The sequence below is a fragment of the Vulpes vulpes genome, chromosome 14 (genome assembly GCF_048418805.1).
Source record: "Vulpes vulpes isolate BD-2025 chromosome 14, VulVul3, whole genome shotgun sequence".
Lineage (NCBI taxonomy): Eukaryota > Metazoa > Chordata > Mammalia > Carnivora > Canidae > Vulpes > Vulpes vulpes.
In genome coordinates this window covers 133610498-134763930 of record NC_132793.1, presented here as the reverse complement: position 1 = coordinate 134763930, position 1153433 = coordinate 133610498, and the positions used below count along the sequence as shown (strand labels likewise).

At 40.5% G+C, this 1153433-nt stretch overlaps 2 protein-coding genes and 1 long non-coding RNA gene across 8 annotated transcripts; all 3 read right to left on the bottom strand.

Moving 5' to 3' along the window:
- Window positions 1–408507: 408507 nt before the first annotated feature.
- On the bottom strand, window positions 408508–1050016 carry PPARGC1A (PPARG coactivator 1 alpha). 5 transcript variants are annotated; one of them, XM_072737984.1, is made up of 15 exons: window positions 1049259–1050016; window positions 865740–865804; window positions 709750–709917; window positions 505278–505457; window positions 452431–452625; window positions 450492–450614; window positions 449430–449634; window positions 445074–445119; window positions 444891–444964; window positions 430008–430923; window positions 429373–429477; window positions 429065–429185; window positions 419544–419665; window positions 419060–419211; window positions 408508–412526 (listed from the first exon to the last, which is right to left on the bottom strand). In XM_072737984.1, exons 3-15 carry the CDS (start codon window positions 709816–709818, stop codon window positions 412423–412425), a joined length of 2412 nt encoding a protein of 803 aa, XP_072594085.1. In that variant the 5' UTR covers window positions 709819–709917; window positions 865740–865804; window positions 1049259–1050016; the 3' UTR covers window positions 408508–412422. The 5 variants fall into 5 exon arrangements, with proteins under 5 accessions (XP_072594085.1, XP_072594086.1, XP_025853104.1 ...); XM_072737985.1 differs by lacking the exon at window positions 865740–865804 and having other exon boundaries at window positions 1049259–1049981; XM_025997319.2 differs by lacking the exon at window positions 709750–709917 and having other exon boundaries at window positions 1049259–1049930.
- On the bottom strand, window positions 1020810–1023931 carry LOC140595524 (uncharacterized). Of its 2 annotated transcripts, none has more exons than XR_011997231.1 (3): window positions 1023705–1023931; window positions 1023282–1023365; window positions 1020810–1023003 (listed from the first exon to the last, which is right to left on the bottom strand). It is a non-coding gene; the product is annotated as an uncharacterized lncRNA (long non-coding RNA). The 2 variants fall into 2 exon arrangements; XR_011997230.1 differs by having other exon boundaries at window positions 1023282–1023362; window positions 1023705–1023908.
- Window positions 1050017–1085451: 35435 nt separating the features above from the next.
- Window positions 1085452–1145022, bottom strand: DHX15 (DEAH-box helicase 15). The gene is made up of 14 exons (XM_072737982.1): window positions 1144740–1145022; window positions 1136882–1137317; window positions 1132594–1132787; window positions 1115219–1115378; window positions 1112714–1112932; window positions 1107582–1107749; window positions 1100425–1100511; window positions 1099241–1099390; window positions 1098734–1098842; window positions 1098037–1098228; window positions 1094999–1095121; window positions 1089929–1090119; window positions 1087259–1087428; window positions 1085452–1086023 (listed from the first exon to the last, which is right to left on the bottom strand). Exons 1-14 carry the CDS (start codon window positions 1144808–1144810, stop codon window positions 1085906–1085908), a joined length of 2388 nt encoding a protein of 795 aa, XP_072594083.1. The 5' UTR covers window positions 1144811–1145022; the 3' UTR covers window positions 1085452–1085905.
- Between the last annotated feature and the right edge of the window lie 8411 nt (window positions 1145023–1153433).

Below are 1153433 nucleotides of genomic sequence, written 5' to 3'. Positions count from 1 at the left end.
TCCACCAAGATAGACAATATTCTGTGCCATAAAATACACCTTAATAAATTTAAAAGAATGGAAATCATGTAAAGTATAGTCTCAGAAAACTAGAAATCAATAACAGCTGTAAGACACCTAAATGCATGGAAATTAAATAACACATATGTCAAAGAACTCTAACAAGAAATTTTAAAATATTTTAAGCTAAAAAGAAATTAACATACAACCTATCAAGTTTTTGTGTGATGCAGCATTAGCAGTGTTTAGAAGGGAATTTATAGCTTTGAATGTGTACATTAGAAAATAAGCAAGATCTAAAATCAGTCATATAAGTTTTTCCACCTTAGGAAACTAAGATCACAATAAAAGAGCAAAAATTAAGAAAGAAGAAGAGTAAATTAAGTCCAAAGGAAGCAGAAGAAAAGAAATAATAAAAATCAGAGTAGAAATCAATGAAATTGAAAATAGGAAATTGATAGAGAAAATCAAGGAAAACAAAAGCTCTCTCTGTGTCTCTCACAAATAAATAAATAAAACCTTCCAGAACAGAATGCTCAAGACCAGATAGGTTCACTGGTAGATTCAACCAGCATTTTCGAAAGAAGTTCTTTCAATTCTCTATAACTTCTTCCAGAAAAACAGAAGCAGAGAGATTACTTCCTAACTCTATGAGACCAGCATTTCCCTTATACCAAAACCTGAGAAAGACGTAACAAGAAAGGGAAGCTATGGACCAATACCTTTCATGAATATCAATTCAAAAATACTCAGAGAATATTATCAAGTAGACTACAATAATAATACATAAAAATATATAAAAATAATTATACCTTACAAGCATATATTCTAGGTATACAAGGCTGATTCAACATTTGAAAATCAATTAATGTAATCCATCACAGATGAGTTTTCAACAGGATCCAGACCCATTCAAAACAAAAATTTTCAGCAAACTGGGAATGGAGGAGCACTTCTTCAACTTGATAAAGAACACTTGCAAAAAACCTACAGTTAACATCATACTTAGTGATGAGAAAGATTCTTTCCCAGTAAAAGCAGGAACTGTACTAGGATCAACTCTTTCTTTCTCTCTCTTCCTATTTGGCAGTGTAGCAGGAGTCCCAGGTAATGCAATAAGACAAAAAAGAGGTATACAGATAGAGAAGGGATATGTAGAACTTTGTTTGCAGATGACATGGTTTTTGATGTAGAAAGGGCTATCATGAGGGAATTTTGAAGATGATAAAACTGTTTTCATGGAAGTGTGGTGCTGGATCTACCTTTGTCAAAGCCCACAAAACTGTATCAACCAAGAATGAATTTGACTCTATGTAATTAAATCAGCCAGGATGCAGAAGGAAGATGAAATGCAGATGGAAACAAGCAAATCCAGGTGTATTACATATGAATCACATCATCACACTTAAGGGGTTGGTGGGGAAGCTATCTAAGGATGCTGGTAATAATGTTTTGAGTGGATACTACAGGGCTAAAGACAAAAATGATTGTACACAGGTATTGTGCTTTTATTTGTAAGTTTCTTTCTCACAAAGATATAGATAAGCCCATATGAAACTATTCTATTTGTAAATTAAAGTTTAACCAATGAGCAGATACAATGTAGATAATGAGAAACCTTTTCTTTAGTTGAAGTAATAAAATAAAATTAAGATGAAAGGGATAGAATGAGCTCTGTGGTACTGTGTTGGAATCAACTGAATCACTAGGGACACACTTTTTTGTAAATATATATGCAAATGAAAATAAGTGATGTTTGCATATATATCTGAGGGAGTATATATGCATATATTTTCTAATTCTATGTATTAAGAGACTAAAAGTGATGACATACCCAGCAGCACTGAGCACACCTACTGCTCACATCTTGGTTTCTAAATACCATTTAATAGTATTTTCTAAATACCATTCTCCATTAAACACACACACACACAAAGCAAACAGGGTCCTTGAAATACTAGTGAATTATAGGGATAAAATAGGAAAAATGCAAGATATGCTTAGTATCTTGCAATATTGAAACATATGCGGGCATGCCAAAGTCCACATGTGGCAACCTGAATGAGCTCTGCATGCCCAAAGTTCGAACAATTTGATAACAAAGTCATTGATAGTACTGAATTAAAATTAAAAGGTTAAAATAATTATCAAAGATTTCATACTGGTATAAATAATTGAGTATAAAATCAATGAGGGAGAGGATCAACTTTTCCTTACAGAATAATTACCATTAGTAAATGTTGAGGAAATGAGAGAAAGAAAATTACTCTATTAAGATACAACAACAGTAATTGCCACAAGCATTATTTTCAATGATTCTGAAAATTAGTAGCAAAAGTAGGATATATGCATTGTCTCCAGTTATTCACCTCAGAATATTTAGAGCTTACAAAGCAAAAATAGTAACTTAAGGATCCTAGCAGATACAACCTTGAATGAGTAAACAATGTTAGCATTGATCCTAAGACATATCAACACAATATAACCTCTGAAATGATGCACTGTGAAGAACACATCATTTCTTGGATATTATTTCCCAAAATACAAGATCCCAATTAAACCACGGGATATTATCAGATAAAACCAAATGGAGGAACATTGTCCAATATAAATGACCATATTCTTCAATGTATCAAGGTTATGGAAAGACTTTGGAACTGTCACAGACTGAAGGGGGCTAAGAATGTGACAACTAAATGTGGAATCCTGGATTGGATCCTTGAATAGAAAAACTATGCTAGTGGGAAAACTGAGAAAATACAAGTAAGTCTTTGGGTTAGCTGAGTATTGTACTGAAGTTAGTGTTAATAACTGTTCAGTGCCTATGTAAGATGTTAGCAGAAGCCTACATACAGCAACTGTCTGTACTATCTTTGCAATCTTTCTGTGCTTCTGGAATTATCTCTAAAAATACCTTTAAAATAATCAGAGGGTCCAATTAGGTAAATTTTAAGAATATCATATACAAATGGTGAAAGAGACTTATGAAAAAACAAAAAAGTAAACTCTCTAAACAGGACAATGCAAATTAAGTTAACAATGCGATGCTCTGTTTCACCTATTGGGTTGGCCAAAACTTACAAGCATATGGGCAAACATACTTTTATACATTTCTGACTGGAGCTTGACCTATTACAGAATTTTAGGGTGAATAATCTTTTTTTTAATATTTTATTTATTTATTTATTCATGAGAGACACACAGAGAGAGGCAGACACACAGGCAGAGGGAGAAGCAGGCTCCCTGCACAGAGCCTGATTCAGGACTCGATCCCAGGACTCTAGAATCATGACCTGAGCCAAAGGCAGACACTCAACTGCTGAGCCACCAGGAGTGAATAATCTTCCATTATCTTTTTTTTTAATTTTTTAAATGTTTCCATTATCTTTTACAACTAGAAAGATACATACTCTTAGGCCCTGCATCTCTTTTTGAGGAATTTATGCTACAGGAATAAAATTATTAGTGTATATACATGAACATGGATTTTCATTGCTATAGTATAGTGGTAAAACAAACAAAGTAAATAGCAATGTAAAAGCCTGGAAGCAACCTGAAAATTTATCAACAGAGAAATGTTACTTGTGGCCAACCCTGTACTATGGAATATTTTGCATTTCTTATGAGTTAGATCCATTCCATAGTATCTGATGTGGGCAAGTATGCTCCAGTGTTTGTGTTTTTTAAATTATATATATATATATATATATATATATATATATATATAATATATAATTTTATGATCCCATGTTCATAATTACAAACAATGGCAACAGATATTCTCATATATAAAAGTGTATAGGTACCTTTGTATGAATTCAGGGAAAGGAGTAGAAGAATACAGCCCATCTCAGGGAAATAAGAAAGACATGATAAGTGGGTGGGGATGTGGTGCTAGTGGTTTTTCTATTGACACATTGTTACATTGTTTTGCAAGTTATAACAAACACATATTACTTTCATAAGAAAAAATAATTAATTTTATAAGAGCAAAATCTCTCCATTCTCTCCCCTTTTCTTTCTTTTCCTCAACCTTCTCTAATCTTTATCCTCTAAGAATGGAGTGTGAACTATGAAAAAAAAAAAAAAAAACTATAAAGGTCCCATAAAGAGCCATGATTGCTCACTTGGGGACATTTTGAGACTTCTATTTTTCAAATGTCTCTTCTTTGGAATATCTATCCTCAATCATGATCTGCTGGCACAGGTTACAGCCACCCCTCAGGAGTTGGGAGCCCTTTTTGTAAGTTTCATTTAATAAAGACCATAGACAGTGATTCACATGAGGTAGGGAGACTCGGTGTGACTGGGTCTTAATAGACCCTTTCCCCTGTAAGATTCCTGAACTGCAAGCATTATTCAAAATATGACACAGCATATTCAAAATACACTGAGAGTGAGAATACTTTGTATTTTGTACTATAAAACCATCATCAACAACAACAATAATAATAATACAAACAACTAATTTTTCTTAGCACATCCTACTGTTTTCCAACTTCTTTTTGCTGATGGAGAAAATGAGATCTGAGGAAATAAAACAACACATCCAAAGTCACAACATGTGGATGGTTAGGATTTGAACATAAGAAGTGCCAGCAGCCCTTGTTCTTTTGTAATATAGCACATTACTTTCCAAAATACCTTTGTTTCTGAAAGTCAAATAGGGTACTCTAGGCTTAAATTTTCTTTCTTAATTTATTATGCTATATAACTTGCTTTCTTTTGATTTTGCCATGAATGAATAGAATTATAAACAGAATATTGAGTGGAGGCATCAAGTTCATTAACAGTGGACACGTATGGATACCTTACCATGTAAAAAAGCACATCACTTGTATTTTGTGCTAACATCAAACTACTCTGAATTTTCCACAAATATACACCAACTAATCATGGCTCATTTCAGGCTTTGTGTTTTTGATGACTTTAGATAAATTATGTGGTGATGGATTTAGTGTCTCTAGGCATCAGGACAGTGTTAGCATTAAACATCACAGTGTAATTTCCTTTAGGTCTCATTCATAAAACTAAATTTTTAAAGTCACAAGAATCAGGAATGAAAGTTAACAAAGTTGGCAAAAAACAAAACAAAACAGAAAGAATAAAAAAAATCTGGCATTTATGTAGTATTTCACCATTTAGAAAGGGCTTTCCTGAACAGTCCCTAAAATATAAATTCTTTGTTAGGATTTTGATTTATTTGATTTGTATCTGATTTATTTCAAGAATCTGGAATAGTGGCTAAAATTAGAGTAATTGCTAAATAAAAATTTGTTGCATGAGTGTTTTGAAATACATGATATTATTGCCATTTTTCAAATGAGAAAAAAGAGAGGCCCTGACAATTGAAATGATTTGCCCATAATTTGAAAGTTAGAGAGCCAGAGTTTGATATTGGTCTTTATTGCTGAATCCATTACATATTTTTCTGCCCCTCCCACTATGACAAACCAAGCAAAAAGCACATTCTTGCCTCAACCAATATTTTAAATCACCTACCACCTGTTACCTGAAAATAGTAACAACAGATAACTATGTTTTCGATATTTGGTAAGGGCAAGACAATATTTTTTTTCTTCTGTTCTTTGAGATGGTTCTGAGAGAGTTGAGATATTAGAAATAGCTTCATATTTGAAATACTTTTATGTTGATGAATAAAATAATATCAAAGGTTTCTTTTTTCATGAAGGTAGAAATTTCTTTTATTATTTCACCGTGTCTGCAGCAAAATGACTCCTTCCATTGAAAACAATAACCACAGTTACTGAGAAATCCCGAAGAATTTTCTCAATAATAGAAACTCTTAAATGAATGTGTAGTGTTAAATATATTTTTTTTTATCAAATACTGTTGAAATCTGGCTATAGAATATATGATTCTCTATTCATTCATTCAACAAGTATTTACTAAGTGCATGTTAAGTGCCGGGCTCTATGCTACAGGCTTCTGCCTGCATGGAACTCACAATCTACCAGAGAAGGCAAACTCTGAACAAAAATTCATATGCATTAGACATTAAAATAGTAGAAATACATGATGTTCTGGCCTCCAAACACAAATTCAGATCTAGAAACAAGGAATGTCTTAGAGAAAGAGCAAGGTTTAAATAGAGGCCTGAAGGTTAAGTGGGGAGGTGCCAGGGAATAGGGTGGCAGAGGAGAAAGTTCCAGGCAAACCAACAGTGTATGTGAAGGTCTAGAGGGGAGAGAGAACTTGGCACCTCAAGGAACCGGGGCTCACTCAGAATGCCTGGTATATAGAGAGACCGCGGGAAACTGAAGATGGGAGGCCAAAGAGAAGAAGCTAGCACACGAAGGCCACATTAGCAATGTTAAGGACTTGGGACTTCACTGAATGTTTCTAACTTGGTTAATGGATGTAATTAAATATGCATATTTGAAAAATATTTCTTGCTGCATTTTTGAAGTCTCTGGTAGGTATGCTATCAACAGACTTAGCTTTGCCCTTTGCATTTTATAGATGGTCAATGTATTTTAGTTGAGTTGAATATTCCATGGATAATTCTATGAACAGCCTCCTTTGTTTTATATTTATGTCCTGCCTACTTCCAAAAGGATTTGGGGCATAGGGTAGATTACGTATTTATGGTAATGTTTCCTCCCAAAGCTCATTGGTTTATAGAACCAGAAGAGATATGGGAAAGTGGGATTTGCGTATCCCTAAATAACTATGGGTCTCTGCTAATTGTGAGTTCTCTGAATCTATGGATGATGCCTAGTAGATGTTCAATTAGTGTTTGGGTAAAAGTGAATAAACAAATTGATGTTTTATTGAAGATGTAAAAGATATGGATAACTTGCATGCCATGACACGTACTGGAGCACTGAGCAAAATGAAGAGTGGTACAGGAAACAGTCTCTTTCTGAAGACCCTGTGCTCATATAGGGAAGATCATATACCCCACAGACATGCAATAAGATTCACATCACCAGGGATCCCTGGGTGGCGCAGCGGTTTGGCGCCTGCCTTTGGCCCAGGGCGTGATCCTGGAGACCCGGGATCGAATCCCACGTTGGGCTCCCGGTGCATGGAGCCTGCTTCTCCCTCTGCCTGTGTCTCTGCCTCTCTCTCTCTCTCTCTCTCTGTGTGACTATCATAAATAAATAAAAATTAAAAAAAAAAAAAAAGATTCACATCACCACACATGCCCCTCAGACTGAAGGCTGAATGTGCTAAACCCTGTATGAGAGGTACAGGGTATGCATTCCCTAATGCAAAACACAATACTTTTATTTTTCCTCAAATCACCCCAATTTGCAAAAGTTCAGATGCTTATTCAAACCAAATTCAAACTCTAAAGCCTTGGGGGGTTTTCCCCATCACTGCTTGTATTATAGTTTTGAAAAATAACTGCAGGATGACTTAATTAATTGTCCCTTCTTTCAGGTTTCCATCTAAAGTAGATGAATACCTGTGCGTCCCACAAATCAATGAACCCTGGAACTTCCTACAGATAGATTAGCACATCTGTAGTTTAAAGCTGGTTTGTATTGGAAGGGAAAAATATATTCCCATGAGGAATGTTTAAGGGATCAATTCATAAGCAAAGAAAACATGCTATTCTCAGCAAGGAAACAATATATTTTGCTTCTGTTGCTGTGATTAATTACACCCCACAACACAGAGAGTGTTTTTAAAGGGCCACAGTCAATCTTTTAAGACCCACAAGCTGACCTGCATCAGAAGCGGAGGAGGAATTGCACACTAATTCTGAGCAGCTTTGTATAACAGGCCTGTTGTGTGAGAAATTATGGATAATAATAAAAATGCACAGCCTTTGTATAACACTTAAAGTAGGCAGTGTTGCCCCACCTCCTGTGACTGATCCACTAATGAATCACACTTAAAACAATCAAACCTCTTTCCTGAGAGTCTCGCCAATTATACTGCAGTGAAAATGAGGATGAACTGGCTTCAGTAAAATTTCAGTGAGGCTCATGCCCTTCCAGATTCCTCCTCCTGGCCAATACACTCACAAATGAATTTCTAAGAGGAAATTCTGAGAGAAGATACTCATTTTAAGTCATATTGCTGTTTTGCTGATTCTGTGTTTAAGATCTTAGTCAATCATTTCCATTCAGTGGAAATGTGAAAAAAAAAAAAAAGAGAAAGAGAGGGGAAAAATGAAGGAAAAAAAAAAAAAAAAGCATAGTCTTTCAAAGTCAGGACCTGTGTGCAATTTATCTCTTTTCCCTTCTTTCCTATCTGAGCCTTCCCATCTCCATCCCACTGATGCTGATTTTTCCACTCTCAGGTAAGGAAGGAGACAAGCTCTCCTCCAAGTGCCACACCCTGTCCTGAAGCAACCTGAGGATCCTTCACACCAACAATACTGTCTTCACATTTTGCAAAACAAAGGATCCCAGCAGCACCCCTCCAGTGAAGTGTTCTGCTTACTGTGACCTCCTCCCTACTCCATGTCATTTTATTTCATTTGTTCTTTATTATTCTGTCCTTGCAGGACAAGGATGTGGACACTTGCTGCTCATTTTCCACCTCTTGTCTCTGAACCACTTTCCCCTACTGTATAAAGCTATGTACTCCTACCTGGGACTGTATAAATAATAGTCAATTTGGTTTCAATTTCAGGCAGATGACCCCTGCCTTTACACAGTGACCCCTGGCAATCATAAGAAATGAAGCATGTGCTCTGCCCACCCATATGTGGAGAAAGGTTGGAGACCGATTCCGTCAGTTTTTTCCCCCATCTTTCAAGCTCTGTTGCCACTGGTATATTCTCCGCAATGACCTGGAATGGGACCTTGAAAAAAAAATGTAGAATCAATTCCAGTTTGTCCACTGCAGACATCTGGATAAAGGGAAATTACTTGAAAACCTATGAGTTTGAAGACCTACAACCCTACTACTATAGAAGCGTTAAAGACTTCATTTCTGATGCTTCAAACCTACCACACTGGGGCAGTATGGGAGGCTGCTGAGAATATGAATTGTTTGCCTGAGGAAATACCCTCTCCGTGGTATGGAATGTTTCAGTATTTTAAATTCCTAGTACCCTAATATCTCAGTACCGGGCATTCAACAGCTTCTCGGTGCTTGTGAAGTTTTGTTCTGTCACTGAGATAATGGAAATGGTCCTTGATTTTTAAGAACTTAGAATCAAAAGGAAAAAAAATGGCAGAGAAGCATACAAATACGTAAAATAGCTCAGATTATCTGTCTAATGTTAACATGAGTCAAACAGAGTTGGACAGGGCTAATATTGAAGAATAACTAGACAGTGGCAAGGTTTCTATGAATAATTTCATTCTCTCTTGGCTCACGGACTTTGCAAGTATGTCTACTAGGTCACTTTGGTCGGCTCATCCTCCAGGAAGTATCTTGGCTCTGTCCAGCTTTTAGGATTTTTTCACCTAGATCAACTTTCTGTTTGTAAATTTTGTTTAAGTGGCGCTTGTCCCCATAGCTGCCTGTACTTATGCCCAGTTGCATATCCCATATTATACTATGGGTGCCTGATTCTATATTGGTTTCAAACCACAGACTGGAAGACCTTGAGAAACTGTCTACCGTCTTTTCTTCTCCTCTTTTTTTCCTCAATAAAGATACTCAATAAAGATAATCTATTTCCATGTTTGTTCCATTAATGAGTATTAGTTGAGAGTGTACGATGAAGCCATGTAATAAGAATATGATAGTAACTACATGAGGCTAGAGTAGGTTAGAAGTGGGAACTGATGGAGAAATCACTAGAAATGCAGATTTCTAGTGAAGAACATTCTAGAGAAGAATGTTGCTATGCCAATCAATGTAGGAGAGGTGTCTTCCCTTATGGGATTGCCGTTTTGCTTTTTTTCCTCATTCGAGACTATAATTCTTTAGTGCAAAGGTGAAAACAGGACATGATGTCATATTGGCTTTCCTGATTATAAAATCTCAGAAAACTGAAAAAAGAAGAAGAAAAAGAATAAGAAGAAGAAGGAGGAGGAGAAAGAGGAGGAGGAGGAGGAAAGCCAAGGAGAATGTGAAGTAATAAACCAGAAGCCACTCTTACCCTGAGAATGCAAGGGAAAAGACCATTTGCCATGTAATTTGTCAGCATTAAAAAAAAAAAAAAAAGAAAAAGTATTGGTCATGCAATTAGTTAGGCTTTTGGGTTAAATATTCACCTTGATTAACAGAAGCACGGACAGGGCATTATATGGTGAAATTATACAACATATTTACCAAATGTAATGGGCTGATTCTATCACCATATTTTGTAGAACATAATAAAATGTGTCCTTGACTAACAGGTATTTTTACCTTAAAGTGCTTTTCTTAGTGTTATGAACTTATTTTCTGACACTGGTTATTACTTATTTCTACAGCCTTTATTATAGGAGCCGTTAAAGAGTAACTTATACTCTTAAAAAGGTTGATTTGTTTTGCTCCGGGAAGGAGTTTGGTGTGAAATGTTGAGACAAGCTTTAGTTAAGGGCAGCTGCCACATAACAGTGGAAATCGTTCATCTCCTTCGCATGCTATCTGACCTGTTATTTGCTCATCTTTCTAACACTGCAAGTCATGGGTTACACAGTTGGCGTTCTCTGTTCCCTATTTGCAGTGCTCTTTACTTAATTATTATTTTTAATGTCATCAATTCAAGAGCTAGCCAATGGTTGGCACGGCCATGCGCATCTACAAATGGGAGAACGAAAGAGGGTCATGACACAATGGCTTTACCCCCAGTGTCAAAGATTGGATAGACCCCTCTTACGCATTAAAGTTGGGATAAGTTATTTAATTGTTTGATAATCATTAAAACACTTACCTTGTAAGCACGTTCATTATCAGTTCTGAGAAATTTTTGAGTTTATAGACGAAGAGGTTTCATCCTCAATGCTTTTATATATTTAAAAATATTTTAGTTATTGAGAGTTCTTGTACTTAATCCAGTCTTTTACTTATTCTTTCATGGGAAAAAAAAGGGCAGGTCTAAATGCAAATTAACATTACTGTTTAAATATCACAGACCATTTTCTCTGAGCCCAGTTACAATAACTAGTAATTATAAAAATTGCTTGCCTTCGGCTTCCGGCTAAGCCAGTGCTAAACTTGTCCTTTTATTAGATCTGTCAGACTGAGTTAATTATCTTTATGATAATAGATGTGCCTTACCTCCAACAAAACAAATACACTTATAATTAGCTTTTTAGTTAGAATTTTAATTTATTTATAAAGACTGTTTGTTTTCCTTCCTTTTTTCCTGCTTTAAAAGAAAGAAGATGGAGAGTGGGGGTTTCCAGTTTATCAGGTTACCAGTCTGCTCACTAGTTTATAAAGGCAGAGGGGGAAAAAAAAAAAAAGGATTCATTTTGTTTAATCACCAAGTCCAGTGTTTAATAGTGCATCACGCCTCTTCTGTGTTATATCCACTCAACTCCAAGGCATTTTATTTTACTCCACATACACAAAAAGAGGCCCTTTTTATCTGCCTTCTCAACAGAGTAGTGTTATAAAAGCTATTACATGGAAATACTAACAAGTATGAATTGAAAAGCTTTCTGTACCATAGCACAGCTGCCTTAAAAGTCAAATCATCTTATACTGTCCCCACATTTTTGTGGCACTTGCTCCTCTTTCATCTATACCCAGCATGTTTCAGAATATTACACAAATGCCTGCAATGAATTCTTGGAGAGTGTCTGTGCTGAAACAGCAGAGCACAAAGGAAAAACATATGCTTTGGTGTCATGTCAAACAAAGAGGGATTTCGTCTTAGTCCTGCCCACTCATTAGCTGTGTCATTTGGGCAAATTACCTAACATCTCTGAGCCTTGATTTCCTTATCATTACACTGAGAATAATGCCTATGTTAGTAGCAGATGTAAAAAGACTCAAAAAGAAGGTGTAGGGGCACCTGGGTGACTCAGTTGGTTAAGTGTCTGCCTTGGCTCAGGTCATGATCCCAGGGGCCTGGGGACCCAGCTCTGCATCTGGCTTCCTGCTCAGTGGGGAGCCTGCTTCTCCCTCTCCCTCTGCCTGCCACACCCCTTGCTTATGCTCTCTCTCTCTCTCTCTCTCTGTCAAATAAATAAATAAAATCTTTTTTTAATTTTTATTTATTTTTATTTATTTTTTATTTTTTTAAATAAATAAAATCTTAAAAGAAAATAAAAAGAAGGTATAAAGAGGACTCAGAAGAGTGCCTTCACAAAGTAAAGACATAGGAAGGGGTGGTTGCTGTTTTCAGTAGTAGAATTATGGAAGAATATAGATGCCTGGAGAATTCAAAATTAATATTACAACCTAATAATCATTTTATGGGTTTTGTTTTACAGAGAAATAGGTTTTCTACTAATTTGTGAAAACAGACGTCTCTGATCATCTAGAAATTAACTCTAATTTGAATTAAATAATGAAAACATGCTGTAGATAAATGATTCTCCAAAGTCGCCATGATGAACTTCTATCTGTTCTGTGCTGGAAATGGGCTGTCACATCTGTCAGCCTTATTTATAACAGAAGACAACCCTTTTATTTTTCTTTCTGCAAACGTACTGATGTACTCATTTTACTTTGAACATTTCCACTGATTTAAAGTTCCCCTCCAATTCCTTTCAACCTGCCAAATCCAGAGATCTTGGTTAGGATAGCAAAAGGCTTAGCCAATGTGGGTCCCCGGAAGTCTATAATGTGAAATCAGATGCGCCCAGAATCATGTTCAGTTTCCATGCAAGTCATCAATAGGGAGCGCTCGTTATGCTGATTTCTGGCTGGAAGAGGGATGTGCCCGGGAGGTGATGAATGGCACCTTGGCCATGTGGCCAAAGGCTTACACAACACTTCAAGAGAAAGTATGGGTGGGATGAGAGAGTGATGGATGGACAGAGGGCAGTAGAGAGGCTCCTAACCTCTTCTCAAGTCAAGCATGCTGGCTTCTGATACCAGATAGATTTGTATCCAGAGCTGCCTTAAGACTTCGGGTGTCAGGAGCCTGGATATATTAATTCAGAGACAGCCAAGGCCCTTTGCTTTCAGAGTTCCATGGCTTTCACACCCAGGTTCACACTCAACAAATACCGATTAAGATGTTACTATATCACAGCTATTTCTAGCCACTGGGTATTATTAGAGAACAAGGAATTCTAACTGCTGCTGGATCGTCATAGAGCCACTTGTTATATCTACATATAGGGGGAGGTAATACAGAAAAGGCTCTCTCAGACCTGTCTCAACCCGATCAACTTGCCAGATTAACCAGCATTTCCAATTCCCCTCTGAAACCTTCTGACTACTGCCCTCATTACCCCGAATGCTTACAACAGCTCTCACCCGATTAAGTATTAGTTTATGAAGAACCAGTTGTTAGGTTTTTGGGAGGAGAAGGGTTATTGTGCTTTTTAGTGTAATTACATCAGTTATCTAAATAGGTAACCTGATAAAATGAGAATATAAAAAGGGAATTGCAGGTTCTATACAACTAATGGAAATTCTTTAAAAACTCAACAAGGAATCACTAACGTGTTTGTCGTTGAAATCAATTCATGTACAACAAATGCTCATATATCTGCACACGTATCTGGTGATGAGGGATGTCCTCCGGGTGTGATGGCTGGGCCTAGGGATTGCTGAGGACTGGAAAGTACAGTGGAGATCATAGAGCATTTGAAATATGGAAGCCTTCTTCAAAGTAATTTTGATGAATATCCTAAAAACTGAAAAGTAATAATTCACATTCTTAGTTTCACAAGAAATTAAAAATGTCTTCATTTATCCCTCATGAATTAATTCATGAATTAAATATTTTGGTGAAAAGAATTTTTTAATAGCTGCTAGTAAGACTAAGTGAAGGAAATGTGGCTGAATGTAAAAAAAAGCCAATCTTGCCTTCCTTTTCTTTCTTCTCTGTAAATCATTTGGGGCTTTTCTTTGCTACTGCTGTGCTCCAGTGAGCCAATCTGATCTCTGAGTCATTATTACCTTTTTTTGCCTGAATGGCAGGGCTACATACAAATAGAACTTGTAGTGTAATTCTACACTTGTATTAACACTTATTCCTCTCCATTTTATTTAAAAGTAATGGTGCAGAGAGGTCCAAAAATAATATTAAACTCTAGTAGCTTGCCTGAAAATTACCATTCATTTCTTTGTATCCTGCATTTCCTTAGCTGTCATCCCCATTGGCTTCAACAGAGGCTCTAGCTCCTGCAGCCAGTCCTAACACCCATGCATTTCAGAGATTTATTCGCTGGAGGTGGGGGATGGTCTGTGCACGTTTAAGCAGGTCCCATCTCCTGGTTTGTACGGTGTCTTTCCCAAAGCTAGGCCTGGCATCTTCTCTTAGGCACCTGCGTATTTTCTGGCCACCATTTCTCCATTTTATATCCTCTCCTAAAGGGCACTGCTCAGATACCTTTACAAATCTGTGGGGCAACTTAGGGAGTTTTCTGGAAAACCTCATTAAACAGGAGCTGTGGTCCAGGCAGTAGTGGGGAGATAAATTCTTCCCCTTTAATTAAAGGTACACATTGATACATGGGTATTCAGTGAGAGTTCTTTGTGACCCAGGCACATTCTGGATTGATACCAACCCCTTTAGATTTAGTTTCAGTTCCTGACTCTCCCTGAGTCTCTGATAGGAGCCTGATAAGATAAACCCAGAGACACATGCAAGTAAAAATGCATGCATCATTCATCAGCCTCCTTTAGAAAACTGTAGCCTTCTAACTGAGCAAAGCTTGTCTGTTTGACTTTCTTTCTGTGGGCTGAGTTGCAAGGGCCCACAAAGGCTAAGAGGGTGGATAAACTATTGAATCAGGCTGGGGGGAGGTGCTCCAGGCAAAGAAAGAAATCACATTCTCTATTTAAAGGGAATATCCTTCACCTTGAGCCAATTGTCACGCTAGGATGTAGGCCAAATATAATCAGGTCTAATTTTTCTGGTAAAGTCCAAATCTAGACTTTTATGTGAACTCTCTTGATTTTTGAATCTTGGCAACTAATTCAAAAATTAAGTATTAGCCAGATATAATGCATCTCAATTTGGTTCCTAAGTATCTGGTATATGATACCTGACTTAGATCATTACTACTTAAATGTTTGTACCCAAACATCCCCTGAATAGAGGAACAGGGGAGTTTTTCTCTGGAAGAGTATACAGTGATAATCATCCCCCCAAATTTTCAAGTAAAATAAAGATGTTATAGCAAGTTTATATCATGACCCTATACACACCTCTATGTAGAAGTCTTAGCTCTCTCTTTTCTCTTAGGAAACTCTCAGTTCCCCTACAACTAGATTTCTACAATTGGTTAGTTTTGCTGCTGCATGAAAAAAACATGTCCGTGCCTAAGATGTCTTAGAACCGTAGGATCAGTTTAGGCTTAAGTTAGATGTTAATACACTCAGTAAGTATTTCTTGAATAACTTCTTTGTACAAGTCACAAAATTTAGTTAGAAAGGCTACTCCCAATGGAATTCGTAGTCTGGTAGAATATTTAAGGAATATTTAATATGTTAAAAAGGAAGGGGATGAAACTTTGTTGTACTACACACAACAGGTATTTTGCCATTTTATTTAATCCTAGGAACCATCTTATAAAATAGATAAGATGAAGCCCTTGTAAAGATAAGCCAAGTTCTAAGCATATTCAACTGGTATCAGGCAAAGCTGTAATTGGAACTCCAAATTGTCAGTGTCCAAAATCTGCTGCTTGATCATAATATATATATATATATATATACATATATATATATATATATACCCAGATATACCATATCTATCTATCTATAATCCGATAGATGATAGATAGATGATAGATAGATAGATAGATAGATAGATAATAGATAGATAGATTCAATTTTATGTCCTTTAGGGATATGTAGAAAGGATCAATTACAGCTTGAATAAAACATAACAAGCCTTTTCTCCCCCCCCCCCCCGCCCCGCCCCTTTCCTTCTTTCCTTCCTTCCTTCCTGTTCTGGATTAGGGATATTTGAGAAGCTACAGTCACTAAATATCTTAAGCTTGATTACCGTGTGTAGTAATGTTTACCCAAAATATATCTTTTGCATTTACTGCAGTAGGCTGTTGTGACTTTATAAGATTTAGATGTCAGAGCATTTTCATCAGACTCCCAATTCCATTCTCTGCAGGACTACTTCAGTGGCCACATTAATTTTGGCAGTTCTCATTTACCAGTTCTTAAAACAAAATTATATATATCTGCTCGACTTACAGAATATCTTTATATCTGGATTTATTTCCACATAGTGATCTTCCAAGTGTGTAGTGGAAATATTATTGAAATTACTAGATTTTCCAAAAGCACTGATAATGCTAGTATCCAGTTAGGTGAGATGTGGTGGGTTCAATTTGCCGGTAGGTTAGATTTAAGGATGTTAATTTGTGTAGCTGTGGCTGTTTTTATTCTCTTGGTGAAAATGACATTTGCCTCTGATGTTTGCTGATTTTCTATATGTCCCTCATGGATAAATAACTCCTGGGAATTAATTACAGGAAGTAAAATGGATGGTGAGAAAAATCATTATTTTTCCTCCTGCTCCAATATCATACCCAAAATCCAAGTACAGTTTATATTTTTAGGCAATCTTTTGTCATAATGAGCCTCATCTTGTTCTTGCTCAAAGATTCCAGGCCACATTCGTGTACCAGAAGATATCATTCACTTGTATCTTTACCTCTCTATGGCATTTAAGTAAGAAAGGATACATAGTGACTTAGGAAGAATCCCTTAAAATCTGGTTTTTGAGATTAAAATCTGGCTTTGGGCTGAAGACTCATCATTCCTCCTTCCCTCCATGTCACAAAAATAGAGGATACACACAAGGATCACTAGCTAAATGTGACAAGATATTAGCTTTGCTAATGGCTAATCAGGTGCCCAATTGTCCTCCTACTGCAGGCCTCCTGATAAAATATGTTAGAGAAAGTAGCTTAGAACTAAAGCCTAATGAAAACTTTTTATTTTCATTTCAAAATAAGGCGTGCAGGGAGAGCTGGGTCAGCAAAACAGACTCCAACAATACAAGGCCAGCCTGCGGAAAGAACTTCAGGCCTCACACATGGTTACTGGAGAGTGAGAGAGAAAGACAGGAGAGATGGCAGGTCTCCTCCAGGGCACTTATCTCAGGGGAACAGAGAACAGAGAAGGAAAGTTCACTCCCCATTAGTGTGAGTAGTTCCAAGAGAGCAAGAGCCTGTGCCAGGCATGAGCAGTGATGTGCACAGTGCCCACACCCACCAGCATGGTCTTGCCAACGTTAGGTTCTCACTAATCAGAGTTAGCTGTCCCCGCTCTGTGGAGGAAGGAGGGCATAAAAATGAGGAAACTCTAAAGAGAAATGAGAAGAGTTATAGGAGTAAATGCATATGCTGCACATACCTTTATGTAGATAGTAGGGTCTTTTCTTGGAAGGCCTCAAAACTCCTTTGTCTTCATCAGGAAAAAAAAATGTAATTAGGAAGAAAAAACATAATGTAAGAGTGGGGCCACTTAATTCCTTGTGGCTTTTAAAGGATTATTTTATTCATAGGTAGTGGGACTGGGGCCAGCAGATTGATATGTGTTCCTAAAGGTTACATTGACTGAAGGTGTCCAAAGTCAAATTCCCACGGGGTCTTACTTTCATGGGTTGGTGAATGATGTCTTTATCCCAATCTGGGGCTCAGTCTCCTGGATTCTTCTCCATCTCTGCTCCAGCCCCTGCCTTCTCAAGGCCATGGAACATAGAACTTGAAGTTGAGGACTCCCTGTTGTCACTGACTGATGAGTAGGGAGGGTTTGGGGGAAGGGAAAGACCCAAATTCTGCCACAGGGAGATGGGTTGTCTAAGGAGAACTTAATCATTTGCTTATTCAACCAACATTTATCAAGTAGAGTGTAATGATCCTCAGGGGTCTGCAGATGCCAGTTTGTGAAACACTGCAGTAAAAGTTAAAGGCTGTCATGTTAGTTGTTCCCTTGATACCAATGTTGTTGAAAACAAACTCAAATGTGAGCCCTTGAAACATTATAATAGGCCCGAGTTATAAGGCGATCAAGAATATGTTCATATTTAGTTTTAATGTTGTCTTCAAACTCAGACAAAAAAGAATTCACAGAGATCATGTGGTCCTGGAAAAATTTATCTTAAGAATCCCAAAGACCATATTCTGCAGTTTTTGAAATGCTAGCATGGAGGGAAAATGAATAGTTTTGAGATTCAAACAGACCAGAATTCTAATCGTGGCTCTGGAATTTACAAGAATTTATTTTAGCCAAATTAGATGACTAGATATCTTTATATTTAATGAGAAAACACTGCCTGTATAATGGTGCTCTTATGAGGACGCCATAGCATGATGTATACAATATATGTCACATAATGTTTTACGCATAGTAAACTCCTAATTAATATGGATTTCTTTTTATGCCATAATACCCATCTCTTCCCATTGTGTACAAAAAAACTATACTAGGGGATACAATGATGAATTAAATATTATCTGCAAGAACATCTCTGAGACAATAGACTTGTAAACACGATTACAAATACTGTGATATGTACCATACTAGAGAAATGTAAAACATAGAGGAAAAAAGGTAGAATATGTAGCAAGTATTTTTTTTTTTTCCTGATGGTCTTAAAAAGAAACTGAGAATTACTTCCCAAAGAAACATATTCCTGGTGAATATTCAGTTAATGACAATAGTGATGAGGATGATGTTGATGATGATGGAAATGAAGTTTATGATGATTATAAAAATGATGAAGATAGTTTACATTTATTGCATATTTGCTATGTTGTAGGAACTCAATTTGCATATATTACTTGATCCTCACAACACTCTAGTGAGGTAGAAATATAATTTCCATATTGTAGAAAATCATGAGGTTACACAGGTAGCACGGGGAAAATCTGCAACTTGACCCAGTTCTGTCCGATTAAAAAACTCAAATCCTTAACCGCTATAATGCATGCTCTTTCCATAAATTAATTAATGCATTGTAATTAGGTTCTGTTTGAACTATAGTTCATTTGAATTTAAATAGGCTTTAGAGGTATATTGAGCACCTTTCCCGACTCTATCCCATTTACCAATTCCCTGGTTTTAGCACTGTAAATGGGATTTGGGCAAACAACACTCCAAAACTCAGTATACGCCCTTTAAGAAATGAGCACTTAACCATCACTGACTCCAGATGTGGAATCTTTGGCACAAACCTAGCGGGCGAGAACATTACCCGCTTTTGTCACAGAAAGTGGTTCAAGGATGGACAGGCGCACAACTCAACCCAAAAGAGTCAAACCCAGTCAGAAACAATCCCAGAGATTTTGTTAGTGTGATCATAAAAGGCGGTAACTGTCTCTCTGCTGGACTTGAACCTGAGAGCCTATAAAATTGGAGCTACGGCAGCTTTCCTACTACCACCGAGACTGACGGTGAAGCCTGTGGTGTGGAGAAAGCAAGAACCAGCAAGGAGATCACATCTCGAGAACTTCATTTTAAACCATCATCTTTAGCCTGAAATTTCAGCGACTTGAACCAATGTGTGTAGTAATATCTGATTGTTGTTTGAATTTGCATTTTCTTGGTGATATATGATGGGGAGCATTTTCGTTTGCTTATTTGCCATCTGCATACCTTCTTTGGTGAAGTATCTTTAAGGCTTTTGGCCCATTTTTTAATGGGGTTGTTTTCTTATTGTGTTTTTCTTTCTTTCTTTCTTTCTTTCTTTCTTTCTTTCTTTCTTTCTTTCTTTCTTTCTTTCTTTCTTTCTTTTCTCTTTCTTTCTTTCTTTCTTCTCTTTCTTTTTCTTTCTTCTGTATTTCTTTCATCCTTTCTTTCTTCTTTTAATGTGTTTGCATGTGTGTGTTGAGGCCACTTGACATGAGATCTACCCTTTTAAGTTTTTAAGGGCTCAGCACCATATTGTTAACTATAATAACAGCAGCGTACAGTGGATATTTGGAATGTATTCATCTTATACTCATTGAACTTTGCTGATTTTTACACTTGATTTAACAATTACTGAATGATGTGTGTTAAACACTTTTACTAGGATGGTGCTTTCTTAGTTCGCTCTCTTAATATTGCAAATTTTTATTTTTACATTATGACACTGCTATAGGATTTCTGTCAGTCTAGAACTATCATATAGTTTTTCTCAGTTGAAACTTTTATTCTTATCAAGAGATACCTTTTATTTCTAGCAATGCCTTCGGGCTTCATGTCTACGTTCCTTTATATCAATATGGCTACACTTTCTATAATTTGGTTAGTAAATGCCTGAACTCTTTAGATAATTTTCCACTGAAACTTCTTGTTTTACTTTGATATAGGTATGTCTTTTATCAGCTGCATATCATTGAATTGTTTCATGTATGTATCGTGTTTTATTCTTTTATTTTATTATTAAAACGTATTTTATTCTTTTAACTATCAAGATTGGGATACATTTTGAGTGATTATTGAGGTTTTCCTAGTATCTTATATTTGAGTATTTGTTTTCAAACACTTTTAGATATTTTATTCTTTCTTGCCTTTTTAGGATGCATAAAATATCTTATTTGTCAGTATGTATTTGGAAGTTATGTTACCTATTTTAACATGTTACCTATGTTAGTGTTTATTCTAAATGCCTTAGGAGATATTTAATCCTGAATAACATGAGGACCTTAGAGAACTTTTGAGCAAATTACCCCATAGTTAAGATACACATCAAGAAACTTAGTTCTGTCTTCTGTCTCCAAATATTATTGATTATTATTGTTGTTCATGACATTAAAGGGTATTTAGATTTACTATTTTCCTTATCATTTTCTTGGCTTATCATTTCTCCTGGCATTTTAGCTATTTATTTGTAATTATTTTCCTTCTTGAAATAGGCTTTTAGAGATTCCTTTAGTGATGGTTTGTTGATAGTAAATTCTCTCATTTTTTTTTGTTTGAAAATGTTACTTTTTAAGCTTAGTTTACAATTTTAAGTTGATAGTTATTTTCTCTCAGCACTTTAAAGTTATGATTGCAATCTTATTGTACTATCATCTAAATACCAATTCTGCTCTTGGAAGTTGATGTAATTTTCATTTCTTTGAGGTACTTTGAGGTACTTTTTTCTGGCTATGTTTAATATCTTATATTCTAAAGACTCACTAGAGGATGAGTGGATATGGATTTTCTTTTCTTTTCTTTTTTTAAAAATTCATCCTGATTTGGCTTCACTATCTTTCCTAATTTGCTTTTTGAAGTTGTCATTTTAAGGAAGTTCTGATCCATGATGACTTCAAATATACAAATCCTCTGTATTATTTTCTTGTGAAAATCTGAGTAGATTTTTGGTAGGTGTTATCATTCTGTTCTCTGTATCTTTTAATATCTCTTCATATCTTAGTGCTTCATTCTGGGTAATTTTATTAGATCCATCTTCTGGCTCACTAATTTTCTCTTTAGCTAAATCAAGACTATAATTTAGCACATCCATTGAAATTTAAATTTGAAGCATAAATTTATTTATGGAACAGTTACTTGGTTCTTGTAAAAATGTGCCTCATCTAAGAAGGGCACTTGATGGGATAAGCACTGCGTATTATACCATATGTTGGCAAGTGGAATTTAAATAAATTTTTTTAAGTTTATAAATAACTTTAATGATATAAAGGCTGAAAGCACATCTATAAATAATTATGAAATTAACAATATTCTTTACTGTAAATTCACACAATCAATTGACTTTCAATAAATAATTTTGTCAAACTCTAAAAAAAGTGCCTCATCATGTCTTATAGTATAATTTGTTATTCTTATGTGTCTGTTTCTTTATTTAAAAAAAATCTATCATATTTCCTGGATCTTTGGGATATTTTATGCTGTCTGAGTAAATAGAAGGTTCCTAAAGAAGTTATTTGCATTTGGTTTTGCTAGGTTTCTGGGAGAATTATCAAATCAGTACCACTATAAACTATTTTCTTAATTTGGGCATTTTTGGCAAATTAGAAAATAAGAATTTAAACTTGGTAATGAGAATTGCTTCTTGGCCTTTTGGCTAAGATCAAGTGTGGCAATGAGGGATGCCTGGGTGGCTTAGTGGTTAAGCATCTGCCTTCAGCTCAGGGCATGATTCTGGGGTCCCGGGATCGAGTCCTGCTTTGGGTTCCCTGCAGGGAGTCTGCTTCTCCCTCTGCCTGTGTCTCTGCCTCTGTCTCTTATAAATAAATAAGTAAACAAATAAATAAATAAAATATTTAAAAATAAATGAATATGCTTGGTTATGAATTTAGACTTGTTTAATGCATACCCATATGCATTGATTTTTTTCCCCTTTGCCACCATAACAATGGTAAACAGACAATATTATCTGTCATTTCCTTCTACAGACTTTTTTTTTTCTTTTTTTTAGTACTCCTTCCTTGAGCACAGAGGCTTTGGTGTGTTGTAGCTTCCTGCAAGGGTTTCTATTCCAGTTCCTATGTTGGGCAGACCCAAGTATGTTTTTTATTTCACCTGTGTGATGATTAAAGGCTGAAGCTCTAGATTAAGATGCTTGCATAAGGCACAAAGAAAGCCACTTAGCATCTATTCCCCATTCTAGATTTTCTTCTGTTTGGGGTCTTAACTTCTGAGGATTTCTCCTATTTTCTCATGATGTTAGCTATGTACTGAGAAGGAATTTTAAAGCAGAATTAAATGAGCATATTTAGATGTTTTGTAGCTGGAACATTTGAGAATAACTGGAATTTCATAATGCTAAATGCCATTTTCAACTTCTTTTTTGGCTGTGACATTTTAATGTAAAGTATAAACAATTAAGCAAACAAGGTAAAACTTATTCTGGTTGTTATGGAATTGGTTGGCCTCAACTTCCATTTGCTCATCACTAACATCCCACATATTTTAGAATAAACTAACAGAGACTGCCAAAGTAGAACAATAGATCAATAGGAACATGTCCCCAACTTCCAAAAATTCACACTACTGAGACATTTGGAAAATAAAGTGTGGGGCTCATTTTAAAGTGTGGGGCTACCCATCTTCATTTGTGAATATCATGGATTTACTTGTTCTGGAACATATTACCATGAATGTGAATAGCTCAACAAGAGATGTTAGCTTCATGGATGTTAGCAAATCTCGTTTGCAAGTTTGAAGGGGAAAGCCAATTCCATTTTGAGGAGGTGTACCTTACAGAATATCTGGGAACTGGAAACCACCACCACCACCAACAGCAACAAAGTGTTTTGCAGGGGACTGAACCACTTTAAAAGGCAAATGAATATCTGCTTTCTGCAATATCAATAGCTTTCCATCGCAATGAAACAACAACATGGATATCAAGATTTACCTGCGTTTTATACCCATCAAATCAATATAGAAAGATGAGGTTAAAAATTCTGCTGCTTCTGTGGAATGAGAATGAACCATGTTTTACAGTAATGCCAATAAGATTAGCAAAAGAGCAAATGCTGAGGGCTTTTATTTAGGAGCTCTATCCTAAATGGGGTGTGCATAAGATATCAAGTATTAAGATGCATTGCAGTTGTAAGAAAATCTGGTTTGTATGAGACACATAAGGGGTCTTTTACCCCTAAAGAGATTGGCATGCCATAAAGTCAAGAGTAATCTGATCTACTTAGCACATATCTTAAGCAGCAAAAATAAGGTGAGTATCATTTAGTATAGTACTGAAACCTCTGGACTCATTTTAAAACTTACGTAATGAACGTCAAGGAGTAATAGATAGATGACTGAAATATAAAAAAATATGGCAGCCCTCAACAGAAGGACAGCTTGGCAACTGCAGGAAAACTGTCCAAGAGAACAAACTTACTTTTTGCTACCTTTTGTCTGTGGGGATCTTCATCTTTTTTTGGCTCCTGGACCTGTATATTGCTTAATGTTTTTTCTCAATTACCAAAATTGCCTGCACATCCCAACATGCACTACCTTCTCCCCCATTCTCACTTCATTTTTCCTTAGTATCTGTTTTTCAGTTTGAGCAAGGACTTGAAGGTTTAACTAAAGCAATAGGTCATCCACAAAGCTTAAATCCAAGTGAATTTTCTCAAGAGAAATTAAATATATAGGGAATCTATTATAAGAATTTTTTAAAAGATTTTATTTATTTATTTGACAGAGAGAGAGCAAGAGTGAACATAAGCAGGGGGAGCAGCAAGCAGAGGAAGAGGGAGAAGCAGGCTCTCTGCTGAGCAAGGATCCAGGTGTGGGGCTCCATCCCAGGACCCTGGGATCACGGACCTGAGGTGAAGGCAGACACTGAACAGACTGAGCCATGAGAATTTAAAATAGCGAAGTATTTTTTGATAAATCACATTAATAGGAAGAATAAACAGGTTATAGAAAAATAGTTAATAAACAATATAAATATTAAATATAATATTTAATGTAATATATGTAAGAATATGTATATTAAACCGATAAAATAGTAAGTGACAATAGATGATTTTATGCTAGAATGGCCTTAGCTAATAACCACCAGCTCTGTTTTTCTTCATCTTCTCCATTTCTGGAATTCAGCTCTAAAAATACTTTGTCACATCAGTTATATTCTAGACATTACCTTGCTTTTAATCCTTGTGGTATTGTCACACATGTCTTCTGTTGAATTGCTTTCACTGTGCCCCTCCTTCCTAGCAGTGGATGACTGTAGTCACAGCTTGTGAGCACCTCTATTTTGACTCAGTGAGACTTTTCCATGCCTCTTCTTTTCAGAATCCTTCCTTGGTATTTACTGCCATGTTTCTCTCCCGGGTGAACTTAGAAGTAAAATAGAACAACAAGCCAACAAATGAAATACCAACTGGAAAACACAGACGTTCACAGAGTATCACCAAATCCTATCAGAATAGCATGGTTTTACACTGTCCCTCTCAGAGTGTTAGTTTCTCTGCGACATTTGTCATTTCCTCAACTGGCATCTTTTACTTGCTGGCCTGTTTGTGGTCTGTGAAATCCTGCTAGAATGGAAGCTCCAAGAGAGCTGGAGCTTTGTCTGGTTTCTTTTCCTTCTGGAATACCTGTGCCAATAACAGGACCCCTCCGAAGGCAGGTGCTCAAAGACTTTTGTTGAGTGAATGAATGGCTAGAGGAAGATGGATGTAGGTCAGGAACTTACTTTAAATAATTCCATGAAATATGGGAGACTTGGCAGTATTACTGAATTGTGCAGCCAGTGGAAGATACCAAACACTCTTTGGGAAGTTTAAACAATTTTATTTTGAAATTAGTGAATGTACATTTTAAAATGTGTTGATATTTGTCACCTTCCTCTGAAATTATGTAAATAATTGAGCAGGAAAGGAAAGGTAGCTGCATTTCCTGTAATGATCTTAGGCTCTGTAGATATGCTTTATAGAAATCATAAACATGATAAATTTCTCTCCTCTTTTAAATCATGTTTGAATAATTGGCACTCAGACCAAGTTCTTAAGTAAAGGGAGAAATAAATGGAAAAAGAACTGAAAGGTACAAAGCAAAAAGTAATTATATACACACATGATACCTCCATAATGTGCATTTTCACCTGTTAATTCTTGCAATGTAAATTTTAGGATGTGTATATGCCATGCTGCCTTAAATATGATAATAATAATAACAGTAATGATAATAATTATAATAAGATTAGCATGCATAAATTACATTTAACATACATCAATTTATGCTAGATTTTGCATACACATTTTGCAAGAAAAGTAATAGATTAGAGGAGGTATAACACCATCACACCTTGTAAACCTAATTGTTAGGGCTCCACTTACTGTGTGCTTTATATTTTAAAAATTCCTAAAACAAACAAACAAAAAAAACATCTGGACCATAATCTTTTGCATATGGTCTTTTTTGTTGCATGTTGTGTTACATATTGTGAACTTCCCCTATTTATTAAAACTGTAAAAACATTTTTCTTCTAAAATTATGGAGGCCATATATCTTTTGGGGTCTATCCTTAGACACCTTCTCTCTGCTCATTCATGATAAATTGATTCTCTTTTCTTTTTTTTTTTTAAGATTTTATTTATTTATTTATTCATGAGAGACAGAGAGAGAGAGAGAGAGAGAGAGAAAGAGAGAGAGGCAGAGACACAGGCAGAGGGAGAAGCAGGCTCCATGCAAGGAGCCTGTCGTGGAACTGGGTCTCCAGGATCAGGCCCTGGGCTGAAAGCAGCGCTAAACTGCTGAACCACCCAGGCTGCCCTTGATTTGCTTAACCCCCACCATCCCCTACTGTTTGAAGAGTCCCCAATGTTTAATTTAGACCTCCCTCCAAATTTCTTGAATCAGAATAGAAGTGGATTTCTGGGAGAAGATAATGCTTAAGTTTAAGAAATATGCAGTAGGGGCACCTGGGTGGCTCAGTGGTTGAGTGTCTGCCTTCAGCTCAGGTCGTGATCCCAGAGCCCTAGGTCCCACGTCAGGCTCTCGGCAGGGAAGCCTGCTTCTAACCTCTGCCTATGTCTCTGCCCTCTCTCTCCATGTGTGTCATGAATCAATAAATAAAAATCTTTAAAAAAAAAAAGAAAGGAAATATGCAGTATTTTAGTTGGAACTGGTATATGGGCCTGAAGCTTTTTTTTTTTCTCAATCGTATCAGAATTATTAGAGAAATATGTGAATAAATTCCTAGTAACCTTAAAATGTTAGAAGTGGCACTGGCACACCAGAATGGTAAGGGTTTCTGGAGATTGACAGAGAAGCCTAGCAGATATGACGGCTCTGTTACACCATCAGGTGTCAGAGGGGACTTAGAAAATAAGTGTTTATCAGGAAGGATGTAAAGATAATGCTAAGAGATCTGAAGGGACAGAATCTGGAAGAAGAATCTGGACACGGGCAAAATTCAACTGGGAATTATTTCAGAAACCCTGTGCATCAGTTTCCCAAGCATCCGATTCCAACATTTTCTTACAGAAAAGAATCTTGAAGTAACTGTATAGGCCTAAAAATGATAAAGGCAGACAGAAATGACAGGAGAACTTCCCTACTCAGAGAAGCAGTGGCCACATGCCCTGCCTGGACTTAACACATCCTGTTTGAGGACACTAAACATTGTTTTCAGAGCTAACAAAAGACTTTAAAAACCCACCAAGTGCCAGAAAGAAGAAAAGACATTCTAAAACCAAAAAGAGAGGAACACAGAATACGTAAAATGCAATGAGGATCCACCAGCGTCACCAACAAAGAGGGCTTGAAATAAGGAAGCAATGTCCCAGTCTTCTGAGGAAAGAATGCTTTGAATCCTGTTTTCTGTACTTTGCCAAACGATATTCAAGTATGAGGACATGATAAAGACAGTTTTACTGTCTTTAGGAAAAGAAACATTTTCATCCTCAAACTTTTTCATAATGCATTATTTGAGAATATATTTCTACAAAACAAAACATAAATCCCGGGGGGGGGGGGGGCGGGGAAGAAAGCTATGGGCTTCAAGGAATATTATGGAATAAGGCATCTGTAAATTTTACGACCACTGAAATAATTATAAACACAGCGGTTGTCAATCTTCAGATAACCATTAGAGAATGATTTGTAAGAATGTGGAGACATAAAGAAATTATTACAAGACGAAAGTAAAAGTCCCAGGTGATTTCAACAACATGGAATAGCACTGGACACAGGAGAGAAAAAAAAGAGCAAGTCAAGAATTTGTATTGGTTTGAGGGAGGAAATGAAAAACTCTCGAACGCTGTAAATGTGTGTGCTAGTTTCATAAGGCTTCCGTGATAGTTACCACAAACTGGATGGTTTAAAACAATAGAAGTTTATTCTCTCACAGTTTCTGCAGGCCAGAAGGCCAAAATCAAGATGTTGACAGGGTTGGTTCCTTTTGGACATTCTGAGGGAGAATCAATTCCATGACTCCTTGATCGCTTTTCGTGGCACCCATTAGTTCTGGGTGTTCTTTGGCTTGCCCAGGGATTGCTTCAGTCTCTACGTTCATCTTTATAAATCCTTCCCTCTGTGTCTCTGTCTCTTGTAAAGATTCCCTTCATTGGAATTTAGAGCTCACCCAATCTAGAATGATGTCATCTTGGTATTCTTACATAAACTACCCCTACAAAGACCCTTTTTCCAAATAAGGTTATATTCATAGGTATGGATATGCCTTGACCCACTACAATGCCTTCACATCTATTAAAAAACAAGAATAGAGATCCCTGGGTGACTCAGCAGTTTAGCACCTGCCTTTGGCCGGGCGTGATCCTTGGGTCTAGGGATCAACTCCCACATCAGGCTCCCTGCATGGAACCTGCTTCTCCCCTTGCTGTGTCTCTGCTTCTTTCTCTTTCTGTGTCTCTCATGAATAAATGAATAAAATGTTTAAAAACAGAACAAACAAAAAACCAAAAATTAACTCTTGTAGTACTTATATCAAACACTACTAGCTTTAGATGTATTAACTGATGTAACTTTCCCAATAACCCTACAAACTCTGTACTATTATTTCCACTTTATTGATAAGGAAACTGAGGCACAGAGAGTTTAAGGAATTTACCCAAGACCACACGGCTGGCAAGTGGTAAAGCAAGGGTTAGAATCTATGTCTAGCTCTAGAATTTATGCTCTTAACCACTATGTTTGTTAAATTTCGATGCTACAAATTAATTACATACAAGAAGAGAAGTGAAATGTGTGATATCCAAACTGCGAGGCGAAACAGAACTGCAACAAAGAGTGCTCCAACAATTCTAGAGAAGGTGGAAAAGTTCGGAGAGATATCTCCAGGAAAAGAGATAGCATGGAGAAGAAATCAAAATAAGATGGTTGCTATCAATTTAAGTAAAATATAGAAATTTTAAGGAAAACAAAAAATAAAGTGAATTCCTACAACACACCAGTCGAGAGACAGCTGAAACAAGTGCTGCATGAATATGGGAGGTAAAGTAATGAAAAGAGATTTATAGTCACATTTCTAAGAAAAATGAATAGTTGCAGAATTCTTCACAGATTGGCCAGAGAATATTTTTAAAGTGCAGATGGGATTGTGTAATTCTCAGCTTCAGAACCCTCCAATGACTTGGTTCTACATTTTGAATGAGGTATCTACTCCTTCTTCAATGGCCTACAAAGTCACAAATCATCTAATTGGTCCATCTGACTTTATATCTTGTCTCTTCCTCTCCCAATTTCCCTTGCTTACCATGTTCTCAGTTCACTGAGATTTTCGTTCCTCAAACTTGGCTGTACAATCTCTCTTCTCTCTTGCTCTGGCACTCCCTTGATGTGGTTCCTATTCATCATTCGGATCTAAGGTCACAGATCACTTCTTCAGAGCTGTCCTCCCCACATTATCTAAAGTGACCTGTTGTTATGCTCTAGCACTTTGCCTTAATTATTTTCTTCCCAATTATTTTAACGGCTTGATATTACTTGTTTGGAAAAGTCATTTACAATTGCTCACAAAGTCATCAACTTTACACCATAATTATCTATTAAATGAGTCCTCCTTCAGTGGTACCACAATAATCCAGGCCTCCAAGAATCCAGGGAGTGCTGTATACGAAGGTATTTGAGGTCAGTGTTAGAAGATGAGCATGGATTAGGCTTTATTTTGGTAAATAGAGGTAATTTGTGAGCAAATACTAAAGAATTTTAAATATATAGAGAATGTGGAGAATAGATGGAGTGTCAGTGATTCTCTTGCAGTCAGTCATACTATTACGCATCAGCACTCTTATTCTGAATATCATCTATTTGGCCCTTTCGGGGCACTCTACATTCTTCTCCCAGTTGCTTGATGCCTGGGTGGCTGACCACGTCAAAGGGCTCTCTTGTTTTCCATGTGGGAGCATGGCAGGGATTGACAATGATTCTGGCTTGGGGGATAGAACACTCTCCTATGTGGTTTCTCTACACTCTGACCTCACCTTCGTAAATAGTTCTTTTATTAAATTCTGCTCACATTAGTTTGAATGTGCCATTTGTTTCTTGCTGAGACACTGACTAATACATATGTATTTCCTTTGAGCATTTCCAATTGCCAAGAGTACATACTTCATTTTCTCCCTTACAATTATTAATTGAGTGCTTACCATGTGCCAAGCACTGTGACAGACCATGGGGACTTTGCAGTGAACAAAATAAATGAAAACCATTGCCCTTGTGAAGCTTACATCCCAGTTGATGATTACAATGAATAAAATAAATGTGCAAAATTATGTGAGATATAGCGATACATATTATGAAGAAAAATAAAGCAGAGGGGGAGGAGAGCAATTTCGGAGGAGGCTGAAATTTTAAATGGGGTGGCCAGGGAAGGTTCCTCAGAATAAGTTCCATTTGAGTGAAGAAATGAAAGAGGTAAGGAAGCCAACCATGAAGATTTCTGGTAATGAACATAACCAGGCAAAGAAAATAGCAAACACAAATGGTCCAGTCACATGTGGGCCTGATATTTTCAAGTATCTATCAGAAGGCCAGGGTGATAGATAGAATGGGATAAGTCAGGGAGAAAGAGAGATTACCTGAGGATGGATCCCACAGGATCCCAAAGGCCACTGTAAAGACTTTGTATTTCACTCAGAGTGAAAAAAAAGGTGGGTGTAAGAAGGTTTGGAGCTATGGTACAAGTTGACTCTCATTTTACACTGGTTGTTGTATTTGTTTTTTTTTTTTCAAAATATATGTATGTGCATGGGTGCATATTTTAGAATAAAGGAGAGACAGCAAAGATATAATAAATATCTTTTATAAATAAAAGATATCTTTTATAAATAAAAATTTATATAAAAGATAAAAATTTATATAAAAGATAAATATATCTTTTATAAATAAAAATTTTATAAATAAAAGTTATTTATAAATTACCTGGCTGGCACAGTCAGTAGAGCATGTGACTCTTGATCTCGGGGTTGTGAATTCAAGCCCCATGTTGGGTGTAGAGATTACTTAAAAAGAGAAAAAGAATCTTTTTAAAAAAATTAAGAACTTAATATCATTCCAGAAGAAGGGTAACAATGACCAAAACTATGTCAGTGGCAATGGAATTGTTGATAATGAGATATGAAATAGACTCAAAACATATTTTGAAACTGGAATCAGCATGATTTTCTAATGGATTCAATCATTCAGCATGTATTTGTTGAAGGCTTACCATGGGCTAAGCATTTTGTTAGGTACCTGGGATAACGGAGTGAGAACAAAGATTCCTACTCTTACAGAACTTAAAATATAACGATGATATGCAGGCAATAAACAGTGAGCCAAACAAATAAATAAAGCATATAGTACATTATCTGTTATTAAGTGCTATTTGAAAAAAAAGGGTCTTGAGTGAAGAAGGACAATAGTGGTGAGTTAAGTTAATAGATAGTCAGGGCATGACTCCTTGAGTATGTGATATTTCAGTAAACAGTTGAGGGAAGAGCGGAAATCAGCAAAGTGGGTAACTTAAGGAAAGACTTCTTTAGGCAGAAAGAACAACTAAAACAAAGCCATAATGTAGACACACCAGGAACCACAAGAAGGCTGTGGAGCTGAAGTGCATCAGTGAGGGACAATGTATTAAGACTGGATGTTAGAGGAGTAACAGGCTGCAGACTTTAGAACGCTCCATAAGCCATTGCAAGGATTTGGGCTCATACTCTGCAGTAAGGATAGTTACAGGGTTTGTGTGGAGGAGTGACAAGATCTACCCTTTATTTTTTATTTTAATAGGATTATTGAAGTTGCAAGATTGAGAATAGGCTCTCAATGTCAAGTTTGAAGCAGGAAGACCTGCTGGGAATTGGGATATATGGAAAAAAAAAAAAACACAAAACAGATAGAATTGCCATTTAACAATATGGAAAACTGTGGAGGAAATTAAGTTATAGGGAGGATTGTGGGAAGATTCGGATCTTGGTATGGGACATATTAAGAGCAAAACACTCTCAGATATTCATTCTTCATTTTTTTTCATGAGGAAGAACTTCTAATTTCTATCATTCTAAAGCAGTAAGTTACTTAACAGACGGATTTAGGAAAAGCAAGTGGACATGCCCAACTTAGCCTACTCTTTTGCTCTTTTATTTTGCGGGGGAAAAAATGCATTCTCCAACTCTCTGCAACGTAAGTTTTAAAGATTCAAGGCCTAGGTGTCTATGTTTAGTAAGCAATTGTGCTTGACTAGATGAGTAAACTTAAATCTTTAGTGAAGTGTTAGTAAGCCTTATTTGCTGTAGGTCTTCTCCAAAGAACTTTATAGGGAATGAAAGTGATCATTTGAATTTCTGTATGATAGTCTTCATGTCAATCTACTGGTCCTTTTGAATACTGGGCATGGGAGAAAATTGGCATTATTTCTGTTCTTCAACCTCAAGGTTTAAAAAAATGAATATAGAGTGAATTTTACACTAAAGATTATTATTAAGAAGCAACCTTCATATCCAAGTCTTCTCAATTTTGAAGGTAAAATTGAATTTGACCTTTAACTAAAGATCAATTCCACTGGGTAACCAATTTGGACTGATTCCACTGGCGATCACCTAAGAGTATCCTGGCATTGTAAATGGCCATTAAAAGCCATCAGTGCTATAATTCTTTTAGAAACAGATAGTTATGTGAGAGTCATATGATGGTTATTGCTTTATGATTTAGATATTATTTAATGAACAGTTGGAAATATCTATCAAGTCTAACTTGACACAAGAGGACAGAGAGGATCTCCATCTCAGCCAAGAATACTTGGGAAAAATGCTGTAATTTCCAAAAGCATACCCTTCAAACTGACAATAATAGCATATTATCCATTTGCTTTACATCTTTCACTTAAAATTATCAAAACAGTTTGCAGTACTTGACTTCAGTTTTATGTGTTAACTAGAGTCATAGCTATAAATCATTAGAACTGCCCATCACCGTCATCACAGGTCATGCTAGGTGAGGAGTTTTAACATTTTTTGGTGCCATTTGGGCAGTATTTTGCAAACCTTCCCAGAATAATAGTTTTAAATATATAGAAGCCCAAGGTAAAAATCATATTGAAATATATTGCAGGGTACCTTTCAAGGGTACCCACTTTCCTTGTTTTGCTTAAATATTGCACCTATTCACAAGTTTGAAGACTTTTTTTTTCAATGAGAATAGCATTATTTTATTAGATTCTTGCCATTGGTTTATCAAGTTTTCACTGCATCTATATTGCTCATAAAGTGTTACAAAAATTACCTTCGTTGTAAACATGTTATGATTTATATAAACATGTGGCTCTTTGTTTAGATTTCTTTTTGGTCTCGGGGTGCCTGGGTGGCTCAGTGGTTGAGCTCTACTTTTGGCTCAGGGTGTGATCCCAGGTTCCAGGTATTGAGTCCCTCATCAGTCTCCCTAAAGGGAGCCTGCTTCTCCCTTTGCCTATGTCTCTGTGTCTCACATGAATAAATAAAATAAAATCTTTAAAAAAAGATTTATTTTTGGTCCTAATGACCCAAACCCTTATAAAGCAACATTATTGAAACTTCGTAATTTACATAAAACATACTTGTATTTTATATCTTCCTTCAAATATATGCAAATCTACACCTGTTTTCTAATGTAACCCAAGTTTCTTGAGCCAATGCTCATGGACCCAGACAATCTTCAAGATGCTAGGAATTCAGCTCTGAATAAGATAGATAAAATAAGACAAAAAAAAAAAAAGCAACAAAGGAAGAAAGGAAGGAACAAACTAAAGAGGGAGAGAGAGAAAGAGGAAGGATAGGAAAAGAAAGGGAGGAAATATGATATTAAATAAGGTGCAACAAAGAAAAAATGACAGGAACACACACACACAATGGAATATTATTCTGCCATTAAGAAGAATTAAATCTTGTCATTTGCATTGTCATTTGCAATACAGATCTCATTTCGGCAACTAGAGGTGACTAGAGGGTATTATGCTAACTGAAATCAGTCAGTCAGAGAAACACAAATACCATATGATTTAACTCATATGCAGAATTTAAGAAACAAAAGAGATCAACCTAAGGGGAAAGGAAGGAAAAATAAAATAAGATAAAAACAGAGATGGAGGCAAATTATAAGAGACTCATAACTAGAGGAAACAAACAGGGTTGCTGGAAGGGAATGGGTGGGGGGTGGAACAATTGACTAATGGGCAAAAGGGAGGGCACTTTATGTAATGAGGACTGTTGAATCACTAAATTCTACTTCTGAAACTAATAATACACTATATCTCAACTAAATTGAATTTAAATAAAGAGGAAAAATAAATAAATAAAACCAAGTAGAAAGAGTATGGAATGTAGACAGCTAATTATTTGAACTTTGGCATTATTATTTGTTGTTTTGCTTATCTTTGGAAAGTTACTAAACTGTCTAGACTCAGTTTTCTCATCCATAAGATGGGTGAGCTCACCTACTTTGCAGAACTGTTGTAAAGACAGAAATAATATAAATAAAATGGGAGTACATAGAAACTCAAATTTTTATTCAGTTGTTCTTATAAATTTTTTTTGGTAGTCAATAATTATTAGACTAAATAAAAAGGTATTGCAAGTTATCATCCAACCTTAGGAAAAAATAGGAATTCTGAGTCAAAAATTTTTGCTTAAATTAAAACAAGAAATAGATATATTTTCCTATTTTAAGCTCAGGACTCCATAGTAAGATGTTTCCACATACACTCCACAGAAAGTTGAATTGAGTCAATCCCATTAATGACATGAACAGTTCAAGAATCACTAGAAAGGGCAGCCTGAGTGGCTCAGCAGTTTAGCTCCGACTTCAGCCCAGGGCATGATCCCAGAGTCCTGGGATCCAGTCCCACATTGGGCTCCTTGCATGGAGCCTGCTTCTCCATCTACCTATGTCTCTGCCTCTCTCTCTCTCTCTCTCTTTTTCTCTGTGTGTCTCTCATGAATAAGTAAATAAAATCTTTAAAAAAAAAAGAATCGCTAGAAGAATTTTTAAAAAATTATTCTAGTGGATGACCTGAAGGATAGTAGTCACCACAGTTGCCAAAACGAGATCAGTATTTTCCAAAGAATTACTTGTCTTGAAGTTAAAGCCGTGGCCTGTAATTAAGAACATACTTTTCAGCAAGGCCTGTACTGACTGCTCAATATAAATTATGTCCACTTTCGGTAGTCTACTATAGCAGTTTGTTCTTGGCTTTATAGCATCTATAAAGCAAGTGGCATCTATAGAGCATATCACAATTTATAATTATATATTTAAGTTTGTGTTTACTTGTCCACTGTCTGTTTTATACACTAGATCTTAAGTGTCTAGAGAATAGAGACTAAGTCTCAACCCTCTAGCACAGTGACTTGTCACATAGTAAGGGCTCAATAAATATCAATTTAATGAATAAATGGATTGGTGAGTTTATTGAGAAATAAAAACATTATTACTCTCTCCAGACATTCTCATCTGACAGATTTGCCTTCAGCAAAGACAACACAATAAATTGTATATTTATTTACTTGTCCATTACATAGAGGTACTGGATAAATCCATGGAATATTGTTGGCAAAACACTTTAAAATTTCCAGCAACAACATATTTTGAATATCAAGTATGACATCTTACTTTTTATAGCTTTTTTATATCCAGGGAAAAGAAGGCATCAGAGCTTTGGAGATGGAATATTGAGGAAGCAGGAAAGCAAAACAAATACACAAACAACAAAAACAGGATATAGCAGAAGAAAGTGAAAATGAGTAAGAAAAAGTCAAACAAATATATAGGTGCAAGTGAGAGGTAAATTGAACCAAACTCTAAAAAAAAAAAAAAAAAAAAAAGGATCAAATTCACATCAGTATATAAGTAGGCTAGGTTATAAAGCTTATGTGACATTTCACATTTTCATAATTTGGCCCAGGTAACATGTTCTACACTATTTTCCATTGCTTAGCTTTTTGGTTAATATTCCCAGTGAATTATTACCTCTCAGTAGTTGTTTTTGCCTTCCATTCTGCCTGGAACACCTCCACCTGCCTATCATTAGATTTCTCCTTGTATTCACCTCTCAACACTCCATCAAGATCCCAATTTCTCTGTTGCAGACTTACCATTATGTCTGTTGAAGAAGCTAAAACTTAGGGGTAAGAAGACAATGTAAGTTTACACAACTGGTGAAGCATTCGGGTTAGAATATAGAAGACTGTTTCCATAGCATCACAAAGTCTGTGACTCATAACATCCTTTGCTCCAGGATAGAGAACAACCTTATCCATCATGAATGCCAGAACATGCATAACCTGGTCAACATAAGGAACAGGAATAGTTAGTAGAGACCCATTAGATTATAGTTACTATCAAACCAGAGGCAAACGTTATAGGGCCGTCTGCTATATTTATGTTTTCCCAAGTATGCTGAATGAAGTAGATGGAAGAAAACCCCATAGCAGTTGGCTGACGCAGAGATAGCCTAAAAGTGCATAATATATGATAATTCTTAATATTAAAGGATACATTTGCAGGTATGTAAGGAAATTGGATGATCAAATTCCTATTCAACTATGAAGTGATTTGCAAAATATTATGAAAGGCATAATCTTAAGTAGGTGATTTCCTTTTTCCCTTTAATACTGAACATAACCTCATTAATTTTAATATGTACCTGGTAAGGGAAAACATATCCATGGGCATCTCAGAGAGAGCTCAACGGTATTTTTAACTTAGGAGTATAATTACACAATATAAAATCAGTATCTATCGGTTATTAAAATGTTTCATTCTGGTTTGATGTTTACACTGTTTGGTTGGCATTTTTCTTCATTTCCTTTATTTAAAGATCTGAACAGGTGAATATAAACTATAGGAACTTGCTGAGGTTCTAACTGCGTAAGACTTAGGGCAATAAGTTAAATTTAATGAGTTGGCAATAAGGATATATTTTTCTTCCCATGTGATTGAGGTAACCTGAAGTAACCATAAATGGCTTAGAAAATAATAAAGCAGAGCATGTTTATAACTTGACATTTAAGAAAAAAAAATCTGTTTCTTTAGAAAACAAGAATAAGAGGATTAAGGGGAATATTACAAGAAACAAAAATAGATTCCTGATAATTTGGTTCTCTAAGACATAAAAGAAAACTTTTCACTATACAAATATTTCTTTCCTCTCTTAAGGTTCTTTGGGTTTGAAAGCACCTTAGATACATACAGAAATATATATTCTCCCTCTCTTTCTATGCATGTATATGCATATACACATATATGTATATATAATATGTATTCTATATTACATGTATGTATATATAAAATGAGGAACACATATATAAATAAAATAAATATTGATATATGTGTTTCTCATTTTATATATATAGAATCCAGTTACTCATTCATTATTGGAATACCTCCTCTGAGGGCAAAAATCTCATCATTTCCTGATATTGCCTATAGACACCATCTACTCATTTATTCCTTCGTTTCTTTTATAAGCATTTATTGGCATCTGTTATTGGGTGCTTCTGATAAAAGCAACAACTCATGATTCCTGTCTTCAATGAAAACAGAGCTACTGTGGGAAGGCAAATGGAAAACTATGAATGCAATAAAATATATTACTTGAGAAAAATGTTACTGAAGTAGAGAGAACACAATTGAGGGCCGACTAGTCAAAATTAAATCTTGCCAAGAAAGCTCACCTTATGGAATAATCTCAAAAAGTGATATTGTAGACCAAAGAGGCAGCGGGGCAAAGGCTTGGAGCCTTGGTACTGCATGGGTCATGATAGAACTGCAAGACCTGCCCCATGATTTGAATTTAAAATAAAATACTTAGAGATAAGTGAAACTAAGTGATAATAAGCAAATATGTTTTCAGGTAAGTGTAAATTTCAAGGAAACAGAGTTTGCACTAGGAATATTTAGTCGAATAAAATTCAAGGCAAAAAGCTTTTTATAATACAAAACACTTATTTGTAGAGATAATGAATTATAGTAATAGAAGCTCACAATAATATAAATATCTGGTAGTAAATGAAGTTATCTCAAAATTTATATAAGAGAAGTTAAAATATATGAATGGGAGTTAGCATACTTATCTATATCTCTAACAAATCTCATTAGCAAAAGTTACTGAGGATATGAAAGCCATGAATTTATAATGTATACTATTTACTACCTGTTATACTACATAACTCATGTTGTGTTTATATGATTAATTATATGTTACTATATATTATTTCATTATATTGTATGATAGAATCATTATATGCTATTTTATTATATATATAATGTCTTATATACACATACCACACATTCCAACCTATAAAAAGAAAATACACCTTGTTAAGCATCAGAGTTTCATGAAAACTGAACATATAGTAGGTCACCAAAAAATAAAAAAATAAAAAAATAAAAACCTCAATAAATTCAAAAAGAAGTTAGTTAATGGGCCATACTATTGGATAATAATACAAAGACACTAGATATTATCAAGAAAAGTTTGTGTTAAAAAACGCTTGGAAAATAAACAAAAATATCATAAATAACTTTGAGGTTAAAGCAGAAATTAAATTTGTCATAGCAGCTAGAGAATACAATGTAAGTGAGAGTACCACATATTATATTAATGGAATGCAGCCAAATATCCACCTAGATGAGAATTTATAAATCTAAATGCACATATTTTATGCAAGAAACACTAGGTGTGAAAGAACTCAACATGCAGCTCAAGTATTCACAACAAAGTAAAACAAACATTAAGGAGTAGAGCAGGATAAAGGAATTAATAAATAAGAAATACAAACAGAAAAGAAGAGTTAGAAAGCCAAAAGGTAGCAGAATGGAAACATAAATATAAAAGATGATTAAAAAAATAAAACAATCAAACCTGGCAATGTCAGTTGAAAGAGAGGAAATGGACGTGGAAGAAATCACAACTATGAAACATTAGGAATAAAAGAGAATTATATTAAAATTACAGACGGTATTTTTTTTAAAAGATTTATTTGTTTATTAGAGAGAGAGAGTGAGCATGAGCAGGGAGGAGTTGCAGAGGGAGAAGGAGACTCTCCGCAGAGCAGGGAGGCAGATGCAGGGCTCGATCTCAGGACCCTGGAATCATGACCTGAGCCGAAGGTGGACACTTAATAGACTGAGCTACCCAGATGCAGTTATTTTTAAAGTAAAATCATTATGAGCCAAAAATTGGAAACATGAAGTGTCATAGAATATGAAAATACATTGATTATCAAGATTAAGTTAAATCACATGAAGACAAATAACTATAAAGCTTAAAAAACAAAAACCAAACATATCTCAAAAAAGTGTGCTACAGAAATATGATTCAGATGAATTTATGGGAAAGGTATGTCAGGATCATTTTTATGTTATTTAGACTGTTTCAGAACATAAAAAATAGTTTTTGAAGTGGACAAAAGATGGATTCCAAAACTTTCAAAACACCATGTGGCTGCTGTGCTTAAGATTATAGATTTGAAGATCCTCAAGAAAACACTACCAACTTGGGCCTAGTGATATGTTAAAAATGGAATATAAGAAGGGAAATGCACTGGACCCCCAAAATTCAAGGGCTTATATTGCATTGCTTATATAGGATTATACTGCTTATATTAATATATACATATATAATCAGTTATTCAAAAAGTGCCTTGAAATTTGCTCAAAACACATATGATAAAATTAAGTGTTCACTTTTCATAAGCATTTTGAATAGAAGACTACTTTTTTTATACAGTAAGGAAAAATCTATATCAAAAATACCTTAATAGTGAAACAACATGAAGAGAAATGGATGCACAAATACTGGCAAAGAAGAAACATCTTTTTTTTTTTTTTTTTTAAGAAGAAACATCTTAATTACAACATGGCCCTTCCTAAAGGGTTCCACTTTCTTAAGTGGAAGGTGCTACAAAACACGCCAACAAAGCATCTCAAGCTATGGATTCAGAGTGCAACTACCTCTAATATACTTCTTCTGACTCCATAGAGAAGAAGAAAAAAAAAAAAAAAAGAACAAAACCAAAACCTCCTACTTCAAAGCAAGTGTCATCTGGCTAAATCATTCTATACTCCTCTTCCTTGCTATCATCCGCAAACATCTGGGCTAATCCTCTTATTCAACTACAGACTTTGGCCCTTGTTCCCATTGCCTTTCCATCTGAAATCCTACTATGATCCAGGGTAACTTCTAGGCCACGTGGAGAATGCACCCAATACTGGCCAACAGCTCAACAGGGCTGCTACTTGGACTTTGTCCTCATCAGGGAAAGCCTTATCTCTGCAATAATTAATTTAGTGCCTTCAATCTGTCTCCCCAACCCCTCCCATACTTCCAGCTCCTAATCTCAACTCTTTTTAGATCTCTTCTTCCACCCAACTGGAACACCCAAGGCTGTGACTGTGACTGGCTGCACATTCAAATCACCCAGGGGGCTTTAAGGAAGTGTGGATGCCATTGTTTCAGAATCTCTGGGCGCTGGTGTTACCAAAGCAGCCTAAGTACTGTGCAGGCAGGTTATAAGAACCACCCCCCTAGGGTACTTATGCGTCTACTTTTCTCTCTTCACTGCCTTTCCTATCCAGTTTAGATTCCAAGTGTCATCACTTGAAATTACTCTTTTGTCAATCGCTTCGACTCCCTTCTTCTGGATCCCTTTTGTTGTTTCTACCTGGTAAAGTTTAACCTTTACTGAAAACTAATGCCCTGAGCTTCTACACAGTGCTAAAGGGAAAATGCACAATCTTACACACTGGTGTCAGTCACTAATCTGTAGTCACCAATATACACCTGCACCTATACAGGCTGCTCTGCAGTTTCACTGCGTCCACAATAAGCTCATTTTTTTCCTTTTCTCTGTGATACTATGTGGAGCCATCTCCATCTTTTTTTTTTTTTTTCACACCTCTAACCCCATCGCCTCACCCATCTTTCATTGACGTCCTTAAATGACCACCTGACAGTAAGAACAGAATCCTTTCCATGGAAACTCCCTGAACTACCACAACCTCATAATATGCTTCTGCACAAGATTGCCTCTTTCCTCCTATTGCAATTAAGGTGTGTCCTATCCAAGGCTCACCTCTCAAGTTCTTTGCTAAATCCCTCTGGTTTCTTCTCAATGGCTTTGCTGTTCTACTTATCCTTAGCTGATTAATCTAATGGAGCAGTTGCTGCTTGGGTTTATCTATGGCTCCTCACTAATTGCCTAAGTGACCATAAGCATTTGACCTAACTTCTTCATACTCAATTTTTAACTGTAAAATGGAGGAATAGAAATATTCCTATTGCATAGAGTGGTGGTGAGAAACTAAAAGTTAATATTTATAAAGACTTTAAAAGAGTAAGCACAATAACAGTGTTTGATAAACTGTCCTCTCATTCTTATATATTTAATTTCTATGATTATATTCACTTCTTCTATTCAGCATCTACAGTCTTCAGAAAACGATATCATCTCCATGTTCTCCTTCACTAACCAATGTATTTTTTTTCTCCCCATTCACAGCCAAACGTATCAGAAAAGTCTGAATTCCGTCCCCACATCTGTTTCTCCTTTTCACTCCACAACCTTCTGAAATCTGGATGCGACTTCCCCCACTCTGCTGAACCTGCTCTTGTCAATGTCAACAATGATGGCCTTGTAGTTAAATCCAATAAATAATTTCCAGGCCTTATCTACCTGAACACTTGGCAGAGTTTGACACTATTGACTGCTTCTTCTTTCTTGAAATGCCCTCTTCTTATGACTTATCTCTTACTGCACTCTCCTGTTTGCCTTATGCCTCTCTGACCATTTCATTTTCGTCTCTTTTGTGAGCTTCTCTTTCTCCTTGGTCTACCCTTTAATTATTGGCAATCTTCAGAATTCTGCCCTAAGCCCTTTTACTTTCTTATTTTAAAATATCTCCCTGGCTAATATTTTCTGCTTCTAGGGCATCAGTTTCCATGTATAACATGATGGATCCCAGTTTATCAATCTCCAGCTCAGATGAGGGAGTATCGGACAGTGTTTAAGAACATGAATTCTGGAGATAGTAGACATGTTCATAGTATATATTCTTACTCTGCCAGTTACTACATATGTGATGGAGAAATCACTTAGCTTGTCTAAGTTTTGGATCAATTCTCTGTAAAATGATGTTAGGAATAATTTGCTTTATATACTAAATAAGAAAACATGTGTACATTGCTTAAAAGAATTGATGATGTCTAAAAAATATTTAACGTTTTTCATCTATTGCTGATTACCTCTACCTTTAGATTTTTATTTACTTATCTATTTATTTGGTACCTTTAGATCTTTCTATTAGCCTGTATTACAACTGGCTATTTGACAAAACCATTAGATTTCCCATGAAGTCCTCGAATGCTAAGTCTGGATATATTTTCCCAAGCTCTCTTTTCTTTGTGCATTTCCTAACTCATTGGGTGGCATAGTTATCAATAAGAACTTTATTCCCAACATTATCCTCTTATTTGGTATCTTTTTAACATCTGTGCATTTCTAGTTATGTTGCCCTTTCCATTTCTCATACTGTTTATTTTTTCTTCTCTCTTTTTCTTTGAACAATCCTCACAGATATTTGTCTATTAGTGTCTTCAAAGAACCAACTTTTATGTGTTTTAAAAACAATTTTATAATTGTTTTGCATTTTTTGATTCTGCTCTTACGTTTATTATGTCCTTTTTTTTCTATGTTAGGGCTTCTATTCTATTTTCTTTAGTTGCACACTTAGCTCATTAATATTCAGCTTTTTTAAATATAAGAACTTAGTAAATTTCCTTCTACATAAAAGTTTTAATATGTAGTATTTTTGTTATAATTAAATTATACCAATTTTAGAATAATACATGAATTTTATGTGTGTGTGTGTGTGTCTGTGGGTGTGTGTGTGTGTAATGTCTTTTTTCAATTAATAGCCTTATATTGACCATAGTTTAGAATTTGTTAAAATCTACCTAATTATCCATATATAATCTTTATAAATCTTTTAGTTGCTTAAAAAGAGTTCATATTCCATTTTTCTCAGATGCAGGACTCCATAGAAGTCTATCTCTAGATTATAATTTTGTCCAAGTGTTTACATTTTTATTTATTACCTTTTCCAGGTTAATGTGGCAAGAATTAAAAGAAGTATGCTAAATTTGTTGCAGGGATGAAGGATTTATTAACTCTTCTTACTAGCTTTATCAACATTATATTTATTCTGAAATAGTTTTATTTGGAGCATACAAATATATAATTATTAGAGTATCTGAATATATTTAGTCTTATCATTCTATGATAACCATTTATATCCCTAAAAATAGTTTTTGATCCTAAGATATATTTTTCCCCTATTAAGATAGTTATGTCAGTTTTCTTTTGGTTAGTATTTGTTTTATATATCTTTTTTATCATTTTACTTTAAGCTTTTCCAAGTCCTTAGCTTTTAGCTATTTCTCTATAAACATATAGCTTCACTTTAAAATACAGTTTGCTAATTTGTTCTTGATAAGTATAATACATATATTTATTTCTATGATTATCATACATTATGCCTATTTCCATTATCTTACTTTTTAATTTTTACTTGCTTCTATTTTACCATTTTTCTTACTATTATAAAATTTGAGTTCATTATTTTTTCCTCATTTTTTTAAATTAAAAATATCCTTGGAATTTTGTCATTCAAATTTAGTTTTAGAGTTCAAAATTACTACCATGGAACATGTTAAATTGATCATTCTTCTGACTTGCATAATATGTGCGTGTTGTGTTTTAGTTTGACTTTCTATCTTGCTTCAATGTATTCCAAAAAACTATTTAAAATTCTTTAGAATTTTCTTTAATTCTGTTTCCTTGTGTTGACTCCTCAGTTTTATTCATCTTCGCATGGATTTTTTTTTTTTATATATAGTGTTCTCTAAGGTAGATTTTACTGGTTATACCATTCTAAGTTAGCAGTTATTTCTCTTGGCATGTTGATGGTATCTTCCAACTACCTTCTGGCTTCTAATGATGTTCTAATTATTCATTTGTTGATCATCTGCTCTTCCTCTTTGGCTGCTTTTTAATTATTTAAATTAAATAATTATTTAAATTATTTTTATTTCATAGTTATACAAGAATTATATTCTACATTTTAAGTTGAAGATATTCTAATGTAAGACACACTAAAATAAGGAATAAAAGAGGAGTCACCACAATGGACAGTGTTCAGAGGAAAACTGATCTGAAATCAGAAGTCTAGGATTTGTGTCCCTGCTTTGTCACTTCTTAGCTGTGTGATGTTGGACAAGTCACAAAACCTCCCTGAGTCCCAGAATCCCCCTCATTCAAGTAAGGATAACAAGATCAACCTCAGAGGGTTGTTAAAAAGACCAGATGAGACAGCATGTAGACACAATGAGCTCAGTGCCTAGTTCAAAGAAGTACCCAAGAGATTATGCCAAGTCAAGAAAAGTACACTAAAGTACACTTCCTTAACCTCTAATTTAGATTGTCAGTCGTGCACCATCTGTGAGCTGCTAGAGTTGTAAAAGTCCAGGAAAGCAGTCTGACAAGGTTATATAAATCAATCATCAAAATAGCTAACATTGTTGGATACTTACTATCTTCTTCAAATTGTTTTTAAGGGATTTTTGTCTTTATTCTTCTGTAATTTTACTGCAATTTGCTTGTTTCAATTTCTTTATGTTTATCCTATTTGAGGATCAGGATGTTTCCTGAATTTGTGGATCTTTATTTTCATCAATCCTGAAAAAATCTATAATCTCTTTAAATATTGCCTCTCTTCTATTCTCCCCATTTGGGACTGATTTATATGCATGCTGAGACTACTTATATTATCCTTTATATCTTTCATACTTTAGATTTTTTGTCCTTTTTTTTGGTCTTTCTGGTTCCTATGGACTATTTTTGGACAAATACTCTAGTTCACTAATTCTCTCTTCAGCTGTAATCATTCTGTTTTATTTAGTCAACTGAAGTTTTTATTTCAACCACTGTATGTTTAGTTTTAGAAGTTATATAGTTAAAAATGTATCTGTCCATTTCTAACAAAGTGTTAATTGAGAACATTTAAGACTGAAGTGTCTATCTAATTATGTTTCAAGTACATGAACTTCTGTATTCGGTGTCTAAAATTTCCATCAACTGCAGGAATTTTTTGATTTAATTTCTTGTTTTTGCCTTTTTGCTGATGCTCAGGCATGGGAAGCATTTCAGCCCCTTCTGAGGCTCTAGGCTCAGCACTACAGACTCAAATCCCCTTTTCCAATTTCTTAAAATACCCCAATGGCATTGCTGCTATTGCTGATTTCTGAGGAGTCCAAAATCACTGATCTTCCAGCAGAGCTAGTTTCCTCTGCCTTTTGAGCTTCAGCTCTGTCTTCAGTCTCAGTTTATAAATGCTCTTGGTTTCTTGCATCTTCCATCCTTCCTTGATTCCTGTGTTTCTTTGTAATAAAGAAAGAAGAAATAGGGAATTTAGGAACTGTCTCTACCTCTTGAAAAACTAGAGATGCCTTAAATATATTCATTGCAGGCTTTAGTTGTTTTGCTGCAGTCATTTTGACTCTTTCTTCCTTAATCCCCAGATCCAATCAACTATATATATATATATATGTATGTATGTATGTATATATATATATATATATATATCTTTTCTTTTTTCTAAAGATTTTATTTATTTATTTATTTATGAGAGATACACAGGGAGAGGCAGAGACACAGGCAGAGAAAGAAGCAGGTGCCATGCAAGGAGCCCGATGTGGGACTCGATCCCAGGAATCCACGATCATGCCCTGAGCCAAAGGCAGATGCTCAACTGCTGAGCTACCCAGGCTTCCCCATATATATATCTTCCAAAAGAAATTAACAAACAAAGGTCAAAAGCCACAAACCTCTAAAATCTACTATTTCTTCCCATACCTAATCCCCATATTCTTGTTAAGATTACCACCATTTCCTGACTGCATTGCTTTAACAGTTTCCTAACTTTCTTCCTAGTCCCAATCCGGTTTATATCCAATCCATTGTCTTCCATGCAATTAGAATTACCTTACTAAACTGCAAGTTTAAACATATATATTTGCTACTTAAAATCATTCAACACCCTCTCTTTCCTTCAGACACAAGTTCTTCATGGTTTTCTCCTGTGGTCCCTGATTAAATGACCATTGTTTACACTCTGATATTATCTGTCTCATTAGCATCCACTCACATTCTACACTACCATCAACTAAACACTTCGCCTTGTTTTCTTGTATTATGCATTCTCTACCCTTTTGACCTCTCACTAAACTATTTCAGCTTCCTGATATCCTCCCTCTTTCCAGACCCCTAACCCCATCTCAGTTTCCCATTATTGACTAGCCACTCCTGAATAGACGTATGCATCCTCCATGGATGAACTTAGTCTTTTAGTATAGTATTACCACTCTTTGTAGTAATTTCTTTTTACTTGTTTGCATTCCCAACTGGACTACATCCCCCATGAAAACAAGTACTATCCACTTTGTTTATTCTTGTGTACCAGATATTTAGTCAAGTGCCTTGCTTTTGGATACTTGATAAATATTTATTGAATGAATGAAGAAAGTAAGGAGAGTTTTACAAACAGTAAGAGAGGAGCTCTGAAAAGGAACAGAAATGAAATTTCCAGCTAAAACCACACAGTCTCTAATTCATACTTTCTTCTTTACCAAATATAAACCTCAATAAAGATTTCTTAAATAAATGCCCTACGTGTAATAAAGGCTCAATATTTTATTCAAGAAATAAAATATTCACTAGTTACAATTACTAATATTCTTGCATTTCTCTAAATAAAGCTTATAGTAAGAATTAAATGATGACAACCCTTGGTTACTTGATCTATTGAAATATTTTTTCCTTACCATTTAAATATAGCATAGTCATCATTATTTTATCTTAGGTCTGTTTTCACACAAATTATCCTAATTGGTATTTGAATCCTACAATTTTCACTTAGCCAGAGTCCAGCTTAGCCACAGTTTCCCACATTCTATACCACCCACTGTCTCTATCCATTTTGTGCTGTCAGAGGCACATCAAGCAGCCTCTGAGTGTAATCACATCAAAATCGATTTTCATGGCTGAGAGAAAAATAATGGAAATTTCTCTAATGTAGTAAATGTATGTGTTCCTTTTGGTTAACCAAAATAGACTATATATCAGACCTGTCAAAATTAAGTTTTCTTGATTCAGTGCTCTTGCACCAACTTGTATACAAATTATAAAGGCATGCTGTGGAGCACCATGACGCAATCTTCCTGCTTCCCTGGTCTGCTTCTGCATATATCTCAAATGAATAATCTCACCAATTTATCAAGCTACAGCCTGACCTACAGTCTAAATCCCTAAGCAACATGCTCAATGTTAGAATACTACCTTAAGCCTATCCTTCTTAGACCAGTTAATTTTCCTATTATGAGATGTTCCCAAACAGTAGCAGTGGTGACATTTGGGAGGGGTAGGAACCAAATTCAAATACCATTGTTTTGGACCTTTTCCTTTTTTCTTTAATTTTCCTTTTCTATAATCATTTGCCCCAAGGAATCACATATTTAGAATTTTATTAGTGTTCAGTTCTCTGAAACCATTCAAAGTGATCAACCATGTTCAAATAATAAGATCTCAAAGAAGTGATCATCCTACATATACATTTTATATCATGTTCTCTCAAAGCAGATGTATCTTGAAAACACTTAGAAAATTTATCTTTTTTACTTTCTTGGTAGGTATAGTCACAGCTGTGTGATGATGTTGGGAGTGAATTTTAATCTGAATGATTCAGGCTAACAGTCTACCTTCTTTTAAGTATAATAGTTTTCTACTAAATTTTGAGTACCAAAAAATTGCTAAAAGATGACTTATAATAATTGGTAATGTTTGCCTTACTAAGTATGGAAAAAAGATTCAATATGTTAAAAATTGACTCATGATATGTTATTGAAAGTTCCTGACTAATCAACCAGATCTTTTATTAGCATCCAGAAGCCATTTATAATCAACAAGTATTAAACCAAAAATGACTTCAAGTTTACTACCTTTAATGTATTTTGCTGAAATTCCAGGTTTTTATTTCTTTTGCTTAAAATAAGTAAGAATGCATGTACACTAAAATGTGCATCTTATAAAAAAATGCCAACATGTGTTCCAAAGGAACTTCGGGCAGTATGAATAGGCTCATAAAAACAGAACAAAATGAAGTAAGATAAAATTAAATTAAGTTAAAAATATTCTCTAATGTCTATCCTTTTAAAATCATGATTTATTTCTTAGTTCTATTTTCTTCATTTAAAATTAATTATTTTGAGGCTTATATGAAAATAAAATCAATTCTTAGAGTTTGGTAGTCATAAACAGTGAAGTTAGTTTGCATGTCTGGTAATGGAAACCTTTTTATTTATTTTATTTTATTTTATTTTTTAAATATTTTATTTATTTTAGAGAAAGAGAGAGTGGGGGAGGGGTAGAGGAAGAAAAAGAGAGAGAGAGAGAGAAAATCTCCAGTAGACTCCCTGCTGAGCATAGAGCCCCACCTGGGACTTGATTCCATGCCCCATGAGATCATGACCTGAGCCAAAACCAGAATCAGAGGCTTCACCAACTGAGCCACCCCGGTGCCCCAATAGAAACCCTTTTAAAAGCCAGAGTGCCATTTTAAACCCTTGGGATTTTTGAACAAGGTATCATGGAGACACATATGGGTAGGCAGTGACAGTGTTATTTATTTAATAATCAATTTTATTCATCTTTAATCATTTGTGCAATTAATAATATTTAGAAAGACTTTTCTAAATAGCCGGCGATATGGCATTATAGAAAAAAACATGAGACTTAGAACTGAGAGTTTTGTGTTTCAACTTATACTTTCTAACTCTGGTGCATCAAGCAACTCTTAATATACAAGCCCTTTTCAGCACTTCTTTTTAAATCTTAAAAAAAAGAAAAACACATTTTTTAAAGATTTTTATTAATTTATTCATGAGAGACACAGTGAGAGAGAGAGAGAGAGAGGCAGAGACATAGGCAGAGGGAGAAGCAGGCTCCCTGCAAGGAGCCTGATGTGGGACTCGATCCTAGATCTCAGGATTGCATCCTGGGCCAAAGGCAGAGGCTCAACCGCTGAACCACCCACGCGTCCTAAAAAACACAGTATTTTTGAGCTTTGAATTCCATATGTTGCTAATAAAGTATTCCTTAAATATTTTTATATCTTCAAAAGTCTTTAATTTGGGGGGCCATTCTTTGAAACCTCTTGGAAGCATTTAAGATTTTAAATGCCTGATGACAGAACTGTTTATATGTATAATAGTTAACTATAGACTGAAATAAAGTCTGAACTGAATTTGGAAACATTCTCCTTCAAAGATTGATGAAATGTTGTAGAAGGCTAACCTAAGCAGCGTGATAAGAAATCCATTCATACTCTTTCACAGACTTCCCCTTCTACACATTCTCCCTTTTGAGTGGCAAGTCCGATGTAATGCACTTTAGCATAACTGATAGGAAAACTGATCCAGTACAAAAATGAGAAGGAAGAACTGACAGAGGAAGGTTTCCTTCTTGAAACAGATTCGAAAAATAAAATTCCTGGCTAGTATTTAAAGTAGAAATTTCTTTACCTGCCCAAACATCATAATGAAAAATGTCCCTTATGATCTGCAAATATTTTTAAAATTAGGGTAACTATATAAATTAATAGTAAAGCATCATTATAGTATAATTTATTTACTTGTAGATCCTTTGGTGGCCGTATGACTATATATTTCAGTCCAAGTGGCCCAATCATACACTAAAACTCTAGTAATGCCTGAATAACTACTGTGTGGGTTCAATACATCAGCATTATAAAATGGATCACATGTGTTTTATGCATTTAATGAAATTGTTAAGTGAACATTTACTCATTCATTTACAAATATTTATTGCACTTATTCCTGCAAGCTCAGTGCTGGGTGCTCTCATTTAAATTATTTACAATGGCAAGAGTTGGGGATATTTCTAGTAAGATCAAATTCCATCAATGATTTATAATATTAACCTGGCCAATTACTTAACCTTCCTGTGTCCTTCTTTATCCATACATAAAATGGGATAGTAAGAGCATGAAAAGTCATGGGAACTCTGTGATACTTAAATGTAATAATGCATCCAAGTGTTTCTCAAGGCAAAGGGTTATACTCAGTAACTGCTGTTCTTTTTGCTGCACTGTATATACACAAAACTGAGGCTATGAAAGAAAAATACCTCATTTGTCATCAAATAGGTAATCAATAGAGGAGTGGGGATATAGACTGTATTTCTCTAAGTTGAAAGTCTCTTATCTTTTAAAAAAATTTAAAAAAAATATTTATTTATTTATTTATTTATTTATTTATTTATTTATTTATTTAAGAGAGAGAGAGAGAAAATGAACAGGAGGAGGGGCAGAGGGGGAAGCAGACTCCTCACTGAGCAGGGAGCCAGACTCAGGACGTTGGGATCATGACCTGAGCTAAAGGCAGACGCTTAACAGACTGAGCCACCCTGGTGCTCCTTAAAAATTATTTTTAGCCACATAATAGCTCTACATCTTTTTTAAAATTTAAGTAGTACTATAAAACTTAAAATGAATGTGAAATACAGTGACCTTTTTCCTTTTCCTCCTCACTCATAATTCCAATAACATGCTAACATTCCTCTTTCTTGATTTATTAACTTCAGACATTATTTATTGCCTTCCTATCATGAAATAGGAAGACAACACCCAAATGTCCCCACCACCTATTTTGCATTCTTTCTGTCTTCCAATAGTTTTACCAAAATTTTTCAGATAAGGCAATTTTCAGTGTTTATATTATAGTTGCTAAGTAATTATTTTTCACTCCTGAGCCAAGTCAAGCACTATATTTCAATTACCTTTCCTGTGCAATATTTTGTTTTTTTCCAGATTTAAATAATTTTCTTGAATTAATTTTTGCTTAACTTTCTATGTCCCTGTCATTAATTTTTCATTAACTTTTCAAAAAATATCAAGCTACTTTCTAATTCTCTTTTCTGTGTGATCAAACATTGTATTACCTGTTTTTTCCTCTGTTCCCCCTGGAGAATATTCCCAAAACCTCCACTCTCCTACTCCCTTCTCAATTTGCATCTCAGAACTGCTGTGCTGCTCTCATCAGGGACTGCCTTTCTTCCCTCTTTATGGTGGATCCATGCTTTCCTTGATTCAGGTTTTTCTTTCTTGGTTACTTCTTATTTTGATGGAACATAGTTTAAGATGCTAGAATAGTTACCCAAAAAGGAGGTGACTGGTGATAAACAGTTTGAAAGTTTACCTGTTCAAAATTGTTGTCTACTCTCAAATTTGATTGATAGTTGGCTACTGATAGAATTCTCCTTTGAAAAAGAAAAATACATTGTTTTCTAGATTTTAAATCATTACTCCTCTGTTGTTCAGTTTCTAGTTTTGAGATGTCAATTGCCGTGCTCTTTTTCCATCCTTGAGAAATGACTTGTTTGTTTTCTTCATAGAAGTATTTGGATATTAATTTATTTTAGTTTCAGAAATTTTATGATAATAGGCCTTAGTGTGCGTGTTTTATTTTCCTTCCTTTTCCCTCCTCATTATTCTGCACACCAGTGGGTCTTTAATTCTGACAAGTTACCTTGCATTATTTCTTTGATGATTTCCTTTTTTTTCAATTTCTCTCTGTTTTTTTTTTTCCTGGCATTTATATTAGTCAGATGATGGACCTACTGATTTATCATTTGTCATTTAAAAAATACCCTTTCTTATCTACTTCTTGAAAATCTTGGCCATTTGATTCTAGTTTCTTAAAGATTTTTGTTGAGGCCAAAAGGTATATTAAAAAAATGCTCAATAACACTGCTAACTAGGGAAATGAAAATCAAAACCACAATGAGATATCAGTTTATACTTGTTAGTATGGTTTTTATTTAAAAAAAGACAAATATTAGTCAAAATAGAATCCCTTGCCCACTGTTTTTGGGAATGCAAAATGGTGCAAAATAGTGCTGTTGATAAGGAAAACAGTATGGAGCTTCCTCAAAATTAGAGAATGTCCAATGATCCAGAAATACCACTTCTAGGTATTTTTCCAAAAGAATGGAAATCAGGATCTCAAAGATATATTAACCTTCTCATGTTCACTACAGCACTATTCACAATATCTGAGATGTAGAAATAACCTAAGTGTCCATTGTGGGTGAATGGATAAAGAAAATATAAGATCGATCTATCATCTATCTATCCATCTATGTATCTATCTATCTATCTATAATGGAAAATTATCCTGCCTTAAAAAAGAAGGAAATCCTATAATATATGACTACATGGATGGACTTTGAAGACATCCTAAGTGAAAAAAAGCAATCACAGAAAAGCAAACACTTCATGATTCCACTTATATGAGGTTTCTAAAATAGTCAAACTCATAGAATTAAAAAAAAATGAATGGTAATTGCCAAGTTGGAGAGAGAGAAATTGGAAGTTGCTAATTAATATGTATAAAATTTCAATTATGAAAGATGAATAAGTTCTAGAGATCTGTTGTATAACATTATGCCTCTAGATAATAATGTTATATTGCACACCTAAAATTCTATTAGGAGGGTAGGATCTTATGTTAAGTATACTCATCAAAGTAATAAAAAAAAAAGATTTCTGCTGAATTTGTAATTGAAACTATCTTTTCAAATCATTTATTGTCCTCTATCCCCTTCCACTTTTTTAAATTCCCCTTTGCTATAACTCTGTTCTCATTTCAGGAATGCAATCTTTTTAAAATCTCTAAGGTTAAAAATTTATGGTAATTTGTGTGCTTTAAGATTTATTCGGATCCCTGTTTTTCTCTGCTATGGCAAGTTCCCTCTCACTGTTATTTGCCTCAATCTCCTTCTTTCGTGCTGAGGTTCTCCATACATGTCTGATCATTCTTGACTACTGACTCATACTTAAAAGTATTTTTTTTTTCATCCTTAAAGCACTAAAAAAAAAAAAAATGATTGGAAGCTCCATGTGTAAGACTTCATTGGGATGATAGCACTCTTTGTCCCAACAACTTAAATGTCTATTTCTGTATATCCTCTGTGCACTTTCTAAGCCCATTACTTGCTTTGTAGCCATCCTCATAGTGCCAGGGAAGAACATTTCAATTTTCAAATCTATCACCTATAACGGTAGAGGGGAAAGGATGAAGAATAAATCTCTTTGCCAAAGTTCTTGAAAGTAACAAGGAGAAGGATGAGGATCTTAGGTCCTACAGGTAGACTTTTAAAAATACCTCTATTTTCAAAACTGTGCTTCTTATATGCCAGATCTTGAGAATCTTGGCTGAATTTCTCCACGTAGCAAGTTATCTCCTGCCAGGAGAGAGAGGGATGCTTACCCAGCTATAGAGCGTGAAGAAAGAGACACAAGAACTAGTTGCTCTTTATCCAAACTGTTCTTTATCCAAACCAAAAGGTCATAAAGAAACCTTTTAAGGTACCTGATGCCTCAAATTCCTGAGCTTTCTAAAGTTCTACAACTTGGACTTACTTGCCTCTCCTTTGATATCTCAATTCTAGATAGTTACCATATTTATTGATTCTAGGATATTTTTTTCTCATTTTAATATTTTTGCATGTGGGGGAACCACATTACAGTCAATCACATTATGGAAGATTGTCTCTTCCAAAGATGGCTGTAATGATATCTTCATCCAACATGCTCTTTTTTTTTTTTTTTAAGATTTTATTTATTTCTTCATGAGAGACACAGAGAGAGAGGCAAAGACACAGGCAGAGGGAGAAGCAGGCTTCATGCAGGGAGCCCGATGCGGGACTCAATCCTGGGACTCCAGGATCACGTCCTGGACCGAAGGCAGCCGCTCAACCACTGAGCCACCTGGGTGTCCCCATGCTCTTTTTTTCATGGTGACCTTGCCATTTTTCCATCAAGGTAATGAATATACCTCTTTTCCCTATATATGTTGAAGTTGGTTGAACCTCTGTGGCTGCCTCATTCAATAATGTGGAGTGTAAGTGAAGCTGTGTGATTTAAAGGTAGGTCCTAAAGAGCAGTATGACTCTGCCCAGCTATCTCTCTTGGGATATCTGCTCTTGTAAACAGTTACTATGCTCTGCGGAAGCCCAGGCTACATGTGAGGCTGCGTACACATGTTTCAGCCAATAGGCCCAGCTGAAGTCCCTGATGACAGCTAACAGTAACCATCATCCAGGTAAGTGAAGAAGACTGAGAGGGTGCCAGCGCCTGCAAGCATGTGGTCACAATTGCATGAGATGCCCGGATCCAACCAGGCCCCGTCAACCCCTACAAGTGTGAGACTTAATAATGATATTATTATTGTTTATTTAGGCTACTAAATTTGGGATGGATTATTACAGAGCAATAGATAAGTGGGCATTTATAATCATAAATTTATAATTATATTTGACAGTGATTTTTCTTTCTCAATGAAACAAACTAATGGTGCATCTTATAATAAATGGCAACTCAGATTAAGAAAATATATTAGTATTCTACTTTCTTTGTTTTATTAACTCCTCTTATGCTTTCTATGTTCCAAAAATATGTTGTCCTGTCAGGATTACTGGTAGCTCCACTGGAGATTTTATACCCTTCCTTTATTTTCATGTCAGTGAGATTATTAGGAGGAGTGGTGGGATATGTTCAATCTACTATGTATAGCTGTACTCATCATACTGTGGCTGAGGTTCTATAGGTGTAGTTTCAGCACTAACCCTAAAGGCAGTGCTGTGCAGTTTTGGTTTGTTTGCTTACTTGCTTTTGCATTATTATCCAGGTCTGACTTCTTTACTTAGTGTTGCAAGGTTAATGCTTTGAAATAATTAGTTTAATGAAGACACTCTGCCCAAATAACAGAAATATAACCAAAATGGACCAAAATTGCTTGTGGAGTGACAATAAAGAAGTCAATATAACTTTTCGATCCTCAGTTTTCATAAGCACAAAGTAGAAATGTTAGTTCTGACAGGAACTTTAGGTGGTAATTTAATGAGATAATACATCTGAATCTTGTACCTAATGCACAGTATATCTCTCATAAATATTGGCTCAATATCAATGCATTTAACATAATTTCCTTCATTATTTTTAATGTAGCAGTTATAGATTAAATTTTAAAAGACAAATTATCCATAGAACTATTAGTCATGTTGAGTTTTTCATACTATTTAAATCTCTTCCCATGAATGTATTGAAGTCTAGGATTGTTTTTTGTCTTCCCAACATCCAATTTCTTTCCTTCCAGTAGCAGAAGTTCTATTCCCTTCATTGGCTACAGTCTTGATAAACTGACCAATCATGTCACTCAGCTTTCCCATTGGCAAAGGGCACATAAATGATCTAAATGAAGCCATAACCAAGTTCCCTTCCAGGAATTTGAATATCAAGCTGAGCAATCCAGGGATTGAAAATGGTCAGATGTCAACCATCCCAACGCTAACACACTGAACAAACTGCCCACTAATTCTTGTTGCTTAGATTTCTGTAACTGCCTTAATGTGTCTTGCGGGTATGTTTCTTCAACTCTTCCTTTGAATCACAGAGCAATTCTGTTTTCTTCTTAATAATTATTTCCTGTTTTGCTCAAATTAATCAGGATTTATCTCTGTTGCATGCACCCAAAGAATATCAGTTGATACACTGATATTCTGAGAAGTCGTTTCTAACAAAAAGAGATGCCATATTTGAAGCTAGATCTGACTTGAAATAAATGAGGGTAGTTTAAGCAGCTTATAATTTCCCATACCACTTCCATTAACCATCTCCTTATTCTCAGAATAGGCTGTTCTTATGTACATTAAAGCCAAGATTATTCACTTGAAATCTTTAAGATTTCAACAAACACAAGGATACATAAAGATGTGCTTGGGAATATTTGCAAGTAAAGTCTAAAATAGAGTAAGATCAAAAAGCTATACCTTGAAAGCAAGAATTATTTCGAATATGTTAAAATAACCAAACTTGCTTTCACAGGACAAATAAACATATTAAGTACACTTATTTAGAATTATGATTGGAGAATTTGCTGTAATAAATCAACTTATAATTTAAAATTCACCCATTACTTGGTGGCTTTCTCTTTTCATAAACATTAAGTTAGTATGGTGGTAAACTGAAGCAAGTCCTTTGTGAGCTGTTGTTTAAGTAAAACGCAGGAGACACATTCATATATGGGCCTCTGAACACTTTGCCAAATTATAATTATCCATAAACAAAGACCAGAAACCCAGAAAAAATCTATTTGTGTTGCCATGCCCTCTTAAAGCTCTTCCTTTGATTATTTCTATTGCTACCCAGAGTCATATTATTACCAGCTGATGGGTGGCACAGATGGCTCAGAGCAGAGAGGTTTGTTTCTGTCATAGTTTACACTATTTCTTCATGCCTTTTCTTATAGAGTTTTGGTGGATTTCAATTTATTTTATTTCTCATGTAATTGTTTCACTGTTTTTGTTGTTCTTTTTACTTAATTAGTCAGGATGTGGTTATGTGTGTAGGGCCCTTGACTGGCTCGCATTGAACTCATGGTAACTGAAGATGGCTCTGTTTATGGCCCTTCTGCTGTTCGTTTGGAAGATGCCCTGAACTGTTTGGCTTTCACCATGGGGCAAGAAGCTGGCCCTGAGTTCTGAGATTCTCAGCCCATATCTAAGCATGTGTGCATATGGTGTCTGGCTTTCTAAGGCTTTTACAGCTTTGGTCTTTATCCTCTCTCTCCCGCTTTCTCCCTTCCTCCCTCCCCTTCTCCCCATCCCCTGCTTACACACATGTGATTCTCTCTCTCTCCCTCTCTCTTCCTCTTTCCATACACAGACACACAGTTTTCACTGTTCATTGCCATTTTGATCATTACTATGTATAAGAGAAATTCAGTAATAAACAGCAAAACTATTACTCCGAACTTTCCTACTTAAGATTACTTTCACACACACACAAAAGATTACTTTCCAATTTCTACATGTGCTATTTCTGTATGTTTTCTTTTCTGCTCTCATTAGCCTTATGAATTCCTTCGCACTACTACAAATCTCCAGCTTGCCTAGGAATTTGACTGCAGAAAATCATAACAGAAGCTTCAGGCCTCTCCTACTTTCATGAATCCATGGAAGGCATTAGGGAGACTTCAATGACTCCATCTTTGCCCTGTTTCCATGATCTCTGATAGAAATTTTCTAATGCCAGCTAGCAATTCAGTCTGATTTCTCTCTCCACAGACTTTCATCTCTTTTACACTTTAAGAATCAATTTTAGGTCCTAGGATTATTTTATTTCACCTTCCTGAAAGTTTCATTTAATATACTCTGCTTTTTAAACTTTATATGTATTCAAAAGTTCATAGGCAATGAATCTGTAGAACATGTGCATATACAGTATTTCCATGTAGTTTCCACCGTATCCTTTATATGTGAGTGTCAGAATTATATTTCAGAGTAAGGACCAAAGGGGCTTTTAGGAGAATGGTATTTCATTAACTTACCTTCTGGCATTTTAACTGTTATCAGCTGTACAGTTTAGTTTTATTACAACAGACATTATTGTGATAACTTTTCCTACTTTATCTTTGCAATTTATTGGAGCAGTTAATTTCTCAAAAAGTAAGAGCATTTTTTCTCATTAGAAATTCCTTCATGGCCTCTTTGATACATGTTCCTTGCTATTTAGAAGAACTGCTGATAAGTGATTTTGACTTGTATCCTCAATAATGTGAGATGTTTAACAGAAACTTGGCAAACCACTAAGGGGCTGAAGCCATTTCTTAAAACCAGCCCCAACTGAATAATTTCTGTCCCATTACTGCCACGAACATTCAAAAAGTTCCCATATAGCAATGGACAGCCAAATATACTTTGAACTTCCTAAGGACAAAGTTTTTACTTTGTTTAATGAATCACTTTTTTTTTCTAAGATTATTGTTTCTCCTTTTAGTTCTATAACTCCAGTATTTGACAGCATTAAGCTTTAAGGATGGAATCTATTAGCTCAAAGTAAGTGGGAGAGATTTCAATTATCCAATAAATATGTGCTCTGTATAACTCCAAACCATGCAACTCAATCATCCAAATTATCCTCTTTGACCAAATGAGCCAGCAAAAGCCAATCTCCCTTTCTCTTTGTCACATTAAAACTATTCCATCTGTACAAGTTTTATCTCTGGCCTCTCTTTTGTACTTATTTCTATATTTTTTATATATTTTCCTCTTTTTTGAACTTTGATTTTCTTGTGTTTACTTGTCCAGTTGTTTCCTCACAGAACTCTATCAAGATAAAGGAGGAAAATTTACATTTGAAAACATGACCCAAATGCAGCAGCCTTCAGGGAGTCTAGTAAGTGGTAAATAGAAGGCAAGGATAGACAGGAATCCAGTGATACGAGTAGGACAGGTACTAAGGAAAGAAAAGGTTGATATTGGCTGTGATGAAAAGATGAGAGACAATTTTAACTGGCCAAACATAAAAGCTGTTTATAGACATTCCTCTTCAGATTTCTGTTATGTTTCTCTTCCACAGGGAACATTTCTCTTATAAATCCACAGAGTGGGTGGTCCACATGCAGAGCTCTGAGATTCCGTCCCTTTCCTTCTGGGTTTATAAACAGTTCTCACTAATGAATCTTTATGTCCAGTTGGGTAAATCAATGTTAATTAACTATATGAGATTAATAATAACTCCAGCATTCCTGGATGTCTACCATAGGCCTACACAACTATTTTCTATACATTATTATCTTCATTCCCTTCTGCAGTCCTTTAAGGTAACTGTTATCTTGAGTTTATAATTGAGGAAACTAAAGTGAGAGAGGTAAAGTAACTTTTTCAAGATTACCCAGGTACCCTGTTACCTACAGGTTTTTGGATTTGGATCTTTTTCACTCTGTTCTATCTAAATGTTTTAAAATAGTTTCTGTACCTCCTCTACTATCTTTGTCATATGTTCACTATCTACCAAAATTGTATCAAAATTGTACTTGATGCTTTCCAATTTTGACAAAAATAATAGTTTAGGTGCTTTATTTAATTCAAGTTATAACTTATCTTTATTTCACTGAAAGCTCATTTTAGGCTGTCACTCAGATTTATAGTACAAACTCATTTATTAATAACATTACTTTTTTCTAATCTAAATATTCTTTCAAGTTTAGTAATTGTGTAATTTTTACATGTATTACAGTGTTATGTCCAAGGAATTGGGTGGTAAACAAGATCCACAGAGGTCTGCTTCAACTAGCTGACATACTAAAATCTGAAAGTAGAGAAGCAACAGAACCTGAAGTAAGTCATCAGCTGAGCACTGGTGAGTTTTGCGGGCTCTTTCAAAAAAGATGAGCTTCAAGAATACTTCTTGAATATTAAGCAGGAAAATGAACCTGGACTTTGGGAAGGTATGAAACAACACCCAAAAACAGAGTTTACATGACACAAAAAAATTCAGATGGACAGGGGAAAGAAAATACAGAAAATCAGAAGGGTTATAAAATAAAATATCCAAGAATCACCCCATTTATGCAAGGCAATGCAAAGGGAGTCCTGCAAATTTAGGAAGAACAAATGATTGATTGGCAGAATGGAGACAAAAGCAGCCTTGATAACATTATTCTGAATTGCTAATGAAAAGGCTATATGACATCCAAAGCCGGAGCATTCCTAAGTGGCTCCTACTCTGATTGTAGGGTATTGGGAGGAAGTATTGGGAGTCTGAGTATTGGGAGGAAGAATAAGGAGTGGTTCAGCTCTAATTCCACATATCAAATCACGAGGCACTTGGATAAATCTTTATGCCTTCAAAAAGTTTGAAGGTCAAAGCTAAAAGACTCTTTAAGGATTAGTATATTATGACTCCATCATTTAGCAGACAAGGAAACTGTTTCATTAAATCAAATGACTTGACTGAAATCACAATGGGTGTGTATTTTTAGATGGAGCACTTTACTATTTAGGCTATTCTCTAAGCTGCTATAACAAAGATCTCTAAAACATACTGACTCAATTAACACTCTAGGGAAGGGAGATCACAAGGTCATCTGTCACCTTCAACAAATGGCTTCCAAAACTTTTCTCATCCTCACCATGTCTAACCAATGGGAAGTACAACATTGAACTTTACCCAAGCCCCATGATTCTGGAAAACAGTGAAAGTTAAGAAATCCCCCTCACATTTCTGTGTTCTGAGAAATGACAGACTGCAAAGAATGACCTTTCCAATATGACTTACATAGGACTTATGAACACCCCTTTGTTTACCTATGAAACAGGTAAAGAAGGGCTAGACATAGAATCTAAAGTCTTATTCTTTGCCTCATAGATAATTAGTTGAATTCCTTATTCCCAGTGATCAATTGGAACAAAGTATTTGCTAATCAAATTTTCAGTTTCTCTCCTCCCCCCCCCCCCCAGATTATGAGTCACCCTCAGTTTGAGCCAACATACATCCTCCTCCTGGGAATACGCTGGCCTCAGACAAAAACATTCTCTACTCTGTTATCAAATCACACAACCCATAGTATTCCACACTATGTTCCTTTTAGCCCTGGGATTTGAAACTGGGTCTGCTACAGAGCTGTATTATCTACATCAAAATTTACCTTATTTATAATATCGGTTTCCTCATTTTAAAATAATGATTAAAGCAGAATCTGCTTCATAGAGTTTGGAGAAATATTAAATGTGAAAATGCAGGCAGAAGGCACTGTACCACATCCATATAATAATCACCACAAATGATAGTTTTCCACATACTAGAACATGGATGGTATTTTGATATCCACTTCACAATGACAGTAACAATATAAGAAGGCTATTATTATTATTATTTTATACAAAGGAGATCTGAGACTCACTAAGATTAAGGAATTTGTCTCAGATCAAAGAGAATAATAGAGTATCTGAGATTCAAAACTTAGTTTCTCTGACTGTAAACTGTAATTCCTATCTCTGTCATCTTCATCTTACATCATGCGATTTCCTAACTTCTAGACTACACTATATCATTAACATTCCATGATTTTAAGAGGGAAAATATTCTTTGTTTTATTGAATCACTTTACTCAAATGAAATATAAAGATGTGCTTCTCCATAATGCATGGGAATATAAGAAATATCTTACTTATTTTCTCAAAATAAGTTGTTGAGCAACAGATGTCTGTGTAGACAGTTCCATTGCAGTTTTTAAATTTGTTATACGTCGTCCACCAGATCAATGTCCATGGCATGAAGCAGTCAAGAAAGATATCCCGAATATGCTGAAAGGAAAGAGGAAAATATGGCAGGACTTTTGGGAAAATGACAATCACATAGGACCACAGAATAGGAGAGTTGGAAATGATGCTAATGCTCTTATGTGCAAAGGAAGAGGCATACTTCTGTTTTGTTCTTGGATTAATGATGACTGCAGACATTCTTTAAAATTTCAATTATGTTATTATCCACTTCAATTACATCTAACTTATAGGAAATAAACAGCATGTTAATATGGTTTTGTGAGAGATTTGGGGGTGCTTTTTCAATGAATTTTAAGAGAAAACTTACAAATTGGTACTCTGGGGGACTTAAAAATCAAATTTAACATAGAAGAGATAAACAAACTCAAAGTATCCTATAGAGCTCTTTCATGGTATCTTTAGGATCATGGTAAGACTGTGACACTACTACAGTAAACATAAATTGAAAAGAGATTATGATTTGAATATTGAAAAATATTTCTAATTAACTATGCATACTTGATCTGCATTAAACTGTGGGAATCATGAAGACAGGAAAAAGTTTGTATTCATGTCTGTCTCCATCCATTTATCCACCCAACTACCCATTCATCCATCTATTTATCCATTAATTCATTCATTTAGCAAACATTTATAGAATCCCTATTATATCTGTGCCATTAGCTAAATAGAATATAGGGGGATGCCTGGGTGGCTCAGCGGTTGAGTGTCTGCCTTTGGCTCAGGGTGTGACCCTGGAGTACTGGGATTGAGTCCAGCATCATGCTTCCTGAATGGAGCCTGTTTCTCCCTCTGCCTATGTCTCTGCCTCTCTCTGTGTGTCTCTCATGAATAACTAAAAATAAAATCTAAATAAATAAATAAATAAATAAATAAATAAGACATAGGAATGATAACATAATTCTTTTCTTCAGAATGCCACAGTCTACCTGTAGATACTCATATACACAACACACAGTGACAGAAACAAACTATAAATGCATTATAAAGAGGTATAGGAAAATTAGGATAAGCACTTAGGGAATAATTAATTATAACTAAAGGATTGGATAAAGTAAATGCTTAGTACATTGCGTTCCATGGTTCTGATAAACAACAAATAATTACTAAATAATTGAGTGAATGAATGAACACTAAAAGCCATTCTCATTCAAGGTGCTTATTTCAGGCTTGACTGAATTATTCATATTTGGTATTTTTTTAAAAAGTCAGACCAGATGATTTCCAGGTCTATGAAGAGAGCCAATTCAGTTCAACAGAATTTGCTTTCATAAGGTCCTTGTTCATAATGCTTCATTGGTTCTCCTGAAAGTTGACTGATGGTCAGACCCTCTCTGCAGGATGAAACAGTCAGGAACCCTGTGCACATAACTGAGGTTATTAAGAATGTATGTGGTTGGAAAGCAAATAACCCCACATCAAGTTTCCAAAGCATATTTTCCCCTGGGAGCCTTTTCATATATTGACCCTCCTACCCAGTAAACCTATACCCTCCCCCGACGCACACACACACACAATACAAACAATTTGAAGCTACTTTTTATGCGAATTTTTGTTCGTTTGTTTTTGTTGTTTTTAATCCCAATGCTAGAGAAGGTACTCCTAGGTGCTACTGTATACTTCCTCTCTTATAGTATTGGTGACACTATTCAGTTTTATGTTTAACTTTCATAGTTATAAACTCTGAAAGCAGAAAGTGAGTCATTCATTATTATATCCCCATTGTCTCATATAGGTCTTGGCACATGTAATAAGACAGTAATTATTCATCAGTGCAGTAATCAAAAAAAAATTATAAATGAGTGTAATGTATTGCTGGACTAATCTTCCTTAAGAGAGCTCTGACCATATTATACCTTCACTACGAAACTCTACTGAATTCCAAATACAGTTTAAACTCCTTTGAAAGACAGTGAAAGTATTGTGTAATTGAGTCCATATTATTGCTTATCCGTACGTCAAAAATTCTAAGAACATGGCACCCCGAGACACTATTCTTGAAGACATTGCACATTGCTATTTCTCTTAGGCCTCATATCTATCTAACTGTTGAAACTTTATCTACCTTCCAAACCCAATGGAACTGCTTCTTCCTTAAGGAGACTTCCTGATCCTTTCCCAAGTTCTAAGAATTGTTTTCTTTTTTCTAACTACCCAAAGCTTTGAACACACTGTCTTACAGTTTACTACAAACCGCCATGAATTATATTTGGATTTTTAGTGCACATTTCATTTCTTTTTAAGACTGTGAGTCCCTGGAGGGGAGGGTTGTATCTTTTTCATCCTTATAATTACCACAGTGAAAGACAAACACATTTTTATCAGTCTACAAAAGGAATACAAACTTCAAATAGATGGAACTTATAATACATTTTGATTCATTGCCCAAGTGGCCATAGATAATTGTATAACGAAATATTTAAAAAAATACTTTACTAATTTTTAAAAGATTTTATTTGTGTATTTGAAAGAGAGAGATCAGGAGCATAGGGGAAAGGGAGGGGGGGAAGCAGACTCCCTGGTGAGAAGAGAGCCCAATGTAGGACTCCATGCCAAGACCCTGGGATCATGACCTGAGCTGAAGACAGACCCTTAAATGACTGAGCCACCCAGGAGCCCTTCTTTAAAGATTTTATTTATTTACTTGAGATGGAGAGAAAGAGAGAGAGCATGAGTGGAGGGGAAGGGTAATGGAAGAGGGAGAAGGACAAGCGGACTCTCTCTGAACATGGAGCCTGAGGCGGGCTCAAGGTGGGGCTCCAGGTGGGGCGGATCCCAGGACTCTGGGATCATGACCTGAGCTGAAGTCAGACACTTAACCGAATGAACCACCCAGGTATCCCTGTAATGAAATATTTTAATCCATCTTAAATATATTTTTTGTCTTGACATGTAGATCTTCCTTAAGTCTATTCTAAAAATATAACTAATACTAATACTAATAACTAATACTAATCAAGTATACTAATACTAATACTACTAATCAAGTCACATAATTCTTGAGAGAATCAAATGAAATGATGCATATAAAGTATTTAGCAAGTGTCTGGCCTATAGTAAGCAGTAATTAAATGTTATTTCTACTTATTACTATCTTTATTACTATTATTATTGTATCATCAACATTAATTATATTATAATGCATTTAGGTCGACATTTCAAAGAGAATTTAAATATGAACACATTAGATTTTCAATATTTCCATTTTGTATTAATTTTTTCAAAGACTCATATGTTGCATGAAGTTATTATCATCAAATCCAGGGCCCCATGTCTTACTAGGGGAACTGTATGATTCTTGACTTCATAATACTTGGGAGATGCATGCTTCACTGAAGTGCCATTGATTTTCAACTAAAGTGAAATGCTTTCATTTAATGCTTTCTTAAGAGAATTACAGCGGAGGTTGAAGAGAGTTTGGCTTTAGAGAAATCCATTATTAATTTTACATGGCAAAATTGGGATTTATATATCGAAATTTAAATTCAAAGATCCTTTACAGATGCTAAATCAAAATGTTGTTCTAAAATTATTTGTCTTTTCTTTCTATGAAATGAAAAGGCTGTTTTGTCCTAGACTTGTAAATTGCCTGCTTCTCTCAAACAAGTCTTAGTGTTTGCTCTGAGAACTACCTTTTTGTTTAGCATATTGGGTATAACCTCAGATTTCTCATCTTTGTAATTTTTTTCTGAAGAATCTTAAAGAGCTTTTATCAGCTTAAAAAATCCTTATCTCTAGCCCTCCCTTCATGGCAAGAGACACATTAAGCTAAGCCAGACATAGAAATAGATTCATAGTCCACCTTGAGTGGGCCCCATTAATTCAGTTTGTCTTAACTAAACACTAGTCTTAACTCCAATGACTTTCACCCTGAAGGTTTCTTTTTTAAAAATATTTTATTTATTTATTTATTCATGAAAGACACGCACACACACACACACAGGCAGAGAGAGAGAGAGAGAGAGAGAGAGAGAGGCAGAGACACAGGCAAGGGAGAAGCAGGCTCCATGCAGGGAACCCAAAGTGGGACTCGATCCCAGGACTCCAGGATCATGCCCTGGGCTGAAGGAGGCACTAAACCCCTGAGCCCCCCAGGGATCCCACCTTGAAGGTTTCTAACATGAATTGGTGCATCCGCAGAAGTATACGGAAGAAGCTTCAGTCCAGTGCAACCCATTTCCACCAGGAAGAAAGAATTTAAAAACATTACAACTTTAAAACAAAACCCAAAACTTACTCTTGTCTGTCCATTGGCTTACATGGTAGTGACTATACCATTAAGCTGGAGTTTTCATTGTTAAGCTCTTTCTAAGTAATAGGATTTTTTTCTTAAAAAATATTTCAGTTGAATGTGATATATTTTGTCCATGTGTGCATGGCTTAAAGGGAGAAGGAATTCTGTACAGACTATTCTCTCCCATCTTGTACCCCAAAATTTTCCCTCGGGCTAAATCAAGCATAGAAAATTTTTGCTTAAATGCATTTTTTAAAGGAAAAGTCATAATCAATTGGGAAAAAAAGGCATCTGATAATGAAAATGGTTTTTTCAAGCATAGCGATAACATTTGCTGCTGTGCATTCTATAAAAAGCCTTTGGATTCCTATAACAGGGACAGTGGTATTGCTCTGCTTCCTGCTGCTGATTATAATTTTAAAGATGGAAAATCTAGATGTTCTATTTTGTCCTATGAAACAATCTCTGACTGTGGTCAGCCTGGTGTCATATTTATCTGGGACCATAATTTTCCTAGGCAACAAGAAAATGTGCATCATTTCTTTCTTCAAATATTACTATGAAACTTCTATTCTTGGTTCTGGGATACAGTAATTAAAAAATTCTGGCTACTTGAAAGTTGGGTTTATAAGTAAACAGTTAAAATATCATGTGTTTAGAATTACATTTGATGTTATACACAGAGCTATGGGGATGTAAAGAAGAGAGATCCACATCCCTCTTGAAAAGGAATTTCAATCTTGTAGAGTCTTCTAAAAGATAGAATTCTTGGCTATGGTTATTCATTGCCTTCCTGCCTAGAATGCAGGATGATCAGACTGGTTGATGCTCTTTGGGGTTAAAAAAAAAAAAAGTTGTCTATAGAGTCAGCACTGCTCCCTTTGTGTGCATCAATAAATTTGAATGTGAAGGCAATTTTAAATGGCAGCAAAAAAATATTTTGAGCTGAAGAGGCATCACCAGGCTTTAGGCTTTAATGATTAAAGATCGGTAGCATGGCACAGACATTATGTGTGTGTTTTTGGGTTCACGCATTTTGGATCCTATACTGTCTAACCCAAGTTAGCCATTACGTAGGCCAGTTACTTAACCTCAAGACTGTTTTCTCATCTATAAAATAGGGATTATATTACCCACCTTAAACCATTGTGAACATTGGAGAAGACTGAATACATGTGAAGCCTTACATCATATCTGGCACATAGTAAATCATTAACATGTGGTAGTTAATGTAATTCTCACATCAGTATATATTCAGGATACTTTATAGTTTACAAAGCATATCCAATTACTACTTTCGTTTATTTAATTTTTACCACAACCTCTCTATATTATTATTCCCACATTATAGATGAGTAAAGTGGAGGTCAAGGATAAATGGGCAGCAAGAGACCACACAGCTAGAAGGCACTAAGGAGGGAACTGAGTCTAGTCTTTGTTGGCTGTATCGGGCCATGCACTTTTCTCCCAGTATGTCAAGGCTGAGCCCATGTGGATCATGACCACAAGAGAAAAGTAGGTTTGCATTAGAGATTATTCTTGTCTTTCCTAGCCATTATGTTTTTCATTAACAAAGACGAAGCCTGACTCATGGCAAACGGTAGGGATGGGCCTTTTTAAAGTAAGTCATAAGTATTAATGCAACAGCTTTCAGTAAATTACTGTTATTTAAAATTCTTTCTGTGTACCTCCAGGATGTGTAATAGCTTGCCTCATTTATGTTTTTTCTTATTCATTCATTCTCAATGGACAAAAATTCTAATTCATTCAGTCTCTCCTGACACATTGTACTTGGCAGGTAATTCGTAATAAGCTTTAATTTTGAAAATGAACATTTGTCATTTGGGACCGTCATTTAGATAGTTTAAAAACACTGAACCCGCTGTGCAAACATCTGGAAAACTTGATGGTAGGGGATTGTTTGCTGCACTCAACATGTCTACCAAGTAGATGACAGAATCAGACATAGAAAGGTCTGTTATCAGAGATCACCAGTAATGGTAATTTGTCTGGGAAGAGGTGTTGGTGGAGGTAAAAAAAGAAAAAAGTCATTTTCCAACAGTTTGGCAAATGCATTTGCTATTTTGGACTAGTTACTAATTGATGCTTTAAACCTGTGATCCAATGTACTATTAAATATGAAATCAGTACACAGATTCTCATACCCATGTAAAGATAGACATATGAAGTAAATTTAAAGATGAGAAAATTAATGCAAAAATGCCATACTTTGAAAGTAAATCCTCTGGGAATTGTCAAATGCCAGTCAGTTAACTTGTCTAAGTCAGCTTTTTTGTGAAGACTCTAAAACCAAGAACAAGGCTTTAAGAACTTTGACCAGTTTCTTTAGTAATATATGCAGATAATCAGAGAAGAAACATGAAGGAAAATTATGATTTTAGTTTTAAAATATGATAATCTATTCTTCTTTAAAAAATAATTGATATCACAGGACCTAAAGCCATCTTGTTCACCATATTCTCTGATAAGCTTCAATTTTAAAAGACTAAAAACTTAAGGGAGATTCTGGACTTTAAATACATAAGTATCAGAGACTAGTTTTTATAGTAACTGAAAGAAGTCAACAATGTCTCTGCAAAGCATTCTGGGACTTATCTTAAAATGGGAGGTTAGATAGGCTGCGGAATCATATGAGAGCATGGCTCATATATCATTGTAAGATAAACTAGGTCTACCTAAATTATGGATGTTTTTACTTGGTGGAGAGGGACATACATTTAAGCAGACATTTTACAAATTATAATACACACCTGCTTCCAAAGTCACAGTTAAAAAACTACGGACAGAGTATCCAACTGCCAAGTAGAACTACAAGTATTCATTGAGAAGCTGGCATTTTGACGTGGTCTTGAAGACAACACAGAAAGTTGCCTAGGGAAAGGTTTTTCTGGGAAAGTGGATAGTATATGCAAACATGGTGGGCAGTAATTTGAAGAATGGGGAAGTTTTCTCTGGATGTGAGTCTAATGGGATTACTAGAGATCTACTAATTCCTTTTGGTAGTGAATAAAACAGATCCCAAATTTTACGGATTTAGTAACTCAAGGGGACTGCCTTATTAGTTATCATTGTACGTGTAGTTGATGGAGTGTGTATAGAGCAGGGATGCTTTTGCCATTTCTCAGAGGCCAACTACCCAATATTGGAACTCTCTAGTCAAAGTAAAATTGAGAAACAAATGTAAGAGATAGTGAGAATAAAAGTGGGAAGGCAAATGGAAGAGTTATATATTTGAAAATAGATATTTTCTGTACCTTTTCCCTCTAAAAATGCTGGAATAGTCACCCCTTCAGAAGAATTAATATATGTTTCAATGGAAGAGGTTTTTGCAAATGTTTAATTCATCACTCCATTTTCTTAAATGAGGAAACCAAGGTCCAGAGGAGTTGAAGAGCTTGTTCCAGACCACAGCTATTTGCGGGTGTAAAGGAGAATAGAACTCAAATGCTTTGACTCCTGCTACAAAATTCTTTCCTTTAAACCAATACAGCTTTTAGACAAATCACCACTGTATGAATTAATCGGTCAACAAATCTTTATTGATTGCACTACAATGGCTCCATATTGTGCTGGATTCTACAAGGAATGAAAAATAAAAAGAATATATAATATGGAGACAATGCATTAAAATACTAGAAAAATATAGTAATCAAGCCATGGAGAATGAGACCCTGTATTAATACTTGGCTATTGCAGAAACTAGTGTTCCCAAACTTTCATTCAGGTAAGGGTGGACACTTGAAGATCATAGCCTTGATTTTTAGGTTTTCTGATGTAGGCTGTGAATGAAAAGTAGATTTAATTTCCCATTATCATTCTAGTTGATTTGCTATATCTTCCTACGTACTCTACTGAGAAGGATTTTGATCCTATTTGATGCCAACAGAAAGACACACTATGATCAATTAGTAATGACTGTCATGACATAGTAATGAAAATTAGGTGACATATTCTCACACATGGTTTAGATATCCTAGAGCATCTCTAAATAATTTTAAGAAAAGCATCAAAGATACAGCCAGTATAGTAATAAACATCTCACATTGTACCTTTCTTCAGAGAGCAAAGGTTTCTCCAAACTAGAACAGTGATACTGAAACAGAAAACTATACTTCTTACCCCAGAGAATGAGTCAATGCCAAAAGATTATGTAAGCATCACTAATGTGCTTACATGGGAAGATATTGCTGCCAATTATATTTCTATCCTGACTATATTACTCAGATCTTAAGATGATGTCACTCTGTGTGTTTGTGTATATCTTATGACATGAGACCAGGAAAGAAAAAGAAAAGATCTAGGCTGATCTGAATAGAGGCTTTGGCATCTATATGCCACTCACCTGAATCACTTTTAAATCAGACTGTCCTTCAATCTTATGATTCAATCTAATAGCTAAATAGCTAAATGCATTTCGTCAATGCCATGGATACTCTCAAAGTCTTATAAAAAATAGTCTGGCCTCATGAAGACTGAATTAAAAGACATTCACTTGTGGTGGCTTTAAACCACATAGGATGACTCATCATATCGGTTACATCTACTTGTGCTGAAGTTTGTCTTGAGTAACTATTGTGTTAAGTGCTCTCCATAAGTAGCATTCATGCAAATCTATTTTTTTTTTCCAGATCATTAAGGCACTTTAACACAAAGGAGTAGAGCTCTACCTGGTAACCACATCCTGAGTTTGTTTCTCTATAGGAAGATTGCTTTGTGCCTGAAAGCTATACAGGATATTTAAGGACTTGCACAAATGATTAAAATTACCCACACTTATTTTTCCTGGCAGACTCAGCCCTGTGCTTTACCTGTCATTCAACCCATCTAAAAGCCAAAGAGAAGGGCTGAGACAGAGTAGAAATCCTGTCACATGACATCACCCTCCCTCCAATCTCCTTTTTAAGATCCCCTGCAATTGTCATTTACATTGAAGCTCTGTACTCTGGCCTGCAGGTAGAGAATTGCTCTTTTGTTGAGAGTTTAATTTCTGTTCCAGGTCAGAAAACAAAGATTTTGCAGACATCAGACTGCTTTCGAAAGCATTTCATTGCCAGGACTTTCTAAACAGAAGAAAGCCAGAAAGCAAGGCACTCCCTGAAATGTTAAATATAAAGGTGCCCTTAAGGAAATGAACAATTTGGTTCTTTTGTAGTCCAGAGTTTAAGAGTTGAACAGCACCCTCACTTATGTCATCTAAAGAGAATTGGGGAGCAAATAGTGGCAATTCAACAAATTCTACAAGCACTAATAGGGCAGGCACTATATAGGTACCAGGGATATGGAATTCAGTTAGAATGTCTCAGGTTTCATGGAGCCCAATGGCTGGTAAGAACTATTGATGTGTTAGTGACTAACTAAAGTACACTCTCAGTACAGTTGGAAGGGATTGAAGGGCAGTTCAGAGCAGAAAGAGACAAAGGGAATAGAAAATCATGTCTCCTCATATTCAAGTCTATTTTGATGATGTGAGGATAGACAGTACACATTCTGTAACAAGTACACAGTTTCCCATCTGTATGATGTTGGGTTGGGAAATGTTTAGGCAATAACTATAAGATGCTTTCTATTTTTTTTAAACTAGAGTCCATTGTCTTAAGACAGCAGGAAATATCTGGGTGCCTGGGTGGCTCAGTCTGTTGAGTATCTAATTCCTGATTTCAGCTTAGGTCATGATGTCAGGGTCATGGGATTAAGCCCTGTATCAGGCTCCACACTCAGCAGGGAATCTGCTTGGGATTTCCCTCTGCCCTTTCCCCCATTCACTCTCTCCTTCTCTAAAAGAAAGAAAGAAGTCCTTGAAAAAAAAAAAAACATGGAAGGTACCAGGATTTAGCTGAAAATGTCACCCATATTTTAATGTAGGGATATATCTTGTTAAATTATACAATCTATCATTCTCTTTGAATTTATTTTGTAGTGATTGTGAAATCTCCTTATTTTCTTTAATCTTGCTTATAATTAATTTACTTTATTGGATTCTAAAACAAAAGAATATTTTTCTTGAGATGTTCAGAAAATATAGAAAAATTCAAAGAAGGAAATTAAAGTAATCCATAATCCTACCAGCCTACTATGCAGACTTGCTGTTAGTATTTTGAAGCATTTTCTTCCATAATATTTTTTATAATCTACTGTATTTTTTATAAAATTGATCATATGGTTCGTTGTATAACCTGATTTTTTTTTAAGATTTTATTTATTTATTTATGAGAGACAGAGAGAGAGAGAGAGAGAGAGAGAGAGGTAGAGACACAGGCAGAGGGAGAAGCAGGCTCCATGCAAGGAGCCCAATGAGGGCCTCGATCCTGAATCCCGGAATCATGACCTGAGCCGAAGGCAGGCGCCCAACCGCTGAGGCACCTGGGCTGCCCGAACCTGATTTTTACTGGTAGATGTATTCATGCTTATAATCTGTTTTACCAATTTCATATGGTTGTTTCATTGTTTTTTTTTCCTTCAAATTTTTTAACCGTATAATTATTTCTCATGAAAGAATAAGAACTGATATGGCATGAGAGGAGCCAATTCTGTGCATTCCAGAAAAAGAGCTACAAACAAACTTTATAACACCCTCAAATAATGGGAATATACTTGAATCCAAGACTGTGTCCTACATTTCATATTCTCTGCAATGCAAACTGCAGACCAGGTAGCCATGGAGGAGCTCATCTAAATTACTTAGAAATTTCAGAAAGGAAATTATAGGATATGAAATGAACTACTTAGCAGTCACTATGCTAAACCTCATTAGGGATTCAAGTGCATATGCTGAAAATATGACAATGATTTTACTTTGAAAATGGAATAAAATATAAGGGTTTTAATAGGGGAAATAATATTATTAATAATAAGATGATATAGTGGCAGTTATTGAATGCTTTCATGTATAAGACATTCTGATTTATGTACATTAACTTATTTACTACTAAAACCTATTATTCTTATCCTCAGATAGTAACTAGAGAAATCAAGACTTAGAAAGAACAAGCACATTGGTAGAAAGGGATGGGGTGCTTGGAATTTTCTCCATTGAGATCTTATTGTCTTTTAGATCTCACATTAAATGTTATAAACCTCTGTTATAGACACCTTTAATTATAAGACCCTGGTTTCTTTTCCTCAAAGTAATTATCACCAATGCTACTATTTTCTCCCTAATTTGTTTATTTCCTATTATGTTGACTGAAATGTAACCTCTATAAAGGCATGGGCATTATATCTTATGCTTATCCTATATCCTCAGCACCTTGAACAATATCTAGTAACTATCTGGTGATCCATAAATATCTTCTTCAGAGAAAGAATACATGGGATAAAGGGCATGGTGTCTGCCCTCAAAGAATAGGCAGCCTACCAATTCTAAGATAGGCACAGGAGTTGAGTTTGGTAAATGGTAAATTTCGAGAGTCCCTGAGAAATTGTAGTTCTATGAAGCAAAGGGGAGCCAGAGTTCATACCCACCTGTGGGTGCTTAGCAAAGGGCCCAGGCAGAGGCCATGATTAAGGGAGACCCTGGACCTATAAATTGCTTGAAAGAGTATCTTTAACTTTGTCCCAGTTATTTAAGCCCAGTCCTGGCGATTCAAGAAATGAAAGAGCGCCCCTTCAAAGAGAGAGCTAGGAAACCCCATAGCCTTGATAAAAACACATCAAATGAGATGCTAACGCCCTACATTGATCACACTCAGAAAGTCTGACTGAAGATGTTTATCCTAATCCTCCAATCCAGACATTTCCTGAGATATGGTCAGGAGGGCTAATTACTCCAATACATAAAAACGGAAATGCTCTCAACCCAAACAGCCAGAGAGATCTCCATTAGCAGCAACAGCAGTAAACCCTGATGCTTCATCCTTGGTGAAAGAATAAAGCAATGTCGGACCAGTGACAGCAACATCTATAAAATCCAAATTGGATTCCTCCCTTGAAAATGAGCCACAGACTTCATCTCTCCCCCGATTGCTGCATATTAACAAACATGTAAAAAAAAAAAAATCCAACCGGGAGAAGAGATTTTCCCTGCTTTATTAGACTTTAAAATCACCCTGGACTCACTCTGGCTCCAGAAGTGAATCCACAACTGCTACAAAGGGAATGGATGGAAAACAAATGACGTATTTAAGTTTCTATATCAATCCATCAATTGAAGGATGAAAATAAGCATAAACGGATGCCTTCAAGCGGGAAAGTGAGACAAGGACTCACATCTCATAGCTTAATAGGTACTAGGATAAGTTACTCCCAGAGCTGGAGCCATGCCCAAGCTCAGGGTCTCTGATAAACCAAAGAGAACCAGACTATTGAGATGCCACATTGGGCTGAATTTCTTTGTGGTATTTAGATCATTCATGTGGGGACTAAAGGAAAGAGGTTAGTCACACATTACTGACCCACCTCTCCAGATCCATCTGCAGAGCAGTTCTTAGACTGTTTTATTGATGGTCTGATAGAGTGCTGATTGATAATAACACACAATATAGAAAACAACATGCCTGGTTGATCATTAGAATGTGAATGCCAAGGAATAAAGAATTGCAATGTACTTAATTCAATTATTTTTTTTTTCTGTTACCAGAAATATATGGCACAGGTTCTAGCCTTGAAAGAGCATACAATATTTTAGTAAAGAAAAATATAAATGGGCAAATCTTAACAATCTCCTTAATCTTCTTAACAAAGAGATCCTTGATATTTCTGAGGAATGCCTCTGGAGTTTTCTCCAAATCAGGAATACCACTGAAGCATATAAAGCTATCCAATTCACTTGAGTACAATGAAATAACTCTGACCTGCAGTGTCTTAAATCCAGAGTTGCACAAAACTTGCATGGCATCTCCATAAAATGAACCATGATGTCATCAGTGTGCCAAAGTTTGGACTACAGGTTCTTATATGTGTCCCTTAATGGCCTACCATTTAAAGAAGAGTTTTTAAAAATCCAGATTCAATTATAAAGGTTGCCATATGCTCACAAAGTATAACAGTTAATATGTACTTAACTACCTTATCCTTGCCCTTCCTGGATAAATGTTTTCATGAAAACAATTTTATTCCAATACAGATCTGATTTGTTTTTAATGAACACTTATTTTCCAGCTTATACTCTTCATCTCAATGCACCTCTTAAGTTTAAGAGGAAACACTCCGGGAACAACATGAATTCAGTTAAAAAAATATTGAGCTCCTACCACCTTCCAGGTATTGTAAAGAATAAAGAGACAAACACTTTCTGATCTTATAGAAATGTTGCTCCATTGGGGAGAGAGCCAGCCTTTAAACAAGTAAATAAAGAAATACACAAAAATTGCACACAGTGATAAATGCTTAACTGAGACACAGAATACATGACATGTTAGAGAAGGACAGGAAGGCTGTTTTTATGAATGGTCAGAGAAGACTTCTCTAAGGAGTTGACATTAAGATCTGAATTACCAGGTGGACTGAGCCATCTTCAAAGGAAGGATAAGAGCATCTAATGCTGAGAAGAGCAAGTGCAAAGACCAAAGGGAGGGACAGCCTTTAGCTTCCTTTACAAAAGAAAAGAAGTCCATTGAGAGAATGGGAAGAATGGTGCAAGAAAAAGTCAAGGATTTAAGCAGGGATTTAGACAGGGATCCTTCAGGGTTTTAATCAGAATAGGGGAACCGGGCTATACTTTAAGTGAGAGGAGAAGCCATTGGAGATTTTTTTCACAGGGAAATTACATGATCTGACTCACAATTTTTAAGAGTCACTCTGGCTTCTATGTTGAGAATTCATGGCATGGGGACAAATGTAGAAGGCAGCACTTGCAAGCGTCCAGGAAAGAGATAATGAAGGCTTGGAGCAGGGTGAAAATGGCAGAAGTGGTGATAAGGAGTCATATGCAGGATATATCCCAGAGGTAGAAAACAGGCATTTCTGGTGACTTCATGTTATTGAAAATAATCTTTGAAATCTTAAATATTAAGTCAAATTTTACATGTGATAAGGGTTCAACTTTTAGAAATCTATCTAAATTGGATTAGTCCGAGAGATGTGTACATGAACAAAAATATTCATCAGTTTCAAGATAAAAATAGATTGGGAAACCAAATGGGGAATTTTTAGATATCCCTCAAGATGAAGGTACTTCAATAAATTGGAAGGTAAAATATGATACAATTATTATCACTGGGGGCTTAGTGGTTGAGCATCTGCATGGGTGATCCTGGGTCCTGGGATCAAATCTGGCGTCAGGCTCCCCATGGGAAGCCTACCTCTCTCTCTCTGCCTGTGTCTCTGCCTCTCTCTCTGTCTTTCATGAATAAATAAATAAAATATTTAAAAACAAAATTGAATATACATGCATGCAGCACGTACACAGAAAAATCTGGAAGGAAATACACAAAACTATTTCTTATTGACACTTTTTATGGGTGCATGTTAAACTTATCATTTAAAAATATCAACAATAAATATATTTCTATTGGGGGAAAATGGGTTTCCAGTACCTTCATTATCAGTGGTTTTGTTTAAACTATTTGTGTAGACTTCTGATTATCTAGATATCAGTTCTTTGTCAATTTAAATTTTCTTAACTTCCATGTGTCTGCTAAGTAGTTAGTAATTTGTCAACTTATACCAGTGCCCTTAAAAGCATGCTTTAGAAAAGAAGTACCAACAAAACAGCATCTGACAAGACTCCTTAATGATATTTAATGGTGAAAAAGTGAGCACTAAATTTTTATTTCTTCAGTATGACACCTTATGTTTTCATCAAGGACTTTTCACAAAATGAGGCCACCAAGATTGTCATCTGTGGACTTTGGGACTTTCGTTCAGCAGCCTATGCTTTAACTTTGCTTTACTGACATTGTCAGATTACACTAAAACCATCCTATCCACGAACATTTATACTGTTTAGTACTTTGCTACTCAACAACATACAGAAATAGAATATTATAAATTCTAATTATTTAGATTGCAAGATTAAATTATTCCTGATACTTCACAAAAGTCCTTGTGGTAATTATCCCCAAACTATAACAAATTATTTTCTGAGATCCTTTAATTTATTCATTGATATAATTTTTCTCCTTTTTTCCTCCATTACTTTACCCCTTCTTTTCTTTCTTGCTTCTTTCTTTCCTTCCTCATTAATTGCTCAATCACTCATTTATTTATTCACTTGATAAAGAGTTATTGAGTCTTACAATGTACCAGACATTGCTAAATGCTGATGATACAAGATGAGTATGACAGAAAAATTTTCCTCAAGGAACCTAGAGCCTATCAAATGCATAAGACAGACACATAAGGCTGTAAAAACAACCATGATGAAGGTGTGATTTTTAATATTGCTAATGTTGATTTTTAAAAGATAAAACGGGAAATCTTAAAAAAAAATAAAGAAGCAGAATTTGCCCTTGTGGGCATGTATCCTAGGTCTTTAGAACTATGGTCAGTATGCTTTGGGTTAAAGAAATTTGTTTCAAAAATTTGAGAAGTTCTCAAATTTGGGATAGGACCTACATAATATCTGGAAAGCTGAATAGAGATCACCCAGGCAGAGATGTAGCATGGACCAGAGGCAAGAGAGAAAGGAGGGCCTCAGATGAATTAGCATTTCCTGCAAAGATAGAATACTAAGAAATATCCTGGCACCTTTAGACATTGCTTACACTGGCAACAGCTGAAGCATAGGGAAGGTTGAAAACTTGGTGGGATACAACTAGAGAGCATATTAGAAATTATTCCTAAGATTAGACAGGGCTCCTCTAGAACATGAAGGAATCTCAGTTTCTTCTCACAGGCCCTACCGCCACACTTAAGGAGTTCCAGGCTACCTAATGTTGCTGCTGCTCTCATAACTCAGAAAGTCTTATCACTGGATAATCAGATGCTCAAGCTGATTAATCAATATTGCAGAGACCATTTGTGCCTGGAGATTTATGGAATAGTGCCTGAGGTTTATTGCTCTCAGGGCCTTAGTCTCAGTCTCAGATTCAGGCAAGGGGACACTGCCCTGGGTCCAACCTTTAAAAACCTCTTCTCTGACTGCCCTTGAGTCAGACTTTTCTCCATGAAGTGAGATATCCATAGGACGTAGGGAGCATCATGACCACACAAGAGCCCATAATACTACCACTCCCAACAAAAAAAATCGCAAGTACCTCAAGTCCTGGGATTTCCTTCCAAGTGGTCCCAAATCCTTGTTTCAGGATGCATGTGTGCTTTCAACAAGAGGTATCCAAGGGGCAGCCGTTTGCAGGAAAGGGGCTGCATAAGATCAGTGCAGATGAAGCATAGGGATATGTCTGGGTTGTCAACATATAACATGTAGGACTCCTCACTGTAAAAGATGGACCCAGGTGTGGAAGAAGAAGGGGCAGATCATTTCTGGACATAAGGTGTATTGCCAGAGGCCAGTGGTAGAAGGGGCTCATTTTTCTGGTATAGAATTCTCAGAAGTTCATGACCCAAAAAATTTGAACTTGGCATTAGAGGTTGCTGCGAAGGTATGTTCATTAAGGAAGGAAGATGGATTCAGCGGTATGCCAGAAGCAGTTTACAAAGTTTCAGAGGAAGTGACTACTACCACCGTTTCCAAGCCCCATGTTCAGTGGTATCATGTTGGGTCATTGAAACTGGCTACAATGGGAATATCTACACCATATAAATGAGCAAATGCTACAGATCAACATCCCTATCACTTCTCCATCCCCTTGAGAGAGCCAGTTGTTAAACATGCATTCTCATACCACTGCACTAAATATACTTTATTTAATGGCTTATGAGTTTAACATAAAACTTTTGAACATTTAGATTTGTGGTATGTAGGTCTCTGTACTCGATGAATGTTCAGGGTAAGATTGCCCAGAGTTAAGGCTGGGTTGTTGCAAGCTGCTTAAACTCAATGGGAAATATTGGTTACCTCTGGGTGAAAATTATGACTTGATATTATATGCTGACCACTAGTCTATGATAAGACTCACCCTCCATTTCTTTATTTCCTGTAACTTAACCATTTGGATTATTGGAAGGTTGTCAGGATATATGATATTGAATGGATTAATAATCAGATATCATTTTTATGAGTTTAGACCCTTCCTCCTTTTGAGACATGAAAGGAAGATGCCCTTTGGAGCTCTCTAAAACTCAGAGATAACTAAGACCCGATTATAAGATTTTAAGCGATATGGCATACCATGATAAGGAACTTATTTTGTATGGGGTGCATTCTGGAAGTCTTAATATGTAAATCCAGGCATATCCAGGCCTGTAGTCTATGATTCATATTTCTATTTTGTGTCCTAGGAACATTTTTTTAACTAATATCTTGAAATTCAAAACTAACTGAACCTAGAATAATCTATCCATAATTGGTTTTACATATTTTGAAATATATTTTTATAAATATCTGGGAAAGTAGTTTAAAAGAATAATTTCTTTCCCTCAGTCACAAGAGATTGATTCAGCAGGTATTGAGTGAGGTCCAGAAACTTGAATTTTTAGCAAATTTCTCAGTAGTTTTGATGAACATGGGCAGTATTTTGAAAATATTAGCTTGATTAAAAGTATCTAACTAATATCAAATTAGTAGAATCAGTTATTTTGGCATCATAGAAATAAACTGACCTGGGGTGCCTGGGTGGCTCAGTCAGTTAAGCATCCAACCTTTGGCTTCAGCTCAGGTCATGATCTCAGTGTGGAATCTGCTTGGGATTATCTCTCTCTCTCTCTTTCTCTCTCTCTCTCTTTGCCCCTCCCATTCATACTATCTCTTTTTCTCTCTCAAATAAATAAATAAATAAATAAATAAATAAATAAATAAGAAATAAACTGACCTAAATGATTTGGACCAACTCACACAGATATCACAGTTTATATAATACATGAAATTAATTGTGTTTCCCTAAATTCACATGTTGAAGGTTGAACTCCCAATGTGACTATATTTGGAGATAAACCCTTTAATGAGATAATAAAGATTAAGGAAGTGTCCTTATAAAAAGAGGAGGAAATACCAGGAGTGTGTGTGTAGAAAGAAAAGGCCATGTAAGGATACAGTGAGAAGGTAGCCTCCTACAAGCCAGCAAGAGAGGTCTCACCAAAACCAACCCTGCTGGAACCTTGACCTTTGGACTTTTTAGTCTCCAGAACTCAGAAAATAAATCTTTGGTGTTTAAGCCACAGTCTGTGGCATTCTATATAGTAGCCTGAGCAGACTACTAAACAAGCTAAAACATTTTTAAAAGAAGTGGCAAGTAACCAATAAAATCAATATGGTGGTCTTTAGTATGATGAAAATATTTTCTCCAGAAACTGGGTTCCATCACTACAAGAAGACCAATGTCTAATTTCATCATGCTCTGTGAAGAGGACTATTCAGATTGGCCAAACCAAGTGTTCTGATTTTGAAGGTTTTTATATGGATACTTCCAAAGATTGACTCACTGACTCCTTTTCCTTTGCTTCTGTGATTGACCACTTTTTCTTTTGGTAGATTCATTCTTTATCTTTTTAAATATAATTTACAGGGTTATAGTTTGGTTTTACCAACCAGAGACCCACTATATTTTTCTAAGATGACCTGGTATGTCTCTATTCAAATACATCCTACATAAGTTGCACAGTTCAATTTGCAGAGAAAGCTCTCATTTCTGTGTGTATATTGGGCAGTCAGGAGTTCAGGGTTGGGGGAGGGGCTACTATGTACCTACCAAAGTAAATTTTCCTCTAAGTTGGGGTCCCATAACAAATCAAAAAAAGGACAAGGGAATGAATGGTATAGAAAACCCTCTTTCTTAGGAAAATTAGTAGCAGATAAAGAGTATTTTCTCAGTAGGTGGAATAGTTGATTAAGAGGGAAACTGGACCTCATGACCACAATGAGTAACTGAATGTTTATACTTATTAAAATAGATGTTCTAGTATCAGTAAGATATGGTTCAACATCCTCTTCTGAATTCAGATTATTTTTCCCTAGTCACTTTTCAATTGTAAGTATCTATTATAAATAAGTTAGTTTTAAATAAGCTATTTCTAAAAGCCTGAGGAAGTATATTTTTCACATTTCTTTTTATTTGCTATGGTAAAAAAGGAAACCTCTGTCTCAGTCACCGTGATTATTAAGTCATTTCTCCACAGGTTTCCAGGGACCCTCTGCTAACTAATTTCCATTTTCAGTTGCTGATGACTATATTCATTCAACTAGAGTGATGGAGTTTCTTTTCATTGGTTTTAAAATAGGGTCTTTTATGGAAGGTTTCTTCATATCATCATTGAAGGAGCAGCATGTCATTTGTTTTTGTTAAAAGTTTCATTCAGGTCGTACATGACTAAAAACACCTGTATAGTGAGTTCTCTCTGAATTCCTTGGTTTTATTATGAGGGGAATGTAGTCTTCAAGAATGTAGAGTGGAGGGAAATAATATTTACTACTAAATTTCTCTATGCGAAATTCTTTGCACAAGATTCATTATATTATTCCCATTTTTCTAGATGAATAAACTGAGAACCAAATAGGTGAAGCATATTAGTTTCAGTATGGAATGGCATGAAGAGAAGAATTATACTAGATTCCTCCATTAGGAAATGGAGATACCGGGTTTTAGTCCCAGATCTATCTGATATAAATCCAGGGTGGTCAGTTTTCCAGAGCTTTCCATTTTGACACTGAAAGTCTTGCATCCTGTCAATCCTGGGAAAACTGGGACAGTTGATCCCCTTATCAAATTCTAGGCTCTTTCTACAATACCATATTGTGGTTCATGCAATGGCTTTCTCAATAGATTTGCTAAATTAAATATTTTAAAAGAAAATATTAGTATGAAGTAGATATTATTTTTTAAAGCTTACCATTTTCCCCCTTTGTGTTTGCTTATATACAGTGGTCTTTCTTACAATTAGTCAGGTATGCTGACTCTCATTGTTCCCGAGGGAGTGTTCAACAGGAAATAACATATTTCTTTGTCTATTTCAGGTTTAGTTCCTCTAAGCAATTGCAAAGTCTTTTAAAAACACAATATTTTTGATGCTATACCTGATTATGTATAAATACAAGTTTATATTCTCAAAAATGATGGGATGATGATAGCTAAAATATGTTGGGCACTTGCTAGATTGCAGACACTCTTCTAAGTATTTTCTGAAGATTGTCTTACAATTTCTGTATGAATTGTGTACTGCTTATTTTATAGACAGGAAAATTAAGGCACAGAGAGACATTCCAAGTTCACACATATACTAAATGGCAGATCCAGTATTCAACCTTGGCAGTCTGGCCCCATACCGTATGCTCTTAAGTACCTGCTCCCTGAAGAATAGAAAATGATAACATTGGTTGTAGACAGAGAGGGTCGATTGCAGAGGAAGGAATAAGGAATTATATGCCAGTATTTCCTTGAGAAGGTGGCCAATAGCTACCCAGTCTTTCAGGGACCATGCCTTAGGGAGAACACATTTAAAAAACAAAGACAAAACAAGGTATATTTAAAAAAAAAATCTGAGAGAAGGGGCATTTGTGCTCCATTCCTAAGCAGATCCAAGATAAGACAAGATCTCAGAGTAAAAATCATCTCATGGTAGGTCTAAGAGTTTATTCCTAAGAAACGGGGGTCAATTAGAATTTAATTCATCTATATATTACAAAATGCCAAAATAAGGGAGGTTTAGACAAATTAGAGAGTTTGTTTGTTTACTCAAGAAGTTGAATTATAGTAGCCCCATGATCATTGTGTCAACTGTCTTTATCACCATCCTTGTCAGGTTTTTTTGTGCTCCAAAATGACTGCATGAAGCATCAGATTCATATTTTTAAAAACAAAGGAGATAAGAAAAGAACATGTCCCCTTTCAAAGTCCCATCCAACAACTTCCACATATATCTTAATTGGCCAAGATTTAGTCACATCGCTACATTTGGTTGCAAGGATGGGAAGTATATTCTATTGTTAGGCATCCTAAACAAAATGTTCTTTAACATTGATAGGAAGAAAATCAGTATTGTGCATGAACTAAAAGTTTCAATCAGTAGTTCCCAAGAAACAGCATGACCCAATAATATTGGGATTCCTGAATGCCAGATGATCCAAAATTAGCTGAAAGATATTCAGACTCAGAAGATCCTAAAGCCAGGAGGGAGGTACAATATAGTAGCAATCTTCATAACAGATGAAAATGAACATGTTGAGAAATGATCTTCTCTTCTCTGTAATACTGTATAAGCCCACCCATCACCAAATACCTCTTAAATCCCTGGGAAATTGATACAATTCTAGGGAAAGGGTACAGGAGCCCCAGCTGGGCTGAAATTCATTTTATTCCATCATAACCAAATGAGGTGGAGAGATTCATTTCAATTTAAGAATAAAGGTAATTTTTTTTCACATCTAGGATTGTAGACCAAGATTCGTAAAAATTACACGTGTAAGTGAAAGGAGGAATGCATCATTACATGTCAGTATCAAGATTGTGCATAGACACAGATGAATATTTATGGAGCCCTTTGATACTGTTTGATTATATTCCAGCCTCTTCAGACCTCATGAGTGTTACCTTAAGCACTTTGGCATGTAAATAAGCATTTTTATTATGAATTAGAATGCATACCTTTGAGTTCAACTGTGTCAACTGAGCAGTTGAATTGCGTTAGTTGGCTGGAGCTGCCATGACAAAGAACCACAGCCTGAGTGCCTTAAACAACAGAAATTCATTTTCTCACAGTTCTGGAGACTTAGAAGTCTGAGATCTAGGTGTTGGCAGAGTTGGTGTCTTGTGAGGCCTTTCTGCTTAATTTGTAGATGGCTATCTCTTCTATGTGTCTTCCCATGATCTTTCCTCTGTGTGCATCTGTGTTCTAATTTCCTCTCCTTATAAGGACACCAATTATATTAGATTAGGGCCACTCTAATGACCTCATTGTAATTTAATTACCTCTTAAAAAAAAACTATCTCCAAATATGGGCACATTCTGAAGTCCCGGGGGTTGGGACTTTGATATATGAATTTAAAGGGGACCCAATTCAGTTCTTAACACCAACTTTGAACCCAAATGATCTGGTGCTTATTGCATTATCAGGTGGCACTTTATGACCATGGAAAGCCCCAGGGTTATCTTCATCAGCAAGGATTATTGACTGAGCACTCTCTCTGTGCCCATTGTTAGGAGTTGTAGGATCATAAGACCCCAGCAATGTGCAGAGCTTCTAATTAACTGTGGTTTCTGGATATTGAAATTCTGCACTAGGCAATCTGTTCTATCTGCTCTCATTGAAATTTATTCTTCTGTAGACATAGGGAAGGACCCAAATACTTAAATTATAAATGAGCCCAGTACTTAAACATAGCAAGTATGTAATAAATATATGTGTATGAGTAACTGTGAGAACAAAATATTGCTGTTAAAATCCCTTGTAATTGAGTCTAGTTTATGATTTTTAGTAGTTGTACAACCCTGGTTGCTCATGTTACATCTTTTCTTTAAAATGAGGATAATCATTATTTATAAAACTTTATTAAATAACATTTCATATGACAAGAGCAATCTTTAAGCTCTATTCATACTATACAGTAGTTATTTTTGGAAACTATATTAATATTAATTATGTATTGTGATTTATAGGAAAAAGCAACATCCTCCATTACTTCCATGCATGTTCATTTCACTCACAAAAGCCTCCCAAATACATCAGAGATATCTGCACAGCTCTGTCTGATATTACTTTCATCTTTCTAGGTGGGATTAAGAAGGACAAGAATGATATTCCTTTAGAGTCTATAGTGCTGGCTAAGTTCTCTCTTTGTCTAATTGATTTAAAGAAAACAGGGTGAAGGCTTTCCTAGCTCTGCTTTCTAAGTAGTATACACACATTTTCAGGCTCCTGAAATATCAGAGGATTACTGGGGTAGCATATAGGGAGGATGCTCTATATATGAAGACATATTAAAAATGTTCCTATATCAGTTAGGTTTAGGTTAAGTTATGCTGCTGGAACAAAATAATCCCAAATCACAGTTGCTAAAAATAGTTTATTTCTTGCTCAAACTATATGTCCTATGTAATCAGGCAAGACATTTCTTCAGTAGTTATTCAGAGATAACCTAAGGGGCTTTCCTTTGATATACATATCCACCAAAAGAGTATGGCGAATTGCATAAATTGCACACTGTATCTTAGAGTCTCTACCAAGAAGAGACATATGTTACTTCTGCTTACATTTCCTGTGTGAAAGCAAATCCCATAGTCATCCCTAACTCCTAACCATGTGCCTGGAAGGGAAATGGAAATTGTTGGTGAACAGTAATAATATGTATTACTTATTAGTTCATTTCGTCCCCTCCACATGAGAAAAGCCTACTGTGTATCGAGAAATGGTTTATGCACTTAGGATATAGGAGTGAATAGATATATCTCTATCTTCATAATGTTGTAATATCCTAATGCTTATAAAGTATGTCATAGATATGCATGTAATGGATAATATCAAGACAAGAAACATGGATGGAGATAGGCATGAGCATTCCTATTATTCTTACAGAACACTCAGTAAAATGTGGCTGGAGAAGATTGGTAAGGTGTAAGGCTAGAAAGGTCATGGGTAGGAAGAACATATATAGGGCCTCGTCAATCATTAAGAAGATTATGATTATGAGTGAGATAGAGAAAATATGATATCATCAAACTCACATTTTAAATGGTCAAGACTTGGGAAGAGAGCAAGACAGAAGCAGAGAGACCAGTTAGAATCTCATTGTTCAGGGTGAGAAAGGACGGGAGCATGGACCAAGACAGTACCATTGGAAGTGGTAAGGAGAGATTAGATTCTTGATATTTGAAGATAGGCCCAATAAGATTTGTTATAGCTTAGCTTTCAAATAAGAATTTTAATTGGATTTTGGAATAAAAAATAAAGACTGACAAAAGACACTGCTGTGCTACGGGAAAACTTAAATGATGTGGACAGGGTTCTCCCTCAGTAGTAGGAGAAATCAAGATAATCTAAAGCTTATTTTCTCCTTTGCTCCTCCACTCTTTTGTACTTCCATATGATTGTTACTTCTATTTTAATCATTACATGACTTAACTTCCTCCACAAGTAAATAGAGAATATCAGAGGCAGCAGTTATCTCTTTCCTTCTCTACTTCCTTCAAAGTCTAGAATTTTGCTTCTCACAGAGTATGTGCTCAATTGAAGATATCAACTGAAGAGACTACCAAAAGTGGAATTAGAGAGAAAAAAAGATATCACATTATTGCTTCTTGGTTCATTATGAAATATAGTAGAATGCTTTGCTTACTCTGTCTTACACTCTTTCCTGTTCATGGTTATATTGCAACTGTTTTATGAACTATTGCTTTTGAACCATAGATCCTTTAAAAATTAGATTAGTTGCTAATATCCACCTTTTTTCTTCAACTCTTGGCTAAACTTTCAAGGGGGTACAAAACAAAAAGCCTAGGAACCATATACAATTCTATCTATCCTAGGAATGCTTCTGGATAGAGAAAACTAAAAACAGACCCATTATGTATTCCCAGTATCCTAGGGCAAACTTTTAGTCTTGAGTGATGTACTTTACCTTCTAAGTTCTATAATAGTACATATACCCAGTAACTAATTTTTTCCACAAATATTTATGATGTACCAACTAGATCCTAGGGTCTAGGATCAGACACAAACAATCCAGATACTGGTCAAGTAATTTACAAGTGTTATTCACGTTACCAAAGTGAATGTAAAAAGTAAACATATAGGAGTCCAAAATGTGGTTCAGGCGATAAAAAAGTGAAAAATTTATAAAGTTCTTAGACCAATTTATGATGGAACATCTATAACAGGAGTTCACAAACTACAGCTTATGGGTCAGTTGTATATTTTTGTAAATAGATTTTTATTGAAACACATTTTTGTCCATTCTTTAAAGTTTTCTCTATGAGTATTTTCCTACCATAATGGCAGAATTGAATAGTTGTGCTAGAAACTATAAAGATTCTCAAGATTAAGTATTACTATGTGGTTCCCTACAAAATGTTTGCTCACCTAAGGTCTATGCAATGGCAGCAACAGCCACAGGAATACTCATAACTTTTAAGTGTGATATGCATGAAAATCTCTTCTTCCTGGTTCTATTGCATAGGGTTGGCAATGGCAACAACATCTGTATCTGATTGGCCCATGAAAGCAAACCTAACATATGAGAGCATTTCTCTATGCTGGCCTATAGGAGAGAATTCACCTTAATGCAGTATTTTTATACAAGGCTAAAAGAGTTTTTCTAAATATGTGTCAATTGGTCTATCCCTCATTTAAAATTGTGAGAAAAACCATACAGAGGCTTTCTCCAGACCCAAATGTTGATTTATTGACTTTGGCAACTCTTGAGCTCATGTTTACTTTGTCATGACAATAAAGTTATTGAAATTGAAGTTGAATCAAATTGATAAATACCAAGAACTACGGCTAAACTGGCCCAAGTACATTTTTTATTTATAGGATTCCACATAGTGTATTATATTGGCATTTAATGAAGGCCAAAAATATTCCCAAACTGAGAGACAACCTAAAACAGCAAATTGACTAGTAGTTGTCTGATGGTTTTACATAGAATGGTTTTACATAGAAAGCAGTATCAATGGTATACCTCGGAGGTGGTGATGCAATGACATAGTGACTATTGTTGGACAAAGAACAATTCCCTCCAAAATAAAATATTTGTAGACCTTCTGTCCAAACACAGGATTTTAAAGAAAATGTCACTGACCATATAATTCCATTATTTTCAGATTTCTAAGGGTTTCTGTAATTGTTCCCACACAAGTTGTGCATCCTTATTTTTCTTTTAATTCACAATAAATCCAGACCCTTTTATTCTCTTTCAATATTCAACCACATTTACTGAATACTCAGCAGCGTAATGGATTTATTATATGAGCGATCTCTGTAAATGTGGGAAGACAGGCCCTATGTCCTTAAAGATACAACCTAAAAGGAAAAATAGTAAGTTATAAAATATTTTGTAAAGCAGGCAATAAAACAATACACAGATAAACTCACAAAAAATGTTTATAAAACATGTGAGAGTGTGAAAATTTTTGACCTATTGGGCTGATTATTAGTTATAGCTGCTTAGAGGACATTTGGTGGAAGTGAGCTTCAAATGGAATTTGGAAGGAAAGAACTTAGGACATTTGCAAGAGACCATAGATCAAAGGTTGATAAGCTATAGTCAAGTCTGGCTTGCTGGCTGTTTTTGTAAAAAAAAAAAAAAAAAAAAAAAAAAAAAAAGTTTTATTGGAACATCGTCATGTCCATTTGCTTATGAATTGTCAATTGCTGCTTTCATGCCACAGTCGCAAAACTGAGTGGTTGCAACAGAGTTAGTATAGTCTACAAAACTTAAAATAATTTATAATATGGCCGTTTAAAATGGCCTTGACATGGTTTGCTGCTGTGCCTCAGAGGAGTAAGAAGCTAGAGGCTGAGACACTGACTAGTGAGAACTCTTATATTTTATCATTTGTAAAATAATTAGGACACAGCTATTTGTATTTACTTAACTGCTTTCAGTTATTTCATCTGCAAGGATGGATATAAATTAAAATGATACCAAAGATGATAATCACATAACTGAACCTTGATTTTCTGATTTGAAAAATAGAAATGATATCACCTGCAAACAGATCTTTGAGAGGATTATATGGAAAAAAACCTTCTCATGAAACCCGGCAGGGTTATCACCCTGGAACTGGCCTCCCCACTGTCACTGAGTTCTGAATCTCAAGCTGTCATTTGGCTGAATCAGGGTTTACTTACAGAAGTATTTTTAACTTTCCCAAATGTTTGAGAACCTTCTTCTGAATAAGGAACTAGATTGTTCTCTCACACCATTCTTCAGGACTTCACTTCTGAACTCTTCACATTAGCCTAAGTGTGAATTGGAGTTTTAATCTGTGAAGGTCTCATTGTAAATGTAAAAGGGAACCTAAGACATTTAGCATTACTTGAAATATGTCCTAAACCAACTTAGGATTTGTTGGAAATAGAAAACTCATATTTTGATCATCTTTTTTTTTTCAGAATTTAAGGAGAGAAAACTTTAAGAGAACTACATTATCCACAAAAATATTCTAAGTACTGCCATGCTATAAAGTCCAGCTGCGAAACTAGTCCTACCTCATGTATAATGCACCAAATACCAAGCTGCAGAATTTAAAGTAATTTTAAGAATTATGGGTGGAGATGAACACATTTCTCTTTAAAGGTTCTACTAAGTTAAAACTCATGCAAATATGCTATAGACATTTACATTCTTACATTGGAATCCTCTAACCCCTAAGATCTGAAATGTGTTGCCTGTTTCCAAGTACTTTCACATTATGGGTTTTATCCCTTAATCTGGTTTGGGAGACAAGGTGAAAGAAGTCCTTTCTGGGATCCTTGGGTGGCGCAGCGGTTTGGCGTCTGCCTTTGGCCCAGGGCGCGATCCTGGAGACCCGGGATCGAATCCCACGTCAGGCTCCCGGTGCATGGAGCCTGCTTCTCCCTCTGCCTGTGTCTCTGCCTCTCTCTCTCTGTCTCTGTCTCTCTCTCTGACTATCATAAATGAATAAAAAAAATTAAAAAAAAAGCAGCACCTAGATAAGTGATGGATTGAATAACTAGGGTAGGAGAATTAAAAAAAAAAAGAAAAGAAAAAAGAAAGAAGTCCTTTCTTCTTCTTCTTCTTCTTCTTCTTCTTCTTCTTCTTCTTCTTCTTCTTCTTCTTCTTCTTCTTTTTCTTCTTCTTTTCTTTCTTCTTCTTTTTTACCTTACAGAAAGGTTGAAGTTTAGCAGGTTAAAGAACTATTTTAGATACACATCAGAATTGCCATTAATGCTCAAGACTTTGGCAATGATTCTGTGGTTCTGGGGAAGGCAAATTTCAGCTTGCATAAAAACTTTTCGGAATGTCTAAGTCTATATCTATATCTTTATATCTATATATCTCTGTCAAGAGAGGGAGATAAAGAGAGTTATAGAAATCACATTCACTCTCTGCCATGCTAATGGTTATGCTCAGTATCCTTTAAAAGGATATTTCATGGATTATGCTTCTCTTTTGCAGTCATAGCAGATGTAGGACTCAATGCTTGTGTTGAGAAGGATGTTACATGTTCCTCAATTCATGGAAACTTCAAGTTTGGAAAACAGAGGACTCTGGTTAATATCTCCAGAGACCCACAGGGAATGTCACGCTCCATAAAATTGTTTATGCATTTATATACAGTGCGTGATCATCATCTCTTGGCAAGAGGACACAAGTTAAGCACCTTCCATATGCAGCAGGGAAAACCCCTTCGGCAAGGAAGTCTACCCGTTGGCATGCACAAATTATACTAGCTTTAGTTTTACTATGTCAAAAGGAACATTCACCATGCTTAATGAGAGGCATTGGATTAGTGCTGAGTGTTTTCAGCAGGGGAAGGAATGCTCAGGTGCTTGGGAAAACAAGTCACCTGGAGGGTACAGTGAAGGTCACTTACTCATATTGAAAAATCAATTACTTTGATGGCAGCAAATAGAATCTCCCGTATGCATATGGGGGTGCATGTACTCATACATGTGTGTTGAATACAAACATATATTTTATGTACTTTTACTGCCACTCATGTTTAATTTATAAAGCTGAGAAAGCAACACTATCTTGCCAGATGACCAGTCAATTATTCAAGTAGTCCTTTCCTCCCTTTCAAAGAGGGCGGCTTGAGAACGTGATTGTGTCCCAGGACCCCCCACTTTGTGTGCCAATTTGATTGTTCTTCCTATTAATTTTTTAGACATTAACTATGGAGTGTTCTGAATTGACAACTAAGACGGGCCAAACAGCAAGCCATTGATTTCATGTTCCAGATATTCTTATTTTATAAACTTAGGCAATACAGGAAATATTCTTGTCTTAGAGAACATTTTTGAAAGTACCTATTAAGGGGAATTTTATGGTCAAATTCCAAAATTGACTTAAAGATATATTTATGTTCAGAAAAATCCATTTCTTTGTCCATTCTTCCATGATGCCTATAATTTCCACCCTGAGCATTATCATCCCTTTAGGTTGTAGCAGTTTTTAGAATGCCTAACAATATGTGTCTTGGATAAAGTGAAGACATTAAGAGTTGTGTCTTTGTGGACACTATTGAGTAAATTGGTATATCTAAATAGTCTGTTCACTAAAGAAATTGCTCAGGGCATGTAAGTTTTGATTGATAGTAGGGAGGATGCATTTATTCAACCACTTATTTATTCAAGCATTCCCTATTTCTTTATCGAACATGATTTATTGATTTTCCACTGTGGAGGTTGAATGTTCATAGGAGAAGCTAATTGCTAATCTTAGGCCTAGTGAAGGCAGCGGCACCATATGAGGCATCCCAGTGCACAAAGCGTAATCAAGTCTAGTCAGGAATAGGATGGTGAGAATCATGAAATGAAAGATTGTTATTAGTCAAAGAGTCAAGGTCGTGTCCCACCTCTGTCTTTCCTGTGGTTTATCTTGACTACTGCTTGTGTCACTTAGCCAAAGTGTCATTAGGAGACTGTCAAATGTCTTGAGACAACTTTCATGGTGGTGAGGCACCAACTGTAGCACTGTTGCCCACCCGGGAATGCACACAGAGCCTCTTGCACAGTCGTTGCCTTCTATGGTCCTCCAATACCCCTTAAGGGTTCTAGGTTATAGACCCTTGAGCCAGAATCTAAACATTAAAGCCAATAAGATGATTCTTTAAAGAAAAAAAACAAAAGATGTCAAGAAAATTAACATACCTTTAAAACAAGTACAGAGGTCCTATAGGTGGCATTCTCCTAAGTAAAAGCCAAGATCCTCACAGTAGCCCACAAGATTCTCATGATCCATATGCTCCACGCTCTCACACTCCTCGTCCTCGTACCTCTGAACTCAGCTCTCTCCACTCACTACCGAATAAGCGCTATGAAAACAGGAGGTGGGGTGTTCCTAGTACTTAGAATAGTATCTGGCAAAGAGGAGGCTCTGAGTACATATTCCTTTAAAGCAAAGCGTGAACAGTTGATATGTCTAGCCTCTCTCTCTGTTTAACTGTTTAATTCTTTCAGCCTCAGATCCCTTGTTTATAAAGATAAGAACCATACTGCCCATCCTCCAGAGAAGCTGAGAGAATAAAAAAGAATAACCCACATAAAGGATCTGGCACAGTGGCCTACATGAAGTCAGTAGTCAATAAATTTTTGTTTTGCTTCCTGTCCTCTTTTATTCTCTATGTGTAATAATAGTAGTTAATATTTACTGTATTGTTACCATATGCCAGGTTCTATGCTGAGCACTGTATAAGCATTGTCTCATTGAATTTCTCAGCCCTGTGAGCTAGGAACTATTACTACTCTCATTTTATAAATAAAGATTAGAAAAGTTAAATTATTTTTTCCAAGATCACACAGTCAGTAAGCAGTCAAATCAGGATGTAAATTAGGTTTACCTGACATCATAATCCCTTACTTTGCCATACATAGTGAATGCAGTAGGAAATACTTAATTGCACTCTTGAGCTTGAATCATGCATGTATAGATGACTAATATATTGTTCATGCTCCAAAAGCTGGAGTATATTGGTGTCCCTTACCAATGGACATCGTGGTCCATTCACATGTTTGCTTGTTTGTTTAATCTCAAGATAGCTTAAATTGCCTGGCTCACTTGATAAATTTGTCTGGACCATCTTCATAAAATTCCATCTCTGACTCTAGAGAGTTCATGTGCAGGTCTTCATAATATATAAAATAGATTTGCCATCTACTGTTGATTACTTACTTGCAAGGAGCTGTAATATAAAACATATTTACATGTATTATTTTGCGTATAGTATATTTTTGAATTCTCAAACCAACCCTATTATATAGACATTATTATCCCCATTTTTACCAACAGGGTCATTGGAGAGGTTAGGTTTGTCTGAAGCCACACAGTCAGTAAGTAGCAAAGCCCTTAAGAAACTGTGGAATCTGAATTTCAGCAACTGATTTTCATAGGAGTTAACATAACTCAAAAACCTAATTCAGTCTGACTCCAGTGCCTGTGCTCTTAACCATTGTATTAAACTATAAAGTACTATATAAATGTGAGGATTTATTATGCCTTTTCTTATACCATTATTCCCCATGGAAATTTCTGCTCTGGAATGCCTTCATAAGAACTTTAAGTTCCATCTACAGGAACCCTCTTTGCAATCAATTATTCAAGGAACTGAGTTGACAATTGCTCTCACAAGTATCCAAAAGCGAAGGCCAAAAATGACTTTGGCATAACAACCCAAATGCTCATCAAGTATCTATCTGACCACTTTGGCTGAATGGAGAGGCCCTTAGCCATGAAGTAATAGGCAGTTCAGATAAAGCATTTATATGGGCTGCCTAAAACTCGAAGTTGGCAATCTTCCCAAAGTGGAGTGCCAAGGTTCTGACCTGTTCCTGGGCAGAGGGGAAGGTTGCAGTCTCTTCTCTCATTGCTGATGTTCTCAGTTGCCAAGGATGCGTGCCTGCCAGCTTCCAAATCAACTTCTGGTTGAGATTTGAGATGGAGACCACTTCTGTGGAGTGAATTAGGCATCTGGAGAAACAGCATTAATTTCGTTAAGCTTCTCAAAAATAAGTTAGGAGCCCTTGAACATCCCATAAACTGTGTATGCGATCACTCAGCTGCACCTTATAGCCAATGCTATCCTTCCCTTAAAACATTTTCCCAACATAGTTGGCAGACTTCTTGCTTCTCCCGAATGATCATTTTCTGTTATAATCTCTGAATGAATGACTCATTGACTTTATTCCCATTGTCTTCTATGTTTACTAGCAATGCCATCCAACATTCTGTGATTGTAGAACAATTTAAAGTCCTTACTGAGTTTGGTGTGACTCTGGAATGTATTCATCGTTATCTGTTTCAGCTTGTAATGCAGGTCATCTTTATGGGATGTGTCCACCTGCGTAGACACCAGTTTTCCCTCCCAAGCCCATAAGTGCTTCTACACTGTGTCTACACTGTGTCTCACAGCCCCACCACAGAGAGTAGTACTTCTTTGGGGTACACCAACAGCAAGATCAAAGATATGATGAAGTGACATAAAGCTGTAAGCCACCAGATTCATGATAGCATCCAAAAGTTTGGCAGGAGGGTATCATTAATATTTGAGAAGATTCCCTGCTTTTTGGCAGGAAGTCTGCCCACAGCTTTCCAATTAGCATGCTTTATGGCTGGAGAGAAGCTGGTTTCTCAATTGTAAGTACCTTGTCTGACTGAAATCTTACTCTGCCAGATAAATTACAAAGGAATTTCTACAACTTTACCCAGACTCCAACTTAACCACAAGATTAATATGAAAACAGGGCCCTCCCTCAAGTCTTCCTCGAGTTCTTTTGAGAATTTTCTTCATTATGTCTTCCAAATGTTCTGCTTCACTAATGGAACATTAAATGGTGTTCTTACCAAGAGGTGAGGAATGGAAGTTTCAACTAAATCTTCTCAGAAGAAAGATCTAGATTGTGACATTGCATTAGGGAATGGGAGCAAATTACTTACCATAGCACATCTTTCTTAATTTCTGCTTGCTATGAGTTGAAATATAATTAATAGAAGTTGAGCTGAACAGGACTAAGCCTTAACTTAAGACACAAAACATTGACACTGTCTCTTCAGTTTTATGATTTGTGCCTTCTGGGGAAAATCCCCAAACATCAATAGTGAACTTTTCTGGGGATATTATGTTGTTTGGAAATATTTTTTTAAAGATTTGTTTGAGTGGGGGAAGGGACAGAGGAAGAGAGAATCTCAAGCAGACTCTGAACTGAGCATAGAGGATGACCCAGGGCTCAATCCTATGACCCTGAGATCATGACCTGAGGCTGAAATCAAGAACTGGATGCTTAGCTGACTGCACCATCCATTTTACCCTGGAAATATTTTAAATCTGTGTCTGAGACTCTGCAAGATCACATCTGGAATGGCTTATGGCTTAATGATGTTCTTGACTTCTTGTTGCATGAAAGGTGTCCCAAACACCTCCCATTAGAAAAAATTTTGTTCAGTTTAATGAGATTTTTCACCACTAAAGTGTTTTTAGTGAAAATCTAGAGCCAAATACTAGTCAATCAACACTGACAATATGTTGGTAGAAAATATTATTTCCCATGTAATATTTATGGTTTAATTAAAAAAATCAGAAGCAAAAGCATTTTTATGCATTAACACCATGTACATACACAAAAATTTCCTGAGGTGCCCACCAAAACAAGTATCTTTCATTCTGTGATTAACAGTTTTAACACATACATATCATGCTTCAAAACTGAGATGTTATATCTAATAGCTCTCTTAATTTTCTAGTTAACCTCGAGTAGAGATAAACTGGTTGTTATATAAAACACATAAAACCTCAAAGTATATAGGGTTCATAACAATTATCATATTGTGTTTCTACCACTGTCTTATTATTAATGATTGTTATAACTTTTTTCACATGAGAAAACAAGCTGCATTATAATAATAGTAAGCAAGCCAATCTCTTTGACAGACGTGATGCCAAAGTAACATTTTTTTTTTCTAGACTGTTTCCATCCTTTCAGTTATAAATCCTTCAGAATCAGGACTAGTTAGACTCTTAGCCCAGCCACAAAACTTAAGGGAGCTCCAAAAAAACTCAGTAATCAAGATAAATAATATCTTACGCTGATTTTAAAAAATAAATATTATATCATAGGTACTATGGAAAACGGTATGCAGGATTCTCAAAAAGTTAAAATAGAACTATCTAGCAATACACTTCTGGGTAAATATCCTAGGGAATTTAAATCAGGATCTCAGAATGGTATCTATGCTCTCGTGTTTACTGCAGCATTATATACAATAGCCAAAATATGGAAACTACCTGTTTGTCAAAAGATGAATGGATAAAGAAAATGTGCATAAATATATGTGTGTATGTGTATGTATTCATACATGTAATATACTCACAGATGTGTGAATAGACATAATGGAGTATTATTCAGCTGTGAGAAAGAAGGAAATCCTGCCATTTGTAACATAGACCTTGAGAACATTATATTAACTGAAATAAATCAGACAAAAACAAATAGTATATGAAGTCTCTTATATTTAGAATCTAAAACAGCCAAACTCATAGAAATAGAGACTAGAATGGTCGTTACCAGGGGTTGGAGGTTGATGGAGCTGAGAAAATATTGGTCAGAGTACACACTTCCAGTTTTAAGATGAATAGCTTCTGGGGATCTAATGTACCTCATGGTGATTCTAATTAATAATATTCTAGGGCATCCTGGGTGGCTCAGCAGTTTAGTGCCACCTTTGACCCAGGGTATGATTCTGGAGTCCCAGGATGGAATCCCATGTCGGGCTCCCTGCATGGAGCCTGCTTCTCCCTCTGCCTCTGTGTGTGTGTGTGTGTGTTTGTGTGTGTGTGTGTGTGTGTGTGTGTGTGATGAATAAATAAATAAAATAAAATCTTAAAAAATAATAATAATATTCTAGTATACACTTGAAAGTTGCTAAGAGAGTAGATCTTAAATGTTCTCACCATAAAAAAGAAGAGATAGTATGTGGGGCACCTGGGTGGTTGGGTCAGTTAAGTCCCTGACTCTGGCTCAGGTCATGATCTCAGGGCTCTAGGATAGTGATCCACATTGGCAAGGCAGAGTGCGGGGCTGGGGGTGGGGCATGCTCAGCAGGGAGTCTGCTTGTTCCTTCTGTTTCTGCCCTTCTCCTTGCTTGTGCTCTTTGTCTGTCTCTCTCTCAAGTAAATAAATAAAATCTTTAAACAAAAAGAAGAAGGAGGAAGAGGAGGAGGAGGAGCAGGAGGAGGAGGAGGAGGAGACCTGATAAAGGTGTTAGTAATGCTATGGTGGTAACTATTGTGCAATAAGTAAATGTATCAAATCAATACATTGTACACCTTAAACTTACATTATCTTATATGTCAATTATCTCTCTATTTTATACGGCTGGAAAATGTATTTCCATAGCAAAGAAGTCAAAATTAATGCAAAAAAATATACTGAACAAAATTTCAAAATTTTAAATCAAGACAGGATCAGAATTACTAATTTTTCCTTGACTCCTGCGTTTCTTCATAGATCAATGTCAAATGTCTACTTCTATTATTTGGTCTTGATGTTGCACTAATTTTTAAGTGTTAATTCTCTTTAATATGTGATTCTCTCTCTTCACTGAAATAGTAAGCTACAGGCAGTCAGGAATTCTTGGTGTGCTTCTCTACTCAGTAGGTTGCTGATCATTGAGAACTACTTACTTCTATTTAAAATTACATTTGGACAAAGAGAAGAACAACCCTCCTCTTAAGATGCTATTTTTGCTGCAAAATATAGAGAACAGAGCAGTAGTTTGATGAGTAGTTCTTCCAATGTGACCTCAGGCAAGTTACTTAACTTCTCTGGTCCTCCATTTCCTTACCTGTGATGTAAGCATTTTAATACTTCCCTTGTTGGGTGACTAAGAGCTAAATGGGATAACCAATGTGAAATACTCAACCTATTGCAGACATTGAAGATTTTTTTTTTCCCTTCCTACTTATCATCCTCTCTATCCCATTTCTGGATAATTTAAGTCCTTGACTCCAAGAGCCCAAACACATAGGTGACCATTCTTGTCTACAGAGTACCTTTGCAATATGTTACACTCAAGTGTTAGCTCTGCCTCCTTACCTTTCCTGACCCTGAGCAACATCCCTTCCCTGGCTGTCTAACTTGGGGTATACACCAGATGGCAGTGTCCCATTGAGGACAGGATCCTCCTGGCCTTTCAGCTCACTGACCAAGTGACCAGTTGCTTGGCCATATCTCTATGCGTGTTACAGGTCAATAGCATTAGCCTTGGGGCCTAGTTGATGTTCAATGTAAAAATAAACACTGGAAAATCTCTGTACACATTCTATTCCCCTTCAACTGCAAAGCGTTTCATTTACAAGGTCAGTTGAAAGAGGTACATATGGGATGTTGGAGTAAACATACACTTCAAATAGGTTGTCAATATTCACATTTCCATGCACTTTAATCAGGACATAATCATCTCTACAGCGTATCTGACACACATTGCTAGGCACCAGGGCTACAAACACAAGTGCTACAGATCTAGCACCTTCAAGTAGTCACTGTTTGGTGGAAGAGATAGTTTAAGGCAAGTTATAATAGAATTATGTGATCCTTGTCATGTTGTTCAACACAGATGACTTCGCAATTTTTAATCAATATACATATCTGTCTCGGAGTTAATGCATTTCATAGATTTTACTAAGTTCACCGGCCTTCAGCTAAGAGTTCTCAGATCTCATGGATGCCTAGGGTTCTGCATTTAAAAGTACGATAAACATTTCTACCGAGCTACAATCCATTATGATTTTGAAAGCTTTTATCATATTCACCTTTCAGTACTAAGAAGTAATATACCTGATAGTTGCTGCTACATCTATTAATTTACCCTACAAACATTTGCCACAGGATGCCAGGCACTATGCTTGGAGAAATATAACCAGGAGTAAACTATACTTCTTGGCCCCAAAGACTGAGTCTAATAAAAGGTTAATTGGTTAGAATTTGAGGTTCTGCTCGGTGAATGTGCTGCAAGTACATGAGTGTGTGTGTGTGTGTGTGTGTGTGTGTTTACGTACACATGCAATTTTTAGTTGCTGCTGCTACTTTGGGCTAGTTTCATGACTGACAGCTGAGTCATTTACCCAAGGGGTGTGTGCATTTGTGTGTGTGTGTGTATGTGTGTGTTACCCTTGGTGTGTGAATGTGCTTGTTGAAGCTGAAGACCACTCTCTCTGTTAAGTACTCCCAGACATATACCCTATCTAGGATTGCCAAACTGGAAAATTAATAACTGGAGTCAATTTCTTCTGGTCACATTTCATTCCTTTTTTGTCCTATTCACTTCCTGAGCCACCCTGCCTCTGACTGGGACCAGTCACCCTCCCATGACCTCTAAGGACTCACAGGAATCTGATTTTCCTACAGACCTGCCAGCTGGAGACTTGGGAATCTGATCTACTCTTGGACCTTTCACAGGCTCAGCAGTGGCATTTCAGAGTAGGCGCCACACAGATCCCTGCCTCACTTGTTCCCCAATATGTGTAAGGACACTGCCCATGGCATTTCAAGGATCTCAGAGACCCACTCTGTGCCTGGGAGGCTTGCTGTCTTCAGAAACTTTGCAGCCAACACCACTGGAAGCTCAGCAAGGAGGCATTGGGATGCTTGGCCAAGTAGAGCCCCCAAGGTGCCTGTCAGAGCTGTGCATGGCTAACAGACCACGGTTCAAGTTCAACGAGATAGTTATCTGAGATTTAAGATGAAAAGGGATTGTTAAACCTTCTCTTCTCCTTTCTCAAAGTGTTGATATAATGCTATCCCCTTGGTAAAAGAGGGAGGAAATGAAATAATCCCTGAATTCTTCAGTTGTCTGTGGTGTATTGGAACTGCCATCTGCTATTTTGACTGTTGGTGATACATTGGGGACCATCGTAGAGAGTATCTGTTTCTTCCTATGATTATCAAGGCCTGAGATGGAGCCTGGGAATCTGAATTTTAAAAGTGCACCATGTTTTTTGTGATGCAGACCAAATGGAAACCACTGCTTAAAGTTTCCTCCTAACACATGGTACTGTGATTGAAGTATTTCCAGAATACAAAAAAGTAAGTGTATGATACAAGGTCAGATAAGTAGACAGAGATAAGGTCAAGATTAGAACTTGGGTTTCCTGACACCTGGTCAACTGCTCACTCTGCGTCCTGCATGGGCCCAGCCTGTGTTTTAAATGATGATTATGATACATATGGAAAAAGGCAGATGGGTGCTTACACAGCTTCCATGGTGTTCTCCAAAAGTACAAAACAAAACAAAACAAAACCATTGTTTAAGGCTGTGGAAGGAGGGGATCCCTGGGTGGCGCAGCGGTTTGGCGCCTGCCTTTGGCCCAGGGCGCGATCCTGGAGACCCGGGATCGAATCCCACATCAGGCTCCCGGTGCATGAAGCCTGCTTCTTCCTCTGCCTGTGTCTCTGCCTCTCTCTCTCTCTCTCTCTCTCTCTCTCTGTGACTAATCATAAATTAAAAAAAAAAAAAAAAAAAAAAAAAAAAGGCTGTGGAAGGAGAACCAGAGGAAAAAGAGGTCATGACCCCTAGCAATGAGATGATAAAATAATTTGCATTTCTAAAAATGGAGGAAGGAGAGCAGTGAGGGTGAGTGGGGGTGGGGGTGGGTTTTCTGAAGACAGCAATGAAGTCTAGAATGACCCATGGCTCTCATCTTGAAACATGTATTTCTGAGTCACTGTGGGGATGACTTAAAGCCAAAAAAGATAATCATGATTACTAGCTAATCAGCATGTGTGCTGTACCAGACGCAGGTCTCTTGCTAGCACAATGCACTGTGGCAAGCAGAAATGGTTCTGTGAAGATAGTGAAACTTACCCTCTGGGGCCCTCACTTGCCTAGGCCCCATCCATGGTCCTGAGAGAGGCCTTCGAAACGTATTCATATAATCACGTTTTATAAAATGTGTAAAGTAGGATATTTTTTTTCTAATTTATACAGAATTAAGCTCTGGAGCCCCCAAATCTGTAACCTCTGGTGAGCTATTGCCAATGATTTTGGCGTTGACGCTGCTACTAACCAGCTGTAACATTTTAGACAGGATTTCTGAGGCTCACTTTTTTCACCTGTAAAATGGACTTATCCCTACCACCCAACTTTATAAAGTAACTCAGGATCGAATTACATCATAGCAGGTGGAGAACTCTAAGAAGTATTAATTGCGGTTTTATTTAAGGACTCTGGAAACTGTAAAATCTATGGAAAGAAATGTTTAGTCTCAAACACAACATAATATTCTCCAGTGGAGTCATTAATATACATGCAAGGACCCACTTAGCTGTGCACTTGGATGGGCCTGGGTCTAGCTCTGGAATAGAACACTTACTGACAGAAAGTTCTTTAATGCTAATTTCCCTAAAAGCAACCAGACTCCCAGTGGCCTCCCACAAAGAGCAAACTTCCTCACCTCTAAAGACTACTTTACCAACCTTTCCTGTGTACCAGAGGAAGTCCATACAGAGGAAAATTGGAAAAGAAATAGTCTGTCCCATTTGCTTTGCACAAATTGCTTATGGCTTAGGATCACTGGCGAAGTCACTGCTCACAAAGCCACTCACAAGTCACCAAAGCCCTTCCCAGACATGCAGTGAGATGAGTGCAGATGTCTCCGCCCCACTCAGCAGAGGGAGCATCATCTGGCCTTCTTCAGTGCAGTGCTTTGAGATACAGCAAGACTTGTCTTCTCCCAGCACAAACCTTAGTGCACAGCTGTTTCCCTCAGCTCAGGTCCCTATAGATCCCTTTCTCCCATCCTTGAGAATGTTTATCCCTGGCAGGAAGGCGTCAGCTGTACAACTGACACATTCTCATTTTCCCATGGCTTCTGCCTCCTGTTGCCCCGGGAAAGCCCAACACCACTAGCTTCCTGTAATGCAGCAGGTACTTCATGCATATCATCTCACTTAATGCGTCCTAGCAGAGCGAGAGGAAGATGTTATGCGACCCATTTTGCAGAAGAGGGGTTAGAATTTCAAGGACAAGAAGTGACTTTCTGGAGGTCAACAATGAACGAGAGAGAAAGCCAATATGAGATCTTTGTCTTTCAGAATTCAAAGCTCATGCACCTTCTCCTCCTCTCTGCCACCTCCTTGAAAGGAAAGAAAGGAAGGAAAGAAGAAAGACCGTATTTTTCTTGCTCTCACATTATAAATTGGATTGCACCAAGTGGAATGAAATGCAGTCAGATTTCATGGCCATTTCTTAGTTTTGTTTTGTTTTTTTTTAATTCCACATAAGGGTAATGGCTGCAGCCTTTTTAATCCCCTGAATGACAGTAGCATATATTGCTGGTTCTGTGCCAATCCCCAGAGCTCAGACACTCTCTAATGCAAACAAGTGTCTCGCCGGCTCTGAAAGGTGCCTTCACTTCTCCTGATGGGGACTGGCTATCAGGGTTCATTCTCAAGAAGTATCGTCTCGGAGGGGAGAGGATGCCCTGAGCTGCAGACTGAACAGCAGTATTGACACTTAAGCCTCTGCACAAAGCTTTATTTGTGTGGCTCCGTGGCCCCTTGTCAGTAATAAATGACTGTGTATGCAGTGCTGTGAGGGGATCCGGAGAGTTGCCGGGCATGCCAGCTGGAATGTTCTGAGTACTTGGGGTTGATGAGGAAGGAGCTCGGAGAGCCGAGTTAGTTTTCTCTGAAGTGGGCCACAGTGAGTGCATTTTGTGGAAGGGGCAGTGCCAGAGCACTTTCCTCCCTTTGAGTTGTGTGTTTTCTGAAATGCTAAGTGAATATTTCACAGTCACCTATACCAAATTGGATTTTTTTTTCTCTCCTTTGTTTTTATTGACCCATCATTCATGTAATAAATATTTATTGAGCAACTACTATAATTCACGCTCTATGATAGGAACATGGGAAACAAAGATGAATAAAGTGTCATCTGTGCACTCTGTAACTTTAACTTGCAGTTCAGATAGGGTGATACGCACGCAAACAAATGTGAGTGGTAGAGTGCTCTGTACAGTGTGCCAAAAGTATATTTGGGGCTTAAGGGAGAATGTGTTCCATAGGATGTAGGGAGGAAAATAAAAGAGGAGTGTTCAGAACAACATGGTAGAAAAGACCTTCCCTGCAAGACAGCATTTTCAGCAAGAAGAACACAGGCTGTTAAATTAGACAAATATGAAATTAAGTCCTAGTTCTGCTAACTTTGAGCTATGCAACCATAACTCTGATTTCACCTTTCTGAGCGTCACTGTAAAGAGAGGATGACACGACTATGCCCACCTCAGAGAGTGGTGAACCTCGTTCGACAGTTCAAAGACAAACTTGTGCCATTGTGTATAATTCAGTGATTTTCCAGGGAGGGAGTCTCTCTGGGTGAGAGGGTGACTTTCCCCAGTCATGCTACTTGAACTTTGGTATGTGAATGTTTCCCTTCACCCACCTAAGATGTGCCAAGAATAGAGAACCTTGACCTTAAAGATTGGAAATGTGAGCTGACAAATGGAAGACCTTAACCCCACCCATGTACAATGCCGATCACTCCTTGAGGGATGATGATTTGGTTTCGTTTACCACGTAGAAGAATGTGTTAGGTGTGGCCTCATGCTGTCCTTCTGGAATAATGAAAGTGGCAGATATTGTCAGGCATTCATATTTGTATATGGAGGCCTGACAGAGGCTAAACAGAGATGACCTTTTCTGAAATCCTTGTCTTTTCATACCAGTCACTTTTCTGTTATGTTGGGGAAGCTGAGGCAGCTTAATAGACATATCAAATACTCAATCAAATGTAGCAAAACTTATTATTACTGTGTGAGTCAGGGTTCTATCTTTCAAGCAACAAACGCTGTCTCTCTTATTAAGAAACAGAGTTTACTGAAACAATATTGGGATTGGGTAGCCCGCAGAGTCGTTGAGCAAGCTGGAGAACCAGGCCTGCCAATCACTCAGGAACTGGTCTGATGAGGAAGGCAAGGAGACGACTGACACTGCCATTGATTGACAAGGGCCACTGTCTCCATGGATCTGCCATTTCTAAGGAACTTGAATTCACGACAGGTGACTCCAGCACCAGTGCCTCTTCTTGCCAGGAACTCAACATGTAGGTATTGCCACTGTGCCACCACCAGAGAGGAAAGGAATTCCCCAATCCTTCCTTTCTCCAGCACCAGGGTTTAAGTCTGTTTTTTTTTTTTTTTTTTATTCATGAGAGAGACACACACACACAGAGGGGGGTGGCGGGCAGAGACACAGGCAGAGGGAGAAGCAGAATCCCTATAGGGAGCCCAATGCAGGACTTGATCCCAGGACCCTGGGATCATGCCCTGAGCCGGAGGCAGATGCTCAACCACTGAGCCACCCAGGTGCCCCACCAGGTTTGAAGTCTTCTGATTGGAAGAGCCATGCACTAGCTTTAGGAACTTTAAGGAACTCCCAGACTTAGAAAGAAAGTGGAAGAATTGCCATAGAACCACAAACCAGACAAATATCCATCGTAAAATAATATTATCACTATCACTATTACTGCCTCCAGTCATTCAACAACCATTGATTAATTCACTAACAAGTGTGAGGCATTATGTGGAAGAATTGCTCGGAATAAAGGCGGGAATGCTTGTCCTCAGCTGTCACTTGGGAATAATAAGATTTACACCCCAACTGTACATCTGATTATAGATCAAATCAAATATCAAATCTGATTCTGTTGAAGGAAGAGTTTTTATGTAGGTGTAAATGTCAGGGTTTCATTTTGCCATTCAGGAAAAAACCCAGAGTTTTAAAAAAGGTGTTAGATCTGGTGAGGGATCTTTTCTTCATTCAAGAAGCGAGAGTGGTGGGTCTCAAACTTCAGCCTGCATCAGAACCACTGGGAGGACTCATTAAAAGAGATGGCTAGACCCCAGCCCCCAAGTTTCTGGGGGAAGAGGAACAGGAACAAACATTTGTAGAAAGTTCAAGATCAGTCTGAAGACCACATTCTGGAAACCTTTAGGTTTTAGAGTTGAGAAACCTTTAGGACTAGAGGCAAGGAAGAAAGAACCAGCCAGAGGGATTCAATGAAGAGGGAGATAGCCACATATAGAAGAGAACTTGTGTGAGGCAAACATCAGGAGCAAGGTTGGAAGAGTAAATTCAGACCAAACATTCAGGGGTGGATTATACTGGGATTGCACATCCTGAGGGTGCATGGAATTTATGCTACCGGCAGGAGAAAATGCTAGAAGCTTTTAGATAGTTTACTCCAAATACCTTGTAACGAAGACAGTGTTGTCCTGAGTATTTGGCTAAGTCCTGGAAATACCATAATGAAATTTGACTTTTTTTCAATGAGATAAGTCATTAGGTTTCTCTCAAGAGAAGAGATAGCCAATCCAAGTGTGGCCCTATGTGGTAACATCTCAAAGGGAAATAAGTGAAGGGCCAGAATAAATGACATTTGAAAGAAAAATCTGTAGGGCGTCTTCATAGAAACCACTGTCATTACTGTCGTGCTGTGTGAGCTTGGGCATGCATGTAACCTCTCTGTTTTTTTCCCCCCCATTGGAGCAAAACAAATGATTTCTAAGGATTTGCCTACCTGTGATGGTATATAATATGTCTATTAACAGAAAGCTCAAAAGGACACACAATTCAGAGGTGATTTCATCATTATGAGACTGGAGAACTGGAGGAATCATGAATCTAGTACCAAAAGAAGAAATAACATCAACATTTTTCATCCCAACTGAAGAATACTATGACCTTGCCTCAAAGTGGATCAACAACAACAGGAAACTAGTACATCAGAATGTCTTTGTTTAAAAAGTTACATTCAATTTTGGAGGTCCAAGAGAGATAATGTATTGGGAGGCAACAGATATGCATATAGATGAATCCTAATTCAATGCAAACCTGTTAGTTTATTTATGTTATTAATACGATACCCTAGAGGATATAAACCAATTAAAAACCCATTTCAATTATTAATTGGGTCCCCTAATTGAAGGGACATAATAAATTAATTAAAATGTCCTCAGCTCTATTCACCAAGGAAAACACCCAAGTCAGGGAATGGATTGGACAAACACATCTGTATTAAACTCTTAAACTGGACCCTATCCAACTCAACATAGATAAAGTGGCCAAATCCACAGGAGGAAGTGTTTGAATGAGAAGATTGGGAGAAGAGAGATACCAGGGTGGATTTCCCATCTGGTTCTGTGGGAACAGACATGTCAATCAACATCCCAGGCCTCAGTTTACATAAATAGAATGTGCAATTGTTGACTCAAATAATTCAAAATGTTCATTCCTTGGCCTGTCCATTATGACTCACAGTGTATATCCTAAAACTTCCGGTGATAATGAATCATCAATGGAGCATTTACTGACCATTTACTAACCCTTATGGGTGCTCACCGTTAAAGGATATGGAGAAGAAAAAGCACAGTCTTGCTCTCAGGGAGTTCGCTGTCAATGCGTGCCAGAAATGGGTGCTTAATCTGTGAGGAAATGTAAACTTTTGTAAATTTCTCCTTTAAATTGTTAAACATACTTCATTTTGCTCCTGGATACATTTTGTGTGCGTTTTTGTTTCTATTGAAAACGGTACTGATCTATATAAATGAAAACGCATTTTATGAATTGAATTGAGTTTCTCTATTGATCTATTTGTGTATTAATAGTCTATCTGGAAAACAGTATTGATATATACAAAAAACTTTGCATTTTATATATTGATATTTTATCAGGAAACCTTGCTACATTTTATTTATTCTAATAATTAGAATATTCTTTGATTCCCATTATCAGCTTAGGGAGGTTTATTTTTATTCTTAGTTTGCTAGGATTTATACATATATAAATTGTTGTGGAATTCTATCACGTGCATATTTAGACTTCCACTGAAATGATTATTTGATTCTTCTCTATCTACTAATGTGGATAATTACATAGTAGGTTTTCTCATTTTGAATTAAGTTTGCATTCTTGTGAACAGATTGGTTACGATGCAGTATCTCTCTTACGTACTGCTGTATTTGGGGTTGCTAATAGGTTGTTTTCTGTTCTTCCATTTGCATTCGTAAGTAAGACTGGCCTCTAATCTTCTTGTCTAATACTGTCTTTCTCTAGAATTGATATCAGGTTTGCACTAGGCTCCTGCAAAGAGTTGGGTGTTTTTTTCCTATTATTTTATTTTCTGCAATACTTTGTAGAAGATTGGAATTATCTGTTCCTTGAATTTTTGATAGAATTCATACAGAACATTCAGACTGTTTTCTTTAGGAGAAGATATTTTAACTACTGACCTCATTCTTTAATAGTTACAGGATGACGCAGGTGTTTAGTTGGTTCTGCAGCAATTTTAGGTCACCTCTGTCCGTTTTTTTAATGGATACTATCATTTGGTTATCTTTTCAGTCTCAACTGCATCCTGAGTTATGTTATCATGATATACCTGTATGTTCATTAACATTTTAAAATAAAATGTTGTCTATGGTTTTAGAACCCCTATAATAGTAGATCTTCGTTTCCTATTTCATTGATTCTTCTGTAATCTGCATTATTTGTTTTATTATTCTTTCTTTGAGCTTAATCTCTTCTTTTTCTAAATTAGGGTACACACTTAGTGTATTAACATTCCAGTTTCCTTCTTTTCTGGTATAAGTATTTAAAACTAATATATTGCCCTCTGATTACCATGGAATTTTACTGCTTTCCACTAAAGTTGGTGCCACTATATTTCCATTATTGTCTTAAGTACTTCTGAATTTCCATTGTAATTTATCTTTTGATTCTGAATTTTTAGGTGCCCTTATTTTGCCTTGTATTAATATAGCTACATAGTCTATGATTATATTCGGGTTTACAATTTTTCCATCAGCTACTTAAAACTGTATTGCATTCTTCTGATCTTTTTGCTGTGTTTATTTTAATAACACATACCAGAAATTTTTCCTAACCTAGTAGGAAAATCTTTAACTTTTACTGATCTATTTGTCCACAAACTTAGATTGTGATAATACACATAATTTGTTTTATGTGTACGCAGTCATTTTGTATTTAAATTTGTTCTGATTTATTTTTAAATTTATTTTCTACCCCATTTTTCCTTTTATTGATTGATTTTTGGTGGAATATTCCCCCAAGATTTATTTTCTTCCCTTTAAGATTATATACTCTACATAGCCTTTATGTTCAGTCCTTGAAATTGTTAACAATACAAATAAATTAAAATGACTGAGAAAGTCTCAACTCAAGTCACTGCTTTCCAATGTATATATTTTTGGCTAAGGTTTTCATATTATCTAGATTCGTATTTTAAAACACATTCATCAAGCAGTATTCTTACTCTTTTTAACAATCAGTGTTTGTTTAATTTATTCATATACTTGCTCTTTTTCCCCATAATCCTCTTGAATATTTAAATTCACTTCTAAAACTATTTTCTTTTTTCTCAATGTACATCCTTTGTTCTTAACCAATAATCTAGCTGCTATGGTTTGTATTTCTAAAAATGTCCTTTTTTCTGGCCACTATTTTTTAAAAGTATTTTTTTAAGGTTTAATTTATTTACTCATGAGGAGACAGAGAGACAGAGAGAGAGAGAGAGAGAGAGAGAGAGGCAGAGGCACAGGCAGAGGGAGAAGCAGGCTCCATGCAGGGAGCCCAATGCGGGACTCGATCCTGGGTCTCCAGGATCACACCCTGAGCTGAAGGCAGACGCTCAACTGCTGAACCACCCAGGTGTCCCTAGCCACTATTTTTTAAAAGTAAAACTGTAAAGAGACCTAAACTAGGTTAACTGTTATTATTTCCTATCCCAGAACTTTAAGATCATCATTTCCCTATGTTTTGACTTTCATGGTAGAGCTTGAGAAATTAGGTAGACATTTGACTTTTTGTTGTTGTTGTTAAATCTGTGTCTCTTCTCTGTATTTTCAAAGATCTTTAGTTTGTCTTTGGTACACTGCAGTTAGAAAAAATATATATACATATATATGTGGATTGCTTTTTAAAAATTTGTGTAAGATTTTTTTCTCTGAAAAGATTATTTTTCTCTGAAACTGAAGCTTGCTGATGTTTGTCAATTCAAGAAAATATTCAGACACTATTTCTTGGATTAGAGATTTTGCCCTTGTTTTCTCCATTTCTTTGAAATTGACATTTTTAAAAATATATATAATTTTATTTTTCTATGCTGTATTATGTTATTTGTTTGGTCCTATTTTCAAGCTCCCTAATAATCCTGGAAAGTTTATACAATCTTATATAGTAAACTAATTTGCCCTATGTGTTACAGATACTATTCCCCAATCATATTTTATTTTGTTTTCATGCATGATAATTTTTGCCATGCAAAAATAAATTTAATGGAATTGAATTTGTCACTAATATCTTTTATTGTGTTAGGATTTTTTCCTCTTAAAATACAATACACACTCCAGATTTATATAATAAATATTCTATTAAAATTTTATTTTAGGGATCCCTGGGTGGCGCAGCGGTTTAGCTCCTGCCTTTGGCCCAGGGTGCGATCCTGGAGACTGAGGATCGAATCCCACGTTGGGCTCCCGGTGCATGGAGCCTGCTTTTCCCTCTGCCTATATCTCTGCCTCTCTCTCTCTCTCTCTGTGTGACTATCATAAATAAATAAAAATTATTAAAAAAATTTATTTTATACTTGTATACTTGAACCACCTAGATTTGAAAGAATGAAAGGATATTATACAAATCCAGATATATATATAATATAATATAAATCATAAATTTAGAATGGTTATATCTTTTTCATTAAGTGAAAATTGTTCTATGTTGATTCTACTTATGTTTACATTTATATAAATGTGTATGTATATACAAATATATATATATATATATATATACAGTTTGTTTTCTAGACGGAAAATATATTTTGCAAGTAAAAATGCCTTTACTGAATTCAGTAGACTATAAACTCCTTCAGGGAAGCTACTTTGTCTTTTTATTATTATACATACAGAACTGACTTTAGTGGCTATCAAAGAGTTACTTTATATTTTTATAGTAATTCATTATATATTTTTAAGGTAATTTTATAAACTAATTACTTTGAATAATGTACATATTAATAAATTACCTTTAAATGTCTGCCTCAAGAAGTTTTGTATAAAAAGTAATACAGATTAAACTAAATTTAAATCATATATAATGCATACCAAAGATTTTGTTAGCATATGCCATCCATGTTTATATATTTTATGTAATTTTACTAATTGTTTATATATTAGTTTATTATGCTCTTTATACATGCTTTTAATAATTATACTAAATTATAATTTTAATAACTTCATTTATTTTGTTTGTTTACCATATTTAATTAAACTAGGTCTCTAACATTGGCCATTTAAATTGTTTCCAATTATTTTTACGATGATAGATTTTATGTCATAGACTTATTTGTGTAGCTAGAAATGTGTTTCTTCTATGGCATGACTAGTGTTGACATTAGGAGATTTAGACTCATAAAAGTATGAGTTGAAAGCTAACTTCACTCCTTACTTACCAGAAAATTATTTGACCTCTCTGAGCCTCATAAGGTCTAGATAACAAGGTTTTCATTGGGATTAAACTTAAGACTATACTGTGAACTTCACCCAGAACACTTCACCCAGTCTCAACTAATGCTAGTTGACCCTTTCCCTAGTCTTCCTGCTTATAATAAATTCATATGAGTAGAATTGTTTAATCAAGTAGTATGAACATCTAATGGCTCTTGCTAAGTATCTAACTGATAGCAACTGTCTGAATCAATGACTCAGCATATGTAGTCTTAGAACAGTCTTAGAACAGTATAGCAAACTTGAGCAGAACTCACACAACATAAATAGCATAAGCTCTGAATAATTTACAGACAGGGAAGTGAGGCACAGAGAGGTGAAATGATTTTCTAAAATAACACAGCTGATAAATGGCAGAGAAGTGGCAGATAGGAAATCAGGCTATCTAACACCAAAGACAGTGTATTTAATGTTATGATGTCGGAAACTTGTATAAACATCTCCCTGACACTAATTACTTCTTTTATTATAGAGAAAAACACATTTTAACTAGGTTTCTTAATTTAAAATTGCACAAGATTTAAAGCTTCTCTTGTTTTCTGTAGTAGTCATTTTCCATTTAGTCATATAGTGTTTCAGGGTTATTCGTCTCACAACTATATATGTCTCCTCAGCTGATTTTAAGCTTCTTTAAGAGTTAGACTAATTTTCCATCCTCCTTTGAATCCTGTATAACATCCCCCATACTGGATAATTAGTAAACACTGCCTGATGTTTAGACAGTCTAAATGCTTCATTTCTCTGTGAAATAGTCTTTTCTAATAAACCAATGGAAGCTAAAAGTCATGAGAAAACAAATCCAAAAAGACAAAAAGTGCATATGTATCTAAAGGTTAGGTGAGGCCTATTATAAAGAACAACCAGATCATGATTCTTTAACATTTTTAGTGAAAAGAAGCCCATTATATTTCTCTGGAGATCTGAGAATAGAGAAAACTATCAATACCAGAATCTTCCTGGTTTGAAATTTGGACAGTCTTGGATATGTGTGGATAGTAACTGCCCAGCTTGACAATGTTCCAGGTAATGCTTTACAACTGAACAACTCAATTCAATCTACCTTTAAAACAAGGTCAAAATTAGCACCACGCTTGACATGGTAAATATTTGTATCATTGTTTCTGATTTGAGAAACTGAAGAATTAACTCCAAACTCAAGTTGCAGCAGGAAGTATGGAAAGAAATTCAAACCAACTGCGATATTTGGATTTGCCACCAACAGGCTGCATAAGCTGAAGCTGCTTTCTTGATATATGGAGCTTCAGCAAAAAGTGGAGGGTAACTCCCTTAACCTCACAGAGATGTTGTAAAGATTAATGTGATAATATATTATCATCTGCCCTATAATAGGCATTTAGCAAATGGTGCTATCGCTATGATTAAAAGATTAGTTATGAGGAAAACCTTCTTTCTATACCTTCCATAGACATCTGAGTTTCCAATTACTATGAATACAAATTGAGATATGCTAAAGCATAAAGTATATATATTGTTTGTTCCTCGGGTCAGTAATTAAATCTTATACCACTGCTACTGTGACTAAAACAATAAAATCATGCTAACACATGCACATGAATTAACAAATAAAACCCTAAGTTAATCAGCTGCAGTTATTTATCATGTTGAATTTCAAAACAGATAAAATTTCCTTGGGATACAGTTAGAACAATTATTGGCAAGCCAAAATTTTCCTCATACATTTCATTTTTACATTTGAGGATAATCTTTTCTCCATTGAATAATCTATTTTTTTGAATGAACTTAATTAGTAAAGCCATCACTTAAAAAATGAATAATTAAGGTCACAAAATTTTCCTCAGATCTGACCAATAGGTGACAAGTAAAAAGAATGGTCTGATATACCTTTATCTGTCCATAAATTTAATACCGTCATTGAGAAAACATTAATATACATCTGATGTTGATCTACTATCAAAATATATATTTTAGAAGCATCATGGTTGATTTCAGTGCCTGCTCTGAGATAGGTTGCATTCATGCCCATGATGTATAATATCATTAAATGCTGAGACATGATTTTATTCCTGAACCCCAATCCACTGAGTCATCTAAACTGGTTTGAAGTACATAGATCTGCATAGTGTTTCTTTCTGCCTAATGTAACTGCTACAAGACTTCCAATGCTATGTCTCTTCTTCCTCTCACTCAAATTCCATTTATATTAAATATCCAGAAGAGGTAAATCTATAGAGATGGAAAGTAGATTAGTGGTTGCCTAAGACTGGGGTGGTATAGGGGTGGGGATCTGGGGTGTGATAGCTAAACAGTAAGAGGTTTCTTTTCGGGGGTGATGAAAATGTTCTAAAATTGATTACTATAGTGACTGTAGAACCCTGGAATATACTAAAACTCATTGGGTTGTACCACTTTAAATGGATGAATTACATGGTAAGTGAATTGTATTTCAATAAAGCTGTGTAAAAAAAATAATTAAAAAAAAAAAAGCTATGAGGAAAGATGAATCCATATGACTTCCAACAAGATTTACTGGCATCTTGGTTCTCCAATTGAGGGATGCAGACTAGAAATCTCTCCATACAATATCAAGGCAAAGAAAAGCTATTTTAATGATGCCAAAATGTTTACCACATTTTTTCTGCTTAACCAGCTCTATTAACATAATTCAAGCATAAGAGACAGTGAAGGAAGGGTTAAGACCAAAACCCATCTGTCAGACCCTGCAAGTTGTCAGATTTGATGTGCAGAAGCCTTGTGTAATGGCCTTAATTATTTTCAAGTGAATGATCAATAGCATTATAGAGATATGACTCTGTTTCCAGGGAAGTGGACACTTTCATCCTGATGTAAGGGTTGAGTCCTATCACACACATATTCAACTAAATGAAATTTCATTATATGTATTTGGATGAGAGAGACAGAGGGAAGGGAGAGGAAAACAGAGAAGAAGAAAAATATTCATTTAATTGATTCAGAAAATTTCCCTGTACAGCCATTCAATGTGTAAACATCCCAGAACCAGCTTGAAGTGGACTCCCAGAACCCACCTTCTGTCAGGACCTTGGTTCCCATGTGCCTCTTAGAACATGAGCTTCTCATCCCATTACATGTGTTTAAAGAACCTCATTTTGGGATCAGCATAGCCTATGTAAAGAAACCAACTACTTCTTTTGTGGTCCAACTGGATAAAGAATGAATGATTTCAATGCTGGACGAAAAACTGACTTTGCTCAACTTTGTTAGAGAAGATCTCCTACCTAGCACCTACCAAAGCGAGTCTCAAGGGTAATTCAGTAACATGAAATTTTCATCTTATTTATTCTCTGACCTTAGAAACCAGCTCTCATGTACCATGGTACCTTCATTTTATTTCCCAGTGTGTTCAATTGATACAACTTTTTTGCAGATAGTAGCCCAATGACAACTCATAAATGAAAAATAGCTGTGAGAAGCCACCAGAGCATCAGATGCAGAACAATATCCATAAAAAAGGAAGCTTGGAGCAAAAGAGAAAGAGTGCAAGAGAGAGAAAATGCAGTGAGTGGAAAGGATAAAAAGGAAACCAACAATAAAAATGGAGATACAAAATGAATTTTGTAGGCCTTTTGATACACTTGACTCATGTAGGAAATAGAATTGTTTAAAATATACACTTGATTTGTGCCTGTGGTTGTATTTTAATGCCTTAACTTGTAGTACTCAAGTTGATCTGAGGTTTGAAATATTAGTCTTTCATTAAGCTAATTGGACTTTCAACATTTAAATAATTATTAAAAGATTCCATAAGGTCTCCCAAGTTGAATCACTATTTGATTTAAGGAACTTGTTCAGTTGTACTTTTTTTTTTGGCTTTTCTTAATGAAGTTATATTGGAAAAAATAGTTCATTTATAAGTAAAAAGAGCTGAAAATATTATGCAGGATTGGACACATAAAGAAAGGAAGAAATCAGAAGATCTTGTAAGTTTTCATTCTGAGAATTTAATTTTACCATGGTGTTGCCCACCTAAAGAATGTCCACCAAAGCATCAGTATTGCTTCCCTATATTGAGCATTTTCTGAATATGAAATGTGTATTTTGAAGACTGCTGCAGCTCCTTGTCCAATAGCTAAATGCTAATTGAGAAGTTAGTAGATATCTAGGAATAGGCTAGCTGGAGGAGTTAAGAATGAGAGGAAAAATAAATGACACCTTTGCTTTACCTAAAGAATTTCCATTTCTGTGTGAAGAAAACCAAATTAAGGTAGAAGAAACAGAAAATAGAAGATTTCTGTCTTATGACTTTCTGATATGAAAGAAACAGGAGATCTAAAGTTAGCCTCTGAGAGTCAGAATCAACTTGATAAAAAGAAAAAAAAAAGGTGGAATTTTAATTGGGCCTTGAAAAATGGGTAGAATGTGAGTAAGCAGAAGATGGAAGCCAGGGGCTTCTTAGACAGTGGGAAATGGTCTCAGTCAGAGGATGGAATGGTTATTGATAATGTCTGGAGAGAGTAGGAAAGGGGCAGCAGAGCACGGCTTACATGGTGGGGCTCAGGTGTGGGGCACTAAAAGACACTGAGCAGTTCTATTTGTGGCAGGATAGCAACCTGCTACGGCTACCCTTTCTTTTCATATCCAAATTTAAAAATGTGATCTTATCTCAGCAGTGAAAAAGCCTGCCTGCCCTCTTCTCTGTTTCTTGAGGATTCCAAAGGTAAAAGTGCTGTTGTTCTCCTGCACCTCTCATATGTGTGATGTTCTCTACCTTCTTCTTCCTTCTGAATCCCCTTGTGCATCTCTGCTTTTGAGAGGCCCATTTATTTATGCATCTCCAGAACTCTCTAGGTACTACCTGGCTCAATGTGTAGATGTAGCCTCAACCCTTTTGTTCCTAGAAGAACCATTAATTCAAGGTGGTATAGAATGTAACACTTTCTAAGTAAAGGTTAGAGGAACAATACAGAAGTACTGGGGCAGGGTATTATAGCAGAATAGGAAATGACCTGAGGTTGCTATATTCATGACTACTAAAATTTTTCAGCCATCTCTACCCCCAGAAATATCTCCCAAATCTCTTTCTGCACAGAATCCAGATGGCCATATTTCCTTGTTTCTGTGTGTGTGTGAGTGACTATGTATATATAATGTTTGCCTATATTTCTGTCTTCTCCTAGGTCCAGAATACACTGCAACTCCCTTCTCCCATCCCCAAAACCAGCAGAGCGCAAAAGCAGAATTCTTGACCTTTAGTGAGGAAGAGTAATTGCACTCTTCTGTCTCTGCTTCCAGCTTGGACTGGTCTTGAAGGCTTACTTTTGCATAACTTAAAAACCCATCAGTAAGTTTTCCTAAACAAAAGAACATCTACTCCAGAGATGACTTCTGCTGTTCTCCTATAATGCAGAAAACAACTGCAGCCATTTCCAGTTTTTAGTGATATTTTTCCCCTGTCTGTTACGCATTATCAAAGATCGATTAAGTAAGCAAATCACTCAGGTTGAGGAAGAAGTAAAATAAACACAATGCTGTAGGATGACAAAGCCCATTTGAAGCAGGCTCCGGGCAGTGCTTGGTTAATACTTGAAGGAGAACAAAGAGATCTTGCCTTCTTTCCGTTTTTTTTTTTTTTTTTGACTTTCTGCCACATTCAACAAAATAAACTCCAGCAAATAAAAAGAAAATCGCTCTATGAAAACAAGGTGATAGCACTCAAAGTGCAGAGTGGGAAAAACTGGCAATGTAGATAGCATAGCTCTATTATTTTCACAAAATATTTTGCCCTTCACTGGTGACCCTTTGCATCTGTTGCATATGGTGCTGAGCCAGGGACATTAGGAGAGTCAATGGGGATAATGTAACAGACTCCAGTTCCCTAATGGGAGAGAAGCCCTCAATTATGCTGGAGTAAGTGTGCATTCTAAAGACTTACGAAACTGTTTAGATTTTCGGTCGCTTTTAGATTTCTCTAAAAATTACCAAATCACAATTTTAATCTGTGTAATTAGTCTGTCTTTAGGAAGGTTTATAGTAGTCTTGCTGAAAAGGGCAGTCTGTGTGAGTAAATGGTTTGATTTGTCCCTTATTGGTCTCTGATACTAGCATTCATCTGTGAGGTTGACCTCACAGAGCTGCATTAAAGAAGTTTTCCCTTAATGCAGATGCAGGATTAGGACCTGGATATAAACCCCAAAGCATAGAAGGTGCCATACTTAGGCAGGGTCAAGGACCCCAATAAATCACATGGTGTCAAGTCCATCTGCCCCTCTCTTTGTCATATAGATAAAATCTAAGTAAGATGAACCTTGCTGGCAGCTTTGATCAATGGAACTGGAGCACAAATATCACAATCTGTTATCAGTAGATAGAAGTGCTTTGGGGTCAAAGCCAATCTCCAAGGGGAGGCCCTGAGATTTACATGCTGATATTAACTTTTATGTCAGTGACCAGTTGATAGCTATGCCCTTTCCTTCTTCCTAGGACCCTGAATTACAAAACCCACCAGAGACAGCTCAGTGGTCAAAGATGAACTTGGCATAGAGAGCTTGGCCACCTGTTACTCTCAAGGCCAAGGAGACAAGATGTAGAAAAAGAACTAAATAAATGTCTCATGAATAAAAAAGTCTTTCCCTATACACAGACCTTACTTTCCTCATTAGCAGTGAGACTTCAGTTAACTTGCTTTGTCCATTGGTTGAAGCATAATATCGACAGCTATTCTTTATTGTCCTGAAAAGTCACTCTCCTTGGTGATGCCTATGTATATCAGCTGCCTGGCTATGGCTGAAAAATTTTTGCTACAGAGAAGGGAGCACCATCTTATTAAACATCTTGGTCTGCCTCTTGGTGCACACTACCCCGTGATGAATGCATGTGTAAATTCAAACTGCATGTCTTTTATGAGTTGCATGCTGTTTCTCCAGCTTTTTTTTTTAATACAGCATCCTCCTGCTTGCAATGAAACAAGCGTATTAGATTTTATATGGTTATAAAATCTCACATAAGACAAACTATACAAAAGGCTCTTTATGGAGCTTGAGACTTCTTCACAATACTTTTTTCCCCCATCACTGCCACACCCCCTACCACCCAATTCTGTTTCCTTCTTTCTTTCTCTGGTTTTCAACCCTCTTACTCAAAGCATTCTGGAGACTTCTACTTTTTCTGTCTGTTTCTTATTTGCTTTTATGAGCTCAATGCCTGGGAATCATTCTTTTTAACTATGAAGGAGCAGACTGATGAAGGTTTGTAATGACAACATCTGTCTGTTCTAAACAGATGTTGGAATAATCCCTGGTTACACATTTAGTATGCTGGTCAGTACAAGCCAACATTCAGCCTGAGAGTAAGGATCCCTTTGGCAATCTTGGGTCTAAGATAGATCCTCAATAATTCAAACCAAAAGCTACTCTTGATGGTAAACCTCATTTTTGTATAAAATCTATAAGAACACAATTGTACTAATCCACTGTCCACTGTAAAACTCAACTTGGTTATGTGTATCATATTATAAATTATGTAACGTATGAAGCTACTGCCTATATTGTGAAATTTGCTTTAAAAATAATGTGTGTAGCTTCTGATTGCCTTGAGGTATGTTTGTGTATGCAGTAAGCCCAGATAAACATTCCACTACACTACACACTATCCTTATTAACAGTAGTCAAATATTCCAAAAAGCTTTTTTGAGTTTAAGCTAATCCATAGTTAACCATGACCTTCAAATGAAAACTTGGCTCTAGCATTATTTTCAAAAGGGAATTCCAACACCAGCCATACTTTGCCAATGCCAGAATGCTTACAACATGATCAACAAGTTATACATATACCCTTTCAGAGAAGTCAAGGCTTATAATTTAGAAGGCAGGCTGGGAATGTACTATTATGGTGAATGTAATTCAAGATGCCTAGGCAATATGAGGCACATGTCATCCTAAACTTCACACTCAGGAAAAACAACCTTTAGAGGCAAGCGATGCTTGAGCAGCAACGTGTAGGAAGAAGAGCACCAGCCATACAAGTATCTGGGGAGGAGGACAAGAGGCAGAAGAAACAGCAAGCATAAAAGACCGAATATAGGAATGTGCATGGAAATAGGAAGGAAGCCAATGTTGCTGGAGCAGAGTCAGCTGGGAGAAGGTGGAAGGAAATGAGGTCAGGAAAGTAGCCAAAGGCGAGATCATGGCCTTAGAGACCATTAAAAGACATTGAATTCTATTCTAAATGTGGGAAGCACAAAAAATTGAGAGCAGAGGAATTAAGAGCTCTTTAAAAAACAGGAGCCCAGAAGAGGAAATCCTTAATATTTCTTAGGATGCCAAAGAAGGTAAAATTGTTTTTTGATATTTAAGTACTTGGCTGAGAAGGAAGAATAGGTGATTCATACTGAAGCACCACTTATGTGCAGGAACAACAATATGCCTGCAAGCAGATGAAAGGAAATGATTTATTGAGAAATAATTTATCTGGTTGGGGTATGGGAGGAAGTGGTATGAGATGAAGTTAGCATCAGATCTTCAAGGTCCCTGCAGAGATCAGGGAATTTGGACTTCAGCCAGTAGGCTAGGGAGCCACTGAAATATTTTAAGCAAGGAAGTGATGCAACATGATCATAGCTTTATTTTGGAATAACAAATCTGTCAGTAGTGTGAAAAATTAATTGAAGTACAGGGGAGTATCTGAGGTCAGGACTACCAGCTGGGTAACTTGAAATAATCCATATGAGTAAGAAGAGATGAACTGGTAAGTGACAGTGAAGAGAAATACACTGGAGTTATTTAGAAGATAGGGCCTCATAGCTATTTGGATATGAGTTGTAAAGCTGAAGATTTTCAAGGACAAGTTCTTGGATTATGGTTTGAGGAATTTCATCACTGGTGACATCATTACTCAACATAGGATGAAGGATCAAGTTTGAGACTAAACATTTTCAGATTTAATAAAAAAAATGCAATATGTAAAATAGGGGAGCTGCTCAACAGATGAAAGCTCTAGAGAAAGTAGAGAATAGAGGAATAAGAGAATGAGTGTAACAGTTTTGGCAAAGGATGAGAGACACCTTATCTATAAAAAAGAAAAAGATGTAATGGTTGACGAGAACTTGGATAAGTTCTGGGTATGGAAGGGAAAAAAGTTAAGAGAGCTCACTTAAGATTACGCTCTCTTCTCTCTCTAATATATATATTATATAATATAATATATATTATATATAAAACGTGATGATTATGTATTATACCATATATACACATACACACATTAATTGGGAAAATAGTTTTGAGGATGCTATATAAGCTGAAGCAGGCTTAAAAGGATGGATAGGCTTTACATAGATCAACAATAATCAAAAATGAGGCTGAAATTTCAAGGTTGGATGACAAAATCATGGCATCATCATTTGAAGAAGCTGAGGAAACAATCTGGACCCCACTTTGCTATTAGGGCAGAGAGTGATGATTGATTTCATTTTGGGCATGTTGAATTTAAGATGATGGTAAGGGACCAAAGGGTATATGTCTACTACAAAATTGAAATTATACCATCAGAGCATAAAAGGATGGGCTGAGCCAAAAAAATAAATTTGAATAAAGCTAGTGGTGAAAGCCATAGAGTTATATGGCTTATCAGTAGCCAAAAACTCAAAAAGGTGAATGAGAAACGCTAGAACATTGGTCTCCATAGTAAGCAAGGAGAAAGAACCAAAGAGGGGGATAATCTCTGTCCACAGACTCCAAGAGTTACATCCCACTAAAGGTTCTTATATTGACCCTGAATTGGTTAACTACTTAAGAAGCAGAAACCTCTCCTCAGCGTTAGGAGTCTTACACCGAAATAATTCCTAAGCAAGAACTGATGAAAACAGGTTGGAATATGTCTGCTCATAGGAAAGTGGTCAGAATATCATTAGAAAGGTCCATGCAGGACAATAAAAATACGAAATAGAAAAATGAGAGATTTTGAATAGGCTGGATGAAAAAGAAAGACATCTTAGATACATCCTGAAGACTGAGGATGTCAACATTGCAAACTGATGAATTTTGAAAGAAAATCAAGACAGGAAAATGACATTCGCCGGGAGAAGATGTATTGTGTAAACATGTATGTCTACTCCCATCACATATAGGGTAAATTAGCAGTGCTAAAGTCAATCTTTTGCTAAGAGATGTCTCTAATCTGAGTTTAAGTTTACAGATGGTGCATTCCAGAAAAAAGATGACTAACCGTCATTCAGTGATGCCACAATTCTGACACCCAGCTTTTCTCCATCAATAGTCCTTACCCCAATGCCACCAAGGCTCTGCTATGGTCTCTGGCATCACAGATCTTGTTCCTTAGAACATGATTTTGCCTAGGATAACTGCCCTTGAGGAGTAGATTGGCTCATTCTTCAATGTGATGATGTGAGGCCAGTGCTGTGGAAATCTCATGTGTCCCATTAATTCTCTGTAATCTTTAAAAGGTTAGAAACATCAGAGCCTTGGAAGTAAGTAAACCCATCTTCTGAGACTCTGAAGAAAGTACACAGATCTTTTGGAAAGACAGTTCAGGTTACAGCTGCTTCTAAAACCTCAATGCCACCAGCCATTTAAAATATCTCTGGCTGAAGCCATACAGAATATAAAACCATGGAGAACAAAATTCTTTGAACTTTAAATACACAAAGAAAATTAGATTTTTGACTTTATTATTTTTAGTCTTTGACTTTACTTTGCAAAGCGTTGTTATATTTATAGTTTTATGTCTCTTCATGAATTTATTAATGAGGTGAGGTTTAGATCCAAACTGAGAACATTTTGGTTTTGATGTTGTACTATCGTGCCCTCCTTGTTTATTTTACTATTGAGGGATTTTTAATTGTCACCTAATCTGATTGATGAATTTATGATATGCTCCATTGAACAACATGACTGGTCCAAAATTGAGATAAGAAATAGGACAGGAAATGAATTTTCAACTCTGATTAACGATTGACTTTGAATTGATTATATAACATAGAATTCTGACCCATTTCATAATTTTATAAGGACAGTCTGAACTGCTCATAGCTGGTCCAAGGATAAAGCCCCAAAGTGTTGTGCTTGTCATTGGAAGAGCAACCCCGTGGGTGTGAGAACAGAGTAATTATGATAAAGACCAAACCTCTCCTTGTACAGCATGTGGCCACATCTTTAGTTGACCAAAGGATGAAGGGTTAAGCTCAGTGGGCAAACAGAACCAGGACATTTTACAGAAGTTCCCATCATGTCTGTCCTCCCTCTCTTGGTTTCCATAAAATAAAATGTGGTAAGAATAATGTCCTCCTCCTGCCAAAGATGCTCACATATTAAAACTTAGAACATGTGGTTATGTAACCTTACCTAGCAAAAGGGGCTTTTCAGGTGATTCAGTTAAGGATCATGAGATGGGAAGATTGCTCTGGATTATTCAGGTGAGGCCAGTATGATCACATGTGTCCTTAGAAGTCCAAGGAGTAAATAAGAAAGCCAGTGTCAGAGTCAGAGAGGAAGATGAGAGCAGAGATTGCCTAGTGCAATTGCTAGCTGGGGGCCATGAGGTAAGGAGTGTTGTATCTTCTGGAAGATGAAGAAGGCAAGAAAACAAATGATCTCTTAGAGCCTCTAGAAGGAATACAATACTGATGACACCCTAATTTTTGCCCCATGATATTCATTTGAGACTTCTGACTTTCAGAATTGTAATATAATCAATTTGTGTTGTTTAAGCTACTGTGTAATAATTTGTTGAAGCAGCAATAGAAAACCAATACAGAAGTTTTTCGCCAACTGTCCATGGCCTCCTTCTACCCTTGATCATTCTTCTTGGGAGGATAAATGACATACTTGATTTATTTAAAATGCAAAAACAGGGGCACCTGGGGGGTTCAGTCATTTAGGCATCCAACTCTTGATTTCTGTTCAGGTCATGATATCAGGGTTGTGAGATCAAGCCCTATGTTGGGCTCTGCAATAGGTACGGAGACTGCTTAAGATTCTCCCTCTGTCTCCCTTCCTCTGTTTCCCTCCTCTCTTTCTCCCTCTCTCTAAAAATAAATAAATAAATAATAAAATAAAATAAAATAAAATAATAAAATAAAATAAAATAAAATAAAATGAAAAAAGATTCTTTTTAACTTAGCTCTTCTATTTTTCCTCTTTCAGAGTGTGCCTTCATCAATAATTAAGATAATATCTTGATATCAACCTATTTCATTCCATTTTTTTTTAAATTTTTAAAAATCTGGGTAGGGAAGTAAATTATGATTTCTTGGGCCCGAGATGGCCCCCAATAAGCACAAAAACATAAGGGGCAAAACATTTCAAACATCATCAGGAAAACTGAGACTGAAAAAGAAGAGAAAAGAGGGGATGTTGGATTTGGTAATGAGATGGTCACCATGATATATTAAAACTTAACATCTTCAATCCAAAATACAGCAACATGGTTAATTAAGAAATGCTGGCAGCACCTACATTTCACTTAGCATAATACCCTCTCATTCCATCCATGTCATTGAAGATGGAAAGATTTCATTCTTTGGATGGCTGAATAATATTCCATTGTATGTATATATCACTGCTTTATTCATTCATTTATTGATAGACATGTGGGCTATTTCCATATTTTGGCTATTGTGGATATTGCTGCTATAAACATTGGAGTGCATGTGCCCCTTTGAATCATTGTATTTGTATCCTTTGGATAAATATCTAGTAGTGCATTTGCTAGGTCATAGGGTAGCTGTATTTTCAACTTTTTGAGGAACCTCCACACTGTTTTCCAGAGTGGCTGCACCAGTTTGCATTCCCACCAACAGGGCAAGAGCGTTCCCCTTTCTCTGCATCCTTGCCAACATCTGTTGTTTCCTGTCAATTTTAGCCATTCTGACTGGCATGAGGTGGTATCTCATTGTGGTTTTGATTTGTATTTCCTTGGTGTTGAGTCATGGGCACTTGAAGTAATGAGCACTGGATGCCATACGCAACAAATGAATCACTAAACTCTACGTTTCAAACTAGTAATACAGTATATATTAATTAAATTGAATTTAAATATTTTTTTTAAAAAAAGATTATCCTTTACTTAAATTTCTAATAAGAAAAAAAATAAAAATAAATTTCTAATAAGAATGACCCATAACAACATCTGAAGACCAGTAATTAGGATAGGTAACACTTATTTTATTACAAATAAATTTTATTGCTTTGTCCTCAGTATTTTTAAGCTACTCATAAACATTTTCATTTATTTATCTTTCTGATTTGGATTTTAAATAAATCCTTCAATACTTTCATTTCAATCACATTTCATTTGAATAAATTTCTCTTTAGGAATTTCAGACTAGAATTGATGCAGTATACTGAAATTTTTTAAACCTCAATGATGACATTTCCATTTTAATATTTTTGTTTATATCCATTCACAATTCATTTTTTGGCAGCTTTGTTATATTATTTTTTTTTCTTTAGAGATATGTTTCTTTCTTTGGGGATTCTTTTAATATTATGATTTTACAGATAATGCACGATCTTTTTTTTTAAGTTTTTATTTAAATTCCCATTAGTTAACATACAGTGTAATATTAGTTTCAGTTGTACAATATAGTAGATTCAATAGATAGATTGAGATATTTCCATTATAGTAGATTCAATAAATAGATTCAATATTTCCATGAAATACCCAGTGCTCATTACAGGTAAACTAATTGATCCCCATCACCTATTTAACTATCCCCCACCCAACTCTCCCTCTGGTAACCATCAGTTTGTTCTCCATAGTTTAAATAGTCTGTTTCTTGGTTTATCTCTCTCTTTTTTCTCCTTTGCTCATTTATTTTCTTTCCTAAATTCTACATATGAGTGAAATCATATGGTGTTTGTCTTTTTCTGACTGACTTATTTAATATGGTCTAGCTCTATCCACGTCACTGAAAATGGCAAGATTTCATTTTTATGGCTGAATAATATTCCACTGTATATACATAGACATCATTATCGATTCATCAGTTGATGGTCACAAGCTGCTTCTATAGTTGTGTTATTGTAGATAAGGCTGCTAGAAACATCAGGATGCATGTATCACTTTGAATTAGTATTTTTGTATTTGTTGAGTAAGTACCTACTAGTGCAATTGCTGGATCACAGGGTGGTTCTATTTTTAGCTTTCTTTTTTAATTGAAGTTTGATTTGCCAACATATAGTATAATACCCAGTGCTCATCCCATCTAGTGCCCCCCTCAGTGTCTGTCATCCAGTCACCCCATCCCACCCCGCCCACCTCTCCTTCCACTACTCTTTATTCATTTCCCAGAGTCAAGAGTCTCTCATGTTTTGTCACCCTCTCTAATTTTTCCCCACTCATTTTCCCTCCTTTCCCCTATAATCCCTTTCACTATTTCTTATATTCCTCATATGAGTGAAACCATATAATGTTTGTCCTTCTCCGATTGACTTACTTTACTCAACATAATACCCTCCAGTTCCATTCATGTTGAAGCATGTGGTGGGTATTTGTCATTTCTAATAGCTGAGGAATATTCCACTGTATACATAGACCACATCTTCTCTATCCATTCATCTGTTGATGGACACTGAGGCTCCTCCCACAGTTTGGCTATTGTGACATTGCTGCTATAAACATTGGGGGAGCAGGTGTCCCGGCATTTCACTGCATCTGTATCTTTGGGGTAAATCCCCAACAGTGAAATTGCTGGGTCGTAGGGCAGATCTATTTTTAACTCTTTGAGGAACCTCCACACAGTTTTCCAGAGTGGCTGCACCAGTTCACATTCCCACCATCAGTACAAGAGGACTCACCTTTCTCCACATCCTCTCCAACATTTTTGTTTCCTGTCTTGTTAATTTTTCGCATTCTCACTGGTGTGAGGCAGGATCTTCATTGTGGTTTTGATTTGTATTTCCCTGATGCCAAGTGATGTGGAGCATTTTCTCATGTGCTTGTTGGCCTTGTCTATGTCTTCCTCTGTGAAATTTCTATTTATACTTTCTGCCAATTTCATGATTGGATTTTTTGTTTCTTGGGTGTTGAGTTTAATAAGTTCTTTATAGATATTGGATACTAGCCCTTTATCTGATACGTCATTTGCAAATATCTTCTCCCATTCTGTACATTGCCTTTTAGTTTTGTTGACTGTTCTTTTGCTGTGCAGAAGCTTATCTTGATGAAGTCCCAATAGTTCATTTTTGCTTTTGTTTCCCTTGCCTTCATAGATGTTATCTTGCAAGAAGTTGCTGTGGCCAAGTTCAAAAAGGGTGTTCCCTGTGTTGTCCTCTAGGATTTTGATGGATTCTTGTCTCACATTTAGATCTTTCATCCATTTTGAGTTTATCTTTGTGTCTGGTATAAGAGAATAGTCTAGTTTCATTCTTCTGCATGTGGATGTCCAATTTTCCCAGCACCATTTATTGAAGAGACTGTCCTTTTTCCAGTGGATGGTCTTTCCTGCTTTGTCGAATATTAGTTGACCATAGAGTTGAGGGCCCATTTATGGATTCTCTATTCTACTCCATTGATCTTCATGTCTGTTTCTGTGCCAGTACCACACTGTCTTGATGATCACAGCTTTGTAGTACAGCTTGAAATCCAGCATTGTGATGCCCCCAGTATTGGTTTTCTTTTTTAATATTCCCCTGGCTATTTGGGGTCTTTTCTGATTCCACACAAATCTTAAGATTATTTGTTCCAGCTCTGTGATGAAAGTCTGTGGTATATTGATAGGGATTGCATTGAGTGTGTAAATTGCCTGGGGTAGCATAGACATTTTCACGATATTTATTCTTCCAATCCACGAGCATGGAATGTTTTTTCCATATCTTTGTGTCTTCCTCAATTTCTTTCAGAAGTGTTCTGTAGTTTTTAGGGTATAGATCCTTTACCTCTTTGGTTAGGTTTATTCCTAGGTATCTTATGCTTTTGGTGCAATTGTAAGTGGGATTGACTCCTTAATTTCTCTTTCTTCAGTCTCATTGTTAGTGCATAGAAATGCCACTGATTTCCAGGCATTGATTTTGTATCCTGCCACACTGCCAAATTGCTGTATGAGTTCTAGCAATCTTGGGGTGGAGGCTTTTGGGTGTTCTAGGTACAGTATCATGTAATCTGTGAAGAGGGAGAATTTGCCTTCTTCTTTGCCAACCTGAATGCCTTTTATTTCTTTTTGTTGTCTGATTGCTGAGGCTAGGACTCTAGTACTATGTTGAATAACAGTGGTGAGAGTGGACATCCTGTCATCTCCTGCTCTTTCAGGGATCATTTCTATATTTTTAACTTTTTGAGGAACCTCTGTACTGTTTTTCTGAAGTGGCTGTACCAGTTTGCATTCCCGTCAATAGTGCAAAGGTCATTGTAATGTACTTATTTTAAAGGCATTTTAAGATTGTTTTCTATTTTTATTATTAGAAGTGATTTTAATTCCTGAAATTTTTCTTTGCTTCAAACAAATGCTTTGTAAAACTTCAAATTTTGATCTCCAAACTTATGTGAGACTCTTATTATTACTCCTGTGTCTCTATTTAGCCTTTCCTTTATAGAATTCCACAGGTTCATATGCTGCTGTTCCTGTAGGCTCAGTCAAAAATGAAGTGTCATATCCCTGTCTCTGAGATCATATCTTACAGTGATGAGAAGTATGACAGATCTGATCACGAAGACAGAGGGCGGCTTGACCAAGGTCTTGGTTTCTGCGCTGTCTGCTTCTGTTCAGACCTGGTTCTTACATAAGTGGTAGTTACAACTAGTAGTACCACTAATTTTTTAGCTTCAATTCTTAAACAGAAGAGCCAAACCCAAGTTGCCAATTTCAAGTGGTGTGACTTGGTATAGTCTCCAACACAAACAGAAGTCCACATTTCTGCCATTTCAGCATTCTCCTATACCCTGAGGCCAGCACGCCTAAAGTTTTAGTCCTTCTTTACTATTATAGACCTCTGTTGCAGGACTCTTGAATTTTTAAGTATGGCTATGTATTTTTCATAATATATAAATATAAGTATTTTTAATGGATAAATATTTGAAAAATGAAAACTTATCTATTTTGACTTTGCTGCAAATATTGTTTCCAAAAAAGAAATACTTAATTTTTGCAGTCAATTTGAATTTTTTGCATTTAATTTAATTTTAATTATTATTTCAGCCATAATTATTATACTTTATGTCCCAAAATTACAAAGTCCTTTTTAATAGGAAAATCACTGTTGTGGTTGAATACTTTGCATTTAAATTTTTCACACTACTACTTTTTATTTTGATTATAAGGTGCAGGTGAGAGATTAAACTATTCGAAAGAATGAAGCAGTTATTCAGCATTGTCAGTTTAACATTTATCACATATTAAGTTAGTACATGTATTTGTCTCTCTCTGATATTTTTAATACATTATAATTTAATAATTAATAATATATTGCTTACCTCTGCAGTTGGAGAATACCTAATTATTGCATCTTTTAGCATCTATTTCAGTATCTGATTAAGAAAATCTTCTTTTATTGTTACTCCTTTTTAAACTTTGTTTTATCAAATTGTAAAAGTTCTCCAGAGGCTCTTTATGCAGTTTTCACAGTAAAAAAAAAAAAAAAAAAAATCTACTAGGATTTCTATTAGTATCAAATATATTCAGATTAATGTATTTTTCATTTTATCAACTTCTTAATGTCCTTCATTAATTTTTTGTTAATATCCTTATAAAGGTACCATTATATCTCTTGTTAACATTTATTTCTAGATACTTAGGTTTTCTATCATTGTTTGACTAGGATATTTTGTCTTCAGTATATTTTCTACCTGACTAAAACTAGTATACATGATAGACATTGTCCTTTCTAATATTCTATAATTATTCATATCATGAATATGCTTATTAATTTAAATAACTGTTAACTTTATTTCCTTTTATTTTGGAGGTATAAAATCATAATGTCAAATAATGATATTTTGCTTAAATATACAGTATTTATAACGAATGTCATGTTTGAGCTGAATTACATTGTAAAGCACTCCTAGCATTATGTTTAACATTGTGGTGTGTGTAGGTAGGATCAGAACAAAATTTACCTCTGTTAATTTTGATATGACTACTTCTACTGATTTGCCTTTAGAGATAATGTTCATTTTAATTTAGGGCACACTATTTATGTATCGCTTAGTATTTCTAAATTTTATTTTAAATAGATTATTAGTTTTAAAAATTAAAAATCAATTTAAAATTTTACTGGCCAATTTTTACGTATGTAATAGCTGATGCTTGAGCATGAAATCTGTAATAATGCAGCCTGTGTTGTGGTGTTAATCTTGCCACTCACAGGCAGCATTATTCTAAGTAAATCAATTCCATTAAAATAAACTTTGGATTTTTCATCCAAAAAACTATAGATAATAATGGTTATATTATCTTCTTGTTTTTAATTTGAAGTATTTCTGATATATATTATTACATTAGTTTCAGGTGTACAACATAGTGATTTGACAATTATATACATTATGAAATGCTCACCATGATAAGTGTAGTTACCATCTGTCACCACAAAAATCTAACATCTTACTATTTTTTTGTTCCAATTTTCATCTCTTTCTCCTTTTTTGAGGAATATTTTTATTATTTCACTTCTCATTGTTCAATTTTCTGAAGATTTTATATTTACAATATATGTGTATATTATATATAATCTATTTATATAGTACATGTATACATACACAAAGACATGCATTTATACATATATATATATATATATATATATATATATATATATGGGCTGATTTATGGAGTAAAGTTGTCATATATTCTAATTCCATGTGTAGAAAACATATTTATTGTTGTTTTAGATGTCCCTTTGTATTTATAAACATTTACAGGCATTTTATTCACTTTTATTTGTTCTTGGGATAATTTTTTTCCTGTTTGACTTTTAGTGTTTCCTTTACTGGATGATGATGGTAGCCACTACTTTTGGTTTTCCTTTGGCAGAAAATACCTTAATTTTATTTAAACACCAATTTCTGAATATTGAATTTAGGTGTGCAGTTTTTTTCCCACTCTCTGATTCTTTTATGATTTTAACTTTGGTTTTCAAAAATTGTACTATGATATGCGTGTGTGTGTGTGTGTGTGTGGTGTTCATTTTTTTGCATTCATCCTGCTTGAGGTTTGTAACTTTTTTTTCCACCTTTGAGTGATATATTTTATAAGATTTTGGACATACACCTTCAAATATTGCCTCTACTTAAACCTCTTCATCCTCTCCTTTTGATAGTTAATTATGGATATGTATATTAGAATTTTTCATTATGACATACATGTCTCTCATTTTCCTCTGTTTTCCATCCATTCATCTTTGTCACACTTCAGTTTGTATATTTTCTTTTGATTTGTCTTCCAGTTTATTGACTCTTTCTTCAGCTATCTTTAATTTTCTCAAAAATCCACTGAGTTCTTAATTTCAATTATTTTAGTTTCAGTTCTGTATTTACTAGTTTGTTCTTAATTACACTTTTATTTTGCCTGACATAATTCTCTACCTTGTCATATATTTTCTTAAAACTAGTAATATATATTTTTAAGCCTGTGTCTAATAATTTCTATTGTGCATCTCCTATGGATTTATTTCCACTTCTCATTTTATTCTCTTCAATTTTCAGTCAATTATTGTCCTTTCATAGAGCAGGTTACATCAGAATCTGCATACAAAAGTTACAGTAAAAATGATATTTTGGATGAGATTACATTCTTCCTTATATATTTACATTTTCGGCTACTTAGCTACTATTTTAAGGGAAAATTACTTTAATTCAATCAGCTAAATTGAGTGGTTAGAAATCTGGTTCCAGTTCTGATAATTGCTCTATTTCTGTTTTGTATTATTGATAGAATTAGGTAGCCATCTCAGCCTTCAGTCATCATTTTGACTTTCAGAATTGGCAATGAGTCAAAGAGAAAAATGGTTTGGATTATGAATTCACCTCTCTAGATCTTCCTTATCAAAATCTTTGTCCTGAAAGTTCTCATTGCCTTGATAAGCTTGCTAGTATTTTCAGAGTCTTTTTAATATATATATATATTTTTCCCATTTTTACTGATTGTTTTCATCAGAAGAGTTGATTCAGAAAACTATCCCCTCATCTGTGGAAGGAGAATGCTTAAAACTTGTGTGAAGTATCACTTTTATAATCAAATTCATACAATTTTGCACAATTTGCAGAAATATTAACACTTGTATATAAATTCACTTGTGTGTGTGTGCGTTTAAATACTCTTCTACAGTAATATCAGTGACTAGAAAGAGGTTCTGCATTCTCATTAGCACGTTAAAATATACCTCCAGGAAACAAAATATCCCATTTCCAGAAGTCAGTAAGTTAATTGAGGGGTTATGTGAGTGCATGTCCTTCAAATCTCCTCCAAGGAGTGGCATACCAGTTTAATAGTTCAGAAGCTGAGTACTATAGAAGTGATCATGGAAGAGCACTTGGGTGATTCTATTCCTTTAAGTGCCTGCCTTTAGCTCAAGTCGTGATCCTGGGGTCCTGGCAGGCTCCCTGCTCAGTGGGGAGTCTGCTTCTCCCTCTCCCTCTGCCTCTCCCCTCTGCTTATACCCTTTCTTGTACATGCTCTCTCTTTGTCAAATAAGCAAAATCTTTAAAAAATAAATGATAATGTACTCAACTAAATTTTTACTTTGTGTCTTTTTTCCCACATCTTTTACTGTACTCATTGACTCGAATTTCTACTTTTTACCTAATTTATTTACTTCCTAGTACTAACCCAGGGATGAGAGATCCTGAGAGATCTACAGAAGCTAAAAGAAACAGAATATAAGTAAAAATTCTATTAAATTAAACTATATTCTATGATAAATTATGTTAAAAAATTGTGGACTCTCTGCAAGATATCAGCTGCATCGTTTGACATCATTTATTAAATTATCTCAGCTCTAGATGTTGGCACATGAGTAACTGTGTCATTTCTTGCATGCTTAGAAGGGTTCTCCAAATACAAAAGAGGAAAGTGGGCAAAATAAGTAATCTAATGTGGTATTTTTCCAAAAAGTAGGACATGTGGTTCCAAGGTATGGAATTAAACAGTAAATCACAGATAGAAAGAGTTATTCCCTTTTAAAAAATTATTTCAATATTATCTCAAGAAAAGAATTGTAGTTTGATTTTTGCTAGTTTTAAGGTATATTTTTGCTTGCTAAGCCCTCCTCTGAACAAAGAAAGTGCAGATTTCCAGCTCTGAGCACTTGGCAGGCTGCAGTATCTAGCTAGAATTTAATGACATTGCCCTTTTCTGTTCATTTTTTATTGCATTTGTTTGTAATATTATATTCTGTTCATTACAAGTGGTACAAGTTTTCCTTCTATGACAGTTTTTTTCTTTTGAAAATGATATGGGAATTAAAAAGCAAATAAATAGAAAATATTAATAGGTTGAATTATATAAAATTATCAGTATTCAGCTATAGTATTTTCGTATTTTGACCTATAGAAATGGCAATATCATGAAGCAAAAACTATGTATTATACTACAGGTAGTATGTAATGAGAGAAAGTGTGTGACAATATTCTAGAGGTGTCTGAAATCTAAGAATATTGATATAATAATGAGTGTTTCAATAGGAGCTCATATGATTAACAGTTGACAAGAAGAACCTCTTCTTTTGGCCTCTTTTTTTGTGTTTGGATCATTTTTTTAAACAAGGAGAGTGATGCTACTTTGATTGTAGCCTTGGAGCCAGCAATGACCCATGTACTGTCATTCTCTAATCTAGTGTATTAATTTACCAGATACTGAAAAAAAAAAAAGCTACCAAGATTGAGATTGTGTGCCATGGGTCATGAGCCCAAACATGATTTCAATATGTAATTGGCCGGTATATCCCAAACTTTGAGATTATTGGGAGAAAGTTACTTTATAATACAAAAGGTAGAATATTCTAGTTAAAACCACAGTGTGAACTGAGTAAAGACCAGAGGAAAAGCAAATTTGTTGGCAAAGTTGATCCTCATCAACTACCAAGCTTCCACAAACAAATCCTTACTTCTATTATAATTCAGCTCTTTAGTCTTATTGCTAAATGAATTATATCAAGGAGTTACAGAAGGAAATTTTTCATAAAGAAAAGGATTGGTATAGAATATAAATGGGTAAAAAAATTAGAGCTGTCAATATATAATCTCTGAAGGTGAGATCTTAGTGCTAAAAAGCAGAAAGTGATGAGATGAAAAGGCAAATTATAAATGCATTCCAAAAATGTGAGAAAATGAAAATAGAAGTGAACTTGAGGGGTAGCTCTTAAAAAGGGAAAGAATTAACTCCTCTAACATTAGGCCATCTTTCCTTGGCCAGAGAAGTTACCTGGACCTCTCACTTATGGCCATGAAAATTGATGCAGTGTTACATATACATTTTAAATGCAAAATGAAGGAAGAAAATAAATAACTGAAGCCACAATTTCCAAACCAAGAGAAAGAGAAAATGGAACATCATAAAACTATACAAGCAAAGAGGAAAATCAATAAAATTCAATGCAGCACATCTTCCCGCTCACTTCTGAGCGCGCAAAGTTCGCTCATCTGGAATGCACCAGGTGTACAGTATGTGCTATAAATCTTTCAAGTCTTCAGAAATATGATCTATCATTAGAAGCATTGAAAAATACCAGTTGGCTTCACTAATTATGATTTCTACTTCCTTCCAAACTTGGATATTGACCAGCATCCTGGGGGCTTTGTATCCATGTTAGCATAAAGCCTTAGAGAGAGGGTAGACACTAAGGACAGTGTTCTTCCCATAAATGTCTAGTTCTCACTCTTGCAATCTTGATTCAGAGAATCAGACAGTGCATCTCTTTCACTCCTCTTGCAGGTAGAAAATTCTCATTTCTACAACGGAATATGAAGTACAGAACCTCACTCCATTTCTGGTGTTGAACATTTGTTGAATATTTTCATGATTTTAAAATTACCTAAAAGAGTAATTCTGAGGACTAACTTTCTATAAAAATCATGCTGGAAAATGGATTTGTTTTTAATTAATATACATTTCTGTACCTTCCACCCAAGTAAATGATACTCTCTGGGAGTTTTTATAAATCTTCATTTTAACAAAAGGATATTCAGATACAGCTAGTCAAAGAACCATATCTGGGCACCATTGTATAGAAGTATTCATCTCTCCTCTTTGTCTTTAAAATGGGCAAGATTCAATACCATCTTCTCTACCTTTGGAAAAACCAAACCAACAAAAAACTGAAACAAATAAAAACCTTTAAAACTTTTCCCCGTTCCTCAAAAAGGTGTGAGAACACCTCACTTTAATTAGTATTACCTCCTCCAAATATTTTTTCAAATATTTTACCCACTTATCCTTAATCTCCTCCTAAATCCTAATGTCTTATGTCTATTAAAGTCCAACATAAATATTATACTATATAAAATAATCCTGTACTGAAGGCTGTTTAGCCTTTCCTGACATCACATTTCTTCTAGTCTGAATATATGTTAAGAAAACTAGAAACATATTTCTACTATTGAGCCTAATAGGCTGACAAAAAAAAAAACTGCTTAAAATTTCTTAGCCATTGAGCGTTACAAAGAAAGGCAAACTGCAATATTCCAAATTTCCCAAGTGTCTCATTATAAGCATTCCCCCATGTTACTTAGAGATATTACAGATAATTCTAATAATGTCTCTGCGTTTGGATTAAGACCACAGCAGAGTCCACAGTTCTGTTTCTTGCTGCCTGTCAGTTGGTCTAGTAAAGGTGCTCTATTGAGATGCTCTGTTGTATGGCCTGGGGGCAGAGTACTGAGTAATCTCTTCCACACTTAAGTTCTTAGTCAAACTTCTTACTTTCATGGATCCTTCTCACTTCATCCTATCTTGTGGGCATATTATGATGGATTCAAAATGCCAAGTTATATTTTTACTGCACTCCACACTATATGAGTTCTTTGGCTAGGTAGAAAGTAGCATGAATGAGTCAGGTGGCCTGTACTCACCCCTGCTGGTAAGCTATATGGCAGGTAGTGTACTTACCTCTCTAATCCTTAATATCCATAACTTTGTATAGATGATGTTAGTCAAGACAAGTTGCTTTAAACTATTCCTCAGATTTTTCTGTATGTTGGTAAATTGAACACCAATAAAAATTAATTAAAAAAAAAAAAAAAAAGATATGTAGAATAATATACCAAATAGTCCTGAAATAGAACATTAACCAACCAATACCAAATTGATTCATAACAAAACCCATTTCTCCTCATTGTAATAGTAACAGAGTAACCATAATCTATTCTGAATGACTGTATAACATCATCTTGTTTTTATTTAGTCTTAAAAATGTGTTTATATATTAAGATACATATTTTTAGTTTTATATACTTTTAAAATTTATATAAATAGTTTCATAATATATATCTTATGTGAAGGTTTTTGTTCATTATTTTTCTTTTCTAAAGATTTTTATTACTTATTTGAGAGAGAGAGAGAGAGCGAACACAAGCAGGAGGGAGGAGCAGGCTCCCCACTGAGCAGGGAGCTCAGTGTGGGCCTAGATCCCAGGACCCTGAGATCATGACCTGAGCCAAAGACAGATGCTTAACTGACTAAGCAACCTTCAGAATGGGAAAAGATATTTGTAAATGATATATCTGATAAAGGGTTGGTATCCAAAATCTATAAAGAACTTATGAAACTCAACATGCAAAAAAACAAATAATTCAGTTAAGAAATGGGCAGAGGCAGCCCAGGTGGCTTAGTGGTTTAGTGCTGCCTTCAGCCCAGGGCAGGATCCTGGAGACTCGGGATCGAGTCCCACATCAGGCTCCCTGCATGGAGCCTGCTTCTCCCTCTGCCTTTCTCTCTCTCTCTCTGTGTGTGTGTGTGTGTCTACCATGAATGAATAAATAAATAAAATCTTAAAAAAAAAAGAAATGGGCAGAAGACATGAATAGACAGTTCTTCAAAAAGACATGCAGATGGTTAACAGATACATGAAAAGATGCTCAATATCACTCAATTCTAGGGGTATAGAAATCAAATCTAAAATGAGATATCACTTCACAGCTGTCAGAATGGCTAAAATTAATAACACAGGAAACAACAGATGTTGGCAAGAATGCAAAGAAAGGAGACCCCTTCTTACACTGTTGGTGGGAATGCAAACTGGTGCAGCCACTCTGGAAAACAGTTTGAGGAGTTTCCTCAAAACATTAAAAATAGAGATACCCTACAACCCAGCAATTGCACTACCAGCTGTTTATAGAGAAATACTAATTCAAAGGACCCATACACCCTGATGCTTATAGCAGCACTATCACCAATAACCAAATTATGGAAAGACCTCAAATGTCCATTGGCTAGTAAATGGATAAAGAAGTTCTCTGGAGAACCATAAAATGAGAGGGTTATTTTTCTTTCTTTCTTTCTTTCTTTCTTTCTTTCTTTCTTTCTTTCTTTCTTTCTTTCTTCTTTCTTTCTTTCTTTCTTTCTCTTTCTTTCTTTCTTCTTTCTTTTTTTTCTTGTGAGAGTTATTTTTTTCTTATTTGTAGAATTATATTAGATTATTTTTCAAAATCTGGGCAGTCATTTTGGTTCTATTTTATCTCTTGAAATATATATTATTTAATACATTTAAATATATTTAACACTGTGTATTTTTTTCTCAACTATACATATATATAGTTTATATATATATATATATATATATATATATTCTCCCATTGATAGATATTTGAATTGGATCCAAGTACTGTTTTAAAAATTCTTATACACACTTCTTGTTACCCATATGCATGAACTTTTCAAAATCATGTATTATAAAGAAATAGTTTGGGACCTTAGGATATGCCATCTTCAACTTTGCCAGGTAATGTCAAATTACTTCCAAAACTGGTTGTATCAATGCATAATGCAACTGGTAATGTATGAAAATCCCTGTTCTAGATCTCACCAATACTTGTTATTCTAGATTTTTTTTTTTTTGTCGGTTTGGGGGGTTAAACTTTTACTTCACCTGTACTACCACTAACAATTAGACAGGGTTAGGTTACATATGAAAATTCACAGAACCCCAAATAGTAATGCTTACAACGTCTACATATTATTGTGGGGAAATAATACAAAATAATTGCAACAGAATTAAAGTAGAGGTATACATCAAAGCCAAAGGCTGCTTTACAACAAGAAGTCCAGGGAGGATAAGCATGAATTACAATTGTCCTCTGTCTCTAAGGGTCATACTGAATGTACTTTTTCTATCAGTCAGGAACCACAAGCATGTGCCTGGCACACTTCAGAAAAAGGAAGCTCAGCATAGGGTTCATCCCAGTCTTACACATTCTTGATAAATAGGCACCGTTCTTGCCACTAAACAGTCTCAATGGCAGAAATTTCTGGGGATCTCAATAAAACCAAGTACAAATCATTAGTGCCTTTGCTATTAATAAACGATGGTGACAAGCAGACATCGACTACCCCAAATTCCTTGGACCTACGATTACAAAGTAATGCGATTAATCAGTATGTTTTGTGACTTGTCTGGGAACCAGCATTGTACTGGTACCTTTTGATTTTAGTAAAACAACTCAGGCAAATTCTACCCTTCATACATCACCATTCTTGTATTTTGCAATTTCCTGATGATGAGCGGAGAAATTCATATATTTTTTGGCCACTTGAAATTTTCTATGGGATTCTTGCTTGTGTTTTGTGATCTTTTTTTTTCCTCTTGAGTTTTTTTTTTCTTTTTTGTGTTAATTTTTAGGAATATTTTATGTATATTAATTCTTTTCTACAACTTACTCTCTTGTCTATGAATTCAAGTTGTCATTTAAAGACCATTTCATTCTATTATTCATAGTTTTATCTTTCCTTTTATATTTTTGTTCTCTGTATTACCTTTCAAGTATTTTACTCCAATTTATTCTCTAATTTTCTTCTCAGTTATGTTGAACTTACCATCTAACTCATGGCATTCATGAACCATTGCTACATAAAAGCAACCCAAAGCTCAGTAGCTTAAACCGATGGCCATTTTTTGTCCTCCACAAGCCTATGAATTATTTAGAAATTGGCTGATATGGATTTAGCTCAGCTCAAAACTGCTGATTCCAGATACGTGTAGATCAACTGGGGATTGGTAAACATAGGCTGAGCCTGATGGGAGGGGGTTCAACTGAGATGATTTTGTTCCATGTAGTGTTCATTCCTCACATATTTTTTTATTAATGATGATGGCAGGAATATAAGAGGACCAATGAAAATACAAAAACCTTGGAAGGACTGATTTCAGAACTAACACTCCTCACTTCCACCTTGGAATATTAGCGATAGTGAGTACTATGACTGATGTCCAAGTTGAGATACAAGAAAATATACTATAGCCCAAGTGAAGAAATTGCCAAACCCCATGACAAATGGGGTTGATGTAAGGAAGACTGAAGAACGCAGCTAGTTATGCAATCTACTGCATTCACACAGAGTTGTGACCGTTAATTTTTTTTTTTTTTTTTTTTTTGGGACCGTTAATTTTATGCATCAAGTTGACTGGGCCAAAGTGCCCAGTTATTTAGTCACACATTATTCTGGACATTTCTGTGAAAGTTTTGTTTTTGTTTTTGTTTTTTGTTTTTTTTTTAATGAGATTAACATTTAAATAGATGGGCTTTGAGTAGAACAGATAGCCCTCCATAATGTGGTTGAATTTCTTCCAATCAGCTAAAGACCTGAATAGAACAAAAGACTGACTTTCACAGAGCAAGCAAGAAGGAATTTCACTAGTAGATGCCATTAGGATTTGAACTACAACCTGAGCTCTTCCCCTGTCTCCAGTCTCCTGGCTCATTCTGCAGATTTTTGACTTGCCAGTCTCCATAATTGTGTGAGTCAATTCTTTCAAATAAATTACCTCTTGGGAGATGAGAGATTTTGAGAGAGAGAGAGAGAGAGAGAGAGAGAGAGAGAAAGAAAGAAAGAAAGGAAGGAAGGAAGGAAGGAAGAAAGAAAGAAAGAAAGAAAGAAAGAAAGAAAGAAAGAAAGAAAGAAAGAAAGAGAAACAGAGATATTTGCACCCTATCATATTGGTTCTATTATCTCTGGAGACCCATAAAATGAGAGGGTTATTTTTCTTTCTTTCTTTCTTTCTTTCTTTCTTTCTTTCTTTCTTTCTTTCTTTTGTGAGAGTTATTTTTTCTTATTTGTAGAATCATATCAGATTATTTTTCAAAATCTGGGTAGTCATTTTGGTTCTATTTTGTCTCTTGAAATATATATTATTTAATACATTTAAATATATTTAACACTGTGTTTTTTTTTTCTCAACAATGTCAAGTCTTTTGATAAGCCCATCTAAGTCATTCTTCATTTTCATTAGTGTTTTTTTTTTAATTTCTAGCAATGTCTTTGGATTTTTTTTTTTTTTTTTAGAATTTCCACCTCTCTCTTCACATTATATCTATTCTTACATGGTTTACAATTTTCCATTATTGTTCCTGGCATTTTAACCAATAATATTTTAAATTTCTAGTCTGATGATTACAAAATCTGTTGGTTTTTAATGTTTAGTTTTTTGTAAATTGCATTTTTATATTTTTTCATGCCTTGTAATGTTTTGTTGAAGGCCAGAAGTGATAGATCACATAAAAGGAACTGAGTAAATAGGCCTTCAGTATGAGACCTATGCTTATTTGTCTAGAAGTTAGCCTATGTGTACAGTTTGCTAAAGTTGTCAGCATCTGTTTTTTTTTTTTCTTAATTCTCCTTGTTTTTAATCTTTTCTGATGTCATTGGGTTTCCTAAAGGCTCCTTCTTAAATAGGATCTGAGGCTTCTAGTTCTTTTAGTTGAAATACACTATTATACAGAAGCCGGGCTGATGTGTTGGTAAGGTGTGTGTGTGGGGGGGAAGCATTCTATAATCTCTGATTGGATCCTTGTCTTTTAGTGAGCCTATGCCCCTTGGCTGACCCTTAAAGTGCTATTCAACATTTTTCTTCTCTCTCAGATAAACAAGAAGGCTACATGAGGCTAGAATGAGGTATTTCCCTTTCTCCAGATCTGCTGTTAGACTCTGGTAAAACTCAAGTTGGGTAGATAATGGCAGAATGGTTTCCTTGGGCAACCCTGTTTTGAAGAGAAGAAAATGAGCTGGGCTTATTTCAAAGTGGTTACTTTCCCTTGCAAAATACAAGAGAAGTTTTCTCTAATCTTCAACTTGAGAACCGAGTATGGCTTCTAGAGGTAAAACTCACAAAAGTGTAGGAGCCCCTGAAAGGCCAGGCCCCTGTCACTTCAACTTGTAGGCCAATCCGCACTCAACCTCTGATAATTCATCATTCACATTTGAACTGCTCTTGTCAGCGTTGACTCTAGCAGCAGTCTTCTGCTTTACGTAAGCAGGAAGTAATGTGGTTTTTGGTATCCACTTCTCGTTCCCATTTGAGGGGCACCAGTTCACCCTGTGACCTCAGTTCTCTAACGGATCTAAGGAGTGTTGTTGATTTTCAGTTTGTTCAGCTTTTGTCATTTGAGAAGGGAGTGAGGACATTCAAGCTCTTTATATGCTAGACCAGAAATCACGTGCCTTATTTCTTTGAGTTTCTTTTTAATTTTTTTCTGTACGTTTATATTCTATTGGAGTTTTATCCATGGAATTCTATAACATCTGGGCTGAGAATGCATTCCTGGAGAGAGGATTTGCATTTGTTTCTGCCAGACCATTCAGAGAACTCTAGCTCCAAATATATTTTACATAAATTCTTGGTTCAGGTTTCTTAGGTACTGTAGACCCTAATTTTCAACTTGTGTGATGGGCAATATGTAGTTTATTTATTTTTTGGTGAGGGATAATATATAGTTTAGAACTTTTGGAGATAACTTCTAAAAATTTATCCTACCTAAAATTCAAAGCTGTGATTGACAAGTTTCTTTGCTTTCTCCCTTCACATGATGTGTGTGTGTGTGTGTTGTGATTCACCCTTTTTCTAAGAAGTATCCTGTCATAAATCCCAGATTTAAGTGTGACTGTGGTGAATCTGTACTTGTGTGAGGCCGAGACTTTTTCTCCTTTTTTCACATGCCTGTTAAAACAAAGGCTGTAGTTTACTAGAAGTCTCCAGGTACTTTTACAAAAACCTCCATTTTATTACACTACATTTCTGATCCCACTTTTTTTCCTGTCCCTTGATGCTTCTCCCATTTTGCTGAGTAATAAAATATACACTTAAACATTAAATAAATTCATTTCCAATTTTCCTGGCCTACCATATTGATAGGATAGAAGTCTAGTTCAGGCTTTTTCTTTTTATATGCTAGAATTTTTTTGACAATATGCTTTGGATAAATGCTTCTGTGACTACAAAAATGTTAAAAGTCATTAAGTAAGAAAATCTCTGAATTTTTCTTCATCTAAATTCAGCATTATGGTTAAAAGAGCAAGCTGTGGAGTCAGACTAAGTAAGTTTGATTTCCAGTTCTGCTAATCATTACTTGAATGTCTTCAGAGTAGTTGCTAAAGCTTTCTGTACTTCAATTTTTTCATCTGTATAATGTAGCACCTACTTCATAGGGTCAATAGGAGGATTAAATGAGTTAAGATATTAAAAACACTTAAAAAGTTGACTACCACATAGCGAGCTTTCAATAAATCTCAACTATGGCTCTATTCTTTTTTTTTTTTTTTTTTTATGATAGGCACACAGTGAGAGAGAGAGGCAGAGACACAGGCAGAGGGAGAAGCAGGCTCCATGCACCGGGAGCCCGACGTGGGATTCAATCCTGGGTCTCCAGGATCGCGCCCTGGGCCAAAGGCAGGCGCCAAACCGCTGCACCACCCAGGAATCCCTGGCTCTATTCTTATAGTTTGTTTTTTCTTATAGTTTATTTGATTAAATAACTATAGTTATTAAAAACTATAGTTATTTGGTTAAATAACTATAGTTATTAAAATTACTGCTGTTTTGGGATCATTGGTAATTTCCTGGTATGTACTGAATCCTTGTGTCCCCACAAAATTCAAATGTTGAAGCCCTAATCCAAAATGTGATGGTATTTGGAGGTTGGGAAGTAATTAAGCTTAGATGAGGTAATAAGGGTGGTCCATCATGATGGTCCTCATGATGGTTCCTTCATGATGGGATTTGTGCCTCTACCAGAGATGGAGACTTAAGAGCTCTATCTCTCTCTTTGTCTCTCTGAGCCCACATTGAGAGAAGACAGCTGTCTATAATGTTGAGCAGGCACTCAACAGACACTTAATCTGCAGATAGCTCAATCATGAATTTCCCAGTACTGAACTGTAAGAAACACTTCTCTGGGGACACCTGGGTGGCTCAGCGGTTAAGCGTCTGCCTTCAGCTCAGGGCGTGATCCTGAAGTCCTGGGATCGAGTCCTACTTCAGGCTTCCTGCATAGAACCTGCTTCTCCCTCTGCCTGTGTCTCTGCCTTTCTCTCTCTGTGTCTCTCATGAATAAATAAATAAAATCTTAAAAAAAGAAACACTTTTCTGTTATTTAAGCCAACTAGTGTACAGTATTTTGTTACAGTAGCCTAAGCAGACTTAAGATATTGGCTATTTAATAATCATTAGTAGATTTCTGTTCTTGCATTAATATGTAAAAAAATTGCTTATCTTTTTGCAATGTACAACTGGCTAAAATCACTGCTTCTAGATGAGGTGAGCTGGCCCCATACAGGACACCTGGAAGTAGGCTCACTTTTGCCACACAAAAAAGTAAATACCCCCTTCAGGTACCCTTCAGGTACAACTATATAGTTCATATATATGCATATATGTGCATTGTTTCTAGATGAGATGACCTGGCCACACACAGGATACCTGGAAGTAAGTATACTTATGCCACACAGAAAAGTGAATGCACTTTTTGTACCCCTTCAGGTACGAAACTACTTTGCTCAAAGTTGGTGTTTTCCTTGCATCTAAGAACAGAATTGCATATTCTTTGTAGAGCTGAGGCTTTCTAGCTGTCCAGAGGCTGAACAGCTATACTGGCATTTCCTAGTTTAATGTCTTTATACCCCCAAGCAATAAAAAGGCAGCTTTCTAGGTACAATCAGTGACATGTAATAGATTGGTCTCTCCCACATCTATCTAGACTTGTGTATCTAATTTTTCCCTAGCATCACGTCTCTGAGGGCCAAAACTATCCATGCCTTCTCACATTCATTCATTCATTCACTTCATGTGTGTTATTTATCAATTTTACAATATGTGTTGTACTAGGGCACTTGTGACACTGTGTTAACACAAAACCCCTCCTCTCAAGAAAGTCACAATCTAATAAGGAAACTCATTCAGAACAAGAACATAAACACAGACTATGGAAGACTATGGTTGCCTATGGGGTGGGGGACAGGGTATAAAGGCTTCACTGAGTGGAAGTGATATTTCACTGAGCTATTGGAGAGAAAAGGAAGTACATTTTCAGCAAAGTGAAAATTATATGCAAATGTACATATGTGTCAATTATTTGGAATACTGTGGCATACTTGGGCTTCAGTGAGCAAACCTATATGACTAGAGCGTAGGATATATTTGGGAGAAGAGGCACAAAAATTGAATCAAAAAGTTATATGAAGAGCAGAAACCTCATATGTTAGATATAAGGGGACAGATTTGAAAGACATTAACAGGTAGAAATGACAGGACTAGGTGAGTGATTATAAATGAAGGATGAGAAAAGCAGGTCAGAGCATCAGAAAGGTTTCCAGTGCGGATGGCATATTTAACTGACAGAGAGAACACAAAAGTGAAAGCATGAGAAAAGCACTAATTTGTTTTTAATTCTTTACAAGGGAAATTTGGGCAAGGATTGCTCATGTAACCGCAAAGGGCCTTGCAGCCTTGAGTTTCAAGACCCTCTGTGGTTCAGGCTTGTTGCCGTCCTGTCTTTCCTTGGAGCAGGCCCCAAGGACTCCACCTATCCCCTGCTGTCCAAAGTTGCCAACATGAACTCTATCCCTTGAGGATCCTCTCCCCTCTAGCTTCCTTGCAGATAGCAAGTCTCCTCAGCTTCCTCCTTCCTTCCATTCCCCAAAGACAAGTACATGGGACATTTTTTTTTTTAAATTACTATTGGTCACCACAGGGAAACAGAGAAAAGCAACAATAACAAACACAAGAGTCTTGTAATTACAAGGCTCAAGAAATCATATTGATTTCTTTATTCTTCTATTACTGAGAATGTAACAAAGAGCCAGTCCTTGCTCCTTCCCCACGTTTTGTTCAACCTTTGTTCCTTAGGATGGAGGTTAGCAATCGCCTCAAGGTAGTCTACTGTCAATCCTTGAAGAAGAGGGCATGCTGACTACTTTTTTGGGGAAGCCCTTTTCTTTAAGGAACTGTCCTGAATTCCTTAACATCCGCACATTAATTCAACAAATGTTTATTGAATACTTGCACTCCTTCAGGCACCATGCTAGGCTGGGGACACAGTAGGGAAAATGACACAGCTCCTGCCCTGGGGGGCTTATCTAGCAGTGGTAGGAGAAACTGAATACATCTGCATTTACTAGGCACTGTCCTTTTCCTGAGTGAACAGTGTATTCAGGTTACTTTCACGGTGGCAGAGATGTTTTTCACTTTGTTTTGTTTTGCTGCATTCCCGTCACCAAGAATAGTGCTTGGCACATAGTGGATGCACAATAAATATGCTTTGGATCTTGAAATGTCCTATGCCAAAACCACAAAGGTCTTCCATCATTTCCTCAAATGAAATAATTTCTTTTGTGATTGAGGTGTTAAAAATAGCCCTATAAGAATAATATTCCTCATATTCATAAAACCATTATGAAAAAAGTAAGTCATTTATTGGAATTGATTTTACTTCCTTCACAACTTCTCTTCTGTTCTGTGATATGTATTAAAAATATCAAGGAGTGAGTTGCATTGTGATTTATCCTGCCTGCTATAGGCCCTAAACATAGGGGATAGAGAGGAAAGGGGAAAGGCAGTCATTATGAGGACTTCAAGACATCACCAGGCTTCTTATACTGAGTTTAGTATGTTTGGGGTCCATACTTGAGGCAGATTGTATTTTCCAAAAGTGACAGATTGTATTTTCCAATAATATCTCCCAACACACATGCTCTTCTTTCAATGTGATTTTGACACTCCTCCCATTAAGAGGCGGGGTCTCAATTCCTTCTCCTTGAATCTAGATGGGGTCATGACTGTGACAAAAAATGATGCTACATTACTTCTGAGGCTGGCAACAAAGGCAACGTAGGTTTTGCCTGGTTCTCTTGGGGGTACTTACCTCTGGAGCCCTGAGAAACCATAGTAGCAGCCTGGCTTCAAATCACCATGCTGTGAGGAAGCTCAAACTAACCAACAAGGAGAGACTAACTGCAAAGGGAGGATAGTGAACCACCTAATGAGAGATGCCCATGTAGCTTCTGGCTTCCTCAGTTCCTTGTTGTTTTAACATCCCCTTTGGTAGCAACCACCTGAGTGACTGGAGCCAGAATTGCCCAGCTGAGCGTTTCCCAAACTCCTAACATCCAGAAACCTTGAAATATAATTGCCATTGTTAAGCTGCTGGATTTTTGTTATCTATTTATCATCTATCTATCTATCTATCTATCTATCTATCATCATCATCATCATCATCTATCTATCATCTATCTATCATCTATCTATTTATTTTTGTGATTTGTTACATAGTAGTAGCCAATTAGAACAAATAGTTAATATTGAGTCCTCATCACTCAATACTGGCTGGCGTGTAGTATTGTTCATAGCTGCAGTATTCATTTCTTACTGAGTTTTTAACAGGACCCAAGCATGTTTTCTTTCTTTCCTTTTTTCTTATTCTTTTTCTTTCTTTCTTAAATCTCTTTCCCTCTCTTTTAAAAAATTACCTTTCCATCACTGTGCTTGGTCTTGGAGGAAGAGTAAATCAGGAAAGCCAGTATGAAAAGGAAGAAGGAATTCAAGTCTCTCCCAGGGGTTTAAATCTTGAGCAGAGTGAAATAATTGCCAAAGAAAGAAAGAAGAGGGGAAGTAGGAGAAAGAGGAGAAGCGGGAGGAAAAGGAAGAGGAGGAGGAGGAGAAGGGGGGGAGGAGGAGGAGAAGGAGAAAGGAAAGGAAGAAGAAGAAGAAAGAGGAAAGAAGAAGAAGAAGAAGAAGAAGAAGAAGAAGAAGAAGAAGAAGAAGAAGAAGAAGAAGAAGAAAGGAAAGAGGAAGAAGGGGAAGGGTAAAGGGAAGAGGAACAAGGGGAAGGAGAAGAAGGGGGAAAATAGAACTGATTCATTCCATCTATGATGATGAGATTATCAGTCCATGTTCTATAGATCCCTGAAGCAGCCTGGTTCTCATTTTATTCTAAACATACATTTTGAACTTTCCTGTAATTCTATACAAATTTCTCCTCTATGCAAGTTGTCCAGCATAGATTTGATATGCATTTTTACATAATCTAAGCCACTTTTTGAGTTTTTGTCTCCATATTGATCAATCTACACAAATTAAGACAACAAACTAATGCTGAACCTCCAGTAGATCTGCAGGTCTGGTCCAGCAGGCCAAAAGATTATTTTGGTCCCAGATACATTTATTTTCTTTTTTTTTTTTAAGGTTTTATTTATTTATTAATTTATTTTTGTGAGAGACAGAGACAGAGAGAGGCAGAGACACAGGCAGAGGGAGAAGCAGGCTCCATGCAGGGAGCCTAATGTGGGACTCGACCCTGGGACTCCAGGATCATGCCCTGAGCTGAAGGCAGACACTTAACCGCTGAGCCACCCAGGTGTCAACCCAGACACATTTCTGGCATTTGATATTCTCTATCCAAATTAATGTTTAGGACTTGTTGAGTCAGAACTTCATTTTCTATTCCTTTATTATTATTATTCCATAGATTTCTAATATTCCTATACTTACAATTGAATATTCTTTATAGAAAATTTAGAAAATAATGGTAAACCAAATGGAGATGAAAAGGAAAAGAAGAAATAGAATCTTCTCATATTACTAGGAATATATTGCAAATCTGAAGTTGCCCAATTTAAATTAGTTCAGTTAATAAATAAATTTATTGGCTTATATAACCAAATTGCAGGCATCACAAGAATCACGCTATTCTCAGGGATGACTAGATCCAGGGATTGAACATGTCAAGATTTTTCTCCCCATTTCCTTTTTTTTTTTTTTAATATTTATTTGTTTTAAAGGGAGGGAGGAAGCACAAGAGGGAAGGGCAGAGGGAGAAGGAGAGAGAATCCAAATAAGACTTGGCACTGAGTGCAGAACCTGACCCTACTCATGACTTGAGATGAAATCAAGGGTCAGATGCTTAACCGACTGTGCCACCCAGGCATCACTTTTCTCCCCATTTTCATCCTTGCCTATCTAAATAGGACAGTCGTACTTTCTTCTACATCACAGCTTGAGGGATGGAAGAGTTTAACCACAGGAAATTCCAGATTAACTCTAGCACCAATGTTTATAGTTGACCTCCCATGAATGAAATATGTTATCTAGCTAATAATGTCTTTATTTGGAAGTTGAAATCTTCAAAGGTCCTGCAAAGTCCTTTCCAAGCATGAGGCAAATCAATCACCCCATATAAACTAATTAGCACAAGGCAGCCTGTTCTGTCCCCTTTCAATCACTCATTGTTGTATGATCAATTACAGTGTTTGACTCTCAGATATTGGCACATAAACTCTAATCCCATTTCTACTTCCATGAAAAAGGTGACTCCATAATAACTCTTAGTATGCCATCAGAAGTCGCAATTCTACCAAGATTCGACTGCCAAATCTACATGATGATTTAGAAGTCTTTGGTATCCTTAACATCTAGGATCCTCAGTTATGGAATAGATTATCATCAATGATCAATTCAAAGGCCTCTCATTATTATTTTTTTTTAGAGGAGAAGAAAAAAATCATATGTATTACACACTGCTTTGTGTCAAATGCATTCTAGTTTCCTTGAATAACTACCTCAGCCCTTTTCCACAACAGTATAAACAGTTGTCCTAAGTATATATACTCTAGGAGCTCACAATTCTTCCATTATTGAGCAGGATCCCAAGTCCTCTATTATAACTTTTGTGGTTTAGGGACTCAAAACATAACATGCGTATTTCCACCAAGATTTGGAACCAATTAAGAGATACACACAAATTGTTAGCTTTATAATTGAATAAAAAACTAGAGGATTTGGCAAAGATTTGCAAATAATTAGGGTTCTGTAGCTCTCTGTCCCATTCTCATCCTCCTGTATCTTCCACTTAGTCTAGAATAAGGTCAGCCTCACTGAGGGTTAGTGCCTACAAAGTAAACAAGCTTAACCAAAACTGAAGCATCACTGTATTGGGGGGCAACATGGAAGAAAGGTGAATAACTCCAGGGTTGCAATTATTGAATGGATTATCTTCCTTGTTAAGAAATTGTGGATTAATGACTACTGCTATTCCATGAGAAAAGGCTGAATATAAAGAGAAGGAATAAGTGGCAGGGCTATTATTGTTATGATTATAACTCCACATAAAAATGTAAAGAGAGTGAGCCAAGTGGCTCCTCCTCCTTGGCATGCCCTGGCTGCCACAAGTACACTGGAGATGAATGAGAGCAGTTGTCTAGATGAGTGAGGTGATCAAGCACAGAGAAATCAGTGTTCTCTCTAGGTCTAATTCAGTAGCCCTGAAGTCTTCCAAGTGCTGCTAATCCTGGAATCTCATCATGCCTTACTCTTCATCCTGTCTCAGGTACTCCAAAGTCCCTCACCTAGAAGCCCATTTCCACCTTTTTCTCTCTGTCCCTAAGACTGAACTCATCTCCATGCCCTTCCAAACCCTATCACATTGTTCGTGAGCAGTGGCAATTCATCATTCAAAAAATATCCTATTTTTTTCTCTTTGTTCTCTTTCCTTTTTTTTTTTCTCTAACTGGAAGATGTCCCCTGAGAACTCTGGGTTCCCCACTTCTCTCAGTCACAGGCTAGATTTCTTCCAATTCTATATATCTTATGATATTTAAGTGGTGTCTGCTCCCTCCTAACTACCCATTACTTCTTTCAAACCATTTTCTTCCATCAAAGACCCTAACTTCTTGGGATGCTTGCTTGGTGCAGTTCATTAAGTCTTCATTTCAGCTCAGATCTGATCTCAGGGTCATAAGATCAAGCCCCACACAAGGCTCCATACTCAGCATAGAGTCTGCTTCAGATTATCTCTCCCCCTGCCCCTCCTGTTCAATCTCTCTCTCTCTCTCTCTCTCTCTCTCTCTCTCTCTGTCTCAAATAAATAAATCTTTACCAAGAAGGATCCCAACTTTCTTTTAATGTTCATATTATCAGACATCATTATCTACTTCTGTTTTTTGGTGTCATCATTTATCATTTCAGTCCTTCCTTCCCATTTATAGATGAACATTCCTTTTCACTATCGCTGTAGTCATCATTTTTAACCCTCAATGTGAACAGAACAGATTTAACCAACATGCTGACCTCTCACATTTTCTAAGTCCTTCACCAAAAATATCTTCTTCTACATCACTTCAGCCTCTCATGTGATTATACTCTGAGATTTACATCAATAGACTGTTCTCTCTCCATTTTCCTTTCCCTCTCTCCCTGCCTTTCTCTCTCTCTTTCTCTCTCTCTCTCTGCCTTAGTCACTTTCTCTCTATAATCAATACCTCCTTTTAGTTATTTTTTCTTGAACTCCCACTCTAGCAATTATTTAATGCCACTGAGCTTTCTAATCCACATCCCAGCTAGGTGAGCTTGGGGAAATTATTCAAGCTCTCTGCTTCCGTTTTCTGTTTGCAAAATTAGGAAAACAATTATGCCTACATATCAGAATTATTGTGAAAAATAAGCAGTTACTATATGTGAAGTACTGGAAAGGTACAAAATAAGCCCTCTATGGTATTAGCTATTATTTTTCATAGTTAGATACACTCTTATATGCTTGAATAATGCTTTATGAATAGCTCTGTCACAACTCTAATCACACTCTTTTTTATTTATATATTTTCCCACTGAGTTGGGAGATCTTTGAGGACAGGTTATTGTACTCCATTCTCTTAAATCAATAGCACAGTGCCAGTGTGTTGGTTGATCAGTTAATTCCCAGGATATATACGACGTCACTATCCTGTGTCTGGACATTATGGTGTCACAGTGTCTTAGTAACGTGGGAAACAAATAAAGGAATACAAACGTAATTCCTAAAACTCTCAGGTCCATGCTACCAAGAGCAAAGAAGAGTGATTCTGAAAAGAAAATGTGGATCTGAAGTTGCTTTTGCTTTATTTAAAATCTCAATATATTACAGTAATTAAACTGCTTCATGACTTCATCGAAATCCTGTAAGGCTTAATTAATGTCTGTAAAGCCTTTTGCAATCCTCAGATGAAAGGCACCAGAAAAGTATAAGGAATCATTATTATTATCATTGATGCCATTTTAAATGACTGCAAACAGTTTGTTTCACTTGGATTTGCTGATTAAATCCTAGCTATGACCATGCAGAAACAAGTCAAAGTCATTTCCACAATGTAGCTCAGTTTGTCTTATTTAGAAGGCTGAAGACAGATATAAATATGTGATGTTTTTTTTCACTGCAACTGTTTTCCAAAGAGACCATACTTAAAACAATGTTAAAGGAAGGGATAAAGGCAAGGCATGAGACTGGGCCATTGACCTCAGCTATATCATCTTGCAAAATGTCTTCCCATGAACTTGGGAGTCAGGCAGACCTGGGTTGGAAACCTAGCTCTATCGCTTACCTTCTTTGTAATTTTCAGTAAATAGCCTAATATCTCTGCCTCTCCCACTAATCTGTAAAATTTGTGGAAGCAAAGGCTATGCCTGTCTAGTACAAGACTCTTACCAAGTGCTGAACATAGAGTCTGACACATAATATGTGTTCACTATGTATTTTTTTAATGTATAAGAAATTGTATGTATAACTATTCATCTTATACAGTTAAAATACAATGTCATAAGCATTTCAAAGATTGATCACCTCCATCTTCTGAAGTGCAATCATTCCATCATCCACAACGAACTTGTTCCCCAAGAGTTCTGTTTAACTGCATTTTCCTGTGTTGTTTCCATGACTAACAATTCTGATTTTGAAGGATACTCAATCAAGAAGTCATATCAAAGGCTTTATGTAAGATGTTCTGTTCGGCTATTGTTGCATAAAAAATCTCAAATTTAGTAGTGTAAAACAACATCCATTTTATTATGGTCACAATTCAGACAGGTTAGAATAGAAATGTCTCATCCCTGCTTCCTGATAACTGGGAGTCAGGGAGTGTGGCTCAGGTGATTTTACCTGACACAGATAAGTGAAGGCCATATGTTAAAAACCTCTGTTTTTATCAGGTGCACACTTCAATTCTTCTCCATATTGTGTCTCCTGGGGCTAGAATGCCCAAGGTGGCATCTTAATTCAAAGCTCTGGCCTCTGGGTTGGTATGTCTGAGACAATTGGGGCAAGCTAGTATCCTTGTCTTCACATGCAGCATCTTCACATAACTAGCCTGGGCTTCCCCAATGAATGGTGTTCTCAGAACTTCTTATGTGACAATTGGTTTCTTCCATGGTGAGCATTCCAAGAGGTATATACAGAAACTACACAGGTTCTCATGACCTACCCTCCGAAGTCCAGAACATCACTTTTACTACATTCTGGTTTTCAAACAAGTTACCAAGGGAATCCCAGATTCACAAGTAAAACAATTAGACTCTATCTCTCAATGGCAGAAGTTGAGAAGAATCTATATTCATCTTTTATCTTCCCCATTAGAAAAAAAAAAAAGATTTCTGCCTTAATTCTTTAGAAATCTGAAAATCATCATGGAGAATTCTACTCTTTTACTCAGACTTCCTTACGATGGGTAGCTGCCGAATCCACTACAAAGGGTTAGAAGAGACAGATTATAAACTTGGATCTGCCACTTATCAATTGTGTAACTTTGAACGTATCTCTTAATCTTTCATCTCCTCATCTATCCCAGAGGGGGAAAAAAAAAACATGTTTCTTCCATTCATTCTGTTATATTGTTGGAAGGGGAGATAATGGAAGCAAAAGGTGATGAAAATTTAGAAAGCCTGCATGGCTGCCAGATATCATTGTCCGTAAAATGCTGGAAACAAGCTATAATCACTAGGATTTCTAAGTCTAAGTGGGAAGAGTTAGGTAGTTCACTGTCCTGAGTTCCTGGGTTGATTAAGATTGAGACTGATAGTGATCCAGGGACCAAAGCATAGCTCATTCAGTTTGGATATCACACTTCAGCAGCATCAGGGTTGGGGCCTTATCTGGGTCTATTTGTCCAAGGTTCTTAGTTCTCCCAGCTGTGCTGTCTCTGTCTCCAATGAGAAGATGGATAAAGTGATAACTTGCTATGTAAGTAACTAGTTAAATCATCCAATTATTTTGCATCTTTTTATCAATTTAAAGTTTCTTTGATTATGAAAATGAACTCTTAATCATGCATTTATTGTGTGACCAGAAGACCTTTAAGGCTCTAATCCTTACTAACAACCAGCTGGGAAAGGAAAAATATATTCGAGCAAAGTCCATATGGCTTTAAAGTGTTGTTGCATTAGCAGGTGGTTCTCAAAAATATGTATTTTCATTTTGTACTTCTGAGTACGTTTACCACTTTTTTAAAAAATTGCATATTCTTGGATTATTTCCAAAAAGATTGAGGTTGCCTTGAACAATGTTTAAACACAACAGCTATTTGTTTTTGTTTTTGTTTTTTAACACAACAGCTATTTGAACCTAGTAAAATAATATAGTATAGAAAAATGGCATCAGTCTAGTTGCCATGAGGGGTGGGATAGAACATTTTGAGCTTTTCTTTTTAAGGCAATGAAGGCAGAGTAGATCAACTGCTGAGATTTTCATAGTACTTTTTTCCCCCAAATATGTGGCCATTGTCAATTCTGAGATTAGATAATTAATTATAAACTAAGTCCAACTTTAAATTCAAACAGTGAGAGTCTCTGGTAAATTTCTGCTGTGACTGAACATGAGAGGCCCGGATTTGACAGAGACATTCCCGGTAGTAAAAATCTCCCTATAATCATTCATGATCTGAAACAAGTGAAAAATACTAAGTTCAAACAAGTCTTCCATGTGTAGACTCTTCTACCTCTCCTTAGCTCAGACTCTTCTTCGTGCATCAAGATTCTTCTCAGACCTTCTTGCCACTGAATCCCACACCCAGGTTCCAGGCTCTATCTTCATCATTCAATGTCTTTTGGAAGCATTTGACTTCGGAGACCAGATGCTTCTTATGAAAACTTCCCTTCCTTTAATTTCTCTAACACACAATAGATTTGCTTCTTACTGCTCTGGTTAGTTCCTCACAATCTCTTTCATGGCATTTCCTTCTATTGTCTAGTCCTGAAACGTTTATGTATTACAACTCTCTTCACTATGCATGCTTCTAGAATGATCTCACTCATACTCTGGGCTTCAATTATCATCAATTTGACATCTATCCAATAAATATTTATTTAGTGTGTTTTGTCTTCCAGAGACTATAACCTCATGTTCCAAATATAAATCTACAGCCTGGTGCTTTATGCTGAGCTCCAGACATGCATATACAGCTGCATACTAAATTTATCCACTTGCAGGTATATTACATAGGAGAATGCCAGAGTGCATTGGTTATGGCCTTTGTGAATGGTGATCCTTGGAGTTGCATATTTCTGGGGTTTTCTTAATACATGACTCCAAGTCAACCTGTCCAAAATTAAATTAATCTTCATTCCCCAAATGACTATTGCTCCTTTTGAGCTTTTTTAGCTCTGTGAATGAGATTCAAAATTGGCAAGGGGCGAAACCACTCTGAGTTGTCAGGATCTTTAACTTGAGAGGAGAGAGAGAGAGAGAGGGAGAGAGAGAGAGAGATAACAGTATCAACCTTAAAGTAGTATAAAGACTAAGTGAAATAGTAAATGTAAAACATTCATTCTGCTATTTGCCATATATGAAGAACTCAATGTTTATTGCTCTCTACCCTCACTGACGTCCATCCAAGCCAAAAACTAGGGCCTCATGTCTGACTTTTTATTTAAAGAGTTTTCAACTTCTTTAGCAAGTTCAAATAAAATTCCATCTTTTTATAAATTTTCAATCCCATAAATTCTATCCTTGTGTTACCACTATTTAGTTGACACCACCATCATATTTCTTTTTCATCCTACCAACCAGTCCCCTTAATCCTGTCTATGCTACACCTTCACCCTATCTTTCATACCGTTCCTTCATTGAGCTTTCAATACACTATTACCTGTGTGGCCTGATCTGTTTGATACTCAAAACAGGCTTTCCGTGGCTTTTAGAGCAAAAGACCAAACTCCTAAACTTGGCATGGAAAGCACTTCATGACATGGCCTTTTTATCCCCTCTCCCCATACGCTGATCCATAAAAACTCAACTATTTTTAGTTCCCTTGTCACTCGCTGCTTCTGATACTCTGCATGCTTCTCCTTCAATCTCTCACTTACTATGCTTATCTTTAAGAATTTAGCTATCACAAGTTATGTCTTCCAGGATACTCTTCCTGGACACTGAAACTGGGTAAGGTACCTCTATCTCTCACACTTACAGATATTCTAAGCTCCTTGAGGCAGAAACTACCTCATCCATCTTTGTTATCTCCAGTGCCAAGCAAAGGGCCTAAAAAACTTATGTTTGTGGAAGCAATGAATGAAAACTGTACTATTCAACTGAAGGCTATGCAGACTATGACCATAACTGTTACATTTGTATAATCGAGGAGAGAATTATTTTGACTGCTTTAGCTTGATGGTAGTGGTGGTAGGGGCAAGGGGCAGCTTCAAGGCCAACCTGTGCTCCTTCCTGGGATCCTAATTGATCTGATGCTGCTTATCGAATGCTGCTACTGTCAGAGAGAAACTAATTTGTGTCAGATTTTAAGTAGCCTTTTTGGATCACAAAATCTTATGGCATTGTTTCTAACCAGAGCTTCAAGAAGTACAAAAATTTTTTTAAGTTTTATATTTCACTTGGATAATATAAATAAATACAATATATTGTAAGAACATATCAACTTATAATTGGTTAATACAAGAATTTTTAGTGCCAGCATTAGTTTTTATATAATGCTATTTTAATTATTGTGTGCTAATGAGAAGGGGAAAAAAGGAAGAAAATGATTTAATACATAAATGTTACTTTAATGCAAAATGTAGGCCAAATTACATTAAAGCTCATCAAGTGGAAAAACAGTTCAAGATATTGTGGAGAGCGAAAATGGAGGGAGTTTATATATGCTCCTTTTTAAAAAGCAGACTGTGCCATGGCATGTCAATGCCACATTCATATTACAGGAATTTAGTTTCAGCAAAACAACTTCATCCATCACAATACATTAATGCTGTTACTTTTAGATATTTTTTTGTTTGCTTTTAATTTATAAACTTATTTTTGCTTTATGTTATAAAAAGGCTTTAAACATATAAATATTTCAGAAATGGTACAATAAGAATAACTTAGTATAATGTTAGAGACCTCAGAGATTATCTTCCTTGATATAATTTTGTACTTTACTCCAAATGGAAAAAGACTGTGTTAATGAAAAAAGGATTAGGGCATAACAGGCCTACTTGGGAATAAAAGCCTCCTTGTCAGAGTAAAGTGATTTATCTCCTAGCCTATCGTGTGCATACATGCACACATATCACCACACCCCCCACCCCCACACATTTAGTCTCTATACTAATATGTATACATAGCACAGGTATGTACCTCCATTCATGAACATACACAACACACACATATATGTGCAATTACACACACATGGCAAACACATATGTATCTGGATGTATCACAGATAACTCCATGCACAAAGGAAACACACACACAAACACTCATCCTTCCATGAATTTATATCTAAATGATATACAGAGAGAATAAATATATCTCTGAGAAAGTAATTTCGGTAGTTTAGCGTAGCACTTTCAAGAATGAAGCCTCTAGAATTACATTACCAAGCCATCAACGCCAGATCTGACCCATCCTAGCCGAATAGCCTTGACACATTTACACAATGTTTAGATCCTCACTTTTCTTGCCATTGAATCGGGAAGGATAGTGAGCACCTAGCTCACAGAATTGTTCAGAGAATTCAGTGCATTATTTCAGGTTAAGAAATTTAATACTATGTTGACACATAAGAAGGAATCGATAAATAGCAGCTTCCTTTAAAAATATGTAGATAGATGATAGATGATAGATAGATAGATAGATAGATAGATAGATAGATAGATAGATAGATGATAGATGAAGAGCTCTGCTCTGGGATCCTGTAAGGGTTATGACACCAAGAAGTTCTCCTTCCTTTGTCAGAGAAAGAAAGAAGCATGAGAGTCACCCCTAACATCTTGCAATCCTTCATTACCCAAATCCAATTTGTCACCATGTAGTTGATTTTTTGTTTCCTCCTGAAACTCAGGCTGATGCATTTCTTTCTACCTCGCATGGTCTTAGTCAAGAGGCCAACTACCTCCTCACATTTATGCTGTTTCCCCCACTGCAACCAGGAAGACCTTTTTCATACAGCAAATATGACCATGTATTTCCTGTATTTTAATGATTTCTCATTGCTTCTGGGTTAAATCTTTGCAAATACCTCTCTAGGTAGTCTCACTGTACCTAGCAGGTCAAGACATTCGTCTCTAACGTGTGATACTCTCCTGTTGAAAACCTCATAGAACAACTATTTTAGTTAACCATTGTCTCCTTGTCACCCAGTAGAAGGTTCTCTAACATGTTGATTGGCTGGATGAGCAAAACACAACACTGACTTGACCTTCCCAAACCATGACACATTACCAGAGGGATGTGAAACATGGTGTGCAACCAAAAAACAATGATGCCTGCTATAGTAGGAGAATACTCTATGGTATTCCAAGTGTCTGGTGAAAGTTGGCAGTGTACAGTGGTACTACCACCATATACCATTGATGACTCTTCGTCAGTGTATGTTGGGAGTGTTACCAATGAAAATGTCAGCAGCAACCAATGAATATACTGGTTTCCAATAAAGGGGAAGCAGATTAGGAGAATAGGTATTTTTGGTTTGCTTACTTACTTGCTTGTTTTTAATCTGTGGTTTCTGAAAAGATTCACCTGTGAACACAAATGAGATTCCTCCTGGATCTTTCTAGTTATATATGGTGGGATCATTATAGCAGAGTGGAGGGTCTGTAAGCTCCAGCAAAAGGTTGCTACATAGCTGTATCTCACTTTTTTATCAAATGAAATAAAAAGGCCTGTATTGGTCTGGTTCTCTGACTTGCATAATAATGGGAAACTATATTTACATATCACAATTTCATTGATTATTGATGTCACAGATGATTACCCACCATAGTTTCACAGATCACTTAGCTTGGGCCACAATAGCAAATGATGATGAAAGAAATGTCCTTGGTTTATCAATTCTAGTTTCTCTCGGTTCCATCAAGACATACTTGCCAGGCCAAGGTAGTCTAAGAAGGCCTAGAAAATGTACTATTAGGTTTGAGATGCTGCTCACAAATTTTTTCACATATGCCCTTTTCTTTTGAAATTACAGGCATTGGGGATTCTTTTCTGAATATATTTAACTAAATAGGATATATATTTAATTTGCCAAATCTTTGTCAACTTACTTATATCTTTGCTCCAAACATTCTCTACTCTTGCACCCCTTCATATTATATACCACTAGAGATATCATCTTAAAATGTACTGTAATATGAATTTTTGTTGACTATGTGTACTTTTTCCCATTGAATTATATTATTTTTTCCAAGATTTAAAAATCTTATTTCTGGTGTATAGTCGATTCAAAGTGATTCCAGTACTCCATTCTTGTATATTAACTTCATTTTCTCTCCAGGTTAACCTCATCCTATAAAGTAGTTAACGATCTGATAACTAACAGTTGAATGCACTGGTAAACTCTGATATTTCAATAATTCCTCTGTGAACTTTCTTGTAAAGTGAACAATCTTCAGATAATAAAAATGATCCTCCCTCGCTATTGCATTATAGATTTTAAGAAACAGGAAACTTTTAAAAAATATTTGGCAAATTGTAGATTTTCTTTAACTGATTTATTGTTTTATAGATTTTAAGAAACAGGAAACTCTTTTTCCAAATAGTTGGCAAATTGTAGAATTTCTGTAACTGATTATGCATACACTTATCATAAGAGTTATTGTGAACATCATATATAGATTACTCATTTGTTCAGAATTAACATATTTTCCTTAACACTAAAATAACAAGGAGGAGATTTATTTTCATTCTCTTGTCACTTCATAATTCTGTTCTATAGGGGGTCAGCATTCATATTGCTATAAAGAAAAAAAAATATGTGTTTTCCATTTACTTAGTTATAGTTTCAGATTTTTTGAGGGGAGGTAATGATTGATGAGTTGATGACTTCCCAAGAATCGCTTTATGTGACCTACTTATGTTTCACATGCTTCAACTGTTCTACAAATAGAGCTAATCCATCTATTACTTCACTCATTCATTTATGTATTCAGCACCTATTTCCTATGCAATTATCATGTGCTAGGTACTGCCTTTTAACAGCTCTATTGATTGGTATGATTGACAAACAATAAACTACATACATTTAAAAAGTATACATTTTTATGAGTTTTGACATGTGCTTATCCCCCTGAAACCAGCATCACAATAAAGATAATGAGCATATCCATCACCCCCAAAGTTTTCTGGTGGGCATGTCATGTCACCGCCCCCCTCACTAGGCACCCCTTGCTCGGCTCTGTCAATAAAAATCAGTTACATTTTCTAGCATTTACATGAATGCAGTTATATAGTATTTAATTTTTATAGTCTCTCTTCTTTCATTCAGCATGATTTTCTTTGAGATTCATCCACAATTTCATGTGTTTCAATAGCTCAGTCTTTTCTATTGTTTAGTCCATTGTATGGATGTACCACAATTGGGTAATCCATTCATCTGTGATGGGTGGTTGGGTTAATTCTGGTTTCTAACTACACAGTAAATAAAGATACTGTGAACATTCAAATATAAGTCTTTGTATGAACCTATGCTTTCCATTCTCTTAGGTAAATAAATGCCTAGCAGTAAGATGATTACATAGTAGATATATATTTAATTTTTAAGAAAATGCAACTTTTTTCGAACATGATTCAAGCATTTTACATTCTCAATAGCAGTATATGAAGTTTTATTTGCTCTGCACTCCCACAGCATTTCTTAAGGTCAGTCTTTTACATTTTAGCCTTTCTAATATATGTGCAGTTGTATCGCACGGTTTTAAAATTTGAATGTACCTAATAACAAATCATTTGGAACATCTTTCCACATGCTTATTTGCCATCCCTATTTCCTTCAGTAGATAATCATTAGAAAAGATATCTAATCTTTTCCCCATTTATTATTGGCCTGTTTGTTCTCTTGCTATTGAGTTTGGAGAGTTGTTATATAGTCTAGATATAGTCTTTACCAGTGTATGTAATTGGCAAAAAAGGTTCTCCTAATCTCTAATTTCTGATATCATTCTCTGAACAGTGTCCTTCAAGGAAGAGTGTCCTTCCAATAGGAACCGTGTCTTTCAAGTGTCCTGTTTGTGGTGTTGTATATAAGAAATCTTTTCCTGTTCAAATACAGATTTTTCTTTTTTGTTTTTTCTTTGAAGTTTTACAGTTTTAAGTTTCACATTTAGGCCCAGGACCCATTTTTAGTTAATTTTTGTACGTGATACAAAGCATAGTTTGAAGTTCACTTGGGGGCACGCGAATATCCATTGTCCAGCAAAATTTTCTGAAAAGACTATACTTTTTCTCTTGAATGGCCTCTGTACCTTTGTCTTAAAAAAATCGGTTGTCCATATGCCCATATATTTCTGACTCTATTTTGTTCCATTGATTTATCTTTATACCAATACTAAACTTTCTTGATTAGCATAGCTTTATAATGAGTCTTGACACCTTCCCTTTCAAAGCTGTTTTGGCTATTTTTTACATTACATTTTATTACATAGACTTTTACATTGAATCATAGAAGTATCTTGTCAATTTGTATAAAATAGCCTGCTGAGATTTTGACTGAGTTTATATTAAATCTATTGTTCAATTTGGGGGAAAATGATATCGTCACAATACTGAGTCTTTAGAAACATGAACATAGCATGGAGAGGTTTCCTCTATTATCCAAAAGCAGAGTGTCCCTTTGAAACCTTTTGTAAGCCAAAATAGCCTCAAGTGAAGACTATCCCTCTTTTTCTAAAAGTTTGCATTAGGCCACTTCACTTTTACAAAAGACTTATATTAGGTTTTCGCTAACTGAAAGAAATTCAAAGAGGATTTTTGTTTTTATGAAAAAAGCCATTACCATACTGATGTAGGTCTTTTGTAAAAGCAAAATTGTCTAACATGAACTTCCAGAAAAGTGGGGGATAATGCATCTCCTTTCATTCAGGGCACCTTTAATTTATCTCAATGTTTTATAATTACCATGTATAGTTATGACACATATTTTCACAAATTTACCCCTACAAATAATATTTTCATACAATTCTAAATGGTATGATTATTGAATTTAAATTTTTGATTATTTGTTGCTATCTCTATACTTATATATATCTAAATATGATTGATTGTTGTTTATTGATTGCATACACTGAACCTTGATAAACTCACTTAGTTCTAGTGACTTTTTGGTAGTTTATATAATATTTCTTACATAGATGCTCATGCCAACTGGCAAAAAGCAGTTTGCTCTTCCTTTCCAGGGGGTATCTTTATATTTCTTCAATCCCTATGTTATGTTGGATCAAACCCACAGTAACATATTGAGAAGAATATGGCACCTTTGTCTTATTCCTAAACTTAGAGGTAAAACATCTAGGTTTTTAATATTAATTGTAATGTTGACTAGAGAATTTTCTTAGATGCTCTTTATCAGATTACAGAGGTTCCCTTCATTGCCAAGAGTTTTTATTTAATCAATAATGGTTGTTGAAGCCCATCAAATGATTTTTTAATGTATTAAGATGATTGTTATTTATTTATTTGCTTTTGATTGTATTTTTTTTAGTGTGTTAAAATGGTAATTTAAATTGATTTTTTTCTTTCTTTTCTTTATGAGAGGGGGAGTGGCAGAGAGAGAGAGAGAGAGAGAGAGAACCTTAAGCAGACCCTCCACTGCAGGTGGAGCAGGAGGTGGGCCTCCATCTCACAACCCTGAGATCATGACTCGAGCCAAAACCAAGAGCCAGATGCTCAAATGACTGAGCCACCCAGGTGCCTCTGGAATCTATTTTCTAAATTTTTAAAATAATTTTTTGCATCAATATTAATTACAGATTTTGGTCTGCAGTTGTTTTCTCCTCCAGTGTCTCTGTCTGGTTTTTGAAACAGGATGATGTTGATATCATAGAATGAGTGAAAAAATATTCCCTCATTTTCAATTTTTTTAAAAGAATTCATATAGAATTACTGTTATTTCTCTTTAGTGGTTAGAATAATTCACTAATAATGCCATGTTGGTCTGAATTTTTTTTTTATAATGACAAATTTATAATTTAAATAGATCATCTACTTAAAGAACTGTTCAAGTTATCTATTTCTCCTCAACTGAGATTGGTAGTTTGTACCTTTAAAATTAGATGTCCATTTAGCCTAAGATTGTGAACTTATTCATATAAAATTGTTCAAATTCTTCATTACCTTTTTAGTATCTGTTGAATTGATTGTGATACCAGCTTTCTTATTCCTGATGTAGTAATTTTGTGTCATTTTTCTTCCTTATTAGTCTGTCTAGATGTTCATCAGTTTTATTGATCTTAATAAATAGTAAACTTTTGGCTTTATAATTTTGCTTTTACATATACCATATTTTTCACACCACAGTTAACTACTTTTTAACAGTTACTTTTGATGAGATATAAGGATAATATCTTATATATTTAACCAACTGGCTACCATTTCTTGGGCTCTTAATTCCTTGTTTTAGATTCATGTTTTCATTTAATCTCCTTTTCTTTTTGCTTGAAGTAATTCCTTTAACTTTTCTTATCATTATGCTCTGATAATATTGAATTATTTCAGCCTTTTATAGGATTGAAAAATTATCTATTCTCTATTTTCAAAAGATACTTTATTGTGTATAAAATTCTAGGTTGACAGCTTTTCTTTCAATGTATTAAAATTTTGTCTCTCTAGTCTTCTCATTTATATTGTTTCTGACAAGATAGCTACTATTATCTTTATTTTTGTTCTTCTATATATACATTTTTTAAATAAACATTTTATTTCTAGAATTACCAAAAAATTGCTGAGATAATTCAGAGTTTCCATATGCTGTGCACTCAGTTTCCTCTGTTATTCACATCTTATATTTGCATGGTACATTTGTTACAATTATTATTTTTTTGAATATTTTTTATTTATTTTTCATGAGACAGAGAGAGGCAGAGACATAAGCAGAGGAGGAAACAGGCTCCCCACGGCACTCCAGAGTGCCGTGGGGAGCCTGATACAGGACCTGATCCCAGAAGCCCCGGATCACAACCTGAGCCAAAGGAAGATGCTCAACCACTGAGCCACCATTTGTTACAATTATTAAACTAATATTGGCATATTAATATTAACTAATGCCAATATCATCTTCAAATTTCCTTAATTTTTACTTAATGTCTTTTTATTGTTTGAGGATCCCACCTATGCTATCATATTATAATTCATTATTATTTCTCCTAAGATTTTTCTTGGCTTTGAAAATTCATATGTGTCTCTAGTTAATTTCTCTTTACCACTGGTTTTAACTATGATGCATTTCTCTTCAATTTTTTTTTTGAAAATAATTTTTACTTGGGGTTTGTTGAGCTTCGTGGATATATTGCTTTATCATTATCTTCAAATTGGGAAAACTTGTGGCCATTATTGCCATAATATTTTTTTATCTCCCCTTCTCTCTTTCAGGGACTCAAATGAGAACATGTTAGGCAAATTGATGTTCATTTTTCATTTTCTTTTTCTCTCAGTCTTCCTTATTAATACTTTTTATTGATATACCTTTACATGTACTATTTTTTTCTTCTCCAAGGTATAATTTTCCATTAATCCCATAAAGTATATTTTTAATCTCACACATTGTAATTTTTATCTCTAGAGTCTGATTTGGGTCTTTTAATTTTTATATGCATTCTACACCTCTACTTAACATGTTCCTTTAGTTTTGTGAACATATGGAGTACATTTATAATAACTTTTAATATCCTTGTCTGCTAATTCTAACATCTGTGTCACATCTGTGTCAGTTTCAATTGATTAATTTTTCTCTTTATTATAAGTCATGTTTTTCTGCCTCTTTGTATGCCTTCTAATTTTTGATTAGGTGCCATAAATGAATTTTATCTTGATTATTCTGGATGTTTCTCTTTTTCTCTTCTGGTATTTCTATAAATATTCTTGTGCTCTGTATTAGTACAAGATTGATTTACTTGGAAACAGTTGAATTTTTCCAGTTTTACATTTGAGTTTTGTTAGGTGGGACTAGAGAAGCATTTGGTCTAGGAACAGTTATTTGCTACAACTGACACAAACTCCTCTGAGTACTCCACCCAATGCTGTATGCATTACAGTTCCTCACCCCCCACCCCCAGCCTGGTTATTAGAAATAGGCACTATTCCCGGCTTCTTATGGGTGCCAGGCACTGTTTCCTCTAATCTTCTCAGATGGGTTCTTTCTCCAGCCGTTATTAGCTTCCTCATGTGTATGTCCTGAATTTTATTCTGCTGAATACCGGGGAAAGGGCCTTCTGCAAATATACAATTTTCTCTAAAACTCTCCTTTTTGAAGTTGCTACATGGACCTTTCAGCTTTTGTTCCCTTGAACCCTCAGGACTGTCTCTTTAACTTGGGTTGTCCACTGAGGCTACCTGGGTTCACCTCCCTGTGCCACGGGCTAGAAACTCTCACCTTGTTTTTCTTCTGTCTCACTGATCACTTCTGGATCCCCTCATCTATTTTATCTTTCAATTGGAGGAAATCAGGGACCTCTTGACTTTTCTTTCCTTATTCACTTCCTTGCTGTTATCATTTGTTCTTATCTATATGCTAATAACTCCCAAATTTATATCCCTAGGTTGGATCTCTCCTGTAAAATATATATTTAAAGTGCTCAATAGATTGCTTAAATAAGTATCTTAAGCCTAATATACTAAGATAACATGTCCAAATCCAAGTTATGATTCCCCTGTTTCTTTCTCAGAAAACTGCTCCTCTTGAAATCTTTCTCATCTCAATTAATGGTCACACCATTCTTCCAGATTCTCAGGCTCAACACCATGGAGAAATCCTTGAATCAACAGTTTCTTCCATACATTCTACTACTTCCACAAACTTGCTGATTTTATCTTCAAAATATATCCAGAAATGGATATATTAACCATTTATATATTTATATAACCATTTATATATATATATATATATATATATATATATATATAACCATTTTTCACCACTTTCTTTAAAATCAATATCATCTCTTACCCAGATAATACCTGCCTCAATTATTAATGTTATCTATGTACAAGGTAAGGCTGCTATTTGTTACTTCATTAAGCAGCAATGTTGAAAATAAATTAATTTTAATGCGGAGGATGTATAAGAATGAAATCCAACAAATAAGTTTAAAAGTCGGGAGCAGCTACAAGAATATCTATCTGAGGATCCAGACTCGACAAACTTTGTTTTCCTAAGAATTTATTCTTCAAATATTTTAAATAACCCTTTTTATTTTGGAATAATATTTGATAATACAAAAATGTTCCAAAGATAGTTTAAATTATACCTTTATACTACTTATCCAGTGTCATTTTCTCCTAATGTTTTCATTTTACATTATCATCATGTATTTGTCAAAACTAAGAAACCAATATTGGTGTATTACTCTTTAAACTTCAAAATGTATTTGGATTTCTCCTGTTTTTACACCATCATTTTTTCTGTTCTAGGACCTAATCCAGAATACCACATTGTATTTAGTTGTCTCCTGGTTTCATCTGGTCTATGACATTTTCTCAGTCTTAGTTTTTCATGACCTTGATAGGTTTGAGGAGTACTAGCCAGATATTTTGTAGAATATTCCTCAAATGTGATTTGTCTGATATATTCCCATGTTTAGAATGGGGTTATGGGGCTTTGGAAGGAATATCACAGAAGTGAAGTGCACTTCTTATCACATCATATCAGGGGGTACAGGACATCATTGTTAATGGTGATTTTGATCATAGGTGGTACTTGTCAGTATCCTCCACTCTAAAGTCTCTATTTTTGTTTTCTACACTCTATTCATTGGAAGTGAGTTAGTAGTCCAATCTACATTTTGTATCATTACTCTGTGAGAAAAATTGGTCCATTTTCACCCATTTATTCATTCATTCATTCATTTACATCAGTGTAGATACATATATATTTATTTTACACTGTGGGTTATACTTCATTGTATTTATTTTATTCAAATTGTTTTAGCTTTGGCCATTGAGAGCTCTTTCAGGTTGTCTCCAGTGTCATTCTGACATAACCTCATGCTTATTTGTTTTTTGTTTTGTTTTGTTTTGTTTTTTTTACTACTTCCTATCCAGTATTCCTATCAAGCATTTTACTCAAAAAATGAAAAAAGTAATAACAACTGAAAAACGTTTAAGTTTTTCCAACACTATGCCCGTTATGAAAGCAGAACATTTGTCATTGGTTTCAATTACTTACTACAGCAAGATGCCTGGGGATAGCTATTTAATTGGGTTAAGATGCTCTGTTAAAGTGTTTCTTTTCAGTCTAGCTCAAGGCTGGCTGATGCTTCTGAATTTCTCAAGGCCAACCTACATAATTTATTTGAATTCCTTATTCTATTATGGACACCAATGGTGTTTGGCACAAACAAGCAAACGTACCTAAACAAGCCCTCCCTTACATCAATGTGCAAATCTATCTTTAGTCCTAAAATTTTTATATTTAGTTGTGCTGTTCTTTAGGAAATATGGTTTCCAAAAAATTTAGTCAACCTAACCTTTTAGTAGGATGTTTCACCGGGTGACGGGCAACTCCAAAGTAAATGAAATGGTAAAACATATATGGTTGATATTTTTACATTTTATCTTTTCTCATGTTCTCATGGTTAATAATAAATGAGTAAGATTAGGTGCCAAACCGTGAGCCATTGCCCTCATACATATGTTTGGATCTTTGTAATATAGATTTTTATATGGATAGGACCTCCTGCCTGTGTGGCTGAGAAAATACAATATAGTATTCAAGTTTAACCTAAGTTAAGAATCAATACTGGCCACAATTATTATCCACCTGTAATTTATTTAATAACTTTAGCAGGTTTCCCATTGAAATTTAGTGGTTTTCCTACAACTAGCTAACTACATTAACATCACAGAATAAATGTTCAGAGTATACCTTTGTCCCATGTAACTTTATTTAGTCAAATGCTTTGGTTAATATTAATATTAACCAATTCCAGATGTCAACAATTAAGTTCAATCCAACAAAACATTTAGTCAGGCACTTTCCTCAGACTGAGAATAAGAAGACTTTACATAAACATGTGTAGTGGATTTTAAGTCTATCTTAAGATAAAATAGTTGTGTTTAGTGACTAAACATATCATTACACAGATGCCTGATCCCCTTTTGCAGCTGTTCTTGCTGTTTTGGTTCTACATAGCCCCTCTGCTTGTCTTTCTTGCGGCTCTCCCTTAGTGTTGCACTATTTGGGGGAAAATCTGCAGATGAGGGGTTCTGACTGATTTTGTAATGTGCCTGCAGAAAGCTAAGCTTGCATTGTAATGAGGTCAGATTTCATTTCTAAGCAAGGTCACGCTCTAGGGTTGGTAGAAGTCCAAGGAAAATCAAAGTGCTGAAAGAAACCTCTCAAAGGTGGTGATTCAGTAGGTGGCACTCTTTCCTCCCTGCAAATCCTCATGTCAAGGCCCAGATGCACTCTGTCTTTCAGAGTAGATTTACAACATGACCTCTCCTGACCATTAGGAAATCTACTATAGAATAGTTATTTGGGGAAGCAGGCGGTGTTTATTTGTGGTTTTCTTCAGAATACAAGGAGGTTTCCTTGAATCTCTATGTCCCATCGAAACACGAGCTCTATGTTTTTGTTTTGTGTTACCTAGAATTTCAACCTGATAAACTGAGCTAACTATGCAGGCACGTATGGTGCTGAAAATCTTTATTCTGCCTGGAACACATTTCCTTATTTCTGTATATGTTTTCTACTTCTGATTATGTATGAAATTCTCACTTAGCTTCCAGAGTGGCACAGATCTCAAAATTAGCCTACCTTGTAGAGGCTTCAAATTTTAATGACTTACCAAAAAATACAAATACTGATTTCTCTGTGCTTTCTTCGTGAGCTTTAGAAACAGCATTCTTAGCTTTTATTAAACTGAATGTCAACCAGGATCCAGGATATAGATTTATTAATGAACTTGATTTCCTTCTAATACCTCCCTTCCCTCAAATGAAAAATAAAACAAAACAAAATGAAGCTCATACTTTTCCATAACAAAAGGATGAGACATATTTATTCCTACTTTAAAAAGAATACACTGAACTACTTCAAGAAACCATTCATGATGTCTCATTTAGAATGAAAATCAGTAATAGAGAAAGTAGAACTCTCCTTGCTCGATTACACAAAAGAATGTGCTAAATAAGTAGAAATAATCTAATATTAGTTGCAAAAATTACAGCTTATTCTATCAGATTATTACGTTTTCTTTTTAAGCATTTTTTTCACTCCATTCTCTGCCTACATTAGCCTTTTGCTTTGCAATGTGACTTTGCTTTTGTTAAAATGCATAAAGAAAGTCAGGTGTGACTGAACTTGAGATTTATAAGACCAAAGGAGTATAAGTAAATTCATTTGAGGTTCCATTAGTTCAACCAGAAAAGGCTGGCCAGGTGTGATGTTTTGACATTTACTCGGTACCCACAGAATATTGTGCAGAGAGGAAAAAAAACTCACACACATTCACAGGCATGCAGGTACACACATACACATACACACATGTGCATGCAGGGTTCCATTAAGTCAGAGCCACTTGATCAGTTCCAGAGAGAAATGAAAGATACAGATTTCCCAAGAGTATGATAAACATATAAACCATCTCTTTCTTGTAGTAATGTTGTTTGAACCCCTTGAATATCTCTTTTGGACCCCCTTGGATCTTCCCACCAATTAAGCTTTGACACACCAACCAGTGCCAACCATAAACTCCAGTTACAAAATTATATGATCTGCAAATCTCCCTAAACTCTTTTGGCTCCTATTCCTAGAACAATACTGTGCTGTACATAGTATTAATTGTTTCTGATGACAGGGATAATTTTAGAGAGGACTTGGCTGGCTTCTCCAGTCTCCTTATTTGCACTTCTTTGTGACAAGTTCTGGAAGAAGCAAGGCATAGATGCTGTGAATTCCCCATAGCTAACTCACAGTTCTGGGGTTATATGCCTTCTTGGGAATCCTGCATTCTTTTTCTTATTTAAACTGGTCAAAAAATGCAAAGCAGACTTTAGCTTGCGTTGTTTGTGCTTGATTCTATATAGCCTTGGTCATCTTTGGATCTTGTTTATAGAGATTTTGAACAAATCTTGACTGCAAATAAGAAATAACTTCAGCTTTTGGGGGCTTGGGAAAATAGAAAAAAATCATATTTATATAGTGAAACACATCATCACGTAAGAGTGTATTGGATTGTAACCTCTCTGCCCCCTTGAGGTTTATATTCTAGCAAATCTTCATCTATGTTCTCTATGCTTTTGTATATTCTTTTCTTTCTCACCAGAATGTTTCCCCCAAACCCCTCCCCAATCCACTTTGCCTACCAGCAAACTTTTGTCTTTTAAAATCCAGTGCAGACATCCTCATTGGAAAAGCTTTAGTTTACTCTGCACCGGTGCAACTGAGTTCATCTCTCCGTTCCCTGTTCTATGACCAGGCTTTGTAATTGAGTCTCCAGGATCATAATATTACCCACTACTAGAGGGTGAGGGTTAGCACTGTTCTTTTATATGGATGGTGCCTTTGAAGTTGTGCAATAAGACAGATTTTGCCTAGAAACTACCACTATGCCGGCTTCCCAGAACTTACTCAGTAGATACTGATTGAGCTGAATTTGTCTAGAGTAAAACCGGGAATTTCAACCATGAATATGCTGAAGTTGAAAAGGACTTAGATGTCATCTAGTTCAAAGGATTCAAATTATAGATGAGTAAATGACACCCAAAGCTGTGAATTGATCGATGATTTTTTTTTGCACAGCTAGGTATTGGCAGATTAACTTGGATTAGAACCCAGTTCTTATGTATCTTTCTACAGCAGCAGCTGCCTCACAAATTGCTGAAATGAAAAAGTACTATTCCGATGGGGAAATGTTGACTTTATAAAATCCTGACCTTGGAAAGCATCCCCATGGAGAGATTCACATTTCCTTCCAGTGTGTTAGATGACTGTAACTCTAATAAATTGAGCAATCTCTTCATCCATTTTTGGTTCTCAGGTTGAATAGTGCTTTGCATTCCTTACCTTGTAAGATCACAGAGTTCTCTACAGGTACTAATTAGGCCTCATGACACTCCCCTGTGGAAATGATCTTATTATTATGACTAAAATGGTACTAAAGATATTTAAGGTGTTTAACCTAAAAGTGAAGAAAAGGCATTAAGTAGTCCAACCCCAGGCTCCCTGGTACTAAAAGCACTCCAACGCCAAGAAGCTTGACAGCGTGGCCTGGAGCAAACTGAGGAAGTGAGAAAGGCTTATCTATTGAGCACACCTTCAGAGAGACCATCTATATTAGTCAGGGTTCTTCAGAGAAACGGATCTCGATAGCTTATTAGTACATCTATATATGTACATATTTGCCTTTACATGCACACACGAGTGTATTATGTCTATATATTCCTATATATGTATATGTACCTATGTATATATGTGTGTGTATATATGTATGCATGGATATCCATATATTTATCTCTACCTATCGAGAGAAATTTTGAGGAATTGGCTCATGTGATTACAGAGGCTGAGTTCCATTTCGGCCATCTGCAAACTGGAGACCCAGGAAAGCCAGTGGTATAATTCAATCCTAGTTCAAAGCCCTGAAAACCAGGCAAGCCAATGATGTAAATCCCAGTCCGAGGGTAGGAGAAGGTGAGATGGAATGTCCCAGCTTAACAGTGAGGCAGGCAAAGAAGAAGCAAATTCCTCCTTCCATTACTTTTTGTTCTATTCAACCCCTGAATAGATTAGATGATACCTACCCACAAGTTGATTTACTCAGTCTACCAATTCAGATACTAATCTTATTCAGAAATACCCCAAAATAATATTTAACCTGGGTACCAAAAAAAAAAAAAATAACCTGGGTACCCTGTGGCAAGTCAAGTTGACATATAAAATCAAGCATCACATCATCCCATTTACCTTGTTTACACCTTCCTCTCTCCCACCTCACTTAGCTCTACCTTCTTTGGCCATTTTTTCAGCTCTCCTTTTACTCTTTTAATCCTGTTTGTAAGTTCCTTTAATAACATGATGTCTAACCCTGATAATTGCCTAAAAGCATAGACTGTTATGCTTCATGTCGATATCCTTTCTCTAGACAATTGTTTTGTTTTGCCTTTAATTCTACCATTAAGGTTAAAATATATATCATGTACCTCTTGTTTATCTAGACTAACTGTAGTCTACTCTAAGCACCTATCTATCCATGCTGCCTGGAAATTTATTTTGAACCACTTAGGGGTTTCTCTATGCCACCCAGCACAATGCAAAAGTTCTGTTCAGGAACAGGTATCTTACACAAGAAAATTCAAAAAGAACCCCCAACTTTGGTTCATATTGTTTTTTTGTTAAAGTGATCATTGATTCATTCCCCTGAATTTCTTGGAATATGAGGGGCATCTTGTTTCTGAGCCTCCCTTGGGCATGGTAGTACTTGGTAAAGTATGGAAACAAGGGTATTGCCCCAGCCTCCTGAAATAGCCCATTCAGTTCTTGGTATATGAGGTCAGTTAGCCTCATTGTGTTACTAAAAGTAACTCTAGAAAGGGCCTCACAGGCCCATGTAAAACCCATGCTTTTTACAATCTTTTGGGAAGTCTCCTCATCAACTTCTGGGCTTGAATTACTTCTGCCTTCCTTCTCAAGCTCTCTCTCCATCTCATCTCCCTCTCGGCATATCCTGAACAAACTCTTCTGAGTGGGTCTTTGGAAACAGAACTCTGTCCTCTCTTTCCTTTGAGAAAGGGAAGAAAATGAGATTATCAGTGAGATTATTTCCACTTATTCATTATTTTCCCTCTTTCCCACCCTCCATTCCTCCCCTCCTCTTTTCCTGACATACTAACTCTATTTCTCTTTCACATACCATAATAAGTATTATCAAACCTACATTTCATGCTGCTCTTATGCAATTCTGTTCTAGTGTCTATGTTTCTATTTTTCTAAACCTGACTTTCATACTATTTGATCAGCTAACTCCTGTGAAGACAACAAAACCAAACTTGGATGTCACTTTATTAGATCATTTTTAATAAATACCTAATATTTGTTGAATTATTCTAAGCTCTAGGGATATTTTGTGAAAAAAAGACAAGATTTCTGTTTTCATTATGCTTATCTCCTTTGTGAAGAATACTGAGCCATTTCTTAGTACAGATATATACATTCTTTATAGCAACGTTTTTCAACCAAGGTGCATTATTGCTATGATTGTGCTGTATGTTAATCTTTGGTTTTTAATGTCTTTATTTCCTATAATTCTGGAAATCTTGGAAGGCCCTACTTGTATCTTTTTGGCTTTGACCCCCTCCCCCTTCCCACATTACTTAGTATATAGTCTGGTATACATTAGGTGATCATAAAATGCTTGTTATTTTTGTGATTTCAAATCTTCCTGAGCATGCACTGTATGAAAGACATTATAATAGTCCTTTTAGCAATTGTAATGTTTGATGAGATGGTCATGAATGTTCTCAAAGAAACTAACCTGAACAAATGGAAAGTGTTGTTTAATAGGTATAAAATTTCAATTTTGCAAGATGAAAAAAATTTGGATATTGTTTGCACAACAATGTGAATATACTTACTACTGCTGAAGCATACATTTAAGATGGTTATGGTGGTAAATTTTATGTTACATGTATTTTCCCACAAAAAAATAACCCTAACCATCTAACAGAGATAAGTTTTACTTATATTGCAATACCAAATAAAAAGTGGTAATTCTCCTAAAAAAATGCACAAATCCAATGGAATTCAGAAGATGGGGAAGTGACCATTGAAAAGCCCAACTCATCTCCTCCAGAGATTTTGCCTATGCCACTCCTGGAAGACAAGTGTTCTGTGTGGAAATCTTTCAAATTTTATCAAATAAGTAACAGAATTGAAAAGAAAAGCAGGTTAATAACAGGAAGAAGAACAGGTTAACATCGGTTGAATTTGAATCAACTCAAATCTGGTAGAACTTCCTTGGTGAGTTTGTCCAGCAGGCAGTGAAAATTGTAAGGCATAGGCTTAAGAAAGAAGTCTGGATGCAAGATAGAACTGAAAATTCACAATAGCGATTGAAAATTCATTCCAGGGCAGCCCAGGTGGCTCAGAGTTTAGCGCCGCCTTCAGCCCAGGGCCTGATCCTGGAGACCCGGGATCAAGTCCCATGTCAGGCTCTCTGCATGGAGCCTGCTTCTCCCTCTCTCTCTCTCTCTCTCTCTCTCTCTCTCTCTGTCTCTCATGAATAAATAATTAAAATCTTAAAAAAAAAAAAAGAAAATTAATTCCAGCAAGTCTGGACCCATGACAGTATATCATGGCTAAGAAGGAGAAAGGGCATGGGAAGGAAAACAGAAAAAGCTAAAGACTGACCTGTGGTATAACTAAGGATACAAGAGGAAAGAGGAATTTATGAAGGAGATGGATATGAAGGGTAAGAAGTGATATAAACATACTAATATGTTTTTTAACCTTCTTATAATTAAACTCTTTGTTGATATCTTAATTTTAAAGGTAAAGTTACGATATGTATTTCTTATTATCTATTAATAAATACTAACATTTATGTGATGCTTTAACACTTTACAAAGTTACTCCTTAGACTATGACTGTAAGGAAAGAATCCATTCTTCCCCCTCGGTAGAAAAATAAGTTTCATGTATCATAGCTTATTTTACTGCCACATGGGGAAACAGCAGAAACCATGTTTTCCAACACCAATTATCATTCTCATTTTAAACATCATTTTTTAACATCTCATTTTTAACAGCAATTCTCAATTTTTCCATACATCTTTTTTTTTCCTAAATAGTATTAATTCCTACAGAAGGGTAAAGTGGGTGATTTTATGATCATGGATGACTTCCAAGATAGCAAATTGAGTTGAAGGGCTGAGATCTTTGCCAGCCTCCAAAGAGTGTGTGTGCTATGACAATGGAAGTAGAGAATCTCAATAACTTTTTGAAGCACTTTGAAAGTGAAACAAACCAGAGTTAGGCTGTTTTCTCCAAGGGCTTTAGGTTTGGATAGACATTTTTCTAACATACAAAAGACCTGAGCACTTATAAGCAAATAATTATATAGTTGATAAGAAGATAAACCATGAGAGACTCTTCACTATGGAAAAGAAACTGAGAGTTGCTGGAGGGGAGGTGGGTGGGGGGATGGGGTAGCTGGGTGATGGGCATTAACGAACAGTGGGTACTATATGCAACAGATAAACTACTAAATTCTACCTCTGAAACTAATGATGCTCTATATGTTGGCTAATTGAATTTAAATTAAAAAAAAATAAAACAAAAAACATGGAAACATCTAAGGGAAATGAATAATAGATGGAAGGTGTCCTTGAGAAGACAGAAGGAGATGGAATCAAGAGGTGGTATGATTAGCTTAAAAAAGCAGAAGACACTTTTCTCTGAGACACAAAAGAGATGATGAAAGTCTACCTAAAAGTAAAGGAAGGTAGAGAATGAATGGTATGATTTTGACAATTATTTTGAGATGGGAGGACAGGAGATAAGTCACCTGCTCCAGATAACTTCACTTTTTTTTCTGAAAATAAAAAAAGACATGAGAGTGAGGGAGAAGATCTACATGGGACTACAATTGAAAGGGATTCTGCTTCAAATGTTGCCTGGCACCAGAAATCAGAGTCTTAAAAGGTCTCAGAATAAATTTAACCCCTTGTGCTGAGCTTTTGCTAAGTATCTTTACTCGCTAAAAAGAAATAGGGAGAACAGTCATGGAGAAATGGCTAATTCCAAAGAAGGCCAAAGAGATTTCAAGAAAATTTAGAATATCTTATTGTGCCTGATAATTGAAAGTGCCCCAAAAATGATGAGGATGTGTAAAAAGTACAAAGGAGCCAGATTGAAGTAATTTCAGAAAAAAATACCTGAGACAATTTGTGCATCAACATAAATAATGATCTAATGTGTTATAATCCATTAATAAAATAACAATATCTGAGCCATACCAATAACCAATGAGTAAATAAGCATTTAGGGGGAAAGTAAAGTGGAATGCTGGCTAAGAAATGTAGAATAAATGAAATAGCAGAGTCACCATATGCAATTACCATAATAATAATGGAATTACACAGAAATCAACAATGGATCCTACAACAAGTCTGTGAAAATTTCATGAGGAATACCATATTTACAAGGTCTTAAAGTATCTCCCCACAAATTATTTATTAATTATAGGGAAAGTGGTAACTGAGTGGAGATACATAACAGTCATCACTTTAACCACGAAATCAAAGTTAAATTTATGTGAAATGGGACAAATCAATTGACATTCTGTGTCTCCCAATGTGATGCACTGCGAAGGATATGTTATTACATCTGTGGAATCCTTGCCTAAAAATGCATACTTTAAATCTAACCATTAGAAAGCATTAGACACACCAAACTGAGGAATATTCTACTGTATAACTAGCCTGTACTCTTCAAAAATGTTAATATGATGAAAGACAAAGAAAGGATAAGAAATGGTTCCAGATTAATGGAGAGTAAAGAGACATGACAAGTAAATTAAATGGATTATCTTGCATTGAATTCTGATTCAGATAAAACTTGTGGTAAAGAACCAATTGGAAAAACTTGAATATTGGCTGTAAATAAGAGTATTTAATAATATTTAATTTCCTGCCTTTTATAACTTTACTATGATTACATAGGAGGATAATGCTTGTGTTCCGAGGAAATATATACTGAAGTTTTCCAGAGTACAGGCTTGATGAGTGCAATTTGTTCTTAAGTGGTTCAGAAAAACAAAAATGGTATGCTTAATAGAGAGAAGAAAATGATCAAGCAAATGTGGAAAATATTAACAATTTGTGAATCAGGAAAAAGAGAATATGAAAGTTCTTACTACTGTTTTTGAAACTTTTCTCAAAGTGTGAAATTATTTCCAAAAAAAATGTAAGAAAATAATGAAATTCACCACCAAACAGATAATTAATGAGCATTTAGTAGGCACAAGACATGGAGGAGATGGTGGAGGGTTGACACTGTCAGGTGCAATTTCTGGTGTCAAGCGGTCCCCAGCTGATAGCAAGAGGCAGACAGAAAACCCGCACTCAGGACACTGTGAAATCAGTGCTACAATAGGGAGAGAAGTGAGTAGGCTTATAAACTATCCCTGAGCCAGGGAGTGAGGTCAAAAAGTAGACTGGTTCATTTTACTTATCTTTTCAAAAAGTTCAAAGGGCTTTCTATTGTCTACCAAAAAAAAAATAATAATAATAACACAAAAAAACTTCAAATATGTTAGTCCAGTGGGTTTCATCTACTTTGCCAAGCCCACTGACCTCGTCCTGGCTGCTGGAGGTTGTTTTTAGAAACATTCTAAGGCCGTGCAATGCCCTGAGATGCAGGGAGACGTCAGACACAGACGTCGGACCATGGATTTGGAGTCCCTGCCACATTAGTTTCCTAGGGCTGCCGTAACACAGCACCACAAGCAACATGGCTTAAACAACAGAAATAGGTTGTCTGGAGTTCTGGAGGCTGGCAGAGTGAGATGATGGTGTCGGTAGGGTTGGTGCCTCCTGAAGGCTGTGAAAGAGAATATCTTCTATGCCTTTCCCTCAGCTTTTGGTAGTTTGCTGGCCATCTCTAGCATTCCAGATGCATCACCCTGATCTCTGCCCTCATCTTCATGGGTGTTCTCCTTACCTGTGTCCAAATGTCCTTTTTATACAGACACAGTCATAGTGGATGAAGACTCACCCTAAGGTCCTCATCTTTACCTGATCATCAGCAAAGATAATTTCCAATATAGTCACATACACAGGTACTGGGGGATGGGATTTTAACACCTTTAGAGAGGATACAATCCAACCCATAACACTACCTCAGTGTGACATTTATAGCTCTCAAAGAATTTCTCCCAAACTGTCTTTCAATCTTATTTCATATTCTTTCCTCTAAAAAAAACCCAGTTTCAGATAAACTCTTATACTGTCCCTGGAATACTTTTCCCCTTGATCTGATCATAGCTTGGCACATTCTTCTTCTTCCATCCGGAATTGGAAAGTTACACACTGAGTTACTACCTAGTATCTGATGTTGCTTAATATCCTTTACGGAATTAATATCTTTATGCTGTTTATGTGTGTTTTTATTTTTAGTCTACCTCTTGCTACTAAAGTGTAAGCTATATGAAAGCAGGGCTCCTGTCAGGGTGGCCACAGCCTCAGTGCCAAGCTCAATGTCTGACATATAGGACATGCTTAGTATATGTACAACTGCAATAAGAACAGGGACCATTTTAATCTCCAGTATAACTTTCTTTCTTATACTGACCAGTTGTGCTTCACTGAACCAAAGTAGGGATTCTAGGTCTTAAGTAAGTATACAAATTAGAGCAACCTAAGTGACAATAACAAAAGATTCATGAGAACAAACAAAATGTCCAACAATAGGGATTGCTTGAAAGCAAACTAAATGAACATCTTTCCATGGCTACTAATAGCAAAGAGAAGAAAAACTCAGCTGGAAGTAAATTAGAAATGTGAAGATAATAAGACATAAGAAAACAACAACAAAGTCTGTAACATGGAAAAATACTTAAAAGCACATAAAAGCTTATGAATCTACCTTGTACTCTATGCCCATATTGCCAAGCTCGGGGGATAAAGAGTGACAGAAAAATACGTAACTTTGGATCAATTTGTTGTTTTCCTTTTGTTTTGTTTTGTTGTTATTGTTGTTTTGTGGTTTTTCAACTCGCCTCTGTACAAATTGCTTTTGTTCTAAGTGCATTCAGCTTCAGTGCTTTTGTGATTTATTTATTTATTTATTTATTTATTTATTTATTTATTTATTTATTGGCTGTTTACTAAGGGCATACAAAAGCCACTCATTAGTATCATTAGATGATACTAATTGCTACTATTACTTTTACTGGTCATGATAATATATGCATACGAAAGATGAGGGGGGCCTCACCAATTTAAACATAAGAAAATAGATGCTCCAAAGTCTTAAGTGCCCGGTCCGAGTTTAGAGAGAGCTAGAATGGGAGTCCAGAGAACTCTTTCTTTCCCTGGTCCTCACTGTCTGTATAGATCTTGTTTACCCGGTCAGAATCTGGAGCCAAACTCTTTGGGGGCAGAGCGCCTAGGGGCCCGTTTCACCTGCCTTTCTCAGACTCACACTGCCAAGCTGTAAGGTTAAGCAGTGTGACTCAGCTGCCTGCTGTACTGCCAGTTGATAGAGTCACATGGCCAATCCCTCACAGGCAAGGAATGTCACCATTCCTGGTTTAGTCACCTGTGTGCAGGCATAGCGAGAGGGCCCCAAAGGTAAAATCGCAGTCACACTGACATAATTACTCAGCTGTTCTGTCCATGCACAGTATAGCAAAAGACAGTGGGACACCAAAAAAACAGACCTGATGTGACACAGAAAAACAGGCACTGGAGGAAAATGCATCTTACGACGACAAGGAAACAGAGAATGCGTCTTGAGTTTGACTTTCAAGCAGAGTGTTCATCAAAGGCCTAGACTGAAGAGTGGTCATATGAATGCTTAGACAGAATTGGAGTGCATTTTAGTAATAGTGCATTTACGTAAAAGGTAGAAAGTGGACTGTCTCTCTGAGTTCATGGATAACAACCTTGAGGAGGAAGGTAAACTACCCTCTAGGGAAAAGAAGAATGCACAAAACCAGATACCTACGTTGAGTATAAGCTGCACATACAACAACACATTTATCATCCCTTCCCTGCCATTCATTTGCATCTTGCCTTTTGCCTTCTTGGTGGTCGTTTGCATAATGGTAAGCTTTGTACCGCTTACACGCTCGAAACAGAAATATATACTTTTTTAATATGCAAGTCTAATGGCTCCATTTGACAAAAGAAATCCCAGTGATCTATATTGTCTCTTAAATTGATCCAACATATTGTGGCGTTCGGGCCGAGTTACTTCCTGCTAATAATTTCTTAACAGAAAATGGAAAGACAATAGCATTAGTAAATCAAACCAAACGTGTGATTAATGCCACTTGAATATCAGGCATTTGTTTCAGCCCCACCAGCCTGACTCTGCTTCAGCTCAGCCAGAGGAAGGGGTCATGTCATTGGCATGCTGAGGCAAGACGCATGATACAAATCACTCTAAATTATCAACCACTGCAAGCAAACTAGTCACTGGAATATAATGTTTTATATCAAAGACAAATTCCAGTGAGGACACACCTTGATTTCTCATTTAAGAAGGTATACCTATACTTTTGTTCCCTACGATACTTGCTTTTCCCCAAATCCAATTATGGTTTGGCTTCCCTTCAGGTTTTTCGAGGCTTAGCTATCATGGCAAGCTGGCAGTAACCTCTTACTTAAAAATTTTACATTTTCTACACCTTTCTCAGAGCTCCAAGCACCTCTCTAGTATCCACCTCTACAGGATTTGGGGGTGCTAGAGCCGGCCTTAATTCTAAACTACAACTTGAAATCGCACTAGATCCAGTCTTTCCTCATCTACACTTGCTATCTCATTTTGAATGACTATTTCATCTCTTTGCAGTCTTCAGTCCCCACTACTTGAGGCAGCGATGCGTCTGAATTCCACAGCGGTGTCTGGGTGCTGCTGTGGTCTATGGAACACTCTTCCATGAGTGACACATCCATACATTAAGCACCTGCACTACTGAGAATGACATGAGAATTGCAGGTGCTGGGCTCAAAGTTCCACAGCAGGGTGCCCTCTAATTCTTTGTGGGGATCCCTATCTCAGAATCTCATTCAGAAAGCCTAGATTTTTTTGGGGGGGCAGGATTAGTTACCTGTGTGGGACAAGATATATCTATGCATTCATTCATTCCCCACTTGTATGTGTGGGTATGAAAACTGTACAGATGTGTTTTAATGGGCAGTATGAGGAATTGATTTATAATCCTTGGTTTGTGATACATTGTTGTTTTTCATGGGTGACCTCAATATTTATTTATTTAATAATTTTAGCTAGATATTAAGAAGATAACTAACATTTATGAACCTATCACCCAATTCCTTCCATCTACTGATTTACCCCATCCCATTTCCTGTGCCCCCACGAGGTGATTACTACAGAAATTTTGTATCTCTTTGCTTTATTTAAATACATTGTTTCAGGACATCTGAGTGGTTGAACCTTTGGCTCAGGTCATGATCCTGGGGTCCTGGGATCCAGTCCCACTTCAGGCTCCCCTCAGGGAGCCCTCTGCCTGTGTCTCTGCCTCTGTCTTTGTGTCTCTCGTGAATAAATAAATAAAATCTTTTTTTAAAAAATGCATAAGTACATTGTTTCAACAAGGTATCTTTTAGCTTTAGTTGATTTTGAACTTTTTAAGAAGGATGTTGTATGATCTTCCAGAAAGTGCTTTTTTATTTTATTTTTTTTTTAATTTGGAGTTATGCTGAGACTTATTTATGTAGTTGCCTCTGTGGTTAATTTTATTTTAATTTGTAGTAGTTACAGTCTCTTAAGTCACTGTGAACACTGAATTAGCCAACTTTGAACTATTGTTCCTATTAGAAATACAGGGTTAGGTTCCTGTGAGCCTCAGGTCACATTTGTGTTAAATGACAGATGTTTTGTATGTGTTTCTGTTAAGCACATTTTATTTAACATATTATTATTCACTAATATTGAGCTCACAGCCAATACCACTGTAGCTCATGCCTGGTTAAAGCCTATCTAACACATGTATTTTCTTTATAAGGCACATAACTTCTTGCACTTAGGAACACTAGCCAGCATTTCAGCACTGTATGTGGCAGTGTTTTTTAATACCAAAATCGTCAACAAAATACAGAAAAGTGAGAAAAGTATAGATAGCATTAAATAGTTGTGGAAAGGATACTTGTTGGTGATGTAACAGCTGAAATGAAAAGACAGAAAATCTATGCATTGGACAACAAATTTTTGCTACTCTGCACATATCCATAAATGACCACAAAAGTGTCCTAAGTACTGCTTTTGGAGCTACAAATAAATTTTAATGAGTAGGAGATTTGCAACCATTTAGTCACTGAATAATGAGGATTGGCTATAGTTAAATTTCATTCACTTTTTTACTGACGTGTAAGATTCCATTGTGTAAATATACCTCATTCTTAAAAATAATCTCCTGTTAATGAATATTTGGTATCTTTCCTTAGGAGATTTTTTTAAATAAATTTTAATTTTTTCTCACTCACAAGTTGATCATACTACTGAAATGATTGCATAGGGAAATGCTATTTCATGTCAATATGCTATCCTATGGTTGCAACGACATGATGCCAACTTCTACCTACTACCAATCTCATCCCTTATTATACATATTTAACACTTGACTTTGTGACAGAAACAGAGGTCATTGTACACAAAGAAATTTTGTTATAAGTCTTGAAGACAAATATGTGTTAGATGCTAAAATTACATGTGTGTGTGTGCATTGTGATGGACCCTGTAAGCACAAAAATAAGAGGATGATCATTGTCTTCCCTGAGTTCGAAATATAGAGATAATATAAACAGGTAAGACAAAAATATAAGTACTACCAAAGAAGTATGGATATGATAAAACCTGGTGGAGGAAGTGTTGACCTCTGTATCAGTCTATCAGAAAAAGCTTCCAGGAGGAGGTACGGAAGTTGTTGATATTTGACACATAACAATACTTGAACCAGGAATTGTTCATGGCATTTTCCAGTGAAAAAAAATTGCAAATTTCCTGGGCCTCATTAACACATGATTTTGAAATAAAGGGTGACCAGGTTTGGCCTTCATACATGGTCATGCATTCCTCTCTGTTCCCAATACATAAGGGCTTTGAATGCTGGGAGCTGGTATTAGTTGCTATGGGTTTTGATGAAATAAAATTTATCTTTCTCTATACTCCCTTAATCTTTGGTTACATGTGTATGGTGTTTATGCTATTCCTGAACTCACTGGCATCAAATATAATTGGCCACCCTTGTCCGAAAACAGTCAGTTTCTCTTATGGTCACCGAGACCTTGTTGGTATAAAGCAATGGTTCTTAACATGTTGTTCTCAAACCAGCAGCACTACCACTGCCTGGATCTTTATTGGAAGTATGAATGTTTTGCCCTCAACCCAGACCCATTTAGTCAGAACCTGCTGGGGTATGGTCCCGCAGTCTGTGATGAAGGAAGTTTTCCAGGTGATTCAATGCATGTTAAAGTTTGACAACCAAAGCTAGAAGGAAATCTTTATTGATTCAACCTGTTCTAAGCACCAGGTTTTGTCGGAGCTGTGAATTGATCAAAGGATGTTTTTCAGCTCTATCTTAATTAAGGAGTTAGGGTAAGAATTAGGAGAGTAAGTGATGAGAAGACTATTAGTTGTAAATCACAAGCAGTAGGGCACAAATACATTACATGGATTGTAATTGAGAAAGCACTTACAGAAATGAAGAAATATGCCATTGTAGCCAAACCCAGATGTCTGTACCTGGAAGCAGCACTTATGCCTGTTTCCTTAGACACACCCAGTGGATTTACAGATCTGTGGTACAAGTGTCTTTGCCCATTCTGTACAAAATATGGCCCATCAGCAATATTGGCATCATCTGGGAACTAAGGAATCTTGGCATTCCATTCCAGACTCATTGAATGGCATCTGCTTTTCAACAAAATCCCCAGGTGACCAATGTGCACATAAAGCTTTGAGAAGCAGCAGTCTAATCTCTTGCACGTAGTACATGGTGTATGTTGCTTTTTTGTTTTTGTTTTTTTTGTTTTGTTTTTGTTTTTGTTTTTTGCTTTTTCGTTTTTGATGGATGAAAGAATGCATACAACTTGCCATAAGTCATTTAGCCTTTAGGCATTAGGCAGAAATACACTTAGTAAGTGTAAGTACTTGTCCAGCACCCACTGTGCACCAACCTGATTTAAAGGTGTTACATATGTTGACTCCTTGAAGCCTCAAAACACCCTATGAAGTAAATATTATTACCATTCACATTTTACACAAGAGGTTAAGTCACTTGTTCAAGGGCATTCAGTTAATAAGGGATAGAATTAGGATGGGAATTTCACCAATTTGACTTCTGATTGTATATTCCCAAGGCTCTCTCCCCTGATTCTTGAAAGAGTGCAGTGATAAATCTGTTGATTAGACTAAGGAGTTGTGTGGGTTCTGCAGAACCTCATAACCAGACTTACAGAAAATGTGGTAGGTTATGAATTCAACTGGAAACTTTTTCTACAGAGTTCATGATTTCCTAAAAAGAACTTTCACTAGAGAAGCTCTTGGGCTTCTCCCAAGTTCCCACATGGTTAAGTCTAGGGTAAAGACCTGGACCTAATATGGAGCAAGAGGCTCTCTTGCTCTCCCTATATACAGGGGTATCTGATCTCTTTCAAAGAAACATAGAGAAAAGGTTCTGCCTCTATTTTGTGAGGCCTGTGGGATTTAGCTCTAGTTAGTACAAAGGGTTAAATTCTGCAATTTTAGGAGACCTGCTTTTGTTATATGTCTGTATATAGCTATATCCTCCATACCCCATCACTGCCAGTTAACACAGATATTTTGGTATATATTTCTTCATTTCAGATAGTCAATGCCTCAATATGTTCTAGAATCAAGCAGGGGTTCTTTTTTCCTCCCCCAAACTGTTAAGGTATACACACCAATGGTAGCAAGAGTACATTTTTAGAATTTTCACAGCAAAACTATTCAGTCACCATAACAAGTCTTAAGTGAAATCTGATTAAACTATTACCTTGTGAGCACTGGGTGTTATTCTGTATGTTGATAAATTGAACACCAATAAAAAAATAAATTTATTATAAAAAAATAAAAATAAATAAACTATTACCTTGTACTGATGAACCCAGATTTCTGTGATACTATACAAGCTCTTTCCTCTGCTTTGTCCATTTGGAAAAGTCCTGCTTCCCCTTTGAGATAAGGTCACCTCTCCAGAAATCCCCTATGTCATAAAGCTTTCCCTAGTCTCTCCATGGACCGATGCCCTTACTGAAACCTTTATTATAATATTCATCCCCCAGGCCAAGAGGCCTAGAGGACAGAAGTCACTTAGTCTTCACTGAATACAGCTAGCATAGCTATGGCTGGGCATAAATTAAGCCATGGGATAGATGTTCATTTAATAGATGAAGAGATGAATAACTTATACTTGCAAGCTGGATATTTGAAGTTAAATGTGGATTAATGCAATCTCTGTATACAGAAAAAAATTATCATAGATATTCATGAAAGAATTGCTGCTCTGAGTTGGTTAAAAGCCCAATACCAAATTGAAATATAATTGTGTAATTTTAGAATACATACAGAAATTATAGTGATTTACAGCCTAGAATTTTGGAACAGCATCAGACTGATAAATTTAAGGCCTTTGGCCCAATAAGCACACTCATAGGAGAGAGAATATATGGTCATAAAAACAACAACTCAATCTGGTCTTACACTGCAGCTTAATGTAGGTCTTTAGGGAGCTTGCTGAAATGTCCAGGTAACACTTGCCCTACAGGAAGTGGCTCTACAGGAAAGTGCACCATTTGATACACTTGGAAAAAGGTTAGCTCCCATGAGAATTTTGAATATTTTCTATGGCTCCTCCTCCCCCTTGAACTCCTTCACCTCGAACTTGCACAATCAATGAAGGGAGGGTTGATTAAGCAAATCCCTGTCTGAATTACCACAAATTTCAAACTGGCAGAGTCTGAATTAATGCGATTTTTACCCTACTGCATCGCATTTCAGGTCTTCCAGATAAAATGCGCTGTGGAGAGTTTGGAGGCAGTCCAGAAGACAACAACTAAAATGATTAAAGGTTTGACTAATATTTCCTCTGAGGAAAGGCTAAAAGAACAGAGTTTATTTAGCCTGGAGAAGGGAAGACTGAATAAGGAATTAATAATACTTTTCAAGTATATGAAGAAGTGTGTGAGCGACAAGAAAAAGATTCCCTGGCTTCTAATGAGTCCAAAAAAGGACAAAAATGACTGGAGACAGAGGGGAGAACTGTATGTTATCCTTAGAAGGCCTTCCTGGCTATACAAGACTCACACACTGGCACCTGTAGGGACTGCTTCAATTGGATATTTTGTGAAAAACTTAAACATTTACCTTCTACCATGGGTTCATGTAAAGTCCTGCCTGGATGCAGACGGGCGAGACGAAATGCCTTCCTAGTGTTCCTTCTATTCTGGTAGTTCCACTTGATAAAAGATCATCTGGTTGAATTGATTAGAAAGTTAAAATTGCGCTCCTGGATCAGTGAATTCATACTGCAAGAGAGAACCCTTCAATTCTGAGTGGCCAGTTTGAATTTCATCCAGTTGGCAGTGACCCAAGTTATACCACACTGCCAGGGCCGCCAGGACAGACTGCACTATCCAAAGTAATAAGCCTTGTTGGCATTGCAATGACAGTGCTCTATCTTGCCTTTGGGGGAAAAAAAATGTTCCAGGGCTGCGTGAACAACCAAACTGCAGCATCTTTTAGATCTACCTCCGGTACTACGGTGGTACTACTTCTACGACAAAGCACTGCAGTGCCAGAGAAAACAAGGCTCTCTAAGCTTTAACCTCCAAGGACTCCAGAGGCTCTGACACAAACATAATAAAATCAGAATCGAGATTCCCAGAACATGAATGCCTAGGGATACGCATGAAGGACTTGCAGTCTCTATCTTGTCATCTGAAAGATAGGACGCTCGCAAACTAGGGACCCCAAAGAGCTACTCTAGTACACAAACAGCGAAAAGTCTTCCTGAGAAATTCAAGACCAGAAATCAAGATGACATTCTTGACTCCTTCCTTTCTCTCCACACCGTCCACCCAAATCCATGTCCAATTACCTCATTCAGCCTTAGGCTTCCTTATTCTATAATATCTCATCCCTCACTGCATTCTCTCTGCCACTCCCTGATCCGTCTTTTTTTCAAGTATCAACTGCACCTTTGAACTAACCTCCTCACCAGTCTGTGTGCCTTGTCCAGCCTTCAAATCACTCTACACACAATAGTCAGAATTTCTAAATTATGGATTTAATCCTATCACTCACTTGCTCGAGGATCCCTGGTTGGTTCTATTGATTTCCAAAATAAAGTTTGGACTCCATTCCAATAAGGCAAGGCATGAAAGAATTTTTACAGTCTCACTGGTGCCCATGTTTTAAGCTTTATTCATGTTTCCTCTCCAAACGTCTTTTTATTTTATGCTGTGACTAAATTTTCCATTTTTTCCATGAATCGTGGTTTTTCACACCTGTATGCCTTGACTCACATTGCTCCATCTGCCTGCCTGAAATGCCGCTTGGTTTCCATACCTCCACTCTACTCCAAAGTCCACCTAGATAATTTGTGTTCATATTTCAGCTAAAAGATCACTTCCAACAAGAAGACTGCCTAATCCCCTCAAGGCTATTCCAGTGCCAACACTACGTACATCTCTGTTCTCCTGACATAAGAGTTATTTTAGTGAAATTTCTGGCTTTTATATGCTTTTTCTGACTTTCTTTCCTCTGGATGAGCATTATTGGGGGGTTTACCATCTAGAGTGCCCTGCGTTCCCCTCACCAACTAGTGAGTTGAGATGACAGCAACTCAGTTAAGATTACTTTCTGGGAAACTAAGACCTTGAATGGAGAGACACTAGGATAGAGAACGGATAGTGCTGGTTATTAGCCGCACTGGCAGCCTGACAAAACCACTGATTGGTCCCTGACTTTTATCATGGAGCAGCTGGGGCTTCTGTCCATTTGGAAGCCTTAGTTACTCATATTTTCCTTCCGTCTGTGAGCAACTCCGTAGCTTTCAAATACGTTTCTTTCTGAATGAAATTAGCTAGAGTCCATTTCTACTGATTACCAAAAAATAAAAACAAAAATAAAAAATTCTAGTAGATGCAACTCTTCTAGGATGTCTCTCTTGTTTGTCTGGCCTACACTGCAGGCTGTCTTCTCTTTAAAGGCAGAGAGCAGGCATTAAACATCTTTTTATATTCATTATCCAGTATAGAGCTTGCCTTTTACTTGGTGCTCACAAATAAGTAAATCAATGATTTATTTTATGGGATTAACATGAGCACAGAGCAGCAATTAATACCAGGCTGGAGGAAGATTACCAGTGTCGCTCTTCTGTCAATGACTGGGGTGAAGATTTGGATGGCACACATATCACATTTGCAACTGGCATTAACCGAGAGGAAATAAAATATATTGAATGACCAGATCATGCCCCCCCCGCAAATATAAGTGGGCTAAAGGATATTATTTTTTAAACAGCTTTATTGAAATACAATTCACAGACCACAAAATTCACCCATTTGACCTATACAATTGACAGGTTTTTTAGCATAATCACAGAATTTTGAAACTATCACCACAATCTAATTTTAGAAAATTTCTATGACTCTAAAACACTCCATACTCATTAGAAATCTCTTCCATTCATCACTTCCCTCTAAGCAATCACTAATTTACTACCTGGCTTTATAAATTTGCCTTTTTCTGGACATTTCAAACAAATGAAATTACATATGGCATCTTTAGCTGACCTTTTCACTTAGCATAATGTTTTCGTCCGTGTTGTGGCATGTATTTTTACTTAATTCTTTCCTATTGCACAATAATATTCCATGTTAATAATATATCGCATTTCATGTGTATCCCTTCATCGGTTGATGGACATTGGGGTTGTTTCCATTTTTGACAGTTATAAATAAAGCTGCTGTGAACATTCAGGTACACAAGTATTTGTGGATGTTTTTCTTTTCCTTTGGTGTATACTCTAAGTGAAATTGGTGATTCATATTGTAACTCTATTTTTAACTTCATGAAAAACTATCAAACTTTTTAAAAGTGTTTGCACCATTATACATTCTCATCAACGATGTATAAGAGTTCCAAATGTTCCATATCCTTGTCAGCACTTGTTATTGTCTATATCTTTGACTGAAGCCATGCATGAATGTGTAAATTGGTAGACTTTTGTGGTTTTTATTTGCATTTCCCTAAAGACTAATGATGTTTATATATTGTCTCAAGGGCTTATTGGCTATTTACATATTATTTTTTTGGAGAAATATCTAGTCAGATCTTTCACATATTTTTAAATTGGTTTGTCCTTTTATTATGGAACTTTGAGAGTACTTCATATACTCTTAATAAAAGTCCCTTATTGGGGGGATCCCTGGGTGGCACAGCAGTTTCGCGCCTGCCTTTGGCCCAGGGCGCGATCCTGGAGACCCGGGATCGAATCCCACGTCAGGCTCCCGGCATGGAGCCTGCTTCTCCCTCTGCCTGTGTCTCTGCCTTTCTCTCTCTCTCTCTGTGTGTGACTATCATAAATAAAAAAAAAATTTAAAAGTCCCTTATTGGAAATATGATTTGCAAGTATTTTTTTACCTATTCTGTAAGATGTTTTCTCACTTTCTCGGTGGTATCATTTGAACACAAACATTTTTAAATTGACCAATTTACCTATGTTTTCTCTTGTCACTTGTGTTTTTGGTGCTTTGTTTAGGGAATTATTGTCTAACCTAAAGTTATAAAGATTTCCTCTTGTTTTCTTCTCTGAGTTTTACAGTCTTAGCTATTACATTTAGGTCTATGATCCATTTTGGGTTATTTTTTATGTGTGGTATGAGGTAGATTTTCAACAACATTCTTTTGCATGTAAATATCTAGTTGCTCTATACTCCTTTCACTGAATTCTATTGGTACCTTTTTCAAGAATCAATTGACCAAATATACGTGGGTTTGTGTCTATCAGTATGTCTATGTTGTACTGTTTTGTTTATTATAGCTTTGTAACATGTTTTGAAATTGGGAAGTTTGAGTCTGTCAACCTTTTTCTTTTCCAAGAATTGTTTTGGTTCTTCTAGGTCCCTCGCATTTCCGCATGAATTTTAAGATCAGCCTATAAACGTAGGTAACCATTAACAGCTGGAATTTACATTAGTTATATTTTATGTTATAAAATGTATTCAGTTTAAATATCTAAAAACATCAGTAATGGGGGTGAAGGTCCTTGTCAATTTGGGGATACCAGGGTTCTGAAAATCAGTCATGTTAATAAAATATCTACTAACACATGTGGCAAAATGATAAAAATAAATCAATTTAATTAAGTTCTTAAGAAAGTGACTTCCTTGACTCCTTTGCTAGCACCAAGTTGCAGAGCCATCTTCCTATTTGCCTATGGTTCGTTATTTTTATCAGCATCAAATATTGATATTTATAGCTATTGATGACAGAGCTGTTGACTCACTCTCCTGATTCTAGCTAACTTGAATAAGAACAGCAACTTGTATTACTACTAGAGTGACAAAATAAGTTTTCTGAGAGGGCAGCAATGATGCTCTATTTCCCTTTAGAGAATTAGCATCCAGCACTAGTGGACCTTAGATTTTCCAGGTTAAACTGATGTGTAAAAAGGTCAGTTTATAACAGATACAAATGCCATTCATTTGGTTATTTCCCCTGTAGGTTATCGCAATGCCTCTAAACTTTATCTTGAAGTCTTTTTCCAGTTCTTCACTGAGCTTTTCTGAAAAATCCCAGAAAATGTCTCACAGGTGGCCATGAGGGCTGTCTTCTGGGCTATTCATTGTCATCATTTTATTTTCTAATTTTAGCTCCAAGAGGAGGTATGTGAAACTTCAGATGCAAGGAAGCAAAAGATGTCTGCACAGATTCCTGGGGATAGTTGTATCCCTGCAATCCCTAACTCTATCTTATTCTCAAAGTTACTATGCTACGTCCCATTAGGGTCTTTTGCTTCTCCAGGCCAGCAATTTTATTAATGGTAAGGACCTTAATACTTGTAGTACTGATGGTGATTTATTGATTTTCACTTCTGTTCATTGCTTATTCACATCTTTTGATTCTTTTTATTTTTTTGTTTTTTTTTTTTTTTTTTTGATTCTTTTTAAAATCAGTTACTGTTCTGTATCTTTTCTCCTAGACTTGTATAGGTTCCTTTCTTTTCAATATTCATCTTATACTGGTTTTGAAGTTGCAAACAACTTTTTCCCAGTTCATTATCTGTCATCAACTTCATCAATGGGTTTCTTCACTACCCAGAAATCCTTAATTTTTAAGTAGTTATAATTACTAATATTTCTCCTTATGCTTTGCTTTTACCATCCTGTTTAAGAAGTTCTTTATTACTCCCAAAGACCACGCTTTCTCCTATTTTTGATCTAAAAGCTTTATAAATTTATCTTTTGTGAATTTACTTTTTGTAATATCTCTCTCTTTAAGAAGTTGTCTTTTATAGCTCTTCTTTTTAAAAACACTATCTGATTTTCATCTTCGTTTTAAATTTTGAAATAGACCCTGCAATTTTGTCAAAATGTTAAGATGATTTTGTTTTAGTATTATATCAAATCAATTGATGAAATTTGGAAACTATTTTCCTCTTTATAAATTAAAGTAGTCATGTAGGAGCATAAAACTAATCTTTCCATTAGTTTTAGATTTTCTTTTAGGTCAATTAATAGAATTTAAGGCTTTCCTTTGCAAAAGTATTTTGCATTTTATCAGATTATTTATTGAATGTTTTATTTATCATTTTTACTGTTATTTGAATACTATGTATTTTGTATATTTTCTAAATAAATATTGTTAGTTAAGAGGGGACCCAATTGATTTTTATAAATTGATCATGTATCAGGTAACAGAACACACAACTCAGGTAAACACTTACCTCATTTTATCTTAGGAGTATGTTGGATTTTCTATACAGATCATTATCTTACCTAAATCCTACATCGTATTTGTACTCTTTTAATCTTTTCATTTCATATTTCCTCTTTTTTTCACATAACATTAGTTAGGAAATCCAGTCCTATGTTAAACAAGAGTGGTTATAAAAGACATCATTATCTTATTCATAAACCTGAAGGAATGTGGCTCAAGTTTTTCCATTAAATAAGAAATTGTAGGTTTTAATTATATGGCTTTTATTAAGTTAGGGAAGTTTAATTCTAGCAGTGATTTTCTGGGTCTATGTCAAAAATAGACATTGAAATTTAGTAAATGAATTTTTTGTATCTATTAAAATAGTTGTATGATTAGTTCTTTATGTGGTAAAAGATAAAATGGATCTATAAAAGCCTTATTTTGTATTCTACTTATCCAATTTAGAAATCAATATTATACTAGCCTCATAAAAACATTGGTATCTCTTTCTCCTCTTTCTCTATCTCTTTTTTTTTTTTTTTTTTTTTTTAGGTTTTCTGAAAAGTCTTAAGATAGGAAGCACCTCCTCCTTGAAAGTATGGGAGAACTCGGCTATGAAGCTATTTGGACCTGAGGCATCTTTGGAGGAGAGCCTGAAATTACCATTTCAATTTCTCTAATGGTTATTGGTCTATTCAGGTTTTTATTCTCTTTGCTCCTATTCTGGCTTTTTATACTTTTGTACAAATTTTTCTCTTCTCCCTACATTTTCAAATGTGTTATTATATAATTGTTATAATAAATTGTTATTATTTTTAAAGTTATTGTGTATATATATTTATTACATACTTTTCATTCTATATTTCATTGGTTTCTATATTCTCTTTTATTTTTTTCCTATGTCACTCTTTCCAGAGGTATCTTTATCAGACAGGTCCTTTAAACTAACACACACACACACACACACACACACACACACACACACACACATATTTTTGGTAATATTTTCTCCACGTTGTTGTTTATTTATTCTTTCATGTATTAAATATTTATTGAGTACCTGTAATGATCTAGGCATTGTTATAGGCACTCTGATATAGTAGTGAATAAGAAAGAATAATAAATCCTTGTTTTCATGGAAGCTAGCTATGTGCCTGTGCCATTCTCTAGACGCAGCTAAGATTATAACACTCTCCTCTTGCTTCATTGGCTTTCTTCTTTTTTTTTTCTGTTTTCCAACTATTTATATTGGATGCATATTAGTTTACTTTTTAGAAATGAACTTACATTGTCATTTAGTGCTAAGTATGGTATGTTTTAATTTTTTATGATTTCTTCTTTATATATATTCTATTTTTAGTCTTTAATTATAACTAACTTATAAATATCTCCTATTATATCATTTTGAACTTATTAATAACTATATCTTCTCCCATACAGGCTCCTTGCTTCCTTAGATAATAAACTTGATTGAACTATTTATTCATCCTTAATGTCATATATGTTTATGTATAAAATCCCCTCTAGGGTTTATCTTATCTGAGTACTTCCTCTAAAAATATTCTTGAAGAGGGTTATGTAGGGTAAACCTTATGAGGGCTGAAAATAGCTTTATTTGTTTATGTATATTAAAATAATCTCTGAGCTTATTAAAAATTTTTAACTTTGATTGTTTTTTTAACACTTTGAAAACATTACCCCATTATTTTTAACTTGTACTGCTGTTGAGAAGGTTAATGTTCAATGATTCGTTTTTTGTTTTTTGTTTTGTCTAGAAAGTTTTAGCATATTACTTTTGCCCTTTTTTAAATTTTTAGCATTCACCATGAATTGTGTACATGCAGGTTTCTCTTATCTAATTATTTGGCACTCTGTAATCCCTTTCCAGTTGAGGTCTTTAATTATTCTCTAACTCTTGTAAATGCTTAGCCCTTACTTCCTAAAATATCTATTCTCCTCCATTTATGACCTTCCTTATCTTAAAAGGAGTCATGTAAAGAAGTTACAACTGCTAATTCTGTGTTCCATATCCTCCAATTCTTTTTTTTTTTTCATTTTTCATCTCTCTATTCCTTCCTGTTGTCTTGCGGTAACATCACAAAACTATATTCTAGATCAGCATTCCTTTTTGGCTAGATATGTTTTGCTGTTTATTGCTGAATATTTTCTTTCAATTCACATTTGTATTCCTTGCATATGGATGACATTGCTTTTAAGCCATATTTATGTTCCTTGCTTAGGGATGACACTGGGGCTTCTCCCACCCTGGTCTGCCATTTATGTCTTCCATCAGGTAAAACTGCTTTCTATCTCCCCAAGGTTGTTCACATTTTTAAAGTTGTTTTTGTTTTTGTATATTTCAATGCCTTCTCTCTCTTGTGTGTGGTTATCACCAGGGTGAGGTTCAGGGGAGGGAAACATATTATACTAATTCATGATAATGTCCAGAACCAAAAAGCAAGATTAATCTTTCATATCAAGGGTAGAAAGCAGGAGAGAGCTGGGAATCCTGGAAGGATATCCCCCTGATGAGGCTGGGTCTCTTCCAAGAATGTCCAACCATCGCGTCTTCCTGGGACCTGCCAGTACATTGACAACATCTGAAGAAGATTGAGGACCTGGGGAGAGTGACATAAAAATCAAGAGACAGGAAAATGAATTCCAACAACAAATAACATTTTGACTGAGAAACCATTATCACCTTCCAGTAATCGATATTCTTATTTTATACCTACAAAGGCAGTGATTGAAAGATAAAAAGAAAATATTCTCTTCTCTCACCTAAGCAGTCACCCTGGAGGGTTGCAGGAGGCACATAGATTGATTCTTAGCAACTGGAAGCCTTCAGAATTTGCTCTCTTCTTTCTTCTACTTGCCCTTATTTTACACACACACACACACACACACACACACACACACACACACACACCAATCCACATTTCTTTACTTCTCCCTGAATTCCACATTACTTGAAAACTGATTACCCACAAACAGGATGTTACTACGGATTTAGCATTTGTTCCCACATTTTCTGCCACCTATTGTGAAGAGTACTTTACCATGTATTCCAATGGAATCTATAGTGAGCATAGATTAATATATATACTTACTATATAACAATAAGGCATTAAATAATAGTATTAACATATAACACTATACAATAATAAATTATCATATTATCTTCTACCATAACAATATTGTCAAAGAACAAAGCTCAAATGAGTAAATTTGAAGATTTAACAGGCTTCATTAGGAGATTCATAATGAAGGGAAGCTGTCTAGCACATAGAGGGAAGCTCCAAAGAGCTATACAAAATGGAAGGTTTATTATATGGGGCAAGGAAGTTATTTGCAAAATAAAAGAAAGGATAGTTTCAGGCACACTATACCTTATGGGGAAAAGAACAGGTCTTATCATGCAGATTACCTCATCTTCCTTTGGATGATGGAGAGGCCCAAGTGACAGATAACCTCACTGGTACTTATCAGAAAATTCCTGACTGACCAGTTAAGACTGCATTTGGGGGGTGGGGATTTAAACTGTAGTTAGGTAGGCATTAATCCCAGGTTTGGTGATTTGGGTCTAAAAGATGCCTTTTTGGGCCTGATTTTATTTTTAATGATATATTATTATTCTTTACTATATAATACAGTAAAATCTAGGGCACCTGCTTTTCTTCTCATGAGTTTTCTAAGAGTCTTTTGGATATCAACATATGAATATTGTTGAAACCTAAGGTGTGGAATTCCTAGTAGTTCTTTGTGTTAAAAATGTTTCTGTTGAAACTTTCCAGTCCTATATATTCAAAGGCCAGTCCAAGTACTTCTGTTCTTTGAGGAGAGTGGAAAGACCTGAGAGAGAGAAAACAAGCAGAGTCAACCACTCCGCTACCAGTTATCAGATACATCGTTTCATGTCTGTGTTGCTGGAACAAGAGAAAAGGCAAAGAATCTAAATTGGAGGTGAGGCTGAGGGGATGGATGTGCTGGATGCAGGCTAGTAGTTTTTTGATTTCTGTACAAGCTAGATATTTTATAAACATTATTTCATTTTATCTTCCTAACAACACAAATAGATATATTTTATTATGAATCCTTTAGATGTGATGAGACAGAGCTAAATGAAAAGTTCAATACTATCCTGTTTACAAAAGTAGTAATGGGGAGAGTAGACTTCCCCCAAAACATGCCTGAACCTTAAGTTTGTCTTCAACCCACTATTCCACAAGGGCAGTGAAGCCCAGGTTCCTGCCCCAAATTACATATGAAGCAGCTCAAGGTTTCCTGTGATACCTCCCACCTATGAGGATCCTTTTCTAGGCCTTCTATTCCCTATATGCTATGACATGCTATGACATGTCCCCCACCACATAGGAATCCAGCACTCAGCTAATCTGAGTTTTCTGCAAGAGGACCATCTCTGACAGACTAATTCTCACTTAGGTATTAGTCATAAAATTCTTTGTTGTTGTTGTTTGTTTTTCAGATTTGTTTGTTTGCCTTACCTACAGAATCATAGATAAAGGATTTCTTTAGTATTTGCTATTATTTAACTCCAAGAAATGAATCTCTAAATGTGAGCTTCAGTCTCCTGAGTCCCAGCACAGGCTATGTAAATATCGAATTTACTACCATCAAAATAAAGTGAAGTCAAGCCAGTTATCAATGCCATATGGTCCATTTGGCACTAGAAGGATTAATATCTGAAACATAACATTAAGCAAGTCAGGTGGTCTTGCAAGAACATTCTCTTGAGACAATCAAGGTAGAAATAAAGAAATCTCAAAAGTTTGGTGTGTGGATGTTTATCTTGCTAGATACTGTCAGTAGTTTCCTGTAGCTGCTTATTGAGCTGGCTAATGTTTAATTTGAGTAACCTTGTGGAAAGACCTGTTTAAGTGGCACTATCAAACAATAGCAGCAAGAAGAGAGATAAGAAGAAAGTATAAAAGGATTATTAAAGAAATGCTGGGGGTAGAATTTATCTCTCCAAACAAATCAGGGTGTTTTGGGCTTAATAGAAAAATCCTATAATAGGTGGACAGATAGGAAACTGTTATTTTCCAGAACTTAGTAGCATGTGAGTGGTTTTATTCTAATTTGGTTGCAGGGGGTTGGGGAGAGGAGACTATGACTTTCAGATCATTATTTTTATAATACATTTTCTGAGATCCTGACATTCCAAATCCTTCTTTTCCCCCTTTTTAAACAAAGGATGAAAATGAAGGGGGAGGGAATGGGAGTTGAGAATGCCTTCCCTAACTTTCTATCTATAACGTACTTATACAGAAAAGAAATCTCTTCGGATCCTTTTTTGCAATCCTAATACACTTCACAGAAACACTTGAATAAGCTTTGGCCTTTTGCATTAGCGTTGTTTTACTAACCAGCCAGAGTATAAAAGAGACATAGGGAATAGAGAAACTAATTACTCACTGGAAGCTTACAGACTGTGTTTGCCTTTCAGTGTCTCTATTACCTGGCCAGGCCAGGCTCAGGCCCTAGACTCTGAGGTTAGACACATAAAATTTCCAACATATGTCCCTTGCATTTCTTTATCACAGAATAGAACTAATTATGTACACGTATTGATTTTTTATTTGTATAGTTGTTGAAGCAAAGGAGTTGAGGTAAAGAATCCAAGATTTTATTTGGCCAATCAGCTTATATTTGTTAAGAACTTGACAAGTAGAAATGGAGTGACTTTCTTCGGGTGCTTACTGAAGAGGTGGGCTGACAAGATATACACAAAACAATCAGAACGGTACAGTAAGATGTTGTAGCTTGACTAGTGTCATGTCTTAATTTGTGTTAATTAAAGCACAGAATTACTGTGCTTTCCCATAGAAATAAAGAGCTAGGACAAAGGTTTAAACACTAGCTGTGCATCACAATTACCTGTGAAGTTCTAAAAATTTAGATGGACTGCTCTACTCTAGGCAAAATGAATCAGAATCTCTCTGGGTATGTGTTATGGACTGAATGTTTGTTTAAAATTCATATATGGAAGCCCTAACTCCCAATGTGATGATACTTGGAGGTGGAGCTTTGGAGATAATTAGGGTTAGATGAGGTCATAAGAGTATGGTCCTCAGGATGGAATTAGTTAGTGTCCTTACGGGGAGACACCAGAGAGCTTGCTTTTATTCTCCATGCTCCCACAGGAAGAGGTCAAGTGGGCACCGCAAGAAGGTAGACTTCTGCAACCCAAGGGGAAAGCTCTCATTAGAACCTGACCATGGGGGTGGGGGTGAATGGGTGACGGGCACTGAGGGGGGCATTTGAGGGGATGAGCACTGGGTGTTATTCTGTATGTTGGCAAATTGAACACCAATAAAAAATAAATTTATTATTAAAAAAAAAAAAAGAAACTGACCATGCTAGCACCGTGATCTTAGACTTCCACCTCCAAAACTGTGAGGAAATAACGTTCTGTTGTTTAAGCCACTCAGTCTATGCCCTTTTGTTATGGCAGCCTGAGCAAGCCAATAAAACAAACCTTGGAATTTGCAATAAACAGAGCTCCTGGTCTTTCTACCTCTATTTAAACTGTTTTTTGCAAGATAGTAATCAAAATTCTTTATTTTTTTCCTCAGTATTGTATTATTCTCCAACCATTCAACTATAGTCACCACTGCATCTGTCAGGGTGTAGATATAACCCAGGACAAAAAATAGACAATCATATTATGGGTTAAATTGTGTCCTACCAAAAAAAAAAAAGATGTTGGGGTCCTAACCTTCAGAACCTCAGACTGTGACCTTATTTGAAAATATAGTCTTTACAGAGCTAATGAAGATATAATGTGGTCATTAGTGTAGTCCTTAAACCAACTTGACTTATATGCTTTTTATAAAATGGGGAGATTTGGACATAGGCATGGGGAGAACACTATGTGAAAACTGGAGTTACATTGCCCCAAGCCGAGGGATGCCAAAGGCCACCAACAAACCTTCAGGAGCTGAGAGAGGCATGGCACAGACATGACACCTGATTTAGACTTCCAGCCTCCAGAATTGTGGACGATAAATGTTTCTGTTCTTTAGTACAGAAGTACCAGTTTATGGTACTTTTTTAATGGCAGCCTGAACAGGTTAATACAAATCATTTGATAGCAAAGTATTTATGATTTCTAAGAGCCAGATCTTGAGGAAAGCTTGCCTTGTTTTGTTTTGTTTTTTTTAATTTCTAAAATGTGTCATTGTATATCAAGATTCAAGTCCTGTAATACTTAGGCCAGTTGTTTTCAAAATTTAATGTGCATCCAAATGGTGTGAAGGGTTTGGTAATACAGATTTCTGGACTCACTCTCACAGTTTCTGAATCAATAGAACTGGGATGAGGCCTGAGAATTTGCATTTCTAATAAGCTATTAGGTGATGCTAATGATGCGAGTTTGGGGACAGAGAAGAAAGTTGGCTAACAAAAGAGCTCTTTTAACAACCAAAAGGAGATGAGAGTTGGAGCAGTTGGCAGAGGAAAGAATTAAGGAATAAACACAGAAGCTATGGCAACAGTTATAGGGCTGGTATTGAAACCGTGTAAAACAAGGCAGCTTGATTAAGGGTTTTTTAAAAGAGGGAAGAAATAAATTTTTAGGAGTGTCACAGATTTAGTAGTTCAGGTATTTTATAAATTTGGCCATGTTTTTCCAAACATACAATTCTGGAATAACTGAATTACTAGAGGCTAGGTTAGAAGGATAAGCAATAAGAAAATTCTATGCAAAGTGAAGAGTGAATCACATGGGGGAAGACCTGCAACTGAAAAATATAGCACACATTCAAGTTGAAAGAAGAGCAGAGTGGCTGGAATTTGGGAAGGGTGGCAGCTCACCTCTGTAAGCTTAGAGGCAGGAAAGCACATCCCAGAGATGAGACTACAGATTTCAATAGTAGACATGCTAGGAGGTATCTGTTAAAGCAGTTAATGCAGTTTGGATGTTTCCTAGGAAGAAACCTCTAACTCTACAAGCTCTTTCACATTTGTATGAAGCACAACGGTAAAACTATTAGAGGATTTTCCTCATGAACTTCATGCTGTTTCCTGAGTCCTATTGGCACCCAAGTCAACAGTGCAGGCATCCCTGTTTTCATAGCAAGCATCTTAGATAAGTTTCTATAGACTCAGGCCTTGGGACAAGGATTTCTGTGCAAGGAATTTATTAAGGAAGTTCTCCTAGGATAAACCATCAGGAAGTAGAAGCCAAAACAGAGGGCTATGCTGATCCTGTTACTGGAAGGACACTGTAGAGAATAAATTGCATTTTAGGGGTGCCTTGATCTGTTTAAGGTCAGGAGAGCTCCCAAGAGTCATCCTCCAAGAAGAAAGCTGCCAATAGCCATTGGAAGCCAAAACTAAGGGAATTAGGAAGGAGTGCAAAGAAATGGTAAAGGGGAGCTAGCTTTGTCTTCACAGGCTGCCACAACAAAATAAATGGGCGACTTAGACAACAGAAACTCATACTCTCTTGGTTTTGGATGTTGAAAGTCCAAGATAAAGTTGCTCCCTAATTCAGTTCCTGTTGAAGTCTCTCTTCAGCTGTGTACAACTGACTTCTTACTATGTCTGCACATGACCTTTCTTCAGTGCACGGGCACATGGGGAGAGATTGAAAGAGAAAAAGAGAGAGAGAGAGAGAAAATTTCTTTCTCCTCTTGTAAGGACACTAATATCATCCATTCTCATGAACTGATCCCATTACTTCCCAAAGACTCTATCTCTAAACACCATTAAATTGGGCATTAGGACTTCAACATATGGATTGGGGGAACACAAGCATTTAGTTCATAACAGGAGCCAAATGGATCTGGTTGAAATATAGACAATAATGTCTCCTATAATCTATCTTCCCCTACGTGCTCCTGGTCTTTCCTAAGAGCTGGCCCCAATCAAGATCTAAATGTTTGCAAATACCTAAGATGTTCTAAGAGACCTGTTTATTTATGCAAATATTCCCATTCGCTCTCTCTTTTTTTTAATAGTTGTGTACATGGAGGAACACCAAAGGTTCACTCAGCCTGAGCTTAAGACCTAATTCAGTGAAAAAGACGTTTCAGATGCCCATCCTTCTGAAGGATAGGTATGGATTTGTTCTACATTTATTTAACTAAAAGCTCACAGTGGTGACTTTTTCAGAACAATGGAAGTCTATTATCAAGAAACAATCTGAGTTCGTAACTTCAGAAACAGAAAACAAACAGCAATGTCGAGATGGCAGTTCTCCAGCTTAAGAAGTAAAGTCCCTTCCCTGAAAGTACTGCAATGAACTGAAAATAACATTAAGCAGCCTTACTTCAAAAAAGGGGGAAGGATATTTTTCTGGAAAATATTTTCTTTCCCTGCATAATAGTTCAATTCTTCCTGGAAGCCTATTCTAAGCTGAGGATGGAAAAAAATCATCCAAGATATCACCCCCATGCACAAGAACCCTTTTCACTGAGCTTGCTGACTTGGTGTACAGGTGTGTGTGTGTGTGTGTGTGTGTGTGTGTGTGTGTGCCTACTTATTTAGTTTTTGTTGTTGTTTGAAAAGCTTCTGCTAGTCATCAGGCTGACTGTAAGTATTAAGTAATAGTCGTAGGACAAATTCATTAGAGTATGGGCTGGATATGAGTCTTGGCTCTACCACTCTTGTGTGCAATACTGTTTCGCTAAAACCCAAACATCTTATCTGTAAAGTAAGGCTAATTATATCTTACCTAAATGAGTTGTGAGAGAAATGCATCAGACTGCGTTGTTAAAGCTTTTAGCACAGTGCTTAGCACATGTTTATGAGCAAAATAAATATTTACTATGATAAAAGTAATGCCCCTAAAAAGAATGTCAGGTAAAACGTTTTAAAAAGTAAACAAAAATAAATAAAAAGACTGTCAGGTTACGTGGTAAAGAAAGAGGGATGAGAAAATACAGACATCTGCTTAAAGCAAAGAGAAATCTATTTCTGCAACCTATTAACTCAATTTATTTCCTATTATTCAACCATCATGTAAGTCAATTTTTAACTGAGAGGAGGATTTGGTTTGATAGTGAAATCCATAGAGTGAGCAAACTTTTGCGCTTGACAAAACCTCAGTATCAAGTCCTCTTCCCTCTGAAATGAGCAGACAAAGGCACCAGAGATACTCTAACCCGCTCGAGGTCAAATAGCCACTCTCCAGAACCAGAATTAAAACACACTTCTTGCACCACCCTCCTACAACCTATCAGACCTCAATTCATATCTGCCAAAGCTGTTGCTTCTTATTACTATTCCTATAAGGATGAATATACGAAGCTGAGTAAGGGCAGGTAATTTCATGTAACATGTAACATGTCACCCAAACAATTGAGAATTGGATTGACACACATCATTTCTACCCAACATTGATGCCTGGACACAATTCCAAGTCTTGGAAATGGAAGAGAAGGGTTTGAAAAAGAAACAAACCTTAGTCATGTTATTAAAGGACACTTGCTTTGGAATGGAATGCTGGAGTGTTTAATTATCAACATGTGCCTTTCCATCCCTGGCCTATTAAATCATCTGGCCTGCTAATAATAGCCTGTTTAGCCATCAGCAGAAGATGGATGAGTTTTAGTTCCCATTTTCAAATCCAAGGGATCTGCCCTGTTTCTGAATTATCTGCAGATGAAGATTAGTCACTGAGGCATCTGTAGGTTGTGCAGAGGACATTGGGAGTCTTGGCCAGCACATTTATCCTCACCAGTGTGCTCCTCCCTCTCCTCCAGGGCTTCCACTGGTGAACAGAGACTGAAAGTGCCAAGGTTAAATGTAGGGAATTAAACCTTACCAATTAAAGGCCCTTTTTAGCATTTGTAAACTGGATTTAATTGCTTCCTGTTTTTAAACCATCTGTGAATAGATCACCTATTTAGCTTTGCAAAGGAAATTGTACATGTAGTATGACTGGTTTCACAAATCCAGCTGGGTTTTTTGTTTGTTTGTTCACTCTTCAATCCATATCTATTATTCTTGCTACCTGTTGATGTGTGACAAACTATCCCAAAACTGGGTAGCTTAAAACGATCTATTTGGATCATAATTTTGTGGATGAGGAATTTGGGAAGTGCTTAGCTGGGTTTCCCATCTCTGCTCCATATGTTGATTGGAGTGGGTTGACACATGCTAGATGTTCCACTTTCAAGGTGGCACACACACATGTTTAACAAGCTGGAGCTGACATTGGCTGAGAGTTTAGCTTAGTCTTTAGGTAAGAGAACTTCACTGTGATCCACAAGGCCCTATCCTTATCCTTAGGCTGTGTGGACTTCTGTCTAGCAGAGCAGCTGAGTTCCCAGAGTGAATGTTCTTTCAGTCCATCGAAAGACACAAGTTGCCTTTGATATAGCTTCAGAAGTCTCAGAAGACCACTTTCACTGTATTCCTTGGTCCGGCAAATCATTTCAAGCATGCTCAGATTCCAGGGGACAGAAAATGGACTCCCTTTCTTAAGAGTAGAACAGCATCTTTAATCTGTTACATCAAGGAAAATCATAATCATAAGATTTTAACTAATCTCTCCATCCTAGAGTTATCTGATCTTTTTCAGAATCTTAAAAAATATTGTTGGGATGCCTGGGTGGCTCAGTGATTGAGCGTCTGCCTTTGGCTCAGGTCATGATGCCAGGGGCCTGGAATCCAGTCCTACATCAGGCTTCCCACAGGGAGCCTGCTTCTCCCTCTGCCTATGTCTCTGCCTCTCTCTGTATTTATTTTATTTATGTTTATTTATAAATAAATAAATAAAATCTTTAAAAATATATTGTTGATTTATTAATAAGATTTTCCTCCATTCTTGATATTTAATAGGCATTTTATGACATTTTGAAAAAATGGCTTCAATCAATCAATCAGCACTCAAATTCCATTAATTTTTCTGATGATTATTCCTTTCCTTTCCCAGCCTGTCCCCATATTGATTATAACACTGCAAATGCCATTCTGGATTATGTGTAACTAGTCAGTAGTAGCAAAAGCTTCAACACAACATTCTCTGTAAGAGAAAGCAAGTCAGATGGGGGAAAAAAATTAATAAACACCTTCCAAGCTGAAGAAGGATCTTAACAATGGCAGAGCTTTTGAGATATTCAGATGGCTTTCATGCCACCCTTTCTTATTTATGCCCCAAGGAGCAAGGGTATAAAAAATCAGTTTTGCAGATCTTATCAGTAGACCCAAAAGTAGAAATTAACTAGTAGTGAAAATCTCATAGATTGAGACCCTTTTCATTTGCATATATTTGCATATGAATACTCAACTAATTGTTGTGAAGTAACAATTAAGAGAACAATAGAAGAAAGAAAGGGGCTTGAGGCTGCAGCAGACACCTGGGAGACTGTATTTAAAAAGCTTTTTTACATATTTGAATTTTTTTTGATAAAGACAAAGGCATTGAATCATGCACACAGAATACTACCAAAGGAATTAAAGAAGGAAAACGTTTGTGACCTACTGATACCATTTTCTGATAGAGACTTCTCTAATTTTTCCTGCTTCGATCTTGAATATCAAAGCCCTGAAATGTTGAGTTTAGAACCCAAGGTTCTAGAGATAATGCTGAAGCAAGTTCTGAATCCTCCTGCCAAGCTCCTAAGTTTGCACTGGCTCCTCTTCAAACTCATACTTTTAAATAATTGTTAAAGAGCAGAGAGCCATTTACTGAGCTTAGGACAAGGTGGCTTTCCTTTTTCTCTTTTGTGATCCTGAACAATTCAGCTCTGGCCCCAAACTGGCATATGCTACTCAGCAAAACAAGTGACCTGCATTTTAACTCTTTCCATTCTTCCTAAAGAGCAATTTAGCAAACATCTGCATTGTCTTGAGCATGTCTTTGATCTCCGAAATAGATCTTTGAAAAATCTTTTACCTGCCTGACATCTATTCCCGCTTCTGACAATAGCACCATAATTTTTCTTTATACAACTTCATTGTGTATTTTTAGTCTTTGTAGCTTCTGATGGGCTTTCTGCCCCCAGCTCTAAGAACAGAGCCAACACCAAGTGAGGTGTAGTTTAGAGACAGGCAGACATGGGTCACCACAATATAAACACAAAGAAGAAGGGAAAAGCAGAGGAAAGAAAGAAGAAAACAAGAGACAAACAGAAAACACTGACGACGTTGGTTTACATCTTGATTCCAAACATGCCCTAAACTATATATTTAGAAATATAAGCCAATTGATCTTTCTCCTCTAGCTCACACACACACACACACCATGCACACCTACATGCACACAGAAATATTTTATTTATTTATAAGCAATCATAATGATGATTATATTTTGCTTAATCTAGCATGATTTGAGTTTCTATCACTTGAAATCAGGGTTTAATAACACAATCCCTTATCAACTCAAAGAAAAATATTTCCTCCTGATGTTTATAGTCCTGTCTTTGAAAGGCATTGTCAAATCAAAACTAGTACATTAAATTCTCTCCACTGGCTTTCATATAATAATAAGTGCAAACCAACCAAAGATAGCTTTTCCAAATTACTTAGGTCTATTATTGGATTATTCAACATGACTAACAAATTATCCAACATGAAATTATTTATCAAAAAAACTCCCCTATCAACACACACATATATATATATATATTAACATGCATATATATATATTTATACACACATATTCATATACTTACATATTATTTTAATTCTTTTAAAAGGCCACAGGTAGGTGCACATCTATTAGTGTCTCCATAGGCATGTGTATTTGTTATCTTTGGTGGAATAACAAACTCCAATATTTCAGTGTTGTATAACACAAAGGCTTATTTCTTGCTCACATTTCATGTAAACTTTAGGCCGGTAGCATTCTGCTCCAGTAATGGCTCCACTCCATCTGTCTTCTCAACTAGACTTGCAGGCAGGCTAAAGGAGCAACCTTTGTCTGGAATGTGCCATTCTCAAAGAGGAAAGCAGAAGCAAGAGACTAACCTGAACCATGCGATCATATTTAAAACTTCTGTTCCAACATGGCATACATCACATTCACTCAGATTACAGCGGACACATTTACCAATGGGACAGGAAAATATATGCCAGGTATACAGTGGCACTGAAAATTACACAACAAAGACAAGGATGTATAAACTTCTTACAATGATGGGACTGAATTATTTTTTAAAAGATTTTATTCATTTTAGAAATTGATAGAGAGGAAGAGAGGGAGCAAGCAGGGGGAGGAACAGAGGGAGAGGGACAAGCAGACCCTGAGCTGGGCACAGAGCCTGACATCGGCCGATCCCATGACCCTGAGATCATTAACTCAGCCAAAATCAAGTCTGTCACTCAAGCCACTGGAGCCACTCAGGTGCCCCTGGGAGTGAATTATTTTGAACAATAATACAATCTGACAAATCTATCGTGTCAGGTTATATTACCAGATCATATTACTTTATTTACCTGGCTGCTAAGCTACAACTATGCCTTGAATCAGGTACCCAGGATTTCACTGGAGTTCTAGAGTCTCTAATGAGATAGTAGGAACACATGCCCTTGAACTATGAGAACTCAGAGTTCTTGCATTCTGTAGGGGGAAGAGTTCCCTTGACATCATGAGCTCTCCCAAGGCCACTGCTTTTTACAACTCTGCTCATTGGGCTATATGAAATGAATTAATCCTCCTCTGTTGGTTTTCGATGTGCTTAGAAAATATTTTAACTCTGTTACCCTAGTCCTCTGGCTCTAGGTTTTACAGATATGAATATGCACCCCTCAAATGTTGGTGCTGTTAAGATGCAGTTTTCAGTGCAACCTAGACTTACTAGGTTTACTAGTTTTACTAGTAGGCTTGTACCAGCATTCAAATAAATACAACTTTCTTGATCTTGGTGCATTTCCAGTTATATTTTAGCAATCCTTTAGAAGAACATTGTTCCAGTAACCCTGGCTATGTAACAAACCAACTCAAAACTCAGTGACTTAAGACAATATTTATTGATTGTTTCTCATCATCTCAACAAGTCAGAAATTTAAGAGCAGCTCAGCTCTGTATGGTTCTGGTTTAGGGTCTTTCATGAAGCTTCAGTCTAATGGTACCTAAGACTAGTGTCATGAAGTCTTCCTTACTCATGTATATGGAATTCCAGCTGGGGAGATTTGGACATCTGGGAAGAGCAGGGGCTCCTTGTGCATGTTTCTGTAACTTTGTATGGTGTCTTATGTGATTTCCAGTATGGCAGCTTCAGAAGCACTACATGGTGGATCAGATCTCCAAAGGCACAAGTTCTGAGAGAGAGACAGAGACAGAGACGGAGACAAAGAAAGAGTATGTTCCAGGTGAAGCCATATTGCCTCTTATACCTAGCCTTAGAAGCCAGACGAGTGTCAATTTTGCCATATTCTCAGAGATGAAGCAGTTACAAAGGTATACCCAGATTTGAGGGGATGCACCAGAGACTCTATCTTTCATTAGAGGATTGCCAGTCTTACTTTGTAAGAAGAGCTTGTAGGAGGAGATTAATATTAGTGTGACCATCTTCAGAAAATCCAATTTGCCAGAGATACTCTGATTACTCTGCACCTTAATCTAGTTCTGATAAGACGCTCTGGATTTGAATAAAAGAATATCATAGCTAACTTTTTCTAATTACCAACTCAAGGAATTTAAAGTAAGACAGACAATTAGATATAAATATACCAAAATTAGAGGAGAAATCTCTACCCTGAGTTCTTTTCGCCGAATCCCAGCAACCAGTATGATTGATTTTATTGGCTCTTATTTCACACGAGGTTATGGCCATGGTGTAGCTAAAAACAATAAAAATGAATCTCAAGTTGTAGTGAACTGAAAACCAACTGTTACCTGGTGTTAGATATTTAAGTTTTTGTTTTTGTTTTTGTTTTTAATCTGTCACCTGATAGTAATACATACTTGAATCACTGGTCAAAAACAGGACATAAACCTCACACTTATACAAAATCTAACTCAAAATGCACCATAGATTTAAATGTAAATCTCAATGTAAATTTAAAACCATGGAACTTTTAGAAGGAAAAAATGGAATGGAATGTCAGAGTACTAAATAATGTAAATGATAATTGGTAGGATTTTCCTTATATTATTAGCTGACATCTGTATGAAATGAACATTTTTAACTTTTTTAAGGACTTTGGATTCAATTTTTTAACAGTTGAATTCAAATTTCTTAATAGTTACAGAATTGTTGCAGTCATTTACCATCTTTGTATTTCATATTGGGTGAGTAAGAGTAGTTCGTGTTTTTCCAGAAAGTGGTCCATTTCATACACATCGTCAAAGTCCTATGGACAAAGTTGTTTGTAATATTTCCATGTCATCTTTGGGGTGCTGGCAGGGCTGTAGTGGTAACCCCTGCTTCTTTTCTAACATTAGCAATTTTTAGATTTTTCCTTTCTCAGGCTTGCTAGTTGTTTGTCAACATTATTGATCTATTTGAGGAATCAGCTCTTGGTTTCATTGATTTCCTTGATTGTGTTCCTGTTTCCAAGTTCATTGATTTCTGGCCTTATGTGTATTATTCTCTTCCTTCTGTTTGCTTTGAGTTTCTTTTTCTTTCTTTTTTTTTCTTTTGATTATTGATTTGAGACATTTTTTAATGTGTAAATTTAGTTCTAAAAATTTCTTTCTTAGCACTGCTTTAGCTATGTCCCAGAAATTTTGATAATTTGTATGTACCTTTTTAAAATTGTTCCTGAAATTGCCTTTTAGATCTATGGATTATTTATAAATATTCTGTTTAGTTTTCAAATGATTGAAAAATTTTCTGTGATTGCTTCCTTATTGACTTCTAGTTTGATTCCATTGTGGTCAGAGCACACACTCATATAATTTCAGTGAGCTTAAATTTCTAAGGTCTATTTTATAGCTTTCTATCTTAGGATATGATTCATGTACACTTAAAAATAATGTGTTTCTGCTGTTGTTGGGTGTCCTAAAAATACTGTTGGCTAATAGGGCTGTTGACTTCCTCTATATCCTTGCCAATTTTCTGTTCAATTTTTCTATAAACTATTGAAAGAGGAGTTTTGAAGTCTCCAAGTGTAACAGTGGATGTATGTTTTCTGTCTCAGTTCTATCGTTTCTTCCTCACACATTTTGAAGCTATGTTATTTAGTGCCTACACATCTAGGATTTCTGTGTCTATTTGTGGCTTTGTCTATTTATCATTATATAATGTCACTCTTTCAGGTAATTGTTTTTCTCTGAAGTCCACTTTATCTGATATTAATATATCCACTCCTGTTTTGCTTTGATTAATGTTTGCATGAAAAAAAAATGTTTGCATGATATATGTTTTCTTTATAGTTAGGTCATATTTTAAAATCCACTTTGCCAATTTCTGTATGTTAACATGTATTTACACCTTTTACAGTTAATGTAATTGTTGATATGTTAGAGTTTAAAGTGCCTTTTAATTTTTATTTTCTGTTTGTTCCCTTAGTTTTTTATATCTCTGTTTTCATTTTCATGTTTCTCTGTGGGTTACTTGATTTTTTTAAGAATTCATTTTTATTAATCTGTAATGTTTTTGAGTATATCTTGTACAGCTTTTTAAGTGGCTATTCTAGGTACTACATTATACATGTAAATGTAAGTGTGAGATGTGTATGTGTGTGAATATATACATGTGGTGTCATTATTTTACAAGTGCAAATGAAGTATTAAATTCTTTCCTCCCTTTAGATTCTTTTGCATCTATTTTCTATTAATAAATATTATAAAAATAAAATGTTTAATATATTCACTTATTTATAATATAATTGCCTTAAATGCCTCAGCATACATTTAGAATCATATCATACAATGTTATTTTTTTTGTTTTAATCATACAAAAATTAGAAAACTCAAAAGTAAATCTTATTGTTTTTTCCTTATTTTTTTTTTTTTAAAAGATTTTTTCCCTTATTTTTCTTATCTTGTTCTTTCCCCTTCCCCAATGTTTCAAGCTTCCTTATTTTACAGTTTTCTTCTTTTCAGAGAACCTCCTTAAGTCGTTCTTTTATAAAAGGTCTGAGAGTGAGAGATTATCTTAATTTTCCTTTGTCTAAGAATATTTTGATTTCCCTTTCATTCTTGAAGGATATTTCTGCAGTGTATAGTTTTCTAGGTTGATAGTGCTTTTCTTTCAATACTTGAAAAATATTCTGCCACTTTATTCTGGTCGCTATCATTTCTAATGATAAATCAGCTATCATTTTAACTATTTATTCTTTACATGTAGGGTGTCCTTTTTCTCTGGCCACTGTTGAGATTTTTTTCTTTGTCTTTAATTTTTGAAAATTTAATTATAATGTGTCTTTGCATTTTCTTTGGGATTATACTGCCTGGGGTTAACTAAGCTTCTTGAATCTGGAGGTTTATGTATTTTGACAAATTTGGGAAATTTTTGTTCATTATTTCTATGTGTAGCTTTTTCAGCCCTGCCATCCTCCTCCTCTTGTTCTTGAACTCCAATGACAAAAATATTAGGTCTTTCATTATAGTTCCACATATCTCTAACACTCTATTAATTTTTTTCAGTTTATTTTCTTTTTGTTATTCAGATAGTCTCCCTTGTGCTCTTTTCCATTCATTGATAATCTCCTCTGTCCCCTCCATTCTATGATTGAGCCTATTCGTTGAGCTCATTATTTCAGTAGTATTTTTTGGTTCTAAAGTGCTATTTGGTTCTTTTTTATATCTTCTATTCCCTTGCTGGAACTTTCTATTTCTTTGCTAAGATTTTCTATTATTTTAATTTATTGCAAACATTTTTGTAATTGCTCATTAAATAAATTTACTGTGTGTTTTAGAACTTTGTCAGATAATTTTAACAACTCTGTCATGTCAGCATTGGCATCTCTTGGTTTTTTTTTTTTTTTTCGTTCAGTTTGAGATCCTCCTGATTCTTGATGTGACAAGTGATTATTAAAACTTAGACATTTTTGTATTACATCAGGTAATTCTTCATATTATTAAACTTCTCTTTTAACTGGCTTTTTGGAACATGACTCTGTTGACTGGAAAGAGGAGTACCATTTCTTTATTGCCACATGGAGACAAAATTCCAGATTTGCCATTCAGACTCAATTCACATTCAATTTGGGCATGATCCTCATTACTTTTAAGCAGAGGTGAGGGTTCTGACTCTCCATGTGGTCTTTGCTGATAGCAGTGGGAGTAGCCTTGTTACCACTAGATGATGATGAAAGATACCGTTCTCCACCAGGCCTCCTCTGTTGCCATCTGAGTGGAATGGGAATGGGATCGTTATAGCCAACTATGAGTAGAAATTGAGACTCCCGTGTGATCCGCACTGTCGCTGTGTATAGGAGGTTTAGTAACTGTCCAGCAGGGATTCTAGCTCCTTACCTAAGCCTCTCCAACATCAGCCCAGTAGGGATGTGAGAGTTCCTTGTGACCTCCTGATGTGGATCCCCAACCAGCTTTTGGTGGCATGGGCGAGCACAGATTTTTGTCTTCTGTGTTGTTTTGCTGGAATAGAACAGGTATTATCCAAAGTTTTCTGTATTGTTAAGCTGTCCCTTTCCTGGTCCTTTGGCTAGAGAGACAAACTTTTGTTGGGGCTATTTTTGTCTGTGTTAGCTGGTGTTTTCAAACTGCTGACCTCATCAAATTGCTCTTAGTTGGAATATATGAGGCAAAAGAGAAAATCCGGGTAACTAACCATTTCTTAGGTCCTAAGTTTCCTTGCCAGTCTGCCTTCTACTGTCTATATTTCAGAGTCGTCTTATGTTTTATATATAATATCTAGTATTCTTAGTTGTACTTATTGTGATGATGTCAGAAGTATGTTTACTGTATCCTTAAGAAGCAGAAGTCTTAGTAGCAACGTTTTCAAAAATAATAGTTTATTTTATAGTTTTTTTTTTTAAATGAAAAATCCATAGTCCTGTTCCTTTAAAAGACTACCTCACAAGTGACAGAATCACAAGAGAATATTTGCTCCTACGGTCAAGCTATCCTAGAGAATGGGTTCAAATAGTCCTTAAAATATTAGCATCCATATGATTTATAGCACTCAAAGGGCCAGAAGACCAATAATATATTACGCTTCCAGGTAATATACAGGGGCAGTATTTGATCAGACGTATCCATCAAAACCATGGGGCAGATGTTAATAACAAGCAAGAAATCATGATCACAAGTGGGCAGACAGACCAGGGAGGAAAGAAGATTTGCCCATATCTTTTACTAGCATGACACCTCACGTCATCCTGACAATAGGCTTGGAGGGTAGATACTATTACTAACTTCCCTTTTTATTTCCAAAAAAGGAAAGAGAGGCATAGGAACTAGTTTTCTGTTTTTTGTTTGTTTGTTTGTTTGTTTGTTTTTAGTTTTCTGGTTTTTACAGCTAATTATTGGAGGATCCGTTCTTCAAAACCTGTATGTCTGACTATAGAATGTAGACTCTTAAATATTAGAGATGAGAGGTGCTCAGATGAAGTAAGTAAAATCTGTGTTCCAGACCAGGGCAAGTAGCAATGATATCTAAGAGTCACAATAATACCTGATCTCGGTTGAAATGATGTGCTAAGATAGTGATTCAAAAAGTAGGTGGGGGTTTTCAGTAGATGAGCTGATAAGCTGAATTCACACAAATGTTCTGTAGTTGCAGGAAGAGAAGCAAACTGGTGGCACCAGAAATAAAGTCAGGGAGAGGAAAGCCTGAGTTTGTAGATTAGGGTCAGGGTAAGGATCTCGGGACCCATTTTCAAGGACTTGACAACAATGTAAGGCATGAACACAGAATTTATAGGGAGAAGGAAGGACTGCCTAGGTGGTTGGAACATTGACTCTTAATAATCACACCGATAATAATGGCTACCAGTTATTGAATGCCTGACATAGATACTGAAATAAGTTTCAATAATTGTCACATGCAACAGAAGGTCAGGCTTGAACTAAGTGTGGGGGGGACACTTATCACAATGGAGCCATAAAGGACATACTTGGGATCCCACATTTACCAGAGGCTTTAGAGTCATTGTTAGGGTGGACAAATTTGTAACGAATCCATGGGTAAGATAATTGGAATTCTTATGTACTTTCTTCTTCAAGTCAGAATTGGTCTACAACACAGGGTGCAATTGAAATAGACCAGTGATCTATGAGGATCAGAAATAAAGAATTTCGACATGAAGACTTTCGCCTTCACTAGGGACACACACATTGTTCCAAATCCAAGGGAGAAAAAATTATGAGAAGATAACATCCCTGCAATCCATTTATCCATCCCTCAACCATTCACTCATCTATTCATTCATTCAACAACTAAGTATTGAATGTCTGATCTGTGCCTGGAGCCATGCTAAGTCCTCCATATATTGAAAAGAAAAAACAAAACAAAACAAAACGGGACTGATTTCTGCTTTTATTGGGCTTAGTGTCTAACAGCAAAGAACACTTAACACAATGGATCGATTGATTAATCACAAAGAACACATGCAACAGTGGACTGGCTGTTTAAATACAGAGCTGTTCCTTGCTATAAAGGTTGTAATAGAAGTGTAGAAGAGATGTATAACCTCACACGGGGAAAAGAAAAGCCTTCCCAGCCTTGATTCTGAGTGAGGTGAGGAAGGTTAAGAGTTACGAAAGTTCCAGTTGGAGCAAATAGCCTATCCAAAAGCCCTGAGCCTGCAAGTTATTCCAGACACTGAAGAAGCCAGAAGGCCAAAGTAACTGGAATCTAGATAGAACAGTGACTCACTCCTGAGACTGTAAAGGCAGGAGAGAATTTCTTAGAGGAGGAACATAAGGTACAGACTGGATGGGCACCCTAGGAAGTGTCTATGAATTGGCTAGCTCAGTTTAGTTACTTTATGGGTGACAGGAACCTCTCTCTAAGGCTCTGCCCCCCTTTCTCTGTCTTTGTATTAAGCACAAAGGGTGAGGATGTGAAAGGTGCTCTTCTTATATGTTGAAAACCTCATCTTCTCCACAGCAGGAGTTTTCAAATGGCCCTGAGTTGGTATTTGGAGAGCAATACTCACTCTGCCCTTGTGAAGAGTTATCTAGGAGCAATGGAAGTTATTTCTGTGTCAGCTCCTTGGATCAGAGGCAGCTGAGCAGCCAGGATGCACATGGCCTGGTCGTCCAGGTCGTCATGTAGCTGATGAAAAGGGGGTTGGAACCCTCCCAGCTACAAGATCTAGTACTGAGGAGCCAAAGAATGTGTTTTAAGTTACTCTGAAATCTGTGGATGTTTTTTCCTCCTTTGAAGCTCATTATGGCACTGAGCTAACCATTAGTAATCCCACTGAAGTGTAATACCAAAGAGCAGTAGAGAGGTGTAATTTCCAGCCAATTCAAGCATCCTGCTCTGCTGAAACCCAACCCATTGTACAACTATAAAATACCACATATCACATATTCCTTCCCCATTTATATTCAGAAGCGTTATCACAGTTTTATTTGTTTATGTAAAGTACGGGTGTTATAATTTTGATAAAGTAACTACCAACCCTTTGTAGGTAGAATAATTAAATGCATAGGTTTATTCCATTCATTTAATACATATATATTTACTCATCCTAACTATCTGTGAGGCCCATGTCTACATACCAGAGATTAGTGGGAAAGGAGATACACAATTTCTTATTTATGTAGTGTTCATAATCTAAAGAGTTTTGAGACAGTAGCCAGGTAACAAAGAAAAAAAGAAGTAAAGAAAGAAAGGGAGGGAGAAAAACAAAAAAGAGAAAAGAAAAAAGAAAAAAAAAGGTAGAAAAGAAGAGAAAGAAGAAAGAAGGACCTTTCAGGCAGTGATAACTGCCATACTTGGGATGTGCCTGGTTAATTACTGTTATGTTATATGCTGCTCACAGATTTAGGGGCTTAAAACAATATCATCATTTATTTACAATTTTTGTGAGCTGAGAATTTTGGAAGGATTCAGCTGGATGTTTGTCTGTGACCTATAGAGTGGCAGCAAGAACAGGAAGATCCACTTCCAAACACAGGTTTTCAATGCACATATCCAGCACCTCAGAAATACCTCTCTCCCCTTCCTCTCTCCTTCTACCCTCCTTTCCTCTTTATGTCTCCATATCTCACTTGATCCTCCAAGGCCTTTCCATGTGGCTTGGGCTCCTTAGATTATTATGCTAAGAGGGGAGTCATGCTAATTACATGGCAACTCACTTCTAAGTGTGAGTGAACACTGCAATTTTCTTCAGACTAGAGCCCAGAGCATCACTTTTGCCATATCCTCTTCCTTGTGAGTAGTCAAAGAGCCCATCTGGACTTAAGGAGATGCTACATGGATCCTACCTCAGAGTGGGAGAATTGCCAACACATGGCCATTTTTAATGTACTACAAGGTCTGACATAATGTTGAGTGATGGAAGATTGCTTTCCTCAGGAGGTGACATTTGAACTGAACCCTGAAAGACAAGAAGAAACTAAAATGCTAACTTCTGAAAGCAGAGAATACTAGGCAGAGGGAATAGCAAGTGCAAAGCCCTGTAGCATAAAGGATTGACATATTTGAGAAAAGAAAGGCTTGTGTGGCTGGAGCTTGAAGATCGTGAGAGATTTCAAGGAGAAGAGATAGCAAAAGTAGAGTCAATAGGGCATGGGCAAGAATTTGGATACTATTCTTAGTGTGAGGGAAGGCTTGGAAGCTTTTGAAATTAGCATGAAGTGATTTACATATTTAAAGGATTACAGAGGTTCAAAAATAGCAGTTGGAAGAACACTTAGGAGACTATCACAGTAATCCAAGTATGAGATGATGAATGACTTAGGCTAGGTTGATTTTTGTGAAGATGGATTTAAGGTGAATATGGATACAGGTATAGGTTTAGGGATAGGTGTAGGTGTAGGTATAGCTGTATATATAGATATAGCTGTAGAGACAAATTTAGGGGTAGACCAATACAGGTATAGATTTAAACACAGTATAAAATTTAGGTATCCATGTGCATTTAGAAATCAATATAGAAATATAGATTTAGATAGAGATAGTTTTGCATATACAAATTGACATAGATTTAAAGATAAGATATAGAGATAAAGATATATAGATATATTTAGATAAAGATAGATATCAATATTGAAGTAGATATGAATTTAGACAGATGAGATCCAAACATGGATATGGATACATTTGAGATGAATATAACAGAATTCGCTAATAGATAAGGGAGTAGAGTGATGGTACAAAAGGAATCTATGATTAGTTGAGCACTGGTTGCAGAGCAATGCTGTTTATTGCGTTAGAATAGACTGGTCTATGGAAATCATTCCACTGAAGAGGTAAAAAGACCCAAGAAAACTGGTGGAATCAGGAGCACCAGAGGGGAAAAATGTCACACCTGTGCAGATATCCACTACTTTTTTCCCTTCCCTTTATCATAAATGCCCTTCCTTGCCTCTATTTCTCATACTAGTATTTCTCACATCTGGAATATTGTAAATGGGAAAGCATCATAGACTTTGGAGCAAGAGAAGCCCTAAATACATGGTATCTAAACCCAATGGCTGCCATATACCGGCTGTGGACTCTGGGCAAATTAGCTCATTTCTTTAAGTTTTAGTTTCATTTACTTTATATGGGAATAACTACCTATTTCACAGGGTTACTCTAAGAAATAAAAGTAAAAAAAATAAGTAATATGCATTTAGTACTGTATCTAGCACCTAGGAGGGTTCAAAATATTAACCTTCTTTTTCTTATATTCTCAAGCCATTCAAAACCCTACTTGTCAAGACTCAACCTCTTTAAGACTTACTTGCTTTATGAAACTATTGCAATCATCTGCACTCCTCAGTGCATTGTTCCAAAATTCTTTCCACTGAGCTAATGCAATTCCCCAGTTAAACTAATTTCCTTGAAGGTAGTGATTCAATCTTACATATATCCTCTTTTTTTCATAACATCCAGCCCAATGCTGAGCACTCCATCAAATACTATAAAAATCCTTATTGATTGCTTATTTTTCCTTCTGGTGAATTAAGTAATTCTCTTCCAATATTGAAGGTCCAGTGAAAAATTGACTCTAAAAAAAGTATTTAACATATAGAGTCCCATGAGTTTTTTTTACTAAACAAAAAGGAGATTTTTAAAAAGATTTAATTTTTTTTTTTATTCTTTGCAGGTAGGTTCCCATATTTACTAGAATGTTACAGATATAAAAATAAGTGTCTCTGTAATGGATGATTTTTTTTCTCATCAAGTTGTTTGAAAGACCGTCAACATCTACAAATTACATTTATGTGTCATAGTCTTAAATAAATTGTATTATAGTAGAACTTTTGTGAATTATAAAAGAATTGCTCGGTACTCTTGATATAAAACTTACATTTGAAAATTTAATCCCCTGATATAGATATTGTATATTGTATTTTAAAATATATTTGTTACAAATAGTTTTTTTTTAATTTCAAAATGTGATTTCTGGATAAACTTTTACTGTAACATAATATCTTGCTCTCCTCTCTGTCTCTGCCTATGACCAAGAAACTGTTCTCGTCTTTACACAGACTATAAAGGCATGCTCACAAAAGCTGAGACTCTTCTTATCACTGCACAAATTATAACTATTCATGATGAGGCTTCATCTCCAATTCTGATGAAATATAAGCAACAATATCTTTGTCAAGTTTCCTTAATGTGAAGAGAATTTCTCTTTTGGTAGTCTTTGAACCATGTGTTGTAAAATTTTTTCACCGTGATTTGAAAATTTTTATTTTCAAGGAATAGCTATCATTTTATTTCATTATTGACCTTTTAGTAACTTACTGATCTTGTCATTCAACAATATTCTACATTGGATATTTTCAATAAATAATCACCTTATTTTAATCATATCATCTCATATAAGGTATTTTCAAGCAACACATGGACTAATATCCTCTTACTCTACTATGCAAATTCCACTATTGGTATAGCCTTTTTCTCAGAGTCACAAATTGAGTATTTATATAACAAATGCTATGCACAACCACAACCACCACCACCACAACAAAAAAATGAATTATGAAATAATAAATATTAAGCAAAGATTCCTTTTCATAGTACAAATATAAAAGCAAATCTTTATGTATAAATTCTTAATAAATGCTAGAGTGTGGGCTATCTCACTATTGAAATTTTGACACAAAAATCTTTGTCTCCCCCACCCCCCCCAAAAAAAACAACTTTGCCCCAAATGGATGGCTCAGTAAGTAAATGAAATAGCCAAAAATGCTTAAAGTCATTTGTTTAATAATTTTTTATCTGTATCTGGTGTGATGTGCATGATCTAGACCTTTCTTTTTCTTTTATCCTTATGTCAGTTTACCCCTTGCCTTGCTTAGGAAGCTCTAGACACACTGTGTCTCTTTGATTACTTGAACACACATAGCTCTCTTAGCTCAGAGATCCAGACCTAGGCATTTCCTCTTCCTTCAATATATTCTAAACAGCTTTTCTGATGGTGGTATCTTTTCATCATTCAGTTTAAATATAACCTCCATAGTCAGACTTTCTCTATTTGAAGTACACATCTCATATAATGTCTTCTTTCAGAGTACCTACCACAATGTGTGATGATAATTTTATTTTTTTATCTTCCTCAATAGAATAAGAACTCCATAATGACAGGGAATGTGTCTGTCTTGATTAACATTCTCCTTCTCATATTTATGAAGTGGCTGATACATAGCAGATGGTCCACATACTTTCTGCATGTATGAGTGAATCATGTACCTACGTTATGGAAATAAAGTGAGTGGTTAGTCTATATGACCCTACCATCAGCTTCCAAGGACATGGCATAGTGCTCCCTCTGTGATGTACTCTCCCTTTACTTTTCTATTACTATGACTAATGTGAGATAAAATCATGCCCTTTGGAGTCAGAACCCAGATCCTGGGTTTAAATCTCATCTCAACAAATTTGTTCATTAACTAACCCAGCAAAGTGCAAGACATGATGCTAGATATTAGTGATTATTAAATATTGGTAGTGTTTAAGTAAAAATTGGGCAACTATCAGATTATAAAAGGACTTATATACTATTATTTCTCAAATTTGTCTGCTCAGTAGAATTCAAAGGTCTTATTAAAAATTATGGATTCACAGCAACCCACTTCTCTCCCAGACCCACTGGTAGACTCCCCAGGTGCAACTCTTAGCAACTTGGGCATTTAACAAGAACACATTTGCTTCTTGTGATAAAGCAAGATTAGAGAACATGAGTGTATTTGATACTAACAATTTTATTCTGAAGATGTGGGGAAAGCAGTGAAGGAGTTTTAGCAGAGAAGCAATCTTTTGGAAGGATTTGCTGGTGGCTGAGTGTAGCAGTCAAGATGGAGAGGAGGCAATGATTTGTATGATATTAGGTGAGAAAATGGAGTTGGACTTTGGCCAACACTTATATTTATGGCCTTAAATTTCTCTTTGGGAAAAATCAGATGTATAGTGGTGCCTTTTACTAAAATGGAATCTAGAGGAAGAGGATAGACTTCAGAGTACAGGGGTTTGCATGCGTGTGTGTGTGTGTGTGTGTGTGTGTGTGTTTGTGATTTTTAAAGCTAGGTGAGCAACTGGTTTATGAAGGAGAAGGAAGAGTTCAGTTGGGGATATTAAATTTGAAGTGTCTGTGAAATATTTAGTATCAGTAGGTAGAAAGATAGAAAAAGAGAGATGAGTAGAGACTCCAATCCCCCTGGAATTCTAATATATAAAAATAGAGAAGAATCCATAAAGGAAATTGTGAAACAATGACCAATGAAGTAAAGGGAATCCAGGGATGAATGATCTTATGGAAACAAATCAGAAAGAATTTCCAAAAGAAAAATGATCACAGTATAAAATGTTGCTAAGGTCAAATAAGATTAGAACTCAAAATACTCATTGCATATGTAAATAAGAAAATCAGTAGTGACATTTGCTGGTGAACTTTCAATAGTTAGTTGACAATAGAAGTCTGATTACAATGATCTGCGATATCTGTGAAATAAAGTTACAAATACCTATGATGTTCACTTTCTCATCTATACCATGTGTAGTTCCTGACACAGAAACTTTAGGAACTGTTCCCTAAAGTGCAGCCTGGATTTGAATACCTGTTAATGCAAGGATCAGAAACTTTCTTAAAGGGCTGATATGAGGATTAAATGAGATAATAGACTTCTAATATCTAAAATAGAGTACATATCCAAAAATATCTTGAATTTTTTTCAACATTATCAATACAAAACCAGGGATTCTATATTAATTCAGTATAATTAGACCAACTTATATAGGTTAAAAGCAAAAGCAAATACTCCATTAATTAATGTAGTAAAGATAGTGACTTATTTTCATAATTATGTATTAATGATAACTACATAAGATAATGCACATAGAAGTTATAAAATTAATCTAAATAAAATAAATTAAAATCCATCAAAAATGGATAATAATTACAGTTACTTTAACATTCTGTGGGTAAAATAATGCACTTTAAAAAACTATATGTATGTTAGACTAATATGATAATCAGTTTACATCCATGAGCCAATTCTCTAATCCAGCATTGCAGTGATGTTTATTATACTGTATTGCCAGGGAGAAAAAGATTGTAGACAAATTTTCACTTGTTATATAATTAATTCATTTTTCTCACAGTTTTGAATGAATTCTATGACTGATGAATGTCATAGGAATATTATATGTCTTCTTTCTTGAACTTTCCAATAACTATGAAGCAGAGAGCTCTTATCCCTCTTTTACAGATGAGAAATTGGAGGTTCATAGAGAATAAGAGTGCTTCCCAGATCACACAACTATTTAGTAGTAATACTTAAACTTAGTCCTTGACTATTTAAGAAAACTAGGATGTCTATGTAACTCTACCCTAAGAAGCAAGGCCTTGAGTTGCCATCATGGTTTAGCCTCCTTAAATAAATATCTGTTGATTATGTAATTTGAGCATAGTACTCTATAAAATTTGTGGATTTTATACAATGGATACAAGACATTGTCTTTTGTTCAATCAAAGATTAATGAAATGATACAGGCTCAAAAAACTCATGGATATTAGGAATTACTGGTAGTACATGCAAACAATGGAATGAAAGTTGTATCTATCTTTAACTTCAAAAGTTTGAAAACAATATTTTACTTCATATTTAGGCCCAGCTTTGCTCTTGAGCATTGTCTTGTGCAGACCTCGTACTTGCATTGTTTATAGGGTTTAAGAAGTTGGGAAAGATTATGAATTACTGTGATATCTGGACCCGAGGCAATCTTTGGATTCAAGAGTGCAAAATATTACCTTCCAATCTGCAATCTGCAATCTGGTATCAAAGTGGTAAGAACTGTATTTCTAATTATAAATGAGTTGTCATTGGGAAAAACATTAAAAATATATGGATGAGCAAAAAATATTTAGAAAAATTCTGATCCTTGCATTAACAGGGTATACAAATTCATGCTGCACTTTAGTGAACAGCTCCTAAAGTTCCTGTGACAGGCCATTGGTTAGGAAGATTTCTGGTTGCCTGATATAGACCATAAAGACCACCATGCCCTACTTCTGGCCTGTTTTACATTTACTTTAAGAGAATGTTTCATACAAGGTGATGGTCAGAGTATCTAGTAGAAGAGAGCTGGAACGTCATTAGATTTTTAGAACCAATCATGGGGACTTTGAAGCCTGTTTCCAAGTGAATGCTTAACAAACAAACAAACCCGATAGTGTATGTAAGAGACATTGATCTGAAACTTACTTTTATTATAATCACATAGCATGCTTATAGAGAATTAGTCATCCCAGACCCGTCTCAAACTTCTTGGTTGGCCTATTTTGCACTAGTAAGAATCTACATGTTATAGATGTTTAAAGTGGTTTAAGGCCATGTTTGTAATGCTGATGCACATGGACCAAAACACAATGAGGAGAGACATTTTTGATTATTGAGAAATAGTCATAGCTTCCTATAATGAACATAATCATCATGCAGGAATGGAAAAGGTTTGGGGTTCAGTTAATTTTTCCTCCATGACCCCATTCTCTTTCCTTTCTTTTTCATCTAGGATCACCTTAAACATTCCCATGAAGAGAAGTTTAGTTCCTAGAAAAATTACCACAACCACTAGTATACATTTCTGATATAAAAACACTTATTACAACAGCTCCATATAAAAAATACCCATTGAGCATAAATGAACAAGCAAGCCTAAAGTTTCACATTCTTGTGTTATAATTATTAATGGATTTTAACAAGAAATGTGTCCACATATGTTATGTTAACTCGTATCTAATTGACATTACATTCACAGCCCGGTTTGGAAAATTGACAGGGTATTAAAGAAATTTTTTTGTACACTCTGGATCTGTAAAAAGTTTTGGCTTAACATAGTAGAAATATAGCCATATAATATTTAGATAATATGCCCCATTTCATCTACTGGGAGCAGCAATCATTAATATGGAAAGAATATTTGTACCCAAACAGAAGTTATTCCATAGCATTTAGAGGAAAAACATAATGGAACATAGTCCATTATTTAATCCATTCTAAAAACATTTGATCGGAGCACCTGTTAATTCTCTGTCTTTAATTTTGCATATGGATAGCACATTCAGTGCCAAGGAACCTCAAAGTTTCATTTTTGTGAGAGGGAATCAATATTAGTGATTGAATGGGACAAGTTCATCTGTCTACCCAATATTGAAATATGACTGGTGTGGTGAAACTGCATCTAGTTGGAGAGAGCAGAGATATTTGATAGCAAAGTAAGTGGAATCTTGCCAAAGACCTTTTTCCCCCATCCTGTTTCTCAATGACATCTGGACCAGAACCAGTGTAAAAACTATCATGTTTCTGGAATGTTCCAAGGTCACCCTTCTGGGAGTTGGTTTTGCTGTCCTCCTAAGACACATGTTTATGCTCATATTCAAATGAGGCTCATCTGTGAAATAAGTTTTTTAATAGGCAGTTGTGCATTTCAAAGCAAAATTATATAATTTAATGGGTTGGGGAAGGAGAGATAATTTTTCACGAGGCGCTGTTCCAGATTCCTCTAGTCCTACAAACTACTTCTTCCTCATTTAGGATGTATTCTTGACAGAGCCTAAGGTTACCCCCCAGGCATAATGCACATTTTTAGGGAAAAGGTTTGCACCCTCCAACGCAGATTTGCATCAAGATTTGTTATTGTTGTTGTGTGTGTGTGTGTGTATGTTTACCTGAAAAAAGAATATTTCCTAAAATCCTGCATTAAAAAGTCCTTGACATAGCAGCAGGCAAAAATGGTGAATGCAGGCATGGGCGCAGTGGATAGCTAAATATATCTCACCTCAGTGGACTCTTTGGTATTTAGGTTTTCAGTGATCTGTTAAATGCTCTGCCCATTTTTAAAGCTGTTTGCAGGCAATTCATGTAAGATGGCATAACAGGCAATGGCTTGGCTTTGTAAAATGTGCATTTAACAAATTCAGTTTTGCTTCAGTTTGATACTTTGACATATTATATTTTTATCTCAAGATTTAGAAAACTTTCTTTAGTTGCCTTCCAATCTTTTCTACAAAAGAGTAACAAATGCCTTCTTTCTTGGTAATCTTTTGAAGAGTGTTCTCAAAACAAGATTATCAGAATTCTTTTTCCTACTATAGAATCCTGAATCAGCAAAATTTGCAGCTTTGCTGAATATTTAAAATAGATTGGTATGAATCTAGTGTGGTGTTGTTGGCATGTGTCTTCTTCTTTTTTTTTTTTAAGTCAGTAGGGTCCTTGGGATATGACCAGTGCATAGAAAAAAAGAATCTACCCTCCTGAAACACTTCAGTGCCTGCTGCTTTTCTATTGCTTTGCCACTGTGCTTCAAGAAGACATAACTAATGATTTTGAATTACAGTAGCCTGGTGACTTGTCAGTGACAGATAGAAATGATGGGCTCCTGAACTAGCCCAGTCTTCACAATTCCTCAGTATTGGTTTCTTCTTAGCCATTCATAATCAAGATTCAACGGTCTTTTAGATACTCTTAAATTCTAGATAACCTCTTTAAGATAGACAGCTGTTGGAAATTGGGAGAGGATATTGCCATTTGGTGGAAACTACAATTTCTTTGATGAATGAAAGAAAGCTTAGCCTCAAGGCATCTGGGGAAAACAATTCAAACACAAAGGAAAACAAGAACCAATCCAGAATCATCTTCCTTTGTTTCATATCTGAAATTCCTTCTTTTGCTGAAGTAGTAATGTTTACCTCTCCGCAGAACTGGCTCAACAAATCCTGATGTCTTTGGGGTCTCGGTGCTTGTGTATGTGTGTGTGTGTGTATGTGTTTGTGCATGTGAGTATATATGCTTGACTTCTCATTTTTCCTCTTCCTCCTGGTCTCTTAACTATAAAGGTCAACACTTTGAGCTGCTTTCACAGTTTTTGTTCTCTGAAGATGGAAAGAACCACTGAAGAAAGTGCCCAATGTTGTAGATATTTACTGTTCTGGCTGCCTAGCATCCATGGGTGCTTTCCAAAAACCCTCATGTTTACTTTCATGGAATAACTCTCCATTGATTGCAGTCTTGATGGGACTCTGAATAATTCATTCCTCCACTACAGGAGCTGGAGAAATCCTTGGAGACACTGTAGGCTCCTCTGACCACATCTTTTCTCTTCAACTAAAAACAGCCAGTGGATAGGTTAGCAAAAGGCTTATGCTCAACCAATCAGATTTTTTTCTCCTGGAACTTCAACTATCCACAAGCAAGATTTAAGATCTGAAAACATGATTGGTGTTCATTTCCTCTAACTGGTGTCCAGATATCCGGGTTCAACAGTTTCTCCTTTCCTGATTTTTCTTGTTCTGTTTAAAACTCTGTGTGTGTGTGTGTGTGTGTGTGTGTGTGTGTGTGTGTGTGGTCTAGTTTTCTGGTGTATATACTGATTTTGCAAGCTACCCAGTATCTTTCTAGAAAATTTACTTCTGCTGAAATGACCCTTATAGATTTTTATTATTTGCAACAAAAAACAAGCAAAGAAACAAATCAAAACAACAACAAAAATCCCTAAAGGATATATCCATCATAAAGTCCTCTGGGATAAGGTAAGATATAAATAAATATAATAATTACGTATCAAAACAAGCTTTGGACATAATACATTTCTTCAAGTGCTAGGTTGTTATAAATTCTGGACATTCCTTGTAGGCTAGCTAGAAAGAAAATTTCAAATACCTTGTAGCTTCACACAGTAAGAGTTTCAAACAAAATGTAGTAATACCTACTATATGTCACATTTTATAAGAAAATCAATATGAGAGATAATGAAGGAAGCACTTATGAGCAGCTTTTTAAAAAAATATTTTATTTATTTTTTCATGAGAGACACAGAGAGATGGCAGAGACATAGGCAGAGGGAGAAGCAGGCTCCTTGCAGGGAACCCAATGTGGGACTCGATCCCCTAACTCTGGGATCACACCCTGGGTGGAAGACAAGACACTCAACCGCTGAGCTACCCAGGCAGCCTATGAGCAGCTTTTAATCTAGCCTAAGAAACAACGTAAACAAATGACTTAAAGATAATACTGTAACCCAGCTGTCTAGTACTCCAGTATGAACCACTATTCCCTATTATGGCAGCTTTGACCTAGTAGATCTCATTGTCTGGATGGATTCTACCCACACAAATGTGTCTGTCAACCAGTATAGATTTTCTTAAAGACATGTTAGAGAGGAATATGGAGGATTGTATATTGCATACCCCCAAAATCAGCCTCACTTATGCATTTTCAACTTATCTCCTTTCATAAGCCTCTCTTTTGACCTTTCCCTAGGCAATGTTCCATTCTTTTCTCTGTCTTACCAGAAAATGTCTTCCTTGACACTTCCCTTCCTCTCATTCATGCCTTTTTTTTCCTGAAAAATTATTTCTCCTCCAGATTTGCTTTCACCCACCCAGCATCCTTCTCAACTAATCAAGGAGCTTGTAGTAACAGGATCCACTAGCAGACAGGATCCTTAGCAGGCAATGATGAAGTCCAAATGAAGGCTTTTGGTAAAGATGACAGTATCTAATCTGAGTCTCAATCTGTACCTAAAATCTACCAATTAACATGGTCTATGAAAGTCTTATTTCCTCTCTTTTTCTAATCCAACTCAGACCTATTTCCTTTAAGGTCTTTTGTTTTTTTGTTGTTGTTTTTTGTTTTTTAATAAATTTATTTTTTATTGGTGTTCAATTTACCAACATACAGAATAACACCCAGTGCTCATCCTGTCAAGTGCCCCCCTCAGAGCCCGTCACCCATTCACCCCCACTCCCCACCCTCCTAACCTTCCACCACCCCTAGTTCGTTTCCCAGAGTTAGGAGTCTTTATGTTCTGTCTCCCTTTCTGATATTTCCTACACATTTCTTCTCCCTTCCCTTATATTCCCTTTCACTATTATTTATATTCCCCAAATGAATGAGACCATGTAATGTTTGTCCTTCTCCGATTGACTTACTTCACTCAGCATAATACCCTCCAGTTCCATCCACGTTGAAGCAAATGGTGGGTCTTTTGTGACAATAAGCTATATGCTTTGTAAAATGTTCCAAATTGTAGATATATTAAAAAAAATAAAATGCCATCTAGGTGGTGGTTTGACAAGATCACCTTCAGTTATGTCAAAATGCCATCTGTTACATGAATTATTACATAGGAGAAACCCAAGTGAAGGTAAGTAAATGACAGGAGGACATCTACGTTGTCATTATCAAAAGTTCCAAAACAGCAATCTTAGCTTCACGAAATTTAGTACTTTCATAGTACTGCTAAATAAACTGATATTCTCATTTGAAAGTGGTGACCTGGCTCACGCCATTCTATAATTGAAACCCCTACTCACAGTCAGCTTTCCCTGTGTGTTGAGTAGAACTGAATATAGATGAATGAAGTCAAGTCCAGAGAGAAGCAAACACGTTAAATACTGAAAATGCTTCATTACAACAAACACACACACACACACATGCATGCACACACACACACACACCCCTTTGTTTTCAGAATACCTGCTAGTCTCGGGGCCTTTTTCCAGAAATTATTTGTAATAAAAGAGCATGTTTATACTCTTTCTGAAACTCATCCTCGGCCCACAAGTGTTAACTTTCTCAAGAACCAATCAAACTTCAACACAAGAAGTACTTAAAATTCAGTTGGAGACCTATTACATTTACAATATTGGGCTATCTCTGAAACAACAGGTCTTCTCTTTCACTCTTAGAAGTTTCTAAATTTCTGAGTGAGTGACGTCAGACCCTATTAAAAATTAAGTATGGGGCAAAAACTTTGTGGTTCCCCTGCCACTGGATTTGGTGGCAAGCAATAAGAGCTTCCGCAGCTAATGGACACATGGGCTTTGGTCACAGTTCATTACATCCCCTTGTTGTAGGGCGTATATATTAGTGATCACCTTTGAGCAATCAATTTCATCCAAAGTGGGCTTAATGGAGTGCTAATATGTATTATTTTTTTGGAAATATACACAACATCTCTCATATCTGCACTGACATAAGAAAGTAAAAAAGTGAGGCATTTAGAAACCTCTAAGATAAAAATTCTGAGAACCAGTTGCTTTATAAGAAATAATGATTATAGTAACTTCTGGCTTCAGTGTAAGGAATAAAAGAAGAAGCTATGATTAAAATTACTCCTACTTAGAGTTCACCAGAAAGCACTCCTAAGTAGTCTAAGTTACTTTTTCAATTACTCTGCCCCAGCCTGTGGGCTCAACCTTTCCCCACAGAGCAGGTCTGTGTAACACATAACACAACTCTGCCTTTTGTAAATTTACATTTGGTAGCTGAATAGAAATTTATTATCCATTCAAAGTTGTGAGTGCAGGATCACGTAGAATTTGTGACAACAGGCTGGATGCTTCCTCCCTGCTGTGTGACCTACCACCCTAGTCACCAGATCCCCATGGGTGATGCCAATACTAACTGAATAAAAACCTAAGACAAAAAGATGGCTCTAGCCCTGTGAGTTGAATTTCAAACATTTTAGAACCTCCCAATTTTTCGAAGGAGGGACAGCCTTCCCTCCTGAATATTTATTGAATTAAAAAAATTTGAAAATATATTTTAAATCCTAAGGGAGCACTCAGGCAAGAATCAACTTAAGATATAACTAAGATATGCCTCACATTCAACTCAAAGTTAGATGAGAAGGCCAGTTGTTCACCTCTTTCCCAATCTCTACTGCTTCTAAATATATAAATTTAAAGCTACTAAATATGTAGCCTTGAATTTGAAGCAGCTCAATGGGCATATTCAGTTCAGCCAATTATTACAGCCTTCTAGTTTAACCAAAGATTAAAATATGATTGAAATTTGGGGATGATCACTCCCAAGTTTACAAGCAGCAAATGGTTTTATTAGAGCTAATGTGGTCACTACAAGTTTCCTTTGCTTCATATTAGCAAACATGCAACACGTACCTGGGGGGCATGAACTCCCTGGGAAAGCATAGATGCAGAACATGCAGAATTACAAACACGTACCCTTAACTGTGTTTAAAAAGACAAAAACAGGGCAGCCCGGGTGGCTCAGTGGTTTAGCGCAGCCTTCAGCCCAGGGCCTGATCCTGAAGACCCAGGATCGAGTTCCACGTCAGGCTCCCTGCATGGAGCCTGCTTCTCCCTCTGCCTGTGTCTCTGCCTCTCTCTCTCTATGTCTCTCATGAATAAATAAATAAAATCTTTAAAAAAGATAAAAAATAAATAAAAAGACAAAAACATGTTTCCTGTTTCTTCCTGAATTAACTCTGAATTGGATAACAAAGCTTCCTATTATTACAGTATGAGAAAGTGCTCTTCTTTCTAACTCTCCCCTGGCAGAGGGATGTGCTGGAAAGAGCAGAATTATATTTACAGGTTAACTTGGTCAAGTCAGCCTGAGGGTTAGATACAAAAGTGGTGGACACATTGAAGATGAAGATGTTGGCCGAAATAGGTCTTTCACTATTTTAGGCATTGAATTAAGCTTACCAAAATGAAGACACTTAGGTATTCCTTATCTAATACATTTAACCCCTCTATTCCCCAGCCTCACCTTTCAGTTTGCTGTGGGGGCTGTGGGATGGATTCTTGCAGGTTTACCAGCCCACAGTTTTCCATACTCAGCTATTGAAGAGTCTGACTGCAAACTAGGCTTGAACGAAGTTGCTGTGGAATGCACCAATTAATTACATTTATTTTACATAATTGGCATTAGGGCTTTTTGAACAAAAATGCAAATTTATGGAAATTGGTTGAAATAGTTATGCAAAATAATATAAAAATGGACCCCTAAATTATTGGGAAAAAAGGTAGTTTTAATTGAACAGCTAAAAGATTTGTACTTCGTTATATGATTGTATCTAGTAAACTCAATTTTTAAAAGTAAGTTCATTTGCTTTTATGTAACCCTTCCATATCTTGCTCGGTGTTGTTGGTATAATTATCACCAATAAAGGACCAATCTTATTTTCTATCTCTTTTTTTGCATCAAGCATTAGCTCTGTAAACAGAAACGGAATATGTTATTTTTTTTAACAGAGCCTTGTGCATTACAAATTAGGAAGCATCAGGCCAAAGAGTTGCAAAGCAACCAATTATTGCTTAAAGAAGACATAATGCAGCACCCTGCTTATTTGCTGTTTTGCAGGTGGAATGACATTGCTATAGACAAGACTTTTCACAAAGGATCATTGCAGGGCAGTTATAAGGTACGTGGCCTTGCAATCAGTAGAATATATCTGGCAGTGGTGGCAGGAAATGTGTAATGCAGATGGATATGCAGTTAGTGATGCAATAAAAGAATATTAAGATGCTTTTGACATAGGAGTGAATACCTGAATAATCATAAAAGGGCACTTAATAAAAAATGTGTCAAGAAATATAGAATATGGATGAGTAAACACTAAATGAAAGGAGTGAGAAATAGAATATTGACAGGATAAGAGACATAGACATTTACAAACAATTAACAAGCTGTTAGTGGTTGATGGACAACTCCCAAAATCCAAAGAGATCAAAGGTTTAATATATCCAGAAATTAGACTGACCTCCAAACTCTAAGGGTGTGGAAGTTCAAGATTCAAATAATTGTGCTAATGAGTTAACTTTCTTATTCAGTATTTTTCCCTTGGAGGAGGTGGGAGAGTTGTGAAGCAGATTGAGGGTGGGCTTGCTTTTCTGGTGCAGTTTTAGTAACACCACTTGGATAATTATTTCTTAAAATATCCTCAGGATTTCAATGGAATACTTTATTCTCTTTAGGTTCCTACTATAAAATGTAATGGGAGGTTGTCGGAAACTATTTAAAGCTTGTCAACCTCTCATCAAGAAATGGTAGGAGTAGGTGAATTGATCTTTATAAATAGAGGGCTACATTCTCAGACCTTCTCTTGTGGAGAAGAAGAAAATTTTCCCTACTTTTCCAGGTTCTTTGGCTGGTAAATTGATATAAAAGACTAAGAAAAACAAATGTAATTGCACACATACAGGAGCCTCATGAAAATATGGGAACCACAGATAATCAGGGAATTAAAGTTTGTATGGCACCCGGTGCTAAGGAAAATGGGGTAGGAATCTGAGATTTCAAAGAGAATAAAGACAATATGCAAGCAGATAGGAGGAGCAGATGATTGGTAAACTAACATTTGTCCTGCCATACAAAGATTGTGGGACACAGAGAGGATTTCAATCGGCAGGCCCTGTTGAGCTTAGGACACCTAGTTCATATTCTCTGTAGTTATCTCTGGACCAGGCCCTCCATCGAAACTCTTGTAGGCAGTTGAGGGAGAGGTACAAGCTCTTCCTGAGTCTTTCGGGCCTTGATTGATTTCAGCTCAAAGCAATCCATATGCCAAAGTGGCACATTTTGGGGAAGCTCATTCTGAAACCCTTCATTCTTCCAGAGTAATAAGTAACTAAAGACAAATCTCACCTAGTAATTTGAAGTGGAGAAATGAAATTTGTTAGACTTACAAACTATTACCTGAAAAGTTCAAATTTTAAAAAATAAAATGGGGCCTGTGATCTTATGATTCCCAACATATGTTCTCTGTGTGATGATACATCATTTCTTCCATCCTTCTTTTTTATTTCTCAGTTTGATGCACTGTATGTGTATTTTGTTCCCACTATGTGCAAAATAGTGAAACAAATCCTGGAGAGAAATATAGAAATACAATTCATGACTTTTGCTTTTCCATGCAGACATAAAACACAAAATACCAGGAAGTATGTGAAAAGGGCTATAATGAATGTAGTAAAAAATGAAGTTTAGAGAGATTTAACTTAATTGTTCCTGGATAAGATATATCATAAATTTGACTTAAAAGTCCATCTATCCTAGTGATTAATGTCGTATATTTCGCTTTAACCAGTATTGTTGTTGAAGGCATTGAAATCATTATATTGCATTCTCTTCCTACTTTCTGGCTATCTTCATTCATTATTTAGCTTTAAGTTAAAACTACTTAGTTGATCCATGCAAGATTTCCAGGAGAACTGTTTTCTGCCAAGATTGTGGGAAGTGCCAACCTAAAAAGAGATGCTAAATATTATTGAATTGTTCAGTTCAAATGGGTGAATGTTATGATATATAAATGAGATCTCAGTAAAGCTGCTAAAAAGCAAAAATACTGGGTTAATGAGTAAGTGTATACTAAATAAAACCACGAAAATGATTAGAATTGGGGCCCACTCATTCAATCACAAATTCATCAAATTGTATTGTTTATCAAACACTTGGCTCTATGTTGAAATTACACCGATGAATGAAAATCAATCCTTAACCCCTTGTCTTCAAAGTTGGAAGAAAGGCAGGTGTGCAAAAACAACACTGCCTATGCACTAAACAGGAATGAGTACAGCAAAAGGAACAGGTTCGAGGATCTGAGATTAGGGGGCTTTTGGAGGGAGGAGAGAGCATCAGAGTGGTCAGCAGCGTGAGTGAATGTTGAGCTGGGTCAGGTGAATACCGAGCTGAGTATTGACAGATAAACATACATTTTTGGATAAAAATATGTACATTTGAATTGGAAACATCTACATCATGCACAAAGATAAGGAGGCATCAAGGATGTAAATATTTCTAGAGTGTGAAGTTCCAGGAGATGATCAGCAGGAGACAATGGTCAAATAATAAAAGCAGAGTTCGAATTTTTTAAACTGTTCACAGCTTCTCTCAAAAGACAGCTTCCTTCAGGTTTTCTTCCACACACTTACACAATGGAACTTTCTAGTGAATATAAGATTCTTTTTTTTTTTAATTTAAATTCAATTTGCCAACATGTTGCATAACACCCAGTGCTCATCCCATCAAGTGTCCCCCTCAGTGCCTGTCATCAAGTCACCCCAACACCCCACCCTCCTTCTGCAACCCTTTGTTTGTTTTCCAGAGTCAGGAGTTTCTCATGGTTTGTTCGTCTCTCAAATTTTTCCCACTCAGTTCCCTTTGTGATCCCTTTCACTATTTCTTATATTCCATGTCGGAGTGAAATCATATGATGATTGTCCTTCTACAATTGACTTATTTAATTCAGCATAATGCCCTCCAGTTCCATCCATGTTGAAGAAAATGGTGGATATTCATCCTTTCTGGTGGCTGAGTAGTATTCCATTATCTACATACATACCACATCTTCTTTATCCACCCATCTGTCCAAGGACATCGAGTCTGCTTCCAGTTTGGCTATTGTGGACGTTGCTGTATGAACATTGGGGTGCAGGTGTCCTGGCATTCCACGACATCAGTATCTTTGGGGTAAATACCCAGTATTGCAATTGCTGGGTCGTAGGGCAGCTCTATTGTTTAACTTCTTGAGGAACCTCCACACTGTTTTCCAGAGTGGCTGCACCAACTCACATTCCCAAAAACAGTGCAAGAGGGTTCCCTCTTCTCCACATCCTCTCCAGCATTTATTGTTTCTGTCTTGTTCATTTTAGCCATTCTCACTGGAGTGAGGTGGTGTCTCATTGTGGTTTGATATGTATTTCCCTGATGGCAAGTGATGCGGAGCATTTTCTCATGTGCTTGTCAGCCATGTGTAGGTCTTCTTTGGAGAAATGTCTGTTCATTTCTTCTGCCCATTTCAGGACTGGATTCCTATAGTATAAGGTTTGTTGGTTTTTGTTTTTCCTATCTTCAAAAAGAAGAAATAGCTTAGATTATAGTTTCTCTTCTTGCCAACTTGAGTTCTGCCTTTATTAATTAATTGATCAATATCATTTTACGCTTTTACTATGCTTAATATGGAGGGCAACCCTGTCATTTTATAATTTTTATTAATATTAACAGAAAGTATCCACAGACAAAGAGATAATTCAGAACACACTAAATTTTGTCAGTACAGAAGAAAAAGTCATAAAAAAGGCCTAGGTATTTTTGCTCAGGAGGAATGGAAATGATACCTCATGCATTTGTACATTTCTTTCCTCATAAAGTTTCAGGGCACTCATTTGACAGTACAATGTAAACTAGGATTCTTTAAGTCCACTTGATACAAGAAGACACTAATCCCCATAGGAAGAGCAGGACACTTACCATAAGCTTCACAGGTCTTTATGGGGTAGCTGGATCTCCAAACATAGTCCACTAATTTTAACACAAGGGTGTTCCACAAAACTAATCATTCTCATGCTCCATCCTTTGGGCCCAAAAATCTCACTGGCAGGAAGCTGGAATGAAGAAAGAGTAGAGAGAAGTATTATAGGAATTTAAGGAAAACTTAAATTATGGTGAGTTATTTGTGGCTTTAAAGAAAAAAGCTTATTTATAAAAGTCTATTTTACAGACGACAGCCCCTTATACTAAAATTCGAAAGCTTCCATACTGTTTTTCATTATGCTGGTATTTTTATAGGTTAAACAGTGTGTGTGGAGGGAAAGTCAACTTTGATACTCTTCATAACTAACCTAATAAAGAACCTCAAAACACCACTACAGAAGCTCACATGGACACACATGTTTGTCTCTCAGGGGAAGTGGCTGCTTTACCAAGAGTGAGCTCTCAAAGCAGAAGTGACCCAGTGCCTTCTTGTCGTTATTTATATTTGAGCTCATATTCAGTGCCCGTCAGAGGGATAAGTGCTCTATACAAATATAGTCTTATATAATTCCCACAATAATACTAATTTGAATTTTACAAAATAGGAATGTGTAGGAATAAATGTTAAATTTGAAATGTCTGTGTGATTCCAGAACTGATGCATTTAATCCCGATATCACCAATATTGAAATGATGGAGGGTTCTTTCCTACCAAAGCATTTAAGGAAAAATGTGAATGGGAGTGTGTGATGACTACACACTCCCACAAACTAATATTATATTTAGAGTTGTTATATGAACAACAAATGGAAATGATAGAAAAATAATTTTAAAATACAAAAGGTATAAAACAGAAACTTCTCTCAGTCCAGTGACTTATTTCCAAGTCTACTTTCATCACATAATTACTATAAATCATTAATTTCAAATCCAATGGAGGCCACTAAATATACAAAATATGTAATTATCAGTGTTAAAAAATTATCTGTTGACTTTCTATTTGAACACTGAAATATTTTTCAGTTACACCACCCTTATTTCTTTGTTCAATGAAGTTCTATCAATGATACTATACTTTTATTTTATCCAAGCCTGTGACACTTTCTCTGAATTCAGCAGCCATAATTATGTTGTCCAGCTTTGCCTGAAGTTTGGTTATAAAGCCTGAAAATTAATAGTGTTCAGCTTTTAACTAGGTAGTCTAAATGGATCTATAAGAAACACAGAACTATACTACTTAAAAAAGTATTCTATAAAGTCTAGATCAAATTATATTTTCTCAATTACTTATGTTTATGCCACTTTCATTAATTTTTGGAACTTGATTTAGTTTTGAGTAAAGTTTGATTCTAAAAACTGAAAACAGAATCATTGTTTCCTGACTCAAAGTAACAATTTGCCCTTCTAAACAACCCCTGTCCTTTTTGGAGGCTCAAAATGCTTTTTATTTCATATTACATTGTTTGCTGTTAAGCAGTTGGAATCCAAAGAAACTCCTAACCAGCTCAAGAAATCATTTTTTAATCCTGGATGATTTTTTCTAGGAGTGTTTTGTCTTCCTCCTCTACTCTGAATTTAAAGTCCACTAGACTTTTTTGCTTAGTGGTCATCATGTAAATTCCCGTCACTGTTTCCGGTGTTGGAGCACCCTCTTCTTGGAAACCATGTGGTAAGTACAGTGTGCTTGCAAACTATGCCAGATAGCGTCAATGCCTAAAGAGTTTACAAGTTACTTTCAATTGTCAGTTTTATTGGTCCTCTTATTGTTTCCTTTCATGTTTTGATGTTTTTAAATGTGTTTTGCTCATTGGTTTGAAAAAATACTTTGATGCATGGATTCTCTATGACCCAGGATAAAGTTTCTTTCTAACAAGTTCTATAAATTTATGACTATCCCAAATCAAACTTTGCATTTTACTTGAAATCCTCATGTGGCATGCATCTGAACTACAAATATGAGCAGCAGTAATGCAGCAGCAATTCAGTAACCACAGCTCTTCAGAGTTGTTCTTAATTCTCCTTCCTTTTCTACCCTTTATCTGTTCAACATCAGAGAAACTTTCCCTGTGTCTTCTGAGTTCAGAATTACTTCCTATTTACCTTTATCTGTGAGCTGAAGGTGGAGATGTCTACCGTTCAGTGTTGGATGGGCCCTGCTTCCCAAAACCAAATGTCCAAGTTTGCTAGCAGGAGCAAATGCCCTTAGAGCAAAGGTGCCTTTATTCCAATGCGAGGCACCATTTCTATCTCTGGGGCTCTATATTTCCACACATTTGTCACTTAGTAGCTCCTCACTGTACTTTTCAGGTATCCAATACATTGAAGAATTTTTTTATTTATTATCTAATAATTTTTATTTTAAGTCAAAGTATTGCTCCAAACAACCTAGATCCCAATTACTGGAAACAGGAGTCCATTTTTTTTTTCTTTATTCTTGAAGTTCACTTATTTTGCCAGTATGTATTGATACTAATGCTGTAGGAACAGGTATACATTTTTTTTTACTGAAAATACAAGATTTTTCCTAAATATCAAAATAGTTTGATTTTCACTGCATTTTTAAAATATATTTTTATGTTCCACATGTCCTACTTCCATCTTCAGAACATATCTTATATGTACTCAATTTCCTTTCTCTGTCTTCCACACTAAGTATATTTTCTATAATCCATTTTAAATGTTATTTTATTCTGTTCCATTTTGTGCAATTTCCTCAAACCTATTTGCAATATTCCTGACAGTATTTTTGGTTGAAGTTATGTCTTATTGTTGTTCTTATGTGTCTTTTCTCTCTGTTCTATGTTAATTGTTCTCTTCCATATCCTTCCTGAGCCCCGCCTGTTGACTTTCATCTCTGGCTTTTGTTTAATACTTTCTTCTTTAAATCCTTATGTCTTTTGTTTCACTGGTACCCTGTTTCATTCTTTGTTTTAATAGATAAACAATGTCTGTTATCCTTTTGGGTTTAAAGCTAACTGGTTGTCTGAAGGCATCTAGTGTTTTCTCGGACAGTTCTGTTAGCCTATGAAAAATCTTTTCTTATTAAATTATGTTTTGTTAGGAAATAAATCCAGAAGACAGATGCAGGGGTGTTGTTTGAAAAAAGTTGGGGAGAGGCTTGGCACTTTCTATATATCCAGTCTTTGCCAGAAGCTACCAATGGGCCCAAGGGACAAGGAGACCAAGATTAGGCACTCAGAGCTGATGTGCTTATATTGGAGAAGGACAAGGAAGAGAGTTTTTCTATCCATCACATAATTATATACTGTTTTCTCCCTTGCCATAATTTGAAGGTTATCTTTTCAATATACTAATGGATCTAGGGCTCGCTGAGAGTTTATAGACCACATTACAGTATGAAAGTCACTTAACAGGGTCTAGTACACACATGAAAGTATTTTGAAAGTACTATATTGTTATTGTTGTTACTATTATAAGCAATCAAACAATTGACAGGAGGTATCTCTTTAATGTAACCTATAAGAGTTTTATTCACTCTAGTTCAGAGAACTAGGAATGACATGTGAATTCATTTTGCGTCATTTTGAACAAAATTCTATCCAACTTACCTTGAGTTCCCTAGCAATATGGAGACTTCAGTGACTCAAAGTTGTCTTTGGATAGAGGGAATAGCCATGCAAAGATTCCAAGGTAAGAGCATTACCAGTGTATGTGGCACACTGCCAGGGACAGTATAAATGGAGCAGAGAGAGGGAGATGGGAAGATGAGGTCAGATGGATTTGGGAGATAGGCTTACATTGGACCTTGTTAAGGTTTTGGCTTTTATTCTGAATGATATGGGGAACCACTGGAGGGATTCTTAGCAGAGGAGTGATAGAATCTGACCTATGTTTCAAAAGGATTTCTCCGTCTTGTATGTTAAAATTAAACTGTAGATGAAGAAAGGTGGAAGTAGGGAGACCAGTTGGAAGACTATTGAAATGATACAGATGAGAGATGATGGCAGCTCATACAGCAGCATTCGCAGTAGGGTGAGTGAGAACTGGCCAGATTCTACATATAATTTGCAGCTGTCACCAAGAGAATTTTTTGATGTGCTGGATGTGGGCTGTGAGAGAAGAACACTTAAAAGCCATAATTCCTAGTTTCTAGGCCTGAATAACTCAAAGGATTCAGTTGTTGTTGAGCTGAAATGGAAAGGGCACTGTGTAGAACTTGTATTTGGGGATAGGAGATTTGAACATGTTAAGTTTGAGAGGCCTCTTAGTTATATGTCACCTGAAATGAAGCTTGGACTCTTAGTGTGAAGAGTTAGATAATGTCATCCCTCTCAAATTTCATGTCTCCCTGGAACCTCTAAATGAGACCTTATGGGGAAATAGTGTCCTTGCAGATATAGCCAAGTTAAAATAAAGTCATACTGTTTTAAGGGGCCTTAAATACAGTATGTCTAGCATCCTTTTAAGAAGACGGAAATCTGGACACACAGAGACACTCAAACATAGAAGAGAAGGTTATGTGAAGACAAAAACAGAGGCTGAAGAATTGCATTTATAAACCAAATAGAAGCCAGTAGAAGCTAGGAGAGGCAAAGAATGATCCACCTCCTAGACCCTTCAGAACAAGTATGGCCCCTTTGACACCTCAAATCCATATTTCTAGCCTCTAGGCCTACGAGAGAATAAGTTTCTATTCTTATAAGCTACACAGTTTGTAGTGCTTTGTAATGACAGCCTAGAAAACTAATACACCTGTGTGTATTAGTGTGACCTGACTGGCTTTCAGTAGTTCAAAGCCATCAACTCCAATATTCTAGATCTGCTAATTCTCACACATGATTATCCAGGGGGCAGAAATCTGCCTCATATAGCTGACTCACATTGGGCTAAAGATCGAAAACCCCAGGTTGGATAGGGCACTGATATTATTTGTTACTCTCTGGCTAGATAGTTCATTCTCCATCTTGCATTTATGCAGATGATATTCTCAACACAAAACTTTCTGAAATTTAATTTCCTCATATCTATGAGAGAAAAGCCCTAAGAAATATATTGCACCCATATAATGGATTTTGAAGTTCTATGCATAAAGTTAAAAAACTTTGATAAAATTTAACAGCCTGCCTAATGTTAAAAACAGTAACTCTAAAAAGAGTTTTGTGGGTTCAAATCAGTAAATTAAAAAAAGTTAATATTTTGTCATGTCTAGATAACCTAAGTGATTATAATTTGAATTATGATATATCCAATCTAATTTTGCTCTTTAGGAAAGGAAAACTGCCTTATTCACCATCCATGCTTACAAGAAATTCCTAAGCTTTCATACCACAAGCAGAAGAATCTTAACCAAAAGGAGTTACTATACCTTGTTTTAAAAATCTGCATCTGAATTTGCTATAGTTGGTAAAAAAAAATAAATAAATAATGCTTGCTTGTCTTTTCCCATGTTTAGTTATATACAGTTGTAGAAAGAATGAAGCTGGGAAACACCCTCAGAAACTGAGAATTTCTTTAAGGGTCAGAAAGACAATAAGCTTTTTTGGAAAAGTAATGGGGGATTCTCACATGGTGAGGATAAGTTGATGGGGTTGAGCTGAAAACTAAGCATCTGGCTTATGAAAATTTTTGCTGTCGCTGCTGGAGCTAGTCAGCATTATATAGTTCCTTGATCACTAGGGACTTTACGATCTGTCTTAAGCTATTTGTGCACTAACAATAACTCTGTTCATTCCATGATTTCTATTTGTAGGGGGGAAAAAAGAGTAAATGAAGTCTGAAAAATGCAAACATAAAGAGATGTTAAAATAAGGAGATTGGGTGTTGAGAAACAAACAAAAAATACCCCCCGCAAAGAGATGCAATAAATCCAAATCATTTTCAGAACAAGAGGGAAAAAATAGTTAACACAAAACTGAACCGAAAGATGCAAATAAATAAGTAAATTTCTCATTCAGGATCTATTTGGAGGCCGTATTTTTGGCAGAGTTATTGCTTATTATTTTCATGTTTCTAGTTTCTTATCTTCTTTTGTCAGTCTACTGAAAGCTTGTTAAAATCTTACTTGCTTTTCCTGTTCTTTTGTTGTTGTTCTTGCCTTAACTTTAATGTTAAATCATGTGGAAGTAAAGTAAAAGGGAGAAAAAAGCCAACACAAATAGTCACTGCAGTGGCCTAATTTTATGGCTACTTTATATATTGATCAGTTTATGTTTTATTCAGACTTGATGGCGGAACATTTGGGCAATAAGAAGGAATCTCTCCCTTAAATAGTAAATTGCAATGCTGACGCAGAACATCTAAGGGTTTCCTGGAGAGGCTTGTTAGAGCCTGAAAAGGGCACTGATGTAGAAAAGAAATAACTGTCCATGGATACTTGTCAGTACAAGAGGTTGCCACACTAACTCTTTTCTCCTTATTTTGGAAGACATGATAATACATTTTATTCCTGCTGTCCAGAGCCTAGCATGGTGCTGTCGGTTAGTAAATCTTCAATAAATAGGCAATAAAGGATATGTGAATACAGTGATGAGGCCAAGTAAGGACACACTCACCCAATTAAAAGTAATACTGATTGACCGAGGTTCTAATGGTCAGAAATGTTAGATTGTCCAGATCCAAATCAAAGACTATTTGAATGCAGAATCTATGCACTTAGCCACTGTCCAAAATGATTCAGAAAGTACTAGCCAGGTAGTCTTCGGCATAACCTTTGTGAATCTCCATTTCTCACACTGTAATAGAATGAGATAATATCTCAAGATGTAGTTTTAAAGGCAATAAGTAATAATATGGGGAGAATGCACACTCCTGTGCCCTTCACATAGTTCACATCATTGGAAATGATGATGATAGCAGCCAAGGTAGAGTTGTATTAACTGTTCTCCTTTTTATTGTCAGCTACTTCTCTAACATTTTCCCTTCTTCCCAATAACCTCCAGAGAATTTCCAAGACACTATCTACCCTTGGCTGCCTCTCACAATGCTGTCATCTGCATCTTGGAGGGTTATATGTCACCTAACATTTGCTCAATCTCCTCTGATAAGTACCACCCGGGTCCCTGAGTTCAATCCCATCAAACTCCATATTGCACTACAAACTATAGGGACCGCAGTGAAGCATGTCTGGCCATTTTAATCACACATACAAAATCCTACTGGAATACTAGTGCCTTGCATGTAGTGTGTCTTCTCTTCATTTCAGACAGAGTCTTGCTTTGCTTTCATCATCTCTCTATACATTATACCTGGAGGTAAAGACAGATTCACATACTCATAACCTCTTAACCCCCACCAATTCAAAATTTGAGCTTAGACTTCAGGCCAAATGAAAAGATCCATTGACCCCCTCTGGTGCTTATGTCAAAAATCCAGAGAGCCTACCCACCTTTCATGAGACTACCAAGACAATATGTCACAATGACTTACTAGTGAGATTAATCATTTATTTTTTCAGAAATATTTTGCAGTGTCCCTTCCTAGAAGATGCTGCGGTGAACATTGCTGTGCATTGGAATTCTAAATGAAATTAGACCCACAGTTTCCAAAGGAATGAGAGGAAATGAATCTTTAAAACTTGAGATTCCCTTCCGCAACACCACTACCCCCTATTCCAAGCCTGTTACATTGGTGCTAAATATAATCTTTTACCAGTGTGGGCTCTGCATATCTGAAAATCATACATGGTGATCCTCTTGAGTCTATTCCTTTCTTTCTTTATTAATGAAAGGGTTTTTATTTGTGCCCTCCGTTATTCCCAGAAGTACAACACGAAACAAGATGGGGAGCCATGATTTATCTTCTATTTGATAAAAACATCTGCAGAATAAAATGAGCCTCTTGATGCCGGAATTGTCATCAATGATGACTTTGACAAAATGAGCAATACATAATTTGCTAGCTCCCTTGCGAAGCTGAAACAGATTGTCAAATAAAACACTGGAGGAGATGCATATGGGCTGAGTAGACCAGCTTTGAATAGGAACGCACGCAGGTGGTGGCTTAGTAGTGGCTCTAAGAAGGAGGACTGCCCTAATTTGGAGGGTCATTTGCATTTGAAAATGCTCATTGCTAAATAGTGAGTATTCCCTATGGAAAATGAGAATGGATACTGCCAAAACTGCAGCTATTTCTGTCCTTTGGTAACTTGAACAAACCAGAGAGCCCAAGGAAGGAAGAGAACAGGTTATACTCAAACAAACTGTCCAGTAATCGTGGGCTTCACAGAATACAAATCAGTAATATATGAAAAGGATGCTCATGAAAATCAATTGCTTTATGGTCAAAGATGGATTTTCCAACAACACAAAGCACAGAAAGTGTACTAATGGTATATTCAGTATGCATTTGGAGAAATGGCAATCAAATGCTTTTATTAGTCTTTGTATCTGAAAAGAATGGCAAAAATCATGTAATTATTTTAAGTCTGAATTTCACAAGTCAATACTAGTTGCCAAGATCAACAATGAGAGCTGTTCTATCCTCAAGATTTGGGTCCTTTACCTGAGGGATCCTACTTCTACTGAAATTCCTGTTATGTTGAGTTCTTTCCTCAAAAGAAAGAAGAGATTGATGTTTTACCAGTACAGTTATGTTATTTACTCAAAATATTATTCTCCCTTAGTGTATATATATTTCTAATAAACTTTTTATTTTAGAAGAAATTTAGATTTACAGAAAAGCTGTAAAGATAGTACAGAGGGTTCCCAAATAGCCCACAACCATTTTCTCCCATTATTGACACCTTACACTAGTATGACACATTTGTCAGAATTAATGAATCAATATAGTTACATTTGATTTATTCCCTGCAGACTTTCCATACAGACTCTCTTAGTTTTTACTGAAATTCATTTAAGTAAAATATTTCTGTTCCAGGGTCCCCATCTAGGATCCCACATTACATTTAATAATCGTCACCTTAAGCTCCTCTTGGCTGTAACAGTTTCTCAGGCTTCCCTTGCTTTTAGTAACCTTGACAGTTTTGAGGAGTCCTGGTCAGGTGTTTTGTAAAAGGTCTTTCAATTTGGGTTTGAATTATGTTTTCCCATGGGTAGACTGGAGTTATGGGTTTTTGAAAGGAAGACCGAAGAAGCAAAATGTCATTCTCATCAAGTCATATGAACAGTGCATGCTATCAACATGACTTATGCTGAGGTTAATTTTCGTTGCCTGGTTAAGACAGTGTTTGTCAGGTTTCTCTATTATAAAATTATATTGTTCTTTTTTCCCCCATGCACTAATCTTTGGAAGCAATTCACTAAGGACAGCCTACACTAAAGGGGTGGGGGTGGGAGTTAACCCTGCTTGACAGGGGATTATCTACATCAATTACTTAGAATTCTTTTATATGAAATATCTTTATATGTGGGACTATAATTCAATACTTACTACCTTTATTAGGGTACTGCAGAGAAACAGAATAAGTGGATGAAAACAAGATAGATTATAGATGTGGACATAGACAGGGTTACAGATATAGATATATATTAAGGAACTGGCTCATGTGATTGTGGAGGCTGGCAAGTCCAAAATCTGCAGGGTAGATTGGGAGGCTGAAGGCAAGGGAAAATTTGTAGCTGGAGTCTAACAGCAATCCATTGGAAAAATTCCTCTTTTCTCTGTAGAGGTCAGGCTTTTCTATTAAAGCCTTCAATTGATTGGATGAGGGACCACTCACATGGATTTGGAAGAGAAATCTTTTAACTCAAGTCTAATGATGAAAATGTTAGTCTCATCTAAAAAATATCTTTAACAGAAACATAAGATTTGATCCAATACCTGGGCACCATGGCTGAGCCAGGTTGACACACAAAATTGACCATCACACTACCTTAATTATTTTGTCACTCAAATTGTTCTAGTTGTGGCCATTGGGAGCTCTTTCACTCGTCTCCATGACCGTTGACAAAGCACACATTATTGTGGGGTGTTTTATCTTTTTTTTGAGAACTTTCTTACTTTCTGGCACTATAAGAAATTCAGACTCATACTATATATTTTCTCCCACAGTCCTAAACCATTATGTGTGTGTGTGTGTGAAAGAGAGAGAACACAAGTACACACCCAACACACTGCATGCTCTGGTGGTGTCTTTTCTTATAAAACACTAATCTTACCATGGCATCACCCTTGTGACCTCATTTAATCTTAATTACTTCCTTAAAGATCTTATATACAAATATAGTCACACTAAGGGGTTAAAGCTTTAACATAGGAATTTTGGAAGGGACACACACATTTAGTCTATAACATCTCATTTTCTTTCTGCCTGAAGAACTTTTTAAAACATTTCTTGCAGGGTACATCTGCTGGAGATTAATCTCCTCAATTTTTATTAGTCTGAGAAAGTATTTCTTGTTTACTTCTGAAGGATAATTTTGCTGAATATAGAATTCTAGATTGGGGGGTCAGGGAGTGAAGTTCTTTTAAATGTTTTCCCTCTACACTCTTGTTGCTTGCATTGTTTCTAATGAAAAGACTGCAGTAATGATTATTCCTTCCCTCTGTAGGTAAGATGTGTTTTTCCCTTTCCTCTGATTTCTCTCAAGATTTCTCATTTCTATTGTTTTCTGCAGTTTTAATATAATATGCCTAAATATAGTATATTTTGGTATTCATCCTGTTTTGTGTTCTTTAATCTTCTTGGAATTGTGCTTTGCTGTATTTCATTAATTTTAAAAAGTTCTCGGCTTTTATTACTGTACTTATTCTGCTCAATTCTCTTTTCTTTTTCTATTCCAAAGTTGTATATATTACATTTTTTGATAGCCCTTGAATGTCTGTTCTGGTTTAAAATTATTATCTCTCACTATGTTTCAACATGGGAAGTTGCCATTGTCCTATCTTCCAGGTCAAAGACTCTTTCTTGGCCATATCAGGTCTACTAATAAATTATCAAAAAGCATTCTTCATTTATGTTACACTGCATTTATTCTATTGTAGGGTTTCCATTTTTTCGACTTACATTACTCATCTGTTCTTTCATGTTTTATACATTGTTTTATTAGAACCCTTAACATGTAAATCATAATCATTTTAGATACCCTGTGTGATAATCCCCAAATCTGTGTTATATGTGAATCTGGTACTTATATCTACTATGCCTACTTTGTCTCTTCAGACAGTTTTTGTTTGATTATTTGTTCTTGCCTTTTGGCATGCCTTGTAATGTTTTTCTTTTTTTCCTTGAAAGTCAGGCAACAAATAAGAATTGAGGAATTTTAATCTGGCTAGGAGTTGGACTGTGTTTGATTTTTGCTAAAGTCATAGATGCTAGAGATTTTAAATTCCTCGAGTGTCCTTGTATTAGGTTTTCTAATAGGGTTGTTCCTTAGGGGGTCTGCATGTAAGGCTTTTCCAGCTCTAGCCTACTGCTATTATCCCAGAGCCCTGTTTTATGTAGTGGTAAAGTCAGGGGAAGGCAGAGTGTTATATAATCTTCTGAATAAATTTCAGTCCTTTATCCCCTTCTGTGGCTGTAATATTCCCCATTCATTTCCTTGAAGCACTGAGTCCTACAGACTATATTTTCTGTAAAGGTGAGACAAGAAGGCTGACGGGGGCTGGAGTGGGAGGCATTCCATTCTGACAGCTGGGATTAGGCTCAGGCACAGTTCTTTATCCAAGGAGTAGTTCTTTGCTATGGAGAAGGCTCTAGGGGTATTTCACAATGATTATTCTTCTCTTCCCTTGGCCAGGGATATGAGTCTTTCCTGCATCTTTACTCCAAGAACTTGGTCAAGTTCTTAGAGGTAAACGCAGAGAATTGCACTCCTTCCTCCAAGATTGTGGCCACCAAGTGTTTCTCAATCTCATGCTAGTCTACACTCAGCCTCAAGCAATTCGTCAAAATTACCACTTAAGTGTTACCGCCAGTTTATGACTCCAGGACTTCTGTTCCAGGTGAGCAGATCTAGGCATTTACCTCTAGAGATTTCAGGGTGGCAATTTTCCCTGAGACTTCAATTCTCTAATTGGTCCAAGAAAAGAATCATTGCTTTCCAGATTTCCAGCTTTTTACTGTTGTAAGGTTAGGGGCAACAACTTTCAATCATTTTACTATCAGAATGGAGACCAGCATTCTATATTTTTAAAACTCTATTTAATTTTGCACATATAATTCATGCTAGTCTTTCAAGTTAGGGTTTCTGAATGACCATGCTATAGAGATTTTCTTTTCCCCTTCTCTTCAATCGTTTCTCTACGTTTCTCTAAGATAATGATTTATCTTAAAATGTTCTGTCTCTGCCAATTTACCATAAGGAATTTTTGCTAATTTCTGTCATGTTCCTCATCTACTCCATGAGTCCTATCAGTTTTCCACAAAAGACTAAAGATTAAAAGATAGCAAATTTCTTATTTTCTTATGATATCAAAGAGTAAATAATCAATCAGAGCTTATTATGACTTGTATGCAACTTCAAGTAGCATTCATTAAGGGCCTATACTGCCTATAATGGTCAAACTAAAATGAAAAGGCAAGAATAGAGTCTTCAAAGCTACAGTGCATAGTTTCTGGCTGTTGCTTTCTTTTATCTTTCTTTCACTACTTTAACTTTTTTTTTTTTTTTTTTTAGTTGTATTTTATGGATTCCGTAATTGAAAATTTAGAGTCTGGGCTAATGAGTGTGTCAAGGCATGGGACAAAGTGCACTTGGTGCTTCCTGACAATAAAGGTTTAATCCTCTTCCTTGAGAGACTTCAGAAAACTCTAGTAATTGAGGAAGCAAGAATATCTAACCCTGGAGTACAACTTTTTATGAACACTGTGTACTTCACGACACACAAGGGATCTTTTAAAAACAGAGCATTGGTGTTCAGTAAGTTTACCCTTTGACAAATGATTGTTTTACTGTATACAATACTCCCTACAAAACTTTTATTACTATTACACAAAAGAGTAATAAAATGAGATACACACACCCCCCATTTATACATTTCTTTCCCCTCTGTAACTAAGCCTAATATTTGCCTGACAGAGGAAAAAAATTCCTAGGGTATCATTTGCAGGGTTAATGAAATGAGCCATGAACCAAACTTAGGAGCAGTTATGGGCTTTACACTGAATGACCCAAGCACTGTCTTTGCTGGGTCACAACCATTGGCCCATATTCTGCTAGCCACAATTGGAGAGCCAGAGATAGTGACCCTTCCAAAAGAATTATCACACAAGTTTAATATGAAGATCTCTCTATAAAGATGAAAGGGTATTTTCCACTTAATTATTGATGTTGTCTTGTGCCATTCTATTGGGAAAATGCTCAATATGAGTGCAGAAATTCACACATGTCCCTCCTCCCCCCGCCAAACCCCAAACTGTGTGCCCAAAGAGAAATTCTTCCAGAGACGACATCATATGGAAATAACAATACACTCCATTAATTACTCTCTCTAAGGAAGAGACATGTGACACATCTTACAGAATCAGCTCAAAAGACAGAAAATCCAGAGCACTCATTATATATTTTCTCCTGACACAGCACATTAAAATCTGAAGAAAAAAGACCATCTTATCATAAAGTCAGCAAAAAAGAAAACAAAACAGTGCTCCTATTTGTGCACCTCTGGCCATTTGGAAGATTATGCATTATGCTACAAATATTGTTTTCCAAAGATCCCACATGGTATAGTGGAGGGAACATGGAATTGCTAATTAAAAACAAATTAAATCTCTGTGACTTCTTAATCCATGTGATCTTCTAAGAGTTATTTAACCTCTCTGTTCCTATACTTAAATTAATACTTATCTTTGAAGATTATAGTAAGAATTTTATGAGATAGTGAAAGTAAAACACATGAAAAAGGGTTAGCACAAAAAATAACTTAGCAAATGTTTATTTCTTCTTGCCTGTCAGTCTCTCAGTAGGCAAATACAACCTAAAATGTATCCAGTACCTTAATTACTTTAGTCATTGGTAGGTTGGAAGATAGTCCCTGGAATATCAATTATTTCATCTGGTCAACAATCCTTTATGCTTCATCTGTGTTAATGAATAAAGAGATAACAGGCTCAAAATGGAGTCACTTGTGCTAAGCCCAGGTCTCCAAATGGAGATTTAATACCTAAATTAATTACAGTTTCAGCCTCTCCTAAGAATGGAATCTTAAACCAGTTAATCTGGAATTACCTGGTCAGCATTAGTGAGGTAATCTACCTGAGAGACCCTGGACATCCCCTAAAGAAGGGTCACTTTGCTATAAACAATCCACTCTTTTCTAATACTTTCCTCATTCCACCCCATTCTCCCAATGAAAGTCTTTCATTTTGTACAGCTTTCCAGAGCCCCTTTATATTTCCCTAATGGGATGCTACTCAATTCATGAATTGTTGAATAGAGCCAATAAGATCTTTAAAATTTACTCAGTTGAATTTTGTTTTTTTAACATCTGCTGTTTCTTTCTTCTAAGGTCTTTCTCATTAGGATGTTAAGTCATAGGTTTTAAATGGAAGCTGTCATGTTAAATAGCAAGTAATATTCTAGATACATTGGATGAGTCAAAGCTAGATCAATCAGAGAACACCACCTCCTTGGCCAAAAGGATTAGACTCAAGGTTAGGAAAGAAATTCAACAGAGGAAAATCAGAATCTTTCTCTAGGATTTTTCAAAAGGTTCCTAGAAAGGGAAAAATCCCTTCCTGTCTAAAGAAACACAAGTCTGGAAGCTAAGTGTAGCCATAATGTTCTCTGCCTGAGGATAAAGTTGGTTGCAATAGAAGGTAATGAGCTGACAAGCAAAAGGAAGTTTCAGGTACCCCTGTTCACTGTTAGGCTTTTGCCAACTAAAGCATTACTTTACTCAGTCCAAGTTTCACCTCCTCTGGGAAGTCTGTCATGATTCTACCAGGCTGGATTTGAAGCTCTACCTTCTGTCTTCTCATAGAGCCCTGTGACTACTTCTATCCTAACACTGACCACTTTATAATAGTTTATCAGTTACTCTCCCTGTCATCACCACTAGTCCCTAACAGTCAAAAGGGACTTGTTTTATATTTTAATACTGCTCCTCTTTGTACCATACATATCCTACTCCCTGGGACAAAGACATATTATTCAATTTTAATGAACACTTTTTTAAGATGTGATTTATTTATTTGACAGAGACAAAAAGAGAGAGAGTGTGCGTGAGCACAAGCACGGTCGGGGGGGCGGGGGTGGCAGGCAGAGGAAGAAGCAGGTTTCCCACTGAGCAGGGAGCCCTACAGGGGGCTTGATCTCAGGACCCTGGGGTCATGACCCCAACCAAAGGCAGCCGCTTACTGGCTGAGCCATCCAGGTGTGCCTTAACGAACATTTCTGATTTTAGTTTAGTTGTTTGTTGCCTAGCAGTCCACAGCTGTGCCATAATATTTGAAATTTCATCTTCATGTGTCTTTGTGGTTGTTTTGATTGCTCCGGTTGAGATTTGATGACTTAAATACATGCATATCTTTATTTTAACATCTTTTTACTATCATTATAGGCAACTGGAAACCTTGCAGCAAAACAATCCTGAAAACAAACAAGCAAAAAACACACCAAAAAAACTACCTTTCTGAAAAAATATTCATCTCATACTAGAAAATCCTGCCCATCTGTGTATAAATGATTTGTTTTTAATTTTGCAAAGAAAGAACCACACTTCCATTGGAACATTTGTCTCATTATTAAAAGCTAACTTGTTCATTTGTATTAAATTTCAAAGTGTTCCAACCTACAAACAAAATATCACATGGTAAATGCCAAAGTTTGGGAAAAGAAAAGCCACAATCTTTTCACTCTTGAGTTCAATAGGTTTTTGCTCTTTATTCATTTATTTAGATTCTCAAATATACAAAGTTCTTAAGTGAATTGGAGTGAACCTAAAGTAAGATAATTTTCACACTCCCTAAACTTCCCTCCAGGAATCAGTAATCAGAAGCCAAAGATTGAGATGCCTTCAGGTGAGAAGCAGTTGGAAAGTAAGTGGTGAAATTTCTTATGAAGGACAGGAAAAGATTGTTTTGGTATATTCTTTTCAAGTTTTTGACTAATTCTCTTCTGTAAAGTCATCAGCAAGTTCTCAGTATTTAACAAAGGTACTTAGCAATTAGGGGTTCTCTCTTAAGTACAATTTCCCAAAAATGCCTTTCAAACAAATCATATCATATTCAGTGCTACTGAGATATGATTTATCAATTCATTTGAATTGCTTCTTCAGCCTCTGAATCAGGAAATAATGGGACCAGTACTGACTTTGGAGCTAGGAAGGCCTGTGTTTGCATTCTGTTTTCCCTAAATCCAAGCTGCAGTCTTTAGCAAATCTCAGTATTCATATACTTCAATTTAATTGTATGAGAACTATAATTTCCAAGGTCTCAAATTTATTGTATGGAAAAATGAAATTTGTATATAAAGTATATAGTACAATGCATGACATATAGAAGGTGCTTAATAGAGGTAGTTGTTATCTAATATTAAGAAATCTTATGTTTGTGCCAGATATTATGCTGGCTACTGGTTAATTAGGAGTGAGGGAAAATTCTCTCTCCTGAGATCCCATCTTCTGTAGGAGACAAAACCAGTAAAGAAGAAAATGGAAGAGTGAGTAAAGTTTGAGTAAATGAATGAATGAATGAATAATTACAGATTTTTATAAATACCATATAACAATACCCAGGATATTGGCAAAGGATGGGAAAATGATGATTTAGATAGAGCCTTTTGAATATGTCACATATAAATGAAATTTTTTGAGTATTGATATCTAGACAGTGGAAGCCATCTGGGAAGAACATTCCAGGCAGCAAGGTGTATGCAAAGGCCCTGGGGCATGAAAAGACTTGACTTTCAGGGTGCTGAAAGGAAACAAGCCTGGATAGAGCTTAGGTAACAGTTGGATTTCAGAGTAAGATTAGAGATGGGCAATAAAAAAATGATACAAAGCAATAAGAAGTAACAGCAAAAGCTTGAAACCGATTCTAAGTGCAATGGGAAAGAGGCCTTGAAAACTTAAGCCAAGAGTTTTGCTCTCAGTGATCAGGTGTGTGTGTTGAATAGATGATGAGGGCAAGAGTTGAACCAGAGGACACCAGCCAAAAGGTTATCAAAGTAACCCATTGGAGAAATGATAGTAATTTGCACTAAGGTGGTAGTCCTGGAAATAAGACTATTTTCCTGACACATTATACAGTTTGGTAGCTTATGATGTTCTGATTAATAACATCAGCCACACCACATCAAAGCACCGACACTCAGCATTGGCTGAAGCATCCTCAGAGTTCCACTTCCTCTGCTCTTTGTACATTGTTTGCACATGTCTATCCTGCTGTCTTAGATCAAAAGCTCCTGTGGATGTTGGAAGCTCCATCTTACCTGTCCTACTTGCCAACTCTCTCCAATACTTCATTCCTACCCTAAGAAAAAACATATAACATTTATGCAACAATAAAAAGAAATGGCCAAGATAAATAAGTTATGAATGTCACAACGCACAATTTGCAAGGGGAACAATTCTCTCTGGTTCTCTTCCCTTTTAGGAAAGTATTGCAAATCTCTTTCTTCTGAAATGTGAGGTGCCCTGACATCCTTCAGAATACTACCTGTACCAATGGTGCAGAAAATGCTGTCTGATTATCTGGTTCAGAAATAGTTTCTTTGAACATCCCATCATAATCAGAGGTGAGTTCTTGGCTCTGGCATTATTGCTGGCCATAATTAGCTCTAGTTAAACTGCCTCTGTGCATCCTGGCAGGCAGATCACCTACATCAATACTGCTACCAGCTTAAGCTTGCTCCAGGGAGACATTGTGTGTGACAGACTTTATCTTCAGGGCAAACTGCCATTGAATGCAGTTGCAGAATCCATCGCTCTGCTCAGTTCAGCCAGAGCCGTGTTTGATCGATGGGCCTTGTGGGTGAGTGTCAGAATAATAAGGATACTAATCATTTGCAATTGCATGGCACCATTCATCCAGAGATCTCGGAGAACTTTTTCTCAGTTAATTAATTCTGACAATGCCTCTGTGAGCTACTTAAGTATTATGATGCCCATTTTACAGATGAGGAGACTGACTAATGGAGAAATGAAGCAGCCTGCTCAAGCTTGCTCAACAGGGATATGAAAATTCAAAGAATACCTCTGAGTCCTCTAATCCTTTCTTTGTCCTGTCAATTAAAGCATCCGCTCATCATTACTTGCTTCTTCTTAGATAATTATGTTTTATTACTATTCACTATTAAGCAGCTGCCACATTTCACCCAAGAGGTGGCCACTTTTCAATCAAAGAGTAATTTTAGCTCAGAGCAACTGTGGTAGCAAATACTAAGAAAAAGTTTAGTTGCCTCCCTTCCATTGTATCAGTCACTCTTTGCCCTTAATGACTTCTTGCTTGAGAAAGAAATCTGGTCAGAAACTTTTGATAGGTTTCACTGCACCTAAAAACGATTGAGGGTAATTTTTAACATAGGAGGGAAACATATGGCCATCGTATTGCTCAATAAGGAAGAAAAAAAGTACCTTGTTTAAAAAAAAAACATATTATTTTTCCTCAATGACAACACTACTGAAATAAACATATGAAATATTCCACATAATGAATCTGAAAGGAGAATGATAAAGTTTGAAAGCTGAAAGAGTATCCAGGTAGAAATTTTTAAACCCTCCCTTTGGTCAGGGTGTGATCCAATTTCTGTTCTTTGCAGGATTAGAGAGTTAATGGAAAGGTGAAGGGCAAAGAAGCCAAGCCTGAGACAGATGTGAAGAAAGGGAAATTTGTTTTCAAGTCCCTGCCATGACCTTTTCTTTGTTTGCTTTCCTGCACAGTAGCATGTGGCTGTGAAGGAATGTGGGGCTTAGGGAGACAAAAATATTTTGCCACTTTTACTTGAGTAACTTTGAACAAATTCTTAATTTTTCCAAACCCCTGTTTCCTCATCTGTAAATAAGGAATATAATCCACCTTGCAAGATTATAGAGAAAAGAAAATGAAAGAGTCTAGGGAATAGTCTAGTTTGGTCTTAGCTGGTAATAGATACTCAAGAAAAGGTAGAAATTGCAACTATGGTTAGTAGTCTGCCTTTCAAATCTAAACCCCCTCAAGACGTCGGAACCCTCACACCTAGCTTAGCGATTCAGTAGGCTCCCTAGCGGCCCAATAAGAATTGGCCCTCCCACATGCTGTCCCGTTCCTCCTTCCTACCCTTTCCTACTTACTCATTCTATAATTCAGTCCTTTAGCATGCCTTTGAATAGGCAACTGATTCCTCTTGGGTTCTCCATCCGTTAAAAGAAAATACTGCACACACGTGCCTATTTTATCCCACATGATTATTCTAAGAAACAAATGGGTGAATAACTGAGTTAGCATTGTAAACACTAGTGTGCTATGAATTTTAAGTTTTTAAACATTACCACTATTATTTCTTAAGGCTTTGCCGAAGGAAGAAGAAACCTCATTTTAATTATTCACAGTAAGACATTAATGATAAAGAGTAAGTGGTTTACCCCTGCTAGGTAAGACTGGTTCATTTTAATAGAGGCCTTTAGTGCCTTAATCCAAAATTGGAAATATTATTGAAAATTCATGACAGAGAAAGAACGTGGAGGGGGATGTATTTCAATGAGGAAACTCCTAAAATCACCCTCCATGCATTTAGCCTTTAAACAAGGCTCATCTATCCTGGCACATTTTTACATTTCTGCAAACCCCATGCACAGCACTCGAAGGTGATCTTGATAGAGAAATTGTAACAGAAAAGAGGTCGATGATCTGGTCAACAAACACTCAGCATTCCATTTTTCTCTCCCCCGTCTCTGCTCCCAATACCTAAAAGGTTTCCCTGTATGACAACCTCAATTTAAACTTTTATTTTTCCCCCATGGCTAAGAAGAATATTCTGCTGCATGTGTTAATTGTCCTGACAAGGATGCCTGTCCTCTTAATTTGCAACAGTGGCTGTGCTAAATGGTGCAAAATATACAAAGATCTATAGTTATGCCCCCCAATAAGAAATGCTATTAAGAAAAGGTCTTCTGCTTTTCATATAAAAATCCCTGCTAACTGTTTCAGTGGTGGAAAAGCAAGCCCAATACAAATACAAAATCCAAGTGCCAAAAAGCTAATAAAATGATAAGCAGATCCTGGCACTGATTTTCGATGCTTGCAATGACGTGCTAAAATATGCCAAGTCATGCTCAAGAAGAACATTAGGCTGTTCCTATAAATGGGACCTAAGGATCAGCTAAAGCAATAGACTCTAATTACTATTATTAATAATAGCAAGAGCATATTAATCTCTCCTATCAGCAACCAGGTATAATATTGACCTTTTCTTTCAAAGACAGCTCTAATGCTATTATTTACTATGCCAGGCATTTTATTCTGCAGTACTCATCACAAAATGATTAACACAATGATATCCCATGCTACACTATCAAAATTCTCTTGAATGCTGTTGGGTAAAAGGGTGGTCATGCCCTTCAGCTGAAGAGCATGAGGGTCAACTCATAAGAAAAACAGGGTAGAAGATGAACACCAGTTGAGCTAAGAAGGTCAGAATAATGACCATCGATGGTGTGAAGATTATCTTACATTTGTCCATCCATACATCCATCCACGCATCCTTCCATCCATTCTTCTATCCCTCTATCTCTCTTAAACATATATTTGTGCCCTACCACTACCACCAGTATACAATGAAGATAGCCCATTGATAGTAGAGGTAGGATTCCCAAGGGAGGTCAGATGTGGTAAAGATAGTTTGGACGCCATATGTTTCATGCATTCTCAAACATTTGTCCTATTGGGGAAATAAAGCTTGTATACGCCAATAAAGTATGAGAGAAAATGACATCCGTCGCTTCAAGGGTAAGGTAGTTAAGAGCCAATGTGGCCTCTTTACTTTTCACTTCCCCTGCTAGAACAATTACGAAGGCCCCTTGCTGCAAGTGGCATACTCACAAGATGGACGAAGACCACATAGTCCACATCGGTTTTGAATGAAGGAGGATGGAGACTCTTTTGTTGTATTAAGTCACTGACATTGTGAGGCTTCATCTATTCTTGCAGCTAGTGCTAATTTTCCTGACTAATGCATAAGATCCCAGCACTGTCAAAGCATGCTCAGTGATTTTGGGGCAAGCCATTCAACCTCTCAAGATCTGTTTCCTCATAGGTAGAACAAGGAATACTCATCTATAGCATTCTATAATTTTTACTTTTATTTTTTTTTTGCATTCTAATTTTTTAATAAGTTTCTTGAGTACATAGAGGGAAAAAGGCACTTAACTGTTGGATTTAGTCTGTAGCTTTCTCTTACTCTAAAGAAAGAATATATTGCCCCATCATTAATATTCTTACAGGTTCTTATCCATCTCTCTCTTATAATATTTACCCCACTGCATTATAATTATTTGTTCATGCATCTCTCTAGTTTTTGCATAGGACTGTGAGCTCCTCTGGGGGCAGGAATTGTCTCTTTGATCACTTTATCATCAGGACCTGGGAGAGTGCTTAGCAATCAATAATTTTTTTGTTGTTGAAATGTAATTATGAATCTTGGAAAGAAAGCTTGCAATAGCTTATCTGTCTCTCTCCTGATACCACTGGGGAAAAATTGCCATATAGGATATATAAGGAGGTTAGAGCATGGAAGCGCATACAAAGGAGGGAAAGAGGATGAGATAGAAAGAATAAAAAAGGAATTGAAAATACTAGGGGAGAGAAGAGGAATAACTTATTGATGTCAAAGGGGACACAGAGAAAGTATGAGGGAGTTAACCGGATAACATAGTAAAAAGTTCAGGTCAGAGCACAAAGGCCACCTCTAGCGGAGCACCTAATCATTTTTGAAGGAGAAAATGAAATGTGACTGAGAATTTCGAGTTCAGAGATGGGATGATCATATATCCAATATCTTTTCCTTTCAACCAGGGACATGCATTGCTGGGACTTAGAGGGAATGAAAATTTGAGATCTGATGGCAGAGCCTCAACTCTCCAGATGTCTAGGGCCAAGAAATACAAGGCAGGGTGAATTGGTCAGGATGCTGGTGACAGTTTCAAACTTGTTTGACAAGTAGAACAAGACAGGATGATACGACTAGATGCCAAGTGGAATATCAGGCCTCTGGTATTGTCTCAACTAATACAATCAGGGAAAGAAAACATTCTACTCCCTCTGTTGTTAAAAATGTCCAACCAAGGGTAGGAACCTCAACAAAGCTATCCCTACTCTTCAGCATATCACCAGGATCCTCAGAAGGCCATTTATTCTATGCTGGTTAGCAACTGGTCTTTCCCTGATTATTTCCTATCACTTGAGCAAGAAGCCTCACTCTTTCAACATGATGTCTTCCCTATTTGATGTACCGTCCCCAGTCTAGGAAAAGTGACAAAGCTAGGACACAGCACTTGATAACAATCGGCCTGACCTTTTATCAAATTTCACTCACACTGGGACTGAGGCAAGCCAAGACAAGCCTCCAGCTGCACAGGCCAATGTCTAGGTTGGGGATTAAATTGCAGGGTGCCAACAAACAAACAAAAACAAAAAACACAGCAAGCTAAAGGATATGAGAAGCAGTGTTGGATAAGTTTTGAACCTAGAAAGGCAGCAGCAGGGGCGCTTGGGTGGCTCAGTTGGTTAGATGTCTGCCTTTGGCTCAAGTTATGATTCCAGGGTCTTAGGATCAAACCTCATGTTGGGCTCTGTGGTCAGCGGGGAGCCTGCTTCTCCCTCTCCCTCTGCCTGCCACTACCCTGCCCGTGCTCCCTCCCTGTCTGTGAAAGAAAGAAAGAAAGAAAGAAAGAAAGAAAGAAAGAAAGACAGCAGCAAAGACAAAACAAAGAAATGAAGTCAAAGATCGGTAGATGGGTGGCACTGGGGTAAATGAGAGAAGAGTAAGGAAGTGCAAGGGAAGAATGCTTCAACACCAGTATTGCCTAGAATAGAAATGTAGACCTCAAATAGTCTGCCTTTATGCCCCAGATCAAGCACCTGATGCCCTTTCTCAGCACTGAAATTCTGAAAACCATGTCCCTGGATAGTTCTGTATCTAGATAAGGAATTTCTACCTTGTATACTTGCTGCCTCAGCTTCCCTGGTTGCTCCTGCTATGTATATTGATTTATAGGCCTAAGCAGGACTTCTGAAGGCTAGAATTCCACTGCTGAATTTCACAAGCCTGGTGATGTAAGCCTTTTGGGCATCAGAGCTTATACACCCACTGCCTGAGTCTCTCTGCTCAGTGTACCCTTATCCCTCTACCTGTATTTTTCATGTCACCTCTGCATTAACTGCCTGGACCTCCTCACCTTTTCCACTTTCTACAGGACACTGTGTTCCTGGAGTTCCAGCATCCCTCCCTTCAGTGCAGATAGGTCAGCATGTCCTAGTCCTAGATAGTGACTCTTTAGTTCCTCAGGTTCTAGCTGAGTGCCAAGTTCCAATTCTATACGGAAATTGCTAATTACATCAATGGGTATGGATTTCACTCAGTCTAAGACGTTACCTGATTTTGCCTGCTTTCTTCATAATTTTCAATAAAGCCTGCAGTTTTTAAAAGATTTATTTATTTATTCGTGAGAGACACAGAGAGAGAAAGGGAGAGACACAAGCAGAAGGAGAAGCAGGCTCTTCTAAGGAGCCCGATGCGTACTCGATCCCGGATTCCGGGATCATGACTTGAGCGGAAGGCAGACGCCCAACTGCTGAACCACCCAGGCATCCCAAGTCTGCATTTTTTTAGCCAATATTGCCAGTGTAATCACTTTGTTTGTTTGTTTGTTTGTTGTTTGTTTGTTTGTTGAAAGAAAGTCTCCAGTCACAAGTTCCATGATTTATCCCTTTGTCTAGTTACACAGAATTGTGCAACATGACTGTCCAATAGGAATGATATTATGGTGACTGGATTATGTCAATCATGATGCATTCTGGAGTAAAAGTCTCAAATTCATGCAATTAAAGGGTCCCCACATACCACCTGAACAAATTGTAGTTTGTCGTGGAAAAGAGAATAACTGCAGTGGACTCTGCTGTATTTTATTTTTATATGAAAACATTGTAAAGTTAATTAAAAATAGTTCTTGCTCTGGCAATACCCAAACAGAGATCAGTTGAACACCTCTACGTATAAATTGGAAGCCAAGATAGATGTTAAGTTCCATGCCCCACATGTCAGGAAAAGCCACTATGTATTTGGAGAAAATCATGAAAACATTGGAAGTAAGGGAAAAATGGAAGGAGGAAGACATCCAAAAGCAAAATTGTCTCACTCCACAACTTTGCTAGGACCCATAAATATATGGCCCCTATTGACTATGGCATAGAAAATTATGTCCTCCAATTTTCATTCTTGCCCTCCTACTTTATAAGGGCACCATTAAATTTTCACTGCACAGTGCTGACCAGCTAAAAACCACAGTTTGCAGCTGGGTGTGACCAGGCTGAGCTTTCTATGATGGAATACGAATGGAAGTCATGTGTTCAACCTCCAGTGAATGGTCTTACAATCAACAGATGAGCTCTTCTATTGCCTTTCTTCTTCCCGCCACTTGCCTGAAATGCGGACATAGTGAGAAGTGATCATGTATGATGCGGTGAAGGCAAAACACAGAACAAGTAACAGAAAGAGGGTAGTTCCCTAAGACCATGGGGCCATTAAATAAGACTATTCTGCTTATACTAACACTGCCACGTGATGGGGATATACACTACTTCCTTGTTTAGGCCACTGTCATTTTTGTCTTTGTTCACCACACTGGGCAGATCGTTATCCTAATGAAAATTAACTCTTCCTCATTTCAAACAGTAGATTTTGCAAGCTTTTGCCAGGTCTCTAATAGTTCCAGCCCAGTCTTACCTCCCTCATTCTCCACAAATAGCTTCATATCTTACTACTCTGCTGACATTTCTGGCAAGTAAGGGGAATTTGCTGAAATTTTTAAATCCTTCAACCCACAAATCCATCAGCATCCATGTCTGTTTTGACTTAAGACCCTCTTGCTATCACAGAGTAAGAGGCACAGAGCATGGATTCTCAAGGAAGTTAATCTTTTCTTTCTCTCATATGATGTTAACATTACCCTCTTTGTTGTTATATTACCTTTGGCATTAATATTCGCTCAAGTTGTTCAACTGTGTGAGTGTGTGTGTGTGTGTGTGTGTGTGCATGCACATGTTTGGAAAGTGGGGGTGGAATTGAGGAGAGAGCAGCTTAAGAAAGTGATTGAAGAGCAACCCCCATCTCAGACTTTGTGATTTTCATCACAAAATATCTAGGAAACACAGAAAGAGATGAGAGTGCATAATAAACCGAGAAACTAAGATTGACAACTAATCTACTGCCAAAATCTTAGAGGAATTTCCTCTAATTATAATATTCATGGAGTGGAAAAGAGAAACACAATTGTCAGGTGACATTAACACATACCTCGTCACTTGCAGGAGATCAAAACTGCCAATGTGAAGGACAATGCAGAGGCGCTTCAATATAGTTCCCTGTCTTGGCTCAAGAAAACAAGAATCTGTGACAACCACCAACCACAGATAGGTTCTATAGCCACAGCTTGACCAAACAGAACATAGAACACAAATTCTTTTTTTTTTTTTAAGATTTTACTCATTTATTCATGAGAGACACAGAGAGAGAGAGAAAGAGAGAGGCAGAGCCACAGGGAGAGGGAGAAGCAGGCTCCTTACAGGGATCCCAATGTGGGACTCGATCCCGAGACTCCAGGATCACACCCTGGGCTAAAGGCAGACACTCAACCGCTGAGCCACTCGGGCATCCCTAGAAGATGAATTCTAAAGTAGCTGTGCATGTGGGATATGTACGTGTGAATATGTGTATACATGTATGTACACAGCAGATCACACGTATCCACACACACACACTCCACCCCAAATTCTCCAATTTAGACCTCTAAATATTTTCAGGAAGGCAATTTCAAGCATTCTATACATCCAAGACACAAGAGTTAAGCTATGGCAAGTTTTCATCTTAGAATACAATGGGGAGAGAGGAGGAAAAAAAAGACATGTAAGTGGAACACTGTTTTGCCTTTATTGTTTCACAGGAGGGAAGAAGTACTCACTCCTTTTGATCATCCACCAGTAAATTTCCCTGCAAGTAATAATAGCAGCTATTTATCGGTTGCTAAATACGACCACTGACTGGAAACCTAGTTGCTCAGATTCTAATCCCAGTTCTACATCTTACAAGCTATGTGACCTTGGGCAAATTATCTAACATGTTACCTCAATTTCTTCTACTATGAAAGGAGAGAATTCCGTGAGTTAGTGTGTTTGACGTATTCAGGGCACTATGTTTTTTATATCAGTTTCAATCCTCCTACGACACAATGAGGTATGTGCTATTATAGTGTCCATTTCACACAAAGGGTCAAGTGGGCCGTAAAAGAGGCAACGTACTTTTCTAATAATTGGTAGACCCCGAATTTGTTTTACCGTATCTGGCTGATGTCCTCATTACTGCAATATTCTCTCTTTCCACAGCACCCTAAGAACAAGGAGACCCTCCTAAGACCAAACATCACCATCAGATGGCTGCTAGACACCAAAATGTGGCATTGAGACATGAATATCAACCAATCTGTTCGCTTAGGATCTGAGCAGGGGACTTTAACAGTAAGCTAGGGCTGAGTGAAAGGGCATGACAAGGTCCTCCATCAACCTCGGGTGGATACCCTGTTGTTTAAAGGTGAGGACACTGAAAAAAGAAAAAGAAACGGTTGCAGTGAAAATACCGTGCACACTAAAAGGAGGAAAGAGCAATCACGGTGCAGAAAAAGAACGGTTTAAAAAGTCACTAAAGGAATCCGAAATTGCAGAAATTGTCTGCTTTGTAATCTTAATAGAAATGAAAACTACAGTCTTTGAATAAAGAGATGAAAAATGAGATTATATGAAAATAAGTCAAGATAAGAAGGGAGTTGGCTGAGAGGCAGGTAGAAATATAAACAGGAATTTGACATGATAAAGAAAGATTATAAGGAGATTAAAAATGCAATAATAGAGGAGAAATCTGCATTAAAAGCAATAAAGAGCAGAATTAACACTATAGAATTAGTGACGATGAGTTTGAACTCTAGAATCTGCAGAAGAAATGCGCAATGAAGAAGAAAACCTCAAAGATGCAGACAATGGTGATGAGGATGAAGACCCGAAAAAAGGTCAAATGTGGGGATACTTGTTTTTTTTTTAGAAGCACAAATGACAACAGAGACAGTTACTAACACTATGTTTGAAAAAACATATAACCTATGTTCCATGAGTTTGCAGATCAGAAATGATTACATAATACATGAGACAATTCTGTTTATAATGCATTTATAGGTCAATGTTACTGCTTATTATGTAAGTATGATATGCACATTCAGGAAAAATCAGAAAATGCAGAGAAGCAAGAAAATATTTTTAAAGTCGCCTGCATCTCTATTACATAAATGCTCCTAACTCCATGCCGTAGCTTATTGTAGACTATATGTGAACATTAATTAGATCATACAACATACAAAACATACATAATGTTTTGCAATACACCTTTATCCCATATCTGTGCTACATATTTTCTCTTCAAAAACAATATATTTTCTCAATAAGTAAAATACATTCACAGCTGAAAATACAAGCACTGCATGAAATTATAAATAAGAAAAAACTTGGGGGTAACTGAGGGGCTCATTCTGATGAGTCGGGCTCTGTGCTCAGTGCGGAGTCGGCTTGTCCCTCTCCCTCTGCTACCCCCTGCTTGCGTGCTCTCTCTCCTAAATAAATAGTCTTTTTAAAAAAATTAAATTAGATTAATTAATTCACCCCAAATTTCATCGGCCCAGAAAGAAACAGTCACCATTTTATACAACACTCTTTACAATATGTCTGTACAAATGGGAACCAATAAATATAGATTGGCTACAGATCTGACTAAAAGTAAACATTTATAAATAGAAATATAAATACATATAGAAACTATTTTATGTAAATGAATCATCAAACCAATGCTATATTGATTTTACTTTTTTTTTTTTTTTTACTTAACAGTGTATTGGATATATTTCCAATATATCAAATGATAGAAATTTATTTTATCCTGTTGATTTCATCCAAATTATCTTATATGGCCATGCCATGATTTATTTGATGCACTGCCTATTGATGAGCACTTAGATTAGGTTTAAACCTGCCTATGGCTTAGTTTTCTCATCTGTATAATGGGAATAATTAATACTAGTCTCAGATAACTTTAGAGATAAGTGAGTTGATACGTGTATAAAACTTTAAAAAGGGGCAGCCCGGGTGGCTCAGTGGTTTAGTGCCTGCCTTCAGCCCAGGGCCTGATCCTGGAGACCTGAGATCCAGTCCCGCATCAGCCTTCCTGCATGGAGCCTGCTTCTCCCTCTGCCTGTGTCTCTGCCCCTCTTTCTCTCTCTGTCTCTCATGAGTAAATAAATAAAATCTTAAAAAAAAAAGACTTTAAAAAGTACAGTATGTGATAAGAATTATATGTTTGATATTTTTAGTCATATTTATATGTTCTTTTTCAGTCACAAATATAGCTATAATGAAGAAAAATCTTTACTTGTACATTTCTATATGTTAATTCGATTTTATTCTAAGCAGGATTGAATCAGGTTTTTTGGGGGGGTGGGGAGTCTAAAATGCAACTTTTAAGAAATAAATTTTAAAATTACACATAAAAATACCTAAGGCCTTAGAAAGGAGTCACACAAATGAGGGATTCTAAAGCTTGCTCTTTGTTGCCATCTTGAAAAAGATAAGCCTCATTCCTTAAGAAAATGTTTTGCCCAATAAAGCAAGGACTATATTTGCTCTATTCACTTATTTTTGACAGAATCTACCACAATGCCAGGCACATATTAGGTCTTCAATAAATATTGCTTGGACGAACTAAGTGGAATTAATGGATCAAAGAGAATGAAAATTTAAAATCTTGGCAAAGTTGGCAAACTCATCTCCTAATATTTGTACCAATCTAAGCCCCTCTCCAAAATGCATAAGAATACTCATTTCTTCATGGCTTTACCAACCATGGGCATTTTTATTCTTGTTTTTGGTTTTATTTTGCCACACCAAAATTTTTAAAAATATTGTGGATTTTTTTGTATCTTTGGGTCTCAGGTCACACTTAGAAAGGTCTTCAGGGCTCCAAGATGATAAACGTAATCGCCCAAGTTTTTCTCTCAACGTTTCACATCTTTTATATAAATATTTGATTCCTCCAGAATGCATTGCATTATAAAACATTATTTACAAATCCAATGTTTTAGATGCTTAGCCAGTTTTTCCTCTGAAAATTTTAATTGATTCTTATTTTCCCAACTGGTACCAAATACCGTCTATATTATACACTAAATTTCAGCATATATTTAAGTTGGCATCTGGATTCTCAATTTTGTTTTAATGATCTATTAAAATTTCAGCTGGGATTGCTTTGGATTCATTAATTAATTTAGAAAAAATTGACATATTTACCAAATTAATCCATGCTACTCAAGAATAACATATGTCACTCTATTTATTGGAATCATCTTTTATGACCCTTGGTAGGGTTTTGGGGTTTCCTCATATAAATTTAGCATATTTTGTTACATTTGTTCCAAGTTCTTTATGATTTTTTTAATTCTTAAAAATGCAATTTTTCTTCATTATGTTTTCTAGTTGACTATTATTTGTTATGTAAATAATCTGTTGAATTTATATTTAATTTTGTAGCCAGTCTCCTTACTTAGCTTTTTAAATAAAATGTCCTAGTTATTTATTTATAGGTTTTCATTTGATTATATTTACTTTTCTCATTAAGCATAATCTTTTTGTTATTTTAGTAATATATCTGCACATTATTAATAAAAATAATAAAGAATAAAATAACAGATTACCTCAAATAATTTTCCTTGCCAGAAATAATCAATATTTGGTGAGGTGTCTTTATGCATACAAGAACTAATATTTTTAATCTATTTAGTCAGACATAGTAGGGGTAGACAGACACAAAACATGGAGATATGCTAATATGTTAGTATTAAATTTAAAAGCAGTTAATTTAATTTTACCTGAGAATATTAAGAAAATTTAGTCAATCTAAAGGAATGAATATATTTTACTTAAAAGATTCTTTATTTGGTTTCTAAATTATGAGATATTGAATCCTTTAAATTCTTCTGGGTTTAAGGAGAGAAATATTAAAAATATTAAGAAGCTGCTGCATGATGTATTCAAATACATGTTCAATGGAGACAACCTTGAATGATTCTTTACTATCAAACATGAAGTAGACTTACACATTTTCTCACAATTTATCACACCCTTAATTACCTTTTCGGTGTACATATTTTGTTTCAAATTTGCTAGCATTTACATTAAGCTCTGCAGTTCTCCCAGTCAGTCTTATTTTTACATTTAAATAGATATAATGGTTTTATGAATACTTGTTCCATTGGGGGCGGTGTCTTTATTATAGTCCCCCTTTCAATTGGCTTTTTTTTTTTTAAAAGACTTTTCTTATTGTTTATTTTTGAGAGAGACAGTGTGAAAGTAGGGAGAGAGGCAGATGAAGAGAATCTCAAGCAGATGCCTTGCTAAACTTGGAGCCCATCAGAGGACTCAATCTCATAACCCATGAGATCATGACCTAAGCTGAAAGCAAGAGTTGGATGCTTAACAAACTAAGCCACCCAGGTGTCCCTTAGTTGGCTTTTTGTAGATTTTTTTTTCCTTATGAATAGTTTATGGGTTCTAGCTTCTGTTTTTTCAAGTTTATATGTTTTTTGTCCTGCATGTCTATCGTCCTGTGTACTTGAGCATATCTTGGCTTGATATGACAATTTAGGTAGTGCTTTATTTTCCTTAGGATTTTGTAGGCTTTACTATAGTTTTCTGAGAAGTCTGGGGTTCCTGTGACATTTTTACCCTAGAAAACAGACTTGGCTTTTCTACATCAACGTCCAAAGAATATATTTCTTTGTGTTTAAAAATATAGATACAGTTACATACATATTTTTCTGTTTCAATTTATGTTTTATTTTTATTTTTTCATTTGTTTGAGAATATACTTAGTGAGTACTTAATATATAAGATTATGACTCAATTTGTGGGGAATTTATAACATTCCATCATCCACTATGGAATACAATCTCTATAGTAGCAATGTAGTCTTGTAAATTTGTTGTTATTTCCTGGATTCAGAATAGTTTCTATTGATACATGAATTGCATTTAATTTATTATTTTACTGCAAGTTGATGTTTAGAATACTTCAAGTTAATGTTATATATGTTTACTTAACTTTCATTTGATATAGTTGTTGCTACTCCCATTATTTATTTTACATAGGTGATCATATCTTCTATCTTCTATAAATATTGATAGCTTTAGATCTTCTCTTTCAATCTCTATGCCTGTTATTTCCTTTTCTTTTTTAAGGTCTTTCACTAGGACCTTTGGTACTGGTACATTTTTTTTTTTAATGTAATAATGGGCTTTGACTCCTTATAGAGAATGCATTTAAATTTCTCTGTTTTGTATGTTCACAAAATGTAGTGAATATTATGATGCCCTGGCCAGATCACCTCCTGAAACTGTCATTTTCTCAGCTGGTGGCATATCAATATCTCTCATCTAACTCCCTCCAACACTTGACTTGGGTGAGGTGACCCTCCTTGCACATGGCCCTTTCCCAGGGACACACTATGTCTAATAACAGGTAGCTTTGGTTTTATAAAATTATGGCCTTCTTGTTTCAGATGAGCTCACCTCTAAATGGCTATGCTGGCTCCCATGCTCCTTATATCATTAGGTAAGGCCTGTTATAATTTCAAAGCAGTTGACTTTCTCTTGCCCAATACTGCTTCCTCTACTCTCCCCAAGTGCCAGTACTGTCCATTGAAGCACTTAATAATTCTACACAAAAATGTCTCAGAGCCGACTTTCCACCAGTAACACTAAGATAAGAAGATTTCTTAAGTTTTAAGTTTAGTAACAATTTTTTAATCATGAGTACATGCTAAAGCTATTAAACATTTTTTTCATCTATTTAGATTTTGATTGATTTTTCTACTATATTAATGTGATATATCATCATATTGATAGACTTTCTGATGTTAAGTCAACCTTGCTTCAAGGGACAAAGCTAACGTAAGAATCATAATATATTTTATAAAACTTATTGGATTTACTTATATATAATATAAAATATAATTTTATATATATTTGATTTTTAAATCTGCATTCATAAGTGAAGTGAGCCTATTACTTCTTTCTCTTATATTGTCCTTAATCAAATTTGGACAAATTTGATTGGCCAAAGCCAAGTTTTGGCTATAGTATTAATCAGGATAGATGAGGCTAACCTGTAAAAAAAAGAAAAAAAAAAACCTTCAAATCTCAGTTTTCCAAGTGCAGCATTTTATTTGTTTCTCATGCAAATTAATACGAAGTGAGAAATATTATAGCTTTCAACATTTCTCTTTTGGAGTCATCTTTCACGTAGTGCCTCAGTGACCATGCGTCTTTGATGTTGCTGCTCTGAACTTGAAATGTGAGGCCTTTTTATTGCCATATTTGAAACTGACAGGTCACTTCTGTTCACAATCTATTGACCAGAACTGGTCATATGATCCCAGCTAACTCTAATGAGGTCTAGAAAGTAGAGAATTCTATGTCTAGGGAAGAGAGGAAAACTAGATGTTAATGAGCACCATTTCATCCTCTGTTTTCTGTAACAACATGTATAAGAATCATGTACTGTGCTTTATTTTTTTTTTATTTTTTTAAATTTATTCAGTCATGAGAGACACAGAAAGAGAGATTGAGGCAGAGACACACGAGGAGGGAGAAGCAAGCTCCATGCAGGGAGCCCGAGGTGGGACTCGATCCTGGGATTCCAGGATCATGCCCTGGGCAGAAGGTGGCACTAAACCACTGAGCACCCAGGGATCCCCTGTATTGTGCTTTAAAAATAAATGCAAGAGGGGCACCTGAGTGGCTCAGTCAGTCAAGCACCTGATTCTTGATTTTGGCTCAGGTCATGATCTCAGGGTTGTGAGATCAAGCTTCATGTCGGGCTCTGCACTCAGCATGTCCTGCTTGAGATTTTCTTTCTTCCTTTCTCTCTCTGCTCCTCCCCACTACATCCTCTCTCTCTCTCTCTCTCTCTCTCTCTCAAATAAATAAGTAAATAAGTAAGTAAGTAAATAAATAAATAAAATCTTACAAACATAAAAACAAAACAAAACAAAAAACCATGTAACCTAGTTCAGGTTACTTGACTTCAGCTTGTCTTAGCTTCTCAGTTGCAGAATGGAAACAATAATAATAGTATATCTCATACAAGGTTGTGGTGAGTTCGAAATGATTTTTTGAGCCTAGGACATATTTAACACTAAAAATTATAAACTGTTGTTTCAAAGAGGGTAAAACTGGAAATACGTGTCAGAGTAGAATTCTTAGTTTTCAGAATGATGTTTACTGTAGAAGGATTCAGACTTTGAATCTAGGTTGAAATCCTAATTGTAATTCTTAGGAGCTTTCTGTCTTCCAGCAGGTCATTTAACTTTTCTGTGTTTCAGTTTTCACATCTATCAAATGGGATAATGATAACTATCTCAGAGAATTAACTGAGCTCTTAAATATTAAATGTTGAACACAGTAGGTGGCCCATAGTAAGAGCTGCAAGAAAGGCTCATTACCACTAACAGCTTGGTGTCTGAGGGTAAAACACAGTTTCTTGACTCTACTGAGTGTTGTGCCTGGGGGTAGGTGGGAGTGGATGCTTGTCTTCTAAAAATTTTAATATGGTTATGTAGTAAACCTTTCAAACCTGAAAAGTTTAGCAAAGTCCCATCACAATGCAAACATTTATGTTTTTTCCTTTTTTTTTAAGTAAAAGGTTGACCTATATAACAAAATCTTTTTAAAAAAATTTAAAATATTTTATTTAAATTCAATTTGCCGACATACAGTATAACACCTAGTGCTCATCTCATTATGTGCCCTCTTTAATGCCTGTCACCCATTTACACCATCCCCTCACCCACCTCCCCTTCTGTAACCCTTTGTTTGTTTCCCAGAGTTAGGAGTCTCCCATGGTTATAACAATTTCTTATTATGAAATTATCTCTTCTTCTTAACTCATAAACTCTTTGCAATTTGAACTTTCCTTATTTTTAAATATTTATTCACTTGCTCATTCCTCATTTCTGCAGAGAATTTTGTTATTCAAAATTCAAAGGCCCAAAGGAAACATGTTGAACATCTATGTTTCTCTATAAAGTTTGCATTAAAAAGTAGATGTTCAGACTCATATCTACTATGTAAGATCGATGTGATTCCTAGAAATCATGTAGCCTGAACTCAGGATAATCTGTTTGACCAGGAAAAAATGCACTTGATATTAAAATTTTGTGTTAGCTTGTATAACTTTTTGTCCTAAGGAAAGTTCTTATTAACGTCATTGGCATAATTTCTAGGTAAAATGTAGGAAAACTTTTCTATTTAATCTTTCCTAATTTTGTACCTGGTACTATTCTGAAGTCTGGGAATAAAACATTGAAGAACAAAAACAAACTCCCTGTCTTCATGGAGATTGCAAGTCAATGAGGAAAAGGCCACCATACAAATAGAGAGATGCATAATGTGCATGAACTGAAAATTTCAACAGAAAAGAAATTAAGGGCTAAAACACACTCACTTTTAAGCTCATAAACTATAAAAGAAATCCATTTAAGAATGAAACATCCTTAGCTCTCAACTTGGACTTTAAAACCAACAATAACACAATTATTCATATAAGCAAAGAAATGAAATCAACCTAAATATCCAAAAAGAGAGAAATGTTCAAATGAATTATGGTGCCCTCACACAATGAAAGATTATGCAGTCCTCTGCTCTGAGGGAACATGAGATTAAGCAGTCACAGCATTCTACCCTCTGGGCATATCAATCGTAGCTTTATGAATTGGATATCATTTCAGCACATTTAAGACTGAAACAAGAAATAGATCTTCTCAGTTAGCCACCTTGAGTCACCTGATCCTATTTAAAAGGCTCTTGAACATTAAATGGCTCTTTGAAACAGTCTTTTTATACCTTAAGTGCAACTTGAATCAGAAACACATATATTTTGTAGCTATTTGAATCACAAAAATGATTGAGTTTTTGTCAGTTTAAGAGAGATTATCAGCTCTGCATATCATATCTTTGAAATGCCAATGGACTCTCTTCTTCAGGATTTTTACTGAAAAGAGCACATACTTTATTGTCAGATACAGCTCGATTTGCATCTCCGCTTTATCCATATGTTGCCTTCGCTAATTCTCTACATTCTCTTTAGTGCATTTTACTTACCTGTAAAATGGGGATGACAATAAATGGTTTGAAGGTATTGAGTGGGTTCAGGTTTATAGAGCATCTAGAACTCTGGCTTTTTTTTTTTTTTTTTAAGGTTTTATTTATTTATTTTAGAGATAGAGAAAGAGAGAGAGAGCAGGATGAAGAACATACGGATAGGGACAAGCAGACTCCACCTTGAGCATGGAGCCTGATGTGGGGTGCAGAGCTCAATGCAAGGCTTAATCCCATGACTCTGAGATCATGACATGAACTGAAATCAAGAGTTGGACACTTACTTAACCAACTGAGACATTTAAAAATGATTCTTTTTTTTTTTCCTTTGTAGCTTCCATGTGCCAGGGACAAAACCTAAAGATGCCTAGCTTTGGTTAGAAGCTCTTCCTCATGAAAGAAAAGAGAAAAATGGAACTCCAAGAGCTTTGCTTTTGCAGTCTCAGAAATAGAAGGAAAATAGAAGGAGAAAGAGACAATGTGGGCTCATGCCAACTGGGTGACCCAGTTTCATAATAAAGTCAGACAAGAAATGAAAGCCCAAATCTGTCATTCAAATAGTGTGGAGTTGATGTCAAGGATTCCAGCCTTTCTCAAAGTAAGATAAGGACGAAGATCCATTGACAGCATATGATGTACATTTAGGTGATACGACAATAATTTTTAATTAACGGTGACTTTTTATGACCAATATACCATTTTTTTACAATAAATTGTTCATAAAATTGAAGCAAGTTGATTTTAGAAAAATAAATAGCAGTACAGGTGGTACTCAATCCTGACCAAAGTAATAAAGGTAGTACACCTGAACGTTTAAAGTTTGGGAACCACTACATCAGTCACAGTCAGGAAGGAGGGCTTGTTGTAGTCCATCTGGGCTGCACACACACCTTAAACTGGGTTGGCTTATAAATAACAGACATTTATTTCTCACACTTTTGGAAGAGTCTGGGAAAGTCTTGGATTTCTTGGGAAATCCAAGATCTTCTGCGACAGCAGATTCAGGGTCTGGTGAAGGCCTGCTTTCATTGACAGTTCGCTTCCCAGTATAATCCCACATGGTGGAAGAGGCAAGGGAACTTTCTTAGTCACTTCTGTGAGGGCACTGAATGGGGGATCTGCCTTCCAATCAAACCATTTCCCAAAGGCCTCCACCTTCTAATACATCACCTGGGGGATTAGATTTCAATTTATGAATTTGGGGGGAGCACAGACATTCAGACTATAGCACAGCTTAAGAGTTAAAGCAGTAGGATATTCTGAAGGCAGCATTATTATAACTGTCAGGCATTTATTGCTCTGAAAGCTACTTAAGTGCCCCTGACCTAGCTCCCAGCACTGTACCATGTACACAGTGTATGCCTGGGGAACGTTAGTTCCTTTCTCAATCTTTTGACACTTGCTCTGTTCCTTGGCATTTTAAATGCTTTGCCATTGGTGATTAGACCCTCTCATCATATCTGTCAAAAGGGCCATGACTGCAGAGGCCAAATTCCCTTTCTCCCCCTGGTCCTGAGTGCCAGGGCCTTAACAATTCAGGGAAATGTCAAGCTTGGTCAGAAACTTTCCTAAATTGCACACTTTTCTAAACTTTCCGTAGGACAGGCAATTCTGTACTTCAATTTTAGACTATTAGCCCACAAAATCTTAAGGAAAATCAGCGATGCCAGGACCTTTCCATTTAAAGAATGGTGAAGTCAAACCAGCCTGAATATCTTCCATTTCGGCTGAGAGCACTGTTAAGTCCTACCTGGCAAAATGATAACCGCCAAGTGAGGCACTGTTAGAAGCTGGATATCCAATTGTGAAAAGCAAATGCAGAGATGTAGTTTCTGCTGGCATCTGGAAAGCAAACATCCCAGATATAATTAGACACATGAGCATACCCAGAAACCAAGAAACCAGCATGACTAATGACAGGGAAGGGACAATTTAAAAATTATATGACCTCTTGTCAAATGCAAAAGGGCCTACGCTAGGGAAATACAACACCCAAAACATGCACTTCATCAAATGAAATCAGATTATATAAGTCTTTATTAACCAGAGGTCAAAGATCTAGACTTCTCGAAAGGAATAAAGTATGTTTTACATGTGTCCTCAGTGTCACTACAATAAAAATTCACTGTTAAAGACTAAATAATAAAAAGAAGGTACTGTCCATTAAACAACTATTACATTCCAAACAATTTATACATATTATGTCATTTGACTTATTCATTCAACAAATATTTATTAAGCATCTAATACATTACTATAAGCCAGAGACTATCAAAGTGAAGAAGACAACATCTTTCTCCTCAGGAATGTTCTATCTCAGTGAAAGAAAGAACAAGTAAAATAATAGATAGGCGATATAAGTTCAGATATAAATAAGTACCATGAAGAAAAATAAAGCAAGTAAGGATTAAAGAGTGGCTAAGAGGACAAGCCATTGTGTGCAGAAGTGATCAGGGAGGGCCATGTGATGAAGGGCATTGGAGCTTATAATTTAAAGAAGATCACAGGGTAAGTTAAATAAAATTACAAGGACCAATGGCAAGAGCAGATGACCAGGTCTTAAGGCTAAGGCAGGAATGAACCTGACCTGTTTAAGGAAGAGCAAAGAAACCTCTGCAATTGGAGCTAATTGAGACGGGGGAGAGAGGCAGGGGGCATAGAGAGAGCTAGAAATCCCAGCAGAAACTGTCCATTATGTAATTTTCCCAATAATCTGATGAGCAAGGTTCTTGATCTTAGATTTTAAAATGTGATTTAGAAAAACAGGGAGGTGGTGCCTGGTGACCCAGTCAGTTAAGCGTTGGACTTTTTTTCAACTCAGGTCATGATCTCTGGGTAGTGAGATCCAGCCCCAAGCTGAGCTCCATGCTCAAAACAGATTCTGCTTGAGATTCTCTCCCTCTCCCTCTGCCTTTCCCACTTGTGTGCTCTCTCTCTCTCCCAAATCATAAATAAACCTTTCAAAAATATTTAAGAAGCTGGGAAGCTGCTCCCAAAGTTACTGTTTTAATACACATAACTCTGAAAAGCCAGTATATATAAAATAAAGAATATAGTATTAGTGTGTCAAATTACATTATATAATATATAACTATTATATATAGTTATATATTATTAACATAATTATGAATAATGCATACTACATTTATGCTAATAATACTAATTATATATTACATACTATTATATAATATGTGTTTTATTATATAATAATAGAATATAAATATATCATATTAATGTATAATACCTTGACTATATAATGCTATATTACATATTACATAATCACATTATCTATGATTATAGATATATAATTATACTATATATAGATTGATAGATTATCAGAACGCAGATTTAAAATTGCACATCCAGCACTCACTTCCATATACCATATTACCTAAATTATATCCCAAGTCAGTTGGAAGTCTTACTGACCATTTATACCAAATCTTGCTTTACAACTTCAAAATTTATATTAATGCAATATGATTCCATTCAGTTCATACTTACAGAAACAAAGCATGTATCTAGAAGTTGTTTTTTTTTCTCTTTTTGTAAGATTTATTTATTTATTTGGGAGAGTTCTCTCTCCAGAGAGTGGGGAAGGGGCTGAGGGAGAGAATCTATTAAGCCAACTCCATGCTGAGTGTGAAGCCCAAAGTGGGGCTCAATCCCCTAACCCCTTGAACCGAAACCAAGAATGTGAGTCTTAACTGAATGAGCCAACGAGGGGCCCCCAGAAGTGCTTCTGAGGGTGGAAAGGGCTTCAGAGAAGTTTTCATCCAAGGAATTTGAGTATTTCGGTGGCATGTAGAGCCACTTCTGAAGTCAAGGCAACCAGGCACTGAGCAGGAACACGCTGACATGGAGATAGGATCGGGGGCGTGGGTTGAAGAGGCTGATTTGAATGAGACTTAAAATAGAAAACATTGCAATCTTGATAAAAATATCAACTTCTTTTCCCTGGAATGAATGAGTTTGTTTAATTGGTTGTTTTGATAACTTCCATATGGAAAAATAAACAAGCAAGAGCATGAAGTTAAACTGCAAAAAGAATTAAAAAAAAAAAAAAACAGAGGGCAGTACCTCTACCAGATATTAAAGCATAGTGTAGACCACCTTTAATTAAAATACTGTGGTAATGATACATGAGTAGACAGTTCACATGGAGCAAAATGTAAGTCCGTAAGCACACCCACGTTGTCAGTGAAAATATAGGATATGATAAAAATACTACCTCAAATCAGTGGGTATTTTAGCTTCCTAGGGCTGCCATAAAAAGGAACCACAAACTGTGACTCAAAACTATATAAATGTGTTGTCTCACAGCTCTGGAGGCTGAAAGTTTGAAATCAAGTGTAAGCAAGGCCATGCTTCCTACAAAGGCTCTGTGAAAGGGCCTCACTCCTAATTTCTGGAAGCCTCAGTTGTTCACTGGCCTTTAGGTGGCCCTTTCTCTTTGTGTCTCTTCATATCCTCTTCTGTGTGTGTGTGTCCAGGTCTGTGTGCAGATCTCTCTTTTAGAAAGACATTAGTCACATTGTATTGAAATGGTCACATTCTGAAGCCCCAGGGTTATGATTTCAACATCTCTTTCTAGGAGGACACAATTCAACTCCTAACAATAGGAATAAAGGATACTGTGGGAATAAAAAAAAAAAAAAGGATAGTATTAAGAAAATGACCAAATCACACCGTACTTCGCATTGTGTACCAGAATAAAACCTAAACAAATCAGAGATTTAAATGTAAAAACTGAGCTCGTAACATCTCTAGTAAGACACATGAGTGAATATCTTTAAAAAGTGAGAGAAATACTTTCTTAACTAGAAGTCAAAATCCAAAGTAATAAAATACCACGGTGATACATTTAAGTATTGGCAAAAATTCCTCTACTAAAATGAAAGTAAAATGAAGGGACAAACTACAAGAGATATTTTCTAATTCTACAAAAAATTAATAACATTTCCAAAAAAATAAGGTCTTAAAATTTTGAGGAGAAAAATACTCCCCCAAAAAGTATGAGAATAAGACAAATATAGAAAGTATAGTACACGTTTAAAAAAAGATCAACTTCACTTATAATAATGGAATTGAATATTAAACTACGCTGAAATAGTATTTCTTCCTTACCAGTCTGGCGAAATCCAAAAGTTTCACGGCATACTTCTCTGGCAATCCTGTGGGAAAGGAGGTACTTCCCCACATTGCTTATGGAAACCTGATGATTCCACCCTATGGAGGAATTTGGCCCTAATTAGGACAGCATACACACATTACATTTGCCCAAGAAAAATCATTCCCAAAGTGTAACTTAAAAATAAAAAATGACTTAGGCACAAAATGACTTAGGCAAACAACTCTGCATTGTGGTATTATTTATAATGGCAGATATCTATCAATAGTGATTGCTTGAGCAAATCATGATATACCCCAAGAAGGAATACCAAAAGCCATTAAAAAAAAAAAAAAAAAGAAGAAGAAGAAGAACGGTAAAGATCTCTGTACGATGATATAAAGTGAGCTCCATGATGTTTGTGCAGTGGAATAAATAAGATCTAGAACATGATACATACTATGATTCTTGCATGTAAAAAATGGGAAGAAATGTGCATTTGCTGTCTTATGCAAAGAGAAAGATAGTAAGGATAATCTCAAAACTAATAAAAAGGTTATCATGGGGAGGTAAAGAACAGGGAGGAGTTAGGCATTTGGGGAAAAGAAATAAAATTTATCCAAATATAGTCTCTATTTCTTATATACTTGGTTTCCATAATCAAAAATGAAATTATATTTAAAAAGCAATTGCTAAGCTTTGCAAACAAATGGAAATAAATGTACCTGTTTATCAACTTGATAACATAATCATAGGGATATGAATTAAAGTGACATTAAAATACTATATTTTGATTAGTCATCCTTAGTAACCAATTTTCAAGTGACCATAAAAACTAAAAAGAAATCTTTTTTTAAAAAAATTATTTATCCATGAGAGACACAGAGAGAGAGGCAGAGACACAGGCAGAAGGAGAAGCAGGCTCCCCATAGGAGAGGACTCGATCCCGGGACCCCAGGGTCACGCACGTCCTGGACCGAAGGCAGCTGCTCAACTACTGAGCCACCCAGGCACCTCTAGAAAGAAATCTTAAAGTATGCTTAGTATTCTAATTTTTTGTAGCAATGTTGATACTATTATTTTCAAATAACTTTATTTATATTATAGAATAGTGCAAATAAGTAATTGATTAATGTTATGAGGAAGCAAGCTTTTTACAGTAGGAGAAAAGAAATATATATATGTATATATAATTTTCCAGGCTATATTTCTAGAGATCCTTACTCTCTGGAAAATCACCAGACCATGTGTCAAAGGTATTTGTGTACATGATTTAGTTTACTAATGAATCATTGAAGTATAAGTAATGTCCACAAAAATAGAAATTAAAATACACCATGGTCTTTATAGCACAAAAAGTAAATCTTAATGTATGTAAACTTTTTAAAAAGATTTTATTTATTCATGAAAGACACACAGAGACAGAGAGAGAGAGAGAGAGAGAGAGAGAGAGAGGCAGAGACACAGGCAGAGGGAGAAGCAGCAAGCTCCCTGCAACGAACCCCACATGGGACTTGATCCCAGGACTCCAGGATCAGGCCCTGGGCCAGAGACAGGTACTAAACCACTGAGCCACCCAAGGATCCCTATATGCAATTTTTTAAAACATCACTTAAGAGGCTGAAAGAGCTTAGGGTAGCATGTAGGATGTGACAAAATAATCATCTAATTATACTACAAATGTACAAAACAAGCTCACAGAAAGGGGAAAAGTTGCTCATCTAAGTAACTTTGGAAATGAATGGAGTCTATAAATAAAAAAGTTAAAAGAAATTATACATAAATGCTATTCTCTAACATTGTTTCCCCTGGGGTGTGGGGTCACAGCTCTGATACTGCTACATATTTATATTGTAATTGAACAATTAAATAAATGGATGGCCGATGGTGGGAGCCAGGTTTCTCACTGTTGGAGTGAAAGGTTGTGGGTAAGCAAATGGAAAAGACTAGAATGATCTATGTTAGATCCAAGACATCAGGATGGATTTATGTTTAGCTTAATATAGATACAGATGGTTACACATGGAAATATTTATAGATATGTGTATAAACACAGGTTAATATACACAAACATACATTTCCTCATTCTGTCAGCTGAGCATACCTAGAAGGAGCAGCATCCCAGTAGCAAGAAGTACATCTAGAATCCAGATCTTGGTTTTTAATGTTTTTCTCCAATAACTGGAACCAGAATTCCTTGGAGAAATTTTTGATTCTAAAATTAGGACAGGAAATATATAAGACAGGACTGGAACATATGGTAGTGATAGAAATTAAATATACACACAAGCCCCAAATGATCGATAATGGGGACATGTGAAAGGGACCCAGGAGTTCACTAAAAGAACTTCCAGCAAACAAATATGGAACAATTTTAGCAACAAAGTACTTTTGAATTATAACTTAAAGTATAAAATAAATAGGACGCCTGGGTGTCTCAGTGGTTGAGCATCTGCCTTTGGCTCAGGGCGTGATCCCGGGGTCCTGGGATCGAGTCCCATATGGGGATCTCTGCAAGGAGCCTACCTCTTCCTCTGCCTATGTCTCTGCCTCTCTCTCTGTGTCTCTCATGAATGAATAAATAAAATATTTTAAGAAAAATTATAAAATAAATATTCATGATTCCAAGTTGTTATAACTAAATGATAAATAAATGAGGGAGAAGAGACAAATCCCCCTTGTATAAGAATTCCAAACAATGTAAGTAGTTATCTATGCTCTGGACTGTGGAGCAAAACTTCCTTCTCCTTAAGTGTGGGCTGCCCAGGGTGGCTGGCTTTGAAAGAGGACAGACAGTATGGAAAGAGACAGGGGAGAGTAAATCTGACAAATGTTATGTTAGCCAGGTGACTGAGGTCAACAATAACAGTTATCACTTATCTGTCACGTTGGTATAATGTAGCCTTGATAGACTGTATTAAAAACGCCTCTTTGAGCCTATGACCTTTGCTCAAAGTTCGTTAGGCCAATCTAATCATGAGAAAAGTATTGGGCAAAATTGAGACACATATTTAAAAGGGTCACAGCCAAAAGAAGCCTAAGGAGACATGACTTCTTCTTCTTCTCTACCACCTCCTTCTTCTTCTTTTTTCTTTTTTTTTAAAGGGAGAGAGAGAGAGAGAGGGAAGGAGGAGGGGCAGAGGGAGAGGGAGAGAGAGAACCTCAAGCAGGCTCCACACTCAGCACAGAGCCTGATGCAGGGCTCCATCTCACAATCCTGAGATCACTACCTGAGCTGAAACAAGAGTCCAATGATCAACCAACCGAGCCACCCAGGCTCCTCAGGTCCCCAGGAGTCATGACTTTTAAATGCAATGTGGTAGGTATCCTGAATAGGATCCTGAAACAGAAAAAGAACATGAGATAAAAACTAAGGCAACAGAGATAAAGTATTGACTTCCATTAATAATAATAATGCATAAACATTCATTCATTATAGCAAATGTACCACATTCTTGTAAGATGTTAATAGTATGCAAACTTTTTGTATTAACATCCCAGGTTTTCTGTAGATGTAAAATTGTTATAACATGAAAATCTTGTTTAAAAAAAGGGCATAGGTACATAGGGGTACATTATTTTAAAACTAGAAGAAGCCTAGGGATATTTCAATATAACCCCCTACCCTCTTGTTTTCCATTAAGGTAAAGTGATGCCCAAAGTGAATAAATAACATGGATGAGATCATATGGCATCAAAACTTGCTTACAGTTGTGACCATTTCATTTTATCTTGAATGTTAATACAAACCCACAGTGACTTGAACCCAAAAACCTCCTTTAGAATTTGTTTGAAATCACTCAGGGCCCAGCAATTCTTTCCAAAAGGTTAACAAAAGTTAGTCAAATTGTAAAAAGACTTGCCCCAAATTGCTGTGCCTACCAAGGTAAAACTTAGCCAACAGAATTAATAGCAATTTCCAAGGAATATCTCCAAAGGGAAGACAAAGACTTAAGACAATGATGCAATGCCTCAGGTGAATTCGTAGGTTTTTATCTGGCCTATAGCCTTAAAGCCTAAAGTTTTCAGGGTCACAGAAATAAGCACATTTTGGAAAACTAATTGCACCAATCAATCTTAGAAGAGGCTAATATCTAATGTAGGAAGTAATTTAATTGACTCCTATGTAATGAGACACATAAGTGTCTCATAAACCAGGATGCCAGTGTTAATATGACCAGCCCACATTTAGTAGTTAGACCAACGTTAGAAACCACGGTACAACCCAAGTGTGCTAAGGCAGCCCAGGACTAGAGCAAAGAAATGTAAGTGGGCCAATTGACTAGTTAATGGATTTAAGCTCATATATCCTGTTGAGACCATTTTGTCACAGGAAACCACTTCATTAGGCAGTATTAGCATCTTTGCCTCCTTGGTTTGTCTCTCCCAAGGTTGGTCAACCAGATACACACTCAAGTTATCTGGGTAACTCTGAAAAAATGCTTATGCTGAAGTCCCACCCCCAGTGTGTCTCTGGGGGTAGGAGTCAAGCCTCACTACCCCAACACTTGTAAATAGCTCCACAGATTCATCCAATATAAACCCACAGTTGAAAATCACTGATCTGCATCCTCTACTCCTCCTGCTAAGTCCCCACGCACTGCTTCTGAACGCCAAATTATTTTGTTCTGAGACTTTTATTTCAAAGAGTTATAAAAGCTAAAATGATAATGTGAACTTTCTATTTTAACAGGCAAGTGCTACCAGTTTAACAACACACGCACTGTATGCTGATGAATTGCAATGTTCAATTCAAATAAAATATATCTTTATTTATATACACTTGAATGTTATCCTATAGAAGAAAAGGAATTTTTATTTCTGTTAGACATTTCTTTCAGTTAGAGAATATCTTCCTCCATCTTCTCCTGGTCTACTCAAAGGGAAAGGTTGTCATATACAAGAAAGGGGGCAGGTAGTGGGCTTGATAATTATTAATGTGTAAAGTGTTACATTATTATTTCATAAAGTGTTATTTCTGATCCATATGAGAATATATAAATATATGTTTGAAAGTTATATTTTTAATTTTATAAATAATTATAAAATGTTCTTAAAATAAAAGTTAAGCTTAACAAAGGAATTCCAAAGTTCCAACTAATTTTAAAGAAGAAGCATAGAAGAGGAATCTAAGATTTTACAGTCAAAACATAAAAAGGCAGTGCTTAGTGATACTAACGTGACAGCATCCTAATATTGTTAGGCCCAAGAGCTAGTCCCGTTAAGTGATTTTGTACCTTTCTCGTTTATCCACTACTTGTATGGTTTAATACTCAAAGGATAACTGAAGCACCCCCTTTCTAAGTACTGGTGTCATTTTGGTCACCAGCCACATTTATACATACATTTACTTTCACCTATCACTTCTTCAAGTCCTTGGCTCGGAATACACGCCCATCTGACTGCCTTTATACATCTGGCTTCATTAGACACATCTGCCATCCCTCAGTACATCTGCCTACTATCTGAGTCAGTTATATGTAACATTTTTTTTTTTCACAAACTGATTTCTATGAAGCCCACATTTTAAAATGTTTTAGAAATAAGATATGGAGTCTGTTTTTGGTTTGACCATGTTGCTTTTGTTTTGCTTTCATTATAATATCTTGGTTTGATTTTCATCCCATGGATAATGGCCTGGAAGGTGTGGTTCCTCCTTTCCCAAAATTCACTGGGAGTGACATTCATTCCAGAGCGGTCACCAGGATTTGGCTCTGAAGCTTCCAGAGGCTAAGCCTTAGCTGTATTTCAGGACTGGAGAAAAGTCAAGAAAGTGTGCCTACAGTATTCTTGCTCCTGGCTTCCTTGGTTTGTGTAACACCATCTTCTTGAAGCTAGGAAAACATGAGAGGGAAATAATTATCTGTAAATTTTAAAGATAAAGGAAAGGGACAAATTTAGGCTTTGACTTGTTCCAGTTGACAACCATAAAGGGACTTTCACAATGCCTAACCTCACCCCAGTCACACCTGGCACCACATACTTTTCTTAGAAATTTCACTTCAGTGCACAGTTTAGAGAAGGAAAGTCAGAACCAGAGAGCTACATATTCATAAGAATTTATGTGCATTTGTAATGTGTGCCTGTATCTGTCTATCTTTTTCTGATTGTTCCCCCCTTCAATCTCCCTCACGCACACCTCCTCCTGCCCCACACCACCCTGTTAGGTTGATTTATTTGAAAGCAAATGCAAGACTTTCTGAAAACCTAGTTAGGGGCGTCTGGGTGGCTCAGTCAAATAATCATGGTCTCTTGATTTCAGCTCAGGTTATGATCTCAGGGTCAGGCTCCATGCCCAGCATGGAGATTCTCTCCTCCCTCTACCATTTCCCCTACCCTGTCTCACCTCCTGCTCACTCAGACTCTCTCTCTATCTCTCTTGCTCTAAAACAAAAACAAGCAAACAAACAAAAAACAATAAAAAAAAAAAAAACCACTAGCTAAATAACTAAAGAAAGTTGAATGATTTGGGGGCTTGAAAACAAAAGAGAAAATTTAAAAAGTAGTTGACTGCTTTGACCAAGTTCTCAGAGGCAGTCTCTAGAAGGATACCCGTGTTAGTTCCCAAAAAATTATCCACAGGGACAGCTAAGAGTAATTCACATTGTATGCTGCCTCCTCACTTCCGTCTCTGAAGTTCTCCATGTAATATCTTATGTTTTAAGGTTTCATAGGAGCTGAGCATGCCTCAAATACTACAGCACGACTGTCAGTCATTTTAGCAACAGTTCAGTCCAACAGAACACTCTCTATATGCCCAGTACATGTCATGGCGCTGGGAGAACAAAAACAAAATTAGTGATTGGCTCTGCCCTCAAGGTATTTATCGTCCAGTAGAGGAAGGCTGCCATAAAAATATGTGAATTGATGTGGTAAGAACTAATGGAAAAGGTAGCATAATGTATTTAGTAACCCCAAAGGAGCTCTTGGATATGTCTAAGATTTCAGGAAAAGAGAGGAAATGACATGCATATGAGAGTTAGGGGAGTAGACAAGGGAAAGCTTTCACAGAGGGGAAAATGAATCAGGTATGAAAGAGAATGGCAACTGTGGTTAACTTCAAGTAGTTAAGCATGTATTCGTATCAAGGGTAAGGCCATGAGGACAAGGATCAAAGCTATAGCAGTGGGTTGAAGATGGTTCAGAGAAGCTTCAGGTGACTAAGGAATTTAGACTCATTCTGCAGATGATAGAGAATCACTTAAGGGACTTACAGCTTAAAATGATTTCACAATTTTCTGACTTGAAGGTCTAAAGGAAAGGATGCCATTCACTGGTCAAGAGAACACGTCACAATGAGGGAATAGACGGAGGAACGAGGATGGTATGGTGAGTTCAGCTCTTAATGTCCTGAGTTGGAAGAGGCTGTAGAGCACTTAACTGAATATTTTCCATAGGCTATCAGGCTATCAGGCACATAGGTCTCAATGTATACACTAAGGTGACAAGGGAGATTTAGCAGTGATAGGCATTTGGACAGTCATAAAACTACAAAAATAGATTATATTGACTAATGGAAGCATGTGGGAGGAAAGAAGGTCATGAGTCAGAAATGGAACCTTGAAGAACACTATCTTTTGAGTAGATCACAGAATCCCAGAAGGGATGGGATCAGGATAGTATTTCCTTTTGAAAAATGCCCACTAGAAATGCTGGTGTCACATTCTCAAAATACACATGTTCTTGTCTTGCTACTAGCCTCTCAGATCTGAGTCAACACCCCTTAGGAGGGTCCCGAATGTGTAGTTTGAAAAAATTTCATATTTTTTTCCTATTTGTACTTCTAGTTTGACACTGAAGTAGAGAGTTTCAACAGGTGTAAGTGGGAATGTCACAGAGAGGGCCTGTAAAGGATCCATGATATTGATGAGATGGGGATCACTGGTGACTTCTAGAATGAATGAAAGGAAATGAGTGAAAGGAAAGGAAAAGAAACTAGATCACTTCCTCTGTGAGATTTCTGTTCATGTCAATTTATTATTAAAAAAGAAAAAGAAACTAGATCACATTCAAATGCTCTATTGGTTATCTATTGTTACATAACAAATTACTACAAATTCAGCAGCTTAAAAACACACATGTATTATCTCATAGTTTCTGTGGGAGTTGGTGAACAGCTGAGTTTTCTGCTCAGGGTCTCACAAGATCACAATCAAGGCATATCAGGTAGACTGCATTCTTATCTGGTGGCTCAAAGGGAAGGAATTCCTTTTCAGGCTCTCTCAGGTTATTCTCAGAATTTTCTTTGAAGTTCTAGGACTTAAGGCCAGCATCCTGATAGCTGGAGCCTGGAGGCTGCCCTCAACTCCTGGAGGTTGGTTGTAGCTTCTTGCCATGAAGGTTTCCCCAACCTGGCCACTTCATCCAACCAGAAGAAGGAGTCTCAAGAATGAGTTTCCTAGCAAAACAAAATCCTATATAATGGAATATAACCATAAAAGTGACATCTGTCATTTTTGTCATATTCTACTGGGTAGAAACAAGTCATATGTCCTGATCACACTCAAAGGGAGAAGGTCCTACAAAGACATGGTCACCAGGAGGTGAGAATCACAGGGCACCTTGAAGATCTGTCTGTCACAAATTCCTTGTGTTAAACGTATTCTCTGCCGAGGTCTTCATTTTTAAAGGTGACTGAGTGACAACATGTAGAGGTTAATATATTGCAGTTCCCCTACAAACAAGGGGCATGACTTGCCACATGGGGACGCAGAACAAACACCAGGTTTAGCTAAGGAAGCAGAAGCGGGAACAAGAGACAGGTTTAAACCAGAGTCTTTACTGGGGTTTCCACAGGAAAGACAAGACAGGACAAGGTAAACTATTTAGGATTGGCTAGTTTAAATAATTTCAGCTAGCTTTGGGCTATAAGGAATAGTGTCTACTTGCCTGGCACCTGGTGTTTGTGTGTTGGGAAAGGTCATAGAAAAGACCTAACCGACGATTGACCCTCCTGTTGGAGACTCCTCACCACCTCCTTTGTCCCTGGAATTTATATTCTGTTTGCCTACCCTACTCCCAGAAATTCCTCTTGATATAGTGATGTGGTATTGAGTCCATCGAGGTGGTATAAATGACTAACTCCAGTTAAGTCCTTAAAATAAAATTTTAAGATTTGGCTAGTGAGTAAGGAGACCTACTCATCTTAGGCCAGCTAGGATAAGCCTTGTGTATAAATTAAACTTGCCTTGCCTTTTACCTGCCACCTACCAATCTGGAGTAGTTTACCTCTTTCTCCAATCTCTCACTGGCTTTCTTTTTTAGGAGCCAATTTCATAATACCCCAGGGAAGCTCCGGAAGAGTTTTTGAACCAACACCTTGGGATGATTCAGGAAAAGGCATATTGCCTTCTGGGGTAGGTGGGCTGATGGAGAACCATGCCTCTAGATTGGTTAGTTTGCATGTCAAAGACAATCTCCAAGGTGGGTACTTGGCTCTCTCTTAAAAACTGGCTAGCCCAAGGAGGGGCAGTTTCTCCTTGGATGAGCATTTTAAGATGTCAAAACATGATAACGGACACAAAATCAAAAATATGATTCAGATAAAATACCTGTATGTTTTCTGTACTATATTTGTTGCCAGGATAGAAGTGGGGGGAAAGGCAAAATAAAGAAGACAAACAAAAAAATCAACAGAAATAAAAGTGTGTGAATATACCCTCAAGAAGCTCATTTATATAAAGGCCATATTATCAGTTATCCAAGCCTAAAAACAGCATCTTGGACTTTGATTCCAGGACTAAATGAGGCTGGAAGGGAAAAGATCAGAAAGACCTGCATTTAGTACAGAAAAGAAAAGCAATTAGTATGATAGTGAAATTTGTGGCAAAATATAATTCATGACTGCAAATGAACAACATCCTCCTTTTCCATAGACATCTTTGGGTTCTCAGTGCCAATACACAAATTGGTCTTTGGCCTACTGTCCTTTTTAAAATAAGAAACATAAAGTCTAATGCACTATCTCAAATCTCCCTAAAGTGAAGATATTCTCTAATCTCTCTCTTTCCTATCTCTGCTTCTCCCAATTTCCTTCTCTCCCAAACACACACACACACACACACACACACACACACACACACTCACACTCACACACACACACTTTCTCTCTCTCTCTCTCTCTCCCATATTAAGATCACAGACTCTGGAATCAAATAAATCTGGTTCAATTATCAACTCAGCCATTATTTTTTTACTTAATTTCATGGAAGTAAGGATACCAATTATACTTATCTCAGATGGTTATTTTGAAATTTCAATAAGATAATATGAGTAATGCAAAAAAACACAATGACTAAGCACAAGGAAGCTACTATGATGGTATCAATGACAATAAGATTTTGACAATGGTGATAATGGCAATGATAATTCCTATGCATAGATTTGCAGAGCAGCTGCCAATAAATTAACTATTTCCGAAAAAAAAAAAAAGGAAGTATCAACATTGGAACATGATGTCCTAACCCTTACCCCAACACTGATGAAAGAAATAGTTCCAGGACACATGATGCTGGTAAAATCAATAACTCACAGTGTGAGGTACTTAGATGTTGCCCAATGAAAGGAGTCAAATAAGGTTCAAAGTGGATTCAACTAAGGTTTGTTAGCTTTTGATTCTTGTTTATGTTTTAAAGGAACATCAATTGATAGATTAGTTGGGAACATTTACTGACCACACACAGAAGGGAGTCTCAAAGGTAGTGAAAGATGATGGTTGGAATGCTCCCTATTTAGGCACATTTGATCTAACTCTCTGGGGGCACCGGGCTGCTCTAAATTCACGCAAATGATGGAGATTACAAATGTGACCATATTATCAATTCCAAAGGAGTGCTAGAAAGGCAAGTCTGATTTGGAGGCGTGAACAAGAGAGATTACTGGTGTGACCACAGGAATGAGAAGAGCCAGGAAGGACTCATGTAGAAAGACTAAATGAGCCATTGAAATGATATTTTTGAAAGCTTTAATGGAGTGAAACAAAGCTTATAGTGCAGTTTTAAGTGAAAAAAAGCAGTATTCAAAATTGCACATACAATAAATAATTCGAAAAATACAAAATCTAGCTTCTCTCTACATTACTCTCTTATCCCCTACCACAAATCCCCCAGACAAGAGGAAAAAGAATCATGGTGTTAATAATGATCAGTGATATTTGGATGGCAAATTACCTAAGGCAATTGGTTTCTCTTTCTTTATCATTTTCTATTTTTCCAAAAATAGAAGTTCACAATGTATATTAATTAACTATACAATTGATAAAAATAATAATAAAATTCTGTTTCCTTGGCTTGTAAACTCATCTACTTCACCTAGCTGACTCCAACTTAATCTCCCTGTTCATTTAGATCTCACTTTATTAAGGAGAAGGCAATACCACTCCCAGCAATGTAGGTTAGAGGCCCTGCCATTATCCTCCGAGCACCCATGTTCACACCTGCCTCTTATCATTTGCACTGTAATTAATTTTCTGTATCTCTACTAGATGGTAAGCTCTGAGAATGGGGACCATGTGTGATCTTATCACTGCTACATTCCAGTGCTTATAATACCTAGTCCATAGTAAGGATAGGAAAAATAAAGAATTGATGCCAAAATGTACCCTAAAAAAGAGAGGATTGTGTCTAAGTGACTCTGGAAATTCAGGAGCATCAAGGGACATGAGGGAGGTGTTAACTTCAGTGGTGAGTAGAACCAGAAGGGCCCCCCTCCAAGCAAAGGAGTGTCTCTGAAGAAGAACCCAGGGGAACCAGGGCAAGGAGTCGGCTGCCTCACAGTGTCCTAGCCAGCTGAGGGCAGAGGCATGTGGAGAGAGGCAGGTTGGACTCATAGTGTGACCTCGGAAGTTCAGTATTAAGTCTTCAGTGGATATAAGAGGGTGAAAGGACACTGTTCATGCATTAGAGGAGAGAATCGGCATGACTGGGAAGACTGAAGGGAGTTTTGTACCTAGGACTAGACAAATTATTAGTGGCAAGACCAGAGGCATCCCCTGTGCTCTAAAAAGGAAGCAGAGGCACCTGTTTGGGGGGAGTCTTGAAACTGCCACGTCATCCTCCATCTATAACCTCTTCAGGAGCCCTGACAGCAGCTCCTGCTGTTCTCACCCCAGGTAAACTGGAAGGGGCGGGGAGATAAAGAGGGGGAGATGAGCTAATAGTCAATAGGGGGGAAAAGCAAATGCAAGCTATCCCTGCAGGCACACAACGAGGAGCCTCTTGCCCCACTGCTGTTTTTGAAGGGATGGTAGCTTTGTTTGTATTCTTTTGAAAAAAAAAATATATTTGCAAGTCAAACTTGTTATCCTGGTTAACCCACTAGCTAAGTAAATAGAGGCCAAAAGCCAACAAAATATCTCTTTAGGACAGAACTCAAAACCAGTTATGTCAGCTTCCTGTTTTAAAAGCTGCTTTGGTTTCTGGACCCACGAGAGAATGCTTGCTTCCTTGAGTTAAAGCTGCTTTAAGAATCAGAGTATCTGTGGTGGGGAATGTTATTATGTAAAAGACTATAGGAAACAGGCTGGTGGCTTGGGTCTTCTGCTGGGCTCTGCTGTCATGACAGTTATTACAAATCCAATGCACCACTTTAGAAAGATTTTAATTATAAAGGAATTGGAGCATTAGCAGGCTATCTCCAGAACACTGAGAGTAGCTTAAACTGGCAAAAGTCTGTGTCCTTCTCAACAAAAGGTCTTGAAGAACAGCCAGAGTAACAGCCAAAACTAAAAAAAAAAAAAAAAAAAAAAAAAAAAAAATTCCTGTGTCTAAGATGCTGTGCAAATCCAGGAGCATCAGATAATCAAAGATCCTGCAATGGACTGCAGTCTTCTGTTTCAAATTGGAAAAGACTATTTGATCTCTCTGAGTCCACTCATTTGTAGCTACTATGAGAATTAATTCTCAGATCATACCGGAGCCTAAAATGTGTTTATGATGTGAGAACACTTTTAAGGCTTTGAATTGATATAGCATAACCTTTGGTGTCTTTATGAGATCCTTCTGGGTGAGATATTATGTGATGGCATTTGGCCCTTACTTTTAATTTTATTTGGATATAGAAAATGCTTCCTTGGGATCCCTGGGTGGCGCAGCGGTTTGGCGCCTGCCTTTGGCCCAGGGCGCGATCCTGGAGACCCGGGATCGAATCCCACGTCGGGCTCCAGGGGCATGGAGCCTGCTTCTCCTCCTTCTGCCTGTGTCTCTGCCTCTCTCTCTCTCTCTGTGACTATCATAAATAAAATAAAATAAAATTCTTTAAAAAAAAGAAAATGCTTCCTTGCTAACTTTTATGGACCTGAAGGAAAGTATTTGCTGATATTTACAATGCGGAATGGTTGTCGGTGTGTGTGTGTGTGTGTGTGTGTGTGTGTGTGTGTGTGTGTGTGTATTATTCAGCATTCTGGATTGAAACCAGTGGAAACTGATTCTGGTTAAATATAATAGAAGGGAATTTACTGGAAAGATAAGAAGGAAGTCACAGAACGGATGGGAGGCTGGAGAGCTAGGCTTACAAAGGAACAGGCATCAAAAGAGCTCCAAAGTATTAGGAAGAAGCATGGCAGTCATTTCAGAGCAGAAAATTTCTAGCCAGCTGGAGATTAAATGATCCCCACCTAATACTTCGGTCAAGATTCAAAGCCTCAGGGAATGGGTAGCAGTAGAGGAGGAGAAGAAATGAAAGGCAGCTGTACCCCATACTCAGAGTATACACAGTGAAGAACTGCCCCAAAAGGAAAACAGGATGCTCTTAGCAAGGAACGATGGAATATGGTCAACCCAAAGATGGCAGTTGGTCATTCCAGATTGATAGGCAGGCATAGGAGATGGATGCAGAAAGGACCTTTTGAGATGAGCTAGCCATCCCCCACGTGTGGGACACAGTCATGTTCCCTAACTTTGGGAAAAAGCACCAGCCAACATATCAAATTAGTGTACCAAATACACGGTCTGGTTTTAAATAGTGCATTTTTTAAAAGTCTGGATTTAAAAATCAGTGCACTTTTCTAATTCTTTAAAACAATTTCAGTTTAAATTGGAAAGAATACAATGGTCATTTTAGAAAAGCTTCAAAATGCATAAAAACAAAAAAAGAATATATTACCATTCACAATTCCATCATTCTAATTACTAACATGATTTTGGTTATTTCTTTGTTTTGTTTCATGCACATTTCCCAAATATGTATATATATTCTTCACTTCTCCTTATCTTTATAACAAGAATGTCCCGTGTCATTAAAAGCATCTTGCAGCATTATTTTAACGGCTGCATATATTTCATGAAGTCACTATACTCTTGGGAAATGTTTATTTTGTTTATCATCATTAAAAATAAATGTCAAAAACAATTTGGTACATAAAGGTTTTTTTTTTTCCATTTTAACTTAAGCATGAATTATTCTTAGTAGAATTATCAGATGAAAGATCTAAAACATTTCAAACTCTGCCAAATGCAAGCCTTATTTGATTTCTAATCTGCTAGGTAGGTATGAGGATAGCAGATCTCATTATCTCCAGATTTATTTTTTTTAAGATTTTATTTATTTATTTTTATTTTTTAGACGGTTGGGGGAAGAGCATGCGTGAGTGGGGGAAGGAGGAGAGGAAGAGAATCTCAAGAAACTCTGCTGAGTGTGGAGCCTGCCCAGGGGCTCAAGCTCCCAACTGAGGTCATGACCTGAGCCAAAACCAAGAGTCAGACAGTTAACTGACCGATCCACCCAGGTACCCTTTGTTATCTTCAGATTTAAATATTATAATTAAAAATACATTTGGGAATTTAATAGTCAAAATGCATCTCTGTTGGTTTCAGTTGTGCTTCCTTGTTTTGTACCCCTCTGAATGTTGGTGAGCTTCGCAGGGTTAATGAAAGACTAAAAAGAGTGCCAGAAGGCACCTGCCATCCAGCTTGTCCGTTTATTAACAGTGGAAGTTGGGGCAAGTCATTTAATGTCTCCAAGCCTCTTTCCTCATTCACAAAATAGAGAAATAACAACTATCACAGTGTTGTAAAGGATGAATGAAATCATTCTATATAAAATTGCTTTGTAAAACGTAAAGCTATCTATAAAGCAAAGAGTTTTCTTAGGTGTCAATATATTTTGGAGGTTTGGATATGAAGTGTCCAGAAAAAAAGCTCATCTAAGTACATACCTACTTTCACACAGCCCGGTATTATAACATAAAGTGCGGGAGTCCCTGCTGTGTTTATGTATGTTGAATCTAATATTGCTGTCAGCAGAAAGTACCCGACTGGAATTATGCCCTTTCCTCACCTGGAAATGCAGTGGCAAATTAACTTTTTTCTTATCGTCTAACAGAATCGCACCTACTTCTCAGGGTTTTACCAATATCAAAATTGGAGAGCAGGGCACCTGGGTGGCTCGGTGGTTGAGCGACTGCCTTCGGCCCAGGGCGTGATCCTGGAGACCTGGGATCGAGTCCCATATGGGCCTGCTTCTCTCCCTCTGCCTGTGTCTCTGCCTCTTTCTCTGTGTTTGTCTCTCATGAAGATATAAATAAAATCTTAAAAAAAATGGAGTGCAATATAGCAAAAGAATAAAGAGAAATCCTAACCTCAACCCATTATATCTCCCTCAGCATGTTATACATCACGGATATTTGCAAGAAGATCCCTTCCCCTGAAGTTTTTTCCTCCACTTACCTCAGGGCTCAGAATGAGTCACACCAACAGTTATAGTGTCATACAATAAACAACAACACACAGGACAGATATCAGACCACGTCATCCCAGTAGTTATCACTAAGGGAAACTTTGTCTCCCAGAACTATGTACCCACTAAGTTAGGAAGCTTATAACTATCAATACACCAGGAATTGCCATATAGAATCAGAAAAATGTCAATGATAGGCTTTTTATATTTTATTTTATTTTATTTTTAGAATCTAGTGTGATTTTCTTCCAATAACACCTAGAGTTCCTGAACTTCAAGACAAAGCTTGTCCTGACTAGAGAGTGACCTAAAAGGGATGGAGAACCTTGGAAGAATCAAAGTGTATTCTTAATTTTGTGTTGTGGTGTGAGTGTGTATAGTTCCCAAAGATTCATTTTCAAAGGATATTAATTACAAACCCACCCACTTCAAGGTGAGGGACAACAGAAAAGCGCAGTGAAGGTTTTCTGTGATGTTGTCTTTTAAAAATAAAGTGTTGGATAAGTTCCCTTGAGGAAATATTGGTGGATTCACCTAAAACATGACTCATTGTCACAAATTCTATTAAACCAGTGTGTTTCTAAGGAAATCACGTGTTCCAAAACAACAGAGCTCCAGGTAATAAAAGGCGAATTCATACAGAAAGCAAGCATTGTTAGAGCTCTATATTCTATGCCAGACTTTTTTCCATGCTATTCTAAGGAACTATGGGTGGCAATATCAGGTGGTTTACAACATGAGTTCCAGAGTCAGACTGCCTTGGTTCAATTCAAAGCATTTCCAGACACAAGCAGTATGTTTTGGGAAAGATGCTAAATATGCAGCACCTTAGTCTTCCCTTCTGCAAGATGAGAAGAGTAATAGATTCTACATCTTAGACTTGTCATGAGTATTGAATAATTTGTGTAAACCAATTACTGCAGCTCCTGGCACATATTAAATGCTGAATTATTATTAGTTGTATTATTATGAGAATGAATCCTTCAAGAATCTGGGTAGAAAAATAAAAGGTCGCCCAATTCAGTAAATTCTAGAAATCATGACTATAGTTTTATCTCTTTGGAGAGTCACAACATAAATTTAACCATTCAAGGCTCTGAAAAGTCCTGCCCACCTTTAACACATGTTTATTAAACCGAATTAACTGCACACTTATTTTGAGCTTTTGCCTCATTATACTTGTAAGCATCTCTCCTCCTCATCCCCTCCAAATCAGCATTTCCTTTATTCATGGAGTAACAATTTAAAACCTTTCAGAAGCAGAAAGTTTAAGACAGGTTTACAAATGTAAATCCCACTTCTTAGGGAGTGTGAGGTGGTTTTGTCGATGACATCTATCACCCCCCCCCTGTGTTTAGGATACCCAGACATTGGGATCCCTGGGTGGCGCAGCGGTTTGGTGCCTGCCTTTGGCCCAGGGTGCGATCCTGGAGACCCGGGATCGAGTCCGACGTTGGGCTCCCTGCATGGAGCCTGCTTCTCCCTCTGCCTGTGTCTCTGCCTGTGTCTCTGCCTCTCTCTCTCTCTCTCTCTCTCTCTGTGACTATCATGAATAAATAAAATCTTAAAAAAAAAAAAAAAAAAGGATACCCAGGCATGTGTCCTCCTCCCATATGGTCTGAAGGAATAGCTTTAGATTCTGGTGAAATCTTCTACAAGCAGGGTTTATAAGAAGCTTTTGTTTTCTCCTAGGACTTCCGCTCCATCTAGTGAACCCCTAAAGCTCGAGGAAAGAAAATCTCCATCAATGGGATTTTGTATGTTCTATGCAAATTACTGTTGTTTAAATTACCAAAATTCCTGAGTGTTTTATGCCTTGTGTTGGTTTGAAGTGCTAGGATGCCCCAGTGCCTCTTTTGATTAAATAAGTGAAGAGGGACATATTTTCTCCTTTTATCCCTGAGGTTCAGCAGCAAACTGGATTTTGCTAGTTTATAGAAAAAAATGCCAAGGCCTTTGGTATAGGTAATCCTGGCATGAAGAAATTTCTCAAGGTTATTCCCAGGATTGTCATGTGGACCTGACCCATGATAGTCATACTTCCTCCTGTCTCAGCTCTACAGATATGAGATTTTTTTCTCTACTCTCCTTTAGGCTCATCTATAAATATGCAATGTGGTGTGAAGATGGGTGGTGTGTTTCACCTGCACATTTTTGTCCTGTGTGTACACTACTGGTTATTTTAGAAGCAGCCAAGGCATTTTCTAGACACAACTATGAAGGCCCAGGAGATCTTGTACTATTTCTCTGCTCAAGTTATTGTTAAAAAAAGAGAGAGAGAGAGAGAGATATTACTAGCACTTTGTGTAATTCATGGTATGTATTGCCTTGTATTCTTTGCAATTTTAAATAAACAAAAATGATTGAAGATGAAATGTATTGGAAAAATCTCTTTACCATATACTGTGGTCTGAAGTAATATTCTAATTGGCCCATCCTGGATTATGTGACTCCCTGGGAGATGGCATGTGTGATGAGCCTGGGAGAACCACAGTAACCGTGGAAATGCAGAAAGAACCATTCCTATAAAAGAAGTAACTGGTAGAAAATCTTGGAGATCCGATTAGGAGGAGAAACATTGTAAAAGACAAAACCTGGAAATGAGGTACAGGCCAGATAATGTAGGACTTACAAACCACATTGGTAAATGTTGAATGTAATCAAAGACCTCAGTAAGCACCTATCATGGCCACAGGTACCCTTGGGCTTGTTTGACTTGGCCTGGTCTCTGTGTCAGACTCACCTTGTACAGTCTTCAGCCATATGACATTATAAATTCCACTAAATCACCACTTCCCACCTTCTTTGAGAGCTATTTCGAATATATTATATCTACCACCAAATGCTTTTTAACGCCCCCCCCCACTCCCCACCATCAGAGGACTCTTAAGTTTCTTAATCCTGCTGGGGTGACTCCGAATTTTCCTTCATAGCCCTTGTGACTATTTATAATTGTATATTGACCTGTGTGATGATTGTTTAGCGTGTCTCTCTACAAATTGGTTTAAAGCCCTCTGAAGTCAGGACCCATATTTCTATTGATCTCTATTTCATTCTCAGGGCTTAGTGCAATGTCTAGCACTACAGGTGTGTGATAAATCTTTGTGTAATGTATACATTAATAAACATAACATATTCTAATCATTTCCTGGGTATCGAATATTCTCTCACGCTCCTGTGTTGCTGTATATATGACGTGCCCCTTCTCAGAGTTTTTGCATGGAAGGTTTTTGCTCCTGTGTTGTGACAACTCACTGTCTTCTCTTCTACACTGTCCCAAACTTCCCATTTCCTCTTAGAAAAATAGATGCTTCCTGGGGCACACAGGTGGCTCAGTGGTTGAGTGTCTGCTTTTGGCTCAGAGCATGATCCCAGGGTCTTGGGATCGAGTCCTGCATCAGGCTCCCCGCAGGGAGCCTGCTTCTCCCTCTGCCTGTGTCTCTGCCTCTCATGAATAAATAAGTAAAATCTTATTTAAAAAAAGAGAGAAAAAGAAAAATAGATTCTTCCTCTATATGACCCTAATCACCCGGTGCACATAATGACAAACCGTTGCACTTCATTCTAAATTATGCATTTATTACCTACTGTCACTATAAAGTGAATTTGCGAAAAGCAAGTAACTCTGCATTAGCAACAACTGGTAAAGTTCTTGCAACACGGCAGTTAATAAATGTTTCTTAAATTAGTAAACAAAGTGAAAAGAACAATGCTTTGTCACTGAAAGGGGCTATAGAGATTCCCTTATTTCATAAATGAGAAAGTAGAGTTACAATATTATTTTGTCTTCGAAATCAACCAGACGATGAAGAGACGATGTCTCTTAAATGATCTTAAGGATCTTAAGATCCTCTTTTCCCTCACGTTATCTGACCAACTCAGTCCAGTTTATCTTCAGCAATCCATATCTATTCCTCTTACTCTGCCCATTTCTCCCTCTCATTACTAATTCCAATCTTCAGATGAAGAAAATGGATCTTAACATGATCTTAAAGATCATTTTATCCTTAATGTCTAGTATTTGACACAGCATATATGTTCAATGAAAAATGTTTAAATGTTATTTAAAACTCATAATGAATTAGTGATAGTGCTAATTCAAAAAGTAGGGTATTAAAATGCCAGATTCATCTTCTATCTCTCAGAGTGTGTCCCTTTATAAAACTCTGACTCTTATAGCTGTTTGCAAAGGTAACGTAAGGCACCTATGCATTTCCAATTGAATAAAATAATCTCCTTTGACTCTGTTTCCTCCTTTTTTTTCTCTCTTCTAACTTTGATCTCCCTCCCTTGAAAGACTGGCATAATCTAAACTCTCCAAAGATTCGGTTCAAATCCAAATCAAATAGTCAAGCATGAGCACAGAGCAGCTACAGCTGTGGTCCTTGGAAAGCAAACCGGGTCAGTGAATATTGATATAGGGCTGGCATACAAGCCCTTCTGTTCCCTTGTCCATTTGTAAAATACCTCCACATCCTTCAAAATTCATCTCCAACACCCTCTACTAAAACTGGTTAAATAAATTATAGTGGTTACTTCACAGCAAGGTATTTTGCAGCCATTAGAAATCTTTCAAAGAATTTTCAATGAATAGGTGAAATAGTAATACTAAGTGATGAATAGGGAAATAAAATCATGTGATCTTAATTTTGAGATAAATGGATAAGAAAAAAGGAGAAGGACCACATCATAATATTAGGAGTGGTTTTTAAGAGTCGTAATTCTCTAGTAAATGTCATCTTCCTATTTTTTACCTATTTTCCAACCTTTTTCCAATGAGTATGTAAAACCGCTATAACCAGCTAAAAGTAATGTTGTGATATTTAAGTCCAATCCATTCCTATGAAAAGATTTGCAATTAGTCATTTATATGTCAGTGTAGTTTTATTTTATTACTTTACCCCCTCAGGAGGCATTTTCTCTGAAGCCCTCTTTCTCATTGAGAAATAAAAGATTTTATTTCCAGTCAAAGGACATTCCAAAATAAGAGGAGAGGTAAGAATTCTATGGAATACATTGGTATGGTGAAAAAATCATTGATTTTGCAATCAGAAAGATTTGGGTTGAGTCTCAGATCTGTCCCTTACCAGAGGGGTGATCTTTGCTAAATTGATTGCATTCTCTGAGATCCATTTTCTTCATCTGAAGATTGGAATTAGTAATGAGAGGAAGAAATGAGCAGAGTAAGAGGAATAGATATGAATTGCTGAAGATAAACTGGACTGAGTTGGTCAGATAACGTGAGGGAAAAGAGGAGCAATGAGCTGGACTCAAGGCAAGACACTACAAAGTTTATTTAGCAGCGTGCTTTGCCTTGAGTATAAACTTTACTGGGCTGAACTAGACTTAAGTGGCAATTATGTAAGCCATATGGCTAAAGTGGTTGGCTTGGAGCAGGGAATCCAAAGCTGGAATACTCAGAGGTGCCAGATTATACAAATAGTGACCTCGATTAGAACTTGGAGGTGTCAATTTTTTCTCTACATTAGTATCACCCAGGGACATTTAAAAACTACCGATGCCTTGGATCCTTCTCAAACCAGTGAAGGTGAGGAAGAAAGATTCAGACATTCATCATTTTTAAGACTTTTTGGGTGATTCTAATATGCAGGCAGACTTCAGAACTAATGAGCTACGCTTATTTTCTCTCCTATTTTCCCATTTGTGTATGGATCCCTTCTGTCTTCACCCTGTGATTTAAAGAATGTTTATAGCAAGACTCTTTTCAAATGGAAGTTAAACATCAGAGCTACTATGTCAATAGAAACTGAGCCTACACCTTGAGCTTGCACCTGAAGGAGCAATATGGAGTGGCAGAGACTAGGATAAATTGGAGAGCATATGCCCTGTCTTAAGGGGCATCTGTCTCTCAGCTCATGCCAATTGTTGCCAGGGGGAATGCCTATCCATTGTTAGAGATCTTCAGCCTCCCAAAAGAGAAAGCAGAACTCAAAATTTTGTATAACCTTGCTTGTTTTTAAATGTTGGTTTAAATTTTTTATATCATTGTAGGGGCCAAACCCCCCATGTCCATGGGCCAATTCTACCTTCTAGCCACTGCTTTGTGACTTGGGGACTAAAACATGACATAAACGTGTTACAAGACCCTTGGATGGGCTGGAGGAAGAGGGTATTTCAATGAAATATATCAGCTATGAAACCGAGTATAGATAGCTTCAGGCTGTTGAGATGGTGGCTCATACCTTTGCACAAGGAAAACAGCACCTGCACTGATGTTGGCAGTTTTATAGTCCGTAAGCCTGCTAGCCTGGTTTGGGCTCATGCCCAGAGAGCCAAGCCAATTCCTGCAGGGTCCATAATGCTAATTCCTAACCTGCTGGAGGTAACATATGTAATGTACATATCACAGCACCTGGACATAGAGGACATGCAATAAATGTTTGCTTTCTCCTCCCCTCCTACTTTGCGGCATTTCCTCCTTTCCCACTCTCCTCTTGCCTTGAAATCTAAAATTTGATATGTCATCTCCTCCAGGTAGCCTTGGTCAATGCAATTGACAACTGCTGCTATCATTGTCTTTAGAGCTTTTTAACATATGATTTAAACAGTTATTGAGTGTTTTCTTCCCCTCTCAGAGATCAGCAAGAAACTCTTAAAGAGTGGTTCTAAGGCAAAATGGTATAAAAGAAGGGCCATTTGGCAATATCTATACAAATGTGAAGCACACATCCTCTTTGTTTTTATTTTTTAAGATTTATTTATTTATTTATTTATTTATTTATTTATTTTTTATTTATTTTTTATTTATTTATTTATGATAGACAGAGAGAGAGAGAGAGAGAGGCAGAGACACAGGAGGAAGGAGAAGCAGGCTCCATGCCAGGAGCCCAACGTGGGACTCGATCCCGGGACTCCAGGATCACGCCCTGGGCCAAAGGTAGGCACCAAACCGCTGAGCCACCCAGGGATCCCCCACACATCCTCTTTGACTTAAGAATTCATCTAGGACTTTCTCCTATATATATTTGCTCGGAGACACATGGATTAGGAACATATTGTGCAGCCTGTGTGTGTGTATGTGTGTGTGTGTGTGTGTGTGTGTGTGTGATTTCAAAAATTAGAAACAACCTAAGTATCAAAAAGGAATATATGTTTACACAACATGACACTCTAAAGCAGCATTTCTCAACCAAGGGTAATTTTGCACCCCAGGGAATATTTGGTAATTTCTGGAAGTATTTGTAGTTTTCATACATGGGAAGATGCTGCTGTCATTGAGTGGGCATAGGCCAGAGATGCTGCTAAGCATCCTACAGTGCACATGACTGCCATCCAAAACGAAGTATTTTTTTTAATTTTTTTTTATTTATTTATGATAGTCACAGAAAGAGAGAGAGAGAGGCAGAGACACAGGCAGAGGGAGAAACAGGCTCCATGCACCGGGAGCCCGACGTGGGATTCGATCCCAGGTCTCCAGGATCGCGCACCCTGGGCCAAAGGCAGGCGCTAAACCGCTGCGCCACCCAGGGATCCCCAAAACGAAGTATTATCTGAGCCCAAATATCCATAGTGCCAAGATCAAGACACCCTAGCTCTGAAGGTACTAAAAAGAGTGAGTGAACTCTGCATATGTTCACAGGGATTGATCTTGCAGATATTTTATTAGAAGTAAGGTACCATCTATTCCCCTATGTGTAACTGAGAAGAATAAACACACACACACACACACACACACACACACACACACAAATAGTATTATATATGTATATATATCCTTTTATATTGAGAGAACATTTCTGGAGAAATATATTTTAAAAATTCCTAACAATTGTAGCTTCTGGAGATAGGTTTAGAGAACTGGAGTAGAGGGATAAACATTGAACTTTATTTTATGCATTTTTGTATTCTTTGATATTTTCAGCTTACTTCAACTAGTTCCATTGCCAGTTGAAATTTAGACTTTGTGGTTGTTGTTCAGTAAAATAGGTAAAGGTAAAATGGGACCATGGCCACTGTTTTGCCTTTTCTAGTCCCTTACTTTTTTTCTAAATGTTATCCTCCAGCCTAGAGGATCCTATCAGGACTCTTATCACAGGGGTCTCCTGGGAAAAGCTCAGCCATCAGTAGCTTTTACTTTAATAAAAACCGAATTAAAATGTAAACTCCGCTAGCAAGGTTTGTGGTTTTAAACCTTGTTTTTCAAATTCTGTTGGGTCGTAAAAGATTGTGTCATGTCTAGTAGGATTTTAAGTATGGAACATATTCTGGAGTCTGGAAGGCATTTTTGGAGTCGCTGGAATGTGCCAACAATGGAAGCATCTCCTGCTTACTCTTGGGTTGAGTCTTTGAGCAATTTCCTCTTGGAACTGTACTACCTTCATGCTCAGAGCATTCATGAGAATTCACAGCAGATTAGCTCATCAATTTATGCTACAAGTGTCAAGGAAACATAACAATTTTTTGGTTTGAATTTTGGGATTCACTTTTGTTTCTAAAAATTTCCAATTAAACCTAAAACTAAGAACTATCCCTAATTTCAAGAATCAATCATGACATTTTCCAGTTAACTGAGGGCCATTCCATACGACAATAAACCCTAAAACTTTTAGGTTTTGTTCTAATTGAAAAATAAATACTCCAGTAAATAAATGAAGCTTCATGGAGTCTTCACTTCCTATCAAACAAGAAAACAATCTAGGGCTTATGTAGCTACACAGGTTGTAAGAAAGAAAATCTCAAAAGATGGATGTGGGGGTTAGGGGCTAGTATCAGATATGGTAAGTAACATTGACATATAAAGGGCTGTATGATTCTATCAGCATTTATGTTGTGTGTATTTAGAATTTTTCAAGGCAGTAAATACTTTTTTAATATGTCACTTCTTTACTATGTAAAATAGTCCATTATAGATTGGCCTCTTGGTTATATCAGCCCTTCCAATCAAGCATCCAATTGTAATCCTGGCTCCCTCCCTTAAATCAGTTTTCACTAGTTGTATATTAAATATACAGCCAATACTATATAGTTATGATCTCCATCTGCAGACTCTGATATTTTCAATGGCCCTGGGAAGATTTCCTTTGGGTACTTTGAACAGAGACAAAATAGGCAATCGGCGATCCTGAAGCAATTATAAAGCTGGGTTGTTCAATTTTGTATGGTGAGAATTCATTTGCCTTACTCCTAACCTAACATCACTGCATTTAAATGCAATAAAAACTATAGGCTCAGACTCAATCCTGGCATCACATCTCAGAACATTGTATCTTATCAAAAACATTTCTCAGGTGAAATAATCTGCATATAGTTACAGAAATGCTTGAGCCATAAATGTGATTGCCATAAAAAATCACATTAAGCAAAAGGTCTACCATTTAGAGAGTCAAAAAGGCCATCTAACATGTTCTCCAAAAAAGAGATTTTCAGTTTCTGTCGGTGAATCCCAAATTAAAACAGTTTTCAGTGAGCCAAATACTATGGGTAACATAAGTATAATTACTTACCTCGTGTGACCACTACAATGGCATCCTAACTGTTCTCCTTTAACGGAGAATAGCAAACCCCTCCAAACTAGCTTCCACGTGTCTGCCAGTGTAATCTTTCTAAATAGCAGTCTCATCTGGTCACTCTCTAGTTTAAAACCATGACTTTTCCTTATGACCCATGGAGTCAAATCTTTGGACACTTTCTCAGAGAACAAATCAAGACTTTTCATCATCTTACCACAGCCAGTTTTTCTAGCTTTCCTTCCTGTAGTTCTTCCACTCTCATCGAATACTTTCTCAATACCTGAATAATCATAGCTCCCTGGATAGTGCTGCTACTTGATGCTCAGGCCCAGGGCAATGGTGAGGAGTGTGAGGCATTTATCTTAGGTGTGAAATTTAAGAGGATGCCAAAAAATAAAAAATAAAAAATCAGTGCTTAAGATATGTAATGTCTTAACACAATATTTTAAAATACCGAAATAAATGCAAAGTTCCATAATAAAATATCAAAATTCTGTAAATATATTCTTATAAATGTTGAAGATATTTATCTGCTTCTAATCATTCCTTTCACTTTACATATCTGTTCTGTATTTGTTAATCTAATTAATCTTACTTATCTTTCAAGAACCTCTCCTCTTCTAGGATGCTCTCTCTGATGTTCATCTTTCCACAAAGAACTGGGCCTGCTTCTTGGTACCTTTATTGATGCTTCTATATTAGCACCTATCACACTATATTTAAATGTGCGTTTATGTATTTATTTCTACACCAGTTTGAATCAGAACACTGTGGATTTCTTTCACATATCTCTTTCAAAGCACAACGCTTATTTTGCCCAATATCTTTTATAAATACTATGATAAGCAGAGTCCCAAGATGGCCCCATGATCTCCACCCTTTAGTGTTATGCCTATGATTAAATTACATTATATGGTAAAGGTAATGGATCTCACCCACTAGAATAGGTTGCATTATGAGGCAAAGGTAGAGACATTTTGCAGGTGTAATTAAGGCCCCAAATCAATTGAATTTAATCAAAAGGAAGATTATCCTAGACAGCCCTGACTTAATCAGTGGAAAATCCTTTAAGGCTTCCTTTAAAGTAAAGACTATTTTACAGGCTTTGGGGAGCAAATCACCATGAGTTCTACAGTTCCAGAAAATGACTTCTGCCGAAAATGGAGTGAGTTTGGAAGAGAAACCCAAACTTCAAATGAGGTCACAGCCCCAGTAACACCTTGATTGCAGTCTGTAGGACCCTGGAACAAAGAACCAACCAGCGTAATCTGTGCTCAGACTCCTGACCCACAGAAGCTGTTGTAAATTACATCATTTGTTATGCAAAAATAGAAAACTAATACAGAGGTTTTTTATAGTAACCCTCCTAAGTGAATTCCTTGTGTACAATTTATCATTTATCTATTATACCACAGCTAAATTAATCTTTCTGAAGAAGAGCTATGAAAGTCTTATTCTCTGCTCAGAGACCTTCAATAGTTTTCCAATTATTTCGATAACTGAATATATACTTTCTCCCTTTAAAAGTAATATAAGGACTTCCAGTTAAATTAGACAAAATAAAAAGTATTTTACCACCATCTTTTAAAAACAACAGAAAACAACAAAGAAAACAAACATCTAGAGTGATAATGACTTCTATAATGAAAATAGAACATACCTATACTGCCAATCCATAAAATGTAAATAATTATTGCCAAATATTGTGAAATATGAGCACATATTGGGGGGAGATTTTGAGAACAGATTAAACACTCCTGAAGAACTTGGTAAATCAGCAGAGATCTCCATAGTTGGATGGCTTGTTCTGTGGGGTGAGTTTATGTACTTCTTGCAAAGTGTGTGATGGCATTGTGAGAGTCTCACTCAGTTATTTATGAAACCACAGCCACAGAGAAGGGGTTGAATGAAGATGAGCACATGCATGCTAATTTTGTAAGAAGCTGGCTGTTCCTGTGGCAAAGTGGATAAAAAAAAAAAACAGAATTGGCAATCGTTAATTTGAATCTGCTGATTTTGGCAGTTAATGAAACAGAAACAATAAGCCCACTAAAATAAAAGTTATGATAAATGAGTTTTTGCTGTGGGATTGGCAGATCTTCTGTCAACCAGAGTAGAAGCATGTTCCTGGGCATAGTATATGTGTCCCTAGACCTAAATCCAAGCAGCTTGCTGGATTAGATGCTGTTTAGCATCTCGCCTGGCCTATCTCCCCATGCTGCTACTCTTTAATAAACTACTTGCTCAGGAAGAATGGTCCAGACTTTTAGAAAAGTAGCCACCTACATGAAGACATAGCCAGAGGGAGAAAGAATCGAAGAAATGTAACAAATGCAGAACATATGTGAAAAAACAAAACAAAAAAATGACACACTTTTAAAAATAAAATCAAAGTAATTTAAAAAATAGATGCTATCCTAAAATAAGACCCCAAAGTATAGATGCATGGGATGAAAAAGAAAAAAATGATAAGATGAAAAGTAAGATAGCAACATTTAGAAAGAAATCAAAAAGAAAATTTAAAACAATGCCAGTTATTCAAATTACATCAGAAGCAATAAACCCAAGAGTAGATATTACCAAAAACACAGTCATGGAAAAACAGATAGGTTTCAGAAAATTCAACAAAATAAAATGGAAAACATAGTTTAAATCCAATCACAGGGAAAATAATGGTTCTGAGAGACAATCAAAAGACTACACATGATTTGTGTTCAGATGAAATAAAAAGTAAAAAAAATGGAACAGGAAAAATATTAAAAGATCTAATAAAAGAAAAGTTCCAAAAAATAAAAGAGGACTGAATCTGAAGCATGAAAGGGAAAAACTGTCCCTTGGGAAAATTTTATACATAAATAACAAAGAGCAAGTAATGAGTACACAATAAAGAGTTACCTAGGCAAAATGTTCAACTTCTACACAAAAGTGGAAAAACTCAGGCTGGCTTCAAATGTTTAGGAAGCTTAAAACTAATTGTGAGATGTGTGAAGAGCAATATCTACATAGTCGTTGGATTAAGAAAATGTGACCCAAAAGTTGTATACACAACTTTCAAGAACTCTGGAAATAGTTCCACTCATGAGATCTCAGCACTCATGAGATCTTCTTGGGGGTTGGGAGGTGAGAAGAAGTTGGTGTGGACTCTTTTATAAACCAACTAATGGTGGAACTTTAAGTGTGGAAATAGAAATGGGTCATAAATACATTAAAATGGATAATTAGGAATAGGAGCAGTGAGAATTAGGGAATGTGATATAAATATTATTAAATTTGGCAAAGTAGAATTATTATATAACTAATGCAAATCCCAAGGTGAAAGGAGAAATTAGGAATTTTAAGTGTGCTTCCCCCCTTTTTAAGTAATTGGGAATTAATTCAATATATAAATCAATTAATGAAAGTTAAAAGTTTTAAGAGTATGAAGCAACCAAAAGAAAAATAGAAATAGAATCAAACCAAATTGAAATTAAGTGTGGAGAAAGGAGACATGGGAGGCAGAAGCCAGAATTTTACTAGCTACTTCATCTTTTTGATAAAAAATAAAAAATGATGTCTAAAGGTGATATATATAGAAAATGATTTTTAAATGCAATATATAAAGTATTAAAGGCAATCTTTAGAAATACTAAAAAGATCCAACACAACCGCTAAAGGACTGGAAGGAAAAACACACAGACATAGCAAATTAGAGAAATGTTGATTTTAGAAGATGGCAAGTAGGGGGGGTTGCCTGGCCAGTTGGTTAAGTGTCTGTTTCTGCTCAGGTCATGATCTTGGGGTCCTGGGACTGAGTCCTGGGCTCCTCACTCAGCAAAAAGCCTGCTTCTCCCTCTCCTTGCTCTTTCTCACTATCTCTCTCTCTCAAATAAATAAAATATATATTTTTTAAAAATTAGAAAATGGCAAGTGAATAATAAAAACAAATGTGGCTAGTATGTTCTTATTTATGTAAAAGTACATGATTACCATGTACTCATTTATGCAAAAATATATCCATCAATATGCATGTATATGCATAGAAAGTATGTAGAGGTATACATAAGTAGCAGTCAATAGTGGTTACATCCTGGGAAGCTGAATGTTATTTTATATTTTAATTTTTTTAAAGATTTTATTTTGAGAGAGAGAGAGGAAGTGAGCATGAGGAGGAGCAGAGGGAGAGAGATAAACAGACTTGAGTCTAAGCTCAGAGCCCAGTTGAGGGCTCGATCCCATGATACCATGATCAAGACATGAACTGAAGTCAAGAGTCAGATACCTAATTGACTGAGCCACCCAGGTGCCCTGGAAGGCTGAAATTTTTAAAAATATATTTTTATTTTGTAGGTTTTCTATCTGGCTATTTCACTATGTGCATGTATTACACTTAGAAAATTAACAAAATATATATTTATTATATGTAATGTTACATGTAGTAAATTATATAAATATATGTTAAACTTTTATATTTATATATAATAACTACATGTATATAAGATATATGTACCTTCAAATGGGAAATGTATAATCATATGTTCAATGTAATCACATTTTCTCTATTAGAGGACAAAAGAAAAAACACATAAATATCAACCCACGATAATTATTACTTCTAGGTTTTTTTCTCAAGTCTTTCCCCATGTGCATGCTTTTCATAGTTTATATTGTATTTGACAGAGTTTTGTTGAAACATAGTAATTTGTATAAATTAAATACCATACCAAACATTTATTGAGATTGTTCCATAATCTCCATAAGCATAATTATAATGTCTGGAAAATGATTCTTGAAGAATTGTGCCATATTTAATAAACCAAGATATGATGAGCTAGAATTTAGGTCGATTTCAATTGCTTATCATTGTAAATAATATTGTGATAAATTTTTGTTTTGTAAAATAAATTGCTCTTATTTAGCATATTTTTATTAAAATAAAAATGCAGATGAGGAACTGTATTTAATGCTTCAGTTACCATCCTTATAGATTTTCTTTATTTCCCACTGTCTAACATAATCTCTCCCTACTCATATTTTAGCATCTTGGTCTATTTCAGCCTACTTACTACTCTCTCTCTTGCCACTATAGATACTTATTACTATCTATCCTAGGTAATTATCCATCTCATATATGAACATGTAAAGTGGGTAATAATCAATGAAAGGAAGCCTAATTAGACTTATTTAGATATGAGGTTACAGATAACAGGCTATACTAGGGGCTTAAGTCTGAGGTCTTTTTGCTTCATGTACCACCAGTGGTCAATGAAGATTTCCAAGTTTCTGAGTTCCCAAGTTCCTTATGTGTTCTTTCCTAAAATTAGACTCCTTGAGAATGGTATTGACATCACGCAGATTTTTTTTTTTATTTCCATCTCCTCTGACATAAACCTTTTCTTCTACTTTAGGAGAGAAAGGCATAGTTCTCACTAATCCTAGGATCTACCTCTGGTGAAATGCCTTGAGGTATATAAACCTCTGTGACACCAAACAAAGGGACACACACCGGGTGCAGATGCTGAAAAACTGAATGACTCTAATTACTAGCGGACAAATCTTTTCTGAAAGTCAGGTGGTTTCCAATTCTTTACTTTCAGCAAAATTGAAGAGGACCTAATCAAGTTGTCAGCTAATAGATTAAAAATAATTTATGATCCTAGATGACTATGTGAATTCTGGCATATATCTCTGAAGAAGATCAAAGAATTGAGTGACATTGCTCCTTCCATTCCCATCCACTTATTTATGTGAATATGACTTCTCAGCTCTCACATCTATAAAACCCAAAAATAGGAGCAGAATTCATACAGTAACTATGTGATTTTAGCAATAAGTAATATCATCCATAAATATATGAGCCAATGAAAGAATGAAAAGACATTTATCTCATTGAGATGAATTTCCAATAAAATATTACTTTTATACTTAATAATTATTTCTCAAATTTGAAATATAATATGTTGTTTTGATCAATGATGTACTTATGGCAATTATAATAAATTAATGTGGAAGGCAATTTTCACATTAACAGTCTTATGGTTACAGGAAACATTTTCAAAGTTAAATCTTAATTTATATACAGCATTTATTGTAAAGATGTATGGTAAGGTTGTTAATAAGGTCCTTTAAGCATAAAATACATGAAATCAGGATAAAAATTTTGGAAGAAGTAGAATAAGAAATACTAGTTTGAAGAGCAAAAAGAATGTTGTTTTATTTAAAGTTGCTCATGCATTTTAAATGAATGGTAGCAGGTATTTATTATTATGATACTTACATTTTCTTAGGAAACTTTAAAGCATTATTTTACAACTTTATTTTAAGATGTTGGTATTTCTGCTATACAGGAAATGACATCTTTTAAAGTATAAAAAAAAATTTAAGCTGCCAACTGAAAAGTGTACCAGCACGTGTATAGTTTCACTGAATTATTTTAAAGATACATAAATAAACCCACTTCAAAGATATTCTGTAAGCTACAATTATTAAACTTTTTTGTTTTGGCATAATTGTTATTACTAAGTGGTATGTACAACAGATAACCCCACATTACACTTGAGCTTCGATGCCTGCGATATATCCCATGACTTCGTCTAAGCCCAAACCTTACCCTAATCTATCAAGGATCTCAAATTATCCCCAACCTCTACCAAAATTGCTGAATTAAATGGCACACATCTAACTAAACTGACTAACAAAGTGTTAAAATGTTTAGTTAATTTTGTCAGTTTTCTCTTTTAGTATGAAGAATATCCAAATGAGTTTCAATGAGCTCAAGAAAGGTGCCAAGCCAATCACCTCTTTGGTTGAAAATAAAATCCTCTGATGGTCTAACCACTTAACTTCTGTCGCTCTTGCTGTTCACATCTACGGCTGTACCAGCCACTATGGTGTCTCCCAGAAACTGTCTTCCTGTCTCCATTTGTTTAACATTTCCCACATTTTGTATGTTTGTTGCACAGTAAGATGTTTCATACGTGATTTTAAAAATTTTTACTTCAAAATTTTCCAAGGATACCTTGGATACATGTATCAGATGGGAATAAAGTTATCTGTGACACAATATACCAGATATGGCTCTACGTCTTTTCCACCTCTCCAAAATACAAGAATTTAAAAAATGTAATTAAAAGCAGGTAATCCAGTATAAAATCATAGTGATTTTTAATGCTGAATTTTTAAAAAGCTAAAAAAACAAAAAACAGTGATGTTACCCATTGCCACCTAATACACATCTAGAATTGGAATTGTTTACTTTTGAAATATAAAACAGATACTAGCACTTCCATACAACTCTGTGCATACAAAACAAACCTAGCAATATTCATGGTATTGGGGATTCAAGATAAATGAAAAACACCTCCTGCCTGAAAGAGTTCATAGTTTGTAGGGGAGGTAAATCTACACATTGTAAATGTATAATCATAAATTGTAAATTAACAAATGGGAAAAAAAAAGAATTTACTCTGTAAATTGTACACAGTAGATATTGTGCCAAGCATGACTCCCTATTTCTGGTTTCTGAACAGTGCCCCAATGGAAATCTTAGTATCTATTGTGACTAAGGTCGAGGGGAAAAAAAGAGTAATCAATTTTATTTAATGAGTATGTGATTATAGCATAAGAGATAATAAATAAAGGTAAAATGCATGGTGTAGCTGCTGGTACAGTAGAAGTGTTGAGTAAATGGCAAACGTTAATAGTTGCTCTTGTAACACAATCATAAGCCATTTGCATGGTGCATGGTAGTCAAAGGGGATTATGAGGAAAGACATTCTAGAAAGATGATACTCACACCAGGAGCTGAATTTTGAATGAAGGGCCACAGGGGTAAGAAGGATTAGAAAATGAAATGCTGTTCTTCTGACTTCCATGAAAACATATGCTCCTGGTGGCCTCCTGCCTCTTTCCATAATACTTTTTCCTCGGGGGATTTTCCTTTTGTACTTACTGTCTGATTCCGAAAATTTCCCAGGACTTATTCTCAACCTTCTCTTTTCATTCTTATCCTCCCTTAGTAAATGATCTCCATTCCCATAACATTGAATGCTGTCTAGATGTCGATGACTCCAAAGCTCATTATCAAGAGTAGCATCCCCTCCACACCCTAGATCTGGATATTCAACTACATACATTTTTCTCTAGTTGGATGACCCCCAGGCACTCCTACACTTGTCTGCTCAAACTTGAACACTTGTTCCCTCCTATATCCTGGATTTCCCCCACTTTCATTATCATAAAATGTTCTCCCATCTATCACTTGCTGATGCCAGAGGAAGTCATCCGTGATTGCTGTTTTTCCCTGTCCAGTATCAGATCCACTTAAGGTCTTATTGGTTCTACTTCCAAAAATACATTTTGAAACTGGCTCATCTCTACTATCAGCACCACCATCACTCTTGACCTAGACCACAGTGAAAGCGTCCCTCTTAGTATCTCTGAGCTTTCTCCTTTCTCTCTAACCTCCCCACATTTCAATCTATCTTCAACACTAAGCCCATGTGCTCTTTCTTAACCCATGTTTCTGATCACTCTCCTGCTGAAAACCTCCAGTGGTTTCCTACACTACTTAGGATGAAGTCAACTCCTTCTTATAACCCTTGACTCTGAATGATATGCCCCCTACCCACTCCTACAGCCTCCCCTGTGCTAGCAATCTTCTGCTCCACAGACATTTCAAGAATTTCCTTCTTTGGGATGTTCATCTTTGCCTGGAAATATCTTCACCTGTGATTTGCAAAGTTGTTTTCTTCTCCATGTTGGTCTATAAACTTTAAACACGATCGTCTCAGAGAGCCCTTCCCTGATTTTCTTAAATAAAAAGGACCCTTACTGATATTTTAAAAATATTATATCTAATTCCCTTCTACCACATCATTCAATGTGCAAAATATGCATTTGTTTACTTTTGTTACCTGTCTCCTTTTTTTAAAGATTTTATTTATTTATTCATGAGAGACACAGAGAGGCAGAGACACAGGCAAAGGGAGGAGAACCAGGCTCCATGCAGGAGCCCGATGTGGGATTGATACTCGATCCCAGAACTCTGGGATCACTCAGCCCACTCAGGTGCCCCTGTTACCTGTCTCTTCTACTGAAATGTGAGACCTACAAGGCCTGAGATTGTCTATTTTATCATCAAAGTATATGTAGAGTTTATCAGATGCTTGGCGCATAGTTGATACTCACAAATGTTTGCAAAGTGAATAAATAAAAAATGAATATCTTATTAAATGAGGGAAGGAAGTACAGTGCATGGCCTTCTAAACATTTAAGAAGTAATTAGACAAGGGGATCCCTGGGTGGCTCAGTGGTTTAGCACCTGCCTTCGGCCCAGGGCTGATCCCGGGGTCCTGGGATCAAGTCCCATGTCAGGCTCCCTGCAGGGAACCTGCTTCTCCCTCTGCCTGTGTCTCTGCCTCTCTCTCTTTGTGTTTCTCATGAATAAATAAATAAGATCTTAAATAAAAAATAAAAAGTTAATCAGACAAAACTGTGTCTTTTTAACTTGCTTATAAATTAGGAATAAGAATGATTGTCTTTGGGATGCCTGGCTGGCTCAGTGGTTGAGCGTCTGCCTTCAACTCAGGTTGTGACCCCAGAGTCCTAGGATAGAGCCTCCCATCTGGCTCCCTGCAGGGAGCCTGCTACTCCCTCTGCCTGTGTGTCTGCCTCTCTCTCTCTGTCTCTCATGAATAAATAAAATCTTAAAAAAATGACTGTCTTTCCTAAACTTATATAGATAAGTCAATATCATAAGAAAGAAATTGATATGGGAGACTGGAAAGCTAAATGCATCAAATAGTTGACTCTTATTATTACTTAATGGTTATCATTTTTATCAGTTTGTCATTGTCCTAAATGATATAATTTTTTTCTTTTCTTTTTTTCTTTTCTCTTCTTTTCTTTCTTTTCTTTTTTTGTTTTTTTCACAGAGAGAGAGAGAGCATGAGCAGGGGTTGGGGAGGGGTGGAAGGAGGAAGAGAAAGAGAATCAACATGGGGCTTGATTTCAGAACCCTGAGATCATGACCTGAGCCTAAATCAAGACTCAGATGCTTAATCAACTGACTTACCCAGGTACCCCCTACATGATATAAATTCTAGTTATTGACAACTAGATGTTACCAAATGTTGATGTCCCTTTTGAATATCATGTGTACAATATCCTACTACAAGTGCATACATAGGAATTTCTATGTTAATAGGAAAATGGAGCCAATATGACTTCATAGATCAAGAAGATTGAAAAAAAAAAAAACTGACATGCCCCTGTTCCTGACTAAGCATGACTTCCAGCTTCATTGCTTAATTTCTGTGGCCTCACTTTCCTCACCTGTGAAATGGGGCCTGCCTCTTAGTAAGAGAACTAATTAATGAAAGCAATCACTAGTTGCTTGAGAATGAAGTTGGAAATGAGGGACAACCTACATGTTAAGGGCTGTTAATTCTAATAATGCACAAAAGTCCCTAGCTTACATTATTCCTTTTGAAAGACTCAGCCAAATGGATTTGGAGAGGTTTTGCAGAAGTTTCTATCAGGTCCCTGTACTGAGCTCACAAGGTCCCTGAGGGTTGGAGAGAAGAAATCAATCGTTCACAATAATAGGTGTCCTGCAAGGGTAATAATATATTTCAACCTTCTTTTTATGTAGCCCTTTGATAATTCACAGAGGATGCTTGGCAAGCAATAGTCAAGATAAAAAGTGTCCTATTTTAGTGATTTTCCTTTTGATCACCGAAGCTCAATATTATTGTGACTGTGAGCCAGTGTTCACAGTGCCCTGTTCAATGGCTGGACCCACACAATTCTCAGGAGCTACCTTGCTTTCAGGTAGCTTCCTTCTTTCTGATGCCCAGTTGTCCTGGGGAAATACTACCTTAAACAAATTGTTCTTCCTAAAGACCCTCATTGTCAGTGACATTGTAGATTTCCAGGGATTTTTTTTTAAATCAAGCAAAAATACAACGTCCATTGGTATTCAAGGATCTCCTCTACCTGATTTGGCTTGTCTTCTGATGCTGCCCTTCAGATCCCCCATCCTGCAGTCAGACTGATATGAAACTATTTTTTTATGCCTCACTCTGCATCACTGTGCATGCTGATATTTCTGGGCATTTCATTTTCAGCTAAATAGAACCCTTTCTCTTATGCCTCCTAGAAAGCCTACATTTACTATTCCCCTTTGCCTGAAATTCTGCTCTGTCATTCATTCATTCAATATATGTTTACTGAGCACCTACCATGTACCAGACCTTGGGGAAAAATAGACAAATTTCTGAAGTTATGAAGCTTACATATTGCTAAAGGAAGATACTCAACAGATAAACAAAGGAATAATATGTCCTGAGGTAATAAAAATTATGAAGAAAATACTATGAGGCACGAAGTGTGGCAGAAAATTTGGGGGAAGGAAGATACCTTATAAATGATGGCCATGGAGGGTCTATGTGCACAGGTAAGAATTGAACAGAAACTTAAATGAAGTGAAGAAAAAAATCCATGTGTATATGGTGGCAGGGAGGTGGAGGGTCTTACGAAGGGAATTTCAGGAAAAGGAAGTAGGAAAATAAGGAAAAGAACTTGGCTCATTTGAACAAAAACTTGGAGATTCAGAAGCTCAGGTACTTTGAGATGAGTGAACAAGGGGGAAGGCAGTAAGGCAGTAAGAAGAGGTAGTGGTGGAGAGTCCCCAATAGATGCTTTTTCCCTAAGGTGGGAAGCCATAAGTGACAGAAGAGAAGCAATAGCACTTTTTTTTTTTAAGATTTAACTTATTTATTTGTTCATGAGAGACAGAGAGAAAGAGAGAGAGAGAGAGAGAGAGAGAGAGAGGGAGAGAGAGAAAGACAGGCAGAGGGAGAAGCAGGCTCCACGCAGGAAGCCTAATGTGGGACTTGATCCCAGGACTCTGGGATCACGCACTGAGCCAACGGCAGGTGCTGACCCGCTGAGCCACCCAGGTGTCCCAATAACTCTTGATTTAGCATTTTAACAGGCTCCCTGATGTTTTCTTCTTCACTCAGTGAAACTACAGTGTTCTGCTACTTGGGTGCTAGATACCCTTCCCTGCGCTACTGTATAGAAAAACGCTTCCACGTAGAGCTCAGACAACTGTAGCACTCACATAATTTGTTTCACCCTCAGTCCCACACTGCCTATTTTCCAATGCTTCTCCCATTTTGACCAGTTTCCTTGTTTTGTTTTGTTTTACAGCAGGAGGACAAGTTTAGTACCAATTAAGAGGAAGTTCTAAAATGATTGCTTTTGAAAATTATTCTGTTTATAATATGGATCTTTATAATTATTTTGCTGTATATCTTAAAATGAACAGGAATTGTTGGAAGGAAAATGGTTAAATTGCTTGGGGAATCTAAAAAGACAAACAAACGAACAAACCTGAGATCTCAATAGAAGTCTGTAAAAATCCTCTCTTTCTATAGTGGGAAGAGGAACATCCAATCACTTATTTGATTTGTACATTTCTAGAGTGTCTATTTCAGGGATCCTCCCTCAGCCTTCCTTATTTAGTGCTGACGCTAAAATAACTTGCAGATGGCACCCCCTCTGGTGGGCATACTGTCTTCTTTTGTTGTGGTCATCATCGTTTTCCTTTTTATTATTGCTGTCTTTTACCTCAATAGAGGATCTCAGAGCAAATTTTGAATGGAAAGGGAGCACAAACTACTAGATGCTAAATCAAGTCACATGTCTAATGCCACCAATTATCTCAATTAATGTTGGCATCAACTTTAGCAGATGCTAAAAATATCACACCACCAGCTCCAATCTTTCTACTCACCCACACACATATTCTATCTTCATTCCACTGTTTTCAGCTTGCTTCTCTCAATGTACACACTACTCTTCCTTCAAGGCTCAAGACATACGCCACTTGCCAATTACTAGTATTTCTTGGGTTGTACATTTATTGGCCATGATATGCATTTCACTCTTAGTCATATACTCTACAATGAACTGAGTCAGGTTATCCCATGAATCAACAGCTATCCATTAGCTCCTTAGGGTGTTATATTTTTGTATCCCTCACAAGTCTAAAAATCAGGAATTCTTGGTAAATATTTAATGAATTGATTAATATTGGCATATGCAATTCCATAGATTCCTTGCTCATTATGAAATTATGGGCACTTCTTTTAAAAAGAAAAAAGGTATTTGGAAAATTAAGGCAAGTGACATGAACCAACAATTCACAGAAGATATGTAAATGCTAATAAACTCACAAAACTATTCAGTTTTCAGCTTGAATAGTAATCAAAAAAATTCAAATCAAATGGCAATGAGATCTACATTTTCAATTTTAAAAATGGACAAAGATATTTTTAAGTAGCAATATTCAATGTTGAAGAAACCATAGTAAGAAAGGAATCTCCTTTAACTACTACAGGGAGTATAAATTAGCACAACCTTTCTGAAAGTCAATTAGCAATATGTATGAAGTGCTTAAAACAATCATACCTTTTTATTCTATTCCTAAAAATTTACCCTATGGGAATAATCAGAGATTTGCCAAAGAAATGTGTGGAAAAGGATGTTCCTCATAGCATTACCCATAATAGCTCATAAAAAAGAAAATATCAACCAATAAGAAAGAGGATAAATAATAGTACATATAATGAAGGTTTTATGTAGCCATTAAAAATGATGTTTCAAAGAATATTTAATGACACGCAATATAACATGTAGTGAAAAGTCAGGCTACAAATCTACATGTAGAAACGTTAACAATTTTGCTAAGAATCTAACCAGATACACAGAGAAAATAAAAAAATGTTTGAAAAAGAATAAAATTAGGTGGACTAAATTTAAAAAACAAACAAATAGGGATGCTTGGGTGACTCAGCAATTGAGAATCTGCCTTCGGCTCAGGGCATGATCCTGGAGTTTCAGGATCGAGTCCCTCATCTGGCTTCTTGCAAGGAGCCTGCTTCTCCCTCTGCCTGTGTCTGTGCCTCTCTCTCTCTCTCTCTCTCTCTCTCTCTCTCCTTCCATCTCTCATGAATAAATAAATAAAATCTTTTAAAAAATCAAACGAACAAATAATGAGATGATCCTGTTAATTCTAAGTATATCATTAATTGCATTAAATAGAAATTGATGAAATATCTTACTCTTTTGGAGTAGGAGTATCTATTTTGGTTCTCTTCTTGCATTCTATTAAGTTGTTATTTACTACTCTTAAAGTGGCGATCCTAGAAATTACAACTTGCATTCTTGACTTGTGTTATTGAGTTAATAACATTTTCTGCCTCTCAGATATTGCAAGCAATAGCACCTTAATTTCACCGTTTGTGCTATTTCTGTATTTTGAACCTACTTCAGTATATACCAATAAATGTTTAGCAACTGGTTTTCTGAGGAAAATGTATGCATATACACATACATGAGTTTCCTATACTTCCTGATTAAAAAATGTAGCACTAAGTCTACAAATAAAAATAAAATATACAATCATCTTTATTGTGAATTCTAAATAGCCAGTTGATTGTCACAGAATGCTTACATTGGATTTTTTTAAAGCTCTTATATTCTTATTCAATCTGGATGAATTTGATGAGTAACTATACCTAGATATAAATGGGCTCATATATTAATGTATGATGAAATGAAGATAATGAAGCTGAAGTTAAATGTCAGCTTGATATATTGACATGAGCAACTTCTTTACTAAATTGGGTAACAGTTAATCTGGATAATTAACATTTCCCGGTTGCTTCCTAGACAGTCAACAAAAACAATAAATTAAGCCCTGATTTGTAATATTTGCCAATTCTCATGGTGTAAATACTCTCATGACAGCAAACTCCAGGTTACAACAAGGCATCATGGGATGTATGTTGGAAAAATATGTACATTTGGGAACATCTGTGTGTCTCAGTCAGTTAAGCATCTGACTCTTGGTTTTAGTTCAGGTCATGATCTCACGGGTCATGGGATCAAGTCCAGCATCCAGTTTCATGATCAGCAGGGAGTCTGCTTGAAGATTCTCTGCCTCTGTCCTTCCCCCCACTTGTGGGCACTGTCTCTGTAGCTTTCTAAAATAAATAAATCTTAAATAAATATGTACATCTGTACACCATTATATATATATTATTTTTATCATATGTATACATTGCACTTAAATAATCTCAGCAGCATGGACAAAATAAAATGTAGTAAAATAATTAAGGAGTGTTGAGTTTTTATTATTTATTACTTTTTTATGTTTTAAACAACCAACTTTTAAAATTACTGAGGATTTAGCAGTAAGTTCTTGCAAGCTAGTGCTAGCTGGCTTCAGCACATCACTGGACTCTCTATGTATTTAAATTCCTCAAGATATTATCATTTTAAACAGTTATGCTTATCCATATTTTTATCCTTTCTGATGATTTTTGTTTCTTTCTGCATTATCATAATTATTATTAGAATCACTTTCCCTCTTCCTCAAGAACTCCTTGTAGTATTTATTGTAATAAAGGTCTGCTGGCAATACATTTTCAAAGTTTTTGTTTGTGTGGTAGGTAGAATAATGGCCCTCACCTGTATTCACACCCTAATCCTCAGAACCTGTGACTATGTTTCCTTTCATAACGAAAAGGACTTTGCAAATGTGACTAAGGTTATGTACATTAAAGTGAGAACATTATCATAGATCATCCAGAGAGTCTAATCTTATCATATGCATCTTTTAGAAGTGGAGAACCTTTCTCAACTTCAGAGAACCAAAGGAATATCAGTATGAGAAAGACTAGGTCTACTGTTGCTAATTTGAAAATGGAGAAAGAAGGCCCATAATCAAGAACTGTAGGTGGCTTCTAGAATCTTGAAAAGGAATGGATTTATCTCTAGAGTCTTTAGAAAAAATTTGACCCTCCAGCAGTTTGATTGTAATCCATTGAGACAGGTGTTGGACCTCCAATCTATATAAACTGTAAGAGAATTATAAATTGATGTTGTTTTTGCCACCAAATGTGTAGTAATTCGTTCAGGGCATAACAGAGTAATAATACAGTTTAGAATGCTTTTACTTCATCTTTATTTTTTTTAAGATTATTTATTTATTTATTCATGAGAGACACACACAGAGAGAGGCAGAGACATAAGCAGAAGGAAAAGCAGGCTCCATACAGGGAGCCAGATGTGGGACTCGATTCCAGGATTCTGGGATCACACCCTGAGCTGAAGGCAAATGCTCAACCATTGAGTCACCCAGACGTCCCACTTCATCTGTATTTTTGAGGCACATTTTTGGTGGCATTTGAATTATGAGTAGGCAATTACTTTCTCTTAGTAGTTTAAAAGTCACTCCATTACCTTCTGGCTTCATAATTTCTATTTAAAATTTAATTACATTTCTTATCTGTGTAGCTCCTCCTTTGAAAATAAAGTGTCTTTTGTTCTTTAGCCTATAAGTTTTCTGATTGTCTTTACCATTTTTTAAAACAATTATACTATCATGTGCATAGACATATTTTTCTTTATAATTATCCTGTTATGGTTTCCCTAAGCTGTGACTTAGTATCTCTTGTTGGTTTTGAAAAATGTCAGTATCTTCTTGAAAAACATTGTGCCCCATTCTCTCTCTCTTTCTCTCTCTTTCTCTGGGACTCAGGATAAAAATATTTGAAACATCTTTTTTGTATTCCACTGGTCTGTTATGCTCTTCCTGTATTTCACTTTTTTTCTCAATGTGCTTCAAACTGGATATTTCCTACTGTTCTATTTTCCCATTCTCTAATCTTATCTTCTACTGTGTTTAATTTTCTATTAAAAATCTATGAATCTCTTAATATCTGCTAACTTCTTATTTAGCACAAATTTTCTATTTGCTTTATTCTCATATATTTAGTTTAATTTCAATATTTTTCATCTTTCTATTTAACTTAATTTTTATTTAACACATTAATCTTAGTTATCTTGAAGTTTTTGCTAGATAACTCTAATAACTGTTTTAACCAAGGTCTTTTTTCTATGTTTTGTGTTTATTCTTCTGTTTTTAGTCATTTGGTTGTTTTATAGAATTTATTTAATTGAATTCTACATATTACATAACAACAATTTTAAAGGTTTTGAGGATGTTATCTTTCATACAACTTATTGTTATTTTGGTTAGTAGCTTGGATATAATCATGTCACCTTAGTCAAACAAGGCCTGTTTATCAGTATTTGCCCTTGTTCTCAGATATAGCTCTTTCAGGCTCTCAAGAAAACTTGGATTGTTTAGCTAGTCTTCCCTGAATTTCATTTTTGTTTCCCAACTGCTATAAAAAACTTTGATTTAGCTTTTCAAACTTAGAAATATCTCCCTGCAAATCCTGATTGCCTTGGTTGTTCTTTACTATCTTCAAATCATTGTTTTTTTTCTGTCTTTTTATTTCAGATTTTGTAATTGGTCTGGCAAGAAATTTAGCTCTATATCAGATATTCCATTAAATTCAGAAGCAGAGTGACTAAAGGACTAAGACTACACTTTATTTCCACATGTATTAGATATTTAATTAAATCTTGGAAAATGGTAGACACTCAATGTGAATTGGTAGAATGACTGATTAAATGAATGAATAGAATGCAATATTTAAGTTCAAAAAATAATTGGGCGTTTCAACCAATTTATACAATACTCATTAGAACTGCATTTGCTGAATTGTGTTTTGGTTTTATGCCAAATATATATACTGATGAGCACTAAAATAAATAGTCCCATGAAAATTATTGTGTGCACATTGTTAGGTGTGTTGTCAAGGAAGCTGTTCATTGTCATAGTGGTATTCACCCTAGAACAGCACTCAGAAAACTCATTTGACCATAATGTCAAGAGTAATTGTTCTTTGCCATATTGGTTGGTTGGTCTGTTTTTATTCTGAATTCACTATGTTGTATAACTCTCAGGTTTTTGTTTTTGTTTTTGTTTTTGTTTCCATTTGGTTAGAGAAAACTTAGAAAAAAGGTTGCATTCTATCAATATTAAGTTTATCTGAGTTAATCTTTTTCCTCAATATATTTTATGGTCCTGACTTTTTTCTCCTCATAACACCTCCTTTGAATATTTTAGTTTACTTTATGTACCTTCAGTTGATACAGCATGCTGTTTTGGAACAAGATAGAGAGGATTAGTAAATTATTTGAATTCTTTCTACAGTGCTTTCTACAATGTATTATTCCCTCAAAACTGTGTTTGGTCACATTTACATTGAGAAAAGGTTTTGGTAAATATAACACTTACATGTATAATAAATACATTATACTTTAAACGGTAGAATTACACATTTCATTTAGTTATTTAATATCTAATAAACTTTGCTGCCTCTTTAATAAATGAGTAAACCAAGGCACAGAGTCAAGCTGAGAGCTTGTGAATAAATAAGAATTCAATCCAAATGCCTTAATTCCATTATAATATAAGTAGAAAATAATAAATAGAAGTGTTTTTGCTTCTAAAAAAACTGCTGTCTTTGTATGTTTATCCCTATTGTCTTTCCCTTTTACTTATAGGAGTCTTGAATTAGACAGTACAAATATTTTCTTAAGTATGATAATACAATTTTCTTTTAGCTTAGTACTTACAAGTCCTTTCTTTGCTTATCACCACACTTTCTGTAAAATGAGCGCCCTTTAATTCGCCTTTCATACATTTCTGTTTAAAGGTACACCTTCAATGGATCAAACTTAATTGCATTGTGGCCCTTAGCTAGCTCAAATTCCTCAATCAATTCACCTCAGACTCATCTTCTTTTAAGACTAAACAACCCCATTTTTCTTAATCTCTTCTCATATGTTCAGTAATCCCTTCCATTCCATTTATCATTTCTGTTGCCCTATGCTCTCTCCAATTTAGCTATAATGTTCTTCAAATAAGGTCCTCTATCAGATGGGCACATGCTTAAAACTTCCTCTTCTATACTCATATTAGGCCAACTAAGAAGCTGCCCTGGTAATTTCAACTTGCACGGTTATTATGAGCCTCAAGTCTGTGGAATGTTAAATGGAGAATTCTAAAGCAGTGGGAACAAATGATATTTCCTTATATTAATATTTTGAGGCAACATAGTATTTTGCCTAGAAAATGAGAAGGTGAGTCTTCAAAGCCAAAGAAAGTAAGTGCTTTGCTTACAATATGAATTTTTTTTTATATCCATGCTAAGAGCTATTTGCAATTTCAGGAGATAATGTTATAATTGTAAATAATTAAATATGGCTCCATTTCCCAAAATACTCAGTGACTCTTTTCAAGAGGTTATCTATCATTATCAAGGCAATGAGTCTGACATGAATTCAGGGTCTTTGAAATAATGGACCAAATTCATCATAAGATGATATTTGCTTAAAAAAAAAACCTAAATAAACAACAACCACAGAAAAAGCAAATGTTATCTAAAGAAGTTAGTCTGAAGCTCTCTGAGGCATCTCTAAAAAGAAAGAAACACTGGTGTAAGAAACATCAATTACAAAAGCCCCTGAGTGATAAACAGCTACTTCCATGCAAGGAGTAATTACTGTCTCCCGGAGCTGACCCAGAGATTCTCTGTAGGGAGTGAATGTAATAGTGTAGTTGGAGCCATATGCCATGGGCATCTCTATGCACTGATGGAGAGGACTCATTTGGGAATGAGTTGGAGGAAGTCATGTGTGTTTATGCAAAACAATCTTGCCATTCTGTTATAAAGAGCTCAAATGCTATATTCAGATTCTTAAGGGAAAGACAGAGAGGCGAGACCAGAAGTTGGACAAAGCTGCTCACTGGTTAGATCTTGAGAGGAAGCACTCAACTGAAACAGGCATAGAGAGTATAGCTGAGCAGTCTAAAAAGCTTGGAATATTTGCTGCCAATGGTGCTGAGCATTTTAAATGTGCTTGGCAGTTCCAACACTTGGAATCCAAGAGAATAACTATCTTTGTATTGTTTAGTGGCAAGTGATATAGTACCAATTTTACTAGTTTAGAGGAAAAATGATAATGTGTTGGCCCTGGTAACTGAAAATTTTGGTCATATTCTGGCTTCAGAAACAGATGGGTCCACAGGAAATCAATGGTATCCTTAGGACTCAATCTTTAGCCATCTCTTAACTATGTTTTTGTCTGGATTGTTTCCACTGTCAGGCAGTCTTCACTCATGAAAGCAAGATAGCTGCCAGCAGCTCCAAGGGTATATTAATATCCTATCCTTTCAGGAACCTCAGTAGAAAAAGTATGTTTCCTCCCCAGTAGTTTGAAAAGAAGTCAAGAATGAGTTTTATTGACTCAGACTGGCATGGTTCAGTTCATACGTCCATCTCTGGACCAGTTACCATAGTCAGAGGCATGTCACTCTCCCATTGGTCAGACATGAGTCACCTCTAATGCCCCACTCAAATTGCCACCATTGGAGCTAAAAGCAAGATTAGCCTCATCTCCTAAAATCTGCATGTGCTAAGAGGAACTGATTGGTGTTTCTCCAAAGAAAAATCATGGTACTGATATGAGAAGAAATGAATGAAAAAAAAATCTGGTGTTTAATTCACTATAGACTTAAAAAGAAAAGAGGTATTCTGGGAAACCCTATAAAAAGCAGACAGTGTAATCCCTTTCCACATCTAAATCTTTAAGCATATTTCTGACTACTACAACTACCCCAGAGATGTTTAAAACGTCATTAAGGACCAAAATCTCAGTCAATGTCTGATTATTTAAAGTTCACTTTTTATTACCCCACAGACATAGGGTCAGTTACTGCAGCAACCCTAGAAATCACTTGTTTTTTTGTTTGCTTCCTTTCTGTTTGTTTGTTGGGGGATGGAGTATACTGTACAGGTGCCTTACAAACATTAGCCCATTTAATCAGTAAAACAGTCCTGAGAAGTAGTAATATTGATAGCTATTTATATAGGAGGAAGTTTGGTCACATAAGATGAAATGAGTTACTTATGATTGCATGGCCGTTGATGTCAAAAGTGGGAAATAAGGTACAAATTTCTTGACCTTTTTTCTACCTAATGCTGACCCCACCACTCTAAGCCAGCAGTACCATTTGAAGCCTAGAAAAAGTCAACTCAAGTTTTATTGTCAAATAGAAAACCTTTTTGCAATCACCATATACAACACTCCAGATCCTTAACTTGCAAGTGGTCGTGGCCTTAACACAACTACTTAAAGAGAACTGGAGAGTTTATTCCAAATTTTGTAGAGTTAGATTTTACCCGATTTGGCAGTCATCTCTGTTATATAGCATGTGTTTCTGAATATGGTCAAAGGTGCTGGATAGTAGTTCAAAACCCATTTCTGCCACTATCTAGATGTATGAATTCAAATAAGGTTTTTAAAGCTGTTTTCGATTTTTCCAAAAATTAAATAGGCATGCTATTTGGACATACTTCTGATAACTATTTTGAAGAATAGATGAATTATACATGAAAACGCCTTAGAACGATAGCTTGCACACAAAATGTTTTTGACATATTTGGTGTTATTGCTACTATCATTGTTGTTGAAAGTCAAGTCCCTCTCACATAATTAATTACCAAGAACCAGACAAATTAAGAATCAGAGCCTATGTGTACTGGTTAATAAAGAGATGAATATACAGCAATTATTTTTAGGTGATTTTGAAAGCATTTAGTGGACCTTGATATATACAAAGTCAAATATATACATGGAATATTGATAATGAGGATCCATTCTCCAATCATCAAGAATGGATTTTCAGCAGGAAAGGAAGTTGAACAACTGTATGAACAGTCAGTCATTCAAATGGTATCAGCTTTGTTACTTTGTCTAGTTACTTAAATTCCCAAAACGTTGGATTCCGCTTTTGCTCATTTGGGGTCACCATATCTATGCCCAGTATTTACAGAGGCTTAAATTACATTATGTGATTGTTCGTGATATGTGATGGGGATACACAACATAACTCTGTAGTTCACTTGAATCCTCATGGGTGCAGGATTCTAACTTTTATAACTCTAAATTACGCTCTTTCCACTAGCACTGTGTTTCATAATCAATACAGTTATTCATATAAGTAAACTAAAGTTGTGAAAGTTTCTAACTTATTCTAAATAATGGGTTTTTTAAGCTCTTAAGTGACTCTGAAATACATCATCATTTATCTCCTGCTGAAGTACATCATTTCTTTCCTATGCAACCCATTTTAAATTTCTCTCTATTTTGGGTGCACCTTTGCCTTGTCTGGGTATTCTCCTGGGTGGAACAAGCCAAGTCCTCTTCCCTAAATCTTAACATAAGCTCTGCAGTGTCTTTTATTAGCACTAGTGCCCTTTACGCTTTAGAGTTGGCCAGGTCATATAATCCAAGTGTCAGGGCCACTTGTATGGAGCCCAAACCTGAAACAGAGCCCTCTTCTGCTCTGGGCCCTACTCAAATATGTCTGCCTTTTGGGTCATCCAGGATATGGATTTCAGCCATGTTCCCAGGTGGGTACAGGTAAAGATACCTATGAGATCATGCTTCTTTCATCACAGGTAGGAGATAAACTCATCTGTTTTTTAGTTTGGAAGTTATATTGAATCGTGTCCCAGATCACTGGAATCCTAAAATGTTCATTGATATATATGTCCCCTGAATGTCTATCATATTCTCCTCTATTTTCTCAAGTGCATGTGTCTTACTGAGGCTTCTAATATACTTGCTCTTCTTGCTCATTCATCCCCACTAACATGATGTCATTATAGAAAGGACAAGTGGTGTGCTATTCTGAGATATGTCAAGACAGTCCAGTTTTCTTCAGTCTATATTTTGACAGAACATAGAGTTTTCACACAGCTCCGGGGCAAGGCTATACATATATACTGTTATCTCTTTATGTGAATATTTTTTATCTATCCTTTTGATAGTGAAGGAGGGTGGGAAGGAAAATAAGAATCATTCACCAGATTAATGGCTGATTACCATGTACCTGAGGCCATCTTACTTTTATTCATTTACTTATTTATTTATTTAAGTAATCTCTACACCCAGTGTGAGGCTTGAACTAATGACTCCGAGATCGAGTCTCATGTTCCTCTGACCAAGCCAGCCAGGTGCCCTTACTTAAGATTTTAATCTTCTCTAGCAAATATACCGCATCTGGTACTATTACTCAATTAATTGGCAGTAGCCTACCATTATGTTTCAGAATTATTCTGAGTTTTATAAGGTATAGACTGGTAAGTTAAATGGAGATATGATAAGATCCACTACTCTGTATTCTCTAGGTCTTTAGATCGCATCAATTTCTGTTTTCCTAATTTCTTTTTTTTTTAGTAGTTTTTTTGGCAAGAGAAAGAGGTTCGGTTTCAGAAGCTTTACTTGGCCATCTTTACTATAATAGCACTTATTCCACAAGCAGAGGAGCCAATATGGAACATTGTAACTGAGTATGTCAATTCCAATTAAACATTCAGGGACTGGGTCATGGCCACTGGGTGGGTCATTGGACCCACTTGACACACAGTGAGGCTGGCCTGGACCAAATGCCATTTATTCCTTGGCTGCTGTATGCTTCAACTTCACCAGGGAAGTTGTGACACCTGGAATCCCAGGTTTCAATGTTAACTTAGATCGCCTACTCTTGAAATATCTGGATATTCCCCTTTTCCTGTTGCAAATGGATGAAGGCCCCTTGGGGAAGTATAGGGGAAGCTTTATACTTGCCACACTTCTGGAATCTTCTCTCCTGAAAATCTGGCCTCTTATTTAGTCACTAGATACTGGAGGTAGAAAATGGCTTCTATCTAGAAGCTGTGTAAGACATCATGACTTTTATTGGGTGGCTACTCTCAATCTCCTGATCATCTGATCCTAATTTCTTTTGTTAATAAAGATCATAGACTATGCTTTTGGCTATTGTTCTATTTACAATATTCATAGCTGTCTATAGGTCAGGCCCTCCTGGCTGTGACGCCAACCCTGCTGTTCATTATGATAATTATACCCCCTTGGCTTCTGAGGATTAAGCACTGCCATCTGGCTTCTTTTATTGGAGACCCTATCACTCTCAATGCTATAAGGAGCCAATTGTGTAACATCTCTAAATATCAGGACTAGTGATACTGGAGGAAAACCATTCTTCTCAGTGATGCCGACACCCTTTTCTCCAGTAACCCCTCTGTCAATGTGTTAAACAGTGTTTCTGGTCTGTACCATGGCACATGATCACCCAGTAGGTTTTTCAAGCTTACTTCTGTTCTAATATGCCCACTTCTTGGAGCTTCTTGAGCTCTTTTTCCAGAGTGCGCCATTAGAGTCACAGTTACTTCTACCTCACTTAATGTGCATCATAACATTCTCCAAGCTTCTACGAGCCCTCCTAGTGGCATGTTGGCACAGCGTCCTCTACCCTTTGTGGTGCATTAAGTCCTGCACTCCCGAAGTCCACTCACATACAATACAGCATTTGCAGTCAGGTCAATCTGATTTCAAACTCAATGTTCTTTGATCCCTTTTCCCTTTCTTAGAACAGTTTTGCATTTTTCTTGTTTATATAGATAATAAACAGTTTATTACCCTTCTTAGAATTGACTCATGTTGCTTTTTTTAACAGTAAGTCCTGATATATATGCCCCTGAATTCTTCCCAATTATCAAAAGCAAAGAATATTCACTTTCCTTGCTGATTTTTATGAATTTCTCTCACACACATGTAGGAAAATATAATTAGGAGAACTTTTATTTTTATAAGATTCAATAGATTTCTCTTGACAAAGTATCTGAAATAGATTAAGTGATCAATCAGCTTGATGGATTAATAAGTGATTAAATCATAATTACCAATGATATATATGTGTGTGTATATGTATAGCTAAACTTGAAATCTATTTTGTTGATTTTGTTCACTAAGTGATACTGAGTATCTGCTGCTGTGCCTGACACATAATCCTTTCTCAACAAATATTTGTCAATGCATGACCATTGAGAAATAATCGCTATACACTTGCATGTGTGTATGTATGTGTATGCACATTTATAGTTCTAATGTCATTTTAATACAATTAAATGTATATTCACTTAAAAATATTCAAACTATATAGATACTTCACTGCAACCTTAATTTACTTAATTTATTTGTTTAACAAAGAGAAACTTCTATGTAATAATGACTGTGCAGGAGACATAACATTTAGTAAAAATAGAATGATTCCTTCAGAGTAACCATTGTTACTATACCAGTGTTTATCCTTCCAGATATTTTATCTATTTTTAAATACATACACACAGACACACACACACACACACACACACACACACACATTCACATGCCACATACACAGTTTCTAACATACATGAAATTGTGCTTTACTTTGATTATGCATGAAGTATTTTGGGTAAAACTAGGGTGTTCCAAACTTCTTCACATCATGGCAAATGTAGAAAATAATATAATATTTATACAGCTCACAAGGATAGACTGGTTATAACCTAATCTATACTGGACATTCTCTTTTTAAAAATAACTTTGGTCACATTATACTGACTCATGAAATAGCCTTTTGATAAGCTATTGAATCTAGTTTGCTAATTTTTTTTTTAATTTTTATTTTATTTATGATAGTCACAGAGAGAGAGAGGCAGAGACACAGGCGGAGGGAGAAGCAGGCTCCATGCACCGCGAGCCTGATGTGGGATTCGATCCCGGGTCTCCAGGATCGCGCCCTGGGCCAAAGGCAGGTGCCAAACCACTGTGCCACCCAGGGATCCCTAGTTTGCTAAATTTTAATTTTAAATTTTTGTCTATGTATTTATAGGTGTGATTAGACAGTAGTTATCTTTTATCTTTTTTTAAAAAAAAATATTTTTCCAGTGTTGATATAAGGATTATCTCAGCTTTATAGAATGAGTTGAGAAGCTCTGTATTGTATCTTAAGAACTGGGATTGTTTTTACATAAGTAAGGGATTTCTTTGCTTATGACATATTGATGATTTTTACCTATAAATCTGGCTTGGTTTATTACCTTTGGTGGGGAGTTAGGATGAGTTCTTGACTCTTTTGAATCTTTTTTCTATAATTTTCAGCCTGTTAAGATTATTTCCCTCCTTTTGAATCAATTTTGTCATTTATATTTTCCAGAAAAATCATTCCTTTCAACTCACCTTTAAAATTATATTTTTTAAACATTTTTTTCTCTGTAGCTTATGTGAAGTTCCTTATTTAAAATGATTTTTTTTTTTTTTTTGCAATTTCTCTCTTTTCTTCTTTCCTCTAAATGAGAGGACTGGCCGAGTGCTATACTTAGTGGGCCAGATTTATGGGCAAGTTGATTTCCCTTATAGTTAGTGGGTTGATCTACCTCCTCCCCACCAACTGCCAGAAGGAGTATCTTTACTCTGCAAAGTACTTTACTGTGTCAATGCCTTTCACACTTTCAATGTCAGGTGGACCTACCTTTCCTTTTCCTTTATTACTATTGTTATCCATTATGAAGGTCTGAAATCATAACACTCTGGTTTATCAGCTCTTCCTGACACCTAGGTCAGAAACCCTCATCAGGGACACCTCTTATTTTTAGGGGAGTCATCTGCTGCAAGGCGCCACCACTGCAGTATATAGTAAGAGGAGCATAACTGGACCAACTCCTCCAGAGCCAAGCCTTCACACTCCCCACTGACTACTCTCTTTACACTTCAATTCTGAGCTGAGCTTTTTCCTGGTCCACAACGGCAAAAAAAAAAAAAAAAAAAAAAAAAAAAAAAAAGCTTTTATTTCCATAGTAAGGATTCTCTTAATTCTAATTTCTTTTATTTTTAAGATTTTACTTATTTATTTATTTGAGAGAGAGATAGAGAGGAGGAAGAGCAGAGTGGGAGGGAGATAAAGGGAGGGGAAGTGGGAAAGAATCTCATACAGACCCCGTGCTGAGCCTGGAACTCCAGGCAGGGCTCCATCTCAGGGCCCTGAGATCATGACCTGAGCCGAACCCAAGAGTCAGAGGCTCACCAACCGAGCCTCCCAGAGGGGCCCCTCTCTGTTCTGATATCTATGTCATTCTGATTCCACAAGCTTTCTGATTGCCAGAAGTTTTCAAAATTTCTATTCTGCTGATGGTACCTCCTCATCTCCTGCAGTCTGTTATGCATGTGTACGAGTATTACAGTGTTCTCCTCAACCTCACAAATTGTAATTAATAGTCATCTTGCCATTCGGATGGGTTGAAAAAAAAAAAGAAACCCTTGGAAGCTAGAGGGCTGATATTTGTATAATATCTGTTTACTAAATGTTCCTATTCACGTGGAAATTATAAGTAACTTTACAGTTATGTTTATACAACTATATAATGTATAAGTTAAGAATTGTAAAGTAATTTTAAATAGTATACACAGCTGTCCTTTCCCTTGCTCTTTGTTGAGTCATTTCCAAAATCTTCAACAGCCGAATGTGGACCGGTTTTACGAGGGTGATTGGAAAGCATTTCCACCACCATGCAAAAAGTTTCCAATATATGTCAGCACAGTCTGATTTTAAAGTATGTGCATCTTTCACCACCCAGATTCCCGTTCATGATAAGTGACATGTGGACTTTTAGTGCTCCCAGCACCAGGGACCGTCTCTCCTACTCAGATCGTGAAGTCCTTGCAGAATCCGGCAGCATTACTCATCTTGATTATGCCACCAGTCTCTTTGATGGGAGGCTCACCCGCTTCCTTTAAGAATAAGGATGCGATTTAAGGTTTAACTTCAAACATTTAAGGCACTTAAGGTGCCAGGTCCAATTTATTTACAGCTTCTGATCGATGTCTACTTTCTGCACGGAGCATGCATTTCAGATCAAGATTAGCTGCCTCAGTACCCTGGCCACCCATATGCACATAGGAAGTGTGCACCCTTCTCTAGGACCACCTGGTGCCAGAGTCATGTTTTGGTGCCAGATCTAAACAAAATCTTGACCTTTTTACTCTTTGTAATTTTAATAATCTAACTGAAGAACTGTTTGGACAGCATATGCAGGAATAGTGTTAAAATTGGAGCCCCTTAGGAAAATTGCGTATTTGCAAACTATAAAATCTAACGTTTATTAAGGTTTTCAAAAATCCGACGCAATCTGATTTGGGGCCAATAAAGTATGTAAACCAAAGCAGTTCATGGTGATAGAAGACTATCCCCCTTTGAACAATGTTGGCTATGGTTTGTTTATGTATCTTGCTTGGTTTATAATGTTTTAATATAATCTTTTTGGAGGAAAAGCATGGTGTTTTGTGAGGGAACAGTGAAAAGACAGGGGCCTATGGGACATGGTTTTAATTCTTAATGTGTCGCTGAGTTGTTTGACCTTTGCCATCTGACCTATCTGGCCATGAAATTCCGCATAATCTTTTAAGTTTCTTCTTATTTCTAAGAATCTGTTTTCTATGCTACTGATTATGTTTTTTATTTTATGATTAGGCTCAGAGAAAGTTACGAAAATTCCCATACAAGTAAATAGACAATCATAATAATGACAAAAACAAAAATTAGAATCCACAACTTCATTTTTTCCCCCTAGCAAGTCTGTAGTTATTCCAGTATTGTCTACAGGTATCTGATTTTATGGGAGTGCCATATTTAAACATTCATTATCAACTCATGCAATCAGACTTAAGTGCACCTAAGTACACCATCTGTCTTTCTCTTTCTTATATATTCCTCTGTAGTCACACACAGATATCTGCTATTCTAGTAGTGTCTGGAGCCTATTATAGCTGCACCAGTTACAGTGCAATCAGCAGAGGAGGCATTCCCTTCCAAATCCTGATTTTCAGAATTTAACAGCACCAACATTTATAATGGCTCTACCCTTAAATGTGATACATTCACACTTTTCTACACAGGTGTGTGTTTTATTTCTCAGAGCTCCAAAGGCAATGTCTATCTTTGGGAGAACAGTTCAAAGCTTGGCCTTCTTTTTAAAAAGCCAAAGCACGACAGAAAATATTTTGCAAATCCAGGAGGCTTCTGGTCAAGCTGCACAGTCATGCAAACCATTTCAAGACTACACAATTCAGGCAGAGAATGGCTGGAACACTGCCGACTCCTCCATCACTATGGTCCCTGGGGTAAGAGCTTGGTCCTTTTGATTGGGTTCCACAGCCATGTTATTTGAGCAGTGTGCCCAGTCTTGGCCCAAAGAGGCATCAGTTTATTCTCTGCAAAGCAAACCGGAACACACCTTTCAACACATCAGTGATGGCTTGATGGCAGTGGGACCCAGTTGTACAGGAGCATCAGTGATAGGTCTTGCATTTTAGCAGCCTAAGCATATAAATGAATAGGACACAGGGCTAGAATTGGAGCCTCATGGAAACCAAGTAAGATCCTGAGGATGTATTTTGGAATAACCAATGACACATAATTGAAATAAAATTCCCCAAAGTATGGTGATTCTTGACATTCAGCTCTTTTACTATATATGCTTTCTTGGGAGAGTAGTAGTTCTAGTAAAACAGACAAATTGTCCTTTGAAATTAGTCAGCCTTCATCTCAGGTCCTACCCCCTGTGTGATTTTAAGCAGGCTGCTTAAACTTCCTTAGCCCTGGTTGCCTCATAGGTGGTGTGGAGATCACAAAACCTATTGTTCTAATTATTGGGAAGATTAACAAAAGCACAGTGTGCCAAGGTTATATGGTTAACTCCGAATAAATGAAAGAGGACAAAGTAATACTATATAGTGTTAGCTATATGCTAGGCTCTATTCAAATAGCTTTCATGTGTTCTATCAGTCCTCATAACAACCAAGAGATAGATACTATTAGTATCTCTGTGACATAGATGGGAGATTTTCTGAGAGATCAAGTAACTTATCTAAGTACATTCAGCTGTTCTCAATGGCATCAATATTTGGGCCCAGAGGGATGCCTGGGTGGCTCAGTGGTTGAGCATCTGCCTTTGGCTCAGGGAGTGATCCCGGAGTCCTGGGATCGAGTCTCACATCGGGCTCCCTGCATGGAGCCTGCTTCTCCATCTTCCTGTGTCTCTGCCTCTCTCTCTCTCTCTCTCTCATGAATAAATAAATAAAATATTTAGAAAAAATTGGGGCCTAGGAAATCTGACTCTCTCTGCTCCCTCCCCCCACCCCAGCCCATGCTGTCATCAACTAACGTTGTATTGCCTCGAAGAAAGCTAAGCAGTTGACCACTCACATTGTCCCGTGCACAAGTATGCTGAAAAATATATCATTTACTATGCCTACTTGTCCACAGTTCTATAGGGGTCACATTGTCTCTCTTCGTCACAGCTGGTTGAACTACTGGATGATCTGACGCAAGAATTGTCCATCCAGAAATAGGCCAGCAAATGATGATTTGGCCAAATGCAAAAAGTGAGACAGTAAGTTTTTTTTTTTTTTCATTAAGTTGTCTGAATGAAGAAGTGGAGAGAGAATTCATCATTGAGCAATGGGAATAAGAGTTGAGACAAGAGGCCAGCTGAGATTAGTGGTGGTAATATCAATTTTATTAGCCCACATTGGAATGCATCATGATATTTTAAGTACCAAAACACTTGTCATTTTTCTTCTATGATATCATTGTTTCACCATTAAAAAAATAATCTGAATCATTTAAAACTTGAGAGGTACACAGAGAGGTTAATGGAACCAAGTAGTGGTCTGAAAGTGTTCTAGTTCTATTCCTCGCTTATTTAAAATTCTTGCCAGGCATTTTGTTGATGTTTTTTATTTTTCTTTCTGAGGTAAACATCTTTCTTCATGTTTATTAATCATTTTCATACACACCAGGATCTGTTTGAGTCCATAGTAAATTCTGGAGACTCTGATAGGGTTGGCTTAGAATGATAACAGGTGCCTTAAAGTAAATAGTAAAAGGCTGAGGTGAAAGGATGGAGAAGGACAGGGGAAAGGTAGAGAATTTCTCTCAGGCCCCACTTTCTAGCTATTTCTCTAAAGTTTAACCTTCTCTTTTCTCCTGCTGCTTGGTTCCCTCTTGTTTCCCTCCTTTATCCTCATAAGACCAAATCCATTTCTTAGGATCTCATCACTGCCATTCCTTCAACACTGTGAACATTGTTATTTATCTTAATGAGAGCCATATTTCTCAACCACACTCCCTGGCCAAAAGGCCAGAATAACCTTAGTTTCCTTTAGGTGGAACAGAATCTGATACAAAGTAGAGGCATCATTGCTCAATGCAGTAGCCTCCAACCATATCTGGCTATCAAGCACTCAAAATGTGGTTAATCGAAAGCAAGATCTACCATAAGTGTAAAGCACATCCTGGATTCAAGAACTTAGTACAAGTAAAATGATAAAAGATACCTTAATGTCTTTACATTGATTACCAGCTGAAAAAATATTTTGGAATATTTGTTTCAATAAAATATAGTATTAATGCTAATTTCACATGTTTTTCTCTACTTTTTAAAATATGGTTGCTAGAAAATTGAAATTGTATATGTGGCTTGCCTTATATTTATCTTGGGTTGCACTCATGTAGAAGCTGATAGCAATCACATTTTTATTTGTATTAAAATACTGGAATTAATACTGGTGTTAATAAAGGTATTTTAAAATTACACAAAAAATAAGCAGCACAATGTTGATATGGTCTTTTTGCATTACAGCAATCTCTAACAGTGAGGAATTATATGCAAATCAAAATTGTGAGAAATGAGTCAGCAGAAACTCTGAAGAAAGGAAAATTTACAGAACTAGTAGAGGATCAAGAACCCAAGCTGCCTAAAGTTCCATAAAAAATAGATGTCAGTATAGAGATGAGCTGCGAAGAGGGGAATGAGTGACAACACTGCCTCCTGGGCAAAGGGTGGACTTCCTCAACTCTAGCACTTGAGGTCCTCACCTTGGATCTGGGGCCATCCTTCAGTTCCTGTTCTTTCCAAGGATATGGATGTGTTACTTCACAGAAACCCTTCTACTTCTAGAGGGAAACTTTTCTTGTTGTTATTAAGCACCTTCAACATACAAAGCACCTTTCTTTTGCTAGGGACAAACCAAGCAGATCTCTGCTTATACTTTGAGGGAAAGAAACCAGTATTAAAGAAATAATCAGTATTAAATAACTATGAAACAATAACCAAGCAAGAAAATTTGATGTAGTGAAAAGCTCTCTAAAGGCTGCAAGACAGGTTGATTCCTCAGAGGGATTCTTCAGAAGATGACTTCTCCTTATTCAGGAAGTAACAGTTGAGCTGAGATGTGGAAAGTGAAAAAGAGCCAGTCTTGCAAAGAGCCTGGGATAAGGGAGAGAAAGGGAGAAACATTTTAGGAAGGAACAGCAGGTGCAATGTCCCTAACACACAAAGATTTTTAGTTTGTTGGAGAAATAATGTAATGGTGATTGGAAGGAAGAAAGGTGGTGTGAGATAAGATGAAAGAGTCAGACAAGGGACTAGATCTAACAGTCATGCAAACAATTTGGATTTTATTTTGAATGCATTGGAAAGCCATTAAAGAGTTTTAAGCAGTGGAATGACATGGCCAGTTAGGAATATCCTATGGTGGTCCAAGCCAGGTGTGATAGAAGCTTGGCTTTGAATAATCCCTGATTATTTTGAATCAACATAATATAGGATTGTGCCATTTAAATGGGGGTTTATTGAATTTACCAAGAAACGTAATATGTTTTGTTTGAATGAAACGAATTCATATGAATATCAGTAATATTCAGGCAGTATTCAAAATTTTCAATTCTATTTTTATTAATTATGTAAGTTATATACAGTTTTGAAACAAATTTTGAAAAAAAAAAGTTAGCACATGCGCATAAAAACCATCCATGCTACCATCACTCAGGCATGGTTAACATCTTCAAGTGCATCCTACCATCCATTTTTAACTTTAGCTATTTGTGTGGACACAGAAACGGGATTATATGTTATACATCTTCAGAAACTTTTTTTACATATACTTAGAACATATTTCTGTATCATTAAATATTCTCCTACAATATCTCCTACAATATTCTCGAATTGCATGGCAATTCAAGTGTATGGATATTTGATAATTGATCTGATACACTATACTTAAGAATTTGATTTGTTTTCAGTCTATTATTATTTTATCTTAGTGATACAATACAATGTGATGATTGCCATCCCTATAAATAAATATTTGTATTCACCCTTAATTAATTCCAAATGATAAATTCCAAATCATATAGTGCTACCACCAGTTTAAACTACTTCCACATTTTCGAGAATTTTGATACAAGTACTATTTTCCCTCCAGACAGATTAGTTTCATACGAATGTATGTAAAAGGATACCAGTTTCCTCCAAAGTTTGGACACAATGGGTATGGTAATTTTAAAATTCCTTATCTGCTTAGTAGGAAATTAATAATATATCACTATTATTTGGTTGAAATTGCATATTATACATTTATATTTCTTTCTATCTAGTAATGCTGAATTCTTTTTCAACATTACTATATTCTCTTAAAAATTGTTTATTCATATCCATTTTGCTATGGGGGTGCTCATTCAGTTTGGTTTTAAAAATGGGACACCTGGGTGGCTCAGTGATTGAGCGTCTGCCTTCTGCCCAGGGCATGATCCTGGAGACCCGGGATTGAGTCCCACATTGGGCTCCCTGCATGGAGGCTGCTTCCCCCTCTTCCTGTGTCTCTGCTTCTCTCTCTCTTTCTCTGTGTCTCTCATGAATAAATAAATAAAATATTTTAAAAAATAAAATATAAATAATAAATAGAAACATTAAAATAAAAAGAATAAAAAAAAATGGCATGCCTGGGTGGCTCAGCAGTTGAGCATCTGCCTTCGGCCCAGGGTGTGATCCTGGAGACCCGGATGAGTCCCACATCAAGCTCCCTGCATGGAGCCTGCTTCTCTCTCTGCCTGTGTCTTTGCCTCTCTGTGTGTCTCTCTTGAATATATAAATAAAATCTTTAAAAAAAAGAATAAAAATATGAAGAAATTGTTGTTGAGATGTTATTTCTGAATCATGAAGTTGAATCAGTAAACAAATCCTATTACTTAATAGCACAATCAGTGCTCAGATATCCCTGAACACGTGGTTAACACCAGACCCTGAGAAGATTTCAAGAAAACCTACCTAACAAGTAAATGTTCAACACAAACCTTCCTTCTATTCAATCATGTTTGCTGAAATGTTCTCAGAAGTTTCTAAATATTCCAAATTACCATTTATGTCGTATTTCACATACTTTTATTTATAGGAGGCTCTACTTAGAACATTATATACTCAACTTGCTGAAGGTTCTGATCTCCCCAAAAAACAGACCAAAGTAAAATGATATGAGTTGGAAAAAATCAAGTACCCAGTGAGAAATAGATACATATTTTCCCCTGTGAAAACCACATAGGCTCAGTTTTAGGTGTGGAAATTTCAAATTGGTTATTTTTCTATCTAAATAAATGATCTCAAGAAACTTTCTAGAAATTTTTCTATGGGTCAGATTTTGAAATCATATCTCGTTTCTCAGCCATTTGGTATTTCTCACTTAAAACACATTGTTTCATCTAAGATATCAATGTTAGCACTTTGGGCTCCAAATAGAGGATGATGACTTCATCTGAGTTCATTCATTACTCCAACGAAGTTTCATAATTGATTTTGGGCAAGAATTAGCAGGGATCAGTTGAAATGTTAGAAAAGCCAAAAGATTTGGATTTATGTCCTGGCTTCTTCAGCTTTTGACTGTGCCCTTGGGTGAGTCTCTTAAACAAAGCCTCAGTTTATTTTTCTATATAAACCGTATTTATTCTATAAGTTATTTTATGGATCAAGAAAAGTGAACAGACTAAAAAAGTCTGAAGTTTTATATAAACACAGGATAGTATTAGAGCTGGAGTCACAAACTCATGCATCTTCAAGGGCTAGGTGGGCCTCTATCTGCATGAGGTATCTACTAGGCCTGTGGGTGGCTCCAGGATCTACTCTCGGATTGCTGCCATTATGGCAACAGAAGCCCAGTACTGTCTGACATTTCAATTTTTCTTTCAAAAGAAAATCTATACATCTTTTTTTGGGGGGGGCGGGGGATTTCCATCTTTAAGTATTGATAGCTAATTAAAATATAGTTCAAAACAATTTTGTTGGCCAAATAAATCATATCCATAGGCCAAACTAGTCACTCTACAAATGGTTTTATTGTCTCCAATTTACATGGTTGCTAACACCACCACCCCCAACCTCCATGTTGGCATCTTTAGTTAAGAGTATTTATTGTACTGATTGTATCAAATATAGTCCAATCTTGTAGTAACCAATTATTTGTAATTATTTCCACGATGAGGGTTTTTCTCTTCAGGTGGCCAATTACTTCCTATCAAATTATCACTGAAAACCATTATTTTAATTTCCATTTGTAGACATCTCAAGACTTTATTTTCCATTTGGTACAAGTAAATGAAAAGGAAATAACAGCCAATGCAATTAGGACTGTGATCTTATCTGTCTGGATTGATTAGAAGTCCTTACTCTCATCATGCACTCTTTATTAATGTTGTTTATTAAAATCTAGTTTCAGATTTAGTGATTTTTTAAGGATTTCATTTATTTTATCTTTTTATTTTATAAGATGGCAGGGGATGCAAGCTAGGGAAAAGGAGAGGGACCTAGTTACCAAAGGGACCCAGTTTTCCTATAAATTGGCTTCACCACACTGATCTCTGTGAAAACCTTTCTCCATTTATCAAAACTCTGTCTCTGGTGAATTTCAGTGAATTACGATGGAGTGTTGCTAATTCATACTAATGACAGGGATACCCAGTGCAGATTATTGAATTCTGAGAATTAGTAAGTGAGCACAAAAAAGGGGGGATGACAATAAATTGAGGCCACTGCATCACAAAAAATGTCCTTTGTTCACTTGTTTTCTTAATTATAAGCTAGCTTTTAATTAATTAGGTTAATGTATCATTGCTACTAGTGCAAATTATGTCCCTAGAGCTTTCCGACATTAAATATTAGTTAAAAATCAGGTGCAAGTTTATTTGGCAGTGAGTTGAAATAAAGCATTGGCAAAAGAGCAAGGCGAGATTTAGATTGGTACTAAATTCACTAAATTTCCACTTAATATAATATTCTTTTTTTTCAACCTTGGCATCAATAGTTGGTATTAAATATGATTCTCAATTATCACCCAAGAAAATAGACCAGTATTCCAGGGAAGGGCTATCCACTGTTTGAACACTTACCTGCTTAAAGTAATGGCAACTAGATGTTCGTAAGAGTTGGCACGGTTGCTGCTCTTCCAGGTGTTCCCACAAATACCTTAGGGCGAAATTAACTCTCTTCCCCCTCTATTTTTTTTTGGAAGACAAAGGAAGAATGATGGAGTAGAATGTACTTAAAAATATAATTAACATTGAGACAAATGTTAAGCATCAGAAAGCTTCATATTTTATTTATTTATTTTTAGGTTTATTTGAGTAATCTCTACAACCAACGTGAGGGTGAGGCTTGAACTCAAAACCCTGAGATCAAGAGCCAGCCAGGTGCCTCAAGGAGCTCCTTATTTTATAGGTAACAAAAATGCACTTCAGAGAGGCAGAGCAAGAATGAGGTCCCATAGAGGAAGATGAGTTTCATGTTCTCTTCAATATACCTCCTGGATGCTGAAAGATGCCTCATACTCCTACTCACATTCTGTTACTTATTCTTTAATTCTTTCAATGAATGGGCTGTAAGACAGTATGAACCAGGGTTGAATTTGTTTCCTGCTAACACTGTGCCTGGCACCACATAGCAGAGTTTATAAGCAAATAACAAGCACTCAGCAAGCATGCATTAAGTGACAGTGCTTATAGTGCTCACCACGTGAAGTCCCAGAATCTCAGGAGACAGAGCTATGGATCTTTCCTCTAGGGAGCTCACAGTCTTGAGAGGGAAAGAAAAAACAAGCAAATCAATACTGTAGGATGTTTCTATGATGGAGTATAAACTCAGATTTGCCCTAAAAGCACAGAGTAGGAGAAACTAACCCAAGATAGTAAGTCTGGAAAGTCCCCTCATGGGAAATGGTGGAGTTCAACTTTGAAGAATCACAGCCAACTGGAGAAGATTAAAAAAATGTTTAGGGAACTTCACCCAGTTCATTGTGTGGTGTGGCTAGAAAAGAATCTATAAGATTCATAAAGGACCTGGTATGCCTTGTGAGCTGTTTACATTTTATTTGGTTGTCTTCAGGGGCAGTACCAAAGATGGACCAAAGAGACAAGACTAGGGACAACAAGCTCAATGAGAAGATGTGCAAAGGTCCATCTGATACCTGACAAGGGCCCCCTGAGATCTGTTATGGCTACCCTAGCATATTTCCTCCCCTAGTGGAACATAGATTTCTGGAAGAGTACCCTTCCTCCCACTGTTAGCCCGCAGTTGGAATGAAATGACTTCATTCTTTCACGTTCTGTCTCCCTTTCTGACGGCACTGAGGTGGGCACTTGACGGGATGAGCACTGGGTGTTATTCTGTATGTTGACAAATTGAACACCAATAAGAATAAATTTATTTTTTAAAAAAAGAAATGACTTCATTCTCAGCTTCAAGGGTGATTCTCAATGAACTTAAGCTCATCAGCAAACCCCACTCACTTGGCCATAGTAATTGGATTGAGACTGGACATGCGACTCAAGGTCTGAAAATGAGACCGGAGATATCTGGGCTGGGGCTTTTGGAAGAAAATCTGGGACACCTGGGTGCCTCAGTAGTTGAGCACCTGCCTTCGGGTCAGGGAATGATCCCGGGGTCTGGGATCGAGGCCCACATCGGGCTCCCCGCAGGAAGCCTGCTTCTCCCTCTGCCTGTGTCTCTGCCTCTCTCTCTCTCTCTCTCTCTCTCTGTATCTCTTATGAATAAATAAATAAAATCCTTAAAAAAAAGGAGGCAAATCTCCTTTGCTCTTCTGGGAGAACTGTTGAGAGTTGTAGTCTCTATTCTGGAACCAGGAAACATGTAGTCTGGACACTACTGGCTGCCATATTATAAACAGAAAAAATCAACTGTTAGATTAAGCTAATACTATATAAAGCAAAAATAGAGAAGTATGCGTAGCCAACCTTACTTTAAGTCTATTATAACTTGAGGTCTTTGAGTTATGTAGAATTATGAATTATTTTTAATAATCTATGTTATTTAAATGTTTTTTTTTTCTAACTTGGACATTCCTGTTCCTAAAAGTATCTTAACTGCTAAAAACTTGGCTGTAGCGCTGACAGTCTGGATAAAGGTAAAAAATTAGATGACCTCTTCCAGTTTCTTCATTCTTATGATTCTCTCTCACTTTTTGTTTATTAAGAAAATATGAAGCCTGCAAACAGCAGGCTGATGACTGAATTAAAATGGCAAAAACATCACGAGAGTCAAATGACTCCTCCACAGCCCCCTGACAGCTTTTCTCCCTTCCTCTCTCCCAGCCTGCCTGTCTTTGGCTGCCAAGAATTTGCTGTTTGCTTCTCACTTCCCTCATCCAATCCACACTGAGAAGATAACGTGCCCAGCTAGCTCCAGAACAGAAAGCTGAATGTTGGCACACATTTCGCCTTGAAAGAAAATAACCTACCCGTTCCGAGTGGCCTCTGCTCTCCAGGGCTGAGACTGCATTGGGTTCAGTGCTGAGTTCTTCAGCCTTCTGGTCCTGGGATTTCAACTAATGGCTTTGGGGTTTTGCACAAGCCACATGCGCCTGGCTTTAATGTTGCCACCGTGGATAAGAGCTTGTCATGTTGTATAATATTACATAGTTACTCTGAAGGAGCTTTCTGGCTAAGTGACAGCATTTGACATGTCTCTAATATTGACAGTAGTGGTGACTTTCAAGTGTTCTATTTACTTCAGGTAGAAAGGGAGCAGAGATTTTTAAATAAAATAAACATGTGCAAAGGAACCTTCTGGTTTAGTGTAGTAAAAATGCCAAGGGAGTCTGAATACTGGCTCTGCTCTTTTCTAGCCATGGACCATTGGGCAAGTTTAGAGACTCAGTTTGCCACTGTAAAATGGAAATAATGGCCCCGCCTGCCTTTAAGCATCATAATTATATTATCCAATGTGTCTAAGTGCCTTGTGTGATGCCTGAATCATCATAGACAATCATGGAAATGTATTAATTGGAATTCCTGCAATGCCCATAGACTTTCCTAAGAAACAGTCACAGTCAAGGCCTTAATTCCGAAACTCCTTAGACAACATTCTTTTCTACCATAAGGCTTAGCTTCCTTGGTCACAGATGGTCACACCACTGGTAGCAAAACCCAATATAGGTGACCCATGAGGTGAGCAAGAAATTATAACTGTCATGGTGCCTAAATATGACCTGCTTCCAAGAGTTTAATGGACTCTTGCTTGAGTTCTAAAAGATTTATGGAGTCAATAACAAAGATTGAAACTGAAAGGATTTACAGACAGAAGCCATGGTATAAGACCAAAAGATGAAGGGTCATGGAGGTTATGAGAAAAGAGACTACAGGCCAAGTGGCAAAATTCAGACAGATTTATAGACAGAAAGAATAAATGGGTCTATGGTGAGAGAAGCAGATAAACCCAGAAAGAAACTAACGTATTCGGAGCAGCTGAATTACATGAACAGCAAAGCATAAGTTTGAGACCAACGAAACTTTCTGCTGAGGACCTTGCAACTTTTGGTAGATCATCTGGAGGTAGGATGGTCAAGGAGGAGGCCATACAATAGAATTGTTAACCATTCAGCTCTGGGATCAGAGTAGGTGGGCTCAAATTCTGGCTCTGTCACTAACTACCTGTGGGATTTAGGCAAGTTATTTAACCTCTCTCTACCTCCATTTCATCTTCTCTAACACGGGGAAACATGGGGCCTACCTTTAGAGCCATTATGAGGATTAACTACATGTGAAGCCTTAATGCATTACTGGCACATAGTCATTTTTCAATAAATAAATATTAGACATTATTAGCTTTCATCAACTATGCCTCAGTAGTCATAAAACTGACATATAAGCAGCTCCTCAGCTCCAGTATAACTCTTGTTTCCCTTATGTCCAAGTGTATCTTATAATTAACATCACTGCCAATCAAAAGAGCCTAATTAAATAAATATGTATTATCAGTTTTATTTGAAGAACAAGATATACAAGGACAAAAAAGGAGATTAAATGTTAAATGCAATAACAGTAATGGTTACCTTTTTTGTGTTCCAACAATTTTTTGCAATTCACTCAGTCATTTATATATTTATTCACTCATTTTTCAAAGATGTATTGAATTTCTACAATGTTGGAAATTCAATTAAAAAAAATGCAGCCCTGTGCTGATAGTTATAAGACCCTGTGGCATTAAGCAAATAGTGATGGAGGATCATGGGTTTTTGTTTTGTTTTGTTTTGTTTTGAGGATCATTTTAAAACTGAAATCTGAAGGTGAAAAATCTGCTCACTTGCTTGCCTCATTTAGATAGGGACTCACAAGTCATCTTTTCAGAGAGTTCTTGTGTAAGCAACTATATTAGTGAGAATAAAGTAGGTAATATGAGTGGTCAACAAACTAACACTTTATCACTGGCTTACCAAAGAAAACACATATTTTTTTCATCACATTATGTGTCCAGAGTGGGTTGGTCAAGTGTCTGTACCCCACACAATCACTGCCGGAGCCAGGTTGATGAAGACTCTGCCATCTTTTATCAGCATTATCTGGAGCATAGAGCCTCCCATGGCCTCAGTGGCAAAGGAAGAATGGCCAATGGAGAATGTACAGCCTCTCTGAAATGTCCTCAGTGGAAATAACCACATCATTTTCACTATTAACCTATTGGTCCAAACAAGTAGGTGGGCCAGGCTAACTGCAAGGGGCTGGAAAGCCTTCTCAGATACCAAGGAACACAGAGAACTAGTAATCTGTACCAGACCACCTCATTCATATTATAGCTCCAACCCTAATCCTCCCTATCCCCTTCCTTGATTTACTTCTTTTTAGTCTTTATCACCATGTCATACTATCTCTCTTCACTTGAATGTTAGCCTTAAGAAGAAAAGCATTCCTGTTTATCTTGTATGGGGATACATCCCTAGCACCCAGAACAATGTTTGTTACAAAGAAAGCACTCAATAAATATGTTACGTAAATGAATAAATGAATGTCATTGGTTGTAAGAAGTAGTGATAATAAGTGGTAATGAGCATTTAAAAAAAAAAAAAAAAAAAACTTGGGATCCCTGGGTGGCGCAGCGGTTTGGCGCCTGCCTTTGGCCCAGGGTGCGATCTTGGAGACCCGGGATCGAATCCCACATCGGGCTCCCGGTGCATGGAGCCTGCTTCTCCCTCTGCCTGTGTCTCTGCCTCTCTCTCTCTCTCTCTGTGTGACTATCATAAATAAATAAAAATTAAAAAAAAATAAAAAATAAATAATCTTTAAAAAAAAATAAAAACTTGAGATAGGAAGGAACTTGTCTTGATCAAAAGAAAATGATAAAGTGAAGACAATAGAACTCCTCTGGTTACTCCCTGTGGTGGGATATGATCAGCCAATGAGTAACTCTCAGAATCTGAGGATCTCAGTAGTTCCAGGTTTTGTATTTTCTTCTAATCATGAGTCCTACCATAGTCTTAGTCTTCCTGAGAGAAATGAAAAGGAAGTGTATTGGGGAAATAATGGAAAGCGAAGATGAAAAATCTGGGTTACAGTTTCAGCTGCCACTCACTAGCCAGGACTTTGATCAAGTCACTTCACCTTTCCATGCTTTAGTTGCTATATATCTTTAATGGGGGATGATACTCTTTCTATCTTCTACCTGAGAGACCATCTACTAAGAAACACCTCTGTAACCCAACTTAATGTTATAAGGTATTCTCAGTACAGCAACTTACTTCTCAGACAAACCTGCCAGGAGAACCTGATTAGCAGTCAGGCCCACCCTCTTAACTTCTTGCTACACACTACATGGATCTGCAAACTGAGAGGCAGAAAGATGGATTTACCAAATAGTGGGGAGTTCACATCGCATATTTAAATCCCAAATCCATTATTTTTTCCTCCACACCACAAAGCATTTCTAAAATGTAAATATATATTAATGTTGTGATCTGGGCTCTGAAGGGAATATGTTCCCTTTTTCAAACTCCATTATCCTGTTGGATATATCAAGACAGAAAACATAGTCTCGGTACATGTTGTAGGGCCCAGGAGTAGCCCCATGTCAACAAAACAAAAGGAGGCTCTACAACTTGTCACAGCAGGGAAACCAATGTAGGAAGAAACTGCAGTAGATCATGCCCCATGTAGATGGTGAAGTGGAGTGAAGAAGATTTTAAAGGGAATGCTTGGTGTGGCCATGTTTACCCTCAACTCTAAGTGGCAAAGCAACAGGGTGCCCTGTAGGAAACCATCGTATTAAGGAGATGGTCCTACCTGGCTCTAAGGGCACATTCTATCTTAAAGAAATGGAATTGCTGGGCTACGGGAACTGAAGCAATTTCTAGGAATGAAGCCTCAAGAGGCCAGTGTAGGCTGTGTGCTGCCCAAGGTGGATCCATCCTGGTCAGCCCCATCTTGCCAATGAATGTCACAATAGATTCTATAATCATACTACAGAGGTTAAGGATCAGTCATATTTGGAGAATGGGGAAACTTTATATCAGCCGAGGGTTAGCTAGACAGGGGAGACAGGAGTCTACTTGATCTTCCCATCACCCCACAGACAGTTAGGTCAGAACCAGGACGTGGCTGTACATGTCACACAGATCTGCCTTCCAGGGAAGGGACTATGGCCCACTCCTCACTCGTCATTTTTATGGCAAGTATGAGAAAGCAGTCCTGGCAAGGAGAATGCACAGGCATCTTGCCACCAGAGGGTCTGAATGGGGGTACCAGCTGTCTATAAGCATCGTCTGCCCCTGGAGTCTCTAGCACCATGAAAGCATGCAGTTCTTCTACTAGAAGGAAGGAGGGCCTGACCCTTAGACGGTAAACTTGAGCACAGTCCCTCCTCCTGCCCACAACTTTGGGGCACTGCCCCACTAGCTCATGTCCAAGCATTCAAGAGTGAGCACCCTGGATCACTTTCTAACAGCTCAGCTCCTCTTACCACACTGTGTCACCGGCCTGGTATCCCCCAGTGTGTTAGAGAAAAATTACCAAGCAAAAAGAATCATGCCTGGCTGAGGCAACCTCATCAATATAGATCATTAATTAAAATAAAACCTGAATCAGAGTTGTCTTTTTATTTTTAATAAACTAAATAATATATAATTTATACTGATTTTTTTTTTTTGTTTCATTCTGTTGCTACTTTAAAAAAAAATGATTCCAAGGCTGCATTCCATAAGGGCATTTCATTAACTGGTTGAATTTAAGTGACTTAATTGATGTAGTTAAGGCATTAACTCTGCTGATAAAAAATAAAATGACTCAGGGCAAACACACTGTCATATTGTTATTATTGAACACGGACTGCAAAGCACTAGCACAGGAGTTGCTGCAGAACACACAGTTAGACACGGTCCGTGTCCCAGGGGCATGCAATCCCAGCAAGGTTGTTATATGGTATTCATTGCAATTTGATGAACTTCATTTATCTAGACAGCCACTTATTTAGGATGAATTGGAACCTACTGAATCATCTTAATTCAGAGGCTTCTACTGCACCATGGGTCTGCAGCAGCTATTAAACTTGAGAAGACTCGGTGGCCATGACACAATGAATGCATTATTCCCACAAAATTATCTGGGTGTGATGAATCATCAGCTTTATGGACAGGTGTTGGGTGCTACCCACTATCATCCTTCTACCACCTTAGGTTTTTAAGTATGATACCAGTGCTACAGTCACTGTTACTCATCTTCCCCAATAAAGAAGTTATCTGTCACAGATGATGCTATTTCCCCAATAGCACAATCATTCAATTCTTGGGGAAAAAAAAAATCACACAGCCTGAAACCCTGATACAAGATGAGGGTTCCCCTAGGCACTGAGTTCTCTGAAGCGATGAGTTAATGAGGAGAGAACAGTTCTCTCTGTAACAGATCTAGCCACTTTATGGCATTCTATTACCAATTGGGGGTAGGAGCTCCCATACCCTATACTGGGAGGATTGATTTGATTTATTTACAAAGCCAAGGGAGGAAACATACAGATAAAGACTTATGTGTAGAGTGACTCCAATCACCAAACACTTGTACATTCTGTTTGTAGACTGAGGGCTTTTCGCAGACATGTGGTATGTAAGGTTTGAAAAAAAAAAAAAAAACTTAGGGTATCACTTTCCAAAATTTTGGCCACTTTCTAAATTCAGTACCGGAGGCCTTCATAACGTCCAGACCAAATTTATGTTATCATTGATGGCAAAGCTGAAATTTGAAAACTAAAAGCTAAATAGTAGGAACTTACCCTAAAATTCACAGCAACTTTTAATCTTCTGAGACTCAAAACACACTAAGGGCATCGTGTCATCCAGAGAACAAATACACATGTCATACATTATCACATACAAAACATGCACAATTTATTATATATAATAAATGCATGATCTATATATCATATATGATTATATATATGAGTAAATCATACAGCTATGTAAGGAATATCCCTTATTTTAAGGAATTGGCTCACATCACTGGCTGAGGGCATTGCTGGCAAGTCTGAAAATGGTAGGGCAGGCTGGCAGGCTAGACACTCGGGCAAGATTTGAAGTAAAATTCTTCTTTGTCTGGGAAACTTGTTTTTGCTCTTCTGTCTTCCATGGACTGGATGAGGCCCACTCACATTTGGCGGTTCCCTCTGGATAGGGGATGTTAATCACATCTGCAGAATGTCTCCACAGCAACATTTAAATGAGTGTATGACTGAATAACTGAGCTCTGTAACCGAGCCAAGGTGACTCGTAAAATGTAACCCAGTCGTGGGCATCAACTCTATTTGTCAATATTTATGCTGTGAACTTCTTCAAACAGTATTTATTAAGTTGGCACATTCAAAACTAATAGGATCTGTTCAATAAAAAAGAATCATCTCACTTTTTTCATATTACTGCTTAAATCAAAAGCTATTTGGATCCGAAACACATCGTACTTTTTTGTGCCAATGTCAATTATTTTTCTCACAGAGTATTTCTTATGTTTTGTAAACCAGGTGTTGGCAAATGATGGCCCTCAGTAAACTCCGACCCCACTGCCTGTTTTTGTGGGGCCCATGAACTGAGGAGGTTTTTACATTTTTTACATGGTTACATCATGAATAATTATATAAGGAATTATATACTAGGGGATCCCTGGGTGGCTCAGCGGTTTAGCGCCTGCCTTTGGCCCAGGGCGCGATCCTGGAGACCCGGGATCGAGTCCCACGTCGGGCTCCCTGCATGGAGCCTGCTTCTCCCTCTGCCTGTGTCTCTGCCTCTCTCTCTCTCTGTGTGACTATCATAAATAAATAAAAAAAAATTAAAAAAAATGAATTATATACTAAAAAATGGTTTAAACGATAAACTTCATGTTATTTGTTATTACAACACACAGACACAACTTATGTAGGAACCTACATAATATCCAGAATATTGCCTCCTGACCCTCAAACTTCACAGTATGTGACATCGACTCTCAAAAGTTTTCCGCCCTTGTTATAAATCAAATACTTTCTCATTGAGGGAGATCCTAATACCCACCCAGTTATGTGGACATGATAGTAACAAGTTTCTTTGGTCCATCTCACAATATCATAATTCCCCAAGAAGCATTAAAATATCTTTGTTTGTGTTTTACTTAAAATCCTGTCTTTAGGGGCAGCCTGGGTGGCTCAGCAGTTTAGCGCTGCCTTCAGCCCAGGGTGTGATCCTGGAGACCCAGGATCGGGCTCCCTGCATGGAGCCTGCTTATCCCTCTGCCTGTGTCTCTGACTCTCTCTCTTTCTGTGTCTCTATGAATAAATAAATAAAATCTTAAAAAAAAAAAAAAACATTAAAAAAATCTTGTCTTTTTAAGTAGACTTACAAAAATATATTTGGAGCTCTGGTGTTTAATGAAAGAAGACTCATTTAAAGCTAGAAAAAGCAAGAAGGCAGCAGACTCCTAAGGCCTGCACAGTCTGGTCTTTGGCCCTCTCCTTCAGTCTCGCCTCTTACTGACTTCTCCACTCCTCACTCCACTCCAGCTACATTGACCTTTTCTCTGTTCCTTGAACACTCCTACTGGATTCCGACCTCCAGCCTTTTTCCTTACTCTTCCCTTGTTGGCCTGGGGCACAATTCTCACAGAGCTTCACGTGGCTGCTTTCTTCACATCCATCAATTCAAATGGGACTCACTCAGGCTGACTATCCCCTGCTCACCCTCCCACCCCACCCACCTATCCATCTCTCCATCTTACTATCCTATTTTAATTTGTATGTAGTGCTGTCTGGAACTATTTGTAAACTCATTAATCATCTTTCAACAGTAAATGGCAGCTCTAAACAAGCAAGGATCTTGCTTATCTTGTGCATGGCTGTATCCCACTCTCTAGAACATTCCATGGCCATAGAAGATATTCAATTAGTATTTATGAAGTAAGAGAGAACTCAGGCCAAACTGGATTATTGTGTTTTGTCCCTAGTGATTAGTCTTCCAATTAAGTCACCATTGGGTTAAGAGTAGCTTGGAAATCATTTAACCTGATCATTCATTCACTCATTTAATTAAAATCACTGAGAACCCAACTCAAGCCAAGTACTAGGTGCTGCAGATAGAACAGTAAAGAGGGAAGATGGGTCCTTGCACTCAGGAAAATCACAAAATGATACACTAGGAACAGAGATGTTCAGGATGCCATACTCCAGTAGTATTATAAAATATACTTTGAGCGGTACCTGGGTGGCTCAGTTGGTGAAGCATCTGCCTTCGGCTCCGGTCATGATCCCAGGGTCCTGAGATCAAGCCCCACATGTGTTCCTTGTTCAACAAGAAGCCCGCTTCTCCCTCTCTCTGCCTCTTTCCAGATTCTGTTGTCTTTCAAATAAGTAAAATCTTAAAACAATAAAATACACTTTTAATAGTTACTGAATATGTTTTTCCTTACCTCAAATACTTTCTCAAACTACTTTGAATCATTATTTTCCTGTGTTAATACATCTGAGCATTCATAGTGGTTCCATGCTTTCATATGACTTTGACGTCGTATCAGTGTTACCTCTAAGGAATTATTATCAAGATTTAAGCAAAAAAATTAAGGACAGAAAAAAATTACCTTGTGTGCAACAAAACACAATATAGAAAGGAATTAGTTCATAGCATTCTAAAATATTGATCTTCTGACTTCACGCCTATCGGTTGCATGTCAGAGATGGAAAATTTCCACCTAAAGATACACATGGTGCTCCTTCAGCGGTTCGAATTTCTGACTTTCAAATACAACAGCTCATTTTTCACCAGAAAGAAAATACTTAACATGCCTACATTTACTTCCTCCTTTTCATGCTTCTTTTAAGAGCTGACTTTGTAGTTTAAGCACGGCCAGGTCCCAATTGTGGTTTTTACTTTCTCATTTTTGTTTTAATTTTTAAAAAATATTTAATTAATTAATTTATTTATTTGAAAGAGAGAGAGAGAGAGAACTCAAGCAGGGGGAGCAGCAGAGAGAGGATAGCAGTAGAGCAGGGAGCCCAATGTTGTGCTTGGTCCCAGGACCCCCGGAACATGACCTGAGCTGAAGGCAGATGCTTAACTGACTTAGTCACCCAAGTGCCCCAGTTGTGATTTTTAAAACCTCAGGTGACCTCCCAAGCCCATGCTCCTTGTCCTAAGAGGAAGGGCCAACAGCAAAACCTGGCAAAGAATCTAGTAACACCTCAGAACAGGAATGAAAAAGAGAAGTAGGGCCACTGGATCTGCATGTTGTGCTTCATGTTTTGGTTTGCTTCTTGGAGAATATTCTATTTTTAACTCGATCAGCACAAGTTTATTAAATCGCAAAACAACAACAACAACAACAACAAATCAGGTCCTACCTGATAAATCTTTCTTTAGGCTCCTGCCAATATCGGGATGGGTGTCTCATGACCTTGTTTCTTGGAATGTAACCTTCAAAATACACACACGGGCACATGTGCAAGTTAAAGGGGGATTTGAAGGCTTTTCTCTAGTTTACTTCTGAGTAAATTGGTTTAAAAAAAATCGCATTCCAATCAGCCTTTAACATAAAATGGAGAAAAGTTTTGTCTTCCTTTTTTATATATGTATATAATATATATATAATACACATATATAAAATAAATTTTTTTCCTCCTGTCAAGAGTGAAAGTGACAGATGGGTATCCAGAACTGCCACAGAACTAAAAAGCAGGAAACCTGCCTGGGCTGTATCTCAAATCATCTTCAACCTTGAAGAAGAGATTTCGCTTCTGTGATCCTCAGTTGCCTTATCTGTAAAAAGAATGCACTTTATTATCCGTCTCTGATCTGCTCACCTCCAGCTCTAGATTCCACCACATTTAGTTTGTAAAACACATGGAGCCTTGTCGTATTAGGGTAAGCATAGCCAATTTAAAGCAAGGAGGATGCAGAATGCTTTGGAATTTCAGGACTGACGCTGGTTTACATATGTCAAAACATACAAAATTGCAGACTTTAAATGTGTTCTATGTTAACTCTACCTTAACGAAGCTCTGATTTCTTTTTAAAGAAAGAGTGACACTTTAGCCCACTATCTAAAAATAATTAACAGCATTTTGGAGGGAGAAATAAAAATGACATGTTTTCACATGGGTATTATTTTAAACAACTGCTCAGACAAGTAAAAAAAAAAACAAAAAAACAAAAAATGTGTCCTTTAGCAGTCACTCTTACTGCCCTGAGTAGCCTTGTCTACACAAATAAAATGCTTTGAGACAAAGCTCCTACTAGTTGAATTTTGTTGACTTGGTTTTTTTTGTACACCCTCTTGAATTCAGCGGACAGATAGTTATGCATCATTTTCAAACTACCCAGTTGTTGGCTCTCTACCTCCCAGTCCCCCCTCCTGATGGGAGCTGGGGTGCAGAGATTCTCCTACAAGCCGGGTGAGCAGAACACGGCAGGTCTATTTACCTGCCAGGAGAGGCCTGGAACAAGCACCCCACTTAGCTGTATTGCCACAAAGCAAAAACAACTCGTTAAAGAGAAAACAATTCAGTCAAACTGAAACAAAACATGATTTTCTCTGAATTCAACTGTATTTCGATAGGCTGCATTCAATGAAACCAATTAACAGAGGGTCACGCGGCTCCGGGAATAATGAGAAGGGAAAACTATGGGATGGAGAGCAGGCCCAAGAAGAAGAGGAAAACAAAAGAGAAGGGGGGAAATTGTAGCTTGCAGTTTCAGGATCAAAAAGCATGCTTTCTTACACTTTATTTTTAAAAATCCCTTCTAGAACTCCCAGGCAAAATCCATGCCAACATGCAACTCCGTGAATACAGAAAGGAAAATAGAGAGATGCCGGAGCTATGTAGATACCGAAGAACAGTCTTTGCGGAACATCAAAGAGATTAAAGCAAATTCTTTTTCTTTACCTTGAATTATTCAGAAAATTGTCTCAACGCTTCGCTTCTCATTGTGCTGTAAACAGAGCGAAAGCCAAGTGAAAAGTTGGTCCAGTGCTTTGTGATTCTCCTATGTGGCTGCACAACTCGGGCAAAAAAAATCTGAATTACACACATTTTTGCAAATGTGTAGACCTTGTCCTGGCGAACTCCGTGAAACAGAAGATATAAGAATGGGGTGGTGTCTGCTAGGAGCACACAAATATTTCTGGACACTTTCCTCTGTCTTCCCTGCGTACCTGGGGAGGTTTCTGCTCTCATTGACACTTAGACGTCATTGCCTCCTAGACACTGAAATGACATTTGAAGCGGCACGTCTGCATCTTATAACCAGGTCACACTTTTTGCTTGGTGTCTCGCAGCCCACATCAACAGCAGGAGCAGCTGAGGACTGGCCTGGGCATTGCCAAAGCAACGGAGAAATGCCTTTAGTTATTATTACCACAGTAAATGAAGAAGCTGCAGACCAGATGGGTGTACATTATCTATCCAACTAAAAAAGTGTCTTGTTAACAGAGATAAATGGTCTGAAATCGCAGAACATTTTCTTGCAATTTTAAAAAATAATAGCAGCAATATTTCAGAGGATAATTCTGCACTTTTTTCAAGGTTTCTGCTAAAAACCACATTTGGTATTGATAGATACATTCTTAAAGTGTTCATTGACACATTCATAAATATGTGAAGTTGAAGGGGGATTTTTCTTTTAATCCCAACTGTAACAATCTCTCTTGGAAGCTTGAAGACGTGATCGCATCCAGTAGGGCCGAACGGATCTCGTTCATTCCTGAATCAGCATCACCAAAACAAAATAGAGGTCGAGGTGATGCGCTGAGAAACGCATCAGTTTCAACAGTCAGACAGATCCTGTCTGTGTGACCTTGAATGTGTCAGGCAATCTCAGACTCCGTATCTCTAATGTGTACATAAAATCTAGCACAGAGGAGGGCCACGAGATTGTTTTTTAAATGTCTTATAAATAGACTGGTACAAGCGAGGTGTCATCTGGATATTCACTTCTCAACGAGTAATATTTGTACGACGTACTAGGCCTTTTCACCTCCTTGGAGAAAAGAGCTTCTCATCTCATGCAACAAGAATGTCTTGTTTTCTCTCCATGTTATGGATGCATAGCTCCACTTTAGGGAGAAAACAAAGCAAGATCTTTGGCAAAAATTTATAATAAATATTATCCCCTTCTATAGTCCTTGGCCTGGTTAAATCTAGGCTACAGTTAAACCTAAAGTCCATTATGAATATGAAAACATCGCCTTCATTTGCATTCAGCCAAATCTGTAGGGGGGAAAAAAAGGTTATTTACTAGAAGAAAAATACAATTAAGTTCGGAGATGTTCTATTTGATTTGGAAATTTGGAAAGCCTCCTTTCCCCCGGAACATAACAATGACTTACTGATTTGTAAGGTGCTATACTTTAGAGGGGGTCAAAATACTTTCCTTGTAATTATGATTACTACCTCGCATTTTTAATCTCAGTGACACCCAGCTAGAACATCAAAACTGCCTTCAGAGGTGCTTTGGGCCTCTATGTTTGTATTACCTCAACTGCCCTTGGAGCCACCCAGGAGCCTTGGATGGGTTTTTATATTTCCATTTAGCATTTGGTTGGTTGGCTTGTTTAATTCCTGTGAGTACTGAAGAGTACAAGTGACTTATCAGCTTGTCAAACGCAGGAGAAACTACCGCACTGCGTGTGGCACCCAGGAATAAAAGAGAAGATGAAAGGTGTCTCCCTTGGAACTTGCAGCCCAGCTTTGTAAAGTCCACTGTGGCAGCATGGTCCGAGGCGGCCCGCGTTTCTTGGATGTTTGTCAGAGCACTAAATGATGATCATGTCAAATCAAATGACTTTTGAAAACAGGAAGGCGGTCGGGGCGAGATTCAAACACTCTCCATTATGGTATATCCAAAGCAAGCCCCACCTTCTCCAGGATTTTCTCTGTTCTTCAGTTGGGCACCAGCAAAGGAAGTTTGTTTGGATTGAGAAAGCAAATCTCAAGAAAAATATGTGTCTCAGCATAGTGTGGGAGCTGGGACTGATGCTCCAACATCAGATTAATCTCTCTTGATCCACAATATGAGAGAGGATTCTGTGACACCGAGTGAACTGATGGTTGTATTTATGGGATGAGATGTGCATTTTAAGTGATTCCATCACACTAGTTTTCTGCCCAGGAAGTCCCATTGCCTGGGACCAGCTTCTTCCCTATTCTATCCTCGTGCCCCTGGCTGGAGCTGCCATGCTTTTACTTAGTCTCACCCTCTTTCCCAATCTAGACCAATCCCTGCAACTTTTCAAGGGATACTTCAAATTTCAGAGCACAGGGAGGGTGATACAGTCTCCCTCTTGTGGCCAAAGCAGAAAACGAGAATCTTCTTTTTCCATCTGCTTCTCAGAAAGTTAACATGCAGTGAAAAGAATAATGATAATAATAATAAAGTGGAAGCAGACAGAGAGCGCTGTGGGACATGGAGGGAAGGTCTACAGCATTCACACCTCTGTGTCTGCTTGTTCCTGAGGTTCAGCTGGATCCCTCTCCTTGCCCTGTTTGGTGGTCCAACTCTTCCATGATCATCTAGGTTGATAAGTGACCTTGCCAATAGCTTGCCAGGGTTCAGTTTCTGATGCTTGTAACCAAACTGATACATTCACCAAAGTATTATGTACTCAGCTCAATGTTCTTCTAAGCGGAGACTGAAAAAGCACCCCAGTACTTGAACAGATGTAGAGGGGCCCTTCCTTTGCAGAACCCTTCACTTTGACAGCCTGATGTAACAAGTAGCTTCAGCTCTCTGGGTTTTAAGTTCCTCATCAATGAAATGGTAGGGATGACTGAGGTCACAGGGACTAAGGGAGATACATGCCCCCATGGCAGTTACTAAGTATGGGTCCTTAGTACTTAGACCCAAGCACCCTCAGGTCCGCTTCAGAAGATTTCTCCACAAAGTACACAAAATGAAATTTGCTTTTCAGTCCTGAACCTCAAAACACCATGAAAGCCTTTCTTACAGTCCAGCATTTAGACCAGGCGAGTACCCGATTCCCATTCCACAGGTAAGGAAATTGAGGTCCAGGGAAATGTAGGGTTTACATAAAGCTGGTCAGCTTGTTTTTAACCCCTCCTCCCCATTCAGGACGTCAGGATGGGAGGTGGAGTGGAGTAGAAAGGATGAAAAGCTGGATGACCTTGAACTGCAGTGAGTTTCTTCCTTTGGAAAGGCAGCAGAGTGGGGCCAGTCACTCCATGCCCTCTGTACGATTGCCTTGCAAACGATCTCCTTCTCTTCCCCATGCCTCCCTCTCCCCTACATCACATCAGTACCAGCTGGCTGTGCCCCACATTAGTGGAAGAATGGGGCCCAGCCAATTATTGCTTCTCTGCACTAAGATGTACCCTGGTGAGCAGCTCTCCCAAAGGGGGTTAACTTATGAGTGGGAAATAACAGAGGAGCTAAGGGAAACTGGCTCAGGGACCCACTTTTGAACCCAAGCAGAGATGCAAATTTGGGGTGTAAGCATGCCATTTAGTCAACCATGCAAATTAGCACATGCTCACTTGCCCGGGGCCTGAAAGGAACCAGGAGGGGGGCCACAAGGAATTCCAATCTGTTGTGTTTCTCCTTCAATTGACTTTTGGTCATGTTTCAGTTGGTATTTGCTTTTGTCGATGCCTATGGCTCAAAGGTGAATATTTGTTTTCTTAACCTGGGCATCAGGAAGCAGATGTGAAGAAAAAGAAATGAGTTAGGATTGAAGGTTAGTCATGGTAAATTTTAGGAATAAACTAGGAAGAAAGTTGTAAAAAATTATATATATATATACATATATATACACATATACACACGCTAACATACATCTGAAAAACCTGTACAAAAATGCAATTCAACCCAGTCAACTCCACATCTAAGAGTCTTTCTTTTTTTTTTTTTTCTTTTAAAGGTTACCATTTACAATCATTGTTTATGGGCACAGGGGTTAGGACGACTGTATTTAGTTGCAATTGTTCAAATATATGCTCTTCATAAAAGCAAGTGTCTCACTCTGACAAGGGTTGTAACCCCCATACATTTCCTATAGCCCTAGCTGAATTGAAACTGTTAGGTCCTATTCACTTACACCTTCTCACTGAAGATTCCATTTCCCAATTATTGGAACAGTGAGTCAAATAAAAGCAAATGTTGCTAAAGAAAACAACATAAAAAGAGGCTTTCAATATTTAAAGAAAGCTGGGGATTGATTGCAGCTAAGCAGTTGGAAATACATCTCCGTCCATGTCTTAACTACAAAGGTGGTGAGGGGTGGGGGGCGGTGAGGCCAAGTGGTAGGAGCTTGGAGTGGGGGCAAGGAGAAGAGAAAATCCATTGAAGTAAAGAAAGAGAATTGGTATCTGGTATTTCCTCTGCAATTTAATGCTGTCAGGCCGGCATCTTGCACACTACCCAGATGGAACACATTGCTATTACGGAAGCAGAGCTCTCTTCTAGGATAGATTAAAGAGCTAATAGGTGAAACCAGCTGCAAGGAGCATCTGTTTTTTTTTTTCATTTCAGAGCAAGAGCCCTTGCAGAACTGGAAAAATACAGGTTCCAGAGTTCTCAGGGGGTTGTAGCCTGTAGCCTAGGAGGAAGTTTCTATAATCTTCCAGTTTTTAAAGAGTTCCAAGCTCAATGAATCTCCATGAATTCTCCCAACACATGACTTGTCATAATGGCTTCACCTTCTAAAACATTTCCAGTATGAAGAGACCTGGAAAAGCCCAGCCCACCTTCACCCAAGATGTTTCCTGTTCATTGCCTTATTCTTTGAGTAGGACCAGGATGGGTATATTTGTAGATCTCTCTCCTGGCTACGTTGAGTGGTTGCTCCATTACTTATTCCCTAAAAGAATAGATGGCCTGTGTTTTCTCAGTCACCATATCCTATATGGTTGGAAATAGGTGTGCCAAACACCTGGGGGTCACACAGCCAACTGGAATCTTTAGGGATTTCTTTTTTTTTTTTTTTTTTAGGGATTTCTTTGAGAGGGGTCCAAGGTCTATAGAATATGAATTACAGGGGTGTTGGGGAAAGAGAAAGCACTCATGATATTTGCTAAGCATCAGTGTTATGTTAAGCAATTTAAATTTGATCTCATGTGATCTTTATAATAATCGTGCAAAGAAAATCTGTTTATTTCCATTTTCATTGGGGAAACATTAGGCTTGTCAAGAATCTCCACATCATTGGCTACAGCCCTGGATAGTGAACTCAGCTGCCTTTGACTCGAAAAGCTCATGAACCACAGACAACACATGTACTTTATTTTCCAGCTTTATCAAGGTATACTTGACAAATAAAATTGTAAGATATTTAAAGTGCACAACTGATGATTTGATGTATGTATACAAGGTATAAGGGATCCCTCCCACTGAATTAACACATCCATCAGCTCACATATTAACCCTTTTTTGTATGTGAGAACATTTACATTCTTAACAATTTCAATTATACAATACAGTGTTAATCAACTATATAGTCATTATGTGATACATTAGATCCTCAGACCCTCTCCATTCTACAACTGGAAGTTTGTACCCTTTTACCAACCTTTCCCTAACCCCCTCAACTCTCGGTCCCAACGCATCCACTTCTAAAATTGCATTGCTGTCTCCCAAAAGCTGGTTTTAAATAGCAAACATTTCTGAGATAAAGTATAGTCCTGTCCACTAATGTGTTGGGGGTTCCTACAATTTAATAACAGTGCTTTTGAGGCTTCTTTTTAGCATAATGCACATGAGAAATAAATCTTATATTCTGACTCTCTGCACTTGTAACTATTATGTATGTATAAATGTATATTTATGACTGAAAAAAATCCCCAAATAATATGTTATTTTATATATCAATGCATCCTTATATGTTCAAGTGTATTTTTAGGTTATGTTGCTGTGAACTCACTAGCATAGTGGTTGTGAATACACATAATAGAGTAAGACCACCTGGGATCATATCTGAATCCAGATATTTGCCAATTGTGTGAACTTGGAAAAATTACTTAACCTATATTACTGGTCATACCTCAGAGGAATAGTGATGATTAATCTTATGTGCCAACTTCATTAGGCTCAGGGAGGCCGACAACTGGTAAGACAGTTTTCTGGGTGTATCTGTGAGTGGGAGGGTGTATCCAACAGATATTACCATGTAAATCTGTATACTGAGTAAAAAGATCACATTCACCATTGTGAGTGTGCATCATCCAAGCTACTGAGGGTTTGAATAGAGCAAAAGGTAGACAAAAGGCAAGTCCACTCTCTCTGATTGAGCAGATATATATTCTTTTCTCTTGCCCTTGGACATTGGCAATCTATGTTCGCAGACCTTTGGACTCACAGCAGGACTTAAGCTATAAGCCCCTCCAGCTCTCAGGCTTTTGGACTTGGACTGAATTATGCCCTGGCTTTCCTGGTTCTCCAGTGTGCAGATGGCAGATCATAGGGCTTTTCATATAGATATCTATATCTATATTCCTATCTATACCTATATCTCTCCCATTGGTTCTGTTTCTCTGGATAACCCTGGTTAACACATTGATGTTATGAAGATTAAGAGAATTAATATTATGTGAAAATCACTGATTCATAAAAAGTACCCAATAAATGCTGACTCTTATTTTATTAAGCTCATAGTGCAATGTGACACAAAAATGGAACACCCTTCCAGTGACGGGCGCACAAAAAGTACTCAACAAACCATTGTCCTTTGTGGTAGTATATGCTTATTATCATACCTACGACGTGTAAGGTGTTTTGTGAGTAAAACAAAAGAAACTGGAGAATATTTAGACAGAAAAAGAAGATCAAATGACTCAAAGACTTTCATGGAGACAGAAATATTCTTTACTAATCAAAACTTTAGTTATTTCCTTTCATACTTTTATATAAGATACTATAGTATAGGCACTTATCTATTCTTATTTTAGGCTATTTATTTTACCAGATTGTCAAGTCTTTAAAGATTGAGATCGTGTCTACTAATCCACCACTGTGTTTTCTTGGCCTAGAGCCATGCCTTTTACATCAAAGTCACTCTAAATTACTCCTTGCTGAATAGATCAACAAATAAATAGACTAGCATTATTAGTTTATTTGTATCTGTGTCAAAGTAATTGTTCAATTTAGTAATAACTACAGTCTTCTGGACTATTGGTGTCAGTGAACAGAGCCCTCTCCTACCAAATATCACTCACTTTCTAATATCATGCTAATATCCATACAAAATGAGAGAGAGACAGAGAAACAGAGAGAGACAGAGACAGAGATGGGGTGTGGGGGAGAGGGAGAGAAAGAGAGAGAAAGAGATTCATACTATATGCTTTTCCAAGCCCTAAAAGAAAAGCCAGATTTGAACAAATTTCACCATTCTCTGTGAAACACATCTTTCAAGGCATGTGGCATCTCTGGGGAACTCTACGTGTTCTTGTGATGAAGGTTGAGAAGTTGAGATCTCTAGTAGCTCAGACTAGGAAGTTGGTTGCCCATGAATTCCAATTCTATCCCCTAGTCCTGAGAAGGAAGGGAAGCTAAATAAGGTGAGATCATCTAAAACTTCATTCATAGGTGTTTTCTTTTGCTTTTCTCTATTGATCTGGGCAAAGGTACAGAAGAAGCTGGCAGTTGGAGAAAAGTACTGAAATCCAAGAGAGAAAAGACCTATGAGTTTATGACACATTGTTTCCTGCTGATGTTTCTAGCTTCTTTTCATGCCCAGTTGGCATTATATCAGAGAGGCATTAACCACTCTCATTTCCATTTCTGTTAATAGAAGAGAATTCCTCTAATTGTGTTAATGCAAGAGAATTACAAAGTTGGAATTCTCCAAAGCATTGAGGAATCATGATTCAGGGTAGAATGGCCTTGATTCACCTCCCCATGTGGGAGATGGTAGGATGAGCAAGGTCTTGAGATGAATAAGTCAATTATGTAGTACTGTTGAATGCCTATTGCTTACCCAATATGGTACAGGGAAAATCACAGAAGAACAAAGCAGACGACTCAATCCTGTTCAAGGAGCTAGGAAGTTTTCTTTGCAATAGAAGAGAATTGACTAAAACATGAAAAATGTAAAACCCTGAGAATAGGACTTCTGATTCCCTGTACCTAGCACTGTTGGTAATTAACCAATGAGTGGGTTAAAGTAGAACAAATGTAACACGTGGACTTGGACAAACCTACATCTCAGATCGGTCATTTTCTAGATAGGTGATTCAGTACAACTGACGTGATCTCAATGAGTACTGGCTTTTGAAACTTAGTGCGTATTATTTTAAAAATAAAAACTGTAAAGTTTAAGTGGATCAGAAAGCCAAAACATCTAGTACAGCACCTAACAAAGAGTAGCTGCTCCATAAATATATATTATTGTATTACAATTGTTGAGATCATGTCTTAACTTATATTCACATGGGTATCTCCCTCTTCTATACATGGAGATATCTGAATAAACCAGAGCACAGTTCTCATATGCATCTTGAAGGAGGCCTATGGATTATCCCCAATTGATATTTGTCCTCAAATATCTGTCCCACTCATGTGCTACTGATCTCAGATTCTACCTTTAGCTGTTCCTTGGGTAATACTGACTCCTGGTATACTGAAGGTAGACTAGTCTATACCTTAGACAAATGAACAGAAGGCCCAGTCTCACCAGAGTGAGGCCAACAGACACTAGGGGGATACTAAAAGATTACAAGCCAATAGGCAGGCAATGAAACGTGCAGGAGAGAAAAGAAACACACTTCCCTGAGAAATTCCGAGTTCAAAGTCCAAGTCACACAGTGTACTAGCTATTTGTACTAAGGCCAATTACTGAATCTTTCTGAACTACAGATTTAAAATTTAGATATTATCCTTTAGGTTGTTAAGAGAATTTACATAGCCTAATATGTAGTGTATATTTAGCACAGTTCCTGGCACAGAATAATAATCCGATATCTGCATTTAATATTTTTTCTTCTAACCTTGATATTAGAATCCTAATTTTGGGTGCAGCCATTTTCCTACATTCTCGTTATGCCTTCCTAAAATATTTCTAAAATTACTTCAATTTGGCACTGCTTCATTGGACACTAATATTTCTCACCCATTTAAATTATAAGACATTTTAGTTTGCGAAGAATTGATCATTTGATCATTTATGTCATTAGACCCCAGAAACTCTCAACTCCTGAAATAGTAGCTTTTCTTCTTCTTTTTTTTTTCTTAGTAGCTTTTCTTCTTGAGCTAAGTGGCACTTCGTCAACAACCATTACCATCTGCAGCAAGGACTTATTCTTCTAAAGCCTCCAGAGGGCAAGATCACTATAATTTGCTCCTAAATTCCATCTGATTGTGATTCCAATTTAGCAAAAATTATGAAATGTCCCTTCAAATTAAGTAAAGCACAGCAGCTCTTGTACTATCTATGGGATGACAGTAGAGCCATTAGGCCTGTTCTACAGATTTCAAAGAAATCTAAACGCATCTGTAATGGTCTAACAATTGGCACTACTGCCTTTGATCAGGGCCACAACTCTATTGATGGACAAGAGGCATTAGCAATCAATAGAAAATGCTTACTTCCAAAAAAACTTCTATCACTCGTGGAAGACAGTGGTTCCTTATCGAGATGTTGACAGTTTCTAGTTGTGAATCAAGATATAATAAAGATAAAAGTAGGCAACTCAACATTTATGAGATATCACATGGAAAAGTAGAGCTATCACATGAGTATAATGTGTTCTATGTTATTAAAAGGAAAAAAAATGAATTTAAGGACCAAAGAGTGACATTTTTAATATTATTCTCCAAGAATGAAAGTTTTCAGAATAGTTTAAAAAAATGGACAGTGCACATGAGCACTACAGAAAGGAGGTATTCCAGACATTTAATCTATGCCAATTTACTAAGCAGTCATTGTTTATTTCACATAATCTGTTTTATAACTCTATATGGAAAATACAATCTCAATTTTTAAAATGAGTGAACTGAAATTCAGAAAGATTGAATCCAAGGGTGTACAGCTAGAGTTGGAGGCATAGGGATGAAAATATAGCTCTGTCCAGCTTTATTTTTTTTTTTCTGTCCAGCTTTAGAATCTACACCTTAGGTTGGCTAGAAGACTAAAAGACAGATACATAAAGTATCAGAAGCATATTAGCTTGAGTGCAAGGGCTGGAGAGGATGGCTTTCCATTCAATTTTGAATTCAGTTCAATTCTTTAAACATTTATTTAGGAACTACCATTACAGACTTTTGTCAACTGCCCTAGGGAAATTCATGAATATGCCTGTGGGTTTTGGAATCAGATTTTCTTTGTATATGAATTTCTGCTTTGCTACTTTCTGGGTGTGTAAACTTAAAGAAATGTGCTTAATTTCTGGGTTTCCTCATCTGTAAAATGGATATAAAAAGAACCACATTGCACAGTTTCCACGAAGTTTGAATAAGATGGCAGGTAGAAGCTAAGTCCATTGCCTGGCATAATGTATACTCCATTGTTATTACTCTTGTTAGAAAACAAAATTCAACAAAGTAAATTTGAAGATCTCTTTGACTTTCTTAAAGGACTCATGAGCTGGGTGGTATCCCTTCTATCAAGCAGAGAGATGCTCTGAGGAATTGTAAAAATTGGAAGACTTTTCTAGGCAAGAGGGTGTAACAAGGAAGTTATTTGCAAAAGACAAGAAAGCATCTTTCAGGTTTGGACCTCTTCTTTATGGTGGGAAAGGAAGGAGCATGGTGTTTATCATGCAGATGACTTTGCTGGCACGTTCAGGAAACTTCAGATTGCCTTTTAAAAGGTCACATTCTTGGGATAGGTTGAAACTCTAAGTCTTGGTTTGCTTTCCTTGTGGGGGAAAAGAGGCAAGTGACTCCAGTTTGGGCTTTTTTTTTTTCTTAATACTTTTAATACACAACTATCTCACAAATTAACATAATCTAAATGACACAGTTGAGCTCTTCAGTGGCAATATCACTTGTTAGAGGAGATAAGACTAAGAGTGGACAACCCTGCTCCTTCAGGATGAGGGAAAGTTTCAGCCTGATCATCACACCTCCTCCAGAGATACGGGAATATTCTGGGAAGCAAGAATATCAGATGTACTCTCCTAAGGTAGTTCTGAGAGCCATTCAGCAAACTGAGGGCAAGGGGTAGGGCTCTTACCTGCCTGTGTTAATAGAATTTTGTGTGTTGTTATTGTTTAATATTGGGGGGCAAAATCTTACTAAAGCATATGATAATTAACATTGACTAGGGAAATCTAATGAAGCAGATATTCCAAACTACTTTGGAGGTATTCATTATGCCAAGAATTGTACCATTCTCTTTCAGAATCTCCTATTCTTTAAAATCCTGGTTTAGCTGCTAGTCTAGGAGCATCAAATGCTTTTTAAAGAATCAGTCCATCCAGGATAGTTTCCTTAATTCTGATCAATGACTTTTTTGGAAAATAAAAATGTCATTAACAGCCATGAAAATGCTAAAAGTCCTAAAACCCATGCTGTCCCATATCATCAGGACACACAATCCAAATAAACTGAATTTGGCTCCCCTGCCCACCTCTTTTTTTTTTTTTTTTTTTTTTTTTTTTTTATCAGAGGCAAGAAACCTCTGGGTCACAGTGGTGGAAACAAGGCAGTGATGAAGCTCCAGAACAGAGAAGTGGCCCTGCCAAGCCTGCCCCTATCCCAGCCCTATTTCATGTTGAAGATGAAACATTTGTTATGTCCCCTTTGACTATTAACTCCCCATACATTTCTGTCATCTCATTTCCTAGGCAGGGTAGCTATGTGGACCACTACCAAGCCATCCTATTTTTCTATGAAGAGATCTCTATCTAGCCCCTCATCTTCCCGGAGGATATGTTTTCATGAGGTACAAGCAGGAAATGGATCCATCAGCTTCAGTAGATTTCATCTATTATAAACATGAGAGAAATCACTCTGAGTTCTAATGCCAAAGACCTTCTGTAGAATGTTTTGACACAACCCTGGAATGCTTGAGCATTCTTATTCCACCCCAGGCTGAGACTGCTCCCATTGGCCAGTACTTTCTTATCCTTTTCCAAGGTTCTTTGACTTTCTTCTCCTTCCTTTTCTCCCTCTGCCTTCTTTTTGCTTTAGGCACCACATGCCTCCAGAAATTGTTAAATATATTTCTTTTTCTGTACCTTCTTATTAGTTTGACTTCCTAGCATTGGCCTGGGCCCTTTTTTATATGCTTCACTCTCACTGGCATCTTCTCCCCATGCAAACTTCAGCTTGGGATGTCTTCCAAAGCTAATTTTCAGTTTTTCAAGACTCTTATAGGAAGTAAGGTAAGCTTGGGAGGCAAGCATTGACATTCAAAGCATCCTGGAATATTCACCCCAACTGGGTCTTATTCCCGAGACGTTTGCCTTTCTCTTCTTGTTAGCAGAAGGCAGAAGTGGAGAAAAAGAAGACACAATATGATTGCTGATATTGGTCTTATGAGACTGATATTTTCATGGGAGCAAACTGTTTATTTACAGTTAGGGCCCTGGAGGTGGTTTCCATTGCTGGTTGCAGTGGCAGCTTCAACAACACCATCAGCAGAGATTCACCTCCATCTTGTCTTTTCCCCACCCCTCCTCCCTCCCACCTTATTTCAGTCCCTAGTTACCAGGAAACAATGGAAAACTAAAATGCTATGTAGACTTTTTTGTCGATAGAAGAGCTTACTTGCTATAGTTAAGCCTGTGTTTGCAGAATTAAAGTCAGCTACTTGCCTCCGTCTCTAAATACACCACTCTGTCAAAGCCCAAGACAAATGAATCTGCTCCACATTCAATCAGCCTTTACATTGACTTTGTACCTGACACCATATAGTCCCAAAGGAAATGCCAGTTCCTGCCTTTCTGGAGCAACTGATAGTTTGAAGGCCGCTACGTCTGATACCAGGGCAAATCCAGTGTGATAGGGGTCAGAATGAATAAATAGTTGGCTGTCACTAGGTACCATGCCTAGTTTCTAGTGTGCCTAGGGAGAAACTGAACCCCTGAATCCACAATCTCATTACCCAACCCCAAAGGTGGTATCAAACCATCAAATTGGCTTTATCCTCTCTGTTTTCCTTCCCTGTTCTAACACATAACCATTTTCAACCAGAACCTATATGTTATAGGTTCAAACATATAACCCTACGTCCATCCTCCTGTATCAATATGAATTGACCTCTTGTATTTAAGACTGAAACCAGAAGTTGCTTATGTAATATCTGAGTCTTTTTGTATTCAGCTGCTGGAATATTGGCAGTAGTTGAATTGGCCTGAAGATAGATCAACTTGGATTCTTATTTAAAAATACCCTGAATTTGATGCTTTGAACTCTGGATCTTCATAGAAAGGAAAGTTATCCATTAGCATTTGACTGCTAATATATATTTTTTAGTAGTTTAAGAGAACACAAGTAGAGATGTTTAAAACAAGTCACAACAAGGATGCCTGGGTGGTTCAGCCAGATGTGGCTGACTCTTGTTTTTGGTAAGGTCATGATCTCAGGATCATGAGATTGAGCCTGTGTCAGGCTCCGCACTGCACATGGAGCCTAAGATTCTCTCTCTCCTTCTGTCCCTCTGTCCATCTCTCCCACACTTGCTCTCTCACTCTAAAAAAAACAAAAACAAAAACAAAAAACAAAAAACTTTTGTAGGTCAGAGTCCTGGGAAGTTTTGCCTCTCAGGTCATATCCTGCCCACTCCTTCCCATCACACAGAGAAGACACAAAGAAGGAAGAAGTTTGCCATAACTTCATGGCAGTAAAATATAATGACTAAACAATTTAAAGACAATCACAGGATCCCAGGCGGCCAGGCCTCTCAGTTTTAAATGACTGTGGACTCATTTAAGCATTTGTTCACAGAGGGCCGAAAGTCTATGATGGATCATGCAAGTCAGAGCTAAGTAATGGTTCACCATGGCCTGGTTAATAGTTAGACAAGCTGTTCAGGTTTGATTAGGGTTTTCTTTTCCATTGCTATAATTGTATGATAATTAACTCAACAGAATTACATCTCATTTGGGGAAAATATGTACATTTTGAAGTTTCAGGAGTAACAGATTCCCCATGCCAAGAGAAAGCCTGAAATTACACTGTGGGTCTACTGTTCAGCCATAAAGATTGGACCGTTAGGTGTGTGTCTTGTGAATTTTTGTCTCTAATGGAGCTTGTGAGTTTCCTTAGCTCCAACTCTTCCAAAGGCCCTATGCACAAAAGTGCTCTACCCAGACAGCTGTTGATAGATTAGAATTGCCAAGTGGCAAACAGCATGAACATCTAATGTAACCTGACTTTGGAGCTCAATCTGAGATAGAGCACATGAGGCTTCCCTAAAAGAAAAAGCAGCCACTAATACAGGCACCACCCCATGATTACGTTTTGCATAATGGAAGGAAATTCTTTTAAAGCAGATGGCAAAGTATCAGAGTGGGTGTCCAAATTAAGTCATTTATAAATTGGTCACACCGACAACCATGGAGATCTTTTCCCTCCTCTGACCACAAATATACTTATCTCTATCACACATCAGAGCTAATAATCATATACTGTCTCATGATTATGCTCATGTCTAGAGTTGCTTATATCTTTAAAGAGAGAGAAGACACAATAGAGCAGAGACTCAGCTGTGTTTCCTCTGGATCTTACTGGTTCAGTGCTAGTCCACGGTTTATGCTCAAGATGTGAATCAAATCATATCTGTAGGCTTCTGTGTCAATGCCATCTTTTCTGAGAAGCCTTGACCACCAGTATTGGGTGTGTATTGGGTGTGTTTCTAGAGCTTCCTGGACTTAAACTTATCAAAACATAGAATTCCTGTATTAAAATTATTTTCTTGCTTATCTTGCTTGTCTGTAGTTTGCTCTCAAGAAGTTTTGAGTGAATAAATGATCAAACACACTTACCTTTCTCTTTTAGCAAACAGTAAGAATGATATAAGGATCTTTGATAAACAGACCAATGTATCTTCTGGCTAAAACTTAGTATTATTCTCCTACCAAGTTCCAGCAATCCTATCATGTCAGGATTTAGAAAGTTAAACACACTCTTCTAGGATGTCAGTAATGACCTGTCAGAATGGGGGGAGAGAAGGACAGGGTGGATTGAAAAGAATCCTAAGATTTCTGAAAGGCCAGCACAACCTCGCTTGATGAGGCAGCTTGTACTGGCAAACAAATTATCGCCCTTACCTGTTGTCTGTGCTAATGATGTCTCTGCTTTCAGGGGCCTTTGGATCCTAGGCTCAGTGATAAGATTGATTGATATAATACAAGCAAAACAGGGATGGTTTTCCTGCTTTTTGTCTACCAGAAGATTCTAGGGACCTAATACCTCTTACTGAAATCCTTGATTTTTGAGGAGATGAATGTTCTGGTATCACTGACAGTATTCCCTGTTCTGCTTGCCTCTGACATGATAAATTTGTACTTCTCCCATTGAATTTTTCCTGTCTCTTACCCATTTTCTATCTCAGCAGGGAAGCCCATCTTTTTCTCTTTGGTCCAAACCTGGATAGAAATCCCTCTCCTTATTTCTTCTCAGAATAACTGAAACACACTGATATTTGGGCCAGATACTCTACGGAAAAATAACCAGATCAGTTGCAGATTATAGAGTTCATTATATAACAAGTGCGTATAATATTAACAAGTGCATTTTTTTTTATTCCATACATCATAGAAAATGCAGAGCATTCACACCCCAAATTCCCTATTCCTCACATAATGACATTCTCAAAAGTGTTTGGCACAGCTGTCACTGTGGTTCTTCCTTCTCAGCCTGGCTGTAAGCCATGTTGCCCGAAGACACCATCTTGCCTCTCCAGCACCCAAACATAGAACTATTTATTTATTATATCCTTCCAAGGATAAATGTCAATACATTAAATGACAACATTTGCTAGTTCAAACCTTATAGATACCCAGGTTCTTCCCACTCAGCTCCGGTTTCCTGGCAGAGGGTCTAGGCTGGTGCATAAACAATTTGCAAGGAGGTATTATACCTGTGATCCCCTTGAGCAACGTGACTCTTCCACTTCTGGATTATCAACAGTTCTTCACCCATCTAGACAATTCTAAATGACTCACTAAAGGAAACACCATTACGTATATGCCTCGAGAAGTAATATTTCACTCACTTAGTTGTACAGTTCTGAGAACATACTTAAAATAAGCATGTGCATTACTTTTTTTTTTTTTTTTTTTTTTTTAGATATCTTGGCTTTAGTGACAAGGCAATGGTGCTTGCAATGTCCTACTTTTCATTTTACAGTTAAAAGATTATAAATGTTAAACATGCAACTGCTTATAATAATCACCATTATATTCTCTACATACTTATTTATGTTTCTATCTCCTTAAAACCATGAGCACCTTGAAATTAGAGATTTTATCTTTTTTTTAGAGAGAGAGAGAAAGAGAGGGAGGGAGGGGCAGAGCAAGAGGAAGAGAAAGAATCTTACTTAGGCAGGCCCCATGCCCAGCGTGGAACCCACACAGGGCTCAATCTCTCAACCCTGAGATCATAGCCTGAGTCAAAATCAAGACTCAGACACTTAACCGACTGAGCCATCCAGGCACCTCCAGAGATTATGCCTTTTAAAAAATGTTTTCATTGTCTTCACCCATCAGTGTCTAACACTCAATTAGTTCTCAGTAAATATTTGATTAATTAGCAAATAAATGTGTGAATGAATTAATTAATTAAGTCTGATACAAAGTAACTTCACTTTCAAAAGTAAGTACTATTTAAATTCAGATTAAGGAAAACATAGGCAAATTCAAGTAAAGCATAGTAATTAAATATCCTAAATGTATATGGGAATATAGTGTTGTCTTGGAAGCACAGGTTTAAGGATGAAAACTTGGATTTAAATCTTGTCCTTATTTGATGGCACAGGTATTATTTTTGGTGAGTTTATTCCCTTGTCTGAAAAACGCAGATAATTACACTTATCTCATTAGGCTGTTAAATAAAATAATGTTGATAAAGACCTTAGCATGAGCCCAGCACAGGGTCAGTATTCATAAAGCGGGAGCTTCTGCTGTTGTCATCAGTGTGTCAGTGTAACAACAGCAGGTAAGACACAACTAAAGAGTCTCTTGGTTAAGAAATGCCTAGAAGTCTAAGTGAACCATTGTCTGAGGCATCTCTCTGTGGATAGCCAATGTCCAGAACATGGACTAAGGTTAACAACAAAATATTTGATTGCTAGGGACATTGACAAGAGCCATATAGGCCTCCTTGAGCAGAACTGAGGGTTTGACTGGACAGTGATGTGGGAACTCAATAACGGGACCAGGGCAGAAGTATTAGCTGGCCACATAAACACTAGGCCCAGGAGAAACAAAAGCCTGTGACTCCATGGCCATGTAGGGAGGCTTCACTATCAGCAAGGAGCACCAAGGCCTCGTGTCTAGGGCAATGCATTCGTCCCAAGCCCCAGAAGACAAAGAGGTTTTCGGAGTAGTAAGCGGTGTCTAAGTTGATGCACAGCCACCTGGGGTGTGACTGCACCTGCAAAAGGGGACAGCTGCCGACCAAACTTGGAGGAGCTGAGGTGAGCAGAAGCCGGTTGATAGAGGCCAAGACTAGCACAAACCATTCAATGCCGAAGGGATAGCCATGGCAATGGGGCGATGGTTTCCAGCTAAAGCCAAATGAAGGAAAATCCTGTGTGGCCAGGCACTATTCATATGACAAACACTCCAGGCATCTATCAAAGTGAAAGCATGTTCAAAGTGAAATCGTGTTTGCATGGCCAACAACAGGACATCAATCAAAATGTACATCCAAGCCCAGAATGCAGTGAGAAATCAGAAATACAAGGTAGCATCAAATGCCTGTAGCAATATGACATAGAAGGCCCAAGAAAGACAATTTGGAGAAAAATACCACAGGAAAACGGAGTTAATGGACATACATCGTTCCTCAGGGTTAAGTTGACCTAAAGAGACATCTGTCCCAAAATGCGTTCTTTCTAGTATTAAACTGTGGGAAGCTCCAAGGAAAAAAAATCATTTCTGTGATCAAATAACTGAGAGATGCTACATGCTATAGCCCCTTTTACAGAGTTATAATATTAGCATACTAATAACATTAAAAGGCCTGTTAGAAAGCAAGCTTATATTTATTTAATCTAACACTCCCCAATCTTCTAGGGCGGCCACTTTCATAGTGCTTAATATTCTGTGAAATAACTAGGAAATTGTGGCCTGGACTAATATGGATTAAAGAAATACATGTTTTTGATCTCCTCATTTGAATAACAGAGATACCAATAATATTACAGCAAAGTGTAAGGATCATATAAAGTAATGAACGTTAAGTACCAAGAAAAGCACCCAACATGCTTTTTCCCCATATATTTGGAAACAATGGAAGTTAACAAGTAGAACTCTTGAGAATAAAGGCAGCTAAGAAAAAAAAAATCAAAAAAAAAAATAAATAAATAAATAAAATAAAAAAGATAAAGGTAGCTAAGAAGAATTATATCACTATTATTAACTAGTGCATCTTTGAAATATTAGAACTAATACTCTTTATATTATTTTAGCTAATATAGTTTTGCATCTTGAATAGTACCCACTGTTCAAGAATGTCTGAAGCACATCTTACTGGAGTCTCACATTATAATACAATATTAGCTATTCCTTGCTCCCTCTTCACATCAATATTTCTAATCGCATGTCAGTTGTGTTTAGAAAATCTCCCTATCAGTGATCACCCAACTCCTATCCCGTTATCTTCTAAAAGCAGCACCATTTTATTTTATTTTTTTAATAATAAATTTATTTTTTATTGGTGTTCAATTTGCCAACAAAGCAGCACCATTTTAAGTGGAAAGTGAAAAACAGCAACAAGAACAACAACAACAACAAAAACCCTTGCTTATATCTTTTCTTTCCTTCAGATCCTCAATGGGCGGGAAGAATCTGATCAAACAGAAAAAATTTTGGAACTGAGTCTTAGAGAAGAATAAAAACCAAGAATACCACCCCACCACACACACACACACACACACACACACACACACACACCTCAGCGACAATAAAGATATTATAGATCTTGCTCAAGGTTAAGTTCTAGAGATCAAAATGTTGACTTTTCAATAGATCCAGCCTTCTCCAAAAACTTGAGACTCTTCCATCTGTCTGCCTATTTTACATCTCCAATTGGATATCAAAACCAAATTTTTTATTGAATTCGCTGCCCCTTGGGGGTTGCCATACTGCTTCCCCCATAATCATTCATAATCATAATCCATCATAATCATAATCATAATCATTTACTATGCAGTACACAGCAACCCAAATCTATCATGGTTCAACCAGAAGTCTCAGCACCATCTTGGACTTTTGTCTTTCTCTTACGTACCACTTCCAATTCCTCAGCAAAGCCCTGCAGAATAAATGTACTTTAGTCCTGTATAAACCACCATCGTCTCTTACCCAGATCACTACCCTATCTTAGCAGACATATCCTCGCTTCCACCTGGTGGTCCTTCTAACATGTTAGTCTTCTAGTGCAAGCCCTCCAGCAGCTTTCCAGCTGACACAGTATAATCTGAAGTCCTTACCATGGCTCTCAAAGGTCTGTACTCTATTACCTCCCATCCCACATTGTCACATCCCTGACTCTCCTCCTGCCCCTTCTCCTCCCCATTCACTTGTCTCTGGCCCTCTTGCTCTACCTGGAGCATTTGAGGATGCTCCTGCTTTGTAGAACTGCTATGAAGATTAAATGTTTACAAGTACAAAGCAGTCTGAGCTACATCTTACTCACATAAGTCCTTTTTTATTATTTTATTTATTTATTCACGAGAGACACAGAGAGAGGGAGAGAGAGAGAGAGGCAGAGATATAGGCAGAGGGAGAAGCAGGCTCCCCGCAGGAAGCCCAATGTAGGACTTGATCCCGGAACTCCAGGATCATGCCCTGAGCCAAAGGCAGACACTCAACAGCTGAGCCACCCAGGCATCCCCTCACATAAGTCTTAATTAACATGGTATCACTATTATTTGGAGCTCCTATGTCTTGTTTTTGCTTTCTCTTTATATTTTTACTGCATAATGTATCATGGGTATTGTTTTATTGAGACAATTCAAGGATGCCCCCACCTCAGGGCATTTCCTCCAAATACTCCCTCTGTCTAAATATTCTTTAGCCCCCAAACCTATATGGTCTTCAGCCTCATTACCTTCAGATCTCTCCTAAAATCATCTTATCTATAAGCCCCTGTTGACCATACTTGTGACATAGCCCCCATCACACCTGATGTGCTGAAAATATCAAGAGGCAAAACAAAGAGCCATATAAGCTCCAATAGTTGTAAAATAATGTTAATTGAGACTGTGAATAAGACAGGGCTCTATGAGCTTTGCATGAATTGATCATTTAAACCTCATAATAATTCTATGAGATAGATAATATTATTAATCCTTTTTTTAAAAGAAATTTAAGAGACATTGACTTAACTAACCTGCACAAGGCCACACAGCTGAACACTACCATGAGGCTGCTATTTGAGCACAAGCATTTAAATTGATAGTCAATGTACGCCTCTTCAGTGCAGCCTGTGTACTGCTCCTTCCATTTTAGTGCCTATGGAGCCTATTTTCACTGATTCCGCAGTGTTTTCCTGAGCACTCACTATGTGGCATGCTGTAGGTATGAGAACAAACATTGGTAAAAGGTTGATTCAGAGAGGTAGTGAGGACTCAGATCCCAAATGGTCTTGCAGGTATTGTTGTAAGACAACCTTGGGTGTTGCTCTAAGTGTTTCAAGAAGCCCTTAGAGTGATACAATCACATTTGCATTTTGAATGGAGCACTTTGGTTGTTGAGTGGAAACTAGTCTATAGAAGGCAAGAGAGGAAGTTTGAGGTCACTGAGCAGGCTGTTGCTGGGTTCTAGTTCACAAGGACCATGATGGATGGTACCTGAGATGAGGCCTATGGTGGGATTGGTGAGAACTGGTCAGGATTCAGGGTACATTTTAGGGAAAGAACTAAGAGGATTTGCTGGTGGATTGGACATATGTCTCCCATGTTTTTAAAAATTGTCCCATTATATTCCACAATATGAATACTCCACTGCTTATTTAGCCATTCTTTACATTTAAAGCAGCCTTCTCTCCATTTTTTAAATTCCAAAGTGTGCTAGAATGTTTGTTCATATTCATGGCTCTTTACACCCATGTGATTGTTTATATAAAGCTATGAGGTGAAGTCGCTGGGTCATAGAGTACATGAAAGTTTAATCTTAGCAGATACTGTCAAATAAGTCTCTAAACCACATGTACTGATCAGCTCGTGCCAATTGACATTTCTTTACTCCACTCTTTAAAATGCAATCTCAATGGGATTTCAATGTGACATTGAAAACAGGCCCCCTCTCTGTTTTGCCAGCCTGTGTATAGGCTTTGTTTGTATTCAAATTCACCTACATGCTCAGGGATGATATTGTACCTGTTGCATCGCTGGTTTCTCCCTGTCTAGTCACTGTGATGCCCAAACCAACTTTCACTTGCTATTTCCTACCGTCCTTTCTGGGCAAAGTCGAGAAATCACAGTGAGAGAGGAGGTGTGGTGACTTCCAAAGGAAATGGTAACTGTGGCATTTGGCTACCCTTGTAAATACCTGAATACACAGAGAGCCCCCCTCGAAAGTCTGCTTATTTCCTTGTCAGGAAAAGTGTCTTTTCACAGCCCTGGGACAAGGTCAGGCAGTGCCTTCAGGGGCTGTTAAGAACAGGTCGCCCTGTAATTAACTGATTTGCTACAATACAGTAGTAAGGCATGTGTTTCCTCTACCCTTGAATATCTCCCAGTACATAGGTGCTCATTGACCTGTAAGTTGAGGGCTTTCAAGGAAAAGAGATAACTGTGCCCAATAATCTTTTGTACCAAGGTTTCATAACCCTCTGCTATCTAGCACACTCACTCACAGATTGCCTATCACAACAGACTGTAGACTTTCTGATAAACAGTGCTCTGGATACTTTCTAAACTTTCTACCATTAACCCTTTCAACCTCACATGCCTGGAAGCCAGGCAGGCAGGGATATATTATTCTAAGTTTACTTAGGTCAACCTGAGGAATGGAAAGGTTAATTGGCTTGGCCAAGGTCATGAAACAAGCCATAAAGAGAGCCAAGAACAGAACTGAGATCTCTAGAAATGTTTCCAGTCTAGTGTGGGAAATGTTAAATGAAGTATGTTGCTCTAACTCTACACTGTTCTTTTCTACAAACTCATCCCCCAGGAGAAATTTTGCCTTCCGAATTCTTCCCAGTTATGTTTTCACATCATGCTGGACACAGAAAATGTCATTAATTATGTGAATCATGAGGGTGAATGGATGGGGATGTCTATGTTGTGGATGTCCAGGTGACCAACTTTAAACTCCAGCTATCCCAAGTCTTGTGAGATTATCTTGAAGAGTGGAGGCATCAGGATTTCTGCCAAGTGTGGTGCCTTGGGACCAAACCAATGAGGAAGCATTCAATATTTCTATAAAGTCAAACTTTATGGAAATATCAACCACCCTCTGATTGGAGAAAGATATGAAAATATGGCAGAACCAGAAGACCTGCAATTTCACGTATGCTAGAGTATCCTCTAGGCCTAGGATTCATAGCTATAGGAGACCAGGAGTTTGGAAGAAGGAATTAGGGACTAGGGTAACCTCCCAGATAAGAGGATGAACTACAGGACCATGAAAATGGTAGTGGGACAGAGGGCAGGCATCTGATCTAAAAGAAATTTTTATAAACTGGTGACTAGTCATGCTATAGGAGAAGAAATCAAAGATGTCTTCAGGATGATTAGCATTTAAAATTCTTGCTAATGCTCCTTTCTCTATACTTGAACATATCATCTCTTACGTCATTATCTCTCTAACATAATTTGGTCACACTGTCTGGGCAAGTTTTAATGGTTTCTTATCTGGCATAGGAAAAAGTCCAGATTCATAACGTCATTACACAAAATCCTTCATAAGACCAGGCCCTAAAACAAGTCACCAGGTTTTTCTTTCTCCACTGCCTATTTCAAAACCAGACCTTCAGGCACAGAAAAGAATGATCTTCTCCTTACCAAACTGAGTTTTTCTATACTTTTAAGATGCTCTTTGCTCTCCTTTACCTTGTTCTTTTCCTGACAAACTCCTACTCAACATCCTACCTCAATGTCGCCTCCTCTATAAAGTGTTTCCCAATCTACCAAGTATAAGAACCTCCTTCCCCCTTTTCCTCCCACAAAACCTTGTATTTCTTGCATATTAACCATTGATCTGCCTAAATTTTGTCTATTCCATTGAACAATGGAATTCCCGCCTCCTTTGTCAATGCTAAGACTTAACTACACCCTGGCATCTAGCACGTACTGCTGGAACAGGATAGGTATGCCACATGTGTTTGTTGGAAGAATTAAATAAATAGATCTTCCATGTTTAAAGATATTTGAGAACCAAGAAAATGATGATTCCTACTGTTCTCCAGTATCTTGCCAGAAAATGCCCTCCAGTGCAGGGGATAGGCTTAACGCATACATGATTTTGAATCTCACTTTTGACTTAAGATTTTAGATGAGTTACTTCATACTTTGGAGCCTCCTTTCCCTCACTTATATATTTAATACAGCAATACCAAACTTACAAGGTTGATGTGACAATCCAGTGTTACCCTAACAGAATGCTCATAAACATCTCTTCCTTCCTGATTTTCTTCATCAAAGCCACTTTGAATACTAATTAAAATATTTCTTTGACAATGCTAGTCTTTAGTCACATCTCATGCATTTCCTTTAGGGCTTATTTACCCACGTGAGGATACCCTATCAAGGTTCACACGTATAGTTGTGTCTTTATGTATATAATCCATGTTTTTTAAATGGCATACCCAAGAAAAGTATTTATTTGCTTAATACTCATATAGACATAACATATGAATGGATTAAAATAAGCACTTATGGTAATAACCTGAGAGATAAGATAGCATGGAGTTTAGGAACTTGGGCTAAGGAGTAAAAGATAAACTTAGATTCAGATTCTGACAATATCTCTTACAAGAAAATCTGACTTAGAATGCTTCAGTTTCCTCAACTGTATCATGGACATAATAAACATATTTAACTTAGACTGAGAGATATTGAATGGAAAGCACTTGGCACAAAGCCTCACACATGGGATACTCAATAGCTGATATTTTTATGGTTCCAATCATTATTATTGTTTCTCTGGCTTTCACCCAAACTTGCTATTACAGACTTCCAGGCCCCTGATAATCTCTTGCATCTATTCTGAACATCCTCCCAGGGCATTCCCGATGTGCCTGAGAACATGGCAGCTGGACCTTCACCAAAAAGGGAGCATAGGGAGGGGAAATAAGGGCTCTTGGTGAAGAAAGGGTGTGACCACCGTAGATCCATGCAGGAAGCTGTATGACTCCTCTTGATTAATCCCACTGGTGTGAGAAATGCAGTCTACCCTTCTACCCTCTGAGTACCACCACACTGCACACAGCCATCCCTGGGCACTGACACCCCCTATCTTCCTTCCACTTGAATCCTGGGTATTTCCAATGTGTAATTGTTCTTGATGTGCCAAAGTAACACGAATTCTGTGCCAAAATGAAGAGGATGTTTTGCCACCATCTGTTGCATTACATTTGTGACATAGGCACAAAAATGATTTTATCTTATGGTCCAATATTTTATAGGGTTTTTACTGTTTGGGAAGTAGAGGTTAAGGTTGTGATTATATCTGAATGACTGAAAGCATTCTTCTATCAGACCTACTCTTTTTTTTTTTTTTTTTTTAGAAACACTCTTATCCTTTTTCCAATAACTGAGTCAGATCACTAGACACAGTCAATTTGTTTGCTTTGCTCTTCCCTTAGAGAGAAAGTCACTCTAGTTGGCATCCTCAAACTTTCCCACCCAAGTTCTATGCACAGTGAACCCAAATCCTGTGTGTCTGGGAAAAGGGCCAAAAATGGCCTGACATGAGAGCTAAACTCTTTGATGTTTCATCTTTTATCTTAGAAGAAAAAAAACATATGAATTTGGCATTCTCTCCACAGTATTATGTTAATATAAAATAATGTCATTCTGCCTCCCGATTTTTTAGTCCATTTCATGGCTTCTGGGTACCCTCTGGAATACCTCACCAATCTCAACAGGACTTATAGCCCATGTTGCGATCCCAGATCAGCCTTGGTATAAATGAATTCTTTCCCAGGAGACTCCTCCTTTGTTAGCACTTTTTAGAAATAGATTTTTTGGCATATTCTTTCCACTCATTTGTCAAACATGCCCTGACATGACTGAATCCCAGCCATAAACACAACTTACGGTTCAACTTGACTCCCCCATCCCCCAACAGATTCAAGCCATGCCTCAGAGACATCATCAAGAACCTCAGTTTTTATCCTACCATCTGCCTGTGCATTTGCCGGTGAAATGTGAGGTTCTATTGGCTGAGTAGTCAAAAGCAGAAGGTTTGCTGTGCATGATTACTGATGGAAGCCACATTTCTTCAAAGCATGGACATGCACAGGGAAACATTTGACAAATGCGTCTTAAAGGTAATGACTTGCATGGCCGTATGGCTTTATATGAAGAAATGTTGGGTTATCCAAAGACATTCAGGGCCTTCCAGAAAATAAAACCCATTCGATTAATTCCCTCCATGTACTTAAGCATATAAAAGTAATGGATCCATATAAATTATTGCATTCCATATTCACACCAATTAAAAATTCCTCAGATGGTTCAGTCAATGGCCCATATGTATTATAGTTCTAGCAACTCTCAACCATATGCAGTGACATAGGCTGTGCCAGAAGTACCAAAATAGTCTTTAGAAATAAATGTCTCTGCATTGTGGCTCATAAAAATACCTGTTAATTATAAATGTAAGTCAACTCAGCCCAGTATTAGTTGAATGACATAAAGCTAATTTCTGAAATGCAGGGAGATCAAGAACTAAACACAGTGCATAAAGACTTAATGGAAAAGTAATAAGGTTAGGTCGTGTTACTATTATCTCAAATCCATGTGGTTTTCCATGAAATAAGTGGAGCTCGCTGCAGTCCTCTGAGACACAGTTGAGAGCCCTCATGTTGGTTTTGCTTAAAAAGGGCAACCCACCTTATACTATATATTGGCAAATCGAATTTAAATTTAAAAAGTTATTTTTTTTTTTTAAAAAAAAGGGCAACCCACCATAAAAAGGAATGAAGTACAGACACATACTACAGCATAGATGAACCTTGAAACATTATGTCACCTGAAGGAAGCCAGTCCCCAAAGGCCACATACTGGATGATTCCATTTGTATGAAATCTCCAACAGAGGCAAAACCATAGAGACAGAAAATGGAGGAGGGGTTGCCAGGAGTCCTGGGAGGGGACGTGGAGAGTGGCTGCTGATGAACAAGAGTAACAAAAAGTATTCCAAAATTAGGTACTGGCAATTGTTGTAAAAAAAATCCACGACTACACTAAAAATCCACTGAATTGTATGCTTTAAAAGAGTGAATTTTATGGTAGGTGAATTATATTTCAGTGACGCTGTTATAAAAGGGGGAAGAAAAAAGGCCAAGGAAAGTGCAGTGTTAAGTGAAGTCTAGGAATGGAGAAGGATGAACCAAAACCAAAAAAGCCCAAAAGGCCTGATCACAACCAAAATCCTTAGAAGAGGTACAGTGGACAACTCCCCTCCCGGACAGGCTTCCACAACAGCATCCAGAATCATTCTCATTCTTGGACTTCACAGTTTTCATTGCCAGGATCCAGAGGGCGACAGTCTTCAAGTTACTAAGATGCTTGCGTTCCTTTCTTTCTTTGTTTCTTTTCACCTCGTCATTAAATTTTCTAGTAATTTTGAGTCAGGTGGAGAGGAGTCCGCTCTGCTTGTGCTGTTCATTATGGAAATTGATTTGACCCTCATTTGCATCTATTTGCACTGCCATCAAGCTGATTTAGAATCCGAGGGTGGTTGCAACCTCCTCCGAAGCTGGCAGATTTGCTCTAAAAACAGAACCCTGGAACTTTCCAACCAGCTCCGAAGAACTTGTTCTCTTGCCCTTTTGATTTCTGCACAACATGGGCAGAGTTTCAGAGAAATACAACTCTTGGTAAAGGAAAGAAAGGAAACCTTTGTTGCCTTCTGCTATAAATAGTCTCCATTCCCTTGCCTTCCTTCCATGCAGCTAGTCAACCCTGCAATCCTGGGTTGCACATCAGAAACAAATACATTGGTCTGTGGAGTGAGCGAGAGGCCCCAGGCAAGCTTGCAGGCTGGCAACTGGCAACAGAGGAGTTAAATCTTAAACAATCCAACATGGCAATTATCCCTGCTGCACTGACCCAAGGGCTCCTCACTAGCCCCGGGAAGGAACAAAGTGCAGCGCTGCAGCCCTGGCCAAGGTGCCACGAGGAGTGATAAGAACCTAGGAGAATGCAGACCTCGACTGGCTCAGCCATTCTGCCCTCTTCCCTTTGGTGTCCCTTTCCCTCTACAGCCCAAGGCTGGTTCCCTGCTTTCTATCCAACTCTTCCTCTTGCCTGCCCTGCGTGGTCCCCACGTGTCCAGCAACAACCACCCTCACTTCCCCTATGCGACCTGTGTTTTCTTTTATTGTCAGAATGGAAATCACTTTATTGCTGTGTATGATGTAAAATACTAAATTCTCACTGTAAAAAAAAAAAAAAAACAGTTTACATAAAAAGGGAAGAGGGCATTGAAGTTAGCTGTACTCTGACCACTCAGAGAAATTCACCCATACTTCAAGTGTATAGTCTTCAAATTCAAAGAATTTTTTTAAATGAAATCTATGAGACATATCCATTTTTCACTTAGAAATCCATCTTGTGCATTTTTCATTGCAATAAATATAGATCTACACTACCATTTTTAGCAGTCTCTATAAATGTATCCATAATTTGCACACTTAGTCTGTTTCTTCTTGATTCATATATATGAATATATATATATTCATAGATAATATACACATTCAAAGTTTTTTCTTATTCCCAAATTTATCCATGAGGCCCTCCTTCTACCCTCAAGCCATCCAAGTTGCCTCAGCACACCTGACATCTGGGCTTCCCAAGGCCCCAAACTGTCTGCTCATCAAAGTTGCCCATCCTAGGCCTTATCCTTTAAGACCCTACGCTACTTGGTGATAGCTGGAAAAATATGAGGAATAAAGTGAGCTGATGGTTTAATTGGTACAGTGGCTTTTATTGCAGGTCAACAGAAAATTGCGGCAAGAATGAACTTTAGAAATAACGCACTCTGGTGTTTCCCCAACTTGTCAGTGGAGTGCAGGGGTGAGAATGGTATAAAAAATTCACAGATCTCTCCTCCAGGGAATTCAACATGATTAATCCAGAATGAGGTCTGGAAAACTGTCATTCAACAAGCTCTTTGTGGGATTATTTTGATCAGTCTAATTTCAGAAACTCTGGTTTCATCTAATATTTTATCATTCATGTGAGGTCATAGAGGGCCAAATAGATAGTTTGTCACATCTCCATGGACAATTAGGGGTAGAGCTGGAAGTGTTGTCTATATTTCCCCATCCCTGAGCTTGTCGTCTCTTTGTCACACAAAATCCTTTTATTCCAAAGAAAAATTTTATTAGAACAAAAGGCTTCTTTCCAGTAGGAGGAAAGACTTGTGCCTTTTAAATATTGACAATTCTGGAACTCAAATTGGGCTAAAGGGATTGACTTGGAGGCAAGAAAGGGGTCTTCAATTGCCACTCAAATCTGTATCATGCAAATGACTATTTACATCCATGTGTGTGGGCACATATGTGTTTGTGAGTATATACATATGGCTACATGTTAGTCTTAGAAAAAATATTGGAAGTCAAACATGATTATAGAACCCATACTATAAGAATAGAGTTTTCAAAGACCTATTTCAAGAAGTATCCCCAGTGAGAAAAAAAAAAAAAAATGCCAGCGCTAATGCAAAAAGACTGGATCTAATCGAAAGCAAAAATTTCCCTTTATTTGAGTCTATCTTCATACATGAAGACCTGCCTCAGCAAGATTTTCAACTTTCTTTGGAAACGTGTAGTACAGAACACACAGAGACAGAAGACTTCTCAAGGCAATATTCAACAGGGAGCTACTTACTTGCTCTAGTGGCCATCTCAGTCATGGTGTCCATGTATAATGAGTATCTGGCAGGATTCTTTAATTCTAGACCTAATAAAGATAATGGAGATGATCATTTAAAGCACCTCAACCTCGTGGAGTAGGAACTGTAATGAATACCTTTCATTTTTCTGAAAGACAATAGTTCTTCCAGAGGGTAAAACTTCAGGTGGTACGCTCTGCTGGCTGCGCTCTATGCAGGTAGCTATAGCCATACCATTTTCCATGGTTCCTCTTATTGGTGGCATTGAGTCCCCTCAAAATTTGTATGTTGAAGTCCAATTCTCCTGCTACCTCAAAATATGACCTTATTTGGAAATAGAGTCATTGCTTATCTAATTAGTTCAGTTAAATGAGGTCACAGTGAAGTAAGGTGGGCCTTTAATGCAGTATCACTGGTGTCTTTATAAAAAGGGGAAATTGGGGCATCTGGGTGGCTCAGTGGTTAAGCATCTGCCTTTGCCTCAGGGTGTGATCTTGGGGTCCTGGGATCAAGTCCTGCATCAGGCTCCCCACAGGAAACCTGCTTCTCCTTCTGCCCGTGTCTCTGCCTCTCTCTGTGTGTCTCTTATGAATAAATAAATAAAATCTTAAAAAAATAGAAAAGGGAAATTTAGACACAGAGACAGATATATACACACAGGAAGACTGTCATATGAAGACTGGAGCTATCCTGTCATAAGCCAATGAACTACCAGAAACTAGAAGAGGCCTAGAACAGATCTACCCTAGAGATTTCACAGGGAGTATGGTCCTGTTGCCATCTTACCCTTGAACTTTTGGCCTTCAGAACTGTAAGACAATACATTTCTGTTGTTTAAACTACTCTGTTTGTGGTGCTTTGTTACAATAGCCCCAAGAAACTAGGATAGTACCCTTCAGAACACACCTTCCACTAAGACATGAGCAATTCAGAAATGGGCTAAGCATTGTGATATTCACTGGTTAGGCCATACAGAAGCTTAATGAATTTGGAGATCTAATGCCAAAGGAGGAAGACCTGAAACACCTGATTCTCTTGAAATAGAAGCGATTCTTCCCCTCAGCCATTTCATGCTCCTTATGCAGCTACACCAACAGGCAGAGAGCAGGGGCACTGTCTGCAGGCATGATTGATCCTGGGTCATCAGAGTGTTCCTATCAAGAGTACAAGGAGGGAGATCCCTGGGTGGCTCTGTGGTTAAGCATCTGCCTGTGGCCCAGGGTGTCATCCTGGAGTCCCGGGATTGAGTCCCACATCAGGCTCCCTGCATGTAGCCTGCTTCTCTCTCTGCCTGTGTCTCTGCCTTTCTCTGTGTGTGTCTCTCATGAGTAAATAAAATTAAAAAAAAAAAAAAAGAGTACAAGGAAGAACAAAGTGTGTCTCCTGGACATCTCTAAATACTTCCTTTCCCAAAAGTACTAATGAACAGAACATTGAATCAACCCCCTCCCCAATCACACACATACACACATATTTTCCCTAAAACATCCCTAGGAAAGCAAAATTATGGAAATGAAGGCTCAGGTCATCACTTATCCAGCCAAGATGCTACCACAAGTTGTGAGGAACCAAAAGTACATAGTAGGAGGTGATAGTAATGATTATCCAGCTAGGCCTCATGACTAGCTGCTAAAGCATGACTCAGCGTTATGATTTTTTTTCACTTTCTCTCTTTCTCTACTACATATTTTATATGATGACCAGTGGCTAATGTTTAAAGTTTCAGAGAGAAGAATAAAAGAATCCACATCACTCCCCACAATAATGCTGTAGTGACTTTATCTCCTGTGTTTGGGCCATAAATTTTGTAATGGACAAAAGACAAGACTAGTTGTCAAGACACCAAACAGATCGACTGTGCTAACTGTAATCCTTTTATGTCTTTAGATCCATTCATGACTCTTTCCTACCCTGCTCTTTGCTTTGGGAAGTTGACTAAGGAGAATTCTCGCCCTGGGGTTCCTGCTGGGGTCATCTTCTATGGTTCTCTAAAATGAAATAGGAATAGTAAAAACTAACTTGATTACCTCTCCCTGGGATGAAAATTTGCCTTTGAGTATAATGCTCTAAGACAATAGAGTCCATTATTAGTTCAACTCAAAGTTTTAGTAGAATACAAGTTGGTAAAAAGACTCTGAGTAGAGAGTAGTCCAGATGTTTTCCACTGATTTTCATTTTTCTAGAAGTATCCTTTATCCCACTGTTTCCACATTCAACTTTTCCTGCCAGAGCTCTTCTTAGTAAAAATGTTGGGGGATTCTGTGCTTTACATCCGTAACTGAGAAAGTTAGAGCTTTGGGCTCTATTTTTTTTCCTACATGTATTGAGGTATAATTTATAAACAATAAAATATATTCTTTTTAGGTGCACAGTTGCACACATTTTGACAAATTGTATAGCCATGTTACCACACAAAAATCAAGTTGTAGAATATTTCTATCACCCCAAAACATTCATTTGTGTCCTTTGTAGAAAATCCCCTTTCGTCACTCTTAGCCCTTGACAGCCTCTGATCTAATGTGTGCTCTTCTAGCTTTGTCTTCTCAGAATGTTACGGAAGGAAGATCACACAATATTGTAGCCTTTGGAGTCTGGCTTCTTTCATTTAGCTTAATCCATTTTTGAGAACTGTCCGTTCTGTTTCAAGTTTTAGTATTTCATTCCTTTTTTATTTCTTAATAAAATACTTACTATAGTATTTTATTGTATCATGCACTATAATTTATATCTAAATTATATCTGCACTTTGGTGGGTATTTGAGCTGTTTCAAGTTGTTGTCAGCTGTGAATAAAGCCACTGTATGCATTTACCTATAGGTTTTGTATAGACATGTATCTTCATTTCTCTTTGGTGGATACCAGAGAATGTGATAATGGGTTGTATGATTAAGTATATGTTTAACTTCATAAGAAATTACCAGAGTGTGTTACAAGAAGCTATATCATTTTGAAATCACACCAACAATATATTAGAGTTCCAGTTTCTCCATATCATCTCTGACATTTGTTATTGACATTTTTAAAATTTTAATAATTGTGTACTGGTTCTAATCTACATTACTGTAATAGTTTATGCTGTTAAACATCTTCTTATGTGTTTGTCATCCTCATATCTTCTCAAGTGAACTGTAGGTTCAACTATTTTGCCTATTTTTTATCAGGTTGTTTGTTTCCCTATTATTGAGTTTTGAGAGTTCTTCACATATTCTGGTTATTACTATCTTTTCAAATTAGTGCCTTTTAAAAACTACATATGTAATTAATTTGCTTACATAACACTGTAACCCCAAAGAGAGGATCACCTCCTATTTCTTTTTTCACCTTCTGAGGATCACTCATTCCTGACAATTATACTTCTCCCTCCATCTTTTAATCTTAAACTTTGATCATGTGTTGCTTTAAAAGTTGTATGAAAACTAACTACTCACTCCTTACCCCATAAAACCTGTATATATACAAATTTTTGCACATCCTTTTCAGAGTCAGTGAGAAACCTACTCCTGAAGTTCCACATGGACCATGAGTCATGGACCCCAAGTTAGAAACTTATGCATACACTGTTAATGTCCACTTGGATCAGTATAATTGCTTTTTTTCTTTATCTTAGGTAAGCAAAAACCATTGGATGCTGCTAGATAAGTCATACAACTGTGCAAATTAATGCACCAAGGATATACTTGCCTCCATTTTTTTAGGGTCTGCACAGCTACACAATATATTTTTTTTCAATAGTCTTTTTAGTTCTATTTTTAATTCCTACAGAAGCCAATTGACAAATATTACTTATCACCTATATCCTCTAACTCTCTACAGAGCATCAGAGCATCCTCCTACCTTCTCTCCAGAAAAATAGAAGAAATAAAGTGTAAATAAGTTCCTCTGCTTAATTTAAACTTACACATGTGCCCATCCGTTCTTCCCTTGAATCTCAGAAAGACACACGACTTTCTTCCAGCCAATGCAAATCTTTCCTTTTCTGCTCTCGATCCTTCTCTATCCTAGACTCCATTTTTGCAAACACCTTCTCCATTTATATTATTCACGTCTCCCTCTTAAATTGCTGTTTATTCTCAAGATTTCATCATGTTTTGTTTTTTTTGTCCATTTTAAAAGAGAAAAAACCTCCCTCAATAGTGTAGAGTCTGCTTCCCACCCCTCCCCATTCTCTACTCCATGCATTTCCCTTGTTTTACAGCCAAGCTGAGAAAAATATGCTACACTCACTGTCTCCAATGGTTCCATTTCTCGTGTCACTACAAACTGTATAGCATCCCCAACAGTCCATTGAAATTTCTTTTAACAAATAATAAGTAACTTTACAAATGGCCTAATTACAAAAAAATGAATTGGTTACTTTCAATTATTAGACCCGTCCTCTGGGAAATATTTGCTATTGTTGACTATTTCCTGAAACGCACTTCTCTCTTGTTTTCTATAGTAATACTCTCTCTAAACTTCTCTGTTAGTGCCCAACCGTTTGTCGTGGGTCTCTGACCTCTTGTCCTAACAAATACCACTGTATTAGTGATCCTCAGGTCTTTCTGTTAAGGCTTTTTATTATTATTATTGTTACTATCACTCTACATAGTTCCTGAATGACGAAACTACATGGTATTTTCAGCTACTACCTACCTAACTATAAATCAATGAACCACAACCCTTAACCTCATGCCAGATTACTTCTAGGAATTCTAAAAAAGAAAAAAAAAAAAAGAGGCAGTCTTTTCATAAACTGCTTGAACTCAACCGGTCCCAAGTGAATGTCACCATTGTTACCCTCTCCAGACTATTCTCCATATTCACTCCCTCTGCCTTATTTCTTATCTCAGTGATTATCCCTACCATTTCCCTTGTTGCCCAAGCAAAAACCTGAAAGTCATACTAAATTATGCTTTCCATTTCTGAGTTGTGACTAGTCAATCATACATTTAACTGTGCAATAAATACATATGAAGTGTATACCATGTGACATACACTCTGCTAGCCCTGTGTCAGGTTGAATTAGACGTTATTTTTGCTTTCAAACTGCATCCATTTTAATATTGCAGAGGCTACATGCTACATTCAATAAGAGCTTAAAGGAATGTCTGTCTAATCAGACTGAGATGGGGGTATCAAGAGAACTTGCCAGAGGCAACTCTTGCATTGAATGACAAAGGATCAATGGTAATTAGCTAAAGAAAGAAGAGAACAATAATCCAAGAAGAAGCAGCCTATTACAAGGCTTGATAATATGGTTCTTGCTTCCTAAGTCATTCCTAACCCTTTTACTTCCTCTCCAAATACACTGCTAGAAACAAATACAGCCAGCCACCGTATTTTTCACCAATGAAATTTAAAAGGTCTCAGCCGCTGTCATTGGCCTCTAGTATTATCTTCACCCAATGTATCTTCGACATGGCTGCTGGAGGGATATTTCTAAAGTGCCACTCTGAGCATATCTTTCTTGAACTTAAAATCAACCAATAACCCCCCATTTTCAAATTGCATCCAAAGACATATGATTTAGCTTCTCACTACCCTACATGTTTAATGAGTTACTCTCATTGGACACTCGACTAACCAGTCAGTTTCCCGACTCTGCCCATGAATATGTATATGTTAGTTCCTCCTTCTAAGATTTGCTTTTTTTCTTCTTGTGTGACAGATACTCACTTACAAGTGAGTGTAGTTCATCAAGACTAATTTAAGTGGCATCTCTTTAGATGCTCAGGTGGACTTCAGCACCACTTTTTCTATGGTCCACAGCAACATATGCATATTTCATTACAGCATATGTCACGTTATATTACCTGTTTACTTGTCTATTTCCCCAATCAGACTTGGAATGTCTTGAGGGGGAAAAATGTATTATTCATCTCCATATCCTCAGTGCTCAACATAGTCCCTGGCATTTCATAGGTGCTGAAAATATTTATTGTGTGAGAATTAATTAATTAACTAATTAATATTAGCCACTTCCGTGGATTAATGACAGAGATTTCTTTTGTGAAATGGAGGATAATTCTCTCCTACAAAGCTTTGACTCTATGGTAGCCACTGTGCCAGGCACTGGTGGTTTAAAGGTGAAAAATACAGTCACCTACTTTCAATGGGGCTTATAGTCTATGAGGGAAGACAAATATGAAAACAGGCAACTATAAGAGAGAAATATTAAGTGATATGATAAGGGGAATAAAGGAAACTATGAGAAATGGGTATCAGAGGAGATCGAACCTACTTCTGGATCATTAGGGTAAATTTCTAGAGCAAATGACAATTATGCTGGGGCCTGGAGAATAGCTAAGAGGACATTACAGGGATTCCAGGTAGTGGGAATTTCATATGAATGTCCTGTGTGGAAGGAAAAGTAGAGCCAAGCCACAGAATTTAAAGCTGTGTCTGGATGAACCATAGTAATTCAGGGAGAGTTTGTGGGAGGTAAGATTGTGAAGGGTTCTGATATCTCCCAGGGTTAAAGAAAGGGACAGAAAAGATCAGGCTATGTTAAGGAAGATCAAACTAGCTGCAGAATGGAGGCTGGCTTGGAGGAAGTCAGAAATGAAGGCAGAGAAATCAGAAAAGAGGCTGTTTCAATCATGTGGGCAGGAGATGGTGGTGGTATTGTGGGAACTACGTCACTGCCACCATCCATTTTTTATGACTATGTCCTGTGACTGGGCGATGAGAAAGCTGCTGTGCATTGAAGGGCCTTTAACATCCTGCCTCTGACATCCTGCCTCCATCACTGAGAAATGAGAAGATCTAAGGCAAGGGAAGCCCCTATACCTGGCTTCATCTGGATGCCTATTTATTTATTTATTTATTTATTTATTTAAGTTTTTATTTAATAAGAGTTAACACACAAGGAAATATTAGTTTCAGGTATACAGTATAGGGATTTGACAGTTTCATACTACACCTAGTGCTCATCACAGCAAGTGCCCCTCTTAATCCCCATCACTTATTTAACCCATCCTCCACCCTCTTCCCATTGATAACCACCAGCTTGTTCTCTCTACTTAAAGGTGTTTCTTGGTTTGTCTCTCTCTCTCTTTTTTTCTACTTTGTTCGTTTCTTTTGTTTCTTAAATTCCACATATGAGTCAAATCATACAGTATTTCTCTTTCTCTGACTGACTTATTTCACTTAGCATAATTTTAGCTCCACCTATGTCATTGCAAATAACAAAATTTCATTCTTTTTTATGGCCAAGTAATATTCCACGGTGTGTGTGTGTGTGTGTGTGTGTGTGTGTGTGTGTGTTTGTGTATCCCACTTCTTTATCGATTTGTCAGTTGATGGACGCTTGGGCTGCTTCCATAATTTGGCTATTGTTGATAATGCTGCCAATTTAAATGTGTGACACAAACCTGAACAAGACAAGGTGTGAAGGGCTGAGGCTCAGAAACGGTGACAGATTGATAATTAGGCCTTGTCCAGCCTTGCCACATAAATAAGAGTAGGTCACAAAATATTGCATGAAACAACAACCATGAAAGTATGTTTCACAGGCAAGAGAAAATTGCTCTCGACAGGCAGCTAAATAGCTACTGAGATGACTGGCAGTAAAATATGAGTCTTTTCAATTGGACAAAAGCTAAATTCAATGAGAAAGCAATATAAAATCAAAAAGGGGCTTCTGTTCATATATTTCCTGGTTATGAAATGGATGAAAAACGAAGCTTCTCTGGCTTTACGTCACAGCCTCGTATGGGTTTCTGAGTGGGTTCAGACTCTTCCAAGTTTCTGTGGTCATTAGTTTTCTTAGAATCTGGCTTCAAGTCCTTCATTTAAGGAAAAGGCACCTTGAACGGGGGTGTAGAATCTCAGCGTGTGAGACTGGATGTTTTCCACCATACTCTTCTCTCAAAATAAACAGCCACTGTCAGGATGAACTCCCCGAGATTTCCCCAGCGAGCCCCATATTTTCACACCTCACAGTAGAGCTTCCACTTGGCTTCATAATTGCAGGAAAAAAATTCAGTGTACACTAAGCACCTTAGTGCTCTAATACAACCCATCTTTTGCCATAAATATCAGACCTGTTTCATGAAAATGAGAGGTTCTCCTCTCCTGTATTAACAACTATAAAAACACATTCTGCTGGCATAGGTTTCTCATAAGCTCCCATTCACTCAATTAAATGTTTAAAATATGCAATGAATTCTTAAGTCATATTTACTCCAAATGAATAGCAAAATATACATCATAGTCCATGTGAAAGGCTTATGGCAAGTTCTGCCTAATTCACCTCTTCAGATATCCCTCCATCTCATTCACCTTCTTTTATCCCAATGGCCATGGCCATAGTTCAAGCCCCTACTATCTCTTGCTCAGAGGCTATAATTGAATCCATCCCAAATGACTCTGCCTATAGTCTTGCCTCATCCAATCCATCCTTCACACTGCAGCTGGAGTGATACTTTGAGAATGCAAAATGAATGAATCATGTCACTCCCCTACTTAACACTCATTAAATGTTTCCCAGTGCCATTAAGATAAAGTCCAAGCCCTTCAAAATGCCCTTTGTAGCCTGGCATCCTGCCTTTCTTTCTTGCCTAATCTCACCCTCTTGTTCTTCCGACTTTATGTTCAAATTAAGAAATGTGTACTTTTCCAGTTCTTGAACCTAATTTTACTCCTACTTACTGAACTCCTTGTGGCCATTTGTTTTTCATTTTTAATATCATTCATCAAAGCTTTTCTACCTTTTGACAAACAACACCAAGGATCCCGTCTATGAGTTCCTATTGAATCTTGCATCTTACTGTTCCTATCACATTTTCTCACACATAATGATTTAAATGCCTATTCTCCTGACATACTGTAAACTGTCAAAGAAGTGATCCTTTTGATCTTGTTCACCATTGTATTCCCAGCATCTAGTGCAACTTGTACATCCATTTGTTGAATGGATGGATGGTTGGATGGATGGTTAGATGAATGGGTGGAAAAGGATGAGCCTGTAGAGAGCTTGGTAAACAAAGTGGATGCAAGCTTACATCTCCTCTATAAAGAAGAGATGATTTTTAAAATATCCTCATATCATTGCTGTAAAGATGAAATGAGATCTTTACAATATGTAAAGCATTGAGAACTGTGCCTGGCATGTTTAGACACTGCTCCAAAAAAAGTCAGCTATTATTGATATTAATAATGGTATGTTCTCAAGGAACATGATAAACAAATAAATTGATTAACAAAGATTATTCACGGGATCCCTGGGTGGCACAGCGGTTTGGCACCTGCCTTTGGTCCAGGGCGCGATCCTGGAGACCCGGGATCGAATCCCACATCCGGCTCCCGATGCATGGAGCCTGCTTCTCCCTCTGCCTATGTCTCTGCCTCTCTCTCTCTCTCCCTCTGTGACTATCATAAATAAATAAAAATTTAAAAAAATTTAAAAAAAAACAAAGATTATTCAGTAGTGAAATCTAGGTAAGTTCTCTCTGACATCTCTGTTGCAATTTTTGTAAAATTAAGGGCTAGCCCTTAATTACAAAAAGCATTTGAGACTTCCTGGTGATGCTCAGCATCTGTGGTCCCAACTCACCCACACCACATTCAGCAAGCAGTAATAGAGTGTAAGGAAGCACTTTCTGCCCTCGCGTTCAAGTTCAACCCTTATTACTAGAGTTATTTTTGTCAAATTCCCAACCTTTTGGACTCTGGATTCTGCTTGTGTTCTGAGATCTATGATGTCTTCTTGCTCCCTTATCTCTTATCTGACCTTCTGGTCTTTGGTTCTCTGCCTTCCTATACTGGTGGTACCTGACTAATTGGGCTCTGCTCCTGACCCTTCCTTGTTCGGCTTATATCCAGGATAGGTCAATGGCTTTAAGGACATGACCCTGGGCAGTGCACTGTGCCAAGCCACACAGGAGAGGAATGCCACAGTAGTTGGTCTGTATTAGCATAATTATCTTCCGAATCTACTTTCAACCAATTCATACTTTTTTTCAAACCAACCTATTTTTTACCTTCTCTTTATTTTTATTACTTCCTTACCAGTTGCCCTTTCAACCTGATGTTGTTCCTTTTTAAGGCTATGATTAGCATTCTTCTATTGTGACATCTCCTTGGAAAATGTTTGGCTTGGTCCCAGATCCCCCTTACCAAAGAGGATACTTCTGCACTGCCCTAACTGGGTATAGGCCAGAGGTAATATACAGAATGTTTAATACCTGGTAAAACAGAGGCAATGAGGAATCAAAATGAATGTTGGCAAGAGGACCAGAGGAGGAGGAGTCTTCATACTATGTCAAGCAGTAATTCTTCTATAGTTGTGTCTAAGGATCTACAGACTGGGGATGTGAGGAAGCAGGTATTTACCAAGCAGTATGAAAGCATTCCAGTGTTTAGCAACCACTAGAGTCTACCTCAAGATTTTATCTGGGATTATGTTTTCTAATACAAGTCTATTTTTTTTTCATGCTCCACAAGGCATTGTTCATTAGACTAATCCCTAACCTTAGGCACTAGGAGACAAAATATCTCGTAAAGACTGTGTATACATGTATATTGGCTTTAGGTGTCCCATGTAAAAATTGCTAGAAGCAAAATCATCCAAAGTTGCTGTTTTTGAGGCAATGACATTGCTCAAGAAACCTCAACGCTGTGACTTTTTAACCCTATAAGCTTTTGAAACTTCATGAATAAGAAATAAGCAAGGAGAGTTGGAAAAGTATCATTTCTAAGTCAACACAGTCATGATGAATACTAAGGATCCTCTTATGAAAAGATTGGGAGATTGTCTAATAAAAAAGTAGACTCTGATGTCAGGACAAAGTCCTTGCTATTTATCATATGTTATAGACCAGTAATTTGTATGTAATCCCCATTCTTCCTTTTCCTAAGATAAAGATTTTTTTGTAGTTACCTTGTTCCTTCACCACTACTCTAGACTGGTTGAAGGGAATAGATAACTAATCTTTCAGCTAATACTCACTAGACTAGAAAGTTCACATCTGGATCTGATAATGAGAGTGGACATTATTCAGAGATATTATACTTTAAGCTATATTCTAAAATAAATGGTATTTGGGGTTACTTCCTGTAGAAGAGGGAGGAGTAGACTCTATTAAAATGTATATATGAAGAATGATATGCATGGACGTTCACTAGTCTAAGGAGTGTCAGAGATTGTTGATTGGTGAATTCAATACTTAATCTCTAATCTCCTTCTATGCCCCACCCACCCCAGAGGCCAGAGAAGCTACATATATGCTTTCCCAGCTTCCCTTGCAACTAGGGTGAGCCATATGACACACTTCTGAACAAAAAGATGTGAAGGTCAGAGATAATGTGAGAAAGCTTTTACTTTACTGATGAAATGAGCAGATACCACTGATAATTTACCTTACCCCAATTTTCCTAACTTTAAAGTAGACATAAGATTTAGTGATGTGGTATCCATCTGATAGCCATGAAAACAAACAAAAAACCCAAGAGATTTAACGAAGTGCAAGCCCTGACACTATTATGCTGTTGAATACATGTCAGCAATAATCAACCCCCTGATTCTTAAGTAAAGACTCATATTAGTTTATACCACTGTGGACTGATTTTGCTGGCATTTGCTGCTGAAAACACCCTTACTAACAGAGTCCTTTGTAATGCAATTAAAGTCTCTAACATCATTACTCAAATGAAAATAATGGTGAATTTTGCACTGCACATTTTTATCTTTTCTTGGGTCAACATCTCTGTTTCCTCATGTCCATGTGGGATATCTGTTCTCTGCTTTGAAACCTCTCAGGGTACAATTTTGTAACAACCCCACCTGGGCAAATAGTACAAGGGCCAGATGGCTATTATGAGACATCAATCTTTCCAGAAGCAAATTTTATAATCACAAATTTAGAACCCCCTCCCAAATGATCAGAAGAGAGCTAAACACAATTGAAGTAGTAATTAGACATGAATCAACAATAAAAAATTCATAGAACTCAAGCTAGTACTTTCAAGCACCATGCCCATGATAGATATTGCTGATGATCACAGTGTATTTTCTTACAGTTAACCACCTAACACCTGAGAATCCTTCATAATGTCAAGTTCTAGGAAACCATTATCGAGTAACTGGAGCTGGCACCTAATGTGAAACCAAACTGTATCTCCCAACAACTGCATGGGTCACATTATACAGTAAGGTTCAGAATTCAGACACAAATCCATGCTTACCAGAAATTGATAATATCTTTGGGTGAGGGAGTTTGGAGGGTACCAACTAAGTGTTTCAATTTTGGTTTGTACCCTCTTTGATTTCCTCAAGTCCTAATCGACTACCTAGTCAAGAAGACACATGGAATGTCATTGACTTATTAGAAGTCCCATTATTATGACCTTGTACCCATCACTATAGCTAGTAAACAATCTACATCCTTTGTATTGCTCATCAATTGATTTTATCCCTGTCCCTTTATCATTGCATCTGAACATTTGAAACATGGTCAAAACTAGTCTTACTGCCATTTATAAAAAGATGCCTCTACTACCATCTTACGAAAAATTACTTATCTGCCCTTTTAGACGAATGGCAGCTGTCAATGAAAGGAATTTGGTTCTAGATATGACTTTTGAAAGACACCTGCCCTATACAGGAGAAGAGATCCTGGCTTGAGTGACTTTTCATTTTCTACTTCAAATCTATCTGGTAAATTAAAGGATAAGTACAAATGAGTAGGAATATTAGGAGTTAATGCTTAACACTTTCTTCCCAGGTACATGGAATGTCCTTTCTTGATCTGGGCTGTGTTGAAAGAGTGCTAAAAAGATACTACAGAAGATACCAAAATAGAAAAAGATGTTATCAGGAAACTCAGGCAATTGCTGTTTGGTGACCTGAAAGGAGAGAATTACATATGAGAAGAGCAAACGAGAAAGTACAAGAAAAAGAAAATACAGGCCATGGGGAACAAAATAAAGCATAAAATTAAGTTTAATAACATTTAACACTTTGGGAATAAATATATATATTGTATATATGTACATATATACATACATACATGGTATGTATATATATATATACACATAGATATATATGAAAAAAATAATCTAAGAAAAATAGGCTTTTGCTAAAAGCAACCCTAGAAGTACAAGAAATGTAGGAAATGTGAAAAATATAGAAACGTTGACATAAAATCAGCTGGTGTCAGTGAGAAAGAATGGGCATGGAAATTCGAGCTCCCTATGACAAAATGGCATGATCTTGAAAAATAACTGTAATTTCTGTCATTGTAGGTGAGGCTATGAGCCCTCCCCCAAGGGAGGGAACAAAACAGCACGAAGCAAAGGTGGTAAACAAATAAAGGAGGGGATTTTGACTTTGTATTTGGTCATTCAATTATTCAAATATTTAGTGCGTTTCTATTAATTCTAGGCACTGTTCCAGGTGATGAGTATACATCAGTTAGCAAAAGCCTCAAAACCACTGCCCTCGTGGAGCCTGCACTTCTAGTGAGGGATAGAAGTGACATACAGAGAAATGCAGAGATAATGCCCTTCTAAGTTGTATGATTATGTAAAATTAAGCCTAAGTATCGGCAACTTTTCAGATTTCAAAGACCTACAGTCTAATGAAATCAATGTCAGAGGTAAATTATATTTTTGCACGTACATATTGCCTTTATTTTATGAGTCAGCATCCCTTCCTCTAAGAAACCGGGGCTTGGTAGAAGCTCAATTTCCTGATCAGGAGATGTAAATTGGACTAGGCAGTCTTGCATGTTGTTCTCCTTGACCTTGGTCTTCAGTTAAGGAGGGTTAAACCTCTAAAAGAAGGGAGTAATAAAGTAAGGTGTAGCACTAGAAAAATCTCAAAGAAATTAGTAAAAGTATTCAAGGGCAAAGCATTCAGAGATAACATCTTCTTGAGATGTGAAAAAAAAAATGATATAATGATGGGTTAAGATTTTACATTATCAGGTAGGGTCTGCTGTCCATCCATTCATCCATCCATCCACCAACCCACTCACATATTGGAGGAAGGATAAGGAGCTATGCAGAGGCACAGGTAAGTATATCCTCACTAGGGAAGAGGTGCCTTGATTTAAGTTGACTTGCAGAATCATTCAAATCCCATGGAGTTTATTCTGTAGGCTTTACCCATAGAGCTGGTTCTTGGAGGGTGGGAGGGAACTGTGACACCAGCCATATTTGTCTTGAGCCTAGTCTTTTTCTCCCCCTCATTCTTTGCGTCACTACATTTTTACATTCCTGTTTAACACATGGGCTTTGGTGTCCAATTTCCCAAAGTTGCTAGATATCCCTGTCAGTGATAGACAAAGTCAAGCCAAAATCCTACAAAGAGAAATTTGCCTGCTGTCAGAGATCTGACGTACTTTTGCATGAATGATGTAGAGAGGATTCCATAAAGCTTTAAAGCAATCCCTGAGAGATTTATGTTGCATACAATCAGTCTCCCATAGACATATATCTTGGAAGTCCACTCCTTGACATTTCCTCCTTAAGACAAAAATTAAATAATGACTCTGTAAAAACATTAAAGTCTCCTTTTACTAGGGAAAAAAAAGGAGCAAAATTAAAGGACACTTTTTAAGCCTAACTCATGTTTAGCCCACCTTGGATTCCTTTGACACACTTCCAGGTCTACCTAAGAGCAGTAGGAGAGATTCCGTGAACTAGAGATTTATAACATATGACAACTCAACCCAGATCCTTATGAAACTAGAAGTGAGTCAGCAACATTATAACTGCTTGAAATTCAGGGCATTTCAGAGTGAGGGGGAGAAATCTTCAAGAATTTCACAGAGAATGTTTTACTCTGAAAAATTGCTGAGAATTCTACAGAGGCAAAGTGGTGCCTGAGTTTTTATTTTCCATGGCTAGGTGGTAAATGAACCAAGGCTTTGGGAGCTGGGGTCAGACAGCTGACGACAAGAAGGGCCGCATCAGCGGGATGTCTAGTTGCTTCTGCACAACCTTTCTTAAAAAGTAGTTAACCTTCAATGGCTCCCATCCCCTTCAAGAAAACAATCTCTAATCCTTGATGCAGGCTATAAGCCCTTAATTAACTGGTTCCTGCCTGACTAGATACACATGTCACCTACTCAGGCTTTCCACTCCTCTCCTCCATTAACAATTGCCAAACTGACATTCTCTCATTTCCTCCATAGATCATGCTTAGGTCTAATTATTATTGAATTGATCCTTGATAGATTCATAATATAAAACAAATAACTATTATATATCTTAATAACGAAAACAGAGTCTCCATGTATTGAATATCCATTCAGTGTCAGACATGAGTCTTATGCTTATATTTTGCTAGTTCCCACCAAAACCCAGCAAACAAGGCCATATATCATTTTAGAGTTCAGGAACCTGCATTTTGAGATAATAGATCATTTGTCAAGGTAACACTGATAATGTGTGGTAGGCATACAGGTTTAGGACAGGTCTTGGTGTCCAAGCACACCATCTTCCTGTGCTTCTTCCCTAATTAACTCTCTTTGCCTCTCAAGACTCAGTACATCACAACCATGGCCAGAAAGGTTTCCTCTGATGCCCTCTGCCCCTATAGGGCAAACAGGTGTTTCTCTTGGCATTTGAAAGCAATTAAAAACTCAATGACTTACTGGTTTGCTTGTCTGTCTCCCCTTCTCAGAATATGAACAACAACCGCACTCTTTCTTCTCAGTCGCATCATTACCTTGCATATGGTAGGGGCTCATAAGGTGTTTCCCACACATGGCCAAATATAAATGAATGAATGAATGAATGGTTGATCCAGCATTGTATGATGATTCAGGCACCAGGTGAAGCCGAGAAGGAGCTCTGTTAGTCCTTCACTAGTCAGCACTTTCTGAAGGTCCCCTTTCTTACTTTAATAGTTTGCTGCCAACACTAACTGGAATAACTAGATGTAGCTAAAAACCCAGGGCTTTGTTTCTTGAGCCCTCACCTTTACCACCACCAGCCCAACTCACCTCCCCAAACGATCCAGAAAAACTAAAAGATTAATTATCGCCCTACAAGGAGGTTTAAAAGTGATCATGCAAGGTAGCTGCTGAGGGACCTGTGTGAAGGGAAGTCATGATAAAGGCTGTTAGGAGGCTTTATTGAATTGTAACCCGGGAGAAATGTGGCTGGATTCATCAGGCTGTGGTTAGGGGACCTATGAGCAAATTTTACTGGCTGACCTTAACTAGCGAATTGATTTTTCTTTTCTCACAGATCCCATAACAAGAGTAGAACAGAGAAAAGACCGGAAGCCAACAGGGATGGAGAGAAGAGTTGGGGCAGAGCTGAAGGGATTCTCCTCTTCCTTCTTTAAGGAGAATGTGTTCTCTGCTGGGCTGACCCCTGGGCCAGGGAGACCACACCAGGGCCCTGCTGAAGATGAACCCCGTGCATCCCCTGCATTCTTCAAGGTTGGGAATTTCCAGACTCCATCATAGAGCAGGTCACAGAATCAGGGTCACAGGGGAGAATCTCGATTTCCTGCTTCACGGTCAAGGGTACTGATTGATGCATATGTTAGCACACACCCTCACACTCTCCTCTCCTTCTCTCTCAATCTCTCTCTGGCATTTGACAAGGAATCCCTATTGCCCATGGCCTTCCCCACACTTGTTTACTAGCTGGTATATCTTTTTAGTCACTCAGACATCTTACTGTCCTACCAAACTGAGATGACTGAGTGTCATAAGTAGCACTATGTACTTGCATCATGGAAGCTCTTCCAAAGTACACCAGTTATTAAAAAATGAAAACTCCTCCCTGGCAGACACTGTTATCACAGATGTTGCACAATCATTTGCAAGTTTAAGAAAGATAGCTGTGAATATTTTTTTTTTAATCTCACCTCTAGGGATTTCTGAACTGACCATACAAGGAGGTCAGTTCATGAGAGCTATTGATTGGTATAATCACACTTAACTCACGGGGACTGTGAGCATCCAGGGAGGGGATGAACCTCCAGCCCTTTTTGAACAGAGAAATAATCAAGGTTTACTGTTATTATTAAGCACTAATACTATTAGCTCCATTTTATAGACAAAGAAACTGAGACTTTTAAGAGTTACATGTGCCCAAAGTCACACAGCTAGTAATTGATGGAGCCATGATTTGGTTCTATTGGGCCTATGTGAAGAATCCATCAAGGCTTCTTTAAAAAAAAAAATGTATGTATTTATTCATGAGAGACACACAGAGAGATCCAGAGACACAGGCAGAGGGAGAAGCAGGCTCCCTGAGGGGAACCTGATGCAGGACTCGATCCCAGGACCCTGGGATCATACCCTGAGCCAAAGGCAGATGCTCAACCACTGAGCCACCCAGGGGCCCCTCCATCAAGGCTTCTTGACAAAATAGAAGTGAATGCAGAATCAGAGTTGCAGAGAGGCTCCTGCGGCTGCCACTGTCTCTCCCTACCTCAGAGAAGAAGGCCAAAAAGTGCTCCTCAATGGGTTAAGGGCAAGGAGGGTCCAACACCGTTTATGTGATGAGAAATCAGCAGCTGTTCCCTGGGACAGTTTCAGCAAAGGCCTCCCTTTGTCTCAGAACAAAGTTGCTCCAGCTGCGTTTACTGGGAAGTGCCGTAACTCCTTGGAACTCAATTGCATTCTGACATCTTATTCATCTTCCGGCTTATTTCCCATCACTGACCCTGATCTTATTAGAAAAACCTTGGAGGATATCAGTAATGGCACCTTTTCTTTTTTTTTGACAAGTTACTCTGGAATGGATTTAATATCTTAAAATTGTCATTGATTGAAACTAGTAATTCGAAATGAGCAGTTTAAAACTAATATCCCTTTTTTTTTCTTAATCTCTTTTCCTCCCTAGCCACTTGATACTTGATCTTTTCAAGGGTGCCTTCCTAAGTGATCAACAGGCTATAAAAATGTCTGTGAGAGACAAAGATAGCCAGAAAATGTCCAGTAGCATGGGACCTTACTAGGGGCATCACTGATTCCCCCAGTGAATCTCCCACCTATAATACTTTTTATTTAGCACATAGTAGGTGCTCAAGAAGTATGGAATACATCAGGAAAAGTCATTTCTAACTAGAGCTTATTATTCAGAAAATTAGAGGATAGAATCTCAACACTCAGTGGTTTTCCGTAGAGCTCTTGTGAACTAGAAACTGCCAACTGTAGGTAGAATGGGTGATTGCTACTCAGCGAGACGCCAGAGGCAAGGGAAGCTTTGTCTACTTCAAAAATTTATCTCTTTCAGCCACCTTTTACTAACTGAAATTCTCATCTTTGATTCTAGATTGAGTACCTAAGGAAGGGCACTGACTTTGGAATTCAGAGCTATTAACCCAGATAAGTTTATTTAATTAGCTAATAAAGACTTGGGCCCTTGAAGGACAAAGATATGGGCTGGGTGAGTCCCAGTTACATGAGATAATCAAAAGTGTTCAAGTAAAAGGGTAGCGTGATCGGTTGCTGTTTGAACACAGAGAGTTGAAAGGAGCATGTGAACCAGAGGGCCACCCACGGCTAGTTCACCAACATAACTAGTCTGGCCCTGGTGCCAAGTGAGTGACATGGGTTTGCTCCAAGAAAGCCATGTTTGCATCGTCCATGAGAGAAATGCAGCATCATATAAAATCATGGGTTTGGAATCTGGAAAACCTGAATTGGAGTTCCAGCTTCATCCCTTTTTAGCTATTGGGCCTGTGACTTACTTGGTGTTTGCTCAGTTTCCTCATCTGTAAAACGGGCATCATGGCCCCTCATATTCCGTGGGGCAATGAGGTATAATCGAGATCATAAAAATGCCTCAATGTCGAGCCTAATGTAGAAGAGGCAGGCAGTAAACGGTAGCTTTATCACTCTCAGTAATTATCAATAATCCTTTTCAAAGAAGTCTTTATCCTTCTTACTAAAGCAAAAAGGGAGAGGGGCAAGGGAGGGAGGTAACTAAAAAGGGAGAGGAAGATGAAAGGACAGGAATATTTATGAAGCAATCACTGAGGCTTCACATCCGAACGCTCTATGAGAAAGAACAAAACATGTAAAATGAATTTTGCCTTCTATGGCTCCCCCTCCACCGTATCCTATCCCTCAGACCCCAATTCTTCAGGTTCCCCCCAAATATGGAAACACTGATAGAAAAGGAGAAACACAAGTGGGAGAAAGAAGGGAATTCTGTGTAAACTGGAACTTAATCACTTGAGTGTCAAACTAGGCCCTTTGTCTCAGAACTCTGAGCAGCTTCATGGGGCAGAGGAGAGACCCATGTTGCAAATAAGAAATGATCCCTTGAGAACACAGGCCCCATGGCGAATGGAAGTTTGGTGTGCGCTGGTCCTGAGACTCCAGAGAAAGTGACTAACAAGGATGGCTGAGCAGGCCCAGCTCTCAGCTCATACAGAGAGTAAGGCAGCAAGAGCTTCTAATCTCGGGATATTCCCAAGGAGGAGAGGTTGCATCCCTCCTGCTTTTTTGTTCCTCACCTCTTCAGAAGTATTCAAATGAGTGGAGACAACTGCTTCACTTGGCATTTGGATCCATCTATTAGCCACTCCGGGCCGCGAGTGCTTAGTCATTTCTTAGCTCATGTCACTGCCACTTTGTTCTCGCATTTGACACTGACTCCAATAACCTTGTAGCATCTGCCCTCCCAATTCCCTGAAAACCCTGAGCAGCCTGCTTCGATGAACGCTCCTCTGAATGTCCTTTTCTCTCCCTCTCTCTCCCTCTCCCTCTCTCTCTCTCTCTCTCTCTCCTTTCTTTTGACAAGGAAAAGAGCTATCAGGTTTCTTGAACATTCTTGAATAGCTAATTCCTGGAGTCCTTGTCCTCACTTCTTCCCCTCTGTACCTCACTGGCATTTGCTCCGAGATCTGCTGCTTTTCAAACAATGACCTGGCACTGAGTTGAGGTTTCCAAATGTTAGCTCCCTGGCACCAGTCCTGTAGGTGCTGAAAGAATTCTTCCCTGATTTGCACACAAACCCTTTCATTTTGAGGCATATCAGGGTCAACCCGGCTTTTTTTTGTCGTGCCTGCAAGGTGGTTTGGAGGCCATGGCCCAGAGAACAGATAGAAAAGTGTTCCTCTTCCTTTGCAGACCATCTCTCAGCCACTCTCACCCGAGCATTTAGAAATGCAGTCCTCCCAGGTTCTTATTCAAACCCCTACGGGCAGAGTCACGCGGTGGACTCTTACCTACACTCCAGCTTGTCAGACTTCCTTCAGGGAAGTCTGCACAGTCTCCAGCAGCTTGTCTGTGCTGTTCTCATGCCCTTGCTCAGGGGAAAGCTTGTCTAAAGCTCCTCTGATAGAAGAAACTTTCCCACCCGGGTGTCACAGTCAATATGATTATTTTAGCAGAATGCCAGGGGGCTATCTGTGATGTCTACTCTGGGGTGAAGGAGTGGTCTCACCTGCCTAATATCCATTGGTTTCCTCATTCTTGGCCTGATTCTTACAAGCAAAATGTAAATGGAGCATGGCAAAGGAAATCAAAGAGAGAAGGGGACACGAGTGAAAGAATCCATTCATTCACCTCTTTGTTAATCCAAAAAGCTTTTCCTGAGTGCTATTCTACGGGTCTGGGAAAGGTATTGGGGATTCAAGGATACACAGGACTTAGTCTTTGTCCTCCAGAACCTCAGGAGTCTAGGAAGAAAGTGAAACCATTTCAATAGCATATGAGCAGAGCCTATTATTTAAGAGAAATACTTAACCAGTGCTGAGTGAAGATTAGGGGTTTAATAAGAGCTTTCTAGAAGGAACAGTGTTTGAGCTGAATCTTAATGCAAATGACAAACATTTTGTGGTTGGCCTACTGTGGGTCAGACAGAATGACAAGTGCTAGATAAACATCAACGAAATAGACTTTGCCCTGACATCATGGAGCTTAAATTCCAGATGAGGATGTAGAGAGGTGTAGCTGGGGGACAGGAGGAGCTTAGAGTCAAGTTGGAAAGGATACACAATAGTTAATAATCATTGAATGTTCCTATGTGCCACATACCTTTCTAAATACATCATATTTAATCTTTAGAACAACCTTATATAGCAGGTATTGTTATTTCCATTTTAAAGGTGATGTAACTGGAATTTAGAGAGCATAAATTAGCCACCTACCATTACAAACTTTACAGGGACTAGATCTGGGATTCCATTTCCAGTATGCTTACTCCAAAGCATCGGTTCTTAATCACAATGGGGAAAAGACTGGTTGGCCTTTCTGAATGAGCAGGTGAGGGAGGATATTCCAAGCAGAGGGGATAGTTTTGGCAAAGCTTCGGAAACATGATAGGATAGGGCGTACTGTATTACAGAAGCCGCAGAGGATGGAGTAAGAGTGGAGCTGTAGTGCAGGGGGTAATGGGCCTGGGAGCATGGTGAAAATCATGTTTGTGGGAGGGGAGAGACCATTCATAGTTGAATTTACACTCAATGCCAAGGGCTTGGTGTTTCGTTAAAGTGAGACTTATTTAGAGTGAATTATTAGTAGGCTGTAAATAAAAATAGAGTAGGATAAAATTGGAGTTTTGACTGGTAAATGGAAGAAATGGTAAAATTGCTTATAACTGAAATAATGAAGATGAAAAATAATCAATTTGAGAGTTTTGAAAGCAGTAGAATAAAGATGATTTGGTGATTTGATTTGACGAAATTAGATGTGGTGAAGAGAGAGAGGGAAGATTTATCGTGACTCCTGGGTTTTTGGACAGGGAAGTTTGAGTTGAAAATGATCTCTAAAAAGGGAGACATAAGTATATTTTTAGGAAGTATGATGATATGTTCAGTTTGAGACATATCATCTTTAAATTTTCAGGGTAGACTTAAAGGACATGTCCATGTCATGTCATGTCATGTAGATCTATGAGTCTTAGCTTGGGACAGGGATTTGGATCGGTGAAGCTGATGTAGAAGTCACCTCCCCTGGTCTTTAGGAACTCAGTGTTATTGGACTCGGTGATACATCTCAAGGAGAACACACATAAAAAAGAGAAAGATGATTAAGAGAAAAACAAGAGAATATCAACATGAAAGAGGTAAGTTGAGGAAAAGAAACTAATGAAGGAGAATATGATGGGATGGCCAGAAGAGAAGGATTAGAACATATTCTTTTATTTACATAGCATGTTAGAATTGGAAGCTATCTGCCCCTTTACTCTGAGATGCAGTCAGTGGGACCAGCAGAAATAAAGGGTATTGACAAATTACGTACAACTGGTCGACTGTAAAGCCAGAATTAAAAACCCAGAGGTTCCAGTCCAACCTATGCCAAGGTTTTTTTTTTTTTTTTTTCTCCTTACTCCATGTAGAATAATGTATGGGAACTAAAAAAATGTTGATTGAACAAGTATCCTTTTGACCTCAGATTTCATCACTCCTGGTTTTCAAAGGCATCTCAATTGTCACTAAGAAGAGCCACGTATGTGCTCATTGTTTGCCAGGTTCTATCATGTCCTATCAACTCCACAATATAGGCTTAATTTTCTCACTTTTTACTGAGGAAACACTGAGGCTAAGAGATGTAAAGAAATAAATTTCTTGGGAGCACATGGATAAGAAAGACACTTATTTCATTTTCAGGTTGTTCTAATTATTTGTCAGCTTCTTGTGGGATCAGAGCTGACTCCATATGCAAACTCCCCAGAAGGGACCATTATAAGGGGGGGAAATCAATAAATAATAAAGGGGGAGCTAGATCAATTTAAGACCATTGTTCTCTGTACTGGGGGACTGAGATGAATTCTACAGTGGAGCCATAGCTTTGGGGAAATTAGCAATATCTTTCTAGAAATGCCAATAACTGAGAACTAACTACAGAGTTATTAGTTGGTGCTCTGCACCTTCAGAGCAAGTCTATCATTGTGAAGAGGCCTCAGCCTCTTCTGTTGGAAATGAGTTAATGTAGTCAAAATATGACATGCTATTTTTATTCCTTACCCAGATCAGCCATACTCTAACAATGCATTTCAAAGTACTGCTGATGGAAGCTCCACCTGAAACCTGTTCTCAAAGATAAGTATCTTCATCCCATTCATCGTTTCAAGAAAAGAAATCTCACCGCACGGCAGCATTTTCATCTGCTTTGGTTTCAACTAGAGATAAATTGTGCCTGCTGCAAACTAATTAATATCAGTCACCTGGAAAGCAGAAATTGGGAGACAACAGGCTTCTCTTTCTTGATAAACAGATTGCTAAGTAAGGGATGCACATGGATTTGACAATTCATTTGGCCATAGAAATAGCAGGAATGAGACTCCTGGGACAGATATTTGGAAGGCATGAGCAAATCTCTTCTAGCTTCATCCATTTGAGCTTGGGGGAAGCTTTTGCACAAAGTTTCAAGCTTCTGTAAGTCCTTATATTCAGCAGAAATTGCTAGGCCCCCCAGAGAAGTTGCTCTAAAACTATAACCAGACCGCTAAAACAATAGCCAACTCCTGGGAAAGCTGGCTTGGACCCTAGTTATCAGCAGCCCCCTTGCCTTGACCCAAGTTCCCTCTTGGGTAAGGAACCAAAAAGGTTGGTCTAGAAGGAAAGTAATCCAAGGAATCCAATATCAGAACCAAGCAGCTAGCAAAGAAGAGTAAAAGATGTTTAGAAGCAAGAAGCAGCAGACAACTTCCCCAGAGAGAGCGTGTGGGGGGAAATGTCCTAAAGCACTGAGCAAAGACAGCTGTTTTGCATGGACTGGGTGGAGCAAACTCATCATGACTACCCTCGAATGAAGAAATCACATCTCTGTCAGAGTAAAACTATTGTGCCACAGGGTGGTTCTCTGAATGAGCCATGAGAGGGAGAAACCACCACATGAGTATTCCTCACACATAATTTGTCAGAGAAGCCTTGAGCCTCATTCTCCCATCTCAAAAATCATAAATTGTCATTTTTAGAGGAGCTTGAGAAGAATGATAGTCCAGAAATGGTTCACAACCACAGCATTTGGGGATTAGTTGAGCTAAATTTGAAAATTCTCATCCATCCATCCATCCATCCATCCACCCAGTCAGCCAATATCCTCACAAACTCAAAGGGCAAAATGAAGGTAAATTAATAAATTAAAATATAGTATTATCATTGCTGTGGAGGGTGTAGATGCAAAAGACACAAAAATGAAGGAGTCAGTTCTACAAATCTGGGGCAGAAAGTGGGGACAGGTCAGGAAAGTTTTTGTAGGGAAGACAACACTTGAACTGAGTCAAGGAAAGATGGCAAGTGTTCCATGGCAGACAGAGTAGGGGAATCTGGAAGGGTCTCAATTCTAGGAGAAATCTGGGGGAAAAATATCTGTACTACTTCTGGCTCTGCCACTGCCCAGTTCTGTGTATCCAGGTCAGCTCAAGCAGTAAAGATCCCATAGGGCCTTCACTGTCCGTCCTCCTTTCTGAGTAGAGGGTTTGTTTCTAGAGATCTTGAACATTTTCTAATTGTATGCTCATGACATTGTATACATCCACTCGATAAATTGCTTGAAGACAGGGTCTCCTATTAATTCGTGTTTGCCACTTTGGTGACTAAAAGAGTCTCTAGGACAGAGTAGGTATTTTTCTGAAGTTTGTCAAGTATTTTATAAGTCTCCACAGTTGATTAGGAGTTTTGGAAGATAAGAACTATATGATTCATCCCTTCTAGGTCTAGCACAATGCTCAAAGTAGATGTTCAATAAATATTTAATGAATGCCTAAATAAGTCAAAAAGCAAGTTCTTAGATATTGAGAATATAAGCGTTACATCTTCTTCTAGGAGCCCACTCAAACTTCAGCGTGATAGTGATCAAAGACACACCCACTTTATGTCCTTTATCTGGTTACCCGGTGTCATTGTCCTTCCTGCCTTCCTCCAGGCAGTGAGGGCTTGAGTATCCAGATTTCTCTCTTTTGCCCTAACACAACTTGAAATGATCGGAGCAACAGTGGGCTAGAACTGGTCATGGCTATAGTGCATTAGCTTATATCATTTCCATTATTTAGTATCATTTTTTTCAGTTTAATTAAAAAGTATATGGATCACCGAAAGTTATTTGAAAGCGTTATTTGTAGGCCATGGAAGAGATATTCTGGGGGAGGGAGACCCGTACACAGATCTCACGACTCCTACCATGGGCGCACTGCATAATCTGTAATAAGATCGATTTTGCCTCCCTTTCTGGCCACACCTGACTGGTCAGTCAATATCCCTGTTCTCCTAATGGACTCAGTTTCTTCTGCTTGAGTTTGTTATTATCCCTGGGTTGCTGGGTCATGTTCTGATATTGTATGGTGCTCGGCAACCTGTGGTGTACAATGGCAGCCTAGCCTAAGCCGGTCTCTACCCTCGAGTGACCTGAAGCCAGGAATTTAGCTTCTGTGACCCCGAGTACCCTTGTTTGTGTCCTTGAAGCCTTTCATCAGGACGTTAGTTCTACAATCCTTTGAATTTTGTCTTTCCAGTGAGAGTGCATGAAGTCACCAGATAGGACATTTCATTCCATCTTACCAGTAGTTTTCCTTAGGGAGGGGGTGGGGTGACCTTGGACGGATGTGAGAACTGCCATGGATCTTGTGTAACTTGTTACTCAACAGTGATTCGTTAAGCTGCTAAGGGGTTCACAGCCCATCTGAGCCTCTCAAATAACCCATTCAATCCCAATCCTTGGCCTGTTCTGTGCAGAGGGTTGGAAAATGCAAAGCTACATAAAGCTCTGGAAGTGAAATGATACCTATATATTTGTTAAGGGATAGGGAGCACATAAAGAAGAGACCTATCGGATGGGGGAATAATAACTTCTGCCCTCCAGATCTACTTCAGAACTCACTCCTTTCTGAATTTAAACATTCATTGATTATGTACAGTTGTCCTAAGCACAGAAAGGCCACTACGTCAAGGAGAAACATGCCCTCCAAGCGGATTCAAGAACCAAATTCTAGACAGATTCCTCCAGAATAAAATACTGCGTTTCTTCTGTCAAGCGCAACCTCTTTTCAACAATTCCTTTCTTACTTGGCTTGTGGAATGAATCACCAAGAAATTATTTTCCGGCCAAAATGGTCGGAAAACCCTGATGCAGACAGTACCCTTTCTGATTGCAGTCTGACTTCCACTTACTGAATATCACATCAAGTAGTGGTTCAGGGGTTTCAAAGGAGAGCTCAGCAAAAGAAGAAGAAGAAAAAAAAAGCCCACAAAAATTTTCAAGGTACCTACTGCAGAGTTATCAGGTCATAGATCTAAATGTCAGCACTGTATGCCTGATTTGCACATTTCAAACCGATTTGGGTTTTTTTTTTTTTTCATTTTTATCTGCACGCATGAAGTACTTTGGAATACTGAAACAATTTAGAATCATATTTAGTTTGCAACAGTTCAATTAACTTAAGTGCTAAAACATGCTCCCCAGCTGGTAACTAGTTTAATCGGTTACTATTACAAGAAATAATTTTTTTAGTGCTGGGGCTCCCCAATGTCCTCTCTAGAGAGGGCAAGGCCATTCTCGGATATGTGGGAATGGGAAGGTTAGGAGCCCGGCAAAAGTCTCCGACTTAGCAAAGAAGAAAAATCAAGGAATCCACTATCCTGTAAAAAGAAAGCAAAACAAAACAAAATAGAACAAAAACCGAGGTATGGGTTTTCATCTTCTGCTCTGATTTTATGACCTCTTGTTTCCTTGGAATAACTTTATAACCACTCAATAAGCAAGATGAGGGTGTGGATCAAGGGTCGAAGATTTTTAAAGATACTGCATAAATGCACTTAACCATGAGCCAAAGTGATAAATAGGCAACCAAGATGAATGTCAGGAACACTGTGAAGAATGATTAGCTGGGACAGTTGGAGCAGCTGCTAAGGCAACTCCAAACACCTGGAAAGAAGGATTTCCTTCTGGCTTACACCAGGGCTGAATTGTTCTAATTGCATTTGCATTAAAAGGCACCACTGGCAAATTGCAAAAAGGATACATACAATAGAAAAACATTATGTAAATTTTCAAAAGGCACAAAATAATATCGCATCTTAATTTTGGATACGTGGAAATGTAGTTAAAAGGAAAAAAATGGTTGAGGAGTAATATATACCAACCAGAGGAGATGGGTCACTACCGAGAAGGGAAGAAGATGGGGATGTGATCTGTTTGAAGAGAGATTTTAAGCACACAGGGTAAAATACTAAGATCTTATAAATCCAGGAAGTGGATTCACAGGGCTCTATTGTATTATCTTATGAACTTATGTATTTGCTCAAAATATTTTCTAAGTTTAAAAACATTTGTTTAAAGAGCCCGTGATAACACCTGTCCTGCAGCCATTGCTGTCATTTCTCAAACATCTTTCTCTCACCATGGAGATCACAAATCCCGGACTAATTGAGGTTCACAGAATTCTAAAGTCCCCGATCAGTTACCTCTCTTTCCTCTACATGATTTTAACTCACCTCACTGAGCTTGATAACTGAACTGGAAATGGAGCCCCGATACTGCAGTATTGGAAACCCAGTCCTCTTTAGCCTGCTATTGATGCGAGGTGCAAGAAGGACAATACCCCAAAAAGACCATCTGCAAAACGGAGCTGTGAGTGTCTAGTGATCGATTTCCATGGGAATCATAAGATCCAGCTGTAGAAAGGACAATATTGTAGAGACAAATCCAGACAAATACACCTGAGAAATTTTAAGGAGGTTCTCTGTCATTCATGAACAGCTGATATGCAAGATAACAATGACTATAACCAAAGGAATGAGGAAGCATCCAGTTAAAGGGTGACTAGTCAATATGCCTATTGTTTGTCACACGTTTGCCATATTGTTCGTCAAGCCTTCATCCAGGAACTTTTACTGTTTGTAAAATCCCAAGGAGTTATAACATACTATTTTTGCTGTGGAATGCCTAAGTGGTAATACTGTGCCAACCTAAGCCTCCAAATCCATTTTAATGTAGGGAGGAAGTCTACTTATTTTTAAGTTGGCTACCAGTCCTTTTAAATTAGATTGTATGCCGTGAGATCACAGCACTTGCTATTTTTGTCCATTAATTAAGTATGAGGATCTCTGACCTTGACCTTCACAGATATTGCTTATATGGTAGTAGATATTCCAGAACACACACACATACACACACTCAACACTAAGGGTCCTGGCAAGTAAAGACACATTTTCTTTTTCTTTTCTTTTTTTTAAATTTTTATTTATTTATGATAGTCACACACAGAGAGAGAGAGAGAGAGAGAGAGAGAGAGAAAGAGAGAGAGAGGCAGAGACACAGGCAGAGGGAGAAGCAGGCTCCATGCACCAGGAGCCCAACGTGGGATTCGATCCCGGGTCTCCAGGATTGCGCCCTGGGCCAAAGGCAGGCGCCAAACCGCTGCGCCACCCAGGGATCCCTATTTTTCTTTTACTATATTGCTGCTAGAATGTAGGGTAGGATCCCCATCTAATTCTTCCTTTTGCTCTAAGAGCTGAACGTGTTTTCTGAACCATTGGAAGAGTTCAATGAGGGGCGCTGGGTGGTTCAGTTGGTTAAACATCCAACTCTTGATTTCAGCTCAGGTCATGATCTCAGGGTTACGAGATCAGGCCCCTCTGCTGGGCTCTGTGCTCAGCAGGGGATGTGCTTGAGATTCTCTTTCTCCATCTCCCTCTACCCCTCCTCTTCATGCACATTCTCTCTCTCTCTCAATAAAGTAAATCTTAAAATAAAAGGAATTGTTCAATGAATGTACAACAATGTATGTAAGTTTGGCTTCAACCATATGGTAGCAATAAAACCACCTCAAGTTTTCAGTTACCTCCAGTGGAAAATGTTTTCTTCTGGGCATTTATATTTTATTTGTCAAGGCGTTATATGTTGCAAGATAGTCAAATAAATATGTTTTGGGGTGAACTGGACTTTGCTTAGATCTTGGCAGTTACCTAACTTCTTTATACCTCCATTTCCTCATGCGTGCAATGGGAATGGTTGTATTTCTCCCCCATCTTTCAAGTGAGAGGACTAATTAAGAAAATTCACATAAAGAGCTAAGCAAAGTGTCAAGGACGTAATAATCCTACAATAAATGTTAGCTGACCCCATCACGGTCATCATCATTGCCTTCAAGTTTTAATCCCACCCTGAATCTACTGGACTTACAGATGGAGAATAGCTTTTCATATTAGTCTTCTCATTGCAACAGGAAGATTAGATTAATCTTATTTAAAATGAAGATGTTATGGGACGCCTGGGTGGCTCAGCAGTTGGGCACCTGCCTTTGGCTCGGGTCGTGATCCTGGGGTCCGGGATTGAGTCCCGCATCAGGTTCCATGAGAGGACCCTGCTTCTCCCTCTGCCTATGTCTCTGTCTCTCTCAGTCTGTGTCTCTCATGAATGAATAGGTAGATCTTGAAAATAAAATAAAATAAAATAAAATGAAGATGTTAGAAGAAACGGGCCAGATGAAGTACCATCATCACACCTGAGATTGGAAGTGCTGCAAAGCAAGGTACATCACTGAAAGCTGATTTTTTAAAATATTTAATTTATTTATTCATGAGAGACACAAGCAGAGGGAGAAGCAGGCTCCCTGTGGGGACCCGGATTCGGGACTCGATCCCAGACCTGAGGGATCATGACCTGAGCCAAAGGTAGATGCTCAACCACTGAGCCACCCAGGTGCCCCTGGAAGCCGATTCTAAGAAAGGCAGGTTGATCCAGTTGCCAAATGAAGTTGACGAGGCTAAGTTTTTAAGAGTGTGAGAACACTGAATAATATTTTTACGTCACCCAATGCCATGAATTGAAATGTTTCCAAAGGTCTCACAGATAAGACTTTTGAGGGGGTTTAAGTTTAACCGTCCAAATGCTGAAAGCCTGAGAAGCTTCCTTGCTTTGGATGGCTTCTTTGGGATGGGTAAAAACGGAACAGTTAGAAGAAAAAAGAGGGTCTTCCTCAATACACTATTGGAATGTGAAAAGCATTGTTTACTGTAATGCACACAGGGGCCTCTTTTCATCATTTCACAAAATTAAAGCTGAGAAGTTCCATCCAAAAACCTGGCCATGGAAATCTCTAAAAGCCAACTCAGTGGCCAAGGCAATAAAGAAAATTCAATCAACTCCTCAGAGCCACATCAGGTCAGTAAAGGCCAACTGCTGTGTAGCCGACACACCACCATGCACACACACGGAACCAGCACTATAAAGTTCATTATCTTCTTCTCAGCTTTCTGCCTCACCTGTACAATTGCTTCTTTTGTCTATAGGATTTCACAGAATGAGTCGGCACGAAAGTCAAATAAGAAACCATGGGGAATCCCTGCCCAAACCTCGTTTAGTACCCGAAGTTCCGATGTGTTTGTTTAACCTTCTATTTATTTCTTGTCTTTTCACGAGCTGACCTTTCTAGTCTTAGTGTTTGCCATGGTGTGCCACGACAGAGGGTGGCTCAATGAGACCCTGCTACCATGTGACAAAGAAACTCTTATGAGCACTGTATGAATTGTTTCATTCATCAGGTGCAGGCACTGGCAACTCCCTTTGTGTGCCACCAAACCTGCCATTAAAAATTGGAAAATATCAGTCTCATCACACAGGTACTTCCCATCTTCAGACACCGAGGCCAAATATTGGGTGGTGAACTCCAATTTTTTGCTTTTCCTCCAATTATTTTTCCTATTGGACGGTCTTGAACCGCAATTCAGATTGCTGACCCTGGGAAAGGCAGCTTTTTGAATGGGGATCAGGATGTTTATCCTATGTAGCCAGATAATTGGAGGAAAATTGGGCCATGCATTGAGCTTGATCATTAAGTTACCTGACATGAAAGTAACGTGGTGACATCACACGCGATGTGACCAGTTTACTAACGTGACCTTCTCTAGGAAGCAGACTAATTAATCATTACTCTGAGGTAGTGTACACATAGTCCTGCCAACAAATGGTGAAGTTCTTACGGGGGTGGTGCCTCTAAGCACCACGAAACATTAGCCTCTTGATGGAAGGGTGTAGCAATCGGGCTGGAAACCAGCTAAATGGTTAACCTGGGAACAAGCATGGCCGCTTTGTCTTTCCAGTCTTTTAAGTGCACTGAGAATCTCTGGTAGGAATAAGCAAGAGGCCTCGTTGGGAGTGAAGTGAGAAAACAACCATATGAACCAAGACAGGACTTGTTTTTCAACAACACTGAAGTCAATCAAAGGAAAGTACCTGTGAATTCCCTTAAACAGGGGCTGGAGGGTATCCTGTGGTAACTATGTTACAGATAGCTACTTTTTTTTTTTTTTTCATCAATTAGTGTTGTTAAAGAGGAACCTGACTATAGAGTTCCTAACAGCAGCAAAAATAAATTCCCTCCAATTAAGTAGTCTAATAAGCTATTTAGGATTTTACCACTTAACATTCTTTCCTTCCCATTTAATTTCGGCTTTCACTTGGATGTCATCTTGTTGAAAATCCATCACAGGAAACTATGTGGGGGAAAAAGATAATGTTGCTAAGTGCCCCTGATGCTCAAAAACGAGCAGAAGCACAATATTTTTTCTAAATCACCCCAGGATTTTTCCTAATAATTCAGCTTCTTCCTACTAGAAATTAATATATGAAAATATATGAAAATGGTCAATATGCAAATTCAAATATCACACCAGCTACTTGCCTTCAGTAAGTGCTATATGCATAAATTTGAGACAATATAATATTCTAAGGTTCTCGGTTATAATAATGCCTTGGTGTGCATATGTGCATGTATAATTATGCTCATTTAATTTAATCATGAAAATATTATAGGATCATTTGGTTTTCTCCTCTAAAAGTTCTCTCACTTTTTTCAATTAATTAATTCTTCTTTGCCCCTTCTGGAAGTCAGCTGATGGTAAGTAATGGTTTTTGAGCTAATGGGAATACGGTCACATTCCTATGGAATCATGGGCAGAAAAGAGGCATATGGGAAGGTGATGGATGGCCTCTGTATCTTTAGCGTACACTCTAGTCATGGAGCTGTAGGCTTTTCGGTAGAACCTGGTCCTAGAAATACTCTCATTTTATGGTCACTTCTTCCTGCAAGTTTTCAGTGTCCCCGAATGCTGAGAATTTGCCCAGGGGCAGTCACCTGACTACAACAGAGGACCTGGAAACCAGCTCATGTGACCCACACATTCCACATGCTTGACTGGAGTGGAGCTTTGGGGACTTTGCAGAATTACTGGAATCACGTGGGATATGCAGGGGGAAATGAGGGGGTGGAGGACATTTAGCTTAACCGTGCACTAGAAGAACAGATAACGCCCTGGTAAGTGGAACGAATCGGACCATTCTGAATGAAGGGGAAGACACATGGCATAAAGGCATTTCCTATTACCCTTCCCCCATCAAGGAAATCTTGTTTTCTTTCCCTCAGAAAAACTATGTTTCTTTTTCCCAACGTGTTAACAGAGACCAATGAAAAGAAATAGGCTGCTTTGTGCCCATCAATAGAATCTATATAGCATCTTTTCCCCCAGGGATTAATTCAGCTTTTGATTAAATCTTTCTGAGATTTAAATCATGATGTTACAAACCTCCAAGGAACTCCTCTATGAGTTGTGACCTTCTTTATTACTCTCTGCTGTTTGATAAAGTACGAAGATTGATTTATAATGGTGTATAATGTGTTTGAAAACAAGGGATGGCAACAAGAATTGCAAAATGTAAGATTCATATAAAGTAAATATTGCAAAAAGTATGCTTTAGTTAAAATATTCTATAATTAATGCTGAGTTACAACTGTGTAGCTAGTAACACTAGTGTCAAATGAGTATAATAATGTTGTTAGGGCTGTAAATTATATCCAATGATTAGCTAAATAATCCTACAATGGGGAGGAAACGGCAATGCTGAAAAGGGATTTTGAATATCACATTGTACAGTTGAGACAGATTTAGTTTAGAGGACTTTTGAATTGAGACAAGCTCTTTTTAAATAAACTATTCATATTCAGTGTTCATTTATTTTTATCAGCCTAATTTTGGTTTCAATAATTATTTTGCCATTAGTATCATCAAGGATGGAAGTGATTTAATGTTTTGAGGACAACACAAAATAAATCCTTTATTTTTAATCAGAATATCCTAGCACCAGACCAGCGGCTACTACTGTTGTTTCTTCAAATTCCCTCTTTACTTTCAAAAGGTTTTTAAGGGCAAAAGGTTAACCCTTTAAAAGAAAGACCTGCACTTTTTTTTTTTCTCATGTCCTTGCTGAGTCCAGCCAGAAGATTAAAAGTGTCGTATACAATTTAAGCATCTATGGGAGACAAGTCAGAATCTGAGGACAATCCACCAGGAGGGCTTGGTACCCGCAGTTATAAGGCGACTGCGATATTTGGGTAAGATCATGTTAATTTTTATTTTCTGTTTTGATAAAAACGACTGGCAAGTCTTAGAGTCGTATAAAATAGAAATAGAACAGTGAGCAGTTAACACAGTGCTTCTTGGGTTATTTAGCCGATTCCAATGTACTATTGATAGCTCTATCACATTTCCAGTAATTACAAACCCTTTTTTCTCTAGGAGATGGGGGGCGAGGGCTGCGATATATTTAGCCCCCTTCCCCCAATGCCATGTGTATAGTGGGTCTTGCAATGCAGGTGGCTGGGAGTGGGGACAACCATGTGAAATCGGAAGAGGGCAGAGCACGTGCAAGTGCATCCTCTGTCATCTCTGTCATCAGGCCACCAGTCACCTGCGAGGCACAGAGAACAGACATCCTGACAGCAAGCTGAGCTATCACCTCGTCCCATATGACTTACATGCGATGGGGGCTGCATCCTGTTACAAGTCCTTGAAACGTGTTCAGCCCATCTGAATTGCTTAGAAAGCAATCCCTAAGCTGAATATTCAGCAGGATTCTCACTGGGGGCAATGGCTTGTACTCAAAAATACAGACTTTCTATACAAAGACGGAGTGAACCCATTTCTCAAAGTCCCACGTCGTTTCTCGTTGTAGAAACCACTTCCACCTTTGCCATGTGAAAGGAGAGAAGGTAAAGCACAGGTCTACGTTACCTTAGAGCTGAGATCCATCCATGAACATGCAGAAGCAGGGAGAGAAGGGGGGAGATCCAGAGAGGAAACAGGATAATGAAAAGCAAGTAATGTGTACTGATCTGAGAAACATGCCAGGAGTCTGGTTATAATAAATAAGAAAAGCAGAAGTAGATTTGAAACATTCGTTTCCCTTTATTAGCTCAGTGAGGCTGATGTGTACTGCACATTTAAAAAAAATCACAGGAATTTTCATACAATGAATAAAACCACAACAATACATGTAGAATTGGCAGGTGGAAAAAAAAAAAAAAAAAAAAAAAAGCCCGGCAAGGGCTGAACTAATCGCTCACTTTCCCTCTTCAGCATAGTTCAACCAACAGTGTTACACTTTCACCTACAAATCTTAAAGTAGCTCCATCAAATCAGCAGTTCACATTATTGAAAATGTCTGTCACATAGGTACAAATTTAGAATCATCACATTATATTACATGGCTATTCTAGGTCATCTATAGATCAGGTCTTTAGACTACAGTGATTGAAGTTCTCGTTACAGCCATCAAAAAAGGACACATAATCATTACCTACTGTAAGCTCACATCTAAAGGCATGAAAAGGTTTCCTTTTTTCAACTGACCCAACCATCATACCCCAATAGTGCAAAGTTCCCTCTCTGCTGCTTTGACTGTTGACAGCCCAACCGCGTTGTTCTCAGAGTCGTTTAGCAAAAATTGATTTTGTTGCACTGGAAGAATTATTCTGCTACATCTCTTTAAAAAAGAAAAAACCCACATTTCTAAAGCACCAGTTCGGTTACCAAAATTGTAGATGTGGTACTTACCACAGCATGAAGGCAATGGCCCGCGGTCATCTAAAAATCCTACAGTTCTATGCTGAAATTTGCCTCCAGTGATGATGGGGTGCATGTGTTCACTTGAAATATTCTCTCCAAAAAAAAAAATTAAAAATAAAAATAGAAGGAACACAGTTTACATTTTGATGGACTACCCACAGGGTCGGCGTAAGATACAAAAAGCTCTATTCAGATGGGTTAGTGATTCTCTCTTTGCACTAATTTTAGATGCAATTTGAAGTCCATAGAGGAAAACTATCTTCATGGTAACAATATTTGTCAGGCCAGAGTGGGGATAAATTAATCCTCAACATGAAATCTGTAGCATTGTCTTTTGATAAGTAAGAAAAGAAACCAAGTATTTTACTCATGTCAACAATCCAGGGCAAAAAGGAGAATGTATTTAAAATTGGATCACAAAAATTTAAAGGCAAAGTAGAGAACGCATCTGGTCCTTGAACACATAATATGATTTACTAAATATTGATTTCTTAAAAATAATTTATTGCTCTTAATAGTCTTTTTATTATTATTATTCTACAACAGAAGATACTCAAAATTCAGAAAGAAAGACTGTAAACTTTAGTTTGGCGTTCACACAGAGTTAAAATATCTGCATTTAACCTACAGAACAACAAGAATTAGGCGGATTAAAGATATGTTACTGCCGTAACGCAGAACCTGTGAACAAGTTCTTTTATTTCATATTTTTTTTTTATTGCTTTCTATCTACTTAGAAATAAGAAGCCAAAAAATCAAGCAAGCATCCGACAGGACAGACAGTGGATTCACTCAGAACACAATATGCTGGTGATAAATGAATGCAGCTATCAAAATTAGCTGCATTGGCCTGGGGGTGAAATCCGTTTTATAAGATTGTGTTGGGCGAGAGAAAGGAAAAAGAACGATTAAGTAGTAGGTATATCACATCTTCCAGAAAAGTCGTGTCGGCCAAACTGTAATCGAATCTCAATTTAGAAACTTGAATACACACTCCAAACTTTACTGACTTCCTTTCCAGGGGCTCCACACTCAGATGAAATCCTGATGCTCAAAATGGAGGTTTTTCTGAAGTTTTTATTGAATTTAGCAGAAGCAATGTCATCAAGAACAACATCATGGTCACGTCAGAGGCCAAGCTAGTGCAAGTAGAAACACCGCTTCTGCAAAAGCTGAATTTCCCAAATGAAACATTTCAACTCCAACCTGACAATTGCCATGCATCCTAGGTAGAAAATTTCCACTGGCTTTATTATTTTCATCATCTCATAATTTATAATAAATAGGCTATCTGCAACTGATAAATATGTCTCTTTAGTAAACAAAGGAATGAATTATCAGTATTTATACAGGATGCATAACTGTAAAAAATACAGATAAATACCATCATCATACTCTGCCAAGGGAAAGAGATACTGGCTTCAAGAATAGTCTTCAGACACACATTGATTATTGTAAAAATCATACTGTAATTATTACCTCAGCATTTTGTATCAAATTAAAATCACAAAAATTAAAACGAAACAGCATTTTAAAAAGATTTCTGACCTCTAGTTTCAAAACTACTGTTGATAGAGAAAATAAAAACATTTCTTAATGGTTACCCATTGAGAGACTTTACATAAAATCATGATATCTCCTAGAAAAATTTTAGATGAGAAAATTTCATTCCCCTAACAAATCCAGTGTATAAAACTTCAAAGAAAAACAAGCAACAAGAAAATGTGGAAAAATATCGCATAAGTGGTTACTACCTTTAGGGGGCTAGGATATTTCTTGACAAGATGCTTAGATCGAAGCTCACCTAAGAAGGGATGGATGTGCATAAAGCATCATTTTGTTGTTGTTGCACTCGACGGACACACACACTGTCTTTTTTTTTTGTTTGTTTTTACAATCAAATATATATAAGCAGTAAGTTCAGCTTCTAGATATGTTAGTGTACAATAATTGTATCACCTCATAATTACATTTGAATATTCTTGATTAAGAAAAATTTAGCAGTTTTGAAAAGAAGGCTGCATTTACAGTGCATAGCTGTAACAAAAAAAGAACATTGTTGTATAGTATGTACACAAAATAAAAATACTCCATTTAACATCTGTAAATACTTCACTACATCAGAGAATGTAGCAGTTACACTATCTGAACACATACCAGAGAGTTCTAGCCAACTCTCAGTAGTAATGTAACACCGTGCCCGCTCCTCAGAAAGAACCACTGAACAAGCTGCACGCTTGACCATTGACAAGGCTTTTGAAATTTGCAGTGGAAGATCAACATTTTGGACATTTACATGGGTGTCAGGATAGAGGATGAACTACAGAAACTTCAAAATGTTAGGAAAGTTTAGCATTCCGGTGCCCGCAGCATCCTCTCCCACCCAGACTCCATGGCCAAAGGGAAAAAGAGGAGGGGGAGAGACAGAGAGACAGGAAGGAAGAGAGAGAGAGAGAGAGAGATGGAGGGAGAGATGGAGAGAGAGAGAGAGAGAGAGAGAGAGAGAGAAAGGGTATTAGTTCTACACAACCTGTGGTTTCTTCGGGATTGTCATATAACCATTATGTTATGAGAGAAAGCTTGCTTCAAGTTGATTTTGCACTTTCTTAAAAAACAGAGTACAGAGGTTGATGCCCAGACATCAGTGGCTGTCATTTTAGGGTGGTTTGTGGTTGGTTGGTTAGTTTTCTTTCCTTTTTTGAATTTATGCATTTTTTTTTCTTTTTGAATAGAATATGAACATTTTGAAGTTCTAGGTTTTAAGTGTGTCTTCACGGAACTGCTGCCATTTGAAGCGGTTTGCCCTGGCACACTCTGGTCAGGTGCCCCCAGTCCCCACCTGTACATACATGCTTTCCCCAAACCAGGCGTGTGCATGCGCACACACATACATGCACACACGCACCCACACGCGCGTGCACACACACACACACACACACACACACACACACACTCTCCATCACCAAGAGACTCCAGGGAAAGAAAGCTGACACCCATGAATACACATGTGCTTACTGGATATCCATCCTGTCTCTTGCCTCTTCAGCAGCTGTGTTCATGTAAACCATTGTTGTTGTTCTTGTTGTATTGTTGTTGTTTTGTTTTGTTTTTATACAGAGAGTGTAAAGTAGGAGAAATTCCTAAGTATGACTTGCAATAGTCAGTTAGGGAAGGACGCGCTGTCCCGTGAGGTATTCACCGTCCCTCTGTCATCTTCAGCCAGGGAACATGTTACCTGCGCAAGCTTCTCTGAGCTTCTTTCAGTAAACTATCGAAATCCAGAGAGTCATACTTGCTCTTGGTGGAAGCAGGGTCAAAGTCATCTGAGTTTGAATCTGCAAGAAACCCACGTCGAGTTAGACACACTCTTGTCATTAACTCAATCGTCCAATTCAAGAGTACGTGGCTCAATAACAACTTATCCGATCGATATACCGTAAAAACTATACCCAACTTTTATTAACATATATATATGTTCATACATTTTATTGGTACATATATTTTGTGTATATTTATATTTGCAGAGAATATATATACCCAATATTCCATTGTCATTTTATTTATATATATATTATTCACATTTAAGTATAATTTATAAATGATACATCTATAAATTTATACATAATTACATAGAGTATGTTAAATAAATATTTTGAAAAATCTATATGTGTTCACAGAGAGAGAGAGAGAAAGGAAGAGAGAGTAGAAGATTAGGTAATATGTGTACAGACGGTAAGGAGTAGTAAGCATTAGGGACCCCTGAGTGGCTCAGAGGTTGGGCGCCTGCCTTCGGCTCAGGTCGTGATCCCGGGATTCGGGATCGAGTCCTGCATCGGCCTCCCTGCGAGGAGCCTGCTTCTCCCCCTGCCTGTGTCTCTGCCTCTCTCTCTCTCTCTCTGTGTGTGTCTCATGAATAAATAAATAAATCTTAAAAAAAAAGGAGTAGTAAGCATTTAAAACACTATTTTTTTTAAAAGATTTCATCTGTGGATTTGACAGAGAGAGCAAGAGAGCACAAGCAGAGGGAACAATAGAGAGAGAGAGAAGCAGGCTCCACCCACGCAGGGAGCCCGATGTGTGGCTGGATCCAAGCCGAAGGCAGATGCTTAACCGACTGAGCCACCCAGGTGCCCCTAAAACGCTAATTTTTGACACATTACAGTCTTTAACAATCCCAGGAGGTAATCAGAACAAACTTTGACATTTCTGATCAACAGCAACATATTCAATCAATATATTTTAAAAATAACCATGTCCTGTCCCCTGCTTGGAGTGTGAAATGATTTACCCAAGGTTCCTCAACAACTCAAGTGGCGAGGTAAGAGGAGACGCTGGACTAATTTTCCTGTCTAATGGGATAGATTTCACTGAACATAAGAGTCAGGTGAGTGGGAGGGAGGCCGAGTCTTCAGAACTTCACCTACTCCCCACCTGGCTGCTCTCCTTTCGGGCAGGAGGAACGAACGGTCCATCCATCTATCCTAGTACCTTGGGAGCACCCCAGCGAGAGTGGCACAGATTCACCCCCAGACTGAAAGGTACAGGGAAACACTTCATGCCCGGAGAAGACTAAGTCAACCTCTAAAACAAGAGGGAAAAGACACGGGTATAAATTAAACCACGGTCTTTCTTGAATTCTTCAACCAGTCCAAGTCAGCTCTTGTGAAAAGCCCCACAGACTTCACATAGCCCCTTAACAAAATCGTCGTGCGGTAGCAATGATGGATGCAACGTGAAATTCTGATTATAAATATTTCTGATTTTTCTCCAGTGACGTTTATAAAAAAATCAAATATTTCTGCTGGTCTTGCAAATGAGGAGAGACATCTTAGAAACATAACAGAAAGCGTCTTGCAAATAAATTCATTCTTTTGAAAGCACTTCCTTGAAGGGAAAACAAAAGTCCTTTCTGGAAGTATGAAGAATCCTACTCTCAGAGGACATTTCTGTGTTTTATCTAGAATGTTACAAAACAGAAATGTCCGAAGTGACAGGAGAGAGGGTAAGACTCTTTATTTTTTATTTATTTTTATTTTATAGGGACTTTTTCTTCTGTTGACTACTGCATCCCCAGCATGTTTTACTTATCTGAGGGTGCAAAATGTTTTTTTTTCCCCTCCTCTCCTTTATTGCAGGGAATGGTGTGCACGCTCACAGTGGAGCCTGAACAGATGTCCATTTTGCTTTTGCACCTGTGAGTGTAAATTCTGGTGGTAAAGGGAACTATTGATGGGTAATATAGTTATACTGAGTTACCTCCACCTTTAAGAATTAGCTATTTTTGGCTTTCCTACCCATATTCAGAGAATCCTCAGAACCAAATGGTGACTAATGAAGGTAGAAAGGCAAAGTCCTATGCTATATTAGGTGCCCTGAATTAATGAGGGAATCAATAAAACTAGTTTTGGATATAATATTACAAACAATTCTGGGAAAGGAAATTTTAGGAAAAAGCAGGGTACCATGCAGCACGCTCACCGACCTCACAAGCTGTTTGCCGCAAAGGCTGTGGTCCCTCAAGCTCTCCAGCACCAGGCTGACTTGTGGCCCTTCCTTCTAACTACCTCAGCCATCTTAGATTTTAGACAAGGAAATTCCTTTACTTTTTTTTTTTCTTTCATTCTTACCATCCCTTGTATTTATTGACTTTATGTTGAGCAATTTTTTCCAGGTAAAGAACACCAATTGCAGTCGGCCTCAGACATTTATAAAACACAGGACAAAAATGGCCAATCTTTCCTCACTAACATCTTATATAATCAATTCTTTTTTTTTTAATGATCCTATTTATTTATTCATGAGAGGCACAGCGAGAGAGAGACAGAGACAGAGACAAGGGCAGAGGGAGAAGCAGGCTCCATGCAGGGAGCCCGACGTGGGACTCAATCCTGGGGCCCGGGATGACACCCAGAGCCAAAGGCAGACACTCAACCTCTGAGCCACCCAGGCGTCCCTAGTGAATTCTTAAATCACACCAGCTCCCACGCTCTCTTCATAGATAGCCTGATAAGCAGTTGGCTTGTATCACTAAAGCCTCACGAGCAGCTGTCACTCCAATCAAAATTCTTTTTTTGTAGAGACGCACATACAAAAAGTCCTGCTCGTTGCTTGAGATTAACCTGAAATCAGAATGCCACTTGCACGACAAATAAAGTTAGAAGAAGAGCCTCCTGATGACTGGAGTCTGCACTAAGGTCAGTGCAGAAACGTCAAGAACGCTCATACTGATCTTTCCTTGAAGGACACTTTGAGAATATTTAAAATGTCTTAACTTTGGGTTACTCTACATCAAATCCAGAATTTTTGTGTTTCCGTATTTTCATTAGCAAAAAAAAAAAAATATTTGGACAAAGTGGCTCTCTAGAGTTTCTTCACTATAAAATATGATAGCTGGTATTTACATCGATGTGATCACTGACACAGGTGGGCTGTGTCACACAATAGGCAAACACAGACTCTTTTCTGTTGAATACATGGTTACATGCAACTCCAGAGACAACAACATCTATGCCACTAAAGGATGTTGCAACACAAGCAAGAGATAATAAAATTTTGACAGGAAAAAGCCAGAAGCCACTCCAATTATTTTTTTAAACAAATTATTATAAATAATAAATAAATAAATAAATAAATAAACATGTTAATGTCATAAAAAATGTTATAAATAATATAAATAGAAACACATTGCAATACAAATGTATTCTTACCACCTAGAAAACTGTTGGCACAAAGCAGGTGCTAAAACTAGAATTTGTTGAATGAATGTATTAATCATGAACACCAGCATTTAAAAAAAAAAAGGATGAAAATATTTATGTTAGGATATTGGGATGATTTACCAATGAATGCCAAGGGTATATATAAAGTTATATATATATTTAAGATGCTTTAATGGAATATAGTTTTTTGGCTTAATAAAGAATTTGTGATGAATGTTATTTATTTCATCTTTCCTGTATGTTTAAGTTCTATACCATACACTAATTCCTGATGAATACATTATTATATTCTTAATACTGACCCATCCTTCTCTTCTGTTCCTATACTCCTAATTTTAATTTCTATCTTTGAGAAAGAACCACCTGTTTATAAGACAGTAAACAGACTCAGAGATTACAGATTCACGGAACCCAGGTTCAAATCCTGGCTTTACCCAGGTAACCTTGATTGTCCCTTTAAACCCTGAGTCTCACTCATAAAACCGGCTCATAGTATTAACTCAGAATTGTTATATTTTGCACTCAGAGTGTTGTAGTAATCACTAGGGTGCCCCAATAGTAGAGGAATAGGATGTATGAGCTAATTTAATTTAGGGAGCAAAACAGAAAAAAAAATTGGTTAAATCTATCTAAAATGACAGGTCACTTCACTCTTGGTAAAATTAATCTATATAACATCATTTTCACTAACTCTCAACAGACACACAGGTGAGTTCCCAGTCCCTTTAAGTATCCAATATGGTCTCGTGTTCACCAAATTCACTGGTCGTGCCCTGAAGCATTTAACTTGAGCTCTTCAGCGGACAAACACAGGACACGTATGACTGTACGTTGTTCGGTTCCAGAGCTGGGCCCCTGACGTTGGTGCTTTCATTGTAAACCAACTTGACATTTCTAACTTCTCATCACTGTCATTTTTTATAATAATCGCAGCTACTATTTCTTGAGCACCTACTTTATGCCAGACACCGTGGCAACCGCTTCACAAACATCTATTGAATCTCTGCAAGGACACGAGGGGATAGTTTACCAAGGAAGAAGGAGGCAGAGGGAGCTTCACTGTTTGCTCAAGGTCAGGAGCTAAGTCAGGTTTCAAAACCAGGTCTGTACCATTCCAAAGCCGGGGCTCTCTCCACCACGCCATGCCTACGCTCGGATCGACTGCCCTTCGTGAAATTGTAGGGCTTCAGGGAATTGGGAAAACCCATGCTACTACAATACACATCAAACATACTTTTCAGAAAATACAGAGCCAGCTTAGCGACGGCAGAGTTTCTATTGCTGCTGGCGAGGCAGAAAGATAACAAGAGGGGAAGCATTCTTCTTAGAAATATTTCAGGGAGGCTCTAGTTCAATTTGGAAATACCATCCAATCCTCCCTCTACCAGTGATGAATCGTGATTTAAAGGCCCCTCTAGGTAGCTTATTTTAAACTCTAGATGTTTTGAAAGACTGGAAACACCCTGGCCTTCATCACTGAGGAAAATAAGTCAAATCAACTTAAGACTTCAATCCGTCTTGACTGTTTTTATCAGCCAACATTTGAACAAATGACTTGCCACCTTTTATATTTTCATCCCTCGGCCTCTATCTCTCTGACAGTCAGCTGCCTCTCCCCTGCTTCATACTATCTATTTAGCTTGTGAAGTGAATTATAGCATATTCCCCTGAACAATGCACACCACCTATATCAATTACTTTAGGAAGACATCACTTTGGTGGAAGGGAGAAAAAAAAAATCCCTATATTTGGTATTCATTTCTTTCTTTATACCGAGCCAAAGAAGTGCAGACAGGTATATAGTAATGCTGATGAATACATTTATATGTTAATTTTATGACGATGATTATTATAAACAGGTTTAAATTATTTACATCATATGCACAAGACATTTGCCATTTCGTTCCTTCATTCCTTCATCAAAGGACTTAAAGGTTTCCAATACATTAAATAGGGAATGGCAGGCAAAGGGACCAAATTAAAATGGGGAAGAAAATTAAGATGTCCATTTTGGCATTATTTATAATGGCCAAAAAATTGGAAGTTGAATAAAGGTTTAGCTATAACGGAATGATTACATATAACAGTATCACCTAACACAATACTGTGCGACCATTTAACTAAGTTGATAAATTATTTTTAATCCTTGAGGATACGGTGGAAAATGAACTTATGTAATATGAAGTGAGAAGAGCTGAATTTAAAAAATGGATAGATCTAAATTATGTGACTCCCAACTATAAAAAATTAGACATCCTGAGACAAAACACTGGACGGTGAGTCACACAGCATATCTCTGGGTGATGGGCCGACAGCTGATCTGACTATTTTTCTTAATACTTTTCGTATTTTCCAAAATTTACCCCTTGAGTCTATATAAATTTTATAACAGGGAAAAGGAATATTTACAAATGCTTCAGTATCCTTATCTATAAAAGGATGATGATAATAATAATAACCACCTCCTAGGATTGTTCTGGTAATTAAATAAGAAAATGCTTGCAGAGCCCCTGGCACAGTGCCTAGCATATGGGAACACTCAAAAAAAAAATAACAGTTTTCTTTCCTCCTTTTGTTTTAAAGAAAGTGTAGTGTGATTTAGCGTATGAAATTATATTTTCTCCTCTCAAGGTGTAATTTGTAGAATGTGTCTTAACATTTTTAAGAGATTGTAAGATAATAAGGAAAAAAGAACCAGAATATTCTGTTGCATATTCTGTTCCGTAAGACAACAATGATAATGCAAAGGTTTATACAGAAGGATTCAGGGCAGGCACAGAAAGCAATAGCACATTGCAAACCTATGCAAAGACACACACACACACACACACACACACACACATGCACACACAACATAAACACATGCAAGCACACACATACACACACAACCAGTGCAGACTCTCAGCATTTGGGAAGACAGTACAAAGAATTTACTTCTGCTCTTTGCTGCCAAAACCTAAGCCCTTTGCTTCTGAAACTGTCTTGCACCTTAAAAAAAAAAAATTAAAAATAAGATAAAATCTGTATTCAAACATTCCCTCTAGCAAAATAAAGTGATGGTCCAGCCCAATATGCCTACGGTTTACATCTGCTTCCATTTTGAGCCCTACATTATGGATTCCTCATTCCATGTACAATAAAATCCATACCTAGGTCTGCATAGTTAGACTTGAAAAATTGCTTGCGTCCACAAAAGTACAGCTCGAAGTCAGTTTCATTCGACCTGCGCAAAGTGTATCCATTTTCAAGAGCAGCAAAAGCATCACAGGTATAACGGTAGGTGATGAAACCATAGCTGTCTCTGCAATGGACAGAGAAGAGAGGTTCAAAGCTGGTGAGGAAGCATTAACATATATGCCTGTAACCCTTCCTACTTTGGGAGACTCCGCTGGTGCCAACGTCTGAACCACTGCATCCATTTATCAGTGTGATTGTCCTGTCAGGCAGCTAAATACTTATTTCTGGGACAGGAAATCTCAACTAGAAAGATTAATAAATAGGGATAAAAGAAAATAAATAAGGTTCTGAACTCAACATGTCATCTGTCAAAGCATTCCCATCCTAGTAATCTTATGGCCATAATTTTTTACATATGTCAGCCTCTAAACAAGAAATAATCTTGAAGATTCTTACCCATCATCCCGCAGATTTACTGTGCACTCCTCAATTTCACCAAAAACTTCAAAACGGTCCCTCAGTTCCGTCCGTGTTGTGTCAGGTCTGATTTTACCAACATAAATCACACGGCGTTCTTCCTGGGGAGGGGGGGCGAGTAAGGAGAGACTTTTGCCAGTTCTGGAGATAGGAAGGGAGCTGCACCTCTAGAAACATTTCTAAATGCATAATCATGCGTACCAAGAACCCACAGAGCATGCCAGTTAAAGCAAACCACCCACTAAAACTGAATGAAAGACTACATGTGACCCCAGTTTTAGTGTCCATTTTTCTATACTCCGAATTCAGTCTTTCTCCTATATCGCCTACCCTGCATCTCACTCTCTTCTGCTTTTGCTCACCAGCTCTGCTCTCCTCTTGCATGAGCTTCTACATCTTAGGGAAGAAATACAGCTAATGCGATCTTTTTCTCACTGGGCAGCTGAACGATGCCTATTAAATACTGTAACACTTGTGACTTGATTCTCAATCTTCAAGATTGGCAAGAAACTGACCCATCTTGCAAAACCGTTTAATTTCTCACTTTACTCAGGATTCTAATAATGAGATGTACAATTTTTGACATTCCCTCAAAACCATGATTTTAAACCCTAGTATAAATAAAAATTACCTGCAGTGTTTACTAAAAATGCAAATTATTGGGGGTTTATCCCGTCTGTACCAAAAAAAAATTGGAACATACAATTCAATGATCTTCATTTTTAATAAGCACACCCTAGTGATTCTGATGCAGGTGGTCCAAAGACAATAGTTTGAAAAATACAGTCTTAAAATGTAGGCTATTTTAAGCCCCGGGTCTCTGAAGAATAAGAGCTATAAAAGAGGCTATAAATTTCACTTTGCCAATGAATCTTATTTTAGGAACAGACCAGAAGGGTGTGGCCTAATTTCACAAATGGAGTCAATAGCATCATAATCTGAAAGTCATCAGCAATTTATAACCTACAAAATATGGAAATAATATCTTATAGCCTCAGGGTGGACTCCTTTTTCACAAAACAGTAAAACACCCTTCTTAGTGTAAGAAGCAATCCTCTATCAGTTGTTCTAAGAAGATAAGGCCGAAGGTGATAATGTCTCTCAAAACTAAGCGAAGGTTTTTCAAGAATGCAAGGAGTTAATATAAAGTCTGTGCTTACTAAGAACAACTCATCTATACGCTTACTAAGAACAAACAAGAATGAAATGAACTCATGGCTGCAGAGGTTTAAGTTAGATGGGAGCAGAGATGAAGAAACACAAGACTAAGGCGTATAGATCCAGCTTGCCTAAGAATCTTCTCTGGATATACCAACAGTTTCCTGCCTTGGATGATGTAAAGAGTAATTTGGGCTTATGGCAAAGAGATGCCCTATGTTATTTCCCAAATATCTTTCCTTTTCATACACCCAATATTTAGCAAAGGGCCTGGCAAAGAGAACTCAGTAAGCACTTGTGAGATATAAATGAGCAATTCACAGATCTATAATATATACTCTCCTAGGTGATCTGATCATCCGGGCCTCATCTTCTTTTACCACATGCAACACTCATTTCTGTTTTCATCAAAGAAATTCCTCCGGGCTTCAGACTCAAACCGCCAACTGTCTGACGTCTCAGGCTGGATGTCCCCTGAGCACGTCAAGCTAGGCCAACATTAGCCAAACCCAGGTCTCCAGTGCCACCCTCTCCCGAGTGGGTCTTTCTCCAGTGTTTTTGTGTCACTGAAGTTAATGCCATCTACCCAGGTATTCAGGGTAAAAACCTTTCTCGATTCTTCCCCCTTCGTCCTCTCTACGCATCCAATCACCCATTAAGCCCTGTTGGTTTTTACCTCCTAAATAACTACCTCTCTGCCCTCTCTTACTACATCTTCCCTAAACCAAGCTGCCAGCCTCTCTTTCCTGGACTAGCAGGACAGCCTCCCCACTCGGATCCTGTGTCTATATTCACCCTCCTTTAATCTATTCCTTCACTTCAAACAGAATAATCTTTGCTAAGGGAACAGAAATCTGATCGTGTCCATTATTATCTAAAACATATCAGTGGCCTCATATAATGTCTAAGGGAAGACTTAAAGCATTAACAGGACCCACCAGATCCTGCATGGTCTGCACCTGTCTACATCGTGGGCTTCACCTCCCACTTCCCGCTCTTCCCTTTATTTCCCAGCCACATCAAGCTTCCATCAGACGCTACCATATACTGTGCTCCTCTCATTCTCCAAGGCCTTCGCACCAGCTGCCCCCTTGCAACTTGTAATATCCTCCCCACACTGCCTCTCCTCTTTTTCACCAACATACACATACCGTCTAAAATTTTATTGAACTCAACAATTGTTTCCTTTCTGAGACTTGAGATGAGGTCAAGCTTCCTCTTGGTTGTGTTTATAGTATTCTCACTATTTCTCGTTTATAGTTCTAAGTCCCATTATAATTAAATAGTTAATAGTTAATTCATTGTTTAATGTCCACCTCCCTCTTCAGTGAAATCTTCATGAAAGCAGAAATGACACGGGTCCCATTGACTATTGTGTTTTAAGGGTACTTGAAGCATACCAGAGACTCAATGAACACTTGTTGAAGAATCAATCAATTGCCAATCAATTAATCATTTTTTAACAATTACCCTTCATTACATTAAAGATGCCTACGTGTAATCCTTGCTCTAAGGCAACAGAGAACGAAAGCCACATTTGATGCTTAATCATAGGGAAAACCCTGTCCAGGTAGCTCAGCTGAGTGAATTGACTAAGATCTCCATGATTGGTTTTCACAGGTTTAAGTGGAAGAAGTACAGAATAACTACATGTTTGCAGAACTCTCACTCTTAAAAATCACTTCTGAAAATCAGAGGTGGGGCCTCCCCTGAAATCCTCAGTAAAACACAATTCCTCTGACAACAGCCATCAGGCCTAAATAATTGACCAGGTGAAGTAGAGCGAACAGAGTCGACTGCCTGACTCCCTTCCATGTAGATTGTATGTCGTCTCAATCGAAGGCTGTAATTGCATTGTTCCAGAGCACCCAGCACATCCTGGAGATCAATAAATACAAATGGATGGCAAGGCTCATCCTGGGGCAGTGTCGTACATTTGAGCAAGGGAGTCATAACACCACATTCCATTCTTTTTACGCAGCCAGCTCTAGCCAAACAGCCAAATGGGAAGGGACCATTATCTAAACTTTCTGGCGCCTGCTTGCATGGGTGTTATGGTTTTTTCGTTTTGTTTTTTTTTTTTTTTTTTAATCAGCCCTTTTAGGAAGGTTACTACTGTATAAAGAAAAAGGAGGGGGAAATACAGAAGAGAGGGAAAGAAATTGAACCATCACAAAGAAATTGCTCAACTACCATTATGGGAATACACACAGCCTACGTATTCAAGGAAATTTGAAGTTAAAGCTAAAATCGACCATATGCACGTCCATATGCAGACATATTGGGACAGTCTCTGAATTGCTTCTTTATACAAAACTGTATGCAACAATGATCCTACAAAGAAGATAAACCAGAGGACCTTTTTGGATACTGATACATTTTGCAGTAAAAAGAAGACACAATTTAGACGGGGAAAACAGAACCCCCAAGGGCTGGTGCACAATCACGTAAACTACCTATTTGTCTATCATCTCCTTTTATGAAACACAGGAATGGAACCATGTCTTCCTTACAAAGATCAGAGATTGAATACATGCTGAAATTCTCATTTTAGAAAATGATTAGAGTGCTTGGTTTTCCTAGTGCTAAAAATGAAACTAAAAGGCATCTGAAGGTCTAAAAGCAAAGACAAAAATCTTTCCAAGATTGGCCAAAATGTCTAGCAAAGAAGCGATTATTTTTAACATGTTGCAGTTTTATTAGACAGATGAATAGATTCCATATCTTTAAAAAACCTTAACATTTGCAGCCAATTTTTCAAGACATTAATTTCTAAACAGGAGATGAAAGGAAAAGAAATCAAAATGCTTAATAACATTTTCAACTTCTTAAAGGCTTGGAGGAACTCTAAACCTTTGGAAAAAGCTCCTTGAAAAATGATTTTCAGACCAGTTTTCACTATTGAGGAGGATGGGACATTCATCAAATATCTTTTAGCTTCAATTTTCACAAACGCTAGTTCGCTGATGGGGTGGATAACAAAATTGAAGATTTATATTGCATTAACAGGTATAGTAAATCATCATTACATCAAAATACAGGGGGATAAATAAAGAAAAAAAACGGACTGAAATTAACTGACTTTGCATTATCAAACTCTTTATCAAAAAGAGAACAGAGCCTTCCAGTGAGCTGGGGAAAACATTTCAATGGTTGTTTCTCATCAACTAATAAGCTAGTCTTGGTAACAGGGATTTGACTAAGAGAAAGGGAATTTAGTATGGAGATTAACATTTATTGAATTCTAATATATGCCAAGCACTGTGCTTGATGCTTCTGTATGGGTGATCTCACCAAAATGCTCTGCAATGCTAGGTAACAATAAGGAACAGCCTGATGTAATTTAGATTTCAGTTCCCAGAACTTTTATTCTATATTTCCAAGTCAGGATAATGTAAAGATTCTTTCTCCTATGCTAAGGAAACTGCATGTCAACTTCAGCCATGAAAGATTTATATTCATTTCCAGATTAGCTACCAACCTGACTTCCTTAGAAATTCCAAATACTGTATGTGAGATGAATGGATAAAATCTAAGCCATTTTAGGCTGAATGGTATAGCTAGGTCCACCCTCTAAAAGATGAAGTGAGAGAGGGGATGGTTGTGAAAAGTCTTATATGGACAGAAACAAATGCCAGAACCTTGACAAAATGTCAAAAAAAAAAAAAAAAGTGTTGTTGTTGTTTTTCTCTTTCTTTCTCTTCGTACCGATTACACTATTGAATTCAGTAGGCATTCAGTAAGTACCTACTACTAGGGAGCACTCTGAGGGGAGAAACAAAACTATTAGCACTCGGTTTTCCAAAGTTACTTGCCTCCAAGTACAACCCAAGAATACTCTTCCTTAGAGTCTAAAGTTGGGTCAGTGAAAATAAATCCAGAATAGTCGACCTAGAGCTGACATGAAAGTAAACACCAACAGGGCAGAAAACACAGAAACTATAGACTGAGAGGATATAGGACAACTTTCAATAAAGCTGCTAATTTCTAAATAGTGAGCTTCAATTCATTATAGACCATATATTCTAAACCATGCGAAATACCTCTTGAAAAAAAGGCTTGGATAGAAAACTATTTCCTCCCAAAATAATAACTATGATAAATTACACATTTTTTTTTTTCATTTGGAAGAAGCTGATGATTATCAGTGATGAAGCACTGTTCCTGGCTCCTGGGCTATATACTGACGAATGGAAGAGAGAAATGAAATGGCACAGTCATTGCCCAGGCACATCTGGTTTGGATTTCAAGCACTGAGCCATATCATAATGTGTAGATTTGCCCTTTAAATTAACATCCCATTATCATGTTTTCTGGCAGGAAATTGTACCGACTGCAAATGGAGTTGGACTTAGAACTCCACAAGAAATTACAGCAGTGACAGTTTAGACATTAAGTACCAAACTCTGGCTTGCAGAGTTCCGATTAACCTGAATTATTGCAAGCCTAGGAAGCCGAGGAAGGCAGAAGGTGAATCAGTTCTTGAGAAAAAGTTTTGGTGAAAAATAGAGAAAAGAAGAAACCAAACAACGGCAATGGTCAATCCCAACGGAAGATTCCGTGTCAGAAACTTATCATTAGTCTTCTCTTAACTCTTGGATTTGCTGTACTCAGGTTGGTCTGGATCAAGATTTCTAGACTCATAAGCAATGAAAAGCTTATGGACCTCCTAAACCATCCCCTTATGGAACTCAAAACGAAAGCAACATGGAACACAGGACAAAGATAGCAAAGACTACTTTAATTTTGTAAAATATCAATTACTAGATGATTTTAACTTTTTTTTTTTCATTTCCTTTTTGAGCCTCTGCTCTGCTAGTCCTCTAATTATATGCCTGATCTGAATTAATAGATAACCAGCACGGTACCCTAGATATTCCAAATGTAATTTGCTCCTTCTTCATTACTTTAAGGGTGTCTCAAAAATATGAAGGGAAATCACCTACTTAACCAGCATGGGCGGAACGTCCTATTTCCTTTTGCTGCTTCCTGAGTGATTTCTCAAGCTAATCCAGTCAAATGAGTCAAAACTCATTGCATGTACCTCTGTACCTAAATCTATAAAAATACACTTTGCAAACGCACTGTGGCCCAAGAAAGTAGATCATCTCGAAGAAGGAAATTGATCAGAAAATCTTCCCATGGGTAAACTCATTAAGTTCACTATGCCTTCAAGATAGACTTCAAAATCTTTATCATGACCTGCAGGACATTTGGGGGATCTGGCTTCCATGGAGCCCTCCAGACTCATTTCCTATTGCTCCTGTGCCCCATTGTTCTGCTCACATGACTAGCAGTCTCCCAATACACCATGCTCCTGTCCAGAGACTTAGTGTGAGCTACAGCTTCTGTCTAGAATAGCAATGTCCAATAAAAATATAATGCAGCATAGAGAGTGTTAAATTATCTAGGAGGCGCATTTTAAAAAGTAAAAAGAAACAAAATTTAATTTTAATAATGTATTTTATTTAGCTCAATATATCCAATATATTATCATTTCAGTTTGTCATTGATATAAAAAGTATTAATGAGGCATTTTACACTTTTGGGCTAAGTCTTCAAAATCCAATCATGTTTATAGTGCATCTTAATTCAGAACTAGCAGCATTTACTATGTGCCTTGTGGCCACCATCTTCCATAGCACAGTTGTAGAAAACCTTTGCCCTTCTTCTCTTTCCTTCTTTTTCTTTCTCCAAAATTCTTTTTTTCTTTTGATTTCAGATCAATCTCACCCTCTCTAGGGATGCCTTCCATCACTCTCAGGTCTAGGTGTCCAACCCATTTGCCACCAGAGTACCTTTGATTAACCTCTGCAATGGCACTTAAAATACCCTATTGCTTGTTTGCATATCTTTATCTGCCAGTAGACGAAGCTCTCTGGATGTGTGGACCAGGTCTTACCTAATGTTACACCCCAAGCACGTAGCAAATGTTTGTCACATAAAGCATCTTGAGTTTTCACTTATGTTAAGCAGAAATAGCATATCATTGTCCAAGAGGGGATTAGTTTTAGAGTAAAGTCCCAAATCTTTATGGTAAGCTCTTATTAACTATAATTCACTGTGTTGGTAAAGTAAATATCTCTATGTCCCAGTTTTGGGGGAGTTTTTTGTTGTTGTTGTTGTTGTTTTAATCTCCTTTTCCAAAATAAAAACAAAAACACGAAAATCTGAAAGCCAAAATTCTGACAAACGCTTCGTTAATTTAAAATGACTTAATGTGAGCCAACTTGATATTTGTACTATATAGGCCATCTCTCAGAGAGAACTGAAAAAGGCCAACTTGCTCCAAGAGTTAACTAAAAAAAACTGGTCAACATTAGTGACACAAAGGGAAGGCAGGAGGTATCTGCTTTCAGTCTGGGGCTAGTGACCTCAAGGTTGCTTTTGGCACAGGCATCAACTATGGAGAGGAGACCAATCACACTATTTGATGTTTTGGAAAGAGCCAACTAATGAAAAGACCCCTCCCTCCCTTTATACACTTTTGTTAAGTATCTGGCACTAAATTATCTTTGGAAAGAGGAAAAGAAGCACGCCACTTAGCTACATTTATCTAGACAGCTTTGCCTATAGTGGTATATTTTGCCCAAACGAGCAAATACATGATGGAACTATTAATCCCTCTCTTCAATGTGATACTTTTGGGGAAGAAACATGAAGGATTTCATTAAATATGAATCCGCAAACACTGAAATAACAATTTTCCTACATGCTTGCTCAACATGATTCTCTTTTGTAAAGATTAACTGTAATGTGCCATATTAAAAGGCTTTGTAAACTATATGGCATTATATAAATGTGAGTTATTATAATTATTGAACAGGCTATTAATTAAATACAGCAAAATTAGAAAAATTGAATTTTTAATTTTCATTAGTCTTCTTAAGTGTTAACTAATGACACTCTGGCAGCTCTTAATATCACAGCTCACTTGAAAGTTGAGAAGAATGGGGGAAAGTATTGTAATTTGCACAAGACTTTTGATGCAGTCTTAGGTAGATTCAACATTAAATGACAGCAAACATCCTAGACCTTGAGTCTAGGTATTCAATTACTTCTCCCTTCTTTTTTTTGAGTGCCTGCGATGGACACGCCTCTCAGTTCACCTCTTCCCTCTGGTTGGTAACTGTGGCCCAGTGCCTGATTGTGACTCCGTTAGTCAGTTCTTTTAGGTGGATTTTTCAAGATTTTGTAGATGGCAGTCAGTTTTCTTAGACGCACTATGTAGATCTAATCTTTACAGTTTAAAAGTCATTTCCCTAAACATTGGTTACCCTCTCTGCAAGATATGTGAAAAGCTGATCCAATTGCAATGCCTCTTAGGAGCTGGCACAGACAGGCAGCTGAAGTGAACAAAAGCCTTGCCCCTTCTGATCGATTACTCAGGGCCCCCTGAAGCACTGAGTTGAGAGAGACCCAAACTCTCCCTGAGGGCTCAGTGGGAAAAGTTCTGTAATTGGTTAGGAATGTCTGCAGAGACAAAACTGACAATCGCAGGGATGGGTTTTTGCCACCCGGGTTCTAAGTTGATGAGCAATAGGAAGGAGGTGGAGTAAGTCAACTGCCTGGGGGCAGGTGCTGAAGATCTACTGACCCGCAGAGAACAAACAGGTTCAACGTAACCTGGATCTTAAACCCAAGAACCAGTAGTGTCTGCACATCAAATAAACACCACACGCTGCAGCAAGTAGTGCCGAAATACCGAATGGGTTCTTGCAAAGTAAGTCATAAGATATGTGGATGTGTCGATGACCCAGTGAGACGCTGGCCCAGCACACATAAGAGATGATGACGTTTTAGCCTCTCTGCCTTTCCTGCCTCCTTTGGCCCTAACTCGAACCCAGTCCCTTCACAGGCCATCCAACGCTATCGCCGCCTAAAAGGCAAAAACTGAAACCAAACACTGATACTGCCTCGTCTCAACACTCTGACAAAAAGGCAGCAGAGAACAGAAAAAGTCATCATCTGACCCGATGGAACCATTATTTGACCAAAAAAATAAATAAAAAATAAAAAAATAAATCCCTGCTCCCTCCATTTTGGAAAAAAAAAAAAAGAGGTGAAAAACAGTAATGAGCTTCCAGGTGACTGAAAAATAGGAAGTCTGAATAAGAGCATACGCTCCTTTAACTTTGTGTTCCCCCCTAAGCTGGGGCCGGGGGGATCGCGGACCCACTGATGTTTTCAGGTCAACAGGCTGAAATTCGAATTAAAGCCTTAGCTTTAGTTTATTTTCTAATCTACAAAGAAGAAAAGAGAAAGAGAGAGAGAGAAAGAAAAGAAACAAGAAAGGAAAGGAAACCCTCCTTTCAACCAGAAGGGAGCTCCCGGCTGCTTACAATTGCCTTCTGCCTCTGCCTCTCCCTTTGCTTGGCCCTCTCAGACTCCCGCTTCTCGTACTCTCTGCGGTACTCTTCCCTCTTCAGCCTCTCGTGCTGATACTCCTCGTAGCTGTCATACCTGAGAAACACAACTTCATCATTAAGTCAATCGCCTCCACAATCAATGGGGAACTGGGGTCGGGGTGGGGGCGGCGAGGTAACAGGTGGCGTCTGGAGCAAGGGTGGGAGAGATGGGTTAACGGGGTGGGGGGAGCTTCTGGGGCAGGGCCCAGAGAGAGGGGATGGGCAAAGGCCCCCCGCCTTACCTGGGCCGACGGCTGTAGGGCGACCTGGAACGTGATCTTGCACACAGGGGAGAATTTCGGTGCGCGCGGTGTCTGCAGTGGCTCGACTCGTAGTGGTAGCAAGATCTGCGAGAGGGAGGGGAGGGCAGAAAGGGCATTTGGCTCTGCCCCGAAAGCCCTGGTTATGGGGCCCACTGAGCGAGCGTCCCCTGCAGCACCGTCTTAGGGAAGCGGCGCCTCCCTCCTAGCTCCTGGTGAGGCCTCCAGGTGACACTAGTGATAGTCAGCTGAGAGGTGGGGGGCCGATGTGTGCTCTCCCAGCCCCTCCTGTCCCTGTGCACGCCCAGCGCCGGTCTGGTCCCCTGTCAGCTTTATCTCGCATGGATCTCAACTATCCTGGCACAGGGCAGCTCTCCAGGTAATGGAAAAAGTTAGCTGAGCAAGTTCCGTACAGATCGCTCTCTGCGATGCGGCCGGCTCGGGGCCCTGTGCTCAAGGCCGGCGGATTTGAGAGGAGAGGGGGAGGCCTGTCTGTGTAAAGACCTGGCGCCCAGCCCCAGAGGCCCTGGGGTGGCCTGGGGGTGGCCTGGCCCGTCTGCGGGTTGTGAGTGCATTTAGGGACCTTACGCTCTGGGCGGGCCGTTCACGAGGTTTACCTTGAAGACGATCTACTGCCTGGGGACCTTGATCTTGACCTGGAATATGGTGATCGGGAACACGACCTGTGTCGAGAAAAGGATCTTGAACGCGAGCGCATCCTTTGGGGTCTTTGAGCAAATAAGGATTTGGGTGGTGACACGGAATCTCTACATGGAGAGTTAAAGGAAGAGCAGGAAGGCGACACATCGAACAATGAATAGGATTGCGTGCCATCCCAAGGGTAGTTCAGTTTATCACTTTCATCTTCGCTGTCATCAAACAGGCCATCCATGGCTAGTCCTGAATTGATAAACATAGGTAGTTTGGAGAATTGTTCATTACTGAAATCACTGTTCCTCAGTTCACTGGTCTTGTCTGCTTCGTCGTCAAAAACAGCTTGACTGGGATGACCGAAGTGCTTGTTCAGCTCGGCTCGGATTTCCTGGTCTTGGAGCTGTTTTCTGGTGCTGCAAGGAGAGACCTGCTTGGCCGCCCCCGAAGTCTCTCTCAGGTAGCACTGGTCTGAATCTGTGGAAGAACAAATCTGCCCCTGCCAACCGGAGGAGGCATCTTTATATTCTAGTTGTCTAGAGTCTTGGAGCTCCTGTGATATATTAATGAGTATTTCCGTTTTGGAATTGATTGACTGACAGTAGTCATGGTCACCAAACAGCCGTAGGCTGGGCCGCTTGGCCTTCCTTTCCTCGTGTCCACTGGTGAGCACTGAGGTCTTGCTAAGTTGTGCGTACAACTCAGACTGCTCGGGCCCTTTCTTGGTGGAGGTATTGCCTTGGGTGCCAGAAGGCTCACTGTACCGGGGCTTCTTCGATGGCGGAGGTACCACAGTCTTGCAAGAGGACTTCAGCTTCGGAGAAGTCCTGAAAGGGTTATCTTGGTTGGCTTTGTGAGGAGGAGTTGTGGGTGGAGTTAGGCCTGAAGGTAAAAGAGGAAACACACGCACACACACGCACACGCACACGAGGGGTGTGGGGAGAGAAACAAGAGACAGAGATCATGTTGTTAAATGCCAGGACATGCCAAAAAATCCTAACTTTTCCAGGATTTCAGACAATGGGGAGAAAGAGGGAACCGGAATTCATGACAAGCCCCGAGAAAGTGTCTCTCTCCCGCTAAGCCTCTGTCACCAAGAAAGATGGATCTCACTAGTGCCGGGCAGCGGTGAAATCCGTGATATTTGGGATTTTTAAACCCCCACGCTCACACATCTTGCTTCCCAGAAAACATTAGCGCCTTGCGACCGGCCTCCACGGCACCAGGCATGAGCAAAGCTCACATTTCCAAGGGCATCGTCTGTCTGCCTTATGGAAAATTAACACAGCGTGGCCCAGGGGAATGGCAGGGAAGCTTTGGTAGCATTCGTCTGCAGAGGCGTCTGCGGAGCATCCAAGTGGCCCAGAAATTGTTCTCCCATCAAGGATACCTACCCATGGAGCCAAACAACTAGGCAACTCAGGAAAAAAAAAAAAAAAAAAAAAAAAAAAAGATGGGCTGACAGCAAATGTGGGGCAGGGTGAGAGGGACACAGACAACTTCAAAGTAAGTTCAGTGAAACAGGACAGAGCAAGGCAGGGGACCAGACAACTCTGCGACTTGACGGCAATGATTCTTTGTTTCCACAGTTCATTAACTTAGTAAACCATGGCTAATGTAGGTATAATACTTTCTTGTAAGCATAACTAATACATTCTGTCTAAAATATGGTTCTGCAACAGAAACCTAAATGAACAGTAACACTAAATATTGCAGCGCCAGCGGACCGTTTTATTTAGAGCACAACATCGGGGCGGGCGATGAGGCTGGAGGATTGGAACGGATCCAAACTTCAGCAACCCACTAATTAAAAAAGTAAAAAAAAAAAAAAATCAAAAATCATAAGATGAGAAAGAGAGATGCGAGAGACCCCATCAGTGGGTGACTTTTTTTTTTTTCTATGAAAGAGCAGATAAATTCCATGAGATGCCATCGTGGAAGCATCTGTGAATTACAGTTGCCTCCACCACCTTTCACCCCCCCCCCCCCCCCACCGAGGACGTTCTCCGCATCCCTTTACACCGAGGGAGGACAGTTGGGAAATGGCTCCAGAGTCCAAGGAACTTTGAAGAAGGGCAGGCTGGAGTTCAGATGACTTTATGCTTACAAGGGAATATTTGAGTTTACAGCACACTTTCTATTTAGGAGGATGGGGGAAGGCTACTCAGCAGAAAAGAACTTCAAGTCTGCTAACAAGCCTGGGGTTAGACTTAAGGCAACTGCACATTTCAAGGAAATGGCAGAGAAACCTCAGCTTGCTGGAGAAAGGGGAAAATACACCTATAGATCTGTGTGTGCGGAAACACACACACACACACACACACACACACACATAACCAAGTAGGTCACAGAAAGCCACATGCAATTTTGATATGAACAGGAAGGGAGTGCCTCTTTCTCCCACTTTAAAGAAATAGAGGAAATTACTGTGAATATTTGCTCGACAATGAAGTATTTACACCACTTTTTGGCAGTTTGTGTTATGCAGAGCTAATGCTCCTTAAACGAGGGCAGAAGAGCCACACAGACGCCAGGTAACTTGACTTCGGACATCCGTCCCAGAACGGTTCAGAAAGGCAGGGGGACGGAAGCACAGGAGAAGGAGCACCCCGGAGCCCCAGGAAAGCTCCCCCCTTGGCAGCCAGGCGGCCTTCGCAGGAAGATAACCGGGAGGTGACACGTTATTGGATGAAACGTCGGTGTCACTGAGGCCCGCTCTCCTTCCGATCCCTCTTCCGTGGACAAGTATGTCTCTTAGTCTAAGAAATTCCCATGTGATCAGTCTCCTCTCTCTCCTCTCTCCCTTACCTCTGCGCGGGCCTCTCACAGCCCTGATGCCCCCGCACGCCCCCTTCAAGGACCCTTACAACAAATCTAAAGGTACTAAGGCTGCCCTCCCCACCCCGCAAAGAAATCACAGATTCTCAGATCTGTCTTCCAGGAGGTTAAGATGCTCGGAGAAATAATGATGAATAATCTGTCTCTGCTGAGCAAACAACAGCCAAATATTCCAAATGACATAGCCCTTGAATGGGGGAAACGACAGTCGACATCCTAAAACCCAACTCCGTGAATCTCCTCATGGTCCCCAAACTAGGGTGGTTTTTACTTTTCTAATAATTTATTGCCAGGATCACCCATTTGGTATTTATTGGACAATGCTATATATTCCTGCTCATCTCTTTTTTTTTTTTTTTTTTTTTTTTTGCTCATCTCTTTTTGAATGTATGTTTTATCTTGTCTCTCCAAATAGATTATACGCTCTGAGCAGAATGTTGCCTGGCCTTATTTTTGCAAAAATTCTCACTCATTCATTGATTTTTATTTTTTCTAGGGGCACCAGGGTGGCTCGGTCGGTTAAGTGTTTGCCTCCGGCTCAGGTCATGACCCCGGGGTCCTGGGATGGAGCCCCGCTTCCAGCCCCCTGCTCAGCGGTGGGTCTGCTTCTCCCTCTCCCTCTGCCCCTCCACTTGCTCCTGTGTGCTCGCTTGCTCTCTCTCTTTCTCACTGTCTCTCTCTCTCTTTGTGCCAAATAAATAAATAAAATCTTTTTTTTTTTAATTTTTCTGGATTCTCCTTTAGTAGTGGGTCTCACATTTCAGTGGCCCAAGAATAACTGGGGAAGCTGGTCAAACGTTTTTAATGAGGCGGTTCATGGACCCCATATAGAGACCTTCTCTCCTGTCATGTCTGTGCAGCCCATCGCCTTGTTCTCAGGTACATGTATTTTGACTGACATTCTAGACGTATAAAAAGAAAACCTAAACTTCAGAAACACCAAATTAGGCCACTATTAAAGAGAGACTATTCCTAAAAATAGCTCAGCTATCTAGGGATTTTAAATATAGAAATTCTTTTTAGTCTTGAACATTTGAAACCCTTGTCCTAGTACCTAAACTCATTATTGCTTAAATAACTGATTCTCAAGTTGCTCTTGGGAGTGGCGACACCTTGATTGTAGTTTTTTTTTAGTTAAAAACCAAACCTTTTACATTCTTCACATCTCGGGCAGCCTGTAGCAATGGAACAGACATTCACTGAACACCTACTATGTGCTGGATAATACACCGGATGCTGGGGCTTCTGGGACTTCATGGTTCCTTTTCATAAATGGGAAAATCTTTAAAACTTGAAGTAAGGTACATGTTTTTGTGTACGTACTTAAAATTTACAGAAACTCTAAGATAACCACACATAGCCTAAGAATGAATATAGCAGGGCTGTAAATTTCTGTTGGCACCCCTTACTAAAAAATAATAATAACAATAATAACAATAATAATTAATAATAATATTTACTTAACAGATTGAGGTTATTTTAGGATTAGTGACTAGGTGGGTAAGGGCAAACAGATAATTCAGATAATTCCATAAACTTTTTATAATAATAATAATAATAATTAATAATATTTACTTAACAGATTGAGGTTATTTTAGGATTAGTGACTAGGTGGGTAAGGGCAAACAGATAATTCAGATAATTCCATAAACTTTTTATAATAATAATAATAATAATAATTAATAATAATATTTACCTAACAGATTGAGGTTATTCTAGGATTAGTGAGTAGGTGGGTAAGGGCAAACAGATAATTCAGATAATTCCCTAAACTTTTTACTGTTTACTGAAACATTCTTAGAGAATACCTCCAAGCAAGACAGAAATCTCAAGGATGGAACCAGCAGTGCGTAATTGAAAATCTATTTCCAGATAGAGTGGAGACCCAACGCAAAACAAAGCGAAGCAAAACAAAAGTGTAAGAAGCACTTGTTCTTTTTTTTTCTTTTTTTTTTTAAACATGGTGTCAAACTTTGAAGAGACACTCATGGGCACAGGGACCCCTTGCTGCAACGGAACGAACTGGATGTCTCCCACGTCCGCCACCCAGAACCCAGTTCCCTGCGGTAGGAGGGCAGTCAATACTCAATTCCTTGATGCCACTACCTTTGCTCATCTTCCCTCTAATGGCCAGACTCTCAATTTCACCCCACAAGCTTAAATCAACAGTGCTAATGCCTCCCATAACCTCCGGATTATTTCCTGTGTGTTGATTTTCTGGGGAATGTGTACATTTTGGTGTTGACAGTACAAGGTATATTCCATGCTCTCTCTTGAACTTAGCAGGTTTTGACAGATTTATGTGAGGACAGATGGCCATTACAGGCTGAAGGCTGACAAGAGGCAGTTCAGAGCATTGTTAACACACTTGCACAAACTCTCAGCAGTGCAGCACTGTGCAGAATGTAATTCAGACTATAGCTTTTTTATTACTGCCTATTTTCTTTTGTCAAAAGAGCCTGCTGTGCAGAGCAACAAATGGCTGCTATTACCCAGAATGTAATGGGTGTCAGACAAATCACGTAACACAAACAATCAAGAGTATGTAGGTCATATTTCAACAGAGCACAACCTTAGCAATATTTATGATTACTGCATTGAAATGTGTTCTATAATAAACAAGTACCTCTGCATCACTCACACTTATGCACTTCTGCACAGCAAATCTGGGAGAAGTGCTACACACTCCACAGTCATCTTTTTAAACAGCCCTTTTATTAAAAAAAAAAAAAAGTCAGAGACAAGTTTTGTTTTGTTTTGGTTTTCATTATGTGCTATAAAACGATTTTCTTTGAGGAGTTCTCTTTTGGGTTTGTTTGTTTAATTGAATGACTCTGATAAACGATGACTCCTCTGCTGCGGATGTGTGTGCATGTGTGTGTGTGCATGTGTGTTCCGCGATCCACCCAATGACTCCAGCAGGGTTTCTTTTCTGTTTTTTTTTTTCTTTCTTTCTTTTTTTTAATAATTTATAACATTTTACAGAATCTCATTATCTGTGACTTGCTTTGGACTTTCTTTGGTAGTGGGATTTTTCTCAGGTCACATGTCAATTGAAATATTTCTTAAGGAGAAACGATGAGAAGACGAGTTTCTAATTTCCTTAAAACCTTACTGAGAAAGGACTGGGCAGAGAGGCATGTGGCTTATCCTACTCTTCTATTCTGTGCCTCAAGAACTTGGAGTGGGTGTCAAGAGATCACAGGAAGGGCTGCTACTCAGTAGGAACTGTACTGCTCTGCTAGCGGGAATATTTCGTATAAAATATGCCCTCTCCGGCCCCCAACCTCCCCAGTACTTTCTGAGCCCCAGAGGAGCCAGCCACTGAAGCATTAATGCTCAAACGGAGGAACCTCCCTTACCCTGCTCAGTCCTGGGGTGACCATCACCCCAAACTGCTCTGACTGCCAGTGCCCCTGCCCTTTACCACTCACTGTGTCCTACATCACGCCTGGTTTCTGGGGAACAGACTGGCCTCACAGAAAAGCTTCAGAGCCTTTCTAGGACATGTGCCTAATTCTCCAACTCTTGCTCATGGAAGATGAAGTTATTAATTGGCTCCTGTGCCCTTTCCCACAGCGCTGGGGCGGGAGCTGGGCTGAGAGTGGGGGAGGGGACCTGTCTTTCCAGGCGGCTATCACCAAACTCCCCTGAAGCTGGTGTAAGTACTTTGTTATTCCTGGCTTAAAAGAAATTTGGATAGTAGCTATTTCCCAAAAAGATAACTCGAGAACAAAGGAATGATCCTTCCAGATGTTGGGTCCAGAAGAATGAGACCAAAAAAGGAAATGAAGGATATAGTTGAAATATGGAAGAAATCCCTGACGGTAAGAGTTGCCAAACATTGGAATGGGCTGTAAAGAGAATTTGTGGGGTCTCCCTCTCTTGGATTCTTTGGGCTCAGGAATGGATTATACGACCTGTCAAAATCACTTTCCAGTTCTCTCATGCTAGGGTTTTCCTTTTAAAACTACCAACTACTGCTCATATTTCGCTTTGGTTTATTTCCCCAAAGATAAGGCACATACAAAAGATGTATATGCCCAAAGGGTACAGCAAATTTGTGTTGTCTGTCAATATTCCGTCCAGCAAAATAAATTCTTAAATGGGAAGTCCAAAAAGGATAATAATATAAAACTACACATAAAAGAAATTACAAATTGATTGGTTAATGAGTGGGTTCTTAAGCACAAGTCCACCAAGGTGCAATGTGAATGATTGCCCATTTAAACCAAGGGAAAAAATAAATAAATAAATAAACCAAGGGAAAACATAAAGTGGGAAAAAAAAATGGCACCTAATCACTCATCTTCTATCATCAAAACCATGAGAGAAATACAATACTAATGGAGGACGACATTGCTAAGACCTAGTGTGTTAGGATGGTGAAACTGCTGACTATTTTATTCTTTCCATTTCCCTAATTAGTTATAAAATAATTATACTCTGTTTTATTACTTTTATAGTAATAACTTTAAAAACAATTTACATGTACACATACATATTCATATATGTGAAATTTGGGGGTCAGCCACTTGGTCCCTAACCAAATTCCTTCATGTCTAGTGGCTAAAACCATCATCTAGTTGAACTGACATTGCTTTGCCGTTTCCATTTCAGAAACAAAAAAAGTCTAGCACTCTGAAAATCTCCATATGCAATAGATTTAAATGCCTTCTGCCAAAAGAGCATTCTCTACTCTCATCTTGCTTTACTAACAGCTATTTTGAAATCAAATTAGTTTTTACACCTGTAAAAAAGAAGTGTTTTTTTTTATCAGCCAAAATGAGCTAGTTTAGGACAATCACAAAGTCAGACCAGCTGGCAATACCTAATAAAGCAAACTTCCTGTCTCATCCCTCCTGTTTTCCAAAGACTCTGCAGATGGGGCAGAGGGAGTATTCTGGAGGTCTCAGAATTTTGTTGACTCTTTACACTTGTACTCAAATGTTTGGAAAATTTCACTAACATTTGTGAGAGTAGGGACGCCTGGGTGGCTCAGCAGTTGAGCGTCTACCTTCAGCTCAGGGCCTGATCCCAAGCACGTGGGATCAAGTCCCACATCAGGAGCCTGCCTCTCCTTCTGCCAATGTCTCTGCTTCTCTTTCTCCATGTCTCTCATGAATAAACAAATAAAATGTTTTGAAAATAAATAAATAAATAAATAAATAAATAAATAAATAAATAAATAAACAAACAAACATTTGTGAGAGTAAAGAAAAAGAAGACACCAGAAAGTCCTGGGCAACAGTTTGATCCATTTCTTTGGCCAGAACCACGTGGATTAAGCCTGTAGACCAAGGATCAACAGATCAACCACATGAATGTTTCCACTCTGTCCACCTCCTTGCCGCACCTATGGCAGACATCATTAATTGATGTGACATTTTCATGAGTACAGACTTGGCCTTGGAATTCTCCTCAACACAATGCTCCTGGTCGCCAATACCAGTCAATGACATTTGGCAAGTGAAATGAAACCTATTTAACATAACAGATGTTTACTATTATCTTTAAAATTAAGGCTTCAGTAAAGAGACATCATCTCTCATGGCATCGATGTGCTTTGAAGCGCGAGTCCACCACAGAGCTAGGGTCAACATACAGCTTTTTCCTCAAAAGTGAAATGGCCAGAGAATGTAAATAAATAAATCAACAAACAAACATGTATAACATGCTTTCTAGGGAGTGTGTAACCTCCAGAATGTATAGTAATGTAGAAGTAGCTGTTGTTAAGAGACCATCAAGGAGTAGATCTTTCTACCTTGATTTGGTGAATCCTATACTCACACCAAAAAACAGTGCATCTTCAGTTTTATAGGGGAATTAGAGGGAATTTTGCCACAAAGAAAATATAGAAGTCCGTATATGAGTGTACCAAAGAGAAAAAAAAAACATTAGGGTCACTGAAAGGAAACAGGTAAGATAATTAAAAGTTGAAAAGATGAACAACAAGGTACAATGACCTCAGCAGATAAAGTTAATGCAGAATTAGTAGTTCAATATCTAATATTTAGTGAATACTTACATACACTGGCACTGGAGGAAGCCTTTTTCATGTTTTACCTCTATCCTCAGAGTGACTCAATGAGATACAGGTACTGTTATTATCTTCGTTTGGTTCATTAGGATCCTGAGTCTTACAGAAGTTAATTAAAATGACCACAGGTCACCTTGTTAGATGGTAGATCCAGAATTGGGTTTGTCCAATGTCAGAGCCATGGTTTTGCACCACCTCACTAAGCTATGCTGTCTGCTTTTAGAAATCACAGCAGACTACTTTTACCTGGAGCTTCACTGTTTATAAAGTTTTTAAATTCTGGCTGACTGCACATGTAATTGCCATTTTTGGATGTCAAAAATGGTTGAGTACTGGCAATTTTATTTTTCAACCTATATTTTAGTCCTTTGAGTCAGACAGTAATTTGATTTGGGGATTATAACTATGACTTTAACATTAAGGAAACTAAAACCCAGAAAAGATTAAGGACAGAGAAAGCATTTTAGCAATTAAAAGATGAAGGAGGAAAAGTACATGCTCCGTCTTGTAGTTCCTTGCTGATTTCACTGCCCATGCCAAGTACAGTGTTACTCAAACACCTTTTTGATTTCCTACTTTCTTGCTTCTGCTCCATCAATATCCTCTCCACTTTCCATCCGTGCAGTTCAAATCCGATACAAATATTTCTCTCCCAAAGGCTCCCCAAGGCGGTTTAGCCCACAGAGAGCACCAATCCCTCCACACTCCTCTCCATGGATCACCTGGGTCCTTCACTAATGATATCACCTTAATTCTGCCTCCAGTTCTTGAACCATCTTTATAATTCTTTTCACTCTTCTGCACAATCATTGCATTTAACTTGAGGCAAAGTTACAGGATTCCCTTTGATAACTTCTTTTCTCCCTTTGGTGATTCCCTGGAGGTGCAATCAGTGTCTGTCACCTCCTTCAATTCCTACCATGCAAGAAATTTTACTAAAGATTGTTCGAGGAGATGGTGATCATAAGCATCGCATACTGCATAGCATTTCAAACATACGTCTATCCCCAAAAAACTCTTCCTCACACCATCCTCCAATCAAGTTCCAAATTTCTCTTCTTCCAAGTTCCTCCTCAGTCCCCTTGTTTTCCTAGAGCTCTACATTCTTTCTACTTTGTAATGCAATTGGGCCCTACCTCAGTTTCTCTAATTTGCACCTTCACACTTAAAACTACCACACTCAATAAACTCAAAAACACCCTCTGGGTCCATCTTTCTTAGGAGGTAACAAAACCTTATAGATAATAAATAATATTTTGCCTTCATGCTACTTGTACAATGTGTGTTGTTTCCCCCAACAAACTATAAACCCACATCTTAAACACAAGAACATCTGTTTAGAAGGCCACTGCAATGCTTCATGCTTTATATGGATCAGCCTCTAGGTCTTCTATTCGATGTATATCTCCTAAGACATCATATTGAAAGCATAGAGCACATATTAAAAACATGTTGGTAAACTGATTTCCACTGTACCCAATAATCTTTCAAAGCACCAAGAGAAAAAGATTTAAACCAGTCAGATAAATTCTGATTCACTGACAGAAATAAATACACTGTGTATATTTTTAAGGATTCTAAATATGTAAAAAAAATGTATCTTCTATAAATCTCTACTTGTCTTTCAATAGTGTAGGCTACTAAACTTTCAAAGTCATCACTAAATTATTTAAAATTAGGTATCTATCAATAAGAAAAATGTTAAAACTTTTACAAGAAGGAAATAGAAGTGCTTTTTGTAACATCATAATCTCACTAATGGAAGGAATGCAATTAAAATGATATATTCATATATATAACATTTCAAAAATGCTAGCATGGGATATCTTTGGAAATGTGCAAAAATGCAAGTATATCCATGTAGGGTTAATAGGGCTATCCATGAAAGAACTTCTCAGGAAAGCAATGAGGCAATATATACCAGAAGACACCAAGATATTATATCTTTGTAGTCATTATTAAAAACTAATAATAATTTATTTTGAGAAAATAAGATAAAATTTATGAATAGAACAATAGCAACAATAACAAAAAAAACCCACAAATAATCTGATTAGAATGGTCAAAGGACCTGAATAGATATTTTTCCAAAGAATACATATAGATGGCCAATAGACACATGAAAAGATGCTCAACATCACTAAATGATCAGGAAAATGGACATTAAAACCATAATTAAATATCACCTTCTACCTATCAGAATGACTAGTATCAAAAATACAAGAAATAACAAGTGTTGATGAGAATGTAGGGGGAAAAAAAAAAGAAACCTGTGACTGCTGGAGGAAATATAAATTGGCACAGCCACTCTAGAAACAATATGGAGATTCTTCAAAACATTAAAAATAGAAGTACCATATAATTCAGTAATTCTACTATTGGGTATTTACTCAACAAAGATGAAAACAGTAATTAGAAAATATATATGCATCTCTATGTTTATTGCAGCATTATTTATAATAACCAAAACAGAAAAGCAATAGATGAATAAATAAGATGTAGTATACATATATTATGGAATATTACTCAGTCATAAAAAAGAATAAAATCTTGCCATTTGTGAAAGCACGAATGGATCTACAGTGTCTTATGCTAAGTGAAATAAGTCAGACAGGGAAACGCAAATCCCATATGATTTCACTTATGTAGGGAATCTAAAAAACAAAACAAAACAAACAAACAAGAAACAGAAACAGACTCATAAATACAGAGAACAAACTGATGTTTGCCAGAGGGGAGGGAGGTGGAGGGATGCGCAAAATAGGTGAAGGGGATGAGGAGGTACAAACTTCCAGTTATAAATATGTCACAGGGATAAAAAGCACAGCATAGGGAATTAATCAATAATAGTGTAATAACTTGTATGGTGACAGGTGGTAACTACACTTATTATGGCAAGCACTGCAATATATATAGAAGTGTTGAATTACGATGTTGTATACCTGAAACTAATATAACATCGTATGTCGACTATACTTCTGTAAAAAATTATGAACAAACATTTCTAAAGCAGTGCTATTTCAAAATGGTTACACTTCAAAACAACCTAAATTTATAATGCGAGTGTGATTAAATAAATTTTGATGTAACTACTAAGATTAATGTCATACAACACACTAAAAACCTGATAATAAAGGGTCTGTGATAATAAAAGAATTGTCTCATTAAAATGTTAACTGAAAAATCAGGATCAAAATTATATATACAAAATGATTATAGTATAAACAAATATAATGTATAAGATTATCCTTAGGAAGAAAATGCTATGGATAACTTTGCACCTTAGAATTGTGAATAGGGGCACCTGGGTGGCTCAGTCAATTAAGTGTCTGTCTCTTGGTTTTTGCTAAGGTCATGATCTCAGGGTTGTGGGTTAGAGGCTCCCCATCGGGCTCTGTGCTCAGCAGGGAATTTGCTTGAGATTCTTTCCCTCTCCCTCTCCATCTGCAAGTCCCCTTGCTCATGCTCTCTCTTTCTCTTTCTTTCTCAAATAAATAAGTAAATTAAAAAAAAAGAATTATGAATATTTTCCCACTAGTTTATATTCTTGACACTTTTATAGTAAGCTTTATTATTTATGAGAATTATAAAAAGCCTTTTGCTTATGATTTTATTTATTTATTTGAGAGAGAGAGAGAGAGAGAGAGAGAGTGAGAGAGCACAAGCAGAGGGAGGGACAGAGGGACGAGCAGACTCCCCATTGAGCAGAGACCCCGAAGTGGGGCTTGATCTGACTTCTGGAGTCTCCCAAGGGGACTTCTCCCAAGACCATGATCTGAGCCAAAGGCATAACCTTAACCAATTGAGCCACCCAGGTGCCTCTAATAAAAACCTTTTAACAGAAGCCTCGGTGTGGCTATACAAAGTGGAAGCTTTCTCAATTCCCTCTGAAACAAAAAAAGTGACTAATACAACATTCTGAATACTCATAGTTAATAGATTCCTTTCAATGGAGTTGTTATCATGAGCCACAGTAGTATTTCCCAAACCAGTTGATGTCTATTATAGTGGTAACTGGAATTATGTAAGATAACAAAATACTATGCCACTGTATGAAGTATAAGAAAAAATGTTTCCATAAGAAGAACCAATAAAGGTATGTCATTGAAAGAAGAAACTGTCCAATCAGTAATAGACAGGTGGTACTGGAAACACTGGGAAAACATGGTAAATTATGATTATTATTTATTTATAGGAAAAGCATAAAAATCTAGAATGATTTTGCGAACCAATAAAGGTATGTCATTGAAAGAAGAAGCTGTCCAATCAGTTATAGACAGGTGGTATTGGAAACACTGGGAAAACATGGTAAATTATGATTATTATTTATTTATAGGAAAAGCATAAAAATCTAGAATGATTTTGTGCTCAGACTACCACACAAAGATCTTTAATTCTTTTCCTCTAAAAAGCAAGAAATGAACAGTGGATACCATCTAAGATACATCATGACTACAGTTTGTGCCAGAAAGATTAATGGATTGCCAGTTAGGATTTTTAAGTTCAAGGCAAAGGTCTCTGTTTATTATACAAAAAAATCTGATCTTTGAATGTTTCTTTATATGACTTAGGCAAAAGCAAAATGACATTGGATACTTTAATCAGTTTTTTTTTATAAACCCACCAGATACTCATTCTTATTGGTCAGATAAGAAGGCCTCTACTGGATATGATATATATATACATAAAAGTTACTTATAACCATATAAGTAATTATAACTTATTTAAGAAATGATGTTATGCATATGCCTATGGGTGAGTATATATGTACACATGTATGCATGCATATAAAGATAGACATTTGCACACATAAATGTGTCCACACACATAAAATATATATATAAACACCATGAAATTAACTACCCTACTGCTTGACCAAATCATGTGATCATGCAATAGACCCTTCATAAGAAGCAAACTCCTTATGACCTTTCATAATTTAGCAAACTCAAAGTGTGAAATTAAACTTAGGGAGAATGACCATGGTGTATGTAGACACTATAGTTCTGGTTGAAAGCACCTTGTTTAAGTTACTGTTCCTTTACCCTTATCAGCAATGGCCAGAGTCAAGGAACTTCTTGTTCAGGCAGCCTAAGATTCACCTTCTGGAGTAGAAAGTTCAAGTATCTAAACCTAAAGCACTCAGGGCAAAGGCACCATTTACAACCAACTTATAAGTCTGCCTAGGAAATCTGTGGATTATTAAGTTACTTGGGGCTTATTCCAAGTTTTTAAAGCTCCTTTCTCTACAGTGCATAAAGTAAGACTGACTAAATGAGTCCAGAAGTCCAAATGGTGAAGAAAATCACTCTTGTTTTAAAACACATAAGCACATTTTGTCTTGGTGAACGGGCACATTTTCAGTTTTCTCCTTTGCTGAAAAGATATAAAAATGGTAACATATATAGGAAAGCATTATACTGTTAAGTATAATGGTGAGTGACACAAGATTCCAATTAAAACATTGATATAATGAATAAAGTGGCATTCAAAATGTTGCTCCTTGCTTTCTAGCGCTGTGATCTTGGGAAAATTATTTAGCACTTCTGAACCTTAACATCCTTATCTTAAAGATGAGAAAATTACCACTGTCTTCATGAGGTCATTGTGAAACTAGTCAAAACCACTCATACGCCTGGCACACTTATTGAGTGGGAGACCAATAAATGTTAATTTCTCATCCTGCTCAAGTTTTGGTGTCTTAATCTGACATAGGGTTATTTAGGGATCTAAAGTAATAACATACATCAGAGGGTCTGGCCCATGTCTGACATACAATACATGTCTTCTCTTAAAAAAAAAAAGGTAGAAATATTTATAGGTAACTTCTTATCCAACGTTGCTTGTATAATTTGTTAATTTCATTAATCACATAGAGAATATGTGCTATTATTTAATACATATTTCACACACACATACACACACACACACACACACACACACAGAGCTCCAAGTGAAATACAGGGCTTACCTGCAGTTCCAGAGAGTTCCACACTTAAGGTTCGTTCAATAGTCTTGTTCTCAAATGGGGAACCCTTGGGGTCACTGGAAGATATGGCACATTTATAAAAACAAACTGAAATGGAGTTGCTGTAGCCAAATGTATTAGAACCCCCTTCCCTTTCTGAAAATGGTTACATTTCTTAATACTTACTTTGGTGACTCTGGGGTCAGAGGAAGAGATAAAGTTGTTGGTTTGGCTAAAGAAAAAAAAAGGAAACTGATTATGAAATATTGAGTTCTGGGTTTTTTTTTAAGAATTTTTTTTTTTTCCTACTACAATCAGGTTGGAAACTGGAAACTGAAAACTCAAGTAAGGAAATCCCTGAATATTGGATCAAAGTCAGACAACAGTCCATTATGCTAAAACAAATTCCAAACAACATTTGCATTGGTAAACTATCATTCAAAAACACATACAAAAACAGAATTTTCCCCAAAATGTAGCATCTCGGTTAAGGATACAAAATTTGCATCATACCATCAGAGAGAAATAATGTGTTCTATTTTAATTTGGAATACAGTACACGGTTTGTTTAGACAAGAAAACAGCAGAATAACTATAAGACAACAGAACGTTATGAATATTCAGTTGATTTTTCTCCTAAAATGTAGAATTTTATATCTAGCCCTGAGAATAGGTTATTTCTATGAGGCCAAAGCTCAAGCAATAACCATTCCATTTACTGGAAATTAATTGAAAGATTATGACAAATTGTGGACATTGACCCAGACAGTGTAAAAGGGATTCAAATCCCCAAATCTTATAGACAACTAAAGTAAGATAACTGCATTTATCAGTTGAGAGACCTATAGACTTGCAAAGAGAGCTCATTTACTTCCTTTTATGCTTCCTAAATCTTACCTCCTACAGGAGGCATTTCCCAATTAGGAAGGGTGGAGTAAGAATCTTCTTCTCACTCCAAAATTTCAATTGCTTCTCCTTGGCAGTCTTGTATTTTGAACAGAAGGAGGGGAAAACATGATGAGAAACGTACTTGGGATATACATCCACATATTATGTATATATATATATATATATATATATATATATATATGCTTAACTATAAAGATATATTTATATGTATGTAGGTTTATGTCAATTTTTCTCATTAACATAACTACTTTCAAAAGGTCAAGAGATAGTCATTTACGTAATGAAAATCATAGACTTGAAACTAAAAAGGTCTTTAGAATAAACTCTTATTTTATGGATGAAAAAACTGAGATCTAAAGATGTGAAATGATATTTCCAGGGCCATAAAACTAGTTACTGGCAGAGTCAGCCCAGAATATGTTTCCTTTTTCCTATTACCAAAAGGAATTGCATTCAGTAGATATTAAAGTAAATTAATCAACCCCAGTAATTAAGGTCCTTTGAAATGTGAAAATATTATTTATGTCCAAATTAGGCTGAAATTACATACTTTACTTGGATAAATAGTATTTACATATTTAATTTGTCGATTTAGATTTAGTTTTTAAACAATTGAATGGTTTATCATCTATCCAATGTGCATCCAGAAATATGAAGTTCACGCTGTCTTCTACAAATTAGGTACATTGATTGATTGGCTTTTATACATACAGATAAATGAACTGGTTTTACATTAATTTTTTTTGTATGTCTGATATAATGAGTCTTTCTAAAAGAACACACTCATGAAAGAAATTTACCAACATTTTTGGCATTCGACTAATAATTAGGATCATGCATAGAGGCTCCATAGCAGATATCACTAAATACGAACTGTGTGCTATGTCACGCAATAAATACACGTTGAAAATCGGTCTCTGGGACTTCAGTTTTCAAGGTGTAGGGTAGGCTATCCGAAATACTCAAAGGAAGATCCCCAACATTCTGATAGTTGGGTATTGGTGATGGCAAGGGCACTGGAAGGAGAGCCATGGGCAGTGGCCATGTTTAGTGGGACCAATGGCAAACAGGAAGCGAAGGCCCTAGGAAGGTCCAGCCCCAAACCACGTACAGTAAGAGAACCTCTTTCCTGAATTTCCCACACTCACGAAAGCTAACACTAGCGGAGGACTGATTTGGTTTACTGGGAGTTTAATCCACACTATTCCAAAGACTAACAGACCAGGGCCTCTAAGATCCTTGAGGGCAGGAATGCATCTTGTTCATGCAGATCATGGTCTTTTTGATGAATGAATACGTTACCAAATGAATGAATAAATGAATACAGGGGACACCAACATGAGCCAAAGGTCAGGCCATTATCCTAAGGAAGTGAAAAGAACTTGACCACACGATATCACAGAGCATACATGCAGTTCAGTGAGAAAACATCACAACAAAAAAGGTAAACCTCGGTAGGTCCTTGGTCATTATCTCTAATCGCTAATATATTTTCTACTTTTAAAGTTTGAACAACGATTTAAAAAAATCCTGAACCTGAGCACTTATTTCTTGTTGGTTATTCACAGCCAGCCATGTTTTTGCTTTATTTTGTTTTGTTTTAGGCCTTTAATAACTATAGGAATTTTGTGGGTTTTTTGTTTGTTTGGTTTGGGGTTTTTTGTGTTTTCGTCAATAGGCTTTGTTCTGGGATTAAATTTTTATGCTTTGCCACAGGCATACAGCTTTTTAAAAAATCCACATATAGCAGGTCTCATCTAAAAAATATATCCTCCATAGGCCAATTTAACTCCTCACTGCCATGGTCTGTAAAAGTTTTCAGTAATATTCGTGGTAAGTGGATTTAAAAAAACAAGCCAAAAAACTCCAAAACTCTAAAAATCCAGAAGGGCCAAATAAAAATTTAAGAATATAAAAATTATAAAGATGTTGAGAACATGTGCTGTTGGTCTGGGTTCACTGACTATAGGGTAATAGCTGGCTTCAGACTTCAAATTCAGCTCCAGAAGATGAACGGATGACTAGGACACACTGGGACAAGGTTGAGAGGATCCCAGTGAATTTTTCAGTCCGCTCACTAGAGTGAGCTCAGCTGGCTTCCCTTCACCTGAGACCCTCCACACCACTGCATCCCACAGCCCTGTTGGTCCTGCTCAGAAAAACTGGTCCAGTGCATGTGTGTAAGGGACCAGTCAGGGAAAGGCGAGCTGCTAAAAGATTTGGCCCGTTTCAATAAATATCTTTCCCTGAACTGACAGAAAAGGATGGCCAAGGGATTTTGAGATATCCACCATGGAAAAGCTAATTGAGAGCCAATTTAAAACTTTAAAAGAACATTCCTGAAGGTTTATGGTGAGGTAGGGATGAGAGAGGGAAATTGAAAACACTGGAAAGAAAATACTTATTAAAAGCAGCAGCAACAGCATACCTGTATGAAATAATCATGGTTCAAAACAGGGATCAGGGACTACCACTCTGCAGCTGGAAGGGGAAGTCGGGGAAACAAAAGGGAAAAAAGAAGTGGGTGTTTGTAATTGCTATTTTAGAATATGCTTGCTTCTGGGGCACCTGGGTGGTGCACTCAGTTAAGCATCCGACTCCGGGTTTCGGTGCAGGTATGATCTCCAGGTTGTGAGATCGAGCCCCCAGGTGGGTTCCACGCTCTGCATAGAGTCTGCTTAAGACTCTCTCCCGCTCCCTCCCCCCACCGCGTTCTCTCTCACACATACGCGCACACACACACACACACACACACGCTCTCTCTCTCAATTAAAAATTAATCTTTAAAAGAAAAAAAAAAGAATACATCTGCTTCCACCACCAGGTTAAAGGTAGGGTTCATGTGGAAGCCGGGATGTTTGAAAGCAACAGCAACTTTCAACAAGCTTCCTTTGGGCCTCTAAGATAGGCCGGTGTTGAGGTTTTGAGGGAAAAGACAAAAAAGAAAGAAAATTATATCTCTGCCAAGACAGGTTTTCCCCAAATCACTCCGATCTGCCTCAAACGCATCAGCCTTCCAGAATGTATGAGGACAATAAAAATCAACCCAGATGCATAGTTTGATCTGGGCAATATATTTTAATAGAAAGCAAATAAAAATAAATTCCAGAAATTTCCAAATCCTTATTTACAAAATAAATCTAGGAGCATAACATGGGGTCTTTAAAAAAAAATGTGCTTAATAATTGGGAGAGGCTGCACAAATGCCATGTACTATTTCTTAAGGTATATACAGCAAATCAACAATGCCTCGTTTTTTTCCATTATTAGAAAAGGGGCGGGGAGCTTTTTAATATTGGCTGGCCCAGCTTGCTCCGAATTTCAATTATCTCAGTAATTCAGGTTTCACATAAACCTTCCCCCACCCGCTCCCCACCCAAGCTCACATTTCAGGTGCCTTTTGGTGATGGTGCATGAGGCTGCGTGTCAGCCGAATAGGACAACCTGTGTCCAAGGAAGGTGTTGCTTCTGTTTGGTTTTGCTTTGCTTTTAAGTCTATAATCAAGGGCTGAATTCCCTCTCGAGAGAGACAGCGGTGGAGCGAAGGCCCGGAGTCGCGGCATCCCAGCCGGGTGCATGCTCGCTCTGCCTCGGGCGCCCTCACCGCCAGCCTGGTTTCGGTCCCCGGCCTACCTTGCAAATGTTGAGACTGCGATTGTGTGTGGGACTTCTTTTTGGAGGTGCATTTGTCTCTGCTACTGTTCCTGTTCTCTGTGGGTTTGGTGTGAGGCGGGTCATCATTTGTGGTCAGATACTTGAGAAGCTCCGAGCAGGGACGTCTTTGTGGCTTTTGCTGTTGACAAATGCTCTTCGCTTTATTGCTCCATGAATTCTCGGTCTTAAAAACAAGGCATAAAGAAAGCTAAAATTAGTGAACTGAACCTTATCAGAATGGATATAGGTTTTCTGAAGAGATGAGATTTTCAATGAAGTGTTCAGTCTAAGTGTACTAGATCTATGAGCTGTGAATAATTGTTTGCAGAACAAGGAAAGAAAATTACATTTAAAATTCCTAAATGACATTTATGCAGCTTTTTATTTCATTTCTCCTACATTTCAATGTTCCTACTCAGCAACATGTAACTAACAAGACCCTATAGCGCCTTTACTGTGAATAAAAAAAAATAAGCTGGTTTAAACCTTAATTTGCCACTGATTGCCGGAGCCCCGTATTCACAATTCTCTTAAGTACCCCTTAACGCTCCGTTTTCACTCACAGTGAATGGCAAGACAAACATTGTTTAATACAGCCCGCTAACCGAATTATGTCATTGCCAGCATTCCATCCAATTAATGGCAGAGATAGATCTTTTGCGGTGATTCCAGAGCAATCTTTCTCAGGTTAGACAGCTGGCAAAACGGCAATCCTGCATCTTAAAGTCACTCGTAGATAATACCAGCCTATCAGCAAATTTCATTGGAACCCACATTGCCGCGTGTATTAATAAAGTGGGCAAGGAGTAACAGACGGCGGAGCTTCCATTCCAATCATCCAAAGACAAAGCACAAATGAACTCTTTCTAGCTTAAAGTAGCTGGAGCGCTGCTTTTGGAAACCCATTTCATATTGTTTCACATTATAAAGGAACTGCAGGATCCCAGCTGAATACGTCGGAATAAACCTATTCTTTGTTTTACTGCTTCAAGCAAAATCCTTTGTTACTTTCCCTCCTATATTAAAAAGTTTACGTTGTACCTTAACAACTGCAGGGTTTGTTCTGATCCTGTGATTATGGTTTGCATGGTTCTGGGTACTGAGACCACTGCATTCATTATAACTTAGCTGAGTGTTGGCTGGTGCCAGTAAGAGCTTCTTAAGCTAGAAACGTATCAGAGAAGGGGAAAAGCAAGAAAAGTTATGCATCGTTTAAGCATTAGAATAAGTTACTGGAATTTTAAACTTAAAGTTCATTCATTAGAAAAATCAATCCTCTCACTCGTTATAGTCACACCTGAACACAATAGTGCTAAAGGAAACGTATTTTTTAAAAGTAAAAAAATTTGGCGTCACACTACCAACTGCGAAGGTATTTCCTTTCCCTACCTTCGAGACTGAGTATTGTCTTTTTTTTTTTTTTTTAAAGTAAGGCAAAGGGATCTTCCTAAAAGGATTTCCAAACACCTATTAGGTGAGGAAAGCTGTCCTGCTAAGTGAGGAGCTGGGGATTAGGGACAGAATATAGTACATTTCCCCTCAATAACCCAAATGAATCAAGGGGGAAAAAAAATAAAATATTCTGTAATGTCTTGAATGATATTTCACAATCCAGTTTAACTTCACTGATTCAAAGGATGTTTAGGCGTAAAGAGGGGCCATCTCTGAAAAAGATTTGTGAATCGATAGAGTCAGGAGATGCGATTCTGGCTCAGGCAAAGCATTTACTGTGTCTTGGCCTCGGTTTCTTCATTTGGCTTGCTGGCCTTCTAGGCCCTCCAGGCTTAAGCAGGCAGTGTGACGCTGAGTCAACAACCCCTCCCAGTCGAGCCAATTATGTGGATGAAAATCATCTGGTATCAATGTAAAGACATCAAAGTACTAGACAGCAATGGCAAGTGGAGAAATGCTGGGGGGTGAGGGGGCAGGAAACAACTTACGAGATTGTTTCTTCTAAGCCACAAATCTCGAAAGGCAGGGAAGTACAAGTAGCGTATCCATGTGTTTACATGGAGTGCTTTTAACATTAAAAAAAAAAAAACAAAACTTAGAGATGGAAAAGAGACCAGCTCTAAACGGCATGCCAAGGAACATTATTAAAGTTTGGAGGATAGCTTTCCATAATTTACATCGTGTGGTCTTACATCAGATTTATGGCAAATGACAAATGGCTACCATAGATGAGAAGGTAAACTGTGTCTTAGAACTAATAAAATTCTGGTCAAGCACTGCATCCAAAAGAAAATTTACTCCTCATTGCCAACAAATTCACTCTTCATTGCCTCCCATAAATTTAGGGAACTTAGGTTGCAAATGTGCTATTATTTTTCAATCTTCATAAGAATTATGGGTGCAAAACCTGAAAATATTGCATATCCCTTGATCTACCTTTTTATTTCTAGAATCGTAGGCATCGGAATAAAACTATAAATGTGTCGATTATTATATAATTTATGATGGTGAGAAATTGGAAAAAGACTAAATGCCCGACCATAAGGAATCTCTTAATGAACTAGGACATCTGCAAACAATAAAATAATAAGTAACATGAACAACTAGACATCTACCTCAAATTCACAAACATAAGGATGTATCTCAAAACAAGAGGAGATTTCAATCTCTTTTTAACATTAGAGACTACTTGATTGTACAGGGGAATTTCTGGGTCTATTCCTTTTGGGTTGTCTGCATGTTCTACGTTTCTACCGTGAACATAAACGATGCCAAGGAAATAAAAACACACGCGCGTACGTAGCAAAAGGCCATGAAAAGAAACTGTAGTGAGTCCACGTGAAGGCTGTTATTACCAACATTTTTAAACACAGAATCACAGAATTTGCAACTCTGAGTGTGCTCGGGAGTTGTTTCTCGGCCCCAGTCTAAATCGAAAGTCCAAACCTGATTGTCACTACATCATGCCCAGGCAGCGGGTAGCCAGAGGCCACTCCGATTCCTGTTAAGCAGTAGGAAGGGCTCTTACTAGAGACGGCTCTTCGGCCTCCTGCGGTGGAGGGGTGCCGTCAGGCACGGAGGAAGGACTGGCCTCATTCTCAGTGGTCACATCTCCATCTGTCAGTGCATCGAATGAGGGCAATCCGTCTTCATCCACGGGGAGACTGTCCAGTGTCTCTGTGAGGACGGCTAGCAAGTTCGCCTCGTTCTCTTCATCTATCTTCTACAAAAACAGAAAAATAGGCGACGTGAGAGAGTTGACATTGGGGGATAGGGAGCGCTATCAATCAGCACACACGGCTCACGTTTATCCCGATGAGTAAACTCTCTGCAAAATTGTGAATGCTCATGCTGGAACCCCAAAGACCACATCTTCTTCAAATTCCACATCCATGTTTGGTCTCAATCACACACCTCACTGGTCCCTCTCAGTGCCAACCTCGGATGTGGAGCTGTCCAAGTTAGCCCTACAACGTTGGGGTGGATCGCGGCTGATTTTGACTGTTGTTCCCAATCACAGGCCCCATGCCTAGGTCTTGTTTCTCTAACTAAGGGAGAAGGTCTAGAGAATCTCAGAACTTGAGAGAATTTTAACCATCGTCTATTTCATCTTCAGATATAGTGTTTCAATCTCCTGTGCAGCTGAAATGTTTAGATAACCCACTGTTTGAACAGCACCAGAAACTGAAACTACAGCGAGAGGAACTATACACTTTCATGGTTTCAATTATAATCTCATCACCGAACACTCCACAGCCATTTATTTCCCTCCCTGACATCTCTCCCAACTTCAGTCATAAATCTAGAACTGCCCACTGGACATTTCTACCTGATAATAGCTCCTTCTTGCTCCGAAACCCAACCATAGGACCTTTCGCAACAAAACTGCTGTTTCCCTTGACTTCCTGACTTTGGGTAACAATTCTTCGCACCCAACCTATACAACTACCTTGAGTCCTCTTTATGTGGTCAGTCATTAATTAGAGTCTTACTTTGCAATGTCACTTAAATGCATTCATTTCTTGTGGTCAGGGTACCATTCGCGTGCGACATTACTTTGAACGGGGGGCTCCTGTGAATATACTCTCACTTGTTTCCTTCCCCAACTCCCACAATCACTCCCATCCACACACCCTTGGAAAGTTAATCCTCAGGTATTCATTCCATAAACACATCTGCCTACCTACTACACCAGGGCCATGCTTGGCGTCAGAGATGGAAAGAGGAAGACAAACCTCTGCCCTCCAAAAACCCTTCCAGTGGAAGGGAAGACCCTGTGAATAATTTATTTTAAAAACATTTATTTCAGGACTCTGCAAATCTTTCGAGATCTCCCAAATTGGAGCTTATACACCATTGTTTATAGGGAAATGGGTTAGAGTCCATGTACCTGGGCAGCCAGTGCCGATGCTAGGCACACAGTATGCTCATTGATGACTTGCCGAATAATTCATCGATCTGCATTTACTGCCTAGAATATACATTGTGTAGATCACTTTCTCTTCCTTCTGTTAGCACTTCACATTGTTTGTCCAATTTGACCTGCTTCATAAATCTTTTTTTTTTTAAGTTCCGCATGCTATGACATTAACAATATCGGCTAAATTATCCCACACAGATTCTATTACAAAATGCACCTAAGCTGCTGACATCTAATGAAGCCAGCAGTGCCCACACGTCCTTTCTCTCTAGCACTGAACTCCAGTTAATTGACCTGACAAAATTACAAGAATCACAGAATAAGACAGCTAATCAGAAAATCAAATTGTATTACTAGAGAAATTAGGCAGGCCTTTATCACGTATACATTCTATTTTCACATAAAAATTGTTTTCCCTCATTACTGATGAGTCCCCATCCAGGAGTAAAACTACAGACTTCTTTCTCTTCTGAATTCGAGAGGCCAAAAAGAGCCATTTGTACTCATGGTCGACTTTACTAGCATTTCTTAACATTTCCATAATGTGTCTGCCTAATGCCCCTGGACTTTGCATTGGGAGTCAAGTGGTTTTGGGCACACAGGACGGAATGACAACTGAGTTTTAAGACTCCACTGTAGGAGGTAAATCCCAATCAAAGGGGTGAAATATTAACTTCAAAATCGCACCGCTTCTTCCATAAATTGATCAATTCTTTAAAAAATCAAATTACTTGATTTAATAATAACAAAACATTATTGAGCATAGTACCCAGCTTCAATTCTTCTGGATCTGTCCAGGTCATCTGAATAATAAAGATACTGAAATGTTTTCACTTATTTTCTGCCCAGGATCATTATATAGTGTCCGAAGATTCTAATCTTTCCCCTTTTTATTCTGATTCCACCCACATATGAAAAACCAAATTCGGGTTATTAATCCATCCTAAATAGAAATCATATTTAAATTAAATGCATAGTATTTTAAATAATCTAAAATCATGAGATTTACATTAATATAAATATATCCATATTATCTAATAAAAACAATCTTTGAAGATATCTCAAGTACACACGCACACACATACTCATGCACAGTTTCAGTAAATTGGACTTTTTTTCCAGGTATCCCAATTTTCTTATTTCACTGAAGTTCAAAAATAGCTCAAGAAAAACAGTTAAGAATGTTTACCAATAAATGAGTAATTTTGTTTACCCCGATTTAAATTTTGTATTTGGCTTTCCAGCAACACTACAAGCCTCTATTTGCTTTCAATCACATAATACAATAGCGCCTTAGTTCTATCCCTAGTGTAAACAAACTACAATAATTCCAATCAAGTCAGAATGACAAAGAACACTTAAATTAACTAGTTTTCTCCAATTTCTTTAATAAGCCCGGGTGAATGTACATCAAAAACAATGGCAGAAATATTGGAGCCTGATAATGTCATAATTAATTTACAAGATCTGATTAAGCCACAGCTATTTAAATTCTCTCTACTGGAACCACAATGGGAGGGAGGGTTGTGGGGGGGGGAAGACTGGCAGTATGTGTATGTGGGTGTGGGTGGGTGTGTGGTCGTGTGCGGGGGAGGTGGGGAGGTGTGGGGGGTGGAGGGCTGTGGAGGTGTGTGTGGGTGTTTCAGTGTGTGGGGGATTGGGGGGTTGTGGAGGTGTGTGTGGGTGTTTCAGTGGGGGGGGGTTGGGGGGCTGTGGAGGTGTGTGTGGGTGTTTCGGTGTGTGTCGGGGGAGGGCAGCCTGGTATTCAACCAGAAGAGCCCAGTAGGGCTGTAATCCTTACTTACACCCCATGTTCATCAGAAACATGGGTAACTCAGAGAGGTGCTCGGAAACCATTTTATTTTAGTAAAAGTTGTTCTTGAATGTTGGAAGGAAAGAACGCTATTATTTCAAATTCTCTGTGTTTTGTCTAACCGTAGAAGACTGGGGAAAAAGTTAAGATATTTCCTTATGACATTGTTGGTCTGAAGCTCAATAGATATTCCTGTATGTAAAGTTGAGTGGACACTGCTCCTCACTATGCAATTTCAATTAGTCTAGCATGAGTTTCAACAATCAAACACTCCAGAGAAGGCAATGGATGTGACAAAAAGGACTCTGGTAAACAATTAATGTCACTTCCCATTATTGCTTCGGTCCCAATTTACAGAGCAAATAAATCAAAGTCACTGCAGATGAAGCACTATGGCCTACGAACACATGTCTGTTCACAGGTGACGGGGCGTTGAAATACATCAGCCAGTAAAACGACTTTGCAAAATAACCTTTCAAAGACTCTGCTCTGATACTGCCTTTTAATTGTTTGAAATTACCGTTTTTACAAAAATATACTTATCACCTCTCTAATACGTTAAGAAGAGAAAAGCAGAGAGGTGAAAGAGAGAGAGAGCAGACCTCCAATTAGGTAGTGGTCTACAGTACACGGCTGAGCTCAGTGCTGTGGGCGGCAGCAGAGAGGTAAGGAAAGGTAGGGACAGGCCAATAGGCATTTCCACAGTCACGTTTCTGTGACTCTCAAGCAGCTTTTACCATGGTGGGTGTCAACCTTGGGCTCTCCTGACGCAATGCAAGTCTGTTGCTCTTCTTCCCCTGTAAATAAAGCTCTGGGTGACCTCTAACACTTGTTCTCTGAGGACGCTCCAGGAGTTAAGAAGCCACATCAACAGATACTCAAGTTGTAAAGAGTTTCCACTAACAGACAGTGCATGTATACTAACAACCCAAAATCCAGAAGCGCAATAATTCCGAGGCAGCACCGTGCCATTTACAAACGACAGTTCAGAACACTCGATAAAACCAGAAGGTTCATTACTGCCCATTGGGACTGCTGGGTCCCTATCTGACCTGCAGGAAGTGTGATATGATTCAAAGGGCACAGTTAAAGGAAGGCAGATTCTGCTCCTGCAGGTGCTCAGAGTCACCTCCAGATTGAAATGTGGGGTCCAGTATCTGATATCTGGGCTTTCTTCCCTTGTGAGCACTTGGCAAAAGGATCTTCCAACTGATTATGCGTGATGGGGCAGACAGTGCATTCAGCTCACCCAAGTGCATAGAGAAAGAATAAATCTACTAAATTAAGGAGGAAATGAGGAACTCCGAGATGCTACCCGACACCTGAAGGGAGAACTGCAAAGCGAAACCTGCATGTGGTATCCCAAAGATTTTTAAATGCAGGCTATTATGGAAGGACCATGCCCTGCTTATGATAGTAATTTTTTCCACATCTTGTAGAATTGCAATTACACTCTGCGTCCCCAGATTCTCACACTCGCTTGATCTCTGTTTGATAAAAATAGTTTAATAGCCATTTAATCACAGCTTCATTATCTTAGCTCTCTTAATGCGAATTAGGCCAGGAGAATTCCTGCTTCCTCATTATTCAAATCATCAATAAGAAGGAAACAGTGGGGTCTTCTTATCATTCATTAATCAGTTTCAGTATCTTAGGTACTGTTTACTCAGAGATCAATCTATGTGAGAGGTCACTTAACCTCTCTGAGCCTCTATTTTTTTTCTGTACAAAATTTCAGGTTATTATCTCCCTATTTCCTAGGACAGAATTTTTCTGCACTCACGGTTAATAGGGAGGAAAAAAAAAAAAAAGAATGGATGAAAGCCTGAGAATCCTTCAAGAAGGTGCTCAATAAACACTTCCAGGGTATATGCTCATCATCTTGATTTCCCATAGTTGAATTTCCTTCTTTGAACACTATCTACCGCCGACTTTTAGCACTGGGCCAGCTTCCTCCCAAATACCCAGCATGCCTTGGGCTTCCTCCTTGCCCCATCCTGCTGATTTGGAAGCAGCTAATGAAGACAAAATTAACTCCTACTTTAAGTGAGGCCTAATTAGGAAGGGAAATCTGCTAGAGTAACATCTGGTAATGCATTCTGAAGCCAAATATAAATGACATTTTTGGATTATCCACTATTTTGGATTATTTCTCCCACTAGACCCCAACCAGGAGTTGAAATAAATAAATGAGAAAGTAACTTTTATGATAGATGCAGGGGTTCAAATAAGAAATACAATTGACCGAAGGAGTCCCTTTCCTGAACTTTTATACATAAAGTTCTGTATCTCTGTCTCACGCACAAAAAGGAAAAAACTTTTACATGTACACATTTTGGCTCTAATGTATAAAGTCTGATCAAATTTGCAAGAAGCTGAACTAAAATTTTAAAAAATAATTTCTTTTCTGAAATGAAAGAAAAATAACAATTCAGACTAGACTACAGAAATAGAGTTTGAGGTTTTTAGCTTTTTTCTTTAAAGCATTTTAATCAGGACAGGTGCCACCTCACCAATTGTTTATTGTACACGTCTGCTCTGAAGGGTCTAAGCCTTAGCTGGAAAGGTTGATAGTTTGTATACTCACTCTCAGACAACTCTTTTTCTTTTTTTTTCCCCCTCTCTTTTTCCCCTCTTTCTTTCCTCAAATGCTTTACAATCCAATGTGCTTTCTCCTGCTTCGCCTATACCCAGGTATGGACCAACAGCATGTCTGTGCATCCTCTCACAACCCAACAGAAAATGGGTGGAATCCCTACATGGCGTTTCTGAAATTTATTAACTCCTCCTCCTATTCAAGAGGAGAAGGCTCTAAAATAACCCACTAACTTTTGGTTTATGGGATGGCTCTGAAAAAGGGATGGACATTTCAAGCCAGGAAAAAAAAAAATGACCTAAGAAATTTCAAGTGTGTATGTGCAGCAGAAAAATAACCAAGACAATAAAGACTTTACATTATATCGCACATGTCTTATGAAAAATACTTCTGTATCTATTCACTTCTTACAAATGCCCTGAGAATTAGCTTATTCCCCTATTTAATTCCCAGGAGAGGGAAGATAAGCACATTATGTGACCTTGGATTTGCTCTGTTGGATGCCAAAATTGCTGGAATTTAGGGTTGTACTGACAGAGAAGGTAGTAGAAAGAACACAAATTTTCATTTCACTGTTTGGGTAACTCTCCATGGATATAGAGGCTACTTAAAAATAACATGTACATAAGTGTGTCTATACATCCCACGCCCCCAACACACAAAAGTTTGCATTTTAAGTATACATATTTAAGACAGAATCTAGGGGCCCGTGGGTGGCTCAGTGGGTTAGGCGTCTGCCTTTGGCTGGGGTTGTGATCTCGGGGTCCTGGGATCGAATCCCGCATCAGGTTCCTTCCTCAGTGGGGAGTCTATTTCTCCCTCTCCTTCTGCTGCTCTCTCTGCTCATTCTCTATCACTCTCTCTCTCTCTCAAATAAATAAGTAAATAAAATATTTTTAAAATACTAAAAAAATAAAATGGAATCTATGTATATGTGCATTTCAATCTCTTAGATATATTCTCATATATTCCACTGCGATTGGCTATACGTGTGTATAATCAGACATATATTCTTCCCCCCAGTTATCCAACACTAGCTAAGGAAAATAATGATCAAAATCTGAAGACAATTCCGAAAACAATAAAATAAAACAAGAACCAAGTGGAAATAAATACAAGCAAAACTGAAGAACTCCCTCCATAGATATATTTACATCTGTGAGAGTCCATTTAATCTATGCTAATATTTATGCTCCTACTTAAGCAGACATAAAATATGTGTTCATATCTATATTAGGCTCCATTCTAACTTGCTCACTTATATCATACATTCATGAGTTAATAAGCATGCAGTGAACATGTGGAATTCATTATTCTGAAGAGGTTACATGAGCCAAAAGTGTAAATATAGACATTCAAGAGAAAGGCTTAAGAAAATCTTGGCTGATGCTTCAAAACGAGCTATTTCGGGGTGGGGGGCGGGCAGCAGGGAGATGTTTCATGTCTTCTTCTCAGAACATGAAGAGGAAGCAACCAAGTTGTGCCACGGGACAGGAGGCATAATGGATCTATAAAGATCCAGCCTGGCACTCTGTTCTCAAGTTTGGACTAAGAGAGAAGCTGGGTCTTGTGTAAATGACAACAGACTGAAAGTCAACAAAATTGACCCGAGTTCCATCTGCACCATGAGCTAGTTATGTAACCTCAAGTCAAATGACAACTCTGGCCATAGCGCACGTGCCCCAATGACTATCTTGTAGGTACCTAACTGGCTCCTGGACTTTCACCCTTGCCACTCACTCCCCATCCCAATCGTCTATTCTCAACACAGAAGACCAAGCAGTCCTGATAAAACTGAAGTCATACCTTGCCCCTCTTGTGACCAGGCCCTCCATGGCTTCTCATGCCCCTCAAAGTCAAAATCCTCAGAGTGACCTATTAACCTAGGATCACCACATAATTTATCATCCAAGCCAGAACACTTCTGAGAATGTAAATACTCAACCACGTGGGTATTAATGCAGACTGTCATGGTCTGAGATGTATGGTTGGTTGCCCTATATCAGACCTACATCATCTGCTCCTGTCAGTGCCCCCATTTATCTGTCTGAATCCTCTCCAACCACTCTGACCTCATCACTACTCTACAAAAGTGCCGAGCATTCTCTGCCCCAAGGCCTTTGCACCTGCTGTTTCCCCTTCCTAGAAGGCTCTTCTGCCACATGGCCACATGGCTTGCCCCTTCATCCCTTCATCTTCTCAGAAGTCACCTTCTCAGTGAGCTCTTCCCAACTCCTCCTAACATTCTATCTGTTATTCGATTTTATTTTTTTCCTTTTGGTACTAATTTCTATAACTCAATATATATTTTACTGACTTATCTCATTCATGGTCTATCTAAAATAGAAGCACCGTGGGGCCTATCTGATCACTATTAAGGCATCTGGCATAGAGTAGATGTTTATTAAAAATGAATAAGAATAAGATCTGAAATGTTGAACGAAGCCTAAAAAATATAATGCGACTTTTCATTCTCCAGTTGTTATCTTTGTTGTTTGCTCCTCAAGTCCCACCTTTTCCCACCCCCATCCAATTAATAGTGTTTATCTTAGGCTATAATTTAAAATTATCTTGCATTCATTCTCATAGATCAGCTGATAGGCCAGGCAAACAGCCAATATATTCTTAGCGGGAGAGACGGCAATTTGAACAGAACTACAGAGGGGCTGAGTCTGAAATAAGCCCCCAAAGCGCTGATTCTGTATGAGTCAACATAATGTACATCTTTTGTAAAGGAAGAGGTTGGGATGGGTCCTATACATGCAGGGATTAATTCACCCCAACTCTGGTATTTGAGAGGATACTGCAATGAATCATCAAGCAATTAATTTGCAAAAATTTCCAAAGAGCCGAGATGATTTGTGAAGAGAAAATCATGCCAGATCAACTTACTATCTGTCCATGCAGAAGCATCAGGCTCGCTAATCAAGAGAAAACAATTGAAGTAATCTATCTGGACTAGAGTGAGCCTCTTTATTCCATACTGCATAGCACACTCATCTATAAACTGAGAGTATATAGTCTTAGCCAGAGGCCTTTTCACACCGCGTGCCGTGGAACCATGGCCATCTTACGAGTGCTGTAAGGACTGATGATAAACATTGTAGTATATGATATATTTTATACACTTATATAATTGAGCTCATGTGCCAACATAACTAATTTGTTTTTAGAAAGCAACATGCACACTCAAATGCGTTATTTCTCTCATCATAAATGCAGTGGAGACCAGCACTATGTTAACTCGCTACGTTGAATCATTTTATGTTGGTCTCAGGATTTTTTAAAAAAATATATCTTGAGAAGTGAGGGTGAGCAGCTTAAAACCTGGAGCCATTTACAAACACTCCTGTCTACGAAGCAGGATTTTTTTCAATCCTCTGAGATCAAAACAGACTACAAAATAATCAGTTGCGGAGATTGGTATAAGACACCGATCATCATCTTAAGTCTCAACTTCACTTTTTTTTTCCTGTTCATTTAAGTAGTTTCATAAATATTACAACAGATAAATATTATTTAAATAAAAAGTAATAGTAAGTAGCAGCTGAATTTCACTGAGTGCTTCCTATGTGGCTGGTATTATTTTCCCTACACATACTATTTCATTTAAACCACCCATTGATCCTATGATTAGCCCAAAATTCATGTAGCTTATCAGAGGCAGAGTTGGATACCAAACCAGATATATCTGACAAAACCTAGTTCTCACTCCTTTCTCTATATGTTAGAATTTTATGGATGAATCAATGGAACAAAAATAAGAGTGGGCATGTGCTAGTCAAATCTGTAATCATAGTAGAGGACACAAAATGAGTTAATTATCAACAGATAAGAACCAAGGTGGGGAACTGCAGTTATATCCCATGAAGCAGAACTGGCCTTCCGTGTGGAAAGAGGATAGTGCTTTGGCATTGCTTCTCAGTATGTGTTGGCAGCCCCGTGTCACCATGGAGCCTCTCTGTAGTCCTACTGGGTGTGATCTTCCCTTCTTTCCATTTCCCTTCACTTCTTTATATCCTTTCTCCACCTCAAAGCCTATCTTCGAGCTTTTAAACCTTTATAAGAACAAGCTGGATCCCTGGATAGAAAGAGAGATTTCTAGGTCTCATCGCAGACCACTAAGTCATACTAAGTCTCTAGATCGGGGTTTCTCGATTTTGATACTCTTGGCATCTGGGGCCAGATGATTCTTTGTTGTTAGGGGCTGTCCTGTGCATTTCAGGATGTTTCCTAGCATCCCTGGCCTGTGCCTATTAGATGCCAGTAGCACCTCCCCAATTATCCCCTAAGAAAAAAACATCTCCAGACATTGCCAAATATTTGCTGGGAGGCAAAATTGCCTCTAGTTGAGAGTGATTGTCCTGGAGGAACAGTCCACAATTCTGTAGCTTTGATAAGCACCCCAAGTGATTCTGAATCATGCAAGTTTGGGTAATTTGCTGTTTTGTGGCTGTTGAGTAATGTATAAATCAATTTATGATTGGAATTTATGATTCTGAGTATGTTAGATTTATCCCTTCTAACACATGCAGTTCTAGCAGTTCTTAATAGTTATTAATAACATATTTTTATTTATTCTATGTGAATGCTTATTTCCAATATCTTACATTATGTGCCTTGATGTTTTATCGTCTATGCTTCCTTGTTGATTACAACTTACTGGTTATTTACTCCCTGAATTTCTTTTTGATTAGTCCGATGGCATTTCACTCTTTTTATTGCCAATCATTCTCCTCTTTTTTCAACATTTTCTCACCATCATCGTTATCATAAAGTTCATTTTGGTTTTTTAGTCTATTTGATTACATGGACTAACATGCTAAATGATTCTTGAGGATTTTCGTCTATATACTTTCACAGAGTTCTTAAACATTTCTGGACGTCTTCAGAATTTTTTAAAGCTCAAGATATACATAAAAGCCTTACACAAGTTTGATGTTATTATGAAAGAGGCAGTGAAGCAAAATATAGACTCTGAAGTTAGATTGCTTACGTTTGGGTCCTGAGTTCATCACCTACAAGGGGCATAGCCTTCAGCAAGTTACTTCACCTCTCTATGTCTCAGATTTCACATCTGAGAAGGGCGTTATATTAATAAGATGTACCTGGAAGGGCTATTTTGAGCAAATCCATGTAAAACGGGGCCTATTATATAGTGAGGACTTATCCTTGCTACTATTAATACTATCATTATTATAGTCCTTATGCACTAGATTGAGTTCAAAATAAGTGAGACCAAAAAATGGATCTGTTGGGAAAATATTCTAGTGGCGGTGGGGGGTACATTTAAAGCACACTTTGAGGTTGGCATAGGATACGAACAAATGAATGGAAATGGGAAGACCATTTTATACTATTAACCCTACACAATATAGAGATTTTAAGTGTGGCATCAAAATTACTAAGTATAATGAAGGCTCAGAAATCCTTACAATCTGTATAAAGGTCACTGCCTACCTGCTACGTGTTAAGACTGTATGTTGGAATTAACAGATGTGATGTGCAATAATCACTGGCTGCTTGCATGTTTGCTGTATGGGGTGATCACCTGAAATCCATACCAAGCCAAACCATGATATTTACATTTGACACTCCCTCCATTCACATACACACATGCAGGCCTATATCATATTTATATGCATATGTACAAATACATACACTTTTTAAAGATTTTATTTATTTATTCATGAGGGACATAGAGAGAGATGCAGAGAGAGAAAGAGTGAGAGAGAGAGAGAGAGAGAGAGAGAGAGGCAGAGGGAGAAGCAAGCTCAATGCTCAGAGCCCAACATGGAATTCGATTCCAGGACTCCAGGATCGCACCCTGGGCCAAAGGCAGGTGCTAAACCGCTGAGCCACCCAGGAATCCCCCATATATTTTTATTATTTATGCATATTTATTGAGTGCCTCCTATATACTATAATCTATTTTCTACAAATTTACATTTTACTTTGGTAAAGAGAGGATGGCAGATAATAAACAAATGAGCCCTTTCTAAAAATAAATAGATAGGATATATATATACACACACATTTACACTACATATATATATGCACACACACATTTATACACACACATACATTACATAGAATGTATATACGTAGAGAGAGAATATAGTTTATATATAATTTTAATAATATCAGCTGTATATATTATATACATAATTATACATTATTTAATATATAAAGAGAGAAAAAAAAGAGACAGAGGAATATATTTGGAGTGAGAAAAAGTCTCTTTTCTAGAGAGGAAAAATAGAATATGTGCGTGTGTATGTATATGTACACATACTTGATAGTGAAATATATACATCCAATAATGTATATGTATGTGTTTACATATACAGAGAGACAGAGACAGACCAACACACGGCACTTGAAGTAGCAAGCCCTAACAGCTGAGAAAGAAATGCTCTAGGCAGAGAAAGGAATAGGCGCAAAGGTTCCGAGGTGAGAACCTGCAATGAGTAAGACATTAATATTTTTGTAGTTCACATATTGGTATAAGTGGGAGGGAGGTGGTATTGACAATATTTAACAAACATTACACACGAGCACCGATCACTCAGAACAGCGACACCAGGATGTCAGAAAGAAGGCCTGTACTGCACATGACACAAAGTTTGGTTGTGGCAAATTAGCAGATTGTATTAACCCTGGGTATAAGCATGTCTTTTAGGCTGACTCTGTAAGACATTTTGTAATAATCTCTCCTTAGAACCAATAAATTCTCTATAAGATAGTATATTTTCTGCCCAAAAGAAGTGCTTAGAAGGCACTATTACACAGGCCAATGCTGTTTGTTCATAGACTTAGCACCACAAGATGTGTGCAGACCATGCAGCTGCAGATCCCTGGCACCTGGATGTACATGGTATATTAAGGTTGGGGACGCCAAGATTCAGGCGACATCAAATGATCTGATTACAGCAATATTCTGGCAATAGCATTAAAATGAGAGAAAATTGTCTCAAGGTGGTTAGAAGCTATTCGGAGGCAAGGCTGTCCTCTCTGTGGGAGCATCTAGGGTGAAGGAAATCAGTGTGCTTCCACGGTGATCCTTGGTGCTGTTCAGGGGCCCTTCCCCCAAGAAAACAGGAGCCATGTAGGGCCTGGGACTGGGGCTTAGACTCCTTGAGCAACTTTCATTTCCCACCAAAATGTTCTGAACGGAGTAGTGGGTGTCAGTAAATACTTATCAAATGAATACAATCGGAGCAGTCGCCACAACTTTGTGTCTAAGTATTCCACGTGGGTTTCAGTTTCCAAAGCATCTGAGTAAGGCTGCCATCTCCTAGGATTTAGAGTCTGAGCTTTTCTTAATGCCAGATGAGCGTACCCCTCGTGAGGAATCTTTAAATACTTTATACTGAATCAGTTCTAGCTGCAGAATCACTCATGATTATCAGTGATTTATATGCATATGTGGTGAGTACGCACAGTAGGAGAGCATGTGACACCCAGTTAGACAAAGTGGTTAATGACACCTGAGGGGACATTTTTTTTTGAGGGGACATTTTTTAAAGCGCCCTTGATAACTGGATTAAAGAAGCATCTATGCCTGTCACAACGTGGGAAATGACAAAAGAAGTACAAAACCAAACTGGATAAAAATTCAAGAGTTATAGGACAATAAAAGGAGAAAAAAGTCATTTAACAACAGGCTCACATAATGATAGGATGTAGTAACTGAAATACGGAAGAGTGAGAGCCGAAAAGAGTCAACTCATCCAACTGTATGATTTTGGAGATGAGAAGACAGATAAATAAAGTGTTAAACAGACTTCCTCAAGGTCAATTCATAACTGATCTAAATCTACATTTGTTTGGGGCCTCTGGGCTCCCTAGTCTTTCTGCAATGCCATGTTGCTTCCTCGGGAGAATAAAAGCAAATAAGAGCAAAGAATCTTTCTCATGCATTTGCCATTTTTCTTCTTTGGGGCTCAATATTGTTTACAAATATTGCAGATGGGAAGTTCCCAGTTCAGATCTCTATAGAAATCCTGGGCTCCAACAAAATTCCATGTCTGTGCTTCTCAACGGATCATAAGCTCCTTGAAAATAGGAATCATGATTTGCATGTCAAACTGTTGTCAAAAAATATTAAATATTTGTTGAGTACCTACTGTGTCCCAGGCATTCTTGACACTGGGGATCTAGCAACGAACAAAATAATTTAAAATTGCTGCCCTCACAGAGCTTATTCTAGCAGGGAAGACAGATGATTGATGAAATAAATTACCATAAACAAAATAAAACAACTAGGAGGAAGAAATGAGTAGATAAAACAATAAGAAGTCCACTTTTATTTAAGGAAAGCCAAATATTCTTAAAAATCAGATTTATTCTTTTAAAAAAAAGGTCAGATTTACTGAGGAAAGCAGAATGTAGGTTTTTTTTTTTTCTTAGAAAAGGACTGGAATAACTTAGAAATGCTTAAATCTGTTGATACTATAGTTCTTAGTGTGAAAACTTGATGGTAAGAAAAGTTTCCTGTTGACCACCTTTTACACAAAGTGAAAGATGCCTATAACGTTGTAAGTCTCAGTTTGGGCTACATATTAACATCACATGAACATTAAAAATATATATATTTATGCTTGCCCTCCACTCCCACCCCCAGCCCAGAGCAATTAAATCAGTCTGTTTGGAGGATGAGATTAGTATTTTTAGAAGCTCCCCTGGTGGGACTCTAATGGGAACCAAGCCTGAGAATTACTCCTATAAAAGACCTGAGTGGTACAGCCTCTGAGGGAAGGTGGAACTATTTGCCATGATCTATCATATGGGCTGGAGCTGAGAAGATTCTCCCATCGGTGCAGAACAGCTGTCCCACACCGAGATGTCTGAAACCCTGAAACCTTTACGTCTTTAATAAAGTGGTAAAATGTGCATGCTCCGTCTTCATCCAGCACATACCAAGCCTGTGCCCTTAATTATGCAGACTTTCCTTCCTGGGTCCCTGCCTCAATTGCTCACTTGGAGCTGGGAGCTTTGACCTTTGATTAGTGCCTGCCAATACTTTCCTCCAGTGCTTCTTCAGTACCCACAAGAGCAAATAGATCTCTTTGGCATATGTCAGGGACACGTACCAACCAAGAGCCTCATTGTTATGACCATAGGCTGGCCAGGCTATGAAAGCTTGAGTTTAAAGTAGAAAGACATGCAGGAGACCCCACACCAAGAGAGTCTATATCCATGAAAATGATGACATAGACGTGTGTCATTAAAGTGAAATAGACCCATTAAGTACTATTAAATCAATCAAGAAAGTTAGCAAGGAGCACTTGTTCAGCCCTTGACCTATGCGTGGATACTGGAAACATCTGGAAGAATGAACTCCAAAGTATTACAAGGAGGGAGACTTCAGATGACTTTGACTTTCTAAGCTTTTTAAAAGGAAGCATTTTTGTAGTTACAAAAATACAAATATAAAAATATAAAACGTTTGTGGTGTGTGATAAAAGGGACCAGAGAAAAAGCTTGAGCCTGATGAGATAACGAATGAAGGTCAGTCCAGGTCCGCTCACCTTTGGGGCCCTGGCTTCTAACCAGCTTTTTGCGAGCCTTAATTTCCTCACCTGTAAATGGGCAGGAGTGAAATCTGCCAAGGCTATCTATGCCCTAAGGTAATTGGAAGTAAATGTAGCATAATACCTCTGTGCTTTGAGGAAGCATTATATAAAAATGTTATGTGAAAGATACAGGCATTTCAGATAAAGTCAATCAAACAACATTTACCGAGTTTGTCCTACACGTCTATCTTTGCATCCCTCACTTAAGTGTATTTCTCCCTCACTACACCCTACCATACCAAGCAGACCAGAACATCGTGCATAAGAACAATGACCATTTGCTGGAGACTCTGTAGCTAAGCCATGGAAAGGAAGGAGGAACCTACTGCCATGGTGCTCTCTTCCGGAGTCCTGGTTGCCGTGGGTGACCTGCATGGTTGTCAACACACTTTCCAGGTCTGCTTGCCGGGATGAAGTCAGCCAGTGGAAATCTGTTCAAAGGTGAAAGATCTGATGCTATCAGCTAAGGGTGGCCCCTGAAGTAGATGCTTTCACCTCCAGGCATAAGATGAAATCATCAGGCTTCAGCAATTGACAGAGAAATAGTTCTGTGCCATACAGCATCAATTGCTACATATCTATCTGGCCCCGAGAGCATCCGGCAGCTCGATATTTCTGAAACGTGAATCCTAGGCCTCTCGTTTTGCTGCCATTCCTATTGGTACCATGTCCACTTGCGAATATTTCCAAAGCAGAAACCAAAATCTCTCAAGCTTTGGCCTTTGAAGAATGAGGCTCATGTTCCAATTCTGACTCATGCAAGCCTATGTCTTTGAAAGGCATCTGGGCCTTGTGACCCCAGGACCATCAACTGTCCTGCAGAGACAGGTGCCCCACCACAGCGTGGGAAGGAGCGGATGAGATACTGGTAGCACAGCACAACATGGTACCTGTTATACCACTGGCATAACAGGTACCATGAAAATCTACGTAAGTACTTCCTGCTATTTCTCTAATGATGTCCCTTTTCAAAAATCATTTTCAAAATGTTATCCTGTCAATTAAAGAGCAAAACGGAAGAGGAAATCTGAAGAAACACTATGTAATGAGAATTTAATCAACTACCTACGATAAGCCATTTACCATCTTTACTTGTCATTAAATATCCTTTCTTCTTCTATAATGAATTGGGTTTAGTGACTTATAAAACCCTACAGATATTGCCTCCAATTTGGACTAACAGAACAAGAACAAAAACATCATTAAAACAAAAATAAGTCCACTGAGTCATAGGAAATATGAACGGGGGATATAGATATAAAAAAAAAAAGTTTATCCAATTGAAGATGATAAGGGAGAGGAATAACTCGTTTTACTTAAAAATATGATGAGATGAAATAGAGTCCTCGGTAAATGCAGCAGGTATTTTACTTAAATTCTTTATAACATCTTTAAAGAAAAGGAAAGAAGGCCTCAATGCATATTTAAGCTGCGTGAAGTCCATTTGGCTTTTTTCCACTCATTTCTTCTTTTATTCATTTGTAGATTTAGAAAGCAGTTTTTGGATATCAGGTGTTTCAGGCACACAGTGGTTCTAATCAACACAGTTTTCTGTCCTCATGATGTTTACAGCATCCTAGTTGCCCTACAGTCACTGGTATATAACACAACATAAGTACTTAAATGCTGAATGAAGGAAAAATAGACTAAAAAATAAAAATAAAGAGAAAAAAGAAAAATGAACATCAGAGAAAAGGGAATTAGAAAAGAGTGGAATAATCCATAATTTTATCATCACTTTTAGTTGGAGATGAAATACTCTTTTCATATTATATTCTTTATTTGGGCTATGGGCTTCAGAAAATAATTACGATCTTTGAAATGTGAATTAAAGTTTTAATCACCACACACAACTCGTCAACTGCTCTTTATTCTTAAACATTGCCAAGATCTTTGGGAGCTACAGCTATAATAAAACATCAGAGGAGAAGTAAGATTTTTCTTTCAGTTTCTGTGACAGTGATCAGAGTATTATTACCATGAAGGCCAAATAAAATCAAACCACAATCTACCAAGCAGCTAAAAAGGAAACTCTTGTTTTGGCAGAAACTGTCAATTTCTGTAAAGAACGAGCATGACAGCAGGATACCGTTCTCTTTCTGATAGATAATACAGTGGCTGTGTGCTTTTTAATGATTACATTTTTAATCTTGGAAGAAAATAAGGTTGTTCTAAATTCTGACTTCTTTCAGGATAAAGGGCAGGTGAAGAAAAATATCTAGGTTGACAAAGGAATAGTAGTCTTTGAGTTCTTCCTGTGTGCCAGGGATGTTTTTAAGCACTTTGCATGTGCTACCTCCTCTTATCTGCATGACAATCCTTTGAAATATCTACAATATCTCCATTTTGCAGAGAGAGAGAGAGAGAGAGAGAGACTGAGGACTAATGAGGTTAAGAATCGCACCAGAGGTCCCATACCAAACAGAGTGGAAATCTGAAGGCAGGTTTCCCCTTTCTTCATTATCCGTAACTTTTCCAGAGTACTTTTCCAGGGGCAGGATTCAAAACTCTTCTACTTCACAGGTGTACATTTAAACTTACGCGTTAATTTTTATTTTCAAGATCTCTTTGGGGAAAAAACACAGTTCGCTGAATATGTTTCTAGAAAAAGAAAGTCACATGTTTCACTGCTTCTAATGAGTTGCTGCAGTTCAGAAGTTTCTATTACATTCTGACAATTAAGTTGCTAATAAACTGAGGAACCACTAATTGACTTATCCATCTGACAAATCCAAGAACCAGCTAGCACCCTAGAACACAATTTCCATCACTGGGCCAGAAATCATTCATGTTTTGCAGTCCACGTAGGGAGTAGATTTGATTTGGGGAAAACTGCTCATTGTTCCCGTACATGACATGAAGTTCGGACTGGGAACACACACCCACACGTGGGCTCACACACATAACAGCAAACTCTACTGGTGCCGACTGCATTAGTAGGACCGAGGATAAGATGTGGATAGACTGGGGCCAACGCGATGGCTGTAGACCCAATATAAAACATTTATGGTAATTGAAACCACAGAATCTTAGGAAATGCAGTCAATTTCATACAGTATCAAAAGGTCACTCTATTCAATTTATACTTGAGGCTGAGCACAATATTGAAAAAAACACGTGGAACTGAATGATCTTATCAGTTGTCCAGGATTCAACATCTACTGCCTATACAAAGTAATTGACTGATTACCAAATAAATGCATTACCTGTGTTGAGCCTTGTATTGGCTCACCAAATTCTTGTGAGGAACTTAACATGGTGAAAACATTACTAAATACGTCAGTGTTACCATATTAACTCTGTTCAAGCTTCAGTAAGAGTGAAATTTTTGGTGCCACGTTTCCCTAGTAATACTAAAGGTTCTTGGAAATTTTGCTACCTGCCCAAATTCTTGGTGTATGATGCATCCTAGAGAAACTACTTACAAATAAGAACCTTAAGTATACTATATCTATGGTGCTTCTCAAACAATAGCATGCATACGCACCACCAGAAGGTTATAGAAAAATGTAGATTCTGATTTATGGAGGAGTCTCGGGTACAGCCTGAGATTCTCAATCTCTTAAAAACCTCCCAGATGATGCTCATGTAGCTGGCCCAAGTGCTACAATTTGAGTAGCATGACTCTAGTTTTCTTCAACTCAGCACATTTTCTCTACTACTGCCCCTCGTGTACAGAAAAAAAAAAAAAAATCTGTTTAAATTACAACTAATCCTCACTGGAAAGACATGCCATAATGTTTTGAATTAAGAGTTAGATTCTGGGACATCTGGGTGGCTTGGCAGTTGAGCATCTGCCTTTGGCTCAGGGCATGATCCCAGAGTCCCAGGATCGAGTCCCACATTGGGCTTCCTGCATGGAGCCTGCTTCTCCATCTGCCTGTGTCTCTGCCTCTCTCTCTCTCTCTCTCTGTGTCTTATGAATAAATAAATAAAATCTTAAAAAAAAAAAGACTTAGATTGTGATATCATTTCACTCCTTCTAGCTCAGGTTGCAAACTGAAGGTCTTCAGGCCAGAACTAATCCAAACATATGTTTTGTTTGAATAGCGTGGTGCTTGCTTCTGAAGATTAAACACTATTATACTAGTTAATAATATTCACCAAACTGGAGATATCATCTAAAATTTCTCTTTTCTTAAGAATCCAGAAGATCTGGAAATTTGAGGAAAAGATGATCACTTTACACCAAGGATGCCCTCCCTGGCTCTCCACCAGCTCCCCTCATCTTACAGCGCTGACTTTGACGTTCTGTGGCCATCCTCCTAAGTGTGGATTAAGTGCCCATTTGGGGGACCTCGGTGGCTCAGTCAGTTGGGCCCCCAACTTTTGATTTCGGCTCAGGTCATGACCTTAGGGTCGTGAGATCAAGCCCCTCACTGGGCTCCGTGCTGAGCATGGAGCCTCCTTGACATTCTCTCCTTCACCCTCTGCTCTCCCCATTCACTCTCTCTCTAAAAAGAAGAGAGAGAGAGAGAGAGAGAGAGAAAGAAAGAGAGAAAAGAAGAAGAAGAAGAAGAAGAAGAAGAAGAAGAAGAAGAAGAAGAAGAAGAAGAAGAAGAAGAAGAAGAAGAAGAAGATCCTATTGGACTTTTCCTGTCCCATTAAAAACTAACTCTTTTAAATTGTTTTAGCATCTCATATCACAGATTGTGCTTATCACATAAAGCCCAGTCTTCATCGTTTTATAAGCACATTTCTATCAGCCTTTATCTGAATCAGTGAAGTAGATATGTATGAGATCTGTGACGCAGATATGCAAGCGTGCCAGTGTGCCATCGTATTCCAATTGCCACAACTTTCAACTAGATTGTCACTGTCCTCAGGGGATTTGCAAAGTGCTGTGGTGTTTTGCAGGTTAACAGGATGATCTCCATGAAGTAATTAATAAGTAAAAGTCATTTTTGATTGTATTATGGAGCTATGATTAACTTCTTGTCAGTTTTCCTTTTTGAATAAGGGATTCATAAAGAATTTTTTTTTCCTCTAAGCATTTTGCACTTAGGATATTTTAGGATATTGGTTTTCTACATTAGAAGAAAATTTTGGTTATAGAAAGCAAAGATGTATTATGAAAACTTTTAACTACTGCCAAATACAGAAAGAGAGGATCATGTTTAGTAGAAGACACTCCCTGAAACATTGCTTAGAGTGGACAAAATGGGAGACAGGTAAGAGATGGCTGGTGCAGAAGATTCTGCACCAAAGCAATAGCTACATTAGAGTAGGATACTTTACGTGCTCCATTACAATGGGCCATGGAATCATGAAATGTACTAAACAAGTGAAAAGAAAAAAATTCCTAAGTTATATCTGCTATGTTGCCTCAGGAAAACTGAGATATATTTTGAGGAAGGAAATGGTACTAGATGAATCTCAAGTTTGGGAGTCACCCATGTTTCCATTTCTGAACCTGATGAATGCTTAGTCACTATGAATTTCCGGTGGTGGTGACAAGGAGGGGTTTCTGTAGAAAATTCTCCTGTTGTACCTGAAATAATCTCTGCTCCTTATTTATTTTTTTTAAGATCTTATTTATTTATTCATGAGAGACAGAGAGAGACAGAGACACAGTCAGAGGGAGAAGCAGGCTCCATGCAGGGAGCTCGATGGGGGACTCGATCCCAGGTCTCGAGGATCATGCCCCGGGCTGAAGGCGGCACAAAACCGCTGAGCCACCCAGGCTGCCCTTTGCTCCTTATTTAAAGTCTCACCAAGAATATTAAGATAATAACAACTGCCTTACATCTATCCAGAAGGATATTCCAAAACCTGATAAAAATTATGAGAACATTTGGAAAATTACTTGATAAATGAGTAATTTCATATTTTGGAGCCCCTTCCATGTCTGAGTCGTCATGCAGAAAAGCACTGTGATATCTAGTGAAGTCATGCAGTGAAGTGGCTGAGGGTGCAGATCTAGAGTCACACCGTGTAGGCCAGAATCCTGGTTCTGCCATTTACTAGGGTCGAGGACCCATGGCAAGCTACTGAATGGTGGGACTCAGTTTCCATCCATAAGGAAGTCAAATTCTATGCAGAAAATACCTAAAGTATTTGCCCCACGTTTGTTGTAAAGATTATTGAATTAGAACAGGTAAAGTGCTAAGAACACTGCCTTTTCACATTGAGGCTTTCAATAGATGCCATGGTTAAGTGTCATGCTTGTTAGCCTCAGTGAGTTTATAATCTAGTCAAGGAAGTGGGATAGGACAATGAAAAGAGCACTAACCCCCCAAGGCTTGTATATATGAAAAGTGTCAGATAAGCCATTCAGATACTGAGGGTTACTTCTGAAAAGGGAGAATCATTTTTAGTGGGTTTTTTTTTTTTCAGTTTTAGTTTCAAATAATATTGCCAGGAATCTAGGCAAGGGATTTCTTATCAAGGCATAGAGTATTTAGCATAGGTTACCATAGCATACATTACTCTGGCCAAGGAAATCCCTTTGACTACCATTGCAAGACTGACCTCTCCTAATATTTTGATGTGTCAACACATCTGGGTTTTCCCTCTGAGCTGGATAATGAAGACACATCATGGGCACATCTAGGCCTTACATAAAAATCATCTATGGACCTTTCCCATCATCAGAAGCACAAGCATATTTCTGAAGGCCTCCCAACTTATGTGGTCTGACAGAGAGGCCATACAGTCAAATAATTCCACAGGCTTAGCAAAGAAACATAGCTTGAGAGAAGAATAAAACCTCAAACCAAGATGCTCTTGTCCTACAAAGATAAGTTATATTTTTATTTTATTTATTTTTAACAATCTATTTACTTTTTATTCACATTTTGTTTACGATTTAGGAATGATCTAAAATAAAATGGAAAGCCACAATTGGGGGGGAAAGTATGATTTTGTTGATATCAAATATAATAGAAGTTTATTAACTCCATATAGAAAACTTCACATATTGGCATTGACCAACGACATAAAAATGATAATAAACATTTTTGCTATCATTTATATTTTTAGTTCATTATCTGAATGTCAATAATAAAGATGCATTTTAATACCAATTAGATGCATTGAATGAAAATGTTTGGAAATCTTTTTTTTAAAAAAAAGGGTGGAGGGAATCCCTGGGTGGCTCAGAGGTTTAGTGCCTTCCTTCGGCCCAGGGCATGATCCTGGAGTCCCGGGATCAAGTCCCATGTCGGGCCTGTGTCTCTGCCTCTCTCTGTGTGTCTTTCATGAATAAATAAATAAAATCTTTTAAAAAAATGTTTGGTTCAAAGGCAGGGCTCACCTTAAAAATAATGTTTAACTGTGTGTATTTCCTAGGGACAGATGTACCACTTAATTTTGCATTCAGAGCATCTAATACAGCACATACTAAATAAGTCCCCGATGAATGAGTGAATGGATATGAAGAAAAACAGGGAAGGAAGAAAAGTAAGTCCTCATTTCAAAATAAAATAAGTTCAACTATTTTACCAGATTCTGGTGTTCTCCTTCCCTATGCCACTCTTCACTTATCATTGTCTTAGTTGAACCTACAATTTGGCACTCAAGGCAAAGAACACCTAATATGAATTATCCTTTAAAATGCTCATTTTCACTTTCAAATAGATGCTGATTCAAAACATAGTAGGTATTCAAAAAGCACTTGCCCAAAATATAAGAATGGCTGAGTTCACTGGAAGCTCCTTTAGGACAAGTAAGTACTTACTTATGCTTGATGGTTCTCCAAATACTTTCATTATGCCTTGGCATAATCTACTCCCAAAATTATTTCAGATTTATTTAATTCCTTATTCATTCAACATATACTTATTAAGAGTTTGCTAAATATCAGACACTGAGCTAGTAAGAGGATGGTATTAGGGAAGCCACAGCCCAGACCCTCAAACAGCTTCCCATCCAGAGAGAAAGGGAGAATAGATTAGAAAAAGGTAAATTGAAAAGTCAGGGGCAAAAGTATCATTTGCTACAGGGCCCTCAGTATAAGCACCGAGATTCCTCAGGGCACCAGAGAGAGACAGTCTGAGAAAAATGACAGAGAAGGGAACATGCAGATGATAATAAGGAACCAGGCAATCAAAAAGGTGGAATAAAGAGACGTGCTGTATATATGCAAAACAATATAACTTACACATAGAAAAACCCGAAATGTCACCAGACCTGGCATATTACAGCAGCCGTTCAACAGTCATCGAATAAGTAGTGATTACCCAAGCGTCATGTCATGGAAAGGAACCACCTGATATGTAACTGGCACCAGGTTCTCCCACCCTGAACCAAAATTAAGTATGGGGGATCCCTGGGTGGCACAGCGGTTTGGCGCCTGCCTTTGGCCCAGGGCGTGATCCTGGAGACCCGGGATCGAATCCCACATCGGGCTCCCGGTGCATGGAGCCTGTTTCTCCCTCCGCCTGTGTCTCTGCCTCTCTCTCTCTCTCTGTGACTATCATAAATAAATAAATATTAAAAAAAATAAAAAAATAATAAAAAAAAAACAAATATTTAAAAAAAAAAAAAAAAAAACAAAATTAAGTATGGTAGCCGCAAACCTGTTGCCATAGTTATAATAAAAAAAGGACAATAGCAATTTATATCTCCTAACCCCTCCTCCCCTCTGCCCAAATGGCTCATACAATGCCTAATAGAGCTGACTGGCTTTCTAGAATGGGCCATTACGACTGTAAAGAAAATCACACAGTAGTTGTTGGAAATGCCACATGCTGAACTTTTGCAACCAGCGTTCTGAGCGAGGATTCTCTGTGTTGATATTTTCTGTATCCCGGCTTCTGCGTACCCGGGACTCATTAGTCATCGCAAACATCATTGACTAAATGTGGTCCACTTGAACATACAAAATGCCTTTGCGTGTTGGCTCTCATCAGCCACATGAGAGAGAGAGGCCCAGGCCGTGCTCAAAGCTGCAGGGCACTCTGAGAAGTCACACTGTGGTTGCTTGTCTTCCCTCCAAAGGTTACATTTCATGACAGAGATTAAAGGTCTTGCCCGTTCTAGGATCGCTTTTGAAAATTATGCACTAATGATAGCCACTCAAGCAAGGAGTTACTCATTTCCCTTTGGACTCTGTCTAGAGCTTCCCAATTTGGTCATTTCTTCAACAAATGTGTCTTAGGTGCATACCATGTGCTAGGAACCGTGCTAAGTGAAGGGCACTGTAATGAATAAAGAGAAGCAGGGCCCCTTCCTCATGGAATGTACATTGTTTTAAAGGTACCCATTGGATACACACTAAGAAGTCAGTAAGCAGAAGCCCCACTCGCCCCACATCAAGGGCAGGTACGGAGCCCAGGGGCAGGCTGTTGGACATTCCCTCTCCAGAATTTGAATCTTGCCCAGAATTCTCCTACATTTTTTTTTGTTGTTTTGGGGTTTTTTTGATTGTTTGTTTCCCCCAAGGACACATTCAGTTTTACAGAGCTACCCAGGAAGTTTGGGTATTGAATGCTCCTACAAGTTGCCATTTATTGACTACCATTTAAGTACAAGTGTTGGACAGTGCACTTCCCTTACATTATTTCTACATATATTATTTGAAACTTTTTTTAAATGAAAAGACTAATGTTTCTTGGCAGAGACACATAAGCGATTTCTCAGGGATAGCAAATATATGCGATTTACAGAATGTAATGTAACACATCCTTCCATGTTCCTGGAGCCAGCACACCAATGGGCTCACAGAAGATGCTGATCACTGGTGCTCCATACACGTTTCTGGAAGCGTTCAATCACCATAAAAGGCATTGAGTGCATAGAGCCAAATGCCAATGTGATGCACAGACTATAAGGGGGTGAGCTCACCTTTGGCACATAATGTCAGAGGTAAGGTTTCATAAAATATATTTAGCGTGTGGATGTACACATTTCCATTTTAAAGGCACTAATAATAAAAATACCAGCATTATTTTCCATTCATGGAATTCTAGAGGATGCCACTGGGCAGTAGACTTCTCACTGTTCATCTGGGAACAAGAACCCCATTTGCTTCCTCAGTGTCAAGCACATTATGCTGACAAGATCCTCCAACCACTCTGAAGACCCTAGAGCTTTCACATGTTGTTTCCTAAGTGTCACAGAACCAAAATTTCCTTTACAAAATTATCCCTTCCCCATTAGATGCAAATTAAGAGCCAGAAAGCAAAAACCCTACTTTCTGCTCACCACCCCGGGGGCTGATATATAAGCAGGGAGAAACCTACAGAAATCTGCATTGTGATTGGAATCCTCTTGCAGTTCAGTTCCCAGTTCAATACCCTCACCTTATCTACACTGATATCCTTCTGCTCCTCTGTTTGAGGAAAACAGAGTTGATTCTTTTTTTTTTTTTTTTAATTCTGTTGTTTATAATCAAAGCACTGGAAATTATACTAATATAATTAGCTACTATAGCTAAATTTAGAATGGCTTCCATGTAATTGACTGATTCTTAGAAAAGTAAAGGCTTTATTAATATTACACCTACTTTCTTTATAGATATACTTAGGGATAAAGACAAGTATCATCACCTACAGCTGTTTATAGACTTTTTATTCATTTTGCCCAAGAAAACCTTTTAATGTATACCTACTACGTTCTGGCCCTGTGCAAATCACTTTCAATGCATTATCTCATTTAATTCTAGCAACAGCCCATCAGCTCCAGGAAAGCAGGATTTTTTTACTCCCTTTTTTTTTACTACTGAACCCCCAGCATCTAGCAGATTTTTCACCTGTAATAAGTGATCAGTGAATGTTTGCTAAATTAATGAATAACCCTATGAGGCAGGCAGTATTATATGAAAGAAGAAACTGAGACTCAGAGAAGTTGAGTTAATACATCCATGGTCCCACTGCAAGTAAGTGGTGAAAATAAGATTTAAAACCCAGGTCTTGGGATGCCTGGGTGGCTCAGTGGTTGAGTCTCTACCTTTGGCTCAGGGCATGATCCTAGGGTCCTGGGATCGAGTCCCACATCGGGCTCCTTGCAGGGAGCCTGCTTCTCCCTCTGCCTATGTCTCTGCCTCTCTCTGTATCTCTCATGAATAAGAAATAAAATCTTTAAAAATAAAATAAAACCTGGGCCTCTCTGACTCCAGGGCTCTACCTTCTAAACATCTTGCTATGCTTTTAGGTATTTGGGATAACAGAGGGGAAAAAAGAGGGGGTTGTGATGGCTAGTTGCTGGAGCAAGCCCCTCTGATTCTGGTCTCTTCATTGTGAAGTGGAAATATGGCCCTCTTTGGCTTTTGTAAGTTTGTGATAGTCTCTTTGTACATATGGAGAATGCCATGGAGTGATAATGCATTAACACTAAAAGAGGCCATGGAGAGTCAGCTCTCATCTTGGCCACTGTTACCTTATGGCCTGGTAAGCCTTGCAATCATGAGATGAGTTCCATACCTCAAAACACCTGCCTTCTAGTCCTTTGAGAAGGGCAGGGAGAATTTCTGATAGTTCATGGGCTAACTCTGTGAGTTGAATTGTAAATACAAGTTAAGGTATATAAATATGTAATTACATAAATATAAACTGTATAAATGTAAAGTATAAATTTATACTTCTATTTTATAAGATACATCATAAACATAAATTAAGGTAGCGTATAAGTATAGATTTATATGATACAAATAATCATAGTTATAAATTAAAGGTATAATTGTAATACCTTTTAATACCAGCCCACTCCAGGTATTCATGAATTATCCACTCTACTGGATTGCCTGGACTTCCCAGGGAATAAAGTTATGTTAGGAAACTGCTCAAGTGTCATTTCAAAAACCATTCTTCCTTGGGCTGCCTCTTAATTAGGGAGAATAATACTGCTTAAAATGCCAGTCCCAAAGTCAGACCAAGACAAGACTCAACGCAGAGATGATGCCAACACAATTAACACAGAGCCACTGACGGGCCGTCTCAGATGCGATCTTTGGCTTGTCCAGTTAGCTCTAGTCTGCCTACATGCCGAAAGTGTAAGGGAGAGGTATCCTTAGGATCTTTCAGCAAAAGAAAGAGAAAAGATGTGTTCCAAAGAAGTAGAAAGAAACTTAAAACATTACAAAGAGGGACATTAACAAAAACTAAAACATTTCAAATATTTAAAACATTTAAAATAAAATACCAAGAGGAGCCAAAGATTTCACTATATCTTGGTCAACAGGGAATAGTCAAATAGCACAGAAAATTCCAGAAGAATGGAAGCCTTATATATTAGACAATTAAGAATTCTCCAATGATATCAGAAGGACCATTAAACTCAAGATGGAGGGGGATGAGATGGAAGGAGAGCATCTCCCCATAATCCTTCAAAAAACTGGAAGAAAAAATATATATGACTTAAAGGAGAAAAAAGAGTGGGGAGTAACAGAGAAATTTTTTAAAAATCAAGGAATTCTAAATAAAGAGTAAAAAGACAGATGTAGGACAAGTTAAGATGCAGAACACAAAGAGTGGGGCTTGGAGGGCACTGAGTACCACTGGCTTGCTCTCTACCTGGCATCATTCACCTGCAGACCCTTCTGCGCCTCCATAGAATGACCAGGCTCCCGGGAAAAACAATAACACCAGGTGATACCAGTTGCATTCTTGGATATTTATCTTCATCCAACAGCAGCAGAGCTGTTACCATAATACCCCGATCAATAATTTGCTACCAAACCAGAACACTATGACCTTTAAATACAACATATTTCAAATGAAGGGCAAGCACACATAACAGTCCTTTCTCAGTGTGCTGCAGTGGGGGTGGTTGAGAGCACTCTCCTGTTTAGACAGCAATAAAACACTGTTTTGTAAACGTAACCAGAAATGCAAAATGGGCACCACTTTATCTTAAACATCAATGCACAAAAACCTGTATTATTCGAAACAAAGAATGAACAAGCTGAAATGGAATCACTGGCCTCCCCAAAGATTTTGATACAGTCACCAGACCCAGCCTGGCCCCTACTCAAAAGATCTTGTTACCCAGGTACTTTTTGCAGGCCCCTGAAAATATTTCCAGGATGGTTTAGAAGATCACAAGTTACATGCCATTCATTCATTTATTAGGCAGGACTGAGGACCTTTTTGTGTCCAGAATCTTGAGCTGAGAACCGAAGAATGGCTAGGAAGGCACAGGACCCAAAGGAAAGAAAAACCATCATCCCCACTTATAAATCAACTGAGGTAATAATATGTAATCTTATGGCATGTATTTATTGAGCTTCTATTATGTGCAAGGCATCACATATAAGAAGAAGATGAGGGGTGCCTGGGTGGCTCAGGTGGACAAGTGCATGCCTTTGGCTCAGGTCATGATCCCAGGGTCCTGGGATGGAGCCCCCATGTCAGGCTCCCTTGCTAAACGGGGAGTCTGCTGCTCCCTCTTCCTCTCCCCTTGCTCTTGCTGTCTCTTTCTCTCAAATCAATAAACAAAATATTTAAGAGAAAAAAAGAGAAAAAGATGAATAAGGCCCAGTTTCACTCCTTAAACCAGGAGCAACAGAAAGCCAAGAGACAAAAAAAAAAAAAAAAAAAAAAATACACAGCCACAATTGCAAAATGATTTGGTGCCCGCTAAAGGAAGCAGAATGATCAGAGCTAAGTGCAATTTGTAAGAAATAGTTTATTTGGGGGGAATATGCCTATTTTCTATTGCATTTTAAAAGAGTTCTATTCCCCACTAAACTTGTCTTTCGAGAGACTTATCTTACAGGCATACTCTACCAAACCGACTTTATGAAGACACGCCCCAGAGTTCAATGAGGGACTTTAAAGCCAAGTTTAGGATGTATTATCAGTACTTGTGACTTGCCTTCCTCCTCAACCAAATGCCAACAAAAATCATGGTCAGTCAACAAGTTTCAAGAATGTACACGCTGGAGACAAAGAATGCCACAAAGAGTTCCTGGCCTTACAATTTTAATATATGCTTTCAAGTGCAGTTCTCTGCAAATGAAAACATCCCCAGATCCCTGGGCAGTAGGGCATGAACTCTGATCTGTTGACCAGTCTGTGGCAGGACGGCTTCATGCTAATCTCTCCACTAAATAACATGAAATCTGTTCTAACAAGATCAGGTCTGGGCTCTGCTAGCTGTTTAGGTAGAGGTGGAATTAATCAGGGAACACTTCCTGAATTTGAGAGGTTCCTGTGATTTTAAAATTCAGCAGGATTGAAAACAAGAGGACAGAAATAATTCCAGGCATTTGGAAAATTTGAAAAAGGCTGGGAGTAGGAGGGGATGAGAAGCTTAGCGCCTGACGATAGAGGTATTAAGTAAGAGGCAGTGTAAGGGAGTGGTTAAAATTTTAAGTTTTGGAGTTAGGCAATCTCAGTCCTTCTGGTTCCTTTTTGCAACTTGGCCCTGGGCAAGTTACTTATCTGAGCCTTACTTTCTGAACTGTAAAATGAGGTAACACCTCCAACCCATCATGGTGATTATGAAAATTACATGAGATCATTTATTTTTAATTTATTAAATTAAATGTTATAAAACTAAGAGTTTTTCACATTAAAACACTGTTTAAAAAAAAAATGTTTAATCCCGGTGTCTGGCACATGAAGATACCCAAAGTTACTATTACTATTGGCAAGTAGGAGTCTGGCAAATTATCAAGCTCAAAGCAAAAGTGCAAAATCTGTAATATGTCAGACAAAGGGGAACCCTGCTACCCCCCCCCCACTGTGTCTGCCAAACAAACATTTCCTTCAAGATGGCTCTCCTCAAAGGCTTCCATGACTGCTCTCCAGCTGAATTATTATATTTCGTTCACAAACTCCCAACGACGGCTACACCATGTGCTTTATCATCTATACACATTGCGTTCTAGATCTTTCCTCTTAGCTCCTTCCCTGAATCAGATCCTGCCCCGATTCTCTTATTTTCCTTAACTGACCCCAAATCCTCCAAATCACCCAGGCTTGAAACCACAGTCATTTTCACTTCCCTTTCTCTCACCGCGACATTGAACCTATCACTATGTGATAAAGATCTGTATCGATTCTTGCTTCACAACATCGCCCACATCCAGCCCTTCCTCTCGTCGTCACCATCACCCCCTAATTCAGCCTTATTACCTCAAGCTCGAAAACCACAACAGCCTGCCCACTGGGCCCCTGCCCGCAATCTCTGTCCAAGATAACCCTTCTTCCGTGATAACTATAATCTGTCTTCCCCCTGCTTGTCCTGAGGAAAGGCTGATGTTCCTTGTGCAACTTGCTTAACATACCCAGGCCAAGAGTTTCCCTATTGCTAGAGATATTAATTTAGTACAATTCTAAGATTCTATTTAACATATGTCACTTTTTCTTCTGCCCAGTTGGATCAGTCCTTACTTCTCGAACATCCTTAGGGTTCTTCTCACCAATGGGTTTGTTCATGACATTGTCTCGGCCCTATCCGGGTATGTCAACCCCCTAACCTAAGTCCTGGCCCACAGTAGGTGACGAGTAAGTATTAAGTAGGTAATGAGATGAAAGCTGATATCTGGCAGCTCCTGGGTGGCTCAGATGGTTAAGTGTCTGCCTTTGGCTCAGGTCATGATCTCTGGGTCCTGGGATGGAGACTCGCATCAGGGTCCTGTCTCAAATGAATAAATAAAATCTTTGGGGAAAAAAAAAAAAAGCTAATATCTGAATTTTCCCTTGGCCTTGAACAATGTAGGGTTAGGGGCAGGGATGACCCTCATGCAGTCAAAACTCTGCATATAAGCTTTGCCACCCTCCACAACTTAACTACTAATTATTTACTGTTGACCAGAAGTCTTACCGATAACATAAATGGTCAACTAACACATGTTTTGTATGTTATATGTATTTTGCCCTGTACTCTTACAATAAAATAAAGAAAATGTTATTAAGAAAATCATAAGGAAGAGTAAATACGTTTATGGTAACATATATATATATATATATATATATATATATATATATTTATGGTTCTATAAATACCATAAATGTGTTTATGGTTCTCTCTCTCTATATATATATATAGAAAAAAATCCACGTGTAAGTGGACCCGTGCAGTTCAAACCCGTGTTGTCCAAGGGTCAGCTGTATTCCTCTTTCCTCTTGGCCAATAAAGATATCTCTCCATCTTAAAGATCTATTTTTCTACCACTCTGTCTTCCCACTTGTCCCATTGCTCTTTTTATTTATTTTTATTTATTTTTTATTGTCCCATGGGTCTTACAGATCTCTACCCACCTCTAAAACTCTTAGCATAGTTTGCTAACATCATCATCCCAATGAGCACATCTCCTTATGGGACAGTTAGTTTTTAATGGAAACTGAAGACAGGAGCTAAATCGCCAATTCTTCTATTCCACGAGGTGCCTAGAATAGGGACTTGTTGAGTGATATTTCATCTACTGTCTGATTTTATCACACGGGTGGGGTTTGTCTCTTCGTAAAGTTGTGTGTCCCCAAAGGAAGATAATCCCTAAGCTCCTTTTATAAGCACTTGAGCCCTACTTTCTGAACCCCCTCCCAATAGTTTTTGGGTTTTGTTTGTTGGTTGGTTGTTTGTAAGTCGGCTCCGTGCCCAGCGTGGAGCCCAATGCAGGCCTCGAACTCACAACAGTGAGATCAAGACCGGAGCGGAGATCAGGAGGCAGGCCCTTAACCGACCGAGCCGCCCGGGCACCCCTATCAGTACCACAGTTTTTGGCAAAGCCTGGCACAGAGCAGAAGCTGAAGAATAGTGATCGGTGTCATAATCAAAAGAGGTGTCGTGCCGAATGTGCTCTCTTCAGGGTGACCGAGGCGGGAGAGGCAGTAGGGGAGGCTGCGATCGTGTCAGCAGCAGTTAAACGATAAAAGGAAATGATGGAGGAAGATGGTGAACATTCACGAGGACAAGGAGAGGGTCTTCAGCAACAGACCAAACGTGGAGAACAAAGGACGGAGAGGCAGAGGCAGTGACCCTGCGTGGTCTGGGGTGGGGGGAAGCCCCAGCAGACTGGTTTCAGATCCTGGGAGCACACAAGCAAGAAGTCAGGCAGCCTGGGGTGCTGAGTGACAGTCAGCCAGGGCTAAAGAGTGACAGCCGGTCTTAAAGGGAGTAAAGAGCAGGGGCAAGCTTGCAAGGCCGAAGCACCTCCCTGGCAGGGCCTGCGCCCGGGATGCGATTCCAACCTGCTGACACTTCTGCAAGGGAGGCGGCGGCGACCAGGATATTTGAGTTCTGGTTAAATACTAACTTCTAAATTCCAAATCCGTAGGAAGACAGAAACCACACATGACGGGAGGCAGTGATGGGGACGCACCTCACAGCGGTCAGTAGGATGCTGGCGAGCGTCTGGTACCCGGGGCAGGACCCCTCTGCCAGACAAGGGCCTGCCAGGAGCTCTACGAGGGCCCACACTTCCCTGACCGCCCCTCTGTGGCCAGGGGTATCTTCCTTCGGCAAGTGGGTGACAAGGGCCTTTGAGGGAGGACTCAGGCCCTGCTTTATTTATTTATTTGTTTATTTATTTATTTATCTATTTATCTATTTATTTATTTATTTTTTATAAAGATTTTATTTTTTTATTCATGACAGACATGGTGGGGTGGGGGGGCAGAGACACAGGCAGAGGGAGAAGCAGGCTCCATGCAGGGAGCCCGATGTGGGACTCGACCCCGGGTCTCCAGGATCAGGCCCTGGGCTGAAGGCAGTCGCTAAACTGCTGAGCCACCCGGGCATCCCAGGCCCTGCTTTAAACCCCTTTCTACACCCCCTACTCCCAAGTCCCTGGCATAACCTTGCATATAACATGAGCTCAATACACATCTGGCAAAGGATGGCTTGACAGGTAGCATCTGCGGCCAAAATCTACCCCGTACTGAACTGACAAGTTGAGCCTTCTGAACTTCAGTGAAAGGGTCGACCTTGGAACAATCTCAAACTTTGAGGATGAGCAGCACTGTTTTTGGTAAACCAGGTAGAAGATAAGATTTTAAGCGTCTGGGGCATCTGGGTGGCTCAGCAGTTGTGCATCTTCCTTGGGCTCAGGTGGTGACCCCGGGGTCCCCAGATCAAGTCCCGCATCGGGCTCCCCGCAGGGAGCTTGCTTCTCCCCCTGCCTGGGTCTCTGCCTCTCTCTGTCTGTCTCTCGCGAATAAATAAATAAGATCTTTTACAAACCAGATTTTAAGTGTCCACATACGTGGTCATACCGTTTTAACTGGGATAGCTCGCAGCCAGGCGACCACGCGCAAAACACAGGCAGGCACGCACACGCACACACGAAGGAAGCGTGCACGATAAAGAGCTGGGAAAGGCGTTTGCATGCACTGCACAGAGACAGAGAAGAATGGATAAGAGCAATAGTTTCACAAAGGGCTGTTAATATGTAAGAAAGAAAGATACCAGGAATAGCCAGCCTAGTGTCTTAAAACTGCATTTTCTTTGCTTCCTGCTTTTAAATTACACACTGCAAAGTCACTGAGGGGAAAGCTTTAAGAAAAACTTTCATTTGCTATGGTACAGCTCGCCAGTCTTTCTTTGCCTAAAAAAAATAAATAAACCCCCTGGAAACGTTTCTTTCTTCTCATAGACACTAATAACGATAGCTTGAACTGTAAAGATTTGGTTTTACCGAAGGTAATGGAGTAATGTTTATTTCCATTAGACTAGGCCTATAAAATCCTCTTTTTATAACCACGAGCCTACAATTTCAAAACAGCAAAGCTTGACATTTTGGTCTCTGACAGGCAACACTTAATATTGGGATGTTTTAAAAATCTATATGAAAAAAGCTCTTAATACAAGATAGGCCAAACATTTTCCCCGCAAATGGTTTGTTTTAGCTATCTCTCTTCCTCCCGGACGGACGGGGAACATCAGACAGCTTATTGGCTTAGCTTGTTAGGCCAGGTTAAAGGGTTGCAATGCGGAAAGACTCTTAGAGAAGCTTACCCTTCGGCTAAAAATAGTAGGCACTAGAGAATTATCTTAAATACGACCAAACTTGTTCTGTACTGTGAATGCAGATAACTGTAATATGTTTCCATTTTTGGTCATTTCGGGGCTTTTTTTAAAGTCTGGCTTGCTGTAGCTGACTATTTAATTCACTTCGGATTCTCTATGTCACATTTGCTCTCAGAGATAGTGCCCGGGGTGCCTGACTGAGGAATTCTTATTTAGCTCTGCTGCTTTTGTTAAAATCTAATGAGCTGTTGATCGGCTAAGCACGACGTGGACAGGCCTTGCCAGAAATATTAGGAAGAGCCTACTACGTGCATCCTTTTTCCTGACCATTCTGTTTTCCTCCTGAGGGGTGAGAAATGCAGTTGATGACATCTTATAAGTCGATGGGAATGTTTCGCCTCTGACGGGATCAAATCTCATGGCTAAATACTCTACCAACGCTTACCACTTTTCCTCTCTGTTTTTTATTTTTGTATTTATTTATGTATTAGATTTTTATTTATTTATTCATGAGAGACACACAGAGAGAGAGAGAGAGGCAGCGACATAGGCAGAGGGAGAAGCAGGCTCCATGCAGGGAGCCCGATGCAGGACTCGATCCCAAGACCTGGAATCACACCCTGAGCCGAAGGCAGATGCTCAACCGCTGAGCCACCCGGGGCCCCTTCCTCTCTGTCTTAGCAGGCATTTTTACTCTGTTTGCATCTTCATGGCATTCCATTGCTTAGCTTGACCACAAAATTCACCCCGTTATCTTGTAATTAGTTAAATCTGTCTTTTTCACCGGGCAACCAACTCCTGTATCTGAAGTACTGTGCACAGAGGACACACATCTAGGTATTTTGAGTGCCTGGATGAGAACCTGGCACATAGTTGATAAATGGATCAATTTAGGAATGAATAAAATCAGTCCCTGGTTTAGAGCATCCTGTATAGCAGCCTACTGAATTATAACACGAGAGTCAACTCGAAGCCCCGGACTGATCAAACCTTCCCCTTCTAACAAAGACAAGTCACCAAGGTCTTTGCTAAAATAGCAAAAATGGCCATGAATTCAATTGCTCTACGAAAACTACTAGGAAATTCAGGTTAACGGGATCCTCTTTGCTATTTTTGTACCCTGGTTTCGATGATCCCAGCCTATAAAGGAAAGCAAGGACAAAAACATTCACAACCTCTGAAAAGCCCAAATGCCTTGGGAAATTAGCCACCCTTTGCCATCCCACCATTTCTCTCCAGCCTTTGTGTTGGATTCTTCCGAGAAATCAGGTAACTGCCAGACAACTATGGCACGAGGAACTTGTGTAATCATGCAATCATTTTTCCGCGAGGGGTAAATTCCTTCCACTGTGATTTTTGACAAGGAAACCACAACACCACCAAAATATTTGCAAAAACTTGATGCCTGGATCTGCTGAGAGAGTTAAAACAGGCCAGGGAATATGAGCACAGTGTTGGGGGCAGTGTGTACAAGGAACCGGCTGTTATCCGGGAGTTCATGATATCGCGTGGCAACAGGTTCCCCACACAGCTGGTTCCTTGTGCAGAGGCAGTTCCCCTGATGCTCTGGAACCCTGGAAAAGTCCCAGTTCTTTAGCTCCTCATTGCATGTGAGAAATACTCCCCCTCTTACAGGGGACAGGAGTGAGTACTCAACACCCATTGCAAACGTGCAACTGTGTCTTCACGTGCCAACGCACACTGGCTTCACACAGCCACATGTCTCCCAACTGCCATTAAAACCACCCAGATATCTTAATCTGAGCAGCAAGGGAATTAGAAGGTAAGTTCACAGCCTCTCTGGCAGGCACACAACATACTGCTGTCGCTGTTGGCTCTGTTTACAAACCATCTCTTGGAGAACGTGCGCTCAGATCTTGGATACGTCTTATTTTTAGCATGATTGGTCTGAATGGCTGGGAAGGTCATTTCATTCTCTCTCTCTATCTCTATCTCTCTGTCTCTCTCTGTCTCTCCCTCTGAATTTGGTATTCGGTCCAACCACTGCAAATCCAACCATTAACAGGCATCGGAGATCGAATTCCTTGCACGCGTGGCTTCGTCCTGGGCACTGGCAAGGTAATGGGGCAGCACTTAGGACACATCCTTCCCCTCATGCAGTTTATAATATGGCTTGAGGGGCACTGCCGGAAAGCCTACATCCAAACAGCTACTGCCACAATTCAAAGGCCTTCACAAAAGGAAAAGATGCTCTAAGGAGCGTGTGACGATTAAAGCCCACTGGGTGCCCAAGAAGGGCCACAAGTACCTTCCCAAGTGTAGGGACTTAACAGGCTATCCTTTGCCTGGTAAAGGCTCCAACTGAACACAGACCCGCACAAAACAGCCTTCAGAATAGCACATTGTTATAGGGCAGCGTATGAAAACTGTGTCTGTGGAAAACCTCCTCTGGACGCTCACTCCTTAAGACTTCTTTTCACTCAAAGAAGAACAGATTTCATTTCTGGTGACCCCCCCCAACTACACACTTTTTCTCTCCCTGCCGCTGCACTTAATTTGCATTGATGCTCTCCTTTCCACTGCTTGGCTCCACGGAGGGCACTGAGATGGCAGGGCCGCCAGCCTTGCACACAGCCTGGAATCAGCTTTTATGCTACTGGATGAAAGGTCGGGTAGAAAGACCCACCACCGGCACAATTAATCTGGTCACTCAGGGACCATCCGCTAGTTCAAGAATAGCTTGCAGGTGAGTGATGGACAGGGTCATCGCTGCCTGACTGTATCAGGGGCTATTATGACAGCCATAAAGAGAAAGGGAAAAATTGAACAAGGGAAGAATTACTCCTGAAAGGGACATGAAGGGAGACACAAATGCCTTCATACAAAGGATAAGCGTGAGAGAGTACCAGGGGAGCTGGGCTGCTTACAGTAGTCAGGGTAGACAGCATTCTTTGAAATTGCCAAAGTTTGAATATTAATGAGGGGTCACGGCCTAACCAAAGCTCCGAGTCCACATGGAGAAATCCAAGCTGTCCATTCTGTCCCCTCAGGTGAAAGGTGGCGTAGCTGGGCCAGAGAGTTTGGATAAAGAAGTCACAGTCATCGCCTTCCTTGGGTTTCTAGACAGATACTAAATTTAGGGAACTCAGACCTGTACATGAGCTGGTTTCCTTTATCTAAAATCAAACGGCGCATTTTAAGGATTATTTTATAAGCCCTAAGGTTGGTGGTTTCTTCCTCAGGATCTCCAGACAACATGAGAAAGAAGGGGGAGTTACCTATAGCACCGATATTGCAACTGAGTGTGCTCCAAATGAATAGGGGCCCGTGAATTACGCATTGTCGGGGTGGTGGTTTATTGGAGGACTGGATAAGAGAGCAACAAAGGGGGACGGCCCGGGTGATTCCGTTCTAAAGTAATGTGGGGACTTACTGATTTACGAATAACTCCGCTGAGCTGTATTTGTCTTGACTAATGGCCCTGTAGCCAAAGAGCTTCACTATTGACAAGAGAAAAGAAATCAGCAGCCTCTTTATCAGAGGAAATTTTAACAGTTGTATTTTTTAAGGGAGCAACTAATCTGACAGATCGTACAATGAAGTTCAACATTTCATGGGGTATTGTCTTGCTTGGTGCCGTTGTGGAAAAGTCTTACGGAACGTCATCAAGACTCCAAGAAAATCTCCCAGGTCTCAAAATATGCATGCGTGTTTGTATACGTGTCTCGTTTATCTCTCCTCATCAGCCATTAATCCATGTAGGCACTTGTGCAGAGGAATCGAGGGGTTGACTTGCTCAAAAAAAAAATTTTTTTTTATTAAAAGCACTGAATGGAAAGATTTCAGAATCGTTCTCATATTTCCCCCGTCTTAAAAATTTTGAGAGTTGATTTCTGTAGCATCGTGTCACACTGCAAAATGACTACAGGGAGCTGTTTAGAAACACAGCCCTGAGAAATACAGGGTCATGTGCCCACTAACTGAATAGTCCCAGACAGTCCTATTTTGAGTGTTTGCCTACTTTTGATAATTTTTGGTCTCCTGTCTTTTGGTCAGGGCCTGCTTCCTGCTATGATCTCCTTGCCTCCACCAGCTCATTAGCTTGCTAAATCATTTCTTCTAATCTTCCGTGGGCTCGGAGGACAGATAACTAGATTGGCTTAAATTGTAAGTAAAACAAAAGGAAGCCAGTGCTAAGTGAGGGCTGGAGAAGCTTATCTGGGAATAAAATGCATTAAGGATGAGGGTACGATTTTTCTGCCTCTGGTTTGGCTTCTCCAAGACATTTTTACAAATGGTGTGTTTCTCAGCTATGTTTCAGACAATTAATAATGCTAAGTTAATAATGGTCAAAGAAATGAGGTCTCCTCATATGAATTATAAAAATAACCGCCGTGATTAAGTAAAAATGCATCCTATCTGTGGAACATACATCTTCTCTTTCAGCTAGGAAGCATGTAGCTGGAAATAAAAATGAACCGGCAACCAAGGGGAAAAAGCGGGATCAGTGTTTTGTTTTTCTGGATCACAAAAGCAGCATGGAGGTCACACGGTGCTGTTAGAGGGTATCATCACGCCTTTTGCTGACTCAGAGAAGAGACACATTTGCCATTCAAAGACAAATTAAATGGGGCATGGATCATGCTACGTGGATGACCAGACTCAGTTATCTGCCAAGACCAGGCAACATTCGGTTACCTCCCGGTGCATCTAACCACAGACAATTCTTTGGTTCCGTGCAGAAAGAAAGTCTTTGTCAAAACTTTCAGTTGGAACAAATATTGCAAAGCAGCCAGACTAGATTTGTCCCAGAGAAGCTGACACAAATTCCTTTAGGACCGGGGCAGCCACCACGGCCCTACTGGTGGGATTGCCGGGTGACGGGATTAAAGGAGCTGGAAAGTGGCGCTGTGACCTAACGTAACTCTCAAATCTGCTGCACGCAGAGCCCTGGAATTGGGGACCAGCGGGAGAGAGAGATGTCACTTAGCCCAGGCAGCATCATTGCATTCTAATGCTCAGGCATTCGCCCAGACTCTTCTCCGGTACAAACAGGAGGCGGGCCTGCCCATCGGGCAGCACGGCCCGAAAGCAAAACCCAGGCTGGTAGATGCAGCTCAGAGAAGAGCAGGGTGTCCCCACTAAGCATGTGCTGGCAAGACACAAGAGGATCCTGACATGAGAACATTTCTGGACAGAATCGGAGTTGGCCGGGATCCCTGGACACCCAGGAGAACTATGTCTGGAAAAGAGAAGCTCCAACTTCACATCTGAACAAATGAAATGGCATCCAGGGAAGCTAATGTCCTTAGGCCAAGAGCCCGTGGAAAAACCAAGGGCATTCTTATAATAGAGGCACCTTTTTTTTTTTCCCTACATAAGCACCATTCATAAGCAGAAATCAGCTTCTCGGAAAGGACTGGGGAGAAGAGATTTAAGCCGGGGTATTACAGGAAATACCGAGTACAGCTCAGTAGAGGTGTAATGCTTGGTACCCCCACAGAGAAGAAAAGGAGAGGTCTGCAATCTCCCTGTGCTTGCCTTATTCAAGGGGACAAGTAGTCCCTCTAGACGACTAGCCCGTGAGACCATGAGAAGAGCGCTCCAAGCGAGAGAAAAGCCACAAATCGGGAGGTCGCATCAAGGCAAAGGCATGTCAGCCCTTCCGGCTGGACAGAAATATCATTTTCAGAGAGAAAAGTCAACAGGCCTAAAATGGTACAGAATGGTTTTCATCCAAAGGAGCCCCACACACTCTGCCAAGGGCACAACTTTCTGGTCACGTCAGCCTTGCACACGGGTTAAAGAACTTTCTGCTGACAGCTCAGCTCTCTTCCCTTAGGTTGGCTTCTTCTTGTCCTCCCTCAGCAATTCCAATGGGCAAACTGCTGTTTTCCTTAATGTGCTACGTGTGGAACACCATCAATCTCAGCTCTTCCAATTTCAAATATTCTATTCCACTGCCCTGAGCCTATTGGACTCTATGCCGGGGCTCTCGGTTTGGAATAGAAGTCCCCAGTGACTAGGAGAAATGCACTCCAGAAAAATCCCACCTCAAGGCAAAGGCCTTCCTGAAGATGATAAGTGTACCAATTCGGAGAAGGGGAGAATTGATCTATTAGCGATGACCAGGATAACAAGCAGGTGGAGAAAGTCAATGCTTCGCTTCTTCTATCAGACAGCTTATCTCACTTGATTTTAATGACCTGTCTTTCCCACTAACCATGAGCTTCATGATGCCATGGACTGTGTCTACTCTCAACCACTGCCTCCCCAGAAATCGGCAAGGACGTGAGCACGCTAGCAGTCGACAAGCATTAGTTGTTGATGGATGAGTAAATAAGTAATAGAGGAACTTTTAAGATCCGGAAGCATGAAGTCATGCGAAACTAGGCAAAAGTTGGAAACCAGAGGAGAAAATGTGACCACCTACATCACAAGTGATATGGGATGAAAAGGCTGGTGGGAGAAGTCATGCTTGCTAATAGCTGCCTTCTCATGCACTGCCCTGAGGTGTTGAGTTAGCAACCTCATGGGATAAACCACGGTGCTTGCAGACCCAGCCCGCAACACTTTGTCTTCAGGCCCTTTGAGGATGGGCATTTGAGATGGGGAGGATCGAACACATCTAAGAATTTCTCAAAAGTGAAAAAGTACTGGGCATCGGCTCCCTCTCTTGCCTCTGGCACAGAAATATCAGCCGCTGTGGCAAGTGATCTCTGCAGTAGCTCCCTAGCTCCGGGTGAACACGCTCCCTCTGTCCTCCCTTCCCCTTTCATTTGGGTGCAATTTGGGTTCGCGAATTTCCTTTCTCCCCCCTCTCTAAATCCTCTCTAGCAGGAGAGTTCACCCAAAATGCCGAGCTTTCACCAGTGATCTGGTAATGAATTAAGAGTTAACTGAGGTGCAGAGACAACAAGAAAGCTTGCCAGAGTAGAGCTAGAGAATTTCATGACAATTAGCGCTGATTTGCGCTCCAAGAATAGAAAAAAAAATTGTTTTAAAGGAGAACAGAAAAAGCCACTCACACATCCACAACCCAAAAAAGCTTTCTAGCACTTGCCGAAAATGATACCATTGGATGACAGAAGAAACACACCAGATTAGCCAATTAGCATTCACCCAAGGAAAACAAGCGCTTGGGAGGGAGGGAAGAAAAGGGACCCATCAACGCTAATATCAACTTTACAATGGCCCTGACTGTCGATCTACCCGAAGGAAGTGCTACCTCCCCACTTTTTTGTGACCCTCTCGACAACTGTGGGGGAAAAAAATGTTAGTTCAACATTATCGCAGGCCTGAATATGACTCTATTTATGTGACAAGTTGACAACATACAATTTCATGCTTGTTGAACTGATCGGTGTTATATATTCGCTGTGAATATTATGAAGCCTCACCATTATAAATATGAAACAGTATACACTTATTCAAAATAACTCCAGCAGTGGGAATTTATAGCTTGGTTGTTTGTGTTCTTATGAAGTCCAAATACCACCTTAAGAAGCTGCAGCGCACAGACACAGATGTGCGGTGTGACCAAAATGGATTGGCGATGACCTATGTGAGAACGGGCTATTACATTCTGGTCTGCATGGCAGCTGACACTGGTTTGTATTTAGATATGTGGCTGCTGAGAACACCGTGTCCTTAAAGCTCTGTTCAAACATGGGCCAAGGCATTTGTCTGCCGGACTAATTATTTTACCACCCTTGTATGGCAAGTATCACTTTGTTTTCCTTTAAAAAAGAAAAAAAAAAAAAAAGGAAGTGTGTCGCACACACGCAGGTGCACATTTCCACTACGCTGCCTAAAGTTACAGCAAGTACTTTAAACCTTGGTCATGTCAGGTAAATGTTGGCAAGAGTTCCGGATTGCCTGCAAAACAGAATTGTACCACTTTCCTGATCAGGTGCCTGGGAACGGGACAAGGCCACAGACCATCAGATCAGAAGCTGTCCCAGCAACTGTTTGGGGGCAGGTTTTTTGGTTTTTGTTTTTTTTCCCCTCCTCTTCCCGCTCCCCTCCCTTTCTTTCCCTTAGCGAGCTTCAACCAATTTGCAAGTGTTCGCTTCCACAAGGACAAATTTGGAAGAGTGAAGAACAACACAATTTATCCAAATGTGGAAGGAAATGAAGGAACCAGGCGCCTTGCTAAAGCTAGATATCAAAAATTTGCATAAGTAGTTTTCCAACAACAGAGGTGCTATTCGGAACAAAATAAATTGCTTGCATTGTATGCAAGGACACAAACCTTGACCAGGTTTGTGGTTGCTTCCCTGCTCATGTTTCTTGAGTAGGCCCAGATATTCCCGCTAAGAAGCTCACGTTAGTTGTCCTCTCTAGGTAGACCTGAAAAGGTAATTGTTGATTTATTCTTTTTTTTTTTTGTAATTTGATTATTTATTTTTAGGTTGACCTAAAAAGGCTACAGTTTCCATAGGAGTCTCCAACACTCTCACTTGGCTAAGAAAAACAAGCCCCTGACATTTGAAATATCAATCAAGTTCCTCCAGGATTGTAGAGCAATTCTTTTGTGTCCTTGTTTGTTTGTTGGCTTCGTGTTGGGTAATACTTCTCGCTCTCGTTTTGAGATCTAGCAAAGGACTCAGTGACTGGAATCCTGGGTCTCTTTGGAAGCATTTTAATTACAGTGTTGTGGAATGTCCCCATTCTAACAAAGTTTGCTGTCCAAATCCTGCATCTCTACTTTTCCTGTTGGACTAAAGCGAAGGTGTTGTCGGTCTGTCTAGTAAATCCAACCCACAAGATAACATAATCACATACATTCATTTCTCAGGGACCTTGGCGGTTCTTATCTCCTTGCTTTTATGATCTCTTATGAGCAGCCAGGAATAGCAATTTGCAGCCTGTTTGTAAAGCCATCTTAGTCCGAACCTAGCCTTCTCCCCTTTTATCACACGGCGATAGTCTGCAGCTAAATCTCATCCGCCAACATCGAAATTTGCTCTGAGCTCCATTTTAGAATAATGTAAGTGTTCTCCGCGTGCATGGAACATATCAAACACGTACGGGAGGGCAATTATCATTTCAATGAACTATTTATTAATAGAAGATGGTTTGTGTGCTTTGCTTAGATTTATTGATGTGCTGCCCACTGTACATCGTAGCCTGAAGCTACTTCGCTCGCAGCCATCAGCCTCTCAGATGAGCAGGTCTGCGGTTCACACGGTCCCAGTGCCTCCGTGTGCTTTGCTCAACTTGATTTTACCATTATATCACCTAGAACGTTAAACACGATGCTCGAGTTCTGTGTTAAATCACAATTGTTTCCTATTAAGTGTTCCGAGCTACCCATTTTTATTAACAGTTACTTTATTAAATCCTTAATAACATAGATAGAATAGTTAGTTAATTTGTGTGTTGAGCCATGGATGTTAATTTGTAAACATAATAACATACTGCAATCATTTGCATAATAGCATTTTAATCTTTTTAGTAAAAGCTGTAATTCCCTACAAAGTACACTGCAGCAGAAACTAAGTGACTATTGGTAATAATACAAAAGGCCTTAAAATTCTGATCCTATTATAGTGTTGGAACATACCCAAACTGCTTCCATAATCTCTGAAATGTTACTGTTCTCTGATTTAGGTGTCTGTGTCAAGAATAAAAATGAAGTATAACTGGTAACAGCACACTATTTCCTAAATGTAATTTAGTATTCACTAAGCACCAGCACTTTGCAAATTGCTCTGAGGCTTTCCTTCAAAGTTCAGAGCTCCAGCTCTGCATATCGTGTGAAGAACACCGAGGAACTCACTCTAAACTTAGTTGTGCTGAAGACAGGGCTCTGATGATAAATCATGCTGATTTGGCACAAGGAAGGGCCTCAGCTACCAAAGATTTGGCTACTGAGTCTCCTCCCTCCTCCAGGCCCTATCAGCCTGCACGCAGCAGCTCCTCGAACCCACTGTCTCTGAGCGTAAGTTTGGAAGAGAATGAAAAAGGGGAGTGGGGGGTGGGGCGTGGATATTGAAGAAGCTACTTCTGGTGGGGGAGAAAAAAAAAAAAAACTTGATCGGAGGCTTGGTCCCTAGAGCCAATTAACACCAATCACAAGACTGGCCAAAAAAAAAAAAAAAAAAGAAAGAAAGAAAGAAAGAAAGAAAAAAAAAAGGAAAAAATAGTTGCTTAAAAGTCAAGCCAAGTCATTTTACGCAAGATCTGGTAATTCATTAACCCATCCGGCCGCAAACCTTGAATGAATAACTTGCAGTAGTAATGGAGATGGGCAGATCTACAAGGTGATAGTGTTTAGAGGCTCCAACTATGCAAATTATTCTATCACTTGGGAACAGAAAAGGCACAAAAGTATCTCTGATCATTGTTTTGGGACAAATGGCGTAATGGATAAGAAGTCATTTATCTTCATAAAAGGTTGCCCTTGCCAAGAACGAGAGGGTGTATTTATTTCATCGTGTATCTCTCTTCCCCTTTCCCCAGCTCTCGTTCTAGCCACTCGTAATGCGGCCTCTTTGGCAGGCTCCGTAACATACAGCATCCTGCTTGGCTTTCAGAACTATATGTCAGAGCACACAATCTCGAAAGTAACCTCATAGGTTTAAAAAAGAAGGGAAAAAAAAATGGTCCTTACGAAGTTGTTTTACATCACAGGCATTTCATTTTCTGAGACCCACAATAAAAGTTTTCATTGATAGAAGGATAGGCCCATAATTAGAGGGACAAATTAAACTTGTTAAAAATGTGAAGTCTGGGGTAGGGAAGAGTAGAACAATTTGGCTCTCTGTTTAACAAGGCGGTCTCTAAAGTTCATCTTTTTATCTGCTTTGCGTGTTGATCTCATTCGGAGGTGAGCCATCTGCTGGGCTGTGTCTCCACGACACTGCATATAGACAGGGGGACATGGACAAACAGACGCGACATATGTGTAAGGTCACTATACAAGCACACGCCGTTGCTATACAAATAGACAGTTTGTCCAATCCAGCATCCTGAATGTTGATCACTTTAGCCTCCACGAGTATCTTTCAAGTAAATCTAAGAGGCCATGAGCCACTTTTTCCTGATTCCTCTCTAGGTGTTTCCTCCTTGTGAAGGTGGGTCTCCACTTGTCTGGCCCCAAAGAAATCTAGACAGAGTCACTTGTAGTGAAATGACCCTCTGGTGAATCCAGAAGGTGGGAAAAACACACACAAAAAAAACAAAAAACAACAACAACAACAAAACAAGGTACATTCACGAAATGGCTCAGCTACAAATGGAAGCACCTAGAGTATCTGGCATGAAATAATTGGTCTCTTCTCAAAACAAACAAGCAAACAAAAAAAAACACATATAAAAAAACAGCCCCCCCCACACACACACAACAGTACATTCTACAATCATTGTGCCTAATTAAACATATAGATTCTCACTTTCCAAACTGCAAATGGCTAAGAGTCGGACCGACTTCCAAGAAAAACGGCAGCCACCCTCATCTCTCCTAACCACACCTTGCATTACCAGAGGCAAACGGCAGGCGAGCGACGCGTGGGTAGAAGGTGGTCATGTAACCGGCACCTGCGACCTGCGATTTATTCGCGGGGGGCGGGTGCCTGTAGACAGAGCCCTGTGGGCCCGGACTCCTGAGCCCTATTTTTCCAGTGGTCAGCATAATGGCAGGGAGGAAACAGGGTGATAAACCAGATGTTCCCGAGATAAGGCAGATGTTATCAAGGCAAGAAGTCTAAAATAGTCTTTAACTGAGGTGTGTAGATGACCACACACACACACACACACACACACACACCCCACTATGTCGTCCCCCCTGCAAGATAAGCCCACAGTAGACGCTGAAAATAAAGCAGCACACAGGCTGGGTCAGATTGTTGCTTTCTGATTTGTGACTCTCCAAGATGAACATCTAACTGATTTATACCCAGAATTTGGAATTTTGTGGTAGACTACAAATGCAAAGATAAGTACAACATAAATTTTTAAAATACTCCATAAGTCTCCATGAGTTTCAACATTTTTCAATGTTCTTATGTTACAGCCAATTATCTCCCCACTTAAATGGCTATTATTTTCTTCCTTGAAGTCGATGTTCTCCGTTAAGTGTCATCGCCAAGTGTGGCGAAAATCTGGTTGGGGACTGTAAATTTCATTCAAATGACAAACATTTATTGATTGCAAATTGGAAATCCCAGGAACCTCGGAGAAGTGATTATTGCCAACTAATTTGGTGTCTCCGAATAACAAAGGAGAATTTATTCTCTCCATGATGAAAATTAAGGTGAGGTGGTTTTGACACGGGTTTTTCCTCTCTGTTGTTTTGTTAAGAATTCCAAGAGGTTTGCCATTCATAGAAAAGTCTCTGACCACAGGCACAGTCAGGAGCAGGAATTCATTACCATGGAAGGCTGCAGAATTTCCTCCAAGGAGACAAGTGAAAAAAAGCAGACACCACGTAAATTTGGGGATTGGGTTAAATATGTTCTGCCCCTGAGGCAGCAGAGAGACGGAGAGCCCCTTTGTAAGACGACTCACAAGTCTTAAGAAAGAACTTCAGCTCCTAAAGGTGAGCAGAAACGTAACCGGGAAGAGACCTACGAAGTTCTGATTCTCTTTGGAATATTTCCGAGTTAGCATTCTTTGCCACCTCCCTCTCTAACCTAACTCATATTCATCAGGGCTGATGGAAATTTCCTTCGAGATGCTCCAAGCCTTTGTTCCCTGGACACCATCCCCTCTGCTGTCACCTTGTCCCTTCCCCGCACCTGCATTGCACGGGATTCGGAATGCAGCAGGGCCTGCCGTCCAATCCCTCCCGCTTTCCGCTTGCCCACGGCTCTCCCGCTAGGGGAATTAGCACGCTCTCAAATACGGTCCCCGGTATATTGCTCTCTAGCACTAAAAATCTTCACTGGCACCCTAATTCCTACTGTGTAAACTCGAAACACTCCCAGTTGGGTTCCCGGGGGTCTGCTGTAATTTGCACCCACCCTAAATCCACACCTGCCTCTCCTACCCCTGTTGTTCCCATCGGTACATATTTCACTTTGGGCAAATCAAGCTCCTCACCGTCATGCTCTCCCTGTGGAAACATTTCATTCTTTTTTTTTTTTTTTTTTTTTTTTTTTTTTTTTTAGAATTTTATTTTTTATTTTATTTATGATAGTCACAGAGAGAGAGAGAGGCAGAGACACAGGCAGAGGGAGGAGAAGCAGGCTCCATGCACCGGGAGCCTGACGTGGGATTCGATCCCGGGTCTCCAGGATCGCGCCCTGGGCCAAAGGCAGGCGCCAAACCGCTGCGCCACCCAGGGATCCCCTTTGATGATGTTTTTATTGCTGCTTCCCTCCTTAGCTAGGACACACACGCACACACTCACACACACACACACACCCCTACACCTGTATATGTGCATACATGCAGTCTGGCAATTGCTAATATATATATAATATATAACCCGCTGTATATAAATATACATGTACACATACACATAAATGGACAGTGTTAAATTATTTTTAATTGCTAATACAGAAATATATATATATATACAGAAACACACACACACATGTACACAAGTACAGGCAGTCTTTTGTTGTTTGCTCACTGTTTCACATTTCTTCATTTGACCTCCCAAACTAGATTCTTTAGGAAACAGATCCTCTGTGCTCTGTATGTAATTATATATCACCTACTGAGGTTCCCATCATCAATAAAGATGTCTTGGTCAATTCATTCATTCTGCTGCAAATATTTTTGGGGTACTTACTTTCTGTCGTCTTCTAACACAACATCTAGAAACACTTCCGTGACCCAGACAAGCAAGTTCCCCGCTCCCAAAATACTCAGAGTCATTTGAATAGGCAAGTTAAAAAAACAAAACAAAACAAAACAAACAAAAAAAAACACTTTGAAATGTACATAATATATGCCCATTTTAGAAAAAAAAAAAAAAAAGGAGAAACAAAAGAAAGTCCAAAGAAGAAATATAAAATCTCTTGCATTCCCGTCAGAATAACCAAATATTCTTGGAAGCTTCCAACTACCATTGCACCCTTGGCATGACAGGACATCTTTCAGTAGATAACGGGAAAGCACCCCCCACTTTTGGTCCCACAAAAGATCACGGACTCAGACCTGACCGAGCATCCCGGTGATCACCCCACATGAAGGCTGGCTGCGGCTGTGGGCCCTTGTCCCCCGTTATTAGCAAAGGCAGACTTCAGAACATGCTATGAGTAATGACCTAGAGACAACCACCTTCTCACTCGCCATGCTCTGAAGAACCCCAAGTAGTGGGACTTAGAGGTAACACACAAAAGAATGGAAGATGCTCATGCAGTTGTATCAAGGAGGCACTGAAAGCAGATGTTTAGATGAAACAGGGACAAGGTGGCCCATGGTGACCAGAAGGGCCAACGTGCTATTTAAACTAATCCCGGGCCACCCATCCTTAGGTACTGCCATGCTCTAAAAGCACTCCTTTATTCTCCTTCTGCAAACAATGCACAAAGGCAAGAGAGGGAAGGAAGTTATGTTGCAATATTCTGAAACATAAATCTTGCTACCGGTCCAGAGACAGCATCCTGTTTTCCTGACACACGGATCAGATTCACTGGAGACTGCACCTAGAAAAGCCTGTGTCCTGTTTTTCTAAGTGGCTTCTGAATAGAACCTGGTCACCTGCATTTACACATCCAACACAGGTTGTTGTGCAAGCACTGATTCTTGTTTGTGTGTCGTTTCTCAACCAACATGGACAACGGCGTATTGGCATCCCTTGCTCCCCGCTGAGGAATTCACTCTCCCAGTGTGGGACATTCAATCACATTCATCTTTTCTTTTAAAGTCCAACAAAAATAGGGGCGCCTGGCTGGCTCAGTCTGTCAAGCGGCTGGCTCTTCGTGTGGCCTCAGGTCGTGATCTCCGGGTGGTGAGATCGAAACCCCATCTCGGGCTCTGAGCTCAGTGGGGAGTCTGCTTGAGTTTCTCTCCCTCTGCCCCTCCCCCTGCATATGTGCTCTCTTTCTAAAATAAAAATAAATAAATAAATAAACCTTAAAAAAAAAAAACTAAAACATGAGGTCAAAAAAAAAACAAAATTAAACTTAGATCAAATGCACAAAAGAGGCCAAAGGAAGAGATTTCTATTTACTCCCAAGGTGCTAACATTTGGCTATACTATCTGTCAACTATCTGCATCCTATCTGGATTTCTAAATACCCCCCTTACAATCTGCTTTGATTAGAATTCAGAAATCCGGGACTCCTGGGTGGCTTAGTGGGTTAAGCATATGCCTTCAGCTCAGGTCATGATTCCAGAGTCCTGGGATCGAGTCCCTGCATCGGGCTCCCTGCCCAGTGGGGAGTCTGCTAGTCCCTCTCCCTCTGCCCCCCAACTCATGCTCGCTCTCGCTCTCTCTCTCATTCTGCCTCAAACACATAAATAAAATCTAAAAAAAAAAAAAAAAGACTCAGAATCCCGGGGGCCGGTCTCCAGGGTTGTCATCGAGGTGCTACCTTAAGTCAGGCAGCGTGTTCAGCGACTCGGTGCCTTATTTTATTCTGGGAATCGGAGGTAGGTAATGCTTGTTATTGGCAGATCAGAGGTGGCGGAAACCGTGACTGTTTGGCTTGCCCGAGTACAAGGCCTTCCCAAATGTGATGAGGCAGGGCTTTGAGAACTGGAGGAAAGTGAGCCTGGGTAAAGTCCACGGGGAGAGGCTTAAAGGCACAGGCGCGGGGAGGCCTTCCGGGAGAGGCTGCTTTGGAGGAAGCCGCCCAGGGCCGCGGCCACTGGCCACTCGAGGGTTACTGTGCTGCCTGGGGACCTGCCTCCCAGGGAGACACAATTTTCGAATTCCACCTATGCTCCACCCCCCGCCCCCCAACGTTATAGAAAAGCTGCCTGAGCTTAACGCTAGAGGGCAAAGAGTAGAGGCATCTGGGCCGTATGCAAATGCTCGGGAGGCTGCGGCTGTGTCTCGGTGTTGCCACATATGGCCCTTACCCTTTGCACAGACAAAGAAGAAGGAGTTTTGTGACATCAGGGAAAACTGTTACAGGTTATCTAAACGGTCACTTTCGCTGTCACTAACAAAATTCCTGACAGCTCAATCCCAGGGCATCTCCATGATGTTATGTGGCTTTTGATTCTTCATATCCTGGATCTTAACTCTGTCTTCTCTCTGAAAGCTGCCCAGTTCCTCTCCGGTGTTTTTATAAAAAGGAATTTCAGTGGCTATTTTTTTAGGGGTTCTCCACCCCAGCGGTATTGTCATTTTAGGGCCAAAGAGCTCCTCGTCGTGGGAACCTGTCCTGTTTGCTGGAGGAGAGTTAGCGACCGCTCTGGTCTCTACCCATGAGATGCCAGGAGCAGCCTCTTGCCTTCAGTCCAAAAAAATCAAACCTATCTCCAGACACTGCTAAAGGTCCCCGGGTCGGGGGGAGTCCAAACGGCTTTGACTTGAGAGTCACCGGTTTAAAATGAGCTAATGAGAAACTAAATTCAATGAACTTTGTGTTTTAGAGCATTGGAAACAATTCTATCAGTGGTCGAGAGTCATACAAGGAAACAAAGGGGGTGTCTTCGTATGGGATAAGGCATCTACAGGTAACGCTACCTGGTGAACCAGGTCTCCCCAAGGTGTACATGACAAGGTACCTCATGAAGATGCCACAACACGAAATATGGGGACACAAGGTCATGGAGAAGGGACTTTTTGAAAGTAGCCCACCAGGGAGGCACTGACTCCCGTGACATGCGCTCCACCTCCCCCGCGGCCCCCACCTCTCAGTAATTCCCTAACCACCGTCTGCGAAATGCGTGGCAGTCACCCAACAGGGAATAGCCGATTTTTAGATAAGAGGTCTATAGAGATGGACATTTTTTAAAGTACTGTTTATTTAATGCAGCATGACTTAAAACGGGCCTGTCGCCTGACAAGTGTACTGAATGAGGAATGTTCAATTTACCAGTTCTAACTAGCCAAGTCCTCACATGAACTTTCTAAGACCCGGCCGAGAAGCCTGGGAAGCGTAACCAACCCCAGACCTTCAGGGCTCCTTCTCCCCAGCCCTGACCCCACCGCCTTGAGCACCCTTCGAAGACTCTGTTCAGACGTACTAGAAAATCTTAGCTGTGGCCAGAACCTACAGCCACCTCGGCTCCCCCCAGCGATCCCTGCTTCCATGTCAACCAACACTGAAAGGAACGAGTCTGTTCTATTTTTAAATATATTCAGCAAAACAGCAGCTTGGTATGTCTTTGTAGGGGATGGTTGTCACCCAACCTCGCTGTTACTCTATTTTTATCAGCGACGTGGACTGGGAAGTCAGATCAATTTGGGGTTCAAATCCCTGGTCTTTATCTGTCAGCTGTGTGATTTGGGGAAAATCACTGAACCTCTCTGAGACTCGGTGTCTGCCTATGGAAAGTGGGAATGATACTTAGGGTACCTAAAAAATAGGATGTTTGGAGGGATGGGTGAGGTGACACATACAGAGCACAGGGGATCTTAAAATGTTGGCCCCTGTCGTTATTGTTCATTATCACTGTTATTCATTAATATTACTATAGTCACTATTCACTCATTAGTCAACAGGCATTTATTCAATACACCTTCTGTGTGCTGGGTGCTGAAAAACCCCGGTAAATATTGTAAAATTGGTTTTCTTAATGACTCAATAAACATTTATTCAGTGCCTTTTATGTGCTGGGTGCTGGAAAAACTCAATAAATATTGTAAAATTGGCTTTCTTAATGACTCCAGATTTCAACCAAATACATTGAAGTTTAAGAAATGTCTCTGCTGGTGGTTTGAAAGATACATTTAGGGTGCTTCGCATGGAGCCTGACACATATTAGGGCGAGGATATCAGATGATGATGGTGGTGCGGGTGGTTGTGATATTGAAAAGTAGTTGATTTAACAATCCTTATTCAGCTCATTTGCCAGAGCATTCGATGTTTGTCCCTACAAGAAACCGCTTATTTTCAAGTAAATGAGCGCTGATCTTGTGAGAAAGAACTTCTTTTTTCAAAGTAACACTTTAATAGGAGTAGATTAACATTCCTTATTATAGGGTAGGCTTATAATAAGAGTCTGGAGCCTGGGAGGTAACTTTCCCTATTGAAAGGTAAGCGAATTTTTACTAATTTCTAAGTAAATATTAGAATAGCTGGGTTTCAAAGTTTCTATGACGTAGATAAATCAGAGGTCTGGTCACAAAATAACAGTAATAATAACTGCTCACTTACTTGGTGAGGCAAATAAAGGTAGACGTCTAATCTCTTGGATTAAAAAACATTGCATTCTTTTACATTTCACATTAATTTACATTAGGCCCTTTTCTGTGGGAAATAGACAGGAATAAACAGGTTTAGACTTTTGTTCTCCTTTGTCACAAATTCTTTCACAACCCCTTACTATTTCAACACAGTTTAATGCACTCTGTTGGGGGCCTGAGCCCCTGAATCCTCAAAAAAAAAAAATAACAACGAAATGCATTTATTTTTGCAAACACTGTTTCTCCACAGAATCAGAAGTGCCTACCTGTGAGAAAAAGTCTTTGCATGACAACAAAGTTAAGAACCCATTACGCTTTCAGGCCGACGATCATATCGTGGCCCAAGCCAAGTTCAATGAGAAATTAATTTTCACCAAGGGATGCCCTTACCTCAAATATGTTTGAAGGCTCATTGTTGTACTGATTGGATATTATTTCTGATTGGTCACTGCACCACTTGAGTCCACCCAGAAAGCTGTCTGTATCCAAGTCGTTCACGTCTAGTTCAGAAAGGTCAAGTTCAGGAAGATCTGGGCAAAGAGGCTGGTCTTCACCAACCAGAGCAGCACACTGCAGGAGGCAGGGGGGAAAAAAAAAGCTTTCATTAACTGCAGGAATTTATTAAACTGCAATAGCATGTGATAGGAATTAAGCCTGGTTAATTCAACCACACCACCAAAGCTGGTTTCCAGGGTTTTAGTCACCAGAAGAAGGAAAAAAAAAAAAAATCCTAAATTCCTTTACTTACTTTGCTCTTAAAAGATACTGTGCCTGACCCATTCCATCCAAAATTCTGCCTCCGAATTCTTGGTAAGTGCCGTATTTCCATGAAGCCCTCTCTCATGCCTCCAGCTAGAAACCAACTGAATTTGTACCCTTTTGACAGTTAGTGCTTAATGAGTTTCAAGTTGTTTTCCGGTTAACCGTATGCAGAATCTTATGCTACCCTTAGAGTATAATCTCTTTGACAGAAGGATACAAATTTGATTTTTACCTCGGACTTGCCACCACCACAAAATAAATAATTGCTCAATGAAAAATAAAAGCATGAGAACTCTACTAGGAAAACTCCACCCACTTACGCTCCTCGTAACCAGTAGAATCCTGTAATTCCTTCAGCAAGGGATGACGCAAGCCCGTCATCTGGTCTATGGTTTTCTTTTATTGTCATTTTAATCTTTTGCTCTTAACTTGACTTTTCATGAGCTTCGGCACTTCATCTTCCACAGGGCAAAAGCAAGTTCCTTGGGACGTCTGGGTGGCTCAGCAGTTAAGCGTCTTCCTTCAGCTCAGGTCATGATCCTGGAGTCCTGGGATCGAGTCCCACCTCGGGCTCCCTGCATAGAGCCTGCTTCTCCCTCTGCATGTGTCTCTGCCTCTCTCTCTCTCTCTCTCTGTGTGTGTGTCTCATGAATAAATAAATATTTTTTTAAAAAAAAGCAAGTTCCTTAAGATAAGGACAAAAGTCAGAGTTCTTCTGTATGATCTTCACATCTTTCATTATGTTTAATTTGCAACTGTGTGGGTGTGTGTGTGTGTCTGTGTGTGAGTGTAAGATTGGGATTGCCTGACATCTACAAAGGAAAAACCACTATAGCGTCCCACAATTGTATTTTTTCCCATCACTTATGTATCCCTAACTATTCTCTAAGTGAACTCAAAATAACTACTTTTATTTGGAGTTTTTACATGATTTCCATATTTTGAGAGGTTTAAAAAAGCTCATGCTAGGGCCGGGCTGCCTGTCAGCAAGGGTCTTTCAGATTGGAATAGTCTTTCACTTCCTTGCAGGGAGTAGGTGGTCTTTCGGTCGTGCCACACTGTGGCTTCTTGGAAAAAGTGAACCACCTTAGCAAAGAGGTGGGCTTCTAGCCTCAGCTTGGCACTCGGGGTGATTTCCTCCCTGCATACTGTGAAGAACCCTGTAGAAGTTTCCTACTGCAGGGGGTCTGGTGAGGCCGGGGCCATCAGGATTTTATCCACCTGCAAGCCACGGTGTCTGCCTCAGCAGGCACACAGTCTGAAGTGGTAGCCTCGCAGCCCTACCTTCCAAGGTCAGCAGAGATGCTGTGCAGTTGTTCACATCCAGGCAGCAGTTGAGCACGAAGCTGAAGATCCCGCGTGACATTTAGATCTTGAATAAAATAAGTTTTATGCAGATTTTTTTTTTCTCGAGCACCCCTGTCATCCCTGGCAGGCGACATTCCACGGGTCATATGCAGCAGCATGATCATAAGCCCCACGCTGAGGAGTAGGTACCGGGTAATGGAGTCAGCAGTTGGTAAGGGGAGAGGCTGGGAGCAGCCTGCAGATGACTGTGCTTCCTCCCTAAGACCACCGGGCCCCGGTGGGATCCCAGCCCGCGGGCACACAGGTGATGCAAAAAGAAAGGGCAATCCTCTCCACCTAAACTCTTTCCTTATCGTTTTACTGGTCATTACATTTTTATTATCGGAGTAGCCCAAAGTTGCAGATCCGTATACTTGACTAGGTTTATAAGTAAGCAGAGGCCAGGCTGGGGGGGAAGGTTTTGTTCGGGTACAAGGTTTGCGTTTTGGTTACGGGTGTAACACCTCCCAGCCTCCATACGTGCCCACGCTGCTTATCCTCCGGGTACAAACACACGGTGTTAACTCTTCCATGACATGATCGATTCAGAGACCGGGGGAGAACTTTCCCAACGGTGCAAAACCCACTAGGATCTCGTTGCGGGATAGTCCTCAAACGGAAAAGCACAGACAACAAAAACAGCAACAAAGAAATAAAATGAAGGTAGAAAACACGGGAGCTCGACATCTGGCCTAAGTTCCCGTCGTGGAGGACCTAAGTTAGTGCCCTCCGGATTGGTGAGCAGCTTCTTGCTCTCTCCCCCCTCGCCCGCCTCCTCGAGGCCCGGCTTGTTCAAGACCCCTCCAGTAACTTCTAAGGACCGTTAAAAAAAGACCAGATCAACTTCTGGCATTTTACTTACTGGGCTGTTACTTCATAACGTTTCTTTTCCCTCTCTTTCTCTCTCATTTTTGCTTCCTAGGTTATGGTTGAGAATGTGCTTGTGTTTTTGCCAATGTTGACACGCTAATAAAATCAGGGTTTCTGAATGTGGCATTATCCTGATAATCTAAAACACATTAGTGGTAGCAGGTGTTCCTGTTATTAATTTATATTTGGCCTTTGGATGATGCCAGACTTAACAGTCCGAGCCCTGTAACTGTCCTCATCTGACATGCTGATATTTACTGCTTCCCTATACATCTGTAACAGGTGTGCTTTATCGCAATTACAGAGACACATTCCACTGCCTCTTTGCAACTATGACAGCTATTTCACAACCGTAGCCTTAATTTTATAATAAGATTTAGGAGGATAAAGCAGTCACTAAACACAAAAGGCTAATTATTGTACGTTTTTTCACCCCAACAGACTTTTCTCTTAGTTAAGGAGCAGACAATAAATTAGCTTAACTGCACTGATGATAATGAATCATCATAATTAAGTATAATTCTCCATTAACCTTTTGGAGGTTTTGGTGCCATTGATGGTAAATTTTAAAGAGAGAGAGAAGAAAGAGTGGACTTGGCCACATTAATTATATTAATGGAAAAAAAAAAGAATTCTTACTTCTTAGGAAAAAAAAAAAATCGTGAGGACAGGGAAAAGGGAATAGGGCGGGGGGCAGTAAAGAATGACAGTCTCGGTGGAGTGCGTGGCATGTGGATTGTCCCTATCAATCTTGGGAACCTCATTGTACATCACCTTCATTAAACTGTGAAACACCGGGGACTCCGAGTAGCTGTAGTGATACGGGCCTTTATTAACCACTGCGCTGTCCTGTCATTATGTGCAAAAGGGCATAATACGTTTTAGGATGACAGCAAACATTAATGATTCAAAAAATGAAAGCTGCCCGAGCTACCTGCTGCTCGTAATCTGTCAGGCTGGCCGAGGTGGTTCCCAGCGCCGCCGCGGAGGCAGGGCTCCCAGCAGCTTGCTGCCTCCGGTGCAACACAGAGGCGAGCGGCCAGGCTCAGGCGGCCCACGGCTCAGGCCCCGGCCGGACGCCCGGCCCGGAGCTCACCTCCTGGGCCACCGTTCTAAGTGCTCCTGACGCTTCCTTGAAAATGACCGCAGGAATCCCGGAGAGTGAAACGAATCCTCCACATTTCCATATCGACCCCCGACAGCATCAGGAATAACACATGATGGAAAAATGAAAGTATAGCAGCTGAGCCCCGCGCTGCCGGCCACAGGGCGCCCCGGCCACTGCAGGACAGGCGGGACTTGGAAGCCACCTGCAACCCCGACTCACAACAGCGGCAGGACCTACGGGACATCTGGACCTCCTCCACCTGCCCAAGAAATCACAGCAAGGGAAGGGCAGCTGGGATCCGCAGGGGCCGTGGGCCGAGGCAGGAGAGGGCCAGCCGAGCCCACATGGGCAAGCCCGGTGCAGGGTTAGGGCCCCAGGGCACGCCTGGCCGCAGAGGAGCCGCGATCGCAGCCCGGCCGGCCCGACCGTTTGCACTTCAGAAGTGTGTGGCTGCACCACATGGACATCTTATTTAATCTAATCACGTGTGGCACTCGATCCTCCCCCTCACCCGCCGTGCCCCAGCCCCCCGGGGGCAGCACTCCAGCCCTCTGCCACACTCCTGGCAGCAGCTCCGAGCCCCCGTGCAATGCAGTCGGGCTCCGTCTCGTCGCGGTGCACACAAAGTTTAGCTTCTTTCCCCAAGTTGCCCAAACTTTCCGAGAACGTGCCACTGTGCTGAATGCAAACGCGCCGCGGTCCTGCGTCCCCCTGTTAGTCACCGTAGGCTCCAGAGACGAGGAGGCAACGGCTGGCTTTTCTCCCCCTGTGTGAATCGTGGCCAGCGCAGACTGTGGAACTGATGTATGGCCTCTATTTTTACACAAGCAGCCAGCAGCCCCACACACAGCCCTGCACACACTCCTCTCTCCGGCTCCAGGCGGCTCTCCGGTCCGGGCAGATTTAACCATTGGCTTCCCTGCCACCGACGCTAGTGCAAAACCCTGCACCCACCGTGAGGCACGGATGGCTTGCTTTATTTGCTGACCAAATCTTTCAGCCACATCTAGGTGTTTTAAAGGAAGCAGCCTCGTTGCTCTGTGTGCCGTGGGGAAAGCAATCTAAAATAGCCTAGCAGGATTATTTAGGATTTTGTGAGTTCTCTGTCTGATGAACAGAGAAGAGAGGGGAAGAGGGAAGGGGAAAAAAAAAAATCCGGACTAGAGTCAAAACTGACTATATTTGAGCACATCCATTTTAATATTTTTATCTTCATCTTATTATAAATAGAAATGGCATTTTTCCAACCGGGCCACTAAACACCACTGGAAAGACTTCAGCTTCTGATTCATATCAATATCTTAGAGCATAAATATTGCATATGAGTAGAAACAGAGCCAAAGGCACATGGAAAGAGTTTCCAACTGCAACAGATATGGGTGACAGCAGCTCAGCTTTGATTTGCTCAAGGGATCTCAGAGCCACCTTAAAATAGCAAACTTATTGGAGTTAAGATAAGATTGAGATTCCCTTCCAAAAGCTCCTGCCCGGGCTACTTTTCTTCCTCCTCTCGTCGTCGTCTAAGCCCTTCCCCCCCACCCCCCCTTACAGGAATCATTGCATCGGGAGGGAGGGAAGCTTCGGTCCTGGCTGCAATGCCCAGCCCAGCCCCGGCTCACCTCGATGTCACTCCATACAGAGTCCTGGTTGCACATGTCCCACGCCATCCAGCTCCTGAATGACGCCAGTCAAGCTTTTCAACTCCAATCCACAGTGACACAGAGCACACACTCATGCAGGCAACCAGCCCCTTACTGAGAGTGAACTGAAGGCACCTGTCTTACTACAGTTCCCAGTCACATGACAAAGCTATTAAAAAGTAGGCTGGGCTGTCACTCACCCAGCCTCCCTTCTCCTGTGCAGCTTGCTGCTCAAACTCGTGACGTCACTCAAAGGCAGCCCTCTGCCTCAGTGAAGTAACGCTTAAAAAAAAAAAAAAAAAAACGGAAAGAAGAAAGAAAGAAAGGAAACACTTGGACTTTTGGAGGCTTCAAGCATCATGCTGTGATTAAAGCCAGCTTTGAATGCCACAGACTCTAAACGGAGCCCTGGCCATATAATAACTAAAATCCCCTGCAATCTTTTTTTAATTTATTTTCCTTCCAAAACAAGCAAGTGGCAAAGCTCCCTGTTTCATGACAGAGTAACTACACTCTGAGCTAAAATGTGTGCTCCCTAAGGATTCAAATTCTAAGACCTCCAGTGGACTCCAGCTCGGTTTGGGACTAAAGCAAGAGCTTATCACATGATGCATTTTTATGAGACATTTTCTAATTGGGGGAAGTGTTTGAAAGCAAAGAATGGGGCAAGCATTTTTTTTTTTCCTTTCCTTTTCTTTTTTTTTGCTGTTGAATCAACAAAACAGTCTGTATTTGTTAAGGTATAAACAAACTCCTCCACCCAGGAATCGGCTGTCCCCGTGGCAATAGGGAATACCAGCTCCCGAAGTGTTACTGCAATTTGCTTTGCTCCTTATAAGGAAAACAAGGAACAAAATACCACCCTTTCAGGTCCTTTCTAATTATTTCCATTTCTCTCATAGGCTCCCAGAAAACAAGTGTTAGTAAATACAGTTGCTGCTGCTGTGCCCAGATCAGCTGAGTTTCCCGGCTGCCTTTTTTCATACATGTAGCGTTTCCACTCCAGCTGCCTTAGGGTGCCTTTTTGAATAAACACTGGATTCCAACCCTAGTGTCTGGGTTGTGCAGTTTGCATTTGAGACTAAGAATGGCCGTGGAGTAAGGGAAAAATACTGACACGCTATTAGCAGAAATATTCATTTCTTGAGCTTTTTAATTTTTTTTTCTCATTTCTCAGCTTCTACCCTGAGACAATGAAGGCTAATGCAGGTGCACTGTTTTATGATGACATACATAACTGAATACATAACAAACTCAAGGTACCAGATATTGCCAAAAAAAAAAAAAAAAAAAAAAAAACCACTTCCCATAACACTACAGTGGTCTGATTTAACCCTTCCAAGTTCCAGGGAGAGGTAAGCCTGGTATAGATACATTTGTGAATATATGTGTTTTTAACAAAATTTTAAACCCCATGTACTTTTAAAATCAGCTCCATTCTTTTACTTGATAATAACTTCTCTGAAAAAAAAATCCCCCAGGTATCTAAAAATAATTTTAAAGCCCTATTCATTTAATCTCCTGTTCTACTAAGGTTAATTTAATGTGTTCTCTCTTGTCCATCTTTTTCTAAAGAAAAAAGAAGTGGTGATTTGCTCTAACACATTGTAGATGTAAAGTTGCTCAAATATTAAAGTGAAAGGAAGAAAAATCAAACAAACAAAAATCAGATTATTTCTTCTCTCAGACCACACGTGCTATAAGGTATTTTTTCAACTCTGATAGCTGCAACAAGTTGCTGGTGAATTCCTGAATAATGTGATGAATTGACAGTTTGTCATTACTGGGCATGAAAAGATGGCCCAAAGCTTTGACATTTTAAGTTAGCTGAATACATTTCACTGGCACATTTTTCCCTCTTACAAATAGCGGAAAATTACTGTAGTTTTAATTTTCTAAATCAAGAAAGAACAGGAAAATACAACCTCGGGAAGGCTTTTATACATGCAATTAGTGGCATTACTCTGCACTCCCCACAAAGAAACACTAATTTTCTTCCCAATTATATTCCGATTTAATGTAAAACTACAGTAAATTATTAAAATTCAGGGCAAAGGTCATTGGCTCAACCCTCAACACAGTCAACTGTGAAATAATATTGGTCACTTGACCAAGAAGAGTTGATGTTTATTCATTATTATCAGGTGATCCCTGCAGTGATTTTTCTCTGATACTTTTAATGGTGTTCATCGAACACTAGGCACCCATTACATACATACTTATAATATATATTTGTATATTGATAAAATGCATATATTTTCATACATATAATATTTACAAAATATACATTTTTTAACTCATGTTCACACATTTTGGAGAAGCTCTTTACACGGGGACATTTTGTATTATAGTTTTTGATATTGTAACCTGCTCACATTGTGATTTTGGAGTTTCCTTATTCACCTTTTTGCCACCTAATTCCACTCTTTCTTCATCAAATCAGCACATTTAAGAAACCACAGGTGGTTTTATATACATTTTTTTCCCTTCACCATCACAAAGAGGGTTAGTTAGGAGTCAAGACATTGAAATGATTTATAAACTACAGCATATTGCATTTTCCCCCTCAAATTTCTATTCCTGTACAATTCAAAGTTTAAATAGGTTCTTGGGACGAATTAGAGTAGCTTCCACCATTTTTTTCCCTAAGTCTCAAAATTATAACTCTAACGAGAGGGATATTTTTGAGGTCTTATAATTTGGTTAATTAGCTCTTCAGATTAAAAATTCTCCCCTGTCCAGTTTTTTCTTTTTTTTTTTTCTTTTCTCAGGAGAACATAAATTGTTAGTTGCTCACCAACCTTGCTCTTTTCTGGCTTCCCAGGAGGTTTCTATATTTAATTCTCTCTCTGCCTTGATTGTTTTTTCTCGCCCTCTCTCCCTGCAGCCCTCCTCGTACCTCACCCGTCAACTCTGCCTCTAAGATTTCCAAATGTTTGGTTTCAATCAACAAGGACCTATTGAAATCTTACTGTGTCCACAGCAATGTATTGCAAGGACTGCCAAGAAGGCATACGACATGGACACAAGGGAGCTGACAATTTTAGGGGGATGACAGCCCTGAAAAACAAAGAATAATTTGATATGAAGAAACAATGCTACTTTGCTCAATATCCAGATTCCTCCTCTCCTTAAAACACACCGTTTTTAAGTACAAGGTCCTCTCACTGACCATTACAATTCACACCCAAATCAACCCCACTTTGTCCCAACAATAGAAGGAGGTATTTATTAACATCTGTTGAGTGCCCATCATGTTCCATATCTTCCCAGAGCCTAGAGTCCACCCCAATGGAATTCCTCCCTTCGCTAGTTCTGTTAACGTTTTCCAAGACTCCAATACTAGTGAAGGCAAGGGATCTAGCCTTAATTGATAACAAGAGAGAAAACACACCTCCAAGAGGGTAATTCCATCCTACAGTAAAGATATTTGATAACGTACGCAACATTTCCCCACCAGCATCCCAAACTATGGGCTTTTCCCACCCTCTCTATTTTCACTTAAAAATAAATAAACACAATCAAACTCAAATACCCAAGAAGACAGCAGCAAAGACGATTTCTTTTGATACCATTGCATACAGGTGAGAACGCAGAAGTAAAGAGCTACTGATATAAATATATTTGCCCATTTGTTTTTATAAACTTAAATAGACATACAAGGACAAATTTAAGGCTGAAATTTATAAAGAAAGAAAAATGGAGAAGAAAACATCTAGAGTAGAGTTTACATGAGCTTGACATGATCAGCATTTTATATAGCCTATTTCAATCAATCTTGGACCTCAAAATGATTCAGTAAATATTATCTGTGTACTCATTTTATAACTGAGAAAACATTTTTTTTTTTTAAATAAGCAAGGGTTTAGGTTGTAGCTGAAGACGGCATATAGATCTCTGAAAACCTTTTAGGAAGAATTAAGTTTCATACATAAGAATAATGTTCATTCCCAAATCAAAAAGCCCAGAAAAGACCCCTGATGAGCTTTATATCCAAGAAAATGTCTACATAGCTGGAAACCAACATTCCTGGGAATGCTGCCTGCCTAGAGCACTCTTCCAGAAAGGAAAGGGATCTGCCCAGAATTGCTAATATTTTTAAAGTTAATCATTGCTAACAGGCGTTCAATTGCTTGCTTTTAATTCCTCGAGGGGCTAATTGATTCTGATACCCCACGTTTCTGAGCACATGCTCTGAGCCTCTGGGACACGTCTGAAGCAAAGGCCTTGCAGGGCACAAAAGTTGGTGGCAGGGCAGGGGATATCAAAGACCTCTAGCCTATAAACGCTCTCAAATCAACTTTTATTTTGCACAAAACTGCCATGATGACATCCACATGAACAAAGTACCTTTGGGGAATTACATAGAAAAAATTTAGTGGACAGCTTTAATGCCTCCTTCGTTCATTTATTTATTTTATTTTTTAAATAAGCTGAAGGTGATAGACAACCTCAGCAACATATCTTTTATCCCCAATAAAACCTGCACAACAGCTCTATGCAAACGAGTCAGGCTATATTTTAACACAGACCTCAAAATCTGCTTTTGCCATTTTTCATATTACAACAAAAATAATGTGAAAATTAACGTGAGCCACAGTCAGTTCATTGGACTAATCTAAACATAAAGTAAGAAAGTATGCTTCTTAGGGCCACAGATAAGAGAGAATAAAAGGATGGTGAAAATCTGCTCTTGTCTGATATTTTATTCCGCAGAATTTGTGCCTCTACAGACATTTACATTTACCTTAATTATTTCAGATTAATTCATCTGTAATGCAGTGAGTTACTGATTATATAAACAAGAAATACTCCATAGGATTATTCAGCAAATTTTTTTTCACTAAAACTGAAAACAAGGCACATCATATTTTATTAAATTTGGTACTATTTAAAAATATAAAGTGCTACTGAACCCCACTAACATAATAGTTCACTCAGGAATATTATTTTATCCCCTAAGGAACATGGTGAGGGCTGGGAAAAACTGAGGTGCAAAAATTATTAAGCTGAAAAAAAAAATGTGTTAGTCAAACAGTTCCCTCTCATACTTTTTTCTAGAGTTTGGGTTCTAATGAGCTTAACTTTTCTTGATTTTAGGGAACTGAATTGTATTTTTCAACTAGTCTCAAGATGGAAGAAATAAATAAGTGAACTTTCCAAGTGAACTTTCTTTCTCTCTTTTCTTTCTTTCTCTCTTTCTTTCTTTCTTTCTTTCTTTCTTTCTTTCTTTCTTTTTCTTTTTTCAATTCCATCAGAAGCCTTGGAAAGGTGCGGTGATTTTGCTTTTGTTTCTGTTGTAGATTTTTTCCAGTGCTTTGATATTTGAATTTAATTCTAGCAGAGCTAATACATATCCTAAAAATGTGAGGATGTAGAAAGGAAATAAATTCTCATCTTAGAAAGCAATTAGCTTAAGGCCTAAACTAAATTTTATAATGACTTACATAAAATCTTCCTTTATATTTGCTTGCCCCACTGCACACAGGATTTTTGGGAAAACTTTCTTAACCAAGAAGAATATTTCTAAGATTGACCTCCACATTCAGCAGCTCAATCAAAAGTAGATGTCAAATACTACCGGTAGGATTATAGATGGGTACAAATTTTTCTAGAGGACAAGAGGGCAATATGTATCAAAAATGTTAAAAATGGGCATCCCATAAACCCAGAAATTCTACTTCTAGCAATTCATCTTAAGGACGCAGCAGGGGGGATGTGCATAAAGATTTTGGGTGTGAAGAGAGCCAATGCTGCATTATTTATATCACTGAAAACTTGAAAGCAGGATAAATGTCCAACAGTAATCGTCCAGTTAAATAAATTATAAAGCACTAGGTATATATGTATCCATTCATATATTTCTATATATTCATTATATATATGTATATTCAATTCTAACATTAGAAACTGTTGCAAAATACATTTAGTGGCAAATGAGAAAATGTTCAAAATACATTAAGGTTTAAAATTGTGTTTGAAAAAATATAATCACAACAATTTACATATCAATATATATACTCAGAAAGAAAAGAGGAAGGAGGACCAGGGGAACAAAGTGCTCAACAGTGTCTGAGGATATTGTAAGTTCTTTTTAATTTTCTTTGTGTGTGTGTATGTCTTTCTGTAATTTTTGAATTTTTTCTGATAAACATGTATAACTTCCACATTCAAAATCAAAAGGAAACAATTTATTTCTCAAAGAAAGAGAGATTCAGGCTTATAGGGAGGTCTTCTTAACATACAGGGATCGTAGCAAATCGAAATAGCCCCTGACATCCAATATAAGTCTCAAATATTCATCACATGTTTAAAAGGAAGCCATTTGTGCCTATCACACCAAATGTAACAGACACTCCACTCAGGAGGCAAGCTTCGTGAGCAACTGGGAGAAGTCACTCCTCAGCACTGGGAAAAAGCCTCTGAGCCCTGAACTATAGGGCGAGGAAAGCTCTCAACTCTGATTAGCTGGCCTCACCGGGGGCCCCCAATCTCTGACCCTCAGATGCCTCTAGCATCTTCATGTTGTTTCTCAATCTGAAATTTCATCAATTAAGTTAAACAAACTTTCAGCTAAAAAATGTCATCCTCCTCAGTAGGGTCAAGGGATTCCAGCTATGTATACAAATGCATCTACCTGTTAGACATATTTTTTCTTCCTTCTTGGCATCTAAAGGAAGTCAGAAGCACAGACCAAGAAAAAGAATAGTAAATGTGTTCAGAGTGGTGTGGCTATGCTAGCAAGCAGATTACTCAGGAAGCGAGTCTGGCACTTGGGGAACTGGAAAGGGCAGTCCTGGAAAGTGAGGGAAGAGTCCTTGTAGATGCGACCTCCTCTGGAGAACCTAAGTAGACAAGGTGAGAAAAATCCTTCCTAGTTGCAAACCTGTGACTTGCAAGTGAACTTCTGGCATGCTATCTGTTCCTAAATGTGCAGCTACTCTGTGTGCATGCTGTCACGTGGCAGCCCTGTTCTTGGGCAGGAAGCTCATTCTAGACCCTCCTCAAACCCTGGGGGAGGTTGACCTATCATCTTTTCACAGGAAGGCTCCCTAGCTCCACAGGAACAAAGTTCTACCATTGGCCCCTTGGAGTTAGCATTCTCATAGTTTCATGGTGGTCCTTTCCTGCAAAGCATTCTTCCTACATGTGGATGATCATTATTTTGACTATTAAGAATTTTCATGAGAAAAGGGGTAATGAGGCTGGAACCAAGGCTAAGTTCATGAGATTTATAGTCATGGGTATAAAAGGCACAGCAAAAGGAATATAGAGGAATATAGTCAATGGTACTGTAATAGTCTCGTGTGGTGACAGATGGGAGCTACGCATGTGATGAGCATAGCATAACATTTAAACTTGTCGAATCACTATGTTGTATACCTGAAACTTATGTAATGTTGTGTGTCAACTGTATGCAAATAAAAAAACAAAATTAAAAAAAAAAGTCATTACATGTGGCTCAACTCTATCTGAGAAGGACTGGGACTTTGTGGATCTTGATTTAGCCCAAAATGGAAGGAAAATGATGGTGGGGAGAACATGGGTCCTCACGTAGCTATATCACTAGCCCACAGTTAAGCTTTGGGCAGTTCACTTCATGGCTCTGAGCCTCAGTTTCCTTATCTGTCAAAAAAGATGGCCAGACTCAACTACATCTTAGATCCCCACCACGTCTCAAATGTGGTGATATACCTGCCTTGACACAGACAGGAAATTTAGAAGAACCTCTCTGCACAAAGCAAACCCAAGTGTTGCTTTGCACAAAGACACTGGAATCAGGAAGCATTTGCAAGAAAAGTAACTGGTGCTCAACTGTGTTGAAAGAGCATAGCTTCATCACCTCCTTGCAATATGGATATTTAACTTCCTAACCATTCCAGGAACGGCATACAGGAGAACTTACGAAATACTACTTTCACACACACTGACTACGAGAAAACTGGCTTCTGCAGACCTGAGTTTGTTACAGACCCCAGCCGTTGCCCCAGATAAACAGCAAGTTTTCATCTTGTTTATCATGAATGCTATTAAGCAGCACAAGTCATGTGTGAGACCAAGTCCCTACTTGCACAATAAAAATGAAAACCATATACTTGGTGTGACAGTAACTATTTACTTAAACTGCATATAGATGCAATTTAACATGCTATACCATGTGATTTGGTTTTACAAAGGGTAAGAAAAGGTGTTACCAGGAAAAAGAAGATTTAGAAGAGGAGGGATCCTCCTGAACTTAAGGTTATGTCGGTAGGAATAAGGTCCCCAGCATCTAGGGAAATAGAGCTTAAAGTAACCCTTCTGCCTCCTGGTACCAGGACACTCCCCTTGCTTAAAGGAAAAACTCATTCTATTTGGTCAAAGGAGACCTTACCCCTTTTTAATTTGAAGGAAATCACATGATATATCTCTGCAGGGTGTGGAGAGAGAAAAGGTCATGTGCCAAAAATATATTATCATGACATTATTAGCAAATGTACTAAAGCAAGTCCATATCGCAGGATAGATGATGTCTCATTCGGAGTCAACAGAGTCTCCTGGCCAGCTGTTTTCTTTGCACATACAACCCAACGTAGCAGGAGATGGAAGATCTGTGCTTCAGAGTCATCTAATGCTACCCAGCTGGAGATTTTTCCTTTAGGGCTGAGTTAGTAGCCACAGGTATGCTAAATTACCTAATAGGACATCTGGAGAGATAGCCCTGGTGACAATGGAGTAAGCAAAGTAAGACTAGGTAAATGATAAACCTTGGTAAGAACAAAGCCTTGATAAACCACCAGCTATTTTCATACAATGTTGGGCGTCCAAACAGGATTCCCTGACATGACACACTTCGCTTCACATTTTCCTGCCCCCAGAAGAAAGAAACGACGAGAAACCTGACCTAAGAAAGCTTGATTTGTGTGCCTGGGAAATAATCTCCAAAAGGCAGTTTGCAAGAGTTTCCCTTTTAAACAGTTCGAACGCTTTATTATGCTTGAAGGAGACCAGGTTGTACTTTGCCCCAAGTAGTTCATCAGAATGGAGTCTTTCCCTACCTCTATTCAAAGGAAAAGTCTCTGACAGCCCCTAAGGTGTTAATTTTCCACCATCCATCTTAGTGGAGCCACTTCCACGTAGGGCACCTAAAAATAGGCCACGCCTAACCTTCGGCACAGCCGTTCGAAGCTACTTAGTGGGAACTCCAACTCGGCACTCTCCCGTGGGTATTTTCAGACTGTGCTCTTTGTCTTCTCTATTATATTAGCCTATGTTGACTATGGCGTAAAAACACAGGACAAGAGTGGCTTGCTGGGATGTACCTTGCATCACAATCACTAAGGTGGCTGCTCTGCTGCTGTGTAAAAAGATTTATTATTTAGGTTCACCTACACTTTTTATCTGTTTCTTTATTTATTCCAATTTATTATTTGTTATTGTGTTTTAGATTGAATCAAATGAAACTATGGATAGTGATTTTCTGGAAAAAAAGCAGTTGGAATAATAATGTTCAATACACTTAGTAATTCCACTTACACTGGTAAGGTTGTTGGGGCTCTCATACTTCAAAACTATAGCCAAGTACATCATTGAGAATGAATGAACTTCTGTGATAGGTCAAAATACAGATAAATCCCAGAAACATAATGTGAAGCAAAAGGAGGCGGACATGCCAAAAAAAAAAAAAAAGTATACCTTATTCTATTCTTTATATATAAATAAGTACAGAAACAGCTATACCTAATTTATGCATCTGGAAGTCTGAAAAGGGGTTCCCTTTGGTAATGGTTGGGCGCTGGGGCCATGGGCCATGGGAAGGGGCTCCAGAAAGCTAGTTATGGTCTATTTCTTGCTGTCCAGTGCTGGTTCCATGGGTATGTTCTGTTAGTGAACATCTGTAGAGCTGAACACCTGTATTATATGCACTTTTTCAGTATTTGTATCACACTTCAATAAAAACTCTAAAATACAGAGAAAAGAAAGAAAAAAGAGTCTTCCTATAATACTACAAAGTTCCAATGATTGCTAGATTTCTGTTTAAAAAAAAAATTCTGAATGTTCAATGGATCTGCTCAAAAGAACCATTAACCTACATAGACAAACCACAATGCAGTAGGAATCAAGCGACCTGATGTCTAAGTGTATTTGCCTGCCCTTGGACAAAGCCCCTTCAGCTTTCTAGATATACTTTCTTTCAAAAGATGGGCTAGGATTATGTATTCTCTGAATGTATTTCTTAAATAAATTAAGTGAAGGAAACCTCCAACTTCAAAACTAGTATTTTGCCTGTGGTTCAGAATTCATCATTGAAAGGTGTCACTGACTTGGTTTGAAAATACGGTCCCATTCTCTGCGAACATGACCTTGGGGAGTCAGTCAGTGAAGATCTGCCACTTAGCAGCTAGCTGTGGGATCCCAGGTGAGGACTATCTGACCTCACATTCTCAGCAATGGAAATGGCAATATAAACACCTATTTTTCATGGTTGGTATTAGGGTTAAATGAGTTGTATATGAACCCAGTGCTTGACATACAATAAATACTCAATAAAGACACCTTATATTCACATATGAATACTTGAAACTCAATTTAACATCAAGCAACACTACAGGAGCTTCATAAGTTTGCTCTTTGCCTGGCTTCCTCAACCAAAAAAAAATAAATAAATAAAATCCTAGAAACAAAACAATGCAGAGCACTTTCTTCTGAAGTCTTACTTTAAGTTGACTTTCTATGAGAGCACACACAGAATCATCACCTAAGCTGTAGGAACGCCAAGTGTCTGTTGGTTTCTCTGTTTACCTGAAGAAAAGTAAAACCAGTCTCATACTGGCCCTGACCTGGCTCTACCTCCAAAGAGACCAGAAACAGCAAGTGCAGAAAACAATTTTAGTTTCCATTATGCTGGCCACAAAAGTTATTTGAGCCAGAAGTCTGTGAAGAGTCTCTCTGTTAAGGAACAAGACATCCATATGTCGCATAGAAACTGACAGGATCCCAGGAGTTTGCATATGTGAGAAGAACCACAAAGTATGAAATTGTGTTTTAAAGTAATAATATCTATGAGAGAAGAACAGAAAACAAAGCCGCAGGAGCAAAATAATTCAGTATCAAGTCAATTTTGCCACCACTGGCCTATCAACTACATCGTGCTAAAACCTATACTCTTCCCAAAAACTAGGAATCAATCATATAATCACTTTTTAAATTGATAAAACGACATAAAGGATATGTTACATTTTGTCTCAGATATTTAAGGATTCTTTTTCTTGCAAGTCATTTTTCTGTGTAATGAAATGCTGAAAAGTTGGCATTTAAATTAAAGACTGCACATCCAATAGAGTGGCCACCACCCACATATGGCTGCTGAGCACTTGAAATATATCTAGTGAAAATTAAGATGTGCTATAAATGTAAACTATGCATAGTATCTCCAAAGCGTTAGCATGAAAAATCAAATGGGAAACATCTTATTAATAATTTATGTTGACTATATGTTAGTATGATATTTTGGATGAACTGGGAAAAATGAAAGATATCATTAAAATTAAATTTACTTTTTCTTAATGTGGCTACTAGAAAATTCAAAATTACACACATAATGTGCAGAATCGCCCTATTTGACAGTCCTGTCTCAAGTTTTGCACTCTTTTCCTCCAGTAAGTGATACTGTATGTGCAAATAAAATTAATGAAATACAGCATCAGGGCATCCAGGGTGGCTCAGCGGTTTAGCGCTGCCTTCAGCCCAGGGTGTGATCCTGGAGACCGGGGATCGAGTCCCACGTCGGGCTCCTTGCATGGAGCCTGCTTCTCCCTCTGCCTGTGTCTCTGCCTCTCTCTCAATCTCTCTCTCTGTGTCTCTATGATTAAATAAATACAATCTTTAAAAAAATACAGCATCAGGGACTCTCAGAATGAATATGGGGGATGAGAGCAGGGCCACAGCAGTGCACACCTCTAGGGGGCACCATTCACCCCACAGGCTGGGAGGAGTGCTCACTGGAGCTCTGCAGTCTTCCGCTTGCACAGCTCCGCATTCTACGCTGTATAATCCATCCTCCCTACATAATCAGGAATCCCTTCTAGAACATCCCTGAGGCAACCCCATACATCTTTTCAACACTTCCCACAGTTTTCCAAAACATATACATAATAATGAGATGCAAATTTATAAAGTGAGGTCTACCTAGTACTCGGACTGGGAGGGTAGAAAACATTACTGATCATATTATAAAATTCTAATAGGATGCAGAAGTCCAGAGCAACGCAAAGTATGCAAAGTCTGAGATATATACGGGGATGCAGTGTTCTCAAGAAGACAGTTTTCTTCCTGGAGACTAGAGGCATTTTTCAGAGGATAACATCCACTTTAATTACAAAATGCACCCGCCTCTCTCTTCCAAGGGAGAAAAGCCTGTTGTTGCATCTGTAATGTAGCTTTAGTTTTTGATGCCAAAAATGATTCAGTAAACACAGTTATGTTATGGTATACTATTTCTTATTCAGTACTCAAATTAATCTCAAGGCAGTGCTGGCATTAATTCAATTTGACGCCTGTACTTAGGATTTCACATAGGTGCCTTCATCCAATTCTTCTTCGCAACTAATAAAATCTTAATTCATGGTAATATATTTATTTCTAGTTCAGTTCATGTTAAGGAGTGCAGTACTTTACAGAAAACTAATTAATATCAATCATATATTATAACACTTTTAATGGTTCAGAGGAAAATCCTACACTGGGGGAAAGATTAGATGAACCAAGGGGTCTTAACCCATCCTATTTACTCTATTTTTAGGATTTGAGAAAAGATACCAAGCATCGTTTCAAATATTAATTTAATTGAAGGCGTGCATCATGGGAAAGCTGGGAATTATGAACCCCGGTTCTGATCCCTAATAGGACATTGATTTGATGTGGCCCAAGAATGTAATTTACACTCTCAGAGACTCCGTTTTCCACCTATTTTGTGTAACAGCCATATAATTTGCAAGTTGGTAGAGATATTCAAATTGAGATGCATGGCACTATTAAAATAATGAACAACTTCACTAATAGCAAGCCTTCTGCAATTGTTGGTAACAATTCTATTTTTATGTAATGTTTGAGTAATGTTGATAGCATCATATTTTCTGGGATTGGACATATTGTCAGCGGGACAGCTCAAGCGTGAGTCCTCACTGTGACATAAACGGTGCCCCCTGGAGTTGTGCGGTACAGTGGCCCTCACATTTCCTTAGGGAACAACATTTAAAAGGCCTAGTCTCCTCCCCCCTCCCCACCCTAGCATGAAGAGCTGGACCAGCGATGATACAACTTTTTGCAAAAAAAAATTTTTTTTAAATAATAATAATGCAATAGGTCCCTTGAAATGCATGGTCATAATATCCAGTTCTTTCAAGTTAGGCATTAAGCATTTTATTCACTCTACAACAATTTCTCCATATTGACATGCTACCAGCAAGAAAGAAAGAAAGAAAGAAAGAAAGAAAGAAAGAAAGAACACATACTATTCTGGTTTTTTTTTTTTTTTTTTTTTTTTGCTTCTTTAGCAATCTACACATAAAACCTCCAAATCTGATTGATGCATATATATTTTTTTTAAATTCCTGATCATTAACAATTAAACAGAAGATGAAACAGCAGCAGCGTATTGGCCTCTAGGTGCAGAGGAAATGCCTCTTGATACTCACTTTCAAAACTGAATCCATAGTTGATAACCCCGAGATGCATGTCATTCATTCTCCTGCAGTGTGAATACTTGCCTCGCAAGCTGAGGGAACACTCACGACGGGGGCCTTGCACGAGCTACTTTTTAATTCACAAGGGCACGTGACGTAGGAGGGCACCTCGGAGTCACTGCTCAATGAACTCCACAATAGGGCACAAATCTGAAACCCAATCTTAGCCAGATATGGACGTAAGAGCAAATATATACAGTATCATGTGCTTTCCAACAGCCCTCAGTCTCGAGGGAGCTCTCTGACATCAGCAGTTGAGACAGGTGGTTCCCTTTCCAACTGTGGAAAATAAAACCGTACTGCAGAGGCACTAAGTAAATATAGCTGTACTGTAATTTTTCCTTGGTGCACTCTCCCTGTGATTCCTGTCCTGTGATGAGACTTCATCCGATGAACCCATTCAGGACATTCCTCTGCACTAATAATGGGCTGCACATTTGCAAACTGGCTGCCACTGGCACCGAAGACTCTGTTTGCCGCCCCAGTTGGTACAACTAGGGCTTTTCCTCCTCTCCATTTATTCAGAATGGATTGTCAAGTGGCTGCCCAACCCTCTGCTGGGATATGTCACCCTTTGTCCCCTGTGACTGATACAACCCCACGAAATGACAGACCCGAGTCAGATCATCTTAAAATCACATGCACGGAGCAGGTCAGCACCGACCAGATCCAGTCGGAGTCTGAGAACTAAAAATCAGCTGAGATGCACTAAGCCCTTTGTGGCCACAACTATTTGCTTTTGCATTTAAGAATTACTAGCAGAAGGGCACCCTGTAACGTGTGTATAAAATTACTTAATTCAACTTCTATTTCCCTTTCCGAACGTGGATACTTTTACACTCTGACAGCCGCTGGCTCTGAAAGCATTCTCCTTTTTGTTGTATCTCCTTAGAAACACAAATCTTGTTCCCTGGCAGCGCGGCTCTCGGCTCTCCAGGCCCCACCACATGCCCAAACTAGTTCTCCCTCACAGCTTTAATTCACAGTAAGTGGCATGAAAGGAGGTCAACCCTTCTCAAAAAAAACCCTCGGAGTCCTTTTCGACTTCAGAATCTATTTTGAAAAGCCACACTCCCTGCCACGTAAAGAGCGGCTTCCCATTTGGAAATCCTGGCTTCTCTCTGCGGACCACTTAGGGACCGGTCCGCCACGGGCCCAGGCGGGGGTCGATCGCACTTTCAAGCCCGGGATCGCAATTCTGGGAGTGAGCCCAGGACCGTCTGTGAGTCGAGCAGGTCGGGGACTGCCGCCCCATGCTCGCCCCCAAATGACCCTCGCGCTTGAAAACTACTTAGGGCGCGCGAACATGCTATAGCTTTCCTTTCCCGAGGTGTTCGTTGAATGCTTAACTCAATAATGCCATCCTAATCCCCCAAGTTTCCATGGTAACCTGCCACTGTAATAAACAAGCCTGAAGCATGAGAAATGAGGCAAGGTGCTCCCGTTTTCCCCATCCTCCTGCAATTTCCAAGCAACGGGGTCATCCCTAACCTTCTAGCCATCATCATAGCTCAGAGCTACCTGGGCTGCTGGGAAAATAATAGCCACCAAGATGCGACATCCCACACCTGGTGAACATCCACCACGTGCCAACCACCGTGCTGCGTGGTGATGCAGAAGATCGCAGCTGCTTCTTACCCGACCAGTAGGAGCAAGTACTCCCATTAGGCTGAGTCTAGGGATCAGCTCGCTGAAGCCTCGAGAGATTAAGGAACTTTTCCAAAGACAAAAAGCTGGTCTGTGGGAGACATGGGACCTGCAGGTACTCCTGTCTGACTTCCAGAACTTTTGTTTGCCCCCGAGGACCACGTGGCTTTGACATCCAGGAGCCTCCCCACAAATCAGAATGGGGCCACAGCTTCCCGTCCTGATGGAAAGCCAAAACGCCGCACACCGCTAGCCCAAACTACCAGGGAAACTAAGAAAAGGCACGACTCACACAGGAACCCAGCCGATACGTGGCACCCTGCTCTGGCCCGAAGAAGCCAAACTACGAGTGTCTTTGAATGTGATCTAGAGGAGCCTTTAAAAGAACGCACCTCTCTTTGTAGACCAGCCTCTAAGGTTAACTTGGGGGGAGTCTGATTCCAATCATTGAGAGAGCGCTCCCAGGGGAGAAGAGGCCCTTATGTAATGCCTCCTCTCTCCCTACAGGAAATCGAGATTCCTTTTAAAGATGGCAATGGCAAATAAAGGCCAGGTTAAAACATATCTCAAGACCACGTGGCAAGCCACATCACAAAGATGCTTTCCACGCTACAGACGTGTTTCTCTGCAAGTCTATACGATGAAGTACATATATTTGTGTTTATCTCACTCTACACCAGAACTCAGCAAACAGATCTTAACCTTGACTCCACACCAATAATTGAATCAACTTCCAGTATGTATTTTACAGCCTTTGCTTGGAAGTGTGGTCAAATATGAAAAGATCGCATAAGTGAGAGCCATTCAAACCTCACTATGGTACAAGTTTTTGGAACATGAGGCTAAAATACCTGGTTTTTCAACCTCCTCTGATCTTGGAAATATAAATAAACTCCATTGAATGTATTGCCAAAAAAAATGTAGGCTTTGAGAACTTTTGGATCTGGTCTTAAGACAATTATAAATTATAGCTAAGGTCCAAATGAAGGGCCAGATGCTCCAGCTTCCAAACTAAATGGCCCAGCATACAAAGACAGAGTAAGCTGCCCCCTCTGACATCCTCATACTTTCTGGAACCTAGAAGAACAAAGGCAAACAGGGATGGCTTATGACCATTTGGGGAGGTAGTCATGCAATTATTAATTCTGACATCCCGTAGCCATCAACACCACCACACCTAAAACGATTAAAACCACACTGATTATTACTGAGTGGGAATGGAAGCTTCATGTCTTTGTTTTTTTGTTGTTATTGTTTTTTGTTTGGTTTTGGGGTATTCTTTGGAAGTTGGATGCCTTCGATCCAGAGGTAATAATATTAAAAAAAAAAAAAATAAACTCAGTTTCCAAAAGAGCAGTAAGCCAAATTCACATTCAGGATCCAGAATGCAAATTATGCTCCTAGGAGCAAACACTTTGAAGCAGATTCAGAATTCAGATGGACACAGAATAAATACTTTGGGTGCGGAGGCTGTGCACTCTGCAAAGACTACCAGGAATAAGGATATACTCTGAGGGACACCTTACCTCAGTGAATATACTCTCCCTCAATACCACCAGTGGAGCTACTTAATTTCTCTCAGTCTTTGCTTTTCCACTTATAGAAAAGGGATAATACCCACCTCACTGGCTTATCAGGGGGATTCAACAGGAAGAGCTGAAGGGATGTGGGTGAGGAGCCTTGCAGAATGCCTCATCTGCAGGGGGGGACTACACATGCCCATTTCCTGCACTGCTCACACTTCTCAGCTCCAACTATCTCTCTGTCCTCCCAGCCTCTCCTTCTTTTCCTAGAATTTTTAAAAATGAAATATATGCAATAAGACTTCTGTGCCTTTTATTCCATGGACTGGACATTGGAATTTATGCAACAAACATGTGCGGGAAACAGGGCTCACCCTTCCTTCTCTCTGCAGGTGCCTTGCCCACGTGTCGAGGGGAGAAGAAACAACAGCTCTGCGTGGGCATACAGTGAGCCTCGATGGAACATGTACAGAGGCATTTTCAAAGATCAAAGATTCGTGTGAAAAAGAAAAGCCTTGACGACTTTGCAATGGGAAAAAAAATGATATTTGGATTTATTGCCAATGCTTAGTCACTGCAAGTTTGGGCAAAAGTTTGACTAAAGATGCAGTGTGAATTGCCACTAAATGGAACTTTCTTTAAAAGAACCAGTGACGATGTCTGCACTTTCCAACTCAGTCATCTCTTTAGGTATTTCAAGGCAAAGCTATCAAGGACTAAATATGAAAAATCAAAATTTTGAAAACTCAAAAATAGATTAAATTCAATAATTTCCACTCAGAAAAAAAAAGGAAAACCTTAAAGCTAGATTATCCATATGCACCAAAGCTTTCTTTTAATATCTGCATAATAAAATTGTCTAGAAATGCACACTGCCTGAAAAAATTAAAATATATTAAATGGGTGACAGAGGAGAAAAGAAATATGTTCTCAAAATCCATATATTGTTTTTCTAAATGTTATCAATAACCAACACCACTGGAAAGAAAATACCTTACTGCTTAGAAAATTATCCACAAAGAATCCATCTCTCCAATTCATGTCTACTGTTGTTATTTATAGTCTCAGACAGTAACTTTAGACTTGTCAAAAGGTGTGGAATGTACTTCCTTCTCATGCGCCTGGATTCTGCTTAGCTAATACTCACAGTGCACAGTCTTTCTACCTTGTAAAGGTAAATAAGGCTGGTCCTAAAAATTAAAGTTAAAAATCATGGCTAAAGACTCCACTGGGGTCCAAGAACTACTTTAGCACCACAAGGCTGTGGCAAAGGGAAAGACACGCCTGCCTCATATCTCTCTGTACCCCTAGCCACAGGTACGGGAAAGCACACATTTGTAGAACACAAGACAGGAAGACAAGCCACCAGCAGTTATGAGCCAGTAAATCAATGGCAACATAAAATAATTTACTATGATCCAAAAGATGGTCCAGCAGCATGCCAGTTTCTTAACCAGTGTTAAGATTTTATATCTTCCTGCCCTGAAAGTGCTTACAGTCTAAGAGTGAGTGGAGGCCAGATTCACCACCAACCTGCCCACATGTGAACAGAACAATAGCAAGTGTTGAGGGAGAAAGATGAGGATCGTTAAGGGTTTGAAATAGATCTAATTAAGCTCATAAACAGCCTAGAATGAGAATGTCAGTCAGAACCTACGAAGACTTTGAGGAGCCCCTGCCCCATATGTAATCAATATAAAAACTAGACCCATCACTCAGTTATGTATGTATAGAGGAGCCTAACAGAGTTCTAATCTTTGTTGTAATAGCTGCCTCAATGTTTACTTTAAAGGATCAACTATAATAGCCTTTCAAAGGAAAATTTTGTTGCCCCTGCATGGGTGCTCTGCTTTGTTGGGGGTCCTAACTTACTAGTTTAGTATAATATAGGGCAGCTCTGTGTGGGTACCAACATAATAATAAAGAGAACCAGACATGTGGCTTGCCAGAACCTTGCCCATCCATTAATGGGGCCTCCAATAAAAGTTCTGGGGTCCAGAACAAAGTACTACAAGAAGCATATTTGACTGGAGAAGACCATGTGGATTTTTCTAGCTTTTGGGGGTGATTTCTAGGCCCCTAGAACAAGCAGCAGAAGGAGTAAGGACAATGAAGGAGAGACAGCATTCTCTTTGGAATAAGACCTACTTGGGAGTAGAACCGGGTTCTCATACTTCCTGACTTGTTGAAATGTGCCCAAGTGCTTCATCTCCCTGGGCCTCTATAAAATGAACATGATACCATTATCCTCATGGAGAATGTAAGGATCAGATACCTCGCTTGGCACCCAGTAGTATTTGGTAAATGTTAGTTTTCTTCAATACTAAGGGACTAGGAAATAACAAGTCCCAAATGATGAATCATACAAGGTCCAGTGTCAGCTGCTAAGGGAAATAAAAAGAAGTATGAAAAATAGTAAGAGCCGAGACTGGGCTCTTAACTAGGTGGTGGGATGTAGCTGGTTATGTGATGTTACTGAAGATGGGTCTTTGACTCACAGAATTCCAGGAAGTCACTAGAAGGCCACAGATACAAAATGAAAAATTGTTTAAAATGGAAGCAGGTGATTTTTTAAAAGTACAGTCCAACATATGATTCCCACCATGTACCCACTACTATTCTTTTTTTTTAAGCTCTATTTATTTATATGGTTATTTGAAGAGGGAGGGGCAGAGGAAGATGGAGAGAGAATCCCAAGCAGACTCTGCATGGAGCTCAATGTGGGGCTCAATCCCAGGACTACACCACCCAGGCACCCCCTACTACTATTCTAAGTGTTTCACACATATTATCTCATGAAATGGGTGCTATTGCTATCTCCTGCATTCTTGTTTTCAGATGGAGAAATAGACACAAAGAGAGTTAACTAAGTGGCATGCCCAAGGCTACACAGGTAATGAGTGGTAAGGTGTGGGACTTGAACGTGGGCTGCCTGATTTCAGGGTATGTGCCCTTAACCCCTCCGCCAAACTGCCTCCTCATATAGTTTTGAATCTTCCATCTTACATAGTTTTGAATGTTTATTAACTAAAGATGACACACACAGTTGAAGTAGACTTGGCTCCCGGTCTCACAGAGCCCACTGTGTATTAAGGATAATGGAATCTATGAGTCTGGAGCAACAGAGGAAGCTGCAGGACACAGGGACTGAAAAACAGAGAACAGAGAATACCAGGCTGCCTGCAAGAGCACGGAAAAGGACAAGCAGGTATTATGGGAACAGAGCCCTTCTCCCATCTCTCCTTCTTTGAAAGGAGAGTGCTTACAGTCTAAGAGTGAGTGGAGGCCGGATTCACCACCGGTGAATTCTGCATGTGTCTAGCGGAGTGTGAGGAGCACTCGGTAGAAATAATTGCCTTTGTCATCTTTGGATTCTCGAGATAATGATATTTTCCACTGTTCTTACTCAGAAGTATGAATAAAATATAATATATCCTCAATAGAAGCTTACAGTCTTGTGGACACAGAGACATGGATGGACTCAGATAATTCTGATATGCGTTTATGTGGTTTGGGGCAATGACCTAAACTCTCGAGATGAGAGCCAGGTACACAATAAGAATCCTGATGTAGACCCACACAAATACAGCCAACTGATTTTGTTTCAAAGATACAAAGGCAATTCAACAAGTGGTGCTGGACAGATCGGATACCTGTGTGTAAAAAACGATAAACTTTGACACACACCTGACATCTTACCAAAAAAATTTAACTCTTTGGGGATTAAGGAGTACACTTGTGAAGAGCAGCAGGTATTGTATGGAAATGCTGAATCACAGTGTTATACACTTGAAACTAATATTATACTGTATATTAATTAACTGGAATTTAAATAAAAACTTCAAAATTAAAAAGAAAGAATCCTGATGTCATCAAACCAAATTCTGAGAGTGACCTGATGATCTTTCTCATGGGCTGTCAATCTGCCAGTATACGCTGTTAACTGGAGATAAACTGAAATCAGTGACCATGAACTTAACCAAGAAATGCATGCTAAATTATAATTAGTCAACAACTTTCCAGCTGGACAAAATGTTGACAATACCTACCATGGACTGGAGAAATGATGATAGATGGGTATCAATGATTTCATCCACAAATGTATACTAGAATACATTCTGGTACCTTCTAAAAAGTACCTATTTTTAAGAACATGAAATCCTAGAGATTGTTCAGGGACTTGTGGTCCCAAATGAAACTAAATACAAATTGACCAATCACAAAATGGAATATTAACCACACGGAGGTCATTAGGATTAAGTTTGAAAAGATATTCCATGGAAGAAGCTAGTTTTTTTAAGTAGGAAAATGTCTCAGGTGTTTTTTTCTTTTAAAGATTGTATTTATTTATTCATGAGAGACACACACAGAGAGAGAGAGAGAGAGAGAGGCAGAGACACAGGCAGAGGGAGAAGCAAGTTCCATGCAGGCAGCCTGATGTGGGACTCGATCCTGGGTCTCCAGGATCACACCTTGGGCTGAAGGCAGCGCTAAACTGCTGAGCCACCCAGGCTGCCCGTCTTAGGTGTTTTTAAAAAGAGAAGGACACCTGGGTGGCTCAGTGAATGAGCATCTGCCTTTGGCTCAGGGCATGGTCCCAGGGTCGAGTCCCACATCAGGCTCCCTACAGGGAGCTTGCTTCTCCCTCTGCCTAAGCCTGTGTGTCTCTCCGTGCATCTGTAATGAATAAATAAAATCTTTAAAAAAATAAATAAAAGAAAGAAAGAGAGAATTCCAGGTGAAAAGATGGTGTTTTCAAAAGTGTGTTCTGGATTTAATAGGCCAGGCTGAAGGGCAGCAAGTACAGAGCAGAGCCTCATACTTGTCTCTGACACTGACTTTGGCTCATAACCACATGGAAAGGTATGAGGGCTCTCTGTGCCTTAGTTTTCTTATCTGTAAAACTGGGTTCACTGTGCCCTTTCCTTAGGTCTTCTTAAGACTATAAGGATAGTAAAAGATAATACATCTGATTGTTTATTTGGCAAGTTGCTCAGGCTATGGTGCCCCAGCAGTTTGTTCAAACACTAATGTAGGTGTTGCTGTAGAGGTCTGTTTTGTAAATGTATTTAACATCTACAATCAGTTAACTTTAAGTAAAGCTGATGACACCTCCCACCCCCATAATGTGGGTGGGCCTCATCCAATCAGTTGAAGCTCATACAACGAAAAATAGATGTTGCCCTAAGAAGAAATTCTGCCTCAAGACTGTGACTTAAAAAACCCGCTTGAGTTTCTAGCCCGCTAACCTATCCCTTAGATCTACAGATTTCAGTCTTGCTAGCCCTCAAAATCACATGGGCCAATTTCTTCAAAGTTCTCTCTCTCCCTCTCCTCCACCCTACCCCCACATAATAAATAAGCATACAAAACATAGGTCTTTCATTTTAGTAGTACTCCAATTGGCAAAATGTCTAAAACCCCAGGAATGCAATTTTTAGTGTGATTTCAAAAATAAGTTTTGGACTCTTGAAAAAGAGGAACTGCAAATAAAATGAGGCTTAAAGACATTTAGAACTTAATCTCCATGAAGACGAGGAAATTGACTTGCTCAAAATTCCATTCCTAGGTCTAAAATGGTGACCAAACAACTTAGAAGACGTGATGAAAGTGAATGAATACTAGAATTGTACAGCTATGGAGAGAAAGGTGGGAAATTGTTTCCTGTTCTTTTTTTTTAATATTTTATTTATTTATTCATGAGAGACACAGAGAGAGAAGCAGAGACACAGGCAGAGAGAAGCAGGCTCCACGCAGGGAGCCCAACGTGGGACTTGATCCCGGGACTACAGGATCATGCCCTGGGGCCAAAGGTGGCGCTAAACCGCTGAGCCACCCAGGCTGCCCTTCTTCTTTTTTTTTTTTTTTTAATATTTTGTTTCCTGTTCTTAATATCTACAGTTTTACTTCTGAGCTAACAGAGCATCATGGAGAAGGCAAGTATACACTCGTCCACTCTATATGCGTCCATTCACAGCACACGAATTGCCTCTTTCTCCGGATGGTGCCAGGTTTCGGACTATGGGGACAAAGAACACAAAACTCTACCCTTTGAAGCAACACAGCCTAGTAAGTGAGCAGATGAACAAAGAGGGGCAATGATGTCGGTAGAGTACGCTGGAGTAAAGGAATGCAGGAGGTGCTAGGGAACATTGGAGCATGGACACCTAACTTCTGAGGGAGGTTCACCCATTCCCGCATACATGCATTCATTTCCAAGATGAATCTTTATGGAGGTGAACTCTGTGCCAAGCACGATGCTACACCCTGGGCCTGCTCAGATATTAATAACGGCTAGATTTTGTTGAGTTCTTACTACATTTCAGGCATTGGTCTAAGCTATTTGCATGTATCTACTGCTTCTCTTCATACCTCTGGGGAACAGAGTGTATTTTCTACATCCTTTCCTCTAAGAAATCATATAGACACAAATTCATATATTTACTCTTTGTTCAAAGACGAATTGATCACCTACTATGTAAAAGGTACACTGCTAGGCACAAATTTGATCAACGCATTATCTCTGCCCTTAAATCTACCCACAAACGACCACAATTCCAGACTGGATGACTCTCACTGTCTTGCAAAGGCCCCGTCAGAGCATAAGTGTGCTATTTCCAAAACTTCCCGAAAACTTGCGGATGTGATGTTGAACACAACCAACGGAAATGTGTTGAGAGGGTCCTCTCCTTTTACAAGAAAAATAACCAAAAGGAAATACTATTAGCATGCATGAAAGATAGATCTCAGTTATGTTTGAAAGCAAAACTCTTGTTTGTGACCAAGGACCAGACAACTGCAGCTCAACATGGTCTGAGCCTCGCTAGCACAGATACCCAGGATGTCAGGCAACACCACGGCTTTCCAGTACCTTGCAGGCACTAAGACTAGCATAATGCATTGTTCTCAAGATCCCACTGCTTGGGGCTCCTGGGTGGCTCAGTAGGTTAAGCATCTGACTGTTGATTTCAGCTCAGGTCATGATCTCAGGGTCGTGAGATGGAGCCCCACATCAGGCTCTGCACGGGGCATGGTGGAGCCTGCTTGGGATTCTCTCCTCCCCTCCCCACACATCTTCCCTCCCCCTCCTTGCTTGTTCACTCTCTCTTTTTCTAAAAGAAAAAAAGGGAGAGAAAAAAAAATCAATGCTTAAAACTGTGAGCATAGCAACAGAAGATGTTGATATAAATATCACACATTATTGATAAATAGCATGAATCTGTCATCAATTAACAGCAACTATAGATTGCAACAATTCTAAGTGGAACCTTATAAATAACTGTGGCTTTAATTACTGGAGAGAACTACCACATCCATCAACACTCACGACTCCTACTAAGTATCACTGTGGCCCTAGGAAGTTCCACAGTCACTGAAAATGTTTACAGCAATGAAAAAGTAAAGATTTTTGTATGTCAGAGAAAAGAAAAGAGCCCACTCTACCCAGGAAACACAAACCTAGACTTTCTTTTGGAAGTGAAAATTAGGGAAGAGAGAATGCACACGTGTGTGCGAGCACATGTGGTGCACATTGGGGAGCAAGCAATACAGGACAGAAGAATCCCCAATCAAATCAGAGATGAGATATTCAACAGTCAATATGGCTAAAAGGAAGGAGAGGTTTCTTTGGGTTACAGGAAAATGGGCTGTTTACTGTTTGGTACTTCTCATGGACTCCACTCATTTTTTTTGTTTGTTTGTCTTTATGTTTAAAATGTGTATCCTCTTTCCAAAAATGGGATTCTGGATTACATACAGAGTTAGACACATGAAACAAGACAATAAGAATGAAAACCAGATCAAATCAGGTTAAAAAAGAGCAAGGATGTAATGCTCGTATAGACTTGGAATGAATCGCTTTTTTTTTTTTTCTTTTTAATAACCGAGTTCTGAATTTAGCTCTGAGTTCCCTGGCTATTCAGATGAAAATATAAATGTATCGGGTTAAACAAATATTCACTATTCAACCGAAGGAGACACTGGACTTTCCTGTCCTCTCCAGTTCCATTATAACCCCACCTCCATTCCCGGTGCCCCCCCATCAGCATCCATGTTCATCTGTATTTTTCTCCATAGCTATCGATCAGTTTTCTATATTCTTTATCTTTGGCTTCCTGTCCCCTTCCACTAGATTCTAAGGCTCATAAATAGACCTGTAAACACAGAGAACAAGCTGATGGCTACCAGAGGAAAGGATGGAGGAAGAGGATGGACAGAAGGGGAGGAGGAGTGCAAGACACAGGCTTCCGATCAAGGAATGAACGTCCTGGGAATAAAAGGCACAGCATAGGGAATATAGTCAATGGTATCATAATAGTGTTACACGGTGTCAGAGCGTAGCCTCACTTGTGGTGAGCACAGCAGAATAGAGTCGTGGAAGTACTACACTGTACACCCGAAACTAACGTGACATCGTGGGTCGGCTATATCTCAATTTAAAAACAAGAAGAAAAAAAAATGTAAGGCTCATGCAGGATCCTTTATTTTGTTTTGTTTTGTTTCATTCACTATCTGTGCATTCTACTTGTGTTTGGCACGGAGTTCACCTTATTTTTACCTTAATAAGGATTCCTTAAAGAAATGCATGCAGGAATGAATGAATCCCTTCCAGAAAAGGTTAGATGCACATTCTCTGTTCTATAAATGCGATCAAAAGTGATTTTTATTTTCAGTATTGAATTCCAGTAGAACCTTATCATGAAGTCCCCTAAATAAAGTATACCAGGCTATGAGGCTATTTTGGAGGAGGGGGGAAATAATTTTTTTTTAATTTTTATTTATTTATGATAGTCACAGAGAGATAGAGAGAGAGGCAGAGACACAGGCAGAGGGAGAAGCAGGCTCCATGCACCGGGAACCCGACGTGGGATTCGATCCCGGGTCTCCAGGATCGCGCCCTGGGCCAAAGGCAGGCGCCAAACCGCTGCGCCACCCAGGGATCCCAGGAGGGGGGAAATAAATGGCCTAACAATCTGTAATAAGCGTAAAATAAAAGGCATACGCAAATGTGTAGTGACAAGGAACAAAATTTGGAGCCAGAAGAGCTAAATTCAGCTAGCAAGGCCACCGCCCCCCACCCTGTGCCTTCTACCAAGCATCATGGCATGACTGTGAAGCAAGTGGACCTCTGGAGTTGGGCAAACTGGTTTTAAATCCTGGCTCCATATACTCATGAGCTGTGTGACCTTTGACAATTTACTTAGCCTCTCTGTGTCTCAGTTTCTTCATCTGTACCAGGTGGATAATGACAGAACCACCCTTGAAGGATTACTATGAGAATTAAATGAGTTTATCGATGAAAACCAATCAGAACATGGCCTGGCACATGGTGAGACTAAGTACTGAGTTAATGTGAACTCGAGCCCCTCAGCTGTAAAACACGGGTAACAACTACCCTTACTCATAAGGATCAAGAGATCTTAATACGTGCTAATGCGTTTAGTGGATGTTTTTAGTGGATACTTCTTTATTTTCATGAGAGTGGTGTATGTTCATCATAAAATTCACAGAAAGATGGAAAAGAAAAAGTTAAAATGCCCCATACCCCAGTTACCAGTGACAGCCACGATTAGCCTTTTCTTGTAGAAATCTACAGATTCCTTTCTACACCAGATCCACATGCAGATATGTGTTTATGAAAATATAATTTTTAGACAGAGCCAGACACATATAATATACTGCTCTAAAACCTGCTTTTTAAAGACTTATCATGGGTGTTATCTGATATCAGCAAATAAAGATCTACATTATTCTATAAAATAGCTGCCTACTATTCCACTGTATGCAAGTGCCTTGATTTATTTAGCCAATACTCCATTCACAGACAGTTAGGTTGTTTCCAATTTGTGAAAGTGCTTTGTAAACTACAAAGTAATATACAAATGTTAGCTATCATCACCATTATTTTTAAAATAAATATCTAGGCATCGCCATTAAACTCCTGAAAGGTCTTCCTTCACTATTTCTTTAACTCCCTGGAAATGATGCTTCGATCTAATTGTATTCACACCATCACTCAAGAAGCATGACATTTAGGGATGCCACATCTGAACAGGAAAAACATGAACTACTACATCAGAACTGGGGGGGAAGGCGTTGGGGAATATTCCCAAGGGCCTAGTTCTCAGCACAAAGCTTGTGCACCTCTTCCCAACACAGCCCACCCGGCTCCCTCTCCTTGGCTCAAAGACTGACAGTACTCACTCACCGCCACCCCTCTCGGAACCCACCCATGGCCTCAGGATCGTTTTTGACAACAGTTCCCAAGTAACCATTATGGAACGGTCGGTACACGCAGGAGAGATGAAATGTATTTGCTAAGCCCATGTTGAGTATATGGAGCATGAAAGAAGTGAGATCCACACACCGAGGGCTTACCCTACCCCCTAAGGCACTCATGTCGTATGTGGCAATTTTGCAGCAATAATAATTCCCGTCGTTCTCCCTATATTCAGAGTTCCTTGAGACCACGAACAAAGTCCCAGCCTTCCTCGTAGCCTCTTTCTCTAATAAAATGTAAGAGTTGGGACGCCTGAGTGGCTCAGCGGTTGAGCGCCTGCCTTTGGCTGGGGGCGTGATCCCGGATTCCCGGGTTCGAGTCCCACATCAGGCTCCCTGCATGGAGCCTGCTTCTCCCTCTGCCTGTGTCTCTGCCTCTCTCTCTGTGTCTCTCATGAATAAATAAATAAAATCTTTAAAAATAGAAAAAATAAAAAATAAAATGTAAGAGTAGATGCTTAATGTTCACGTGTGGGTGAGCAGTTTTAAAAATATCTGAAGTTCTTGATCTCGTGAATTTTACAATCTTGTTGATTAATAACCGATATTAAAATAAAAGTGCCAACGTATTCTCTGAAAATAAAACCTGCCACATTATTTCTGGTGGGATGCAGTCTGGTAGGGCAACCAAACGCATGAAAACAAGTAACTTTGAATTGCTACTCGTTTCTTGCCATAAATTTTTTCTCTATTAATTAATGTTGTGACTTAGAGCCAACGTGCATGGCAGGAAACAGAGGGCCCTGCTGATACCAATTTTACAGAAGAAGGTGGTTTGTACATTGAGATATATTACGGATATACTGCTTCCTGGCTCGGGTCCCAGCATGCGTTGGATAGATTCAGCTTAGAAAACTCTGGCCTTTCCCCTCTTCAAGGCTACAATTAACTTCTCCGTGAGTTTCATTCATTCGACAAATATTTACTGCGTGCCCAAAATGTACCGGGCACTGCAATAAATACTGACCGATAAAATCCTGACATGACAAAAAATAATAATAATTTAAATTCACATAGATCATACATAAACATTTTGGGTCTCTTAACAGTGGATCGTCAGGATAAATAGGACTCATGACTATCAAAGGTGGGATGACTACCAGGATTTCGGTGTTTGAAAAAACTTTCAACTATGTCTGGGTCCTGGGGAAAGTCCTGCAACCAGTGAGTGGTGTCTACCGTGAACAGAGTGGGGCCAGTGGCCTGCATGTCAAGTGTTTGCCTCGCCTATTCCATATATTTCATACTGACCCTGCTCCTCTGCCTTCTGCTATTCTTTGGAAATAACTCTGTTCTATTGGTTCTTTGTGAACTATCTGAGGACTCATCTAGTTTGTAAACCATAGATGGACCCGACATAGCACCATCTAGCACTGGATGGCATGTCCGGCTTCACCCTTCTCCAGTTTCTTCGTTTGGCTATGCCTTGCTTTTAAAAGTGAAATCAGGGCAGCCCCGGTGGCTCAGCAGTTTAGCGCCTGCCTTCCCCCCAGGGTGTGATCCTGGAGACCCAGGATCGAGTCCCACGTGGGGCTCCCTGCATGGAGCCTGCTTCTCCCTCTGCCTGTGTCTCTGCCTCTCTCTCTGTGTGTGTCTGTCATGAATAAATAAATAAAATCTTTAAAAAAAAAAATAAAAAGAATAAAAATAAAAAAATAAATAAAAAGAATAAATAATAAAATAAAAAATAAAAGTGAAATCATAAAGCTCCTTGAGGGCAGGGAGGAGCCCTCATCCTTTTCAGCCTCTACAGCACCAAGCACACTGCTGGCTCTCTCACGAGTCCTCCACAAATACCTTGCGTATGATTGCATGGGGAAAGAATTGGTCTCAGAGCCCCGAAAACCTGACTCCTTAGAAGGACTTCTGCAGTTTGAAATAGCTCTTTTCACATAGTAAGAACAAGAGGATTTTGTTGTTGTTGTTGTTGTTGTTGTTGTTGTTTTCCCTTCAAAAAAAAAAAAAAAGGACATGAATCATGAATCCTCTTGAGAGGCAGGCAGTTCGGCTTTCATCCCCTCTCTAGTCTAAGTTCCCAATAAATGAACGGTGACTCTCTCCTCTTGCTTCAGCCCTAAAAAAAAAAAAAAAAAAAAAGTCCACCCTCTTACTAATAGAAAATAGGATTTGAGTGATGGCCCTTACACTAATTGGTCAGGAGCCCTAGATAAAATATTGTTATTGACAGAACATTCTCCCTTTTCATGCACTGATAAAGTAGCTTTGCAGAGCACCGAGCTAGAGAATACGTGGAGGACAAAGAGAAAGTACCTGGAACGTGGGTCAGCCTGGACGGATCAAGGCAGCACCGCGAGCTCCTTGCTAATAAGAGACCCTGCTAAGAGGATGTGACAGGCACCAACACATTCAGCGAGGCAATGAGAACCGGGGAAGCGGGACGCACTAGCAGTGGGTGAGAGGTTACAACAAGAGCGAAGATCCAAAAGCCTGACTTGCTCTGCGTGACCCTCGAGTCCCACGTGAGATCGGATGTACGTGAAATCATTTGGGAGACTCTAATTTTTTAAACTCAAACTCAGCCCGGAGAGTGATATGCATAAAGAAATCCCATCGCAATCTGTGAAGACCCATCGATTGGTTTTAGAACATAAAACATGAATGTTCAAGGCAGCCTCATGATATAATGGTGTGCCCCCAGCCTCGTCGGGGGCAGAGAAGCTGCCATCGGTGGGGCTGTACTCCGCTGCGGCAGGTGACGAACTCACTCGGGCATCCCCCAGCTCCTGTCCCCAGAAAGGAGCCTCTGGCTACTATGACTTGATCTATCTTAAGTCTAAAAAAAATAATAATAATAATTGGAGCCAAGGTCAGAATCTACATCCGTCACCATAATGGTAGTTGGTGTGTATGATGCTGTCGTTAAGCCTCCCCTGTGCCGTCCCTCAGCGCCGAACCACTCAAGTGCAGGGACCACCACCTGGCCAGCTTGGCAGTGCAACAAGGGAAATGGAACAACCCGGGAGCGGGGCAGGTGATGGCTCCTGCCCTTGGCTAATTCGACTCCCTTGAAAATATCATGACCCTTTGGTCTAAGTAGTCTGTGATAAACCAGACCCTCACCTGCCCTCGAACCCTCAACTTGTGTAGGAAGAACGCTGAAATCATTCCCCCTCCCACCCCTCCCTACCACCCAGGGGGACACACCACTACACCCCTACACCCAGTGGGACACACACCGCCTTGTCTTCCCATCTCAACTGTGCTCCTCCCAGCTGCCCAATCCCAACCCTCGCTGGCCTCAGCAGAGGGAAGTTGGGGAGCAAGACCGTCCCCAGCTGGAGCTCTTTGACGTGGGTTCCCCTATCCTCACGGGGCACTGCTCAGCTCCTAGAATCCCCCTTCCTGCCCGTCCTGCTATCGAAATGACCAGAGCCCGGCCAGATCTTGTTTGGGAAAAAAAACAAAGAGGTCCCTCCCTTTCTTCACACCAGTTCCAGCGACGGGGAGCCTGCCCCAGCCAGAGCCGGCCCCGATCTCCGCTGAGGACACCCCAGCCACGCCACCCGGCCTGGGCCCGCCCTCCAAGGCCACAGCAAGGAGCCGGGCGCCGGGGGCTCTCGTCTAGGAAGGACAATGGAGTGCCCCGCGTCCCCCACCCACCCCCTCCCTACCACCCAGTGGGACACACCGCTTTGAGCACCGGGCAAAGGGACAATTCTTCTCTCTCCCACTGTCACATTCTTCGGAGGAATGGGGCTGACTTTGATTCTTCAGATTACATTCACAATTAAGCTCTTCAAGGCTTTGTACTCTGGGGAAAAGAGTAAACAACCCAACTCTTGTCCTCAGATAACCAACAGGGTGTGCGTGTGCGTGTGTCGGGGCGGTGCAGGGTGTAGGGAGCTGAATCAAGGGACGGGGGGTTCTTGGACTCCTGAGGCCGTGGCCACGAAGAGAAGCCCACGCGTGGGGCACCGCGTCTCCCCGGCCTCCCTGGACTCAGGCGGAGCCGGGCGGCCGTGGGCTGGGAGTGGGCCGCCCCGACGGTCACCCCCGGGGGGTGCCAGCAGCTTCTCCTATAAGGCCCGGGCACACCCACACCACCCCGCCTGACACTTCACTGGCCACAGCTCAGATTGCACCAAGCGCGGGCAGGTGGCTGGGGGGGGGGGGGTCAACAAGAGAGGCCCACCATGCAGGGCCCTTCTGGAATTTTTTTTCTGTAGAAGGCACCCACCTGGAGCCTACACGGGGGAAACTAGACCGGTGCACATTGCGTGGATGCGCTGGGAGGGAAAGTCATTTGGACTCTGCTTTGCAAAAGGAAGCTCAGCCTGAAGGGGAAAGTCATAACAGGTGTGTGGCTACGAGGGGAACACGGCCTTCCCCTCACTGAAGGCCCCTGCCTTGCTGGGAACGTCAGGGGTCACTTTCTCCACGCTCGTTACCCATCAACGGGAAGTCAAGCCAGCCGCTCATCACCCCATCCTACTGAATACCCCAGTGTTAGTGAAATGTGCGTCCCGCGTCAGAAGGTGGGCAGAGCAAGGAAGGAGACCCGGGCGATCAGAGCTGGGTTTTGCCCCCAGGGGATCCACAGTCTGATAGGGGAAATGATTCACAAACACCGAAGATCCTCCGGTGCAAGGGAAAAAATGTTCGGCATGTTCAGAAACGGGCCCTGGACGACTGGATGTCTGGCACTCAGAAAGAAATTGGGTCGAGCCAAAACAAAGTATATTGCTCAGCTTTGGTATCCAACAGAAGACCGGGAGCCCTCAGCATCCCATCACATCGAGAAAGGAGCATCTCCAAGACAACTTCACTTTCTTGCCAAGATATGCAGGTACACATCCATGTGTGGGCTGAATTTCTATGGGGATCGAGGGGTTTTCTTGCTCCCTCTTCCTCCAGTAACGGCGGAGGGGTAGACGTGTTCACACACTAGGGAAGCTTCATTTTTTTTTTTTTTTTTAGCTCTGTCACGTTTTAAGAGGATTAGCTTTATTAGTTCGACCGGTTCACTTTTCTTTGTTTTATTTTTTAATGTTGGACACAAACCAATAGCAGAAGCAGTTTGTTTCAGGAGTTCATGGTCAGGCACTGACTCTCTGGGTCTGAGGTGGAGGCTCCTGCTGGCATTTCAGTTCTCTGCCTGTTTGTTTGGTTTACTCCTGACGGATACAATGGAATGCTTCAATGGAAAACACCCAACTCATTTTCCATCTATGAATGAACAGAAGGCATCCCATGGCTAAGGAGGGATAAATATCCAACCCCACCAGGGGCCTGCTGGCTCGCCCATTCTACACCATTATTGTATCCACTCTGCCTTCCACATGTAATTTACTAGAGTTTGTGCTGTTTCATGGCAGGGTGATTTATCACTGACACCTCTTTGCCACTTCAACTGGGGGCCGCTGCAGTGGGGCAAGGTTCAAGGAAGTTGGCCAAAACCAAAGCAGACATTTTATCAGCTAACTATTGCGTTTTCTAGTTCTTGACTTTTCCCCAGGAGCTTTTGGTTTTCATTTTGCTGGCTGCTGTTAACTCTTCTGGTGCCGTTCAACACCAGGTTATTTCTTCTGAAAGTAATAGAGTCTCCAGCCACAGTGGGGGGTTTTCGGCAGAGAGAGGTCAAGGTTCCTCGCCTCTAACAATGGAGTGTCTCACCACGGTTTCGAGCGTGAGAGAAGTATTTGTGGAGACACCGGAGAGATGGGCACACTAAAGTATGAGATTAAGCTGGGAGCCTTAAATCGTGTACAGGCCAACGGAACCCAGAGCTCACCCACTTAGAAACCATCCTATTCTAGCATATCTGTTCCCATCACTTATACATTCAAGTATTCACTTGTTCATTCATTCAACAAATGAGCCCTCAATGAGAGAAAAATTGCTGTGTGATGGTATGATGCTAGTGACCAACCAAGTGTGAGTAAGGTAGGGATGCTCCTCTTAAGGAATCCACAGTCCAGGAGGGAACATGTACACCAACAAATGCTTCTGATGCAAAAGGAGGAAGGAAGGAAGGAAGGAAGGAAGGAAGGAAGGAAGGAAGGAAGGAAGGAAGGAAGGAAGGAAATGAAATGAAATGAATACCAGACAAGAAGTGCATTGAAGTATTGTCAGAATAAAAAGGAAGGGAGTATAACCTGATCTGCATCTATTTAGAAATAGATTCCCCAAATACTCCAATTGTACTTAAGCAAAATTTTATCTTCCCCTTCTGAGATGAGAAAGAGGCATTATACCCTCCCTGGCCTTTCCCCAGAAACACGATACATCCAGAAAAGTTCATTCTTGAAATAATCTGTCCACTTCCTTTTTCTCAGCTCTACTCCCACCCTCTATACCTTCCTCATGCTCTGGTTGAAGCCACATGGCTTCTTTGAGAGGACCACAACCCATTCCACGGCTGGTCTACACTCTCATCCTTCACTAGGGAAGGATGTCGTTTCTGAATCTGGGGAGCGAGAGTAATTCCATTTCCATGCTGGCTCAGTCCTGGCCTCTCCTGGGCATGGGTAGAAATGATACCAAACTATGTAGAATCACTTAGAATGGTTTTATGATGCAGATCATCAGTCATGGGAGATTTGATTGTGACCATCAACTTCACTTCATAACACTGCAGCACAGGTTGGACACCAAATGGGTCAGCCTTAAACTTCTTAGCCGCCTTCTGTGTAGACAGACGAACGTTTGGCCCTAACTCTCCTCTGAGATTCCCCACTCTACTCTCAAGGACTAGTGCTGTTTGAGGAAAGGGTTATCCAGTCAATGTCAGTAGTAGATGTTCAAGGTTCTAAGGAAAAAAGTAAAGGAAGAGGGTTTTTGTTTTTTGTTTTGTTTTTATTCCATTTCTTTTCTTAGACAGGACTCCATCCCAAGGCCCTGGACAGTTCACCCCTCACATACACACGCTTCCAGGCAGCACCAGCCCAGGCAGGGCCAGCTTCCATTTTTCCATTGCATTCCTCCCTCATCCACACCCTCAGAAGGTTGCATAAAGCGTGTGGCCGTCTGTCACAGCTCTTTGGTTATACATAGTCTTGCTCCTTCCTCTCACACGGCAAACAGAAGGACGGTTTTCTCCCCTTTCCTCTCTTGTACAGAAGCACGATGGGTTCGTGGTCATAAGATCAGAACACGACACATCAATTTCAAGCAAGACACATTTTGTCTTGAAGAGTATGAACTACGTGAACAATTAAAATCGTTTGACAGACAAACTTGCAAGTGTCCTCAGAAGAGATGCGTAAGCACAATTTTCTCCTAAAATGCAAACCTGGGCGACCAAACAGGAGCCGGAGCGCATTCTGTTTTTAATTAACTTTTCTAAAAATCCTCTCAATACAAGTGATCTTTCACTGACCCATCGTCAACTAGGGGAAACCATTATTTTGGTCATTGAAAGAGTCATTTTTTTAACAACGAACCATCATTATCAATCAATCTGAGCTTCTCTGCATACCCCTGCACTAAATACCAAAATGGATAGGAGAATAAATCTGTAAGTGAATAAATTTTCTGCACATCAATCCCCGCAGGCCATGTGTTTATAAGTCAACAGCTTAAAATGAAAACATCTGATGAAGGTAATACACCTGTTAAAGGAGCATAAAATTCCAAACCCAATGGTAAAATATAAAGATTATAAAGCCTCTTAAAGGAGCCATCAAAGCAAACTATTAAATGAATACATCTGCTCCGTGCTAGAGTCTAGTTTATAAGTGCCACTCAAAATAAAAGAGATTTAGGACAAACATTTCATAAAAGGATGTGAGGAGCAGCAAAGGGAACATATTTTGAGGATGATGAGAGACAATGGAATAGATTCAGTTAAAAAGAAGAATTGACCTAAACTCAGTCCAGGACTTAAATGAAAGGTTTTATGAGGTAGTTGTCATTGGAAGAGGTGAGACAGGAGGGGATATAGGAGGATCACTTTTATGTCCCACTTTACACTTTGGTTTTAGCTTACAGGCAAAAAGAAGAAAAAAATCAGTTTAGTGTTTAATACTTACCTGGAATGAAAAGTAATACTTAAGGAAAATACTAAAACCAAACCAAACCAAAACAATCAGGGAACAGAAAAACAAAAACAAAACAAAACAAAAAAACAAAAACCCAAAAAATTTCCAGTCAAGGCAGCCAAGACAGTTGCCATTAAATTTCAAACCTAAAATGTTACCACAGAGAGGTAGGAGAGAAGTGTGATTAAAAAAAAAAAAAAAGAAAGTAGCATTGAGGGGGCACCTGGGTGGCTCAGTGGTTGAGCGTTTGCCTTCGGCTTGGGTTGTGATCCCTCCTGGGGTACTGGGATCGAGTCCCTACAGGGAGCCTGCTTTTCCCTCTGCCTGTGTCTCTGCCTCTCTCTGTGTCTCTCATGAATAAATAAGTAAAATATTAATAAGTAATAAATAAGTAAATAAGTAAAATATTTTCAAAAAGAGAGGGTATTATGCTGAGTGAAATAAGTCAATCGGAGAAGGACAAACATTATATGGTCTCATTCATTTGGGGAATATAAATAATAGTGAAAGGGAATAGAGGGGAAGGGAGAAGAAATGGGTAGGAAATATCAGAAAGGGAGACAGAACATAAAGACTCCTAACTCTGGGAAATGAACTAGGGGTGGTGGAAGGGGAGGAGGGCGGGGGGTGGGGGTGACTGGGTGGCGGGCACTGAGGGGGCCACTTGACGGGATGAGCACTGGGTGTTATTCTGTATGTTGGCAAATTGAACACCAATAAAAAATAAATTTATTATTAAAAAAAAAAGCTCAAAGGAAAAAAAAAAGGTATGATTAGTTGTGCGTGACTGTATGTCTACTGACCATCTTAAATTTTATCTTGGTCCTCTGTGTTTTCTGGCTTTCCTGCCTCTCTAAATGCTGTTTCCTAGGGTTCCACCCTTTCAGTGTTGATGCTCCTCGTGATCGCCTTCTCAGCTCACACTGCCCATGCTTCTCAGTCTTCCTTGGCAGATGGCACTGCCCCTCAAGGTGTCACCACCTTCATTGCTGTCCCGATGCCCCCTCGCGGGCTCCGCAGCAGCTGGCTGCAGACCACCGATGGCCTGCTGGTCTAGGGTCAAGGTTCATGAAACGGACCTGATCATCCTCACCCAATCCAGATGCTCCTGTGTCCTCGTGTCTCTGCTTTTGGCATCCTTTGGAAAGCAGCAACAAGTTTCACTCAACCAAAAATAGGGAGCTTGCTTCTCATGCCTCATAATGCTTAAATCTGTTTTGGTTTTTACCTTCCATTATACTTTCTGTGCCTTGCGTGGGGTCCTCATCAACCTCATCTCTCCAAAATACAAGTCTGGCCACACTACACTTCCATGTGCATCATTCTGGTGCCGCTGACCTGGCAGGAGGTCTTCAACATGGCAGGGAGGCCTTCTCAGACTGGCCCCTGCCCACACCCCCAGTCCAACTTCTTATTACCCCCTGCTTCTAGCTTCCAAAAGAACATCCTTTCTCAGGCTTTTGTTCAAGCCCTCCCTGAAATCTCTTTCTTTCTTTCTTCCTTTTTTTTTTTAAGATTTTATTTATTTATTCATGAGAGACACACAGAGAGAGGCAGAGACACAGGCAGAGGGAGAAGCAGGCTCCTCGCAGGGAGCCTGACCTGAGACTCAATCCCAGGTTTCCAGGATCACGCCCCGGGCTGAAGGCAGTGCTAAACTGCTGGGCCATGGGGGCTGCCCCTGAAATCTCTTTCTGGGCCTCCTTTCCTTACCTCACACCTCTTCATCCTTTAAGAATCAGCTAGGATGTCCACTTTTCTAGGAGGTCTTGCTGACTCCTGGAGGATGTTAGGTCCTTCTAGTCAGGACTCCCCACGGGCCTGGTGTCCCTGTCCACTACTGCACCCCACACATTGTAATCACTGGTTTATATACCTGTTTCTCCAACAGACAACTCATTGATGCTGGGACTCTGTTATTCACCTCTGTCTCCACCCTACACACAACAACAAGCAATTGTTGAATACACGCTCTCTCGTGCCAAAACACATAGGCACATATATTCTATACACAGATAAGGATCCTATCGTTTGATCCTGCCAGTAAAATAACAATTTCTCATACATTTACTTCACATCGTCATGAAAAGTTTCATGGCTTCGTCCCTCGTTTTGTTCTGTTTTGCATTTAGGGAAGGGGGCAATTGGAGCTGTGTTACCTTTTCTCAAAATGAATCAAATCTGAGCATGAGTTTTGCCATGATCTCTAATAACAATGATAAACACTGATCCTTGATGACCACTTACTGTGCTGAAACACTACTATGGGTCCCTTAGATGTCTGAATTAATTAATTTATCCTTACAGTAGCCTTGGGTAGGCAGGGGGCTGGGTATTACTAATCTTCCCATCTACACTAAGGGAAGCTAAAGCATTGGGATAGTTCATCTAGAACCACATGGATCAGAAGGGATGGAATCCTGATGCAACTGAGGCTCTTCGATTGTGTGCTATGCTGCCTGCCATCAAAATTCAGCTCACGGTGACCGACTTCCACATCGTGGGACAAAATCGTGCTACAACTCAAAAGCATTTATCATCATAACGGCCAATATGGAAATGGGCAGCAGCCAATCAGAATGTGTCCTAGAGGCCGCTGCTGTTACAATGAATACCTTGGTTCCTGGATCATGAGGTAGCCAACGACTTCTAAGAGCAGGAGCCATGGTGCCAGAGACATGGGCACTTGAGGGCTCCAGCAGTAATTCACCCACCAGCATTTCAATATTTTGACGACTGCCATATCAGCAGAATACCGACTCTGATCTGATCCATCAGAATAAGGGTATCAGGAAAAAGGGTCTGGCCTATTCTCAGAGTTTGAGGTTTTCCCCTCTCAAGGTCATCATCCTTGGAACACTGCCAGTGAGTAGAATCCTTAGAGGGCAAATGCACGATTTCTGGTGGAAGAATGGAAGCAGCAAAATTATTCTGGACTTCTAGGTCCTTTTTCTCCTATATCTCCAAGCCCTAGAAGTGTACCTAGTACAAAACAGGCAAACTCAGGAAGTATAGCCAAATAAATGAATAAGGGGCTCAGCAAAGCTGGATGAAATGTGAGGTTAGCTGGGGAGGCATACAGAGCACCAATCGATAAAGGACGTTAAGTGTTGTTGTCGAGAAAATGAGACAGAAATGAGTGTGTTCTATGTGGAGGAAGGAAAGCCGTAAGTTGCATGTGATGGAAGAATGAAACCCCTAAAGATGCGTTCACATCATATGAAATGTTCCTTAAGCCACCAGCTGAGGATATAGGCTCAGGTACCCATAGGCCTTTGGAATGCTTGAGCGGCATATGCGAGTGTGGGGGCAGAGTTGAATTGCTCGGGCAATAGGGGGCAAGTTCATGCTGCTTCCAGGCTTGTCCCACTCACTCTATCATTTTTCTGGGAGTGGTCCTGCTCTCGTGACAGTAACAAAATGTCAACAGGGACAAAAGCAATAGCACCTTATTGAGGGGATGAAGTGTGGCACTCATCCTGGGGATAGGGGGTGGGGGCAGGGCGAGGTTGGGAGTGGCTTCACCCCTCGGCGGGCAGACCTGGAAGTCAACATTTCAAGTCTGTGTTCAGTGATCTTCCTTCCGCTACCGAGCATGCAAAAAATAATAATAACTAGAATAACACCTGCCACCTTCCCCTGAGCACTCATGCCCCAGGCTGAACCCTTCTAAGCCTCTTCTCATTAAATCTTGTTAACAACCCCATGAGGAAGGTACTATTATTATTCTACATTGCAGCTGAACGTGAACAGGGCATGGACTCACCAAGGAAATCCTCAAAACTTGGCTGTTGTCCAACATCTCCTATAGGTTTGCAGAACCCACCATTTGTCCCCCAGGGTCCCCCACTGAACATAGTTCTATTTTTAGCCCCCAGGGACATCTTTTAGATAACGTCATGTGAGTTCTGATCCAAACACTCTGTTTCCTTTACTTTTAAGTCCCCGAATAGGGTCTGAAACTCCTTTTTCACTCCAACATAAAGATCATTTGCACTGTTTCACATGGCTCCGAGCAGGACAAAATCCCTCTGGACCACGTGAGTGGCTCTGAATTTGATGTTTGGTGTGACAGCCCTCGTGCAGCTGCCTAGCACTGTGCCATTCCGCGTACACCCAGGGCAGCACATAAATAATAAATAATAGCACTTCTTATGCTTGCCTTGCACCATCCAAGACGCCAGTCATATTGCGGCGAGTAGCACCTTCTCGCTGCTGACATTTAGGTACAATGTTGAAGGACTATTTCTCTGGCTAGGACTCCGGCGCAGTTCTCTAATATCTTAAAGATCAACCGTAGAACAACAACAGCAAAGGCATAGGATTTTATCAGTACAAGGTGTAAGAAAAGAAAGGTTTTGAAATATGAACAACCATCATCATTGATTTTCTTTAAGCCCAAAGAGCATATTACCACTCAAGCGATGGGGACAGAAATACATTGTTGCTGAAGGGCTACCCAAATGGGGACCTTTAAGACCCTCGGAGGGCCAGTGGACTTCTTTGTTTCTTTGTCCTCCCTCTCTCTGTACCCACGACTCCCAGGGGAATCAAGTCACATAGGACGGTGATCCTGGAAAGAATGGGTTAACCTAAGTAGCCCAGTGCCCCCAGTGATGCCTTAAATAATTGTCACATGGCCCCTATAATCTGTCCCATGCTGTCAGCACCGGGTTAGTCATAATAATATCAGATAAGCGCTGTTCAAAGTGACACACTAACCAACATGAGAGCCACATGACTTTCTGGCTTGACGACTGCCCTTCAGCTGAACTTTGGCTTAGAACGAAAGCCTCCCAGGGGCCGCCCGGCACATGCTGCAGCCTGGAGTGTCCGGTGGCATTTTTCCGTTGCTAGGGTGTCTGTTGCTTCACAGCCTGGGCGAGAGGCAGCTGGGGCTCGTCGAGAGGCAGTCGCCAGCTCCCCCCACCCCGGGGGCCCCAGGAAGGGAATCTGCTGCTGTGGCCACGGCCGCCGCCTCTCCGAGCTGTGCTGGGACTCCCTGTCCCTTCCACACTTGATTAGTTTTGCAAATGTGTGTGTTGCACGTTATGCCAAGTGCTGCAGCGGGGAAACTCGGACCCCCAAAGGGAGTTTGTGCTGGAAGAGGTAGAGAAAGAATGTGACTCTTGGCTAAGAGGACGCCAAGGCAAGGGCAGGAGCGGAAGGGAAGAAAAAAAAAAAAAGAAGGAAGAAAGGAAAGAGGTAACCTCTGGGTGGAAAGTTATTGTGGCCTGGCTCTGTTTTGCTTCTGCTCTTCTGTGGCCCACCACCCCACCCTGCCTTTTCCTGCAGCATGTTTTACGATTTTTAATTTGAAGAGTAAACTCATATCTTCTTCTTCTCCCCCCCACCCCAAGAAGGAGAATAAAAGAAGCAAAGTATAGTGGAAAAAAAAAAAAAGTAAGCAAGGTGCCCCATCCACTCATGGATTCATTCACAAAGCAGACAGCAGAGAGGAAGGAGCAGGTGGGGGCAGGGGGTCACCAGACACAGGGTCTGAGAATATTTATTGGCTGTGTTCCTCTGGCCAACTCACCCGACGTCTCACTCTAAGCTTTATTATTTTCCGCAGTAAAAGGGAATAATAATACTTTACAATATTGCTGGGAGGATGGAAAAGGTGATGTGGGCTACCTGGCTAACGGGGCAGGTGCTGGATAAATGGTAGCTACAGGGAAGCCACCGACAATGTGATGTTCTATGGAGTCAGAGTTAGCCAGGCCCAAATTCTGGCTTCGCCACGTATTAATGAGTAACCTCAAGCAAGTCATTTCACCTTGTTGGGCCTCGGTCTCCTTATCTGTAAAATGGGAATAACAATACCCAACTGTCAGGGCCGTTGAAAGGAATTAATGGAAGTAATGTTTAACACTTGGCACAAAGTCAGGCACATAGTAGGTGAAGTCACTCGACAGGAACAGTGGTGGTAATGGTGGTGGTGGTGGATAGATAGGCAGGCATTTAGAAAAAAGCAAATCCATTCATTTATTCAGCAAATGGAAATTGCGAGAAGTGCAGGGAAAAGTAATGCTTATACAAAGGCTTGGGGAATAGACAACCAAAAATCAAAGATAATGATCAATAATGATAGAAAGGTTCTAAAAGGACACAAGTACCCGAGAAGACAAAGAACACCAGAGAATGTCCTGAGGGGGGACTCATCATGCTCCCTGTAGTTGGAAATGACCTCGTCCTCCTTCCCGCTTTCAAGGAGGCAATATGTTCTCCTTCCCATTTTACAGATTGAAGCTCAGAGATACGTAATGATTTTCCTAAAATCAGATGGTTAATAGCATAAGGGAGCCTAATCTGGCTGGGGCTGGTGCCTCATTCTTCTAAGAAAAGATAGGTGGATAAGAAAAAGCATGACAAAAATTCTGTGTAAGTAAAGAAACATTAGCAACTAAATGAATGGCAATAAATGGTATCAGATGAAAACTGCTGTTTTACACCGAGGGAAATAGAAAAGAAAATCATAGTTGTTTTTAAATAGACGCAAATGGTATTTTGACACAATAAAAATGTTAAAAATGAGAAATAACAATTGTAGTTAGTAGAGAGACATCTTACTGAAGAGAAATTGAAGAAGCCAAAATTTCCTGGAGCTAAGTAGGAAGAATTCCGATGGGAAGGAGAAAGGCTAGATCTTTCCTGTTAATGTACCCAAGTTTGATTATTCAGGGCACTGTGTGTTCTAAGACTCCCGGACAAAGGCCCATAGCAATTTGCTCAGCAGAAAGGAAAACCAGCAACACATAGGATCTAGGACTTTGAGTCTTGCTGGTTCTAGGCTGTTAACGTCAGGCAGGTGCTTTAAGAAAGAACACTTGCATTGGCCAAGTGGGCACACTGTTCCCTACAAGGGCTGGCTCCCGTGGGATCAAAGTTGCAAGACCCCCAAGTAAAGGTGAAGCTTAGCAGGAAGGAATCAGAGCCACTGCCTGGAGTCTCTTCCCAAAGCATTCTGTTGCCAAAATTTCTGAAAGCTCCGTAATTTCTTTTTCAGTGGGGCCGTCCCCTCTCCAGAGGCCAGGTGAGGTGCTGGAACAGAAAGCCACACAGATGCTGAGGTCGGCCTCTCTCTCATGCCACTCAAGAGCTCTGGGGCTTGACCCTGGCCCTGAAACTCATTACCCTTGGAGAGAAAAAGAAAGTTGTCAGGGTTGTTTTGAGGATTAAATGAGATAGGTAGTAGAGATGCACCTGGCACTTGGTACGTTACTAATACTATTATTCTGTCTTTGCTTCTAGGAGCATATGTTGGCAGCTTCCTCTTCCCCACCATGCTCAAGTTTGATTTGTTGACCGGACCCGCTCACCTCATACTGGTTGGAAGCTGATGAAGCTTTAATAAGAGAAACTAGTATATAGATGGCTGAGAGAGGAAAATAGAGAATGGGGTGGGGGGGGACATGATTCCATATTAAGGAAGAGAGCCTACTGGCCCAGCATACTCTGAGGCACTAGAAAGCATTTTACTTCAGATAAAATTTCTGGCTATTGTGTGGAGCTGATGAGCACTAGCCCCTCACCTACGTGAAGTCTATAAATCATCCCACCTATTTAATAATAGTCATAATGGCTTGCTTTTATATAGAGTGCTTTAGTTGAGAAGGCAGTTTCACTGTATTACTTAATCATTCTTGTGACACTGGGTCCTGGCAGGTGCTAGGCTCTCATCTGCCAGGGTGGGCAGGGGAGGCCGTTGTGTAGATATATAAAGATGAGGCCCATGAGCACCAGTTCCTTCCAAGAAAGAGGTAATATACTCCCTTGTGGCCCAACAGTCCCTGCTATGCAGAACTGCCCACTGCAGAGAGATGAACAAACTGTCCTAGGGGATGAGGAGTCTCTTGGAAAGAAAACCTGGAAGGTCTCATTTGATATTCGGTGTTATTGGACTCTGTTACAATGAGGCAGTCTCTACTAAGGTCCCAAGGAGGACCCATGAGAAGGATATGGAGCCTAACTAGGTAGTGAGAGGAAGGATAGACTTTGCTGAGACTGGAAATCCAACCAGAGCTTGCCACCTGTCTTGGTGTGACACTAAAAGGAGCGTCTACTTAGCATGTGAGGGTGATAAAAACAAGTGGCAAACTGGGGCCCAAGCCAGGGGAGGTGGTTGGGTCTGAGGGGGGATCTGCAGAAACAAATGCCCTGCTGGGTAGGGGGCTAGCCCCCACTGTGCTATACAGGACCAGCCTTCAACAGTGACCCCGTGTGGTAGCAACAGAAGTAGTGGTGCTACTAAAACAAACAAACAACAACAAAAACAAACAAACAAAAAAAAACATGGTACCCATTTGTCCGCTAGCCTGATGTTTAAAAAACCAGACTGAACCCTCTAGACTAAATGGAACAGTTAGGATTGCGATCCATGAGATGGTGGAGAAACTTTAGGAGGGCAATTTCAAATTCCTGCAGCAATGGCACCCAAGACACTCTATTGATTAATAACAATAAGAAGAAGAAACATAACTGTGCGGCCGGTGCTGGTGAAGTGAATCATATCAGCTGCATTTACAACAGATACTGACTGAGCAACAGCCCTGGGCCAGACACTGTGAGAGAGGCAGAGAAATCATTATTAGCCCCGATTTCCAGAGAAGGAGACTGAGGCTCATTTAGCTTAAGTAGTTTTCCTACGACCCCAGACCCAGGAAGTAGATGAGCAGGCTCCCTTTCTAATAGAGATGATTCTAGGTAAACTAGAAACAATTTCTCTCCTTCGGGACAAAGGTGGAATATCCCACCGAACATTGTGGAATTGTCTCTGCATGTGAGGCAGACTCATTTTCACAAAGGTCCCCTGTCTTTTCCACTCCCCTGCATGTTCTTGGGCAGAAACCAAGCTCGAGGTTCTGCTCACATGCTTGTGGTTTGGCTCTCAGCTAGGGATCACATTCCCTGCTCCACAGGCAAGCCCAAGGATCCTTCTTGCAAAATACTATTGGTGTCCTGGTACCACCTCCCAAAAGAGCTCTCTGTAATACCTGCATGCCTGCCTACAATACCTGGGGCCAGGATCAAGCACTTGCAATAGAACATCTAGCAAGGAAAGTTTATGCCCACTCCTTCCCCCATTAAGTTTCAAAGAGTTGGGGACTTGATCGTTGATAAATACCACGCGTGTTCAGGAAATCTCACAAATATGAATCGGCGAAATTAAAGAGACAACATCCAGTAGTATCTAATATACCAATTCTGGCCTTTTTTTTCTGCCTACACATTTGGCGAGGAAGCGTAGATGATCATGTATTTCTGGCTCACAGGTCCTTTTCCTAGCTGTATCATCATAATGATAACGTCAGTGGATACCAATTTTTGTTTCAGGGCCACCTACTAACAACTCAAAGGGATGCCATTTACACAGAACCCCGTGTGAGCAGTGGCCTCCAGACGTGTGCAATAAGGCTGTTTCTATTGAATACTTCCCTTATGCCAGGCACCAATATGATTTACATGCAGTAACTCACTTTATCATAATAAAACCATGTGGTAGGCATCAGTATCTTTGTTTTTACAGTTAAGGAAACCAGTGGGTACTGAGAGTTTAAATGATCTGCCTGTGGTAATACAACTAGTAAATTGCAGAAGCAGGATTCAAAGTCAGGGCTATCTGAGTCCAACGCTCATGTTAACTATTTCACTACCCTAACTGATGCCCTAATATAAGAGTTAGTCATGAACCTTTGAAAAAGAATTGCAAAGTTGCTTAGGCCCTGTATATAAGCAGACCTCTAATTCTATTTTTTTCACTAAGACAAATGGATTAAGTTTTCCTGTCCTCTTACCAGACCTTCTTAGCACATCTGTTTAACTTAGTGAATATTAAGGATTGACATTAGTGCATATTAATTCATGCCCACATCTAGGGGAAAAAAAGGCTGATTTCATTTAATTTTAAACGAACAACCAATGTCATCACAACGCCTACAAATACTGATCCACCAAAATGATTTCAAGAGCTAGTAACAAAAGCTAGCATGTACTGAGTACCTACTATGTGTTAGGTACAGTTTTAAGTCATTTCTATAACATGTGTCGTCCTCAAAATACCCTTATCATGTAGATACTCTAATTTAGTCCCACTTTTACACAGATACGTTCAGGAGCCAGCATACGAACCAGTCAGTCTGGCTCTAAGCTCTACTCCACTGACTCAAAGAGCTGGATCGATAGCACATGAAAAAGTAGCAGCGGGAGTCCAGAAGGGTACTCATACAAAAACAAGAAAGAAAAAGGCTCCCAGAACAGGGCAAAACACCACCTCCTGCATGTACTAGATATCAAAAGCATAGACTTCTCGATAATACCCAAGGATGAGGAGGCACATTCTGTGCAACATCACCACGAAGCACAAAGACCAGGAGTGATACCATGAAGGGCAGAGGCCAAGCGACAAACCACAAGCTTCATGATCCACAGAACAAGGCAACTCTTTCGATCACATCTTTTTTCCACAGAAAAGAGAGGAAGGGAAGTCAGGAGATACCATAAAATTACAATATCCCCAAGGGGGTCCATAAGTTCTGTCTCCTGATTTATCCTACATGTGCTGCCTCTATGGTGGTTTTACAAGAGCAATTCATCCCGTGTTTCTTTAATGCCTTTATCCCACCAACATAAGTGCGCTCATGCAATGTATGATGATGCATTCAAAAGCACTGCTGATCCCATTCTGAATCAAGAAATTGGGTCAGAAAGTTCTACTGTTTCTGCCCAAAGCAAAACTTGGCACTAAGCAAGAGGTAGAATTGTGGGTCATACCAAAGAGTCCCAATTCCCAGCCCACAACCTCCTTATTTTTTTCACTGGGGGAAAAAAAAAGTTAACCCAGACATAAACTCTATTGACTCTCTTCTACATTTTTTTCTATTTAAATAAGCTAAATTTCTACCTGTTCTCAAGAGGTCTACTTCTGCCAGAAAGGTGGGAAAGTACTGCCAACCATCCAATTATGGAGCAGGGTTCACTCATTTTCCCATTCTCTACTTTGCAAGTCCAGAGAGTTAATAGATCTCTACCAGGGACAGAAATGATCTCCCTTCTTCTACCTTCCTTGTGAGGAAGAGCAGAGCTATTGTGTGGTAATATTTTCTGCCTCCTCATCACAGTCCATTCGATTATACAACTTCTTGTTATTTAGGATTAGTCCCTTTTCACAATGTCCCAAAGGGAAGTGCCTTGACAAACATCCCATTCATCTTGGTAGAACTTTGCAAAGTCAGAGTAATATGCATAAGCACAATTGGGCTTGGAGTTAGGTCCAAAAGAAACTAATGTTGTGACCCATGGGACGCTCAGAGTGGCCAAACTGGGTCCTATGAGATCTAGAATCAAGGATCCAGAGAGGTTACAAAAATAAGTGACCTGAAGAAGTAGAAGAGTTGCACAGAGGTGGGAAAATGAAAGGAAAAAAATTAGATTTCTGCTAAACACAACTTCTGGCTCTCGCTGCATTTAATTTCAGCACCCTTGAGTATCTTGAGTAAGAATTGTTACAGAGAAAGTTTGAGGCACCATGAAAAGTCCCTCCTTGGAAGGCAGAGGCACCAAGTGACACTTCATCATTTAGAAAGAAACATATCTTTTCCTGATCCAACAACTCTCTAGGTCATTCATTTATTCATTCTTTCATTAAATTTTTGCAAACTTAGCATATGTCATGCGATATACCAGGTAGTCACTAGAGGATATAATGACAAATAAGACATGCCTTCAAGGAGTTTGCAATAGAGTCAGCAAGACAGATTCTAAAAGACTGATTAGGAAGTACAGGGAAAGGAGCACAGAGGAGAACATGACAAACTCTAAAGATGACGAGGAAGGTTTCCTTGAAGATACGATGTGTAAAGCACCACGAACAATGAACCCAAGTGCAAGAGGCAGATAAGTAAGAGAAATCCACTTCAGGGAGTGATAATGCTGTGACCTTTTCATTAGATAAGAATCAAAGAAAGAAAGAAAGAAAGAAAGAAAGAAAGAAAGAAAGAGGGAGGGAGGGAGGGAGGGAGGGAGGGAGGGAGGGAGGGAGGGAGGAAGAAAGGGAGGGAAGGGAAGGGAAGGGAAGGGAAGGGAAGGGAAGGGAAGGGAAGGGAAGGGAAGGGAAGGAAGGGAAAGAAGAAAGTTTGAAGCAAGAAGGTGAGAAACAAAGGCCAGAGAACTGGCTAGAGACCATGTCAGGGAAGTGGATGTTCCTTCCAGGCCTTTAGGACTTGACTTCTATGTAGAAGTAAAAGCTGCAAGGAGACAGTATGTCTGCTGCCAGGCAAAGGTCGGCCTTTGGCGGCCAGGAGGCATCCTGTGGCTGCCTGGGCAGGTGCCCCCTTGGAGTCCGGGAGAAGCCTCCACAGCTGCTCTTGCTCAGAAGCTCATCTAGGCTATTTTGGGCTAGATGGGGTCCATGGTGATAATTGCCTGACCGGGGCGGCTTACTCAGTATTACTTTTTAGCATTCTGTTTTCCTTGTCATTTAGCTCTGTACCATACAATTACTCAAATAAGGAAAAAAAAAAAGGGAAGAACATGACTACATCTTATTTTTAGTACTCAAATCAATGGTGGCAACGTCCTCTGCATTTCAATAGGAATTTTGCATATCAAAATCCCCCAAAATAAAGCATAGTAAACATATTAAAATCCATAATGACATTTTTCTGTGCTGTTTCAAAATATGTTTGTTTGTTTTGCAATACCAAAATGGCTCAGCCCAAATTAAAGACTAATTCTTTGACAGATGGGCAAAAATAATGTATAAATGCAATGAGCATCCTCAGAAATGTGTGCCTCACCTTACTGCTCTCTAGGTCAAAGAACATTTAAAAATAACAACTGAGATTTTGTTTTGTTTTGTTTTTTAATTTCTATACACTCTCCTAAAAATTTCAAAGCACATCTCAAATATTATCATGCTCATAGTACTCTGTGGTGGTAGGGACTCTCAGAGATTTTGCTGTCTTTGCCCTATACATGAACATCCTCTGGCAAATGAATTTCTACCTCATTTGAAAATTAGAGATAGGGAATCGATTAGAGAGGGACTCACTATAAATGTCACAATCCTAGGAATTAGAGGGATTCTCACTTCCACACTAATAATGGCTACCATTCAACCAACTACACAGACACCAATGCTGGGAACTCTACATGCAACATCATAATGTAATTCTCCCAAATGACTCTAGAAGAAGTTGATATTATCTTAGTTTTACCTATGAGAACAGTGAGGCTCCAGGATATATAACTCATAAGAGAAGGATATAAGTACCTTCAAAAAGTGATCTTTAAAAAACATGCACATTGGGGCACCTGGGTGGCTCAGTCAGTTAAGCGTGGGACTTGGGGTTTTGGCTCAGGCCATGATCTCATGCGTGCACATGCATGCGCTCTCTCTCTCTCCCTCTCTTTCTCTCTCTAAAATAGTAAATCTTTTTTAAAAAGTGTATGTTACCTCTTAACAAGGGGGAAAAAATCACTCAATAATTTAAGGTATCTCTTCTCATTTTTTCTCCTTTGGAAGTGGCCATAATCTGCATATAATAAACAGATGGAATAGAGAAAAAAAATTTTAATCTTGGCATTCCTAAAATCTTTCCTAGAACTCGACATTCTCAAGCCTCCCCTTATCGGTCAAAATTTCTAAAATGTAATCAGTGATTTACCAAAACCTAGAAACACTGGGTAAGTCTCTCTTCAGTAATTAATTTACCAAATGTGTTTTAAGTGCCTTCTTTTGTCTTGCACTCCTCTGTTTATCTACAGGGATAAAAGAATACCGTTCTTGACCGGAGGAATTCAAGGGACACGTAATAAATAGTGGCAGCAATGTAGCAATTGCATCTTATAACAGGGAACTATGGAAGGTACTACATAGAACATTCTCCAGAAAGTGCCAATTATTCCATTAGCTTTATGGAAACTTCCAGAAGGAGGTGATATTTCATTTAAGTCTTAAAAGATGAGTTGAACTTTCTCAAGTGACCTCAATAGCCAATTGTCAAAGAAGGGAGGACAGGCTGAAGCACATTCTAGATTCCCATTTGAGAATATGTTATGGTTCCCACTCTCATGTCAAAAACAAAGACGCAGAGAAGAAACATCTAATCTCCACTGACTCACTGACTCTACATGCTTATGATAATATCAGGTGAATAGTAATTTTATGGCCAGTAGTAGCAGCATTATGAAACCAGATGACATCAACAAAATTAATCCACAAGATGTTTTTATGTCATAAATTCAAGTGTGTGTGTGCATATGCATGTTGTTTTGTTTTGTAATTAGTTCATGGAATTATCTGTTTTTTTGGACTTTCTGACAGTCTAGACTCTGGTCTCAGAAAGAACCAGCCTATAAAGTCCAATTCTAATTTTCCTGGCTCCGTTTTGGTTGCTCACAACGTAAAAGCTTCAGCATAAGATTATCCCCTTGCAGACAGACCCTAAAACACAACTTAGCTCAGTATGAAATAGATGAACTTTAAAGCCACAGATGTTGTATCCCCAAACCATCAGCTTCAGCTAAAATGTCTTATGAAATTACTGTTTGTTAAAGAGAGACCTTGGCAAAACCAGAACTCTGAATCACTGAAAACAGATTTTTTTTTCAACACCATCCGTTTAAAATGAATTAACCAATCTGTATTGCTTTGTAAGAGAGAAAGTAAAAATCCAGCCCATAGATTAGAGTGCAATCCCCATCAGACTAGATTAGATGGGCCACTGATATAAATAAAGAATTTCAGTATTACCTTCTAAAATGGAAATAACGACCAACCTTTAACCTCGTCCCTGAAGGGACTTGTAAACTCCATAGGTAGAATATATATTCCATTTCACACATACTCATTTTAGAAAGGAGAATGGCTCTGGTGACAGATTTCCATGTCAGAGGGCACCTAGTGTTGCTTTTTGGAGCAGGAATTCTGATGCAAGACTCTTCTGGCTTTATGGGAGCCATGTGCAGTCCTAGGGCACACTATCACCACTAAGTGGGCTTTGCAGCCATCTATCCTTTCAGGCATTATTTCCCTGGATACATGTTGGGCATCATCACTGCAAAAACCTCACTGCATGAACCCAAGCCACAACACTGACCACCACTACAATTACATTATTAAGAATGACTATAATACCTTTCCTTTTCCTGCTTACCTATACTACTAGTAATGATTTTCATTGGATTTGGAGATGAAAAAAACTACCATTGTTTCAGAGAATGGCCAGAGCTCTTTGTCCTCCCTACTTTAAGGTTGGCAAAGATTTTAGGTCTTAGAATCAACAGTCTCAGGGCACCACATATATCAGTCGATAGAATCTTGCCATTGCAGAGGACAATCCATTTCCAAAAAGCAAAGAAGAAATGAGACAGATAAGAAGAGGAAGAGGAGGAGTTTGTGGAAGAGGAGAGGGAGGACGAAAAGGGGGGAGAAAGGGGAGGGGAGGAAGAAGAAGGCAAAGAAAGAGAAAAAGAAGTGAATTTTCAACCTTAATGAAATGATTTTCAAATTTCACCTCTTGCCATGCTGATCCAAATGTATTCTAAAATAGCACCACCAACAGCACAGGTCTCCTTGGAATAAACAAGGAACCAATGGGCAGCGAGAGAAATAAGTAATTGAATTCACTGAAGAACAGATGAAAATGTCCCTTTGGGAAAGGAATTAATATTGATATGTAGGCTTTGATTGTATCTTAATGATTCCCAATTTCTTATCAATTATACATGGTCAGGCTCAACAGAACCTGTGTTCTGCTGTTGATACTCTCAGAATTTCTTTGTTTTTGCTCTGATAAGCACTCTGACCATAGTGCCTTAAGATCATCACAAATAGTATAGGGTTTAGGAATGAAATCCCAATCTTTTGAAAGAGCCACATTGCTGTTATTTATTTAAAATTCACTTCCACACTTATTGAATCTGTGCAGCTCTGTTTTTACCATATCCCATTTAGTGCTCGTACACTTAGTATTAGCAAATTGGTCCCTTTGGGAATCTAAACTTAGGCGCACGTAACACTACATCTTGGAATTCATAATTCTTTCATAATCACCTCCCATTTGGCATCTGTGAACTCACAAAGGCAGGTTTCCTCAGTGAAGATCTGCTCGGAGTCCAATATTTACATAAACAATTTCTGTTTGGAGTGCAGGTTCCTTCAGGCACCAATAACTGCTCCATCTCTGTAGGTCTCTAAATTTCATGTTAAATAAATTTTAGCACTACAGAAATACTTCAAACAATCTTCACTATTTTTTCAGCATGAAAAGCCATGTAGACAGTCTAAAGAGGTATTTTGTGAATTCTTAATGGAATAAATGTAAGTACCATTTGAATTATAGGTGTTATTCAAATTGCAGGAAAATTTTTAGGATTTTTGTGGGGTTTTTTGTTTTTTGTTTTTTACATTGCCTCCATCCCAGAAATATCCTTGAGAGTAGGAACTATTTACCTATCTAGGATATGGTCTAGCGAGTACCCACTGAATTAACTTTTTAGTCAACTTCAGTTTGTTCTATTGTCAAATAAAAAAGTGATTATGATTTCTAGTCAAACTAGGCCTCGACTCTCTATTCCTCTTTTAATTGTTTACTCTTAAAACACTTAAATTCTCTGCTTATCAAATCATCAGAGATAAAGTAAATAACACACGATATTGCTATGGCTTCATAAAGCCAGCACTCAGCAGCTAAAATAGGAATTGCCTTTTTAGAAAGTAATTTTCCAATATAAATTTAAATTTTAAAAATACCTCTGCATGGACCCATGTGTATATAGGGGAGGTTATCCTAAAGAAAAGAATTTGAGGGGTTCAAGGATATTTATAAAGGATATTCATGTAGCGTCGCTTTAGCAGTTGATATAAATGGATAAACCTCAAAGTCCATCAATAGGGGATTGAGGAAATCAGTTGTGGAATATCCATGTTGTGTAAAAATGCAATCACACTCCCTGTGCAAGGATATAGAACATAACTCCTCACCCCTTAAGGGTGGGCTATATTCAGTGACTTGTTTCTAAAGAGTACAGTATGAAGCGTGCGTAGGAAATAACTTAATAGAGGAGAAATCTGACACCCGGGCTTTAGCCAGGTGATCAAGATCAATGTCGTAATTCATACCTATAGCATGTATTCTTGACCTGAAATGTTGAGGATGGCGCGTCACCTCTGTAGGTTTCCTCCCCAAAACCCATCACCACAGTCTAACCATAAGAAAAGCATCAGACAAATCCCAATTGAGGCACATTCTATAAAATATCTGGCTAGTACTCTTCAAAACTGTCAAGATCATCAAAAACAAGGAGAGTCTGAGAAACTGTCACAGCCCAGAGAAGCCTAAGGAGACATGACGACTAAATGGAATGTGGTATCCTGGATGGGATCCTGGAACAGAAAAAGGACATTAGGGAAAAACTAATGAAATCCGATTAAAGAACCGAGTTTAGTTAATAGTAATGTATCAATATTGGTTCATTAGTTGTGACAAGCATGCCATAGTAATATAAGATACTAAATTAGGTGAAACTGGGTACAGAGTATAAGGGAATTCTCCGAACTAGCTTTATAACTTTTCCATAAATCTAAAACTATTCTAAAATTAAAAAGACTGTTTGAGATATGTAGTCATGAACAACGAAGGTATATAAATATGGGCACTGCTTCTTATCCTAGGGCACAGATAACATGCATTTGATTTTTCTACTGTTTTCTCCCCACTTCATAAGAGCAGAGACTAATTCTATTCTGTGCAAAATTCTCCTAATGCTATGTATGACATATACCAGGTACTTAATAAATACCTGTTAAAGAAATGAATGGATCACTGTGTTGTCAAATGGAAAAGAAAAAAAAAAGTAGGTTACAAACCCCTGTGTAGCATGCTCTATCACACGTTAATGATCCGACCTTGGGCAAATCAGTTCACAGCTCTGAGCTTCAGTATCTTAATCTTCAGAACAAAGATGATCGTTGCACACACCCCATAGGTTTGTTCCAAGGATTCGTGGGTTAGCAAGTATCAAACACATTTTTCTCTCTCCTACCTCCTCCCTTTGTGTCTCTATCACCCGCATGAAGTGATTGAAAAATATGTCTCTGTTAGAAGCTACAACCTGGAGGGAACAATGTTTGTCGTTTTAAGAGGCGGCTCTTCCATGATTTTCAACTTATTATTTATCTCTGCTCATAATTTTTAGATGATGAAATCACATTGCACTTATTAATATTAATAAAAGATGAATAAAAACGGAATGGATAGACATGCACCCACAGCAATGATACGTAACAAAGACGCAGAGGATGTTGCTCTGTCCTCTGAATAAGTTATAATCTGGCTGAAGAGATGAGGGACCAACAGCCACTGAAAAGTTGGAAGACCCAGTCAGTAAAGCAATCCAATAGATGCCTCAAAATGACCTCTGGTGAGAAGCAAGTGAAGAAGGAGCAAGCATTAGGACAGTACTGGAGAGGGATCCCTGGGTGGCGCAGCGGTTTGGCGCCTGCCTTTGGCCCGGGGCGCGATCCTGGAGACCCGGGATCGAATCCCACATCAGGCTCCTGGTGCATGGAGCCTGCTTCTCCGTCCGCCTGTCTCTCTCTCTCTCTCTCTCTCTCTCTCTCTCTCTGTGACTATCATAAACAAATAAAAAAAAATTTGAAAAAAAAAAAAAAAAAGGACAGTACTGGAGAGAAGAGAAAGGATGAGCCTATGAGAAGACACTGGGGATGAAGCCCTGGGAGGGTAGGCCCAAGCAGGAGGCACAGTGTGGGCACAAGCACAGGGTTGGGAAGCTCAGGGCCTAGCGGGTGACAGGCACCCAGGTCATCTTTTATATCTACATCAGTCTGGGTGCTTTAACTGTCTCCAAGTCCCCACATTTATTTTAAAACCAAACCAAACCAAAAAACAAAAAAAAAAACCCTCCTGATTAATGAAACCCTCATCAAGCCTTCCTGATCTGCTCCCATTACATAGAAAGAGGAACAAAAGACCAAAAGAAGCCTAACCTGATTTCTGAGTTTGTGTTTCCAGTGCCAGTGACGCACATGTCAGGATGGTCAGCCTCATGTGACCTGCAGATGTGAGTCACACACGCTGGCGATGCAGAACTGGTCCAACCCAGCACAGCTGGAGGCGGTCACAGAGTGACAGGCCGGACCCTCCCTCCTCCCCAGGGGCCAAATAGACTCGCTCTCTCCATATCATAACTTGGCACAGATATCTTTAGGATGCCGGCGGAGAGTGGGTGAAGCGGGGGGCGAATTTCACTTCACTGCCTGACAGCACATCATGGGGTATCTATTCTCTCCTGTTCCCCCAGAAGAGCGCACCCATTTTGTCTACCAGTAGAATTTATGGACTTTTAAAAATAGATTTTGCCAAACAATTGTGTGGGCAAATGCTGACTTGCAGTCTGGGAGATATCTCTTCGTCAGGCCCAGCAAGATGAAAGCAGGTTCTATTTTCATCGTGAGGGAGCCGTGAATGGAAGCACAAAGGAGAAATTCACTTTCCGTCTACATCAGGCGGAGCCCCTCACCAGCAGAAGCGGGGCCCGCGGGTGCGGGGTGCCTTCGGCTGGAAGAATGGCATCGTGCGGCTACAAATCCAGGCCAGGAGGATTTCCCATTGCCCAGCTCCAAATACAAAAAAAAAAAAAGAAAGAAAGAAAGAAAGAACAGAAAGAAAAGAAAAAAAATTCTCTGCTACACTAGTGTGCCAGGAGCTTGACAGTAGAATAATATTAGTAGGAAGAGCAGCAGGTACAGTGCAGCCCAGACGAACGGCAACGAAAAGAGGACAGGAATAAAGCCTGCCCCGAAAGTATAGGGGATTGTTTTTTTGTTTTTTTGTTTTTTTGTTTTTTTTTTAATCTTTTTCAGTCCTCCTCCCAGGGCAGGTTCTGGCCTTCAAGTCTCAAGGCTGTGAGTAGTTTTCAGGTGTATAGATTTCTTTCCTGGTGGGGAGGGTTTTTTTTTTAATTAAAATATATGCATATACGTGTGTATGTATTTTGCTCTCTTATGAACTGCCACAAAGATAGCATTTTTGAATATTCATATGCCACCTCTGGTGTAAATATCTCCTTACAACAATCAAACTGAACTCACAGAGCCCAATTGTGCACTCTCTGCCTCCGGCAGGTTAGTGCGAAATTCGATTTGTACTAATCAGCCCCTGGCTGTTGAAGCATGTAATATACTTGATGTGACAATTCCCTGTCTTACAAGATCTACAGTTCCCCCCCTGGAGGGTCCCAGTGCCAGCTAACTGGGAGCAATCGCCTCATCGAGAGAATTTGGTGTAACAGGGTCAGGTTCGGAAGCCACGCATAATGAGGCCGATGGTAATGATCTTCCCATGCTGAGGTGAAGGGTGGCTGCTGAGGACGGTGCGCCTACTACGGGCCAGCCACTGTGCTGACTGCTCCGCGTGCATGATCTCGTTGTACCCTCAAACTGCTCCATGAGGTGGATTTAATGACTCTCCCCGATTAACAGATGCGGGAACGGAGGCTTACGGAACTCCATCCGTCTGCCCAAGGTCATGCTACTGTCAGTTAGCGGCGGCAGGACCTGCAGCTGGAGGGGACAGGTGCATCCCTGCACTCGGGGCCACGCTCAGATCCCTATCCTCCTGGAGAGCACCTGCTGGCGCCCCACCCCCCAGAGCTTGCTCACACCCCCCTCGTGCACGAGGGAACAAAAGCCACCGGGCGAGACGCAGCAGGCGGCACTCGTGGAGCCCTATCTCCTCTCGGGTCCAGCACAAGGACATCTCGGGCTCCCGGGTCCGCGGGTCGCACCTGGAAGGCAGGTGGGGAGGCAGAGAGTGGGCGCAGGGAAGCCGCACGTGTTCCTCCCTCCACAGCGCGCTGGGCTCCTGCTGGCTTCCTCGCCATCTCGGAGACACAGCGGGCCCTGGGGAGCCAAGTGGGGCCAGGGGGGCCCACTCTCCCCTGGGCTGCGACAGACGCACATGAGGAGCCCTCTTATTATGCCACTGGGCTGATGGGGAAGGGCCACTGTGTGTTCTCCTGCTTCCTGAATTCCTAGCAGCCAGGAATGCGCCACCCCCCCCCCCCCCGAGTCTGGGAAACCTCCACTATTCTTTTACTCTTTAATTCATTCATCTGTCTAACAAATGTTTGCGGAGCACTCCTCCGTGCCAGGCACCGCGGGGTCAGGCCGCTGATTAATGGAACGCCGCTGCTAACTCCATCGGGTTTGGCATTTAGTAGCGAACACCAAACTGTGGTTCCCACCTTTTAAAATGTGTCGCAATTTTCTTCACTATAGAACAGTCGTCCACATGGGGAAGGGAGGAGGGGGGAGGCAGGAAGACAAGAGGACACCAAGGAACACCTGCTATGTGGGCTTCCCCGTTTTAGCCGCTTTATGCACATCTCGCGCAGTCCCTTCTGCAGTTCTGAGAACCAAGTGCTGCGAGCCCCACTTTATGGCTACCTGAGGCTTGGAGAGGTTCGACGACGCCTTCTCCAGGACAACGGAGGCTTCAAGAGTTCTGTCTTGCGGGGGGTGGGGGGCTCAGTGGGGCTGGAACCCAGCTGGAATAGAGGGCTCCATGGGGCTTGTACCGAAGTCACATCTGCAGAGCGAGCCCATTGCCCTGACTCATGGACATCACACGTCCTGTGTCCAACATAGTCTCCTTTTGTGCCTCTGGTCCATGAAAAATTATCATAAAGTCCTCTTTTCACTTTTAAGTGTTCTACTTTGGTCATAACTTATAATGATCATCCCACTTTCACTCTAACTTTACTCTTAATTTGAGTTGACTTAGAGAAGACTGGTAGATAACGCTGAAGCTAAAGATTCTGTTTCCCAAGCCAGCCCTTGGGAGTCGCCAGGGTCAAGACACCGGTGACCAACACAAGCGAGAGTCTTCCCCAAGTGAACGCACTCCAAAGCCAGAGCTCTTTCCTCCAGCGTAGCCACTCCCTAAGAGAACCACAGCTGGACACGGACTTAGAACCGAACTCCCAGACGACGTTACTCTGTATTGGCCTCAACTACTTCTTACCTCATATTTCAAACCAGAAGGCAAATAGAGAGCTGAATGGCAAGGCACTGGTGCAGCGAAGATCATTTCTGAGTTAGCTGCCCATTGTTAGGAAATCTGAATAAAGATCAATTAACAGATCACTCGGAAACTCAAGGAGCCCTCACACAGATGTGGACCAGGTACAGCTTCCCTTATCCTGCAGAAAGTCAACGCAATCTCTCACTTGTCAACGACATTTGGAATGAGGTGCACAGAAGAAACAAAGGGCAGAAAACGTCATGACGCTTGCAACCATTGACTCTCTCTGTGCTGGGCTGTTCCGTAATGGAAGTCCCAAAGCACCAAGCAAAGCAGTAAATTACGTACAGGTAGTGGCTGGATATAGGCTGCCAGCCGGCTTTCAGCAACATCCCCCATATGGCTAGGAACACTTGTGCCAGTTAATTAGCACTGGCATTAATCGAGAGAAGGAACATTGACCAGGACATCGAGGTTATCCTTAGACTATTTAAATACGTCATGTGATCACTCCTTCCATCTGTTATCAACATACTTCACACTTAATCCAGTAAATAAACTCCCTACCATTTTAAGCAAATGGATTCCATTTGCTGGGCCTCCCTAGACTTTGCAAATCTCAAGATGTTGTAGTTCCCCCCCACCCCCCGCCCAGAATCTATATTGTGAAGTGTCACAGTGTCCTGATGTGAATTCAAGGACGAGAACCACCCCTCCCCTCCATCCGTGACACCCTGGAGAAGTATCCACAACAGGTGGAGGGATAAAAACAATCACATGCCATCACTCACTCAAATGCATATTTTTCACTTTGCAGCTACCCTACAAATCTGCCTTGTTTTCTTCCCATGCTCACAATTCTGCTGAAAGCACATAGAAAATAAAGCCCATTATTCAAATGAATTTCACCGTGCACTAAAAATGTGACTGAGTTTAGACAGAAACCCATTTTAAAAGTGTTCTCCTCTGAAATGGATGGTGCCAAGCAAGGTATAAAACACTTGGGTACTTAGAAAAGGAGATAGCAAATAGTCCAACCCCAAAACACTTGATTGGCAAATTGACTCATCATAGGCATAGACCCAAAGTAGATTTCCAATCCACTTCCTAGAAAGGTACAAATTCCATACATCTTTGAGAATACTGATACAAATCTTTCTGAGAAATTTATCTTCAAAAGACTGTTTTCGTCCCCTACGAAAAGTTATACATTCAATACATCATCAATCTCTAGTATTTCTTTAGTTACCTCTTCTATAGGCTCCCTTCTTCTCCAACATTCCCTCCAAAGCCAATTTTTAGTAGATTGATGAAAACGTACTTTATTTGCCCAAATGTACAAGACAGCCTTTAGAGAGAGACCAAAGCCTGGTCAAAGCTGTGGTACATAGTGATTATGGGTCAGATGAAAGTAAAAATAATCCCTAATCATGATGGAGCCTTCTCTCAGTCCTGAAAGACATCTGGAATGGTGGCTAGAAAGCACTGGACCTGACTCAGGAAGACCAGGGTTCAAATCCTGTTTCCTCCAGAATGGTGACCTTGGGGAAATTATCTGATGTCTCCTGGCTAAAATGCCACAGTCGGATCCCCATTCGTTCCACATGACAGAGTGGGGGACGTGAGGATCCAGAGTGATAGCAGACATTGTCACTGCCACCTTATTCACTATGGACCTGGCATGATCGTGATAATTAGGGTTAGTTCCCTGCTCTACTACTTCACATAAAAGATATTACCTAATCTGCAATTTAGTCTTAACAAGAAATACAACTTACTCTTTCAGGTAGCTTAGTGTGATGAAGCAGACACTTACTGGTCTAATTTTACCCCAAGCACAGGGAAAATCCAAAAGTCATCTCAGGAGCCAATTAATCAGAGAGAGATAATTAAATTTTACACATTGGACTAAGTTTTAACTAGGACACTAGAGCTACCTTGAGGATTACATAGAGTTTCCTGCTTTGGGGGAAATGAAAATTTTATAATTATACAATTGTTCAGTTCAACAAATACTTATTGATGACCTGCTTCATGCCAGATCCTACACATTCTAGGTACTAAGAGAAATTAGACCCTTTTTCTGAGTCTGAAAGCCCAGCAATCCCGGAAGCAGAGTCAAACACTCGGTGTCGATGTGATATATGATACATGAATGCTGATTCAGAGGTACACGGAGATTGTAGGAAGATTCCCTAGAAGGGGTGCCAGGTCCAAGTCAAGATGAATACGAGGTACATGAGTGACCAGAAGCAGGAAGGGTATGCCTGGCAAAGGGAAGACCATGCACAAAATCTTACATGGAACCTTTACAGGGAGCTACATGCTGGTCCTTTTTTACTAGAAAACAAACATAAAAGAGCAAAGTCTGGAACATGAAGCTAGGGAGTATGGTAAACAGATCACCTAAGAATAGGAGGAATGGTGCCGCGCATTATCAAAGGATTCTTGACTTTACCGTCGATAGATCACACAGTCTTTCTTCCAATAAAAATCAAAACATACAAGCCAACTGCAGTCCAGTTTGTAAAACCCAGGCTCGCAATAGATTCTGAAGAAAACAGCCATTACCCAAATAAGCAACAGCGGGATACAGGCAATGAGGGGGACGACAATCAAAGGGAGGCGGAAAAGCTGACTCCCTCTGCCTGAAATCCACACACACCAAAAAATCCCACCTCAGAGCTGAGAAGGGGAAACCTGGAGCTTAGCCGTTCTGCTCTAACCTCCTCAATGCCTTGAGAAATGCGCAGTGTCTCAGTCTAGAACCCATTCATGAAAAGCGAATCTGTCCCCCCCTCTCTGCCCTACAGAAAAGCCATTACCTTCATCCTCAAGACCAGGCTTCAGGAGTCTAACACTCGTATCCATCATCAGTGATATGTGTAAATATTCGAACAGTTATTAATGAAAGTTCAGGCTGAAAGATGGTTGTTCGTCTGGAAAGTGTCTGTAGGTTGAATAATTTTGTTTATAACTCACCGGTCATTTCCTCCCATGTCCCCATCACGGCTGACCACGTGGGACACCCTGGCCCTCGGCGCTCTGTTACTTGTTCTGACAGAGGCTGTCGGACAGACCAAGGTCTGTAGCACAATTTTCACGTCCTCTCGTGTTTTCTTCTTCGCAGAACCGACCATTAGAAACCTCCCTCCCCAATTCACAGGGTCACAGGGGTCTCTAAAGGGGTCCAAACAGGAAATTCTACATTTACAACGTCTGAATTACGAAACAGGTCACAAAGGGGATTTGCTAGGCCTCTACGAACAGCCTCTTCATTCATAGTCCTTCATTCAAGGAATGTGCAGATTCGGAGTCCCCCAGAGACCCTTGCCCAGAAGCCTGTCTTAACATACCGTGTGAAGCTGCGACAGACAGCGGTGTTTTCTTCCCCTGTTCCTTCTACCTACTTGGGAGACACTGAAGTTTGCCATAACTTAGCCCAACTTCTGAATCTCAGCTTGTTTTCCAGAAGCAGAAGTGAAAAAATAAACCTAGACAGGGCTAGAAGGAAATACTTTACTCCTTTTTGAGCTTTTCCAAGCAGGTCACAAGCTAAACGTATTGGGTCAGTGTTCATTGAGCGCATAAAAGAAATATTAGGGGATCTTTCCAAAGACATGTTCGGTCAACTTTGGTTTTTATCAGCTGTAATTGCATCACCCCCTGCTGCTCCTATTGAGTGAAGCTCTTAGTAGCCACCCAGAACAAAGTATTATTATACTACAGAAGAAATTTATTATGGAACCGCGTTGGTTCAGTTCTTACCGCCCAGAGGACAGGATTCTGCAGGTATTTGGTGCAGATGTTTGAATGGTCAGCCCCTTGCCTTTACTGTCATATCCAGGGTATGCATTAGAGATTATGCAATCACTAGAGGACAGAGTAATACTCCCCAGTGAAGCGGCCAGAGCTTGACTTTCCTGAGAATTTAAAGCTCCTTCAGGTTATGCCTGCAATAGCGTATTGTATGTACGAGCTGTGGTTTCCTTTCAATTTTCAGAACCATGTCATTACTAATGTCCACAAATACTCAGTAACAAAAGAAACGGTGACCATTTTATAATTGATTCAAGTCGTCAAACAACTTCGCCTTCCAAAGTCAGAAACTGGAATAGCTAAATGCCAAGAAGAAAATACAAGGCTACATTGTCGCACCTGGACATGCACAATGGTATTCCAGGCACCTCCTATGATAGAAGTGCTTCAAATTAGAACAGTACAGTCATTGTGACTAAGATTTTGTATAAGACCATGTTGTACAGTAAGAAATATTCAGGGGAAGTTCCTTTGAAATGTGGCTTTTTTTTTCTCCATATCATCACTTATCCACAGTCAGTTGTTTTTTTCTTTTCTTTCTTTCTTTTTTTTCTTTCCTTTCCTTTCTTCATTTTTGTTTTTAACCTGTTCAATAGGAACTTTACAACTGCTTATGGATGCTGGTCACCTTTCCCAACCAGGTTCAAAATTTTATTACTATGTTAGTGTTTCCAGGATGGAGCATGAGATCTTCCTAGCAAGTTCAACCATACTGAATGTGGTATAAGAAATGAGCATGCTTTATTCTTCTGCTCTAGCAGTTAAGCAATGCCAGCTGTGGGGATATCCAGAGTTTTCACAGATTGCACATTTTTTCCCAAGCTGGTCCCAGGCACATGTTAGTAGCCAAAATACAAATTTGTTTTATGCAACGGCCATTGTAAGGGCTCTTTGGACAATCGTGCGCTCTTTGTAACTTAAATGTAATATATATTCTCTTATATTTAAAAGAGCTCTAGGGAATTCTTTCTCACTGTTTTACAACTTAAGGTCTTGTGGAAAGAGTTTATGCATTTAGATGTTCAATATGAAGAAGTTCAAATGAAAGTTTGAAATAGTCTCAATAATTATATAATGCAATTTTAGCATAACTATAATAGAAGCCAATGGGAAATACAGTGTTTATTAGTAAAGCGAAATAAGGATGGAGAAAAAGAATATAAATAGAAAGCATATGCATTTGTCTCTACAAAGTTGAGAAGCAATAGATTGCTTCATATTGGGGCAATATTTTATTTTTTTCATTTGCGATGATTATAACTTATTAGAAATGTGAATTGGCTTCTCTATTTCCTAACTCTTAAAGTCTGTACTACGAAAAGATATTTACAATAATTGAAGATCTAAGGAAATGATCTGATACTTAACACCACAGCCCAAATATTCTATTCACCATCGGGAAATAGCAGCACATAAATTCTCAGCTCTGCTGTTGTCTTGCTTTTTGCACTAAATGTCCCTGGATATCAGTATTTGCTAGAAGAGATATCAGACTGTAACTAATAAAAAAAAGGCACAGGTAAAAAGGCAGGAACATTCCATTTTTCTTGAAACAGTATCTTTCTTTTGAGGAAAAGTTATACTTCAATTGACAAGATAACCAAAATGTTTATCTGCATTCAATTTAAGTTCAAATCAAGGTCCAAGTATTAAATACCAGCATGGTTATTTGCAGCATTCCCTCAAATTGGAGGAAAAAAATCCACAGTGGTGATTTCTTTATCGATGCTCTTAAATATGTTCAAAACACCCCATGCTTGTGTTACTATTAATAAATGTTAATTCTTTACCCTAGAAAACCTCTGGAAATACACACAGCATCTGCGCAGAATATAAAACAACATTGATTTATGCCTTGAAAGTAGAATTACAATGAATAACAAACAAATTCATTATGATGGCATAAAAATATCAGAATAAATTACTCCCTAGTATCTACACCACATTGTAGGTTATTAGTTATTAATATCATTATTCATGACAGGCCTAACTACTGATGTAAAGGAGCAATTTTCATTATTAGTAGGCATTCCTCTAAAACTCGCTAGTTGGACAAGGGCAGAAATCAAGGTAACTGAGAGTGAATGTTCAGCGGAACAGCAGTGTCAGATGTGCCTAAGAAGAAATCTGGACCCGTGAGAAACATGCGGGATCAGAGCAGAAGACCTGCGATGTGCCACAACCACTTATTAACATTTTTATTGAGCAAAAAGAGCCAATATGTACAGAGCACTCCACACGTCTTTGGGATAAGTACAACAGCTACATTACTCCTATATGGTCTTATGATCCCATGGGATAGAAATTGCATCTTCATTTTATAAGTGGGAAAAATCGAGGTACAGAGACTTTAACTCCATGTTGGTAAATAGCAGCAGTACGACCAGATCCTCAGGCTTCCCAGCTTCCAAGTCCTTTCTCTAGACCAGAGGCCAAGTAACTTTTTGTAAAGAGCCAGATGGTAAATATTTTTGGCCTAGTGAGTCATACATTCTCTGTAGCAACTACTCTGCCACTGTAGAGCAAAAATGACCATTGACAATGCGGCAAGGAACGAGTGTGGCTGTGTTCTAGTAACATTTTACTTAAGGACACTGAAATTTGAATTTCACATAATTTTTAATGTGTCTCAAAATATTATCCTTCCTGTACCTTTTGCCACTGCTGAAAAAATGCCAAAACCATTCTTGGCACACAGGCTAAGAACAGAATCGGGTAGTGGGCTCAATTTGGTCAGGGGGCTAACATTTGCAAATGTGCTCTAACTTTAATGGAGATGCACATCACCTGGGGGGGTGGTTCAAATGAGGATTTTGACTCAGGAGGCCTCTATCCTCAGAAGAGGATAGAGTAATAGATGATAGTTAGAGATTCTGAATCTCTAACAAGCTCCCAGGTGATGGTGATGCTGGTGGTGCATGAACCACACCCCGAGGAGCAAAGCTCTACACTACAATGCTATCCTAAGCGATCTTTAAAGATGCTAATTTTCTGGGATGCCCTGGTGGCTCAGCGGTTGGGCGTCTGCCTTCAGCTCAGGGCCTGATCCTGGGATCCGGAGTGGCATTCCCCATCGGGCTCCCTGTGGGGAGCCTGCTTCTCCCTCTGCCTGTGTCTCTGCCTCTCTCTGAGTGTCTCTCGTGAATAAATAAATCTTAAAAAAAAAAAAAAAGATGCTAATTTTCCTATATCCAGAGTTTGGGTTAATGACCTCTTTTAAGTGCACAGGTCTCTAAGCTGGGAACCTTGAAGCCCTCTTTCCCGTATCATTATTGTTCCACCTCTAAATCCTCTTTCTGGAGGAGGCTCATCTCCTATCTCCAATCTCCAAGGCTACTGCCCAGTCATATCCTCCAAATGGGTCTCACATCTTCAGGCTTCTCAGAGATCTTTCTTCTATTTGATGATCTGAGACTTCTTTCTCTCTAAAATAAAATCCAAATATTTCCCTCCCTTGCCTAGTACTCACCTCAGTGGCGCGCTAATGCATACGGCATAAAACATAAATGCTAAGTTCTTCACAGTCACACCTAACCAATTTTGTTCATTTTGTCTTGCACGTTTTCTAATTATAATAATAACCGCAGCCCAGAACTTTTGTCAAACTCTTACTATGTACAAGACACAACTGTATTTCTTGTCATCTTTGCTCCAGACAATTGTGTGAGGTTCAGTCCTGTTATCTCCATCTTATAGATAAGGAAACTAGGACATGAAGAGTTTAGTAAACAATAGAGCTCATGGGGTAAGGATTCTGACTCCAGAACCCACAGCCTAACCAGTAAAGTGTATTCCTCCCCAAAGTTAGTTAGCGTGCTCATCATCCTTAATCACATAAGGGTCCCTAACACCAGCCATGTTATTTCTGTTCATGAGCTTTTGCATCTGTTCACCCTCACCTACAACCTCCTACAACTGTCATCGCTTATGTTCTTCTCCTCTCTAAATACTTAGCTCCTCTCCCCAAGGTGTATTCCTACAGGTGCACACAGAGTCATTATTGTTTCCCTGTGTCTGATTCCCCTACTCACGTTGACCTCCCATAAGGCAGGGCCTCTGTTCTATTTTTTTCTGGTACCACCACCAGCTGATACTCTGCTCAGTAGGTAGTAGGTGTTCAATAAATATCTGATGGATGAAGAAGAGGATAGAGCAATAGATGATTGGATAGGTAATCAATTTATAAACCATCTTGAGCATAATTTCCACATCTGGATAGAAAAAGGATTGAAATCAGTTAAGTTCTAAATTGTTACTATCAACATTCATCATGCATGCATTCATTTATTCATTCACTCCCATATTTACTAAGTTTCCAACATGTCAATCATGATTCTGGGTCCTGAGCATAGAATAGCAAGGAAAGCAAAGTCTCTGCCCCTGTGCTTTCTTGCAGTCTGATGCGAGAGAGAGGAGACTGTGGGCCAGTGATAAATGCCATAGAGGGAACAAAATGTTGATTAAAGGAGCACTCTTTTAAACAGATATTCACATACACATATAGAGACCTATTTACAGGTGATATTTATAATTTTATTAATTAACCTCACATTGTGGAAGTAGGAATCAATTCCTCTGGTCTTTAGAAAACAGGTACTACCAATATGGCAGAAATCTGGAATGCTGGCAAAAGGACAGAGGGATATTTTAGTTTAGGTTGATGATTCTGTCCCTTTGGGGCCTTCAAATTATAGCAGATTTGCAATTGATATATATAATCAGTTGCCAGCAGCCCATTCCTGGGTGTGCATTTAAATAATGCACTGTGGGGACGCCTGGGTGGCTCAGTGGTTGACCATCTATCTGCCTTTGACTCAGGTTGTGATCCTGGGGTCCTGGGATCGAGTCCCGCATTGGGCTCCCCGCAGGGAGCCTGCTTCTCCCTCTGCCTGTGTTTCTGCCTCTCTCTCTCTGTGTTTCATGAATAAATGAATAAAATCTAAATAAATAAATAAATAAATAAATAAATAAATAAATAAATAAATAAATAAAGACACTGTCCGAAACCTGGGTGGTTCAGGTGGTTACTTGTCTGCCTTCAGCTCAGGTCATGATCTCTGGGTCCTGGGATCAAGCCTCATGTCAGGCTCCCTGCTCAGCAAGGAGTCTGCTTCTCTCTCTCTCTCTCCCTCTGCCCCTCCCTACCACTCATGCTCTCTCTCTCTCTCTCTCTCTCTCTCTCTCTCAGATAAATAAATAAAACCTTTTTAAAAATAAATAAATAAAGTAAATAGGGACACTGCAAATAAGAAAAGTGTTGGAATGGGAAACAAATATTTCCCATAGTTTGAGACAGAGTTGTCTTCTAGAGGAAAGTCACACGTGTTCTGTTGTATATGAAAAGCTCAAATGACTTAACTTCATTTAATTCAAGTTTGAATTAAGTTCCAAGTACTGGATTAGTTTAATAATAATCATCACTTTCCTTACTTTTCATTGTACTCATTTGTCATTTTCACTGTATGTAGAATGACAGTTAAAATAAAAATGTAAGCACACCTATAGAAAAAATATATTTGAAATCCTTACAAAATTTTCATAAAACCCCAGTAAGATAAACTTATATTGGTGTATTAAAAATTTAAAACGGCCGATAACTTGATTGAGACTGACCACAAATTCATAGCAAAAATAGGTATAAACCCATGGGCCTAAACATACTTTCTAAGTTCCTAACTCAGAATTTTCTTTACCTTGTTTAAAATTCTACTTCACCTTAATTAAATGTATCTGTATCACCTGTAATCTACTTCGACAATTCATTTAACTTTAATGATATCAATTTTGTTCAAGCGCAGGGTAGTTTTCTAATAAATGGTCGTATGTGGATAACTATGCTTGCAAACATAAGTCATTACACTTTCTATCAGAAAATCTAGAAATGCAGAACGATGAAATATGTTTTCTTGTACAAGGGTGTTTTCTTCTAAACAACGTGGCTAATGGAAAATAGTTACAGAAAGAAAGCATAGCTCATGGAAAAATAGCTAATAGAAAATAATGTTTTCATAATGTTTATAAGTAAAACTACTTCTAGGAAGTGCTTAAATGTACTAATGAAACAGAATTGTCTTTAGCACAGACTAAGACATAAAATAAAAATAGATTAATATGCCCTTCCTACCAAGGGAGGCTAAAAAATGTTAGTGAAGATACACCCAAATAGAATCCTAGTTTTCTTAATTTCTTAAAGAGTATGTTTGTTAGGATAATTTATCCCCAAAGGGTTTATGGTTTATTCATATTGACAGGAGGAGTGGAATTTGCAACACATTCTAGAACTTCAGTATGCAATTAAATGACTTAGCAGGTATCCTTGATGTTTTTATCATTAAAAAAAAAAAAAAAAAGCCTCCATCCCTCTACATTCAGTTCTGCTTCAAGCACAAGGTTCTCGGCATGGGAGAGGAGTCTCCCCTTCCCTGTCTCATCAAAGCATGAATGCAAATGTGACTATATTGATTGAGGGGAGGTATTGCCTACCATATGGCCCTCTTCAATGGAGTCAACATGGGGAGGGGCTCTTTGCTGACAGAGAACTAAGCAGAGAACAAAGTGAACACCTGGTCAGATAAAAATCCATCAGGATATTTGAATTGGCTGCCCAGTCTCCAAATTATTCTCAGGCATCAAGTCCAAGGTAAAATGAAATGTGCCCCTGTCGCATATTCAGTAATGTGTCCAAATGTGTATGACATGACCCTGAATGGAAAAACGTCCTTGATTGGCTGGTATGACTTTTAACTCTACAGAAGGGGATGGTAAGACATGGTAAATCGAGTAAGAGATCAGAAATCGAGAGTCCTCCCTGTTTCTTCATTGGGGGGCATGCCAGCACAGCATGGCTTTGGGGGAAAATCTCTTGCCCTGTCTTCATTTTGGCCATTTGGAAAGATACCAACAGGAAGCACAGAGACCCTCGCTGCCCTTTTAAATCTTCAAGAGGCCGTGGGGTCTTGGACTCTCCTATGAAGGTGGAAGGAGAAGGGTAAATGTGACAGGCCAGTCTTTCTCCTTCTTAGCTCTCTCATTGGTGCTTCTTTGTCCTTCTCATTTATAGAGCAGAACTTCCCTATCAGCTGGGGAAATGATGGCAGAAGAAGATTTTGAATCGTTGGATGCACAAGTAAAGGCTGCTTATCAGTAAGTGCACCAGGCCATGGTAAACTCAGCGAGCTCCTGTAATGAGTGCCCAAGAGCAGAGGGGAAACCTTGAGTCTGTTAGAAAAAAAAAAAAAAAAAAAGCAACTCAGCCTTAAGCTTGGTCAGCCTGGGCAAGTGCTCAAAATGGCGATTTCAAGGCCGGACTAATGAGCTAATAAATTATAGTCACTTCACAGGCAACATGGTATGATTTCACCTGCTGAGTTGAATCAGGTAGCAATCTAGGCTAACCTTTAAAAACTGATTTGAAATCTCCCAATAAGGTAGCCAGATAGATTCAGCCTCTATTTTAGATATGAAGGCCTAAATTCTCATCCCTTTGTGTCAGAAATATCTCCAGAGCAGTAGCGATTTTGTCCCCTCCGGGGGATAGCTGGCAATGTCAGGAGACATTTTCAGTTGTGACTACAGAGGGGACAGGGATGCTACTAGTAGGTGGAAATCAGAGATTCTGCTAAACATCCTACCATACACAGGACAACCCCTGCACCCCCACAAAGAACTATCTGGCTCCAAATTTCAATAATACTAGAGTATTATCAAGAAGCCCTTCCGAAGAGCATACAAAGTAGGTAAATCACAGCTAGTTTGATCAAAAAGAGTGAGCTGGCAACCCGGAGCTCCTAATTTGAGAGGCAGGAACGGGCAAAACCTACAAGTCTACTTGAGTTCCCATTGGGCATGACTTGGTCAAGTAACTTCTGCATGGAGCCTTATTGAGCATAATGCATGTGTCCTATGAAAATGACTAAAATGAAAAAGGAGTAAAATCATCATTATTTCTGGCAGAGAGACTCATCATCTTGAATTGTGCGATGTGTCCTGCAGATGGGTAAGATGTAACGAGCATGCTCAATTAGCTCCATTATCTCTTCCTAGGGTGAAAGTCATCACATTGTTACAGTGCTTGAGGCTTCAAACTCCCCTTCATCTGCCCAAATTCATAACAAAATAAAGCATTGCTAACGCCCTTTCCAATTTCACTGGGAACCTGATGGACTAATGGACTTGCACATACATGGCAAAATAATGGAAGTTAGATTAATCCCTCTGATCAATGAGTCCACTCATTTAGAGTTGTTATCAAGGAAATAACCTATGAAGAGTTGCATTAATTATGTTTCTATGTTTTAATTTAGTTAAGTCTACATATTGGCAGACAAAGCAAAAAGATGGCTAGGAGCATGTGTGTGTGTATGTATGTGTACTTTTTCTGGATAGTTCTCTAAAAAAATAATGACATGACTAGATAGCTAATAAAGAATGTCAGGAAAGAGGCAGTTCCGCCATTTTACTATTTTTATCTCGTAACGATGCTATCTCTCCATGAAAGATGTGCCACCATAGCAGAAGTTCTGATGACAGGATAGTGACTGAGATTTAATTTCCCTCTGATCAAAATTTCATCAAACTTGGCAAAAAGGTCAGACTCTCCTAACTCAGGGCCCGGGACATGGCGGTCCCACTTGTGGAGGATTTCGGGGCTGCAGCTAAAGGATCTGACATGATTTGTCCTTTCTCCGGAAACCACATGGTGCCCAGAAGTTCCAGGCCTGCTCAATTGTGTCTTCAGAAACTACTAGGGAGACTGGCCAGTTGCCCAGCTGACGCCCCACATTACCCTTCCTATAAAAGGTCAGGACACCTGTGGGTAATTGCAGCCTGAATCTGAATCCCAGAGCAAAACGTGACAATAAGGCTGATGAGGACACAGGATCCCCCATCCTCCCATGCCCCCTGTATAGGTATAGGCCCCCGGTGCAAGAACTGGCCTTTCTCACTGTGGCAATGGGACAGGCATTGAGTGGCCACGTCCTCTGCCTATCAAGGCCCCCTGTGCTTGTCATGCAGTGAGGGGACGCTCACCACAGAGGTCTCTTCCCGAAATCATCCTTCTCCTGGCACAGTGACACCAGCCCTAAAGGTGTCCAAGTGAGCACTTTAACTACTAGGCTGTTTTGAGGACTTTGAATAGAGAAATGGGTGTGAGGATCATGACCAATAAAGATAATGAGCATTTGTGCTGTTAGGTGCCATTTCCAACTAAATCAAACCCTTCTGGCCAGTAAGAAGAGGGTGAGGGAAAAAAAAAAATCAAACAGCAAATCTGCTGAGAAGGCCAAATGCGTCCATCCTCCACAACCTCGCCTCTCTCTCTCTCTCTCTCTCTTTCTCTTAACATAATACCAAAAAGAAAGAAAGCAGAGGTAGCAAGGGGGCACTTTTTCTTCTAGATAGAACACAGCAGGCTAGGGAAGTCTGAATAGTCATTCGGCAATGATTGTCACATGCTGTTGGACATCGTGGGTGACAGCGAAACATCACCGCAAGGGACTGAACCGAGGTTAATGACCTAAGATACCATGTTAGGGCCCCAAGGCCACTGGCCCCACACCTTCATGTTAAAGAGGAGGAAGCTGAGGCCCAGAGAGGGTGACTGTCTTGCTCAAAGGATCCTCTAGTAAGAGCACCTGGAAAAGCAAAACGGCCCACTTCATCAGGCTGCCTCCTCCCCTCTGCTCCACCGTTCACATCCACTGCCCAGAAGCCTCTTCGGGGGCCACCACCTCTGTGCTCCAGCTGCCCAAGACAACCTGAGAAGGCAAAGGAATCGCTTCTTCCTAACCCTCAAGTCTGAACTGGGGGGTTGGAACTTGGGGTTGCCTCTTCCTAGCCAGGAAGATATTTGTCTGAGTCTGAGCAATCCCAAATGTCAATAGGAGAATCCTGTTTGCCAAAGGCTTACTGCATGAACCTGGTCCACGGAGAGCAGAGGGCCCGCTAGGCACCTGCACGTATAGATTATAACCTTGACGGGCGCCCCGAGCAGAGGGGGTGATAAACGAACCTCCATTAGTCTGTGCCTTTTACCTGGCCTGTTTCAATTGTCTTCGACTCTTACCTGAGCCCACGGGAAAGCTGCGCAGCAAGAAACACAAAAAGAAGGGAGGCCTCTTAAGCTCCGGGGACTTGAGCTCCTAGCTGCAAATTTCCTTTCATTCAAAAGAACGCTCTCCACCTTTTTTCTCAGCACAACACTTACCAGGCCCATGAGGGGGGGAAAGTGTTTCTCACCAGGAATAAGCTGTAAGGTATATTTGAAAATTGAGATTTTTGAATTGCAATTGGCATCTCTCCGTGCCTTTCGGATGGGGGCCATCTAACTGCAAAGTGACATTTTGCGACGCGGACGTAGCGGAGACCCAGTGAAAAACCACAATCAATCCGTTTCTAAAACACAGGCTCAAGAAACGGGGACCTAGCATTAAACCTGGAAGATCTTTTATGATTGTTCGTCAAAGGAAAATAGCAAGAGACATTCATTTTTCAAATTATTCTCCCTCACTAGCCTCTCTCATTGCTATTACCATGAGCAATATCATTCTTTACCCACTGCAGGAACCTTTTGTGAGCAAAATACCATAGAAAATCTTTACTTTCAAATCCATTCACTCCTGGCAAGAAACAATCCTGGATGAACTTTTAGAGTGCCCAGCTGAGTAAATGAGTGACCTTTGGTTGATCTAATTTACTTGTCTCTTTTTATCCACGTATGATTTATATTACATGTGTATTTAAGCAGTGCCTTTGTCTTCTAGCACCTGTAAGTCTTTCGTGATCATTAGTTAAGCCTCGCGGTCCATTTGAAAGAAGAGGTATCTCACCTTTGGGGAGGTGCAGAAAATTCTGGGAGGACTGCGGGTCCGCATGGAGGCAGAGTCATGACTCAAGCCCTAGAGGGAGCTCAATACATTTCCCAACCCCCCTCCAAGCAGCTTAACCGTTCATAAATGCGTGGCCATAATATTAGGTTCCCACTAACTACATAATTGCATTTATGAACCCTGGCAGTCCTGCACTCACTCCCGGGTGCTCTTGGAAAGTTGGCCAAAGGGACGGAAAATGAGGCTGTCTGTGGGAGCGGGGCTCGAGTGAGGCCAGCCGGGGAGGAAATAGTGAAGTTTTTGATGTCTTAATCTTCTTAAAACAAGTGTCCTTTATAACATGGTTAAGCAGCCGTGCGCAAGAGGCACTGGAAGGAGGCAAAGCTAGAGCAGGAGACCAGTTGGGATGTCTTTCTAGGGTAAATCCAGAAAGCATCGTGGTTAGGGGCCCGGGGTTTGGTATCAGTCAGTTATGAGTTAGAAGCCTGGCTTTGCGACTCACGAGACGTGTGGGCGATTGATTTCCCGTCTGCAAGATTCAGTTTTCGAACCTGTAAAATGGAACTAGTGAAAACCCCCATAGCATTGTGGAGATTCTATGAGGTAAATATAAATCACGCAGCACAATACTACCCAGTACAATTAATGTTCAGCTGTACTCGTAAAAACTTCAATAGTGCTTACATAGGCCAGGCATCGTTCCTTTATTCATCGAAGCCTCACAACAACTCAGAAAGCAGGTCTTACACGTGGCTCCCATTTCACAGATGAGAGAACTAAGGTACAGAGGGAATTAATACTTTAAGTCACGGAGCCAGATTTCGAACCCACACACTGTCTCCAGAATCTGGGTTCCACATCACTCCTCTACTGAGGGCAACTAGTGTTAACCAGTGAGGCCACAGGTTAGGAATGAAAACAGATTTAAGAGGTACCGAAGAACGAGCGCCTGGCAGGATGCATAGATGATGAGAGAAGGGATATCCGAGGCTGGTTCCTGGGGGTCTGACTTAAGTGGTGCTCCACGGCATCTGTCTTGGTTGTAGGGAATATGGATGGAGAGGGGTGTGCTTGGGACGTGTTGAGCGAGTCTGATGTATTTGTGGAAGATCCAGGCACAATGGTTAATACACAGGTAGATACATGGATCTGGAGCTCAAGAAAGAAGTTAGGGCAGATGTCATAGATTTAAGAGTCATCAGAAAATTCTTGGGAACTGGAGTCACTTGAGTAGAGATCATACAGTGTATGGAGTGAGAAAGGAAGAAGGCTGAAAGAAATCCCTCTGGGAAAGAAGCGGGGCACCAATACTTAAGGGTTGAACACACAAGAACCCTTCACGGAGAGCAAGAAGGAGTGGTTGGGGAAGGAGTATACTTGATGGAAGCCAAGAGAGATGAGGGTTTCAGTAGTCTTCTGCTTGAAAACTGCATTTTTTAATTGGGGAAAATATTATATCTTCCTCCACTTACCTTCTTAGGATACCACACCCCAATCAAATGCAAAGAGTTTAAAAGACAATATAGATGGGTTCATGTCATGCCCATATTTATTTCCTGGGAAAATAAGAGAACTCACGTCATGATCTAAAGGGAGGTCAGTTGGCCCACCCTTTTCCCCATCTCTGACTGTCAAGGATTTCTCTCAAAGACTACTCCTCCAGGACTACCTCCTTTTTTAGGTTTTATTTATTTATTCATGAGACACACACACACAGAGAGAGAGAGAGAGGCAGAGACACAGACAGAGGGAGAAGCAGGCTCCCTGCGGGGAGCCGATGTGGGACTAGACCCCAGGACCCCAGGAGGGATCACAACCTGAGCCTAAGGCAGATGCTCCACCACTGAGCCACCCAGGTGTCCCCAAGACTACTTCTTCCAGGTACTGCAAACGGAATTAAAACCATGTTCCCTTGTAGTCCTAGAGAATTCTCTCTATATCTACACCACATCATTTTTTTCTGTCTGATTCACACCATGGTTGTTTGTATATCGCTTCCTAGACTAAGAATTCCTTGATGGCAGGGGCCACGCTAGCATATCGGTTCTGTACCTCTAATTCTTGCTGCCACGTGTGACACACGGGGGGTGCTAAATAGATGCCTGTAGACCATGAATGAACTTAAACCTTTAGTGAAAGCATAACCAGTACATTCGAGTCAACCTCCACCTTCCTCTGGATTCATGCCTACTCGCTGTACCTCTTGGTTACAGGCAGATAGTACCGAGTTTCCACACCTGTAAAGTGAGTAAAACAGAGCTAGTGGGAATTAGATGAGATTATACACTTAAAACAGCAAGCATCCAGTACTCATTAGCTATTAAGTGCCAGCTTCTCAGCTCGAGGGCTGGCCGAGCCCCTCGGGGAAGGGTTTTCAGAAATCCCTCACCTTGTTTGGACTTGGGCCCCTCACAGACCCAGGGGTCCTGGATCCCAACCCACCCCTTTAACTCCTGTCCTGCAAGATTTATAGCCCGACTGTGACAACTAATTTTGGGACTGTAATGTCTCCTGTCATCTTCCATAAATTTGACATAAATAAATCACAAAATACCCTTTTTATATCGCTTTTTATCTTGCCACGCTTCTTGTTTCTTTTGGAAACAGTTTTTATGGCAAATGCAGAGTGTAAATCCACCCGGCAATAAAGCATGCCAAACAAGCGTGTAGAACAGGCACCTGAGAGGAAATTACCCACCATTTGCAGCGCTCCACACAATTATCAGCACGATGTTGTGGAGTGGGCCTGGTCAACGCACTGCGCCGGATTCCCTACACACGATTTGCATAGCCCCCGTGCAAACAGCATCGTTGAACAAGGGCAAGTGGGCTCCCACTGGTCCACGTCTTTATGGCAGCCTCTCTGGGGGTAACGTGGACTCTAGATGTCGTGTGACGTCCCCCTGCCCTTTTCTCTGGACAGGCCATTGCTCCTAAGGCAGCGGGGTCCAATCAGACTTCCTGCGATGATGCACAGATTCCGTATCTGTGCCCATCAGTACGGTGGCCACCGGCCCCCCTGGGCTACTAGATGCTTGATATGTGAATCGTGAGACAGGAACGAGATCTTAAATTGCATTTTGAGGGCAATCAGTTCAAATGTAAATAGCCACGTGGGGCTGGCGGCTACCTTGGGGAAAACGTTGGAAAGGTGGCTCGATGGACCTTTGGTGTCAGATACCTCGACTCACACATCTTCAATTTCGAGTGCCAGGAATCACACCGACCTTCATCAAGTCCCTTCTCACACACCCTCTACTTTCACCCTAATGGTGACTTCATGGAGTCGGCATCGCCTCCATCATCTCCACGAGGCACCAGAAGTCGAGAGAGTTCGAGTGACAGGTCTGAGGTCTTTCGACTACCGTGTGGTAGAGCAGAGACTTGAGCCAGGTCTGTCTGCAAAGGTTTGCTGCTCTCAGAGTAGTGCTCAGAGCGGGCATCCTGGCTCTGGATCATCCTACCCTTGAATCACGAGGGCCACCCTTCTGTGAATTTGTTAGCACCGTGGGGCCAACGTTTATGTCAGCAAAGCTCTCCACGAGGGATGGACAGAGCTAGCTTCTCACCACGCCTCACCACCCACCAGCCGCTGGACCGAGTCCATGCACTTTCAGACCTACTTTGTCATGTGTGCCAACGGGGAGAGGGGCCTGCGCCCGGCCCGCCTCACAGGCGAGTTGGGAGCATATACGAGATCCACCTGAGGATGTGCTAAAAGGTGATACAGAGATGTAAGGTCTACTTTTAAAGGGAATTCTGATGAATCCTACCGAACCCTATTTATCTCCTGCCTGAGTTGCCACAAAATCCATGCGCAACATCATTACCCACACCGACACTCGCCAAACACCCCCGAAAGCCTACACTCTGTGCAGCCAAATTACAGGAACGCATCCCATGAACTTTCCATAATAGCAATTAAAGCAGTGACAATCCACAGCAGAAGACTCGCCCCGCCGCGCGCCGATTATTAACATGTTAATTTCTATGTCCCGGCTTTTGAAAATGATTCTGGGAACTACTTATTGAATTTTTAATTTGCAGATTATCGACCCAATTGGCTGCAATGGCTCTGAGCAATGGGGCCCACACGTCAGCTGCGCAGGTGAAGCAGCTGCGAGCAGACAGGAGCGCCTCCTGTTCTGCCGGGACCTGGGCTCCCTGGAGCTCGTGAGAGCTCCGGGTTCAAGGCAAAGCATGAGGCACTTCTCCTGTGTGCATATGGGGAGTGGGAGGGATACAAGAATGCTGCACCAAGGAGCCTTCTGGAAATCACTGTACAACCTGGACTTCCAAAGCCATTGACGAGGTTGATCTTTTAATATGCATCCTCTTCTTTCTTTCCATCCTCCTTGCCTTCCTTCCCCTCTCCCTCCATCCTCCTTCCTTGCACCGGGGACACCAAAATGAATAAGGCGGACCTCGTCTCAGCTGGCACAGAGCTCACAGCCCAGCGCAAGGCTCCACACACAGAAACTGTGACACGACGATGAGACACGGGCTGTGTGTAGAAGTACAGGGGGACCCGTGGCCAGAGATAGGGAGGAAAAATATCAAGGAAGCCTTCCTAGAAAAAGAAAATTAAAGAAGGAGCAAGATTGGGATGCCTGGGGGGCTCAGGGGTTGAGCACCTGCCTGTGGCTCAGGCCGTGACCCCGGGGTCCCGGGATCGAGTCCCACATGGGCTCCCTGCAGGAAGCCTGCTTCTCCCTCTGCCTGGGTCTCTGCCTCTGTGTGTCTCTCATGAATAAATAAATAAAATTAAAAAAAAAATAAGGAGCAGGAGAGAGTCGAATGGGTGAAGGCAGAGAATGTTTCAGGCGTGAAAACAAGAGGCAAGAAGAACCAGAAGCCGGAGAGCCTTCGGCACTACCCTTCCCAAGGGCAGCTGCTCCTAGGTCTTCCCTGCTCGGGTGGAAGCCTCCACCCCCAAACCAGACAGAAGGCAGAGCAGCCCCCAGATCCCATAAGCACCGCTCGTTCCCCACATGTACTCCAGAAGGGACCTGGCCCGCCTGAGCCTCGCTCTCCACATCCGTAAAATGGGGATCGGGAGAGTATTCTCATGAGAATTAGAGAAGAGTACATGGGGGCAGCAGGTGTCACAGCACCCATAAGGGCTGCATAAATACCAGGGGTGGCTGCTGTGTCATCAGCATCATGATCCTCCTCTCACACAGCCGGTCCCCAGGCCCTCAGCCGAGCTAGGGATCCTCGCCCTTCAGGTCAGCATCGACCCCGCCTCACCCAACAAGCCTCCCAGAGCACCCCGGAGATGCCAGCTTCTTCACCCTTCCATTCATTCTCTACTCAGGCTACCTTACGGACACCATCACCTTTCTCCTCTGCGTCCCTTATTTCTGCAACGAGATCATAACAACTTATTCTTACTAAATGCCTCATTAAAATGAGGACTATGGAGACTTTGCACTTGGCCAGAGCGTTGCAGCTTGGCAAAGGGCTCTCCCCAGAGGGCCTGGGGTGGAGATCTGCGGAATAAGCCCCTGGGCCGGGAGGGCAAGGATTACAACCCTCCTTCTCCTGCCAGGAGCGCTGTGTCTCCAAGAAGCACAGAAGTTGAGTGACTCCTCTGAGGCCACACAGCTGTTTCGCGGTTGAGCTGGGGCCGGGCCCTTCGAGCCTCAATACGAAATGGGAGTCTTGATCCAACGGCTACCGGCTGCTGAGTGCCTACTGCGTGCGCTGTTGCAAAAATGTTACATGCATAAGGTCCTTTGAGCTCACAATAACCCCGTGAAGCGGTTACTACCCATTTTGTGGTTTGTTATGGACAAGGAGACTGAGTCACGGAGACGTGAAACAGCTCCAGCCCCCGGGTCGCTAAACTAGGGAGGATGCAGCTGTGACCCACACCTAAGCCAACCGGTCGGCACGCACGCACAACCGCTCCGCATACTGCCTCCCTGACCTCTCCGACGCTCTGCTAGGAATCCTCCAGCGCTGGGGACAGCACAGTGAACCCTGGAGAGGCTCAACGAATATTTATTTATTAATATTTATAACAGCTTACTCTACTGTTGGGAGAATAAGTATCTTGGAGGGTTGGAAGGCTTTGATTGTTTATTTTCTTCCAAAGTTCCCATAATGACCGTGGCTGTCCATGAATCAACTCTCTCTACTGTTGTTTTATATTCAGCCTCATATTGTCATCTTATTTCTCTCTGCCGCCGGGTCACCCATGGGGCCCAACCACGCTGGGACTCCCAGACGTGTGCTTTCCTCAAGGGCGGCTGCTGAGCATGCATTACACTTCAAGGGTATTTGCCCAAAATATCCCCTTCTGTCCCTTAATCTTCCCCCCATCCACCTCCCCAGGACGGGTGAGGACTCTCTCCTGTTCCCCCTTTTCTTTTCTCATAGAAATGAAGAAACGATTGCCTTCAACACTCCAAAGGCAAACAAAAGACAGCAAAACAGTGACACGAGACACAGCCGCACGCTAGTTACCTTGCACACTCTACGGGAACGGTTAGTATGTGGTTACCCCACCTCTCATTCACCAAAAGTAGACAGAACTTCTGGTCTACCAGATGCCTTTTACCTCTGGGTTTAAGAATTCCCATGTCAATCTGCAGGCTTGAGGACAAAAAGTTCCGACTCACCATAGAGTCAAGCATGGAAAAAGACAGGAGACCCAATGATACCTGCGACCCTCTTCCCACGCTGCCAAGGGGGGAGGTGCTCGGGCGGCAGCCTCCCTGGGCTTTGCTCCTGAAGCTGAGGCCGAATGAGTTAACAGGAGGCTGTGAAGTCAGGTGAACCTTGCAACTCTTTGAGTGCAGCCCTCCTATTTTGCAACGTAGCAGAAAACAAGCTGTTAGCCACATGTCCCCGCCTAGCCCCTCCAATTTTTCAAATCATGATTTATATGCTTGGCTGCTTATGGAATATATGGGTATAGCAGGGGGTAGGTAGCCATGGGAAAGCACTACCTGGAGGTTTAGCACAATTAACAAGCTTGGGTTTGACCCCCAGCGAACATTGGAGACAATTGATAGTGGTACTACGTTCTTTGCTTTGATCAGCTTATTCTCGCTGAGCCATACAAAATGTGTTACCTGCAGCTGAAGGACCTCAGGTCCCCACTTTACATCCTTTCTTCCCGCCTTGACGGAAGGAATACTAGGTTGGTATCTATTCTGAATAGTGTCGGTGACTATGATTTTGATTAAAGGTCAAAATGCCTTTCTACTCCCGCTGTTTTTTTTTTACCTTTGCAATTTTTCTAAAACAAGAAAAATTCTACTTCCTGGAATCCTTCTCATGGTATGTGCCGGGCTGAAATTCGGCAGAGTAACATGGTGTTGGTTGTTAAAACATCGCTCTTCCATGCTGGTATGTGCAGATACTCCAGTCCTCACCCCTTGTCGATCCCATCTCCCTGGGATCCAACAATTAAGAGGGGTGCACCCAGCCCAGCATCTGGGCGGGCGGGGCGGGGGGGGGGGTTTCATGGTCCTGCTCTAGGCCAAACCTGGGTCCCTTCTAATTGGTCATTGCCCAAGTTGTACCTGTGGTTGTATGTTCCAAACATCTCCCTAGTTATAGGGGATCATAAATGCAAGAATGCTTAGAGATACATGGAAGGTTCTGTGTAACTTTTAAGAAAATATTATAGTAATAACTCATAATCATTATGGTTAGGGTGTCGTGTGCACGGAACTACTTGATCTGTCATTTGCTAAAAATTAATCCATTTCTGCAGCGAAGCCACCTGAAGGAGACGCCCTCTCCCCACACAATGGAGATAGCACTGTGGACCTGTTTTTTTCAGGCATTTGACTTTCGTGGTTGTGCTTTCTCTAAATCACTTTTTTTTTTTAGCAGAAAACAGCACTTTTTAGCCAAATAGAAATACAAAATCTGTCATCTGGGCCATCATATATACATAGAAACAGCATGCTATGGCTGCCGAGCTGCTTATCTTCAATGATGTTGATCAAGCAGGATGGAAACGAGGAAATTCATCCTCCCCAAACGACATTGGAATAAAGGCACAGACATTTAAAGAAATAAAGTGAAATCTGAAAGGCAAAACGTCAGAGGTGGTGCTCAGGAATAATGAAACTGTAAGAAGTTAAACACAATCAGGTTTAAAGAGATAATGATAAAAATGAAAATCTGAAATCTCTTGCCAGTAGAGTAAACCTCATCTAGGAAGATGAATTCAATATTTCCTGCAAATAAACAGCAGTTTCTAAAAATAGAAAGCACAGCTGTGCAAGCCAGAAAGTTTCAGAGGATCATAGGTGGTGATGGTCAAAGTATGGCTTTTTGCGACTCTGTGGGATTACAGATGAGTGATCGCAGCCCCTCAGGTAACTGAGATTTTATTAAACTGACAGACCATAATTTAACACATCCTTGATGGAATATACACATGCTCACTTTTCCGATATAATCTGTTATGGAAGTGCTTTCTGAAGCACTTAGCCAGTTTATCTTTGAGCGTATTCCAAGGCATCGAAGACTTGTGAGATACTTAGTGAAAAAAAAAAAAGAAAGAAAGAAACTACTATTTCGTACCGTGTTTCTCTCTTCGACATTCACAATGCTCAGAAATCTGTTAGAGGCTCTGAAAAGTCCTGCAACATTACTTGTCTTTTTCTTTAGTCGGTATTCCCCCAAACTTAGCTGAACACGGAAACCATTTTATTTGTCATAATTTGGAGAATATTACATTAGAGAAGTATAAGATCCGATCGTTATACCATTGGCAGATTTTTTTTTTTTTGAAGTACGAATTTCCTGTGCATATCTTCAGGTGTCTGATGCTAAGGGTCCTTGAAAGGACCCTCTACCTGTGACTTCCTATCTGTACCAGTGATGTTGGTTAGAGGGTCCTTCAGCTGCTGGTTAAGCAAAGATTAACTGCATTATTATTCAACTGCAAGGACTCTACCCACTGTCAATTCCCTGCAGGATCAGATAAGCCCTTCCACTGTGGTCTTCCTGGGCTCAGGATGCTGGCTTGCAAGCTTCCCTAATTGCTTCACCCCCTCACTTCCTACCCTGCATTTTTATCAGTGGCAAGTGTTTGTAGGAAGTGCAGTCCTGTGGATGAAGAAGGAAAGAAAATTTAGAGCAAGTGCCTTCTTTTAAGGAGAGCAGCCTTAGCAAAAATGTTACAAATTAGCTACAATATCAGGTTCTCAATTCTTTCCTGATTTCCTCAGGTCCCTGCACTTGGCACTCCAAAGGCTTTCAAACTTTTATTTTCCTTTCTTTGATTGTGCGGGGAGAAAGATGGAATTCTAAAGGAAATGCATCATAAAATTTATATTTGGGCAGTCTTATCAGCATTGGACATGCATAATCTTTCCTTGCAAAGTTTTTGCTATAAAACTGCACACAAATTTGTTTCTAAAAAGAGAGAGACAGAGACGAGAGAGAGAGAGAGAGAGAGAGAGAGAGAGAGGAAACCCTCTATGTTTCTATGGTGTTTGATGTCTATTTATATGTTTCTTAAAGATAAAGCATTTATTCTATGCATGATTTGAATTTTATGCATCTCTTCTCTTTGCCTTAACGGAAGTGAATTCTTATTGCATAGCCAAATTTCACACTCAATTTATTCTGCAGAGTAACTCCCTTCCTCCAGATGGGACTATAAACCAGTAGAAAGAAGTTTTTTTAAGTGTTCCTAATTGAATATATGGGGTCTACTTCTGACATGAAATCAAAAGCTCAGGGAAAAGCATGGAACGTCCCTGGCCGAGGCCACCGACAGCCATAAAACAAAACAAGTCTGTTGGTGTCAGGACAGGTGCTGCCATCATCACCAAGTCACACACAAGGCAGCAAGGAGGAGGAAAGAGTGGCTCAAGCGGTAAAAAAATGATTTCTCCAGCTTCTTTAAAAGCTTCCGGAGATCAAAGAGAAGGAGTTCTAATGGCCTAGCAAGATAAAAAGGGAGAAGACTCAGTACAAAGCCATGGAGAACAGCCCAAGTATTAGACAGGTGGAGAGGTAAGAATTAGTCACATCAGGCCCACTGTTTTTTGAGGATCCAATAATGCTAACATGGGAAAAAGACATTCTCTCCTTAAGGATGCGTGTGTGCATGTGTGTGTGTGCACGTTTCCTCACAAAACGTCTGTGACAATGCTACATGCAAGCAGGCCAGGCATTGGCTAGGGGACCCAAAACACTATCAGAACAATCACAATATTAATGCTTCCTTGTAACATTTAGTGGGTGCTTATTATGTAGCAGGAAACGGAGCTAAGCGCTCTGCATATATTATGTAATTCTCGCAGTGATCCTTGAGGTCAGACCCGGTTTCTAGCCTTCATGGTCACGTTAAATATTACATAAATATATATCGACTTAAGAAACATTGCCTTGATGTAGTTACCATGTATTTCCCCTCTTGCATATGGGAGAATTGAGTCCCGGACAGCCTGAAGAGGTTAGCATAGGGCACAAGTAGTAGTTGCAAGGGCTGGCTTGTACCCAGGACTGTTGGCATCTATGTTTTCTGTAGTAGACGATACTGCCTCAGGTGGGATAGACACATGCGTAATGTTTCTTTGCAAAGTTTGCAAGGGGTGGGGCCTCGGGATGCAGAGCCATGGCCATAGTCATGGTGGAAAGCCAAGGGAGAGGAAAGAGCATGGTTACGATTCAAAGAGCCATCTGGTTTGAGTTTGGGGTCCATGATAACTAACTGTGTGATCAATTTAACCTCTTCCTTTATCTCAGTCTCTTTATCTGTAAAATGGGAGAGGTGACATCTAGATTAGTCAATCATGAAAATTTGAGATTGTGTAGAAAAAGTGATACTTGAGTGTTCAAAACTAAATTTTATTTTTGTCAAGTGTAATAAAGATAAGAATCCCAGTTGCCCAATTTGTGAGGCACCCCATCGTATGACCATGTGAGAATAAGGACCACATGGGATCTTGGTTTCTTCATCAGTCTGATAACTAAGTCAAATTATGGAGGGTTGATAGTCTCTTCCAGGCTTTAACTATGCTACTGACTCCTAACAGCCTATTAGTTAGCAGCATAGGTGCCTAAAGTGGGCTTCCTGAATTCAAATTCTTGCTTGGCTGCTCACAAGCAATGAGATCTTGAGAAACTGACAACCTCTTCAGGACTCTCATTTTTAATTTCTAATATGCAAATAATGACTTAATGGTCTCAGTTTCCACATCTGAAATACACGCGCAGTTGTCATAGTAGCTGCGGGATATGGTTGTTGTAGGGATCAAAAAAGTTAACCTGCTGAAATCAAAGTCTGCCCAATTAATGTCATCAGGGACAATAAAAGTAACAGTGATGAGGATGACAATGGCCTTTTGTCAGCCAGCTATTGGGGTTTGAAATTCTCACCGTACTAATAAGTCAGGTTGGGTTTAGCAGATATGAAACATCGGGAAAATGAAGGGTGGAATTTGGAATAAACGTGCATGAGGGTATGCAAGCTCTGATCCAGAACAAGAAAGAGAAACTAAGGAACCTTTACATAGTCATTAAATAAAGAACATTCCTCAAACCCAGGGGTTCTGCTACAAACACCCCTAGTAATGTAGGCTTGGGACCCTGAAAGACGAAGGTATTTGGTCCCTGGGGCAAGAGATGCTCTGGAAAAGAGAAGTGTGATATTAAAGAGAGTGGGGGGTCAACAGGGGGGCCTTGACTCCTTCCTAGATAGGTCTCTCTTGGATGTGGGATATACAACTTTCTACTCCCCAACAGAGGTCTAAGGTATCTGTTCATACGGTGCTCTAAATGGACCACTTATCCAGACAGCCTTTACGGTAGTTGCTTTGAACTAAACTGTGTCTCCCCAAAATTCACACAGTTTAGCCCTAACCCCCAGAGTAATTCTACTTGTAGGGAGGAAAGTCATTAAGGTTAAATGTGATCATAAGATTAAAACTATAATCCTATAGTACTGACGTCAGGGCTTGAACTCATGACCTCAAGATCAAGACCTGGGTTGAGATCAAGAGTCAGACACCTAACCAACTGAGCCACCCAGGCGCCCCAGTACCGATGTCTTTATAAGAAGAGGAAGAAACACCAGAAGTTTGTGCATGCAAAGAGGAAAGACCAAGTGAGGACACAGGGAGGAGAAGGTGGCCACCTGCAATCCAAGGAGAGGCCTTGGAAGAAACCCACCCTGCCAGCACCTTGATTTTGGGCTTCCAGCCTCCAGAACCAGAGGGACATAAATGTGGATTCAGCCCCCCAGTCTGCAGTATCTTGTAAGGACGGTCCACGCTCACCTAGATAGTAGCTCGAAGGACTGGCAGACGTAGAGAGATCTGCATAACTGCTGAAGAGGAAGCAGGACGAAAGGTAAAAGGTGCTGGAGGAGGGGAGAGAGGAGAGGGAGGCAGAAGAGAAGAACAACATTCCTCAGGCTCTACTCCGGGACACCGTGTAAAATCTTGGCTGCTGCAAAATCTTCCCATGACCCTCCGCTGAGGCTAGGGCTGGCCTCACGCAGCGCTCAGCCTTCCCCTGCCCGGGGCCTAGAAACCCCGGGGCCTGGGCACCCGGCAGCTCTGGAGCCAACGCACTCGCTGCACTCGAGCCCTGAGCAACGATGGTGTTCTAAGTCAAGTCACCTCTACCCCAAAGAAGGAAATGGAAGCTTAGCTCTCTGTGAAAGTTCCCATTGTTTAAAAGATGAGAGAAGAATGAAAAGAAAAAGAAGAGGAGCAAATCTCCAAGGAGCCCTCTACCACCTGTATGGCTGCAGTGAGAGGAAAATTAAAGCACCGAAGAATGGGCGGCTCAAGGACGAATACAACTATGAAAAAGTAAAGCATTTTTCACTTTCCTTCCCCTTCTATCATCGTCACCCCTCCCTGGCCCACTTCTACATGGTACCCGCTTGCCAATAATAAAGGGGAGAAGCATTTTGAGACATGACTATATCATAAGCCTCATGATACGTGTTCATCACGGTTTATATTAAATGTATATTAGCTCGCCTCCTCTTTCATATACTAGGGCAGTCAAAGTAAGTGTAAAAAAAACCTGCTACCACACTGTACAACAGGGCAGAGTCACATCACAGTGACAGTCTTTTCAGTTGGCATTGACAGGCGTCCCCGTTCAGACCTGAGCGGCCACGACCGGCTGCCACCCCCAACCCTGCAGCCTCCAAGCGTCCGATCGGCATCGAGTTTTGCTTACCCACCAGCTAAAGAAAAGCACCAGCGTTACTTTGAACCCACTCCAACCTGACCGGGGAGGACCATTTGAAAGGAAATTATGTATTCAACAGTAAAATGCTTGCCTGTTAAGGTCACCTAACCATCCTACTCTATTCTGTTTGAATTTACTGGCTAGAGACTACTTTAATTCATTTTATAGCAGAACAGTTAGATTATGCTCCATTTATTATAAACATTTGGTTTGCATAGAAGATTTGCTATGTTTTATTAATCCATCACATAGTCTTTCTAAAAATATGATGAACGAGGTAACATAAAATGTCATTCTTTATACACTTTAGGTGGTTTGGCAATTAACACGTCAAGCCTGTGCAGCTCTTCTGAATCAAAGGCTGTTTTCTGATATGGATCCATCTTGCCCACATCATCTATGGAATTTCAAAACATATGATAAATCCAAGCCTTTGACAGCATTATTTCTATCAGGTTATAACCCTATTTGATAAACTCAAATCAGCAGCAAAACTATACCAGATTAATGAAAACCCATCAGAAAGTGCACCATGCCATTTCATTTCTGGGGAATTGTAGCTAAGATACATTCTAAAACATTCGGAACAAATGGGGCAGGCTTTTCAGAAGTATATTTTATTTAAAGTGACTGGGGGGTGGGGGAACACCCGCAGAATTGTATGTTCACCACATCATGTCCAAGAAGCTGAAACAGGAACAAAATAAAATGAAATGTGTTTTCGCAGATGAACAAAAGCTTCTTCAATTATAAAAGAGTAAACTGATAATAGAATCCCAGAGACAAAGAAGTAATATGAACACATGGCTCACCACTTACCGTATATACAGTATGGAAGCAAGTTACATCTTATTGCACATGGAAAGAGACAGGGAAAAGAGTAAAAAAAAAAAAAAAAAAAGGCAGAAAATAGAGGGGAAAAAATAAAAGCTGCACATTTTGCTACACTTAGCCCACGTTACATTCAAACAATAATTTCCTGTCTAAAAAATGGTTTAACCCAATAATTTAGCAAAAACTCTGGTTTATGTGTAATTATTGAAGAGCGCTGGCACCATTTTTTTTTCCTTTCAGAAGATAAAATTGTCATATTCAGATGCTGACCTTTTACCATGCAATATAAGGCCATTAATAAAAATTTATTTTAACACCAACAAGCCCAAAATGCTTTGAAATATCAATTTTAAAGGATACTTTCTCCTGTATCCTTTATTATAAATGTTACACAGACAAAGGCAGAAACCAAAAATCAATTTTTAATATATTTCTTCCTACCACAGGGCATGAGAAACATTAATGGGTTCTGCATCTACATGGTTACAATTATTAGCTTTGCCTTTCTAACGCGGTGCTCATAAAGTAGGCTCGGCTTATGATTTGGGGGATGGGGTGCTGTTCCTAAGGTTTTTCTGGATGTCAGTTAATAAGCAACAATCCAGGATCTTGAGAGTCGCGCCATGACTTGCTCCCCCCACCCGGCATCCTGATATTTACATGATCACTTACACCGAAGCAGCAGCACAACTTAAAACTTAATGATCCCAATTCACAACCCTGCAGGGGGGCTAAGAAGCTGCTGTAAACCTATTGAGGGATGTTGCCATGGGTCCTTGCAGTACAGAAGGGGAAAATAACCACTCTGATGGCTTCGTTTCACCTTTACTCACACAGACTCAGATGTGTTTTGTGCTCTTTACTTCAGATGTATTCTTACTTGGGGTCCAGTGTCTTTAGGGCCATCGCCAAGGACAGGCGTAGCGGGCATCTCCTCTTTTGTCCTCGCATAGGGCCTCATCTCTGGAGAACCACCTCTCTCTCTGATGGGTGGGCTTACACTGGTCCTATTAATCTTACTGGTCCTATTAATCTGGGCTTACTGGTCCATGGCTGTCCCCTAGCCCATCAGGGTAAGCACAGGCGCCCACCCATTGGCGGCTGCTTGATAATTCCTAGTGTCCAGTCTCTCAGGAATGCTCTGATCCTACTTTGCTGGTTCCCCAGGTTTTCCCCTGATTCAGTAAGCAACTCCATAGCCTTTCTTTTCTGTTTCAATTAATTTAGCCAGCATCACTTTCCTGTGGCTTGAATTCAAACTACCAGCCAGCAGAAAAGGGGAGATTAGCAGTTTGGTCTTTCCTTCCCTCCACACTCACATTCAGTGATGTCATTTATCTACTCAACTATCTCCAGAGGCTCCCCTTCTCTATCATTTAAAATCCTCATTCCTTTGCAAGGCATTCAAGGCTCTTGCCAGTGGGTCCCACCTTTTTATCCAAACTTAGCTTCTGCTTTTCACCACAAGGAATCCACTGCTTTAGTGATTTCATTTCCCCTTGCTTGATTCTCTATTCTGAGCATATGCATATTCTCTTGGTCATCCCACTTAACAAATCTTCCAATCTTCATCAGCAGCAATTCTTGGGAACAACAGATTCCATTTCTGCCAGTTGAAACTGATTTAAAAAAAAAAAAAATTATCAAAGAATGGAAAGCACTTCCCAGACACTCCAAGAGCATCATGCCAGGAGCTAAGCAACCAAGAACAATGCTCAAACAGTATCACAGGCCTGTTGTTCAGTGGGGACCCAAGGCACGTGAGGTGGGCCGTAGACTTCCCAGGAAAGAGGCTAACACGAGAGCTTTCCCCGATTCTCTCCCGCGGCTGCCACTAATAGCCAGTTCCAAGCCGAACCTACTCCTCCCCATAATTTATACCCAAACCAGAATCTCACATGGATGTAGAACTCACGTGTCTCTACCGTAGGAGGAACCTGGGGGAAAGTTTCTGTCTTATGCCTTCAGGGGGAAGCACAAATGCACATGGTGCTGGGTGACCATGAACTTGAAAAGCATCCCCTATCCTGGTCCTTATGCTCCTCCTTTCTCCACAAAGCCTTCTCCAAGATTTCTAGTATGTAATGTTCTCTTGTGTCTCTCAACTCCTTTTAACTTATTATCTACATCTCAAATGTTCAGCTTAATTAAACACATTTAAACTACATTATGATTTGCAAAGCATTTCCACACATATCATCTCTTTTGATCTTCCCAACGCTCTGTCAGTTGGGTTTCCCTAGTGGTCTCTTTTTTCTAGATAAGGCGGTGAGTTTTGGTGAAGATGAATGACTTGCCCAGCTTCCTACTTAAAACACACTACATGTTATCCTCAGTACACACGCCATGAAGGTGGAAGTCAGGACCCGGCATTTCTTTGGGCGGCCACTTTCTCAAATTGCTGGCCTCGTGCCTAGAAGAGCATCGACAACTTTGCTCATGTGTTCTCTCTCTTTGAACGTACAGGACAAGGTTAAACAGCACACCAGTCGTGGGATGTTGCATTTCTAAGGAGGAGGAGGAGGAAATGTGTCAAGGATATCACTGCTATGGAAATTCCCCCTCTATGTCTCGTATGGACAGTTGAGCCAATTGGGCAGCTCGAGGGAAATTAGATGTGGGCTGGGAGAGGTGCATTTCTGAAAAACTGGATTGGCATCATCTATCAAAGAGAAGTGGGGTCAGGAGGGGGGAGTTTCACAGTACGGAAGGAAAGAGAGAGGACAGGTCCAAACTCTTCCAAGGGAAGTCGACAACCAGAAACAAAGGACCTAAGTGCAGGCATATCATAGGCTTTTAAAGCTCTCTTGTTTCTCCTTGTGCACGTGTTTTTAAAAACTATTATCATTCGATGGACACTGAGGCTCCTTCCACAGTTTGTTCATTTGGGGAATATAAAAAATAGTGAAAGGGAATAAAGGGGAAAGGAGAAAAAACGAGTGGGAAATATCAGGGAGGGAGACAACATGAGAGACCCCTAACTCTGGGAAACGAACTAGGGGTGGTGGAAGGGGAGGTGGGCGGGGGATGGGGGTGACTGGGAGATGGGCACTGAGGTGGGCACTTGACGGGATGAGCACTGCGTGTTATTCTATATCTTGGCAAATTGAACACCAATAAAAAATAAATTTGTAAAAAAAATGAATAAATAAAACTAAAAACTATTATCATTATTCCCTGTTTGTGTTTGGTTTTACTTTGCCCTGTACTGTTTTATTTTGCTTCCATTGGTTTGATCACAAAGTGATCAGCAGTAACTTTCTTTGAGGCCACAATGAATGGGAAGGCTAAGGAGAAGCCCAGCTTGGTGGGAAGAGGAAGCTCAGGGATGGCATGAGGGTAGCTGAATTAAAGAAAAGGAAACAGAAGAGGCTGTATGACCACCAGGCCCCGAGAGGCAAGGAAGAAAATGTCAGACCAAGATAGAGGCCCAAAATTAACCACACAAAAAGCAAGATGTTTGGCTTCAACACATCAAGAAAGTGATCTCATTTCATTTCTCCTCAGGGGAGAGGAGAGGTAAGAATTGGGGGGCATGTGTAATTATTGAAGAGCGCTGGCACCATTTTTTGGTGCCATTCATTTCATCTCATTTCTCCTCAAGCCTGAAGCTATACCCGCTCCCACACATAAGCAAAAGATAGTCCTCAGAACCATCTCAGACTGCGCTCCCTCCCCCCACTTTGGGTTTCCATATTAGTAAGGAGACAGATTTATTGCTATAACAAAGATGCTCAAAATAACAGTAGTTTAAACAAGATAAAAGTCTGTTTCACATTACAGCTCAAGTGACATGCAGTCTTAGGCTGAAACGCTAGGTCCATTTCAGGCCTTTCACCTTAATGAGAAGTCCTCAACCATCCTCCACACGCTGCCTTTAGTTCAGGATCTACAGAGCTGCTCAGCTCCTGCCATCGTGACAGCATTCCAGCCCAGTTAGAAGAGGAATAAGACAAGGGACAGGCATGCTCCTCCCCTTTGGGGGTTGGGCCTGGAAGTTAAAAACATCACCCTCCCTCACATCTCATGGATTCACTGACTAGAACTTGTCACCCTGGTCTCTCCCCACCACAAGGAACACGAGGAAATGTAGTCTGTCACTGAGCAGTCGGGAGCTCAGCTAGAGCTGCTGTATTACAGGGAAGAAGAAATGCTTTCTTCAAATTTTGTCAAAGAGCTTAGGAACAAAAAAGGGGATAAAATCCCAGCATTGTCACCGACCACCTGCTCACCCTTAAACAAATTACTTATCCTGGTTAAGTCTGAGCCTTCTCATCTGTAAAATAAGGGTAAAAATATCCATCATATAGAAAACTCATGAAGATCCAGCAAGATAATGCTTGTAAAGTACTTGATCCGCAGAACTGGCAACTGATCAATAACAGTTAGTGTAACATTTTATTGTTATTATTCTTAACAGGGGTTGGCAAACTACAACCCGAAGCCAAATCCCGCCCACCATCTGTTTTTGTAAATAAAGTTTTATTGGAGCACAGCCATGCCCATTTGTTTACATATTGTCGGTGGCTGCGTTCACACCACAATGGCCGAGTTGGGTAGCTAAGACAGAAGCCGTATGGCCCGTGCAGCTTAAAATATTTACTCCCTGGTCCTTTTAGGAAAAAAGTTTGCCAACCACGGATGTATAAAGTCGAACAGATCTTTCTTTCACTGAGTCACATATGTTCTGTTACAAATAAATCATGATACCTACTTCGTAGCAATTACCGTAAAAAAATAAAAGAAGTAAAGTATGTAAAGCACCTAACCCAGCAGCCACCACATAGTAAGCCCTCTATCACCTTTACACGTGTTTTATCTTCCTTGATGCACGGTCACCATTGGACCTAAAAAAAGCACTGCTAAATGTGTGCAAGATGTCATGAGACAAAAATCAAGTCTCTCACTTTGATGTACTCACATATTCAATGCAGATGCAGGGCCTTTCAAACGCTGGCACGACCACCCAGGGCAGTGACACCTCGTCGTGTTATGCCAGGGATAGCTGTGTGCACCTTGATGTGCAAACAGGGGGAAAACATCCACATGCACATAGAGGATAAGTTCTTATCTAAATGGGGCCAAAATATATAAAGCTTTGAATGGGAAGATGCGAAATCTGAGCCAAGAATTTCTAGAACTACAGAACAGAGAAAAAGATGGAACAATGCCTGGCCCAAAGAAATATTTATTAAATGCAAAGAAGGAAGGGAAGAACAGAGCCTCTAAAGGCTTTCCAATGTTCCCAAAATAAGAAAGATCTTAACTCTCTATCCTACCTTCCTCTAGAGCTCATCACACACTACTAGCCCCGCTCATGTTCTGCTCCCTGACCATACTGCTCTCCGTGAAGTTTCCTAAAATTGCCCATACTCCTCCTTCCTTTATCAGGCCCTTTGTGCATCCTGCCCTATCTGGCTAAAACAGTGTTCTTATACCTCTTCCATTGTATGTTTCTATTAGCAAAAATATTTTAGCACCCACTCGAATGCATGAATATTTAGCCATTTACAAATTATTACATGTTGTATATATACATTCTTCTCCAAAAATGCCCAAAATAGAAATACAAAGGCTATATAAATGTTATTACAAAGCTAATTTTTATTGTTTTCCCATACTAGCCCCTCTCCACTGGACACACACACCTACATTCCTCTCCCCAGTGTCTCTGCCAGCCACTCATTGTACTTCAGGTCTCATCTCAAGGGTCACTTCCTCAGAGAACCTTTCATAAGGTGAAGCTACTGCTCTCTCTGCTCTTAGAACTCTCGTTATTGTTCTTTTATGGTACTTACCAACATTTAAACTACATGCTCATTTGTAATCATTCAATTCATGTCTTCCTCGCTTCCTGCCAGCCCCACCCTGTCACCTAAACACAGAATCACACACAAATTACAATTCTCAAGGAGCCGCAGAACGAACAAGAGGAAATTCAGATGTATCTGCTTTACCTTCAAGCTAATGAGCAACAATAGCAACAACAAAATAGAATGGCTCACATTAAGACTCTTTCTCATGAAAGCCAATCACACCTCAACCAACTTTTTAACAAGGAAACGATGGCAGAAAATGGTTAATTACTGGTGGTCAAGAATCAGAAGGCTTCACCCTCCAGCCTCAGTTCTGAGACTAAACCTAAGTAAACACCAAATCCTGGGCAATGACCCTTCCTCTCTGCAGACCCATTTCATTGTCTGCAAAAGGGAAGACTTCATCAGGCGCTGCCTAAGGCTCTTTCGAGTTCTTAAACAACCTGGCTCTCTGATTTTCAATCTCTGACGAGGCATTACAGGGGAAGCTCTGTGTTGAAGGCCTCCTTCGCATCGATCTGAAAATTAGAAAATTTCTAGTAAACATTTGAAAACTAAAGTATTTGCTGCGATGCATCTCAGTATTAATTGAAATGCCTTAAGGCAGAATAAAAAAAAGTCTAAAATATTTACATACACTTAATAGAGATTAGCTAGGGAAAAACAGAAAGAAGATTTTACCTTACTTTAGTTCACAGCATTCTTCATCAATTAAACTTAAATGTAATGACATTTTGACTCAGGTTCCCAAATTAAAATGATTTGTATATGACCCCAGGCAACATTCAGTTAAAAGTAATAGTTAATAAGGCTCTGCTTGCAAGGGTAACGGGCCGGTATTTATCAAGTGAGCACAGCTCTGCACGGGTTCCCAGCAAGCTCAGAGCAAGTGAACTTCCTTTCCTTCGGGAGGAGGAGGCAACTTTCACAGGCAAAGGCTATGGAAACCCAGGCTACGTTAGCATTTGATCATATGATCTCATTTCATTGCTTCAATCTCTGTCGGTAGGCTCATCTACACTTTACAGATAATGAAATTGAGGACAAGGAAAGTCAGATCTGCCCTGGGTCACATGGCCCAGTCACCAGCAGAAACAAAATTCAACCTCTGGTGTGCTAGTTCTCCATTCCGTACATAATATCACCTCTCTAGGTACATCAGTAAATAATGTGGCATGATTGAGCCCCCATGTTAAATAAGTGGCATGTTCAGAGGGAACCAAAAAGAAATGCACAAAATGCTTATCAAATATTGCCAAGAATGTTATTTCTCTTTCTCATCTTCAAATTCTCCAAAATAGTTGGCAATTGCAGGCAGTTAAAAAGTATTCCGATGGTAATTCTATCAGCAAGAAGAACACAGAAGTCAATGTAAAAGTAAACCCCGAGGTACCTAGGCCTGCTTTCAACCATAAAGTCCCGTAACACTTCTTATGGCATGCATAATGGGTACTGGATAGATGGAAAATGGAATCTCCCTTAGGTAGCCCGTGTGCCAGAAGCATCAAACCAAAGGCACAGAATCATAAAACCACTTGCTGAAAGCAATAATAAGAATATGGAGTTCGTCCACCCCCCTTCCTTTCAGGCAAGTCTGCATTTAAGCCATAGGTATCACACACACACACACACACACACACACACACGCACACACACACACACACACACACAGCATCCTCCAACCCTACAGGACTGCAAGAAGTGATTTTATTGTAGCAAGATTTCTTCTGCTATAGCTTCTAACCTTTGCTTGCTGATTAAGACTCATTATGAACACTCATTCCTCATCATTCTGTCCTCCCAAATATGCTGCAGCCTTTCAGAGCTACTTTTGGTTCCCTAAGCCCATCATGCTATGCTTGCCTCTGAGCCTTAGCAGATGCTGTTCATTCAGCCAAGACAGCCCTATGCTCATCCCCTACCACCCACCTAACCCTTTTCCTTCAGGTGCCAGTGTTCGTGGAAGCCTTAGCTAACCCTCGCCCCACCTGCCATGCCCCTGAGATATGCTCCTTCCCAGAGCATCTCATCACCTCCACGCTCTCACACATATACTTCTAAGTTATAACCGCCTGCTCTTTGATTGCCCAGCTCAGCTGTATGTCCCACAAGAGCAGAACCTTAGTTTGTTTACCATGGTATCCATAGCTCCCAGGTTAATGCTACCATATTGTAGATAATCTATAAATACTTGTTTAAATGAATGAGAATGAATACCCCTGGTATTCAATAGTGTTGGGAATACCCAAATGCAAAAACAATCCTCAAACAAACAAAGCTTTGAAAGATAACTTTGCTAAAAATCTAGCATACTGAAGATTAATAACTTTTCTTGCTCTCTTAAGTGCTTAGAATATATTTATGTTTTGTATTTGTAGAAATCCTCCCAATAGTATCTATGGGTTTACCACTCTTCTAGAGAAAACTATATACAGTATGCCTATATGAATAGTTAATACATACCTATTATATACATATATTTATGCAAAATAGATATTGTTTATAACACATAAGGAGTTATAACCATAAAAGAATTTGCACCATAAATTGTCCATTGTGTGTATGTGTATGAGTATGTGTGTATAAAATAGTATACTATACAATTCTTTGACCTCTAGGGAACAAATCTTACATTTGAACATTTCCTAATGCCGAGACTGTTACACAGAAACACAAGGTTGGAAAGACTGCCAGCAAGTATATATTTATCAAGCGCTTCTAATGTCCCCATCATTACAAGATCTAATACCTTCTAAACTTTCAGATTAATGGCTTTAGAATTTGGGGTGGAGTTTTCTTTTAATAATGCACGTTTCAATCCTCGGTTAACAAGAGGTCATGTCAATAATTAATGGTTTCTGTAGCAGTTCAACACTGCATCACTTCCTTGACAGATTTTTTAAATGTATGCTTTGTCTTCATAACTAAGTGCAAGTGGATAAGGGAATAGGGAAGTGTGGCATGAGGCATTCGGGCTTTGCATTTTTAACTTGTGCTCTAAACTGTTCTTACATATTATCCCATTTGACAGGCACAACAAGCCTGCGAGGAAATTAGAGTGGAAAGAAGAACAAGCCAGAACAGCGGGAGACACTATTCTATGTGTTTCTAGAACTGCAGAAGCCAAAATGCAGAAAAGTTGTAAAACGTACCTAAGAACATAAATTCCATGAGAATAACGACATCATCTGCTTTCCCCCTCCCCCCACTGATTACCCCTAGCATGCCAGTTGGTCAGTAAGCATTTAATGAATTAATGAATATGTGAATGAATGAATGAATGTACGAATGAGTAAAGGAAACTTAAAATTTTCGTCAGAAATAGGACCCCAGCTCTAATTTCCTGACTCTCAGTCTCATGAACTCACTCAATATATGAAATATTTTGTTCTTAGCCAACACCTAGGCTAAGAACAAAACTCCTTTAAAAATGAATTCCTTTAAAAATGAATTAAAGGAAGAATAGTTACACATATCCAAAGCAGACAGTAAGTTGGTCCCCATCCCAAAAGGCAATACTTGAAGCTTTTTTTAATTGGCTTTCTTAAATAATTTGTCCCTACCATTAATGCTTACATATGTGTGTGTGTGTATATATATATATATGTATATATATATATATGATTCATGAAGAATAATAATAGAACCTTGAGCCTCCTTGTCAATAATTTACCAGGTACCCTGAATGCACAGAATAACAATGCCAACAGTAATACTGTCTGTTATATAAATACCACATTCACTATACTACGTACCATGCAAATATTCACACAACAATTAAACAGCCTGGCCTGACCACAGTAGTAAGGCACCCCAGATTGTAGTACGCAGAACTGATGCATACTAGGATAGATCATTTTCCTACACCAATTACTAGGATACTACATTATTTGTAAGAAAACTGCCACATGCTTTCGAGAAACATAAGGAACCTCCTGTTCCATTGCAGTCAGAACTCTGACAGGCTCTCTGAAGAGTACGTTCTTGCTGAGAAACACACTGGCCATTTCCTGATCGCTGGAGAACCGAGTCGCTGCACTCAGGTCCAGCTCAGAGGTGGAATCACTACGCTGATACACACAAGGCTTCTGCAGGCACCACGGCCCTGCAGACAATCAACGGAAAGGCAAGAGCACCAAAGACATAGGCACAACGTTTCATCAATTCCTGCAATTCATAGTGGGGGGATGTGGGGGGAATGATGCCTGACCCCCTGACAAAGTACAAATCAAATCAGGTAGGAGGGAGAAAGAAGCATCCCCATCCAATACAGAAATTGGTATCTGTTGCTAAAACTGCTTTGGAAAATGCTAAAATAAAATAAAAGTATCTAAACATCTCAGCCTGTAAGAATATGGCAGCTGCAATCAGAACATCCTTGTAAGTAGGAGACTTGTTTGAATTGAGTTTTCCCATATCCATTTAAAATGAGAAATAAAGAGCTCTTCAGAATCATACTGTTGACCTGGAGGGACAGCCTGTTCCAAGCCCAATCCCCGAAGGCCAGTCACAGATGACAGGGCCACTCCACTTTCTGGAAATGATGGTCACTCCAGAGACAAGGCCAATTAAGAGAGATGGGCAGGCAGATGGCTTTGCTCTGAGTAGGGGTGTAAGACAACAAGGGAAGTTCTACAGAATGCGGAACTAAGTCTTCTCTCTTTTTGTATGCCCCCAGCGCCAAACACAATGCTGCTCAATAAAGATTTGTTGAATGAATCAGAGAGGTGATTAATCTAGAATTAGCAAAAATTAACCCAGGAAGCAAAACACTTGACCCTGAGAAAGTGCTCAAGCAAACGCTGTCTCAGATGCTTTCCTGTCGGGGCAGGGCCGGAGGAAGGCTCTTCCACTCTGATCCCAGGTTGGGAGTATGTCCTTCCTCCTGGAAGAGGCCTCAAAGGGAACTCAAGAGGAAAACTGAGCATCCAGGCAATGACATGAAGGAGCCTACAATGGGTCAATCCTGCTCTGGGAGCCTACCTTGTATCATCTGGATTAATTCTCCAACAACCCTGCTGCAAAGCCATTTTTATAAGTTTCATTTGACCAAGGAGAAAACAGAGACTGGGATGCCTTAAGTCAGGAGCTCAAAACTTCCCACAAACAAGGCAGAGTAGAAATGGGAGCACAAGCTTCTGAAACCCATGCCACATCCTCTCCTCCATACCCCAGGCCTTTCAGCAAGTAGACTAAAAAGTTAACACGTGACCAAGGTCAAAAGCCAAGACACAGAGAAAGAAGAATGAAAAAAAAAAATCGTTACGGAGGAACCCTGCAACACTGTAGTGAAAAATCATTGGTGCTGAATTTCTTCAAATCTAGCAAGCTTTCCTTATCTCCTCCTAGGCAAGATCTCAGTTCAACAGAATAAAACGAGTTTCCAGGCACTGCAATTTGGAAGGAATCTACTGTGGGGTTCTTTTTTTATAACGTGCATCGAACAATATAATAAATGATTCTTGCATCAACTACCGCTTGGTGATTGTTTCCCCTCCTTCCAAGTCCGAGGGAAGGGAAGTTTCAATCATATTCCCTTACATCTGTCATATGGAAACTACAACTCTCTTAGTAGTTCCATTTCTACCACTGTGCTGGTACAGAGAACAGGAATAGACCAGACTGTGTTCCTACTAATATTATAATTACCATCGGGTAATCTTATTACTATCATGCTCCATTCTCATTGTGTGCCAGGTATTGTTCTAAGCACTGTATACATTATTCCATTGTATCCACAAAGCGACCCTAGAAATTTTTATTACATGTCTCCACTTTAAAAAAAAAATCCAGAAAGTGGGAGCCTGAGCATTCACCTAACTTGCCTACCACGTGTGCACTCAGAAAATAGCAGAGTTGGGATTTGAACTCATGTCGGCTTGACCCCAAGACCCATCCTCTTAACCACAGCGACATGAAGGGTGCGGTTCTGTGTCTGTTAATCGTACCTTTGGACAAGCTAGATATTCCCATTTTCACAGAGTGATTGAAAGACTCGATATAGCCCATTAATTTTATACCCACTTGTATCAAAATGTCTTCAGTTCCCTTTGCAGCTTCCCTGCTTCCATTTTAAACTGTGCTCCTTCCCTCTGCTGCTCCTGCCATTCTGTGCACACGTCAGAATGAACTCTGGGGCTCCTTCTAGCCTAATCTTCCAACATTTGACGAGCCAATGAAAGCACCTTCTCTACTTTCAATTAAACAATATTTAATTCGCACAGCACTTCCTTCCTGAAAAATTCAAAGAGCCTTAGGTGCTTTAATCAGATTCTCTTGGTACCTAAATTATTGCTTAAGTTTAATTGTGTCCCCTTAAGATGACACATCAGCCTTATCCCCTAATCCCGGAATCTGAAGGAAATTGGCCTTAGTCCATCTTCCCTTAGAAAACAAGTGTTACAAAAACAAACAAACAAAACAAAAGGTCGGACTCTGTGGACATAGCACTAAAAAAAACAATTGAAGAAGAGCAATATTCCGTGTTACCGCATTATAGAATCTCATCAGAATGATGATGGTATTTAACAATTACTGAGTATATTCCGTGTGCCAGGTAACACACGAAGCGTCTTCCGTAGACCATTTCTTCCTTCAACACAACAGTGAATCGCATCAGACATCAACTCACTGTAAAAGTAGACTGAACCCCTGCAACACACAGAGAAAATAACAAATGGGGACAGAGGACAAAGTTCACTGGACCAACACAGCCAGAATGAAACACTGACATCGAATGATCCCTGGTCAGAAAATGTTTGCCAGTTCCTTCCATGAAGAAGGAGTAATGGCCGGAAAGTAAATTCACATTTGCAGCAGCATGTTGGACGTTAACCAAGCTCTGCCTGTTTCAGCTATTTGATATCTTTGGTTCAGAGTTTACCCTTATAAAACAGGGACTTTTGTCATCAGCCCCATTTTACGGATGTTGATACTGAGGCTTGGAAAAGGTAAGTAACTTGCTCATGGACAGAGAGATCATCAGGATCAGAGACAGAGCTTGGACCGAAATCCCTAGTCCAAGCTCTTGACCACTAAACTGAAAGACTCTCATGACAGCTCGTTCCCTACCTGCGGTCTCCAGGCTACTGAAAAGTAGCACATATACAGATGATAGAAGGAAGGGAAATGATTTTTTTTTTCCTAAACAGCACAGCGAAGGCATAATAATTTCTTGAGTGACTGGGATGCCATTCAGTACCCTTAAGACTAATTTTCTCAGTTCTATCCTAAGGGCTTGAAACAGTCCACTGGGCACCTTTTCCTTCCTAAAGGAACTTCAGAATTAAAAACAGTTATCATTTGTGTTTGACAATTTTTCCTGAGGTCAAAAGGAAAAAAAAAGAGAGAGAGAGAGAAGAGTAGAAGTTTCCAGATAATGTGAATTGGAGGTAAAATATCCCAGTCTGCTCAGATGCCCATGCCATGAGCTAGTAATAAGCTGAGGATTAGAACCTTGGTCACCTCATTTCCAGGCAAACCCTCTTTGTACTACTATTCTGGCCATTTTCTCTGTGGCTCGGCTTAAACCCATCCCGCCCCCGTCCATGTAATCCCTGTATGTAGGCAGTAACCAGTTAAAGGCTCCCGAGCAGATTTAAAACGTTCTGAAGCTCCAGGAGCCCAGAGTTCTTTTGATCCTGCCTGGAAGATTCAGCAGAGAAGCTTTAAAGTATACCAGTCAGAAAGTACTAGAGAAAAGGGCTGTTTTGTTTCCTGGGGTGAAAATCTTCCAGGGGGTTGAGGAGAGAAGTGATCTGTATGGCAGTCGGTCTTCCTGCTAATGAAACAGGCTTTTCTGATGGGCATAAACATTCACCCAGATTGGACAGAGGAGGGGAACGCAGAAAACACCACTAGTAATAAAGCCCTTTGGCTATCTCATCCTAGGCAGATGAATTGCAGCAGACACAACACTAGGTAGAGTGCTCGTGTCCAATCTAAATCTGACAATGATCTGCCAGGTAGGTACCAGTAATTTCATTTCTACAGATGAAGGAAAAAGAAATGAAAGAATGGAAGCGAACCTGTTGGGTGCTCACAACGATACCAAGGGACATTTTCAGATTTCCACCTCAAGTTTGTGGCATTTCAAAGTCCGCATTCCTTCTCCAAGGCCCACTGTCTCAAGACCAGCAGTGCAGCAGCGATGCATCTCCAAGGTTGCAAGAGGGAGGAGCATGCATGTAAAAATACATAAAATACCACAATAAGGGAAGAAGCTGAGGACAGGGTAAGAAAGGAAGTTGGTCAGGCTTTGCAAGTAAGGCCACCGCAGCAGAGTCCTATCAGAAATGACAATGACTGGACACCACCAAGGAATGGATTTGGTCTCCCCAACAGACACCAACAGAAACAACAATCAACAGAAGAGGGGTGAGACTATCCCAGATTCAAAATGCTTACCCCTTCCTTCCATGAAGGATTGCTGGCCCAAAAGAAACTCATATTTACCACAGTATATTTGAAATTGATCGTGTCCTACCAAAATTAGGAGTTTAATATAATTTAGTGTGAGTCTAAATCATTGTTAGATAATCAATCTCTTTTTGTGACAAGTTCCAATTAGCCCCACCCCACCCCACCCCCGCCAATGGTATTGATTATATCAAAGTTTTTCAGGTCTAAGTAAAGTCTGCAGAGAAGTAGAGCATGCAAACAAGGACCGGCAGGGGCTTATTGGTCTTATTCAATACTGTGCTGCTCGGTAGGGAATAATGTAGGAAAGTCATGTAGATCGACTCTCGGAGGGAAACACACACACACACACACACACACACACACACACACACACACTTTTGCATCTTGCCATGAACTGATTCTCCTTCTAAGTGTCCTATTCCGGTGTATAATTCCTCTCTGACCTCCCAAACACCCTTTGAAAGACGCAGTCACCATTTGATCATGTCACCATCCTGCTTCATAGTCCTCAGGGTCCTGGGCAGGATGGTATATAAAATCCAAATCCCCAAGATTTGCAACTAAAGGCGCCTGTGATTCTCCCCATGACTGCCTCCTACCACCCTCCCACGCTACCCAAATACATTCACGTCCTCACTTTGATTTTTACTTTCTTCATTCCCTTATCTGTACAGGCCCGAGATCCTCACCCGGCCCCTTCTCATTCTCTGCATTCTCTGCATCTCTCAACCTTCAGCTAAAGAGTCCCTTCTGTGAGAAAGTAACTTTTCCAACAAGGAGCAGAGCCCTCCTGGAGCATCACCACAGACCCACCCCTTGCCTCTTCATCCTAATTCTCATTTTCTTGCTTATTCCTCTGGTGGACCATGGGGAGGAAATGAGTCATATTCAGTTGTATATGTTCATTGATTAGGTAAATGAAACAATGAAGAATCCCTTTTATCAATACAGAATGCTTTGAAAGGTGAGGTAAATTCTAGTCAGCCTTGCAAAGGGAGCCTGGCTTTGAGGCCAATCCAGACAAGACTCATGGGCAAGAAGAAAATGAGGCTATGGAGAAAGTACGTTCTTCTCATCTTTAGCAGGATTGATGGTCTGCATGACACATGCAAGAGGACCCTCCACATTCATCCAGACTTGGCTGTTTATAAACACTTTCGGAACTCCGATGGCATTTTCTCTCCTGATGAAATGGAGCGATGGAGCCCAACAAAGATTGAACTCTTACCTCTTACCAGCAATTTTCATGTGTCGCATCCCTTAGTACCTGAATAGGTAAGCATCAGTCACCATTTCTTATGCAAAACCCAAAGTCACATGGAAAGTGAGTAGTGAGGTGATTCCAACCCAGTTGTGGAAACTGAGCTCCTTCCATTACAGGGCAGCTTCTACCGATGAGAAAAATCCTTCTATTCATTCCTACCTGTCTCAATCCAAAAGGATTTCCCAGTCAGAACTGCAGAACAGGAAGCAAGTTCACTGCTTCTCATTCCCACTACCACTCAGACCTGGTCAAAACCTAAGATCAGCTCACCGAGCTGGGCTGAGGAGTAGGCTTCCCCCTCTGCTCCATCCTTCTCTTGTTCCCACTTGTCCTCCCTGCCACTCTGCTTCCCGTGAGAAAGCTTCCTAACATGTTCTGTTTCTATAGAACAAGGAAAGCCTAGACAAAGGAAACCTATAAAGATCTGAGCCAGGGGTCAACTAAATTTTTCTGTAAAAGAATAAAAAAGTAAATAATTTCAGGCATTGAGAGCCATACGGTCTCCGTCATAACCATTCCATTCTGTCATTGTAGCATGAAAGCAGCCATAGACAATACATAAATGAGTGAAGAGGGCTGCATTCCAATAAAACTTTATTTTCCAAAACAAGTGGCTGCCATATTTGGTCCATGAATTATAATTTGCCACCCCCTGGTCTAGGTCAAGGGCAATAAAATAAATTTTACTCCCAGCTTTGATCAATGAGTAACTGGCTTCCAGCTTGGTGTTCACAAAGACTCTAAAGTTGTATCTATGGGCCCTCAGTAGGATGGATGCCATGACCCATTAGTGATGTCTGCTTTGGGTGTCAGAAGGACCATGGTGGTGCATGTGCCACATTAGCCATTTGGGGATAAGCTTTGAATGTCCAAATGAATTACAAAGAAACTACAAGACAATGTATAGTTTTCAAAAAGCCCAAGACGCACCAGAGCCGAGTAGTGACCAAGCCACCACTCTGCCACCACCTCTTTCCCTAGTAAATTTCATCTCACTTCTATCCTAAATAGGTCATGAATCAGGAACCCATGATGTGGGAAAAGAAGAAAGCAAAAAATAATAAAAAAAAAAAGTTTATCTGTAGATCAAATCTAAAAGTAAATCACACTCTGAGAAGTTGGATTAGGCAAGAAGTCCTTTTTTATCTAAGTTTTGTACGTCAGATTACCTAGGATTAAGAAAGCATCCAGCTCTCTACGTAGCAAAAGCAACTATAGCAGGTGGGAACTGTTTCTCCTTTTTAAAACAGACTCACCATTAATAACCACCAAGAAAGCCCTTTCTGCAAGCAACGCTGTCGTCGACAATAGGGAGAGTTCAAGAATTGTACTTTGAGTTAATATTGAACTTGCAAGTAAATACATAAAGCTTCAGCACCATAAAGCTAATTTAAAAGGGACATTTCTCTTTATAGTTCCCTGGAGTATTATAGACTCGATGATACTCTTCTGCCATAATGTAGGATTCATTAAAGAACTGAAGCTGTAATTGTCTACATCAGTACGTGCGGGCCGACTGGATAAATCGCCCACATGAACTGGTTAATGCAACCTCAAGTCTTTGGCGTAAAGGTCTCCACCCGACCCCTGGCAGGTGGGCAGGAAACCCAAGGCTGGATTTTCCTGCGAGAATATCAGAGGAGGGAATTCAAAGAGAATTGCCAAAGCATGATAATCTTTACAAACATTAGACAATTTCTCCTTCATAGTTTTTTTTTTTCCCAAGTGGAAAATGATAAAATAGATAAAATTATATAATATATATAAAACACATACGAGTATATTTTTAAGATTTAGATGATAATCATTTATATTGTTTATTGACATCAAAATTGTTTTTCTCACCGAAATGGAGAAGTATTACCATTTGGCCATTTATTGGCAAATCTTTTTTTTTTTTTTTTTACCATCATGTTTCTATATTATCTCTGTAAAATGTCAAGGTAAAAACAGAGTGACAAGGAGAGGGAAGTAAGCCCTACGTGTAACGGTAACTTTTTAATTAATCAATGAGAAGGCCATGTGATAACAGGAGACATAGAATAACACAACTTTTACCCTGAACTCCGTACCGATTTTACTGACAGCAATTCTGGAAGAGCAAGAAAATGCAGAGGACATCGGCCAGCTATAGATATAATTTTGTCTGTTTAAGATTTCTGTGCATTATCATTCATAAAATATGTATGGCTTTATTGACTTCCCAGGGAGAAGGAGAGGTTGCTTCCCTTTAGAATATAAAAAGTCAGGAGAAGCTTAAGAGTCGATAGCTCTCATCCTAAATGCTGTGGTGGCTGGGTGAGTGGCCTATATCCGAATGTCTGGATCCCCTTTAGCTGTCGTCAAGTTTGAGAGTGATTCCAATGATTAAAATTCCAAATGGGCCAGTGTGACCCAAATCAGCAATGGAGACCCTCGATTTACTATGTATCGTGAACATTGCGACCAACTCACGGAAACGTATTTTATCTATTACGATAAAAAGAGGCATCTGTGATAACAGGAAGCCCTGGAGATTCCCGTGCCCGTGTTTTATTCCGGCGGGTTACAGGCAGCAAGGAAAGCAGCATATGCAGCCCTCCTAGCAAGCGGAGAGCTGCACAAATACCCAGGGCCTCTCCCCCAGCGCCTTCCTAAGCCTCGGTATTCCCTACCCTCTTCTGTGGAAGTTATTGCTGTATGAGACGTTGTTGAACATATTTGATATGAAAGCATTGTCTGTTTGCTACCAGTATCTAACGAGTCTCTCCCCCAGAGTTGCCAGCAAGGTGCTGATTAATTAACTGAAGTAGTGGAGCTGAATCGTACAACAGCTGTTTAGAGAATTGTCATTAACTTGGTCTCCTTTCTCGTCTATTAGCTTGCTTGCAGCGCTCCCACTAAAATGCAAATCTGGGAAACTCAGCATCACAATCTACCTTCACCTCTGTGCCCTGTTTGATTAAATAAATAAATAAATAAATAAAAATAAATAAATAAATAATAAATAAATAAATAAATAAATAACCAACCAACCCTGGATGGTCTGAGCTGACTTTTTTGTTTGTTTGTTTGTTTTTCAAGGGAAGTCAGAGGAGGAAGGAGAAACAGACAGAAGGTCCAAGACGGGGTTTTGGAAACTTTGTAGAAGTTACAGCTGGGCCTGTCGCTTGTCACTGGCAGCTGACAACAGGACCGGTCCTTTGGGCCGAGTGTCTCACCCCGAGCTCAGGGGACAGTTCAGCTATCGGCCGGTCTCTCACAGGGACCCCTTCCCTGGAGGGGGGCAGGCACCTGCATGGAGAGACGAAAGGCAGGGGGCCGCGTGGGGAGGCAGATGTAGCTGCTGCTCCGGAGTGAGGACAGTTGGCGAAGGAGTCCAACCTGTAGACCTCAGCTGCCCCAAGAACAAGGCTGATTATTCATAGGAGCAGAATCTGGATTAAGTGGCAGATTGGAGGGAGGGTCGAGTTGATGAGACCCAAGCGCGTCATTAAAATGTTCTGTGCCGAGGTGTAGGGACTCAGACCAAATAAAAATGATGGGATTTTTTTTTTAAGATTTCTTTCTTGCTTTCCTCCTTCTTCCTTCCTTTATTCTTTTCTTTCTCTTCTCCCTTCTTTCCCCATCTTTTCTTCTTTTTTATGTGTATTTCTAAGTCTACCTGGCACCTTCTGTGAAAGGCAACAACGTCTTCCACGCGCGGGCCAACAAAATTAATTCATAACAGAGGCTGTCACCGTTTCATCCCAGGTATCGCCTGATAACCCCGGTAAGCTCTGCTTATTCCCTCTGACATGAATCTCAGAGACTCGGTACCAGAGAGCTCAGATGTTAACACCTTCTGTCGCTGTACCCGTTACCCCGTGCAATTTCATCTGCCGTGGCACCCCCTCCACATCGGACTCACTTCATAAAATGCATAAGATTTTTTTTTAATGTAAAGAAGTAGAAATTAAAGATGTAGTTAAATAGCACATAATCAGGTCATCAGGGCAGATGATAACGAAGCAAATACAACCCCCAAAAATGCAGCAGGTGCTTTTTTTTTTTTTAATGAAGCAGATAAATGCAGAAATGAATACACTGATACAGACAGAGCATCTGCCTCATGATAAAATTAAGTCTTGTGACAGAAATAAATCACTGTGGGGGAGAATGTAACCCATTATCCAATGGGATTTTTCCTTTTCTTCTTATGTGACAGGACTTATTGGATTCCCTGACGCTAGGCAGCTAAGTGCATCCACAATTTGATGATAAATCAGAAAGACTGCAGGATTTGAAATTTAACAACTACTTATTTTTCTGTGATGTAGAGATAAGGGAAAAATTTCGGTGAGTAACTATTAAATTGGGAATCTCCTTCTTCCCTGATAATCTGATCTTCTGGTACTATGTCATATCATCACACAATGCCAACAACCAGCAGTGAGTAAAATGGATTTTGGACTAAGATGAATAAGAGAACTACTTATCTTTCCCTTTCTTTCCCAATATTCAGTTTTATCTAAAGAGTACCACAGAAAGGTTACTTTTGACATAAAAATATACTGCTCTTATTACACTTTCCTTTTTATCCCCTTCAATATTTTAAAAAATGGCAATAAAAGCATGTTTTTCTTTTTAAAACATTTTCACATTTGAACAATAGAAAAGGAAAATCCATATATCATGTTAAAATCCACAGGAACTAATAGAGCTCAGGACTACTTTACCGTGTTTGATAAATGTGACTTGAAAAAAAAACATACCTTTACCTTTTAAGGATTTCCTTTGTTATAATATGCTATTAATTAGTGGGGGGGGGGGGGATAATTCATCTCTCCAAGATGTTGAATCTTTGCAGTACCTCGGTTCTTTCCTAACATTCGCACCAATCATGAGCTCTCAAACTGAACCATATGGATTGCCCTTGTAAGAAACGGAAAGGGAGAAATCAAATGATTTTTTTCCCCTCATAATTTTTTCAAGTGAGAACATGGTACATCTTCAAAAGGAAACTGATCCATTGTGTAAAAATATAGGAACGATCTAGCGAGTGACACTGCAGAAAATACTCAAAAACAGTGCATTGTTGAGCCTAGGCATATTTCAAAAGCCAAACCACAATCAACTTTCTTGTAAAGTAAATCAAGCTCACTATAAAGTTGCTATCACTGATTTCTTTTCTTTTCTTTTCTCTTCTCTTTTTTCTTTTGCAACCTGTCTTGTAAAGGGGCAAAGGTGGGGTTGGGTGGAGAGGCATTAAACATTGATCACTGGTAATTACGGTAATCCCCTTCAAGAGAGTTAAACGCTGCAAAGTCAGCCCGTCTTCGGAGAGCTAACTCCATGTGACAACACAAGGAAAGCTGTTACAGAACTGTAAACTCCTACAGCTGGGTACCAGCCTTTAATTAGAGTGTGGCACCAAAACAGACGCTCCTCGAGTATCCAAAGAGATATCCTGAATCTAGTAGTTCAAGAAGTAAGAGATCTAATCAGCCAAATCATACGTCTATCACAAAACACACTGAGAAGAGAAAGAGCGGGCCGTACAATCAGCCAAATGCCTTGACCGTCGGGAAGAGAGTCATTCAATATGGTTTGTTATTTAGTGGTTCTGTTTCACACTCACTGGATGATAAAACAAAAAACCTGAAGACAGACATTTCCAGGAGGATCTGGAAATTTGGAACATTCTTCGAGGCTTTGAAATTCAGTTTGACCTGATTTGTCATTTCCAAAAAGCAGAAGTCACTGATCTTGCAATTTGCCATCAAGAGAGTGGAAAGGGTTCTACAAAAAATCAAGCAAGAGGTCCTGGCATAATCCTAGCATTAATTATGGTTCTCAAAAGTGCATGCTTGGGTTGGTTGAGTGGCTGACTCTTGATTTCCGCTCAGGTCATGATCTCAGAGTCCCGGGATCAAGCCCTACATTGTCTCTGCACTCAGCAGGGAGGCTGCTTGAGATTCTCTCCGCCACCACCCCACCTCTGTCCACTCTTCCCACTCAGGCTCTCTCTCTAAAATCAATTAATCAATCTTTTTTTCTTTTTAAGTGCATGCTGGTTTATTGTTTTTTTGTTTTTTTGTTTTTTAATCATGGCAGTATTTCCCTAGCTTTGTTTTCCACTAAAACAAAAACAAAAAGAACTAGACACAATATTGAATTGGCAAGTTCTCCATAGAATCCTCAAAATAAAGGACTAGAACATGTACCTCATAAAGCCCTTCATTCCATGTGACCACCTCACAGTTTGGATCCAGCTACCTGGCCTGCCATATACACCCACAAACATCCCACTTACTGGGATTTTCTTTCTTCCAATAAGGCATGCTTAAAACAGTTACAGGGGAAAAAATGGACCCATACAACTAGGCCTGGGTACATCACAGGATCTTGAATCTTTTACAGAATAGAAATAATTTGAAATGGAAAGCCATGTTCATGCCAATATTGTTGGATTTATGTAGTCTGATCCTCTCTTGATTACCATGGAGAAATCCATTTTTATGATCACATAAGGAATCATAGACATATTTGAAAATTCTGTCCATGAATAAGAGATCAAGTCAAAAGCATCTCGTTTTCTAAAAGGGAAGCTATAGGACCCAGAGATGTGGATGTGTTACCCCAACCCATAAAGCTGGTTAGCAAGTGGGTCAATCTAAAACACACATCCCCTAACTCAGAGTCTAGTCTTTCCATTCTGCTTGCCCAATATTGCATCTTCTTATCCTCCAAATGAACGGCACTGAAAGGGAAATAACAAAGAAATCAAAGATATGTTCCTACAGCCTCTGGGAACTTAGTTGAATATATCTTCAACAGTACATAAGGCCTAAAACAGACATCCAGTAGATGAAAGAACAGACCTAGCATAGGAACATGTGCAGTCAAAGAAGATTTGAGTGAGGAAGAAGCAAACACAACCATGAGTATTCCCCAGGCCAGGGGATTCATTCAGTTGACATCTATTTCAGGAGCCAGCTACACAGACATCCTCTCAAGAAGCATCCTAGGCCCAGACAACAGCAGGTACAAAGACCTTGAAGCAGAAATGAATTCCAGAAAGAGGAAAAAGACCAAAGTGGCTACAACTGAGTAAACAGGAGATGGAGTAGAGAGGTAGGCAGGGGTCAACTCCTATAGAAACTTTTAAACCACAGGAAGGAACTTGGCATTTGTTTTGATGGCAATAAGATGTGAATAGAGGATTTTAAGCAAAGATATGATATGATCACATTGACTTTTTAATTTTTTTTAAAGATTACTTTGATTACAGTATGAAGAAAGGATTATAGGACTGAGATACATACATGAAAGTCCTTTTAAAAAAGTGCTTAGGTAAGATCTAAATGGAAGCAGTGGCATTACATAAATAGCACCATGATCTTAAACAATAATAATGCAGTGATATTTCTCAGAGAATGTCCTAAACTTTGGCACTAGCCAAAAGCATGTGGCATGTCCACATTCTGAAATGATGAATGATGGATCTTTGAAACAAGCAAGAGGAAACTGACTTTGGGCATCATTGGGTTGAGTAGTCACTGCAGTTCAAGCCATCTGTGCTGCAACCACAGATTTAAAAAATCCAAACTCTTACAGAGGTAAGTCTCTGGTACTCAAAGCTGTGACCATTTCAAAATTTCGTTATCTAAGTTTTCCAAGTTGAATGCAGGGAAACCATATATGTAATATATATATATATATTGCAAAAAGGGCCCCTTGATCCTCTTGCTTCAAAAAGGGGTGGCATGAGTGATGTGAGGGACAGAAATATAGGCTCTGCCTTGAGAAGAAGCAACACTCCATGAATTTAGGGATCAAAGTCCAGATCACTTGGGACAATTAAAACACAACTGGTGATTTCCTGCAATGAAGGGATAGTAAAGACCTGTACTGCTCTGAAGTCAAGCCAGTTAATCTCATTCTGCCAATCTCCATTCAGTTTCAGTAGTGACTGCGCACTACTAACACAAGGCAGATTTCACCCCTCAACTGCTGCCTCTTGATGATAAATGTCCAGGGATGCTCAGATAAGAGAGAAAATGAAAGAGACAGGTTATAAATCTCTTTAGGGAAATTACTGATCGTGCTATTGGTCTTTGGTAAAAGATAAATAATTAAATCAACAGCTCAAAAACCACACATTATGAAAAATTCAAGTTCTTAGTTCCAAAAAGGCAAACTGCAAGAAGACCAGGCTTCATAAAGAGACAGATTTGGGTTTGAGTCCTGGTTCCACCCCCTTGCTACTTGAGTGACTTGCTGATCCATTTTTTTTTAACATCTCTGTGCCTCAGTTTCTTGATGTATAAAGTGAAAGTCATACTGACAGCTGGTTGTTGGGAGAGTTAAAATGAGACCATATCACTAAGGCACATAGCAGGTACATAAGAAATGCTCATCCTGTGCCAGCTTGTTCACCCTTTTCATCCTAGTAGAGGGCTTTCCAATAGCATTCAGGACTTAGACCCTCCCTGTGCTATAGACTTGAATATTTGTGTACCCTCCCCTCCCCCCAAAATTTATCCATTGAAACCTAATCCCCAATGTGACGATATTTGGAGGTAGGGCAGGTGGTTAGGTCACAAGGATGGAGCCCTCATGAATGGGATTAGTGTCCTTATAAATGAGACCTCAGGTAGTTCTCTTGTCCCTTCCACCAAGAGAAAGGAAGCAGGCCTTCATGGGATGCTGAATCTGCTGGCACCCTGATCTTGGACTTCTCAGCCTCCAGAACTATAAGAAATAAATGTGTGTTGTTTAAGCACCCCCAGGCTGTGGTATTCTTGTTATAATATCCTGAGCTAAAACAATCTGGTTACAAACAGAGATAAGGTCTTCAAGAGAATGAGAATCCTTAAGATGAGATCCTGAGGAAATTTCCTGGGTCCCTAGATTATTCCTAAGAAAGAGGATTTACATTTAAAAAGCAGCAACAAAGAGTCTTGAAGTTGATGACCTGAAGAAAATTATAGCACTAAGTTTGTAAGGAAATTCATATTCATATTTTTAAAATATGAAATAGAGGGAGCGCTTTTGAAAACAAAAGATATAATTCTTTTACAAAACAGGTTTGCAAAACTCAGAAGACAAAATAAATAGAAACTTAAAATAAGGTGCAGAAACCTATGGCCCTAGGAATTGTGAAGAATGGAGTCGGTCTGGTGTGCTGGAGAGCTCACAGGATGGCAGACCTGAGAGTCCTGTCTTGAGTTGACCACTACCAGCTGGGTAACCTTCGGTAAGTCATCCCCTCGTCCCCTTGAGAGTTTGCTCATCTGTTAAATGAGCTAATTAGCTAAGACAATCCCAACAGATCCTGTCAGATCCGGTATTTTTTATACTTCTATGGCCCTAAGGTCACAAGACTGAGAGAGTAGCGTTGAGTGTCCTATGAGTCACATTTTCATTTCTATACACGGCTGGAAGTTCTTGGATTTGAGGTGCTACACCCAAGCTAGAGGAGAGAACACAGAGTTGGACCTATGAAAATAACAAATACCAGGAGTGAGGGGGGAAAATGCAACAGAAGGGGAGGAAGGCAGGGGTCTCCCTATGGCATAGTAACTGGCACGGACAATGCATCAGTTGGTTAATAAGAAAGATGGAGAAGAATCAGTGGAGGGATGTAAGGCACAGAGGTCATACCTACACAAACCCCAGAGATCTTATGATTCATTGTCACATGAAGAGGAGGATTCAGATCTAGAGTGAGGATTGGAAGAGTCTCAGCAAGAGGAGGTGAGGTTCGTAGGGGTGATATTACCCGCCAAGGTCATTCAGCTGAGGAGCAGAACTAGGATCCTTGGCTATGGACCTTAGAGCACCTTTTGCTGGGGGATCTACAGATTGGTTCATAAAGAGAAGGCTACAGTACCTATGTGGGGAGGGCTGCCGGGAATGTCCACTCCGGGGGAGCAGGAGTAACGGCTTTGCAACTTAGAGGTTTGTCACTGCCAATTCACTACTCCTCTGCAGAGTACCATGGTGCTGAAATAATCTCAGGGAGATGCATAAACGTGCTACTCTACAGGAGCTGAGCAAGAAGATATGCTCAGGGACCTCTCTGGACCACACTCCATACTGTGTGTGACCTGTCAGTCCATTGGTCAGGGGACACCACTGATAGCCATGAGGTCTTCCTCTTGCTACATAGTAGACTGCTCCTCATAATCTCAACCTCCTGAAAGTTGAATGCTACTTCTCGCCCACTGATCAAGGCACATCTATGTAACTAGATATGTCCTTACTAGAAAAGGGGAAAGAAAAAGAAAAAAATAATACTGCTGAGGTCAGCAGTGGCATCCTGATATTCAAAAATTTATGTGTACTAGCACCAATCCTCGCGGTCATCATTCCTCAACCAACCCTACATCCATTTGACTGTCAATTTAGCCCATTTTCTGTAGGTATAATATCACACAGTTCCAATGTGCATTTATTCCAAGATGCTCATCTTTCCACATTTTGTCATCTGCAATTCTGATGTCTAATATTGCTTGGAGGGGGGAGGCATTCTAAGATCAATGGTATGTCATATTTTAATTGGCAGTGGTTTTTCATTGTGATACATAAAGTAATTGTGTGTCATACAATTACGGTATCTTAGACTTATTGAAATGCAGTATTTAAAGTGGAAATAGAGAACTATTTCAGCACTATCTTCCATAAACTACAGGACTCTCTCTCTCCCTCTCCCCCTCCCTCCCTCATGTATGTACCTGCAACTGTCACTCTCTCTCATTCTCTTATCCTCTCCTTATTTTACCTATGATCTATCAGATGCTTCCTCTGTGATAAGCACTATGCTGAGCACCAGAGATGAAATTATGAACCAAAAAACAAAACAAAACAAAACAAAACAGCAGTGGTGCCTGCCCCCGTGAAGCTCATCATCTACTACGTCTCTGTGTAGGTATTGATCAAGTAGTACAAAAAATGCAAAGCCACAAGTGGAGCAAAGCACTTGAGAGAAGAGGTCCGTGGTGCTGTGAAGGAATGCAGAACAGAGTAATGACCTAGCTGGGAAGACTTCCCTGAGAAAGTGAAAAAGTTGCTGAGATACCATGCTTGAGAAGTAAAGGTGACGGTTGAAAGCAGAGCCTTTTGTGTAGAGGGAATTTCATTTTGCAAGGCCCTGCGGTAGTTGGAAGCAAAGCTTGGAGAAAGTCATGTTGCTGGAGCCCAGGGAACATGCGGGGTGAATTGGGTCAGGAGATGGACTACAGCAGGGCTCTGTCTTTATCCTCATGAAAATTTGAAGGTGTTGAAGAGCTAAAACCCAGGGAAAAGGGGTGGGAGTGCTAAGATGCTTAGATCAAAAACAGTGTTGCAGGTGCCACCTGGAGGGTGCAGGTTAGGAGGCCATTCCAGCAGACCAGACAGGAACTAATAGAGAAATACAGACTCGGGGCTGCTCTTCTTCCCAGCGAAGCCACACAGACCTCAGCTTGTCGGTGGGGGCCTTTCCGTAACCTCCTCTGCATACAGACCTTGCAGTGACAGCCTTGGAGCAATACCCAGAGAAGGAGGTCAGAATATTCGATAGAGGGTCCTCGTGTAGATGCAAGAGAACCTAAAACAAAGCCCCATAGATAAGGGGGCCTGGGCATGCAAAAGCAGAGAGAGGAAGCACAGCCCATATGGTCTGCTAGGCCTGGCCCAGGGGGAAGTCATGTGAGCAGCCTGGACATCCCCCATCCCGAGCTTTCCAATACTTGGAAAGTACCCCTGGCCAGGACCTCATTAGAGGCACCGGAGACCTCACAACCAACTCGGGGAAGATAAAAGTTTATTTGAAGCCTGAAGAAAAAGTGCTCTTTATTTAAAGGGAACACAAAGGGTCCTTAGGAGCTTCCTCCCCCCACCTCCCTTGGCAGATATTGACTTACAAACCGATCTCACTCCAGTGGTTGGAATATATCTATTTCCAATCCTTGTACATCTACCCTATGAATTGCAACTTGATGAAGCCATATGAACAACTAATAAAGTCTCCGTGTAAAAATGCTATATGTTCTTAGGAAGGGAAAACATAAAACTTCAATCCATGTTTTATTAAAATCCCCAGGTATGCACAGTTTACAAAGCTAAACGCCAATACCTATAATTCACCCCCATGATAACGTTGGCCATAGAGTAACTGTTATCTCCAGCCGCATCCGAGTTTGGTTGCCCTTCAGAAGTACTGAAGATCTAACTCCTAATGGCTTTTTATATAAAAACAGTCTTTGATTGACAGACTCTAATCACTAGAAGGGCAGCAAACAAAAGCTGGGCAAAGTACAGTTCCCTGTTAAATTTTTTTTTTCCTTGCAACATCTATAAGCATCTGATCACACAGTTGTGCAATTATTTGCTAACTGAAGATGTTATTATTCTGTTACTGTCTTAGAAAAATAGTAACCTTTCTTGGCAAAGATAAAAATATGTGGGTTCCTTTCCCGCAGTTTATATATCTTAAATCTTAGGTCATTTTTACAGCAGCTTTCTTCTGGACTCTCCCACCATTTATCTTTCCATTCTCAGCAAGGGCTAGTTTACTTAATACAGGAAGACCTTCACATAACTTTCTGGCATTAATTATTGTGGTGGCACAAACTCCCATGTGAAATATTTGCTGCAGTGTGTCCCGCAGCCTATTAAAAAAAAAAAAATACAGTGAAGGGAAAAAAAAAAAAAAGGAAGGCAAAACACTTCTGATGATTATTCACTATTTTACAAGAATTTTACATAATTAATCAAGTTTTACGGTAGAGCACAGTGCCTCTCCCACACAGCCTTGCACGAGGAAGCTAATAGAAACGTTTTCAGACCGTGTCTCCAAGAAAAGGAAGCAAGAAAGGAAGGTGGTCAAGGTTCCTACGCAGGTTTCATTCTGAGAACAAGGTCTGATTCTGCCCTTGGTAGGTGAGTTCTGGCAATGGAAGAGGGTTTTGAAGCAATGTGAGTGACATTAAAATAATATAGCCCTAAATGAAAACCGATAAGCAGTTCTGAGGAGTCAATCAGCCCCTTAGGATGACAGGCGGCGAGAAGCTGCACATTTCAGGGCTGACAATGTGCTCTAGCTTCCTTCTTCTCCCTCTCCTTCTTGTGACTGCAAACAACTCTCCGTAAACTTCCATTCTGAGAAGAAGTGAAGTGGCTGAGACACAGACTGGGTCAATACTTTAAGGGACAGCTGTGGCGGGGGGCTGCAGAGAACTGACAAGATCTCTGTTGCAGAACACAACACTCAAGTCTGTTCTGGAAGCAATGGCAACTCTTGCAGACAGACTATTGTTCTGGTCTGGCTTTGGGGCATTTCACGGTTCATCATGACCACCTCCCCATCAGGAATATCTGCAGAGTAAATTGGTTGAAACTGGTCAGTTTATCCTACTGGTGCATACCTGTATCTTCTCTCCTAATCCCTGCTCCTCCTTAGCATGTCAAAAATGGGAAGGCCACGCCACCGGGAACCCAACATGGCCCCCTGATATAGAAATCCCTGAATAGGAGTAGGTTAGTTCACTGGTTGGCCAAATAAACAAATCAAAGAAGACATTAGAAGGCTCTAATCGTTTAAGGGGTGACTTAGGAGTTAACCAGGCCTGGAGTCAAACAGTGGCCACTCATCTAAACCTGGGCAAGTCTCTAACTTCTGCTAACTTCAGTTTGCCCCATTTACAAAATGAGTATATTCATAATACACACTTCATAGAATTGTAAATGAAAGACTCATGCATGTGTCAACAAACTACTTATCTCGGTACCTAGAACACAATAGACCATGCAATAAATACGAACTTTCAAGGCAGCTTCGTGCAGGGTAGAGTACTTAAAATTGCTCCAGCAATTCAAAAATACTCTTAGAAGAAGAATTTGATATTACTGCCCCCATTTGTTCACTAAACAGACCTCTCAGGTGATCCATTCATTTAACATTATTAAATGCAGACCGTATCCCTGCTCTGAGGATACACGTTGACTACAAGTTTCCTGCCCTCACAGACATATTTTAGTGTAGAAGACAGGTAAGAGACACACCAAGAAATCTGTAACATGTCGTAAAGTAATGATGCATAATAATCCTTTATTCACTCATTGCATGTGTATTTATTGATGACTGCTTCCTACAAATCACTGAACTTATATAACATTTTTTTTTCTGATCTCAGAACTTACATAACATCTTTCTCTGATCACAGGATAATTTTTGATAAATATATACCTAAAATATCAAGAAATAAAGAGATCGAGAATTAGAACTGCCCACATAGCCTCCTCAGAGCAGGCTGCTTCCTCCATGACATTTGCCCCAAAAGTACAGTAACGTTGAAAATTGTGACTGCTGACACATTCCAGTTTGGGGCAGGGTCTCCAAACACTGAAACTAAGATCTTGGTTTTAGAATAACAGAGAGTTCCCAGGAGTGTTAATTTCTACTTGGCATCATACAGAATTCCAGAGAACTGCTCAGAACCATCTGTTCAACTATGATAATGAGGGGCAGTGGGTTTCTTTGGGGAATGTGCCAGGATATATGAAGAACTGGTAGCAGAAGTGGGACCTTGCAGTTTTCAGAACAAATGGACGCACCACCATCATGCTGTCGGCTACCTATAAAACTCCTGGCTACCTGTAAAACCCCTTCTTTCTCCCATGACTGCAAAATGAGTCAACCGAATAATAATAGACCTTAATTAGGATCATCTCCCTTTTTTAAAAAAAAGGTCAAAAAATGTTTGTCCCTTCTCCCTGGAGCCCTTGGGCAAATGCGTCCATGTAGGGACTTAGCCACCCGCCATCAGGACATTTGCTTCCTACCTATATTAAAGTCTTGATGAAAACAAAAATGTACCGCTCACGGGCTCATGCACACAATGCACTCACACACTCATGCACATACTGGAGACTCTCACTCAAGGAGTTTAGGGAGCTTTGCCTTCCCGTGCTTGAAGAGTAAACAAGGTAGTTTGAGCCCAAGAGGGAATCTGCCAGGGTCCCTTGGCTTCCCAGCCTGTGGCCCTGGGAAAAATCACCTGGGACCATCTGAAGGCTGCACAGAGACTTCTCTCCTGGGTCCACAAGGTCCTGGACTTTCCCATTGAACTTCTCTGATTCACAATCACTGAAACCACATGTAGCAACTCTAGCTCTTTCATGCTCAAATCCTGATTTCAGTCAGCTCGGGGCCTCTAGGGAAATGGGAGAATGGCAGGAAGAGGATAAATTTCCACAAACTTGTGGCAGCAGCTTCATGTGGAATCTATGGCACCCTTACGCCATTTGTGAACAAGTATCACCTCTTTAAGGACAATTGGTGTTAGGTGCAATATATAATTTATTCTGGAGGTTACTGGTTTATGAAGGTATGGGAAAACTGCCAACTTATCATCTGAACTGCAGTTATGAGTAGTAACAAGGGTTATAATTTACATTCAAATTCTGTTTTTAAGTTAATGAGGTATCTAACGTGCAATCCAGCAAAAGGCCTTTTGTGCACATAACCTCTTGCTCCCTAAAATAGAAATCTGGGTTTATATTACACCTTTCATACTCTGGGCCCCCTCGTAGGAGCACTTACAATAGTTACTGAGAAAACAGTGAGAGAGCTACTTTCCACAAAATGGAGCTGCCATCATGTAGCCAATGAGTCTTAGAAAGCAGGAAATATTTTTGTGTAGAGTGTCAAGAGTGGTTAAAGCTAAAATTGCAGGATGCCTGTGTAGCTCAGTGGTTGCCTTTGGCTCAGGATGCGATGCTGGGTCTAGGGATCAAGTCCCACATTGGGCTCCCTGCGAAGAGCCTGCTTCTCCCTCTGCCTATGTCGTTGCCTCTCTCTTGGTCTCTCATGAATAAATAAATAAAATCTTAACAAAAAAAAAAAAAAAAAGAAAGCTAAAATTGCCAAAAGTATGTGACAATCCAGCCAACCTCATTTGCCAAGTTGCTAATTTCTAGGTGTGCATGGTGATACTAGGAAAGCCTATTGTTAAATAAATAAATAAATAAATAAATAAATAAATAAATAAAATTAAATAAAAGGAAAATCTATTGTTAAGAAGGACAGCTCAGCTCCTAAGGGTTGACCTGAAAGTTTTATGCTTCTGACACATTCATCAGACTGGACAATTTCTACTCTTCACTCTTCATCTCCCTTCCACATTAGCATCTACGAGAACTCCTACCTTTGAAATATTCCATGGCCATTGCCGGCCCATTTCGATTGGACTCTCTCTGCCCCAGCTTCTTGATGGCCTGCCTGGTACTGAGCTACTCTTCTGCTCTGAATCCCCATTTCACAACACTTTCTAGATCTAGATCACTTGCCCTGAACCCACTCTGGCTGACTACCTAGCCTCCAAAGCTTATATTGTCCCTAAATCTGATAAAATATCAAAAAGGAGGACTTATCCAAACCTCATGAAATTTTTATTCATTCTAAAGGTGAGACAGGAAAGAAGACTAATGAATGAGATACTATTTTGGAAGAAAAAACTTTTTTGTACATTCAAAATATACAGTGAATCCCACTGGGCTGCCAATGAATTCATTTGCAGCCCTGCTTTAATGACTGGGAAACAATGTTTTGTGATTGAGCAATCATTTCCACGTAAATAGTTCATTCTTCCCAGTTTTTTTGTTTTTACAAATGCAATCACACAATTAATCTTATTAGAACACACTTTTACCAGGTTGCTCAGTGGTAAGATTCATGCACTTAGGCTCGAGTTGTGTTTGAGCATCCAGTGCAGGCAAAACTCTCTGTTAGGCATTGTGGAGGCAAGAGGGAAGAGTTGGGGATGACTCTTGCCCCTGATGGAATTTACATTCCAGTTCCCACAGATTCTAAATTAGCAGAGTATTAGTCAATTAATTTTTATTTTGCCATGTGTTAGGTAGTACAAAATTTTCCCTAAAATTCTAGTTTCAAGTCCAAGTTCAAGATGTGCTGAATCAATGAATTCATCATCATCGCATACTCTTCTGACTAAATACCCCCATCCAACTCCAGTTCAAACACTTCCTCCTTGATGTCTCCCCTACCCTGTCTATCCCCATATAGCTTCATTCCCTCACCCTCTTGTCCTTCATCTCTTCGTACTTGTGGCTCACGATATATCAAGAGTTCATGAATGGTCATCTTTGCAAGATTGCCACCCTAATAGACTGTAATCTCCCTGAGACATGATTCAGCTTTCTAGAACATTCCCCTTACAGATCTCTAGGGCATAAAATAGCAAATAAGGACTTAAGAGACTAGAGCCCATGTTCTCAAGGATTCCCTCACCGTCCTGATGTGAATAGCCGTCCCCACTCCCCCACACAAGCAATGGCTACTGCCATTCCCGCTAGCCCAAGTTCAATAAACAATTAATTTTTGGCAAAATGAAATGCAGTAATTGCACACATCCTATGCCTGGACATTTAGTCACTCAATTCATACCTAAGAAAGTCACAGTTGTGAAGCACCACTACGGTGCCAAGAATTAATTACCCCCAAATAAGTTCTTGGGGAGGGACCAACTTACTCTCATCAACATTCAAGGCAGATGCCATCACACAAAAGGAAAGAGGAAGAAAAAGCCCAGAAGCCTGAATAGGAAAGAACATTAAAAAAGAAAGTAGGGAAATAAAAGAAGTATATTATGGCAGCCACACGCCTTCTTCCTCACGCAATGCTGTAGGATGACGTGTCTGCAGGGAACCGTCCAAGACCCCATTCCTAGCATCAAGTGTCTGATGTTTCCAAACCAAGAGCAAGCTAAATATTTTTGTTTTCCTGGAAAGAGAATTTCTCCCTATTGCAGTAACAGAGCAAAGTAAATAAGAATAAAGCTGAGCTCACAGATACAGATGCAAAAGCACCAGGTGAAGCCAGCATGAACATGAGGCTCTCTCTGCACCTCAGGCTCTCACCTAGATCCTTTCTTTGGGTCACTTATAGATGGAGGTAGAGGCAGCAAGTTGCTGAAGGGGCAGGTTGTGGCAGGCGCAGGTGCTGTCAGCCCCACTATCTAAACAGGCAGATCTTTTGATGTTTGTATTCATTCTCTATTGTTGCGTAATCAATGACCAAACTTTGGTGTCTTAAAAAGCACACATTTACTATCTTACAGTTTCTCTGAGTCAAGAGTTGGGCACATCTTAGCTCGATCCTCTGCTCAGGGTCTTACCAGGGTCTTACCTCAGGGTCTTACCGGCATGAGTCAAGGTGCCGGCCAGCCTGTGCCCTCATCTTGAGCTCAAGGTCCTCTTTTAAACTTAAGATTGTTGGCCACTGTCAGTTCCTTGAGACAGTAAGACTGAGATGCTCAGCCCCTGGGGCCATAGGTAGGCCACAATGTGGCTGCTGCTTCACCACAGCCCAGAAAGGAATGTCTGTCTCCCCAGGAAGAACCCCGCCCCTCTTTAAAGTGCTCTCACCTGATTAAGCCAGACCCACCCAATATGATCTCTCTTTTTAATTAATTCAGATTCAATTGATTTGGGACCTTAATTACATCTGTCAAATTCCTCCTCCTTTGCCTCTTAATGCAGCTTAATCACAGAAGTGACCTAGCATCATATGCACAAGTCTTGATACAATCAAGAAGATGGGATTATACAGGGCACATACACCAGGGAGTCGAAGTCTTGGGAGCCCTTGCACAATTCCACCTATCACAACATTGCAATTATCTCTTGACATTTACAACTTCTGGTTATTTCTGTAGTGTACAAGGATATAAGGGAAAGTAGGCAGAAACTCACTCTGGAGGCAGGGTTACTGGGCTGAACCATATGAAATCCCCAATAATTTATCTTTTTTTTTTTTTTGGCCAACAGAAATAGACAATATGCAGTATGCATAAGACATATATGTGTGTGTGTTTCTGTATATGTATGTATATACATGTATACGTCTTTGTGTACATACACACTTCCATATAGATCAGATATGGGTATGGGCCTGGATGTTACAGGTAGAGATAGACATGGAACCAGTCTTTTTTCATAAAGTGACATCTCCCAAACCACTCTGTCACAGAGGTGCCCATAAATACTCTTCTCAGTCTGAAGCATATTATGTGTATTTGAGCTGAGATTTTGGTGGCTTTAGGGGTAAGATAGTTATTATTTACAAGAGGAAAACAAGAGAAAACTCATCCTCGATCAGGCTTTCCTCAGGAAGTCAGTGGCTCGAAGCCATTCTCCGTTTATAGTGGCGTATGTGTGTCTGTATGTGTGCGAGTGTGGCGTGCTGGTTCGTGCATGCACTTGGGAGACTCTGGAAGGAAATGCCTCCAAAGTGCTTGTCATTTCTGATGAATGAATTAAGTCAAGTCTAACAGGCAATTCATGCAATTCATACAAAGCTGCACAGAGAATGACTTGCCCAAAGCAGCAAAAGAAAGCACAACTAAACTAATGTTCAGTTCATAAGGTGGAAAAACTTCCAGAAGACATCATCTATGAACTTGGAATACACATGCTGGGTTCAATGCCAATAGTTACTGAAAGAGGTGAGACTGAGTTCCATGGACAAGCCCCAGAACATTTCAAAGGCATGAGTGGTTTGCAGGTTGATAAGACACGCACAAATATGCGATCATGGGTACTTTGGGTTGATAAAGCCTCTGCCAACAGAGTGCTACCACAGACTGCGATGTTTGCGATATAAGAAGAAATTATGAGCCCCAAATGTCAGAATTCCACCAATCGCTTAAGTGAGGAAGCAGTTTGCAAATGTTCGGAGAATTGGAAACCATTATTTGAGTGCAAATCTGTTGGAGGTATGAATTAGTCAGAATCTCCAATACTTATGACCATTTCAAGGACCCACAGTAAGCGAAAATTGAACATTTACTGAAAAGCTGGGTTATAGTTGTAGTGTGATGGGAACTGGGAAGAAATGGGAAGGCAGCATTTTTTCACTTAAATGTTTGAACTAAGCAGCCAAATGTAACCCCCGTTTTCTCAGCGACTTCATACGTAACCAAAGGCGAGTGGGTTTCTTCTCTCTCTGCATCTGTTTCAGGAGAGTATCTAAAAATGCTCATTCATTTAACACACACCTATTGAAGACCTGGCACTGGTCTACTCTCGGCATATCCAGAGAGATCAGCACAGCCAGAAGGGGCAACACTAGGGAAAAGTCATCAAACATTTGTAAGGGGGAAGGAAAATTCAGGACCCCACAAACGACCCCTTCCAAAATCAGAAGAACCACAAATACGTGTGTATTATTGAAAACTAGACATGCACCAAAAGAATTTTTAGGTTCTTTCAACTTTGGCTACTTGTTCAAATTGTGACAAAATATACTTATGCAAAAAAAAAAAAAAGTGTAACATATCTCAAACATACCAGAGAATGAAATTACCAGTATAGCTAAATGGTTGATTAACTCAGGTATTATGGACCTTGAATGACAGTCAGAGTTCTTTTATCAACATTCTTTGTCTTGGGTCCAGCTTTGGATATAAGCCAAAGAGTCATCTAAGGGATAGGCAGAGGCACCCCCTCTCATTGGTCCAGCTATTGTAACTGGAAATCCTAGTGTTCTCATTTCTTCTCGTGGAGGAGAAAAGAGGGATTCTTTCCAGGAGAGGAAGTGGTGGGTAAGAGAACAGAGGTGGAAAAATCAAATGCCTGCAGAGATCAGGCCAGTAACATGGACAGTGAAGACTCCAAAGGTTAGGGGAAAGACTGCAGTGTATCGGAGATCATCAGGACCTACCACTCCACTTCAGCTCACTATTACCACCTGGCATGGTGCCCAGGATGTCAAAATCTTTTGATCTTTCTCAAAGAAAAATCCAAATTTTCATGTAAAATCTTAAAGCCCTGGCAACCAATTAAAATATTTGTTTGTTTATTTATCTATTTATCTATTTATCTATTTATTTATTTATTTATTTATTTATTTATTTATTTATTTACAAAGATTTTATTTATTTATTCATGAGAGATACAGAGAGAGGCAGAGACACAGGCAGAGGGAAAAGCGTAGGACCCTGGGGCCACACCCTGAGCTGAAGGCAGATACTCAACCACTGAGCCACCCAGGTGCCCCCAATTTAAAAAATTTAAATAGTATTTGTACTGGGGCACCTGGGTGGCTCATCAGTTAACTGTCTGCCTTCAGGTCAAGTCAGGATCCCAGGGTCCTGTGATCAAGCCCTGCCATCAGGCTCCCTGCTCAGTGGAGAGCCTGCTTCTCCCTCTCCTGCTCCCCGCCTGCTTGTGTTCCCTCTCTCAAATAAATAAATAAAATCTTTAAAAATAAATAAACAAACAAATAAATAGCACTTGTATCAAAGAAAACAACCGGGTAGCCAGTTGCGACCTCTGCAGTAGACCATAAAATACTAAGACATTTCTATCTCCTCACAGGATGCATGAAATTATAATAATATAATAATATAATTCTTGGTAACTAAAAGGGCTCTAAGGAAATGCACAGTGAGGATAAATCTTACTGGGAAAGCTAAGACCTCCATGGCACGAGAGGGAATTGAAGGAGAGCACGGAGGGTTTTGCACGTAAAATTGGTATACGCCAGAGAGAACAGAAGAGAGACAATACACATAAGCAGAGGCAGCAGGCACACAGAGAAAGAGGGAGAAAAATGGAGGGAAGGAGAGGGAGGGAGGGAGGGAGGGAGAGAGAGAGAGAGAACCCAGAAACAAAGGAACAAAGACAGAAATGGGCATCTCAGGGAAGTAAAGAAAACTTCTCTAAATTTTCATGTAGATCAGTCTTGTTGGTAAAATAGGTTTTAGAAATTTTTACTGACAATAATGTCATCATTCAGCATACTTGATGATGCTCAACGTTTAGGTTGTGTTAGAGATGAAGGGGACCCCAGAAGAAAACTGGTTGCTCCTGGAATTAAGTACTCAACCAATAGAAAATGTGTCTATGGACAGATAGGGGAGTGTGAGGGTGTTTAAACAAACATGATTTTTCCCTTGCAAAACACTTGGAGTTAAAAGGGTAAAATATTCATAAATATGTGTTAACCCTTCAGAGAAGAAAAAAAAGAGGGTTCACAAGCATTTTGGGTACAATCTTATATGTGAACACATATGTAACCCGTCTCTGAAATACATGTTCGGCTGGAAGCCCTGAAAATTCTAGAACTCTAGGGGTCAAGTTGTAGCATCATAAAAATGATAAACCACCATTCGTGAAAATAATTTTCCATTTATGAAGAAAATTAAGGTTCTAGCCCACTCCTGAGGTATGAATATAAATAGATATTTATAGCAATCATGTGCTCCTTCCAAACATTATTTCAATTTTGACAAAATCCGTTGGGATTTAGATCCAACTATTTCAATAAAGACTCGATATGAAACTATTCTCGGTTCTTCTCGTTTTTTTCTCTCTGAACAGGTACAATTTTCCTTTTTCTTTTTTTTTCCTTTTTTTTTTTTTTTTTTAACAAGAGTCCATAAAAGTGTTTAAAATGTCACAAGTTACTTTTTCAAAATCTCTATCCAGATAAGTCATATTTTGAAAACGACAACTAGTCTTTCTGCACATAGCAATTTTAGAAAGTTTTATAGCTTATCCAATTTAATCCAGATGGTGGATGGGTGAGGGTTTGGATGTGGGGTGAAGGCAGTGGGAGGGGGGCAAATCATGCCTTGTACTGCCCATAAATGCCAATCACCTTCCGTGCACAGGCCTCCATCTTTCAAATGTCAGTAAGTCTCCCATTAAAAAAAAATCTATGGGGCCTAGCGACTGTATAGTTCTCATTCTTCATGATCTCATTTTCAAATGTTCCTGATCTTTCATCCCTTGCTTATGTTTTCTGATGGAGTGACACAACCTCCAGCACGCCCAAGTTCACTTCTCAAAATCTCTGATAAAGCCATACTGATACCGTGGCTTTAAAAAACAACAACAACAACAAAAACAACATTGCAGGATATTTCCCGACTGGGACCCTCAACTCATCTTAGGGTTTTCTTTTTTCCAATTAAAAATAGATTTTAATAGGGACACCTGAGTGGCTCAGTGTCTTTGGCTCAAGTCATGATCCCCGGGGTCCTGGGATCGAGTCCCACATCAGGCCTCCTGTGTGGAGCCTGCTTCTGCCTCTCCCTGTGTCTCTCATGAATAAACAAAATCTTTAAAAAATAAATACTTTTTAATCAAGAATAGTACATGATCTTGTAAAAAAAAAACACTCAGATAAGCAAAAAAATGAAATGACTTACAACTTTTTAAAAAATGTATTCCATCACCTAGAGATACCTAGATATATATTTTTTGATGTAGGAGTATGTGGTTATGTTTGCACTATTTGAACAAACAATAGCTTGATATTATTTTGCAACCCAATGTTTCACTTAAATTTTTGTGACTATTGTTCAATCAGTAATCACCTGGTTCTTGAGTCAAATATGACTCTGACCATTGTATTTATTTTCCATAGCATATCTAGTCGTCCAGTTTTTCCAGTCTGTAAACATGAAACATGTGAGGGACGTCTTCCCAACGAAATCTCCGTACAGGTCTGTAACTTTGTACGCGTACCTTTGTGCAAGCCCGAGGACTGATTCCTACCAACAGCAGCAGCGACAATACTAGAGATGATACTTGTTGAAGACTTACTTTGTGCCCGGCTCTGCTTAAACACCTTCCTACATCATTCCATTGACTCTTCATAACGAACCCAGTTTACCAGGTTAGAACTATGATGAGGACAAGTAACACGTCCTCTAAGTAGTATCCCCACATCTCTCAGATCTGGATGAATAAAAAATCCGGTTCTTTCACACATTCACACTATCCTACACCTTGGGGGGTGATGTTTTCAGCTCGAACCGTATTCACATTCAAGCTATGTTGGTGAAATTCAACAAATGTCCCTCCACTTATACCAATGCCCATTGTCTCTGTGTATCGGGGGGAACGGTTCTCTCAGCTGGCCCAGCCCCCCCCCCCAGACACACCTTCCCAACACCACCAACACCATTCAAACACTGCCTTTAAGTGTGCTTTAACACCTCAGAAAACGGTGCTATAAAAATAAGCAAAAGACCCAGGACTCAAATTGAACATAAAAGTTGTTGCAGATATTGTTTCTTGACAAACGGCCTCTGTAAGCCACATAAATTGTCCAAAACCTCTTAAACCTTTGCTCTACATCACCCACATAGGACTGTAAAGGGAATATCACAAAGGAACTACAGGCTAATTGAAAAATCATTCACTTGAGATGCCGTAAGGATCATGCTCCATTTCTACGGATGTATATAGAAACTAGAAACACGTGGAGTCCTCCCTGAACCCAGCAACTGGCTAATCAGCAAACTCAGAGGGAAATCATCTGCCTTTTCCTCCCTTGCATTGCTGGATGTGCACTTAATAATTCATGGGAGATGAGAAAAAACACAACTCTACCGGGGAGATCAGATGTCCAAACCCCTTCCAGCCTTGAGCCCTGGCTTCTCCCCTTTCAAAGAAAAGCTGCAGCATTGACTGGGTGGGAAGCTAGTCTACTACCCAAGAGCTGATGTTTCTAAAACCTATTGTTCAAAGATCATTATCATGGTTTTCCATTAGCAAGACTAAGTAAATGCTTTCCTAAATAATCCTGTCAATGGTTTAAAAAAATATATTTATTTTTGGAAGAAAGGCTCAATACGGTGCTGGCAGGGGGATTATATTGATCCTCATTTTGGAGGCTTTTTCCCCTCTGCTTTTTGGAGGGACAATTAAAATCGACTGTACCTATCATTAATTTTCCACAGTCAGCAGGGGCTTTTAGGTTTTATAAGTATAATATCAATACGGACTGTCTTAGAAGTTCTTATTTATTTTATGTTTTCCTCCTGCATTCACTGTTCTCTACCCTCCCCCTCCCCCCACAATACTTCACAGGTCTAAGGCAAGTGACTACTACAGAAAGGCATCCCAAGCTTGGAAGGAGATGGGCTCTCTTTGTCTTTCTGGAAGGATCAGGATGTGCAGGGGAAATGCTCGGATTTCACAGCTGCCCTGTCCTAGGGGGTGGGGAGAGGGTGCCGAGAGCAGAGACAGGAAAGGGAAGGGTGGACAAGGCAGGTGCCCTAGCACCCCCTTCTCTTCTCCAGCATCCCTTATCTCTGGGAGACGTCCACGGAGCAGGTGTCCATCCAGACGTGCATTTTTCTCCCCAGGGGAACATCAGTACTCGGGGTAGTTCTAGCCTGTGTTCTCTCTCAGGGTTTTCCAGAAACTCTCTGTTCTTTCGAGAATCCCTAGGAAAACACCACCAAATATGCATACCTCTTGTGACCAGCGTAGTTGGTCACCATTCGCCACTCCCTCTGGTGGATTTAACTGTTCCATCAAGTCCCCCACGCTTCTTGGCAAAGACCTGCAAGGTCCTCTAGGCATCAGAGCTCCAAAAAGGCACCTGAAAGTCTAGGTTCGAAGGCAGGATTCTTGGGCCTCGTCTGTCTCCTTTCCCCCTTTCAGGCACAGGAGAAGCTGCTGAAAGTCTGCTGGCTGGGCAAGAACATCCCTCCTCCAGCGATCTTTGCCACCTCAGACAGGCTGACACTGCACAACGGCACTCAGGTCTCCCAGAGCCATGGCTCAGAAGCGCACAGGTCACTCATGAGCCCCTCTCTGTATGGATGTGCTAACAGGCACACAGCCTCACCTTGCTCAGTGATGTAAGAGCTGACCCTGCCAAGTGCTGAGCTATGGCCCAAACATGTCTAGCCTGTCTTCAGGGAGCTCACAGTCCGGGGATGTGTATTATCAGGGGTGTGGGAGGGAGGGGAGAGAAGGGAAGGCGTGGAAACAGCACAAAAACAGTGAGAAATCTAGTGGTAGGAAGAAGCACAAGGTGTACACATCGATCCATTTAGGTTAGAAGAGTAGGCTGCTCCGCTATTTGAAAGCTGGGTTACGTAGGCCACGTTTCTACGGTTCTCTGTGCCACAGCTTCATCATCTTGAAAGTGGAGGTGATAATAGTACCAACTGTCAAGGACTGTTGGAGGATTTGAGGAGCTAAGACAGGAGGGTGCCAGCAAAACCTGATCTTTAGGAAGGTGCTATGTGTTAGCTGGCTTTAGCATGACTATTCCATGTCTCCATTCGCCAACAATCGAGACAAGTTGGTGGGAGCCATCCCAGATTGGGGTGAGGTGGTCAGAGAAGCTTTTCCAGGGTCATTGGAAGAGCTTGGTCTCTAAGAAAGACCACGTAGCACAATGAGGCCAGGGCTGGGTGATGGCAAGAGTTGAGACAGGGGAGGCCAGAGTGGCCGTTGTGATGGGTGGTTGTATCCTGAGGGCACCAGGGAGGGACGGATGACTTCCAGGCAGCACTGTGGTCTGTTCATTGCTGGCTTCAGCAGGGGCAGCAGTGCGAGAAGGGACTGGCAGAGAGGCCAGGGCTATAGGGGAAGGATGGGAAGATTGAGGAGCAGGGGGGTCCGGGGAGGGCAGGAGGGGCGAGCCACTGCTCTTGGCACGAGCAGATCCCTCCCCGCTGTCTACCTTTCTATCTGCCTTTCTGTGCCTCACTCTTTCCATCCATCTCCTCACTGTCCCTCACAGTTTTTCTTTCCTTTTTCTGTCTGTCTGGTTTCTGGTTGTCTGTCTCCCAGCGTGTATGCGACTATCTCCCCCATCCCCTCTATCTCCCACGGTGTCTCTGTCTGCCCCTCCCCTTGTATCTCCCCCTGACTCTGCTATCTTCTGCCTCCCAACACATCTCTCATCTACCTATTGTGTTCATCCTGTCAGCCCCCTCCCCTGCCCGTTGGAGTATAAGTGACACAGGACTGAGATTTTCCACCTGTTGGCTCATGGACACATCCCAAGCACCTAGCAAAGTGCTTGGCACATGGTAGGCACTCCGTGGCAAATCCAGCATCTGTTGTTGTGGTGGCCAGGGTTAGTGGCTGGCTCGGGTGCCTCCCTGAATAGGAACTGGACATCTAGTTCCAACTTGGCATCACCGTTGCCTCACATTGGAAAGCAGACAGGGTCTCTGGGACCCTAGGAGGTAGAGGTGGGTTACAGCTCAATCGATCACCCCATTCTGCCATGGTTTGGCCAACGGTCCCTTCTTTTTAGCTTCCAAAATCTAAATTAACAAAGAAGAAACAGGTTTGGAAATGAACAGGTAAGCTCAGTTAAGACCTTCATCCATATGTAGGGAAATGTGGAGACCAGTGCCCTTTGGTGTTGCACATAGGGCTGCCCACTCTAATGTTCAGAGCAGTCGTCTCTGGATTCCAGAATTTTCCAACCACGATACCTCAAGGATATGGGAGTTGCTACCACTGGAAATATATACTGTTGGGGCCATTTACTTAATTTCTACTTCCTTTGAACATTTAAAGTAGAGGTGATATAATCACTGGCCAAGGAAAACCAAGACAGATCAATAAAATCATCCTCCAACCTTTTAGCAAACTGTTTATTCATTCAACAAACATTTGTTGGGCTCCTATTGTAGCGGGGGATTGTACTGGATGCCCACATGCATCAAATCTAGCTCACATAGGGATTTGGTCTAGAGGACATTAAAAACTCCCCAAAATCGGTAACCCAGGATAGAATATTAAGTGGCATAAGGAAAGTAAAAACAGAGCACGGGGGGCGAGGAGAGCACGCGGCGGCTCCGCAGTAGATGGCCTTGGCAGTTTTGTCACAAACCCTCCAAGCAGGTGGGATCTAAGCTCCTCTTTGTAGGCGCCAACTTAGGGTAGGATGTCCTCTTCGTACTTAGCCAACTTAGGTGGCAGCATATCCCCTGGGATGTCCCTGTGGCACGATTCACTTACCCCTGCCTCCTCCCTGAGTGTGAGCAACGTCTACAGGCCACGGGCCACCCACATCCCCTGAAGTCGACTAGACTAAGAAATGACAAGTGTCCTCTCGGCCCTTGATCAGAATGCAGATTGTCTCGCCAGTGGGCCACGTTCAGGGCCAGACTTCGGACCCTGGCAGGACCAGCACCTGCCAGGCATGCTCCCCCCGTGGAGCTCCGGCCCCGGTACCTGGCACAGCCCCACTTTACAGACCGCAGGTGCTACGCCGGAGAGGCTGCACCAAGGTGCACGGCAGGTTCCTGACGGCCCATTTCCGAGGCCCCGCACGTCTGATCCCATGGATGGTGAGCTTCCCACGCCACCAGCAGCCAGCTGCCCCCAGCTTAGCTCACCAGGAACCTTTCTGTTTCTGCCTCCTCCCCCCCGCAGTCCACCCACATCCTCTGACTTAAACTCAGTTTCTGGGTTTGCCTTTTTCTCAACAGCCTAGTCACAGTGCTGCCCCAACCCAGCATGGCAGTCCCCGAATTCCGACGGGCAGCGATTTCGATCCGCTGCATCCTGCCCAGATTCTTCTCAGAGACTGGCTTCAAGGGTCCTCCAGAAATAAAAAGCACCAAGGGTTATGGTGTTTAACGGCAGCTTAAGCAGACCAGCCAGTGGTCAAGCTTTCCCATCGTCTGAGTGTATCACGTTATCCCCAAATAAGCAAGTGCTAGATCATGCCACAGCACGGTGCAAGGATACAGAGGCTCTGCCAAATATCTGCTGGGCTCCACGGTTCTGGACCATTTATCTAACAGCTAATATAATATCAAGTGACAGTTTAAACAGGCTACTTTCACCTAATCTGTGCACGCTGTATGCAAAACAGCTCTGACCCTGGCTTGATTCCTTAAAGCATGTAGGATTTAATTATCTCCCACTGTTATAGAAATAATGACAAGTTACTTAGTACTTTTAAGACTGATAAATAAAGTACTTCTGACAAGTGAGTTGAAAAACCTACCTTGTTACGAAGTTTCGATACCAAATGGTCCTGTCCCTAAACTCGGGATTTCCTTTCCTAAAGACCAAAGAAGAGGATCCCTAGTCCCATAACACTGATCATGCCCGGTCACTCTTGAGGGTGGTCCACCCAGCACATTGCAGAGTTCTGCAATGTCTTTGCTGAAAGGGGGAACTTCTCAGGTGCTTAATGGGATCGATCAATGAACGGAGAGGGAGAGCACGAGGAAAAGAGAAATAGAGAGACACATCTGTGTGTTTTATTAACACTGAACTTCAAATAAACATCTGTGGGAGTTTCAGTGCACTTGACTACACACCATCATCTTTATGTCATAGCTAAGGCCCTGGATTTGGAGAGCACAGTTGAGATTTATCTGCAGTGATAAAATCTCCAGTTTCTCTCAATTCACATTCATTTCTCCCATCTTTCTTGAAGGAATAGTCTCTCCTCCCTCCCCAGGAATCACAGATCTGCTCTCTCTCCCCAGGCTCCCCCTCTAATCTCTCTTATTTAACTGAGTTTGACATGCCTCTAATACTTACTTCGAGCTGCCGGTCACCTCTGTCCAATGCCTCACCCTCACAGATGGGTATTTGCCACCAGGGAAGAAGGTATGGATATTAATACAGGGGGCATGGGAGTCTGCAAGGCTTCCAGCACAGCAGACAGGCAAATGGCAGAAGCGATACTGTCATAAATATATCTAAGTTCACTGAGGAAGAAGCTGCTCTCAACTGATTTACATGTAACTCAGGTTTAGGTGATTTTTTAAAAAAGATTTTATTTATTTATTTGAGAGAGAGATAGAGACAGAGATAGAGCACGAGTGGGGAAGACGGGGAGAAGCAGGCTCCCCGCTGAGCAGGGAGCCTGATGTGGGGCTCGATCCTAGGACCCTGAGATCATGACCTGAGCTGAAGGCAGATGCTTAACCTCCTGAGCCACCCAGGCGTCCCTAGGTGATTTTTTTTTTTAAATCACCATATCATTCAACTGGGGGGGGGGGGGGAAGCAGGGAAAAACTTGTGTTTTGGTGCTGTACCTGTCATTAGCAAAGTTGAGGTTTCCCCATGTTTTCTGGATCATGGTCTCTTTCAAGAATCTGATGAGAGTTATAAATCTGTGTTTGCACATGTGTGGTCCGTGCTTGATCTGTAATCTGACAGCATGCTGTGTTTGGCTTGCATTACCTTAAAAACCCCTAAATAGGTTGACAATATAAAACTGAAATATTTTCCATGAAGTCCAGAATAAATGGGCTTCTCTTGAAAAGTTCAGAGCTCTGACAGTCGCAGATCGGCATTCCCCTGTGGTAACAACTGGCTGATTCCAAGTGATAACTCTTCCTGACAGTGGGGTATGTGGTGTCCAATCAGCCACACTCCACACCAGTCCCAATTGCCCTCCACCTGACTGTGTCACTCACTTGCATGATCTGTGAGCCCCTGCGGGTCTGATTCCTCCCATAAACCTTCTGTTCTGAGAAATGTGTGTACATACAATATTCACTGTCAAGGCTCAGGGGTAGATGAAATCTTTGCTAAAGTTTATCCATTATCCAAAGCTTCTTGAGCCCGGCCAAGTCAACTCTCTAATCTTCAGCTTCCCACCTGTAAATAAAGAGTGTGCATGATCATCAACCCTTTCTCCTGTTGAGTTTAAGTGAGAGACAAAATCTCTTTTTAAATAAGTTGCTCAAGGGGTGCCTGGGTGGCTCAGTCAGTGAGCATCCAACTTTTGATTTCAGCTCAGGTCATGATCTCAGGGTAGTGAGATCAGCACCCCCCCCCCCATTAGGCCCTACACTGAGTGTGGAGCCTGCTTAATTAAGATTCTCTCTCCTTCTGTCCCTCTCCCTAGTCTGCACTAAATAAATAAATAAGTTGCTCAAGATAAATGGAGAAAGCTCAGAGTTTAAAAAAATGTTTTTTCTTTAATTCTGTAGACCAAGAAACAAGCCACTACCAATGGCACATTCAAAGGCTCCATGGGGAAAATTGGCAAATCTTTAGACACACGCTTCTACCAAATAATCATCCATCCACTCCATGGGAGTCATGGAGTGTCCACTTTGCACAACAGGCAATCATCTGCAGTTTCTCGAAAGAGCCAAGCGTAAAGGACAGCTGTGGGATAAGAAATGCAACCTGAGAAATCTCTCGGTGCACAATGCAGCTGTATGTGTTTGGGAAGAGAACCGGCACTCCAGGACTAAATCCCAAGTAAGAAGCTGATAACGTGTTTTCAACTGCTCTGTTGGGCCTCCGTCCTGACTTCTTTCCCCAAAATTGTATAAATAGGGCCTAAGTATACATTAAGTCATTCGCCTGATGGCCATTTTCTAACGGGGCAGTAACGTGGTTGAGACACACGAGGGAAGCTGCATTTTGCCCTCCTACTTGCAGAGTCATAGGCTTTTAGTGGCAGAAAGGACTTTAAAAAGGCCCTAATGCAGCCCTCTCATTTTACAGAAAAGGGAAAACATTTAACTGAAGAAACAGGACAATGCACACCTGCCCCAGGGTGACGTGCACGTGTGTTTGTTCTTCCCCCATTTAGAGTTAAACATGGGCTTTAGAACCAGCCTGCTGGTGTTCAAAGCCTGGCCCCGTTCTCACTACCTGAGCCCCCTATTTCCCTTGACTCTGTTTCTTCATCTATAAAAATAAGGATAATGTTGGTACTTGTAGGATTGTGTGAGGAGAAAATGAGATGACTCACGCAAAGGACTTGGAATAGAGCCCAATCCATAGAACAAAGTAAATGCTAGCTCATTACTTATTTTGTTTCTGAGTAGAATTAACTGGAAAACAGTGAAGGGTTGAGCCAGGTAAATCTTGGTTCAACTTGAGGTGGCCTCTATACAGTCATACTGAGACACTGAGCAAGCAACTTGACCACCCTGAGATCTAGTTACCAGTCAGTGAGATGCCAAGAGAATTCCATGAATAATGTGTGTGGAAATGACTAGCACCGGGTCCAGAATATATAGGTGCTAAAGAAAAAACTGTTCTAATTAACCACTAATACTATCATTTATTTTTGTAAACCTTCGGTTGAAGGCCACATACAAAGGGCAGTTGGTTATCTTGGAATCTCATCCTTTCCAAACAAATAAGTACCAACAATGACTAAGATTTGGCCAGTGCTCGTTACCCACTAAGCACTGTACCAAGCACATTGCATGCATTGATTCATGGAATCCTCAAACCACTGCCAAAACTAATGTATGACATTAGTTCTATTATTATCATTCCCATTTTATAGATGAAAAGATTGAGGCTTGGAAAAATAGCTTGGTCAAGGATGCACAGTTAATAACTGGGAAAAAAAACAACAACCAGGCATCAGACCCCACAGTTGTTTTCCTGGCTCCCTAAGGAAACAAAATCTATTCTCCTGATGAGTTTTATAGCTGGGCATTTCTGCCACAGGGTTTAAAAATAAATGGGCAGAGATATTAAAATGATAAAGTTAAACTTAATTTCTTTCATGGAATAAAAAAGCCATTGACAAAGTGTTTTCTGACAAACATGACAGTTGAGACGCATTGGCATGTGGAATATTAACTGCACCAAATCTAATAATCCACCCTAAATCATTATCAAAGTGCCACTTGGAATTTTGTCCTTGTCAAAATGAATGGCTTCTATTTGTTGGACACCCACACCATGCCAGGGGCCATCTATGAGCCTTTGAGATGTCACTTAATCCTAATGTCATACAGGTGTTAAATCACCTAGTCAGGATTTGCCTGGAGTCCATCCCATTCTATGCCAAATCCTGTGCACCACGAGTCAAGGCAGAATGTGAAGTGGCTAATAGGGAAGGTTCTGGAAACAGCTGCCTGACTTCCAGTGTCGGTTCCTCATCTCACTAGCTCTGTGGCCTTGGAAAGTTAATCCTTATGCCTCTCTCTTTCCATTGTCCTGTGGAGAATGGGGCAAATAAGGGGGAATGGGGAAAAACATGGGGAAAATAATCCTACCAAGAATCACTGCATGTGAGTTGCTTAGAGAAGGGCTACTCAAACTGTGATCCATGGACCACACCAGTTTGCGTCCTATATATCACCAGTCCATGATCAGAGAGATACTGAAATTGAGCATCTCGGAGAGGATAATTTTTATGATCATCGACTCCAATAATAAAATAGTAGAGCTTGTATTTTCTATGCAATTTTAAAATTTCATTTTTCTATTACTTAATTTATCATATTTTAATAGGACAACAGTCCATGACAGATTGGAACCTTTTAAGAAAAAAAAGGAGAGGGGACTCCTCACAAGTAGTTTGAGAAGCATTGATTAGATGCTTACTTGTTACATAGAAACTTCTCAATAAGTGTTAGCTATTAATATTAATTATTTGCTACTCTGTCCCTCTACTTCCTACAAAGGGAGCTAAAAATTCAAGCAGCATCACGATGATAAATTCTGAGACATAGGATGCTGGTTACTGACCAGAGCTTGATTCCCTCCAAACCCTGGTTCATGACCTATGGAGAGAAACTCTGAGCAAATTCTGAGAGTTTTGCTGGATCAGATCAGTGTACTTCCAAGATCTCCACTGGCAAAAATGGTGAAAAATAATTGAATCCCTCAGCTTATTCACTGTATTCCATGTCCATTGGGAAGACATATCTATGTTCTCCCAATTTTCCAATTCTAAAGTAGTTTTCCTTAACTTACCCTGGTCATCTCTTTCCCCTTACATCAGAGTAGTTGATGGGGTTTACTTGGAAATCCCAGTTCCCCATTGACAAGCTTTGTGTTCTTAGTATATTACATACTGTCTTAGAACCTTGACTTCTCCATCTGAATACTGGGATGATAATGTCTACCTTAGAGCAGGAGGCAAAGGGAATACCATATTAGAAACAATCAACAGATTTAATTACCCCTGTCCATTCCATCCATCCTCCTTTGTAAACCAAATGACACAGTGGTTGGTAGAGGTGTGTGGGGAGATGGGAATGATAAAGTCTGAGAACTACTTCAATAGAGTTGCTTCACTCTTATTATTTATTTAAAGCCAAGACTCAAAAATGTCTGTTAGATAATAATAATAATAATAATAATAATAATAATAATAAATGAAAGATACATTTCAATACCACTGCCAAAACCAAAAAAAAAAAAAAAAAAAGGCTCAGTGAATACTGTCATCTGACGGAAGACCTGTGAGAAACATCCTATATTAAATAATTGCTGGGGAAGCCCAAGCTGCCAAAGACTCACTCTATAAAGGAGGTCTGTTGATCTGAAAAGGGCTTTACAGAAAAAAAAAATATCAGAGCCTCCCCCCATTCAACAGTCAGCCATCCACCATGGAGATACAATGCCTTTGGTTGTGAAGTGAAGAAGAGGGAATATACCGTAAATTAACTCTAATAACCTATTGACAGGGACAACAGACCATTGACCAACTTAAGCAATTCTAAAAGAACTGAATTAACTGCTACACAATAGTGTTTAACAGTCACTATTTGATTGGTTGCAAATGTCTATGCTGGGTCAGAACTTCTGGTTTCAATGGCAACTGTAGGTACCAGAAGGTGAAGTCAACCATAAAAAGGTACCTAATGTATCTGAAAACTCCGTCCCCATCCCCATCCCCATCCCCAAAGACTTAATAAATACAGTCTCTACCAGAAAATACAGTTCACGCTGGGAAACATCATTCATAATGGCTGATCCCACAAATCTGAAAAAGGTTTACATTCAGTGTAAATAAGTTATATTTGAGAAGTTAATGAGTTCTACTACCCAAGCTGCTCCTTATTAATTCATACAACTCGAAGACATCTACTAAAAATAATATCTTTTGAGTCATATACCATCTTTATGGAGATCATTAATATTTCTCCATAATAGAGCAGTTACCAGTCCCATTATTTCCCTTGATCACCTTCATGCTCCTGACCCAAAAACCAGCTCATCCACAATTCCCACTTGTGATAAAATTGGCCTCAGATGCCATTGGCCTTCCTTTCTTCAAGTGACAGTCAACCCTATGCACCCTCATGACTTCCTTTTCCTTCTCTCTGTCCAATCTACAATGCACACATTGGAAGGGATGGAGGTGAAAGGGAAAAGGAGTCTTAAAAAAAACTGCAAGAAAGCCTTGCCTCATTCATTTATTTGCTCTCTCATTCATTTTTGCAACAACAAAGTTGAGCACCTGCTCAGTGCCAGGCACCAGGTAAGATGCTCAAGATACAGAGAAGAATAACCTGCAGAAGACCCCTGCAGGGTCTACCCCCAGCAATAGCACAGAACCTCGCAGGTAACAGGTATTCCATGCACAGTGAGTGAATGGATTAATGGTGCAAAGGGATTCCCAGGAGAATCTAATCACTCATTGCCGCTCAGACCCTTAGCAAGTTAGATGGTGATCTGTTTCTATTCCCGCGGTGGCCCCTTTACACAGAAATTGCTTCATGCTCTCCACTCTAAGGTGTTCCTGATCCCATTTCTTACATCCTATGACAATTCATCTTTGTGCAAAACTGCCTATCATGAAAAGACAGAAGAGAAAGGACTCCTAAACAATATAGTTTGTGTGCAGCCCCTTTGAATAACCAAGATGTCTAGTAAAATAATGGTGGATGGGGATGTCCATGCACGTGCAGTTTTGGCTCAGCCCCCATGTTCAGAAAACACAGGGGAAGCATTGAGTGAAGATTTCTCAAAGTCAGTACTGTAAACACTTGGTCCAGATCATTCATTGTAGTAAAAGTCTGTCCTGCACATAGTTAGATGCTTAGCAAAATCCCTAGCCTCTGCCCACTAGATGCCAGTAGCAACACCACCCCTCAGTTATGACGATTAAAAATATCTTTAGACATGGCCAAATCTCCCTTGGTGGGGAGCAGTCAAAATCACCCCCAACTGGGAACCATTACAGGTGGTAGGTTCCTTGGAAACCTACCCTTCCGAGGGTCTCCAATGGTCAGATGCGCAATCTCAGAAGACCATCCCAGAATCCCGTTATTAAAAAAGATGTTGGACTCATCCAGCCTCAACTCAGATTTTGCCTGTGAGGAAACCAAAGCTCAGAGAGAGGAAATAAACGGCTGTTCAAGAATCACCCAGCCTAAGGTGATAGAATAAGCCCCCAGACAAGAATCCCTCTTGTCGATCAAGCAAGAGTCTTTCCACCACATCATGATTCTACACGACATTCTTTCCAAAGTATCCAAAAAGGAAGGAAATTAACATTGATATGGCAGCAATACAATGGTTTCTTATAATAGTAAAGTAATAATAGTATTAATTAATAACACAAATAAAACTAACATTCGCTAAGCAATTGCAATGCACTAGATGCTAACAACCTTTTTGCATTTTCTCATTGCTCTCATAACCTTTTGATGTGGCGGTCACAGAATGCCAGGTACCTACTACCCTCCGTTTTTATAAATGAGCTATGGGGGCTAAAGGCTAAAAAAAGACCTCGAAAGGCTAAAAACCTTGTCCACGGTCCCAGAGCAGGCCAGTAGCAGAGACAGGGCTCACGTGGGGGCCCCCAGCTTGGGATGCCTCTTGTCTTTCCTCTCTGTCATGTGTCTGCGGAGCGCACGCTGCTTCCAAGGGGGGCAACTCCTGGTTGACCACCACCCCTACTACTCTTTCCGACTGCAACTGGCTGCATGCAGCTCCATCTGAGTCAGCCCTACTCCACCCTCCACCCTTTCAGGTCACACTGTCATCTGACCTTTGCATTTTTTAAGCCACATTTGGTGGTAGCCTTCTGCAGCGGAAGTAGTTCATCTAATCTCACAAGTATTTGCTGAGTTTCTCCTATGGGCCAAGCTTGAAGTCAGCGTGTCTAGGGAAGCGAGGAGTAGCTTATTCCTTTTCCAGCACTTGTCAACATTGTTCAGTGTTGATTTTGTCCACCTCTCCCACTGGACAGCAAGTTCCAAGAGGGCATAGATCATGTCTCTTCTGGCCATTCTTATAGCCTCTGTGCCTTGCACAGAACACATGCTCAGCTAAAGTTTGTGGAACCAAATTGAATTGATGGAACATCTGCTCTGGGACAGCATGCTTTGATATTTAATATCGCCTTATTTAATCTCATAAAAACACATCCTTGTCACCTTCCATGAGATATAGCTCTATTTTAATGAGAGAAACCTAGGAGCAGAAACCTTTAAGGGATTTATTTAAAGTCATACAGCTGGTATGTAGAATTGCCCCAATAACAGTGCAGAAGGAGCATATGATCCAAAGTGAATATATATATAAAAACTCCAAAGAGGCTGAATAGAACAGTAGTTAAATACATAGGCGCAGGAGCCAGACCTCCTGGGTTAGCATCCCTGCTCTACCACTTACTGTCCGGGTGATCCAGGACCAGTAACTTCTCTCAGCCTCAGGTTCCTCATCTGCATAATGGGTGTAATTAGAATATCTACCTCAAAAAGTTATTGTGAGAAATGAATGAGTCAATATGCACAAAGTACTGTAAACATTGCTGGACACAAAACAGCTAATACTTGGTTAGCACTGTTTTCATAGTAAAGGAGAGAAAAGGAATAAATAGATGTTCTCTCTCTCTCTCTCTCTCTCGCTCTCTCTCTCCAATTAGAAAATAGTGTAAGAGTGAATCAAGAGTGATACAGAAAAGAAGTGTCACAGGGGAATAATCTTTCTCTGCCCCACAGGAAATAACACCTTGCATTTGGGTTTTTGCTATTCCATTAGAGTTGAAAGAACACATCCTCATCTCCAGCATAGGCCACCTTTTTTAGTAGCATTAAATTCAATTTAGCTTTATATGCTGTTTAGAGAGAGAGAGAGAGAAACACTATTCCAAAATGCTTTGGAGTGGATGACAGAGGGGGGAAGGCACATGCACAGATATACAAAAGCAGTTATTCATAGGTCATGCTGCTACCCTGTGTGAAACTGGGCAGAGCTCTGCAGAAGTGGCTTTAGATGGCAGCAAGAGACGGGGGCTGTGTGGAGCCGGTTGATGGGATACTTAACTCCAACTCATATTCATTTACTGCTACATTTAAGCTACTTTCAAGTCAATTTTCTCTCAAAAATACCATTCATATCAAAATGGCAAAGTTCTGGCTCTGATGTCTGAAGACACCAAATGATCCATTTTGCCTTCATCTTCCTAAACATGTGGGTGAGCAGAGCCGTAGACAGGTTAGTGGTGCCATAGCATCATGAATAAATAACAAAGTAGATATCTGTTGGACATGCAAAGATATAGATTTCTAAACAAATAAAGAAGCCTCATTATTCTCTCAATGACTAACTCAGAAGTCAGGCCTAAGGTCTTTTTCTTTCAAAATATTTAAGATGGAGAGAAAAGAAACTCCTACATCTACATTCCATCTTGTTACTCTGGTAAAACAAAAGAGATGCGGGAGGGCTTAGAGAGTAAATGAAGCTTAAAAGACATATTGACCAATAGCAACTCATGGATCCTCTTCAAGTCCTTATTCAAATAAATTGTTAAAACATATGACATTTATAAGATAATTGGAACTTTTAGCACTGATTGTATATTTGATAATAGTAAGAATTGTTAACCTTTTTGATGTACTAATGCTATTGTGATTGCTTTTCTTTAAACATACATGATAAAATATTTACAAGAGAAATAATATCTTGGATTTGCTTCAAAGTAATGTGGTAGGAGGAAGTGGATAGAGGTATTAAAGAAATAAGATTGGGCATGAAGGACTAATTGTTGAAGCTGGTAATAGGTATATAATTGTTTATTATACTATTACACTACACTATCTGTATTACTTACTGCTTATTTTTCTCTATATGTTTGACGATAAAAAGTTAAATAGATTCGGGGTCCTTGGGTGACTCTGTTAAACGTGCACTCTTGATTTTGGCTCAGATCATGATCTCAGGGTTGTGAGATTAAGCCCTGTGTTGGACTCCTCACTGGGTGTAGAGTCTGCTCTCTCTCCCTCTCCTTCTGCCCCTCCCTCTGCCTCTTCCACTCTCTAGAAACAAATAAATAAATAAATAAATAAATAAATAAATAAATATCCATTTTTAAAGGAGCAAGAAAAAATATTTTAAAAGGAAATGACTGAGGATGAAGACAGAATGACCTTTTCTCTCTCCCAGCTATAAGTGGCACAAATCAACTGCTGTCTCCACGGCGTGCTGGGAAGCATCCAGATTAAGGACAGTGGCAGGGAGAACTCTGAGCAGCCCTGTAGCATGTGACATACTCCGACTTCCAGGACTGCAGTGTGGGGCCATACCAAACTCCTCTCTTTCCTCTTCCATTAGATTATAATCTCCACGACTAAGACTAGGTCTTGCTCATCACTCTGCCTTCTAGAGAGGCAGACATAGCATCTGGGACATAATAAATGTGTGAGAAACAGGGTATTTGTTGAAACTCTTGAGGCAGTGTCTATATCTCTATTTAGTATTAATGTTTTCATGATTATGGATAGCAACAAAATTTTTAAACACTTCTGAGAACTGGGTGATTGGTGCAAGCAGATCGCCGCGTAGCTCAAATTGCTGCTTCCCAAGGTAGAAGTCCCACCGTGGTGTGTATGCATAGGGATTTTGTAGAGTTCACAGGCCACTTTTCCTTAGGACTTATGTATTTACTTTTGATATTTACTAAGATGAAAGTAATTGGTGTTTACATAGATGCAATAGTTTAGGAAGAGGCCACAATGGTAGGTATTTTAAATAAAACAGGTAAATATTTGTACTACTGGTAAGGAGCTGTGGCAAAAGTATTTGAGGGTACTCTTCATATGGATTTAAAGGGCAGATTCCCAGGGAACAGCCACCTGTAACTCCACGTAGTGTCCCACCATGTAGCAAAGTGTTTTAGAATGCAGGCTCTGGAACAAGATCGTCTGTGTTCCAATACTGGCTTTGCCACTGGCTAGCTGTGTGACCTTGGGCAAGTTACTGAACTTCTCTGTGTCCCAGTGTTCTCATTGTGAAATGGGGATAATGATAGTGCCTATCTCCACGAGTTACTGTGTGGATTAACTGTAAGGCATTCAGAAGGAAAAAAACTAAAAGAGAGAAATCCTACCATATCATCCACCAGAATGGCTAAAACTTAAAGGACTGACAATACCAAGTGTTAGCACAAATGCAGAGTGCCTAGAATTCTCATACATTGCTGGTGAGGGTGTAAATTGGTTCAACCACTCGGAAAACTATTTGGTCATATCTTCTAAAGTTGAACATAGGGGATCCCTGGGTGTCTCGGTGGTTTAGCGCCTGCCTTTGGCCCAGGGCGCGATCCTGGGGTCCTGGGATCGAGTCCCACGACGGGCTCCCGGCATGGAGCCTGCTTCTCCCTCCTCCTGTGTCTCTGCCTCTGTGTGTGTGTGTGTGTGTGTGTGTGTCTATCATTCATAAATAAATAAATAAATAAATAAATAAATAAATAAATAAATAAATCTTAAAGTTGAACACGTGCCTAATCTAAGGCCTTGAAACTCTGTTCCTAGGTTTACATCCAAGAGGACTAAGTATATATGTCCACAAAGTTCATGTATAAAAATGTTTCTAGCACTTACGTGGTATTAGCCTCAAACTGGAAACAACTCAAAAAGTCCATCAGCAGGAAAAGGACTAAATAAATCGTGGTAAATTAATAAAACAAAATAGGACACAGCAATAAAAATAAAGAATTATTAATATGTACAACATGGGTAAATCTTACAGACATTTTGTTGAGCAAAAAGAAGATCGACATGAAAGAATAAATAATGTAGGATTCCATTTATATGAAGCATGAGAACAGACATAATTAATTGATCATGATGGACATACCCTCTGAGAGCAGTAACCTCTTGGGTGGGGAATTCACTTGAAAGGGGCTCTAGGGAAGCTTCTGGGATGTTAGAAATATTGTATACACATATAAAGATCCGTTGAGCTGTGCATTTAAGATTAAAGCACTTTACACACTTTACGGCATTCTTAATACACGGATCAAAAGCAAATTCGGAAGGAAAAAGTATTTAGAATAATGTCAAGTACATAATAACTACTCTGGAAGTGTTTGCTATTATTATTTACTCTTATCCTCTAGTTTTCTATCCATTGCAAAGAATCTACAAGCATTTCTTGGGAGCCCTAATATGCTAGGATGATACAAAAGTTATCAAATACAGAGCCCAGCCTAACACGTGGACAAATTATTTGAAGAGACTTGTTAACGAGTTCTAGTCGATACTCCGGAAGCATCACCATGGCTTAGCAATTAAGCATGCAGCCTCTGAAAGCAGAAAAACCTGTTGGTTCTGCCCTTACAAGCCTTGGTAATGTTACTCAACATCTTAGAGTCTCTGTTTATCTTTAATACACAGCTGATGACAGAAGCTGCTTCACAAGACATTGTGAGATGCTTACAAAAAAAAATTCCGCTACTGTTACTATTACTGGATTGATTTGATTTGATTTTTTTTTTTTTGGAGAAATACGATCAGGACCAAAGCTGAATATTTTCGAGACATTAATTACAATTGAGTTAGCTATGGTCCCAGGTTCACCTTCGTCTAAGTCATTTCAGAATGTTTATGTAGACATCACCCAAGAAAAGCCAAATGATCTTTCTGGATCACAGGGGAGTATCAACTCCAATTTATTTACAGACATGCTTGTGAAAACCTGTCAATATGGCAGTCAATTATGATTTTATTTTTAAGTGTTATCCCTATTACCAGCAGAGAAAGCCGGGCAACCCTAGCTGTACATTTGCATTTGTCTCTTGATTACTGACAGATTTTCCAATGACCTAAAAACAAAAATGAAAACAAAACAGAAAAACTGAAAAATGCATAGGATTCCCCGCACCGATGAGTGTATATTGCATCAGGATTTGTACATGTACCTTTCTCACCTTTGCCACACCGTCTAAGCCTCTTCCCTCTTTGTATTGATGGCACGCTGTGCTTGTGTACTTTTATCACTGCATACATTGCATGGTAGCCCCTTTATCCATTTACCCGACTGCCATCCCCACTAGACCACAAAGCTGCTAAAAAGCAAAAGCCATGGCTTGCTCATCTCATACCTACCAGAGCTGTGTATGATGCCTGGTACAAAGTAGGTACTCAACAATTTTGTGTTGACCTAAATGTCTAGAATGATCCAAGCTACCACCTGTATTTACCAGCCTAAATGGCAGCTTTTTAAAAATCAAAGATACTCCTTTCTCCCAGCACAAGAAGTCACCCACCAGGACATACAGCTTAGCCAGCTGAGGATGGACTGGATTTCAGGCCTCCTCCTGCCCTCTCAGACCCAGTCCCCTGCGTAGTAAACATCCTGCCCAAACATAAGTGGATGACCAAGAGAACATTATGACCTTGTAGAGCAAAACAACACAGAATGCCCATGGCTTCACCATACATTGCTTTCTCGCTCAGGATTATCAGCAGTCCCTTCTATGAACCTAATCTGGATGTCTCTGTCACTGCTACATGAGATTACTGTTAACTCAAAGGGTGCTCAACTACTTCAGGGGATGAGTATTGGACTAAGTCTATAAATGACACCAATAATTCAGGGACCAGGTACCAGAGTAATTGCCTCTCCCAAGTCTGACCCTCCAAGGTTATTTGGGCCCAGCCTGCTCTTCTCATTCTCTCTCCCATTGAGTCCATAGTAAGAGACTTTTAAACTCGGGCCTGGAAACCACCTCAACTGCTCTTCCTGGGGGGCATATTCCCTCTGGGATCCTAAACTAGGAAAGTCTTTCTACATGGGCTCTTGGCTTGGGTTTCGCCTTTTCTTTCTTTGCTTTTTTTTTTTTTTTTTTTCCTCTCTCTCTCCCTGTTGTTGTGTTTATGAAAGCAAATGGCTACATTCAGCAATGGACCCAACTCCAGTTTAATTTCTATTTAAACCTTGTAAGTGCACCCCAGACGCTGCATGGAGGTGGGCATTCCAGAATCCAAATAGAGCAAGTGATAGATGGTGGAAGCTAGCAAATCCTCCCTCTTAACTCCTCAGCTCGGAAATTCCCCACAGAACACTGACAGGCTCACCTCACGTCGCCACAGAGATTTAATAGCTAAGAGCCACGGTGAGGCCTTGTCTTACACAATTTAATTACACTCACGAAATAGACAACAGTGCATTTACTGGCCCACCATTAAATATTATCATAAGTAATTTAAACTCAACTTCACTTGTCCAAATATATGGACAAAATACATCCTGTCATCCGCAGGCTTTAACGTTCCCTCCATAACTGTGAATCATCGACAAATCCTCAGTAATTTATTCTGCTTTCCAACTGGAAGCATATCTTAAAGGAAGAAAAGTCAGAATGTGCAACACTTCTGATAGTAAACTTGTCCACCTGCTATCCAACATAAATTAAGGAGCCATACTTTAGCGATTCAATTACACCACTGAGTAATTGAAAATACGCAATTACAAGGAGTTGAGGTTCTTATGAGAAATATAATGTCTGCCTTCCAGATTCCCTAGTATTTGATTTATAATTGGAATATTGGCATAATATTCTACATTTAAGAGGAATTGGTCCCTTCTGGATAGTTCTAGAATCTGAACATTTAGGGCTACAAAACCCTTAGAGCTTCTCTTGCTTAACCCCTTGTTTTCTATAGAAGAAAATGGAGGCTCAAAGACCAGTCGGCCTATAAATTGTAATAGGAGGCCCCAAAAAGAGGTTTTTCTGACTCCAATTCAGAAAGTGTAGCATCGTGGCCAAATTCACAATCTCTGGAGTTGGACAAAATTCAACCTTGGTGATATACAAGCCACTTAATATTTCTATGCCTTTCTTCTGAAAGATGGTAACTCCCAGAGCAACTAGAGACTATTATCTAGTTAAATAAAGATGTCTTTGCCTCTTCCTCTGTTAAATAGAGATAATAATTCCTAAAGCAACTAGCAACAAATAGAGGCCAACTCCTAGAGTTGCTGACACAGTATGTTTTCCAAAACACTTAGCATCCTGTTAGGTACCCAGTAGGTACTCAAAAAACTAGTTGTCAAGACCACTATCATTGTCCCATGTCCAGTGCTAGTCACTATGTCATTTTATGGTCTGTATTTAAATCCTATTGACACTCTCAACAGCTAACCAGCAATTGGGCCACAACATAGCATGATTACTGTTCCACAGTAGCCAGAATTCCTTTACATCCTATCCCAAAGATGGTACACCTTACAGCACACTTCCCCAGTTTGAAAAATCAGATCCTTGTTGATTTGAGAACAATATACTAACCAACCACTAAACGTGAAATGCCTGATTCATTTCCTGGGTTATATGCTGACTGGGTATGTTTGCATCAGGTGCAACACTTTATCAGATCAGCCTTCCTTCGCTAGCTGTCCCAACTCAAGCACATTCAGATATCTGCCATACGAGCTCTATAACTAATAGCTGTAGATTCTGCATCTTAGTATACAAATATTTTTAAAAATCACAAATGATTATTCTCAGCATTGACCTCCATTCTGTTGCTTGACAAAGAAAACCATAGCTTCTTTGAAACCCAAAATAAGCGCACGTGATCAAATGCTAATTTAGCAATAAACAGAAAATTGACTTCAAATCATCTCTCTGCCACTCTAATTGATTAACAGTCACATGAAAATTGATAACATGATTTTCAGCAACAGAGCGTGTGGCACAAGCTCGTCGGTTCTATTGGCTTTGGATATTGACTTCCTTCCAAATAAAGCTTTTTAAGAGTACATTAGTGAGTCCGCTAATAATCTTAAAAAGCAGTCTAATTACAATAATGAACTCTGTACAATGAGTTAATGCAATACTGAAGCTTACGGATCTGAGTCACTGAAATAAAAACAAAGTGCAAATTCTGTTGAATATAGTACAATCATAGTTTTGTTTCACTAGCAGGGAATAAATGACTATTGTCCTCTTTGCTTCTCTAGCATTCTAACAAAATATGCTCACATGATATCTACCTGTCTTAAAATTTTCCCAACATCCATAATACTTATCTTAACATAAAATTAATTTTAAGCTGCTGATCCTCTAGGATTCATACAGCTCCATTAGAAACCATCCTTAAGAAGTAGAAGATTGAAAAAAAAAAACATAACCAAACATAAAGCCGCATTGGTCTAGAAAGTGAATATTTCTAAACTGAGAAAGCTATAAAAGCAGAACTTGGATTCAGTTCACATTGGCAGCAGCAGAACAGACATCGGGATTATAAGAAAGCATGCTCGCTCTCTTGGCTCCTACAGATCTACACTTCATGTTCCTCTATTACCTGTGCCCCAGAAGCTGACCTTAAGAGATTGTGTCTGTGGGCTCCCCTGCTTTCCACTCCTGATTAGACTGAGATATTAAGAGCCATGAGGCCAGGGGGAAATGAAGTGGGTGTTTTTCCTCCAGCTCCCTCCTGACTGGCCACCGGTTGAAAGGGATTGTACTCCTCCAATCCCACTCCTGAGATGGGCCCTATCTACCAGCTATAGCTCCAGCTGTCCGGGTTCCATAACAAGTTCCTGCCTCTGGCAATTTCAGATTGGGTGGTCCTGGCTTTCCCTGTTGCCCTGGGGATGCATCACTTGTGGGTTCCCTTTAACCCTTCCCACACCCTTGAAAATAGTCTTTTTTATTAAACTCTAATCCCATATGAGTTTGCCATCTGTCACCTGCTGGAATCCTGATTGATATGTTTTCCTTTTATTAACCGAGTGGTTCACTACCCGTTGGGGGTTGCATACCCCTTTTGAAGAACCTAAATTTAAAAATAGAGAGAGAGAGAGAGAGAGAGAGACTTCTCTCTACCAAAATGCGCATAGTCACATGTATGTGGATCTTCTGGTACAATTTCAAATTGCTGACAGATACCTACAGCACGCCCTTGGATCTCAAACTATGAACCCCTTACCATAGCAAGATAATTTTTAAGAAAACAGCTTTTATTTTCAGAAGTGAATTATGTGGGTACCATGTTGTTCTTTAAAGGGTCCTACAAAAAAAATAAAAATAAAATAAAATAAAGGGTCCTACATTAAAAAGATAAATAAAAAAGTAAAGAGTCCTACATTGAATATCAGATTATAGAGTATGAAGTTATATAAAAATCACCCCCCTCCTTTAAAAAATCTCCAAAAAAGGGTACGTATAAAACATTTTATATTACATATTTAATTTTACCTCGTTCCTTGTTTTTCATGGCATGTAAGTATTTACCATTTATACCCTTAGAATGTTTTTCCATCACCCAGTGTTTTACTTACTTGTAAAGTTTATTATTCATCATTTTGAGTGCCATCTGGACTACTGATAAGTAAATGTCTTTAAAAATCTCCAAAAGAGATTTCTTAAACTTTTACCATCTATCAGACCCACTCAGCATTCCAAAGTCTGATCTCCAAGGATGCTGGTATGTATTCAGCTGTTTTTTTATTAACACTGGTGGCTTCATAATATTAAAAATGTATACACCAAGTTACCCCAATAGAAAACATGCGTGGACTGTGATGAAAAATAAATTCTACTTCAAATAGTCACCCTCTCTGCCTAGATATGCCTAGATATCCTCCCCATGGTCTAGAAGGAGCATCTTTCTATAGAAGACCAAAAAAAAAAAAAAAAAGATACTGAAGTCCAACACTCCAGTGTGTTTGAATCTCACAAGGTCTCTATCAGTGGCTATTAAAATTTAAAGTTCACTGCATAATCCTTGACTGCAGAAAACACATGCTTACTTATACCGTAGTCCTTAAGCTATCAGCAGCTTAAGTTATTCGGTGAGGTTCAGAGGGGGACAAAAGAACCAAGGCAATAGACGTGGGACCATATAAATGTCAACCAAGGACTATGTGGAAAGAGAAAAAAAAAAACCTAGTTGTTTTCTTTCTAATGTCAGTCATCTTAATGACCCTGTATTTAAAAGTCATCCTTTTTTTTCTATATAAACTTGTTTAAATACCATGATATAGTGTATATAAGCTTGTATGTGTCCTATGAGTATGTAAATTATTATTTTTTAGCCACAAAAACAAGATTAGCATAAAAGATACCTTTGGTGTTCATAATTTGAAAGACTACATGAATATAGAAACTCCTTAGTTCACATGGTTTATTAGCAGTGGAGTGCCTCTCTTTATTATCCTATATTGTTTCCTTTATTCACAAAGATCTCTCTTTAACTGGCTTCAGTGACTATCTTTAACATACATCAGCAGCAGTCCTGAGACAGTGGTCTATCCTAAAATGTTATTTTCATCCCTCATGATTTCCTCATCTGCCAATCTTGTAGGCAGCTATCTGGGGTCAGCAAACTGTGATGTCTTCCCCTCATCCTTTCCCCACACTGTTTCTCTCCTGTTGAATCAGGAGATGACTTCCGTTTAATCTTAAAAGCATAAGCATGCAACTGAATTCAGAAGTCTAAGCTCTCGAAGAAGAAGAAGAAGAAGAAGAAGAAGAAGAAGAAGAAGAAGAAGAGGAAGAGGAAGAAGAAGAAGAAGGAGAAGGAGAAGGAGAAGGAGAAGGAGAAGGAGAAGGAGAAGGAGAAGGAGAAGGAGAAGGAGAAGAAGAAGAAGAAGAAGAAGAAGAAGAAGAAGAAGAAGAAGAAGAAGAAGAAGAAGAAGAAGAATTCTAAGCTCTCTCCTTGCTGTCTTTAGCTCACCTAGGGGATCCCACCCCTGACTCCATCAAACATGCTGTTGCCAAATTAATCTTCCTAAAAGCACGGTTCTGAGAGTCCCCTCCCCCAATATATCCCGTTCAAAACGCTTCAAGGGCTCTTCTTGTCCTATGAAAGGAGAAAGTGTTTGAACTCTATAGTTTGGTATTCAGAGCCTCAGTAATTGCCACTTTCCTGCTTGGTGTTACTGGGGGGTTCCAAATGGATGACATCACCATTTGCTAGAGGTGCCATATTTTTTATGATCATGACTTTGCTCATATTTCCCATTTACCAACACAGAATGCCTTTTCTAAGGCAGCTCAAGTGTTACCTCATCTAAAACACGCTATGACATCTTTGGTTCCTCCAGCCCAACCTCCAGTGGTTTATCTGGTAGTGGTTTTTACATATTTGTAAACTACAAAATCCAGTGTATCCATTTGTAAAATGGGTTAATGAGAAGCAATTTTGAAGATTAGATATGTGAAATATTTAAGCAGAGATAGGGTTTTTGTCTTGGTTGTTGTGGTTATTGCTTTTATCTTAAACCAGTTATTATACAGTAAGGAACTTGAACGCGGAATGGGATTTTGTTCATTTTTGTATCTTTCGCCTACACTACCCCAGTACAAATAAGTTACAAAGGAATAGAGGAAGGAACTACATGTCCTCAATTTTGGGGCAAAAAAAGAATCAACAGTTTCCTATTCTGACTATATCATCTATGTAGATCAATTTGGCCTGGAAATGCCATATGTGTACACTGGCTTCCACTTAACAAAGAGTGCTAAATTGGGTCACTGCACTATCACTAATTGAATTCTAAGAGATGTCAACCATAACGCCTAGGCTGAAGCTCTTTTGAGCAAGATGGCAGTTGAGTGTAACAAGGATCCCTGCTGCTTTTACCAGAGGAACTGAGTCTTTGAGTAGGTCCCATCTCCTCCCTTTCAGTACTCACTTACATTGGAAGCAAATGAGATGCCACTTTGTCATCTTGGTCCGCAGTTTCTCACAAAGCCTTCCTCTTTTAAAAGACCTTGAGGGTCAGATTCTAATCTGAATTGTACTGTGATGAGTTTCTTAAAAGAAATACTCCGATGCCTGCAAGCACAGCAGAACATCTTAGGAAATACAACCTCATTAGTCAAAATCATGGGCACCTCACAGAAACCCCACATAGTATCAGAGCAGCCATTTAGTTTCAGTAAGGAACACACATCTCATAACTATCTACCCAGCATTAACAGGTTTCGTTCTGTCAAAAGATTGCTTCCTTAATCCAGAGCTTGGAATGAAGAATCTGAGCTGAGGCACACTCAACCGCTCTGAGACATTATAGGCATTGCATACACTCAGCTTGTAGACTCTCTGAGCCCTGGGTCCATCTCAAAGTGACATACAGTGACATAGAGTTCCACTAGAGCACAGGGCACCCAGTTAATTGGCAAGGCTAGTCACCAGAAAGCACACTTCACTCTCTAGTAGCTGGAAGGCCACTTGGGCAACACCCAAAGAAACATTTGAAGTGTACAAGAATTGCAAAACTCCCTGCATACAGCTCCCATGACAACCAAGAACAACCCCTTATTTGCACTTGTCTTCTGCACTTGCCAGGCAGTGCTCATGGAGCAGGAGAGGTAAGTCTTTCTGCACAGCCAAGTATTTTAAGCCCTACTGAGCACAGAAGTTCTCCAGGGAACTACCCACAGCCTGCAGGGTCACTGCTTCCTAATTTCCCTGGGTGGTACCTGATGACTCAGCAAGAGCCTACATCCTAATTCTTGCATGGAATGGATCACTCTAGTTCCACGAATGAGTGTGAAAGCAAGAGGGCCTCAATACACTCACTAGCTATGTGAACTGGGGCAAGTTCCTTAACTCACCAAGCCTTGGTTTCTTTTCCTCTACACTAGAAATTGTTTCATAGGAATGAGACTATGTATGAAAATATTTCTATAATTTGGTAATATAAAAATATTTTTAAACTAATGATTAGTTTAGGTGCTAAACAAGGATATACCATCCTCCTCTGTTGAAATGCCTCTCCCTGTTTGGGGCCGTTAGAAACCACCCTGTACCTTCGTTCCCTGGGGCTGCCATACGAAGTGCCACAAACTGGGTGACATGAAACAATAGGAATTCATTCTGTCACAGTTAGGGAGGCTGGAAGGCCAAAATCAAGGTGTCAGCAGAGCCATGCCTTCTTTTTTAGGTTTTAGGAGAAGAACTCTTCTGCGATGGTTATTTTGATGACGCAAAGTGGCAGGGCCACAAAGAATCTAGATATTTGGTTAAACATCATAGATCTGCCCTATGACCCAGCAATTGCACTGCTGGGGATTTACCCCAAAGATACAGATGCAGTGAAATGCCGGGACACCTGCACCCCGATGTTTATAGCAGCAATGTTCACAATAGCCAAACTGTGGAAGGAGCCTCAGTGTCCATCAAAAGATGAATGGATAAAGAAGATGTGGTCTATGTATACAATGGAATATTCCTCAGCCATTAGAATCGACAAATATCCACCATTTGCTTCAACGTGGGTGGAACTGGAGGGTATTATGCTGAGTGAAATAAGTCAATCAGAGAAGGACAAACATTATATGGTCTCATTTACTTGGGGAATAAAAAAATAGTGAAAGGGAATAAAGGGGAAAGGAGAGAAAATGAGCGGGAAATATCAGAGAGGGAGACAGAACATGAGAGACTCCTAACTCTGGGAAACAAACAAAGAGTGGTGGAAAGGGAGGTGGGTGGGGGGTGGGGGTGACTGGGTGACGAACACTGAGGGGGGGACTTGATGGCATGAGCACTGGGTGTTATGCTATATGTTGGCAAATTGAACTCCAATTTTAAAAAAAGAAAAAAAATCATTTCTGGGTACGTCTCTGAGGGATTCTGGATGACATTAGCATTTGAATTGGTGGACAGAATAAACCAGATTGCCCTCCCATTGTGAGTGGGCATCATGAAAACCACTGAGGACCCGGATAGAAAAAAATAAACAGAGAAAGAGAGAATTTGACTAGTTGAATGGGGGAGTTTGCCTTTCTCTTGCCCTTGGATTAGGACTTAGACCATTGGCTCTCCTGGTCTTCAGGCCTCCACGTTTGTACTAAAACTTACATTACTGGTTCTCCTGGTTCCCAGGCCTTTGGACTCAGATTGGAACTACATCACCAGCTTTCCTGGGTCTGCAGCTTACAGAGGGCAAATTATAGGACTTCTTAGGCCTTCATAATTGTAAGGACCAATTCCTTATAATAAATCTCTCTATAAATAAATATATACATGTATGCACACAATATCATATTTATAGACTTATTATTTATAGATGTATTATAGATGTGTGTATGTACGATATTACACATGTATGTATCTTCTATTGGTTCTGTTTCTCTAGAGAACGTGTCATACCTTTCTTGCCTTTTCCAGCTTTTGATAGGTTACCAGCAATCCTTGGCACTCCCTAGCTTGCAGATGCATCCCTCTAATGTGTGCCTCTGTCTTCACATGACATGTGAAGACATGCATGTCTTCCCGTGCATCTGTGTCCAAATTTCCCTCCTCTTGCAGGGACACCAGTAATTGAATTAGGGCCCCTCTGATCCACTATGACCTCATCTTACCCTGATGAAATATGTAAAGGTTCTATTTCCATATAAGGTCACATTCACAGGTTTTGAGGATTAAAATTTCATCTTTTTGGGGAGCATAATTCAATCTTTAAAAAAAAAGCACATTAGGTATCCCCTGACCTCACAGCTTAAAAACAATTCAACTATTAACATATTGGCTACATCACATAACCCAATCAACCAAAAGACTCCTATTCTTTAGCATCAGTCACCAAGCACTGCAATTGTTTCTGGTTGATTCACAGGGTGATTGGGGCCATGGGTTGGTTATAGGTTACTTCAAGCACTCTTCTTGACACATATTAAGATCTCAGTACATGTCAAGTGAATAAGTATTGTGAATGGATGAACATATGGACTCTGGAGAACAGTAGATGTAGAATAATAGCAGACCCTGAATATTCTAAGATAATTCTGACTGTAAATATTAAGGCCCCACAACTTCACTTGTACCTGTCAGAACAGCTGTCCTAGTACTGGTTTGGAAAACAGGCTCACTAAAATATAGAAGTCAGAAGAAAAGACAATAGGGTGTTTTGTTCTTCAAAGTCTTCATTTCCTCTCACGAATTTCTTCTTCTCCTGTGTTTCTTCTTTCAGCAAATGACAGTTGGAAGTTCTTGATCTTTCAACATCATTTTTTGTCCTCTTTGCCCTTTTCACTCCCATCCACTTAATCCTGTACACTCAAACTTTCACATGCTTCTATCAGCCTCCTCTCCCCCATCCCCACACCATTTCCTTGGTTGAGGATTCAGTGTCTCAGATTATTCACTTTGTTAATGTGAATTTTTGGCCTCACCAGTTTTTCTCCTACCGAACTGATCTTTGTAAAATTCAAACGTGATCATCCACAGGCTAATTTAATGAGCCACCTCAGTGACTGTCCTGCCTTCAGGATTAAATCTAAGATCCTTAACATGCCATATGTGGCAGACACTGCTGGCTCATTGTTGGCTATATGTTCACAAAAACTCACTTCCTCCTCTCCTGGGTACACAGCTGGAGTTCACTGTCTAGCATTCCTCGCAGTTAGGTGTGACCACATGAGTGCATCCCTTGCCAACAGAACATGAAAGAATGAAAGAAAATGACATGGGCTATATCCAACCTAATCCATAAAAACCTCCCATGCCTTCCCCCCATGCTCTCTCCCCGGTAGTCTGCCACTAGATACAGAGGGTCCATTACAGGGCCCCGGGTCCTAGGAAATGGTTTAGCCACAAGATAGAAGAAATCTGGATTCCTAGATTAATATTGAAAGCTACCTACTACATGAGTGAGATATTCATTTCTACTGTGTTAACTCACCGAGTTGTAGCAGTTGTTTATTACAGCAGTAAGTCTATTCTGACTGAGGTACCGTCTGAGGCTTTCACTTTTATGGTCTCTACCTACCTCTCCCAACTCCTCATTCATTCATTACTCCTTGCTATCTCATACCATTATTCTGCTTCAGTGTGGCTCTCCAAATTCATTATTTCCCTCTTGATTTTGACTCCAGTAGAGTAACGCTCTCTCTACTCAGGACAATTCACTGTTCCATCTCTTTGCCTGATTTATTAGTCTTCATCGTACTTATCACTACTGATATATTGCATATATATATATTTCTTTGTTCTCTCTTTCCTGCTAGAAATTAAGCCTCCTGAATGTGAACCTTAATCACTTCATTCTTATATGCCCAGAGCCTTGATTAGCAAGGTCTATGACAAACTTTTAAATGTGTCTTGAGTAAATGAATAAATGACAAATAATAATTTCAAGTGTTTACAATGTGCCTGGCATATGCTAAGAAATAGACCTTTTCATCCTCACAAGAATCCCATGAGATTGACCATTTTTATTAGAATTTTACATATGAGGAACCGTAAGTCTTAGACAGGTTAAGTTCCATGCCAGATTGCCAATGGAGTCAGGACTTGAACCCAAGCACACAGAGACAAAACCCTTGCACTTAACCTCTAGTTCATGAATCAATAAATGCTTTATAATTCATCCTTTTCAGCCAATAGCAGAAAAGTACTTAGTGTCCAGCCATCTCTAGTCCCATCCCAGACCACTTTGAAGGCTCAGATGCCATCCAGAGACTCTATTCAGAATACACACAGACAAGCTGTACAATCACCCATGTTAAATGTCACTCTTAATCTTACAGACGAGAAAGCTAATAATATCATTCCTTGAAGGTAACATAAACACTTAAAATGTTTTCTTTCTAACTCTTCAGACTTTACACTTCACTTTCTGCCTTTTCTGGTTCAGTGCCATTGAACTTAGTGAGTAAATGGGCAAATATATATCTCCAGACCATACTAAGCATGTCTTTTGATGTGCTCAAGTTTCAAAATGAATGTCACTCATGTTACAACCTCTCAGGTGCTTAGAAGTATTAACAATTTCCCTTTTCCCTTGCTATTTTTTTCTCTAGGCTATCTATGCTATATTACTTCAATCTCTCTTCATACAGTAAGTCATGCCCTCTAATCCATTTATCATTCTCGTCATCCTTGCTTGCAGTATTTCCTTTTCATCTTTTTTTAAAAGCAAAATGGTACTCTAACAAACACACACATATACAGACACACACTTCACAGTCTCAGGCACTCCAAAACCAGTCTTTCCATCAGAATCTTCTCTCAACAACAGTTGATATAATTTTTGGCTCATCTTTTCCTCAGCTCTGCTCCTTGGTCAACACTTTACTTCTTGACCTAGATCTGTCTCTCTCTTTGTTGCCCAATTATCTTTAATAGTCACAACCAGCTCTTTGATCTGCTATAATATACATAAGTAAACACATCTTATAGTTAAATTTTTCAAAACTCAAGAATCCCAAAGAGTGATGAACATATAAGCAACTATAAACGAATCTTTATAGGACCCTGTGAGAAACAGGGTATAGACAGGGTTCAAGACAATCTTTCCAATACTGATGAAAAAATGTAGCATATCAAAGGGTGCCTGTGAAAATGTTGTCTATATCAACCTTAACCTAGAAAATTTATGAAGAAATAATTTTGCCTTGCTATTCTCCTGCCTTTTTGTAATTTCCCTCAAACTGTCCACAGATCTTATTTTCCTCCATTCATCCACCATTCACACTCTGACCTTAGACATTAATCTCTCCTAAGCTATCGATTAATTTGGTAAACTAATTATAACTAATTATAACTAATTGAAGTTAAGGAAAAATAAGATTCCTTAAGATAGGAATCTTAAGTCAAATTATAGCTTCTTTATGTGTAAAATGGAGATAATATTCTGCTTTATGTATTTCTTTATGTAGGAAATTCTCAATTACCCATATGTTTATTGCAGTGACGACATATTAATTTTCATAGCCTCTTCCCTCGTTCTCCCCTACCCCCAACAAAGTAACTCCAGTATTGATATGTTCTCCTCCTATGAGCTCCTGGACTATTATGTATGTATAAAATATATAATGTATATTATATATATTATATGTATGGATAATCAGGAAAGGGAGAAAATGGAGAAGGTCTAAAGAGGATTTATTCTGAAAAAGGCAAAAGTAATAGGTTCAGGTGTGGGGTAGAGGATAAGTCAGTAGCTTATTGGAGTGGATTTGAGAAAAATTCTGGGGGAGAATGGAAAAAAGAGTATTGAACAGAATGACTATTGTCTGTATGAAGACAAAATAGGAACAGAAGGAAAATGTTATGAGTCTTATTTTTTATTTTTTTGTTATGAGTCTTATACATGTCTTACTTATACTTCCATTTGTCAGAGAAATAACAACAAAAACTTAAATCAATGGCAATGACTATTTCCCTTTGACTTGATCCTTGCCAAGACTGTTCTAGGAGAGGTTTTGGCTTTATAAAGGCTGCATGCAGATTATTCATTTGTCCATTATCCAAGGCCATGGTTGGTTCCACCTTCCCAAATCCAGAATGGTCCACTCCTACCTTTGCCCTTTTGAACCACTGGCTCCCAACCTTAGTCAACGTCCACCAAGGGACTTCAGAATAACATTAGCAAATAGTTAGGAGGTTCATCATCCTTCTGTGAAGGGGACAGGCACTGAAGCACTTCTAAACCAGACCAATGGTTTGAAGATTATCCACAAATTTGATTCATCTGAATTCCTTCCCATTAGTGTGCTTAATCAAGCACTGTGTGGTGAATCACGTATTCCCATGGTTTCTAATGTTCACTCTGTGATTTCTCTGAAGCTTTTTTTTTTTTCATGAATTACTTCGTTGTTAGATCTTTAAGAACCCTTGGAACAGATGATACAATCTTGCTGATTTGCATGGTATAGTTTGGTAGCTAGAGTATTCTTTTTTTTTTTTTTTTTTTAGCCTCTTATGTAGCTTTCTGACTCTCCCACCAAAAATCTCCTCAACTTTAGCTCCTCTATGTTTTCCAACTCTGTAATTTAGTTAAAGAGGTAGGCCATGTAATTGCTAACTAATTCCCTCACATCACAGTTCTCTAGTCTGGCTTCCCTCTTCACACAAAGTGACCTGTCTGGTCCCTTGATCTCCCTCATTTTCTAAATCCATTACTTTAGAAGAAATATTTTGGTTATGGTTGTTTTGGGCATTATGGAATCCATTTCTACAAAATGCAAATTGTCCAGGGCAAGTCTGATCCTTAAATATTCATTGACAACTAGCTTATTTCAAAAGCAATTTTATCAGCCTTGCTACCAAATCCAATGAACATTTTATTTAGAATCTAGTCCACTCGTGTTGCTTTATCCATTCATTCCAATATTTTATTGAATGGCTGGTAGTGTACTCAGAGTAGGGAGAGATATGTTTCTTGCCTTCCAGAAAGGGGTTTCAAAAGAAATGTCTTTATATTTGAGAAAAATGGAACACATTTTAAAAAACACTATGTTCTATCATAAGTGGTCTCAGTAATAATGACAACTATATTGTGCACTTATTCTCTGTGGGCTGCCTATACTAAGGGCTTTATATTCATTCTCTCTTGTGATACCACAGACGTATGAGTTAAGTGCAATTGTTATCCCCTTCTTACAGGTAGAATGGAAATTTAAGGAAATTTAAGGCACTGGCCCAAGTCATACAGCTCACCAGTGGTAGAGCTAGAATTCTTATCTACAGTGTCCGCATTTTAAAGTTCTAAAAATATAGAGCCTGCATGAGTGTGTCTTGCAGGTAGTAGGCACATAATCAATGCCTGGTTAATTGTTAGTAAGAAAAGGGGTTGGGGAGACAATGATGTGCTCAAACAACAAGTTTGAATCATGAAACAATAGAAGCAAGGAGTGGACATGTGAGCCAAGGGAGTGAGTGGCCTTGACCTCCTTTGGGAAGCCACATTGTCAAGGGAAAACTGAAACCTATAGAGAAGGGGCATGCATTTAAGTCTTCTGAGCAGGGAACAAACTTAGTGAATGTGTCACTTTGGAACAACTATTCTCAGCAGTGATTGCACAAAGAACTGAAAATTGGAGGCCTTGAGACTGATTAGAAGAAAATAACAATACACTATGGGTGGGGCAACCATGAATTAAATGAAAAGGACGAGCATCATAAAAAAAAAAAAAAAACAGTGGGCAAGATTTGGATATTGGACTTTGCGGGAGGGTATAAATCATGATTCTGATGCTCTGAAGCAAGTGACTATTACTGCCATTATTGAAAATCACGTAAGTCAGAAAAAGACATTGATTGGTTTGAGCTTGACAAAAAATCTGCTGGTATATAGTAGACTCTCAAGTATTCTTATGATGAATAAAAGGATGGATGGATAGATGAGTGTGTGGATGAGGTGTCTTAGAAAAGATGGGTTTGAAGGAATGGCAGAGACGCCTAGTAGAGTCAAACCCCACAGAACTGCCCTGGAAACAACGTACATTCCTTGTGCTCTCTCATGTATGTTTAATTTGCCCCATTGTAGATAAGCAGACTGGTTGTTCTTTCCTTTCTCCTTATTCTTTTTAAAACTCTTTTTCTGGGATGCCTGGGTGGCTCAGCGGTTGAGCTTCGGCTCAGGGCGTGATCCCCAGGTCCTGGGGATGGAGTCCGACATCTACTAGTTCCACATGGAACCAACAAGTTGAGTGTATCCCTTTTAGTTGTTTTGTGTTGAGACTGGCTGAAATGAGAAGACTGTGGTTGACCATATTGTGACATGTTGACAGACTCAAGGACACAACCACCTCGATCCAGTCATGTGGCATGCCTGTGTATGTGTATAACAGGATTCTGAATGTTAGATTTTGATGTTATTCCTCTATGAGAGAAAAAAATTAATATAAAGAAAAACAAATAAAAATCTATTTAAAGAAAAAAAAAAAGCAGGCTCCCTGTGAGGAGCCTGCTTCTCCCTCTGCCTGTGTCTCTGCTTCTCTCTGTGTGTCTCTCATGAATAAATAAATAAAATATTTTAAAAAATAATAAAAAATAAAACTTTTTCTAACACTTATTTTAGAAAATATAAACAAACATTCAGATTTATAGAATTTAAAAAAAAAAAAACTTCCATTGTATAACCAGAATTTTTTTTTAATCCAGCAGAATTTCCCATTCTTCAAGTTCTCTGATAATAAGAAGACCCAACCAATACCTCTCTCCAGTTAATACAAGGGTTTTTTTGGTGTTTTTTAACTTTCCTTCAGAAAATAAGTCAAATCAGAGGACCCAAAGGGTTACCCAAATAACTTAAGGAATTATTCGGCTGTCCTGCGCTGGATATAAGACATGTATGAAAAGGGAAAATAGAAGAGGAAGTAGAATAATATGGATGAAAAGTCATATTCATGGAAGTCTAGGCAGGAGCTTTGATTACCACCACCACTGTGCCTCAGGAGTAGCCTAAATAAAAGAGAAAAGATGAGAAGCAATAAGAAAACAAAGAAGTGATTCAGAGTTCATCAATCCTAGATCTCTGAGACCATGAAAAATGGAATTTTTTGATGGACTCATCCATCCATCCAGATGCTACATGGTGAATAAGCATGAAGATTTCAAAGTCAGACAGATCTGGGTTTGAATCTTAGACACTCTTGCCATTGACCGAGTGATGTGGTTGCCAGGTGCTCTGCTTCTCTGTTCCTCAGTCTCCTCATTTGTAATATGGAGATAAAGCCTCGGGTTAGTTGCGAGGATTAAGTAAAATAATGTGCCTAAACTCTCAGCATCTGGCTGGAGCATAGTAAATCGCTCAATAAACTGCAGCTATTTTTCAAAATGTGATCAGACTGTGCTAGGTACTGAGATGAGTCAAAGGAAATCTAAGTCTCTCTCCCTCCATCCTGTACTCCCCACCAGTCTCAGCCAACACAGCACTGCTTCGATCATCAGCACACCACGAGGACATGAAGGGAACAAGAAAATGTGTGGGGTAAATTAGAAAAAATACACACCAGTTACTGGTCTAGCATGGTGACTGCCCTGGATTAAAGAGATCTGGGTCATCAGCTCACCAGTGTTGCTCACAGTCAGGCTGAATTCTCTAATGGAGAAAGGATTAGAGGACAGAACCAGCTGTTGGATATACTGACATTACAAGGATCGGAGCATGATTTTAAGAAGAAATAGCCAAAGGAGAGAAGAGGTGCTCATTTTTCTATGTACAACTGTTATTGGCTACTGAGGGTAGGTGGTGTCTGGGGCAGAATAAAACACATTCTCTCCTTATAGTCTCTTAAAAGCACACATACATATACTCTATGGGCACTTGGAACGCATGTTTGTTGAAGGAAGTAACCCATCTGAGATCACAGCCTACCACTGATGTCTTGTGAGAAAGGGGAGGTTTTGGAGATGTTTATTCCACTTGAATTCTCAACTTTATCTTTTGCATAAGTCTATTTAGAGTTTTTTTTAAAAGATTTTATTTATTTACTCATGAGAGACAGAGAAAGAGGCAGACACACAGGCAGAGGGAGAAGCAGGCTCCATGTGGGGAGACTGATGTGATGCGGGACTCCAGCCCAGGACCCTGGGATCACGACCTGACCCGAAGGCAGATAACCACGGAGCTACCCAGGTGCCCCCATTTTTAGAGTTTTTAAATACTGCTCTCTTCTCTCTGTCACTAATCTTATTTGTACCCTGAAAAAAGTTAACTCTGTAGTGTGGTGGGTGCTTGAAGGTATCTTTACAATTGAGTAAATTTTTTACATAATTTACATCTTACATACATATTTAACTCTCATGGTAAAAACATAATCTCACTCAACTGGCAAATGAGTTGCTATTAACATACTTTATTAATAATAGGAGGAATCCTATTTAAATAAAGAAATGTAATCCCTTTAGAACTTGAAGTCGGTACATAACACCTAGCAATTGTGCTTTACAGCATAGTTCATGAGATATAGCTGACTATCAGAAATGGTCACAAAGTGAGGGACGCTTTTAAGCAGACAGGCGGCTCTACCATAGCAGTAGTGGGGACTATAGAAGTTTAATCCCAATTGTAGCAGTGGCAGTGGTGGTAGCAATAATCATATTATTACTAAATTACACCAGGAATTGTTCTAAACGTGTCCTATGTGTTACCACACTTAATCCTTCCAACCTTTTGCATTAAGTTCTTTATTATCCCTTTTTATAGATGAGCATATTGAGATGCAATAAGGAGCTTAAATATTGGCCCAGATCAGGAAGCTATTAAGTGGCAGAGCTGGAATTTAACCAAGAAAGACAGGAGAACATGAGAGTTTTTAGTACTTATCTAGAACACATATCACTTGCATGACTACAAGGAAGCTGAGCTTGAATCCCAGCTGATTCTGGCATGATTAGGAGACTTGATTAGGGGACCACAATTTGTTTTCCAGAGGCTCCCATGTCTTGGACGAATGTTATCCTGAGGGACCCATGAGTTCAGGGTATATGACCAGGCATCTTCATTCAAAAAGCAGCCCTGAACTAGATCTGGGCAGTGATGAGGGGGTGTGGGGGACGGAGGGAAGGGAATGTGCATCAGGGAAGTGGTTCCACAGGCCTTAGTTGAGAACCTTGCTTAGTTGAGAACCTCTCAGAAACAGAGCCACAAATGTGATCAAAAGACAGAACTATGTGAACTTACAGAAAGTTAAGAGACCCAGATTCTTTAGGAAAAGCCCGCTATTTCCTTTGCAGACCAGAGAACTCAGTTGGAAGAGGTGCCGAGGCCTGCCCCCAAGTCACACATTACGTTAATGCTAAAACCAACAATGGATCAGTCCGCTGGGCTTCCCTCTGCCCGGTCTCCGTGTTGGCATCCGACTTCAGAGAGGGCATCTTCGCTGGGCCTTCCTGCTTCCCACTAGTGCCTGCAAGGATGACATCTCAGCTAAGACAGTCTAGCTGAGTGATGACGTCATCAATCTGAATCAGGGTTACCCCTTGTCAGCTAAACCAAAGGGAGCCGTAGTGGGTACCAAGCTTGACTTCACAGCATATCTTCAAGGTTTTGTTTGTTCTCACTCTTTCTTTAGAGAAAAGAAGACAAATAACATGAGCTAGATATTTTTACTCCCATTTTATAGATGAAATAACTGAGGGTCAAAGAAGTGAATACATTCACCTAAGGTTACTAAGCTAAGAAATTGCGGATTTAGGGCTCTGCTAGAGGATTGCTGAACAAAAATCTCAGCAGTGTCCATGAAATGCATACATTTATATGTCTATGCCTTTCACTTTGGATCTAAGATAATACCTGCTGTGTTACCAATTGTTCCTTACAAAGGCAGGTTCCTCTTAGGCTGACAGATATAGCCGTTCTCCTTCCAGCCCTAGGAGGAGTCACTAGGTTGGTTCTTACCTGCCCAATTAGGAAAATTATTATGGCATAGAGAATCAATTGCCCCATTGTTGCTTAGCTTATTTTTCCTTGGCTTTTCTTAGAATAATAAAGGAATAATGTCTTTTTTTTTTTTAATGTCATATGCAAGGTGCAGAGCTCTGTTTCCCTGAGAAGGTATACGGCAAGGTTAGCCCTCAAATGGAAAAAGAAAAGCTCCCAATTCTTTGCTGCTTTGCTGTCAAAACAGCCAGCACAGGGGACTTTATAAAACAGGAACCTTATTTTTCTAGAAGGGCTCTAGAACCAGCTAAATTTGAGTATCACCAGCTGTGTAGCCTTGAACAATTTATTTGACATCCCCAAGCCTCAATTTCCTGATCTTCTTTTTTTCCCAGCTTTACTGAGGTATAACTGACAAATAAAGTTGTAAGATATTTAAAGTGTACAACATGATAATTTGACGTATGTTTACATTGTGAAAGGCCTCCCCCCGTTGAGTTAATTAACGCATCCGTCACCTCACATATTTACATTTTTTAAGGGAACATTTAAGTTCAATTTCCTGATCTTTGAAATGAGGAAAATAATAGTATCTACAGGGTAGGCTGGTTGTGAGACATATAAAGTACTTAGGGTGCCACCTTGCACCTATTAGGATGGCTTCTATGAGAAAAGCAGAGAGCAACAAGTATTGATCAGGATGTAGAGAAATTGGAACACTTAGGATCTATTGGTGAGGATGGGAAATGGTACCAATACTATGGAATAACAGTATGGCGGTTCCTGAAAAACTTAAAAACAGAATGGCCCTATAATCCAATAATTCCACTTCTAAATACATACCCCAAAGAATCAAAAGCAGAACCTCAAAGAGATATTTTACACCCATATTCATAGCAGCATTATTCACAAAAGCCAGAAGGCAGAAGCAACCCAAGTGTCCAGTGGTGGATGGAAGGGTAGGCACAATGTGGTACACACACACAATGGAACACTACTTGGCCTCAAGAGGGAAGGAAATTCTGATGTCTGTCACAACATGCACGAACCTTGAGGACATTATGCTAAATGAAGTGTTAAGGCAGTAACAAAAAGGCAAATACCATGTGATTCCACTTACATGAGGTACCTGGAGGAATCAAATTCCTAGAGACAGAAGGTAGGATGGTGGTGGCTGGAGGAAGGGGAGAATGGAGAATTATTGTTAATGGATATAGAGTGTTAATTTTGTAAGATGAAAGAGTTCTGGAAACGGATAGTGCTAATGGTTACCCAGCACTGTGAAGGTTCTTAAATCCATTGCAAATACACTTAAAAATGGTTAAGATGGTTTCAAAAAGAAAGTCATAGAATAGCCAACTTGGGGTTAGGGGGAAGAACAATGACATAAATCAAAATACCTGAAATGACTTAGCACAGTGCTGGCCCACTGCAATTATTCAGTGAATGTTGAGTGTTGAACTGTTGGTAAAGATCTCGGAAGGCGAGGCGGTGGAGGCGAAGGTGGGGGAGGTAGTAACGGGACGCTAACGTAGCATGTGTACCTCTCTCCTCTTTAGAAAAGGTTGGCTTCCGGAGAGAAAGATGCACGACTTAAATTTCGGAATGCACAGCAACACTGAATGGATTGACTTCTTTGATACAGGATGAGCCTCTACGGCAGCTGAATACAGGTGGCAAACTGGGAGGCCCAGCGTGATGGTGGCAAGGCGGAGCATTTGGGGAATTCCTCCAGCAATTGGAAAAACGTGTTTTAATTAGGTTGGTCGGTTGGTGATTCCCAGAGCAATGGGCTCTGAGGGGAAGGCAAGGGTGTGCATGTATGTGCTTGAGCGCGCACATGCATGAGAGAGAGAGAGAGAGAGAGGGAGGGAGGAAGAGAGGGAGGGAGGGAGGGAGAGAGAGAAGGGGTCGGGGAGGCAATGATTGATTGGAGGGAAGCGAAGCAATCTGCTATAAACCGCCCATTAGGCTCTGAGCAGGTGATACAAAACAGAGCAAAGTCTTCCACCTGGGGATCTTGGGAGCCAGTGGCATCTCCCTGCGGCACCCAGAGCGGAGCCCTGCCCTGGAGGGATGGCGGGGGTGTTGGGAGGTGGGGGCTGGCCCATTGCTGCCACGCTCCCTCAGCTGACTCTCCCTGCTTTGTGTCTTCTAGGAAGGCGAGTCAGGTGAGCATCTCATGGCCCAAGGCTGGTGACAATAATGAACCCCCAAGAACAAAATTGACTGAGGAGAATAAAAAAATTTAAAGTGAGACAGTTCTCTATCGTTTCTGTCTCGGGCTACGTTGGGGAAGGTTGAACACAATTTTATTGAGAAATCAATTGTAATTGGCACTCTGCATGATCCCTGGCAGAGGACACGGATAGCAGCTCTCCTGGAATCTGCAAGCTAATTTACCTCTGCTGCCCACACCCTGACAAACAAGCCCGAATTAGGGGCTCCTCTTCCTATCACATACCCAGGTGGACATCGATTTTGTAGCCCTCCCCCCTTCCTCCTGTTTATAAGATAAAAAAATAAATTTGGAAAAAAAAAAAAAACAGAAGGGGATGAGTTCACGGCGAGCAGTGAAAAGTGTGGCTGAGCGGACAAAGATAAAAGTGCAGATTTGAGTGTGTGCTAAGGACTGAGAATCTCTCGGATATAGTTGCCCAAGAGAAAAGAAGGAAAAATAGCCTTATGTGCGTGCGGTAGGGGGAGTGGTGTTGGAAGTGCTTTTTTACCATGATTCACCAACAAAACCCATCAAAAGGTGTCTTCTAGGCTCTCTACTGTGTTGATTTCCGTCAGGCTGCACCACCGCAACCGAAGAGAACATGCCAGTACTGGGGCCAGCAGAGGGGGGAACATCTGAACGAAATGAGCTACCAGGAGCAAAAAATAAAAATGTGCTCTTTAATGCAATGCTATCCTGACCTTTTCAAGGGGAGCAGCAGCTGGTCTCACCAGGCTCGTGGATTATAGGACTTGCCTCAGAATTTATCCAATGTATCGATGCAAATCCACCCAAAGTTATCGTTTATTTGGGTGAGAATTGCCATGTTGGAGGCTTAAGGCTCACCCAAGTGTCCCTCGGAATGTATTGTCCCCGTGACAAGGCCGAGCAAACAGCTTTTGAAAATTACTCTGGACAGCCTGTAAACTTCATGCTTAGCAATTCATCTTACTGACGAGCACCCGGAGCCTCTCATGAGGTGCTCTTTGGCATGGGATAGAGAAAAGGGACAAAAGCCACTCGTTTTCCCTTTTCCAAAGAGCCAGCTGCTTTGACTCTGTACGCATGCTCCTCAGTTCCCGGTCCCTGGTCCCTTGCGCTCGGCACAGTGTGGCCGTGACACACTCCTGATGGGGGTCGCTTGCTCCAAAAAGTATAATAGCATCTTTGAGACAACCCCCACTGCAGAACGACAGCCAAAGGCCACCAGTTTGCCAAATGCACTCACAATCTGGGTTTGGTGCCCCATGTGACGATGGTCCTCCCATCCTCCCCAGGCGTCCCCAGCTCTCCTCAACCCCCATAACAAGGATCCCTTTTCTCCACGGTGTATTCCCAGCAGCCACCAAAATCTAGGGCACCAGAGCCCAAAATAATCGTTTCCTCCAAAGCCACAGAAATCCCAAAGCTACTTGTGTCCCCATCTCTCAGGACCTTCCTCAAGAAGGAGTTGGCTTGGGAGTGGCCTTTCTGCACCTGCAGCCCCACCTCACACAAGCACACCCCCCGTAGACTCTGCCACAGGCCCCCGACATCAGGGAGCACACAGCACCCGCCTTCCAGAAAGGTTCATCGCCAAGCTATTCTTTCCAGACTCTTGAGCTGACCAGCAGCGCGGGGCTCTAAGCTCTGAAGATCCAAATCAAGAGGGGTGAACTTCACATGACAAAAGCCCAGAAAGTTCAAAAACGAACAAACAAACAAAAAAGGGTACAATAAACACACACAGAAGTCAGAAGTAGGTGCTGGATAACCAGCATAGCGCCACGCAAGCAGACCTCAGAAACCAGCTTTTTTTCATTTTGCAAGCAAACCACTATGGAGCACAATTTCAGGAAATATATGCCGTTAAAGAATATTACAAGCAGCTTACTGCAGTAATACCTATAATTTTTCATTCATTTTAATATGCCTGTTTTTCACGTTTAGAATTTCTAGTAACTCTACCTTATTATGTTCTCTTGGTTGATATGCCTCTATAATCGGATAAACATTTGTCTAATACTGGGTTGTGCTATTTTTAAAAGTACTTTTGTGGAACAACAAAAATGAAACAAAACAAAAATCACTATAAAAACAAAAGCGCCCAAGCACTGCATTTTTATATTTAAGCCTTCCTAAGGTTGGGGAGAGATGTTCTTTTTTTTTTTTTTTTAAGGGATTTTTACAGAAATGCTTTCAAATTGTCAGTTGATGACAATGCCCTGGCCACTTGGATTTTTCAAATCACATCTTTCTTCTTGCCAGGTGAGGGGGAGAGGGCAGTGTTTCAAGAGGTCTTCCTTGGAAATGTTTAGGTAAATGTATAAACACAATAGCAATGAGCCCATAGTAGATTAAAAAATAATAATAATGAATGATCACTACATGGCAGCGTTTTATACAAATTAACCCATTTAATCCTAACAAAAAATCCTGTGAGGTCTATATAAATATTTAATCCCATTTTACAGGTGAGGACATGAAGTCATCTACTACATACCAGGCACAGTGTTAAGTATTTTACATAATGTTAATACTTTAATCTCCGTAACGCTCATCATTATTCTCATGGCATGAACATCTTTATTTTTTTCTAAACAAAATGAAGAAAAAGAGCATTAAGAGTTATAGGATATGCCAAACATCACACAGGAATTCAATACAGAGCCACCGCCTTCTAGAATCCACACTCTTAACTACGATGCTAACATGGTGCTGACAAACCTTCTCAACAAACTGACCATGTTTTCACTGTTCCAGCCTTAACTGGGTTCACAGTTCACCCACCTCGTCTGGGATCCAGGTTTGGCCTGATGACTGGAACTTAGGAGAGGCTGTGCACATTGAACTAAGCAACTTTGGCCAAAGGGAATGCTGGACAAGCGTCTCAGAAACTGCACAGTTTATGACAGCGACCATCCCATTTTGATTTCCTTTAGCTCACACAACCACAAGAGGAAGACAAAGATCCTCTATCCCTGCAACCACCAAGGCCTGTCTTCAACACAATAAATCATTGTGCATCAATGTGTTTGCTTCTCCTCCAGATGGGAGTCAGGACTGGGAGAAAAACCATATACCAAGCCAGGGTACCGCAGGAGGGTGTGAGGAAGGGAGAGACTTCAAGCTGTTGAGTCAGCTTGCTGTGGTCTCTTTGGATCCAGGCTCTTGGGCATCCTGGTCTCTCTGGCCTTTCTCTCAGGACTGTCGCTCTAAATTCATGCTCACATATGGCATCGAGGACAGGCTTAGAGCTGAAATAGAAACCAAGGGAAAGGAGGCCATTTGGGTCTCCCCAGTGTGAGTACAGGTGTCCTCAACCACCTGCTCTCGGCCTAGCCAGCTGACCAGAGCTTGGGTTCTGCAGAGTTGGGGGGGGGGGGGTGGAGGCACAATCTCCATGATTAATTTGATATGGCTTTACTTTCCTTTGTAATCTATATCATCTTCTTCAGGCACTTTATGGGAAGAAGCAATCATAACCACAGCAGGTCTAGTCAAGGCTTTGGCACACAGAAACCCCACCAAATAATACAGCACACCACAAAACATACCCCACTATCTATTCATACTCCAAGCAATAAACAAAGCCCTTTGCAAACTCATTGCCAAGATTCTGTTCTAATATTACTGATGAAAACCTGAGAAGTAAGGAAACAGCGTGACTTGGCCCTAACAGAGTAATGTTGATGTTTCCCCCTATAATGGCACCCAAGGTATGCTACAGGGGACAGTGACACTCTTCTCATGCCTGCAGGAGGCTCTTGACACCTCCTAAAATTCCATAGGACGTGACTATAACATTCAACTAGATCAAGTGTTTCAGAACAGCTTTTGTTTACCCATAAAATGAACCAGGTGGTCACCATCCAATTCCTAATAGGTAAAATGTGCCAGCCTCATCAAAGCCAGTTTGGGAAGAATATAATCTGCAAGTAGAATTTCTCTGACATGAATCACCTCTTCCTCCACGTTCCCACGGCACAGCTCATCTCACAACTCCATAATTATTCATTTGTGCGTCTGCCTCCCTAGCTAGCCTGGAGGTCCCCATCGGCCAGACAGAGCTCCGTTCTATGCAGCTACATATCCTCGGTGCCACACAGTCTATGGTCCATGGTCAGAGCTTCACGAACGCTTAGCAAATGCTTAGTAAAGCACCATTCCACCCACTATTCCAGTTTTCTTCCATAGCCAGACACTAATTGCTGAAAGCTAAAGCTGCAGCATTGTCTCCTGGTATCAACCCAAATAGTCAGATATGTGCCTTCAAAATGGATGCTTCATCCATAAGTGTCTCTAAACCACTTTTCAAAATCTATTTTTTCCAGAAACAGAAGTTCCCACATTTACACAGGAGAGTGTAGGACTACCCTTTGTTCCTCCTGAACCACTCCAAGGCAAAGGAAAAAAAAAAAAAAACAATAAAAACAATATGCCCCTAGTTCTAGAATCCCAGACCGATGGTCTACCCTCCCCTAAAATTCTCAAGACTCCATCACAAATTAGGTGATCATCTCTCCCGGCCTTCATCTTTCCAGACGGAGAGCATTTGGCCTTTCTGTGGAACAAGTCCTCCTTCTTCTTGACCATTTTAGACGTCCTTCTGGCGAGTGGGCCCTCGCATGCTTTCTGAAAGTTCTACAACTGGAACTGCCCACTACGCCCCAGCCACGGATTGTGAGCGAGCAGATTTCACTGGCAAGGTTAGCAGAGAAGTCAAAAACCGACCAGGCCATAACAGCCAACTCCCTCAAGCCTGACAAGGAGGGAACCAAAGTCAGAGAGAGGAGACCAGACCGCTTGTCCTGCCTTCCTTCAGCTTGTTCGGGGCACACTCTGTTTTCTTCCATTTAAACAAAGGGCATTCTCCCGTTCTGCCAAGGGCTCAGAATACTTCTCTGGGATCTGGCCCAGGCCATGGCCCCACCACTCAGTAGGTAGGGAGTGACTTGTGCCAAGTCACTTAACCGCCCAATCTCAAGTTCCTCATCTGTAAAATTGGGATAATATTTCTCAACCGACATCCCAGGTTCCTAGCGATAAATATTAATGTCCGTAGAGGGCTTTGAGATCCCGGGGTGAAGGATGCAGCAGAGTGTTATTTTTATGACGTTGCAGCTTCCATAAAGCATCAAATTCAATGAGAAAGAGGAGAGAGGGGGCACTGGGCTGGAACCGAGAATAATGCAGGCAGATGCTGTTCGAGCTTCCCCCTACTGCTAATGCATCTCGACAGTCACCTGCAAGTCTGCTGCTATTCCAGTCCCGGGGCTTTCATTTTTACTGGTGACCTCGTTCAATGCTTCCCCATCCCCCTCTTGCAAGCATCGGAATCCCTATTTAGCATCATATTAATATGGAACTTCATAACGCCGATATGGATCTGTGTATTACAAACATCAGGGGGCCCGCCTGGCAGTCTGCTGGCATCAACATGCTACTCAGCAGGGAATCTGTGTTCGAGACTCTGGAGTGGGCCAGCCTTCCGGAGCTGGCCAGACGCCCACATCCGAACTGCCCAAGCAGCACCCCCCCCCCTCCCTCCCTTCCCTCCCAGGAGAGGCTTTCCAGGCGCCCAGGCACCAAAAAGTAGCAAAGACTGCTGTGCACAGACCTCCGTGACCAGAAAAGAAGCTGATTTTATTTTGGGATAAAAACTTAGAAAAGGAATCCAATAAGAACAAAAAAACTGAGAAGATAATTCAATGGAAATAAGAAAGGGGAGGAGGAGATGGTTACAGCACGATGCCCTGGCTCTATAACAAGGCTGTGACCATTCATTCTGGACATGTCTGAAAGGTCTTTGGAGGATGGATGAGGGCAGGGGCCCAGTTGGGGACCTCTGCATTGCAGGGCTGAGGGGCGATGAGCCCACTGCTGGTTGCAGTAGTTCCGTTGCCTGAGCCCAGGACCACAGGCAGGAGTGAAAAGAGACAAGGAGGGGTGGGAATGGGAGTGACTCTTCCCCTCATTCTCTGGACCCAGGAGTCAGAGTTGTCCCCAAGGGTTGGCAAGCCAGGACAATGAGACCTGCTTAGAGCTGGAGGGCAGAAGCCAAGGTGTGGAGATGTGGGAGGAGAGTCTCTAGCAGCAAACATAAAGACAAGACCACTCAGTATGTTCACTTCCATACACACCAGGCAGCTGTCCTCTTCACACGCCCTCTTGTAACACCCCTTTTCCTTCAAAATGTCCTCTCTACCTCCCTTATTTTCAGATTTCATCTGCATAAAATGCTGTCTTTTCTGGACTTCAAAGTGCCAACATGTACATCTCGCTCACCATAAAATCATTGCCCATTCTACTTTTCCCTTTCATAACTGCCTCTCATGGCCCTCACATACAATCCATATTAGTGGATGTGGGGTTCCAAAAAATATGGAAAAATAAAGATTATCACTCAAAAATAAAGATTATCAAACATCAAGGTTTGGGGTTAGCTTTGCCCTAGCACATCATTAAGAAAGTTGTGCATCAAAATCTTGAAAGAATGAATTCATTCAACACCTTGCAACCTGCTAAGGGGGATGTTTAATCGCCACTTGTCTTGTTTCTATGGGGGAAGAAGCCATTTAGAGCAACGCCATCAGCTTCCCTCCACAACATGCCTCTCTCTTCTCCAGGGTGGGAGAAGAGATTTTACTTGATTGATAATTTGGAAGAAGGAACCCAACTCAGGTAGCTTCTGGGTCCTCTCATTAGGACTTGTCGACCTGCATCTGTTCCCTCATGCAGGAGTCTTGCTCTGCCAGTATCAGGGTAGTCAGTTTAATTAGGGTGTGCAGACATTAGAAAGACCCCACAGAGCTATGCTGTCCTCCATTCAAACTTTGATCAACAACAGCATTGACATTCTGATCTTTAGCTGATCACCTCTCATGCCAACCTAACACAGGTGAGGTGATCCCCCTAAACCCCGATGCAGCCCAGCATATTCCATTTTGCCAAGCCCTCAGTGTGGCTAAGAAAAGAGCTGCATTTAATAGCATCTGTACTTTGCTTCTGTTGGACTGCTGGTACGTCATTTTAGTGCTAGTTTGTCCCTGTGGAGACTGGCCCTCTGTCTGAAGAAGAAACATGGAAGGGAAGAACTACTCCAACAGGAAACACCCATTGAGTACTAACTTCAGGTGATACCTGGAGCTAGAACCTTCCTGTGATTTAACTCCTCAGCTCCTCGGGAAGACACTATGAGGTCAAGCAAATTGCTTGCCTGAGGTTCCAGGCGAGGAAGCTGAGACCTAAGGAGGTTGTGAAGCCAGTCAAAGAAAGGGACAAAAGCCAAGGTCAAGCTGACAGGCCCATTTCTACCTCTGTTGGTCCATCAAGCCCATACTGAGAAGCCACTGTGTGCAGGGCCTGCAGTCCCATGATGGAAACCCAGAGACAAACATGTGCCCTCTGTTCCTTCTCTCAAGCTCTGGGGGGCCCTTGCCTGTGGGATACTATATTCCTACCAACCGTGGGAGTCAGAAATCTGATTTCCAGTGCAAGCAGGCTTCATCCTCGGGATCCAGAAAATCTCAAGCTACTACCCTCTTTGCTGTGGGTCTCCTCAGGTGCTAGGTAAAGCTCTGAACCGCCCAACTCCCTCATGGGGGATCTCTAAGACCCATTACTGACAGAGCCGCGCAAGGGAAGCTGATTGAAGCTGAGCCCTGAGCTCCGGGCAAGTCAGATGGAAGGATGCCTGGGGAACAAGTGCAGTGAAAATCGCCCTCCACAAACTCTTGCCGAGCGAGTAAAATAGCCATTTATTTTTGTGTGTGGTGGTGGGAGGGGGTGATTGGTAGTCTACAGGGGGGAAAAGAGAATATTAATATTTTAAAATTTGTTTCCGTCGAAAGAGAGTTTTAAAAGTAGAATTATGACCCTCTAAAAAGGAGCTGACACAAATCTCTATTAGCATAATGGCACCACAACGCTATCAAAGCCCTGTTAATGTAGCCCTCTGTCCGAGTCCGGAACACCAGACAAATGGAGCAAGAATATTATTCAGGGGTCTGTTCCTCCATCAGTGAGAGGACTGTTTGTATGCGGGGAGCACCCATTAGTGCTAATGGGAGCTACAGATGTAAATCCCCAGGCACTGGGAGAGGGAAAGGTCCCCTGGGATTTTCCGCCAAGAACCCATCCACTGTGATAGGTACTTGGGAGCCAGAAAGTCCTTCCTCATTAGCACAGCTCCACTCTGGGAGTGATTTGCAACCTCACCCTGAGAATGAGAGATTGAACTAGTCTTTCTTTGCCATGACATCTATAGCCTCTCATGTTTTTTGCCTCTAGATATTGTGCCACCAAAACCTAGTCTAAGACAAATGCCATTTTAATTTGCTTTAGGCGGTGAAGGCCAACACGCATTTCAGTGGAGAAAGTTATGTGTTTTAATTGCTTTATGAAGACATAGCATATGCCCTGACACAGTTAAATGATTAACAGATTACTCCAAATGCCTTTGGCATAGAATATCTATACGTTCATTAGCCAGAACAATTTATCTTCTTGATAAAACTAAAATTACTTATACAGCAGGTTTATTTTCCATGATTAATAAATGATAAAAATCTAAATTATCCATCTGAAATGTCTCTTTTTGGCCATTAATCTCACATTTATCAGCTTCTATAATACATACTATTAATACAAAAATTCAATTTTCCGAGTATTTTAATTTGCTAAGAAAAAAACAAAACACACTTAATACAAAGGAGTATCTCAATTACTAGGAAATTCTATAGTGATTCCTAAATAGCCCAGGAGTAAAAAGACAGTTAGCCCTCAACATGCTGTATAAAAACAGATAAACAAAATCTGTGCCATACACAGGCATCAAAATGCCCCCTAAGTAATCCCCCTCTCATACAGATTTCCAGTAGCAAGACATCAGAATTAAATGGAGAATCGGGGTATCAGTCTGTAGGTGCTCAAAAAGGACAAAATTAAGATCACGCTCAGAAACAGAGCCGGGAACAGAGTGATCTAGAATCCACTAAAGGTCAAAATGCAAGCCTTGCACGTGTCCAAGAAAGTGAGCTTCGGCAGCACACGTTTAGCTCGAGGGAAAGCCTTGGGAATTAGATCCTTCTGTCAGCTTTTTAAAATGTTTAAGACCGTCTGTCCTCCAATTAAACTGATCAAGGGAGTCCAGGATGGTTTGTTAGCGACTCTGCTCTGGAGAACACTCATTAAAAGTCCCAAGGCTGATTACGGACTTCCAGTCTCAGGCACTTCGCTTCTGCTGTCAGCTGCTCATTTCTCTGAATTCCGGCTGCCAGAGTAAGTGTGGAGGCTGAGCGGTGCTTCCCCCGCTGCCAGAAAAGGAGGAGAGAGACATCTGCCACTGTCCTGAGTCACCTGGTACTTACCTCAGTGACTCACTCTCCTGGAGGGGCCGGAACAGAACAGCTCCCGGGAGGACATGTGTGTGCGTGCACGCAGTGAGCACACTCACTTGTGTTCACAGACAGATCTTGGACCCCCCTGTGGGTCTGACACTCTGCTAGGCACGGGGTATGAGGTGCTGAGGGAGAAAACCTCAGTCTTGCCCTCCTGGAAGCTAGAGTTTAATGATGGGGACAGACGAGCAAAGAAAGAATTGCATTGCAAGGCAACGTGATAAATGCCAAGGAAGGAATAACTAGGGAGAGAGAAGCAGGACATGCGTCCCGGAAGCAGTGACTCATGAAACTGACAAGTAGACAGAAGGTGGGAAAACTGTTCCAGGCGGAAGGAACAGCATATGCAAAAGTCCAAAGGTGTGAAAAAACCCTTACATTCTTTCACTTCGTTACCATTCACTGAGCACCTACTATGCTCTACACACCACCCCAGGTGGTAGGGTGACAGTGGGGTGTGACCGTCATGGTGCTGCCTTCACAGGGCCTATGTTCCACGGGCTTTGGGAAATTGCAAATTAATTCTGTATGGCCAGAGCACAGTGGGGAGACAGGAGCCAAGACTAGAGATGTATGCGTGGCTTAGCCTCTGTGACATTTAGGATTTGGACTTTACACTCAGCACCACTGTGTGTGTCTGTGTGCACACAGGTTTGTAAACTGTGGGCGGAATATGATATCAGAACAGGACACAAAGACCCGGCCCGAGCTGAAATCAAAGGAAAAGGTATGTAGTAACGTTTACCTAGTCACAGCCCAGCCCAAGTATTTAAGTGTATCCTGCCCTGAAGGGTAACACTCGTACTTCCCCCTAAGCATCCAGCTTTCCCTAATGCCACTCATCACCCCAAATCCTCTACTTCATCAAACACTCTCCCTATGGACCATGAGGGTACCTTCATGGAACCTCATTCTGCACTCCAGCCTCCTGCCCACGCTTGGATCCACCATGACTCCTTCCACAACTGGGCGGTACTGAAATGAATGCAGAGTTAGGGTCAGATCTATTTTCCAATCTCAGCCTTGCCACTGGGCAAGCCTCTTGGCCACTGAGAGTGATAACCATACCTGGCATCTGTCAGGCATCTAAAACGTGCCAGGCGTTTGACATGATTAACTCATTCAAACTTCATAGTAACACACTACAAGGAAGTACTCTTAGGATCTTTTCTTTCCCCCAAAGAAGCCAGGCTGCCACATGCAGCACCTCATCCGGGTCTGCTTGGAGTCTTCCAAGCTTGATTACTGTACATTCCCCTACAAAAGCACCTTGACAGCTTATTTGGAGGGCCTAGCAAGAGAGTGCAGCTTCTCATGCACCCCTGATAAAGAAGGGTTCTCTATCAGTGGAGGTCATACTCTTCAGCCGAGCACACAGCTTTGGGAGGGATGCACATGGAGCAGTGAGGGAAGAAGAGGACACCCACCTCACCAACCAGATGAATCAAACCAACCCTGGCGTTCAATCAGGTGAAAAACATCATAGTCACATTGCCGTCACATCCTCTGATCTCCATCTTTCAAAGAAAGAAACTAAGGAAAAGAAAGGTTCAGTGTCTTCCATGTGGTAACACGGCTAGTTAATAGGCCATAATGGCCTAGAGCCAACCCCAGGGAATCTTAACCACTGAGCTATTCTACTTCTCTTGGGTGCCTTGGTTTCCTCAGTTGGAGTGGATTTATATAGTACTGATGTTTGGTAAAGATTAAAAGACTAACTTCAGTGCCCAGCACAGTACATACTCAAGAAATATTGATTTCCACTGTCTATTCCAATCCTACACATTCCTGGCGTTTACGTCAAATCCATGAAGCTTTACTAGCCTATCTACCTTTCATGTTGGCACTGGCCATATAGATTTATCTTATAATTGAATTTTTCTAAGCTTTCTTGGTTTTTCAAACAATTTTCCATGTTTCTTAGGCCAATAATCAGATCATTTCCCCAGTAATTTGCCAGGGCATCTCTAAGGGTCTGGGTTTTCCAAACAGGTTGGCAAAATATACGAATAAGGAAATACTATCAGCATCTACCTGTGGAATAAATACATGTTTGGAAGGAAATCAAGTAATTTATAAGTCTGTTCAGATAGAAGGAATTTGTACATATCTTTATTCATCCTAGAGATTCTGAGGAACTTAATTTTCAAGTTATATTCTAATCTTTTATTTAAATTCTCTCATTTCTTTAAGTATCTATTTTCTTCAATGTTCAAAGGCGAAAACCTCCAGGTCAACAGAAGAAAAGGAACTAATTGCTCAACAAATTTGAATGTGGGTATTCATTTTTCACTCTCCAAGGCATGAGATGCCCTCCTACACTCAAGTCAATGACTTTTGCTTAGGAGGAAGCAAACACGTTAATAAAATGCATAAACACTCTCCACTGGCAATAAATTTTAAGAATAATTGACCTCATCAAATGAAAGTTTACAAGTGGCTTTAGATCCCAAGCCCTATAAACTCTAAACTAGAGGCAAGCTGCATGGCTGAACAGAAGGAGCAATGCATCTAGGGTCCAGTTTGTCTTTGAGCCACAGCTCTACCACTCTTTACCTGCGTGACTTCCCTGAGTTCACTCTGCCATACGAACCAGAAAGAGTTTTTGTAAGGAAGAAAATTGTCCCCTTGAGGGCACACGAGCAGTATATGGTATTATTGTCACAAATAGGGCCAGGAATCAATCAAACATGTAGGGATTAGAAATGTGAATTAGGGGCAGCCTGGGTGGCTCAGTGGTTGAGCACCACCTTCAGCCCAGGGCCTGATACTGGAGACCGGGGATCGAGTCCCATGTCAAGCTCCCTGCATGGAGCCTGCTTCTCCCTCTGCCTGTGTCTCTGCCTCTCTCTCTCTCTCTCTCTCTCTCTGTGTGTGTGTGTCTCTCATGAATAAATAAATAAAATCTTTTTTAAAAATGTGAATTAGACTAAATACAAATGAGGGATGTCAGTGTCCGGATGTAGCTGATGCTCCTCGCTGAGTGTACTTCTAGGGCTTGTTAGCAAGTAGAGCCCCTCTGACATATGGGAAGAGGTTAGAACCCAAAGTACAGGAGGCAAGGTTACCCCCACCAGCGAGCACCCTACACAGAGCCATGGGAATGCAGAATGCACTTCAGAACAGCAAAAATCTTTAGAAGTGCTATACCTTTGGCATGATGGCAAACCTGTTCAGCAAATGGTCCGTACAATGCAGTAAAGAACCCTCTTTGTTTTATCCACTGGAGTGCTTTGTGAATCAGGAAATGGGCTATTAGAGTGAAAAGATCACACACAGACCTTACTCTGTCTTCTGTCAAGACCGCTGGTCTATGGAAAACAAAGCAAAACAGAGAGTACTTAGATTCCGGAAACCACAAAATGAGGGACAGAGAAAAGTGGCAGTTCCCTCCTACTTGTTTGCTGGGACAGCAGAATGATTTCTTAAGTGATAGAACCTAATCCTTTGTTTGGCTAGCCCAGTGGGGAGGAAACTATGACCCGTGGGCCAAATCCAGCCACCCACCTGGTTCTGTGCGTCCCATAAGCAAAGGATGGTTTTCCTATTTTTAAATGGTTGAAAGCAATATTCAAAGAAGACTATTCTGTGACATATGAAAATAAAATGATATCAAAGTCAAGTTTCTGTGCCCATAAAAAAGTTTCCTTAGACCTCAGCTATGAGCACTTGTTTACATGTTGTCTGTGGTCACTGTCGCGCCACCACAACAGCGTTGAATAATTTCCGCAAAGACCTTATGGCTAGCAGAGCCCAAAATATTTACCCTCTGGTCCTTTACAGGAATAATTTTGCCAACTCCTTGTGTCCAAGCCAATTATGTTTTCTTTCAGTTTGTGAAACTGACCTAACTGGCTTAGCTGCTGCCTGGTCAAACTCCCTGGTCAAGTCTCTGACCTTAAGACTAGATTTCAAATATGTCACTCTCTGTTAAAGATGGTTTCTAGGATTCCAGAACCTCTTGCCTCTGCTTTACCATCACCACCTCTATGTACATACACAGCTCCCACCACCACGCACATACACACAAACACACACACACCAAATTCTGCTTATTTCCTCAATCTTTATATTCTTAGAGTTCCACTGCGTTGCTATTACATCATCTTCCATAATTCCTCAACCGCCAATACTCTGTCTTGGTACCTAATGACAACCTGCAGGAGCTATCAAGTATGGAAAGACATTACTAGAACTCAATATAAACCTTGGAAAGCTCCTACCAATTATACTTTCGAATGTTACACAGTTCTCTGTATCAATAATGCTTTATTTTTTCCGTTCTGATTTGCCTATGTTTCTTTTTCCTGCCAAACTGGGTCGATTTTACAGGCATATTATAATTTTTTACAGATACGTTATAATCTGCAGGCGCCTCTAAATGACAAAGGCATCGTTGCCATTGCCTTCACATTAACTAGCATTTTAAAATCATCTATCTGTCTAAAGAAGAGACCGAGTTCATCAGAGCTCTATTCAGGACGTGCCTGAATTGTGTTGAACATGTCCTGACCAGCAGTGTGGTAGTGGAGAAAGGGCATCGGACCCAGTTTTATTTCGTAGAGTGTCATAACCTAACTGACCTAAGACAAGTCACAGAGCACCTCCCTCGACTTTCTTTTCTTTATTTTCAATTATATTGAGCTAGTTTAGATCATGAGGAGCCTTGCCATTCTCATGTACCCTAATTCTCCAAAGATAGTTCACTAGTCGATTCTACTTAGTTATTTTGCATCATATGACCAAAAACTGGAAGAATTAAATGGCAATATTTGGTGTGAGTATTTAAGTTCTTGTTTTGTTTTGTTCTAGCCTGGGAATTGGCAGGGGGTAATGGTATTTGCTCCTAAGGAATGGGGCTCAAAGTGGGGAGAGGTGGGCCAACTGGTTTTCATTAAAAGTCCTTTTGAACCATCTGACTTTTTTAAGGAAGTATCATAGACACATCATTTTGATTTTTTAATTTTTTCATTGAAGCTGGAGGGGGCTTTAGATTACTTCTAATTGATATCTTGATCGACAGATCTAGATCTATTATTGAATTTTAGACATGCTCTTTGATTTTATATGCATTTCCCAAGGGTCACCTGGACAACCATGTGGGGCTGAATGACCCTAAAATCTCATCCAATACCATATTCCATACCTACGTCTCTGCTCTATTCTCTCATTTTCTCTCTGAACAATTTTCAACTCATGAGCAGTCTCCTCACTGGGAACCAGGCAGGTGGAAAGTTTCAACTTTCAAAGTTCATTTATGTTTGAGTTCTCCCAGAAAAAAAAAAAAAATTAATGAGATTAAAATAAAAATCTTTTATTTCTCCAAAACCTCAAAAAATCATTTAAAACAGATCTTGTACGAGATTTATCCCTCTAGGCTAAAATAAAGCATTAGAGGTTTTTGTTAAGGGAAACATTTCCTCCAGCTGAAAGGAAACAGAGCTGTAACGGAAATAGGAATGCAGGCTTTGCAATTCCCACCGTCTAATATAACATTAGAATTCTGCATTTGCGAATTGCTCCAGTTTTATGTACATATATTATTCAACGACAATAGTGTTTCTTTAGTTTTATAGATTTTTTCCACTAATTTAATTGGTGATATAATTACTTGCTCTTATAAATCTGAAAATTAGGAATTCAAACACACACACACACACAAAGAGAAACTTGATTCTTACTGGCTTAGCCACTTTCCCCAGGACACTGACATCCCATCAGTGGCGGCGCCAAGCCCCGTACACCCATGATCAAAGATCTCTAAACAACCCTTCTCGAAACACCCATGCAAACTTCTCCAGCCACCTCAAGCAGCCTAACCATTTCACACCATGACTTCCTGAAAGACCCTGGTATTTTAAAATGCTGAGGGTGACTCAGCCTGGCTCAGAGTAGCTGGAACAGTTCAGTGACTCCTGGGAGGGCCTACTGATACCAAGGAGACAAACCAGGTAGAAACATGGGCACTACACAGCCACATAGGGTATCACAGGCCAAGGGAGACTTGTTAAAGGAAAATCATTGGGTAGAAATTCCTTAAAGCACTCAGAGTCCCAGTGACTGATTTGCATTGAGTCACAAATTTAAGTCCAGCTAGAGGTATACTGAAGAGATGCATGAAAAAGCCTGCAAGGACAGCATGGAGGCCCGGCATCTTTCCAAATGTTCCCTGATGTCTTATTTCATTCAATAAAGAAAGGCGATCCAGAAAGCTTTCGGTTTTTCTGAGAGACATATTTCAGAGTATTCTGATGAATGGTAGACTTTATCGGTAATAAAAATGGAGAGATACGTGTACATGTATGTATACTTGTGTCTTTATGTGTGAGAGAGGTCAGTGGAATGCTCACAGGAGTCAAGAGAAACATCAAGCCTGAAGGGAGCTTATGCTTATAAATATTTTTTTAAGATTTTATTTATTTGTTCACAATAGACACAGAGAGAGGCAGAGACACAGGCAGAGGGAGAGTGCAGGACCCCATCCCAGGACCCTGGGATCATACCCTGAGCCAAAGGCAGATGCTCAACCACTCAGCCCCCCAGGCGTCCCACAAGCATGTTCTTATTATTTCTGCTTTTCCTTCTCTTGGTCTCTGACCCCTCCCTTCAGTCATCCCTATTCCTGCAAATCCAAACTTGCAGTAGGTGAAACCAATCTCAGGTGAAAAGAGCCAACATGCCCTGAGTACCTACTATGTGCAGGCTCTTCAGGGATGGCAGGATTATGATGCTGTGGTGATGATGATAGGATATTTTGTTGTTTGACAGAACAGCCCTATGAGGCAGCTGCTGTTATTATTGTCAGCATTTTACAGATGGGGAAACACAGCACAAAGAGGTTGAGTAACCACCAAGTTCTCACAGTTTCTAAGAGGTAGAGCCAGGATTTGGGCCCTTCTGTGTACTGATTAGCATTCAGTGGAAACCATGAGGAATTTCTGGCCAACCAGGGGGCTTGATTTGGAGATTGTGGCTCTGTTGTGGGGCAGGAGAGAGGACTGGGAAGAGCTGTGGTGTCTTCAGACCCCTTGGTGGCCCCTGTGGGTATCCAGCACCACACTTGAAAAGAGATATGGAGGATGCCCAGAACCTCCTCTTCGCCTGTAGAGAGACTTCCATAGAAGCAAATTGTTACCAGAAGGAAAAGGGGATCGGCCCAGCAAACACTTGGAAGGGAGAACACCAGCACAGAGTAACTGGGAGATATCTGGAAGAGAAAGGGATTTACTTTCCTCTCCCATAGAGGAAGGATGATGACAGCCTTTGGGGCCAGAGATATCTGAGAAGACACCACCTGTTGCTACCTGAGTGAGCTTGGACACCCTACAGAGAACCCACCTCTCCATCCTTCCATTTCCTCATCTGTGAATGGCAAGAATTATAGATTTATAGCTGCAGGATGGTGGTGAGAATGAAATGAAAGCTACCACATGGGCACTGTATTAGCTAAGCCATATCTGCCTTCTCCCTAGTGTTTCCTTCCTTTTACCACCTTTTCCCATGGACGTCATGTCTTCCATGGATCCCGTGTGTTCCACATGATGCTTTTCCTTCCTTATGTCCCCAAATCTTCCTCCATGAGATCAGCCTTTCATTCCTCCACAGAATTCTCTGAAATTTGGATGATGTGTTCTCCCCAGGGTAACTCCCACTGACTGAAAATATCTGCCCAGTGCCCAAATAGTTGCCCAAACATTTGAACCATAGGCATGAACAGAGTGCTGTGAATGGGAAGCTCCCACCTTCCCTAAGTGGCAGAGAGTGCTTCCCCTGAAAGCAGAAGGAAGAAAGATACTCCCGGTACCTCTCACAGATTCCGGCTTTTTGTCCCAGAGATACCTAGGCATCCCCTCTCTTCCCTTCAAGTTCCAGAAGCCAAGTATCAGTCCTAGGTGAGAGAAAAAAGCAGCATTTCCCTAGAGGAGAAGATAGACACTCCCCATTCTGCAGAAACCTTAAGGTTTACAGGAGCCCGTCTCCATATATCAGAGAACAGAGCTCGTCATGGAACAACACATTATGCTTTGAAAATACTCTCTACCACAACTGGTGTGTTTCTTAAGAACAAGAAAATTGCCAAATGGGCTTCATCTTGCACACCAAGCGACCTAGGAGTCCATTCTGTTTCCTTGTAAAAATGTGTGATTAATGGTGGTCTCCATGAGGGCCACCTCTAAAGGCAGGGATGAAGGCCAAGCATCCCACTTTTGCTTAATAACTTCTCAGAACTGTCACCAATGAGGTTTTTCAATAATTCTTCAACCTACTTTCGTATTCTGAGATGTCCCATGGAATATTCTGTGAATAACCGGGAAAGATAACAAACCTTGTAATATATTACTACCACTACTACTGGTTCTGCTGCAATTGTTAAATACCACTGTCAGAGGCAGGGCCAGGTTTAACCCACACTAATGGTTGCCAAGGCATCTATTAGACCTAAAATTGGCACCACATCATTTTGACTAGTGTCCCTACATATCTCCATGTTCCATTCACATTTTTATGTCATAGGTCCCAAAAACCATGTAATGTAATCATTACATATGCCCTAAAGGTACAGTATGTGTAGTGTGTTATGGGATTCAACTGCTCCCCCTGCTATCTACCCCACAACCATACCTCAACTGCCACCACAACCATTAACATGTCTTAAGTTCTTCCATGAGCAAAGCACCATGTACATCCCTTCAAATTCATCTTATGATTTAATCCTATAAGATGCCTACTATTTTTATTCCCATTTTGCATATGAGAAGACCAAAGCTTGGACAGATGAAGCAGTTTGCCCAAGATCACACAACTCATCAGTGGATGAGTCAGCCCTCAAACCCAGACCCAGAGTAACAACAAAGGCAGCTCACTCAAATCACCATTTTTATATAAAGTCTGCAACTTCTTACAAAATAGTTTCCTCAACACCATACTTCCCGCCTCTTAGAATGAAACATGGAACACATAATAAAATTCAATATGTGTTTACAGAGAGAGAAAATTCTATTGAGTCATTCACATTGGAGATGTAGGAAAGCCAACAAAAGGTAGAGGATATTTTTTTGACAGATGTTTCTGCCATAGGTCAGCACCCAGCCTGGGGGATCAGACAACTAGGTTCCAGTTCTGGCTCTACCATGAGCTTGTTGTGAAACCTTGAACAATTTACTGACCACCTGGGTTAATTTCCCTTCTTGTAAATTATAATAGTCCATCTGACCAGATTATTACATCAGATATTATCTACTGACTTGCAGATGTGCAAGGGGAGGATGAGGTCTTATGCCACCCCTACTCTCTCACATGTATGTCCTCTCCCTTCATTCTTCCAAGTAGTTATTTCATAGTTTTTTTAAAAAAATAATGTTTCTGTTATTATAATTACTTTTGTTCACTGCAGAGCTATGTAGTGTCTCATAGTTAAATTTTAAATTTTCTTTCTTACATACTTTTTTGTTTTCCCTGGAACTTAAAAAAATTGTCTTAATCTTCTATTTACTTTATTTTTGATTCAATGACAAACTCTATGTCAGAGCTGAAAAGTACTTCTCAATATGTTCAATAGAGCTGAAAAATACCTCTCAATATGTTCATATTAGACAACTGTTCAGTTCCACTTTTTCCAAGAGGCATCCCTCCAGGAGTGTTTAATCCTCTTGCTGTGATTTGGACTTGCTTCTCGTCAGGAATTCAGCACAGCTGACATCCTAGAGCTCTCTTTTGCCACCATGCCGGGAATATGTGTTGATTTTCTTTGGGTTTGGACCTCTTATTTCCTGGAACCCATATCTTCTTTCTTGGTTTACTGTCTTATTTTTCTAGATCACATCCTTTAGTAACTTTCTGAGAATTTGTCTGAGACTGTTCCTCTACTCCAAAATTTTATCAACTTTACGTTTACGTCTTAGCTGATCCTATGAGATGTCCACTATTTTTATTCCCATGTAAGTGAGAGGCAGTGGCAGGATATTGACTTCTAGGTTGAGAATCTGTTAACATTTTGAATATAATATCCAATCTCTTCTAGGTTCAAGTGATGGAAACAATTTGATCTCAATCCTTTGTGCATAGTCTTTCTACCCCTTGGAATCATTCAGTAAGTTTATTACGAATGTTCTGATATAGTTCAGTGATGTTTTCAAGTGTGAGTGTGTGTATGTATCTGTGTGTTTCACTCATTATTCTGGTACTAAGTGAATAGATCCTTCTATCCGTAAACTTAGATCTTTCATTTTATCTGATATTTCTTTTTGAAATTCCTGTTATTTGGATATCGGTCTTCCCAGGCTGCTCCTCAAATTTTCTTGTTTCTTTCTTTCTTTCCTACTTCCTGTTTTTGTTTTTGTTTTTTTACCTAATTCCTTGAGATGTTTTTCAAAATGTTTTCAAGTCTTAAGTTTAATTTCAGCTTTTGTATTTTTAACCTCCAAGAGCTCATTCTGGTTTTCTGAATGTTTCTTCCCACAGTGGTCCATTGTTGTATCATGAATGAAATATATTGTCTTACTTCCCAAAATAAATTAGAGATTTTTTTAATGTGCTTTTTCCTCCTGTTTGCTCCAATTATTTTTTTTGTTTCTGTTTTAGTCTCCCTCTTTCATATTAGAGGTCTTCCAGTAATACCTGATCATCTGCTCTATTTAAAAGTAAACCATCCAAGGCTGACTGGAAGTTCCAGGAGTATAAAAAGGAGTTACAAGTGGTAGGCTTTACTGCAGTGTGACATGGAGAAGGGCTGACCTTTTTCATAGGAGGCCTCTCCAATTGGCCTGGCCCCTAGACGTTTCTTGTTCCTCAGAAAGGACTCCTTTGCTCTCCTCTCTGGCAAACAATATGGCAAGTTGTGAACACTTTGGAGAAGATAAGTGAAATGAGTTCTCACTGTTCAGTATGCAAAGTTTCACTTGAAATCTCCTCATTTTCATTATTGTATACAACCACTTCCTCTATGGTGCTTGATTGTCCTCAAATCCAGATCTTTTCTGGCTCAATTTTGTCACATATGATATATTTCTGCTTACCTATTCTTCATTCCATCCCACACCCTCACCTTCTGAGATACCTGGCACATCCAATTCCTAAATTCCTGAATCTGGCAGTACAAAAAAACCCACTTTTTGTTGATTCCTATTCTTACAAGCTTCTATTATTTTAATGCTATGCCAGTCAGTTACCATTTGTTTATTCTCTTTTGAGCTTTCACAGTGTAGTTGACATTTCTTCACCAATGTCATGTCCTCTATCATTCTTTTTGTCCTTTGGATTTTAAACTTTTTTGATGTCTTACCTGCCTTTTGTTGGTTTTCAGATAACCTATCTAATCTAAAGTATATTTTCTGCTATTTTCACGTAATATTATATCAAAAGCATTCTCTCCTACACTAAATATTGAAAATAGTATTTTTAATGGATGTGTCCTGGTACGTCTGACCATTAACCTTTAATTGGAAATTCATGATGAGTCAAACTTTTTTTACAAACAACATCAAAATAAAAATCTTTTTACAAGAAGTTTTATATTTATCTCCAATGACCTCCTTAAGATCTAGTTCTAAAATCATGTTAAATCAAGTTTTTTAAATTTTTAAGTATTAAAATATATTATCTAGTTAATTTCAAGAAAGTTGGTAATAATTTATACCTTCTCCCAAAAAAGGCAGAGGCGAGAGCCGCATAGGATTTGTCCCATCATCATCAACATCATAACCCCTTGTGTTTCATTATTGATTTAATTTGGATTTTGATGCTGACAAAACTAGTTTTTTTTCATGTATTTATTGATAATATATATCTCCTATTATGGACCAAATTCATTTTTTTCTAGTGGAATATTTATTTCTTATTTATGTGAAATATCAATATCTCAAGATATTAAGCTTCTTAGACCAGATTTATTGAAAATTTTTTACTTTATTACTTGTTGGGTTTTTATTAAATTTCTGACAGAATTTTTAAATTTTTACATAATCAAAATTACCACATTTTCCCTTTATGCTTAGAAAGTTTTCTTGGGACGCCTGGGTGGATTAGAGGTTGAGAGTCTGCTTTTGGCCCAAGGCATGATCCTAGAGTCCCAGGATCAAGTCCCACATCAGGCTCCCTGCATGAAGCCTGCTTCTCTCTCTGCCTGCGTCTCTGACTCTCTCTCTCTGTGTCTCTCATGAATAAATAAATAAAATCTAAAAAAGAAAAAAAAAGTTTTCTCATTCTAAGATCAGACAATATTACCCTATTTTATTCTTTCATTTACATGTTTTGGATTTTTTACATTTTACTTTTTCTCTCTGGAATTTAATTTGTAGCATTTTCTCCCAGTCAGGTGACTCACTACCATTTACTGCATAATTCGTATATGCAGCATAATCTCAACTAATTGGTAATGTAACACTGACCACATTCACATCCTAAGCTCTTACTTTTACTAGTGCCTGTTTCTGGTTTATTTTAACCCCATTTGTCTGTTGGTTCTTCCTTCAGAACATCCTGTTCTAATTACCATAACCACATAGTACATTACAATATCTTCTAGAGAAAAGCCTGCTTTACTACCTTACTTCCTAGTTTTTAACCCTTTCATTGTATTTATTGTTCAAGATGAAGTTGAGGATACATGATCAAGGTTCCAGAAAACAATAACAGCAATATGATTTTGATTAAAGTTACATTGAATATGTACATTCATTTGAGAAGAATTAAAGCATTGACTATTTATTCATCCTTTCTAGGAAGATGATACCTTCTCCATATATTCAAGTTTTCTTATATGTTTCCTGTTGGTCTTATTGCTTTCTTCATACGTAATATGCATTGTCATTCAATAAGTTTAATCTTAGATAGTTTATATTTTAATACTACTTTGATTTTTATCTTTGCACTTTCTAACTGGTTATTACTACTATGCCACAAAGTTGTTAATTTTTGTATATTTGTTTTATTTTAATCACCTAACTCAACTCTCATTTTTTTCTATTATTTAATTTTTCTAAATATCTTTGCCACTATGTAAACAATAATTTTACCTGATAATATGATAAACTTTTATCTTCTCTTTCTATATTTTACTTCTTAGTAGATTGGAATGAATAAGATCATGAACAGCATTGTCATGATGCTGGTCTTAATGGAAATACCTTTATAATGAGAATAATAATCGCTAAATTTTACTGAGGTACTTTTGATATGGTAGCCACTTTCCCAAGGGATTTGGGTAGATTATTTTCTTTGACTTTCATAATTATTGTAGAAACAAAGTTACTAATGTAATCCCATTTTAAAGGTGATGAAATGGAGGCTCTACAGCAGAAATATGTCCAAAGTTATCCAACTAGTCAATAGCAAAGCAGGATTCAATCTCCCATTGGTTTGACTTCAGAGCTCAAGCTTCTAAGTAATATAACTAATATTACATTCTAGAATTCTAAATAAGTGTGAGTTGATAAGCACCTTAAAATTTTTTCTCATCATATTTTTGGTTAAGAAGGGAGATGGGAGAGAGAAGAGTAGCCTGACTCTAGGCAGATGAAACACAGACATGAAGAGTACGTTAATGACACAAGAAAAGTACAGTATAAGATGCTTCTCTATAGTTCCTCAAGCTATGTCTGAACACCAAGATCAATTACTAAGGAAAAGAATGTATTTCAAAGACCAAGGCATCTCAGAGGCTATTATTATTCCCATACAAATAAAAAAGCTATGTCATGTGACCTCTTGGTCATTTCAATTTCCAAAAATTTCTCAAGAAAATATTTTGGTCCCATTAATTCAAATCTTTGATTCACTGAAACTTTGATTCAGCCAAAAGGTGGAGTGGAGGTGATTCATGCTATTTAAGTCACATCTTGGCAAGAAGCTGAGTTGCGGGAGATGGTGTGTCTCCTTTTCCAGTGTAAAAAAAAGAAATTCAGCAATGCTGAAAATAAAGTCTCTTAGAGTGTTACGCAAAATTATGTATTTCTGCAGCATACCCTGGATTACTGACTGTGTAATAGCCCTGCTGGACTCCCACCACTGCACGAAGCCCATGCCTGAAGCACTATGATCAGCATGGAGAAACATGAACATCTTGCTTTTTCACCAATTTCATTGTTGGTGTTAGGGAGTGAAGTCCTTCCTCAGAAAGAGTTACATACAAGTTTTTGGCTTTAAATGTCACACTTTTTAAGAAAAGTGACAATTGATTGGGGCTAATTAGGTATTCACTTAAGAATGCAGTTTTTTACAAGCTTCATGGACACCCTGACCAGTGAGCAGAGAGGCAGTAGACCTGAGTGAATAAACACAGGATTTTATTTCATACTCAGGTTCTAGTCCTGGTCCTGTTGGGCAAGGCTCTTTACCTATCAGCCCTCAGTTTATTCATTTGACAGTTGGTAATAATAGCATTGCTGCCATTTCCTTCATTGGGCTTCTAGGAGATTGAAAAAGGAGTATAAATGGAAAAGTGCCTTTGAAAACTGAAATACAATTGACATGTGTAAGGAAAGATCCAACAGTTTCTAGGACGCTCTCCCTAAAGAGCAGTCATATTTATTGCTCACCCAAACTCCTCTGAAAAAGACAAATAGTCATCAACAGTAATAGAGTTCTGCAGAGCCAGCCTGTTTCCATTTCAATTCAAAGCCCTTGAGGCAGCAAACTTTCAATCCAGGCACTACCCTGAGTCTCCAGTAAATTTGTCTGTTTCCCCAATACATGTGGTGAGCACTTGAACAGAAGCATCAGGCTATGTCTGGTCATATTATTCTATCAGGCAGTGATAATCACAGTTTAAAGGCTAAAGGAGAAATGACCTATTTTACATGGACTTCCGGAGACGCTTTGGAGAGAGATGCCACGTGATCCCAGGACCAGTTGGTGACTCAAGCTCTGGGTCGCCACATGGCTTCTTCTTCCCCTCAGTCCTTTAAGCCAGTCATTTCTTTATACACTGTACAGTGGCTCTGTGTACTGGGGACTGAGCTTAAATTGAGCTTGAGACAGGGGCCATGGAATGATTGAGTAGTGAATTAGATAGAAAATTGTGGCTTTTGTGCCCTAAGTGAGAGAATCACTGCATTCAACCAGCTGCTACAACTTGAGTATTTCTCACTTCTTTTGACATTTTTTCAACAGGGGAACTTGATGTAAAACATATTTGTCTCTTTAGATGCTCAAGAGCTGCCTTTTTCCCTCAACCTTCTTTTAAAACCTGCCCTCCACACTGTGAATGTTCTTTAGCCATTGTCAGCGTGGACTGTGACCTATGTAAGTCATTGCTCAAGAAGGAATTTGAGAAGGGAAAAATGGAAATCTTAAATTCACCCTAGGGCTCATTGGGCTCCAATCAGAATAATCAGCCAGGAACGTGACGTACAGTAGTAGTAGTACAAGAAGCTGAATGTAAAAGGCAAAGACACCACAGGGAGAATTTGTATCTCATATTGGTTTTGGGGGTTTTACACAAAACCATTCCCTTCCCAAGAGGTGCTCAAAATTGAGTCAAATTTGAAAACTGTAAAATCCCTGGATTCATTTATTTGCATTTGTTCATTCATGCATGAGCACAATTGGCTGTCCTAGAACCGGCAGATGAGGGCACTGGTTATACACAGCAAACTTCATTTCAACACACATAACTTAAGCCTGTTCCGTGCCTGGTACTATGCTAGGCCCTGAGAGAAAACAGGAAATGAGTAAGATTCAGATTCTGGCCTCCAGGGATTGACACATAACTCCGATCCAAAGCAAAGTAAGAAAACTACTAGAAGAGAAACATGAATTGCTTTGGCAGCCTCCCTAACTGATCTATAGCTTTTTAAAATAAAGCTTCATGAGCACAGGTTCGGTTAAGGATAAGACAACAAAGGCCTCCAACCCCATTCATGATCTGATGCCATGCAGATGGAAGACCCTCCTCCCAGCCTCCCAGCCTGTCATGCCCATGATACAACTAGCCACTCAACATTTTTTCACACACGTGCCAAATTTATGCTTTTAGTTCTTTGTTCACAAGGCTCTGTCTGACTAGAATGCCTTTTCACCCTCTCCACCACCTAAAAAGCCCTTACTCTCCCCCTAAGATCCAACTCAGTGATCTGCAAGGTGAAAATAAACAATGAGGTGTCATCCCAAGGTCTCTCCCAGCCTATAAGTCAATGATATGTGAATTTAAGAAGTATATCAAACAGTTTACCTTCCTTGAACCATAAAGCCATTCCTGGTGCCCTGAGACATAATTCCTCTTGGTCCTCCGAACTTCCACCCCACATACTGCTAGAGTACTGGGCATACCACATTGTAATTAGATGCTCATTTATTAGTTTATCCTTCCAAGTGGAGTGGTACAGCTTGAGGGCAGGGTCTGCAACTTATTTAATTTTTTATATTATAGAACAAAGAGTTACACGGCCATAACTATGTGCTAACCACTATTCCAAGTGCACTGCATGTATTTATCTATTTAATCCTTACAACAACCCTATGAGATAGATACTACCATTATCTCATCTTGCCCATGAGGAAACTAAGACATAGAGTTTAAACAACATGCCCAAGGTCATACAGCTGGTAAGCAGTGATCCATGATATGAACCTGGCTCTTAAATGCTACATTATGCTGTTTTTACTTATCTTTGTACCCTCAGTGCTTTGCCCAGAGGTCTAGTATTTAAAATGTGGAGCTCAATAAATGTGTCTTAGCTAAAAAAATGAATGAGCAGATGATCACTACTGGTTAGCCCTAGCTGAATTCTCTTGAAAAGTTCTAGGCTATAGAAGTTAAGGGTAATGAGCAGACTTGGAGAAGGTTCAGAGAAACTCAAGAAGATGGAAATGAAGAATTATACCTAAGCATTTAGGCTGCTTAGCCTTGAGATGCAAAAGCTAAGGGCTGCTTTCATAATTATCTTCAAGGCCAGGAAGGCTGATTTCTGAGGACAGTGACTGAGCTGTTTTTCTCCACCTCCAGAGAGGATGAAGAAGCAGAACTGGTCCTACGCTACAAAGGGTGCCATTTAAATCCACCACAGGGAAGAATTTCCTTAACCTAAGAATTGTTTGTTAGACATAAGAATGAGCTACGGAATGAAGATGTATAAGGTCATCTATCTTCAGCCTCTGGACTTGCTTCTGCTCAGAAGCAAGAGCACGTAGGGTGAAAACAATGACAGGCCATCTCAAGCTCTCTTCTAACTTTATGAAGCCATGACATTTGAATCTAAGAAATATATCAGCAGTTTACCTTCCTGGACCAAGTGAATGAATGATTGAGTAAATGAGTCCCACATAATCTAAAAGGCAGCAACAAAAAAAAATCGCAACCAGCAAGGAAAGGAGTCTTCCTAAACATATCATTGTGTCAGAAATGTAACAATAAAGGAAAAAATGGAACTTGTTTTCTAACTAACCTAAACTTACATGTTCTACCTTCAAAATGTTTCTTGCTAGGTCCATTGCAGCTTTGACATAAAGTTATAAGTGCTCAGTCTACATCCTCAGGTGCCAACTTTGACCCAACATCACCATTTAATCACCTAATAGATGACTTTCATATCTTGAAGTAGATTTCCCTAAACATGAAGTAACCTCAAAATGTGAGTCACTATTCCATTGATCCCAATGTAAGTTGCTTCAAATATTTAAAAAATGAATCCTTTCTTGAGAACAGAAAATACCATCAAACCTACTTATTTTCTTTCCTACATAGAAATCAAAACACAAATAGTGTTTTGGAATTGGAAGAGAATTGGAAGAGGGACAGAGTACATAAAATTATTTCTGTATTTGGCATCATTTCAATGACACGATTCTGATTTGTTTTCAGTTAATAGAAATAAAATCTTACACTTGTGTGATGCTTTGCAGCAGACAAAGTTCTTTCAAACACAGTATTTCACTGAGTTTTTACCTGGGAGGTAGGTATTTTGCTTCCCATCCTACAGAGGAAAAAAGAGCTCAGAGAGGTGAGGGACTTGCCTGAGGCCACACATTGAAGACCAGTAGACCTTCCCCAGTTAGACCTCTAGCTTCCAGGCCTACCATTTCCTATACATCATAGTCTGTTGGGAACAGATCCACTGAGTATTGGGACAAACTTGCTAGAAATCTCCATCACCATAAGCAACCTTTGGGGGTGCTAAAGAGTTGGCCTGCCCTACCTTGAGAAACTCAGCTAGTCCCATAATCTTATGAGACCTATTGAACTCAGAGAGAGACAAGTAGAAGACACTGTTATGTCTGCCTTACATAGGGCATATCTACCATTAGTGAAGTAGGAGCACCTAGATTCTAATTCAGGCTTTTACTGCTCAAAAATCATGCATCCCTTGGACTTCACGCAGTATTCCAAAACTGTAATCATCAAGACAGTATGGTCCTGGCACAAAGACAGAAACATAGATCAATGAAACATAATACAGAACTCTGAAATGGACCTTCAACTCTGTGGTCAACTAATCTTCGACAAAGCAAGAAAGAATATCCAATGGAAAGAAGACAGTCTCTTCAACAAATGGTATTGAGAAAATTGAACAGCCACATGCAGAAGGATGAAACTGGACCATTTTCTTACCCCACACACAAAAATAAATTCAAAATGGACGAAAGATCTTAATGTAAGACAGGAATCCATCAAAATCCTAGAGGAGAACATAGGCAGCAACCTCTTTGACCTCAGCCACAGCAACTTCTTGCTAGACACGTCTCCAAAGGCAAGGGAAACAAAAGCATAAATGAACTATTGGGACTTCATCAGGATAAAAAGCTTTGGCACAGCAAAGGAAATACTCAACAAAACTAAAAGGCAACCTACGGAATGGGAGAAGATATTTGCAAATGTCTTATCAGGTAAAGGGCTAGTATCCAAAATCTATAAAGAACTTATCAACTCAACACCCAAAAAACAAAAAAATCCACTCAAGAAATGGGCAGAAGACATGAACAAACATCTCTCCAAAGAAAACATATAAATGGCCAACAGACACATGAAAAAATGTTCAGCATCACTCAGCATCAGGGAGATACAAATCAAAACCATAATAAGATATCACCTAACACTGGTCAGAATGACTAAAATTAACAATACAAGAAACAACAGATGTTGGCAAGGATGTGGAAGAAAAGGAACCTTCTTACACTGTTGGTGGGAATGCAAACTGGTCCAGACACTCTAGAAAACAGTATGGTGTTTCCTCGAAAAGTTAAAAAAATGGAACTACCCTTTGAGCCAGCAATTGCATTTCTAGGTATTTATCCAAAGGATACAAGCATAGTGATTTGAAGGGACACATGCACCTCCATGGTTATAGCAGCAATGTCCACAATAGCCAAAATATGGAAAGAGCCCATACTCCACTGACAGTGGGATAAAGAAGTGGTGTGTATATATGAATATATCATATATATATGAATGTGATATATGAATATATCTTATATATATGAATTTTACTCAGCCATCAACCATCAAAAACAATGAAATCTTGCCATTTGCAATGACGTGGATAGAACTAGAGGATATTGTGCTAAGTGAAATAAGTCAGTCAGAAAAAGACAAATACCATATGATTTCACTCATCTGTGGAATTTAAGAAACAAAACAGTTGAGTAAAGGGGAAAGGAAGGAGAAATAAAATAAGATGAAAACAGAGAGGGAGACAAACCATAAGAGACTCTTAACTCTGGGAAACAAACAGGGTTGCTGGAGGGGAGGTAAGTGGGGGGGTGGGGTAACTGGGTGATGGGCATGAAGGAGGGCACTTGATGTAATGAGTCCGGGGCATTATATGCAACTGATGAATCACTAAATTCTACCCTTGAAACTAATAACACAGTATATGTTAACTAAATTGAATTTAAATACAAATATTTTTGGGATGCCTGGGTGGTTCAGTGGTTGAGCATCTGCCTTCAGCTCAGGGCTTGATCCTGGGGTCCGGGATTGAGTCTCACATCAGGCTCCTTGCAGGGAGCCTGCTTCTCCCTCTGCCTGTGTCTCTCTCTGTGTGTGTGTGTGTGTCTTATGAATAAATAAATAAAATCTTTTTAATTTTTTTAAAAAAATAAATAAATAAAAATAGTTTTTAAAATTATACTCCTTCTTAAAAACTTGGCTCAAATGCCATCTACTCTGTGAAGCCATGCCTACCACCTAGCACCATGGACAGACATCATCGTATGGTGCTTACAAACTCTGGATCCAGTCTGCTTTGGCCCAGGCCTCAGGTACTAATTATGTGGCCCTAAACTCTCTGAAACTTCCTCATCTATAAAATGAAGATGCTACTCATAGCTCTCTAATGCCACAATGATAAGGATTCTATGAGTTAATATAAGTAAAATGCTTAAAACAGCTCTTGACACAAAGTAAGCTCTTGATCAGTGTATTCCTAATATTATTACCCTGTCTGAGAATCTCGAGCCCTCACAGGGTTTTGTTTATCCTCCTAGTATAAAATACTATATTACTCATATTTATTATAACTCCCCCTCACTCTTTGGTAGTTATTATCTACCCCATCATGAGCCCAGAGACCATCTTCTCTCTGATAATCTCTTTTTAGATACTACCACCCATATCCACCTAGATGCCCTAAAGAAAAACCTAGGGGTCATTTGACTCTTCCCATATCCTCACACCCTGCATCAATCAATCACCAAATCTTGAGGCTGGCACCATCTAGATATTTCTGAATCCCCCTTCCATCTACATCTTGTTTCCACAATCCAACCTACCCTCACTTAAAATAGTGAAGCAGTCTCTAATCATCCACACTGAAATCAGAATGGTCTTTATTTAAAAAAAAAAAATGATCCTTATGTCAGATGTCTGCTTAAAACCCACTCATGGCTCCCCACAGCCATTTGAAGCTGTTTGGTCTGGCCACACAGGACCTCTCTACTCCCTCCTTGTCTAGACTCATTTCCCACCATTCCTGCCTCACCATGAAAGGCTAGACCCACAGGACAACTGGCTGCTCAACACATTAGAGTCTCTCCCCTTCCTATCTCTGACCCGTTCTCTCTCTTGGTCTGAATTCTCTTCCTCCTGTCTGGCTCCAGGCATTTTCTTTGTTTAATTAGCTCCAGTATTACCTCTTCTATGAGACTACTCCTTAGGGTTTCCATGATACGGAGCATTTTATGGCTCTTCTATAATCATAATGACCTGCAGCACTTGCCCCACCATGTCCTCAAGTTCAAGGACATTGTCTCTAGCCACTTTTTCACCCACTTAACTGTGGATGTGCTTTGCACATAGTAGGTATTCAAAGAAACATCGAATAGCTAAACGCATTACATAGACAATAGGCAGACAATAGCTGACACATATAGTGCACGCTGTGGGTCACTTAACAGCACTTACTGAAGTGCTCTTCTCAGCACTTTCCATAAATTAATACATTTACTCCTCACAACAACCTTATATGGTAACTAGGATAATTATCTCCATTTTGCAGGTGAGTAGAGGATGACACTGAAGAAAGGTTACAGACTTTACCAATGTTACCTAGTCAGAAATTGATGATATCAAGTTTAGAACCCAGAAGACTGGCTCTGGATCCCATGTTCTTGACACTTAGCTACGGCATCTGTCCAGTAGAGGTACCATGAGAAATAAAGATACTTCGACACAGATAGAATGGTCTTGTCCAATTTTATGGCTGAGAAAGTTGAAGCATAGGAAGTTCATGGAGAAGTGGCCCAGAGAGAAGAGAGCTGAAGCTGGGAGTGGTATTCCCTGCCCCTCGCTAACCAGCCGTGGAACTCGGGGCCATCACTCAGCCTCCCTGGGCCTTGGTTCTTCAAATTCTTCCAGTGCAAAATCAGAGCCAGATCGTGTCTCAGCTTTCTTCCAGCTCACATTTGCAATTCCCTCAGTTCAGCAAGGTTCATCAGGGTTGAGTGTGTGCCAGTCTCAGTGCTAAGTGCAGAGATACGAGGGCACACAAGCTGCGTCTCTGCCCTGAGAAATTTATCTTCTTGTGGGGGAGACAGGCACAGACAGACAATATCGACAGACAGAGTTCAAAATGGCCCTTCTGCAATTACATCGGTTATTTTAAAGGCAACAACCTCAAGGTACAGTGTTATCGAGAAACAAGTCATCTGCCTCTCAAGATCTTTCAACTGAGAATTGCTCAGAACAAGAACGTAGCACCATGTCTCCTTCCACCATCCCTCCTCACTCAAGCACAATCTCCTCATTTTACACGTGAAGAAGGAAAGACATTGCCTTAAGTAAGTTTGCCAGGGGTCAGATGGCTACCTGGTGGCATAAGCCATTGCCACCTCTGTTCCCTAGATTCTCCCATAGCTGAGAAGGAGAGGCAGGAACATTAACTTTGACACAGCCACTGCTGGTTTTCCAGTACGGGTTATATGCTTAAATGGATTTTCAGATTTACAGTTGATTCTAGAAATTGCATCTACTTCATTTCCAACTCCACAGGTAAGCTGGTTCATTTAAAGCAAACAGCACCCAACTAAAATACATTCTGAAGAAGTGAGTGAGTAAGCCATTTTTGCTCAACTCTTAATTTAAAACACAAACACAAAAACAAAACAAAAGTAAAAAAAAAAAAAAAACTTTTGGGGGACTTCTCATAGACCAAATCCCATCACATCATTGTGAGATGAGATAGTTAAAATATGTATGATCAAAATGTTATTTGAAAATACACTCCAAGAGGCAGCCTTGTGTAAGAGCAGAGGCCTCAGAGTCAGTCTCAGTGGGCCCACATCTCTTTTCAGCATCTTAGCCATTGTGTGACCTTGGGCACATTCCCTAATATCACTGAGTCTCAGTCTCCCCATCTGTACAATAGGATCAAATAATATCTGTCTGTCAGAGTACTTTTAAGAATTAGAAATGTAAATTCATGCCTGGTATAGGGTAAGGGTTAAAAAAACAAACTATTAAGAAAAACATTTTATTAAAGTCTTAATGATTCAGAGATTGATTATTCTATTAGAAGATTGTCATGCTTTCTCCTTTTCTTCCTTCTGCTTCCTTCCTGCCCACGTCACAGCTGCTCATAAACTACTATTCCATGATATAAAAAATGAGATAAAATTCAATTCAGATCACACAGCAACAAAAGTGGAATTGGCATTGGATTCAAACAGGCCTGAACTTGAGCACTGGATGGCTTTCAACAGGTTATATAACTTCCACGAGTCTTCATTTTTTCATCTATAAAATGGAAGCAATCATATCAACCTTCTAGGCTGCTTATGGAGATGTGGACAAACACATACATACACACACACGTAGGCATCTGCATGCACGTACACACGTGCACACACACATACACTCACACACAGAACCCCTACCACAGGGACTGATAAATAGTAGGTGGATAGGAAAGTATTGGATCATTTTCAGTAAGAAATGTAGTACTTGGCTAAACTAAAGCTTCAACATCACTCACAATTTGTTTTAAAATCCCAAATTCATCACTACCATGGATGGCTAAAGGAAGTCATTCTCACAAAACTCTTGCATCTGGTGCCATTAGCTTTAATTTCCTCCTTTGGGGACAGCTTGACTGTCAGCAGAAATGGGGTGACTTTGTGCATATGGGAACCTGGCATGGCCCCACTGATGACCAGAGGGTGGGGGCAGCAGGCAGCGCTCAATGGGGGGGAAATAGGTGAAGCTGGAGCTGACATACTTGACATCATTTCCATCCATTGCATTACCAAGAGTCAAAGAGACCAAACCAGAGAATAGAATGCCCTTTTCATAAGCACTACTTCCACTACTGAAGAGCTTCCGTTATCCAATGACAGGGGTTGACCAGTATATAGGATTGCATCTTTAGAAGCAAGGAGCAAAGAGGGCATGTGCATTATTTGCCTCTGGGAAATTACTAGGCTAAAGGTTCATGGGATGCTGACATTATAAAACACGTGCTTTTTTACATAAACATTTGGATATCATGTTTCTAATTTAAATATTTTGTCTACAGAGATCTCTGAGTCATCTGCTCACATCCTTCCTTCTTTAATCCTCCCTTGAGGCAAAGACTATATATAAAATGCATACTTTCTAAAGGAAAACTCATAAACAAAAGGCAAAAATCCTAAAGTCACAACCACCTACCATAAAATATCTGAATATTTGTTTAGACCCCCTGGAGACCCACCACATGACATTCTCAAAGTAGCATGCAGAGATTCATTCTGTATCCCTTCCTACTTCCTAAATAATGCTCCCACTCAAAGTGGAAGGACGCCAATTTCATGGCAGGCTGGAGGATGTTTTTTTCGGAAGCTCCTTACTTAACATCACATTGCTTAGAACAGAACATACCTGTCAATATCAGTGCCATATTTCTCTAGAATTTCTCCTGCAGAGAAATTTTATGCAAACTTTCCCTCTTTTTATAAAAAGAGAGAATCATTTTTTTATAATTGATGTTGAAAATCAACTAATTCCTGAATCACCATTGTTCTGTGAAACTTTCTGCCATAGACAAAATGGAAAATCACAGTTTCACTTTATCCGACACCACCCAAAAGAAACGCTTCATGCATGGAAGTGTTCTTTTTCCATAAGGCAGTGGCATTTAAGAAAAAAAAAGCTCTGGCATCGCTCTTCAATATTGTTGTCTAATTAAATAGCAATGCAGTGGATGCGTAAAAATATGCATTAGAGGTGTGTAATGTGTAATGTGAAGAAGAGTAATCAAAGCCATTCAACAGGATTTAGGAAGGGATTTCAGTTGGCAGCTTACGAGACAGGAGCATATAATTTTGCTAATTTGAAATAGGTATTGTAACGTATAAACATTACTGCTTTGCATATTTTAATGAAAACTGCCTCTACACCAAAATGAATCCTTTAGCTTGAACTCTCTGCATACCACGGAGCTTCTACCTATTATGAGTTCAGCATAAATAAGAAAGGCACGCAAGCTGCATTAAAAGAATGGTCACCTCATTAAAATAGGTTAAAACCAAGCCCCTTATTCCAAGCTACTATAACACCATAAAGTAAGTCTGATGACAGGTGTTGTATTAAATTTTTATATTACAATGAACTTGTACTCACACAAACCAAATCTGCATGTTTCCTTTGATATACACCTGCAACTTGTTAATTCAAGGGCCTTTATTAAGAAAGTATAAATTTAGCAACATCTATAGATTTGTAAAACTCTATTAGCTTGCTTGAGAATATGGAGTAAATTCATTTGGAGTCTTATTTGCATGGTTTACAAAGAAATGGAAATTAATGAAGACTTTTCCCAAATGGATGTGTCTGCAGATAATGCAGTTCTGCAAACAGGCTGATGCGAATTACCTACGCTTGGGCGAAAGAGTTGAGAGAAAGAGACAGAGAGAGATCTGGGTCCGTCCGGAGCTGAGGACATCACTTACCTGCCAGCTCGCTTCTCGCTGAAGGCCTTTTTTCCAGTCTTCTTCCAGCCTGGGGGAGGTCTCATCCATTGCTGATGCTGCTTGCACAAACTGGATCCGCCAGTGGCTGTTACTCCCTTTCGTTGCAAGCCTTTACCAAAGCGGCAGCGAAGGCAGTTCAGGGGCAGACTGTCATGGAGAAAATGCCAGGCCAGAGGATGAGGGATCGGGCAGGAAGAAGCCACATGGGAATAAATTTGGGATACACGGGGCTACCCTGACAGCTGCCAACTGGCCAGGCGAGAGGCCAGCTCAGCCATTGAGAGTCCAGAGATTAGGAACAACTAAACTCCAGAGCCAGCGGACAATGGGTCATTCTTATGCTTCTGGCATAAAGGTCAGAGAAGGGAAGTGTGAAGGCATGCTCTATGCCCTGGAAATATGCATTTCTATGTGTGCTCCCATCTTCTCCTTACCCCAACACACATCTCACACACATGCACACACACACACCAGAATTTGCATTGTTCTGCAGGGTTGCATCAATAGGCTGGAATATCCTGGAAGTAATAAGCTCCTTTACATAGAAGCAACACATTTCATTTGAACACATCTCCCCCAGCACCATATGAATCACTCAGCAGCCAGTAAACATGAAAAATAGCAAGCTCCCTGGGGTGAAAAATAGACTGATCCCTATAGTTGAATCCTGAGCATCTAGAGTCCCTGGTTTCACCCCATGGGATGTTTTGCCACAGACACTCAACCTTGACCATGGACCACCACCCTTTTCCCAAATCATTATCCAAAATGATCAGAGGTTTCAGTTCGGACACAGACTCCTCAAAATGTGAGGTTAAACCAAACCAAATCCAACCAAACTCTATCCTGCTTCAGTGGTTTCTCACACAGAATGACCCTCTCCTGCTGTTCAGAATTGATTACCTATAGTTTTAAGACGTGTAGCTGGGGCTACTGTCAATAGCACCTACTTCTTTTCAGTTAGAACAGTGGTTCTCAAACTTGGCTGCACAGCACAAACAACTGGAAAGCTTTGTAAAAATACTGTTGCCAAAGCTTCATCCCCTTCAGAACCCAGGATTAAAATCACAGAACTCAGTTTTGAATATCATCTGAGGTTTCTCGAATCTAATCACTCTTCTGTTGCTTGAATCCCCACAACCCATCAAACAATGCTTATACCATCATAAGTGGTAAACTCACCCCCTCCTGAGACAGTCTTATTCTATGGTTGATAGCTTTGTCCCCAAATGAATCAATAGCCTTCCCCTTGTCACTTCTATAACTGCACTACTCTTTAATTCTATAAGGAATAAGACTAAAAACTATTCTGTAGGACGACCCTTCAAAGATCCAAGGACAATAGTGGTCCATGCCTCAAGCCTCTGCTAAAGGGTTTCTTTTCCAGGTGAGATCTTTCTATTTCTTTAGCAAACCATGTGAGAGGCCCTTGGGAATTTTTTCATCCTGGTTACTAGCCTCAAAAATACATTCCACTACCTCTGGTGATAATGATTGTAATATTCCAGAAGCCAATATAGTATTTCTGCTGTGATCGACCATTGTACACAGAGCCTAATTATCACATACCTTATTTGGAAAATCCTCCTCCTAATAATAATAATAATAACAATAATAATAACTATAATAACAGCCAGCATCTACTGAGCATGGAACTTGGTGACCAGCACTGTTTTAAATGCTTCATTAGCCTTACTTCATTTATTCTGTATAAAGATTCTATGAAGTCATCATTATGCTCCTGATTTATAGATGAAGAATTCAAGAGACAAAGATATCTGCCCAGGTTATGGGCCAGGTGTTAACTCAGATCTGACTACAGTGTTCTAGATCCCTACATCATGCCCTTTTACTTGTGCAGTCTTGGATCACATCGCCTGCCTTGACAATCACACTTCACTGATACGATGTCACTGTCAGTTAATGCACATAAGTTTCCTCATATCTTCAGATTATTGATGAACATGTTTTGTAGACTAGAAATTGCCATACAAGCCTAACTTGCCATTACTATCCTTTTAATAACCACAAGACTATCTTTTGCACCTCACCTCTAGCAAAACGGATAAATGCAAAATCCTTCCTTTACTCGCTTGGCTTCTCTCTTTTATTGAGAATATTCAGATGCTTCTCCAGAGGTTATCCTGAGGTGTAAAAAGAGATGGGCCAGAAGCACAAGGGTCCAGAATATTTTCCCAGATGCTAGACTCAACGGCAGCCTCACCAATCATCAGTTCTTCCCTCTCTCTGTAAACACTTTAGCAACAGGACCCTATAAGGAACGCTGGGAGCAATCAGTTTTACCATTTGAATCACACCATCTGCAAGGCAGCTCAATCAGTTGTTATAGAAGGCAGGACACAAAGTGGTTGACTACAGTCTTTAAAGTCGAAAGGACCTAGGTTTGATTAGCAGCCCTATTATGATGTAGCTCTGGATCCCTGACCAGGTCACCCAGTGCCTCAGAACCCTAGTTTCCATGCCTAAAAAAGGGTGGCATTATCATCTCAGTTAGGCATTTTATTGTTTTCAATATCTGATTCTCTTTTATTCCAGTCACACAGCAAGACTGAATTGCCTTAAACACCTTAAAATTAACCATAAGCACATGACTTGTTTTGACCAATGAAATATGGGAAAAAGGATGGGTATCACTTCCCACGGGGAGGCCTTGATCACTGGCACTTGACTGTCAGCCCACCTTCCCCCCGTAATGCAGTGATCACGAGGCATGTGTTGATAAGTTGTGCCTTAATACCAAAGCAAACCGGACGGCTGAGCTGACTCATGGAGAATGGTTACCTTGGAGAGTAACCCGGACCAACAACAGACACTATGGGAACAAGAAATAAACTTTCAGGGTTGTTTGTTCCCTCAGCATCACCTAGCCCACCCCGGCCAATACACCATTCTTATTATTCGGAGTCATTGTAAGAATAACATGAGACAATCCACCTAGAGCATTTATCACAAGCCTTGAGTAAGTCTGCAATATAATTTTAAATAGATTCCATGACAAGCCAAGCCTGTGCTACACATGTCTCTCCAGTCCAGTATTTCCCCTTCTTTTACGGCCTGCATTTCTCCTACTCATAAGCTAGTAGCATTAAGCGTGGCCATTTCCACAGATGATGTAGAAATATGAATTTTAAAAAGAAAGGGTAAAAGTGTTCAATAATGCAGTGTCACTCTGTCTCAGAATGCAAACTCAGAATAGCATGACTTTAATGCTACTTATCATTTAGCAAGGAAATTAATGAAAGCAAAATGAAGCATCAAATAATAAATGTGGCAGAGTATAAATTCGCTACTGATAAAGTACATGTCTCCCAAATGTAAACATAATGAGAACATACGTGAATAGAGGAGCTTATTAAATAGCATAGCTTTTATTCACTATTCTTAAATCAAGCAACCAAAAAAAGAATTAGTTTTGTTCCCACCTTTGTAAAATGTTTTCATTAAAGGGAAGTTTTGACTGTGAAAATAAAGTATAAAGAAAAGTAGAGATAACACTCTGGCCAGATCACAGCACTGACATTTCAGGACACAAATTTTAACCTGCTCTGGGACACCACTGGGAGAGTCTTTTTTTTTTTTTTTTCTTTAAATGGTTTTCAAATGCAAGTGTTAATAACTATGACCCATGTCATGCATTGTATTATGTCCTCCCACAGAGATATGTTGGAGTCCCAACCATTAGTACCTCAAAATGTGACCTTACTTGGACATAGGGTTTTGACAATGGTGATCAAGCTAAAACAAGGTCATCAGGGTGAACTTTGATCCAACATGACCAGTGTCTGTATAAAAAGGTTGAAAGTGTACATAAAGACACACACATGGGGAGATGCCTTGTGAAAATGAAGGCAGAGATAGGGTGATACACCTACAAGTGAAGCAACACCGAGAATTGCCAGCCAATCATTATTTTTCCCTCAAGATAAGCAGCTTATTAAGAATATGCTGACTAGGGATGCCTGGGTGGCACAGTTGGTTAAGTGTCCAACTCTTGGTTTTGGCTCAGGTGGCGATCTCAGGGTCAGGAGATGGAGCTCGTGTCGGGCTCTGTGGTTGACAGTGTGGAGCCTGCTTGGGAGACATTCTCTTCCCTCTCTCTCTGTCCCTCCCCACTGTGTGCTCTCTCTCTCTCTCCCTCAAATAAATAAATAAACCTTTTAAAAAAAAAAAGAATATGCTAATAAGAAATAGAGTTTTAGAATTTGTAATATTTCCATACAGAAGAGTTATAGTAAAAAAATTTTAAAAAGGAAAAATCTATACAAAATGTATCATCAGTCAATCCTGTCTCAAACCTAAGGATATTTCTTTTAGTTTATACAATAAAAATGGGTTAATACTTCATTCTAAGAATTAAAAGTCTAGAAAATAAAGAGTTTTCCAGGTGAATTAAATCATGCATTTCAGTGTCCAATGAGGGTATGATATGGCCATAAGTTCAAGTAGATGCAGATATTCTCTCTAGAGGAGAAAATGAAAGGAAGTCTGAGGTCAGGAGAGCAGGGGCACATTGATGAGAATAAGTAGGGAGCCAAGGAGTCTCCAGGCATGAAAAAAATGGATGGTCTTTTACCCACTGATAGGATTTTGCACACACTTTCACTTAACAGTTGGGCTAGAATTTTTATGAGTTTTTAACACCCATTTTATTATACATTCTCCCTTTACATCCATTCTCACTAAAATTTTCCAAGATATTTCTTATAAACATTTACTTTTGTTTTTACATTTTGTTTCTTAATTGAAAGCTAATAGTAAGATCTTAGTCTTCAGAAATTTGCCTCACAAAAGAAGAAAACAACTATAATAAGGTATCAAATCCACAACACCAGAGGTGTCTCTAACAAAACAAAACAAAAACAAATAAAAATGGCTATCATAAGAATGATAAATCTGAAATGGATGAACTCTGGTCCTATAGTCATATTTTGAAAAGGAAGAAAAAATAAAGTATTGGTCTCAAGGTCACTGTTTCACTGGAATAATTAATGTTTACTGTTCCCTGCATAAAATACCTAAACTGAACAATAGAGCTATCCACAGGACTCTAATCAGTAGAACACTGTAGCTAGCAAAATACTCTCATATACCATGTACTTTGGGTTGCAGGCTTACCAAAATTCACTTATGTGTTCCCAGCCCTATTTATGCCAGTTGAGCCTATTAATCTAATTACATAATTCGGTTAAACAATATTTCTATAAAATGTGAGTTGCAATAGAGAGAGAATTGTTGCTTTACCAAAACTAGTCAAATGCTTTGGAGAGACCCCATAAGGAAAAAATGCTTTTTAAAAAAATTGCCATTGTGGGGGCAGGGATGATAAAAATCTATACAGACCTCTCTACTTGGGTTGCTAGTCACTGTCTGTATATTCTTAATTAACGTTAAAAAAATTGAAACTGGAATTTCTGAACGTTTCTGAAATTGAAACTGGAATTGAAACTGGAATTTGTAGAGGATCCTTTAGGGATATAGCTTATGCAAAAACAACACCCCTACAACTTATTGCAAAGGCCTTGGCTCCACAGCAAAACAATGGTGAATAAATGTGCATTTATGGATTTTAAGCAAAAGTCAAATGTGTTGTGTATATATTTGATTTACGATTCCCCCAACTTAAGCAACTTACTTGATCAATCAGTCAACAACCATTTTCAATTGTACGGAATGAGAAGTCTTCTATGATAAAAAAGAAAATGGTAAACCAGGAAGGATTTTTTCTTAACCTGCATATAATGAACAGAGATAGAAAGCAATAGACTCAAATATTCAAACCAAGAAACAGAATCCACTTCAATACCCAAGTCTACTTGTATCACTTAAATGAGAAACAGCCTAGCTATAACTATAAGCATTAAATGTTGTATAAATCTGAGGCACATAGACTCCAATTAATTACTGCATGATATTACCATTTCTTCTATAACTATGTAATAATACCAACTGCCTATAATCAGAAGGATTTAGTAGACATTTATTGATGGAAATCAGATGATTTCATCCACAGTGTTTGAATTACTTTGATATGCTTGAGCCTGAAGCAAAATAATGTAATAAAAAAACAACATACAGATGAGAACCTCAATTTTTCTCTACATATGAATCTGTCACTGATTTGGGAAGAATCAAATCTAAGTCCAACCAGGTGAAGATGTTCCATACATTATTCTTCCCAATTCAATAAAAAAAATATTTCCCTTTCCAGTATGTTTATATACTGTTCCTGACTTTGTGGTATCCTGGACATTGAGGGAGCCCAGAGACACAGAGTATTACCTTAGCAAATGTTAAACAAAGCACATATGATTTATAGAACATTTTCTTAAGAGTTTGCTTGAAAGACCACCTGAAGTCATAAGCCCTCAAAATAATAACCAATAGATTAATGAGTAGAGTGGGAAGGTAGATCTTATGAGTAAAATGAATGAGAAATAGGTTATATGGCAGGCTGGAAATTTCTTTCCCTCTTTCTCCCCCTCCTTCCACTCTTCCCCTCAAAAGTCCAGCAGTAGTCTATGATGGCGCTAAAAAAAAAAAAAAAAAAAAATTCTACCAGTCATATTGGTAGTTTAGTTTTTAAACTTTACTATCACTATCTATGAAACTGCAACTACTCCTAGGAGGTGCAACCTAAAGCTTGATCTCCTAACACTTTGTCCCAAACTATTTTCCAGTTTGGCTTGAAGAGTAAGACTTTGCAACCAGGCAAGGAATGATGATGGGAACAAGGGAATTTCAGAAGAGGAGAAAGGCCTGGAGCAGAAAAGGTGAAGGGCTGCCAAAGTTCCTTGGGCACAAATAAATTTCCAAAATAGGAATTCAAAGACTCCTGAAAACTGACTTTATCAACCACCAAGTTCTTCAGATTGAAGATTATTAAAAACGATTGAACTGGTTTACATACTTAAGCACATACTTAGGTTCTAATTGCTGTTATGAAATATAAGTTGGCACAGGCAGGAGGGTAAGAGGGGATGTTGGGGTCTCTTCCTTCTTCACCTACTCTTAATAGTAACATCTTAACACAAGGGGAACCTCAGATACTGTTTGATAATTTCAAAATAGGAGTGAATTAGGATGTGAATTGGGTTGCAAGGTAAGCTAAAGACTTGTTACTCCAAGCATTACAGACCAGCATCACCTAGGAGCTTGTCAAAAATGTAGAATCCTGAGCCTCACTCCAAATCTACAGAAGTTCATTTGCATTTTAATAAAGCTAATCCATTAAGTTTAAGAAACAATGGGCTAGGACTTACCTTGAAGGCCTATTTGCACAGCAAGCTTTATTATTATTATTATATTTATTGTTATCATGAACATAGATTTAGAGTAGCTTAGAACAGAATGACTGACATATGTTACAGGTTGGGGCACTTAGGTGGCTCAGTGGGTTAAGTGTACAACTCTTGATTTCAACTCAGGTCATTATCTCAGGGTGGTGAGATCAAGCCTTGTGCTGGGCTCCATGCTCAGTGCGGAGTCAGCTTGAGATTCTCTCTTCCTCTGCCCCACCCCCTGTTCATGCAAAAATTTATTAATAAATAAATAAATATACTCCTTTAAAAATATGTTATAAGGAAGAGTTTAGTCCCCAACCAAGAAACTACTTGGTGCTACCTTGGGAGAATCTTCTCAGTGATCTCACTTTCAAAATTATGTAAGAATTTTATAAGTATGATACAACTGGTGTGAAGGGCAAGACTCCTGCCCTTCAATCACTCAGAAACCTCAACATACATGATTGTTCTACTTATTAGTTCAGAAAAACAGCTGATGACAAGTGAAAGATGCCTCCTCTGGACATTCAGATGACTGATTTTGTATAAATCAATTTTGAGTGCCACAAAATGTCAGAAAATACCAAATGAGGAGAAAAGAATCAATAGATAACCTTGGAATTAAATGAGTGATGAATAATCTTTACCAACTAAAATAAATTAAATCATGAAAACCAAGTCAAAGTAACATCAAGGATTTGACTAAAAACCACAAAAAACAATATACAGATCCTCCTGGACTTATGATAGGGTTAAACCCTGATAAACTTAGAGTAAGTTGAAAATATCGTAACTCAAAAACACGCTTAATAATACACCTGACCTAATTTAAATGTGCTCATAACACAGTAGCCTACAGTTAAGCAAAATCATCTAACAGAAAGCCCGCTTTATAATATGGTGTTGAATATCTCATGTAATTATTGAATACTATACCAAAAGTAAAAAACAGAATGGTCGTATGGGCACAGAATGGTTGTGTGTCAGTGGTTTACCCTTTTGATCATGTGTCTGAGTGGAAGCTCAGTTCACTGACGCCACCCAGCACCATGAGAGCTTCCTATGCATATCGCTAGCCCAGGTAAAGGTCCAAGTTCAAAATTCAAAATTCAAAATACATTTCCCACACATTTCTTCTCCCTTCCCTTATATTCCCTTTCACTGTTATTTATATTCCCCAAATGAATGAGAACATACACTGTTTGTCCTTCTCCGATTGACTTACTTCACTCAGCATAATATGCATATGTGTGTGGGAAATATCAGAAAGGGAGACAGAACATAAAGACTCCTAACTCTGGGAAAGGAACTAGGGGTGATGGAAGGGGAGGAGGGTGGGGGGTGTGGGTGAATGGGTGACGGGCACTGAGGGGGGCACTTGACGGGATGAGCACTGGGTGTTATTCTCTATGTTGGTAAATTGAACACCAATAAAAAATAAATTTATTATTTAAAAAAATAAAGAAAAATAAAATAAAAAACTAAATTTAATTTAATTTAAAAAATTCAAAATACAGTTTCTACTGAATGTGTATCACTTTTGTACCATTATAAAGTCAAAAAATCCCAAATCGAACCATCATAAATTACATCTATAATTTAGAGGTGAGGCTACCTGCTACAAACATGGCTATTCATTCTTCTTTCCAGAAAAGCATTATGACAAGAACTACAAAATAAAGGCTGAATTCATACTTTCTAGATTCTATCTGAACAGCCATAATTTTTAAAGGTTCTACAACAAAGAAATCAATTTGCAAATGCAGACCAGGTATTAACTTAGCAACCATGGAACTAAGTATACATTTGTTTAGCATTTTCAGCATTTAGAGAGTTGGAGTAGGGGGACAAACTCTACAATGTATTTAACTCACTTTATTTTATATTTTAAATGTTCTTATTACAGCTATCAAATAAACCAAAAATGTATAGACAGATCAAATGTCAAAAATCAAATTCAATGTTTTTCTGAGTCCTTAACTGGCATCACAGATAAATCTACTCCTATAACAGAAATCAAGACAGGTGTTTTCTTCATAAGTAAATGCTACACTGTGGTGTCTTCGTATCATTTTATTATTCATGGATACTAAAAACATGAGTTGGACACCTACTATGTGCTAAGAATGGTGCCAGATCCTAGTGATTAAGAGAGAAAGAAAACACATCTGCATCCTCACCATCTCTGGGGAAATAGCTAAGCAAGCAAATCATTTCGGCTACAAATAATGTCTAAGCTATGGAGAAGGGAATGTGCTTGCACTAACTACCATCCCATCCCCTACCTCAACATAGTTCAACTCTAGAGCTTCCACTCATAGGTCCTTTAAGAAGAGCCACATGGAGACCCTGCCCCAACCCTTGGTATAAAATCTAGATTCAACTGGTTTGGGTGGTAATGGTTTTAATAAAATAGTTTCTGAAATATTTCCATAGCAATGTAGACAACAATATCAGGACTTTATAGTACTCTGACCTATGGAATCTTTTTCTTTTTAGACTCATTTCCAAATCCAAATATATCCATGGACACTGACAACACACTCATGTTCACACAGACAAATAAACTCTCCTCTGATAAATTCCAGTTAATGATTTGTATACACAGAGAAATTTAAGGACAAGAGTTCTTCTGGCCTAACAGCCCTGAGCCTTGTTTCCCCAAAGGTCTCCTTCAGAGAAAGACGAGCCCAACATCAGCAGAGATGGTCTTTTGAATGGCATTTAACCAAGGCACGCTCCTTGGGAGAGCTGCCATTCTTAAAGACAAAATTATAGGAGCATGCACAGAAAAAAGATTAATATATATTAATATATATTAATATTTATTAATATATATATATATATGGGAAGGTTTGGGAGAGTGGGGGCTGTATTTGCTGGACTGGGATAGAAAGAGTGCTCTCTGCGACCTTTTTATTTCTACCTCTTTGGAAGAAACCATCTAGTGTTTCATTTTAGTTCCATCTCTCAAAAGGGGTTGTGAGCTGCTCTTGTTTATCAAGGAACACCAGAGGAAGCACAGGCTGGGACACCTTTCCTCCAAGAGGCAGCCCACATGGAGCACAGACCTAACACTTGTAGATGCAACTTCTCATTTAAAGCAGTCTGCCACCCTACCTAAAACAGCACTGGGAATCAAGACCATGAACAGATTTAGAAACCAATTTAAGCCAAGACCATCCTGCAGATGGTGAAGACATAGTAAATATACTAAACCAGGGGCCTGAATCATGTCACTGGTCTAGAAGATTCCTTGGCACTGCCATTTGTGGCAATGGTGGATTTACAGGCTAAAGGCTGTCGAGTGCTTACTGCATGCCATGCTTTTTAATCTTTACTATATTCTGCAAGGTGTTATCATGATTTCTTCTATGGAGATGAGGGAACTGGAAGCATGGAAAAGCTCAATAACTTTCCAAAGTTCTCATGGCCTTGAAGGAGTAGAACCTGGACTACGTGGTGATTCCAGAGCCCATGCTGATGGCCATGCCTCCACCTGCTATCCGTCTTAATCACCCTTCACCACAACTAAAGGCCAGGATGGCACCTGCCACCTGGTTGAAGACTCAGCTGGAGAGTGTGAGTCCTGAGGTGTGTGGGAAATGCAAAGGCATTAAAGAATACGTAAGACAGACAGCAGAGCCCTCCAGCCCAGATTCTTGGGCTTACGCTGCTTCAGGAAGCCCTAGTCCCTCCTTCTGATTCGATGGGTACTCACACAATTGTTTGCTTTTAACATGAGTTTAATGCATTCTTTAAAGAAAGAGGAGGAGGAGGAGGAGGAGAGAAGGAGGAGGAAGAAGCAGCCTCGTAAGTATATAATGAACCGGAATTATAGCTGCTGTTCTGATGCCGTGTGTTATTTTTGGCTGAGTGTCCTACTCTTCTGGATTCCGATGGTAGGGTGCTGAAGCTTGCTCCAGTAACACAGGCTGACTGCTGTCCCCAAAGGACCCTGAGGAAAACAAGAGGAACTATCTCACAGTCTTCAGCAGACAGGGGAGGTTTAACATAAAGAAACTCCCACTTAACGTTTTCTCCAAAAAGAATCCATTCATTATCTTTATTTCCGACACAGTATTTATGAATTTCCTTTCAGCAGGGCCCATCAGGGCAAACGTCACAACTCTATGGCAAAATATCATGTGCGTTTTCTTTTCCTCCTAGGAAGATTAAGGCCAATGAATAAAAGAAAGGGGGATGTGGCCCCTATATTTAGCTCTCCTTACAACATCATGTCTCACGGGTATTAAAAATAGACCCAAATCACTTGAAGACATTCTGAAAAATCAAAGGCAAAATAGCTTTCCAAGAGAAAGTTTTAAATGTTTGCTTTCTTTCTAGTTGAGATTTTTCAGGAACAAAAGCAGTTGAGTGGACTCCCCTCCTTGGGAGGCCAGGCCAGGTGGCTCCTGGGGTTTTATAACAGACTCTGCCTCCTCTTGTCATCCCCTCTGCCTCCATCCCTTGTGGTCTAGATTTTAAGAGAAATCTGGGCTGGCCCTTGGCAAAAAGTATGAAATAGTCTGGGTAGAGAAATTCTCCTCTGTTAACAACCTTTCCTCCACCCGGCATTCTGACGCTCCCAAGGTCCCTGTCAGAGCGAAGTCAGCTCGGATTCAATTCACTGAACAAATATGTGTTATTTGTGATGTGCCAGGCACAGTGCCAGGCAGGGCAAAGGATGCAGAGGGGAGCAAAGGATGGAACGTCCTTGTTAGAGAAGGTGCCAGGTAATTCCACAATTAAGTGAAGCTTCCAGAGGACCACAGGCAACACAATTCAAAGAGAGGTGACCTCTTGCTGGAAGGTATCAGAATGGACGTCATGCTGGACGTGGCATTTGAAACCGACAATGAAGACAAGGATGGTGATGGAGAACTCAAAATACCTGAGCCCAGGTGTGAAAGAAGGTCAGGAATTAGCTTAGGGTAACACCTCTTCTCAAAAATGTATGCAGAGCAAAAAGCCTTTTAGAACCAAAGGAAGGAATTTCCAGTTGGAGAAGTCACATAGATTTAAGAATGCAGCCTCTTTCAAATCTTGTGGTTCCCCAGCTGTGTAACTTGGGCAATTTCCTTCACTTCCCTGAGCTTCACTTTCATCATCTGTAAAATGGGCATTATGCTCCAAAGGGGTGATGTGCTGATTACATCATATCATGAATACAGGATACTTGGCTCAGTGTGTGGCACATGGTCCATGGAGGCATTCAATGAAGGGATGTAACTCACTCAAGTGGGAACTACTTAAAGGAAATCATATTTCTAATATGCCTCCAATCACAAGCAGCACCCACTCTGCTGGCAGGAAGTCTTGACTGAAATTAGGGACCCACCAGGGTAAGATGATGTGGCCTTTGTTTTCATAAATGTCTAATTTTCAGACTGTTTTATGGCTCATACCTCTCTACAAAAGGAAGAAGGCCCCATAGCCATTTCTAGTTTCCAATTACCAAAGCAAATACGGAACCTTGAAAAAAAATCTTTTAATGGGACTTTATATCAATCTATGCTAGTGTGGCTCACGACACTTTGGAATCATTCATATAGATGTTAATGAAAAGTTGAGGAGTCTTTTCTAATGCAAGGTAAGAGGGGAAAAAAGGGGCCCTAGGGAGGTTAATAGTGAGGGAACAGAAATAGGAGGGGTGAATATCAATGTTCTTAAATTTTTGCGAGCACACAAACGCACTGAGGTTCCCATTCAAATGAAGACTGACTGGTTGGTCTGGAGTGGGGTCTCAACGTCATGAACTTCCCAGGTGACACTTTGAATAGCAAAAGAACAGTATTTTCTTAGGACCTAAGAAAGAGCTGAGTGGGGAAACTATGGGAGCCCCAAATAAAGGAAGGTCAACTCAAACAAGATGGCAAGAGCCCTGGATGGTTAGAGGGGCAGCCAAACCGGAGATGTAAGTACAGATACGCAATAAAGGTTTTCAGATAAGGAGAGGCCCCAGCTCACGAAGCTCCGGTGCGTTACTCACATTGGCTGTGAGTCACTCCTAGCCTTTTAGAATTGTTGATGGCAAACATTCTGGAGAGTGCTGCGATACAGGAATGTGCTCACAGCCATTAACTATGAAGCACTAACTCATTTCAGCAGCCTGACACAAATTATGCCCCACACTTGAAAAATAGCTATTGATCAGTCCCTTCTTTCTCATGCCTTCCAATACTCCGGATCAGCACTTCCATTCACTTCCCCCCTACAGATGCCTTCACGCAACTAGTTAGATCCTTCCCGAACCAAAAAAAAAAAAAAAAAAAAATCCCCCCAAGACTTCACTCAACTTTCTTTGAGATTTTGTCTTTCAAAAACAAAGAAAGAGGCAAACCAAAAATATCTCTTTTCATTTCTCCACATATCTGCTTCCCATGAACTTCCCAATGTCTTTTATTTTCTCTACTCATTATAGATACAAAGGCAACAAATCAACTGATCTATCATTTCCTGTGTTAGAAGATAAGAGACTAAGAGGGCATGAAAAGGACGGAATATAGAATTAGCCTTTAAAGAATTAAATCAGCTGCAGGGGCAGATTGAATGGTAATACTCTGAGCACCTTCAAGTAGCAGCTTGAGTATCAATGAGGCAAACGCAAGTTCCTGGTCTTTCAAGTTAGAGTAACGTGCATCGTCCCTCGTCCCTTTATTAATCTTAAGAAAAATTGATGATGCGTGTAGGTCTTCAGGGGCAGACTGACTACAACATAAGGTGCCCCCAGTCCTCAGCCCCTCCATGTACCCTGTATCCACATGCTACATCATGTCATTCTGTGGTTACTACCACTGATTGGTGGGATCTATCTTTCCAACCCTTGCTTCTTGGCTGCCTTGTCTCACTTTAGCCAGTAAAATATGGTGGAAGTGACTGTGTGTGTGTGATCTGAGCCTCGTGGCCTTATGCTCTCCTGCCCACTCTTTTTCCTCTGCTTTTTCCTAGAGAACAAGCCTGGGCCAGCCTGAGACCACTTAAAGCAGAGGTGAGGTTATCCTCCAACATGCCAGCCCCTCGTTGACCCACCAGCTGGCCCAGATACAAGAGTGAGCCCAGCTGAGATCATCAGAGCCTGGCTTAAACCAGCACAACTGCAGAGATGACCCTTCGACTCATGACAAATAGTAAATAGTGGTTACTTCAAGCCACTAAGTTTTGGAGTGCTTTGTGATGCAGCACTATTTGGCTAAATAAAAACATACATAAATGCATAAATAACTGATAGAGCTTCCTTTGGAGAAGCTGTGATAAAAAGTCCAGGTATACAAATAATTCCAACAGGACGCTGGCTCTCTTCTGACAAAATTATTAATGAACACAAATACACTGTAATAACATAATTGCATCATTTATAAAACAAAAAACACATTAGGGAATTAGATAATAAAAACACATTTCTATATTAGTTTTCATTTTTCAAGGGGTTTAATCTATTCAGTAATTGACTATATTAACTTGAGCAAATTTTTTAAGTTTGCTAGACTTCAAATTCTGTTAGTCATTCCTTCTTTTCAGCATTCATTTACTGAGGATTATGACGAACAGAGTTGTGAGTTGGGTACTGGGGTGGGGGCAGGGGCAGGGAGTGGGGTGGTTGCTCCAAAGGTGAATAACATGCCAGTCCCTAATCTCAAATAACTTCCATCTAGTAGGGTTGACAAGGGCACATACTCACTTTTCATGCACTGCAGGCAACATGTCAAGCCCTTGCTGCCGTCTCTACCATTTTAAATCTTACTCATCTTACCAGGTCCAGATGAAGGGTCCCTCCTTTTATATCTTCCTTAATCCCACCCTTATTTTTCTTTGCCCAGCCATAAGCAAACTTTCTCAACTTTAAAAATACAGTATGGGAGGTCTAGAGCAGGTTCAGGCAATAATCCAGGGCAGTCATAAAATTTAAGGCTAAAAAAAAGGAGCTTTATATCAGACAGGTCATGAAAGGCCTTGATTATTGATTGCCAAGTATGTACTTGATTCCACAGGAAATAGGGAGCCATGGAGGGCTTCTGAGAAAGGGAATGACCTAATCAAAGCTATCATTTTTGAGAGACCTCAGGCCCTTACTGCAGGACCATGGAAGCCCCAAAGTGATGGAGTTTCAGACATCATGAGATGGCCAATTGCATATGCTGCATAAAGGTAAAGCAGGAGGAAAAATTGAGTTTGCCAACTAGGCAGCCTCTGGTGACCTTGGAAAGGAAAAGCTCAATGGAATTAGCTTAGAAGGAAGAGATGGAGCAGGTAGGTGAGAAACCCAAACTAAGATTCCCCAAGATTCCCACCCCAAGATTGTCCAGCAAGGAGGTAAGATTGACCATCGTTTACAAAGAGAATTTATTATTTTGTAAAGATTTTATTTATTTATTCATGAGAGACACAGAGAGAGGCAGAGACATAAGAAGCAGGCTCCCCACAAGGAGCCCAATGCAGGACGTGGTCACGGACTCTAGGATCACGCCCTGAGCCGAAGGCAGACGCTCAACTGCTGAGCCACCCAGGCATCCCTACAAAGAGAATTTAAGGATGCAGAGCATTTGAGAGAAGATTAGAGTCAGCCTCTCTCTGACAAATTGCTGTTTTTGGTCTAAAAGACCCAAGAAACCCTAGTGTTCCTCAGAAGTGCCTTACAGGCTGTTATTGGGAGAGAAGAGAACACTGAGGGCTCAAGGGGCACAGGCTGAGTGGGCAGGATCCAGACTTCTTGTTTGCATTTCAACAAACCTAATCCCATTTGTCTTCCTTATGTACTGAGGTTCCATGCTGAATTTCATTTGGAAAATATAGGGTCCTTTGTATTGATTTAAAAAAAATAACGACAATATGAAAACCATTAAACCAGATGATTGTCATGATAAAATACTATACTAACTATCTTCCAAAACTGAAAATGAGAAAAAATTCAGGAGGTGAGCACCTAGTACCTCCTGAGCATATTATAGTTTGGGCAACATGCTGTATACTTCCCTTAGGTCCTCTCATTGGATTCACATCACATCTTCACTCTGCAGGTAAGGAAACTGAGCCCCAGAAAGATCAAATACCTTGCCCAAAATCTCTGTGTTGATTCTAGGGCCTGGGTTCTTGTCCACTATATCACAGCTGTGTGCACAGTGAAGCCTGGGGCTCCTCCATGAGTTCTCAAAGGCCTATGAGTTTGAATCTGGATTTCTAGGAGCACATACAAGTGTGATTTTGGCCAGGAGACGCCACTTAACTTAAGGAACAGAAGGGATACGTTGAGAGGAAAAGATAGCAAGAGGAAGACTGAAAGAACTAGAAAGTATCTGAGAAAAGGATTATTGAATTAGTGGAGCCTGGAAGAATGGGTCAAAGTGGAAACCCTGACTCTAGAACTGTAAATAAAAATATCTCTTTCTCTCTCTCTCTCTCTCTCTCTCTCTCTCTCTCACACACACACACACACACACACACACACAGGCACAGGCACAATCATAAATGCCTTTATTTATTTATTTATTTATTTATTTATTTATTTATTTATTTGAGAGAGAGAACAAAAGCAGGGTGGGGAGTGGCAGAGGGAGTGAGAGAAGCCCCAGTGATGTGGCGCTGGACCCCAGGACCCTGGGATCACATCCTGAGCCTAAAGTAGACACTTCCCTGACTGAGCCATCCAGGCCCGCATAAATGCCATTTCTAGAAAGGTTATCTATGTAACAGAAAATGCATTCTTTACCCTATGTTGGAACAGATTTTAATTTTGAAAATCTAAACTTCTCTAGAACTCATTATTATTAGATAATATTAATATATTATTTATTATTAGGTCATTTAGTTATAACATCTAGTTCACCCCACTTAAAACGCCACCTCTCCCCAACTCTCTATCCCAGGGTCTCGGCTTTATTTTTTCCTCCATGAATCTAGCACCGTTTTGTAAGACTACATATATTATTTATTCCTTGGCTTACTGCCTATGTCTCCCCATCAGGACATAAGTTCCTCAGGCAGAGGTGGAAAAGAGGTTTCTCATTTCTCTGGTTGCTCACCCTGTATCTCCAGTACCTACCATAATACCTGGCTGCTAAGAAGCATTCCAGAACTCAATAAATATTTGCTGAACAAATGAATGTGTTACTTTGTTATGATATTTATGGAATAAGCTGTTGTATCTATTCATTCCCGTCCCACCTTATGGTATCTGCAACAGGAGAGTGCCCATCAATTACAAGTCTATTTAGCATTTATATGGCACTTTATATTTAAAACACACTGTTCAATTATTATCCCCACAATCGACCTTGAGAAGATACACTGAAAAGTAGAGATGCCCAGAGCTCTTCTCCTTCCTACACCTCCACAACAGATGTGAGGCATGGGGTGAGAGGGAGGAGCAAGTTCAAGGATGTGGGAGAAGAGGGGAGGGACGAGGAGACAAGGTGCATGGAACCCCTGTTGTTGAAACCCCATTCCCTGGCCTACCTTTGCCTCCTTAGAAGTGGTGGCCCAGAGCCAGAGATCCTCCCCTCCAGCTGCTGCAGGTGAGTTCAGCATCCCCGCAGAGGAGGAGGAGAAAAATGAAGCCCCAGGAGCCTAGAGAGGAGGTGAGGCATGAGAGGAGGAGGGACTCCCAGCAACTATCTCCCAGCAAGGGTCTTCAATTCTGGCCTCCGAGCTCTCCACCTTTTTTACAGGTGGCAACCAGACTGCATTCCCTTCCACACCCCTTCTCAGCTTGCCTGGAGCTCTGCTCTCTGCCACCACAAGCCAGTCACTAGGCATGAAGCCCAGTGCCCTCACCTAGCCTTCTGATCTACCCTACCCACCTCAGCCACAGGACTTAGCCTCAGGTGGGAAGACCAATGGGCCACACTGCATATAGCCCAACAGTGATAAAAACAAAAACAAAAAACAGATGTTAACCTAAGAGCTTGTATGTCCTGCTTCATGTACAAATATCTCAACCCTGTGGCCTTTAGGAAGAGCGTGGCCTGAATGTGGCATCAAGTGGATGCTCTTCTGTTGCCTGGACTAAACATACTAAACAAACACCTGTCTAAATCCCCTACTTTAGTGCTATGGGACCTTAAATCTCAGCCTCGAACCTACCAACTCCTTCCCCAGCTCAGCAATAAGAATGAGCAAATCATCAGGAAAATCAGCAGAAAAGAAGGTCCAGGTGTTGGCAGCCACTAGGCATTCTCAGACAAAGCAAGAAACACAGCAATAAGCAGATCATTTTCATAAACTTGGTCCAATAATATTGGCTGTTTCTGGAAAACCCCTTACACACAAGGTGCAAAAAAGCTATTCTTTGTGTAAAGGGAACTAACACCTAAGAAGCACACAGAACATCTCCAACGTGCCCAGCACTATACAAGCTCTATACAGAAACCGTCTTACTTAAACTTCTCAATTACCCTAGGAGATATCTGTCATATCTCTGTTCATTAAAAGAGGGAAATTGAAAAAGGCTCATAAATGTCTAATAACTTGCTTAAGTTCCCACAGTTAAAAAGTCAAAGAGTCAGGTCTAAAAACTAGGCCTCCCAACTTTCAAGCCCAAGCACTCTGTCTGGTCATTGTATAGAAAAAGTTTACTTTTTTTTTTTTTTTAATTTCCCACTGAATATTTGATCTTTTCTTGTTTTAGGGCCTAAGGGAGAAAGCATTTAAGATATTTTAATCTTTCTTTAGTGTTACTCTGACATCACACATCTTGGACGGCCCCAGGGAGATTACTGCAAACATTATTTATTATAATACTGTTTGATCTCTGGGTATTTATTGAACGTCTATTGATTGTTAATAGGGATTCCTACTTGACAAGAGCAGTAAGAGGGCCAACTTTCTTTTTCAATTGTTTTGTGTATTGACTTCATTATTTGAGGCCTTCGTCTTATCTTTATGAACATTCACCAGACATATTTGAATCAAAGACATGTTCATTCCACTGGCATTTCTAATCTTCAGTGGGTCATACATTATGTACACATCAGCTCAGCTAGTAAATACATTTAAAAAGATAGGTTTGACACACATAAATTCACATTGCATGATACTTCATGCAAGAAACTTCCAAGCAGCTAACTTGCTATCAGACCATTAATAAAAATGTTGTAGAAACTGCTTCTAAAGGGTGGCAATTAGCTACAATGATTAGACAAAACATGGTTTCACATTAAATTAAATTGATATTTAAATGTAATTGTTTTTAGCTCTGTGGTGTCAAGGTACTACATAAATCCATTATTACTACTATTTAAAGCAATAGTAACAACCACAATAACTCAACCAAATTTTCCGAGATTGTAATTTGCTGTGCCCCAATGAAGTTAATTGCATACTTGGGAGGGGGGTTAACTCTTTCAAGCCACTTGGGATAGTTTAATGACAGTTTTTGAAAGAGTTAATTGCCTTCCAAAATGTCTCCCGGTGGAGAGAGTTCATATACATATACAGTATAGCTCTAAAGAAACATATTAATTTACACTTAGCTAGATTAACTCTGCCCAAATAGTTTTACTCCATTTAAAACTAACTGAAATGTCAACACATTATAAAGAGGGCTATTAGCAATTCAAATATGAAGTTATTCATGACTTTAGACAAAACAAACAAAACAATAAAACCTTTAGAAGATAGTGGTAAGCTTTCTCCGAGGACTTTGAAAAATAATTTTTTAAAAAAGTAGAATGATTTCTAAGTGAGTAGAGTGTATCTGTTCTGTGTTGCCTAATTCTGAGCTGAAACCTTTAAGTCAGGGATGCCAAATTTCAAAGTGTCCATTCTCCACCAGGGAAAACGTGTGAGGCAACAGGGAGTGGTAGGTATTGTGGCAAACTGAAGAGGGCACAACCCATCCAAAGCAGTTGGGCAATTCTTGCTGGGTGGCATGTGGACATAGTTTCTATATCTTTCCATTTTTTAAAGAGGGGCCCCAAATGTGAATTTTTATCTCTTAAAATTTCTTGATTTTGAAACACCATGTAGACCCAACAAAATATGACTGCAGGCTGGATTTGACCTACAAGCCTCAAGTTTGAACCTCTGCTCTAAATGGTTTCTGACTTCAAGTCTAAGTTGGCAGGAAGGCCATTTGTAGAGATACACCTAGGAGTTATTTATGTCATTATGTCTTGGAAATGTAGCCAGGTATGGGGCTGTCTGCTTCCAAAAGGAAAAATAAGAGAGAGAGAGAGAGAGAGACAGACAGACAGAGAGAGAGAGAGAGAGAGAGAGAGAGAGACCACATCAATGCCATGATCATTCATCACTGTTAATGTGGCTAATGATTTCTATTTCTTCTCCTGGTTTTTGCTGTAGTGATCTTGCCCTGGATGCATTACTTGGAGTCACTGGTGACATAATTCCAATAGCAATCTCATCAAAACCAGCCACCCAATTCATCCACAAATTCAAATGCACTCATTATCAAGTGAGGTAAAAGAACGTCAAGACCCATCTCTTGCCCTTTCAAGACTCCTTTCCTAACCAGAGACCACTCCACCCCTAGATGTGCTCCTGGCAGTCACAGGATGCTGGAGCAAGAAAAAATCTGTCAAAAATAACTCCTAAGAGGATCATGGAAATTTTTTTTTTCCAATGACAAAGCTGCAGAAAGGGCTATTGTGTTTAATATGAATGTTAGATATAAAATGTTCAAATCTCATCTTATTCCAGAAAGCTTCCCTGATTCTCCTAGCTCTGAACTCCCAGTTTAATTCATACTTTCTATCTTGAATTACAATTACTTGGGCATGTAATTTCCAAGATACATCTTATTTCTAAAATATATCAAGGTTGTTTTTAGAATAGAATCCCTGTTTGGTTTATCTCTGTACCCACAAAGCAATTAATACATCCCTGGTAAATGGCAGCTATTCTTTAAATATTTGGTAGGTGGATAGGTGGGTGGATGGATGAATGATGAGTGGGTGGATGGATGGATGGATGGGTTGGTGGATGGATGAGTAAAAGGAAAGAGAAGGAATGGATGGAGAAAATCTTTTCTATAGGCTCAGAGAGCATGATCATGAGTGTGGACTAGGAAAAATATTTACTGTGCAGAAAAATCTTATGAATTGCATTGTGTCAGACAGCAAATATTGGTTATTCATTACCCAATAGCCATAACTCCACATTCCCCTTGCAGAGAAAACCCTTGATCTTAGGTACCAGGAATCCCTCTCCATGCCCTAGTTCAATCCTGATAATTGTATTGCTCTTTAGTAATTTATCTGGGGGAAGAGAAGCTCAGATGGACAAGCTCTAGCCGATGAAACTTAAGAAGAATGCTGCAGAGTTTCCGGGAGGAGCTTCTTTTCTACACAAACAAACAAAATTACAGGACTTTTCACCTATCTTTCCCTTTCTGCTTGCAACACTTAGTGTGAGGATGTGATACTTGGAGCTGTGGCAGCTATCTTAAAACCATGTGGCAATAAGCAATGAAGAGAAAAGGCTGAGAAGGATAGAGAAGAGAGATGGGAAGAAACTAGATTCTTAATGACACAGCTGAGTGAACAAACAAACCCTGAGACCACCGACCTCTCCTGCTAAGTAAATATTTAATGAACTTATATCAAACAACGGTTAGTTTCTTTCATCTCTCAGTGGAAATTATTCCTTATGACATAGCCTTCCACCCAAAGACAGATGACGATAAACAACTGCAGTCGGGCTGATGACAGAGCCTGGAAATTAGTGGCCAGGTCTGAATGACTCCCGCTGCAGCAAAGTGAGGTCTTAGGGAGGAAGCAGAATTTTAACTGCAATATCTGGCGTCTCCTTGCTCCCTCTCATCAGGCAACCACACACTCCAAATGAGTTCCATTCCTAAGGCTGACAACTGAGGGACTCATCCTTTTGTTCCTATTTGCCTCAAATCACAGTCCTCCGGCACGCCTCCTGGACAGTATTTATGCAGGGCGGAATATATGGCTCACATTAGAACAAATAGAACTTCCTAAATTGGGCAATTTGTGACTTTGCACCTCAGGTTTCACTCATCCCTGATTTGAAATGCGCTAAAAGCACATTATTACTGTTTAAGATGCAAACTACTGCCCTGAAAAATATTGCTTTTTACCTGAGGTGAAACAAGTTATAAATTAATGGTTGGTCGAGGGTAAGGTGTGTGGGTAAATAGAAATTCCTTAGCACCATGTGGAGGCCATTCTGCTAATATGATGAGGCTATACTTGCGAGTGGATTAATTACTCTTTTCTTCTAACTTAATTTATTTCATACTTTAAGAAACCAAAATGTCCAGTAGCCACTATGCTTGTGACAAAGAAACACAATAAAAGCAATTTCTCCAGTACAAAAAATAAAGCGTTCCCGGTAATGCATTTTTGAATCCAGCATACCTTCGCCTAATGAGGTTTCAGCATGCTATAAATAACACTAATGAGACTTTGTCTTGCCCATGTAATATATTTCCTTGATATAGCCTTAGATTCTCCGTGTTGCGTGGAAAACTAACAGCCTCAGAAAGAAATGTCGTCCAATAGCACATTAAACCAAAAGCACAATTAAATATAAATGAATTCAGTAATTTAATTGCACAATTGTCGCTTTAAAAAATTCAGAAGAAAAGTAATGATGTCATTTTTTTAAATCGGTAAATAATAAAAGTGCTTGTGGGGATGGTGCAATATTTAAATAAACATTTTTCTGGTAAGGGTAGGTAGCAAAGGCAGTTGCACATGTTTAGGAAAATCCTGTGGCTTGCAAAAAAAAAAAATTGAGCATCTTGGCATACATCATTCTGGACGTGTGATGTGGAGAGACAAACGTCTTGGTTTCAATCTTTATTGAAAGTGTAGGCCCATAGGCGGAGGGTTTTCTGCTTCTGAACATTACCAACCAGGATTCACATGATTCCAGTTAAAACGGGAGGCAAAATGGCAGTGTGCCTAAGAGATTCTCTACCCAGCTCCCAGTAAGATGAGAACCCTGCGTGGCTACCAGAAATGCGATCGTTTTCATATACCAATGAGGGGGCGTTTTAATGCTGACCAAGTAGTAGAAAAATCATTAATGGCTATTCTTGAGTTCCCTTTTATCCGAAGACTGACCCAACACATCCTCCCTTTGATTGTCCTCCCTGATAAGATCAGAGACCTGAAACTTAGTCTGAAGGAAGATCTAAAGGAAGGATTTGGGTTTCACTTTACATTGATTTTTATTCAATTCCAATCAAGAACACATCCAAGAAATTTACTTACTCGGTTCCAGCATTCTGATAAGGAGAGTGGGGGGAAGAGGCTCTTTAAGGAAGCTATTATCTTGCATCCCAGGTATTGGGACAGGGACACGCAGATGGGAGAAACGTCCTTACACAGCCACCTAAGCAAGTTTTCTGGGAGAGGCCGTGGCTGCGTCTAAATATCCTGAGCAGATCTACCGCCCTTGTTTTCTTTGCATTTGTGCTTGATATTTACAACAATCTCTATGTGTGATTTTCAGTTACTCTATCTTGAACAACGCTCCAACTAGACCACTCATTGACTCATTTTTCTCATTCTTTCTTTCGGTGAAATTTATTGAGCGCCCCCTCTCCTCCAGGCATAGTCCTAGACACTGGAATCGTCTAGTTAGCCCTGTCCCTGCTTTCAGGAGCTGACACTCTAGTGCATTAGGGGTCACAGATGATCAAATAAGCAAGTAAGAAGATCACTTCTAAAAGCAATAAGCACACCAAGAATGTAATAAGCATAATAAAAATATGTAATAAAAATAATGCAATAGAAGCTCGGGAGTAGAGGGCCGACACTTCAGTCCGTGGCCAAGGAAGACTCTTCTGGAAGCTGATTTGTGAACACGATGAAGAGACCACCGGCCGACACCAAGATCTGGGAAGGACACTCTTGGCGGAAGGCCGGGAGGGGAGAACAAGCCGCCAGGCCCAAGGAACACGAGAAAACAAGCATGATCTGTATGGAGGCCCCCATTTTACAGGGGTGAAACTAAAGCGTGGATAGGATTCTATGTGACCTCACTGGAGTCTCAAAGTCATCAGACTCCTAATCCCACCTCCCTGCCCCAGGCCCAGCCCTACTCTACTTAGGTTGAAAGATGGTCCCATCCTTCAACAGTGCTCTGGGTGGCCCTCGGGGAGCCCACCCTGGGGACCGCGCCGCCTTCCCCAGTGGGTTCCCTACGGGTCTTGGTTTAGAGAACCAAGTGGACGGCCACACAATGCAGTTGGTCAAAAGTCCATAGTGAAGAGGGAAATTCCTGGAAGGCTTTCAGGACCATAAAGTAACGAGATCCCCATAACTAGAGAGCCGCACACTTTTCCACGAAGACCAAGCGGCCCGAGTTCGAGCTCCGTCAATGCCTTTACCAGCTGCCTGGCCTCGGGCTCATTCTAGGCTGCACTTTCCCCTCGGGTAAAACAGAGCTTGTGGTCAGACCACGGGCGGGATGCTGGGAGCACCGAAGGAGGGAATCCCCACGGGGTGCCGGCCAGGACAGGCCCAGGGGCATCCTCACGTCCTCCCATGGTGTCGTTTGTCAGCGTGATTCCTCCAGGAGCAAGTGCGCCCAAACCAAAAGCCCAAACCAAACAAACAAAAACAACCAAAAAAAACCCCATCTTCACTCCTATCCTATTTCCCTTATTTCTAAAGGGCCTTCTGGAGGACAGCTAGTGCCCGTTTAGCATTAGCTGTTTTCTCATCTCTCTTGCCCACAAGTGCCTAGTGGGCAGAGAAGGCGTCTTTTTAATTAACTTTCAACAGCGCCTGGCACACTTCAAAAGGAGCCCAGTGGCTCCCCGGGAAAGATCGCCACCCCCCTCTATAAATATCTGCCACTTGGTATGAGGATAAAAGGAGATGACAGATACGACGGCATTGTGCAACTGAAGTCCCTTGCAGGAACGGGACATAATTGCTATTAACGAAAAATAGTAAGAATAATGAGGAAGGTGGATATATGTCGGAGGGGCCTATCCCCACATCCACCGCCGTTCTGGAACAATCGCCTGCAAGTTCTAAGCAAGTCTTACAGAGTCATCACTAAAGTCCCTGCTCTGCTACCCAAGCTGGGCCTCGTTTCTGATTCCCACTCCTCCAAAGCACCATCTCTTTTTACACGTCCTCTGGAATTCCACACGGCGGGAGCAACAGCTGTGTTAGGCCGACCCATCATTCATGCCGGCGCCCCTCGCCGTAAGTCAAAAAGCCTGTGATCACTTGGAAACCACCTCTGATGGTAGGAGACGGCGCGGCAGACTGGATTTACAACAAAGCCCTGCCTGCAGAAATCTTCCTGTCACCTGCAGGCCACATAAACCATTAGCATCCCCGCCACGGCGCGCGGTCAATGAGCTACGCAGGCATTTCAAAACCGAGCACTTTGCCGCTATTTATGGGCCAAGTCAGGGACTTCCAGCAGCTCTCTGATTTTCTTGTCGGCCTGCCAGAAGAGAAGCTACAAAGAACAGCTGCATCACCCACCCTCCTACAGTTGGAACGTTTGAAGAAAATTAAAAGAAAAAATTCCAAGTGTTAAAAGGTGCCGCTCTCCGTGTGTTTCTCCTCGCTGTGTTTCTCAGGCCCTGCGAACACTTTTAGCTTCGCTGCCGGCCACTGCCTTCTGCTAAAGAGGAAATCGGCACCACAATATCATGTTTGTCTAATTGCCCTGCGCAGAGCTTTCACCAAAGGCAAGCCACAGAGGAATATTATTATTTTTAGAACACTACCCGGTTTTAACATTTTAGCAGCCATGTGATCTCTAGAACCACAATGGCCCTAAATGAACAATTTTACCCCATTCTCAGAAACAGATAAATATAGAGACATATATATACATATATATATGTATGTATATATATATTTTCTTTTTAAAATAAGCCCTTTACCCTTACGCAAGCTGATAAAAATATGCCCAAAAGCCCCGACTCGTATCTATTTATAAGTATAACATATACACACAAGATATTTAGAGTGTTTGATTGCCCCTCCGTAATAGATTTCTTTTCACTTGCATAGAAAATTAAGTAAAGGTCAACACAATGAAAGGTTTTCTAAGTCACTCCTGTTTATTAGGAAGTTCAGGATAATAGGCTCCAACCTGGAAAAAAAAATGTCAATGCAATCTAAAAATAACAAAAGGTGCATAACAAATTTGTCCTCATTTTGTTCTTAATAGAAGGTGTTTCTAGTACATCGGCGAGAATGACCTATCAAACGCATCACCTTGTACAGTCAATTTATTCCTTTATCAGGCAGTCATTGGGGAGGGATTTTGTTTTGCATTGTCTCAACATAAAATGGAATGCCAAGCCTGCTTTCCCTGACGGTGTGAGGGAGGCTCTTTTGTCAGGAAACCTTTTTAAAAGACATTTGATGAACACCAAGAAGATGAGCTGTAGACATATTCCTCCTCCCACCTCCAAACACTGCCCCCACCGCTGGATGACAAAGCCTCTCCTTCTAAGAGCCAAGAGGCAGGGCTGAAATAGGACCCCCTCTGAGTCTCAGTGCCACCACTTGGCCGGGGAAAGAAGCACTCAGAGGTTTCCCCCAAATCAACTGTTTCCCTAGACCTGAAAATCCTGGCTTTGAAGGCAGGAATGTACCAAGTTTTCAGTTGTAGAATGTGAAGGGGGGAGAGATAGAAGGGCTTCTCTCTAAGGAGCTGCCCGAGAGGGTCACCAATCCATTTGCACCTCATTATTTTAACAAGCCTGATGAAAGCTGTAGACCTGGCCAACCTTACAGTGGTATAGTATACTCAGATGGAAAAAAGAGAAATGAAATGAAAGAAAGAAAGAAATCCAAATAGCAACTGGTTGGAGGATTTTAATTTGGATAATACAGTACATATTTTAACAGAGAGAGGACAAAAAGAAGAAACGGATGCTTTCATACATTTTTATCTGGGATGGGCTGAAGAGTCATGCATGTCTCCTCATGTGTAAGCCTTGGCCCTGAAACTTCCCCCAGACCTTGCCCGCTCTTCGCTCTCCGTGAAACACATGCCAAACCTTCTTCTTAGGCTTGCAAAGGGGGCTCGGAGTTCCTCCGTCAGAAACATAGTTCTGGAGTCTTAACCGCCAGTCCCCTGCTTAGGTTATAGGAACACCTGGGATGGACCGTCAGGAGCCTGAGAGCCTGCTGGTACCAGAGGAAGGCAGCTCTGGGTAGGAGAGGAATAAAAAATCTCACCAGTATGGAATGCCTGCTATGTACCAGGAACACTACATATATTGTCTCCTTTAATCTTTGCAAAAAAAAAAAAAAAAAATTCTTTTAAAGTAGACATTTAACACCACCATCTGGTCCCACCCCAGCCAGGCTTGCCAGCAGGGATGTGGGGAGGGATGGTTCAGAGACAGCAGAGTCACTCCAAAGACCCTGGCAGAGGCAACAGCACGATGCTCATAACCAAGATTGAGTGAGCACTTACTATGTGCTGATTCCGGCCTATTACGTGCCATCTCTCATTTAATCCCCATGAAGACTTCTGAGAGAAGCACGGTTCTTATTTTTAAAGATGAGAAAATCAAGACCAAGAATGAGTAATTTGCTCAAGATCTTATAGCTAGTCAATGGCAAAGTGAGGATTCAAACCGGGTCATCGGACTCCTCTGCTTGACTCTCTCTCCTGCAGCAACAAGTATGAAACAACACAGCTTGCTGGTCATCATTCCAGCAAGCTACCTAATATCTCTGGTCCCCAGTTTCCCCAACTGAAAAACAGAGCTAGTAATAGTGCCGGTCGGGGTAACTGTGAGGATTCGGGGTTTTACACAGGGGACCCCCAGTACAGCTGCATCGGAAGCCCAAGCACCGAGGTGGCCAAAGCTCACCGTTGCGTGACAGTAGTCAGCCCTTTCAGAGAGCCAGCTCTGGCCATGAAAAAGCTGATGAGAGAACACAGGTTTCCAGCTATTGAAACGATGCTTGCTTCCTCTGTGCCTGAGTTGTAAATGAGTTGGAAAACCAACCAACTCTGCCCTCAAGAACCCTGGGTCTCATCATAGGTCTTGGGGGTCACACTCCCGAGAGTTCCCCTTGGGTCCTCCCCTGCTTCTCCTTCCTATTATCATAGTTGCCTAAACACAACTGCTAGCAACCGGAGAAAGGTCACTAAGGACCAAGACACCTGCTGGCACCATCTCAGACCCAGGAGCCATCCCCGCCGGGCCTGGCCACCTGTGATCTGCCCCCTGACTCTTCCTGGACAACCCACCGGTGACCAGGGGTGAGCAATGCAGAGAAAACCACAAGCCCCAACCACAGCTATATATTTTAAATAGCATCTCCTCTCTGCAGCCCTATGTGGGAGGGGAACATATGGTCCTACATTCATTATACTCCTGAGTTTAGGTTTGAAACATCATATTTTCATTACAAATAAGCTTTGATGACACTGCCTATTGCAATGATTTCAACGCATGGTTAATTTTATCTGCGGCAGTGGTGAGAGTGGCATACCAATTTACTGCCAGAGGAGAACAATCTGATTTTAGCATCTTAACCCTGAACTTGAGTTCCCTTTGTTCCTGAGAACCTCATTTTAGCAAGACTCAAGACTCGAAGTCTCTGGGAAGAGGACGTCACTGATGCTGACTCAAAGGGAGTGGAAAAGTTGAAGGGGTACAAGCCGAGCTGGAGCACCTTCGTGCTGCCTATGGGAAGCAGGGGAGGCGAAAGGCAGAGGGGTTTGGGTTGGGTGACAGTGTGCTTAGAACTTCAACGAGCATATCAGGACTTCTCAATTTGGCCAGCGACCTGGCAAGAGCAGACCGATTTGTGAGGTTCCTTTCTGCTGCATCTGACTTCAGGCCAAGCCAGGAAGCAGCAAGAAAGGCCTCACTCATAGAGACCTTCATTCTGGGCCAGGAAGTTGAAAGCAAAACTAAAATGGAGAATAATGTTGCCAGTGGAGGGGGTGGAGAAGAAGGTATGCTAACTTCTCAGTGCCTCTGTAGGGGCCAGAACACATTATGGGCATATGTGAATATATTAATGTATATTATTTATATTTCATTAGCATTCATTATCTATTATATACCATATTAATATATTATGAATATATAGTTTGTTTTTCCAAAAAAAAAAAAAGGCTTCGTTCCTACTTGGCAAACTTTTATACAGCCATTCAGCTACATTTTATTTCCATTCCTCCAGTCATTTAATGAACATTCGCTAGTTGCCACAAGGTACTGGGAAAAGAAATAGGCATCAAGGATATGGTCCTCGTGCCTGAGCAACTGAGGCCTCACCTGGGACCCAAGGTGGAATGAACCAATTACAGAGATGTGATTAGTTGTTCAGATGTACCAAGGATTCTGAAGAAGTACCTGATTCCTCCGAGGGGTGCAAAGAGGTGGTTTAACCGCTTCTCTTCAAGGAGGTGGTTAAATAGAAATTGTATCCTAAGGATTAAGAAGAGTTAACCAGGGTGATGCCACCAGAGACAAGAGTCCTTACAAAGGCCCAGAAGCTAAACGCAGCCTCGAGTTAGCATTTCAGCAACTAAAGGCACAGAAAAACCCCAGGATAATGTGCCTATGCAATAACGTGAATTTGGACATAATTAAGAATTGGCTCCAGTTCTCAGAGGGCGACAGCTACGATTCTTGCTGTGTGTGTGTGCATGTGTGTCTCCTGGTACAACCTGTGCACGCATCTGTACACACGCACGTGGTGTTCTCACACACAAAAGGAGGTTAACACGGGTCCCACATACCAACTATTCTCTCATTTCAACCGCTCCTGAGTGCGCCAACAAAACAGATGACAACTAGCTAGAGATTCCTGGAATGACTGTTGCTACCCTGAGAGTTCCAGCCGACCAGAATGGTTCCTGTGGATAACCAAGCCAGAGTAGACCTTTGCCACCATGTGGTACCAAACTACAGATGGGACTGGGATGCATTTGGATCTTGCAGCGGGATCTCTGAAGCCCGGGTGCCTAGCTGCATACGTTCTCCCCGGCCATTTCAACCACTTCATAGCCAGTGGCCCTGCCCCCTCATCCTACACAGTAGACTTTTCTGGAACCGACTCATCGCATTATGGAAGGTTTTACGATAGTTGGTTCACTGTGAATGGCATAGAGACTAGTGGGAACGGAGTGCAATGCAGAAGATAAGCATAGAAACAAAGGCTGATTATTAAGAGTTGCATATCCCATGCCGAAGATTTTGGACATCATCTTGAGGTCCAGTGGGGGACCAGCAAGTGACTATATAAGTCAGGGATTCAAAGTCAAAACTGTGCACAGATGCAATCTGTTTGGCCCATGTGAGGTTTTCAGAACCAAGACATTCTGCATAAACCCATCTCTGACTTTCCTTAAGAAGCTGGGCTGACTTTCCCAGTAGCTGGAATAGCTTTGCTCTTTTTGGATGGAATGTGCTCGCTTAGTCACCATAGGCCCCAAAACACCTACTTGGGTCCATGCCTTTGGTAAGCCTGATCCCTGTAGAAATCTGGGTTTGTTTAAAAAAAAAAAAAAAAAAAAAGAGCTGTGATGGAATCAAATTTGCATGTTAAACATATCACTCAGCACCAGCGTCCAGTATGGGTGACAGGGACAGGGAGAGATTGGACACAGCAGAACCTGCTGGGGAGTTACAATAATCAAGGTTCCACACACGGAACCTGAGGGAGGGCTGTGAATACACCTCCAACAGCCACACTGCAGCTGGGTGCACCACCTTCCAGGGCTGACCCATAACCCCAGCATCTAAATGCAAATGCAGAGGCATCTCACCAGCACCACGGTTCGACAATACTGATGCAAAACACAATAAATACTGAGGCAAACACACACCAGTCAGAAGTAAAGTAAATTAATAGTACAGCTTAGCTGGGATCACAAATGAATCACTCCAAAAGCAATTCTGTCCTGTTGTAAAATGAGATAAACACCTACTTGCCGGTTATTTTAGGAATAACACAAATCAGCCCATCTGTCTTAATTCAGTGGTACTCATCATACATTTTTAAAGTTATCACTTCCTGAAGAGTCACGCTATCGATGCCAACGGACACACCTTACGTTGACAGTCGATGGCATGACCTACAATCTGAGTGCCATTGCAGAGCAGCTCTGAAACCCTGAGCTACCTGTCTTCCCCGGGAGTGACTTGTTCTCTAGAAAGCCAGAGGGGAGGGGGCCCTCGCTTGCTGGCCAGACACAGTCTTTGAATGACATTGGAGAGGGTTCTGAAGGTAGAGAGGCATTTTTTTTGTTGTTGAGGAAGGAGATGCAAATGTTAGCACAGAGAACAATTTACTGCAAACTAAGTTACTAATCAATAGCTGACAGTGGAACAGGCCGTCCACTGCAGTTGTAAGAATCATATTCAACCCATGATGGGAGATGCTAGCAAGGGGGACTGCTCTGTTTAAATTGTATCTGTGTTTTGTATTCAGACATAAATAAGCTTGCTGATCGTATCACTGTCTCAGATTTATGGTAAACACAGGAGAGCACAAGAATTTCAGAAAACCTCCCTGGGTCTTGCAATTTTCTTAGAGTAAATACTTTCCACTCCCTCTTTGAATGAAAGAAAACATGGGATGAGAGTCCAGAAAACTCCTAAAATTCACAGCTAGGAAACCAAGGCTTCATAGAAAATATTGGATTAGACAGCCTGAAGTTAGGGCAGCACTGTGAAAAGAGCTCAAAATATGTTTTACGACCAACGCAAACTGCATGCAGAATAATGATCCCCTGCTACATAGAGTCCTACAATGGTATTTTACACATCTTAAATTAATCATGATGGGGATCACATAATTAACTCCCACTTAACATTATCATTCTGGGCTCTCGAGAAACTTGCTAGGTCCTCCCTCCACTAGAGAGCCAACAAAATGACTATAAATTCGTTTTTGTCACAGATAGCAAACATGCAGAGAGGCTCCTTCCCCATCCCCTTCCCCATGGTGGTCTTCAGGCAAATATTCTCCCCTTACTGATTACATGATACAGAGCTGCGGATTCCTGGCCTTGGAGTCCTCCAGAGAAGCCCCCCCATATCCCCTAAGGCATCTGCAATTAGTTTCCAGGATACCTGGCTGGCCACCTCCTCTTTTGGCAGAAGCCCTTCTGCTTCAGTGGAAGACTCCCCTCTGGCCCCTCTCCTTTCTCCTTCCCTACTCCCTAATCCCCTTTCTTTGTCATTATATCTACAGGAAAGACCAGCAATTTCCAAATAATGGCATCAAATCTGCAAAGTTGCTGAAAAGTTTTATAGAATATTAGAGGCTCATATAAGAAGAGAGTGTATGTGTGCGTTCCCCAAATTTACTAAATGTGGCATATGTCTTCAGTAGGGCAAGCAGCCCCTTGGTTCCTTGAGCTGAGGGGCTGTGGCTCATATATCTGCCTGCCTCACTCACCTCTCCCAAGGGGGCCCACAGGACTCCTTGAAAAAATCCGAGAATACCTCCTCTTGCCTCTATGAGACTGAAACCAAACCAGGAGGAGGATGAGCTCAGAGGTGTCATTGTCTTCAACCCTTGGCTGGCTATGAAATGAAGGCTGCTCTTGAACCTTCACAATGAGTTGCTATCCCCCCTTTACAGATAAGGAAAAGGAAAAGGATGGTCACAAAGGTTAGGTGAGGGGCCCACAGGGAGTGCCTGTCCATTGTCAGGGACAGAAACAGACTCCGATCCAGATCTGGCTGGCCCGACAACCGGGTACAGATGCCAGCAGTGCATCATCTGACAGTGACTAACTTCTCCCACTTCTGTGAGTGTTGACATAGTCATTTAAATCATTGCCCAGGCCTGGCTTCTCACCATAACACAGACACAATCATTTTTTACATGGGCAAATTGACCAAAAAGGTCTTCTAGGTCAACTAATCAGTAATGTCCTTTGCAGTCTAAAGTTACACGAGGGGCAAAATCATTTCTCTGGTTCCTTGGAGAAGACATACCTCAGATGAGCTACAAGATGGTGAGTGGCTTAACTGGGATGCGTGACTTCAAGAGCATTGAGTAGAAGTCTGGTAGCAGGATGAGACGGGTATTTTCCTTAGTCATCCTAGGACAAGGGAGTCTCAGAGATCGTGAGACAGGAACTAGATGAGATTTTCAGGCCCTTTCTCCTGCCCGAAGATAATGCCTAATGATGATGATGGTAGGGATCCCCAGAACGTCGCCCGTGTATATCAAATAATCAGCAGAGGTGAGGTAAAGGGGAGGGGTGTGCTGACAACAGTGCCGATGTTAATTATGGCTTCCCGAGGGCAGCGTTCCAGTTACATTACCTGTAACTTTCAATTCTGGAGCTCTCTCTGCTCAAGTGAATGAGCCATCACAAATGCTAGCTGACCAGCCAATTTCTCAGATACGATTATGTTTTTCTGATGAGGTTCAGGAAAGCTCAGGGCATCAGGAGGACTTCTTGCCACCACACATCACACCCAGAGCCCTTCTCTCCAGGTTCCATTTGTAAAGGGACGAGTCAGCCTGGGTGGCCATTTTCCACCCTTGAACCAGACCATGGGTCAATGGCTTCCATGCCTTCCTTTCACACTGCAGGTGACCTCCCAAAGTCCTGGATCACAGCTGACTAAATGAACTGGATAATTAAAAGAGGGGATGAGCCATGCCTTAAGATTTTGCCTGCCTCATCAAGAACATCGTGCCCTTTTTATCAATCTACTGGGTTTTTTTGTTTTTATTTTTCTCCTTTTGAAAAATGATTAGCCTTGAGAAACTTCCTAAGCACGGCACCATCCACCATTAGCTGTCATGGCCAGAGTGTTTGAAAAGTTACAAATGCACCCTGTGCTTAGAAAATTCAGTTGACAAAAACAGGTGGGGATGGGGGGGATCAGGAGCCTTTCTTTTTTTTTTCTTTTTTTTTTTTTTAGGAGCCTTTCTTCTATCATAAACCAAAGCACCAGTTTTATTCTGTATTTGAAGATGTTCTATGACATTGAACTCTTCTTTTTTTTTAATTTTTTTTAAATTTATTTATTCATTTATTTATGATAGTCACACACAGAGAGAGAGAGAGAGGCAGAGACATAGGCAGAGGGAGAAGCAGGCTCCATGCACCAGGAGCCTGACGTGGGATTCGATCCCGGGTCTCCAGGATCGCGCCCTGGGCCAAAGGCAGGCGCTAAACCGCTGCGCCACCCAGGGATCCCTGAACTCTTCTTTTAGAAACATTTTTATCTAATGGGGAAAAGGATGGAGATAGGGGTGGGTCATCCCTTGGCTATTAGAATTTCAGTACAATCAAGAATCATAGGAGATATGATATCAAATATATATTATGTGTTTATATACACATGTGCACATGCATGTGGATATATACATAATACTACATAGCAAATACAGATAAAGATTCAACTGAATAAAAACTTAAGCTCTATGACAACTTTCCATTTCTTCCGAGAGAAAATTTCCGTGATCAAGGATGCTAACTGAGCCGTGTAAAAATTGGTGTGTGTGGAAGGAGTTATACAAATGTGGCTAATATATCAGTATATCCATAAGGATGCCAGGAAGGAAGGAAGGAAGGAAGGAAGGAAGGAAGGAAGGAAGGAAAAGGAAGGAGGGAAGGAAGGAAGGAAGGAAGGAAGGAAGGAAGGAAGGAAGGAAGGAAGGAGGGGGAAAGGAAAGAAAGAAGAAAATATATAAAAATCCACCCATAAAGGAACAATAAGGAGCCGTACTGGACTAAATGTGTCCCCAAAAATAGAGTTATACAAAGATTAGTTTCTAAGTTACCTTCCATGCCCATAATAATAGCTCTGTAAATAATGTTTAGGCCAAACACAAATTCTGCACATTGTTCCTGACTTCCTTTCACACAAGTTATTGTGTGTCTGCATTTCACTGGAATGAGCTACCTTAGCATCCTCCATACATATCTGTAGAAAAGGGGGCAGGTGACAGAAAGTCCAGATCTACAGCAGAGCCTTTCCTGTGAAGCACACTCAGATCCCCTGTCACCTGGCAGTCTGGTGTAGTGCTTGAGAATCCAGTCCAAATTCTACCTTTACAACTTAACGATTCTGGGCCAATTACTTAGCTTCACTGTGATTCACTTTTGCTTCTTTATAATGGAGAAGATAATGAGGACATATCTCACCAAGGGTTTTGTGAAAATTAAATGAATTGATATATGTATTTGAACAGTGCCCATAATTACTAAATACTAAATTATTATTATTATTATTATTATTATTATTATTATTATTATGTTCCATGAGTAAATCACGGATCCTGAGAAGTTACAAGTCAGTAACAGAAAGAACAAATCCCAGCTCCCAAAACCATAATCAACATTCAAGCTGATCACGCTGTATTAATGTGTGCATTGTGTACAATGATTGGAAGGGAATGAATAAAACCAAAGCCAATATATGCATGAATATAGGGTTGTAGATGGTTTCTACATTTATTTTCACATTTTTCTTTAGTTTCGTTGTTAGAAGTATAGCAATTAGAAAAACAAAAGCAATTCTCTTCCCCATCCTCTCTTACAACTCTTTTGTGTGCCCAGGTGAGAGCCTAGGTGATTTCTCCATGCCCCAAATAGGACTCTACTCCTCACCCATAAATGTGAGAAAAAAAAAATCTAAAATTTGGTGTAAAATGAATTAGCATCTTCCCTAACAACCAATGAAACCTCACCCAGAAAATGATAGAAGTAACCAAACACTCCTCACCCTCTAAAAAGGTGGGCAACCCAGAATGCTTCACCAGGAAGAACAGAATACTTCAAGGAGTCTTAGGGTACCAAGTGACAGGAATGTATCATGTAAGTATGGCAACAATATTAAATGTGACTCCATATTTTAGGGATCCCTGTGTTTTGTACCAAGGTTAAAATGAACTTACTGGGTGTTCTAATCATTTAGATATTAGATACAAGATATTTATATCTTGTCATGTATATCTAACCATGTAGATATACATGACAAGACTCCATCAAAAGGAACAGTAATGAGGGGCAGGTGGCAGATTTAATCTTCCAGATTGTAATTCTTCGTACAACCACTGAGACTCAGAAGCACGTAGGTGATGAGGGTAACCGTAGAGAGCCTCTTTTTAGAGCCAAAGGCTCCCTCAGACTGCTTGATAGAGATCTACAGGTGGTGCCCAACATTCCATGGCATTAGGACTCAACAGCCAAAGTCTACATCACCCACCGAATGGCCCATTATCATAATGTCTAGAAAAATACATCTGATCAAGTCTAAGATCTCTGTGGCTTTAAAGCTGTCTTAGAGAGGGTCAAAGAAAAGCAGCAGGGTTTACTGGAAAGAATAATAGACTAATACTAACAAAAATAATACATTAATAAAGGGGAGCATTTATTAAGAGCTTACAGTGTGTGGGGGACTGTGTTTTCTGTACATTACCACTTAATTCTTACTACAACCCATGAAGTAGGTACTCTTATTATCTCCATGTATACCCCAGAATCAGAGGAATCAAAGTTCAATCCCAGGCAACCTGAGGCCAAAGACCAAGGTTTTAACAGATAACATTGACATTCCTCAAGTATATCATGCTCTCAAAGTCCTTTACACGCATTGTCTCATCTGAGCCCCATAACAATACTTGCCTACTCACCAGTAAAGGCAGGTGAAATCACTATCACCATTTTAAAGATGGAAGAAACTGAGGATCAGAGAGATTGACTTATTTGATGACACACAAAATAATAAGATGGCCAGACCTAATTCTGACCACAACCTAGAAATTCCCCAATCTTCCTATTATGTACCATCGCCCCCAACTTACTTCATGTCTCCAGGCCTGAATTTCCTCATCTGTAAAATAGATAACCTTTATCCTAAATCTATCTCCAGTTCTAACATCTGATGCTTCCATAAATGAAAATTAACTCATGGCACAACCTACTCGCGACTCACCAGTAGCCACTCTTTACCAATGAGAGTTGGTCCAACCTCCTACCCACTCTTATCTCCAGGCTCATATCTCAAGCACCCGTCTGGTTCATATGCTCAGACCACGCTTGCTGAGCCAGGTGGTCTGCACTTGGTTCACTTGGCCTAGAACACTCTTCCCCCAGCCAAATGCTCTCATTGCCCAGCAAAACCAGCTGAGATTTTCTCACCTGTTTCCTGCAGGAAATGTTTCCTGTGACCACCTCCTTGCCTCTAGCCTCTCACCACCTCTGTAATGGCACCTCTTCCACTTTACCGCATTTTTTATTGACACATCTACCTCCCTCAGCTGCATCCAGGGGCCATATCTAGCATTAGTATCTAACACAGGGCTAGGCACACAGGGCTCGGTGGAAAAATGTCTGTTGAATGAGCAAAGGAAAACTTGGAGGCTGAGGAAATGTTGACAGTGATTTTAATCTGAGCACCAAGGTTATATCTAGCACCCAAGACATAATCCACTGGTTGCTCTAAAAGCATTAAGAACTGACTACTAATTCCATCACCACCCTACCATTATAACTATAATCAGTCAACAAAAGATAAATGACTGAAGTGCCAAGCATTGTTTAGAGACTGTATATTGTACCAGTAAATAAGGCATGGTCCCTGCCCTGGTAGAAATCATATGCTACCTGGGAAAACAGGTATGCAGTCTACGTCAGGGATGATACTGCAACAGAACACGTGGACGAGAAATTTTAGACTGGATCACAAAAAAAAAAAAAAAAAAAAAAAAAAAAAGAGAAGGTTAAATATCCTTCTGAATATTTCCCCAACTAATAAGACGGGATAAAAGGAAAGAAACCACTTATTTTGATTCTATATATTTTCCCTCCACAATGTATATGATTACTAAACAAAATAAAGTCACATCAGTTAAAACACCACAACTTAAAATATAAACCAGAATGTGAGGTATTCCAAAGGTGACCTTGATTCTGTTTATTAAAAGGGGTTTAATAAATGAATTCACTAATTGAAAACAAGATCAGAAAGGAAGCTGACTCTTGCAAGTACCTGAGAAAGAACCATTTTGTACCTAAGCACACCTCTCATGACATAAGCAGAGGCCAGTGGCTCTGATATGTGAATTAGGAATCGCGCCGCCGTATCATTAAGGCAAGGCTCTCTAGATGGCACAGCGTAGTTCTCATGCACACCTGAAAATAGTGACCCCATATTTATGTTAAAACATGGCATAATTTAGGTTTTTCTATGGTTCACATGGTCTTCCTCTGCATTTGTCTGGAGCATTTACTGAGTGCTGAGCGAGACATTTTGCATGCATCATTGAATCCTTCCAACAAATGATCCCATAAGGTTATGCTATTATTATCATCCCCATTTTGCAAAAGAAGAAACTGAGGCAGAGACATGAAAACATTAAACACGTTGAACATTGCGCTCTTGCAAGTGGTGAGAACCAAACTTCATTCTCTGTCCTTTCAGACTCCTACACCCTCCAGTAATCTATATGCCAGGTTACCCTCATGGAACTTCAACAGATCAGAAAAAACTAAGTCCATTATCAAAATCAATTACCAAATGTCTTTTGGTTTGGTTTGTTGTTGTTGTTATTGTTCTGTTTTATTTGTTGTTGCTGTTTTTGTTGTGTTTTGTTTTGGAGAAAGCGTTAACGGCCCTAAAGCTCTTTCTGATGACTGCCAGGAGTCCCGATGACTTTGCTGGGACGATAGGCAGTGTTCCCTCTGTAAGTAGTTAAATAGCGCGGCATCCTCAAGTAATACAGCAGCTGCTAACAACGCTGTCACCGTTACACTGTTTAGTCAGCATTTGTACCTCAATGACTTTCTTCTCTTGATATGTGCTTAGGTTACCAAGAGAAAGCTGAGAGCCTGATAATGCAAAATACATCGAATGCAAAATGTTTTCCCTCCACCCTCTGCTCTCTTGGAACTGACCTTAGCAATGGGGTCTTGGTAAACCTTCCCTTGATTTAAAGCTTGATTCAAAATCTGGGAGGAAGTTTCCCAGGTATCCACGTATTAACATTTGCTGCTCCAATTTTTTTTTTTTTTTCCAGACAAACAACATCCTTTCCAAGGGTTCCTCTGGTACCTTCTTCACTTGACCTACCTAATTTAGAGCAGTCCCCGGTGCCGTCTTGGTGGCGACGTTGCTCTGTGATAGCTCATACACACGCATACATTACTGCTGACATTTAAAAACATTCCTAACAGTTTGTGCGAGTACATGGTAAACAGATGCTATGGGATTTTTTACCCATTATCAGTCATCTCTGAAGACTGCAGTCAAGTGACAGGTTTTTGAGACTTTTCGGTCTAACAGCAAGAGATTTATTTTTAATAGAATATTGATATTATGGTACAAAATGGCATTTGGTGTTTACTCCCTCTGCCCCCCCCCCACCCCCCACCAGCAATATAGTTCAGCTTAGTGTGTTATGTTGAAGCCCTAGCACCCTGTATTCTGCTGGTCTGTTTTTTTTTTTTTTTCTCTTGGGGGGGAAAGTTGCAGACTTTTATGAACTCTCTGATTAAAGTACCTCCATCTGAATGCAGATTAAAAGTTCCAACACCTGAGAGCTCAAAACCAATGAATATTTATACCGAAAACCAGCAGATGAATACACTCTAAATCTTCAAATGCAAGTCTAGTCATGGGTTTTATCTTATTTTAGGACTTACTTTTTATTAAAATGAACTCTTGCATATTTACACTACAGAAATAAATGTTATTTGCAAGCACAATACAGTGGAGACCTTACGAATGCTGGCTCTGGGGAAGGCAACTTGACTCCTCAAGCAGATTTTCCTTATTTATCAGGTCTTCGTTGAAGCGGTGTGTCATTGTATGTGGTTGGTATAATTTGGGACAGTGAAAATATATTCATCTGGGAGAGATTATTCATTTAGTGGCCACGATCATAGTGGGTCCCTTCCTAGATGGAGGATTTCATTGATTTCACAATTTCCCCCTTTTATTGGAAACTTCTTTCTGGGTTGCTTTTCTAGGAGGTAGGGATTTGTACAAGCAAGCACGATGGAACATTATTTGAGCAACAAGTTGATTTGCCTTTTCTATGAGGTGGCTTCACACATTTTGGTTTGATAGCTAATGCCCCAGTTAACAGCTGTTAGGTGCTTCCTTTATCAGAAGAAGAACCAAACCTGAGGCGTATGCTAAAATCATAATCTGCCTCTAATAATAATAATAATAATAATAATAATAATAATAATAATCAGAACGACAGCTGGACCTCAGAACAATTAGCTCCAGAGAATGGTAGGAGTTGCTAGGTCAGGCCAAAGTTTAATGACGCCAAGACCAGCTTCTAACCTGACTTATCAATAACATAGGTAAAAGTAAATAGTCACCAGCCAACACCACTGGACAAGAAATGATTCCGAAACACATTAAAAAGTGATGATTTCAAAGATACAGAAATGTTCCATTTTAGAGTAACTAAGCTGAAGGTGAAAAATAAGTCCATTCCTTCCCTAATCCCCTTGCAACCTCTTGCTGTTCATTAAAGTACAATGAACCCCACATAAAAAAGCCAAGTGGGATTATCAGAATTTAGAGAAATACAAATTTTAATTGAACCCACTATGTATCTTGAGACTTTCATGGCCTCACAATATTGAGGACGTAGAATGTGCACATTTGCCATCATGTTCCTAAACTTATTCCTTCTTTTTCATAAAGTAAGCTTAGAGATAAATGTTTACAAATCAACCCAGTCATCATTTCTTCATTTTAATGCTTAAACGCTTCATTTTGATTGCTGCCTTTTTGACATTTCACCAAGGAAATATGTTTGCGTGTTCGCAATGCCATTGAATCAGCAATTAGATCTCCATATTCCAGATGTCATGAGAGTTTTCAATGCATCTTCCAATAAAATTTATTTCCGAACTTTGAAAAAATACCCACAAATGTACTTTGTATGAATTAAGCATATTATCCTTATTTTTCTAATTGCTACATTTAACACAGAGAGGGCATCTGAATTTATAATTCAAGGATTTCACACCGTTCTATATAATATTTTTTCTTGCAATGAATACAGTTTTGGATTATTTATGGGAGCAACTTAGGCATCTTGATACGCTAATTTTTTTTCCCCCGGTGAAACAGGAGACATGGAGACAAATTTGTGCCATTAGCAGCGTGCTACACTCTTCATCCTTATGAGTCTGCCTTGAGCTTTGGCACTCTGGCTAGCACAGGAAATACACTGTCAAAAGTGGACAAAGAGAAATGGAATTCTGGTCTCATTCCTGCTTTCATTAAGACTTTTCACTTAACTCCCTTCCTGCAGATCTTACATTGCTCTGATACTCCTTTAGCAGATGGAGTTAGCTTGGAGGTACAGCTTCTGTGACACCTTGGTCATCATGTGTCACCAACAACAACCTTTTCCCTTTTCAGCCTTTGGTCAACTGAATATACAGTTTCCCTGCTCTTTGCAACAGACTCTAATTGGCTCAGTGAAAAATACAATAAACCGAAATGGCCATACAATATGCAATATGGCTCCACCATGACATTTAAATGGGAGAGGAGAGGTACCTCTGTTTCCCCCAGAACTCTTTTCTTCTCCAAGATTCTGTTCACCTGATTTGGAAATGCACATGCACACCAAATCATCATCCTCATTAACGTAGGAGCATGGCCAAGTGAGCAGAGTAATCCTTCCCCGTGGCCCTCTTACAGGGCACACCCATCACCATGGAGGGCCCTGGCAGACAGCTGAGGTTCTACTCCCTCTATTATTCCCAAGACAACTCTTTTGGCATTTTCTCCTCTAATAAGAAAAATGACACAATCCAGTGCTCCTTCTGATGGAAGGATTTTGCTCGGTGTTTACCCAGTTCTGAGGGTAACACTAGAAGAGCTTGACTCCCTGTTCTCCTCCCATCTGTAAAATGTTTTGCAGATACCTCCTTCTGGTCCATCCCACCTCTTGAAAAATGTGCCTGAGCAAAAACTCATCTGTTAGTAATAGAACTGAAAAATGCCTCATTCCGGCTAGAAGTGGTATGAGAGCTGCTACTGCTCCAGCAAATTTATTTTGCCTTTCAAGGGTTTAATTGCACACAACATGGTGCAGTTTTGATTAATCCTTCAGAATTTAATATATACTCTGGGGGGGTCAATATGTTGATTCTTCATGCATTGCTATCATGGGAGTAACTGGAATGCGTTTAAACACCACAGGAGGTACACTTCTCAGACTTACCTGGTCCTGCCAAGGGTAAAAAGTGCTCATTAATGACTCCATCCAGGAGGGGAGCCAGCAGAGGGGGTATGCTTCCTTTCTGACACTATTTCTGGTTTGCTTGGCAGGCACGTTTCCCTTGGGGAGGTCCCAGGTGAGGCACACACTGGAATCTTCCAGGCTCATGCCCTGATCATTTTAATGAGAAAGCAGTGTCGAAATATTGGCACCTCGCATCTAGCCAACATATGGAGCCACTGTACAGGCACTTAATTGAACTGTTTCAAGATTATGAAGGGTAGAGTCAACCGGGTCAATGAGTGTTTATTCTGTGAACTCAGGCTATGAAGAGGTGATTCAAAGGTAATAACAAGTCCATTTGCCATTTTCACAAAGAATGGCCTTTTAAATTCTAGAATCTATGTTCCTGTAGCTGGATTTTTAATGGAGCACAGGAAGACCAAGAGTTAGAAAGTGTCACTAAACATGTGAACAGGCATATTAAAATTTCATGATTTGAGTGAAGACAAGCAGACTCTTAAGTTATCTCTGGGAAGTCAGAATCAGAGGTGAAGAACCACAAGAACAGTGCTATGGAAACGCTGCACTTGTGAACTCATTGTACCAACTATCCCCAGGAGGGAGGTCTGCTTCAACAGAAGCAGAGAAAAAAAATAGAACACAAAACAGAGAATCAGAGGGAGACTCGAGTCTTGGCTCTGCTGCTCTTTATAGGGTTAAACAGCCTTTTCCAGCCTTTTTTCTCACCTAAAAATTGTAATATTAGTCCCACCGAAGGGGTCTAATGCTATGGGATGAATGGTATCATCCCCAAAATTCATATGTTGAAGTCCTAACTCTTAGAACCTCAGAATGTGACTGTATTTGGAGATAACTACCTTTAAATAGGTAATTCAGGTGAAATGAGGACATATGGGGGTGCCTAATGCAATATGACTTGTGTACTTATAAAAAAGAGGACAGTTGGATACAGATCCACGCAGAGGAAAGACCATGTGAAGACAGAGAAGACGCCACCTATAAGCCCAGGAGAGAGGCCCTGGGATGAAATCAATCCTGCAGACACTTTGATCTCAGACTTCTAGCCTCCACAACTGTGAGAAAGTAAATTTCTGTTGTGTAAGCCAGTCGGTGGTAGTTTGTCATGGCAGCACCGGTAAACTAATACAGATTATTCTGAGCCTCCAGTGTCATCGGTACAATAGGTGCTCAGCAAAGCTAGGCCTTCAGAGAGTCTTAGTTGCTATTCTACTCTCCCCGACCCCATTCCACAGACACAAACAGAAACAGATTGATGAAGATGAGTTGCCTACAGGAGATATAAGTGAGGAAGGAGGAAGTCACCTTCCAAAATTCAGAGACCCAGACACCCAATGCATGCTGGGTCTACTGGACCATACTGCCTCGCCCCACGAGAAATGGGAGCACAGTGGGCATAGGGAATCCCATCCCACAAAGGGCCTACATGACATTCCTGGCTTCTGGCCAAGGAGAGATTCCTATCTCAATGTAACGGCAACATTTCTAAGCCACAAACAACGGGTCAGTGGGAGATGACTGTGTACAAGCAAACGGCTTTTGCAAAATCCCTTCTCCAAAGTGCTATCCAAATAATCAACGTCTAGCCCATCCCTCCTCCATATAGAGACAAAACTACCTGATAATTTTATGATGAAAACTAACCCAGTTCTAACCACCTCCCCCAAAAAGGACATCCAACATGACTATGAAAACTTTCTCAGTCATAGTCATAGGTTGTCATGAAAGCATCTGAAGAGCTTCATGCCAAAGAGAAAACCAGGGCACCAGGAGGCCAGGGGTAGTGTGGAAACCAAGGCTCTAAATATATAACTCCCACAGCTCTGGGCTGAGTGATCACCAGATTAAACCAGCTATGAGACATCTAAAAGTTAGAACAACAAATGTACTGCCAGGTTTGCAGTTAAACTGCAGTCGGACAGGGCCACCAAGTCATGTGTGCCCCCCTCTTAATTCCCCCCTGAGGGTCAGGTAATTCACCCACGACCTGAGAAATGTGCACACCCACCCACAGCCAGATCTACTTTGGTTTTTCTAGTTAAGTCAGGTCTCTCTCAACCTCCAATTCTTGGCATTTCTAAGAACCACAAGCAAAGGGACAATTGGATGCAGTCCAACTGCAGTGAAATTAGAAGCTGCCTTAGATACACCAGGGTATACAGAACAGGGACTTGTTTACTCAACATATAAGTTAAGGTCAACAAGGGAAGGAACGCTTCCTGTTCATAAATCCTTTAGGGCTGTTTGTTTTGGGGCCTGGTGAAATCCCAAAGTATGTGCCTGGGAATAACCAGCTCGGTCACATGAAATGCATTCTCTTTTGCAAATCGCTTTCGTCTTACCAGGCCTACCAGGATTCAGTTCCTGCTTGTTCCTGTTAAGAAGCAAAAGGGTAGAATTGTGCCTCTTCTCACAAAGGCAAAGGCCTGTGGCCACGAAGATAGTCAGCTCTTCCTTCAGACTACCAACTCAATTCGACTGGAAACATCAGGAGAAATCCACCTGAATGCAAAGGTCCTAGTGTGTGCATGCGCGTACATTTCACCCTGCCCAAAAACACTGCAGAGATTGGCTGTTAAGCAAGAGCATTGATTTAGAGACTTGCTCCTTTAACCTACGAGACACTCTGTGGCCTCTATCCAGCATCTCTTGTAACTTCTGTGTTTGGGGCCATATATTGTGATCTACTGAGAGAAGCTTGTTTCCATTAGTAACGTCTCCTTGTAAACTCCATGGGGTTCTCCAGGGCAGTTTTTCTTCCTTTGAATCGATGGGGGATGCAAAGTGGGTTAAGCTATTTGAAAAGAAGCAAGTCACTAAGTTGTTTTTCTCCCCCATCACAAACTTTTAATTACATATGTTTACTAGTGAATTTTTGCTAAATGGTAATTAAAAAAAAATCAACTGACATTAATGACTCCAAGTGTGAAATACACAGATTGCTTAAGTAAACATCCCTTTCTTTTTCACAGAGTGTAAGTGGAGAGAAAAACAGACTTTTGCTCTTCATTGATGAAATACTGTCTAAATGATCTCATTTAGCGACAAATAAACAAAATCCCGACATGAAGGTCATTGCCGTCTTCCTGACTTGTTTCTTGTGGCCCCAGGGATACCTGAGGATTCTCACCAGGGCCAGGTAGGACCTTGTGAGGGCTCCACATGAGGGTACACGTCCTGCTTTCCCACATATTGATAAGCATTTAAAGCGCAAGCATCAGGCAAACTGCACACTCAGTAACTCACGAGGGAAGTGCTCATTTGTGAGCTTAAATACTGGAACTGAGCGCACCAAAAAGGAGGTCTGTAAAACTGGTCCATTACGGCTCAATTATCCACAGGATTAAACCTTAAAGGCAAAACCTCTGAAACGAGTTCATCTGAAAACCCAACTAGAAGCTTCTCCAAAAAACAAACACACAAACGAAACAGGCTTGCTCCTTCCCCTTGGAGGATGGAGAAGCGCTGGGGTATCTCCAGGTAACAAGCAGAGGGAGGCCCGTCTTCTGCCCTGCTCCTCCAGAGGTCATGTGGAGAGCATCCCTCCATTAGGAGCCAAAAACTGCCCGCGATGCCTGTCTGCCATCTGGCTGTGTGAGACGCTAGACCACAAAGGCACGGGTGAGAGACTGATTTGCCCTCAGCATGGCACCAAGGGTAAATGCAAGGCAAGTCATTTTTAAATGCAAAGGACATGCTCAGAGATAAAGGTGGGGACAGGTACAGATAAACCTGACTCACATTCGGGAAGGCATCCGTCTTGGGTCACCTATCTGATCACGGGCCCTGTAATCACATTGCCTTGAAACAGGAACAAGGAATTTCTTTTGTTCACGACAATGCCAAGGATCTGTGATTTCATGGCCTGATCATTGGACACGACTACACTGAACCTTTCTGAAAATAGCACGCCCCTCAAACGTCTGGGTTGCCAGAAGAGGACTGAGACAATACATTCTGCCCTCAACTTGGTCACACACTATTAATGGCTCCAGAAATTCCTAAAACGAATGCCAGGACCCCGTTGTAAGGGAAGCTGGACTATATGCCAAAGGCCTAAAAATAGGATTCTGCTGACAAAAAAGGAGACAAAGAAAGGTGAGTCTCTTTCTTTGTGGTCCCAAATGTGAGAGAAGCATGACTTACAAGGATTCTTTCAAAACCCCAGTTCCTGATGAACATACTTATCCACAGAACCACCGAGACACCAGATCTTTAACACAGTAGGAGACACTGTCCCCATCCCACCCAGAACCTCCCAAAAGAGAGCAAAGATAGAGTCCCACCCAAAAATGATGGAGGGTGATTTTGGCAACATAGACTTATCTGTTTTTTCCTCCCCTGAATCATCTTGAATAATTCTCCGTATCACAAAAGGACTAATAGGAGTTGGGAGAACTGTGGGAAGGGGTAATCCTTAACTGCAGGCTTCGTAGACATTTTAGAGGCACCAGAAGATACTGAGGCAGGATCCTCCAAACAGTGATTTAGGGGGGAAAATAGAAAAACAAGGAACAGACAAAATCCCTCACACCAGAAGAACGGCTACACGACTCTGACAAAACGCTTTCTCTAATCCCTAAGATGGTGGGTACGCTGAAGAGACACAAAGAGCAAGACAATGGCCAACTGGCCTCAGAGTCCACATAATCACTTCCCTGCCTAGCCTGAGTGTGTCCATTCCTCAGGGGATGCGTTCCTAGAAGCATCTCCACAGACGTCACAGGCAGCAGCCGTGAAGTCCCTCCAACACCTTCAGTGTTGACCTCGTGCTCAAGAATTGCTGAGCGGATGGAGTCTGACCCCAGATCTGGGGTTTACTAACCAGCTATGCCAAGTTACACATTTCTCAGAGGAACCAGCAGGGATTCCAGGCAAAGTGGCTAGAGGTAGAGAATATGGAATCCAAAGAATTACTTTATCAAGCAAAAGCAGGAGGCCCTGGGGAAAGTGGGGCCTGTTTTCCACCTTCCAATGCAGACTTTCTTACTACTAGCTTTCATCTCGAAATGACCACCGAGGCATCGAAAATTCAAATGAGAAACGGTCTGGTGAAGGAAAGTTGCTTGTTTTTATGGCATATCTTACTTGCTTGGAGGCAAAATCTGTTGCTGCATTTGGACTCCTGAGAGAACGGGCTGCATCTCTTGCTTCAGGATCTAAAGATGTGCCCATCTGAAGCAAAGAAAGAAACATTCAGTTTCCTTCTGTGAAAATAAGACACCACAGGTCGACAGGTTCTAAGAACAGCTACCAGGAAAAGGGACCATGCTTCTAATCAGGGCATGAAATCGGCTACCAAACAGTGGCTCAAAGACCAGGCCAATATGCTAAAAACGATCACCCATAAAACCAATTTATGATCCTTCCCAGAGGAGCTCCAAGAACTCTTTCACGTTCCTATTATTCTAGCGTAAGAGAGTCAGCATGTAGTATTACACTCGCTCAACAAATTAAATCACCATGGCTCACACAGTCCCACCACCGAAAAGGGATGGCTATGAGGCATAGTTCATCCGGCAAAGATTTATTGTGACCAACCTCAATAAAGTATTCTGAGCACTGTGCTAGGTACCAGGGAGGCAGCAAAGAAGAAAGCAGACAAAATCCCCTGCTCCCACGGACCTTGTATTTCAGGAGGAGTGAAAATGGGGCACTAATTAATAAGTACAATGTATATTATATCAGACAGTGATAAGTACTGTGGAGAAAAAGCAGGGAAGAGAAAAAGAAGAGTGCTAGGATAGCAACTTAAGAGGGGGAAGCGGATGGCCAGAGAAAATCACACAAAGTGATGATTGAACAAGACCTAAAGAAAATGAGGCCATTGGTCATGTGGGTATCCAAAGGAAGAGCTTTCCAGACAGATGAAGTAGGATGTGCAAAGGCCCTGAGGCTGGAGCATGCCCGGGATGGTCCAGGAACAGCAAAGAGACCACTGTGTCATAAAGTGTTAGTGCGCTTGGTCATAGCGACAAAGAAAGAGGAGCAAAATGGAGTGAGTATTATGGGAAGGGAAAAGGCAAGTAAGAAAATATCAGCATAGGAGGCTGTGTTTATTTAAAGATAGATGCATAATATGCATCTTTTTAAAATAGGAGAGAACTGAGGTGCTTGGGCGGCTTTGTCTGTGAAGGGTCCGACTCTTGGTTTCAGCTCAGATCATGATCTCGTGGCTACAGGATGGAGCCCCAGGCAGGCTCTGTGCTCATTGTGGAGTCTGCTTCAGATTCTCTCTCTCCTTTCCCTCTCACTCTCTCTCTCTCTGTCTCCCTCAAATAAATAAATAAAGTATTTTTTAAAAAATAGAGGAGAGAATACACCAAAAATGTTAACAGTGGTTATTTGAGGGGGAGAGAATTATGAAGATGAAACGAGTGGCCTTTGTTCTCTTCTTTTTGATTCCTTCAGTGGTTTGCTCAGCAAAGGTTTACGGAGAGTGTGCTGCGTACCAGACACTGGACAGGTAATGGTGAATCGACAGACAGAGGCCTTTCCCTCCTGAACTGATACGCTAACAGGAGAGAGGAATAGTGTAAATAACAGGAAATAGGCAAAGACCGTTGCACGTTGCGACACGTGCTGGGAGAAAGTGGTGAGGGAAGGTCCCAGTGAGGAAGTGACTTAAGTGGAGCCCGGAAGGATCAAAGAGAACTGATCATGTAAGAGTAGCTGGAAGTGCTTTCTAAATGAGGGACTGGGATATGTTAAAAGCCCCAAGGCAGGAGAGAGGCCTGTTTGAGCAACTAAAATAAAGGTATAGTAAATGTGGAAATGTAAATTAGAATAGCACGAGAGGGTGTGAATATGAGTAACTTGTATATATACATTTACAAAATATATATATTATAACGTGTATGTATAAATACAATGCATACGCATAAATGTATCTCCCACTTTTTGAGAGCTCACGACATGCCTCTTCTTTTTTATTTTTATTTTTTTAAAGATTCAAAATATACTCTTTTTTTTTTAACTTTCTGTTTTTTTTAAGTCCTCTCTATATCCAACACGGGGCACAAACTCACAACCCCCAGATCAAAAGTCACATGCTCTACCAACTGAGCCAAGTGTCCTGTCACTTCATGTTTATAAAAGGCCTGTATTAGTGCCTGTTTTTGCTAACTGAAAGAAATCCAAAGAGGGTTTTTGGTTTTCAAAAAAAAAAAAAAATGGGAGAAGCAAAAATAGCTGTCAGCCTTAGCTCTACAGTCAACCTAGCAATAATAGAGGCAGCACACATGCCAAGCAGTGAGAGTGGCACCATCAAGCTCCTTCCCGGACACTACATTCAGTCCATCAGCATCAAGTCACCATGGTTTTGAACTGTGACTATGAGCATCTGTGCTTTATCTCCGTTTATTTTGTGCATCCATCAGCACGATGTGTCCTATGATATCTGAAAAGCCTATGAGGGGTTATGGGGGGGTGTCTGGGAACATTCAAAATTTTTCCATATAAATGTATGGTAATCGCTTTTTTAAAACATTTTGGCAAAAGGTTTCATAGGAACGTCTCATAGGAATGCTCTGTTTTTGGATAGCAGAGGAAACTGGTGTGTTTAGTCTTACGTGGTTATATGACTATGCCAAGTATTGTGATCACTTATTCATTCAACAAGCGTTTGTTGAACAGCTACTATACGCAAGCACCTGTGCTAGCAATAAGGCTGGAAATAACACAGAGATGGTTCCTGCTCTCAGGAAGACTTAAGTCAAATCAGAGGCAAAGCCAGGATCTCAGAGCTCCCACTTGGCATTATAGCAAATTGGGGAAGAGCCAGTGATGAATTTCAGGAACCTGGCAGTCTTACTCCAAGTATGCCACAAACTCCAAGCAAAAATAGCAACTAAACTGGTTTTCTTTAGCATGCTTTTGACTGAGCGAGTGTATGTGCCTTTCTCTTATTCACATTCGTGTTCACACTCAACCAGCCCCGTTGACCACATGTTCTATGCTGATGCTGGGGGGAGAGGGAAAGGTAAAAAGGTGAGAGAAAGTTTGCCCTAAAGGACCTAGCAGCCAACTTGATGAGATGGACAGGCAAACAATTACAGTATACAGAGCATCCCATGAAAGTCTCTGCACATTCACTTTTGGGATGATTAATGTGTATTTTAGCAAATAGGGTGGACAGATGTTAACTGTTTTGACTTCCTCAAAGACATGCATGTTCAAAAGCCCTCACCAGCACCAGCACAGATGACGTACAATGTTACCTCCACAAAGGTGTATATTATCATTAGGACACTCAGTGGCCTAACAAGCACTCTGATGGAGGCGTACACAGGTCTGTGATTAAGAAACAGGGAAAGGTCTGCATGAGAGCTTTAAGGATGGCTTCCGAGGGATGGGATGCTGGAGCGGAGTTTTAAAAGAAAGCAGGAGCTCAGTGCAGCCTTAGAGTTTCCATACACATATTTGCAAGGCCCTCAGGGACCCTTCTCCTCATGGACACTGGCCGTAGGTGTAGACAAGGGGACCTCGCTCCTGTCTTTAGAGAATTGCATGGAAGGGAGACTACAATGAGGAACAGGAGCTCCCAGAAATGGGTATCTGCTTTCCTTCCCCTCGGCCCCACCAGCCTGTCTCCTCCACCTCCACCTCTGTCTTCCCTTTCTCTTTGTCCTCCTCTGAACCTTTATTGTCACCTCATCCAGACATTGGAAGAGCAGAGCCAGCATCCCCACGAAATGGAGGCACCGTTCAAATAAACCTTGGCCCTCCTCTGATGTTGACATTTGGCAAAATATCCCAAGTGTTATTTCACGTCTCAGCCAGGGGTGTGTGTGTTTTCACTTGCAAGCTCTGTGAGGGTAATAAACATGGTTCGGGGTCTTCCTTTTACTTCAAGGCTCTGCATTCTTGAGGGACAGGAATAATTAATATCTTGTACGACTCCATACTTTTCCACCCTTTTAAGTCTCTTTTGTTGTGAAAGTTACTATTGGTTGGATGTATATATATTAAAATATACATGTGTGCCAGGCACAGGCCTAAGCACTTTAGGAGTATTTACACACTTAATCCCCACAACTCCTCTGTTACTCCAGTTTACAGAGGAAGGAAGAGATGAAGTGCCTCGCCCAAAGTCCCTCAGCCAGTACCAGCAGCCACGACCAGCCAGCCTGGCTCCAAATCCAGCTGCACTTATGACAACATGATGCCATTTGTGCCACCCTTCATGGTAGAGAAGTCAGCTTTTGCCATCTCTACTGACGAAGAATGGCACAAACATTTAGCCAGTCTAAGTGCTTCTGGCTACTGTCACACCCTCAGATCCTGAATCCACTTCCCTGAATCCTCTGCCTGATTTCTTTCTATAAAATCCTGGTATTGTGAAAGGATTTATGACCAGAAGGACAGATGCCACCATGGAAAAGCCAAAAATCTGTCCTTCCCAGCTTTGGAAAGCCCATTTGTAGGAGAGGAGATGTTAAAAACTCAAGTCACCCACAGAAAAACAAAATAATACCACATTCTTCTTAGGTTTATAAACACCCAGTATGAGACAGCGAGAGACAGGAGGGTAATTCCAGATGCATAACGAACAAATAGCAAATTTAATAGTGTGGGCCTTGTTTATACTTCTGCCATCAACTTTAATGATGAGCCTATTTATGCTAAACTTCACTACATTATCAGAGTCATTAGTGCCTGTAAGTGAGTGATAATGTGCTTGAAACTTCCACAAGGACATGTAGCTTTCTCCAAGCCTTACATTTCAATGTTGAGAGATGCAGGTCCAGTGAGTATTTTTGTTCATGCGCCTAGAACAACCGTTTGATATTATGCCCCAAAAAGCAGCCTAGAGGCCAAACAAGTTGAAGAATATGCATTAAAGAGAATTAAATAGACTTATTTTGCCTCAAAATCTCTAACATGGTAAAAAGTGTTCATGTGTCCTCTGAATCTCCAAGATGGGACACACTATATCAGATTTTCTGAATATTAACCAAAGATATTTTCTTCCCAAGAGAACCTCTCTTATTATTGGTCATTAAAACACTAGTGTAATGAATGTTGAATCAAAAAAAAAAAAAGCTGTAGCAAAAGCCAATATTTGAATCATAATGAAGGATAAGCAGAACATGCATTGGTTCATCACTTAGCATTAGCCATGGTAGGCATGAGCCGAGCGAAGTGGCCTGTCCTCGGCTGTAGACACTCCTGAGGATTCACATGTTACTGAGAATGCACATTTCTGCAAACGTGAAGTCCTAATTGAGAAGCACTCAATAAAGTGAGACTCGAAGCTTCAACAAAGAACCTCAAAAGACTACATGGGTGTTTCCTGTCCATCAATGCGAGCCAAAATTTTTATATGACCTCAAATATACCTATACTTCAGATCTAATGATGCTTCCCTAGCATCATTAGATCCTAAAAGGAGGTACATGTTAAAAACTGCAACCAGCATCAGCATTTTTCCCAACATTAAACCACATTATTAGGAGACAAGCTACATGAAACCTAAATTAAGCCCAAAAAATCAGTACAAGGACCAACACTGCACTTTATAGCAGAGCTCAGAATGGAGCAAGTAGAAATGGGGTAGAGAGCATTCTCATGCAACAGACCTCAGCATCTTATGACAGTGTCCTCTCATCAGAAAGCACTTCCCCTGACCATCTTATCTAAAAAAAAAACACCCCTAGTGCCTCTTCAGCCCATTTCCCCACCATGGCTTTCTAGAACACTTATTGTGTAATATTATTTTATTATTTTTTCTTTTGTATTGCCTGTCTCCCCTTGACTAGAATATAAGTTCCATGAGCTCAGGGACAAATCCATCACATTCATCACCATACCCCTTTCCCCCACCCACCTGGAGCAATGCAACCATGCAATAAATACTCACTGAGCCCTGAAAGCGTGTTCTAATTCTGGAAAACTTCAATTCAGGTAACAGAACCCTATCTTAGGTAGGGGAAGCTCTGGATTTAATATCCTGCACTACCTTGATGCAACTGTCACTCCTTCTTATACTCCTATCAGCCCCAACCTAAGCCAGGGCAAGAGAAGGAAGGAAAGGTCTAGGGGAAGTTCTAGGGGAAGAAGGTGGAACTCTGGTACAGAGGTAGACAGCACCTGTGTCCTTGGGCTCATATGCTAACCAAGAGGTTAGGCTTTCAAGAAAGACTCAACAGGAATTGTTTCTCAGCTTCTTGTATCAGAGTAGACAATGCCAAGCATTTGTACCAGCACTCTGGGCACAAGGGGCAAGCTAAAGTCTTAGAACACTTGAGAGGACCCTTCCCTATGACCTTTCTTGCACTGGATATATTTTATTGCCCTGACCATAGCCCCTTCTGAAGAAACTAAACAATTCAAACACCCTGGTAGTGTCACCTGCCCCCTTATCCAATCTTTTCCAGGTCACAGCTAGCCAACCCCCTGACTAACCAGTGGCCAGTCAGCTCAAAATCTCCCAAGGGAATATCTAAGAGTCATAGAAACCATCATACCTTGGCCATGGCCATAGAACTGTGAGGTCTTAACAAGTCAGGGCGTGCAGTCATATTGGCCCATAAAGGAACAGAAGGAAACCAATCAGAGTACAGTCAGCTGAAGAGAAGCAGGAAAGAGATACTATGTGGCTTCAGTAGTTAAGAAGCTCAAGAAGCCAGGCCTCGCCCTCTTTGAAACCAGAGAGATGCTCTTACTGCTAGCGGATGCCAGACTCCAACTTGCCTGAGGTCTGAGCAGTTTTCATTCCTATATGGGTGAGTCTGCCCCCTAGGCCTCCAAATATACCCCCTTCACTTCAATTAGCCTCGATGGTTTTTCCTCCTTCTGCTTGGCTGGAACACCTACTTTGGATCTAAGATGCATTGGCATTTATGACTGGCACCTTGTTCTCTTATCTGCATTCTCAGGTCTTTCCTCATGAATTCTGTTTTCCACCCTTCCTGCAGGGCCCTGCTCCAAACCTACCTGCTCTTTAAAGGCTTCTTTGAGTCCCAGTAAAATGGTCACCCCCCCGCCCCACTTACAAAATCAGCCATAATCTCACAGTCCATGTGGCATCTACTGAAATTCCTTCTCCTACATGTTGAGCATCTATCTTGTGCTCTGTCAGGTTCTGGATATATGATGACCAGAGGGACACAGTCTCTGACCCTGAGGAGCAACTAGCAAGATGACAAGAAACTAGCACATCAACATAAGTCACAGCACAAAGTGTTAAGAACTAAACAGAGCAACAAATGGGCAGGGAGCCCTGCGGTCTCCTGTGTAGGTCCAAGGTCAGAACTGCTAACTTCTGTGTCTGTAATAAATCCTAAGTTCAAACAGGCTACATCAGTGGAAAAAATTATTTGTTCACCATATCAAAGCTACAGGTATATGTACAACACAGAAAAAAAATGTTCTTAGAAATGCTTCTGTCATGTAGACATGGACATGATGAAAAATATTTCCTCTTCATAAGTGAGGCCAGTCACAAATAGTAGCTGAGGCAACCCATTAATGACATAGACTAAATACCTTTCTAAATGCAATGTAAACACATGTGCTTGATTTATCAATCAAAATGGTTAACATGCTCAGTAGCATCAAAGACTGCATTCAAATCATGCTGTGTCCAAATATTAATCTCTGGCTCATTTTCCTTTTCACCATCTCCATTAAAAATTATTACAACACTTATCTTTAAATGGGGGGGAAAGCACATTTGAATGAATGACAAAAATAAAATTGACAAAATACAAAGAGAATGCTCATAACTGCAGGGAATTAAAGGATAAAGTAGTTCTGATCAAGACTTTTCTATATGAGCACAGTTATTATTAGCTCTATCTATCTTGCATGGTAAATCAAGAATAATGAAGATATGCCACCTGTATGTATTTCCATAATTCATTATTTGCTCCTAAAGCCAATATTTCTAAAAGACAAGACCAAGGTAAGCAGTATTAATGAGTTGTTGGATTTAGAAGTTTTAAAAAGATTTTAATGTCTAGCATCCTTTATGACAAACTGCTAACCAAAAAAGTAAGTTGGCAGTAAAAAGACAGAACCTGTGTCTATGGAATTAGGCTAGAGTTCAAGCAACAAGGCCTATTGGGTTACCAGTTTTATTTCTAATTTGCTCTGTTCATTTAAGGAATCAATTTGCTGCCATTAAAGGCTTGGATTTCATATATTTTACAATTTACACACATTTCCTGGTGTGAATGAGCTATGCAGTTTGTCAGAGCTCAGACAAGCTGTCCTCTGGTGGCCCAATAGCTGCACATGTTCTTAAAATGTGTTTGCAAGTAGAACAGAGGTGCCATAATGCCTACCACTCAATAAACAGGAAAAAATACTGAGCCGTGTGGAAGCTTTGTTCAGCAGTTATATGTATTTATAGATCCTCCCACAATAAGCCAGTTATGAAATAATAGAAATTAAGAGGGGCCTTCCTGGACTTGACTGTTTTCACCTAAATCTAAATCTAATTTTTCCTTAACTTACAGCAAACCTCATGGGAGAAGTTGAACTTCATTGATTTGGAATAGGATGGATGACTATCCTTCCAAAACCCTTCAGAAAGGTGGAGTGCGCCCAACTTTTGGGAAAAAAAAGAGTTTTTACAGATCATAGTAAATCAATAACTCATAGACAGTATGACAGATACAGAATATCCTTACTTAAGATGAAAAACAAATTGTGCATTGCAATCTTTAATCAATAAAAAGCTAACAAATCAGCAGTGCAAACAAGATGAGAGAGTCTTATTTCATCCTCAGTCACGAACTGAAGAGATACACCGGGCTGTGTTTTGTGGTTAAAAATTGCTCCCAGGATGGTGTGCTTGTGAGCTATTGAGTAAGAAGGTCAGTGGAGACCAACAGGCTGTGGGATTTGCAACGCAGAAAGGACAAGTGGGTGGAACATAAAAGGGCACTCTACATAAATGTCAATTAATGTATTATTCTTCTACAAACTTCCTTTAGCAAGGACTGTGGTGGCTTTGAAGCTTCTGTTCTTCTCGTGGGAGCAAGAATGAGACCTCTTGCTTTAGCTTTTGATTAAGTGATGTTCAGAAGAAAACCTATCAACATAGACTAAGCCCTTCACATTTAAACCAGAGGGCCTCACCCACCCCAATTAGCCCCAACTCCTTTGAAATGTTACCAAGGGGTCCTTTCTTTTCCTGTGCCAGTTAACTCTAAAAGATTGTTGATGGAGTGTAGCTCCTCAGTTGCAAAAACTCTAATGTGCACTACACACAGGAGATGTGCTAAACATAGTAATCTTTTGAAAGCCTAAAGCATTAGGACTTATATAAGTGATGTTCACTTTATAGATGAAGACTGACAATCAGGGGATCCCTGGGTGGCTCAGCGGTTTAGCACCTGCCTTCGGCCCAGGATGTGATCCTGGAGTCCCGGGATAGAGTCCCACGTCAGGCTCCCTGCATGGAGCCTGCTTCTCCCTCTGCCTTTCTCTCTCTCTCTCTCTCTCTCTCTCTCTCTCTCTCTCATTCTCTCTGTGTCTCTCATGAATAAATAAATAAAATCTTAAAAAAACAAAAAAGACTCTGACAATCAGAAAGGTACAGCGACAAGCCTGTGGCCATACAATTGAAAGAGGCAAAGTTGGGACTCACATCAGGTCAGTCTGATTCCAAAACCCATTATCCTATGCATTACACTCTGGATGGGGACGACCAGCCACAATGTGCCCATTCTAATTTCCAATGCCTCTCCTCTCTATCCTCACATATCTCCTTAATGTCCCAAATGTGCCTTGTGCTCTGGAAAACGTGCAGTTTTCCACATGTAATTTTCTGGTTCTGGGATCCCCTCTACCACTCCTCAAAGTTCTGCCGTAGCTCTGTGTCCCCTAAACGGTCTCTTGTTGCTTCCAATAAGACATTTCCACTACATCTAACATCAGTCACCCTTTCACATTTCTCTACTTTGCTTCTTCTCCCTGCCACAAATTATATGTTGCCTGCAGGCAAAAACTGTACATCTAGGGCCTGGGTCAGCTTGGGCTGCCATAACAAAGTGCCACAGGCTGGGTAGCTTAACAACAAACATTTCTTTCTCCCATTTCTGGAGGCTGGAAGTCTAAGATCAAGGTGCTGGTAGATTCAGTTCTTGGTGAGGGGTCTCTTCCTGGTTGGCAGATGGCTGCCCTCTTGCTGTGACCTCACATGATAGAGAGAGAGATGAAGAGCTCTGGTCTCTTCCTCTCTTATAAGGACACTAATCCCATCATGAGGGTTCTATCCTCATGACCTTAGCTAAGCCTGATCACCGCCCAAAGAGCCATCACATTGGAGGTTTTGGCCTTTAATATATGAATTTTGAAGGAATATCAGCCTATAGCACCTAGCTATCTATTAGCACATATTTTTGCACCAAGCTTTTTGTATTGATTAGATGTATTCATTCACTTATTCACTACAATAATCCTATGAATAGGGTTATTATGTAGTACTAGTACTCTCCCTGTCTTACAGATGGGGATGTGAAGGCACAGAGTGATTAATAACAGAGCCAAACATCATGAAGCTATTGAATGAATACAGGCCTATGGTTCCAGAGATCACCCTCTCAACTTTGACACCATGGCATCCTCTAAAAGAGCACGCAGAGAAGTGCCTCAGACATAGAAATGAATAAATAATTGCAGAGTAGTTGGAATCATCAAATTCAATCAAACTCAGTCTGTGGTGGCAGGGAGCATCTGGTTCATTTGTTTAAACAATAAGGCACAGGGAGGGGAAATGCATGGCCTGGTGCCAGAGTCGGTCTTTTGTTGAGGAAACCCAAGACGAAAAGCATCGCTCCTCAACTGAGGGAATTGCTGGATGCTTCAAGGTTTTTCTTTCTTCTTTTTAAGATACTTATACCCAAAAACATAAAGATAAATTTTAAAAGAAGCTTTTCATTAACTACAAAGGCCTCATAACTGTCTCGACTTTCTATCTGTACTTACATCTTTAAAAAAAAAAAAAGGCAGCACTAAGGGCAAACTATTTCCTGGGTTGGTATTAAAATCAATGAAATTCTGAAAGTCAGCCTTCCATTCATACAAATGTTTCTGGAGCACCTGAAATGTGTGAGACAGTGCAAGTTATTATGGGACAGCAGGATATAAGTTAACACCCATAGAGAGGGAAGGTAGCGTTTCACATAACGCAAAGGATACCACCATGTGCAAAATATACATAAGGACTTATGGGAAAACACAGAAAAATGAGGGATGGAGTTGGGGCTTCAAGGTTCATAAGAGTCAGGAGATTTATTTGTCTAATGCTACAACACGAAATGCAAAAGAGCCTTTGTTGAAATATTTGAATCATTTGCCATTGATGATGATGATGATGATGATGATGATGATGATGTCGTCATAGCTAGGAAGTACCTTCCAGTGAAAAGAAAGAATGAGCTGAAGTCACTAATTAACTCTTTGCCAAGCACTCCTACAGGTAACTGTGCAGGTTAAAACATTCCTACCCTAACTCTAGTTCTTCAATGAATAAATGTCTATTTACATATCACAAATAAGGTGGAACCTCTCAAATCTCACCTTGTTTGCCACTCGGCAACACTTCCATGTGCTAACACTCTGTTCAAGACAGAAGACATTAATTAAATAATTAGCCTTGAGCTCAGACATGTAAACAAACACAATTCATGAATTTGTTAATTGTTCTTCCCTGCTGTGGACATGAGCTATTGTTAGCAACAGTAATAATAGCACTGACTCTGTTTTCAGAGAGACACTTTGGATACAGGAGACAAAATGAGCTCTGACGTGAAAGATGTACTGAAGAGGCACGTAGAATGTTTGAAAACACCGACTATTGGCTCGTTCAGTGTATACGGCCACGTGGAAAAGCAACAGGAATACTGATCAACCAAAGAACCCAGTCGATGGATTTTAGAATTTGCACCAAACACAAAGAATCCAATTCTTTTTGCCAGGCTCCCAAGCTCCCAGAAATAAAAATAATTTAGATAAGATCTCAAAAAAAAATGGCATGTTTCAAAAAAAAAAAAAAATACCAAGTATTAGCACCTCCCCTTCTTTCAGTAACCAAAAGACTTGACCTGAATAAAAAATGAAACTAGATAGTACAGATTAGTGTTCCAATATTCCTCCAAGATTTCTTTATAAATGAAGTATAAATAGCAATTATCAACAGACATGTGTACACTGGGCATGAAAGACAGACGCCGGTTGACAACGGATTTCCAATAGGAAATCTTGAGGATAACTAGAAAGCACACCAAAATATCTTTCTGCTGTTTATTAACATGTCAATCACAGCTTAGTCCATAAAAATTTCATAAAATACCATACACATTCCCCCATGTTCTTCATTCACATGAAAATCTAGTGGTATTATTTTCATGCCATGTAATGGGGATGGATGGTGACTCTGCTGCTGAACGGAAGTGGTATGATCTGATTTTCATGGGCTGGACTGTAGAATTTCTATCACTACAAGCCTGGAAACAAGGAGATTGAAACCAAACTGGGCCATTGGCCCCAGAGAGGAATGCTGAGCTTGCCACACAAAAACAGATCCCTCCAAATGACCGGGGTGGGGGTGGGGGGTGGATACCAGTAGAGAACATATATGAAAGGGGGAGAAGGAAGTGAGTAGAGGACAAATCATCTCGGAAAAGCCAGATGTTCTCACAAAGAAAGACAGAGAGGATCACGAGGCAAAGAAAAGAAACCCATAAACCCAAATTCAGGAGCCAGCTTTCCCATTAAGACACTTGAAAGTGATAAATGCTGTTATTTTTAATTTTCTTCAAACTTCAAGGCCCAATTTGAATTCCATCTCCTCCAGGAAGTTGCCCAGCGTCACCACCTGCAAGATGTATTTCCCCTCATCCTGCGAACTCATAAGCTGTGCTCCACCACAGTGATTAATGTGTCTGTATTGACTCTCCAGCCAGACCCAAGAGCTTCTAGAAGGCAAGAGCTGGGCTTCACACTCTTCAAATTACCCCACAGGACCTGGACATGCCATCCCTCACCCAGCAGATGCTCAAAAATATGCCTATCAAATAAATTAATCAAGCCAGTGACTTTCTTCCAATATTCACAGAATCTGAACACTTTCATTGTCTGACTGGCAGAGCTTTAAAAAAATTGCAAGAAAACTTGGGGCAGATGCTATGGGAAGAGTCTTCTGCAAGTCCTGGTGGTCTGACACGACTAAAACTCAAAATACATGTCCAGCCAACCTGATGAAAGACATCCTCTCTGCTTCCTTCTGTCAAATGTTACCTGTTAAACCAGGTGAAGGGCATGCCCCTTTCTAGTCACAATCAAGATGCTAATCAAGTCATCCAACCTTGAATGAATAAGTGAATGAATAAACAGGCACAGGTCGCTGGGAACTCGAACGGAGTGAAGCTCTTATCTCTGCCCTCACGAAGCACACAATCACCCAGGAAACATAAAGCAAGACACAGGTATAAAACCCAGTACTATAAAAGCAATGGTGAGATTAAGTCCCAAAGAAAAACAGAATGAGGTTGATTCAAATAAAAGAGAAATTTAACAGGTCAGGGCACTGGGGAAAGCCTTTGTAGTAGTTGCTAAGTCTTGAGCTAAGCCTTAAGGAATGTATTGGATGCCCACTCATCAAGTGAGAGGCAAGGATGTTCCAAGCCAAAAAATAAGAACCAGTATGATGTAGTGAAAGAGTCTAGACTTTGATCTATGGTTTAGTCTGAAGTCAGCCACTTATAAGATGGATGACCCTATGTGAATGGCGCACTTCTCTGAACCTCAGTTTATCTATAGATAGGAAGATTGCCGCTAACCTCTATGGACTTTTGCATTAAATATGATAATGTAGGGATGCCTGGGTGGCTCAGCGGTGGAGCGTCTGCCTTCAGCTCAGGGCACGATCCCAGGATCCAGGATTGGTCTGCACTGGGCTCCCTGCAGGGAGCCTGCTTCTCCCTCTGCCTGTGTCTCTGCCTCTCTCTCTGTGTCTCTCATGAATAAATAAATCTTAAAAAAAAAAAAAAAGATAAATGTGATAATGTATTTGAAACTGCCTGGCAAAATGTTTTTGCAAAAGGCTGAGGCTAAAGACCTTAAGGTACATTTGGGAAACAAATCAATCAATGAAGTATTTGCAAAAGGCACTTAGCACGGGTCCAACACTCACTACCAAAACTACAAGGGGACTATGAACAATCAGCGCATTTCACCTTCCATGCCCTCGTGAAGCTTATAGTCTAGCTGTAAGCACACGAACACCAAGGCAAGGGTGGCACACGGCTCAACGGAGACCAGGGTGACCAATCACCCAGGTCTGACCCAGACTGAGTAAGTTCCCAAGTTGTGGGCAAACTATCAGGAGCTGGTCACCCTCTTGGTGAAGTGCAAGTGATGAGCTTCATAAGAGCTCCACAAAAGGAGCTAGCACTAGGACCTGGATAACAGGTGGAGGGAGGATCCGTGCAAAATAAGGAATTTTTAGACCTCTGTATCCACCTTCTCTTTCTTTCTATTCTCAGGGTTCTGAACATTTTTTTTTTTGAAAGAAGATCCTCTCACCTTAAAACTCAAATTTAAATAGGACCCTGAGCTTTGAATATGAAACCTGGCGTTCAGATTCTGTTGGGTAGAGGCAAACGTTGTTTTTCTCATTTTGAAGATGGATAAACTGAGCTCCACAGACAGGCTAAACAACTTGTTCAAATCAGCGACACAGCTGGAAATAAAACCCAGTTTCTTTACCTCCTGGTTCAGTATGTATTTTGGGATGTATAACATAGGCTTCAAACAGGGTTTAAGTTCTATTTAACCTTAGTGGGGAATATTCCAATTAACATATCCACCCCCGGGGTGTTTCTCCCAGTTGAAATTTTCTTCCTTTTTTGTAATGTGAAGGAGGCACTCTCCTCACCCCCACCTCTTTTTTTTTTTTTTTTTTTTTTTCCCTTACTAAAGCTGGCAAACGTTTGTGGCTTCTTTGGCTTTCTGCTCAATTCGACTCAAGAGAAGCTTGAAATGTATTCCATTTTTTGTAACAGTTAGGAAGGGACTGTTAAGGGGTGGGGAAGATCAATCACTTGTGAAAAATGCTAGGTGTCCCATTATGGTATGATAAGTTCAGCTGCACAGCATATGCATTTTTTTGCTCTCTGAATAAATGGCAGAAGTCAGTTCCCCATAAATTCAAAATGTATATTAGAACATGAAATCATATTTTAAGTGGATTTCACATATTGCTTCTCTTCATCATTCTAAATACCAAAGATTAAGCTTGCCACTTGCTCTTGCAGTCTTTGCTCTGTTTCTTTGTTTGTTTGTTGACTTTTGTTTAATCAGACGTGAGTAGTGGTTGGTGGCCTTTATTGCTCAAAACTACCTGAAAGGGAAGGCAGAAAAATGACCTCGATCTGCTCCCTCCATTCCAAACACCATTTGTTTTCATACCCCAAGGTCTCCACCTCCCAAATCTTCCCTGATCTGGCCACATCTCTCCACTTTTATGTGCACTGTTGTATCCTGCTTAGGATCTCTATGGCAGCCTTCTAAGTGGTCCCCTGATTGTGTTCTTGCTCCCCACAATGTGCTCTCTAATCTGTGGCCAGAAAAATCAGAAAAAAATTTTAAAAATATGTTAGATCTTATCACTCACCAGTTCCAGGACCTACCCTTCTCCACTGGTGTCCTTTTCACATTTCAAATAAAACTCCTTTCTCCTCTTCCTGGCCTTGTCAGGGCCCACCATGACCTAGTCTCGCCCACCTCTCCACTTTCCTTCCCATAAGCTTCCCTACATTTCCTGTACTCTCCACTTCTTTCTGCTCTGGGAATAGTCCAAGCTCATTCTTACCTCAGGGTCTATGCAAGCACTATCGTCTCTGACCAGAATGTTCTCTCTCCTCTCCCACCATTCAGGTCTCTGCTCAGCAATAACCTCCTTAGAGAAGCTTCCCTATTGTTCTACCTACAATAGCCTCAGTGTCAGTCACTGTCTATCTTATAAGCTTGCTTTATTTTTGTGATAGATTTCATCCCTATCTGAAATATTATTTCTTTGTTACCTGTTTTTTATCTGTCTTCCCCCAAATTCTGTGACAACAGGCACTTTGTTCAAAGTTCCACTCCCAATATTTGAAAAAGACCAGGCACAGGTAGATTATTCATAAATACTTGCTGAATGAATGAATGAATGAATGAATGAATAACAAATATTTAAAATCTCTTAACACCCTGAACTCATCCACATTACATTGGTGAGATGTTTCGCAGGCCTAGATAATTATATCGTAATTAGTCTGAGAGAAAGGCATTTAAGTTGTAAGTTAACAAGCAGATGAATGAGTGTTCTGAGAACACTGACCACTTGTTATCTGCAGAGTGGAGTAAATGAGCAGACGCAGGCTGAAATTGTGGGACAGCTTGACTCGATGTAAGGAAAATCTTTTGTATTTTGAGGGTCATGGATAATTGAGAGAGTCTACAAAGAAAGGTGCCAGCACTTGATTTCTAAAGCACTTGATAAACAATACCCAATAATTGCCTTAGATGCTCAAAAATGTGTTAATTTATTGTCATTATTAATGGGTTATATAGCCTAGAACATACACTATATTTCACCAATTCTAAAAATGAACAATTTTCCCACATTCTATCTCTGGTATCAGAACATATCTCACAACTGATCAGTGCATGATACTTAAATTGGCAGCATCTTTTCTTAGTGACATAAAATAGTGGTACTTAGTCTATGGCATCTTAGACTCAATAAAATACAGTAATTTATTATAATTTATACTCATTGAATCCTGGCTTCAGGCGAGCAGTTACAAATGTTATCATATTAACCCTCACAACCGCCTATAGGATAGGTAACATTAAGCCTATTTTATAAATAAGAAACTAAGAACAGGGAGATTGACTTTTCTAAACTCATAGAGATTCTAAGTGCTTGATTCCAGAATTTCATCTAGATCTACATGACCTCCAAACCAATTCTTGTCACCATTCTGCTATAATAATTATCAATCGTTAAATTAAATTAGGTTCTGTACATAAAATACAAAATGCCCATCACAAATGAGTCACATAGCAGGTGTCCAATTCATGTGAGTTCCCTTCCTCTCCGCTCCTTTACATTTGCTTGAATGTGAGAGCGTGAACCGTGCTCTGATTCCATGATTTATGTAAAACCTCTTAGAGGGCAAGCTTTGGTAGTCAGAGTTTGAGGTCTGGCTTTTTGAAAAGATCAGAGCCCATATCAAAGGCAGCAAGTTAGCTCGGAAATCAGTAGGACCATATAATGATCAGGCTGCCGAAAGACCACTCCCTGATGAACCAGGGAGAGCAGAACAGCCAAATCAACTCCCTGCCTCAGTCTTGACTCAGAGTACGCTAATGAGATTAGGCTTTGGAAGCAGATGGGTCGATTATTCTAGAAAGAGCAAGGGAGGTAGAGCACAGTGGGAAATCCTTTGGTTTTCGAGGCTGACAGTCTTGGACTCAAACCCCAGCTCTCCTTAACATCTTCAGAACTTAGCTTTCTAGTCTCCAAATTAAAGGAGGTGCTATTCCTCTGCAGGCTTGCAGAAATGACATGTTTAGTTCACAAATATTTGTTGAGCGCTTTCTTTGTGCATTGGTGTGCATCACTGAGACAAATAAATAAACATCCCTGCCCTCATCTGGCTTACCTTTTAGCAACTAGTGCTAATGGATGCAGAGTGCATATCACTTGGTGATACATAAATAATAGTCATTATTAAGCAATTAAATTAAATAATAGTCATTATTAAGCAATAAAAATGAAAGTATTCACATCAGATACTACGATCTGAACTGCTGTCCAGCTGAAAATTGCCCAGAAATTCTTCATAAATCACTAAAGAGTTCCACCTTGGGGCCCCCATGCCTGGATCTCCTCTGCCAAGGACTTTCTTGGCCAAGATCGTCATATATCTGCCTCATCATCACACCATATTCAGTCCTGTGTCACCTCTCAAAGAGGAGATACTGTCTAAACCAGCCTCTTCCTTCCTGCCTGGCCCCAGGTCTCTATTATCTCACCTTAGTTATTTGCTTCTGAGCCCTCACCATGGTCTGATATTTTCATTTTTTAAATGTGTTTGTTTCCTTATTTATTGTCCTATCCTCCATGCCCTCCGTAAGCTCCCAGGGCATGGGGACCACTGTTCTTTGTACCTAGACCAGGTCCTAGTACTTAATATTTGCATAAATGAACAAAAGAGGTATCAGCTACAACTAATAAACATGTTAAATGCAAGGGTTAAGTTGGAGACCCCCCTGAACAAAACATCCAAATTTTTGTTACCAGCAGCCCAATATGGTGCACGGTTGGCAAAGCTTACAGAGGCTGGCTCCCAGATTATGGAGAGACAAATCACTCCATTTTCTTCTGAGACCTGCAAACCTCAGAATCAAAGGTTTCAGATCACTGAACACTGAAGACAACAAAACCAATGGGAGAATAGGAATAGAATGGAGGTAGGTGGCAATGAATTCAGGTCTGCTTGACCAGGGAACTCCTCTGAGAAGGCAAGCATGGGCACTAGGAGAAATGCATCCATATGGTTTATTTAGCCTCAAAAAAGACCTCTGACAATATTTCAAGTCCACAGCCATTAAAACACTAAGCCATGCTGGGATTGTGGAAACTAGCCTGACAACAAAAGGGGATCAATGAACCAACAAGAAATTTATTGAACGTGTACTATATACCTAACCTGTGTCAGATGAGTTGGCATAAAGACACAACAGAGTACAACAAGGGGGAGCCCCAGTGGCTACACTGATATTGGCCTTCTTTGATACTTTTATAAATGATCTAAATAGAAGTATGCATGCAATTCTCCAGCTCTGCTGAGCAAAACAAACTCCTCAGGTTAATAAAATGTTGAGCTGATTGAATAAAGGGGCAGAAAGAGTTCACAATGCTACTCGATGCTCAGAAAATAGCACAGGAGTAGCTTTGTGAGTCTTGAAGGGGCAGGAGTCCCCTAGGGAGAGTAAACTGAAAGGTTATGCAGGGCAAGGCCCTTCTCTATCTTGTTAGTCACTGCATGCCCACCCGGGTCTAGACCACAGCTAGCATGCGACAGACGCTAATTTTGTGAAAAGGATGAGCAAAGGCACTGGGCAGCTCAGATCTGCCTCGCATTGCACTTCAAGGCACTGGGGAGGGAGGTGTTTTGTGACGAGGTGGAGCTAATGGCAGGTCTTCATCCCCGAGACCTGAGCAGATCACAAATTGTTTGCTGAGAACAGCAGTGAATGCCCCTGATTCTCATGACAATAGGGAAGAAGTGGGACAGAGAGAAGAAAATAGGTAACTTTCATCATGGACAAAATGGCCAACAGGAGAAGCCTTTGCTGGGTGAGAACATTTAGAAACTCAGGGCTCCCCTGTTTCCCTTGGTTTAGCAACGCAAGACCCGAACAGCAAAGGATTTTCTTTGTTGCATGATCTAAAATAAACATTTGACAAGCTTGATATCGCTGGGCTTTCATATTATACCACTTTGTCACGGGAACTCAGCAGTGACACTGTTTGTGGTCTAATTTCTTAACTTCAAGGGGCTCCCTAGACAGAAACCTGAAACTTCACAACAGCATGAGAGAAGAAAAAGCAAAACTGTTTCATCAGAAATGGGCTTTTGAGAATCTCTGGCTCTGTCAAATGTGCTCCCTCCTAATGCCAAAACCAGGTGTTCACCGGGAGGAGTAGCTGTGGAAGACGTGGCAGGAGGCAGCAAGGATGTTTTAACCAGGGCACCTTGCTGTGCCTTAGAGGGAAAACTCAACGTGGGAACTGAGCCAAATCTTCCTACCTGCCTAGGGGAAGGCACTGATGGAAAAGGTGTGGGTGTGGACCCTCAAACATGAGGGAGGCAGCTGTAGGAAGAGCGATCTGTCAAAGCACTAGAGCTATGCTGGCTGGTCCTCAAGAAGAAAGAGCATAACTCAGGACTGCAACAGTCAGAAGGAACATAGATAGCACTGTTAAAGGACCCAGGTCCTCCCTCAACAAACAAATCTAAAACACCAGAATCCCAATGACTTTATTGAAGAGTCCCTCTTCTCAGGACTGGCCACAGGCTCTCACACATCTGAGCTTTGCTCATACCTTTGCATTCTAGACTGCTTCCACCTCAAATATCCAATTCAACACAATTCCACCCCCACCTTCAAGATCCAGCTCAGATCCCATGCAAGAGGAACCCAGGCTTTGGATTAGGGCACATTTGGAATCTAGTGCCAGATGAGATGTGGGCCTCCAGGAAGCTACTGCACCCCCGTGAGCCAGTTTCCTCACCTCCAAAATGAAGCCAACAGGAACTATCTCATCCATGGGGTTGTAGTGAGATACCACACCAGGACTATTAGGAAGGGAAGTGGAGGCCAGACAGGTAGCAAATTATAAATCAGCACTACAAGGGTGGGGGGGGGGGATTTAGTTGGAGACAAAATATGAAGGAATAGCTAAGGGAAAGAAGTAGTTTGCAGAGGTTCAGATGGTAAATTTGGAGGTCAGAGAAAGGATTGGCAGGGAGCTATCGTGTCACTGAGTGCCAGCTACTGCATAGGGCCCTGGGAGACGCAGAGGTGAACAAAAATGATATGACCCATTCGCTCATGAAGCTTCCAATTTAATGAAAAGGAATGGGCTTTGGAGCCAGGCCCATCTGGGAGTGAATTCCAGCTCAGCCATATTTTAGCAATTGGTCTTGGGCAAGTGATTCAACCTCACCAAAGCTATTTCCTTAGCTATAAAATGAGGTTAATATTAGCTACCTCACGGAGTTCTTCTAAAGATTAAGTGGGATACGTATGTAAGGAGCCTTTCCTATAGGAGAAGGCGCTCGTGGAGCAGACTCTCTTTTTCCCTTTTACTGGGGTTTTTCTGCCATGCCAGAAAGGTCTAAGCATTGTGTTTCCTCTAAATGTAGTAAGAGAAGGCTTGTGGAAAAGACAGCAAGTGTATTTTTTTCCAACTCTCTATCTAAAAATTAATGGTTTACAAACTATTGCCATATGTGCATTGTTTTGGGTAAGCATCATGGCTCTCCTACAATATTCTTTATTTCTTCTTGAAAAATAAAATATCTAATGATTTGAATGCTTCCCCCACCCCCCATCAACAGCAATGCTAATTTGTATATGTTTCCACTAAATTATGTGCCATACGAGATAAAAGATTTGTTTTGAAAAACAGCCACTTCCAAAAATAAGAGTTTATCAATTCCAATCATTCTTATCCAAAATTAGTTGTCAAGTTTCAATGGCTGAAATGAATTTAACAACCTAAATTCGGTACCACTGCAGAATGACTAATGCAACCTTGTAGAGCAGTCCTGAATTCACAGCCCTGTTGGGGTTCACCAACTACATTTAAAATATCAGCACTTTTGTGCTCTAATAGAGCCTATTAACAAGAGTTGACTAACATTAGATGTAGTCAAACTAAGCATCAATTAAAAAAATATGCTGACCTCCCCCAACATTAAGAAGCTGTTGTCCCACACTCACCAAATGGAAATCAGAATAATTACTGTGGCGTTATGAAATCTAGTTATTTGACTAAGAGACAGCAATATTTTTTCACTGCCGCAAAAAGCCGGCAAATGCATCATGATGCTGTAGCAATATTGATATTCATAAATCTCATTAGGCCAACTGGAAGTCAAACATTAGCCAATCATGCTCCTGATTCCTACTTACAGATCAAAGTTAAATACGTGCTTTAGCCAGTTAGAAACAAAATTGAATCTGAGATCCGCATCTCTCTCATTAAGTAGCACTCTGTGAGGCTGTGTTTGAGACGAACAGCCCATCGGGAGCCCTTCCCAGACCAGCGAGAAGGCCTCCTTCCCACATCAGACTTGAAAACATCATGACTACCATTTAAACAAACGCATCTTCAAGCAGTCTGGATTTCCACTGCCCTGCCCTCTCCTTTTGAGTCATTTTGCCTTAGACCGACCAAAACCCTCTTTGGACCAAATAATTCTCATTTTCAAAACACGCATCTCTGTATTATGCCCATAGTACAACGGGCAACTATCTTCCTTGCACGTTTATCTCTTTCCTCTCTCTGACATTAGCTCTTAATGAAAACAGAAAGACAAATAAACTGATTTAAACAGGTGTTATGAACAAGTGGAGCTCCATGCACAGGAAAATGAAGTTGAGTCAGGCAGGAGCTTGGGTCGAGCCGGCACCCAGCGCAGAAGCAAAATCTCAGGATCGTTGGTTGTGAGGCTAGAGCAGGGGATCCTTCCTCCGGATAAAACCACGTTTTAAAATTCCAATAAGCAGCACAACCACAGCAGCGCCAGCAAAATGTGTCTCCCTTCATGCTGAGATGGTTCACTGCCTCTTCTACATCATTTATAGCCCACAGCTGGGGGTTATTCCACAGGGTCGCCAGGCCAGGGAGCAATACCCAGACACTGACAGCTTTGAGCAGAGCCTCCTCCTGTCCTCACATTCTGACTGTATCTCCATGGTGCCATATGTGTATATGCATGTGTGTGTGCGTGTGTGCGTGTGTGCGTGTGCCATCTAGTTGGTTTACACAAGGGACATCAAACAGAAAGAGGTTGATTTGATTTTGTTGTACCCTTTCAAATTAGTTGCCTTGGAGAATCTGTTTTAAAATTACTGAAAGCTCTACCACATTACATACAATGCACAGCCTTCATAGCTTGCAGCGCATGGGAAAAGCATGATTTAGTCTTTGCTTTGTTCCTAGTGCACAGATTGGAGGGTAAATAAACCTTCTGGCTATACACACTGGCAGACCCAGAATTTCTATAAGGGGGAGGAGGATGGGCAAGCAGGTTGGAATGGGGACCTGTTTCAGTGTGACATTTTGCATGGCAAGTGCACAGTTTCAACTTAGCACAACCATTGGGTGTGGGCGGGGAGCCCACTGAGAGGGAAGGCTCGAAGACCCTCCAAGCTACTCTGACACAACGACTACAGTTCTCTCTCGGTTAGTACTTGACTTACTTGACTCCTTTTTAAACCTCTTAGAACATGAAGGCATTTGAGGAAACAGAAGTAATTAAAGCAAAATATTAGAAAAACTTTTTTCATAACAGAAATTTCTAATGGCATACTGTGCAATACATTCTAAGGTTTAAAATAACTTATTTTTCATTAAAAAAATAATTTAATACTGGTATTTAGGATCCTGTACTCGAAAGCATGTGTAATTTGGTCAAACTAAAATTATAACAATGGCAAAGCACAATATATGCAGAAGTTTTAGGAAAATGAGAATAAATCTTTGCATAGAATCTTTCAATTTGCAAAACATTTTCAAATGATATGAACTCTCTGGATCTTTGCTACAACCCTACAAAAGAGAAGGCCAAGCTACCAGGGTCCATATTTTATATATCTCAGAAGAAACTGAGCCTCACAGGTGAAATGGCTTGCTTGCACTCACACACACATACAGACATGCAGGCGTGCAAGCTAGTGGGGCCCCCAAAGAGCAGCTTCAAGTTCAGAGACCCTTTTCCCAAATCACAAGTTCGTTCATTCAAAAAAAAATGTTTATGCTAAAGATAACTTCTCTGGGCACAAAAGCAATAACATCTCAGTAACAATGAGGACCCCTAGCACTTTCTTTTGGTTTCTAATACCATTTTCCAACAAAAGAAACCTAGGCTCCTGGCAAAAATGACTGAATCTCAGACTGAGGCAAGAAAGACACAAAATAACCCTGAAGCATCTTGCAGTGCGAGAAAATAATAAAGTGCTCTCTCTCTCTCTCTCTCTCTCTCTCTCTCACACACACACACACACACACACACACAGTGATGGGAGATGGTCAAAGGGACCCAGAAGCCAACTGAAAGAACTAATTGCCAAGGCTGAACAAGATAAATAACACAGCACCAGATTATAACTTGCAGTATAAAATAAATATCCATGAGTCCATATGCTAAAAGTCAATGATCTGAATAAATAAATAATGAGAGAGGAGACAAATCCAAATATTTTCTGTACACATGCCTCCCTCAAAGAGGTTGAGCATAACTCCAACTTTTTAAGTGTGGGCTGGGCATTGTGATTTTCCTCCAAGAGTACAGAATGGGAAAAGGGGAGATAAAAGAATAACTTCACAGTGGGGACACCTGAGGAACACTACTTTGGCCAAAATAACAAGTTCAACACCAACTGTGGTTAGTCATGTTGATAATACACACCCTCATATGATGTAACCTCTGTTGTCTTCTTCCCCCAGACCCGTAAGCCTAAAACAATCATGGGAGAAACATGGGAAAATCCCAATCAAGGAACATTCTACAAAACGCCCTGACCCAACCTCCTCAAAACCGTCAAGGTCATTAAAAACTAGGAAAGTCTGAGAAACTGTCGCCGCCAAGAGGTACCTAAGGAGACATGAGTAGGAAATATCAGAAAGGGAGATAGAACATGAAGACTCCTAACTCTGGGAAATGAACTAGGGGTGGTGGAAGGGGAGGTGGGTGGGGGGTGGGGTGACTGGGTGGCAGGCACTGAGGGGGGCACTTGACGGGATGAGCACTGGGTGTTCTGTATGTTGGCAAATTGAACACCAATAAAAAATAAATTTATTATAAAAAAAAAAGTAAGAAAGAAAATGAAATGGTCTGGGATCCTGGATAGAATCCTGAGACAGAATTAGGATATCAGGTAAAAAAAAAAAAAAAAAAGAAGGAAATCTGAATAAAGTATGAACTTTAGGTAGCAGTAAAGGATCAGTATTGGTTCATTGATTGTAACTGATGTAACCATACTAATGTAAGATGTTGATAACAGAGAAACTAGGTGCCGGGCATTTGGCAACTCTATTATCTTTGCAATTTTTCTATAATTCTAAAATTGTTTTAAAATCACACATTTGTTAAACAAAAAAGATAGCCTCTCTGTACCAAAATCATATACATGACACATAAACTATTTACACGATCAAAGGATGGGCCTTAATTCAGAGCCAACAAGGAATCTTAACTGTGATTTCTGTACGTTGGTCCTCATAGCAGCCCAAAGGCTTCAGCCACTTAAATGTTTCATAATGAATCTTTAAAAAATCATAAGAGCATCTGTAATCTATGGGCCATCCTTCCTCACCATTGAGCAAACTAGCAACAGACCAGAGGCAGCAGCTGCTAAGGAATCAAGGGAAGCTTTAAAAACAAAAACAAAAACAAAAAATGTGCGGCAGGTGGTACCACCTGGGCTATCTGACTCTGGCCCCAACAGTCCTCTACTGAGTGATGGTGAAGGATGAAAAATCAGTTAGTCACTCACAATTGGGGGAGTAAGAGGCAACCGCTTCAGCTTAAGTGTGTCTGTGGCCAGTGTGAAAGACATCCTAAAATTGCAACTTTAAATGCCTTGGGTATTGACAGAGCAATCCATGTGGCAGCTAAGTGGACATTAATGTACTATAGAGTACCTGTTGGAGCCTCACAAACTAAATTATTTTCCCTCCTACCTACACACCAAGAGGGTATAATCTACTGAGGGGGGACAAAAGAATTCTTGATTTTTAAATTGAGCTAAATGGCAATGCCATGGCAGGGAAGGAGCCCAAGTAAGACTCTGGTCTGTGAAATGAGGTGTTGTGCTGAGCTCCTCAGAGGCTGCTTTGCAACACCCACCTGCAACCAACGCCAGGGCATCAGCTCACTGACAGAGCAGAGGCTTGAATCCCATCAAATCAGACATAGCATGGAACAGCCATTTTCTATCGCCAAGATTCACAGGGCCATCTCAGTTTTGCACGGGACCTGAAAAGCCATCGCATCTAGCTGATAGTTTGACACCGGATCCATCACCATAGGATTCCTGTCAAGAGCTCCTTCCGCCTCTCCTTGGGACGAGGGCCTTGCCACCCTTCAAGGCACATTCTGAAGGCATCCTTGCCCCTGCTGCATCCCATTTCTCTGATGTCACCTCTGACTAACTCCCTCTAAACCAGCCATCTGACCTCCTCACTATTGCCTGTATGCTCTATACACACTCTGGTCTCAGGGCCTTTGCATTTGCTTTTTCCTCCATGTGACTTGCTCCTTCATCTTCTTCATGTCTTTGTCCAAATGTCACCTTCTCAGTGAAGCTTTTCCTGACCATTTTAAATTGTCCCATTCCCACATCCACCCCAATACTCCACCCTCCTACATACAGCATTTATCACCTTCTAACACTGATTTTTTAAATTCTCTTATTCTCCCTCTAGAGTACAGGCTCCATGAAGCCATGGTTCTTTATTCATTGATGTACCCCCAGCACTCAGAACTATGGCTGTCTGTGACTAAATTCATATAAATTCACGAACAACAAAATTTTTAACCCTCGAGCAAACTTTTTATTTAATGAGCAAGTCATATTTATAGGATCCTTATATACCAACCCTATAAAAAAGTTAATTCATGATATGTGTGCATATGGCATTCCACTTTTACAACATTATAAACTTTTTATTGACCAGTATTTTTTAAGACTGGCTTTTGGTGTAGAAAATACTATCACCCTGCATATTAAAAGTGATGATAATAACATAGGTTTCTTTTGTTTATTATCAGGGACTGAGTGGGAAATTCAAAATACAAGTGAAATTCATTCCTTATTCATCTGTCCCCTCCTTTCCTCCACTCAGACCCAGCACACTGTTGTCCTTTGATGTCCATACAAAGGCTTATACATAAATGTTCAAAGTAGCATAGGAATCAAAAAGTCTGAAAAAATGCAAATGTCCACCAACTAGTAAATGGAAGAAGAACAGGTGGTGCATTCACACAATGGAAAACCAATCAGCAATAAAAACCAATGATGTCCTGACATATACTGCAACATGGCTAGACCTTCAAAACATACACTACAGCAAAGAAGCAAAAGTCACAAAGTATGATTCCCTTATATACAGAAAAGGCAAATTGATAGAGACACAGCTTCAATTAGTGGTTGTCTGGGGTTCAGGGCAGGAATAGACAGTGACTACAAGTGGCCAGTGATAAAAAAAAATTCTAGAGTTGAATTGCTGCACGATTATGTAATTGACTAAAAAATCCCTTGCACGCTTAAAGCTGATTAATTTTATTGAATGTTAAGTACACCTCAATAAGGATATTCAAAAATGGGGCGGGGGTGTTCAGGAACCCTCCAGAAGCTATCTTACCACTGTGTTCTGAGTCAATACAGAGTACAGAGGCAGAGGAAGCCAGCCTCCAACAGCCATCCTCTACAGAGCAAAACTACCACTTTTCTTATCAAAGGGAGAAAAGGCTGATACTGAGCCCAAGATCTCCCAAGATATAATATCACAGCAGAGCACTGAATAAAAAAAGTTTAAGAGTGGGCCCCACCCCTCTGGGTGTTTCCCAACTGGAAGGAATGAGATGTTCAGATAAATCCCCAACTTAAGGACATTTTAATGCTTGAACCCCCAAAGAAAGAGAGCAGTTCATCAAGCATTCATTCATTCATTTTTCAAAACATTCACTGAGCACCTCCTTGTGCTCACCCTACAATGCAATCACCTGCTAGGTGCTGGCGACATGCAGGTGCATCAGACACAAGGAAGCCCGGAATAGCTCTGATACTGGCACCCGAGGCTCACTCGGTAAGATCCAGATGAGATGCTTCATGGGTTTCCCCACAGCTGAGGTTCCTGGGATGAGAGTGGAGGAAGCTCAGGCCAGCCCACAAATCTATCTCCCTCCAGGATTCCAGGAGAAGGATTAAAGCTCTGGGATGTGCTCATGGGGTTGACCCTGAAAGAAGTGAGCGCCTGGGGTGTTTTATATGTAATTCCCTCCCTCCCTTGAAGGGCCGTCTGGGTTTCTGCTTCACTGTCAGTCTCTTTCTCTCAGGCAGACAGTTCATCCGTTGAAATCAATAGGTAGGAAATCAATAAAATGCAAACATGGCACTTTGCCCTTGCTGGTTTCGACCCTCTCTCTTCAATCCTGAAAACACCGCAGTGTTTCCTTTACATCAGCCCCTTGGTGACTTCAAAGCCTCTTCAGTTTTCACCATCTAACCATTTTTCCTCAGCTCTGATGGGAGGTCGCTTTGTCGTTACCCACGGAAGGTGACTATTCCCCAACCCAGGGTTCCTGTGCTCTGAATTCAGCCAACCACTACTTACTACAGATTGTGTTTTAGTACCTTAGAGCCGCCCCATCAGCCCAACAGAAGGCTGTACACAGGAGCGAATGTGAGCAGGTTGTGTTGTCGGCTCAGAGGTATTCCAGAAGGCTCATGACAGAGGGCACGAGTGCCCCGTCCCTGGAGGAATTCAGACAGAGGGTTTGGGACTTGTCAGAGGCCGTGTTCCCTACCTACCTACCATTGTTCAAAGGATGGTCTAGATGACCGTTATATCCCCTTCTAACTCGGAGATCCCGTTGTTCCAAAGGGGCTAATAGATCCACAGCATAAAACAAAAATAGCCCTGGTCAGTATTGGACTGGAAAAATCAGGCCCCGCCTCATGGATATTTTCAGAAACGTCCGGAGAGAGACAGACTGTCAAAGACCAGAGGAACCGAAGTGAAGGAAGTGGAGCCACCGGCTGCATGAGTAGCAGTGGGACCATATCGGTACACAGCAGCTACGAGAGTCTGAAACGTCAGAGTAAACCGTAAGAATATCACAGCAGGATAATTGAAAGTTTGAGGTTGGAACTGGGTTCCAGCTTCACCTCTGCCATCGACTGTGGTGGCTTAACCATCCTGTACAAGTTCCAAACATCAGTTTCCTCATCTGTAAAATGGGAATAACTCAGAGAGTTGTTATAAAGATTCAAGGGGCTCAACTTGAAAAGCAGGATGGTCCCTGGTACATATGAAGCCTCTCAGATATTGGGGCTCATTATACTCATTTTTATGCCATTCTAGAGTCTAATGTTCTAGATCGTCAGCATGGAAAGAACTGACAGGTGCCCCACAAACTGTGCTAGAGAGGTGTGGCCCCAGATAAAATTCCAAGCTGTCTTGACCACAGACCTAAGCCACGGGGCACCTGTTAGGCCTCTTGTAAAGATGCCTGCCTAAGCAGACGCCTCAGAAGGTTCATTATCACCTATAGGGACACCATTTAATGACAGCTCCACACCATCAGACAACCTGCATTGGAACTGCCTGGAGTGGGCCAGGTCAGCTCTGAGAGGGCTGTGCAGACACGTCACTCTGATTTCTATCTCTTTGGGGAATCATGCTTCTTGGATTGATATTCAGTTTAAGTTGAGAATACATTTGTATGCCTTGCAATTTGAAATTATGCAAAAAAGAAAAAAAATTCATTCTGTCAAAGAAATGCAGCCAAGCCACTTGAGATGGTCATGACAGAGTCACAGGCCCATCTGCACAAGCACCTGAATCCACACGTAACAGACCATAATCGTCGGTTACATTGCTAATTGCGGAAATTAAGGGCCATGTGAATGGGACAGATAACCAAATCATGTGACTAATTCGGCCCTATGAATGACCCCCCCTCCCCCCCAAAAAAAAGCCATCAGATGAATCCTTCCCAGGTTCTCTGGCTTCACTACTGCTTTCCAACCTAGTCTGACCATAAGAATCGGCTGGCATGCTTATTAAATACAGGTTTCCAGGCCACTCTTCCGGAGAGTCTCAGTTAATAGGTCAGGAGGGAGGCCGGAGAATCTCTATTTGCACAAGCATCCCAGGGGATTCATGGGGGCAGGCAAGTTTCGAGAACACTTGTCTTAGGACCCAACCACTCATCATTGGTTTGGTTTTTTAATAGGCACTTGCTGGGAGCCGGGTATATATGCCAGAACTTTCCTATAAGGATGCACATGAGGCATGAATCCCCATTTCTGTGTGATGTAGTACTGGTTATCCCCATTTTAAAGACAGACACTGAAGCTCAGCAAGGTGACTGGCTCCGTAAGTGTCAGAGCAGGGTTCTAACACAGTCTTATGACTGCCACTGGGGGCCTTTTTCCATGAGCTCACGGTTGCTGCGGTAATGTAAATCACTCCTCTATCAACAACTCCAAGACCGATGATCCAGGCAGCCATATGGGACTAGTCATGGGATCTTCCCAGACTAATTCTGACATGTCTTTCATAGCAGCAAACAGCAGCTGCATCTCAAATGGGATGTCACTGGCTGGAAATGGCACCCTGCCCAACGCATGGCCTCTTTACGCAGCCTGTGAAAATGCCCTAAGAATGCTCTTGCAAAGTGTTTATTTTCTCCGGTAATACTAAATACAAACGTTGTCTCCCTGGAATCTGGTAGCTTGGGGCCCATGTATAAGTTTATAAAAGTAACTACTGCCTCCGCACAGTTCCCCACAGAGGCCTCTCCATATATATCATTAGTTCACAAGCTTCACCGTTGGGTAAAAATGTCATTAGGAAACATATCATTTACCCAATAGACTGAAATGGATCCCAAGGAGCTATTCCAGTCTATCAGGTAATTATGGGGGAAGCCCTGTATTATTTACTGGAGAAAATGGAATACCGCCCTGGGAGGCACGAAGGTCCTCCCTGCTCTCCGTGATAAAGAGATGATCCCATTTTGCGATAACAACCATTGAGCTTACTCTGATTTCTGCGACTTCTCAAAAATCCTTTTGTTGATTTTCTTTTCTTTTATATATAGCTAATGGCTCCAAGCCAACCATAAATAATGAAATACCTAAGAAATTCATTGTAATCCCATTCAGAGCTTTATTTAGCAGAAGGGAGCGCAAAATCCTCCGAAATCTCATTTATTTCACGACTACAGTAATGACCATTTAAACAGGCAGCATATGGCACCCTCTCATCTCATGGGGCCTTTCGAAGCTTCGAAGCCACAGGCACAGAGTCAATTGACCCATCCTCAAATGCAACCGCTCTGGGGAGTCCAAGCAGAAACACAGTGAAGATCAAGGACTTAACCTTCACTGTAGTCATCTCCAGTCTTGAGGATCACTAGGCTGGGCCTTTGCCTCCTCCCCAGGAAGCCACTCTTCAGTGCCTCGGACTAGAATATGCCTCCATCCCCAGAACCTACCCCAGTTCCTGGCACTCTTGAGGACATGGTGATAAACATGTGTTGTATAAAAAGGGCCTTTCTTCCAATTCTTAACATCCTATAATTCAGCCACTACCATCCACTACTTTGTCCCAGCACCTACAACAGTGACACACAGTCGAACTACCTTTATAGATGCTGTTGTTGTTTTCCTTTGCAACATGCCTCAATGGCTTGATTATATGGCCTTTACTTCTTGAGCCTCCATCATCCTCCAATGCTCTGCCAGACCATGGAAGTCTAATGGGAGGAGGGAAGCAGGAACACACCGCAAGAGTCATCCTCAAGTGGAGAGAGGAGCAAAGGAGAGCAAGAGATGCTATTCGAAGGCATAAGAGAGTCAGGAAAATTATAATCATGAGGAACCAGAAAACAGCCAAACCCAGAAGATTTCCTGAGGGGCACCTGGGTGGCTCAGTCAGTTAAGCATCTGCCTTCAGCTCAAGTCATGATATCAAGGTCCTGGAATCAAGCCCCATGTCCAGCTTCCACTCAGAGGGGAGTCTGCTTGTCCCTCTGTCTCTCCTGCCCCTCCCCCTACCCATACATGCTCTCTCTCTCTCAAATAAATATATAAAATATTTTGAAAATTTTATTTCCCAAACAGGTGGAAAATGCAAATCTCTGTGTTAGATAGACCTCCATGAGACACAGGGAAGATCTCTCTCGTCTTAGCCAAGGACCCACAACACTCCTGGTTGCCCACTTCCTCAGACAAGCATAACCCCAGACTAAGAAAATAATAATAATAATGCCAACTCAGAGAACCACATGGAAAAGATAAACCTGGAGACAAGAAGGCAGAGTCAAAGAAGAAAGTTCCAGAGGAGAGGAGTATAAGCTACACACGTCAAATCCCTGGTGTGATGCTAATTTGCTCTGTTTTACATTTTCTACAAGAATTCAGTTAAAGGTCATGATTTTAGGAAATGGGTCTTCAAACCCAACTTTTATGACCCTCTGCTGCCTCAACACTAGATGGGAAGCTGCATGAGGGTAAGGTTTGAGCAGTGTCTCCAGCCTGCAGAATTCTTAGACTTCCTCCTGCCTAACAGACACCAGGCCTGCTGAGAGCTGATAAGCATACAAAATAGTTGCTCATCCTCAAGGAGTTTGTTGTCTAAAGAAGGGGACCCATAGGGGATCCCTGGGTGGTGCAGCGGCTTAGCGCCTGCCTTTGGACCAGGGCGCGGTCCTGGAGACCCAGAATCGAATCCCACGTCAGGCTCCCGATGCATGGAGCCTGCTTCTCCCTCTGTGTCTCTTCCTCTCTCTCTCTCTCTCTCTCTCTCTCTCTCTCTGTGCGACTATCATAAATAAAAAAATAAAAAAAAAAACACTAAAATGATGTAAAGAATTAAAAAAAAAAAAAAAGAAGGGGACCCATAGACAAACAGGCTATGTAAACGACATCCATGACGTAATGTCTTAGAAGTATGTAATGAGTGAACCATCACTTATATGTGATGATACGGATTCCATTTCCAAGAAATCATCCACAATTCTACAGGTTACCTTGTAAGAGAATTGACTTCTCTGTATATCATCTACAGATTATCTTATAAAAGTATACTCCTGCAAACAGCATGGGGAAAAAATGGTACAACTGGAAATGTCCTTAACAGGATGTATTCTTGAGTCTTTAATCAACAATGTGACATTCTGATTACAATAGCCTCTACAGTATTTCATAAATGAGGTAGAACTGTTCTCGATAAACCACCATCATTTGTTCATTCATTTATTTTTAATTGAAATGCATCTCTTCATTTGCTAGGCTCTCTTATTGGAAGTCAAAGCAGGATTTAAAAAAGAAAAAAGAAAAAAAGAAAGTCAAAGCAGGATTGTATCAAAAAGTTGGAGAAATGTGAGAAAATAGCCTCATAAAGATTCTGAAATTCATTTTATTTTTTTTTTTAATTTTTATTTATTTATGATAGTCACACAGAGAGAGAGTGAGGCAGAGACACAGGCAGAGGGAGAAGCAGGCTCCATGCACCGGGAGCCCGACGTGGGATTCGATCCCGGGTCTCCAGGATCGCGCCCTGGGCCAAAGGCAGGCGCTAAACCGCTGCGCCACCCAGGGATCCCCTGAAATTCATTTTAATATACACTTACTTTGACACTATGTATTTGCAACTCACTAAGATTTAAGTAAAATTCAACCCATGTCTCCCAGAGCCATACAATCTAGTGCCAGAAACAGCAAAGCAAAGAAGCCCTTTTGCTACAGAGAGACGTGTGCCATTATGATATCTAGGCGTCTGTATTTTGAAACAACACCTGTAATGAGTAAGAGCCACAAGTTCTAAATTGCACATTGCTATTAGCATATTATATTGTATTGGCACTACTCAAATAACATCATAAACATGTGTGGGGCTGGACAGCAGAAAAAACAAGAAACAGCAAATGTACCAAGTCCTTCCTTAGAAGAGCTAACGGTTTTAAGATCTTTATTATTATTCTTTTTAATCTGACTTTTGTACAACATCACAGCATGCTTGACAATTTTACTTGAAGCGGTTAACTGGGGGAGGAGGGGGGACTTGAATATTTCTTGGAAAAGATTGTCCATTTCTACCTGCTAATGCACAATCTAAAATGACCATTTATATGCACAACCATTTACCTGATGCATAATACTTAACTCGGAAATTATCACTAAGAGGTATTGCCAGCGCCAGCATTTGAGCACGGGGTTTTGGTGCAAATGCTAAAGCATTTCTACAGATAATGAAGCACTCAACAAAGTGCCCTTTGTTAGACAATAAAAATAAATGATTTCAAAAGCCATCAACTGGTGATGAACAAATACATTTTATAGTAAAGCACTTGGAGATATTTTGGGTAAGCTCATATTTCACTACAATGTGTTTGTTTTGTCTTTTGGTTTTCGTTTCTTTTTTAATCACAACCTACTCAGTATTCTCCACCCATAGCTTATCTTCATTTTTTTATTAATAATAAAAAGAGCTGCTGCCATTTATGGAGTCCTTCTTTGTACCAGACTGGGCTAAGCAGTTCATGGTCTTCATCTTAACCAACTCTTCACGTCTGTTTATGAGGTGAGTTCTATTATGATGTCCCGTTCTACAGAGGAATTTGTGCAAAGTAAATAAACAAACAAACAAAAATATCCCATCCTTTTAAGGGACTTTGCAGCTTTCAAAGTGTTTTGACATAGCTGGTCTGATTTGTGTGGCCTGGTTGAGAGTCTGAGAGGTTAGCACATTATCTTTTTTAGATACAAGGATACCATGGCCTACAAAACTGAAATGACTCGTCCAAGATGATGTGTTTGCCAAATGATTATAACAGACTGAAAAAAAAAAAAAAAACACTGGCCACAATGCTTCCCTTCCCTGTGACCGCTCTCCTTTGCAGTATAAGTCTGTGGTTCCTCTCATCATCAATAGGTAGGGTCTCTTTCCCCTTGAATTGGAACTAGCCTGGTGACTTGCTTTGGCCAATCCAATACGTTAGAAGCAGTAATGTACCAGTTCTCTGGCTCAAGAGGTCTTGCAGTCTCTGTAATCTTTCTGCCAAGAGAACAAGCCCATGTTAGCCTGATGGATGATAAGAGACATGTGGCCCGGCCATCCCCATTGCCCCAGGTGACAGTCTCCAGGTGCCAAATCAAAGCTGCCTAGCTAACCATCATCTCACTGCAAAATATGTGCATGAATCCAGATGACACAAGCCCAAACTGTAGAACCACCAAATTGTGAGCTTAAAAAAAAAAAAAAAAAATGGTGGTCATTTTAACCACTAAGACTTAAGGCAGTTTGTCACATGGCAAAAGCTGACTGACACAGTGGCATTGTTGAAAACAGAGTTCCAAAAGTCCATGCTGTCTCAACAGATATGCTTTTTATTTGTTACAGAAAAGCTAGATTACTTTTTAATTAAAAAAGAAATGTTGGGGTGGAAGGGTTAAAGCAACACTAAAAGACAAAAACATGAAATTGTTTGATTTAGACAATGAGTAGGGTTAATTATTCCTATGTGTGTGTGATTCATTATCAGATCCTACCCACCATTCTACCAAGATGTGATGTCTCTCTAGGATTTACCATCATTATTACCTTACTTACTTACTTGAATGACTGCATCCACTGTGACTACATGCCCAATTTGAGCTCTGAAAATATAATGAGCATGAAAAACTTTTAGTGGCATTTACATACATAACATTTTGTTTTTAATTAACATTGCATTAGCCCAATATTCTCCAAACCTTATTCATTTACATATCACTTTCACAATCTTTGTTAATCTGCAAACTACCTATATTGTTATTTACTGAATATTTTTCTTTAAATGAAATTCAAATTGACTCATATTTTTTACTTTGCCTAATCTTAAGTGATAATAAGCATGAGATCACATGTTTTATAAACCAATTATATATTTTTCTACATAACTGTTAAAATAAAAATGTATATATTCATCTGTATGCCACCTAAAATCATCCTGCTTGCTTAACTCTAAGAAACACTGCATTACCAATATCCAATTAACTCTAAGTCTTTACTTTTGAATACCAGCTATAAGAGAAAAAAACAACTTACAAGGCTTTTGTAGGCCAAAGGGAACTCAAATAAATATGACAGTTCCACTGGGCACTTACTCGGACAACTCTCTGCCATCTGAAGAACCATGCACAAGTGTTCTAGCCCTTGGCCCAACAAGCAGACACTATTTCCATGATCCCCACTGAGCTTTTGACTCTTTTCAGTGCTCATGATCTGAATAAGCAATATGAGGTAGGACAAGGTAAATATCACCAGGTCCTCAGATGGCTCTGAGGCCATGAAACCATTCACGCTCATCCATGTGAACTAGAAGATGAATGTGCAAGAGCTGTTGGACTACTCCCAATGCCCCACACCCTTTCTTAATACTTTTGATCCTCAACACAAGCTTTTAAGTAAAAGCATTTAAAGCTATCATTTCTGTGTCATTTATAAAATCAAGACTCAAAAAATGACCTCTCTGGGACAAAGAAGCTGTCTCTGCCTCATCCAAGTAGATAGCTGCCAGGCCACAATAAACCGGCTTCCAGCCTGGGAACATAGTTTTTGCCCCTCCCATTACTGCTCACAAACAATATCAAGGAAATGCCATAAACACAGTAAATCTTAACTTAATCAAAACATTGGATAAAATGCCCCAGGGTTTCCTTGAAAATAAGATGGCAGACTTAAGTGAATTACTAATTGCTAAAAATCACTATAACCAAGAAGTATTGACTAATCGATTAGTTTCTATAAGAGTGATCATAGGATAGTTTGTTAGAGTGAAAACCACAGGTTCGAATCCTCTTCAGGTTGAATCCCAGACCGGGCAAATTACTCAATTTCTCTCTTATCAGTTTTTTGTTTGTTTGTTTGTTTGGTTCGGTTTCTCCATGTATAAATAGTGATAATAATGGTGGTTATCTTCAGGGTCCTTGTGAGGATTAAATGAGCTAATTCATTCAAAACTTAGAACAAGATCTCTCAGGTTCTACATATTTAATTAACACTAGCTATTACTATTGTATAGGTAATTCTGATCATTTCTTTTTTTATGTCAATATGGGATGTTCTACTTTGGGTGCCATAGGCTTTACCCAGCTCCACATATCTGTCAGTCCCTGGAAGGAATGTGTATAAGTCATGCTGATTAACTGTATATGGGTAATGAAGATAGATAGATCTCATACCATAGATATCAGAATGAAGTTCCCAGATGCCTTGACAAATAGAACATTGCACACAAGGACAAGAAAATTTAATTTACCAAGTATAAAAGCAAAGTCCTGCACAGTCAACTACAGTCATGTCAGGAAAACCTTGTTTCCTAAAGTCTGGTTGGCCAGTTGATAATGTGCACTACATGCCTGCAGGAGAAATGAAAAAGCCACTGGAATCACCCTGACCAACACGGAATCCCATTTTCTTGAGAAGAAACATTTCCGCAGCTCTCAAGGCTGACAAGATCACTTCTAGCATATGGTGCTCGGTTCTTGGTAGTATGTTTCAAGAGTAATAAGATAAATAGCAGGTTGGAGAAAGAGTAGAGCCCAAGTCACCTAAGAAATGGCTAATGGTCTTAGGAATACCTCCCCTGGGCAAGAGAACCAAGTTGATCAATTGACATTTACGAGCACCTACTATGTGCCAAGCTGTCCTGGGCCCCAAGAATCACATGGTGAACAAGACAGACAGCACCTCTGCTCTCAATAGCTCACATCCCAGTGCAGACAGTCACACAATAAACCTGTAATCAAACAGCATCAATGGCTCCAGGCCCTCAGAAGCTCTGCAAAGAAGACAAGATGGCAATGCCATTCTAAGGAAATGACTCTAAGTGGAAATAATATGAAGAAGACCAGATAGAAAAAAGGATAAAATGATACATTACCTGTAAAGCATTTATCAAAGAGCCTGGCACATAGTAAAAGACTCAGGAGCTGGTAGTAGTAACAACAATAACACAAGCAAATATTTCTACAGCACTTACTGAGGTGCCAGGCTCTGCTGCAAGCACTTTGCATTTATGAAGTCACCTGTCAGGTAGCAATCCTTTCTACCCCGTTTTATAGATGATGAAACTGAGGCACGCGGTGCTTAGTAAGTTGCCTGTGATCACACTAGTAACCAGCTAGTCAGATCCAGCCTCTGGACCAGGCAGCCTGTCTCCAAAGCCTAGACTCTTCTTGGCTATTATGCCTTCCAAGCACTGAAGGATCCTCTCATCAAAAGTGTCTGTGTTCTGAGGTAGACCAGAAGACAGAAATAGAACAAAGTTAGGAAGCTCCAAACAAACAGTCCCTGGACACTTGGCATGTTTCCAGCACCCTGCTAGGCACAAGATTGTGGTGAAACTTCATGTTTATATTCAGAACAGACTTGCAGCAAGTGGGGAAGCACTCCCGTGATACAGAATAACCTTGTGGCATGCACGGTTTTTGCTCCTTACTCTGCCCTTTCGTTCTCCCTTCAGTGACCTTGTTACCTATATCAGGAACATCCAATCTTAAAAAGAACCTGCTTGGGGATCCCTGGGTGGCTCAGCAGTTTCGCACCTGCCTTTGGCCCAGGGTGTGATCCTGGAGTCCCGGGATCGAGTCCCACATCGGGCTCCAGGCATGGAGCCTGCTTCTCCCTCTGCCTGTGTCTCTGCCTCTCTCTCTCTCTTTCTCTCTATGTCTATCATGAATAAATAAATAAAATCTTTAAAAAAAAGAACCTGCTTGTGATAAAAGAAAAAATGCAAGATGCGACTTAGTACCTTGCCTGACGGAGATTTTTTTTTTAATAAAATATTATAGGAGTATAGTTGCTGGGAAATAATCAGTTTGCAAATTGAAGGACAGGTATTACAACTCCATATGTGTAAGGCCTGGTATGAAAAAATACTTGCTTACATACACATACATAGAAAAACAAAAATAAAACAAGACAACAACAACAAAACCTGCTGAGTTTTCCTTTGTTGCATTCTTTAAAAGAAAAATGAACTTCTTTGACATCTGTGTCCAACTTTCTTACTTGCACTTCTGCCCTCTGACACCATCAGATGGAGTGTGGTGCTGGAAAAGTATTGCAGAGCTACCTGGAATTGGTGACATGAAATTCTAGGAAGCACTGGCCTATAACAACAATGATAATAGCAGCTAATAATTATTGAACAAAATAACATGTCTGGCACTGTGCTAAGTATTTCCACTCAGAATTAGGTACTTCTATTCTCTCAATTTGGACATTAGAAAACTGGCTTGTTAAGAAGAATATGTAAAAGTACTGGAAAAGAAAAGAATATTCTATTTTCCGGTGAGACAACAGATGGTCCAGTGGTGAGCACTGAACTACATTTTTCCTTCCTACCTCCCTGGGTCTTTAAAGAACTCCGAAACTCACACTGAAACTCACTGAGTGTTTGAGAAATTAATCAACCAACCCTTAGCAGGTGCTTAATCCATACCTGATATTGTGGGAGGCACCTCTGTTTTGTGACAACCAATCCCATCGTGTTGCCAAGGGCAGAAAGGCCTCCCCAGGACCTAGCTGAGTGCCTTGCATATGGTAGATGCTCCATAAATGACTGTTGGTTGATTAGTTGCCTCCCCTGTGCCCAGCCTCAGCCTGGGGCAGATGAAAGTGAAGATGCTGTCCTTGGTGTTGGTGATGCTTTTCTGATTTCATCTGCCACCTCTTTCTTTGTCCTTTGGAGCCCACTTGAAATTCCACTTGGCTCAAGAAACATCAAAGGAGGTGCTGAATCCCACTGCAACTCAGAGAGAGCCCAGCTAAAATCATTTTCTAGGGTCAAGAAACAGCTTTCCCCAGAAGAGAGTGGCAAGGGAGGAGGAGGTGAGGGTGATGAAAACAGGCAGAAGAAGAAAACGAAGCCCGGAGAAAAGACGACAGGAGGGGGAAACAGAGACGGGAGAGCTGTGGACCATTCCTAGCCTCATCCCAGTGATACAGGGAGCTTCTTGAAAGGCACTGTTCTCTGAGAAGCGGATTTTGTTCACAGTCTAACAGGTGTGGAGGCTTAATTATTATTTTAACAGTGTGTTCGAGAGAAGTACAGACACTGATCTATACAATTACTCTCCTCAAATACAGACATTTGCCTCTGTTTTCACACATATAAAATGAAATCATCAGATGTACCAAATGTTGACATTTTCCTTCATGAAATACCAGATACTTCCTGAAACTTGCCTAATTATGTCCTTCACCACCCTCCACCAAAAAAAAAAAAAAAAAAAAAAAACACCCTCAGCCTGTCACAATGTAATTTCAAAATCATTAAAATTCTTAAGTCATATACCTGAGAAACCAAGAGAAACTGAGAGGTAGATGATTTTTCTCCTTTTAAAACTGAAGACTAAATCAGGGCTGATATTTACAAAGCAAACTCTTTGGAATCCTCCAAAAGAGCTGAGATGAGCAAGCCTCCAGAACCCCAGAAACGTTCATCTACAAAATTGAGGTGTCCTGAAACCACACAATCAGCACGTAGCCCCCGATCCCTCTCAAAGGTAGTGACACTGGTGGTGTCCCCTCACCAGACCAAAAAACAAGTTAGAACAGCTGCCATCTTTCAGTTTAAAGATTAGGCTCTTTGTATGGGTGATTTATTGCATGTTTATAGCTGGAAAGAAGAGATTTTTTTTTTTTTTTTTTTTTTTTTTTTTTTTTTTTTTTAGTTTGAGAATATTGCTTTCTTCTTTCAGGGCTTCGGGATTTTTTTTTTTTTAACCTTTTTTTCCTCTCCTTCAAAGCATCAAAAACGTTATATGTATGAGGAGACATCCCTGGACCAGATTCTATTTACAGATATTTTGGGGGTGGCGGTAGAGAAAAAAGGGAAAAAATTTCTTAAACTAATCTTTGGTTACTCATGTACAGCAAGTTCAATTTGAATGTGCATGAATTCGTGGCCTGTTCATACCTTTGCTAAACATGTCAATTATCAGCCAGTGTGCAGACTGGAGACTTTCACCCCATAGGAGGTGGAAGCAGGGTCAGGGCCAGAAAGGGGAGGGAGAGCGAGTGACAGAGGCCAAGAGAAAGAGGAGACACATTAATAGAGACAACGAGACAGAGACAGAGGCACGCACAGTGCCAAATGTCTCAGAATGCAAAGAGGACCCTTCTGCAAAGCCATTAAGTAAAAGACAAGTCACCTCTGAATAAGTATTTGGGCTTCAAGTAATGCCACCTGTCACCTACTACAGCTGTGCCTCCTGAGGAAGGATCACACAGTTATGAAGAGCATGGGAGCTTCTGGATCAAGCCCCCTGGATTCAGATCCATAATTTGCCACATGCTCATGCCACATGTGACCTGGGCAGCTTATTCACACTCTCTGTGTCTCTGTATCCTCAGTATCTGTAAATGAAGCCCTGCTCATGGGGTTGTCAGAATGACTGAACACAGGGAAAGGGCTTAGAAAGGTGGCCGGCACCGTAAGGAGAGACTCCATAAACATCCGCTCCTGTTACACCTTATTATCGCACAATAGTCTCTGAAGGAAAATTACAAAGAGGCGGATACGCCATTGGAGCCACTTTGAGCATGTGCTCCTTTGCATGGCGGTATGATTGCTCTTCCAACCCATTCAGTGCCACTGCTCCCCAGCTCCACGGCAGGGCTACTGAGGAAGGACAGGAGCTAACTGTCAGGGAAAAAAATTGTACCTGCTGTGACCACAGAGGCTGCTGCGGAATGTGCAGCCAGAGCTATTTTCCAGATGAGCATCTATCTGCAGAAAAGCTTAGTGTGCCTTTTCTTTAAATACACCCGCTTTTTTCATTGCCAAACACAGCACCCCCAAAGAAAGGACCAGGCAACTGCAGGTCCCATTGCATCTCTAGGGACTTTTGGGTATTAGAGCAATAAAATGCCATGGATACCAGTCCTCTTTGCCTAATCTTAAGATTATGTCATTTGTCATCTGCAAATGCCCTCGTTGACTCAAGATGATGACAATTATACTGATGATGACGATGACAGTGGTGACGTAATGATGATGGTTAGCACTGACTGAGCACTCTTTGTGAGCTAGCACTAGTCTAAGTGCTTTACCCAGATTCTCTCACTTCTCACAACCCCTCCATGAGATGGGTCACCTTTCCTATACCCATTTATATAGAGGAGGGACTGAGGTGCTGACAAGGTAGGTATTTTGCCCATGGTTACACAGCTAGTCACTCCAGAATATTCACGCTTAACCATCAGAATACGTTATATTGAAAATTGTTTAATAGAAAAACCATTGGTTTGGAATCCAGGGAATCCAGTTGCTGGTCCTGGTTCTACCCAAGTAGCTTTTCATCTGTTTAACCTTACCTGGTTTAAGTCACTTCACACCTTCAGTTTTGATGTCTCCCTCTAAGACAGAGAAGCTTTTACATCAGTTGTCTGCAAAGGTCTCTTCCAGATCAACAACTCAATGGTTCTGTTTGTTCATCTAGTAACTAATATGTGGGGATTGAGCATCTACTATGTTAGAGGCACTGTATGGGTCCTTAGACAATAGGACTGAAGAACCAATAGATGTGTTTCCCACCTTTCTAGGGCTCACAGTCTAGCACAGGAAATATACACATGTTCTGTAACCCATTTTCACATGACCTGCCACTTCCCGCTAAGTTATAAGGGATGGTAACTGGGTAATCCAAAAAAACAAATCCTTGCTGACATGGTACCTTGCTAAGGGTTACATAAGCACACAAGTAAATATACAATCACAAATTTGCATATATGTCCTACAGGGCAAGTGCCAGGGTCCCATGAAAAAGAATGACACAATTTAAGTTAAGGGATCTTTGTTGGAAATGATATTTAAAATAAGGAATGCAGGATAGGTAGAGGTTGGTTAGTCCAAGTGTAGAGGAAAAGTATTCCAGGTTGAAGGATAAACACATGCAAAAGGGCTGAGCAATGAAAAAGACTATGAAATATTCCAGGAACTGAGAAAAGGCAATGTAGCTAAGACACAGTAGGTAGGGGAGAAAGGGGCACCAAAGAGAACTGATGAGGCAGGCAAAGGCCAGTCACTGGTGTCTGTGTCCATCCAGGTCCTGTATCCTAAGGCTACAGGAGAATTATACTAATTGCCACAGTAGGAGAGCCCTCCCTGTCCCCATCTCCAAGGGCTCCACCTCAAGGAAACAAAGGTGAGTATAGGGATGAGGAAAAGATACTAACTCTTCAGAAAACCCCAAGCCTCATTAGTACTTTGAAATTTATCTACATGATTCTGTTCACCAATAGGGACATCCTGGGGGAAATAAAGTCAAGAAAGAAAAAATGAACAGCTACCTGGATAATTCAAGTAAAGTCTCCAATGTTACTTCAAAATAGATCTGAATGATCCAAATAGCTGATTAGACTTTCCATTTCACTTCACCCATGTGGATAGAACTATAAATCCATTATCAATGGATTATGAGACAATCCTGTGAATAGAACTATAATCCACCAAGAACTTCTGGTGCACCTCTGAGGCAGCCCTAGCTAAGTGCTTTAGCTCATCCTCTGTTAAGACTGGGAAATAGTAAGTCTTTGACAATTGTTTTTTTTTCAACCTTCCAGGTCCTTCTAATATCACCTCTTCCGAAAAGCCTTCTCTGATTGCCCTTGCTAAACGTGAGAACTCACTCATTTGACTACCTATAGTTCTTACATCACCACTTTGAGCATGTGCTCCTTTGCATGGGGGCATGATTGCTCTTCCAACCCATTCACCTGCATAGGTGGCTGTCTTATTCTGACTTGCATCTAACATTTGGTCACTGGAGGTAAGCGCATTGAGAACAGAGACTGACTTAGGCAAGCTCTCATTGCTGGCACCTGACACTGGGGCTGGCACATAGAAGCCTCACTTTCCATGCATTTGATTTAATGGATTTAATCATGAGTAGCCCTAACTCTCTTTCACTGCCTCATATGCCCCACAGTCGTCCCAACCAGACTGCCCTGGGCTCCTGACCAATGGATTCCATCTGGCAGCACTGTTCCTTCTACCATCTCCCAGCATCCTCTTCCCAAACACACCTGTTCTGTATCCCATTTTCACATGACCTGCCACTTCCTGCTAAGTTATAAGGGATGGAAACTGGGTGATCCAATAAACAAATCCTTGCTGACATGGTACCTCGCTAAGGATGTTCTCTCACAGATGGCTTCATACCATAACCCAATCAAAAATGCCCAGAGTCGCAAAAGGCTTATAAGAATTGTGAACCCCTGGCCAGTTGTCCCCTGCTGCAGGACAGTCTTTGGTAAAATCACAACACATGAGTGGCTACCAAGTCCACTCATGGATACAACTGACCTATAAATCATCTCATGAAAACAATAAAAATAATTATCTCCATTATTTCCTGAACCCCTACTAACTCCCAGTTTCTAATACTCTCCAAGCTCTGTAGATTATGTTTATTATTAGCCCCACTTCACAAAGGGGGAAACAGCTTCACAGAGGTAGTGACTTCTACATGACATGCAGGCAAAATCCAAAGCCAGGACTCAGCCACAGGTCTCTATAGCTTGGGTTGTTGCTCCTCCACCACCTAATCCCTCTAGAAATAAATGAAAATTACAGCCAGTGGCCAGCCCTCATTCTCTTCTCAAGCTCAGCATATGTCCCTCTGCTGATGGAGAGTAATCAACAGCTCTAGCACCAATAGGAAGATCAGTACATCTTTCATCAGAAAAAAGAGCTTCTCCAAAAAGAGCAAGAGAATCTTTCATGGTTCCAAACAAAAGGATCCTTCATGGTTCCCAAGCAAGAGGATTCTTCATGGTTCCCAAGAAAGAGGACCCTTCATGGTTCTCAAGCAAGAAGATCCTTCAGGATTCCCAAACACCTCCCCTTCTGTAAAATGGAGCCGTGCAGTGATCCTCAGATTCCATGAGATGAGCAGAGCCCACAGATGGTAGGTGAAGACCGCAACGGCTCCTCTACTTGCATTCATGGGGATAACAGGCAGGGCTCCACAGTTGTCAACACAAATCCATGACACTAACAAGGCATGAGAAAACCACATGAATAAAGAATTGAGCTGTATGTGTTCTCTGAGCAGAAGTTACATCTCATCTAAACGGGGTCAACATCAGCCTGAACATGAATGAGGGAAGGGAAATAACAGCCCGTAGGTACCCAGTGCTGAGGAAGGCACTTTACATACCTTATCATGGACCCATCTTCAGAGGGCAATATGAACTAGAGTCCTGTTGTGCAGAAAAGTAAACTGAGGCTCAGGGAGGTGATTTGCAAGGGGTTACATGGCTAGCAAATGGCAGATTTTGGACCCCTGCCTGGGTCTGTCTCACTCCTGGGCTGATGCTTTTTCCATTATACGATAATGTCTCGCCTTTGCATGCTTTCTGAACTCCATTTGTTGTGATTTTCAGCTGCTTGGATGGATTGCACACTTGGAAATCCACCAAAAGCAGATCCTACATCTTTAGCAATTCATGTAAATGCTAGGCCAAATTCCAACCATCTTTTTAACAAGAGAACTCTCCAGCCTAGTAATGGGGCTTAGGAAAAAAAGAGAAAGAAAGAAAGAAAGAAAGAAGAAAGAAAGAAAGAAGAAAGAAAGAAAGAAAGAAAGAAAGAAAGAAAGAAAGAAAGAAAGAAAGAAGAAAGAAGGAAGGAAGGAGAAAGAAAGAAAGAAAGAAAGAAAGAAAGAAAGAAAGAAAGAAAGAAAGAAAGAAAGAAAAGGAGAAGGAGAAAGGCAAAAAGTAATTCCACCTCGCAGAGGAGGCCTGTGGGATTTGGAGGGTGTGGGTGGCCGAAGCTGGCACAGATATAATCTCACCCATCATGGGAACAATGAGGCTATAACTCTGACTTCTGAAGAATGCCATTCATTCATTCAACAATTATTTTTGAGTGCCTCATTTGAACACGGCAAAGCACTGTGGGAGTGACAAAGAAGCAAAAAGCTTAGCCCAACCCATAGGGAGGACACAACATTCTCATTCAGAGTTCTCAAGGAAAGAGAGAGAGAGAAAAAAAAAAAATGGACAACTGTACCAAGGAACATTCAATTTTTCAGACACACCTAGACAGACACCACTGACATGAAACTATCCTCTGCTTCTAAGCTTATGTGTTTGGTCCACGGTTCCACTAGTATTTCTTCCTCATTTTCCTGTTCTTTCATATTTGTCTAGTCCTAGTTCCTTGCCTCTCCAGTGCGATGGGCACTACAGTGGGAAAAAGCCTGTCCTGAAGACAAAAGAACTATGCCCCATCCCAGCTCTACAACCTTCTAGCTATGTGACCTTGCACCAGTCTTCATGCCTCTCTTGGCCTTTGCTCATTGGTGAGAGAAACGTAATGATCCCTAGCTCAAGTGTTACGTAAAGGATTAACTGGGATAATCATATGTGAAAGTCCTTTGAAAAGGGCTTTTCCAGCAGCCTTCTAGAAAGATATACATTTTTACCACCAATATTAAAATTTATTAGATTATTATGTTAATGGTTAATATTTGGCTCGTCAGAAAACCCTGCCAATTGGCCATTATTCCTTTTAGTTTTCCTTGGGCATAGCCTGGCTAAGGAAAAGAGAAAAGCAAGACAAAGAACACTACTTTGTGAATTCCTCCCCAAAAGGACAGCATTGTAAGTCTGCCGTGAATAAAGAGTGTAAATTATATTCAGCATGATATAAGTAATGACATATCAATTAACTGTGTCAACAAGGTCTAAAAATATGCAAATTACTGTACTTCAATTAGAAAAATCTACATCCTTAGAGAATATTGTAAATCAGGAAATTTGGGAGACATTAAGAGTAATCAGTGAGGGAAAGCATGTACTTTTTGCCGTATCCTATTTTTATACATACATAATGAAATAATTATAGCTACACTGTATTTATGCCTCTGCAAAAATATTAAAATCTTAAGATCTTTACAATGATAAGTTAAATCTGTATTATGTTTTCAGACAACATTAATTATAAGAAAAAGAAATCTATTATCATTCAATATAAGTAAGTTGAAACTAATTTGGACATGTAAATTAGAAATGCTGTTTTTCTGAGCACCAGAACATTAGAAAAGAGAAAGAAAGAAGAGATATCTAGATCAATTACTGAATCTATAAAAGCAAAAGCTTCCGCGGATTTAAGTTGTAATGCAAATTTTAGAGCGGTTAGTGACTTTTCTCAAAATTATCAAACTATCTGGTTTTTCACCTTTTTAAAGGCCTTCCTGGTTTTCTTTGTTTAAAATGCATTAAACTCCCTGTTTGGGATGTAGGTCCCTTGACCTGAGCTGTCCCTTAATGGTAAATCCTAAAGAAACAGCAAGAGGCAAAGCTGGGATTGTATAAGGTGAGGCCAGTTTTCAGTGACTGAGATTTCCAGCCCAGAGGAGAGGTACCTTTGCTCTGAAATGCAGTTACCATCAATTCTGAAGATGCCAGAGGGATGCGCCAGAAAGGGAACAGCAGCAGCCTACCTCTCCCCAGCCTTCCAGGGAAGTGCCTTCCAGCCAGCAAAGTCCTACAAGGCAGCTCCCCAGAAACTGATCTGTTTTACCCTTACTATTTGCTGGCTATGTGAGGCTGCACGGGGAGCCGAAATTCAGCCTCCAGAGTGATTCTTCCCAAAGAAGTGTTCCACACCCTGCCTCCTCCCTGCATACGTATTTCAGGACCCAGAGTTCAACAGCATCTTTTATAAAATCAATCCCAACTACTCCAGACTGAGTCAGTCCCTGCCTGAGCTTTATGAAGCGTAGGGCTTTCTGACTCTTAGGCTGTCCACCCAGGCTAGGGGCTCCGTGAGGGCAGGCAGGGTGCCCCTTGCCTGCTTGTGTCCACAAAGTGGACACTCAATCAACATGACACTGATAAGCAAAAGAAAAGAAGAAAGACCATAGACTGGGCGCCTTTCGACTAGAAAATGTATTTTCTTAGTGCTAAGTATGCAAACTTCTGTTAAAGCAGCAGCACTGACTCAACCCTTTCTTCTTTTTTCTTAAGATTTTGTTTATTTAATCATGAGAGACACAGAGAGAGGGAGAAGCAGGCTCCCTGCAGGACTCGATCCCGGGACTCCAGGATCACACCCTGAGCCCAAGGCAGATGCTCAACCACGGAGCCTCCCAGGGGCCCCAACTCAATCCTTTCTTTGATTAATCCAATTAAATAACCAGAGCTAGAGCCAGTTTAATGCAAAACAGAGAAGTAGATGAGGAATGCCTTTATCTCCCTTGCCATCCCTCTTCTACTCTCCCACCCACCCCCCACCGCCCGCCCCCACCAACGCCCATGACATTTCCACTGTCTCCATGCTCTCTTCTTCGCCTGCCTCATCCAAGTCTGCTTCTCTGGAAAACATCTGATAAGACTGCTTACAATAAGTGGCAGGGTTTACCGTAGCACCCCTTCCCGCAGTTCTGTCCGTGAACATGGAAAAAAATGTTGTGCCAAGAGAACGAAAATCTGACAGAGGAATTTCAGACACTGGTAGGCCAGGAATGTATTTTAGGGAGTAGAGCACATTTTCAGTCTGCCTTAAAACACACACATGCACGCATGCACGCGCACACACGCCTATAGACACGCACACACAAGCACAATTAGGAAGCTACACAGTTTGCCTGTTTGAATGTCAGCTCTGGCGGGTGCAGATAGTTCTTAAGACGGTGCTACATGAAATGCCTTGAAATTGTTTAATTGGTGGTGGGAATGCAGCAAGAGAAGAGATGCTACTGCGGCTGATGACAGGGTAATCTTCAGCCTTGCAAATAAATACTAACCCCACCAAAATGTTTTCCAGGATACTCTCTCCACTAGAGAGGAGAATATGGTTAGCGGTTGAGATTTTTAAAAAAGAAAAAGAAAAGAAAAAAAAAAAAACAACTAGCATCCTTCCTAGTTTGCCCAATATAAACCCTGGCATATATAAATCTCTAACTGATATAGATGTAGTTATGGATATAGACACAGATATCTAGTCTGCTAGATGAGGGGAGTGCATATGCCATATGTAAGTAATTAACAGCACAGACTCTCAGACCAGCTCTGCTAACTAACATGAGTTTAGACAAGTTGTTTAAACTCTCTAAGGTTTAGTTTCCTCATCCGTAAAATTGAAAGTATAATAAATTTACTCACAGGGCGGTTGTGTAATTAAATGAGATAATGCTAATAAAAAGCCTAGTATGCGTGGTGGCACAAAGTCACTCTCCAACGCCTGCAAGGTTTAAGTATCTTCGAAATAATAGTTGTTGTGTCTTCCATAAGTTTTCTCTGCAAAGAGGAGTTTGGGGACTGATGATATGTTACAAGCAAGTACTTACCCCAAATTTTGTGAGCATATGGTCCCTACTCCTTGAGTCCACATGGCTCAAAGTAATTCATCTGCCTTACTTGTTTAAGAACTTAGAGAGGTAAATATTTGGGCCAGATATGCTAATTCAGATGAAATTCCAGAAAAACTAGAATGTCAAGCAGCAAGCAGAATTTAAAATAGCGATTTTAAAACCGTAAATTCAAGACTGTTTCTTACGCAAACCTTCGCGCTATTGCTATCCTTTTTTTCCTCTGCATTATCCATCAGTCCACATTTCTCTCTCCATCTTCTCCATTTTCCCCCATTCTCCTCATCATTACGCTTCGCCACCCATAGTTCTGTGTCTTAGACGCGGTAGGATTTATAGCAAGAGCACCAGGTTCTTATGTACCTACGGCTCTGCGGACGGATCATGCTAAATAAAGAAAAGATGCTTGAGGTTTAATCACCAAACTGTAGCCTGAACCTCAGAGCCTCACAGGCCACGAAGAAAGGAATATCAATTAACAGCTTGTTGAAAAGCTAAGGAGTCAGGAAGAGATGCCACCAAATCTGCCTGCCTGATCCAACGAGGCCATGGGGCCTTTCTGTAATCCATCTCTGCTTCCTCCCATTCGGTCCCTGGGAATAGAGAGAGAATTTACCCGTCATGACTTCTGATTAACAAAAGTTAACTTTATTGAATGCCACAATCCACATCCCGCCGGTTGTGTAGGACGGATATCAGATCGGGAAAAGGATAAATTCTACAACATTGACTTAGTCATCAGTCTGCCTAAAAATAAAGGGAGAGCTAGGGAGGGAAATCAGTCACTCTCCTACCACTTCCAGGGAAAGAAGGAAAAATAAAAACAGGAGAGAGAAAAGTGTGCTATAAACACAGCCCACCTCTTATTGCAGCGCTCCTGCTCTATATCCAACGGCTTTGCAATTATTTGGCTATTACTTATCTTTAAACATCAGCTAAAGAGATCTAGCATTTTGGAAAGGTAATTATACCGTAATGCAGATGGCAGTAATAACAATTTACCCAAGATAAGCCCTTGCAATGATCTTTACAAAGCAAAGCAAAAGTAGTACTGACTCAGGAAGGACCTCCAGTGGAGAAGGATGCGATGCAGGAGCCAGACCATCGTCCCTTGCAAGATGGACAGGCAGGTGTTATCACGCTTGCCCCTGGAGGCAAGACTAGGTGGAGGTTAAAAAAAAAAAAAAATCCTAATCTAAGTTTAAGAAATTCCTGGCATGGAGACTATCCTCGATGGTCCTTATTTGATGTGGCTCCTACCCACCCCAAATGCTAGAGGAAAATATTTCTTCCCCTGCCTCGCATGTCCCAACTTTGGCCTCAATTCCCATATCTGAAACTGCCTGCCACACGCATTTCTGAGGGGAAGGATTTATCCTACTACATGATAGTTGTTGAAACAGGGGGATCTAATTGCTTAGAAATCATTAATTGCTATAAATAGATGACTTCTGGGAGTCAATGAACTATAAGCAGAAGAGACAGTGTGTTTGAATGTCACGCTTGTGCTCTGGATATTTTTATGACTTGTCAGTGGTTCCATAAAGAACTCGCACAGCAAAAGGTGCCTAGTCAACCTGTACTGATTGAAATTGCCAGTTAGAAATAGATCGTTCTTGTTCTAAACCTTGACCACCCTTCCAACAAATCAGGGTGTGCATTTATGATGCATTACTAAGAAAAGTTAGTATCAGCCATCCAAGAAGAAGAAGAAGAAAAAAAAAAAAGAGGACACAGAGGAAGCCCTATCTGTTCTTTGCTATTTCCCAGGGCATAAAATAACAACCTATCATCCACCTTTTGCAGGTCATTTTTATCACATTTCAGGCCAAACTGAAATTTGACCTCCATTTTCCAACCACGCCAGTGATGATCAATTTAATGCGCACAGAGCAAATGAACAGCAAGGCCCAGAAGAAGGCAGATGAGTGGTGGACTATTCATACCTGAGTGTCTACAAGGGAAGGGGGCGTTTCTTTCCTTAAAACTTTCATCAAGTTCCTTCCTCCAGGTGGTGCCTTGGTGCCCACACCTTGACCACTTGGCCTGAGTAATTCCACACAGTCTTTCTGCATTCCTACACTACTAGGCCCTTTTGCTCCCAAGCCTTAAAGAGGAAGGGAAATCATTTCTCCAAGTCATTTCATTCTGTGATCCAATCCGGGTGCTCATTTTTCAACAATGCAGTAAATAAATACCATAAACACCTCTTACAAAACTCCCAGCAATGGAGCAGGAAGGTGCCACTTTGCAAAGGAGGAGGAACTGCTATGGAACCCAACAGACCCGCGTGGCTTTGCCACCGGGAACGCAAAAGTAAAATGGCGCTGCCAATTAGCAGTTTTTGACAAACCTGACAAATTAGTTAACGTGCCCTTGAGCTGTGGAGTTGGGTTTCGGGAAGGAAGCTTACCTTTACTCACAGCCCACCCGCAGGAAAACATTGCCAGCAGGAGACATGCTGACTTGAACCCACTCATCCCAAAGCAACAAGTAATCTGTGACCTTTTTGCAACTTCAAACATCATTTTCCAAATCCTCAGTACCGATGGAAAACCCAAGTGTCATCCAATTCCTATTGCCCCAACCCTGCATCTCCCTCCTTCACAGACCTACCGAAGCAGAGCCACTTCTGGCAGCAGCTAACCTGGGGGATATGTAAGTGTGGAATCCAACCGGTCCTGTCTAGAATAGCTGGTTGTGATTCAACACTGTCTCATGAAGTACAACCGCCCTTCAGATCTGCGTGAATTGGAATCTCTAAATAGTCAAATGATCTGTTAGGTCTGTTTCAGTCATAAGTGCACATGCGTGTGTGCGGTCATTCATTCAAAACCTCGGTTGCATCCTGCCTCACCTGTGATCAAAGCCATCCAACCCATTCATTTGGAATGAACTGTAAATCCCTTCTGTTGGGTTGCAGGGTCCCCACTCCTACACTGATGTCATGTCCTGCTCTCTCTCCCTCTCTCTCTCTCTCTCTCTCTCTCTCTCTTGCTCACTCACCTCTGCTTCAGCTGTATCTCCTAACTATTCCTCAAACACCACACACACATGCCAACCTCAGAGTCAGGGCTAGGGTTAGACTTGCTGTTCCTTATGTCTGAGACACTGTTCCTCCAGGTGTTCACAGCTTACTCCCCTTTCATTCAGGACCACACTCAATAAGTCCTTCTCAAGCTACCCTCTACTAATTAGAACCCCCGCTAGCATCCTCTGTCTTCATTTGGGTTCCTCTAGTCCAAGGCGAGGACTTGCAAGCAGAGTATTATTTGAAAGGTGATTCTAGGGGCACCTGGGTGGCTCAGTGGTTGAGCGACTGCCTTTGGCTCAGGTCATGATCTTGGGGTCCTGGGATTGAGTCCCGCATCGGGTCCCTGCAGGGAGCCTGCTTCTCCCTCTGCCTATGCCTCTGCCTCTATCTCTGTGTCTCTTATGAATAAATAAATAAAATCTTTAAAAAAATAAAGAAAAGAAAAGAAAGAAAGGTGATTCTAGGAAGCCAGAGTGAACAAGTAGGGAAATGGAACTGGGCAAGAGAAAAAGCCAGTGAAGCTAATCCTGGAGGAGGGAAGGCTGCTCCTCCCAGGAGAGCCACCTCCTCTCAGCTTTGGAAGAAATGACAGAGATGGGAAATTGTTGTAAGCAAGGGACCTCTTCCCCAGCTGCAGCTGAATCAGAGGTGGCCTGAAGGGACGAGGTGCAGGGTAGCATCAGTGTCTGCTACCTCTCTATGAACTGGCTTGATTTCTTTTCCCTAAGCTTCCATACTATATATGATTTGTTGACTTGTTTGTTGTCCATCCCCTTTCCCTCTCCCACTCCCATCCTAACAAACACATTTGTGTACACTCGGTGAAGACACAGAGTTAACAGGTTGGGTCTCTGCTGCAAGCCCCACACCTAGAAAAGTGCTTGGCAGATTTTGTTGGATGAATTAATTTATTTGCCCATGTAGTTGTGTAGTAAATGTGGAGTGAGCTATACCTGGGATAAGTGCTAGGGAATCAGAAGTGACAGAAGCTCAATTCTATATGACCAGGTTCTGTTCTCTAACTACTTCATAAACCTCTGCCTTGGGTCCCAATTACAAGTCAAACAATATTCCGGAAGCTGAGCCTATGCCATGCATTTTTGTTGTCACTGTGGTTCCACAGAATGTAACACAGATCCAGGCCCATGCAAGATACTCAAAAAAATTCTCTTGCCTTAAGCTCTATGTCTATTGCCCCTGCCCTGGAGAATCTCACAGTCCAGTGATTAACACAGCCACAAAAAGTAATAATATAACATCATAAATGCAACAAGTGAGACCTGTATAAAGAGCTATGTGAGTGAGGAGAGGGAACAACAATTGATCTGAGGAAATCAGAAAAATTGCACAATGGCAGGAACATTTTAGTTGGGTCTTGAAGAATAAGTAAGAGTTTGCCACTCAAAGGTAATATATGCACTCCTGGAAAAGATGATGGCTTTTGTGACGTTCAGATAGCTGTGTGACATCACACAAATCTGGAGCATGAAGCATACTGGCAGGGGTTGAACTTTGTAACATGGCCTTCATCAGCCAGAAATAAATTTCTTTTAAAAATGAAGCATGAAGGACTCTGATACCAAGTGTTAATGAAAATGTACAGAAGCAGACATCTTCTAACACTGTGGTGGGGATGGCAATTAGCGCCAACCTTTTAGAAGGGGCATTTTATTGAGGTTTAATAAGGTTAGCAATATAATTCCCCCCAGTTGAGCCATTTCACTTCTGGATACGCACCTAAGAGGAACATTCTTACAAGCCAAAGGAGACATCCACGAGGTTGTATTTAACAGCACTATTGATAACTGTGAAAAACTGGAGGGAAATCCAGTCTCCATCAATAGGGGAATGGGTATTTTCAGGCAGCAAATTAATCATGGTATTTATTTAGAGGGGAGTTGAATGAACTTGATTCACATAATCAACATGGAGAAATCTGTTACAATATTGAGAAAAGAAAGCGAGTCACAAATGACTACATGCATCATGACGCTGTTGTATAAATTTTAAAACTCACAAAACTCTAGACTGTAGAGTATACTCTTACATAAAAAGTAAAAGTATGAAAACAGGAATAGCTTCCTGTGGAATAGTGGTTACCTTCGAGGTGAGAGAAGCTAATGGGATTCGAAAGGGGACAAATGGAGCTTTAATGTATCTAAAATGTGTTATTTCTTAGGCAAAAAAAAAAAAAAAATCAAAGGCAAACATGACAAAGTGTGAGCATTTGTTAAATATGGATGTTGGACACATGAGTGTTTCTTAGGCATTTGTTACATTAGTCTCTGTGTTTTTCATGCTATTTAAAAACATTTCATTTTCTTAATGGTCAAATAAATTTCACTTGAAAGATAGACTTATCTTACAGTTTCCAGTTCATGGCCTCATTTTTATTAAGTTGACTCTATTTTCGGTATTAAAACAAAAAGTCAGAGACTATTTACTACTTCCTTAATTCAACCATTTACTCAATCAACAAACATTTATTAAGTGTCTGTTCTGGAGAAAGCTACCATTCTATGTAACTATAGAGGATACCTATAGGCTCAAAGGACAAAATCCCTAACTTCAATGAGTATATAATTTATCAAGGGACAAAGGACATATACATTCAAGTAGCACCTAATCTCTATTATACAGAGATTAAAAGCCATAAAACTACATCACCATGATGCACCTTATTTTTTATTAGCGTGTGGCCAGCATCAGTGTAAAATAAAATTGGAACCATAAACAGAACATCAGCTCTTTCATATCCTCAGTAGTTGTCAAGATCTAAAAAAAAAGCAGAAAGGGACCCTACACCTCAGGGTCTGACTTTCTTGAGGACAAGGAGCCAAAAGTCACGTTGCCAGCTCTCACTCCCATTAATACAAACACATGGGATGGAAGGAGAAAATGAAAACACAAGAGATCCCTTTCCTTGTGTGTTCTTCACATGCAGAGTCGGCCATTTTTCAATAAATTGTAATTACGTTAGTTTCAGATGTCCAACATAATGATTCGATATTTGTATACATGCAACATTATCACCACAATAAGTCTAGTTACCATCTGCCACTATACTGGGTTACAAAAAAAAATTTTTTTCTTATAATGAAAACTTTCCAGATCTACTCTTTTAGCAAGTTTCAAATGTGCAATATGATATCATTGACTATGGTTACCATGCTGCATATTACATCCCCATGACTTATTTATTTCACAACCGGAAGTTTGTATCTCTTGATCCCCTTCACCCGTTTCACCTATTCCCCACTCCCTCTTCTCTGGCAGTGACCAATATGTTCTCTGTGTCTTTGAGTTTTGTGTTGTTCATTCACTGATTTTGTTTTTTAGATTCCACATATAAGTGAAATTACAGGATATTTGTCTTTCTCTGTCTGACTTATTTTACTTAGTGTACTACCCTCAGCATCCAACCATGTTGTCACAAATGGCAAGATTTCATTCTTTTTATGGGTAAGCAGTATTCCATATATACATATATGTATATATATGTGTGTGTGTGTGTGTGTGTGTGTTTAAATTACTTTAATATATAAAATGCACAGTGAAGGAAATAATTAAAATAATGAAAAGTCTATCTTACTGAATGGGAAAAGATAAAGTCTTTTTTATTACTGCAGCTACTCCCCAGGCCAGGACTGCAAAGAAGCAACTCGAGCCAGGCCATTGGTCTTCTGCTCAACTGCTCAAATAGCAAAGTGGCTCAATACCCACAGTCAAGAAGGGGAGAACACTCACTCCATCCCTCCTCTCTTCTGATCTTGTATAATCCAGTACCTGCTTCCTTATTAACTTTTTACATTAAATAAGAAATATATAAATACATTATCCTTATGAAACAGAAACAAGTCCATATGTAATATTATGGAAATTTCCCTTCAAAGCATCTTTCTACATTCATGAACATATATATGCATTCTTGATATAGATGGCTTAACAATGAAAGTAAATTATTTTTCACCTAACAATACTGTAGTCTTGGCAATCTTTCAATGTCATTGCTTATACTTCTATTTATAGTATTCTCTTTAACAGGTGAATAATATTCTACAGCATGGTTATAGCCTTATTTTTAAGCATTCTCCTACTGATGGACATCGGGGATGTTTCTAATTTCATTGTGATTTTAAACAATACTGCAACTAATTTCCTTGTGAAGCTCAATTCTACAAAGCCAAACACCATTTTCTAGCACTTTCATCTCTGCCTTGAACCCCCATATGATTCAAACAGGAAGGAGTGACAATGTCATGTATGTTTTTATTATGGTTCCACTGAACCTAATGCAGAGCCAGGCCCATGCAAGGTACTCAAGAGATGCTCATAAGTTGAGCACATTTGTGACCTCAGGGTTCCCACCACCTCCACTCCCCTGATGAGTGAAATGTGCTGGGGAAAAGCTGACAACTGGCATCTTGGGCATAGGAAACACTTTAATAAATATTAAATGACCCTAACAACTCGAATAAACCAAAGCATTGTAGCAGAAAGTTGGAAAACTGTCCATGTGAATCAACTCTCTTCTTCCTTGGCCTTTAAAAGCAGAGACGACACAGCCCTCTCCCCACTGGGCAGATAGTCCAGGCGCCCGCAAAGGAGATGCCTGCCAGGCTCCTCTCAAGTGGGTCCAGGCAAGGTCATTACCTGGCAACATGAACTCTCCTTATCTCCCTGGCCCTGTTTCAGAAGAGTCATTGACAGCAGGGATTCAATCTCCCTTCTAAAGCCCTTCCCCAGATAAACAAGCTTTAAAGAATCCACCGTGTGCACAACCTTTTGAGAGGCCAAGTCATCAAATCAGCAGGGAGGAGGCCAAGGAGGTATCTGCCCCCTCTCCAGGAAGAGGTTCTCTCTCCAAAAAGGTTTCTGGCCCCAGAAAGGGCTTACAAGACAGACTGGGAATCCATAACCACAGAGGCAGTTCTGAAAATGAACCATTATCAATTTAACAGGGCATGGCTTTTAAAATCCAACCTGTGGTCCACACACAGGAAGACGTCATGATCGAAGGGAAGGGTGAATTATCAGCCAGCAGGGGCCAGAAATCCCTCCTATGGCTGGTTTGTTTGTTTTGTTTTTTTTCCCTAAGAATGGGCAATTCTTGAGTTCCATCCTTTCAACAGAGAAATAATGAACTATGCAAGGAGAGTGAAGCAAGAAAAAAAAAACAAAGAGAAAGAGAGTCAAGAGAAAGAAAAAGAGAAAACAGAGAAAGAATAAAGAAGTATTTATGAGTTTGGCTTTAAAATACAAAAGCATAAAATGTCTTTGAATATAAAAATCTATCCTTTTGCCTGCAGACTCACAGAGGGTAAGGCAATGATGAAACCCCATCGTGAATGTCTGATGGATAACAGGAGGATCAAGGAGATAAAGCAGGCAAGTTGCTCTGAGCTCTCTGAAAGAAAAAGAGTGTGCCAAATAACTGACTTAGAGTGGTTTAAATTCTGGATTACTTGAATGCAGTGAACTTCACTCTATGCCTATGGGTGCTTTGAAGTGTTCATTGGAAAATGTATTGTCGTTGTTACTGTGAAATTAAGTTGCTAGAGTAGAGCATAACCTCTAAAAATAAATGTTTAAGGGATTTGCTTATTATAGATGTATAACTGAGACCATCACTGAGTCAACTCCTGCAGAGACTCTGACTGGAAGTGACATAAGTCAAAGATGTAGAAAACTAAATTTTAAAGGAAAACTAGAATATCTATTAGGAAATGCAGAATTGGCCAAACACTGATCAAGCAGTGCTTAATGCAGGCCTGCCATGAACATACTGTGATGCTAATAAAGCTCACACTGGGCCAACAAAGAGTTAAAGGACTTGAAGGTCCCAAAAGGAGCTGTCCAGAGAAGACAGGTTTGATCTCAGTGGAAACATTTGCATATAGAGTGCTGTTACTTGGTCCTTTGATGGGTGCCAACAGCCTGGTCCACTAGAATATCAGCTTTTTGAGAGCAAGAACTTTGTCTGTATTTGTCATCACTTGTCTTTCCAACCTGGTGAACAGTAGCTGCAAAAATATTTGTTGAATAAATGATACAATAAATGAGAAGCAGGGAGGGAGGGAGGCAGGCTTGAAGAAAAGAAGAGAGAGGAAATTGCGTTCTTCAGTGAATAGTTTCCTCCAGATAATTTTCCTGGAAATGATTCCTTCCCATATCTACTTACCCCATAGCATCTTGAAAGACAGAGGCAGAGAACAAGAGCTGGCAGGGGAGCTGTGAATGTCAGGGCATGAGCGCCACATTTATCCCTTTCACAATGCCATGCCATTTTGTTCACAGCTCCTCTGTAGCACTTACCACTACTCTGTACCTTATTAGTTATTGATGAGTTTGTTTACCTCATGCTGCCCATTGAGAAACAGGGCCTGGCAGAGACATAGAGAGGGACCTAGCAATTTCGGAACTGAGTTCAGAAAACCGCATGCAACAGACATCATGCTTTCCTCTCATCTTTTGATGGGGTGAGCCATGTCTACACTCAGTGATATCAATCCAGAGCATCTTAAAGGCATGACCCAGCCCCTCACATCCCGTACTAAATTATTTTATTCATATTTGCAGTCCCTGAAAATACAGCAAGAGCTCAATACATACCTTCCAAATGAATCGCAACTGCCTTTCAGACTAGACTAACAGTAGTTATCATCAGTGTAATCAGGAGAGCCAACAAGACCAGAGGGAAGACATAACCGGTGATACCATTGGCCGAAAAACTGAACTACCAATCAAAAGGAGAGATGTCAGGTATGCAGGTATAGATTTAGGATAATACACATTTGGCAAATGATATGTCACTAAAATGACCACATGAAATTAGAAAAAGAGGTGACTTAAAGAAGCAGATGTTCGAAATGTTCATGCTTGACCCTTCCCAACAACAGACGGGCACACACACATATGATTCCATGCTTCCAACCTGCATCAGGGCAACCGAGGTTTTTCTTCACAGAAATTTGATCAGCGTATGGTACAGTTTTTGCTGGAACCAATACCCATGTAGAAAACACTGAAGTAAGAGTCAGGTTGTTTGGGAACCACTCTACTGCCAAATAACTGGTTCATATTGGAAAGGCGACTACTATGGTCAACAAACCATACATTTTCTGTATAAAGTAACCCATGCTCAGTAAGGACAATACATGGCAAAACATAAGAAACTTCTGACAATTCAACATTTAAAGCACATTTTGGGGGGGAAGCAAACCCTCAATTATTAAAACTTAGCTTTAAGAGGCAAGATCAAGTCCAGCCAAGTTCGTCTCTTGGCTGAAGGCAACTATAGCTGCATTCTCCAGGCTCAGAATGTTTCCACACTGGGGTCAAGACTCAGAGACCAATGGCAGTGAATCACCTGGGTGTTGTCTGCCTAAGACCAGCCCCTCATCAAGAATGGAAACATTATTAAAGAAATGGAGGGCCAAATAGACCAGGCCATTTGGCTTAGGGGAAACGCCAAGTGAAGATGCCACAGAAGGAGGTGTAAGCAAATCACAAAGTATGAGGAGGGAAATAAATATCTGGGCCAGAGCACTTACCTAATTAAGAAGTCTGCAATTTGGTGCAACAAAACTAATGGAAACAACCTAAATATCTAACAATAGAGGAGCAGTTAATTACGGTTTACTCACCGATGAAGATATTAAACTGCTATAAATGTTCAGTAGCACAAAAATATGACTGTAAGTTACATAAGGGAAAAATCAGGATACCGGAATCTATGTACACTGTTCTCTCACTCTTTTATTTGAACTGTATTAAAAATGCTAACAGTGGTTGCAATTAGATGGCAAACCTTTATGTAACTCTTAAGTATTCTCTTTTGACTTTAAAAAAAAATTTCTGCATTTTTCACATATTTTCATAATTGGGGAGAAAAAAGAAACTTGAACCTCCTCCTCAGGTCTTGATTGTTTACTTCCTTTGAATTCCAACGTCCTTTCCCAGACACAGTGGGAATAATGGGGCTGGTTACTCTTGCTCTCAATTTTTTTTTTAATATTTTGACATGGCTAAGCAATTACATATAATTTAACATAAAATCAGTCTTTGAGTGATACTAGACAAGGCAAAATGGAAGCTTCTATTCACTCATTCCATTAATACCTAAAGAGAGGGTACTAGATGAAGTTCAGAGGCAATATGTTTTGTGAATACATGCTTTCTGAACAAAAGGAACATTCCAATTACATATCTCACTCACTTAGGTCAAACAACAAAAACCACACGCAAACTTACGTACTCCAACTCACTCCCAATACCCCTACAAACACAGAAACAAGCCCATACTACTAATTCTGCTTTTATAAAACATATTCCGAAAATGATAGGTTTGAGGTGCTGAAAATTTGAAGAACATACAACACCAACAAGTCAGGAAATGGTGGAAAATTTTTTCCCTTTTCAATGTAAAGATACAGATCATCAACAGTCATTTGCTGAAAAGAAACTTGCTCATTTTTAAACAAGACAGAAATTAAAACTGATGCAGCTCCTGTGTTGGTTTGAGTAATGATGCAACCAGGCATTAGTTTAAATCAGCTATTGCTACTGCAATCAATTTTCTCCTAACTTTATCAAGCATTGTTATGCCTGATTTATTGATGATTTTTGATGTATTCCCAATAAAAAAAAATTGTCCTCAACCTTATAAGTTATCTTTTTTTTCCCTCAAACCACAAAGAGTTCTAATTTTTCTAAAACTAGCCAGAGAAAACAAAGAATAAATCAAAAAAAATCTGAAACCTGATACGCAAACCTGCATTATGAAATGGAGTTCAGGAAAATACCAGGACAGCAAGCATCTCAGTCAAATCCAAAGGAACGATTAGACAGTCCTGATGATTAAGATTCTGCATTTCCATTGACTAGATAAAATTATGAAGAACTCCCTCTCCTTGAGCTTCAAGTCATAAGGAAGAAACATTTGAATCACTTTCCCTCCCTTCCTTCCATGTAGAGCCAAATATATTTATTCACATGAAGCTGCACAAGTTGCAGTAGCAGGGGAACTTCAGGGAGCATCAGCCAGGGCCATTTTGTGTGATATTAAAGCCTCCCAAAAGAGATAGTGATCGCAATTTTTGCTGGCTTGGGGGAAGAAAACATGGATTCACAACCAACAATCACTGATGATCTAGTACAGACTGGCTGCACCAGGCAATGGGGATCAAGTGATGAGTAAGACAGGTCTGGTCCCTATTTCATGGAATCTGCAGCCAAGTGCACGAAACTCAGAAAGCTATGTTCACATCATATGTTATGATAATATGTATCAGTCATTGCATGCTTAGTATAAGCAAGGCGAGGGTCTCGGTGTTTTTAATAAGTATCATCATAATCGAGATAATAGCTGTTTCTTTTTAAGAGCCGGTAACAGTCATCATGCCCAATACTGCAACCCTATGTCACAAGTATTTTCCTTCCTTGTAAGTCTTATCATGACCAGGAAAGACAGACCTGAGGAAGGTTGAAGGGATTGTTCAAAACCACAGGTAATGATGGCAGAGCAGAGAATCAAACACAAGTCTACCTGATTCTAGAGGCCATGTTCTTAACTACCATGCCACACCATACCCCACGCTGGGCCACCATGGTCTTCCACACTGGGCTTTGTCAAAGTCCATTGGCAGTGAAGCGCAAGATGTTAAAATTAGATGTGATAAGCATGGGGACAGAAGCCATCCAAAGGCTGATATCATCACTGAACAGCTGGACCTCTGTTCTAATGGGCCAACCTCAGGAGTTGCCGGATATAGGTTGGAAGCAAGCCCAAGGGTCCTCTGGATGAATTTCAATGGGCAAGCGAAAAAACATCTTCTAAACTGGTGCTGCCGCCTGAGGCTTTCTTCTTCAGGCATCAGCAAAGACGAGACCCATTTGTATTAATTACCCTAAAACAGTACTTCTTAACTAGGGGTGATTCTATAGCCCTTACTCCCAAGACGGAACATTTGGCAATGTCTGAAGACATTTTTGGTGGTCACACTGGGGAGAGGTTGCTACTGGAATCTAGTGGATGAAGGCCAGGGAGGCCACTGAACATCCTACGACATACAGCCCCTCACAACAAAAAAAGATCTGATCCAAAATGCCAATAGTGCCGTTGTTGAGAAATCCTCCCCTAAAGTATCCCTATGCTGTCTAGTGGGTTTTTCTAAGAAAATAAGCCATAGGATTGAACTTTGTGCTCCTAACTTTCCAAGAAAGAACCATAGCCCTGTTGGCAGTTTTTAAAATTGGGTGCAGAAAGGAAACTGTATGTCTTCTGTTCCTATGTATGCATCTTTATGTTTCTTTTTCCTGTGTGTGTTTTATAATGTTCATAAAGTAGCAATACAGTAGTGCATGCAGATAATTTATAGATGAACAAATACACATTTATTGGAGCTAAACGCTCAGAACAGCTGACTGGTAAGAACACATAATCAGAGAATGGTTGGAAATGTAGAGAAAGGATGACAGGTTTGGAAACAAGGAGATTTGGGCACCAACACCCAACTCAGCCTCGCATTATTAAATGTACAACTCCTCAGTTTAACTGTCTGTGAAATGGGAGTGAGAATACTCACACCACCCCAGGATTGTGTGAAAAATTAAATTCAATTGTGTATTACCTCCTGGCACGTAGTAGGTGCTCCATAAGTATTCCTTATTATTTCCTTTATCCCCTTCCTTCTCTCTTTTGTCTTAGGTGTAAGAAGAGCCTTGGACAGGCCAAAGATTCTCTGTCCTGAGTGTCTTCATCTACCATCTTATTATGAATGCTCCATCTACTTTGCAGAGTTGGCACGAAGGATTAAATCATAATTGATATGAAACGCTCCCCAAAATACAAAGGATTTATAAATATAAAGTTGTTTTCCTAAATCGCAATCATCCAACCTTTTATCAAGGTATTCCTGATAATTACTCCCTTGCCCAATTTGGAAACTCAAAGGTCAACATTCAAAACGGAAAGGGCTTGATTCTAATAAATACATGCGGCTTTTTCTTTTCTGCTTACCCTATTTCACCATCTTAGCTGAGAAAGTGCTTAAATATTGCAAAATCAGGCATTTCAACAGTGGTGTATCCAGCTAATCAGCATGGTGTGCGTGTATGTGTGTTTTTGTCTTTTCCTAGAGGGAACTGATTCGCAGGCTGTGAGAACACATTGCATCACAGACTGACCACGCAGAGGGGCCCAGACGCCGTGCACCTCCTGGACGGTGCTGACATCAATTCGTAGGGGCGCGTGGCCCTGCATACCCCCAGATCAGCACAATTCTCCCACACGCTTATGGCCTGGGATTCATCCTTGATCATCTCCAATTCCAAGTGCGTATTTTTAAACTTTTGAAAACGACGTGTGTTCACGCAAGCACTCTCCACAAAGGTCAAAAGCAGGCGGGAGCCATGGAGCCCTCATTGGAGGGGCCTGCCCTCTTGGAACCTCTCCCAGTGGGAGCCTTGGAGATGCAAGAAGCACAGCCCCGACCCAGATTTTTCTGGCATTTTCTGACTTTCTCCTCTCATTCTCCCTAATAGAGTTAATAATAATAATAGCACAGCATTTTAAAGCACTCCAGATTTTTAAAAGCTGTCATGAATATTATCTCCTTGAATGGCAATTGCTTATTTATGTACTTGTATCAGAAGTAAGATTCTGAACTCCTTAAAAGCACACACTGTGACTTTTCTGTGTCTTGCTAACCCCAGCGCCTCTCTAGTAGATGCAGGGCTCACACTGGGGGGCTCGCTACCCATTTCTTGAAAGCACAACTGGATGAGTGAACATTATCATCCTCGTCTTAACCATAAGATGTCCAAAAATCAGAGAAGCCATGTGCCCTAAAACACGCTTTTCATAAGTTACAGAGTCTTAAACCCAGGTTTCCGATCTCAACATTACCAGAGACAACAACAGAGAAGGTAAATCCTACCTAAGTGAGATAAGCAGAAAGAAAGCCGAATGTTGCCCCTCGGAGTACAGCCTTGAGAGAGCTGCCAGGATACAGAAAGGGGACAAGCAGAGATGGTCATACCCGCTAATGCCAATTCCATTCCCAAGAGCCTAGATGCAATTTGTCCTACATAGACACTCCATGTGTCCGGATGGCTGCACGTCTAGGAAAAAAATGTGTTGGACCCCGTGCCACCTCATGCAGGGTCTGAAGCCAAGCTAGCCAGGTCTCAAGATCTGGGGTGAGAGGGCTGGAGATGGAATCCTGCTCAGTCACTTATAAATGATGTCACCTTGGGCACTGTACATCTCCACATCTTCTCTGTAAACTGGGGACAATGATACGGCTTACTTCATAGGGATGTCATGAGGATTAAATGAGTTCATGCATTTTTCATTAATGCTTATGACAATGATAGGTACACGGTCATTGGGTAGGAAACAGCAGCTGTTGTTATTCCTTCATGGTGCTGTTCCCTACTGTTTCATCATCGATGCCAGCCAGCACCTTTGCATCACTCAAAAGAATATTCCAAAGGCTTCCTAACATCTAGTTAGGCCTGACTACCACCCCACCTTTTTCGGAAGCATCCTCTTTCTAAACCCTTCCAAAAATTTTCATCTTATCATGGGTCTCACTTGCCTAAACACCCACAACATCTCTATCACCTGTGGGATGCTGCCCAAACCGTATCATATGACCCTCAAGACCTTTCCCCATCCAACCCCAGCCTCCATTCAAGCCACACTGCCCCCCGCCCCCCATGCTTTTGCACGTTCTACTTCCTTGACCCTTGAACACGGCCTATGAAAAATCAAGGATGTGTGATGTTCACCTATCCATGCATCTGCACAGAACTATGAAAACACTCTAGGTGATTTTTTTTTACGTTCATCTAATTAATTTCATAAAATAACTGATGCTGAATAATGTCACAGTTAAGAGCCTGGGCTTTGGTAGCAGGCAGATTAGAGTTTCAATCTCAACTCTGACACTTATTAGCTCTGTGACCTTGGACACATTTATTAACCTCTCTGAAGCTGTATTTCTTCTTTGGTGAAATGCAGCCATTGTCTGTTTTACAGCATATTGTAAGAATTAAAGGGGATGATATATTCAAAGTATTTCTCACAGTGCTTGGTGCTCCCAAAAATGGCAGCTGAAACTAAAAGCTTCCAGTGTACATCAACAGTAAAAAGGCTCATGGTGATAATTGGGCCACTTGTTGGGAGTCCTGGAGCCTACTTGCATATCCAACTAAGCCCCCTAATGTGTAAGCCCCCGGCAAGAACCACAAGGCCTGCTCTGGAAAAGCCAGTGAGCATATGCTCTGAGACAGCTTTAAATCAGCACAAAGCACGCAGCAACCCACACATATTCCCCCGGCCCATTCTCAACCAAGGAAAGCAGAGAAAACAATGGTCACCATCCTTCCCTACTCTCTTCACAGAAATGATTATCAACTTGAGCAAATAAAAGAGTCTAGGTCTATTCCATGGCCTGAGCAGAGCCTCTCCAGTGGCTCAGCAATCATGGCAAATGAAGGGTAGATCCCTGATATGACAAGTCTAGTCTTTGCTGGTGGCCTACTCTCAGCCTGACCTAGAGCAAAGATCCAGCAGTGGTCACCAAAGAGGCTCCAGGTCACACTTAACATCCTGTTCTTGATGACCCACAGGCTTTGCTTCATGGCCCAACAGTCTTCAGCTGACCAGAGCACAAATGCATATTTGACTAATTCCCATGCCTGGTCGTGCATTAACACACATAACTCCAGCCTATTTAAGAGGGACCGACGTGTAGATGTGCGGACGGGAATGCATGACATCGTCACCTTCCTCCTGAGAGCTACAGGCTGAAAAGTGATCCCTTTTTATCAAACAGCTTAATAAAATATGATGCTAACTTGACAAAAGTGCGTGAGTGCGTGCACATGCATGCATGTGTGCCCATGTGCATGTGTGCCCGTGGATGTGCAGGCGTGAATGTGTGCATGTGTGTATGTCACAGAAAGAGCAAGAACGAGGAAGAGGTTCGTCTGCATCCAAAAATTCTTAATTGATTATCTAACATGGCATGTTGGCTCAGGTAATTTAGGAAATTGAAATTATATGTTTGTACAGAGATAATCTACTCTTAAAAATATCTGGCATGGTAGGAGGAACACTGATGAACGGTTTAAAAACTTGCTTCGTGCAGGCTTAATATGGGGCTAATTCAGAATTACAGTTGGAGAGTTATGGGACTCAACATAAAATGTACCAGTTCACTGAGCACTGTAGCGATCAAGAAAACACACATAAAAATTCCGATAAGAATGGAATGTGAGGCAAAAGCACAATTTCCTCCCAATCTGGAATATCAGCAGGATTTGCGCTTGTTGTTTGTGGTTTTCTGGGGTGGATGGTACATTACAGTGCAGCATCAACACTAATGCTACATGGCAGCTCCTCGGAATCCCATCTGCTTCCCCGGGAACTGTTAATATAGTTGTAATTATCTACTTCTAAGCACTTTATTGGGAATATCATTTGCAAATTAATCAACTACAGACCGGTAAAACAAATGACATGCTCCCCTGAAAACAACAGCATTCTTGCACATTATTTTTCTAAGGATTTCGGGAAGCTGGAGTGGGCGGAGGGGGTTTTACGCCTTTTACAACCTTGCCCTGTGTATAAAAGTTGAGTGGGAAGAGTTACAGAAGAGGGTTTTTCTAAAAGGCCTCCGGAGGATTTTAGCAACAGAGAGGAGGAGGAGAGCATAAAAACCTAAGGGATGAGTAGTAGTTCCATGTGAGAGGCGAGAGGGGGAAGATGGACCCCGAATGACAGGGGCGTGGCAGTCAAGACCAAGGTCCCCGGGCTCCTCTGCAAGTGCTCCCTGGACAGGGGCTGCTGCTCCTGGACCTTGCCCTCCAAGCCCTGCAGGCTGCCTGCGGTGCGTGCGGAGGCCCCATCCCTGGGCCACAGAACAGGAAGCAAGAGCACCAAGGGCAGTGGGCGCGAGCAACAGAAAAATACTCCCAAATTCACCTGCCGTAATTGAAATCCTCACCCCGAAGAAGGTAAGGTTTTGAAAGCAGAAAAGCCAACCGATCCCTGGGAGCAAAGAGGGGAAAAGGCAAACCAGCTACAGGACAGAAATCACACCCGAGAGTCAGGTCCTCGGTGGTAACTGCATCAGGTGCGCTGCCCCTCGCTCCCTGGGAGTGTGAACCTGAACGGCTCTGGACCCTGGGCCTCCCAGTCTGCGGTTTCACACCAAAGGTCCAGTGGGAAAAAAAGAACCCCAGTCATTAGAGAGAGCTCTAAGTGCGCCTTTTGATGGCAGCAACTCTGAGAGCTCAGGGCTAAGGAAATACCCCCCTGGCTCTACCCACCCCAGACCACTGGCTCTAGGCCAGGGGAGACAGGGGGTCAGTCTCCCCAGGATATGTCCAGGCTGTAAGTAGACAAATGCCTTCAGACCCACCAGCATGTTGTCCGCTCATATGTCACGTGGCAACAGAGAGCTGCACACAGAGAGAACGGTTTGCGCACACTTGCACGGATCGTGGAGAATGCTAGGACCGGATGGGCTTGGGAAGACCCAAGCTGAATTTCACCGACAGAAGTAATGCTTTGCTGGCCTGTGTGAAATGACTGTTAGAACTCACTAGGGTCCTTCTCGGGAGAGGAAAAGCAAAGTGTTTGGGATCAGACGATGCTACTAGTGAATCTTGCCTTTGCTAATGACCAGTTGACCTCTCTGTACTTGAGCCCACTTTTTCATCAACGGGGGTTTGATACCCTCTGATAGGGATTTACAGGCAACTAGAAGACGATGCTGCACTTACTACAGACAGAAAAAGGAGACGTACATAAACAAGTTCTCAAACAAACTTAGGTTTGGCAGGGAAGAAGTGGGAGGGAAAATGAGATAATGCCGCGTGAAAGCCCATGCTTCTCCTCCCTCCTGTAGCCTGCAGTGGGGAAGTATCCACATTGAATTAAAACAAGAAACGTAAAAATAAATAAATAAATAAATAAATAAATAAATAAATAAATAAATAAATAAATAAATATAAAAAAATAAAACAAGAAACGTTTATTGAGCACTTACTGTGCTAAGCAGATTGATTATCATACATTGGGATATGTGGGTGAGAATGTACTTTCCATGAAAAAGGGCAAAGCCTATGTCTTCTTCGTCCTTGTAGCCCGTCTCAGGCTAGAAATAAGGTGAGAGAAGCGTATATCCTAGACATGGGGATGGGTGCTGGGGATGGGTGCAACTCAATCAACTTTCTCCTCGCTCCTATTTAAATGTGTGGGTAAACCTCAGAGGCAGGTATTTTGCCAGGCGTATCTGAGGCAGGCATCACCGATCCAGTCTGACCAGACCTCTCTACTGTGTGGAAGGACCTCACAGCGCAGACCCGTCCATTCTGCAGCTAACTTAGAAGATGGCACATCATGGAGCTGACTCACTCACAATCAGCTTTTCTTCAGGAGGAGATAATGAGGTTCTCCAATAGTTGAAAAGATCCACTGGGAATTTTTTTGCCTTTCAGTTTTTTTTTTTTTTCCTGATCCAAATTGTTTTCTTCCATGAAATATAGCTTTAAAACAAAAAAAGAAAAACCTCAGGATTTCCAGCTGCTTCTTTATTTAAATATTTGAATGGATTTTAAAAGGACAGTTTCCAGAACCTACCTGGTACCAGACAAACCTCACTACCAGATAAAGGGGAGAAAAAAAAATCTTACCCAGAAGGGTTTACATTAGGAAATGCCCCCTTAGCGGATCTCTGGGTGGCTCAGTGGTTTAGTGCCTGCCTTCGGCCCAGGGCGTGATCCTGGAGTCCCAGATTCAAGTTCCACATCGGGCTCGCTGTGTGGAGCCTGCTTCTCCCTCTGCCTGTGTCTCTGCCTCTCTCTCTCTCTCTCTCTCTCTCTCTCTCATGAATAAATAAATAAAATATTTTTAAAAAAGGAAGTGCCTTCTTGGATTTTCCAATCATCCAAGATTGTCCCTGTGAAGGGAGAGTTTACTGATCACCGGGACCTACTTTTGAAACTAATCATAGGTGCATTGTTTAAAGTCTTTGTGTATTCCTTATCTTAAAAAAGAATTTAAAAAAAATATAACTACTAGTATTGTGAAGACCACATAAGAGAGAGCGTACACAAAGTGCCTGACACGTAGTAGGTCCCCAGCAAGCATCAGGGCCCCACCTCACAGAGTCTGGAATGGAGGTAATGTGTGCACGTATGCATGTGATGTGTTGAAGCAGGGAGCAGTATAAAGAACAGGCCCACAGGAATGGAGAGTTTATTGTCCCACAGGTATTTTTTCCGAGAGATCTCAAGCAAAACTCCAACTGGTTTATAGTACATTCATGTTCATAAAAAACTGAAGATCCTTAAATCTGTTAAAGAACTGTGACCTTGATGTAACTACTAGAGATATAAAAGAAGTATTAAGAATTTGTCAAGAAAGAGGAGCCTGAATGGCTCAATTAGTTGAGCATCCGACTTGATTTCAGCTTGGGTCATGATTTCAGTCATGGGATCAAGCTCTATGTTGGGCTCCATGCTCATCAAGGAGTCTACTTGGGATTCTCTCTCTCCTTCTTCCTCTGCCCGTCCCTGCCCCCCACTCATGCTCACTATCTAAAATAAAATTAACAAATCTTTTATTTTAAAAAAAGGAATTTATTGAGGAAATATAAGAAGCTAACTTTCATTCTTGATCCTATGTTCTTCTATTGACTATCAATCATATGACTTTTACTGACCCATGGGTACTAGAATGTGGAGAGCTGAAAGTACCTGGTTAGAGCTTTTGCCATCATTCAGATATGAGAAGTTAAGTGCGTGGAAGGTACTGGATAGTGACCATGCAGAAAAGAGAAGAAGCTTAATACAAGAGAACACAGGAAGGCAGAAACATCAGGGCTTGGCTACTGTTTTGAAATGGCAAGTAACTTTTTTCCACTTTTAGCTAATGTATGTTCTAATATTTCTATTAACAAGTGTGTAACATTTCTATAAAAATAACAACAGTTCTTAAAAATTTGTAAAGAGACATAGTCCAAAAAGGAAGGCATTAATGTTTACTTAAGATCTTAATCTTGAGTGCCTGGGAGAGAATGCTGGTGCCATTCATACACATTTGGAAAAATCCAGAAAAGCAAGTTTTCAAGAGGATGGTGATAGATTTATCCAGAGACTTGAATCTGAAATATGGTAGGACATACAACAGCAACTGACACATAGCAAGTGCATGCTAAATGCCTGTCAGGAGAATAAAATACTCGTATAGACTATCAGCTCTGAGAACTAAGGAACACCACATACAACAGCTAGACTCTTTACAAAGCCAGGTACACATAAGACTAAAGACCCCTGGTTGTCACAGGAGAAAGAGATTGCAGATGAGTTTGGAAAACCCTAATATGGATGCCCAAAACCATGTACACAAGTTTCTTCACACTTTGCAGGGTACAGAAACTGGCAGGTGATGAGCAGTGACCCAAGGAGGCAACCAGGAAGGAAAGGAGGTGACTCCTGGCCCCTATGCCAGCCAGGACGAAAGGCTGGACCACATCATGTGGGGCCTCAAACAGATTTACTACTTGTCGTCTTCTCCCAAAGGCATTAAAATGTTGGCTAAGTGCTCATGTAGAAGAGTGGCTGAGAGCTTCAGACAGGAAGGATGGAAGAGGTGGTCGTACTCGATCTTTTCTATAATGTCCCCAGCGATCCAACCCTGGCCCAGACTGCCACATCCTGCTCGGCAAACCAGTCAGTGGCTTCCATCCTCCTGGGGAGGCCGTTCGGGAAGCATCCATTGCTACTCAACGTGCCTCTTGAGATGATCAGCCTCCCATCCCAAGCAGCACAATCATGACAAAACAGTTTTGTCTCTGCCCTGAGAAGAGTTCTGATCAATTTGACCCTGTCTTCCTTTCACTCTCAGCGCTATGTTACTGTCCTTTCCAGAGGGGTGCCCCAGTGACCTGCCCTGCTGCCCCACCTGGGACCCCACTTTGGCTGAGATGAGACCCATGAGGTCTGTCCTTTTCTGTTACCATCACCAAGTCCAAGATGAGGAACACACAATCCTCTCTCCGTTAAAACAACTCCACCGAGTTGAGCAAGAGATGGGTACTTATTTTCCCCTTAGTTTAAATTGTCAGCTGACTCAGAAGTATTGAGGCAGAAAAGTGAGCATGCAGGGTGAGTGGTACCTCGCCAAAAGACCTGGAGATGTTTCGTGGCCCCATGACCCTCAGAAATGGAGCCAGGGGAACCGCTATGCTTTTCTGCAAGTGCCAGAATGACAGCGGGGGGAGTCACCCCTGGGCCGGCATGTTCTGAACTCTTGTAACCTGGCAGCAGCCCCCCCGAATCTCTCACTAATGCCAAGAGCAGCTGCAGGCTGGGATCCCAAGCAGAATCTCATCAACAACAGGAACCAAGTATCTGCTCTGCTGTACTAGGCTTCCCCTGAATTGTTCCATGATGGGGTCATTTTTCTGTCACCACTTGCATCACTGCCTCCCCCACCCCCACCCCTGCACTGTGAGAATCACTCAAGATAAAGCCTCAAGGGATGGGTCCTGCTTACTTAACAATCAATGAGTCGTCTCCATTATTCCCTCAATAAATCTGTTTTCACTAAACACCTGCAACCACTGGCTGGTCCCTAGAGGCACATTTCTCCCCCCCAATATGGATGACCTGAGGACTGCTTAAAAATGCAAGGGTAGGCATGATGTCTGGGTACTTGATGCTCTGTGAGTGGTACCTTGGACCCAATACTGGAGGCCATTAGACAGGAACAAACACAAAGGCCATTGCCAGAATCTGGGTCGTCACACCTCCACCACCCATTTCTCCTATTGAGAGGCTCCCTGGAGGGGTCCTTCCTGAGAATAACACTGAGTAATGGGGTCCCACCTTTAAGGAGAAGTGTTTTCTCTCTTCAGATCAATTTTCAACATGAAGTCTGAAAATTCCACTCCTTGGAAATAAGTCCACTAAAAGAAATTGCATATCCTACCTCCAGACATTGGGGGGAGGTGGGGTGGGAATGAGTATATCTCTAATGTTCACAAAAACAAAACAAAACTGTGGCATTATTTAGAATTTTAAGAAGTCCCACAAAATAAATCTTGATTCATCCTATTTTTTTAGAGAAAATTTTTAGACGGGAGAGATCACAAAATTAAGCAATGAGAGAGGCTAGGAGTTATTCATTTAGAGAAAGAGAAACAGGAAAATAATGAAACCCTTCCCAAAAGAGTTCCAAGTTTGGACTATGCCTAAAAGTGTATTACATTTTATTAAAATTTTTATTATATATACATCATTATAGCTAACTTATTGAACACAGTATGTACCATGTACTATCTGTGTACTCTATAAGAATTAGCTCATTAACTTTATTTAACCTTTACATCTGAACCTAGAAGGTAGGATGACATTATCCTGGTTTCCTACCTGAGGAAATTGGACAACATGTCTAAGGTCACAGAATGAAAGAGGGCAGAACTAGGATTTTATCCAGGTCTCTCTGACTCTGAAACCAAATTATCTTCCAAACAAGAAAAAAAATTCATACAAATAAGACATATAACTAATTCTTGACAAGCAAGCACAGAGTTGGAATTTGCATATGACATAAAAGCACAGAGGAAATGCATAAAATGATAAGCTCTGAAAAGCAATGGAATAGTTGTTATTAAATTAACTAGTGGAAATGATCCGTTTGTTCCAAAAACAAAAGAAAGACCTCTCTTTGCTCAAGTTCACCACGCTGTCCAGCAGAGAAATAAAATGTTCTAGAAACACCCCAGATGCGGCAGCATTTGGAATGTTTACATTAATTTTAGCAATTCCTAGTGTTTCGAACATCTGCCTCACTCAAAGACACCCATTGATAACACAGGAGGGAAGGGGCATAAGAGAAGGGCATAATGAAGGGACCGTCTCCAAGGGCAAAAGATATCATCAGGGTGATTGGCTCTGGACTTGAGTCAAGAAGCAGAGGCAGTTGGAGAACGTGCTTTCCTCTGGCAAGAGAATACATCTCACCCTCCCATCCTAGACATGGAAAGTGAGCCTGTTAGCAGAGAGGATCTAGCATGTACACCAACCTCTCCAGCCTCCCGTCTATCCTATAATGTGTCATGCCCGTAGACGGCAGTACCTGGATGTGGTTTACAGGATAGGCTCAAAGCCAAGCAGCTTGGCCTTGTTTCCCAGGGTTTTACCTTACTAGATACATCAACTTCTCTATGTCTCAATTTCTTCATCCATCAATGGGAATAATCAGAATAATATCTGTCCCACGGGGTCATTGTGAGAATTTGATGACTATAGAAAGTGATTGGAACTTTGTCCAGCGGATGGTAAATGCTATATATAAATGTTTATTGCTATTACTATCATGCATGCGAATGATGCATTCCTTACCTTCGGTAACAGAAACAAGCAGCACCAAAGTTCCCAACAGAAATTTTTGAGAATTCCAAAGTTAGACTGTAGTACCTTCCTTTAAAGGTCCTTGGGAAATGGCAAAAGTCTAATTAGATTTGTTCTCAGAAACAAAAATTGCTTTTTTTCAATAATTCTATTAATTGAACCTTCTCCTCCACCCCAGCCAAAGGCCGGAACTCTGAAGAACAAATTTTAGTCTCTGTCACCTAAGGAAGATAATCTTATACCACTTTGAAACAGCAACACATTTTACTAGCAGTTTAGACAACCGCTAAATTTGTCATCAATGTATTTTATGCCATCTCCCAAATAATCAAAACAGCGCAAATATAAATCAGCTACATATAAAATTAGCACAAGATAAAACCAAACAAAAAATAATAAAACCTAATGCTGACAGAGCTCCCATTAAGTACAGATACTCAAGCATACATTTTGGGTAACCAGTTAAAATGTTTAACCCTTTTGAAAAACATCATGGCAATATGCTTCAAAACCATAAAAATGTTTGTTTGCATCGCTATACATTTATACCAAGGAAATAATTCAAAGATAAAAGCTATAGGCACAAAGATTTGTAGTAAATCATGAAAATACAAATGTAAATGCCAACGTAAAATAAATACACATACTATGACTATTTTTCTCCATTTTAAGAGAACTTTTTTGCTAAATTTTCCACATTTCTGAAATTAGACTGCATCTTGCATTCAACGTAGCATTTATTTTCTTTGAAAAACCGTTATGAAAGCAGTGGTGCATTTTAAAATCAGTAGCATCTTATGATCAAGAAAATGCAGTAGTGTGCAGTCATTAAAAATAGTAACTATTGAGGTTATATAAAAACATGAGAATATGGAATACAACCACATTAAATTTTATAGGATTGGGGGCTAGGGTAGAAAGGAAATGTAGACAAATGCAGTTTGATTTCCAAGTAATATTTTTCTTCCTTTCCCTTAGAGTTCCGTTAATGTTACTATGATATTATGCATGTGTTAACATTTCTTGGTTTTGTTTTTTTTTTCTTAAGAAAAAATATCTACTCGGAGATTCAATTGCCATGAAATCCTGGGCAGAAATATCATATACAATACGGGAGTGAACGCTGTCTAAATGTACTGTTTGCTGTACAACCAGAAACTTATGAGTTTTTAATCCTAAGACTGTCCTTACATTCCAGTAGGGGTTGTATAGGGGCAGAGATGGGGAGAACCAGACACTGAGTACACCCACCCATCCCTGAAGGTTTGGAGGACACCTGAAGCCAATCAAATTCCTATGGTAGCTTAGGGGACCTGTTCAGACGCTGTCACATTTGCCACATCACACTAGGAAGTCAGGCTCCACAGAAAGAATGGTAGGAACAGGGCAAGTATTGGAAATTAGAAGGATATATGGAGGTTAATGTGGAGGTGGGAAAAAAAACAGAGCCATGGAAGGAGAAGTAAGTTCATGGGAAAAGAGAATGTACTAGAACATCCTAAGACACATCCTACAGGCCTTCAATGAGTATCTGTAAAAGCAATAAATAATGAAGCAAGGACATAGACATGCCTGAATGTTGACACCACTCCTGGCCCATTGTAGATGCTCAATAATCCATTTAATCACTTATTCATTCATTCATTCATTCATTCATTCAACTAATACATATTAAGCATCTGTTATATGGCAGGCAATTGTCTAATAATGGAGATGAAGTATTGAACAAAACAGATGAACATCCATGCCCTCAGGGGCCTTACATTCTGATGGAGATGGGGCAAGTTGGAAGAGTGGTAGAGATGGTGACATAATAAACAAGTAAGAAGGTACATGGAACATTAGACCATGATGTGTGCTGTGGCGGAAATGCAAGAGTCCAGTAGATGAGAGTGACCGGCAGAGAGAGGCTTGCAACTTTAAATGGAGGGCTCAGGGAAGACTTCACCAAGAAGTGAGAAAAGGCTTAAAGGACCACAACAGTGATCCACACATATAGCTGAGGAAGAGAGAGAAAATAGGCCCTGGGGAGCCTGTGTCCCGAGCATGTTGAAAGATGAGCCAGGAGGCCAATGTGGATAGAGCGGAGTGATGAGCTCGGAGACACAGTGGAGAGGCTGGGGACTCAGAGACCATCTTAAGACCAAAACCTTTCTTATGAGTGAAATGGGGAGCCAGTTGAGTCCAGAGAAGGGTGACGTGATCTGACCAGTTTTAACAGGGTCTGCGGCTGTGATTAAAACAGTCCATCGGGGAAAGAAGAGAAGTAGGGAAGCAGTATGAAGCCTGTTTTAATAATCCAGCTAAGAGACTTGGACCGAGGTGATAATTGAAATATGCTAAGAAGGGGCTGGATTCTGGGGATGTTTTGAAAATGGGTCCCAGGAGATTCACAAATGATCTGCATATGCTGTGAGACAGAAAGAGAGAGGTTAGGGGTGACGCCAGATTTTTGGTCAGAACAAATGGAAAACAGGGCTTCCGTGTGATGAGATGAGAAAGGCCACAGGACGGGGAGATTTGGGGAGAGCACAGCAAGAGTCAACTTTGGCGGGGAGGGCACCTGGGTGGCTCAGTGGTTAAGTGATCCCGGGGTCCTGGGGTCAAGTCTCACATCAGGCTCCTCACATGGAGCCTCTTCTCCCTCTGCCTGTGTCTCTGCCTCTCTCTGTGTCTCTCATGAATAAATAAATAAGTAATAAAATCTTGAAAAAAAAAAAAACAGAGTCAACTTTGGGGACATAATATGTTCACGAAATGATCAGACATTTCAGCAGCGCTGTCCAGTGGCCTGGAGTTTTAGGTCAAGCCTATATCCAAACACATGGTCAAAGGACCGAAGAAATGAACAATGAAAATTGAGAATAGGACCAAAAGAAAGGAGACAGAAAGGTTAAATAAGATACTACTACTAACAAAATAGAAAGAGAAGGAGTCAAAGAGGAGGACCCAGGAGGACACAGACAAAACAGACAAGAGAGACGGTGAGGAGAGCGGAGGGCTGGCCTGTGTCGTCGGGGGTCGGTATCCCCCAGGGCGCCCACGGCCATCAGGGGAGGACTGGGTTTCCTCCCGGCCCGTGTCCGAATCTGCCGTCGTCTGACACTGCAAATGTCAGTGACAGGAGGGTTTCCTGCAAGTCTGTCTGAAACGTGCTCCTTCCCGCCGGGAATCGGAAAGCTGGTGGTGGGGCAGAGGCACCCCGTTTTCTGCGTCACATGCTGTCAACTCTGCATGGATCGTCTCCACACCTGCTTGCTGTGGCTTCACACCTGTCCTGAGGTCCTTCCCCCGCACCCCGAGCTAAGGCTGGCTGGAAAGGGCCGTTCGTTATTAAGGAGAAGGCGGAAGGTGTGGATAGGAGGGTGGATGAGGCCCCAAGCTCCCCAGATGGCAGCTCTCCCAGAGGTAGGTGGGCAGGCTGATGCAAAGCAGATTTAACTCCTCGGGATGATCCCGGACCTCACAGCCTTTGTTGACTTCCTTGGCCGTTTTGGAGAGAGCTGAAGTCCCCGCCGCCGCCGCCTCAGATGTCCCAGGGCCCGAGCCTGCACTGCGGGCTACTCGCTGTGTCATCTTGGGCGAGTCACACAACTTCTCAGGGCTCAGCAGTCTCATTTAGAAAAATAAAGATAATGAGCGGTTGCCTTCCAGAAGGCAGGATGCTAGGCCAGATGATCCGGCTCAGGCCCTCCCAGCTCTCAGGTCTGTGATTGCGTGATGTTTATAGACAGTGAAGTGCACAAGGGCAGGAGTTTAGGGAACAGATGTGCTCGGTCACCCTCCTGCACCTTCTCAGAGTGGAACTTCTTATGAGATCCTTAACAAAAAGAGAAAACCTCTATCTTGGCTCTTTATGCTGCTCACAGCAGTGGAACGTGAAACCAAGGGAAAACCATACCCTTCGCATCCCGCCAGAACCGGGTTTCAGTTCTTGGTTCTGATGCTTCTAGAAATAATTGGGCAAATCACTGAAGCTTTTTAGGTCTCCATGGACTCATCTGTAAAATGGACATAGAATGAGATGGAGATATATGGCTTGCCGGGAAGGTGAAATGAGATGATAAATGTAAAACGCCAACTCTCTGTCATGGTCCACTCAAAAAAAAAAAAACAAAAAAAAAAACAAAAAAAAAACAGAGATCACTCTAGCTATTTAAACAGTGGGGATTTAACACAGAGGGTTGGTTATCCCAGTGCTGGAAGAGCATCCGCCTTCCCCCACCCCCAACCTCAGATCAGGCTCGAGGTATCTAAACCCCAGCCTGGTGTGATCTCTCCAGGATCCTCTCGACCCAAGACAACAAAGTGTGGGTGGGAGGCAAAAAACAACGTACAGGGTTGCCTAATAAGTCAAAAAAGACCTTTTCCCTTCTCCCAGTGAGGGAGATTTCCCTAGGAAACAGCTGCCTTTCCCCCATTATTGTGGGGCAGTAAAATGATTCATTTGCTTGACTTTGGTAGGAATAACTGAGTAGGCTGAGCTCAGCTCAGCTCCATTCTTCTCATCTTGGGCATGAGCCACCCTCAGATAGCTGCCTTCCCAGTTACTCCAGCAAGCACTGGTGGGGTCTGGACAACCAGATGGATTTTCTGGGTTATCGTGGTGGGCCATTTGCCTCTCTTGGCCAAGCCTAGTATCAGCTCCAGTAGAAATAAAGATGAGACATAACCTCCATTTTGACTCCTTTATCTCCCAATTTATTCAAAACTCAGGTAAGGAATAAAAGTAGGACCCCTCAGAAGCCCCTGACAATGAAAGTCAGCCTTGCCCTTTGCTCTAAGGCTGCCTCGCTGCACACATCACCATTAATAAGAAGTAATAAGACTCTAATTATTCGTGTCATCCAAAGTAGATATTTGTCATCAAAGTTCATCTCTTTGTTTACCAGTGGATTTATCTTCTGACTCTTATTGTCAGGGTGACCTGGAGAATTTGTTTAAAATGCAGATGGCCTACCTCCAATCCCTGGGATTCTTGAGTCAGTGGTCGTGTCTTTTATTTTTTTGTTGTTGTTGTTTAATTTTTTTTTAATTTATCTTCACAGTTTATAAGTTGCAAACAAATTTCCCTTATAATTTTTTTTGTTTTTTTTAATAAATTAATTTTTATTGGTGTTCAATTTACCAACATACAGAATAACACCCAGTGCTCATCCCGTCAAGTGTCCCCCTCAGTGCCCATCACCCATTCCCCCCCACCCCCCGCCCTCCTCCCCTTCCACCACCCCTAGATCGTGTCTTTTAGAAGTACCTCAAAGTTTTCCCAGACTTTGGGAAGCAAGGTCTATAACTAGTGGTTCTCAACCTTGGCTGCAAGGAATAACCCAAAAAGCTTTTTCAACCTACTGATTACTGCTTTCCCACTCCCAGAAATTCAGATGTAATTGGTGAGAGATGAAGCCTGACTATCTGGGCCTTCAAAAGTTCTCGAGGTGATTCTAAGGTGCAGCCTGGACGAGACCTATAGGTATAGCAATTCAAAAGAAATCTTCCATAAAGCATTTATTGCTGTTGAAGCTTTCCATTCTCCCAGCCTGTGGAGTCTCCATTTCTCTGCAGGAGACAACATGGCAGCTGAAGGCATTTCTTTTTTTTTTTTTTTTTTTTTTTGGAAACAGACTGGAATCCCAAAGTCATAGGCCAGCACCAAAGCTCATTACTGTAGATTACTGTAGGGCCCCAGCTCTTCACCCCACCTTGCTCCATTGTGGTTTGAAACTCGCTTTCAAACAAAGTACAACTGACATCTCTTTAACTAGACCTACTGGTGTTATCACCATTGCAATCCTATCAAGCGCTGTGCTGCTCCTAGCAACACACTCCAGTTTTATCATCCTTACTCATTCTCGCATGACTACATGTGTACAAACAAGCCCTGATATTTAAACTAACACACATGTTGGGGTGAGCAGGATCATCTTCAAATGTCTAACTTGCCTGTGAAATGAATCCAAAACAGGAAAGTCCTTCCCTTTCAGGGATTCTTTTGGTCTTCTAGATTTTACTTCTGGGGAGAGGCACAGGTAGGACAAGGCTCTGAGATCCAGTTTAATAGAAGCTGGTTCCCATCTTATAGGGACTGCTCCATTTCAAAGATGAGGGATGTTAGGACCAGAGATATAAATTAATTTGCCTAAAATCATCAGCTGGTTACAGGTAGAGCAACGAGCCAGTCATACTCTTTCTTAATCCCTACCTAGACCCACCCTATACAATGCCTTCTTTTGCCAGAAGATTTGGCCTCTAACTTGCACCATGAGGACCCCAAGGGAAGGAAGGAAATCTGGGACCTGTAGGCTGTATTCCACGGTAGGATGACACTGGCCAGCGTGAGAAGAGAAAGGAGACTCAAGGTGGAAGCCAGGAAAGATCTAAAAGTGGAAGAAAAAATAAATAAATAGAAATAAAAGTAGAGGGATGCCTGGGTGTCTCAGTGGTTAAGCATCTACCTTGGGCTCAGGTCGGGATCCTGGGATCTTGGGATCAAGTCCTGCATCGGGCTCCCCACAGGGAGCCTGCTTCTCTCTCTGCCTGTGTCTCTGCCTCTCTCTCTGTGTCTCTCATGAATAAATAAATAAAATCTTTTTAAAAAATAAAAATAAAAGTGCAAGAAAACAAAGAAAGCTATTTGCATCTTGTTATCTTGAGGCAAACGTGATTGAGCTTGACAGAGATACCTGCCAACTGTCCGTGTCAAATAAATCGGCTCAATATGAATTTCAAAAGATGATCCAGGAACATGGGGGAGGAGCGTTGATCAAGACGTTGTACTTCTCGGTGAAAGGCATGGGAAGGGCTAAGGAGCCACACAGATCACCAAATGTATAGAAAAGAAGGGAAGGCTTTATTGTTTGATAAGGGGTGATGTCACCTAAACTTTATCATTGGAAAGTTCTTTTCAGATATGGAAGCTGAACCGACAACAAATAGTAAATGATCCAAAGCAAGATGTAGGTAAGCAGTTATAGGGAAAAGGAGTCAAGAGAAAGTCCAGGGGCCAGGACCACAGCCTAAAACCCACGTCCTTCTAGGACTCAGCCCCTGCCCAGCTCCTTAGCTTCCTCTTCCAACACCGCACAAGCCAAATGCTCTCTGCACCTACGGACCCAGGACCACACACCTGAAATGAAGCACAAGAGTCAGTGGTTTCTACCAAAGCCACAAGTTGAAAACCAGGTTCTACCCTTCATCCATCGGTGACACCAGGGTGGCCACCGTATTGCCCTGCACAGCGTCTCTCTTCAGATCGTGGCCCATCATCCCACTAAAAATTTCAGACCCTTCAGAGCCCAGATAGTCAACACTTCAAACACATGTAATCTAATCCTGTCGCTCTCCTAAGGGTTCCCGGGACGGATGATCTGTCGTCATACCCACCGTGTGGCCCAGCCCAAAGGGCTCCATGCCATATATCTTAGGAGCTGGAGTTTCCATTTGAGGACAATACCCAGGCTACAAAAGCCTCTGAAGAGAGTCCTGTAATCCTCCCCCAAATTAGCTGTCAAGCAGCAGTGTGTAGGGGAAGTCAAGTGCCTATTTCCAGAAACTTCCACTCAGGGAAAAATCGTATTTCCATAAAGAAGCACAAAGAGTGAGGGTGCCACTAAACATTATTTGGGTATTTGGGGCATGTGCTTTTTATTTTTTTATTTCTTGCCAACTCAAAATCCAGTCCTTTTCTTGTCAAATGTAATTCTGGGAGAGTGAAACTGACAAGACATACAATAAAGTTGAGGAAGAGAAACACAAAGACCTAGATAGTAACCTATTTATTTTCCAGAGGAAAAAAAAGTAACAACTATTCTAGCAAAGAAAATAGCCCTGCATTTGGCCGTTCTTTTTTTTTTTTCCTGCTTCGCCCACAATTTAAGAGAAAAACTTTTCAAATTCACACAAAATGGTATACACTGTCTGCTTGTCTATGGCCATCTTCGAATACGTAACCTTTCAGGTCACCACGAAACACTTTTTTGAAATATGTCTCAATCTGTCTTTCAGTGTGACAAAGAAATTATCAGACTGTTCGGCATGTGACATGACTGCTACCATTATCATACGCCATTCTTCACTTCCTGAATGGGGGGGGGGGGGTGTGGAGTGGGGGGGACAGGGATGTGGAAACCACTGAAAAAATCCTGGAACAGGATCACACCCGATTATTTGTACAAGTGAAGCGACCCAGCGGAATCACATCGTTCCCTCCTCCGAGAGATTTCAGATCAGTAGAACTATTGATGCAGAACCAGGTTTGCTTAGACTCCTGTGTCACCACTTTGCCAGGCTCCAATTTGTGACTCCATTAGTTACATATACCTGTCCAGCTCCCTTTGGACGGGCAGGGAACATGCTGGAATGTCTTCAGACTAAAGTTACATAGAAGTACTTGACCTTTTTAAGAAATACAGATCAAATCTGCCTTGGATATTTCACTGTATCAGAGGAACAATCATAAATGGCATATAAAAATTCAACAGCTCTTGGGATCAATAAGCTATCCACTCAGGGGAAGAAAATATATATACACATTATATGTGTGTGTGTGTGTGTATTTATATATATATAAAATACATATGCTTTTTCAAAAGAAATCACCAAGATTTGCTGCTACTAAGAACTGGTTTATTCTTGTGCTAATACAGAAAAGCTGGCTTTGAGCCTGGCCTGATTGGGGAATACTCACAGGATCAAATGAAATCCCTACCACGAGTACCATCTTTTTGACTTAGGGCATTGTCTCTAGAAGGGTTCTGGTAAAATGCAAATATTTTATCTAGAAGCGATAACATACTGAGTAATTAGTTGTTTTGAACATATTTGCATGGATATGTTTATTGATTTAGCTGGCAGAAAGAAACTCCTCAAGGAGAGGGGTCAGAGACAGGTAAGTGTGATAAGGAGATGAACAGAGAGGGACTGTAGGGCAGGCAGGAGCTGACCAAGAATGCCCAGTGGTGGCTAGAATATTCACAAAAGGTGCCCCAAGGCTGCATCGGGGGCCTTGGGGCTAGAGAGGTTTGGTGTTGCCTGCGTTTCTTATTGCCTTGGGTCCGCTTTCTTCTCGAGGAAAGCCTAGAAACAACGTGTCTCCAATGTATCATTGGAAATTGTAGGCACAGCCCAAAAAGTCTCACTTGGAGGCTAATGCAAATAAAATGAGATGGGAGAATTTCCTCTCCAACTCACAACAAAGAAACAAAAATATTCTGAGAAGTCACCCAATAAAAAAGCAATTACAATGTGATGTGTTGGCCTGTTCGTGTATCCTGAGTCTTTCACTGCACACATTGTACTAAAGAGCACTCCCTCTCCCTGTCCCCCTGCCCCCCTGGCCCACCTCCCTCCCACTCTCCCTCTCTCTTCTTCTCAGTGGAATTCAGAGGAAGCTAAGATATTGTCCCAAGGAAACTGCAGGCAAACATCCAAAGAAGTGGCTGGAGGAAGAGCAGGGATGGAGAGTACATGCCAAATTCAAGAGGCTCCAATAGCTGGAGATTCCAGGGGTGACCTGTACCGAGCACACACACACACACACACACACACACACACACACACCAAGCCTGGCAAATACTCCCGTTTGAAGACCTTCCAAACATTTCTCTTTTCTCTCCAGAATGAAGCCACCTCATTGTCAGTGAGCTTTTCTATCAACTTGTTTCAATGGTCACACAGGTCAAAAAAAAAAAAAAATTAATAGTCTAAGAAGCTGGGGCTAAAGACCAAAAAGTTAAAGCGCTTACAAGGCAAATAATTTGAAGAGGCAGGATAAAATCAAAAACAGCATTTAAATGGTCCCAGCCTCAGAATTTATAAAAGACCAAGTCCTGACCTATGACAGAAATGAGAACTTTATTGGGCACGTCATTCAGAAAGGCAGGGAAGGCTGAGACACAGAACACAATGAATGTCAGGTTAAGGATTTAAATCTCAGTCTGGCAGGGTCGGGAAAACCAATACAGTAATGCCAGGGAGGAGGAAGGAGGAGAGACGTGCGGCGCAAAGCTAGTGCTGTTCAGAACTTTGACTGCATAATTAGCCCACGTGGTGATTAGGAATCTAGAGGGCCTATGGAAATGAAAGCACAACGGGCAGATTTGGATTTTGCTGCATGGAGCCAGAATACTTAACGCGGCGAGAGTTTCCCCCGATCTTGGCTGGGTACTTGGGTAGCTGACAGCCGGCGAGGCTTATAAACATCTCTGCACTACCTGTTTTATAACAGTCGTGACTGACAGAAGGGAAACATCTTAAAAGTCCTTCGATGGTGGTTTCGGCTTTGGGCTTTCGATCTAGTTTCAGGAAAACATATTTTTTGGTCATGATTTCAACCATCAGATCACAGGAAACTGAGTTCATTACAGGGATGATGAGGTCAAGGCTGAGTTGATCTGTACGCCAATGATAAGCTGGCATCACAGGCTTGTTTTATTTATAGAGACCCATGATATCAAATTAGATGGGAAGGAGGAGAGGGGAAGAATTGAGCTTTATTTAGAGTAAGTGTCTCTGGAAGGCATCTACAACCAGTTTTCTAAAGATATAAGACAATGTCATGGGTTCTGTCTCTGCCTTCAGAAAAATCAGAGGAGGAAAGTTAGACATTTACAAACTACTGTGGTTTTGAGCTAATTCAAAGGGCCCATCTTCCCTGGGAAGTAAAGTAACCTGAGGAAAATAATGCATGTTGTTCATTTCCACTGCTCTTTCCTACAATCCAATACGCAGACCCTAGGGGTCACTGACTCAGCTTGCCATACTAATTGGACAAAATGAAACAAAGAAAAATAGGGTTTTTACCCTTCTTTTTTTTTTTTTTCCTCGTAAGGACAGGCCTTTATTACAACTATTTGCGATATAAAAATAAAACATCACGTGCTAGAGGAATAATGGAGAAATGTAAGCCTCAGCAAGAATCTCACAACGCGAATTCCTGGTTCCTGGGGTTTCTGCAATGCTCATTTAGGGAAGATCTTTTAAGGAAACATAAGAGCCCACCAATGATCTCATTATGATCCGCGCAGAAAAATTCCACTGGCCACTTGGCATCCCCCCAAGGCACCAAGAATTAAAAGAAAAGGTGCCAGAAAAGCATCCACTTTCAGGTACGGAATCCTTAATCCAAGGGAGGCGGTGACTTTAAGAAACTCTTCGGTGAAACTGACATTTATAAGAATCAAGAAAGGGAACCTTCAGTAAAAATGTGGTGAGCAGAAGCTCTGGGGCCCTTAATATAGTTTATCTTTCACATAAAGGTATCTTGAAAACCTTTACACAAGTCCTTTATGAGGGAATAATTTCTGAGCTAGGGCAGACAATGGTCTTTCAAATCCATTCTCAGTTCAGAAAGCATTTGTAAGGAGGATTTTTTTCCCAGCCACCGCATGAGAAGTGTGTGATGCCCTTGGAAATCTCTGTAATTAACAATAAGCCTCTTTCACAATTGAAAGTGGACCCTCATACCCTAAAGTAGCCACTGATGCTTCTATTTCTGACCTACACCCTTCATTTTATGCAATGTCTTTGTAAAAACCAAGGGCAAGAACAACCTGGAGAGAAATTTTCAAATTTTGGACCAGAGCCACCAAATCAATAATGGCGGAACAAAATGAATTATCAACCTCCACTGCTTCAATCACAGGGAAAGGCGAGGAGTTAGCCAAAAGAGAAACTGCGGTCAATGTTAAGAAACAGAATGAATTGACTTTGAGGTAGGCTTATATCTAATTAAATGAGACTGGGGGCAAAGTCAAGGTAGACTCATCCGCAGCTGATAAGGAAGTGATCAGAGGCAGGTGACTCAGCTCAATTGAACTGCGTGTTCCAAGCCGAGAGGGAGAGCAGAGAGCATTACGGGGGGAGTTGGAAGACACGGGGAACTGCAAGTTTTTCAGAGGTGTGTTTTCCTTCGTCCTGGGACTGTATGCATTCAATATCTCAAAGTCCCACCACTAGTAATTAAGTTGCCGTCAACATCCGCAGGGTCAGCAGGAGCCCAAAGGAACCAAACCCTGGCGGTGGGGTGACACACGAGCTAAATGCAGAAGTGGTGAGACATTCCTGCCACTGGTTTCTAACGGTGAGCCGACACTTTTGAAAGCTCTTGCGTGCCCCGAGAAGCTTTAGAGTGAGACTACAGTTCCCAGCTTGGGTCATTCCATCAGTCTATGATCCCTGTGAGTCTGGGAGGGGTACACAAGATACATCTACAGGCAAAAGATACTCCTGGTGGCTTCTTCATGAATTCCTTCAAGACTTGGCATGAGGAGAGTCATAAAATGGGATCCAACCTGCCGCCTGCCCCAGCAATGATGACCCCCCTCCTTTTTTTGGAAGAAAGGGGATTTCTAAGGATTCTGTGCATCACCCCGAGTTGAACACAGAAATGCTGCAAGAGCCCAGTTAGCATCTGCTTTTAGCCTAGAGGCCTCATCAGGTACCAAGAGCCTATGCAGATAAATGAAATCTCCCCACATCCACCCCAAGCTGTGGTTACACCTATAACCTGCACTAGGGAAAACTGAACTTTCACAGCAGACACTCAGATCAAAGAAGGAGCAGCCTCTTTCCACTGTGTCCTGAGCCTTACCAACGCATATTAACTTCTCCTGCTCCATTTGCAAACACACAGTGTTCCTTAAATGCATATAAGTGACACCCTGTGCTTTTGAAACACTCTTAAATAAGCTCAAGATGACTCATCATTTTCTGGTCCTGTAGAGCTAATTATATGTTCAAAAATCCCTTCAAAAGTCACAAAACCTATCTCAGTACCCTCAATGCTTTTTTTTTTTTTTTTAAGATTTTATTTATTTATTCATGAGAGGCACACAGAGAGAGGCAGAGACACAGGCAGAGGGAGAAGCAGTCTCCCTGCAGGGAGCCTCATGTGGGACTCGATCCCAGGACCCTGGGATCATACCCTGAGCTGAAGGCAGACCCTCAACCACTGAGACACCCAGGCATCCTTCTCAATGCTTTTAAATGACAAAAGGGTTAGCCATGAAGGGGTGAGCCTAGCAAGACCACTAAGAAATGAACGTGAACACTGAAAATAGGCCTTTGGCCCTTCTCTAGACCTGAATTCACATGAGTTGTGCCCGCCCTTATCAGGAAATTATAGATCTTATTATTGGGGAACTGGGTGGCAGGTGCCAAAAACATTTAAATTCGCTCCATTTCCAATTCATGAAGCCCATTGTAGCTTGGTATTATGGTTTTATTAGATTTGTGCATTTATCCGGGAACCTATTATTATAATAAAATACAAAATACAATTATTGTTTTCTTGCAGTGAGAACTTCAGAACTATCTAACACTTTATTGTTCCCCCATCAAAAGAACTCCCAAGTTTGGATTTTTTTTTTCTTTTTTTTTTTAGAGTTTTAAAGAAATGGCGCTTCCTCTATCTACTTTCCATAACGGTCCCTAGTTTATGCTGCTTAACAGGAAAAGAAAAAAGGAATTGAGAGGGAGGCCATAAGTCACATCAGTTTTCCTTTAATTACAGTATTATCCTTATATTTCTCATCTTTTCTACCCTTATCTCTGCCCAGCCAAATCTCCACTCCTCATTCAGTGCTCATTAATTGAGATGGTGTTTGGGGAAAGTTGATATATAGATAAGGGTTTCATATGGCCGAGTGCTCACCTACTATTACACACCAAATGGAGTTCAATACCCGTAATGGTCAATTTAGCTACTTGTCATATGATACCCACTCCTTCACCCATCCCGTACCGAGGCTCTCACAATTCCTCTTTTCTCCTCTCTCTTTCCACTTCATGTTATTATTTTCTCTCTTTGTCAGAGAATGAAAAACGTTTTAGAAATACTGAGGGGAATCACATGAGATGTGAAACACCACAGAATTATGCTCGGATCACTGACTTTAGAGTTGGAAGGGGCCGTGGAGATCATGTCATCCAACCTGTCATTTTCTAGATGAGGATACTGTGACCCCGGAAGATCACACCGCAGTTAGGGACAGCTACTGTTACTGTCACCTACTTCTTGGGTAGCTACCAGTAAGCCCTGACTCGGTGCCCAACATCCAGCCAGTGGCAACATCTCCCACAGTCCCGGAGACATGAGGCAGGTGCTAATACTTCTTTTATTTTAGAGACAGGGAAACTGATGCACGGGGAGGTTACATAATTTGCCCAAAGACACACCGATCAGGAGCGGCAGAGTCGAGACTCAAATCCGTTTGTCTGATTACAGGGCCTTACCTCTAACCACCACGCAGAACTCTCCTCGCAATATTACCATGAGCTGCCCTTATACTTAGCACACACCCACGTCAATGAATATACATCGTTAGTGGTGCTATTTCACAATAAATAAAATAAAGCATAGACTGGAATGGAAAGGCGTGGGTTTGACACTTGGCTCTGCCATCGATTAGCTGGGGAACTTTCGACAAGATGGTTAAACTCTCTGAGAGCACTTCATTGGCCAAATACCGGTAATAACAACACCCAGCTCAAAAGGTTATGGTGAAAGCCAAATAAGACCATTCAGCCGTTCATCAGACATACACGGAGCTCCCATGTGTCAGGTCCCATTAAAGGCTGGGTACTCCCCGTCACTGCTCCTGAGCCCTGCCCTCAAACCCAAACCCAAAGCAGCAAAACAGGTGCCCGGTGACGATGGAGGAGGGAAAGGGAGCAGACGGGACGTATGCGTTAGCTCTGGAGGAAGAGACTGTCTCTGTCTTGCTTTTTCTCTCTCATTCTCCATGTCTCTGTTTTTCTGGGGTGCCTGGGTGGCTCCGAGTTTGGGCTTCGGCTCAGGGCGTGATCCCGGGGTCCTAGGATCGAGTCCTGCATTGGGGGACTGCATGCAGGAAGCTGCTTCTCCCTCTGCCTGTGTCTCTGCATCTCTCATGAATAAATAAATAAAATCTTTAAAAAATACATGTCATTATATCGGTCATTGGAGTGATTATATAGTAGAAGGTTTCCCTTTTGTAAGAACCGTTTACCTAACCCTCCACGGGGCATCCTTTTCCCAGTCCAGAAGACCTCTTGAGGGCATCTGACCAAGCCAAGCTGTGTATGTGTGCATGTGATTACAGATTCCTTGTATTTTATTGACTTTGACACTCTTTGGAAACTTTCCCCCTGCACTTCCTATAGAGACTTTCCCTATAATTTACCAACGTGGAGAAAATAATGATCGTTAACACACCTGAGCCCTTACTGTATTTCAGGCACTGCTACCACCACGGCACGTGGAGAATTTTTAGACACAGCTATTAGTAAAAGGAGTTGAACGTCAAGAACTTCATCAGAAATCTCGACTCCTTACTCTAAAGAAGTTTGCATTGGAAAGGCAGATTCAGCTCCCTACGGCTTTTCTTAACCACCAATAATTATTTATTGAGCACCTACCCTGGACCAGGGGCCACCCTGGGCAGGAACGTCCTATGCCTCAGAGTCCCGAGAGGGGAACAAGTGTGCAAATGAACCACGACGAGAAGACTGGGACCGTGCTCTAGTGGAGGTGAGGTGCTGTGGGTGGAGTGCAGGGGAAAGACGGTGTGCGCTCCCGGGGAAAATGGGGTGAGGTTCTCCCAGTGTTCTTTCCGAAACAGACCCCAGACTGGTAGGAGTCCCAGCCGCCCCTGTGGTCCTGAACACATCTGGGTGGCCCTCCTAGGCCTTGGTGTCCTTATCTTCACAGTAAGGTGAAGGACATGAAATAAGGCCAAGGAGACCCGCCCTCCCAGGGCTGTGAGGCTCAAACACTTCCGCGGGAGCCAGCATCTAAAATCCACGCTCGTAAGGGGAAAAGAGTCGCGTAGGCACAATTCGTGCTGAGCTCCACACTAAGCAGTTGGCTTGCCTTTGGGAGAGGAAAACGCGGTGTGGGAAACAGGCCGCTCTTCTCAGAGCCCTGGCATCGCACCCAGGGTGGCCCAGGAATGCACACCCCGAAACACCGAGCTGTGGGAGCCTTGAGTCTCCCGCACCCCCCTCGCAGGGCACCTCCATCCCCACCAGGCTCTCCGTGGGCACCCTTCTTGCCGCGTGCACCTGCCCGTCCTTGAACCCAAACCCAAAGCAGCAGAACAGGTGCTTGGTGACCACAGAGGAAGAGAAGGGAGCAGACTGGGGGGGGGGGGGGGTTCCCTTCGCTACGGAAGGAGAGGTCGCCTCTGTCCCTATGGCTCTCCCTACCTGCGTTTCTCCGCATCCCCGACCCCGCTTTCCCCCCACCCTCTCCCCAGTTGCAGTCTTGAACCCCAGGAAGCCAAATGAAAGGAAGGTGGCATTCAGCCTACGTTAAAGTGCTTTGCATCAAGGGGAGGCGTAGCACAAATGCCAGTGACTGTTATTAGCGGTTGAAGTTAGTGCCATTAAAAGACTCCCCATAATTTTCCAGAAAGGTATGTCTTATGCTGAGGCCCACAGGAATATATAATAGACTTAGGAAGAACTAGAAGCCAAGGGGACGGAGTCTTAAATCAGAGGCTGGGAGACACAGAAATCCTTAGGAAGTTGTGGGTGTCAGGTGAGAGGATTGGAATGCTTACTTCTCTTTTAATTATCTGATGCTCACACTACCCTCCTTTGTTGCCTTCAGCTAGAGCTGATAAGGAAAGACACCAATAAATATCTTGGCGGTCTGAAGGGAGAAGCCATGTTTCATGGGACTCCCTGCTTCTACAGCTGTTGTTAAAATATTACTGCTAATTAGCTGGCTAGTTATATATAAACCCTTACAAAGGAGTATTTTTACACAATCATAAAATAAATTAAACTACCAAAAATTCACGCTGTTAATTAAAATAACCCCTGTAGGAGGGGGAAAAAAATCGCTACAAGGCTGAGGTAAACAGGAGGCAATTTCACAAGCACAAACTGATTAATTTTATTTCCCATTACATGTATTTGCTAATATCATCAAAATTAGAAAATAAAGCAATTTTGCCTTGACAGTAGTTCAAAGGGAGGCGGTGCTAGCAGAGGAATGTCGCTGGTCGGATACACCCCTTGGCCGTAAGGCAGTTCCCCTCTATCTGGAAAGGGTAAGTGGTTTCTCAGCAGAGACCCTTCTCGGGTGGGACCCTCATGAGGCAGGTGGGGGGGGGGCAGGTCCTAGTCCACGCAAGCGGCCTCCTCGAACTCTGGGACCATCGGCGGCCTGACTTGTCACACCACACCTCCCGCCCGTCCAAAGATACAAACATTTGAAGACACAAGAGGAACTAGGATGCAAAGAGCCTGGGGGGTGTGGGGTGCAGAACACGAACTCACCTGCCCCCTGTTCCAGGAATGGCCGGGGCAGTTCCCTCCCAATTTATTAACATGTTTGCATATTCTCTCGCTCGATGACCCTGCCCCAGATATTACAGCAGAGCTGTATTTTTCTGAAGTTTGGGTATGATTCGCATATTTAAGGCATGACCCCCAACCCCTCATGGATCATTCTTTTACAAAAGATCACAAGGGGTTAATCAAAAAGCCTAGAAAATGCTTTTGTAACAAAAAAGTGCTATTTAGGAAAGAATGAACTCAACCTTCCAGTTCTTTGGCTCTTTGTCTGCCAGCCAAGTTAAATGACAGACTTTCATTCAGCGGGAGAACCCCTCCATATGCACAGCATTTTAATCTCCCCTGACCTCCCCACTCCCAGTGGCTCAAAGCAAATAATCACCTGAAACCATAGTCCCCCAAAACCTAAATACACTATTTTATATGCCTCTCGGTCAACCAGAAAAATCCCCAATTGCCTTGAAGCCATATTTAGTCTGCTTATTTTCTAGCACCTTTCCCCGGGGGGTGGGGGGGTTATTCCTCCTTATACCCCTTCAAATGCATCTCCAGCCCTGTTGAGCACCTAGTTATATGAGATGGCTCTTCACAAAGACCCACGGGCTTTGTCAATGGGACCCCAAACATCTGGAAGGAGAAGAAAAACTCTAGGCCTAAATACAGATGTTTTATCTGTGCATCTCCAAACATCCAGATGTTTGGGGGGGGGGGCGGGGGAGAGACACAGCATTTTATAAATAATACTCTGCCTTTGACAAAGAAAACGAACAGGTGCACGGGCAATCCAAAAGAGCAGATAAAATGGGAAATACTAATTGTTGCTTCTTTACGCAGTGGAATATTTCACTCCTGTCATTTTGCTGCGCCGGAAAGTTGCCTTCCAAGCCACGCTTGTACAGAGGAACGCCAACGTCCGCCAGCACTTCCCCAGCCATCGGGGGAGCAGTAGTCAGGGCATGTGCGGCACCGCTGATCCTCTCCCCTTCGGAGCTCCAGCCCATCACGGCTGCCCTGGTGGAAGATCTCACTCCTCATCCTGAGCACCGCACGGCCCGTACATCACGAGTTCTGGCCTCTACTCTGCAGCTCCACACAGCAGCCCTGTGGTCCTCCTCCGGCTCCCCCTGAGGACCTCAACCTCCCCCTCAGTGTTTCCCCAAGGCCTCACCTTCAGAGCGACACCCAGCACCAGGGCAGAGTCTGCAGGGCTCCTGGCCAGCTGGCTGCACCCAACCTGCATCATGTCCTGAGGTCCTGCCTACGAGGGATAACTTGCTGTGTTCTGGAATGTTCCTGCCTGCCTGTGTGGTTGCAGTTTCCCGACCTGGAACACCAGCTTGGAAGACGCCCTCTCTTACCTCAAGAGGATTAAGATGTTACTGTCAGCATGAAGCCGACCGACAGCTCCGCTGGTAGGTTCAGTGGCTCTATCTTCAGTGCCCTTATGGCCTTTATCTCGGCGTGTCCTCTCCACCCATGGATCTGATTCTGGTCCACATCTAACCACAACCCAGTCTGTCCATTTTACAGCCTAAATAGATCTTAAAATCCCTTCAATAGTCTTGATCTTAAGGAAAAGGCCAAAATCTATAGCCCCTGAAGCCCTGCTCTCTGGACTCCAGGCCTGCTGGTCTCTATCACTCCCTGGGGCTCCATGCTTGCCCCATGCCGCAGCCCTTGCAAGCCACCTGATCGGGGTGCTACCCCCCTCTGCTCCCCTTCCAACCTCAGGACCTTGTTAATGCACACTCTTCTTCACAACTCAGAGAAAACCATCTGCTGGGTGGAGAAGCATTCCTCAGTCCCCTCTTTCTACTCAATTTGAGTGGCTTTTGTGGTTATATACATAGTCATAGAACCAAGCTCCCTTACGTCACTGTATTTATGCAATCTTATTATATATTGATTACCGTGAACTTCTGATTCATGTCTTTCTCTTCTATTAGACCTCAAACTCCATTGGTAGCAGGGATAGTGTTCTTGCCCCATCATATCTCCAGCTCCTAGCGAAGTACCTGACTCATCACAACTGCCCGTAAGGGTTTGCTGAATGAATGAATGATTCACATCCATGCAACACATCTCCATGACCACAGCTTGCTCCTTAAGGGCCAAAGCTAGATTTTATTCATGTTCGGGTCCTAGCACACAGGGAATCCTCAGATGCCTTTGTTGAAGGGGTACTGACTGCAGATACGGAGAGGCAGATCTCTGTGCCTCTGACAAGTGGAGTGGGGGGTTTGGCATTGGAGCATCCTCATAACAACATGCTGCCCATCTCTGGAATCATTCAAGGAGAGCACAGATGGAATGTGTCAGGAATGGTCTAGAAGCAATTCAACCAATGGACTTGATCTCTCACATCCTTTCCAAACCTCATGTTCTATGGTGCAACCAGAAAGAGCTAGAAAGAGAAAGGGAGGTTTGTAGAACAGGAGGCAAACTGTAACACCCCCCAGACAGACAGGAGAGTTTCAGGACAAACGGGATGAGGAGGTTCTTGCTAAGGCTTCTATAACTGCTGGCAGGTAGCAGACCGGAGAGGTTCTGGAAAACATGCGTGTGACGGCTGGAGGACAGATGTCAAAGGTCACAGTCTTAACTCCCTGTCTGACGTCTACTTCTTCCTTCTTAGCCTGGCCCTGCTTTCTAGATTTAGATACAGCTCAAAAGGGACTCAGACTTTGAAGACCCAGGCAGAAAATTGTGCTAGTCACATGGAATCATTTTGACTGTTTTCTCAGCTGTTTCCCAAGAAAACAGATTTAACATTTGTCACCCTCGTTCCTGAATAAGGAAAGCGATTTCACTTTTTCCTCAAGCAAAAACTACAAGGTGGATTTGGCATTTGTGGAGTGCAGAGTAGGGGGTTCGGATTAATGGCGCATCAAGGGTTTCTTTGTTTTTACAATCTTTCAGTATTTTTGCATTCGAGAAGCTAAATGAATTGCCCACGCCTCTTCATGGGGCTTTATAATAGAATGATCCCACCAGAAAACTGTTCTCGTCCACCTCCCTTCAACACGTCTCTCCATTCTCCCAGTTTCACATCTTTGGCCATAATTAGTCACTTTCTGGAATATAAGAACAGCTGGGACATAGAAGCAAAGGGGAAGAGGACAAAACCAGAACGTGATTAAAGGGGTTCACAGACTGGCCTTTTCTTTCACTGCACATCTAAGTTGACAACCATCATATTTCATCAATCAGATAGCTCATCAATGCAGTCAGATCATCAATTTTTAAGCATGCATCATATGCCATATTCTTTACACATATTAGTTTCACTGATTTTCAATTACCGTATTAGTTAGGTATTATTATCCTTATTTAATGGGTAAAGAATTTAAAGCTTAGATGAGCTAAATATCTTTCCCAAAGCACACCAATTAGTGCCAGTTAGTGTTAGAGCCAGGATTCAAACCCAGCTTCTCTGCCTCCACATCCCGATCTGACAACCACATCGGTACAGCCTCAGAGAGAGTCGCTGAGATTTTTTTCATTAACGAAGACCTAGTAAGCTGTCACACTAGATCAACCAGGCACAGTTTGGCTCCTCAGGGGGCATCTGGGAAGGCCTGGCGACACTTTGGGTTGTCACAAATGGGTACGTGCTACTGGCATCTAGTGAATAGAGGCCACAGATGCTCCAAACATCCTGTAATCACAGGACAACCCGACAACAAAAAAAATGACCAGGTCCAAGGTGTTCAGAGTGCCAAAGGTGAAATGCCCTCCGCGCTAAATGCCCCCATTATTATGTACAATGGGTTCCTCTGCCACCAACGTGTTAGGTGCAGACGTGTCTCTGCCTTCTGCGTTAAAAAAGGGAACAGCCCGTAACTTCCTGATACACAGTTAGATGCTTAATAATGCCTGGAACCGGCCAATTCTTTTCAAGAATGAAAAAGAACGGAGGAGGAGGGAACAGAAAAAAAGAAAAGGAAAAAGAAAAAAAAAGAGAAGGAGAAAACTAACGTTAGGAACCTCCACTGCAGCATTCAACAGCTGGGTCACATTACATGGAAATCAGCCCTAGTGACAGCACAACAGGCTGCTTTTGTGTCTTCATGAATAACGCAATGTGCTGGGTAAATGCTTTTTCCCCATTTAGAAACAGGTAGTTAATGAGAATTGAAGTGATCAAATGCTGCGTACCCCAAGGTTACTTACATCCCGGGCCTGGGTGGCCCGGAGCTCATAAATAAAGCATTGGAGCGTCTTATTTTAGTTCCCGGTCAGATAAGCAAAGGCTTGCATCATGTGAACAGAGCCCACAGCGCGATATGACACTGAGCCTGCTAATTCCAGGACCTCTTGGAATGTGACATTTCGAGAGCGGTACACTGAGTTCATGCCCTGTGGAAGCTCCGAGGCCCACCGTGCCTTAATTTTCCATCACCTCCTTGATTCAGCAGCTGCAAGAAAAGGCTGTCACTGAGCTGGACTTTAAAAGACGCTCATTCCCTACTATGCAGAAGTTAATTTGAGGCACATTTGCAACTTATAACTCTGATTTACTAATTTGCTGGCACCAGGACCCCACACAGCTTGAAGGCCCGCCAGCCGGCCTGCTCCGCACAGACCCTTCCCTTGGAAATGGTTGCGCCCAAGTCATGACCCAGCTTGGTAGCTCAAAAAACAGCTGTTGGACGAGGTTGGAATATGGAGAGGAATAGAAGAAAAAAAATGTCTACTCTTTCCCTCAAATTTTTACATATAATTATGTAATCATATCCCTATTCAGATACTTTGACATAAATTGTGCTTAATTAAATTGTTCCTAATTTGTTGTTTTAATATTAGTTCCTGGTTTGTTTGCTGATATCTGCCCCACAAGGCCTGTGAGCGCTCATACACACACACACACACACACACACACACACACACTACTATTGCTTTGAAAGTCATGAAAATGGTTTCGGTGAATACTTTATTTGACAGAATAATGAAAGATTTCGAAGAGCACTTATTCACATGGTATACAAATGGCTGGATGAATAACTCTAATGTGATCATTTGCTGGTGTTATTGTTTCTTTTCTCACAGACTTCCTCTAATCTGATAATATCAATCAAATAATATATTCTTTGCATGAAAGAAATTCTCCTTACAACAACAACAACAAAAAAAAAAACACATTTCGCATAATAAATATATTTCCCAGTGATCAGTATTTTACTGTTTCTCATCTGGGTCCTGGGATCCCAAGAGTATGTCTTCAATAAATGTTTGTAAACTTGAACTTGGAATAAGACAGATGATCTGAATTTCCTACAAGATTGTGTAACTAGCTGGTCATTGACTAAAAAACCAAATCACCCATGAAACTGTCTTCTGGAAGAAAGGACACTCTTCTATAAGGCATACCTTCTTTTTTTTTTTTTAATTTTCTTTTTTTTTAATTTTTTTCTTTTTTTAATAATAAATTTATTTTTTATTGGTGTTCAATTTGCCAACATACAGAATAACACCCAGTGCTCATCCTGTCAAGTGCCCCCCTCAGTGCCTGCCACCCAGTCACCTCCACCCCCTGCCCTCCTCCCCTTCCACCACCCCTAGTTCATTTCCCAGAGTTAGGAGTCTTCCATGTTCTGTCTCCCTTTCTGATATTTCCTACCCATTTCTTCTCCCTTCCCCTCTATTCCCTTTCACTATTTTTTTATTTTTATTTAAATTCAATTTGCCAACATATAATATAATACCCAGTGCTTATCCCATCATGTCTCCTCCTTAGTGCCCGTCACCCGGTTTTACCCCATCACCCTACCCACCTCCCCTTCTGCAATCTTTTGTTTGTTTCCCAGAGTTAGGAGACTCTCCTGGCTTGTCTTCTTCTCTAATTTTCCCCACTCAGTTCCCCTCCTTTCCCTTATAATCCCTTTCACTATTTCTTATATTCCCCATATGAGTAAAACCATATGATGATTGTCCTCCGATTGATTTATTTCACTTAACATAATCCCATGCATACCTTCTCTCCCACTCCACCTGGGATCTCCTCAGGAGACAACTCCTCTGTCTCTAACCTGCTTCTTAAAGTCTGGGCCTCAGAACGCCTGCTGGTTAGAAATAAAGACCCTTGTCAGGATGCTCGTTAGAAATGGAGATGCCTAGCTGCCATTCCAAACCGATTAGATCTGAACGTCTGAGGGAATCTGCACATCTAACAACACCTGCAGGTGAAAGTGATTTTCTGAGTCTCGAGGACTATGGATTGAGAGGGTAGGAAAAAGAAAGCAAAAACATACTATTAGACAACATTCCCTGGAACAAGGGATGTAAATGAGATTGTGGAAAATGTGCTCATTAACTCACTGCGTTTGAGATAAACTAATGTCAAAAGTTTCACGCTAAAGATCATTAGTTGGCTAATGCCCTACATCCTCTCAACCTACAAAATAAATTCTGGTTCTCACAATGACTATCCTGAAGTTCTCCAAAAAAGAAAAAAACTGAGTGATATCATGTGTACCAAGGCACAAAAAGTGACACCAGCATGTTTCCATGATATACTTTAGAATAAATTTTCAACAAAAAAGGTTTAAAACAAAGCAAAAAAAAAAAAAGTTTTCCTAGATAAACTCCACTTACCTACCAAATATGCTGGTTCTTAAAGGTTTTGCTCTGTTTTGCCAAATAATTAACTATCTCTTTGGTTTTCTAGCCCTGCTTATCATCATTGGGATAACAGAGTAAAGTGACTTTAATTCAAAGTTCCAGAGATGGCTCAAAAGTGAAATGGTAACATAATTTACACCAAAGGGATCAGCTATACATTCAGAATCATACCTGAACACCCCCCACCCTGGCACACAGAGGGACTGCCAACTCCAAACACCTTTATTAACCTTATTCCAGGCAGTTGCCAGGATTGGCTGCATACGTGTATTCAGAGTGTTTATCTAGCACAGTGCACTCATTCATTATTATTCTGTCTATGGCTGTGGTCATGTGAATGGAGTCACGGGGCCTGTTCCATCTACCGAAGATTTCTGCCACAGATGAACGGATTTGGGCACATAGACTAGTGTGCCCAAATTCAACTGTCCCACCAACTAAAATGTATGCGTTTAATAGGGGAAGAAGTATGGCTCCTGTCTCTATGGCCCCCCCATTCCACCTAACATCTGGTTGGGCATATAGCTTGGCCCCTGGAAGATACACGTGCATGACAAGAACCATGTCATGAGGGTCAGATCCAACTGTGGTCTATGACTGCAAAGACCTCCTCGCCAAAAAAAAAAAAAAAAAAGCACATTTTTCTGCTTCCTATACAGCACCATGGATTTCTAGTCCCAGACACTCAGAGATAAGATGGCAGCTTTGCCATAGCTGGAGAGAAAGTGCATCATCTGCAAGCTCTTGGCAAATTCAGATCCTTTTACTTTGTGGCCACAAAGAAGGAAAGTGCCCCATCCTCACCCAGCAACCATCACACCTCTGCCTGAAACCCGGTTGTATTAGAAATTTTACCATGTGGCCTTGGGCAGCTTACTTAACCTCACAGTGTCTTAATTTCTTCAGCTGGAAAATGAAGAAGCTACCTACAGCATGGGCACAGTGTTTCAAGGTTAATGCATGAGGCCGATACTGAAATGCAACATTGCGGGGGGAAATGTCTGATTGGGGGGAGGAAGTCAGGCACAGCAGTGCACTTCTGGGTGGTTATAACATATGCACTATCGCAAAACGGGGCCCTAAGGTCAGTAGCACACAGGAGGAGTGCAAAAAGCCATTCGCAATCCACCACCTGGAGTCTTTTATTGTTATAGCCAAGAAGGGTTGATAAGGCAAACAAAGCAAAGGGTTGGGAGCCCTAATTTATCAAACGTATCGATACAGATCTGATATTGACAGGCACCAGGCCACTTTTAGATTCAGATCAATAAATCCATCTCATAATACAGTACAACCCCAACACTTCACCCCCAAATCCATCCATCCAGATATTAGAAATCCATCCTGCTTTGCCTGCAGTCTGTCAAATGTCACCACGGAGTGCTGAAGCCACCCTGCCAAGTCTATATCCTGAACTAAATCCCAATGGAAACTTCCCAGATATAAATAACCACTATGAACATACAGGGAAGAAAAATAGCTATGAAGTTTCACTCTTACTTTTTTTTCCTTTTAGCCTGTGACAAGTAAAAATCATAGAGTTACTCACTCTCCAAAAACAATCTAAAGCCAGAAGGTTTAACCAATTCAATTTTCTAGTCACTGTGACAACTATTTTCATCTGTGAAACAGCGTTTGGGGCACGTTTACGGGCCTAATCCCGCGGCACTTTCACGGGCAGCCCCTGCTGGAAACTCTGACAGCAGTTTCTGTTTCTGGACTCACTGTGGGCAGTAGCATTTGATGACACCCAGGGTCTCAAGGCACGAAGACAGCTTCTTTATTTACAGTCAAAAAGGGAGAAACTGGGGATCCCTGGGTGGCGCAGCGGTTTGGCGCCTGCCTTTGGCCCAGGGCGCGATCCTGGAGACCCGGGATCGAGTCCCACGTCGGGCTCCCGGTGCATGGAGCCTGCTTCTCCCTCCGCCTGTGTCTCTGCCTCTCTCTCTCTCTCTCTGTGACTATCATAAATAAATAAAAAATTTAAAAAAAAAAAAAAGGGAGAAACCTTCCTTCTACCTGTGGCTGAGATCCTAGGAACCGGCCAAGAGGAAATTCTAGTTCAATAGAAGGTGGGGAAACCCACCCAATGTTTGCAGGGCCTGCAAGAGAAGTATAAAGAAAACAGAAGCCTAAGCTCGGACATTGGAGTACCTGGACTTGAGCCATGCAGAGCCAGGGGTGTGCCGTCTTAGCTCACTCATTTCACCTCCCGGAGCCTTAATTTCCCCCACTGTCATGTGAAGTTGACCATTGTAAGAATCAAAAGCCCCCAGCACAACACCTATCACATAGTCCATGCTCAATAATGATTTGTGGAAACGCAATTTCAAACAGAAAATGCTGAGTTCTTGACATCGCTCATTAACCAATGGGTAGCGGGTATTTATGAATGCATACCATCTGCCAAGCACCAACTGGTGGAAATCGAGAGACAAGAGGGATGGATACAATGCTTCTTCTCAGGACAAGACAGAGGAAACGCACAGGAATGGATTAGGAGACCAGTCATTTCTAGACAGAAGGCCCAGATCTGGAGCCCGAGGGGTGGGCACCCACTCCCAGGTTTGGAGGACTGTTGGAATTACCCAAAATTTCTTACCCACAGGTGGCTGGTTTTATTCTGGTTTCCTGCAACATGAAGACTAACTCCCAGGCTCACTTGCCCAAAGAAGGCAAACTCACTTTAATATTAGCCTCAAACAGATTGTTAGGAAGGTAAGTCTGCTGTACACATAAAAGCCTACGCATGGATTGGTTTAGGATTATCTGGGCTTTTAGATTTTTCTGGCCACATCCAAAGGAGAGAAACAGGGGCAGATGCAACTGCCATCCTGGAAAGCTGAAGATAAACTCAAATGCCAGGTAGAGTATTACACTCTTTCTCCTACTGAATTGCATTAGGCACTGGCATCCATGGGGCACAGTCTCTTTGAAAACTGTCCTCACGCACAACAGAAAGAAGAAGAGGAGGAAAAGGTGGCAGGGAAAGGGGAGAGAAAATGAAAACTTCTAAAATAGCCAAGAGCCCAGTCTGGCCCCTCCACAGACGCTCAGGGGCAAGAACTGCAGGATATAGGAGTGAGCTTGGCAAGCTACCCCAGCTTCCCTTTGCCTGGCACCCCACCGCTTCTTCCCTAGAGCTTGCAGGTTTTCCCAGCAACGGCTGGAGGCAAGAGTCCCCAGGGGTGGCTCCAATCGATCCTTGCCCCAAGATTTCCCAGGTCAAGATCACGTGGGGGCCACCGGCAGGACTGCCAACATGTTAGATGCGGTCCCCACTATTATTCCGTTTATAGGACTCGTTTAAATCAAGGTACTCTAAAAAAAAATGTAACTATTGTTCTAGGCAATAACATCTGCAAAAGCATGGTTTTGATGGTGCTAGTTGTATTTTCCTAATACATATTAGTATAAACCGTTATTACTAGAATAGCATAGCACAGTGGTTAGAAGCACAGGTGCTGTGTTTAAATCCAGGTTCTAAAAAAATAAGTTAGTTAAATAAAATATTAAAAATATAAAAATATAAATAAATAAATAAATAAATAAATAAATAGGTAGGTAGGTAGGTAGGTAGGTAGATAGATAAATAAATCCAGGTTCTGCACCACCATCTGGGTGATCTTGGATAAGTTTGTTAACCGATCTGTGCCTTGGGCTCATGGTCTGTGAAATAATAACACCTACTTCACGAACCACTATAAGGAAAAAGTTAGTTAATATTTGTTAAACATTTATACCATCTAGAACCTTCTACACAAACAACACCTTTGGGAACACTGAAGGCACGGAAGCGTACACCATCTATTACCTCGAGATGGGCTTACACACTTCCTCTGCTTTGCAACGCTCTGTTGGGCCCTCCCCTTCATCCAAAAACCAGAAACAAAACCAACGGACACACACTCTCATCCCTGCTCTCCTGAAAGCCGACCTGTCATAAGGTCCGCCTTAAATGGATATCAGAGTAATTACAACCACTTATTGAGCATTTATTATTCTGTAGGCCCTGTGCTCAGTACTTTGAGTACAACTGTCTAACTTCCTCTTTATTCTTTATTCTTCCTCTATGAGGAAGACTCAGGCTTAAAGAGATTAGGTGATTTTCCTAAGATCTTACAACCGGTAGGCAGGCGAGTCGGGATTCAAACCCAGGTCCACCCACATATCCCAGCCTAGGCATAGCCTCCTAAGCCATGAGACCCCACCACCAGAGCCCCTCTTCCAGGGGCCCATCTCAGCAACCAGCCAGAGAGAGCCTTCTTTCCTCTCCCCTTGCAGGACCTCCCCCACTGGACTTAGTCACCACTTTATAACATAATTACTTACCTGTTTGTCTTTCCCCCTCTGTTATTCAGAGTAGTCTTTTCTATGTTAAGCACTTTAGGGAAGAAATCATTTTGAAATTTCCCTAAGTTTGAAAAAGAGTTGCATTATACGGAGCTGAGTTTAATAACCTTTTCCCTACAATTCCAGTCATCTTTATCAACACCAAATATAATAATGTTTTTTGACACAAATGTGACTTGAGGCCAACCTTTCTCTGCACATTACGGGATGACTGTGAACAAACAGATGCCCGAGCCCGTCTCTGGAGCTACTAACTCAGAATCTCTGGGTTAAGGACCAGGAGTCACTCAAGTTTCAGAATGACTGCCTCAGGCAATGGCTCGGCATTTGACCCCGCTTCAAACTTCTAGACACTGACTGTTTTTTAGTTCTTGTGTCTGCTTTTCATGGTGCTCCTGACCTCTCCCACCATGCAAGTTGACAGCTACCATTCCTCACTGCCAACCAACAACGCTGCATGAATTTACCCTGTTTTATCTTCTAGCCACCAATGCTGTGGTTTCCAAACTCTGTTTTTAGCCCTGGAACACTTCACTGAAAACTGGATTTTAGGCAGATGCCAATAAAAAACACACAACCCAGAGCTATCCCAATGGAACAAGAGTGGTTGGCCTGGAGTCCAACGCTGGTCTCCTTTCTCGCCACTGACCGTCATCACTACCACCTATGGTGGCACTGAGGCACTGAATCCCTCCCCAGATTCCCTAGACTTCGTGGAGAGCATTTTCAAAATCATAGAAATAATGCAACTTTCTGGCAGATCTTGCCACAACTTCAGAGACAGATACCTTATCTTTTATAAACATTCAAGATTATCAGAAAAAGATTTTTTTCCATGAGAATTTGTCAGTGTAGCCCAAAGTCAAGTGTGTATTCCTTTTTATTGGAGAAGATATCACCGAACTTATAAATAGCCCCTATACTGTACTTGCAAAGTCACTCCTTAAAGGTATTTTTTACATGGAAAAGGATGGTCTTGTATTAGTAATTGGACTACTGTCTACTTTTGAAAGGCTCTCAGAAAAATCATGGTCAAGGGAATTTGCCTTTTCAAAAAAAAAAATCTCTCTTCTGTGAAAGAGAATGTCAGAGCATCCAGAAAAACTTTGTAACCTTTAAAATTGTAGATATCTTATATTGGCCATGTTCTAAATATGTTAGTATATGAATAGTCTTAAAATAAATTTCAAGCACTGGTTTTTAAACTTGAAAAAAAAAATAAGCCAAGTTTTCTTGCTGCTCTTTTCGGCTTTTTCCTCCAAAACTTATAATTTTGAGGTGCAGAATTGAGGAAGTAAATATAACATATGTGCACTGGAGGTGGGAGGGAGGATGTTGTATGTGTGATTTCTCTGGTAAATTAGGACAAGGTTCAAAGTCCTATCTATGGCGAGAGATAGTCAATGTGACTGAATATTGATAATTAATTCATATAGGTAAAAAAAAAAAGTGTTCAGAGTGTTCCTTATGCTAATCTTTCCACTTTTTTTGGCAGCTCTGCAATTTGTCAAAATAAAATTGGAGGGAGATGTTCAAAAGCAGATACAAATAAAGCACAGGCATACACATACGGCTAAAATATTCAACAGGTCTGGACTAGGGTGAAGAAAGGAAGGCATCTGAGGTGCAAAATTTAACGAAGTAGCTAGGGGAACCCTGAGCGTGAGTCGTCCCTGGTGCTGGCATGACTCTGGGAGCTAGGGCCTCCTTAAATGTCACACCCTAGGTGTCTTACTTGTTTTGCCCTGCATTGGCCCTAATATTTTCAACCTGTTTTCTCAAACTGATTGTTGCAGTCCTGGGGAGCAGTGCTTCAAGTCATTTTCATCCATGCATTCATTCACTCATTTATCCTCCAAACATGTACCGAGTCCCAGCTACGTGCTACGTGACTACTCAGCTAGGAACCCACTCTGCTCGCAAACCGTTTTGACTCTCAGATGAAATAATCTTCAGCCAAATTTCCATCATTCATTTAATCATCTGCGTGTTATGTGCTGGGGACACTGTGACGACAGGCCAGTCCCCACTAAAATATCTTTCCGTCTGCCAGCCATCGCCTTCATACTATCATTTTTATTGGCATCAGCATCATCCTTTACATGTCTGTTGCCCCAATTTGATTAAACTATTCCAGGACAGGGAATGGGCGTTATTCATCTTTGTTTTTTCAGCCAGCTAACGTGGACTGGGTGCTCACAACTTGCCCTGTATTTTCTCAGCCCCTTCTATAGGTTCACTCCATTCCACCCTGCACCAAGGCTACGATTCGCCTTTCATAGGTAAGCAAACGGGAGGCACTAAGTATCTTTCCTAGGGTCGCACAGCATGCAAGAGGCCAGGCCAGGATCCTATCGAGGAGCCCAGCTCTGGAGTCTACCATCTCAGCAACTCCACTAAGCCATCCAGAAATTATGACCCAAAGAGCTGCTCCCAGCTCCAAAGGGCACTCAGCCACAGCTTGCTCTTCACCCATTATTACCTAGAAAGATCTAGAGGGCACCAGGGACGCTCTCGGCGAAATGAGCCTCAACTCCCACCGCCTGGGCAGGCAAGTCAGACTTTGGGGGACTTCCTGCTTAATTTCACTTTGTCTAAATATAACCAACTAAAAATAACCCGAAAGCAAAGTGTCTCAGAACTGCCAGAGGAGCAGCAGAAGGCTGCAGGGGACGTGATGTGAAAGATTGATCTCAGCCTCCCTAAAACGCTGCGATGCTTTCCAACATCAGCAAGTTGCATATTGTGATGAGAAAACAAAGTTTCCAATTATTGAAATTCCATAGTGTATTTAATTATGCAATTATCTTATTGTATTAACAAGTGCCGGGGTGCAGCAGCAGCGGTTGCTGAGATTTTTGCAGTGGAGAAATACAGAATTTATTCTTTTCCTCAGCTGATTGTTTCTCACGGGTCCATCCATTTTTCTGGGATTTTGGAAATGATCCTGTTTCTGAACCGCTTCATTCAGAAATCCAAGGCAAATCACACCACACTTTTGCCACTCCGACTTTGAAGCATGACCCCACTACAGACTGAGCATATTTCAGGGGGAAATGTCTGCAAATTCACGTCCTTTTTATTTTCCTTAATCGCTTCAGGCTCTTTCCTCTTTTGAAATTCAAATAAATATAATGTAAATATAAATAAAAAACACTTATACAAATTACATATTTTCAGTGATGCAAACACAAATACATTCTTGTTCATTTGCTTAATAGGGACTTGTCCCAAAGGATTCAAGTATCACGCTGCAAAAGCCAGCGTATTTCATCAAAACATCTGAAATAGGTATACTTTGATATTATCATGCACTTCTATTTGCCACAGTTACCCTGGAAAATATTAAATGTAATCATGCAAAATTAAACATTCTATACATTTTCTATTCATTTTTGAACGCTCTCCCTCTATTCCAAAATAGGCTATCACACTTTCAAGTTTATAGGGACAAAAAGTGAATCAAATTTCTTGTTTCTGAAAGCATTATAAGTCTTTTCACTTAGGCCTTTTCATCTCAGAATCACCAGGCTCTTTACGTATAAAACGTAATTAATCCATACAGTTGGCTACATCCTACCCCATGGGAAGCCTCCTTGCTGGTAATCACTCATGAAGAAGCCATACCTGCATTTTCTCAAGCTAAATTTGGTCCAGGCCATTAGGAACAATGTTTCATTTACTGGAGCATGACCAAGAGGCACCGTCATAGGTGGGGAAACCTATTCTCCCAAATAAGTCATAGTTAAGAAGCAAACTCTCAATCCATAGATTATAGCCTGGCCTTTGAATTCCAATTTACTACTTTTTAGCTATAAGATGATGGAGCAAATCCCTTCACTTCTCTGTGCTTCAGTCTTTGTGGTGTTAAAATTGGGATGATAATAGGACCCATCCCATAGGGTTATTGGGGGAATGAAAGGAGTTCATGCATATAAGTTATTAATAGTATTAACAGTTGTCACCTTGTTCCACCTGATACCTTTCAAAGCCACTTCACAACAATGACCTCACTGGGGTCTCCATCTTCCCGTGAAGAAATGGAAGCAGATGCTCTTGTACCCATTCTATAGGTAAAGAAACTGAGATCCAAAGAGGGTTCTAGCAGTCAGGACTAGAACTCCTGGAACCTAGTCTAGTCTTCCTCCACTGCTTGTCTTTATATCCAGAACAAACTGACTCAGTGACCCAGACGGATCCCTGCTTATTTCGGAGGGGCAGGGGAGGTGCACGGGGAGGGGGGGGTCTTGTTTCTAACAAGACATGGGAAGCATTTTGTTGCCAAAGCTTGTCTTGCATAGCAAAAAAGACCCAGATCAGCAGAAGACACATCAACAAGACTGCCTTAATCATGATTTCTGCTAACTATGAAATGTAAGTTAATTTCATGCCTTGCATTCACAGACAAAAAGGTTCAGGGCTGTTTAAATTCTCTTCAGCCCAATGACAGTTAGTAAACAGGAGGCTTTCTGTTCTAATGCTTGAAATCACCCTTCGTATCTCAATATATTATTTATGCACTCAGCTTAAAATAAACAGCAACTCCGAAGTAGGTGAGTGGGCTCATCTAGTACGAACTTTTTTTTTTCTTCACTCTGACAGTTACTTTAAAACATCGGTAAACAACCTTAATTCACTTCTAACGAATTAGTAGGCTACTGCTGTGTCTCCAGGAGGCAAGTAGATTGTATTATTAACCAAAACAACTTTCTCCCTGTCAATCATCTGCATCTCACTGAGGGATGTGGGCTTTGCTGTCTTATTACTCAAACCAATCCATGGGTGCATATGATTCCTGGCGATTTCTTCGAGGTCATTCTCTTCTGGATCCTTGATTAGATCTCTTGACTCTGGGATGCAGAATGGGGCCTGGGGAAGGGGATTCTCAGTGCTGCTCATTAAGAGAGATATAGACACATGAGAGCCTTTCCGGAGGGGTAGAGAGTTATGGTACGCGAGGTCCAGCTGTTGAGGGAATGAAACTGACAAAGAGGCCACCTTCAGGAGACCCCCTGTACTACCACCAAATAGTGGAAAGGGTGTCACTTTGGAGGAGAAAGCCTTAATTCCTTGTAGATGCAGATAGTAAAACTAGAACCATTGTGTGGAAGATCCATGAGGGTAGTCTGGGTTAAAATCAAGAAAGAATCCTGAAACTGAAAAGAGGAGTCGCCTCTTGAGGTAGTAAATCTTCCTATAGAGGTTCTGAGGCACCATCAGATGGAATCTTTAGAACCAGCCAAGAAACGGCACTAGATGGGACATGTATGGACCCTTCCAGACATGAGACCTTACAACTCCATGAATCTCAGTAAAACAGGCTTTAATAAGCAGTCACAACCATTTTTAAACTCTCTCTGTTAGGAGATTTTAAGTGGTGACAGCTATTCTTAAAAAAAGAAAGGAAGGAAGGAAGGAAGGAAGGAAGGAAGGAAGGAAGGAAGGAAGGGAGGGAGAGAGGGAAGGAGGGAGGGAGGGAGGGAGGAAGGAAGGAAGGAAGGAAGGAAGGAAGGAAGGAAGGAAAGAAAGAAAGAAAGAAAGAAAGAAAGAAAGAAAGAAAGAAAGAAAAAAAAAGAAAGAAGAAAGAAAGAAAAAGAAAGAAAGAAAGAAAGAAAGAAAGAAAAGAAAGAAAGAAAGAAAAAAGAAGAAAGAAAGAAAGAAAGAAAGAAAGAAAGAAAGAAAGAAAGAAAGAAAGAAAAAGAAAGAAGAAAGAAAGAAAGAAAGAAAAAGAAAGAAAGAAAGAAAGAAAGAAAGAAAGAAAGAAAGAAAGAAAAAAGGAAAAAGAAAGAAATAGACACCATAGATTAAGCACTGGGCATGTCACTGACCAGTCTACTCCTTCACACAATGCCAGGGCACTGGCTGACCTAGCAAAATAAAAAGATGTACCATTCGGTTGGGAAAATCAGATGAAGCAGTTGCTTTAGTATTGTTCCATTTTTGCCTGCTCTTTGGCTTTGTGGCTTGCAACCCTTGGCCATTCCGTGGGCAGGAAGCCACTCCCAAGTCACCTGGGCTGTAACGTGATCCAGACGACGTGATCCACACTTCACTCACCTTGCTAGTTGGCCTCCTTCCTTTATCCCAAGTCTGGAAACACAATACTTCGCAACTTGTCTAAGGGATGTCTAACCTAGTTTCATCATTAACAAAACATCGCTCACCTCAATGAAACATTCAGTCTCTCCCCAAAAACCAGTCATTTCTTTGATACACACACTGACTGCTCAAAATACAGAGTTAAATGCATAATCAAAAAAAGAGAGAGAGAAGAAGAAGAAGAAGAAGAAGAAGAAGAAGAAGAAGAAGAAGAAGAAGAAGAAGAAGAGAAGGAGAAGGAGAAGGAGAAGGAGAAGGAGAAGGAGAAGGAGGAGAGGGAGAGGGAGAAGGAGAAGAAGAAGAAGAAGAAGAAGAAGAAGAAGAAGAAGAAGAAGAAGAAGAAGAAGAAGAAGAAGAAGAAGAAAGAAGAAGAAGAAGAAGAAGAAGAAGAAGAAGAAGAAGAAGAAGAAGAAGAAGAAGAAGAAGAAGAAGAAAAGGAGAAAGGTGAGGAAAGAGAAAGAAAGATACCTTGCATTCATATCCAGAGTTTATATCAACATGTTTACACAATTTGCAGACATATAATCTTCCAAATTGTCTGGAAAACATTGCCAAAATATTTTGGGGAGGTGAGTCAGGTTTTTCCACATCCAACATATTGACAAAACATTAGAGAGTTCAGAAATATTAAATTCCTCAAAGGAAGTCAGATTATCAATCTTTGGGTGTGAAACTTGGTGTTACTGTTTTCCTAATATGGCAAGAGCAGACATCTGGTATTTGCACTTTGGAGTAATAGAACATAACATGACAATAATGTGTTATACTTACAAAGTACCCTTCATCCATGGGGCTCCAATTTTACCAATATTAGTTCACTGATTTTCGCAAAAAACCTGAAAGGCAGAGGGTAGGTTTGTGTTACCCCCACTTTGCAGATGGGGATATTGAAATGCAATAGGCGAATAAATTATTGGTCCATTACAATGAGAGAATTCAATAACAGAGGACAAGATTTATAAATTTTCTCCTTCCCCATCCCAATGCAACTTGACCACCCATCTTTCCCTGGGGGACCATTCTTTCCCACATAATTTCCACCACAATCTCAATGTATTAAATACATTTTGCCCACAGAAGACAGTGCTGAATGTAACCCTTGGTCTTATGAACCCAGACACCAATATTCCTTTGATACCAGAGGAGAGCTTAGAAAAATTTCCCATATCCAATTTAAAACATGGAGAAAAAAAATTTAGATTGACAAAATACAACCATCCAACTAAAATTTGGCCTGAAAATAATGTTACTACTGTTCAGTTTGTTACATGCTTATGTTCACATGTCAGCATATGGACTTGTCTTTAAAAATGATTCCAAGGAAGTCAGAATGCTTCAGAAGTACTCTCGCCAACAGCATTTTTAGAAGGGTGTATTTTTAACAACCCTTTCTAGGACACCCCATCCTTTCTACCACTCTCTGGCCATTTATGCACGCACTGAACAAATAATCGATATTTAATATGTTCTTACCACATCTAAGTTTAGCACTGCGTGTGGTTTCTCGGAGGACACAAAACTGTGTATGACACAGGTCCTACCATCCGGAAACTTACAGTTCTATGGTGTAATGATTTTAGTACAGTGACAATCACTCTGTTCTAAAACTCTCCAGAAAGATCTGACAGTTTCTGGACACTCTTGGTGAGTCATAGACACCAGTCCCAGAAAGATGATTCCTTCGGGGAATAGTCTCAAAAAAGATGAGTCTGAGCTCTGTTTATGAGCCATACTATTTGGGACTACAGAAATGCTAAAAGATGTATCTTCTCCAAATGTCTGACCCAGAGTCTTCCCAAAGTCCATGATTTGAGGGTCGTGATGTCTCATGATCTTCACCTCTGCAGCCACACTGGCCTCTTTGCTCATCCTCAAATACCCAAGAGCGTTCACACCTCGGGACTTCTGCCCTTGCAATTATTCTCTTTGCCTGTAACAATCTTGCTGAAGACACATCCATGACCTCTGCTCATATACCTCCTCAATGAGTCTCTCCCAAACACTTGTCTACCATAGCTACAACTGGTCCCACTCTGTCCTCTTATAACTTTCTCTTTCTTCATGAGGCTCACCACCACCTAATAGCAAATGGTTCATCTCCTTGTTTTTCTATGCCCCCCTAACCCTCAGCCAGGACATAAACTCCGTAACAGCAGTGACTTTTTTGCCCACTAATAAATCCCAGGGTCAAGGCACTCCATAAATATTGGTTGAATGGATGACTCGCAAGGCTGGACTGTGTGCTGCGCCCTTTCCTTATATCTTCCTTCACTGGGATACCAAAATAATTACTAATAAATGAATTTCAATACTGGATCATAATAGATTTTTCTCACCCAAAAGAAAAAAAATAAAACTCCACACCCGTTGAAATGTTTCTGAAAAATATAATAAACACCAGTTTTTATCATCTTCCCTTCTCTTGATTGCTCAAGCACTAGGCCAAGAGTCAGGTAACCTTGCTCTCTGGCCAGTGCTCCTGTGAGCTGCTCTGTGAGCCTGACCTCTTCAGCCCCCTGGGCCTTTCTTCCCCAGTGATAAAATAAGGAAGCTTCAGCAGCTCATTTCCAAGGTTCCCTCTGGTTCGGAAACTATGGAGATTGACACATGGGTGATGGGCCAAATTAGATTCATGTTTTTACATCTTCTGACTTAATATCACTTTCCATGTGTAAGCTTATCTCAAAGGTAGCACGGTCATTTCATACTAAGTAAGCAGGAATTCCAGAGGGAAGGATTTTATTATCTGACTATATCTACGAGCACGCCGATTTAGGACAAACACCATGGATAGCACTGAGAACCTGTCTCCCACCCCATCCCCCACTATCACACCACCAACATACGACAGACATGCAAAGCAAGATGCCACCTCAGCTGTTTATGACATCTTGAGTCACACACACTTCACTGGGGTCTCTAAACAGATTTCTTGTTTACTTGCACATTAATAAAACTCGCACCTTCGCCAGTCAGAATTTTTTTCCCCAAGCATCTGAACATCCAAAGAGATTTAGAAGCAATTAACATTCACGAGTAACAGAGCAATCAACATGGGAATCGCTAATGGGGCTGGACAGGATCCAAAAGCAGATATTAGGATAATAGTGAGCCCCTGACATAGGTTATGGTGTTAATTCTGGAGGGCAGACTCCTGGTATGTGTTCAGCGGCTTTGTGAGGCTGCTGGCACAGTCACATATGCCTCTTCTATATATGGTTCCTAGCACCCTACAACAGACTTTTTTTTTTTAACTGCTACCGAAAAGAAGGCATTTTTGCATCGTTATAACACAACCCCTAGCATTAATGGTATATATTGAATTCAAGTTTATTTTTAAATTGCCTACCTGACAAAAATGTTAAAATGTCATTTTTTCCCCGCTTTGGGTCTCTAGACTATCTTCACCTGTTAGCTCTTGTAGCTAGAGGCCACAAAAATAACAGCTATGAATTTCCACCTTGACGCTTCCCCAATAACTTTTACCACTCACTTGTGTGCACACGGGTTCATACAACCCTTGTACATAGAAAGACATGGACATTCTTATCCCGATGAGCTCTACACTTGCCTCCTTGTCAGTCTTCCTGACCTGTTTTCATAAATATCACTCCAGAAATCAGCGCCCTCCCCCTTTCTTTTCTGCCTGAGAAAGTCTCTGCGTAATAGAGAAGGTTTCCGCTGTTACTCTGCCTGCTTTCCATTTTCCTGCCTTCACCTCTGGTCAACTAAATGCATCTAAACAGCTAATGCTGAGCACATCTGTCTGTACCTCCCCTCAGACCTCGTCCCTGCATACTGGCCCTGGCTCTCCTTCCTTCTCAGCCTCAAATGTAGACGACTCCATGCAGAGTCTTCACTTCCCCAGATCCACACCTTCCTCTGAATCCTCCCAGAGATCCCCTCCAGCCCTTCTCCTGGGTCACATGGTCTCTCTCAGGACAAACACCTACATCCCTAATCACAGGACACCTTTCCTTACATGTGGACGCTGGACCAGAAAAACAGGCAGAAAAACTGTTTATTTGGCCTTTTTTTTTTTTTTTTTTTAAACCTAGGATATAATTAATCAGAGCCTATGATGATTGGCTTCATTCTGTGGGGCCTCAGAAAATAAATTTGTTCCAAGGCAAGGCTTTTTTTCAAGTCCTTTAGCATTAGCAACCTGTATTTAATTGGATAACACCATTCATTTTGAGAAGACTATTTTTCTGGCTATTCTGTTCCATTCACGCTCTATTCCATGCCTTTCTCCTTCTACTTTGCTGTTTTGGGCTATTACAGGGATCCTTCTTTCTTAACCATCCAGTTGTTTTTTTTTCTTCACCTCCCACCTCCAACACGCACCCATCATGAAAGCGGACCCCTACATGAAGCTGTGGTTTATTCCCTGAGTACAACTGGCCGCTGAGACACAATCTGCCACCACCCGGTTGTGTGGGCTAAAAGCCTGTTTTGACAAAGATTCTATACAACAGAATCCAAATTAAAGGAAAGTTATCAACAGGCTCATACTTAAGAATCCCTTACTTTATCTGTGTGGCAAGTCGCTTCATATTCCCAGCGCCAGCCCCACCAGCCCCACAGCTAGGAGACACAAGCCTCCAAGGGCCCCTAAGGCACACACGTATCTCCATCATCACCTCCCCAGTCCCGGGCTCTGTCCCCACCTCAAGGGGCAGCAATGGAGATTAAAGTGGCTGTGGAAACCCGATCAGGGCTGAGCATGCTGCAATCTCTACCCTTTGGTCCGTAGGAAAACATTCTGGCAGAAGGCCTTTCAGCGGCGCTCTGCATTCTTGGCGGGTCCTGTGCTACTCTGTTACTGAAGAGATTTGTGCTGTGACAGCAATGGGCACAGAGTGGCGACTTTTCATACTGTCCCTGTGACTCTATACCTTCCTGGACGCTAGACTTTGTAGCTGTTTCTGCCTTGTAAACAGCCCCTGTGCCCATTAACCCGGAGTCCTTCAATATTTGCTGTGCTAGAACAGCTAAGGATGGAGACTTCCTTTATTTACAGCCCTAAATAGATTTTTAACTACTCCTGAGAGAGAAGCAGGTGAAAACAAAGCAATCGGAGGAATTTGGGGAAAGTAGAAGCAATGGTAAAAACTTGTATTTGACCATTTATTCTTTCACCAAAAATTTACTGGGCCCCTACTCCAGGTTTACAGGAGTGAATAAATGACCTAAAGAACTTTCCCCTGACGAGTTCACATCCAAATGTGGGGAGATACCCTGTAAGCCAATAAACAAGTAAACATAGATGTCCAGTCATGAGAAACACTATGGAGAAAAATAAAGCACAGGAGGCCAGGCAGTGTAAGGACATGAACCCACACTTCACATAGCATTTATTTCTCCATGCCATGTCAATAAACATTTGTCACCAAGCTCCTGCTACGTTGAGGGCCCTGGGATGGATTCTGGGGAAGCTGGCGTATCAATGAAGAGAGAGAGATGGATGTGGACATCGGTACATACACACCACTCGCTGGATTTACAGTTCTTCTCACATGAGGGTTATGTAGACTTCTCCAAGAGAGGTCTGTGTGTGATGCCACACTGCCAACAGCAGTTTCTTTGAAAGGGCCACCAATGAATGCCACTAGGGGCCCCCAAAGTGGGCATGGCACAGTGGAGCCCATGTCTGATTTGCTGAAGGACATGAGTGTTCGAAGCACTGAAAGCCCAAGAATGGGGTGGGCAACCCTAGGCCTGGCTCAGCTCCAACACTCACCTCGCTGAGTGGATGGAGGCAAGTTCCACTGCCTCTTTACCTCTACAAAATGAAAATCAGGCTTCTGTGGAGTTCAGAAGCGGTAATGCAAGGAAAGTGCCCAGCATCATGCCTGGCACAAATCTGACATCTGAGTGATTGCTTTCCTTGGCTCATCCTGAAGGAAAAAGGATACCAGAAATGCAACAGCTCCAAACAGACTATGTACCCAGAGTAAGTATACAGTAACTGCTTTTGCTTATTTGTCTTCTGGTTTTTGTGGCCAAGGGGCTCAAAGAAATATAAGCAGATGTTACTCTTAAAAAGGGGGGGGGGGGGGCGGCATCAATCAAATAAGTTTTAGAAACCACAAATAAAATGAACTAACACAAGTCTCTTTACTTCAGACCCTCCTGTTCTGTAACATGCTCATATGCATCACTTGTCTCCAAGAAATAGGAGCAATGGGATGAGTGTTTCCCAGCTTATTTAACTGTGGAACCCTTTGACATGGAAAATCACATGTGACAGTGTTCAATGGAAGGGACTTTGCGAAATATGGCTTTACTCTAAGAACAAATGAATCCAAAGATGAGGAATATATACTGTATTTGGTTTGGCTGTGGTCTGATGGCTTTCTTTGAAAAGGCAGACTTGGGCATATTTTCACAAACCAAGAAAGCCTGGTAGCAGTGTTTCCTATCCACTGGACCACAGCAACTTCTCCTCTCCTGTTAAAGGAGTCATTATTCTGGGGCCACAGTGCATAGGAGGAAAGTGTCAGCAACATCTGAACACTTCTCATTCCCTTGGACAGGTAATTCCCCTATTTTCTGCAATAAATGGGCTCTTAAAACGAGTTTTGTTAATTATTCTCTTGAAAGCCAAAACCTCTTCTGGCTACACTGGGGAAACCTGCTGCTTAAAGTCACCCTGGGTTTTCTATATCATCCAAATGCTTCCCAGTGAGTGTGCATGACTTTCATAAACAGAAAATCAATGGTGGGGAAAAAAGAAAAGAAATTCTATAGGGATGTGTTGATATACCATGATTAGTGCAAAAATTACCTACTTGTACATGAAGATTTTTATATATGGGGCTTTCCATGAAGATCTTACTTAATGTTACAATACTAGATAGATCTGAAGTGGAAGTGGTAAACAAAGAAGACGGTAAGGCCAAGATTATTACTCCTCACAGGCTTAAAATGCAACAGCAGACAGAGAGAATCCATGTGATTCACTCGCATCCTCTGAGGTAAGAGAAGAGAATGTTGTAGGGAAGGAAGGAAGGAAGGAAGGAAGGAAGGAAGGAAGGAAGGAAGGAAAAAGGAGAGAGGGGGAGAAGAGAAGGCAAGGGAAGGGAAGGCAAGGGAAGGGAAGAGAAGAAAAAGAGAGATGGAAAGAAAGAAAAAGAGAGAGAAGGGGGAGGGAGGGAGGGAGAGAAAGGGAAGAAGAGTGGAAGGAAGGAAAAACAGAGAATGAATTAGAGAGAGAGAGAGAAGGCAAGAGAGGGGGTAAGCAAGAGAATTGTTGAGAAGCCTACGGTGGGGGAGGGGAAACACAAGCCCAGAGATTAAGTTGACCCAAGTCAATACAAAAGGCTTTGTGCAAGGGCTCTGGCATTAATGGGATTTGGACCGCTAAAGCCCTGAGAACCAAGTACAGAACATAACCATAGATGCCGGAGTTATTTTTGAAATGGATGTCTTAAGTAATAGGACGCTTAACTCGCGGGGACACTCAGAGCATTTTGCATGGCTGCTGCCAGCTGGAGGCCTGGCTGGGAAGCTGGCTGGGACCAAACCAGAGCTGCCCGATTAGCAGCAGCCTCCCACCTGGGACAGAAGCCACCAGGTGGCTTTAACCCTTGTGTGTGCCACCTAGGAGCTGCTTCATGTCATCACAGCAGGGAGAATGAGCCGGACTGTTGAAGCGGGGAGCAATGCAAATGATGGAAGTGAGGGGGACCCTCTGAACCAAGGATTCTTGGGGCCTTTGTTTGAGAATCAAGCATTCACTCTTTCCATCAGTCTTTCGTCGGTGCCTCCGAAGTGTCTGGAACCATCTGGGGTCTTGCAGACACTGTGATGAACATCACCAAGTCCCTGCTCTCGAGGAGCTTACACTCTCCCGGAGGAGGGGGAGCCAGCAAATAAACAAGAATTTCTGTTGGTTATAAGAGCCGGGATGAAAAGCAAAAAGGAAAGAGGGAGAGAGGGCGTCTGTGCTGGGGGAAGGGAAACTGTGCTCAGGGAAGGCAGCTCTGAGGAAGGAGCATGAAAGCAAAGGCTTACAGAACAAGGAGGACCCCTGACCCTACAAGCTCTGGAGAAAGAACAGTATAAAAGAAGAGGATGGCTGGTTCTCTCTCCGGTAGCTTGGGCCACCATTGCTGGGGCCTCTCTTCCAACCAACTCAGATTTCAGCCATGCTAGATTCAAAAGCACACAGATATGTTTAAGATCTCAAATTGCATACTATGCCTGCTAGGGAAAATACGTCCTGAAACTCAGATATTTTTAGAATGGTCCACTTCCGTTTCCTCAGGTACTTTCCAACCGAAGACCCAAAGAGGCCAGGTACATCATCCTCTTCTAAATACCTGAAACTGCATTCATCAGCCACTTTTTAAAAATTGGATCTTACTTCAAAGCTGAATGACTTGATTACTCCCATAACAGAATACATTACGCTGATTACAGGATTATTCACGTGCCATTTCCAAGAGGTTGGGCAACATTTCTCAACATTGCACCCACCAACAAACAGAGTAGTGAAAGTGGAAAATGTAATGCTCATATTCAAATGCCCTCCTTGTCCTGAGACCATGATAAAATTCCTCTGCACTCTTTCTTAACTGATGGATGCTGGAAAAAGAAAGGGGGGTGATTATTTTCAGCATAATACAGCTCAGAGACCGTGCCAGGAGGGGCCCAAGGATGAAGTTGTTTCTATGATCCGACACATATTAGGCACTAAGTAAATATAGATGCTTGCCCCGTCCCCTCCCCTCTGCCTGCCAAAACCTGGAATACTGATTTTATATCAATAATTTGCCAATAACTTATTCATTGGTTCATTTTTTATACCTGTCAATCTAGTGCTATGTTTTCAGCCTGCTGGCAATTGATTCACAAGAATGGCTTGGGGTGAGAAGGGGTGAGGAGGTGGAAACTTTATAGCCATGATTCACTACTAATCGATGATGAGCATTTTATGCTCAAGACAATCAAATTCATATTATTTTACATTTTAAAAGTTTTTAAAGGAACACTTATTAAAAGCCAAAATGAAAATAGGGCATCACCAGTTCAAATAAGCCATAAATTAGACAAAGAAGCATAATTCCACTGAACACCATTTTATTAGCTAATCAATGTGTCATTTTTTTCTATTGGCATCTACTTACTGTCATGTAATTTCCATAAGGGCACCATCTGTATTTATAGAAGAATTATCTTTGTGGTGATCTAGCAATCTACAAACAACAGTGATATTTAACTTTTCTTAGGGGATCAATTTTGGAATTGGGTTAAAGGATTTATAAGTCTCTTTTTCATGATGAACCTTTCATAATGAACTTATTCATACATCCCTGTGATGTTGGGAGCACTTGAAACAAAAAACAACCACAAAAATGTGATTTCGATTTACTGAAATGTAAGGTTCTAGGTGTTGACATGTACATTTTTTAATCAAGCAAGGTCAATCTGTTACTATAAGGTCGAGTAAAACAATCAGAGACAAAATACTTTCTTTTTTCCATTTTGGCTGTAAGGATTAGTTAATTTTCAGTGTGATCTGATTTGATGTCCGTGGGTCAGAGAGACCCCTGTTTAGCCAAGGTCATAGCTGTGCACTGAATCAGGATCTGGTCCAGTCACTCTTATATGACACATGGTCAAACCCTGCCTTGTCCAGTTTTTTTTAAGGTTTTTTTAATTTATTTATTCATGAGAGACACAGAGAGAGAGAGAGAAGCAGAGACACAGGCAGAGGGAGAAGCAGGCTCCGTGCAGGGAGCCTGATGTGGGACTTGATCCCAGGACTCCAGGATCACGCCCTGGGCCAAAGGCAGGCGCTAAACCGCTGAGCCAACTGGGATCTCCTGCCTTGTCCAGTTCTTAATGCAGCCTTCCAAGTGCAAGTCACCAACCCAGTGATGGCTAATCCTGCCCATAGGGATGAACCAGCAATACTCTCATCACTGGCAGAAAAAAAGCTCATAATAGATGCCCTTCTGTTGGGTACAAACTTCACTAATGAGTGACAAAACATGGATGCAGGGAGAGATTTGTTTAAAGAGTTTCTAAGAATACCAAATAGAACCCCAGAGAGAACAATCTTTGGCTTTACAAGTTATATTACTTCAGTTTTGAGTCAATCCAAAAGAGCAAGATGCAGTTTGGGAGAATTAAAGACAAAAATCTCACTCTTGGTTAGGATGCAAATTTGTCCACAAATAGTCAATTACTTTGTAAATTTAATTTTAAGCAGGATTTAAAAGGATTATGGTTAAAAATGTCTATGACATCCTAACCAACAAAATAAAAAAGCAAAATACAAACTGTTTATACTTCATGGATTGAGTCTTTAATTTGCACATATTAGTGGATCCTACCATATTTTAAGTGCTATATCAAATACCAGGCATGGTGAACAAAGAAGATTTAGTCCCTGCCCTCATGGAGCTTACTGTCTTTTTTTTTAAAAGTATGTGTGAATGAATAATTGAGTGAAAAAAATCACCAAATCACATTAGTGACTGAATTGAGATATGTAACTATGCCATTTTCCTCTCTGTCTAATATAGTTTTATTGCTTTTTAAAATCTAAAACATTTATTGATTATTATTATTATTATTAAATAATTTGATTATGCACCAGGATTGGGAAGTGATCTTTCTGGATTTTGGCTTTTTTCTTTGTTGTTTGTTGATCTCTGAAATGTTAACATTCAGAGAAATTTTGATCATCAAATTTTTGAGATATGCTATAAAATGGAGAGTGTTCAGGGAAACACAGCAAAAAATAAATTGAGAGGTGGCAAATCGGTCTTCTTGTGAAAGGATAAGAATGAAAGTCATTCACTCCAAGAAGTAAGTTGATCATTATCTCTGCGGGGAGCTAACCTATGAATTAGTCAAGTTCTATATTTGAGTCCAGGCCCCATAATCACGTGTTGAAAACCTCTCCTACACCTCCGTTCCATTATCCATAAAGAGAATCATCCACATCATGAATGATATAAATGTGGAGAGCTTACACATAGTCTTGGATTACTGTCAGCTGCCTTCATTATCACACTCCATCATCATCATCACCATCATCATCACCATCATCACAAAAAGAACTCAAGGTCTGTTGTCATGAAAAGCAGCTTTAGATACCCTGGCAGAAACCACAGAGGAGGCTGGTAACAATCTCTCCTATGAAAACACTAGGAAAGAAGAAAACAGCTAGGTCCTAGCTCTTCTTGTGTTAACTTGTACAACAAAACTTTTAAACTTCTAATTTTCAGTTTTCCCAACTCAAAAATGGACCTAATAGAATTCATTTAATGAGATAATATATGAGGAAGGACCAGCATATCCATCACCTCATTAAATACAGAACACTAGTACTTTTCTAGGAAAGAACATTCTGTCAATAATCTACCATCAAAGGATCTCTTCTGTAACCACCCAGGATAAAAAGTCCCAGAAAGACCATGAACATGAATTTCAGCTCCATGATCCACAAGGTCTCTGGGTCTGGTTTTGGTCAGGAAAATAGTGAGGACTGGAAATTAGATGAGCAACATGCCCAGGAAAGGGTCTGGAACATCATACGTATGGTGGCTTCCATTCCTCTCTGTTAAATAATGACTCTGTATACTCCATTTTCAGTGTGCATATCCCCACATTCTGAAACTCTTTAAATAAAAAGCATTATAAATAACCTTCGGATGGTCTTTAAATAATTCTTTATGGTTTGGAGGGAAAAAAATCTATAGAAACATAAAAATCCAGTGTGTCAAATATACAGTATAATCGTTTAGTATGATCACTGTTAATACAGTTCAACCTAAATTGCAGTCTTGTATTTGACATAATTACACATAACCAAACACTAATAAAAATTGCTGCCTTATATTTCGAATTAGTAATTATGGTAGTAAACATTAACAACATGTCAGATCTAAGATGGTGATTTGTTCTGAAATGTATTAGAAATCATTATACTGTATGATAATTTTAATTACAGTTGGGTAGCAAGATAGCATGCAGCAGACCACAGCTCTAAGTACACTAGGGGAACCAGGAGCTCTTCCGTTCAGCCCTAAATCTGACTCCTATGGCTTGAGTTCAAGATGTGCAATTCTTTCTCCACCTCTAAATGGTGAGCCTAGCTCCCTCTGCAGAATCAGTATTATCATGAGGTTTGGAGTCATCCTTCCAGGGTTTTAATCCTAAACCTATCGCATTCTAGCCATATGAATGTGGTGAATGATCATTTCTCAATGCCCCAGTTTTCTCATCTTTAAAATGGAAAAGAGGGATGCTTGTCTGGCTCAGTTGGAAGAGCATGCAACTTGGTCCTGGGGATTGTCAGTTAGAGCCCCACACCGGGTGTAGAGATGATTTAAAAATAAATCAAGGGGCGTCTGGGTGGCTCAGTGGTTGAGCGTCTGCCTTCAGCTCAGGGCATGATCCTGTGGTCCAGGATTGAGTCCTGGGATCGAGTCCTGCATCAGGCTCCTCACAGGGGGCTTGCTTCTCCCTCTGCCTATGTCTCATGTCTCTGCCTCTCATGAATAAATAAATAAAATATTTTTAAAAATAAATAAAAATAAAAATAAATAAGCTTTAAAGAATAAAAACAAGTAAATAAACACAATGGAAAAACAGAGTGCCATCTCAGAGAGTGATAACAAGCAGCTAAACTAGATCATTCTGTCTGTAGCACTTAGCCTAGCACCTGGAACCCTGAGTCTTCAGTAAATACCACTGGTTGTTACTATCACTTAACATTAATAACCAAGTCAATCATTCTCCCAAACTTTTCAGACCATGGGCTTAATAATAGTGACCAGGGGCACCTGGGTGGCTCAGCAGTTAAGCATCTGCCTTCAGCTCAGGGCGTGATCCCAGGGTCCTGGGATCGAGTCCCGCATCAGACTCCCTGCAGGGAGCCTGCTTCTCCTTCTGCCTGTGTCTCTTCCTCTCTCTCAGTGTCTCTCATGAATCAGTAAATAAAATCTTAAAAATAAATAAATAAATAAGACCAAATGTCCCATTTAAAGTAGAACTGTGGGGATCCCTGGGTGGTTCAGCGGTTTAGCGCCTGCCTTTGGCCCAGGGCGTGATCCTGGAGTCCCGGGATTGAGTCCCGCATTGGGCTCCTGGTATGGAGACTACTTCTCCCTCTGCCTGTGTCTCTGCCTCTCTCTCTCTCTATGTCTATCATGAATAAATTTAAAAAATCTTTAAAAAATAAAAAAAAAAGTAGAAATGTGTTGGGGACCCTGGGTGGCTCCTTGGGTTAGAGAGCCGACTCTTGATCTCCACTCAGGTCATAATCTCAGAGTGGTAAGATCCAGCCCTGCATGTGGCTCACTGCTCAGAGGGGAGTTGGAGCCTTTCAGATTCTCTCCTTCTCCCTCTGCCCCTCCCCCTGCTTGTAAGCTTTCTCTCTCTCTAAAATAAATAAACCTTTTTTAAAAAATGATAAATAAATCAATAAATCCTTAAAAATAATTTTAAAAAAGAATAAAGTAGAAATATGCCAAATGTTAGCTCCTATCCCTCAGTACATTATGTTCTTAAGAATTTCATCATTCTGGGACACCTGTGTGGCTCGCTGGTTCAGCGTCTGCCTTTGGCTCAGGTCGTGATGCCAGAGTCCTGGGATCAAGTCCTGCATCAGGTTCCCTGCAGGGAGCCTGCTTCTCCCTCTTCCTGTCTTTGCCTCTCTCTCTGTATCTCTCATGAATAAATAAAATAAAATAAAATAAAATAAAATAAAATAAAATAAAATAAAATAAAATAAAAAAGAATCTCATCAATCTCCTGTCTTCTTTCCTTCCATGATTTCTCCATTTCTTTTCACTCTTCCACTCACTCCATGTGAGTCACTGGAAAAACTCTATTCTTTATAATGTCCTTCCCTCTCAGGAAGGTCTGACTTTGGCTCATCCTTGCTTGGCCTCACTCTCCATGTTGGCTTTAACCATGGCCCCAACCATGGCTCCAGCACAGAGCCCACACTCCATTCATGACAACACTCACTAGAGAGATGCCAAGAAGCTCCACTCCCCAACAAGTGCATGTGTAAGAGCCATGAGATGTCCAACTCTACCCACATGACTCCTTGACATACCCAAAATCTGATCACTAGCCCCTAATATAGGAATCTAATGCCCCTCCTCCCCCTCTCTGCAGAGCCCCTCACACCATGCTTTTATTCTAACATAGAAAAAACATTTGTTCAAGCAGAGTTACCTATTTCCAACCCTTTCAAAGACGTCTAGGCCTTGCTTGCAATATCTCTGCAGGACTCTCCCGGCTCCAAGATCTCCATGCATTACACGGTCTCCTGCAAAGTGGGGAAGAACTCCAAGCATTATGATAAAGCGCCTTTCCTGTCCACATTTCCATACTGTTTCAGGTAAAACATCCCGGCGAACAGACTGGACTGCTAATTAGAGAACTGTCTGAAACCACCATGAACCACATTTCCATCGGTGCAATAAGCAAAGACTCTTCATTAAAATCACTGTCCTCTGTAAGGGAAAGCTGTTTCAAGCGCAATAGATCTAATTCACAGGAGTGATCATGCAGGCCCAGGTACAGTATTCATTATTAACTTAAAAAGTATGCCAAATCAATTAAAAACCATTTTAAAGGGAAGGAATAAAATTTAGTTCTACCTAACTGCAGCTCAGCTCTAATTTATCTTCCAGCCACTTTCAAGGGATTTTACTTGGTTCTTAATCTAACATTCATTGGAAAGGGTAATTCTCATGAAATTACAATGGCATCTCTTGCATTGTTTAATGCAAATGTTCCCATTCTTCGGAAATGGAGAGCAGCTCCTCCAATAAAGACTCCCTTCAAGGTGTAAAGTGGAAGAGCTCAGGGATCTGCTTGAGAAGAATAAAACATGCGTCTCAGAAGCTGCTCAAATTTAAAACCCTGCCTGCATCCCTATGACAAATTGTATTCCAAATATAGGTTATTCACAACATGTTTGTTATAAGGCGAGGCATATGAATTCCTGCAGTGTCTTTCTTTACAAACATGTCAAGACTTGTGAACCCTTAATGAAATGCAGCATTTTAGAGGCAAGAGGAAGCTACAAAGATGCCAGAAAGAAGAGGCTCCTTCCCTGGGACTCGGGTGTTCCTTTGATAGCGATTGTTCCCATTGTCAGAGATGCCAGTGAGTCAGCTCAGAGCCAAACGGGGCATTGGCGGTCACTGCCATCAGCCACTTTAGCTCACAGAGGAAGAGCCTGAGGTCTGAGCAGGAACAAGATCTTCCCAGTGTCAGGGCCGGTGAGGGACAGAGATGACCAGGCCCAGGTTGTCAACCAGTGCCGTTCGCTAGCACCGTCTGATTGACAAGGCTCTAAAGTAGAATGTCCTGTCAGGACACTTGCGTAAATCCCATGGGCATCAACCTTCTGGTATTCAGATAAAAGTTCCATAAAACTTGGAAGTGAGCTCATCCCAGCAGGATATTTTTAATCATGCCACAGAAGTTAGTTGGATTGATTTTACATTTGGCTTTTTTTTTCTTAACTTAGGGCCCAAGAGTACATTCCTTCTCATTCGCTAACTCGTTTTCTCCCTTTCAAGTAAAGCGCCACTGTTCACTAGTGATCAGAGTCCCAAGCAGAAGACGGCCACTCTCTACTCATCTCCCCCCTGCCCCCCGAATATGGGGCTTTCTGTAGACGATGACAGCATAACAGGCTACCGTGGTTCTGGGCTAAGGCAGAGGTCAGCATGCTTCTTCTGGAAAGGGCCAGATGGTGACTATGTTAGGCTTTGCAGGCCATTTGGTCTCTGAACTACTCAACTCTGCTGCTGTATTGCAAAAGCAGCCAGAGACATGATGTAGACAGATGAGTATGGCTGTGCTCGGATCAAACTTTATTTATCTACATTGAAATTGAATTTCATATAACGTTCGTGTGTTGTGAAGCATTATTCTTCTTTTGATTTTTTTGTCAACCACTTAAAAATGCAAAAACCATTCTGGTGCACTGCACAGAAGCAGGCAAGAGGCCGGATCGGTTTTATCCCTGCCATAGTTTGGCAAGCCCCGGTTTAGAGTTATGAAAACACTCACTACAGACATGAACCCCTTTTGTTACCCAGCTGCTCTCTGTCTAACTCACTATTGGCACTCATCTGGTGAATCCACATGTTTTTATTAAATGTGCACGATTTTTCATTAGTGTGTGATGGACGTTGGCTCAGGAAGGTTGTATCCTGCTCGCTAGTGACTTTGATAATCACACGGCGTTCCTGGGTGGAGCGTCTTCCTTGATGTGAAATATAACTGAAAGTGCTAATTGGTCACCGAGAAACAGTTGTGAGATTGTGTCATTACTATACCCATTAGATGAAAGAAGCATCTGTCCCCGGGATAGTTGATAAGAGATCTCCTGATGGATTTTTAGCTTTCATGTGTAAATACTGCTTAAGTTTTGGAAAGATATATTTTAGTTTCCTGTGTGGTCAATATCAGCACCAACAAATCATTATCAATCTTTTGTCTGTACAAGGAAGTAAGGAAGAACTCTCCATTTAAATACCTTTCCACACAACACAACTCCACTGGCATCAGCATATTACAAAAACCAATTTTCTTACATCAACTTCTATCTACTTCTAATTCTGTAGCATAGCTCTGGGGAGTTGCTACAAGGTCTGTGTAAACTGAAAATCTAAATAACATTATGACGCCTATTACAGAACTAATTTATAATCTAATACCCCAGTTGAATTTAATATCCTATTTATTTATTCAAGCAAAATATCTGGAAAAAAATATGTCACATCATAATGTAGTTGTTATGAAAATGGAAAAATAAAACAGAATTTTAGAGAAGGCATGATAATTGCTAGGGGCAGGTATGAGCAAGAATTTCAGAGCCCCTCACACGACGGAGAGACGGGAGCCCTTTAATAAATAGAATTTTTGCTTTATAATGCAATTATTGTCAAATTTAGTATTTTACATCAAATTTACAACTTTAAAATGTGATTCCTATTAATGTTATCTGCTCAGAGCTACTGCAGCATAAAACTGTTGGCCAACAGATGCCACCTCATCAACTGTCTTTAACAACTCCATTCCCATCCTGGATGGGAGAACTGAGTTTATGACAGCATTTATAACCACGCACTGCCAATACAAATGCACAAGTGATGGGCATGTATATAATACACACACACTAATGGAAAGAACTATGGAGACGCTTCTCAGAATACTAAGTCTCACGCTGATTTCCTTATCTTGAAATAGAAGGAGCAAAGGAGGGAAGGAAGGAAGGAAGGAAGGAAGGAAGGAAGGAAGGAAGGAAGGGGGGAATGATGGGAGAGAGGGAAAGAAGAAGAAGAAAGAAGAGAGGAAGGAAAGAAAGAAGGAAAGGAGCGAACAAAAATACTATGACATTTGAAGAAGCAAAGCTGTAGAAAGCATAAACATAGGGGCACCCCGATGGTTCAGTGGGTTGAGCATCTGACTCTTGATTTCAGCCCAGGTCACAATCTCGGGGTCTTGGGATCAAGCCCCATATCGGGCTCTGAGCTCAGTGGGAGTCTGCTTGAGATTCTCTCTCTCTCTCTCTCTCTCTCTCTCTCTCTCTGCCCTTCACCCCACTCTAAAATAAATAAATCTAAAAAGAAAGAAAGAAAGAAAGAAAGAAAGAAAGAAAGAAAGAAAGAAAGAAAGAAAGAAAGAAAGCATAAATATAAAAATACTGCAAGGCCATAATTACATCCCACCCCTGGATGCTCCTGGCCATCCAAGAACCAGGCGATGACCTGAAGTTTAGTGAGGCTTGACTGTACATACACAGGAGAGTTCTCAAGACTCAGAGAACGGGCAGCAGCACCTGAATCTCTCCAGGAACTAAGAGGGATGCCTATTGTTTGCTTTTTCTTGAGCTAGAAGCCATGTTGAAAGCTTAGGTAGCAGCTCAGGGTCCCACTGGCTCTAGATCTTGAAGTATGTGTGCACCCAGCTGCACACCTCACAAACACGTGTGTGTCCCTCTCACAGTGGTAACTTCTAATCCTCACCAAAAAAGCAAAATAAGCAGCTGTCTACACTACAGAGTCTCAAATACTGAAGTCCTTGAGTCCTATTCCAAACCAGCATGTCTGGATGGCGAGCCCTCCTCTAGACCTCCCGTATTTTTAATAAGGTCCCCAGGTTATTCTGATGTACTTCTAAGTTTAGGAACCAGTGGCCTCTGTGATCATATTTGAAAGGCATCGGGGAAGAGCCTTTTGCCCCGCAATTATTACAACACTGCTCTCTCAGTATCCAGGAATCCCATAATTAGTGATTCATTCTTTTGCCTTTTAAAGGCTTCCTGGTCTCCAAGGGTACTGAAATTAAACTCAAATATACCTAGGAGAAGAAAGAGCTTAAGTCCTCTTACCAGCTGATGACTGGTTAGATACTAAAGCCCTGCAGAAATTAAACAAAGCTTCCCCAAAAGGGCCAGAGAGTGACCCATAAAAAGGAAGGTATCAAAGAGGAAGAGACTCCGTCCTGCACATTTAAATAAACACACTTGGGTCAGGTGATCCCATGTCAACTCTGAGAAATGCATGGGTACAAGGGCCAGGCATCCGGCCTGATCTCCTTCTGCCGAGTACAGTCTGACATGCTAAAGAATTCACCTTCAGACCCTACTATGTTCTCAGGATGTACTCAGCTCCAAACAGGCACTCCTTCACAGTCCCCATTTTCAAAAACATACACATGAGGACTCGGGTGTAAGAGTGTGCTCTCTCCTGGCAGACGGGCATCTTCTGAGGCTTGGCCTTCTCCACATACACAGCTGGACCCCCATTATTTCCTCAGCATCCCTCCTGGCGTCGATTCTGTCTCCCTCCTACCCTACTGGTGTCAGCTCCCTCAGGATGTCTGGGAAGCAGGAAGGCCCTCCCTTCCCCGAACTCTTTTACCTGTTCTTTGTGAAGGGTATACATATGCAACAGAAACCCAGCTCAGCACTCTATTGATTATTACCTATAAATCTAGCGCCTCGTAAAAAGGTTCCATGAAATATAACCTAGGAACATAAATCTCTCTAAGAGAGATGAAATCTGATGGGAAATAAAATTCCCCCATTTCATTTATTCCCTTGTTTAAAGACTGGCTTTCCAATCAGTTATGAACATTAACAGGAGATGACAGGGGGACGGGGACAGAGCACAGGTTGGGGGGTCAGAGAACCGGGACTGCAAACACTCCTGGTGCCACTCACTAGCTAGATGTCCCCAACAAGTGGCTTCCCTCCGAGCCTCAGTTTTGTCATCTCTAAAATAAATATAATAAACTCCCTTGCCCAGGAGCGAGGAGATCAAGATCAATAAACCATAATGTATCAGCATGCATTAGGAGTTCAAAATGGTAGCTGTTAGATGTGGCCCCTCTCTTCATTTAAAATTCTTTTGGGGGGCACCTGGGTGGCTCACTGGTTGAGCATCTGCCTGCCTTCGGCTCAGGGCATGATCCCAGGGTCCTGGGATTGAGTCTTGCATCTGGTTCCCCGCAGGGAGCCTGCTTCTCTCTCTGCCTGTGTCCCTGCCTCTCTCTGTCTCTCATAAATGAATAAATAAATCTTTAAAAAATTTAAAGTAAAGTAAATTAAACTAAAATAAAATTTCTTTTCATGCAAAAAGTAAAACAAAAGAATTAGCTATCTACCCCCATAAAAATCCATCCTTACTTCCCACAAATTCAAGTCACAGCCCATAAGATCTTAGCCTTTATTCAAGGGAGCAGCGACACTGTGTCAGGCTCTGTCTTGGGTTCTGGCAACTGTCCAGGCTCAACTTCTAAATTTAAAAGGTTATAGTACCAACACTTAAGATGACATGCAAGAAAAAACAGGTGGTGGGAAAAATCATCTTTTTTTTTTTTTTTTTTTTTCAAAAATCTCTACACTGCACAAGGGCCCAGTCCTCTGTGCCATTCACGAATCTTGCAGAGATGTGTCTGTCCTCTATGAAGCCTTCAGAGACCTCCAGCCAACTCCTCCCCTGGGTTCTCTCAGTTCCCAACTGAGGACCAGTCTCTGACTTTCCACACTGTGTTGCAATTTTGATTTTAACAAAGCAACAAATCCCCACACTGTGAGCTTTATCAGGAAAGGGACAAAGTCCTTTTAATCTTTTTTTTTTTTTACTTCCTTCCCTCACCAAAAAATTGTCTGCACCTAGCAGTCAACCCACATGTCTGACTGAGCCTCTGCTTCCAGAACAGAAAAGCTTCACCTCCCCTAGGCCATTTCTAGTGACCAAACATCCTCCCCTGTGTCTGCTCCTGGCGATCAGAAAGTCAGTCCCTGAGCTGAAGCAGCTGAGCTCCAGATATATTTCCCCACAGCAAAAATGACAAATAGCAACTATGTGTTCCTAGAACAAGAAGAAAAGCTTGCAGGACTGAGAAAAATGTTGGTGTTAGCATTCTCACTTCAATCGGCCAGCAAAATTTGCCGTGGCTTTTCCCCATCTGACCCTTTTGGCCTTCCAACCCTCCGCTTCTGTGATCTGACCATGTGGCACAAACCGCATTCTGTTCCCTTCCAACACGCTGGAACAATAAACTGGGCCTTGGCTTGACTGAGCCAATAGACGGTTGGTTTTGCTCTTCTCACTATAAATAAGTGGTACAGAGGAACAAGAAGCCTTAAGTTGACCAAATGGTGGGCGAAGAGCAAAGTGAGGTTTCATGACTTCACGCACATCTTGAGAAAGACAGCGCATGAGCCTACTGGGTGGTCCTTGTAACCTCATTCTTGGGTCATGGGGTGAGGGAGAAATTTGGCGGTGAGAAAGAAGACAGGGAGGCGTTCAAGATGGCGGTGAAAGTAATGGGGAAAGGAAGTGGGGAGACAGAAAAAAATCCTCCTCCTGTATAGTTAGGCCAAGCATTTGTTATCGTTGTGTCTAGCTCTCCAAATCAAAAAAAGTAAAATCAAACAAACAAAGAATCCACCAGCCAGAACCAGGCAGACTCTCCCGCCTTGATTCACACATGGTCTCCTCATTCCCCACTCCTGCCACAGATGGTGGCAAAGCTCCACTGACACTCACAGCGCCCTGAGGCCTTGAAACTTCCTCTGCAGTCCCTCTGCAAGGGTGGCTGGCTTCTCCCCCTCTCAGCTGCCACGGGGCAATCTCTGCCTCCCCTTCCCCTTCTCTCCACTCCCCATCAAAATGGCACATTGTTAGAAATGTGCTCGGGATGTGTGATTTGGGGCAGATAGTTGCTGGAGTTCCCATATGCTTAAGGTACATAACTGGGCCACTGAGAAAAAGGAATTTAAGCATTCTAGAAAACAGCAGGAGAGCAAATTGGCCTTTCCCTCTGAGAGCTATTATTAGAGAGACCCAGCCCAATTCAGCCAGAAAGCCAATATCCAGCCCATCCGCTCTTCCCCTACAACAATGCCCCACACATCCCGCCCCCTTTCAAGCAGGACTGCCCCGATGCATCCCAGCCAGACGCACGTCTCATCTTTAATGCTGACCACTGGCTTGCAGAGATCAGTGGAAACGTCCCTTCTCACACAGCAACTTGACAGTCCAAAGTTTAATTTCACATAATACCAAGAACTCACAGAACGTGGCAGCACATTTGATTTGTCCTCATGGAATTTGGCAACCTGCTAGCTCTTCTCTCTGTGTACCTGCTGAAGTCACAGCTGCTGCCTAAACTTTGTAAATAAATGCTAAACAAATGCCAAATAAAGAAACCAACTTCCCAGGAAGCAGAAAGGGCAGGAGATCACAGTTCTTGTTCTCAGAAATATGCTTGCGACCTGTATCCTGGCAGCTTAGGTGTGTCTCTGTTCTCTTGTGTCTTTTTTGTTGTTGTTGTTTCAGATTTATTTGTTTATTTATTTGGGGGGAGGAGGGGCAGAGAAAGAGAGAGAATCTCAAGCAGATTCCTTGCTGCGCACAGAGCCCAACATGGGGCTTGATCTCACGACCCTGAGATCACGACCTGAGCTGAAATCAAGAGTCAGATCTTTAACCGACTGAGCCACCCAGGGGCCCCTGTTCTCTTGTGTCTTGAAATGCTCTTCTACTTAGGTGGGGGTGGGGGAGGGGCGGTAGGAAGGAGGGAGGGAGGGAGGTAGTGAAGGAAGGAGGAAGGAAGGGGAGGAGGGAGGAAGGAAAAAAGAAACAAAGGAGGGGAAGGACATATAAAGAGAAAAGCCTTTCCTATTATTTGAAAATGTTGGCTAGGAAGACAATACCCAGCCTTATTATTTCTTATGGCACACATTTCTATGGAAATTAGAGATTTTGGAGTCTATTTTTTCACTGGATTTAATCTCCAATCATGCAATGAATTAATGAGGTTTCATTAATTCAGGTTTCATTTCACTCAGTACTCTACTTGGCAGGCATGTGTCCACGGCCTATGTGAAGACATTGTTGGTTGGGCCTTTTTATTGTTCCTGGTCCTTTGGCCTCACAGGTCACGTTTCTTAACAGCAACTCCTTACTGAACGGTCATGTGGTTAATCATTCAAGATTCTCTGGCATGTTACGCTCTGTGTTCTCTCCAGCCCAGGTAATGGACAACTGAACCAACCTATGCAGGGAGGAGACGCCAACATTTCTTAGCATGGGTAAGTGGACTGTTGGGAAGCCGCCTCCATTTCCCTGCCCCTCTCAAAGGATACATCCACCCCATACGCAAGAGGAGGAACTAGAAGTAAGCTGAGACATGATGTATGGGGGAGACGTGACTTACCGCTAATCTCTGGCTTTCCGAGTCAGCTGATGATTCAAGCCAAAGTAAATAAGGTGATAACCATGATACGCACAGCCACCGCCTACTGAATACTTAAATGCCAGGCTCTATACCATAGTACCTTGGCTCTGGTCTTCTCCCAGTCAACCAGGAGTTCCATGAAGGGCAATGATCTTACCTCTGCTGTTTCAACCCTAAGAGGCAGCTACCCTCATCAAAGTATCTTATTATCCCCATTTTTTTATAGATGCAGAAAGAGGGTCTCAGAGGCTTTAAGTAACTTGTCCAAGTAAGTGGTGAAACCGGAACTCAAGCATAGGCAGTCTTCTTCTAGGATCTGTGCCTTTGCAGGATGCTTATTGCAACAATAAGCATTTTTTGAATGAATAAAGGGTCTCACGGAAGCATTAAAACCGCTTTAAGGGATAAACATGACTACCCTTATCTACAAAATAGGACACTGAGACTCAGACTGGTTAAGCAACCTGCCTAAAGTCGCACAGCTAATGGTGCAGGATGGGGACTCAACTAGTGTCTTCTCAACATGGAGCCCCATGGTCTTGGAACAGCTGGAGTATTTTCAACCAAGTGACCAAGCAATGCCCTGCTCAGTGCTTCCCTTCAGCGGCTCCGTTCTCTCCATCTTTGCAATACCAGCATCTCTTTTGCACACAAAGAGACTTGTTGACACTAGAGCAGATTTTTCTCTTATGTGTGTGTTTTGTTTTGCCCAGTAAGTTGTACAACAAAAGAAAGGCTGATGTTTCAGATGACGAGTGAGAAGGGGATCAGAAAGCTCTTTGATTTCAAGTGAGCCTATCCATCAGAGCTTGCCACTGGCAAGGACCTCATCTGTGAGGTCAATTCAGTAAGGAACGTCCCCACATGAGGCTCTGGACATGGCTCACTTGGTATTGGAAACACTTGCTACCAGGTAGGACACAGCCCAGTGGCGCCGGTGACACACCTGGGCTGGCCCAAGGACCTCTCTTTCATCCAGGCACCATGGTGTGAGTTAATCAGGGAGGTCCTCCTAGGCTGGAGAAAATTTTTACCCTTTTTCCAGCACTTGCTCTGACCGCTGGCTTAGCCTAAGTGACTGTTCTTCCATCTGATTATTTTTCTTCCATACACACCTGTCACCCAACTTTTCATTTTTTAAAAAGTTTTAAAAATTTATTACTCCTGAAGCGAGAACCTGAGAATGAGCGGGCGATTAGCGGAATCCTTTGGCTGACCTTCAGGAGACCCAACCGGCAGGTGATTGATGAAATGACCACAGGTTTGAGCAGAAGGTCAACTTCAATAATACGGCTGCTACTTCCCATGGTCCTTACAAACCAACTCGGTCATTGGCCTTCACTTCTCCTTTGCAAAAATTTCAGGGCTGAGATGACTGACTCCACTACAAGCCACCCTTTTGTGACAATCGTTATGTAGCGACAAAGGCACAGTGCAGGTATCGGATCCGAAACGATCACGATCTAACATCTGACATGACTGTTCTCAACCACCGAGGTTCCCTGCTAGTTACTTTCCTACCAGATCCAAGTCCGCCTCCCGCTGGGGCCCGGCTGGAGGTCACCTGGATGGCAGTCCTCACTGCACCACTCACTGGGCCTGCGATCTGTCACTGCTTCCTCTTCCTCGTGTTTAAAATGGGGGTCATAAAACCTACCTGCCAACCTTCCCATATTTAAAACATTCAAGCTCTCCTTTTAGCTGCCAGTATTTGAACTTGAAAGAGGCAACAAAAGAAGAAAAAGAACTTCTTTAAGTGTTTTCCGCCCCCCCCCCCCCCCCGGCCGGCAACTTTTAGAGATTAAAGGGATAATTCTTTAATCTGATCCATACTTGAGAACACACTTCAGATTTTCTCTGCAAAGTAACCCAACAAAAAGAAAACAACAACAGCAACAACACGCTAGAGGCCATTGTACCACTTTGCCTACATCATCACAATGAGTCCTTAAGGTTTCCTATGAAATAAAAGTAGTGGGGTGATTAGGAGCAGGGGCTCCAGACCCATATAGTAGCCCAATTCTCCCACTGACTAGTTGCGTGACCTTGGAGGAGTCATTTAACTTATTCCACTCAGCCCTGTACACACAGAATGGGGGTGATGATATTTAGCTTTTAAGATTGCTGTAAGGAGGGACATCTAGGTACTCACTGGTTGAGCATCTGCCTTTAGCTCAGGTCGTGATCCTGGGGTCCTGGGATTGAGTCTCACATCGGGCTCCCTGCATGGGGCCTGCTTCTCCCTCTGCCTATGTCTCTGCCTCTCTCTTTCTGTGTTCTCTCATGAATAAATAAATATTTTTTAAAAAGAGAGAGAGAGAGATTGCTATAAGGAGGGGGCCCCTGGGTGGTTCAGTTGGTTATATGTCTAACTCTTGACTTCAGGTCAGATCATGGTCTCAGGGTCATGAGATTGAGCCCCACATCAGGCTCCAAGCTCAGCTGGGAGTCTGTCTGAGAACCTCTTTCTCTCTCTCTCTTTCTCTCTCTCTCCCTCTACTCCCCACTCTCTCTAAGATAAATAAATAAATCTTAAAAAAAAAAAAAAAAAAAAAAGATTGCTGTAAGGATTCAATGAGACAATGCTTGTAAAGTATTGGAACAGGTCCGGGCACAGGAAACATACTCAGGTAGGCACTGGATACTATTACTATATTAATCCAGTTCTATAGATAAGGAAACTGAAGCTTTGGGAGATTAATTAAATGACATGCTCAAGATGGTGACTACTGAGTGGAAGTGTGGGGATTTGAACCAGGCAGTCTCATTTCAAAGCCCAAGGTCTTAGCCATCTTATTAGTTTCCTCCTGGTGCCAGATTTTAGCTGTGAATTTCTGGTCCCATGGTCTTCCTTAGCCTTGTGAAACCAACTGAAGATGGACACTTTGAAGGGGAAAAGACCACAATGGCAGCCCAAAGCCATGACGAGAATGGAGGGAGGTGGCTTCCTGGTGACCCAGGGGGCCCAGCAGAGACAGAGTTCCCCCAAACTCACACACACTGACAGCTCTGCTCCATCTCCTCTGACCCTTAACAAAGAATGAATGACTTGTCCCAGTCTGTTCCTGCCCCAAATCAGGTCATGATGGAAGAGTTTACACCCTTAGAAAGAAACGAAGAAAACACAAGTTAGCCATTGAGGTGGATTGGGGATGATCCAGAGTTGTGTGCAGCCCTTTCAATCTACTGGGGACTTTGCGTTTGTCACGTCAGTCTTGGACAGGAGAGGAGAGGCTGTTGCCTAAACAGGCTGACTTAAGACACCATGGAAAGACACAACTTCCCCAAAAATGTTTACCCACTGATGCTCTGGCCTTTGTGATTTGAGCTTTTCACATTTAGTCTGTACCATCCAGTGCTCCTCTTTCAAAATCTGATTACGTCTACACTGGGTAAGAAATTCCATTCCTGCCCCAGAGGGTGCCTTGGGGCATCCCTCTATTCCATGGTGAGATATCATGAGCACACAGACGTCCTCAGAGAAGGATGAGGAAAGAGAGCTCTAAGGCTGGGGAAGAAAACAAAAACGTAAAAATATGGTACATACAACTCTGGGTGCTTTCCTGTACTACAGATTATGGCCCTGAGCCTCAGAGAGGTTAAGTAACTTGCCCAAGATCACACAGGAGCAGAGCTGAGATCTGAATATGCGTTCTCCAAATCTTATGTTACCGCCAAACCCTCTGCCCAACCTGCTCTCAACAAATGGCCATGAGTCTGTTTCTAAAACAGATTTTGTGCTCAACCTTTCCCTGGCAGGTAGTCCCATTTACAAACTTTTCCCTCTCATATGTATTCTTCAGCTCCCCACCACTTCCAATGCAGTCATGAGGATAAAATATGGGATTTTGTTTCTCTCCATAATTTCTCCTCTGGAGGGCTATGGTCATAGTCAGAAGCAGCAGGGGTTGCACAATAGCTTAAGGAAAAGCAAAACTATTAAACCACAGTCCAACCCTCTTCAATAACTCTGCCCAAACTTTGAAAGGAAACAATGCTTCCTATTACAGCAGCAGTCCCCTGAGGTTCAACCAGCGCCAAGAGTACGATACCTGAGCCAATCCCTGCCTTCTCTCCCTCCTTACCTATTCCCTGCATGCAAGCATATCTCAGTGGGAAGAGATCGGCTACAAAAAGGGAAGGGATGAATGAGGCATATAATTGCCCAAGTAGTCAGTGCCCAGAGACCTAAATAGAGCCCCGGACTCAGGACATGGCTATTGCCACCACAGGAAAGTGGCCCAAAGCTACGGGCTTCTACTCCCAGAGGGAAAGATACAGGATAGTCTCTTCTGCAGTTTTGCTCTTTTTTTTTTTTTTTTCTGCTAAAGGCCACTTCCCATCACAGAGGTTTCAAATGCCAAATATTTATTCTCCTAGCCTGCCATATAACCAGGATATCAGTATACATCTTAATCATAACCACGAGGATCTGAGGAGAAACTCCTACAGGTGGATCCTCAGAAAAGCTTTTGTCCCTAATAAAAAGAGATGCCCTAGAAGTAACTTTCCTTCTTGCCTTTGGATTTGAGTGTGTGATGCCTCAAGCGCTGTCTTATGATCCTAAGAGAAAAGCCTGAGGAGCAGCCAATGCACAGAAAATGGCTGATTACAGTTACAGAAAGAAGTTGGGTCTGAATGATGTCACTGAACCTCTGATCCAATCCCAGAACCAGCTTGCTTCCAGACCTCTTGTGTATCGGTTATCTATTGCTATGTAACAAATCACCCCCTAAGTTTAGTGGCTAAACATAACAAATATTATCTCACAACTTCAGTGGATCAGGAATCTGAGAGTGGTGTCGATGAGTGATTGTGGCTTGCGGGAGGGTCTTCCAGAAGGCTACAGGCAAGATGCTGGTCAGGGCTGCTCAGTCATTCTCAACCAGGGAAGGATCTACTTCCAAAGTCACTCACGTGGCAGTTGACAGGCCTCAGACGATGGACTTCCAAGCTCACTCACAGAGGCCACTCCACCAGGCTGCCTTACAACATGGCAGCTGGCTTCCTCCAGAACACGTGATCAAGAGAGAGTGAGGGAGAGGACTCACATGGAAGCCACAGACCTTTTCATAACCTAATATTAGAAATTACATCCTGTTAATCCCTGCTGTATTCTATTCTTTTAATGCAGTGGTTCCCAGCCTTGACACCATTGACACTTTGGGTTGGACTATTCCTTGATGGGAGGGCTATTCTGTGTATCCTAGAATGTTAAGCAGCATCCCTGGCCTCTGCCCACTAGATGTCAAAATTACCACCACCACTCCCCATTGTAACAAAAAAAAAAAAAAAAAAGAAGTCACCAGACATTTTCAAGCATCCTCTGGATAACAATCACTCCCAGTTGAGAACCAATGACTTTATATAAGTCACAAAATCTAGCCACACCAAGGGGAGAGGATTATGAACGCCAAGAAGGCATGAACGCCAAGAAGCAGGATCATTGGGAGTCATCTCTGAGCCTGCATACCTGATCTTGGTTTATAAGATAATCAACTTCTTTAGGGTCTTAAGTCATTTAAAGCCCAGATCTCCATAAGTGGTACAGAAAGACCCGCCACTTATTTCACCCATTAATACAACTGTTACTTTCCCCATGTTTCAACGGCATAAGTAAGAAAGTAAAGCAAATCATGATGCTTACCACAGAAATGATTCAACACTAGTGTCCTGAGAAAGAGCCAATACCTCCCATTTCAGAGCAATAAAATGCTCAACACCACACACACACACACGCACGCACACACACACACACACAAGTTCCTAAAGGAGAGCCATCAAATGCCCCCCTTCTGTGCATTTTCAAACTGGGTGGAGAGACACAAATGTGAGAAGGTAAAAGATACCAGTAAAAACAAAATGCTACCACTGCAAGAAAGGAATGGCCATGCTATACCAACTGGGATTCTTTAAGCACCTAGAAAATGCCACATGCTCAGAAAAAAGACTGTTCCTGGCCTGTCTGGAGGTGGAGCTGGAATGCAGGACTAAGATGCTGGGTGAATGGAGAAGGAAAATGAGAACCAGCAGATCCTGCAGCAACTTCTTTCGTATTTGTGCCTGTTCTCCACACACATACACATCCCACCTTCTCCAGGGAGCCTCTGAGTGAAATACTGTTTAAGGACCTAGAAACTCTTAATTCCTTTTTTTTTTAATATTTTATTTATTTATTAATGAGAGACACAAAGATAGAAGCAGAGACATAGGCAGAGGGGCAGAGGGAGAGGCAGGCTCCTTGATACGAGCCTAATGCGGGACTTGATCTGAGCCAAAGGCAGACGCTCAACCACTGAGCCTCCCAGGTACCCCTAGAAATTTTTAATTCTTCCTTAATGCATTCCAGTTCTCTGGTGAACCTCACTGCTCTACCCAAACCTAAACTCTATGAACCCATTCCACTTACCAGCAACCCTGATTATCACCCTTCAGATCGTTCAGGAGCTGACCACTCCTCACAGTGTCCCAGGGGCCAATAGCTCCTTTCTACCTTATGATGAGTGTAGCTGGGTTTCCCAGCCCCCTGGCTTTGAACACATGGTCCCAGGAAAAGACCATCTGGTGATTTTTGTTCAAAAACTAAGGGTCTTTTTATTGGCCTAACCCATCTCTTTGCAGACTCCCTCAGGAGATTACAAAGTCTGTAACAGGCATCCAAAACCAATTATCAACTAAGGGCCAGTAGTCCCAGGAATAACTATGGAGTTCAAGATGAAAGGCTCAAAATGAAAGCTATTTCCAACACAAATATCTCTTAGAATGGTAGAAATAAACCTTGGGGGGAAATAACATTATTGTAAAATGTGTTTTATGACACTGTAATGATTAATGGCATTTCACACTAATAAAGTTGACAGGAAGAGGATGTGAAAGACTAACGAAAGTGCAAATACAAATTTCCTTTTAATATCACCAGCATTTTTCTACAAGAACAAGACATGCGCCAACAGGATAAGAGGAACAGCTATTTTAAAAATCCAAAATAAATAACGAAACAGCGGTAGACATCAACAATACAACCAGCTTGAATAGGAAGTCCCACGTGATGAGTTGCCCAACGAGATTACTGAAACTGTTCCTCCCTTTATCTGGTCCCCAGTCCTTTCTGCTGACCAAGACTTGTGCCCGACCACATAGAATCTTCCTGTTGGGAACAAGAGTCCCACCCATCCTTACACGGCTCCATTTCAGCAAATCCATGCCTTAGATCTTTCTTCTCCTTCCCACACTCTTCAAGAGCTGAGCCGTCCCACCCAAGACTGTCCCTTCCACCATCCCTCTCGATTTCAGCTCCTTCAGCCACTTGGGGCCTTTCCTCTTCTTTACTTCACCAACATCTTATTCTAATCTCTCCTGCACCTACCCTCAAAGGAAGTTGTCTCCAAATAGAAAATAATTTCACGTGGTCGTGCTTGTTAACTGCTATTTTATTTTGCTACTTTCTCCCTTATCTCCAACTCTTGAGATAAGTGGTCTATGACCATCTTCTCACTAGACATTCCTCAGTCTGGGGAGAAATCTGATATCTGGCATCTGTTTGTACTACTTGGGGAAACTGACCACAGGCAAGTCAGTAGTAACTTTCTGGCTAAATCCTGAGATCTGTTCTCATTTCTTCGTCTGCCTAACTTACCAAGGCACTTAACGTTCACTACTGCTACGATCCACTTTTGTTTCTCTCTCATTTTTCTGACCCCTTCTTTACTTTCTTCCCCATTTCCCCTTTTTAACTCCACATTTCTTTGATCAATAGTCTATGAAGGGTGGCACCTGGGTGGCTCAGTGATTAAGCATCTGCCTTTGGCTCAGGTCATGATCCTGGGATCCTAGAATCGAGTTCTGCATCAGGCTGCCCAAAGGGAGTCTGCTTCTCCCTCTGCCTATGTCTCTGCCTCTTTCTGTCTCTCTCATGAATAAATAAAATCTTTAAAAGATATAGTCTGCAAAGTATGGTCTCAAACCTTCTGCTTTTCCTCCTGCATTAGCCTCCCTTCACTTCTATTTCCTCATCTATAAGATGAGATCATGGTAGTATCTATCTCATTGAGTTGTCTTGAGGAATAAATAACATAAACAGTCCAAGTAAAGGGCTAAGCATGGTGCCATCACCAAGTCAATGTGATTTGTGATCATGACTTCCTTCAGCACCCACTCCAGTCTCGACATTGGAATACAAGAGGCAGGAGGGCAGGGACTTCGTTTTGTTCCCTCCTGTATCTCTAGCTCATAGAATCAGGCCTGCACATCCTAGGCACTCAATGTTAAACCTGTGTGTTGAACTAATGATGGGAAAGAACATTTCAATTAATGGCTCAATGCTAGTGATTCCAAAATACTGCCCCTTATTTCAGACTTTATTTGATTTTGATTTTGAAATCCATTTTAAATGACACTAGAGTTGCAGTCTGACTAAAATTTAATTGGATATCTCTTCCTACTTATTCCTCTATGCAAAGTCCTCACTTTTATTAATTTGAAACAACCATTTTCATAATATCCTATGAACAAAATCTTGAGATTTTGAGAGTATTTTACTCTCTCCACCCCTCCACTATACCCCTAACCCTCTCATGGACCCCACTCATCCTCTTCCTTGCTGTCACATTCTTCAGGGTCTGTATCCCATTTCTCCCTCTCAAATCATCACTGAGGCCTCTTAACTGGTCTCTCTGTCTCCAGTCTCCTTAAAGTATTTCACCCAATTGCCAGATGAATCCCCTGGAAATGGGTACTGGTATCACCCTTTTATTTAAGACTTTTTTTTTTCCTTTGCTTTTCACAAGTCCAAATCTCTGAGACTGACAAAACTGTCTAGTTAAAATTCTCTCTCTCTCTCTCTCTCAACCTCTCTCAATGACATAGTAAATTAACTTCTTTCCACCATTTCCCCCATCCTGGTTTTGCAGTGCACAAGAGGTCATAGGCAGCCATTCTATTTCAATGCATGTACAACTTAAGTGTTAAAAAGTACTGCTTAAACTTGAGCTAGGATGGTATTCAATGGTAAATAATAGCTGTGGTTGCCATTCTTGGGGCTCTTGCTTTCTGCCAGGCATGACACTGAAATCCTGCAGTATCACATTTAATCCTCACAAAACCCCTAAAAGCTAGGGAGTTTGTCCCCAAGTATGAGAATCCCAAGGCTCAGAGAGCAAAACAACTTGTCCCCAAACACACAGCCACTGAAGCAGTAGAACTGGCATCTATCCTGAGTCCAGCTGATCCCAAAGCCTGTGCACTTGACCGGCCTGAATGTTTCAGCTGAACTCAGGGGCCAGGGTGGAGACCAGCAGATGTGGAGAATAAATAAGTGAACAAACAGAGAAACGGAGCAGGAAGAAAGCAGTAAGTCAGAGGGAAACATCTGGTAGGAAATCAGCGAGGGGTGGAAGAGCTGGAGAGAGAATTCACTGGAGAATGTGAGAAATGAAGACAGAAGTGAATTTGAAGAGAAAATGGCTAAAGCAGCTGCAACAAAACAGCCAGGGCTCCTGTGGAACAGTACAAGAAGGCTTCTCACTCTGGAGGTGGGACAGGAGTAATGTGTGGACACCTGGCAAGAGGGGCCTAGCTTCCTCAGAGACAGAGAGCAGCGGGTGAAGAAGAGGAGGAGGAAGGTGGAGAGACAGGCCAGAAGGAGAACACGGGGCTTGGATGACAGACAGACACGTCAGCTCGTGGGCTTCTCTGAGACTCATCTCCCACATGACAATTGTCCTAAGGATCGAGCCCCTCTTCTCACCCCTGCATATAGACCAACCCCAGGAGAACACAGAAGTCTCTAGTCACAGAAGAGCCACTCAACAAACACTTCCTGCACTGAAAAAGGAGATTGCTAGGAGTTGCTTTGAGGGGCCTAATTATGTCGATGCTGGTCGCTTTCAAGAAAGGAGGGACTTCAGAGAGGTAAGAGGTCAGGACTGCTGCCCACAATTCTATGAAAAATGTCAGTTATAAATAAGCAAAGAGCAAGACATGATGTCCCTCTGCTAGACATGCCCTTGCCCAGAGAAGCTTCAGAAAATGTCACCCAGTCATACCTGTCTTGCTTCCTTACTAGAGTGTGTCCTTCCACCTGCCACCCCCACGTGCTGTGCCCCCCCATCCTCGCTCCCACACCAGACAGAGCCCCATCTTCCTTCCAGGCCTCACTCCGGGATTACAGTTTTCCTTAGTGCTTTCTAGAACAATCTGATTCCCCCTGTTCACTCCTCCTTGCTCTGAATTCTGGTATGACGAGTCACACTAAATTGTTTTCTGATTGTTACAGGTATGGATGCCTTCTCTTTTGAGCTGAAACCCAGGTCTTTGACTATAGAAATTATATTTTCTCTCTTTTTTCTCTACTGCATTTTCTTAGAGCGGGCCTGGGCCAAAGCTGAGGCTAGCTTTATGCTGTGAATGAGGAGATAGATAAATACATAAATGCATAAGACTTTTAGAATAGAATTTGGCAGGTAGAAAAACCATGTAAGTGCTGGTTGTTGTTGGTATTGTTATTTTTCTTTAACAGCTACAGTGTCTTGCCTGGTACATAGTTGACACTCAGAAAATAGGACTTGAGTGTTGCTCCAAAATCCATTAACACACAAGCAATGCCCCTAAAATACACATTATGGCTTCTCCAGAAGGCTTAATTTTTATGAGCTTTCGTTTCTAAAGTCTCTGGGAATAAATATTCTATATTGCTATAAATTCTCTCTTTTCTAAAATAAATAGGAAGCAATTCAGAAGCATAGTTAGGTCACACATTAAAAATAAGTGAGAATGAGTACAATCCAGCTGAGTTGCCACCAAAAAAGCCTATTGAGGTCTAGGTCCCACCCCTCACCCAGGACTAAGATTCTGTGAGGGAAGATTCTCTGGCCTTTGGAGACTTCTAGCAAGAGCTGGCGTTCATGTGGATCTCCTCATCCATGGATACCAGGTCACCATGCAGTGATCCCTTTGAACAATTAGGAACCAGGCAAAGGATTTCCTCTTATCTTTTCCACTGTGATTCCCATAAAGATGCAAAAATGAAGCAAAAAGGAACTCCCAGTTCTTTGGCACCAATCATGCCTGTAATTCTGGGATGATGCCCATTAGGCTTTTGGAGGGCAGCAACTCTCATAACAATGCCTGTGCAGGAATACAGCACCCTGGGCCCCTTGCTCTCAACCTGCACCCTCCCTGGGCACTCACTGCGCCAACAAGCCCATGGGAAGGCTCGTGAGGAGGCAGTTTCATGGGTGACTAGTCATGCCGTGGTCAATCAGAGGCATCAATCGTAGCTCTCAACCCAGCTGCCTCTCCAATTAATGCAAAGCTGTTTAGTTAGCGCCTTGAGAGTTGGGACCGAGAAGCTGCCTCAAAGAATATTCTATAAGGATAAAAGCAAAACCTCTTTCCATTTCTTATCACGAGATGTTTTCATGTGTTTGTTTTCATTTTTTAGGTTTATCCAAAAAGGAAGAGGATGGTAATAATCCCCTTCGCTCCATCACAACTTTTAGAGATGTTTATCGAAGCCAAACCTCTCTTGACGTTTGCCAATTGCTAAATAGGAGTTATTTTTCCTGCCAAATATACCCTCTCTTTTTCAGTGCTTATAAATAGATTATATATAAATAGGGTGAGTTAATGCTATTCATATGATGAAACGAATTAAAATAGATGAACACAAAATTGAGGTAAAACAGGGTTCTCTCAGAATTTGTGGGAAAAGCATCAGAGCAAGCCTTGTGCTAGAATCCAGGGCAGCAGACAGTGGAGAGAGAAACCTAATTTTATCCTGCAAGGCCCATTCTTGACTTCAGTAGCAAGTTTAATAGAAGTCGTTTCTATATGGCCCCACATAGGGCTGCCAGATTGAGAAAATATGAATATGGAAATAGTTGAATTTCAATGCCAAATAAATAACAATTTCTTAGTATAAGCATGTTATAAATATTGCATGGGTCACACTTACACTAAAAACTACTCATTGTTTATCTGGAACTTAAATTAACCAGTTGGCCTATAGTTTATCTAGTAATGCTATTTCCAAAGAATCAAAGTTGATCCTAAGAAGATGAGGAGTTAAGTCCTGTTGGTAAACTCACTCTATGGTCAGCGTCTTCATCTAAATCAATTAGGTTGGCAGAGACTTTGCTTGAATTATATACAAGTTCAGGACATAGCCTTCACAACATGGTCAGTGGGCATCACCTTTGTAAATTTTACCATTTCAGCAATTCTGGCCTTGTATACCTGTAATGCATCCTTTAAAGTAGTGACCCACCACATTTTAAACAGAAAATAATGTTTAGAATGCCTTGATTTTTGTGCCCAGCCTCCATGCTGGGGTTTTATAACTCTAGCTTATTTAACCCTTGTATCTCTGTGTAGCTCATATTCTCTACCATCTAATGAGTTGCAGAAATCTGTCCAAGGTGACACAACTGATAAATGGAGATGCCAGGATGCATATCAAGGTCTATCCTACCCCTCAGATATGTGTTCTTTAATCTCACCATTCAAATCAACACTTTTTTTTTCAATTATAAATGTATAATGCACAGAGGGCTGAGTTGGATACTGAGGATTGGTCCAGGTTGACGGTGGAAGAAGGCAAAAGACAAGGGATTTGTGAACTGTTAAGAAGACATGACAAACACATTGAAAGAAAAAAATAGAAGATAGTAGAGAAGTGTCAAAGTGGTTCTCACTTGAAACTAGAAAGGCTTCTGGATATCAACTCAATATTATTAATATCAAGCATAATTTAATAAACACCTACTATATACCAGGCACAAGGTAAGCATTACAACCTTACTAGTACAAATGGAGGAATGAGGCAGAGACTAACTAGCTTGCCCAGAGATGTCAAGTAGTAGACCTAGGAGGATTGTGCCCCCATTCCTATGATCCCTCCCCCAAAAGTCCCATACTCTGAACCAATGGGTTGTGATGGTTTGATATATATTCTTCTCAGAAATGTACTTTAAAAGCATCTCCTTTCTCCCCATGAACTTCTCACAGCCTTCAGTTCACCTCAAAACACACACAAGATTTACCTTCATGGTCACCATGGAGATGTAAAATTACTCCAACAAAGCCAATGAACAGATTTCATTCATCCATACATAACCTTGATACCGAGACAAAAAGGGTCACTGAAAAAAAGGATTCATTGCCACAAGGTCAAAAAAGAAAACAACCTCAATTGTTTGTTTCCATCCCAGGAGTGAGAAAATAACTAACACCTGGAGCTCATCATGAGCTTTGAGAAAAGTGGAAGTGAGAGCCCCTTACATTTGAGTCAATTCAATCACCATTGAATGAGTAGCCGATTTGTACGCAGAACAAAGTGGCTGAAACAGGCCAGTTTGCCTCTGTCCGAAGTTCTGCTGCTCCATGCCCAGAACAGAGACCAAAGAGAAATGTGTCGGTAAGACATAACAACTCTCTTGTCAGCTGTGCTCTGGGTAAATCAAGGTGCTCTGGGTAAATCAAGGTTCTCTGGTTGTAAGCAACAGAAACCATCTTTGGCTAATATAACCCTCAATAATTTTTACAAACAGAAAATGAGTGGATATGTGCTAACCCATAGTACCAAAGCAAAGACAATAGCATCAGGCTTTAGAAAGAAGGAATCTAAATAACAGAGGGTCTACATAACAGGAATGAATAGGTCTTTTTTACCAGTCACCTCCATGGAGATATTTTTAGCTCCAATTATAGTCACTATCCCAATTCTGGGGAGAGAAACTCTGATTGGCCTATTCTCAGTCACATAACCAGTTGCAGGAAAAGCAAAATTCGAATTTTACTACCAAAGGGGGTGGGGCAGACAGCAAGGGACAGAGGGAAGATAGACGCTGTCATAGATGAAAGCATTCAATGGTCACAAAAATACTGTGTGGCGGTTACAGGCATGGATTCTGAAACCAGATTTCTAAGGTTAGAATCCTGGCCCTGAGACTCACTTCATAATCTTGGATAAGCTGTTGAACGACTCTGTGATTCTGCACCCTTGTCTGCAAAATAGGAATAATAATAGCACACATCTCACTTGTTGTGAAGATTTTATTAACCTACATGAACTATCTAGAAGAGTGTCTACTATGTTGTAACTACTCAAGAAACGTTGGTCATCATTCTTGATGATATACATGATCTCCATTTTCCACCATGATTTACGGATTGCTTGTTAATGAAGCATCACCTACCCTATCCTGACTGATACGGTATTTTACATTAATAACAGTTTAGTTCATTTCAACCGACACATAAGAATTACCAACAAGGGCAACCCAGGTGGTTCAGCAGTTTAGCGCCACCTTCAGCCCAGGGCCTGATCCTAGAGACTCGGGATTGAGTCCCACCCACATCAGGCTCCCTGCATGGAGCCCGCTTCTCCCTCTGCCTGTATCTCTGCCTCTCTCTGTGTATCTCTCATGAATAAATAAATAAAATTTTGAAAAAAAAAAAAATAATCACCAACAGGTATGAGATTCTGGGTTAGGCATTGAACATTCATAGGAAAAGGCACTGCCTGAGCTTAAAATGCAGTAGAAAATGTATAGTGTGTCTACAAAACATGCTTTTACTATGCTCAGTTCCACACCCAAAACAAAACCTGGAAACAGATATCCAAGAAGGCTGGTCCCTATAAAGTTCTTGGGTTTTACTGGTATCTGTCATACAAATTTACTCTTCTCAAAATGTAAACATCTAGAAGCACCTATGCCTCCCTTCTGTGAAACAGCATTTATACTACATATGTGTTCAATAAATGTGCTTCCTAAATGTTTAATGATAAGAACCTAAACAACTCCTCTCACTACAGTCATATAACAGCTAATAGGCCACTGGTGGACTCAGCAGTAAAAAGAAATACAGAATTGAGTCAACTAAATCCATAGGTCTCATTACCAAGAAGGGGATAAAATATTCTATACCAAAACCAACGCACAAATGCTGCCAAAAGTCACAGCCAAATACACAGATTGAACACAAAGAACAGCTGCGGTGAAATTTTATGCTCTTTATTACACAACTTCTCTAAGGACCCGATTTTAAATTCAGTCACTGATTTCCTCATTTGTCAGCATGGATCACCACAGCCAACCATGGATCTCAGTTGATGAATGGGACTTTTGCTATTAAAAATTATTCACTAAAGCCACAGTTTCCAGCATAATAAAAAATATATTGACATCGCAATGTGAGAAGTCTGTCTTGTGCATGAGCAGGATTGCCTAAGCAGTTGTGACATAAGGGGCTGTGTCCTATCTGGGATGTAGGATTGCACAGAGAAGTAAGTATATATAGGCTTTTTAAGGTTGCACAGTGCCCTTTAGCAGTAATTTACAAAATAAAGCCTCTTCTGGGGGCTGAAATGTTTCATCAGTTTGCTCAGATCTGGTGGGGTTGAAGAGCTAGCTTGCATTTCAGAGTCTTGAATACATGGGTGATTTCAATTTAGCCCTTCTCCACATAAGCCAAAATATGACTCTTATTTAAATGACCATGTGAGGGACGCCTGGGTGGCTCAATGGTTGAGCATCTGCCTTTGGCTCGGTTGTGATCCCAAGGTCCTGGGATCAAGTCTCGCCTCAGGCATCCCACGGGGAGCCTGCTTCTCCCTCTGCCTGTGTCTCTGCCTCTCTCTGGGTGTCTCCCATGAAAAATAAATAAAATATTTTTTAAAAAATTAAAAATTAAATAAATAAACCGAGATCATGTAATGGGGACTGATATCCATTCAAATCTCAATGTCACAGAGCATGACAAACTAAAGACATCCCAACACTAACACACAAATAACTTCGGTCTTCAGGACTGTCACAATGAGAACAGTGACCTAGGTAGACTGTTAGGAACCCTCAGGAAAGCTCACCTTGCACTGATATGAATAGCATCACTAGAGTCAAGATCCAAACCAGAAATTCCAGGCAAGAAAGCTCATTTTTAAGAGATATGGAATTTTTCTATGTTAATTGGATATTAGTCAACCTCATCTATAAGAGCCATGTCTGTGGCAATTACAGTCTGCATCAAAAAATCATGTGGCTTTTTATTTGTGATGTGCAAATTAAACATTTCCATATTTGCAATTTAAGCTTTTACTTAAATCATCACTTCCCACCTGATGAGGGTCCCTCGCATCGAGGCCTTCTAAAGGTCACGTCTGATTAGGTGGGAGCAGCGTGAAATAAACGTGAGGATCCTGGCTCTCCTGACTTCAGTCTCTACTCTCACCTCCCGTACCGAGCAGTGTGTATCCATTATTTGTGTCCTCCCAATATTTCCTTACCACCATTCAATTTGCCACATTTTATTTTACAGAATCTTATTATCTAGAAATAAGGCAAAACCACCTTACTACTCTATCATGTTTTTTTTTTCCTTTAAGCAACAGTATTTTCCCAAACTGTAGCATTAAAAACAAACACATGATAGGCATATTGGCACATACCGTATCATAATCATGTGATGCAATGCTGCATAAGCACATATCAAAATGCAAGACTGTGTAAAAATAAGTGGGAATGCACACACACACACACAACTACAAATGCATAATGTAGTTTCCAGCTATATAAACTTATTTGCCTTTGGCATCTGGCAGTAACCTGACGTTGTAATAAACTTGTTATTAAATTGACCCATCAGCTTATAAACTGGTACATGGATACCACAAAGAAGGTCTGCCTAACATCTATTTGGGAGGCTTCTTATCTAATACTCATTCTCCCCTACTCCTTAATGATAAAGCCCCAATTTCCTTTGAAATGTACCAGTGTGCCCAGTTGGCTCTACGTTTCACAGCTTCCCTTGCAGCTACGTGAGGAAAGGTCCAAAAGTTCTGGCCAATGAAAGGAAAGCAGAGGTCAGTGACTAAGATGTCCAAGAATTCCTTAGGTAATGATAGAAGACTGGAACTCTTTTGCTCCTCACCTCTCTTCTTCCTGCCTGAAACATAGAAATACATGGCTGGAGATTCACCCGCTGTCTTTCATCTTGGAGATGAAAGCCCATTTACTACAAATGAAAGAAAAGAAAGACAGAAAAGACCTGGGTCCCTAATGAAATCCGGGGGCTACCACACCATTTTTGGCATTCCTTATCATACCCATGTTAAAGGGCCTATTTCTGGTCTTTGGTCTTAGAGAAAAAAATAACCCCTAATTGGTTTATATGCCACCTAATTTAGTATGTATAAAGGATACCACATTAAAAGTCAAAATAATCATTTTAGAGCCCATTAATGGTGAATAAATTAATATAATTCTGACTTTGCCTTAATAAAAGTTGACTTGCTTTCAACATTTGTCATAAAAAGAAGCACAAGATCTTTCAGACTCCATGATTTGGAAGGATTTTATCTGGCAAAAACCATCTAAATCTGGGGTTAATGAGGTTCATGTTGATGAGAATTGAACTCTAGCTGTTAAGTAAATAATAACACCAGTAGTGATTTAGAGCCTTTCATCCCTAAAATTTGTAGCAAATTGCAAACAGCCCTGTGGGGTGGGTAAAATTACTGGCATAATTTTATTGATAGAGAAACTGAGTCATCAAGTCATTAAATAGCCTGGGGTCTATTTAGTGAATAGCAACATCAGTGGAGATTGCAGTGAGCTTCTCAGGCCATCAAAGAGTATTCTTGAAGGGTCAGCATTTCATGGAAAGTTTACAATATGCCCTCCTCACCCCCATCATTACCCAAAAAAAAAAAAAAAAAATTGTGCATGTGCTTTGAAGCAAGCAGCCTAGGCTTCTCAGTTCTTAGAACCAGTGACTCCCTCAAATGCAAAGATCTTGTCTGAAATTGTTCTTTTTTTATCATTTTTCTCTTAATCTAGCACAGCTCTGGGCACGTGCCAGATACCCAATAAATGTTTGCTGAAAAAAGAACCATTTCCTAAAATCATCCTGTGGGGCACGCTGCTGTTGAAAGTCAACATTCACTTTGAAGCAACACTATCCCCGCATTAGGAGCAGCGGCTTCCCGTTCTCTCCATTATGCCCCCAGTTGTCCCTCCCGAGGCCTACACTTCGCATGCTCATGAGGCCTTTGCCACTTCTAGATTCAAGCCACCTCTGAAAATCCATCTTCCCTCTTGATTCATTTTTCAGCATGAACAAGGAAATGGTTTGATGATAGAATAATAATTGATGGTTATGATATCTGATGCTGTATAAAAGGTTTGATTTCATGGCTGCATAACTGTTTACAAAACATCACATACGCAAAAAAAAAAAAAAAAAAAAAAAAATGTCCTGAGTAATGAATGCCCTTGCTAGAATACTCTATTTCCAGAAGAGAGCTGTACTGCCCACAGAGACGGATGGGCAACTTTTAAATTAGTAAGAGCCAAAATGTCTGTTCTCCCCTTGCAGGCTTTTGTTATGAATGGTCAGCATCTGGTCATCTCTTCTTTGCCTCTGCCCTCCAGGCCATCTTGGCTACTTGTCTTAAACTTGGGCACTTTGACAGGGTGTTTGATGGAGGTGGCCCTGAGGCGAAAGGCTGGTTTTATTGAATCAAATGCTATAGCTTTGCTGAAGACCTTTCATCCAACCACCATTGAGGGCCTTCGAGGTCCTCGTTTACAGCAGGTGGATGAAGTGAACTTCCCATGGTCACTTAGCAAGTCAAGGGCCAGGCAGGGCATTCCATAATCAAGCCCAATGGCCGTGAAACCTCCTTTCCTGTGATTTGTCATGCACACTCAGTGTTTCTCAAATGGCAGTCAGGAATTATCCATCCAAAGAGGTTTCTGGGAAAGCAGGGGGTCTGAGGAATAAAGTTATGGGAGGACAAATGAACCTCTGCTAGGGAGACAGGCTCAAGATTTGATTCCAGCTTCTCTAAATGAGGAAGAAAACCATCTTAACGAACATTCTTTCCCATTTTCAGCCTGTTTTAAAAGTCACTGTATTCTTGTACCTCTCAGTCTAGACTCAGATAAGGAAAAAGTATAACATCAGGTCAAAAAGGAAGCATTCCTTTCCCTGACATGAAAGCCAGGCCCCCTGTGTTGAACAACTGCCACATTCAAAAGTCACCCTTCCCCACGACATCCATCTCCCATACACAAGGCACCCAGAAATGTCAGCTAGACAGGAACAGTTGAAATCCTTGTGGAGAATATTCACTTCATTTCTAAGATAGAAGTTATTTTTGCTCAAAGGGAGGGGGAGAACACAGAGGAGAGGTTATTTACAGAAATTAGTTGCAGGGAGAAAAAAAATATGACTCTAAATGGAAAGATTATCAACATAGAAAGATGTGTTAAAGCCTAATAAGAAAGACATGCTGCACACAGTATATCTGAATATAACCATTAACAGCATGGAAGAGAGGCTGTTTACTGTATTAAAGCTACCTTTACTGGTTGTATAAAAACAAAAAAAGGATTGTATTGGGGCCATCACACTCCCATCTTTTCAATTACAGAGATAGAACAATCTCAGATTCCGAAGCTAACTACAAATCAAAATTGTGTTATGTTATCTGCTGAGACACAAATGGAAAATAAATACTGTTAACTGTCACTTTCCATTAGGTAACAGAAATTCAATTACATTTCAAACAAGCCTTCATGTCAACAGAATAAATCTGTTTCATAAATGAGCAGGTAACCATTTTTGATTCCAACTTCCCAAAGGGAAAAAATCAATTTTAATCACAATTCTTCAATTTTTTTTCCATATGAATGTTTTGGAGTCGAGTACATCATCTGGTCTAATAAACAGTGTTGTACAGAAAAAGGGGGAATAAGCTGAAATTGGTTACTGTTCATTTCTGGTGCCTTTTAAATCGGGGACTCGTCATGTCGGACGTAACTGAGCTCTGCATTGCTCAGATGCTTTCACTTTAAAAGCTAATGCCAGAAAGGGGGAAAATGTGCAAAGGGAATTCTTCCTGCAGTGGAGTTCATCCCAGTAAGAAATGTGTATGAGAATACAAGCTCCTTTCATGGTAGACCTTGAGAGGGGACACCCTCCCCAAACCCCCATCCTAATTCCCTTGAAGTGGAAGGAGAATCTGGAAAGACAAGTTTCCATTCGAGAAGATTCGGTCAACCAGAGGACAGGCTGACAAATCCAGGATGACTGGGAGAGCTTGAAGTAAATTGCTCACTCAGTACAACGTATTTTGATCTAATAAATACTTGCTGGTTACTGGCTTGTTGCAATGGGGCAGCCTTTTGTAGGGGAGCTTTATACGACTTGTTTGACTTTTGGTGAATGCTGAAGGATACAGATTCCCAACAATGAGCCCCCAAAATTATTAGAATTTGTTCAAGGACAGAGCACTCCCAATAACTATGACCCAGGCACTACTCTAAGCACTGTGCCATTATTCATTTAATCCTCACCAGCCGCTCTGTGAGGTAGGTCTTAGTTTTATCTCCATAAGAGAATGGAGGCATGGGGAGGTTACATTAACTGGCACATTAGGTGAGTTGGTATTCAAATCCAGGTGGCCTAGCTCCAGAGTCTGTACTTAAAATCCTCTCTCCACGAGGCTTCCAGATTCAACCATCCTGGGTTTAGCAGTGCTTTAAGTGTTGAAATAGGTGACCATTTGATTCCTCTTTTTTAAGATTTTATTTATTTATTCATGAGAGATACAGAGAGAGAGAGGCAGAGACATAGGCAGAGGGAGAAGCAGGCTCCATGCAGGGAGCCAATGTGGGACTCAATCCTGGGACTCCAGGATCACGTCCTGAGCCAAAGGCAGACGCGTAACTGCTGAGCCACCCAGGCATCCCGACCATTTGATTCCTTGACTAAATTAGAACACTTTTCAGAGTGAAAGGGGGTCCTACAATAATTGTGCCAAAACTCAGGAGCAAACTGGAACTGTCTTAGGCAAATAGGGAAACAAAGTCCCCTAAATTGTAAAGAAGATGCACATCTTATAGTGTTTGAATAATAAAAAGAAAACCTAAACAAAAGTCATGTGTTACTGGCTTTTAAGAAAGGATAGAGGGGAATGGGGAGTAGTCCCACTCAATCAAGAAAAAAAAATTTTAAGATTTTATTTATTTATTCATGAGAGACACACAGGAGATAGAGAGAGAGAGAGAGAGAGAGAGAGAGAGACAGGCAGAGGGAGAAGCAGGCTCCATGCAGAGAGCCCGACGTGGGACTCGATCCCGGGTCTCCGGGATCACGACCTGGGCTGAAGGCGGCGCTAAACCACTGAGCCACTCAGGCGGCCCTCAAGAAAATATTATTAAGCACCTGCTATATATCAAATAGTGCACCAGGTGCCAAAATTGTAGCTAAGAATAAGTCAGAGGAAGTCCTTACCCTCTTGAAGCTTACATTCCGGTAGGTTGTGGTGAAGCTCAAAATCAATTAAATGACACAATATACCTAAGAATTGTTGTTTGAGAGCACTCTAAAGTGGAATACATATACATCATACTGTCACTAAGAAGTGGGGCATTATGGTAAAAAGTACACATATTTGGGAGTGAAATAGACTTAGATTGTAATTTGGCCTTTACCACTTAATATCTGTGTGACTTTGGGCACATTATTAACCACTCTGCATCTCCACTTCTCTATCTATAAAATGTGAATATCTTCTTTGCAAAGCAGTAGTAAGAATGTTACATAATGTGTGCTACACGCCCAGCACACTGTTTGTCATCGTCAGGTGGTCTTATCATTATTGGGACGTCTGGGTCCTCATGCCCTGAGTAGATTCACAATCCAACAGATGTATAGAATTTAAAGGATAGTTAGCTGACTGAATTTGTACAACATTTAAAGGTGACCTGAAGGGAATAAGCATAGTGAAATCAGGGATATGTCTTCATCCTAGGAAAGAAATCTGAATGACACCAAAGACAGAGAAGGTGAGGAAGAGTCAGTACCCATAAGAGAAAAGAATCCACAGGAACAGATGACTAGAAGGGAACAAGATCATATGCTCATTGGGCTCTTGGTGGGGTCACAGATTTACCCCCAGACCATGATCAACATAGTGAACATCCAGAAATGAGTTCCTTATCCATAAATTCTGAGTGATCACCCAGGCCAGAGGATAGCAAACTTCTGAAAAGGGCTCAGTAGTTAACAGCTTAGTCTTTACAAGCTGCACAGTCTCTGTTGCAACCACTCAAATCTGTTATTGTAGCACACAAGCAGTCAAAGACAATAAATGTAAGATCTGGCCGTATCATCTCTGAAAACTAGGATTGTATCTTACCATCATTATCTCCCCAACACCTAATTCAGTGCTCAGTAAAACTCATTGAATGAATAATTTGAATGAATGAATGAATGAATGAGTTGAAGGTCCCAGTAGCACCATTTTGAGTAGTAACTGGCATTTCCAGGATAATGATGGAGCAAAGAAAAGGAAAGAAGAGTCACCAGGACTTAGCACTAGCAATAGAAAGGTGAATGTGAGCCAGACTCTAGGAAGCAGGAAAGTAGCAAATGTTTTTGAGGAAGGGTATGAGATGGTTTGATAAGTATTAAGAAAAGAATACCCATAGGTCTAATACAGGAGGGGAGCAAGCCGAAAGCCAGGAGACTATTATTCTAGGTTAAAAAAGAACAGGAGCTTAACCCAGGATAATGGCAGTGATGTGGAAGAGCATTGACAGGACCTAATACAGACAATATGAAGGAACTTTACCCTCAAGATGCTCCTGTGATTTTAAGGGCTAGTATCTAGAAGGACAATGATGGCATCAACCAGAGGAGGCTTAATGAATGGCAGATGACAACTTGGTGGCTAAAAGAAAAATAACCTTACGCGTCTTGGTCAAACACTATGATGAAACCAATATTCACACTATCTACAACATGTCCTGATTTACCAGTCTAACAGTCTGGTAACACCAGGAAAGAAATGAGGTGAGCTTAGCTTCATTCCCATTGACTTTAGTGATCTTTCTTTTTTTCAATCTTCAATGACCAACTATTCCATTCTCTAGAATTTTACTAGAAGTTTTCTGAAGATTGATAGACTAGTCACCGGTTTGTAGATTTCCAAAACCCACTTAATTCTTCTTTTTAAAAGAAGTAAGTGATCTATAAATTTCGAGTCCTCTGGTCTGACTCCTTTTCTATAGGATACCCCTATCACCACCAACAGTGGCTCTGCAATATATATCCAAGTCTCTGCAGTACTGTAGGGTGGCTCATTGGCTGGGTCACACCTAAAACCCACCCCAACTTCATCATCATCGAGCAACTGGTTTCAGTGTGAAGGTCGTTGCCTTTGATGGCAACAGTAAAGTAAGAATGGGTTTCCTCTTTGCACACCACCAGACCCAAGCAATAAGTCTACTCTTTCAACATTCTTATGCAAATGAAGAAGTTGGTTTAGAGTTTAAATTCTACTGCTTTCCCTTTTAAGAACCACCTCCTCCCCCAAATGATGCTCACTGGTCATTGCGCACTGTAGCTTCTGGTTGTTGTAACATCCAAGATATATCCCTTAGAGTCCTATTCAAAAGCTGTAACTGTGCCTGTGGTGGCAGAAAAATGGTCCCCTACAGATGTCTACATCCTAGTCCCCAGAATGTGCAAGTGTTAGCATACATGGTAAAGAGAAATTAAGGTTGCAGATGGAATTAGGTTGCTAATCAGCTAACCTTAAAATATGGAGAGTGTCCTGGATTATCCAGGGGTGCTTACTCACAAACCATAGCGCAAGGAGGATTTGTAAGAGAGAACCAGAAAAATAGCAGCAGGAGGATTCAGCTCCATGTTGCTGGATTCGAAGATGAAAGAAGCCACAAGCCAAGGAGTGCAGAGAGCTTGTAGAAGCTCAAAAAGGCAAGGGAACAGATTCTTTGCTAGAGCCTCCAGAAGGAAAGCAGTCCTGCCAACACCTTGATTTTAGCCCCAGCAGATGCATCTCAGACCTGTGGCCTCCACAACTGAGAGATAATAAATTTCTGTTGTTCTGAGGCAACAGGTTTATGGTAATTTGTATGGCAGCAATAGGTAACTAGTAGCCACTGAATGATTGTCAGGTTTATGCTGTCATTCATTCTACCCAGTTCTGCACACCAATGCTGCTTTCAAGCACTGCCTTACTCACCTCTCCATACTGTAAAACAAACACTTCACTGGCTTACATTGAGTGGTAGGCACTTTAATTTTTGTTGCTTTTTCTTTAAAAAAAAAAAAAAAGTATAGAAGACCAAAAAAAGATTACACCAAAAAAAGGATAACAGTGGTTATCCTAGTGGTGATATACTGTGTGGGTTTTATTTGCTTTTGCAGCAAGGCAGAAAAAAGTGTTTTCAAGATTTCCTTTAGAAAGAGTGCTGTTTTCATTTGGGACTATTCCGAGATGTCTCTTGGGACAGAGAGAAGACATAGGAGGGATACACCAGCAAGATCCAAAAAATTAAAAGAACTGGTTACTAACAGCCCTGCTGTGCCTAGCTCCTGGTTCCTATGCCAGTGGTTTCCCTGTTCCCACCTTTGTAAACAGTCTCTCTATTAAAGCCTACTCAAATTAGCTTAATTTAAGTGTGCCCTTGGTTTCCTCTTGGGACCCTGGCTGGTACTGTGACCTAGTACACAAGCACGCGTGCGCACACACACACACACACACACACCTCGAAACAAAAGTTTCAAGAAAACTTTATACTCTGTTATGTCCACCCTGCCTTAAATGTGCTCCGGACTAAAAAACAAACACAGGAACTTAGGTCTGGGGAAGAGAGAAAAGGTGGGAGTCAGGCAGGGAAGTTGGGCAGAGAAGAAAATAGAAACTGGTAAAGCAATAATGCAAGGTTGTCAAATAGCTCCGAAGAACAAGCACATCTAATATTCAATTTGAAGTGGTTTTGCTCAAGCTTAAGCTTCTTCCATCTCCCAAACCTTAAGTGAAATGTGCTCTAAGTACAAATGCCTGCATGCATGGATGTGGGCACTTGTTTGTTTGTTAAAAACGGCAGAGAAAATCGAGTCAAGGAACAAGAGGTTCACTTCCAGGTCTACGTAGACATGTCCATGGTCTGGAGGCATAGGCACCACAAAAAGAGTGTCAGGTTCCCACAAGTTGTGTATTGGGGTTTCACTCAACCTATCAAGACACTGAAAGCAGCTCTCCCCAGCTGACACCTGGATATACTTCTCCCTTGTTTATATGAAATTTTCTATAATAAATATACCTTACTTTTATAAAGAGAAAAATAAGCTTTTCTAAACATTTGTTCGAATTGAACAATGTCAAAGGCATGTGCTATATGCCTGGTGTAATGCTAGGCATTCTTGTGAGCTTGAGGCCATTCTAATGCCCTTCTTTGGCCTCAAGAAGCTTATATTTTCCCCTAAAACAAGGAGAGGCAATTGTATTTTGCTACTGGACTTGGTTCAAAAGAATTGGGAGAATTAAGAGTCATTGTGAGGAGCTGATATAAACACTAAAAAGGTAGTGTGAGTTGATAAAGGCAGATTCTCTGATATATATATACATATATAGTCTAGACTTAGGACCAGCAGAGGGGCTTGTCCAGAAAACCAAGTTGTTTGAACAAGTAATTAACAGTAACCAGAGTCCCAGCTGACTCACATGCCCACCCTCATGCCATGTCCTGGCTCTTTCCCCTAGCCTGCCTGCCCTACCTGTTTTAAGGAATATCCAAGTATTGTAACAGTGATATTCCTCACCTCATCTTTTAGAGAGAGAGAAGGGACACAGGATCTTGCTGCACAACTGTACTGTACAAATTCCCTGCTTTCCCAACTAACAGGAAGTATTTGTTCCCTCAGGAGGAAGGGGGAAAACAGAAAACAAAACACAGCATCTTTGAAAGCATATCTTTTCTGAGGTACATTTAAATCAGGTTAACTTTTATTTAGTTTGCTGGATTTGGGGTCAGATTTTCTTGCCTTAATTTTTTAACAAGTGCAAATGTTTTTTGATGCATATAGTACAGAGGGACTAATTATACTCTTTACCACAGTGGACAATAAGGGATTTACTGACCTAGAGTTCAGCTCAGAAAAACTGATCATGGTACAGAGTCAGAGGCTACTTGAGCTGAATGGACAGTGGTTTCCAGGCTGCATTCCGAAGACCTCAGATTCTACAGAGGCATCTCAGGGCCAAGTGTGAGAATAACAGAAAGGGCTATGGGCTCCCCCAGCTCACTTCAAATGGAGCTATTTGAGGTTCTGCATGAGATTTCATTGGAAATCAAAAAGGGATAGGTTTCCTGCTGCTTAAAAAATCTATAAACCACTGATTCTCACTTTACTTTCTTATTCCCCAGCTGGAAAACATTGGGCCCCAAGAAAACAGGAGACTTACCCAGGATCATCCTGCTAATTGGTAATAGAATAAGGGTAAAATCTCAAAGGAGACTGATACAAATAGAGAAAAATCACAGTCATGTCAGTGATTTTGATTTTTTTTCAGCTTTTGAGCATGAGATATCTAAAAAGGTAAGAGATTTAGATGAGTTAAGGAGTTAGTATATCAAAAAAAGAAAAAGGCCAGTACTCCTGATTTCATTCATTCACTCAACAAATATTACTAAGTACTTTCTATACACCATTTGCTGTGCCAAGCACTGAGGAAGAATGACAATTACAACAGAAAAGGATTTTGATTTCATGGAGCTCACACTCCAATGTGGAAGAAAAAAAAATACAAGCTAATAAATATGCAAAATAACTACAGATGTGATCATGTAATACACACCATAAAGAAATAAACAAGGTAACGAGATAGAAAGGAACTCTACACATTGGAAAGGTCACTTTAAGGAAGCAGTATTTGAATTTAAGCAGAAGGAAGAGAGAAGGAGCCAGTAATGCAAAAGGATAGGAAAAGCATTCCAGATAAAAAGAACTCAAAGTGCAAAATCACAGAAGCAAGAAAAATTGGGATCTATTCAAGAAACAGAAAATGGAACAGTGTGGCTAGAACCTGGTGGAGAGAGTGGCCAAGATAAGGTTGGAAAAATGGACAGAAACCAGACCACATATAGCCATGTTGACCATGGTAAGAAATTTAGGTTTTATTACAATAGCAAAGAATCGAAATCACTGAATGTCTTTAGCCAGAGAGCCACATAATCTGATTTATATCTGAAGAATACTCTGGCTGGTATATGATGACTAATTTGTAGGGGATGTGGGTTTGATGCAATAAAGACCAATATGGACAGGCTTTTGCATTAGTCAAGGAAAGAGATAACGGTAGTAAAGAGGACAATATCGGGGATGGAGAAAAGTGAATTAATCCAAAGAATATGTTGCATTCTTTTAAAATTATTTTAAAACCAATAGGGTTTGTTGATGTATTGAATGGGGAAGAGTAGTGAGGGAACATGTATCAAGAGTGACTCTTAGTTAAACATCAAGGAGGATGGTATTCCAATTATTGAGAACAGGAAGGATGGAGGGATATCTTGCATGGAGAAACCAAAAAATCCATTTTAGGTATATTGTGTTTGAGCTATCTATTAGATACCCAAATGGAGATGATGAATAAGTTACTGGCTATTCACACTTGGAGCTTAAGAGTGTTCTGGGCTACAGTGGAAAGTGTGGCATTTGTAACATGGAGATGGTATTTGAAATCATGACTTGGAAAGATTCACTTCTAGTATGGCTGAAAATGCTCTATCAGATGGACCATTCCATAGATAACAACTATAAACTTTGGACAAAATACCAAAAACAACTCTATGAAGGCTCTGAAAGGTAAATAAAAGTAAAAAGATTCTGGAGAGGGATTGATAGTTGGAGAAAAAGATTATCACAGGGTGAGTTTCCCATTTTTATGGTTTTTAGCTTAGTTAGGAATAAAATCTGTCTTTCTGGCCTGAAAAATCAGAGGACAGCAAATCTCTGTGACCATGAACCACAACTACATGGGTCCAACTGCAAGCAGTACAGATAAAGATGAAATACCTGAACTGAGATTTCAGCCACTAACACCCAAGAAATAGCTTTCTGTCTGAGTTTAAGCAATTGCCTACTAAAACAAAAAATAACATTCTTTGAGGACTGTAACAGAATCCAAAATTTCCATGATATAAAATTCACAATGTCTGGAATACAATCTAAGATTATTCAACATATAAACAAAACAAAACAAAACTGGGCAAGTGTGACCCAGTAACAAAGAAAGACAACCAATGGAGACCAACCACAAGGTGACTCAGTTGTCAGAATTAACAGATCATGATTTTAGAGCAGCTATTAGAAAGCTACTCAATGTGGTAAAAGAAAACATACTTGTAAGAAATTAGAAGATAGGATATTTCCCAAGAAAAATAAATATTACTTCCCCCAAAAAAGTACCCAATGAAATTTCTAGAACTAAAAAATATAATGTCTGAAATTCTTTTAAAACAGAAATCTTTGGAGGAGCTTAACAGCAGAATAGAGATAACAGAGGAATGATTCAATGAGCTTGAATATAGATCAATAGATACTATGCTATCTGATGAACAGAGAATAAAGATTGAAAAAAAAATGTTCAGAGCCTCAGTGACCTATAGGACAATATCAAAAAGTGTAGCATATATATAATTAGAAGTGTTAGATAAGATCACCTAGGTGGACAGAGAAGGGGAGGAGGTCAAGGACTATGCCCTGGGGCACTGCAATATTCAGAGAGATCCATTGAAGAAAGAATCAACAAAGGAGATGGAGAAGAAACCATTTAATTTTCTTATTCATCAGAAAATCAACTTTGATGTTTTGCTTTTATCTTTGTCTTATTTCTACAATTCAGCCACCAGAAAAAGTGGGATTGGGAAGGTGCAAACTTTCATCTCCTACAAAAAATAAAGTTGCAACTTACTGACCCACTGTCAATACCTCTGTCTTTACTGTTAACTAGTACCTAACCAGCAGTACTGATGTACAATGATTTGTTAAAACACAAATTCATTTTCTTAAAAGCTTTTTTGTTTGTTTACACCTTCATCCCACAATGAAACTATGTATAACACGCTTCCAGGAATTCTATCATGAAAAGTTCCCTGAAAAAGAAAGATTCCAAACTTTAATCCATAATCAGAAAAAAAAAAAAACCACATCAGAATAAAAAATTAAAACAGTGGCAACAAAACAAACAACAACAACAACAACAAAACACCCAGAAAATCAGCAAGGTTCAGAAGCTTACTGAGACCAAAGAAAAAGATCTTTCAAAAAATTGAAATCCATTCCAGTGTGAGGCTTACAGAAGAATAAACTTTAGCAGGTGAGATATAAAGTGCAGATTAGAGAGGATTAAAAATGGTGTTTGAAAACAAACAGCCAATGATAACACAACAAATAATATTAAATTCTTTAAGTACATCAGAAATAAGACTGCTGCAGAGGGATCAGTGAATCGGCTAGACAAGCAGTGCACAAAGGAGATATTCAAAAGGATAAGGAGATTGCAGGGAAACTAAATAATGTATTTGCATCAGTTTTCACACTGGAGAATAAAGCAATGGAGAAAAGGGAGGGAAAACCTTATTATGTGAAAGAGAGGCCCCGCTCAGATTGAGACATCAAAGGGAACCATGAGTCAATGAAACAGCAAAGAAGGGCCGCCATGTTCCAGCCAAAGCAGGAGGCATTCACCAGAAAATCCAGAAGCTCAGAATGCCTGTAATCTCTGATTCCCTATAGCTTTATCATTTGCCATTTAAAAGGCTCCATACTGTGGTGAGCTGGAAAGCAAGTTACATTCTACTGTGGTTGAAAAATTTGCTCAGTTTCTATGGTAGAATGAGCTCCATACTGCAAAACATGCAGCCGGCATAACCCAACTGGCTGGATGACCAAAAGGCAAACATGAGCAGGAAGCTTTAACACAGCCCATCTGAGGATGTATGGAAATAGGAATTCTCATATGCCGCTCGTATACACTAGTGCAAACTGGTACTACCAGCTTTAGAGAATACTTGTAAACCTGGTAAAATTCAAAATGCGTATGACAAATAAATCCACCAGTTTCACTGCTAGGTGTCTATGCTACAGAAACTCTAGGAGAAACTGTAAAATTTTCCGTTGCAATAGGTGAAAAAATCAGTAACCACATAATCGTCCACAAATAGAGGAATGGATATACAAAATATGTTTATATAATGAAATGCAAAAAGAAGAGTTAAAAAAAAGGATTTTATTTTTAAGTAATCTCTACACCTCATGTGGGGCTCAAAATTTACACACCAGAGATCAAGAGTTGCTTATTTGCTCTACCAAATAAGCCAGCCAGGCACCCCCAAAAAGAAGTTTATAACTCCTAATTATCGAGATCCAGCTGTATCAACTTTCACAGGCTTCAAAATCATAACATTGAGTGAAAAAGAAGCAATTCAACAGAAAAATACAGTGTGGCAAAATCTATGTCAAAATTTTTAAATAACACCTAAAATAACAGAATACATTTTTTACAGATTCACACGTAGATAAATAAAAGAGTAAAAAAATACACAAGAGAGAAGACAAATTCATACTATGGGATGCCTCCAGAAGGATTGAGAGGGGCATGGAGCTAGAGATGGATTAAATATTTCACTTTTTCTGTGAAGATCTATTTCTTTAATTAAAAAAAAAAAGATTTGAGGTAAATATGACAAAATAGTAGCAATTATCCATTCTGTGTGGTGGTAATAGAGTTTCTGCTATAGTACTTCGTTTTCCTATTTGTTTTTAGTTTTTAAAAAATGTTCTTTCCATTACCTGGGGACAAAGCTTAACTGTATTAAATTGATTACTATTGAATGTACTGAGAGCTATTATTTACCCAAACTCAAAATTTGCCTTGGAAATCCAGAGTGGTGGCAGAAATAGTGTCTTAACCTAGATCATGAGAACACGGACAGCATGTCCTCAGTTCCTCAGGCTGCCTGCTTTCTATCATCCAGAAATCCATGAAGAATAACGGCTCTCGGTGCCTGGCTGGCTCCTACAGTAAAGCATGCAACTCTTGATCTCAGGGCCCTGGGTTCAGGCCCACATTACACATGGAGCCTATTTTAAAAAAAAAAAAGAAAAAAGAATACCAGCTCTTAAAGCATTCTGCCAAAGAAGTTTGATTCCATTTTATAGAACAAACAACTGAGACCTTGGATTTTAAGAAAAAAAATCAAGACAAACTAGAACAAAGGTCCCGGTCCTCTTATGTCAAGAAGCCCCTCTCCCTAGTGCTATCTTAATGTCTGGCATTACTCTTTTAATTGATTTCATAGGGTTAAGCCCAAAGACAACAAAACAGGTTACAACTTGCTTACTAATTCTAAACAGTGATAAATTCCTGAAGCCTAAAATTGGAAGGATGCTGAAGCCACTAAAGCCCATAGGAAAGAGTGTCATGATCGATTGGATTTGCACTGTCTGGCATGAGTACAGGGGTGAGGGGGGAGAGAAGAGTTGCAGATTCCAGGTTTAGCCACTTGAAGAAAATGACCTTCTTTGATAGGCAAAAACTAAAAACGCATGGTGTTTGATGGCATTAGGCTCCAAACATCTAAAGAATTCTATCCAAGGGGACAGGACAGCATTGCCTGCTAACTCTTCAAAAGTACACCCGGGATGTGAGCTACATCAATGAGCCGTATCTCCACTGACCAGTCCGCCCAGGCCAAGACTTCACAGGCCTGCATGTGATTCTCCACCAGGACCAGTTCTGCTGCATTCCCAGGAGACATTTAGCAATGCCTGGAGTCATTTCAGGGGTCACAACGAAGGACACACTACTGGCATCTAGTGGGTAGAGGCAATGCATACGGCTGCCCCCAAAGCAACTAGCCAGCCCCAAATGTCAATAGTGCCACAGTCGGGAAACTTCCCTGTAGTGCCGACCATTTGTAGGTTAGATTTCCAGGGCTTTCTTGGGTATTCGCAGCCAGTCCAAACTGGACCACAGGAGACAGATCTAGAGGTTTCATTCTAGACCTGCTCTTCAGAAAGGCCACTTCATATCCAAGGGCCTGGCCTCTGTGAAGAGCCACACGGCCAACATGGACCTAAGTACCCACAGAAGCTAGTCCGAGAGAGCGGCTTCTGAACCCAGCACCCCTCGTTCTGATTCTGCGGCTGGGGGCTCTGCTCTATTTGTCTCTTCTCGTGGATTTCAGGATGATTTTCAGGATCATTCTCCTCTGTCTTGGTCTAGCTGGAAGATGGCAATTTCTCCCGGTGCAAGGGACCTGCCCAAGTAATGCTGCATCTGTCAAGACCAAATGCATCTGCCACAGCGGGTTCTATCTCGGGTGGGCAGATACACCAGGGCTAAGGGGAGCCGGGTCCCTGGGCCAGACGAACCAACCCTATCGCTGTAGCTGCTGACTCAGCATAAGGTCCACGTCAGGATTCTAAACCACTTAGCACAAAGTCCAAATGTTATGCTTCCGATGGTTATTTAATGGGCTATAATTCCATAACCTGAAGTCCTATCACCTTCTTGAAGCAAAAATAAGAAGGTACGATTATACTGCTGGGGGGTTTTAGCCTGCAAGGGAACTCGTTCCTCAAACGCTCCCTTAAAAATACTCTTTAAAAGCCTCCATATGTCAGTTCTATACCAGTGTCTTCAAATCGGGCAGATCTGGCTCCAAGTCCCCCAGGGAAGAGGCGCGACCCCAAGTCCACAGCTGGTGCTGCCATTCCACTCGCACAAGGTCCTGCCTCTTACTTCCCCGAGCCTCTGTTTCATCTTCTGTGAAATGGGAATATCAATGCCCCATTAATGACCAGTTCTGAGAATTCAGTGAGAACCCATATGTCACGTACCTAGCACATTATCAGAACTCTAAAAATGGAAATTAATTTTTAATTGTTGCCTATAAGGGTAGGCATTCATTAAGCCACCACGACTTGAGCTAATTCAGTACAATTATGACTACAAACATCCCTACTGTTTCCACAGCCCTTCAGTGGAGCCCACGTTCATTTCCACTGTGTGGACATGTGGGAGGGAGAAAAAAAATTACTTCACTTTAATTCAGAAATAAAAACAAAAATAGGGACGCCTGGGTGGCTCAGCGATTGAGTGTCAGCCGTCAGCTCAAGGCGTGATCCTGGGGTCCTGGGATCGAGTCCCGCATCTGGCTCCCTGCAGGGAGCCTGCTTCTCCTCTGCCTGTGTCTTTGCCTCTCTCTGTGTCTCTCATTAATAAACAAAATCTTAAAAAATAAAATAAAATAAAAAAATAAAATAAAATAAAATAAAACAAAAGTATCCAAACTGTAAGTTATCTAAGCGCCCATGGTTTTATTTTTAGCCTAGCTGCCATCACAGGCAATCCTGCATTCTCCATTATACAGATGGGAAAAATGAGGCCTTAAGAGGGAAGGTAAAATAAGTCACGGGGATGAAAGGCACAGCAGAGAGAATATAGCTGATGGTACTGGAATAGTGCTACGTGGTCTCACACAGCAGCTACACTTGTGGTGAGTACTGCACAGCACACAGCTCGAATCACAATGTTGTATGCCTGAAACTAATGCAGCAAAGGTCACGAAATACTGTGTCAACTATATGTCAATAAAGATTTTTTAAATTTTTTTCTTTTTTTAAAGATGCATTTATTTTAAGGGGGGGAGATGCAGAGGGAGAGAGTCTTAAGCAGACTCCGCACTACATGTGAAGCCTGATGTGGAGCTCGATCCCACAGCCCTGAGATCCCACGACGTGAGCTGAAACCAAGAGTCAGACACACGACTGACTGAGCTACCCAGACACCCTCAAAACTTAAAAATTTTTCACACGAAAGACACTGCGGAGATCACTTCCTTAGATACATGTGATCGATTACTAGTTTTTAAGCCAGAGTCTAGTCCGTGACTCCCACCCAGAGCCCGCACCTGACTTGTATTTATTTGACCATTAAGGTATATAACTATATATATTTTTCCACCTAACTCTAAAGAATCCTGCATTCTTTTCATATGTTTCTTAGCCCTTAGGTCTACACAATCCTTATGGATATTAAACTTTCATCTAATTAAAAAAAAAAGTTAGGTAAGTAGCTTACCCACAGACACTCAGCTGGCTGGGGAGCATGCCACCTTTAACCATGGCTACTCATCCATCCATTCATTCATTCACTCACAAGCATTTACTGAATTCTAGCTATATTCTAACTCCATACTACGCACTGGGGATACAGAAGTCACTCATTCAGTAGGCAATGACTGAGTGCTGACTGTATGCCAGATACTGTGCTAGGCAGGGGCATTCAGCTGGGAATGGTGGCCAGTCTGGTGATCTGAAACCAACAGGTGCATAAAGGAATGCCAAGGGGCACCTGGGTGGCTCAGCAGTTGAGTGTCTGCCTTTGGCTCAGGGTGTGATCCTGGGGTCCTGGGATCGAGTCTTGCATCAGGCTCCCCATGGGGAGCCTGCTTCTCCCTCTGCCTATGTCTCTGCCTCTCTCTCGGTGTGTCTCTCATGAATAAATAAAATCTTTAAAAAAAACAAACAAAGGAGTGTCTAAGTGCTCCGGCTCCATGATAGAAATTTGGAGAAAGAACCAGGGAACCCCAAGGTAAGTAAAGTCCTGTTTGCTTTGGGGAATGACAGATGGACAGGGATGAAAGGACGGAGATCCAAAAAGGCTTCATAGCAGAGGTGACTTTGAAGAGGTCCAGTTTTAGGAGGACTTACGCAAAAGAGAGGGGACAGCCAACACCAAAAGGGAAGCGCTGTCCCTAAAAATGATGCAGTTAGACCGACTTTGTGGCATCTCACAGACAGAGAAACCAGTTGTTTGGCTGGATTTTTCACTTCAGAGCTCCAGACACTGACAAGCATCCATCTCTACCCAGCACAAGAAAGAATAAACTCCACAGACAGGCATTTTAAAGCAACTACCAAGGCGAATGTGCACTCTGGCCTGGTTTTTTGTTTGGGGGAATTGTGTGCTAAAAACAGCAGATAAAAAGGAATCTGTGGGCATAATTTATTTAGACTTTCTAAAGGCTGTTGAGAAGGTCTCCCTCATAGGAGGCTATTAAGGGCAGGCAGGCAAGTCTGTAACTACAGGGTGAAAGGTAAAGTTCTGTCGTGATTAAAGGCTTCTTAACTGAGAGGAAACAAAGCAGAGGAATAAATAGCCAATTCTCCACATGGGAAGCTAAAAATAATGGGCTGCTCAAAGATGAGTCCGGAGGCCAGTGTTGTGCTATCTATTTTTAATGATTTGTCAAATGAAGTAAACAGAAAAATGCAGGTAGCTAATGACAGGAGACCGCGTGGTGGATGAGAGAAAGCTCTGGGCTGGTCGGGTTGTAGGGAGCCTGGCCTGGCCTGAGCAGGTGAGAACATTTCTCAGGGCCCGCGTTTCTTTCTCTGTGACATGGTGAGACTGCACAACATATGGTTGAAGGGCTCTCAGGCTTTCTGGGAAGATGGTTAAAAGTCCCCAACTTTAAGGAAAATTAAACCCAGAAGGAAGAAAAAGAATTAACAAAATTCAACCATCCGTGATCAAAAAGAACACCAGAAAAGGCAAAGGAAACATCTTGTCCTGCTATTTTTGTGTGTCTTGATTGGTTCGAATAAATGATACCTTCTTCAGAGGGAGCTATCAGCATCCCCATGGACGGCATCATGAGAACACCTATTCTTAGTCTGGCATCATCAAAAGTGCCCTAACCTGTAAGCAGCATTTTCTTAAAAGCACGGAAAAATAAATATCCAAGTTTTATTAGTGCAGGGCCCAAATCAGCCTTATATCCTATTGTCTGAATAGCCTTTATTACATCAGACAACAAAGACTAGGTAAGCCGAGGGTATGTCGCTGAATCCTTTCTCTGGAGAAATCTGCAATCTGGTTGGTGAACTTACAAACACAAAAGAGATACCTAAGTATTGCTGGCGGGGCCACATTAATGACCCAGCCAACAAGGTTTGAAGAACTTCCCAGGTGAGATACGATATAAGAATCACCTTCAAGAGAAATACTATTTCTGTGGATGGGGAGGAACACGGAGGTCATTCTAGATTCCAAAATAATAATAATAATAATAATAATAATAATAATAATAATAATAATAAATCATTTGGGAGCAGAGAAGTGAGAAGAAGGGATCAGAAATGAAGTCATTCATTTGAGAAAAGACCTGGTGTGTCCTGAGATGAGAGTTTCTTCATTGTGAAAATGGAGTAGTGTCAGGAAAGATAAAAAGTACAAATGAAGTAATTAATAAATGAGGATTCATGAATATGCCAGATGGATACTCTTAGTTACCTCGTGCCACAATGCAAGACCAAGGAAACACTCCATGAAATTAAAGAGAGAAAAAAATAAATGGGCTGAGGAAGTGCTTTTAACACAACACAATTAGCTTTTGGGATTCACTGCTGTAGATACTATTTTCCCAAGTAGCTTAGTGAGCTTTATTTTTAATAGAATTATGTGTTCATACAAGTAACAGTTCTATCTGCACTTACGGCTAATGCTATTGATGCTCATAACTTAAGGCCGACACTTGGGGTCGAGGAGAAATTTTCTCCTCCCATTAAATTGCTGCAGAATGAGTTGAATGCACTGAAAAGGACTTTTCTTTAAAATATCTGTTTCTACCCACAGAAGTACCTCTGATTTCATAGTAATGTTTTTTTAGGGGGGGGGGGGGTACTTCTTCATGTCCGCTGCCCAAAAACTGGTTCATCAAAAAGAGAGACGGAGACTCTAAGAGTCATTGTGGACATGGGTGTGCCTCACATTATATAAGACAAGGCCCCCAGAAAATGCCACCATTAAGATGACGGAATCACGAACACCGAATCACAAGAGCACTAGAAGACACCATTGAGAGGTACACCAGAGCAGGTTTCTTTTCATTCATGGGGTAAACTGAAATTTCTAAATAGTGGATTTCCTTAGAAAATTTTCACTTGCTGTGAGCCACTGTCACAATCTCTCCTAAAGCTTCTTGAGGCATTTTGCTTCCTGAGGGTTTAAGCAATGTCTTCTAAAATTATCCTCTATCCTGTATTTTCTACATCACAAAAGGAAGGAAGGGAGAAGATGTTGCATCTTCTTTACTATTCTAAGATAAATAATAGAGTTTCTTCACAGTAAATAAATATCACACCATTTTTAATATGCCTCATGGATTCCATTCTGCTAGATTTCATTTATTTGGTCAAGTCCAAAGGAAAGTAACAAACTTGGCATTCAATATCGGTCATCACATACACACACTCCTTTCTCCCTTGCTTGTTGCCACACAGCAATGCATTGAAAATAAAAAACTTGGTTTTCACTCTTCTTGACATTTTCCAAATATACTTAGGTATCAGGAACTTGAAAATATTTTTGCCAGGTAATGAACATCCTTTGAAAGCCATGGGCATTCTTACAGGAAAACAGAGAGATAACGTAGTGATGCCCAAGCCAGTAAACAGGTGTCTCCTTTGCAAAAAAAAAAAAAAAAAAAAAAAGGCTCAGGGAAGCTCCTGAGAATATGTGTAAAGGCTTTCCATAAGAACAGCCTCTCAGTGTGTCATGGAGCTCATCCAGATTTATAGGTTTCAGCCAAGAGAAACACGCATAGACAAGGTAATAAACTTCGGCGTACCCGTTTGTTATTTTTGACAAAAAGTGCCCTTGTGCAAACAAGATCAGTAGCCAGAAAATGACCCCAAAGTGGGCCCCAATAGTCCTCTGAAATTACAATGCTATTCTGATAGTTTCCAGAAATCCACCTTCCTTATAAGGCCACAAAGATACCCAGGCCCTCATTTTCTTCACCTAGTCCCAGCCGTACTAGCGAAGAGTTGCCAAATGTAGGGCCTGACTCTTTGTGCAAGCCTGAATTACCTAAGCAAGCTCCGAAGAAGAGGAAATTCACTCCTCTGCTAAGTCATCATGTAAAGCTTCCAAAATAGAGGTGCCCTTCAAATTAAATTTGCTGGTGTCGATTCCCTCATCCTAAACGATACTGTGTAAGAAGGATCAAGTGATTAAAATGAAGCAAAAAGAAACAGAGGTCACCCAACACCTGGCTTTTAAAAACTAGGTAGATTCCAGGCCTCCGAATGCCTGGAAAAATAAACCGTATGACGCAACTATCAAACCCAAAGGCCTTCGAACTTGTGTCCCATTAAAATGTATAATCCTATAATGATGAAGCTGGCAGTCCCTCAATAGTTTGACTCATTTCCCTGCTAAATATAACTGAAGACAAGTTTTCCACTAGGAGCTACTGTATTATTTTCTCCCGAGTGGAAATGAGAAACTCATCTTAATATGTAAAGAAATCAAGGCAAAGAGAACGATACAAGTATTTCCCTGACTTTCATTTCTTCGCAGCAATACCCTGTTGGAACCACTTTTCCAGAACCCAGAGAGGCACCAATAGAGACGTTCATGGAGGGAGAGGGAAATATTTGTCAGAAGCTGCACAATGCAAAACTCACCATCTATCTGCTACACAACCTGACGGAAATGATTTAGTCGTAATGTACGATGATGGACTTTGGTGTGTATTGTTCAGCTCTGCAAAGGCCACCGCCGAGGAGACCAGTATTTCTACTGACTGCTATTTCTCTCCGATTCAAATGAAAAGAGACTTAAGAACAGACAACACCCAGCAGGATGCCTATTAGAATTCTTTGTAAGGACTCCACTTGTGAGGAGCAACTCTGGACTTGTCCGTGAAAGAGAAATAATCGGCCTCTGACCAAGGTGCTCAAATCAGAAACCTCGTCGGCTGCTGGGAACTGTTTTTCCTTCTAAAATAGATCATGGATTAGTGGAGAACACTGACCTAATAGAAGAATCAACCGTTTTTAGAACATAGCTGCCCCGGGAAGACTTGAAAAGAATTATCCCAACTACAATGCCATAGAATTCGTTACCCGCTGACTTAAAATCAGCTCCTATCCATCTGCTCTCATGCAGAATTTCCTGATTATAGTCCCCACTCATTTTGTCCACATACCAAATCTGAAAAAGATTCTCAGAGTCAGTGACTTTCGAGCTAGCTTCACTGGTGGCCGGGGTACAAAATTATTTTCTCCCCTCCGACGAAGTGTATTTAAAAATACATCTTTGGGGTGAGAGATGCATCTGGAAAATGATGCTTGAGTTGTAGCTTTGCTACAATGGAGAAGCAGAAAATAATCAAACTGTAGGTTTTCCTCTTGACAACCCTGAAGGCTCATCTGGTAACACTTCAGACACTTTATTCCCAGCTGAGTTGTTCCTATATGTCATTTTTAACTTCACTTTTTTTTTTTTTTTTGGAGGGAGAAAAGTATCTCTTGGATGCATGTGTATCAGCCTGTGAGTGTATGTGCGAGAATAATACTAAAGTGGTATGTAGCTGCTACAGACAGTAGTGTGCTGGAACTGCCTTGTATTGGCTTTGTGAGAGTGGATTATTAAATTTGCAAGAATTCTGCAAGCCAATTGACATCACACTGGTGGCCTGAAATTAAGTGTGCTGGGAGTATTTACATCACATAAATCAGCATGCACTATGAGTCAGGGCTCATGATTTTTTCCGGAGGGGGGGGGCAGTTAAACATGGACCAGCCTACCGCTGGCTACTGCTATACCAGGTGTTCACACAGGCATCCATCCTGATTGGCCGAGAGGTCCATTTTGACTGGTCACGTGCAACATTTGGAGTATCACCTTCATACGTATGTAACCAAATAATGGGGTTGCAATGTCTACGTTTTCTTCAAATGTAATAACTGAAAAGTAGTACAGACTATCATATCCATCCATCATTCATCCATCATCGGAAACACACGTCCCTTTTTTAAATTTGTTTTTCTTTTTTCTTTTCTTTCTTTTTTTCTTTTCTTTTTATTTATTTATTTTTATTTATTTATTTTTTTTTTTTTTTGAGCATGTGGTTGGACCTCAGGTACTCTGATGAATAAATTCTACAGCCCCACTGCTGGTAGATCCCAAACAGATCATTTGGGAAGGAAGAAACCATGCTGGGCCTCAGAGAAAAACAAAATGAGTCAGTTCCCACTGCTGCCTTTGGCCAGCCCAAACCCTGAAGTCATACAGCACGGGGGAGATTTTCCAGTCAAAGGATGGTAGGATGGAGCCACTTATCTGCTCAAGCACATCTAAAGATAAATGATGGCAGGCTGCTGACAACACTGAAGGCTACCCCTCCCCACAAAATGGAAATTAGCAGGCCCCCAAATCAGGGCATTAAAACAAAGATCCGCCAACATGTGATTTTAGTAAACAGAGTAATTTAGGCTTTGGGAGAGCATGAAAATTCTGTCAGGATTATAATGTCTTCTACCACAGACCTTAATTTCTTCTGTCATGGAGAATATGATTAGGCTCAGTCCCATTTGATTGTAGGGAATGTCAGTTCCCATTAACAAAAGAAAAGAGGCACCAGGAAACATGTTTCACATTTTTAACCCCTTTGGGCAGGGAAGACTTTCTTATAGCCCCAATTTCTCATCCGAAATACTTAAAGCATTTAAACCCCACCTACCAGGTTGTTACAGTTTACCGACTAAAATCACCTCTCCTCCTATGGGAGGCTATTTCTCTTTCAATGTTGGCACCAAAAAAAGTGAAGGCCGTGTGTATTTTTTGCTTTGTTTTGTAGCTTGAGGGATTTTTTTCCCATACCACCCATTCCCAAATCTAAGAGAAATCCTGCTCCTCACATGAATGGATCTTGTTTTAAATGGTCCGATTCTTTGATGACAGTGTGGGGACGGCGGGGGGTGGGGGCGGTGGCACGTAATGTCCTCTTTGGCTGTGTGCATTGCTTGGCCATTCAGCCCATGAACTAGGGAGTGCAGGTGGTTTTCACAGGCGCCAGGAAATTACAGTTCCAGACCCAAACCTGTATCAGTAAACACCACCACCTCGGACTGGCCTCTTCAATTCCGTTGAACCCCTCTGCAGTTCAAACAGGGCGCCTGGGTCAGCCTGCAAGCTTAGCAGACACACCTGACCCTGGCTGCCCAGCAAACAGTTTATGTTGGGGAGCAATCTAGAGATTTCCTAAGATAAGGATGCTATTACAGGCTGACAAATGTGGAAAGGAGCAGAGTGGGCAGCTTTTGTCCAGACTGACCCAGGGTGAGAATGCTAGGATTATTGCTGATTGGGGATAAATGGCAACCGGTGATTTATTTGTTCAAGTGAAACCAGCCAAGTTCATCCCTCAACACCATCTCCCATCTCTTTAAGATTTTTTTTCTTCTTCTTCAGGCAAAAAGACTTAGCAGTTTTGGGAACTCTTCAAATACCACTATTCCAGTGAACCTCATTACCCTCAGGATAAAATCTGCAATCTTTAACTAGCTTTCGAGGCCCTGCCTGATGGGGTCCCACCTGCCTACCTGCTCCAGCTCCTGCCACAACCTATGCTCTCATCCACAAGGGCCACCACTCAGGTTCTGAGTGCCCGGACTCCTCTCTACCTGCAGCCTTTTCTTGTGCTGGGCCCTCCTCCTGGGGCTCTTTGCCTCATAAGTCCTCCTCATTCTTCTTGGTCCGGGTTGAATGTCATCTGCAGAGACTTGGGTAGGTTCCCCATTATGACCTCCTGGGGCCCTATGTATTCATTCCTCACAGTTCTTAGCACAATCACAAATAATTAACAATTGGTAATTATTGCTTTAAAAGTTTGTTCCCCCACTGGCAAGGGACCATGTCCGTCCTATCCACCTAGCACTGTTCAATGCCAAGCTTGAGGTTTGAATGCTCGCCAAGGTCAAATGAACGAATGAAGTAGGTGTGCAACAGGTGTTGACTGCCTCTGAGAGAACCTAACAAAGCAAAACCAATAGAACAAAATCTTCATTTTAGATGTACACACGCTAGGGAATGAGTTATCTCCCCAATTCCCCCCTCCCTCACCATTCCAACACAAGGATTTTAGATGACCCCGCCATCCCATCAGGGTTGTCCTATCAAATTTCCTGCCTAGCTTTCAAGACCTTCCCTTATCGCCGTCATCATAATAGTTAACATTATTGAAAATGTTCTGTGTTCCATGCACATTGATGAGTGTTCTCTGCTAACCTATTAAATCCTTACCACAACCTATAAAATAGTGTGGCAGATTAAAACTGGCCACAGATGTATGAATTCTTTTACATTCCTTCCATTGCAAGGTGGGGTCTTTGCCCCCTCACCTTCTCTCTAAGCTGACATGTGACAGTTTTGACAACTGAGTACACCAGAAATGACATCACGCACGTTTTCATTTCTGTCTCGGAATGTTCGCCTTGGGGGAAGCCAGCTGTCATGTGAGAAGTCTGATTTCCCTGAGACTGCCATGCAGTCTTGGGAGAAAGCCCACACCGGTCACACAGAGAGGCTCTGAGGAGAGAATGTCCCGCCAGCCTCCAGCTGTTGCATCCATCCCAGCACAGGAGCCAGACATGCCAGTGAAGGTGCTGTCTTGCACATGCAGCCCAGTCAAGCCTTCAGTTGACTCCAGCCCCAGCCAAGATCTGATCGCAACCACATGAGAAGCCCCATGCGATGCCACTCAGCTGATCCCAGTTGCCCACAAATTGTGAGAGTATAATAAATTGATGTCCTCAGCCACTAGCTTTTGGGGAGGACTGCTAGGCGGTGATAACCAGCACACATAGACGCTGTTAGGACCCTTACTTTACAAATGAGGAATCGGAAACACGGAAAGCCCCCACCCACATGGTTGGTAAAGGGTGGAGTTGGGGCACCCAGGCAGCCTGACTTCAGGACCCAGGCCCTCACCTTCCATGTCACCACACCACTCAGCAACAGGCCACCTTCTCCACTTCACTCCTAGGTATAGTAGCTCCAGTCCCTTTCTCCCACCCATCCATCTAATGCCTTACCTCTGTCACGATCCCCTCTCATAATCCACCGATGCCCCCTCCTTAATGCATCTATGGATAGGCTTATAGTCTTGCCTTTCATCATTCCGGTACACATGATGCTACATCCTACCTTCTTGAAGACTGAGACCAAATATTTTATCTTCTCCTACACTTCAGCAGAGCCTTGTGCATCTCCACACCTCCCAGCCATGGTGCTGGGCTTTCAACAAATACCTTCTTCAGCCACACTGGCCAAGCCCATCCCCTTGCATCCACATTCATCGTTCCCTTTTCCTGGAATGTTCTTCCTTAGCTGTCAGCTGATCTCAGCTCATATCTCCCCTCTTCCAACAGGCTTCCCCTGAGTGCTCTATATCTAAACAATCCCCTGATCCCCATTCCTAGACCATCATTCACCATCTCCTGACCATGCATAATATATAAATCTATATACAAAGATTTTATTTATTTGAGAGAGAGAGAGAGAAAGAGCATGAGCAGGGGGAAGGGCAAACAGAGAAGATGACTCCCCACTGAGCAGAGAGCCCAACACAGGGCTTGATCCCAGGACCCCCGGATCATGACCTGAGCCGAAGGGAGATGCTTAAACAACTGAGCCACGCAGACACTCCACCCTGCATTGTATTATTTAATAACTTGTTTTTTTCATTTCTTTACCCAGGAAACAAGTTCTACAAGGACAGTCAATTTACCTATCTTACTTTCTGTTCATCCCAGTTCCTAGGACAGTTTCTGGCCTTTAGTATCTTCTTGAAAACTATTTGCTAAATAAATGAATGAATATTTATTTGTTTACTAAATCTTCACTTCATAAAAAGCTCCATCACAGAGCAGGCTTCCTAATGTATATAAAGCATTTTTCTCTAACGCGTCACTTGCATCTCTATTATAATGTACAACCTTCCATTTCTCATGGAAAAACAGGTATGCTTGGCCTTAAGGTAAACTCTCTATTTAGCCAGTTGTCAATGCTGGGCAATAGTTCACATGTTGGTTTGTTGTCCAAAGCACCACTTACCACCTCCCTTTATGGCTGAGATTGGCTTTAAAGCTAATTCTCAGAGGTATTTCTAGGATGATCCCAAGGAGAGAGGGAGGTTGAGCAAACCTACTTCATAGCACTTAATGCATTAATAAAAGACCACAAAGCTATAGATGATGAAATGACAATATAAAATCCAATGGGGGTCAGTTTTGCTCACTACTATAAACACAGAGGTTCAACCCAGTATCTAGAACCTTCAATTAACATTTGTTGAATGAATGAAACATCTTTACCTTGGTATTATCACTTAGCACTTACCACTTTTCTTTCTTTTTTTTTTTTTTTTTAAGAAAGAGAGAGAGTATGCAACCAGATAGAGAGAAGCAAAGGGGAGGAAGAAAGAGAATCCTAAGCAGGCTCCACGCTCAGTGTGATGCCTGATGTGGGGCTCGATCTCACAGTTCTGAGATTGTGACCTGAGCCAAAATAAAGAGTCAGACACTCAACTGACTGAGCCACCCAGAAGGCCGCACTTTTCACACATCATTTCAATATGGACAAGAACCCAGAGCACACCTCTTATTTTGTGAATATGAAACTTACCAAAACTAGTAGCTAAAGAGTTGTAAAATCATTTATACTAATTGGTGCAAGGCAAAACCAAAATATAAAAGAACATCAATGCTCCCCAAAATGCATAATGTGCAAATGCTGAAGTCTATAAAGGGAAGTCCATTGGCTGAGGGGGTTAGTAGATGTGACATTCCTTAATATCAATTTCCTCAAGTGGAAACTTGAGAAATGTTCTGTTTCGCTGAGGCTCAGTCCCCTCATCTGTACACTGAGGACAATCTCTGGCCTACCAACCAGAAATATTCATAAAGAGCTTAAAATAAAATAATAGATAAGTAAACACTACAGAGGCCTAAAGGTGTGGTAGGGGGGCATTGGGGTGGCTCAGCGGTTGCACGTCTGCCTTTGGTTCAGAGCATCATCCTGGAGTCCTGGGATCAAGTCCTGTGTCAGGCTCCCCGTGGGGAACCTACTTCTCCCTCTACCTGTGTCTCTGCCTTTCTCTGTGGGTCTCTCATGAATAAATGAATAAAATCTTGTTTTAAAAAAACTGTGGTAAGACTATGAGATAATTGGCTTTCCATCTTTCTTTCATTTCAAAGATTTAAAATACATTTGAAATGTTAAAAATCAATTAAATATATTTTTTACCATCTCTAAGTTTTGTGATGCATCCACAAATGACTGACATGTTTGTTCCAATGTTCCATCTGCAATATTGTTCTTTTTACCATGTTATAGTTCTTCACCAATATTTTGATTCTGTTCTCCCCATTTTTAAGCAAAGGATCTCATGCTGTGGAGAGCTTCTCAATCTTACCAGAGGCAGAGGATGAGTTAGAATAGCCAAACAAGAATCAAAACTCTTGAGCATCTAATCTATGAATCATATTGTAGAGCCATGGGGCCTACAAAATAGTCACCAGGAGAGAAGTCAGTACAAAAGTAACTGGCCTGATGGTGGTCAAATGGGGTGGGGGGGGCACAGACAGAGGCATCGGAATCACCTGGAGAGCTTGTCAAAACACAGATTGTTGTACTTCACCCCCAGAGTTTCTGATTCAGGAGATCTGAGATGGGGCCCAGGGTTCTGCATTACTAACAAGTTCCCAGGTGATGCTGATGCCACTGGTCTAAGGACCACACTGTGAGCCAAGAGTTCCACCTTCTCATATGTCAGTTCTTTTGATTCTCCCCTCACCCAAGAACTCTGTAAGGTAGGTATTATTATACCCATTTTATATATTGGGAAACTGAGGCCCAAAGTATAAGCTTGCTCTAATTCCACCTTGCTGATCAACCAAATCAGAGTAGCCTCAGAAGGTCAATTAACCCCTCTGTGGCCCCCCTTTTTTTTCCAATTAGTGAAAAAATATTGTCAGATTCTAATGAGGATTAAAAGGACACAACGTCTAAGAAGTGCTCGGCAATGTCCAAAGCAGCCCCTAAAAGCCCATCTACGACAGGATTTAACATGCCAGAGAAGTACTAAGGTCGAATTCCAGGAATCGCACTTAGCCCGCACTCGTACTTTTGTCATTTTTCTAGTTGCGTGGAAAATTTCTAACCACCATCCAAGCATTACTAACCCCAAGTTTTGTGATTTTGCTTTTTTTTTTTTTTAATTACTGACTTTGTTTTTCCAAGAAATTCTCTTCTGTGCTGCAGTGGGTGTGGGGAGGGCAGTTATAGGCAAGTGGTTAGTTATTAACAAATTGAACACTTCTTTTCTAAGACACTTGTTACCTGAATAGACAGTGTTCCCTATGTTGTTACACACAGTTATGTTGGATACTGGTGCGAGCCTATCCTCCTTTTGTGTAAGCTTTTCTGATTTGGCTTTCAGAGGATTCAAGGCATTTTGATTTCTATATTTAGAAACCCAGGGCTTTTTGGTATGCTACAAATCATGCCGAGACAAGACTAATTGTAAGCACTTGTACTTAAAAATTAGTTTCAAGAATAAGAACCTTCAGAGGTTTCCATATTGTATTCCACTAGAGTATCATTAAGGGAAGCAATTACTTATCAGGATATACTCAAAACAACTTTATTGCATTCGGAGGAAATAATGGGAGTTGTCTGTCTAAATTACTAGGCAGGGGCCCTGGAAATCACTTAGCATAATTCTTGGCATAAGGTAGGCAGTCAATAAATGGAGCAGGGAGTCAGGTAAATGACCACCTAGTAAGTGTTAGGTGTTTGCACATATTATGCCATTTGGTCTTCATTCATAATAACCCTGAACGAGGTACGACCATCTTCATTTACAGATGAGGAAACAGAGACCCATAAAAGTTAAGTGACGTTTGCTAGATCATTAGGTAAGTAGGTGAGTCAAGATGCCAGCCCACAGGTGCTTGATGCCAAAAGCAATTTTCTTTCACTGCGCTAAGCCGTCTCTCCCTCGCTTCTTTCTTTCTTTCCTTTGTGTCTTCCCTCCTCTGCCGCGTTCCTTTCACAGATACCAGAAGTCTCTGTAAATGCCAGCCAGTGACAAATGCTAACGAGGTCGTCCCATCTTACGGATCGGTTCATAGTAGGACAAAGTGATCCCTCAAAGCCACCTCTGAAAGGTCTCAGAATAAAATATGGAATGCATTCCTGAATCCTATCCCTCAGTACTGAGCTATAAGCACTGGGGTACATTTCAGAGGATCCTTTATTTAGGAAAACAAAGTGTTTGTGTGTAGACAACAGTCACACGACAGTCCATCACCCGGGGCTGAGATTCCCAGCACAGTGTGAACCAGCTGCTCAAGATGACAGAGATACATGGAAGGGAAAAATGGTCTTGCTTCCCATTTGAATTACAAATGCTTCCTGGAGACAAGTCAGGTGGATGTACCCATTTGTTTATTGCCTAATGATACCACTGCTAAAGAAAAATAAGTAAATAAGTAAAAGTGAAGCATCTTGATTTATTATTTCATCAGAATATAACGGAGGCCCAGAGCAATAAAGCGAACTAATTACGGGCTTTCTTTACATTCCCCCCAAACACCAGTTGTCTTTCTCTTCAACTTCTTTTTTTTTTTCCCCATTCCTAGGTCTCCATACCTAATTTTTTCTGTTTTCCACATCCTCCCTTGCAATCCTTCTTTTTGTTCCTCTTGTCAAAGACTCTCTTGTCCCTCATCTCCAGAGCACCTCCTCCCTGATATTTTGTGCCTGGTTCCAACAGCAGATACCACAGTGGTGGCACTTCCACCTCTGTGATGGCAAGAGGTTCGTGCCACTGTGTTACTTCGGATGTACTGATCCATCAGCCTCTTCTCCTCCTGGAAAGGGATGGGGATGATGCCAGTGGAATATTTCTTCCTGAAATGCATACTGAAAATTGTGCTCCATGTCTCTTTTGAAATGGATTTTGAAAATGGGATTTTTTTCCAGACTTTTTTTTTTCTGATTGCAAGAGTAATGAATATTTATAGAAGATACAGGAAAATATAAAAGAAAAAACTAATTCCCCATTATTATTGCAGTATGGAAGTGGTTACTCTTAAATATGCATGGGTTGTATGCCTGTGTTTTAGCATATATCATAAATTTGCATGTATCACTAATTTTACATATATACATTGTCCATGGTATTACCATTCTCATCAACACCATTTCAATGGCCGTATCTTATTCCAATGTGTGATTATACTAAAATACACCGAATCATACTCCTTTGGTAACTAGTTGGCTTTTTTTTTTTCAATTTTTTGCCATTATAAATAATGCTACCATGAACAACTTTGTGCAAAAAGTTCATTCTGCAATTTTCAATTATTTCCTTAGAAAATTATTCCAAACATAAAACCGTCAGATCAAGGTTATGAGCACTTTAAGGTTCTTTATATTGTTAAATTGCATTCCAAAAAGTGTGTGCTCTCTACAAATCCCTTACTAAGCAAAGAACCTTTATATAAACTTTATTAAAAAGTTTTCCAAAGCAAATAATCACCTCCTGATTTGTCATTTGTGAAAAGGCCAGAAAAATTGAGGTCCTTCTTTCTACCCTGATCCTCACCACTGTGCCTCCCTGTACCACCTACAGGGGGCCCGATAGCTTAGGCCCTCTTTGTTTTGTCCCTCTTTTTTGCAAGACAAGAACTAAAGCTATTCTCTCATTCATTCATCCAACCTAGAGTGGAACAGTCGCTGAGAAATTATTTGCCAGGCCCCATGGCAGGTGGTGAGGATCTAAGGATGAGTAGGACACTGTCTGTAACCTACAGGAACAATGGTGTTGTGGGGTGGACAGATAAGTACATGACAGCACCAGAAGGCAAGAACTCCACAGAGGGAGGCCTGCTACAAGGATCCATCAGCCCAAATAAAGCTCTCCAAGACTTGAGCTCCAACTTCCCAGTTCTAGCTGGGATGACAGAGAGGTGCCTTCCCCTCGAACGCCCTGACATCCATGCAACTTCCCTTGCTTTGTCCTGCAAGGGGTGGCTTCACTCCTTAGCTCTCTTATCACGCGGTGTGGGCTTTCCTTTCCTCTTGAGCCTGGTACACCTGACATTCCCGGAGATTCATCATTCAGGCATAAATTTGTTCACACTGCCAGAAAATTGATGGAATTATAAAAGGATCAAAGATAACTCTCAGTGTCCCAGGTTCTTTGTCTCCAAATCAAGATCAGAAATGATAGTGTGCAAGCCCCTGTGTGGGGCTTGTGGTGTAAAATCCTGCAAGCTACTGCACCACACCACCGGCACTTAGCACTATTAGAATGGAAAAGTGAGGGTTTGGTTCCAATGGAAAAAAGCAGGCACTTGTGGCCTCTTTCAATGAAAAAGAAATACAAGAAGTATTTTAATGATGTTTTTTAATCATTTCCTCAGAGTGCACAGTGAGAATATATCTGCTGGAAAATGAAAAAGAACACAACATCAATTTAGTGCAGAAAACCACTCTAACACCTAAGGGTCTGGTCTCACATTTTTCATTAATTCCAGGCTGATAACTTTCAACATTAGGCCTTGGTGCTTCATCCAACTCCAGCTTCCTAGAAGCACACGAGCAAATCAAAATGTCTTTAGGTTTGCCAAGAAGTCTTCTAAATATGGGACACCAACTCTGGTTTCAAGTCATTTTTTGCTGTCCCAATTCTACTCTCAACTATATATTTCCCATTAGAAACTTCCATCCATCAACCCTGTGAGTTTTCTCACGAAATTATAGGTACTGAAGACTCATCTTCCTAAGTGATCACAACAAAGATGGTTTCAAACACAGCTTGTCAACGAAAGTACAAAGCTATTTAGAAAAAAAGAGAGAGCCAACAGCTTAATTCCAAAGATGCCACTTGGATCGTTTCTGCCCTTCCCATGAGAATCTTCAATGCCTTTCGCTGTTTACATAATTCAACCCAGTACTTTTAATTTTTTTCTGACTGTCATAAAAAATATAGACAACATAAAATGTGCCATTGTAACCATGTTAAAGTGTGCAGTTCAGTGGCATTAAGCATATTGCCATTGCTGTACAGCCATCACTGCTATCCTGTGCCCACTGAAAAGTAACTCCTCATTCTGGCTCCCACCAGCTCCTAAAAACTTACATTCTACTTCCCGTGTCTATGAATTTGACACAGGTCCCTCCTATACGCGGAACCCTACCATATTTGTCTGCCTGTCTTATTTCACTTAGCTTAGGACCTCCGAGTTTCATCCACTTCATGAGCATCCCAATCCATTCTTTTTTTTTTTTTTAAGATTTTATTTATTCATTCATGAGCGACAGAGAGAGAGAGAGAGGCAGAGACACAGGCAGAGGGAGAAGCAGGCTTCATGCAGGGAGCTCAACATGGGACTCGATCCCAGGTCTCCAGAATCACACCCTGAGCTGAAGGTGGTGCTAAACCGCTGAGCCACCGGAGCTGCCCCCAAGTCCATTCTTTTTTAAGCCTAAATAATATTCTATCCCATCCAGTCCAGCACTTCTCTGTATGATGTTTTAAGCCTCCAGATTCTGGCCTGATTTTTATTTTTCTTCCCCTAACTTCTCTCTCATCACATAGCTCTACCTGCCTTAGGGCGGGGGAGCTCCGTATCTGTTCCCCAGGAATGTCAAACCTTTCCACCTTTGCTCATGCTGGTGCCCTATCCCAGCACAGTCTCCATCCTGCTTTCTCCAACCCAAGTCCTAATTGTTTCATCAGTTCTGTTCAATGTCTGCTCCACCACAGAGATCCATGAGAGCATGGATCAAAAGAGGTCCCATGAGCACCCACTATATTCTAGGCACCCTTGAATGAGCAGCTGTAAAATGTCTGCTTTTGTACCAACAAATGGAAGCCCAAGTCCTGCCTTCCCTAAAGCAAGACAGTTCAGAACCCACTTGTCAATTCTTTGACAATCCTCATTTTCATTAAAAGTTTTTTTAAAAAAATAGAAACTTTTTTTTTTTTAATTTCTGCCTAGGGGAAAAAATATATAGCTAATGTGTATTGAGTACACATATATAATAAAATATACTGCATGGATAATCTCTTTTTTAAAATGTAGTCCTGAATAGCCCTTTGGTGGACTATTTCTAATGTGACCATTCAAACTACTGAGAAACTTCAGTTTTGTTCAGAGAATAGTACAAATATTCTTCTCTTGCTTCCTCTTCTCAGTGATAAATAAAAAATATATTAAGTGGCATAAACTGATAAAAGAAAAAACTAAGACACAACTGCACCTCCATTAATTAAACTACTTACTAAAAATTCTGGATATTTCTCTTTAAGATTTGCAGTGGCTTAGATTTTATGTACCTTTTTTGTGGTTAAATTAGTAATAACAGCATTAAAATCTTAAGAACTATATAGTACTATATTTAATTATCTTCTACCATAATTACACTGATTAAACACAGCATAAGAGACCATAAAGATAGATAAAACATTATGGCTACAAAACTTTTCTTTAATGTTCATAAAATGACTATTAAGCCCTAGGTGACTAAATTAATATCACCCATACAATTTTATGGGGTTTCCGTCCACATCCAACAGTATCATTTGCCGTGATAGCAGATTTTTTTTTTCATAGCAGTATTGAAATCTGAACTACCACCTCTCAAAAAGATGGGAACACAGTGGCCTGGCTGAGTCAACTTTGCCTAAAGAAGAAGTTTCTGTTTGACCAATGTTTCAAGCTACTGTCAACAATAGATTCTGAAACCCCAAAACCACCCCATCTATCCCATCTCCAGCAGACCAAACAAAGGGTAACTTTTGTTTGGCGCCTTACTTATTTCTTTGTTTTCTTCTAGACATTATCTCCAGAGATTTGAGTTTCTACTGATAGAACAGACGATCAAGGAAGCAGATTTACATTTTCCATCTGAAGAATGACCCTCTAAAACACCCAAGGACTTTCATACTGAGTGACCCGTGCTATTATAAAGATGAAAGAACATGACAAAATCCCAAGAAAAATTCATTCTAAAAGCTAATCATGTGGGGAGTCAAAGAAAACTGTTTGAAAGCTTTTCAAATGTAAAGAATAGCTCCCCAGGATTATAATTTACCAATTAAAAAATTATATATACATATAAACACGGAATCAGCTAGCAGAACCAAAATAGCCCTCCCAATCTGAAAGCATTATCACCACTAAAAATCTGCACAAACCTTCCATCATGCTTGTAAAATATAAATATCTTTTAATACAAAGTCAACTATTTTATTAGATCAACAAATATATTTTAAGAACCTGTTGTGTGTTGTATACCTGAGGCTAAAAAACACTGTATATGAACTATACTGGAATTAAATAAAAATTTAATTTAAAAATAAGTCAAAAAAAAAGAGAACATATTGTGAACCAGCTGTGTCCTGGATGTGGTAGATAAAACAATAAACAAAATCAATATACTCTGTGACTTCATGGAGCTTACAGCCTCGTGGACGAGGAAGTAACAAATAATGCTCCAGATAAACTGTGCTAAGTGTTTTATTTTTTACAGATTTATTTATTTGAGAGACAGCACAAGTAAGAGAGACAGGGAGAGGGAGAGAGAGAATCCCAAACAGACTCCATGCAGAGCGTGGAGCCTGACACGGGGCTGGATCCCATGACCCCGAGATCGAGACCTGAGCTGAAATCAAGAGTCCAGCACCTAACCGACGGCACCACCCAGGTGCCCCAAACTGTGTTAAGTGCTTTAAAATAAAAATTAAGGATATGTTGAGGACAGATAACTGCAGAATTTAATTTAGATTGGATTTGGGCCAGGGTAATGGGCAAGGGTTGTCTGAGAAGGCAAAATTTAAGGCATGAGAGATGTATGGAAGTTAATGTGCAGAAGCATCAAAGAAATCACATTCTAAGTAGAGGGCACACGCAAGGAAAGGCCCTGAGGTGAGAAAGAGCTCAGCGCATTTGAGGCCCTGGCGGTACGTACATTCCAAACAAGCAGGGTTCCGATCTGCTTCATTTCCCACTCACTCATAGGGTCCTGCCCAGAGAAATGTCTTGCTCACAGAAGGCGCTCACTAAATATCCATTAAATGATTGTTGAGTGAGTAGATGATGTGGTCAGTGTAGCTGGAGTTTAGTGAAGAAGAAGAAAAGCAGCCTACAATGAAGCAGAAGCCACAGCATGGAGGGCCCTGCTGCCATTTTGAAGCTTGCTCTAGATGCTCACTGCAACACCCACCAAACCCACCACCAACTTGTTTCCTCTTTTATGAACTAAATGCACAGACTTCCTACACCTCGTATCTTTGTTGGAAGATTCATAAAGGCAGAGGCCATTTCTTTCTCATTTTTATGCCCCCTCTGCCTTTCACATGCATTAAATAAAAAGGCACTTAAGTACCTATTGACTGGACTTCCATTTACTGAGTCCTTAATATGAGGCAGGTAGTATCCTAAGCAGTTGGTATGCACTGGTTCACTCAAGTTTCAAAAAAATATGCAGTAAGTGTGCATGTGTGTTTGTGTGTGTGCATGAGAGAAAGAGTGCAATTTTCATTATTTTTGTCTCCAATTACAGATGAGAAAATGAAGACTTACAGAAGTTAGAGAACCTACCCAAGATCCCGTTGCTGACAATTACCAAATCTTTTATCCCTCATATCCGTTCTCTTATTACAGTAGGCTGCCTCCTGTAACTAAAATATAAAGATAAGAACCCCACTGATTCTTTATATATATATATATAAAGATATATATGTAAAACGGCTACCTGATGATATATAAGTTAAGTTTTTCCTCTATCAAGCAAGACTTAAATTCATGTCACAAAATGTGTTCTCTTCACTAGGGTATGTTAAACTTAGCAGAGGTTAACCCAAAGAAGATGGGTGAAGTGATCGAAAATGAAACTATTTTATTTTAAGGAAACAACATTTGGGGACAATACATAAACTTTACCAAGTCTGACTTTGAGCCTCCGACGTCCTTAGGTTCCATCACGGCCATCCAACTCATTTTGATCCATTTGTGCTTTGCTTTGCTAGCTGCTGGGGTAAACCCCTGATTTCCTGAAGATAATTTTGTGTTAGATCAACGACATTTTCCTGAAAACCAACATGTCCTCTCATACTGGTGACAGAAACTGGGCTAGAAAGTGGAAATCTGACCCACTGTGGCATTCTCGTTTTCTGATGTGCTCAATGAGCTTCAAACTGAGCTCTGAAGGTCAATTGTCTTGTGGGATTGATTTGGAGGGAGGAGGCTGGAGACCCAGAATAGAAAGTTTCAAAACAGCAAAAACCACCACTAAAGCACTCTACTTCTACAGTCTCCTGGTTCAAACCAAACCCTTATTCACAGATGAATTACCTCCCAAGCTCATCTCAATGAGATGGCAGTGAAAACCGAGAAAGTGATCCAAACCTGAAACCCATCTGACTTTCTGGATTCAAGGTATACACCTTATATGTGTATGCAAAGAGTTACAGCTGAGTGTAGAGACTTGGTGTGGGTGTTACTTTTAAGAAAATTCTTTAGTTAGTATATTCTGAACAAGCAAAGCTGCCCTGAAACCTGCCCAGTATCTGGAAAGAAGAGAAGAAGGAAAGAAAGAAAGAAAGAAAGAAAGAAAGAAAGAAAGAAAGAAAGAAAGAAGAAAGGAAGGAAGGAAGGAAGGAAGGAAGGAAGGAAGGAAGGAAGGAAGGAAGAAAGAAAGAAAGAAAGAAAGAAAGAAAGAAAGAAAGAAAGAAGAAAGAAAGAAAGAAAGAAAGAAAGAAAGAAAGAAAGAAAGAAAGAAAGAAAGGAGGGAGGGAAAATAAAAAAAAGAAAGAAAAGAAAAGAAAAGAAAAAAAAAGAAAAGAAGAAGAAAATCCAAACGATACATCAATTTCAGGTTAAATCAAGTGCAAGGATGCTCACACTTGAGGTGTAAGGAAAAGGGAGGAAGGGGACATAATAGCCTCCTTACCCAAATCACCAAGCCCCTCATGAGAGGATATAAAGTGAACACTTACTGTGTACAAGAAAGCATACTTAACCTTCCTACCAACCCTGTAATGTAGGTCGTATTATTTTCAATTTTACAGATGAGGAAACTGAAACAGGGAAGTTAAGCAATTAGCCAAAGTCACACACGCTAATATACGTGACTTGAACCCAGGAACTCTGGCTTCCAGGTCTTTGCCACACAGCCTCACACTCATTTTGAGCAGAACACGAAGGAAGGACAACGAAAACTGCTGTAGGGAAAGAAAATGTCAGGTGGGATCAGGTGCCAGCAGACCTGGAAAGTCAGATGCTCAAATTTAGGTGAGAGGAAAAAGAGATTAGGAAAGAATTCCAAACGTCTGAACACAGTCGTGATATGCTGAGAGCAGTGTTTAAGGCAGATGACTCTGACTACGGATATTTTGCTTGCTGTGGAGTGTTTATAAAAAGCCATTACAGTGCACCCTAAAGAATTCAATATTTTTTTTTAAAAATTAGTTCACAAAAATAACCCAGACCTAACCCAAAACCCTTTCCAAAAAGACACTAACCAGCCAGTGTAAGAAGTATTTACTCTTAAGTATTTAAAAGTATTTTTATTCTAACATGTTCAGCTAGCAGGGGAGAAACCTTAATGCTACAGAAAATCTACAGCATCTGGATTTGGGGCATAGTGTACCCGGAGACTATTTTCTAACCCAAAAACCACAGGTGTTTTTTTTTTTTAACATGGTCTTCTTTAAAAAAAAAAAAAAGGCCTCCTGTAGTCAACAAAGAAAAGAGAGGTTTCCACGTTTTTATATTATTATTATTATTATTTCAGCAAGCATTTTATTCTATCCTGTACAGCAGTTTCTGGGGAAAGTTGCAGAGCTGGGTGCTATGTTGGTCGGGCTCTAGGGCTGCATGCAGCTAAGGACTCGAAAGGGAGTTATAAATCGGATGGGTGTAAATCAAGGAGGCCCCACAGGGGTGAATTGGGGGTCCGTTTTGTTTCTATTCCAGCTCCCAAGTGAGGCATGCTGGGAATCAACAATACAGAGCCCCCAGAGAGTGGGAGGTGAGGGGCCAGGAAAAGCCTGGGATAGGAGAACGCGGGGGACGGGAAGCTGACCCAGAGGCAGAGACAAGCAGAGAGAGAGAGCTTGGGGTCTGGCAAGCAAGGTACAAGCTGGAGTAAACAGCACAAAGACGTCGATCCAATAGAGAGTAGGGGGACATCAGGCCCCAGCCCCCGCCAGAAGCCAGGCGAGGGGGCGGCTAGGACAGAAATGGGCCACACAGGTAGGCACAACTCTACAGGTGTCAGAAGAAAAGGTTCTAGAAGCACAAAGCGTGGTCTAGCCCTAGGGAAAGGGCATTGGGATGAGCTCATGGACTAGCTGGCAGTCACTGTTCTGTGGGTCAGGGTGCACAGAAGGAGCCCCATTCACCGTCACCCCTCCCCAGATCTCAGGGATGGCCTCTCACGGGACCCAGAGCTCTTCTTTTTAAGATTTTATTTATTTATTCATGCGAGACACAGAGAGAGAGGCAGAGGCACAGACAGGCAGAGGGAGAAGCAGGCTCCCTGCAAGGAGCCCAATGTGGGACTCGATCCCGGGATCTGACTGCCTGCCCCTAACCCTGACACGTACCCAGGTGACCTCTGGGTTTCTTCCCCACCTGTAGAGCAGGAGACGATTTGTTTGACGGGATGAGCACTGGGTGTTATTCTATATGTTGGCAAATTGAACACCAATAAAAAATAAATTTATTATTAAAAAAAGAAAGAAAAGAAAACCCATTTGTCTTTTTGAACAGCCTTCTTTCTCTCTCCCTCCGGACCAGATGCTTCTCCAAAGCAAGTAGCACTTTTTCTGCTTCTTTCTCGCTCTCATGGAACTTAATGGTGCAGAGTTGGTGCTTGAACACCACCCATTAAACAAATCCTGTCTGGAGGTCTCCACACTGAATTTAAAGAAGCCCAGCTCGCCGGCACGGACTGGGGTTCCTCAGCCAATGGCCAACGTTGTCTCTGCACAACACGTAGGATGGTTTAAGGGTCGGGAGAGGGACTTGCGATGTCAGGGGCATGGTGCCCACATCTAATCCAACCGGCGTTGCCAGCGATCGAACCCAAATCTGGTTTAATGTAGTGGGATCTGCAAAGCCAGTCCCAAGTGACCCTTTAAAATAATCAATCTTTTTTTTTTTTTCAAATCCTCTTTCGTCTTAAATACCAACCTGATTCCTTTGCTAACAAACTAGGTGCTTATTCTGCAAGCCACAAAGCACTGCTGATTAGTAATCAGGGAAGCCGAGTATCTGGAAGGAACTTGAGTGCAGATTGAGAAGTGAGCCAATCTGTCTGGGCTCCCTCCCCCCTACTGTCCCCACCGTGGGTCTGGGGCGGGGGGGGGAGTCAGGGACGATGACCTCCATCTTCATCCATATTTTATCAACTGGAGAAACGTTAAAGAGAGACGGCGAGTGGTTCTTCCTTGCTTTCTGGGGTGGAAGACGTGGCCACTACACTGGATTTCTGGACTTGGCTTGCTGAGGATATTCAAGAGTGGGGCAGAAGATAGAAATTCTTTAGAGGCCCAGAACCTCAGCCTGTCACTTACTACTTCTGTGAACTCGGGAAAGTCACTGGGCCTCTCAGGACCAGTTACTCACGTGTAAAATAAGACAATATCTACCTCACGGGTTGTTATAAGGTCAAGTAAGATAACGAATATCCCTAGAACATAGGGGATGCTCCAAATGATAAGACCACGTTATCATTAGAAAAACTCTAGAGCGGAGAAGCTGGGATGTATTGGTTAGCTCTTGCTGCTACAACAAATTACCTCAGACTTTTAAGCCATTGCCATGGCTTAAGGCAAAGCAAGTGTATTATCTCACAGTTCTGTCTGTCAGAATTCTGACAGGGCCTCTCAGGGCAACATCGGGGCCCTGGCAGGGCTCACTTGCTCTCTGGAGGCTCTAGAGGAGGGCTGTTACCTCGCTCCCTCAGGGGGTTGGCGGCTGGTTCCTCACACACAACCCCTGAGAGGGCATCAGATCCTCCTCATGCTCCATTTCTCACACCACAGCCAGGGAAAGCCCTCTGATTTCAAAGACTCGTGATTAGATTGGCCCACTCAGATAATCCAAACAAATTTCTCCATCTCAACACCTATAACTTGAATCATTCCTGAAAAGTTCCTTTTGCCGAGTCAGGCAACATTCACGGTCTCTGGGGGATCAGAACATCGACATCGTGCAGGGACAGAAGCATTATTCTGTCTACCACGCAAGAGTACTTGTTGAACAATAACAATTCACTAAATTGTGCACCGATTTAGACCGAGAATGCTGGGACCCGGGCTGTGGAAAATTATGCGTGGCTTATTTCCACCACTTAGCCTTCTTTTATTAACTAAAATTACATTTTTGCAGATCGTACGAAGGCAAAACCATGGTGATGTTATAACTTAAAACTGCCCCCTCTTTGTTGGCTTGGACTTTTAACAGTAGACACTTCCTTGGACAGACTGAGCTTAAACCTAAATGGGGAAAGTGTTGAGAAATCTGCCCCCCCCTCCAGCAAAGAGAAGCCAGGGGATGTTTTCATCACCCAGAGTCCGCTTCCATCAGAAAGCTGAAGTGACTTACCCTAGCTACATTTGTCACGACCTCTCCTCTGCTCCTATTTTACAAACAGAAACAACTCACTCTTACAATTCATGACTGATGGTGTAGGAAACAGGAGCCAAACAGATTTTAAAAGACTTGTCCATCATCCTTTCTATAGCTTATGAGGCATGGCCAAGCCTCTGCCTTATTAGTCAAGGGACATTCTAAGTAACTCCCTAACCAAGCTAAGTAGGCGCCAGTGCCAAAAAAAAAAAAAAAAAAAAAAGAGTCAAGTGAGAAGACAAATCCAACACAATGGACCCCATGCCTCTTACCGCCTAGAAGAGGAGCTGCCTGCCACTCATATCATCACCCATAGCAAGACGCCCCTTCAATCCATGCCCTCTCCCCTTCTCTAAATTGGATTTATAATCTCCAGCCCCTTATTCAGAATCTCAGGTACGGGTCAATGGCTGTCACTGTGAAAAACAAGAAAAAAGAAAAGCTTACCACTTCCTAATGCTTTTTAGCTCCAAGGCACAACAGTATCCTTTCTATATTTTTTTTTTTCAACAAAAGCCTCAAATGAAATGATAATGTTAATTTATCTGAGATTATTGGCTGGAAAAGAGCAAAGTGCCAGCGCACAGCAGCTACAACCCAGCAGAGGAGCCCTCGAAGAGCATGGGTGTGCTGAGGAAGGAGTGATATCCCTATTGTTACATTAGAATCCTATTTATATTTCAGCCAACAACTTAAAATAGGCCAGCTGAAGCCAGGCCCCCTAAACTTACTATAATCCTCACAACTATCTCTGTGAGATAATGAGTTTCCCAAGCATGTGTGAATTGGACTAAGGAAGCTACAGGGAGTCTCTCTCAGTCAATATTTTCATAGAAAGTCACTTCACAGGAAGGCCCAGGGTGTGACCTAAGCTAATAAATGATTATCCTTCGCTACTAAAAGCAGGACCCTAATTAACTTGCTAATTGTTGGTCTCTGTTCATGGACATTAACCTGAGTTATCCCACCATATACACCTGTAAGTAAATTACAAGCTCTATACTCAAGATGAACCTTCTGTCCTAGTGGATAAATGTGACTTCAATGTGTCAGCCACACATAATTCTTTTAAGTGACCAAGTGTATAAGATTCTATTATGGGCACTTCTCCAAGCAAATTAAATGGACACAAGCTCCCTCTAATAATTTATTTCCTCAGTAGAGTCTGTGGGCAATACTCTTTGAAAGGCACAGTCTCCTTGTTCCTACATTTTTTCTGTTGTTACCATAAGAGCCACCCTTGCTGGCTTTCCACTGACCCAACAGCATAAGCTAAACATGGTATGTTCATTATCTAACTTATTCCCCACAATGACCTATGAGGTATGTTACTTTTATGCCCACTCTATAAAGAAACAAAGTTCAGAGAGTTCCAGTGACTTATCTTAGCAAATACTGTTTATATCCCCTCTACAAGGACTGAATCTTTGTGACCACCTCAAAATGCCTATGTTAAAATCCTAACCTCTAAGGTGATGGTATTAGTAGGTGGGGTCTTTGGGAGATGATTAGGTCATGAGGTTGGAGCCTACAGAAACGGGATTCGTATCTTTTATAAAAGGGACTCCCAAATGTTTGCCATATGAGAATATAATGAGAGGTCTGAAACTGGAAAAGGGCCCTTACCAGACCCTGACTACCCTGGCATCTGGATCTCCGGCTTCCAGCCTCCAGCACTGTGAGGAATAAGCATCTGTTATTTATAAGTCACCTCGTCTATGATACTTTGTTATAGCAGCCCAAGCTAAGAGACCCTCCGTGACCACTGGTTAGCATACTTAGATTCTTCCTACAAGCCAAGACCCTTTGCCTGAGGGTTCAGAATGCCTCTGGGCCCACTGAGTAGCACCGTATGAAAGTGCCAAAATGCTGACGTTCCCTGTCCCAGGAGCAGCCCTCAAATAATGGCAGATGTAATTGGTGGATAATACTTGAGCCTCCTCCGCCCCTGAGCAGGACAAGGCTAAGGCAGATCTACATGGTCATCCAGATGTCCCAGCGGAACTGGGCTCCAGTTGGCCCACAGCAGTAACTTCCTCATTAGCATACCTTGCCCTGACTTCCCCACCCTCTTCCCCAAGATTATCAGGAACATTCAAATAAATCTGCACCCAAATAAACAGTTGCAACTCAAGGTCAGCTTCTGGAGAGGCTGACCTACAATGTTTGCTGAAGGCCACATCTCCAACAAATGGCACAGCTAAAAGCAGACCCAGGCTGGGTGGTGCCAGAGTCCATACTCTTACCCCCTAGATTATACTGTTTTCTTTTCATGGGTGTCGTTATCAAAAAATGCACCATCCCATATCTGGCATCATATTTAATCAATGCATTCAAGTAATAAGTGAGAATTAGGCTTTTCCATATTTTGTTATAGTTTTCCCTGCCCATATTGTTTCTATCAGCTCTGCTTGCTTCAATACTCTGGCTAGAGGTTGTAAAAGGCATTAACCCTGACCTTCCTTGTGATGCAACCATTTCGTCGCTACATCTCCGACATATGGCCATCCTGCCTACCATCTGAGCTATCTCTGGAGAAGGTTGAGTCTTTCCTGTTAGTAGAGATTGAACATCTATGACTATTCTCAGTATATCAGGCAACGTTCCGGCGGAGGGCGGGGGGTCAAACATATTAGCTCACTAATCCTTACAATAGCCTTCCGAGCAGGTGTTAGTATCTCCATTTCACAGAGGAGTAAACTGAGGCTGCTCACCTCCTCAAGGTCATATAGTTAATACAAGGCAGAGTCAGAATTAAAATCCACATCTCTTTGACCCCGAATTCTAAGCTCTTTTTGTGGAACAAAGAGTGCTTACGTGTGCCAGGTACTGTTCCGAATTTTAAAATACTTACTTCATCTTTAAAATAATCTTATAAAATAAGTATGATTATTATCCCCATTCTGTAGATGTGACACAGTTAGGCACAGAAAGGTTAAGTAACTTGCCAAGATCACACAGTTCATGGCAGAGGCCAGATTCAAACCCAGGCACTCCAGCCTCTAGTTTTTAACACTACTTGTTACGAACTCTCTTAACCATGACACTCTGTATTGACATAAGTTCTTATGGCACATTTAAATGTCCTCAGTGTCACTGCTGCCTATTGTCCTTAGTTTGGCTTTCCAGAATACAAATTTGGTCTCACCCCCTTCCCTTTGAGAAAACTAGAAATGCTTAAAGATGGCAATCCTGTCTTTTCTCACGTCATCTCCCTTTTCTAACAATGCCTTGACTTGACAAAAGCCTGAGTGGCTCAGTCAGCTAAGCATCCAACTCTTGGTTTCAGTTCAGGTCACGATCTCGGAGTTGTGGAATCAAGCCCCATGTTGGGCTCAGTGCATGAGATCCTCTCTCCCTCTACCCCAGCCCCTCTCTCCACTTATACATGACCTCTCTCTCTCTCTCTCTCAAATAAATAAGAGAAAATCTTTGAACATGGCCAAATCACCCAGGCCCTGTGGAACTCACCACCCCAACGGCCAGCCTCTCAGGGCCGAGGTTCTCCAGGTGTGGCTGGACCACTCACGGTACAATATGAAGATGGCTTCCCATGTCCCAAGGCAGGGCTTGGGTTAGTGATGCCTGAGGGTGGCTGGGCCTTTTTTAGCAGCTGGGTCCCATGGAGAGGCTCAGCAAAGAAGAGAAGCTCTCCTCAGTGTTCCTCTCCATTTCCACACGTATGTCCTTCTTCCACACAGGCGGGCAGCATGGAAGAGCATGGGCGCCTGCAAACATGCCGGGCCTGCCTGCTGCAAACAGGCCACCTTGCACATTCCTATCGGTGTTATCATTGCATTTATTTGTGGTTTAAAAACAGGGACATGGTGGGGCACCTGGTTGGCTCAGTCAGAAGAACATGTGACTCTTGATCTTGGGGTCAATGAATCAAGCACCATGTTGGGTATAGGAATTACTAAAAAAACAAATAAATAAATTTTTTTAAAAAAACACAGAGAAATGTCACTGTCCATTTATTTAGCAAATATTTCTGGAGAATTTCTCTGTGTCGGGGCCAGTGCTGGGAGCTGGGAATATAACAATGGCTGTTGCTCTCCAAGACCTCCAAGCCTCTAAGAAAGACAGGCACAACCAAATAAGCTCCATCCAGATCCTTCCCTCCCCGTCTCCTGGCCTCTAAACACCAGAGCATTCCATACTCAGTCTTATACGTCATCCCTTCAGAACATACACTCTTCTCCAGAGAGGCCATCCGGTCCTGTAGTGTAAACTACTATCTCTATGCAGATGCCATTCCCCTCTGTACCCTCAGCCCAGATCTACCCTAACTGCCCTGTGTCCAACTGCCCACACACCATCTCTCCCTAGATATCAAGTGCCATTTTAAACTCAACCTGACTCAAACCAAATTCCTGGTGCACTGTTGCACCCTCCAAAATGGTATGTTACAGCCCTAACTCCCAGGACCTGTGCACATAACCTTATTTGGAAATAAGGTCTTTGCAGATGTAATCAAGTTAAGATGAGGTCATATTGGATGAAGGTGGCCCTAATCCAATGACCACCATCCTTACAAGAAGAGAGAAATTAGACATAAACAGATAGAATGCCATGTGACCAGAGGGCAGAGACTGGAGTGACATGTCTGTAAGCCAAGGAACACCAAGGATTGCAAACCACTAAAAGCTAGAAGATGCCAGGAAGATTCCCTCCCCAGAGCCTTCAGAGAAAGATAGCTTTGTTGACACCTGAATTTTATTTTACTTTTTTTAAGATTTTATTTATCTATTTGAGAGAGAGAGAGAGCATAGGGACAGAAGGAGAGGGAGAAGCAGACTCCCCACTGACCAGGGAGCCTGATGCAGGACTCAATCCCAGGACCCTGGGGTCATGACCCAGGCTGAAGGCAGACACTAAACCAACTGAGCCACCCAGGTGCCCCGACATCTGAATATTAAACATTAAGCCTCCAGAATTGTGAACCGACACGTCCCTGTTGTCTTAAGCCATCTCAGTTTGTGGTAATTTGTTACAAGATCCCAAGAAAGTGATGTACCACCAAAAAAAAAAAAAAAAATACTTCCCATCTGAATGGAAGGCAAACCCAGTCTCCCCATTGACAGGACCAAGTCTCCACGTTTTTACTCTTACAGCTCACCTTTAATCCATCAAGAAATGTCACCAGCTCAACATTCAGATACTCCCTGAATCTGACAACTCCTCACCACCTAGGCAGCTACTGCTTATTCAAGCCACCATCAACTCTACCCCGGATTGAAGCAAAAACCTCCTTGCTTGTCTCCCTGGTCTTCCTGTCAGGAACTCTCAGCCAGCCACAGACCATTCTCCACACCACTGCTGGAACAACTTTTTAAAAACATAGATTAGATTATTTCACTCCTTCCTCAGCCATTGTATGATCCAGAATAAAATCCAAACTCCATACTTCACCTTGGAAGCCCCTCCTAGATCCCCTCCCTGAACTCACCCCTGGCCCATCCATCCGTCACTCTGCTCCAGCCACGCTGGCCTCCCATCTGTTTCAGGGTGTCTGTATCTCCCTCTCTTTCTGTGCCTCGTCCTGCTCTCACCACCATCTCTACCTGGAATATTATATACATGCTTGCATGTTGTCTGTCTCCGTCCCTAGAATCGGAGCTTCCCAAGAACAGGGGCATGGTGTTTCAGCACCACTGTTGGCCAGGCACACTGTACTAGAACAGTCCCCAGATCATCAAAGACCTTCGGTACATCTGTTGAAGCAAGGAAGCACTGGAGAGAGCATCTACCAGCAGCTGTGGTGTTGAAGGGGCACTGCCTAATTTTATCTTAGAGTTCAGTTTTTCCTTTCATCTCTAAAAGGGGAATAATAAGAGCATCTATCCCCTGGGACAAGGCAATGCTTATACATAGCACTGGCCACAGCGTAGTTTACATCAGCTATGAATATACAGATCTGTATCACATTGAGCTTAAATACAGACAAGGAACGTCTGGTGTGCAGTGTCTAGTGCATGGTAGGAATTTTTAAAAAATGGAAAAGCTTCACAAAGGAGGTGAGCCCTCGAATTAGCTCTTGGCAGATGAGGAGAACGGGAACTGCAGGTGGATGAGAGCTGGTGATGAGGCAGGCGCTTGCAAGAGGCATGCCAGCAACCACTTGCTAGTGGTTGGTGTGGCTGCAACACCAAGAAACCATGGCAGCTGCAGAGGGGCAGAGAAGAGCAGGAGTCGGGGTGGGGGGTGAGGGGTGGGGGCAGCCGAAGACGTTGCAGAGGCCACATTAGATAGGATCTGATGTAAATGACACAGGGAAACAGGAAAACACAAAAGTGACAAACGGGAAAACAGCACATGCTAAATACCTCAGGGATTCCTTGAGAACCTGAGCTCCCTGGTTTCGCTCTGAGAGCTGAGCTGCCAAGTTCCTACAGCAATACAGCCTGGACAACCTGAGATGGAGACTTTCTTCCTTTCACAACCAGTGTTAGCAAGAATTTCAAGAGCTGTCCCCCAAAGGAGATTAAGTCGTTCTCTCCGTGTGTGTGTGTGTGTGTGTGTGTGTGTGTGTGTATCTGTCTCTGGCTCTCCCCCTCTCTCCTTCTTTTTCTACAGCTAGGCTGTATACGTAACAACTAGAGTCTGACAATCTGCTGTTGGGATGCCCCTATTTTAGCTTTATAGCTTACAAACATCAGAGAGATAAATCTAGAGTTATTTCTGGAAAAGTGAGACACCCAGGTGAAGGCTAGAGAAGTGGATCGGCAGGAGCCCAACACAAGGGTAGGAGCAGGGTCCATATCCCACAGGACAATGTCCATGCTCTGCTGCGGAGCAGGCAAAGACTGTAAGATCAGCTAACGAAAGCACTCCCTGGCATCTAGAAGGTCAAGAAGGGAGCAGGGCGTAAGGGGCAGGCCTCAGGCAAGGGGAGCGTAAAGCATGTTCCTTTCCTGAAACCAAGCAGTGCCCTGATGCATTGTCTGGAAAGGTTTCCCATATGAGGGATAAAGACCAAAGGGCAGACTGGACCTCAGCCCATCCCGACACTCAGGGATTATTTCTGTCATAATAAATAACTTAACTTTAACAAGAGCAGAACCAAGTCCTGTGCAAAACTCCTATTCCTTCAGTATTGCAATTCATCCAGGATGAGCCTCACACGCCTGTCCCTGGTGTCCTATTCTGAAGAGACTCCGGTCACGGGTTCCCCGCTCTGTAGTGCCTGCGCTGTACCAGCTCACTCACTGCAGATACTCGATGTGACTGTCTTCCTTTTTTTTTTTTTTTTAATCTATATCTCCCACTACCTAATGTCAAGGCTCCAAAAGAGAGTTTCTAGATTCCTGTGCCAATTCAGGCATCAAGCACGATTCCCGGACCCCACAGGCAACAGGAAATTCTGTTGAATGAAATGGATGGATGGATGGATGGATGGATGGATGGATGGATGGATGAATTTAAGGTATCAGAGATCTGCCTGTGAAATCACAGAAGAAGTAAATTCACTTTAAGGGCTTGGTTGTTTTTTAAAGCAGAATGCGGGAGGGAGATAACATGATCAGGGTTTTCCTCCACAAATGAAATGCCATGGTCAAAAAGTAGTCGATTACGAGCCACATTGCCCTAAACTAAATAAAAGTATGTATCAGCCCATTCTCCTCACTTTTACAAAAGGAATGAGATCCCTGCTTCTAATGTTTCAAGAAATGGCTAGAGGTTGTTTGCAGGTCTGTTCATTCAAATAGGTGGACCCGTCTCTATGGGCCGACGTGGTCGGGCACCATTCGATCCCAGGACCTGGTAAAGCCCTGTGACTCCCCTCCACGCTTGGATTGAAATAGAAAGATGCTGAGTATATGACGTGAGTCTTCCTTTTATGAGACAAAAAGAGGCATCTGAGAGCACACACAGAGGCCCCTCTGAAATACTGAGCTTGAAAAGCAAAAATCAAGATGTCCTAAAGTTCATTGAAAAAGAATCATCCGAAGGATCTTATTCCAAGAGATCCCAACAATCATTAGGAATTGACAGACAACTGCCAAGTACATACAGATCCTAGGCGCCCCTTCAACCTGACGTCTTCTGTCCCAGTCTCACTTCTAGGTTTCCAAATGCCGGATTCTTCTCAGGTAAATGGACCCAGAGAGGATTCCTTCACATATTTTCCCTATGCCAGGGTGACCTTCGGCGAACAATGCGAAAAGTCGATCTCCTTCACGCACCCAGAGCATTTATAAGCCTTGTGTACGTTCTAGTTATATAACATACTGTGCCAAAGAAAATTGGGTTGACTTACCTCGGCCCCAGCCTTTTATTCACAGGCTGGGCTCACGTTTATGTTGGGACCTAACATTCATGTTGGTTCAATATAAACATTGGGTGCCAGCTTGAAGTAACTGTGTCACTAATTACCGCTGAATTACAGTGGAAATCGTATAGAAGTACTTCTAACATTCAGGCTAAGACAAGAAGGAGTCCATGTGATTAATGTTATTAACATAGCATTCAGTTCAGTAATATAAAATAATGATCCGGCTATTATATTAAAGTGTTACTAAATATTCACTTAGCTCCAAAAAACACAGTGGGTGTGAGGTTCCTTTGTCGGATTTGGAATTTAAACAACGCTCTTTGTCAGATTTAAGCCCGGTATGAAGCCCCAACAAACAAAGTCGGCCTCCTAAATGAATGTTTACGGAGACAGAGAAAATACCCACAGAAGGAACCAGTTTATCATAAACAATACAAATATTTACTTGATTATTTAATGGGTGCCCAGCATGTCTGTCCTTAATGTAGCATTTGCTGACATCAGGAACACACCATATGTGCAAATAATTAATTCAAATTATGCTTTTCTTCCAGTGAGTTCTCTTAGAAAGGAGCAGAATTAATGTAGAGGCATATTCAGGAGCGGGGAGTTGGAGGCCCTCTCTCCATGTCTGTCTTGATGGGTACCTAGTTTTTAATACTTCATCCTCATTGTCATTCCGCTGCCAAGAGCTGATGGCATTTGAAATGCTCCTACAGTGTTCCTTATGTAATCAGTAGGATGACTAACACAGCGATTAAAAACCTGACTTGGCTAAAGATTTTCTTATGAGATTAAGCTCTGGATGCCCAAGATCGCCGGAAAAAAGTCCACCTCCTTTAAGCACCACGACAACGGCAAAATAAACGCCCTGCAAATATCAACAGCGGAGGATCCATCATCCCCAGCCTTCAGGACGGGAAGGAGAAGCAGGCCATTCCGGTGAACGTAAAGGGCTTCCAGTTAAGATGCTTGAGGCTTATTTATAACGGAGACATTCAAACTCTATGAAGGGATTTCCTGTGGGCAATTACGCCGTCTCTTTTCTCATGAATTAATACGTGGCAAACGTTGGTTTGCGTGACATTTCAAACAGCAGGACCCTCAGCAGAAGTGATGTTCAGGCACAGAGAGCTACATTTAAAGTTGCGAGCATTTAAACCGTCTATTCGGGTCATGTTCCTTCCAGGGAGGTTGCCTCGAGGCTCCTACCCTCCGACCACTCTGCAAGAAGGGAAGGTCTCGGGCTTCTCCACCACGCTCATGACATCATGTTCTTACATTCTTCTTCTTTTTTTTTTCCTTTCTTTCTCTCTCTAATTGTTCAGTTTAAGAATATTTGAGACTTTCCTCTTTCTGAGAATAATAAGGAAAAAAAATCAAGGATTTTTTGCCTCTGATGAGGAAATTGGTCTTTTTGGAAAGCAAATTATTCCACTCCTATTACGTAATTATTTATATTTACATTTTTATATATTATATATATTATATTTAATATATTATATATTATATATAATTTATATACATATAAATATAATATGTGTGTGTGTGAAGAGGGGGTATATGTAGCTACCAATGTGTACATGTATCACACGCACTCTACGATTTCTATGTATTATAGGTTTGCTCTGAGGACTGAACTACACGACGCACATAATGTACGTGAAGTGACTGGAGCCGTACCGTGGTATTACAGTTACAATCATCAGGCTCTATCTAGAGCATTTGGCGCGGGGCTTGGTATACTGTCAGCATTCAACACTAACAGATGAGTGAACAATTACTAATCCTCACAATATTCCTCACAATATTCCTCTACATAACCAAGGTTATGACCAAGGTTCAGAGAAGTTAGGTAGCTTGCCCAGGGCCACTTCTGACAAATGCTGAATCTAGGATTTGAACCAGATCTGTTTGAGTACAAAACGCTGGCCCTTTTCACCACCACCTGCTGTTCCTCAAATATCTGCAATAACAAACTAATGCAGAGAGGGCACTGAATCATTGATCTATTTCAGATTTCAACGGGGCTTAAAAGAGACAAAAAAGCCTACCACCAAAATAAAGGGGGAAAAAATCTTCTTATTTAAAAATACCTTCGCAAAAAAAGAAAAATAAAAAACCTTCGCAAGATTTCTCAACAGTCTACAACTGACTACAAAAAGTTAACATTCAAAATCACAAACTTATTCCCTGCCCAGTGACATTTTCTTCTTGTCTAATGAATCTGTCTTTAAGAGGAAACTTCCAAAACTGAAACAATAGCAGTGATTGAGTAATTCATGGCTCAGTGCTATATTAGCAATTAATTAAATTTACCCAGAAATGCAGAGAAACCAGTCATCTGCCCTATATTTATTTTATTTCATTTCATTTCCTGTATCTTGTATATTCCCCAAAGCAATTCTTTGCAGTAATTTTACCTTCCAGGCACAAATCTAATAATCCCTCTTGTTCTTAAGCATCTCAGGTACAGCAGCATTGTTATTATATTATTAAATGTACATCAGATAAATGCCAGTTGTGCTACGTTCTCCAAAACACCTTCCCCCCCACCCAATCACTCACTATTTTTCATAAGTAAGCATCGAGGTCTTTATTAACAATCGTTGTTTTTTTTTTTTTTTTGATGTATGCTTCCACTTTTTTTTCTTATAAATTTTGTTGCTAATCACAGGATTTAGTCAGACTCCTATGCACACTCACGACTCTGTAATCTTAACAAGCTATATGCAGATGATTGACAGATAATACTTGACAGGTTCAAAATTAGAGAATATACAGTGAAAAATTCAGAACAGCCAGATCACTTGGTATGCTACACTTTTCCAATTTTGGCTTCTCTCATAATCATCCACTTGGGAGGGAGAGGCAGTAAGAGAGAGAAAGGATCTGAACATTTCCTTACTCTCTGATCTCCCAGATGAAAACCTCTGGGCTTGAAGCAGCCTGAAAGAGCCATTGGTCAGAAATCACCTAACCGTGGGGCACCTGGGTGGCTCAGTCATGATCCTGGGGTCCTGGGATCGAGCCCCACCTAGGGCTCCCTGCTCAGTGCGGAGTCTGCTTCTCTTTGTCCCTTTCCCCAACCCATGCTCTCTCTCTCTCTCTCAAATAAATTTTAAAAATCTTAAAAGAAACCACCTAACCAAGTGTTGAAATGCACCCCCTCAAATAGTAACTCAAAAACATGATTCTTTGGCATTTAAACCAAATCACCAGCCTCTCCTTCCTCGAGCCAGCCGAAAGAGTCTTTGCACATCTTTTATTCAGTTTCATTCATTGAAGAGAGTTTATAGTGTATGTAGCATTACTCCTTAAATTTTTAATGAGAAAAGAAATCATGTCATGTTTATTGAAATGATTAGGCCAATTTTTATTGACTCTGTACAATTTATGTGAGAGCTGATATTTACCTGAAGCCTCTCCATTCCGGAAAGGATTGATTGATGACTTTCAACTATATTTGACTCAACTCCTGGTGATCTAGCTAAAAAAAAAAGGGGGGGGGGAATTTGTTGGGTATTTTTACTGCTTTTATCTTCTATTTTAAGTCTCCTCACACCACCACCAACAGCAAATATTTTTCTCCTGGGTCAGAAGTGGGTGACACGAAACTCATTCCAATTAAACTAGCGGCATTAAATGTTCTGGAAGTGCAAAGGCCACACCTACCCAAACAGATGCTACTCAAAAGACTTGTCCCTGGCTCAAGACAGTCTACTCTGCCCTCCCCAAGACCAAAATTCTTAGGCTAGATTCAGTCAACACCCCACTGTGATGAATTAGGAGCCAGCAAAACCTCACTGAGCAGGCCTTTCTTAGAGGTCGTTCGTGAGAGAATTCCACTGATACCAGCCATGGGGAGGACGTTTTGTTCTCTGAAATAAAAATAAGTATTTTCTTCCCTGTTCTGCTACCGTCCAACTCGGATCATGCTCACAAGATGACAACTATACTGGGATTCCATCCAGGAACATTTTAGGAGGGGAGAAATAAGTGCCTGAGGGATCATTATTTGATGTGCACACTTGTGGAGAAACCACAAGGCTGGATGTTTTTAGCCTCCTGCTCTCTTCTGGTGTGTACGTTCAAAATAGGTCAGAATGGATAAAACTGTTGAAATGTGCCTTTCGTCCCTTGCAAAGCAACTGCTGTCAAGAGAAGCCTTTGGGTTCATGGTTGGCCATCAGTGACAGGAGCCCAAGGGCCAATAACCATTCTGTGGAAGGAGAAATGGGTACCCAAGGAGGAAATGGAGGTTGGACCATCAGGAAACTCACAAGGGCAAAGGAGAGCCCCAAACTTCCATCATTAGGGAAACGTACACTGACTCGGCATACTTAGGACAAGCTAGTTTGGGTCAAATTGTTTAGTTTAGAATCCGGTTGAAAGAACAGACACAGAAAAAGTTCTGATCCTGAGCGCCTGGGTGGCTCAGCTGTTGAGCATCTGCATTCGGCTCAGGGCGTGACCCCGGGATCCTGGGATCGAGTCCTCCAACAGGCTCCCCTCGAGGAACCTGCTTCTCCCTCCGCCTGTGCCTCTGCCTCTCTCTCTGTGTGTCTTTCATGAATAAATAAATAAAATCTTAAATAAGGAGAAAAAAAAAGAAAGAAAGAAAAAGTTCTGATCCTCAATAGCCACTTTAACTTAAAAGGCACTTATTAAAAAGCCTAAGTAAGAGTAGGTTCACACACTAGGAAATTCTAAATGAAATGGGCCTTACCATGAGCAAATACATCAGGAACCTGGTCAGGGAAGCCACGCCTCACTGCAAACAACTCCAGGGCCTTCGATTATGAAAGAAGAGGGTAATTCCAGGGGCGCCTGGGTGGCTCCGTCGGTCAAGCATCTGCCTTTGGCTCAGGTCATGATCCTGGGGTCCTGGGATCAAGTCCCATGTTGGGGTCCCTGTTCAGCAGGTTGCCTGCTTCTCCTCTCTGCAGTTCCCCCTGCTTCTTGTCTCTCTCTCTCTCTCTCTCTCTCTCTCTCTCTCTCTCTCTCTCTCCCTCTTAAATAAATAAATAATTTTTTAAAAAAGGAATAACTCCAGATTTAGGCAGTAATAAGTAATTTAGAGGTTTAGAGGAAACAGTAAAGAGGCAGCAAAGGTATCTTGAAATGTCTGAAAAAGGTCTTCTCCTCTCTTGCTTGCTTCAAAGTAGAAGTTAATGTCTATAAACATTCCTATCGAGGAGACATGTACCAATATCTATACTGCCTTGATGAGGGTATTGTGGTTTCTTTGCTGCTGTAGGGGAAAGGGAAAAAAAAAAAAAGCAAATCTGGCTACTTTCAGTCTCCTTTTGTGCTCGAAGAGGTAGGTGGTGCTTTGGAACAACCCAGCATGACCAGAAACTCTAAAACGCTCCAATAAACAAGGACAATCACTGTAATCATATTCCAGCCCTTCCGGGAGGGTGGCTAGGAATTTCAACCTTTTATTCAAGGGACACAAATACCTCCGCTTTCCAAAATGCCACACTTTTGTACACTCACCTATGGTTTCTACATGGAGCAGAGAGAAAGCAAAAGACAGCAAAATCCCGTAAGTAAGGTTTTTCTAAAAATACCTTTGCACGACTTGCCAAAATGACGGAGATTTTTCCAATTCACTTTCAAGTCACAGAAACCTAAATGCTTTGCTGTATGTTAAGATGTCAGACGTGAAGCGTCTTAACCAGCTGGGTCAAATGTGAGCGGAGCTACGGTAAGAAGTGAGTTCTCAGCGGCATTTGCATAAAAATTGGGCGACTCCAAGTCACACTGGGCCATCTGTTAAAGGGGCACTTTTTGAAGTACTGCACGATTTTAGGGTAGCAGGCCTGAGCTCTGGACCGGACAGCCGCAGGGGGTGAAAAGATACTCTCGATGAGTGATAAAGCTATTTTGGAGCCATGGTAACCTGCCTGCAAATTTAGACCATTTAAAAAAAAAAAAAAAAAAAAACCTCTCCCCTTTCTTCTGACACTCCTTCTAGTTTATTTGTTTGTTTTTCTATATTCTTGTCTGAAGCCGAGTAACCAAGCTTCCAACAATAATGGAACCTCATTTGGGGGTTTCCCTCTTCAGAACAGAACTTGGTCATGTTAAGGCAAATCCTCTGACCCAGGGCTTTTAAAATACCGATATGTGACTCTAAACATTTGCATCCTATGATTTACGGCCCCCGGGAAATGTGACAAGGACCTCTGAGTGTCTGGCTCCCAACAGGCCATGCCATAAACTGATCAGTGTTTTAATTAATTCCTCGAGCATGATGCTAAAGGGAGGTCATTGAAGCCTAGTGGGCAGGAGAGGCCCAACTTGCCCTGGAACAAAAACCAGACTGAGCCACACCCCCCAGGAGACGCACCAGAAACCGAGAGGAACGGTGAGAAGGCCTGTAAACTCGGTGTCTCGGAAACAGTCTTCCTCTCTCCTGTGAAACAGAAGATGCGCAAATTCTCCTGACAACAGAACGGAGACAAGGCTTTATCCCTGGTCCTCACTCTGCTGGATCTGGAACCCCCGCTGGCACCCCAGCTGGCTCTGACAAGTGCCATTTCAGAAGAGGCCTGGAGTCTGGGCAAGCCGATTATATCTTCCTGAAGTCACCAAATTTCAAGATGTATGTAAGGTGATACCAACAATAACAGAGAAATAAGCCCCAAAGGGTATGGTGAGAAGATGGGAAATCATTATTTCTTTCTTTTTGCCTATTTCTGCTCCATAAATGGTTTCATTGAACATGCATATCACTTTTACACTCACACACTCACACACACACACACACACACACACAAAAACCGTCAAAATTATTTTTTTTAAAACTGAGCTAAAACCTAAGAGCTTCCCACCCCAGGTTCAAACTCTGAGATAGGGGATAAAGGAAATATCATGGCTCTCATAGTCCATTTTCACTGATAAAGGGTAGAAAGAGGGGGGGAATAGTCTCAGTGACGTGGAAGCTGCAGGTAAATTCATTGGAATTAGGATAATAGCGATACTTTACATCCTGGATGCACTTTCCCATCACAATTTCAGGCGTCCTTATTACAATCCTATGAAGTAGGTAAGAGAAGTGGCATGATCCCCAGACCATACGTGAGGAGGCCCAGAGGCGGCCAGAAAAGTGGCTCGGGGTCACACAGAGAAAGAAAGAAAGAAAGAAAAAACACCAAACTCATTCACTTTTTAAAAACATCATAGCTGGGAGCACGCCATGCTTTTTTAACACCCTGCAAAGCTGTAGCTATAAATGCAGCAAGAAGAATGTTGGCATATTTGCTGTTGCATAATTATTCAAGAAGGTACAAGGGCCCCGTCAACACATTCAACCCAGTCACAATGAAGAAAGGCAGCCAAAACTTCCGTGCCCACCCCCCTGCGCCACCCACCAAATTCACAGGGACTCAGCGAGGCACAGTCACGTCCTTTGGCTCTGTGTCCCCCCATTGTGTCTGATGACTCCACCAGCAGAAAGTGGACGATGTCAGGTGGGCAAGCTCAGCATTAAATAACGTGCTATGTCCTCTTCAATCCTGTTTTCAGTCACTGTGACTCCATCAAAGAGAAAGTCATAGCTTGGAGATAATAAACCTTCACTACCTCCCTTAGCCCGCCCCTTCAACCAAAGAGAAACAGGTTTCAGGCTCATCTCGCCTGAGGCAAGCGACATTGGCTGGTCACATCTATTAACTTTTGGGAGTGCTTTTAACTTATTTTTTTTTTTTTTTTAGGTATCCTTCTGTTGATAACAAATGATACATAAAACAATGACAAAAAAATTCTTCCATGAATAAATTTCTGGACATGAAAAAAGTGAGATATGTATATTAAGTCGAACCATATGAAACCACAGGTAGGGCTTTTCTCTTAGATCAAAAAGGGTTACAAATCCACACTTCCGTGATCTGGCCTCACATATCTGGATAGATATATATGACAGATGGGCAGTCAGTGACAGTGACAGCATACAGATAGGACCAAACGCATGGATCCATTTGTATGTAGGTGACAGAGACACATATTCCAATGTGATGCCCCCAAAACTACAGTAGATGGACAACTTTCCTTTGAGAAGCCCTGCTATTAGGACAGGCATAGTATGAAGCTGGAATCTCATTCTTCAACAGTGGTACCTTCGCTCTTTGATGATTTGACTCTTGATCCAGTCAAAGGCCTTCTGGCTTTGCTCAGATTGGCCCTTGCTGTGGCCCAGGGCCAGGCACAAAGGAGAAGCATGTGCCCCAGTTCAGCATGCAGATCACTGGAGAGCAGGAACGAGACCACAGGACACCCACCCCGCGCACTCTCTCAGCCCCTTCCTCTTGCCTTGTCCCATCTCCATGATGTAAATCATGCTGTCTACACGTGACCTATACAAACCAGCTTTATTTCATCTATCAGAAACAACTCCATTCTTCCTCTAAAACTTACAAACCTTCCTAACACACTAGCTCCAGAATAGTCGAGAGTCAACTTGCTTAGCAACTTGAAGAGGGATGAGTGGTAGTCTCTACCCTCACCTGCACTCTCCCTAACCCCCACCCACTGCCTTCCCCAAACGAAAGGCGACAGAGCACCTCCGGAAAACGGAATTCCAAATGTCTGCAAGGACAAGGAAAAGGCAGGGGTGGTGGGGAGAGTTGGTGAAGTCAGGTGTGAACACGGGAGCCTGCACCCTCCATCCACTGAGCATGGTAGACCAGTAGCATGGGTTCGTGTTCTCCTAAGGTTGCCTCTCTCCAGAAACTGGCTGGTGCCCCTTGTGGAATCGACCCCAACAGTAGATACAGCTCTCTCTTGACCTCCAGGATCTGGGAGAAGCATGTGCGTTTCAGAGTTGATCAAGTTTTGCCACAAGTTTTAAGAAGAGCTCCAGACTCGTGGAGCTCACCCTGAGGCAGCAGCTACACTCAGGACCACAAGCTACGGTCTCCTTCCCAACCTTTCCCAGCCAGCCTCGTGACTTTGGCCATGTCACTCCACTTGTTTATGTACGTGCCCGCTGAGGGGGTTGGCCCAAACCAGTGGTTCCCAAAGCTGGCTCCGTGTCAGAATTGAATCTCCTTTATAAACCTGCCCAGGTCGGACCCCACACCTAGAAATTCTTTCGTGGGGTATAACGTGTGCCAGGCATTCGTAGTTTTAAAACCTCCCAGGTAGTTCCAATGTGCAGCCAGGTTCGAGGATCCCTGGTATAGATTATCTCCAAGAGCTTGTCCGCTTCTCTCACTTGAAGTCTCTGAACCTCACTTAGGGGCTGGAGGCCTTCTCTTATTTCCATTGGCTCTACCAAGCCTTTACCAGTAAACGCTTTTTTGTCTCTGCCACAAAGGCATTTCTTAGCCCCAATCGGACAACTTCCTCCACCAAAGAGTTGAAGTTTATTTTTTTACCAAAGGGCACTTGATAGTTTGGTGAAAAGCACAGGCTGTGTAGCTACACAGACCCGGTTTTGAATCCCTGCAGGGGCCCCTAACTAAAACTCTCAATCCTCTGGAGCCCCAGCATTTCCACGTCCAAAATCAGGATGACACCCATTTCACGGATCATGGGAAGGAGCGAATGTCGGCCAAGTACGTTAGATGGAAATGCTGAATAAATGTTAATTACCACTCCCTTTCTACAGTGCGGAGGCTACAGGGGGTTCTGTGCTCACAGAGGAAAGAGCTGGAGGAAGGCCAATCTGAATTTCTAGAACCCCAAGAGCAGTCCTTGGCTGAGCAGATCAATGCCAGCCAGAGAGACACTTAGAGCTTCAAAGCCCTGCCTCCCTGCCATGAGCAGCGGCGACCTCCCCGCCGTCAGCAGCAGAGCAGCAGAAACACAATCCAGTTCTGCCCTGGAAGGGAGAAGCTACAAGTGGGAGCTAACAGAACTGCAGGCCACGAGATAAGTAGGCCAGCCCTGGACTCCTACAGCCAAAAGCACAGGAAGAGAGAGGCAAACGGTCAAAGGAACCTAATGAGGGAACAGTGAAGTCTAGTTACACTCAGGCAAAGAGCCGTCTGCAACAGATGGAAGAGGGAAAAGATGCGAAAAATAAAAGATATTTGCCCTTTCCAGCTTTGGCAGGGCCAGGAAACGAATGTCTCAAACCACTGAGAATTAGCAGCAAGGAAATTGTTCAGCACGCCTGTAGGTAAGATTGCCATTAAAAATTAGCTGCGCCCCATCCATGCACACATGGGCATAGGAAAAAGACCAGCAGGGAGCATGCCAAAATGTTCATCTGGTTTGCCTCTAAGTCCCAAACGTGTGGGGCATTCCTAGCCTCTTCGAAATGCATGTCTATAGATCACAAATCTATAATGAATATGAATGTCTTTGATTATCGGTGGCGGGGGGGGGGAGAATGAAAGGAATAAATGAAGCATGTCATACAAGGGTCTCAATGAGGGGGGAGGACAAGGAGAGAGGCACGTAGTGGCGGGGGAGGGAGGACACAAGATTAAGATGTCGAAAAAGAGAGCTACGTTTTTAAGAAGAGCCCACATGAAAATCTGGTGGGTTAACCATCCATGAGACCACGTTTTCTAGGAGACTGGGTCCGAATTTGCCACTGCAAATAGCAAATAAGTCTGCAGCCCATATTTTAACCTTTTTTGCTTGCAGTGTTGACACTGGCTTTTCCAGTGTTTTGGAACCTGGGAATTGCTATGTGATAACAAACACAAATAAATCACCGAGGAACGCTGAGGCAAATTCTGGAGCGAGGGAACCCAGCATTGAGCCCAGGCATACAGAAACCAAAACAAAACCAAGGAGGGGCTTCTATGTTGCAACACATCACTTGTCAGTATTTTTCCAATCTAAAAATACACCCAAACTCATACAGAGTGTCATGGATTTCTAAGAGGTGATTCCAGATCTCGGAGTCAAAATTTTCCTACAAGATTCAAAATGTTTCCTGTAGCAAAACTATGATGGCTCATGCCCTTGGGGAGGGACAGATTCTCCCTGTGGCAAAGCCTCCATTTTTACTAACCCAAGGTCAGAATTTCTTTTCTTCTATCCATATCTACGCCTGGCCTGCTGGTAGAGAGAAAATCAGAGAACAACTCTCCCCACCCCTGTCACTCTACCTTTTGAGGCCTTTCCACATGGCCTGGCCACCAGAAGTCATGAAGAATCCAGAGTCTACCATCAGCCTTGTTAGGCTGGGGGATGCCAGGCTTTTAGAAAAAAAAAAAACAGCTAAATATCCACCGTTAAAATTCCTTGCAGATTTTCGCCTCCCAAAACACTTTTAATCTAGCCACAAATGCTAGGTTTTGAAGAAAGCAAAACCATCAGAAAGGAAAATAAAGTAGGGGTAGGTTCAGATTAAGGATTCACGAAATTCAGACTCCACACGTTTCAATTAAATGGTACATCGACCCATGTACCAAACTGTACCAAAATCCGCTCCGAGTCGCATTTGTCAAGTTTTATCTGCCACCATTTGGATTCAAGATGACAGATGGAGTTATAAATCCAATTCGAGATGGGACTTACATGGAGTGGTCTACCAAGTTTTATCAAAATCAGTCAGCTTCTTTGGGAGTTGCACACGGGATAGACTGAAAAGAAAAAAGAAAATGTCACGGGACGGCTGGGTGGCTCAGTGGTTGAGCATCTGCCTTCGGCTCAGGGTATGATCCCAGGGTCCTGGGATTGAGTCCCACATTGGGCTCCCCGCAGGGATCCTGCTTATCCCTCTGCCTGTGTCCCTGCCTCTCTCTGTGTGTCTCTCATGAATAAATAAGTAAAAAATTAAAAAAAGAAAAAGAAAATGTCACATTTAACTAGTTCAAGCAGGAATTGTGCTTGTGTTGGTCATTCGTGTATCTATTCATTCATTCAACAAGTATTTACTGAGCACCTACTCTATGCCAGCTGCTGCAGGAAAAGTAGTGATACGCTAATCACAAGGCGAAGTCTTTGCCCTTGGAGGGCTTATATTATGGCAGGCGGCTGGGGCAACGAGCACAGAAAATCATTAAAAACTGAGATTAGGGCCATCATGGACTAAAAATGGTGTTGAGATAGAGACAAATAAAGAAAGCCTATTTTAGACAGGGTTGCAGGGAAAGCTTCTCTCGAGGGAGGTATTTAGGCTAGAAGGAAGAATAGGTCGGAAGTAGCCACATTAAGAGCAAAGGAAGAGTGTCCCACACACAGAAAAGAGCAAACTCCGAGGGTCCTAGGCAGGATCTGTCACGGTCATGGACTGATAAGGGGCCCAGGGGCAAGGAGGAGACCAGAGCAGGCCGCCACGATGGGCAAACCCATGAGTCCTGGTGATAGTAAGAGAAACACTGCCAGAAACCTTTTAGGTAGATTGTGCAAAATAGGAGATCTTACACCCAAAAGAAAACTGCACGTTTTCCCTTTCTTCTCTTTAAGGGCTTTCCCTTCACGCAGTAAGTCATACCTAACAGCTCCTACATACTGCTTTCCTTTGGAAAATTATCATTGTTAAATATCGTCATCAATTTCACTAAGGAATTTTCAGTGTGATACATAGTTCTTTAATGCATTTAGCACTCAGAAGCATAGAAAGATCCCATTATGGGGCCCCCATTAAACCAGTTACCTCCAAAAGCAATCAGGTACTTACTACCTGTCCTATAAAGCAAATAGCATGCAGGCACTTCGGTGCTTGGGGTGGGGAAGGGTTGTGGAAGCAGTCATCTCTCCATGGGAGTCTGTTGGGTTCAGGATGTACAATCGGCTCCATGGATAGGGGTCAATCCTCAGAGAGACAAAGGGATTTGCCCAATGGTCCAAAGCATCATTCTGTTTCCCAATCACCAGAAAAGTTATAACTTTATGAAATTCTAATCCTATAGTCCTCTTAATCCTTTTTAAGCCATTTGGAAAAACCAAACGATTGCAAGAGAGTTTTCCTAACTAGCTTGCTGATCTTTCCTTGTCATGTCAGGATGAAAGAATTCACCATTTGACTAAAGGTCAATGTTCTAGAAATATTTATGGGTGACTAAAAGGGGAAGACTATTAGAGGAATACTTTTTCATTATCTCTGCTATCGTGTGGTTGGTTGCATGAAGTACTATACCTGTGCTACACCTTTCCCCACCTTTCCATGCTCACGAACCCATCCCTGCTATTTCTGGGCAGGCGATGCTTCTCATAATGATTCGCAGGATGCCCCCTTCAAAGAAATGACTAAATGTTGGTTACATTTTAAATTGTGTGTGATTTTAGTCCTCTCTGAATAATGTTTGATGGATAAGTCTTTTAAAAAAATGGCCAAATGGCCTAACCTTTTAGCAATAAAATTGTGTGCAATAAAAATGCTGGAGGGCACCAGTTACTGAACTGTCATAGACTGGAGAATTATTAGATCCCATAATTCTGTAGCACAAAACCAAATTTGTAGATTTTTTTCAAGTGGAAAAAAATCCAGGAAATTAAATGGAAAGACCTGTAGTAATGAAATATTAAATGCAATTTCAAGTGCACAAAAAAGGTCAGAAGCCAAAAGAAAAAAGATTTCTAGAACAACATTAATTTTCTCATACTTCACGTATGTCTGGGCTTAAATTCCCCCTAGAAACCAACTAGGCCCACACTGGGGTTTGGGTAGGGATGCAGGGAGAGGTAGGAAGGAAAAGCCTGCCTGGCACAGGACAAAGTCAGAACCAAGAGTGAAAAAAAAAAAAAAAAAGACAAAATATTTCATTTGTTTTCAGTTTCCAAAGTTGAAGTAATATGGCCTAAATATACATCAATACCAGCAGAAAGGTATAAAAGCAAAAGCAAAACTACTGGACTTGAAACCATGTAATGCCAGTTGCAGCAAAAGTTAGCTGGATTCTTGGTTCCTTGCATTGATACAACTCTGGACTCCTGTTCTTAACTTCATCACACTTGAATTTCAATTCCAGCCAAAGAAATCACGTATCGTAGGATGGTCTTATGGATACTTGGAATCAGTTCAGATGCATTTATGTGAAGAGCGCTACCATCATATAAGAAGTGATCATGGAAAGTATGTAGCTTCTGTCTCAGGGCACACAAGTAATACTTCCTTTTAGTAATATGTATGTAGGAAGGGGTAGAGGAGATCCAGAGAAACCTTAAATAAAATCTTTTTTAAAAATTCCTTTATTTATTCACGAGAGACACAGAGAGAGGCAAGACACAGGCAGAGGGATAAGCAGGCTCCATGCAGGGAGCCTGATGCGGGACGCGATCCCAAGACCCCATGATCATGCCCCGAGCCAAAGGCAGGTGCTCAACCACTGAGCCACCCAGGCGTCCCTTAAAGGAAATATTTTTGAATAAAAATCCTTATGCAGGAAAAAAAAAGGTCAATGCTAACATCAGGACACCTGTAGTTTAAGCATGACTCATTGTTCATGCGGAATATTGTTTAGAGACACACACAGGGAAAATCCTTATTTTAACACCTGGCCAATTCCCTAAATCCATTACTCACACAGTCTGTACATTCTTTCTTTAAATATGCTGCAGAAATCAGATGATCCATAATTTACAATTGCTACAACTTTAAAACCTAAACAACACATGATGAAATCTATTTCTTTAAAATACCAATCTGTGTGGTTGCAGTGTGGGATGGCAGAAAGAAAGATTTATATTTATGGCCAATTTGTATTTATTCTCACCTATTTATAAATTGTGCTACAACTTCAATAGCCATGGTTCAAAAGAATAACGTCATTCCTACCCACTGCCTTTGACTATAAAAACAATTTCGCCGTAACAGATAACACTAAAATACTCCAAGAATAATCAATAAATGAATCCTGGATTACTAGTCTAAAAACGGTGATAATAAGTGATTACATGAAAGAGTTGATGTTACTTTGAAAATCTTAAAGTCTGTCTATGGATTTTCGTATTTTATATGTAACATTTTTATGAAGTGATTTTGCCCTTACATAATAGCTTTCATCTTCAAAGTGCTTCACAAATATGAACTAGTTACATAAAAAGCTATATTACTGCAACATCAGAAAAAGGAAGGCTGAGGTTCTCTTAGCCACAGTCACTCTCAACAAAGGTTAATCTTCAACAAAGGTTATGTTTTTTAAAATATGCTTAATTATCAATACTGTTAACAAAACTGCCCAAAGGGTAAACAGAGCTTTTACTCTATCAAGCAGTTGTTACTATTCATAAAAATCTCTCTTTGACTGGATTTGTGAAGTCTGAGGAAATTAAGTTTGTGTTATGATAGATTTATTTTGTCCTCTTCCTCCATTTCATGAAATCTCTTAAATATCAATAAGAAGGGATACTGAACAAAGCTTTGGCAGAATAAAATTGAAAAGCATCAAACATGTATCATTGGTTATGCTATGTGTTGGCAAACTGAACTCCAATAAAAAAAATTTTTTTAATAAATAAATAAATAAATATCATTGGGAAGAGTTAAATAAGTTATGGCATATCCATATGCTATAATATTATCCAATATAATGTAGTCATAAAAAAATCATGCTTTTGAAGAATATTTAGAATATTTAGAATATTTGGCACAATATGGCTTTTTTTTTTAAAGGTCACAAGATTGAGGCACATGGGTGGCTCAGTCAGTGAAGCCTCCAACTCTTGGCTTCCACTCAGGTCATGACCTCATTGTCATGAGACAGAGCCCCATGTGGGGCTCCATGCTCAGTGCAGTCTGCTTGAGATTCTCTCCCTCTCCCTTTGTTCTTTCCCCCACTTGTGCTCCCTCCAATCTCTCTCTCTCTCTCTCTGACACACACAATCTAAAATAAATTTTAAAATTAATTTAAAAAAAAAAAGTAGGGTGGGTCAGCAGTTTAGAGCCTGCCTTCAGCCCAGGGTGTGTGATCCTGGAATCCTGGGATTGAGTCCCACGTCGGGCTCCCTGCATGGAGCCTGCTTCTCCCTCTGCCTCTCTCTCTCTCTCATGAATAAATAAAATCTTAAAAAAAAAAAAAAAACTAGGATGCATGGATTAGTATGCAAATCATAGGTGAAGGATTGAGGATGATCCTTAAGAGCCTTTAGCAAATAACTCCATGCTTACAAAATTAGGAACAAATGGGACCACCCTAGAAGACTGGACAAAGTGAGGAGCCCAGAAATCAGGGAAACATCAACACCTGGAGCAGACATGCAGAGCCAGCAAAAGCCACCAAGATGGTCAGAGAGATTCAGTCATAGAAGCCAATGGGAAGGATTTTTTTCAAGAATGGAATGATCAAAATTGTGAAAGGCTCTGGAGGTCAAATAAGAAAGGGCCAAAATGCATCATTTAAGTTTGATAATAAAAATCCTCATTTGCCCATTGCTGGAGCAGTTTCCATGGATGGTATGGACAGAAGCACACAACAGATCGAGGAATAATTCAGATTTAAGGAGACAGTAAATGTAGCAACTCCTTTCACAAGCTTCATTATACCTGAAGAAGAAAGGGAATGCCAAAATCAGCAATCAACACAGGACTAGGGAAGAAGAAGGCATTGATGGTTTATTAACAAGTGACTAGCTACAATCACAGTAATGATTACCAGGGAAGTGAAATCACCTTTTTTTTGCCTTATAAAAATAGAACCATGTAGCCACAAAACAAAGCTACAACAACTCATGTCCAAAATGTTCTTAAAACATCAATGCTATTTGGCCAAAATTCACACTTGCAAAATCTTCTGTCAGTGTGAAAAAATCCTGAGGTCCCATTTCCAAAGCCTTAAATTTTTATGTGACTCAGGTAATTGAAAGAGTTGGCTAATATAATGAGTACAATTGATAGCTATAAATAATTTGGAACCTGGAATGAATTAATTTTTGGCTAAATTATCTGCTGAATGGCCAAGATGTTTTAAATTAACTGGATAACTCTTTCAACATTAAGTAGACTTGAGGTGATCAGATAAAAATCCATGTGTGTAGCATCAACTACTTGAACATGTTTAAAGAGAAATTTAAGAAACTTTATTTTTGCTGTGGTTCTCGTGGGGCTATTTAATGTAATACTAGGGACATAAGTCCATACTGAGTGAAAAGTCTACCATTCTTTCCTTTGATCCACCTAGAAATGTCAAATTCATTCTGTGTGTAAGATCTATAAAAAGATTCATTATTTCTCACCTAATAATTCTACTCTTAGGAATTTATTGAATGATACATTAGAAAAAAATGTTATATGCACAGATGTGTTCACTAGAGTAGTATCTAGGAAAACTAAAATATGAAAATACCTAAAAATTTAACAATGGGGAGAAAACTGTAAATTATGGACATCTGCTTAATGGAAAAATATAGTCATTAATTGTGTGAAACAAAACTGAATAAAATTATTTGTTCACTTTGACGGCAATCATATATTAGAAATTATGTGTGAGGCAGCCCCAGTGGCTTAGCGGTTTGGCGCCGCCTTCGGCCCTGGGTGTGATCCCGGAGACCCGGGATCCAGTCCCACATCGAGCTCCCTGCATGGAGCCTGCTTCTCCCTCTGCCTGTGTCTCTGCTTCTCTGTCTCTGTCTCTGTCTCTGTCTCTCTCTCTCTGTCTCTCATGAATAAATAAATTAAATCTTTAGAAAAAAAAAGAAATTATGTGTGCAAACCAAAAATTATTTTTTAAAAGATTTACTTATTTATTTATTTGAGAGAAAGAGCATGGTGGGCGGCGCTGAGAGAGAAGGAGAGAGAGAATCTCAAGCAGACTCCATGCTGATCTTGGGGCTCATGATCCTGAGATCATGACCTGAACTGAAATCAAGAATTGGACACTCTGGGGCACCTGGGTGGCTCAGTGGCTGAGCGTCTGCCTTTGGCTCAGGGCATCATCCTGGGGTCCTTGGGATTGAGTCCCACATTGGGCTCCCCACAGGGAGCCTGTTTCTCCCTCTGCCTGTGTCTGCCTCTCTCTGTGTGTCTCTCATGAATAAATAAATAAAATCCTTAAAAAAAAAAAAAAAAAAGAGTCAGACACTCAACCATCTGAGCCACCCAGGCACCCGCAAACCAAAAATCCTTAAAGGTAATACACAAGCTCAAGGAAAAAAAAAAAAGCCATGTTGTAGGAATAAGAACAATCTTTTATTCTTTTTTCAAATTTTCCTTGAACGTTCCTATGAGAACTTTCAGAAGTTAAAAGGGAGAGAGAGAGAGGAGGAGAGAGATAGAGAAAAAGATAGGAAGAAAAAGAGGAAAGGAAGAAGGGGAAAAATAATTGGAGACCAAAACTGGTGGCAAGAAAAGAGTCCTAAGTCAGAAGAAAAAGAATTTGAAAATATATCTTGACATGTTTGTATACTATTTGCAGACTGTGACTCATTTATAGACTCCAAAGCCCTGCCTAGCACTGATACAAACTTAAATGGAGTTATCCATTTGCAAGGATGACTCATTTAAATGATACTGACAGATACTCTGTTATCTCCATAGTCAGTGTCTATAAATATTAAAAAATACATATTTTTTACCAGTGTTATTGAAAACAAGGAAATAAAGATGGCAGACATCTCCAGCATAAACAGACTGTTAATGAAGTTCTAAAGTTACCAAGTTTCTCTACATTTCTAGTTGAATACTATTTTTAATGAACTTTACTTTTTTTTAATATTTTCAGTAAAATTTTGAATATGTTCAAATAACAACACAGGTAGGGTTGGGCCAGCCTGCTGTTCACAAGCCTTGCTCAATTTTAAGTGATTTAGATGAACAAAGGCTGTTTCCCTACATTTCCATAAGAACTGAGCTTCTTATCACCTATAATTCCTGCTCCTCCTAACAGTTATTTACTTGCCTTACAATTTCAAAAGCCGGTGGTCATCCGAAGAGTAGCCCCTCCAAAGGGTTTGAATAGGAGCTCTAACATTATTAGCTTGGAGATCCTCAGTGAGTTCCAAGACTGCTCTGTGCTACTGGTTCTTCATTTGCAAAAATGAGGATGATTGTAGCATTTATCTCATGAGGTCTTCCAAATATTGAGATTAATGTATGTAGAGTACTTAGGGATAGGCGTGGAACATAATAAGCACACAGATAATGTTAACTGTTATAATTATTAGATGTTGCAAGGATATACAGAAGCATCAGAGCTCTGGCCATAAAGGAGCCTGCATTTATTACTATTAATAATGATGACAGAAATAAAGACGGTGGTAGTATTAGCACACCGTCATCTGCATGCCATCGTTTCCAGTCGTTAACTCTTTCCATTTCATTACAACACTCCAAGACAGGTCTTAGGCCCCTGACATAGCCCAAGGAACTGAGATCCAGGACAACAATGCAATGGCCAGGATTGCCCACAAATAGGCATGTGCATTAAGAGCAGAGGTAGGTTTCATTCTAAGTCTGCAGACTAGAGGAGAGGGTAATAAGCAAGTGTCGACCTTCCCAACATCACCCAGGGGCAAATAACTAGTTGAGGGTTTATGGTATGCCTTTTGTTGACAAAGTAATTTGGATGAGTTTGCAGTTTTAAATGCTATAGTAAAACCTGACTAATCATTAAACAGAGCAGGAATTGTAGGTAACTTTTTTTGTTTTTTTTTTTGAGAGAGAGAGAGAGAGATTGAAAGTGGAGGTGAGGGAGCAAAGGGAGGGAGAGAATCTTAAGCAGGCTCCAAACCCAGTGCAAGCCCCATATAGGGCTCGATCTCACACCCCCGAGATCATGAACCTGAGCCAAAATCAAGAGTTGGATGCTTAACTGGCTGAACCACCCAGATGCCCTGTAAGTGACTTTTTTTTTTTTTTTTTCAGAAAAATGACGGAAAGAGTGAGCTGCAAAAAACAGCACTATAAAAACTGTATGTTAGCACAATATCCTAAAAGTCCATGGAATATGATTCTTCCTCAACCAAGTCCGAGTTTCCAGCTTCAAAATGAGATTAGAGTCACACATCAGGAAGTTAGCCCTTTTTCTCCCCCAAACACAAGTTAAGAGATCACTACTTGAAAACAACGATGCTTGTAACAAGAAGGTTGGATTTTTAGCAGTTTATATGGTAAGTTCTGGCTCCTTTTACACACGACTTTACACAACTCAGGTGTATTTTTATTAGTTTTTGGTACTACCTAAAAACATAGATTTATTGTGAAGAACTAGGAAAAAGAAAGCAAAAAAAAAAAAAAAACATCCTACATTCTGCAACTTTAAAATACTCTTGGTTGTATAATGTCTTGTGTATGCACAGGATGCATGCGTGCACACTCATTTATTCACATTTCATCTCTGACTTCTTGCACCTGATACTATGACTTTTAATGTCACGAAAAAATTGCTCCATCTCTTCATTGGGATACTATTTGTGCAGTTAATATCAAGAGCATTTCCTGTGTTATTAACCATTGTTTGGGACAATATCTTTAGCAACTTTTTATTGGATAGATATCTCATCTTTTTAAAACAGCACATACATTCAAGAATTGTCTGCCTTTCAAACCTCTCTGACATAGTATGCAGATCTAAGTGTCATGACCCCATAAATAACTCCAATTAACACATGGAGAGTTGTCTAAAGCAATTTAGGAATATAATTAATTTTGCCTTAAAATATCAGAGAAAAGCTTCTACTTAGGGGCATCTCTTATATGTGCATTTTAATAGACCTATTTTGAGGACTCCAAGTCTTTTGGCTATAATGGCTTTCCTTAGCATTATAATATTCCGTGCCTAAAAAGAAAAATGTAAAAGTAAAATATTATTACAAAGATCATGTGCCCATATCTATTGTGATTGGAAGGCGTTTATGGGCAGGAACTAATTTTCAATCCGTCTCAATGACTTCTCCAATACCTTAAAAAATTAATGGCACCAGACTGTTCTTACTTGTCTAAAATAAGTTTCTGGGCAAACATTGTCTGTGGTGTTAAATTTTGAAACCAATTTATAGTCACATACACAATAATGATCTCTCTAAAATTTGAGTTTGACTTGGCCATACCTCATTACAAGCAACGTGTCACACATATATTCAGCTCACATACATCTCTGACTACTCATCCAAACAAAGTTGGGTTATCTTCATCAGGAAATCCTTTCCCCCTGGGGGTAAATACACATCTATACCCAAAAAATTCTATTAGCACAGGCTACACTGTACTACAGTGATAAACACTTTCCTTCTAATTTGCTGGCTCCCCAGCTGAAGAAAGACTTTGTCGGTTCTGGTTGGCAATTGAGCTGTGTGTAGTAGATATGCTGATTTTAAAAAAGAAAGAAAGAACTACAATAATGGTGTGGTCTCCTGAGAATACATTTATTTCTGCAGTATAAAACAAAATTAAATTCTTCAATCTCAAAAACTATTAAAAGGTTGTATTTAAAATGCATGAAGCATTAAAAAGACATCAAAATTAAAATAATCTCATAAATCTCTTCATTTAAAAGACTTATTAGAATACAGATCGAGGCAGAAAACAGCTGCCCGGCACTCCAGAGCAGTAAATTATGACTATTTTAACTTTTTTTCATTTTCATCATTGAAAATTCTCTTCCAGAATAATTGTATTGCTGTAGCAAGACCAACTGTCCCATATATTTAACATGTGAATAGAAAATTGCTTTCGATGGACTCTGAAGTAGGTATACTGTATATTCTTTTAAAGATCAGCAGACCACAGGGTTGTACCCTGACAAAGGATACAAGCAAAAATGAGTTTTTAATGTTAAACTGGTCAAATTAATCATCATTCCAATTTTTAGTTTGCCAAAGTACTAGGGATGCCCTAGGAAAACCTGATAGTATAAGAGTTTTACTGTCATCCCCTTCTTCAGATCTGCCAACTAAAATCCAAGAACAGGTTGGCACGGTAAGGATAGATATGTCCAATTGCCATCAATCATTAAAACCGGACTCTCTTTTGTAAATGACTGACAACTAAGGCAAAGGTTTTTTTTTTTTTTTTAAATAAAGATCCTCACTCCATAGATCATCATATGTCAGTCTTGATTGTACTAGAGCATTCCTCAGAGTACAATTAAACTATCATGTTGATTGTACCTCAATGTAGTTGAATCCTAAAAGGAGGGAAAGAAAAACCAGGTGGATTCCTAACGCCACTTGCCTCCCATCACACTCTTTGCAAATACACTATGAACTGAGCAGTGCTACTTTTGATGGAAAGTAGCAGGTATGCTCTGAAAGTCTTGTAAGAAGATAAAAGGTGTGTTCCCATCAATCCGACTCCCATTATTTTGTATCACCTCCCCTTCCACTGGTGCACCCTGACATCATCCCTCCTTAGTAGAGATAAGATTAGCACCCAGTGGGCTTTATTGGAACACCATTAATTCAGCTTAATTGATGATGTAATGATACCAGGTCTTGTTCTGCTTTCTTTTTCTGGAAAACAACACTGGTAGCGGAATCGGACTTCTTTCCAGAAACAGTACCTATCTTTATAATTCTGCACACCTTCCCATTGCTTCAGCCCATGCAGGCTGAGCAAAGCTCCTTATCTAAGACTCTGAAGAGGATAACAGGACTGCTCAAGTATAAAAACTGCAAGTATTTTATTTATCTCTCTTTCTTTCTGCTTAGATTACCATTATCTTTGGTCACTGAATTTTGTCTTTTGGGCTTCAAATGAAGAGCGAAGTCAACCAGAAGGTACAGCTCTAAACCCAATGGATTACTGCTCTGTCAGCACACACACACACACACACAGTGGTACACCTGCTTCTGGCCTTTCTTTGGCTTTTACCCTAGGGTAACTCCCTTATGAATGGTTTTGGATGATTCTATGTCTTTGCAAAATATTCATGCCGAAGAACAATGCAAGTCCCACAAATGCCTCTGGAACTTACACTGAATCTGAAATGTAAGCCAAGTAAATGAACTATCTAAAATCAGGCGAGGTTTCTGCAGAACTGGGGGGGGGGGGAATCTCATAAAACAATTACAACATGAATTTTAAGTCCCTCCATTCGTTCTTTTTCATGGTCACATGTAAGCCCTGAAGAAGCCATGAAGATGGATTGAGAAGCCGTCCCTGCCAGTTAAAGGCTTCCAATCAAAATAGATATGGGCATATAAATATCTAACCATGATAAGATTAGAATAACAAAAATGCTAAACCTAAATTTAAGCAATGTTCTATGAGCATGCACAATTAATTCTGACTAGAGAAACCGGAGAAAGCTTCAAGGAGGAGGAAGGAAAGGAGTTCCATGATTAGTGCAATAGGGAAAAGAGTACCTGGAAGTGAGGAACAGCATGCACACACAGAGAAGTGAAGTACTTGGAACAGAAAGCGATGGTCCACATTCTTACCATGTGACCACCCCATGCATAATTATTGCCATATCTCCGTATCATTCGTACTCATGTTTGCTTACCGTTCTTTTTTCATTGACTCTGTGTTTACTGAAGTAAATTTAACAGGAAATTTTGTATCACTCCTATAAATGGAAATTCAGTGTCTCTTGCCCCAAATATAAAAGTAAGTAAACGAAAATGAAACAATGAAATTCTAGCTGAATCCTGTTGACTAAGTCGGCCCTCTCTTTGTTACAAAAGAAAGCTAATTTGGCAAAATTTGACTTCCCCACATCGGATTAAGGCTTTCTCCTCAAGGTTCTCTGAGGGCTTATGAGAGAATTCTACACTACACAAGCTGCTCATGGGGTATGTCAAGGTGATTCAATGTCATGTTAGTATACCACCTAGAGTCATTGTGCATCATCATCCCCATTCTGGGAAACACTGGAAGAGAGCGAAGACCCTCGGGAGCTGGCTGAGAGAAGAAAGTAATGACAGATAAGACACAAAGTAGAGGTGGGACTCATATGACCCTGAAGTTCATTCCAAGCATTTGACCTTCATATGAGGTGCTGAGAAACATTACAGATAGGTAGTTCATTAAGCAGGAGGCTCTGATTGTGGCACAAAAGATAACTGAGCAGAAAAGAGATGAAAAGCTGATACATTGGGTCATCTGAGAGCCAGGGGTCTTAACTAGGGATGAGATGAAGAATAGGTAATATTGTTCCCCAGTGGTACCCCCTGGGATTATCTTGTGTGTTTTTCCATGCTACTTGATCCGTTATATGAGCCAAGTCACTATTACCGCATTTCATCAAATCTAAGATACGACCAGGGATGAAAGGCACCATGATTTTATATGCCACAAAGAAGGAAAAACACTGCCAATTACATGATGATACACTATCAGCTGTAAGAAGCACCCAATTTCAGAGACGTTAAAATGGGGGGGGGGGATGCTTGTCTTGGAATCAATGAGATACATTATTAATCACTATTGCTTAAAAGTAAATAATACAGAACTTGGAAGTTAACTGGCTTTCAGAGAACAATGAAAACCTATCTGGTACGACATCCTGCTTGACGTACTAGAACAGTGAACTGTCATCCTTTTGAGACAAAACAATATAGACCAATGATTCTGAGCAGAACCAGGAAGGCATTGGGTTCCAGTCCTCCTTCTGCCTCTTACTAGATGCGGTGTCTTAGATGAGTAACAAACTCTGAAAATTTCAGTTGGTTCATCTGTAAAATGTTCTTTGTATTTTTCCATATTTACACATAAACCCCCACTGGAAAATTCAAAATAAGAACACTGATCATTTTCCTGCCCAGATTTGTCAAAAACGACTTTTGGTGAAAGTTAAGTATCACTTATGGTAACACAGGTAGTGTTTTTCTCCCTTTTTCAATTCATTAGACCCAAGAACCATGGTGCCAACTGGTTTTAGATTATCACTGCATGCTTTACTGATGCTTACACATTTTCCATTCATGATTTGTTCTTCATCAGTTCTCCACGCTTTCACTCTAGCCCTCAATCTCTCCTCCAGCTCTTTCCAGTGTTCCTGAGATGCAACAAGTTTCTAGGAGACTCAGCATGCCATCGCACTTTCTGGGGCTGAGGGGGAGCAGATAGTGATACCCCGGTCCTGAGGGTGCAGGAGAGTGCTGTTCCCATCTAGAACCACAGGAGGGAGGGTGACTCGGTAGGCAGATGTGTCTAGAATTTCTGGGAGGTTCTGCAAGACAGGCTTCTCCAGCAGTCAAACCCTCAGGGCAGGGGCAGGGTGATGATGAAGATTCAGACCCAGCTAGGCATGCAGAATGTGGTAGCTTAATGTAAGATTCTGAAGCATGAGTTCAAGATTTGTTTCTGTGGCTAACAAGCTGGGGGATGTTAGGCAAGTTACTTCCCCTGTGTAGGAGGTCTGATCTAGTAATCTCTAAGACTAGGCCCCTCTGGATGCCTGGGCTCAGTGGTTGAGCATCTGCCTTCAGCTCGGGGCGTGATTCCCAGTTCTGGGGTTCCAGTCCCACATCAGGCTCCCTGCATGGAGCCTGCTTCTCTCTCTGCCTATGTCTCTGCCTCTCTCTCTGTCCTTCATAAATTCAAAAAATAAATTTAAAAAATAAATTTAAAAAAAAAAAGACTAGGCCCCTCTTTAAGACTTGTTGGTTCGTGCCCTTTATAGTCTAGTGCTAAAGAGCTGTGATGCGGTTCTTACTGCGGGTGGAGTCCCTAAGTAGATTATTATAAATGAGACATTGTCTGCAAAATACTAACAGCCAGCCAAGATGGCTGTCTGTGGGGCGCCCCCTGTTGGATAGGTGGTATCATTACAACTTTCTCCACCTCCAAGTCACAAGAGAATTCCTCTCTCAAATGAGTCTCATTTTCTTTTTCCTCTGAGACCCGACAAAGCAAAATTTACAAAGCCTGGGAAATCACTTTGGAGGTCAAAGAGCACTGCATTGACCCCCACAGCTCAAGCTTCAAGCAGGCTGTACGTATCTCTCTCCATGGTACCCCTTTCTCCATGCCCTTTCTAGATATTCTGATTCTTTCATATAAAGATACTCTAATTTTAAAAAGAAAAGAAAAAAATAATAAAAAAAGAAAAAGAAAAAAGAAAAGATACTCTAATTTATGCAAATAAAACACTACTGAAGAAGCTTATTAACTCAAACTTGTACAAATCTTACTGGAACTTGTACAAATCTTTGTCCCCTTATAATATGATGAAGAGAGCTCTTTAGGGATCCCTGAGTGGCACAGCGGTTTGGCGCCTGCCTTTGGCCCAGGGCGCGATCCTGGAGACCCGGGATCGAATCCCACATCGGGCTCCCGGTGCATGGAGCCTGCTTCTCCCTCTGCCTGTGTCTCTGCGCCTCTCTCTCTCTCTCTCTCTATGTGACTATTATAAATAAATAAAAATTAAAAAAAAAGAGAGCTCTTTATTACTCACCACAAAATAGTACTCTCATATATCTCCTATTCCAAGACTTGCAGAAACATTATTTCTGCTTAATAATTAATTTGATAAAGGGTCAATAACCTTAATATAAAGCAATTAACAAACAGTTAAGAAAAGCAAATAGGCTATGGATATGGGACATGAACAAAAAGTTCACAAAAAATAAAACAGAAATGGCTAATAAACGATAGAATAAAATGTCAATCCACACTAGTAATCAAAGAAGAATAAATTAAAATGACATAATCTGGGGCACCTGGGTGGCTCAGTGGTTGAACATCTGCCTTCGGCTCAGGGCGTGATCCCAGGGTCCTGGGATCAAGTCCCACATCAGGCTCCCTATGCAGAACCTGCTTCTCTCTCTGCCTATGTCTCCACCTCTTTCTGTGTCTCTCATGAATAAATAAAATCTTTTAAAAAATTAAAATAAAACAACATAATCTTAACAGACTGCCAATAATATAAAAATCATTATATCCAGTCCTGATGAGGATGGCATAAGACAGGCATTTCAGTACATGTTAACTGGTACAATCTTCCTGAAAACAATGTAGCAGACTACATCGAAAGTCTTAGTTTGAACTCATATGTACAAAACATGAGGAAATTATTAATGGACCATAGTCCTCCAATATCATTCTCCTCTTCCTCATTAGGAACAGAATCTTCAGTTTTTTAACCAAGCACATGTCCATTGCAAATAAATTATATCCTCCAGCCTCCCTTGCTGGCAGGTATGGTCCTATAAATATGTTCTAGCCTAAGAAATATAAGTGGGAAAGATCAGTGCAAATTCCAGAGAGTGTCCTTAAAAGCATACCTTCTTCCCCCTTTTCTCCTTCCTTGATACTGGCTGGAATGCAACTGGATAGCTACAACTCCAGCAGGCATCTGAGATATTGAGGTGGCTTGAGAATGGAAGTCCCACACAGTGACACAACAAAATAGAAGGAGCTGGACCGATCATTTCCAGACTTCTCAAATCCAGAAGACAAACTTCTGGGGTACCTGGCTGGCTCAGTCAGTAAGCCATGGGATTACTGATCTTGGGGCTATAAATTCAAGCCCTACATTGGGTGTAGAGATTCCTTAAAAATTAAAAAATCTTAAAAAAAAAAAAAGACCAACTTCTATTTTGTTTAAACCACTATAATTTGTAATTTTACTTGTAGCAAATTCTAATCCCAAATAATATATGTGTTAATACCAAATATACTTTAAAATATTTTGTTAAAGTTGGAGATAGCAGGGCACTTGAGTATCTCAGTGGTTGAATGTCTGCCTTTGTCTCATTTCGTGATCCCAGAGTCCTGGGATCAAGCTTCACATCAGGCTCCTCGCAGGAAGCCTGCTTCTCCCTCTGCCTGTGTCTCTGCCTCCCTCTCTGTGTCTCTCATGAATAAATAAATAAAATCTTAAAAGGGGGGGAGATGTAGAACAGTGTAAAATATGTTACCATCGCACAAAAATGGAAAACAAGACACTATCTATGTGATAGCTGGGTCCCTAATGAACCATGTCTTTCATTATCCACAACCTCATATAGTTCCTTCCCACATTGAATCTGAATTTGTCATACAATTCACTTAAACCAGTAGAATGTAGAGAAAGTAACACTGCACTAGTTCCTAACCTAAGCATTAAGAAGGTTTGTGTGTCAATTTTAGTACATAAATAAAGAGGGTGTGCTAAGATGTTCTTTGCATATAAATAAATATAAGTAAATAAATAGATCCAACTATAGGGAAACACCTATATATAATGGGTTTTCTTCGTTACCATATATCATACAGCACAATGATATGAAAATGCTTATTATATAGAAAGAAAATGATAACAAAAATAATACCCATACAGAATACAATGTGTACTTTGTAAAAATGCGTAGAAAAAAAACTTGAATAATTACTGGAAAGTATTAATATTGCTTCCCTCTTAGTAATAGAATAATGGTTAATTTTTTCTTTTCAAATTTCTTACAAAGAGCATGTTTTACATTTAATTTCAATAATTCTATATTTATTTCCAGATGTTCTACATGGGCCTTTTTCAAATCTCTCTTGACAGACTTTTTGACAGACTTTTGAGTACACATATTACTTGAGATTAGTTTATTCATTTGCACATGTTTTTAGTCCTATTATTTCACTGAACATTTTTAGCTTACCTTAGTTCTGTATCCTCTTCTGTACCATTGTTAACTCCAATGTATGAAGTATTTGAGGGTCTTATTCTGCTATCTGTTGTTTCCCTTTACTCTTAAATACCTAACAACTAAATTCATTGTGCATCTGTAATTCTGGATTGTGAGGTCATGTGAGACTTATCCAAAACTGTGGACTGCCACAGGGTCTGGGATAAAGATGCATTTCTCCAGAGAGTTTTGCATCTCCATCTTCTTTGCACTCTAAGTACCATTAATCCAGGACCTCTAAAGTTAATATCTCATCTAGATCACTCAGACAGTTTAAATTCAACCTTAAAGCCAAATGAAGGCAGGGCTGTTGTTAAATTTGAAGGAAAGAGAGATATTTTTCCCCAATGAGACCTGAGGCTAAGATACATCTCATGGCCAACAGGGGAATTTTTTTTCCAACTCACTTTTCCATAGAGAGTACAGCCCTTTACGGAATCTAGCTTCAGATTAGGGTCTCAGTTTCAATATCCCACATTGCAAGAGCCCAAATCCTGGTTTCTAGTCCCTAGCACAGTAGTAAAAATTTCATAATCTAAGTTTCTGCTCTCAGCAAACACCCTCAGGGCAGAATGTCAGCTTATGTTTCACATCCACTTTCCATTGCGTTATTTATTTTTAGACCCTGGAAACCACACTCACTTTTTTTCAGATATCATAAAAATGTTAGTTATACTTTATCCAGCATTCTTAGGTTATTTCAGCAGGACAATTTATGAAAGTATCTGGTCTGCCACCCACATAGCCAGAATTGAAAGTTTGGGCGGATATTATAATCAGAAAAAAATCTAAGTATAAAAAAATCTATTCCTACAAAATGAGGAGAGTCTCACCTATTGACTATAGTAAAGTTCCCTGACACATGGCTTTTTCCATCACTAAAAATTATTCAACACTGAGAGGGAGCTCCAGGAAAATCCCTACATTTCACTGAGACTGAAATTAACTATTAATTCATTACCAGAGTGAAAGGACAGTATATACAAGACAAGAACTTCCATAGGTGAGCAGAGAAAGTGATATTCTCCTTGCAGGAGAATATCAAAGTTATGGAACATAGTAGGTGCTCATTAAATATTTATATCAAGAAAGTTGAAATACCTACATCTACTAGGCAATATTTTGGAAATGAGTACTAGCGGAGTTTTGTCAATATCTTGATATTGTATTCATTATATCCCATTATTCTAAGCATATGGACATTTACACCAAAAGAATCTCTTCAAATATTCTACGGAGGAATTCTTAAATATCCAAAGAACTGAGATACATTTCTCTCCCCTTCCCTCTGTTGTAACTATTGCTAGCAATGATATTTACATAACATTTGCTTCAATTTGTAGATGATTAATTTTGCAGAAATCTTTATTTTATGTTCTAATGTGAAGATTAAATGACATGGTTCAGGCAAAGCCCATAGGACTTAGCACATAGTAAGAGCTTATTATGATGATGGTGGGGAGGAGGAGGAAGATGGTGATGATTTTTAAAAGCAACTATGCAAAATGTGAGGTAGGTATGCCAAGTGAGTGGAAACTAAAATCAATGTAGGACAAATGGAGCATTCTTTATTTTAAACTTAGAACTCCAGAGGGGCATGATTCAGGGTTGTTTACTCGTATCTAGAACATCTGAAAATGCATCAGGTCTAAGTAGGTACCTAATAAATATTTTATATTTACAGTAAATATTAGTATTGTCACAAGGGTATCACGAGCATTCGGTTTCAAACTTCCAGCAAGAGGCCAAGATGGATATGTGTACCTATGAGTCTGTGATTTCTAAGGGATACCCCACAACTGGTGTTCTAAGGCCCTATTGCGTACAGCTCCAGAAAGAAAGATCCACTCATCAGGACTGAGAATGATGGTGATTATTTACTGAGCATATACTGTTACCAAAAGCTGAGGAAGGAAGAACTGGGGAGTTACTAATCAATAGGAATAAAGTTTCAATCAAGTAAGATGAGTAAGCTCTAAAGATGCACTGTACAGCAACGTACCTATTGTCAACAATGTGTTCTACGCTTAAAAGTCGGTTTAAAGACTAGATCTTGCGGGTGCCTGGGGGGTCAGTCAGTTAAGCAACTGCCTTCAGCTCAGGTCATGACCCCAGGGTCCTGGGATCGAACCCCACATTGGGCTCGTTGCTCAGCAGGGAACCTGCTTCTCTCTCTCCCTCTGTCTGCCACTACCGCTACTTGCTCTCTCTCTCCCTGTCAAGTAAATAAATAAAATAATAAAATAAGAAGTAGATCTTGTATTAATCAATGTCCTTACCACAGTAAAGTAACAAATAAATAACTACTTTTAACAGTGTATACTTTTGGGATGCTGAGGTGGCTCAGTGGTTGAGCATCTGCCTTTGGCTCAGGTCATGATCCTGGGATCCTGGAACTGAGTCTCGCATCTAGCCCCCCACAGGGAGCCTGCTTCTCCCTCTGCCTGTGTCTCTGCCTCTCTCTCTGTCTCTCATGAATAAATAAATAAAATCTTTTTAAAAATAAAAGCATATACTTTTTTGTGACTAAAATAATTAAGTATAAAAATTCGAATGATTAAAGCATTAGGAAAACAATAAGTAAATATAGTTGACATCTAAAAGAGCAATAGATGTACAACTTAAATGACAGGGAGAAATCTTAAAGAAGTAAATACCTGATTAACAAAATTAAAAATTTTCACTTGTAAAAACCATGTTTACTCAGCCAAGCGTGATGCTTATTATCCCACTCTATTAGGGGAGGAGACAGAAGAGTGGTTGAGATCGGAGATCCCTGAAATCTGTCGGCCTGGGTCTAATCCCAGCACTGCCATTTACCTTGAGCAAACCAGTTAAGGTCTCTATGCGTCAATCTCTACAAACAGGCATAACAGTACTGACCAGCTCACAGAGCCGATGTGGGATAAATGAATTGGTATTTGTGAAGTGTCTAGAACATAGTAAATGTTATACAAGCCTTAGCTCTTGTTACTTACACCTTTTCAGCTGAAGAAACTGGAGTTTACAGAAGTCCAACTACTTGGTTTGTAAGAAGCAGAGCTGGGACCTGAATCCAGGGAGTTTGACTTCAGACGCTTGACACAGAGCAGAAGCTTGACATACAGCAACCTCTCCATGGCAACTCTGAAGCCTGTTCCTCAAGTATGAGTGGCCTCACCCCACCCAGGCAAGGGCAGGACTGCCGACCAGAGCCCTGTTTCGGTGAAAGGGAACCCGAATACACGGGAAGGCTTGTCCTCCTGGCCTGTCCCACCACCCCACCTGCCTGGGCCCCCAGCATTGGTTCAAAATGGGAGGATGTGGACAAACAGCTGGAAGGTGAGGACAGATAAGCCACAGCCTCTGGAACTCAGCCACTGCTGCTGTGTTCTGTCTCCCCAGCCACAGAAAGGGCAGTGGATGAGAAGGAGGAGCGGATATGTCCACCCACCAACATTCACTCTGTGTGAAAGCCCGACCAATAACACCAGCCACTGTTTACAAACACTTTGCAATTGTGCCAGGCACTGTGTGGGACACTTTGCAGGCACTTCTTTATCTGATCCCCGTGACACCTGCTGAGGCAGGTGTGTCACTTTGCCCTTCTCTCCAGAAGAGGAACTTGAGGATTAGTGAGGACAAATAAACTGCCCAGGGGCAGAGTTAAAGAGCAAGGCCAGGCTCAGCCCAGACCTGAGTCATAACCCATCCCAGTACGCTCTCTGCCCTAGACTTGACATTGAGGTCTCGCCAACATTCATATGTTGAAACCTGACAGTATTAGGGGGTAGGCCCTTTGGGAGGTCATGAGGACGGAGCCCTCCTGAATAAGATTACAACATACACCCAGAGAGCTCCCTCACCCCTTCTGCCATATGAGGACACAGCTGGGAGAGCTGTCTGTGGACGAAGAAGAGAGCTCTTACTCAATCCACCCAACCTATGACTGCCTTGACCTTGGACTTCCCAGCCTCTAGAATTGTAAGAAATAAACATCTGTTGTTTTAGCCACGCAGGCCATGATATTCCATTCTAGCAGCCCACACAAGCTGAGACACTCTTCTCAACTGTGCGCACCAGACATGGTGAATGCGATGCAAGGACTCAGGTTACAATAACAATGAGCTCCCTTACCCCAAGGACTGGGGAAACATAATCATGGAGGGGTGGATGGATGGATGGATGCATGGATGGGAAGATGGATGGATGGATGGTTGAGTGGATGGGTGAATAGATGAATGGGCGGATGGATAGAAATATTCTAATTTTTACAACCTCTCTGTAAGGTTTTAATCTTCCACATGTAGAAACAGAAATTAAGTTCCAAGGGGTTGTATCCCTTAACATCCCACAGTTAATGAGTTTCAGCTGGGACTCCGACCCTAGCACCCCCAGTTCCCAGATCGTACAATGGCACTCTTTACCTCACAGTAGAGCCATTGTGAAGATCAAAGGAGACAAGGTGTATAAGTGTGTTTTGCAAACTCTGCACTTGGAAAGCGGGTAACTGATTTTTAACACAGAATCAAAACCTAACACCAAAACAGCACAAATGAAGTGGAATTTTAATCATGAAGAAGAAATGTGAGGATATGGGGGCCACAACGGCTGCTGCGAGCTTCGAAATCAAACCATCCTGTGTGCTCACAGCCACTTTCTCAGAAGGCAGGTGGCAAAAAGAACCCCCATATTTGGAAATACAGAATTGAGAGATTATGCAAAAGGCACCCAAGACAACCTTCCACCTGATGCGGGACCCTCAACTCTGATGGAACAAAGAGGTAACAGCATCACACCAGGGAGAGGTATACAAGAGGTAGGGCTCAGAAACCACTGCATACAGACAGCCTGCTGCATACAGTCCTTTCTCAGAAGGTCTCTAATGCTCTGCTGCTGTTTTTAGATTCCTGGGTGAATCGTCTAACCTGTAACTTCCATGGTTAAATCAAATGATTTAATTAAGCTCTCACAGTAAATTAGAACTTAGCAACACCTTCTATCTAGAGTTTCCACACCACGACCATCTCTCTATTTCTTTCTTACAGGCACCTAATCCTCATTTTCCTAAGAACCTACATTCAGCATAGAAATCTGCCCAACAAAATCAGAAAATCGAAGCCCAAATGCAAAAGGCAGAACTAAATAGACTTCTACCGTCACACTCTTCATCCCCCAGAAGGTGGCTTCAAACAGATTAGAAAATAGAATGCAATTAAATAATAGCCACAAAAGCCTTTTTAAGAACACAAACAGAATTTCTGCCTACAGTGTCTAGTAAAGTAAAAAATCTCTCATGAGTCTCCAAATCCTGAATCATCAGGATTGGGAACACACAGGGGGCAATCTCTCTCTTTTTTTTTTTTTTTTTAAGCTGAAAATTGCCAACTTTTTCTAAAAGCTGAAAAAAACCAAGGCAATGGAAAACCTGGAAGATTATTTTTAAAACAATGCAAGAATGCTGCTCTCAGGACAAAGCATCTGCATTGCTTTTCAGCACGGGGGGGGACGGGGGGGGGGCAATACAAAGTCTTCTGGGTCAAAAGCTGATAACTTAAATGAGTGACGTGGACCTAAGGATGTGGGGAGTAGTAGTGGTCACTGGCTGTGCCCAGTCTGATGGAACAGTCTCACCTTGATGGAATATACACACTTGCGGTTGACAGATTGTGTAATATTCTTTCAAAGAAGCCAAAAGTCCATTCCTTGGGGGCAGGGTGGGACCAGGGGGAGTAAAATCTTCAGGTTTTTCAATGTCCTCTTAAAAGGTTTGCCCAGGGGCGCCTGGTCGGGCATCTGCCTTCGGCTCAGGTCATGGTCCCAGGACCATGTGTCGGGCTCCCTGCTCAGTGGGGAGTCTGGTTCTCCCTCTGCCCTTCCCCCTGCTTGTACTCTCTCTCTCACTCGCTCTCTCTCAAATAAATAAAAATCTTTTTTAAAAAATGTATAAATAATAAACAAATAAATAAATAAACAAATAAATAAATAAATGGTTTGGCCAAGGAGTGCCTGGGTGGCTCAGTTGGTTAAGTGGCTGAGTTTTGGTCTCAGCTCAGGTCATGATCTCAGGATCCCAGGATCGAGCCAGGCATCAGGCTCCCTGTTCACTGGGGAGTCTGCTACTCCCACTCCCTCTGCTCCTACACCCACTCATTCTCTCACTCTCTCTCAAATAAATCAATCAATAAAAAAAAAAAAAAGGCAGGTTTAGCCAAACAACTATAAGCTGCAACCTTTCCCTTCCTTAGTGATGTCATGGTACCCACAGCAAACCCAAATTAGACTCTGAAGCCCTGAGCTCTCAATCCTTCGCTTACCAGTTGTGCACACTTTCCAAAGGTCACTGAAATTTCCCTGGCCCTCAGTTTTCTCATCTGTAAAATGGACCTAGAGATGCCTGCCTTATTTATTTCATGTATACTTCCCACGAATCAAATAAGCTTTTCAAAAACAAGGGCCATTCATTTTTTTTATGTCCCCAGGGCCTGTGCCCAACCATAATAAAATAAAATATATATTAAAAGTGTGTTGAGCTGGAAAGCACTTTCAACATAGGGAAAATCGGGAAGCATCCATCAAATGTGAAGTGTCACACGAAATGCTGGCCCTCAGAATCTTTTAAAGTTGTACAGAAAGTTTCCATGTGGCATTTTTCCAAAAGACAATGTTTTCTCCCTCCCCCCCCCACCAACAAAAGCTCTTCCAACAAAAGTAATTGACAGTATCTGTTTAGTAACTTAGAGAGAAAGGGAGAGAAAGAGAAGAGAGAGTGCTTTTATGCAAATTTGATTTCCCTATAATAATCTAGAGCTATTCTGCTAGAAGGAATTATCTCCGCAGGCTGGCAGCTGTGGTAGGCAGAGAATTAAAAATGGCTCTGTATATGGGAAAATCTGTTCTATAATCAGTGCTATTCTTGGAGGGGACATCAATCTGGTCCAGCTCCCATGATGCTCCACTTGTGTGAATGACATACAAGCGTGAGGTAGAAACTCTCATTACATCACGGCCGGGGAGTCAGCCCCACCTGAGACTTTGCATCACTACCCCAAGATGGAGACAGACCCAATGGGGGCCTCCAACTAGCCCGTGTGGTCCACTCCCTTGGCTTAGGAAAAAGACACGAGAGATAAAACCAAATCTTTCCACAATGAATTATTCAACTCTGCTCTAATGAACTGCCCACTCTTAGAGTCATTATAAGGTTCCAGTATTTTTTCCTTTCCTTCCTTCCTCCCTCCTTCCTTCTTTCCTTCTTTCATTCATCTTTCATTCTTCCCTCCCTCCCTCGCTCCCTCCTTTTCCTCCTTCCTTTCCCTCCCTGCTGTTCTCATATAGAGTACAAGGCTCAATTCCTACGTCACAAGACACCAGACAAGCAAATAATGCTATTCAAGGGAAAGGGAAAGGTACACACTACAGAAAAGTATTTTAAGAAATAAGCAACCACCACAGGGCTTCCCATAAAATGCCACCATGTTCTTAATGAGGCAACTGCTTGGTTATTTAAAAAGCCCTGGGCCTGGGCACCTGGGTGGCTCAGGTGGTTCAGTGTCTGCCTCTTGGTTTCAGCTCAGGTCATGATCTCAAAGTCTTGAGATCAAGGCCTGTATCAGGCTTCACACTCAGTGCAGAGTCTGCTTAAGACTCTCCCTCTCCCTCTGCCCCTCCCCACCAAGCTTTCTCTTTCTTTTAAGATTTCTCTCTAAATCTTAAAAAAGAAAAACTGGCCCTGAGTGGCTACTATGTTCAAGTTAACTTGGAGACTCCATGTGGCAGCCACCAAAAGAAACTAAAGTGCAGACGAATAAAGCCATTATCTGCTTCCAAGTGGATTCTGTTTCCTTCACTGGACCATGAAAGTTTCTTGGGAATCTGTCTCCGTGTTACACCTGAGGCACCCTCCTTCTTTCCCTGAGTCATACACCCCAATCATTGCCCCGCTCAGGGGGATGAATATGGGAATAACAGAAAGGTAACTGCGGGTGTGTGCATGTGTCTCTGTCCTCGTCACAAGGTGTGGACTCACCCTGATTTAAGTCACTCAGGGTCCTTTACAATAACTAGGAGCAAATGCTGGGAATCCCAAGAAACGGCATCTTATATATTAGAACTCATTTCCCCTGCTCCCTTCAAGCAAGATTAAGAAGTTGGCTTTGTCAACGTGCAATGCCCATGAGCCTAGACCGGCCCAGCTGGGTAGGCACACGACCACAGGGGAAGGTCGGGGGCTCCAGAACGTTGAGTCCCCCAGGAAGGGTAGAGCTGGCTCCCCTCAGACCCGACACTGCAGAAGGACTCACACAAGGAAGCAGAAAACCACTTCACAGAATGTACAGAGCACAGAATCCGCTGTAGACCTGCTGGGACTGGACACTCAGCACTGAGACGGCTCCACGTAGCCCTACAGAGATGCAAGAAATGCCGCGGGGTCCTTCAAAACTGTTCCCCGGGGGAAAGGGACCAAAAGGGAAGGAGGAGAAACTGAGTAGGGAAAAAATAGAGAGGAAGACAAACCAGGAGAGGCTCCTGACTCTGGGAAACAAATGGAGGGGTGCAGAGGGGAGGAGGGGGTAGGGAGGATGAGGGGATGGGGTGATGGGCACTGAGGATGGCACTTGAAGGGGTGAGCCCTGGGTGTCATATTATGTGTTGGCAAATTGAGTTTAAATTAAATGTATGTATGTATGTATGTATGTATTTAAAATAAGAAAAAGGAAATGTTCCCTGGGGGAAGGAGAGTGTTCCTGCTATGAGACAACACCTTCAGGGTTCCACTAGCCAGCCCTCGCTGCTCATTTCTAGGTTCTGTTCTTTTTATTAGTATTATTTGACAGAGAGCAAGAGAGAAAGAGCACAAGTGGGGTGAGGGGCAGAGGGAGAAGCAGATTCCCCGCTGAGCAGGGAGCCCAATGTGGGGCTTGATCCCAGGATCCCGGGATCATGACCTGAGCCAAAAGCAGACGCTTAACCTATTGAGCCACCCAGGTGCCCCTCTGGATTCTGTTCTTTCCAGGCTTTTCCTTTTCAGCTACGACAGCCCGAGATACCGGGCACCACCAGGCACATGCCCACCCTTTTGCCCAACCCCAGGGCCTCTGAAGCTCCGAGGCTCCAAAGTCCTAAAGAAAAGCACGGAAGCTGCCTGCGTGATCACTGGGGTAGGAAAGCAAACCGGGGTGGCACTGCAGGGTTAAGTTAAAAGACAGCTGCATCCATTTTGCTCATTACTCTTCATGTGCAAACTGCAAATTGCATTTGAAAATATTTTCTTTAAAATAAAATTGTCATTTCTGAGCCTCCTGTCTGGGCAAAGCGAGGAGCACAGATGTGAAAGTGAGCGTCACCCTCCCCGTCCTCAGCAGAGGTGGCAGGCTCTGGTCCTGCTGACCCTGTGACACAGAGGGCACCGCAGGGAAGGGGAAATGTTATCCTTAAAGGACTCATTCTCCCTCGAGGGGAAGCTGGCCCCACAGGAATTTGCCCCACAAGCCTCTGGACTCAAGGTAGCGACTCCAGATTTTAAGAAGCAGCAATTTCCTTATTTGGTCCTCCCACTGAGGTTGTACCCTTTCTCACGGACCTACGTACGTTGGTTTCCCCCCAGGAATTCTGAAAATGAAAACTAATCCCTTTCGTAAATGAGACCCACTCAGAAGGCATCCAGGGCCTGGATGTCGGGCACAGGGCACGCGTGCCTCAGTCCCCTTTCATGTAAAATGAGGATAATCGTTAACTCCTCTTTTATTGGGTTTGTTATGAAAAATAAATCGGTTGAGTCATGTAAGTATCTGATGTGATGTCTGGCACATGGTTAGCACACAGTAAATGCAGACGTGGGTATATAAATATAGACTCATTCCGTTTCCTGAGCCTGCAAAAGAGGAGCAACTGTTTAGAAGCTTTTTCTGAAAACGCTCAACTGGAGTAAGGCGCTCCGGCGTCAACACCTGAACCCACAAATCAATGTTAACATCCCCAAGGAGAGACAAACTGACTTTGCGCCTCCTGGTGTGATGCAGCAAGAAGTACACATCGCTACCTAGGACGTGTTTTTACCAAACCTATGGACCTGAACTTGATCGAGGATCTAAGAGTCTGCAAGAGAAAAATAAAAGGGACCGATGATCACCAGGGACACAAGCAGCAAAATCCACACTGTTAGGAAATGCAACAGGACGAACAATCGGCTCCTTCAACAATAAATTTGAAGCAAGGAATAAACAAAGAGAGGGATATCTTAGATTAAAAGAAATATGAAAGTCCTATCTGCCCGATGCAATGTGCGGGCTTCATTTTGATCCTGCTTTGAACAAACCAAATGTAAGACGCCCATGGTCCAAGTGAGGCAATTTGAACATGGACTGGGGTTTTGCGATATTAAGCAATTCCTCTTTATCTCTGCAGCTGCCCCTCCCACTGGGAGGTAGAGCGGAGCTCCCATGGACTCTGTCCTGACTCCCTTCTCCAGTGGAAGGTGATAGAAGCGATGGTCACAAGCTCCAAGACTAGGTCCTAAGAACCCTCTGCGCACGCATCTTAGAAGTCCTGTTCATGGGACATTTCTTCTTGGAACCCAGCAGGCATCCTGGGAGAAACCTAAAGAGTCACCAGCCCCACCTGAGTCCCTACCTGACAGTCTCATGAGTGACCCACCTTCTGTATCAGCCCAGTCATCTGCATCTTCAGACGATCGCAGCCCCAACTGGAACCTGAGGACAACTGCAGTAGAGACCCCAGACGAGCCCAGTCAGCCCACAGAACCATGAGCGAGGACAGTAAACTATTAAGTTTAAGAGTTGGGAGGTGCTTTGGTAAGCAGAGGAGGGAAAAACATCAGATGACTTTATCTCTTAGAGACACATCCTGAAGTATTTACAGAAGAAATTATATGATATCTGAGATTTTCAAATTAATCTAATTGAGGTGGGGGGTAGAGTTGAAACAAGCTTACCCATGTGCTGCTAATTGTTAAAACTAGGAAATTGCATCATAGAGAGTAATTATACTCTTCTCTCTACTCTTGAATATTTTTGAAATGTTTCCTAATGAAGGCTTTTTTAAAAGCTCTGAATTTACCAAGAAGACAAAGTTGCAAGACCTGCAGGGAAAAGAATATCAGCTACGAGGTGATTCCGTGCGGTCGGCATGGCAGGTGCGATCTAAGTGCGCGGTACTGATAAGCTCACTACCACCCGTCCAGCCACAGGACATGCATCTCTGCAAAAGCAGCAGATAGAGTTGAAAGAAGCTGGAGCCAAGAGCAGAATTCAAATCCCAGCACTGGCTCCTTCTAGGTGGGAGCCTTGGGCACGTCTGTCAACAGCTCTGGGCTTCGCTGCTTCATGTGCAAAGGATTTTTTGCTGAGGAACTACCCCAATTCTTAAAACAATTAAGAGGAGCCCACAGACTACAAAGTGCTATAAAGGTACAGCAAGCTGTAGGGGACAAGAAACCACGTGACCCCAACGCCCTGACCGTGTTACATCGAGGTAGATCATCTGCCCACCAGTGCAAACAACATTAAATTTCTGTCCTTTTATCACATCACGATCCAGAGCCAGACGCATCTTTATGCTGGAGGATGCGTTTGGGAGGGCCCGGTTACAACACACGCGTGCAGGGTGTGCACGATTCACATTGAGGGTAGGGTACGTCATGAAGAGGGAGCACTCACTCCCCGGGCACCAAAAGCAGGGAGCGACGCTGGGACAGGAAAGCCATATGGGCTGCAGAGGACAGGACAGCCAAACTGCTTCCTGCTGTGGGCAACTCCCAGGCCGGCTCCTGCAGCGCGAGCAACTCAGAGATACATCTATTTTAGGAGAGTTGCTTTTCTACCCAAACAACACCAAAGAGACTAACATCTCATTAACTTCACTAATAAATTAAATTAATCCACTAATACGTGTGCTTCTATACCGAGGACTAGAATTCTACGTACATCTCTCTTTACAGAGTGAGCGCAGGGCAAACCCAGCATCTGTACAAGACGGCCTCCTCCGTGAGCGTGTCTTTCGACTTGCAATGAGGTTACTATTGAAATAAACTGTGGGGGAAAAGTTAATGAAATAACGTAACTTTAAAAGGCAGTTTAGGGGATCCCTGGGTGGCGCAGCAGTTTAGCGTCTGCCTTTGGCCCAGGGCGTGATCCTGGAGACCCGGGATCGAATCCCACGTTGGGCTCCCAGTGCATGGAGCCTGCTTCTCCCTCTGCCTGTGTCTCTGCCTCTCTCTCTCTCTGTGTGACTATCATAAATAAATAAAAATTAAAAAAAAATAATAAAAGGCAGTTTAGACCCACACCCTTGCCAGGGGCTCATCAGGTTTTTTTTTTAGCACCGCCCCCCCCCCCCCCCTTGGCTCATCAGTCTCTAATGAACTATAATGCCATCCATGCTTTTAGGTAACGTGCACTAGCAACAGGGCAAATGTCCATATACGGTGAGTCCTTGCCTTTTCTCTCTGCCAGATGTGCAACTTCTTGAAGGGAAGTTTCTTGTGTGTTTATCTTTTCTCGGGCATTAACTGAAACACCTGAGCCTGGCATTTCCCAAAGAGCATCAGCCGATGCCCACGCCGCCGAGTCTTAACATGTTGCATTTGTTAAGGGCCTTTAAAGTCACGCAGGTGTTGGGGAAATGCTCGGTCAAACCTTAACCCGGTTTTTGCCCTTGGTGGCGGTTGTTTTGAACGACAGGCCTCCTCAGCAGTCAGGGCCCACGATGCTAATCTCCCAGAGGTGCCCAGAAATGTTCCCGTTTGAGGAGACTTCTCTCCAGACTCTTGTCGCTTGGCCCATCTCGGAGGAAAGAAGGAGAGCGGACTTCGGCTCGGTCGTTAACATTTGGGCAGCACCTGGGCTTACTCGCTGCTCTACAGCTAACCCGTCAGAGCTGCTGGAGCGCCACCGGTGAGATTAAGCAAATATCATGGACCTTATTTTTTTAATAGAGTGTTTTTTAGGGCAGATTTAGGCTCACCGCAAAACTGATCGGAAAGTACAGACCCCGGGGTACCTGGGTGGCTCAGCGGTTAAGCATCTGCCTTTGGCTTAGGGGGTGACCCCGGGGTCCCAGGATCGAGTCCTACATAGGGCTTTCCGCAGGGAGCCTGCTTCTCCCTCTGCCTGGGTACCTGCCTCTCTTTGTGTCTCTCATGAATAAATACATAAAAGCTTCAAAAACTATATTCAAAAAAAAAAAAAAAGAAAGAAAGAAAGAAAAGAAAATACAGACCCGTCCCCACACCCACGCGCACAGCGTCCCCCTCAGCAAGAGCGCGGCCTTGGTCACATCTGATGAACCCACACTGACACATCATTATCGCCAAGGTCCACAGTTTCCAACAGGGTTCCCTCCTGGTGTTCTATGTTCTTTGGGTTTCGATAAATGTATAATGGCGTGTATCCACCATCACAGTGTCATACAGAATGATTTCTCTGCCCTAAAAATCCTCTACCCACCTATTCCTCCCTCCCGCCCCTCTAGCCCCTGGCAACCCCTGATCTTTTTACTGCCTCCATCGTTTTGCCTTTTCCAAAATGTCACATAGTTGGAGCTACACATAATGTAGCCTTTCCATATTGGCTTCTTTCACATAGTACTGTGCGCTTAATGTCCCTCCACGGCTTTTCATGGCTTGATAGCTCATTTCTTTTTAACGCTGAATAGTATTCCGTTGTCTGGATGGACCACGGTTTACGTATCCATTTACCTACTGAAGGACATCTTCATTGCTTCTCAGTCTGGATGATTAGGATCAAAGTTGCTATAAACATCCATGCATAGGCTTTTGTGCGAATGTAAGTGTGCAGTTCACCTGAGAAAAATGCCAAGGTGCGTGATTTGCTGGACTGTATGGTAAGAACATGTTTAATTTTGTAAGAAACTTGGGATGCCTGGGTGGCTCAGCAGTGGAGCACCCGCCTTCGGCTCAGCGCGTGATCCTGGGCTCCTTGCGGGGAGCCTGCTTCTCCTCTCTCTGTCTGTCTCTGCCTCTGCGTCTCTCATGAATAAATAAATAAAATCTTTAAAAAAAAAAATTGTAGGCTCCTGGCATGGAGCCTGCTTCTCCCTCTGCCTGTATCTCTGCCTCTCTCTCCCTCTCTATGTATTGTGAATAAATAAAGTATTTAAAAATAAATAAATAAAAAATAAAAAATAAAAAAATAAAAATTAAAAATAAATACATAAATAAATTAAAAATAAAAATAAATTAAAAATAAATAAATAAATAAATAAATAAATAAATAAATAAATAAAATTTGTAAGAAACTGCCAAACCATCTTCCTCAATAGCTCTACCATTTTACATTTCCACCAGCAACGAATGAGAATTCCTATTGTCCACATCCTCTCCAGCACCACGTAGGGTTATCGCTTCAACTGATTTTGCAAATGAGGAAACTGAGTGGAGACTTCAAATGAAGTGACTGGAAAGACGGTTTCCTAACTATAGGCAACCAGTGTCCTCCTTCCAGTTCACTAAAGCAGGAGGTGAAAGCCAGAGGCCATGTCCCACCCACCCTCTTCTGTTCTTTTTTTTTTTTTTTAAGATTTTATTTATTTATTCATGAGAGAGAGAGAGGAGAGAGGCAGAGGGAGAAGCAGGCTCCATGCAAGGGAGCCCGATGTGGGACTTGATCCCAGGACCCTAGGATCACGCCCTGAGCCAAAGGCAGACACTCAACCACTGAGCCACCCAGGTGCCCTCTTCTGTTCTACAACCTGTGAGCTAAGCATGGTTTGCACATTTTTAAGTGGCTGGGGAGGGGAAAAATCCAAAGGAAGAATAAATGCCATGACCTGTGAAAAGTACATGGAATTCACATTTTAGTAACTGTAAATAAAGTTTTATTGGCACAGGGCCACGCTCACTGTTCACCCATTGTCTGTGGCTGCTTTTGCACTGTATTAGCAGAGCTGCCAGAGAGAAAGTAGGGCCCGCGAGCCTGCACTCTCTAGCATCTGGCCTTTTATGAAAAAAGTCGGCCAACCTCTGCACCAAAGAATCAGCCCTAATCAGACGTTATCATCTCTACGAAGACAACTGTCGACTTTGTAATGATTTACCACCAACAAACTCAAAAAATCCTTCAAAACCAGTTTCTCTCCCCACATAAAACTCCCCTCTTTACATTTTCCAGGCATCTTCTCCTTGTATGGCCAGCGATGACGCTACACGTAGAAAGTACTGAATTTTGGCTGCCAGCAGTAAAGCCAACCATCTCTAAGATTTTTTTTTCCCTTCCAGGGAACTAGGAGGCATCCTGCCTGGCTTCTTCTTCTTCTTCTTCCTTTTTTTTTTTTTTTCCTGCCTTAAGGTTTGTTTACACTCAGCAGGAGAAAGGTAAGGAGATAAAAGCAATGCAGAATGAATAAAGGAAGACAAGACTACAGCAAAACACCAAAAAGGCAAGATTAGAGGAGCGAGCCCCAGGGAAGAAAGTTTACAAGTTAGCAACTGAAGGGATGGAAAGCGAGATTACGCCAGAACACAGTGGCCAGAAGCAAGAATCACTGGAGACAACATCGCCACAGGCAAAGGTTATTTCAAACGCACAGATCTCGGAGGCCCCGTGGATCAAGTCGCTGAAATAATGAATTTAATTCTAGCTGTTAGCCTCTTTAGCCGCCCGGGATGACCCAGACCCCTGTTCGGGGGCCATTCAGGACAGGGGGCCACGGGGAAGGGGAAGACCTCCGGATCTGCAATTCCTCTTTCCACCGCTCACATCCCAGTCGGAGGGCAGGGACGAAGGGCTCCTGGGTCAAGACACTTGACAGGATTTAAAAAAAAAAAAAAACAAAGCAAAAGAAAAAAAACACTTTTTTTTCAGACCTCAGAGTTCTCTCAGGAGTAATAAAAAGTGGCCAATTATTAAATATTTACCATAAGCCAAGCTCTAAATTGAATCCTTTCCACATGTTAACTTCTTTAACCCTGGTAACAACCCCTCTGAGCTAAGTATTTGACTTCCCTAAATCAAATGACAAAACTGGAAAGAAGTGGGGATTCAAACCCAGGGTAATTTTATCAGCCTCCAAAGTCTACACTCTAAAACCCCATGAGCCGCCATCTCCCTTTGAGGGTTGTGAAGAAAACGACCTTCAGGCCTAAATTAATCAAACGTGCTAACGAAGGGACTCCAAACTGGGCTCCTTCGGGCCATCAGGTGTACTCATCTGCACTGAACTATGATAATCTTATTTATAAACACATCTTTGAAACGCTGCAGCTTAAAGAGTGGTGTGTTTTGGGTTTTGTTTTGTTTTGTTTTTTTTTCTTTAAGATTTTACTTATTCATTCATGAGAGACACAGAGAGAGAGGCAGCGACACAGGCAGGGGGAGAAGCAGCTCCCTGCAGGGAGCCCGGTGCAGGACTGGATCCCGGGACCCAGGGGTCACGCCTGGGCCCAAGGCAGGCGCTCACCCGCTGAGCCCCCCAGCGCCCCGCACAGAGTGGTTTTTCATGTACATTTGCCTCATGTAATCCCTCCCGGAAGCTCGAGTGGGGATGGAAGAAACCCCAGCCACCCTCTTTTGTCAAGCTCTTCCCGGGCAGGGCCAGCTGACAGGAGGCAGCGGAGGCCGGAGGCCGGAGGCCGCGAGTCGGGCCCTCTGCTCTGCTCGAGGCGGCCGCGGCCGGCTGTCTGTCCTGCCAGTGGCCTCAGCCCGGCTCCTCCGCACCTGGCTCAGCTGGGCCCGCCGTGAGAGGCCGAGTCCTGACCCCAGCCAGTCCTCAGGTGCTTCCCTGCACTGTTTCTAGAAGCCCGCACTCGCACTCGCGTGTCCCGAGCAGCTGGCGGCCTAGGAGCGCCGGCCGGGCCGCGACGCCCTCCGGGAAGCATCTTAGGGCCGAGCGGGAGCCTGGGCGGAGGCCGGGCGCCAGCGGCCACCCCGCAGGCCTCCCCGGGGTCACCAGGGCCACCCACAGAGCGGACTGGCGAGGAGGGGAAGCCCGTCCTACCCCCCGAAGCCCTGGCCCACGGCCTGCTACCGAGGAAGGACGCACCCCTGCTGCGTTCCCCAGAACCGCGGCCCACGGTGGCAGTTTAGGTGGCAGTTTAGAGGGCGTCCTGCCCCGGTCCTGTGACCTCTGTCCTGGAGGAGCCGGGCCGGGCGTGTTCCCAGGAGGGAAGGGCTGGGTCGCCAAAGCAGGTCGTCTCAGACAACCCTACGGACCTTGTGACAGCGACCTGAGTCCCGGGCACCAGCGCCGCTGGACACCGAGCTGGGAATTTGAGCGCAGCAGCCCCACGGATGCACAGAAAGTGTGTTTTGCGTTAAGAACCACCAACCTTCAAAATTTCGCCTCATACTGTGGTTGCATTTCTGATACATTGAGCCCAAATTCTCCGAATCCCTCCACAGACCCTTTCTGAGAGCCTTAGGTGAAGGGGAGTGGGGTAGGGTGGCAGGGGCTGGAGCAGGACGCCGCTCCTACCGCGAGGAGTTTAAAACCCGAGGGGGACGTAACACGAGCACCCAAATAGCCACAGGGGGTGCTTGGTGCCGCCAGCAAAGAAGGACAAGATCGACTTCAGTTTAAGGAACCAAGGAAGGTTTCGTGGAAGGGGTGACATTCATGTCTTAGGATCTCAAAAGGCCAGGCCTGCTGGAGGCTCAGAGCCGGGTAGGGGCTGGGTATGCAGGGGGAGCCTCAAGGAGTTCAGTGTGACCAAAGTGCAATGTCTATGTTAGACAAAGAGGGTACATGAGGCTAGGAAGGTGGTTTAGGGTCAAATTACAAAGAAATTTGGGGGCCAGGCTAATAGCTTTGGACTCTATCCAGAGTCTATTAATGTGCCAAGCCCAGGCAAGACGAACTGGCCAGGGCAAGAGGAGAGGCAACATGTAAGAAGCCACTGGAACGGTCCAGGCGAAAGGTAACGCACGTCAGAATTAGGGCAGAGGTAGCGGGACGATGGAGAAAGGCGAAGTGCCAGACAGGACTAACTGGACTTGGCAAGATCAGTGAGGTTACAGGAAGGCAGGAGAGCGATCCCACGGCTCAAGGTTCTCCTCTGAGGCCCTGAATGGCTTTCATTACAAGCGCTGGTTCCAAGAATGCAAAGTTCCAACAGCCAGTAGGAAGTGCAGAGGTGGCCTATGGGGGAGACCTCTGGGGCGGATGGATGTCAGACCCGGAGGTCGTGGTCTGCAAGGGGCGGAGGAGGGGGGGAAGAGTCAAGACAGAAGAAATCCGAAGATGGAAACTCAAGTAATATTGAGGAGGAAGGGAGGTGGGGAGGGAAGGAAGGAGAAAAGAAGGGAGGTAGGGGATGGGGGGAGAGAAGAAGAGAGAGGGAGGGAAAGGGGAGGAAGGATGGGGGAGGGAGGAGGGAGGGAGGGGAGGGAGAGAAGGAGATGGAGAGGGAGGGAGGGAGAGGAGAAAGGCGGTGGGGGGGGAAATGGGGAGGAAGGGAGATGGGGAGGGAGAGGAGGGAGATGGGAGGGAGGGGGGAGGGAGGGGGAAGGAGATGAGAAGGGGGGAGGAGGAAGATGGGGAGGGAGAGGGGAGGAAGGGGGAGGGAGATGGGGAGGGAGAGGAGAGAGATGGGGAGGGAGAGAGTGGGGGAAAGGAGGGGGAGAGGGAGATAGGGAGGGAAAGAGAGATGGAGAGGGAGGGAGGGAGTTGGGGGAGGGAGGGAAAGGGGGAGGGAAATGGGGAGGGAGTGAGAGAAGGAAGGGTGGGGGGAGGGAGATAGGGATGGGGAGAGAGATGAGGAGGGAGAGGAGGGAGATGAGGAGGGAGAGGGGAGGAAGGAGAGGGAGATGGGGGAGGAGGGAAGGAGAGAAGAAGGAAGGAAAAGGAGAAAGAAAGTTAAGTATGGATCAGGGAACCAGGAAGGAAACCAAGGGAATATAATGTTACGGAAGAGAAAGGCTTCAAAGAAAAAGTTGCATGAACCGTGTTAAAGCTAAATAAATACCTAAATAAATAAATAAATAAATAAATCAGTAAATCAATCAATCAATCAATAACCAACCCTATTTGTCTGTTTTTGATTTGACTTTTCTGGGGGTAGCTTAGCTCCGGGGAGACGACCGCACAGGCAGAGAATGCCCCCGTCCCCACAGGAGGGCACGACCGGGGCCAGCGCGCGGGGTCAGCGGCCCCCACTGATGAAACAGGAAAACCGCGAGTCACCCACGAACGGGTCAGCCCTCAGGTCTGCGCCAAGTCCTGCCTCTCGGGTAAGTGTCCTAACCTCTCTGGTTGAAGACTGGGCCGCAACCTGACGGGTCAAGAGCAAACGCACGAAGATAAATAACCAAGGCTGTTCGCTGTAGCATGTGCTGCTTTATTACGGGGAAAATTGGGGAACGACCCTCCAACAATAAGGGATGCGCTAAATAAGCTGCGGTACGTTCCTAGCGCAGATCACTTGGTAGCCACGACAAGTCAGGGCGGAGGAACAATTTATTGACGCATAAAGATGTGTACCATGTATTAAATTTCAAAAGCAAATTATAAGAACATGACCTCTCTTTTAAAAACATACATGCATTAAAAATATATATAAATGGGACGCCTGGGGGGCTCAATGGTTGAGCGGCTGCCTTTGGCTCAGGTTGTGACCCCGGGGTCCTGGAATCGAGTCCCACTTCGGGCTCCCTGCAGGGAGCCTGCTTCTCCCTCTGCCTCTCTGTGTCTCTCATGAATAAATAAATAAAATCTCAAAAAAAAAAAAAATAAGCATTCTGTTAAAAACAGTATAAATGATATAAATGTCTCTCTAAAGTAGAGAAACGATGGGTGATCCTCATTCTATTTCACTTTGCTTATCTATATTTTCTAAGTTTTCTGGAGGAAATATACATTAGAGGTAAAATTTTTGTATATTAAAAAATATTTATATTTTATTATATGTATATTTTTTTATTTGTATATATTTTTTATATGTATATATTTTTATTATATGTATATTATATGTATATTTTTGTATATACATTAGAGGTAAAATTTTCTTAAACAGATTTTTTTAAAGGTAGTAATCCCACCCCTCCCTCAGACTACCTATTTTGGCTGTTCTGCAGGAATGTTTATCAAATACACATAATAAAAAAAATTAAATAAAATAAAATAAAAAACAGGACGTTATCCATTACTCACTATTTTAATTTACAAAAAGTAGGCAGCCATCCACGGAGTGCAAGGCTACAGTAAAAATCCTTCGGTCTAGGGTCAGAAACCTGAACTTGAGGAAGCTCCTTAACCCCAGAGCTCCAGCTTCTTCATCTTGTGAAATTCGATGCTACTTTCCACCCCGGTGAACTCAGGATCTGAGCTTGGTTGAATGAGATAAAGTGCGTGCCAGCCCGTTGGAGGAGGTCCTTGAGGGGGTGTAACCACCATCTGACCCTCGGGGCAAGTGAAGGCTCCCGGCCCCTCCCCTGTCCTTGCAGCGCACCTTCCATCCACCGTCCCCACACTGAGCACTGCTGCGAGGACGTGGCCTGGAGAGGCGAAGGTGTTGGGAGCACCTGAACTGTGCGTGTGCCGGTTAAGGCCCCTCTGTACACCCTCAGGACTCTGGGGGGTGCGTGTGGATATCTCCTCATGCTGCGGCCTCGGGAGCACAAGCCTCGGATGCAAGCTCCCTGGCCCACTGAACGGTCCCCAGTCTAGAATGGTCCGCCTCTTTGCCCAGACTCTCTTTGCCCTCCCCGTTCGGAGCCGGTTTCCGATTGCACCCAGGGAACCCCCAAGGGGTCTTCCTAAACACCGCGGCATACTTCGTGGCATTTATCTATCAGTCGAGCAAACGTATACCGAAGTCCTGCTATGTGCCAGGCGCTGAGGCAGGGCCCAGAGATGCAATGAGAGGTGCCATGGACATCATCTCCGCCTCACGCTCCATTATCGAGTCCCTCCCTAAACACCAGGACACGACCTTGGAACCCAGACGACCCGATCCGAAGGAGACCTCCTAAAGGTGTGAGATCGCAACCCGGGTACTTGGCCTGTCCCTACCATCATGTCTTTATGTGCCAAATGGGAGGACAATACCCGTTTCAAAACCTATTCTGGGAGTGCCTGGGTGGAGGCCACTTGAGGGGGTGAGCGCTGGGTGTGATACTACATGTTGACAAATTGAATTTGAATTTTAAAAAAATGTAAAAAAAAAAAAAAGTGAGTGCCTGGATGGCTCAGTTGGTTGAGCCACGGCACGGACTCTTGGTTCCAGCTCAGGTCATGCTCTTAGCGTGTTAAGATCGAGTCCCCTGTGGGCTCCACACTCAGAGCAGAGTTTGCTTGTCCCTGTCCCTCTGCTCCCCACCCCACCCCACCACTTGCTCTCCCCCTGAAATAAATAAATAAAATCTTAAAAGCCTCCCCCCCCAAAAAAACAAAAGGCCAAGCTATCCTAAAGATGAAGCAATTACATCAAGGCGTCCGGCACAGGACCTGGCACCTAGCAGGACCTCAGTCAACATAGCCATGATCACTTCATCCCGAATCCCATCGTTTGCTGACTCAGCTGCCAACACCCCCCTCACACACGCACTTGGAGAATTATTCCTGGGGTGATTGGTAGCAAACTTTCTTTGCCCAGGCGCACTTCAATTTCAACCAATACCACCTCTGTCACTACTGGGGAAACGGTTTTGCTGACTCTTTGCTGGAATCCTCCTATTCCCAGAGCAACCTGGGTCACCAGGATGTAGTTGTCCCTGTGACACTCCCACCGGAGTCTTCCTTGGTGTCCTCTCCTCTTTGGGGCGACAGCGGGGTGTCTGGGTTTCAAACACCTGGCTTCTGTGCAAAGAGAAAAATCAAAACAACCATCCCTTTGGACAAGGATGTTTTCTTCGTGACGGTGGAAAACAGAGAGGACAGCCCCGGGAGGAGGCTGGCATGCGGGCAGGTGCCATCGCCCAGAGGCCCGTGTGTGCTCAGAGGACAGTTCCCACAGCCCCTCCGGGGGACAAACCCCGACGGCAGGGTCATCACCCCTCACTCAGGATCCACAGATGCAACAGCCCGTCCTGCTTAGACGCTGTGGAAGCATGAGGGGTCCCTCCACGTCCCACTCGGCCACCACCAGCAGCGTCCAGCAGACTCTGTGCATGCACGCCGTGTGGGGTGCAAGTGGCATCAGTGCAGCATGGCATCCCCACCAAATGACCCTCTCCCCTCTCAGCAGCCTCTCGGATATACAGAGTGTGCCCACATCCAGGGAAGCCGGAGATACAGCAGCTACCCTCTCCGGCTTGGCCTCCAAGAACTAACTCCCTTAACGCCACAGCCAAACTGTGCAGCGGGGAGCGCCCGTCCCCGTGGCTGCAGCGCCACCTGGTGGCCAGGTGAGCGAGGCCCGGGCTCGCCCTCCACCTGAGCAGGCCCGTCTCCATCCTCTCCGGAGTGGCTGCCCTGCGCACCTGTCGGCCAGAACTGGGAGGCACCGGGCTTCAGCCACATAAAACTATTGCCTGGTCATAATCCTACCCCAATCACCGAGAAGAGACAAGAGCATAGAAGGTTCCTGCCAGCATTAGATTTTCATGTCCAAATGCATCCTCATACAAACTCGCAAACGCGCACCAATGTTTAGTTCACATCTCGGTGACTTCCTGGCCTCTCGGGTCTCTTCAAGGCCTGCAACCACAGCCAGGAAATCATTTTAAAGCAAAAAGGAAGAGGAAAAGTCGGCCTAAAGACCTGTAATGACATTCCTCTCTTCTCTTTGCCGCAAATAGCTCTGTCGACAGCTGACATTTCCGACGCCATCCAAAACTCGGGCCTGAATTGCAACTTCCCCGCGCACAACAACCAGAACCGCGCCTGTGCATTGTAAGGATGGCGGTTCCAATAATGTGATTTGTTTGGGACTTAACCTGCGGGTATACACACTGATTCGGTTCATTTCTAAATCCAGATTATTCCGGTTAATAGCCTGGTAGCGCTCAGAACAGAATGTGTGCACCACAGCTAAATATTCCATATTAAAAATAGTTTGTGATGGGATATGCTTTTTATAATTAAGTTTAATGTACATTAACATTTTTAGATGAAAAACTGACAATCTGAGAACAGCTCTAAATTCTCCTTTGATTATTTTTCCAGAGCACTGAAGGCATGATATAGCTACGTAAATAGGCTAGCAGTAAAGTTCTTTGAAAGATTATTTTCTGCCCTATCAAACATGCCCTTCTTTATAACCCTCCAGTGGTTTTCTGGAGCAGAAATGGATCGTGTACAAACTCCTGGCTGGGACACCAAGTCACAAGAGCCTGACTTAATTTCTGACCCATATGTCCCGGTCAGGCCAACTCACTGTCCCCTACAGAGACCTACCATAGACTCACCTGCCAGTATCCTAAGTTGCTCCTTTCCTGCACCTTTTCCCACCTGAATAAGCTTTGCATTGTCTCCTTGCTGTTGAGTCAGGGTGGGATTGCCAAGTTTCACCCCCTCCCCCCCCAAAAAAAGAGTAAGGTACTGAATTTGAATTTCAGATAAATAACAAAGTCTTAGCATAAGTATGTCCCAAAAGTTGCACGAGACATACTTGGACTAAAAAAAAGATTATTTGTTGTATACCTAAAGTTCAAATTCAGTGGGTGTTCTGTATTTGGCCTGACGACCCCAGCCCAGGGCCCCTCTTTGGTGTGTCATATAATGGCCTGGCCTTCTAGGTGATAGCCCCCACCTCCATAATGATGCCTCCCTGTTAACATTCTTTTAAAACACCTAAGCAAATCGTCCTCAAATCTGAGAGACCAGCTGTAAGCTGTCTACTTCATCACTAAGGATAGCCTCAGTCAGTGGTTCCCAAAACATAGTAGGTACACAATTAATAGTAGGACGTGACTGTGTTGTTTTGTGATTATTCGGTTTTCATCTTATTTGCTTTTTGGTGATCCCTTACTGATAACACACAATACTGCCTTTCTGCATACGGTAGTTATATAAAGTTCCTTTTCAAACAAATGTGTGTTTTTTGTTAAAAAAACAAAAAAACAAAAAAGAAAACTTACAACAATACAAGGTAGAAAATAATTTTCTACTCAAATCTACTCAGATTAAGCCACATCATGACAGTAGAGACAAAGTGACTGAAGTTTGGGAAACAATGCCATAAAGCAAAGGTTAGCAAACTTTGGTCCACGGACCAGATATGGCCCACCACTTGCTTCAGTAGATAAAATTGGGGGGAGGGAGGGGGACAGCCACAATCTTTCATTTAAATATTGCCTCTGGCTGCTTTGGTGCAACAACAGCTGAGTTGAGTACTTGCAAAAAAGACCATATGGCTTACAAGACCTACAATATTTACTCTTTGGCCCTTTATTTTTAAAAAGATGGCACTTGGGTGACTCAGTCGGTTAAGTGTCTGCCTTTGGTTCAGGTCATGATCCCGGGTCCTGGGGGTCAGGAATCCCTGCTCAGTGGGGAGTCTGCTTTTCCCTCTGCCCCTTCCCCTGCTCATGTTCTCTCCACTCCATCTCTGTGTCAAATAAGCAATTAAAATCTCTAAAGAGAGAGAGAGCAAAAAGAAGAAAGTTTACTGACTCCTGATCTAAAGTATCACTCATCTAAAATAGTCAAAGGAAAAGAGAACTTTGAAAGTCCCCATGGCAGATATTTTTGGAGAGAGTGAATATGTGACACAAGAAAGCCCAAAGTTGACACAGTCCTCCATTTCCCATTCCAGATTCTTTTTATCAACCTCTTCCCCACGCCTGGATCTGCTGAGGCTTCGTTCTCATACTTACACTTTGGAATAACATCTGCTTCTTCTATATTAACTCAGACCCACCTACACTCTAACTAGGTAGTGGTAAGTGAAATACAATGTGCCTTTTATTGTGTTCTCCATAAAAAGGAAAAAAGAGAAAGAAGGCATCTCTTCTTATCGAGGGCCATGGCCCATATAAAGCAAACCCATTTTAATAACTCAACAACTCAATACTTCAGTACAGAATATGTTAAAGTTAGCATAAATAGGTAACAGTAACTTCCATAATCATGCACAAATTACTTCTGAAACAATGGGTAGGCTCTGGAAATAAAGTTTTAATCAGCTGCAAATGTCTGAGTAAGCATAATTGTATCCACTAGTTAAGCCTCCTTAAGCATGATAGCATTTTAATCCAACAGGTCAGCAGTATTGTAGCATCTCAGGCCAATTCACTAAGATGAGAAGACACGGACATCTTAGGTTCGAAATAAAATTAAAATACAGCCCCCTACTGTGCTGTTACAGACATTGAATGTTTCTAGAAAGTTCTCCAGCCCTGGAAAACATCATTGGTAAACCTTTCCACATGGGCCCAGATAAAATTTGATGCCCCTTCCTCTAAGCACCTCTAGACTGTGGGTGCTCTTGAAAGCTCAGGACTCAGCAACTTGCCATAATCATGTACCTGGCGACGAGTCTGTTACCTGATTGCCTCTAACTCAAGTCCGATGTCTGACTTGCTTCCTCTAGCACCCAACATATGACCGGGCTTTAAGAGGTCTTGGCTACAAGAAGGGATGAAACCCCCAAGGTTGTTTCAAATGAGATCCAAGGAGAATATGACCACAATTTTCAACTAAACTAACAGAATAGAACAAAACTAAGCAAACATTTCTCCACCGATCAAAGAAACATTCTGTTTGTAATCCAGTTCAGTTGACAAGTTAAGACTATCAAAGCAAAATACACAAAGAGCCATGCTGAGGGAAGGGCGATTCAATGACCTCTAGCTTTTCCTTTTTGTATGCTTTCTCTTCTCATCAAAATCTTATAATCTGCCTGTTGCTGCTCCCATTTTAGGAAATAAGCCAGAATCAGTCATTTCCACAGTAGTATGAATAAGACAATGACTTGCCTGCAAAGGCATTATCCCCAATCAAAGGAACTGGCAACATGTGCAACAGGCCATGGAGTAGTCAAACATTATCTAACTCTGCCTGCAAATCAAGCCTGTTGGGATGGAACATTACTCTGGCTCAACTAGAGATGTACAACATGGCAGCAGCATTGGTGGGGATTAAAATACGGGCGATGAGTATTGATAGCATCCTTTCCAGGTCTTGGAGTAATTTTGTTTATTTCAGAACATAATATATTATTTGAAACTAGCTGATATCTATGCAAAAGTAAAGATCTGGGGAAGAATTGAAAAAACTTCAAGGAAAATTTTACTGTCTTCCTAAGAAAGACAGAAACATCTCCCCCAAAATGTCTTGTTCCCTAGGTGATTATTTTTCAGCCTTCACATCCCTGACGCTGACTTTTTTATTTTGGCATTTTGAGGGGAGACTCACTGATTGTGCCAAACGGAAAAGGGAAGAAAAACACGAAAGCGCAACGCTGGGCAAACTGGGTAAGCCACCACCTAGGAATGGGGGTGTGGAAGAAAAATTAAATCCAGACAAAACCATACCAATGTGCTCCAGTGTCCAGCCCAGTTAGAACGCCACAATCCCAAGGGAGATGCGCTATAAAAAGCATAATTTGAGTATTATCTCTCATCATTCAATATAGTTTTTCAACCCTTTCAAAATCACATTGAAAAATCTATATAATGTGTGCTTAGATTAATGAACTGTTTGAATCTGGATCAATAAGGACTCGAGGCTCTGTGCCGTTGACACCTGCTGGGAACATCTAGAAGAATGCTCCACGGAGGGGCAGAGCCAGTCGGCACTTTGTAACTACAGGGGTTCCACTTAATAAACAAGCAATCTAATATATGACCTCTGCAGATTAATTTCCTAAGAGCAAGTAAATAATCTGGATTCAAATTTTCCTTGATTATGCATATAATTACACTATTACTTACCAATTAACACATTGATTTAAAACTTCTTGGGATTATGCATTTAAGAGTATAAAAGAGATCATTCTGTCATCATCCAAACACTCAAAAAAAAAAAAAAAAAACGCTCTAGTTCAGCAAGGAACCGTAGGAAGCAAAACTTTCCACTCATCTGCTTTCTCTTATGGAAGAAAAGACGATGCTGATAAGGTTATAAAGACACCTTAAAACATCACAGACCAGAATTATTGTCTCAATAACTGGACCACAATGACACCCATTAGCAAGGGTTTGTGCGTGACATAATAACAAAGTCTTGGGGAAGCTTCATCATCTCCTGAAATATTTCTGTAGAACCATAGATTTAAAAAACTGCTTCTCTAGCTTGGATTATTATTATTTTTTTAATTTACTGCAGCAACGAGGGGATAATTTATCCACCCTTAGACAGTTACATAAATAGACAAAGATATACGGCAGAGATACTTCTCTGCTTTAGACAAGTATAATAATTAATGTTAGTTTGTTGTTCCTTGTCCCTACATAAAATTTCCCATTAAAAATGTTAATATGTCCCTTCATGAGGCCACATAGCCATGGGAAGAAAAAGATACAGATGAAATTGCTACATGGCATGCATGCATATGTAAAAGACGTTAAAAATAATAAATCAACACGGCAAATATAATGAAGCCTGCTGTCCAACAGTAAAAGCTGTCAAGATGAGGTTGCATTATTAAGACCTTTATGTCCAACTGTTCAGCTGAATAAAATCTCTCTCCTATCACTTATGCACTTTCAGGGAGAGAACTCACATCTGGGATCAGATTGTCACAGCACCGCATTCCTGATTCCTTTCCCCTTGTATTACTCTCTGAATAATTATCCGAATCGCCACGGAAAATGAAAGCTAACTGAAGCTAACCACAAAATAACGAGCTTTTACACGCAGAAATACTGCTCCGTGGTGTCTTCTCTAACAGTCAATATTTCAAAAAGAAATGCTTACGTGCCGGAAAAATAAAGATCTTACCGGTTCGGATTCCGGCGCTACTTATTTTCTCAGTAAGATCAGTAACGCAAACAATCATAAATATGATTCAAAATCACAACTCTGGGGAAACACAACCAGTTAACTTTGGACTCTGTTCTTACTTCGTAGAGAGAGGTAAAGCCCCCAATATATAACAGCTTTATGATCCCAGGATATACAATGCCGGCATGCTGATTATTTCTGAGACCTAATAACTAATTATTCAGAAAGAGGAAGAAAATAAGCCAATCCAACTCCTCCTCCTCCAACCTTAATCCCTAATTTAAAGGAGGAGAAAAATATGGCTTCGTAGGGCAGGAAGCCCCGAGGGCCCTTTCAAAATAAAAGGAAAATAAAAAATAAACTTCAATCCCCTTGACAGCATACAAACAAAAGCAGCAGTTACTTATCAGCTTCACCCCCAAAATAAAACCGAGCGAGATGACTGGGAGTTTCGGTTAATGTAACCCAAATCTGAACCTCTGGGGGTGTCAGCCGCCTCTCAATAAAAAGGAAAACTGAAAATAGTACAAAAGTGGCTCCTAATAGCAATAATGCAAACTTCTGTGGTCATTACCGGTCAGATAATAACCGGCAGTGACCTTAAAACCATACATTATGGCTTAAGTATGGTCTAGTGCTCATCGCAGATGTGTAGCTGAGAAATAAGCAATGCAATCTTGCCGTAAATGCTCAAACTGTTCCAAGGCTGGCCTGCATGCAGGGATTTCTTTTTTTTCCCCCTCCCCAGTGTTATCACACCAGGAATTTTATAATGATCTGAAAAATACGTACCTTAGGGTAATGGTGCTATAACTGCAAAGATAAATGCCCAGACCGATGCAATCGAAATCACACCCAGAAAACAGGTTCCGCGACGCAGGTGGATGTTGTCTTAACACGGAGACTCGGGGGGAACGTTTTGACCCTTTTAAGCCTCAGCTGTCAGGAAAGCCGCAAGGATCTTAGTTACCATATTCATCGCCTCTGTGAAATGGTATCATGTCAACATTCCCATTCTGCGGGTCGGAACAGTGAGGCGCAAGGGAGTCAAAGCAGCCGCCGGGGGAGGAAGCGAGGTACCGGTGTGGAGAACCAGCTCCTTGTCGGCCGGGCCCCGGTTCCCGAGTTCGAATCATCCTTTCACCATTTCCCAGTGCCTTCATCGGAGATGAATTTGCATTTCACTCTTGCCTCCTGCTAACTGGGGGATTTTACACATTTTTTTTTCAATTTGTCTTCCAATGTATGGGGAATGCGGCATCTACTTTTTTCTCTTTCATCATTTCTCTGCTTCCCCAATTTTTTTTTATGTGACATAATCTTTGCACACATGGCTCTGGCCAAGCTGGGAGCAGCGGCGCGTTCTGGGAGCAACCCCAGATCTAAAGCCCTCTTGGACACGCCACCCCACGACTGGATAAAACGGGTCCCACCGCTTTATCAAGAACCACTACCAGCTCTCCGGAGAAGCCTGCTGCTTATTTCTTAGCAACGCATCAGCGGGGAAAGAACCGAAAATTGGGCGCTTTCTAGAAAACACATGAGATGAAACCAGTTACAGCAAGAATTTTCCCCCCAGTGGTGTGAAACACCTGACACCGGCTCTCCCCGCCTGTCCCCCGATCCGTCCGAGGAGCTGGTCACCCGGGGTGGACATCTGTAACTGTGATCACAGCTACACCCAGCTGCGCAGCTCTGGATCACGAGTCCACGGCCCAGGGCTGAGAAACAGCTGCTAAATCAACACGGGTGCTCTGTTCCTAGTCCTCTTCCCACTGGCTTTCTCATGCTCTCCTCGCCTACCTGGAGGACAAGGCCACTCTGCTGGGTTTGGGTAAGGTCTCTAACTGGAGAAGCTGAAAGTCCACTTTCTTTCGGAGCTCCATGCACAATGCCGGGGCGATGCCCCTGGCATCACCAGCTGCCTCCCAACTGGACAGGCCCCAGGTAGGCAGGCGGGTACCTGCGGTCGAGGACAGTGATTCTCAACGGGGGTGATTTTGCCCCCCGCTGAGGGGGAGGGAGGGGGGATTGGTCACTATCCAGAGACGTTCCGAGTTGTTATAATCTGGGGAGGAGTGAGGGGGTGGGTGGCCATCACTGGCACCTAATGGGTAAAAGCCAGGAAATGCCCAGGAAAGCTTCCTGCCCCCAATAAAGAGTTATTGAACCCCAAATATAAAGAGAGCTTGAGAACCCACACCCCGGTCTAGATTCCTTGCTGTTTAGAATCTCCCGGATTCCCGCATGAGTCCCGGGCACCACGCTGGTGCCACGCAGACGGCCCTCAACCAGCGCCGGTGGAGAATCGCCGCAGGCAGTCCTGGCAAGGAGCCGAGAGATGGGCCCGTCTTCTCCCTCCCACCTGATGTCCCATCTCCTCCTTCCTGTCTCTTTCACCACGTCCCATTCATTCGCTGTCTCTTGTTCTACTCTCTCTTCTTTCCCTTTGCTCTGAAAGGCTACGCGTGGAGGGTGCCCATAGCCTCACCCACGTGATCTTCAACACAACCCTGCGAAGGAAGTGTTATGTCCTCACTCTACACCGAGCAAAACCGAAGCTCACAAAAAACCGAAGTAATTTGTCAAAGGCCCCCCAAGTCACTGAACTGTACAGGTGAAACCGTCGTGTGTTCAGCCCCGGAGCACAGTGTTTCCCTCCCAGTAAGAACACCCCAGAACAGGGTGTTCGAACCCGGTTCGAAGAGGGATTCAAAAATATTTATAAGTAGCTGAAGAGTAAAAGTAATATAATAGGAAGTAAACTCCACGTCAGGCCAACATCTCCCCCTCTCCCCTGAGGCGACTGTAAGCCAAATTCATTCAGAGACTGGAAAATGAAATTTTTCATTTATTAATTGCTACACAAGTGGTTTACTCGGGGAGCCTCGGGCCACCGGGTAAGCTCAGGCTTTGTGAGGACAGAGCATAACTGACACTGCACCCAATGCCACAAGACGCTGACCTCAGTAAGTGATGAGAGGCCCAACACAGGGGCAGAGACTAGTGTCATGTTGCTGCTGGCACGTGACAAGATGCACGGGGAAGTTCACTGCAGGTGACCCCTCTGTAGCCAGGAACGGCCGTTTAGGGCACCGTGTGATCCGTGTCTGGCCTCGGGCACCGAGCCGAGGTGGGAAACATATACAAGTGGGCCGATACCTCAAAACACAAGCTGTGCATGCACGCCCATGCACTTACGTGTCACGGCCACAAACCCAACCCCGTGCCCACGCACGCCTGCCTGCATCTCCTGAGCTCTTCCGTGTACCAGGCCCCGTGCCAGGTACCAAAGACACAGAGATGAACTGGCCTCACTCTGCCCTCCGTGGGGCCTCAGAAGGGAAGCAAGATAAATCTGCAGGCAAGTCACATTCCAGGGAGACGGATGCCACCCCGAATGATCGAAAGATCGGGAAGCTTGGGGACGGCCCTTGGAGGAAGAGAATAAATAGCCCTGCCAGGGGAGGGGACGCTGAAGCGGAGACGGAGACAAGGCACGGGGCGCCCCAGGGGAGAAGAGTAGGGCACAGGGCGGGATGTGCAAAGGCGCGGCCCCCACAGGAAACCAGACCTGCCAGGGCCATAGTGAGGCCGCTCTTGTCTTCCAAGGGATTTGAGGAGCGTTTTCTGGAGCTACAGGAGCCCCAGCTGAGAACACCGAGGCAGCCTGAGAAGGGCCTTACCTGCCGAGCAAAGGAATTCAGATTAGGCTGCAGGAGCCAGCACTGGTTCCTAACTGCTCGGGCGCTGCCCCATAGGACATCCGTTCTACATCACAACCTGCGGCGTACACACACGCAGCTGCAACTGAAGCAAATGTCTTACAAAACAACGCTCGCCCTTTCTGCACAAAATTCATCCCGCTATTTTCCATTTCGTACTTTTTATTTTTTTTCTAAAGATTTTATTTATTTGAGAGAGAGGCAGAGACATAGGCAGAGGGAGAGGCAGGCTCCCTACCAGGAGCCCGATGTGGGACTTGATCCCAGAACCCCGGGATCACAGCCGGGGCCGAAGGCAGACGGCTCAACCATTGAGCCCCCCAGGTGCCCCTATTTCATACTTTTGAATGTTTGCTGCAAACCCCATCGAGTGGATTCCATGAGCCACCTGTCAGCTGTACCCTGTAGTTCCTTAGCCCTGCTTCAGGTCACAGGGAGGAAAGAGAGTTTGGAGTTTTGTTTTTTTTTAACTGGGGACTGACAAAAGTCAAGTATGTTTAGGATGATAACTTTGACAGCAGGGTGAGAGATGGGCTGGAGGTGGGAACCATGGAAGTAGGGAAGCCGGCAAGAGTCGGCAAACAAAACAAAACAAACAACAATAACAACAACAACGACAAAAAAAAAAAAAGTGAGATAAGCCTAAACTAAGGCAAAGACCCCAAAAATGGAAAGTAGGGCAAAGCTCTGGAGCCTTTAAGTCATGAACCAACTATCTTGAGTGACCTGTTACAGCAGGAATGAGGGGACAGCCTCTAGATTGAGAGATGGATGGAAGGACGCAACACGACCCAGGACAGAACACAGAGAGGGGTGGGTGGCGGGGGGCAAGCGTTCAGGCACCTATGCAAGGCACCTGAGGAGATGCGCACGCGACAGCCGCTTGTTTGTCCCCCCTCCATGGAAGATGCGGCAAGACCACCTGCAAAATCTACGTACGGCGAGGAATGGCTCGTTCTGGATGGGAAGCAAAGAGATTTCAAAAAGCACCAAAGACCCAACTGCAGACTCGAACCTGGTGGTGGGATCTCTCAGCGGGGTCATGCCACCTCCGTGGCACAAGCAGAGGACGCGGACTGGGGCTCCCTGGGGCCTCGCGGCGTGGCTGAAGGAGACCCCGTCGCCCTGGACGGAAGCCTAACAGGCTTCTCCACCAGCGGGGACAGCTGGGCCCAGAGGAACCCACCACCGCTTCAAGGCTGTCAGGCCTGGCGGTGTCCTCAGGCCTCTGCTGTCGCTCCTACCTCACTGGCCCGGGTGGGGCTCCAACAGGACAATTTATTCGAATGATCTTTGCAGACCCCTAATACCCTTCGGCCCCCTCGCCTTGCTCTTCCCCCAAACCAGTGTTCCGCCATCCTTCGGCATACAGCTCAACAAGCACGTACTGCACACCTACCAGGCACCTGGTCGTTGCCCTGCCTCCCGACTGTTCTCTCGCCCCCACCCCACGGGAGCCACATTTTTGACCTGTAGAATTGGAGCAATTTACAGAGGAGACCCTTAACTCATTCGGTATCTATTTAAATTACTTCCTCAAGAAAAGAACTTCTGGCAACTCTAATGCCTTAGAGATGGAACCAAGGAGAGAGAAATTTGCTTTTGTTAGCGGACTCCATAATTACATGGAGATGTGTCCACCTGGGTAATAGCTAATGGGATTTTTTTTACCTTTTTATATAAATATTTCAGTTTCTTACCTTGCTAGATTGACTTTTTCTCAATATTAATTGCCTCCATAGTCTTAATCTATAGCAACATTTCTAACCAGTGTCCCTGTACATTTTTATTTCTTTCTCAGGAGACGGCTAGTAGATGACTTAATTTAAATTTTTTAATACCATGAATAAATATCATCTTCCTTTGCTCTGAGGGGGACAAGCCATTCTCTGGAGGGTGACTGTCAACCCTTCGACAGTTTACTTCCTGAAATAGGTCACCGGGTTTCAGTTTGGCCTACAAGTTCTCACCAACTAGAAAAATCCACATCTCCTTGAGCCAATGCTAACTGCCATTCTCTGCAAAAGGGATGCATAAGCCCTCAGCCTAGGGGCTCCTTCCGAGGGGCCCTGGGTTTATCGTGGGTGAGGTCTGTCGCCTAGAGGATTACCGGACGGCCTCTTACATAACGGGCCTCCCCGTCTTGTTGGTGCACGCGGACCCCAGACAGCAGGGTCACCGGGGATGCTGAGCTGCGGCCATAAACCATTCGTCTTTGCATCACCGGAGCAGCTGCTCTGGCCGCCCGGCCCATCTCCGTCCCGTGCCAAAGTAAAGGGTCATCTTAGGCCCCCCTCACTTTCTAAATAAGCTCACCTCCTCACCATTCCTGAGCACGTGTTCTGTTCCCCGGATAGCCCAATTTTTCCTGCTGAAACTCAAGAAGCTATTAAAGTCTCCTCCACCTGGCAAAGTCCCAGGACCAGATGGTGTTCTCCTGGCTCTTATAAAGCCTTTATTAACAAAATGACACTAAGCCTCACCGGCCTCTGTAATGCCTGCTTTTTCCCACCCACGGAAGACCCTCGAAGGGGAGGACAACCTGTTGGCTGCTATTCTTGTCCTCACTGTCAAAACATCTCACGACCTCGGAGTTGCCGTGAATCATCGCTTGAGTCCCCCTGACCTGTCCCAGGGCACCGACTGCAATGTCCCCTCTCCTCGCAAAAAAAAGGAGGGGGGGTACAGAGAGCCCTTGAGCTAAGGCGAGGCATACACACGGACTGCGCCCCTCTTCTGGGTCTCTGGCAGCGACAGGGCTCCAGGCAGCCCCCCTCAGGACAGTCGGAGCTGTTAATTGCCCCACCGGCATCATGGGATTTGCAGGGAGGATTCCCTTTCAGCCCCGTGTAGCTTTTCCCCGTGAGCCGATCCGCATGCCGCACATGACTTAAGGGTCACGGCTGTGTCAGGGTGCCCGGGATTGCTGAGGGAGTCAGTCACGGAATATAGAATTTCTCACCTCTGGGTCACTAGTTCAAATGCAAAAGGCCATAAAAAGCCGCTGTCTTCTGGCGGACCCTGGGCAAGCGCCCAGGCGACATCAGCTGCCACAAACGGTGCTCGCATGACAGGCACACCCTGCTCACTGTCTCAGGGAAGCGCTTGGAAGCTCGCCCTCCAAGGTCACGCCAGGCTCGGGACAGCATGAGACCGAGGGACAGAATTAGCGGCTCTCTTCCACCTGTCCTGTGACCTCCGGGGGGGGCGGGGACGCACTTCGCCAACATCGCAGGCCCACGGTCCATGCAAATCTCCCCTCCACGTGTTTTGGAAGCTACTTCGAAAGTCCAACCTTTGCCCTCTCCCTCTCTCACCTAATTTCCTCGTGCACCTGGGACAGGCCCGTGGAGGCACCCGAGCAGGTGCGACGCCGCCGACTCCCCGGAACGCGGCTACCGAGCCGGGGAAACGGGCAGGGCCGGGCGAGCTGCCCCTACATTTCGCTCAGACGTGCTAACACACCCGGGGACTTTCTCAGCACTGGCGCTGTACCCTCCAGGACCTTTTCTTGCTGGATACTGAAGCTATTTCTGGAAAAAAATAAATAAATAATTTTTATTTCCAAAGGAAGATGGCAGGTGACACAGAAATGTCCCTTCTTGTTTATTCTCTGTCCGTCCTCAGCGCGGCTCTCTCTGGTTTAACTCTTCTCCCCCCTTTCTTCACCCTGTTGGGCTTCTCCTGCCCCTTCCTGGAACCTTCTCCAGGGAGCCCAGCCTCACGGCTAGACTCGATTCCTGCCTTTGGAGGCAGAGCCGTCCTCCCTGCAGGTGGCATGAACAGGCCAGCGAACCTTCTGGTTCCCCTCCTCCCCGTATCTCCCAGGGCCCAGCGGAGTGGCTGACGCCGGCAAACACGGCAGCATAAATCACACAAATTGCTGCTCAGCACCGCGGCCCCCCTGGCACGTGTCCCCTCCCGCCCGCCGGCCATGCCTTCCCCTCCACGGGGCCGGTGCAACTGCTTCCCCCTTCTACTGGCTATGCCTTCTTTTTCTTGTTTTTTAAACCATACCCTCTCTTTTTTTTTTTAAGATTTTATTTATTTATTCATGAGAAAAACACACACACACAGAGGCAGAGACACAGGCAGAGGGAGAAGCAGGGAGCCCGATGTGGGGCTCGATCCCGGGACCCCGGGGTCACGCCCTGGGCTGAGCCCCCCAGGCCCCTGGCTATGCCTTCTGAGCCCCCTGCTGTCGAGGGCGACTGCCCCGTCCCAGCACGGCACTTAGCACACTGGCGATTCGGATTCACGTCCACACCCTCCCGCCGGCACATGCCCAGTGGGACGAGGCAAGGTCCCCGTTTCTGCTGCTCACGTGGATGGGCCACCGAGCTCGGCGCTTGCACACCGCAGCCACCAGGCGGACTCGCGTGGAACACACCAATGATCTCTTTCCATATTCCCAACACCTCCACCCAAGAGGCGGCATTTCTACCTCTCTGCTTTACTAACCAGGACGCGGAGGCTTGGAGAAGATCAAGTCACTTGCCCCAAACCACTGGCACAAGCAAGATTTGAACCCAAGGCCACGAGACTCCCAAGCTCTGCTCTTCCCACCATTTACCTACGCTCCCAGGCTTCGCTCGGTGCTGAGCTGTTGAAGAACAACTGTGTGAAATTTCCTGGCCCCTGCCGTGTGCCAGGGGTGGCGGGGTGGGCAGTGAGACTGCTAGGACCACCCGCACCGCTCGCTGCCCACATACTAACCAATCCCTCCTTGTCACTGAGTCAAAATAAGGCCTTTGATGCCTCATGTACTCCTTACAAATTCCTCATTAATATAAGGTTCCCAGCCAGGGCCAGGTCGAGGGTGGGGCAGGTGAGGCACTTGCAGGAACCCCAAAACCTCAGCAATCATGATAATATTCTAATGCAACGTGTTAAAAAAATAAATAAATAAAACAGGAAAAAAAAAAAAAACCCTGATGAACAAAATGTCAAAATTTTAAGTAAAGACAGGATGGATATTACCAAGTTTGCCCCCTGGGTCAGGGGTCTGTGTGTGCCCTTCGGTGTCGGACCACGAACCCAGAAGTCACAAGACCTCCTTTTCTTTAAAGACCAGGCCTTTGTTTATCCAAACAATAGACACGCAAGGTAATGTCGGATTGGGATGATGTCTGCGAAGGACAAAAAGGCAGTGACGAAGGACCACGTCACGGCAGGGCTGCAGGGGTCACCCTGCCACCTCCCATCTGTGTGAACACCCCCCCACCCCGGAGGAGTGGGCTGGACAGGTGCAGAGGTGTGACGTGGCTCCTTTAGGGTGGTCAGGGAGGGTCTCTCCAGACAGCGATGCATCGCTGAGACCCTGAAGGATGGACACGAGCCAGCTCAGAGATGAGGGAGCAGGGGCAGCCAGGGCTGGCAAGCACAAGCTGCCATCACAAAACAGCTGACCGGTGACTTAGGAGGCATTTATTTCTCACAGCCCTGGAGGCTAAGAAGTCCAAAGGCAAGGTGCTAGCTGCTTCGGTTCCCGGTGAGAGCCTTCCTCTGGCCTCAGAAGGCCATCCTGTGTTCTCACATGGCCAAGAGGAAAAGCAGCAAGCTCTCTGGTGCCTCTTCTTCTAAGGGCGCTACTTCCATCATGAGGACCCCACCCTCACGACCTCACCTAAACCTAATTACCTCCCAAAGGCCCCACTTCCAAATCCCAACACGCTGAGGGACTTAGAGGTCCAACAGGTGAATTTTCAGGGGACATAATCCAGTCCAGCTGGACGCGGTGACCCAGGGAGAGAACTGCAGGCGAGACGAGCCGAGCCACCTTGCAGAGCTTTGAAGACCACAGCAAGGTGTTTGGGTTAAGGGGGTGGTGGAAAGGGAGGTGGGTGGGGGGTGGGTGGGGGTGACTGGGTGACGGGCACTGAGGGGGGCACCTGATGGGATGAGCACTGGGTGTTATGCTATATGCTGACAAGTTGAACTCCAATAAAAAAATAAAATAAAATAATAAAATTTAAAAATTTTTTAAAAATAAAAAAAAATAATTCTGTAAATAAGGGTAAGGGCCACCGGAGGGCCTTAGCTGGAAGGTGGCCGATCCACTGGCTGATGGCAGCGTTTGCTCCGGTCCTGAGGGCTGAGCTATTCGCGGGGAAGTGGGCAGATGTAGGAGGCACTGTGTCATCCAGGATCAGACCAGGAGGAGGCCGAGAAGATGCAGAGGAACACAGTGACTCACAGGCAGGACCCGTCACACCTGGGCATGGGTTTGATGTGAAGGAACAGGATGAGAGAGGATGATCCTTGGGTTTTGGCTTAACCAACAAGACAGAATTCCGGAGGTGATAGAAGACTGAGGAAGAGATAAAGGTGAGGGCCGGGGCTGGAGGGAAGGGAGCACTATCCCATTCCCTGCAGAGCACGGACTGTTGACCCAAAACCGGAGAAAACAAAAATACATTCCTACTGAGAATACCCAGACCACCAGCTGAAAAGCATCACCCAAAATTTTAGCCTGCATCAATCCTCCCACTGTGTCTTACTCACGGCAATAAAGTTTATTCCCAATAATACTGCTGCAATTTTTTATTCATCATCCTTGTATTTCAGAATTACCACAGCAGTGAAATTTATATTCAACAGCATTATTACAATTTTCAGCTAGTAATGAAATTATTGTTTCTGTTTGTGATGTGTTTTGGAGCTATAGTGATAAAAATTTCCTCTCAAAAATACCACTGCAATGTTGATGTCCTCAAACCCTGCCATAAATGACAAATTATAGAATGCATGTGAGCGGTCAAACTCTCTTCTTGGGCAAGCTGGGCTTCTTGGGGTTTGCATGTGTGTGTGTGTGTGTGTGTGTGTGTGTGTGTTAAGATTTTAGTTATTTATTCATGAGCCAGGCAGAGGGAGAAGCAGGTTCCTCACAGGGAGCCCAATGCAGGACTCGAACCCAGGACCCCGGGATCACAACCTAAGCCGAAGGCAGATGCTCAACCACTGAGCCACCCAGGCATCCCATGGGTTTCTTGTTTCTCTCATGGTGGGATCCAAGTCCTTTTGGAGAAAAGCACTGAAATCCTAGAAGTTGAAAGTCATAGTCCAGGGGCGCCTGGCTGGCTCAGTCAGTAGAGCATGTGACTCGTGATCTCGGGGTTGTGGGTTCAAGCCCTGTGTTGGAGGTGGGGAGGACTTAAAAACAAATAAAATCTTTATTTAAAAAAAATAGCATTTGAAAGTCATAATCCAGGACAGCGGTCTCCAAAACAGTTCTGATCCTTACCTCATGAGTAAAATTAAAAATAAACTTGAGCACATACCCCCAGGAAATTTTCCAATTTACAACACGATGTGATATGACTTCATTATAAACTACTTCTACCGCACTAACATATTACATGCATGATAACATATAAAGCCAAGAAGAACCCGAAGAGGATGTGACACAAAAGAAAAAGGACACGGAAATCCTAATATCTTCTTCCCTCCTCCCGCTGTCCTTGCACACCCCCTGGGTAGACGAGCTGTAGCTGGGCGAGAACAGGCGAAGACCGCTCGTCCTCCCCCACCTCTCATTCTCATCCATCCTTCTCATTCTCGGAGAGAACTGATTCCAGGATTCTAGGGTATCCAGCTCCTAGGGCTGGACGAGGCACCCTGAGGGAAGGCTTAGGTACAGAGGACGTGGGAGGACCATTTTCATCTGTTTTAAACTTGGGGATTTTTTGTGTGAGAAGTTCAGTTGAGCACAGGGCTTTGTAGTTAATAAAATCGAGTTTGAAAATCACCACTCTCCGGAGCAGCTAGGACTCTTCATGCAAGCCAGTGAGTTGCCTGGATGCTGCCTTCCATTCTCTCTCTGCACTTGGTGTAATTTTTTTTCCTATCATCTCTTTAACTTCTTCCAGATTCAAGGCTACAAGTCATTAAAGCAGCCCCCGGTGATGATGTATAAATGTCCAACCGGTATTGGGCAGACTCTCATACCTGGGAACTATGTGGCTGCCACCCAGGTGCTACCACAACTGCTTTCACTTGAAGAAAAAAAAAAGATTTTCAGAAGAAAATAGGAAAAAATTAAGACAGCATTAGAAAGCATCTCACCAGCAGGCATAGGCACTCTGTGGTCACACTGGAAGATTCCAGTTATAACCATCCTGCTCTTTGTCCGCTAAAGATCCAAGATAGAGTCCAACAAAATGACCTATTTGTGCAAACAGCCCCATGAAGTTCTAGGCCTGGAATTGCCGTGAACGTACTGTCCCGTCATGGGCAAGTGACCCAACCCTCTGGGTCAAATCCCATACCTCCAAGGAGATGTTTCTACCTCGGGAGGATTTCTTCTAAAAACAGAAGCTGCCTCGGTCTCTCGCTCTTTCTCTTCTCCTCATCCACCCTGTTGTGGAGAATATTCCAAACCTTCTGATCCCTGTTCAAATGCTTTCCTCTCTATCAAGCCCAAAGAGAGGTCTCTCTCCCTCCTAGGAGTTCCTCTAATGGTGATCGTCGTGCCATTCACTTGACCATTAATCCCGGAAGGCCTTATTGTTGTTCAGCACAGTTATTGAAAGACTGCGGTGGTGCCTCCGCTTGCACGCGTTCCTCCAGGATCCCGAGGTAGACCAGAAGTATGTGCCGGACAGATGCTTCCCCCTTCCCACCAGGAACCATGTGGCCCTTGGCACGTAGTAGGTGCCCAGGAGAGACGTGCTGAAGCCACGTTCTTCCAAGTGCACTGTCATTTATTTAATTCCTCTGATTCCTGTGAAAGGGAAGAGCGTAGCCGCCTGTGGGGCTGGGCTGAGAGTGAGTCTGGCCAAGTCCCGCACGGCTCAGGACACAAGCCCTAAGCCACCAGCTCCACTCACTCATCTCGAAGGTGGCGTTATTTAATTTTTAAAGTTTTTTGTTTTGTTGCCAACGCTGAAAAATCAGGAGATTTCACACACACACACACACACACACACACACGCACACACACACCTGGAACACTCTCTTCTCTTGAACACTCGGAGCTCATCGCTCCTCATGCTCTCCTACCTGGCCACGATGGATGGGAGCTGAGAAGGCACCTGCCTCTGCCGAGCAGCATAGATTTCCCGGTTCGCAACATACAAATTCCTGCTTATTAGAAACAGCACTGGTTGATTAGAGAGACACTCTGGGAACGAAGGAGGCTGTGACCAGCCGACAGGGTGACACCCCCCCCCCCCATCCCCACCCGCGTCCCTCCCTGCCGGGGCCCTGTAGTCACCTGAGTGCCTGGCCCCTAGCAGGTGCTCAGGAAATGGTAGTCTCCAGACCCATTCCCCGGCCTTTCTGCTCCTCCTCCAGCTCTCGTTTACTTTGTCTGGTAACAACCTCATTGTTTCTGTGTCCTTTCAGTTCCCTTTCAGATTTGTATTCCCCTGCCCCTTTCTGCCTGTGGGATCCTGCTGGTAGGACATCTGAATTAGACCTTACCTCATTCTCAGAGTCACAGCTACCGCGGCCTGACTGCTGAAGAGCAAGTAAATGAGCAGTCTGGTCAGGAAGAGCCACACCACCCAGAACAAAATTAATTCCCAGGGCTCGCTGGACCTGGCGGAACCGGAGCCATCCTCGGTAACAGGCCCTGGAGGATGTGGGAGGTGGGACAGCTGCCCTGAATACGGACTCGGCTGTCTCAGCCCAAAGCTGGCCTTACATCTGTCATGCCCACAGCCCTGGCTATTTGCCAAAGGGAAGAAGAAAGGAAAGAAGGCAGGGAGGAGGGAGGGGAGGAGAGCGGAGGGAGAAACTCTTTGAGCTCTCAACAACACACTCATCATGGAGATCGGCCTGAGCTCAAGAGCATGGCACTACCTGATTTTAGCCAAGCTACGGATGCAAAATTCCAGCTCGTCCTTAAAATTCAGTAGCACTAGAACGAGAACGAAATGCTTCACCGAGTTGTGACATTTAAGTGGTCATGCATTTTTCAACGTATCAGCCATGCAAAGATGTTTATATTCACTCTCTCCTCGGTCATGTTCCATTTAAATGGGGGTGGGCAAGAGTCTTCAAGTAGTTTAATTAAATAAACTGGAATCGTGGAAATCAAAGTTAACTGAAACAGACTTCGGAGGTTAAAAAAGAGCAGGAGCATAAATTACATCCATAATAAGGGAAAAATAAAGGCAGGAGAGTAAACTAAATAAATACCCTTGTTATCTCCACCTCTTGCTGTTTCACCTCCAAGTGTATTTTTATCTCGTATTATATTTCTAAAAATCCAGAGAGAAAAATGTCAGGAGATGACAACATGAAAAGGTTCACGGGATGCTGAGTTAATCTAAAACCTTTAGCAGCAAGGAAAAAATTCTTCATTTAAAGAGGCAGTTTCTCTTAAAAAAAAACAAAAACAAAAAAAGTAGGGCTGCACGGATAGTTTTAATTCACAGTCCTACAAGCATGCAAAATGAAGCTCAAAAAAGTCTAACAGAAGCCCCAGATAAATTCAAGTCGGTGCATTTCGTCCCTACATTCATCCATAACAGCTTTAATATGTAAGATAATGACAGCGATGGTAATGACCTTAACTTGGGTAATCTGCTTGTTGACAGCAGGTGATAATTCGGCCTTCCTGATAGTAATCTGTTTTTTTGGCAAACAAGACAGAGGGCTATTTGCCACACACATTTATTTTTATGGGGAGGACATGTTTTATAAAGCTGGATATGGGACGGTACAGGTGTGGAATTAATTGTCCAAGTTGCAAAATATGTTAGAGGTGGTATGCTAAATCCATGGCACACACTGGCCCTGACATGATGAAATGTTCACTTCTATTAAGTAACCACAAGCCTGTGTTTCCAATTACGGTGGTGAACTGCTTTCTGCTGAGTGGATTAGCTTAGTACTTCATTCTGCTGGTAGTTTTATGATCTGAGATCTTTAATTTTCCCAATTCAACTCTTAGGCCCGCAAAGACAAGCTGCCTGACTTTTAAATAATATATTCCCCTTTTAAATTTCTGCCTCCTACCATCTCCTAGGAGTGCTATTTCCTGTCACCGTAATTATAATAATTTGTATGTAGTTCCTGGGATCACATTTCTAATTGAGTCCTAAACTGGTTAACCTCATGAAGTTATTAATATGCTTTTTTAACCTGCACAAATTATATATTTGTCTGGTTGGTCAAATCATGTTCATTATCACATACATTCTCTACTGCTCTTGCTTCACTTTTAATGTCGCTATTTTAGTCCAAAGAATGGACGTTGTTTTCCAGAATATGCTAAAAAGTACAGAACCGTAAGAGTTGGAAAAGGAGGTCTGGGTAAGGGGCAGGTCGGAGCAAATGCTCAGTGGGATTTGAGATCCCATCTGGATACCAAGAAATAGCTCTGGAGAACGGAAGTGGTAGGAAGTGAAACAGAAGCGCAGGCGACCCAGCCAGGTCATGAAGGGCTGCACCACAACAGGTGTGTAAGTGAACTGAGGCCACGCGACCCCCTAAAGGGTTTTCAAACAAGGATGACCATGGCCAGGCTTGTGTTGTAGAAACGTTGTTCACGGGTAGTTTGGTTAAGAATCTGCTGCACCCCAGGCCAGAAATGATGAACGTGTGAATTGGAGTTGTACCCAAGAGGATGATGGGTCCACGGGGAGAGCTGTTTCTACCCCAAGGAGCCTACCATCTAGATTGGAAGGTGAAGCAAACGCAACAGGACAGACAACAGTGCAAGGTCATTCATAATCAACTGCTAACTGTGTAGACATTAGGGAAGGTGAGATCGGGGTACATGAGAACGTCAGGTTGCCCCCCCCCCCCAGAAAAGATCAAATCTGGGAGGAAGTGCTGCAGGGGACAGGGGCCTGGGTGAGTATTTGCTGAGCAACAGAGGAGGCCGCTAGTTTGCGAGAAAACAAGTCCACCAGCTTGGTGACCGTATGGAGCAGCGCTTCACTCTGGGTCCTCAGCTCAGCCAGGCTTCTACTGATAATACCCCCTGAAAACACCCGCGCCGCTGAAGACTAGCTCTCCGCAAATCACCCACAAACCTTAAGATCCATCCCAACCATCAAGGACCAAACCCTAGGCAGTCGGTGGCACTCGCCGCAGGTGTGAACATTAAGATCTCCAGACGGATCGTCTCTCTGTCCTGAAGATTCATATAATCCCCTTTCTCTGACTGGTCTTTTATTTAAATGTTTCCTAAATCATGTTTCTGTAGGCCTGTGTTGAAATAAAATCAATAGCTCCACAATTCCTTTTTGTCTACGACGACACAACCAGATTGTCAGCTCTGGATTAGTGAATTTTACAGGAGCCCTGTTCGAAACACCAGCCGTGGGTTTTAGTGTTATGAAATAGTAATAATTTGCATACATAGGATTCATTTCTTCCCAACCTCTCAGGAAGTACGTTGGTATTTGTTAAGCTCTCGACTTGAAGCATTTCAGAAGCACGTACACAGCTCTTCTGAAGTCCTCAGGTGCGAGGAGTTGTGGGAGTGCAGGGGCATGGAAACTATCTGAAAATCTCGCCTTCGTGCATTTCAAAGTTAATTAGGCAGGAAGACGCGGCCTACCTTTACCTTTATTTTCTGAGAATCCAGAGAACATGACCTGTTAAAAGCTGTTCATTCAATACCAACAAAATAATTCCATCCATATTGTTATGGTCTGAATGTGTCTCCCTCATATTCAGGTGTTGAGAGCCCACTCCCCCATGAGATGGTGTGAGGCGGGGTCTCTGGGAGGTGATCCGGTCACGGGGATGGAGCTGTCATCAATGGGATTAGTACCCTTAGAAAAGAGAGCTCTGGGGTCCCTGGGGGGCTTGGTCGGTTAAATGTCCAACTCTTGATTTCAGCTCAGGTCATGATCTCAGGGTCATAGGATCGACCCCACAGGGGGCTCTGCGCCTTGTCTGGAGTCTGCTTGGGATTCTCTCTCCCTCTCCCTCTGCCCCTCCTCTCTTTCTCTCTCTCTAAAAAAAGAGACCCAAGAGAACACTCTCGCTTGTTTTCCATGTGAGGCCACAGCTAGAAGACGGCCGTCTGCGAACCAGGATGTGGACCCCCACCAGACACTCATCTGTCCACCCCTCGATCCTGGGCCTCCAGCCTCCGCAACTGTGAGAAATACACGCTCGTTGTGTGCATCAGCCAGTCTGTGGTGCTGTGTCACAGTGGCATGTACGGGCTACGGCAGTGGTGAACCGGCTCCTTCCAGCACCTCCTCTATCACCATCTGCGCCTTGTTCTGGAACCAGAGCCAGGCGAAGGAAAGGGCCAGGTGAAGCCCTCCCCATCCTCACCAACACGTGGCGTCTTGCGTTCTCTGGTAACGGCCGTCCCGACAGGTACGAGGTGACGTCTGACTGTGGTTTTGACTTGCATCCTCCCGACGCTTGCTGATGTTGTACGTCTTGTCATAAACCAGTTGGCCACTTGTATGTCTTCTTTGGAGAAACGTCTATTCAAATCTCCAGCCCATTTTTTTAAAACTTGGTTACTGGCTTTTTGCAATGAAGTCGTGGGAGTTCCTTATATTTTTCAACTCCTCCAGGGGAACGCAGAGACAGAGACGCTTTTACCACAGTAACGGCACAGAAGGGTGCCTCGGAGAGGCCAGAATGAAAGGTGGAGTTCCCTCGGGGTCTCGCGGGATGGGCCGGGCTGACTGTGGGTGTCTCCCCCCAAAACACGGACGCTGAAATCCGATCCCCTGTGGGAGGCCTTGGGAGGGGGGAGCACGAGGAGGTGACCAGGTCTAGGTCGTGAGGGAGCAGCCCCCAGGCTGGGATTCGTAATCTTATAACCAAGGGAAGAGACAGAGCGGCGGTGGCGGGGGGGGGGGGGGGGGTCTCTGTGTCAGGCATGTGAGGATACGATGAGAAGCCAGCTGTCTCCAGCCCAGAACCCAACCACGTGGGCACCGTGACCTCGGACTTCCAGCCTCCAGAACTGTGAGAAATAAATGTGGTTTATGAGCCACTCGGCGTGAAGTGCGTTGTTATCCAGCCCAAACTCACTACAACGCGCGGAAATGCTCAATTTACTACACAACCGTCTCACATGGTTGCCTAATTTTACAAGTGAAAATTCAACCACCGCATGGGGAACCCCTCCGGAGCAGGGCCCCTTGGGCCATTGGCAGCACCTCTTCTCTGCTCACCGCTGCTCCTCGAGACTGCTCCGCAGGCCCCAGTGGTGCCTCCTCCCCATCTCCTCCCTCCCGTGCCAAGTGGGCCCCAAGGCCGTGGAGAAACCAAGGATGGCTCTTCTTGACCAAACAGCCACCCCGGACCCACCTGTCCATCACCGTTCTGCCCGCACTGCCGAGTGGATGGAGGAGGGGCCAGGCTAACTGGCTCCAGGCACCACCACAGACCAGCACCATGCAGGGAACCTCCGGGCCTAAGCCAAGCCCTGCTGCCCTCTGGGAACCGGAGCAGAGAAAGGCAGAAAGGGAGCATCATTGGGATGGGACACTGGAGCCAAGAGGTAATGATGCAGACTCTGGACTGGCAGCCATCTGGGTCGCCACAGACCCACCGAGGCAACAACCTTCTGAAGACTTCAGCACCAAGTCCTTCTTCAAACTGGGCCAACTGTCCTTTACAGCAACCAACACAACAGCGGTCTGCTCGTATATTTCTTTTAATTCTATTTTTAAGCAATATCTACAGTCAACATGGGGCTCGAACTTATAAGCCCTAGATCAAGAGTCCCATGCTCTACTGACTGAGCAGCCAGGTGCCCGCAGGTCTGCTCAGTTAGACGTTTAAAACACGTATTGCTAAGAATCCGAGGGCTCAGAAGGGTCCACAGAGCGCGTCCAGCGTGGTGACACCGTCTTACCCTGGGCATAGAGCAGTGAGGAAGAAAGAAAGTTGACAGACTCCAAGTCGCCACCAAGGAGCATGGGCACCTGCCCTGAACACAGTACTTAGCTTTGACATGCTAAACTTTCTTGCATCTCTCCGCTACCCAAACAACATTATTTTCCTACATAACTGGATCTATCATTGCTCAACACTTTCCAGTCTTCACCTCATGGAACAGCCAGCCGTGCCCTGGTCCAGAACGGTCCAAACGCTGTCCAATGTTCCAGGAGCCGCCTTCGGGTGTGTCTTTGCACTTCCCCACCAAACACTCAGATGGTCCCTCTCAAGCATGGTTAGTGGAGGAGCTGCCCATATCTGCTTTGTTGAGGGGAACGGCTCTCTCATCTGTATTACACAAGAGCCCCAACGGCTCACTCTTCCCCTTATTCATTCTCACCCATCCTCCTCAGAGCAGCCACAGTGATCTTCTGAAAACATATTTCAGGCCACGTCCCTCTCCCGCTTAAAAATCCCCAGGGGATTCCCATATCACTGAGAATGAATTCTAAACTCTTCCCGTTACACCTGCTGTCTCGGGGGATCGGGGCTCTGCTATCTGCTCCCAACCTCAGTCACATCCCCTCACTCACCCCACTGCAGCCACCGGGGAAGCCCTTTCCACGCCGGCCGGCCAGGAACCACCACCTCCACAAGCTCCAACAAGACCTCCGTGGGGGACTTCTCTTGACTACCCCCAGCCCGGTCATCCCTCCACTGCACACACACCATCGCCTTCACTGTCGACACATCCTGGGGTCCTTTTCTATGATCTTCATGGCGCTGATCATTTCACAGATTATCCTGCACCTGCACTGACTTCTGTTTTCCTCCTGCCTCTACCTGACAGATTATAAATCCCACCAAAGCCAGGGCCTTTCTTGCTTACTCACTGCTTACATGCCCAGGTTCTAAAACAGTGCCTGGAACATGATACAGTCTCTCAAAATATTTGTTGGAAGAACAATCCTCTAACCTGAGATCAAAAGCGTTGCAATATTTCAGCTAGTTTTGCTCAAAAGATTCTTTTTCCCCATTTATAAGCCCAAAGTGCTAATTTCTACCTTAACGTTACTTTTTCCACCGATAATGGAAATAATAGTCACCATTTGGTTTTGAAATACCACTCTATGTTAAATACCTAAGCAATCTGCATTTATTATAGGTCAACCAAAAAAGAACTGGATATTACCTGTCTCCTATAATTGGATTGTATTTTCTGAAGAATCATGTTATTCGGGAGTTTTACCTTCTAATTTTCTTTGGTATTACATGTTTTTATTCCCTGCAAATATATAGGCAATTTTTTCCATTTTGTTTGCAAATCAGGAAAAAAAATATTAAAATCTGAAGCAGACAACAGACCTTCGAGAAATGACCTGACTGGTGTGCACGAGGCTTCTCGACAAAGGAATAATGTGTCTGTTCCTAGAAAATATTTTCTTGAAACTTACCTCATCACCAACATGGGCTGTGGGAACAAATCAAAAAAAAGGCACGGAGAAAAATAAGGTCAAACGGACATTATGGTTTCCCCCAAACTGCCTCCTTGTAAACCTCGTTAGCATCTCTTCACAGGTACCATGTTTGTCTCCCTCTGTCCCTTGTATACTAACATCATCATTGCAGCTTCTGTGTGCTCCCCACATGCCAAGCACCACCCTAAGCTTTTCAGGTGTCTTCTTACAGATCAGAAAACTGAAGGTGAGTAACTTGCAGAGCTGGTTGTAAAATACCGCACCTTTCACCAACCATCACACTATTCTTGAATCTCCTTTTAGAACTTCTATATGGATAGGCTTCAATTTGCAGAGGTCAAAACTTTAGAGCAATGTAGAATTCTTATGCAAACCTTCCTGGCAAGATTTAAATGTTTCAGAGGTTCTTTTCTTCCCAATACAAATAAAGGAATCTCAGGCCCGAATTAGACTCACTAGTAAAAACAATGACAGTATTAATAACCACTGTGTTGTTGAATTCATCATTACAAGTAACCTTTCTCTCTCCCCTTGATTTCATAAACACTGCATATTATGATTCCATAAACACTGGACCAGATACCTACAAACATCTTTGAAAACAATATTTCATCATCTGAACATTTGGCCATTTGAAGAAAAAAAAATAGCTTGCTCCAAATTCCTCACCCTTATAAATGTTTTTAAGGCTTCATGGAAATGTAGCTCCATGCCTGTTATTGCCCGTTCAAATGACCACCCACAAAGGCCTCCTCTGTTATGAAAGACTTTCTCGGGATCCAAAAAAAATCTCTAAGAAAACAATTATTTCTTTTCATAACTCTTCGGAGTCTGGTCAAAGACAAGAAACTACAGGGAATTTGATTAGAATCACAAATAGATCTAAGAGTAATAGTATAGGAAGATAACTGAGCTATGATAATCAGCACTTCAGCTTGGGTTCCTAATCAAATAATGCTTTGATTTTCATGATTTTGTTTAATCTATAATACCCCTTCCCAGTACATATCATAAACTTTGATTTCATGTTTGCATAAAAATGAACAGAGAATCTGTATTTGTGTTGTGTCTTATCGACTGGAATTAAGTTCACCATCAAATAATGATTTTTAAAGTTTTCTTAGACACTCAAGGCTCATTGTATTTTCTACTCCAGCTACAGAAAATCATATGACAAATTCCTTTTCAGACTACTGAAGACCTCATTAAAAGACTGGCTAATGGGACGCCTGGGTGGCTCAGTGGTTGAGCATCTGCCTTCAGCTCAGGGCATGATCCTGGAGTCCTGGGATTGAGTCCCACATCGGGCTCCCTGTGGGGAGCCTGCTTCTCCCTCTGCCTCAATCTCTCTCTCTCTCTGAATAAATAAATATTTTTAAAATATTATATTAAATATTTATAAATTATAATATTATAAATATTATAAATATAATTAAATATTATAAATATTATATTAAAATAAAATGTTTTTAAAATTTTTAAAAATTAAAAGGCTGGCTAATGTCTTCCTCAGGTAAGACCTCACCACATTTTCAGCAAAAGTGTCTTCTACATATGTCCATAGGTCAGTTCCTGATCTGTGCTAGTCCAATCCTTCTGCCTACATTCCAGTTATCACACTACATATCATGAAGTGCCTCAGGGACAGTCGGACCATGGGATGATTAATCTTATGTGTCAACTTGGCTGGGTCATGGAGCCCGGATATTTGGTCAAACATTATTCTGGATGTTTCTGTGAAGGTGTTTCCTGGATGAGATTAGTATTTCAAATGGTGACTCTGAATAAAGCAGATCATCTTCCATAATGTGGATGGGCCTCATCTACATCAGAAGGCTTCCAGAAGAAAGATGGATCTCCCTTGAGCAAGAATTCTATTAGCAGATGGGCTTCAGCTCCTCCTGGGTCTTCAGCCTGCTAATCTACTCTGCAGATTTTGAATTTATCAGGCCTCTACAATTACATGAACCACATAAGGTCAGTCTAATTCCCTCCCACCCACAGCCACTACACATATACGTGGTCCTTGTGATACCGCCTCGCAGCGCCTCCCTTCCAGTGGTAGGATCTACTTCACTGCTCCCTGAATCTGAGATGGCCTTGTGACTTTCTTTGACCAAAATAATAAGACAGAGTATTGTTTTACAAGTTGTAAGCAAGAGACCTCAATAAAACCAGCAGCTTCCTCTCTCTTGCTTTTCTTGGGAATCTTGTGATCACTACTATGTGAGTGAGCACGGGCTAGCCTGCTGGATGATGGCTACATCATTACATGACTCAGCCAGCCCCATACCCCAGCCAACAATCAGCCACCTGTCAGATGTACCAGTCAGATCATCAACTGCCAGCTGACCACTGACATAAGTGAACCTAACCAAAGCCAGCAGAAGAACCACCCAACTGATCTCAACCCATATTTCTGACCCATCTAAATATGCACTTATAAATGGTTGTCATTTTAAGCCACAAGGTTTTGGATGGCTTGGTACACTGCAAAAGTCTAAGTTTGATGAGTATTGTTGCCTTTTATCCAGATAGGGAATTCAAGAACGGCATATTCTGGATGAAGAATTCTGTCTTTGACATACTGTGCTTGAAATATCAATGGGACTGTCACACAGCCAGCTGGCTAAACAGTTCTGGAGCTCAGGAGAGAGGCCTTGCCTGGAAACACAAACCTAAAAAAACAGGCATATCACTGGTTTCCATGCATGGGTAGATTGCCACGGGAGAGCAAGAATAGAGTGAAATGGGATCCAGGTTGGGATCCCGAGAACACCACAACTAAAGTCAGGCGAAGCAAGAGAGTCAACGAGAGAGAAGAGAAAAACACAATAAAAGACACGAAAACACAACGGAAGTCAAAGGAATTTCTCGACAGAGTCAAAGTTACACGATGTCTACAAAATTCATGTAAAAACAAATATGAGTCCCCAGCATTTGGGAATTATAAAGTCAGTGAAAAGCGAAGGCTAACCCATTATTAAAGGTCACTAAAAAGTGGATGAGAGGGAAGGATTTGGAAACAATGGTTGTCCACAGGTCTATTAGAAAGTCTATGAGCGTGACAAGAGGTCTCCTGCTCTGGAACACTACCCGCCTCTTCACTACAAGAAGCTGTGAGCTACTGAAAGAAACCAACCTCACCATCATGTGGATTTGTGTCATTAAAATGTATAGTCCCCAACAACAGCTGGGATTTTCATGCCATTCAACAAAAGGTGACAGGAACCTCTAAAGGGAAGTGAAAGGTTGATGAAGAAATTTTTCAAGATGGGAGATATTTTGGTACATTGATTCTTTTTTTTTTTTTAAAGATTTTATTTATTTATTCATGAGAGACACAGAGAGAGAGAGAGAGACAGAGACAGAGGCACAGGCAGAGGGAGAATCAGGCTCCATGCAGGGAGCCCGATGTGGGACTCCATCCCGGGTCTCCAGGATCACACCCTGGGCTGAAGGCGGTGCTAAACCGTTGAGCCACCTGGGCTGCCTGGTACGTTGATTCTTAACTGGAGCCCCAAAGGCAAAGATTATGGCTCAACAGCCTGGAGAGAATGGGAGGGAATGATATCCACAGGTGCAAGAAAAGCTAGGCCCGAACAGATGGAGATTTCCAGATATGAGATCAAAAGTTGACTGAACTTACATTGGGTAATCATGAATCCTCACCTGGGAAGGGAGCCAGTGGTAGGCAGGGGAGTTGTTGACAGTGGGCAGTGTCTGGAATTGCAGATATGGACAGTGAGTGAACCTGATGACCCAAACAAGGCTTGGTGAATGGCACGGAGGTTGGGGACAATAAAATTATAGCAGCATTCTTCAGCATGACTGGGTTTTTCCAATAGCAAGTCAACAGATTGTAAGCAGAAGCAAACAAAGCAGTTGGTTGGACTGATCCAAGACTGGGATTTTGTGGGCAGATAGCGATGGGCAAGAGATTAAGGGCTTTGAGGTTTTGGCAAGAGAGTGGTTAAAGTGACATATTATGGGCTCTGGGGCTGGCTAAAAAAGGAGTGGGGGGAAGTTTGGTTGATGAACTGGGAGAAAGGGAGCATAGTACAGGGACAGAGATCTTGGAAATAAATGGGTGAGGGAGCAGGAAGACGATGAGGCTATAGTCACATATAATTACATTGCAATTTAAGGTTCCAGAAGCAGAGCCATTCCAAAGGACGAGGCCAGGGTTTGGGCGATGTGCCTGGGCTGCCAAAGCATAGTGGGGGCTGAAGTTGGCACTCTGAAGCTAAGCCATTGGGTACATTCTCCGTGTTCAGATGCTGAAGATCATTGTGTGGTGGCAGTGGGGGTAGAAAGAAGACCTGAGCCAGGTCCTGGGCCCTGAGGGGACACAGGGAAGTGACAAGAAGACGAGAAGATGGCCAGGAAGAAGGGTCTGATATAATCCAAGGGAATTTCACCAGAGGCTACAGGGATCATACAGTTTTGTGGGACAGTGGCAAAATAATGTTCTGGAAGCAACGATGACCACAGTTCCTCTGGACCTGCAGGGTGTAGACAAATAAAAAGCTGCTGACCCCTCCCAAAAATGCACTTTCTTAGAAAGGAATGAAATGTCAATAAAGGCAAGATCTGGGGAGAGGGAATTTATATCCCAATGGACCAATCGTCCTAAAGCACTACTGAAAAAGTTGCAAGGCGGTCCACTGAGAAAGGAAGGGGGAAAAGCTGGAGAGAAATGAGAACGGCCTTCATTGTGGAACTTAGTCACCATGACTTTTGTATTAGAGTTTTTATTTTCATGAATACCTCTAAGATTTGTTGGGTCTGGGGATCCCTGGGTGGCGCAGCGGTTTGGCGCCTGCCTTTGGCCCAGGGCGCGATCCTGGAGACCCGGGATCGAATCCCATATCAGGCTCCCAGTGCATGGAGCCTGCTTCTCCCTCCGCCTGTGTCTCTGCCTCTCTCTCTCTCTGTGACTATCATAAATAAATAAAATAAAAATTTAAAAAAAAAAAGATTTGTTGGGTCTGCGTCCAAACCAGACCAATAATAATGACACATTAGTATACAGTCAACATGCCTCTTCCCTTGGAATTATGTCCACAACGACAAGACATACTGCTTAGAGTCCAAGCTTATTCCTTGTTTTGAAGTTGAAGGAATTCAGTGAGTGGAACAAGAAAGATTTTTCTCTCTGTAGATCTCAAAAGAACATAGGGCAGTAGGTATTTACAGAGACAGGCCCTGGACAAAAGAGAAAAAAACGCTCATCTGATAACCAGAGTTAAACTCTTGACACCAACTCTTTGCTTGGGTCACCTAACCCACACTGTGTTCGAGCGGCCCGAAGAGCTGGCAAAATCTGAAGACAAAAGAAGGTCATCCTCCTTGTCACTCTGACCTCTTGACTGATGATGGGCATTCAAAAACGTTTATTTTGAAGTTTTCAACTGGGCAAATACTGTCCTATGAAGATTCATTTTATAATAGCCTCCACCTGGGACCTTGACAAATAGCTACTGGGAGTGTGAGTGGATGCTTCTTTTCTGAGAAGCAACTAACACAAAAGTCTTCAAATGTTTATGCCCTTTAACCCGGCAGTTCTACTAGTCAGTATCATCCTAAAGAAATAATCACAGATCCGCACGAGGTTCAATCATAACTGGCGACAGCCTAAACCCCCAATATTTAGGAGGATGGTTAAATAAATGGTCCTATAATCACACAATGGAATAGCACAGGGCCATTAAAAGGGATCCGGGGGCATATGAAATACAGCATGGCTGTTGGTCATGATTTATGGGCTAAAATCAGGTTACGAAAATACTTACATATGATACCAATTCAGAAACGAAACACAAAGGCCAAGAACAAAGTACATTAGTGTACATGTTAAAATATTACCCATGCTTGTCTTTAGGTATTTCCATTATGTATGGATTTGAGTCTCCCCCTCTTTTCTTTACTTTTCTAAAAAAAATTTCCAAAAAAATATATCTATAATAAGAAAAATTATTAATGTGCTTGTATCAGTTTTCTGGCAGATGATAATCAAAACCAGTGCCCTAGAAAACCAAGTTCACATATTTTTTTAAATTAGGTAGTAAAATATAAAAGAGGAAAGCATTCCCTAAACTTGAAAATGCTGAACAATAGAGGTATCCGTCCTAATTTTGACAGAAAGACTCACTTTTTTCCAAATGTCCTTTTTGGTCATTACTGAAAAGGAATATTCCTGTCCCCCCAAAATGGTAGTCTGACCATTTTTGAATTAGGGGCTGATATCTTTAAATTCCCATAATGAGTCAAAGTTTTTTGCTCTATTCAAATGATCACTCAAGATTTTAGTTAGCACCTATTTTTTATTTTAAGATTTTATTTCTTTATTCATGAGATACAAAGAGAGAAAGGCAGAGACACAGGCAGAGGGAGAAGCAGCCTCCCTGCAAGGAACCCGGTGTGGGACTTGATCCCGAGACCCGGATTATGCCCTGAGCCGCAGGCAGACGCTCAACTGCTGAGCCACCCAGGTGTCCCTAGTTAGCACCTATTTGGTGTCCAACGCTGTATTTAGTGGTGTGGGTGGTGGAAATAATGTCATAAAAAAAAAACTGTGGCATTTATAAATCAACTAAGGAAAAAAAATCGCAATTGTAGCTATCTACATACAACGTAGGCATAAAAAACTACTAACCGCTAGCATTGGAGCAGTGGATATTATTTAGGAAGACTTCTTAATTGCTGTATATTCCCAAATATGTGAGGCATTTTCCTGAAATTCTTCAGAAAAGAGGGATACGCATTTCCAAAGGCTCTCATATTATAGGACATCCTCTAATTACTTTATTTAAACAACTAAGTAATGCTTGGGGAGGACTCATTAGCCTGAAATGACCTTAGTCAATGCTTGTTTGGGATGCTTTGAGAGGTCGTTTGACAGAATTCATTACAGAGGAGGCCAAGAGATTTAATATAGATTTAGTCCTTGTTCCTGGAGTGAGGCCCCACAATGCAAATGCTTCATATCGTTGTAAGCAAGCATTTTAAAAATAACTACTTAAGTGAGAATAATGTATATTTATTTAACATTGACTTTATTTCTGGGTCTGTTTCCAGTGCTACTATAATACAAAAATGGTTTCCTTTTCCAAAAAGCAAACTCCCCTTCCACCCTAATGATGATGACCAAGACCGCACTTTACAGTTTACAAACACTCCCGAAAGCATACTTGATTCTCCTACTACAGTAAAAGAATGGGTCCGGCCGGGGGCGCCTGGGGGGCTCGGTCAGTTACACGTCTGCCTTAGGGCTGGGCTCAGGTCATGCATGATCCGGGGACCTGGGATGGAGCCCCGCGCTCAGCCAGGAGCCTGCTTCTCCCTCTCCCTCTCCCTCTGCGGGCAGCTCCCCCTGCCTGTGCGCTGGCTCTTGCACATGCTCTCTCTCAAGTAAATAAATAAAATCTTAAAAAAAAAAAAAAAAAAAAAAAGAATGGATATGGCCAAAATTTTGGAAAACAATAACCAGTCTTTATTGTAACACATGCACACAAGGAATCAGCCCATTGTTCTTTTAGCAACTTGTTCTTTGAGACCAGCTTAATTGGGGGAAATAATTTTTCAATTATTTCTAATGCAACTGTTACGAGCAGGATCAAAACCTCCACTAGCAATGGCGTCCTACTTCCTAAAATAACCAGCCTTTGATAAACATTGTAAAGATGATTCCAGTCCCTTTTTACAAGTTTTTTGGCTCTTTTCACAAAGCTATGTAACCCTTTTAGTTTGACATCGCACAAAGAAAGAAGTAAAGGATTTCATTAGCGCAGCTGCACAGGCCCTGAGTGTGTCCCCAACTTCAGATGCTATTTTACTCTCTAGGTTGGGTGACTAATTTTAACCCAGAAAAGAGTTTAGTAATCTATTCAAGTGCAAGAGGATCCAAAATAAAATTTTACGTCTACTTACTGATTAAACTGTGCTCCTGACAGCGTCCACAGGGCGGATTTTAAATGATGCAAAAGATCTTACCTTTCCAGCTAAGTTTTGCTGGCTGGCTGGCTGGCTGGCTGGCTTGTGGCGGACAGAACAGGGTGGAAAGCAAGTCTCCTACCTAGATTACTCACAGCATCCAAGCCCTGCCAGTTCCTTCCCTCTGCGGAGTAAGAGAGAGGCAGGGCCGCTGCCCGAGGGAGATTCACCCTTCGAAGGAGAAGGCCCTACTTGCAAATTTCCAACGTTGGCATGTGAGCTAGGAAGGACCTCACCCCCTCGCTTCTATATACATTCATTATTTTTCTTTCTTGACACTTCACACAGTTTAAAGGGGATGAGAATGGATGGATAAACAGAAGATGATGGACAGATTGACGATATGTGTATAAACAGAGATACAGACTTTTATATCGTGTGTGTGTGTGTCCTATACACCATGTGATCTATGTCTCTCCTACTAAATTAAAAATCCTTGAGGGCAGGGACAAGCACACTGTAGGCACAAAAGGAATCCTGAATGAAAAAAATCCAAAAAAAAAAAAAAGAGCAACCCTTAACCACTACCCCTTGACAAATTCCTCCCATGTTTTCCTTCTGCCAGAAGTACCCCCTCTGCCCCATTCCCAACCTTATACTCCCCTGACCCAATGCTCCCCACTTCTTCCAACCCCAAATTAAATGCCACTGCCTTCTTGAAACCTTCTGTGATTCTTCCAGGTAAGAGTAGCCTCCTCCTCATCCTAATGACCACAGTACTATTTTCTGCCCTTTTCTTTTATAAAAAAAATTAATTTACTCATTTTAGAGAGAGAGAAAAGGGGGTGAGGGGGGGAAGGGTGAGAGGGAGAGAGAATCCCAAGCGGGGATTCCAATGTGGGGCTCCATCTCGAGACCCTGAGATCATGACCAGAGCAGGAACCAGGAGCCCGATGCTTAACTGACTGCACCCCCCGGGCGCCCCACTATTCTCCACTACCCATTTCCTAAGCTTCTCTGCAGAGAGGTGATGCTCTCTGCTTGTAACCCCCAGCCATGCCTAAGGAAATATGTTTTTTATCCCTTTTTCACTCTCCTCTGTCATCCATTGGTTCACCCACCCAAAGGCAGCCTAGCGTGGTGGTTAAAATATGCGCTTGGAAGCCAGACACAACAGATACAAATCCTGGCTGCGCCGCTTCCAAGCTGTGAGATCTCATCCTCGCTGTGCCTCAGCTGCCTCGATGGCAGCAGATAATATGTAATCCTAATAATAGTACCCACCCCACGGGGTTATTCTGATGACTGAATGAGTGGATCCACAGAAAGCACTTTGGGCCTCTGCAACGTTATAGTAGCGTTCCGTAGTGCATGGGCTCTGCGATAGCCGCCTCGAAACAACGCGTTAGGGGTCTGCTCTGTGCCAGGCACCCCACGAGGGTGCCACATGTGGGTGCTCTATAAATACTCAAGGACCGACTGCTAAGCCCTAACATTGACTCAGCCCTGTGTGCGTCGGTCGCATCGGTGCATCTTCACTAGCATTCTAGGGGATGGGTATCGTGATTCCTACTTCGATACAGGAGCAAATGGAGTCCCTTCTGCTCCGAACCGCACAAGCCCAATCCGACGGGTAAAAAGTCTCCGTCGTGTTCACCTCACAAGCCCTCCAACTTCTAGAGATTTTTTTTTCATCCCTTCCTGCAGCTCCCTCGACTTCACACGATGCATCTATTTTAGCATCTGTTCAGCCTGACTCCTGTCATTAGATACATTCTCGTGTGTTTATAATGCACCACTGATTTGTTTCAGACTGAATCGTGTGGATCTAAAAATAAAGTGATGTGGAACATATTTCTTTGCATATTAACTTTAAAGAAATAGATTAATCTTAGAAATAATCAAAAATGAATGATCCACTCAGCTTGTCGCAGTTACCAGAAAAAAGAAAAAAAAAGGAAAGTAAAATCAAAAACCCTCCGATTCCCACTTTTCCCTCCTTTCTCCTTTCTGAATTTATTAATTTAAGCATCTACACCAAAAGGCCTGAGAGGTCTAGTGAGCCCGTGGTGAGCCAGTCGTGCTCCTCCCTGGAGATGCTTAAACGAACGCAGGATTCATCGATTCTCCGAGTCAAATTCCCGTTTTCAAAAATGACATGGCACCCTCGCCCTCATCACCCGGAGGTGGAGCAAAGCACAACAAATAGGGTGGCACACATATATAAAATGGTGTAAAATTGTTTTCTGAGATCGCAGCACATCTGCCCTGTCTGTCTACACAGGTGAGGCGTGAGGAGGGATGCAGAACCAGGGCAGGTGCGGTGCCTTCCTGCAAGGAGCTTCCCCGGGAGCGTGGGTGGTGAGCTCCCCACGTCCACCAGGACACCACGCCGGAGTACGGCTAGAAGAAGGAGCACTGGCAGTGGAGGGAGAGATTAATTCCTGCTGAAGTAAAAATACGACTCGTCTATTTGATAAATCATTCCAAAGGTTTCTCGCTTCGACACACACACACACACACACACACACACACACCCATGTAAACTAGTTGCTTCTTTTCCCTCCTCGGAACCTGAAAACCCTGTCAATCACCAGCCCTTGGGTGTTCAGCTTGAGCCATCAACTAGGTTTAGCGACACCGTTTTATTCGATTCCCCATGTTCCGCTATTACAAAGAAGGGGGCCACATATGCAAATATATATACATCCTGGCTGCAGCACTAAATCAGGAGGAAAACTGCAGTTTGTGAAACGCAGTCATTCCACGCCACATTTCATTTTGGAAGAGGGAAAGGCTACAGTCAACTGTGAACAATTACCAAATTGTCAATGGAATTCAATAAATGTTGTTTAAAAAAAACTAATTATTTGTTACAATAACCAGCTACTACTGCCACTTTGTATTTGGAGGTTTGTAAACTACTTCCATTTGAAATGTAATTGATTCCATTTTTATCATTTGTTCAAGTTTATGTGGTTGTTCTCATCCTAAGAGATGATAACATCTATTTTCAGCAAATTATACATTATAATTCCTCATTCAAAAGCCGTAACAGAAAACAAAATGCTAATTCATGCTGTAAACGAAACTACAGAATCATAATCACTCATTGTTAACATTAGGGACCAAACTGCTACTGGAAATAATAAATTGGAGCAAAATGTGGTAGGGGTTGTTGGTGAGAGTTTTCTCTCTTTCTCTTTGTGTCTCTTCTTCCTGTTTTGTTTTGTTGTTACACAACTAACACACTTTCTAATACGCTTTCAGGCAAGAGATTACACGGATATTTGGTATTCCAGATCTAAGGCAAACGTTCACTTTTCCCCCCTTAGCTATCACCTGAAGTTCTATGTTTCAAATCTACAGGAAGAAGATGTGCTCACAAAGCAATCAGAAGTGCACGCAAAAGAGGGGACGCATATTAGAACCGCACACCTGCTTTTCTACATTTCATTAAGCTTCCAAGCCTACGTTTCCCTTTACATCAGCGATCACCACTACCCCCCCCCATCTTCCCCTTGCTCCCCCACCCAGGCCTCTCCTGTACGAGGATCCCCCCCCCCGCCCCCGCAACACTCCCCCAACTGCCCCCCAACCCCACACCCCTGCAAGCTTCCCCTCTGCATCCAGGACTATGCGAAATTTAAAAACAAACAGAAATCCAGGAACCATAACAAATCAGGTCAATTCTTATGAAGACAAAAATAAGGGAAGAGGGTATCTGTTACCATATTCCAGACACTCTGCTTTCCTTAAATAGCTATGTTCAAACGACAAGAGAGTAGCATCACCTAATGGCATGTCTCCTTCCTTTTTTTTTTTTTAAATAAAACATAATCCCAAAGAAAATATTTAAATATAATTATTATATCACAAATGTGAATTCTTGGAACGGACCAAAAAGTCACACTGCCTTCTAGAGTAAATCACTTTTCTGCTGCCCTTTTATTTAATGGCGTCTGCTGTCCACATTTACCTCTTCACTGGCAAAGTGTGATCATTGATTTCCTATGGTCTCTCTGGAAGGAAGTTCTGCTTCCTTGATGATGACTACAAAGGGTAGGTGACCCCATTCTCATTCCAATGCAAACCCTGCACTTTTACATTTCCGCTAGGGCCACAGCAATGTGAAAACAGCAAGAAACTGCCTCCTTCCTAGAGACCGTCTTGCTGTAACTACTGACATTTAATGTTTTCCCTCCCCCTTTCCACAACTGTATTTTGGAAGATCACGATATAAGGGATGAACCACTAAGAGGCATTAGTTCATGATGGACATAAATGCTAGATGCATGATTCAACACAAAAGACACCTGTTATAACACGGCCATGCTAAAAAGGTTAGGTTTGGGCCTAAATTGCAAAAGTAACAATAGACAGGGCAAACTCACCATGATACGGGTTTGCTTACAAAGTGAGAGTAAGTTTATGCTGAAAAGATACATATTTTATACACACACATATATGCATACATATGGGATAGGGTTTTGATGCATCTGAGTGATTACTGATAAAATTATTCTATTCATGAATTTTAAAATTACATTTCTTCTGTACAGTGTTATTTTACTGATCCCACATGTGTAAAGGGCCCTCCTCTAGGTCACAATTACTTGAGGTTGGGAGCTGGCAATCTAAAGTCTCAGTCTAGGGACACCTCGGTGGTTCTGCGATTGAGCATCTGACTTCAGCTCAGGGCGTGATCCCGGGGTCCTGGGATCGAGTCCACATCAGGCTTCCTGCAGGGAGCCTGCTTCTCCCTCTGCCTGTGTCTCTGCCTCTCTGTGTGTGTCTCTCAAGAATAAATAAATAAAATATTTTAAATAAATAAATAAATAAATAAATAAATAATTTCTCTCTAAAACTGGATCAACCATTTGTTCAAACCAAAAAGAATGGTAAACTCATTTAGTCCATCACCAAGAAAAAGATAAAAACATCAGATAGTTATGGTTGATCTTGTCAAAACAGAAGACTTCACCTCATTTACCAAAGAGGATTTGGGCTGGTTATGTAAATAACGGGGGGGGGGGGGGGGGAATGGGCAAACCTGGGCAAACGAAGGAGATCTTCACTATTTCATGGAGCTGGCAAATGAATGACACCATAACAAACTTGCTAGAAAGGTACATGTGGCCACGTGATGTCTACTGGAGAGGAAGTAGTGTGGAGAGTAGGAATTAGCTGGCACGCTGGGCTCTGAAACCAGGCCGCCTGGGGGACGTCCCAGTTTTGCCCCTACCTAGCACCAGCGATGTCTTAGGTAAAGCATCGAATTCCCTGTGCCTTATTTTCTCCATCTATAAAATGGGAATAATAATAAAAGTACCTAATTCATAAGCTGTCTAGGAGATAAAACGAGCCAAATACATGTAAAGTCTTAGGAACAGAGTTAATTAATAGCACCTCTCGTCACTGCTGCTCGGTTCCTAAGTTTGAGGCTGATAGAACTTTACAACGAAAAGCAAACAGTATTTCCAAGGTGGTGCCTTAAGAAAGCTAGCCTTACTGGGAGGCCCACGAGAAACTCAGGATAGTAAAAGTCTCTTTTGCTTTTGTAGGTGCCTAGGAGAAACCCAACGTTGGAAAAACTGGAGTCAGATGAGTTAGATTTATAAGCAGATTTCAAAAAAGTGTCTAAGGTAAATATACAGAAGTGCACTTAAAAAGGATTTTGCGGTTCATCCGGACATCTTCCAGAAAATAAAAATGTTTAAAATGTATAGAAACCCAGCTCTTATTTTTTGAACTTTAACCCAGTGCGTTTCTAACAACCCTGCAAATGCAGGTCATTCCCAAGTCTTGGCTCATCTCCGTGGATCCAAACATTGTTACTCCTTTAAGAATTATGAAATACCCAGAAAAGAGGGGCAAAAAAAAAAATACTGAGTTCTTTAGAGTGATTGGACTGGATGGAGCAGAAGTGTTCCTCAGTGGGCTGCTTTCTTGCTTTGGCTGTCCATATTTATGGACATTGTGCCAAGCCAAAAAAAAAAAAAAAAAAGCAGTCAGCACAAGCTTTCAACAACTTACCCACATCCATTAATGATCCTGCATTGAAACGTCTATCCTGCTTGAAAAGATAGAGCGGGTGCAAAGAATTACAGGTACTGGCTAACAAAAGTCCAGGGATGCATTCAAAGCAGTCATTCTAGAAGGATGGTGTGCATCCACAGAAGGATGCCATTTTATATTTCTAGTCTGGAAAAATCTGAGGGAGTGGCTGGGGCTAGGGGCACGGGTGGGAAAGAAAAGTAGAAGAGCCCAGTCGTGTCTGGCCCGAATAACTTTTTCATAAACTCGGGTTAAACTATCCGGTAACCACAGGACTGGTCAATCAGGTGGGTAAAGTCCGATGTCTGGCCTCATGGACATCCAAGCAGTCAGCTAATTGGCTCCATTTTTCACTTTCCGTTGACTGATTCAATATCATACAGACCTGGCCTGCTTCGATTTGGGCCTCCACGGTGACAAGTCAATAAGGTGACCCAGGTCCAAACGGCAAGCGGTAATGACCACTCCACAGTCAGCGTCATGATGGAGACAGAAACCTCAAACAACTACAGGAGAGCCTCGCAGGTTGAAAAGCACAACAGAAAAAAAAAAAAAAAAAAGATAATGCTGGGTTTTGGAAGCTTGCACTACTGCCATCCCTAGGCGTGAAACTGTAAATTAAAGAATGGTCTGCTGTCTGCTGCACTGAGCCAAGTCAGAGACATTTCACATACACACTTTAATTGGGGTTTTCATTCTAATTGAAGAAATAAATTCCACCTAAGCAGATGCTTCCCACACACACACACACACACACACACTCGCACTATGGTATGTTTTGCACATTGGCAAGTGGGTGCAAAATATCTGCAACATGGTCTATTCGGATATAAGATGGAATTTCCCAGTTTTTAAATGGTAACAGATGCAGTTTCGGCTCTGATACACATTGGGCTCTCTCCAGAAACATCACCCTGATTCCCCCTCCCCCAGCCTCAGTGATAAAATGTCACAGAGAAACTAAAAAAAAACAAAAACAAAACAAAAAAAAACCTCCCAGTCCACGATGATCCGTGGTTGGGTTTTTGGTTTTTGTTTTGGGGGTTTGGTAATGAATAAATGCCCGGAGTTGTTTCCAAATTTCTAGATTTCTATATAAAGAACCCCCAATCCTCATTATTTTTTTCACTCACTTGTTTATAACCAGAGGTGTCATAATCATGTTTCTTGTGAAAATGAAAGCAAATCAAAATGCCTTGTGATTCCAGGAAAAGAGCTTCTTAGGGAGACATGCCTGCCTGCTATTGATGTTGTAAAAAGGCTCCTTTTACATGGTATTAGATGTTGAGAGCACATCATATTGATCTAGAAATAAAAAGCTTGATTTTTTTTTTTTTTTAGTACAGTCAACCCTTACCTTCATAAGCACTTTATAACACTAGGGAAGATGGTTTTATTTTTAATTGAGGTAGAGTAAACAAATTATATTTGAAGAGCGTTGCTATTTTTAGGGAATGGAGGATTTGTAAGCTTTTTTGGCAGCAATTCAGGTAAAAATCATGAATAAGTCTCACTCTTTCAAATTTGGCCCAGGCCTTCCCATCGCAGCCCTGCCTGAGTCCAAGATGCGATTTAGTGTTGTCTTTGTTTCAGCCTTTTTCAAGGAAGGAACAGTCAGGAGCAGGTTTCTCAGTCCCCGGCCCAGGCTCAACCGCCGAAACCGTGACCTGCGGGGCACACTCGCCGAGAGCCCGGGTCCTCACGCACATGCACACTCCTCATCCCTGCAAGTGGGGAGCGGGCCGCGCTGGAGACCGCGCTGGGGACCGCACATCCCGGCACCACGCACCGCCTGGCTGCGTTCGTCACCAAGGCTTAGAGCTTCCGTGGCACTCGCGGGCCCCTTCGTCTAACGATGTGCACCTGCCATTTGCTTCTGTACTTTATGGCAAAGTTCACACCGCACCCCTGGAGGGACAGATCGATACTGCAGCGCGGCCCCCTCTCCCCAGCACACGATTCCACCGCACTCCGAGGAGCGCGCCCCCCAGCACCAGCCTGCGAGCTCATCAGCCTGCACCGAGCAGCGCCAGCTGCTTTATCAGAAAATTCTTTTTCCGATTTTCTTAGCAACACGAGGCTCCCTTTCTGGAAGGAAAGAGCTCGCGTTCGGGGAGGGGGGTGGGGGGGGGGAAATGCTTTTCCAAATCAAGTTAAACTAACTTTACCCGAGGAAACCGAGAGTTTTCCTCTTTTTTTTTTTTTTAAAGAAAAAAAAGGGGGGGGCTGCCTCTCCCCCCTCGCGCCCCCTCCCCGACTCCCCCAACCCCGCCCCCGTCACCTTCTCGGGCTTTCTGCCTCCTTCACTCCAACCCTGCCCCCTCCCCTCCCTGCCGCCCACCTCCTCCGGTTTCCAAGGAGTTGGCACGTGATTGCGAGTCTTGCAAATTCGGGCCGCGGCCCTTGGCTTTGCCGACGCTCTCCAGCGACTCGTCCCCCAGCTCGTTAGGGACGCGGCCCGCGCCGAGCTTCCCTGCACCCTTCCCCTGCCTCCGCGCGCGGAGAACGCGGAGCCCGAGACCCAGGTCGGAGGGACGCGCCCCGCGGAAACTTCTCCGAGCGCCTCGGGCGCGGGGGCGGGCGCGGGGGCGGGCGCGGGCGCGGGGAGCCCCGAGTCCCGCAGCCGCGCGGGGCCGGGCCGGGCCGGACCGGGCCGGGGCTGCGGGCCCGGCCTCCCGCGCTCGCCCGGTCCTCCCAGGCGGGCTGGGGCCGGTCTCTGACTCATCGGCAGCCACACGCGCGCGCACGCACACTCACACTCACACGCGCGCACGCCCGGCCCTGGGGAGCCGGACCGGCCGCCCGGAGGGGTCGCCGGGGACGCGTCCGGAGCCCCGGGCTGCGCGCCCCCAAGCAGCCCCCCGCCCCCCGCGCTGCGCCGGCCGCGCGCGTCCGGGGCGCCCCCCTCCGGGTCCCCCAACTCCGGCGACCACCCCGCCAGTTCTGCAAGTTTCTCGGCACCGCGGGGCCTGCGCGCCCCCGCCCCCGCCCCCTCGCCCCCCAGCCGCCCTCCGCGCCGTGCGCTCCCCGGGGGCCCCGCGGCGGTCCGGCCCCAGCTCGCCGCCGCCTCCCGCCGCCTCCCGCCGCCTCCCGGCTGCTGCTGCTGCTGCCGCCGCGGCGGAGGAGCTGCTCCGGGGCTCCCGGGCTCGGTGGCCGCGGCGCCTCCGCGGAGCCCTCGCCGTGAGCCGGGGCTTCGGCCGGCAACTCCTAGTTTGGGGAGCTCCGTCCGCTGGACACTGGGGGTGGGGCGGGGGCGGCGGGGCGCAGGCCTCGGGGGCTCGGCTTCGGAGCGGCGGGTGGGTTCGCAGCCCGGAGCTGGCGGGGAGGGCGCGCGCTGCGCCCCGGGCCCGGGAGGGAGCGCGGAGGGCGGGCGGGCGGGCGGGCGGCCGAGGCCGGCGGGCAGGGCGGCCGGGCAGGGCGGGCAGGGCGGGCAGGGCGGCCGGGCCGAGCGGAGCCCCGCTCCTCGACACCCCCACCCCCGCCGCCCGGCTCCCCCCGCCGCGCGCGCTCCGCCGGCCCGGGAATCCCCGCGCCCCGCGCCCCGCGCCCCGCGCCCGCCGCCTCGCCGCCGCCTCTCCTCTCCTCCGGGCCCCAACTTTCCCCAGCCTGGACACGCGCGTGCACACACACACACACACACACACACACACACACACCCCTCCCTGCCTCGACTCCGGCTCCACTTCCCCGTGTAGTTTGGAGATGACAGATGCCTGTAGACTTTCACCAAACAAGCGGTGGGGGCAGCAGACTACAACAGTTATTTAATTAAAAGGCATTTTTCCCCTCTCTCCCTCTCTCCTTCTTTCTCGCTCTGGCTCCCAGAATAGCTCCCGCACCCCCTGAACCCCGAGCACCCTCCCGTCTCCCCAGGTTACCCGGGGCCGCCTAACCCCCGTCCCCTTCCCCTCCGGCGTCCACCTCCAGCTCCCCCGGGCCCTCCGCCCCAGGCACACCGACTTGCACACCTACAGGCCGGCGGCGGGGAGCGTCGAGGGCACGATGCAGCCGGACTGCATTGCACAGTCATCAAAGTTAAGTGTGTGTGTTCGTGGGGTGCTTGTGCGCGCCGGGGGAAGCGCCGGGTCACGGGCGCCCGAGCATCCACTCTGCCCCCCACCCCCACCCCGCCTCCGCGGGGTCAGGGGACGCCTCCACTTGAGATTGCAGCCATTTTAGGGAAAAGAGGTGGCTCCGGGCCCGGGGCGGGGAGGGGCGCGGGGGGCAGCGGCAGGGGACCGGCACGTCGCGGGGGACTCACAGCTCCGCAGCCCCTCGGCGCAACTGGAGGGCGGGCAGGCGCCGGGCGCACAGGGGCGCGGCGCCCGCGGCGACTTGGGGAAGGTTGCGCTCGAGTTCCCTGGTTTTGCCAGGAGTTGTTCGGGGTAACGTGCCGGCTCCTGCCTCTTCCTCGGGTTCCCGCTGGGTTGGGAGGTGGTGGTGACGGTGGGCGGGGGAGGCGGATGGGGCACGGGAGGGGGGGCGCGACCGGCCCTGGAGACCGGAGAGCTGGCGCTGGGGAAGGGGGCACCCCCTGTCGCCGGCTGGCACTGCCCCAGACAGTGCGACCCACTTGGCCCCCCGGCCTCCCCACCCCCCTCCCGAGCCTCTGCCTCCCCGCCGAGCGCCAAGTGAGCGCGCGGCAGGGGGCACAGGGCGCGACGCCGCCGGGCCCCGAGCCGCCCCTTACCTGGCTGGAGGGGGTTTCCCAGGAGGAGCCGTAGTTGTAAAAGAAGGAAGAGAAGAAGGTGTCTTCCGACAGCCCGCAGCCCGCCATGCTCTGGATGCAAATAAAATGAGGAAAGGGGGGAAAAGAAAGAAAAAAAAAAAAAAAAAGGCACACACACAAAAGCAACCCAAAATTTTCAAAATCAAATAAAAACCAATAAGCGAGGAGGAAACGCTCTCCGAAATAAAGAAAAGGAGGTGGGGGGGGGGGAAGGGAACGGCGAAGGGAACGCAAACTCTCGGCGGTGCTCGCTCTCGGGGAGACGAGGGATGCTCGGGATGCTCGGGATGCTCGGGATGCTCGGGATGCTCGGGATGCTCGGGCCGCCGCCGCCGCCGCCTTCTCGAGACGGTGCCTACAGAGGTTCGTCCTGACTTGGGCAGCCGCCGCCGCCGCCGCCGCCTGTGCCGGCTGCGTGTGTGCGCGCGTGTGTGTGCGTGTGCGTGTGCGGGTGTGCGCGCAGGCGGGAGACCGCAGGGGAGGCGAGAGGGCGAGGGAAGGAGCGAGCCGGGATGGAGGGCGCAGAGGCAGAGGCAGAGGCAGAGGGGCGGGCGTGTGCGCGCGGGGGTGCGTGCGTGTGTGTGCGCGCGTGTGGCTGGGTGTGCGTCTGTTTGGGGAGCTCACCGGGGAGCCGGGGCCGTCACGTGGGCGCGCTGACTCCGCCGGCTGCCGGGGACAGCCTGTACTACAGCCCCGGCCGCCCGCCCGCCGCGAGCAGCGCCCCCTCCGCGCCCCGCGGCCGGCCGTGCGCGCCCCGGGGCGCCAGGGGGCGCGGGCGCGGCGGGCGGGCAGGTGGGCCGCGGCCGGGGCGCGGGCGGGGGCGGGGGCGCCGGGGGCCTCGCTGCGCCCCGCACCCTCCTGGCCAGCCTCCCTCCCGCCCTCCCTGAAGATTTTCTTTTTTTTTTTTTTTTTTTATAATTCCTAAAATTGCTTCCCCCGTGCAGAGAGAGACCCCTCTTGCAGCCACGGGGGCATCCTTTGCACGCAGTTGCTGGGGCCCGATGCTCTTTCCTCCCGGGTGCCCCGCGCCCCCCGCGCGCGCACACGCAGGCACACACACACACACACACACACACACGCACGCACGCCCGTGGCCGCCTCCTCCCATCCCAAATGCAAACCCACTTCCTTTTGCCGGTTGCTGTAGTTAAGCTAAGTCGATGCTACATCAAACTAGGCTAGGCTGAGAAAACTGGAAAGTGGATTATAGGGGACAATACTGCCCCAGCAGGAAGAAAGGCTCCAGCTTGGCATTCTGTTGATTTAACAGTTTTAAACCGAAAGGGAAATTTTGGAGCTTCTGCACCCAAAACTCAGGCCCCTTGAGTCGCAGTTCTTTAAGCGGAGCTGTTGTCTTAAGTCTCCAGTGTGGTCCAAAAATATAAACGGATATAATCTCTCCCCACCTCAAAATGGCATTTTTTTTTTTAAGGACCAAACCTTTTTCTCAATTTTAATAATTGAGTAGCCAGAAGTTTTGGGGGTTTTTTTTTGTTTTTTGTTTTTTGTTTTTTGTTTTTTTTTAATGCAAAAAGCCATGCCTTACCGGCTCCCGGGAACTCTTTATAGAGATCTTTCTAGTGAGTAAAATTCAAATAAAAATGGCCAAATGAGTGTAAGATGCTCTCACAAGTATTTGAATCCTCACAGGACACACTTGAAACAACCTGTTCTAAGGCAATTTAAATTGTTTTCTTTCTGAATTCTTTTTCCAAATGCTGCCCATTTATATTCGAGCCAATTGTGTTTTTCCAAGACTTCACACTTCCTCCTGCAAATTCCCCACTTGAGGTCGAAATCCTCTGTGAAATAAACATTTCCACAGCAACCCAGTGATGTCACAAACATCGGCTCATGATTTCAGAGGGGAAATAAAGCAGGAGAGAGGATCTCTCTAGAAAGACAGTTTCTGTTTTCCTGCAAACAGCATCACTCCCAAGCAGAGATTCAGAAAACACTAAATTTCTGGCTAAATACTTGGTTTTGTTTTTGTTTTCTGGGATTGGCTTATTTTTCAAAGCTATGTCAACCAATCTATTTAAAAAAAAATAGGTCATCATCCTCTTTTCTGGGTTCACGAGCAATGATGTTGAAAATCAGTAGCCCCTGACCACACTTGGCCGCTACAGATTTTAATGAAGGGGAAAGGATTTTTTTTTCTAAAAAAAAAAGATGTCAGAGAGAACATTGGGAGATAAAATTTAATGTACTAACTTCAGACCCAAATAATGCTGACTGACCTCACTTCAAAAATACAATAGTTTTTAAGAAGTATTAGACCCACAGAAATTCTATTCCATTATCAAAAGTAGTGCTGATGGCACCACTATTGCATGGAGGGGCTTCACCTCCATCATTCCTTCCGTTGTTTCTTTTGTCTCCAGGCTTGGGGAGAGAGGGAAGCATTCTTAATGCTGCCCCCCCCCCTTTTTAATCCTCCTGCAGTCTCACTCCTATAAATATTAAACGCAAAAAGACTGCAAAATATAAGATGAGGACTAATGCCTGGGGTTTCTGAGCTTTCCCGTCTAAATAAAGTTCTGTAGACAGTATTTCTACTATGGAAATGTAGAATCAATCGCTTCAGTAGAAATCCAATCTGTAAAGCGCTTTCATTGACAGTTGACCTTTGAACAACGCAGGGGTTGGGGCAGCCCCAGCACAGTCGAAAATCTGGGTCTCACTAACTGACTCCCCCAAAAGTTAATTACTAACAGCTTGCTATTGACTGGAAGCCTTTCCAACAGCATAAATAGCTGATTAAAACCTATTTCGCGTATGTATCATATACTGTGTTCCTACAAGGAAGTAAGCTAGAGAAAAGAAAATGTTATTAAGAAGAGCATAAGGAAGAGGAAATATGTTCACAGTACTGTGCTGTATTTATTTTTTTAAATCCACATATAAGGGGACCCGGGTGGTTTGACCCCGTGTTGTGCAAGGGTCAACTGGATCTTTTAGTTCAGATTTACTTTCTGTGCCTGCGGCCACTAAGCTGCTTCCCTGCTTTCAGCTCAGGTCCCACCTCCACCCCAGTAGAGGAGGTTCATCCTGCGTCTGTGACCCCCTTTCCCATTTGCTGCGTGGATGGATGCATGCCTCGCGACAACCCTGGAAGAATCCGGACACTCTGTCCCCATTTCACAGGTGTGGAAATCGCCTTGGAGATGCTAAGGAACCTGCCCAAAGTCCCCCCGCTACAAAGTAGTAGGAATTGAACCCAAACTTTGAGACCCCCACCCACCTGTCCCATCCAGCTCTACCCAAGCCCATCAGAGTACTGCTCTTATGCGGCTGTTCCACATCCCCCCCCCCAAGAGGAGAGAGAGAGGTTCCCCCCCAACGGTCCCCCTTGTGATACATGTACATTCGTAAGGTGTTCATTTAACCCCGATTGCACGTTCACTAGCTCATCCACCCTTCACGAGGACCCCGTCAGGAAGCTATTACCGTGTTTGCTTAATGGATAAGGAAACTGAGGCTCAGACGCCCAACCCCCTCCAACCCACAGCTAGTAAAAGGCAGAGCTGGGTCTTGAACCAGACTTCTGGCTCGGGGCTTCTCTTTTCCTGAAAATTTGTGTCTCCCATCTCCAAACACACAGGGAAACAAATGGATGGATCCACTGAGCAGGCCCGGGACCCCCGGCGACAGGTGGAGGCGGGCGGGGTGCGGGGAGGGGGGAGGTAGAAACAGGTGGAAAGAATCTCCTCTGGGCAACAAACAGGAAAACATTTGTATAAATGAAGTCTGGCCTCCAGCCACAAACGTTTGGCTCCCTTCAAATCTCTAGCTCTTTCCCTTTAAACAGGGAAGGCCCAAGGAGGGCCACCTGGATAGACTTCTGGAGGACCCCCCAACCCCCTTTGCCCAGCTCAGCGCTCTCCCAGGGCCGCCCTGTCACCCCGAAAGGCCTCTTCCTCAGTAGGTTTTTGCTCACCTGGCATTAGCACAGTGACGTGGAGGCTTGTTTGCTGAGTTCCCAACAACATAAAACAAGCCACCCCCCTCCTGCCCCCGCTGGGGCCCAGAACAGATGCAGACAACCCCACGGGAGGCAGAGACAGCCAGAGGCTCATTGAGGAAAGATCACCCCAGCCACCTCGCCAACTTCTTGCCGTGCAGCATTCGGAGGTCTGAAGATGGAAACCCGAAACAAAGCTCTTGATTTCTAAGTCCACAGGGGTTGGTTCTCTCCAGACAAACCAAACTCTTCCGCGTGCAATCCTGTCGTATTGCCACGTCACAATTTGTCACACCAAAAATGTGTGAAGTGTTGAACTGGGATCATGCCACTAAGGAGGGGGGCCTTTATTCATACACCCTTCCCCCCACCCCAGAAATAAGTTTTGCATTAATCATCCAGACGATGCTCTGGGGTGTCTCCTTGGTTATAAACGAGGCGCATTAACGGTCTCGTCCCACTAGAGTTTCATTTAGCAAATGGTGGTGGCTCCGCTCTGCAGATGCGAGAGGCCAAATTGTCGTGGATCGTGTGGATTACAAAAAAAAAAAAAAAAAAAGTGATCGTTTTGGCTAAAACTGCAGCGGGGAAGCAGATGCGGTACACAGAGGAAGTAGGTTTCATTCAGTCTCCTTCCTTTACGAAAATAAACTCTGCTAATCCGTCTTATTTCTAAAAGCCCCCTGCATCCAAAGGCCTGCGTTCCTCCCGAGGCAAAGTGAAAACCAGGGTCCTTCCTGCCTTCAAGAAGGTGCCAGTCCCCACAAACTGTGGTCTGACCTACCCTCTTTCCTACTCTCCAGTTTGTCTCCGGAATTTTCAAAAATCTTCCATCCTCTCGTGGAAATGAGAGTTGCCCTGGGGAAAGAGGGAAATTAGGAAGTAGTGAGAGGGGGCAGAGGGCAGAGGAATGGCCAGACAGCGGAAAAGTGCAGAAAGGCAAGGGCGGAAGGAAGGGGCACAGCCTGGGGGCGACAAGAAACTACAGCAGAGGGACCCCTGGGTGGCTCAGTGGCTGGGGTCTGCCTTGGGCTTAGGGCATGACCCCGGGGTCACAGGATTAAGTCGTGAATCAGGTTCCCCACAGAGAGCCTGCTTCCCCCTCTGCCTGTGTCTCTGCTTCTCTGTGTCTCATAAATAAATAAATAAATCTTTTTAAAAAAAGAAAAGAAAAGGGAGGCCTGGGGGGCTCAGTGTTTGAGCGCCTGCCTTCGGCCCAGGGCATGGTCCTGGAGTCCCGGGATAGAGTCCCGCATCGGGCTCCCGGCACGGGGCCTGCTTCTCCCTCTGCCATGTCTCTGCCTCTCTGTGCAGAGACAAAGAATTAAAAAAAAATCGAGAAAAGAAAAGAAAGAAAAGAAAAGAAAAGCTACAGCAGAAAGGAACCAGGAGGTCCTGGTAACAAGCAGGTCCTGCGTGCCGGTGGCACGTCCACCCTGGGGTCGGTGCGGGACACCCTTTCGGGGTGCGGGCTTCCCTGCGACAGGACCGCAGGGCCACGTGTGGGGCAGGGAGCAGCGGCAGGGAAGTTAGAGAAGTGAGAGCAGCGAGCGGCGGGGGCGTGATGGGTGCCGCTGCGGGCACCCCGGGCTCAGTACTGCTTGGGAACCCCTGCGAGTGGCAGGGACCGCGCACGACTGTCACCCGGTCAAGGGCCGGGGTGGAGGGGGACGCTGGGTGTTGATCCTCCGGCTCCTCCTCGGCCGAAGGCTGCTCCCGGGCTGTGCTCCCTCTGGACGAGCTGTGGCGGGCACGGACAGGGGTGCCGGGCAGGGGACCCGCAGGCAGAGGGATGCCGAGGCCTGGCTGAGGAGCTGGGCCCATGGACCTGGAAATGGTTAAGGGCTGTGGGGACAAGGGTGAGGCACCAAAAGCATCTGCTACCCACACATTAACTCATTTCATTTCACAAAAAAAAAAAAAAAAAAAAACCTTGTGAAGTGGGAACTATTACATTTCCACTTTCCCCCCAGAGAACACAGCCTAGGAGAGTAAGAAGTGGCATCTGTTGTTTGTCCCCAGTTCCCATCAGCTCCCTCTTGCTGGAACGGCCCCCCCTGCTTTTCCTTGGAGAAATATTCCTTCCCCGCCACCCCCCCTCCAGGCTCTGACCTAACTGCCTCCTTCCACGTACCTGCCTGTGACCTGTGACCGGGGCTGTCCCGCTGAGAGCTCTCCCCCAGGTGGCCCCAGGAGCTGTAGGGCAGGAGGCTGCTCTTCCTGCTGTGAGAGCAAAGCCAGGAACATGTAAGCCTACAGCTCTTCCAGGCCGTGTTCCTCCCACGAGAAGGAACCCAACCGCCTGAGCCTGCAGCCAGCCCAGAGGAAAGCCAGCCTGAAGATCCAGCCCCGACAGGAGGCACCGCAGGTTCCCGACGTACATCTTTGGAGCAACTGGATCCAGCCCAACCTGAAGCTGGACACCTCCCTGGCCTTTCCAAGTTCATGAGCCAGTAAGCGCCTCTGGAAGCATACGCCAGGTGGAGCTGCCTTCATGGAAGCTAAGCACCTTGGCCAAGATCACACATCTAACGAGTGTGGAGCAATACTCAAACCCAAGGAACCCTAATTGCATTCGGCACCACGGCACATGTTCTGAGCCATCATGCTCAACGGAGCATCTGCCACAGGGCAGAGCGCAGAGCCACATCCTCCTTCTCGTTCCTTGACGCTCGCTGGGGGCCTCTTTCCTTCCGGAAGCAGCTGCCGACGATAAGGAAGGGATCGAGGTGCATCTCGGTTTTATTTGAATGGTTTGTCCCATCAAATCGTTAAAAGTGCAGCCACGTCATAATGACGGTCACTTGCAGAAAGTCTGGAGTAGAAGCGAAAGAAAGTTTTAAAAGAAAAAGAAATAGGGGCACCTGGGTGGCTCCACGGCTGAGCATCTGCCTTCAGCTCAGGGCATCGAGCCCCGCATCGGGCTCTCTGCATGGAGCCTGCTTCTCCCTCTGCCTGGGTCTCTGCCTCTCTCTCTCTGTCTCTCATGAAGAAATAAATACAATCTTTAAAAAAATAAAGAAAGAAAAAGAAATAGAGAATCAGGCCTTCCCTCAGATTTTTGGTGGCTGGTGAGGGTTGTTTCATTTGGGTTTTTGCTTTTTTGTTTTGATGAGCCCATCCGGAGATATTTAGGGGCAACTGTGTTAGCCAAGCCTTGTGGTTGCAGGGGACAAAACCCCCACTTCCCTGGCTAAAGCAGGAGAGAGAGAGAGAGAGAGAGAGAGAGAGAGAGAGAGACTTGCTGGCTTACGGAACCGAAGAGACCGAGGGTAGGGCCGTCTCCAGGCAATGCTAGATCAATGCAAGGCTCAAACAGCACCAACATTTCCTCGGCTTCGCTTGCCAAGCCTTCTCTCGCTTGACCTTTGTCGGGTCCCACGCAGAGACTCCAGCAGCACCTGGCTCGCCTCTCCCCTTACCTGCCCACGGATGCCCCTCTCTCCCAACGGCCCTCGCAGAAACCCGGAGGCGGCACATCCCTGGCTCTGCCTGGGTCCTGGGCCATCCTTGCACTGGCCAGTGGGATGCCCCGGTCCGACCGGCCAGACTTGAGTCACATGTCGGTGGAGTCAACACTCCCAAAGCAGGTAGACTGTGAGGCGAGAGAAGATGCGGGCCCCCAGAGGAAAATTGGGGCACAATCTGGTAATCGCCTATTTCTGGAAGAGTAACGATTGGCTGTCGAGCAGCCGAAAGTGGCTGTGATCCACACTGATCGACATTACAGGGGACCCCTGACCTCTCCGTTGTCCGTGAAGACCTCGAACCGTGTTCAGGGGAACGTGACGCCCCACAGAGAACAACAGAGAAAATACACGATAGCGAATGAACTTGACGGCAGGCTCTCTCTCCTTCGCAGGCAGCACCATTCACTTCAATACTTGCAGCAGATAAGTCTGAGGTAACTTATATAATTACTGGGATGGGCCAGAGAATTGGGTTTAGATGCTACAAATAGGAACAAAGCAGCCAGAAAAAGAAGCTTGCGTGACAGGAGGGAGTGGACACCCCTCGCTCTACCACCCGCTGCCCTGGAAAACCAAGACGGCTCGGCCACCTCGTTGGCCAGACGTGCGCTCGCCCGCTCAGCAGCCCCGTGCTGGCCTCCGCAGGCCCGTGCGGAGCGGCGTGCTCGCTCGGGGGCCTCAGGCGCAGGCATGACCTTACCCGCCGAGGAGTCCGGGAAGGGTCCTCAGCTTCCTGGCCTCCAAGCCCCGAGGGGTCAGGTAGGAGGTGCTGCGGCGGGCGGTGGGTGCGTTCGTTTACGGTACGGGCCGCAGAGCAGATGAGAGGGGTCCAGGGGGAAGGAGCCCAGAAGGATGGGACTCGGGGTCCAATCACCTGTCACACCCTGGGTCAGGGTGCCCAAGTTTGTCTGACTTGGGCTCTGACTGCAAAGTCAGAGGCTCTAGATGACAGAGGGCAGGACGTCCACAGGCGCTGGACGCTCAGACCCCCGGCGACCCCCGGGGACCCCCGGACCGTAGGGCCATTTGAGGGCTTGGTGGCACATGGTGTTTGTCTGGGGGAGCCAATCAGGAGGAAGCCCGCACCACGCTGTGTGAAGAATGACCTTGACACCTCCGTCCCCTTCCACACCCACAGGCCGTGTTTCTTTGACTTAAAGACTTCCACTTGTCTCCACTTCCACTCTGTCACTCTAGGCCTGTCCACTGTCCTCTCTCGCCAGGACCTTAGAGGAGACTCCTGACAGGTGCGTCTGCATCCATTCTTGCCCTGCCCCCACCCCTGCCCCAACCAGCCATCCTTCCCCCGCTGCAAACGGGATCGTCTTTCCATTTGCTTCCCCTCGGTGATCGTGGCTTCCCCTCGGTGGCTTCCCTTGCTCGTTGGGTCAAAGCCCAAATCCGTAAAACCACCCTTCCAACTCCCTCCAGCCTAGCCACCCACAGCTGACCCAAGTCTGGGACAGTTTTCTAGGATCCCACGTGGCCTACAAAGCCACAAGGCCCATCGGCGTCACCATCCAGTCCTACCATGTACCTCTCCAATGTCATCCTAAGGCACGTTCTCCTGGGACGCCTGGGTAGTCCCTGGATCGAGGCCCACATCCTGTTCCCCGCAGGGAGCCCGCTTCTCCCTCCGCCTGCGTCTCTGCCTCTGTGTGTCTCTCAGGAATAAATAATTTTTAAAAATCTTTTTTTAAAAAATCAAATAAAATAAGTCTTTTTCTCCTCTGCCCCTTCTCTCGGTCTCTCAGCACACACGCCCAAGTCCCACAGACATCAGACTCCTCCACCGGAGTGTCGCTTTGCCCTCCCCGCCCCCGCCCCGTTGTTCCAAGTGCCTCGAATGCCTTTTCTATCCTTTCTGCCTGGAAAAGACCTTCTCAAAGTCTAGCTTGGAAGTCACCTTTTTGGGAGACAGGCCTTTGTCACAGCCCCAAGAGGAAACGCCCCGTGTGTCTCTTCTCCCCGTTTCCACCGCTCCTCCGGTCCATTTCCCACCAGCCAGTCTCATTTGCTTTGATTTTCCCCACCTAGCACAGCACCTGCTCGATAAAAGTTGACTGAACAAGGCAAAATAAACTTAAAAAAAAAAAAAAGCAATCCCCTACACAGAAAGCAGTAATAAAGAAAATGTGCTCTACTAGCACCTTGAGACCTCAATTAATGTGCTTTTCTCCTCGCGAATCCTTGCTTCCAAGCAAACAGAACCTGACAGCCTGAATTAAATCATTTATCTTTCTAGTTCTCTGCCTTGGCTCTCATGCTGGTGGAAGAGCCCTGATATTTCATAAGAAAATGCCAAAAACAAAGGCTACAGCCCAGCACCTTGGCTTTATCAGCTTGCCAAGCCGGTCCGCAGGCCGACAGGAGAGGGGTTCCTCTCCCCGTCCCTCGCGCACCTAGGCTCAGCTCAACACCCCATTTCTGTCTTCGGTCAGGTTGGTTTGGGCCCAGGAACCCCAAAGGGGCCGCCTCTGCGAGCACCCCAGCCCCGCTGCGGGGCCCGTGCGGGGATCGCACACCTGCTACAGCCTTCTAGACGGGAGCACGAGTCTCCGCTGAACGTGATGTTCTGGTGCCTTCTGATCGGCTGTGGTGCCTTGTGATGCAGGGTGACCCACGGGTCCTTAACCTCGGGCCCGTGAGGAAACAAGACTATCTCCACTCCGCGCCCCCTCCCATATAATTAAATCCCTGGATGAAGTTTTCTCCGGTTCCGCGTTAGGAGCCAAACAGCGCTTGTTTGCATTCCATCATCATATATAAACACCCTCAGGCCAGGACGGTTTAGCTTGGCCGTGCTGTCGCCAGACCCTTAAATCGGGGCCGCTGGAATGGCATTTACGGCCTCAGAAGGGCCTCCGGTTGTGAAGCCTGCAGTGTTTATTTTTCTTTAAATAACAAAAACACCCTGGTTACCGGCCACCGCCTGGAAAGGGGGAACCCGGCCCCAGCCACTCTGTAGGTGGCTGCTCTAGGGCTCCAGTGTCTTTTCTCTCTGCCCCTTTGTCTCGGAGCAGCTGAGTAGTCACCAAGACAGGGGCCTGGGGTGGCTTCTATGGGTTCTTTCTGCTGAGCTCCCGCCAGGGTTGCCCTCGGGGGACCACGCACAGCGACCACCCGGGGGCCTGGTCACCCGGCAGCTCCTGGCCCGCTCCTGGGTGAGGATGAGGCTCCCGGCCCGGGCCCCACAGTCCGTGATGAGGCTCCAGGTTACACAGGCCCGGCTGGGGGGCTGCCTCCCGGGACGCTGGGCCCTCCGGGGGCAGATGACTTGGTCCCTCTGGGCCCTGGATTCCTTACCTGTGTTACCTGCGATGACAACACCTATCTGGCAGGTTGGCCAGAGGATTAAATTGTGTAATTGGTGACAGGGGCTGAGTGTAAAAGCATTCAGTAAGCGTCAACTTACTGCGACCGGCCCGGAGGCCTCCTGTGCAGAAGCAGGAGGGTGACAGGACCGAAACCGAGCCCACCTCCCCCACTCCCCGGAAAGGGTACCTCGTCCACTCTACTGTTTCGCTATTTTTTTGTAATAAACGACTTTTCTTGGTGTTACTGCGTTGCTATGCAAAGTAACGCGTGTTTGCTTAAAGGGCGAAAGAGAGGAAGGGGGGCAAAGGGGGGCCGGAGGAAGGGAGGCAGGGGGGCCCCTGGGTGGCTCAGGGGTTGAGCATCTGCCTTCAGCTGAGGGTGTGACCCCGGGGTCCCTGGATGAGTCCCGCATCAGGCTCCCCGCAGGGAGCTGCTTCTCCCTCTGCCTGTGTCTCTGCTCCTCTCTCTGTGTCTCATGAATAAATAAAATCTTAAAAAAAAACCCAAAAAACAAAAAAACCCAAGGAATGGAGGAAAGAAAGAACAAAACAAAACGAGGAAAGTCACTATGTCCCCGAGAGATCACGCGGCCCTGGGGTCGGTGTACCTGCAGCCATACGTACACACCCACTAGACACACTGGAATCGCGCTGCACGTATTTTCTGACCTTGTATTTTCACGTGACACCTCACAGACAAGGGGGCCCACACAGAAATAAGCAAAGAGAGCGGCTCTTCCTCATTAGGCTCCTACTGTGTACCACCCCACCCCCCACCACGTGGTGCCCTAGCTCATTAATTTCCGCAGCACTTTGGCACAGACTCTCACCCTGATTCACAGGCGAGGGCCCCGAGCACCGAGCGTGTCACTTACCCGCGTCGCACGGGCAGCATACGGGGATGCGAGGCGGACAGCGGGCAGCCCGGGAGCGCGTCTTACACACCTCGGGCCTCACGGGTGCATCCTGACACGCCATCCGATGGCCCGACCTTTCCCCCCACTTAGCACATCGGGGATGCCTGTCCGGGCGGTGCATGCCTTAGCCCGGCTTTCCTGGGGGCCTCGTGGCATTCCGCTGTCTACGCTCGCGTCCATCCTGCAGGTGGCAAAGGCGAGGCTTGGGCGCGCGGGAGACTGGCAGACAGTCAGGGAACCAACCACAGCTGCCGGGGCCTGGGCCCTGTGCCCCTGACGAGGCTCCCTCTCAGGGCGACACGGAGCACCTGCCACACGCACACACGCGCCCGTCCCGGGAGGGTGGGGGACCACCTCGTCCGTCCGCCGCGCTGCCCGGCCGGGGGAGCCCGGCGGCAAACGGTAAGCGAACGCGTGACCCGGACCATCTGAGATTTTGAAAAGTGACAGAAAAAGAGTTCCAGCCTCTGATCTGAAGACCGGACGCAGCAGTGAGATTCTAGAAAGACAGGGCGCCGGCGAGGCTCAGGGGATGAGCGTCTGCCCTCGGCTCAGGGCGTGACCCCGGGGTCCCGGGATCGAGTCCCCCATCGGGCTCCCTGCAGGGAGCTGCTTCTCCCTCTGCCTGTGTCTCTGCCTCTCTGTGTCTCATAAGTAGAATATTAAGGGAAAAAAAAATTTAGAAAGACCGAAGAGGTAAGACTGGAGGTGACCCCCGTGACAAGCAGGAGGGAGTCACGCTGTCATCTAGTCGGATTTATCTAAATCTCTTCACACAAAACCAAACCCAACCAAACCCCAGGGAACAGGACCCAGAAGTATGTTTACAAAGTCCCCATAAAGAACACGGGTGAGAGGGCGCAGAGGTCAGGGCGATCCTGGCTCTGCCCTCCTGTGGCCTCAGGCGGGCCTCAGTCTCCTGGTCTGCAAAATGGGAGACTTCACTTTGGGACACTTCCCTTCAGGCAGGGCTGCTGGGAACAGGAAATGGAATAACCCAGTAAGGGACCTGCCTGACGGGGTTTGGGGGGGATGGTGGGCCGAGGGGGGAACCTGGGCCCCGTGGGGACCTGCCCGAGGCAGGTGAATGGTGGGTGGTGGGCCTCATGGGGACCTGCCCAAGGTGGGGACCTGGGCCCCGTGGGGACTTGCCTGAGGGGGAGAAGGTGGGCTCCGTGGGGACCTGCCCAACAGGGGGACGGTGGGCCCAAGGGGGGTACCTGGGCCTTGTGGGGACCTGCCCGAGAAAGAAACGGTGGGCCCCATGGGAACCTGTCTGGGGGGGGGACCTGGGCTCCGTGGGAACCTGCCAGAGGTGGGGGACAGCAGGCCCGATGGGGGGGACCTGGGCCCCGTGCAGACCTGCCCGAGGGGGAGATGGTGGGCCCCGTGGGAACCTGTTGGGGGGGGACCTGGGCCCCATGGGAACCTGCCCGAGGGGGGGTGGACAGTGGGCCCGAGGGAGAGGACCTGGGCCCCGCAGGGACCTGCCCGAGGGGGGACCCGGTAGGGATCGCTGACGTTGACACCCACTGTTAGGAGGCCTGGCTGCTGAGAGGGCCGCGTAGGCGGAGAGCTCAGGGGCTGGGACTCCCATCTCATGATCCGGGAGGTCGAGGAGCCCCAAGGTCACCAGCTGGTTAAGTGGCCGAGGTGGGTCTGGCCCGAATCCTCGCTGCTCCTCCGGCCGCGGGGTCTTTCCTTCCCACCCGGGGGGTGAACACCCATGGTCTGGGTGCTCGAGGTGGCACCGGGGTCACAGAAGCCTCGGTGGGCGCAGGTGGCCGGGGCTTGCAGAGTCGCATCACCCCCACCCCGAGTGGCCAGAAACAGGGGGGGCCAGGGGGGCCTCTCTGGGGGTGGGGGGGCTCCCGCGGAGCCTCTGGCTCCTGGACACAGAAGGCCGCGGGGGGAGCTCCCACCCCTCCAAGGCCCTGGTGTTTCTACCTCCTTCCTCTACTTCCCGGGGCCAGCGATTTCCCGTGAAAGCCCCCCGGTGTCTTCCCGAGTCCTCGGAGGGGGGCCCTCCAGCCAGGCCGGCTCCACTCCCCGGCCTTCACCCTCCCGGGCCAACCAAGCCAGCACTTTGTTCGCTGGGATTTTTAAGAGCCTTGCAGACACAGAGATCCTTTTAGCTTTTAACATATTTAATAATTTATCGTTTATCTGAGGTTTCTGTAAACGTGCCCCTCAGATGGGGCCTCTGCACGTCCGGCTTCTAATTTGCAGCTACCTGACGGTTGCTCGGAGGCCAGGCCGGGCCTCGCCTCTGCAGCCCCGGCGCCCCCTGGCCCCGCTCCCCACTGCCCCGCTCGCCAGCCTGCGCCCCACACGTGCCAGGGACACGCCGTGGCTTTCCCCGGCGCCGGGTCTTTCCTTAAACAGGTTTGCCCTTCAGCCTGCCATTAACCAGTCTCTTCCTCCTTTGAAAAACTCGCTCTTTTAAATTTCATCATTCAGTTTTTTCCTCGGGGATTTTACCCTTTATTAAGAAGTCAAAACCAATTTTGGAGCAATCAGAGATACCAAATAGTCTCATGAATCTTTTGTATCCTTCGCGGCTCCTGGCACGGGGCGGGCACCCAGCGGGGATGCGGCACACGCATGGGAGCCCGGGCGGCGGGTGCAAGCTGGGCACACAGGGGTGGAAGCGGGCTGCACGGCTGGGGTGCGGGCTTCACCCCCCCACCGCCCCGGGAGCTGGGGGGCCTTGCGCGGGCCGCTCCATGCTCTGTGCCTGGCTTCCTCGGAGCGCGCGGGAGGCAGAGTCGTGCCGCCGTCCTCCTACCGGCATCCAAGGCTCTGGCCAGCAGGTGCTCCTGCACAGGCCGCGCTCTCGGTGAGCAGCGACTTTTGTCATCACTGGCTGCTCTTTGCCCAACTTACGTCCTTCGAGATGAACATCAGCCCGCGAGTTGGGGAATCGCACCCCCCCTTCCAGATGAAGACCCACGCGTGACAAAGTTAGGGGGGCGGGCCTGCCCTTGGTTGTCCGCCCGGGCTTTCAGCCGCGTGGCGTGGGGAGGACTCCTCGTGGGCCCCAGGGTCACCCTGTCCCTTTGGCGCCACCTCGAGGGCGACATCTGTGAAATGGGGACGGTGCTTGGGCGTTTTCTGAGAAAAGAACCCACGGCTCCGTCCTAAAATCCGTCGTCTCCATCCGAGGGGTCTCTCCACTCGTGTCCGTCCAGAGCAAACTGCCACACGTGGCTCACAGCGGCGGCTGCTGCGCCATCGGGTCCCTGCGGGACGGTGGACTCGGGTGGCAGAGGCAGAAAGGCCTGCTGGGGGCGAGTGCGCTGCTCAGTGGTCCCCATGCTCGGTGTGGGCCCCAGGCCTGGGCAGCGCCAGCCCCCCTCCCCACCTACTGCCCCCCATAACCTGCCCGCTGCCCCCCTCAAGCAACTGCGTGAGCTCCGCAGTAGCCCCGAGGCTCCGAGGCCAGCCTGCCCGGGACCACACACCCGGGACGAGAAACAGAGGGAACCCGTTTTCTTGGACTCTTCCAGGCTGGCCCCAGGTTCCCAGGAGAGGGCAGCACTCAGCTTGCCTGGCGGAAGGGAAGGCTGCACACACCTGGAACGCAGACGTGAACAAGGTGGTGGGTCACGCGCTTCTTCCCCCAAAAAAGAGCACAGGTTCGGGCCTCCCTTTCCTAAAGGAGGTCCCAGGTCCTGGGGAGTGCTCTGTAAAAAGACTCGAGAATCACATAGGTCCATGAAACAGGGCCTTCAATTTTCTCTCTGAAATACAAAGTGTGCAGAAACTAAAGGTTCTGAGAAGTCCTGCAGGGAAGAAACCTGTTTGTTTGACTCGTTCAGCCCTCTCTGACATCAGGGTCGTTAGATGCAGAGCGTGTCTATTAATATTCGCTTTGTTTCGGTAAATAAAGAACATAATGAAAGAGAAAAAAAATAAAACCTTACGCACTTGAATAAGGAATTGCCACAGATGCCTCAGGACAGAGGAAAATGCGTTCAAGCGAGATACTCACGGCAAGTCTGAGTTATGAAACAACAGAACCCGAACTACAAAGAGCCCCGAAGTCTTTCGGTGTTCAGGGTGACCCCCCCCCAAATAATCCAGAGGACAAAACCAAATGGCAACCAAGTTGTTTTGCCCCGTGGGGCACAAACTGTATTGTATGAGTTCGTGTGCAGAGCTAAGACCTTGAGCACAGGATGCAAGTTTATCCATGAGGTTGCTATGTTCACCAACACCGTCAGAGGTTTTGCTGCAGCTTGACATTTGAATGACCTAGAAAAGTATAGTCCAGCGGGCGCCTGGGCGGCTCCGTGGCTGAGTGGCTGCCTTCGGCCCAGGGCGTGATCCTGGAGACTCGGGATCGAGTCCCGCGTCGGGCTCCCTGCATGGAGCCTGCTTCTCCCTCTGCCTGGGTCTCTGCCTCTCTCTCTCTCTGTGTCTCTCATGAGTAAATAAATAAATAAATAAATAAATAAATAAATAAATAAATATTAAAAGCCCTAGAGAGCTGAAACGCCACCTTCCTGAGTGACGGTCCACCAGCCGCCGCGGCCGGTGCTCTGCTCCGTCCTGGATCTTCAGGAGCCTGGGGAGGGAGGTACTTCAGGTACAGATGGACAATGAAGGTGCTGGCCTCGGGAAAGTTAAGAAACTCACCCGAAGTAATACAAGAGCTCTGCTCCATCCGTCTCTGATAGCTGTAAGGAGTAGGAACTTCTTTTTTCATAAGATTTTTATTTATTTGAGGGAGACAGAGAGGACGCACACACGAGCAGGGGCAGAGGGAGAAGCAGGCTGGGCAGGGAGCCCGACGTGGGACTCGATCCCAGGACCCCGGGGCCATGGCCTGAGCCGAAGGCAGACGCTTCGCCGACGGAGCCCGACTAGGAAACTCTTAAACTCTTTAGGGGAAAGGTCCGCCAAATGTGCTAGAGATAAAATCGAAAAGAAAATGGAAAGGTGGTTGTGGGGGCAACAGGCCACAGCTCAGATTCTGCCTAAGAGAGAATAAAGGTTGTAGGTTATAGAGAATTTTCATCAAAACGTGCTCTCCCTCTGGCTGCGGCCCGAATAGGAAACAGAGGGAGGGGGCGTCCGGGTGGCTCAGTGCGTTAAGGGGCCTGGATCTCGAGCCCCGCATGCACTCCGCTTGGCCCCCTCCCTGTGCTCCTCCCCCTCCCTGCTCACACTCTCTGTCAAATAAATAAATAAATGAATAAATAAATAAATAAATAAATAAATAAATAACATCTTTAAAAAACAAAACAAAGCAGTGGTACGTGGGGGGCTCAGCAGTTGAGCGTCTGCCTTCGGCTCAGGTCCTGACCCCGGGGTCCTGGGATCGAGTCCTGCGTCGGGCTCCCTGCGTGGAGCCTGCTTCTCCCTCTGCCTGTGTCTCTGCCTCTCTGTGTGTCTCATGATTAAATAGATAAAATCTTTAAAAAAGAGAGAATGTTCACAATGCCGAAGACTTTCCCCCGTAAGTGAGCACAGCTACCCCCTGACGACGACCCCGACGTCCGTCACTGGAGGGCACTGATGCCATGGGCTTGGCCCCTGCTAGGGCCGGGCAGTGCCGCGGGCACACCCCTAACATTTGTAAGCGCTGTGGGGTTTGCAGGCTACGTTTACCCCCACGCTCATTTCATCATGAGCACAGATGCTTTTCCCTGGGGAGCAAACGGGGCCAAATCATCGATGAGCAATTAATATTTATCAGGCAGCACCGATGTGCGGGGGCATCGGGCCTCCTCGCCGCCCCCCCGGGCAGCGCCCCTCGGGGCTGTAGGCCGCCCCTGCACACCAGCAGCCGCGCCACAGCGCTTGGGCCAACACGGCAAGTGGCGCCGCTGGGGAGGACGGACGGGCGGACAGGGATGGACGGACGGGCTGCAGTTAGTTAGGCGGCGCCGTGACCTGCAGGGTCACCCCTCCTTGCCCCATCCCAGACACGCGACCGACCGCGGGCCAGGCCGACCTGCCGTGGCTACCAGGGAGTAGGTGACTTGCTGCTGGTTTGTCGAGGGCTGGAGGCGATGTTCACTCCAAAGCAGGAGCTCTGGAGGGCGGAGGGTGGGGGGGCAACTGCAGGGGAGAGGGCCACGGGGAAGGGAGCACCGGGCACGTCGCCAAGGCAGAAAAACAGATGCATCTGAAGTCTCACCTGGTCCCCAAGGGACCCAAGGCTACCAGCCCTTTCCCATCGGGCGTAAGGTGCGGGTGTGGACAGAAGCGGGGGGCGGGGAGCTGGGGGTCCGGGGGTTGGTGCGCGGGGTGGAGGCAGGACACCCGCCCTAGACCAGGGACTGGGGGCGGTCACCGCAGGCGTGCTGTCATCCGGTAGCCACGGCACACTCACTGGTGCTGCCCACGCTCGTACCCCCACTTCACGGATGAGGGAACAGAACTGAGGTCGCAGGTCACCCGGGATCAAGGACACGGCTCGCAGACCTGGGGGCAGGCCGCGACCTGCCCGGCTCCACCGCGGGGGGCTGGGGCGCTGCAGCCGGCCACCCTCCGTGCTGTTGCAGAAGGGCAGAGGTCAACCCTCATTCTGCAGACACGACGTGGGCGCAGCAGGGACGCTTCTCCCAGAATCAGGGCCAGGCCTGATGCCCACCCGCCCAGCCCACCCCCGGGACACCCGTCGCCGGAGGGGACGGGGGCGACAGGTAAGGGCGCTCTAGGACTCCGCCGTGTTTCCAGGTGGCCCAGCCTCTCCTGAGCTCCTCCCGACACGGCTGCATAGGGGCAGCTCTGGTGCTGTCGGCTTTGTCGTCCTCGCCCATTTGAACTTCTCCGAGGAAAAGTCAAGGGAAGGGGGTTTGGCGTGAAGAAGGGACATCGAGCTCGACGGGTTTACGTAAGGAACCGGCCTCCAGATCCGTAGGCGACGGGTCAGCAAGACACAGGCTCCCGGAGGAGGACACCCTGATGGGAGAGGACTTGCAAATCCCACCCCGACCATAAAACAGGGGCTCGCCTACAGCTCCTCGGGGCTGCGTCCGGAGGGTCCCCCCCAACAGGAGGCAGCAGGAAGGACACTGCCTGGACCCGCTGCTTTGGGAGGCCTGACCTGGTGACGCCCAGCACCGTGTGCATAATGTGGCACAATGGAACAGCATCCCACCACAGTCTCCCGCTCTTCCAGAAAGTTCTACGAGGTGCCTGACCCAGGGGCTTCTACTATGTCGTGGAACGTGACTGCAGAGAGGGCGTCCCATGTCTCCCGCTCCTCCAGGGGGCTACAGTTCACGTTGGCTCCAACTGACTGGTTGGTCAAAGGCGGGCCTGCGAGCCTCCCACGCGCCCCCTCTGCGTGTGCAGCTACTGCCCAAGCGCTGAGCAGCCTCCCCCCCACGACTTCTACGCTGCCCGGTCGAGAAAGGGTCAGTCCTCGGTGAGGGGACCGATTATCCACCAAGGGCCACTGCCGAGGCGCCACGGGCGAACCACGTGACAAGAATCCTGTTGTATTTGGGAGAACCACTGCAATAAGTTTGAAACACAGGTTTTCGATTCTCCCCGTTTTCTTTGGGTTTTATGGTGTCAAGACTTCCCTCTAAGTCTCCGACCCACGTCAAGGTAACCTTTGTGTGTGGTGTGGAGTGAGGGTCCAGCTTCATTCTCTCCTGGGGTTATCCGGTTCTCCCAAGGCCATTCACCGAAGAGACTATTCCTTCCCTAAGTGCGTGTTTGTGGCATCCTTGCCCCAAATCAGCTGTGTACGGGTGTGGGTTTACGTCCAGACTCCGTTCTGTTCCACTGAAGTGGGAGAAAATACACGCAAAACCATGACCTGATAAGGGGTTGGTAAATAAAATATAAAGAATCTACACAAGTCAGTAGCAAAAAAAAAAATTAAAAAAAGAAAATCCAACTTAAAAATGGACAAAGGGGGATCCCTGGGTGGCGCAGCGGTTTGGCGCCTGCCTTTGGCCCAGGGCGCGATCCTGGAGACCCGGGATCGAATCCCACATCAGGCTCCCTGCATGGAGCCTGCTTCTCCCTCTGCCTGTGTGTGACTATCGTAGATTTAAAAAAAAAAAAAATGGACAAAGGACCTGAATAGATTTTTTTTTTTCCAAAGAAGATATACAAATGGCCAATAGGTACATAAAAAGGTGCTTAGTGTCACTGATCACCAAGGAAATGCACATCAAAGCCAGAACAAGGGACCGCCTCGCACCTGTCAGGACAGCTACTATGAAAAAGACAGGAGGTGACAAACGTCGGCAAGGATGTGGAGAGAGGGGGCCCTGGACACTGTTGATGGGCGTGTACGCGGCACAGCCCTTATGGGGAACAGAGGTGGCCCCTCAAAGATGGGATCCGGCCATCCCGCGCCCGGGTGTTACCTGAAGGACAGGACATCGGTATTTCGCAGTGGTCTCCGCAGCCCCTGTACACCGGGCTTGGTCACAGCAGCCAAGACACGCGACAGTCGAAGCGCCCTTCCGCGAATGAATGGACAAAGAATACGTGGTACCGACACACACGCGCACACACAATACACACAAAGGAATAGTGTTCAGGTGTAAAAAAGGAAATTCTACCAATTGTGACACTACGGATGAATCTGGGGAGGATGATGCTCAGTGAAATAAGCCGGAGAAAGCCAAAGGTAAGTACGGTGTCACTTACATGCGGAAACTTAAAAAAAAAAAATCTTACTTTCTAGAAATACAGAATAGAAGGGTGGTTGCCAGGGACCTGGGAGAAGGGAAATGGGGTGTCACAGGTCAAAGGCTACAAACTTCAGTTTTTTTTTTAAATAAAGATTTTATTTATTTATTCGCGAGAGACACGCAGAGAGAGGCAGAGACCCAGGCAGAGGGAGAAGCAGGCTCCCCCGGGGAACCCGATGAGGGACTCGATCCCGGGACCCCGGGGTCATGACCTGAGCTGGAGGCAGACGCTCAACCGCGCGGCCACCCGGGTGCCCCTCAATGGCTCAGGTCTAAGAGCTAGTTCTCCGGATCTAATGTACATCTTGGTGACTACGGGTGGCCCAGGGATGTGACCATTTTCAAGAGCCAGCCTTTTCCCAACCGGTCGGTTCCAGTCCTGGGAAGGAGTGCTTCTGCTTCTACAGGATCAACGACGTTTGTTCACCTTGTTCTGACAAGGGTGCGCATGTCCTGGGTGCTCCCCTAGGGCCGGGCAATGTGCTCAACTCCATCAATCCCCATAACACTATTCCCATTTTTTTTTTATTTTTTTATATGAATACTAATTTTTTTAAGATTTTATTTATTTATTCAGGAGAGAGAGAGAGAGAGAGGCAGAGACACAGGCAGAGGGAGAAGCAGGCTCCATGCAGGGAGCCCGATGTGGGACTTGATCCCAGGACTCCAGGATCATACCCTGGGCCGAAGGCAGATGCTAAACCACTGAGCCACCCAGGGATCCCCCTATTCCCATTTTAAAGACAAGGAACAGGTACTGTGGGCTCAGCTGCCAGAGTCACCCCGTGTGATCAGGGTCTGAGGGAGCAGGAACCCCTTCTCCGGGAGTCGCAGAGGCCACCCGCCACCCCGTCTGGACCACAGGGATTGGCTCAGGGGCGGGTACAGGTCCCACGGGTGCAGCCTGAGGCGAGAGCTCCTGGGAAGAACCACTATCTTTACAATGAGGCGGCTGGCCACGAAGTCGGGATCCGGGGGACCCCCAAGCAGAGTGCAAGAGCGCAAAGCCAACAGGGGAAAGCGGGACGGGGAGAAGGGTCCTGAGTCCCAAAGCCATCATCTGAGCCCCGTCTGAAGTCATTCCCTGGACTCTTGCGCCCTAGGAGCCACCATATGGCAGTCCCCTCAGACCGTAGGAGTCGGGCTTTCTGTCCTCTACAAAGATGTCTGTAAGTGAATTTCTAACCACAATCCTTTTTTTCTGGATACCTGTCATTGCACTAGTGTTTGATGCGAACCTAGTAGGTGTCTGGGTGCAACACTGGATTTCTGGGGGAGATGAACAGGTATGACAGTCCCTGCCCCCCAGGAACTTCCGGCCGCACCGGGAGGGATATGCCCACCCCGTGTACCCTGCCTCCACCAAAAGCTGGACAGTCAGAGCTGCCACAGGCGGTGGGTATGCGCCCAGGGCGAAGAGGGCTAGTAGCTGCTGGGGAAGGTCCGGGCTGAGCCGTCTGGGGAGGGGAGGACGGGCTGAGGTGGGGAGTGCCACAAGCAGCTGCTCAGATGCAGGGGAGCACCCACGGAGTGAACCAACCGGCGAGGGGAGAGCCGAGGGCTGATTTCCAGTTCGAGTTTCCCTAAAAGCAGACCCTGAGATGACCATTCAGTGCGTGGGTTTTATTTGGGATGTGATCCCTGAGGATACTGAGAAGGGGCGGGGAAGGGAAGGAAGCCAATACCAGGGCTGCTGGAGGCCTGTCCTGGGAACCACTGCAGGACAGCGTGCAACACGCTTGAGAGGCAGTCACCTGCAAACCTCCCACCGCAGCGACTCAAAGCTGCTTCTGGGGCCACCGCTCAAGCCTGCCCACCGCCGCCGGGCAGCCACGAAGGCCTTGGGTAGCCAGGCAGGCACCGGAGCTGGTCCCACAGGCCTGTGAGTCACCAATGCAACTGCCTCGGCATCACCCAGGCCAGCCAGGATTTCTCTGCCCCCGGGGGTACAAGACCTGTCAAGTGGCCTGCTGAAGGCTGGAAGTTTGAGGCCAGATGGCAACGGGACAAGGAATGTTCTGAAAGGGGGCACTATTTTCTCAAACTCCAGAACCCAGGGAATGTTTCCACAGTCCCACGGCCAAGGCAAGGATGATCTCCCCAGCACCCTCCCAGCTCTGATCTCTGAGAGATTAGGATGAAACAAATCTGCTCCTCCTGGGAAGCCCGGTGAACCACTGGGCTCACCTTTGCCCTCTGCCCAGCACAGTGGCCCGAATCCCCACAATCATGGTTTTAAAAAGCTGCTGGTCTTGGACCAGGCACTTTGTTTTTCTCATTTGCAATGTAGAATTAATGCCAATTTCTTGCTGGCAACCTGCTGTGCGTTTGAAGCATTCCGTCATTTAAGCAGAGTGCCCTCGTTTTATTGAAAGATTTGAGGGAGAAATACACAAACTACACTAGGAATATAGATGAAGTGGGAATACCATTTAGGAAGCCTTTACGTTAGAGGAGTCCTGTCACAAACATCTTTCCTTCCCTCACTCAATCAGCAGATATTTCAGGGAGCCCCTGCGTTGTGCAGGTAAAGTGAGTAAAGCCAAGACTCTGCTCTTCTGTATATATGTAAATTAAAGTACGCGTTTATGGTCAGGTTGTGATCAGTGCTATGGAAAAAAAAATTAAGCAGGGGAAAAGAGAGATACGAGAGCATGTTATTTGAAATAAATAGGTCCCTCTGGGTAGGTGGCATACGAGTACACAGAGACTTAAGAAGGCAAAGATGAGGAAGGAAGCCATGTGGGTATCTGGGGAAGGGCATTTTAGAAAAAGGGAACCAGGGGCGCCTGGGTGGCTCAGTTGGTTAAGCATCTGCCTTGGGCTCAGGTCATCATCCAGCGACCTGAAATCGAGCCTCCTGTCTGGAGTCTGCTTCTCCTTCTGTGCCCCTCCTCCCCTCAACTTGCGATCTCTTGCTCTCTCTCCCTCTCAAATAAATAAGTAATCTTAAAAAAAAAAAAAAGGAAACCAGAAAGCACGGCCATACTGACTGCCTCTATAACTTCCACATGAAAACACGTGATTCAGGCTGTATTAGTTTCCGACTGCTGCTGTGACAAGCTATTGCAAATTCAGCGGCATAAAACAAAAAACAGATTTATTATCTTACATCTGGAGGTCAGAGGTCCAAGATGGGTCTTAGAGGCTAAAATCATGGTGTCAACACATGTGCATTCCTTCTGTAGGCTCTAGAGGTTCTCCCTGCCTCGTCTAGCTTCTAGAAGCCCTTTGCTGCACCAAATTGATGGGAAGTCACACAGCTGTGCGAGTGGTGGGAGCCAGCACCACAATGCCCACCCTCTCACACTGCACCGTAAGGCCCCCACTGGGACTGACGGGCCCAGATAATCATTTATTTGAAATGTGCCTTCACTTTCCCAAGCCCTGAGCCACGTTACCCAAGGGAATATTTTAAGAAGGGAGAAGCAGGCTGGGGACAGCTGGAGGCCGTTAGGGAGGCATAACTGGGGTGGAGGTGCTTCCGTAGCCCAGTGTTTTCATTCCCGAAGTGCTTACCTTGTCCTCGTAAGGCCCCCGGCTCATTCCTGGTGGCTTATTTAAGGAATGTTCTCTGGCATAACTTACCTGAGGTTTATGGGGAATCTGCGTGGAAGGACAAGAAAATTAGAACTGGAAGAGGAAACAGGATCCTGGGACTGGACGTGAGAACTTGGGCCAGGTGCTTCTCTAACTTGTGCCAAGGTTGGGTTTGCCTCACTGCGAACGGAGACCTCTTTTCCAGCTCCACCTGCTACATATAGTTCCTAGTCGTTTACAAATAAAACACAGTAATAATCTTTCGGGAACCTGATCGACCTCGGGACTATGTTCTTTTAAGTACGTTACATACTTTTATACTTGATACACATGGACGAGGTAGATGCTAAGACGGTCCCCATTTTAGACGGCAAAACGAAAAGGGTAATTTCCTCAGTGGACCCAGGATGGAATGCAAGTCTGTCTGGCCAACAAGAGCCCCGTGATGTTAGGTTAGTGGAAACAGGGCATGACTGAAACATATCCTTGAAGGATCTGGATCTACTTTTTTTCCATTATGAGTTCCAAGGAGTTCATGTCATACTTAACTCACAGCTGCGCCTCTACCGTAAGCCTTGATTGGTTTCGGCCTACAGGTCCGACAGCACAAAACCAAGTAAAACTGGGGTGTGTCTCAGTCGGGGCAGGCTAAGTCACAACGCAAGGACACAGTCCCCAGACCTCAGAGGCTTCTACGACAAGGGTTATTTCTTGTTCTTCTCCAGCTGAGGTCATCCAGGCTGGTCACTCCGCTCTGGGTCCCCTCGCTCTGGAAGTAAAGTTGCTGTGGCCAAGGGAGAGGGCACACGGGAAATGCACATTGGCTGCGCTCTTACTGCCTCCACGCAGGTGTGCCCGTCACCTCTGCTCCACCCCACCAGCTGAAGCAAGTCACATGGCCATACCTAACTTCAAGGGTGAAAATTGACCACAGGGTCTGGAACCAAAAATGCCCGGGGAACTGCACTCGTGACTACCACAGGGATCTTACAGTTTACAAAGCATCTGTCACCAGTGACTACCCAACTTCATTCTCACCATAACCAAGACAGCAATTAATTAGTTAAGTGTGATTATTTCAATTATAAGGCATCAACAAAACACCAAAAACAAGACAAAACTGGCGAAAATGCAGTCCTAAAGTTTGGACAACTCTGCCCGCTGCTCGGAGCGCCTGGAGTCTATGGAATAGGAAGTGTGAGCAGACTCAGCTTATCATCTGAAGACTTGCCTGCCTCTTCAAGTCTGTGCGTCGTCTATAACAAGTGGGATTCTCTCTTGATAGGGATTTTCTGTAAAAAAAATCTGAATGAAGGCCAACTGTATCAATTCTCAGCTTAAAAATTAGGATCTTCCAATACTGAAGGGGACAATGGCCATTCCCCAATCCCTTGAAATAGCCCAACATGCATAACATCTCCCCTACCTGGGGAGACTTAATTTGAATTATATAGTGATTTTCACCTTAAGGAGTCTGATCCCTGGGTGAAAGACAAGACTGCTTTATCCCTCTCTAAAAGAGGGAATGAAAAGAGACTCAGCAACCAAGTAACTAGGACAGTGAGCTCAGGATCCCCATCTCCTCATGTCAGGCTTCAGGGGGAAAGAAAATAAATAGAGATGGTTTATCAACCCCACTTCATTATGCCAATATAACCCAAATGAGATTTGCTAAAGGACAGGAAATCGGCTGGCCCAAGTATGTTAATATGTCAGGGAGAGTTTACTAAACTTTCACTCATCTGATTCCATCAATTAATATTTATCTTTTCTACATCTGTACAAATAATTCATTAGGCAGTACAGTGAAGGGACCTCATTCCTTTCTCTTGATTAAAGATGAAGGAGGAGTGGTCAACTTCCACATCCAACAATTCTAGAGGCCGATAACCTGAAAGCTTCCTACAACAAAATACCTGAAAATGTGGAAGAAAATAAACCTAACAAGAGATTTTATTTATTTACTTAAGTAGGCTCCATGCCCAATGTGGAGCCCAGTGCAGAACCTGAAGTCAACACCTGAGCTGAGATGAAGAGCTGGACCAGAGATCAAAAGTTGGGAACTGGACTGACTGAGCCCCACCAGGCACCTCTCACAGGATGTTTTACAATGCACAGCTGGGCCTATTAGGAAATAGGGGAAATCTCTGGTGTGGAGATGGGAGGACAGGACTGAAGATGATGCTGTGGCTGGGTACACTCTGACATTTGCTAAACTTGGCAAGACAAGGACAGGAGGGAGGGAGCTAGGAATGGAAACACTGCTCAACTTCTACTTAAGAAAGCCTGAGCCTTCAAGAGACCACGGCCGGAGTGGCACAGAGATAGGACAACGAAGGTCCACTTCACATTGGCTTGGAGGGGGGTGAGGTGGGTTATGGGGAGAACATGGCTGGAGAGATAGTCAATGGGGCTTGGGGGTGTGCTCCCCTCACCCTTCACCTCCATCACCAAAGTTTAAAACCCAGCTTTCACTAGTCCTAGACCTTGGGCAAGTTACATGAACTTCACAGGACCTCATTTTCCTTGGCTAGGCTGTCGTGAAAAGTGGATGTAAATTTAGTGCATGTTCAGTGCTTAACTAGCACAGGACCTATACGTGAAAGTTGTGTTCAAAACATGGTAAGGCAAATCAAACTGTATGTGAAATGTTTTCTTCCAGAGTTCAACACATTTTTCCTTAAGGAAGTCAAGAAATGGTATGCATTACCCGAAAATTTAATGAAAAATGAAACAAACTTGATCTTTACTTACAAAGGGCCAAGATCTTATAGCCATATGAGATCCTAATCAAATGATTTGGAAGAAACTATTGTATCAAATTAGCAAAGGTTTAAAACTTACTTCATGGTTAAATCACTAAAATAATGCACACACACAAGTTTTGATAACTATTATCCACATTCCCTTAATGCCACCAGCATAATTCAAAAGCCATTTTTGTTTATTTGAGGAAAGCAGGAAATCATGTGCAACTAAAAGCCACCATGTCTGCAACTGCATCTGAGGGGAAATGCCCTGACTTGGAATGCAGAGACGAAATAACAAACTGAATGACCTTGAAGAAAATTTGGTTATCTCAGGGCCTTGGTTTTCTTTGAAAATGAGGGTTTAAAATCAAGGACTTCTGAGGCCCCTTCCAGCACTTTCTATGACAGCTGTTGCAATTGCAACAGAAACTAACTACCCATTTGGCCTTCCCATTCCTCAGAAACAAAACACAGTATCATTTTAAGAGTCAAAGAGTCAAATTCTTGATTTGAATTTTAAAGTGCTACATGACTGCTAAGGTTAAAACTCGTCTTTCAGAAATCGAAAAGGTTGAATCATCAGAGGATAAAACCCATCACCAATGCAAACCAAAGTGGATTTTCAACCTAGTAGAAAATTTGAATTGACAAAGCATGCAAAAATTAGCTCAAATAGCTGCAGCCTTGCTCTATGAGTATTCAGGCAAATGCTTAGTGGTTTAAGTGTTTATTGTTTATGCTGCAGGAAGCAATGAGGCTGGAAGCGTGAATGTGATATGCCCAGAAACTAGAATCTTCACTCAACAGGGAAGGAGTCTTCTTCAAGGAAAAAATAACACAACTAAAAAGTGACAAATTCTTAATCAGAATTGTTTAATTTTTTCCACAAAGGATGGGGGGTGGCAGGGAAAGGATGATGCGTGGGGGTAAATCACCAACTGTCAATCATTGTTTGCAAATTTCCAATTTCTTACAGTCACTGGATTTACATACATTTGTTGGTGATGTTTCCTTCTCCGTGTACACAGTGAAAGACATTGTCCAAAATAAATTTTGATATAAAGTGGAACTTAGAAAGAAAAATCACTTAAGAAATCAAATCTTATATAATGGAAATACTTTAAACCACAGCATTCACACATTTGACTGTGGATCCCAAATGCTTATCTAAACAGAGGCAACGCAATTAAACTGCCTTCACTCAAAATGGTGTCAGAAGGCAACTACCCTATTTACTAGCCACTGATAAGTTATGACAACACTATTTCATAGCCTGTCACTGTATTGCTTTTAACCCCCCGGCTCTAGGATTCAGGATTTCCTCAACACTAAGGACTTATCTCAAATATTTTAGTGCACAGAACAGTAAAAAAAAAAAAAAAAAATCCGGGTGGCAATGCCATATTCAGAAACCAGATAATGACTTGGAAGTAAAAGAGGGATGGGCTCTGGAAGTGATGAACTGCCACTTACTTGTTTCCCTAGGCTTTCTATTTTTTAAATCAAGAGTGAAACTTTGAACACTAACTTAAAAAGATAAATCTAGTCGGCCTAGAGATTGGGTGGGAAATCCTATAGGCCAAGAAAAACTTTTAGGTCATTATTAGTCTTTGTATTATCCAGATCTAACTTAGTAATAATAAACACGAACATATGATTGATGGAGTTTATATTTGCTAGCCAGATAAGTTTGGCAAAAATGCCTAACATTCCCTTTCATAAAGTAAATGAATTTTGAAAAAGTAATTCTCTAGATCTACCTACACAAAAGCTATCAGTATTAAAAGCGCTCAGTATTACTTTTTAATACGGAATACATAACAAAGTTCCTTATTTATGCCATTTTTTATTTTCCCCCTCTTATGAGACTGAAAAAAATGCTACAGAAGAAAAATAACCGTTAAATGCCAAATAGTTCAAAACTCTTCTGAAGTCTGAACACCTGGCTCTCCTGTCTGCCTACTGGTGCCAAAACCCTTGTCATGAGACTAAAAAGAAAGATCCAAATGAGTACGGCCTTCCCCTGGAAACTTAAACTAGATGTTTAGAGAGTGCATGATGCCAAGTTCATCTTGTAGACCAATACTTCTTCGGTCATTTATCTGTAATCAAGTAACGACTTCAAAAGACTAAAGCACAATTTTTAAAACCCTGTGAACAGACACTAGACTCTGCCAATTTGTAATACAATACAAATTATCCATAACAAACTTGTGATTCCTTTCAATACTTTCCTTCTTTCGAATACTTCCTGCAAGCATCCCCTAGAATGTAATCAGGGAAGGAAAACATTCAGGTTACTCAGATCTGCTTGTCTCAGTCATAGCAGTATCGATGTTTATACAGGGCAATCTCTTTCCAAGTGACTTTAAAAACAAGACCGATCTCTGGAAGGAGGTCACAATAACTATTTCAAGTACTAGGTAAAGGATGGACCCACAAAGTACCTATTTAAATCCTATTTTTAACAGTGGAATAGGAAAACCTGTCAATTATGGGCATCCACAGGACCAAATGCTATATATTATTTCATTTAGTGAACCAAACCCTTTGGGCAAAGTATTATAATCAAGTCTCTGTTTACAAATGAGGAAGCAGGCTAGGTAAATCACAAATCTACAATCTCACTGCCAGATAAGGGCAGAGAAAGGTTTGAAACCTACTGACTAGAAAAAGAAAAAATAAAATGTGATTGGTCTGTTTACAAAATTTGTTACATCACATTCTTGCCCCAGTCCATTGCATACCCTTTTAACAATCTGGTTTTTAGCCTAATGGGGAAAAAAAAAAAAAAAAAAAACAAAACTAGCAGGGAGTCATAAGTTCTACTACTACCATTAAGAAGGGAACATACAGGGAAACCTGGGTGGCTCAGGGGTTGAGCATCTGCCTTCTGCTCAGGGTGTGATCTCTCGGGGTCCTGGGACTGAGTCCTGTATCAGGTTCCCTACATGGAGCCTGCTTCTCCCTCTGCCTGTGTCTCTCATGAATAAATAAATCTTTTTAAATAAATTTAAACACACACACACACACATAAGAAAGCAAACATGAAAGCCACAGAAGTTTTAAGTATGTGGTGAAAAGTGATTGCATACCAGGCCTGGGGTTAGATACTAAGGACACAGAGACGTGCAACATAACTCTAGCCCTTAAGGAACTCACAGCCTAGCAGAGAAAAACAGCCCCAAATACTCAAAGTGAAAGTACAGAAATCGGAAAGATGATCCATCTCACAATGGCTCCAAGTCATGGGGAACAGCAGTTTAGTATGAATAAAAGCAGGAGGAAATAACATGATTCGCTTGGGTTTGGAAATATTTCTAATCCCAAAACTCAACAAGTGACTTCTGGATTATTTTCAGACTTCACTTCAGATTATGTTCCCTGATCCATACTAAAAACACAATCAAGAAACACAGTTGCACTGAAAATCCACACTATAATAAACAAGTCAGTCACCAACTACAAGTATCCTCCTCAGACCCTTATAGTACCACTTAAGGAAGAAGAGGGATAAAGTTCCCTTTCCATTTTCTTACCAACACTAAACAAAAATGGAAAACTACCCACCTTGGTTACAAATGTGCCTAATACATGATATGGATAATGCTCTAAACTTATGATTCATAAGCATCACAATCTTAAGACCATGCAGCCAAGCAAGGACTCCGAGGAGGCTTTATACATCTTAGCTCCCCAAGCTATACAGCTTGGGGAAAACACTTTAGTCCAGGGGCCCTCAGGCAAAATGAGGAATAGCCAGTCCTGCTGTTAAGTGGCCACGTGACCTTGGTCTTCAGTTCACCCCTCACTGCCTTCCAAAAAAGGAAATAATGAAATATACTGCAGAGTTATAAGGTTCAGTTCTGATTAAAGGACTCTGAAGATTTCCTAGGAAGCATTTGTAAAAGTTGCTATTGATTGCTTTTCCTTTCCTCCACCAGGCCCCATCATTTCTACTGCCTTTAGTTCTTGATGAAAACATGATCAAAACTATCCAAGAGCCATCAATTCGTGTCAAAGTCCTCCAGACCAAACAATACTTATATACTTCTCCATACTAATAAAACAAAAAAGGGGAAATGTATTCTTACCCAACAAATAAAATTATCTTGTACCAAAACTGACATGAGATCCTGATCATAACACCACTTGAAGGAGACAACTCTAATGTAGTTGGCCATTGCTTTCAGTACAAAGTCCTATGTTTCTCTAAGGTAACTAAATGTCTCCAGAAGGCAAGTGCAGAAAGACATTCAAAGCTTAAAAAAATACCTTTAACAATCATCAGTCCAGCCCCTCTTAAATGTAAAAAGGTACATAATAAAACAATTAAATATATTAATTATAGAAAATTTCATTACTATAATTAATCTTGGTTATGAGTGATTACACAAAACAGCCAAATATAAAGCTTTAACAATTTTTAAGTTATTTTACAAAATAGTCCTGTGTGTTTTTGTACCAGGGAGAACGGAGACTGTACAACTAAGGAGCAAATATAATAAAGCAGTGTCACAATACACTATCCCGATTCAGAGATGAAATTCTAATCATTTGATACAATTTCCTGCATGAGTTTAACATTCCTTAAAAACTGTGTTCCCTTTTAAAGAAGAATGTTAGCAACTAGTAAGTAAATCCTCCCTATGAATCAAAGACTAGGTTCTTTGAGAAGACACTAAATAGAACAAGTAATATAAAGCTGAAATACTCCCTATCATCTAACCTTAGTAATTCCACTTCTTTATATAATCTAAAATAAAACACACACCTCTGTAAGCATTAAATTTTCATTCATTAAGGGTTTTAAAATAAGTCACTCCCTGAAATTGAGAGCATGCCTCATTTCACTCTGACCAGGTCTCAGATTTGCCTGGGACAAAATTTCAATTGCTTAACAATTCATATGAAAAACAGACATGGGGATGCCTGGGTGGCTCAGTGGTTGAGCGTCTGCTCAGGTCCTGATGCTGGAGTCCTGGGGTCGAGTCCCACATCTGGCTTCTTGCAAGGAGCCTGCTTCTCCCTCTGCCTGTGTCTCTGTCTCTCATGAATATTTTTTTTTAAATCTTAAAAAAACAAAACAAAACCGTATGAGCTGAAATGAATGTAATTCTTAGCAAGGACATCACGACTAGTACTGTGTATAGAATGTTCACCAATGCTACTAACCAAACATCAGAGAAGCACAAGGCATGAGGAAAATTCCCGGATACTAGATGAATATATAGGGACAGCTATCAAGAATTCATTTAGTTTTTTTAAAGATTTGAGAGACAAAGAGAGCGCGCACACGTGCGCATATGCACATGAAGGGCGCATGAGCAGGAGGAAAAAGAGAGAAAGGAAGAATCCCAAGCAGGTGCCATGCTCAGGAAGACGACTAGCAAGAAGCCCGACTCAAGGCTCAATCTCATGACCCTCGGCTCATGACGTGATGCCCAAATCAAGACGGATGCTTAACCAACTGAGCCCTGCAGCAGGCTCCCATCAACCATTCTAATGGCAAGATCTTAAACACTTGACCACTCTTCTCCAGGCCTTTGTTCCCACACTGCAGCAGTGCAGCCTTCTCCGTTTTTCACTCCCAGGGTAGAGACCAGAGGAGCCTGAGAAGTCAAATTCACACAATATACCTGTCCCTCAGGCCTGAACTTGATCCCCTGCACTCTCCACAAAAGGTCATTTGAATTGAGGCCCATTGGCTGACCTAATCTAAGGAAATCTCTTCCTCATTTCCAAGGCTAACGTGAATCACCAACCTTGGCCTCAACCCCAGTCTCTTAAAACATTAGTTGAAATTTTGACTGAAAACATGTTAACACGGTCCCTTTCTTTAAAAAAGTATCCCCTCTCCTTGATCCTAACCATGCAACTTCTTGTAAAAAGTAGCCTGCGAAGTATTTTCTACTTCAAAACCCTCTCAACAACAAAGTTATTTAAATGTGGTTTTCCCAAGTTTATGCCTTCTTGAGTTTCCCAACAGGTTCCATTTACTACAACCTACAATTACAAATGAGGACCCTATAAGTAATAGCAAGCATCTTTTAAATTGTAATAAAAGAGGCCCACACATTAACAAAAAAAATGTAAGACACTTGCCAAACCTAATCAACTCCCAGGTTGAGCTAACTTATTATTAGCACACAAATGATGACAGAGGTGGCCACAGAGAACAGAACTGCTTTTGCTAAGTGAGGTTCAAATACCCTAGAAATGAGCAATTATCAAGTCCAAGCTAGAGAATTCAGTTCAGCAAAACTGGAAAGTTCCCATCATCTAGCCAGTGTATACCAAGAAAAGTAATTAGAAGTCACCACGGCAACAAATTCCCAATAAATACATTTGTCTTGGCAATGCAAGATAAACCACTTGACCACTTGTGCAATAGTTTATCTACAGGACCATTTTGTCCATAGGCCCAGTACTACCGCACCACTAAAAATGCCTGGGAACACAATTCCTCCCCTACTTTCTCTAATATAGAAATTGCAAAATTCAAATCCTTGTTTAAATATGTACATACTAAATCTGTCAACTTAAAAACTGCATTTGAAACAATGTGTATGTTAGTTTCACAGTACAAGAATTCTATAACTATGAGAAAACATGTATTTGAGATACTCCTTTCCCAATTATTTAGGAAACAATTTTTATGTCTAGAATTTTTTACTTTTTATTTATTTATTCATAGACACATGGGGGAGGGGGGGAGTGGGCAGAGGCACAGGCAGAGGGAGAAGCAGGCTTCATGCAGGGAGCCCGATGTGGGACTTGATCCAGGGTCCCCAGGATCAAACCCCAGGCTGCAGGGGGCGCTAAACCGCTGCACCACCAGGGCTGCCCTGTCTAGAATTTTTTAAATGTTATTTAATGGGCGATACAGAGATGCACTTAAAAGCATGAGGTGAGGTCTCCAAAGATGAACATGTCCACGGTGTGAGGGTCTTTCCTCAGCCCTGAGCCACATCCAAAACTATCACCTAATAATGGGATGCCTTAAATTTATGGTAAGATTAATGTGAGCCAAAAGTATGCTGTGGTTATTTGAATGGTTAATGTAACCATAAGCTGCATTAAAGAAGTGATGTCATGTCTGGTCCCCTGGGAAATACAAGTTCCACCTCACTCTGCCCACTTTAGACCACACTACTTGACTACAAGCCACAGAATCTCCAGCAGAGGTTTATCAGAGATGTCCAGGCTATCTAGAAACTGTATCAAAGAGATGGGTAAGGGACAGGCTATTCAGCCTAAATGGCATTGTGCAGTAAAACAATTATCCTTATTTAACTTTGTTCTAGAAGCGAGAATCAGAAACAATTAGTCACAGAGAAAGAAAGTTTAGCTCGGCATTTCTACAACTATTAAAATGTCTTTGAAAGTAATGGTTTTCTTTAAAATATCTGAGCAGAGGGGATGGCCATTAAAATAATTCAGAAGAGAATCTCAGGATATTTGTGTTACCTTATAAACCTGAAATTCTAGGACTAAGCCATATGCTGTCTGTTTTGTGGACTGTGGCTAAGTGGGTTGACTGTAGGGTATACTTTACTGTCCCATTCCCCTTGAGTTGTGTTCATTTCCTCAACTTGTAGTGTGAAAGGCCTTCCTTTCTTATGCTACATTCACAACAAAAAACAGCTCAACTATTCTAAGAGGTAAGGAGAGGTCTTCAGAAAAATCTGGTTTTCTGAATATTAAGGAGAAAACTTTAGGGATCCCTGGGTGGCGCAGCGGTTTGGCGCCTGCCTTTGGCCCAAGGCGCGATCCTGGAGAACCGGGATTGAATCCCACGTCAGGCTCCCAGTGCATGGAGCCTGCTTCTCCCTCTGCCTGTGTCTGCCTCTTTCTCTCTCTCTCTCTCTCTCTGTGTGTGTGTGTGTGTGTGTGCGACTGTCATAAATAAATAAAAAAATAAATTAAAATTAAAATAAAAAAAATAAAATTTTAAATTTAGCTTTCTTGTTCTACACCACTGAGGATTCATTTGATAGTTTTAGCCACCTGTGTAAACAAGGGAAATTGTGACCACTTTTGTATTCTGTTGCCAAACCTGTAATGAAGGGGTGAGGGTACACAAATTACAGAAGCCATATCTTTGCCAATTACATCAATGCTTGAGACTCACAGCTTTGGTCAGATGTGGCCAGCCTTGCAAAAACTAACGGCAGAGTGGGCACAATGACAGTTTGCTCTGCTGTCTGCCGTGTAGCCACTCACAGTGCACACTCATCACTTACAAGATGGAGAAGTGTACTACTCGCTGTTCCTAGAAACTTGGCCAAAAGCCAAACTTCCTCCTTTACATCTTTTTTAAGTTTCTCTTTAAGAAAATCTAATGGTTTAATTTAGGATTTTAAAAAGCACAAGATTGAACAACAAATACGCTAAAATGCGATCTATTTAAAACTAGATAGTCAGAATATAAAAAATATGCAACTGGAAAAAATGCACCGTAATACTTTGGCGAAAGCTACCTATTTAGGGGAAACAGTCTGACCAAGTGCCTAGGCTTTCTTAACATACTCTAAAAATATCCTAGCAGACAATTTGCCGATACTGAGAGTAGAATAAATTTTTAACCAACTTAAATGCAACCTAAAATATTATGTCAACATGTAAATTATTCCATAGGAATAACACTAGGCCCTTACAGAAGTGTATTAACTCCTAAGCCACTAGCATCATTTAATAACATCTATCTTATATTAAAAAGTATACAGCCTGAAAAACTCTTATTAGCCCAATTAACTCCCTTAAACCACATGATAAATGCTTTAATATATTTAAATTCCAACTAAACACACTTACAAATTTCCTTTAACATTTAAATATTTGTAAAAGGAGGGGGGAGTAAAAGAGGGGAGTCCAGACATTTCGGAGTACAGTATTTAGTCTTCAAGTGAAAGGAACTGATTACAGGCCCCTTGAAGGCTCACACCAAACACCTCATTTGCTGTTAAAAAAAAAAAAAGGGTTTTAACTTGTCTACTGCCTGTTACAGGAAACAGGAAAGTCAAGTTCACATCTTAACATACTTTGCTAATTACTTTGTACACTGGATAAAATATCCCACTGAGAGTTTAGAAAAACTAAGATCTACAATATAACATCATTCCCTACTATTTAATACAAATAAACATTTGTTTCAGAGTAGGGTGTTTAGGTTTCTCTAAGCATAATAAAAAGATCTGCTAAAAAAGTGGTAACAAATCAGCCTTACAAAATGAACTTTAAGACAAAGAGAAAACTATTCTACCAGTATTCTGTCCTGAGAGCCAATATTGAATGAAAACTATATATTTTTATCCCATTAGGTTACACCCTAATTAACCTAACCAAGTGTCCTGCCATGTTCTTAAAAATACTGTTTTAATAACTATTTCATCTAAGGAGTAGCCTTTGTGGAAAGATGTTAAATATGTAATCATAGTATACTTACAATAAAAAAAAAAAAAGCCCCACATTTGAGAAGAAGCCATAAAGAGATTAGAACAAAGATATCAAAGTGCTTTGGCTGAAATTAGTATAAATAGACTTTATTGAAGTCAGTGCCTCTGTACTGAGACAGAAGATTGTGTCTACATAAGCACAAGTTGTAACATTTCACAACTTCTAAAAGGAATGTCAACAATTACAACGATCATGCATACCATGGTCGATAATCACATTTTAGAAGCATTTTCAACCATTTCTAAAGAAATGCTTATAACATTGTTATATATAGAACTACTTTCAATAAACTGCAAAACATTGATCGACTTTTCCAGTATGAGCTACAGTGTCAACACAAAAGGGAGGCATAAATGTTTAATTTATGAAATCAGAATGGAATATTTACTGTAAAGAAAAATTAAAAAGCTTTCAAATAAAGGCCATTATTGAACCAACGTGAAGAGCACAACTTGAACTTTTCAGTTCATTCATCTTTTAAAGCTGTCCTCTGAATAACTTCAGTTCTAAGCACTGAATTCAGTACTGTGAATATTCCTTGGATTGAAGTTTGGCAATGATGCGGTCCAACTGTCTCTTTGCTTCACACTGTGGGAAATTGCTCATGTCATAATATTGAGGGGCAATTTTCACCAACCTGTCCAGAAGGGGGGGAAAAATTACCAAATTAACATTTAATTAAAGACTGGAGTAGCTAATAGGATAAGAATTACTCATTAATATACTGATGAACAAAGGCAAATCTATGAATCCAAATCAACATTACAATTGCAAATGCCTAATCCATATAAACACCGCTTTCAGAAATGCATTATTTTAGTAAGCTGTAAATTTTCTGATGTTGGACTTTCTGTAACTTAAAAAAAAAAAAAAAAAAAAAAAAACTTCAAGATAAATTCTTAAAAAAAAAAAACCGCTTTCTTTACACTAATGTAAAGATATTAAAATAAGGTTATTAATTTCTTTAATAACCCTATTTTGACCAACCTCCCCAAGGTTGTATTAATACAGGTTCTAAGTGAGAAATATCTTTGTATTCAAATGATTGGATCTTCTCATTTTCCAAGTTTAATAACTATAAATATAGATCTATACCCCAAAGAATTCACTTGACTGAATCTTTTTAAATGTTTAGCCATAGAATTTTTTCTCCAAAAAGCATTTAAGATAAAATGGTAATGTCCTACACAAGTGTCAAAAGTCATAAATCTGTGTAGGAAAGAAGCCTCACACTATCTAGCAAGTGACAACAACTAAAATAAGTGCTTTCAGCCCACCATTCTTAGCTGACGTCTCTGATCCTAAGTTACGGAATGGATTTTGGCAAAACCACCACCAACCAACCAACCAACCAAAACAAAAAACAAGACACACAAAAGGGGAGGAGGGGTAATTTTGCTTAAGATAACACAATCAGTTCCAGTAACAATTTGTAAATCAAATATGCTAAGACACAAGATGTGTAGCTTTTATGTTTGCTTAACTCTGTCTGAAGCATCAACATATAAAAATAAATAGTTCAGAGCTAATGATAAATGGGACAGATTCATTTCTAGTACAGTACCAGGAGACTTGAGTTTCTCACAACAACAAGAGAATAGCTCCAAAGATACTCTTTGATTCTAGTCAACTACAATTTAATATTTGACTTCAAATCCTGCCCGTGCCCATACGAACAATCCCACTATCCTCTTAGCAAAGATTTAAAGATATCAACCATACCATCAGGTCGAAGCCCCATGCCTAAACCCTGGAGCACATACCCAGAGTTGATGATAACATTAACTTCAGGACATGACTACTGAAACAAAATCAGATTCCATTCTGAGCAAAATGTTAACAAAAACCTTTAGAACAAAGGGTGGTGCTTACCATTCTGGCTTGATATCTGTACACGTCCGGATGTAATTCTTTGTCGTAAGAACAAACTCATTATAAAGCACCCATTCAGGCTTGTGGTCAAGAACAGTAGAGGGATGCAACTGAACCACCTGGTTATCTTTCACAGTTAAGTAATGCCCTGTTCGTTCTAAATGTGCCACCTGAAACCAAAACCCAGTAAAATTAATACAATGCTTTTGATGTGCTAGTCAGAAAGCAAAAGTGGTGTAAAGCTACTATAATTAGGAACAGAGAAGCTTCATCTTTTGCTTTTTATTCAATGGCTACACTTATTTACAACTGCTTGATAAAAGCAGGGATAAGCAAACTCCTGCAGGCCAAATCCAGCTCATTGCTTGTATTTGTTAAAGGCCTGTTGGACAAACATGCTCTATACATCTTTACAGAATGGGGAAGGGTGGGGGGGGGGGGGGGGCGGCCCTGGCAAAAGAAAAATATCTGGTCACGAGTAAAAATCACGTAACTCAAATGTCAGGGTTCCTAAGAGTTTCACTGGAGGGACACCTGGGTGGCTCAGTGGTTAAGTGTCTGCCTTCGGCTCAGCGCATGATCCTGGAGTCCTGGGATGAAGTCCCACATTGGGCTCCCTGCATGGAGCCTGCTTCTCCCTCTGCCTGTGTCTCTGCCTCTCTAAAAGGCATTATTTTTATTATCTAAAAATAATAAAAATCTTTAAAAAATAAAGTTTCACTGGAACCCAGGGAGCCCATTTGCCCATGGCCACTTTTGCACTGCAAGGGGAGGCAGAGGTTTCAGAGTGACTGAATGGGTCCACAGAGCCTTATATATGCACTATCCAGTCCTTCCTGCCTTAGACCATCTAGAGTAGGTTCTTTAGTGCTAGGTGACAAACTGTGTAGTAGATGAACAATTACTAAAACATTCACAATTAAGATAGAAACAATAAAGCAAAAATAAAGCAAAAATAAAGCAAAAAGGAGTGAAAAGCAAATGGTAGTCTACGAAAAAATAAATAAAAAGAATAGAGGGGACAAAGGTGCACATGCTTCGTGTCTGCATTTCTTCTATCTGTAATCAAATATGTCTACCTAATATTTAATTAGCAAACACTGAAACAGATGATATGCCCTTTCCAATTCTAGAACTAGATAGTAATATGAAGAATGTGTGTCAAGGATAGAAATAAGTAACTATTAATAACAGAAAATGAACTCAGTTTCCTTTAAAAAATATTCACTAAGTACCTAATTAATAGGTGCCAGGTACTACAGTGCATGCCCTGTTTCTAACAAATTTATTCTTCAGAGAAGTAGAAATCCATGTTTGAATATGGCTTTGTCAATGTTTTTTGAATTACAAGCAAATTTAAGAATATGTCAAAAAGCCACTATATACTAATACATATTATATATTAAGAATAAAGTGTCTAGAATGAATTTTCATACCTAGCTCTATTATTTTCCTAACTTTAATGAATGAGATCTTATATGAGATGCCATAATAAAAATTCTTACTGTTACTACGATTTCAACTACAGACTATGCACCAATCAATTCTTATTTTGATTTTGAGCATTTGGGTCCGTTCTATTTATTCAGCTCATTTGGCCTGAAGGCAGGCTACATCTTGCTTAAAAGACATAGCCAAAATAGAAAATGAAAAAACAAGCAGGAGATAGAAGATATAATTAAAATCAATCCAATCCCAAGTAATGGATAGATTTGTTTTCAATTTTTACCAGTAGAGAATGAGTTTAAAACATAATTTAAAATTTCTTAAACACTTTGTTTACCTAACAAGCTATATATACTTCAATTAGTATTGTCCCCACGACAACACACTTAAAACTAAATAAAACATTTTAAATTATTTTTCATCATTATCACTTAAAAGACATTTTTGGCTTTTGCAGCACCCAGGTGTCTGTTATATATTTCCATGATCATTCTACAGCACTGTGAATGAAATACAGTTATCTCAATACTTGATTTTTTTGGAAGTCTTTAGTTGCTATATAAAGACAAAAGTGAACTGCACTTCTTGGATCCACCCAGACAACTGCAATGTTTTAGCACGATTTATAACTGTATCTCTCCAGTTACCACCTAGATTCACAGAAATGTTTCAATATTTTAAAATCAAAAGCCAAAAACTGAAATTTACGCTGAAGAAATAGCTGTTAATCCCACCTGAAAATGGCTAACATATCATTTGGTATAATAAAGACTCTTAATTAAAAAATAACTACAAATTGATTTCTACATAACTGGATTACTAACTTTGTCATTTAACAAATTAATCTGTTACTCATTAGACACCTAAAATTAGTATATTATATTAATTCACTTGAGAATCTGGACATAACATATAAAGTCAATATTCAGAGGCATTCTTTTTTTTTTTTTTAAAGATTTAATTTATTTATTCATGAGAATACACAGGGAGGAGAGAGAGGAGAAAGGCAGAGACACAGGCAGAGGGAGAAGCAGGCTCCATGCAGGGAGCCTGACATGGGATTCGATCCCGGGTCTCCAGCATCAGGCCATGGGCTGTAGGCGGTGCTAAACTGCTGAGCCACCAGGGCTGCCCTAACTTGTTTTTAAGTAGATTTGAAGGGCTGTTATAGAAAGCAAATATGATGTAAACATTTAATTACACATGCATATGTTATCCACATACCTGCATAAAATACCCAGTAACCAAAGCTTTCCTTATATTAATATAATAGTCCCTGCTTGTAAAGTCAGTACTTCGACGAGGCAAATTAAATCTGTCCATAATTCGTGATAGCTGCTGGCGTACGTTATCTGCTGACATCAGGGACCTGTAGTTAATGAAGTTGTCATAACACCACTGAACCGATTCATGATCTACAAAGTTGGAGGGAGGGGGGAAAAAGAGGGGATATGAATCATCCAAATAGGTATATTATCTAATTAAAAAGAAAAATCATTATTAAGAGTAAAATAAGTAACCCAGAAAGAATTATCCACATCAGTGTTATAAAAGAATCACAATGTTATCAACTTTCCTAAAAATCTGTAGTGAAGTTCAAAATCAGAAACAGCACACTAAGGTTTCCGGCTACTGGATTTTGTGATTTTGAATAAACTATTTTGAATCAATGAAGTTAGGTCACTCATGAAAATCTACATGGATGCTTCTAGTATAGTCTAACAGGGATGGGTTGAGGGAATTTGATAAAATGCCATGTCTGCCTCATTTTCATAGAAAGTACACCTTAGATTAAGATTACCAAATACAATTTATGAGTTATAAAACCGAACTCAAAGGACTACTGTAATTTTTATTTAATTATTCCTGGGCTAGGGCACCAAAACTGAAGGGTTTAAAGGTTTTACTGCAACCTATGTGTCTCTTAGTGGTGGACGAACAAGACTTAAAATACAAGTGGTTAAGTGCATTCCTTAATCCTCACCTATTTTTTTTTTTTTTAACTCATCCCTCTTCCACCTCCCCTCTGGTAACTATCCATTTGCTCTCTGTAGTTAAGAGTCTGTTTATTGATTTGACCTTTTTTTTTTCCCCTTTGTTGTTTCTTGAATTCTACAAGAGTGAAATCATACGGTGTCTTTCTCTGACTTACTGCACTTGGCATTATACTTTCTAGCTCAGTCCTTTGTCGCAAATGGCAACATTCCACTTTTTTTTTATAGCTCAGTAATATTCCATCATATACATACATACACACACCCCCTCTTTATTCATTCATCAATTAATAGACACTTGAGTGGCTTCCCCATCTTGGCTATTGTAAAATACTGCTGCTATAAACATAGGGATGCATGTATCCTGTTGAATAGTGATGAGCACAGGATGATGTTTGGAAGTGTCGAATTACTATATTGAACATCTGAAATTAATACAACACTGTATCTCAACTAACGGGAATTAAAACAAAAAATATCAAATAAAGAGCTATATTATAAAAGTAAAAAAACAAAATAAAAAATAAAATACAAGTGGCATAGTTTATAGAGATGTCTGGAATCCCCACTCATGTTTAATAAACAAGACTTGCTAATTATTATTAATAAACAAAGCTAACACTTCAAGTAATACATTGCATGTATTTATTATCAAAGGGATATTTTTCTCCACTGATGAGTAATACTTGCGAAGCTTCCAACCAATCCACTGTGTGCTCATTTAAGCAAAGAGCTCAAACTGCAGCAAAATATAAAATATTATACAATGACATTTTTATGTCCTGGAGAGTCACAATGGAAAACTTCATTATTTACTTCACAGGCCTTTTGATAAATAAACCTAAGAGGGTTATGTGAAATTGGGGGTTGGAGCAGGGGGAGGACCTTAAAATCAGAACAATGCTGATCCTTCCGCAGCTTCTGGAATATACATTGATCTTTGGCACACTCTTTTCGCTTTAGTTCTACGATAATACCAATTATTACAACCTTTTCTCACTTGATTTTCAAAGGAATAACAACTGTATTAATAAATGTTTGTCCATTATAAAATGCAGCCACATTTCAGAAAAGGCAAGTGGGTAGGTGAGGTAGTAAAACGGATCTTTAAACTGAAGAACTGATGTGTTCAAGTCAATTAAATAACTGATCTAGAATGAGTAGTAGTATTTAAGACAAAGCACCAAATATCTTCTGGAGATAACTCAAAGAGAAAAAAGTGTGTTTTAGAGGCATCCTCGCTTATGCTGGTGCCATGTACAGAGCTGAAAGGCAATGGAAATGTCCACGCTGAGACAGTAAGAAAGGAGGCCCTTTGAAAAGGACAGCTGATTTGCAGACTCTGATCTGGAGTATAGCTTTTCTGAGGGTTCTAAATTTCAGAATTCATACCCTAAAAAGTAACAAAATGGCAATTTTAAGTTGTCAAGATAAACAAACACTATCTGGTTGGTAGTTCTACTGTATTTTCTAAATTTGTGAGAAATTTGGTAAATGGGAGAAATAAAATCTAAAAATGGAAATATTTTCGTACAATAATGCTGGCTATAGATTTCTTACCAATACAGCAAAACTACTTTTAAGATCTAAGGTCAAACCAGTTCAGGGTGAAATCAGGCAGATACACAGAGCAATCAAGGTGTTGCAAAACAACTTAAATCTAGCTGTTTCTCAAAGGTGTGATTTCAGGGATGCCTGGGTGGCTCAGTAGGTTGGATATTCGATTCTTGATTTTCAGCTCAGGTCTTTATCTGAGAACGTGAGATCGAGCCCCAAGGTGGATTCCAAGCTGAGTGGGGAGGAGTCTGCTTAAGATTCTCCCTCTCTCTCTGCTCATGCGTGCACATGTGTGTGCTCTCTGAAATAAATCCTTTTTTAAAGTGTTATTTCAACATATGAATTTTAGCTTTTCTATGTAATCAACTATTGTCTCTTAATGAAATAGTTCCTCTTGACCAATATCTGAATAAGTTAATTTTTCAAACACATTTAATGTTTCAATTAACATAACACAGCATTACTTAAAAATCAGTAGTGAAAACATTCCAAATTCAATAAATGGATATTAAATGTCCAAATATTACAGAGAGATCTGGAAGTCTGATACTTTTAAATGACTACCCTTATTTAAGATGACAGGCAATAATTAAAGGCTAATCCTTTGACTAATGGGGACACTTCTATCAAATGTTCAGTCATTTGATTTCCTTTGACCTTATTTATTACAAGTATATAGAATAAAATAATAAAACATAAGAAGCATGTAGCAGGAAGACAAGGATCAAGCATCTAGGGAATGGATGTTACCACTCTAAATCACTCCCTCTGCCAGTCCTATTAACACGTGGCTGTGGCATTTATCAAAACTTAAAACAAATTAACACAATCTCCTAATTTACAGAACATTAAAATTTCTTGTGACACATACACGGTAAAAACCCATGCTGATCCTTTAGAAATCTTTAATTTCCACTTAAAACAGTATCTTAAAGATACCAAAGGATTTTGAGAACTAAGATGGACATGAATCCTTCTCAAGGCCTTCCCCTCTGCAGCCATTCCCACTGTCAGTTAATTATGTGCCTGGTGCTCAGCTCAACCACCACAATACAGTGTGGCACAAAAAGGAATATAGCATATTTCTTGGGAGAGATCTAACCTATCAGGAATAGTCTTTAACATTATGTGTTATCAATACATTGAACACAAGAGGGATAAAATGTTCTCAAGTAAGCTGCGTAGTGGCCTTTGCTTCTTCACCAGATATTTATCAATTCTATTCAACTCATGACAGAGTTGATATGTAAGCCACAGACATGCAGCACGTTGGCAGCTATGCCTTTTGTTCCACTCTGCAGTACTTTTGGATCCTGAGATAAATAAATTCACCTCTACCCCAAAAGAGATGTGTTAAAATGACCAGACTATTTTAGGAGTATAAACAAAAGTTTTAGGAGATAACAAATGGCAATGCTATAGTAAATTAGAAAACCATTTTCTTATTGGCAGAAACCATACACTTTACTGACTGTGAACTCCACATTTTTGGTAAAGTGTGATGATGTAAGGCTATCGTTACTTGATTACATATCTAAGAGGTTAACCTACTGATATGTAGAAATCAAACATTTTCAAAACTTGCAATTATTGTTGCAATTATTTCTCCATTTTTTTCTTTAATTGAAGTTCTTCTCTCATTTAACTTTTATAGATGGTGGATTCCAATAATAGCATCTGGCAATAACTTCATTATGACTGTATTTCCTTATTTTCAAACAACTGGAAAATGTTTTTCATGTCACTAAATATTCTCCGAAAACATGATTTAAAGCTAGAACAGGGTGCCCGGGTGGCTCAGCCAGTTAAGCGTCTGCCTTCAGCTCAGGTCATGATCACAGGGTCCTGGGATGGAGCCTGGAACAGTATTTCATCATGTGGCTATAGCATAAATTCTGAACCATCTTTTTTACTGGTGGGCATTGAGGTAATTCCCTCCCACCCTTTTTTACTATCATAAATAATTCTGGGATGAAATCTTTAATTAGATCTGTGTGCACAGGATACTGGAAGACCACAGATTATTCATAGATTATTTCTGAGTCACAGGGTCTGAACTTAACTTTCTCAGTAACATAAAATCTACTGCTTTTCACAAAGACCACATCAATTTATAGTTCCACCTCTCGTATAGGACTGTTTCACTAAACCCACTTCTACATAGCTAAGGACTACTTTGCCCTAACCTCTGCCAATTTTGTAGGTGAGAAAATGGTACCCCTAGATAATAATGCTCTTGAACTACAAGTAGAGTTGACTTTCCTCCTCATGTTTACAGACCACTTGAAGCCTGACTGAGAACGCTGATTCACATCTACAGCCCATTTTTCTATTTTCTTAGTTTTATATTTAAGAGCTACTTATTAGTAAAATTACTAAACAGTAAAGATTCTATAAATAATACAAAACTAAACACACAAAACAAATGAAAATAAACAGTAAAACAAAGTATATAAAAATCTGTGTATTAGTGGTAAATATTATACTGGTATTTTGTTTTCAATGCTCTCCATTTTCCAGCTTTCTATAATAGGTATTTTCCCCACTGATTATAAGAGTAAACAACTTTGAAAAAGACAGACAATTTCCATTTTAAATGCTAGTCAGGAGTTTTTTCTAAAGTACCTCTGGGTTTCTAATGTAAAGTTGTCACAGATAATAAATGAAAGTGAGATGAAAAACATCTTATATACTGCAAGTGACATTTAGACAAAAGAGTGCCTTCAATCTAATTTACACTTACTTTGTTTAAAAGCGTGGTAGACATTCAGCAGTGTCAGATGATCTCCATCTATGTGGGCAAATCTCATCTTGGCTTCATCTGCGGCTTTCTTGGCCTCCGTGGGGCGAACAAAACACTGTGGGACTAAACAAGGTTGGTATGGGCCCAACACAAACGCCCATATCGATGAGTCACGCATTCACAGATAGAGGAACAAGGCCTAGCTAGGTCAGTTCACAGAGCATAGGGCAGGGCAGGATGGCCTCCAACTGCATCTTGGACTGTTTACTACCTTGATTTGGTACATCAACACCTAACCACATCTGTAAGACAAGAGGGTTTCAAAGCTACAGAGTACCTGATGATTTTAACTAGATCTAAAAGTAGGCATCAAACAGCTATTCTGAAGGCCATCAAGATACTAGAAATAGAAAGCTCAACTTATTTCAAAAACCAGTGCCGATAGCTCTACCAATAACCAGAATTATGGTGTCAATAGCCTTTAAGCTAAATGTAATTTTTCAAAAGGCCATCCACTGAATCCACTGAATGGCTATGGAAGTTATGAAGCTGTATCTGCCCACTGCAGGGCTAAAAACAACTTTCTAACCAATCTATTGCCACATTTCTACTGTAATTTTTTTCCCTAATGCTATGGCTATTACCAACTGGTGGGTATCACTATTAGCACCGGTGAGCAGAAGCATATGGAAACATAAAAAATATCATGAAATGTTGGGTTTTGATGATAGCAGTAGTGGTGGAAGGTTAAACCGCCTTTGAATTAAGAAAATTCAAAAAGGCTGGGGAAATTCAGCCTAGTTTTCCAGCATTTTAATAAAAAGATTAGAAAATGACGTCCCAAGTTTAAAAAAAAAAAAACTGTTATTTGGTTATTTGAATCAAAACCTCAATATAAAAACCAAATCCAATATTTAAAAGTTGACAATTAGTCTGAAACAGTCATTATTTCAAGGGTCATCAAAATATGTAACTACAGTATTTGTTTAGAGCCTCGATGTTAATTCACATAAAATTTTAAGTTGTTACAAAGCGTGCACTACATTTTTAAAATACAACTTTCCTTAATTCACTTTAGCAATTCCATAGTCATAAAAGCAGTATGAAAGTAAAAATACTTAACAGCTTGGGACTTTGTCAACACATTTTTAAAGCTCTTAAAACCTTTTCAATATAAAAAAGTATAAATGAATCAGTCCAGATAGAAGATAATGGGAATAATCAACAACAAGATCAAATACAGTATCAAATTACTTTCCCATACAGTTTCCCCTTTAAAAGATACCAAAGAAGCCAAATAGAGACAATGACACATGATCACAATAAATATTAATTAAATGTCTTGCTTAATGTAATTGAAGCAAGGTAATTCATGAAAGTACAGAAACCTCTCAAAGATACGAAAGTAAAAGTGAACTAGCTCCCAGAATTAACAGTGGGAATAAGTAGCACTCTATAAGGCCCCTGATTTGCACTATTTATATCAGGACCTGAAAATGTCAAAAACTATTTAAATGAAAAACAAAACAGTATAAGCTTGGCAAACTGTTTTTGTTCCGTGACTTCTTCCTCACCTTTTAATACCCGCCCCCCACAAGTGCCTTGCTTAATAATCACTAAACATAAATGTCCATTCTCTTGATGTGCTAATAAACTCCTGTGTTGTACAGAGCTCCTTATTACAAATAAGAGATATAGGTGGAAGATTTCAACTGCGTCACAATGACCAGTTTTTTAAAGAACTAGTAATATAGACTCAAACGATGGTAATTATATAGTATGCCTGATAAGAGAAACTGGAAGAATAAAAACTGAGCAGATAACAAATAAATATGCAATCTGTTAACCCTTGCCCCACACTTTCTCTACAAACTAAAATCTTGGGTAAGTACCAACTGGGAGCATCTAACAAAAACATGTAAGAAAGGCAGACAACAACCTACCACCACCTCCGCAAGTGAGACTACAATTTTATTAAAATGATTCGATACTGCCCTGCCCATCTGCTCTGAGTCTGATCAGTCATAACTCTGCAAAAAAACATTTTTAGCTAGTTCTTAAATAAAAAATTCACACCATTAAAACATATCATACATCTAAACTAAGCCAAAATTTTATATTTATAAAATTTTTCAATTTATCTTTTAATTCCATGTAAGATTTTGAATTATTTGAGGCATTAGGTTATAATTACAGACTAATAAACCACTCTGAAACTGAAGTCATTCTCCCCAGTACTGGAACTAGTAGTATAGTATAGAGTACTTTGGTCATCAATAAAAATATAAAATGTCTTCTATTTTTTAGCTGTAAGAATCAGTGTAAAGCTGTTAACCATATTTCTTCTTTTTGGAAAATCTACTTTCCAAGTTATAATTCATTGGTGGATATGCTTTACTGCTACTAAAAACAGCACGATTTGTTAACCTTAATGCTCCAATTTCCGAAATCAGCAATATTATCTATTAGGTGTCTTTCACGTATCAAGTGTTTTCTGCCATTGTAAAAGAATTATGATCTGATGAGATTTTAAACCTAAATTTACACATTACTACTTCTATTTATTTGATACTAAGTTTGAAATTCACATTTGCTCAACTGCCACTAGAATATATTATTTATATGTGTAGGAAAAGCTCAATTTAAATGATAGTTTGGGTTTGTCCCAGGCTCACTTAATAAGTGCCAAGTACTAGAACAAAGTTCTTCTTGTACTTTCAGTAATAAACCGCAAAACTGATGAACCTACCAAAGAACTGTTACAATTGTGTTCAGACTGTTCTTTTCTTATTGCAATTTTTATTCGCACTCAAGAGAGCCAATGTTTTTACTATATTTTGTGCACAAGCAATTACTTTACTTTTGTAAATACTGTATCTTTATAAATCTATTTACAAGATATTTAGGAAACAAAATGAGCTCCTCAAAACCATCTATAAAATCTACTATCATACTAAATAATAAAAAACAAAACCAAATGTGAAGTCCACCCAAACTGTGAAGAGCTGGGCTTTTTTTAGTTCCTTTCCCTCTATTACCTGACAACATAGCAGTAATAGATAGGACCTCATTAGAACAGTTGTAGTCACAACTTGCAATAACCATTTTAGCGAGCTGTGGATCTAGAGGAAACTCTGCCATCATGGATCCCAATTCAGTCAGATCTCCATCATCATTTAAAGCAGCCAGGTAATTCAAAAGTTCTAAGGCTCTCATCAGAGTTTCAGGAGCTGGGGGAAAAGGCAATCTATTAGACAAACTGCTTTAACAAGCAAAAAGGTGATAAAGTACAAACTATTATAAGCAATCTCATTTTTCATTCTTCAGTGGACCAAACTCAAACTGTCATCAAATTCAGTTAGAGTTTTAGCAAACAACAATTCATATAAATTTGCAATATTTTCCTGCACAGTAGTTAAAACTGTCATTTTCCTAAATAAATTAATTCCTAACAAAAAGAAAAATTAGAAATTTCTCATTTTCCTGCTGGGTCAGTAATTCCCGGGATAATTTAGTTACTCTGAGAAAAGAAAAAAATTAAAAAAATAGTTGTGGTTTAGAAGTTATCATTCTTAGTTTTAATACTAACATATACCACTTTTCTTGATGCAGACTACAAGAAAAAGTAAATGTGTGTGTGTGTGTGTGTGTGAGAGAGAGAGAGAGAGAGATAAGATGTAGAGATAGTGAATTTTGGTTAAAAGGCTTGCTAAAATATGCTTTGAGAATTCATACCTGGTGGATCCATAAAGTCAAAATGCACCAAATCATCAATACCAAGCTTCTTCAATTGTAACACAACTGATCCTAAATTAGAACGCAAAATCTCAGGATAGGTGTTATCCTAGCAAAAAACAAAAGTGTTTATTGTTAAACATGCCTTAATCCTCTTGCTCCAGAAAACAAAACATACCTATTCTCTGCCTCTTTAGCTATTTACTTTGGCATTACTTCTAAACCACTGATCCACAGAAGAATACTGGTGGAATATACCAGAAAGGAATCAGACACCTTCTGTGAACTATCTTTACAGGGTTGAAAGTGTTACTGCGAACTGTTCCCTTCAACTTAAAATTTTAACAGAGAGGTGTATTGGTAGATTACACCATAAATCTCACTCAGGGAAAACGTAAGGAGCTTATGGTGCCAAAAGGCAAGATGAAGTAAATAAAGCAATTTTCTTCTGGTAACAAATTCAACTTAACCTTCCAAACACAGGAAGGATACAGCAAAACCTCTTACCTGCATTTCTGTTTTATAAGCTTTCTCTGTATAAAGTCTGAAGCATTTCCCAGGTCTTGTACGCCCAGCTCGACCAGCCCTCTGCTGAGCTGAAGCTTTACTAATGGCTGTTACCAAAAGAGACTCAACTCTGATTCGAGGATTGTACACCTATAAGAATGAAAATAATGTAAGAATTTTTCCTTCAGTTAACCACAAAACTGTAATCTGTATGCAAAGTCCACAGCTAATCTCAAAATAAACAAAGCAGTATATTGATGAAGGCTGCACATCAGAGACAGAAACTGAGAACTGGTTGTGTCTTAACTTTCTTTCAGATATTCTGAAACAATCATTCTGAAGACTCAAGCTAACATAGAAAGGTTCTTATCTATTACACACAAAGCTTACATCATCTTTACTCCTCCTAACTGAAAATTAATTTCAGTTCTACCAGCTTTACCTTGCTTTTTTAGAGTGGATCAACAGTGTTGAAGGCTTTTGCCTGTAAAGAACCTGTCAATTTTGATACCTGATGTTCAGTGTGAACATCAAGAAAAATATTTTGAACTCAGTTCAGAAGTCAGTTACACACTGCCAGTTTAAAGTGAAAAATTTCCATCAGAAACATAAATACTGCATGCAACAAATTCTCCCAATTATACCTATAAAATGTAACCAAATGTAATTTTAAAAATCTGTGAATCATACAACATCACCAGTTATTTCCTAAGTAGTCACTTCCTCTGGCCAAAGTGCTTGGTATTCAGCACTGCTCAACTAGAAGATAACGTTAAAACCTTTTCAGATACTATGCCCAACACATAATGGAAACTCTAATCTTACTGGGTGTTCAACTTACAAGAATGACAATCCTGTCCTCTTATTACTACTCTCATACTCCTTAAATGAACCCAGAAACCGAAACACTTCCAACTGCTACAGAGAAACAAACAAAAAAAAACCCAAAGCACCCTTAAAAAAAAAAAAAAAGGCCTAGGATTAAACATTATGCATGGGTTTAACACAGGATAGTCAGCTAAGAACAGAAAGGGTTCATATCACCAAAGTCTGAAAACGAAACACAAGACAACAGGAAAATAATTCTAAAAAGTAAATTCTAGTCACTGAACAAGTACACAGTATGTACTCTTAAGCTAACACCAATTTAATAAAGTAAACAACTAAAGTATTAAAGTATGTACCTTTTGTTTTGCAAATCCAGGATCAATCACAAATACCACACCATCTATTGTGAGAGAGGTCTCTGCAATGTTAGTTGACACAACTACCTGTTAAGAAATAAACAGTATATAAATTATATTATAAATGAAGTAAAATTGAAAAAAAAACCGTAAGGGTAGCCATGACCTTTCACTAATGAATCTCAATCCAGTAAGTAAACTAGAAATAAGGTTTCATCCTCAATGGCCAATGCAATGCAATACAAAGACAAATTAATATTTAAGATCTTAATTCAAAATCTCATTTAGTCCATCATAGCAAATTCCTTTTTCAAAAAAAAGCTATTATTTCAGGTTATTACTCAATCACATATGTTTTCATTACTTAAACAGAAAGATAGCATCAAGAGAAAAATATCGAGGAAACAGTATAATAGCTTGCCTTACATGTCTTGCTGACAGAACACTACTTTGGTTATTATCCAAAGTCCACAAAACATGTATATCTTTTGGTATTTTCTGTCAGTATTTACAAAGGGAACTTTGTATCACCAAAACTAAACATTTAAAACAAAATGGCACAGGAGGGCATAGGGGGACAAAATCTCAAGTTATAATCTAAGAATCATTGGCACATCATCAGAATCAAATGCAGATGTTTTAGAAAGTATACAATTTCAAAGAAGATGTCACTGCATTCAAAGCAACTGTTAATCATTTGAACCTTTTACTGCCAGGGAAAAACGTTTCAAGTATTTACATACTAATATGATCCCTTGTTTTTTTCTTTACATAAGCGTATGATGTATGTTAGATCTATTTTAGGAAACTGGCTGGGGTTTGAGAGTAACATGTCACATAATTTTTCTTATTTAACGATAAGAAAATGGGATTCTTGTTAGATTGTTTTTCCCTCAGAACCTTTGATTTTTCAGGACAGAAAACTGCCATTAAGTGAAAATGCCTGTATATGCAAGCAGAGGACAAAAAAGATGAATCAGATACAGGGCCTGCTCTTGCAGCCTGTGAAGGAAGATTACACATGCATAGTGTAAATGACACCACGGACTCACCCTGAGACTTAAAAAGGGTTTACTTCCACAGTTAAGACCAAGGAAACTTACCATTTAAGTGAGTTGTCTAGAGTAAGGTGGAATCTACCATGAGAGAAAAGGGAACAAGAACACTAGGAGTAGAAGATTCAGCTTAAACTATGACATGTAGGCAAAAAAGCCCATAGGCACATCTGAGAAATGAAAAGAGGACTCATACCACCAGGAAATCCTGGAGGTTTTGAAAACTAGTTTACTAGAGACCTATTGACAGGTTAATATTTTAGAATCATTCACACATCTAAAACCAAAAATCCTTCCTTTTTTGTATTGTGTAGTTGCAAAGACTGGTAACTAGCAAATGATAAGGAACGCAGGTCATCTGATATTACTCAAATACAGTTTTCAGTACATTTAGATGGCACGCACATGGCTCAAAAATTAGAACCAAAGCAACATAAACAAGGCTATGAGGGGTTCCCTGGGTGGCTCTGCGGTTTGGCACCTGCCTTCGGCCCAGGGCCTGGAGACCTGGAATCAAGTCCCACATCGGGCTTCCTGCATGGAGCCTGCTTCTCCCTGTGTCTCTGTCTCTCATGAATAAATGAATAAAATCTTAAAAACAAAAAACAAGGCTATGAAATTGACAGGTGAATTTGAATAAATATCCTGAGTTTAATATTCTTCTACAAAGTCAAGTACGTTGACCTGGAAGGAGCAATGAATTTAGAAGTCAGTGACAGAGCCTGGAAGCCAACCTAAGTAGCTAAAGGTTTTAACACTCCCAAATCTTCATTTGCTTTTATAATTCCTGAATATTCATCTAGCTAAGACAAAGCTGTTAACAAAATTAGGCAATAAATAGAGAAAGTCCTTATAAACCTATTACAGAACCAGTGACATGCTTGTGATTATATAAAAGGTCTTATGGTTTTCTGAAATTCTGGGGTGATATTATAATAGTTTTGGATATAGATTTAGAGCAGTGGAGGAAATAAAAAAAATACATTTCACATGTTTCTTCTAAAACAGAATACAGTTAGTACGGAAAAATTTCTTGTTATGATCAATTCTTCAGAATTTAAAAATAAATTTTTAAAAGATTTTATTTACTTGAAAGAAAGAGAGCACAAGCAAGGGAAGTGGCAAAGGGAGAGGAAGAAGCAGGCTCCCCCATGAGCAGGGAATCTGACTCCAGGATCCCCAAATCATGACCTCAGTCGAAGGGAGGCTTTTAATCAACTGAGCCACCCAGGCACCCCTAAAGTAATTTTTCTTTAGAAAATAATTTCACTTGGTGTGCATGCGTCTTTGGCTGTGTCTGTGTGGCAAATAATGTAATACTTACAAGAACTGTGGATTTAAGAATCAAAGGATTATGACAAGCTGGCAAACCCCATGTCCTTATCGATAGTCTACTGCCAACCAGAAGTCAAACTCCAAAACAGAAGTGTTAAAAAAAAAAAAAAAAGACCTTAGAGAAGCTTTCTTCCAAGGACTAAAAGTAAATTGGTTAAAAAGCTTTAAGGTAATAAAAGCTTTTCGAATAGGACTTATCTGCCATACTGATTTATTTAAAGTACTATGAAAAAAAAAGGCAGGGCTCGTAAACCATGGGAGGTAGGTTTGGGGACAAAAAGGGGGAAAACTCCTGTAACAAACTGTAGGACTTTCAAAGATGCTTCTTCTAATGACTTTACTACTAAAGCTGGAGAGGTAATTCTAGCTATGGCTAAAGAAAAAAATATATATACACACACACACACACACATATATATATATATATATATATGATGCGCAAGAACAAATACATGAGATGATAAAAAGTTATCTAGCTTCCTCGAAACCTTAGTAGGAGACTAATGCAAGCCCTAAGTGTGTTCTAGATGTAGGTTGCATATGATCTAATTAGGAACTGGTCAGAACACAAAGTGATCCTGAATTTGGTCAGGGGATCTACATATGACACATGGGAATATATACAAATGATACAAGCTTTCTAGACTGTAACATGGAAATAAGTGTTCTTAAAAAGTGTTTAAGCTTCATTCACCAAGCAATTATTTCAGGTAAATAATCCCTAAATATAGAATAAAGCCTGTGGAAAAAGTTTGACATCACTACCAATTTTATGTTTTTAAATGTTAAGTGTGTTAAGATTAAACTTTCATCTAGATATATCCCCTTCCCCCTCAATAACATGCCTTGCAATGAAATCCACTTTGATTTATTTCAATAATTCCACTTAGAAGTAGTAGAAGTGAGAGTACCCTAAGTTACTCTATTTGAATTCTATTTGGACACAATAATGCACTTAGGTTCAACTAGTTTGGATTTTCAGTCCCCAGGGAATTCTGTGGGGGTTGCCAATTCAGTAAGGACATTAACTTCTTTATCTGTCCACATCCCAGCAGTACCACACTAAGTTATCTTCAGATAGTGGATCATTAAGCCTCTCTTTAAAACTATAGAACCATCTCCACAAGGGCCATTTCTCTTTTTTATTGAGCAGTGTATGCTTTGAGCCATGTTAATTAGTAAACTGTAAGATAAGCTACAGAAAAATCAGCTATTTGTATGGATAAAATTAATGAAACCTAAATAAAATCAAAGAGTAGTTCCTGGATTTTAATAACATCAAATCTATAAAATAGCAATTCTAAGTCTTAGTCAAAAAATGCATGAGTAAATTTACTGAGTAAACTTTAACGCTTATAACAAAACCATAGCTTGAACTTAAACTCAAATATCTGAATAAATGTCAAGCATGATCAAAACAAGCAAAATAATCTACACTCACAAAAACACATGCATTCTCAACCTTTCTTGATCATTAAAAATTCGAAACTATTCACCAGTAGTGCTGTGTTAGAAGCCCACATAAAAGGAACTCAGTAACTATCTATAAAAGGAATGCTAGTTAAATCCCCCATGCCCATTAAAACTTTACCCTTAATATAGCCTACATTTTAAAACTTTAATATGAAAAGGTGCTTTTGTTAGTTTTACAACTGTATTTACAAGGCCCTATTTTGCATAAATTGATACGAGTAAGACAACAACAAATAAGGCACTACCTTACAAAGGGTGTCCAAATATAAATACAGAATTACACTTATTTTGGTGGAAATTAAAAAACTCTATTAAATATTCTCTTTGTTTCCAAATGTTTTAACTTCTTACATTCTACTCTATGCTAGCTAATATCCTTGTATTAGAACAAATTTAACAAAAAATGAATCAAATCCTATTTGGTTTTACACAACTGGAAGCAGACCATAAATCCCTAAATGTTCCTTTGTATTTTTAAATCAATTGTGAATATCAACCAGTGACAGTTTAACACTTGTGAATGAAAGCGCCATTCTAGTAACTGGCAGTGAATTCAGGACAGAAGCAGCAAGCCTGGCCTCTAGCCCTTTATCTTATAATATAAACGGGATATTATCAAAGTTGCAGCATTTTAAAAAAAGACAACAGGAAAATAGCAACAGACTGCCAGTTCTTCCTATTCCAGCAGAGAGCCACTCTCCTTTCACAGGACTTAAATCGTCCCTTCCTTCTTCCACACAGTCTCTCAACCCTTCTGATGACTCTAACCCAGTCAGTCGGCCTGTAGGTCACCTGCTCCTCTGAAACTACCAGTTAGCGCCTGGCTAGAGTGTATTTTCTGCTCTCTGTGGTCCTATCTTCTTCCAGGCAGCTTCCCTGTTGTCCAGCATCAAAAACTTGAATGGATGAGTGAATCCTGCTCTGTGCACTAGGCTTCCATAAAAACGTTCATTTTTCCTTCAACATGCCAGGCTTCAAAGCGTTTTTTTTCGCATAATGAGAATGACACACCAACTGCCAAGGAAGTCCTCCCTCCCTCTCTTTGGGTCATAGGTGTATGTGTGTATGCGCGCACGCTAGAGACAGTTCTTCTCAGACTCTAAGATGAAGCTGATTCATGCCAAGAAAGAACATGATTTCCCAGCAAGAGGTCATGTAGTTTTAGCTGAATGAATCACTGTCAATAAAGCAGCACTGTGGCCCTAGGATGGGTTCCCAAGGTAAGCCCTGCCCTGGGAACTCCAGCGGTTCGCTCGTCATCTCTGGCCATCAAGCACACATATATCCAACTATTGCCGAGTCACTCTTTCCAGTAAGACAAAATTCTCCTCGATATCCTTAGGATTTATAAGAACACAAAAAGCAATACAGTTAAATAAATTCTATTCCCCCATGGGCTTAAGCTGTAGATTCTACAAAATGTATCACACACTGAACTGGCACCAGACTGAATCTAAATTTCCAATAAACTAATAATTAACAGAGCAAAGAATTCAGATGTGAAATACATTTCAGTAAATTCAGGCCATACTTCTCAAGGAAGCCTAAAAATGGAATGAAAAGAGCTACGTGAAAAGACACAAATATGGAAAATCTTGCTATATGCCAAATTTACTCAATGGTTAAAAAAAATCAGCTTAAAATTAAAACAAATGTAGATATCCAAAGTATACATGATTTCAAGAAAAATTATCTGCCTCCACTCTACTCTTTACTATAGAAATGTTTAAGAAATCCACAACTTTATTTACATACATCCACTAATACAGAATTAAGCTAAGAATTCCACAGAAAATCAGAATTCTTCAGTCAACAAATTAAATTTAAAATTGTATACTAAAGCTATCACCTAAAATTTCAACTTTTCTCCAAAGTTCAGAATGCACATAAAGTTAACAGGGGAAAATGTTTTAACACGTTCTAGAGACAACACAGAGACAACACTATGACAAAAATAGTTGGAAAGTCCAACATAATGAAGCTATGACCAAACTGTTTTTGAAAAGTCAAGTCATATTCACTTCTCTTGTTGATCTATGAAATATTCAGAACCTGATTTTTTTTCCCCTATCAATCTCTTGATAATTTATATTCCACTAGGCTGGTGTTGTATATCCCTTCACTAAGCTTCTTCAATCTCAAAAATGAATTTGTTCATTTAACTTTTACACAGCCATGTAAAGAAATAATTAGCCCTGATATATTTAAGTATCTTTTTATAATGTGTAGTTTTTCTATAATCATGATAAACATTAGCAAAAAGATTGAAATAAAAAGCCGAAAAAAGTTGTGAGAGTCTGTTAGTCCTGAATTTAGAAAGAAGAAAGCAATTAATTCTAAATCTGACCAACAAAGTAAATCATACATAAGTAATATTTCAAGTAACACTTTTTTTTTTACATGAATATACTCCAGGAACTGATAGTAGTTACCCTGAGGGATTAGTTTATTTTACATATATTAGTACCCTGTACATACAAAGCGTGATCCTTGAAGATAATCCCCTAAGGTGATGATGGTAAATTATACCTATTTTTAAAAATCAAAACTTTAAGATTAAGAATCTTACCAAAATTCATATGCAGCTACTATTTAACCTAATGATTGACTCCACTATACTAATGTTTTTCAAACCTTTTCAGACAATGTAATTTTATTTTTGAAGATCTAGTAAGAACATTGCTCTTAAAAAAATAAAAGTGTAACTGTTCAGTTTCAAATTACAACTCAGATCCCCTTCCCAGAAGGGAGCCCAGAAACAGGTCTGGAAAACCCTTGTCCCTTCCTATGCCAGGCAGACACCCATACTCATAGAAACCACCTATTTAGGCAGCAGATGAGTGCTACTGTTATCAGAGATCTCTGTAGTCAATATTTCATACCTGTAAGACATGACATTTGGTTAGGTCCTTAAGGAAAATTCTAGGCAGAAGCCAAACCACTGAAGAAAGAACACAGTGCTTAGCTTTTGCCAAGTGACTTAATGGAGAGAAAGACAACACTTGGCCATCTCCTGCTTTTCTTGACCCATCATAACCAACCACCCGTTTACTAAGATGGGATTCCTGTGGGGACGGGAAACAGTGCATGCTCTTACTTAAGGTCAAAAGATACACAGAATTATACCAAAATATACTTTTTTCTATTTACTTTTTAAATACAGATTATTTTGTAGTGTGCAACACAGATCGCCATCACACATAACTTAGTCCTTAGTAATTCGATAGTTTCTTTTCTCATAGACAGTTCTTTTGGTATTAATGAAATGTTTACACAGAATATCTCTAGGCTAACCTTTCTTCCAATTGCTCCATTCTGCTTTTTTGGAGGCGGAGGCTCAAAAATGCGTTGCTGTTGCTGAGGAGGAAGTGTAGAATATAATGGAATGATTTTAATGTCACCAACTTCAGGGCCCAGATCATCAACCTCACGCTTTATTCTCTTACAGGCTTCATCAATTTCCTACAAAATACAAGTCTGAGTGTAAAAACAAAACACATACACACTAAAACATTCAAGTATTTATCATAATCCTAGTTCTATGCAGCTTACTTTGAACTTGGTAAGTCAAAACTCGGTAAACTTCATCGGTTTTTCCAAAACTATCATTGAAATTTTGATTTCTGTACTCAAATAAATAGACACAACTAATCTCATTGGCATTCTACACTTTTTCTTCTAGTCAAACGTCCTAATTAATTCTCAACAAATTGTACTAAAATTGAAATTTCTCACCCAGGAATATTTAACTGCACTCATAACCTTTTAAATTTTCACAATCTAAAAGAAATTGATGTGCTAGATATTTTAAATAAGCCAATTAGGCTTTAATGTCACGTATCACTAATGTAATTATATGGAAGATTTGCTTCATTGTGCCTAATGAGAACAAACACCTTTACAGTATCAACATAGATATTTAAGAAGTAGGCTAACCCAAATAACTCAGAGGATCTTCAAAAATTTCCCGACCACAGAAAATAATTCTAACACATTTGCATTCATCTCTAGGTTTTAAAGAGAGGACACACAATGAATACTCAGAGAGTGCAGAAGACAGAGAAAGAGAGGGAGGTGGAGGCTCCAAGGGAAGGGCAAATGGACTTAAAAGGGGGGTAGACAACAAATTTAAAGTTTACTGAAGCATTAATCAGATTAAATTCAGAAGTATGTTAAATGATTTGGCAGTCTGCCCAAAGCATAACTGAATCAGAAGCTATCCTTATCAACAAATTATCTCTTATCTGAAAAATCAGAATGATTAAAGAAAAACATTCAAAAGTCAGAATAATTAAAGAAAAAAATGGGAAAAAGTCTCTCAGGTAAATATAATCTATATTTTTATTATATTAAACTACAATTATTTTCCTTGAAATTATTTTAAATCAAAGTGCAATTCTGTTTCCATGTTAAAAAATACAAAGCCTTTGGATACCTAAGAACAAAATTTTTCACTCTCTTTTAACCATAGGAGTTCTCTTAAAAACTGGATAAGGGTCTTGAAAAATTATCAAGTAGAAAATTACTATTAAGTATTGGATGTTCACAGTTCCCTTTGAGATGACGTTTCTAAAAGAAAATTAAAGAATGATATTGATCGAAAGAAAGAATATAACAAAACAAATAATTTTAAGGAAAAAAGGCTTTCAAATGCTGTATCTAGATTAGAATGCCCCCTGCTGGTATGCAAATACAAAATTATATCTCTTCCAAATCAAAAAGATTTGAATATAAACCCCAAATTAGACTTCTCTAAAATAAAACAGAAAAACTGATGCCAATATTCAGAGTATTTTTAACTTAGTTAATTTCACCATATATTTGACCAGAAAACAAAGGGTCCAAAAAGTCACCAAACATCCAGATTTCACAAAGTAGAAAACGCAGTGCCCCAAATTATACACGAGCACATTCCAAATTTTAGCAAGAAGATAATTCCAATTTTACTTGGGACTGCACTATCCAATCTGTCAAATACATCTAAAATGAGATCACTACTGCATGGGATATAAAGACAACTCTAAAGATGGAAGAAGAAAAAAATCCCACACCACTTGTTTTTTATACAAGGAAGGTTCTAAACACTTAGTTTTAAAACTGCAACAAATTTTTCCCTAAAGTTTACCAAATATCCATAGACAACACTAAGTTCAGAAGAGCACAAAGCTCATTGACATTCAGCAGCATAAAGCAACCATCTGCTAAGAGCTGCTTAGTTATGAGCAATATTGACTACTGAGACAGAAGCTCAGGAGTTTTTAAAGACTTTCAGCTCCAAAACTATTAATATATGTGAGTAAATAAATTTGGACTGCTAATTTGAGGCTGAATTCACTGCATATGGAAAAGACATTTTACTCAGCAAAATTAAAGATAAAAGAATGTGCTCCTTAAAGAATGGTTTTAACATCTTCATGTAACCCTTGACAATTGATATTTCAATTATAATCATTCTTATCTAATTCAGAAGTGTAGCTCCCCGAAGGACTTCTACTAGGCAACACTTAATTTTAATCATAGCTCCAGATTTTATGCATTAAGATAAAATAAAAAATATTCTAGAATTCAAATCTTTCCCAACCTTTCACCAATCAAGATTAATCTCCTATTCCCAAATTAACTCAGATTACTACAGATGCATTATTGTTTAAGTCAAAATGGTAAAATGCTCTTAAAAATCATTTTAAAATTTCACAGGAAAATTAAATTTTACAGGTGCTATTCATATTTATGAAGACAATAGTGAATTCCAAGAATCTACCACTTAACTGACCATGTAAAAATAACACACGTTCACAGGCATGAAAAACAGTAATATTTTATATATCTTTAATTCAACTCTACTAAAAACAATCAATGAAACAAAATACATTAGGTACTCTGATACCTTCTCCCTGAAGATCTTCAAATTAAAGACTAGTCACCCAACAAAAGGTGATTTAAAAATGTAAGAGGACATATGCAAACCTTATTCACAGTTACAGTTAATAACTTTATTGGAAAACATGTACTCAAGCAAACATTTGAAAACCATGGGGCTTACTCCCTTCCTTTCCCCAACTATGGGATAGCTGCCAAATACAAGAAGTTAAATCACAGAAAAGCCTTTCAGGTTCTCACCATGAGACCATCTGATATTTCTGATAAAATTCGAATATGCTTAGTTATCTGAACATAATGGCTATTTTAAAAAGTCATTTAAGAAAATACACTACGCAGCACTCTATATGAAGCAAGAAACTAGAGACCAGGCACAAAAGGACAAGATGAATACCTCAAATGCCTGATGCATTATTGCATAAATACCATTTTTATGCCCTCAAAAAAGCATTTGGTACTCTTGCTTCTAAAATTTATAAAAATTCTCCCATTCAAAATGCATAAAAGTAAAGACAGGTACCAACAGAGGGTTTATCTGTAAAAGTGAATTTGCAACACATTTTATTTCCCAAAAGAACAAGTATGATTTTGTACTGGGAATGATTTTCTACCCAGGGGACATGTGGCAATGTTTCTGCAGACATTTTTGGTTGTTACAACTGGAGGAGAGAATGTTACCGCATGTAATGGGTAAAGACCAAAGATGCCACAATGCACAGGTTACCCCACAACAAAAAAAACTGATAGGCCGTCCATGTAAATAGTGAAGTTGAAAAAACCTGCTCTACAGAAAAAGCATTTTGGCCAATGGGGGTACAAATCATAGATCATACAAATACTGAAGAAATGCAAGGACAAAGAAATGACGCAACATTTATAGCTCTTAAAACAACAGCCTTTGCTGGAATATTATGTGTATCAAGCATTCCTGTAGAAATTGAATACAAATAAAATAATTCACATTCCAGTGGAGGTAGGCAGTCACAGAAGACCTGTGATTTTTGTATCTGGGAGAATTAGAGCAATTCCTCACAACACTGTTTACAGTTGTGTCATTAATGTACTACAGGAATTATACTGGTTTAAACATTCCTCTGGGACAATGACCTTTAAACCTAGGGAAATATAAAAATGGCCCACAGACCTCATTGAAGATGCAGATTCCTTTTTCGCCTCAGATTTCACCTATCTCAGCAAGTCTGGAACAGGACCAAGAACTTGCTTTTAACAAACTCTTCTACTCTTCTCTCCTAAGTAGACTGTCCACTGATCACACTTGAGAAAAAATGTTCTGGGGCAGGGGTCAGACCTTTTACTTTTACTGTAAAGGGCCAAAACAATTTAGGCTTTGAATGCATACATCATCTCTGTTGCACATTCTTTGCTCTTATTTACAACTGCTTAAAAATGTAAAAACAATTTTTAACTAGTGGGCCATACAAAAACTGAAACTGGAGGAAGGTTGGCACATGTAGCTATTTAAATTAAAATGCTATAAAATTAAAATTTATTCCCTCCTCTCACCAGCCACATTTCAAATCCTCAAAAGCCATACATTCCTGGTGAGTGACATACTGAATGGCAGACAGAACATGTTCAGCACCAACAAAAGGTCTGATGGAACAGCACTACCCCAGAACCTCACCACTCAACCCTGGAGAGCTTCAACATTACTTGGAAGCTTGTTAGGTAGACAGAATCTCAGGCTACACCGGACCTACTGAATCAGAATCAGTAAGTGGAAATTTTCTAAGTGGAACTGCATGTATGTTAGAAAAGTACATTCTAGAAAGTTCATAAAGCCTACTGAAGCAGAGGACAAGCTCTAAGAAAACCTCCAGTAAGAGGCTCTCTGAAATGGTCTTTTCCAGATAGCTTTCTCCTGAACTTTAGCTTGAGAATTTCATAGCACACCTATAAACCTACTGTGGAAAGCAAGTTTTAAAAAATGCAGCACCAAAAAAAAAAAAAAAAAAAAAAAAAATCTGCACCTGAGAATAAAACCTGTCACTTAAAGTGAGGTAAATTCCAACTAAGAAATTTCACTGATTCCTTCTAATCTTCAGTGAACACATGAAGACAAAATCAAAACACAAACATTTGTTTTGATGTTGAATGGGTACCCAAGCCACTCAACTTCACTCACAAGCTGACTAGGACAACCTGATTTCACGGCAGCTATGTGGTTCAAATTTATGCTTTAGCAAAGCTGCAAATTATCACACCACCACTTACCACTCAGGTATCGGCCAAGTTGAAAACTGCAATTGCGAAATCTTGAAATTCTAAAAGCACTTAACATTCTTAGGATAATTAACAAACACCAATTGTATAAAAGGGTATTCTATAAAAGGGTATTCTTAGAGTACATATATAAAGGGGTTATAATGCTTCATACATAAATACAGTCAAGTTGAAGAAAATCTTTAAACCTTGGGATAAGAAATACATGGTTAATATATACCATGTTCTTAGATTTTAAAAAGCTGTCGTATAATTTAACATGCTAAAGGCTAAATAATTAAGCAAATAATGACAATTAATACCTCTTGACCAGTTAAGAAAAGTAGAAGATCTCCTTCCTCCTCCTCACACATATGAATTTGGATCACTGTTCGAATGGCTGCTTCGAGATAATCTCTCTCTGGTTCAGGAGTATAAAAGATCTCAACAGGATGTGTACGTCCAGGAATAGTTAAGAGAGGACAGTTATCAAAGTAAATCTGGAATTTCCCTGCATCTAATGTAGCGCTCATAACTATAACCTGGGGGAAACAAAAAAAACACAAAAGTTAATTATTTGAAGCAGTCTTCAAAGATTCTTACATGGTCCTAAGGAAAAAAAGACAAGTAATGTCTATGTTCTATATATATCTCAATTATTAAAAAACCTACAAAAATGATTAAAAAAAATCAAATGCAGGGGCACCTGGGTGACTCAGTCAGATAAGCATCTAATTCTTGGGGCACCTGGGTGGCTCAGTAGTTGAGCATCTGCCTTTGGCTCAGGTTGTGATCCCAAGGTCCTGGGATTATGTCCCACATTAGGCTCCTCACAGGAAGTCTGCTTCTCCTTCTGCCTATGTCTCTGCCTCTCTCTGTGGGTCTCTCATGAATAAATAAAATCTTCAAAAGTAAAAATAATAATTATTTTTAAAAAGCATCTGACTCTTGATCTCAGCTCAGATCACGATCTCAAGATCCTGAGAGCAAGTCCCTCATCTCCTCCTCCGGCTAAGCAGGGAGTCTGCTTGAAGGTCTCCTTTCCCCTGTCCCTTGCCTTGCACACACTCCCTTTCTCTAAAATAATAAATAAATAAATCTTTAAAAAAAATCAAATACAGAATTGCTGAACTATGATAAAAGAGTTACTGACATTTTAAAAAATTAGAAATGAACGCAGTATATAATAAGAAATAACACCTGAAGGCCCAAAGTTCATAAAATGTTTTAACATATTTATGTTTATATAAGATTTATATAATATATAAAAGGGAAGGGTAAAAGACAACATAAATAAATAGTACAATTACTACTGTGTTTATTAAGACAGAACAGGACAACCTTACACACAGGAAATAGCAGGAAATGCAAAAAGAAAAAAAGAAAAAAATCAGTGGCACAGATATAAATTTTCTTTTTCCAAATCGCCTTTAATAAGAATGACTTATTTAGAAAAATTCCTAAACAGGGATTTTCTACACTGTTGTAAAAAGCCAGTCACCAAAAGGTGGTTCCAAATACAGAGCGATGAAGACTGTACAGTTACCCTCTCTCCATGTAACTCAAACATTATAGCACCCATTAAAAATTTACTTAAAAAGAAGGCTCCCTCATAAAACATTCTACTACAGAGTAAATTCTACTTTGAGTTTCTTTCCAAAAAACCTTAATAGCTCATACCTGATTTCACTTATATATGAAATCTAAAAAACAAAAAGCAGAAACAGGCTCATAAATACAAAAAACAAACTGGTTGTTGCCAGGGAGGGATGGACAAAATGAATGAAGGAGACGAGGAGTTTCAAAGTTCCAGTTAGAGTAAGTCAGTCACAGAAATAAAAGGCAAAGCATAGGTAATATAGTCAATGGTATTGTAATAGCATTGCATGGTGACAGATGGTAGCTACACTCAAGGTGAACACAGCGTAACAGGGAGTTGTCATTGCCAATCACTACATTGTACTTCAGAAACTAATATTATTAACACTGTTGGTCAACTATACTTCAATTAAAACAAAATGAAAATTTCAAAAGCTCATAACATTTAATCAATAATGGTAATACTCCTCATTCTTCAAATGCATTCCTTAAAATAATAAATTTAAACAAAAACATACTAAGATAACAATTTTTTAAGACCCAGAATCTTTCTGCCTCCCAGTGTAAAATCCCTCTATAACACATATACTAACAATCAAAGAATGAGTCTAAGTTCCAATAAATGGTGTATATACAACAGCAAAAAGAGGCACTTCATAAACTCTGGGAGGCAGAGAGATCAGAAATTCAGCCCGTTTTAGGCCCTTATCAAAACAGTAACACTGGCCAGGGCAGTAGTAGTAGGACTGACAGAAAAAAAAAAAACTCAAGCCAACTAGATTAAGTGAACAGAGTTCTGAGGGGTGGCTTGCTTGTTCTGGATATAGTTGTTCCTACTACCCAACATGATGAGTTAGAATGCGTGTGTTTATGTTGGGGCAGGACAAAGATTTGAGGTTTCTGTATTTAATGAAGGGGAGAGTGAGCAGCAGGGATACAAAACTACCATGTTATTAAATCACTAAAGAGTCAGGTGGGTTAGAAATGGAAAAGGTTTGGTCTAAAAATACATACATCACTAGAAAGTGGAATCAAAGTAAAAACACATATGAAGACCCAGCTACACAGCTCTCTTTATTAGAAACAAAGAAAAATAACAATGTAGGTACTTATTGTTCCTTATTTTACAATTGATATATTATAGTTGATTTAGTGATTGGCATATGTTCTGTTTTCTATACATACCCCCTTTTTTAATGAGATGATTAAGAAAAAAAAAATTACTTCACCTTTAAGTCTGATCTTTGTCTTACAACTTCCTTCAGAACACCCATGAGGATATCTGTAGCCAATGTTCTTTCATGAGCCTCATCAAGAATTATTACACCATAACGCTCCAGAAGGGGATCATTCATAGCTTCACGAAGTAACATCCCATCAGTCATATACCTATATTCACAGTAAACAAGTTGGTCAAGGTTCGTTTAGGGCATTTGAAAACTAAACTCCATGACATGCAAAGAGATTGGGTAAATCAAAATTAAATTTTTCTCAAAACCAATGTGTTATTGTTTCATGATCAATCGCAAAATTAAGCATCAAGAAAAATTTCTAAGAGTATCAAACGTGTTATACACTATCAAATTCTGTCAAGTGAGACTGTAATACTGAAATGCATTAAGATTGAATCTGATTACTGAATATAATGATCACATGGTTTTACACAAATGCATCACTTAAATGCAAAACAAAATTTAAAAGTTTGACCTACAAAACAAAGAAACCAATTTGTTTTGTAACATCATATCACTAAAATGTTACCACATGCAAATGTACATTTCTTTAAAGCCTTAGTAATTCCTCACTTAAGCTAACAATAGGCTTCCCTAGTTCAAAAGGGCTGAGACAGCACAAAAGTCTACCATTTCTTTACCCCAGCCCCACCCAAGCTAATGAAAGGATGGCAAAGAAGCACAAAAAGAACAGAATAAGGGATGGCATGTGCAATATAGAGATGTTGATAAATAAGTATGAAAGACAAAAGAAATCCACTAAATCAATGAACCGGAGAGGGAAACCAGGTTGAGAGAAGGCTCAAAATAAACAGCTATGGTGTCAATGGGCCAGCCATCTCCTCCTATCCATTCTATTCTGGCTGCTACTGCCACTAACACAAAACAACTATCCCTAGTTTGGCACAGGTACAAAACAAAGTCGGCCTGCATATGCTAAGGTCACAGTTCATTCAATTCATGATTTTATTTAAAATTTAAAAGCAGTATAAAAATGTAAAGTCATCATTCATGATTTCACTATTTTGGGTCTTTATTTTTCACAAATTAATCTAACCTAATCTTTCATGGACCAACTTGGTATTTCTAGTTAATACCATTTGTTGGAGCAGTTAAGTTCACCAAATTGACAATGTACAGCAGAACTGAATCCTTCTCCTTACATCCCTTGAATTTAATTCTAAACTTATTAAGGCTTTTGGCAAAGGAATCCATCCTTATTCTATATATTTTAGGCTTCTTTCTTCTTTGATCATATTTTTAAAAGTAAACTACATTTCTGGAGTTGACACTGCATTACCTGCAAGATTATTTTATATTAAGACCATGAAAGAAAAAACAGTGCCAATTAAACTATGACTCAATGCCTTAACGACAGTGCAGTGCAGTGCATGAATCAGCTATAGCCTCTAGCTACTTTAAATTATCTCTGATCTATTTGAGAACATTTAGTAATTTCTCCTGACTTCAGCTGCTAATTACTGACATGAGATAGGCAATCCTTTTGCACATCATCTCAGTAGCAAAACATAATACAGTTCCATCTACTTGTGAGTAACTTCCTCAGATCCCACAGACCTCATCTGGTCTTTTGCAGGAAAAAAAAAAAAAAAAAAGAAATGAACTAGTGACTCTTCAAATGATAAGTATTTGCTTAAATACTATAAAATTTACACCATGCTGTTCAGTTTCCAAGCTTACTCAATTCAACATGGAATCCCACTGTAATCTTTCCGAAAACATTTTAATTAGTAAATAAACCCAGTACACATAGTTTCAACAGTAGCACATTACTTATTTGATGTACAAGTAGATCAAGTTCAAGCATTCACAGGCAATAACCACCACCAAACTGCTACCAGTTTATAAGACTCTCAGATTGTAAAAATGTGCCTCAGTCTCACATATTAAAAATGTGAATAAGTCACAGAACTGACAAAAGTATCAGGCTTTAACTTGAAAACTCCTTCAAACTCATTTAAAAAAAAAAGCCACTCTTTTTGACCTTTTTCCTCCATACATTCCTTAACCTTCAGACACCACAAGTAGAGAGGCATTCAAAAGCACAGCTAACCCAAATACTCATTCTTTTATATTTTTCTGAGGGGAAATGTTGTAAATGGCAGAAGATACACTGTACGTTAATGAACTACTATTTGCCTTGTTTTATTAGAAACTACACATAAAATATGTACTATGTTAAATAGTCAACTAAGCCCGACTTCCAGACTCTGGAGACAGACTCCTAACAGATGTCTCAATACTTGATCATCACTCAGTGATCCAATTATGAGATGCTACTCTTACCTCTACTGCATCACAAGAGCATAGGAAGCTTGCTGTCTGTGCAACAGAGAGCTTCAGGAAAAATTACACCTGTAGGGACACCTGGATGGCTCAGTCAGTTAAGTGTCCGACTCTGTTTCAGCTCAGGTCATGATCTCAGGGTCCGGATGAAGCCCCAAGTAGAGTCAGGCTCTGTATTCAGTAGGGAGTCTGCTTAAGATTCTCTCTGCCAACGATTGCATGCAAGCTCTCTCCTTCTTTCAAATAAATAAAGCTGAAAGGTCTCTTAAAAATACAATCAATATTGCTGCTTTTCCAATGTAGGAAATTCACTATTAGTAAACTTTCCCAGGGTCTCAAAACCAGTTAAATAGTTTAAGACTAGGTATCAGCGCACTGATGCCCATTGCTGGGCCCTTCCTACACTAATACAATCTCCTCAAAGTCCGAGAAAAATATACATATAAATACAACAGCAAAAGTTACTTGGTATGGGGGTGGAGATTGGAAAGGGGGGGGGAGTAGTTTGTAAACTCATCTGTGATCTACTGAAAACAGGTTAATATTAAAACAACAGTACTACTCTTCCCTTTCTTTGTCCTCTGAAATGACTGCAGGGGATGCTCGGAGCCATAACTTTTTTTTTTTGCCCTGATTTAACTGACCCAACTGTTAGATGGCCTTTTAGTTTAGTTTTTTTTTTTTTAAGATTTTATTTATTTATTCATGAGAGACAGTGAGAGAGAGAGAGAGGCAGAGACACAGGCAGAGGGAGGAGCAGGCTCCATGCAGGGAGCCTGACATGGGACTCCATCCCAGGTCTCCAGGATCACACCCTGGGCAGAAGGTAGGTGCTAAACCGCTGAGCCACCCAGGGATCCTGTTTTTGTTTTTATTTGAGAAAGAGAACCAGAGAGCACAAGGGGGAGGGGGGGGGGAGTAGGGGGAGGAAAAGCAGGCCTCCCACTGAGTAAGGGGCCCAAAGCAGGGCTCAATCCCAGGACCCTGAGATCATGACCTGAGCTGAAGGCAGAAGCTTAACTGACTGAACTACTGGCATCCTTTTTTTTTTTTAATTAGATAGATAGATGATAGATTGATTAGATAGATTTTACTTACTTACTTATTGACTGATTGAGAGAGAATGTCAAACAGACTCCACACTGAGCGTGGAGGACAGGACATCTCATCACAACCCTGAGATAAAATCAACAGTTGGAGGCTTAACCAACTGAGCCACCCAGGCACCCCAGCTGGCCTTTTGTTTTAAATCAGGGAAACAGCTAGACCTCCCAAATACATCTGGATCTTCTATATAGAAATTTTTAGAAAAATCAACCCGTTACCAGATGCAAGTCAGATAAAAAAGTGTTTCCCCAAAACAGTTATGTCCTTTTCCTCCTCCCCATCTTGCTTAAATTCTGAATAATCCTCTCCTTAAGTGTTCCAAAATGAGCAGATTTCTGCCATCTAACATCTTTCTCATGTGTCACCTCAAAAATTCTAATTTTGTCTCTGCTGGTATATCTTATGAGCATCTGAGAAACACACATATTTTTATCGGAAAACTAGCTTGTTAGACCTTGAGTTTGGGGACAATTCTTTTGCTGTACATCGCCACAATCATGGGACTCCTACCAGCATGCTTTGATTACTAGACTTCAGGCAGTCTTTTCCATTGTATCATATTCATACTCAATTTTTTTGTATGTGCTGTATGTGTGAAGTTTTGAAGTTTTAAATAAAAAAGTGTGCCAGTATGAACATAAGCAATTGATTTTAGGAACACTGGACTTTTCTTAAAGTACATTACGTGGCTCGAACTATAGACATGCTGTTCACTGGCAAGATAGAGGGGATTAAGACCCAACCAAGTTCAATAGGTCAAATGTCAAAACAACAGAGACCAATCAACTGACCTGGCCCATTTCAAGAACAGAGGGGAGGCTGAGAGCAAGACCACATACCTATCCTCCCCAGGTTTCCCTCCCTCTCTGTCCTTCCATCTAGACTCTCTGGCCCTTGTCACTGTTGTTTACTCATGCTAAAAAAACAGAAGGAAAGGTCCCATGCTTTGCCTAATTAAGCCACTACCAGATTTACTGGCAACTATGGCACATTATTTGAGGTGATTATTTTTTGTGTTCAGGATGACTTGATTCTTTCTGTTGTTTTGTATGGAACGAATGTTTACCTGTGTCTTTTACAGTTTTTGCTTGTTTTTTTGTTTCCTTTTTAAATTATGCGTGGCATTGTGTGTGTGTTTGTGTAATTAAAGCCTTTATTAACCTCAGGAAAAAAGGGAAGCTACCCAATGATTTGCTATACTACTAGATATATGAAGCTCCCTGCTTTAAAAAAAAAAAAAAAAAAAGTGACCAAACACCAAGCACAGAAAAAGGCAGAACCAAGTACTGGAGATCCTATAAAAGTCTTAGCCATTTTCCTTTTACATTTTATACCCTCTATAGTACTAATGGAATATTTAACCAGACTCAGGCATCAGTCACAAAAAATAGTGTCACAATAATAAAACTTGTGATTACCTAATTTTGAAGTTTCAATAACAGACTAAACTGCATAAGAGAGTCAAACTCTACATTTGACTGGATACCCTATTATCCAGTGTTTCTCTGTTTTAAAACAAAGACTCACTAAAAAGTTTTCTGTGTTACCTGTGAACTGGTTAGAAATACAAAACTTGGGTCTCATCCCTGACCTACTTAGAAATTTTGAAGATGAGGCATGGCAATCTGTTCTAACAAGCTTTCATGTATTTGATTCTAATATGCTTGCTAAAGTATTAGAATCACTAGCCTAAATCAAGTTAAACAAGAGGCAGATTAAGTAGATGCCTAAAGCAGCAAAACATCCCTGAAAAATAAGTCAGAAACAGTTGATATTTTCAACCATGACTACTATCTAATTAATAAAATACACAAAATATTAAAACATGTAAAAATAATTTGTGTGCTGAGTAGTACGAGCTTACATAGCTTGACTATTTTTTTGCAACAGGCACGTGCAAATAGCATAGTACAACTACAAGCCAGCTGCTAACCCTGATCCTAGCCAATATCATCAATTCCGACATGAACATGGTATTATAAAACATTACAGACTGCAAAGGTATTGTTTAGTTTTGTGTTTACATATATTTAGAATTTTTTGAAAAATTCCTCAACTTGCCTGGTTCAAAGAAAAAAGAACCGCAAAAAGGTGAAATGGTTTCCTAAAATGTACACCAGAAATTCTAAATTGTTTAATGAACTCTGATCTGTATCAAATTATTTGTAAGTTTAATGAATGTCAAGGACTAATGCTCAAGTTATAAGTAATGAAGAACTGTCTATAGGGGGAAACAATTCCCAATAACTTAGTATTATGTTCCCTGGTGTAGGAATGTGCTTAGAGACACAGTTGAACCTTCCTAAATCCCTATCTCAAGCCTTATATCTCTCTAAAGAAATTCCATATTGATCCAAGATGTGTAAAACAAAATACTAAAACACATGGATTCATAGAATTATTCAATACACTGAATACATCTTTAATTAAGAACACTTGTATAAAATTCAAGTTTCTGCATGGCATGATGTGTGATAAACAAAGAAACATGGTAAAGTGAGCAAAAATTGGAACTTAAATTCAGAATGCCAATTTTGTTAAGTTGCAACCTATATCCAGAATGCTAATTCTGTGAAAGGCTCCTACAGTCAATATAAAAAAGGCCAACTAACCAACCACAGAAAGATGGGCAAAGAATGTGAACAAACACCAAGTTTATTACTCCCGTAATACTGTATATTTTTTTTTCAAATTTACCTTCTCTGTGATTGGGATGCATTTTAAAATAGCCCCTTACAAAAATGACTGTCAAGCAAGTAGCAATAATTCCGGAAAGATGAGAAAAGCACTAGTCTCAGATCCAAAAAGAAACACAAATGACTCAAAAATACATGTAAAGATGCTCAATTTCATACAAAAGAAATGCAAATTAAAATAATATTCCATTTTTCACTTAAAATACTGACAAAGAAAAGTTCCATATTACACTGTTGGCAAGGATACAGAAAGCGACACTCATTTGCTCATTCCTTACTGGTCAGAGTAGATAAATCTCTATAAAAGGCAATCTGGCAATCTAATAAAATTCAAACATACCCTGTGACTCAACCAATTTCATCTGAAGGTAATTCATTTCAGATATATACCTGTGCATTTGCAGAAAAATGTGTACACAAGGTTTTCTAAGAGGGTACTAAGGACAGTGTTTTTAATAGCAAAAACTACAAATCTGAGTGTCCATCAAAAGAATGAAACAATATACAGTCATTAAAAATAATAAAGCATCTTTATATTTACTGTTCTAGAACAATATTAAGTGAAATCAGCAACCATGTCTTGAACCAATCCCTGCTCCAACACTGAAAATCCTAGTTACGTAGTGCTCTTGCAATACTGCTAGGATTTGGTTACCTTTCAAAGTATAGGTTTTATTCTAGCGTAACTACACATGCAGATAAATCAAAACTGCATTTCTAAAGAATCCAAAACTTGACTCAGCATGACCCAAAGAAATTTTTGGTAACTGCTTCCAAGTTTATCATAAATGACTAGCATTGTTTAATTTGAGTAGTAAGATTTACTGCTTTCCAAATTACCTAGGAAAGCTTTACAAATACTTAGACATAAGAGAATTACATGGAGATGAGGAATGAGGATGGTGAGGAACAACACTTTGAGTGGTTAAGAATACACCCTTGTGAGCAGCCCGGATGGCTCAATGCTTTAGCGCCGCTTTCAGTCCAGGGTGTGATCCTGGAGGCCCGGGATCGAGTCCCATGTCAGGCTCCCTGCATGAAACCTGCTTCTCCCTCTGCCTATGTCTCTGCCACTCTCTTTCTTTCTGTGTCTCTCATGAATAAATAAATAAAATCTTAAAAAAAAAAAAAAAAAAAAAAGCACCCTTGTTACAAGATAAACCTAAGTTAAAGCCCCTACTTTCTTCTTGGCATTTGATCTTGAACATCAACTTCTCTAAAGCACCATTTGTAAAATGTGAATATGGTGGCTTTTGCTTAAATCAAAGAAAAGAATGTATCTAAAGCACCTACTATACCAATTATCTGGCACTTGTTAAATAACTACAAATAGAATTCTATACTAGCTCTTAACTAACCTTTCCCTAATAAATCCTTGGAATAACCTTACCCTCTGTATAACATACTGTGTTATAGCCACATGTCTGTCTCTACCAGCTGGGTCAACATAATTATATTTACATAAAATGACAAGCTCTTAGTGCAGAAAAGAGTTGTATAGATGTTTCTTGTTACATGCTTCACAAAAGCTTGAAAAACATGAGTCTCATACACACATGAAACTATCAAATGTATGACATAACTACAAAAGAGTGAAAGGGAGTCTGGAATTTCAGAATTTCTAAAGATAATTCTCTTGAATTCCAGAAAAGTAACACCTGTGTATTTTTCAAGTGTGTGAAGTTTAAATACCACTGTTAAGATCTAGACTTTTTAATTGCATAATTGAATTCCAAACAGCCTATATTCAAGGAAATGGTGATGGTCCTATATTAAAAGACTGATGAATAAATGTACAGGTTTTAAATTAAAACTTTTTTAAAAGATTTTATTTATTTATTTTTTTGTATTTTTTAAAAAGATTTTATTTATTTATTCATGAGAAACACATAGAGAGGTAGAGACACAGGCAGAGGGAGGAGAAGCAGGCTCCATGCAGGGAGTCCAAAGAAGGACTCAATCCCGGGAATCCAGAATCACGCCCTAGGCCGGAGGCAGACACCCAACCACTGAGCCACCCAGGCATCCCTTAAATTAAAATTTTAAAAAAGTTTAAGGCATTTTTTTTTTACTATTTACTACTAAAACTTAGATTAACCCACTACAATCCAATCAGGTCATATGAGTGCACTAAAAACGACACATATTAAAATGCCTGCACAAAAAGGTATGTAGAATTTTTTAAGTTATACTAGATCAAGACCTCTAAAATAGACCATAACCAAAAAAACATTTATTCCCTTTTTTCCTCCCTACCATATAACCTATTTTTGTGTAAAGCCCCTATCCGTAGACGGGGCACCTGGCTGGCTCAGTCAGTAGAGCACACAACTTGAACTCTGAGTTTGAGCCCCACACTGGATACAGAGATCACTTAAAAATTAAAAAAAAAAAAAATTTTTTTTTTAAAAGTAAAGCAACCTCAGGACACCTGGGGTCTCAGTGGTTGAGTGTCTGCCTTTGGCTCAGGGCGTGATCCCAGATTCCCGGGATAGAGTCCCACATTAGGCTCCCCAAAGGGAGCCTGCTTCTCCCTCTGCCTGTGTCTCTGCCTCTCTCTGTGTGTCTCTCATGAATAAATACATAAAATCATTCTTTAAATAAATAAATAAATAAATAAATAAATAAATAAATAAATAAATAAAGCAGCTCCTTGCAGTAGAATACTTTTTGAATGACAACAGTAAAAGAAGAATGACAAAACTAAAACAGCTTGCACTTACCAGGAACTATATTAGAAGAAAAAAAAACTCATATAGTATAGGGACTTTATAAAATACAACCCTTTTCACTACTATAAATACAGTGAGCCTGAATACCCACACCTTACCCATCCTTCACAATGCCAACATTATGGTCAATTACCAACTTTTAAAAATGCTCACAGTGAATCAGGAGCTACTGAGAGTCATCAAATTACCTTCCTCCAACAATTTCTTCCAATATCAAGTTATTTCTATATGCCATAAGTACAAAAATATAAACGGGATCATCTAAGTATACATGAGTCAGTTTATTATTATTTTTTTTAAAGATTTTATTTATTCACGACAGACACACAGAGAGAGGCAGGGACACAGGCAGAGGGAGAAGCAGGCTCCATGCAGGGAGCCCAATGTGGGACGTGATCCCAGGTCTCCAGGATCACACCCCAGGCTGCAGGCAGCGCCAAACCGCTGCGCCACCGAGGCTGTCCCATACATCAATCAGTTTAAAACAAAGTTATTTACCTCTTTTAGGTGATCTGGCTATTTCTGGATTCACTGTTACCTTTTAAAGTCTTCTCTACGTCCATAATGCTAGAACACTGTACTTCTCAATATATGTAAGTTCTATGAACTTATGTTAAAAAAAAAAAAAAAAAGCCCTTACGGGGAGGGCACATGGTGGCTCAGTGGGTTAAGTGTCTGCCTTTGGCTGAGGTCATTCATTACTCAGGGTCCTGGGATGGAGCCCCACGTCAGGCTCCCTGCTCAAGCAGGGTGTCTGCTTCTCCCTTTCTCTGCCCCTCCTCACTCGTGCGCTCTCTCTCTGTTCTCTCAAATATATATATATAAAATCTTAAAACAAAAACAAAAACCCTTACAAACCTGATCCATGTGAACACAGCCGTTAAAAAAATAAGACATTTTGTTGTTCAATATTAAGATCTCCTAAAGGGCAGTTTATGTATAATTCCCTAGCACAGTCCAAGTTTAGATTACTGTAGAACTTTAACATCTATTTATATATCCAGTAAAGAGAAGGGTTAAACTACTTCCTTCTTTGGATATAAACAGGTAACTTAACTTGCTACAGTAAGTTGATTAAATTTATTAAATGAAATCTTATTTCCAGAGAATAATAATTATATTCTTACCTTATGATTCAAAACAATTTATATTATTGTTTTCCATACTCAACATGTGATGCCATAATACTACTGGCAGAGGTATTTCATTATTCTATATTCCTTTCAAAGATAGTATCTTTGAAAAGCTCAATTTTTGATAGTTGCTCTAATAAAAAGCAAATATTAGGCAGATATCAGTGTAAAACAAACAGTAAGTAAATAAAGGTGGCAGTGTCCATCCGACTCTAAAGTTTAAGAAACTGCAGTGCTCAACTGGCAAAGATACCACACTAGTAGATAATGGTGATTAATAATGAAATAAAAAGATTTTTCCTCCAACATATGTGTGGTATTTGTTTAAAGGCTATTAAGTTGTTAGAACATAAATACTGAACTATGTTTTTAGGACTAAACTAATAAATAAACGGAATTCTGAGTTATTTCTTCAGGACAGGGTACTGTGAAGACTGAGGCATTAAGCATGAAACTTTGAACCAAGGTAGCATGGGAACTTCTACTCTACTTAAAACCTAGCTCATCTAGTTAATCTGCCTATCTAAGTCTCTCTACCCTTCTCAGCTCAGATGAAATACCTTCTCCTCTGTGAAATCATCTACACAATTCATATGACTGAGTCAAACTATCTTCTTCATTGCTTTACAGCTTAAGTCCCCAACCAAGAAGTCCCAAGAGAAGAACCAGAGATAATAACACAGTTCCTTTATGTACCTAATGTTTTTTTCATTTATAAAAGGATAAACATACATTTATATAGGATCAAGTTCAACGTGATACATTCAAACACTAAACTTACTACAATCACAACCTATATATAGCATTTCTTACAATGAGAACTACCAGACATGAACAGTCACATGGAAAGGCACCAGGCAGTATTTTGAATTTGGAATCTACAATGTTTCAATGCATTTCTACTACCAAAAAATAGACAAAAAGAAAGCAAACAAAACCTCAAACCTCACTTCTATATAAATAGCCTCACAGTTCTGAGATCAGCATTCAAAGCATACAGCTTTATTTGGGCAAACAGCTAAAATACATGTGGTATGTTTCAGTTAGCTATGTAAATCAACAAAAAGAAATGCCTAAGAAATTAACAACAGAAGGCAACTAAATTCTTTTCAAAATACACTGCCCATTCCTCACGTTTTTAAGGAAATGCCTATCATCCTCGCAACAGAATTTACAGAAAGCTATTATGAATGTATAGGTTCTATTTAATATTTCGTAAGATGTTAGCACTGTAAACAAAGAGCCTTCTATAACTAAACCCTTGCCAAGTACTTAGGTATAAACACAAAGGTCAAATGTAATAATATATGCATACCTTTAGGAAATCAAGTTCGTTTTCATGAATTAACAAAAGCCAAAGAATTCTAACTCTAAGGTGATGATGATGAGTTTTCAGTCTGACAGAAAACATGCAAGTGGTAAACAACCACATTTATTCTTTATTACAGCTCCTTGACTAAAGATTTTGTAAAACTACCTTTATCTAATTCCAATGCTATACTTGAATTAGAATAAAATCTACCATGTAACAGGTGTTCAATGAATTAGTATATAATCACTGTTTATATAATTAATGGTCTTTAAGTACCAGGCCAATTTCCAGGGCTTACCTCTAGCTCTAAAAGAATATTTGGATTTATTCATTCATTTCAGAGACAAGTAACATCAAGTTTTAATTTCAGTTAAAACCCAAATTATAATTCAATTGCTGCACTAAAAGGAACTTTATTAAGTTGTTTTTATTGTCTCTTTTTAATTAACTGGGTTAACTGGTTAAAAGATTCAATAATTTCCCAAACTGAAAATCTACCACCACTATCAGCAGCAACAAAAGTAGAACTGTTGACTTAGCACTTGCTGGGCGACAGGAATTACTCTAAGGGCTATACACGAATTAACGTTATTTTATCTCAGAACAACCATATGAGGTAGTTATTATCACCTCTATCTTCTGAAAAAGCAATAATCACAGGGAGGTTAATTAACATTGCCAAGATCACAGCTAATAAGTGACAAAGCTGGGACACAACTCCGGCCATGTAATCTTAGTCTGTGGTTTGGGATGTATTTCCTTTTGATTCTCTTTTCAACTCACCCTTATAAGGAGGGTGCCTTATAGGAAACCCACTGTGAATCTCTAAGTAGTCTTTTTATGCAGTTAGTGCTCCTAACTCTTATTTCCAGGAGCCCAAAGAATCCTGCTACAGCAATGCCAGGTAAATTCTTCTTCTCAGTGTCAACCTCAAAGGTACCATACCAGCCAGCTCCTTATTGTAACTGTGTTTCTACTGGAATCTCCTTATTAAATATTTTTAGATTTTCTTTCATCTTCTTGTCTAGATTGCCTTTTTGAGATTAAAAAATGCATAAAGTTTCTGACACATATTGCATAGAATAGTACTTCTTTGGCTGGTTTTTCAAAATTTTTCTCCCTTCCTTTTTCTCCCTCTCCCTTTTCTCCTTGTAAACAAGGGGTTTATCACACCGTGAGACCCTAAGTTCTGTTCATTCTTATCACTCAATTATAGATTTAAACTACGTCCTGTCCGTAACTTTTCCTGATTTTTCCAGCGGCTTGTCCTGAAGCTATATATACAAACAACTCAGGATAGTACAGGTCTTACAAAACACATGTCCTTGAAAGAGTTACAACACTTTCTGCTTCATAGACATTACCCCAGATCAATTCCTTGGCTTGTGACAGATCCCAAAATTGAAATGAATCTGATACCAAAAGCAAAAGATTCAGAAGAGAAGGCAAATTATAAATTATATACACCAAATCACCCTATCAGGGATCCCTGGGTGGCGCAGCGGTTTGGCGCCTGCCTTTGGCCCAGGGCGCGATCCTGGAGACCCGGGATCGAATCCCACATCAGGCTCCCGGTGCATGGAGCCTGCTTCTCCCTCTGCCTATGTGTCTGCCTCTCTCTCTCTCTCTCTCTCTGTGACTATCATAAATAAATAAAAATTAAAAAAAAATTAAAAAAAAAAAAATCACCCTATCATTACACTCTCCACCAAGAAATCAGGGGAAAATGTCTTTTCATGAAAAAGCTACCCATTTTTCACGATTATGTCAAAGATTCACCCACAGTCTACAGTGTAGTGACAAATTTCACTCTCCATCTCAGGGTTTTTCTCCCTGAAATTCCATCCACAAGGCAAGTATAAAGATAGAGACACAAACTCTGTTTCCCAAAGAGTTTACGCAAAAAAGGAAATCAATCTTTAGTTATCCATACGGTCGGTCCATAAGCCAGTCCTGTAACATCTCAAGTGATCTGGCATGGAAATGCTGACTTAACACAAATCATCTGAATACTTTAAAAAACACACAGACTGCAGTGTCCCTTAAAGTAAAAAATACTTTTTTCCCCTCAGAAAAAAAGTTTTTTATTTTTATTTTTTAAGATTTTATTTATTTAGTCATGAGAGACACAGAGAGAGGCAGAGACACAGACAGAGGGAGAAGCAGGCTCCCTGCGGGGGTGAGCCTGATTGATACAGGACTCCATCCCAGGATTCCGGGATGACACCCTGAGCCAAAGGCAGATGCTCAACCACTGAGCCACCCAGGTGCCCCCCCCCAAATTCTTAAAAATGCTGTTCCATCTGCCAAGAAAGCTTTGCTCCCTGTACCCCAATCCCTATCCTGTTGAACTATCACTTTCAATTCAGGCCTTTACTCCATCCGCTCTTTTCCTATCTAAATTGAATTTTCAAATCATGCTTTCACACAAACCCCAGTATTCTCTTTCAGAAGCCTAATCACAATTTGAAAATGTATTTACTTTATTGGGACAAAAACCAGATTACTTTTTAGTACTGTATCTAGCACTGTCCAACACACAAAAGATAATTAACTGAACTAACTTATCATTACTTTATGTAAATTCCCTCAACATCAAAATATCTCAGAATTTTGTAGCTGGGGAGGGACAAAAAGGAAAGAACTAAATTAGCTACAAAACTACCAACTTCAAATATTATGTCTGCCTGAAAGCTCAAGACTATTAAACTATTTTATTCCCTCAAAAACAATTATCAGCTCCCTCAAAATTTGTCGTAACTTCAAAGTGCTTCTTAAAATCCACTGAAACAGTCTATTACCTCATCTTCCTTAAAGTGAATTATATTTTCACTGACTAGTCACAAATTTGGCAACATCTTCCACTGACTAGTGTGCTCTTTAACTAGCTCACTTTTTTTCTCCCAAAATTTCCAAGCCAAAATAGCAAAAGGAACATAAGTATTGTGCAAAAGGAATACTTCAGAAAAGCAATAGAAGCAGGCAAAAATCATAACAAGTGATACATAAAAACCATTTACAGTGGTAGCGGTTTGAAAACTAACTTGCCTGGGACATGTGAATAAATGAGAGACACAGAAGGAGGCTGAGACATAGAAGGAGAAAACATAGAGAAAAGAAAACTAACTTGTTTGAGACTGGACAGGTTTTTAAGGCTAGTCTAATAGAGAGAGTACACTAATTTGCACTAGAACCAATTCTCTGAAAACAGCACAATATTAGATCAAGGATCTAGAATTTATGGATATATGTCCCATACACCAGAAAAGGTATCTTTAGTACCCCCCCCCCGGCTTTTTTTAAGATTTTATTTATTAATCATGAGAGACACACAGAGAGAGAGGGGCAGAGACACAGGCAGAGGGAGAAGCAGGCTCCCTACAGGAAGCCCGATGCGGGACTGGATTCCGGGACCCCAGGATCACGTCCTGTCCAAAGTCAGATGCTCAACTGCTGAGCCACCCAGGCGTCCCGATACCTTAGATCCTCAGTGTACACAGAGATTTAAAGATACACTAATTTAACTTTATGTACTAGTACATAAAGTACTCTCAAACAAATTTAATTAGTAAAAAAGTGTATTTACTGTCAATAATGAAATCAGGAAAAGTGTGGTTGAATTCTGAGTCCCTCAGACAGAATCTTCGAAAGTTAGTCCTCTTCACCATCCTTCTTGGTGAAAATTAGAAGCTTTTTACCTGACTAAATAATGAATACATAGGCATTTTACATCCACGACTACCCCTGAACAATACAGGTTTGAACTGCACAAGTCCACTTATACACAGATTTGTTTCAATACAATACAGGACTGTACATGTATTTTCTCTCATGATTTTTCCCTCACCTTATTTTGAGAATATGGTAGATAATACATTCATACCTACATAATGTGTTAACTGTTAATAGTGGGGTCAACAGTAGGCTATTAGTAGGTAATTTGTGGCAAAGTCAGAAGTTAAACACAGATTTGTGGGGGGCGGGGGCGGGAGGTGCTCCTACCCTCTCCATGGCTCAAAGGTTAATAGTGTATGAGAAAAGCTCCAGGAGGAGACTGATAGGTGTCATAGGTATTCACTCTTCCTACCCAACTGACTAATGTAACTGATCCTTAAGTCTTGGGCTGTTTTAACATCTGGGGTTCTCAAAAAAATGAGTTGATAGATAACTATACAAAATATATCTAGGGATTTATACTCCCATTTAGTGAAGCATTCCTATTATCAAAACTATCACTTGCTCCATACTCTTATACTGGATTTAGTATCACATAAAGACAGTATTACATTAGCTTCTATCTCTTCAGATTCTCCAAGATATCCCAGTAAGCTTGCCCTGTCCAGAATTAAGTGAGGATTTTTGTTTAAAGTTTAGTTATAGCCTCTGAGAATCATTCCGTAAGAAAACCTCACAATGCCAAAAACAAGTTCATTTTTATCTATCAAATCTATTTTTATGTTACTTGTCATTCCCTATTAACTGAACCAAAATCTTTCACAAGTATACCTTTTGAAAACCTTCCACTTCCTACCACACACACACACACACACACACACACACAGACCCAATATTGCATATAACTTTCCTCTCCCCAATTTCCAAATTCGTTTTCCCTGTTCAACTGTGGTTTGCCAAAAAAAATTCAACAGTGAATAAAATGTCAAAATAATTATATCATTTCTCCTAAAGATGAGTAAAGCCTGCCCTTTATTGTCCTCAAGTCCTTGACATTATCTACATTTTAAATTAGTATAAAATCTTAAGTTATGATTTTATGTAATTCTTTCAAAAATTATACAATTAAAAGTGAACAATGTGATAATCACTAAACTAAAAATATGCTCTCAATGAAACTTAAGATATAAACCAAAAACATACCCTAAAATTATAAAGACAAACTGATTCAAGTAAATTGTCCAGCTACTATTAAAAACAATATTTAACTCTTTAACCTGAAGTTCTAATAATGCTTATCAAAGAAACTAGAAAAAAACTGACATGAAACTTGAATGACTGGATGTTTGGAATAAGGAGATTTTTAAACCTGTGAATATCATAACTATATAAGAAACTGTATCTCTGACCTCTGTATTCTGAAATATTTACAGATCAAAGTATAAAACGTCTGATTTGCTTCAAATTATATGGGTCAGGGAAAAGGTTGGGATATGGGCGAAACAAGCTGGGCAATGGTCGAGGATGCATGATAAACACATGGAAGTTCATCATACTATTGTATTTCTGTATACATTTGAAAATTTCTACAATAAAAAAAAGAAAATTTCTACAATATATAATTTTCCCTATAAGATTACATATATTTTTGCCATCAGTGACTCATTTCACTACCCATGTAACTTTTTTTCCCAAAATTGTCTTTTAAAAAACCTCAGGGAGATTACATCGTGACAAAGAAATCATTTTTTAAAACATGACTTAGATGTCACATACATACAGAATAAACAGAAGCAACAGAAGGGTAAATTTTTCAAAAGAATTACCATCCAGCAACACAACATTTCCACAACTTAAGCAGAATATAAGTGTAAGATGAAAAAAAATTAGGACAGTTAAAATATTACAAAAAAAGCTCAACATGATAGTCAATCATGCCCCTCAGCTATAAAGGAAAAGGACTTTGCGGAGACTCTAAGACTCTATTACACAACAAAAGATTCCTCCTTTTAGCTCATAACATCTGTATGATAATAGCTGTATAATTAACATTAAAAGCCCTATCCCCCAAATAATTTCTATTCCATCCCACACAACATTCTTTCTAAAAGAAACTATCATTTACTAAGATCTATCACTTTTCTATGACATTTAAATGATACATTTCACCTAAGATACAGCACCAAATAACTAAAATCTGACCTTTGAAGCTCACTGTCTACTGAACAGCTATATACATTACCAGCAAGAAAGAGAATTCATATTAAAAAGTCACCTGGTAAATCTAAGAAGGTCTACTCTTGGACTATTTTAAATTTAGATGACTTGAGACTCCACTACCTAAGCCCTCTATCTAGTGGCAGAAAACCAGTAGAGAAACAAAATATGCATATTTAAAGATAGTACTTACTTAAGAATGGTTTTTGCACTACTGCAGTCTTCAAATCGAATGGAGTAACCAACTTCCTGGCCCAACATCACATCCATTTCATCAGCAACTCTCTGAGCCACACTCATTGCAGCCACTCTCCTGGGTTGGGTACAGGCAACTCCTCTCTTGGGTCCTGGTAATGATCGCATGTACTCCACACACCACTGTGGAATCTATCAAATAATTTCACATTTAAATTAATTCTACTCTGCCAGCATATCAGGTATATTTTACATGTAGTATTTCATTGCATTCTAATAATATAAAACAAAATTCAATTAGGCACACCACAAATTACTATTTAAGACCCAAACTTATAGCATGAGCTCTCCAAGCCAAGGAGGGGCCATATATAACACTAATCCGACGTAATTGTACTTCTGAGCAGGATAGGTCCACTGAGGCTATGCTGAATATGCTCTACAGTGTCAACTATTCTATCATTAAGCATTTCTCTATACACTGGGAAAAAAAAACTCAACTTATGAAAAATTCTACTTTATAACAAATGTTGAGTCTCCAAAAATATTCTCAGAAATAATAAATTCTTATGCAATTTGAATTACAAAATGCAGGTGAAAATAGAAATCACAAACCCTTGTGGTTATAAACCTGTATCTTTTACGTCAATACAAATTAAGTTTGTAAGCTCCTATTCTTCTGCCTTCAAGAGAGGTATGTACAACAGAACACCACCTTAGGTGCCATCTTAAAAGTCAATTTCAATAACTGTCAATCTCAAATTCAACAGCACCTAGAGAAAAATACCAACAAGCACAAGTTGGTTGGCTGCCAGGACAATGGCACATTTTCTCCTTGTTCCATCAATAGAAGCTAACAGATCCTCTAATTTCATGGCTCTTCACTCACCTGGGTAAGAACCATGGGAAAAATCTAAGTGATCACTACATTAAATGGGAGTCCACTGCTATAAAGTCATGATAGGTCTCCAACAAAGCATTCAAAAGCCTGTCAAATACTACAGAAAATGTGTGTGTGTGTGGGGGGGGGGGGGGGGGGGGGGTTTACAGGATTTGTACAAATGCACCTGAAGAATACTGGTTGCTGTACCATTACTACATTTTAGTTAGGTTACTTGTGCAAACTGGGGATAAGTGTTTTCACTTACAAATATCTGAAAGGGGAGGGATGACTATGTCGCTTCTCTAAGAATGTAACAATGCCTATCTTTAAAAGGACTTAAAATGAACAGAAATAAATACTACCCTAAAAGAGAAGGATCTCTCTAGGCTTGTAAACCCACAAACCAAAGTTTAAAAGATTTTCTAGTGAAGTTTTCATATCTAATCTCAGCAAGCTTCTTACAAAGGCAAAATGTACTTTTTAAGACCAAATAAAATGAAATTCAAAGAAACATTAACCATTCACTTAAAGCTATTTAAAGCTTGTTGGAAGGAGCTTGGAATTCTCAAGGCAAGAATTTGCAAAGTTTTTTAAATTCACTCCAGTGAAACGGATAACTTACTTCCATTTTAAAAGTAAGATATAAACAGTTTTAGCTAATTCAGCAGTTTTTGAACTTTTGATCTCAGGACTTTTATACTCCTAAAATAACCAAGGATGCCAAACAACTAATAGACTTACTGTATGAGTAAATTAAAACTCAAAAGCTGTTACAATATTAATTTCTAACAATACCCATTCTATGCTAACACATTTTCTATGAAAAATTATTACATCTTCCAAGTAAGAAAACAGAAAACAAAAAATTAGCAAGAAGACTACACTGTTTTGCATTTTTGCATGTCTCTAACGTCTGGCTTAATAGAAGACACTTGGATTCTCTTACTGGTCTCAATTTAAATGTGTTGCACTATTTTTGTTTTGTTGAAATATACAAAAAATTCCCAGGACCTCTGAAAGAGTTGCAGGAGCCTTCAAGGGTTCCCAGACAATATTTGGAAAATGGCACAGTCAATGCATCTATTCATATTTCTAAGAATAGATTGAAGAAGGGAAGTGGGAACTGAAATACACAGTGTACTGGCCTGTTCAAACCAGGGATGATTCCTTCCTTTCAGCTTCTTCTCTTCCTCCATTTGAAGCTACCTTCCTAAAAACTGAACCTCAGCCCTCTAGTCTTACTTTACACATTATCCTGACTGGTCTTATTTATTCTCCTGATTTCTAATATTACCTATAACACATTTGACAATCCTAACTACGTTTCCCATCCCTAACCTAACGGTCCTTTCCACTTGGGTATCCTAAATTCAGTAAGTTCAAAACCATTTTGCACCTTCCTCCAAATACTTATTAATCCCTCCCACGTCCCCTCACTAAGATTAGTAACTCCAATCTACTGTTTATTCTATTACCTTATACAGAGTCAAATTTTGCTATGATCTCCTACAAAGCCTATCGTCCACATACAGAGCATACAAAGCTTTCTCTTCACCAAACCTGTGCCCCCGTTCACACTGAACTGGCTTTAGTTTCTTATATATGGATATAGTATGAACATACCATATTGCAATGTGGGATCGAGTCCCACATCGGGCTCCCTGCATGGAGCCTGCTTCTCCCTCTGCCTGTGTCTCTGCCTCTCTCATGAGTAAACAAATAAAATCTTTAATAAATAAATAAAATAAAGCTGTTCAGCTTCCCTTTGAGCCCAACTGCTCTGCAATCCTAGGTACACAAAAACAAACAAAAATACCACAAATATTCATCCAAATAATTACAAACCTCTCATTTTGAATTGACTTGACCTTCTGCATTAACTGCTACTAAAGAAACTCATCTCTGAAATAAGGTTAACCACATAAGACCACAGAATAGCAGAATGAAATAAATATAGCATTGGCTATAAACAATAGCCAATGGGACAAAGTTCTTAATACTGAGCCCACCTAAATCTACTATGCATAACCACGGACAACCCACTACACCTCTAAGACTCTTATGAATCTAAGGCTCATTTTGTTCATCTGTGAAATGGTGATTAACAACTTCCTTCTAAGGTTGTTGACACACTTAAATAATACATACAAGGGACACAGTGCCTAGCTTTATCCAATAGCTAATTAAATACTATGTAGATAAACTAGTTGAAATAATTCTTTTAAATACTAAATAATTCTTTAAAATCAGTTTAAAGTCGTATCTTTTCACACATTAAACTTCCATAAGGTGATAAAAATAAACCTATCAGTTTCAGTTCCTAACATCAATACTAGATTTTCGTTCAGTTATGAAGAAAAATCATATTAAGTAAGGCTCAGTCTTTAAAAACTTCTTATTCTGTTTGCCACTGTAGCCTTCAAAATGTGTCCATGATATACTCAAATCTAGGTTTGTGGCATACGAAACTTAAATGGTAACTTGCGTATGCAGTACACTCAATTATAAACTTGGATCACAGGTTCATAAACATGGAAAATAAGCCAGGAAGAAACACAGTACAATCATAATTTCTACATGGTAAAACAAGTTATTAAATTCATTTCGACACTTTCCAGATTTTCCAAATTTTCTACAATGGCCAAGGACTGCTACTTTTGCAATCTCTTAGAAATTTGTAACTGGTCAGGCTCAAACATATGGGAAATATGGTTAACACCTCACTCATAGCAGGTAATGCAAATTAAAAATTATGCTGATACTATTTTTCACATATCAGATTCGTAAATATTCTAATTCCACAGTATAGTCTAATGGTTCTACTTGCTCATGAAAAACAACCATTAGAAGCAGCCTAGAGATCGATAACATGGGACCAGTAAACAATGGCTCATCAATTTTTGGAAAATATCCCAGATATATTACTAACAAGATAGTGTTTACTTCTAGGGCAAGTGTAACTAGATGGATGTGGAGGTCATGAATAAAGAGACTTTACTCAGCTCTTCCATCTTTTTAAAAAAAGGATAATTTTCACATGGTTCAAAACAAACAAAGAACAAAAACAAAACTATCCCAGTGGTTCCAAATTTCTACACTCAGAGCAATAGAAAACAATACTTGTACCTCCAAATTTGTACCACCCCAGAGTCAAAGTGATCAGAATGTATCATTCTGCCATATTTAACATTAACAAAACAGCACTGCTATATTCCCCTAGACTCAGGAAAATAGGCACTCCCTACAGGATTCCCACTCTGTGCACTATAAACATCAAAGTAGCTAGTCTTCAGGATGTTCTAGGAGACAGACAAGGCAGAAGGACTTCCAGAATCAAATAAGCAACATTTAGTAAATGTAAACATTAATACAGTATGTACTGTGGTACACAATAATAACTCACCTGTGTTGTTTTACCAGACCCAGTCTCACCAACCAGTACAAAGGACTGATGCCTAACCAGAATATCTGTAAACCTATCCTTGTATTCCCAAACAGGGAGCTGAAGACGTTTCTTTAGAATATCATAGTATCGAGGAGTATGGGGTAAGTTGGTAAATGGATTAATGCACTGTGGAAGTGATGTGTGTCCTGCATGTCCGGTGTGTGTTGAATGAGCAGAATGTGTCGAATGTGTTGAATGTGCAGAATGAGTTGAGTGAGCTGAATGGGAAGCTTTTAAAGGTGGTAATCCAGCACTGATAAGCATAGCATTAGTCGAAGCTCGCAATTCCTTCTCCTTTTCCTTCTCCCTTTCCCGCTCTCTATCTCCTCTATCACGTTCTCGGTCTCGATCTTTAGACCGATCTTCACGATCCCGGTCACGATCTCGATCCTTCCTAAAAATAAAAATTTAGAATTCAGATTCTGAATTTTACGCAAAATGTTCTTGGCAGTGTTATAGTCACAAAGAACAGGAATGTCTAACCACCAAATGAATAAACCAATGAATTACGTAAGTATCAGACATATGAAAAAGACCTTATAATCAAGAATTCTCCATGCCTCACCCATAAACCTTTTTCTCTCCTTGATGAGACCTCAAATTCTCTTAAGGGACCGCCTCTTTCTACACCTGTAGCCACCAGCTGAGGTTACACAAGACTCGGACTTGATTGAGTAAAGTAAAACCCCTTCCTACTTAGACAGTAGAAATTAAAGACTGAGAGTAAGGTGGGGGAAAAGGAGTAAATAAAGCAAGAGGAGGATATGGGCATCACAATTTTCCCCAGATTCTCCCTCAAGTTACATGAAAAGGTATTTTTTGCACTGAAAGTATGTTCAAAATTCAAAACTGCTTCTGGACACAAGGACCATTCTATTTCACATAACAGTAATACAAACATGAGTTAAAGGATTGTAGGTGAGTTCATTTTCAAGTTATGCTTTAAATCGGTTTCCCAATTTTGTTTTATAAGCATGTATTTGTCCTATTAAAAAAAACTAAAATTAAAACACTTCCTTTTGTTTTCAGTTTTCTCTTACATGATATCCTTAATAGTAACTGCAAAACTCTGTAAACCTATGTATACTTTGGACATCTATCAAGTGAAATATAACCACTAAAAAAACAAGCTCCACTGAACAATAGTAAGTTGTCTTAAAATGTTAAAATTATGCAGACGGTCACTATACTAAGCCTAGGTCAATTTTAAGTACTCAGTTCTAGTATCTACTTCCAGTTAGCAGGCATGATTCCTAATACAATATTAATTTTTAAATAAGCTTCAGACCAATTCCTATAGCAAACTTCTACAAGGTATTTGGACCCAGACTTGAAATAGTTGAGGCAATATAGAGCTATGAGACAAGCCGCTGAACACCTCAATATTCCTTATCCATCTGACACAAAAGACATACAAACTTCCCATGCACCAATTATCAGTAGCTGAGTAGGAAAAACCATTCATTCCCTATAAAAGCACATCAGAAGGACAACAGAAACCCCTTGACAGAATACAGCTAAAATTCTAGAGACAGCAGGAGTTAGGATGGCTCCCCAAATACAGAAATGTTAAGCAGATTAATCTTATTTTCTTTTGTCCTCGTTAAAATATAACTGTATTCCACAGGAATTTAAAGTTATTCCATATATACACATACATACACATTTCATATATATACTTTCATACATCCACATATTCATACTTTTCATACAAATATAAGATACATATATAAAAAGTAATCCTCCTCTCTCCCATCCAAGTGTTCACCCTCTACAGAATCACAGGACATACAAGCTAGGATTGAAACCTTTCATCCCATCTGATACAAAGAGAAAGGAAATCAAAGGGAAAAAGAACCGGAAGGATAACCTAATAAACAAAATCAACTCTCAGACTATAGCTTCCTGGGCTATCTTCGAAATATGCCGTCAACCATCCTTTCTTTGCTTATCTCATTCTGCCTTTGGTCTAAGGTACTCATTATTTATATTGCCTCAAATGTGAATGACAAAGCTTACAACAGGGTACACAGAAATGTGGCCCACAAAGTGAGAAGCATTTTAGCCATGAACATACACGTGGTCACAGAACATAAAAGAACCCTTAAAGAACATCTGGTCTAAAAGCAAAGGATTCATGTGCCTAGTACTTTAGGAGTGGGGCTGGACAGAAGACCATTACATGACCATCAAGAGATGAGACAAAAACATAGTAAGTTTAAGGAGATTCTATACTCCCAGCACAGTACTAGGTACTAACATATGAACCTAACTAACCTTTCAAGACTTTTAAAATATGGGAGGCGGAGAGGGATTAACAAAGTAAATCGTGACATGGGGACTCCAGGGTAGCTCAGCAGTTGAGCATCTGCCTTTGGCTCAGGGCGTGATCCTGGGTCCAGGGATCATCAGGTTCCCTGCTTTGGTCAGTATGGCTTTTCTTCATTCAGATTACAACACAATTGATTCCATGACTGCTTTTTTTAAGATATATCCTAGGCCCCAGGCAGAAGCATCATCATCTTGATTTCAGTTCCTCCTATACCAAGTCTCCTTGCACCTTTAGGACAGGCGGATGCCTCTTGGGGGGAGGGAGGCGCGTCCCCAGGTACAACTCTAACCTTCTCCCTCATTATTCCTCCAAAATGTTAAAGTACTGAACAGTAGCCCCCAAGCTGAGAAACCGATACACCCAGGGGGCCGAGATCCACAAAAGTCCTAAGAGTCATCGCGCCTCAACAATTTGCTGTGGCTTCAGGGACACCTATTAGGACGTGACTTATCTTCAGCCTCAGTGTCCACATTTTCGACACCTGCCTTGCAGCGTTGCCCTAAGAATGAGGACAGAGGTAGGGTTAACACTGTGGAATCACATAATAGGCAAACGGGGGGGGGGGGGGGGGTGGTGAACGGGACGGACGGACAAATTATGCCCTGACTGCCAATTTTCTCTGTTCCAATATAAAAAACCTCTACAGGTTGAATGCAGGTTGTCCATGCTGGGAACAAAATGGGGGCACCTGGGGTGCTCAGTGGTTGAGCATCTCCCTTTGGCTCAGGTCGTGACCCTGGGGGTCCTGGGATCAAATCCCACATCAGATTCCCTGCAGGAAGTCTGCTTCTCCCTCACTCTAGGTCTCTCATGAGTAAATAAAATCTTGGAAAAAAAAAAAAAGAGTAAATCATAACACCTTACTTTGTTACAGTAATACCTATACAAAGATGTTTTTCAAGGGCCTACTTCATCAAAAACTTCATTACCAAAATAACTACAGCATAGGAAGTATAAAATACATTCTAAGGACACAAAGATTTAACTGCTGCCAGAGAAATGGGGGTAAAAATAAAAAGAGTAAAAGGAGCACTGAGATCACAGCTGTATAACCAATAGCAAGGTGTAAGTCTCAATTTACCATCTGCAAAGAAAAAAGTATTAATAAAACAGTTGGGAGCTTAAAATAAGAAAGCAACAGGAAGGATGCAGGCGGCAAATTCAATCATTTTGAAATGTTGCCTATGACTCAAACTATCTACTTTCAATGGGGGGGGGGAGGATAAAAATTAAAAGGCAGCTACAGAGGGCTATCTCAAACCTACTGCTTCATAAATAACATGTAAGCTGCCATGTGTATGCATTTTTTAAAAGATTATTTATTTATTTGAGAGACAAAGCACAGAGCCCTATGCAGGGCTGGATCCCACGACCTTGACATCACCTGAGCCGAAATGAAGGGTGAGGGAGAGGCTTAACGAACTGAGCCACCTAGGCCTCCTGCTTCTTTTCTTTTTTAAAACAAATACTTTCATTATACAGGAGAGTTTTACGATTAAGATTTACTCATTGACATAAAACGCTTAAAAACTGAGTAAAAAGTGGTGCTTTATTGATCACACAGCCACAACACAGACAGGTAGACAGTTATGACAGTTGTTAAGCACATGTTTTTTAATAGTCTCAGCTCAGCCCTAGCTCAGCACTTTGGCTATCTGTATGACCAGTTATTGCTTTCCTTGTCTATAAAATGTGGCTATTCATAGATCTTGTACAGTATTTCAAGAATTAAATGAGTTAATATACGTAATATGCTTAAAGTTGTGCCTGGAATATAGTAAATACCTGATAAATATTGCTTATGACTTTTGGTTTAATTTAAAATACCATTTTAAAATTCTACATGGAATAGGCACTACAGTACAGCTAATGAAGACGTAAAAACTGGTTATCAAAAGCAGAGTATTTTAAATAAGCATTGTTTTGGGGGTGGCGCCTGGATGGCCCAGTGGCTGAGCCTCTCTGCCTTTAGCTCAGGGCGTGATCCCGGGGTCCAAGGATGGAGTCCCACATTGGGGTCCCTGCATGGAGCCTGCTTCTCTCTCTGCCCTTGTCTCTGCCTCTGTCATTCATAAGTAAGTAAATAAATAAATAAATGCTTTTAAAATAAATAAGCATTGCTTTTTATCTGGCAATCTCACTCCTAGAACTTCTCTTAAGGATGTAAGTGTGCAAATTTGTGTACAAAAGGATGTTCTTCATACTTTTCACTTGTAAAATAATAGACATTGGGAAACCACCTTAAACACTAAAGAATAGGAAACTGGGTAGATAAGTTATGATCCCCCTTTATACTTAGAATATTATAAAGCCAATGAAAAGGATAATATATATCTATTCTACTTTAGGACACATTTTTTTTAGCAAATAAAAAGCACAAAACAACCCATAATGAAACATCCCACTGATATACGTTATATTGGAAACGTATATAGAAACGTATGGAAACGTTATATTGGAAAATATATAGTTTATATTTGTGAATATACATGCAAAGACTGCCGAGTGGGTCAGTCAGTTAAGTGTCTGCTTCCGGCTCATGTCATGATCTCAGAGTCCCAGGATCCAGCCACATGGGGTTCCCTGCCCAGCCCAACCAGGAGTCTGCTTCTCCCCCCACCTCATTTAAATAAATAAGATGTTTTTATAAGACATGCAAAGACTAAAAACAATGTCCATCAAGGGGTAAAAGACGAGGATGAAGATTTCAGAGACATTGGACATTTTTGCCTTTTATTTACGTATGGACATTTCTTGTATTCCTTGGGGCAAGTTACTTAACCTCACCTATATCACAGGAAAGTAGTGAAAATGTGGTTATACACACACTGCCCCCAGAACAGTTTTGGGAGCACATTATGTACTCTACATATGTTAATATTTATTTCACTTTCCCACCAATTAAGGAGAAAAGCTCTGATTAGGAAGTAATCGCTGAAACAAACATCAAAATGGAAAATGTCCTCATGTTCCATACTTCAGTTGTCTTTTTGGTAGTAACTTTATAAAGCAAAAATTCTGTGGGATGATGAAAAAAGTAATAAGGTTAGTATGTAACAGAAACCTTCAACTTCTCTACCTGACCTCCAAATAAAAATACAGCATGAATAAGTAACACCATATACAGTTTGGGAACTTGAATCTAAAATCTCCCACCAAATTACCTTCCTTCTCAGTATTGGGGAAATGGGCCAGCCAAGCTTAGGAGTGTAGTTCTTAAGACTGACTGTCAAGCTTCTCCCTCAGATAAAAACCACTTGCTAATAACTATCAGGGCTAAAAAAAAACAAAACAAAACAAAACAAAACAAAAAACCAACCAAACAACAACTTCAAGATTGCATGGCAGTCAACAAAAGTGACTTAAACTCATTGAGGAGGCAGCACTATTCACAGCTGTAACCCGTTGCTAAAAAATTGTATGAGAAGTGATTAGAAGTATGTATAGAAACTTCTCTGCAGAGTAGCTCAGAACTTGGGCTTTATACCAAACTCCTTCACCAACAGGTAGATATAGACACCCATGAGAATCAGCAAGGTCACCATCGTAAGCCTAAAAAGTCCACACTTTTTTTTTTTTTACTAAGGCTCTCTGTTCCACAAGAGGAAAGGAGCATATATCCATATAAGCCTAAATGCTTCAGGCCACTAAACCTGAAGCAGTTAACGGTGCGCCTACATACAAATATGAATAAATGAATTCATGGCATCCCAGCATCTTTTGTTCCAACCTGAACTCTTATGAGGGACATGAGCTGCATCTTGGCCAGATGACATGCCAATTTATTTTTACCTCACAGGAAGCAAGAACCAGGCGTTCCCTACTTTGACAACCCATTACAGATGTCATTAAAATAGGCTGCACTGACTAACTACAGCCACAGTCCGTGTTGTAATGAGAAAAAAAAAAACAAGAGGCGAGGAGTGAGGATGGAAAGATCAAGGTTCTAAATCCCGCTGTAAACCGTGTGCGGTCGTACCAGCCGCCCGGACAACTCTGCAGGCCCGCTTCGCCTCCCTCGAGTGGGGCCGGTTAGTAACACTCTTCAAAGTAACTTCCCGCTGCGTCTTTAACCCGAAGTGCTAAAGTTTTGCTGGGGTGGGGGGAGGCAGATCCTAAAGAGAGGAAACAGTCCAAAAAGAAAGCAAGCTAACGTCCAACACTGCGGACGAAACAACTCTGCAAGACTCAAGTGTCGTATCGGGCAGCGAACAGTCCCGCTCCCACATCCAGCAGTGGGAGGCTGTCGGGGCACAGGCTGCCCTACCCTACCCAGGACCCACTCCGCGAGGCGCTCCACCACCATGTGGAGACCGCCCGACCCCGAGAGCCCGGGCCAACGGACCCAACAGGAGGCACAGGCCGGCCGACGGACACCCTCTCCACGCACGGTGGCCAGAGCCTCAAGAGTCGCACCTGCACGCTCCAGACACGTGTTCTCTGGCCGGAATCCCCCAAATAAAAATCTCTGCCACTTCGGGAATGGAAAACAAGACAAGGGAGAGACAAGAGAGGGCTTGGATGAGAGCGCGCGGGTCGGCGGCCTGCTCCGACTCCTCCGCGGTTTGCGGGGGGGGGGGGGGGGGGGGGGGTAGGAGAAAGGGAAAAAGCGATCGCAAGCGCCCCCGGGGCATTTAGACTCTCGGCCCAACCTCCCCACGGGCGACATTTCGCCATAAATACCAAAAATAAATAAATAAATTAAATTTAAGAAAATGAAAAATAAAACACACACACAACCTTTTTGAAAAGTGCGTGTTCCAAAAGCTACTAATGAAGGAGGGATATACTGGCGGAGGCGGGAAAAAAAAAAGGAAAAGAAAAAGAAAGAAAGAAAGAAAAAAGTGGGCTCGTGGTTCCTACACCCCCGGGGCCGCCCCCCAGGAACCGCCGTGTGACCCAAGGGCAGGAAACCGGGGAGATGGCGGGAGCGTAGGCCGAGGCGGAAGTTCGCCCCCGGACCTCCTCCGGGGGTTTGAATGGACAGAGGCGCCCGCGCTCCCGCCCGCGCCCGCTCCCGCCCGTGCAGGCGCCCCCGGCAGCCCCCCGGCAGCCCCCCGGGGACCCCGCGCGTCCGAGCGCCCGTCCCGGCGGCCCCCGCGGCCCGGCGCCCCCGCCGCGCCCTCCCAGCACCCCCCGCGCCCCAGGCCTCCCCCGGGAGCCCGGGCCACGCGGTCCGCGGCCGCCTCCCGCCCGCCCCCCTGCAGGCGGCTCCGGCCCGGCCCGGCCCGCGGAGCAGGCGCCCTCGTGGCCACGCAGCCCCCCCCCCCCGCGGCCCGGGCGGCGGACGCGCCGCACACCTCTCCCCGCGCCCTTGCCCGGCCGAGCCCGGAGCGACACAAAGGGCCGGGCCTGCGGGGCCTGCGGGGCTCCTCCGGGGCTCCGCCGGGCTCCTCGGGGGCTCCTCGCGGGGACCCCCCTCCCCCCCGCCCGCCCGCCCAACAAAAGCCCGAGCCGCCGCCTCGCGCCCCCGGCCTGCCTTACCCATCGGTCCCCGCACGCTTCTTGCCGGAGGGGTAATCCTCCCCCAAGTCCAGCCGGTGCCGCTTGGACATCTTCGGGCTCCGCGAGCGGGCGGCAGAAGGAAGGCGCAGCAGAGGAAGCTGGCGGCTGTGTCGGTACTTCACTCCGGACGACCCCCACCCCTCCCGCCACAACAGCCCACACCGTGCGGCCGGGACCAGGAGCTAAAATGGCGGCGGCGACGAGGGCTGGGCCTGCGCGCGCGCCCCCGCGGCGTGGTCGGCGTGCCGTGCGTGCCGTGCGTGCCGTGCGTGCGGGCGTGCGTGGTGCGCGCGCGCGCCGGGGGCGGGGCCTCCCGCCGGCCCCCTCCGCGCCCGCGCCCGCCCTCGCTGCCTGGGTCCCGGGCTGGTCCCCCGCGGCCCGCTGCGCGCGCTGATGCGGGACGCGGACTCCGAGGACCGTCAAGTCCCGCTTCAGAAAGTTGATCCACCTCTGCCGCCCCGGCTTCAGCGGAGTCTGACCCCGGCAGAGTTTGAGAAACCACCCAACACGGGGCCAATGCGGCGCCGACGCAGGACTGGAACCCAGAGCTCTGTCCCTGCAGACCCTGAGCTTGTGGCCGCCGACCAGACCCTCCCAGTTGGGCTAAGGAAGCAGCTGAGAAAATGCCGAGGCTGCCCATCATGCATTTTGCCCCTTTTTGGGTTTTGTGTGTGTTTTAAGAGTTGTTTTTTGCTTTTTTTTTTTTTTTTTTAAGATTTTATTTATTTGGGGGCAGCCCCGGTGGCTCAGCGGTTTAGCGCCTGCCTTCAGCCCGGGGTGTGATCCTGGGGTCCCGGGATCGAGTCCCGCATGGGCTCCCTGCAGGGAGCCTGCTTCTCCCTCTGTCTCTCTCTCTCTCTCTCTGTGTGTGTGTTTCTCATAAACAAATAAAATCTTTTAAAAAAGTAAAGACTTGATTTATTTAATCATGAGAGACACAGGCAGAGGAAGAAGCAGGCGCCGTGCAGGATTCGATCCCAGGACTCCGGGGTCACGACCTGAGCCAAAGGGAGATGCTCAACCACTGAGCCCCCCAGGTGCCCCCATTTTGCTCCCAGCATGGACAACCTGCATTCAACCTGTAGAGGTTTTTTATATTGGAACAGAGAAAATTGGCAGTCAGGGCATAATTTGCTTTTTTTTTTTTTTCTTTTTTTCCCCCCCTCTGTATGTCTGTTATGTGATTCCACAGTGTTAACCCTACCTCTGTCCTCATTCTTAGGGCAACGCTGCAAGGCAGGTGTCGAAAATGTGGACACTGAGGCTGAAGATAAGTCACGTCCTAATAGGTGTCCCTGAAGCCACAGCAAATTGTTGAGGCGCGATGACTCTTAGGACTTTTGTGGATCTCGGCCCCCTGGGTGTATCGGTTTCTCAGCTTGGGGGCTACTGTTCAGTACTTTAACATTTTGGAGGAATAATGAGGGAGAAGGTTAGAGTTGTACCTGGGGACGCGCCTCCCTCCCCCCAAGAGGCATCCGCCTGTCCTAAAGGTGCAAGGAGACTTGGTATAGGAGGAACTGAAATCAAGATGATGATGCTTCTGCCTGGGGCCTAGGATATATCTTAAAAAAAAAAAAGATCACGGAATCAATTGTGTTGTAATCTGAATGAAGGAAGCCGTGCTGACCCAAAGACAGTGGGCTGTCTGGAATCTATAATTAGGAGAACAAAGGGCCAGAAACTACCAGGTTGTTCACACCGGCGGGGAAGAGGGGCAGAGTTCCGGGCCTAGATGATCCACCCTAGATTTTCAGATAGAGCTGCCCTAGAGTAGAGAAGAGCCACCCACCAGGTTCCTACAGCTTCCTGGAAATGCCAGAGAATATTTCCTTTATACCAACTCTTTGTCCACTAGACAACCCTCTGAGCTACTATTTGTCTCTGGCATGAATTTATTACCCTAGGGGGAATGTCTTAGGCAGCTAACCAGCTCCAGGTGTCCAGCCAGCGATGTCTTCCAACCGAAATTTATAAATAATAATGATAAGAGCAAACACATATAGAGAACTTACTGTGCACCAGACACTTTAACCTACCCGGCCCTTACAACTATTTTTGGCTAGGTTTTATGAGTCAGACTCATTCACAGGTGAGGAAACTGATGGGCAAACAGGGCAAGGACTATGGTCAAGGTGACAATTCTGGGATTCCCAGATGGCCTTTGTGCTTAGGGCTGGTATGCTGCTGCTGCTTCTGCTGCTGCTGATGATGATAAAAAATAGGTATTTTATTCCACATTATTCTAGGGTTTGGTTATTGAGGAAAAGTTCCACCCGTCTGGCAAACTCAGTGTGGACCAATAAACTGAACTTCATACCTTGTGCAAGGGGAGGACTCCTTTACCGAGCTTACCATGGACGGACAAGTTAGGATTTGGAAGATTTGAACCCAGCCTGATTACAGAGCCACACTATTAACCACTACACTTTATCACTATTATCTAAATTTCTTCATTTGCTCATTTGCTCAGTGAGTATTTATTAAACACCTAGGTCAGGCATTGAATTTAGTTCTGAAGGGAATAGCCATAGTTCCTGCCTTCATCACACTTATCAGAGGAAGAGAGGCATTAGACAGCTAAATACTAAAAACAAAACAAAACAAAAAACAGAAAACAACAACGTGTCATTTGTTACAGCTCTGATAAGTACTAAAAGGGCCAGACCCACTGTAAATGACAAAGACAATCCTATTACTTGGCAAATTCCAATGGTTTAGAAGTTACCTCCGAGGAACCGGGAACAGTATTATGCAACAGCACCACAGCCCATTTTTTTCACTGTCTGATCCTACTGTCCTCTCTTCCTGTCCACTGCTGTTGATCCTAATATACCCCTTAATAAGCTTCCCGAATATTCATCTTGCTTCAGAATTTACCTTTTATGGAACCCAACCTAAAAGATCTGGTGCCAGGAATGATCCAAGAAAGCAGACACTGTGATTGCATTTTGGGGTTGGCCGCAGGTCACCCGGCCACCATGAATCAGTGGTAACGGGTAGAACATGGCTACCAGGAGCTATGTAAGCTTGGCAACTAAAAGTTTCACCTGTGGTGTCCTGGGAAAGAGCGTGTAGTGTATAGTGAAAGAACATGCATTGCTATCAAAGTACAGGGGAAATAGTACCTGTAGGCACACAGGATGTCATGACTACTGCCAAACGGAATTGATGGTGGCAAGAGGTAACAAATAATTAGAGTGGTGGATCTGGAATTCACAGTCAAGTGTGAAAGCCAGAAGACCTTCTGGGAGCATATAAAGAGGTTCTCCTCTCCTGCGGTGAGAAGACAGAGAAAACTGAGGACCAGCCCCAGGACTTAAACATAACAGTACGAAAGCCAGGTGGTAACTTGCAAAGACTGAACTCTCCACTTAGGCAGGCGTGATATGTCAGGGTCAGGAACCTAGTCGGGAATGAGTGGGACTGTGACACATGGGATGGGGACATTTAGGTTCAGATACCTGAACAATTTTGAATCCCCAAATCCCCTTCAACTTACAGAGCCTGCCCAAATGCCCCACTCCTCCCTATTAAAAGCCAGTGTTCCTTGCTTGTGAATTAATGAGAAGCCTCCCCTCTGCAGGATAATGCGTTTCTCTCAAGATACATCTACACTTCTCTGCTGATTACTAGGCAATAATTAAAGTGAGGTCACAATATATGATATTCCAGGGAGATCCTAGGGCCAATAATACTGGAAAGTGACCCTGCCTGGAAGAAGCTGTAGGACCTAGCTCACAGGTACCAGCAGGACCTGGGAGAGTACACTTGGCAACCACTACGTTTACATGCAATTGATAGTTAAAAGAGGAGATAAGATGGAATCACATAAAATACTCAATTAAAACCAGAGAAGGCAGACAAAAGAAAAGGTGAAAAAAGAAATAATGAAAAAACTGTAGAAAACAGTTATAAAATCAACCTAGGGAAACAAGAAAAACAACTTACCTAAAAGTTGGGTGAAGGATTTGAATGGAGATTTCTCCAAAGAAGATACATAGATGACATATAAGCACGCGTAAAGATGCTCAACATCACTAATCGTTAGGGAAATGTGAATTTAAAGTGCCATGAGGAGCCACTTTTATACCCATTAGGATGTCTATTAAAATAAACAAAACAAATATTGGCAAGAATGAGGAGAAATTAGAACTCTTGTGCATTGCTGTTGGGAATGTAAAATGGGGTAACCACTATAGAAAACAATGATGGTGATTTCTCAAAAAATTAAACAAAGAGTGACCATTGGATTCAGCAATTCCGCTTCTAGATATGTACCCAAAAGAACTGAAAGCAGGACTGGAATGGACATTTGTATACTCACGTTCATAGCAGCATTATTCACAATAGCCAAAAGGTGGAAACAACCCAAATGTCCACTAATAGATGAATGGATAAAGAAAACGTGGTGTACACATACAATGGAATATTATTTAATTTTAATAAGAAATGAAAACCTGACACATGTACAACACAGATGAACCTTGAAGGCGTTGTGCTTAGTGAAATAAGCCAGACACAAAAGTATCATATCATTCTGCTCATTTGAGGTACCTACAGTGGCCAAATTCATAAAGATGGAAAGTAGAATGGTGGTTGCCAAGGGTTGGGGGAAAGGTAGAAATGGGGATTTCTTGTTAATGGGTACAGGATTTCCGTTTGAAACATGGAAAAGAAAAAAAAAAAAGAAACATGGAAAAGTTCTAGAAATGAGTACATGGACAACAACGTGAATATACTTAATACCATTAAACTACATACCTTCAAGTGGTTAAAAGGGTCACCATTATGTTGTCTATGTTTTACCACACTAAATAAAAATGAGAGAAAGAAAGTAAAAATGGTTGCCTTCCTTAAAGATCTAAAAGATGGATGATGGGTGGTAGTCCCTGTCATACCTCCATTTAATTTACTGGTCAGGCCTCTGCAAAATCCAGACAGATTCTGGAGAAGGGCCACTCACCATCACAAACCTGACTAAATAGCATTCCCAATTGTAGATGCTATGTCAAGTGAGCCATCTTTGCTAGAGCAGATTAGCATGGACTTAGGTAAATGATATGTGGCAATGATCTGGCAAATTGACTCTTTTTCTACCACTATCAAAAAAAAAAAATCAGAAACAATTCACATTCCTTTGGAGCATACAACAGTATCCATTTATAGATTTGCCCCAGAGCTATGTTAAAACTCTGCTGTCCTCTGTCATAACACAGTCTAAAGAGACATGAACCAGCTGGACCTCCCACATGATAGCACATGGGTCTGAGAAGCTGATGACACATGCTAGCTGGACCAAATAAACGAGTGGCTAGGAGATTGGAGGCCTTGGTAATTCACGTGCACTCTTGAGGGAGACAACCCTTAAAAGATTCAGGAGTGGGTCACCACGGTGGCTCGGTTGGTTAAGCATCTGGTTCAGGTCATGATCTCGGGGTCATGAAATCGAGCCCCATGTCAGGCTCCTAGGCATGGAGCCTGCTTAAGAGTCTCCCTCTCCCTCTGTCCCTCCCCACCCCTCTCCCTAAGAAAAAGAAAGAAAAAAAGAAAAGAAAAGAAAAGAAAAGAAAAGAAAAGAAAAGAAAAGAAAAGAAAAGAAAGAAGAAAAGAGAGAGAGAGAGAAAATGAGATTCAGGAGCCTTCCACATAAGTAATTTTTTAGAGTCCAGTGATCTTGGCTATGCAGGGACATCTCCTTGCCATCACATGCAAGGCAGCAAACTGCCTGCTAAGTAGGTCTCTCCAAGTTCTGTAAGCAATATATTCCCAAACGTACCGCTCTAGCTCGCATAGCAGGTGACACAGATGGATGCCTCTTTTTCAGGGGGCCCATAGTAGGGAAGGACTGCCACAGGTCCATGCTGGAGGGCCAACAGCTGGCCTCTTGGACCATACAGCCCAGCAGATCCTACAGTGTTAAAGGGTGTCAGTGATGGAAAAAGATGACATGTGGATTTTATATAAGCCTGATTGGAGAATCACAATGTAGATTCATAGGTTCTGGATCAAGGCCATATCAATTGCAACCCCTTTCAAAAAACAGCTTTTGGAGTATCCTGATTGAGACACGTACGCAGTCACAGAACATCAAGTGACCAACTTCCCCTCACAAGCTAGGTTCCATCGCATTCTCAAGCCATAAGGTGAGAAGTGCACGGATGGAAGAGGCACCTCTAGTATCGGACAGCAGTAAAACTAGAGAGCACAAGCGAGCTGTGTCAGTGCAAGTAGCATGCATGTAGCTCCATCAACCACCACTGTTACCTGCACCTCTCCCTCAGCTCTAATGGTGTGCTGGGGCCAGTTTGTACCAGCTCATGAGTGCTCATTGTTAAATTTTCAGGAATGTTACCATCCTGTTGACATCATGTGGATAGTTAGCGACTGACCATAGTAGAAGTATTTATACCATGAAAATGAAAGAATGCTACAATCACATATTTTTTCTCCTTTTCAGAAAACTGGTTGTTAAATACTTACCAGTACCGCACTGCTCATCTCAAGATCTCAATGATCAGTTGACATAAGAGGGGAAAGCCTGAGATGGAGTCACAAATGACTCGATTTGGTTCGTTGGTGAAAACTAGAAATGAACAGTGACGGCACCACTGTCTTATTCAGCCTGATCTTGAAAGATTGGTGGTAAGGGGAAATCCTCCTACTCAGTGAGCTCCTTTGCACGGAAAGAGAAGTGGCCTGAAATGAGAACCCACAGGGATTCATGGGCAATGCTGAATAACTTGGCCATCTGGTCAGGGGTCTAGAAGCAGAAAGCTTGGAAGACTGGAGAACAATGAGGATTAGGGTAAAGCCATGCAGATGAACATTTGGAAGTGGGAACAGAAAGTGATGATCTTTATTTCATATGCTAATGCCCATCAAAGAACATCCATCATAGAAGAGGCACTAATAAACCACATTTCATCAGCCACTCCAGTGCTTGCTTGATGGACACATGACTAGAGTTTTCATGGTAGCAGGGATGGAAGCTATAGGTAGATACAGCAGCATGGGTTCCGCTTAACAAGGCTCATCTAGCTACCACCATCACTGCATATCTGACCTTTTCACAACAAAAACCAACATCGAATGCCCAATATGATATAATCCCTCCAAGAGACCAAGCGACCACTTGATAAGAAGTTAACCACATTGGATACCATCACCCCTGGAAGGGGTAGCCATTCATTTTGACAAGAATAGACACATATTCTAGGTATGGATTTCCTTTTTTCTGTCCAAAATCCTCAGCCAGGACCATTATTCTACCATATGAGTGTTTAATCCTCTATTATGAGATTTCACATATCATGGTGTCGGACGGGATTTCACATATCATGGTGACAGACAAAGGGATCTATTTAGCATTAAAAGAAGTGCTTGAACAGACATATGACCAGGAAAGACACTGTTCATATCACATACTGCACTACCCAGAACTAGCATGATAGACTAACTGGCTCAGAGACAACATCTCATGAAGATGGCATGCCGTCCTCCATAACATGATGCACATTCTAAATAATGACTAAATGACTTTTGTATGGTGCTGTTTCCTCCAATATTCTGGAAATCAGAAGGTGGGAGAAGATGCCCACCTTACTTCACTTCTAATGGTCCATTTGGGGAATTTGTGCTTCCCATTCCTGAAACTCTGGAGTCTAAAGAATTAAGAACCCTAAAAGGAGGGAAACCTGGATGGCTCAGTGGTTGAGCATCTACCTTCAGCTCAGGGACTGATCCTGGGATCCCAGGATCAAGTCCTACATTGGAGTCCCCACAGGGAACCTGCTTGCTTCTCCCTCTGTCTATGTCTCTGACTTTCCCTTGTGTCTCTCATGAATAAATAAATAAATAAATGAAATTTATTTATTTATTTATTTATTTATTTATTTATTTATTATTTTAAAGACTCTGTTCATTTACTCATGAGAGACACCCAGAGAGAGGCAGAGAGAGAGGCAGAGGGAGAATCAGGCTCCCTGATTGCTTCTCCCTCTGTCTATGTCTCTGACTTTCCCTTGTGTCTCTCATGAATAAATAAATAAATAAATAAAACTTATTTATTTATTTATTTATTTATTTATTTATTTATTATTTTAAAGACTCTGTTCATTTACTCATGAGAGACACCCAGAGAGAGGCAGAGATAGAGGCAGAGGGAGAATCAGGCTCCATGCAGGGAGCCTGATGTGGGACTCGATCCCAGGACTCCAGGATCATGCCCAGGGTCAAAGGCAGGCGCTAAACCACTGAGACACCCAGGCGTCCCCCCCAAAACAAATTTTTTTAAGAGACTCCTAAGAGGAAATACTTCCACCATGGCTGTTAACTGTACTCTCTAAGCTCCTCATGGTAAGGGACCAGAGGGCAGGAAAAGGAATCATCATCTTAACAGAGGTAATTGGCCTTGGTCACTAGGATGAGATTAATCCTGCAGTTACACATAAAAAAAATATGTTTTCCTCTCAGCACCTCTTGGTGCTCTCATTTCTAATTTTGATAATAAATATACAAATGTAGTAGCCACAGCCCGAGAATGGCATAGGTGACCAAGGACTTGGACCCTTAAGATTTGAAGGTCTGGATTTTATTACCAGGTAAGCCATCAGGAGCATCAAAGATGCTACCTGGGGATGAAGCTAAAATAGATGGCTAATAGAGGAAGGA

Coding starts and splice junctions, on each gene's coding strand:
- DHX15 (XM_072737982.1), bottom strand. CDS start 1,144,810: ATGTCCAAGCGGCACCGGCTGGACTTGGGGGAGGATTACCCCTCCGGC. Junction 1,099,391..1,100,424: donor CTGGATTTGCAAAACAAAAG/GTACATACTTTA, acceptor TCATTCTTATAG/GTGTACAATCCTCGAATCAG. Junction 1,090,120..1,094,998: donor CTACCACGCTTTTAAACAAA/GTAAGTGTAAAT, acceptor CCAACTTTGTAG/ATCATGAATCGGTTCAGTGG.
- PPARGC1A (XM_072737983.1), bottom strand. CDS start 1,049,345: ATGGCGGGCTGCGGGCTGTCGGAAGACACCTTCTTCTCTTCCTTCTTT. Junction 452,626..505,277: donor AGCCTTCAAACATATTTGAG/GTAAGGGCATCC, acceptor CTGTTTTTGTAG/AAGATAGATGAAGAGAACGA. Junction 412,527..419,059: donor GTCTAACTATGCAGACCTAG/GTATGGATTTTA, acceptor GGTTTCTTGCAG/ATTCAAACTCAGATGACTTT.